At 40.7% G+C, this 1,153,433-nt stretch overlaps 3 protein-coding genes and 1 pseudogene across 14 annotated transcripts; 1 reads left to right on the forward strand and 3 right to left on the reverse strand.

Moving 5' to 3' along the window:
* Positions 1-14,226: 14,226 nt before the first annotated feature.
* Positions 14,227-33,761, reverse strand: ECHDC3 (enoyl-CoA hydratase domain containing 3). The gene is made up of 5 exons (XM_087825686.1): positions 33,488-33,761; positions 30,046-30,167; positions 28,609-28,706; positions 24,227-24,427; positions 14,227-18,008 (listed from the first exon to the last, which is right to left on the reverse strand). Exons 1-5 carry the CDS (start codon positions 33,661-33,663, stop codon positions 17,697-17,699), a joined length of 909 nt encoding a protein of 302 aa, XP_087681812.1. The 5' UTR covers positions 33,664-33,761; the 3' UTR covers positions 14,227-17,696.
* Positions 33,762-81,114: 47,353 nt separating this feature from the next.
* LOC107540231 (glyceraldehyde-3-phosphate dehydrogenase pseudogene) lies at positions 81,115-82,114 on the reverse strand (annotated as a pseudogene).
* A 33,337-nt stretch (positions 82,115-115,451) lies between these two features.
* Positions 115,452-283,090, forward strand: USP6NL (USP6 N-terminal like). 4 transcript variants are annotated; one of them, XM_087825696.1, is made up of 15 exons: positions 115,456-115,580; positions 137,996-138,082; positions 208,467-208,534; positions 210,631-210,713; positions 220,112-220,151; positions 231,773-231,853; positions 243,000-243,107; positions 249,505-249,614; positions 251,753-251,801; positions 253,345-253,465; positions 256,126-256,220; positions 257,086-257,151; positions 257,244-257,343; positions 260,078-260,230; positions 279,217-283,090. In XM_087825696.1, exons 2-15 carry the CDS (start codon positions 138,079-138,081, stop codon positions 280,617-280,619), a joined length of 2,481 nt encoding a protein of 826 aa, XP_087681822.1. In that variant the 5' UTR covers positions 115,456-115,580; positions 137,996-138,078; the 3' UTR covers positions 280,620-283,090. The 4 variants fall into 4 exon arrangements, with proteins under 4 accessions (XP_087681825.1, XP_087681822.1, XP_087681829.1 ...); XM_087825699.1 differs by lacking the exon at positions 260,078-260,230 and having other exon boundaries at positions 115,452-115,580; XM_087825703.1 differs by lacking the exons at positions 115,456-115,580; positions 137,996-138,082 and adding an exon at positions 156,856-158,691.
* Positions 283,091-376,412: 93,322 nt separating this feature from the next.
* CELF2 (CUGBP Elav-like family member 2) lies at positions 376,413-873,960 on the reverse strand. Of its 9 annotated transcripts, none has more exons than XM_087825724.1 (15): positions 873,694-873,960; positions 767,474-767,509; positions 539,428-539,624; positions 492,026-492,108; positions 462,850-462,898; positions 454,394-454,528; positions 446,101-446,180; positions 441,652-441,810; positions 437,975-438,038; positions 421,184-421,318; positions 396,399-396,518; positions 389,330-389,527; positions 384,932-385,075; positions 381,710-381,881; positions 376,413-380,382 (listed from the first exon to the last, which is right to left on the reverse strand). In XM_087825724.1, the coding sequence occupies exons 1-14, from the start codon at positions 873,744-873,746 to the stop codon at positions 381,754-381,756; spliced, it is 1,581 nt and encodes a 526-aa protein (XP_087681850.1). In that variant the 5' UTR covers positions 873,747-873,960; the 3' UTR covers positions 376,413-380,382; positions 381,710-381,753. The 9 variants fall into 9 exon arrangements, with proteins under 9 accessions (XP_087681850.1, XP_087681856.1, XP_087681871.1 ...); XM_087825730.1 differs by having other exon boundaries at positions 389,330-389,509; positions 396,387-396,518; XM_087825745.1 differs by having other exon boundaries at positions 389,330-389,509; positions 873,694-873,958.
* Positions 873,961-1,153,433: the final 279,473 nt, after the last annotated feature.

A 1,153,433-nucleotide genomic window follows, 5' to 3' on the forward strand; every position in this document is an offset into this window, starting at 1 on the left:
GCGCGGAGCCGCCGCAGGGGAAGAGGACTGTCGAGTGTCGCTGCCCCGCCGGGTAGGGCGTCCGCGCCTGGGGTGTCCCCCCTCCCCCGGCGGCCTGTTCTCCTCGCCCGCCCTCGGACCCCAGGAGCGGCGCTGCACCCCAGTCTTTTCCCTCTGCGCAGCGGAGCGGGCGGGGTTGGGGGCGCGCCCGCCTCTCAGCAGCATCAGGTGCAGCTCCCACAAAGTGAATGTGGCCCAGGAACTTGGCCAGCGAGGCCGGCGCTGGAGCGGGTGCACGGGCGCCGCCCCCGCGCCCTGGCTGCTGCCGCCCCGCGCCCCGCGCCCCCCGCCGGGAAGGCCGGGCTGAGCGTGCCTCCAGCCGCTGTGCGGCGGCCTGTATACCGGCGCCAGCAGCAGGGAGGGCGGGGGCCGCGCGTGGACGCGCTGGGAGCTTAGGTGCCTGTGCCAAAGGCAAGGGGCGAGGGCCGCCCGGGCGTCCTCCAGTAGTCTCCATCGGGCGTAATGGGGTGGCGCGGGCGCGCGCCGTGGCAGGGAGGAGCGTGGACAAGCTCCGGCGGCGGTGCCAGCGCCAACCGCAAGGGGCGCGGGGCGGGCGGGGCTCCCGAGCCAGAGGCGAGGCTGCTGGAGCCAGCCCGGGAGCCCACAGCGAACGGTGCGCGGGCTCCCTCCCAGCGGGCGCCATCGAGGGCGGGGAACGGGGCGCGTGGACCCGCTCTGGGCGAGGGGCTGGCGCTGTTTAACTCTTGGGCAGGTAATTCCCTCTCTCTTGGCCGAAGGTAATGTACTTTAGGGAGCATTATACACAATAGTTTTCAAACATTTAATGGAAAATTAAAGGATGCTTTTATTAATCGAAACCACATGCGGAAGCCCACTGTCAGCAGATGAGAGCGGAGCTGCTTTGATGAAGTTTGGGACTCTGGGTGGAGCCGGCAGAGCGGCACTGGCGGAGCTGGAGTGGGGTCCCCAGACTCTACTGCTATTGGCTTCCCTTGGGGGGAAGACAGCCACTCTGTGTACTTGACTGGTTGACAACCTCTGATACACACCAAAAATTCATTGGATGGCCCAGCGGGGTGGCTCAGCGGTTGAGCATCGATCTAGGATTCAGGAGTTCGCGGTTCTATTCTAGGGCATGACCAGGTTGCCGCTGGGTTGTGGGCTCCATCCCCAGGGTGGGGCGTGCAGGAGGCAGCCCATCAATGACGACCCTTTCATCGTTGATGTTTCTCTCTCTCTCTCTCTCTCTGCCCCTCTCTGCAATCAATAAAGATATATTAAAAAAAATTCATTGGATGGAATAGAATTTAAACTACCATGGTTAGAAATGAGGCTTTACACATGAACTTTATTTTGGGTGCTCTATACAACTCATAAGAATAGACCTCATCTTCAAGGCATTTCCATTTCTTCCAAGATCTTCATTTCATTTCCCTACCCCTCCAGCAGCTCAAGCAGGGAAATAGTGGCCATCCCTCTCATATGAATAGTTATTAATACAGCACATCTGGAAACTACAACTGGTTTTTCATTGTTACTGAAATTGACTTCTATAGCTTTCTATTGTCCTCTGAGTGTCCTTGAGGAAGAACCTCTTCCCCTGGAGGTATCCTTTTGATTTTCTTCTGTTGCTCATGGGGGCTAGCCAAGGTTTTGTGCATCTCTGAGTCTCAGATATCTAAAGTTGGTGACATCCTAGGACATTGTGCTCAAAAATATGGAAGGGATAAGTAGACACATTTTCTTACTGGCATTAAAATCCCCTGGAAGGGTGCAGGATGCAGTGTGCAGATGATGTTTTATTAGGTTATATACTTGAAACCTGTATGGCTTAATGAACCAATGTCACCCCAGTAAATTAAAAAAAAAAAATTCTCTGGAAGGACACCAAAGAAAATAGAAACACAACCTGACTGTGAAAACAAAACATCATTTAAAAAACAAGTAAGCTCAGTGGGCTAGAATTATTACTCCCTTATTAAAAGCAACTTTAGGACAATACAAAACAAACACAAATAACCTGAGGGGGTTATTAAACCATACAGAGATGATCCAGACAGACAAGGTCCTAGCCCTCGTGAGGTTTGTATTCTAGTGCGAGAAAACAGGGAAGAGAGGGGAGGGGAGGGGAAGGGAAAGAAAAAAAAAAAAGAGAGAGAAAAGGAATAAAATCAGAGTTGTAGGTGCTGAGAAGGGAATTAAAATAAAATGATGGATGGTGTGACGGGAGGACTCTAGATTGGATGGTTAGGGAAGAGCTGTCTCAGATGAAACATCTGAAGTCTAAAGGAATCATTAATGCTAACATCAGGGGCATTCAGGCAAGAGGAACTGTGTGCTCAGGGAATATACACTTAAGATCAGACCAAACAAAATATAATTAGCAGTATAATTTGTGCCTCCACTAAATAAGTTTTCAAAAACCTTTATTTCCCTTACTCATATCTCTGTTAAAATGGACTATTTGATCAGAGTCCAATGTGGAGAAACACAGCTCAGCAGCAAACAGAGACAACTGAGAAATGTTAGCTGCTGAATGGAATAAACACTTCTGATAGAATATCTTTCTTTGGCTATTAATGTGCCATCCTTCCTAGGCAGGAATTCTACCTTTTCTTGTTATCAGAGTAGGAAAGAAGAAAAAAACCCAAACCAAACCAAACCAACAGTCCCAAACCAAGAAACCCAACCCAACCCAAAACATCCCACCTCACCCCAAATAGAAATAAGCCCAACTTTAGCCTTGAGAGACGAGATTGACATCAGGGTGTGACATCATTATATTCCACATTAGTTGCAGCAAAAGAGCAGAGAAGAGGTGAGGCTTTGGAAAGAATGCTCAAGGAACTACACCCTTCCTCCTTGATTGTTTAGATGAGACTTGCAATTGAATACTAAGAATATACCAGCTATAAATTGTTTGACCAACTCACCTGCTCTGGACTGAACTGTGTCATGCCCAAATTCACATGTTGAAGCCCCAAGCTCCTCTTGTGACTACATTGGAGATGGGGCCTTTAAGGAGGAGATTGAGGTTAAATGGGGTGATAAGGGTAGAGCCCTGATCTAACAGAATTGGTGCCCTTATAAGAAGAGGAAAAGACACCAGAGCTGGGCTTTCTCTCTGTCATGTGAGGACACAGTGAGATGGCAGCTGTCCATAAGCCAGGAAGACAGTCTTCACCAGAATCAGACCATGCCAATACCTTCATCTTGGACTTCCAGCCTCCAGACTTCTATGGGGCACAGAGATGATGCAGTAAAATGAGTGAAGGAGCATAATCCCTCCCCCCCCCCCCCCCCCCAAATCGGTGCTGGAAAAGGAGCTAATGAGATTGTGGTGACTCAAGGATTTAGCGTAGAATAAAAAAAAACTTTATTTTTTATAACTTGGAATTAATGTACTGTTTAAAACCAAAGTTTAGTAATATTTTAAAATATTATTTTTTCATTTATAGCATGCCATTTGAAATGTTTGTTGAGTGAGTAAATGAATATATGAAAATGATACTACTGACCCCCTAATTTACATTTTCCCCCCGGTATTGAGGTTAACTTTATGTTTGACCAAGACCAGGCCCCTACCAAGTGGGAGTGTGTCAGCTACACCCTCTCCAAACAAGCTCATGGCTGCAGGATGACTTTAGGGGCCTTCACGGGACTCTTCCTCTATTAAAAAATTAAAAATTATAGTTTATAATGGCATTCTTCTTATTTTAAAGGAAATGAACACAAAAACTTTTTCACGATCCCATAAAAGTACCATGAGCCATCGGCACTGTACCTTCGGGCCCTGACAGAAAGGTTTGTTCTCTGTTTCTGGGGTCTGAGTCTGGCTTCCATCACTTACTAGCTGTAAGATTGGGTAGAATTACGTGGTATCCTTATAAAGGAGATGAATGAAGGCATAACAACATGAAGAAAAATATTCCTTGTTAGCAAGAAACTTGTTTGGTTGGGGGAGACTTTGATCCGCGTCTTGGGATGGGGTGCGTTGGAGGAATAACACACTGTCCTGTGTGTGGCGCAGGGAGCACCGGAGCTGGTAAAGGAATTTAGGGGGTCAAGGACAGAAATGTCAAAGGGAGAATCTTACAAAGAGGCTTCTCTTCTTCATCTCCTGAGGATATCTTTAGTAATGTTGCCATTTCTCTTCGAAGCTTTCTCAGAGTTGGATCTATTTGGGGGAAATTGAAGGTGCTGAGTTCTGCTTGGAGGTCAGCTTGAGTGTAGAGCAGAAGAGGCAATGCCTGAGTTACGTGGGAAGCTCTTAGCCCAGTGCCTGAAGTGCCCAGTAAATACTGTCTTTTCATATTAACAGCCCAGCGCAGGATTGAAAGCTTGTTTCTGCCTCATTTGCACCATCTATACTGCATTGAACAAATACACTAACTAGCCTAGATAGTTATCTTGGGCAGTGGTTCAGCTGGGGATGATTTCGTGCCTTCTCCCCTAGTGGATGTTTGTCAGTATTTGGAGACATTTTTGGTTATAACAGCTGGGTGGGAGGGTGCTGCTGGCATCTAGTGGGTAGGGAATGTAGATGTTGCTAAACATTCTGCAATGCTCAGGACAGCCCTGACAACAAAGAACTATCTGGCCCCAAATATCCATAGTGTCAAGCCTGAGAAACTGTGGTATAGAGCCTTTCTTCTAATGACCGCCACCCCACCCCACCCCACCTCACAGAATAAAAAAGAGGGAGTAATTTTTATAGCACACTAGGAGGTTGGCTGACTATCATTTAAACAAAAACTACAAAGTAAATAACTGTATTTATGAGCTTCTTCCTCTCCACTGCCTCAGATGAACTAACTAACTAACTAACTAACTAACTAACTAACTAACTAACTAAAACTAACTAACTAACTAAAACTAACTAACTAACTTTAGTATATAACCTGCTAAATAAGTTACTTTTTTCCCAGGACAGAAAAGCAGAGGTGATTTTCCAGCTGCGGTAACATAGCAGCAAGTTAGGGGGACAAGATCTTCATCTAAGCTACCACCACCCCCTGCTGGAGAAGTTTATAACTGCTGCTTTAAGTGTTGAGAACAAGAAATAATTGACCCTGGTCATTTTAATTTAGCAAGTGTCTGGGCCACTAACTTTTCTTTGAACTTGTGATTGCCTAAAATGGCTGGGCTTATATTGGTTTATAGGATCAATTTCTTTCTTATATAGTACCCTGAAATTTTAGACATTATTTGATAATGATTAAATGTTCCTCTGCCTTCTCTATAAGCACAGAATTAGTTCATGAGGAGTATCAAAGCTTAATGACAGAAACAGCAGAAGTAGATCCTAGGATGTTCTCTTGAAATTTTTGATTACTTAAAAATTATAGAAAATTTGGGAAAAATATAGAAAAGTGAAAGGAGGAAGAAAAATTATGTGCAGTCCCACTTCCAGAAAAAATTTTAAAAAATTTACATTTTGGAATGTTTTCTTCCAGTCCTTTTTCTAGGAACATAAAGATGATTTTTAAAAATGTTTTAATTGTTTGTTTTGCTCAGTTGTTACATGCTATAGGTAAAAATTTGTGTCCTGTTTTGGTTTTTTTTTCTCTCCAAATGTCATAATCATTTTTTCATGTTATTATGAGCATTTTTTGTTACTGTGAGAGACATGTGGATGTGTCACCCAGATCCCCTTTCCAGGGGAGGACTTGGTGCCCAGCTGCTGCCTTTGGCTGCTGCCCCTCAGGGATTGCCTCAGCCACAGGAGCCACTTGGACCAGGCGTATGGCCTTCCCAGCACAGCCCACATGCAGGGTCAGGCAGGGGCAGGTGTGATGGCCCACCCATTTCGCCCAGTGGGGAAGAACTCTGGTGGGCCCTTTTGGCTCTGGAGCTCCTGAGGGGGTCGGCTGAGGCTGGACTTCTGCCTCTGGCCAGTCTTGCTTCCCTGTTTATCTTCCATGGCTGTTCATTCATCCTGAATACCTACAAAATTCCTGGATATCTACAGAATTCCCTCTCACTGTCTGCCTCCTGTAGAGCATACCCTGTGTGCCTGTGACTTTTAAGTTCTTTTTTGTATTTATTTATTTATTTTTAATTTTTATTATTATTTTTTAAATTTATCTTTATTGTTGAGAGTATTACAAGTGTCCCATTTCCCCCCCTAAATTGACCCCCTCCACTTCGCTCCCACCCCCTCCGCAGGCCTTCACCCGCTATTAACTGTGTCCATGGGTTATGCATATAACTTTTTTGGTTAATCTCTTCCCACCCTCCACCCCCCTTCCCTCTTTCCTCTGAAATATGATTGTCTGTTGCATGCATCAATGTCTCTGGATCTATTTAGTTTGTCAGATTCTTTTGTTCATTAGCTTCTTCTTAAATAAGACCCTTCAGCTTTTCCTGTAGTGCTGGTCTGGTGGTGATGAACTCCTTCAGCTTTTTCTTATCTGTGAAGCTCATTACCTGACCTTCAATTCTAAATGATAGCTTTGCTGGGTAGAGCAATCTTGGTTGTAGTTCCATGTTTTTCATCATTTTGAATATTTCTTGCCACTCTCTTTTGGCCTGCAAGGTTTCTGTTGAGAAAGCAGCTGACAGTCGTATGGGGGCTCCCTTGTAGGTAACTAATTGCTTTTCTCTTGCTGCTTTTAAGATTCTCTCTTTGTCTTTAACCTTTGGCATATTAATTATGATGTGTCTTGCTGTGGGCCTCTTTGGGTTCCTCTTGTTTGGGACCCTCTGTGCTTCCTGGAATTATAAGTCGATTTCTTTCCCCAGGTAGGGGAAGTTTTCTGTAATTATTTTTTCAAATAGGTTTTCAATTTCTTGGTCTCTTTCTTCCCCTTCTGGCACCCCAATATTACGAATATCGGGTCTCGTGAAGTTGTCCCAGAGGCTCCTTATACTATCTTCATATTTCTGGATTCTTTTTTCTTTTTTCTCATCTGGTTGGGTGTTTTTTGTTTCCTCATGTTCCAAATTGCTGATTTGATTCTCAGCGTCCTCTACTCTACTGTTGATTCCCTGTAAATTATTCTTCACTTCAGTTCTTGTAGCTTTCATTTCAAATTGGTACTTTATTATGTTATCGATTTTCTCAGTTATTTCCCTAACAGTCTGCTTAAACATCCTTATAACCAAAATTCTGAACTCTGTATTTGTTAGCTTGCTTGGATCTATTTCATTTAGTTCCTCTTCTAGAGATTTCTTCTGTTCTTTCCTTTGTGACATGTTTCTTTGCCTCCACATTTTTGCTGCTTCCAGGTGTTTGTTTCTATGTATTAGGTAGAGCTGCTATGTCTCCTGGAATATGTAGAGTGGCTTTGTGTAGTAGGTGTCCTGTAGGGTCCAGTGGCTCAGCCTCCTAGTCACCTGAGCTGGGTCTTCTAGGTGCTCCCCTGTGTGGGCTGTGTGCACTGTCCTGTTGTAGTTGAGCCTTGGTTGCTGTTGGCGTCACTGGGAGGAATTGACGCCCAGGCCAATGAGCTGTGAGGACCAGCTGCAACTACAGCCAAAGACCTGCTGTGCTGGAGACACCCTTATGGAGCAGGATTTACTTCAGTGGGGCTTTGGTGTTCACCAAGTGCACCCCTTGAGTGTGTCACTCGTGGCTGTGGTAGGGTTGTAATCCAGCGTGGTCGAGTCTGACCACCAGGTGCACTGTCTCTGGGGCCTCCTGGGAGGTGCAAAGTCAGCCTCTGCCAGTGCCTTGCTCAGGGCGACCCAGCATGAGTTACACAGCAAACCGTAGTTGGCTGCTCCTTTTGCTGGGCTTGGAGGTGTCCAGGAGAGGTCAAGCTATGAGACAGTGCAGCTGCCGCTAGTGCCAGGCCTGGGCCACTTATCAAGCCGTATGGAGCACGATGATGCTTGTTTGAGAGATTTTGGGAAAGTCCTGAGCATGAGGCTTGAGAGGCCACTTGCACAGAAAAGCCCCTGGAAATGGTCTGGATGAGCTGCAGGTGGGGAGGGGCGGGGCCTCCGGGATCACGGGGCGGGGCCAAAGGTGTGGGTCAGGTGCTGGCGATTCAAATATGGCACCTGCCTGCCGGCTGTGTGCAGGGAGGACGCGCCAAAGAAGCAATGGCCTCTGCAGCTCTTCTGCCTGGGAGGAAGCCGCCCCTCCACCTCTCGCCCCAACTTCAGGCAGGTTAGTTCCTCCCCGAGTGTCCCGGGTCCTTTCAAGCTGCTGCCCGGCGCTGGGCTCAGAGGGAGCGTCCGAGTGAGTCCGTGCGTGGGCCCTTTGAGAGGAGCTGCTGGGGCTCCCACAGCCTCCGTGACCCTCAGGGACAGTCCCCGCTGGTTTCACAGCCTGGAGTTGTGGGGACGTCTCTTCCCGGGCCTGGAGGCCTGCTGTGGGGCTGGGACCCCTTGCTCCCCCGGGAAACCTCCTCCTCCAAGATGTCCCTCTGGGTTTCAACCGCAGCACCGGGTGTGGGCCTGTGGCCTCGTCTCTGATTCAGCCCCGATCCGCCCGCGTCTGCGCCCCTCCTACCGGTCTCGGTGCTTCTTCAGGTCCCTGGTTGTGGGGCTTCTGTTCAGCCAGATCTCAGGACGCTCTGAGTGATGGTAGTTCTGTATTTTAGTTGTAATTTTGATGCGGTTGTGGGAGGCAGCGGGTGCAGCTGTTACCTTCGCCGCCATCTGGTTTCTAATTTTTTTAATGTTGTACTACGTACATGTGTTAAAAAATTGTTTGAACTGTAAAAAAGGATTTTCAGTGCAAAAGTCAGTCTCCCTCTAACTCTGACTCCACCCTCCATTGTTTTCCCCAGAGGAAAAACTAATTCGTTCTGAGGGTATCTTAACAGGACCGGGCTGTACACACAAACGTGGATGCTGTAGTGGTTAATTTTGTGTATCCACTTGCCTGGACCACAGGAGGTCCGCATAGCCAGTGAAACATTATTTCTGGGGAGTGTGTTTCCAGAAGAAATTAGCATTGGATCAGTGGACTGAGTAGAGTGGATGGCCCTCCCAGTGTGCATGGCCTCATCCAATCTGTTAAGGGCCTGATTGGAACAAAAAGCTGGAGGAATGGAGGATTCGCTCATTCTCTGCCTGACTGTGTGAACTGGAACATTGGTCTTCTGCCCTGAACGCTCCTGGTTCTCAGGCCTTCACACCTGGACTGGAGCCAACACCATCAGGTCTCCGGTTCTCAGCCTTTGAACTGCACCACTGGCTCTCCTGGGTCTCCAGCCTGCACGTGGCAGGTCATGGGACTCCTCAGCCTCCATAACTGCATGAGCCAGTTCCTTGTAATAAAGCTTTTACTAGAGATATTTACCCATCAATCCATCCATCCATCCGTCCGTCCGTCCTATTAGTTCTGGTTTTCTGGCCAACCCAAATACAGATACGTATCACTTTAAAACCTTTTTATTTTGAAATAATTCTATATTTACAAAAGACTTGCAAAAATAACATGGAACTCCCTTATGTCCTTGGCACAGCTCCCTCTGTGAACATCTTACACCACCACAGTCACCACGTCTAAGGAATTAACAGGGTTACAACGCTGGGAATCCAACTGCAAATTTAATCCAGCTCCCACCGCTTTTCCTTGCTGCCCTTTTTCTGGACAGTGGGGCCCCATTTTGCACTGAGAGTCTCACTTTTAATGGCTTCATGATATTCCTTCCAGCAGCTGTTCTAGAATTAACCACACTTGCGTTGGACTCAAAATCACTCTGCATTTTGTTTCTTTAATGCTAATATAAATAACACTCTGGTTCACAGTTTTGCTTTGCATTTATAAAATTTGTTCTCAGTTTCTGGTTTTCTTCTGAGGGTACAGAGCATGGCCATTTTGTAAGGGGGTCGATTCACGTACCAAATTTGCCTCCTACAGAGTTGCATGTTCGCTCCAGGAACACATCATTGCACCTTTTCCATCACCCTTTGTCAGCAGTGATGACCTTTGATTGGACCTAAATAGGTATGTGCTGTTTCAGTCCCTTGCCTTCTTCTAGCCTCTTAGGACAATTTTCCACAAGCTCAGTCATATCCAATGTAAGTCTATTGGGTTCCAACTTATCTTTTGGACACGTCCCTCATGAGGCCTCCATTCTCCTCTGCCTGGGCTGGGTTCCCTCCTGCAGAACTCCTGCCCAGCTGTCACCCTGGAACTTCCCTTTGTTATCATTTTGGGGACTCCCTTAGACACCCTCCTGAGCTGGTACCTTAGCCTGCGTTCCTCCAGAAAGCAGAACCTGAGCCCCAGACTTGCATGCAGGTAGCTTATTTTGGAAAGTGACCCCAGAGAGCAGGAGTGGGAGCAAGGAACAGGAGGGAAAGGCATACAAGCATGTTGTTGTGAGATAAGAGAAACTGTATCCAATCTGTTAAGGGCCTGACTGGATTGGGCCTCTACCCCCCATATGCATTGGCCTCTGACTCCCCCCTACCCGCCGCCTTTCCTGGTGCAGGGCTCTGGAGACCCTTGTTGTTTCCTCAGGGATAAGAGTACCAGGAGCATCTCTTGTTCTAATATTTGTTTTTTTATCTCAGTTTTTGACACAGACCTCTTAAATCTCTTGGTAGTTTTTGGGTGATAGGAGTGTCTTTTGTTCTACTAAAGTGACTCTGGGATTCACTTCAAAATAGTCTGGGAGTGGGGAGGGAGCAGATAATACAAGATTGGCCAGTATGATTGATAAATCATTCATTGATAATTGTTAAAGCTGGGTAATGTGAACATGGTAGTTTATCACACATTCTCCCGACTTCTCCATGTTTGAAATTGTTCATAATAAAAACCCTTTACAAAATGTGCCATTCCAGGTTAGAGTGGTGGATCTGACGGTAGGAAGGTGGAGGAGGGCATGTGAAGGTTGGCATTGATGCTAATGAACGACAGGCACTCCAGGTTTCTCCAGGTACATAATTGTGTTAAGATAGTGCATTTGAGGAGCACAGAAAGCTGACCATTAAGAACAGTGGACACCTTCTTCCAACACCTGCTAGCTCCACACTTTCCAAGGCACGCGTGCCATTCATGGTAAGAACCTGTTGTCTTTAAGAAATAAGTCCTAGTGATTATTTCACCCAGTTCTCCATAATTTATTTTAAAAAGAAACAGAGAGAATCAAGCCTGAAATATGTCCTTAAAGGAATGGAGAGGCACGAGGCCAGAAGATGAGCCATTCATTAAAGGCTGGCCATTTGTCTAAATTCTCTGTGCGCCTGAGCGACTGCCAATGCAGGAGGAGTATTTAAGTAGGATTATCTGAGCTAGTTGCTGCTGCAAAGATGGATGGTTTCTGAGTGGAACTTTTCCTCACAGTGACCAGGCCTGGTATTGAGTAAAATAATGGTCAGCAAGAACATCACCAAACCCCTAATGAGAAGCTGTTGACAGAAAAATTGCTCTAACATTCATCAAAAAGCCAATAAATGTCAAGGAAGGAACTAGACTTGCAGTAGCTCATAAATTCCTTCTCAAGGGGCCTCTAGAGGGGAGTTTTAGGACAACGCACCTGCCCTTTTTCCTGAATGTTGCTAAATACGCCTCCAGGAAGCTTAGAACCTTTGTGGGGTGGCTTACCCTGATGGCTTTGAGGGGATATCCACAGGAAGGCCGCTCTAGCTTTTGGTCAGAGGGTCCTGTTTTTGGTACCAGTACTGGCTAGGTCTGTATTTTTGAGTCTTTTATACCATGTCTGTGTGACAACATAGTTTATAGTTAACTGAGAGCTAAGATCCCTTCCAGCTGGGAAAGTTAAAGCTTTACGTAGACGATCCCATTTGCTCACCAGAGTCAAAACTGATTGTTCCTCTTGAGCCCCATAATACTATCTATGGTGTTCATTTAGAAACCTATTGCTTCACGGTAACAGGTCTTCTGTTGGTAAACCTTGTTTTCACTTTATTATTAGGGGAGGGGATGTTCACTCAGTGGCTAATGCAAACCTGCTTCTTGACTGAGTTTGGGTTCTTGCAGTGGCAGACCCTGAATCAAGGACTGTGTGAAGTTTGTTTATCTGGAAAGTGATCCCAGGAAGCACAAGTGAGGGCATGGGCTGAGGTCAGGCAGAAAAGGAGAAAAACCAATGAAATTGGCATTAACGAACAGGTTTGGTGCTGTGGGCAACGGGACTCAACGCTGCTGGGCTCTCTAAGGAAACACATCTCAGAATTGTTCCCTCAGATGATGGAGGCTGGGGCATTTATCCTTGGATGTCTGATGTTGCTTGAGGGGTGTCCCTGGAGGCCCTAACTCCCCCTATTCCTAGATTGGCCTGTTGAAGGCTGAGCAAGCTCCTGGATGCCAAAAATCATCCTCAGAGAGGCAGAGACGAAAGTGCTTGAGGGAGTAGCTTAGGCTGCTCAAGCTGCTGTCACAAGACTGGGAGACTGACACAGACACATTCTCACAGTTTTGGAGACTGAAAGTCTAAGATCAAGGTGTTACAGGGTTGGTTTCTAATGAGGTCTCTTCCCTTGGCTTGCAGCCAGCCATCTTCTGAGTCCTCACACGGCCCTTCGTCTGTGCAATACATCCCGGTGTCTCTCCCTCTTCTTATAAGGACACCAGACTTACTGGATTATGGTTCCATCCTTATTTAATCTTATTACCTCTTTAGAGGCCCTTTCTCCAAATACAGTCACAGTGAGGGGTGGGGCTAGGTCTCCAACATATGAATTTTTGAGGGAACTCAGTTCAGTCTATAACATGGGGAAAGCTCTTACCTGTAGAAACTGCCCACCAGAGCTGCAGATGAAATGGAGGTTGGTCAGCAGCAACATTGCTCCACATGTGTAGTTCAGTTTAATCCTCCCAGCCACTTAGGAGGTAGGTGTTACCATTATCCCTATCATAACCACAGAGAAATCGAAACACCATGAGGTTAGACAACTAGCTCCACATCACAGTGCTAGTCACAGGGGGTGGGCCCATAGGCAGCCCAACCATCTGAATCTTGTCCCATGATAACTATTTTGTATTTGAATTTTAATGTGGTTCATGACTTATCTCTTAGACTAGGTTCCTGTAGGGTCAGAATTGTTTTATACAAAAACCCATTCCATAGTGCCTAGCACGTAATGAATGAGACAATTTTGGTTTAAGGTGCAAGTAAGTATTTTAACCACTTCAATAGAATCTCTGAAGAGTAAATCTATTAGATCTCTTCACCCCTTGTCAACCAGCCATAAACTGCATGTATCTCTCTACGTGAAGAATGTTTTATCACCAGAAGTGTAATCATTTGGACACCAAAACATGCTCCGCTATGGTTTAAACTAGAAAGAAAACGGGCTTTACAGGACGCTCCCCCCAGGTCTGAGTTCGCCCAAGTGAGAGTGTGACTTCCCAGTATCAATCTCCATTTACAAAGAGAAGAGTACGACCTCCCTGGACCTACGAAGAAAATGCTCATTTATGTACTGCTCAACCACTTAACTTTCCAAAACTGATTTAGAAAATGTCGTCTGAGAATAAAAAACAAACTGTATTATGTAGCCTGTCCGGGGGAATGTACCCTGGCCACAATGAACTGGACCTAACAAGTCTGCCCTGTGCTGGGCAGCGTCTATGCTCGGAGAGTGTAAGAAATGAATGGGATTGGTGTGGCCCTGCAGGGATGCACACTTTTGTTGAGGGCCAGGGAGGATGATACAGGGGACTGTGAATTAAAAACAATAATGTGCTTCATGCAGAACAGAAGTGACTGCAAAGTGGCGGTCGCCTACAAGCAGGTAAGAGGGCAGCAGGATGGCCTGGTGCAGGAGCCACAGGCCCATGCTCCAGAGTTAGACCGCCTGGCCTTCCAAACCCTGGTCACTGTACAGGCTACATGATACCAATGGGTCTTTAAAATTCTCAGACCACATTTCCTAAGTCATTTAAAAAAGTTAAAAAGCTGAGCAGAACATGCTCCTTATTAGCTGTGTGAAGACGGCCATGTGACTTACCATCTTTGCGGTTTTGTTCCTCATCTGTATAAAGGGGTTCATAAAGCCTACCTCACAGGGCTTTTGTGAGGATTAAAGTATTAACTGACTGCAAAATGCTTAACACAGTGCCTGGCACAGAGCTATCACAGGAACCTGAGCGGCCATCAGCTCTAACTCACACTCCACTTTGACCAATACATTTTTTTTCTTTTTCTAAATTCCTAGAAATGTCTAAAACTGGGAATTACCATCCCCATACAGAATTTGGTAAGGCCAATATTGAAAACATACAACATAAAATGGGAATATTTTTTAAATGTGTAAAAAATACTTGCAAATTGTTCTGTGGGTTTGTGTTTAAACATCCTGGACAGGACAGGGAGACTTGAAGGAGATAGCAATATAAAGTCAGTAAGGACGTCTGAAGGCTGCACGCTGGGAATAGAAACCTCATGCACCTGATCCACCCACTGCTCCCCTCCTCCCCATTTCCTTGTGGAGCAGCCACCTCCCCTCACTGGGAGCCCGGTGGGCAGGGCTGTCCTATTCAAGAGACACAGCAGGTCCATCTTTTCATAGGGCTCTGCTTAGGACCTGAAAAATAAGTTTGAACTCCAAAATATGAAAGAAAAACCCTTGCAAGACTGACTGAAATTTAGTATTTTATTAACTGTAAAACATCAACTTCAATTTGATGTTTTGAATTTAACTCTTGCCTACTTGATGATTGCCCAGAAATAATTATTGTCAATTAATCAAACATTTTTTTTAATCTTAAAAAGGCAAATCATTCCATTTCCTTCCCTAGCTAGAATAATTATATTTACTGTGGAATATGGGTGTACTTTGTGATAGGAGGTGGGGCTTCCAAAGGCTTGAGCACTGAGGGCTGAGGAAGGCCCTGAAACCTGCCCAAGGGGAAGATTTTATTTTATTATTTTTTAATCCTCACCTGAGGATATTTTTTCCATTACTTTTCAGAGGGAGAGAGTGGGAGAGGGATGGGGAGAGAGAAAGACATCAATGTGAGAGAGACACAGTGACTGGTTGCCTCCCACAAGTACCCCCACCAGGGCCAGGGATGAAGCCTGCAACCAAGGTACGTGCCCTTGGCCGGACTCGAATCTGGGTCCCTTCAGTCCGAGGGCTGATGCTCTAACCACTGAGCCAAACCGGCTAGGGCGGCAGGGAAGATTTTAAGGGGCTCCTGGAAGTGCTCAAGTCTCCTCACAGTCCTCTCCAGGCCGACAAGATTGCTCACAATTTCATCACAAAGGCCCCACTGCTCCAATATAGGCACTGGGAGAGATCTGTCACTCTCATCCTGGTAGGGACTTCGCATATTTTAGCGTACAGCAGAATCACTTGGAAATTTTTTTTAAATGCATATTTTGGGGTCCCCAAAACCAGAATTTATGATTCAGCAGGTCTAGTGAGGAGCTCAGGAGTCTACACTTGGACTGTCCAGACCATCCATGGGCCACACTTTGGAAATGCTCTTAGTGCAGTGAGTTTTCAGAGGAAGGAGAGAGGAGGGGTGCTGGCTAAGACACCTAGACAACGGAAGGGGAACCGCCAATTCTGATAGAGATCTGCCTGGTACAGGGTCATCAGAAGGTTCTGGTGTGGTCTGAAAACCTCTGAGTACCTGATGGATTTCCCGTTCTCAAGTGTAATCAGGTGCTTTCAATGTAGAAATAACATGTCCATATTCTCCATTCCTAAAAGAATATTTTCTTTGAACAAAAGCTTCCTGTTTCAAGTTTCACAGCAAATTTCCAAACCCAGTATTGTAGAACCCAAAATTTCAGAGCCAATAGGAAAAGTGTCCAGTGGTGTCACTCTTATGACCAGGAAACTGAGTGCTGCAGGAGGTTACATCATCTGCACACAGTGACACAGCTAGCTGATGACAAACCTGGGACTCAGTGCTCTGGGTTCAAATCCATGCTTTTCCTAATCCTCTTTGATAAACATACTGTTGCCTTGGCTATGCCATTTCTGACTGGCTTCCATTAAGCACTGGTGGTCTTTCCTCCAGCTGTTGGGAGGAATGTAGTGTAGTCAGGAGCACAGGCTTCAGAACCATACAGGCCCAGGCCCACATGCTGGCTCCACCCTGGCAAATGCCTTCACTTCTCAACTCCTGGGTAGCAGGGGGACGGAGCAAGCTACTGCAAAGGGCTGCCTGACAGGAGCTTAGGCTCATTAAATCACCAAGTTCTCTGGTGTAAAATTAATCAGTCATTCACTCCATTTGTTTATATTCTCCAGGGCTAAAGCCAGCCTTTGGAATGGTGTCTCGCCCAGGTGAGGAGTGAACACCTGTTTCACTGACTTTCTGTTCTAGCCCCTGCACTGCTGGGGTGATGTCTGTCTGCTGGGTTGAGCTCAGCAAAGCTCCTTGAGAAGTAAAATGGTACAGGGAAAGACAAATACACTAGACTTTCCAAAGGCAATCATCACAGGTGGTTAGCAGAAATTTTTCATTCAATGTCCCAGTGGAAGGAAGCAGATACAAATTAACCCGAAATTTATATTAGCCTTGGGATGCATTACATGACATCAGAGGATGGGTAGCAAACTTTCTTTCTAGGTTTGTGCACAGGAGACTATTAAGATTTATAGCTAGTTCCCAAGGGCACATCAGCTCACAGGCTGGGAAGGCCGCCCAGAGGCCCCAGGATTCCATGGTTTGAGGTCATCATGTGGCTCACACAGACACTGGAGAGTTAACTTTTGCTTTTCATTTGCCAAATGTATGAGAAGGCTTTGTTACTTTCTCCAAAGCCCAGAGAGCTTATAACGCCCTTTCCTCTACACTGTGTGATCTGGCAACTGCCAAACAGTGACTGCCACAGCCAGCCACCTGGACAGAGGGTGCAGTAGGGACCCCACTGACAGCACGGTTCTGAACCAGAAGCCAGAAAGTAGTATGTTTAGGTCCTAATTCAAGCCCTTGCTTAGCTGGGGACTCAACTGCCTTATGCTACTGTGGATTCTCACCAGAAGCAGAGCAGAGTTTGGAAGCATGTCTGGAGCAGGTGACTTTTAGTGGGTAGGACTGTGTGTTTTGAGTCCTTCCTACCTCCCCTGATGTTTTTGTCCTCAGGTTTAGCCCAGGGTCCCGTTTCACAGTACCTCCGATGGCCAGGACATTCACTACAGAAACATCAAGCACCTACTCTTATGTCGTAGTATGGGCATACAAAGAAAGAATTAGTTGATTTTTTCCCCCCGAGACAGCTTACAGCCTGGTTAAGAAGATAAAATTACCAGTCTTTCTAAATACTTAATCTTTTAAAGTCATGTAAGATTATTCCAAAGCCATAGGCATGATTATTTCTCAGAAGAACCAAGAAGATGTTCAGTGTGGAGGCTATCTCATGGAGATTGGAACAGGTTCACGTGTCTGAGGCAACCAGAACTACCACCACCTTAGGGGACGTTTCTGATAACAGAGGCAGGTTGGCATCCTTCTTTCACACCTCATTTTATCGTCACCTTCTCCTGTGTCAGGGTGATCCCTCACTTAAGGTTCCGTGAAGAAGTGTATCAAATTCCAGGCTTACTACTGTAGCTGGCCCAGCATCGGTGCTCACTCCCCTTAAAGCAGCGTTTCCTTTGACTCTCCATTACATCCTTTCCCCATGGAACCATGGCTTTTAATGCAGACCCCACGTGGTGCGACCATGACTAATGCTACAGAAGCAGCCTGTCTGCTGTTCCATCACGAGGCAGCAGTGGTGGCTGGAGTCAGATGGGGGTGGGGGCCATCCCGAGTGCTGCTCACTGGGCTCATGCCCCCTCCCTCCCTCTGATGTGGCAGCTCAGTGTGACCAGGCAGGTTTCCTCTTCTGGATGAAGGCCTTGATTCCCTCCTGCCCATCTTGCAGGGCCACATTGTCCACCATGGTCTGGGAGGCGAGGTGGTAGGCCGTTCTAAGGTCCTGGCGCACTTGCTTGTAGAAGGTGGCCTTGCCCAAAGACACCACAGGACGGCTCAAGGATGCGATCTTTTTTGCGATTCTCATGGTCTCCTTCTCCAGCTGCTCTTCCGGCACTACTCTGCTGAGCAGCCCATGCAGCAAGGCCTCCTGAGCAGAAATGGGCTCCCCAGTAAAAAGCATTTCTAAGGCGACCTGGCAGAGGAAACATGGGCAGTTACTAAGGCACTCTCCTTCTGACCCACTGCCACCTAAGTCCCCCCTCTCCATTTCACTCTGCTGACACAGCTGGTGTCTTGACTTTCTGACAACGTTGGCCCAATTCTCAGGAACAGATCTGATCTTTCCAGGAGCAAGGAGAGGGATGGACTCCCTGTGTCCTCGTGCTCCTTCCCCAAGCTGAGCTCCCAGCTCTAAGGAGGCAGGAGATTTGAGCTGCTTCTTTCAAGGGCCAAGCATAGGACAGGGGCCACATCTGATCGGAAGAAACTAAAAATGACTGAGAGCCAGGCCCATCGCCTCCCACAAACCAGAGCAGGGGTTACTTTCCAGAAGAAAGGGATGTGCTGAGAAGCTACCACCTCAGCCTGATTTGAAAGAGCAGCCCCATCTCCCGGAGGAGGGGAGTGAAAGGAAATGCCTTCCAGGGACAGATGGAGGGGTCTAGCATGGTGTTAACTTACAAGGAGAGGACGCCCTCTTTCCACAATCCTCTCCCCGCAGAGGCCCGCAGAAAGGGGCAGTACACCTTTCTCACTCTCCAGTTTCCTAGGTTCTATCGCTGGCCACATACTGTGCTTCAATTCTGTAATTCTACAAAGCCCAGCTTCTTGAAACTCAAACTTAAGATTTAGGAAAGGGGTTTCCAGATGCACAGGAAACACAGAGCCCCTCCTCCCCACCTGGCTCATTCTCCTGCAGCCCAGCTGGCATCTTTGCTGTTCCTTGAACACGCCAAGCGTGATGTCACCTCAGTCTTGTGTTTGCTGTTCCCTTGGCCTGCCGTGCTTTGTCTCCATGTCCTCATGGCTTGTTCCCTTATCTCCTTTAGGTCTCTGCTCACATGTCACCTCATCAGTGAGGTCCTCCATGACCATACCATCCTATTACAATTGCGATCCAACCTCAGCACTATCCCCCTTTCTGGCTGTATTTTAATCCTTTGTACTTTCATCATTTAACAAACTATATACTTTACACATTTGTTTATTGTATTATCTCCTTTGCTGGCATGTAAGCTCAACTATGGTGGAGATTTTCTTTTTTTTGTTCTGTTCATTTCTGTATCTCCAGCACCAAAAGAGTGCCTTGCATGTGGCAGGCAACCTATTAAGTATTCATCAAGGAATGATTTAATGAATGAATGGATGAAGGCAAACAGAGCACAGCAGAAGTGACACTATAGTTCTTTAAAGGCTAGGTCAAAAGGTGATACAGCTTCTACCTGGCTCTTTCCCTTGGTAGTTCAGCCTGAGAACCTGGCCACCTTGCTCTGAGGAAGCCCAAGCCACACTGAGAGGCTGCGCTAAGTGTCCCGACTGAGTTCCCCGCGGAGAGGCAGCCTCAGCAGCCAGCCAGGAGTGAACAAGCCTTAACTGACTGCCCCCAGCTGTCATTCCCCCATCTTAGTCTCCCAGCTGAGGCCACAGATATAAAGCTTCCCTCACTGACCCTGAGCCCTGTCCAAACTGCAGATTCATGAGCTAAACAAATTACTATTGTTTTGAGCCACTAAGAGTGGGTGGTTATGCAGTAAAAGATAATGGGAATAGTTTAAACTATATATATGATAGAGTGCATCAGCACAGTCTTTACTTACTGTTTAGGTTTCTACATAGTGAGACCCTGAAACTCCAGGTGAGAGAGCATGTGGATAACAGTTTCTCAGTGTCGGTGCCATTGTATATTTTGGACCAGATGTTTTGTGTGGGTTTGTCTTGCACATGGTAGCATCCCTGGCCTCAATCCACTGAGTGCCAGTCGTATTCCCACCCCAACCTGTGACAATCAGAAATGGCTCCAGGCATTGTCAAATGTTCCTGGGGCCAAAACTGCTCCCAGTTTATTTTGCTTTTATTTATTTAATTTGTATTGACCTTAGAGAGAAGAGGGGAGTGAGTGAGAGAAAGGAACATAGATGTGAGAGAAAAATGGGTCGGTTGCCTCCCTCACACCTCCCAACTGGGGACTGAAACCCTGCAATCTAGGTATGTGCTCTGACCGGGAATGGAACCCACCACCTTTTGGTGTTTGGGATGACACTCCAACCAACTGAGCCACACCGGCCAGGGCACCTCCCAGTTCAGAACCATTGATGCAGATGGTTTTTTAAATCATGAGACTAGATTATGCTTCTGCTATTCTGGCACCTCTCCCTTCTGTCCAGAAGACCAAAAAGGTCTTAATGGGATTGAAGCTGCTCACAGAAGAAGTTTTGACTGGAGTAGGGTCAGGGCCAGAGGCCTGGACTGTTCCTGGACTATCTTCAAGTTCCTAATACCCCCTGCCCAGTTTATGCCTCTTTCTGGGCCTCAGTTTCCTCACCTGCCTAGTGGTGTAATAACTGTTTAGTATCATGTTGATTTATGGGGACTTTACCCAGGCAGATTAAGTAATGGAGTGGCATTCCCTAAGGAAAAGAAAGCCTGCTTATTTTATAGTGCATCACCACAATTTTTACTTACTGGTTAAGTTTCTATATAGTGGGCCCTGGAAACTTCAGGTGAGAGAAGAAAATGCCTCCTTTTCCCTAATCAACTCTTGCACTTCATGCATCCTCCTAACAAGTTGGTGATTTCATATTTCCTCCTCCTGGGCTATTTGCATTAAAAACAACAAAAAGGGCCCTGCTGGTTTGGCTCAGTGTTTAGAGCATCAGCCCAAGGACTGAAGGGTCTTGGGATGGATTCCAGTCAAGGGCACGTACCTTGATTGCAGGCTCAGTCCCTGGCCCCAGTCAGGATGTGTGCGGGAAGCAACCAATCAATGTGTCTCTCTCACATTGATGTTTCTCTCTCTCTCTCTTCCACTCTCTCTGAAAAACAATGGAAAAAATATTCTCAGGTGAGGATTAATAAAAACACAAAACCACATAAAGGACTAGAGGCCAAGGCTCACCACCAAGTTAGCTGGGCTTGTATCTGGACATCCCTGAGGCCACTTACTAACCAGAAGACCTTAAGGGAACAATTTAACCCAGCTGAGTCTGTTTCCTTATCTGAAAAAACAGGAATAACACAACTATCCTCCTGCAGAATTGTGAAGATTAGAGAAAATGTCCACAGCTTAAAATACAGTGCTGGGCACTCGGTAGGCACCTAATAAGTGAGTGGCTATTAGTCACATGCTTATTCCAGCTGTAAATTTGTATGACTCTCTAATGTCATGTTTTAGTGTCCATGGCCCCAGAAAGCAGAGCAGTCTTCCAGATCCCTTCCAGTCACACTGATGACAAGAGTAAGTTGGTGGCAGTGGTGTGTCAGTATCAGGGGCTGGGATGCTCAGAGGGGAGTGAAGCTGATGGACCATGATGCTAATTTAATTGGCTGGGAAAGCTGAGAGGTAAGTAAGTTAGTTGAAAACATGGGATCCATGTTCTCAAAGGCACTAAGGCCACGTGTCTCACCTCTGCTGGCCACAGCAATCACTGTTAAAAGTGTAGATTCTGATGCAGTCGACCTGGGTGGGCCTGAGACCTGCATTTCTCCAGGCTCTGGTGAACTGCACACTAGCTGAGTGGCAATTCTTTAACACTCCTTCCAGCTTGGAAGTCCTACTCTGTTCTAATTAGACAACTGGGAAATCAGATTCTACAGGTACATAAGTTACCATGGAAGCAAGTGCTCCTACCACAGAGAAATGGCTGGTCTGGGATGAGGGGGTTTGGACCTTTCATGTGCTCTATGGAGGTGCCATCCGCTTGAGGCACTGGCTCCACATTTCTGAACAAAGCCTGCTCTGATAGGGCAAGGGAGCAGCTGCACCAGGCAGGCTTTTTATATGGTGCAATGAAGATGCATTATTTAACTCATGCCAGAAGAGAGAAACACTTTATAAACGTGGAAAATTATTCATGCCCAGGCTCAGTCTGGCATGAACACAAGGGCTCCATGCCATCGTTTCTGCTCCCAGTGGACCAACTGCAGCTCTCTTGTCTCTGGCACAGCTGAGCAGTTTCCCATGGTGACCAGCAGAGGGTGCTGGTGACCCACATGTGTGGCCTAGGCCTGGGATAAAAGGGCCAAGCTTCCCAACTAGGCCAGTTTGCAAAAGCACCTGCTTGCTTCCCTGTGGATGTACGTGGGGACACGTGCCCAACACCCAGAAACAGTCAATGGGCCTGTGTATGAATGTGTTCCTGTGGGTGCAATCAAGCAATGACAAAGGGTAAGTGCGTTTTGTTCAGGTTTAGATTTTTGTGAATCCCCAGTGTTCCTCCTAAAGGGGGCCACCCAGGTAAGATCTGCAGTCCAGACACCTGGCAGAGGCCCTAAGTGCCAACGGGCTTTTCATCCAACTAAATTCCCATTATCAGTACTGCGATTTCAGCTCATTAATAGTGACCTGAAACTGTATCTCTGCTTCATGCCTTCAAGTAGTTCCAAGAAGCCCCATACGCAGGGACATCTGTTACAACTCTGAACCACTTCAGATGGCAGACTAGGGAAAACCTCTGAAGACTTCAGAACAAGAACACTACCTCTGACTAGTGATTCAGAGGCCTCCTGGGATGAGGACAGGAGGAGCACAGAGCAGGGATGGAGATTCTCTGCCCATCTTCTGAGTGGGCCTGACACTGCCAGAACTTTCTGTGGGAGGAAAAAGTTACTTTGGTCTTACAGTGTCCTGCCCCTTAATCTCTCGTGCCGGACAATTACGCAACATGATTCTGAGAACTTGGTTTCCTGGGAACGTAAGTCTTGTTTTTGTCACAGTTACCCTCTTTCTTCTCAAAAACTAATTTAAAATTTGGCAAGTCTGATATGATGTTTAAGTTTTTAGGACTCAATTATAAACCTTGATTTTAAAAGTTTGTTTATTTTAAGAGAGAATGGGTTCTTATCCTGACAGTAGGACAATCATGATTTAAAGGTTTCAAATGCCTTAACATGTATCCTTCCAGAATGTTGGGTGTTGAGGATGAACAGCTGCAGGTAGGCTAACCAGACAACCACCGTTTACTATGCAGAAGGGCTTGTGATTTGATTTGCACAATTATAAGATAGTTTGTTAATAAGCTCTGACAATGTTTGTAATGAATGCATTTTAATTTAATGTACTGGCACAAAGTAGGGACTTAACCTACACACATTTAAAGTAAATGTGTATCCTGACAGGATGAAAACATCCCCTTGGCTGAGGAGCTTTAGTAAGCTCTGTTCTGACAGGTCACTTTTTGCAGGTGTGGGGCTCATGTTCAGCCAGTTCTTGTGTGTGTGTGTTTGTAGGTATTTGTATTGAGAATCTCCTCCAAAACACACACGTCTGTAAAAACTCCTGAGGAAGCACCTGAAAGAAAGAAGAGCTTCCCTAGGTGTCTCCATCCTGTGGTAGGATTTCACTTGTGTCCCACTTCTTTTGTGCCTCAGGCAAATGAGCAAATGCTAATTTTTGTAGTAGATGCTAAAATGGATATGATATTCTAGAAAGCAGTTCAGTTCCCTATTTGCTACGGTATATGACTCCCCCCCCATTTTTTAAAACAGATTTCCAGTTGAGAATGGGGATGTATCTTTTCTAGAACAAGAAAACCACTGGTTTCTACTTACAAGATGTTCAATAAATTTAATTTTATAATGTTATAGGAAGGGAGAAAGCTTTGTAAAGAAAATGGATTTCACTGTGGTTAGCAACAACAAAACAACTTTTACATTATGGCTCCTGGGGCAGCTTCAACATGCCAGGCACAGGATGTTCATGCTCCTGAAATACAGCCATCATAAAGCTGACACTCAGTTTAGCAGCTACTTTCAGTCCTTTCTAGAATAAGACAGTCTGTCAGCAAACAGTCAGCCAGTGGCACTTGTATCCCAGCCTCTCGATACTGGCATTTCCCCATGCTGTTACATCTCATGGGCACCCTTTCAGTGCAACAAAAACTGCGTCTCAACTGCATTTCAAATAAGATTATGAAAAAATGTGTGCCTTTATGAAAACAAAAACATCCAAAAACATAACTAGCCATATGCAGGGATAGGCAACAGTGAAATGCATGACTCGCAATGTGAAGGACTCTGTGAGAAGCTGCGAATTCCTTCCTGGACACGGTGTTAGAGGGAACACTGCCGCACATCCAGCCAGCTATGCTTCCTGCAGAATGTCCTGATTCAAATGGTACTTTACCAAGCGAATTCTGGAACCAGTCTTCACTGATGGGTTACAACTAGAGAGGGGGCTGCAGGGGGTCAGATTACCTTTCTCGGCACTGCTCTCCCCAAGGCCACCCCAGGGGTGGAGCAGAAGAGCCCGACGTTCACACCCGGAGTAGCAAATGAGGATTTGTCACTGGCCACGGCAATGTCACAGCTGGCAACCAGCTGACATCCAGCAGCGGTGGCCAAGCCATTCACCATGGCAATCACAGGGACGGGGTGATTCTGGATCAGCATCATGACCTAAGGAGCAAACATACTCAGTTACATTCATCCAAGAGTGAGGTGCAACACTAATGTTTATTTCATATGACTTTACTGCTTTCAGAGCACTTTTCAGCTCTATTAGTGTATCAGATTCTATGAAAAAATGTACAAAAGAAGGCACAGAGGGAACCTGCATTGAATACTATGAACCATTGAGCCATTTAATTCCTGAGAAGATCCGGAGGGAAGGACACTATGTTACAGCCCTGACACAGGCTCAGAGGGGAAGGAACTGGACTAAGGCCACAAGATCTGCACGTGGTGGCTGTGGGGTCCAAACTAATACCTGCCTGACTCCCAGCCCCCGGCCTCTTTGAGGTTACAGTCCCATCCCCTCCAACTGCTTCCCCAGCAGCCCCTCAAAAGAACAAGGCTGATTTTCTCTCTGGGCAGCAAATAGTTCTGTCCTCACTGAGCCTGTGGAGCTCTAGTGCTAAAGGTCTGAAACGTATTTGGAACTTTCTTGGAAAATTAAGATGGAAAAGGGACTGGAAGGTAATTTCTCTAGTAATTCTCATATCACAACTATGAATACCCTTTCAATTCTGTTAAAATGATGGGGAACACCCTGCTGTCATCAAAATAAACAAAATTCCTAAACCAGCACCACTGGCACAGAGAAGGCAGCCAAAAACTTGCTCTGGTGATACCCCCAGCCCTTTATAAGTCTCCAGAACTTTAACTTATTTTTGCAGCTTACAAAATAATTTATTTCTCCATTTCTTCATGACGCTCTACACAGATTGTGTTGCTATGGTAACTTCCATTTATAAATGGTTGCTCTTTGAACCCTGGCAGGGAGAGAGGGGAGGCAGAAAGGAGCTTCATCTGGGCTTTTCTCCCATAATGGCAACTCAAAGATAGATGAACTTCATTGATTTTCCCCAATGTACCTTTGTCTTTATAAGCATTGGTATTTGTCAGCTTTATTATAACATAGCCAATTAGATATTTAAGGATATGCTATCATGTTCTATGGTAGAGGCTCTTGACTTTTAGGGGGTTCACCTTTAAGAATCTAAGTGCTAGTGACTCTCTTCGTAGAATGCACTTAGTTGTACCCATCCCCCAAACCACTCATGGATTACAGGGCTCATGTACTCTCAGTGAGAACGGGGATGGTCAGTGACAGCTCATTCGCAGTGAGCTACAGTAATAAGGAGAACACACAAGAACTTTAGAAATCTTGCTGCAAAGAAAGACAAAATTTTGTTTAGCTCTGCCTGTCACCTGTCACCTAATGAACTTCAGTTTGTTATGAAAAGACAACTGACTGTGATTAGAGTTGAATAGTTCGTCTCCTGTCTGCCACCTACGAAAGGCTAGTATTTCATATAGCCTGGTGGGAAAATACTTAGATAATCCAGTATATATCAACAACATTAAAAATATTCATACTTTTGATCTAGGAATTGTACTAACAAACAATCTAAAAGGGTAAAAAGCTGTCTAGATAAAGATGTTCACCAAATAATCACTCTATAATAATAAAACTTATAAATAATAAATATATAAAAATAAGGAAATGGTTATGTTAACTAGACTGTATTCATTTCATGGAATGCTATATTCTCATTAAAGTGAAATCTTCCAAGAGAAACACCAGCACAGTAGTCTGGCCCTGGTGTAGTGGTCTAGAGCCAGCTGCTGGGGTTTGATGTCTGTTACTCACTTGCCTCATTCTCAGTTTTCACATCTGTAAAATGGGTATAATAATAATACTAACTTTATAGAACATGAGAATTACATAAGTTAGTATGTCTAAAGTACTCAAAATATTACCTGGAACATAGCAAGCATTCAATGTTATATTATACAATTACACAGTATAATCATATCTATGTGAAAAATGATTAAAAATAAATGTAGTGAATATTTTTATTAATTATAGTTCTCTCTGGGTGGCATGATCAGTAATTTTGTTTCTTTTGTTTTTCTAGATTACCAAAATTTTCTGTAATAAGCATTTATTTCTTTTATAATTAGAAAACATTTAAAATAAAGTTAGAGAGCAATTCAGAGAATAAAGCAGCTAGATAATCTATCCCTTAATAATAGTCAAGAATTGATTATTCCTCCTATTTTACCTCCTGAATGAAGTACTTTTGGGGGTCCAGCCTACTCCAAAATGTGATGTAAATTTAACGCTGCCCTAGCCTCAATGAACTCCATTGCTGAGGGTCCACATTATATCCAAAAGCCAGAGGGCCTATCCCATTGTCATTTCTGCATGGGGTGTGAAGAGAAAGAGAAGACTCTCCTCCTGGACTGGGGTTTCCACTATCAAACTTCACAGGATATTAGAGCAGACAGACAAGGACAGGTGTCTAGTGAGAGCTGCCGCATCAGCTCACAGAAGTTACTATCACTCTTCAATAACCAAGTACTTCTTCCCATTCTCAATCTGCCCTATTACTGATTTTTTAAATAATTAACTATCATGCCATACTTGTGATCTGTAACAAATCTATTACAAATTTTAGATGTTAAGCTAATTCAGATATCTCTGTCTTCCCTTCTCAAATCAAATTTCCTCATGCATGAGCCCAACATGAAATACCTAGCTCATTCTGTTCCAACCTGCCTGTTGATTACACTTGGAAACTGAAATCTTGCACAAGTTTATGGCGCTCATATTTATTCAGATTATCTGATTCTCTTAGGAAAAAAATGCTAAAGAAATCAATGCATTTTCACTCTTGTTTGGCTGCATCAGCGCTAGGTCCTGCTTAGGCACTGGGTCTTTTTCAGTGAGCTAGAGGCATCCAGGGTTGGAAGCTTCCATGAAACTGAGTATTTATCCTCTGAAGAAGCCCTGGCTCCCTGTGGCCCTTTGGTAACCCATTTAGATCCCAGTTCATGAAGATCCCCCAGCAGAGTGGTAAAAACAGATCCTTTTGGGAAGATGGAAGGGCTCTATTGATTCTCTTTGATGATTTTCTACTTTGGTCAAACATACTGGGTATTAATAGAAAAATAACTTTTAAAGTAGCAAGCCTTGGGAAACACAGGAGCAGAATATTACATAATCATTAATGTGAAATAAAAGACCTAAGTCCTAGCTCTGGCTTGCTTTCTCCTCTCTATGACGCCTCAACTGCATCACTTTCCCCTTTGTCCCTCCATGAAGTGAGAAAACTATAATCTGATCTCTAGAAGGGTTTCCGGAAAGGCAAGGAAAACAAGTGATGGTAAAGAAGGTATCTTAATCACCTTCCATTTCCAACCCCCATTGCTCAGCTCTGTCTTGTCTACATAGTAGGTATTGCTATCTGTTTGTTGAATCACCAATGATCAAATGAATGAATGAATAAGCCTATGAATGGTGAAAAATTAGGCTAAGTTATCTTAGGGTCACGTTATGAACCTGTTTTACATGTCTTGTTTCTCAACTAGATTTCCATTTTTAGTTTGGCAGGAAACTCTTTTTGCCTTCTATTTCCCTCAGTATCTTGCAAGTATCATCCATATAGCAGGTGCTCAATACACAGTACTGAAATGAACAATGTTATGTAAAGTTGGATTCTATATTTAATTTCTGATTACCCTGCGGTTGATCTGATGCATTTATAAATCATCTCTTTTTGTTCTTCCTCCTCTACATCTGCTGGCAATTTCCCTTCTTAATATGGTTAGAGACAGAAGTGAAAATGAAGAGGTTAATTTTCCTACTTGGAGGTGGTGCTTATAAAGGTTAGTTGAAAGAAGGGTTTGAAAATAATTTTTAAAATCTTTACTGTTATTCCATTTATGAATGATCTCTTTCCCATTAATAGAATTGTTTTAGTTAAAAAAAAAATTTAAATGATAATCTTAGGTTCTTTCTCTCTAAAGATGTACATTTCTATCCTTTACCTCTTAAGACATGTATAGGAAGACATACCCATGATGCTGGAGATGGCAGCTCTCAATACAGCACATACTTTACTTTCTTTAGCATATCACATATCAACAGCAAACTATGGTCGCTTTTTAAAAGTCTAAACTAAACTGTTGCTTGGATGAAGGAATCACCAATGACCACACAGAAGTTTCAGTAGTTCTGCAGTGGTTAGGCCTCATAGATAAAACCTTACCTGTAAAATAGAAGCCTAATTCAAAATTTAATATGCATAATCATTTTCAGGTTTGCAATGCCAACAGTCCTCCTGGCTTACCTCAGAACAGGTTTGAAATACTTCAGCGTGATATTCTGGACGTTGCTCATCTGTCAGTTCCTTTAAATCATGCCCGGAAGAAAATACAGGCCCCTCAGCTACAAAGGTTTCCAGTTGAGAAAATAAAATAAAAAGGCATAAACAGCAAAGCTGGGAAGGTCACTTATTTGTCAACTAAATAACTTTAACAAACAATGATATCAATGTTGTGGATATAGAAGTTAATGGCCTAATTTGGTAAGAATAATTCCATTTAACTTGAAAAGTTACAGCCAGTACTTTGTGATGACAATTCAGGATGAGGCATCTGTACTCTAAGAGGTTTGTGCTGGAAATCAATGAACACATGCAATTACAATTACACAAAGGAGAGAGCTCAGTAACCAAAGCGGATGGACTTCTTTTAGAGTTGTCTCTCCGGCCTCACAGTTTTGTTTTTGGACTTGGTCCAAAAACAAAGTATACACCCATCAAAATCCTCCATGCCTTCTGCAGCGTCCCTGTCATTTAGTCTACAGACAATGGCCACCCAAACAACAAAATGTAATTCCACTGATAGTTGATAACATTTTCTCATATTTTCCTTTTAATAGGCAATATTATTCCCTTTAAACAAGTGAGGAACTTGTGTCGTTCACAAGTTAGCTGCCTTTGCTGCAACTGGGGAACATCCTCCTGGCTCCTGAATATCTGTTCTATTTGTTTTCTCTTTGCCATATAAAACAGTTGAAAATTTATATTCAACCATAGATAAGAAGGTAACATGCTGAGTATCTACCTCCGGAAATACTGATCCTTAATTTCTACAACAAAAAAAAGTGTATCACAGGGCATCGTCCATTTAATTTTTCTGTGGATGCTTTAAAATAATGACACTGATATTATTTATACCATCACCATCATCTCTAGAAAAATCAGTAAAAATTTGTGCTGGAAAACAGCAAGGAAAGAAATGAGCAAATGAGGGCATCCTTTCTGGCATCACTGAAGAAGACTGCAGATATTGGTTGAAAGTTTGGTAGGAACAGAAAAGACAAACCAATCAAATGCCTGAGCAGCCTTGTTCCAGCTGACTAGGCAGGCTACCCAAAGGATCAGTGATTAAGCCCATCTTATTAGGTCCCTGAGGAAACCAATTATCTGATTTCAATGGGAATGCTTCCTATCCGATAAAAAGGAAAAAGACATATTTTCACAGCACAGTAATCTTTACTACAATTTTGTTAACAGTGTTAGGAAAAAAAATGTCAACAATGAAAAAAAAAAGTTAGGACCAAGCCCCCCAATACACAAGAGTTTTTCATAATTAATGTTCTTGTAAAGGAGCTTCTAAACAATTCTCCCATTAAGTGAGGGGAATGCCTCAGTTAACCAAAGAATTTTGAACAAAGTCTTCTGGGTACTGCAGAATCCTGAGGATGGATATCAGATGAATACCTGAAATGATAATGACTTTCAGATCTTTGCTTTCAGCTTCATGAAGGATGTCACTTTGGAGGGATTTCAGCATCGCCAGCGACAGCGCGTTCCTCTTCTTTGGATTGCTCAAGACAATGTTCCTGCAAAGAACATTTTATAATTACTGGGTCATGCACCTGTCAAAACAAGTGAGGACCCCTGCAATTCCTTTCTAATTTGGGAGCTATTTTTAAAACACCAGAAAAGAGAACTACTAGTGCTTAGAGGCAACTGAGATGGTCTGTCAACTCTCTGGAGTGACGACTAAGTCAAAACAAGGAGACTTCCTGAAATGCAGGCTGGGTTTTCTCCCTCTTCCCTAGATTTGTTTCTCTTTTTCTCCAGGTTTGCCGTCAGAAACGTTACTGCCTCCCCACCAAGAGCGCAAGTCAGAGTCGTTCCAAAATCACTGCCGCCCATACTGAGAGCTGCGCAGTTTGTAAGCCAGCGGCAGGACCCAGAGAACTGACACGGTGCCACCTGCAACTTACTTCTTCCCACTGTTCGTCAGAAAGAAATTAGAAGAGCCCATCATGAAAACCTGCCCCTGATCTCCTCCGGCCCACCCCCGGAAGAGGCAGCCAAGGTGCGGCTGCCTGTACACACGACAGCATTTTTCCGTATTTTATTGTGGCATCCTGTAATTCTGCACAATAATTCATGCTGTCTGAGAATGGTATGGTACGTGAAGAACAAAAGGACAGAACTGTACAGCAAGAGGGCTCTTTTGGACATGTCATCTCACTAGAAGCTGGCATTCAAAGGCCTGCTCGCTATTTTAAGTATGCCGATTAAAATAACCTGTACTGTCATCTTACCGCCCATACACAGAAATGTCTTATTTTCGCTGTCATAAGGAACAAGCATCAAGCCAAATATCAGATTATTGTTATATATTTTGTATCTGTTTCCCATCTGCCTCCACCCACATTTTCTGCCTTCCTCATTCTTGTTTCAATCTGATATTCCTACCGCTGTGTGTCAGCTTGGATTCTCCGTAAATTGCCTCCTAGGCCACTGTTTTTTGGAAAACCACTTTGATGGCTGAATCTCAGTGCAATACCATTTTCTTTGGAATACTATTTCCATTTTGCTGCCATCTTTAAGTGGCTGTGATATTCAGCATTGCTTCTCATATACATGCTCTCCTAGGTACAAAATGACTTGCAGTTGATATGCGCATAGACTTCGAAACCTGTATTTGGTGGGGTGGGGAGATGGTGGTGAAAGAATTGCTGATAAACCTTCCAGTAAAATAATGAGTGTGCTTGCTGTAGCATATTTTAAAAGCTGCCCTCCTATCCATGACATATTCTTAAATTCTAAGGTCTCAGGTGAAATTGTGTAAAAAGATGCCAGCCCCTTAACCTGGCCAGTTTTGCTCAGTGGTTAGAGCTTTGGCACATGGACTAAAGGGTCTCAGGTTCAATTCTGGTCAAGGGCACGTACCTCGGTTGCAGGCTTGATCCCCAGCCTGGTCAGGGCGTGTGCAGGAGACAACTGATCAATGTGTCTCTCTCATATCCATGTTTTTCTCTCTCTGTATCTCCCCCTCCTTTCCACTCTCTCTAAAAAAATGAATGGGAAAAATATCCTCGGCCTGTGCTTCATGGCAGTATCTGTTCACATAAGTCCCATTAATCCTTTGGCTCCTGTCTTACACACCCTGTCAGAGTGCTCTAAGTTGCTGAGTTAACTTTTTAACCAGTGTAACCAGACTTCTGTTCCTGCCACTACTCCACTATAACTATTCTCACCTAGCAGCTCCTAATTATCTGAACCAAATCCAGTGGCCATTTGGATCATGCTCTCCTTCTGGAAACACATTCCTCCTCTCCTGGATTTTTGGTCTTCTGCTTCTTCCATGGGCTCCTAGCCTTATGCTAACCCCTAAATGCCAGCCATCTAGAGCAGTACCCAATTCATAGCTGGTCCTCACTTACTGCTGAGAGGGACAGTTTTGAAAAGGAACACTCAAAACTGGAATGAGTTGCCCAAGCTCACCTACTTAGTGTCTAACATAGTACTACTTTCATGCTGGATTTGGGGTCTTCCTTCCTACTAAACAATTCCCAGCATTTATGATAGGTTGTTCTATCTCCCTGATTCGTGTTTAACTCTGGAGAATTCAACCAGGCGCCCTTTTGTCATTTGGCTTCTAACCAGATTTGCAGAAGCAGAACTGCCCTTTAAAAAGGGGAAGGACAGGCCCCTGCCTAATCCATGCACTTTGGGGCGCAGTGCTCTGGGCCCTCTTCCAGCTCTGCCCATCCTGGGGAGCAGGAAACTACTAGGATAATGGGATATGCTCACCTGGAATCACCTCCCCCTTCCCACCCTGCTGCAGTTACCTGATACCCTGGAGTTCCCTGGCTGTACAGTGGACACCCCTAGGCCCCAGGGTGACCAACAATTGTCTATAGGGGGTGAAGAGGGTGAGAGGACAGAAAATATGGGCATGTGTATGGGGTGTCTGCAGACCTATGTGCCAAGACCCTCAAAGAGCAGCAGGAAGGAGGGGTGAAGAGGTAGAAGTGGGCGAGCAGAAGCTGGGAAGAAAAACTGTAGGACAGCGGCTGGCTCTCCACTTTTGGGGGACTCCTAGGAGCCTGAGGATTGTAAATTCAAACATGGCATTTGAGGTTGTATGAAGGTCTACTTGTCCGGGCAGTAGAAGAAAACATATTTAGTAGTTAGTTTGATTTGTAACTTTTAAATACTTAGATATGCTATATGGGCTTCCCACTAGGTCCTTGCAGGGCCAGGCAAATGTCAGGATAAGGCCTGGATGGGGCTCGGGGCCCTTCAACCTTTACGTGATCGTCCAGTTTCCACTGTGTGCACAGGTATGGTTTTAAGGGTTTTGGGCTTGTTGAGCCAAAGGGCAGAGCTCAGTACGGTGTGTCCTTCATTCTGTTTATTGACCGGGCACTTCTGGGTGAGGGCCAAGGAGCAGCTCTGCTAGGCCTAACCTGGCCTTGGAGCCAGATGGAGTCCGTGAGGCACAGAACCCCTGGAGAAGGGCACAGCGGCGGAGGGCGGCCGGCAGGGCTGCCACACTGAGCCCGATCTAAGGCTGGGCGAGTGGGGGCCGTCGAGGCAGTCCCACTTGAAATCCTGCGGTGCTGGGTCCCAAACGCTCCTGTGCCGGGCCAGGGGCCTCTTGCCGCTCCCGCGACTCCTTCCCGCTGGACCACCCTGCGGGCCGCGTTCCGCCGAGACGGACAACCAGGGCCCAGGGCGGCGGGCAGCGCTGGCCACGGAGCCCTCGCTGGACCCCGCGCGGGGAGAGGGGGCGCAGCGCCTGGCCCCCTCCGCCCCTCTCTCCCCGCGTCCCCGCCAGTCCTCCCCACCCGGCAGCAGCCCCGCGACCCTGCAGGCCGCTCCCGAGGGCCGGGGCGCCCGCGGCCCCGCCGCTGACCTGATGCCGTCCCGCTGCCGCGCGCTGGTGGGTCGCGGCCCCGGCTCCGGCTCCGGCTGCCGGGCCCCGGCCGGCCCTCGGCTGCAGAAGCCGGCGGCGAGCGGAACCCACGGACCGCGCCGGAGCCAGTCGGGCGCCTTTGTCCCGAAGGCCCGCAAGCCCGCAGCGGCGGCCATCGCGGCCTGAGGGGCGCCTCGGCGGGGCTCCGAGGGGCGCTGGTGAGAGCCGGGCCGCTGGGCTTCGGCCGCGGGCAGGCACAAGGCGTAACTCTCAGGCCCGGGCCTCGATCTACCCCCCAGGCCGGATCCCTCCGCCGCCGCCACGCCCCTCGGGGCCGTCTCTCCGCGGCCCCGGCCCCTCTGCGGTCTCGCGCTCCAGCCCCGCCCACGACCGCGCCGCACGCCCGGGACCCTGGAGCCCCGCCCCTGGCCCCGCCCCGCCCCGCCCGACGCCCCGCCCCTCTCTCCGTTCCCCTTCCGCTCTCGGCGGGCCCCTGACCCCGCCCCTTGGCCCCTGACCCCGCCCCCTTCGCCCCCGAAAGGACGAGGGGTGGGGCCTCGGGTCGAGCGCCCGGCGGACCTGCAGCGGCTCTCCGCGGCTCGTTCCCTTAGCAAGGCCGGGTGAAGAGGAAGAAGCGGTTGGTGCGTCCCGTCCTGCGCCGGGAGTGTGGTGGTTTGCCTAGATTAGAAAACTGAGCGTTATCAGGTGGGGAGCGGTGGGACTGACGGACGCCACTTCGTTACTTCGCCCCACCCACGAAAAGCCTCCCAGGCCCGGCGGGAGAGCACAGCTCAGGAGGTGAAGTGTACCCCACTCGGGCGCTGACTTTTGAATGCTTTATGTCCTCCCTTAGAGAAGCCCTGGCATCTGGATTTATCTCGGGTTTTTCAAATGCCCCCGGGACGGAATGGAAGGCCCTTTCAGGATCTCAGTGGCTGCCACAGACAGGGCATATTCTGCACTTAAAAGCTTAAGTATGATGCGAATGTTCTCTTTGTCGTTTGTTAGTTAACTGCTAACTGTATTCGTTAAGTTCTCAAAGTCTGGAGATTTGCAGGACATTTAAGAGATGGTCTCGGCCCTCAGAGATACGATACTCCCTGGAGAGGCACCATGCCCAAGAACCTCCACACCTTTCACACTGACTTTTGCAAGAATAACAATTGCACAAAAGCATACTAAAATGGGGCCATTGAGGTTGTAGAATGGCTTAAAATAGTCACACATTGGGTTCCTCTGAGTGAGGCTCTCTTTAATTCTCAGCTTCAAAATGGAGCAGAACACATATGTACAGAAGGATATTTTGAAATATCAGTTGAGATCACCACCACTTCATTTCCGTGGTCCCCACTCCATTCAGGCAGCTGGGGTATTCTCGATCATTGTCTCCAAGGAAGACGGGCTCTGGCAGAATTCAGAGACAATCGGGGCAATTCCTGGCTTTTGAGTTGTAAAAGCCCAGAAGTTGGGGATTGGAAAACACCAAACAGGCATAATAGACTTGAGGGTGGTGGTGGTGGTATTGATAAGTAAGAACAAGGCTTTCTGCCTGAGACCAGATTAAGGTCCCCCAAGTTTGGGAGGCAAGGATAGGGCAAGTAGGGCTTGTAGGAAAAGCTTAGACGAGGGCACCTGTTGTAGGATTTGGGAGAGGGGGTGGGCCAAAGCCTCCTGGAGAAGTGGGAATGGTGGGAATCCCCAACTAGAGTGGAGGCAGGCTTGCTCACTTTCCTTGTTAGAACCCCAGGGAAGTCATGGGACTCCAGGTGGCACAGAATGCCTGGGCAGAGAGGCCTGAACACCTCTCAGAATTTCACATGGCCCAGCATGATGCTATGACAACAGACGGGTTCCTGTCTTCTGACTGGAGCTCAGAAACAGCTGAGAGGGGTCTGGACCTGGGGAGGCTTTGAGGTGGCGAATGGGAGATGACTCAGCCAGTGTGGATTTGTGGTAAGCACTTAGGCGCACAGCAAGGATGATGGGCTAGATACAGAGGGTCACCAGGGTGGAAAGCCCTGGATGACTAGCAATGGACAATTGTAGGGTGGTACCTCATCCCCAGGGAGACCTTTTCTCCCTTAGCATATCGATGGTCAAACAGTTTGGATCTCCTGACCTTTCCTCCTTAGAGATAACATCTAGGCCTCAGTTGTGTTTCAGCTCCAGGCCCAGAAAAGCAGCAACACCAGCGCCAACCAATCAATCAGTGGAGACCTAGACCCTGAAAGGACACACTTGGAAAGCTGCTGAATATTCTATAGAGATCTTCCCCTGAGACTGTCCCTAAAAATGAAACCCTTAAAACCCTTAGGTTAGTGGACCCAGTTTGCTCTCCCTCCCAGGAGCACTCCAGTGCCTTTCCCTCCTCTTTCCCCTTCCATCCCCCCCACCAAGTGCATCACTTTTACCTTCCTCACTTCTAAGCTCCAAGGGCCCTTCCTTTTCCTTTATAACTTACTTCCTCAGCGCATTTTGTTTACAAATTACTTCTTCTACCTCTGCGATTTTCCAAATAAATGTTCTCTTACAGTTTGAGTGTTGGCTCTGAATTCTTTCCTAGCCAGAACCCAGGTCCAGTCTGACCCCAACGGTCTAACACCTAGTACCGTTCTTGCCACCCCCAACAGACTGACAAGTCGAAGACAGGGTAGGAATGAGGACATCCTGGATGGATGCCATCACCTGTAGGTAGACTAGAATATGGTGAGGTAACACAAACAACAATAAAACAAGTCTAAGTGGCTCAACAACAAAGCCTCATTTCTCATTCACACTGCAAGTCTATTGCAGATCAGCTGAAAGCTATGTGCCAGGTCAGTGCTGTCCTTACCCAGGCACCTGATGGAGAAGCCCTGTCTGGAAAGTTGGCAGTCTCTGTGACAGAGGAACAACAACAACAAAAAAACCCCAAAAAAAACCGGAATGGGGAGAAGCATGAACTGGTACTTAAAGCTTCCTTCTGGAAATGCCACTTGCTCTCACATCTCATTTGCCAAAGCAAGACATGTGGCCACACTACAGGTATGTGGGGAAGTACAAGCCTTCCACATATCTGGAAGAAGATAGCTGGAATCTTTTTTAGTAGTGACTACCCAATGACTAGCACAACCGCCCAAGCATAGAGCCTTGGTGTTATAAGCTAACTCATGCTTATTACTCAGGGATCAGGTATAGAACTCCAAATTGGCTTAGATTAAGTTTCTGCCACTAGGCAGAGTGAGGGTTTGAAACAGAAGTTAAGCTCACAGATAAAATGAAGTTAAATTTCTAGAACACTTGAGTATCTGTCCTGGGATTTATATCTATCCTCTTAGTTGTGTCAGGTGCCCCAGAAGAGGTAGAGCTGCAGGTAATGCAGATTCAGAAAGTCTGATTAGAATGATTGCCATCATGGCCCAGAGTCCACCACCAAAGGACCTTTCTTTCCTCCTTACTAAGATTAGTACAAAATACTGAAAGTTCCGTCTCATGGGCTCAGTGGGATATGCTCATCTCCCCATGAGAACAATGGGGAGCAGTGGAGTCCAAACAGAGATGTTGCCCAGAGGGTGGCTTGGGCATGGGCTCTGGTGCAGATCTGACAAGCAAAGGCTAGCTATTTAGAGTTCTTGAAAACTAATACTTGTGCTTTAAAAAAGACACACTGCAGGGATTTCTCTTTTGGCCTTTTGACTTCTTTGGTGAGTGTAATTGTGACAGCTCAGAGAACAATCTTTGACAGACAATGAAAATTCAGAGCTCCTGATTTTAGAGGTTTTTGATACATCCAGTTGGCTCTTCAACCTCTGGTGCTCATGGCAGTCTGTAGAGGGAAATAATTGTATTGTTTGGGCAACTGCTGTTGGAGTGCTCAGTTACTGAGACTGGAAGCATTCTGGGTGGTCTAGAATCAAATCACTGAAGTAATTTGTCAAAGTCGCCTGCTTTTCTGGGATTCTGGTCTAGATGGGCTCAAATTTGCATCATAGATATTGTTGCTGTTGGCAAGGGTAGGGGCTGGATGGTAGATGGAGATTTCTGACATTAATTTTTGCTTGTCTGTGTTTGCCTTTGTTAGATGTATACTAGATATGTATTAAATTAAAAAAAATTATGGGGAGTGGATCAGGGAATGAAGAGACTGCTTCATCCCAACATAGGAGTTGAAGTGGAGGAGAGAACTGGAATATTGGGTTTTGAGAAAAAGAAGGAACTAGGAGGGTGCTTGGAACCTAAAAGTCACAGATGAACATGAACTGTTTCAATGACTACGTCCACCTGCTTTAAAATTTTATTTAATAATAGTAACAGCTGCTATTTAAGAGGCCCCCCTCTTTGCCATTGCCTGCATGTGGTGCTTTACTGATGCCATCTAAGGATAACTTGTGAGGCAGGTAACATTATCCCAGTTCAGAGAGGCTCTGCCAGCCCTACTTGCACTCAGCACAGTAGTTACAAAGTTGGGACTGGGCGCTGGAGGTGACCCGAAAGCTGGGGCTGCGGTGGAGGTTTCCATGCTCTCCCAAATTCCTATACCTTTCATGTCTCCTTCCCTGATTCCTTCCAGAGCCCATAGCTCTGGTTTGAGAGTGCTGAGACACAGAGTGAAGTGGAGATGGACGGCCATGGCATTATCCAAGCGGGAGTCGGTATCACTTGCTGAAACGCGCGTCCATCCTTCAGCAGAGCAAGAGTCTTTTCATTCAGGCTGTTTCTCCAGGCCCCCTCTGCCTCTCATTAGTCTGGTAGGGGCTGCTTGTCTTTCTTCTCTCTTGCTCAGTGTCCTTCTAATCTATTTTCCCACTTGGGCCTTCTCCCTGACACAATTTGATTTCCAGGTTGCTAGCAGGCTTCTCTCTGCCTTTGATTTATGTGCTCCTTCCCTGTGCCACATCTCTTAGCTGTACAGATGTGTCTTTGCTACTTTTCACATTTTCTTTAAAGACCCAAAGATGCTTGGCAGACCATTGCAGACAGAATGCAGAATAAACGACAGTTCTAGGGAGCCGGGTGTCTCAGGCTTGATGTAGGAATGAAGGAAGAGTCAGAACTCCTCAGGGTGCAGAGAAAGAAAAGTAAAGGGTAGATTTTCAGCTGCATATGGAGTGATTTTTGAACTTTCTTTTTTATTAATTTCAAGCCCTTCTAAGAAACAGGCAACACGGTTGAGAGGTACAATGTGAAAGATATGGGAGCTTAGTTTCAGTGGAGATCCCTCTGGCATCCGGCTGACTCGCCAGTGCTAGCTTTCCACCCTCCCCTCCCAAAAAAGTCAGAGGAGGGCCAAGCACCCATAAATCAGAAATATTTCAGTCTTTCATTGTTCCACACAACGGCAGATGCTTTTCAATGCCCCGGTTTTATTTTATATTTTATTATCCACCAGTCATTATCTGAATGCCTTTTGCAAACCTAAAATTTCTTCACAAAGACCCATCCATGCTTTAATTTGGTTGAATATTTATTTATTTATTTATTTATTTATTTATTTATTTATTTATTTATTTATTCATTCATTCATTCATTCATTCATTCATTCATTCATTCATTCATTCATTTTAACCCTCACCTGAGGATTTTTTCCCCATTGCTTTTCAGAGAGTGAAGGGGGTGGAGTGGGAAGAAACATTGATGTGGACACATCATCATTATTGGTTACCTCCTGAAGGTGCCCCCACAGGGGGTAGGGCCTGCAACGGAAATATGTGCCCTTGGCCAAAATCAAACCTGGGACCTTCAGTCCGTAGGCTGACACTCTAACCACTGAACCAACCAGCCAGAGCTAAGTTGGTTGAACATTTCAAAACTAAATGGGGGGTGGGGTGTGCATGGATGAATTTAACTTCCTTTCATCCTCACTTAGTGCATATTCTTGAGTTTGCTCAGATGCCTTAAACCAAACAAACCGAGTAATTTTAGGTAAAGGATATGGAAAAGTGATATAAACTGATGAAGAGGTATGCACTTCATACATCATGGCTATAGATATGAGCTCAAGAAGTTGAAGGATCCTAAAAATGGCATTGATGGACTTTCTGGAGGACAAGGAGTCATTTGGGTGATGAATGTTGAATATTTGAGCCATTAAAAGTGCTAGAGAAAACAGCCACGCGGAGACAGAAGAGCCATGCAGCCCAACAACATTCAGTCCCCTGATGAGGAAGGGACAACAGACCACAGAGCTGGCTAGTCTTGGAAAAACAAGCACCAGGGCCCCCATAGGGGCAGGAAGCCACTGGCTCCTGTCTTCTACACCCCCTGCACACCTCCCAGTGATTAAATCTCAGCACAAGAAGACAAGATTATATTATGTTTCAGTACTGTAAGAGGACACAAACCCTGGAAATCTTGCCATCAAACAGTTTACCTTCAGCCAAATGGAACATTCCACTGTGAATGCAAAGTGATCTATTGCCCTAATATTCCCGAGAGCCTCAGCAGAGAGCTATGGTGGTGGGGGTGGGGTCTGAGGCCTGGGGGTGGAGAGAAGGAGGGGTTTGCTTGCCTGGAAGGGGGAGGATTTCCTATTTGCTTTCTGGGAGGGAGGGATGGGACAGGTTTAGTTCTTGGTAGTTACTAGCTTACTACTTAAATGACCTTAGCAAGCAAGTTTCCTCTGAGCCTGTGCTAAGGACTCCAGAGCTTACAAAAGCTAGAGCTGACTTCTTTGTGACTCTTGAGGAGAACTTCAGACACTTACAGAGTGAAAAACATTGAGAGAGTAGATGCAAACAAGTTCCCCCATGTGGCAGCCTTCTCAGTCTGTGTGCCTCTGGTAAACCCTGTGCAGAGCTGAATGGCTCTAAAGTCCAAGGTGTTGTTTTGTTTATTTTATTTTTTTAGATATAATTGACATTAGTTTCAGGTGTACAGCATAATTTGATGATTGTATATTTTGCAAAATGATCACCACAATAAGTCTAATTAACATTCATTACCACACATAGTTTCAAATTTTTCTTCTTAGTAACTTTACTCGCTTAATAACTTTCAAATATAAGATACCGTTATTAACTATAGTCTCTATGCTGTACATTACATCCCCAGGACTTACTTATTTTATAACTGGAAGTTTGTACCTTTTGGCCACCTTTACCCATTTCACACACCTCTCACCCCCTGCCTCGCAACCACCAATCTGTTCTCTGTATCTATGAGTTCAGCTGTGTTTTTTGGTTTGTTTTTTAGATTCTATTTGTAAGTGAGAGCATATTGTCTTTGTGTGTTTGTCTGACTTATTTCACTTAGCATAGTGCCCTCAAGGCCCATCCATTTTGTTGAAAGCAGCAGGATTTCCTTTTTTATGGCTGAATAGTGTATATATATATATATATACATACACACACAGACACACACACACATATATACACCCTTCTCACCCAGTTCCCAAGCCCCTCCCCTCTGACAGCTGTCAGTTTGTTTTCTATACACACACACACACACACACACACCCACCCACCCATATTATCCATTCCTCCATTGATGAACACTTAGGTTGTTTTCATGTCTTGGCTGTTGTAAATAATGCTGCAGTCACATGGGGGTGTAGATATCTTTGAGTTAGTGTTTTTGTTTCCCTCTGCTGAACACCCAGAAGGGGAATTTCTGGGTTATATGGTGGTTCTGTTTTTAATTTTGAGGAACTTTCTTTTTTTAAAAAATTGAATTTATTGGGTGACATTGGTTAATAAAATTATATAGGTTTCAGGTGTACAGTTCTACAGCACATCATCTGTATATTGTATTGTGTATTCACCACCCCAAGTCAAGCCTCCTTCCATCACCGTGTATCACCCTTTACCCCTTCTGCCGGCCCCCACCCCCCTTCCCTCTGGCAGTCACCACACTGCTGTCTGTGTCCATGAGTCTTTTTTTTCTTTCTTTGCTTAATCCCTTCACTCTTTTCACCCAGCCTCCAAACCCCTCCCCTCTGACAGCTGTCCGTTTGTTTTCTGTATCCATGAATCTGTCTCCACTTTGTGTGTTAGTTTATTTTGTTCATTAGATTCCACATATAAGTGAAATCACTGGTTGGTTTCCTTTCCATTTTGTTGATGGTTTCCCTTGCTGCGCAGAAACTTTTTAGTTTGATGTAATATTTATTTTGCTTTTGTTGCCTTTGCTTTTGATGCCAAATCCAAAAAATTATCGCCAAGACCAGTGTCAAGGAGTTTACCTTCTATGTTTTCTTTGTATGGTTTTAGGTTCTGATGTTCAAGTTTTTAATCTTTTTCAGCTGCTATTATTCTTATACAACATAATGTAATACACTTTCAAACGAGGTGGGAGTTAGTTTTGGTGACTTCCATCTGAATTCCTGTGTTTCTCTCTTGGTTGGAGCTACCTTGAGCTCTAGGTGTTTATGTTGTTTTTCCCTTCCAATCCCCTCCCGCTCCCCACAGTGATAACCTGGTGTTCCTCCCACAGCACCCCCACCCCCAGCCCCGTTCCCTTAGGCCTGCCTTCTTTCCCATTCCCCAAGTGAATCTTAGCTTGGTCAGAAGTTAGAGAATCACAATCTAATTAAACCACTGTTTCTGGCCTTATTTCTCACTCCTATCTGGATATCTAATCAGGTATTGTCCTTGCTCCCCAAAGAGGTCCCAATGCAAACCCATCCTCTGCCCTCACTTGATCACACGTCTTCCTTTTATTCCTACACAGGCTCAAAGCTTTCGTGTCTCCTTGAATATTTTCTTACCCTCGGAGTTTGGGTGAGGCTGTTCCAAATTAGATACTGACCACCCTCCCCTCTGGCATCTCACTCCCATGCCTGAATAAGGCAATTGGAGTGGCCTCCGAATCTGGCCCCCTCACCTCTACCCTTTCCTCTTGTAATCCGTGGCCAGATTAGCCTCCTTGGAATCCTTCTCTCCATCCCCATTAACAGTGGCCTTGGTGCAGCCACCGCGTCTCGCCTGGCAACTCCAGAGACCTCATAACTGGTGCCCCAGAGCCGCCCATGTCCCCATCTGGTGCATTCTTCACACTGTGCCAGAAAGATATTTACACATTATAGACACAGTCGAGTTGCTCCCCAGCTTTCTGTGGCACTTAAAATCCAGGCTCATTGCCATGACTTGTAAGGTTGGCATGAACTAATGCCTTTTCCCCCCATGCCACCTTTTCCCACCCCCTCTCTTGCTCCTGCCCTCCACTCACATCAGCATTTTTCCAGTCTCTTGAGGTCAGAGATCTCCTTTCTCCTTCAGGTCTTTATGCAAGCATGAAAGGTTCCTTTCCCAAATCTCTACCTGGCCATCTCGTGTGTCCTTCAGGATGTCATTTTCTCAATTTCAGTTAAGTTTCCAGCCCCTCATTCTTCGTACAGGCTCCTGTTCATCGTCTGCCTTATCATAATCTTTAATGAGGTATTTATTTGTATGAATACTTCTTTATCTTCTCTCCCTGCCATAAGCTCTGTGACAGCAGGGCCTATGTGTGTTTTTCTCAGCATCCAGTACCCAAGGCCTTGTGCCTGGCAGAGGTAGGCACACTGGTATTTGTTGAATAAATTAATGAGTAAATGAGCTTCTCTCCTCTGCTCACATACCTTCTCTGGCTCCCACTATGTCACCCAGAGAAGTCCAAGTTTGCTTGACCATTTTTAAATTTTTAAAACTTACTTATTTTTTATTTTAAAATTTATTTTCTTTTTCTTTTCTTTTTTTTTTTTTTAATATATCTCTATTGATTTCAGAAAGAGGAAGGGAGAGGGAGAGAGAGAGATAGAAACATCAATGATGAGAGAACCACTGATGGGCTGCAGCCCACAACCTGGGCATGCGCCCCGACGGGGAACTGAACCCTGATCGCCTGGATCCTACTACTCAACTGCTGAGGCACCCCTGGCTGGGCTCTTTTTCTTTTTTTTAATTTTTTAATTTTATTTTTGTTTAAAATATTACAGATGTCCCTTTTTCTCCCCAGTGACTCATTCCACCCCGTTCCATCCCACTCTCCAGACCCTCTCCCCACCATTGTCCGTGTCCTTGGGTTGTTCATATATGCACATAAATTCTTTGGTTAATCTCTCCCCCTCAACCCACCATCCTTCTTCCATCCCTCTGACATTCCTCAGTCTCATCCGTGCTTCCATGTCATTGAATCTATTCTGCTCATCAGTTTATTAAGTTCTTTAGATTCCACGTATAAGTGAGATCATGTGATGTTTGTTTTTCTCTGCCTGGCTTATTTCACTTAGCATAATTTTCCCCAGGCCCATCCATACTGTCCCAAAGGGTACGAGATTCTTCCTCTTTACAGTTGCGTAGTATTCCATGGTGTAAATGTCCCACAGCTTTTTTATCCACTCATCTACTGATGGGCACTTGGGCTGTTTCCAGATCTTGGCTATTGTAAACTCTGCTGCTATGAACATCGGGGTACATATATTCTTTCTGATTAATGTTTCAGGATTCTTAGGATACATTCCTAGGAGTGGAATCACTGGGTCAAAAGATGGCTCCATTTTCCATTTTTTGAGGAACCTCCATGCTGTTTTCCATAGTGGTTGCACCAGTCTGCATTCCCACCAGCAGTGTACTAGGGTTCCCCTTTCTCCACACCCTCGCCAGCACATGTTGTTTGTTGATTTGTTGATGGCAGCCATTCTGACAGGTGTGAAGTGATACCTCATTGTGGTTTTAGTTTGCATCTCTCTGACGATTAGCGACATTGAGCATTTTCTCATATGTTTCTTGGCCATCTGTGTGTCCTCTTTGGAGAAGTGTCTATTCAGTCCTTTGCCCATGTCTTAATTGGGTTGTTTGTCTTCCTCTTGCTGAGTGCTATGAGTTCTTTGTACACTTTGGAAATTAGCCCCTTATCAGATACATCCTTGGCAAATATGTTTTCCTAGACCTTGGGTTCTTCTGTATTTTAAGGCTGTTTTCTTTCGCTGTGCAGAAGCTTTTTAGATTGATGTAGTCCCATATGTTTATTTTTTCTTTTGTTTCTCTTGCCCTAGGAGATGTATCAGTGAAAAGTCTACTATGTAGGATGTCTGTGACTTTACTGCCTATGTTTTCTTCCAGGATTTTATGGTTTCATGACTTACATTTAAGTCTTTTATCCATTTCGAGTTTATTTTTGTGTATGGTGAAAGTTGGTGGTCTAGTTTTCATTTTTTTGCATGTATCTGTCCAATTTTCCCAGCACCACTTATTGAAGAGACTGTCTTTACTCCATGGGATACTCTTGTCTCCTTTGTCAAATATTAACTGACCGTAATGGCGTGGGTCTACTTCTGGGGGTCTCTGTTCTGTTCCATTGATCTACATGCCTGTTGTACCAATACTAGGCTGTTTTGATTACAATGGCTTTGTAATACAGTTTGAAATCTGGTAATGTGATCCCTCCCGCTGTTCTTTTTTCTCAAGATGGCTGCAGCTATTCTGGGTCTTTTTTGGTTCCATATGAATTTTTGAAATGTTTGTTCTAGGTCTGTGAAATATGCTGTTGGTATTTGAATAGGAATTGCATTGAATTTATAAATTGCTTTGGGTAGTATGGACATTTTAATGATATTAATTCTTCCAATCCATGAGCATGGTATATTCTTCCACTTGTTTAAATCTTCCTCTACTTCTTTTTTCAGTGTTGCGTAGTTTTCCAAGTACAGGTCTTTTACATCCTTAGTTAAGTTTATTCCTAGGTATCTTATTTTTTTAGTTACAATGGTAAATGGTATTGTTTTTTCAGTTTCTCTCTCTGAAAGTTCATTGTTGGTGTATAAGAATGCCATTGATTTCCAGATGTTATTTTTGTATCCAGCTACCTTGCCAAATTCGTTTAACAAATCTAGGAATACTTTGTTGGAGTCTTTAGGGTTTTCTATGTACAATATCATGTCATCTGCAAATAATGACAGTTTTACTTCCTCCTTTCCAATTTGGATACCTTTTATGTTTTCTTCCTGTCTGATGGCTATGGCGAGGACTTCCAGTACTATGTTGAATAAGAGTGGTGAAAGTGGACATCCCTGTCTTGTTCCTGTTTTTAAGGGAAATGGTTTTAGTTTTTGCCCATTGAGTATGATGTTGGCTGTAGGTTTGTCATATGTGGCCTTTATTATGCTGAGGTATGATCCCTGTATTCCCAGTTTGCTGAAAATTTTTATCAGAAATGGGTGCTGGATTTTGTCAAATGCTTTTTCTGTGTCTATTGATATGATCATATGATTTTTGTCCCTCATTTTGTTTATGTGATGTGTCACATTTATTGATTTGTGGATGTTGTACCAGCCTTGCATCCCCGGAATAAATCCCACTTGGTCATGATGTACGATCTTTTTAATGTATTGCTGGATTCGGTTTGCTAGTATTTAGTGAGGATTTTAGCATCTATGTTCATCAGGGATATTGGCCTGTAATTTTCTTTCTTTGTAGTGTCTTTATCTGTTTTTGGGATTAGGATGCTGCTGGCCTCATAAAAAGAGTTTGGGAGTTTTCCCTCCTTTGAATTTTCTGGAATAGTTTGAATAGAATAGGTGTTAATTTTTCTTTGAATGTTTGGTCCAGGACTTTTGTTTGCTGGGAGTTTTTTGATTACTGATTCAATTTCATTAGTTGTTATCAGCCTATTCAGCTTTTCTGCCTCTTCTGGATTCAGCTTTGGAAGGTTGTATGCTTCTGGGAAGCATGTTGTCCAATTTGTTGGCATATAGTTGCTCATAGTATTTTCTTACAATCCTTTGTATTTCTGTTGTGTCAGTTGTTATAGCGCCTCTTTCATTTCTGATTTTATTTATTTGGGTCCTCTCTCTTTGTTTCTTAGTGAGTCTGGCTAAAGGTGCATCAATCTTATTTACCTTTTCCAAGAACCAGCTCTTGGTTTCATTGATTTTTTGTATTGTTTTTTCATTCTCTATGTCATTAATTTCTGCTCTGCTTTTTATTATTTCCTTCCTTCTACTGCCTCGGGGCTTTTTTTGCTGTTCTCATTCTAGTTCTTTTAGTTGTTGTGTTAGATGGTTCATTAGATCTTTTTCTTGTTTCTTGAGATAGGCCTGTGATGCTATGAATTTTCCTCTCAGGACTGCTTTCGTCGTGTCCCGTAGATTTTGGGTTGTTGTCTGTTCATTTTCGTTGCTTTCCATGAAGTGTTTGATTTCTTCCTTGATCTCATTGGTAACCCACTCATTGTTTAATAGCATGCTATTTAGCTTACATGTGTTTGAATATTTTTGAGTTTTTTTATACTGCTTGATTTCTAGTTTCATGGCATTGTGATCTGAGAAGATGCTTGATATGATTTCAATCTTCTTATACTTGCCTTGTGCCCTAAAATGTGGTCTATTTTTGAGAATGTTCCATGTGTACTTGAGAAGAATGTGTATTCTGCTGCTTTGGGGTGAAAAGTTCTGTAAATGTCAATTAAATCCATTAGGTCTAGTGAGTCATTTAAGGTCTGTGTTTCCCTGTTGATTTTTTGCCTTGATGGTCTGTCCAGTGCTGACAGTGGGGTGCTAAAGTCCCCCACTATGATTGTGTTGCTGTCAATCTTCCCCTTAAAGTCCACCAAGAAATTTTTTATATAGTTAGGTGCTCTTATATTGGGTGCATAAATGTTTATAAGGGTTATTTCCTCCTGTTAGGTTGATCCCTGTAGTATTATGTAGTGCCCATCTTTGTCTCTTGTTATGGTCTTTATTTTGAAGTCTGTTTTGTCAGAAATAGGAATTGCTACTCAATCTTTTCCTTTCCATTTTCATGGAATATTTTACTCCATCCCTTCACTTTTAGCCTGTGTGAGTCTTTTGCTCTCAGGTGGGTCTCTTGTAGACAGCATATATTTGGGTCCTGTTTTCTTATCCATTCAGCTACCCTTTGTCTTTTGATTGGACCATTTATTCCATTTACATTTAAAATTACTATTGATATCAACTTATTTAATGCCATTTTCCCCCTTTATGCTTATGTACCTTTCTCTCACTATTCCTTCTTTTTCTTAAAGCAGTCCTTTTAGAATTTCTTGCAATGCTGGTTTGGTGGTACTGAACTCCTCTATCCTTTTTTTGTCTGGGAAGCTCTTTATTTCCCCTTCAATTTTAAGTAATAGCCTTGCTGGATAAAGCAATCTTGGTTGCATGTTCTTGTTTTACATTACCTGGAGAACTTTATGCCACTCCCTTCTGGCCTGAAGAGTTTCTGTTGAGAAATCAGCTGTCAGCCTTATGGGGGTTCCCTTGTAGGTCACTGCTTGTCTCTCTCTTGCAGCCCTTAATATTTTCTCTTTGTCCTTGACATTTGCCATTTTAATTATGATGTGTCTTGGAGTGGGTCTCTTTGGGTCCCTCTTGTTTGGAACCCTCTGTGCTTCCTAAACTTGTGTGGCTTTCTCCCTCGACAGCCTAGGGAAGTTTTCTATCATTATTTCCTCCACCAAGTTCTCTATCCCTTGCTCTCTTTCCTCCCCCTCTGGCACTCCTATAATGAGAATGTTGTTTTGCTTCATGTTGTCCCAAGCCTCCTTAGACTGTTCTCATGCTTTTAAGTGTTTTTTCTTTTTGCTGCTCTGATTGAGTGATTTTTCTCTACCTTGTCTTCTAAGTCACTTATTCTATCCTCTGCTTCACTGAGCCTGCTTTTAATTCTTTCCAGTGCATTCTTGATATCAGATACAGCATTCTTTATCTCTGAGTTTTGTTTACGTTATATATCTCTTTTTTCATGTTTTCCCTAAAGTCCTCAATCTTATCCTCTATTGCCTTGTTTTTCTCTTTAAGTTTCTTAAACATCTTCATCATCAATACTCTAAACTGTGTTTCTGATAACTTGCTTAACTCCATCTCATTAAAGACTTCTTCTGGTGATGTTTCCTTTTCTTTTATTTGGGAGTTGTTTCTTTGTCTCCCCATTTTGGTAGGTCTTAGTGTGTGTATCTATATATTAGATATATTTGCTGACTTGTGGGATGGGATTTTGTCTTGTAGGTCCAGTGGAGCCCAGAGGTGTGTTTTCCTTGTACTTCTGAGCTCTTTGCTCTAGGCGTGTCCCTCTTGTGGGTGTCCCTTTTGTGGTTTCTTTATGTTCTCCTGTTGTGGTTGGGTCTAGATTGTCATTGATCAGTCCTTGGGAGGACCCTCCTCTCAGGTTGGCTGTGTCTCAGCCCCAGTCTTGTCATGTAAGCTGTTGTACAGGTGCTGGCAAGGCAGGATAATACACAACTAAACTTCCAGGAAACAACGGGTATCTTACAAAATATCTTGACAGTCACAATGAAAACAAGCCATGTGAAAATAGAACTGGGAGAGTGAAGGGAGAACACACACACACACACACACACACACAAAGCTTAAAAAAAAGAAAGAGAGAAAGAAAAGTAACGCTTAGAGAGAGAAATGTGTATTGTTGTTAATAGTGGTGAAAATTTAGAAAATAATAATAAACTAAAATGTAAAAAATAGAGAAGCTACCGGGAGATAACAGAAGCAGAGAAAAGATTCTGAAAGAAGGGGCAGCAAAAAATTAAGGGAGAGAATAGGAATAGGATAATAGTTGAAAATGAGAAAACAAAAATACAATAAAGAGAATAAGAAAAGTAACAAGCGAACAAAACAACAGGAAGACAGAGGGAGGATAACAAAAAATGAAAGAAAAGTAGAAAAAGAAAAAAGAAAAAGACAAAAAAGTTATGCCAATGGATTGAGAGGAGAGAGAGAGATAAAGCCCAGGCAGGAAGGGAGTCTGGTAAGAGATTTGGTGGAAAGTATAGAGGAAAGCAGTAAACTTGGTTATAATGATAAAGTCCCAGTCATTAAGCAGGGATATCAAGAAAGTCTTGATAGTAGAAGCAAGGATAAAACAAAACAAAGCAAATAAATAAAACAAAACTAAAAACAAGCTAAGCAAGAGAAAATTCTTTTATAAAAAAGAGAAAACAATTTAGTTAAAAATGTTTTTGAAACAAATTTAAAAAAATTATTATAAAATTTAAAAAAGAAGAAAAAACAAATAAATTTTCTTCCCTTTCTCTTCTTCTTAAGGAAAAAAGAGAAAAAACAAACAAACAAAAAACAAACAAACCAAAACCAAAACCAAACCAAACCAAAACAGAAAAATAAAAGACAATCAGGTGGGTTTCTTCTGGGCAGCCTATGTTGTCTGAGGCTCACTGTTTTGTATGCTGATTTCAGTTCTCCTGGGAGGTGCTTGTGTAGCAGTCAATGTGAGGAGAGACCGGCGGGCTCCGCCCCTCCCTGCTCAGCTCTGGCTGGCTGGTCGCACCAGGCCCGCCCCTCAGACAGTCTACTGTGCAGACCCCAATCCCAGCCTCCGCTGGTCTGTCTGCGCAGTGCAGGCTGGGAAGGTGGGAGCCAGTTCTGTGATCATACTCACAAATGCACAAAGCAACACACAGGCAGAGAGTCAGCCCGGCAAGGTCCCGCCACCCTCGAACCAACGCCCCCAGCGAGAGGGGACCCAAAGTCAGCTTCACGCAGCTCCCCGCACCTCTGGTCCCAGCAAACTCGGGCGGCTTCACGCGCCACCACGGCGCCCCTCAGGGCTGGTCACAGATTCCAGCCTCTCAGCACTGGGAGCTCAAGGCCGGAGGGCTCCTCCCCCCTCAGCGCCCCGCAGACTCAGCACTTTCTGGGGCTCAGCACAACGCCCCACAGGGAGGCAGAAGGTCCCCGTGTGTGGCCACTCAGCGCAGTCCTCTGGTCCCTTACCACTTGGGTACCACACACCCTGGGACAGCCTTTCCCATGGTCAGCATTAGACACCAGTCGAGTCTGCCACTAGAAGCTTTGTTTCCTAGGAAGGCGCCGGCCGCCATTAGAGGCCTTGTTTCCTAGGAAGGAGCCATTCCCACCGGGACTCACCGCTCCCCTGGGCCCCTCGGCCCTCTGCGGGGTGCTCCTTCCCCTCTCGTCGCTCTGGGTGTGGGGTCCCCGCTTTTGGATGCCGTCCGCACTCCCGAGGGGAGGGAGCTTTCGGCCTCCAGGCCTCGGGGCTCGGAGCCCAGCACAGGCTTCAGGGGGACCCCCCCTTCCTATGCCCCCCCTCTTACCGGACTCCGTGATGTGTCTTCATTGCTCCCCACTCGCGCTCCGTCCACTCAGGTATGTGTCTCTGGTTTTTCCAAGCTGGCTCCGTAGGATTTTAGGAGGAAATCGAGTCCGTGGCTGGGAGCGGGGGCCTCTGCTGCTTCTCGCAGCGCCGCCATCTTCCCCTCCCTATTTTATTTTTCAATTACCGTTGACATCATTTGTTTGATCTTAATTCACATAATTACCCTTCACAAATTCATGCTCCCACAACACAAAACTTTTTCCTATTATTTCCACAACTTCTGTATTTTTCTGCTTTAATGACTTTATTTTACTCTACATTAAAAGATTTCATGAGTGAACCAATTAAGGACCGTTCCTATATTACACCCAGCCTGCAAGGTCCATATAAAATACAACTTCTGCCATGAAGCGTTTAGATACCCCCAGCTGGAGCTTATTTTGCCTTCTTCCACCTTCTATAACACCTTCTCTGGGGCAATTAAAGGCATTTGTTGCTTTCTGCTTCTCTTTTCAAATTTCTTTCTGCATGTCTGACCTTGTTTACTAAACTGTGACTTTCTTGAGGGTAAGATTCACATTCTAATCACCTTTGTATCTGCCACCGCGATGCTTCAGCTGCAGCAGGTGCTCAGCGAAGACAAATTTTTAAGGATGACTGATCCAAAGTGATTATGGTTTTTCATAGAGCTTAAATGACAGTTCCCTTTAGAAACACGTGGGGGTGCCCTAACCAAGCAAAAGTATAGGGACTGCACTACTTGGATTATTGCTAGACTGTTTTAAAGGTGATGGCGCTCCTTTTGAATTCTGTCTCACTGGTCATACTGACCATCTGTGGATGACAGAAGAGAAATGCAAAGGCTAAGTACGTGGGCAAAGTAGGAGAGTTAGTAAATCAAATTCAAAGATTGCACCTGATCAGAGAGACAAGGCAAGGCACAACACCTGCTTTCTCTGAATGAGGGGCCCCACCTATGATCACAGACTATGGCTATTACCTTGGTATCACGGATCTCTAAGTGAAGAAAGGCTGGGAGTTGTGCTATGGACGAAACTGTAACCCCTCAAAAGTCCTGTGTTGAAGTCCTGCCCCCCAGTGTGATGGCATCTGGAGATGGGGGCTTTAGGAGGTAATTAGGTTCAGATGAATTCATGAGAGAGGGGCCCCCATGGTGGGATTAGTGTCCCTATATGAAGAGGAAGAGAGAATAGAGCTCTCTCTCTGTCATGTGAGGTCACAGTGAGAAGCCTGCTGTCTGCAAGCCAGGGAGAGGGCCTCACCAAGAACCTGACCACCCAGCACCCTGATCTCTAACTTGCAGCCTCCAGAACTGTGAGGAACTGTTTTTTCAGCCTCCCACTCGGTGGTTATGGCAGCCCAAGGAGACTAAGGCTGTGTGCAGAGATGGGGCTGCCTTTCAAGCTCTTTTCCCTTTCATGGAGAAATTGATATTTAGGTAGAAAATACTGAAACATAAGTTGGGAATAGACAATGGAATTTCAATTCCCTCTCAAATCCTCTGACTTTGTTTCCTTAGTGTATCGGTATTTTGAAGACCTGTCTTACATGTACTGAAAAAGCACCACTATTCTCTTCCTTCGTATCAGGTATGATGGCGGCAAATCTCTTTTATTAATTTGTTTGGATCAGAATCTTATTTCTATTTTTTAATGAAATCCTTTCCATTTTAAATGTGGGGACATTATGTGGGAAATAAGCTCTGAGGACTCTGTCATCTGGGATAAATGGATTTTTTTCACTATTGGTCTAAATGTGCAAACCATTCATTGGCATTAATCCAAGGATGTCTACACAACAATAGCCACATGCTACCTGGGGCCCTCCGAATGCCTGGACTTAATTGTGTCAAACCATTGCTTTCCTGATCCGTCACTATCCGGTGCCTTTTTTTACATTTTTTAATGTACACATTTATTTATGTGTATAAACTGAGTTTGAATTAGCTGAAAACATTGGCAGAATTTGAAGGTGCAATTTAAAGTGGTTTACAAGCTGAAGTAGAAACTCCTCCTTTCTTGTCCTCCACCTACTCTCTCTGCCCTCTCAGGCACTTTGTGCTATTGTGTATGTGTATCAGTGTGTGTGGGTGTCTGTGCATAATCGTATTCTATATAAGTTAAAGATGGGGCTGAGTTTCACATCTGGGTCAACATGGTGTAGCCGTGATAACACAAGTGTCTTTCTTCTCACCCTCCTACTTAGAAATCACAGGAATCTCAGGGAAGGCTTTGAACTTCCACAGTCCACAGAATGGTGAAAAGGAACTGAACCAATTATCATTAGAGCTTGAGAAGTAGAGAAGTTACATATACTTTCTTAATGTCTATATTTTATAACACACAACATAAACTTGGAATAATACAGTGAAATGTTTTACAACCTGCTTTTTCTTGCTAATAAATTATAAATACTCCTTTGACACTAAGTACTCTCCCACAAATGATTTTAATAGTATCGTATAGCTCTACTATAATTTATTTAACCAATCTCTTTTAACAGACATTTATGTTGTTTCTAATTTTTTAATATTATAAATAATACCACAATGAACAGCCTTTTTCATAAATCTCTCTGCACATGTCTGATATTTCTCTGGGATGAATTCCTAGAAGCAGAGTTGCTGGATCAAAGGATATGAAAATATTTGATGGCCTCTGGTACCTGTTGCCAAATTGTCCTTCAGTAACATTGTTTTTCTGCTCTCAGGTATTTTAAAGAGAAAGGGTGTGAACTGGGATCCAACTTAGAAATCTGCTCTTGATATGGCTGAATTTGTTCCACAAAGATTGAAATTCTCGCTGGATACCTTACATTGTACATGTACATACAACTTTGTAAAATGGACAGTTTTCCAGGGATGTTAAAGACTTCTGCATTCATAACTAAGGGAAACGTGGTAGAAATGGGGGTGGGCAGAGCGGGAACAGGAAAATTGAGAATTACTAAAATTTATTGGTCAACCATCTCAGATAGTTCACAGATTGATTAGCAAAATCTCCAGAGAAGGACACAAATGTTATAACTTTGAGATTAGACTATCATGAAGTTAAAACACAGCACTTTATAAAATGCTTATTTCAGTATTTAGGCAATCTCAGCAATTTATGCCACTTTGAGACACAAGAGATGTGTCTTCTCACTCATGGGACTGAAACTGAAAGGGGTTTCTTTCTTTTTGTCCACAATGCCTTTTATAAATGAAGGAACTGACCTCCTTCGGTCAGATATGTCCCCTAGGTTTTTGTTTTTTTCAAAAATATTGCTTATTGCCATCTTTTTGTGTTCTGTCTTTCCTGCGCCTCCCTGCTGTGACTCCCTGCCATTACCTCCATTACATCCAATCAAGGCCTCCACATCATCGGTGTGGGCCCGCAATCAGGACATCCAAGTTCTAGTAATCTCACCTCTCAAGATATGTCTGCTCATCTATCAAGTGACAGAGTTAAGCTAATTGGAATGTTAAAGAAAAAGCAGAGCTGGACAGTAGTTAAAGCAGTAAATACATCCTTTATTCAGGACTATTGCAATAGGAGAAAAGAGACTTCAGTAGAGAACTGGGCTCAACTCCAAATACAGCATGGCCAAGTGGGAATTTACAGTCAAAGAGCAGGTTGGGGGGCAGAAAATTATAAGAAGAAATACCAGGGGTAGGGGGATTTGGGCTAAACTGCCTTAACAGGATTCTTGCTGAAGACAGGCCAGGTAATCAGGCATCAGCTGGGGGATGGTGGAGGCTGAGGAACCTGAATGGATATTGAGGCTGATGAGATATGATGAGTGATCAGATACAGAGAATGGAGACTAACTAAACCAACTTAGCAGGATTCTTGCTAAAATTGGACAAGGCAGAGATGAACACGGAGATCCTAAAATTGAGGCCTGGTTGAAAAAAAGTTAGGAGAGGCTGTGTTGAGTTTGGCGAAGGAGAGGATCTTTGTCAGGATGTTTCCAAATTGGGTCATCAGAAAAACCCTAGGGGTTCTGAGGAGGATCCTTTAGACTGTGGATTGCAAGAGGTTGGTGCTGAGAGGTCAAGTCCCATCCCAACCTCACTGTCAGCCTGAGCAGCTCCACTCTTATTTGAGCACATCTGTCTGATATGTTGGGTCTTATCCAAAACTTGTTTGTTTGGTTTAAATTAGTAGAACCTTTTCTTCAAACTTTGAAGACCATGAAACCAGAAGATGTGTGAAGACCTTTCCAAATACACCGCTTTGGGATCCTGAGTCAGCTTAAAGCAAGCAAAGGGCTTAATATTCTTCCTAACAGACACCCCAGGGAACTTTACGAGTAGGAGAGAAGCTTTTCATGAATCACAGAAACTTGCTGTGTTCTGCTGGTTCTTTTTGTTAGAAGCGTGTCCTTCAAGGGCAGACCTTCCCTATAGCAGGTTTCCATAGCCAACACCGAAACTCGGTGTCTGAGCACATCTCTTCCCCTTCCCACTGATGATTATTCACCACTGCTCCCAAGTTCACATTTCACAGCCTCCATCCTCTGTGGGAGGCCTGATCATCCATCCGTTCCCACAACACACGCTGTAGTATGATTAGTGCCTGTTTTGCAGAAGAGGAAACTGGGACACAGAAAGGATGAGCAACTAACTTCAAATAGCATGCCTTGTCTATCAGGGGGAGTGAATCAAGCCTGGAGCTTCCTAAAAACAGTTCACTTCCTGCTAAATGCTACTCTCCCAGTGGAGAGACTTATTTCTCTTTTCTGATCTCTTGATGGCACCCGGAGTGCTTCTCCCTTTTTATTTTCTTCTGGGAAACCAGCCCAGCAAGCTTGGCCACAGTGCCCAAGGAGGCAGTCTCTGGACTTGGAAGGGTGGGGCCTCAGAGTCAAAAGACACACCTCAGTGCTCTGGGAGGGTGATGACACCTTTCACGTGGGACCCAATAAAAGGAAGAGACAAAGAGGTTTGTTCTTGTTGCCTGCTCCTACCTCTTAGAGTCTGTGTCTCTGTTGTCTTGGGGACATATTTGTGCTGCAGCAAAACAAAGCAAAATATTTGTGGGGACATCACAGAATAACCCAGAGACAACCAAGCAGTTGACTGAGTTTCAAATAACATTTAAATTTATGGTCATAGGTCATGACTTAAAAGCCCGGGCCCATTTCTTGTGCAAGAGCTGAGTGTTTTTGAAAGACAGGGTTTTAGAGTTAACTTTGAGTGCTAAGAAGCAAAGCCCAAAGAACTCAGCAAACAAGGGCTATATCATTAGGCAGGGCTTCCTGACCTTTCCCATTTTGTGGCACACACAGAAAACAGTAGGACATACTATATTTGTAGAGCATACTGGGCAGTGTCACTGAACACCCACCCAGGGGGACTCCACTGCAGGCCCCACCTGTCCACCTCAGGGTGGGAGGGACCAACACCTTATCCCACCCATTCTGGCTGCTATTGGGAAGAATCACAGTGATATGAGAATAGCATTTCCCATTAAAAAAAGAAAAGAGACATAAAAATAACATGTAGACAGCAGAGACTAGAGTGAGACTCTGAAGTGGTTACCCTGAACAGGGCATCAGGAGGGGACACTTATCATAAGATCTACCCTCATGACAATTAAGAGTACTCTCCACTGCTCAGCTGGGCCTGGCTCAGCGGTTGAGCGTCGACCTAGGATCCAGGTGATCAGGGTTCGATTCCTGGTCAGGGCACATGGCTGGGTTTCGGGCTGCAGCCAATCAATGACTCTCTCATGATTGATGTTCTTTCTCTCTCCCTCTCCCTTCCTCTCTCTGAAATCAATAACGATATATATATAAAAAAAAGAGTACTCTCCACTTATCCATCCTGCATAACTGAACACGTGTATCCTCTGACCAACATCACCTCATTTCCCCTCCCCCAGCCCCTGGCAACCACCCTTCCACTCTCTGCTTCTGAATTTGACTCAGATTTCCACATATAAGCAGCATCGTGTAGTATTTGTCCTTCTGTGTCTGTTTTTTTTCCACTTAGCACATTATTCAGCTTTCAGTGAAGGAAATCCTGCTATGTGCAGGGACACGAGTGACCCCATACACACATTTTATACCACCAAACTGAGAAGTCAGCTCCTCAGTGAGCAACATCCTGTTCAGGTTATCTCATAGCATCAGTATCCCCAAGAACAGGAGACAGGTATTAATTAGCTTAGCACTGTTCACACAGGCACCTAGGGTGGCTTTCCTTAAGCAAGGAAAATCTTACTGGGAGGTGAATTCCAGTGTCTGGCTCAAGGTTTTCCATGACAATTTAGCAAACTGCACCCCCCCTCCGCCCCACCCTGCTGGCTTCTCCAGTGGGCACTTTCCTTCTGTCTTTGTGGGGTGGGGCCCAGGCACACTGCTGAGGGAAGCTGGGGTCCCCATCCTGAACCTTGTTGTTTGCTCTTGGCTGCCTGCCTCCTCCCCAAACCCCTGCTGGGCCCCAGGTCAGCTCAACTCAGCTGCCCTCACTTGGTTTTGGCCTTGAGCCTCCACCCTCTCTACTTGGCTCTTCCTGGACTTCTCTCCACTGTGATGGGACCTACAGACTGTTTCTTCTGCAACTGATACACCCCTTGGTTTCAGTGAGTCCTTTTCTGGCTCAAGTAATTTCCCCTTTTTAAAGCTGGGTGACATCCACTTCTCTCTCCAGCCACCATTTGTTGCTTCCAACCACCTGCTTTCCACACCAGTTGGAGAAAGAAAAGTTATTCTTAGTATGTTTTCCCTCATCTGTCCACTCTTTCCTGCCTCCTTTCTCTCTCTCTGAGCTTGGACACGTGGTGTCAGGCAGAGGCCTTGCTCATTGTTAGTGTCAAGATGGAGCAGGCATTCTGCTGTGAGGTTGGTCGGGTCAAAGTCCTGAACAGTCTCTCTTTTTTGGTTCCTACTGGTCTCTGGCGTGTGGTCAGCTCTGCTTTGGCTGGGGCGGGCCTGGGCCCGGTGGGGAGGCCTGACACAAAGGCAGCCCCTCAGCCTGCTTGCCGGGTGGTGCCTGGAGCACAGCGGTCCCTCCTTGATCCCTAGTGCCAGCTGGGCCTCGGTCCTCTCACTTCCTGCCATGCCAGCTCCGGTTATGAAAGGACAGTTCTTTATTTGGGCCAAATGCAGCTTCCACTCCACCCATCCTCGGAGGTGTTTCTTGGTTTAGGGCATGTCTGTGATGCAAAGTCATCACTCCTGTGGATTGGGTGAATTTTAAGGCAAATCTGCATAGAGGGTAGGGGATGGAGCCCAGGTTTCTGGTTGGGTTTTGCTCTTGGGCTGCCTTGCAGCCCGGCTGTGCAGGACACCCAAGAAGGCCTCTGGACTTTCCCTTATGAGGTCACATGCCATAATGTCAGAGGGAAGTATCTGCACATACAATTCAGATACTGGGACACAGGCCCCTGTTGTAGCATCACTTTTGCCTCCTTCCTCTTAAGCTGCCCCCTCAAAACCCAGCAGGAATTTTTTTCTATCCAGGATCTTAAAGTCTTTCAAAGACATCCATAAATTCCTTCTCCACTGCACCCAACAGTGGATGTGTCATGGCTTGTGTGACTCTTAGGCATGTTCTGAGTGATAGTAAGGAAGGTCCAGGAAAATTAAGGAACAGGTGTGGGGTGATCAAGCCTCAGTCCATGGGAACCCCAATTACCATCCTCTCTGTGTACCTGTCGGACTGCCTTTCCCTCAGGCATGGTTGGAATCTGGCAGATTCTTTGCAGCAAGCATGTGGATGTTGAGTCGTAAATTGTTAGAAATGTGTAAATGCGTGGGCAGCCTTTTGTCCGGATTCTCATACCTACTCAGGCTTTCCTTCCACTAGTGTTTGCATTCAGAGCAGTAGGAGTTCAAACGACTTCCCTCCTGGCTTAGACTTCATGCAAATTCCACACCTGCTCTGGGTGATTTTGTACAAGTGCAGTGAATAATCTGGCCTGTTGTACCTTGAGTTCTGGAAACGCAGACACCTTTATGCAGCAGACTTCTCAGAGGGGCTACTGAGGGTAAGCCAGAATAGCTGGGTGCCCATGGACGCTCAAAATAGCAGACAGTTCTCAAAGTAAACAAATATAGCAAGGATTTGTGATTTTGAAGGGGCCTTTTCATCGGGAAAGAAAACATAAGGTGGTGTTTATAATGTTTTGTTGCCAGAGATGCCTCCATGTAAATGGATAAAAATACCCACACATCCTTGAAACAATGCCAAGGAAGGGGGCAGAAAGTGAGCGCTGAGGGAAGGCCCTGGGGTACTAAGTAGAATAAACTCTTCCATTGGAAGGGGGAAAGCCCCGCGTGCTGGCTATTCTGCTTGAGCTGTGCTGGGTGTCTGGAATTTGACCAGCTGCAACGAAGGGGTCTGGATGCAAAGAAGACAGGCTCTGGATTCTAGTTATGTTCTGAAATCTTCCTATGATGTTCCCGAGGGTCTTTCCTTGCACAGCTCAAAATGAAGCCCTGCCATCCAGAATTGCCACACGTTTGCACAAGCAGTCCCCTTTGCCCAGCACCTGCCTTTCTTTCTTGGAATCTCAGATTCCCTCCTACTCACTATCCCTCATCTCTGCAGAAAAGGCGGTGGGGGAGAGGGTGTGACTGCAGAATTCAAAGGGCTTCTTTTAGGAATCCGCTATACTTCTAACACCTAGTTACACGGGGAACACGTTTCTTTCAGATGGCACAGATTTGGGTGATGGAGGAGTCCTATTTCTGAAAGTCCTGTATCTGTTCATCAGGTGAGGTCCTGTTGCTTCTTTCCCCCCCTTTCTAATGTCCTTTTTTCTCACACTATGAAGAAAATAAGAAGAATGATAATAAAAATTTCTTCCCTCAATCAATGAATACTGTTGAGCACCTGCTGTAGCAGGCATTGTTCTCAGACTGGGGACAGGCCTGTCATAAAACCTCACATGTGTATAGTTTGCTTTACAGTTTGCAAAACACTTTCAGTTCAACCAATATTTTTTATTCTTTATGCATGTCTTCATTGTGGTGAAAGGCATGTAATGTAAAATTTGCCATCTTAATCACTTTTATGTGTATAGTGTATAGTTCAGTAGTGCTAGGTATTTTTGCATTGTTATGAAACAGATCTCCAGAACTTTTTCATCTTGCGAAAGTAAAACTCTGCACCCATTAAACAAGAGCTCCCTTCTGGTCCCCCTTCCAGCCCCTGGCAACCACCATTCTACTTTCTGTCTCTGTGACTTGGGCTACTCTAGGTATTTCATGCAGATGGAATTATACAGTATTTGCCTTTTTGTGACTGGCTGATTTCACTGAGCATAATGTCCTCAAGGATCATCCATGGCGTACTCTGTGTCAGACATGGCTACACGTCTGACTGCTACTGAGGGGAAACCAGTAGTAGTCAGACACATTCTCTCTGGGACAGGGCTACAGGGAGCATTAGAGCTCTTTTCTTTGGGGCAGTCTGTGTGCAGTGTAGTGCAGTATTCCCCAAAGTGTATCCTTGTTACATGGATAGGTCTAGTTCTTCAGATTGTTATCGTTCCATGGTCCAATAGGTCTGGGAAATGCTAAATGAAAGCAAATAATATAGGCTGCTTTGTTGCAGAATTCCTCAGTCCTTAACTTGCTGATTCAGTCATCAAATCTGCACATATCTATAAACTGCCTATTGTGTGTATGGTATTGAGGGAGGTGCTGGGAATACTGGGATGGGAAAGATGTGGCTCTTGTCCTTGTGAAGTTTAGATGCTAGCAAAAGACAGACCTTAAACAACTGACTACCCACTAAGAATGCAACTGTAATGATTGTGCTACAGGAGAGAAGTGGGCTGTGAAGAGAGGATTTACCTGAGGTCCTAATGGAATCTGTGGAATCAGGAAGGGCCCTTGGGAGGAAATGATGTTCCAGATAAGATCTGACTGAGGAAAAGATGTGGGCTAGGTGACAAAAGGTGGGTACAGAGCATTTTAGGCAGGAGGACAGTATAACTCAAGTCCTGAGCAAGAAAGGGTTGGGCGTTCTCTGCAGTGTTTTGAAAACAAACCTGATCGGGGGAACTCCTCCTCCACACCCTTCCCACCCTCCAGTGCCTTGTGGGACTGGAATTTGACTTCTGTGTTATAAAAAGATCCCTGGGAGAGGTGGTGGAGACTCAGGTTGCACTCGCCATGCTGGCATTAATTATCTCAGTTACAGTGCCCTTAACTCCTTTGAGTCTCCTTTTTCTTATATAAAAAAAATTAGGGCAGACAACATGATCGAGAAGATCCCCTCCAGTCATGGCACACTGTGAATGCATCTCAATTCCTTTGGGTTGAGAGAGAAGTCAAGCTAACTGTAAACAGGGGAATTTTTAGGCTGGAAGGGAAAGAATTCAGTGCTGAAGAGGATTAGATAGGAAAAGGCAGGGTGGTGGCCATCCTAAAGCCTGAGGGGACTCAGTCAAGAAGCTGTGTACTCCCTGGGGTCTCTCCTCAACATGCATTTATTGGCCAGCTGCTGTGAGGGTTATAGGCCATGCCCTGAGTCCCGAGGGAAATCTGGGGTTCTCCTGCCTTCACCCCATTTGCTCTCTTGCTAAGACACAATTTCCAGGGACATGAAGCCTAAAGGACTCTACTGGGGAACAAAGGGCTCTGATGGACATTGGACAGAACAGAGGCTGCCCACTAATTGGCTGGAATCCCTTCCTGCCAGCCCTGCCTGCCCCCCATTCCGGGAACCCAGAGACCCTGGAGTGGGAATAGAGGCCTGGAATCCGGGAGAACCCAGTGGACATCCCCAGACAGGAGACTTTTAGAGGATCATTTCTTTTAGAAAGTAACACACTTGCTCAGAATGCCAACAGAGTCCTATTTTTCAAACTCCTCTGGGTTGAGAAAAGAAGACCCCCCTATGGCATCAGCCTGGAAGTTAAGAACAAATAATGAATAAAAACTATTATCTCCCAGGATCCCTGTTTCTGTCGCTCTTCCTCCCACTTTTTCAGCTCATTGGGACAGATCCTTTTGTTCTGTCTCTCCCTCCCTGCCCCAGAAAACAGACACTGGTTTTTCTGCTGCTCTCAGATTACTTCACTCGGAGAACTTGGAGGGAGAGGCCCCCCTCCCCCATTCCGAGGAAAATGGAACACTATTCCTGTCTCTGAGCTCAGAACATTCTGAGCATCCCCACCCCAGCCCCACAGTAGATGTATGTATTGCAAAGGTCCTTCTCTCTGTGCAGCCATTGCATTCGTTTGTCGGGGCCTCAGTAACAAAGTACCACAAATTGGGTGGCTTAAACCACAGACATTTATTGTCTCTCAGTTCTGGAGGCTGAAAGTCCAAGATCAGGGTGTCAGCAGGGTTGGTTCCTGCTGAGGGCCAGAGGGAAGGGACTATCTCAGGCCTCTCTCCTTGGCCTGCAGACGGCCATCTGCTCCCTGTGTCTCTTCATATCCTCTTTCCTCTTTGTACATCTTTGTGCCCAAATTTCCTCTTCTTATAAGGACACTAGTCGTGTTGGATTAGGGTTCAGTCCAATGACCTCATTTAACCTGATTACTTCTGTAAAAACCCTACCTCCAAATAAGGTCCCATTCTGAGGTAATAGGAGTTAGGATCCCGACATACGAATTTCGAGGAGATGCAATTCAATCCATAACAGCCAGTAAATCTTAAACTTCAATGTACCTATGGCTTACCTGGGGGCTGGTTAGAAATGGAGGTATCAGTGATAACACCATAGTTTCGAATTTGATAAATCTGGGGTGGTGTCCCACCCCCCTGAATCCCTCCCCTGAGTTTATGCTGTGAACCCAGTACTTTGCTTATGGAAGGCCTATAGCAGTGTTGTGCCAACTACCTCATGCTGCAAAGACATGGCATTCTTTGTGTCCAGCTTTTCCTTAGTCCCCACTGCAAAGCCAGACCCTCTGTAATTTTCCTGTGAGTTCCCTGTCCTTTCTGGAGGCTGCCAGGCCCACTTTGACTGCCTTGCCCGCTCTAACTGGCAGGCGGGTGGTGTGATGGTTCAGGCTTTGGAATTTGGGGCCTAGCTCTGCTTCTCGATGGCTAGTTGACCTTGGACAGATCACTGGGCCTCTCTGAGCCTGCATTTATTCCCCTCTGCATTGAGAATCTTCCTGGACCATCTCAGAGGGCTACCATATGAATTGAACAAGACAAGGTTTGCAAAAGGCACATCACACTGTGCCTGGTACATAGAGAGGGCAGAGTAGATGTTAGTTACTATTACTCTCCTCTTATATCAGATGGCAAACCAGATTTAATTCATTTCTGCAGCCTCAGTGTGCTAAAGGGCCACGAGGAGAAAGTCCATTACAAATGGAGATGAAGAGCGAGACTCACCTTCAGATGGAGCATCCAGTGTGGGCACATGAGATCTGAAAGGCATGCTCTGGAAACCTGGGTTAGATCCCCTCCTACCGTGATGACTTCTCACCTCAAAGAAACTTACCCACTCTAGTGCAAAGCTGGGAAATGAGGGTGTTGCTGAGTCCACATTTCCCCCCTGGGATGGTATAATGGCTGTGGGCACAGAGTCTGGAGCCAGACTGCTTGGTTTTGAGAGCTCAGCACATCACCTCCTGCCTGTCCCACCTTTAGCAAGTCACATAACTTCTCTGTGCCTTACTTTCTTCACTTGTAAAAAGGAAATAATAGGGCTGCGATGGTTTATTTTTTAGGTCAACTTGACTGGGCCAAGGGATGCCCAGGCTGCTGGCAGGACATTGTTTCTGGGTGAGCCTGTGAGGGTGTTTTTGGAAGAGATTGGCATTTGGATCAATGGGCTGAGTGTAGAAGAGTGCCCTCCCCAGTGTGGGCCTCATCCAGTCTGCTGAGCAAACTGAACAGAATAACAAGGCAGAGGAGGTGAATTTTCTCTCTCTGTTTGAGCTGGGACATGCATTTTTTCCTGCCCTCAGACATTAGTCCTCCTGGTTCTTGGGCCTTGGGACTTGAACCGGGACATACACCATCGATCCCCTGGTTCTCAGGCCTCTGAGTTTGTACTGAAAGTACACCACTTGCTTTCCTGGGTCTCCAGCTTGAAGATGGCAGACTGTGCGACTTCTCAGCATCCATAATCACATGAACTAATTTTTCATAACAAATCTCTACATATCTATATATATCCTATTGGTTCTGTTTCTCTGGAGAACCCTGACTAATACAATCACCAGCCTCACTATAGTCACAGTGTTTTCTTGATGCATAACAAATTACCACAAATGTCGTGGCTTCAGATGACACCCGTTCACGATTCTGTAGGTCAGAGGTCAGGCTTGGTGGGACACTCTGCTTAGGCTCTCACAAGCTGAAACCAAGGCTCTTATCTGGAGGCACTGGGGCAGAATCTATTCCTAGGCCCACTCAGATTGTTGGCAGAATTCGGTTCCCTCATACTGTAGACTAAAATCCTCATCCTTGGGTTACTGTCAGCCAAGGGCCGCTCCGGAGCACCCGGAGGCCATCCACACTCCTTTCCATGTGGCCTCCTCCATCGTCACGCTAGCAGTGCTGCAGCGAATCCCTCTTGCGCTTCGCATTCTCTGACTACCTCTTCTGCTTGTTTTTAAGGGCTCGTGTCATTGTATTGGACCCACACAAATCATCCGGGATAATCTCTCTATTTTAAGGCCAGCTGATAAGTCTGCAAAGTCCCATTTGCCATGTAAGGTAAGCTATTTGTGGATGTGGTGGCATACTCGCAGTCTCAGGAATTAGTGCGTGGACTCTCCCTGGGGACCATCATTCTGCCCAGTGAGAACACTCCTGAAAGACTTTGCCCTGGATCACGGGGCGAGGCATATTTTGTCTACATACAATTTCCCCTTCGTGCTGTAATTATGTTCCGTTGTCTCCAGCACAACCTAGTAACTTGTGCAGTGGATGTAAAGCTGCCCCTCAAATCATCTGTGTCAGCCTCGCTTTGTGACCCAATCCTTGTGGTTTGGGTGGGACAGAGATTCCACCACCACCCTCCAGCTCCAGAAATGGGTCCCAGTTTTTCTAAGGTAGTCCCGCCCTCCCCCCGGGCACACTGACTGGTTCAGGGATGGGTATATGACCAACAGTGGTCCATATCAGAGTGATGCTCAGGACTTCTGATCCAGATGGGGAAGGATATTTCCCTGCTCTGTGGGACTGAGGCAGCTTATTTTAGGAGCTTATCTTTGGCCATCTGGTAGCTAAAGATGAGAGAGCCCTGGTATAAAACCAGTACCAGGAAAACAAACAAGGGCAAAAGATGGAAAGAGAGTATATTCTTTACAATATATAAATATTAAATTATTATGTTATATATCTGAAACGAATATAATGTTGCATGTTAATTCACTGCAATTTTTTTTAAAAAAAGTGTGCTCTTGGTGGCATTGTTGAACTGCTGGATCAACTGTTACCTAAAGTCCACACCACCTTTGGGCTTTTCATTTATGTGAACCAATACATTTCTCCTATTGTTGAAAACACTTTGAGTTAGGTTTGATCTTATTTGCCATCAAAAGCACCCCAACAGACAGAACTTGTTTAATAATATGGCGATTTTACAGAGTGGTGTACAGATGGGGCCACAGGGAGAGGTGTGATCTGCCCAGTTTTTACCTCCCTGGCAAAGGCTTCTAAAAAAGTAGCCATGTTGCACCACTAGGACCTCAGCTCTCGAGGTCCTCTGTGGCCAATAGTGGAGTGAAGAGAAGCCCCTGGCAGAGCAGGAGAAACACCAGTTGGAGAAGTGGTCAGAGAGAGAGTTTTGGACCACATGGGGATAGCCCATCTCTTTCTGCCATCACACCTTCCCAAGTACACCAGAGGGAGGTGACATTTAAGAGGGAAGGAAGACTGTTCCTTGATTAATGTGTGTGGAGTCCTGGACAGTACCTGGCACAGGGGAGCCCTCAGTAAAGAGCTGCAGAGGCTGGGTCCTATGGATGGACTAGGCGCTGGAGTTGGGGATGATTCACCAGACAACAAATTCATGTTTTTTCTCTTTAGCAGGGTCTTTGCCTAAAACTCAACACATTGTTATGTCTAAATTCTCTCCCCTCAGAATTCCTAATCCCTGATAATTCAAAATGTGACTATATTTGGAGATAAAGTCTTTATTTTTAAATTTTTAAAAGTTTATTCCAGAGAGAGGAAAGGAGAAGAAGAGAGAGAGAGATAGAAACATCAATGATGAGAGAGTCATTGATCGGCCACCTCCTGCATGTCCCTGACTGGGGATCGAGCCCGCAATCTGGGCATGTGCCCTGACCGGGAATCAAGCCTCGATGGCCTGGATCCTAGGTCGATGCTCAACCGCTGAGCCACGCCCGGCCCGGCTGGAGATAAAGTCTTCACAGAAGTAATTAAGGTTAAATGCAATGATTGGGTGGTTTTTAATCCAATATGAATGGTGTTCTTACAAGAAGAGGTCATTAGGACTCAGTTACGCACAGAGGGAAGACCATGTGGAGACACAGGGAGAAGATGGCACCTAAAGCCAGGGAGAGAGGCCTCAGAAGGCCTGTTCACGCCTTGATCTTGGACTTCCAGCCTCAAGAACTCAGAAAATGTCCCCCTGCTCCCTATTCCAGCCTGTCTGTGGTATTTTATTTTGGGAGCCATTGCAAACTAAATATGTGGGTTGAATAGTGTTCACCTAAAAGATATGTCCACCAGGACTTGTGAATATTACCTTATTTGGAGAATTGTCTTTGTGGATATAATTAAGTTAAGGGTCTCTAGATGAAAATATTCTGGATTAACCTGGTGTCCCATATCCAGTGACAGGTGTCCTTATAAGGTACAGAAGAGGAGAAGCAGAAGGCCATGTGAAAGGAGGCAGAGGTCAGAATTATGCAGATTGGAGCCAAGGAATGCGGAGGATTGCTGGAGGCCACCAGTAGCCAAGAGACAGACAACAGATGTGGAACATCTGAGCCTCCAGAAGGACCAACCTGCCAACACCTTGATTTCACACTGCTGACCTCCAAAACTGGGAGACGATACATTTCTGTTCTTTTAACCCACCCAGTGTGTGGTCATTTGTTCTAGCAGTTCCAGGAAAAAAATCCAGCAGAGAGCTTACGTATGGGGCACTCCAGGCTAGAGTTAGTCCTCAGGATGTGACTACACTGCCTCCAAGAACCGAAGCAACCTGTGCATGACTCTGGCTGGGAGGCGGCCAGAGAATGCTGGTGGAACTGACTGGAGCCAATTTCCAGCAGCAGACCCCAGAATATTCTCTGCTCAGATGCTGTGTGGACCTCTTGGGTTGAGGAGGGGAGAGGAAAGCCCCATGAAAAAGATACATGGATTTCCTGTTAATTGAACAGGGCCTGAGTGACCAAGGGTTAAAATAAAAGGGAAGTGACCATATGTGCACGATGATGGAAGCACTTCCTGCCACTCACACAGGGCTGGACCTTCCCCAGGTGGGTCTGCTCTGGGAGCTGCCTTTGAAAGTGAAGAGTCTGCCCATCTCTGTTTCTGTGACCACATCTCAGGCAAACATTATCGCAGTGCAGGAATTCCAGTGCTTGAAATAAAACAGTTATTATAATTTAAACCAGAGGTGGGGCGGTGGAAACAGTTCTGTACCCCTGCCCTTCCTCTGAGCTGAAGTACACGGCTGACACCCACCCCTGCTCCCTCCATGCCAAACCCTGGGCCCTGCAAACCGTACAGCACAGAGCCAGATGGCTCCCTGGTACTGCCAGGTGGAGGAGTCACCGCTTGTTACAGGAGCATCTGTGGCCAGGAATCAGGTGAGGAGTTTCTAATTTCCTGGCAGACGTGGAGGTGGGTTTGCCAAATAGCGGCTCCAGATTCCTCCTTCTCCAAGATTACGCAGCACTTGGCTCCTGGCCTCTCTCTATTTAGTAAATTCTCCCTTGGTTTTCCCTGTGTCCTTGCCCACTTCATGCGCTGTGTGAGTGTAAGTTAAGGGAATATGGAATTACACTTCAAGGGGGTAACCTGATTCCTGCAGGCGCTGGAATGGACCCAAAGACATATAGTTACCCAGGAACCTTCCTTGGACGATGTGAAGCCCAAATCAGGGCAGGGAGGCCATGCTTTGCCACAGGACCCCAAAGTTTAGAGGGTGCCGATTTTGAAATAATGATTTGAAAAGATCGTACAAAGTTGTAAGCTGGCAACTCCTGAGGAATTGTCCTACCATGCCCCTCCCCTCTCTCAGCCCCACCCTAAGTGCAGCTCTCTGGCTGGAGTGGCCAGGCAGTCCTGTCCCTGTGTCATCTACCATGGATATCAGGGTGCATGGAGGGCAGTTTGCCTATGTAGGGGCCACTCTCCCCTCACCATGCTAACTATGCTTGTTCCATGGGCTTGAGGCCACTTTTCATATTTCTAGCCCCAAATGCCCAAATTGCTAGTTACTGTATGTGGAGACTCCTATGCACTTTGGGCAGAGGAACCAGGACATGTGGGTTTTTTACAAGGTCCTGAGAGGGTGACCTTGAGAGGTCATCTCTATGAGTCAAATGTGAGTACAGAGGTTAGTTTTGAGTGAGGGTGGAGGCTTCTAACAGAAATGAAAGGATTTCTTTTTCTTAGATGTCAGTTCATTTGAAAGCAGGTCCCTGTTCCTTGGTTCTAGTTGAGGCTAACAGGAAGTCCGTCTCCAGGTGAGGGACTAAAGACTGGTGGAGGTGTGGTGTGGAGGACACTGGGGCCAGTATTCAGACCACGAGGTGACCCCACAGCCCGATGTCCTGTTCTTTTCTCTGCTGCCTACACCCTGCTTGGTGGAACGCTGGTTTCTAACTCCAAGGACTTGCATTTTTCTAAAAATAAATAAAGCCAGACCACAACTTTCCCTCTCCCCAGAGCCTGATGGAATCAACAGCAAAAAGCCTCCCTGTGGGTGATCAAGCATGGCAAAGAATACAATCCCACACTGTAGAGTCTGAAAAGTGGTTGCCAAGGAAAGAAACATGATACCCAAGGTAGCTCCTACCTCCGCCTCCTCCCCATCTGCCCCCTCAAAAACAGGATATAAAAAGGAATCAGGATTACCAGGTACAGAAAAGTGGCTAAGTGGCAAAACCCCTGCAGCCAAACTATGGCTCAGAAGAGTGAACACCAAAGTGATCAGATAGGAGGGAAGTAGGCCACAGAGAATTCAACCACGCTCTAAGGGAGAAATAGAAAGTCGGAGCAGCAAACATGCTAAACTAATAAAGGAAAAAAAGGAAGAAACATCCCTGCAAATTGACGGATGGAGAAACCCGTCTGGAAAAACACTGAATCAAAGGAACAGACGCAAACTCAAATGCCCTAAATGTTTCATGCTGTGGTAGACACAGGTGGTTCCCTGATCCCATCTAACAGTGTGGGTGGGCTGCTAACAGCACTTAGCTGTCCCCTTTGCTCAGGGTGCCATGCCGTCCCCAGGGCAGCTGGAAAACATTGACTGCCTGATGACAAAAGGCTGGTCCCCTTGTCTTAAGGTAGTGTGGCTCAGGCTCCATCCAGAGGGCTAACTGTGGGGCCCACAGCTTTACAAATGACTTGGAGGACAGCACTAGGGGAGCATGAGAGAGAGATGGTTCATAGCAATTGGGAGTCACGGGACAGCTATTTCACAAACACAGAAAATCTTTCCTCAACCAAGAAGAAATATTTCTTGGTGTGGCTGTGAAGGGAGGCATGTCTACCCAGGCACTGGGACTCACTGAGGCCTTTCCTGGGCCTAGTGTCAGCAAACTGTGGGTGGCAGTGAGCAGGTGTAACTGGTTCTCTGGGCAAGGAGGTAATGAGGTCACTAGCAAGACATCCCTCCTGTGTGTTTAAATGGCAAAGCCTGGAGTACCTGTATTTCTTCCAGATGACAAGTAGAGGACACACCTGGTGATAGTCTAACTCCTGCTGATGTCATTTTCTGTTCCTTCAACCCTGTGTACAAAGTCCCTTTGAAACAAGAGGATCCTAGGCACCTCTTCCCAGTGGGGAGCCACTGTGGGGGATGTCTTCTCTCCTGGGAGTCAGACCACCTGTCCCCCAACACAGAACACTACTGAGGCCACATCAGGCAGAGCCAGCAGCAGTTGGGTCACCCTTGTCCTTGGTTGAGTAGATTATCAAGGGTGATTGAGGAAAAGTATCTGAGACATTGTGCAGTGATTTCTTCTGAACAACTGGTCCACACATAGTACCTGGCCTGGTCCTGTGTGTGGCTCACTTGGATGTCACCACTGGATGTCACTGAGAAGCCCTCAATGTGACCTCAGGGCTTCTCTGTGGAGCTCCTCCCCACCCCTCACCTTCCCCCATACCTCCTCTTCCTTCTGACATCAGAAATTCTAGTTAGACCATATATTTTTTTGTATTAGTCAGGCTTCTCCAGAGAAACAAAACCAATAGGCTATATAGAGATAGATACAGAAGATTTGGCTCATGTACTTATAGAGGCTGAGAAGTCCCACGATTTTCCATCTGTAAGGCAGAGGCCCAGGAAGGCCAGCGGTATAATTCCAATCCAGACTCTAAGGCCTGAGAACCAGGAGTGCTGATGTCCAAGGGAAGGAGAAGATGGGTGATCCAGCTCAAGCAGAGAGCAAATCAGCCTTCCTCTGCCTTTTTGGTCTACCCAGACCCTCAGCAGATGGGATAATGCCCACCCACCACTGGAGAGGGCAATCTTCACTCAGTCTACTGGTTCAGATGCTAATCGCTTCTGGAAACACGCTCACAGACACACCCAGAAATACTGTCTTACCAGCGATCTGGGCATCCCTTGGCCCAAATTGACACATAAAATTAACCGTCACTCTTGTCCTCAAGATTTTGTCAAGAATGCAGATGCTGCTTAGAGGTAACAGCACAGCTGTCAAAGATCAGCTATTTGACTTCTTGATGACCGTGACACTTTTTCTTAACATCTAAGCTTTAGGAGAACATAGGACTGGGCTGGGGCCTGCAGGAGGGAGGAAAGGAGTGACACAGACGCTTGGGTAGGCAGGAGGAGGAAGCTGAAGACTCGCTTTTGTCTACTTTACAGGTCCAACTTTAGGCCGGATGTGGATAAGAGGGCCCCTGGAAACAAGGGTCCATGAGGACCCCAGGCACCTCTTTCCAGGCCTACGCCCAACTTCACCGTGGTTTAAAAATAAGAGCAATGCAGTTGTGAGCTGGGGGGAGCTCTGGGAACAGTGGAGGAACCCAGCCCACATGCCTCTCCAACCTGGCCGTTTACGAAGGAGGAAGAGCCCAGGAGCAGGGCTGCGTTGGCTTCGCGCCTGTGGAGCCTGGCTGAGGACTGAAGACTGAAGACCCCTCCTGCGAGATGCTTTGTTATCAGGTTGGCTCCTGGACTGTATTGTTTACTTTCCTTTTTAAGATGTTTGAAGTCCTTTGATGAGCTGGTGTTTATACTGCATGTTCTTTCATGCTAAGTGAGCACTTGTTATTATGTAGAATTACAAAAGCATTTGGTGTTTTCCAAGCTTAGGCAGATAGCTTCACAATCCAAAACTGCTTTGCTTTGCACAATGGGGGAAAGGGGGTGTCCAAAACAGTCACATGTTCATCGAATTTCTGACAACTTAGTGATATTTAAAATTCACTAGAGAGTGACCAAACGGAAGCTTCTGACGGGTTTTTTTTTTTTTTTTTTTTTGTGGGCAAAATAAAATAATTCACATTCTGTAATGAGTATAATGGCCTCAATACTAGACAGCTGAAATGTGGTAAGCTGAGATTTTGGGTTGGTGTGTTCTAGAGTAAGGCATGCCTGTGACATAAATGTTCACTTGTCTTGTACCCTCTACATACGTAGTTCTCCTGTTTTGCCCTTCCATTCTTTTTCCTCGACCACTTTTATTTTAATTGGACTGTGACTCACATAACAAATGAATCGCATTAGAAGCCAGACCAGGACATTCAGGGACCATCCCAAGAGCCTGGGGGCTGGCAGTCACCCCAGCTTGAGGGGAAGCCATCCGTTTCCCCAGCCAGCCCAACTGGCAGAGGTAATTACAGTTGGAGATGCTTGTTAAAGCCACTGGTGCAGTGAGGACAAGCTAAGCTGCTCCTTTGTTTCCAGCCCATAACAAATGAAACAGCAGCTGCTTTCTCTAAACCCAGAGTTCTCTGGTTCTAGATTCTACCAGGACCCGAGGGCAGGAGGAGCCACAGCCTGATGACTTGGCAGGGAAGAAGCGGTGACTCATAAAGTTAGTTATGAGTTTAAGGTGCAAAGCAGCTGGTTCATTTAAATGAAATTTTATCTTCTCTTTCCTCCAAGAGGGAGCAGTCAGAGCCCTGGTTTAACACGGGCCTCAGGTGCCCAAAAGAACAAAGGACACTAGGCCTGCAGATCTGGTTTGAAAGCTGCTTGTGCAAGCAACCCGGGGCAGGGCCTCCCCCCTTGCCTCTCGACCCAGCCCTGGCACAGCCCGCAGTCCCAGGGTGGCCGTGGGTTCTGGGGTGAGGCCGGTGGCCAGCAAGGGTGTGCTCATCCCCATGACCAAGCATCCCTGGCATCTGAAAGGTAGATCCTTTTCTCTCTCTTTGTAAACATGTGTGTCTGTGGGTGTGCTTGTGTATGCTTATAGAGTGAGAGCCAGAGAAAAGAGAGAGAGAGAGGAAAGGCCTGAAGGGCACAAGGCATCCATCCCAGGTGCCCCCCTGTTTCACTCCGGTTGGAGTAGGGAAGTAAAAGAGGCTTAAGTCGATTGCTATTTCACTAACAAAGAAAGAAGCTTCAACCAAACTTAGAAACAGACTAACACAGACCTCTGTGATGGGAGGCAGAGATTCCAAAAGGAATGTCTTATAAAAGTTGCCCTGTTTCACTTGGCTTAGTGACACGGAGCACAGAGGAAGGGGTGATTGTCCCTTGGGAGCTGACTCGGGAAAGTGGAGACAGGATGAGGGCAGATTTCATTTTGCAGCTTTGTGACTTTTCAGGAGGTAGAGATATATCTGCTCAGTGCCTTCCCTGAGAAGCAGGCTGAGAGGGTCGTGTCTCAGTTTCCTGGATTGGGCATGGGATGGGGCATGGGGCCCAGGCAGCCTTTCTGGGAGAAGTCAAAACACAAGCCAAGGCCAGGCCAGCCAGATAACAAGGGATGGCAGGCTGGTTTCACCTTGCGAGCCAACTCTGACCCCAGAACGTTGTGCTGAGAAGGATTCTGAGTCTCCATTTTAACTGTCTTTCGGATTCCAAGGAGGCTGTTGTCCTCACAGGAGGGGACACAGGAGGTCCTCAAACAGCAGGCTGCCCCACTCTTGAGGAGGCTGTGTCCATCGTTTCCTCACCTCACGTCACACAGAGCTCTGATTCCTGGGACTTGGGGCCCTTTTCTCTGAGCACAGCCACATCTGGGCCCCAGGCCTGGGAGGCTGAGCTCCTCCTGATCAGCTGACAAACAGCTGGCTGCTAAATGTGGGGTTTTCTTCTCAGGAAGCACTGGCAGGTTGGGACAGTTGTTCTGGTCATGGCCCTGGGGCAGGGGCTTAGATCATGCCGTGTGCAGTCCTCCCCCAAGGGCCAGGCCTGGAGTCCAGAATGGAGGCGGGTCCCTGGATACCTGACCAGGTGTGGCTGCTGGCTGCTCTCCATGTAGCCCAGGGGATTTTATTTGGAATTAAACAAATTGAAGCACTTAAAGCAATTAGGGCAGTGCTAATACATACTAGGTGCTCAATGCATGTTAATTTCCTTTCTGTTTTTGTGTTTTTTTTTAATTGCGGTAAAATACATATAACATAAAATTTACCATTTTAAGCATTTCAAAGTATACTGTTCAGTGACAAAGAATACTCACGCCATCCACCTCCAGAACGTTTTTATGTCTCCAAACTTAATCTCCAAACCCATTGAACACTAACTCCCCTATTCTCCTCCCCCCAGCACCTGGCGACCACCATTCTACTTTCTGTGTCTATGACTTTGACTTCTCTAAGAACCTCACGTAAGTGGAATCATTCAGCATGTGTCCTTTTTGACTGGCTTATTTTACTCAGCATAATGTCCTCAAGTTTCATCCATATCGTAGCATGTGTCAGAATTTCCTCCCTTCTTAAGACTGCCTTAATATTCCTTTGCAGGGATAGGCCACATTTTAAAAATTCATGTATCTGTCGATGGACATTTGAGTGGCTCCTGCCTTTGGCTATTGGGAATAGTGCCACTTGGAACATAGGTGCGCACATGTCTGTCTGAGTCCCTGCCTTCAGTGCTATTGTGTATACACCCAGAAGTGGATCCTTTATCCCTTGAAACACTAGCAGATTTGACTCTCAAGAGCATTAATAGATATGATGGAGGTGGGAGTCTGCTTGACGTTGCCTGCACCCACCTCAAACAGCTGCTTACTCTACCCCCGCCTCGGGGCCCACCGATGAGACCCCTGGCCCATTCCCTGGGTGAGTCCTCACTCACCCCAAGCAAGCCTTTCAATCTCCCTATGCCCCTGCCTTCCCAGTCCGGAGCGCTTACAGACCAGCCTAAACCTCTCACTTTACCAGGCCTCCCTGGAATGTGGCTGCAGCCATGGCCTTCTAACCCATGCCTGTGCCACCTGTCCTGGTTCCTGCAAATCCATCTACCCCATTGGCCCCAGATCTTGTGGCGCAGATCTGACCTTGTCACTTCCCACTGCCTGCAGGATACAGGCTGAGCTCTGGCCTGACCACACCTCCCAGTCCTGCAATTTCCACATAGTTGCTCAGTTTTGCTCATGTGGTCCCCTCTGAATGCCATCTACCCGCCACCTGCAACCCATCCCTCTAATATTTACCTCACCCAATTTATCGTTCAAGGATCTGCTCCTCCTTCCTGTGTGGCCTGGCAGAACAAGAACTCAGAAATGTTTGACAAATTATCAAGGGAATGGCATTTCCAGTGTTCTCTCTCAAGGTGAAGTGCAGGCGTGATTTTAGTATTGCTTAGAGGCAGGGTCATGCCTTCAGAGTCTGTGGGCTCGTTAAGTCCCACTGGGCATGTGTCCCCTCCTCAGTTGGACAGTTAAGTAAAGCTGGAGGTTAACAGAAACACCAAGACCTCTTTAAAAGTCACTAAAGGACCTCATGGTTGGAGAGTGCATGTGAAACAATGTGGGCTGCCAGTTGCTCTTTAAGGATTCATTGTACAAATTTACATGCCTAGATCTAGGTGTATGCCTGTCTGTGTAGTCTTGGGGCTTTCTCAGTAGCAATGAATAGCAGCTCCTCTCTGATTAGTCCTCTGGCCCACAGGGTTCCCCTGAGTAGGGGGCCAGAGCAGGGTTAAGTTTTCCTCTGTCCTGGGAACAGTGCTTATTTCATCTAGGTTGTGACTTACATATTAATAACTCCATTTCTTGCTGCCCTCAATCTGGGATGTTAGACTTCCCCCACGGGCTGCTTGCCCTACATGTGAGCGCGTTTTCCTTCTTCTCCGCAACAGTTCAGGCTTAAATATTACCCTTTGCAAAGAGGACTGTCAGTGCTGGAGTGAGACAGCACAGAGTTGGACGGGTTGTAAATTGCAAGCAGTGATTACACCACTTTCTCCGTAATGTCTGCAGGACGATGAACGCTGCATACGTGTTATACCCCACGCAGGGCGGCTCCTGGGAAGAGAGACTTCAAATGCAGATGCCCTGGATTTAAAAGAAGACCAGTTTAATGCGTGAGAGCCCATTCTGTCACCGGGAAGCCAGACCACTGCGACATGGATGGAAATATTTAACCTCAGAGTCACAGGCAGTCTGTGTCTGGCCGATACTTTTTCTGTCTTGGAATGTTGAGAAGAAAAGTCCCGCAAAGCCCTGTGTGAGGCGGACAGAACTCCCCTTCGTTTCAGGCCCTCTAGCTGAGAGTCTGTGGAGGGGGCTTCTGTGGGTGCACCAGCCTGCCATGGGCCTCCATGCTGCCTCTCTGTTCCAGTCCCATCCTAGCTGAGGGTGCCAGGAGAGCCAGATGAAGGCCCTCAATCCAGCCCAGGGGAGGGGGGTCAGAGTGGGCACTTCAGGGGGGTGACGTTGGAGGGGACAGAGAGAGCAGCTCAGTAGGGAACACTTCTCCTTCCTAACTTCTGGTGTTTTCTTCCCTCTAGGGAGCTTCACTAGCATAACACTGGTTTCCTTCTGCTGTGTCACTTCCTAGAGGAGGAAGAATTACATTAGGAAAAAGAAACTCGGTTGGCAGAGTCCAGGTATGTCCTCTTCTTGGAGAACCAGCCTGCCTGCAGACAGCACAGGTCTGCTCTGCCCCTCCCTGCTGTAAATATTCTAGGGTAAGACCCCCACATGGTGAGGGCCTGCCCTGACACAGCACAGCCTAGGACGGGCTGGGTGGGTCTGCTAGAACCTAGGTTAGTTTTAGGAAGCCACTTGTTTGCAGATGTTAGAAGCCACATTTTCCAAGATTAATTTTGTACATCATAAAGGTGATACTTTGGTCTCCATCTGCCTGGCTTCTTTGACTTATTTCTCAAAGGCTCAGAACTTGGATAGAGAAGAAGCGTGCTATTTGGGAGGCCTTGTCACACTCCAACAGTGACAGTCAGCTCAGCCCCAAACCCTGACAATGAAAAGAAAAAAGAGGTTGGGAGTACGCGCTGTATTCAAAGTGGTGGTCTGTGATGTTGTGTGGTGAACTCTGCAGGCACCGGGAATAGAAAACACGGAAGCTCAGAGTGGGAAGGAACAAGAGTGTTCAAAGACTTTTTGAAAAACATTGGTGGTGTTGGGACACTGTGAGTGAGGAAGAAGTGATTGAAAAAAGGCTTGAGAAACCCCCAGGACAGATCATGCAGACTTTGTAGGCGAATGGAAAGAATCTGAATTTATTCTAAGTGCAATGGGAATTCACTGAAGGATTTAAGCAGGGCAGTGATATGGTCTTACTTATGCTTTGAGAAGCCATTCTTTATAACTCTGTAGAGAATGGTCTGGGGGCTGGACAATGAGACTAGAATGGGGGAGGATGAATCCTAATTTCTAGCTTGGTGATTGGATGGATGTGGATGCTATTTGCAGAGCTGGTGAAGACTGGAAGGGGGAGGGGGAAGGTCATTGAATTTCAGATTTCCAAAGTTCTCAGTGGCAATGTCAGGTAAGAGGTTGGATATGGGCTCTGATACTCAGAGGGTTTTAGGGAACCCCAACATTTAGAGGTGTGTGTAGGCGGACACCCACGCAAAGGAGACAAATCCCTGGCTAGTCCTGGCAGTCATCGACTAGAGGCAAACGTCTTTTTTTTTTTTATTAGTCAGAAGGGTTTGGGGCTGACTAATACAGGCAACTTCCTTTGGGAAATTCCAAATAGACAGCGTGGCCTTATAAAGAATGATTGCATGATTACATTTGGGGGAGATTTTCATAACTTACAGAATTTTTTTCTTCTCTATACAACAACTAGTTGTCAATCACTTTTCTTTTGAGGGCAAAGAATGCAGGAATCTTTTTATTCATTACAATTGATGTCTTTTGAAAAAGGACCCCTTAATTAATGTTTATGGGGCACAGCTTTTTCAGAGATGCCCATCCTCTCCTAATACACACAGCTGTGTTTTAGAGCCTGATTTTTCACCCAGCCAAAGGACCCCACAGGGATCCATTATTCATCCCAACCTCTGCCTCTCCACATCTTTCATAATGGAACCACTTGCCTGCAAAGCTCCTGCTAGCTGAATCCCTTTCATTCCCATGAAAGGGGCTGCCGATATTTAAAGTTCATTTCAGGAAGGTTTCATAATGAGAACTGGGGAAAATAACATAATCTCATTTGAAAACGTTTCCTTCCTCTGTTCTGCTGGTGGAATCAAACAATTCAGAGTCCCATCTGTCCTGTAACAGGTCCAGATTGCATGATATGGTTTTGAAGTTGTTTCCTTTGTTTCAGGGCACCTCTGGTGGGATTCCCGCCCCTCCTGGATGTATTCAGAGGGTGCCATTTGCGCCTTGGATTTGCAATTCCAGAAGCAAAATAATCAGCCAGCATTGTAGGAAAATGTCACTCTGCCCCAACCATCAGGACCTAGCACTGGGGAGGGAAGTCAGGCTCTAGAAGGCAGAATGGATTTTTGTTTAAAGGAACATTTTCAAAGTTAATATGAAAACACACAAGTATAAATTAAAACGACGACAACCATCCAAATGTGAATCTCTCTGTAATGTGCTGACATGCTCGAAGGCGTGTCAGGTAGTTTTTTCCCCTTTCCGGGGCTCTCAACAACCAAGCATTGTATGGTGCTACACACTGCCTGGAGAGACCCTTCCCTAAGGTGATCTCAGGCCTGGATGAAGGTGGGAGGGATCACCGCCTGCCCCTCTTCTCCACTGTTTCTTTCCCAGGTTTCCAACCTGCCCTCCCCCTTCTCTCTAGCTTCTAGTCAAGGGCTAGCAGTTTTTTTTCTTATCTGTTCAGGCGGCTATAACAGTGTTTGGACTGGGACTTAGGTTTTTTTCCTGCTTTCGGGTTTAAACTAAAGCATCGATTCCTCCTGGGTCACAAGTGTGCTGGACTTGAGACTGAAATACACCATCGGCTCCCTTAGGTCTCCTTTGCCAACTCACTTGCGGATCTTGGGACTTGCCTGCTTTCATAAACACACGAGCCTATTCCTTATAATAAATCTCTCTGTATATACATCCTATTGGTTCTGTTTCTCTAAAGAACCATGACTAATATAATCCCTTCCCACTGTAATTATCTGAAGCAACCCTGACCTTTTAGTTCCCTGAAAGCACCAAGTCCCTTTCCTCTGTGGAAACCTTCTACCCCTTCTTTTTTCCTCACTAAAGCCTTTGGGAGATGACCAGGTCATGAGTGTGGAGCCCTCTGGAATGGAATTAGTGCCCTTATATGAGAGACTGCAGAGAGCTCCCTAGCCTCTTCCACACATAAGCCTCAAGTGTCAGCTTAAGCATGACTTCTTAAGAAAGCCTGAACCCTCTGCAAGCCCATCCCCACTACGTAGGAGAAGTCCCTCTAAACTCCTCTCCTAATACCTACCATAACTGTAATTTAAATTTTGAAGTTTAAATAATTTAAGTAATTAATGGCTTATTTGTGATTTTACCCATTTAATGTCTGTGTCTCTCCCAAATGATACGTTCCCTAAGGGCAGAGACCACATTGTCTTGTTCAGCACTGTGGCACAGGGCTGTACCTGGATGGAGGGATGGCTGCGTGGACCCCTGTGCCTGGCTGGTATTATACCGGGAGCGATTATTCTGCAGAAGGTGACAGGAGTGTCAGTGTAAGGTAAAGAAATAAATAACCTGCCTGCCTTAATCTGTGCCAAGAAGTGTAAATCCTGAAGAGAGAGGTGGTTTTTAATTCTAGTTAGAAAAGTCACTATTTCTCTGTCATGGCTAAGATAAAATTCAATCTAATTAAGGTGACAAGGTGTTTTCTAGTTGGGTAATTTTGCTTGCTGTGGTTTTTAAAGTGTGTGTATAGCTAAGCAATAAATGACTAAGAGTCAGGGCAGATGAAATGCTAATTTTTGTTTCTTCACTTTCGTCCAATTCCACTTCCCTAACAACTTCCATGTGGGGATAAACATGATTCATGACTTGTATTTTTAGGTTAAAGTGTATAAATTGTAGCTCTCTGGTATGCCTCATTATTTTCACTTTGCAGAGACTTCCTATTAAGCCAGGTTGTCCTTGAGCACTGGGGCCTCCCTGGATGCTGGACAAATGAGGCTGAACTCCCCGCCTGGGTTTCCCGCAGGCAGGCCATACCTGTGCTTCTGAAAGGCCATGCAGCTCCCTCCTTCCCTCCCTTATGCCTCTTGCTTCCACTCTTCTTCCGGCACACAGACTTGGCTGGTTTCCATCAGAGGTTTAGAGTGGACTATTTCATTCTCCTATCGTGTTCTAAATTTTATTTACAAGTCTCCAAAGGACACAATATGAAATCAACTGAAGAAAAGGGTTCCCAAATAATAGTGAACTTTGGTAACATAGGAGGCCATTTATTAACAAATCAGTTAAATGTGTTTTGAGAATCTTCTTTGAGGTCTGTGCTATTAAATGACTGAGAGTTATAAAAGCACAGCATTATCTCTTTGTTCCCTACTTAATTAATATTTATTGGATATTTGTCATATGCAATGCAGAAGATGGTGTCAAAACTGGAAAGCCTGGCATACTAAAGTGGGGAGTATCAGGAAGAAAGGAAAGAAGGAAGTCAGCTAGGAAAGTTGGTGTTTTCTGGTTTGAGGTGCTGAGTGCCCACATTGAGAATGAGAAAGAGTCGTTGGACTCATTCCTGCTTAGCTTTCTTCTGTGTGACTGCCATAGCAAGTACTTGGGAGAATACTTGCTATTCCCCCAAGTATCTTCATGGTCAACTTTCTTACCTTCTTCGAGTCTTTCTGCAAATGTCACTTTCTCAATGTGAACTCCTTATCTTCTATGTTCTGAATTTTGTGTTTCCCGAAAATCCATATGTTGAAGCCCTAACCCCCAAGGTGATGGTATGTGGAGGTGGGGCCTTTTGGAGATGATTAGGTCATGAGGGTAGAGCCCTCATGAATGGGATTAGTACCCTTATACAAGACACTCCAGAGAGTTCTCTAGCCTCTTCTACCACATAAGGACACAGTGAGAGGACTGCCATTTATGAACCAGGAAGTGTGTTTTCACCAGACACCGAATCTTCCGCCACCTTGATCTCCGATTTCCAGCCTCTAAAGCTGAGAAGTAAATGACTGTTGTTTGTAAGCCACCCAATTTCTGGTAGTCTGCTACAGCCCCCCATATGGACTACGGCACTCACCATGCTATTTAAAATTGCACCCCCACCCCCGCCACATTCCCCATCATGTACTGTCAAGTTCCCTTTATCTTTTCCAACTTTTTATTCTTTTTATTGCACTTGCCATCTTCTAACATACAATCTTTCTGCCCCTACAAGAATATACATTTAATGAGGGTATATGTTCGATGTTTTATTCATTGATATATCTTAAGTGCCCAGAAAAGTGCCTGCATATGGTGCATACTAAATAATGTGTTGAACTAATGCATGAAATGGACATCTATTTTTAGTGAATCTACTTTTGTCTACCTTTAGAAGCATCATTATATTGAAATTAATAAATAATTTACCTATAAACATCTGTTAGTTGGTGCTTGTTCCTTTTGTTTCCTGGCTTTTAAGTGGCTGAGGGAGAATCACTAATGGAAATACTATATTTGCAACCAAGTGGCAGGTGTGTACTCTTTCTGGTTGTTGATGGTTCACACTTCAGGTGCTGAAGACAGGGGATGAGTGGGGTAAGCAGGACTTAGAATGGGATTTGAAAGCTGAACTTTAGGTAAGTGAAGGCTATAGGAACTAAGATGAACTAGGAGGGAGGGGTTGGATGCTGTAAACCTGAAAATCCGGGCAAAGGAGTTTTGGTGTTTTGTGTGTGGGGGGTGGGGGGTGGGGGTGGGAGTGGTCATGTGGAGACAGGGGAGTGGCCTGATAAAAGCTTGGTGTTTGTGTTTTTTTTTAGGGGGGGAGGTGTACAGTGAACTTTATTGATGATGCATGACAAGGTAAGGCTCCCTAAGCCCTTCCAGTTCTTCAGGAGGTCTGGGTTGGAAACTGTGGAGGTCAGGAGATTCTCAGTGTTTTGGAGGATTGATTTGGGTCAAGGACTCCCCAGCAGCTGAGGGCCCCTTTTCCTCCTGCTGGGGCTGGTGGTGTAGGGGGCTCTTACTCCTTGGAGGCCATGTGGACCATAAAGTCCACCACCCTGTTTCTATAGCCAAATTCATTATCATACCAGGAAATGAGCTTGATGAAGTGGTCATTGAGGGCAATGCCAGCCCCAGTATCGAAGGTAGAGGAGTAGTTGTCACAGTTAAAGTTTCAGAAGACAACCTGGTCCTTAGTATAGGCCAGGATGCCCTTGAGGGTGCCCTCTGATGCCCACTTCACTACCTTCTTGATGTCATTGTATTTGGCAGCTTTCTTCAGGCAGCATGTCAGATCCATAACTGACACATTGTGGATGGGGACATGGAAGGCCATGCTAGTGAGCTTCCCATTCAGCTCAGGGATGACTTTGCCCACAGCCTTGGCAGCATCAGTAGAAGCAGGGATGATGTTCTGGGCACCCCCTTGACCATCATACCACAGCATCCCAGAGGGCTCTCCACAGTCTTCTGGGTGGCAATGATAGCATCGACCATGGTTATGAGTCCCTCCACCATGCCAAGGTTGTTATGGATGACCTTGGCCAGCGGGGCCAAGCAGCTGGTGGTGCAGGAGGCATTACTGACAACCTTGAAGGAGTTGTAATACTTGTCATGGTTCACACCCATCACAAATATGGGGATATCAGCAGAAGGGACAGAGACGATTCTCTCTTGGCTCTACCCTTCAGGTGAGCCCCAGCCTTCTCCATGGTAGTGAAGACACCAGTGGGCTCCACAACATATTCAGCACCTGCATCACCGCATTTGATGTGGATGGGATCTCACTCCTGGAAGATGGAGATGGACTTTCTGTTGATGACAAGCTTCCTATTCTCAGCCTTGACTGTGCCTTTGAACTTGCCATGAGTAAAATAATACTACAACATGTAGACCATGTAGTTGCGGTCAATGAAGGGGTCATTGATAGCAACAATATTCGCTTTGCCAGAGTTGAAAGCAGCTCTGGTGATGAGGCACCCAATATGGCCAAATCCGTTCACTCCGACCTCCACCATCGTGTCTCAGGGTTGCGGCTGGCACTGCGCAGGAAGACACAGCTGTGCGTGGAACAGGAGGAGCAGAGAACCTGTTTTAGAAGAGCCATGTGGCTGCTATACATAGGCTGGGCTGCAAAATGGAGTCAGAGAAGGTCAGAGAAAGCTCCTGCGAAGTCATTACCCACAAGTAAGTGAAAGTCTGAACAAGGGGATAGTAAAGGGTAGTCCGAGAGATTTTGAAAGAAACAACATAATTTCTCCCAATTTATTATGAAAATTTTCAAAGGTACAGAAATTTGTGAAGAACAGAACATTATATAGATATATATGTGTGTATATTTGTATGGATATATGTATATGTATATAATGACCTAGATTTAACAACTAAGACAACAGAATTTTAATTGGGTTTTATTTCATTTACCAAACTCCTACAAATGGTAGGTTACACTGGGTACATTATCTATATAGAATAGTTTTCCAATTATATCTCAGAATCAACATATGATCATATTTTCTTGTTATAATTTCAACAGAGTCAAGACAATAGTACCATTTTTAGCACACTTGGTCCTTGAATATGAAGATCCATATGAAGTCACAACTCATTAAATTAATGAGGAAGGCAATGTGATGCTGTTTGGCTCAGTACAGCTGTGATTATAATCTCTGCCAACAAAATATTTTTTAAATGTTCGTGTTAGCTGGGTTGAGATGAAAAATTGTTTTGTTCCTCTCTAAAGAAAATAAAGTCTGATGTGGTTAATATTTTATGCCAAACACTCTCTGCAGATGAGGGCTCATTCACACTTCCCCATTTTCACCTCCCATGTGGGAAAAACAGAAAAGAGTAAGAGTAAAGTATGAAGGTGAAAATACTGAGAAAAATGAAACTACCAGCGGACATCTAGTTATTTTTCATTTCCAGGTTTCTTCCTTTCCCCAGTCCCCTGCTTTAGGTTGTTTTGTTGCTGTTTATTTGTTTGTTTTCTCAGTCTTTAAGGCCTGACCCAATGCTACTTTCTATGTCTATCAGTTCTTAGGCTGGGGAGATGCTGTATTCTTGTCGCCCTCGTCACTTACCAATTCTCTTGTGTGTTACTTGTTAAAATGCCAATTCATTGCATTCAAACTGTTCCAATGTCTGTTTTAAAACCATCCCCCGGACTCACTAAGGTTGAGCTTGATGGTAGTGAGGGCCTTTGAATTTTTTGTGTACTGAAGCTCCTGTGGAAGGGTCAAGAGAAATGGTCTGACATTGAGTTTTGAAGCTATAGATTATCAATGGTATGTGGGGTTCCTAGCTACTTAGTTCCCACAGTCATTGTTCCTGGGTTTGTGTATTTCTTATTCTGAGGGGGTGGGATAGTGGTGTGGGGAACCACACTGCTTCAGAATAGATTGCTGGGGCCACCCAGCTACGAGAGAGGCATGGGATCTGTGGGTCAAACAGTCAGCTCTTGCTTAGTTCCCTGAGATGTTCCATTCTCTATATGCAATTTGTCAGTCAACTCCATTTGTTTATTTTTATGGCTAATGAAGATAGTGCTCTGCTCCTTTCCCCCATTCTTTTAAAATTCATTCTCACTTGTACAAGTAACACATGAATACGTTCTATTCTCACTGTAAAAGAAAATTCTAAGCAGATAAAGACAAAAATCCCCTAGTTCCCCAATCCCCAACCTAGTTCCTTCCCCAGAGGTAATTGCCATTATTAGTTCAGTATAAATCTGTCCAGATTTTCTTGTATGCATTTGCATGACCATACTTACATAGAGAAATACAGTTTTGTGGATGTATTTACATATATAATGCCATGCTTCTGTGGTGTTCTGTTGCAGCCTCCAGTGAATAAATAATATGTCTGTGAGGTCTTTCCATAAGATTTTTCTGTGGTCTTTTCCACATAAATCTACTTCATTCTTATTTCACAGCTACACTGTATTTCATGGGTATGACAAAATTTAACCAGTCTCCCTAATGATGGCTATTTAAGTTGTTTCTGTTTTTTTGTTGTGTTTTGTTTTTCCTATTTTAAATGTTATAACAAGCATCCATTGCTTCTTTGTGTACACACTTGAGTAATTCTCTAGGACAGATGGAAAAAGAGGCAGATACCTGGAAGTGACTTGCTGGTTGAAAGACATGGATATTTTACAAAAATAGATAATGCCAAATTGCTATCCCTGAAAAAGTGGCATCAGTACACCACCAGTGTCTAAGAGAGAATCTACTTCTCCACCTTGGATATGGACAATCTTGAATTTTTACCACTGTCTTGCAAAGACATATCTCACTGTCAATTATAATTTGAATTTTTCTGAGAATTATTGGGGGTGGAGCAAATCTATTAGCCCCATGCCTGTCATCATTTTTTTTTCTCTTTAGGATGCCTTAGATGTTTCTTTTAATGAATAAGTGCATGCATAATTACAGGAAGATGTGTGTTATTTGAGGGGGTTAAAATGGACGCTTCCATCTAGCACCTGCCCCTCTCAGGTGTGAGATGCAGTATCTATGTTTGGGGTCTGGACTGTGGTGGGACTGGGGGAGGTGCTGCCACTGATGGTTTACAAAATGGTTTGTAAAGCTTACAGTTATTAATTAGTAAATGCGGTGGCTTTTAATGACAAAATTCTCTTTACTTTTGAGGCTTTATGATGCTGAGTCAGGTTTTACTACTTGGCCATATCTTTTACAAAGTTTGTCCACCAGAACTTTATGGCTCCTGATCATCCCCTTCTGTGTGGTTTTCATTAATTGGCAGAAATATCAAGGGCTTTGCTGAGCTCTTCTCATCATCAAGGGCAGATCTAAGGATGTTGCTCTCCCAGGTACGATTGATTCTGTCACTTATTACACTTCCTCTGAGCAGGAACATGTTTTCATGCCCTGACCCCTTGACTTCCAAAGCACATTTTAACTTTTACCTAGACCCTCTGTTTCCCCATGCCCACCAACCACAAACGTTCTAGAGTCACCTTAGGTCTCTGAACACAGCTGAAGGCTTGAGAAACCCTTTGGGCCGGGAGCCATTGGCAGGGCTGCCAGCAACAGCTGCTCTCGGGTTTGTTCCCCTTGCCTGGCTCCTCTCAGAAGAGCCATGTCTGCTTCACGGTTCTCTGCAGGCCACACCCCTGCTGCTTGCCCTCTGCCCCCTCCCGATCCAGCCCAGCTGTTTACCCCCCACCTCCTCCCCACTGTCCGGAACCTAATCCTGAAGCTTTCTCCACCTACCAGGAGGTGGATTGGTATCTTCAGTGAGGCCTGGGCGGTGTCTGCCACTGAGCCCAAGCGTCCCTTAGAAACCCAACAGCTACACACCTCCTATGCTCTTTCCTGGCTTCCCACCCTGAAAATGCACTAACAGTGACTGGATGAATGCTTCAGTGACCAGTCACTGGTATGTTTTCAAGTTCCCAACTGCTATTGTTGTGTCCAGAACCTGTTTGTCCAGGTGAGTGCTGTCTACCCTATATGGCAAGGTCTTAAAACTAGAGTGAGAGAGACCAGTTTTATGCAAATCTCTACACAGTGCTTAGCCCAGAACCATAAGCAATTAGGTACTTAATAAATACTTCTTGGTGGTCTAATACTACAGGAAATTGTTTCTTTAATTATGTATTTATTGAATTTGGTGGAAGGTTGATGGAGTAGGGGTAGAGTGGTAGTAATTAATTTAAAAGCTTTTTCCGGGGTTGAATTTCTAATTTTCACATGCACAGTTCTTTAGAGGGTCTGACTTGATGCATAGTTCTGGAAATGCAAATCATATTTACAAAGCTAGGTTATGCTTAGTCCCAGAAAGAGTTGCTGTGCACAGATCTGAACAAACACAGGTGAGGTCATCCTGTGCTTGGAGCCAGGTTATTACAGGTCTGCTTGGGAGATTTGTCATCCTGTTTCCAAATAAAACAGGAAGAGTGCAGAGTCTTGCCTCCTCCTTGTGCCTCCCCAGACTCTCTCAAGTCTTTATATGGCTAGGGCACCTAGCTTCGTGACAGATTTTTCTTCTTAAACAATAAATTTCTATGATTTAAAGAATTGTTTAAATTTACATAATTTAAAGAATTTTTTATTTTTTTAAACATATCTTTATTGTTGAAAGTATTACAGATTTCCCCTTTTCTCCCCATAAACCCCTTCCACCCTGCATCCGCCCCACCCCCAGGCCTTCCCCACACTATTGTCTGTGTCCATGGGTTATGCATTTATGCGTATAAGTTCTTTGATTAATCTCTCCCCACCCACTCCCCCACCCCCACCTTCCCTCTGAGATCCCTCAGTCTGTTCTATGCTTCTGTGTCTCTGGATCTATTTTGTTCATCAGTTTATTTTGTTCATTAGATTCCACATATGCGTAAGATCATGTGATACTTGTCTTTCTCTGATTGGCTTATTTCACTTTAGCATAATACTCTCCAGTTTTTTAAAAGTATGACATACATATGTTGGGGAGGAATATGGATGTATGTATTATTTTATTTAAGGACTAGCTAAATGTTTTAGAGGAGGTATATAGGATTTGGTATCAGAAAAAGCTATGGGTTTTTTGTTATTGTTTGATTTAACCTTTCTAAGCTTCAGATTTCTCACTATAGAATAGGTGAAATAACATGAAAAAGAAACTTGTGAGTAGACTAATCTATTGCCTCTTGTAGCTTTATGTTCTCCCTCACCAGGCTCTATAAGAGAGTCACCCTGACAATAACACTGAGCCTGCTAATAAGACCTGGCTCTGGGGACTGAGGCATTTTAATCCTGGCCTGACCCAGTGACTCACTTTGTGACATGGGGCTGTTGGTTTCCCTGTTCAAGTTTCAGAACTGTAAGATGGGAATCATAGCATCAGCAAGCATAATGTCTATCACCCTAAGTGACCACAAGAAAAAGTTGCTGCATAAATATATAATAGAAAAGATTTCCCCCCCCACCAAATGTCACAGCTTAAAAAAGAGGTCAGGACTTCCTGCCTCATGGTCTAGTGCGGGCCAGATGCTTGGTGAGAGAGGAAGTAGAAAGAACCAGCTCCAAGAAACTGTCTGCTCTTGCAAGTGGCCGATTGGCCTGGCATCAAGGGACTTTCCCCGCTACTCTGTGAAGTTGGGATCTTCCTGGCTCATGAACAGCCTTCTTGAGGACCAGGGACACTGCTGCTCAGGAGCTGGGTGTTGGTGGAAGCTCATGCCAGCTGTGCCACTGCTTACTTCTGTGGGTTCCTAAGGCCTGTGACTGGCTTGAGTCTGTTGTGAACAGAGCCGGAATACGGACTCTTATTGGAGGAGAGGGAGAGAGAGAGGAAGAGAGGTGGGGGGGGGGAGGGGGAGGGGGAGGGGAGTAAGAAAAAACAAAAAAAATGAAGCCAGGAGAAAGAAAGTGGGCTCTCTTGTCCCATTTAACTCAATTTTTATTTCAAAATTCTTTTCCTGTGGCTTTGTTCCGGGCTGACTCTTCCGCTCTGCTTCCTGATGTTCTGACTGTTGGCTTTGGTGTGTCTGATCCTGTTGTTAGCTTTGCCCTTTGTCTGTTTTCCACTTCTGCAGCATTGACCTAGGTATTTTTTTTCCCCTCCTGCAGTTTCCAGAACATACTTTAAAAACAGCACTCCAAGAATTGGGTGAAAAGGCAAATATATATATATATATATATATATACACACACATATATATATAATTTTTTTTACAAGAACGTATTTTTTTCTTTTTTCTTTAAAAAAAAAGAAACACTTTTTATAAAAAAAGATTTTAAAAAATTGATTTTAAAAAGAGAAGAAGGGAGAGGGAGAGGGAGAGAGAAAGAAACATTGATGCGAGAGCAAAACATTGACCAGCTGCCTCCTGCACACCCCCTTCCAGGGAGCACCCTAAACCCGGACCTGTGCCCTTACTGGAATCCAACTGGTAACCCCTCAGCGCACAGGACCATGCCCAACCAACTGAGCCACACTGGCCAGAACAAAAAACCCCACTCTTTATCTTCCTCTGATTTCTTTAAGTCTCATTGCTAATTTCTTCTAATACCAACTTCTTCCTTTTCTACCTCTTTCCCCTCATTGGAAGTTGTTTTTTCCTGGTGACAGCTTTGTTGAGGTACAATTCACATACCATACAATTCACAAGTATACAATTCAATGGTTTATAGTATATTTACAAAATCGTGCGTCTATTGCCATAATCAGTTTGAGATCATTTTCGTAACCTCAAAAAGGAATCCTGTACCTGTTAGTCACTCCCTATGCCCCCTCCCCAGCCCCTGGCAACCACTATTCTATTACCGTCTCTGTGGATTTGCCTATTCTCGATATTTCAGATAAATGGAATCTTAGAGTACTTGGGCTTTGGGGACTGGTTTCTTTCACTTAGCCCAGTGTTTTTCAAGGTTCATCCATGTAGAAAGTGTCAGTACTTGGTTCTTTTATATTGCTGATACCCAGAGATTTGGTGTGTCCATGTGACACAGAGAAGGACAAGAGTCAGAGGCCATGAACAGGAAGATACATCAGATGGAAAAGAATGCAAAGGAATAGATTATCAAAATACAGCGTGAGTTTTCCGGACCTGGTGGAGCATTAGGCGCCGTCATGGGAGCCTACATCCGACATCCCCACAACAAAGACCGAAAGGTTCAGGCAAAGCGCCCAAGAGCAGGACATCTGCCTAAGGCTGTTGGTCCAGCTGTACAGGTTTCTGGCCAAACCAGCTCCACCTTCAGCCATGCGGTGCTGAAGAGGTTGATCCTGAGTTGCATCAACTGGCGCCTGAGTCCCTTTCTCCGAGGATCTGGAAGATGAAGTTTCCTCCTGGGAGGGCAAATCTGCTGTGGTTGTGGGACTATAACCAATGACAGGTGTCCAGAAGGTGCCCTAACTTCAAGGCTGGGTGAGATCTTCACCTTGGGCCACCTGGCCCTGGACTTCCCCAAGTGCTGTGGCACCATCCTGCTCTCTGGTCCTCGCCAGGGCCAGGAGTGCCCAGGTATTTGGCAAGGTCCCAGTGTCCCCTCAGCCACACCAAACCCTTAGTTAGGCTCCAAGAGCTGCAAGTTCAAGTGTGTAGGAGGCGGACAGGCCAGTCTGGCTACAAAAACTAACACCAGATCCTACCTTGATATTAAAAAGATTTTGGATGCTGGAAAAAAGAAATACAGTGTGAGCCTTTGCCAAAAATAATGCTGAAATCACACTGAGGAGCATTAACTACACCTGCAGGAGTTATGACAAAAACTCCAGAATTCAGGAAGGGCCCAGCCGAGAAAATTCTTTCCATGCAAATCTTAATGCTCCCAAGCACCCACCTCTGGTCCCTTTCTCCCTTCTCCCCTCTGGTCTTCCTGTGGAAAGGAGCAACAGGAGGTGTGTCCACTCTTGCGTATTTCAGTTCCAATCTTGGTGGACAAGGAGGAAAGAGGGAGGGAAACAATTTCATTATTGGGAATCTGGAAGAGCCCACAGGAGAAAGCATTAGGCAATAGCTATATTGAGTTGGGGTTTTAAAATAAAAAAGATGTTCTAAAGTCAGTAGGAAGTGACAAAGGCCCAAGAGGTTGATAAGGGACAGTTTCCAGACTAACTGGAATTGCAGCCTGAGGCCATAACAAGACAGAGAGCCAGCAGGCCCACAGCTGGGAGTAATTGTTGGCAGGTACACGTGGTGAGCGAATCAAGGAAGGGGTGCCTCGGATTTCCTTTATCCTGGTGGAGGTCGGAAACCTTCCCAAGAGTCTCCAGTGTAACACTCAGATTGTAAACCAGGTTGTTATATTGCAACAGAAATAGCTGGCCAGGTTTAAAGTCAAGATGGAGAGCCAGTGGCATTAATGTGAATCATAATCTAAATGAGGAATATATGAGCAGGCTGGGAATGTTCCCCTCTTGCAAATATATCTCAAGAATTATATTAATAGTTATAAAACCCATTAAAGTTAAATATAATTAACTTGATTAATGTGGCTTCGAAGTATTAATAATAAAGAGAGAAAGGTTATTTTAGAGCTCTGGTATGGCTGACATTAGGATATTTTGAGGTTGGATTGGAAAGAAAGAAGAAAAGTCACTATGACTTACCATGATCCATTGTCCCGTGATATGCTGTTGTGAATTCTGAAATTCTGCGGCTCCCCATCATCCTGAAAGCTCTCATCTATCTGTCATGTTCTCTAAAGGTCCTAATTGATGTTGCTTATGCCCCTGGAGTTTACAGAGTTCACAGCAACAGTTATTTTAATTACAATCTTCTGTAACCTTAGGACCCAGAATGCATTCACAGAGCTGGGAGGAACAGGTTATGCTAACTAACAACTGCCATATTGTATTCAGAATTCATTCTTCATTCAGATGTGGAATGAGCAGTATTACTGCCAGGGAGATTAAGCTGGGTGCTGGGGACAAAGCCTTGAATAAACTAGTCATGGCCCTGGCTATGCACTAAATGTGTCCCCCCAAATTCATATGTTGAAGTACTAACCCTCATTATGGTATTTGAAGGTGGGGCCTCTAGGAGATAACAGGTTATGAGGGTACAGCCTTCAAGAATGGGATTAGTGTCCTTATAAAAAAATCCCAAGGAGCTCTCTCATCCCTTCATGTGAGGACGCAAAAGACAATTGTCCATGAACCAGAAAGCAGGTCCTTGCACTGAATCTGCCTATAAGTTTGATCTTGGACTTCTAGCCTCCAGAACTGTGAGATATAAATGTTTATTGTTTATAAGCCACCCTGTCCATGGCATTTTCGTTATAGCAGCCTGAACTAAGACATGCCTATTCATGGAGCTTTTAGTGCATAGGGAAACAGGCATTAAATATGTATTTGGTTGTAATTGCAGGAATGCTATGAAGGTAGCCCTAACAGGTTTGGCTCAGTGGTTAGAGCAATGGACCGCGGACTGAAGGGTCCCTGGTTTGATTCTGGACAAGGGCACATACCTTGGTTTCAGGCTCAATACCCGGCCCAGGTTGGGGTGCATGTGGGAGGCAACCAATCGATGTTTATCTCTCTCTCTTTCATTCTTTCTCTGAAAAGCAATGGGAAAAAATATCCTTGAATGAGAATTTGAAAAAAAAAGACTGTGAAGGTATGTGAGAGTGTATTAAGAGGACTCTACCTAAACTGGAAACTTCTTCTAACACTGATGAGCCAGACATTGTTTCTGGGTCAGGCTCATGATGCTTGGGTCTTTCCTCTTTTAAAATGAATTCTCAGCCTTCTTATGAATAAGCTTTTGTTAGGCCATTCCACTATTTTTTCAGAGCTTGCCTAGGTAGATCCCATCATAGGTAATGGTCATAGTCTGAACTCAAGCTGGGATCCCTATGGTGTGCTTGATAGGAATATTTATAGTTTTCTCTTTTTAAAATTGTGGTAAAACGTACATAACAAAATTTATTGTCTTAACCATTTTTATGTGTGTAGTCCAGTGGCGTTAAGTACATTCATATTGTTGTGATATTATCACTGCCATCTGTCTCCAGAACTTTCTCATCTTTCCAAACTGGAACTATGTGCCCATTACACTAAACCCCATGTTCCCTCTCCCCCAGTCCCTGGCACCCAACGTTCTACTTTCTGTCTCTATGAACTTGCCTACCCTGAGGTACCTCAGATGAGTGGAATCATACAATATTTGTTCTGCTGTGACTGGCTTATTTCACTTAGCGTAATGTCCTCACTGTTCATCTATGTTGTAGCACGAGTCAGAAATTTGTGTGTATATGTGTGTTTTAATACATTGTAATAGTTAGACTCAAACTATTGTCACAATATTGCCAGGGTCCCTGCAGGAAACACATGGTTTGGAATATTGACTTGGATATTGAGCAGAATTTAATGAAGGGACTATATATAAAGATGTGGGCAGGGTTTAAGGAAACCAACAAGGGATGCTTAAGCCCCTCAGAGTTATCAACAACGGGGAGCTGTTACCACTCCAAGCCTGAAGGGGCAAGGGGAGGTGATGATTAGCAGAATCTGGAGGAAAATTGTGGCTTGAGATAGGGCCCCAAGACAGAAGCTGGAGCCTTGTGGAAAGGGGAGAATAGACCCCCCACCTCCCTCTTCTTTAGCCCCCTGATCTTGTGCAGATGCTTTGCACTACCCAGGATCCAGAGGTCAAGACTGGCCTCCTGGGCACAGAGCATAGTGGAAGAAGATAGAGGTTGGATCTGGAGCAGCAAACAATGTATTCAGCATCCCTGCATTCTACAGGGGTAAATAGGGGTGCAAATGGGGAAGCTGAGATCAGGGGTGGTCTGAGTTCCTCTAAGAGAAAAAGGGAGGTGTGGGTGATACTGAGAAGGAAAAATAAGTCTGGAAAGAGAAAGAGAGAGAGAGAGAGGGAGGGAAGGAGAGGGGAATGCTGAGAAGAAACCTTAGGAGGAAGAAGAGATGTCTAAAAAAGATTGACTGCATGAAGAGCTAAAACTCCTTTCTCAGTGTCCTCAACAGACCTTTAATGAAGATACACTTTATTTTCCAGGCTTTGTAGAATTTTGCATGCTACACTATGTTGGGACATAGGAACAAGGAAATCCAGTATTACCTGGTGTAGTAGGCAGAATAACAGCCCTCCAAACACATCCACATTCTGATCCTCAGAACCCGTGAATGTGGAAATGGGGAATTAAGTTTGTGGATGGAATTAAGGTTGCTGAAGAGCTGACCTTGAAGTAAGATTATCCTGGGTTATCTCGGTGGGCCCAGTGTCATCACAAGGGTTCTTAACTGGTGAAGAGGGAGGCAGAGGAGTCGGTGCCAGAGAGTCCATGTGAGAAAGACTTGACTGGTCCTTTGAAGATGGCAGCAGGCCACAGGTGGGGGAATGCCACAGCCTTTAGGAACTGGAAAAGCACTTCTAACACCCTGATGCTAGCCCATTAAGACCCATTTCAGACTTCTAACCTCCAGAACTCTAAAAGCATCAATTTGCACTCTTTTCAGCTACTAGGTTTGTGGTAATTTGTTATAACAGCAACAGGAAACTAATACACTGGGTTTTTATGAGTTTGGGGTGAAGTTAGCTAAATTTTGGATTCAGAACATGTAGTTGTTTCTCATTACCCTAAATACTTATATAAAGCTAAACCTGTAAACTTTACCAATGAGAGCTTTAATTAAACTACTCAACTTCCTCATCCTAGCTAAAAAGCACACTAGTTGAAGCAGGGGCCGGGCCTTTATACCTACATTCTGTGTGCAGTGGATGTGTTATTTATTTATTTTTTATTTATTTACCTTGGTCCTCATGGAGCTGCTCTAGTCCTAACTCCTTGATTGATAGAGTGTCTGTGATTCTCATTTTGTGTTATCATTGGTTTCCTGTGAGAGACCAGTGCTTCTGAGCTTCCACAGTCTATATTTAGGGCTCTCCCTACAGGTGGTTTAATATCTAATCCATCATGCAAAGGTTTTGTTATTCTTTGTGGCCTCTTTCTTGCCTGCACAGACTCTCATTTCAGTCTTTCTGAACACACAAGCACAGTAAACTCTTGGATGTACAAGTTGGAAGACTGGCTTCCTGGCAACAGATGACATTCACAAAATAAATCCCCCAGTTTTAGGCATCTGCAACAGGGATGTTGCTCTGTGTTAGCATTTCCACATCTGAAAGAGACCTGTTCAGGCATTGCTGGCAAGAGTACAAAGCAGTTCATCTCAGGAGGAGAATTTAGCAATATTTAACAAGACAACATCAAATGGGTCTCACTAGTCTGAAGTCAAGGTGTCAGCAGGGCTGCATTCCCTTTGATCCAGTAATCCAATTTCAGTGAATCTACTCTGAAAAAACACCTCTTGAAATGCAAAAAAATGTTTGGAAAAGATTATCGATTGTGGTGTTGCTTGCAATAGCAAAATATTGAAAGCACAAAGTTTTCAGCTGTAAGAGTCTGGTTGAATCAATCATGGAATAGCCAAGTAATGGAGTATTATGCAGCCATAAAAAAGAATAAAGGGATTGCTAAGAACTGGAAGAATGTCCAAACTATATTATTAAGTGAAAAAAAGCAATGTGGAAAATAATATATTAAGCTGGCTACCATTTGTGTAAGATAAGAGGAGGGGGAAGTGTGTGTGTGTGTCTTATTTCCATAAGAATCATGGGAAAGCTAAACCAGAAACAAGTGAAAATGATCATCTATAGGGCATAGGAGTGAATAGGGTAGAAGGAGCAGGGATGATACCTCTAAGTGCATCATATTTTGCAGTTCTGAATTTTGAATCATGTAAATATTTTAAATATTCAAAAAATTAAATCAAAGTGATTAAAAAAAACACCTTAATGTTGAGAGCAAACAGACACAAAGGAAGCTAAGTGGTTAGCAAACTGATGGCAAGACAATGCAGAGATAAGAATTATAAGTAACTTTTGAACCCTGTACTCTGACTCGTGGGAAATATTCTAAGAGAAAAAAGACCTGCAGGAGCCTTATGAATTGGGCTTGTAATTAATAGTAATATCAGTATCATCATGCTGAAACTTTTTTGTGTATATTGTAGGACACAGCAAATGAATCAATATATAGATTGTGTGGGGTGACCTATGGCTCTCATACTAAATGGAGAAATGCTTGCTCCTGGATTCAAAGTGCAGGTCTCAGTATGAATTCATGATTTTCCAGCTCTTTCCACTGTGAGAGACAAAGTGGGACATTAGTTAAAGCTGTGAAAACAGATTTTATTCAGTAACTACTGACCATAAAGAAAGGGCTGAGATTTGTGCAGAGGGACTGGTTGTTTTAAGGGGAGAAGAAAGGTCTGGGAGGGAGAGAGAGAGGGGCTCAAGTAAACAATTACAAAGGGCAATCTGTATAGGCGTAATTAGGCCAGTTGTGTCTGCTAGCTGGCAACTGCAGAAGTTAGGAGTCTATCCTCCCACAGAAACTGGGAAAAAGAGGTCCTAATAGTGACATTTCAAAAGAATGGCTTTCAGAGCCTTGAGGAAGACACTCCTGAGTCTCAGGAGATAAGTGTACATCTCAAAGGGACAGAGAAAGGATTCACAATAGGAAGCCCTTTTTAGTAAATGCTCTAAGAAAGTGTGATTGGGGGCCTATCTCAGGTGTTGGCTGGAACAAATAGTTAAATGCTCGTGGCAGTGTAGCGCTTGCCAAGCAGGCATTTAAGGGAGGGCCTGGAGTAATCCTCTGAATATGGCCTTATGCTGCCTGAAGCCATGATAGAGTTTGGTTGTCTTTTAGTGCAGAGGTTTGGACAGAGTCATTAGGTGCTGAGGGTTCTGAGTTCTCACCACTGACAGCACCTTGAAGCAATGTCACCTCAGGACCAATGGACACATTAGTACTCAGATCTTGGTTTCTAAGTACCATTTCCCCCTAAAATTCCAGATCAGGGAAGGTAAAATGTGTTTGGAATATCTTCTCATGCCAGAAAGCAAGACAGTGCTCAAAGACCAATGGGCAGGACAAGCTACATAATTTTCAGGGCCCAGTGCAAAATGAGAATGCAGAAACCCTTGTTGAAAAATTACTAAGAATGTTGGGACAGCTACAGCAGAACATTGAACCATTCTGGGGTTTTTCTAAGAGCAGGGTCTTGGGTAACTGTAGGGATCACATGCCCAGGAAGCTAACTCTGATAACGGGAGATGTGTTCAAGTTCAGAAGAGCCAGCTTGAAGAGACTCCTGCAGGTTAATTGTGGGACAATTTGAGCACTAAAAGAAATAATAATGGCAATGGATTATAAAACACGGAAGTACAAAAGAATCCATAAGTTTATAGTGATTAAAAAGGTGTGTGCAGGGGGAGGAACATTTTTATGAAGAATGCCAGGTTATACATGTAGACAGAATAATAGAATTAGAAAATTTACCATTTTTTTTTAGCCACCAATGTAAGAATGATGCTAAAACCATTGGGTTAAACATTGCTGGGGAACAGGATATTTGCACGAGTTATTAAGTCTCCCTTTATCACCCCATAGGTTACTTATTAACTACAAATGGGAAAAGATGACTTTGCAATAGAGATCTAGCAGAGACCATCTTAACCAAGTGGTCAACTGAGCATGACCAATAGTGAGACAAGGTTATCATGCACAATTTTCATGTGATACAATGAAAAGTACACCATGTACTATTTTGCCCACAGTGTTCAACTTGAATCTAATCATAAGGAAACAAACACATAGATTGTGGAATGTTCTACAAAGCTAGTGGCCTAAACTCTTCAAAAATGTCATTAAAGCCCCCCCCCCCCCGAAATATAGGGATCTGTTCCAGGTAAAAGGAGGCCAAGGAGATATGGGAACCAAATGAAATGTATGAACCTTGATTATCCTAGATTGAAAAAAGAGTTATGGAAGACATTTAGGGGACAACTTGGGAAAGTGGGGTTTGGACTGCATACTAGATAATACTATTGTACCAATGTTAAGTTTCTTGGGTGTCCTGATGGTATTGGTTATGGTTTTGGTTATGGTTGTGTAGTAGAATGCCTTTGCTCTTTCTTTTTTTTAAAAAAATATATCTTTATTGATTTCAGAGAGAGGAAAGGAGAGGGAGAGAGAGAGAAACATCAATGATGAGAGAGAGTCATTGATCGGCTGCCTCCTGCACACCCCCCACTGGGGACCTAGCCTGCAACCCAGGCATGTGCCCTGACCGGGAATCGAACTGTGATCTCCTGGATCATAGGTCACTGCTCAACCACTGAGCCACACCTGGGCAGGTAGAATGTCTTATGACACATGCAGAAGACTTTAAGGTGAAATGTCCTGATGTCTGCAACATAGTTTCAAATGAAAGGAAGAGGAAAGATGGAGAGAGGAAGAGGAAGAGAGAAGGGGTAGGGGAGTGAAGGAGAGAGGCATAGAGAGGGAAGGTGAGTAGTGGGCCAGGGGAAGGAGAGAGGGGGAGAGGGCAAGTAGGCATAATGTAAACAATTGTTTAGGTCTGGGTGATGAGTATATAGCTATTCTTGTATTGTTCTTTTACTTTTCTGTAGGAGGGACTATTTAAAAAATAAAATGTTAGGGGGAAATTTTTTCTATCTACAGCTACACGTCAGGGGAACATAGTAGCACATCAAGGATAGAACACGTCTCTGACTGGTTGGCAGTATCCTTCAAGCAGCACACTTGCACCTGGCACTTCAATGTCATTCACACGTCTCCTGGGTCTGTGTGAGCAGCACAATTAGTCATGGTGAGCACAACAGTGCTGACAGTTGACAATGGCGTAAGATCAGCACCTGTACCCAGTGTGACTTAACAAGAAGAGCTGAGGCTGAGACTGGTAGACCAGCTGGCCAGGGGCAGAGGTCCCTTCTGTGCTGTGAGAAAGTAGGGGAGTCGGGTGCAAGTTCAGGCTTAGACAACTTCTGTGGGTCTCATATGAAAATTGGTGAAAATGTACCTGCTCTGTTTATGCAACAGAGGTCAAATAAAATAATATATAAAAGAAAACATTCTTATTTCATAGATTTATATTTTACTTTATAGATTTTTATTCTGGACATATAGATGACTTTTTTCATGTGTGAGCTATTATAGATGTACTTGCTGTTTGTAATTCTTTTGCAATATGTGTCCTATAAACACAGAATTTATGATCATCCTATTTTACACGATGCCTATAAAAAAAGGGGGGGGGTAAAGGGGATGAGAGGGAAGCAGTGCACTTAAAATGATCTTGCTGAATTAGTGAGTACTCCTGACAGGAGAGGATTTCTTTTCTGCTGGGCTTCGGTGGGAACCTACTGCATATTTTAAACTTGTTTTTCTTCCAGTACCTGTATCCTTCCAGGGCTGGGTACAGTAGGACTCATGGACATCATATCACAACATACCTTATGGGTGAATCAGCCTGATGTATAGTAGGGATATTCTTGGCAGCTATTCTGACACCAGGGTGGCTAGCAATTACCATACACCCAAGTGATTGAACCTCATGGATATGTCCCACCAAACCCAGGAAAATGCATCCCTAACTCAGCTTCCCCTTAACTGGAATCCAGAATGCCACAGCCACTCCAGTGGTATCTGTGCAATGGGAAATATGATGGAGATGAAATCCAAGAGGAAAGAGACACTAGCTTTAACCTATTATACTAAAAATGCCTTACTTTAAAACAAGAGAGAGAGAAAGAAACAAGAGAGGAGGGAGAGAGTCTATCAGTGTTTGTTACATCACACAGGTGGTAGAGATGTCCATCAGACAGGTAGAAATGTAGGTTTGAAGAGATGGTGGATACTGATGTAGAGATTAGAGAGTCACTTCACAATATAATAACTGCATGAGTGGATGAGTTATCCCAAATCAAAGTGCAGAGAAAGAACAAGGATTGAGGACAGAATTGTGGGTAATGCCTAAATTTCCTGTGAAGAGATGGCTATAAAGTACTGGGCCAAGACACTGATTAGAGCCAGGATATGGGGCCTGTGAGAGATGAACACAACCAGGTTGGTTTGGGTTTTTCTCACAACAGAAAGATTTTTGATGATACATTCATTTAAATATTTAAACCCAGATTTAAACCTATGTGTATAGCTTTTATACAATAATAAAATCAATGCATATGAAGTACTAGCCCAAGTACAGAACTCACAAAATAGAAACTGACATTCAGTATGACAGATGGTATTGTTTGGTTGAAATAATTATCATTGCTATTGGCATTAATAGTAGAAAAATCTATTTATATGATTGAGATTTCACTTGTTGGTTTGGTTTTTCTGATTTTGAGCATACTGCCCACCATTTGGGTAATTGTCATGGTCCCTGTTGAGATTTTTCCTTTTGGCAAAGCTTATTTTATATCCCCTATCCATTATTTAAAGATGATTTAATAGTGCATCTCAACTCAGCTGGCAACAATTTTAAAAAAAATATCATTTAACCAAAATATCATTTACTTGTTAATTGTTCACTGTGTGACCTGGTGGGTGTTCTCATCATGGATTCTTACTCTGCATCAACCACACTGTGATATGGAGCTGAATGCTGGGACTCGCTCTTTAGAGTTTTATATGCTTTCAACAACCACCATGTGTGTTTTGAAGTCTCAATTCTCCCACAGTTTTTCTCCAAATTACTGCAGGACCCTCCTCTCTATAGCATGGTTTCATATGGCCCACATACCCACATATTCCTAAAGGTATAAAGAAAAGGACCAGAGAAATACAATAAACTAAAATTGGGTGGTGGAGTGAAGGGGAGAAAGAAGAGGTATGCTAATTCACCATTGCTCAAAATAAGGTGTCAGCACTGCTGAAGGAATGCGAGTGCCAATCTTTCCACATCAGAGCTGTCACAGGAGGCAGTGTGATGTGGTACAGGAGCATAGGTTTGGGAGTCAGACAACTCTGAACTGATTGATGTGCTCACGAACTTTGATATTGGGAGGTTATTTAAATTAATCACTTTGATTTCTTATCTGTCGAGAAATGTTACAATGATTAAATTAGGTCATATAGCTAAAATGCCTAAAACTGTGTCTGGTACACACTTGGTGTTCAGTAGTAGTGGTTATTCTCAGTTTCAGATACTTAGCAGGAGTAGAATAAATGCTGGTAGATTAGGCAAGTAAGGCTCAGAGGCCTGATGGCTGTGAGCACAGGGATGGTTGTGTCAAAACGGACCAAGGGAGCAAAAAGGGTGAGAGTTGACACTTAGGACTACTCAGATTTTATGTATCCAGATTATTGCCGGTTCTGAAAGTTTGACATGCAATGTGATGTCTCACTGTGTTTATGTCAAGGTAACATACCTGTCCCCGACTGTCCAAAAACCCAGCGTTATTCACAATCAATCATTTTGTAAGTTTCATTATCAATTTAGGGAAAGACTTAGGTACACAGTCCACTCCTGGTGATTAAAATGATTAATTCTTTCGTCTTTGAGATTATTAGCCTTTTGGTCTTCTTCAGAGTTTCTCCTCTTAGCCTTTCTCAAAGAACTAAGTACTACTGTTTGTTGTAAGTCTGAAGAATTCAGCCTTAATCATGTAATGGCAGAGGCTACAGAAGCAGACTTGGCTTCTGTCCAGGCTCTGTTTCTTAGCAATTACCAGATCTTTTTTTTATCACAGTTTCCTCACCTGGCAAATAAGGAATAATAACTCCCACCTCCACTGGACTGTGGTGAAAATTAAATGAGATAATGGCTGTAAAGCTTTGGCGGGACCCATCATCATCAGTATCAGTAGCCTTATGATCATTATTCGCATCCTCCCAACTCCTCTCACCCTAAATTGAAGAGCTCTTTGCAAGATTAGAGTTCTTTGGCATACAAAAAAATATTTCATGAATGTTTGGACAATATTAAAAAATTTAGTAGCACACTGAGTCTTAACCATATTTGAGAAAATTGGAGACGAGTTTTAAATGGTAAGTTTACTTGATCCAGTATAAAAAATACTGAAATATCTAGGCATGGGGGGGGATTGATTGTTAATCTAAATATATGATTATTATCATCATTTCTGTTTTTTTAATGAACACACATGGTTTCCAAAGATTATCCACAAATGCATTTACTGGGAGTCCGTATGAAGCAGAAGTGCTGCTGCTAACAAATGTAGAACATGAGCAAGTCACTGTCTCTCTCTTGTTTGTTTCCTCACCATGAAATGAGGTGGTATTTTGAACTCAGGAGGGAAGAGTGGTTGGGAGTATGTGTGGGATATTTCTTCTGGCACAGTGATTGTAGGTATATGGTAGCCAGCTTCCAAGATGGTTACCAATTATTGCTTTCCAGGTGTTCACAGCCCTTTGTAGTCCCTCCCATATTGTAGCGAAGTTAGTCTGTGTGACCAATAGAATGCAGCAGAAGTGAAAATCAACCTCTTCTGAAATAAGGCCAGAAAAGGCACTGCAACTTCCTTTTGGGGCTCTCTGTCTGTCTGTCTCTTTCTCTCCACTTGGTCTGTGGAAAGCCTTGTCATGAGCAACCCTAAGGAGAGGCCCATGTGGTAATGAGCTGAATCCTGCAAACCAGATTTCTGACCTACAGAAACTGGGAGATAATAAATGATTAGTGTTTTCAGGTGCTAAGTTTGGAGTAATTCATTATGTAGCAATAAATAACTTATACAGGGTGTGACTTGCTTTTAATAAGCAGAGTCAAGGATGGTAAATGTCTTGCAGTCTGTGGGACAGTCCTGCTCAATGAAAACTTGTCCCACCCTGCTGTACACTGAAGTTGTGTGTGCTCCTAAATTCATATGTTGAAACCTAATCCCCATGGTGATGGTGTTAGGAAGTGACTTTGCGGGTGACTGGATTATGAATGGGATTATGGCGCTGATAAAGGGACCCCAGAGAAACCCTCCCCCCAGGCCTTCAGACACTGAATCTACCAGTGCCTTCACCTTGGACTTCCTAGCCTCCAGAACTGTGAGAAATAAATGTTTATTGTTTAAGTCACACATTCTATGGTATCTTTATTATAGCAACCTGAATGGACTAAGACACACCCCGGATGCCAAAGGCATCTCCCAACACTGGCATGATCTCTCCCAGCTTGAAATGTGTATAATCAAATTTTGTGAGTGAAAAAGAAAGATAAAAAAGAACAGATAATCAAAAATTGCTGTGAGATTCTAATCCAAATATAAATGCAGGTATCCACTGGCCCAATGAGTCTTCTTTGAATCCATCCTGCAGAAATTCTGGCAGATGTGCACAATTGTGTACAAGGCTGTCCCTTGCCCCTTTGTTTGCAATACTAGAATGCTGAAAATAACCTAAATCTGCACCAATAGAGGAAGCGTCAAATAAATTATCGTCAAATAATAGTCAAGTAAATCAAGAATATCATGCAACTCTTAACAAGAATAAAGTTGATCTATATTAAAGTGAACTCGAAAGTATATTGTTAAATGAAAATCTAAATCACAGAATAATATAAGTGGTATACCATTTGGGTTTTTAAAAAGAATATACTGTGTGTTTGTAAATGTATAGAAATAGATACGAAATGATTCACCTCAAACTCTCAACAGGGAATTCCTATGGGGAGGAGCTGTGTGGGGTGGAACTTCGACTTTATTTATTTTCCCTACCACTGTATTGTTTGAATTTTTTACAATAAGCATTGCTTTTGTGATGACAAAATGTTCTGAAGTACTGCATTCAGTGACATTGGTAATGTCCTGTGTACTTTTGGTGTCACTGAGGGGCTACAATCTAATTTTTCATTCAAAAGGAGGAATAAGTAGCACATGGCTTAGGTTCCTGGTTTGAGTAAGACAGAGTCAGTGAGTGAAACCAGGATGCCCCTTTCCTGGGGTTTATTACAAACACTTGCTCAAGATGTGAGGAGCCCAAGACATTGCTTTCCCCCACAATCCACAGACACCTTACTCAAGACAGGAAATGTACATTCAATGAGTGATTAGGTCAAAGATACAGTCTATAAAAGAATGGGAAAACCGTTTTTGCCCTTTGTATGGAATTAAATTGTTGGAAGAAAGCCAAGGAAGTGACATATCTCACCTCCTATTTCTGGCTGAACAACCCTTAAATCATTGAAATAGTTTTGGGTCTCAGGTACTATGAGTAAATTAAATTTCCCAACTACTTTTAATTTTTTCATATTTATAGAAGGAAATGAGATACAGTGCCTTTGCACTGATTGTATATCTATTCTACTTTTTATTAAAACTATTGAAAAACTATCCTTTGCTTCATCTACCTGAACAGTCATTTGGCTCCTAGTGTGCACAGGCTTGGGTTTATTTTTAATATCTTTATTTAAGTCATTTCTCTCCAACTGAGTCAAGGCAGAGAATAAATATTTTATTTCCTTCATGTTTTTTGGAATGTAGTTGACCTTTCAGTTTATCTCACTGAGTCTTAGTTTGCTCATCTGTAAAATACAAGCATTTACTACAAGAGCCACGTGTATACTTTGTATATTTTATATTATATACACATGTATGTAGATGAGAGCACTTTGTAGACAGTAAAATAGTAGAAAAATGCTAACTACTTGGTTACTAATTTAATTTATGGGTTGAATTTTTTTTCATAAATATAAGATAGAGTAAGTTTGTACATATAAGAAAGGATATCAAAGCTAAGTTAGAAGAGTGAGAAGTGAAGATGTTGAACAGCCAATTGACTACATGGCTCTTAGACTGAAGATAGAGATCTGATCTGGAGGGAGAGATTTGGGAGCTATCAGCCTATCATGGTGGTTGAAATCAAAGGTGAATTGTCACAGAAGGGGGATGTGCAGAACTAGAGGAGATGAGGATGACCTGGGGCTGAACTCACACTAATACTAGCTATTTAAGGTAGAGGTCTTAAATAAAACACCCTTAGGGGTGTGTGAAGACTTTCTAAGGGGTACATGAACACGGATTTTTTAAGGGAATCCATTTCTAGACCCTCAGCTTCCATTTCGAATCATCCTTTTAACTGTTCTGTCTGAGAATGTGCCTGCGATGGGGTTGGGGAGTAGAGGGCAGTGTCTCCTTTCTTATTCTTTCGCAATTGCCTTTCTTCCACTTTCAAAAAGGAAGGCACACTCTTCATTGCACCACGTTGCATTGTCTTGGAGGGTAAAACATCTCCAGGATGGCAAACAAAGGGGTGACTGGAAATACTGGTGCTGGTTCTGAGAAAGCGAATGACTCTGGTGACTAAGCATCAGACCCTCTGCCAGACAATGGTCTCCACCTCTGCATTCAGCAGATTTGAAGACAACCTATTGAGTCGTCAGCTGTTAAACCATCACAGGTATTTTGTGGTTATAGATCATGCGGTGATTTTTAGCATAACTCAAAAAGAGTTCAAAGATGTGAGAAACGTGTGTGTGTGTGTGTGTATATATACATATACATATATATATATATATATATATATATATAATCCTTTCTCATTCACTTATTTATGTGAATAAAGTTTCTCAGAACTTACATCTATAAAAATGGAAGATAGGAATAGAATAGAATTGATTCTGAACCCTGTTTCATTCTAGCAACAAGTAATATTTACCAACAGATGACTAAACTGGGGGAAATATATATTTATATATCACTAGTCCCATAAATGAAGGGGTGCATTTCTGTTTTAGTCCATTCGGGTTGCTATAACAAAATGCCACAGGCTGGGTGACTTACAAGCAACAGATATTTGTTTCTCATAGTTCTGGAGGCTGCGAAGTGCAAGATCCTGCGTGGTGCTGGCCGATTCAGCGTTTTGTGAGGGCTTCCTGGTTCACAGATGCACATTCCCACAGTGTCCTCACTTGGTGGAAGGGGCTAGGAAGCTGTCTGGGTCTCTTTTTATAAGAACACCATTCCCAACTATGAGGGCAGAGCACTCCCAAAAGCCCTACCTCCAAATACCACTGAATGGGGCATTAGGTTTTCAACATATGAATTTGGAGGAGACACAAGCACTCAGACCACAGCAAGTTCCAATAAAAAATTATTTCTAAGGCAAAACTATATTGACAGAAAGCAGTTCAGCAGTCGCCTGGGGACAGGAATAAGGGTTGGGGATTGCCTAAAAGAAGGCAAGAGGGAACTTTTCTAGTTAAGGAAATGTTTTATATTTTCTTGATTTTGATTGTGGTGTTGGTTTTATAACTGACTGTGACTGTTCAAGCTCATCAAAATGTACACTTAAAATGGGTAATTTATTTGAATCAAAATTATACCTTAATAAAGCTACTTTTCTGTTTAATAATTATTTATCAAATTTATAATATTTATGTTGTGATCAATTATGTACCATTAGTCATTGCAATGTAACTAAATCCAGGAGAAATGTTGAACTCTTAGAGGCTTATGACTATGGGAAACACAAACACATTTTAATTTTTACTTGTTTTCCAGAGAAGTAAGGGCAGTGATCAGTAAGGGCTATAAAGTATAAAATATATTACATTAGGGTTAAATTCTGTGAGAAGGGAAATATGATGTCACAGGGAAAAAGGAACCATATAAAATGCCAACTGTTAAAAAAGAGGTTGCTGAAATATTTTAAAATATGGATGATAGTGGTTTATAACATATCACTGTGTTTTGTTGGTTCCATTAGGTTTACTTAAAAGAACAGTATAAAACTTTCATTTAAAAATATTTATATTTATGATATACTAGAAAATCTATTCTTTACAACTATTTAGACGTAGTATAAAATTTTTTAAATGTCAACTTAAAAATGTACAAGGAGAGTACATACTTTTTCAGAGTACTTTTAGGGATGAAAAAAGGGAAAAAAAGGAAAACCATTGATTTATGGATGGGCAGAGCAAAGAGGACTGAGAATAACCAGGAAGAAAGAAGAAAAAGTCACAGGAAATGTTTGCAGAATTGAAATAGACATTCAAAGAGGGGAATTCTTCTCTGCCTTGGACAGCTGAAGCAGGCAAGTGCCCCAGGTAATCTGCTGAGGCTTTAATTCTCGTGGGAAATATTTTCACCTTTGCCTCAGCCAAGCCGGTATTTTGAGTTTAGAGAGCAAGGATTCTGAACCTCTGCCCACCATGGGGTGGAGGTGGGGGTGCTCAAAAAGAGCTGACTTGTTTGAGAGCAGAGGAGGGGCTCCAAGCAGATTGTAAACTTGGGCATGCACTGGTAAGCAGGAGAGAGTGGAGGCCCTAGACTCTCAGAGCAGTGGGGCCTGAGGCATTCCCCTTAGGGTCCCTGGGGAGGTGATAAGGGCACTGTCTACCTAGGCAGGTAGACAGCACCCCTTGTGCCCAGCGTAGAACAAAAACAGGGGCCATTTGCTGCCAAGGGAAGAGTATGGGCTGGAGAAGAAGCATGTCACCCCAGACTCTTGTGAACCGAAGACCCTGGCCCCAGTATTCTGTGCTGTCTAAATTCCTCTTGAACCTTGGATGACCTAGGACCTGGGCAGGGAATCCCAATAATGCCTAAGACTGGATTTCCTTTAGTGGGAAAGGGGGCTTACAAACAGATGAATTTTTAGAGGGGAAACATGTCAGTTACATTTGTTTGAAGTCTGCGTGTTGCTGCATATTAAAAGCCGCTCCCTATAGACCGAAAAGTATTCGGTTGGGTTGACAGCTAGGAGGTCACGGGTGCAGTTTCAGCAGAGTGTGGGGCCAGGTCTAGATTTTACGGAAAGAGGAAAGAGCGGGAAGTGAGGAAGTGAAGAAAACAATGTAGGCCGCTCTTCCAAGGAACTCAGCTATGAATAGAAGGTAAGATAAAAAGTGGAAGCTGGAGGAGGAGGGGGCAGAGTAGAGGATTCTGCTGTCAGGCCACTGACAGCTGCACTGCGACGTGTATTCTCGCTGACTGTTTCTCTCTCATCTCCCAGGCATCTTGTTGTTTCCTTTTCCTTATGAAGGTGATTGTCAGGTAGAGTGAGCTGCTGCAATAGATGAACCCCTAAATCTCAGCAGCTTAACACAGTCCAGTTTTATTTCTCATGAAGGTAAAACCCAGTTGGGTATTTCTACTGGGCGGTGCGATCTCCTGCAGAGATGCGGGAACCCAAGCTCGTTCCATCCATGCCATCGGCCACACCTGGCTTCCAGAGTTGCTCTGGCAGGGGAAAGGGCGCAGAGGGCTGCCTGTGAGAGGTTCCCGCGGGCCAGGACGGGAAGCGGTGCACATCACTCTTGCCCGCTTTGAGCAGAACTAGTCACATGACCACACCTAGCTGCAAAGAGGCTGGAGATGTGGTGTGGCCGCGTGCCACGCCAGGAGATGGGTTTGATGAGTGTGCACCAGACTCTGCCACAGTCTTCTACCCATTCATTTCTGTTACCCACTTAAGAGTATATCTCAGGAGATATACTCAGGAGGGTATCTCGAGAGTATACCCTCGGTGTAGACTGGTATCTTGACCAGGGTGCTGCCTAGATTCCCGTCCTAACCTCTTTCCAGCCTGGTACATTTAAATCTCTGAGTTTCTTGTAGAGACTCTAAGGCAGTTATTCCCGCTTATAAATCAAGTCACAAAACACTTGAGTCCTTGGCTTGGGAAGTATCAGAGGGGCAGGTGTTAGAGGTTTGGAGGTGTGACAAGGGAGCAGGACCAAACAACCAACCTCCCGTGAAACATGGGCATTTCACTTTTCCCTTGGGGTTCTCTGCTGTGATGGCCATTGTCACCACTATGGTTTCTCCATGAATATCTTACCCCTCATGTAAACAAACCTGGCTTCACACAGCTGAGACAGGATAGCATTTTCAGAAAGACTGTATTCAATTTTAAGAAAGAACAAATAAAAATGAGCAGGGTATTGTGTGTAAACCAGAGGCCGCTGGTCACACATAGCCGCAGAATGACTCCACTGCCCACTCTCTCCTTTAAGTGCTGCCCCTCACGGCCAGGATGACTTCTCCATGTGGACTACCAGGTTTGGCCCAACTCTAGGCACTGTGCTCGATTTTGATATCTGATTCTTGGTCTCAGTGTTGTATCAGCTTGGCTTACTGATGAACCATCTTGTTAATTAGTGCCCTGTATTAATTTAAAATGCAAATCTAAAATCTTTACTGGTTTAAGCTCTTTTGTCTTCCATTCAGGACGCTCCTTTTTTTTTTTTTTTAATATAACTTTATTGATTTCAGAGAGAGAAAGGGAGAGGGAGAGGGAGAGAGAGAGAAACATCAATGATGAGAGAGTCATTGATAGGCTGCCTCCGGCACGGCCCGCACTGGGGATCGAGCCCGCAACCTGGATCATAGGTTGATGCTTAACTGCTAAGCCACCCTGCTGGGCAGAACACTCCATTTTTGTTAAGAACATACCTGAGGAGCCTAATAGCAACAAGAAACTTGTTTGGAGTATACATGGAAGCAGTCAAGGGAGTTAAAGGGTTTTTAGTGATGGTATATCCAAGGCGTGATAGAATTTGGCAAATCATCCCTATGAGATTATGTAGCATACCTTTTTCTTAGAGAAATATTCATGTCTACTAGGGCAGTATTTATCTTTGATGGGGAAGGTTGAATAATGACAAATTATTGCCATTTGATTCTTTTTTTCAAGACTTCATGTAGACTACTACCTTTATATTTTGAGGATTTGTTACATATTGTTTTAACTTAGATTGAATTGGTTACATTTCATAAAATTGAAATTTAGTACATTCTCTAAATTTCACAGTGATGCTTTGTTTTGGGTAAGTTCGTATCTCCAGATAGTTAATCTCACAGAATTACCACATGACCCCGCAGCTCCCCTCCTTAGTCTATATCTAAACTGACTAAAAAATAGGTACTGAAAAGAATACATGTATGCACATGTTCATAGCAACAGTATTCTCAGGAGCCAAAAGGTGGAGACAGCCCAAAAGTCCATCAGTGACTGAATGGGTGAACAAATTGTGGTATATCCATACAATGGAATATTGTGCAGCTATGAAAAGGAATGCAGTACTGGTGGTGTGGGCTACAATATGGGTGAACCTCAAAAACGTTATGCTAAGTGAAAGACAGACACAATGGTTGCATATTGTATAAGTCCAGAAAGGAGATAGTGTTTGCCAGAGCTGGGGATAGAGGAAATGGAAAGTAACTTCTTACTGGGTACAGAGTTTTTATGGGGGTGATGAAAAGGTTTTGAAACTACATTGAGGTGGTGGTTGTACAACATTGTGAATGCACTAAATGCTACTGAATTGTTTACTTTATATTATGTGAATTTTATCTCAACAAAAAAATCTTATATGAATGAGTCAGTAGGAGCAAAACATACTGACATTCATTTAATACTCAGCTATCAAGAGTTTTAAAAATTGAATTAGTAAATACTGATTCTCAACTAAACCTTCAAAATGATACGGCAAAAAGCAGTGTGACCCAAAGTGTGGTGTGTGTTTTAATGATGTAGGTAAGATGGGAAAAGCTTTAAATAACATTGCCTCACAGAGTGAGAAATTTAATTTCTTTTCAGAGATTTTTGTCACCTTTTATTCCCTGTGAATGCACCAGTGAGAGTCTCAATTTGGTGGTGGGATGTTAGCTGTTAGTCTGTTTAATATCTCTAACATACAGGAATCTCCTTTTTCAACAAAGAGAGATCAGGCTCCAGGCTCAGAGCTCTCTGTGGGCAACTCTATGGAAGTGGTTTTAATATCATTGTTTTATTTTTGATGTGTTCATTTTTACTTTTATCTTTCATTTATGTTACGTGACACCTGTTTTCCATTTTAATGATTTGCATTATAATTTAGATAGTGATGCAAAATTTCTCCTTTAAGTTGATCTAAGTAGAAATGTGAGTCAACTTAAAGAAAAACATTAAGTATATAATAATGTAAGTGGTATGAGGATTTGGGGGTAAAGTAGAACTCAGATGACTAAATAGGACACACTGGCATAAAGAAACACACACTGGACGGATGTGAGGACCTGCGTCTCTCACTGCTCTACTTGTGCAGCTCTGGGCACACCACCAAGCCCCCCTATGCTGCATTTAGTGCCTGCCTCACAGAGCCACCAGCTTCTGAGCTGCAAGGCAGCTGTGACACTGCCAGTGATTTCCTGTCATTTCCTGCAGTTTCTGATTCTGGGTGCAGCAGCTTCCGGACGTCCACCACTGATGTGGCATAACCAGGGAGTTAGTGGTGATCCCTTTTCAACCTTCACCCATCTTCTCCTTCCAAAGACTTTGTATGCATCTGATTCCCTATATTAAATACCTTTCTGCTAGTAATACCCGACTAATTCCTTTTTTCCTTGCTGAACCATAACATATTACTTTTATTGAATTCATAAAAGCTTACATTTTATAATAATACAATAAGAGTTAACATTTGTTGAGCATTTACTAACTACTAGTCATTGGGCTAAGATTTTACACACATAATCTCATTTAGTTCTCTTAAGAACCCTATGAGGTAGTTTCTATTACCATGCTCATTCTGCAGAGGAAGAAACAGGCAGGGGGTTACTTACTGGCCCAGGTCTCAGAGGTGGCAAGTAGCAGAGTGGGAATTTGAATTCGGGCTGTCTGAATGCAGAGAGTGTTCAATGACTCCACACTTTACTGCCCTTCCCCCTGCACAAACAAGTTTACTTCAGGTCTTCAATATAGTCTACTTCAGGTCTGAAACCAAAAGTGTTTTAGAATTCAGAAGTTTTGATTTTTAGAAGGGGGACACAGCATGTATACTGCATGTTAATTGTGGGGCACATAAAAGGGACCTGGGACGAGACCATGTACTCAAACACATTAAAAGTTCTGCAATGGGCTGAGTGTTCGTATTAAATAAAATAAAGACCATAAACAGCCCAAGGAAAGTTCAGTTGCTACCAAGTGAGGTAGGTGCCAAACTTAGGGAAAACAACTTTTGGTTTTCAGAGCTTGGTGGATTTCAAAATTGCAGATCAGGAATTGTGGACCTGCAATTATCATGAAGTATTAGCAAATAGAAAAGAGAGGCTTAATAGGTTTTTAATATTTTTTTTGTCTGTGGTTTTATTTTAATTGAAGCTTTAGTCAGGCTACTTGTGACCACTTCTTCTCTTTTATAGCCAAAGTATGTGGGCAAGGACTTATTTTTTATCTATTTAAGTCAATGTAATTGCAAGTATATTTACTTAGCAGATACCCAAAGGTTAAGGTCATTGTGTTGTTTAACAATGCCCAGCATATCACCCCACCTCAAAGGACAGAACCAGGAAAAATCAGCAAGTTAGTAGTGAAAAACCATAAATTAGGATTTCTTAAAGTTTACCTTTTTTGGGGGGGAGGGGCATTTTGGGGGTGCTTAAATTTTGTTTTGCAATTACAGTTGACATACAATATCATATTAGTTTCAGGTGAACATAATTAGACATTTATATACACCTTGTTCTTTTATAACTTGACCTACATATATAGCATTTCTGCTAATTTTGATAGTTACTTTTTAAGCCTTTAGCTAAAATATCGCTAACTATAGCTTTAACATTTTATTTTTAAATCAACTTATTCCAGTTACCTGTAGTTGGGTAGCAAACCACCCTAAACTCAGTGGCTTAGAACAGCCATTTATTATTGCTCTCATGGTTCCATGGTTCACTGGGCTCACCTGAGACATCCTCATTAGGGGTTTTTCATGGGGTCACACAGTTGGGGCTCAAGGCATCTGAAGGTTTGACTGTGCTGGACACCCAAGATAGCTCACCCACATACATGGCTAGCAGTTGATGGTGGCTGTTGCTGGGGGCTCAGCAAAGGTTCATTCAGTCCACCTATGTGTGGCCTCTCCTGTGGCTGAGGCTTCTTTCAGCATGGTGGCTGAGTCCTGGGAGGGTTAGAGTTCCAGAGGCCCCGGGAGAAGCTGCAAGGCTTCTCACGATCTAGCCTTAGAAATCACTTAGCATCACTCCCACCTTATTCTTTTGGTAAAAAGTAAGTCACAGGGCCAGTCTAGATTTAAGAGGAGGAAGATAAAAAGGGATGTAAATATTAGAGGCAAGGTTCACGGGGCGGGGGAGGGGCATCTTTCAAAATTAGCTACCACACAATTTATACAGACATGTGCACAAGAGTTTAAAAGTCAATTTAAAAATCATTTAGAGGCAAAAGTTTTCTTACCCTACAACAGTGACAAAAATGCCTTGTACTTCACTTTTTTCAATATCTTACAATGATTTTTAATGTATGTCTGCTTGATGAGACAAATTATAAATGGCATGACATTGTAGAAGTGGCCAAATGGAGAGGTGCTCAACTATAAGCTGAGCAGGAAGAAGAAATTCTTGAAAGCTATAAAAACGTAAGGAGACACTTTTCAAATGATAAGACATCATTATAGATTCCTGGGAAAGCATGATAGCCATTTTGGTATGTAATTAGGAGCAGGGTAGCTTGTGAGCAAAAAGGCAGAGGAGATAATGAGAGGCAGCCTTTGTAGTTGAAAACTAGTTATTCCTGTCCCCCCCTTTTTTTTTGAGTCACAGACTCCTTTGAGTATATGAGAAAAGTTATAAAACTTCCCCCCAGAATGGATATTTGTATTCCTTTGTTTCTTCCTGCATTCTTTCCTCCCTATCTTTTCTCCTCCCCTCCTTCCCTTCCTTCATTCCTTGTACAGTTACTTATAGGAACGGATTCTGTATCAGATACCGATCTGGACCAAGGGATAGACTGGGGAAGAAGACAGGTAAGTTTCCCAATCTCATGGCCTGTACATTCTTCAGATAAGGAGACAGGAAAAACAGAACAAAATGATCCACCCAGAAATAAACGAGACCACCTCAGGTAGTTTATAAGTAACAAACTGCATATACAACATCTTGCATACAATTTTATGGGGTTCACAATCTTTCCGTAGACTTATCTTCCTTGCTCTGCAATTAATAACTTCTCTTTTAAACCAAAGGATAACTTCAATGTGAACAGTGTGGATGTGGCTGTTGGCTCTCCATTGCTCTTTCACTTACACCGAGAGCACAGATGTTGACTGTTTGTTTTTCCCAACCATGAAGAACACCTATGTGTAGTGTCATTGGAACTGACTTTCCTACCAACAGAGGAGCACTGGTTTCTATGAAATTTCAGAAAGTACTGCTGCTTGTGAGGATGAAATGTGCCCTGCAAGGCTTTCCACAGCTTTATTGAAAAAAAAATTCCTCCCTTAGGAAACTATCTGTTTACTCCTCTTAAAAAAATTAAATGGATCAGATAGCCATGGGTTCACATTTTGAAGTCTCAATTTACAGGAGACTCTAAGGACCTACCCTTTCATCCATAGTCTGAAGATGAGAGTGAAGGATGGATGGTTTGCTTTGTAGAATTTTTTTCCCTCTGTCCTCTGTTTTTATGTTCTTACCACAAATTGTACTTCTGGCCTTAGTTATGGCATCTTGTGGGGGATTCAAACGTATACTTTTACTTTTGGCAACATTTTAAGTTCTTTTCATTAGCATAACATAAAACTTTTGCAAAAGTGAAATGCAAATATCCATCTATCTAGTGTTCCATTGGTTGTAGTTTTGAACCTTTGGTATTTGGTAAATATTTTAATTGGTAACACAAACTGTTATTCCATATGTCTTTTTTTTCTTTTTCTTTTCACTTATGGTGCTTTATTGATATCAAGCTTTTACCCTTTCTTCAGTTAAGGGGTATTTTAATATCTGGCATTTCATGTTGGAGTGAATATAATCATAGAATGAATATAATCTAAATATAATTATTTAGGGGTTGGTAATATATGGTTCAGTGAGTCAAAAACCATCAATTTCTATAGGTACATTTTTAGTGGAACATAGCCACACTCGTCCTTTAATATAAAGTGTATGGCTGCTCTTATGTTTATTATCTTTCCTCTTTCAGAAAAAATCTGCCTATTCTATTTAGAGGGAAAAAGATTCTATCTTTATTTCCTTTAAAATCATTGACCTAAATTTAAAATTTATGAAATGCCACAGGTAAGTAAAATTGCATGCCTATCACATGTCAAGCACTGCCCTGGAGATATCTCAGTAAGCAAGAAAGATAAAAATCTGTGTTTATAGTTTAACAATACCTCTAAGATGCTTATTAATAAAAATTATGGTAAGCCCCAGAAGTTATACCTAAGAATAAATCAGGTTTTATATTGAAGCGACATGACTCACTGATGACACTTTGACTTGGGGAAAGATGTGGGGATTTCTGAACTTTAATACTATAGCATCAGACTGTGATTACTGAAGTATAAAATTGAGTCAATGATGCTCATGATGAAGTCCAAAATAAAGTTTTAAAAATGTGGCCAGGGTCGTTCATCCAAATTCCCATGAACTCATTAACTAGTGACTTGGGTTCTTGTCTATGATGTTTGCAGTGATGTCCCGTGAGTAACATCTCTTGCATGTCTCAGTGGTTCCCAAGATCTCCTTAAATGATGGGAGCTGAACCCCAACATGGCAATTTAATTCATTACCATTTATTGAGGGCCTACCATGTGCAAAGCAATCTGTGGGTCCAGTGGGACTACAAAGCTGTGTGAGTGGGGGGCCTGTGCCTTTCAGAAGTTCAGGATACCCCAGTCTGGGTGATAGCTAATCAGAGCATTCCACAACTTTGGGAGAAGTGTTTGGATGTTTCCCATGTCCTCCCACCAACTGATCTGCTTTTACCTCAATTCATATATCAAACAATTTATGCCATTTTTGGATCAAGATCATAAAAATAAACACCAGTCTTCACAAATACAGTTTAAATGAGTGAAAAGAGCCAAAGGGAAGTATACATTTGTATTTTCTTAAAAGCGTACAAATAGGATCACATTTGTGAGCTGGAAGGAGCCTTAGAGACCGCCTAGGACCTCATCTTCCCTACAGTTCCTAAAGTCTGCATCTTTAGATGTGACCCTCCTTCCATCTCTCCTCTCCCGTATTGCACACAGCACCCAGTTTCTTCGTGTCAGTTTTCACCAGCTGGAAAAGGAGATAACATCAACCATGCCGCGTTGCCAGCTTTAGTAATTCTAGTTCCTGGAACCAAGGACAGGAAGCCTTTTAGTCATTTGCACAGCCTAATTTTTCTAGCTTCTATTGACGAAGTCATTTAACTGTCAGCTAAATACAGTGTTGGAAAGTTTACATCATTCGTCTTTTTATGGCACCTCTTAATGGGAGGCTCTGGAGATTAAAACTCTTGACAATTTTCATGAAATTAAAAAGGAAAGCTGACCTAGAGAAAGACGGGACAGAAGAGGAACATTTGAGAACTTTTCCGTAGCAATTGGGGATTCTGCGCAGCAGCCTATTTAACGTCGGGCTGTTTTAACACTCAGAGTAAGTTCCTGAAAAATGACAGGCATAGGAATTTTGTCAGAAGCAATGTCATTTTATTAAGAGGGTGGTTATTGTGCACTTACTAATGGCCAAGCATTCGCTTGTTTCAGGTAACAGCCCTACCAGGCAGGTACTATTATTTTAAGATAAAGAAACTGAGGCACAGAGAAAGTGAAATAGATTCTCTCCTCCGGTGTGAGTCGGAAACGAAGCCGCAGGCATGTGGCCGCCGAGACCACGCTCCCGGCGACTCCCGGCGACTCCCGCTGACCTCACGCCCGGTCCCAGCCCTCCCTCGACCTGTCCGCGGGGCTCCAGGTTAAGTCCGTCGCGTTCCTCCAAGGTCTCCGGTGCGCCCCGGGCCCCCCCTCTCCCCCTCAGCATCCGGGGGTCGGAGCCGCCGGGCCCCGGCTTCCTGCCGCGGCCGCGGAGCGCCCGGGCGCGCGGCCCCGCGGGCGGCGGGAACGCGGAGCGGCCGGCGGTGCCGCCGGGAAGGGGCGCCGGGCCGCGCCAAGATGGCGGCGGCCGCGGCCACAGGAGCGACGGTTGGCGGCGGCCGGTGAGGCGGGCGGGGCCGGCGGCGCGGAGGCGGGGTCCCGGGCTAGCCACCCTGGGAGGCGGGGGCCGTTTCCATAGCGGCGGCAGGAGGTGTCGCGCCGGGGAACTTCCTGGTTCCCGGGCTCGGCTGCGCCGGGATCCTCTTGGAAGGGAAACAATGGGGCGGAGGGCACTGCGGTAGCCGCCGCCGCGCGGGGACCTGCTCGGCCGCCGGACTCCCGCTCTGCCCCCTTCGCTGCCTCCGCTGGGACCGTCCGGAGGTAACTTCCTTTCCTCCTCTCCCACTGCCAGTTGCCGGCCGGCGGCGGCGTCTCCCCGGGTTTCCTCCGGGGCAGGGACTCCGACTTGGCCCCGGAGAGCCGGACGCCGCCATTCTCGGACCCAGGGGAGGTGGACGGAGCTGCGGCTGCTCCCTCAGCGCTCGCAGGGGGCAGGCTCCGGAAACGTTCGCGGGGCCGCCCTGGTCTCGCCTCTGGAACCTTGACTTGGGGAGGGGGTTCTGCGGCTGTGATTGACAGGTTGGCGGGCGCCGGGTGGGGGGCGCGGGGGCGCGGGGGGAGTGTCTGGCGGGGGCAGCGCGGGGTGACCTGATGGCCGGTGGAGGGGCTCGTGGAAGGGGCCGGGGCCGGCAGGTCCCGGGGGAGAGGAGCCCCGCTGCCCCCTCCCCCGGAGCGAGTTTCGGTCCCCGGGAGACGCGTCTCCCTTGCAAGTTTCACTTGCGTGCTCCAGAGCCCGAGTGGGCAGGACTGAGGCAAACTTCTCGCTTTTACATGAGTGCGTTCGTGCTGAGGAACTTTGTTTCGACCGGGCAAGGGGAGGGTGAGGTGAAGGAGGGGTTCGGGGAGCCCGGAGATCGGTGCGTCTTCGCAAAGTTTGCAGAATAGTTAGCAGCTAAGAGCCTCGTGGCTCTGCGGCACATCTAATACGGGAGGATGGTTACTCGCAGATGTTTTAACGCCAGAGAATGTGAGGAGTCTTATGAATCCACCGGTGGACATTTATAGATATTGGAGATTGAACTCTCCCCGCCCCCCTCCCCTTTTAATTCCCAGAGGCTCTGTAGTCAGTAGGCTTTAACCGGAGTTAGAGGAGTCCCTGATGGAGCTGGGAACGAGTTTTGAATCGGCAGTACCCAGTCACTGGAAATAATGTGACATAAATGGAAAAGAAAAGTGGGGACACGATCTCGAATGTTTTGCTGGCTGGAAGAAAGTGATTTCAGTCCTGCGTTAATCCATTTATAAAAAGAATTAAGTCTTTTGGGATAGATATTTAATATTTTGTAGCTCAGAAAAGTTGGACAGAACTTTAAAGATCGCCTTGGTCAACTCCCTCGTATATAGAATCTCAGGGAAGTTCTGTTAGAGGAAAATCAGGGTACTTTTTTCTTTTATGAAGTCACCTGCATAAGAATTAAAATTAGCCAGCATCAAATCAACAGCGGTTTATTTGCCTTTAAAAAAAAAACAAAAACATCACCCAAGGATATGTGTCCATTGATTTTAGAGAGGCAGGGAGGGAGGAGGGAGGGAGAGAGAGAGAGAAACATCGATGGGTTGCCTCCCTGAGGCACACTGACTGGAGATTGAACCTGCCTCTTGGGTGTGTGCCCTGAGGGGGAACAGAACCCCAGACTTTTCCCTGTATGGGACAATGCTCTAACCAACTGAGCTCCACCGTGCAGGGTGGTTTATTTACTTTTATTTCGCACTCCATCAGACCCTAAAATTGAGACAAACACTTCTGCGTTTGCTGCTCTTTTATAATAAAGTTTGTAAACACAGACTAGTTTATTACTTAAAATGGATGTTAATGATGTTAATCCTTTGTTGTCTTCTACATAGGCAATTGAAATATGTCAAAAGAAAAAAATTATACTAATAAAAGTAGAAATACATTTTCAAAGGAAAACCACAGTTTTAATTTCAAGTAGCCTGAGTTAACAGAAATTCCTTTGAGTTGTCACAGGCGCATTCAAAGAAGCATTGTGTGCCAAACCTTACGTCTTGGTATTGGTGCCTCCTTACTGTTTTTAGCTAGACCGTGAGTCTCTCTTGTACTTGTTTTTGGTAAGGATATCCCATTACCAGTTTGAACAGTGTTTTGAGATGAAATAGCTCCTAGTAAGGACAACTCCTCCATTGGTTAAACAAGCCAGTAAGTAGAAGTGACAGCTTTGGCACCATCTGTTAATGGACTGGTCATCCTTAGCATTATTGAGAACCAAGACAGCTTCCTGGCCTGTGGATCCAGACTGGGCTGGGCCTCCAGTGCCAAGCAGAGGTTGCACTGGTCAGTCTTTGCCACCATGTGCTCATCTATCTCAAGTTACTGTTACATTTTGTAGCCAGTGAAAAATGGGTGAAAAAGAGGCCAGTAAATTCAAGCTAGTGGCAAATTGAAAACAAAATTACTTTGGTTACAAAGTACTAGGAATGAAAAGACAGTATGAAGCTGGCAAAAGACTTAGCAATGATACTAAAATTTTGGGAATTACTGCTTCAGGTAGAGAGAAAAAGACAAGGGATTACATTTTGTGGTTTATGTTTGCAATTTCACTTTAACCATTCTTGTTTTGTTTTAGTTCAGTGGTATTGTTATAAACAATACTTAGACCATTTATTACCAGAAAGTATAATTTGTCCCTTCAGTGTGATTTTTGGAAGGCATGTTGCATTCTTAGATGTGATTTACTTATATTTAGAGACTCATATTTTTCCCTTTTAAAAAGTGTCTCCATTCTTACAGTGGAAGTCAATACAAAGATAATATTAATTTGAAAGAATTCTACCTTCTAGTGCACTTCATTGTAGTATGTGGGAACAGAGCATGGAATTAGAGTCACAAACACTTGGTTTCACAACTGGTGTGTGCCATTTCCAGGCTATATGACTCTTCACACTTTGGTGTCTACTGTCATAACTTTGGCACCGTTACTTGTTAGTTTCTATATCTGTAAAACTGGGATTAAATGTTAAAAGATTCTTTGATTTTTTTTTTTTTTTTTACAGAGATACTATCATCTGATATTAATATAGTATTATATATTGATAGCATTATAGTATTTTGATTTAACTCTGATGGCATTTTCCCTTAGAAGAGCTTAAACAACCTTATTTAAAATAGCTACTAAATCATGCCCTGTCTAGTTTTGCTCAGTAGTTAGAGAGCTGGCCTATGGACTGGACCTAAGGGTTCAATTACTGGTGAAGGGCATGTACCTGGGTTGCAGGTTCGATTCCCGACCCCGGTCAGTGTGCATGTGGGAAGCACCAATTGATGTGTCTCTCTCACATCGATGTTTTTTTAAAAAAATATATCTTTATTGATTTCAGAGAGAGGAAAGGAGAGGGAGAGAGAGAGAGTAACATCAATGATGAGAGAGTCATTGATCGGCTGCAGCCCGCAACCTGGGCATGTGCCCTGACTGGGAATTGAACCCTGATCGCCTGGATCCTAGGTCGACGCTTAACGGCTGAGCCACGCCCGGCTGGGCTCACGTCGATGTTTCTCTCTCTCTCTCCCCCTCCCTCTCTTCCACTTTCTCCAGAAATCGATGGAAAAATATCCTCAGGTGAGGATTAACCAGAAAAATAAAAAATAAATTTCTAAAGAAAACAAAATATCTACTCACAAAAATAGTAGCATCAATCTAACCTAAAATAAAAACATATTTAGTAAATGGCAGGAGTTTCACTTGCTTCTAGGAAGATCAGGAGTGACTGGAGTTTCATATCTTGTTTTCTTAAGTGTTTTTGGCTCTAAAGACATTAATTATTCTCTGATAGAAGTACAAATTGCAACTGTGTCTTGCTGACATTAACGAGTGTAGAAAAAGTTATAATTTTATCCTGGAATTTTCCTCACTGAATTAGCAAGTGAATTAAAAATATTAGAGTAATGTTTTTCATGGAATAAGTGAAAGGATATCATTTTAAGCTTCTTAGTGCATGAATTTCAGTTAGTAATGTTATATATATTAATAAAGGCAAATTAATATTTTATTATGGAATTAATGCAGTGTTCATAAGCCAATTAGCTCTCAGGGCTTTTTATTCCTGTTTCTTTTTGTTTAGTTTTTGGACATTTTAATGCTCATTAGCCTCTCTGTGGTAAGATAAGAAAAGATAAAGTGAAATAAGATTTTGAAAAGTCAGGTACAATGGAAAAAAATTGAGTAGGTGAGGAGGTTAAGATTTATGAAGTTAGGGGGGTGTGTGTGTGTGTGGCTAGATATTTCTGTGTATTTTGCCAATGCTTGTTATGAAAATTAATTTTCATACAATGACTATTGACATTAATGTTTAAAAATTTAAAAAATCTATTTTTCTCACCTGTCTTATGTTCTTCTAGCTTTGTTTTGGATTGATATTTAAAAACTAATCATTCCATTTTCTCCTTTTCTATTAGCTTGGGATTATATACACACACTTTGAATAATTATAAAGGCAGTGTTTATTAAAATACATTTCATTTTCAAAATTGAGCTATCAGTTGTTAAAGTGTGTATACATTTTTTTGGGACACCCTGTATGTATATTTTACTATTCTTTTAGCATTTGCCTAAGAAATTCTAATATGTCTTCTCAACCTATCAAAGTGCAATATTAATTGAAACTTTCACTCTTTTTTCAGATGATGGAAGGCCTTTAAAAACGTTAAAGCCAATTTTCTTTCATTACCTATTTCATTGTTATCATGTTTTTTTTGTTTTGTTAAAAATGTATCTTTATTGATTTCAGAGGGAGGAAGGGAGAGGGAGAGGGAGAGATAGAAACATCAATGTTATGAGAGAGAGTCCTTGATCAGCTGCCTCCTGCACACCCCCTACTGGCGATCGAGCCCGAAACCTGGGCATGTGCCCTGACCGGGAATCGAACCTTGATCTCCTGGATCCCAGGTCAATGCTCAACTGCTGAGCCATGCCCAGCTGGGCTTGTTATCATATTTTTAAGGATATTTATGTGTGTGTGTGTATAGTGTTTTTAAGTATATATATATAACCCCCAAAGATGTTATTTTATTGTTTTATTCTGTAACTATTCAATTAGACTTAACTGCATTTTTTCCATTCCTTTTTGCATTATTGACCTTCCATTTGGAATAATTCTTCTGCCTGAAGAATACCCTTAGTATTTTCTTTAAAGTGGATTAGTATTGGCAAATTTTCATATTTTTTGTTTGTCTGAGGATGTTTTTATTTCACCTACATTCTTGAAAGATACATTTTGCTAGGTATAGAATTCTAGATTGGAGATCTATACATACATATACAGGGTGTCCCCCCAAATGTATACATCATGTCTGTAGATTCTATTGCATTTTGAAAAGAAATGTATTTTAATAAACACTGCTTTTATAATTATTCAAAGTATGTATACTTTTTTTGGGACACCCTATATTTATATGTTAGTTTTTGTAGAAGAAATTATTCTGAAGCATTTGACTTTGTTTCTATTGAGAAGTCAGCTGTAGTTTATTGCTCTCTTGTTCATAATTTGTTTCTTTGTCAGACAGTTTTAAAGATTTCCTTTTTGTCTTCTGATTTCAGATGATTTTCTCTCTCGTCTTTTCTCTCTTGGGGTATATACCTTTTGATGCTGTGACTTGATGTATTTCATCAGTTTTATATAGTTCTCAACCATCTCTTCAGATATTGCTTTTTCCCCATTCTCTAGTTTAATCCTCCGGGGTTGTCAATTATATACAATGTTGGATCTTACTGAGTCCGCTGTGTGTTTCACCTGTCTTCTGTATTTTCCATTCTTTTGTTTCTTTTTCATTCTGGATATTTTCTTCTGGCCTATCTTCCGGTTTACGAAATTCATCCTCATCTTTGTCTAATCTGCTCTTACATGTATTGTCTTGGTTCTTAATTTTGGTTATTGTATTTTTTATTCTAAAGTTTCAATTTGGTGTTTTAAAAATCTGCCATGCAACTTTAGTAGTTTCTAATTTCCTATAAAAAATTTCAAACTTTGCATATATCTCTTTGGACGGAGTAAGCATGGTATGATAGTTTTATCCCAGAGTCCTACAGGTTTTTTGTTGTTGTTTATTATTTCTTGAGGAGGCAGATCTCCTTACATTCCTGCTTATCTTTGATTGCGTACTGTTTATTGGAAAAAGCATTTCTAGAAGTAATTATAGATTTAGGTAAGGAATTTTCCATTGCTTTTGCCAGGCACTTATGATCACCTTTATCCAAACTGAGGTTTTATTGGAGAGTCTGTACAAGGTCCTGGTTTAGTTTACTTCTGGGCTGTCCCTTCTGGGATTCAGCTTTTTGAGGTCTCATTTGAAATTAGGGGATGGTTTCTTTGTACTCTGATATTTCATCTTCCTTAGCCTGCAAGTTTGCCTAAGAGCAGTTTAGCCTCTCAGGCACCTCTTTTGATTAGGCAAATAGTTCCAGGAGTAAAATGCCATGCTTTTATTCTGGATTCCTGTTACCTCTTGGACTGTAGCTGGTAATTCCTCATTATCTTGTTATCTCTTTGGCACCTCCCCCTTAAAATTAAGGTGTTTATACATATAATAATGTGCACTAATTAAATGTGTACCTTAAATTTTTATAAATGTAATTAAGTGCATAATCATATCCACTTCAATATATAGGACATTTTTGTCACCCTAGGAGTCTCTGTCACACTCCTTCCCAATCAGTACTACCTTCCTCCCCTGATTCAGAACAATTACTCAGTTTTCTGTCACCGTGGACTAGTTTTGCATTTTGTAGTTTTTAATCAAAATGGTATCATACAGGATATAGTATCTTGTGTCTGACTTCTCTCATTCAACATTGTATTGTAGCAGTGAGATTCAACTATATTGTTGCATGTGGCAGTGGTGTTTCTTCCTTATTGCTCGGAACTTGTTCTGTTACTGTGGCACCTAAAAAATTATCTCACACTTCAGGGACTTAAATGATGAAAACTTTTTTTTTCCCTTATAAATCTGCAGTTTGGGCAAAGCTTTTTTTCATTTGGTTTCAAGTTGGGCTGCTTGAAGGTTTGCTCACATGTCTAGTGGTTGATGATGTGGCCTGAGCATGCTCCACTACATGGTGGCTGGGTTCCAAGGGCAAGCGTCCCACCCACGTGTGATGAGAAGGGGAGTGAAGAACCAGTGAGGCACACAGACGCTCTTTTGCTTCTTATGATTTGGCCTTGAAGCTTATGTGGTATTACTTCCACTGCAGTCTATTCTTTGAGGCAATTATGAGTCTACCCAGGTTTAAAGAGACAGAAAAGTGGATTCTACCTCCTGTTGGAGAGAGGCAAGATTCTGGAAGGGCATGTGAGACCAGAAATAATGCAGTGACCATTATTGGAAAATACAACCTGCCATAGTAATAGCTAATACATGAGTATATCACCGTTTTTCTATTCTACTTTTTTTTTAATCCTCACCCGAGGATTTTTTTTCCCCCCATTGCTTTTCAGAGAGAGTGGAAGGGAGAGATAGAGAAAGAGAGGGAGAGAAAGAAACATTGATGTAAGAGAGTCACATCGACTGGCTGCCTCCTGCGCGTTGAGCCTGCGACTGAGATACGTGTCCTTGGCCAGAATCATACTCGCGACCCTTCGGTCCGAAGGCTGATGCTCTAACCACTGAGCAAAACCAGCTAGGGCTGTCCAGTGTACTCTTAATAGACATTTGGATTGTTTCCAGTTTTGGGCTATTATAATAAAGCTATGAACATTTTTATATATGTAATAATATGTATTTTGTTGGACATATATACTCCCTTCTTTTGGATATAATCCTAGGAATGGAATTATTGAGGTAGAATATAAATAAATATATAAATACATTTATGTATATACACATATATACACATACACACACATACTATCAAACAGTTTTCCAAGTGGTTGTACCAATTTATACCCTCTGATATTTTTAATAATTTAAAAATATACTTAATGTATATATTTTTGTGTAGCTTTCTAGTATCTTCAAGCAAGAAGGTTGATCTGTAATACCTGGCCTATCTTTGTTGGATATGCACATCGCTTATCTTGTCTTTTAATGCAATTTTTCATGCATTTGTGTTTTACTTTTCTAGTTAGATGCTTAGTTATTAGAACATAGGGACTAGTTATAAGAGTCTGGTTGTTAAGTAGTAGACTAATTTTTACAGTAGCATTTTAGAATATGTATTCAAATTACTGCTAAGAGTGGTTACCATTAGCAGACTATTGACATTAATTGCTTAAGAGAAATTAAAAAATTGCTTTTAGGGGAGATTGAGCCCCATTCCTCATCAGTTTATATCACACTTTGTTTTTGACCCAATTTTTTATTACCACTTTGAATTCTAAGCTCCTTCCTAGACTTGCTTGGGAAATATTTTTCTATTACCAAAAGTTTTCCTTCAAAGTTGATATCATGAGGATTGCCAAAAGAACATCATCTAGGTTCTCTCCTCTCTCTTAGGGTTACCTTTGATTATTTCACTGTTAATAGTCATTTTGACTTTCTTCCAAGTGTCATTTGAATCTGACCCACTTTTAAAAACATAGCCAACTAGTTTGTTTCAGTTCATACCTGTTATGGTTATGATTGATTGATCCTGTTTATAATGCTAAGGAAGTTAGAATCTTTCTTAGTTACCTAGTGAATTAAAATAAGCTTTTAGGTCATAAATCTTTCAGTGCTAGAGTGAGAACTTAAAAATTGTGTTTCAACTCTTTTATTTTATGCAATAAGACAAAAAATGGATCAGTACTAATACATATATCAAATATGTAAAGTATTTAGTTTACCAAAGCATTTTTTATGCATAATCCATGATAATTTTGAGTGGTAGGCAGGTTGGAAATTTTAATTGTAGTTTTACAGTTAAAGAAGCAGGGGCAGAGAAGTGATGTGATCTGAATTTCTAGAGCTGGTTAATGGCAGAGCTGTACCATTTGTATCTAGGACTTCCTATATATTGAGTGATTTTTAAATTTTTTTTTTTGCAAGGCCTATAGTCTATCGTCAACTTGCTGAATTTCAAGTTTATTGACATACTGTATGAATTTTCCTCTCTTCAACTGTAATATGTATATTTTTGGCCCATAAATTTCCTCATTTTCATTGACTGCAGGGCCTTTGCATGAGCTGAAGCTCTTAACTCCCATCTCACCCTGGTTTCCCTTGGTGCTTTTGTCCTGAATGTATTCTGTTAGCTCAGGATGGCTGGGACCAGGTGTCTGTCTATCTGTCTGTGTGTCTCAGTTTCATTGAATTTATTGGGGTGACATTGGTTAATAAAAGTATATTAAGTTTCAGGGGTACAATTCTATAATACATCATCTATATATTGTATTCTCTACTCACTACTCCAAGTCAAGTTTCCTTCCATTACCATTTACCCCCCTTTATCCCCTGCTACCTCCCTCCTTTCCTTCTGGTCATCACCATACAGGTTTGTTTTGATTGTTGTATCTGAAGCCCCTTGAGAAGTTTTTGCATTATTGTATGGCTGAATTAGTATTTACTGAATGGATGGATGGATGCAGTCTTGTGTTTAGAATCTAATTAGAGATAAATTTCTTGAAGATAGAGCCTTGAATCAGGTCTACTTTTCTTTATATTTCTTATGGTGTCTGCTACAGGGCATATTATTATAGTTGGCAGCCTGGAATTTTTAACTGACTTTTTTTAAAGGATGCCTGGCTCCTGAAAATTAGAGATACTGTATCTTTCATTTTAGCTTTTATCTGTAGAGGTCAGGCATTATGTGCAGTCCTGATAGGATGTATCAAGAGAATTAGGCAAATACAGCATTTATAAGCCACTTTTAAAAGATCCTGCCTATGTCACTGAGATAAGTAAGGAAGCCTTGGAAAGGACATTTGTTTTCCTAAGTACATAGAAGCTGACTTGTTGACCGGTAAAGGTACTAGAATTTGATAAGTCCTTCTGGAAACCTAACTTAAATTCCACCCATAGATGGTGAAATTAGACCTTATTCTTATCTGATGCTTCATTAACGTACACATGTAAACAAACCGAGGAGACCAAACGATTACTCTTTTTGCCCATCTCATTCTCTGATCTCATTAGCAGGAAGTACTTTGTTGATTTAGTGAAATGGATAAACAAACCTCCTTTTACTCTAGCAGTGATAGATTTGCTTTACTTCTCTTGAGCTGGGAAAATATTTAAAGCTCTGGGAATTTAGCATTGTGTTTCAGGGGCTATAAATTGCAGAAAAAGCATTTTTTTATAGAAAGCCCAGGAATTGTGAAAGTACAGTGGTGAGACCTTCTGTGTCAATAAATACTGACCTTAATATTTGGTAAAGTTATTTCTTTATCTGGAATGAGCATATGTTACTTGGGAATCTGCCCTGACATATATATTTGAACTAATAAACTGAATCTGAATTAAGAAAGGAAGGTACTAGAATTACTATGACGTAAATTCCATGGGGACAGGTTCTTTGTTTTCTTCAGAGCCTAGAACACTACCTAACTCATAATAGCTGCTCAGTAAATATTTATTGAATGAATTGTAAATTTGTATATTATCTGTCTTTTAAATTTAAAAACTGAACATTATTTAAGTATTGGTTTATAAGCCTTTGGGGAAATAAATTCAGATTGGTTGAGGTATCTTTTCTGATTATATCCTGCTGATTGTGAGAAAGTTGCGGAAAGTACGTTGCAGAGCATTCATTCATTGTTAAATATCTGAGACATTTTAAAACAGTGCATGATAGTCCATTACATGTAAATTAACAACAGTTCATTCAGTCAGTTCCTTGTTATTGGACATTTAAGTTGTTTATAATTTTTTTGCTGTTACAAATAATACTTCAGTGAAGGGAATTTTCTTAAGCTTTTTCTTGGGATGGCAGTTCAACAAATAGCAATTTAGCAAAACAGGATCTAGTGTTTTCTATTAGAAAATGAACTTGGATTACACAACTGTGAAGGTGAGGTCAGAAACTTCAGTGATTAGATAGCTGAGATCAGACATCAGAAATGGTACAACTCTTTGGGTAGGTCAGCTGGTTCTATATGTGGATGATGGATAATCATCAGTCTTTCACGGAAAAGCTGCCTTGTAATTTGTAGTGGAACTGGCTATCGCTTGTATTTGTCTTTAACTTTTAAAGAGTAAATAAGTCACTGCAACTGTTTCTTCCTCTTAATTATGACTTAAAGATTGTAAGTGCAATGAACTCCTTTATGACATTTACATATATAAGGTTACTTTTATTTATAATCATTTTATTTCTGAATTTTGTTGGAAAATTTTTGATTTTTTATATTAAAATATTACATTCATACAAAAGACTATATGTAATATGTGTTATGTAAGGTCTTATATAGTGATGTCCATACTATCCCCTCCCTCAGCTTAAGTGATAGAACATTAGTAGTAACTCTTGGATCACATCTCCCTCCTCCTCCTTCACCTTACTGTCCTGAAGAAACCATCAGCCTGAACTCGGGACTAGTATTCTCTTGCTTTTCCTTATAGTTATATTGCATAGGCGTATGTCGCTAAAGAACATATTGTTAATTTCACATATTTTGGAACTTTTTATAAATGGTATATGTTTGTGTGTGTGTGTGTGTGTGTGTGTGTGTGTGTGTAGTATATGTTCACAAATTTAGTGAGTAGAATTAAAACTCACAAATTTATTTGCATTTAAAGTTAACATATTTATCCTCTGCATTAGTCATCTTGTGCTATGTCACAAACAACTGCTAAATTTCAGTGGTGTACCACTATGAGCATTGAATTCTAGCTCACAGGCTCAGCAGTCTCTTCTGGGTTTGACTGGGGGGTGGCTGGGTTTGGCCATAAGCTGTGGGTTGGGTGCAGCTACATGCCAGGTATTTATGCATTCTGGGACCAATAGCTACCTGGGGTAAAGTGGAAGAGCTCAAGAGAACACAGACAAGCTTGGTGCTCTTAAAGCCTCCCATTAGAACTGGGACAGTGTCAGTTCTGCCCACTTTCCAACACGTCATATGGCCAGGACCTCAAATCCATGAGGTGGCCCCCAGGGAAGCCACGGCAAGGGTAGTGAGTGAAAGAAGACATATGAACAAAAGCTAGTGTTTGCCACATCTTCCACCCGAATAACAGCATAGGAAACTTGGAATATTTCCATTCTATTACCTCCCTTCTAAATTACATGCTGTTTTTGTTCAGTATTTAAGGTGCTCTTTTGGAGCTCCTAATTTGTTTGCACTTATTCATGTTTACAATTTTATTTTTCAATTACAGTCTTTTAGTTTTGATGGTTTCCTTTGCTGTACAAAAAATTTTTAGTTTCATGTAGTCCCATTTCTTTATTTTTTCTTTAGTTACCTTTGCCTAAGGAGGTATATCAGAAAAAATATTGCTGAGAGAAATGTCAGAGTTTACTGCCTATGTTTTCTTCTAGAGTTTTATGGTTTCCAATTTTACATTTTTCCCCCTCCAAATTTTACATTTAGGTCTAGAATCCAATTTGAGTTTATTCTTGTATATTGAATAAGAAGGTGGTCTAGTTTCATTGTTTTTTGCATGTATCTGTCCAATTTTTCCAAACACCATTTGTGAATAGACTTTTTTTTACCTCACTGTGTGTTTTGCCTCCTTTGGCATATAATTGACCATATGGGTGTAGGTTTATTGCTGGGCTCTCTATTCTGTTCCATTGGTCTATATGTCTATTTCTATGCCAGAAACCTTTTAGTATAGTTTGACATCAGGTAGCCTGATTCCTCCAACTATTTTCTTCTTTCTCAAAATTACTGTGGCTGTTCGGGATCTTTTGTGGCTCCATATAAATTTTAGGATTATTCTGTGAAATATGACATTGGTATTTTATAGGAATTGTGTTGAATCTATAGATTGCTTTGGGTAGTATGGACATTTTGATAATATTAATTCCTCCTACCCATGAGCACAGTATATTCTTCCACTTATTTGTATCTTCTTACTTTCTTCAGTGTCTTATAATTCTCTGAGTATAAGTCTTTTACCTCCTTGGTTAAATTTACTCTTAGGGAATTTTTCTTAAAATGCAATTCTAAATGGGATTATCTTTTAGCTTTCCTTTTTGATAGTTCATTGTCAAATGGTGTATAAAAATGCAACTGATTTCTGGAGATTTATTTAGTATCCTGCTACTTTACTGAGTTCATTTATTAGTTCTCATAGTTTTTTGGTGGAATCTTTATGGTTCTCTATGTACAGTATCATGTCATCTGCAAATAATGACAGTTTTATGTCTTCCTTGCCAGTTTGAATGCCTCTTATTTCTTCTTTTTGTCTCATTGCTGTGGCTAGGACTTCCAGTACTGTGTTGAATAAGAGTGGTGAAAGCGGGCATTCCTGTCTTATTCCTAATCTTAAGGAAAACACTTTGAATTTTCCCGTTGAGTATGATGTTAGCTAGGGGTTTGTCATATAAGTCCTTTATACTGTTGAGGTATGTTCCCTATACTCCCACTTTGCTGAGAGTTTTTATCATAAATGGATGCTGGATTTTGTCAGTGCTTTTTTTTTGCATCTATTGATATGATTTTTATCCTTCATTTTGCTTAGGTGGTGTATCACGTTAAATAATTTGCAGATACCAAACCAACATTGCATCTCAGGAATAAATCCCACTTGATGATGGTGTATGACTTTTTTAATGTGTTGCCGAATTTGGTTTATCATGGATATTGGCTTATACTTAAAAAAAAAAATATGTTTTTATTGATTTTTTTTTTTTTTTTTTTGAGAAGAGGAAGGGAGAGGGAGAGAGAGAGAAAAATTGATGAGAGAGAAACATCTATTGTCTGCCTCCTGCAAGCCCCCTACTGGGGATGGAGCCCACAACCTGGAATTCAGTCAGCAACCTTTCAGAGCATGGGACAGCACTCACCAGGGCTGTTGGGAGTTTTTTGATTATTGATTTGATTTTGTTGGTTGTAGTTTGTCTGTTCTGATTTTCTGTCTCTTCTTGATATAGTCTTGGAAGATTGTATGTTTCTAGGAATTTATTTCTTCCAGATTGTCAATTTGTTGGTGTATAATTGTTCATAGTATTTTCCTATAATCCTTTGTATTTCTGTGGTGTCAGTTGTCATTTTTCTTTCATTTCTGATTTTATTTATTTGGGTCATCTGTCTTTTTTTCTTGATGAGTTTCCTAAAGCTTTATCAATCTTGTTTATTTTTCCAAGGACCAGCTCTTGGTTTCGTCGATCTTTTGTATTTGTTTTTTAGACTCTAGTTTATTTCCACTCTGATCTTTATTACTTCCTTTCTTTTACTCATTTTGGGCTTTGTTTGTTGTTTTATTTCTAGTTTCTTTAGGTGTAAGGTTAGATTGTTTATTTGAGATTTTTCTTGTTTCTTGAGTAGGCCTGTGTTGCTATGAATTTCCCTCATAGGATTGCTTTTACTGTATTTCATAGATTTTGTGTTGTGTTTTCATTTTTATTTGTCTCAAGGTACCTTTTTTCCCCTTTTTTTCCTTTTTAACTGTTGAGAGTATTACACCTGTCCCCCCATTTCCTCCCTTCCCTCCTCCACCCATCTCCCACCCAACCCCACCCCAGGCCCACACCTGTTCATTGTCTGTGTCCATGGCCTGTTCATCTATGCTTATAAGTTCTTAATTAATCTCAATTTCTTCCTTGATCTCATTGTTAACGCATTCGTTGTTTATTAACATGTTATTTAGCCTTCATATCTTTGTGTGTTTTTCAGTATTTGTCTTATAATTGATTTCTATTTTCATACCATTGTGGTTGGAGAAAGCGCTGGATATGATTTCAATTTTCTTAAATTCATTAAAACTTATTTTGTGGTTTTTAACATGGGTCTATTCTGGAAATTGTTTCATGTTCACTTGAAAAGAATGTATATTCTGCTGTTTTGGGGTCAAATGCTCCGAAAATATCAATTAAGCCTATTTGGTCTAATGTGTCATTTAAGACTATTATTGATTTTCTGTCTGGAACATCTATCCATTGATGTAAATGGGGTTTTAAAGTTCATTACTATGCCTCTATTACTGTTGATCTATTTCTTTATGTCCATCAATATTTGCTTTATATATTTAGGTAGGTGCTCCTGTGTTGGGTGCATAGATGTTTACAAGGATTATATCCTCTTGTTGGATTGATTCCTTTATCATTATGTAGTGTCCTTTTTACTCTCTTATTTATAGTCTTTGTTTTATAGTCTATTTTGTCTGATACAAATATTGCTATCCCTGCTTCCTTTTTTTTTTTTTATTCTCACCTGAGGATATTTTTTCCATTGTTTTTTCAGAGAGAATGGAAGGAGGGGAGGAGAGAGAGAGAGAGGGAAACACTGATGTGAGAGAGACATATTGATTGGTTGCCTCCCGACCGGGGCCAGGGATTGAGCCTGCAAGCGATGTCCGTGCCCTTGGCTGAAATCGAACCCTGGACCCTTCAGTCTGCAGGCCAATGCTCTAGCCACTGAGCCAAACTGGCTAGCATCCCCTGCCTCTTTTCTTGATTTCCGTTTGCACGAAATATCTTTTTTCATCCCTTTACTTTTAGTCTTTGTATGTCTTTTGATCTGAAGTGGGTCTCTTGTAGATAGCATATATATGGGTCTTGTTTTCTTATCCATTCACCTACTCCATGTCTTTTGATTGGAGCATTGAATTCATTTACATTTAAAGTTATTATTGATAGGTATGTACTTATTGCCATTTTATTATTCAATTTATGTCCCTTTTTTTTCTTTCTTCTTCTTAAAGAAGTTTCCTTTAGCTTTTTCTTGTCTGGGAAGCTCTTTGACTCTCCTTCAATTTTAAATGATAGTCTTAGTGAGTACAGTAGTCTTAGTAGTCTTTGCTTTTCATAACCCTGATTATTTCATGCCAGTCCCTTCTGGCCTGAAAAATTTCTGTTGAGAAATCAGCTGATTGTCTTATAGGAGCTCTCTTGTAGGTAATTGTCTTTCTCTTGCTGTTTTTAAGATTCTCTTTGTCTTTAAGCTTTGCCATTTTAATTATGTTATATCTTGGTGTGGGCCTGTTTCGGTTATCTTGTTTGGGACTCTGTGTCTCCTGGACTTGTGTGTTGTTTTCCTTCACCAGTTTAGGGACATCTTTAGTCATTATTTATTCAAATAGGTTCTTAATCTGTTTTCTCCTCCTGGTGCCCCTATGATACAGATGTTATACTTGATGTTGTCTCAGAAGTCCCTTAACCTATCCTTATTTTATTGGATTCTTTTTTGCTCTTCTGATTGGGTGTTTTCTGTTACCTTGTCTTCCAAATCACTGACTTGATCCTCACTCTGTCTAATCTGCTGTTGATTTCTTTGAGTGTATTCTTCATTTCAATTATTCTTTATTTCTGATTAGTTCTTTATGGTTTCTGTGTCCTTTTTTATTCTTACTATCTCTTTGTTGAAGTTCTCACCGAATTCATCTATTTTTCCCATATGTTCCTTTAGCATCCTTATAATCTTTGCATTGAAATCTGTATCTGGTAGATTGATTGCCTCCATTTCATTTAGTCCTTTTTCTGGAAATTTCTCCTGTTCTTTCATTTGGGGATATTTTTTTGTCTCCCCAGTTTGGCTGCCTTTCTGTGTTCGTTTCTTTAATTAGGTAGATCTGCTTTTTCTCCCAGTGTTGGTCAGGTGACCTTATGTAGTAGGTGTCCTGTTGAGCCCAGTGGCGCAGTCTCCCTGATCACCGGAGCTGGGTGCTCCAAGAATGGTCTTTGTATGGGTTATGTGTTGCCTTCCTGTTATATTTGAGCCTTGATTGCTGTTGGCACGTCTCTGGGTGAGGTTGACCCTCTGTCTGGCTGACTGTGAAGATTGGCCGTGACGAGAGTGTACGAGGTGCTGTGCGGAGGCCTACCCCACAAAGTGGAATTTGGCCCATACTGCTGTCACCTCCTTTGGGTGTGCTACTTGTGTAGGTAATCCGGTGGTACTCTGTTGTGGTCTGAAACCAGCGCTGGGTTGTGTTGGTTCTGGGGCCTCTTGGAAGGGACACTAGTACAGGTCAGTATCAGATGCTCTCTGTGACACAGCAATCCACAGTTGCTAGCTGCCTCTGCTGGGCCTGGGTATACGTTGGAGGGGCCAAGCTGCTAATCAAGGTTGGCACCGATCAGTATTGGGCCTGTGGAAGGTCAACAGTAGGCCTAGGACATTTGAGACTGCTGCCACCTGTTTTCTGTTTTTTAGACTAAGCCACTGTAAGGGCTTTGGGCAGCATTTGAGCTGCATGAAGTAGGTTCTCAGGGAGTCTCCAGGTAGATGTGAGTGGTGTTCACCAGGTCGATAGTTTCAAACTCGGTACCAGTGCTGGGTCTGCGGTTACTTAGCAAAAGTCTCAGGGTTCACCAAGGCCAACTGCCCCCGCCTGGAGGCTGAGGACCTTTGCTGTGGGGCAGGGTCTGAGGGGGTCATCAGGGTAGATCTATTAGAGTTCACCAGGCTAAAGCAGATCAAGATTTCGCCTTGTGGGGGGAGGTTTTAACACAGGAAAGGTGGCTCCTATCAGCCATGTGGGGAGATGGCCCTTACCCTAAAGCCAGACAATTTAGCTTTACTCTGTGTGTCTCTTGCATCTTCCAAGCTTGACCAGAATTCCTCAAGAGTTTTTTAAGAACAACTGCAGTGTAGGCCCAGGCTGGCTGCCTTTGATGGAGTCTCCTGCTGTGCATGAGCTGGTTAGGGCAGAGCCCCAGGGACCCCTCATGGTGGAGCTAGTGTAGCTCCCCAGGCTGATGCTGTGTAGAAGTGCTTAACCCAGGAAAGATGGCTCTTTGTGGGCCATGGCCATATGGTAGGAGGACTCAACACAGAGATCTCAGTTCCTGTCCTGCCAGCCCTCACCTTGAAGCCATGCAACTCAGTCTCTCCTTGTGTGACTCTGGCACCCCTTGAACCATCGTCCCTCTGTCAGAGCCCAGGGTAAGTGCCTGTGAGTGAGAGTTTGTGCATTTGTCCTTTAAGAGGATGCCTGGGTTTCTAGCAACCTTCTGTCTTCCCCCCAATCCCTGCTGATTTTCACAGTCAGATGTTATGTGGACTTCTCCCACTGGCACAGGTGCTCTGGGCTGGGGAACACTGGGTTTCCAGCAGCCTTCTGTCTCCCCCCAGGTGGATGGAATCCCCACTGATTTTCACAGCCAGATATTATATGGGCTTCTCCCTCCAGCTCTGGGCCGGGGAGCCTTGCATGGGAGTGAGGTCTCTTGCTCCTCAGGGTTACCTCTGCAGCTGAGATACCCTCCAGATTCTCAACTGCCACATGTGAGTGTGGGTCCAGCCTGTTTTGTGTCTCTGCCCCTCCCACCAGCCTTGATGTGGCTTCTTTATATACTTAGTTATATAAATCATCAGCTACTCTTCAGATGATTATTCGGGTTGATTGTTCTATAATTTAGTTGTAATTTTGATGTGGTCATGGAAGGAGGTAAGTGCAGCTCCTACCTACTCCACTGTCTTGGACCTTTGTATAATTTTCTTTTCTTACCAGCCTTTCACATATTTCAGACCTTTTTGGAATCATTTTCCATCTTTGCGAACTATAGTTTTAGAAGCATCTTTAATGAGGACCTGTTTACAGTATATTCCCTCAGTTTCTGAAATTTTCTTTCTTTTGTCCTTTTTCTTGGGAAAATGGTTTAGCTTAGATGGGTACTTAATTAGAGCTAACAGTTATTTTCTCTTAGAACTTTGAAGATGCTATTCTAGTATCTTCTGGTGTCCATTGTTGCAGTAGATAAATCATCTATTAAGTCTAATTGTTCCTTTGGAAGCAATCTGCTTTTTGTTTCTGGTTGCTTTTAAGAATGCTTCATTATTGATATTTTGGAGTTTCACTGTGATGTCTCTGAGTGTCCATTTCCTTTTTATTTATGCTTGGAATTTGTTGAACTTGAATCAGTATATTAGTAATTTCATTAGTTCAGGAAAATTCTCAGCTCTCCTCTTGTTGCATATTGTCTCTCCCTCATTTGTCATGTTCTTGTTCTAAATCTTTAATTAGATATACATATTAGATGTTTTAATATATTTTTAATGTCTCTTAATCTTTCTCTTTATTTTTTCTTTGTTGCATTCTGGATAGTTCCAGCTATGTGCTCTAGTTTGTTAATTCCCTCTTTAGCAGTATCTAGTTTCTGAACTTGTCCATTGGGGTTTAATTTTAGTTACCCTGTTTTTCACTTGATTCTTCTTCAAATCTATTGCCTTCTTTTTTTGTTCATAGTTTCCATTTTATATTGTATTTTGAAACATTGATGTTCCTTTTTTTAAAATTGATTAATCTACTTATTTCTGTTGAATCTTGCTTATTATGCATAGTTAAAAATTTGGGCTCATTTTTATTATACCTTTTATTGTATCTTTATACCTAACACTGCTTTCTCCCAGAGGGAATTTGCAGTTGAGGACACCTGTCAACACAGGGCCACTTAATTTCTAGGCTTAAGATTTTCTCAACATACAAATAGTTTGAATCTGAACTTGAAGCCTATGTGAAGGTTCATTTGGTTACAGATTTCCAAGGAATAATCCCTTTCTCCTCCTCAAACACAAATAAACCTAGAGTTGGGAGAATTTTCCTTATAGCTCCCCTTTAGGGAGGGGTGGGAACCTTTTCTCTGCCAAGGGCCATTTGGATATTTATAACATCCTTTGTGGGCCATACAGAATTATCAACTTAAAAATTAGCTATGGCCTGGCCAGGTGTGGCTCAGCGGTTGAGCGTTGACCTAGGATCCAGGTGATCGGGGTTCGATTCCCGGGGCTTGATCCCCAGTCAGGGGCGTGCAAGAGGCAGCCGATCAATGACTCTCTCATCATTGATGTTTCTGTCTCTCTCCTTCTCCTTTCCTCTCTCTGAAATCAATAAAGATACATTTTTTAAAAAAAATTAGCTATGAAAAAAGTTCCTGGATTTATTGAATTTTGAGTCCCACCAAGGGCTGGACGTTCCCCACCCCTGCTTTAGGGTATTTATTTTTTCATAGTTTATTCTTTTTATTGGAGATCTAGTCCTTCAGGTGCGAGGCTTTATGTTTTATCTGTAGCCTGACTTCTCATATTGTATAGCGTAAAGGTTTGGCTTTGTCCTATGCAAACTTAATTCTGAAAACTCTTCAGTATTGTCCAATAGAATTTTCTGTAATACTGGAAATACTATATATCTGTGCTAATACAGCAGCCAGTGGCCACATTTGGAATGTGGTTAGTATGAGAAGGAAACTGAATTTAAAATTTTACATAACTAATTAATTTAAAATTAAATAGTGGCTACATGTGGCTAGTGGCTACAGTATTAGACAGTGCAGCTTGATTATGCGAGATTGTCAAATGTCTCTAAGGGCCATTGGTGTGTTCCTATTTATTTATTTTGTTTTTGTCTTTGAGTTTCTTGTGAGCTTTGCTATGCATTTTTAAAAGGATAATTCTTGTATTTTACCAAGCATTTTTAGGTGTCATGTAACAAGAGGGTTCACAAGCCAGTCGGACACAAGAATCTTGAAAACAGACATCTCTGATAGTTTTAGATTTAGTTGGAGATGTCCTTATCTTACATGATAAAAATTGAAAAGTTCGTAGTAGAGTGCTAGAAGTTCCTCAGGTAGAAACTGATTGTGAAGTTAAAAGTTATGAGAAAGGTGCCTGGCCAGCTTGGCTCAGTGGTTGAGTGTTGACCAATGAACCAGGAGGTCAGGGTTCGATTGTCGTGGCTTGATCCCCAGTGGGGGTGGTGCAGAAGGCAGCTGATCAATCACTCTCATCATTGATGTTTCTATCTCTTCCTCTCCTTTCTTCTCCCTGAAATCAATAAAACATATCTTTAAAAAATCACGAGAAAGAATGAATTAGTTATTTTGTCTTCCTTTTTATTCTATAAAGAATTTAAGGATGTTAAAAGATAAAAATATTAATAAAAAAATAGAGATACCCAATCAACAACTGAGCCATACTGGCCGGGGCTGAAAAAACTTGATATTTTAGAGGAACTTCAGTCCGGGAACGAGTATTTATTTGGCAATTTACGATTATTGGCCGGAGAGGTGCACTGCTTAGTACAAAGTGCTTTGATGTTGCCGTTTTGGTATTTTAAGTTTAAGATTAAAAAATCTGATCTAAACATGAACAAAAAGTGTCTGGGCAAAGAGATTAGACTGTACAAGTGTAAGTAAATGAACTCCTGGGTCATCTGTGAACATTTCATTTACTCTGCATATTTGTAACATGGGATTGCCTTTCCGTGTTGTCATTCAGCATGCTCAGGGGCCAGCATGTTCAACCTCATAGTTCCTGGAGGACAAACAAATCTAATAGACTCAGTGAAATACCATCCAGAAAGAGTACTGATAGCGAGAAACTTTCATCATGTATTCTAAAACTAACGTGTACATGATATGTTTTAGATTTTCCATATAATTTCTCATTTCCTTTGGGATGGTTGGATTATCTGGAAATGAAAATCATTTAATAGTATCTACTGCATAGATAAAGAAGAATCCATATGGGATGGGGGTCAGATGATTACGTGACAACACTATGATTATATGCCACTGCTAATTACAGTATAGGAACCATATTGTGCATACAGAATTGTTGGTTTGTAAATCCATATTCCTCATGTACATTACACGCATGAGTAAAGCATATAGATGGGGCAAACATTATTTCTTCAAAAAATGTTATCCAAACTTTAATCTGTTTCAGAAACAGAGGTCCTTAGTATTATATTATTTTCTTAATTGATTTAGCAAATAAAGTAAGCATCATTTCTTGTGATTGCAAGAAGTAGCTTATCAGTTTATGAAGGAAGCTACGCATTAGGCAGCACAAATTTAATTTTGTATCTAATCTTATCTGTGGAATTTCATATATTAGATTTGGGGAGGTATTTATGCATCTATTTGTATATTTAAATATAGTATTAATATTAATTTATGCCTCATTTAAAACTATATTAACCAAGAAAGGAAATTTATAGTATAAATTTTAGCAAAGGGTTAAGTATGTTTGTATTAATGCAGGGTGATACTTTATATTATACTTAAGTGAAAAGAACCAAATACAAAATTTTGTATGTAGTGTTTATAAATTATATTTAAGAAATATTTACAAAAAGTGCCTTGAAAAGAAATATGCTACAAATGATTGGATAGATGTCGTAGCATTGTGTTGTGATATATATTTTTTCTACTTTGCTATTATTTCCAATTTTTTTAAATCAGTGAAACCATATTAATTTTATACTGAGAAAAATGCCCATGTTTAGAGAAAATCTATAGCAATAACTTTGGTAATCTTTATTTGGTGGTGTATATAAATCATTTATATGCAATCAAAATAAATGTAGCAGGTGCGATGTGCTATATTTACCCTAGCTGGAGTGCTTTCTTTCTGTGACTTATTTATTTGGTAATGGTAGAGGGAATGCATTAACATTATGTTTAATATTAAGACAAAGAACACCTTAATAAGTTTCTGTGTGATAAGTACTTTATACATTTTATTTACTTTTGAGGTAACTTCTTATAGAGAAAGGGACATATGAATGGGATCATGATGTTCTAAAGCTCATTGGGCTCTTTTGGAAACAGAAAATTTTAAACAATTATTTTCATCCCCTTTTACAAAATTTAATTTTAAATACCTTTACAAAATGTGACTTATTTCTCTTTGTTTTTTTTGACTAGGACATGTATTCCTCCGAGAAACCTTGGACAGCAGATTTTGGTTTAATATTTAATTGGGACAACGTAGAGAGACATTTCCAGTCATGAGTAAGTGTTCTTCTTTATTTCATTTCAGCAGTCTCAGGAGCATTTGCAGTGTTGTACTTAGAAAAAGAAAAAGTTGTTATTGGACAAATTAGAATTATGTCACTTCATCCAAGAGAGTGGATAATCTGTTTTTGCCCAGTACAGTGCACTTATCTCTACTTAAACATGGAGATACTTTTTGATGTTCAATTTATTCTAAAAAGTTAGGTGTGGTAAGGAAATCTATGTCATTAGCTTCTTGGCTGATTTATGGTTCTGTTATCTAAAATTTTCTATTGACTGGCTATTGGAAATGACTATTAGAGATATGAGGAGGGAGAATTGCAGTTGACCGTCATCAGCAAATGTTTTATTGTGTAAAATCTGATCATGGAGTAACGTGGGTTAATATGTTTAAGCAAAAAAAAAAATTTTTTTTTTAAAAAGAATAAGAAAGTTCTCTTTATCAACATCTTTGAAGGAACAAGGAACCAAGTCTATTCCTATAGATTTACGAAATTTGATACAGATTTTATCTTCTCAGTTGTATATGTATATGTAATACCTTCTGTCGTTTCTATTCGATTCTGCTTGTGAGCAGAACTGGATTTTACTATTTTGTGTTAACTGTTTACTTTTAGAGAGTGAGGGAAGAGTTAAGATTTTTACCCTGTCATTACCCTTTGATAGCTTTGATGTACTTTTAAAAAGTACAGCTTTTTCAATTGTGAAAATTTTGGGATGGAGTGAGCATTTCCTTTTTATAATATTAGGGAGTTTAAGGTTTTTCACATATTATTCGTATTGATTATACCGGGTGGGACAAAATTAGATTTACAGTTGTTCCCATGGAAGATAATACAATAATTAAATGATAATACAAGAATAAACTGTGTTTCTCATACAACTGTAAACCTAGTTTTGCTCCACCCTGTATTTACCTAATATTGACCAGAGCTCCACCCTGTATTTACCTAATATTGACCAGAGTACCTTTTCTTATCAAGAATTTAAATAACTAGGTAGTTGATAAATAAAAATGAAGCTGCTGTTATTGTGAAATCTGAGTGCTTTCTACTAAGAATAATATTGCAAGAAATAGTCTTTGCTTTTTTAGACTTTCCATTGGTGTACATTTTCAGTGGTATACTTTGAATAAACAAGGGTAGTTGCTAGATGAGTTCAAATACAGATTTAGAAAGAAGCAGCTTTTGTTATTTCAGCTCCATTCATATGCAGTTTTGTGAGAATGTTTATCTCACGCAGTGATTTTCAGCTGGTGTGCTGCAAGAATTTTTAAAACATGCAATACCTGACTATTTATTCAGGGGCACTGACCTCTTTTCCCTTAGATTATCAAATAAAAAATGACAACACCCAACACAACAATAGCTGTCTGGTGTGAATGAATCAAAATTATACCTAATTTTTTGGTCAGGTTGGCAAAAAATATAATATGTTTTTTGGTGTGCTGCAGAATTTTAGTAAGTAGTTTATGTGCCATGAGATGAAAAGGTTGAAAATCGCTGGTCTAATATAATGTGCCAGTTCTAATAAAGGTGGTGGTATGAATTCTTGAAAACTAAGAGAGAAAGATCAAGCCTTTTAACTTAAAAAATGCTTACATTTTTGAAATTTAACTAAATTTTGCTTTACTTTGTAATTTTAATGTTCTGTTAGCATCACTGTTAAAGATGGTGAGTTCTTTGAGGACAGGTACCATGTGTCTTTCCTTTTTGAATCTCAGTGTCTAACAGTGTCTTGTACACAGCTGCCCCTAAGAACTCAGAGCCCTGTTATTATTTATAAATTACAATGGCTATATTTCATTTGCTACATATATATATATATATATATGTATATATATATATATTTGTTTTGTTAATCCTCACTCTATTTTTCCATTGATTTGAGAGACAGAGAGAGAATCATTGATGTGAAAGAGACACATTGATTGGTTGCCTTCCACACACGCCCCATCCAGGAATCGAACATGCAAGCCAGGTACATGATCTTGACCAGGAATCGAACCCTCAACCCTTTGGTGCATGGGCTGACACTAACCACTGAGCACACTGGCCAGAGCTGCAAGATTTTTAATTGATTCTTTTCTATATCCACTAGTTCTTTTCTCGTCTCTGCTTGTTTTTATTTTAAAATTTTCTGGTTCTTTTTTATTCCTTTATCTCATTGTGAGTCTTTTACATGCTTATTTTAAAGTCTTAGATCACTGGATTATTTTTTATTTTATTTCTAGTGAATTTATGTTGTGGTTGTTGATATTGTTGGTGTTTTCTTTATGTTCTGTAATTTTGCAGGCACATTTTGATGGGAATTTTTTTTCTCTCTTCTGTTTCTCTCTATCTCTTTTTGTGATTTTCCCTGCTAGTCTAGCAGATTTGCAGTTGCCTCTTGTCTGGTTTTGGTGTTCCCAGGTCAGAATCAGGTCTTGTGTTAATCCATCAGAGCCCTGGCCCCATGGTGATGTTGGGGATATCACAGACTCAGTCATTGAGTCTGCTGGTGTTAGGTCAGCAGCTTCCTAAAATGCAGTCTTAGTGCAGTTAGCAGAAGTATTTTTCAGTCTAGTTTCATAATCAAGGAGAAGTTCCTCCCTGTCCTTGGTTTTAACCAAAGAGCCTGGCTACTAACCCTGCTTCAGATGGAACCCTTGTATTTACAGTTACCCTCGCCTATAGGATCAACTTCCTGCTGCCTTTTTCTCCTTTGGGGCCCAGCTCCCAGCAGGCCTCCTGGCTTCAGCTTGGCTCACACTTTGTGTTCCTGTTAGATTTCTGATCCATAGAGATGTTTAACATTTTTTGAGGCATAGGTATGTCATTTTGGTGATTCGTTTTTATATTTTATCTGGAATTTCTCCGTGTTTGTTGCGAAGACAGGAGAGCCACAAAGAATGAACAGTGCTATTGGTATTAAAATAAAGCCCAAAGTCCTTACTCCGCATTTAAGATTAAAAACAAAAGTTTCTGCTTAGTTCCTTAGTTCCTAGAATTCCTTTCTTACCCACTGGTTAGGTGAGCCCCACTGCACTTCCTCCTCACAGCACTCTGCTCGTCTCATTCTGGTTAAAATCACCAGCTTCTTCATTCTTATCTAATCTATAGGTTCCTTGAGGGCACAGACTTTTATTTTTAGTGCTAAACACTATTCCTGGCACTTAATGGTGCTCAATAAATAGTGCATAGATTTGGGTTTCTAAGTAATGTCCTTAGTGTTTGGTAGCTATTCCAAGTATTATTTTTTTCCATGTGTTATTTTAAGGTGAAATTTGAGCTATTGCCCTGGGGGGGAGGGGGAGGGAAGAGAGAAAAAGAGAGAGAGAGAGGGAGGGAGAGAGAGGGAGAGGTATGACATTGGATGAAACATCTCAAGTAGGTGGAGCAGTGTGAGAGAGACAAGAAGGTTTGACTATATGTAGGTGTTAACAGGCAGTTGAACATTCTGGAGATTAGAGATAGGGAAGGCCAGGCCATATACATTCCAGGAAGTTTGGAATTTATCTTGTAGGGCTTAAGGAACTATTTGAGGATTTAAAGTAGGAAAGCACTTTAAGATTTCATTCTGGAATGATTACTCTGACAAATAGACATTTTTGTTAGATGTAAACTAAAAAGATCAGTTACAAGCAGTATTTGTCTTTTCTAGCTTTGTTTTTAGTTTTCAGCTCTTTCCAGGCTCCCTTTGAAATAGACTTTGAGTTCCCTTTCTTGTTCTTGCCAATTTGATGATTTTGCTTAGTGATAGAAATCATCCTTGAGTAGACCATATAACCATAGGTATGGGCATGTTGTGGTAGTTATGTTATGCTGCAGTTTCCAGAGAGTGGGAACTGACTAGATCAGCGTTCCTGTTTTCAAAAAAAATATTAGGGAAGGTAATTTACATTCCCACCAACAGTGTATGAGGATTTCCTTTTTCTCCATATCCTCTTCACCACTTGTTATTTCTTGTCTCTTTGATAATAGCCATTCAAACGGGTGTGAAGTGATATCTCATGGTTTTGTTTGCATTTACCTGATAATTACTGATATTGAACATCTTATGTGCCTTTGGCCATCTGTATATCTTCTTTGAAAAAATGTCTATTTAGATCCTCTATCCATTTTTTAATCAAAAAAATTTTTTTTGCTATTGGTTGTATGAGTTCTTTAGATATTTTGAATATTAACCTTTTATTGGATTTATGATTTGCAAATATTTTCTCCCATTTTGCTGATGGTTTCCTTTGCTATACAGAAGCTTTTTAGTTTGATGTACTTCCCATTTGTTTATTTTTACTTTTGCTGCTTTTGCTTTGGTGTCAAATACAAAAAGTCATCACCAAGACCCGTGTCCAGGAGCTTACCACGTATGTTTTCTTTTAGGAGTTTTATGGTTTCACATGTTCCATATAAATCTTTAATATATTTTAATTTTTGTGTATGGTATAAGATAATGATCCAGTGTTATTATTTTGCATGTGGCTGACCAGTTTTCTCAACAGCATTTGTTGAAGAAACTCTTTTCCCCATTGTATATTCTTGGTTCCATTTTCATAAATTAATTGAACATAAATGTATGGATTTATTTATGGCCTCTCTATTCTATTCCATTGATCTATGCTAGGTAAGTGGATGAATAAGATGTGTTATATACATATAAAATAGAATACTATTCAGACATAAAAAATAAAATCTTGCCATTTGCTTCAACATGAATGGACCTTGAAGATATTATGCTAAGTGAAATAAGACAGAGAAAGACAGATATATGATTTCACTTATATTTGAAATTTAAAAAACAAACAAAACAAAACTCATGGATTGGTGGTTTTCAGAGAGGAATGTAGTTGGGGTGTGGGCAAAATGGGTGAAGGTTGTCAATTTTATGGTGACAGATGGTAACTGAACTTACTGTAATGATCACTTTGTAGTGTATACAAAGACCAAATTATTGCGTTGTGCACCTGTAACTAATATAATGTTATATAACAGTTTTACCTCAAGTAAAAAAGTAAAAAATAAAATTTATATTGATTATATGTCGAAATGATAATATTTTGGATAGATTGAGTTAAATAAAATACATTAAAAGTTAAAAAAAAAAGAGGTTCTAAAAATTATTAGAGAAGCAATTATTTAAAAAATAGGAAGAACTCTGGCGGGCTGACTCAGTTGGTTGGAACATTGTACAACAAAAGGTTACGGGTTTGGTTCCTGGTTGGGGCACATACCTAGGTTGAGGGTTTGATCCCTGGTAGGTATGTAAGGAAGGTAACTGATGGATGTTTCTCTCTCATATTGCTGCTGCTCTCTCTCTATCTGAAAATCAATAAAAAACAACATATCTTTAGTTGAGGATTAAAAAAACAACAACTGGAAGATACATTATTAACATCTAGATAGAATTTCTAAATCTAGATTTGGGTGATAATGATGGGTAACTAAAATTTTTTCAGTATTTCTCTATAGAGTAGAAGGAAGGTTGGATATTTGTATGTCTGGGTGGATTTGTTTCTGCAGGATTTCCTAACCCTTCCCACGTCATGAACTGCGTAGGACATGGTTGTAGTTGTACAGCACAGCCTGTGGGATAAACTGATAGAGCTGTTAGGGGCTTGGAGGCAGCTGGCTCTGACACCTCTGGCCAGGCTGCCATTTGTGCCCAACTGCCCTGACAGCTGAGGGAATCACTTTCTCCGAACACCCTGAAACACTATTTGGGATGCCTCAACTATAAGGCCTAGAGAATTTGTTAAATGCTTTGACGTATTTTTCAGCTTTTAGTCTAGATCATTATAAATTCTGAGGCTGAATATTTATCTCATAGGAAATGTATTATATGATGCTACTATGATATGCATTTCATTGTGAATTGTTAACTTGATTACAATTCACAAAAAGCCTTTTGATTTTCAGTTCTTAAATTGTTCTTGTTTTTCAGTATTTGCATATTTTGCAATGCTTAGCATTCATCAGAAATATCCAGAATTCTGTTTTATTAGATGGTGCTAAAGATGAAATAATGTATTTAAAGCGTGGCTGTGTCCCGCCGGGCGTGGCTCAGCGGTTGAGCGTCGACCTGGGATCCAGGCGATCGGGGTTCGATTCCCGGTCAGGGCACATGCCCGGGCTGTGGGCTCGATCAATGACTCTCTTATCATTGATGTTTCTATCTCTCTCCCTCTCCTTTCCTCTCTCTGAAATCAATAAAGATATATTTAAAAAAAAAGCATGGCTGTAATTGGAAGTGGACCTCTTAGTATATTTTAATGGAGATTATAACAACAAGAGTAGTTCGTGTAATGCCAAACCATATCTAAATGATCATTTTGGTGAAATATGTTTTTAAAAAGCCACAAAAAGCACCAAAGCCAAAAGTGATTACTTAGGATACTACTGAATTTTCTTTTCCCAAGAATCAAGTTTAAAAAAAAAAGCCTATTCTATTTTAAAATTTTAATCCTTACTTCTGTATTTTATTTTACTTTCTTCAAGGAAGTTTTGTTCTGGAACTAATTACATGACTTGTTTCCTGAGAGAGTCTTTCTGGATATTAATTCTCTTCTGACTGGGCAGTTCAGGAGTGAATCTATTATGTTGGAGTGTTTGATCCTGCCCTTTGGCCTAAATAATGGAGTGAGTTTTTTGAGGTCACTTCTGGGTATGAAACATTTCTTATTGATCTGAGAAAGAGTAATGGCTGGATAATTTGGAATGTAGTGTATTTGTCGCTTTCCAGTAGAGGAGAAGTAAATATCTTCATACACTGGAGCAGTAGACTAAGAGTTCATGCTGAAGTGAAGAACAATTTGTTTTAACATTTGCTAGAGCATGCAGTACTGTAGATAATTGAGTAGATTGCTAAATCCCTTAATGGTGGTGGAAGGATTCTTCTGCATCTTTCTAAATAGAAAAAGCTCCCAACAAGTAATATAAGACTTTCCCTAAGTATGGGCTAAAACTTCTCTCTAGGACATAGCTTATTTAGATATCTATCCTGCTTTATTGAAAAGCTGTGTACCTCAGAAGTTGGGCAGAAGTCAAAGAAAATTTAAGTTGAATTGTATTTTAAATACTGGTGTGTCTGCATTCAATGGAACCTTGAAAGAAATCTCCCTGCGCAGTATAACAGGTGTCCATTTGTTAAGACTCATTTTATGCTTGATAAATTTAGATTTTGGAATATAAAGTTTTAAATGTCAACCATTCATAAAATGAATATATAATTAGTGATTCTTAATGGGGGAGGTGAATTTGGAACTGTATAGAGACTTTTTGGTTGTCACAGTTATTGGGGGAGCCTAATGCCATTTTGTGGGCAGGGGCCAGGTAGAATGTATAACAGTCCCTGTTGGCACACTGTGTATGACCTATCAGAACCATGGCAGCAAAAAAGTGTAGGTAAGGTGTTAAAGAGTGTCAGCAAAAATTGCTTCTCAGAAAATTCACTAGATTAATTTTCGTTGTGTTAATGCTGACCATTTAAAATGTCATATACTTTACTTTTAGCTAATTTATCTTCTTTTTGACCACTTACTGCAGAAAAGTGAATAATTCTTAGTTTGATACTGTGGGGAATTAAATGTGAATTTAATGTAGCATTTCTTATAGAGTATATTCATTTATAGTATTTTAAGTTCTTGTTAGGAGATGATTTGCATTATTTTACATCTTTTGTTTTGTATTTTTCAAATGGACAATAAGAAAAGTTGTAAAAATAGTACCCAGAATTATTTCTCATATGCTTTTTTACCAGATTTACCAATTGTTTGTATTTTGCCCTTTTGATTCTCTCTCTCTCTTCTCTCTCTCTTCTCTCTCTCTTCTCTCTCTCTCACACACCTTTACCCATATATCTATATCTGTATATCTATAACTGTATAAGAAATTGATTTGTAATTAAATAAAACATTTTCTGTGAAAATCTAGTTTCCTTTTATTAAAAGTCACTTAAATTCTTTGTACAAATGTAAGTTACTGTAGTATTATAATTTTAGTAAAGCTTCTAAATTACTTTTGCTAGTTAAATCTTAAAATTTGAAACCATTTGCCTAATATTATTATGCTGCTATTGTTCAAAAGCCACATTATTTGTGTAGTTTTTGTAGGCCTGTCATTAACATTTTTCTTTCAAATCTGCAATATATAATATAGATAAACTTGGTATATAAATCAACTTCAATTAAAATTTTTTAGTACAACACAAAGCAGAGCGCTCCAACTGACTTTTTTATTGTAGTTTTAAGATATACTATTCTTTTTTCTTTTTAAATAGTTTATTGATTTTTAGAGAGAGAGGATGGGAGAAGGAAAGAGAGAAACATCAATGTGAGAGTGCAACATCAACTGGCTGCCTCCTGCATGCCTCTTACTGGGGACCAAGCCCGAAATCAAAACCCACCAAAACCCGGGCATGAGCCCCTGACTAGGAATGAAACCTGAAACCTCCTGGCACAGGGGACAACACCCAACCAACTGAGACACACTAGCCAGGGCAAGATACACTCTTTTTATTGGGAACACTTTAAAATTCCATTCTGAGAGAGTAAGTTGTCCAGTGGCCATCTTCTTTAAGTTCCTGGAGTCCCAGAGATCTGGGTTAGCTTTGCTACTAACTTACTACATTATGTATGTGGCTTGACTTCTTTAATGTGCCTTCCTTATGTTCTAACAAATACAAACTAAGGTATAACATGTTTGCTTAACTATTAAAAGAAATTTGAAAAAACAAACATGTACATGTATTAAGTTTTTATGTAAACTTAACAATAGTTGGTCTTGTGTATTTTCCTTAGGCAATAACTTTCTGTTATTTTCTTTATATGATATATAGATGTAGATGAAGTGTGACGTATTAGGAAAGTAGGAACTAGGTATTACCAGTGTTAGAAGAACACTGCAGATTTGTTTGCTTGTGATAATTATGGCACAGCAAAATTTGAATTTGATTTTCAAACGTGCTTGAATTTGTTTTAACTATAAGAACACAAGTTTCTATGCTAAATGATTGATTCAGACTGTTAAGATGAATTTCATTGGCATGCTTTATTATCAGAAATCTTGTTTCTGGTGGTGGAAGCAACCTAGAAGCTATAAAAGAGGGTTTCCTTCCGACTAAGAGGAAATCGTTATTGCTTTAGAGTCTCTCCTTTGGATAAGGAAAGGTGCTGTTTTTGTCCAGATATGGAAGCAGTGGGGCCATTGTGATTTAAAAAAAAAATTTCAACTTTAGACCTTTTATAGGAACTTTGTACCTATATATGCCTATAGGTATGTGTACCTGTATACATATGGGGAACTTTGCCCAGGAAGAAGAAGAAACCCACCCCAACTTTCTAGGTACCAAACTCACTTTGTTAAAAGGAACTTGGATCCAGATGATTCCTTACTAAAAGAATCTCTGCAGTTAAGAAAGCTACTTAAAATGTTTGATTTGTGTTATAAAAGTGGAGTCATTGTTCTCTTTGCCTTAAAATGTGATGTAAAAGGTGTTAGCCATCAGGGCTTTTAGTCTCACTGGAAAATATCTATATGCTTTTCAGGTTGAGCTGAAATCCTGATGGAAAAAACATTGTGTACATCTGCAGTTTTTCTTCTTAAGTCATTTTTTTTCTTTGATTAGTGTGTATCTTCTCAGCAGGTAAAATTCTACCTCTGATATGAAATCCTATTTCTTCATTCCAACAAGTCCAATTTTATTCTTTCAATAGGATCAATTCTTTATTTTAATTTTTAAATTTCTGGATATGTATTTTGAAAAAAAAAAATTATTCATTTTGGAACCATTTGAGACTAGGTTGCATTTACCATGCTCCTCTACCCATTTTGTATTTCAGTGTGTAGTTCTAAAGAACAGGATATTCTCTTAAGTAACCTCAGTAAAACTATTAAATAGATAAGTTATGTTTAGCCTACAGTCCTTTTTCCACTGTTGACAGTTTCCCCAATAATGTCCTTTAGAGCAGCTTTGCCCTGCCAGGACAGGATCCCCCTGAGTGTTGTTCACACATTGCATTTACTTGTCAAGGTTATTTAGTCTCCTCTAATGTTTTTTATCTTTTGTGATATGGTGTTTTTGATGCAGACTAGCTCTTTTGTAGAGTAGCCCTCAGGTTAGGATCCTCTAATGAGATCTGTCCTATAGTGTGTGATTGGTGGGGGGTGGGGGGAGGGCATTCCTTCAGGAAGTTCCTCTGGAAAAGAAAGGAAGACTGCATGCTAATTAATCTCTAGATTTCCTTCCCATTTAGTTCTTTAACAGGAAAATTTCCCACTTCTTCTTGAATTGAAATAGGATTCAAACTGGTTGCATAAGAACAGGATTTATTGATCTGCTTTACTGGTTTTTGTTTTGCTTTTATTGCAAATACTTGAGAAAAATGGCAATGAAATCTAGAACATGAGGTAGCCTTGAAAGGAGACATTTGTCTTTTATCACGAGAAATTCCTTTTTGCACGGTTCTTATTTTGAATTATGTAGACAAAATCTCAAATGTTGTTGAACAAATACTATGAAGGTAAAAGGTATAGCACTATTGAGTTGTTTTATAACAATAAAGCAGCTGCAGCTGTTCATATATAAATTGAGATTGCTTCATTAAAGATTAGCCTTTCTCATAACCTGACACCTCTTTGTCTTTGTTCTAGTAAATTTTCTTTAGCTAAAAAATAGAAAGTAATATATCAAGATTCTGATTCTCATTAGGTTTTAGAGATTTATGGGTTATATTGGATTTTAATGTGAAACATCAGGATACTTACCATCCATAGTTATGACTCTTAAAAGTTTAATAATTGTAACGTGAATTGAAAGCTAGATAATTAAGTTGGAATATTATGCAAAGTATAAGAGATTGAAATATTGTTTCTTAGACAAGTCCGAGACATGACACTATAAATTAATTTCTTAAAAGTCTTAAGAAATTATTTTCTTAAGACATTTCTTAAATGTCTTAAGAATGATGTTTGAGTCTGATTTTAAAACAAATTTAAAGGAAGAGATTATATGATTTTGAATAAATAATAAAATATTTTTAAAATTCTCACCTGAGGATATGTTTCTATTGATTTTAGAGAGAGGGAGGGAGAGAGAGAGGGAGGGAGAGAACAACAAAAAATCCCATCAATGTGAGAAACATCAATAGGTTGCCTCCTGCACGTGCCCCAACTGGCGACAAAACCAAAACCTAAGTATGTGCCCTCACCTGGAATCAAATCTGAAGCTGTTTTGGTACATGGGATGATGCTCCAACCAATCTATCCACTCAGCAAAGGCTATTTTTATTTTCATCCTAACAGACACTTAATGAGCGCTACTTCCATGTATACTGCTGCTGTGTTGATCTTTGTTAGACAAGAACAAGACAGACACAGCTCTTGGCCTCATAGAGCATGCAACTGGTGGGAAAGACAGATACTGCACAAATAGCACAGTATTATTAACACAAGGGAAATGCAGGGGTTTGCAGGAGCAAGGGAACTGATCCGCGGGGGGGGGGGGGGGGGGGGCAGAAAGACTACCATTAGGAAATCGTATTTCAGCCCAGGCCTGGCTAAGTGAAGAGGGAGAAGAGGAAGAGGGTTCTAAGCAGGGGAACAACATATGTGAGTACCTGGAGTTGAGAGGTTGAGATTAAGATTAAGAAATTAAGGAAAATGAATTGAGAAGTAGGTGGTTGGAGGAGATCAACTTTGTAACTTTGGTTTAGTTACCTCCATTTTATATTCAATTTTACCTAATCTCATCTAAAGTAATCTACTCTCTTCATCTTCCTCAATCCCTTTTTGTTGTTGTTTAAAAGTATAACCATAACTTTAAAATAAACACATTTCAGAAATGGAGGAAAAAGTCATTGTAACCCCACTATATTAAAGCAACTGTTTGCTTTTTTGCATATGACCCTTTTTGTATTGCCCAGATAGTATATATTTTATATAATAGAATTCATAGTTTATATGCAATTTTATATTTGGATTTATAATATTGAATTGTGTTTAGACAGTTATATTTCTGTAATTGTTTTTCATAATTAGAATGCATAATTATCATATTCCTTAAAGGTAGTGCTGCATCATTTCCCTATATATTGGTTATTTAGAATGGTTCAGTTTTTATTTTTTAATTTATTTTATTTTTTTTAATCTTTACCAGAGGATATTTTTTCCATTGCTTTTTCATAGAGAATAGGGGCGGGGGGGGGGGTGGGGAGAGAGAGAGAAACACTGATGTGAGAGAGACACATCGGTTGGTTGTCTCCCTCACACACTGGGGCCCGTGATCAAGTCTGCAACCGAGGTATGTGCCCTTTGGTCCATAGGCCGACACTGTACTAACCACTGAGCCAGACTGGCTAGGGCATTGGTTCAATTTTTAAAAAATATTTGCAGAATGAATATCACTGGTGAATTTGCCCTTTTTCTTTTTTTTATTATTTATTTATTGATTTTAGAGAGAGAGGAAGGGGGAAAGAGATGTAACTTAATTACATCAATAGGGGTACTTTTGTTCATAAATACTGTCATATAACATGCTTTGAGATTATGTGAAAGAAGGATAATGTCATCCATAAACTCATACTCTGGTTTTTTCTACATCCTACAATTTCAGGACATTTAACCTTCATATCTTCCTTGTTTGGTTTTAGTTTTTTTCTAGAAAAAAAATCTGTGAGGATAGTTGATTAGCTTTTGACAGTGTTAACTTTTAAATACCCAGAATGAATTATTAGGAATTACTGTAAAAGCGCCTGAACATTATTTGGACAGAAAATAGTATAGATTTTAGGTAGAAAAAATGTACAACTTTTTAAAAATAAATAACATGTATTTTATATTGATGAGTTTGTAGAGATTGATTTTCAAAATTCTACATAAAAGTGATTTTTTCTCAACCTTAAAATTTAAGTAGAATGACAAAGAAATTAAGTATATTAACTGATTTACTAACCCAAGAGGGAACAAGTCAGAAGTAGGTTTATAGTTTAATATTCAACTATTTGCAGGCCACTGACATCTGGAATATTTACAGATTATTTTTGTCACAAGAAGTGTGGCCTCTCACATTTTTTCTTCTCATTTATCTACATGTCCTGAAAAAGATGACAGTAGTTTTATTCTAAAATATATTTCCAGGAAAGCCAAAAAAGTTTTCTGAAAAGTGGCTAGAAAAAATCTGAATTGGTGCCAAGAATGAGAAGATGCTGGGCTGTTATTCATATGATCAAAAAATTTTGTAGATGTAGAGCACAGTGCAAATACCCTTATCTGTGTTGATTGTATAAAAAAGAGGTTGATGAAATATTTTAAAATGTGAAAACACGTATCACTTCCAAAAGAGTATGCATAATATTACTCCATTTTTGTAAAATCAACAAAAAAGTACATGGATAAGTCTCAAAGGTTGTTAAGGCCTAAGAGAGATTTTTATTTTCTTAGCATAACTTTGGTACTTATTTTCTACAGTGAACATGCATTATTTTTGTAATAAGGAAAACTATTAAAGATGTATATTGACAAAAAGAGGAAAAGACACCTTTTAAGTTAGTTTATATTTCTTTAAGATTTTAGGGAGTTAGGAGTTTATTTGGATTATTTATAAATTATTTGTTATGACTAGTACTATGATTTTACTTGAAAATAATACTGATGCTCTTGTCCTTTACACTTAGGGCCAAACAAGATACTCCAGTGAACTAGTTCATGGTTTTATTAAATGAATGACAGAAAGAATACAAATGAGATCAAATTCAATCTAGTTCTTTACCTCTTGCTCCCTCCCTTCCTCTCTCGCTCCCTCCCTCCCTTCCTTCCTTTCTTTTTTGGTGAATGAGTAATGGTGGGAAAATATTTTCTTCCTTTACCTAGCTTTTTAAAAATTTTTTTATATCATTCATGTAAGTCCTGTTATTGATCCCTTTTCATCTAAAAGAAGTTACTTTCTTTGCATGTGAATACCCATTTCTACCACCATAGGTTGAATAGCAATGATTTGCAGATAGTTGAAGCATATATTTAATTGCCAGAAACTTTTTGAAGGGGCCTAAAATGTTAAGCAACTTTTTGTATATTAGTTGAAAAGTGTATCATTATATATTATTATTTAAACACTAATAAAAATCTAAATATCACAAATTTTGATATGTTACTTACAATAAACATAAAACTTTTATTCAAAAACTATCAAAATCTACTCCAGTGATATCAGAAAAAAAGGTCATATAAAATAACAGCATTTAATATATTACTGTCAAGACATTGAACAATGTTTTATCAAAGAAACATTAGAAATAACGTAAAGAAATAACAAGAAAAAATAAAGTAATAATAAAAGAAGTTACTGTCTGCCTTATATTTTCATTTGGAGAAAGGAGAATGGCATAAGTTGGAATGTCCAAATAGGTGGACAGTAGGGAGTGCTTATATTCCTGGCCTGTTGCATTTGTCTCTTTGTTGTCTCATTTCTGTTCTCCTACAGGCATTCTTCCTTGTGTTCCACTCTGGGAATGCTGAATTTGGAAGTGATAGGGAGGAAAAGTAAGTCAGCAGTTTTGGGGTTAGCCAAAAGTTAGTGGTTTTTGGGTGGCCATGTATAACAAAAATACAAATGTAGGAAACAGGATTGAGTTAAGAATTTTCTGTTTAAAAAAGAATTAGATCACAGCTATTTGTAGGCAGCTCATTGGAAGGGCAACTATAACATTTTTTATCCACTAAGCCACATTGGATTTCTTTATATATAGGCAGTTAATATTTATGTTCTAAGCACTCTCTTTCCAGTTAAGCTCTGTACTTTTTGGGTTTATTTTTTATTATTTCAGATAAAGTCTGAAGAGTAGGATATAGATTGAATATATATTATAGAATTCTTTTGTTATTATTATTTTTTTTTAAAGACTTTTTTGAGAACGGTTTTAGGTTTACAGAAAAATTGAATGGAAAGTACCAACAGTTCCCTTATACTTCTTAATAATACTCTCCACCTTCCCAGTTTCCCCTATTGCTAACATCTTGCATTAGTTGATATATTACTGCAGTTGATGAGCCAATATTGATACATGACTGTTCACTAAAGTCCATAGTTTACATTAGGTTTTATTCTGTGTTGTACATTCTTTGGATTTTGATAAATGTATACTGGACATGTATCTACCGTTACTATATCCTAGAGTAGTTTCACTGCCCTAAATATTCCCTGTGCTCCACCTGCTCATCCTTTTCTCTCTTTTCTCAGACCCCTGGCAACTACTGATTGTTTTACTGTCTCCATAGTTTTGCCTTTTCTATAATGTCATATAGTTGGAATCATACAGTATGTATGATTTCAGATTGGCTCCTTTTCAGGTTGACTTCTTTCATTTAGCAATATACATTTAAAGTTCCTCCATGTCTTTTTTTGGCTTGCAAGCTCATTTCCTTTTATTGCTGAATAATATTCCATTGTTTAGATGTACCACAGTTTATCTAATCACCTTCTGAAGATTATCTTGTACATAAACTAGATGTGCATAAAGAATATACATAAACATTCATGTACAGATTTTTGTGTAGATAGTAGTTTTCATCTCATTTGGGTAAATAACAGAGAGTACAGTTGTTGAATTGTATGGTAAGACGGTTTACTTTTGTAAAAACTGCCAAACTTTTCCTTTGTGACTCAGTTGGGCATCCTGTGCACCGAAAGGTTTCCAGTTCGATTCCCAGTCAGGGCACATGCCCGGGTTGCAGGTTCATTCCCTGGTGGGGGACATGCAGGGGGAAGTTGATCGATGTTTCAGTTTCACATAGATGTTTCTCTCCCTTTTCGTTCCTCTCTAGAAATCAATAAAAATATCTTAAAAAGTTAGTAAAATTTGTTCTCTGTAGAAAGTATATAGTAAAAAGGAAGATAGTAAAAATTCATATGTAATGCCACCTTTCAGAGGAAAAATCATTGGTAACATTTTGATATTTTTTCTTTGTGCAACCATCTCTTTCTCCCTCCCTCTCTCTCTCAGACACACACACACACACACACACACACACACACACACACACACACACATATTCAAGGTATCCCCCCAAAATGTATATACACTTTAACAGCTGATTCTATTACATTTTGAAAATGAAATGTATTTTAATAAACACTGCCTTTTTAATTATTCAAAGTGTGTATACATTTTTTGGGACACCCTGTGTGTGTGTGTGTGTATATATGTAAATGGCAGTAGTGGAATCATAATATATTGTACCTTTCATGTTTACTTATCCACACGTGATTAGCTTTTCCTATGTCATTCTTCTAGAATAGTGGGTTTTAACCTTGGCTGATGTTAGGATCACTTGGGGGAGCTTTTAAAATTTGTGATGCTCAGGCTGCATCCTAGGACAATGAAATAAAAAATCCTTGTGAATGGACCCAGGCATCATACTTTTTAAAATTTCCCAGCAATTTCAGTGTGTACTGAAGATTGATAACCACGGTCTAGAATATAATAGAATCATTTTTAAGAAAAATATAATTACCAAAATTTTACATAAAACATGATATTCTTTTTATAAAGTTCAGAACAGCCATATACACACACACAGACACATACACACACATACAGATATAGATATGTAGATATAAAGGAGATAAAGGGAATGATAGGTAGCTACAGGATTCAGGATGATGGTTACTTTGAGTTGAAGCAGGGGGATGACAGGTTGGTGGTTGGTGGGATTATAGGTTAAATGTAGATTATATTTAAGGTCCTAGTTTTTGTTTTGGGTAATTGCTTTCTGGCGTTTATTAAATTATTATCTATAATTAAACAATTGAGTGAATAAATAAAACTGGGCTGTTCGTGGATCAATGATAAGAACTAAGCAATATCATTAAACGAATTCTTTGTTCCAGAGGCCCAGTAAGGAAAAAAAGTAATCAAAACTGTTACTTCCTCCTTATAAGTATATCCAGTTGCATTTAAGTATCACAGTGGCAGGATACCCAGTGCCATTCACTTAAAAAATGAATAAGCTATTCCTTAGTCACCAGAGATTTTACATACTTTCTTTTTTTCTGAAATTATACATCTATTCCACTTTCCTTACAGAGGTTTATCCCAATGCCATTGGTCAAAACAACAAATATATGATAAATTTTGATAAATAATCATTTACTATAAAGTAATATTTTATTAGAAACTCATATCTTAATACAGGGAATGGGCTGTTACTTGTCGTGTCTTGACTAAAGGAATTGTCCCCCATCTCCCATATTTTTCCCCTGTGGAGCACTCACCATATTAAGATGGGTAAGGATTGGTCTTTTTCTTATAAAATGAGAGAAAGGAGATCCTGTAAAAGAGACAGGAATGGAGGACCCCTGCTACAGGCATCTGCTCAAGCAGGTCTGCTTTAGCGATCTTTAACATATGGAAGTTAAGGATCTGGAAATTAATTCTTTTAAGATTATCCACGTCAGAGTAACCTAGAGGTATGCCTGCCTTTGGAATTTGCATGCCAGGAAGGTTCAGAATGACCTATGGGCTGAAGGAAGCAGATATGAGAATGTATGTGTATATATGTGTACATACTTACACAGAGTTAACTGAAACAGCATATATACGTGTGTAATTCTTCATATTTATCTCATCCTTTAAAATTACTTTTGTATGATTAAACATACATAGCTATGAATACATATATGTCTTTTATAAGCAAATATATATATATTAGAATATGTAGTCAGTATTTAACTTTTTATTTTGAAATAATTTCAGACTTAGGAAAATGTTGCAAGAATAACACAAGTTGTCATATATTCTTTTACTTGGATTTCCCCAATGTTAACACTTAGCACGTTTGCTTTCTCATTCTATATTAATATTATTTTTCCCTGAATCATTACAGAGTAAATTGAAGTATTGACCCCTAAATACTTCATACTTCAGAGTGTATTTCCTAAAATCCAGGATGTTCTGTTACATAACTACTGTGTAATGGTCATAGTCAGGAAACTAACACTGATGATCTATAGATTGTATTCAAATTTTATCAGTTGTCCCAAAATGTCATGCATTTCCCCTTAACCTTTTCTGGTCTAATATCTAATCTGGGATCATGTGTTACATTTAGTTATCTTGACTGTACTTTCCACTCTCCTCTAATCTGTAATAGTTCTCAGTACTTCTTTGCCTTTCATGATCTTGACATTTTAGAGCACAGCTCAGTTACATATATTAGAATATGTGCTCAAATATTTTTACTGATGCAATGTGTGATAAAACAATGAGAAGAGAATGAGAGAAAAAAAACTATTGGTTGCTTAGCCGAAGGTAAGGACTGAAAGTATTGAACCAGTGCGTCCAAACTGATTGTTATATGATTTTCATTTTCAAAACCACTGATATCAATGAGATAGATGATGAAAATTGAAATTTATGGAAATATGAATATAATATTCCTCTCTTCACTGATTAGACATGGAGCATAGAGTTGACTGAGAGGGTCATGTCCTATATATCCCCTTCCTTGCATGGAAAGAAAAAATACTGAGGGAGAGCAAAGCTAACAGAAAACTACCTCTCAAAAACATTATTTTTTCCCAGAAGAGTAGAAGTAATTTCTTAGGAGCTGGAAAATAAATCCAGAGATACGTAACACCTATTTCATGTTCAGAACTGCCCTAAGAAAACAGAACAAGGGATAGAAAGAATGAGGGGAACTTGATTTGGGGAGTTTGATTTAAATGTTGATTTGTCTAGCCCTGGCCCTGTGGCTCAGTTGGTTGGTTGTCATCCCATGCACCAAAAGACTGAGGGTTCGATTTCTGGTCAGGGCACGTACCTAGGTTGCAGGTTCGATCCCCAGTCAGGACGTGTGCGGGAGGCAACCGATAGATGTCTGTCTGTCTCTCTGTGTGTCTCTCTCTCCCTCTCTCCCTCCCTTCCTCTCTGTCTAAAATCAATAAAAAAACATATCCTCCGATGAGGATAAAAAATAAATGTTGATTTGTCTATATCAAATTTTCATAGGTATTCGTTAAAGAGCAGAGTTTTGATTTGAGGTTTAAAACTTGGTCTTTGACCCATCTGAACTCTTGCATTGGTTTAGTTTGCAAGTACAAACATGGTCTTTAAAGATAGTATGTAGTTAGGGTAAATGCCCGGTTCTGTCCTCCATTTGCAAATGTTTTCTCACTATCATGGATTTGTAGCACTGATGCCTTAAATTAACACCCATATGGAGAATACATTATGAGTGGATATATATGCGTATGTTATAGCACCTCTTCTTTGAGGAGCTGGAAACATCACCCTGAATTTTAAAACTGTACATTTTTACAGAAGGGGCTTAATGTCAGAGAAAGCAGAAGAAGCCTTTGGATTTTGGATTCTGTGTTTTACTTCTGACCTTGGTTGATTCACTGTGGGCCTCAGTAGTCCAATTGGAAAATGGGAAAATAACAAATAAGCCTTTCACTGTGTGCAGGCAAAGGAACTTCCTTTGTTTTGCTCTGGGAGTCATTATTTTATGAGACATTAAGAATATAAAAATAATAAATCGGAAGGAAAGAAAACTCAGTAAGGGGAACAAATTGCTGGTGGAGATTGACTTTAGTAAATAGTAACATTTAACCATATTAACCAGAACATCAGTTTTTTTCTTTTAGTTAACTCTGTAGGCTTACTTTGAAAAGTGCTGCTATGTGAAAAATAGAACATGTAAGAAAGGTATTAAATATTATTTGAGCATTATTGCAACTTGGCTGTTAAAACTCATGGCAAAAATGGTGGTTATACTTGATTTGAAATTCTTTGATCCATGCCTCTAATCGCAAGACCAACAAATTTATATACTTCTTAGGGGATTTCTAGTGGGCAGCCTGAACCTAGTCTTCTCTTCATCTACTAGGATGTTAGAAGTATGTGTGTGTGAGGAGTGGGCAAGGAATTTAGAGGATGTTTTTTGAGATACTATATCTTTTATGCAGATCTGGAAGCTTGGAGTTAGCAAGATAGAGTTTTATTTTTATCCACATTTTATTTTCTGTGTTTCAAATATGAGATTTTTGAGAAATTGGAAAAAAGTATTAAGGCTTTGACAGTGCAGGGTATTTTGGTCGACTGCTTCTGAGTGTTTTTAAGAACTTGCATACAGCATCTGTGATCCACTATGTGAGAATTTATAGCACAGCACTTTATTTTTTCTGTCATGACTTTCGTGAGAAAATGTTTTCACTGTGCTTAGTGATTTACAGATGACTACCCACGTTTTGTTTTGTTTTGTTTTGTTTATAACTGTTAATGCTTTGCAAAGTCATACATTTGGGACTTTGAGGATGTTGGTTTCCACATATGCTGAAATCACTTTGAGTCCATCATTTCAAGAAGATACAGCCTATCTTTTCTTTTTTTCTTATTAACTGCTTCAGAGTCTTCATGGGTAGCTAAGCAGAGCATTTATTTCTCTGAAGTTGAACTGTGTTTGTTCCTGAGCTTCCTGAAAGCAGAAATGCCATGAGCTCTTTCTGATGAAACCTGTTGGATTTCTGGAGGAAGCAGCTGGGATCTTTGGCTTGTTAACTAACAATGATTCAAGTCTTGCAGATTGTAAAGGAGCTGGTGACACCATCGAGGCAAAAGGCAGCCACAGTGAAGGAAGGTAGGAACAGTATTAGAATGAACAATTGGAGCACTTTAAGGCACTCAGAGTTTTACAAATATAGACCTAAAGAAAAGATATAAAAAAGGAGTTTTAAGTTATCATGTATGCTTTTGCACTTCTGATATAATATGGCATCTGAGAGAATCAGGTAATGGCATAGCTGTTAACACTCCTCATCATTATTGTTTTTAGACCACACATTAGAAACATATTATATTAGAAGGTACAAAGAGTAAGGAGAGGTTATAACATATCTGCTGCGACAGTATTTTTCACATTGTAAAGGTGCTCTTGCGTTATGTATTTGGAGGGAGGAGAACAATTTATATAATCTTCCTTTTAATTTTAAAGTGTAAATGTTCATGGTAGAAATCAGAAGGGAGCAAGCTAGGATTTTACCTGTAGCAGGACAAAAGAACTAGATGGTTCTTATTATTGTGAATGGCTGATAAAATAGTAGTTATAAGTATGATTAGACAGTGAATGGTAGATTTTATTGCATTTCTCAGTGAATAATTTTTTCTGTTTATGATTATAAGCTTAAGCAATGCTGTTTTAGATTTAAAACTACTTTTAAATCTAAAGAGTACTCCTTAGTACTCCTACTTTTATAGCCTGTCTCAGTTTGGGATATGCTGAAATATATTTTCTAAATCTTTTCTTTAATTGCATGTCTGACTTACAATTCTTAAAATGAACTAATGCAGATATACTTGTATGTTTTGCTTTTTAAATATTTGAAATAGTAAATCTCCAAAATGACAATTAGGAATTGATTTTAAAAATATAGGCCATCAATAAGTTTATATTACTGACAATTTCACTAATTTAATCTATGGTTTAAAATCAGTTAATTGATAAATTTATATATATATTTCATATATGTAAAATATACCTTTCTGTCTTTATGTATTTGAATAGCATAATTCAGATGATACAAAATGTAAATTGTTTTGGATTTTTAAAAACTTGTCATCATCTGTGTTTAAAGTAAAGCTTATGAGATTTCTTAAGTCTCAAGTAAAATGATTTAGAGTCATGGTATGAAATAATATTGTTACATATAGTATAATCAACCAACAGAATATTACAGCTGAAAAAAATCTTAGAAATCTTTGTATTCTCATTTTATGGGGAATATATGGTACTTACATGGACAAAATGCACCTCAAAAGCACAGAAACTATTGTCATTTACCTTTGAAAGTATGATAGTATTATTTAGAATACAGTTATTTACCTCCTGTTTTCTACTTTATTTCTCCTCTGATACAGAAACAGGAGGAGAAGTAAAATAGAAAGACTGCATTCCTGCCTCTGAATAGCAGGATTCTAATATTGTTTGAAAAGTTTATTGCTTTTACAATTTCAGGAGAATATAAATTAGTTAATTTAATCCCAGTTTTTTTGAAATTGTTAGATTCATACAGTTTGATCTTTACAGTCAGAATTTGTTTATTGGAATATTTTTTCTGCTTTATGTTTTCAGTCACAATCATGGTTTCTTGGAATATACCCAGAGAAAAGAATAATAATATTCTTCTGGTGTTTTAAAATGCACACACCTGCGTGTGCGCGCACACACACACACACACACACACACACAGTGTAATAACATTTGACAGGAAATACCATCTGAATATAGAAAAAAGTGGTACTAAAAGATACTATATACTAAAGTAGTAGAATGGCTTTTGTTCCTAGATTTTTTTCTATTTTTTTTCTATTACCTGAGAAATAGGAACACTTATACATAGATTTTTTTTTTTTTTAAAGAAACTTGTTTTTCAAACCTATTCTAATAGTATTTTTAATCATTTAGTAACGTATTTACTATTTTACCCTTTTGTAAAATATTGTTACATTTTACCAGTTTTTAATATTAATAAATGGCAAAGCCCTACAGACAGATATAAATGACCCATAAGAAGAGTTTTGACTCAGTTCTTTAAAATGTAGTATAAATTTGATGGATATAGAGAGAACATTTCAAAGTATTGTATTCACATTTAATATTAGAATATTAGTAAATAGTATGGAAAAATTGATTTGTGAAAGAAAGGATCAAAGTTGGAGGTGAAATAATTATGATAAATGGCTTGAAAAGTTTTTATTCATTTTTTGTTGGTATGAGGTAGTAAGCAAACTTGATACACTATATTATAAGTAGGACCCAAGGTATGGTTAAGAATTATTTTGGGGAAGGAGGGAAATTATGGAATATTCATGAATATTTTCCCTAAAAATTTCAAAACATCTGCTAAATCACTGCTTTGTCATTTAGTTGAAGTATCCCAACCTGCCCAGCACTGAGTGAAATCCAATGCTAAGAGTTCATGTTAATGCTCTTTAAGAAACTTATAATTTTGCAAGTTAGCATTATAAGAAAGGGAGAGAACTAACATCGTTGTTTGAAGGATAATTTTAGTGGATCCACATTCTTTATTCTAATGTTGCAGTGGGGAAATGATTGACAGTTGTAAGATAGTTGAAATGGATTGGAATAGATGTTCTGTAATACAACCTTGGGCAAAATAAAGGAAAACTAGGCATAAGATAACTGGCCTTTGGTAAAGTATCCTTGTCTTAGGAAAGAGGGTCAAATATGCAGGAATATATACATTCATTTGTTCATTCATCATGCTCTCATTCATTAATAAAACCCTTGTCAGGTGTTCAACGTTTACAAGTCACTGTGGTGGTCACTGGGGATAGAAAATAAGATAGAATCCCTGTTCATGCCTGCAGCACGTAGACACTCAGCTATTTATGGAAGGGAGGGAGTAAGGGAGGAAGGAAGGAAAGAAAGAAAGGCAGGTAGGTGTGTTAAGACAGTCTAGTCTAAGAGGTATTATACACAGGGCAGAATAGTAGGTTGTATGTTCTGCCGTGAGGTCATCATGGGCAGAATTAAAGCAATTTGATCATGTGAACCAGAGAAAGAGATGGGATCAGTGATTCTATGCCAAATGGAAAAGTAAACTGTCACAGTTTCCTCTGGAATGTCCTAGTTATCCTGCATCTCGAGGGCCCAGCTTGACTAGGTTGGGAAGGGAAACACCATGGAGCAGACCTATGTAAAACCATGCAATCTATTCAAATGTACCTTAGGCACCAATGTAATCATTGTAGTTGTATATTATTGAGGAGCCTGGTTTTCTCCTTTAAAAGCCTCACGTTAAAAGAAAATAAGTAAAAGCCTTATGTTTATTTGGATGAAACCTCCCTCCCAGCCTTGAACCCCCCAACAAGCTCCCTCATTGGTGCCCTATGGAGCACGCCCCCCCTTGTGCTCCCTGCTGATCCCATCCCCTCCTTTGGCTCCTGCTCCTGGGCTCCAGTGAGTCTACCTGACACCCCTATCCCTGTTAGCCCCTCTGGTGTGTGCCCCCCCACCTTGCGATCCCTCCCCATTGTGTGCTCCCTGCCCCCCCACTTGCTCTACACTCCCTGGCTGTACCCGCTTGGCTTTTGCCTGGGTATTTGGGCATCCGTGCACTCCACCCCTTCCTGCCTGCCCCACTCTATGCCCCCTGCGATTGGTGCTGGCACCTAGGCAGGAGCTTGTCCATGTGCCTCCCTGAAGCCTCCACTGCCATGCTTCTCCTCGGTGCTGATTGGAGGGTGCCCATGCACCCCCCCCCCATCCTTTACTGTTTGCTACCTGGCCAGCTCCCTTTGTCTTTTGCGCTGTTACCTGGGTCTCTAGCGCATGCACAGGACCCTGCCTGGTGCAGGGGCAACTCTCCCTGATTAAGGGTTGAGAGCCAGACCTGTGGCTGGGCTCGGAGCTGACAAGGGTCAGTATGGACAAGGACGTGCTGGCCACTCTGAAGATCCTCATCTGTCAGGGAGAGTGGTGGGCAAATCTAGCCTGCTCTTGCAGTTCATAGAGCAGCAACAACAGGTGTTGACTTTAAGGTGAAAACTATTTCAGTGGATGGAAATAACGTTAAACTTGCAACATGGCAGAGGGACAGTGTGAGAGATCCCTAGAATCGAAGCAAAATTGAGCTCAGTGCTCTTCCTGGAGATGGAGAAGGGATGAGAGTAGTCAGTGGTGAAATGTTCCTGCACAAAGTGTGGTTCAGCCTTGGCCCGACTCTGGATGGGGTGTGCTGCTCCTCGAGGTCCTCTTTTTCATCCTTGGACTGTAAATCAAGCCAGTGCCCACAGCGACTGTCAGCTGTATGGATGCTAGCAGGAAGACCTAGTTGGTGCGAGCCCACCTCCCATCGCAGCCATTGGAAGGCCTGGGAGAGCAGAGCCTCCAGGCAGTTAGTGTGGCAGTGGCACCTCTCAGGCACTTCATTTTCCAGACTGTGATATGGTTAGAGATGACCCCCATCTCACCCTGCAGTGAGAATGTGACTCCTGCTCAGTCAGTCCTAGTGGCTTTGGGCACTACCCTGAAGCCCAGCTCACCTCAGGTTCCTGGTCCAGACTTGACACCAAGAGCAGCTCTGACTTCTGCCTTTACAAGGTGGGAAGATCCACCTGTGCATCCAAGTTTGGCCCAGGCCCCACTAGTTCTTGTTTTGCTGAGGGCTCAAGCTTACCTCTGGGGCAACCTTAGAAGGATTGAGGCTCATTTTGGGTAAGGAAAGGCCACGTTCTCAAACACCACAGTAGATTGGAAAGTAGCTGCTGGACCAAGCACCTATGTCTACCGCAACGGACGGTTTCCTGGGGAAATTCTAAGACATCTGTTTGCACTTGGATGCTGGAGCTTCCTTGGGGAGCATGTGGTGACTAGAAACCTGACTAGCCTTAAATTTGTTTGCGGTGAGCCTGTCCTCTGAGGAGTTCAGTTAATACAAGAAACACTTTAAATGCAAATTATATGTGTGCCTGTCCTATACACCCCTCAAGTTATTGGGAGAATTTGGCTTGTTCACAGGTGTGCACACACACATACAAATGGCAGATACTACTTGTTCTGAGTGGTAGCTTTTACCTTTTTGGGGATTATTCATTAGCACAGTTCTCAAGTAATGCTTTTATGAACCTGTTTTCACCTAATTTAGTTATTATTATGTTTTTATTGAATTTATTGGGGTGACATTGGTTAATAAAATTATTATTGTATATTGTATTGTGTGTTCACCACCCCAAATCAGGTCTGCTACCTTCCCTCACCCCTCTTTCTCTCTGGTAATCACTATACTGTAGTCTGTTGTTATTTTTATTAACTACAAACATAATACTGCATGTGCATACATTTTTCTTGTAAAAAGTTAGAATGAGAAGTGAAAAAGCCCCTGTCCAAAACCCAATGGTAAACCTTTCTTCTATTCCTCTTCTAAAAGGAAGTGGTCAAAAGTGGGTGTTTATCCTGACACACCACTTTCTGTGAATTTACAGGCGCATCAAAATATATCCTCTTCATAAATGTTTGTTAGTTATGTATCCAGATTACATTTTTCACTTAATGTGTCAGAGAATCTTAACATGTAGGTATGTGTAGATTTTTCTTATCCTTTTGAACTACTCTATAATTTTTCAATATGTGGGTGAAACATAGATTAATTAGCTCTAACCTTATTGATAGGTTTGTGGGTTGTTTAGTCGTTTGCTGGTTTAAACAGTGCTAAGGGAATGAATGTCTTTTATTTAGAACACCAGAACTATATCTGCAAGATAACTTTTTATAGGTGGATTACTGGGCCAAAGGATATCTCCTTTTATTATCTATCATCTATCTATCTATCTATCTATCTATCTATCTATCTATCTATCTATCTATCTATCTATCATCTATCTATCATCTATCATCTGTCTATCTATCATCTATCTATCATCTATCTATCTATCTATCTATCTATCTATCTATCTATCTATCTATCTATCTATTCATCTATCTATCATCTATCTATCTATCTATCTATCTATCTATCATCTATCTATCTATCTATCTATCATCTATCTATCTATCTATCTATCTATCTATCTATCTATCTATCTATCTATCTATCTATCTATCTATCTATCTATCTATCTATCTATCATCTATCCCTATCTATCTATCTATCTATCTATCTATCTATCTATCTATCTATCTATCATCTATCTATCTATCTATCTATCTATCTATCTATCTATCATCTATCTATCATCTATCTATCATCAACTAACTATCATCTATCTATCTATCATCTATCTATCTATCTATCTATCTATCTATCTATCTATCTATCATCTATCTATCATCTATCTATCTATCTATCTATCTATCTATCTATCTATCTATCTATCTATCTATCTATCTATCATCTATATCTATCATCTATCATTTGTTAATCCTCACCCAAAGATATTTTTTCCATTGATTTTTAGAGAGAGTGGAAGGGAGGGAGAGGGGGAGAGAGAGAAACATCAATGTGAGAGAGACACTGCGGTCGGTTGCCTCCCAAATGCTCCCCACAAGGGCCAGGGATCAAACCTGCAACCCTGATACATGCCCTTGACTAGGAATCAAACCCACACCCTTCGGTGCACCAGCAGACACTCTCACCACTGAGCAACTCGGACCAGGGCAAGGATATCCCCTTATAAATTTCTAGAGCTATTGATGATTGATATTCATAAAAGATGTATCAGTTTATGCCCTCATAAGCAGTGTATGAGGTTCTATTTTGCTACAGTCTATCACAGAATGTCAGTAAAGTGATGTGTAAAAAAATATATATATATCTTGTTTATTTGGATGAAAACATTTTGGAAATAGTACATGTTTCTCTATCTTGTTAAGTAGAAGTATGCTTACTGTAATTTGACCCTCTTTTAATGATTCAGATTCTTTATTAAAAAATATATTTTCTGCCCTAGCCAGTGTACTTAGTGGTTAGAGCATTGGCACATGGACTGAATGGTCAAGGGCATGTACCTGGGTTGCAGGTTTGATCCCTGGCTCCACTTGGGGTGCATGCAGGAGGCCACTAATTGATGTGTCTCTCTCATACCGATGTTTCTCTATCTCTCTCTCTCTCTCTCCCCCCCTCCCTGCCTCCCCTCTGTCACTTTTCCCCTCCTCTCCTTTCCACTCTCTCTGAAAAGCAATGGAAAAATATCCTCAAGTGAGGATTAACAAAAAAAAATTTTTTTTTAAATTTTTCTGTAGGCTACAAAACCTGATGATCATGTTTATTAAAATTATTCTTAAAATAATAACAGATTTAGAGTGGGACTCTGAAGGTTTCTCCTTTGAGGAAACATACGAGCTTTGGTATCAGTCCTAAACTTTTAATTTCCCACTTCCATGTGTTAGCGCCTTTCCTTCCTCTAGATCATTAAAGTAGCCTCCTCATTTATTGTATTTGACAAACTTGCACTGAACATTTATCACATCTTAGATTTGCGGGTACAGAGATGTATCCTCAGAGAGCTCATGTGCAAGTAGTAAGAGACAGAAGTCAGTAATTAATATAGTATCATAGGCGTTGGTGTAGACAAGGTGTCATAGTAACCCCACAGGGGACTGGCCCTGGTTTGGTAATTAGGAGAGTGAAGGAATCCAACTCTTTGGTGAAATGACAGATGCTCTCATTTGAGACAAGTATCAAAGGATGCATAAAAGCTAGCTAGCTAGTGAAAAAAAGAGAGTATTGTAAAAGCATTCCAAGCAAATTAAATGGTGGAGGGAACTCAGGTGCCCAAGTGTGAAGAGACTTTTATACCATGTGAGAAGTTTGGAAATATTCTTAAGGAGCTAGTGGGAGAAGGGACTGTTCCTGTTGTAGCTGGTTATGTAACTCTGTATTCCAGCCTTCCATTCTGTGAGATAGCTTTCTGAAATAGCTATGTGAGATAGCTTTCTGAAACAATTTGCTATTAAACTTGAATTTGGACTTAACCTATATTTCTAGCTGTATTGCTAGATCTCTCCATGCACTGACTGCCAACTACACCAGAATGCTTGCTGTTTCCCAGACATGCTGCTGCATCAGGACTGCAAGTCCTTCTCATCCTTACTAGATCTGCCTGCAAGGCTCAAATGCCACCCCCACCAAAGTACTTCCCTGATCTTTTTCTCCCCTCGCCCCCTAGGTCAGTGATTTTCAACTGATGTGGCATAAAAATGTTTAAAACATGCAATACCTGAGTATTCAGGGACACCGACCTCTTTTCCCTTAGATCGTCAAATAAAAAAATTACGACAGCCAACACAACAATAACTGTCCAGTATGAATGCCCTGTCTTGAACCATAAATATGTAGGCCATATAATAGAGTTGTATCTTATTGGTCACGTCACATAATAAGGTTGTGTCTGATTGGTTAATTCTTGTTACTAGAAATCCGTATATACCAGTATAATCACCTGATATTTTAAAAAGTCACTTTGGAGCAAAAAGGGCAGATAATTACTGTTACTGTATTATTATTATTTTTGTAAACCAATAAAAATTATATCTATTTTTTTGTAAGATCAGCAAAACATATATATTTTTGGTGTGCCACATTTTAGTAGTTAATGTGCGTCACAAGATGAAAAAGGGTGAAAATCACTGCTCTAGGTCAGAATTAATCATTCTTTTCTTTGTATTCTCTTAGCACTTTACCTAATTGTATTGTACTTTAAAATTGTATTGTACATTATGATTATATTTATCAAATTGGCCAATAAATGTTAATTTAAAAAAATGTTTTGGCTTATTAGACACTTTTGCTTTCATTCTGTTTTTACCTGTGTTTTAGATGGTTAAGAGTGTTATAACCTGATCTTTAAATAAGTGAAATATTATAGCTAATAACAAAACAATGGACAGGGAAATGTTTGATTGCCCCTTGAGATATTTTGTAATGGTCTAATAAGATAATAGTTTTCAGCTTATATTTAAAATATATACATATTTTTCTATACATGTTGACTATTTAAGCTTGAGAAACTGAAGTCATAGTATGTACTATACTTTATTTCTTCATGGTATGTAACAACTTTAATGGTCTTGACCAAAAAGGAAGATACTGTGATAAGAATTATTTACTGAGAAGCTGAGAAATGGCTGCTGGTGGCAAACACTGTCATTGCCCACCCAATATCAATTCTCCCTTAATTTTTTACTAATAACAAAATCATGTTGATTTTTGGGGGGACAATACTGTGCTCAGTTAAAAAGCAAACCAACAAAGTCTGTTTCCTGAGTTGTAAGCAGAAGCTTGCTGGGGATTTCTGGGTAGGTTTTTCTGAGATTCCTGGAGTTGTAGCAGCCATGATGTGACCATGAGTCGACATTTGTAAAGTGCTTAGAACAGCACCTGGTACATAGTATGTGTTTGTTAAATAAATAATTGTGCTTAGTGTTGAGATTTATTATGCTCTATATTTATTAATGTTTAGTGATTGTCTTTTTGTCCTTTACATATCTTTATTGCCCTTTTGAGAAAAAAATTATATACACATACCTGTTTGAATGCATTTTTCACTTTTATATTTGATCACAATTTAGAATAACGTTTCCATTATGCATTGTAGCTTAAAAATTCATTGTGAGTGCACACTGCTTTCAGGGTGAAGCAGTCTCCTCTGTCAGGCATTTTGGGAGTTCCAGCCTTCCCTTCCCAACTCATTTTTCACTCTGCCAGCAATTCTGGCCCTTTGAACCATTGTTTAGTTATTCAGTACCTTTGTTATTAGAAATACTTAATGGTGATGGTTTCATCTCTTCAAATGGTATATAAGCTCTTCCAGAATGTGTATATTTTTATATGTGCATTTAGTAAGTGCCCATAGTGTGCTTGTTGAATAAAAAAATCTTCAGTTTTTGAAATGCAGTGAGTATTTTTATTAATATCAAAACAGATTTGTTCAAGTAATCTTTGCAGTAAAGGAAATTTAAAACCCATTCCACCATCTGTGATGTCAGTACCAGAATTGTGCTCCTTCTCTCAAGGTTCTACTACTTGTCCTTATTTGTTTCATTGGGAAGGGGTCTGGATCATAGTTCTCCTCACTGTAGGGCACAACCCCCCCCAGCATGATGACAAGCAAAGCATCATTTAATGACACATTTGGTGATTTTCTGAATGATATATTCTTTTCTTTTTTTTAAATATATCTTTATTGATTTCAGAGAGAGGAAAGGAGAGGGACAGAGAGAGATAGAAACATCAATAGTGAGAGAGTCATTGATCAAGCCCACAACCGGGCATGTGCCCTGACCAGGAATCGAACCCCCATCGCCTGGATCCTAGGTCGACGCTCAACAGCTGAGCCACGCCTGGCCGGGCTGAATGATACATTCTTAAAGGATGCTGCTAAAGGACCTTGGTTTACTTCTTTTAAATTATCTTCTACATGCTTTGCTCTACTGTTTGTTGCTTCTTTCTGTGTTTTTTCTGATTATACTCAAATGTTTATCATATAAATATAACAAGGGGAAAAAAGTGAATCAAAAGGAAAAAAATGCCATCCAATACAGCAATCAAAACTTAATTTTTATGTTTATAATAATGACATCTAAGTATAATTTAGGTCATTTTTCACTTTAAGCAGGTTTATCTTCTTTATATGAGGAAAAAGTTTAAAAACTTACATATAAACTTATACTGTAAAATAGTGTATGCCTGTGGTGTAATAAGACCATATGGAATCCCCATTTGTTATAATATGCTTAATAGATAACAGTATCAGTGGCAAAGCCATAATTATCTATGGAGAGCTGCATTTTGGATTGCACCTACTGTCACAGATATATGTTGTGCAGGTTACCTTGTTATTGTCTTGATGGAGGAGAGTGGGTATTTTAAAACCAGTGATGTGAATCAAGTTTATGTATTGTCTAGCAGAGTAATTGGAGATACTCAGACATCATCTCTGAGACATTGAGTCAGTATCCTGTGTTGCTTTCTTAGGGTTTTTAGAGGTGGCATGGAGGATAGTTGGAAGTTGTTAGGACAGGGATACCAGGTTCCATTTGACAATGATTTAGAGTAGCCCTTTGCATGTATCTCTACTTAATACCCTATAGCATATATACTTATGGTTACTTTTTAAAGTGATGTGTATTAAGCTGTGAGCTTCTTGAGGGCAAGGACCACAATTCATTCATTTTGAAGAAAAATTAATTCTGAAGAATGCTGTGGTTGATGAGCCTGCCTGGTATTTGTTTCTCTGTAGCTTATCATCAAAGTGATGAATGCACATATGGATAAGAGATAATTGTTCTATTTAATCAGTTACCTAATTAATGAGGGGATTCTGTTTTTACCCTCTATTATTTTATTACTGAAACAGACTGCCCAACAATATTACAAACATTCTCTTGAGAACAATTAGGTTTGCCATGAGTTATTTTACTTGGAGCGCTACTTGGAATAAAATGTTTGTACCACTATCTTGATAGAATTTAAATGTAATTGGAAAATTCTGTGGTGTCTTCATTCAAATAACTTGTTGCCCTTTAAAAACAGGCTGCTGGAGTATTGTTTCTCTCCCAGTTAGCAGATACCAGATGCAGTGTTTAATAAAGGTCATTATGCTACTTACTCATGGAGAGCTTTTAATGACCTTTACCTGAACATCTGCTAGTTTCATCACTGCAGTTACCAAAAACATTCAACACAGTATGGATACCGTTCCTGGAAAATCTGACTTAGGCTAATCTAGTTATTACTTAAGAACATTTTAATATTCCTTTAAATAATTGTGGGAAAGTCCTTATCTTTCTGTAGAGTGAGCAGTCGAAAATGTCAGTGAAAAACTTTTGGAATGGTTATAATGGTTATAATTTAATTCAGTTCCTTGGGTTGAATTATCAGTGTCTAGGAATTGTCTGTGTGCAGAAATGGGTGGCAGAAGCAGTGACTTTCTCATGCATCCTGTTTATCGTGTAAAACTTTGACTGGAAATGTGGGGTTTAGAGTGGAGTTAAAAGGAAGGAAAAAGTTTACCCAGACTTTGCTGGGAGAAAGTTGAAAACTGAGAAAGGGTATATTGATTATGGGGTTTTCAAAAATAGAATCAAGTACTTTTTAAATTTTGAAATAATTACAATGCTTGCTTTAGAAGCACATACATTAAAATGGAAATAATTACAGATTCACAGGAAGTTGCAAAGCACAATACTGAGAGGGGTCTCATGTACTCTTTCCCCAGTTTCCCCCATGGTAATATGTTACAGAATGATAGTTAAATATCAAAACCAGGATATTGACATTGCTGCATTCCACAGACTTTATTCAGGTTTCACTAGTTTTACTTATACTTATGCCTGTGTGTAGTTTATGCACTTTTATCATGTGTATATTCGTATAACTGCCATTAGGATCAAGATACAGAACTGTTCCATCACCTACAAAGCTACCCCTTTATAGTCACACCCATTCCGCTCACCCTCTCTGCCCTTCCCTACCCCTCCCTGTTCCTATAATTTTGTAATTTTGAGAATATTATATAAATGGAATAATATATTATCTTCCTTTTGGGGGTTGGCTTTTTTTACTCAGTTTCCATGCTAATTGTTTCATATGTCAGTCATTTGTTTCTTTTTATTGCCGAGTGATACTCCATATATGGATGTACCAGGGTTTGTTTAACCATTTACCCATTGAAGGATATTTGGATTGTTTCAAGATTTTTACTGTTACAAATGAAGCTGCTATGGGCATTCATGTACAGGTTTTTGTGTGGACAAAGATTTTAATTTCTCTGGGATAATACCCAGGAATGTGATTGGTGGATTGAATGGTAAGTAGATGTCTAGTGTTTCAAGAAACTGCCAAGAGACCAATACTGTTATTTCTCTAAAACTTATTTACTAATTCCTCATGAAATTGAGACACTCTATTCTGTTAGAAATGGTGTTCCTGCATATGTGCACAAATATCTTTACTATAGCATTCAAACCACCAGAAACTATCCAACTAGCTCTCAGTAGGAGAAAGGGTAATACATTATCATATATCCATATAGTGGAGTACAACACAGCCAGCCACTAAATAAGCTTGACTTATATGAACAGACCTGGAAGAAAATAGCCATGAAATATATGAGTAGAAAAAATTGCAGAACAGTATGCACAGTATTGTTCTATTGCTTGCCCTTCAATACATAGGTATGCGTTTATATTTATTGTGCACTTATGAGTGTGTGTGACTATATGTTTTGGTATGTGTGTGTATATATGCGTGTGTATGGTATGACTATGTATGCTTTGGAGTATGCAGAAGAGAAACACTTTATGGAAACACGCCATGGAGTGCACCAGGGAAAGGGTTATGGGGAAGAGATTTCACTTTTTTTTTTTATACATGACTCTAGTGCTTGAATATTTTACATACACGTAATAGCTGCTCAATTAGAAAATGAAATATTCTACAATGTGATTTGTTTTTTGAATGCTTGAAGCATAAAGTTGTATATTTTAACTATTCTGGATGAAACTACTTAAAATTTTTTTTAAAAAAATATGTTTTTATTGATTTCACAGAGAGGAAGGAGAGGGAGAGAGAGAGAGAGAAACATCAATGATGAGAGAGCCATTGATCAGTTGCCTCCCGCATGCCCCCCTACTGGGGATCGAGCCTGAAACCTGGCCATGTGCCCTGACAGGGAATTGAACCATGATCTCCTTGGTTAATGGGTCGATGCTCAACCACTGAGCCACGGCGGCTGGGCAAAACTACTTACATTTTTATTTTGCCATTTTATGTTATAGGGTATACTAAATATCGTTTCTTGGTAACTCTGGACCTAATGAGGTATTCAGGGCATTCAAGGTTGTTGGAATACTGAAAATAGATTTAGATTAATGCTTTTTAACTCTTCCTTATTAATTTTTAAAGTTTCTGACTCAGTCAGGTAGTTATTTCTTGTACATTATCAGTGAATCTGTCTCTAATAGTCCTTCCTATTTCTCATTTTCTGCTTTAATCTCCTTTGACTTGGAAATGAAGCAGCCATCAACCTGATTTTAATTTTGTGTCTAAAAATAGTTCTGAATTAAAGCAGGATAAATTAGGTCTGAGTGAAGGTTTTGAGAGACTTTATAGTAAAGTACACAAACTAATTGTTGTTCGAACACTTATTTTTTACTGTTTAGGGGCCTTTTTTTCTTCTTTTTCTTTGGTTACCTTGGAGTCTCAGCTATGGTTTAGTTATTTGAGATGGCTTGATAGTGTAGTTCGCTAAAACTAGGAATGTTTTAAAAACAGATAACCCAACAGTGTGGCTTCCTCTTTTAGAGAAGCAGATTGCTGTAGTAAAGAAAGGGGATAGATGTTTTAGGGCAGGTTTAGGTAAGAAAAAAGCCCCTGAACATTCAAATATTTGCTCTTTTTTCCTGTTCCTTAATGGTAAGATGATTCTTGCCTTTGTTGACAACTTAATAATTAATCCTGCTCGGCTGGCATGGCTCAGCGGTTGAGCATCGACCTATGAGCCAGGAGATCGAGGTTCAATTTCCGGTCAGGGCACATGCCCCTGTTGTGGGCTCGATCCCCAGTGGGGGTCGTGCATGAGGTAGCCAATCACTGATATTTCTTTCTCTCTCCCTTTCCCTTCCTCTCTCTGAAATCAATAAAGACATATTAAAAAAAAATAATCGTGTGTAATACAGTGTCTAGAGCACACAGATCAGACTGAGGTTTGAATCCTGGTGCTGTCTTGTCCTAGCTAGGTGACCTTTCTGGTCCTCGGTTTTCTTACGTTTAAAAACTTCTTTTGCTTAATATTAGTACATATTTTGTAATTGTCTGGATGGCACATTCTGTGATTACTGTGAGCCTTAAGTGAAAATAGTTTCTGGAATGTATCTGGCACACGGTGAGTATTGAAATAGTGACTGTTAGATAAAAAAAGCTGTGATACATTTACACAATGGAATACTTCTCAGCCACAAAAAAGAAATAAATCTTACCTTTTCTGACAATGTGGAAGGACCTGGAGAAAGATAAATACCATATGATTTCACTTACATGTGGAATCTAATGAACAAAATAAACAGACAAAATAGACTCATAGATACAGAAAAGAGACTGACAGCTGTTAAAGGGGAGGGGATTTGGAGGGCTGGGTGAAAAAGGTAAAGGGATTAAGCAAAAACACACACCAGAAAATGCATAGACACAGACAGCAGTGTGGTGATTACCGGAGGGAAAAGGGATGGGGCAGGTAGAAGAGGGTAAAGGGGGGATAAATGGTGATGGAAGGAGACTTGACTTTGGGTGGTGAACACACAATACCATATACAGATGATGTGTTATAGAATTGTACACATGAAACCCAGATAATTTTATTAACCAATGTCACCCCAATAAAGTCAATAAAAATTCAAAAACAAGAAATAGTGACTGTTATTGCAGAAGATAATGTGAAATTTGAGATTTGCATAATGTGTTGTGCGGTTTTTGTTTGTTATAACAAAACAAGACTTTTATTTTATTTTTGTAGAATTATTATTTGTGCAAGAAACTTGGACAACCCAAAACACACAAAGGGAAGAATTAAAAAAAAATCCTCTGTAATTCCATTACTCAAGAAAGATGTTAATATTTTGTTGTCTATCTTTCTAGTCTTTTTTCCATATGCAATTACTGCTTGCTTTATAGACTCGGTCTTAAATCCTTGAAACAACCTTGCATGGTGTGGTCTTATCTCAGTTACAAATAGGGGAAATGAGGCTGAGAGAGGTTAAGATCAAATTGCTGAGAAGTGTTAGAGGTGGTATTCATAATTAGGATTGATGCCCCATTGGAACTAGATGGGGCTCTCCTCCTTGCCTAGTTGAAAGCAATTCTCTCCAGAATCACTTTACAATAATTTGTGTTTGTAAGATGTTGATCAAGGTTTAGCTTCACTTTGTGATTGTTTAAGAAAGCGAAATAGGTTTGGGCTTGGTACATTATTTTTCCATATATTTTTATAATATAACATTACTTAGATGATATACAGGTTTGGAGCCCCATCAGTGTTCAATTGTAATGACTGAGGTCAAAGTGAGATTTTCTACTAGTCCAAAGAGATTGTTACTCTCTAAGCTGTAGAGTCTTATTACGACAGTGCTTGGGATGCACTGTGTATATACTAGGATGTTGAATTACTGAGTGATTTGGAAAATGATTTTAAATTTTAAGTTGTTCTTTTATTGTACTAAAAAATGACTAAGTTATATTCTTATTTTTATAATAGTTTTGAAATTCTAACTTTCCTGTTCATGTGTCTTTAAGAAGTAGAAATTGTTATTTGGGTCAGTAAATATTGCCTTTAATTTAAGCATGCTAAAGTACTTACACATTTATTTATAATCTTCAGAAACTCTCTGAAAAATTAGTTTTTATATTATACTGTATATACTGCCTACATAATACCTTAGGTACACATACATATACACACACGAAAGGGGACTTACTTTCATTGCTTTATTACGCTTGGACCTTTATCTTAGGAAATTGGGCAGTCTCTTATTTCCAATATTTAGAAAATTATACTGTCATGATTATAGAAGTATGTACCCAAACTTGACTGAATGGTTTGTATTGCTTTTTTATAATTTTTTTCAGAAGTAGGGTTAAAAAAAAAGTTAATAATTTATCTGACTGTATCATTTAGGCAGTTATAAAACATATACTAGATTATTATGCTAAGTAAAATAAGCCAGTCAGAAAAAGACAGTTATCACATGATCTCATTTATATGTGGAAACTAATGAACAAAATAAACTGATGAACAAAACACGACCAGAGGCATGATGCATAGAACAGACTGACAAATCTCAGAGGGGAGGGGGGTGGAGATACTGGAAGAGTTAACCAAAGACCATATATGCATATATGCATGCCCATGGGCACAGACAGTAATGTGGCAAAGGCTGGGTGGGGCAGGGGGAGAAGGCAAAAGGAGGGAAAATGGAGGACATCTGTAATAGTGTCAACAGTTAATAAAAACAAAGAAATTAGCCTTGGCTGGTGTGACTCAGTTGGTTGGGTGTAATCCAGTGCACTGAAAAGTTGTAGGCTTGATCCCCTGTAAGGGGAATGTAGGAGGCAGCTGATTGATGTTTCGCTCTCACATGTATGCTTCCCTTTCTCTCTCCCTTCCCTTCCTCTCTAAAAACCAACAAACTGTTAAAAAAAAAGAAATTAAAAGAAAACATGTACTAATATTACACAAAATAAGCTATGGTTAATTTTAGACATTATACTTTGAATTTAAACATTGTCAAAAACATTCCAGAAAAAATTCACTGTTTTTGCTCTATATTTGTAGCAGAGTAGGGGTGGATCTGCTTGAGTTCTTTACATATTTATGTATAAGTTTAATATGATATAACTTTCAGTTTGATTAGGATTATGTGGATATAGCTTACATAAAGTTAATGAGGTGAATTAAATGTGATTATCTATAGAGGTGTGCAGTTATAGAGCTAGGTGTGTTTGAGGAAGAAGTACAGTGGTTATGGGATCTTAGGATGGGGAGTGGTAGGAGATGTTTAGAATTTCACAACTTCAGACTGGGCCCAGACTGTCAAATGTTGCTTCAGAAACATTGGGATTTATCCTCAAGATACCCAGATATAGATATCCAGAAAGCAGAATATGAGTTTAGGATTCAGGTAGAATAGGATAGAGCAACATAGATACAGGTTTCATCATTTTGGGAATGGATATAATCAGCCATGGAGAACTTGTTGAAGACACGGAGGGAAGAGGAGAGAACCCAAGGGAATGCTGTTAGAAAAGGAGACAGGTCCCTGTGATGATGGTGTTTTTCTGTACATGGGCATTAGCTCCTGTATTTGTTGAAGTGGAATTTAGTCAGGGGGCAGAGGCCAACATTTCAGTCTTTTTGGTATTTGAATTGATCTGTTACCTCCCAATAGGCTCTTGCTAATTTTACACCCACTTTGTTTGTACCTGTGCAGCTAGATGTGGCTGGAGAATACACCACAACCTTCTGACTAGTCATACTTTAAATTCATGATCTCGAACTTTAGGTTTACTGTTGCCTGGCAGTCATAATACATTATCCTACTTCATTCACAAAAACTGTCTCAGTTTCCCCCTTTTTCTCAAACCTTCAGCATCTCTTCTTCATATCCAATTATCAGCTGATTATCTTGCTTCCTTCTTTACTGAGAAACTTGAAGCTAATTACTTCAATGGACTAGTAGTGTCAGTTACCTACATCACATCAACTGAACCCATGTAGTCTGCCTGTTCCTGCTGTAGATGAACTCTCTGCTCCTATGTAATGCTAGCTCCTTTCCTTGTGCACTAAATTCTCTGTCCTCTCATGCTCCCCAAAACATTGCTCACCCAGCTCTCTGTTCTTTCTCTTGTGTCATCAGTTTTACTTCTCTGTTGGCTTATTCCCACTATTATACCATGTGCTGTTATTTCTCTTATCAAATGAAAAAATACTACATTTGACTCTACTCACTTTGCCAGCAACTATTCTATTTCTCTGGTCCCCTTTGCAGTAAAGGGGTTATCAGTACTCACTGTCTTTAATTTCTCCCCTTCTATTTTCTTTTAAAAGCACTTAAGTCAGATTTTCAGCCCCAGACTTTAGTTTAATATTGGAGATAATCCAATTTAAGTTTGCTTTTAAGATCATAAATCAGTTTGAATTAGAATATGTTATTGACACCACTTTAAAATTCTTGGGCGAAATATAATATATTTAGAGAAATGTATAGACTTTACTATCCATCTTTAGTTGTTATGGTTGTATTATAAAAAGGTACTAAAATGGTAACAAATTTTAATTGCTCTTGTTAAATATTGGGCATCATACGTGCTGGCTTTGTAGTATTGGGCTCCATATGCCTTTTTTTGTGACTATTCCTCAGTCCTCCCTACAACTAAGAAATTGTCTAGTTTTGATCAAGCAGATGGTTTCAGTAAGTTGAATGAAGTGAGTGAAAAATTGAGCTGAGTGAACGTGAAAGCAATTAGCATACAGGAAGTTTAGTATAGAAAGAAAAATATACATCAAATTTAATCAGATATGTAATTAATAATATCTATAATTGATAATGCGTTGTATACTGTAGCTTTTATTAATCTCTTAAAAATTCTTGTTTCCTAGAATTCATTTAAAATCCTCTAGTTATGACCCAAAAGGAAGAAGTCAGTGGTCTTTTTCATGTAAGAAATACAAAAAAATCTAGTTGATGGTACCCCTGAATGAAATTGAAGGCCACATTGATAGGCTCAAAAGTTGATAGGATCAAGTATCTCAGATGTTGTTTGTCTGTAAATATCTTTATTATTTTAATAAAATTTGAAGTATGTTTTTAAAGTTTCTTGAAATTCTAAGTTGCTGGTTATTTTCTTCCAGCATCTTAAAAGTGTTAATTTGTTGCCTTCCAACCATCATCATTTCTGTTTAGAAATTTGCCATTAGTCTTACTGCTGTTCCTTTGAAGGTTATCTGTCTTTTTCTCTGGCTGTTGTGAAGATTTCTTCTTTGTCTTCAAATTTCAGAAGTTTTACTCTGATGTTCCCCTGGTGGTTTTTTCTTTGTAGATATCCTGCTTGGAGTTTATTTTGCCTTTTGAATCTGTGAGCTAGTGTTCTTGCTTATTAGTTCTTTAAAACTGCTTCTACACCCTTATATCTATCTTCCCTATCTGGGATTTCAGTTACACATGTGTTAGGCCATTTCCTTGTGTCTCGTTATGTTTCCTATGCTTTTTCATGTATTTTCTATCCTTTTTTCTCTTGTTTCAGTCTAGAGATTTTCTAGATCATTAATTCTCTCTTTAACTGTGTCTAATCTGTTAAGGCTGTTTCTTGAGTTTTAATTTCAGTGATTGTATTTTTCAGTTCTAGCATTCTTATAGTCTTAAAAAAAAGATTCCAAGTCTTTGGTGAGATTCTACATTTTGTCATCAGTTTTCTTGAACATGTTAATTACAGAATTTAAAAGAAATTCAGTGTCTGATATTGCAGTATCTGTCTTACCTTGTGGGTCTGTTTTTTTTTTGTTTGTTTTTTTTTTAACTTGATACTATTTCTTCATAAGCCTGGAAACTTTTTATTGAATGGCAGCTATTATGTATGAAAAATTTGTAGAGGTTTTAGGTAAATTTTTAGCTTTTGGCAGGCAGTTAGAGAACAGAGCAACTTTGTTCATGTTTGAGCTGTTGCAAGTCTGAGTTTTAGTATTTGTAAGCCTTTATTTATAGTTCTCCATTAATCCTAGGGTATAATCATTCAGGGCTGCAGCTGAAAATCTGGGGTGCCTACCAGGGGACTCCCTCCTTGGTGGGTCTTGAACTCCAATTTTTATCTTTCCTGGACTGCCAGAAATTCTATTTAGCTCTTTAACTGCTATTGCTAGTCTCTACTTCGCTTCCTGAAGTCTGCACTGCTTATGAATTGGCAAATGCATTGTGGACTTAAGCAACTGAGGTTTTAGACTGACTTCTCTTTGCTTTTTTTTCCCTCTGGGGATTTTGGCCTTCAGGCCCTGGCTGTCTTAAATGCCCTGAGTGCCAGTGTTTGTCTTCCCAGCCCTTAGGAGACATTGAAAACTGTTGAGTTTTCTTCCTCTAAGCAGTTTTTATCTGGGTTGGGCAGTATTGGAACTCTTTCTCTGCACTCTTGCCACTCGTCTTCCTTCATTCTTGCAGTCTGTAATACAAATATAGTGGCTGGAGATCCAACAGCCAATCTTTGGACCATAAGGTGACTTTGAGGATGGAAGCCTTAAAAAGGATTTGAGAAGAAAGATTGAAGAGCCTGAAATCCTATTGACCCTAGAGTCTTCAGATCAGACCTGGAGGGTTTAGATCTAGATTTCCTAGATATCAGGAGAGAAATCACTATCTTCTCTTGTTTTAGCTTTGTTATTTTAAGTTTGGTGTTTACTAGACAAATTTAATACTAATTAATAGAGCAAATTGACATGTGTATACATTCACATTAATATATTAAAGGTCATCAAATTTTAGTCTTTTATGAGTGAATGGTTTCATGGACAGGTTATGTATTATATGTCCCATACTTGCCTAAATATCATCACTTTAATTCCCACAGAAGAAAACATGGAAATCAAGTTAGTGAAAGGAATGTTACTATAGAGAAAGACTTGAGTTCGAGTTGTTAGTATTATTATTGGCAAATTACTTATGACATACCTACCAAATGATCCCAATAGAATTACTTGGGAATTACTGTACACTGTCTTCTTTTCCATTCCATGAGCAAAATAGGGTTGTAGACCAGTGTAGTGGGGGAAATAAAAAAAGCAAGGGATGATTGATAAAATACTCAGAAATTAGTGAGAAATTACATATAGAGGGGTGAAAGGAAAAGAAAATGTTAAAAATGACACTAAGCTTTTGAACTTAAGGTCTGGCACGGTGATGCTGTTGGTTGAAAAAGGCAAATTAGGAAAGAGCTTCTTGTAAGAAAATAAATGTTTCATTACTTAAAGTTAAGAACATGTTCAGTTGGCATGCTTCCTCTTGATGTATGAATTCTCTGCATAATGTGAATTGTATAACATCAATATAAAAGGATTTCTTTACCTTTTCCCACCTTAAAGGATATTACAGAACTTTACCAAAGCTTTTGTTGCAGTTGTACCCTTATATATTCTATAGTTGCCTATACCCCTAGACAGTATTTCAGGGACTGGTCTTAAAATACAGTCCTTATATATGTGGCAAAACTATGACCCCATTGAAAACAGGAATTCAACATAAAGCAGCATTATTTCCTTATTTTGACACAGATTATTATTAGCATCTTAGGATTTACAGTAGTATCTGTTCACATTTTTGAGGTATACACTTAAGAATGACTCATTATCATGACTCATTTGTTGAAGTTCACTGTCCTTCAAAAGCTCTTTCATTCCGCTTTCTTTTCCTGGCTTTAATTTTTCCCCTAATGAATAGAATTGCTGTAGTAAGTCTCACATTACTGAATATAACCTTTGTTTTTTCTTAATTGGTGTGTATATGCCATGCCTCCAGGCATATTCAAAGCTTTTACTTATGATGGCTGACATTTTGTTGTTTAGTCTTGGCAGGAAGTATAATATAGTGAGAGTTAGTAGTGTGTAAAAGTAGTGAGACAACAAACTCTTTTGTTAGTAGGTTGAATGTGTAAATACTATATAATTTACTTTAGTGGAAACATGCATCTGTTTAGAAATGTGCTATAAATTTCATTGTACCCAATTAAAGCCTGTTCCAGGAAGTACTATCAGGCCTAGTAAATATTTCTGCTTAACAATTGAGCCAGCTAAATTATTTCCAAGAATATTTGATCAAACAAAATTCCAGGGAAATACTTTGAATAGTCCTTAGAGTTTACTATAGGATCAGACCATTGACTTAAGTCTGGTTAATAGAACTAAACAATCTACTGTAGAAATTTAGTGAGTTTTGCTACACTATGTATATGTTATCAGAGAAAAGCATGGATGGTATTTCTCCGTTGCTAGTGGAGTGGGTTTTTTGGGGTTCTGCTGGAATAAGCATTTTCAGAGGCCCCCATGGAGGATGAGATGTGGTAGTAAGCTTTATTTTCGTGGAATTACATCCCTTGGTTTCTAAAGTTCCATTTCCCTTAATCCAGTCCTGGAAGATGTGCAGTTGGGGATTCAGTAGAACTAGAAGCAAAGCTGGTGTCCAGAGACTTTCCAGTCCATGGTGGAGTTGAGTCCAGTACAGTATCAGGCTAGTTGCGGTCCGTTAGTCCATTGTGTGGGGTCCACATGGTTGTGGGCCATGTGGGCGAGTGCAGGAGTATGAGTAGAGCAAGCCAGGAGTCAAGTGCAAGCAAGCAAAAAAGTGAACTCCTTTGTTTAGGAGATTAAATATTCCAATCTTCCTGTGCTTGAAGTGACCACGCCTACTCTGGCCAATGACCTGTTCCCAGGTGTGACTGGCAGACAGGTACCTTCCCTATCTCACCCAGACTTTACTGGACATGCATTTATTCTCCCCCTGTCCTGTTCCTTCCCCTAGGGATATGAGGGGAACAGACTGGTGGCCCTCTGGCAAAGCTGCACAAATCACATGCCTATAATATTTGTCCTTCCCTTTGCTCCTTTACTGTTATTAAGTAGGCTTATTACAACGGTATCATACAGACATTAGTACAGAGGCCTGGGTTTGATTTGTAGCATCACCACTTAATGGCTGTGCAATCATGGGCCAGTGTTAACCTCTCTAAGTTTCAGTTTTCTCATTTCTATAGTGATACCTGTGTCACTAGGGTTGTGTTAGAATTACTTTAGAAAATTCTTGTTCATTCATGTAGTCATTCAAAAAGTTTACTGAGCATAAATTTTGTGTCCAGCACTGTACTAGGCACTGGTTTACAGTGGTAAATGGAATGACATGGCCTGATCTGTGGGTCCAGTGGAGAAGACAGAAAGCAAACAAACATATAAAATAATTTAAAATTCTGGTATTTTCTGTGAAGGAAGATATCAAGGTGCCATGAAAGAGAAAAGCTGGAGGATCTTCCTGAACAGGTAGCTCTTAGGCTGAGATGGGAAGAGTGGTAGAGTGGGGAGGAGAATATCAGACAGAGGGAACAGACTGGGATGGCCCTGAAGCCCCCACCCAAAAAGGGTGCTATTAGGAACTAAAAGGAGGCCTGTATGGTAGGAGTATTGCTTGTAAATGGTGAAGAGTGGGATAAATATCTGTTCATGATCTGTTTTGTTCCTCGCCCATGGTGCATGACTAATGTTAGTTGCTATCATTGTTATGATAATGATCCCTTACTTTATTTAGGGGTTATGGTTACTTTCAGGGCTGTCACTTAAAACCTAGAAGGAAGCAAATAGCTTCTAAAGTAGATGCCAGAGTCAGTGTATTAAAACTCATGTGTGCTATTTAGAGAGGCCTTTAGGTTCTCAGCTTGTTGGTGATTATTGTTCATACTGTTCACATAAATTTAGTTATTTGAATTTTGTAACAACCTAGAAGTGGCAAATTAGGGCATGAATTTAGAGGTTTTTCACAAGCAGCAAGGTTTTGTGTAATAAAAGTAAAATTCACAGTGATTGATTATTAAAAAATGTGAGATGATGAAATCTTTTGGTTGTGTTTTTTTTTTTAAGATTTTTTGAGGTATATTTACATACCACAGAATTCATTCATTTGAAGGACAGAACTTGATGAATTTTGTAATTACATCACAACACTGCCACCTCATGATATAGAAAAGTTTCAACAAGAATCCTAAAACTTTTTTTTAAGATTTTTAATTGATTTTTCTTAGAGAACGAGGAAGGGAGAGGGAGAGAGAGAGAAACATAGATGTGAGAGTGAAACATTGCCTACCGAGGATCAAGCCTGCAACCCAGGCATGTGCCCTGACCGGGAATCAAACCCACAACCTTTCAGTGCACAGGATGACACCAAACACTGGCCAGGGTGGAAATGTTGGAGATAGGTTTTATTTGGATGTTAGAAAGGTATTTGATAAACTCTTTTGTGATGCCATCATTGACTAGAAGTGATAGGTCATGTAAGGGTTTTATAATTGATTAATGGACCATATTTACATTTCTGTTGGTCAGAGTGAAGGTCTTTGCTAGTGTGTCCTAGGGTCTTAGCTTATTCAACAGTTTTTCAGTGGCTAGGATGAAAATTTAGTTATGATCATTGGATTTATGAAGGAAGAGGGAGGGTCCAACGTTGACAGAGATAGCTTGAGAAAGGTTATGAAATTCAGACTTAGAAAATCTTTACAGGCTTGAATAATGAACTAAAATGAAAATAAGTTTTAATTAAAAATGATAAAATGCCAAGTTCTACACTGAGATTGAGACCGCTCCTAAGAGAGTACTGAGATATTTTCAATTAAGTATATGCTAATTACAAGCCCATTAAAGTGATTTGTCAGTCAGAAAAGGAAAGTGAATGGTTTGGTTGCAGATCAAAGGAGGTAACAGAGTTGTTCTCACATCAGACCTTTTCTGTGGTATGATGTTGAATTAGGGTGTCAGATTTCAGAGGGGACTTGAATAAAATGTCATGTGTTGAGCAGTGTGAGTATCTCAGTGATTTGGTATTTATAGGTTTGTCATGTGAAAAAGCCTAGTTTTGTTTAGAACTAAGGAAGACATTTCTAATAATAAAACATTTCAAGATAGAATGGGCTGACTTGTGGGATTTGCATCCGTAGAAGCAATAAGGGAGAAATTAAGTGACCACTTACTAAAGATGTAATATAGTTGATGTCATCATTTGTGGGAGGTTGAGCTAGAGACACTTTAAGATTCCTTCCAATTCCTTTAACTTTTAAATTTTTTTTTGCTTCTTAGATTCCTTACAATTAATCTTATCAACTTTGTCCTTAAGACTTTATTAGTAATAAGTATATTTGTATAGTACTTAAAGGTTTTTAAATGCTGTTATGAGGCCCGATCAAATGTTATGGTCACAAAAATTCTACACCTTGAGCAGGAAATGCTTTATAATTTTTAGACAGTTGCATCTTAAGGACTTAGAGTATGGATTCTGGGTTCCAGACTATCTGGGCTCAGAATGTCTTCCTTTCTTCATCTGTAATTTGGTGATAATAATAATGACTATACCATATGGTTGTTTGGGTTTATGTATGAGGTTTGAGAATATATGCTTAGAACACTACCTGACCCATAGTAGGCAGTAAATGTTAGCTAGTCATGTTATCATCATTATATTTCTCTTTTACAGGTAAGGAGAGTGAAGCTCATGCAAGTTATGACTTGCCCGAGTTTACATCAGTAATAAGTGGTAGAGCAGTTATTGAGAATTCTGTTGAATTAGACAAAAACAAAATCAGAGATGGAGTACAATTACTGGAGTATGGACTATTTTGTGAAATAGCATTGATTTCATTTAATTTGTTAAATGAACCCATCATACTGCTATGAAACAATTGACTGTAGATTTTGTGAAAGCTCAAGTTTGCATGTGTTTACGTATATACACACATTCTAGACATAATTCAGTAGGAAAGCCCTTTCTAAAGCATATTATAAATGAAGATATCCACATATTCCAAAAGATTTATGGTGCTTGATAGCATTTAAAAGGAAGTAGGCAATTAACTTGAGTTCTGTTGGCATTCCAGTGTACTTGCCAAGCAATTTGAGCTTCTGGTTTCTAGATGTGCTTAGATTTCTAGAGGAAAATAAGTCAAACTGAAGTCATCTCCTAGAAGAAAAATCCAAATTGGCCCTCATTTATAATTTTAAGAAAACAGAAATGATTTCGCTAAAATTCTGTTCTGTCTTCAGACAGTTAACCTCTTATAATCAATTCATGAAGTGCTCTGTAGTTTTCTAGTCATGTTAGAAATAGTTTGAGCTGTACAGCAACATAGACGACCTCTATAGATTGTGATGTGCTTCAAGAAGGATTGTTACTTTTGCATTTTTCTTATTGCCATTTAGTTTCTGGGGGTGAACACATCTCTTATAGTAAGGATTCTTTTATTTCTTTACAACATTGTAAACATCCAGCGGGCAGATATTGTCTTAATAATCTGTTGTTCTCTTGTAGAGAGCCCTGCACATAGTGAGTTTGTGAAATTGTCAGTGCATTGATGGCTTTATTGGAAACCAAAGAACCCATTAGATTGGCTGTATTAAAAATGGCCAATTAGCCCGGCCGGGCGTGGCTCAGCGGTTGAGCGTCGACCTGGGATCCAGGCGATTGGGGTTCGATTCCCGGTCAGGGCACATGCCCGGGTTGTGGGCTCGATCAATGACTCTCTCATCATTGATGTTTCTGTCTGTCTCTCCCTCTCCTTTCCTCTCTCTGAAATCAATAAAGATGTATTTAAGTAAATAAATAAATTAATTAATTAAAAAAAAAAGGTCAATTAAATTAACTTACCATTCACAAGGATAGTAATGTAATCTATTTGTCAGCAAGTTTATTTTATTTATTTATTTATTTATTTATTTATTTATTTATTTATTTATTTATTTATTATTTTAAAAAATATATCTTTATTGATTTCAGAGAGAGGAAAGGAGAGGGAGAGGGAGATAGCAACATCAATGATGAGAGAGTCAGTGATCGAGCCCGCAGCCCGGGCATGTGCCCTGACCGGGAATCGAACCCTGATCGCCTGGATCCTAGGTCGATGCTCAACCACTGAGCCACGCCTGGCCGGGCTGTCAGCAAGTTTATTAAAACTATTTTCTTGAAAAGGACTTCTATTGGCAAAACTACATTTGATAAGATCAATGACTTATCGAAAATATGAGTTGAAGGGGGAAAAATACCCTCCAAAAGGCTTTAAAGGCATTTCAAAAACACTATAAATGAAAGTTCTGTAAGAAATCCATTTTAAACCAACCCAGACTTACCACAGTAAAAATCTCATCTGGTCAGTGAATTAATCAGGAAAGTTGCAGTGTGATCTGCTGAGGCAGATTCTCCTGTAACTTTTGTCATTTGGCTTGAACTTATTTTTAAAGTATTTGAACCAGCCCCTACTAGCATAAAATGTGATGACTTTAGCATTTGTATTATTCTTTGTTTAATTTTTGGAGTTCTCAGTAAAGTGCTAACCCTTTTATAAATTATTGCAGTGAGTGAGGGTCAGCTTCTCTAGGCCTGGTTTTCTATTCATATATCAAAAAGGTAGAATATAGACCCTTAATCTCCTCCTTCTGCATGTTCACAGCCCCCCTGCCTGCGTGACCTACTGGAGGAAAAAGTACTAGTTGGTTTTCTTCTGGTCACAGGAGAGAAGTAGTTATGCACTTGACCATAGTTTCTATCTCTTTGAATTTATATTCTTCCCTTCCTTCTTTTAGAGCAGTAAAGAAAACTGGAAGGTGAAGTCATTCTATCAGAAAAAGCTGAGGTGGCTTATTCTTGACCCTCCTAATGTTTCTGATTACTGGGAGCTATAAGAAGGGTGTAGTAGAGAAGGGAACCATTTGCTTGTGTAGAAGTGGCTGTGTTGGAATAGTATTAAATCTTCAAGCTTTTCCTGTGGAGGGATTTTTCTCCTAACATTAATTATCTTTACAATTGTTTAAATGATTTTTATATTTTGACTAGGGTGGTACATGTACATGGTAAACAATTGAAGGTGTATGAAAGGTTATGCAGTGAAAAATAAGTGTCATTTTCATTCAGCCATCTACTTTTGATCTCCCCAGGACAATCACGGTGAACTTTGTATGTTTATGTGCATCCCTAACCCCAACCATGTGTTGTACCACTGTTTTGAACCTTGCTTTTTTTTTTTAACCCTCACCCAAGGATATATGTATACATATTTTAAATATGTCTTTAGTGATTCCAGAGAGACGAAGGGAAAGGGGGAGAGAGAGAGAGAACATCAATGATGAGAGTCCTTGATCGACTGCCTCCTGCACGCCCCCTACTGGTGATCAAGCCCACAACCCGGGCATGTGCCCTGACCAGGAGTTGAACCGTGATCTCCTGGATCATAGATTGATGCTCAACCGCTGAGCCACACCAGCCAGGCCCAAGGATATTTTTTTCTATTGATTTTTAGGGAGAGTGGAAGGGAGGGAGGGGCCAGGAGGAGAGAGAGAGAGAAACATTGATGTGAAAGAAACAAACCCATTGATTGGTTGCCTCCCGCACACTCCCCAAGCAGGGCCTTGGATCAAACCTGCAACCCAGGTAATGCCCTTGACCGAGAATCAAACCCGAGACCTCCTTGGAGCCCTGGTCAAAGCTCCAACCAGTGAGCCACACCAGCCAGGGCTGAATCTTGCTTCCCCCCCCCCCCCACTTACAATATATCTTGGAAGTCAATTCAAATCTGTACATAATTTTACTTCATGGTTTTTAATAGCTGAATTGATGGACATTTATGTTGTTCCCAGTCTTTTTTGCTGCATTGTGAAGTTGGCCTTGTGTATTTAATTGTAAAGGAGGAATTAAGGTTGCTGTTATAAATGCCTTCTATAATTTCAGATGGTTTACTCAATGAGTTGGAGACAGTGCTTTCTAAGAAGTATTTTCCACAATGAGAAAGATGGCAGCTCATTTATGCAAACTATGTTTTTATTTATAGTCAATTGCCTTGGGGTATGGTGATATTTCATATAGAAATTCGCATAACTCATCAAGTACATCATTCTGGAAGAGGCTCATTTTCCCTCTTAATGACTTCTTTAAAGAGTCTTAGTCTGGTGTGTGAAATATGGATTTAGAAACCAACTGATCCTGTTTATAAGTTTTTGGCCAGGTAATTGTGGGTGAGGCATTGGGATAGGGATGGAATGGATAGATTACGATTAAGAATCCTAGATGTGAATTTTCAGGATCTCCAGACAAGATGTCACCTGTAGCCTGTGGCAGCCTTTTCCTCTTTAATGTATCAGCTTCATTTAAGATTTATTATTTTTATTTTATTTATTGATTTTTAGAGAGAGAGAGAAGGAGAGAGGAGAAATATACAGAAACATCGATTTGTTGTTCCACTTATTTATGCATTCATGGTTGATTCTTGTATGTGCCCTGACTGGGGATTGAACCCATAACTTTGGCATGTCGGGACAATGCTCTGACGAATTGAGGTACCTGGCCAGGGCTTAATACTGTTTTGTTGTTGTTTTTTTAAAAAACCCTGAATATAGTGGTGCAAGTTTCATTGAAAATCTATATTCTATTTTTCTCAAATATATTCAATTTCAGGAAGATAATGTATATGGCAGTTTATATATGCATTTTATAAAATTGAAGGAATATATATTTGGATGTGCATAGATTTGTTTTTAAAATTTGTTTTTTGAGCAGCATTAGCATTATTAAAACAAGGGTGACAGTTGCCATTATCTTAGTAATTCACTACTGAATGACCCAGGTAATAATGGTATGCTAGTGTAGTATCAAAACACTAGTTGTTAAATTTTTGCTAAGTTCATTTTGCTTTCTTTATATCCTCAAAGTAATTTCTTTTTTTTTTAATATATTTTTATTGATTTCACAGAGAGGAAAGGAGAGGGAGAGAGAGAGAGAAAACATCAATGATGAGAGAGTCATTGTTTGGCTGCAGCCCACAACCCGGGCATGTGCCCTGACCAGGAATCGAACCCTGATCGCCTGGATCCTAGGTCGACGCTCAGCCGCTGAGCCACGCCTGGCCGGGTGCTCAAAGTAATTTCTAATCCCTAAATCTTTCCCTTTTCCCTATTTTCCTGCATACACCTAACTTTTTCTCCTGGGATTACCTTCTGCTCCAGTTGTGGTGGATTAGATAATATGAAAAAAGAAGGGGAAAGAGAAATGATGTAATTTTGAGACCGGTCTTCCCTACCCAGTATGATTGTTGAGATGGGTGCTCTTGAAATAGATGTACCTGTTGCTGTGGTTCCTAACTTTTCATTAAGGCCTCATGGCTTTTTCTTTGTTTGAATGGTGCGTTTCTACCGTTCTTTTAAGGTTTGGATCAAATGTTGTCTTGCAGGTTAAGTCTTTTCCTGACTTTGCTTCTTTTCTATTAGCTTCTCCATAGTATTTTTAAAAGGCTTCTATTAAGGTATTTATTACATTATTGATAGTTGATTCTTTGTGTGTCTGACTCCCTCAGGAGACTGATCTTTTGAGGAACTTTGTTTTATTTGTATTTACAGCAGTAGGTGCAGTGGCAATAAATAATACTCAGTAGTTTTCGAATTAATGACTATCAGGAAACTTGATCCATTTCATTTTTCCAAGGGAAAGCTGGTCTTTAAATTCTTTTTTTTTTTTTTACATTCAGTATTATTTTGTATTAGTTTCAGGTGATTGGTTAGACAATTAAATACTTTACAAAGTGTTCCCCTTAATATTGCAAGTACCCAATTGGCACCATACCTAGTTACTACAATATTTTAATATTTTTGACTATATTTCCTATGTTGTACTTTACATCCCCATGACTATTTTGTAATTACCAATTTGTACATCTTAACTCCTTCACCTTTTTCACCCAGTACCCCAACTCCCCTCCCCCTAGCAACTATCAGTCTGCTCTCTGTATCTATGAGTCTGTTTCTGTTTTGTTTATAGTGTTCTTTAGATTCCATGTAGAAGTTAAATCATGTGGTATTTGTCTTTCTCTGACTGTCTTATTTCACTTAGCATAATACCCTCTAGGTCTCTCCATGCTGTCACAAATTGTCTTTGTATTCTTAATCTGATCTTCATCTACTTATATGACTGATTACTAGGTTTTCCAAGTGGAATTTTTAGGTATTCATAGAGATAGTGCAGAATTATTTTGATGACTGTAGATAACTTTTTTCAAAAATTGTTTTATAACTTTCTATATAAACCTTATAGAAAACTGGGGAGCAAGTTTGTTTTCTAGCTTTTTATTAAAAAGCTTAAAATGTGTCTGGAAATTAAAAAAAAAATTTCTAACTTATGGTATCAATGTGATCTGTCTTTATATTTTTAAAATACACACATACACATATATACAGAACACACATACATACATACATACAAAGGGTGTCCCAAAAAATGTATACACACTTTAACAGCTGATAGCTCAATTTTGAAAATGAGCTGTATTTTAATAGACACTGCCTTTATAATTATTCAGAGTGTGTGTATACATTTTTTTGGGATACCATATATATGTGTGTGTGTTTTAAATTGATTTTAGAGAGAAGAAGGGAGGGGGAGAGAGAGAGAAACATGTGAGAAACATTGATCAGTTGCCTCCTGCACGTGCCCTGACTGAGCATTGAACCTGATACCTAGATATGTGCCCTGACCAGGAATCAAACCTTCCACCTTTTGGTGTGTGGGACGATCCTCCAACCAACTGATCCACACCAGCCAGGGTTAAAACATATATTTTATAATAAAATTAATATATGTGTTTTATTGATCATAAAAAAATACAAAAGTGTAAGAGCAAAATAAAAATATCCATATTTCCTCCTCTTGTAAGTTAAAATGTTAACATTTGGTGCATTTCATTCCAGTCTTATTTCTGTTCATGGGTTTTTGTTTGTTTTGTTTTCCATAGTATTTGATTTATTGTTTTATTGTTTGGTATTAGAGTAACTTTAGGCCTCGGATGGCACAGTTGGGGTGATGTCCATCATTTAAGACCTCTATTGATCACATCTAGAGGTTTTTTGTTGGGTTGTTAAAATGGTGTTGGTGTTCTTGGGTTTCCCTAAGATAGAAATCACGAGGAAAACCCCAGAGAAATTTCCAGACAGATTTTATTAAGCTTATATGCTTGAGCACAAGGGAGGCAGTATAGAGGAAAGGAAGGTCCTCCAAACTGACTATGGGGCTGGCTCTGCTTGGCTGCTTTTATAAGCTGGAGGCAAAGCATACTTGCACAAAAAAGTGTGCCTTTTGAAAAAGGTGGGCTTGTGGAATTTTCCATGTCAGGGTGGAAGAAGCTAGCCCTTAGAAGGGAGATAAAATTCTGCATTTTTTGAGCAGGGAGTGAAGGGGTGGTGACATTCTTGTGGTTGGCTTATCTGGTGTTTCTTCTGCCCATCTGGTGTCCTTAGGATCTCAGGCCCAGGTACCTATGCTGTCTCAGTGTTACCTTAGCAAATCTCTCAGTTAAGAACTACTTAGAAAATATTACTTGTTTTCTTTTTGAGGCCATTGCATTTTATGTTTTCCTTTGTTTTGTTTCACTCCAACCGTGGGATTTAGTGTGTTTATAATAATGAGTAGAGAAAACCAAAGTTGTTTTGCTAGGCATGAGCTATGCAGCTAGACTCACTCACTAGGCAGGTGACCTGTTTTCAGATGCACAATCCTTGATTCAAATTAATGCCTCAGGCCCTAGCTGGTTTGCTCAGTGGTTAGAGCTTCGGCCCTCTGACCGAAGAGTCCTGGGTTCAATTCTGGACAAGGGCACATACCTTGGTTGCAGGCTTGATCCCCGCCCCCCAATCATTGTTTCTTTCTCTTTCTTTCACTTTCTCTGAAAAGCAATGGAAGAAAATATCTTCTGGTGAGGATTAAAAAGAAACAAAAAAACAAAAACAAAAACAAAAACAAATTTATGCCTCAGGGAGATTGCCAATTGTTACTTATCATGGCCGTCAGGAGTTGCTCCAATGTTGAAATTTTCAAATGCCAAGGATGAGATGAAAGCAACTCCTAGAGAGCAAATCCTAGGGAACTTTATATTCCAAGAATAAACAAAAAGGAAGGAATTAACACAGAGTATTGAGGAAAAAATGACAAGGGAGGTGGGAGAACTGAGGGAAAGTTGTATGATTTAGGCAGTGAATTTCAAGACTAAGAAAATATTTTAAATCATCAAATACAGCTGAGGTGTGAAATTAAAGGTCACCTTTTCTAAGCCTTTCCCGATTCCCTCAGCCGGGGTCCATTTCTGGCTCTGTGTTGGTCTCACAGCACACTGTATGTACTTCTCTTGAAGCCCTTATTACAGTGTGGTGTCGGGAGACTCCAGCTACCTTGGGCAGGCTCCCCGATCGCCCCATTCTACTTCAGGGTCCTGAGTACACGGCTGGCCCTTCTCAAAACTGCTGAATAAACACATGACTACAAAAATTGTGGCTACTTATAGAATCATTTTTCAAATGTTGTCTCAATATAAAGCTAAGGGAACTTTATTACCTACCCTGCTGCTAACCAGCAAATGCCAGAAGCGAAGAGGACTTGTTCCTTGGTCCTAGACAGTTACATATTGAAGATACTGCAATATTAATGTGCTGCACTGCTGATTTTTCTCTAATTCAGACTGAAATTCTTTCACTTATATTTTGGTATTTGTATAAGTCAGAGCTAATAATTTGTGAAGGTGTCTGCTCTTTAAATTGTGCACATTTATGTTCCAAAATGATATTCAAATTGAATTGACACAATAATTTTACTAAGTGGATGTTTCTTGAAACAGCTTTGCCTCCATTGAAGCAATGATGCAGTTAAGTTACTCCCCATTCCTTTAGCTTTTGCGAACAATATTGACTTTGTTTTATTCAGATTTCTTTGTCAGAAAAGACTGCTTTGTACTATATATATATTTAATTTTATTTTTGTTTAAAATATTACAGATGTCCCTTTTTCTCCCCAATGACCCGTTCCACCCGGTCCCTTCCCCCTCCCCAGTCCCTCTCCCCACCATTGTCCGTGTCCTTGGGTTGTGCATATATGCATATAAATTCTTTGGTTACTCTCTCCCCCTCCACCCACCCGCCCTCCTCCATCCCTCTGACATTCGTCAGTCTCATCTATGCTTCCATGTCATAGAATCTATTCTGTTCATCAGTTTATTAAGTTCTTTAGATTCCACGTATAAGGGAGATCATGTGATATTTGTCTTTTGCTGCCTGGCTTATTTCACTTAGCATAATATTCTCCAGGCCCATCCATACTGTCCCGAAGGGTACGAGATTCTTCTTCTTTACAGCTGCGTAGTATTCCATGGTGTAAATGTCCCACAGCTTTTTTATCTACTCATTACTGATGGGCACTTGGGCTGTTTCCAGATCTTGGCTATTGTAAACTGTGCTGCTATGAACGTCGGGGTACATATATTCTTTCTGATTAATGTTTCAGGATTCTTAGGATACATTCCTAGGAGTGGAATCACTGGGTCAAATGGCAGCTCCATTTCTAATATTTTGAGGAACCTCCATACTGTTTTCCATAGTGGTTGCATCAGTCTGCATTCCCACCAGCAGTGTACTAGGGTTCCCCTTTCTCCACACCCTCGCCAGCACATGTTGTTTGTTGATTTGTTGATGGTAGCCATTCTGACAGGTGTGAAGTGATGCCTCATTGTGGTTTTAATTTGCATCTCTCTGATGATTAGCGACGTTGAGCATTTTCTCATGTGTCTCTTGGCCATCCGTATGTCCTCTTTGGAGAAGTGTCTATTCAGGTCCTTTGCCCATTTCTTATTGGGTTGTTTGTCTTCCTCTTGCTGAGTAGTATGAGCTCTTTGTACACTTTGGAAATTAGCCCCTTATCAGAAACATCCTTGGCAAATATATTTTCCCAAATCGTGGGGTTCCTTTGTATTTTGAGGTTGTTTTCTTTTGCTGTGCAGAAGCTTTTTAGTTTAATGTAGTCCCATATGTTTATTTTTTCTTTTGTTTCTCTTGCCCTAGGAGATGTATCAGTGAAAATTCCACTACGTGGGATGTCTGTGACTTTACTGCCTATGTTTTCTTACAGGATTTTTATGGTTTCGTGACTTACATTTAAGTCTTTTATCCTTTTTGAGTTTATTTTTTGTATGGTGAAAGTTGGTGGTCTAGTTTTCATTTTTTTGCATGTAGCTGTCCAATTTTCCCAGCACCACTTATTGAAGAGACTGTCTTTACTCCATGGGATACTCTTGTCTCCTTTGTCAAATATTAACTGACCATAATGCCGTGGGTCTACTTCTGGGGGTCTCTGTTCTGTTCCATTGATTTACATGCCTGTTGTTGTACCAATACTAGGCTGTTTTGATTACAATGGCTTTGTAATACAGTTTGAAATCTGGTAATGTGATCCCTCCCACTCTGTTCTTTTTTCTCAAGATGGCTGCAGCTATTCGGGGTCTTTTTTGGTTCCATATGAATTTTTGAAATGTTTATTCTAGGTCTGTGAAATATGCTGTTGGTATTTTAATAGGAATTGCATTGAATTTATAAATGGCTTTGGATAGTATGGACATTTTAATGATATTAATTCTTCCAATCCATGAGCATGGTATATTCTTCCACTTGTTTAAATCTTCCTCTACTTCTTTTTTCAGTGTCATGTAGTTTTCTGAGTACAGGTTTTTACATCCTTAGTTAAGTTTATTCCTAGGTATCTTATTTTTTTTCGTTGCAGTGGTAAATGGCATTGCTTTTTTAATTTCTCTCTCTGAAAGTTCGTTGTTGGTGTATAAGAATGCCATTGATTTCCGGATGTTAATTTTGTATCCAGCTACCTTGCCAAATTCGTTTATCAAATTTAGTAGTACTTTGTTGGAGTCTTTAGGGTTTTCTATGTACAATATCATGTCATCTGCAAATAATGACAGTTTTACTTCCCCCTTTCCAATTTGGATACCTTTTATGTTTTCTTCCTGTCTGATGGCTATGGTGAGGACTTCCAGTACTGTGTTGAATAAGAGTGGTGAAAGTGGACATCCCTGTCTTGTTCCAGTTTTTAATGGAAATGGTTTTAGTTTTTGCCCATTGAGTATGATGTTGGCTGTAGGTCTGTCTTTACTATGTTGAGGTATGATTCCTCTATTCCCACTTTGCTGAGAGTTTTTATCAGAAATGGGTGGTGGATTTTGTCGAATCCTTTTTCTGCATCTATTGATATGATCATATGATTTTTGTCCCTCATTTTGTTTATGTGATGTGTCACATTTATTGATTTGCGGATGTTGTACCAGCCTTGCATCCCCGGAATAAATCCCACTTGGTCATGATGTATGATCTTTTTAGTGTATTGCTGGATCCGATTTGCTAGTATTTTAGTGAGGATTTTAGCATCTATGTTCATCAGGGATATTGGCCTGTAATTTTCTTTCTTTGTAGTATCTTTATCTGGCTTTAGGATTAGGATAATGCTGGCCTCATAAAAAGAGTTTGGGAGTTTTCCCTCCTCTTGAATTTTCTGGAATAGTTTGAATAGAATAGTTGTTAATTCTTCTTTGAATGTTTGGTGAAACTCGCCTGTAAATCCATCTGGTCCAGGACTTTTGTTTGCTGGGAATTTTTTCAATATTTATATATTAACAAACTGCCAGTAGTAGTGTTGCAAATATTGTATTTTAAAGTTTGATATACTTTAGGATTAATGAATCTTTACTCAGAAGAACATATGTGTTGTATATAGAAAAAAAAAGATGTGGTTTAAAAGGGTTTGGGAAAAAAAATTAACAGTGGGACTGGGTTACATTGAATAGAGAATATAAGTCAACTGAAATCCATTGATGGGGAGCTCACATTTCTCTGTTTTCTGCCCAGGGTCTGGCAGTTGATAACTAGTACAGCATAGTAAAATAAGCTCAATTGTATTTAGTTGTATATGAAAACAATATTTAGTTGTCCCAATTTAACATTTGGAAAAATTTGCTTGCATGTTTATAATAATCAGATACTACTGAAATTTATTTTATGTCCTTAAAACTCTGGCAGCTTTATGGTAACAGTGGAGTAAAACCTTGGGAACTTGGCTATCTGAAAATGTATAGGCATAAGTAACTTGGGAAGTCTTCCTTTGCAGATCTTGGAAGGTTTTTCTTTTTACTGGAGTAGGCTGTTGCTTGAGGAAACACAGCCAGCACATGGAGGTTTCAGCACACTGAAATCCACTCACTTACTTCCTGGTTACTGTGCACTAGTTGTTGGTAGCTTGTGCCTTATTAATTTAGAGGTTCACAGACACATTTCTTCCCCCCCCCTCAACTTTTGTAACAGTGGGCAAGAGGACAGACTTTAAATCTTACTTATCCAAGTCACCCTAACACATCGTTATTAGCACAATAACAGTAACAGAATGTAAAGAATACATACCATATTAAACACAAATACACCTGTGAGATACTTATAATGTTCTTAGGATTTGTTTGGTGAGATGTGCTGAACATAGCTTCGTGTTGTGAGAATTATGTGATGCTGTGCTTGGAGCTTAGGGCACCCTCTCCTCCTCCCTCTCCCTATCCCCCTCCCCCTCCTCCCTCCTCCTCCCCCTCCTCCTCCTCCTCCTCCTCTGATTAAATGAACGACAGCTTCAGTGTGATATGAGCCTTTGTATTTATTAGGTCCTAAATTGCTGACTTTTGATAGCCTTCTGTTCCAATTTGAACCTAAGGGCATTCAGGGACCAAATCATACTTGCATAGCTCATACTTTTGTTTCTGTATTAATACAATTTCTTCCTGTGTGCTACTCAGTTGTTGAAGATAATACTTAGTTTTTGTTTTTGTATTCCATTTAAGGCACAATTTGTTATTTGGGCATCATTCTTTATTTAAAGAGTAGAAAAGTCACCATTGGGTTGAGAATAGGATTTGCCAAACTGCCGGTAGAATTAGTTACTGTTAAGGTGGGCAGTCTGTGAATTCTCTCGTACCCCCTTTGACTTATATCTGGTCTGTAAGCATTTGCTATAATTGCATAATTTCTTCACCCCCTTGGGCTGAATTAAACACAAATTTTTATTGTAATGAATATAACTGTATATGCTTATAATTCCAAATGAGCTGAAAGAGTTGTGAAAGATAAGTACATGATGTGGATTCACAGAATTCTTTCTACAAGTAGAAGCATAAGGTATTTTAGTAAAGTTAACATCAGTATCTATTTGATGAATATTCTGTCAATTTTTTTTTAATGTTTCTCAATTATTTCCTGTTATTTTCCTAAAACACACAGCTTAAAACATAATAGAAGCAGTACAGTTGCTTATGATCACAAAGAAAATTTCATCTTAATGGCTTTTTGATTCTCTACAACCTCACTGGTCTCCATTTTGCACAAGTAATTGACAATTTAGTGTGATAAGATTGCAAAGCTCCTGGAACCCAGAAAACACAACTGTGAAGAATTCACAGGAATCAGGTAGATTTGTTTCTAAGAAAAGAAGTGTAAGGAATAACAGAAGTGAGAAGAAATATAAAAGGATCATCTACTTAAACTTCAGCAATATAGCTTAGTGGTAAGAAACGGCTTTGAAGTCAGAAAGCCTGACTTTTGTCCTGCTCTGCCACTTACTTACCATAGGATCTGAGTGACATAACCTTTCTACACCTCGGGCTCCCCATACGTAAACTGGGGATAGTAGTAAACTAACAGAGTAGGTGGTTCGCTGTGTGGATTATGTGAGACTATGTATGGTAAATGCCCAGCATGGTGTCTGACAGTAAGCTCTCACTAAACAGGTTATAAAGTATCCACAAACAAGGAGTTGTTATAAACCAGCCTTGTGTCATCTGTTAAAATGATCATGCTGGCAGAAACTCAGCTAAGGTACAATCTTGAGTTTGCCAGCAAGCGTAGGCGGGTTTAAGTGAGTAAAATGACTCATATGCTTGTCTTGGTTCTAAGTATCTGTTGTTGGCAATTTTGTCCTTCAGCCCTGCCCCCCAAATGGGAATTATACTCATATTCAACAACCAGTAATTATGTTTCTCATCAGTAGTAATGGTAGGTATTTAAATAATATTACATCACTTCATATCCTTTTTCTCTGTGAATCATCTTACACATGAACGTAGGAGTTGTCTGGGAGTTCTGGGGAACCAGGAGTGATGCTATTCTCTTTGAGAAGTAAGACACAGGAGACTGACGGATGGAGGTCAGAATGACTCCTCTTGGCTGATTGCAGTACACATGGCATTAGATCTAAAGTAAGAGGGTTTATTAACTCATCTTGACTTAGACAGACTTACCCCCGGGGTAACTAGCACGGCTGAACAACACCAGACCTCCCTTCAGGACAGACAGATGCCTTCCTGCATGGAGAGCAGAGCAGCGGGCATGCACCCAGGGACAGGATGTCTGAGAGAGAAAGGCAGGAGCTTAGCTAGCCTTGCACGGTGCTCCTTTCTTACTCCTTGACCCCAAAAGTCCTGCCCCCATGAGAAGAGTAAGGCAAGAGTGGGGAAGAGAGTTTCAGAGTGTTGCTCTAGCTAAAGTCCCTTCCGCATGAACGAAGCATGATGGGAGCACACAGCCAAGTCAACATGACCTTCCAGAAAAGAAAGTGAGACTGTGAAGTTCTGTGAGTAGATTGGGAGCTAGATAAAGGAAAGCAGGTGGAGAGGAGTAGATAGGAACTTAGACATAGCAAACAAGTTTCTGGTTTCCTTCATCTTTCAAAAGTTCGTGACATACATTCATGTCCTTCTGTTTGTCCGTCTGTTCGTCCATTTACCCATCTGTACATTCCTTAATGGATATAAAGGATTAGTAAATAATCAGAAGTGTTAATCAGAAATAGGTTGTGACTTCTCATCTGAATTTTATTTATTTATTTATTTATTTTTATTTATTTATTTATTTTAAATATCTTTATTGATTTCAGAGGGAGGAAAGGAGAGGGAGAGAGAGAGATAGAAACATCAATGATGAGAGAGTCATTGATCGAGCCCACAACCCGGGCATGTGCCCTGACCGGGAATCGAACCCCGATCGCCTGGATCCTAGGTCGATGCTCAACCACTGAGTCACGCCCAAAGGGCTCTCATCTGAATTTTAGACTCAATAAAATCGTAAATGCTATCTTGAAATAGAATTTAAAAAAAACAATAAAATATATGAGAAAGCGAAGAATCTTTGGCAAAGGTTTACTTTTTGTAGTGATATATTAAGTGCTTACCTGATTGAATAATTCACATTAGTAATTAATTTTGAGTAATTTTTCTTATCCTTTTAAGAAATATTTAGTGAGCAGCTACTATGTGCTGGGCACTGTTGTTGATTCTGGAGCTACCAGGATGAATGAGATACTATCCTTTGTTCATGGAGATTACAATTCAATAGAAGAAACATGTCATATTAAATATTAAATAAAACATAATTGGAAATACAGTTGACCAAAAGAAGCAGTGGCCAGCTCCACCATCAGGGCCATGTGCAGTGGTAAGGCGGATCATCTAGAAGCAGCCTACAATTCATGATTAAGTTTGAGGGGAAAAACGATCTTCTTTCTTATAATGAATTCTTGTCAGGAATTGTTTCTAGGGCTTTACATACTGTTTCTTATCTTTCTAGAAATTAGGAAGCAAGTAATAGAAGCCTACCCAGAAATTGTTAAAACTATGACTTAAAATATTTTATTAGTTATAGAAATATGAAATATCTACTTGACTCTGGGTGCTCCATGTTTTATTTATTTATTTTTTTAATATATCTTTATTGATTTCAGAGAGAGAAAGGGAGAGGGAGAGAGAGATAGAAACATCAATGATGAGAGAGTCATTGATCGGCTGCAGCCCGCAACCCGGGCATGTGCCCTGACCGGGAATCAAACCCTGATCGCCTGGATCCTAGGTCGATGCTCAACTGCTGAGCCATGCCCGGCTGGGCTGCTTCATGTTTTAAATGTTGGAGATGTGTCCTGTTCTTCAAGGTTTTAAAGTATATGCTTACAAATGAAACAACCTACCAATTTTAGAATGTTGATCTTTTTATTTATAAAAGGAAGAGAAGGACCTGGAGAATTGTAGGGGACTCTGTGAAAGGGAGGTTGAGATGGCAGTTAGGAAGTTGATTGGAAGGGAAATCATTTGAACAATAGATAATAAGTGTATTAATGGAAGAAGGCAGGTGGGTACAACTTCCTTGCTTGGTCTGTGTAGCACTAGCAGTTCTGCAGAGGTCCTGGGGGTCCCTGGGGGAAGGAGGGAGATCAAGTTAAGAGAACTTTTGCTGCATCTCTCCTCAACTCCACTCACCCATCTTGCTTAAAAATTGGACTCCTATATAAGAGTTTGTTTGAAGAAATGTGTTCTGCAAATTTAATGAAAATATTTAAAACTATTCATTTAAAGCATGATATAAAATGTTGATAAACTGCTGATAGTGATATATTGGAAATACTTTGAATGGAGAGGTATATATCATATTTACGCTGATAATTAAAATCAAAGCTAAAATTGAAGAACATTTTGGGCTATTTTGATCACTTTTATTTGATCAGGTGTTGCATATTAAACCAGAGGAATATGAAAATGTACATGGATACTTGTGTAGCTCTTCTGAAGAGGAAGTCTCGGCAAATTTGAGGACTTTTGGGTTTATGACATTGGTTCTTTCATGCATTTAGTTTTCAGCCTTTGGCTGTCCCCTCCTTGATCATGATTATCTATACTGTTTTTATAATTGCAGCTATGATCAGAATCTTTTGTTGTTTTGTTCCCAAGTGAACATGAGAAAGAGCAAAGGAAGCCAGATGATTTTACTAAGATTATTACACTTTGGGAGAAGGAAGGAGATAAATGGGTTTTTGAGGTTGTGCATTTTTTGATAAGACATTTGTTTAACATGAAATTAACTGAGCTATGAGAGATGGAAATGGGAGTGGGCTAGAGTGCAAAGAAGTTATTGGGTGATAGTCCCTTCCACACACCCCACACCGATAACCCAAAGGAGGGGATATAAGGGACAGGAAATTCTGGGTCAGTTCTCACAGGACCACTGATGGTGCTTTTGGCTTAGCTACCGTAGTATCCTGGGATTCTATTTAAGAATAAGCTTTCTTGCCAGGGCAGAGTTGGGGGGGCAGTATATGTAACTTATAGGTGCCCATATTTAATTTCATCTTGCACAGGATAGCCTATTAAAATAAGCAGTATTTCAGGTTCTCTTATGACTGGTTCATCTTCCTTTATTTTGTTTGTTTTTAGTTGTGTTTTGTAGTTGATCTGCTTAATTCTGCTTATTTCTTCTCTGAGCATTCCTTCCAGCCTGGATCTAGAGCATAGCAAAATAAACGCTGAAGTTTTAGCGGTGGTGCCTATTATGATTTTACCATCAAAAGAACCTTTATTCTTGATATGTCTTAGTTATTGTTATAGTGAGGAAGCAATCCAAATAACTGAAACTACTGCTTAGGCACAGTTGATTCATGGGCCCTCTTTTGGTTGAAAGATGCGATGGAATTAAGGAACTCAAATCATAGACATGCATCACTTATTCAAATTACTTCAGGGTAAAAGCATGTGCCATGTGAATACGTTGAACTTGAAATGAAAGCCACCAGGAACTGAGGCATGAAGCAGCTTCAGGGATGGACAGGCTCTCTGCTTTGTTCTGCATATCAGGTGCTGTTTCTCTCTGCAGCAGCTGCTTTTTGTCAGCTTACTGGTCCTTTTTTCTTTCTCACTTTTTCAGCTTGCCTTTGGTCACTATTGACTATTGTGCCTTTACCTCCTGATGTTTCATTTAACTTCCATTACAAATGGACTCTCTCAGTTTATCCTAGTTCAAATTCCTAAGAGAGGATTGGTTGAATAAGTTATGTTAATATATTAGGAAACCTTACAACTGTCAAGAAGGTTGAGGTAGATGCAGTGATGTATTGGAGCCAGCCTGAACTCTGTGTTTAGTAATATCACCTTGATAGCTTAGTATTGGCCACCACAGTGGGAGTATCACAGCATGGAAATTGGCAGACGCCACAAATCTGGGCTCACAGACTGCTTCTTGCCTCCAAAAACTGCTTGCTAAATCTTTATTGGCACACCACTGGGAAGATCTGTAGGTGTTGATATGCACAATCTCTAAGATGTACTGTTAAACAAAAGAGAGTAAGGTGTTGGATTACTTATAAGATGATTATAGTGTTTGACTAGGAAAAGGAGATTTAAATATATGTATGTGTGCATGCATACATTCAGATTCTTGTGTGGTGTGGAGGGTGCTTTTGGTAGGTAAGAGTGACTGCTTCTAGGGTAGGGGATTAGGTTTAGAGTGGGGGGGTGTATGTGTGCAGATGAGAGTTCAGTTTTAGATACTTTTCTATACTAATTATGAGCATTAAAAGCCAATAAAATTCTTATGTAATCATAATAATGTCAATATCATTTACTTCAGTCTCAAGTGTTATGATGAGGTATGTAGGAAGGAAATATAATCCTAATGTTGAAAGTATCAGGGTCAAATGAACTCACTTTTTCCATATGCCATCAGATTCACAGCCATGCCCCTTTGTACATTACTTCATATTTGACTGACTTGACACTCTGCTTTGCTTGTTATGAGATTTCTAATAGTCCTGTCACCCTCTTTTTAGGTGTCTTTTATATGTAAGCCTTTACTGTATCGCTGATAATATCCAGGATCTATATGTTGCCTAGAATCCATTTTCTTATTGAAAGACACTTTGTATTCCCTATTCTAATGTAGGCTGGGTGCTCTCTAGGCAACTACACAGTTGGCATCTGGAAATGCCTTATTTTAGCTTTCTCAGATTTCATGATCCTGTGTCTGCCCCTCTTTTTGATCCTGTTAAAGAAAAAATTATGATGACACTTATTAACAGTAAATAAATCTTTATCTAGGACTATTGCATTAGGTGTCAAAACTATCACAGCAGAAAAGATTGGGCTCAATTTCAAATACAGTAAGGACAAGTAGGGATTTATAGCCAACAGGAAGAGTGAGGAATTTGGTAGATGAACAGTTACTAAGAGGAGACATCAAGGGTAGGGGGATTCTTGCTAAACCTCTGGATTCTTGATAAAGGCAGGGCAGGATGATCAGATATTAAGCATGGTGGGTGAGGAATCTGAAGAGATATCAAGCGTGATCGGGTATCAAGGGTGGGGAATGAGGATTCTGACCAGGTATCAAGGGTAATCAGATATCAAGGGTTGGGGGGTGGAGTGGGGTGGAGACAACTCTCACTCAACTAACTTAGCAGGATTCTTGCTAAACTTGGGCTAGGCAGGTGGAATGCAGGACAGGTGACCAAGACTGGGACCTAACTGAGAGGAGGTCTGTTGAGCCTGATTGATATTTGCACAAGGAGAGAGTCTTTTTCAATTCTTTTGGTTGCTGTTATTTTGTTTTTCAGTAGTATATTCTCAAAGCCTTCTTAAGAGAAACATTGCAAGGTAGTAAAGTTTGAATTTTTATATTAGTTTCTTATTGCTACTGTAACAAATTATCACAAACTCGGTGGTTTGAAACAACATAAATTTATTTTCTTACAGTTCTGGAGGCCGGACGCCTGAAATCAATTTCACTGGGCTAAAGTCAAGGTGTCAGAGGGCTGGTTTCTTCTGGAGCCACTAAAAGAGAACTTGTTTCCTTGCCTTATCTAATTTCTGGAGGCCACATGACGCTTTCCTTTCTCACATCATTGCAACCTCTTGCTTCCATCGTCACATCTCCTACTTCCTTCTTTGACCTTCTTGTCTCCCTTTTATAAAGTGTGTGACATTGGGCCACCTGCGTGATACAGGATAATCTCCCCATCTCAAGATCCCTACTTAACTATATCTGCAGATTCCTTTTGCTACATAAGGTATATTCACAGGTTCCAGAGATTCAGATGTGGACATTTGTTGGGTGGAGGGGGGCAGTCATTCTTCATCTTACCATATTTTGTAATATCTAAAAATGATTGTATTTTTTCCTCATGCTTAATTGATAGCTTGGCTTAGTATAGAGGTATAGAATTCCAAGTTCATGATCATTTTTTCTCAGAACTTTGAAAATAGTGCTTCATTATCTTCTAGTTGATAGTTTGCTGCCAGCCTGATTCTCATGCCTTGGTAAATGACTTGACATTTTCCCCCTCTCTAAACTTCTGAGATTTTTTTTGCTTATATTGAATGTTACAACTGACTTAAGCTGAACATCAATTTAATTCATTAGTGTGCAGTTCAGTGTAATTAATGTTCATAAGCATGTCTTGCCTAACATGGCTGCTACTTTCACAAAGTGGTTTCCAAATTGTAGGTCCCATACCCTTTTAGAAGAAAGAAGGAAGCAATGAAGGGAAGAGGAGTGGATAAACAGAAATTTTCACAGTGCCATCCTGCCGTAGTTATACATATTAGTACATAAAACTTCTGTTTTATTTGTATACGTGTGGTATGTTAAAAATGTCCAAAACTTTCCAAAATTTACCATGTATTTGTTCAGAGTCTGAAACAGGAGCAGTTTTCATATAAAAAATTATCATTAAAATTATGTTACGATGTACAATATACTTGTACATTTCTACTTAGAGAGCATTTCTACTTAGCTTTAAAGTTTTAACTAAAAATTTTCCTTGTTGTCTCATGACAAACTTTATTAAAATTAATAATAAGAATGTGGCTGATTTTGAAGTACAAGAATAAGGCCTATTCTGAAGCTGCTTGTTTAAAGCCCCTGTTTGTTATTAGATGGAATGCTGGGTGTAGGCTGGTGTGGTTCATACTTGGGATCTAGCCTGAAAGACATGTTTTACCCTCAACAAATATCATCTTTGTTTGAATATTTGTAGTCCATGTAACCACAGCAAGGTCTTTTTTCTCCCTTAAAACATATCTGAAATGTCTTCTTTCTTGTGCTTGTTTCACTGATAGTTTAACGTAGAACTGCCTTCCATTTTTCTGTTTCAGTTTGTTGCAGAATATGTGAGGTATCACCTTACACTCTTGATATGCTTGAGAATTGTAAAATAATAGTGAATCTTGGAATAGATAACTTTACTCTATGAGGACTGAAGCTGTTGTTAATTCCCAAGGCCAGACTGGGTATCTAAAGGGTAAAGTAATTTTTAAATTAAATTTGTTGATTTTTATATATTTAATGTTCATCTTTCAAAATGTACACCAGGATAAATGGTCTGCTGTCAATTTTATTTTATTGGATTGAGTTAGAAACTTAACAACTTGGAATGAATTGTTCATTAGAATTTGGGGTTAACTGAGTAATACTGAGTTACAATGCCTGCTTTTAAAAAATGTAATTCAGGAGGATACTTGATTTTTTTAACAGTTTCTGTGTTTAAGTGAGATAAAGGTCTTCTTAAAATGTTATAAAATACTTCTTAAAATGCTATAGTTGTCATTGTCTTTCATAAATTTGGGCCCAATGATGTTTTCCTGTGTTACTGAGTATTATTTAATCCAAGCATCCTTTATTCTTTTATCCTCACTTTTTAAAATTTGCGTCTTAAACTTTGAAACCTTGTTATATTAGATGTAAAGTCAATAAGAATAATTTGATTTAATTTGGCTTGAATAATATAATAGATTTTTTAAATTTGAGAATGACATGTGATACAAGTACCAAGTAACACAGCTGTCATGTTTAATAGGTGCCTGGAACTTGGTGCACACTGACACACAGACGCAAGACAGCTGCTGGTATCCCTGGGTCAATGTTGTAGGGCAAACTCTTTGTTCTTGCGATGGAATTTCTAAGTGAGCAAGTAGAATGAAACTAAAGGGAGTACTTGAGTGTAATTCTTAATTAACTTCTCAGCTATAGATCAGACAGTATGGAATACAATTTAACTATCGCATGTTTTACTTAAGGATGCTACCTCTTACTCTAAAGATGATTGTTTCACAATGCGGATTATTAAATAATGTCTTTAAACTCTGTTGAAAAAGGTTGGCATTTCCATTAAAGCAGGTTTGACTGTATTTTATAAAATTAGTTTGACTTTAAATTTGCTTTCTTTATAGAATACATTCATTAATATTATAAAGTTTTCTCCCCATGGAAAAATACTAAGATAAGGAATTTCTAAAGGAATTTAAAGATATAGAGCATTTATTTGATTTAGAGTTGAGCCAGCTGTTCTAATTATGGTAAAGTATATCATCTTTCTCTCATAAAATTAAGATACAGTCTCAGCTAGTTCTAATACAACCTCTGTTATATGGTTAGGTTTTCTTTTCTGGAAATCTCTAGACTAGAGATAATTCGTATGAAGCTTTAAATGTTACAGTTATGTTTTCTTGGGATACTTTGCATTACTTCTCAACTCCATACTGTTTTTGTTTTTGCCTTTATTCTTTAAAACCTTTGTCATTAAGTTCGAAATATAGTTGCAACTCCTACAGCTGGTAGCAGGAATAAAGGACTGGTGTAAAATACATTCATAGAAAATGCTCATCCACTGAATTGGCCTAATCACCATAGAAATTCACGCTTAGCTGTCCTGATCATGGAAATGCACCTTAATAAGTAGTCAGGTTTTTTAGTTTTTGTTTAATTTCTATTGATTTACTTTCCCTTCCCTTTTGCAGAAGTGTTAGTATAATGTTTTAAAGCTGGGCGACAGAAGAGGGAAAAAGGAATTGACAAAGGTTCATAAATCTAAAATAGGATAATGAATATGTATATAACTGAGTTGATTATCCCAGACTTCTGATTACATTAGTTCACTATGAAAATCTGAACTAGTCTGTATTTTTATTTTATTGAACCATTATATTATGGATTCAGATTTTCCCCAAAGGACAGCATATTGACACTTTATAGTCTGAGAAAAGCAGTGGCATAAACGTTTTTTACTAAATATAGTTTTAAAAATTTACAGATTCCCATTTTGGTATTTTGACTATTATAAACAATCTTGTGCTTGTTTGATGATCTCACTGATATAAATCCCTAGAGGTGGAATTGTTGGGTAAACGATATACCTGTTTTTAAGATTTTTGATACATATTATCAAATTTCTTTCTGGAAAGATTTATGCATTTATAATTCTGTCCTCAGTGTAAGGTACTGCAGATTTGCCCACACTTTGTCAGCATTGATCAATATCATTGCATTTTTGGTTAGGTGCAAAGGGATATTTTAAAACTTGCTTATCTTTAGTTTCTAATGAGTTTGATTTCCCCCCATGTCATGGCTTTTAAATTTAGATTTTATTTTTATCAGAGCTATCCTTGGCTTAAAGATTCAGCAGTTTGTAAGACTTCTTTCGAAAAATAGCTGACTTTCATACCCCTCCCTCCTCACTGCTTACTCCCCTAGCTGATTCTTTTTTTGTTTACTTCCATAGTGAGAGATAACATGCCTCTATTGCCACTTCTGCTTCTGCAGTTTTAGGCATCATCTATTAGTTTCCTGCTTTGGAGGGTGAGGGTCTGTGCTCCCAACCTCTGCTCCATACGGGCACATCCCTTCAACTCTCAGGGAGTTGATGCCTTTAATCAACTCCCTGTTTTTAACCCCACCCTTCCCTCTCCTCAGGAGTTACCATTTGCTGAGCCTTTGAGGGATGGGCTTTAAAGAATCCCTCTTTTTTCATTTTAGTTCTGTTTAAGGAGCAATGGATGCTTGTTCCATCTGCCATTGTTAATGGGAAGTTCTTTCTCTTGTCTTTAGTAATCATGCTTATAAAGTAATGCTTATATGGAGTCACCACTGTCTGGATTTAAATCCTGGCTTTGCTATTAACTAGCGTCGAGAGCTTAGACAAGTTGGTTCAAATCTCTAAACCTCATTTTTTTCCATCTGTGTAGTAGGATTAACATAATACCTATCTTAGAGTGTTACAAAGTGCTCTTCACCGTAGTGTCTGCTGCCTGGCAGTATCTTATTCTATGCCAGGCACTTAGTAAGAGTACAAATATAGTTGCCCCTGCTGCTGTTGCTCTTGTGAATGTCTTGCTCATCCCTTGACCCAATCTTCCAGTGGAATGCTGTCTTCTTCTTGATCAGAGATGCCATTTACATAGTCTGTCATTAGTCTTTTATTTTTATTCATGGTATTTGGGATGTGTAATCATATTCATACTATTTTATGTTATGATCTCTACTTTTGTTGTCAGATTTGTGTTTTTGAAAAATACCTGGTGGTAATAAAGAAGGGTGTGTGTGTGTGTGTGTGTGTGTGTGTGTGTGTGTGTGTGTGTGGAGGAGGAGAGGAAAACTGGAGATTATTATAATATTTGGGGCATTGACAAGGGGGCCTGAGAGGTTAAATGAAGAAATGATTATTTTCATCATGTAAGAGAAATAGTTTTTAAATAACTCCTGAGGTCTTTGTGGATGGAGCCCAGTAATTTCTAAGAGCCTTGAGTGCTCTTCTCAAAATCTACCCAAATGGATTTTGTCTGAAATCCTAGAGCTTTTAGTTCCAGTTTCTCCTTTAATACTCATTTCTCTGAAATTAGATTCAAAATTGATTCTTGAGGGATAAGATTTATCATATCCCCTAAGTTAATGCTATGTTAACAAAATTGCTTTCTTTTCAATATTATATATAATATTGAAATTATATATATGTTGCTATTTTAAGGTTGTAGTTACATATACCTAACTCACCCTTTTAAGTTTATTTGATTTTTGCTGGTTTGTCATTTTATGCAGTATGGATTTATTTTATTTGTATCTGTTTTGTCTTAGTTTTATGATTAATTAATGATTCTTTAAATAATAGTTCATCTAAATTTGAATTTGGTCTCTCCACAGATTCAGACCAGGATGTAGCACTCAAACTAGCCCAGGAGCGAGCTGAAATAGTTGCTAAATATGACAGAGTAAGTATTCATATTTGCTCTTTGCGTAAGTTTTATTAGAAAAAACATAAATAGAAAAGGATTTGCTTTTTGGAGAGCTTAAATTACAGAACCAGTTTGTTTACTTCATGTGACCATTGAAGTCATCTTTCTTCTCTGACTTCATTACTAAATGTTCTCTCCTTCCTCCCCTCTGCTCCAACTGCTTCAGTCTATTGCTGTTCTCCTAATACACCAGGCTTGCTCCTGACTCAGGGCCTTTGCACGGGCTGTTTCTTCTGCCCAGAACACATAGATCCTGGACATGCTCATGTTTCATTACCTTACTTCTTTCAGATCTCACCCAGATGCTATCTTAGTGAAAGTCTCTGACCACACTGTTTAATACTCCCCCATACCTTCGGCGCTTCGTGTCCCCTTTTCTTATTTATTCTTCACCATATAACTTATTACATCAACATACTATATATTATACTTTGTTTGTTGTCTGCTCTTGCTCCTAGAATGTACAAACTCTCTGAGGGTATGAATTTCTTTTGATTTACTCTTGTATCCTAAATACCTAGAATAATTCCTGACTCATACTAGGTATTCAATAAATATTTTAATAACTTAGCATATATATTTAAATACCCATTTTATTCATAATTTATATATGCTATTAAAAATTTTACCTGGATCTGAAAATGTAAATTATACATTCATATATAATCTCCATTAGCATTTTATCCTTAAATTAGTATGGAATCTGGTTTTGGATGACCCAGGAATCACAGTTGTTGACAATTTACATGTCTCATTATTCCCTTAACTCTTGAGGTCTCTGAGTCGCAACAATGATTTATAAATGTCGTGTTTTATATTTATATCACTTGCATGTAATTTTATATGTTATTTTTGGTTATTTGGGAGTGTAACAGGAGGATGGGATTAGAGAAAGCCACCTGGACTGCTCTGCTTCCAGGGAGGCATCAGGCAGAGCTCAGCTCAATGGTTATATCCCCAGAGTTTGTTTTAAGTTGGTCATTTGGAACATCAGACACAGTTTCCCACTATTATGATTAGGTTTTAGTGTAGTCGATGAAAAACTAATTAATTTATTTAACTGCTTATGTAATTTTAAACCAATAGAACTATCACTCATTCAGGCTTGCATGTGTTTTTTTGTTGTTGTTGTTTTCATACAACTAGCACTTAGGGACAAGGCTTGGCATTGTGCTGGGCCCTGGGTATTCACACTACAGATGTGAGTTAGAATAGTCTTTGCCCACAGATGCTCACAGCTTACTTGGAGAAGAACACATGAGCAGACAGTTACGAAGTATACTCAGATGGAGGGGTTCACAAGACAGTTGGGTACTGAATCTGAAATCTGAGGGATTGGTATAGACAGTTACATTTGGGGTTGCTGCTCCAATAGTGCTAGTTAACAGCCTTAAGGGTAGAATGTGAGAGCAGTGGCTGAGGACAGAGGCCTGGACACACTGACAGTTAAGAGATACTGTGAAAAAGCCACCAAAAAAGAGTTGGAAAGAGATGAGGAGATTCAAGAGAGATAGCGCCATGGAGGTTGAGGATAGGGAGTGAACAACACTGCCAAGTGCTTCGAAAAAATTCAGTAGGTAAGGACTGAGGAGTGTCCATTGGTTTTAACAATGGGAGATTGTTTTTGACTTTGGCATCTGTGAAGTAAAGCAGTAGAGAGACAAGGCGGATAGCCCACTCTTCTGAGAAGTTTGTACAAAAAGACAAGAAATACTTTTTTTCCTAAGACATGTTCACTCTAAACTTTTAAGTTTGATAGCTCATTCTTGAATTACTTTCCTGTCCTCTATTGCTCCCTCCTTCCCAGCTATTCACAGGAACCCAAGTTTAATCAAAGCTTAGCTACGTGTTAGCTGTTGCTGACATATAGTATCTTCCAAAGTTTGTAACTAGAAAATAGCGATTATATTGCCAAATGTATATATATTTAAAAGTTAACTAAGGTGGATAGTGCCTCATTTCTAATTTTTACTGTTAATACATAAAAAATAACTCTTCCTTTTTGGTCTTTTTATTTAAAAATTATTCAGTTACATAGATTTCCAGTAACAACTGTCTGTTCACTATTATAGGGACGAGAAGGTGCAGAGATTGAACCTTGGGAAGATGCTGATTACCTTGTTTACAAAGTCACGGATAGATTTGGCTTTTTACAGTAAGTTGCTGTGAATAAGATTCTAGGACTCGTCCTGCAACATGCTTTTTTGTTACTAAATTCCTAGCATTTATAACTTCTATGATTGAAATTCAACCATTTTGTAAGAGTACAATCTTTAATACTATTTGTTATATTTTAGTAAGAACATTAAGTGCAGTAAGTAAGTTGTATTAATAATTTATCAGAATTAAATGGAAATTAATAACAGTTGTACAGTATTTCAAAAATAATTATAAAACACTTCATTTTATAGAAATGCATTTTAAAAATAATTAGCAATTAGAACTGTACTGTTATGCAGCCCAAAATTGAGCAATGAAAAAAAATGCCATTGATCTTCCTTATAGCTGTAAATGTATTTGTGTTATTGCTTCTCAAAATTAATTCCATTCATCCTGAGTATGTTATATAGAGTTGAGAGAGGTCTAGACCACTATAAAGTAAAGTGGTTAAAAGAATTTTGACTCTTAAAAGCATCCTGCAAATGATGTGAATCTGCCTGTTCTGGTTCTGACATTGTTTAGTCAGATTCCCATGGGCTGGAGACTTCTCTTCATTCTTGTGGTTTGTTTGGTTCTGTACAGTTCAGTGATTAATTTCTCATTCAAATGTGTTTTTTTCAGTCTTGTTTATTATAAATAGGAAAAAGCCAGAGGTTTTTATTTTATGATATATGATTAAATTTTGAAGGAAAAACACAGTATTTGGTATATTTCATGGCAGTAACTTAAGTACTGAGAACTTGTTTTCTCCTTCTGTTCAGTCTTCTTGCATTTAGATAGTATTTGCTTGTCTAATATTTTTCTCAGGGTAAAACAAGCAAACAGATAAACAGAAACAGTTCTGAAAGTTAGAGAATATATGCTTTTCTTGTGGCTTCGCTGGCTCAGCTACCCATGCCTCACGTGTAAAACAGAAATCAACTACTCTACATACCTTATGGTGTAGTGGAAGCTTTGAAGACATAAAATGATAGAATACTATATAAAGGTCTGGACAAATATAAGGTGTTATTATTATGCCTAATGACATGACATTGGCATACCCAAGTATCATAAGTAGTTAAAATTAGAAGACTTTGAACTTCAACAGACTTAACAGCAGTATTTAACTATGATGAAAATACTGTTCTTAAATTAATGCCCCCACTTCCACTTTTTTTTTTTTAAGTAAATCAAGCTTGACCACTGATGTGGCAGGAAATGATTACACATTTGTGTGTGGGTTAGTATGCAGATCTTAGGTATGTGAGTGGAGTTTTGAAGACAATTTGAGTATTTAGCACTGTCAAGATCAGTCGGTCCCAAACTTGCCTGTACATTAGAGTCAGCTGGGAACTGTTTGTTTTTAAAAATAGATTTCTGGGGTCTATCCCTGATTTTGATTCAGCAGGTAGAATGCAACTCAGCTGATTGTGACATCCTCAGTGTTTCTGATGGGAGTGAACCACTCTAAGAGATATTTTAATCATAAAATGGTCTAATATAGTACAAAATACATATGAAAAACCTGTGCATTCCAAAAGGGTCTAGGAATTACATAAATTCTTTTTTCATTGCTTTGAACAACGTGAGCGAGTTTCTAGCCCAGAAGCCTAGCCTGTACTTGGCAGTCTAAAAATTGCACTCAGTTATTTTGTATTTTGTATTCTCCATGCTGAAGCCCATTTGGCACTAGTGGGGAAAAAGTCAGTAATTTATCTTAATAATATTAGTTAATATTCATTGGGCACTTACTGTGTGACAGGCACTGTTTTATGCTCTTTTCATGGATTAACATTCATTTATTTCTCTCAGAAACTTCTTGGGATAGGTACTCTTTTTATTATTATTTTTTAGATGAAAATGAAGCACAAAGAGGTCATGCAGCTTGCCCAAGTTGTGCTGACAGTGTCAGATCTGGGATGTGGAACTTGGAGGTCCTACAGCAGAGCCTGTGTTTTGAACTTCTGCATTACACTGCCTGTTCCTGCTCTCCTGTATTTTTAATAAGAGAAACACAGTAGAAGGCTTTGAAATGCCTAGAAAGAAAAGTAGGGGGTGCCTAAAGAGAGGGGTACTGTTTGAAACGATCCCATATCCTGAGGTATGCTCAGATAGCTAAGCTCACCACTTCTGGGAAAACGGAACTGATTAATACCAGTTCTCATACTATCACACTAATTTTTTAAAATTTACTCCATGATGCAGTCCTCCATGATTTGTGAGGCAGGCAGCACAAATGAAAATAATGAAGCATAGAAATGGATTTTAGTGTAATGTTAGGCTTTATTAAATTTCACCAAAGTCATTGATTTTTGTTACAGTGCCTAATTTCAGTAAAATGCTTTCTCCAGAGGTCGCTGCTGGTGGCTTTTATTGCTTGTCATTGTTGCCTGGAGTTTTTGTGTGCTATTGAATAAAGTCACATTGCCTGGATGATTAGATACTGCTCCCTGTTGCACCTTGATCAAAAGAGCATTTCTTTCTGCTGTCTTAGTTCTTTGCAATTTTTTACTGGTTTTCCAATGAAACTGGGTTTTAAGTGTCAATGTCAATACAATGCAATGGCAAAAACTAACTTTGTAGCCTTCTCTGAAGGCTGCTGACTTCATATCTAATTATAGTTTTAGGAAGTTAAATTACTTGTTATGATATGTGGGGAAGGATGACGGTAATTAACAAATGCAGTACAGGAATAACTTGGTTTTATAACAGATTTCACAATAAATATGAAAACTGTTGCCAAACCAGCTTGGCTTGATGCTGGAACAGGAATATCTTTGTTAAGTACTCAGAAACGAGGAGCTCTCCCCAGTCTGCATGCTGTGTTTGCATCACATCTGAGAATGGAGAAATTGAGCTTATTTAAGAAGTTGGAGCACTTTCAACATTTTTATCAAAAATAGCCAGTGCTACTCTGCTCGACAAAGAATGCTTGGTATTTGGATAATGATAGATAATGCCTTTAGGTCACAAGTTATTAATAGAAGGATTAAAAGGAAATTGTACCAGAAATAAAGATAAAATTAATGCCAAGCTTCAGGTTTTCAACTACTTATCAAAATGTATATATTTATAAAATTTAGCTGATTATAGTTTACTATGACTGTATAAATATTGGGAAGCCAGAATAAAGGTGTTTTTGTTTTTGAATAATATCTGATTTGATGACAGGGGCTTGAGAACTCTTTCTACTCATCTAATAATTTTGACTGGAGTAAATCTAAGTTTAGACAAAATTTACTGCAAAAATAGAAATAAAATTTAGTCAGTATATTCAACTTAAGTGATTTTAACAAGTTAAGTTTTAAGTTTCCAAATGAAAGTTTATCTCAAGTTGTAGAAATATTCCATCTGAGCTATTGAAAAATTACAGACATATATACTCTAATTAGTAATTTTAAATTTAATAGCAGATGAAAAAAATAGTTCCAGTTAAGGTCCCTCTCTTTCCAGTGATGCTGTGTTGTTGTTACTGTATTTCCCTGAGGCCTAGCTTCTTACTGTCAGCTTGGTATTTTCTTTGAGCTGCTTTTAGTTGCTTCTTTTCCTTAGAGGATAAACCTGTTTTTTAAAGCCGGGAGAGGCAATCATTTCCTGTAAAGAGCCAAATATGAAATGTTTCTGGCTTTATGCACCCTTTGTCACAGCTATTCAATTCTACCATTGTAGCATGAAAACAACCACAGACAATACATAAATGAATGAGTGTGGCAGTGTTCTAATAAAACTTCATTTATAAAACCAGGCAATGGGCCAGATTTCATCCATGGGCTGTAGTTTGCTGACCTAAAAGAATACCTCACTCATATTTTGGTCCTTTTTTCCCCCTACTTGAAGGATATTTAGGTGGCAAGGTAAAGATGCATACATGCGTGCAGGCATGCATTCATCCTTCCCTTCATACATTCATTCAGCAATATTAGTGTATTCCTTCAATGTGCCAGCACCTGTGCCTAAGGCTGGTGTGGTGCTTTACATGTGTGTTCTAGACATTGTGTGGAGCTCTTGGTAAGGCAGAATTCCCCTGCTTTCTCCTTGGAAGGCTGTGGAAATTAATGTATGCCACTACAGAGATTTGAGAAGGAATAGTTTTTTGGAGAGGAGTGTTGTGCACACAGCAGACTTTATATAAAAGGTTTTAGGTATGGAGCAGTAATGCAAGAAAATCCATGTAGGAAAACTTGACCACATTCTTGAGCTCTGTCATCCATCTATAAAGTCTAAAGACTTATTACAAAATTCAACATCCATTCATGAAAAAACTCTCAATAAAATGTGTAGGGGGGAATGTATCTTAACATAACAGAGGCTATATATGACAAATTCACAGCTGAGATCATTCCAAAAGGGGAAAAATGGAAAATTTTTCCTCTAAGATAAAAACAAGACAAAGATGCACACTCTTGCCACTTTTACTCAGTATAGCACTGAAAGCCCTAGCCACAGCAATAAGGCAAGAAAAAAAAGGCATCCAGATCAGAAGGGAAAAAAATAAAACTGTCTCTATTTGCAGATAATATGATCTTATATATAGAAAACCCTAAAGACTCCACCAAAAAAATGGTTAGAACTAATAAATAAATTCAATAAAGTTGCAGGATACAAACTCAATATACAGACAAATCAGTTGCATTTCTATATACTAGTAACAAACTATCTGAAATAGAAATTAAGAGAACAGTTCTATTTACTGTTACATCAAAAAGAGTCAGATACTTAAGAATCAATTTAACGAAAGAGGTAATAGACCTGTGCTTTGAAAACTATAAGACATTATCGAAAGAAATGGAAGAACATACAAATGAATGGAATGATATTCTGTACAAATGGATTAAAAGAATTAATATTATTAAAATGTCCACTCTACCTAAAGCAATATACAGATTCAGTGCCATCCCTATCAAAATTCCAATGACTTGTCTTCCGGAAATAGAATAAACAATTCTAAAATTTTTATATAATCACAAAAGACCCAGAATTACCAAAGCAGTTTTGCGCAAGAACAACAGGGCTGTAGGCATAACACTTCTTGATTCCAAACTATATTACAAAGCTATAGTAATCAAAACAGAATGGGGTTGGCATAAAAACAGACACATAGATCAAATAAACCCACATATATATGGTAAATTAATTTATGACAAAGGAGGCAAGACTATACAATGGGGAAAGGATAGTCTCTTCAATAAATGGTATTTCCCTAGCCAGTTTGGCTCAGTGGTTAGAGTGTCAGCCCAAGGACTGAAGGGTCTCAGTTTGCATTTTGGTCAAAGGCACATGTGGGAGGCAACCAATTGATGTCACATAGATGTTCCGCCCCCCCCACTTTCTCTGAAAAGCAATGAAAAAAATATCCTCGGGTGAGGATTAAAAAAAAAATGGTGTTCAGGCCCTGGCCTGGGTGGCTGAGTTGGTTGGGCATCATCCGGTGCACCAGGAGGTTGCAGGTTTGATTCCCAGTGAAGAGCACATGCCCAGGTTGCAGGGTTGTAGGCTTGATCCTCAGTACTGGGTGTGCAGGAGGCAGACAATTGCTGTTGAGCTCTCACATTGATGCTGAGCTCTCTGTCTCCTCCCTTCCTGTCTTTCTAAAAATCAATAAACTATTAAAAAATGGTGTTAGGAAAACTGGACAGCCACATGCAAAAGAATAAAACTACACCACTATCTTATATCACATACAAAAATCAACTCAAAATGGATTAAAGACTGAATATAGACCTGAAACCATAAAATTCCTGGAAGAAAACAGGCAGCAAACTTCTTGACATCTATCTTTGTTACAATTTTTTTTGGATTTGACACCAAAAGCAAATACAACAAAAGCAGAAATAAACAAGTGGGACTGTATCAAACTAAAAAGTTTCTGCACAGCAAAGGAAACCATCAACAAAAGGACAAGGCAGCCTACTAAATGGGAGAAAATATTTGCAAATCCTGTGTTTGATAAGGGGTTAAGGTCCAAACTATATAAAGAACTCATACAACTCAATACCAGAAACCGCAAACCATTTCATTGAAAAATGGGCAGAGGATCTGAATAGACATTTTTCCAAAGACGACACACAAATGGCCAATAGGTACAGGAAACAGTGCTCAGTATCACTAAGTATCAGGAAAATGCAAATCAAAACCACAATGAGATATCACCTCAAATCAATTTAGATTAAAAAAGACAAAAGTGTTGGTGAAGATGTGGAGAAAAGGGAACCCTCGTGCATTGTTAGTGGGATTGTAAATTGTTGCAGCCACTATGGAAAACAATATGGAGGTTCCTCAAAAAATTAAAATAGAATTACCATATGATCCAGCAATTCCACCTCTGGGTATTTATCTGAAGGGAAATTAAATCACTGCCTTGAAAAGATATCTGTACCCCTATGTTCTTTGCAGCGTTATTTACAATAGCCAAGACATGGAAACAACCTAAGTATCCATCTACAGATGAGTGGAAAAGAAAATGTCAATATATATACCTTTACAGCATTATTTTAAGTGACATAAGTCAGACTGAGAAAGACGAATACTGTATGATATCTCTTATATGTAGAATCTGAAACAAACAAACAACAAACTCAGATACAGAGAACAGTTTGGTAGTTGCCAGAAGCTGGGGGTGGGGGGTGGGGCAGTGGGTGAGGGTTATCAATAAGTATAAACTTCTAGTTATAAGTAAGTCCTGAGGATGTAATGTACAGCATGGTGACTATAGTTAACATTACTATATTGTATATTTGAAAGTTGCTAAGGGAGTAGATCTCATCACAAGGAAAAATAAAAAGATCTGTAAGGATGTTTGCTGATGGATGTTAACTAAACTTAATATAATCATTTTGCAGTATATATACATATATTAAATCATTATGTTACAGTCTAAAACTAATACATTGTTATATGTCAATTATGTCTCAATTTTTAAATAAATAAATTTTAAAATGCACATTAAAAAATGCTTGGATAGCCCTAGCTGGTTTGACTCAGTGGTTAGAGTGGACTGAAGGGTTCCAAGTTTGATTTTGGCCAAGGGCATGTACCTTGGTTGCAGGCTCCATCCTGGCCCTGGTTAGGGCTCGTGCAGGAGGCAACCAATCGATGTTCCTCCCTCTCTCCCTCCCTCCCTCCCCCCCTTTCCACTCTCTTTGAAAAGCAATGGAAAAAATATCCTCGGGTGAGGATTTAAAAATAAAAAACTTGGATAGTAGGAGTTCAATAACTGTTTGGTGATCTCATGATGGGGACTGGATAGGCAATCAGATTCTGGTGGGGTTGCCACAGAGCAAAGGAAGTTATGTGAAATATTGGGTTGAATGGAAATCTAAGACCAGGTTTGTGCACTCCTGGATTTTGCCTAAGGCTGACCATGGTTATAGGCATATTCTGGCATTCCTCTCTCCCAGGGTTTCAGTAGCATGATTGGAGGTTAAGGTGGAGTGGGGTGCTGTTTGCAGTCCTGTCTCATCTTGAATTTCACAAAGCAGTTGGTTCTGAAGGACCTGCCCAGCACAGGCCATGTAACCTGAGCAGATGATCAGCATCATTCCACAGACAAGTGCAGAAACTTGGTTCTGATTCAGGGTTGAGAGCAGGTTTGTCAGTCTTGTTTAACAAATAGGAGGACACCAAAGAGATGCACCCAGCAACTTCAGAGAACTTCTGTGATAGGCAGCCATAGCTAGCACTTCGTTTGCAGTTAGGAATGTTCAAATAAACAGTTGTCAGGATCAACTGAAATCAGCTGTGCAAAAGGTTGGTCTTGCCCAGGGCAGCCCACTCACCCCAGAAATACCATTCTTGGTGTGCACAAAGGGTGTCAGATGTCTTATTCTTCCAGGGTGTCCCTGCTGACCTAGTTACCTAGGAAGTACATTCCAGTGGCGTCGACAAGCCCTCTTCTACCAGTAAATGAAGATTGGATGGGTGTACTTAGTGGATAGGTATAATGAGGAAGTTATATCCTGTAGCATTCATATATCATATTCCCTAGTAATAAGGATTACAAATTAAATTTTTTTCTTGGAAAAAAAATAGCACCGGAAAGTGCTTTTATTGATTTTGAGAGAGAGATGAGGAGGAAGGGAGAGAGAGAAGCATTGATTTGTTGTTCCACTTATTTCTGTATTCCTTGGTTTATTCTTGTTTGTGCCCTGACCGGAGATTGAACCTGCAGCCTTGGCATATCTGGCTGATGCTCTAACCAGCTGAGCTACCCGGCCAGGGAGGATTACAAGTTAGCAGGGAAATTTTGACTAAGAGCACAATGAAAACTATAAAAAAAATCAAGGTGTCACATTCAGTAAAGGTGAGTGGACCCTTTACATCAGAAAAAAAATAACAAAATACTTTTTATATTTAACCCTCAAAGTTTCTTGTCTTCTTGAGAATTGGTTTTTCAGTCTTTTCATATACTCTCCCACAATTTGAACGTTTTGTTGATTTAATTTGAACTCACTGGGTTAGATAGTGCTGAACATCTCTATATTAGGCTAAGTGTGACTAAGTGAAATGTTAGTTTTTGTATCTGTGAAATGAGGGTTTGGACTATCTCTTTATTCAACTATTATACTTTTTGTCAGTTCCATTGCTATAACTTCATGGTTCACCTAAGAACTTGAGTCATCAGAGTAGCAGAGTGCTGTTGAAACACAGGACTCTGAATACGAATGTATTGCACTCTGGAAAGTGGTATTATTTGATCTCAAGAGAAACTAAGGCAAGAATATGTACGTATCATTGCCAAAACATCAACAATACTGAGATAGCAACTCAAAGCACATAACGCTGTTTACAGAAAGCACACTGTTTTTATATTATTGACAGTGAGTATAAGAGTCCCAGAATATTTTATATTAGAGGTGATATCACAAAATTACTGTCAGAAAAGTGAATTTCATCTCTTAGTGTATGTTAAAAAATCATCCCCATTGAAGTTTTTACAAATGAAGATTTCTTTATTTACTGAATAAAAGTTGAAGTTTTCTTCTTAATTCATAAGTCTCTTGGAAGCAGTTTTATTTCCTTATACTAATTTTTTAAAACAATCATTTATTACAGGCCATGGTTTGAGCCAGAGAGTGGAGGTGGTGGTCTAGAGTAGAGGTTGGTGAATTATGTCCTGAGACTGAGTAACTGAATTTTAATTTAATTTAATCTTAATTTTAATTTAAGATTAAATAGCCACATGTGTCTAAAGATTACTTTATTGGACAGTGCAGGTCTAGAAATTTGAAGATAGGAGAGCATTGTGGTTATAAATAGCTAAATGTTTTATAAGGAATTTGGTGAAATGGGAGCTATGTAACTTTTGTAATGACAGTTAATGGTTGTCTATCATGTGTACCTATTGGTTTATAATTTTTTCAAAGTTTGCTGTTACTTCAAGTATTTGACATGTACTATTTTTTTCCTCTGCAGTGAGGAGGAGCTCCCATATCATAATGCAGCCGTGGAACGGGTAAGGCCAGCTCTGCATTTACTGACAGTTACTGGTGAATTAATTGTGTTTATCAGAGGAGTAAAATCGACCACCTTCCTGATTTTGAGTGCTATATTATATATAAATGGGGCAGTCATTGTTAAAATTTGGCCCTAAGTGTATCATTGTAGGAAAGTAATTAAATTAATGGTGAAATAATTTTAGGAGATTTGATGGAACTTTTAATAGATATTTGAGAAAAGGCAAGGTAGCAATTATCAGAAAAGATTTGTATTCTAGACAAGTAGTTCTCAATCTAGGATTGCTTTCTAATGCAGAGCCTTTAAAGAACACAGTTGCTTAGGACCCACCTCAGTCTGTCAAGTCAGACTCTCTGGGCAGGAGGCTGGGCAGGTAATTTTTAAAAAATTTCACAAGGGATTCTCATGTGTCCCTTGGCCAACAGAGCACTATTCTAGACCAAGTAGCTCTTTGGAAAATCGCTACTCCATGAGGTTTTAATCAACTTTCCCACAAACAAGAACAACAACTAAGTTTTCTGTAGTCAAATAAAGATATTAGCTTTTTAAGGACTTAGAGAAGTCTTATATATAGTAAACCTGTCACTTTTTTTGGTAACTCGGAGTTTCCCATTTCTTCATTATACTTGGCTAGGGAGCTGATTTCATAGCTGAGAGCTAGGGACTGAATGTTTTTAAGTTGGTCAGAATCTCCCCTTCTGTTTCATTTTTGTTTTTTTTCTGTACAAAAAAGTGAATTATAGAACAAGAGGGAGGCTAAGATTGGGTTTGTTCTTTGTTTATGTTTGATGGGGAAGGAGGCTGAATTTGAGATAATGGAGATAAAATTAAAATTGGAATCTGAAAAAATATTTTAGAAAATCTTTCTAAAATCAAATTTTCTGAAAATAAAAACTGTAGCATAACTTTGAGATGTAGACAAAATTGCCATTTTACATATATAGAGTTCCCTATCGGTACTGTGTACAGTTGAATTCTCTTGTGACTTCCTGATTCTCTCAGTATCATACCTTGATGTTTTGGCAAATAAATTTGTTTGTTTTTAATAGTTACATTCTTGCATAACACTGGACTAGGTACTGCCTAGAATATTCGGGTCAAATAGACAGTTTCTGCCTTTGAGATGCTCACTGTCTGCCCAGTGACTAGAAGAAGGTCAAGTGAGTCAGTAGGTGGGAGACTGATGATCAGTGGCTTTGGGAGCATAGCATTAATGAAATGGTAGTGCTAGTGATGGGGAAGGCAGATCTGTGGCTCTGGAATGAATGAGAAGGAAGTGATGAATAACAGCAATTTCTGAATTCTGCCTCTGGTGAACTTTCTACAGTCCACTTTGAAATGGAACATAAGGATTTGTTTCCACTCTCTGGCAGTTCTTCTCTTGTCTATGGTGCTGATTTCACTAATCCTTGGACCCTAGTGATACCACCACTGTTTCACTGTCCCTCACACACTCATGTCTTCATTCCCCTCTTCCCAGCTCAGTTGTACGGTCACTTGCAAATGCCTTAACCTCCCTTGCCTCTCTCTCTTCTTCTGGACTAAACTACAGACCTAGTTAAACCCAACTTTCTGCTGCTGCAGTGCCTGCACCTGCATGGCTAAGTGCAACTAGGGAGACAGGTATGCTCACTGGTTTTACTTTAAATTCATGATCGCAGACCTCAGCTGGAGCATTAGCGCTGCCAGGAAGTCATGCTGTCCTCCCTAGTGAATGTCTGCTCTCATTTCAACTATTGGAACGTTTTCTTCCCTCCTCAAGGCTCCAGATTGCTTTCTCTGTCCTCTCTCAGCTAATGGCCTTGCTTCTTATTTCTTGTAAGAAAACAGAAGCGATCAGAAGAGAACTTCCATGGGCCTCCACAACCACACCTACCCACCTGTCATCGTTCGTGCATAGTGCTCTAGTTCCTGTGCATGTACGTTGCTTGTTCATGCCTGGCCCACTACAGTCTCACTCAAGCTGTTTTTCCCTCTCTCTCCTGAAATTCTTTCTTCTACTTAATTGTTTCCATCAGAGTAAAATCTATTATTACTCCCATTTTAAAAAACACAAAAAACACCAATCTTCCTTTGACCCTGTTTGCTTCTCAGCTACTTCTCTGATTCCTACAGCATTCTCTGTTGCCCTTACTCTTGAAAGGGGTTCCTATATTCTTTCTTTTCCCTTTCTTTCCTGCAGTTCCTCCTTATACCCATTCCAGTTGGAGTTTAACTCCCACCCCCACCCCATTGCCATTATCAGGGTCTCTACCTTTATACTGCTACATCCAGTAGTCAATTCCCAGTCTTCCCCTTGACCTACCAGCAGCATTTGACATGGTTGGTTCCTGTCTGTTCCGACATATTGTCTTTCCTGGACTTCAGAGCTCACATATTCTTCTTTCCTCACTGGCTGCTCTTTCTCATCTCCTTGGTCTACACTTCGAGGTGCCTCATGGCTCAGGCCTTGAACTTCTTTTTCCTTTCTGTGTTTTTCCTATGGTAATCTCATCTAGCCTTTGGCTTTAAATGCCAACTGTATGTTGATGACTTGGCTCCCTCAATCCCAGACTTGAATATTTTTGTATATATGTTTCAGTGTCTAGACTTAACTGTCTGACTTACCTACCATATACACTTAGGTGTCTAATAGATGGACAAACTGGGGTTTCTGTTATTCTCTTCAAATCCTTTCTATTAGTAAACTTCCTCATCTCTATAAGTGGGAACTCTACTCTTCTAGTTGTTCAGTCTAAAAACTTCTGAGTTAGCCTGGCCAGGCGTGGGTCAGAGGTTGAGCATCGACCTAGGATCCAGGAGATCGGGGTTCGATTACCGGTCAGGGCACATGCCCGGGTTGCGGGCTAGGCAGCCAATCAGTGACTCTCTCATCATTGATGTTTCTATCTCTCTCTCTCCCCCTCCTTTGCTCTCTCTGAAATCAATAAAGATATGTTTTAAAATAAATAAAATAAAAACTTCTGAGTTAGCTTTGACTTTTTGTTACCCCTCTTTTCATCTCTTAGCAGTCCTATGAGCTCTGCCTTCTAAATATATTCAGTATCTGATCACCAGCTCCACTTCTACCACCTGGCCCACTACAGTCTCTCTTCTGGAGCTTCCAACTTCCTGCTTCTGCCGCCGGTCCCCTTTTCCCCCAGAGTCTCTCTGTTCACCAGAGAGCCAGAATGATCCTATTAAAATAAGTAAGATCATGTCATTCTCTAGTTGAAACACAGGAAGAGGCAAAGTCCTAAAATGGCCTGCAGAGCCCTGTATGACCTGGTTTGTGTGAAGTCTCTCATCTTGTCTCCTACTGCCTTCCCTTGCTCTCTCACTGGCCTCCTTAGAGCTTCTTTATTTTTTTATATATATCTTTATTGATTTCAGAGAGAGGAAGGAAGAGGGAGAGAGAGAGAGTTGAAACATCAATGATGAGAGAGTCGTCATGGATCGGCCACCTCCTGCACACCAACTGGGGATCGAGCCCGCAACCCAGGCATGTGCCCTTACTGGGAATCGAACCCAGATCTCCTGGATCCCAGGATGATGCTCACCTGCTGAGCCACGCCCGGCCGGGCCCCTTAGTGCTGCTTGAGCATGCCCAGCACATCCCTTCTATCAGGCCTTCTGCACTGGCTGTTTCCTGTCTCAGGGTGTTCTTCCCCAGGTTGTGACAAGTCTCAGTTCCTCATTCCTTTAAGTCTCAAATGTCACCTTCAGAAAAATACCCTCCCTGGCCATCATTTCTAAAATCAAGAATTGTCCCCCACTAATTATTCACTTCCCTCCTTTATTTTTCTCTTTAGCACATATTTCACATAGTAAATATTTTACTTACTTTCTTATTTGTCAGTTTCCTCACTAGGCTGTAATCTCTGTGAGGGACTTTTTTTAATCCACTTTGTTCACTGCTCTATCCCTAGAACCTGGAGTAGTGTACATTGTATGTTAGTATGTGTGCAGTAACTGGTGTCTGAATGAATGACCAGATGAATGTAATGACTGCTTTATAACTAAATATGTTGATTCGAAGACTGGCTCAGATTATCTCTGAATGTTAAATACCCTTTTTGAGAAATCAGGGAGAGAAGAGTTGGAAGATATCTTGTAACAAAATACCACCTGTATTTGGCAAAATAGAAACCTGGCAACTCAGTATTGACTTCTCTCTCCAATGCCCACCTCCTCTCCTTTTAAAAACAATTTCCTAGCCCAGAAAGTCCCAAAGACTGGGAACCCGTGATACAGTTTTAAGAAATGTGATAGTAAAGAAAATAAGACATATAAGACAAAAACTAGTGGAGGATGCACACTTTAGGTAGACTTTTAAAAAATACTTTATTGTTTTTTTTATTAAAAATTTTTTAATGTTGACAGTATTGTAGGACTCCATTCTAAAAGATATTTGTTCATATAATGCATTCAAGGTTGTAATTAATTGGTTATTTAATCTCAAGAGTTTAATACAATAGGAAATCACTAAAAAATGATATATGCACACCTTAAAAATTTAACAGAAGATATAATTTTATATTCATTTGTCAGTCTTTTATTGAGAGACAGGCAGGGTTCTGAGGCTGCTGATTGAGATCCCAGTATTCCCTTTGTGCATAAACTGCTCTCATGTTGCGTGACCTGCCTTTTATGGTTTGGGGAGAACTTTAGACACATGCAGAGCAGTATAAGGCCAAAAACTTTTCAGTTTATCAAGATTTCCTCCAATTTTTCTGGTCTAAGTTTAGTTTATATATTCGTCAGTAACTGCCCAGTCCTAATGGCCAAGCTCTGCCATTCTAGGAAACTAAGAAAAAATACTACATGTATGACTTTGTTGAATAAAATCAATGGAAATGATAGCCTTGCTAACGTCTAAAGTGTTTACTAATTTTTACAAAGTGTACACTTGAAGCATACACTTATTGCCATTTGGGAAGCTTGTACACTAACACATAGTCAAGTAATCATGGCTTTAGTGTCAGGTTTGTCAATGTATTACTTTACAGAAGGCAATTCTCTCTTTAAAATAAGGATAGTTCCGCGTAAGAGGATTAGGATTGATGTTTGCAAAGTGCTATGGATTCCTCCAAACAGACAGTTAAACAAATAAAAAACACACTTATTATGTTTACTCTGCAGAGAACAATATTAATAGAGGGTTATATTATTTCTTTGAGCTTATTGATGTTTTTAATAAGGAGGGAAGGATATGTAATGTAAGACTATGCATTTTCACGTATTCATCTATTCCTTTATGTAGTGCAGTATTTTGCATGGCTTACAAATATTGGAGCCTGTTCATATCTTTTGAAACTGTATTTTAATTTTATGTGGTTTGAAATCTTAAAATATGTTGACCGATTGACTTCTCAGTGTTATTCTGTCAACACAAAGCTTTTCTTCTTCTTGTCCTCTCCTGACCTCTGCTGGTGAGGTCTGGTGTGCCTGTCTCTGGTCAACTTGATCCTCTGTCAGGCATCCTAATACTCAAATAGGAGAGACATAAAAACACCCGAAGACTTAAACTTCATTAAAGTGCTAAGATTTCTTATTCTAGAAGAGAAGGCTATTTAATATCCATCCATGCATTGTGTATATGTTTAGCCTTTACTGTCTGGATTATTAATCATGTTAATAGTGGGAGGAGCCTTGGACCAGATTGAACAGAAGTTAATACTATGTGGGTGATCAACAGTTGTTAAGTGCTTACTGGTCCTGCACATGGTTAAAAATGTATCTAGATCACTGGAAGTTGAGAGGTAACAAAAAATATACTGGCTTCAGTTTTAGTACTTACATCCTCCTTGACCAAATAGGAGGGGGCAGTCATGACTCGGAGGGGACAACAGTTTAAGATAATCGAGTATCAGATTGCACACTTCAAATGGAAGTTTAGTCCTTGGCTGAAAACAACCCTTGGGAAGAAAAGTATACAACAGTGTACCGTTTTTGTCGTCAGTGGAGGAAATGGAGAAAAAGAAATAATGGAGGTAATGGTGAAATAATAGAGAATATAGGATGGAGACTAAGACCTCTGCCTCATCTTCCTTTTGATATATGTTCTGATATCTTCAGGGGAGTAGAATTTTATGCTAGGGTCTCCTATATGATTTTAAAAATTGCAATGATGAGCATATCTAGTACCCAGATCTTAGTTTTTGAATATCATTTCCCATGAAAAAGAACCACTGTTTCTTAAAGAAATGCTGGTGTAGGTCTAGGCAGAAAACGTATAAAGTGAGCCAGAATTATTTTGTGCCAAATAGGGTATATCTAAAGAATGCACTTAGAGGGAGAAATCTCCAACCAAATAAGAAGGGTCAGCTAAACCTGGGACAATTTGAACTTCAAAAAGAATAATGATGGTAATAGATTATAACACATTGATAAAATAGTCCTTTGTACCATAGTGATATTAAAAAGTGTGGAGCCGCTAGAAAGGAAAAACTTTTTAATAGAAAAATGTCAGTTAATCATATAGAAGGAATCATAGAATGAGAAAAAAACCCAAGCATCATTTTACCACCATCAGAATCAGAATGGATTCAGACAGGAATTATCAATGGATGGTAAGACCACTGAGTAGAGTTGTTACGGAACAGATTATCCACATTGTCTCTAAGTGTACCACACATATTACTTAACAGTTACCAAATGGAAGCTCTCTATTTGGAAGACACCACTTGATGTGATGTCATGGGAAGGACACAACATATCCTGTGTCAGATTCCTGCCGAAACACAGGAGAAATGATCAGACAAATCCAGATAGTGTGGCCTGGACTTTTAAAAAATGTCAGTGTCATGACAGACAGAAATAGGACAGAGGACTGTCCCAGAGTAAAGCAAAGTAAAACAAAAAACCAGTAAAGGCAATGCATGACCTGTGATTGGTTTCTGAATCTCCCTTTGCATCCAACCCAAAGAGCTATGAAGAACACTTTTGGGACAAGTGTGGAATTTGGTGTATGGACTGTTTATTAGATAATAATAAACCATTTTTAATTTTTGGGGTGTGTGATAGTGATACACTGATTATATATGACAATGTGATTTTTTTGCTGAGGTGGTACATACTTGAAATATTTGGAGATGAAATGTTCATGCTGTCTGTGATTTTCTAATAGATCAGTTAAAACCACCCCAATACAAATAGATGAAATCAGGCAAAATGTAATAATTAGTGGATTTGGGTGAAGCATATTATGCTATTAATTGCTACATATGCTATTAATTGCTACTTAGTGCTGCTTACTTTTCATTTTAAAGTAAATGATGTTTAACTTTAAAATGTTTATTTAACATTTCTTATATACCAAGCACTGTTTTAGGTGATGAAAGAAGAAGAGGAATATATGATATGGTTCTTGTACTCAGGAGTTCATACTTTAATATTAATAATATGTTTTGGGCATTTAAGCCAACCAAAGCATGAGTGATAGGTGCTATAACAATAATCATAACAGTTCTCATTTTATAGAGAAGGAAATTAAGATACAGAAAGATTAACTAACTTGAAACTACAGATGAAACTATAGATACAAAGGGACAGAACTAGGATTTGAACGCAGGCTGCCTGGGTCCTTAGTCCATGCCATGAAATGCTAAGGAAACAGTTAATTTTGCTTGGAGCATGGAGACATTTGGGAAAGGTTCTAGACCTTTGACATCTGACTGGGTCTTGAGGGGATGCATGGGATTTTGCCAAATGATGGTGAGGAAGACCACACAGGCAGATGAATAGCAACATTGGTCAAAAAGGCACGAAAACACTTCGTGTGTTGGGAATGACAAATAGTTCAAAGTGGCCGAACTATAAAAGTAGCAGGAAGGTGAGTTGGGGCCATATTGTGAAGATTATCCATATGGAAGTTTGAACATTTTTTTTGTAGATGATGAAGGGGTAGCCACTGAAGGACTTTAAACTGGGACATGTTTTAAAAATTGTGGTGGCAGTGTGGAGGCTTTTTTCAAGACAGTCAGGCTACCGGTAAGGCATCAATGTTTTCATGTAGGAATTAGGATTGCCTGAACTAGGGCAGAGGAGAGGGTGGAAACGAGGCATGGTTGGGACCAGCAGAGGGCAGTGTGGATGCGGAAGGAAGGCGCAGTGAAGACTGAAAACAACTTAAGGTTCTAGTTTGTTTGACTTAGTGGGTAGTGACACTGTTAATTTATGAAAGGGAAGAGGAAGGTAATAGCAGTATGGTGAGGGAAATAGTTTTGGATATGTTGAGTTTCAAGTATTTGCTGAACTTGTAGGATGAAGTTCTCACTTGCTGTTATGTTCTAGTTTATGTTGGTGTTAGTCCATGGCAAGATGTTGTTCCTCAGGCAATTTTTCTAGAGCACTTGAGTTCACATTTGTCACATGGTTTTCAGTTACTTCTTACTTTACCATAAATTATGGAATAGTCAGCTGTAGCATGTTTGGTGATAAAGTATATTTTATCCATTAATTATAAGTTCATGAAAGTGGGTTAAAGGTATTCACATGCATTCAAGTCTGGTGTAGTTGAACTGACTGTATCATGGAGTTAACATTTAAACCTGATTCAACTACTGATATATGATTTTAAAATCCTATAGCCTGGGAGCTTTTCTCAAGGTGTATCATTTTTGTTTTTTGCTGCAGGGGAAAGAAAATCACTTTTAACAGTTCTTAAAATTGTGTGTGTGTGTTTTGTCCTTGCATGTGAAAATTTGTAGCATTTAAAATAATCTATATATATGATAAGCATTAGAATACAAAAGAGTGGTATTACAAAAAAAGAATAACTACTTCTTAAAGTGATTGATAATTCATAGTTATAAAAATGAAAGTCAGCAAGAGACAGGCTAGATCTCAGCAGGGTTGTTCCTGGCAGAGTGTGTTTTTATGCTCTTGGGTTGGCTTGAATTATTTGGTGCTTTTCTGTTGGTGGAGAAGAGGGCTATGCTTTGAAGAAGTCAGGGAAGGAAGTGCAGAGGAACAAAAAACACCAAATGGCAGCTTAGATCACTCTTAATTTTTCAGAGCTTGGTCTTCTCTAAAGTCACATTTAGCAGGAACATTAATTAGATTTCAGTGCCCCACTGAGTTTTAAAATTAAACATATTTCTAGAACCATCTGCACATTTTATCACTAATAATATAATGAAGAATATGTTAAGTCTTTTGAAAAGTGGAATTTATAACAATACCTTTTGCTCACAAGCGATCATGTTTTATTATGAAAAACTGATCAAAATTTTTATAAAGAGTTAATTAACAAGCTTTAAGAATATGCCTAGCCTGGCCAGGCGTGGCTCAGCGGTTGAGCATCGACCTAGGATCCAAGAGATCAAGGTTCAATTCCTGGCCAGGGTACATGCCTGGGTTGTGGGCTCAATCCAGTCAATGATGACTCTGTCATCAATGATGTTTCTATCTCTCTCTCTCCCTCTCCTTTCCTCTTTCTGAAATCAGTAAAGATATATTTTAAAAAAGAAAAAAAAGAATATACCTAAAGTCCAGTCGGGTGTGGCTCAGCAGTTGAGCATCAACCTATGATCCAGGAGATCGAGGTTCGATTCCCTGTCAGGGCTCATGTCTGGATTGCTGCTCGATCCCCAGTCAGGGGCGGGTAGGAGGCAGCCAATCAATGATGGCTCTCTCATCATTGATGTTTCCCTCCCTCCCTCCCTCCCTCCCTCCCTCCCTCCCTCCCTCCCTCCCTCCCTCCCTCCCTCTCTCTGAAATCACTAAAGATATATTTTTAAAAAAGAAAATATATACCTAAAAATAAAATTCTATAAAAATATTCTTACTGGTAAGAATCTTTCCCTAAATTCAGGGTTTCCTTTGGGATTTCATGCCTATTTTAAATCTGAAAGTATTGATGGTGGGCATATGCCACCTTTCTGTTTGGGGCTGCATTACAGACAGTCGCTAGGAGCTACTGCTTTCATCCAGGAGTGCAATTGCCTGAGCTAGGGCGCGGACACGATGGAAGCAAGAGACACAGGTGTGGGCTAAAAGTTCAGGTCCTGAAACCAAGTTGCCTGACTTCAAACCCCCCTTCAGACTTGAACTTACTAGATGGGGGAATTTGGACAAGTTGCTTAACTCTTTTGTGCCTCTGTATCCTTATCTGTAAAATGAGAATGACTATGCTTACTTCATAGGGTTGTAGTGAGCGTGCATTCCGAGCATAAAAATGTATTCTCAGAATAATTTTCTTTCCTGTGAGTCTTCCATTACCATTGCTTATACTTACAGAGGCCTTCAGAAAAGAAAGTGTGGGGGTTGAGAAAAATGAACGAAATAGCAGAATCTCAGCTCACTTATAAGAAAAAATTATGCTAGGGTTTTTTTCTCATGAAAATGAAATAATTAAGTACCTACTCTGTGCCCAGCACTGTTCTGGGCAGTGGGGAAACAGCAAACATGCCAGCCTTCCAGGAATAGGATGGTCAGGGGAGAGAGTGGGTTAGGTGTGCAGGCATCCTGGTGCTGAACTCTGGACGGAAACAGACTTGCTCACCTGGTCATGGGCAAAAGTCACCACAGACTTCTTGGCTGAGGAGGTGTTTTTTCTTGCCTGAAAGGATGGAGAACAAATGTGCCTTCTGAGAGTTGTTGGGCTCCCAAGAAAAGGGAATGAGGGCTGTATGCCCAGTTCTTTTTCTAAAATTACTAGTCAGGTAGTCACTCTACCACCTTAGGAGTGAGTAGGAGATTGGACAGCAGACCCAGTTACTTAGGAAAACAATATCCCTCTCCTGGCAACCAAAGAAGTGAGGAAGGAGCACTTTCTGTATCACCTTCCCCATTCCCCAGCTTTGCCCCAAGTCCCAATTTAGTGTGACATACAAGACTGTTTTCATTCAGCCTCATCTAATGCTGAATTATCTCATAACTGCGTGTACCCATGCTTCTTAAAATATTCTTTCCCACATTGCACGTGATGAAAATCCTGATAATCCTCCCATTCCTTAGGTCAGACTCATCTTCTGACATCCCTCGGTGGGTTTGATGGCTCCTTCCACCATGGCCTTCCTCTTACCCCCCCCCCCCCCCCGTCCCTGTGTCACAGCACCTGCCACAGCTTGTTTCCACACCAGCCACCCTTAGCAAATGGCAAACGTCATTTTTCGGCAGGAAATGTTACTTACTTTTGTGAATTTTTCACTAGCACAGTGATAATTAATCCGCAAATCAGTAAATACCCAGTTCTTCTTTTTATAAACCAACTCTGTCACTGAAAACATTAAGATGCTAGAATTCAGTAAAATGGGCGGGGGGAGGGGGGAGAAGAGAATGGAATTTTGAAGTTGTGTTTTTGTTGCTTCATAAAAGATATTTCAAAATATTTAAAAATTTTATTTTGGTTTAAATTTGTGGAATACAGCCTGTTGGAAAATTTCAACAATTCCTTTCTGTTTACCTACCCCAATGAAGTACCTCCTGTGTATCTTTAATTTTCACTACAAAATACTATTGATATAACTGTAAAATTAATATAACCTTTAAAGTAAGATAGGATATTTGCTATCTAATATAGCATAACTCTTTCAGTAGTCCTTTTTTAGCAGCATTTTCTTTGACATTGTTTTGAAATTTGTAAGTAAAGAAGCCTTGAACAAATAGTAACAGTAAATTTCAATTTTATTTTAGCAAAAGAACCTGGAAATTGAAAGAACTGCTAAATGGTTGAAAATGCTAAAAGGATGGGAAAAATACAAGAACACTGAAAAGGTAATTAAAAATAATGTTACTTCCTGGTGAAACTATACAAATTCAATGTGGATTTTCCCAGTAAAAGTTCCTCTTTAATTATAAGACTATTGCATTCATATTCTTAAAAAAATTTTTTTAAATTTAATTTAATGGAATGCCTCAAATTAGAAATCTTTATGTTGGAACAGAATGCCCAATTCATATTGGTTTCAGCAATTAAGAGGATGTGTGTTGGGCAGTCCAGAGGTAGGCTGGGTTCAAGAGTGGTTTAACCCAGCTGCTCAATTACATTGCCGGTGACTTAATTTCTTTTCACTTCTCTTCTGCCTTCTGCAGTCTCAGCTTCACCTTGAGGCTTGCTTCCCTTTGGGATCACAATCATTGCAGTAGTTTCAGGCTTCATATTCACATGTCACACTGCTCAGAAAAAGAGGACTGGCTTCTGAACTCTTTCCTGAAATAGGAGCGATCTTTTTTTTCCAGAATCTTCTAGCAAACCTCCCCTTAAATCTTTTTGCCCTGCATTGAATTTGTGCACAGTTTTAAACCAATTAAAAAATACATACTTATTAATATCACCACCAATCTCACCAGGAAGTCTTTAAATATTAGTGAACTGTGAAGTTTATGGTGGTGGAAATTTTCTAATTTTGCTTGAAAGGTCGAATGTTATCAATGGCACCAAATGCTATCAGATATTTTCCTTGAAGTGACAGGTTTCATTTATTTTTGAGAAAATGTTAAATATCCAAATCTGGTAACTATAGTTGGGTTAGCCAGTCATTCTTTCAAGTAATAAGATATTTAATGAAAAAAGCAGTAGCTTCAGGTCATGATTCAGACAATTTTGTATGTGCTTTTTCTTGAGGCCACCATTGATTGTACTTGGATGTGCAGAAAAGTGCTCTGTGTGTACTTCCCATGTCATTGCTCAGAATATTAATAAGATGTGTATTCAAGAATTGAAGTTTCATAAAATTAATAATTTCTACTGCTTCATCTTAAGGAAAACTGACTTGTATTAAATTGTGAGTGGAGAATACTGTGACCACTAGTGTAGTGCTGCTAACGCCACGGTTTGTGTCAAGGTGCCAGTAGTTTTATGACCATTGCTTTTCTGCTACAGTGCAAAAGTCACTACAGTGAAAAAGGCAATGAACATTTTATTATTATTATTAGAACAGCTTTGACCCCGTGGACCATGCTTTGAGAACGGCTGACAATCTAAGTGTTGGCTTCCTCATAGTGAAATAGAGATAATCACACCCATTTCAAAGGGATGGAAAGTAAGTGATGAATGCACACACATCACTCAGCACACACCTTGCAGAAAGTAACCATTCAGTAAGTGTTCGCTACTGCTGTTAGTTTTTTGAAGAAAGTTTGGACAATAAAATTTTTTTTAGCCCTGCCGGGTGTGGCTCAGCGGTTGAGCGTCTACCTAGGATCCAGGCGATCGGGGTTCAATTCCCGGTCAGGGCACATGCCCGGGTTGTAGGCTCAATCATTGATGACTCTCTCATCATTGATGTTTCTATCTCTCTCTGTCCCTCTCCTTTCCTCTCTCTGAAATCAATAAAGATATTTTTTAAAAAAATTTTTTTTAAGGAAAAAAAGAAATCTTCATAGACCTACAGCAAAACACAAGTGAGTTAACTTTTGGGATTTCTGTTTCCTCACACTTTTTTTTCTGTGTATTATTTCTTTCCTTTTTGCATAGATATAAGTTGCTGTATGTCAGCATTTGCCAATAAGGATTCCAGGGAAAGAAATCAGTTTCTTAGATTCTAATGAATATTACATAGAAGCAGAATTGCCTAATGGTTAGCAACAGACTCTGAAGCCAGGCTATCCTGGGTTCAGACTCCAGCTCCGCCACTTTAGTAGCTATGCGACCTGGGGGAAGGTATTTTACCTTTTTCTGACTTAGTTTGCTCATCTGTAAAATGGGGATAATAATAACACCTACATCTCAGAGTTATTTTGAGGATTAAATGTTAGTTCACGTAAAGCATGTAAGTGTTGCTTATCATTACACGAGAAAAGGCTCTCTGGCTGAATAAAGTTGGAAAAATCAGAGCTAAACATAGTTAAGCAATGTTTCTTTACTACAGGGCTTTTGAGAGTCTTTAATATTATAACATGTGGTAGGAACTTTTAAGAGGGACCTTATATTGCATGAAACTTATTTAACCATGGAAATCTTTTTGTCCTGGGGCATCTCACAATGCTAAAGGCACTTTTCTTTTTGAGCATCTTAAGTATCCTTCTTTAAAGTCTATTAGTCTCTGTTTTATTTTCATCAGGAGTGAGTTCCTTGCTGATTTCATTATCTGTGCGTTTGAGCATTAGGTTGGAAGTCAAAATGTTTTTAAGAGGAATCAGTTCAAAGTAGAGCATTAGTTACAATGCCTGTGCTCTTGTGTAATATTTTACTGTGTCTCTCACATTGGCCTAAAGTTGACAACTGTACTTAACTTTTTGTCTTTGTGGAAAGATTGCTCAAGTGGTAATTACAGTGTAAATTTTGGTGCATTGCACCTATGCTTTACTCTCACATTCAGTCTAATAAAATATTTGTAGAGTTATATGGCTTTATGTTCTTGTCTAGTATGCATATATCTATTATAGCATATAAGCCTCTGTAAAATAAGCAATTCTACTGGGCTATTATTCTGCACAGCAACTCTGGCTAATTTAGTTCCCAGTTAGATTTTAACAGAACTATTTCTTTGATGTATAATTTTAAAGCACTTTCCCACAATCATAATGCTAGAATTATTGGATGATATATAAGGTCCAATTTGGTATGAAGCAGAATGCACCTTCTAAAAGAATTGCTGCTTTCAAATCATACCTACTTTTAAATTGCATTGAAGTAAAAAAGTGGCATGTATTTTTCTTCTCCTCTAAGAGGAATGGGTATAAGTTTTCTCTCCACAGATTCCTTATTTATAAAGTAGTAATACAAAGAAGTTTGTAGAAATATCTTGAAATGAAAATATAGCCCTCATAGAGAATATTTGGATTTTTAGGATACAGACTTTGATGAAAAGTTTCCATTAAGGTTGTTTGTGTTGACTGTGTGTTCTCATAGTGACTGCCCCCTATGTACAATAGTATGCATTTTTAAAATATAGTCTGTTAAATGACATTATCTCTGTTAAGTGTAGCTCATTCTGATTTAACTAATGATGTAAGACGTCTGAGCTAAGTCACAGCAGGATACTGACTACAGACACACTTTTTTTTTTCTTGATCAAATAACTGAATGGGCCTTTGTTGGTCAAATAACTAATGGACTCATACTAGCCAGCATTTTATTTTACTGATGGGGAAATGGACGCATCATGTTTAGAAACAAAATTTAAGCAAGATATCATATGGCCAGACTTAGGGGCTCGTTCATTGTACCATCTTTCACACTAGCTTTTCCTTTTGGTGTTTGTCAGTAAGAGGTCAGAGGGAAATAGAATGCAGTTATAAGAGGCAGGAGGGCCTGTGGATGGTTTAAAACTTTTTTAGATCCAACTTGGGAGCCTCTTGTCTATTTGGAGGCAGAGATCAAGGAACCAGTGGAGCAAGGATGATTATAGAAAATGGGGAGGCAGTAAGGAGCATCAGCAGCTCTGAAGTGAACTTGAGCTTCATCGTGTACACTGTAGTTGTGAAAGTCCCTACAGAATTGAATCAGACTTGCTGTGCTGACAGGTTTGCTCACTGGCAGCCATGATGACGTGGACTGGCACACTTATCACTGTTTCAGAATCACTCAGGTTTGAAAGAGGTATTGAAAACAGGTGAATTAATGGAAAGTGTGTTTTTTTTAGTTGATGGATTTTTAAATTATCTGACTGAAGTAGAGTGCTTGATTTTATTATATTATATTATTTTATTATTTTATTTTATTATTTTTTTGACTATGAGAGAACATTTATTAAAGCTGGGAACAGTAGAACTTCCTAGGGACAGTAAGACAAGAAAGGGCTTAGCATAGAAGAAGCAACAGAAGAGCCTAGACTGGGCTGCCCTGGCTCTCTGGGAAGTCAGAGAAAAGGAAACCTTGGGGTCAGGTTCAGGGGACTAGCTGCCTCTGCTCATTGCTGTTGTGGTTGCAAGTCTCATGTGGTCCCCAGAGTTTGGAGATGCGTCCCTGCGTGGGAAGAAGAAGGGAAAAGTAATGCGGCATCGGGAGGGGGATGCTCCCCAAAGGGAGAGCATACTGGGTCCTTTTATTTCTCTCTTTAAGGACCGTTTCAGGGGAGTATCTCAATGGAATATTCATCAGCTTTCCAGGTGTGCTCTTTCAGGGCTGTGGTCTCCACCTGTTGGTTGGTGCCAGGGCAAGGGGCCGTTAGTCAATGTATCTGATCCTGAAGCAGCCACGGCCACTCTTATCCGGCCTGGAGCTGAAATACAACTGAGGACTAGATGTTATCTTTAGAGAGGGAATGCTCAGGGGGCCTAAACCGCATGACCAGGGATATGCTGGGGGAAGATAGGTTCCCTAGGGACAAAGTTCTTGTTTTCCCAGTTTTGCCCCTTGCTAGGCATCCGGGGCTTCTTGCCTTGGTGAGTTTCTGTGCCTGGCCCATCTAACACAAACTGTTTACTCTCAAGTGTCCTTAGTTTAGGGAAGATAGGATTTACTAACTGGCTGCCAATTGCTGTTTAACAATCTGTCTCAGCTTCCCTATTCCACTTGTCCTGGCTTACTGGCCTGTCTCATTCCCCCCTCAGAGACTTCCATCCCTAAAATCTTTTAGAAGTGATGAGGGGGATGGTCTGTCTTCAGAAATTGCTTCCTGCTGACAAGGGTTGTGGTCCCTGCCTATGTAGGATGTGGAAGTCTCTCCCTGCCTGATCTAAGAGAGCCAAGGAAATGGGATCAGAGACTGGAACAGAGAGTCTCTCAATTGATTTTTCCAAAATAGGGAAAGGCTGGAATCCTTGAAGCATCATCATCTTGATATGGAAGTGTTGTATTATTTCAGAAGCAAAGTTAGTAGATTGCTCCATATTTCATTGACTCAGTTATTTAGTCCTGAAAATAAGTTAGTTCAGTCTCACTTCAGGAGGCAGTGGTACAGATGGGCTTCCAAAGTGAGACCTTGTAAAAACGGGGGTCTGAAATTCCAAGTTCACCCGATACAAATCCAGGAGCCTGTGGGGCACAATGGGCCCCTGCTGGTACCTAGCCTGGGTCCAAGTCTGTAAGGTGGTCTTAGGTGGGCTCCTCTCTGGAATCCTGCCATTCTTCATCACGATAAGACCATCCAAGTCACGCAAGTGAGCCAGCTTGGTTGTGTAGGCTCCGGAAAGAAAGTACCATCTCTAGTCGCCGAAATGTTACAGGAAAGGGGACCTGGCCCTTGGTGTGTGGGTTCTTGACTTCGTGCAGGAATAATTTCACACACGTCCAGATGACTATGAGGGAACATTTATTAAAGCTAGGCACAATAAAACAAGAAAGGGGTTAGCATAGAAGAAGCAACAGAAAAGCCTAGACTGGGCTGCCCTGTTTCTCTGGGAAGTCAGAGAAAAGGAAACCTTGGGATCAAGTTCAGGGGACTAGCCTGGGACGAGCTGCCTCTGCTCATTGCTGTCCTGGTTGCAAGTCTCATGGGGTCCCTTAGAGTTTAGGAGGTGTGTGCCTGTGCGGGAAGAACTAGAGTGCTTGATTTTATTGGCAAGTGAACAAATATACTGAAAACAAGGGTAGATTTCAGATAACCTTATTTTTTCTTCTTAAAGATTATATATATTATACTTATAAAATTGTAACAGAATTTTAAAGATAGTACTTTTCAAATTGGAATATTAAAATATGTTGTTAAACTCCAACATGTAGTAGTTCTATATCATGGTTGTTAAGACTATGGCCTCTGAAGTCAGACTAACCAAATTTCAGTTCTTCCAGTGTATTAGAATGACTTTGAGCTAGTTATTTAATCTTTCTATATCTTAATTTTCTCATCCTTAACGTTGGGATGATAATAATGGTACCTACCTCTTTAGGAATGTAGTAATATTACAAGGAATAAATTTATCTAGAACACTGATTTTCAACTGGTTTGCAGCAATAATTTTTAAAACATGCAATATCTGACTAGTGGGGGCACTGACTTCTTTTCCCTTAGATTGTCAAATAGAAAATGACAACAGCCAACACAACAATAGCCATTCACTGTGAATGAATCACAGTTATACCTAATTTTCTTTTGTCAGATCAGCAAAAAATATGATATATTTTTTGGCGTGCTATAGAATTTTAGTAATTAGTTTATGTGTGCCATGAGATGAAAAAGGTTGAAAATCGCTGCCTTAGATGGTCAAGTACAAAAGTGACAACAGCCAACACAGTAACCATCTGGTATGAATGCCCTGTCTTGAACTGTAAATGTATAGGTCATATAATAGAGTTGTATCTTATTGGTGACATCCCGTAATAAGCTTGTGTCTGATTGGTTATTTCTTGGTACCAGAAATCCTTATATACAAATATAGGCACCTGATTTTTTAAAAAGTCATCTTGGAGCAAAAGGGTAGGTAATTACTATTATTATTTTTTGTAAATCAATCAAAATTAAACCTATTTTTTGTCAGATTGGCAAAAAATATGTTTTTTTGGTGTGCCACAGAATTTTAGTAATTAGTGTATGGGTGCCATGAGACAAAAAGGTTGAAAATTGCTGATCTAGAAACAGATACGTTGGCTCCTAATAAATAATCTGAAAATGTTAGGGTAAATTGTTATTAATATTGTTATTATTGTTTGATTCATCATAATCCTCACCCTCATTCCTACCTTCATATCCCCTTCCTGGCAAATCCCTATGTATCCTCAGTATTGAGTTTATTGTCATCTTGTCTCAGCGAAACCTTTCCTAACTCTCATGCAGAATGTATCCCTCCCTCCCTTCGTTACAGTACCTCTAATACAGTCTCAGGATGAGAGGCACTGTGTTGAATCAATAAAAAGTGACTACCACCAGAGATTAACTGCCCTCACCCCCACCACTTTTACCCATAAACCTTTTCTGGTTTCCCCTTAGAATCTCACGAGTCCTACTACATGAGGACTGATGACCCCCTGATGTTATTTCTGTAAATCTAGACAGTGTAGTGCCTACCATTCTCCTTTTACCACCCTCGCCCACTTCTGGGGGAATCTATCTCCATCACAACTTCTCCCATCAGAGTGGGATGCTCAGCTCTGATAGCAATTAGTGTATGTGGCTTTATTGTATTATAAAGGATTATCTGTTTATGTTATAATTATCTGCTTACATACTTATCTTCCCCACCACACTATGAGCTCCACAGAACTTTTTCATGTTTGTAGTCATAGTGCCTTGTAAGTGTTGGCCACAAAACAGGCAGTCGTTACAGTTTCTTTTTCGAATGAATGAATGAATTAATGATTTTCATTTATGAATTGGGGCAATCAGCTGTCACCTTCTGCTGATAAATTCTGCTACTTTAATAAAGCTATAATCTCTAGGAGATAGTGCAATTTGGCAGAAATACCCTGAAGTAGGAGTAAGAAGGTGAATTCTCTAACCTGGGCGAACCACTTCTCTGTACCTTGGTTTCCTGAGTTGTTACAGAAAATGAGACACTACTTTGTCCATTGAAAGATCCTTAACAGATGTAAACTGGACTATTGTTCTGGAGAATAAGCACATTTTACTACGACTGCTGTGCTTTGATGTACTATCTATGTTGTTTTACAAAATTTCTATGATAGTTAAAAATTTGTGAGAAAAGAGATGTAACTGTAAGTCAGTCTGTCATATCACAGTACAAATGTTTGAAAAATAATAAGCATAATTTAAAATTTTTATTTTAGAGTCTCATCATTTCCTTTTTTGTTTGTTTTTTAATTTTGAATTTATTGGGGTAGCATTGGTTAATAGAGATATATAGATTTCAGGTGTACAATTTTATAATACATCATCTGTATATTATATTGTCTGTTCACCACCCAAAGTCAGGTCTCCTTTGTCACCATTTATCCCCTTTTTACCCTATTCTGTCTTCCCCCACCCCCATTTCCCTCTGGTCACCACCATACTGTTGTTTGTGTCTATGAGGTTTTTTGTTTTGTTTTTGCTTAATCCCTTCACCTTTTTCGCCCAGCCCCTCTACTCCCCTCCTCTCCTCTAGCAGCCTATTCTCTATCTGTATTGTTTTCACTTATTTATGACTTTTGTGCACGCTTCATTTCATTACCCCTCACAGCTTGAATTCCAGATTCACCTTTTATATTACTTTTAAGTTTTAGGTACAATTTTATATGTATGTATATCTTTATTGATTTCAGAGAGAGGGAGAGGGAGAGAGAGAGATAGAAGCATCAATGATGAGAGAGTCATCACTGATCAGCTGCCTCCTGCACGCCCCTGACTGGGGATCGAGCCCGCAACCCCGGGCATGTGCCCTGACCAGGAATCCAACTGCGATCTCCTGGATCCTAGGTTGAAGCTCAACTGCTGGGCCATGCCTAGCTGGGCTAGGTACACTTTTATTATCATTATTTCAGTGGTTTTTGCTCTTGGATTTCCTTAATATTTTCCTGTTAAATGTATTTTAGTAAATAAGTCCAGTTGAGCAGAACAATGGATACTGTATGCACCATGGTCTTGAAATATAGTCTTTGTTTTTTTATAAAATGTAAAAATCAGTATTTTTTACTAACTGGTAACATCTTATATATGCTGTTTGATAAGCCATTCAACCTCTTTGTGATTTACTTTCAATATCTATAAAATTGGGATAACATCTCAATATGATAAAATGAGATAGCTCTCTGTAACTTTAAAAAGTTTTCTGCGCATAGTAAATGCTCATTAAAAGTTGATTTTAATTGTTACTGTTGATGGTGATAGTGGTAATGTACCAATGGTTTGTTTTCAGCCTTTTCCATATGTGACTAATTGTTCATTTTAACCCTGGAGTAGCACTGAGACCATTAATTTTTTATTGCTACTGATATTTCTCTATATTTATTCCCAATTTATCATGGCAATTTGATGTTGTTTTTTTTCTTTTTCTAAATCTCAATTAAACTTTAGGATAAATAATAGACAGTAATGTATGTCTGATTGTTGAATGCAGAATTGAATGACAGCAAGAAAATGTCAAAAGGCTTTTTAAGTAATATAGTTTAAGAATACATGTCGGAGCTCTTATTTTACTCATTGAAAAACATCTGCTTAATGGAGATTTAAGTCTATCAAAGTCAGTCTGTTCATCTGCTATTATATTCCACTTGACTATTAAAATTTCACTTTTTACATTTGCAATAACTTCCACACTTTCTGATTTTTATATCAGATTCTTATAGTGTAGCACCTTCCCTCTAGAAATTTAGGAGATATTTTGAAGTAAATTCTAGTGGATAATATATCTTTAAAAGTTTATTATGATTTTGAGGTGAGTATAGATGACAAACTTTAGGAAAATAAATCACTTGCTTTTTTTTTTTTTTACCACATTCAGTTTGCAATTAATGGTGGTAAATGTTTAGTAAGTGGGAAATGTTACAAGTAGCAGAGTAGTTTACACAGCCTTTCTGAATATATTCTTCCAGTTAGAGCTGCTGCATACGTTAAAACTTTTATGATTTTAGTCACTATCTGCTGAAATTTCAAATTTGAGGCATATTATGTTTATACTGAAAGAACAAAACTGAAATTATGTAATTATCTAATTGAATCAATTATCTAATTGAAACAGTATTCACTGTTTCACAGTAAAAGTTGCTTTATAGTGTCACTCATTTTAAACCATTTAATCAAAGTTTCTTACGCTACATCATGTCTGAGTTACTGAAGCTTTAGTTTTTAAAAATCTAAGTAGTGTAGTGGTAGAAGTTGAACTCCACTTATTCATAGTTCACCAACATTTCCGTTATTAGAATTTGCATCTTATTTTCTTAGCCATAGCATTTAAATATATTAATTTTGATCATAAAGGTAATTATGTACTTATTCTCACCTCACTCCTTAAGGTATCTGCCATAATTTGCTTAATCATGTCCACATCTGCTTTTAAGCTTCCCAGTTTCATTATGCAAACTTTGTAATGACCATAACAGGTTTTTATGTTATTTTGAATAATTAGCCTTGAGAAAAAACATATAATTACAGGATGGAGAAGTATATTGAGTGATTCTTAGAGCATTAGTAATGTACTTTTTAAAAAAAATATATCTTTATTGATTTCAGAGAGAGGAAAGGAGAGGGAGAGAGAGAGAGACAGAAACATCAATGATGAGAGAGTCATTGATCGAGCCCACAACCCGGGCATGTGCCCTGACCAGGAATCGAACCCCGATCGCCTGGATCCCAGGTCGACGCTCAACCGCTGAGCCACGCCCGGCCGGGCAGCAATGTACTTTCAAGGAACCAAAGAGTTGGCAATACTGATTTTTATAGCTAATTTCATTCAAAACTGATAATATTCCTTCTTGGTGGAGATTTATCACTATTTTTGTCTGATCAGATAGGATCAGTGTCATTAAGAAAAGGAAAAAGGTTTTCCTGAAGAAATTGTTAAGAATTGAAAGGAGAAGAGGGAAGGGGGGGAGGGGAGAGAGGACCGAAGATTGTGGGTGGAATTAACTGACATTAGGAGGTGTAGGGGCTTGCTGTGTTCTAGAGAGCCCCAGAGAGGAGGTGAGAAGGTGGTGGGAAAGAGAGTAGGGATTAATAGCACTGTCTACACTCCATGAAGATGCTTTTGGCACAAGGCAACCTTTTTGCTATTTGGAGCCTTTTAGGTGTATGGATTAAAAGGGAGAAAATGTGTAGTTATATATCAACAGGGAATGTGTAAATCAGATGCTCACAACTTAGTAAAAGCACTGATGATGCTTTCATGCCACTTAGGGAACACCTTTGTAATGAATGGTATGGAAATACTAATGTACTAGGCATATTTAACATTTTCTTGTTTATTTTCTTACTTTGTGCATTTATGTCTCACTGTTAACATCTGAAAAGTAGAGATGATAGGATCCAGCTGTACCATGTTAAAATGTGTCATTAATTATCATGGATACTTTGAAAATAAAAGACTAACAAATATTAATTTGATTTAAGGGACCAGTCGAAGCTTTTTCAGTTCATAACTTCAATTTATGTTTCTTTTAAATAAGTTTCATAGGAGAATTTACAAAGGGATACCGCTCCAGCTCCGAGGTGAAGTCTGGGCTCTGCTTCTTGAGATCCCTAAAATGAAAGAAGAAACAAAGGGCCTTTATACTGTGAGTGTCTGAAGCCAACCTGTTATTTTGAAATTCATAAGTAAAATCTATTTCTTTTAGCATTCAAGGTGATGTAAGATATTCATATCATCATTTGACATTATATTAAAATGATACTATATTGGGTTTTTATAGGGATATTATCTGTTTTCTTGATTGCTTTGTTTATCCTAAATTTCAAACAGATACTTCAGTAAAAATGTTATTCTCTGTATCAATCAGTAAGTAGCAAGTGTTTTTCAAATACTTGAAACCATCAATCAGTGTTGGGCCATATTCAGAAGAAAAATTGACTAAGACCTGATTGTAGCTACTTGTTTTCAATGTAGTATTAATAAAGAGATTTACAGTGTAACTTTTAGAGTTATGGGAAAATAATAGAATTCAGTTTATCCAGCAACTGCCTGCATATGATTGACTGTTTTCTTCTAAATATGAAAAAGAAGATGTCTTCCTGAAGATTATTAGGGTAACTCTAGGTTTTATTATTTATTAATAAAAAGTTAAACTGTGACTCAGTGATCAGTCACCTGTGCCTTAAATTACTTAATGCATTAAATCTGCTTCTTTGTTATCTCAGCTATTTCCCTTCGAAACCTAAATTTTATATCTTTGAAAGGAGTAAGAAACATATCTAAAAATCAGTTTGAAATATGTTCCTCAGAAAATGTATATAAATGGAGTAAGTTAGAATAAATGAAAAAAAGAAAAGCTGTAATTTAAACCAAATTTCAGTTATAAAAGGGGCTTTGGAATGCTCTTTTGATATATTCTTTTTAATAAATGTAAAATTTCATCAAGATAAAGGTAATAAATACTATTTCACTTAATAAATTACTCATTTTGTATAAGATTTTTAAAATTAGCCAATTGGACTCTACACAGACTATAAGTTTATGTCTCATGATTTTAGAATTTCAAATTATTTTAGACTGATGATTAAATATTTGCTTGTAGTGTCATAGTTGTGCAGCCAGTATTGAAAATGATGCCTGAGAGAACATATATAAAATCTAACCTCAGTACCTCCTAAGTGTGCCTGGCATGTGATATGTGCTCAATAAATATTTGTTTAATAAAAGAAGTAAATTACTTTTTTTTAAAATCCTCTCACTTGAGGACATTTTTTCCATTCCTTTTTCAGAGAGAGAGAGAGAAACAAACAAACATCGATGTGAGAGACACATCGATTAGTTGCCTTCCAAATGCACCCCAACCAGGGACAGGGATCGAGCCTGCAACCGAGGTACATGCCCTTGATTGGAATTGATCCTGCGACCCTTCAGTTCATAGGCCAATGCTCTAACCACACTGGCACTGGCCAGGGCAGTAAATTACGTTTATTCAGCATGTGGTATTCGTGTCCTATGGCCGACATAACAAAGTACCACAAACAGTGGAGATTTATTCTCTCACAATTGTGGAGGAGACCGTCTGAAACTAAGGTTCATCAGGACCCTGTTCTCTTTCACAGCGCTAGGTTAGAATATTCCCTGACTCCCTAGATTCTGGTGGTTGCCAGCAACCCTTGGTGTTCGTTGACTTGTATCTGCGTCACTCTGATTTCTGCCTTCATCTTCACATGGCCCTCTTCCCTGTGTGTGTTTCTGTGTCTGCCAAGGGCCATTTGGATATTTATAACGTCATTTGCGGGCCATACAAAATTATCAACTAAAAATTAGCTATGCCTGGCCGGGCGTGGATCAGCGGTTAAGCGTCGACCTAGGATCCAGGCGATCAGGGTTCAATTCTCAGTCAGGGCACATGCCCGGGTTGCGGGCTGCAGCCGATCAATGACTCTCTCATCATTGATGTTTCTAGCTCTCTCTCTCCCTCTTCTTTCCTCTCTCTGAAATCAATAAAGATATATTAAAAAAAAAAAAATTAGCTATGAAAAAAGCTCCTAGACTTATTGAATTTTGAGCCCCACCTGTGGTTGCCCTGGCAGGGACAGACCAAAGGATTTTGCGCGCCGTACACCGGACTTTCCCCACCCCTGCCTTACAAGGACACCTGTCACTGAATTTAGGGTCTACCCTAATCCAGTACGAACTCATCTTAATTTGATTGCATCTGCAAAGACCCTGTTTTCAAATAGGGTCATATTCATAGGTTCTGGGTAAACATGAATTTTAGAGAGAGACTGTTCAACCCAGTATACATGCTAATATTAGAACTATGGTTTTCAGTTATATATATTAGACCTTTTCTACATAGAATAAGATTTCTTCCAGTGACTGGTTAATGTGAGAGAACTACTTAGTGAAAACCAGTCATACAGTGACAGCAAGAGAAATGACTTGCTCACCAAGACTTTCAAGCTTACAGTTTTTAACACTGTCATAAACATTATTTTTACTCTGAGTTTCCCCCAGAGTCATGATTTAACCACGTCTTCTTTTCCTGTCCATCTTTCTCCCTCTGCCTTTGCAAAAGTGGTGTGAATTGTTCTCCTCAAGTTGGAAAACTTAGTAGAAGTAAAACTACCTTTTCTTAATCTACAAAAGTTTTTCTCAGATTGTCAAATTGTCCTGGCTCCTGACCTGGTGTTCTCGCCTATTCTCTTATTCTTTTAATTGTGTCTCATCGTTATTATTTTTATTTTTATTTATTTTATTTTTTCCATCACCATTTATTCCCCCATGCCCTCTTCCACCTCCACCCCCTGAAATCACCACACTGTTGTCCCTGTCCATGAGTTCTCTCCTTTTTTCCCTTTTTTGCTTAATCCCTTCACACCAACCCCATATCACCACGCCCCCCGAGTTGTCTGCCTGCTCTCTATCTATGAATCTGTCACTATTTTGCTTGTTTGTTCAGTTTATTCATTAAATTCCACATATGAGTGAAATTATAGGGTACTTGTCTTTCTCTGACTGGCTTATTTCACTTAGCAGAATGTTCTCCAGGATTTGGAAGCAGTCCAAGTGCTCATCAGTAGAGGAGTAGATAAAAAAAAAGCTGTGGTACATGGAAAGGAAGAAAACTTTACCTTTTGCAACAGCGTGGCTAGACCTGGGAACATTCTGTCTCACCATTATTTGTCTCCCTCGGGCCTAGTGATTTGTCCTGCAGATGGTAGAGGTTCCAGTCCATAGTGGTTACCAGCCTCATCTACAGCCTTAGTGGGGTTTAATAATCTTGTAGGCCGAACACACAGTGCTAATTTTCCATCTGAATGTTTTCCACACAACTTCTGTCCTCAGTTTTATAGGTTCATTAGATCCTATTTCTTTCAAATAAGATGTTTATTTTTATATTATTGTGACACTCATGGATCTTAGCCCACCCAGTCTCAGAGATAACTGTAGGAGCTGCTACCTCCTTTCATCAAGATAAGAAGCATGCTTGATTTCTCGTATTCTGCACATTAACTTGTAAACATTCTAGGGTGTAAATAATCTTTCTGACCAATTTTTTTTTTTTTTTTACTGACTCAACTGGACTTTGTTTCTATCATGAAGGGTTTTTTTGTTGGAGTTTCTTTTCTTCTAGAGAAACTGACATTATAAATGTGTTCGGGTGTTTTTCTCCCTTTCAACTGAATTTTATGTAAAGTCTATTTTATCATGTTTTGTCAAACATTTTCTTTCTGTGTTTTGACATCTTATCTTTTACCTGGAGGCTTATAGAACAACAATTGAATCTCTTTATTACCCATTACACCCCCCCCCCCCCGCGATATTTAAAGAACAAATATATAAAGATTATTTTTAAAGCTAAATTTTTGTAATGTCTTCTGTACTAACTTATATCAGAAATAGCATACAATAATACTGTAGTGTGGTATGATTCCAGCACAACACTCTAAGTATCGTCCTCTGTCCTTGGAACTCTGAAGTGTACTGTGGTTACTTTGTATTTTTTAGAAAGCTACAGAGCTGCTTTTCTCTAAGCTCCACCTCAAAACACAAAACTACATATACAAAACACTTAACATACCCACAGATCCAAGATACCCCTCCTCTTTTCACTTTTAGCTTAAGTCTGGAATTAATAGTTATGTTTTTATAAATATCTTTGGAATTGATTTTAGCAGAAGTATATATTACCAGCACAGACATGGTCAGTGGATCAATATAACATATGTGTATAGATGCTTAATGATATGTAAGCATGGGTAAGTATAAATTATATAAATTTTAATCCCCCATCTGGTTAAAAGTGGGTGATTAAACATACTCATTTAGTGCCCCTAAATTGTGAAATGCCACTAAGTTGTCAGCAGAGAGCATTTTAAAAGGCAAACCCATAAGGAAGAGAAAACAGGAGAGATAACAGCTACCAATTTTTGGAAACCAGAATTCAGACAAATACTTAGTAATCTCAGCAAACCAGAGAAAACTAATCATAGGCTAGCAGTGAGAAATTGGAGAAGTACTTGATTTATATCTCAAAATCTCCAAAAGTCTAGATAATTGCCAATATCGGGTACCTCTGGAAGTAGAAGTGAAGCTAAAAACAGTAGAAATGGTTAAAAGTCCATTGCAGAAGCAGTTAAAGCCCCTAAGTCTCCTTCCCCAACCCTGGCAGGAGGTTGGAGGTTTACTGTTTGGACAGGGGTCTCTGGGCTGGAGAATACAGGCATTGCTGAGGATGGGGCTGCTGTAATGAAAGCACAGAAGAATTGAATATCCTGAATTTGGAGCATTGCAGCCTTTCCCTCCACTCGGCTCCCAGAACATCGACAGCTGGGTGCTTGTCTTTTTGTCAAGAGATCAGAAGAACTTCCTCAGGGGAATCTGACCAGCCTAAGAAAATGAACCCAAAGGTACTAACTTCAGGGGAACCCCAGTGAAACTGCTCAGCCAGTGAAGACACAGTTGTGAATCCCCACCTCTCCAGACAGAGCTTCCATCAGTTTTTAGTCTCCTACTTTTAAATATAAGGAGACAGTGAAGTATCACTGTTCATTTTAAGAGAGGAGCTAATACGAAAGACAAATGAGAACAAGTGGAAAAAAGCAACTTGTAAGAAGCAGACTGTAGCACAAGTAGAAAACTAAAAAAAACCCTATCATTAATATTTTTATCAGAGGGCTAAAAATAGATATTGCATCCATAAAGCAAGTATAGAATGCTATAAAAAGGAACACTTGAGAACAACAGATTTTTTAAAATATAAAAATGATAATAAGAATGAAAGATCCTAGAGGAGGATTTGAAAATAATAATTGAAGAAATTTCCCAGAAAGTAGATTATAAAGTCAAAGGGATGGAAAATAATAGAGAAAATATAAGAAAATTAAATGACAGCCCAGGAGGCCCCACACTGTAATAATAAGAGTTCCAGAAAGAGAAAATAGGAATGTGGGAGGGGAGGCTGGGGAAATCAACAAAGGAATTACTGAAGAAAATTTTTCAGAACTGAGAGATGCTTGAGTTTTTAAGATTGAAAATGTTCATCAAGTGACCAACCCTGTGGATAAAAATAGATCCAAACCAAGCACAGAAATGTGAAGTTTCAGACATGGAGAAAGAAACTCCTATAAGCTTCTAGAGAGAAAAAACAGACTACAGACTTCATATAAAGAAGCATACATTAGAATGGAAACACTGGAAGTTAGAAGACAATGAAGGCAGTGCCTTTTGAGCAAAAATATTTTCCAACTAGAATTCAAAATGGCCAGATAGTTAAGAAAGAAGGTAGCTATCAGACATTCAAAGTTTCAGAAAATGTGTCTTCCATATACCCTTTCACAGGAGTTACTGGAGGATGTGCTCCTCCAGAACAAGGGAATAAACCCGGAAAGAAGAGTGAAATGCAGGAAACAGGGAACCCAAGCAAGGGGAGACCTAGCAGATGATAAAGGGAGACCCCAAGACACCAGCTGTGTCGCAGCCCAAACATGAGCAGGTCACAAAGCTCTGGGAGCGATGTCTGCAAGAAGTTGAAATTGGGAGAATACCCCTTCTATTTGAACATTGCCAGAGGAGATTTATGCAATTTAAAGTGAGTTTGGGATTGAATTAGTGACAACTATGTAGAAAAAAAGCAAATCAAGAAATAATGCAATGATCAGCTCTAAGGAAAACAAGAATATTGTGTTGGAAAGAAAAAAGAAATAGTGGACTGCGTGACTCAGCTGTGAAGAGCTTTTGCATAGTCCTAGCAGTGCAAACTCCATGAAGTTCTCTATCCCAAATTAAAATCTACCACTCTTGATAGGACAGGAGGGAAAAGAGGGGATCGGAAAAGGGAGGGGATGGGAGTAGGAGAGATGGGGCATGGCTGGGAGAGAAACTTTATTGTGTGCCTTTTATGTTGTTTCCATGTTTGAACCATTTTCTTAAACCAAAAAACTTTTAAAATGAGAATTATTTTACTATTTGTCATAGACTTTTCAACAGCTGATTTCCATAAAAATTTGCTTTCTTCCCTTCTTTTTCCTCTTCAGAAATTAAAGCACAGAGCACGTGGTTGTTCACCTGATATCAGACAAATAGACCTTGATGTGAACCGTACATTCAGGGACCATATTATGTTTAGAGACAGATATGGTGTTAAGTAAGTAAAGTTTAATAGTATGCAATGTAAATAGCATTTACAAATAGGCTGTGTTAAAATCTTTACTAACTTAAAGACTAATCTTCATTCAGGTCCCAAAGGTTTAAACTTTTGCAGATCATTTGGTTCAGTGTGAAACTAAGGTTCAAATTTAACTTAAATTTTTGACATAGTTGGTGCTATAAAATTGACAAAGAATCATTTTATGATTTGTGAATTCTTAAAAATATGGTACTTTATTAAAAGTCTTAGAAAAGAAATGAGAGATTGTGTTGCTTTTTGAGAACTGTGCCAGTGATAAATACATCCCTATAACCTAGACCCCATACATAGATGAAACTTAAAAAAAAAAAAGGGAAATGAATGAATGAAATGGACTGTGACTGTTTATGAATGAAAGATAAAGTTTTGCTGACCTCTGTATTGGTTAGGGTTCAACCAGAGAAACAGAAACCAGTAAGAGATATATATCAAAGAGAATTATTGTGAGGAATTGGCTTGCACAGTTGTGGGGGCTGACTAGGCAGGTCTGAGATCCATAGAGCAGGCCATCAGGAAGAGCAGCTGGGACTCTTGGGCTTGAGCTGAAGCTTTTGTCCCAGGAGGAATTTCTTCAGGGAAGCCCCAGATCTGCTCTTGAAGCCTGTTAACTGATTGAATCAGGCCCACCCCCATTATCTAGGATGATCTGACTTAAAGTCAACTGATTATGGATTTTAAGCACATGTGCAAAATGCCTTCTTTATAGCAACACCTAGATTAGTGTTTCAATAACTAGGTGTTGTAGCTTAGCCAAGTTGACAAATTTGACCATCACTGTCAACCCTTGTCAATTTAATTTCCAAATAAAGACAATACCAAAGTTTTACTTCGGCCTAACTGTTCTACTTATGACTGCATATGTTAACCCTTTCCCCACAAGAGGATGCCTGTTCACTGTTCTGCTTTGATATTCTGTAAGCTAATTTCTGTGATATAAAGTTAACTAGTGTTAATATATCTCATGTGAGATGATAAGGGAAAAGAGAAGGAAGAAAATAAAATATTTTTAACATATATACAAACATATACCTAAGGAAGAAATAGTCATCGTTTCTACAACTGGGCATGTGGTCATAGCTGGTTTATAACTCTTTCCACTACCCATTCCGTACTTCCTTTGCTCTCAGCCAAGTACCTCTGCTCGTTGTGGTTATGTACCTGGTGGGGCGACCTAAACCTTTATTCCGAAAGGATTTGGACCACTAGCAATCCAGCCTGAATTGGATTGTTGTAGTTTTCCATTAAGTTGAATCACAGGTTTTGATAATGCTAAGAGACACCCTAGATGTTCTACTATATTTTAGACATACTCTTCCTTACGTCCATTGTGTAGTAGCAACTCAGTTTTCCCTCCATAACCAGGATCAGTTACCCCAGCCATACAGTCACCTCCTTCTTTGCCTGTTGATTCAAAGGCATGAGGAGCCCTAAGTGTTTGGGTGGCAGTCTCACCTTCCAGTTCAGTGAATCATTGTTGCATATCCTGGTGGAAGCCTTCCTCTCTTTGAAACGAAGACCTCCAGACTGCCAGAGAGCCTAAGGTTGATGGGAAGGGAAACAAACATTTTGCTGGTGGAATACCAGAGATAATAGTGGGTGGAGCCCTTCCCATTCCCACCCCTTCAGTCTTGGACCCCTGAATCCTGGCTATGGGAGAGACAGCACCATATGTTGGAGGCTGATTTAGAGCGTATACAGCCTTCTGGAGGACGTTGTCCAGCCTTACAGGTATTGCACCTAGCTGGCACTGAAACTGAGGCCATTGCATGATTCCATCAAGCCAGTTGCTTTCATGGAGATGAATCTATAGTGAGAATAGTTCCATGAAAGAAGGTAACAAATTTAAGAAATCATAAAGCCTTTTGTGTTTTTCGGTATAAATTCTTTCTATTAAAATGAATACTATCTAACCTCAAATTTATACCGTATAGAATATTGTTAAAATTTGAGCTTGGGATCATTTCTTTATTATATTAGTAATTTTATGTGGATTTTCTATTTTCTGTCGACCTTAATTTTTAAAATTAAAAAATTTTAAAGTTTATAATTTTTAAAATAACTAAATTGTCTTCAATATGAATTTTCTTTTCCTCTAGGCAGCAGTCCCTCTTCCACGTTCTCGCTGCATATTCTATTTACAATACGGTAAGTTGGAGCATGCGTGCCTGTAGCTCTCTGAGGTGTATTCTGAGGAACAGGAGAAATCGTTCAGCACTCCCTTCCTGACAAGGCCCTTTTGGGCTGTTTCTTCATCTCAGGACTAGTTAGTCTCCACAGTCTTTGAGCTCTGTGGATCTTTCCAAGGCTTCTTACAGTGACCCTGGGCCTTAGAGCAAAGCTGATTTGGAAGTGGGAAAAACCCATAGCATGTCAGTGAATCTCACTTTTTCCCTCTTTCTCCAGACTGTTTTATTATTCTTGTGTTGTTTGTTTTGTTTTTATTTTAAGCAAATAGGACTGGGAATGAGCAGGGCTAGAAGGACAGGAAGTTGGTAGCTAGATTAATTTTTGCTTTACATTTTATCCATTCAGTGAGTTTCAACTAGGATACCACCTGTGCCTACTTGCTATTCCCAAGAGCAGGCTAAGACTAACTTTTCTGGGGAGATGATAATGTAGGGAAAGATCAATTAGGGTTGAACCTAATTTGGATGTTAAATAAATGCTTGTTGACTAGGTTTCAGGGAGGACAGCCTTCAACCTTGAGATATGGCATTTCTATTTTAATGAAAACCTTTAAGTTACAAGGAACAGAAATCTCAAACTACGGCAAGTTGAAAAGGAGTTTATTAAAGGGACTTCTCATAGAAATGAAGCAATAGTTGGGCCTTGTGGGAATTGGAGCTGGAAAGTGCGAAGCCTTCAGTGAGAAAGAGCTACACTTTTTCTCACTTCCACTTGGGCCACACATTGACTGATTATCTCTGTAAACTGTTTATTCCAATATTTCTCTCTCCAGATTGCTTTCTTTGCCTACTTGTCAGTTTTTCCATGGCTAAAATTGCACCCATAGACTCAACGTGACCACTCTATTTCAGACCACATCTGATTATAGTCTCTGTGGCTTTATTTAGATTTCCTAGAAAGAGATTGTAATTAGCCGGTGCAGCCAATTAATCGTTCCCCTGCGGTCAAGTGTCCTCTTCTGCTCCATCAGTTTTGGTTCATGTGCCACCAACATGAACCCTTAAGGCCACTATATTAGCAGGGAACATGGAGAGAGTGGGCAGTTCTCAGAGAAGAGAGCACAGGCTGGATGGGTGTCTGAAAATGTGTGTACGTAAAGGTCCAGAAATCTAGAGGCCAACAGTGAACTGGGAACTGAAGGAGGAGAGAGACTTGCCAGCATCTGAGCAAAGAAGAGGAATATTGAGCTGAGAATCATACATAAAAAGAAAAAAACTATTAGTGCTCTTCACAGAATGTATAACAGTGTTGAACGGGCAACAATAAAAATGCATTTAGGCTTAGACTTTGTTCACACCTCTACATTTATTCTTGAACACAATTTATTCTTTTATAGTATGTGGTGCAATGCTATAAAGTTTTTAATATTTTTCTTTAGAATTGCTCATTCAGTAATGTGTTTAGGCATTTTCTGATTGTTTTATAGGTCAGTTTTATATATGCATATGCTTGTAATTTGATCTTAAAACCCCCAGTTTCTTTGTTTTCATTTACTCTTCAGGAAGTTGGATACTGTCAGGGGATGAGCCAGATCACAGCTTTACTTCTTATGTATATGAATGAAGAAGATGCCTTCTGGGCCCTGGTCAAACTCTTCTCAGGCCCCAAACATGCCATGCATGGTAAGAAAGCCCCATAATTTATCATGTACAATAAGCAAGAGAGGGAGACAAAAGGTAAATTAAAGCACAAACTATAGAAGATGCTTGGTTAAGTACAAACACTTACTGTCTAGGGGCTCATTCAGTTAATTGGTGTTTGTTACTAATTTTTTATTTCATTCTCCTTTATTGAATGCTTCTAAATTTTTCTGGTCACATTTATATTCCTTTGTGTTTATCCCAGAGTATATTGTTGACATTTAAAAAGTATTTCTTTACATGCCCCTCCAGTCAGAATAAACTAATTTAGGTTTGGAGGAATTTAGGAAAAGCTATATTATTGGGAGAAATAAAAGATGCCTTTTGATCAAAACTTTTAGGCAGTTACACAATTATCACTTCAATGAACTGTTTATTATTTACTGGATATTGTGATATATAACTCTTTGTCACAGAGTATTCATTGAAATATGATGCTTAGGATGTTTAAAGAAAAGGTACATAATAATTAAGTAGTTTTGTATTATAAGTGTGTGTTTTAGTTCTTTCAGCCATAAAATTGATTACACTTTATGTAAAAGCCTGGTAACACATTCTGGGCACTTTTTTGGTTTTCAGGTTAGATGATTTATTTTAAAATAACCACGTCCTTATATTTGCCAAGCATGTGCAATAAACTTTATTTAAGAATTTGGATTACAACTTGTCCTGGAAATAAAAGTGACATTTGTCCATATAATGCAAAATTTTCCCCCCAGCGCCATCTATGTGATAATATAAAATTAAAAACAAAACTTAACACTAATCACTCTAAGAATGGGTCATGTAAGCTCTGTTTGTGAATTTTTAAACTTTATGTTGTTTAAAACATGTTTAAAGTGATATTTTAAAATTTTCAATAGTTCACAGTTTATTAAATCTCACATTCTTACTGTATAGTTCTTGTGGGGGTATTTTGCATGTGTGTGGTCTGTGTATGTATGTGCACATGGGCACGCATATGTGTTAGCATTTGGCTGTCTTCCTTAGTGTTACTGTGAGTTTTTTAAAATAAATACTGTCTTTATGGTAGCTGTTTCTAGACACTTTGTACCCCATGAATAGACTCCGAAAGTCTGACATATTATATTGAACTGCAATCCAATAGATAGCATTATTTAAAAAGCATCTTGAAGAAAAATAATTCTGCCTTGTTATCAGTCTTATTTGCTTTACCATGGGGTGGTGTTGCTGATATATGTTGAAGTACAGTGGAATATTATCATTTAAGTATATGTAATTATGTAGAAAACTGCCCTATTTTAGAAAATTCATTTCTTTGCATTTCATATATAAAGTATCACTTATAAATGTATACAATAAAGTGTGGGCTGAAGAAAACGATATTTAAAATATCAAGTCTGGGATATCACTGAAAAGGGAAGATATATTAGGTATCTTAGCTAGTATTTATTATTGAAGGACATTGCCTTCTTTAAAATCAGACCTCTTGAGATCCTTCCAGTTCCCATCCCTATCAAGTTGACCATGAAAGTGGCACAGATAGATATATGGATTTTTTATGAAATAATTTCACTGGAAAATATTACTAGGGGAAGAATAGAATCTCTGTCTATGGAAATTTTTACACACACCTTAGAAAACTGAGAATTAGTTAAGAAATAGCCCTTTTCCAAACTATATAAAGCAGTGTTCCCCAAAAGTATGTGAGGAACATAGTTTCACTTTTGGAAAACATGCTTTCTTGGGGGAAAAGGTCTCCAAGATCAGATAAGTCTGGAAGACTGAGTTAAACAAAGAAAAATGTTTCTTTAGTCTATAAAATAACTTAGAAACATTACAAAGCTCATATGCATCATGAATATCTAAAGAGGGTATATATAACACACAGCATTGCCCTGGATTCTTTTTAAAAAAAATACAGAACATCTATTAACAAATCTATTAAGTATGTATCCTTTTGAATGGCTTGTGTAGAATATCTGAAAGGAAACTTGTGAATAAAAATAGATGTAAAGTTCCATGAATTAAAGACACAAAATTAATGCTGACTTACTATTTACAATTAGTTGCAGTCTAAAAATCTTATACATTATATTGTATAATCAGTTGAGATAAAATACCATTTTTGATGTAACATTTCGCATAGTGCCAGTATATTTTAGCTGCTGTTAAATATCAGTTATAGAAAGGATTAAAACTAATAAAAACTTTGGAAGCATGATACTAATGAAATTGTTAGAGTAAACCTTGAAAAAGTAATGAAAAGTTTGTTATATATTAACTGTAAAACAAAATGAAACAAATCAGGATTAGAATAACCTATAAAAAATTTGCACGCTTAAGATATGGCCCAATACTTTAAGAGAACAGATAATCTTGATAAACTGTTTCAGTTTTCATTTTTTCTTAACTTCTTAGTTTTCCTTTTAATTCAGAAATATTCTGTCCTCTTTTATATTTTTATAAGGTTATAGGAGATCTTTAGAAAACAAATACTGGACTACAGGTTTTATTAACTAAAGCTCATACACAATTATTTTTTTTGGTGGGGAGGAAAAATATTTTGGTAACTACTAGATTTATATTTTGTTGACAATTAAAAATGAAAAAATGTATTTTAAAATAGGGATTTTTATTGGTCTTGTTTAAGAAACATTATTTTTATGTTTGTATTCTAGGCTTTTTTGTCCATGGTTTTCCTAAACTCTTGAGGTTTCAAGAACATCATGAAAAAATACTGAATAAATTTCTGTCCAAGCTTAAGCAACACTTGGTAGGTAGACGTGACATTGACTTATACCCACCTACACCAAGAATAAGGCTAGGAGAATTGAGTGCAGCCTTTGGTCCCCATTACCTTATTGATTTATAGTGTTGTCCATTTCATTTACTATGCAGTTATAATTCCCAGTTGTTTAAAGAACATTGGGTTTGTGAAATTTAATATTGATGAACTATCACAGCCCTAACTCAAATTTCTTTGAAACTAATATCTATAAACAATACAGCTTTTAAAGATATATGATAGTTCAGTAATTTCAAAGGTGTTTTTTTTTTAAAAAAGATTTTTATTGGTTTTTTAGAGAGAGAGGAAGGGAGAGGGAGAGAGAAAAACATCACTGTGAGAGCAAAACATTGATTGGCTGCCTCCTGCACACCCCTTACCAGGGACTGAGCCAGCAACTGGGGCATGTGCCCTGATGGGGAATCAAACCAGCAGCCTTTCGGTGCACGGGATGATGCCCGACCAACTGAGCCACACCGGTCAGGGCTTGAAGGTGTTTTTATTGCACAAAAGTGTTTTAGGGTCATACAAACTCATCCTTAGTGAACCATACATATATGCTCTTTGGTAAAACACAGTAGTTCAGTAAAACAAAGATACTTCACTATAAACTATAATGTATTATAATCCTATCATAAGAAGGATTTGATTTTCAAAAGTTAAAATGAGGGAGAAGGAGAGGAAGTAAGAAGAGAAAAAATAGAAATACTCTAGCAGCATGAAAAAAGATTTGTAGTGAGATGGCTTTATGTGTAGCTTTGACAGTTACTTCCTACAGCCATCCTAACTTTTAGTGTTATATGTCATATTTTGTTTGCTACAGTCCAGAAACTATGAAATTTTGTTTTTTCAGGATTCTCAAGAAATCTACACAAGTTTTTACACAATGAAATGGTTTTTTCAATGCTTCCTTGATCGTGTGAGTATTTAATTACAAAACCCAATCATAAAATGATAAATATCAGACAGGGCAAACTATTAATCTTATTTCTGTTTTGTTTTTAATTCTAGACTCCCTTTACGCTAAACCTCAGAATATGGGATATCTATATCTTTGAAGGAGAACGAGTTCTGACTGCTATGTCTTATACAATCTTAAAATTACACAAAAGTAAGAAAATGTTTAACTATAAAGATTTCACAAAAATCTAGCCATGTTTTAACTCTCATTTCTCATTTCCCTCTCAACTTCATTTTCTTTTAGTAGTGAGTTTAAAAATTCCTGAAAATTAGTGAACAAATTATCTTTAGTTGGTAATTTACTTTCATTGGTTCTTATGACTAGAAACTTACTTCTTTAGAAAGGTCTTTGATTCTTTATTTCAGTTTTATTTTCATACTTAAACAATAGAATGCAGTGTGCTGGTTTTTTAATAATATTAATCTTATTAAGTATTTGTTTCCACTGGGACCCTCTTCTTCCTTTTCATCAGTCTGAATCTCAGCTTTGCAATAGGAGACGAGAGACCAAAGAAACCAGGCACCTTAGTCTAAAGGTCTAGAGAGGACATGTTCCGTTACTGTTTCCTTTTTCCAGGAAGAAAGCATCCAGCTCCAAGGTATAGAGCAGAGATGGGGAACCTCCAGCTCATCTCTCTGCTTGGCTGCATTGTGGCCTTTGGGGCAAGTACAGCCCATGTCAATAATTGCCTACATGCAACAAGGCTTTAAAAAAGTCTGTAGTTGCAATATTTCAAGGGCTTAGTAAATTTGATGTGCTATGCTTTATTTTAAAATCAAGAAATGAGAGTTTTTCTTCATGAAATGAACTTTATTCATCTTACTATCTCAATTCAACCTTAAAAATTATGTGAATCCTTTTGTAACTATGCAGAGGAGAGAATCACTGAAAGCTTTAGAACTGCATGTGCACTTCTAATTAGGCCACACAACATTGTTTCACATTCATGTATTCACTCTCTTATGTTGTTCTCGAATGATTCATCTGTTCAGCTTCCCAGCTAAATTATAATCTAATTGAGTACTTGGGGTCATGTTTTGTAGTTTTTTTCCCTGCTGTGCTTGGTGTTGTTCTAAGTACATGTTAGATACTTTAGTATAAGATTGCTTGATTGCTTACCTGAAAAGCATGGATTTCATGAGCACCAGATTATCCAAACTTTAGACAGGAATGAAAACCCCCTTTAAAATCATATTTGTATTATTTACTCTGAAAGGAAAGGATTCAGAAGTGTTGTGATTTGTTTCTCTTATACCCAAATCCTTACTCCCCCAACACGCAAACACAGCCCCAACCAAAACAATTGACAATGAATTGTCTCCAAGACTGTCCTGTAACCACAGGAAGTCAGTCAGTCTCTCTCAGTTTCTGTCAATCTCTCTCTCCCCTCCCCCTTCCTCTTTCTGGATTATGAACTGGCCGAGATATAGAACAAAAGTATACTTTTTATTAAGATATATACTAATTAGTTTAATTTTCCTAAACATATGAGGAGTAGAAACATGAGATTCTATTTCTCTATAGCACTCCTCCCCCTCTTAAAGTATGTTTTACTTATATGACTCTTGATTAATTTTGACAAGTAAAAAGTTTCTTTACCCTTTATGTAAATAACTTTAAGTGTAACAATTACTTATTATGCTATCATTTCATTGGACTAAAGCTGTAGGAAAAAGCCTATCTGCTGCTGTGTATTTGTTCTTAGTTAGGAAGAGAAAGCTCAAAGACCTAGGGAAAGTTCCTTCAGTGCCTTATAAAGCTTCAGAAACTGTGTCTGGGCCCCTTAACCAATAGTTAGTTGAAGCTCCCAAGATTTTCTTTTGCTTATTTCCTGATTGCCTTAACAATATTAAGGGATACTGATATTGGAGGTTCACCACACAGTGGTTTTAAACAGTAACAAAAAAGAAAAAAAAGAAAAAGGAACAACCGAAATGCCCAATATTAAAAATTTTAGTGCATGCATACAATGAACTCTTATAGTTATTAATAATGATGGTATACAGTTACACTGGTTGAAATAAGGGATATCAGTGATATAGATTACTGAGGGGAAAATACAAGGCGATAAATAGCATGGAAAGTGTAATTTACTTTTTAAATTAATATACATATACACACATCTCCTTATAGGACAGTTGCTAGTGGGATCTTAGCTGATTTTTACTTTCTGTTTTATATCTGTAATTTGAATTTTTTCTGATAAAATTAATTTCATAAGTGGAAATGTAAATAAAATTATAATCCATATTTTGTTTGAAATTCTGAAACAGTAAAATATAGACCTAAAAGTAGGTTTGGAGCTCCATGTCAATAAAACAGAAAGACCTCATTTTAGATGGTCTATGTCTATTGTATCTAAGAAGCTCTTGCTCTAGGTTAATGTTAATGCCTAGGTATGGTTATTCGTAAACCATGAGAAGGTATTTAGTAGTATTCAGATCCCCATCCACCACTGTAAGAGTACCTGCTTTTCTCCATGACTGCTTTAATATCAGAAAATATTTTTGTTGCCCCATCAGCATGGATCAGTGGTTGAGCATTTACCCATGAGGTTGATCATGGTTTGATTCCTAGTCAGGGCACATGCCTGGGTTTTGGGCTTGATTCCCAGTAGGGGGTGTGCAGGAGGCAACCGATAAGTGATTCTCATTATTGATGTTTCTATCTCTCTCTCCCTCTCCCTTCCTCTCTGAAATCAATAAAAACATATTTTTTAAAAAGAAAATATTTTTGTCATACTGAGTTTCAGTGATATTCACAATACCATATTTAATTTGTTTGTTGTGCCCCTTAAAAAAAAATACTACACTAGAATAGAATACATTATCTTCTCACCCTAAAGTAGCTGTTGACATAGCATGTTTATTTCATCCTTTCTTAGAACATTTAATGAAATTGTCTATGGAAGAACTTGTAGAATTTCTTCAGGAGACCTTGGCAAAGGACTTTTTCTTTGAAGATGACTTTGTAATAGAGCAACTTCAGATTTCTATGACAGAACTAAAGCGTGCAAAATTAGACCTTCCAGAACCTGGTAAGAAATATCCAAACACTTTATATCTATAATTGGAAGATACAGCACAATTAACATGAGCTATTTCTGTTTCAAACATAAGTATTATACATGCTTGTGATGACATAATGAAAATCAGTGTTTTAATAGCTATTTATGACTTTATCCTTATTTTAAGAAAAAGCAAATAAATGCGTTAATTAAATCTGCCTCTCCTAATAGAATAACTATACTATCTATACTTAAATGTATAAAGTTTGGTTGACAAGTAATACTATTCAACAGAAGTAACCATGTGGCTTTAAACTAGCATAATAATAAGCTCTTTTTACTTTCATCATTTCAATTTGTGAAACCATATGCAGTAGCAGAGCAAACGAGGGTCCCATTTTATAGAAAAGGAAACCGATACTAAAGTGCTTAAATATGAAGCTACAGAACCAGCAGACGGCATTATTGACAATAGAATCCAAGTTTTTTGACTGCCAATCCAGGGCTCTTTGCAGAATATTGCACTGTAAGATAATATATTTTACTTACTTATTTCATGACATCTATACCTGCTATTAGGTTTTCGGCTAAGTGCTGTGCCAGGGATGAGCAACTGAAAAGAAGACAAACTTCTTGCTTTCAGGGCTCACACAGGAGATACGGGATTTACATAAAGATAGATTGTGAAGGGGTAATAATAGAGCTAGAGAGTTAGAGGACACATGGGGAAGGGTTAGAGGAAGGGTAGTGGAGAATGATAGGGAAGAAAAAAGAAAATGTGGAAAGATCACAGTAGGAATAACTTTTAAGAGTTTTGACTAGATATTACTTGACAATTATGGTTTCCTGGACAAAAGTTATTCTGCCCTTTTCCTTTCTTTGTTGCATGGATTGTGTGGGAAGGGAGTAGGGAAGTGGAAGACCATGGTGAGAGTTGAAAAGTAAATGAGGTCAGTTATGTATGCCCTCAGGTGCAGTTGGATTTAGCATTTCCAGCCATTGTGGCCCATGCTTTGATGTCTTCTTGGACGTGTTTGTACAGAACAAGCAGAAGTACATTTATAAAAAAGCACATCTTTTCCCCTTTGGTAAAAGCCAAGATGCTCTGCTTTTACTTATTAATTGCAGGAGGTGTAATCAGTAGTGTTTCTCTGAAGTTTGTCTGGGTCATCAGAGTTCAGTAGAAAACAAAACATTACAGCAGTGATCGAGTGTGGGCACAGAAACCATCACCTTTCCTAAGTGAGGTCAATCCTCTCTTGTTCAGTATGATAATGTCCATTTTCTATTAATTCTTTCCTGTAGCAGGGAATGCGTTTGGTACACAGTTACTAACTACATCCTGCTACTTTAACATTCATAAAAGAGTTTAAGACAAGTTTTAGTAAAAGTAATACAGAGAAAAAAATGCATAGAGTAGAACTGTTTAAACATGAGAATAAAATATCAAAACCTGTGTAATTCAGCATCTAACTAGTAGTTAGTATTTACTGAATGCTGACTGTGTGCCACCTACTGCATGCACTCTCATTTAATCCCTAAAAACAAAAGGAAGTCCTTGCCCTCATTTTATACATGAGGAATTGTGCAGCCCTTTTAAAGATCTTTTTACTAGGAAACAGTAGGAGGGTGGATCGGGAGCGTAAAGGAGAGGGATAGATAAATAAGACCAGAAACATGTGCTAAATTTTGCTCTGATCATACTGGCAGTTAAGGCTGAGTGTGGTCAGGTGGCTGCTCACTTTGTACAACAACAATCTGTCTTTCATCTGTATTTCTACTACAGCATTTCCTTTTTGGACTTTTTGTCCCACAGCCTGCCCATTGTTATCCTCTTTACATTATTATAAGCTAAAAACAGAACATTGAAAGAATTAAATGAACATTATAACAAGAAATTTTAGTATACATGTATAGTTTTAAAAAACCTACTTGAGTATGTTATTTCTGTTTGGCTCCTTACATACTGCATCAGCATGAACTCTCACTGGTGATGTGTGACGGGGCTTGTTTTTAGACCCACACAAGCACATGGTAGTACTGTTAGATTTTTATTTTTTTGCTGGTTGGATAGAATATTTCATTGCTGTTTTGATTTGCATTTCTTTTATTTCTATCAAGTATCTTTCTTTTGTATTAATTGGGCATTTTATTTATTTTTCTGTAAACTTCCCTGTTCATCTTCTGCCCATTTTTCTTTGGCCTATTAATACATGTTCTTGATAAGTTAAGGAGATTGGCTAGTTTAATATATGTGTTGCAGATGCTTTTCTTATAGAATCTAAAAAATTTTAATTAGTGTTTTTCTTTATGGCATCTCACTTTTGTGTCTTATGTAAAGGATTTTCTACATGCTGAACGAAAACTTTTTTACTTACCTGTGAAAACTTTTTTCTCTTACAGGTTTTATGCTTTTATTTTTTATGCTTAATTCTTTAATTATCTAGAATTACTTTTTGTTGCAAGAAGGATATAGAGACTCAGCTTTGCTTGTAGTGTACATAACTAGCCATGTGGCTTAACAGCCTCTTGTGATTTGAGATGCCATCTTTGTCATGTAATAAAATCCCGAAAATGTCTATCTTAGCATTTTATTATGTTCCATCGACCTCGGCTTTTCCAATTACAAACAATTTTAATATCTATTGGGGCTAATTTTCCCTCATTACTTTGTGTTATTTTGTCAAGTTAACAAAAAAAGAACCACTAGTATTGTCATTAAGATTACATTGAATTTAAAAATTAATGAGAGAAAATGGATATTTAAACGACAGGATTTTTCTAAATATAAGCTTTTATTTTTCAGTTGTTCAAATTTAATGTTAATCAGTGAAATTTGTTTTCTCACATGACTGTTATACATTTCTTGCCACCCGCCCAAACCCCTCCTCCCGTAGGTGATTTTACACTCCTCATTGCTCTGCTAAGGTGAGCTCTCCATTTTTTCTAACTGGTTAGGAAAACTTTTGGTATATTAACAAAATATTTTTATTTTTATTGTGGTAAAATACACATAACATAAAATTTACTATCTTAACCATTTTTAAGTGTACACTTAAGTGGTATGAAACACATTCATAATGTTGTACAATCATCACCACTATCTTGTAAATCTGAAACTGTACCTATTAATCAAGACTTCCCCATTCCCCTCCGAGCCCCTGGAAACCGCCAGTCTACTTTCCATCTATGATTTGGACGACTCTAAGTAGCTCATATAAGTGGAATAATACAGTATTTGTCTCTTGTAGATTGGCTTATTTCACTGAGCATAATGCCCTCATGGTTCATCCATGTTGTAGCCTGTGTCAGAATTTTCTTCCTTTTTAAGCCTGAATAGTTTCCCATTGTGTGCATAAACCACATTTTGCTTATCCATTCAAGATGGACACTTGAGTTGCTTTCACATTTGAGCTGTTGTTAAAAATGCTGCAATGAACATGGGTGTCCAAATATCTCTTCAAGACCTAGCTTTTAATCCTTTTGGGTATATACCCAGAAATAGATTTACTGGGTTATATTGTATTTCTACTTTTAATTTTTTGAAGAATTACCACACTATTTTCCACAGCAGCTGCACCCTTTTACATTTCTACCAACAATGCCCAAGGGTTTAAATTTCTCCACATTCTTGCCAATATTTCTTTCCCTTCAGTAGCCATCTTGATTGGTGTGAGTTGGTATGTTATTGTAGTTTTGATTTACATTTTCCTAATGATCAGTCAGTTGAGCATCTTTTCATGTGCTTATTGGTCATCTGTATATTTTCTTTGGAGAAATATTTGTTCAAGCCTTTGCCCATTTTTGAATTGGGTTATTCGTTTTTTTTCTTGTTGAGTTTTAGGAGTTCTCCCTGTACTATGGATATTAATTCCCTTATCAAATATATGATTTGCAAATACTTTCTCTCATTCTATGGCTTGCCTTTTTACTCTGTTGATACTGTTTTTTTGATTCACAAAGTGTTTTAATGTTTATGAAGTCCAATTTGTTTTTCCCTTTGTTGCCTGTGTCTTTGGTGTCATACCCAAGAAATCATTGCCAAATCCAATGACATAAAGCTTTGTTCTATGTTGTCTTCTAAGGGTTTTATAGTTTTAGGGGTTACATTTAGGTCTTTAATCCATTTTGAGTTAATTTTTTTTCATGGTATTAGGTAAGGATTCAACTTCATTCTTATGCATGTGCATAACCAATTTTCCCAGCAACATGTGTTGAAAAGACTGTCCCTTTTCCATTGAATGGTCTTGCCATCCTTGTCAAAAATCATTTTACCATATAGGTGAAGATATACTTCTGGGTTCTCTGTTCCATTCCATTGGTCTTAAAGTGGATATCTTTATGTTAGTATCACTTTATTTTGACTAGTATAGCTTTGTAGTGAGTGTTGAAATCAGAAAATGTGCATCCTCAAGCTTTTCAAGATTGTTTTAGTCCATATAAATTTTAGGATGTTTTTTTTTAGCTCTGCAAAAAATGTTATTGGAGTTTTGATAGAGATTGCATTAAATCTGTAGATTACTTTGGATGGTATTGACATCTTAACAATATTAAGTCTCCCGATTCATGAATGTGGGATGGAATTTAATTTATTTATGTCTTAGCTCGTCTCTTTCAACAGTATTTTATAGTTTTCATTGAACATGTCTTTCACCTCTTTAAGTTCATTCCTAAGTATTTTATTCTGTTTGATGCTATTGCAAGTGGAATTGTTTTGTAATTTCCTTTTCAGATTGTGTATTTTTAGTATATAGAAATACAGTTGACTTTTGTGTGTTGACTTTGTGTCCTGCCACTTTGCTGAACTCGTTTATTAGCTCTAACAGATTTTTGTTGTGTGTGGAATCTTTAGAGTTGTCTACACATAAGATCATATCATCTGTGAACAGAGGTAATTTTACTTCTTTTTTTCCAATTTGGATGCCTTTTATTTATTTTTCTTGCCTCTGTGCCCTGGCTAAAATTTCTGGTACTGTGTTGATTAGAAGTGGTGAGAATGGGCATCCCTTTCTTATTACTGATCTCAGAGGAAGAGCTTTCAGTCTTTTGCGAATGAATATATTCGTTGTGGGTTTTTCATATATGGCCTTTATTATGTTGAGGTAGTTTCCTTCTCTTCCTAATTTGTTGAGTGTTTTTCATCATGAAAGAGTGTTAAAGTTTGTCAGACACTTTTTCTGCATCAATTGAGGTGATCATGTGTTTTTTTCCCCCCTTCATTTTCTTAATGTGGTGTTTTAGATTGATCAATTTTTGTATGTTGAACTATCGTTGCATTCCAGGAATACCTTCCACTTGGTCATGTTGTATAATCCCACTACTATATTGCTCAACTCAGTTTGCTAGTATTTTGTTGTGGAGTTTTGCATCAGTGTTCATAAGGAACATTGTTCTGTAGTTTTCTTGTAGTATCTTTGTTTGGCTTTGTTGTCACGGTAATGCTGCCTTCACAGAATGTGCCTTATTTATAAATTAAACTTTATCATAGGTATGTATGTATAGGAAAAAACATAGTATATATAGGGTTCAGTATTATCTGCAGTTTCAGGCATCCACTGGGGGTCTTGGAACATATTCCCCATAAATAAGGGGAGACGTCCATATTTTCTTAGAAAGCTGTTCACTTCCAGTTTCTGAATGTATTTGTATAAGACTTTGCAAAAAACTTTTCAAACATACACAAAACTAGAAAAAATGTTAAAGAATCCCTTTCTCGCCCAGCCGGGCGTGGCTCAGCGGTTGAGCGTCGACCTGGGATCCGGGCGATCGGGGTTCGTATTCCCGGTCAGGGCACATGCCCGGGTTGTGGGCTCGATCAATGTCTCTCTCATCATTGATGTTTTTGTCTCTCTCTCTCTCCCTCTCCTTTCCTCTCTCTGAAATCAATAAAGATATATTTAACCTTTAAAAGACGGCATTTAAATTCAGTTCTGCAGGCATTTACTTTTTTGCCTCTATCTTATCTATTTTTTGAGTTATTTATGAAAAGTAAAAACAGTTATAAAGAAAATGTATTGTTTATTATTAAAGTTATCTTTTAATATATGTTACTGATGTTAAAAAATATAAAAATTACATTTACAATTTAAATTACATTTTGCCGGGAACTAAAGTTCCCTTTCGTCCGATAAAGGTTAGAGAAAAAAAAGAGAAAAAAAAAGAATCCCTTTCTCTGTTTATTCATCATCCAGCTTATTAAACAGTTTTAAAGTGAAAATAAAGACATCGTAGATCCCAAGTATAACCTATAACCAATCCATATTAGAATTTTTTTCAGTAATACCCAAAGCTGTCTTAGCTATTTTTCTTCACCAGGATTTGACCAAGGACTTCACTTTGTATTTGATATGTTTCTTAAGTCTCTTCATATGCAACAGCCTCTTCCTCACTTCCCATTCCTACCTTTTAGTTTTCTCCTTTGTCAATGACACTTTGTTGAAGAAATCAGTCCTGTTATCTTGTGGAATGTCCCACATTCTGAAATAGTCCAGTTTTTCTTTCCTATAGACATTTAACTCATTCCTCTAGCCTCTATATTTTCTATAAGATAGAAATTAAATGTAGAGGTTTAATTAGATTCAGGTTAAATAGGAGGTGCATAAAGACTAGTTTTATTAATAATAGTGATACTCAGTTTGAACCCAGGGTAAAAGGTGATAACCAGATCTCTTGTTTTACAAATAAGGCTTTTTTAAAAATTACAAAACTTTCAGCAAGTAATCTATGTCATAATGTTTTGACACTGTATAGTATCCAATTTCCTTTTAATCTTTCCTTTGATGTTTTTACCTTTCATTGATAATTCTTGCCTAAAACAGATATTTCCGTAGCAGCTGTAAAATAGCAATTTTTAAATTTGATTCTTCCTTTTACACTTATCAGCAGACTTTCTTCTGTAACAGAGTTTTCCCTCCTTTATCAACAGGGGCTCTGTGGTTACTTTAAAATGTGTTTCCTACTGAAAAGGCAGAATAAATGCTTAATTGTTTTTATCAATTTTCAAAATTAGGAGTTGATGTTCTTGATTCTCGCTAACGGCAACAAATGACCTATTCATTTGCTTTCTCATTGTGAATTAGTGGAATTTGGTTTATTCTAAATGTTTCAATCAGATATGATTATTATTGTTTCATTGTTAAAATTGTTCTACATTTCGCCAGTGGGATCTCCCTTAAACTGATTCCTGTGTCCTTTTGACCCAACATTCTAGTGGTCTTTGAATACTTCCTTGTGCAACAAGATATCTCTGGCTTACCCTAAAAATCCCTTGTTCCTCAGTTTTATTACACAAACAATACACAAATATATCCACATAAGAACTCTAGACAGTCATTGACGTATGCTGAGTGATGTATGAAGGCTTTCCATTACTTCATTGGACTTCTGTTCTTCCCTTCAAAGCAGACTGCTGGCCAGCAGTTTGGGGCATGTTCTAGTCCTTTGCTTTGCTTTTACGTGTAAATTTATATGTAAACACATACATTTACATAAATGAATGTAGCTTTTTTGTAGATGTCTTTTATCAACAAGTGTTCCATTCTATTCCTAATTTGCTGACACTTTATCCTTATGTCACTGTATGTCTTCTTAGTCTTTATTTATTGTGAGCGTATAAAGCTAATCTTTATGTTGCTAATCTGACTTCCAGCCATTTCTGTTCTATGTTATTTTTCTGTTTTATTGATTAACTCTATAATCCCCTTTTTTTGGCCACGATTAATAAACATGTATAAGCAGTTATAAAGTTTTAGCTCTCCACCTCTTCATGTGAATCAACTATGAAGATGTCAGTTTAAATAAAAGTACTTTTGACAAGTGTAATATTAAAATGACTCAGATGGTTTCTTGTATACCCCATTGGCTAGTGATTATTAGACAGAAATAGCCCTTTGTTCTCATCAGCTATCTTCTGTTCAAATGAAACCATTGGCAGAGATTTTGTCACTTAGGGAAGTCATTCTGGTTAGAAAGCCTGTGTTGATCCCTGTGACTGCAAATTTGTCCCAAACTTATAGCTTATGACCTATATAGAACAATTGAGAGAAAAATTCTCTTAGAATAATTGAGAGAGCCATTTTAAAGTTTATCTTTTATTTTAGATATCAGAAAAGTATGAAACTGAAGGAACCTTTTTAAGAAAGAAAGTGTTTCGTTGCTTTTAGATCTGGTACTTGTCCTTTTTTTCCTGGAGTAATTTGGGAATTTTATTTTCTTTATCTAGAGAAAAACTTTTCCAGCTTCAATGTTACATTTTCTCCTTGTATTTTTTGATGGTGTCCAGATTTTTGACTGGAACATGGGAAGAAAACGTTCATTTGTGCTTGGCCCCAGCAGGGCTTTGTGTGAATTATCATTGGAGTTCTTTGTGGCTCACTTCAGATAACTGCTGTTTTCACTTTCTCCCACCCTCCCTCTTTAACCATTCCTTCTCTTTTTCCTCCATGGCTTCCTTTTCTTGGGCTTATCTTTTCAGTGGCCTCTCTGAAGCTGCATTCTTGCCTTCTTTTCATCCTGCACACTGCCTGGGGTGCTTTTCTCATTTCCCTGAGGTGGCTGTCACTTCCAAAACTTCCAGCTTGGAACCTCCACCACCAGGTCTTTGTGCTGGAACTTCTGAGCTCTAGACTCACTTAACTGATACCTTAAATGGGCATCTTCACCCACCTGCCCCTCAGGTGCTTCAAACTTACTCTCTAAATTCCCACCCCACCTCCGACCTTTTCCCATTTTCCCTCTGCATTGCCTATCAGGATAACATGCTCAGCACTTGCGCATCCTCTTAGTCATCCAAAATCTTCTCCCTGCTACCCTCGTGTACTAGCCTTCCATTTAGCTATAATGCATTTAGTCATCAAGTTCTGTGTTTCTTTTGATTCCTAATATCTCTCTAACACCCCCCTCCTCTCCATCCTCACTACCCGAGCTGCATCGTCTGCACGGGAAGCCCTGGAGCCAGTGTTGCTTGCTTCCTTGCTGAGCCAGAGTGAGCTTGTAGAACAGCCAGCCCTTCAGAGGCTTCTGTGCTTATGGGAGAAAATCCAAACTCCTTAGTTTGACATATAAGACTCCCTTGCGGGCGTGGCTCAGCGGTTGAGCGTCGACCTAGGATCCAGGCGATCGGGTTCAATTCCTGGTCAGGGCACGTGCCCAGGTTGCGGGTTCGATCCCCAGTCGGGGTCGTGCAGGAGGCAGCTAGTTGATCAATGACTCTCTCATCATTGATGTTTCTATCCCCCCCCTTTCTCTCCCCCCCTCTCCTTTCCTCTCTCTGAAATCAATAAAGATATATTTAAAAAAAAAAAAAAAGACTTCCTTGGCCTGCTTGTTTTCCTACATCCATCCATCCCACTTCCTGGCCACTTTTAAAGAGTAATAGTAACAGCCCACTTTTGAGTCTCATAATGACTCCTTGCAAAATACTTTCTTTACATGCACATATCAGTTATTTTTTCAACAGCCCTTTGGAATAACGTATTTGACAGTGTAAGTTTGCTTGATTTTTAATATCTTCAAGGATAATTTTTCATGCACTGCATTGTGTAGGTTTTTAAAATTAGTATTTTGTTTGCTAAAGTTACAAATCTGGAAACCTAGTTCTTTAAGTTTGTTAATTCATTGTACAAAAATTTTCTTCATATGTTCCAAAGTTTTTGACTACCATTATAAAAAAATACAAAGGACAAAATGCATTACTGAAGTTTTTTGAGGTGATGGATTTGTTTTGTATCTTGATTGCATACACACACACACAAACAAGTCAATTTTATTGTTAGTTTTTAAAAAAAGAAACCTCTGTCCCACTTTTTGAGAGTTTGAGTATGTTTTCACTTTTGTTTATATATTAGAAACCAGTGCTAATCACATATGTTCAAAAATTTTTAAGTATATGTGTATGAATTGAAATGCTAGGAAACAAAATGCAGATTTTAAAAATAAAACTTTTTCACAAAAATCTACTGAATTTATGTGGTATTAACCAGGTTTATAATGATAACTGTGTTTAAATAATTGTCTTTTTTTCTGTTTCCCTTATATTTCAAGTTTAATCTGATGGATGGTTGGGGGAAAGTTCAGCCTATGACCCTAACTACAGCCTAACTACAGTAATTTTTTTTCAATTTTTAAAAATAAAAATAATTATTTTTAATAATTTAGAAAGCAAACTGTACTCTTTTGATCACCGTGTTGAAGGCTATAATAGTGTTTGAATTGAATATTCTTTTGGCTGATGGTACAGTAAACAGAATTAAAACCATTTGGTTTTTCAGATATAAATTTGAAATCAGTAATTTTGTGACAGTGAATTAAAATTCAATTGGACTTAATATTTGATCTGGCAGGGAATGAGATGACTCTCCCAGAATAATTTTCCTGACAGTGGCCTTCACCATTTCTTACTGAATACTGTTAGAATAGTCAGGATACATATATTCTATTGTTGAAATTTAAAAGTAAAATGTTGCTCACAAGAAAGAGCACTTAGAGCACTTTCCTGTAATTATATACCTCTTGTTGGGTGCAAAAAGCTGTTAATGCCTTCTGAAGCAGTTCATCTGCAAGGCTTGTAGTTGAGCATGGTTTCCACTGGGTGGTGACAGAGACCTGAGTAAGATCAAAGGTGGACCAGCCTAGAAGGACTTCTTTTTCCCTTATAATTTTAAGGAGGGCTAGAGTATTCTTTTTGTTGGCTTAAAAAAACCCTATTAAATATTTTTGCCTTTATTCTGAAATATATCAAGTTATATCTCCCTTTTTTGAGTGGAATATCGTAATTGTTGGCACTGGCATAAAAATACCCACCACTTGTATGATAACAACAGTGAAAAATATCATTAATGTGGTGTTTTCACAAAAGCATCCCCTATTATATCTAATGGGAATTGTGATGCTTTCCTGCCCTTTAAGGAGTAGAGCAGTACTTCTTCATTTAAACTCCTGTGGTTTTGAGGGAAGAATAAAACTTTAGCTTTACTCTGGAGCTATAGTGGGAACTCTAGAATTAAAGTATGGATAATAAATATGAATACTTATTGCCTATTTTTAACCATATGTTTTGACATCAATTAAGCTTCAATCTTTTAGTTACACTCAGTTACTTAGGCATGAAAGGAGATAGTTAAACAAAGGCCAAGTGTAGCTCTGTGTGTGTGTGTGTGTCTGTGTCTGTGTGTGTGTGTGTGTGTGCATGCGTGCGCACGCTCGTGCGTGCTCGGGTGCACATGTTCGTTTGAGTAAGTTAAGACGGATCTATGAAGAGACTATACAGTAATGTTTAATACTTATTTGGATCTACTTTTGTGGAAAAAAGGCGGAGAATATTCATTAGCATACAAAGATATTGCTGGTGATTGCATTTGTTCTCACAGTATCTACACTGTATATCTTCAGCTCAGTAAAGTTGATTAATTAATCTTAAAAAAAGAATCACCTTTATAGATTTTCTTCCTAATTTCATGCTTGCAAAGATCAGATTGCCCAGGCACAGAGTCCTTGAGCTGGTACTGCTGTTGGAGTTGAAAGGCCTCTGCCCTGCCTGGTATAACACGAGCGTGTCCCCACTCAGACGCGGGAGTTACAACCTGCTTTTGGAAGGCACACGCTTGCTCATAGGTTCCCTGTGGCTGTCTCCATTTTCTGCCTTCCCAATGCCCATTGCCTTCTGCTCTCCTTCCTTCTCCTTCTGGTCCTCTCCAGTGTTCACCTACCATGATTGCCCCTCCTCTCCTCTCTTCTCCTCTTTTCCTCTCTGGTCACTTTCCACCGCTTCTCACTCTTTCTCCTCAATTTGAGAGACACAGCCCTCCACAGACGAAGTTGTCCTGAGGGGCCCTCAGGACCTTCACTGAAGTGCCAGTAAAGTATGTAGAGTTTTACACTGTTCAGAGGTGTTGGGTCAGTTATGGGAGTAACTTGTACATGGCATAACACACCACTGTTATCAGCCCACGGATATCTATGGAAGATAGATGTTGATACAGGACCATGAGCCATGGATTAGTTCCACTTGTTAGTCTTTAGCATGCTCTCTAGTCACCAATCACTACAGAAAGTAGATGTGGCCCGACACTGTTTTACATTAAGCAAATTCCAGCACTGCGGTCTGGCCCTGGACCTGTGCATATCCTCACCCTATCATGCAAGGCCTCCTGGCCTAACTGGCATTACTGTCTTTATAATGGGAAGGAGCTGGATTTTGTAAGCACTTACATTTTAGGAGGCTCTTTCTTACATTGCTGTCTACTGCCTCTTTCATATTGCTTTACCTTCTTCCATGCTTACTGAAAATCTTTATGGGGGCAAAGGACCATTCTCTGTAAATGTCTTTGTACGTCTGAGGTATTCACCACATACCTCTTACAGGGTCCTAGTTCCTAATGAGAGATTGCTGTTTAGGAATTAATTAGATACAGTGTCATTTTGTTTGCATTGGATTTTTTTTCTCCGAATCCTTCTATATCTAGTTTCTTAGCTTTGCAGATCTTGGGTATTTGTAACCATTCTGTTTCTGTAGTGTGTATATGGAACAGTGTGTCATTACTCTAATTTGTATTTATTATACATCAATGAATGGGCATTTTGTAACACCTTACACATAATTCTGCTATTCCTTTAGATATTGTAGGAAAGAGTACAAAAGAAGTCACTCTAAGTAGGTTTTTGTCTACTAGGGGGAAGGGAAATGTGTTGCATGAAAGAACTTTAAGATGCTGCCTTTTGGATATTTTAGAACAGTGACAGAATTTTTTCCCCCAGTGTGGATTTTGGCCTCTTGCCTATTCAGTAAGTGGAACGTGTTAAATTTTTCTTATTATTCTAATATGATGTGTATATGCATAGAATATTAATGTCTCTTCCTTAGAGAAATTTCTCTATTGACTTGAATATAAAATAGTGTTAAGTGTAAGGTGAATACTCTTCTTACCGTTTATGATGAAAAATTAAATCTCCCACGTAGGTATGATACGTACCTTTCCATTTTGTTTCATGCGTGAAATTATCACCTCAGTTCTCTCCATTACTTCCATCTCAGTTCTTCTATTGTTTTTCCTGAAAAATCCATGCCCCATCCTACATTTTACTGTGTCCAGTTAGTTTTTACTGATGTGTGCCCTTTATATATCCAAAGGTTTCAGAAGGAAAAACCTGTGGACACTAGAATAAGAACAGTATGTGAAGTGGCATTATTTCCCCAAAGATGTTCAGTTTCCCCCTAAGTCCTCTTTCCGCCCCACTTTCTTCCTTCCACTCCCACTTTAAAGTGTTTTTTAAAAATCTCTTCCCTTTCATTGGTTCCTTCTTATACCCTATTCTACTCTGCTTCGGTTAGTCCAGACCTAGACTTGCTTAAATTCTGGGTACCACGTTTACAAGGATGCCCTTTTATCTTCATCAGTGTCACTAAGCAGCTATGGCTGACGTCTGTGGAAAATGCTATGGAAGCCAACCCCAAACTGATTGTTCCTAGCAATAAGTTGGTGACTCCAAGACATAGAAACCAGCACACAGGAATCTGCAAAGTAATGGAATGTTAGTTACCCCTGTGGACCTGGTACTGCTTGTGTCTACCTTCCACATTTGTTCTGTTCAATTGCCTTTTTGCTGTGGTATGTAAAGTAAATTTTAATTACTATAGTTGTAGGCATTGAAAATATACTAGGACCATAAAAGTAGATGATTGTAAATAATGAAATATGCAACTTTTTACTAACAGAAAAATCTGTAAATTGTCTGCTTAATAAAGCAAGTCAGCTTTTAGATCTAGGATGTAGACCTAAGGGTAGTGACATAGTCAGTTCAGGGTGCTATAACTAAAATGCCACAGAATGGGTGACTTAAACAATGGAAATTTATTTTCTCACAATTCTAGAGGCTTGGAAGTCCAAGATCAAAGTGTTGGCAGGATTAGATTCTTCTCTCCTTGGCTTTAGATGGCCATCTTCACATGGTTGTCTCTGTTTCTTTCTGTGTCCTAATGGCCTCTTCTTATAAGGACATCAGTCATATTGGATTAGAGGCACACTCCAAAGCCTTATTACCTCAGTCAAGGCCTTACTTCCAAATGTAGTCACATTTTGAGTTACCAGGGACTAGGGCTTCAACATGTGAATTCTGAGGGGACAGAATTCAGCCATAACAATGAGGTGGTTTTTAAGCAGAGACCCTGCTGAAGAGAAAAAACACGAATTTGTTGTCCAGTGGATCATCTCCAACTCCATCATCAAGTCCACCCCATGGGACCCAGACTCTGCAGCTCTTTACTGAGGGCCCCTCTGTGCCAGGCGCTGTCCAGGACTCCACACATATTAATCAAGGAACAGTCTTCCTTCCCTCTTAGGTGTCACCTCTCTGTGATGTACTTGGGAAGGTTTGATGGCAGAAAGAGATGGGCTATCCCCATGTGGTCCAGAGCTCCCTCTCTGACCACTTCTCTTCCAACTGGTGTTTCTCCTGCTCTGCCAGAGGCCTCTCTTCATTCCACTATTGACCACAACTCAGAGGACCTGGAGGACTGAGGTCCCTGTGGTGCAACATGGCTACTTTTTTAGAAGCCTTTGCAGAGGGGGAGGTAAAAACTGGGCAGCTCACACTTCTCTTTGTGGCCCCATCTGTACTCCACCCTGGAGGGGGGGGTAGCATGCTAATTCCATCCTGAGGTCTCTACCCTTATGACCTAATTACCTCCCAAGCTCCACCTCCAAATACCATTATAATGGGGTTACATTGGGGAGTTTCAACATATGAATTTGGGGTGGGAGTGGACCACAGACATTCAGTCTACAGTAGGTAGCTAACCTTTGAAAAATACCAGTTTCAAGTGGATTTGGTTTCATAAGTTGTGAATTGATATAGATTGAAAAACAGGCTCTGAGTAGCCACAGTGTGCGCTAAGAGGAACATTCAGGGCTTTCACTGACAGATTGATGTTCTAGGGAGACATGTGCAAGTGGCAACAGCAGTTCCTTTTTTTTTTTTTTAATACTGCTATGGAGAAAATTTTAAATATTTAAAATTATTTCCTATGAACGAGGCTCTCTCTGCAGGCTGCTGAAAGCCACTGAGTGCTGGAGAAGTGGGGCAGCTTAAAGGGCTCAGCATGAAGATCACTACAGCTAATCCAATTTTGTCCCTGGAACAGCACATCTGCAGGCATGAATTAACCACTCTCTGGTTGCCACTGTTTTACTTCTCTTTTTAATGGTTATGTTTTTTATTAGATTCCTACTCACCAACCTGAAAAGAGAGTTTTGACAATTGGCTGATATTATTATCTGATAGAATATCAACCAGCCATTGAATTAGTCATTCAAATAACTAAGTTGTGTGTCTTTAGAAAATAGTCTGAGTGGGGACTAAATGAAAATTCATAAATTCAGTTTTTCTGTTACATAGGTCTTTATATCTTCTTGATGATTTGTGTTTGTTGGGGTCAGTTGCCTACAGGGAGGAAGGAATTAATATATTTATCTGGAACTAAATGGATCACTATTTGTAGAGCTGATAAAAACTTTTTGGGGACACTAGATAGATTTTCTGTGTATGTTTTTTTAAATATGCTTTTATTGATTTCAGAGAGAGGAAGGGAGAGGGGAAGAGAGAGAGATACATCAATGATGAGAGAGAGTCATTGATTGGCTGCCTCCTACACATCCCCTGCTGGGGATCGAGCCCGAAACCTGGGCATGTGTCCTGACTGGGAATCCAATCTCGATCTTTTGGATCGTAGGTCAATGCTCAACTGCTGAGCCACGCCGGCCGGGCAGATATTCACTTTTATTGCTAGTTTTTAACCAGCTGGGCTGAATAACTACTTGTGAAAGTTCTTGATGTGGGCTGTCTTTGAGTCACCTCTCTTGCCTAATTCCAGGTATTTCCTATGAGACTAGTCAGAACAGAACTGGAATACTTCAGATTATTTTACATGCAGCGTTCATGAACAAAGAAAACTTTTTTCATGACAAGCATTTTAAAATTAAGACTATCACTTGAAATAATTTGTCTACATACCATAAAATGTCTTTATTATGAAAAGACACAGAAAATTGGCTATGCTGACCATTACTGAATAGCACCTGTCTGTTCTGTCTTCAAACCAGGAGCCGTGCCTTACCCTGCTCATCACTCACAGGTCACACCTGATGCAGGAGCAAATGTCTCTGCTCTGCCTTAAAACATATCCTAGAACAGCCTCTTCTCACTGCCTCCCCACACTGTAGTGTAGGTGTAAAGAGTGAAGGCTCTGGAGTCAGCTCTGGGCTTGAATTCTCCACCTGCCCCTGGCTGGCTGTGAGCCCTTGGTCAAGTTCACTGCTGCCTCAGTTTTCTCATCTATACAATGAGAATAATAGTGGTGAGCTATATGTTATAAGCCTGTTGCTGACACTGTATGTATAGCTTTTGAGCAGTGTTGACATATAAAGGCTCAGTGAGTATTAGCTAGTACTATTATTATTATCTTCATTAATTATTATACAGTCTTTAAGTCCAACCCACCATTCAAAGTGAACTTTATAAGATAGACATCAGATCATGGTGCTCTCGTGCTGAAAAGCCTTCAGTAATTTGTAGCTAACTCAGAAAAAAAGTAAATGAATCCAGAGTTCTTACTGTGTCTTCAAGGCCCTATGTGATGTGACTCCTCTGGTCCTCTGACCTTGTCCACCATTGTCCACCTTTCTCCCACGCTAGGCACAGAGCACCTTTGTTCCCGCTGGGACGCTTCCCTGTATGTCCTGCCCCACCCCAAATTACTGTCCTTACAGCCCTGTACAACTGGCATAGCAGCTCCATAGGGCAGGGCTTCACCCCATTTCGTCCGTGCATTGCCAGCACCCAGAGCGGTGCCTCATCTGTAGTAGTTGCTCGATGGGTATGTATTTGTGGAATGGGTGAATGAGTAAAACAAACTGTTTCCAATTCTAATGTTTGGTGTGTTTTGAAAGGTATAAAATAAAGAGCTTGCACAAATATTGTCAAAAGTAAAGTTAAATTTGGTTAAAACCATCAAAGAGTTTCTCTGGAGTTTAATGAACGTGGCGTAGTGGAAGAAAACAGTGGCTGAGAGTGAAAATGCTGGGTTCTGGTTCTCATTCTGTTTCTGCCACTGAGATCACTTGGCTTCTCTGAGACTATGCTTTCCTGTCTATCAAATGCAGGCAAGACTACAAAGCTCCGGAACCCCAGGGGTCTGAGAAGCTGCCCAGCTGAGGGAAATGGAAAAAGGGGTGATGGGAGGCACTCTGAGCCCCTCCATTTTAACTAGAGCACCTGTGTTTATATTTTCTTTACATACTGAGGTTTCATATGAAATTTGGTTTGGAAAAAAAAGTCGTTCTAAAGTGTTTAAAAACCACCAAATTAGAAGAGCACAAAGGTTATTTTTAGCTTATTGATTCTGGTAACTTAACTGTTTAAAGGATATTGTTTCTTCATCATTCTCTGCTTCCTCCCCTCCCAAAGGAAAACTCACTGAATATTTTTTCAAATGTCTTGAAGAAAATTATGGTATGTGGGTAAAAAACAAAAATATCCTCATCAAGAAATGAGTTACATGAAAACAAAGACCAGATCTACCTACTCACTACTAATGTCCTCATGCTTAGCACAGTCCTGAGGCAGAGCTTACTCAAAAACTCTTTGTTGGATGGATGACAGGTGGATATTTGAAGCGAGCAGCAACTTATTTTTAAACGAGAATATATTATTTTGTAATAACTGGTGAAAAACATATGTTAAATCATGAAATTTTTACAAGTGAAATCTTGTTTTTTCAAGATATTTATTGGATATTCATATTATAATAGATCATCTTTAAACACTGTTTGCTAAATGGCAAACTTATTGCACCTTTTTTTAATTCCTTATTTTCTGATGTTAGTTATTTAAAACATAAAACTCTCGATCCAAGATGGCTGCAGAGTAGGTGGAAGCTACATTCATCTTCTTCCAGGACCAAACTGTAATTAAAACTAAAATATAGAACAGCCATCCTGAATAACCAACTGAAGACTGGCTGAAGAGAAGTCTTATAACCAAGGAGTTACAGAAGAGGCCACAGCAAGACTGAGATATGCACAGAACTAATGAAGAAATAAAACTCCTAAGATAGTGGCAGGAAGGAATTGACAAGGAGCTTGGTACACTCTAAGCAAAGGCTACCAAAAAAGCCTTATGAAGTTGCAGGTGACTTTGAGAAGTTCCTACATAAAGTGTGATCTGGAGCTCAAGCTGAGAGAGAATTGCTGGCATCACTGTCATCACCACCACCATAGAAGACTGCAGCTTTGAGGAAGAAGAGCACTGAGAGGAACCAAAGAGAAACGGTGTTTAAGAATATTGCTTACAAAAATAATAAAATAATATATAAAACCTAAAAGTATTCAACATGAGTTCCTTTCTTTTTTCTTTTTCTTTCTTTTTTTTTTTTTTTTGCTTTAGAATATTAGCTTTAAAGTAGAGAGTGTGCTATTTATTTTTATCATGCTGTTGTAGTGTGAAAGGTACTTACTAATTATAATAATAAGCTATTTGGGCATAACTTTAGATCACAGTTGGCTTTTAAATTTGGCAGATCTGCTTGAAGTCGATAAGAAAAATCTTACTGAGATTTCAATACCGTTTAGTTGAGGAAAACTAAAGTGAAGGTGTAACAGTAAGACATTGAACAGCTGATCTGCAGGATTGTCTTAGGAACAGAAAGGAGACTATTAGCCTTGCATTCTTGGAAAAGCATGTATTCTCATGTCTTGACAAAACATAAGAATCATGTTACACAATTTTGTGAACCTTACTCATAAGGTTATAAAATATTCCCGCCTGTACATTGCCTAATAAGATTCAGAATTTTGGTATGTTTTACTATCAGTCTCTCTAAAAATGCTCCTCTTAAACCACTCTGGTTCTGTGTGTATGTGTATGAATGCACTTATGGAAAGTATACATTTATTCATAGTGCGAGTCTTATATTTGATAATAGTTACTTATGTATTTGTTACTTATGAATTTATCTTTTACTTTAGGTAAAGAGGATGAATTTCCGAAGAAACCTTTGGGACAGCTTCCACCTGAACCTCAGTCTGCTGGCATTAGTCACCTGAGCAATGGACAAAGTGTTGGCAGGTCAAGTCCCCATAAGAACAGAAGAGAGAGTGGCTCATCGCCTCATAGAAAAACAGAGCATTCCCCTCACCATCAAAATAGACCTGGTACACCAGAAGGAGTGAGGCAGCCACGACAGAAATCAGAGGAGGAGGACAGTAAAAAGCTTAAAGATGAGGCAGATTTTCAAAGAAAAATTTCATCAGGTCCCCAAGACAATGCCAGGCAATACGACCATGCAGCTGCTAACCAAAATAGCAATGCTATTTCAAATATCAAGAAGGAATTTATGCCCAAATGGAATAAACCATCAGATGTTTCAGCTATTGAAAGAACTGCCAAATATGCCATTGAAGGCAGAAGTCGGTTTGCGCACCCCACACTTACTGTCACCATCCCAAGTTCTGCTGATCCTCGGATGTCAAATGCAAGGCAGAAGATGAAGGTCTGGGATGCCGATGACGGGAAACGGGGCTCGAACGCATCGCAGTATGATAATGTACCTGAAAATGAAAATGGCATGTCTGTTGAAGAGGCACTAGAAAGGGCTTATTCTCAGAGTCCAAGGAATATTGTTTACTCCCACGGTCCACGAAAGCATGCTGAGCCAAGTTCCAGTCCTTCAAAAGTATCAAACAAGTTTACCTTTAAAGTACAGCCTCCAAGTTATGTAAAATATCCAGCTCAGTTAGATGGGGAAGATTGCGGGACGGTGCACCCCCCATCTTACAGCAATCCCCCTATTTACCATGGAAATTCTCCAAAGCACATCTCTAACAGCAGCTTTGTGTCTCCACAGTTTAGCCATGGGGCTCCAATGAATCCTTCCAGGAGACCTTATGGTTCCACTCTTTCCATCGATGTTTCTCCAGAGAAACCTCACAGCCGCCCAACTCCTCTTGTCCTACCATCTAGTCGAATAGAAGTTCTTCCCATTGATATTGGTGCTGGGGGATATTTGGGCAATTCAGGGTCACCAAAGAATGGAAAATTCATCATTCCTCCAGTGGATTATTTGCCAGATAACAGAAAATTGTCAGAAGTCAGTTACACATATAGACCTGAGATGCCTGAACAGTCGTGGACTCGAGATGCTAACCGTAGCCACTTAAGCAATTTAACAAAATATTCCGCCTTTCAACATGTACCCTATCAGGACCATAGCCTCCCCCCAGTTTCCGTGGATAGTCCAGTGCGGTATAGAACTTCCCCAGCTGTAGAAGGTGCCAGTTCCTCTGGGTATCAGTATTCAGGGCCCTCGGGTCCAGTGTATCACTACAGAAACCGGGATGGACTTTCTGTTCAAGAATCGGTATTGCTGTGAGAATTCACCTCTACCTGCTGAAGACAAGAGGATAGAAGCTGCCTGGAACCTACATTGCTATGTTTATAATTGCCAAAGCAGTATTTTACACCATTGTAACAACTCGCACAATTCTCATGTATGTTAGTAATAAGAATAGATGGGAGTGTTTTCATCCCCACTTAGATGCTGCTTAAGATGAGCATTTTAAATTGCATCATCACTGAACCTATTAACTTACCATGGAAACGTAGCAATAGCATTTAGGGATGCACACAAAATAAGTATTCATTATTCAGTTCCATTTATAGTTTTCTCAAAACCTGAACATTTTTACCCTATTAGCCTATTTTATTTTGAGTAATGTTACAAAGCACTGAAAATTTGTCCGTGTAGAGTAGATATTTTTAAGGCTCTATGTAGTGTATGTGTCTTTTAATAGATATAGGCATATCTACGTACACACTTGAACACAGAACTAATGAAACATTAAAAAAACTGCTTTTAATCTAGATCCATGGAATAATTTATTCTCCTTTTCTTTAACTGGTCTTTTAGACAAGTTTTTCTTCCCTCATATTTTTAACCCAGATCATAAACTGACTTAAGGATATGCCTTGAGTTGATTAACTCAGATCTCATGGAATACTCATTTTTCTCATTCACTTGCTGCCATTTTCTTTCTGTCTGAAAATGGAAGACATGGGAGAGGAAGGCTAACCACTTAATGGTGCTTAAAAATTGTGGCAGCGAAAGTAAGTGTATGGCCAGAGGCGCAGGCTCAGCGTGTCCGTGGGCACTGAGATTATGTTCGTGCCTCTGTGCCCTTGCTCTGGTCTGCCTTCCGAAGCTCAGAGCAGAATGTTCCTGCCGGGTGCACAGGAAATGCTGTGCACAGGCGGCCGCTCTCCTGTGATGCCAGCAGGAGAGGTGTTAAGGTCCCGTTGGGTGGCAGAACACACTTCTTGGAAATTCCTTTGAAAGCAGGATTAACAATATGGTTACTTCTTACTGCTGCCCCTGACTTCCTGCAGGGCCTCACTACAAAGGGCTGGGGGTTCATTTACGTGATCTTTTTCCTGGCACTCTTCTCTTTAAAGAATGTAGTCAATGGATATTGCTGCCGCATAGGCCATTTAATTATCAGCGTGTAAAATTGTAAAAAATGATCTGAATTATGGCCTTTTAAATAGCGTGACTTTCATAATTTCAAAGATCATTTTTTCAGGGACAAAAATTTGGGTCCATGTTAAAAAAAATTAGCAATGTCTTTAAAAATATTCTATTTACACTACAGTTACCAAAACACAAAGTTCGGAGCATGCCAAGAAAGTATGACTTTGTGTTTAATTGGAGAGCTTGTTTTCAGCATTACTTGGCTCACATTTGAACAGTAGAGTAGAAAACCTAACGTTGAGGGCTCTTGTTACAAGTTGTGGCTTTAAGCTTTCAAGGTACAGAAGTATGTCTTTTAAACTGAAAGTAACATTTGTTTAGCTAGTGAATGTGACAATTTTTTTATGTATATGAGTCTAATGTAATTTTAATCACCTTGGTAGTGATGTTATTAAATGGCAAAACAAATTCAGTGTATTAGCAGGTAAGCACTATACTGAAGCTCAGACGAAATCCTGACATCACTGGGCTCTTGATTCAGATCATGTGAAGCTTAGATATATATGTACATAAAAATATAGCTGGGGATATTCTAATTTTTAAACCATGATTCTGTGACTTGTAATAAATCAAGCTGTACAATTTAGTTCATGATAGCAGCGCCTGAGCTGCTTCAAAATATATATATCAACAGTGGCAAATACTGTAGATTTATATATATATATGTATGCAAAATATGTATACACACACACTATTTTCTTATGTCATCTTTGACATTTTTTTATCTGTATACTTTTTTTGATGTGATTGTTTTTAACATGCTAAAAGTAATACATATATTTTGTTTTGTGTCTTTTATGTGCTTTTTTCATAAGGCAGAAGTGCTGCATCCCTGACCCTTCTAAAGCTAATTTTCTTCTAATGAAGTGGATACTGCCAGTGTTTGCCCACGTGACTTTACGTACATCAAGTTCTGTTATATGCTTTATTAATTCCCAGTAGTATGTGTTTAGAACTACAGCACCTTTCCTTTATTTTATATAACCTGCCATTATTAATAGCAATAAGATATTATTTCTAGTCTTCCCCATTATAACGTGTAGCTCTCTATGTCAGTTTTTTAAGTAGGAAAATTTAATTTGAAGTTACTTTGCCACCATACAATTTCACGCTTTCAAATTTATCTTTTAATAAAGATAAATAATGAAATAATGGTAAAAGATGAAATAATATTGGTAAAGCGGGTTAAAATATATTTATGAAAAACATTTGGTAAGAATTTTTATGATGTGGAGACTGACTTTACTCTGTAACTGCATGTACTTGGTGTAAATATTTTGTTACAGTCTTCATAGCAGTTTTGCCTAAAACACTAAGCACTTTGGTATAGTTTTTATTTTCATAATACTTAGTTTGAAAAGTTAAAGAAACTAGGCCCAGAGTCTCAAAGAGTTTTAAAACTTTGACTCAGGTGCTTGCTTTTTTTAATAGTGTATATATTTTTAATGACAGCTTTTTAAAGCTGGTAGATATATGTAAAATTAGATATCAAATTATTGTAGGGGAGGAAAAAAATATTTTTCTGTCTACCTTTCTAAATTCTCTGGCCAGGCCCTGTAAATTGGACTGACAAAAGATAGATGAACAAGAGAAAAACAAGTTTATTGACGTGCATCCTGCGCTCAAATGGGAAGATCCAGTGATGAGTATCTCTAAGGAGGGCGCATGTGGGGTTTAGATACAAGTGGGGAAGGGATGGGGAGAAAGGCACTTACGGAAAAGTAAATGACTTTGGAAAATAACTAGACCTTTGGGAAAAATAGATGGGGAGATATGATAGTTTGTGACAAGCCTGGGTGTGGTGCCAGAAGAGAGTAGAGTTGCCCAGGGAGGGGATTTATGACTATTGAGTTCTTTGGGAAGGTTCTGCTTTAGGCAGATAAGGGATTTCAGGAACTCACATGCCTTCAGCTCAAAATCTTCTGTATGCCAAAGTGGCATATTTTGGGGTAGCACGCCCTGAAACCCTTCAGCATCAAAGAGTGTTTCTTGAAAAAAACTAAGAGATTTAGTCCATAGGACATTTCTGGAGAAGAAAAATGGATGTTTACAGAATGTGATATGATTGTTTTAATTTTTCCATTTTAAGAAGATTCTAATACTAAATTTTATGCCATACTTAGTGTAACTTTGAAATTGTGTTTCATGTCTGCAGTTATCTCACATCTCTCCCTCAGGGCCCATTATAATTCAGGCACAAAAACAGTACCTCATTAAAACTTTGCTGAGATCTCTTATTTTCATGTTTAGAGGAAAACATGCCTTGTCCATAAGTAGGGATTTATTCACAGAGGACCTAAGCTTAATCTCTGGAAATATTAGTATTCTCGGTTACCTTTAATACTCACTCTTTTTTTATATGCACTTAATCGTGGGTTAAGATTATGGTTTTAAGATCTGTTTCTTTGTTTTAATTGTCCTTTAATGGATAGTAAATGTCCATTTCTAATATGGATATTAATGCTTATTGACAAGGTGATTTTAATAAGTCAAACTTTACTTTTACAACAACCCAAGGTATTGTGATTAGGAAGAAGGATTCTATTTAAAATTTATTTATGATTTGTACTTTCAGAAAGATTTTCAGTTAACCATAAATCTAAGGATAAGTGTCACCATTTTATAGGTAAGAACACTGAGAAAGGAACAAATTTTAGATTTCATCGGAGTGGATATCAACCCCTGCCGCTTTTTAGAATTACTGGGGAACTTTTAAAAAATGTTCTCCTTGGTTCCTACCCTCAGCCCCTTAAGTCAGAATGGCTGGGGTGGATCCTAGGTTTTAGATAATTAAATTTTCTCCCATGCTGTCAATTAAGCCGTCGCCCGCCCCCCAAAACATCCCTCTGAAGTTGATTGTCTTATATTCCCACTATGAGCTGTCCCAAAAATTCTTAACAAATCAGTCTGAGTTTATAAATACTGATTTCAGGTAAGTTAGGAAAAATTCCACCGAAAAAATTAACATTATCAGCAATCTGTAAATTTTGATGAACTGACTGTTGTAGGAAGTATATATGGCTTCCAATGGAAAGTAGCATGACCTTGTGCAGTCTCTCATTAGTGCTTACAACAGTTGTGCAAAAAAGCTGGAGCCTTGTTAAGATTTCCATTTCCCTAGACAACCTCTGTTGTTTTCCTCAAGTGACGTTAAAAAAGGCCTACATTGTTCGGAAGCCTATGTGCATGTTCCCTATGCGGAGCTGAGGGAATGCTTCTTAGTCTGGGTACTCGCTTGACCAACCAGTCAACACTTTATTGAGTACCTACAGTGGACTGGTGGTTCTAGGGACTGTGCTAGACTCATGTTTCAGTATCAGAGACATGTTCTACAATCTGTGTCTTCACTTGGTGTTGGGATACCTGCATGGGTGATTACTACAGGCACAGAAGGCCACAGCTCAAGAGGGCTGGCAAAGTTTATGGAGAGCTGCCTCAGCTGAGCCTAAGAGGATTCTTGAATGGATAGAAAATAGGGAGGGGAAAGGGGCATTTCTCCACGGGAATGGCATGAGCAACTACATGGTCTTTGGGGAAAAGTTTGCCACTTTGATGTGTGGGTGTCACGCTCCACAGAGAGACCAAATTTTAGAGGGCCTTGTGTGCTGTTGAACTTGGTCCTGTAGGTAGGTTTTTCCATGGTTACGTTTACATTTACCTGTGTGGTCCCTAGAAGCTGTGGAGGCCAGATGTGCAGGAACAGGCCTAGACGAAGTGGGGAAGACTGCGGCAAGTGTCTCTCTAAAGGTGGTACAGAACTTAAGGCCGGGGAAGTACCAAAGAAAAAGTGATTAACTAGAAGTCTAATTACAAAATAAAATGGGCAAGACTTGATAATTGCTTGAATGTCATCATCATCATAATAAGAAAGGTAGCTAATATTACTGAATACTTACTAGTGCCTAGCCTGTGCTTAAGCATTTTACCCATATTAACTCAGTTAATTCTCACAACTCTGTGGTGTATGTTATACTGTAATTCCCAGTTAACAATGAGAAAACTAAGGCACAGATCAGTTGAAGTAACTTAGTGACACAGTGGTCACTTGAATCCAAGTGGTCTGAATCTAGAACCTGTGTCCCCCCCCCCAAAAAAAAAACTTTAAGGAGGCGTAATGTCCCCTCCATAACATTTTACCCATTTAAGCATACACTTCAGTGATTTTTTTAGTAAATTTACAGAGCTGTGCCTAATTTTAGAACATTTCCATCCCCTCAAAAAGATCTCTTGTGCCCATTTGCACTCCCTCTCCATTCCTGCCCCCAGCCTCAGGCAACCCCAACCCACTTTATTGTTCAGATTTCCCTTTTCTGGACATGCCATAAAAATGGAATCAGACAACATGTGGTTTATTTTTGCGTCTCTCACACTTAGCATAATGTTGTGAGGTTTGTCCACGCTGTAGCGGGTACAGCACTTTCCTTTTGTTGAATAGTATTCCATTGTGTGGCTGTGTCATAATTCATTTATTCACTCACCAGCCGATAGACATTGGACTGTTTTCACATGCTGCTGTGACTGTTTGTGTGCAGAGCTTTGCGTGGACATGTTTTCATTTCCCATGGGCAGATAGCTGGGAGTGCTGTTGCTGGCTTTTATGGTAAGTTTATGTTTAACTTTTTGAGAAACTTTCATACTGTTTTCCAAAGTGCACCATTTTATGTTCAGATTTCTCATATCCTCGTCAATACTTGTTATATTTTGTATTTTTTTTATTATAGCCATTCTAGTGAGTATAAAGTGATATCTCATTGTGGCTTTAATTTGTATTTCTCTAATAGCTAATGATTTTGACCATCCTTTTATGTGCTATGGGCCATTAGTATGTCTTCTTTGGTGAAATGTCTATTCAGATCTTTTGCTCACTTAAAATTGTGTTGTTTTATTATTTCATAGTAAGAATTCTTACTATATTCTGGATACAAGTCCTTTATAAGACATATGATTTTTTAAAAATATATATCTTTATTTCAGAGAGAGGAAAGGAGAGGGAGAGAGAGAGAGAGAAACATCAATGATGAGAGAGTCATTAATCGGCTGCCTCCTGCACGCCTCCAACTGGGGATCGAGCCCACAACCCAGGCATGTGCCCTGACCGGGAATCGAACCCTGTTCGCCTGGATCCTAAGTTGACGCTCAGTTGCTGAGCCACACCCGGCCGGGCATATAAGACATATGATTTGCAAATATTTCCTGCCAGTCTGTGACTTGTATTTTCAATTTCTTAGTGGTGTCTTTTAAGGTGCAGATATTTTCAATTTTAATAAAGTCCAATTTATCAGTATTTTTCTTTATGGATCATGCTTTTAGTGTTGTTTCTGCCCTAACCCCAAGTCACAAAAGGTTTTTCTCCTGTTTTATTCTAGGACCTTTATACCTTTAGCTCTTACATTTCTGTCTATGAGCAATTTTGAATTAATTTTTGTATATGGTATGAGGTAAGGATCTAAATTCATGTGGATATCCAGTGGTCTCAGCACCATGTGTTAAAAAGACTACGCATTCCCTAAAGTACATGTCCTCCTAACTTTTTTTTTTTTTTTAATTGTTTTGGCTATTCTAGGTCCTTTGCATTTCTATGTAAATTTTAGGACCAGCTTGCCAGTTTTTGCCCCCCCCCAAAAAAAAAAAAAAAGCTGGGATTTCTATAGGTATTTTTTTTAGTCTACAGATGAATTTTGGAAGAATTTCTGTCTTAAAAATATGAGTTTTCCAATCCATAAACATAAAATGTCTTTCCATGTATTTTGATCTTCTTCAATTTCTCTCAGCAATGTTTTATAGGTTTAGTATATGTCTTTAGTATATAATTTGTTGAAATTATTTCTGAGTATTTTATTTTTCTTGCTCTGTGAATGAAGTTGTTTCCTTCGGAGCCAGTGTGCTTAAACAGCATTCTGAACTGTTGCGGGGAGAGGAAGGGTCAAAGTTGATTTGTACAGTTCTCACGTTGGGTTACCATAGGGTGAGTAGTGGGGCCACCATCTGATAAAAGGAATTCAGGGAAGAAGCAGGTGTAAGTTTAATGAGAAAATGACATGGTTTGACATGTAGAATGTGAGGAATAGGAAATTGACAGATGGTGTCTGACAGGCAGCTGGCAATTCCAGAGAGCTTTAGGACTTGCCAGCATGTAGGAGGCGAAGTCATGTTTAGAGAGAAGGATAAGGCGAAGCCCTTGTTTAGAGAGATGAGCAAGCTGAGGAAGGGGAGAGCCGGGGGATCTCTGGCATTTAGGAGGTGCCAGGGGGAAGGGGTGCATGAAGGGCTCAGGGAGCAGCCATGGACTGGTTCCACATTATTTAAATGTCCAGTGATTGAGGACTGAGCCTTGGAGCTTGAACCTTGCGTAGGTGGGCCCGCCACTGTCTTTGGTCCTGGTGAAATTGTGATGTAAGGGACAACAAAGTCCCTGTCTTCGTGGAGCTTATGTTGTGATCCATCTCCTCCACTATAAAAGGAAGGTGGTAGTATTGTTTTTTCATGAAGTCATGAGGATTAAATGAGTTAATTTGCATAAAGTGCTCCGTGCAGCATTGTCACACAGTAATGCTTTGAAATATTTTTTGTACTCGCATTCCCTCACAGGGCCAGGTTCTAGTGAGCGAGAGGGCTGGACCGTGACTTCACAGAGAGGAGCGCAGGCAGTGGAGTTACACATGACACCAGAGAGGGAAAGCACACAGGGAGAGGACTCTGAGCCAGGGCTGGAGGAGGAGTTAGAGAAGGAAGTGATCAGCAGTGAAAACAGAAAGGGCCCAGCTACTAGGTCTGAAAAGACGGTTTGGATTTGACAGTTGGGAGCTCATTGCTGTCGTGTGCTGTCCTAAGAGCCACATTCAAATAGTAGTAGGCACAGGCACTAGTGGGAGGTGATCTGCTGGCTCTCTCCAGAGGTGTGAGTGAAGAGGTGGGCAGTTACTGACTAATAGCTGGAGGGGAGGGTGAGTGAGGGCAGGGGTTGGGGGGGCATATGTATTTACATGGAAAAAATAATGCTCATTAGAGATCAGTTTTGACCATTCTAACATGCTCAAGACCTTCTACAGATAAGCCCTTGGTTTTATTCCAGTTTGTTACTTGATGTATTGATGAGTATTAAAGCACCACTGTTAAACTTTGTGTAATTCAGACTTCTCACTTTAATTTGGAGGAAAATCAGCACGATCTGAATATAAGGCAGGCTGCATCAAGAAAACTGTTAGTGCTGTGCATGCTCGTCACTGACTTGGAAGAGCACGTATTTAAGTTTTGCAGTCATGTATTGTCACTAGCGAGATGTGATTCAGAAGTAGCATATGTGCAGAAGGTGGAGAGGCTAGCTTCTCTGTAAGCTCAATATGAATCAGTAACACTGGCTCCCTCAAAAGCTAGCTCAGTGTTGAATGAGTTCATGCACTCTGCCACCAATTCATGGTGTTACTCTGGGCAGGTGCTGGGCCTCTGTGACATGTGTTCTAATCTGTAAACTATGGAGGTAGAGGGGGAGTTTGTAAAGGCTTCTGACCTAACTCTAGGGGAAGGTGCCACGACCTGAGGCCTGTTTGTCTTTGTGCTTTGTATTGTGTCAGTGTTAGGAAAACAGTGGTGAGCAAAGACCAGGTGGCCCCAGTCTCGTGGAGTGGACAGTCTTGTGGAGAAGGCTGACTGACATTAATTATGTGGTTACCAACACAAATGACCCACGTCCTGGCCAGGACCAGGACGGAGGAGAACTCTGTGCACTAATACCTGTAATAGTGGCACACATGGAGATGATACTCATGAGAAAGAAGTGGCTTGACTTGTACGTACAGGGGAAGTAGTCCTAATAAGGGGCAAAGTAAACCTCTCACAGCCTCGGGGATGCAGCAGCTCTCAGTACAGCCTGAGAACAAAGAAAGCAGAGTACACAAATACACAAACGGCTCGAGATTCACCAACATGAAGACTGTGTTACGTTCTCAACCGTGTCTGCACCCATGAATGATGCCATTAGCTGAGTTACTGTTGAAGAGCAAGGTCAGCCATAGTCCTCCCTGGATATTGGCCATTTGGTAGAGTGGATTGGAGGCCATCAAACCTGTACTGTAGTCTGCGTTTGCCGCTCATCAGCTGTGTGACCTTAGGAAGGTCACATTCCCTCTCTGGGCCTCACTTTCCTCAGCTGTAACATGTGGACATCAGAGCTATAAAGGGTCGTGGAAATGGCTTAAAGCAGTGGATCTCAACCATGGCTGAGAATAAGAATCATTTGCGAAGCTGCCAAAATGTTATGCCCAGACCCACCCCACACCAATTAAGTCAGAATCCCCAGAGGTGAGCCCAAGAATTAGGGTTTGTGCTTTTTAAATTAACTACTTACACAGCCCAACATTTCATGGTTCTGGAATCTGTCCCTTAGAACCTAACCATGGAATGCAGTTGTAAACAAATATACTACAAGGAATCAGACTTGGACTTGAAACCTTTAATGAAAACATGAATGACCTGCCTCTGAGAGTTAACAAGCGAAGTGTTTTGACCATAGAGAGAGAAAGGAGACGTCACTCTTTCCACCTCTGTTTTTTTTCTTCTTCTAGTTTGCATATCATCTATCACTATCAGGAAACCACCCTAAAATCATATTAGGGGATTTTTATTTAGAGGTTTTGAATGGTGTAATGGAAAGAATACAGGCTTGAGAACAAACTTGGAGATGTCTCAGCTTTCCCACTAGCCTTACTGGACCTCAGTCTCATGATTAAAACAGGGAAACAAGGTCACCTTGCAGGTTCTGAAGATTAATTCAGATAACGTACCTATAATACAGTGCCTGGAACACAGAGGCTCTTGAAATGTTAAGTGATGAATGTAAATGTTTGCACAGGGAAAGGGCTCATATTCATATTTAAAGAGATTTTTTTCTTTTTAGATTTATTAAGTACCTCCAAATGGAATATGGGCAAAGAATAGTAAAAGAACATATAATAGGGATAAAGACGTGCAACTCTCTGAAACAAATTGTACAAACCCATTAATTACAGAAATTGAAGTTTGAGCAATGACTGGCAGAGAGTTGGTGAAAAGAATGGTGGTGCCCTGCTAGAGGGAAGAACCTTGTATTCCACAAATGCACCACCTCCCAAGCCCAGCATTTATCTGTTGTATACTTTGGCCCAGCAATGCTATGTCTATGAACAGAAATACATTTATTAAAAGAAAAATATTTTAAAGACTATTGTTACCACACGTGAAAAAGAAGAAAGAACATCAATTCAGAAAAATGGACAGCCTTTCAATTGAATAGTTAACCCTTTAAAAAGTCCACTATAGTGATCCTTTAATTTTTTTATTTATTTTTAAATATATCTTTATTTCAGAGGGAGGAAGGGAGAGGGAGAGAGAGAGATAGAAACATCAATGATGAAAGAGTCATCATTGATTTGGCTGCCTCCTACACACCCCCGACCGGGGATCAAGCCCACAATCCAGGCATGTGCCCTGACCAGGAATCGAACTGCGATCTACTGGATCCTAGGTCGATGCTAAACCGCTGAGCCCTGCCAGTTGGGCTTATTTTTTATTTTTTGCAAACACCTCATTGCAGACTGGTGAAAACTCCGTATGGCTCAGCCCTGGTGCACACATCAGCATTTAAAAGCCATTGAATTAGTGTTTGTTTTGATACCAGATGATATGATTAGATTGTGTGGTTTGTAGAAAATTAAACTCTTTAGCCAAACCAGATGCTAAGCTTCTGGCCAGAATCAATATAATAGTAGAAGTTCTGGAAACTAATAAACATACCATAACTATTAATTCATGGATAGGTTGTTGGCAAATAACATCAGAGAAGGAATCGAGGCTTGAAACAGCTTCTGAAATACCAGATGGAGTGTGAGTTTAATCAGAGTCCTGAGAAGGAGTCTGTACAATGTATTTAAAAAAATCCACTGTGATCTATGAGTCATGTCTGAGATAAGCTGAGTGAAGTGTAGGAAAGTAGGACCTAAATGAAGCTGATACGAGAAGTTATGACACATGCAAAGAAAACTAGATGTTCTTTTTTAATTTTTAAATTAATTTTAATTAATTAATTAATTAATTTTTTTGTTAAACTTCACAGAGGATATTTTTTCCATTGATTTTTAGAGAGAGTGGAAGAGGGTGGAGGAGAAACATTGATGTGAGAGAGACACTTTGATTGGTTGCCTCCCGCACGCCAGAGATCAGACCTACAACCCGGGTACGTGCCCTTGACCGGGAATTGAACCCAGTGTCTTTAGTGCGCTGGCTGATGCTCTAACAACTGAGCCACTGGCCAGAACCCAGATGTTCTTTTACGATGAAGTGTGTTGATGAGAAGCAGGGACGACTTACCTCTCCAGAATCCTGTCACCTGGCAGCTTCACCTGAGGACAAGAGGCCAAAAGGAACCTGGCCTAACTAAGTGACGTCCCGCACTGGGGGCAGCAGAGCCGAAAGGCTGTGCCTGTCGGGAACCCCTCAGGATGACAGACCACACCCAAGCCCAGCAGGCTCACTCATGTCTCCAGTGGACCAAGCCCGGCAGTCCCTAAAGTTCTCCCCATTTCCTGATGAAGAAATAAGCCCATAATTGTCCAGTGACTTGGCCTTGAGCAGAGGACCAGCCCTCACCTTTCTCCACTCCCTACACCCCACAGCAGATTGAAGACACAGTTCAAAGGAGGAAGGTGGGCACTGTGCACCCTGCCTGCAGCCGGACAGCCCTCAGCCTGCGAGTGAGGGAAGACGATAAAGACCTAGTTACACGTAAAAGCCACCAGCCAACAAACCCAGGTGCAAATATTCAAGAAATGGTATTTTGGCCTAGTTAATATGGGTGAAAAGAGCTCAACAAAATTTAAGGCTCAATTGCATTACTGTGTATACTGGTCTGTGTAATGATGTCCCTAAGTCACTCACATTCATTCATTAGCCTGCTGTTATTGAACATGTACTATGGGCCATAAGTGTCCATCAGAATAAAGTTACATTTGTTGACTACAATCCCAATTAAAAAAACCAAAAACCCTCATTAAAGCCTTCAGTAACACTCGCCTGGACTATTGCAACAACTTTCTACTTAGCTGCATAATCTCAAATCATACCATTAAAGCCCAACATGGTTCATATCTTTTTTCTGCTTAAAAACCTCAGCGGCTCTCATTGTCACTCAGCTGGCTTCCAGGGCCCTTCATGACATGAGTGTCCTCCCGGCAAGGTTCCTGTTTCTGCTTTCTGGGGCCCCAGGGCCTCCGTGGAAATAACTGACAGTGGTGGGGGTGTGTGTGGGGGAAGCAAAGTTGGATGTTTGTGTGAAAATGACTGAGGGGCTTTGCTGGCATAGAGATCCACAAAGAGATCTGGTCTCTTGGTTTTGTGGGTTTTGGGTTTCAGTAGCTTGGCCAATGTTACAGAGTCCACGGTGCCCTGCAATGGGATGACCACATTCCATGGGGTCCGTGTAGGACATTGCCCACTCGGCCAGTGGCAGAATTATAGAGCTTGTAGTGTCCCCCACTCCCTGTACATTCTCTGTTGCTTTGTATCCACCTCCCATATCTAAGACTGTCACACCTGCGAACCCCAGCATCACACTTGTATTTAATGAGGTCTCAGCCATGGATCTCCATCCAGTGGCCTACATTTTTCATAGACCTTGCTCTTCTTACAGTTTCAAGTTACACAGAATTCTTTAGGAAAGGGTTTGTCTTAACTGGAAGCTGGACTGTATTATCTGTTTTTCCAGGTCACTCATAGGTAATCTTTAACATGCCTAGAAATCACCTGGGGCTCTTGCTAAAAATGCAGGTTTGATTCCATAGGTCTGTGATTTGTTCTCAGATGCTCTGGTCCTTACAAGCTCCCAAGTGACGTGGATACTCTTAAGATGGGACCACACTGTAACACGGATTCAGGCCAGGCTTCCTTGGGAAGAATCAGGAGGAAGTTCAAGAGCCATTACACCCGTGCAGGAGGGCCAAGCAGGGTCCCGGGACAGACGCGGCTGCGCAGTGTGGCTCGTGAAGCACGTTTGCCTCTGCAGAGCTTGTGGACGTGAAGGAAATGGCTTTCTGTCTTCTTCCTCCATGTCTTGGCAGACCGCTTATTTCACAGGCCTGGGCCCTTGGAGAGCTCTGGTCTGGCTGTTGGAGATGATGTTTCTCATCTCCATTCAGCAAGTTCTTATGGGAAAGGGTAAGTCATTGCCTTTGGGGTTCCTGGAGCAGCTCCCAGCAGGTGGAGGAAGTGCCGGAGGACACTTGTCTCCCTAACTCGTTTTTCCTTCTTGTCCTGCTGCAGGTTACCACACCCTGTTAGCAACAGGTGGTGCCACCCACTCCTCATTTACTTCTCTGTGTGTGTTTCTATGGGGAAGGAAGATAATAGAATTTAGCTAAACCAAGCTGTAGGTTGGAAGTTATAAACTACCTAATTCCTTAACTAAGCTATCAATTAAGGCTGTGTGTAGGCCACCTGCTGCGCCTGGGCCTCGTGCCATGTCATAGATGCCAACCCTGACAGTCCCATCCATCCCTACAGAACCCACAGCTCCTGCCACGCTTATTTCCAGCAAATCTTTAGCCATTGCTTGCCTGCATCCCCACTGCTTTCTCCTCAAGTATTTTCTGAAGCCCACATTGAGACAGATTGCCCAGCCCATTTGTCATGCTTATGGGGTTACGAAAGTTGGGGTTTGCTGGCAGATACCAGCCGGCCTTTGAAGGCTGTAACTTCCCCAAAGAGAACCTTTGTGTTGACCACTTGGCACAAACCATCCACCTTTCTTGCTTTAGAGGCCATGAGCTTCACCCCAGAGAGCAGCATACGGTATACAGCTCAGAGAGAAAGAAAAATGGAAGCAAAGACTCAGAACGTGAGGGCCCTTTGGACTAAGACTCATTGCCAGTTTACTTCTGTAACCTAGATGGATGTTTAGTAAGCATTTGTTGAGTGAATAAATGAGTGAAACAAGTAAAGCAAGAAGGAAAAAGCTATTGTACATGAAGCATGGTTGTCACCACAAAATGCTCTAGCTGTTTTCCCACCAGTTATGGGTCAGGCTCATGTCTTAAACACACATGGGGCTGCAAAGCAGGTAGAGAGTAACTCATTTCAGAGGTCGTGGCAGGTCCCTCAGCTGTAGAGTGCGCTCCTTTGGGCTGTCAATATCAGAGCCTGGGCTAGAACCCATATCCTGTGACAACCCCCCCCCCACCCCCCAAGCTTAACATGATTTCTAACTGTCAAGGAAATGTGCACTCCTGTATTTACCCCACTGCAAGCTATTGGTAGGGAGTAAACTGGGAAGCCTGCCACTGACCAAACCGAAGGGCCCCCGTAAGAACTAGCATCTCGGATTTGACCAATAACCCTGCTCTAACTCTGCCTGGCCAGATTGTTAAAGCCTGAGGTCCATAGGATTTTGAGCAAAAAAGTTGCTATCACTTCTGTTTAAGCACAATTCTCCTGGCAGCTGGTGGAAAAGCAGGTCAGGGGGTGGGGGATGGGGGAGGGATGGAGATGGACGGCAGCAGGCGGAGGGGTTAGCACATCTTGGCTGTGCTAAGGGGAGGCAATGAGACCCTGGACAAAAAGGGCAGTGAGGGGTGAGAAGTGGTCAATTCTGAATCTATTTTCAAGACAAGGCCACAAAACCCTGCCATTGGGTTGGATGTAAAATGTGAGAGATGGAAAGGAGTGTTTTTGTTGTTTTATTTTTTTCTGAGTAACTCCAAGGACAACATGCTGTGCACTGGGATGGAGAAGATGGCAGGAGCAGAAGGAATGTGAAGAGCTCAGTATCGGGCATATTAAACTCGAGGTGATATGCAATAACAATGAGAATAGCCTGCCTTTATTGAGCTCTTCCTATATGTCAGGCCCTGGGGAAGGCATCTTATCTGTATTGTGCCATTTAATCCTTACTAAAGCGCTCTAAGAAAATTAGTAGTTGTGCCCATTCATAGCCTCCTAAGACTTCACGCAGCAACAACAAAATAAATCTTTCCTGTTTAATTTTCTGTCCTAACTGCACAATGCCCTGGTTGGTGTTGGTTCATCACACTGTTAATGAAGATATGAATGTTCTCTCTGCTTCTGCAGCACAGTGAGAGATTATCAGCTTTGTTCTGCTCCCAGAGCTCCCTGGAGGCTTCATAAACACATGAGTGAGTGAGCAAGTGTTTGGAACCTGTAGGTGACGGCCACAGGCCTGGACCCAGTAGTGCTTCTCGCCTGTGAGGAGAGAAGCCAAGGAATGCAGTCTCGGGGTGTGCCTGAGGATGGGGTACATCCACCTACCAGGCTCATGGTAGGTGCATGAGAGATCGGAGCTGGATAACCCATGAGAATGGAGCACCCAAGGTTAGCAACCAAGTGACCAAGTGGGCTTCTTAACTAGAAGCATCGAAAATCAGCACCCAGGAGGCAAGCCGCATGAAGCATGGTGCGAGGAGGGTGGGGCAGTTCAAGGCTAACCCTTGAGACCAGGTGTGCTTTGTACGTGAGCCTGGCCATCTGGGAGAGTCTTCAAGAGACCAATGGTGTGTGCTGGGAGGAAGAGACGTAGGAAGGGCTCCAGTTGTACCTCATTTAAGAAGTGTATTAGTCATCTATTGCTGGGTGGCAGATCATCCAAGTTAGTGGCTTAAAAAAATCATGATCATTCATTACCTCTCACAAGTCAGGAGCGGCCTGAGGGCGTCTCAAAGGCTTATCCGCACCCATACCTGGGACATGGGCTGGAATAGCTGGGGCTCCTCAAGCTCGGGCATTTCTCTACACGTGGCCTTGCCAGTGGTCTTTCCAGCAAGGTGGCTCAGGAGCGAAACTTCCTTCGTGGCAGCTCAGGGCTCCAAAGGTGCGTCACAGAGAGAGAGAGACAAGCACGACAAAGCTGCCCCCCTTTCTGACCTCACCTCGGGGGACCGGCAGCCATCTCTTCTGCTGCTGTCTGCCAGATTCAGTGCCCACAGCTGACCCTTATTCATGTGGAGGGAAACCAGACTCTGCCTTTTCCTGGGAGGTGTATCCAGGAAGCCTGTGGCACAGCCTGGGGCCCCCTTATTACACCCTGTGTCGATGGAGAGTCTTTGGGTGCCTGCAGTGGCTGGCAGCTCGTGCCAGGACTTGTGGAGGGTCAGTGTGACATGCAGAGAAGTGGCTACATTTTCTGACTAAATACTCCATCTCTCTCGTCACAAGGAAAACCCCCAGGCCTGGAACATTTATTCCTAAGACTCAGGATGGCGGATATCAGTAGATTGTAAAGTGATAATCCCACAGGGATACAAAATAGCATTAGGAAGGCAGGAAACAGTGAGGAGGTTGAGCAGTGGACAAGAACGTGGCCTGGACTTCCATGTGCCTTTGATTTGTGAAACAATGGCGGGAAATCTCAAATATTTGAAAGGCAGTAGTATTCCAAGCTGACGAGTGTAGCTGGCTGCCTCCATGACTGTTAAGACCAATGGTGAATCGAGTCCTGGTACAACCAGACCTCTCATTCCACTGCCCCGGTGTGAATGGCACTTGGAGCTCTGTGCGCAGAAATTGGAATTGTTCTGTTAGAGAGGAATCGGGAGGCTTCATGATTCAAATGGGCTTCCTAGCAGTATTCGAGGGCCTCCTGTAAGGACATTGAGTGCACCGTGGGATGTTTGCCTGATGCCAGCTAATTAGGAAAACGCATCCTGGGCCTAGCATGAGTGAGCCCAGGGAAGGGTAAATGGTGTTTCTATAGTTGGTACACTGGACTCCCAGTATTACTCAGAAGTCTCCTTGCACTTAATTGAGTTTATTCCATGCACAGACTTCTGCTAAAGGCCACCGTGTCCCAGCATGCGAGGCAATTGCCAAAATATAGTAGCACTAACAGCTGGGATTCTTTTCTGCTGCAGCTAAACAATTAAAGAGGCACCTGAGTTTCACTGGAAGCAATTCCTTGGACCGTTTGGTGAGGTCTACAAATGGGTCCAACATCACCATTGCAAAGTCAGCTTACACGGGCAAAGACTCGCCGATGCAGGGGGAGTTTCCACTTTGGGGTCCAGCACTGCTGACCAGCTTCTCCCTCGGTGAGGCAGAGTCCTGTGAGGCCAGACCCTGGGCAAGCATTTCTTCGCTCCTGTTCGTGGAATATAGTTGGGCAAACAATGCAGGTGTTATGCAAAAACAAATTAATAAGTAAACAAATACAATTGAAAAGGAGAGATAAAGTGAGCAAATGAATTTGGAAAACTGAGTTCAATAAAAGTAAATCTTTGTTTGCTTTTTTTAAATGCAGGATTCCTGATAGCCTTCAATAAGCCACCATGCGTTCGTTGTGAATGTTCACAGGGATGGGTAGCTTTTTGCAAAGCTTATTTGACCGTCAGAACCATTTTCTTGTGGTCACCTTGGGTGACTTAATGTTCCAGTGACAACTCTAGGATATGCTGGTCTAGACCAGAGCTGCTTAGAGTGCGGCCGTGGACTGATGGTCTGTAAGTACAGAAGTTCAGAGTACAGAGTAAACTTTTAGTAACTTCTATAGCCAATTATAGCTAAACAGTTAAAATTGCTGGACAGAGTAATTTTTATTGTCTGTTGAGCCTAATAAAGTCGTGGGGCTTATATTTCATATTTCTTTATTAATTTTAGTATTTAATTTTTAGGGTTCTTTACCAAAAAAATCCATCTGCGACACACTGAAAATTTTAAAAACACACACAGTCCTTCTCCTCATCGTTTGAAAGCATTCCCACCAACACCAGCCCCTGATCGGATCTGCCCAGCATCAAACCAAGAGCACAAAGGTTATCCAGACAGACTTCAGACCACCTTCCAGTGACCCCCACCCCTCAGGGCAGCTGGCCTGCCCGTTACTGTTTCTTCTGTAATTTCCTAGTCTGAGTGTGGAGTCTCAGACCCCGGTGCCATGCAGTGGTCACCTTGTCCTTGGTCCAGAACGAGGAGCCACAGGATGCCACCTTGTCTGCAGGTAAGTTCAGAAGGAGAAGGAAGGTGACAGCCATCACCCTGCCACATGCAGCAACGCTCACGTGCCGGCTCTCCTCCCACCCTGGGAGTATTGCTGACAGCTTTTTGGAAACTTAAGAAAGTCTGACAAGCTTTCAGGAATGGTGACTTCCCACCACAGAACAGGCACGAGAGGGTTTAAGTAGCTCCGTTTAAACAATGCTTGGCTTCTGTTCTCCTTAATCATCCTGGTCACGTGAGGCTCTTCCCCCAGCTCTCTGAAGTGTTCTCCAATAGAAGACTTCAGTCTTTTAAAAACAGTAATTTTTGTAACAATGGTAATTACTTTAATTGGAGTTCTTTAAAGGTAGATCTTTCTCACCCACCTCCTAAGACGTGAATCACACTCTGATCTATTGCATTACTCTAAATCAATGCGGTATTATTTCCTCTCTATATCCATTAATGGGCATTGTAGGAGGGGAGTCAGAAAACTTCCAGAAGTCACTATTTTTCAGTCTAGAGTAATTACAAATAATTTTTCTTTGTTTGCAGGTAATGGTACATAATCAGCTTTATGTATTAGAAAATGTGCACATTGTATATGGCTGGGCTCCCAGCTGGGCTTTCACAGGGTCGCTTAGACCTCTCAGCGTCCCACTGGGCTCCATCTCCTCCCCCTCCCAGCAGAACTCATTTGACTCTCACGTTCCTGGGGACCGTGTGCTGTTATTAACTGACAGTAGCTAGTCCTGCATAGGCTCTTGACCCCCAGAGAGCCACATTCTTTAGAAGAGTTGTTTGAGCCACCTGACACACCCTAGGAAGTAGGCAAAATATCACAACCTTCACCTGTGTGTGGGAAGGTGAGGGACAAAGGAGCCAGAAGGAGGAACCACATGGCTGGGGGGTGGGGAGATCAAGGTGACACCCCCAAGAACCAGTCTTCCCTCTCGGCCCCTCAGGACAGCTTCCTTTTCTTTCATTCTTTCATAGGCTGTGGGGACAGGAATGGGTACTTTTTGGTTCTTAGGGTTCTATTTTATGTTGTTTTGATCTCTGGTTGGTGTTGGGTGAAATTGCTGCGATGTACCGATCACAGGTATCCGAGTAGAGGGGAGCCGGGGACCACCGAGCTCTGCCTCTGAAATCTGGCGTGTGAGGAGCCAGAGCAAGTAATTTGCATTCGGGGTTTTCATTCACTCACGTTTTCATGACCTTTCTTTGCCTCTTGTCCTCATGTTAGAAATGTAATAAAAAATGTTTCCTCCACAGTTTTCTTCTTCCTTTTTTTAATTCCTCCCCTCCCCTCCCCTCCCCTCCCCTCCCCTCCCCCCCTCCTCCCTCCCTCCCCCTCTCTCCCTCTCTCTCTCTCTCTCTCTCTCTCTCTCTCTTTCTTTCTTTCTTTCTTTCTTTCTTTCTTTCTTTCTTTCTTTCTTTCTTTCTTTCTTTCTCTCTCTCTCTCTCTCTCTCTCTCTTTCTTTCTTCTAACCATCATCCATATATTTATCCACCCATCCATTGTAGGGAAGGAAAAATTGTCCTTTCCCCTCTTTGGGTCCCCAGCTGGGTGTAAGAATTAAACTGATGTAAGACAGATTAACAGGAGAAAAGCATACATGCATATTAAAATTTTACATGCGCATGGAGTTTTCACAAAATAATGAGGGCCCAAAGGAGTGAGCAGAGCAGAAAGTTTTTCCTTTTTAGACAAAGAAACAATAAAGTTGTGAAGACTTGACAAGACGGGTTGGGGCGAAGGGTTGTAAGTAGTGAAGCACTGACTAGGGACGTGGGGTGGGTTTAATAAGGTTTGCTTATACACATCTCTTGGCCCCAAATTTCCCATCTTTGGAGATAAGAATGCCTGTCTGCCTTCCTCCTGTTACAGGGAGGGCACCTTTCACATACGTTATCTCCTGCTTTCAGGAAGAGCAAGGAGGATCAGAGCGCCCCTCTGACACCTGCTGTTTCTTAGGTGCTTCTAACTCAAAATAATCAATATGCCAGGGTGGCACATTTTGGGGTGACATGCTCTGAACTCCTTCACCATCAGTCTTGTCGTCCTTTACCTATATATCCATCTATCCTCTACCTACCTACATACCTACCTACCTGTCCATCCACCCAATCAGGCTATACCTGTATCTCTCTCTGCCTGCCTATCTGTCATCTATCTATCTATCTATCTATCTATCTATCTATCTATCTATCTATCTATCTATCTATCTATCATCATCTATCTGTCATCTGTCTATCATCTATCATCTATCTATCAGTCATCTATCTCAGTCATCAATAATGCTATTGATGCATGTCCGGGGCTCACCAGTCTGTGACGCCAGTTAAGACACACTTCATCTTCCCATGAATCCCCAGCTGCTCGCTAACCTGTGAGTTGTTACTCTCGGGTCCCCTCCCTGCCCAGGCTTTCAGTCCTTCTGAGATCTCTTAAGGGTCTGATTTGGGGGTCGGGATGTCTCATACATGCTCTGTCCTGAGTCGGTCACCACCCCTCTCCCTCAGGCCACTGTCCTTGCCAACATGCTGGCTTTGGCACTCGGCACTGCATTTCAGGCACAGGACAGGCTTTTCCCTTGAATTCCTCCACCATGCCAGAGGCCAGACAGTGCTGACGGCTAGGAAGCAAGGAGGGGGAGGAGGTGCAGCCCAGGTAACTGACAAGCAGACTGGATGTCGTACCCCTGGAGCCTCAGGCAGGTCTGCCCTAGGGGTCCTTTCCAGGTGGCCTTCGTGGGAAGGAGGGACCACCTTCGTGGAAGGGCTTTGTGCATGTCCCTGATCAGGGTCCCACCTCGCTGCTGGGAGGCCCAGAGAGAGAGACAAGCCCCCTGATCTTTGCTTCCTGTCTCAAGACCAGCCTCCCCGCAGGGATGACAAACGGAATGGCCCCACGTTGGAGACCTGCCCCCTTAGCCTCAGGAGTGCTCCCTGGCCATCTGGTCCCTGACCAGACTGGTCCATCAGAACGTGACTGCCCAGCATGAGCACTCACTGGCCCTCGCCTGAAGAAACTAGCTTGAAGCCACAGCATTCCTGAAGGCCAAGAGACAGCAAGCCCCGCCAGGGTCCCCTGCTCTGGATTCCCGCCCTTCCTGTGGTGGCTCTCCCACCCCGCCTGGCCTCCTGCACACGCACCACCCGCAGGCTGCAGGGACAGCCACTGCCAGCCCCTGCCTGAGCCCCTAGCCCATCAGTTGACTTTTTTTCAGGAACAGTTCTGGTTCTGCCGTTTACTTGGCACAGACTATGGAGTGTCTCAGCCTCAAACATCTGCACTGGGGCCACCAGACTCCCCAGGAAGCCGGTGAGTATCTGTTTCATATTTAGTAACTGACTCACTTAACGGTTCTTCCCCAAAGAATCTGCCCCAAAGGTGAATTCAAATTTCTTCTTATTATTAGATAAATACTTCTTGCATGTTTAAAATGATTTTAAAAAGGTAACGAAACAAACAAAACCCTCAAATCTTCGGGCCTAGGATGCTACTTGGGCGTGGTGTTTCTCCTTCCTGTCCACCTGCCCTTCCCTCCTACCTTTCTACATCTAACAACTCATCTTTCCGCCAACGCTGCTTAGAGACAATCTTTATGCACTGCCCTGCTGTTTACCCTGGGACAGCTCTGACCCCGTGGCTGCTCCAGCCACGTTTACCCTCTTCACCATTTATTACCGTCCCCTCTGAGCAGAGGTGACGGGAGGCCACGGTGCACGTCTGGTTGTAGCTGAGGCAGCAGCAGTTGTCGGGACCCCTTTCTTGGAAAAGTCAGCCACATGGGAGGAAATTCCCTTCCTCAGTTTCTGGTTTCTAGTTCATAAGCTTGTTAAGGAAAAGCGCTCAGAACATGAAAATGAGGGGGAAAGGTGATGAGCATGCCATTTCGGTGTCAAACGGACATCCTTTCATAGGTCTGCCCAAGGATTATTTCATTTCCTTAGACAGTGGTTCTCAACCCTGGGGCCCCAGGGATATTTGCAATGTCTGGAGACATTTTTGATTGTCATGACTGGGGGGGAGAAAGGGATGCTACTGACAACTAGTGGACGAAGGCCTGGGATACTGCCAGACCTGCCATGAAGCACGGAACAGCCGCTCGCAGCAAAGAGCTAGCCCACTCCCTGCTCTGTTGATTAAAGGTCCCAGAAGTTCTATGCGAACTTCGATTTTCGACTAATGGAGAGGAACTTAATTTCTACCTAGTAGAAAAGATAACCTCAATGGTGGCAATTTATTACTCTGTAGGACATTAACCAATTTTGTATTATTTTGTATTAACCTAACACTCAAATTCTAACAGTTTTTTGTTAAATTGCGAATAAACATAAAGTTCCTCAAATGCTCTTGGAACTATATTTCTATTTCCATCATTAATTAATGAATTGAATGAAACCTTTGACATGTGTTCATTCTAATCCTGTAACTGTTATCTATTGCTAGGTAACAAATTACCCCCCAGTTTAGTGGCTTAAACCAATAATAAACCTTTCTTATTTTACAGTTTCTGTTGGTCAGGAACTTAAGAGCATTTTAGTAGAATGATCTAGCTTAGGTTCTCTCATGAGGTTGCAAACAAAAAGTCAGCCAGGGCTGCAGCCCACTGAAGGAGGCTGCAGGGTCTGCTCCCCAAGAGGCTCACTCACATGGCTGGCAAGTCAACGCTGACTTTCAGCAGGAGGCTTCAGTCCCTCACTACATGGGCCTCTCCATAGACCTGGCTGAGCATCCTCATGACCTGGCAGCTGGCTTCTCCCAGAACAAGTGATCCAAGAGAGAATATGAGAAAGCCACAATATCTAACCTTAGAAGTCACGTACTTCAGTTCTTCAGTGTCCTATTGGCTACATGGGTCAATTCTATTCCATGTGGGAAAGGATGACAAAAGGAGAGAATACCAGAAGGTGCGGATCACTAGGGAACATCTTGGAGGCTGGCTACCATGATCCCCCTCTGTTCCCCAGTGATTCACATCCTTCCTACACACAAAATGTGCTCAGCCTCTCCCAAAGCCCCCCCAAAGTCTCATCCCAATATAATATCAGTTTGAAGTTCAGAATCTCATTATCCAAACCTGGTCCATATATTATCGGTGAAGCTCCCTGGGTGTGGTTGCTTGAATTCTCAAATCATTCTTTTTATCTGAAATTTGTGAACTGGAGAGACAAGTTACCTGCCTCCCCCAACTCAACAACATACAATAGTAGGACAGGCATAGGATAATTGCTGTAGACCGTCCTGTTCAACAGGGGTGGAAATTAGGGATGCACCAAAGTCACTGGTTCATAGCAATTCTGAAATTCAGTTGAATACAAATTGACAGTTCTTCCGAGTAATTTTTCATGACTCTTGGCTTCTCCATGGACTTTCGTTTCCACCCTTTGAGTCATACTTCCTTTCCCCGTGTTTGCATAGTTTTCTCAGCTTGTTTCCTGCCTATAGAAGTCTCAGAGTCAAAGTCATTTTTTTAATTTGTGTTATCTGTCCCTTTTACTCTAAACTGGCAATGTTTCTTTCAGTATAATTTTCTTAAAAACGTTGTGGGTGTCCTGTGAATCTTACTGGGGCTCACTCCATTAGGAAAAAAGCTTCACCTGCAAGTATCTTCAATATAAGCCCTGCAGAGAACAGGGTTGTTCAAGCCACCCAGCCTGTGGCATTTGTTACTTGCTGTGAAAGTCCACACAGACTAAGACATGGTGGAACCCTTGGATTCATTTTTAAACCAGGTTTTCCTAACGGTGTCCTGTACCTGATTTTTGCCTGGGAGCCCTTTCTTAATTTTAATATCTTTTGCTATCTGGAGAGGTTAAGAATTTCCCAAACTAGGAAGTTCTGGCTTTCTTTGCTTAACAGTCCTTCCTTAACTTACCTCTCTTGCCTCACCTTGTACCAGAAGCAGAAAGAAGAAATCAGATGGCACCTTCAGTGCTCTGCCTGGACCATTTCTTTAGCCAAATCGCCTCATGCATAAGCACTCTTCTTACTTTCCATGTTACTTTAGGCAACAGTCCTAGTAAACTTTCTGCCACTACTACGCAATTTCCAGTAAGATTTTTCCTTTTTCCTTTAAGCCCTTACCTGAGGTCTCTTCAAAGAGAATCATGTTTCTATAAACAGGTCAAAATGTACAACTTCCAGTTATGAAATAGGTAAGTCCTGTGGATGTAATGTATAGCATGGTGACTATAGTTAAATACTGTACTGTATATCTGAAAGTTGCTTTAAAAAGTAGATCTTAAAAGTTCTCATTATAAGAAAAAAAATGTAACTATGGGTGGTGACAGATCTTAACTAGACTTATTATAGTGATTATTTTTCAATATATACAAATATCGAATTATTATGTTATACACCTGAAACTAATATAATGTTATATGTCAATTATACCTCAATGGACAAAAAAAAGTTTTTCAAGGCTCTTCAAGTTTTCACTGAGACTTCCTCAAAGTTCTTCCAGCTTCTGTTCACTTCCAGGTTCCAAAGCCACAAGGAAACTTTCCCTTAACATGCCCAAACTTATCTGGTAGCTTCTCTACCAAGAGACAAGGGCCCTTCTCAGAACACCCCTCCCATTCTCCCCCTGTAAATGCCCCATTCCCTGGCAATGCTCTTTTTATGTCTTCTCTCTTTCTTTTTGGAGGAAGGGATGCACGTGATTAGTTTGTCAGGTGTACTTTAGTCTTCTTCTTTTACACAGATGTCACGGCTCTTAAACTTTTGGCCATTGGAGGTCCATGTCTAATGTGGAGAGGCGGGGAATCCTGACTAGGGGGAGTGCGGGAGCATTCGCGTTATTGAGCATGTCATACCACCTGTCATCCTAGGTGCTGTTCCATTTCATTCCTTCAGAGCCTTATGAAGTAGATTTACTGATGAGAATGCAGAAAGGTCATGTAACTTTCTCAAGGTCACACAGCTTGTGGCAGAGCCAAGATTTGAAAACAAGTCTTTCTTGGAAGCCGTAACATTTCTACCACATCAACAGCAGATTGTCTAAGGGGGACCCCCAGTGCCTGATGAGTGAATGAATGGGTTCCTCTAAGTCAGGTCTGCCACGTTCCGAGGTTTTGTGGTAGAAACAGCAGGGGGATTCTGTTAGAGGGGTATAAACACACGTTGCTGTCCACTTGTGATGGAGAAGGTCAGCTCAACACCAGTGACTGATGAGACCCACTGCATTGAGCAGATGGACCCTGGGGGAGGTGCACAGGGATCAACTCAGGTTTTCCGTCTCCATTCTAATGGGAAGATGATTCTAGGCATTTACAAGGAGACTGTCACACCCCAGACACAGTGGTTGTGATCCCTGCACCCCGTCTCATGGCCCCTTGGAGTTCCTGAGTCTGAGCCACCTTCGTGTTCGGTTGTCAGAGGGGGCTGGCACCGCCCCATCATGGCCCCTGCTGCCAAATGCTTCATACCCCTCCTGTGTGCAGGAGGGAGCACACTTGCTCCTGTCTCTGAGGGCAGCCTTGCCAGAGAAAGGCCAGTGGAGTTGGGTTTATTTATCTACATCATTTGCTCCTGCCACCATGGAGAGGTGACAGCCTGCTCATGTGCGGCAAATGAATCTATGAGAGTTTTGCTGATGCCGAAAGTGGCGTACAGCAACTGTGGAGTTGACTAGTTCATGGGTAGATCATGGGTATGTCATGGGTAGGTCATGGGTAGGTCATGGGTAGCTGTGTGACTTTTGGCAGGTGATTTAGCCTCTAGATCCTCCTTACAAAATGGGGTGCCAGCCTCATGGGAGTGTCGTAAGGGTTAAATATAAAGCATCTGATGCTGGAGGTGTTAAAAAATGTAAGTTGCCTTATTTTGGAATAAGGAAGAAAGGTTTTATTTGGGAAAAAGGGGAGTTTTTCATGAGTGTGAAAAAAATTAGATGGCTTGTTTCTCTTAGCCAATGTAAAAAAGATATTGAGGGATCTCTGACCCTCCCCTAAAGAACAATAGCCTCTCCTGCCTTCATCAGGTGATCCTTAGGCCATGTCATTTGGTCCATGTTTTGGACTGAATGATATGTTGAAATCCGGATCCCCAGCGTGATAGTATTTGGGAGGAAGGCCTTTGGGAGGTGAATAGGTCCTGAGGGTGGAGACTTCGCGAGTGGGATTAATGCCCTTGTTAAAGAGGCCCCGGGGAGCTCCCTTCCCCTTCCGCCTGGGAGGACACAGAGAAGATGCCCATCTGCAAACAAGAAGCAGGCCCTCACCAGGCACGGAACCTGCCGGCCTCTGGAACAGTGAGGAATGAATGTTGGTTAAGCCACCCAGCCCGTGGTATTTTTGTTATAGCAGCCTGATCTGTGTAAGAAAGTCCACACGGCTAATTTGAACCCAGATAAAATCAGAGGTTTCCTGACACAGTAGTTCTGTGATTTAGAAGCAGTCACAGGCTTCATTATTATTTTTGGAAAGGCCACATTGAATTTATTGTCTCTGTGCATCCGTTTCCTCACCCAGAAGGTGAAGGATTAGACCCATCCCCATACGGAACCCTCCGAGGATGCCCGTCCATCATCCCAGGGGCGCAGCTGCCTTCAGACGCCTCCTGTCTTCTTTCCCTCTGCCCCCGAATTGCTCATGTCTCCATCACCCAGCGTGGCACCGACCCATAAAAAATGCTCAGGGGACCTAGAATGACTATCTAATAGGTTTATTTCTGCCTTATTCCTATTTGCCAAACTCTGCCACCTTCCCGAGGCTTTAATAGAGTCTCTAGCCTCTTCCAAGTCCTGGTTTATATGCATTTTTTCAGCCCTGATAAAAGTGTGTTTGGGTGCTTGATTGGAAGGGTGTGCTCGCAGGTGAAAAGATGAGGAAGAGAAAGCCCCTCGCCCCCAAGAAAACACCCTCAACTCTAATTCTATTGCAGATTATTCCTGAAGCTGAATGGAGCTCACAGCCTTGACATACGGTCTAGGGAAGGAGCTGCATGGATGCCGTCTGGGCGTTAAGTGCCCTGTCCAAATCCAGCAGGAGGAATGAGCCATTAATTCCAGCTGATCCAAGGGCCTCGTTGTCATTCTTTCCGGTCACCGCTCAGAGGTCTGCAGGGGAAAGAATGTTTTAAATCGAGGATAAAGCCCTGGTGTGAGCAGGCTGCAGGGTCTTCGTAGCCGGCTCTCAATGAAGAAACCAGGCATTTAATGTCAGACTTTCCACGAGGAAAGCCTTCCCACACACATCACCCACTGCAGGGCCTGACACCTGGGTCTCTTTGCCCTAAAGCTCTTTGTTGGGAGGCTGAATGCGAACTTGAACTTGGTAATTCAGGGTGACGTGTCCGCCTCCCCAGACACAGATGGTTGTTATCTCCCTCCCGGAGCAGAGTGTCTGCAGGCCTACGAGTCATTCAATGAGGCTCCTATTTGGATGACCCAAAAATAGCATCAATTTTGCATTGCAGCTCATCCTCCCTGTTCAGCTGGACAGAAGCTGCCGACTTGGCTCAGGGCTTGGGGAGCCCGGTGCCCGGCGGGCAGCTGCCCCCGGCTCAGCTCATGTGAAATGCTGTCAGGCGGAGCGGCCTGTGTTTCTTTCCTCTAAGAGTCTGTTGATCTGTGTCCTTCTGAACGCAGCGATGTCTCAGCGGCAGCTTTGGGTTTTTATTTATTCATGTGTGTGTTCTCAGAGCCTGTGCCGTTGCCAAAAGGTTTATGGCCTCTTAAAGTTTCGAAGCCTCTGCTTTTATGGCCACTGTTTGTTGAAGAGAAGTGCTGTTTGGGGGAATGATCGGCTTGCTTTCCGCCTGGATGATGGATGAAGGCTTAGCCATTCCTCTTCTGTTCAGAGCTCTGACAGCCTGGGCACAAGCTGGCCAGCACCCCCGGCTCTCCGAATGCTCATTCTTATGTGCATGCGTGCTTGCTTTCCACAGGATCTCCTCTGTGCAAATCCAGGGCTGGCGTGTGCTGAGTTTGAGTGGCTTACCACGCTGAACCCAGTGTCTCCGAAGTTCCGACGCATCTGTGGTGCAAGCGTATGCAGCCTCCGAGCACAGTGCCGGCGCTCTGGAGCCCGGCCGCCCAGAGGGCGGTTAGACTCCAGACCCGGTCTGTCCACAGCAGCTCTTCTGAGCAGCTGCATGAGGCATCAGGTGACTCTCATCAGCATCCTCAGGTGAAGGGAGCTCAGGAACACTCGGTGCTGGCTGCCGAGCTTCAAGTGAGCTGTGGTGACAAGGAGCGGGAAAGAAAGGGGACGCAGGCACCACTCGAACAGAAGTTGGGCAAGTGCAGGTCTGACTCACAAAGCTGGGCTGGATTCCGCAGGAGACTTTCTCCTGTGGCCACCACCTGAAAACAGGATTTTATCACCTTCTGCCCTGGTGCCTCGTGCAGGAGACCAAAGCAAAGCACAACCGCGAAGCTTGGTAAGAGGAGAAAAGGGCACAGTCCTGGGCTCACCCACCAACCCTGTCCCACGGGAGACTGAATGTTGCACCTGGGTGTCCACAGGAACAGTGACCCCCCCCCCAACCACAGCAAGCGCAGCCCGTCGGCCGTGCGAGGCAGGCGGGAACTCCGCCGCCTGCTCCCTGGAAGGCTGGGGACAGCGCCTCCTGTTACTCAGCTCGCCCCTCGTCCCCGCAGGAGCAGCGAAGAGGGAAGGCCAGCTCCCGTCCTAAGAGGTCAGAACGGGACATGGAGTAAAGCCAAGAACACACTTACATTTGGCCCCCAAACCCCGTGCCCGGCCTGCTGTCCCAGAGAGAGACTCCATGACTGACAGCATCGCCCAGATACAGCGTCCCCAAGGTGCCCCCACAGTAGGAACCCCTCCCATTATTGTTTTACCAGAGAGACTAAAGGCCCAACAAATCAGTCACCTCTCTCAGTTATTAATTGATCATCTCTCGTCCTTGTTTGCGCTGCCTGTGACACTGGGGCTGGGCCCTGTGACATTCCTGCTTTGCTGGATGGAGGAAGGGCAGGCTTCATGCACAGAGGGCAACCGAGGGTCCCGCAAGGCCAGAGCAGTCAGTTTCCTCCCTTTATTGCAGAAAAATGAAAGTCCAAAATTAATCTCTCTCTTAAAGAAATTAAACCCTCAAAGAAATGACAGCCCCCCACTTTCCCTTATTGCACATTGGGGTGTTTGGAGTAACTGATGATTCAGCCCGCAGGGAGGGAATATGGGAGCAGCATTGGATCGTGCCTTCCTGCTGGGCTTCTGAGCCAGAAACCCTCGTGCCTGGGGCTGGGCCCGAGGCTGGTCACCCTGTCTGTCCAGTGGAGGCTGAGGCAGAACGGGGCCATCAGAGACGGGGTGGCGCAAGGATGGGGAGCCCTAATGGTATACCATTTCAGCCCATCGCTCGCCTGAACCCTTCTTCAACGTCACAGTGATGTGAGCCAGTCAGTTCCTTCCCCTCCTCCCTCCCCCCCTCCCCCTTCCCCTCCCTCCCTCCTTCCCTCTTCTCTCAGTTGTTTTTTAAACCATGGTGAAATTCACACATCATTTTAAAGTGAACAATCCAGCACCTTCACAATGTGTACAACCACCATGGCTACCTAGTTCCAAAACATTTTCCTTTCCACCCCAAAAGGAAACCTCGTACCTATTAAGCAGGTACATCCCATTCTCCTGTCCCCAGAGCCCTGATAACTAGTCAACCTTCTGTCTCTATGGATTTGCCTATTCTGGATATTTCGAGTGAATGGAGTGATATAATACATGACCTTCTGTGTCTGGATTCTTTTCACTTGAAAACAGTATTTTCAAGGTTCATGCGCATTGTAGCATGCGTCAGTGCTTCATTCCTTTTTATGGATGACTAATATCCATTGTGTGTATATATCATACTTTGCTTATCCACTTGCCTTCTGATGGATGCTTGGGTTGCTTTCACCTTTTGTGAGTAATGCTTCTACGAACAATTGTGTACATGTATTTGTTTGAACTTGTTTTTAATTATTTTGGGTACATGCCTAGGAGTAGAATTCTTGGGTCATATGGGAACTCTATGTTTAACTTTTTGAGGATTTCACACACTGTTTCCCACAGTGGAGTTGGGTTTTCATAACTTTAAATCAAAGAGTACCTACAAAAAGCAGCACATGGTGTGTTTTGGTCTTTGCGTCTTAGTCCATTGGGGCTGTGATAACAAATGTTACGGACAGGGTGGCTTATAAACAACAGAAATACATTTCTCACAGTTCTTGGGCTCGAAGTTCAAGATCAAGGTGCCAACATGGTTGGGTGAGGACCCTCTTCCAAGTCACAGACTTCTCGCTGTGTACTCACACAGTGGGAGGGATGGGGAGCTCTCTGGGGTCTCTTTACTAAGGGCACTAATACCATTTATTAGGGCTCCAGCCTCATGACCTAATCAACCCCCAAAGGACTCACCTTCTAAATACCATCACCCTGGGGGTTAGACTTTCATAATGTGAATTTGGGAGGACACATTTAGACCATGCCAACCTGAGAGCCATGGGGGCCATTGAAGGGTTTTAAGTAGAGGAGTGATGAGACCAGATCTGTGCTTTGAACCATGACTCTGGCTATAGGGAGGCTGGCGTTTAGGAGAGGGGTTCAGATTGCACAGACTCGGGGAGTGAGCGAGGGGGAGCGTGTCCAGTTGTGCCACTTCTGGCTGGGGGAGGATAGCTCTCAGATTCTGGAGCAGCTTCTGGAGCTGCTCTATTGGTGAAGGCCTCATAGGGTGGCAGTTAAAATGGGCAGACCCTGTGGTCAGCCATGGATGAACCACAGCCTCACCATTTACCAGCTGTGTGACTTTGGGTCATTCATAATTGCTTTGTGTAATTGTTGTTGTAGCTGTGATAATCGAATAACCTGCCCTCATACAAATGAGATAATATATGTAAAATACTTAGCACAATGTGGAAGGCAGAAGGGCCTCGCCCCCAAAGATGTCCACATCTTAATCCCTATCATTGTGCTTTGTTACACAGCCAAAGAGAATTTACAGATGTAATTAAGATGTTAGACCTTGAAATAGGGATATTACCCTGGATTATTTGGGCGGGGCCAATGTAATCATATGAGTCCTATTCTGGGTTGAATTGCGTCCCCTCAAAATTCACATATTGAGCCCCTAATCCCTAGGACCTCAGAATGTGACTATATCTGGAGATAGTCTTTAAAGGTATAATTAAGGTTAAATTAGGTCAGTAGGGTGGACCCTAATCCAATACGACTTTGTGAGAAGAGAAAATTAGGACATAGACACACAGAGGGAAGACCATGTGAGGACACTGGGAGAGGACGGCCGTCTACAAGCCAGGGAGAGAGGCCTCAGGAGAAGCAACCCTGACTACACACTGATCTCAGCCTTCTAGCCTCCAGAACAGTGAGAAAGTGACTGTCTGTTGTTCAAACCACCCCATGTGTCCATTTGGTGTGGCAGCACTAGCAGATTAATTCACCCCTGGTTCTCTTTTCCATTTTGGTTTCAATTTTAAAAACAAGAAGGAAAAGACTAGAATCAACACTGCCGATGGACCTTCCTGCTCTGGCAGTTGCTGGCTTTCTCTACCTTAGCAGCTGTGTAAGGGGAAAGTAAGACATGGCCACAGCGTGTGGAAGCCGGCAAAGCTCTGCCCTTTAGAAGGGGGGCCTCCTGCAGCACCCAAGGAGCATAGTTTTCTGCTCATGAACATCGAGCACCAGAATAGTAAATGCCTTTGCAAGGGGCCTCTGCTGACCCCAGAAAAGATCTCTGTTCCACCAAGGACAGCTCTTGCTAGCTCAGTTTGACCTCACTAAAAGGGGTCCCCTTTTCTGCATTACCCTGGGCGGTTGCACTGGCAGGTAGAGGGGTGAATGCAGGGCCAGAGCCATAGCTCACCCTGTCCACGCTGTGCTGATCTCAGAGGCTGGTGCCCACCAGGGCTCCCTCTGCCTGCAGAAGCATCTTAGACAGAGACACCCGCATGTCAGATCTTGGCGTGTCACTCAGAGGAAGTGGTGGCATTTGGGGTACCCAAGGCAGTGTGCGGGAGAGGAATTGAGGGGACAAGCTGGCTGGAAGCTGTGTGGAAGAGGAAAGGCCGCCACTCAACCTAAAACAGCAATCCCGTCCGTGGGTGCCGGGCCCAATCCGCGTCCTGGAATCTGGCTGCTCCAGTGGTGCAGGAGAGTCCGAGTGAGTACGCTGGGTGCCAGTGGACAGATGGACATGGGTGCCTTCCTGGTCAAGAGACACCTGAACCTCAGTGTAAGGAGCCAGCTAAAGGGGATTAATAATAACGCCAGGCTGCCCCTGCTGGAGGCTATGTTATCAGGAACCATAATAGATGGGTGTGGTTGTGCTATATAAATTCCAGGTTGTTTTTACCCACCCACCCCCTTTTTTTTTAAAGCTCTGAAATTGGTGCTGAATAAGATGCTGGGACCAGGTGATACTGAGGATTTCTTAATAATCCCCTCAGGCCCATTCAAACGCACTCTACCTACAGAGAGCAGGGGCGGCTGGGTGGACACTGCCATCGCCGTCGCCAGGATAGCTGGTCAGGGCGCTGCCTTCCTGGCTTCTAGAAGGGGTCACTCCCACCCCGGATGTAGCTGTCTGAGCCTTGGAATGGGCTGGTCCTTTAATTAACATCTTCTTTGATATAAAGTCCAAGGACTCTTTGGTATCAGTTGTCATCCATTTAACCTCTCAGTGACAAAAACCCTTGGGTCAACTTGGAGAATTTCACAGTCTCCTCTACCCAGCTTGGGAGTTTGCGAGTTTGCCCTCCAAAGGGGAGGTGATGGAGAGTGGAGGTGGGTGAAATTCTGCTCCTCTGCTTTCGAGCCCTTCAGGGTCAGCAGAATTGGTGGAAAGCATGCCACGTATGGTGTGTGGTGCTTAGAATTATGTTAAGCTGCAAGTAGCAGAAAGCCAACTAAATTGGCTTCACGTGGCTTTGCTTTTGTCAATGTTCAGAGGTGGTGGGCATTTGCTGCCACTGGTGCTGCTAATCCGTGATGCCCACCTCAGCTCTTTCTTTGCCTCGTGGTCACAAGAGAAATGTTATAGCTCCAGACAATATTTCTGTGTTCAAGGCAGAAAGAAGGGAGGTGAGGAGTGGAACCAGCCATGCCTGTCCCTTTAATAGGAAAAGTACAAGTTTAGGTCCCATTGGCCAGAAGGGGGTCACGTTTAGTTGCAAGAGAAGCTGGGAAATCGAAAAACGGGATTGGTACGATTCATGATCTGGTGCTGGGCATGTAGCCACCGTGGACAAAGAGGGACGAAAGGGGAGAATGAATGTTGTACAGGCAAGTAACAGGTAGCTTTGGCTGAATTTATTTTTACGAGTCCCATCTCCATGCAGAATATTTTAGATTAAGAGTAGTTCATGATACCATCTTTAAAGCAAACGGGTCCTTCTCACCAGCTGTCTTATGTAGACAAACTTGTTTCTACAAGTGATAATATTAAATCCCAGCCGAGCAGCCTGCGGTTTGACCTTCACTGTGGAGTCATTTATATTCCACAGCTGGTCCGTATAAAACGGCTGAGTATTTGGAAGGAAAGGAAATAAAGCAGATTGGTTTGAGGGGTCGGGATGGAGTGGAAGGCATGAAGGAGGGGAGTCCTTCTTTAACAGAGAAAATCTCCTTAGTCCCAGTGTCGTGTGTGTTTGTGACAGGGCCTGAGAGAGGGGGGGACAAGTGGTGGTTGCCCATGGTAACCAAGGCGAACCTTATTCCTGATTGGGTAACTGGTCATGACGAGGGCGTGGCGGCCTGGCTGCCATGCTTCCAGGTAGGTTTTTAAAAAATTACACAAATGGAGAGAAAACGAAGGCTAGAGGATAAGAGCCCATTGCAGAGGGGCTGTTGGTTTTCCCTCAGGAAAGAGTCTTTGAGAGCCTCCAGGGAAGATCTACTAATCATTAATTAGGGCGGCAGAGGGAGGCCTCTTTCCTGTAAAGTTAATATGCAGTGAACATTGCTTCTGGTATTTCTAACTCTAAAAAAAATTTGGAAAGGTTTTCAGCTCAAGATAAAGTCAGGTGGTGGTTTATAAGTTGAGCTTTAAGTGGGCGGACACCACATTGTTCTTATAACTATAACTATGGTAAGTTTAAAATGCTATCTATGTTTATTAATTTATACTGAAAAGAAGAACCCTGGTCATGGGGTTTTCCACTTCTACCAGCTTTTCTGGGGGAAGTGCTTTCCCTCAGACCCCACCGGCCACCTAGCGGCCGCTTCACGAGTCACAGGGTCCGGAGGGAATTAGTGTGTCCCCCAGGCGTGTCCCTACAAGTCCAGCTCTTTTTTGGTAACAGAATAAGCCGTGGCTGATTCACGCCCGAGGTTCAGGTTTTCCTTTTCCTGATTCCATCCTTCTGACGTGACTAGACGGCGACTCGCGCCCTCCCTCCTTCGGCAGGCCGGGGGTAAGGCCGGGGTAAGGCCGGCTCCCCGGCGGCCCAGGAAAGGCCTGGGGAGGCCGCAGCCTGTGTGCTCTGAAGCGCCACTCGGACCAGAAGGTAAAGCAAATCCAAAGGGGCGTGCGGGGCTGCGGCAACGTGGGAGACCCAGGCGCTGCAGGTGGCAGGTAGGAAAGTGGCCGTGGGGTGCGTGGGTCAGGTTTCCTGGAGTGCGGGGTGTGGTGGGAGGCCGCTCCCTCCCTTGTCCCTGGAAGGGCCCGGGGGTAACCACATCTCGGTGTTTGCCAGCAACGAGTAGCTGGTCCCCGCAGCAGGTCAGCTCAGGGTGGTGGTGCCGTGGTGTCTGGAGCCTGAACAGAGTCTGTCTCTCCTACGTCCAGTTTGTCTTATTTTGGTGGATGGAGACTGGATTTTCCTACCGGTGAATGTGAAATACGTTGTATTTGCTTCCTTTGGCAGAAACGCCCCAAATGACCAGTAGTGGTCTCTGCTTTCACGTCTGCTGGCTCCACAGGACACTGTCAGCTGCTAGGAGGCTGGTCGTGTGAGTGTGTGTTTCCTGTTCCCTCCCTCCTACCCCCACCACGGGGCAGAAAGTCTGCGTGTAAATGTGTGTGTAAATATATATACTTATATCTAAAATTGGCTTGTATTTATAAAAGGGAATGATAAACTGAAAATGGCAGGGATGCAGGGGACCAAGAGAAGCCGGGTTTCTCTGTCAGGGCTGCCTGGCCTGCGTCCACGGCCTTCCTGTTGGGTGAGGAATCCCAAGGCCAACAGCACCTTCGTTCTAGATCACGGGACTCTGGAATTTCCTACCCGCATGGTCCCAAGCCCGCTTGGAGGGCCCCGTCTCTAGGCCCTTAGACCTTGGACGTTCGCATATTGTGGGCAAGGCCCCGTGTGGTGTGGGAGGTGCGAGGAAGGGGAGAGAGGAGGGAAGGGGCCGGCCCTCCCCGAGCACTTATGTTCCGTCGTAAACCACTCAGGAGCCGAGAATTGTAAATTGGAATCTCATGCCCAGGTCCATGAGAAGAAGTACTTGTCTGAGGGCAGGATAGGATATATTCTATTTAAGAATTTGTTGGCTCTGTTTATAACTTTAAGATACATGTGTATGTGGGATATGGGCCTCTGTCTGTAACCATGTCCCAGGACCCACAGCTGTTAGGGACAGTCTACTAAATTCACCTTGTTTTATATATTTGACTTTAGAATCATATAAATATTTTACATAACTATGAAATAAAATTAAATTTTGAGTAGTAGTCCCTAACTGTTGAAAGCAAAATGAAACAAGTGAACTGGACTGGCTATTGAACTGGTAGCACAAAGAGAAACTATTTCAAGTGACTAGAAATGCAGTAATTTAACTCTGCCTCCTGAGTTAAGCTGCATTCTGAGGGCAAAAACAACTGTAAAACATTTTTAAAAACTGTATTTACTAATTCTGTTGTTTGTGGTGGCATCAGGCGTTTTTATTCTGAAACTATCGTGTGTGTGTGTGTGTGTGTGTGTGTGTGTGTGGTGGAATGAAGCCGTCGGTGTCAGTGAGAGCTGGAATACCGGGCATTGAGTTAAATAAAAACCTTACGGTTCTGAATTTGAATTGGAGGTTTTAGTAGGAACTCATGTGCTTTATCTTTAAAAAGAAAAGTATTTTATGGTTTTGTCCAATCAAGAGGCTTGGAGACAGTGAACACCCCTAAAGCCCAAATCAGAGTGTCTAAATATCTGAAACTGTTTCTCGCCGGAGGAAGCAGGGCTCTTTCAAGTTTGGGATGAGATATGTTCACGACGAGCGCCGGCGGTCTTGGGCCATAGAGCAGGGTGTTCTCTAAGGTGCTTACGTCATGCCAGAGGGACGCGGGCCACACCGAAGAGCTCCTGCTGCCGCGGCCGGCTGGGCACCTGAGGGCTATTTCAGGGAATGAGTGATAGGAAAGTTACTTCACCTGTCTGTCCTCAGTTTCCTTACCTACAAAAAGGTGGTGCTGACAGTGCCTCTCAGGGCTGCTGTGAGGACTGAAGGAATTGCACCCGCTGTGCGCTTACCAGCCCTCACTCGCTCGATCGCTGTGGTGTCTGTTTGTCTTTAAGACCAGAAATGCTCCCTGGAGGATGTGTGGGTAAATATTCCCCCCTAAACGTTTGATTTAAAGGGCCCGACTTGGCGGACAAAATAAAATAAAGCTGTGGCTTTTTGACACCCACAACTGGGAGAAGACGTGGGCTCTCTGTCAGAGTGAGTTTGCCCCCCAGACTTTCAGTCTGTTTATTTCTGGTTCATCCCATAGGCGAAAGTCTACTCAAAAATCTCTCCTGGACGCGGTCCTTCAGCCTGCCCCTAGGCCGTCTTTCTTTCTTTCTTTTTTTTTTAAAATATATCTTTATTGATTTCAGAGAGAGGAAAGGAGAGGGAGAGAGACAGAAACATCAATGATGAGAGAGTCATTGATCGAGCCTGCAACTGGGCATGTGCCCTGACCACGACTCGAACCCCGATCGCCTAGGATCCTAGGTCGACGCTCAACCGCTGAGCCACGCCCGGCCGGGCAAGGCCATCTTTCATTTAACAGTTTATATTGCAAAACCCTCTTCCTCGTTTTTACAGTGGCTTTCTTGAAGTATCTGGAATGTTCAGTTTGAGTGGAAAGCAACACTTTTAATCTGGCTGGTACTTCCAGGCCGGATGCTGCTGTCTGGCTGAACAGTCCACAGGCAGCCTTGGAGAAGGGCTCTGACGCAGCGGGGAACACTGCGGCTGGGCCCGGAGGCAGCTGGCTTTCCCAGTGGCTTAGCCAGTTTCCATCGCAGGCCTCGGGCAGAGTGGCCTTTCCCTAGCACAGCCGTGTCCTTCCAGCTCTGCTTGCAAACTTACTTTGCTAAATGCATCAGGGAACAGCCAGACACATCGATGTCGTGAATGTTTTAAAATTATTTTTGCTAGAACATTGTGTTGTGCCAGAAAGCATTGAGCTTATATGAAGACTTCGGCCAAGGATCCCCTGAAAAGAGTGACAACCAAGCCATTTACTGCAAGGGGAGGTTGTACAGGTTCAGGAGTAGGTTTGGACTGAAAAATATAATTATTGGGGGGGGGGATCACATTCACATAACTTTTATTGCAGTATATTGTTGTAATTGTTCTATTTTATTACGAGTTATTATTAATCTCTTATGTGCTTAATTTATAAATTAAACTTTCCCATAGGTATGTATGCAGAGGAAACATCATAGTATAAAGTTTGATACTATCCTTGGTTTCAGGCACCCCCTGGGGGGTCTTGGAACATATTCCCTGCAGCTAAGGGGGGATGACTGTGTATACACACACATACATACACACATAAACATACATGCACATTTACACATATACATGCACACACATACATATACATACGCATACATACTCATGCATATATACCTCACCCACACACATAGGCATTGACAGATTGGAGGATTCTATACCACAGTGGCAACAGATCTCATTTAATCTTTTAGGGATGAAATTATAGACAATTTATTCCATCTGTCTACTTTTCTGTGATCTCCAGAATTTCTATGATTATTTATTCCTTTCGTATTAAGGCAATAATAGCCATGAAATGCCTTTTATTGTGTTTTTATGACGGTGTTTAAAGCCATCTGCCAAGTGCCACTCTGCGGAGGGCTCGGTGCTCGCCCCCACCGAGGTGACTGCACAGAGGATGCCTCACGTCAGATTTCCTCTGACCCGCTAATGGGCTGCGTCCTGATTCGGCAGGGCCCGCTCTCCCTTCAAGGGTCACGCTGGTGTTTTCTCAGCTGGTGCAGCCCTGACCCTCTCTGACAATTATTACTTCATGTCAAAAGGCTGCTGTGCTGAGCTGTCCAAGTCTGACAGGAGAAGATAGAGGGGCCCCATCAAACCCTGGGCCACAAGGCTCCTGTGGAGGGTTGAAGGTTCTGGAGTTTCCTGTGTAAAGACATAACAGCCTCCTTCCCAAGCTCCCTCCTGGCGCTCACCAGCCCAGTGTTGGAGCAGAGGCCTCAGACAAGGGCACCCTCTTAGGGCCTGAAACCTCGACAAGGAGGATGGCCCTGGGCTGCTGGCTTACCCTCTTCAGGGCCGATAATCTGAACCTCCTGGAATTTGTTCAGAGAGGAAGTGGAGAAGGCTTCTCTCTCTGTATTGAAAAATGACTGATCTAAAACTCCAGGTTTTCTGCAGGCATAGCACAGTGGGGAACAGGAGGGCCGTGGTTTCATGCCCCAACTATTTCATTCACTGTTGTTCGAGAGTATTGACAGCCCTGGCTGGGTGGCTCAGTTGGTTGGGCACCATTCTGTGCACCAAATGGTTGTGGGTTCAATTCCCCGTCAAGGCACATACCTAGGTGGTGGGTTTATCCCCAGTGGGGGCACATATGGGAGGCAACCAATCGAGATGTTTTTCTCTCATATCAATGTTTTCTCTCTCTTTCTCTAAAAAATCAAAAATATGTCCCCGGGTGAGGATTTTTTTTAAAAGTGCTGACAGCGTGCTTTGTGCTGCACTGGGCCTTCTGGGAAGGGGTAGTTCATCTATGAGGAAAGTGTGAGCCCCTGAGAAAGATAGGAGGTGACAGAGGGCAGTTACCAAGGGCTCCCACCAGAGTGTGTATCTAGAAAATTGTCATCAACAAGCCTGTATCCAGGAAGCACTTCCTCAGGCAGAAACTGGTAGAAGAACTGGTTGTAATTTGCAAGCTCAAAAACATTAGCAACATTTCACTCTGACTTGTAACTTCTGCGGCCTTGCTCTGTGTGTGCATGCGGGTGGCTGTGAGGAAATGCAACCGCTTCCTGACAGTACTCAGACTTGCTCTCTTTCATGTGTGTTATATTCATACAGATGAGTTTAGAATAAAGATGGTGAATCACAGCAATGGCTAATACTTTCAGAAAGCTTACTGTGTGCCCAAAAGAAGTGCTTTTGATGAATTATTTCATGTAAATCAGTCTTTCAACACATACTTAAACAGCTCTTATGTGCTGGTAAGGTTCTAGATGTTGCAGCAGAGCCTGTGGACAGAAGAAACAAAGTCCCATAAAAGAACAAAATGTGGAATGGAATAGTATACAGCTATAAAAAAGAATGAAATTCTGACTCACGTCACAGAAAGGATAAACCTTGAGGACATAATGCTAAGTGAAATAAACCGTCACAAAAAGACAAGTACTTTATGACTACACTCATATTGATGGCCCTAGAGCATTAATATCCATAGAGACAGAAAGCAGAATGGTGGGCCTCAGGGGCTGGGGGAGGGGGATGGGGAATTACTGTTTAACTGAGTCTCCTCTGCAGACTTCCCAAGGGCTTTCTTAAATTGCTAAAGAGGTGGGTTTGCCTTCAACCGCCTCTTCTTGCCCTTCTGGCCCTGACTGTCTCCCCATCCTGGGCCTGTTCCCGAGTCTTGGTTTCAGAGTCAGACCCCGATCCTCTCCTTCGTGGCCCATCCTCAAGAAGCCAGAGCTGGAGCTTCAGAGCTGCCCACTGGGAGGGGGGTGTCGATCAGCTTGGCCACTAGAACCCAAGGGTCGTTGTGCACACAAGAGCCTCAACCCCCTGGACACAGAGCAGCGCAGGCAGGACCCCAGGGCCCCCTTCCAGCCACTCGTTATTTCTTGAGGCTTTTATATTCTCTCCATCTCCTGTGTGTACCACTACTGGGTGCAGCACAGCTTTCCACAGTGTGCTGTTTCCTCCACTCCTTATGGTCCCAAAGGCCAGTCCTGGTGGCAGACAGACCCAGGAGCTGTGTCCCTTCTGAGCCTGCTGATTTTTGGAACCCTCAGGATTATGCTGATGTCATAATGCTCAGCTCTCTGACCCTGCTCTCTTCAGCCTTCTGCTCCTGGTGCTGAATGAATGAGGGAAGGGACTCAAGGATTAAATAGCTGTAAGAAAAAGAAAATGCAGGATGATGGGGATGTTTGTGGGAAGTTTCACAGCGCTCATTCCATTGGCAGAGCTTGAAATATATGGAGAGATCAAGCTGGAAAAATCAGGACTGCAAGTGAGGTTGAGGAGAAAGCTGCCTAAGAATCACACAAAGGGCATCTGGCAGAGCTGGGACAGTGTGCCTCCCTGTCTCTGCAAGTCTCTATCTCTGTGTCTCTCTTTCTCTCAACAAGAGCTACGAGCTTTATTCAATTAGAAGCAGAAGGGTTGAAAGTGGATGTTCAGGAAGACTTCCAGGACCTACGAATTATGCAGCACAAGACGGGATCATTTGCAAGCAGGGCTTGTCTTGGTGAGGTAGGCGAGGTGCTCTCCCAGGCTGGCACCTGATGGCTTTGCCCAGTAAGTTTGGGGTGCCCGTCTCACCCTAGTCACTGCCCTGCTTCTGGGCTCAGTCCTGGTCAGGCGAGGTTGGAGATGGCAGGTGGCCCTTCCTGGGATTCTGTGAGCCTTCCCGGAGCGGAAGATGGCCTGGTAGCTGGGGGCCATTCCTGTGGACACACGCAACCTTGCTGGGCAAGCCAGAGAGAGAGGGTCCTTTAAAGACAACTGAAATACAAAAGCAAGCTGACAGTAGTTTCCTGGAACCCCCCCAGGGGTGCCCTGAGCAGACCATTCTGAGCTTTGACTTCCTGGCTGGCAGTGGGGAGGGGAGCACCAAGAATTCCTAGGTCCGAGCCTCCAGGGGCCTGGCCCTGGGGCACCCTGACTCTCTTAAGTGTCTTAGGTGCCCCGTTGAGAAGCCAGTGCCCATCAGCCGTGGGAGGAGAGCCTGTGCACGTGACCTGCGCCAGAAAGACGCACAAGAGCACATTCTGCTCATATGTCAGAAACAGAGAGCAGGTGGCAGGGTCCTCTGGGCACCAGCATCTGTCTCCACCCTGGGTATCAGTGCCCGCAGGGCTGGCACTGGGGCCTCTGGGAAGTGTGGCAGCTGGGGCAGGGGTGTCCGTTACATTCCCAGGTGCTGCTCTTGTGACAAGCCTGGGAAGGAAGGGGGCTGGCATTTTCAAGCCACAATTACGGGGCCTGTACTCTGCTATTAAGTGTTATTTATTACGTGACAGCAAGGGGTAATTAGGCATGTGCCCCACTGGGAGCCTCCTCCTCCTGCCCTCAGCAGCCGCAAAGCCCTAAGGTGAGTTAAGACCAGAACAGGGCCACACATGATGTCCCTGTGCCCTCCACCCATTTGAGGAGAGGGTGACACCATTCCTTTAACATCCCCTAAAACAACCTGAGATCCCATTTACACTCCACTGTAGAGCACAGCCCACCCCGACTCGTGCCGCAGGCCACTTTTCCTCCGGAATAATTGGGGTAGCATCACTTCTGCTCCAGCGACGGCCGCCCCACTTACTGCCTGCTTTTCCGATGCCCTGGGCACAGAGCCGCCAGCCCGGATCTGCCCACCTCCTTCGTCCACGGAGCACATCGGCCCAGACATCCCCCCGATGCTTTGGGACAGCGGAGGTACACTCAGTGCAGAGCTGACAGGCAGCCACTGCAAATGCCGCCCTTCCTGTCCTGAGGGGCCCCTGCCAGCTCTTCCAGGAATGTTCTCACTGGCTGCCTTCCTCTTGGGTTGCTGTCAGCCCGTCCTTGTCCCAGGGCTCCCCTGTCCCTCCAATCCTCCGGGACATTCCCGTTTTATTGCTTGGATACTATTGCTGTTTTATGCTGAGCTTTGAGCCCAGCTTTGCCAAAGCCCTTTTACCTGGGTGACGCCTTTCGAGGGAGGGAGCTGATGTTTCATTTCAACCCCAAGAGCCCAAGAAAGCCCACCACCGAGGGTTATTTTCGGAAACCCAAGTCCCCCTGCCCTGGAGCTCCATTTGGGCCATACCCGGAGCAGCATTTCTCTCTCTCTTGCACAGCAGTGACTGAGGTCTGCCTGTTTGCTTCATCCTGAGCTGGACCCTGGGGGTTCAGGAAGGGCCACCGGCGGATGTCTTGTGTCATAATTGCCTTGGGGCAGTGTGTCAAGTTGCAGGCGGGGTTGTCCTGTCTTGGGGAGCAGGGGCTATTCTGCTGAGTGTCCTCGCTCGGCGTGACTCTGCGGGGCGGCTCTTTTATGGAAAGGTTCGGTGCCGAGTTCATCTTTCGTTTTGGATCTGCTGCCACATCTGGACAGGGAAGTTTCCCTAGCCATTTAGGGCTCTTCTTGTTCCAGATGGGGCCACATCTGGTCTAGAAAACAGACCCCCCAGTTCCCTGTAAAGAGCAGATTTCATTGTCATCCCACATCCTGGCTGAAGTCTTGTTGGGGGTCAGAACCACCAGGACTCTGTGATTCTGAGCCAGAGGCTTTCATGGGATGGGAAGAACTTGAGGGCCGAAAGGGTGGGGAAAGCAGAAAGAGCTGAGTTTCATACAGAGGTGGGATTTGAATAAACAGAAGGACATGGGCATGTGAGATGGGCAGGGTGAATAGAGGTTGGGGAGGGAGTGAGTAGGTCTGGTGAGAGCAGGCTGGCGGGACCAGAGGGGCAGGTGGATGGGGAGGACAGTCATAGGAACAAGATTGGCGGACAAAGTGGGTCAGACTAAAGGGGCTTGAACCTTTGGACAATGGGAGGGCACTAGGATGTTTACAGGAAAGCACAAGAAGGAAAGGAATGGATGTTGACGTGCATTCTTTTCTCCACATTCTAAGTGAGGCTCTTTACATTTAGTCTTTACCGTGATCTTATAAAGTAAGATGATATTATTTTACAAACAAGGCAGCTGAGGCCCAGAGAGATGATGTAACGAGCCCAGTGGTGCCCAGCTTGTCACTGGCGTGGCGAGTTTTCAAACTCAGCTCCCCCAAGTCCCAAAGCTCATGCTTGTTTCCTATATCACCCTGCCTCCCAAGAAGAGAAACAGAGCCAAAATTAATTTAAGGAGAGATCAATCTGGCTGCAGTGAAGGACAGACAGATGGGAGGCGGGGTCAGGGGACTTGCTGTTGAAATAAACAAGAGTGAGATGAATGTTCGAGATGAGCCGGAACATGTCACATCAGAAAGCAAGGAAACTATCAAAGTGGACACAGGGGCCAAAGTGGTTCCTGGCCAAAAACAAGGAAATTCACACATCCGTTAGGATAGTAACGGCAAATGATTGACTGCAGTGGGTGAAAAGACATCAAATATGTTGAAATCCAAGCCTTTATAATGATGCAAAAAATAAAACACTTATTGGTCACTTTTGGAGAATGTTACGGAAGCAATTCATTCTCTGAGAAACTGGTAGAAGAAGGGAAAGAATCGAGTATTTGCTCTTTTCCTCCATGAGGTCCCTCTCTTCTAGAAGCATTCTAGCTAATAAACGGAGGAGTTCTAGAATGGGGACATCACCAAGTGACTGCCTGAGGTCACAGAAAGAGCCCGCCAGACACCGTGTGCCTCCGATGGAAGGAACCCGGCCACCTTTGATGTTTCTTGCCAAAAAATAATCACACTGACCCGGATTAAGTTTTTAGATCTAAATATCAATTTATAGGAAATTCAAAGGACAGGGGAGCTTATTCATTGTTATCTCAGAGATGCATTCAGCAACATCCAGACTGCAGGATCATGGGCTGGATATGTGATAATATTTGGAAATTGGTAACATCTTTAAAGGCCTGACAGTGATACTGTGGATGTGTGATAAGAAAACTCTGATCTGTTTAAGATACCTTCTGAAATATTTACGGATGAAATGATGTGATGTGTGAGGTATAGGTGGGGGAAGTGGGAGGGGCTATGAAAATAAGACTGATTTGAGAAATAGTTGAATTTAGGTGATAATAGGGATGCATTAAACACTCTCTTTTGTATTGTTCAATAAATGTGCTTCAAGTGGGACGATAGTGCTGCAGGGAGAATGGAAGAGCGGTGCGTGGACGAGGCTGTAGGAGGGATGATGACTGAACCAGAGCTGGATCCAGGCACAAGGGAGCAGGCGGGGCACGGCTGAGGGCAAGCTCCCGACCCCCGTCAGCGTGCTGCGAGAATGTGGGCTGGCATGACCCCGCAGGCCCTGGCTGCGGACAAGCTCCTCTGCCTTGTGGGAGCTGAGAACTGTTCCCAGCCTACTTGGGAGAACTGTCTGCCATTTCTTAATGATCTGCTCCATATTTCCAGCTCCAAGGTCATCTCTTCTGTGAAGTCTCTGGGAGCCCCTGGGCAGAGCAATCATGCTCTTCTCCAGTCTCCCCAGGCTCCTCAATCAGATATCTTGCCTAGATCGCAGTCTGACCTGCATTTCAGTGGGTGGTGTTCAGTCCATTGTCTCCACTGCCAAGTGTCCCCCTGGGGCTGGGTCCACACAGGAGCCCAGAGCTCTCCACATGGGAGGTATTCGAACCTGCCTACTGGTTATAAAATAGACTGATTGCCCCACTTTGTTCCCCAGGCAGGCGAGGACAGTCAGGCACTGACCGTAAACTGAAAGGTGAGGGCAGAGGGCTGGACAAGAAGGGACAGCCTTGCCCTTCATGAGGTCCAGTGTTGCCTCTTGACCATGGCCAGGAGACTCGGCCAGAATCCAGACCCTCCACTGTTTCCTTGCTCGTGAGCTGCTGCCTCCGAATCCCATTTTCAAAATCAAGTGCATTGAGGACCTAGGACCAAAATGCTTCCCACCAGGTCATGCTCTGGGTCCAGGTACCCCATGGACCCCAATTCTGCTCCGGGGGTTCAGAGGTGAGTGCCTGCATGACAGGCAGCTGGTGGGGGTTGTGTGCTGTTCCCCTCTGCTCAGATTTTGGGTAGCTGGGCTGCCGGCGATGCCACCCTGTGCTGCTTCTGAGGTCCAACGGCCTCCCTGGGAGCCAATGCCTTGGACTCCTTCCAAGCTGGTAATTGCATTCCTCCGGTTAAGGTCCCTCTGCAGCTTCCACGGGATGCTGTTGTCATCAGATTTGCTTTTTTGAATCAGCTTTGCGAGAGATGTCTGCAGACGGCAAGCTCCTAGAAGCTGTCTCACAAGGCGGAGACAGAGCAGAACCCCAGGCCTTGCCAAGCTGGCTTCCAGAACCCCTGGCCCAGGCCCCACTGCTGGGGGCTAGGACTCCTGGGGGACAGCTGTTGGGGGGTGAGACAAGGAGGTGTTGGGGACCTCCCTATCTGCTTGCCCTGCTCAGCTCAGGGCAGAGTGGCCACGCAGGTCAGAGCAGGTGGGACTGTGGTTCTCTGTGACAGACACTTGGTGTGGAGCCACCTGGGCAGCAGCCCACAGGGGTCCAGCCTGGCCCTGTGCAGGCTGCCTTTGTGACTTTGCGCAGAGACCCTGAAAAAGGAACAGGTAAAAAGCGAAAGAATGAAGCAAGAGATTAGCTGAATCCCCTTCCACCCCTCCGAATCAGCATTGGGGGAAATAGGGGAACAATTCCAGAATGGTTCTTTCTCAAAACATGTCTCTATGTAGGTGCCCTGTGCAGAATCATCTTTGGTGATTAAGGTTCGGGGTTAAACACTGTTTCCTTCCTAAGTGTCTAAGTTTAGCTCTCAAGGGCTCCTGGGAGTTGAATTGAAGAAAAAGGGTAAGAGTGAAAGCACAGAGGCCAGATGGCCTGGGTTTAATATGCTGGCTGCTTCCCTGCTCTGAACCTCAGTTTCCTCATCTATAAAATGGGAATAAACACAGTACCCAAATCACTGGGCTTTTCTTGAGCATGAAAAATCTGTGTGAATAACAGAGTGCCGGCACAAAGATGGTGCTCAGCAAATGCTAGCTTTCTCCCGTCGTCTTAAACATAACTTATTAACCACTGCCTTTCCTTAAGATGAGAGATGGGGCCTCAAGAGGTCCTTGGGATTTAGAGAGGTGGGGATGGAGAAGTAGGATGGGTGGGTGAGAGTGGGTGGTAGGGCCAGGGAACAGGCAGAGGAAGGCCTTTGCTGGGTTTCTGCTCAGTGCCAAGCCCTCCCCCACCTTTCTCCTGCCTGGTGGCTGTAAGGGGATCCGCAGGGTGGCGCAGCAGGAGAGCTCTGTGTCACAGGGCTCTCCTGGACCCCAATTGTGTTGCCTCTGGTTGCCATCATGATGGTTCTCTCCTGATGCCACATCTTGTGATGTAACTGAGCTCGCCAAGGCCATAGGTTGTGAAACTTGCATGCCCCACTTGTGACCCCACACCCCACAAACCCCCTTTCCTTCACTGGCAGACTGTGGGGATTCTAGGCAATTCTTCTGCAGGTTTGTGACAGATGGGAAGCTGGGAGGGGCCAGGCAGGTAATGACCTGCTTGGTCCTCACTGGCCCCAAAGAGGCTCTTCTACCTCAGAATGACAATGAGCAGCACTGATTAGAGACTGAGATGGAATTTGATTGAGTCCTAGTTTCCATTTCCTGACATCACTCACCTTTGGGAAATGATTCCGACTAGTGGATTAGGAAGGCCCAGTACTATGAATCTCTGTTTCCATTCATTTTAGTGAGCGATTTTAACAGGGCCAGCTAGAAACTGTTCACCTTATGTGTGCAAGGCCCTCAGCGACACTTCTCCTGTGTGGTGACGACCGTTCTGCTCTTGTCCTTTCCGAAACATCTATCTGATCCACATACACTTAGGGCTGCTCTTAGCTCTTGGGCCTGGGACCCCCCCCCCCCACCGATCTAGTTCCTTTGCGTTATTAGCTATCACTTTCTTCAAGTCAGCTGATTTCTAAGCAAGTAAATGGTGTTGGAGAGAGACAGGTGGGCAACATGAGCACCTTTTCTCACGGCCCCTGGCATGGTCCCTGGCAGAGGCACTTGAGGAGTCCTGCCTGGGAAGTGCTCTTAGAGCAGAATGTGCCCAGTTCCCTGCAGCTGCTCACATGTGGGGCCAGCCCTGCCCACGTGGCTGAATGCTGGGTGCATCCTGGTAAACTTCTGTATCCAGTTGTCCAGGCAGGTTCTTTACTGCCCCAGAGAGCGTGTTCTTGCTCAGACTGTGGTTAGGGTGGGAAGAGTCAGCAGGAACCAGGCTGCTCCTAGCGGACCTGCCGACCCCACAGCTCTGAAAGCCTCATGCCCCCAGTGATCGCACAAGCCCCTGCCCACCAGTGAGATAGGCACGGAACCTTCTCGAATGGTAAATTCCAGAACTCTGGACTTTGGTCACCAGGGAGCATGGATGATGTCTGTTCTGTTTGTAACCAGCACGTCAAGGTAAATTCTTCCTTCATGCTCCAGATCTCTCCTGGTCAGGAGAAAGTTCTTCTGATGCACTAAAAACTTTGGGGCTGTAGTCAGTGACCTTTTCCTCCCTGTTCCTCTTTAAAGAAGTAGTAGAGGGGCTAGTTTCTCTCCTTTACTTGCTCATGGGCCATTAGCGGGAGAAGATGTTCCATTATCTGAGCTCTAATGAGCCCAGTAACTGGAGAGGGAGGGCCTGTGGGGGCGATTTAATTTGAAATTCAATGGCCCAGTTATTCTAGTGGGTTTTATGCAGGACCCCAGAGCCCACAGAGTGGGGGCGTCCTGTTGCAGTCAGTACCTGAGGTGGTGCTGAGGGAGGGAGGGGAAGAGACCAGCTCAAAGGAAGTCCTGCCTGTTGTTTGCTCATAACAATGGCCCTTAAAATAATCTGGGCCCAGGCATCACTCCTTTCCTGCTCTGTGGTTTGCAGCTTTAGGCGCTTAAATCACACTCCTCCAGCTTTTATAGTTAATTCAAAATGTCCTGGAGAAAAAAACTGGCTTGCCTGTGGGCCGCTCAATGGCCTACTTCCATGTGGTGATGGGAAGGCTCCTGTCTGCTAGTCTAGATACCAAATGGCCAAGGGGCATAGGTGGTGATCTGAGGACAAATCTTGTGCAAAAATAACAGGCCTGATCTGCATGTCTGTTTCCAAACGTGTTGGATATTCATGTATCAGTTCATTTTTAATTAATTCATCCATTCAACCTACATTCACGATCCACATAAAATGCCCCTCTACTGAAAGCGTTTCCCATACCCCCCACCTGGCTGGGGTTCCCTCGCTTGGACTGTAGGCTTCACGGCCCTTCTTTACCTGCTTCATTTGTGTTGAAATGGAGAAACTGTCTCTTCTCTTTCCCAAGGCCAGGCTTCCTTCTTGTCTCCTCTGGATCCCACCTGCCTTCTCTACTGGCTCTTTCCAAACATCATTCAAAAGTTTTCGCTCTTAAAAAGTTCCTTTGGGCTCCCCAACCTCCCCCATTGGGACTCTTCCCCTCTGCTCTCACTCCCAGCCCAAATGTGCCAGGATGCACCCCACCACCCCTTCCTACAGAAGTTTGGCTGTCGGCCCTCCACTCCCCTGGAGCTGCTCTCGTGACCTCCAGGTAGAGAAACCCAACGGCCGCTCTCCACCCATCCCAGTTTCATCAGCCTATCCTGAGGATTTTGTTGGTCTTTGTTCCACAACTTTCCGGAGTCCAGCCTATGTGCAAGCCCACAAGTCGCCCCCTCTCTGTGTTTAGAACCCACCCATCCCTTTTTCTCTTACGCTGGATTCAACTGGTTTCTCTAACCCGGGACCAAACGCTCCTTGCAACTTTTCCCTTCTCTCCCTCCCCTAGCTCTCCCATCTTCTCCTCTCCCCTCCCCTCCCCTTCCTTTCCAGTCATTGAGCTGTAGGGAGGGGAAGTGCTGGGAGCAGAAGGCTCGAGGCTGCAGCAACCAGTGGTCCTCTCTCCGGGGTTTCCTCTGAAGCGCTGGGTCCGGCCCCTGGGAGAGGCGCCTCCAGGCTCGTCTCTCTGGCCTCCCGCAAGTCACCTTCCCACATCCAGATGTACCTCTTTGAGCTAATAAATGTACTTCTCTTGTGTTCCCAAGTTCAAAACCACCCCCCAGGCAATGGAATAAGCACTTGTTTTTATGTTTTTATATCTAGGACCATTTTCATTTATATTTTTATACATGTGGCTTTTCCCCAACAGATCCTAAAAGAGGCATTGGCTCCTGCGGAAGGTCCTATTGTCCTCACCGTGCAGAAGGGACACAGCATGCGTGTACATATCTATGTTACGTACCGAACAGAATCGCAGTGGTGCAATTTTAATGAAAGAAGGAGGAAAATAAAGCCCTTTAAAACCCTTTGCTTGATCAAAATGCCTAGGCCCCATACTTCAGATTTGCTAATCCTTCTGGAAGAAGAGCAGTACAGTAATGACTAAAGCATGCTGATTTCAGTCCCTCTTTATGGAAAATGTTTTCTTCTTTTATTTTTTTCTAAAGGAGTTTAACTTGAGCAGCAGCAGCAGCCAGCCTCGTTTTAATTACAATCTTCCATTTCTGTGGCTGGCTGGCTGCATGAAGCTCGAGAGAGCCACAGGCCGAAGGGACGGCTGGGTCCAAGCAGGGCAACTTTTCCCAGAGGATTTCAATTGCTTTTATCTAGTTTATTTTTCTCTCTTTCGTAAACGTACACTTAAAATACAGCAGGAACAGTTGGATTCCCAGAGCAGTGCTTGGTGTAAAGGCCCGTCATTATTTATTTTTTTCATGACAACTTCCTTTGAGTCTTTGTGGTGTTGGTTTCCTGCCCTCCCCATGCCCCTGCTGGCCTGTTGACTTGTGACAATCAAAGATTATGGCACAAATGGAGAAAAAAGGGACGTGGGCAGGTGTGGTGTTGGAAGCTGACAGGTCAACATGCCTTCAGGTCCTGTCAGCTGTCCCCCAGGGACACCCGTCCACCATTGCCTTCACATCCCTCGCCCTGCCGCCTCCAGCCCTGTCTCCTCCTGAGGACGTTTCCAGGTCACATCCAGCCTGATGACTCCATGGCCCATCCAGTTGTGCCAGATGCCAGCTGTCCCTCGTCCTCTGGCCCTGGCAATTTGTGGCAATGGCCTGTATTTCTGTCCTGCGCAACTTGGGAGCAGACTGAAGATGAATTCCTGCCCCCCACTGCAGTGCTGAGCGCAGTGGGACTTGCAGAAGCTCCCTCTCTCTGGGGAGGCAGGCGCGGGGTTTACATCACAGCTAACTACTTACAGACCCAGTTTACATGGCCTGCTGCTCTAGAATCTTCTCTCTGAGTGTTTTTCTATCTCCCTGTCCGCAGGCAGTGCCTGCCCTGGGTCCCCTCTTTCATGCACAGCAAAGCAGCATTGCCCAGCTCCTAGTCCCCACCTTGCATCCAAAAGCCCACACGGACCACAGTGAAACAAAGGCTTACGGGCTTAGCTAGACCCGCTTTCCCTCACAGACACTTTGACAATCCTCCCTGGGAATCACGTCACTCACCCTAAGGGACTTATCCAAATATTTGTTTCAAAGTGATTTCTCTGCCTGAGAGAAATAATCAAAACTAAAAAGTTCTTTTTTTAATTATTGAATTTTTAACGAGTGGCTGTAAATGTTGTGTCATATTTAACACTCGTTCGACCCCTCCCTTTGGGTTTCCGTGAGCATCACACCGCCTGTTCACGTGTTCAGGGAGTTCTTTTCGCTGCTCCATCTGTGCCAAGCATGGGTGTGGCCTGCTGGCTGGGGCAGGAACTTGGGGTGTGAGAACAGATGGGTTTGAGGCCATGTGGAGGGTGTAAGGCAGCTGTACCCCGCCCCCAGGCATGGTGTGGCAACCTTACCCCTTTGTGTCACCCAAGCGTGCATCACCGTGGCTCACACCTTCGGGGTGACCCCAAACGGACGTCCCTTCGGTCAGCGTGTGGTACTGTGTCTGCTTTACTAGCTATTTCTTTCCGTCTCACACCATCTTTCTGACCTTTTAACTTCTTTCTCTTTCCCCAAGACCCCCTCTCCCCCTTCTCCGTGCCCCACCCCCAGCCTCCACCAGAATTTGAGGTGTTTTGAGTTTCTTCCACTGTCTTGTGAGCATTTACCGCCTCTGGGTACAGCATGCGCTGGTCACACCACCCACCCCGGGCCTGGTGGAGCGAAGGGGTGGCGGTGGTGACCTCCCACTCCCAGTCGCACCCCTTCATTTTATTTGCTTTAAGTTCCTAAAACCAGTGCTATATGTTGCACATTGCAAGGGCTGATCTCTGCCATGGGCCCTCGTCAGTTTCACATTTGAGACCCGGAGCCTCTCTGCTAGCCTAGCATTGACCTTATGCTACGGAAAGTTCTCCACAGCGCACCTCTGCCCCCCTGACTTTGGGCTACCTTGGGAAGCCTTCTCCCATCAGTTTGGCTCTGAAGGGCCCATGCCCAGCCCCTCTCCGGCCACAGGGGAGGCGTGAGCGCTGGGGCAGGGCAGCAGGGCCGCACGTCGGATTGGAAATAGTCAGAGGGAGTGTTCTCTCGGACCTGCTGCTTTACAGGTGAGAAGCCTGAGGCTCAGCGACGTTAAGTGACTTGTCAAAACCCACTGTCAACAAATGAGTGGCAGGATTAGGAGTGGAGTTATCCTACCTGACTCTCCACCCAGTGCTCTTTCCTTCCATACTGCAGGCAGGCACACACTTCTTAATTTTATTATTTTTATGTCATGTTTCACTCATTTTTTAAAAAAAACTATTTTAAAATACAAGAAATGTTTTGAATGTTGTTATATATAAGACCAGTTTTTTAAAAAAATTCTCATCCCCCACTTTCTCCCCTTTGGCAACCTTCAGCTGGTTCTCTGTATTTATGGGCCTGCTTCTGTTTTGTTTTTTTATTGATTTTTTTTTTTTTTTTCAAATTCCACGTATAAGTGAGATCATACAGTATTTGCCTTTCTCTGTCTGACTTATTTCACTTAGCATAACACCCACCAGGTCCATCCATGTTGTCACAAATGGCAAGATTTCCTTTTTTACTGTTGAATAGTAATCCAATATGTATATTTACTACCTCTTCTTTACCCACTCATTTATTTATTGATGGACACTTAGGTTACTTTCATATCTTGGCTATTGCTAGTAATGCTGTAGTGGACATAGGGGTACATATATCGTTTTGAATTAGTGTTTTCATTCTTCAGATAAATACCCAGAAGTGGAATTGCTAAATCTTATGGAAGCTCTATTTTTAATTTTTTGAGAAATCTCCATACTGTTTTCCATGGTGGCTGCACCAATTTATAATCCCACCAACAGTGCCCAAGGGTTCCCTTTTCTCCACACCCTTGCCAGCATTTCTTATTATTAATTTATTGATGATGGCCATTCTGACAGGTATGAGGTGATATCTCATTGTGCTTTTAATTTGCATTTTCCTGATTAGTGATATAGAGCATTTTTTTCATGTCTGTTGGCCATCTGTATGTCCTTTTTGGAGAAATGTCTATTCAGGTCCTCTGCCCATTTTTAAATTGGACTGTTTGATTTTTGGTGTTACGTTGTATGAGTTCTTTATTTTGGATATTAACCCTTTATCAGATGTATCATTTGCGAATATCTTCTCCCATTCAGTAGGTTGTCTTTTGGTTTTATTGATGCTTTCCTTTAGTGTGAACAAACTTTTTAGATTGATGTAGTTCCACTTGTTTATTTTTTCTTTTGTTTCCCTTGCTTGAAAAGATAGAGCCAAAAAGATATTGTTAAGAACAATGTCTAAGAGCTTATTGCCTATGTTTTCTTCTAGGAGTTTATGGTTTCAGGTCTAACATTTAAGTCTTTAATCCATTTTGAATTTATTTTTGTATATGGTATAAGAAAGTAGTACAGTTTTATATTTTTTTGGGTGTATTTGTCCAGTTTTGCCAACACCACTTATTGAAGAGACTGTCTTTACCCCCATTGTATATACTTGCCTCCTTTGTTGTAAATTAATTAACCAGGTAAGTGAGGGTTTCTAATGGGCTCTCTATTTTATTCTCTTCATCTATATGTCTTTATTTATGCTAGTACCATGCTGTTTTGATTATTGTAGTTCTGTAGTATAGTTTGATATCAGGGAGCACGATACCTATCACTTTGTTCTTTCTCAAGATTTCTTTGGTTATTTGGGTCTTTTGTGGTCCCATGTAAATTTTAGGATAAGTTGTTCAGACAGCACACTTTCGGAACCTAGTCAGCACCCAAAGACTTCAAATGAAGTGGAATTCAGCCTCCTGACACTCTGTCAGTAGTGCTTGGCCTCTTCTGACATTTTCGTGGGGAGCATGCCATCTCCAGAGGCAGCCCACATACCTGTGTTGGACACCTCTTTCCTGTATAGAAATGAAATTTGCCTTTCTATTGCTTCTACCAAGTGCCCTGGTTCTACCTCTCAGGGTCAATACAGAGTCATCTTGATCACTCCTACCATGCCGACAGTTCTCATGGGAAGCTGGAGGCCTGACCCTTCCCTTTTCTCTTCCCCAGGTGAAACCACCCTGATTCTGACACCAACTTCGTTGTGTTTTTCCCCCACAGCACCAAGCGATTAACTCAATTCTAACACCAGCTACCTGAAGATAGCATCACCCCACAGGTTAAGGGCTCAGTCTCACAAAACTGCCCCTCCCCCAAATACACACACACACACACACACACACACACACACACACGCTTCAGATGTCAGTACAAAGTCTGCTTCTAACCAACGGGCTATAGATGGGAGGTTCCCATGACCCTATCCTCAAGTTTGGTTAATTTGCTAGAGCAGCTTACAGAACTCAGGAAAACAGTTTACGTACCAGATTACCGGTTTATTATGAAACAGTATGACAGGAACATCCTGAGTTATGGAAAAGATGCCTAGGACAAGGCATGGGGAAGGGAGCAGGGCTTCATGCTTTCTCTAGGTGCACCACTTGCCCCAAATCTCCACGCGTTCAAAAGTCTGGAAGCTCTCCAAACCTTACACTTTAAGTTTTTTATGGAGGCTTCATTACTTAGGCATGACTGATTAAATCATTGGCCATTGGTGGTTGAACTCAATCTCCAACCCTTCTGGTGAGACAGCAAGTTCCAACCCTCTAGTCACTGGCTCCCCTGGCCATCAGCCCCACCCTTGGGCTACCTAGGGATTGCCAAAGGTCACCTCATAAGCATAACAAAGAGACCTTTATGACTAGCATCCACCTAGGATCCAGGCGATCAGGGTTCGATTCCCGGTCAGGGCACATGCCCGGGTTGCGGGCTGGATCAATGACTGTCTCATCATTGATGTTTCTATCTCTCTCTCTCCCTCTCCTTTCCTCTCTGAAATCAATAAAGATATATTTAAAAAAAAAAAAAAAAAAATTCCAAGGGCTTTCAGAGCTCTGAGTCTTGAACTGGGTGAAGACCAAATATATATTTCTTATTATAAATCACAGGATCACAGTCCTCTGTGTGGGCAGACTCATCTCCAGGGTTCTCCTCCCCTGCCTTCATGGGGCAGAGATCACATGTTGTCTGGCAGCTCAGAGTAGCCAGGATCATGAGTCCCTCGGTGGCCACGCTGCGCTGCCCTCTACTTTCAGGCCACCCAAGTGTAGCTGAGCGGGAGAGGAGGTCACTGCTTGGGGGCCCAGCCCCCCGGAGCTGCCAGCACCTGCCACCTGGGCTTCCCAAGCTGTTCCTCTGCTCTGCGCTGCCAGGAGCAGAGCCAGCCACGGAATGAAACTGGAGCCAGACTGAGATCCAGATGCTACTGCTGGAAGCAGGAGAGGAGAGGCCACGGTGCCTGGCATTCGGGGCAGCAGCTCAGCCAGCCAAGCTCCCGGGAGGAGCGCAGGGGGACTGCTCCCGAGGCAGGCAGACAGGGAGGGCCAGGGAGGGGCACTGCCCACATGGCAGCTAACAGGTAGAGGTGGCTCCGCGTGGATATTTCAGTCGCGTGACTGGGGCACTCTGCCACCCGGGCTCTGGCTCCACAGCACAGTTCCGAAAAAGGTTGAGCAGTTGGCATTTCTGCTGAAGAGCCAGTTTCTGAAGGGTGATTTTTGGGCTCCTCTAATTAGGAGAAGCAGAGGCTTCAGGTTGACAGATAGAGCTCCCTCTGCTGGACACACATTTCTGTACCCTCTTGTGCCCTTGCTTTTCATGCCTTTAGTTCTTTAACAAAAAGACTAAAAATAATAAGAATAAGAAGCCTTAGGTAGTTTCCAATTGTCAGATTTAATGGGCACGCACAGGGCTGACTGAAGGGGCTCCAAGAGGCCTCTAGCCTTTGGAAGGGCTGAGCCTGGACACTCTCCCCCTGTTTCCTGCTACCATCGTCCTGAAATGCAGGCTGGATGGTGTCACCGCTCTCAGAAATCCAGTCCCCATTTTCCCATAGAGTAGAATCTAAGTGCCCCATGCTGGCACCCAGAGTCCTCTGTGGTTCCCATTCTTCTAGCTCCAAATAAGCCCAGTTTATTTGGGAACATTTCCCAGGGGGCTGTGATGGTCTTGTCCTCAAACCCTTACAGTCTGGGTGGAGGCCTTTGGTGCCAAGTCTGTCCTTGCACTGGACTCGAGGGCCTGACCTGGTCAGCGGTGGCCGTGCTCGCTCTGGAGCACCTGGCTCTCCTGCCATGGGCCTCAGAGTGACAGTGTCAGAGCTTGGTCTGACCTGGTCACTCTATAAATGAGGTAGTGAAGTCCAGAGGGGGCAAGGAGCCATGCAGTCAGCTCCTGGCTGAGCAAGGACTTCACCCATGGCAGAATAGGGGCCACGCCCGCTCCTGCCTCAGGAATTCTCTCTCCGGTGCTGGGAACATACTGGTTACTCTCCTAAGTGCCCCTTGCTTGATTAATTTCCCCTGACTTCTTTCTGCTGTCTCCTGTAGGGGGAAATGAGTTCAGTGTAAGCAAATCTTATTGGAAGAGAGATGGATGGGGAATGGGGGAGAGGTTTTGGGTTTTTTTTTTACGATTTTAATTTTTATGTCATAATACATGTGGCTTGACAAAATAACAAAATAATATTTATGAGTGTGGCTAGCATTAATATTATTTATAAGTATTAATATTAATATTATTTATAAATTTCATTTAAAATATTTTGAGTATTCATTATCATTTACTAAGTATCTACTTCATGCCAGGCACTGTATAAGAACTTAAGTCACAGGTTCATGTCCTGTATGAGTCATTTTGATCACAAATTTGGATAGGTGACAAAATCAGAGACACACTGACCGTAACAATGATGAATATAATTTCTTAAATTCTTTAGCAGCCATGCTTCTCAATATATACTTAGTTGCAGAAAAAAAGACTGCATTCAGGGCACCCTTATATAAAGAAGGCATGAGATGCCCATCAGATAACCACCCATAACAAGATGAGCTTTCAAAGCAGGCTTCCAACCAAATGAAGTAAGACCTCCTTTCAGCACAACTCCCACTGTCAAGGTGAAAACCTGGGAAGTCCTCTGGAGTTTGTCTGAAAGCCCTTCGAATCACGCTCCAGTTCCTACCCTTTCTTCCCACCCTTCTTCCGTGACTGTGGGTGTGGGAGGTGGAGGGGAAGGCGAACGTTTCCTCTTTCCAGCATTAGCTGGTGCTTTTCTCTCTCTTCTCTCGGGGCTTCTGACTGGCTGGTGGCTCCTGGCTGAGGCGCTGTGGGGAACTCACTGGCCTCCGTTTCTCACCCACCTCGTGGCCCTCCTCATTTACCCATTCATTGAAGACATCAGTGTCCAAAATCCATTTTGCATGAACCTTCCAAGGCTTTTCTGGAATTGGTGGATCTTCAGTTTCTGCATCAATATCATTACTATGAACCCAAGTGTCATAGCTGTCAGGGTAAAATCCCCAGTGTACTAACACCTGCTTGTTCTTTCCCATCACAGGTCTCAGCCACTCTTCATCTTCTTGTGAGGAAGGATACAGATAAATGTGGAGGAAAGCTTTTGACTTCTCATCAGTAAATGTCCCCTGATGTCGTTTGATAATATCTTTCAGTTTGTTAGCCAACTTCAGATCAATGTCTAGAAAGAGGTAGATGTTGGATCTGGTCAGACAATTGCTCTGCACCAATGTTTTTTCAATATTCATAAACATCTCAATGTTACCATCCATTCGGGATGGATTCTGTAGCTCAAACCTCCGCCATCCTGTTCACTTTTATACTTGTACACAGCCCCAAGAATGTGACACAAGGTGCCTCCAGCTTTGAAATCCATGGAACATTTAGCAGGGAGCTTGGTGAAGGCCGCGTTGGTGACATACTTCCCAAAGGCATCTTCCTGGAACTGGAGAAGCTGCACCACCAGCCCAGCCAGCGTTTTATTGGTGGGTGCATCTGCGTGAACATACTTCTCGTAGTGCTTGCCCAGCCAGACCCGCACCGAATCCAGCTGGGACACTGACTCCGGGCTTTCCCAAAACTTGCTGGCCCGGCTCCCGCCCTTCCGCCCATAAACGGCCAGGCCCGAGGCCACGGCCTCACTTCCTGCTCCCGGGGCTCCCCTCCTCTCAGCCCGGGGTCCGTTGTCCCCACCGCCTGGCCTGCCCCGGCCCTCTCAGTGTTCCCCATTCACCTGGGAGAGAGGTCTTTAGCTTCCATTTCCCCAGGCGGCCTTTGCCCATTCACGATCTGACTCCAGAGGTGGTCCCATCACTGCCTGCCCCAGGGCCCAGCTGCACTGGCCTCCAGCCGTGACTCACACTGCTATTCCTGGTGCTCACAGGTGATTATCTCCCCATAAACATGATGGATGGTCCCTTATCAAACTGTAAATCCAAAGCTAAGCAGTTTGTGCTTGGTTGCAAATCAGCTCTTCCCTTGTCCGGTGGCCCCGTGGAGAGATCGCATGGGGGCTGAGCTGACGTGAATGGGGATGCAGCCACTGATCCCAGGATTCATAACTTTAATTACTTTTTTCCAGGGGCTGAGTGTATTGTGGAGGCTGCTGGGCCCATGGGTTCCTTCTCCCTTTGTTGCGCTCACCCCACAGGAGTTCTAATAAGGAGCTGACTCCCCAGTCTCATTACAAGCAGCATATTAGAGTGAAAGGGGCCTGCGGGAGAGCCCACAGACCCAGGTCCCGGGAGCGTTTGTGGACAGCCCATGGGCCCAGAGGGGGACTCTAGGTCTGCGTTCCAGTCCCAGACCTGTATCCTGCCTGCTGTGTGACCTTGGGCCAGTCATCTGACTTCTCTGAGTCTCAGCTTTCTCCTTTGTTTGTTGCTCTTTTTTAAGATTGTAAAGAAAACAATTGTTCATTGAGAGCAGGTGGAGAAGGGAAACTGGCAACTGGCCAACTGTCCCCAGCAGCCCTGGAGAAACAGGTGGCTTCTGTTCCAGAGAGGACGGAGGGGCCGTACTGCTCTCCAGGGCAGCCTGCCTCCCTCCCACCTCAGCTGGCAGGGCCAGGGCGGTGGACCGCAGCAGCTCCGTTTCCTGGCAGAAGGTCTGCTCCACACTGTCGCACTCGGCTAGGACTGCGCGAGCCCTTTTCACCACACCCTTCCTTTCAAGCGGACCCCTGTGGCCTCGTCAACACCCTGGGCTGTGTCTTGGACCATTAGTTAAGGGCAGCCCCATGGTGGGGTAACAGGAAGGCTGCGCTCCTCACTGCTGTGGGCGCCGGTCATGCTGAGTGGGGCTGTCGGGGTTCCTCACTCTGGGCCACCTCGTCACTCTGGGAGGAGGGAGGCCACGCTCTCTCTTTTCCACCATTGGCCTGCCAGCGCTGGCCGCGGCACCCCTGGTGGCTCCTCAGAATGGATAGTCGCCAAGAGGGAGGCAGACCCGCTAGGCCTGGCCAGGGCTCAGCCGCTCCTGTCACCTCTGGGTCCCGGCGCCACTACGCTGCTGCGCTGCTTAGTCAGACCCACGCTTGTTGCTCGCCCAGTGGCGGGAGCCGAGCCTCAGCTCTCTCCTCTGTAAATCACCTGTGAACCTACTCCTGTCTGCTCAGGAGCTGACAGGGAAACTGGGGGCACTTCGTCATCATAGATCTTAGTTTTTGAGTGCTCACCATGGGCCGGACTCTTGCATGCTCACAATACTCTTGCAGTTCCCCACCTAACAAATGAGGAACCTCGGAGCTCAGAGAGGTTCAGTGATCTGCCCAAGATCACACAGCTGGTGAGTGCAGAGTCAGCACTAAAACTAGATCTGAGTCACAGCCAGGGGTCTTAACCACTGGGCTGTGTTGCCTCCTGGAACTTAAACTTTCAGCTCTTCAGTTTTCCAGTTCAGTAAAATGGGCAGTGATGCCGGGCTCTCTCCTCCCTCACAGGGTGGCCTGAGTCCAGTGAGACGTTAGGCTCTTGGGAGGAAAACTCCAAATATCCTTAGTTTTACTAGCCCTGTGATGCTACTTCTCCACCCCTTATTACCTGGCTGGGATGGAGCAGGGCCCAGAGTGAGGTCAGTGGCCTGGGAAGCCTTCCTGTGTCCCCAGGTCATCCCTGCACAGGTCTGTGCTAACAGAGACAAATTCCTCAAAACCTCCAGGGTTGGATTCCTCGTTAATACCATTAGGAGCTTTTATTTATTTGTTATTTTATTTTATTTTAATATGTCTTTATTGATTTCAGAGAGGAAGGGAGAGGGAGAGAGAGATCAATGATGAGAGAGTCATTGATTGTCTGCTTTTTGCACGCCGCCTACTGGAGATCAAGCCCACAACCTGGGCATGTGCCCTGACCCCGAATCAAACTGAGATCTCCTGGATCATAGGTCAATGCTTAACCGCTGAGCCATGCCGGCTGGGCTCATCAGGAGCTTTTAGACTCTGGATGCTCAGGCTCACCCACCCTAGACCAACGCACTCGGCCTCTGACGTTGGCATCATATGTTCACAGCCCCAAAGGCAATTTTGTGCACAGTGGCTGGGAACTGCTGGCCCTATAACCTCCAGGGTCCTACCCAGCTCCAAATTGCCATGATTTTATAAGTTATTGAGTACCTATTATCATTCCAGAGTCAAATTAATTTGATATATGATCTGCCCTTGAATTGAATAAAAGCCAACACAGAGTGGGGGAACAGGCGCAGAGTAACCCCATCATGAGGCTGGCCTGGAGTCAGCTGTTCCTGGTTCCTGGTTCCTAGTGAGGCCGGGTCAGGAGGAAATATGAGATAAGGTGCAGCCTCCCCCCAGGCCCCAGGGCAGCCAGACCCTCCGGGGACCCATCAGGGCTTGGCATTTTCTCCTGAAGGCAATGGTAAGCTAGTGAGCACTGGGCAAGGAGTCATAGTATCAGGTTTCCCTTTTTAAAATGACCACCTGAGGGGTGCCTGGAGAATGGATGGAGGTGGGGCAGCGTAGGTTGAGGCAGGAGTGTGACTGAGGGCCAAGCAGTGGCCTCCGAGCAGAGGAAGAAAAGTGGGAGCCAGGTGAGAGATTTTCAGAGGTGGCCTCGGACAGGGATCCCTGTGGATTCGAAGTGCTGCGTGGTGGGGTGGGTGCCCTCCTCGATAAATGGGGCCTCGCCCAGCACACAGTGGGCACCCAGTAAATACTTGCCCCAGACCCTGCTCCCGGCGCTGGCCCGGGCCTCACCTGCACTCAGGTCCTCCGTTTGCCGCTCCCAACACTCCAAGCCTGGGGTCCGCAGGCCCCGTCAGCCAGGCTCCCTCAAGGACTCTCTTCTCCATTTGCAAATACTGCAGATGTCACTGGTTGGCCACACAAGCACTGTGACTCTCTAACTCCACATAATGTGTAATTATAGCAACACAAGCATCAAATTACCAAGGACAAGTAGCTGCAAAGTAATTATATGATTCTTTGTTACTTGGAGGGGTTTTGGTTCCCCCCCCCCCTTTAAAAGCACCAGTTTGGTGGGTGGGTGGGGAAAGCAGGTGGCAGATGGGTCAGAGGAGAGAGTGATGAGCTAGTTCAGCAGTGTCAGGGCTGCAGGTCCGGGAAGTGGCTTGGGTTGGGATGAGGGAGATCCAGCATTTCCCTCACCCAGCCTTCTGCCAGCTGCCTCCTCCAGGCCCCCTAGCAAACGGTATCACTCACCCTCCTGGAGAAGGGAGGAGAGAGCTGAGCAGGGCTGGCGGAGCCCGGTGAGGGGGATCAGGGAGATGGGATAGGAGTCGGGGAGCAGGGGGTGGGGTAGTTTTCCTGGGGGGCTCTGGGACCACCATGACGTGGTACAGTGTGATGACACCTACACTGAGTCCTCAACAAGCACCCCCAGCCCCTCTGTATAACCATCACACGCTTCTCATAGACCCTCAGCCTCTGCTAGAGCCTCAAGGCCGACATGAGAAGGGGACCTTGGTCTGTCACCCGTTCTCAGCAACAGATGGGAGGATGCTCAATGCTAACTGCCCCCCCCCCCCGACCTGAAGGTGATGAGGGACGGTTCTGTGTGCAGCCTTCCGAAAAGCCTTCCCGAGCCAGTTGTCCCTGTCCACAGGCACTCAGTTGCTGTTTGTGGCGGTGGTGTCCCTCCCATGCTCTGGATTGGCTGCTGCTCTGTCGGTGGCAGCCCCACCATGGCCCCTGCCCACACGTGCACAGGCACCAAGCTTGCATCTGCCCAGCTTGGGGTTGTGCACATGGTAGATGGCGGATAAGTGTGGAGTGGCTGGAGTTTTGGATGCATGTGGGACTTGGCTCTAAGAGAAACCCAGTGGGACAGGACTACAGGATCCTCCTCATTCTCAAGAGGGTGCCAGGCTGTGAGCAGTTAACTGGAGGCTCGCCTGTACCTCTGAGATGCATGCAGGGACCAATGCATGAGTCCTGTGCTGCTCCTGTGGCCCTGGTGCCATCTTCGAAATGAAACTGTCTGCCCCACACCTCTTGTCCACTTATGTGCACCGTGACTAATATTGACGGAATGCCTCTGAAGGGTTTGGTCAGCTCCTGCCCAGTGTGACAGGGATCCTTTCTCCTCGATGGGACCTTGTAGTGGGTCCCCACATGCCTGGTCAGTGCTCCGCTCACAAGGAGCCGCATCTGTGAGCATCCTCAGACATGCAGTACAGCAACTGCTGAAAACTCTCCCTCACTCCCATTATGGGTTAGATTGCAGAGCAATTATCCCTCCGAGCAGCTGTGCAATTCACAGGTCACAGCCATTCACCCCGCTAATGGCATTCGCAGACCCACACCTCTCGGAGCCCAGAAAGGCAGAAACAGGCCGATGCCCTAGCACTGGGCCCCTTCTTGGAGCTGTGGAGGAGCGATGGGAAGGCTCCTGATTCGGACTCCCGGGTCCGTGTAGGGGAGGTAGCACTGGGGTCCAAGGGGATTTTTCCCCCGACTTCATGGGAAGCAGGCTGCACTCAGGTTGAGGACAGTCCCCCAGCTGCAGTGGGCATGGGCATTTCTGCTGGACTTGGGTTGCATTAAAACTAGGTGTTCAAATGTCCCAGTTGCTTAGTTGATTGGGGTGCAAGAATTCCATCCCTAGGTCTCTGGGGGCAGAAGCCCAGCAGTAATGCCATCACCATGGCGGTTGCACTGGGTACCCCATCCATGCAGCCTCCTGTCTCTGTGATAGTAGGTTGTTCAAGGTGTTTGGAATTCTGAAGTCAAAGACATCTAGAAGACAGTCTCCAACGGCATTTCACTCATCTGTTCAGGCTTAGAGTGTCTAGAACTTAATTACCCCTTCCCAATGGAAGGAAGCAGACTAACACTACTTTTTAACTTTTTCCCCCCAGAAGCGTAGAGTGAAGAGCATCAGCTCAACCCTACCCCCCCACAACCCAGGAATAATTGTTAGCAGTTGGTCTGTGTACTCCTTTTATCTATAATTCATAAATAGGTAGGTAGGTAGATGCACGCTTATACTTTTAAAAATCACAGAAAAGGATCAGTACAACATGTTGTTCTGTTGATTTGTTTATTTTGCTTGATAGTATAGTGTAGAGACCTTTCAATGTCCCTATATGTGTGTGTGCTTACACCATCCTTGTTAACCACTATATAGTATTCCATGGTGTAGGTGACTCATAATTTGAGTTACCACTCTCATTTCAGTTCCAATTTTATGACATTACAGATGATCCTCCAGTGTCCAGGAATACATTTTCCTGCAAGTAATAAATTATAGATATAAATAAATATAAACATGATTATAATGGCTTAAACAAGATTCTTCCCTTCTTCCTGCCTTTACTTAAATGTCATGGGAAGTCTGGAGGTAGGCAGTCCAGGGCCATTCAGAGGTGTCCTCCTGTCTTCCTGCTCTGTCACCCTAGTATATGGCTTTGGTCCTCCTGGTGAAAAAATGGCTGCTGAAGCTCCGGGGTCTGCTCCTACGTTTCAGTTAGGAAGGAAGAAGAGCAAAGGTGGGAAGGTGAAGGGCAAAAGCCAAAGGTGTTCTACTTTTGAGAATCTGCTTTTGTGTGAGTATAAGGTGGGGTTTGGGGGATCATGAAAGGGAAACTCTACAGGGACATACCTCCATGTAAATGGCCACTGTGTCACATGGCCAGTCAACCCTGGCCTTAAAGGAGGCTGGGAGTGAATTTCCTTTATAGGCTCAGTTGTAGAGGAAGGCACGAAAGCAGGTGGCTGGAATGGTATGTGAGCCACCCTCAGAGTTCATCTGCCACAGCATATGTGTGAATAGAGCTGTAGGCAAGATCCCTAGAATTAGGTGTGTTTTTTTAACTTCAAGCTGTTTGACCTGGTAATCAAGGTCTAAGATCTGGAGCCTTTCTTCTTTCCTACATGTCTCTCAGGCTCCGCGCACCCAGTTTTCCAACTTCTGAACTGGGCTATCACGTTCAGGGTCCTGTTGCACCCCTGTCCTGGGCCCTGCTCTCCTGGGTCCCATCCTGCTGTGAGGTTCAGTCCTATCTTACATCTCCCCTGAAGCATCCCCCGGCCAACTCGGCAGGGCAAAGTCTTCTTTTTCCCAAATAGAGAGTCTGTATGATTTTGTTCTCAGTCTCCCTCCCTTCCCTATCTTTCCTAAGAATTATTCTCAGGGGTCTGTTTGGTTGAGGAGCTAAGAGAAAAAAAGATACACAGAGAAGAGAGAGGCATGGTCTGAGGCCAGACTCAGGACAAAGTGTCCTGCTTGGAGACAGGTGGCATCTGTTTTCAATTAAATTTGTGCCCAAATTCTGCAGTCGAAAGTGGGGAAGCAATTTTTCTGTGTCTCTGCAGGGTGCTGGGAGACAAGGTGGCCCTGGGGCTGGTGAGTGACCTGTTCCATGTGGATTCACTACTGGAGACCTGGGAGCTGCAGGTGGAGTGAGGTAGGAAAGGAAATCACCTGTTAGAGCCCCATGGTTCCCAGCATCTGTGAGATGACATGTGGGAGTTTGTGAGCCCCAGTGGCCTCGGCACAAATATCGGAACCTTAGTGGCAGCTGGAGCGAGAGAGGTGGAAAAGGGCCAGTCCATGGTGGCTGGAGGATGGCACTTGTGAGCACATGTGAGAGGAATGGGGTTGCTTAGGTACTGGGGTAGCAGGCGGGGTGGAACAAGAGAAAACCTGTGTTATAACTGCTGTGTTGATCCATTAGTTAAAGGGAGGACTCAGGTTACACATGCAGATGTCTTGGGGTCTAGAAGGGGTGCCCCGTGAGGTCAGGCTCTCGCTGTCCTACCAGCCTCTTCCTCATGGAGTGAGCTGCCTTCATTCCTGCAGCTCCGTTTTGCAGCGAGGTCATTTTGGAGAAGATGCCAGGAAGCGGTCTGCCCGAAGCTGGCCAGCCTGTGGGTGCTTGGTTTTGATAGTCTGGAAGCATCTTTTGAGTAGATGTGCCTGCAACTTTTTCCAGGCAGAAATGACTATATTCCTGCTCTCCGGAGTAGAATTTTGGAGTTTCTGTGTGATATCACATTCCAAATTGTTTTCTAAGAGTTGGCTTTCTTTCCTTGTCTCTCTTCCTGCTAATTTTTCTTCCCTGCAGCCTCTGCCTTCTCATATTCCTTCTACAGATACTTATTGAGCACCCAGCCGTTGAGAGGGAAGATGTCAGACTGAATCCAGTCCTGGCTTCACCATTGGCTAGGTGGCAGCCTTGGATGAATTACTTGCCTTCTCTGTCCCTTGGTTGTCTCATCTACTAAGTGGGGAGTAACAGTCATATCTATTTTGGGAGATGTTAGCAGGATTCAGTGGTTCACTACATGCAAAATACTGTCGGTGATTGGCACATAGTAAGAGGTAAATCACAACACTAGCTATTATTATTTAATTTAGCGTAGCAGGTTTGGTGGTCAGTGCCCAGTGGACACACGCGGTGTGGCCCCTGCCTTCTTGAAGCTTACGGTCTTGTGCTACAGGGTGTGTCCTCAGTTCACCCTCTCAGCTGACTGTGATAACACAAGATGCTGCTTCACTGGGCGCATGAGATGGGTGTGAGTCCGAGGAAATGTGAATTGATCACCCTCGAATACATGTCACATGTGGCTGAGACACATTACATTTTTAGACCAATTTTTATTTTATCCGAGTGAAGGATGCACATGGTCAAACGAGTTAAATGATGCTAAAAGTTAAATAAGGAAGGAGAGTTCTCTAGCCCCTACCCCTGTCCTGTTCTCCTCCTCAAAGAATCCTCTCCATTCTCTTTAGAGTTTCTTGTAGTGCTTAATGAATGCCACGCTCCTAAATAGCGTAAGTGTTCTGTGCCATGACTCATCAGTTTTGTAAAATATGAGGATTTTTACCTCCTTACGCCTATCTTCTCCTTTCCTCCCCTCCCACTATGGTTAAATCGCATTTTTTATTAGATCTGTATTTCATATTTTCTACTGTGACTCTGAATAGTGTTCACTGCTGAGTCGAGTAATGTACCATGACAATATTTTATTTCTTGTTCAACTTTTATTTTTCTTGGAGTTAATAACTGCATTATTCTGTCTGTTTAGGTTTTCCCTCACCCAGCTGAGGATAGTACTTACAGGCATTTCCCCCCACTAAGTTTTATTCCATTCCATGACATTTCTGTTTGCCTCACTTCCGTTTTCCTCTTGGTTTTGGTATCTCTCTTTCACATTGAAGGCATTCCTCCAGTGCCGGCTGCTCCTTCACATTCATCCATATTTCAGAGTGAGGGGTAGGGAATTGATGGGTGCTGTGTGGACCTGCAGGGCTTATTGTCTTGTGGGCTGTGCTGGAGGAGGGATGGGTGCTCGGCAGGCTTTTCCTTGAAGACACCCATGTGTCAATATCCCTGGGTCTTTCTTTTCTTGGGGAAGGATCCTCCAGTTTCCAGGCTGGGAACATAGGCCTGTTGCTGGAGTTCTGGAGCTGGGAGGCAGCAGAGGGCTACTTGTCTCCTGTCAGCGTGCAGGCCTCCATTGAATTCCCCTGTGTCCATCCCAGGCCCCCCCTCTGCCACCTGCCTCAATAGCCTGGCGACTGAGTTGGTTCAAGGTCTTAGTGTTCCTGGAGGGTGGGGGCGAGTAGTCAGATTGGGTGGGGTTAGGGCCTGGGAGTCTAAATTTGCCTCCTATATACTTTCAAACAGCCTTCCTGCCTTCGCTTCTTCACTTGCCCTGCCTTCCGCTGTACCCCAGCCTTCAGCTCCAGAGGCTGTCTGGGTTCTCCTGTGACTGTCCTTTCTTCTCCAGCCCACTGTACGGTCCTGGGCATGACCTTCCTGCTCCCAGCTTAGTCATTTCCATCTGCCTCTTGCCTTTGTTTTGTTCTTTTTAAGTTACAAAGATCCTTTGGTTTCACTGAAGATGAAGTTTGTATTTTTGCTCTTTCCCCCCTTTACCATTTGGAGTGAATTAAAAAAAAAAAAAAAAATTGACAGAAATGACTTTATCTAATATCTTGGAAGTAGTTGGCAACAATATTAAGTGGAGACTGCTGGAATGTATGGAGTCCTTTCATACATCTAGATAATCTAAAATAATTTTTTGAATTTAGTCAGAGCCCTGGAGAGCTGCATACCTGAAGCCCATGGCACTGGAGGCCTGAGTTCCTGAGTTTCATATGGGTGGGAGGCCACCAGCTTATTACAAGTCCTAAGGAACTCTATGCTGTGTGTCCTGCAAGGCAGCTTTTGAGGGCATCGATCATTATATTAAATGCTGTTCTCTTGCTGGGCAGATGTGGCTCAGTGGCTGAGCATCGACCCATGAACCAAGAGGTCACTGGTTTGATTCCTGGTTGGGACACATGCCCAGGTTTTGGGCTCCATCCCCAGTAGGTGGGGGGTGGTGTGCAGGAGGAAGCTGATTGATGTTTCACTCTCATCAATTTTTCTATCTCTCTCTCCCTCTCCTTTCCTCTCTCTAAAATCAAGTTAATATGTTTTATATTTTTAAAATGCTGTTCTCTTGCAAGGATCCTCAGGAGAATTTCTTTGTCTTTTTGTAATGTCTAGTTGTTTTATATTGAGTGGTTGGTTTGCTTTTATTTATTTATTTTTGGTTTAAGTTTCCCTTTTCCCATTGGCTTCTGGAGCGCTCAGAACACAATTTTAAGTTTACTTTTAGTCAACATGTAGAACTTAATTTTGTGTTCTTGGGTCATTTTTGTTGGCATTTTATTCCCACTGTTGTTTGCCTGTGCCTTTGGCTCTTCTTTCTCACCCTCTCCTAATTCTTGTTATAGTGCTCCATTTTCTATGTTGGTTGCCATAGCTTTAAATCTTTTCTGTATCAAAGAGTTATTGTAATAAAGTAGAATGTTGAAAAAATTAATGAATGCACAGATATCTAAAATTTGTATTGTTTGGTGTATGCCCTCTTTAGTCATACTGAATTTGGTCTCTCGATTTGGTCATTTCTTACTATAAGTTTAATTTAATCATTTCCCTTTAAAGACAAAGAAAGTGAAGTATGGATAAATTAAGCGACTTATTCAATATCTCTCAAAAACTTACTGGCAGAGCAAAGTCATACATAGGGCGCCTTCCATGACTCTACTTTGCTATTTCCTAAGAGATTTTGATGAATAAAAGGCCACCCAAGCTTCTTTGACCCAAACACAGAACCCTGGTCTCAGGTCTCCCAGTTTTGGAGGCCGCCCACTATGAGATACAGAGCCCAGAATTTCCAAAGCTTTGTCATCTGTGGAGTTTACCATATGTGTTGGTTTCCCACTTCTGTTCCCCTTCCCTGGACATCAGTCTTTGCCTATAGGTAATCTGGGCATGTATATGAAATAAGTACCATGGTGGGTCCTGCAGAAAGGTGGAGGAAGGTGGCCAGAAGGTATGAACTTGCATTTATAAGAGCAATTAGTACTGGAGATGTAATGTGCACCATGATGACTATAGTTAACCCTGCTGTGTGACATGTAGGAAAGTTGTTAAGAGAGTAGGTCCTAAGAGTTCTCATTACAAGGATAATTTATTTTTTATTAATTTTTTTGCTTTTTATTTTTATTGTATCTATCTGAGATGATGGATGTTAACTAAACCTACTTTGATAATCATTTTGCAATATATACAAACAAAATCATCATGTCGGATACCTTAAACTTATACAGAGATGTGGGTCATTTATTTCTCAATAAAAATGGAAAAAAGAAAAGAAAAATGGAGACACAGGAAGACAAACACACTCAGATTTATCCAACCAGTAGGCATTCACTGACTCCTATCAGTGTGTATAACACTAAAATATAGGGCAATACAGAATGCCATTTTTGTTATGAAAAGATAGCTTGAAACTCCATTTTCAGAGAACTCCTGGGTCCATCAGATTCCTTTCCCCCAAACAAAATGAGGCTCTTCTCAGCAGCCCAGGGAGAGAAAGGGCCTCATGCCTCTATATCTTGGGCCATGGATAGAGCAATTAGTTCTGTGAGGCCAGTAAAAATAGCAGTTTAACCAATATTCCTGGTGGCTCAGTTGCTATTTTTTCATCTAGGGGATGTTTCTACTGCTTTCTTGTTGTCTGATGTGAAGTGTTTGGAGTTTGGGTGGAGTGAACCTCAGATTTGTTATTCAATTACACTTTTGAGTTATCTTTGATTCCCTCTCAGCCTTCTGGTCTTCCCTTCCTCACTGAGGGATTTGTCACGTGACAGGGCCTTTACCCAGGTCCTTCCCAAACAGGTCATCTTATTACCCATTCAGAATTGTATTAGTTTCCTATTGCTGCTGTAACAAATTACTACAAACTTAGTGGCTTAAACAACATAAAGTTATTATCATTCTGTTTTGGAGGTCAAGAGTCCAAAATAGGTCTTACTGGGCTAAAATGGATGTGGCAGGCTTGCATTCCTTTGTGGAGGCTCTGGGGAGAATGTTTTCTTGCCTTTCCCAGCTTCTAGACGCTGCCTGCATTCCTTGGCTTATAGGCTCCTTCCATCTTCAGAGGCAGCCATGGCCAGTTTAGCCTTTCCCACATGGCACCTCTCTGACACTGACCCTTCTGCCTCTCCCACACTTTAGGACCTTTGTGATTACATTGGGCTCACCCATATAATCCATCGTCCGAGGAAGAAACTTTGCATGATTCCTCACCTCCTTTCTCTTTCCCTAATGACCTCACTTCCTCCAGAGCTATTTGCCTATTTTCCAGAAGTATGCTTTGTATCCACACACCCGTGTACCTCATTCTGTGATGGTTCAGGCTCAGTGCATTCAGCTGGACAACTACAATAGCTTTCCAACTGGGTTTCCCGTCCTCACACCACATCTTCCAATCTGTACTCTACAAGTAGCCAGAGTGATGTTTTTTTAATCACACTTTTTATTTTAAGATAATTATAGATTCACATGCAGTTGTAAGAAATAATACAGAGAGGTCCATACCCAGTTTCTTCAGAATATTGACATTGACAAAGCTAAGATATGGAACAGCACCAGCATCACAAGGATCCCTGTGTTGCTTTATTTATTTGCTTGTTGTAAAAACTGTAGTAAAGCCCGGCCGGGCGTGGCTCAGCGGTTGAGCATCGACCTAGGATCCAGGAGATTGGGGTTCGATTCCCAGTCAAGGCACATGCCCGGGTTGCAGGCTGCAGCCGATCAATGACTCTCTCATCATTGATGTTTCTGTCTCTCTCTCTCTCCCTCTCCCTTCCTCTCTCTGAAATCAATAAAGATATATTTAAAAAAAAAATTGTAGTAAAATATGCATAACCTAAAATCTACCATGTTAACCATTTTTTAAGTATACCATTCAGTGACACTTGGTGCATTCCTATTGTGCTACCATGATCACCATTCATCCCCAGAATTCTTTTCATTTTGCAAACTGAAACTCTGTACTTATTAAACAATAAGTTTTCATTCCCCACTCCCCTGGTAACCACCATTCTACTTTCTGTGTCCATGAATTAGACTACTCTAGGTCCCTTATATAAGTGGAATCATACAGTATTTGTCCTTTTGTGACTGGCTTATTTCACTTAGCATAATGTCATCAAGGTTTATCCATGTTGTAGTATGTGTCAGAATTTTCTTGTTTCAAGGCTGAATAGAATAATATTCTAGTGTGTGTATAGAGCACATTTTATTTATTCATTCATCTGTCAGTGGATTCTTGGGTTGCTTCCACCTTTTGGCTTTTGTGAGTAATGCTGTTATGAACATGAGTATACAGGTATCTCTTCTTGTGTTGGGTCAGGAAGTCATTAACCCATGTCCTTCCCTCCCCCACCCCTTCCTAACCACTGGCAACCACTGATCTGTTCTTCATTCCTATAATGTCATTTCAACAGTGTTGTATAAATGCAGTCATACAGTATGTAATCTTTTGGGACTGGCTTTTTTCACTCTGCATAATTTCCTAGAGTTTCATCTAATGATTGTGTTGTTTGCTTTTTAAAAAATTCCTGAGTAAGTAATCTTTTTCAAGTATATACGTTGGATCACATTGTTCCATGGCTTACATCTCTCCAGTAGCATATGGAACAATGTCCATGTTCCTTGCCATGACCTCTAAGACCTGTTGGGATTTGACCCCTGCCTCACTCTCCAACCTCAATGTTGTCCACCCTTCGCCTTGCCTCACTCACTTTGCTCTAGTCACATGGGTTTCTTGCTAGTGTATAAATACCCAAAGCTTTCCTGCCCATCCTTTCTCCCCCTTACCCTGCCTTTGAGTTGACTGTTTCCTCTACTTAGAATATAAATAATGATGAACATTCATATTGCCATTACCATGTGCCAGGCAATGTTCTATTTTTTTAATACACATCAATGTATTTAATTCTCACCACAAGCCTATGAGGTAAATACTATTATTATGCTGTTTTATACAGGGTGTCCCCCAAAATGTATACACATTATAAAGGTGGTATTTATTAAAATATATTTCATTTTCAAAATGTAATAGAATCTACAGCTCTCAGGTATTAAAGTATGTATACATTTTTTGGGGCACCCTTTATATGAGGAAACTGAGGCACAGAGAGGTTATATAACTTGCCCAGGATCGCACAGTGATTAAATGGCAGATAGAGCAGGATTTGATTCCAGGCTGTGCAGAACCCTCTGCTCCTGCCCCCGTCTCAGCACCCAGCCCTTTCCTGTCAGTCAAGCATCATTTCCTCAGAAAGCTTTCTCTAACCATCAAATCTAAAACAGCATGATCTCTCATTGTTGCCATATTTTCTTTCCTCTGGGTTTTTATACATTACTACATATTTGTGGACTCATATACGTAATGTGATATTGGTTTCTTTTTCAAGTTTTTAAACTTTATGCAAATAGTATCATACTATAGGTATCATTTTGAGCTTGGTTTTTTGCTCAACATTTAGGAAATTTGTGTATGTTGAAGATGTGGTTATAGTTCATTTATTTTAAATAACTGAAGAGTAATCCATTTTATGACTATATATCCATAATCCATCTAGTCTCCTACTGATGGACATTTAGATTGCTCCTATTTTTTTTTCTGCTATAGGCAATACTAGACTGAACTGTCTTGCACATATACCCTTGGAAACATGGGCAAAAACATCTATACCCAAAAGTTCTTTACTCAAGAAGAGAATTACTACTGGGTCATAGGTTATAAGAATATTCAACTTTAATAGATACTGCCAAGTTTTTATTGAAATAAGATCCTATCAGTTTATTCTCCCACCAGTAGTTTATGAGAGTTCCTTTTTCTCTACATCAGAGAATCATATTTTTGTTTTGAAAATATCTCTCTGGTAGCAAAGTGAAAAGTAGTTGGGTGGGGATGGGGCCCAGGCACATGGAGGGCTAAGGGCCGGCCTGGCAAGTTTCCTCAGCTCAGCACAGCCCATGGACCAACAACGGTGTGGGGGAAGCCTGGGGAGGGGGCAGGAGCAGGGTGGAGGGGGCCAATGGAAAAAAAAGGGGGGGCATCTGTAATACTTTCAACAATAAAGATTAAACCTATTAAAAAATAAAATCATGTTCATAATAAAAAAAAAGTTGCAGTGGCGAGCTTTCCATGCACGCTCTGCTGCGTGTGCACATTCTCTCTTGTGTCACTGGGCTGGCAAAAATAGAATTATCTGCTTCTCAAGTGTTATCAATCACATAGCAAATTGTGTGAGCAACCAAACTGCTATTCTTTGTAGAAAATTATTATTTATTTTTTATTTAACAAAACTCAAGGCTGAGAGGGTGCTCCGTTGTGCCCTTTTGTGGTTTTAGTGTTTTCTCTGCTTTGGCTCAGCCTGGGTTGTTTATTATGCATGTGTTGTATCGCAAATGTGGAACAAATGAAGCTGAGATATCAAATTAATACTGTGATCTGTTTTTCTGTTTTGTTGCCATAACAATCTGTGGCTCTTGAAGCACAGAGAAAATTAGAATTGTATTAAAGGTGTTTACACCATGTACACTCCATCCTGCATTATTATTTATTGCTATAATAAGTGTATTTAACATTTGCTTCAGGAGAGTTAACTGCTACTGCTTTTTGCCTTGTGATTTTTCTGCTAATCATTCCAACCTGGTTTTGCTTTTTGACCTTGACTTTTCCTATAGTTCTGAGCAGGAAGGAAGAAGGCGGGTTGGTCAGATGCTTCACAATCTCTTGACTCCTTATATTTATCTCTCCCCTTCCTGCCCCAATCCGTGGAGTTCTTTAAAGTCAAGAGTGTTGGTTAGAAACAAAGCAGGACCTGGAGAAAGTTTTCCTCCTTTCTCCGCCCCATTTCTGCCCTCCAAACCTGAACAGGAGGCCCAGCATCCTTTGGGAGAGATGAAGAGAAGCTGAGGGGTCAAAAAGGGAAAATGAGAGGAATTTATGTCTTAGAGGAAGTAGAGTGGAAATCAGTATGGCAAATGGAAAATTAGGGTGCTAGTCCCCTAAGATCTACCTCCATTCTACTCTGTTCCCAAGGTCAAGTACTCACCTTCTCAGAGCTGAGGTCATTCTTTAACTGAGGTCCCTCACTGCCCCAGTGATCACAGAGTACGGTCCGATGGGCCTCAAGGTGGCTGAAAGGGTGGAGCTGGTGTGGTGGAGGCCCCCTCACTAGGTAAAGTTTCCCTGTGGATGCCTGCTTGGGACTGTCTGGAGTTGTGAGCTCTTTTAAGGCAGATGTTATTCCTGCTCCATGTATCATCTTGCGATTCCTAGAATAATGCTGGGCACACATGAGGAACTTGAGAACTTCTTTCACTGATTATCCAAGTCATTGTAGTAACAGAGCTAAAGATAGTTTCCTCCTGGTAGTGAGGAAGACGTGTTCAAAAATGAACAACTCTTGGCGAGTTATGCCCATTTTAGGGTGTCTGTGGCTCCAGAGACAATGGAATGCACAGGAGTATTTCTGACCTTTCTGAGAAGACTGCTCCGGGTGAGCAGTCTTTTCTTCTTCATTAGGGAAGAACACGGGCAAAGGAGGGTGTGAGGGGAAACTTCGCCTAGTGACTCTGCAAAAAGATCACAGCTACAGAGGCCCTGGGTGATGACAGATTTTTTAAATGTCCTTTTGTTGTCCTTTACTCCCCAGGGGACCTTGAGTCAGGTCTAAAGCCCAGGGCGGGATAAAGGCCCTTTCTTATTCAAGTCTCTTTTTGAGCACAATAGACTCAAACCTAAGATGCTCCCTGGTTATGTCAGTAATGCAGGCAACCCCCCCCCCAAACAACAACCCAAAAAAACAAACAAAACAAAAACTACTGGTGCTAAGAAAAATCAACTTTTCTCTCAAGGCCAGTTATTTTCTTTTTCAAATTCTTGCATATGGGCGCGCGCGCGCACACACACACACGCACAGACAAAACTTAGAAAGAATAGAGTACAGAAATGGGTTTAGAGGTCCAGGTTAGTGCATGAGTGGTCACAATATTATCACACAGGAGGCAGCTGCTTGTGACTATGGCAATTTTGATCCCAGGGTGAAGCGTGAAATGGCAGGACTATTAATCAGGTTGGTGGAGGGAAGATGCGGGGGGAGGGGGGGAGGACTGGAGTGGCAGTTGGGTAAGGTTGATTCTGGGTGTATCTTTGGAAAAAACACATAGTATCTTTTGGGTCTCCCATATCTTGCTGCAGAGCCCCTCTTTTCTGCCCAGATGGGCATCCCAAGTCCTAGGGCAGAGGCCCCTCTAGACCTAGGGATGTGGTGGGCAAAAGAAAAACATAACACAGGTGCAGTCATCCCCAAACACTGACTCTTTGCTTTTATGAATAACCTGCTTGAAATGTTCCAACTTAGCCACATTCTCTGAGAGATTTTTGAGAAGGGTAACCACAGTTAACTTCAGTGGATCTAAATTGCTTATAAAGTGTCACATCCACTACGTCAGTCACCAGCTCTGACTAGGAGGGTTCATATTAGAGCGTGTTTTTTTGTGTGTGTGTGTGTGTGTGTGTGCCAGGCCCTTTCATGGCAAAGGGCACTTTGCAATTCTGCTTGCTTAAATGAGCATCAGTATATATATGTGTGAAAAGGGACCATCGGGGCTTTGCTGAATTTTTTTGGTTGAATTCCCTTGTGTCTACCTGGTCTGAATGTTGGTGACTGAAACACAGTCACCAGAGAGCAGGTGGCGATAATTGTACTTACAGAAACATGTGCTTCCTACCTTATCTTACATCATATGTGACACTTTTATATGCTCCAAATAAATTCCTGGCGGTATCCAACTGTATGGATTCTGCAGATAAAATGCCCCATCATGATTCCTTTAAAAACGCTCATGAAATGTGTACCTTTTTATTTGTGTGGTAAGATGATACTGTGAAATAGCAACATAATCTCCCACCTCACAAGGCCACACAGACACCTTTTACCTACCCCGACTGAGAGTACCAAAAAACGGCTCCACTTCCCCAAGCAGGGTTGCCGGACTTAGCAAGTAAATATACCGGGTGGCCAGTTCAATTTGAGTCAGATACACAACAAATAGCTTTTATATATTCTATGCAATATTTGGGACATGCTTATACTAAAAAATTATTTGTCCCTTATCTGAAATTCAGATGTAACTGGGTGTCTCGTATTTTCTCCGGCAGCCCTACCCTAAGGGAGAGTGAGATCAAAGAATGGAAGCAACACACGCTTGGCTTTTAAGTTTAAAAACTGTGGTGTAGTGTAAAATAGAAACGCTAGGGACTGTTGCTCAGTCGGTTTTATTCTTCTGTGCGCCTGAGAAGAAAAAAAAAAACCTGGCACGGGGGACCCAGGAGCGGCCAGCACGGGGGAAACTGGGCTGTAGCCTTGGCCTGTGGAGGCCCGCCCCTCCCCCCACGCCCCTCCCCCACGCCCACGCCGCCCCTCCCCCCGCGTGTGCGCGTAGGCACCAAATGTCCCAGGGTTCCTCGCGGCCTCGGGTCAGCCAGGCTGGAAGGAGGTGCGCTCTGCCCCCCAGCCCTGCGGGTCCACGGAGGTACCCACTTCCCCTCAGCCGGGGTTAAGGGTCAAAGGCGACGTGGAGGTCCCACCCGGAGGAGTAGCAGTACCAGGACGCTGCGGAGAACGTGGGAAGAGGGTGCGTGGCGCGAGGCTTCACTCCAGGTAAGGCGACCCGACGTGTGGAACCTGAAGACGGCGGGACAGACAAAACCTGATACCCGCGTGTAACTGGAAAGCCTGGAGCTGACTAGATTTGAGGTGAAAACGAGAGGCCAAAGGAGAGGTTGCGAGCGGGAAACATCATTCCGGTTCTTGCGCCCCGCCCTCGACACGCGTCCCTGCCTCGCTGAGGCAGCTAAGGAGGGGGCTGCGCGTGGTGACCGGGCCGCGGCTCGCGCCCCGTGGAGGGGGCTGCGCGTGGTGACCGGGCCGCGGCTCGCGCGCCGTGGAGGGGGCTGCGCGTGGTGACCGGGCCGCGGCTCGCGCCCCGTGGAGGGGGCTGCGCGTGGTGACCGGGCCGGGGCTGGTGACTCTAGGCCAGGTCAGCGTGCGGGGCTGCGCCGCGCCCGGCCCCGCGCCCCTGCGGGAGCGGCCCTTCCCCGCGCCTCCTCAGAGCGCTCTTCCCCGCGCGCCAGGGCTCATTCAGGGGGCAGAGAGAACGAACCACACCTGTCCTGATCCCGGCCGCTACCACCTGTGCGCCAGGTTGGTTGTCGGAAACCACGGATCAAAACTGTTGCGCCGCACACTGGCTGTTTAATGTTAACCAACATCTGAACCTGTTTGTTTATCTATAAAATGGAGCCCACTCGGTGTGGCTCAGCTGGTTGAGCGTCTGCCCGTGCACCGGGAGGTCGCCAGTTCGATTCCCCGTGAGGGCATAGGCCTTGGTTTCAGGCCCCATCCCCAGTAGGGGTCGTGCAGAAGGCAGCCAATCAGTGTTTTTCTCTCTCCCTCTCTCAGAAATCAATAACAACATGTTTAGAAAAAAATGGAAACAGTGCCCCCCTCATTGGGTCACTCTGAGGATTAAATGAGATAATGTATATAGAGCCAAATAATAGTGCAATGCCTGGCACGTAGCAAAGGTGCCCTAGGTCAGCTTTATTGGGTGGAAGCCGTTTGTCTTTGGGCAGGCCCCTGACCACATCCTCTGTGCTCTGTTAAGAAGGCTCTTTGTGCCATTTATTCTATTAGATTAAAATCATCTCGCAAAGAAGGGCCATTCAAGCTTCTAGGTAGAACCTTTGTTTAATTTCTCCCAGCATGTTTGCCTTTTATCTGGTTGTGGAATGCAGGGCTTCAGTTTCTAAGTGGAGCTTGTTAGGGGGGAATCGTTTGGAGGAGGGCACCCTTCCCCACTGTGGGGAATCATAGCAGAAGGCAGGTGCAGCCTGAGAGGAGAGAGGTGGGACAGTGCTAGGCACTGGCCTGGGCCCTGTTCCTGGCACAGGGTGATGCTCTAGTGTCACCAGCAGTTGGCCAGGAGATGCCTGGGTGCTGGGAGCTGGCAGGCAAAACTTCAAACTGTGACCCTTGGGACTTTCAGGGACACACTGCAGCAGATGTCTATTCTTGGCTGGGGCAATTAGCCTCGGAGTGGAAAGTCAGCAGGAAGAGAACAGAGCCTTCACTCAGGGAGGGACATGACTGATGTGCATTCGGTACAGTTTTCAGCTGCAGAGAGGGAAGGCAGCTAATTAGATGAGCTAATACTACCTGGGGATTTCAGCTGATCCAGATGGGAATAGAAAGAATCATAGCACAAGGTAGGAAATTTTATTGTGGTGGTTTTGAGGCATCCATTTTGATATTGGTGTGGCAAAAAGAAAAGAAAAAAAAAAGTCTTTTTTTATTACCAAGTAATGTGTATATCAGACATTAATGACCCTTAACTTGCCCTGAACTTCATCCTTACCCCTGAATGAAGCCCAGGGGCGAGTTAAGCCGAGCATGGGATAAAGGTGTGAAGGGATAGGGTGGGCTTTTGAGCATATTAGCTGGTAATAAATGTTGAAGATGTATAGACAGAAATTTAGCTATGTCAGTATTTTCCTGTGTTGAGTAGCCATTTCAAACATAGAGTTTTATGGATGAGCATGGAGCTTGGCAGTCCCCTGGCCAGCATGGAGAGAGGGAGAAGGGACTAAAAGTGTATTCACCTGATAGAAATCCCAGGTTTCTGTCAACACATCGGGAGAGGAGGAAGGCCTCTGGGACAAAATGGGCTTTTGAATGGAATATACTATCCTCACAAGATGTTACCTCCTAGCTTTCCCAGGGTACCCAAGCTGACCTCTTTTTGGGGAGGGGAGAAATAAAATCCCGTCCTGCATCTTATTGAGTACAGGCCTTTTTCCTTCCTGTTGACACTCTTGTAGGATGAGCCCAATCACTCCAGTGACTATAATGACCACCCATCACTCTACCTTTCCTGTATCCATCTCAAGGACATTTACAACCACCTTTGGTCTTCTCACCCCCACAGCCCCATACCTAATTATTATGCGCTTTTTTTTTTTTTGCCAAGTCTAAAATTTTTCTAAATGTGACACCTGATATTTTGCTATGTTTGAAAAGCCTTTAAACCTGTTTTCCCCTTCTCTAATCTGACTGCATCTTTCTTCTCTGCTTACCCGAACTATTGTAATATTCTTGCGCCTAGTCTTTTCCTCTCTTCTACTCACTTCCCACATTCATCCTTTGATCCTTCTCTGGTTGATTGGTTGTTTTTAATATCTGTGTTCCTTAATAGAAATCACAAGGTCCTTAGTTTGGAACACAGGACCCTTAACAATCTGTCAACCTCTTTTCCGGTACATCCCTCATCTTCCAATTTAACACTGTACTCTAGTCAAATCAGCCACTCACTGTTTCCCAATTAGGGCAGTCTTTGCTGATATTCTCTACTCTCTGCTTGTGAAATTCTACCTGCATTTTAGGATTTCTGTCAGTTTGGCTGTAGATTGTTTCCTGAAACCTCCCTCACCATTAAAAATATTATTCTTTTTCTTTTCTGGGCTCCAAAGTCTTTACTTGGCCCTTGTTCAGGACTTAACACATAGTGTTATTATTGTATACCCCTCTCTCCAGCTAGTCTGTAATCTCATGGAGAGACAGGAGACCCATGAGAATGGACTAGATTCTCTACCAGTGTTTCCCAAAGTGTGTCTTAGAACCCTGGTTCTGCTGAATGTTAACCAATTCTTAGTGCTTATGGTGGTATAAATACTGTTATAAATATTTTGAGGTAGGCAGGTAGTGTTATTATTATATCTGTTTTGTAGATGAAGAAACCAATAGCTATTAAGTGGCAGTGCCATTCAGGTTTCAAATGTAGGAAGTATTCTTCCAAAGGCCATGCTCTTAATCACCACACTGTATTGTCCCTCAGTGATTTTCAGCCTTTTTCATCTCATGGCACACACAAACTAATTACTAAAGTTTTTACCGCACACCAAAAAATATGTTGTATTTTTTGCCAGTCTGACAAAAAGTAGGTGTAATTTTGATTCATTCACACCAGACGGTTATTGTTATGTTGGCTGTTGTCATTTTTTCATTTGACAGTCTAAGGGAAAAGAGTTCAGTGCCCCTGACTAAATAGTCAGGTAGTGCATGTTTTAAAAATTCTTGCTGCACACGAGTGTGCCTGTCGCCGGCACACCAGTTGAAAATTGCTGGGTTAATAGGTATTATATGATGCAAAGTTTCAAGAACAAATGTCCAATTTGACCAGCTTAAACAAAATTATATCTTCACTGCTGGAAGTACAGAGACTGCTCAGAACTCTTCATATGTTAAAGCACATTGTGAATTTCCAAAAGGAGGATGCAGTTAAATATAGTTAACAGTATTTTTTCACACCTTCTTGGCTACTGAACCCTATTTTTCCCCATAGGTTATCTTGCAGGTTAATGTCTGTGAAATATAATTTGGAAACATTTGCTTTTCATCAGTGTTTCCAAATTCACACCACACTGTATGTAAATAAATTATCCAGATTTTAAATGGACACTTGTAATTATATATGTGTGTATTATATATTTATCACATTCCTCCTCTGCCCCATCTTACTGAGATATCATTGACATACATCACTGTGTGAGTTTAGGGTGCCCAGCATTAATGGTTTGACTTACATATATTGTGAGATGATTACCAAATAAGTTTAGTTAGCATCCATCATCTCATATAGATACAATAAAAAGAAAAAAAAGAAAAAATAATTTTGTGATGAGAACTCTTAGGATTTACTCTCTTAATTTTCAAATATATCGTATAGCAGTGTTAATTACAGTCATCATGTTGTACATTACAGCAGGTCCTTGAATAACATACTTTCATTTAGTGTCATTTCATTATAATGTTCATGAGATGCCCTAGGAACTTAACTCTTGTTTATATCAATTAGCCTTTGGTAGAATTGGTTTTGTTATGTCATTCCACTTAAAGTTGCAGAACCTATTGACGTTAAGTGAGGACTTACTGTATATCCATAGAACTTATTTATCTTGTATCTCTAAGTTTGTATCTTTTGATTACCTTCCTCCAATTTCCCCCCCATTACTCCTGACCCATACCTTTAGTAACCACACATCTGATCTCTTTTTCTTTGAGTTTGTTTGGCTTTTTTGGGGGGCGGGGAAGAATTCCATATATAAGTGAGATCATACAGTATTTGTCTTTCTCTGTCTAATTTATTTCACTTAGTATAATGCTCTCAAGGTACATCTATGTAGTCACAAATGGCAGGATTTCCTCACTTTTTATGGTTAAATAATATTCCATTATATATATACACCACAGCTTCTTTATCCATGGACACTTAAGGTTGTTTCCATGTCTTGGCTATTGTAAATAATGCTACTATGAACATAGGGGTGTAGATCTTTTTAAGTTTGTTATTGTTTCCTTTGGATATATTCCCAGAAGTGGAATGGCTGGATCATATAGTGGTTCTAATTTTAACTTTTGAGCACCCTCTATACTGTTTTCCATCGATGCTGCACCAGTTTACAATCCCACCAGCAGTGCACGAGCATTCCCTTTTCTCCATTCTGATAGCCATTCTAAGGTGTGAGGTGATAGCTCATTGTGGTTTAATTTGCACTTCAGTGATGGTTAATGATGTAGAGCATTTTAAAATGTCGGTTGGCCATCTGTATGTCCTCTTTGGAGAAATGTCTGTTGAGATCCTTTGCCCATTTTTAAATTGGATTGTGGTTGGGTTTTTTGGGTTTTTTTGGTGTTAAGTTATATGAATACCTTAAATATGTTACATATTAACCCCTTATCAGATGTATTATTGGCATATATTCAGTAGGTTGTCTCTTTGTTTTGTTGATAGTTAATTTTGCTGTGCAAAACCTTTTTAGTTTGATGTAGTCCCATTTGTTTATTTTTTTTGTTTCCCTTGCCTGAGGAGACATATCCAAAAAAATAATTATTAAGAGCAGTGTCAAAGAGTTTACTGCCGGTGTTTTCTTCTAGTTTTATGGTTTCAGGTTACATTTAAGTCTTCAATCCATTTTGAATTTATTTTTCTATATGGTAGAAGAAAGTAGCTTGGTTTCATTCTTTTTCCCTCATGTGTCTGTCCAGTTTATCCAATGTCATTTATTTATTTAAAACATTTTTCAGTTATAGTTAACATACAATACAGTGGTACCTTGGTTTTTTAATGTAATCCATTCTGGTTGACTGTTTGAGTTCTGAAATGTTGGAAAATCGAGAGATCAACAGCTGACAGCTAGGCCTCAGCATCTTGCACTCAGTGGAAGCCATGCGGCATGTTTGACTTCCGAGGAGTATTCAAAAACTGAAGCATTTACGTCCAGTTTACGGCGTTCATAAACCGAAATGTTCATCAACAGACATTTGCAAACCGAGGTACCACTGTATTATATTAGTTTCAGTTGTACTTTATAGTGGTTAGACATTTATATAACTAAGAAAGTGATCACCCCAATAAGTTTAGTGCCCATCTGACACCATACATAGTTATTACAATATTATTGATGATATTTCCTATGCTGTACTTTATATCCCCATGATTGTTTTTATAACTGGTAAAAGGGGTTGTTCATCTTAATCCCTTTCCTTTTTTTATCCATCTGCCCAATACCATTCAAATCTGGCATCCGTCAGTTTGTTTTCTGTATCTTTAAGTCTGTTTCTGTTTTGTTTGTTTTGTTTATTCAGATTCCACTTGTAAGTGGAAATCATATGATATTTCTCTCTCTCTGTCTGACTTTCTTCACTTAGCCTGATCCCCTCTAGCTCTGTGTTGTCACCAGTGGCATGATTTCATTCTTTTTTTATGGCTGAGTAATATTCCATTGTCTCTATATATCACAAGTTCTTTATCCATTCTTCTGTTGATGGACACTTAGGTTGCTTTCATATTTTGGCTAATGTAAATAGTGCTGCAATGCACATAGGGGTGCATATGCTTTTTCGAATTAGTGTTTTGGATTTCTCTGGATAAATACCCAAAAATGGAATTGCCTGGTCATATGGGAGTTCTGTTTTTAATTTTTTGAGCAACCTCAACATTGTTCTTCATTGTGGCTGCATCAGTTTACAGTCCCACCAACAGTGCAAGAGGGTTCACTTGCTGTTTGTTGACTTATTGATGATAGGCATTCTAAGAGGTGTGAGGTGATATCGAATTGTGGTTTTAATTTGCATTTCCATTATGATTAGTGATGTTGAGCATCTTTTCATATGTCTGTTGGCCATCTATATGTCCTCATTGGAGAAATGTCTATTCAGGTCCTCTGCCCATTTTTAATTGGATTTTTTGTTTTTTCGTATGTAAATAGGATTGTTTTCTTTCTTTCTCAGATAGTTCATTGTTAGTGTATAGAAAAGTTACTGATTTTTGCATGATAATTTTGTATTCTTTCAGTTTACTGAATTCTTTGATTAGATGTAACAGTTTTTTGGTGGAGTCTTTAGGGTTTTCTGCATGTAAAATTATGTCATCTGCAAATAGAGACAATTATACAGTTGACTCTTGAACAATGCAAGGATTAGGGGTGCTGATTTCCTGTGTAGTCGAAAATCCATGTATAACTGTTGACTCCCCCAGAACTTAACTACTAATAGCCTACTGTTGACTGGAAGCCTTACCAATAATATAAACAATTAACAAATACTTTGTATATGTATTATATACTGTATTCTTGGAGTAAGGTAAGCTAGGGAAAAGAAAATGTTATTAAGAAAATCATAAGGAAGAGAAAATACATTTACAGTACTGTACTGTGTTTATCAATACCATAAATTTACCCTATCTGTTTACAAGCTGAAAAAAATCCATGTACAAGTTGACCCACGTAGTTGAAACTCGTCTTGTTCAAGGGTCAACTGTACTTCTTCCTTTTGAATTTTAATGCCTTTTATTTTTCTTGTTTTCATTGCTCTGACAAGGACTTCTAGTACTAGGCAGAACAGGGGAGGTGAGAATTGGCACCCTTGTCTTGTTACTGATCTTAGAGGAAAAGCTTTTAACCCCTCACTATTGAGTATAATATAATATTAGCTCTGGGCTCATCATATATGGCCTTTATTATGTTGACATATTTCACTACTGTACCTAATTTGTTAAGAGTTTTTACTGCGAACAATGTTGAATTTTGTCAAATACTTTTTCTGCATCTATTGAGATGATCATATGACTTTTTTCTTTCATTCTATTAATGTGATGTATCACATTGATTGATTTGTGTATGCTGAGCCATTTTTGTGTCTCAGACATAAACCCCATTTGACCATGATGAGTGTTCCTTGTGTTGCTGAATTTGATTTGCTAGTATTTTATTTACAGTATCTGCTGCTATATTTATCAGGGCTTTTGCCATAGTTTTTTTCCTCGTAGTGTCCGTTTATGGCGTTGGAATCAGGGCAATGCTGGCTTTGTAAAATGAGTCTGGGAGTGCTCCCTTCTCTTTGATTTTTTGGAAGATTTTGAGAAAGATTGGAGTTAATTCTTCTTTAAATATGTGGTAAAATTAATCTGTGAAGCCATCTGGTTCTGGGCTTTTCTTTTTTGGGAACTTTTTTATTATTCATTCAATCTCCTTACTAGTAATTGGTCTATTCAGTCTTCTTATATCTTCCTGATTCAGTTTTAGTAGTTTGCATGTTTGTAAAACTTTTTTCATTTCTTCTAGTTTGTCTGGTTCATTGACGTATAGTTGTTTCTGTAGTATCAGTTGTAATGTCTCCTTTTTTCATTTATAATTTCGATTTGGGTCCTTTCTTTTCATGGTTAGTAGCTTACAGTTTGTCAATTTTGTTTATCTTTCCCAAGAACCAACTCTTAGTTTGGTTAATCTTTTCTATTGTTTCCTGTTCTCTATTTCATTTATTACTGTTCTAATCTTTTTTATATCCTTCCTTCTGCTAACTTTGGGCTCAACTTGTTTTTCTGGTTTCTTAAGGTGTAGAGTTAAATTGCTTATTTGAGATCTTTCATACTTCTTGAGCTAGGCATTTATAGCTATGAATTTCCCTCTTAGAACTGTTTTTGCTACATCCCATTAGGGATGTTGTGTTTTGTTGTGTTTCCATTTTCATTTGTCTCAAGATACTTTTTTATTGCGTCTTTTAACTTAGTTTTTGACCCATTGGTTTTTCAGGAGAGTGCTGTTTAATTTTCATATATTCATGAATTTCCCAGTTTCCCTCTGTTACTAATTTCTAGTTTCATAGCATTGTGGTAGATATTTGGTATGATTTCAGTTTTTTTAATTTTGCTAAGACTTGTGGCCTAACATATGGTCTATCTTAGAAAATGTTTTATGTGCATTTGAAAAGAATGTGTATTCTGCTGTTGCTGGATAGAATGCTCTGTATGTGTCTGTTAGCTCCACTTAGTCTGTAGAGTTGTTCAATGTGCTGTTTTCGTATTGACTCTCTATCCAATGATGTATCTGAATGATCTATCTATTGCTGAGAATGTGGTATTAACATCCCCAACTATTATTGTATTTACATTTATTTATTTTTTAGCTCTGTTCATTTTTACTTGATTTATTTAGGTGCTCTGCTGTTGGATGCATAAATATTTACAACTGTTATATCTTCTAGATGTATTGACCTCTTTACCTTCTTTGTCTCTTTTTACCATTTTTTGTTTAAAGCTTATTTTATCTGATACAAGTATAGGTAACTCTGCTTTTTGGGGTTTCTGTTTTCTTAAAATATATTTTTCTGTCCCTTCACTATCAGTCTATGTTTGTCATTAAGACTGAAGTGAGTCTCTTGTACCATATAGTTGGATCTTGTCTTTTTTTAATCCATCCATCCATTCTTTTTTTTTTCTTTTTTAAATATATCTTTATGATTTCAAGGAGAGGGAGAGAGAGAGTTGTCATTGATGAGCTGCCTCATGCTTGCCCCCAACTGGGGATAAAGCCCACAACCTGGGTATGTGCCCTGACCGGGAATTGAACTGTGATCTCCTGGATCGTAGATTGATGTCCAGCAGCTGAGCCGCACCTGGCTGGGCCATTCTGTCTTTTGAGTGGAGAATTTAATTGGTTTATTTTATAAGTAAGCACTTACTTTATAAGTAAGGACTTACTATTGCCATTCTGTTCATTGCTTTCTTGTTATTTTGCAGATCCATTGTTCCTTGTTTCCTATTATGCTGTCTTTTTTTGTGTGTTTTGATATGGTATCAGTGTGCTTTGACTTATTTATCATATTCTTTTGAGTAATTACTACAGGTTTCTCCCTTGTTACCATAGGGCTTACATCAAATATCATAAAATTATAACACCACATTTTATACTAACTTCAGTAGAATTCTTCTTACGTTTTTACATTTTTACATTTTTACTTCTACACCCCCTCACATTTTAGTTTATCAAGTTACAATTTACATATTTTTAAATATTGTGTAACAAATAACAGATTATTATAGCTAAGGTTATTTTTACTATATTTGTTTTTAAACTAGTGTTGTAAGTGAATTATGCACCACCATTACCATATTACAGAATCTCACTTAGTCTGTGTACCAGTGAGTTTTACACTACCTTTTTATGTTTTTATGATGTTAACTAGCATCCACTTATTTTCATTCAAGAACCCTCTTTAGCATTTCGTGTAAGGCAGCTCTAGTGGTGATGAATTCCCTCAGCTCTTCTTAGTTTGGGAAAGTCTTTATCCCTCCCTCATTTCTCAAGGACAGCTTTGCTGGATATAATAGTCTTGTTTGACAGTTTTTTCTTTCATTATTTTGAATATGTCATTCCATTCTCTTCTAGTCTGAAAAGTTAGTGTTGAGAAGTTTACCGATAGTCTAATGCAGGTACCCTTGCATGTAACTTCTGTCTTTTCTCTTGATGCTTTTAAAATTCTTTCTTTGTCTTTGATTTTTGACAAATTATTCATAATGTGTTTCCTTGTAACCCTATTCAGGCTCACCGTATTTAAGGTTTTTGAGCCTCTTGGATTTGGATGTCTATTTCTCTTCCCATGTTTGGAAAGTTTTTAGCCATTATTGCTTTAAATATAATTTCTGTCCCTTTCTTGTTCTCATCTACTTCTGGAATTTCCATAATGTTCCATTGTTTCTTTTCATTGTGTTTTATAAGTGCCATAGGCTTTCTTCACTCTTTTTTATTCTTTTTTCTTCTCTGACTGGATAATTTCAAATACCCTGTCTTCCAGGTCACTGATTCTTTCTTCTGCATGGTCAAGTCTGCTTTTGAAGCTCTCTATTGAATTCTTCAGTTCAGTTATTGTATTTTTCAGCTCAATGATTTTTGTTTGTTTTTTGATAGTTTCTATTTCTTTGTTAAACTTCTCATTTTGCTCATGTGTTGCTTTCCTGATTTCATTTAATTGTCTCTGTTTTCTTTTAGTTTACTGAACTTCTTTAAGAGGATTATTCTTAATTCTTTTTCTGACAGTACATATATCTCCATTTCTTTAGGGTCATTTATTAGAGCATCATTAACTTTTTGGTGGTGTGATATTTGCCTCATTTGTGTGTGTGTGTGTGTGTGTGTATGTGATTCTTGATTCTTTGCATTGGTGTCATTTGAGCAAGTGGTCTGCTTTTTCAGATTTTGCAGGTTTGTTTGGGCAGAGATAAGCCAGCTCAGTTTTGGTTTCTGTATGTGCCTGCTGGTAATGTTTTTGGGCAGGTGTGGCCTGCTATTAGGGTCTGTTTTGGGGCAAGGCAATTGTTTAAGCTCTGAGGTCAGGAGTGGGGGGTTGGTGGTGTGCCACTGGCTGAGAACAGCTGGATAGGGCTGATAGCTTGGTTCTCTATTCACGTGAGCTGTAAGAAGGGCTCAGTGGTTGACTGGAATCTATGGTCAGACTTACTAGATAGCTGGGACTGGCTACTGTGCTCAGCAGTAGGTAGGGCTATTTGAATTTGCTTTGATGCTATTTGGCAGGCTCAAATCAGTCAAGAGTGTGCACTGAATATCCTGGTCAAGTGATGCTATTGGTTTTGCTCTTCAGACAAGGAAAACTATTGTCTGTGCTCTCTGTTAAAGTGCTATGGTAAGCAGGGCTATTGAAGGGCTACATAGCTTCCTGTTTCCTCTGGTAAGGTTCCTTGGTCTGGCAGGCTGAAGGCTGTATTTAGCAATAAGTGAGGCTACAAAGTAGTTTCCCTGCCTAGGTGCAACAGGAGAGAGGCAGATCCAAGGCCACTAAAACCCTGTGCTTTGGTCTCAACTCATGTCGACCCTTGCATCAGGGTTCCTGGCTGATCAGGGCCACTGGCTTTATTCTGGGGGCAATCAATTCTGCCTACCTGCCTTTGCTCAAGCATTGCTACATTATACAGCAGCTTCCAGGTGCTTTGCAGCTCCTCCTGTCAGATGGGCCTGGGCCACGCTCCACAGCACGTAGAGCTATGACTCAGCTCGCCTGCTTGAGTGGGACTGGGAGGGCCCGTTTGAGGCAACTCCCAAAATTGCCCCAAAAGGCTTTTTGATCTAGAGGGGCTGGAAGTCATATTTTGCAGTCGGTGAGACTGACTCAGCTCTGCTGTCTGGGCTTCAGGGCTGGCAAAACAACTCATTTGAGGACCTGAATTAGTCAGACCTGAGCCATGCCAGGTTCCTGAGGTCAGACTGCCACTAATTTGATTCTGCAGGTGAGCAAAGATGCTGGATGGGACTAGTTGGGCTAAGCAGGTAGGAACTTGGTCTGCCAAGATGCAAGGCCTGGAAGCCCCTCTCCCCTTCTCTGTCACAATCAGATTCCCAGTGGTTGAGCCCCAAAGATTCCCTTGTAATCCCCAGGGGACAAAACCAGAGTAGAGGCTTCCCCAAAGTGACCCACAGAGCTGGGGTGGGGGCCTGGATATCATCTCTGGGCTCTCTTTTCTCACTGTAGCAACCATAGGCTCTGTAGACCTCTGGGTGTGATGCTGTGCTGGCCTGGGTGAGGATCAGTGTGGTCAGTGTGTGTGTAGCTGGTTCTTTTATGCTTCTAATGCAGTCTCTCTTCGACTCTGTGGTGCAGGTGGTGCTGAAGCCTCACCCCGTGTTCTAAGATTCTCTTAGTGGTGTTTTATTAGTCGTTCTTCTTGGTAGGGGAGCAAAGTCAAGAATGACCTTTGACACCGTCTTGGTGACATTACTTATCGCATTTTTAAATGATGGAGTCCCTAGTATTTCTTTCGTTTGTTCTAGCCAAACTGAGAGGGCTGCCTTTCTCACCTTTTCATCACTGGGACAGGGAAGTTGAATTGGGAATCTCCCGTTACTTGAAGCTTGCTCTGCAGAGTGTGGGATACCAGGGAAAGCTGGCAGGTGTCACCAGCATTTCACTGTGACTGGACTGAAATTGGTACTAGGTGTAGGGGTGTACCTAGTCCTGTAGGAGAAACTGGGGCACCTAGATGGCAGAAGACACACTCACAGTGGGATGGGAAGGTGGGCAGAGTGGGAACTGGGTGAGAGCAACCTTGTGAGCTTGAGGCCCTGGAGCTATGGGTGGATAGTGATTGCACCCTCAATTCCGGAGGTTGCCCTCTCATACCATAGCCCCCATCTCTTATTCCCACTGAGGCTCTGTCTCCCTTTCCAGTTTCCTCTCCACCTCATTGTACTCTTTGATGGGAAGGTTCCCATTTGTTCAGGTCATAGTTTTTAAAGAGGTAAAGTTATTGGATGGAACATGTTCTGTAGATTGGTAAGAATGGGCCATATGGTTGGGTATAGGGGGATATGACTATTGAGTATATAGGGCCATCTTGCTCAGCTCTGTCCTTGGTAGAGACATTGGTTTGGAGAAGGTTTCAGAGCCAGCTTCCCTTCCCACATCACCCATTGTATTTCAGTCTCCCCTAGGAAAGACCTTTAAGCTCTAGCCAGGGAGACACTGTGTCTGAGAGCACTGAGCTCAGCCAAAGACTGGAAAGTCTCAGTTGCCATCTCCTTGTGTATCTTTAGTATATAATCTCGTGTGGGCACCATGGTGATAAAGTGTTCACTGTGGGGAGAGAGGGGTTTGTCTGGACTATCCACTCTTAGTGGTTTGAAGGGTTTCTTTTTACTTGGCAGGTATATGCTAATTATAGCAAACTCCTGGAGTCAGGATCGTGTATTACGTCTCTTTGCACTCCGAGCGTCTATAGATTGCCTTGCATGGGGTCGCTGCTTAATACCTGTCTTTTGAACAAATGAATGATGCACTGTCCCTGTGGTAGCAATTGACAAGTTGGGACAGATTATTTGGACTCAGGTACATTTCCTGGATGCCTGGAGCTAAATGGCATCTCAGCAGCAGCTTGGACTTTTTACTTTTGCAAGGCTGTTCTAATGACTTGGTTGTATTTTTCTTCTCCAGGTACTAACTTGTCAGGATAAACTAGCTGCAGCTGGATATGAAGGTGAACGGGAGTTGCCTGCTTCTCAGGAATGCCTTAGAATTGGGTGTCTTTATTCATAGTTACCTATTGATTTGAAGTTAGTTCTGTGGCTTTTCTGGTTCCTTAGACGTTAAATGTCCATCTAGTACGTTCCCTACCTATAAAATGTTGATGAAAAGGTCAAAAATGTAGCTTAAAAAACATGACAAGACACCCAACGTAGCATGACTTAACTGCAGGAATGTTATTCTACTCAGGACCCAGTAGGTGATTGGCTCTGTGGCAACAAGACAGAGCCTGAATTTTGGGAACTCACAGACAGAATGGTGGTCTTCCTCATCCCCATCTGTGTTCCAGGCCTCCCACAGTGGCTCCTGACTTTTGCCTCCTATTTCCACCATCATCATCCCATACCATAATCAGACCTCTCTCCACAGATATTTCCTGAGTTGTCCATTTAATGAGGCATGTGTTTCTCAAGACCCAGCAAGATCACCTGCTATATTCATCCACCCATCCATTTACCTACCCATCCATCTACCCACCCATCCATCCACCCATCCAACATTTTTGAACACTGACTATATGATAGGCACTATGTGACACTGGGGATACAGTGATGAATGAGACACAGTCACTTCCTCCAAAGAGCACACAGTCTGGCTTGGGAGACAGACATAAGGAAGATGTAAACAGTGCACAGTTAAGAGTGAATGTTACGATGCATTGCAGACAAAGAACTATGGGAACATAGAAGGGATAGAGAGACAAGGGAATGACTCCAAAGACAATAAATGTTTATCACAAAGCTTAGGTAATGGTGAACTTCTCTCAGAGACCCTCTTCTAAAGCAGTGGATTTTAATAGCAAAATTGTTTTCCTAATTTCTACATGGACCACCAATAAAACAAGGAGAGTGCCTTTGGCTACATTGGGGGTGGGCAAAGTAGGGGTGGTGGTCTAGAGATGCTTGGCTACATCCCAGCTTCTGAGCGCTATCACACTTCCTAAGGTGATCAAAGATGTATCAATTCAGGTTGCTGCTGAGGACATAGTTTTGTCTTGGGAAGGTATAGGGTTGTTATAGGCAAATCTCCAGGTGATTTTGTCATTCCCACTTAGGACCCAAATGGATAGCTAGGCTTTTCCTTTGGGAAAGAGATGTCTAAGTATAATACTTAGAGGTAGGAAGCAGGGGTGGATTAATCCATTTCCCTTTCTGAGAATGGAGTTAGTTGTTGGGCCTCATGACTTAGGGCAGGATTGTGTGGGTGTCCTAGCCTGTAGGGTGGGCATGTCTCCAGTGTACAATTTCTCACGCGGGGAAAAGCCTGTCCTGGAACTTGCTAGTGCAGAGATCTCTGCTGGAGGAGTTGTGGTTTCTGGTCAGACCTTGTCCGCAGTTGTCCAAGGAACTGAGGGAGAGCCATGGGGCTCTCTGGGGATGGCTGAGAGGACACCTGGTAGGAGAAAGTAATAGACCAGGCCAGCAGAGGGGAGCTTAGTTGACCACATCAGTAGATACTATCACTGCTATCAGCCGGTAGAATGTACTGAATACTTACAACGTGATGGCCCTGATCTAAGTGTTTTGTATGTATAGACTTAGTTGTTAATCCTGGTAACAAACCCATGCAATAGGCATTAAATGTTATTTTTAACCCCCATTTTGCCGGTGAGGAAATTAAGGCACAGAGAGGTTATACAGGTCATTAGTGGTAAGAGCTGGCATTCAAACTGAGGCAGTGTGACTCCAGAGAATGCTCCTAAGTACCTTCTATATTTTTAACTCCAGCTCTGTGATAGAAGCATCATCCAGTGTCTCACAGCTGGAGAGTCTTTCTGTAATTGACCAGCTGCCAAACACAGTGTCTTTTTATATTTATGTATTTAATATATAATATATTTAACGTATATTTATATATTTTTTATTAAAAAAATGCTCCAGATGTAGGCAGGTAGAAGTTACCAGGCTGCTTTGCTGCCTAGTAGAGAAAGGTTAGAAGAAATGTAACATTTCCCCTAAAGCAGCTCCCACCTGACGGGCCCTCAGACTGTCTCTGAGCTGGGTCTCCCCGTACACAGCTCCCGGCTGGTGACTTCAGTAGCGGGGAATGACTGAATGGGGACTGCAGACTGTGAGGGGAATGTGTTGGTTTTCATTCTTTCTTCCCTGATTGAGGCTCAGTGCTCTCCTACCCATTATTGCCTTGGATGTGTTCTGTTTAAAAAAGAGGATGCGCCTCGCCGGACGTGGCTCAGAGGTTGAGCATCGACCTAGGATCCAGGAGATTGCTGTTCAATTCCCGGTCAGGGCACATGCCCGGGTTGCGGTCTCGATCCCCAGTGGGGGGCGTGCAGGAGGCAGCCGATCAGTGACTCTCTCATTGATGTTTCCATCTCTCTCTCTCTGAAATTAATAAAGATATATATATATGTGAATAAAATAAAAAGAAGAGGATGCTTTCTAGCTATGTGACTGATGCTCAAGGCAAGGCTATGAAGAGGGTACTTCTGAGGGCATCTCCATGTGCAACCAGCTCTTCAACACTCAAGCCCTGCTCATGTAGACCAGTGATTTTCAGAATGTTAAACTTTTTTTTTTTTTTTAAACCTCTCCTCCAATCCCAAACTGCATGGCTCCAGCAATGTAGTCTAGACCTTTTGATTCTGCTACCCTTGGCTCTTTCTCTGATCCCTCAGTTTCACTAGTTTTTGGTTTTGTTGACAAATTTAAAAGTAGGAAGTTTAGCCCAGCTGGGCGTGGCTCAGCGGTTGAGCGTCGACCTAGGTTCCAGGAGATCGGGGTTCGATTCCCGGTCAGGGCACATGCCCAGCTTGTGGGCTTGATCAATGACTCTCTCATCATTGATGTTTCTGTCTCTCTCTCTCACTCTCCTTTCCTCTCTCTGAAATCAATAAAGACATATTTAAAAAAATAAAAAATAAAAGGAAGTTTGGGGTGGGAAGAGGCAGAGACTGGAAGATTTTCATTAACCATACTCTCTCTGTCCCTTATTATCAGGGATAACAAAGACTTGTTTTATGAAGGATTAGGATGCCTGTGCCATTTTGCAAGTAGAAGTTTAGGAGTTTTTCTTAGAATCAAACATTAAGCAAGAAAAACAAATCTAACATAAAACCCCAAAGCTAAAAAAAATCCAACAGAAAATGCCATTCTGTTCCAACTTATGGCCTGTAGGAAAAATTTCAAAAATATTCCTTCGAAGGGCCAAGCAGCAGGCTTCCCATTTAAGCTTTGCAACTGTTATAGGATGTCTCTCTCACAAGTCTCTTTGAAATTCTACCCTTCTCATCCTGAATGATCAAACATCTTCTCTTGTTCTCACCTGCATCCTGAACAGACCTGCCATTGCTGTTCAGCAGGGCTAGTTTTAGTGTCACATCATTGTGGAAAAGCATTGATGCAAACCAGCATTATTTTCGGATATGCCTTTCTTTTCCTTTCTTCTGAGCCTAAAGAGAGAATATTTAGAAAGGCAGTTGGGTTTTCTAGGTTAGGGCAGCTTCTGGATGCTTTCCAGGGGTCCTTGGGCAGTGGAGGGATTGCTCTGTTCTGCCACCCACAGTACTCCAGGCAGAGACTTTCTGTGGACACCAGGAAGGGGGTTTTCCTGATGTCTCTTGCTAAAATGCACTCGGAAGAACTTCCCCCCACTCCATTTTGTTTCCAAAGTCAATTTATTGAATATTAAGTCATAAAGCCAGTGATATAATTTTAATGAAAAATATCCTGTATCACTCAAGACTTAAAAGAACAAAAATACCCCTTAGAAACACTGCTTTTAAAAAAGAATCACATTAACATTACACACAACAGAGTCCTTTCTTAAGCTTTATTTAAGAAATCGAGTACTGTATAGTTCAATATATATAAGACACATCCAGTATTGTGTTCCTGATAGCAAGTGCATAGATTTTGTTAAGATATCATTTTCACTCGATATAAACGTTTCATGGTCACATGAAGATAATATTCCCAGTGATTTTGCCCAAGCATGAGAGGAGAAAACAGAACACAGCAAAAATAGCAAACTACAACAGAGATGAAAAACAAAAACAGCGCATTAGCAGAACAGTCGATTCCTGATAAGTGAATAAGCTGATTGTTTGGTCACAATGTTTTATTCACTTATCAGGAACGATTCACAGTATGTTTATGTTCACTGTGTTTCCTAGCCTGCCAGCTAAGAGTCCCAGACCATGGACTCCTCATAACTGCTGTGGGCTGGGCAGACATGTGGCTTCCACCAGCAAGGTAAACGTTGACAGTTCTGGAACTTCCCAAGGTGGTCAGTGCATGGCAAACAGATTCACCCTGCTAACACTGTAGCGGTGTTTTACAGAATCGAAATAAGTATGAATTTAAGCAGGGATTAGCTTTTTACAGTCATGAGTGCTTAAGGAAACTAGCATTTTTGTCCCCTTCTTTGGAGAATTATTGTTTTTGTTGTTTTTCCAGAACAACAAAAAAACTGGCTTTGTCTTTCCCTTCTTTTACTTAGCATGAGTATTTTGTCTTGTGCTAAATGGTGGAGATATATATATATATATATATAATTTAAAAATAAACACTTGCTTACCCTCATTACCTACCCTCTTCCTCCCCTCCTTCACACACACCCCCACCCCCACCAGAAACAAAACAAAACAGGGAAAACCATACCCCTAGCCATCTTTTCCCACTAATGTAAGCTGCGGGTTTTCAGAGGCAAACTGAAGAAGGCTATGATGAGATTTACAATAGAAGTAGTGGCAGGAAGTCAGCTCCCATCTGTGCAGGTTAGAGCTGCTGGAAATCACTTCACTGAGGTGTTCGGCCTATGGAAGAAAGAGCCTCCTTTCTCCCACCTCACCAGGCCCCTTGGTTGTTGAGCCAGCTAGAGATGATCTAGGGGTCAGAGGGGCTGCTGAAACCAGAAGGTGAAGGGTCTGAGCACCTGCAGGGAGACTCTTACTGGCAGCCAGAGGAAGGATGCCCGGTGCTGGGGGCCTGAATCAGACAGAGCTTGTGTGTCTGAAAAGTTGGAGGGAGAGCTAAGACGTAGGGAGCAAACATCAATGGAATCTTTTAAGAGCACTTGGAGAGCAATCAGATTCCTGAGCATAGAGATTGGCAGAAAAGGGAGGGCCTGTGGCTTCAGTTTTAGAGGGCATACAGGAATAGTTTTTTCTTTAGATCTCTTTTTGATAACCGAGGTTGGGGTGATAGTGGGGGGACAAGGCTTTTTAAAGAACATATGTTCATTCAGGAGGGAGTGTGCGGATGCATAGGGCATTCTTGGCTTTCATTTGGAAATGGACCATAGATTATGAAGACTGGAGCTTGAGAAACTTGACCTCCTCCCCCTCCCACCCCACCTGACTGAGCAGAGCTTCCATTTAAGCACTTGGATATATTTCTTTTCTCTTTCATTAGGTTTAATAATTAAAGTTGATCTTGGATTCATTTAGCTCTTAAAATTATGTAATTTAAATTACTTTTCTATATATCTCACTTGGTTGATGGCAATACACAGACTTAACTCTTTTCACATCTTCTATTCACCATGTAAGTTTATTTTTTTCTGCCCTGGAGAGTTCACCTCTTTTAAAAATGTGATTAGTTTCTAAATAGGGTGAGACTATAATGTTATGCCTTGGACTTGTGGGTAGATAGAAGTTCTGCTGCTTCTCTTCTGAAGTTTAAGGTTATGCAGCAAAGCAGCAGCGGTTTGAAATGAATGTTAAGAACAGCATACACCCATGACAAAAGGAGAGGGGCGTGAGAAGAGGGGGAGAGGTCAGAAGACCATAAAAGGTCTTGGCAAGTCCAGCTGTGTAGGCAGTTAGTTAGGTGAATCACAGAAATAAGTATGAATCTTGGAAGCAGTGGTTAAAATGGGCTGTTGGACATAAATCAGAAGTGGCTGGTATGCAGTTTCCCCTTCCCCCAAATCAGATATTCACTTAGGTGGAATCGACTGTATCTTTTTACACAACATAGAGAAAAAAACAGATACGTGAAACAGTGAGGTGTGTAGATGTATCACCAACATATAATGACTACCAACAATACAACACGCAGAGAGAGAAACAAGTATTAGGAAAATGGTTTAATATTGGAGACAGAAGCAAAAAACTGCATCACACAATAACATACGTTACAAAAATAAGTTTGACTGTTTCAACTACACAGTTATGTTCACAATGAGGACAGAAGAATCAGAAAAAACCTTGATCTAAAGAGCAAAAAAGCAAACCCCTAAAGTTTTAACTAATACATTTATCCACTTAAAGTGACTGAGTACTTCTAAATCTAATTACCTTATTGTGTAACTGCACAATACAGAATAAAAAGTGAAACTTACCGCTGTATTTTAAGACAAAATTCTAATGCTAGATATAAGCAAAGGGAAAAAAGAAATCAAGCCAAAGTTTTTAATTCTCAAAAGAAAAGCAACTTTCTTTCTATCAACCAGAAATCAAACTTGAAGTCAGTCATTGTCAGGGGGCCCACTAGAGTAAGCCACAAAAATTTCCATTTTTTTTTTTAATCTCCAGTATAAAAAGTTCCACTGGTACAAAATGCATAATAAGTACAATCAATTGTAGAAATAGGAAAGCCTGCATTTTTTTTTTTTTGGCTCAAATTCCATCAAACAACAAAATCCAAATGCATCAATAAAACAAACAATACTCAATGGTCTTACAGTTTCCACTAGGTTGCATTAACTTTGGCTTTTCTCAGACAATATTTAAAAACTATTTTGTAATTCTAAACAAAATGATATTATTAATCTACAAACAACAATTCTCACAGCACAAAAAAACACAAATACATTTTTTGTATGACATTATTCAAAAAGGTAATGAAACTACAGGTTTTTTTAAAATTTTATTTCTTCTTGTTAATTAGCACTTAAGATAATAATAAAAACAAACAGTAAAATGAGTCCAGAGTAGCACAAGCCAAAGAGCTAGAACCCCTATGGTGAAAGAAAGATGAACTTGTTACGCCTTGAGGACTGCCATTTGATCACAATTCTCTAATTTAGTTTAAAAATGACTATTCTCTACACTTGATTTTTAAAAAAGCAGTTTCCCTGTGTGTTTTTTCTTCTGGCACAGGCCTTTGCACGCTTGCAACTTTTACCTTTTGATATTAAAAGATAAAGTGACTAAAAGAACAACTTGTTGCTGAGGAGGGTTATCTTTTTAACAATGAAACATGCCAAAAAACCCCAACAACCCAGAAAGAACGGACTTTCCCCCTAAATGTGTCTTAGTTGCCTGCAAAATAAGAAACACTTAAAGTGCCCACCCTGAGCCTCTTGCACTCAGTTCCTCTGGGGGAGATGCAGGTGGGTGAAAGGAAAAGGGCAGGAGGAGGGCAGTTTGCTTCAGTGAAGAAACCAGAAAAAATTGTTTTTTTGAGATCTCTGTAGAGATTGGTAAATGAAGAGATTCAGAACGAATCTAAGTAATTCAGATGGTGTTTCTTGCATTCCTATGCACGTATGTACACACCACCATATACTCTATATGAGAGAGACATGTGCAGTAACTTTTGTTTCAGCTGATTGCTGCAGGAAGTACAAAATAGCCCTCAAAGGATGAAGGAAGGCCCCAGCAGTAGTAAACACATGTGAGGAGAATACAAATCATTTCATTGTAAGTGCACGTGCCATAAGAAGGAAACTTTTTTTTTTTTTCATCATTAGAGGCTAGTCCTTTCCATCCCCAGGCTATCACAGCCACACACACATTAAACCAGGTGGGGTGGTGAGTAGGAAAGGAGAAAGGAAAGGGAGCCAGCAGTTTCTAAACTCCATTAGAGACAAAGCTTCGAGGCCTACTTTCAGGAAAGCAGTTGGGGCTGCAGGGAGGACATTGGGATTTGTCAAGACAGTAGGAGATCTGTTCACATGAAGTAAAAGTCAGAGTAATATGGCACTTTAAAAAGTGGCAGCAGGAACTGATGCTAGGTATTTGGTCAGTAACTGGGATAAAGAACTGAGTTTTACTTACATGGTTAGTATATGCATTCAATTAAAAAAATTAGAAGCTAGGGAAAGGACTCTTAGGTAACTCCAGACACCTCATTTATTCAGAGGTATCCACGGAGTCAGAAAAATCCCCAGCATAATGGTTGCTTAGAAATATTAATTAGGAGTATTAAAGAAACAAAAAGCAAAAATACCTCAAAAGACTACCCCATTACCAAGGCATTTAACTGGAAGGTACATGAAAATATTCTAAACTGGAACATCCCACTAAATCTGATCTCAAAAGCATACAGAATTTAAGGTTTAGTTAGATGCTGAATCTATCTACCATCCCTCCCAGAAGGTTTATTTAATAAACTGTTTTTAAACAGAAGGAATTCCAGCAGTACATTAAGAATTGTTTTTTTAAAAAAATGACCAGAAATAAAAGTTAAAAAAATAATGTTGTAGGGGAAAAACTACATACATATTTTTCCTTTAGATTTGCCTTGTGGAGATTTTTCTTTTAGATCTCAACCAAAGGATAAAAGTAGTAAAGACAAAAAACAACTCAGAGAAGATATATGCAGGGGGGAAAAAAAACCAAATTAGAATCACCCCAAAACAAACAAAAATGATGACAGTATAAAAGTTATCAACATTCCAGATAGCTCTGGGTAGAAAGGGTTAAAAGTTCAAAACTTTCTCACCTTAGAGGTTTCCATATATTATGAAGAAAATACATTGTGAGGTTGCCATCACAGCATTGATGTGCAGTGGTTAAAAAAGTGAGACATGGGCACTTATACAATGTCTTACAAAAAACATCATAGAGAAATAACAAACATTAACAATTTCAGGCAACAAGACCACAGGATAGCAAGTTAACAAACTTTTTAACCTCTTTTTTTTCTGTTTTTTGTTTTTTAAATATTAGGGATTTATACAAAACACATAATAAAATACCCATGTTATCAAATTACTTCTCACAAGAAACACACTGAAGCTCTAGGAAGGAAGTACCTTTGGAATTTGGCACTATATATTTTCACTTTTTTTCTTTAAAAGAAAAAAAAAAATCACATTTTGCTGAACACAAACACATCTAAATAGTCCACAATAAAAAAAAAATGACATCAATGCTTTACAAGCCAACACAAAACTTATTCTGGAATAGTTTTTTTTTTCCCCTCACATGAAATTTTTTTTTAAGCAAACATCTTTTTTTTGAAATTCTTTTTTAAGTAAACCAATTCTAAACTTGTCTTATCAACAAAGAACATTAAGACCATAAGACTCATGATGAAACCACAACTTAATTCACAGAAGCACCAACGCAACACAGTTTACAGTAACCTTTCTCCTGTACATTGAAACAGTATAAAATATAGGTAATTTCATGTGCATTAAACCATGGATTGTCTAACTGTGAGTCAGTTCAGCAAAAGGTGACACAAATAGGTAGCATTTGCCCCAAAACAGGGTAAATATTTTTCTTATACTAATCTACAAAAAGTGGTTCTATATATATATCTTAATGAGAAAGTGAGCCACCTAAAATGGCCTTATCAAAAAACTTTACACTGCCTGAAAAATGTAAAAACTATTACAGACCTCTAGAGACTTAAAATCAGACAGTTTTTTTCTCAAACTGTTTTTGGAAGTAGTCTGTTAGAAACCAACATTCTGTGTCCCTGGACACATATTGCTATTGTTACCAGTGACCGGGAAGAATGCCAATCCCTGTATAATACTTTCAAGTCTGTTTTATGAAAAGAAAAGAAAAAAAAAAAACAACATTTTTGCCACAGTTTTTTTTTTTCTATAATTATTTTTCTAATAATAAATTTCAGTCTTGCATGAATGCAGCAATGTTTTTCACATTGACTTCCCAGAATTCATAGCTAGATGAGGTCACATGCAAATTTCAAAGGTCAAACTAGATCAAAGGTCAGTAGGAGAACCAAATATGATGTGAGGTCAGAAAGACATCAGAAACAATGACGGGACGATGAAACTTTTTTTTGAGACGCCACAGGGACATGCTAGGCAAACGGTGAACTAACGGGCATGAAGATGTCTAGGGAGAAAACAAGGGAGAGGAAAAAGTTACACAGAATCTACGCAGCAGCAACAAAATCACTCTTAAGGGTGCAGGAGAAAAACTAATGCAAATCTTAGGTCATTAGGGAGTCTACGAGCCATCCACATAATTTGCATTTCTTACAGTCTTTATCACAGCACAATGGAACCCCAAGAGAATCCATCCGGAGAGGGAGAGGGAATGGATTCCAGGTGTTTTGGGGTGAGGGGCTGGCAAGGGACAAGGGGAGGATCCAGTTTCAACGAATGTAACATAAGGGGAAAGTCAGACAGCTGAACTGTAAACTAGATAATGGAAGTTACGGACAAAATAATCAGACAGATACAAACAACAAGAGGGTAAAGCATGAACTTTAGGCCTAGGGTTCAACGGTGAAAAAAAGCCCATTCCTAGAACGATTCCTTTAGAGACTACTTCAAAAGGATCTAGCTAGCACAGAGAACTGCTCTTTAGGTACCCAATAAGTTAACAATAGGCAATAAATAACTTCCATTATTTCTGAGGCAGTAAAAATTTTGTACAAAAATAGAAATGCTTTTTTTACAAATAAAATTTACAGGCCTGTGGCTTTCTTTTTTATTTATGTATTATTTATGTATTATTTATTATTAAATTTATCTTTCAAGAAACATCAAGTATTTTCATTCATTGTTATTTTATTTTTAAACCCTGTAGCTTTAAGAAACAGATCTCTAAATCTTTTTACATTAATCCTTTCTAAGAACTAAAATAAAACAATAACAAAATAGACAACCAGTGTAATAACCTGACCAATAAATGTTTCTTTGAACCCTAAAATAAAATCCTACTTATTAAAACAAACCGAATGTAGTGGAAAGACGTTTGTATTGTTTTAAGTGCTTCTCCTGGCTTTTCTCTTGCTCTAGGCCACCACTTTGACCTCTAAACAGCTGGTGCCCTCCTAGGGGTAAACAGGACAGGAGGGGGTGAATTCTCCAGGCAGTGCTCTCAGGGCACCAGGGGGTCTCTGAGTTAGAATTGCACATTAGCCTTTGTTTGCCTTTTAAATTCTCAAGATGTCATTTATTTGTGTATGTTTTCCTTTAAAAAAACAAAGGTAAAAGGAGATTCAAATTGCAAAACAAAGGAGAATACAGTGGCACAACTGGAGGAGTTTACTCATAGAAACAAGGTAGCCCAAGTTTTAAATATGGCGAACTGGGTGGGGGTGGGAGGGGGAAATGGAGGCCTTATTGTAAAAATAACTGTCTCTTGGTAAAAGTTGGCAATGTGGTCCTCCTCTGCTTTTCCTGTTGAGAACAGGCTGGCTCGTGGGACTTACCCTAAGAAAGCTAAAATAAGAGCAGGGAGCCTCAGGGGTTAGGATCAGTAAGGTTTGCTGTCGTTTTTGGAGCGCTTCAGCTGGACCTTCAAGCGTTTCATGCCAATCTGAAAGCCATTCATAGCCTGGATAGCAGCTTGCGCAGACACTGGATTGTCGTAGCTAACAAAACCTGGAAAATAGAAGGGGAAGGAAGGTGGGAATCAAGATGGAGAGGCAGTAGAGAAGGGGGGCCAGGGCCCCCTGGGCAGTGTAAACTGCAAATGGTGAGTTACATGTGCCCATCCCGTGGCAAACAGGGCATGTGTTAGGGACAACATTGGAAATGGCTACTGAGAAGCAGTGAAAAAGCTAGCTGGATGGGTAATTGGGTTTGATGAGAAAACCCCTCTGCAGAAAGCTAAAATCTCCAACTCAGTTGTTTGAGTAAATTTAGTCTCTCTGCTTTCAGTCCAATTCACTTGTGTTTAAAGTCCCTTAGAATCCTTCCGCAAGAACCCCAGGTACATGAGTAGGTGTTGCTAGATAGGTGGTGGTATAAATATGCAGGGTGGGAAGGGCCCAACCAGGCTGAGCCTAAAAGGCAGGGATAATTAAGGGAAGGCCGGCTGCTAACAGGGTGTGCAGCCACAGCCCCCGACCATCTTTCCTTCTAGTTCATCTATGTCAGAGCCTACACTTGTTTGGCTATAGGATGGGTTCAGTGAATTAACTCTAGAATAATTTATACTTGATTTTTAACATTTTAGTTATTACTGAGAAGCACCTGGGGACCCAGGGGAAATGCTGGCCCTTCCTCCTCATTCAACTTCCATTTTCAAAGCTCCACTGAATTCAACAGAATGGAAACGGCTATCCTTGTATCCCCAAGAGCCTTGAGGAATAAACAGTCTACAGCACAGGGCTTAACAGCCATCCTAATAGAGTTCCCAGTATCCTTTGTTCCAACATTCACCGCCAAAAAAGATAGGGAGGGCATGCTTTTGGAAAGAGCTGATGCTCTGCAAAGATCAAGAAGCAGAATTCTGATCGTACAATTTATCCTAACACCAGGGGGTGGGACTAGGCAGGGGGTGGTGGTACCACACAACTTTCTTTAGTTAATGCTGATGCAAAAGCATGGAGCTTGTACAGTCCCTACTTACTTTTGGTAGTGAAAGGAAGCTCTTATACTAAGAGTTCTCAGCTGACAAACGTGAACATATGGCAGAAGGTCTCTCATAGGCAGGCTGTATTGCAGAAATGGTGATATACATTTTTTGAAATCTAATTCCCAATAAACCTGATCTCAAATCTAAGATCTTTGCTCAGACTTTCTCCTTGCCCTGTGGGTTTTCATCCAGAAGTAGCAAAATGACTCGAGAATGGAAATGGGTCAAGAGTGAAATGGGTAACAAAACCTGGCCAAGAGGTTAGAATGAAAGAATGGGGTCCCACCTTATGACTAGCAAACCTGGGCCCCCAAGAAATTAAACTGGCTCACTGAGAAACCTCAGTATGGGGTATTATGTCTTTTAATAAAAATGGAAAACACCGTCCATGATGCTAAATAGTTGTCTGGTGATACTCATAGCTATAACTTGCATTATTATAAACACATTGGTTAAGTAGCTTGTGGGCTGATATGAACTCTTTTAAAAGCAGAGAATATTTCCTCAAACCATGAAGCTCAATCCCTTTCCAATCTCCAGATAAACCCAGGACATTGGCAATGAGGAATCTAAAAGTCTGGCTCAAAATCTGTGCAGGGAAGCTCCCAAAGGTAAGCTCATACTGAAACACACCCTATATAACGACTCACTTCCATTTTGCGGTCTCTTGAACCATTACACAGGGGTTGACACACGCCGCAGCAGCGAAAGTGTAATGGGTTCAGGCTGACAGCCTTTCCAACTTGGATTAAAAACAGTGACTTAAATGGCTGACATACTAATTCCCCTAACAACAGAAGCTTCAGACCTTCCTGGGCAGTAGCACAGAAATTAGAAAGACGTTATGATAACAGTTTTAGAAGCCAAATCATTCTGGTTGCCTATTACCAGTCAGCCAGATAATAAGTTTTAGTTTTGGCTGTCTGAGAACCACCGTACCTTTCATGTTTTTCTTTATACCATACAATTTTATTTGTATTTCCTCTGGCCCATATGTATTCTACTTTATTTTGTTTTATGCTACTGTTAATACCTGCTACCAACATGAATTAGTAAATTGGAGGGGTGACTCAAGCAAATGCTATTTCTCAAACTGGGTCAGGGCTTCCCAAGTGAGTAATATATACTCTGAACATTTTGGCCTCTAAACTACTCTGGGGACTAAAAGGGTTTGAAACAAATAAAACAAGCAATAATGTAATGAACGCTCTCCTCCTGGTGTAAAACATTAGTGCCTTACTCTCTTGGGGCAAAAACTGCCTGGGCAGGCAAAGTCAGCTGCTTGAGGAAGGAGGGCACGACTGCTCGGCTGCCGAGGAGCTGCGTTTCCCATGTTCTCAGAATACCTGCACCTCCGTGCTCTTGCAGCCACTCAAGCAGTCCCTGCAGATCCCATCATGCCAACTTCTGGCTCCAGAATCCCAGCACAATGTGATGCTTTATGTCACCACAAACTCTGTTAACCAGCCCCCCCTGTGCTCCTGGAGCTGCAGTGTTGTGGTGGGTGGCCAGACCACTCCCTACTGGGAAGGTGTGTGCACTTGTGTGCAGTATATCAAGATGAACAGTAGGCCCCAGTACAGTCTGTCACTCACATCCATAGTGGCTCAGTCACATTGAACCTGACAGGGTAAGGAACTTGTGGTAAAGTGGCTGCAATACCATCCTGTATCAGGACAGCCTAAATTGCAGGTTGTTAGCTGTAGTCCCATATGGTAGAGATTGTGGTTCAAACTATGAGGTTTAAAGAAATTGCTGTTGCTCTACAATGACTAATTAGGAGACATATGTAGCAAGACATGTCCATAGTACAGTATACAACATTACCTAATGTATGGGCATTTGGTTTAATTTCTCAGATACTTTTTTTTCCTACAGCCCCTTCCTCTTTTGTTGTTTGATTAAACATCTTTGCCCAGTCTGCTTACATGGATCCAGAGAACCAGAAAGCACCATCACACAGGGAAGGCCCTATCCTGACTTCTAGAATATTTGCCATTTACATCTTCCTTCCCATGACTCCTCACTTGGGGACGGGCTGTAATATTCTAGCTTGGTTTCTTTCGCATACCAAAGCACTTGCTCAGATTGGTCTGTTTGTCAATGAAGACTTTAGCAGAGATAACATTTCCAAAAGGCATGAACATCTGCAGAATGTCCTGGTCTCCAAATTCCTGTGGAAGGTGGTAAATAAAGAGGTTTGCACCCTCTGGACCTAAAGAGGAAACAAAAATCAGAGTAAGGTATTCTTCGCTGCTTGGTTCCCAAAGCCGCCTCTTAGGAATGTCTTAACAACAGGTAGGCTAAGCATCTGCTTTCCCCATACTGAAAGGGGACAGAAAAATGGACCAAATGTCATGTGCCGGTGTGTCTTTTAGGAAAGCAAACATCCTTCAGGTTTCCATCATTTCCTCAGAAACACTGGTTAAGAATTCACTGATAATCTTGTGTGGGTCACATTTGCTTACTACACGTGAGCAATATTTTAGTCTCTTCATGAGGTAAAGGTGGCAGTCATGGGATAGAGTGGGGAGGAGAACACAGGTGTGGGTTTTGCCTGGGTGGCCGTGTTTGGCTGTGGGTATGTAGTGTCTCTCAGAGGAGAGTGTGTCCTGTGCATTCTAAGCAAATTGCAGCAATTGAGAATAATGGGTATAGCAGTAATGCTGCTTGGATTTCTCAATCATTTACCTAATTATCCATCCAGTTTTGATTTGCCAAATCTCTTAACACACAGTCTAATAATCATCTTTATTAGAAATGACTGGCAATGAGTCAAGGCAGGGAAAAATAGGTAGCCTGAGCTTCACAACTGTGATAGGAATTATACTGCTGGGAATTGGCCTTGGAAATGAATGTGTGAGATGCAGCAGCTAGTCAAGCACTAAACTAAGCCAGGCTCTCCACTCTTACTCATCACTTTCTAGATACAAGAAACAAGGGCAGAGTGAGGAAGATCTGAGCTATACTGGTTAGAGAGGTATCTGAAGGTTAAAAGAAGCAAAAAGGAGAAAGGAGGGGAATCTGGATGACCTGATGGAAGGTAATCATCTTCTAGTATCTAACAGGCAAGAATGCTTCCCAGCTTAGAAGGTGTTGGGGCTCGTTGCATATTCTTTCCCGGGTGGTCTGGAGAAGCCCCAGGGTGGGATGCCTCTAGGATGTTCTATGTTCTGGGCATGGTGTCCCTTCCAGACACCAAGCCCAGAACATAAAATTGGTGAAGTAAGCTCTGCAGCTGGTTCATGGAACCTTCACTGGCATTCACAGGAGAGGAACCAGGACTGGTGGCCCTACTGGGAAGCCCCAGGGGATGGGCTGCAGTGGGGGTGTGGGAGTCCATGGGAATGGGTCAAATAAAAATATAAATGGGGTGAAAAGAACTTTGTACAAATAAAAGGGATGAATATCTTTGCAAAAAAGCCAAACCAGTTTCTTTCTACAAAACAAAAAAATACCCCATAAAATAAATGTTTTAACAAACGGGGCTTTTCGCAAGGAAAACTTACAGAGGCAAATTTGTGAAGCTAGAGACAGAGCACTTCTTACTTAAGTGTTAGCCTGACCACTTTACCTTTCTATATCGCTCGCATTTCCATGGACATGGCCCATCCAGTGCAAAGGAGGCAGTCTGTGTTTAAAGGGACACACAATTGCACGCTTTGTTTCCCAAATGTTTCCTGGGTTAAAAAACCTCTTAAAAATGCAAACTGTGAACAGATATAAAACCAAAACACTGGAAATGGGTGTTCTGAGTATACTATGCCACGCTCGTCCTTTGCAACATGTATATTGGGCAAATCTGGTACTACCCAGATTTAATGTACCTTTAAAAGAAAACATCCAAACTCACAAACCAGGATTAATGGCACCCAATTTGAATTGTGAGATTGTCTCACCTGAAGCTTGGGGAGAAAAGTGTAAATTTACTGCCTGTGCCTGGACATTCTAGACTGCTCTACATTCTGAATGTGTCCCTGCTAGATGGGGGACCAAGAAAAAGAAAGACAGGTAAACCCAAGGAGGCTCTGTCCTCTTAGTCATCACTTTCCCAGGAAAAGTGCCACCATCTCCTAGTATAGATCCCCATTTTTTCCCATCACCAACACTGTTAACACTAAAATGGGAAAAAGTTGACTCGACATGGAAAAACCTCTCTTGTGTGCAAGGAAGGTAGCTACTGCTGTAGATGCCAATGGTTATAAACAAAATTTTTTTGAGGTCCTCCTCGCCTCTCCCTTAGTAAAAGCCAGCTGACAAATGATGCATTCCTCAGATTTCTCCTAGCACCCGTTATTTTAACGTGTTAGAGGTCTTGTACTGTTGGTCTCAGCTGGCTGGTGTCATATTTGTGGTTCTCACAAGGGCACTTGATCTAGCACAAAGCACCCGGCGTGTTTCTATCAGACCACCAGCTTCCTTTGGGGGGTGTGTGTATGTATTTGTGTGTGACTTGCCTCCTGCAAACATGGGAAGGTGTGAAAGAGGTCAGAGGATATTTAGGCAGGAAAGGTACTCAACTCTTCAGGATTTAGATCAATAGGGATGCCGTAACCCTTCAGAAGATTTAAAACCACACTCTGTACAAAGCCAAACTGGCTTGAGTTCCCATGGGATAACATGCACCAGGGCACACGACTAAACATCAAGCTGATCAACTCTCCTCACTAAAGGACAAAACTATATAGTAGCAAACCTAAAAGTCTATTTAATACAATTCATTATGAGATTTTTTTCTTTCGCAGTGTAACTTGCCTTTGCATTATATTTTAGTTAAACTAATACTAAGATGGTTTACACTTCTTGAGCTCATGTTAACTGGGAAGGTGAGAGATGACTAAAAATAACCAAAAAACACCATCAAAAAAATAAAAAGCCCTACACCATGCTACTGGTAGCCTGCCTACCTAAATACACATAATCTGCAGTTGGCAGTTGTCATTTCAAACTATTTTACATTAATTCCAGAGGGTTAGTTACTGCACAAGCAATCCGGAAAATGCAAGGCAGGGACTAAATTTAGGGCAGTGGACTGGGGTAAAGCAACTGAGGAAAATGTTTCAGGGCCCAGACTTTATCCTTAAGCCACTCAATTTTGAGTCTTCTGGGTGACATTTTCCCAGCAACACAGGCTCTACAGCTTGCTGAAAGGCGCTGCTGGCTAATGGAGAGGTGACTACAACCCAAGTGGGGAAAGTGGCTTTTACGGTCTCTCCTGAGGAAGTCATTATCTTACAGGACCCTCCTGCTGCCCTTACTTGTCCCACTGTAGTCAGTCTCCAGACAAAGGGGCCTCAAAATGGACTTTTTTGGTGGAACTGTATTTATGACATAGCATCTCCACACGCCTTCGGAAACAGTTGTCTGAACAGTTGTGCGTGTTTTTAAAAATCTACAGCAGTCACAACTACGAGTAAAGGAAAAGTTGAAATAATGAAAAGTAACTTAGATTTCACCTATCTTTTAAACAATCTCTTATTTATAAACAGGAGAAACCTTTTCTTTTTTTACCCGTGACTATCTTTAAAGCTGTGTCCCCTTTAAAATTCACAACTTTGTAAAGTAAAACTATCCTATTTCTTTATAGAATTTCTTTAAAGTCAAGTGTTTAAACAAAAACAGTTTGGAATTATGGGGTGAGGGTAAAGGAGAAGGGAAAGAAATTAAAACTTCAACAGCACTTCCCCATTTTAGCCTCTTATCTCACATTCTTAACACGTCAAAAAGAGAATAAATACAATATTGACGACTCTGCTTTAAAGACAACTTCAATTAAGGAAGAAGAAACCAAAAGGAAGAAAGAAAAAGAGACAAGTTCTTCTTATTTCTGCCAGCTCATTAACTATTTTATAATTAGCTTTAATTTATCTCGAACTTTAACTTCCTGATGTTCATTTTGCTTTACTGGCAGAGAACAAGGCAATCAATCACTTACTTGCTTCCCCAGAAGACCCCCAATTAAAGACCGAGTCAGTCCTAACGGTGGACTCATCATTAACCTGGAAACTGCCACCTAGTTAGAGGCAAGCTCCGCAGTCACAGCATGTGCCTACTGAGAAGCCTGGGGCTGGCTGGACAGTGCTTGAGGACTCGATTGCCTCATCCTGCCCACTGAGGAGGAGTTTCGTGTAAGGGGAGAAATAACGCTGATTTGGGAGGGGGTTCCTGGCAGTTTTTTGATGGCAACGACTACTAAGCAATTGCATATAAACACACAGTAGGTGAGAGATCCATGTTAAGAGGTAGATGAACAATTAAATCAAAAAATAAAAACAATGTAAGACTGAACAGGAAAGAAGAAACAAATTCCTTAGGCTGGTAAGGTCTCTTGAAAGAAAAAACATGAAGAGTAGAAATAAAACGGTTGCTTTCTCTGAGTCTAGGGTCTTTGAAAATACGCTGCGAAGGCGAATGCTGCCCGTGGGGCTGGCCGCGCCAGGCCGTGCCCGGGGCCGAGGGTGGCACGTACCTTCCTTCTGGCTGCCTGCCGCGCTCTGCTGCTGCAGCAAGCTCTGGCTGTACAGAGTGGGCAGTGCCGCCGCTGCGTACTGCTGAATCCCTGAGTAGGCCTGGGTGAGGGCGTCCATGGTGCCCGCTGTGCCATTCGTCAAGCCCGTGGCGCCAAGTCCTCCATTCAGAGCCGCCATACCTGAGAGCATTTGAGCAACTTTACAAAAAACCCAACAATAGAGAAGAGAAACAGCACTTTTCATTAGTGCTTTCCAAAGGAAGTTAGAGAATCATTTGACAAGTACAACAGCAAGTGCATGCAGCTAGCACACCAACAAAACCAACATGAAATTAAAATGAAACTATGAAGCTGTAACTCACAGTAATGGCAAAAATACAAACAACAGGAAACGAAAAAGCCCCCTGAGCAACGCTAACCCTCGTTCCCTAGGCTGGTGATCAACATTCAGTGAGGTGCTGTGGTGAGACAGTACATCTTAATTTCATGCAGGGTGCTACTGGCAAGTACTGGGGTTATCTTTTTGAAATAAAAGCCTTCTGCTTCTTAGCACTTAGACGCAAGAAAAAATATTACTGGCAGAGGCCTATGACATCTGTACACTTAAATCCATTTACTGGGCTCTGTGAGGCCCCAAGAGGTTGAGGAGCAAAGGATAAAATAAAACTTTTCTCCTGTGAGCTGTCTGACGAGGAAATGGCAGAGAATGAGCTTGATGCTCAATAAACCAGTGACTAGGCCGCTCTATTAAGTGGCTTTCCTAAATAGGAGTGTTGCCAGGACTGGGAGTGTAGGAATAGCCCTGGCTGATGAAGAATTAAGGCACAGGAAAGAGTGTGGACCCTTCCACTACCTGTAGAGGCTGAAGTTGCATGTTCAGTATGAAAGGCAAGACGTGGAATGGGGCCGTTTGTTTTCAGCAGCACACAGTCAGCTACTTAGACATACACACACGGGTACTAGCCCGTGTAACTGGAGTTTCCGTCAATGAAAGAGCTGCGTGTCACGTTTTTCAGTCAACTGAAGTGGCACTGTGTAGGCTGGGTCTTGGCTAATCACTGATATGAACTGGATGTTGGCCAGCACACTTTTCTGATTTTTAATCCTTATATCCTGGCTGGTTTTCTGCTCTATTATGGTTGCTGACTATGTCACATTTTCCCTGACTGCTGAGTCAAAACAAGCAAGACTTTATAGAGTGTTAACTTTCATACGAACTCAGGAAGTGGAAGAGGTGATATCATAATTGCCTCTAGTTCCTTTTATGATTAAAAAAATTTTTTTAAAAGGTCCGTTTCTGGAAAGAACTTACTGAAAACATTAAGGAAAACCTTAAAGGGATTAGGGTTATTGATCAGGGCTATTAAACAGCAAAGATGACCGACTGTGAAGAAAGTTGGTAAGAAGTCCAATGAGAACAGAACAACTGAGGTCAGGTGCTTAGAGATTTTGTAGAAAAATAGAGGCCAGCATCACCTCAGTGCTCACAGCAGGGTTTTTCGTCGCCACTCTTGGGAAGCAGAGGTGGGGAATGTTCTTACTCCATACGTGCTGGTTATTTTGACAATTTCATCTCTTCGATGAAAAGAACTACATGCAAGATATGAGTCAGACCACTGCGTAACAGCAGAGGAATCTCATAGTGTCTCTGGTCTGGTATTTTTTCCTGGGGGCTTGAGGAGACAGAATGGGGCCCTGGGTGATGTTACCAAGTATAGACAGAGGACGGGTGGGTGGAGTGGCATGGAGAGGCTGAAGGACACGAGAATGGAACAAGCCTACTGAAAAAGGAAATTGAGCAGATCTAGAATGTAAACAAAGCTGAAAAGGTGCTGGCCAGCAGAGGTCCTGCCGACTCTGCTTTAAATTTCTTGTTACGAAGGAATCTCTTCTATTTTTTTGGTCAGGCCAAGTCAGTGCTGTTAAAGAGCTTGGAAATAGTTTCTCCTGCTCATTAAACAGTCCCTCAGACAACAACTCATCACATTTACCTCACTGGCTCTCTCCTTTTCCATCCCTGTTATTCTTATGGCTGCCAAAGGGCTGAGGAGTAATTTCTCTCTTCTTCTTTGGTCTTATTTCACAACCTCCTCTCCCAGTATTTGTGTGAATGCAAAGAAACATCAGTGTTGCTTTTCTGAGAGAGGTGAGAGGAGGCTGTAAAATACCTCAGGAAGAGCAGCACACAGCTGGTAAGTGCTGCTGGTTTCATTTTTGTCAGGCTGCTAATAGATGCTAGGGATACAGATGGTCATGTCATGGGCTCACCCTCTGGAAAGTCAGGCTCCTGCGTGGGAAGAAATTCTAGGAGTGAGCAGTGACTTGCCGCTCGTTCCACTTACGCCTCAAGGCGTAAGGTTCTAGGTGTGTGTCGCGGCCTACAGAGCTCCGTGGAACACAGTGACCTGGCAAATAGGGGCTGAAGACAGAAGCTCCACTACAAAGAATGTCTCTGAATTCCTCTGGCATCGGTGGGATGGTTGAAGGCACTACATCTCCATGGTGTCCTGTTTGTTAAATGCCTCAGAGCTCTCAGGCCTCCCATGTGAGACCATGTAGAGTGCCTTCCTGTGATTTGTAGCCTCTGCGACCTGGATTCTCCAGAGGGCTAGAGAAGGTGGGATTTAATTGCCACAGTCACTGGTGCCCCCGACTCCCTTCCCCGCTGGGACATGCCCTTTCTGCTGTCCAGGTAGATGAATTATCTTCTAGCTCTTTCCCATTTTTTGCTATTTTTTCCTTTTGAAACACAGCAGCAGCATGAACTTCATGCTCCTGAAACACTGGATGGATGTTTGAGGACCATAGTCTTTGTGTGGCCTGCAGCTCCAGCCAGTGACATTTCTGCCACCTCCTTCCACTCTGCCTGCCTATACTCCACAGTGCTTGGCTAGATTTTAGGACTATACTTCAGGGCCAATCTGCTTTCTGAAGGGTTCTGCTTGCTTCAGCTGATTCCATGCGTGTGGAAGATAGTCATGGCTGGCCTTGCCTGCCCAAGGTGGGGAGGAGATGGCAGAGGAGGCACCACGTAAAAGGTGTGGGTGCCAAAGAGAGGACTAGTCAGGGCCTTTCCAGCCCACGGCTTTCCTCCATGGTATAACTATCCTTTTGAGTAAAAAACAGGGGTAACAATTCTGACAAGTACAAGTGCATTGAAAATATTTATAACTGAAACTACCCTGGAAATTCTGGTGTATTTGCCAAAGCCGAGGCAGAACAGGTAACTGATTATCTGGCAGAATTTGAAGGGCCATCAAAGGGGGATTTCAACCTCTGAGAGCTGTTCTTGTGAATTACCTAATGTTATTCTGTATTAAATAATCATATCAAAGTTAACACTTGTCAGTTCAGTTGCTGGTATCTGATTACATCTAAAAACTTAAACAATAGAAACAGGTTAAGTTGAATAAAATGCCTTTCCCCTTAAAAGAATAGGGCTTTTCTTTGAAAAGGCCAAATGGATTGGTGATTTCATCCCATTTAGTCTAGGTTCCCATGAAAGGCATTTATTTGGATACGGAAGGCTGGGACAAAATGACAGGGGTGGCAGACCGCGACAAGGGAAGGCAGTGTGCACAGTGACTACTAAGTACTTTAAATTTAATTGCTCTCCAAAGGTTCTCACCTGATGGAGGCCCAAGGAACTGTGAGATTACTGAGTAAATCTGTGGAAAAGACACAGAAGGACCCACCAGTAAAGGAGTGGCTGCTATGAGGGTGGTACTGAAATGGAGAATCAGAGGCAGAGCACCATAAGCAAACTACGATTATTTTCAAGCCACTCCGCTAAGTTTTATACTAAACAAAAATAGAGCAAAAATGAGGGATATCTTAACATACACAGATCTGAAATCTATTTACTGAGATAAATTTCCCTGGTGTAGATGAAGCATATCCTTCTAAGCTGCAAGCTGGTAACGAGAACTTAACTATGAAGTGTCTAAAACCAGGAGAGATAAGTATGAACATGCACAATCAGTGGCACTCATAAGTGTGCCTGTGTTAATATGGTCACAAGTGTGTATGAGGTTGTATGTGCTTATGTATGTATGTATATTCTAAAGATACAGATTAAAATAGTCATTTCCAAATGCAAATAAAGGGTGGCAAGCCACAATAATATGCCCAAAGCATCTTCTCTTTTCTCTCCTTTACAAAAAATATTTCCACAAACACTATTCACCAGGTATTTGGCTGGTTATATTCAGACCATCATAATTTTAAGTACTATATATAGGTAAGCCACTTGGAAGAATTAATGCCATTTAAAAAAGGAAAAATACATTTAAACACACAAAATCAGATACCCTTGGGTGGACATATCTGCAAAAAATGTTTTATCTTAGTTCAGATACGAATATACAAAACACGGCTGAAGAACCCTCAAATAACCCATAAATGAGGGCCCTGTTAGTGAGTCCCCCACACTCCTCACTTCTGATCTGGACAGTTTCTGCTTTTAGCTTTACTGTTCAATTTTTTTTTCTTTTGCCTTCCCATTAATGAATGTGTAAAGGAAGGAAAAGGATGTTAAACTCAGTTCAATGTAGCTACTTGTCTACTCACCAAACTTCAGGGGGGAGGGAAGAGGGTCAACTTTATACTGAGGTGAGACTGGGAATTAACCAGATCCCATCCACCTACTTCCGCGGCTCCTCGGTTCATGGAAAAGAGTTGGCTCTGTTGAGGAAACCAGACAGCTCTCCTCATGGCAGTTACGTAATGGTTCCCGGGTTGAGGGGCTGGGAGACGGCAGCGACAGGGAAGCTGAGGCCAACTCTTTCAGAAGCTGCCTCTGTCCAGGTAACTTTCTCGACTACCTGTTTTGAGAATTATTTGGTAGGACAGGTGGCATCATCCTGTCTGTTGAGGGAGAATGGTCTGAAAGAGGACACTCTATATCAGAAGGCTTTCTCCTTGTATTTGAGACTCGCAGCAAATATTACCCCCCAGCCATTGTTGGGATTGTTCAATAGCCCTGCACTAGTAATATTCACCAAATCAGAAAGAACGTATTTTTGTTTTAGCATGATTTTTGGTTTAATTAAACCTTCTCCTGGTTCATCCTCTCTGGTAGGGGGTGTTTGAAGCTAGAAACATTCTTAATTTCCCATGGACTATACAAACTTATATTAACCCAATGGCAAAGAATTTAAAAAACAGAACAACTTAAGCCTGTTGTCCTTGCCAGAGCAAAATTTGTGTAACACAGATCCCACACAAGACCTAGTCATGGTTTCCCTGCCATCTAACAAAGTCCCTTGCTAGCCCCCGATAATGATGGGAAATCCCAGCGAAGTACCACACAACAGGACGGAGAGGCAGACGCACGAACAAGAGGACGACACACAGCAGTCATGAGCACGTGCTGAGGAGGACAGCCACTCCCACTGGCCTGTTACTTTGCAGACCAAGGACAGGCAGGCGATCAAATCAAAGTCCTTGTTTTAGGGGAACTAGGTCCTGGGGCAAGAGAAGCAGCATGAAGGGCTGTGTGCAAACACACACACCTGCAACCGAGGGCAAGGACAAGTGGGCTGGAGCGTCTGCAGAACAAGGTCAGAAACAGGAGTCAAGGCAATGAGGGCTCCTGAATTGGGGAGCTGGAGGCAGCTTTACTGGAATAAAACATTTGTGCTGTCGCATGGTTACCACTTCATATCTTATTTGCTAATCAAGAGCCATCATATCTGGAAGGAAAAATGTTTTTCTTTTCTTCTTTTTTTGGCCTATGATCAGATAAAACAGTCTCAGTTTAAGTTTTTGTTTGTTTTTCCCAGAGCATCTGATATTTCCTACCTCTAAGTAAATGATTTACTTTCTTATCAGGATTCTAAAAGTTAGCCTTCATTTGGATGAGTCCTAGGTTCCTTTTTTTTTTTTTACTAAATAAATTGTAAAGTATTCTCTTTGCATTTTTAAAGTATAGAATCACTGGGATTTTGCTTTGTTTTTGTTTTGCCTTTTTAACAAAATTGTACTGCCTGATAACCCTTTAAAAATAGTTCATGTATTGAATCATGGCTTAAAACAGGGCAACTTGCCAAGAACCCCTTTCTTAATGCTTAAAATGGGGGGTGTTGGGTTGCTTGGGCTGCATGGTAGGTAACTGGATCCCCAGATTAGAATCTCTTTGGGCTATCACGGACCTGCTGGACTTGGCTGCTGTTGGGCACCCAGGGGAACCAAACTGAGGGAAAGAAAAATGAGGTGCCCCCTCTGTGGGGCCGGTGCAGGAGCCAGCACCAAGCATGAGCCTGCAATGTACTACTCTGCTGGCTGGGTACTGCTCCCCCATAGATCTAAAGTGCTGGAGTGGGTCAGCTGTGGAGCACAGACCCGAGTGCGTCGGTGAGTCCCTGTGCTTCACAACTAAGTGGTTCTGTAAGCAGTCGGCCCCAGCTGCCAAGGGCCTCTGGAGCTGCACTGCTTAGAGACCCAGGCCTGCGGGGGCCTAATGAAGATGCCACACCACGTTCCCTTTAGCAGTGGCTCCTCTCTGCTCGGCTGGACTCCCTTCTTCCGAGGCCTTGCTTCCCCCTCATAACTGTCAGGAACCTTTGGGTTTTAGAGCTGGAGGGCACCTTTAAGATCATCTGATCCAGAACTTTCAATTGTCCAGTGGGAAAAGGAAGCTCAGAGCGGGGCAGTGATTTGCCTAAGATCCTGCAAGTAATTACTAGCAGATTCGGAGCGGGGCCCATGTGTCCTGATTTCTGGTCCATCAATTTTTCTATTATTAGCACACTGCCTCTCAGAAGAACAGAATAAATCCCAAACCCAACCAAACCCCTCAAAACCTGCAAATGCCTGCCAACCCCAGAAATGTGTGGATGAATATGCACATACTGCATATTAGAAAAGACAGGGTGGTGAGTGGTTGGGTGTTTTTGAGGCAAAATGAACCTAGACAGCGTCTGCCTATCAAAGCATGTGCTCCTCCATCCCTAGTATTAGTTCTCCCTGTTATGTATCCTTTTTAGGTCATTTCTGGCTGACCGTTTTCTGTGGAGAATTTGGGGGAAGGCTGTCCACCAGAGCAGCAAATACTCACTGTTTATGGTACCTGCAAGTGCATTAATATTATTCAGTCCAACTGTGGCTCCCGCCAGTCCTTGCAGAGTCCCGAGAGAGGTCAAAGAGTTCATGGCCGCACCAGCAGTGGAGTTGGGGGTTGAAGCAGCCACTGAAAAGCAAAGAGGAGGATGGGGCAGGGGGGAGAGAAAGCACAAGATGAGTGAAAGCCAACTGGCCTGGCAAGGGCTCTGTCCTCACCACGGCGGGGGAGCCAGGGAGTCGTGCTTATGTGTTGGGTGGGAAGGGCCTATGGGACTGTACTTGCGGCACTTCTGACCGTTAGATTTGGTGATTAGTAACAGTGATCACAGCTCTGCTTTGCCAGTACACTGCCCTCATTGCTGGGAGGGGGAAATTCGAGACGAGGTGGCAGATTTGGTGATTAGTAACAGTGATCACAGCTCTGCTTTGCCAGTACACTGCCCTCATTGCTGGGAGGGGGAAATTCGAGACGAGGTGGCCCATCCTGGGTCGCCTCATCTCTCATTCACCCCAACTCTCATTCACCCCGCTTTAGCTCCATGTGTCCTGATTTCTAGTCCATCAGTTTTTAGAGACCTGTCCTCTCAACCGCCTCCTCCAGGTTAACAAATTAAGAGTGGGGGAGTACGATGGCAGTGCTTGGTTTTCTTATTGTTCCTGCTTCAGTGTTGGCATTTTCGCAAAGAGGTTTTGAGAAAAAAAAAAATCATACATCTTCCTGAGTTTGACAGAAGACTCCAGGACCCTGGTGGCAGTGATAATAGACAGGGTAGAGAACAGGAGATGAAACCACTTTGGTCCAAACTCTTCTTCCCCTGTTCTCCCCTCCACAACTCTTTTTATTTTTATTTATGTATTTATTGATTTTAGAGAGAGACAGAGAGAGAGGAAGGGGCAGAGGGAGGGGGAGGGAGGGGGGAGAAGGGGAGGGAGAGAAACATCGATTTGTTGTTCCACTTATTCATGCATTCATTGGTCGATTCTTGTATGTCCCCTGACTGGGGATAGAACCTACAACCTTGTCATATCGGGATGATGCTCTAACCAAATGAGCTACCTGGCCAGCCCCGCCGACACCTCTTTTTAAATGACAGCTTTACTGGGATATAATTCACATACCATAAAATTTACCGCTTGAAAGTATGCAGTTCAGTGGTTTTTAGTATATTTACAGAGCTGTACAACCAGCACCACTATCTAATTGTAGAACATTTTTATTACCCTCCAAAGAAACCCATACCCTTCTGATACTGGCAACCACTGGTCTACTTTCTCTATGGATTTGCTTATTCTGGACAATTCCTATAAATGGAAACTCAAAATATGTAATCTTTTGTGACTATCTTTTCACTTATCAAAATGTTTTCAAGGTTCATCCATGTTGTAGCCTGTGTCAATGCTTTCTCCCTCTTTATTGCTAGATAACAGTCCATTGTACTGGAGACAATACATTTCGCTTATCCTTTCACCGCCCTGGACATTTTGGTGGTTTCCACTTTTGGGCTATTATGAATAATGTTGCTATGAGCACTGTGTACAACTTTTTGTGTAGACATGTTTTCAGTTCTCTCGAGTATACACATAGGTCTGGAATTGCTGGGTCATATGATAAATAATCTGTTTAACATTTTGCAGAAATGCCAAACTTTTCCAAAGTAGTTTTATTCCCTACCCTTTTTACAGCTATTATAAAACAGCTATTATAAATGTGTTTAAAAAAACAAACAAAAAACTAAAGGAAACTGTGCTTAAAGTATGAAAGAAAGGGCCTTGGCCATTGTGGCTCAGTGGTCAGAGTGTTGGTCTGCGCACCGAAGGGTCTTGGGTTTGAATCCCGGTCAAGGACATGTACCCGGGTTGCAGGTTCACTCCCCACCCTGGTTGGGCGTGTGCGGGAGGCAGCTAGTCAGTGTGTCTCTCTCACATCGATGTTTTTCTCCCCCCTCCCCCGCCCCCTTTCACTGTCTCTGAAATGGAACCTCAGGAGAGGATTAACAACAATAAAAACAACAACAAAAAGAATTAAACAAAGGCATGATGATAATGTTTCATCAAATAATAGAGATAGAAATTACAAAAATGAACAAAATGGAAATTCTGGAATTGATAAATGCTTCTGTAAATAACATTTCAACTATCTTTCATTTGTTTAACTTGACAATCTGCTTTTTCACACAGATCATCTTTATCCTGGTGATGGAGGCAAAGGCTAAACTCAACTCTGACCACGGCTAAAAGACGACCTTGGTCTGTTTCTAGCTGTGAAATCGCTGTGAGGGTGAGGCTTCCTTTCCGTCTGGCATGGCCAGGAACTTCACCCCTTGCCCTGGAGTGTTCCTGCCCGGGGGGGGGGGTACCCCTGCTCTGCCTTCCGAGACCCACAGCACTGCTTGCAATGTACCTTACTTGGGATTCCTTTGGGATGAGGCCAGATCAAATGTCTAAAAGCTGAATTCCCCACCTTGTCACATTTCTGTCCTTGTACGACACTGGCATCTGACACCTCATTATGTGTGTATCTTTTCTTTGTCTTTTTAAAAGAAAATTACAGACTCAAACCAATGTTTTCTAGTCCTTTTGTATTATAAAACTTTTTGAATACAGACAAAAGTACAAACAAGAGCAGTACAAACTCCCATAAACTCATATTCAGATTCTAGAATATTTGAGAACCAACTCACCCCAAAATCTAAGAGTATTAAAAACAAACTTAAGACCTTATTGCCATTTCACTTCTACATACTTTTTTTGTAAGCAACTCTTAAAACGGTGGACATTTTCTTTTACAACTCTAAACCATCATTAAACCTAACAAAATTAGCAATAATACCCTGGCTTCATTATGTGATGATGTCTTGTTTAGGATTTTTTCACCTATGTGCATGAATAAGATAGGCCTTTATTTTTCCTTCTTGTACTACCAAGCTTTTGCTAACTTCATAAAATGACTGGGAGAATATCCTTATTTTTCCACTCTCTGGAATAGACAGTATAAGATTGAACACTTATAATTTAAATATTTGGTAGAATTTGCCAGTAAAAATGATCTGGACTTGATATTTCATGATGGGATGGTTTTAAAATATTGATTACATTTCTCTAATAAAGAGGATTGTTCAACTTTTAATTTTCCTCTTGAATCAGTTTTGTTAAGTTACAACTTTCTAGGAATTTGTGTATTTTAAGATTTCAAATTTATATTGGTATAAAAGCCTAAGGTGCTGTTGAAAATAATAGAAATCTTGGTGGTGAGTAATTAAGAGGAGACTCATACTCCACACCAGCGGAATGACAGGCCAGCTGGGAGTTTAACAGAGAGAACCAGAGAAGGAGACAGGTAAGAAAAGTCCTCCTGGGGTGAGAGCAGGCTTCAAGGAGTGACCTTGCAGAGTTTCCCTAGGCAGGGGCCTGGCTTGAACTGAATCAGGCTGTAAGGGCATTTTATGCTCCAGGGTCAAAACAATAGATCAAACAACTAGAAAGTAGTGGAGGCTAACAGCTGGATGTGATAACAGTAGACACAGACCCACCAGACGTTTAACAGGGAGATCAGGCAGGGAGCCATTTGGGAGAGTTATTCCATTTAAAAAAGGAAATACAAGTGTCACAGCCCAGACTGTGTCCCCTAAGGAGTGACAGCAGAAGCATTCAGTAGTAGAATAGGTTTAGTTGCACTAGTCTAGCTAAGTCACTAAGCAAATAAGCAAAGAAGTAGTTGGGTTTGGGGGTAGGGGAAATAGAGTGAGGAGGATCAGTGTCCAGAATTGCTATGATACATCACCTAAAATGTCCAGTTGTCAACAAATTATGAGATGTGCAAAGAAACAAAGTATGATCCAGACACAACAAAAATGCAGGTGACAGAGACTGTGTTTGAGAGGGCTCAGATACTGTACTTAGATAAAGACATCAAAGCAGCTATTATAAATATGCTCAAAGAACTAAAGGAAACCATGCTTAAAGAATTAAAGAAATGTATGCTGGCAATGTTTCATCAAATAACAGAGATGGAAATTACAAAAATGAACAAAATGGAAATTCTGGAACTGAAAAGTAAATTACAGAAATGAAAAATTCACTATGGGGCTCAATAGTTGATTTGAGCAGGCAGAAGGCTGAGCCTCAGGGAAATGTAGTACACCATTAATCACACTAACATACATGTCATGGGAGTACCAAAAGTAGAGAAAAGAGCAGAAAAAATATTCAAAGAGATCAGAACCAAAAACTCCCCAATTTTGATGAAAAATATTAATTTATACATCCAAGAAAGCTGACAAACTACAAACAGAATATCACAAAGATATCCATACCCAGACATGTGATAGTAAAAATGCTGAAAGCCAAAGATAAAAATCTTGAAACCAGCAGGAGAAAAAAATGACTCCATGTATAAGGGGTCCCAATAGGATTAACAGCTACCTTCTCACAAACAGTGAACCAGAAGGTGGTGGGAAGGCATATTCCAAGTGCTGAAAAGAAAAATCTATGAACTAAGAATCTTATATCCAGCAAAACTATCTTCCAAAAACAAAGGAGAAATAATGACATTTCTAAATGAACAAAAACAGAATTTGTTGCTAGCAGATGTGTCTTAACAGGAAACACTAAAGCGAGTTTTTCAGACTGAAAGCAAGCTATTCCAGACAGTAACTAGAGTATGTATACACACACACACACACACACACACACACACACGCACCAAAAAACAAAACCTCAAAACAAGTCCAAAGAACACTGATAAAGTAATTATGTAATTATAAAAGAGAGTATAATTGCATTTTTCTTCCTTTCTTCTCTTAATTGATTTAAAAATCAATTGCTTAAAACAATATGTATATAATTGCATTGTTGGGCCTATAACATATGGAAATGTAATATATTTGACAATAAAAGCACAAAGGCGGATGGGAGGACAATATTGTTTGGAGCAAAGAAATTATGCCGGATGGTAATCATGAAAAGAAATGAAGAGAGCCAAAAATGGTAAATAATAGGATTACAAACTATTGACATATACTTGCTCTCCTTTCATTTTCTTTAAAAGACATTAGGTTGTATAACATAATAGTTATAACAATGTATTTATTGTTGGTTTTGGAACATATAGATGTAATGTGTGTGTAAATAACTAGGGGAGAAGGGGCGAGAGTTCCGTAGGAGGAGATTTCTGTATCTCACTGGCGTCGAGTGAATATAAAACTGAAGTAGATTCTGGTAAGTTATGGTGTCTGTTATAAGTCTTAGGGAAACCACTAAGAAAGTAAAATTTGAGCCCGGCCGGGCGTGGCTCAGTGGTTAAGCGTCGACCTAGGATCCAGGCGATCAGGGTTCGATTCCTGGTCAGGGCACATGCCCGGGTTGCGGGCTGCAGCCGATCAATGACTCTCTCATCATTGATGTTTCTATCGCTCTCTCTCCCTCTCCTTTCCTCTCTGAAATCAATAAAGATATATTAAAAAAAAAAAGTAAAATTTGAAAATATTGAAAAAATCATGAAATTAAAATGTTATATTAGAAAATATTTACTTAATGCAAAATAAAGCCATAAAGGTGAAACAGAGCAACAAAAAGACATGTGACGTAGAAAACAAAAAGAACAGAGGCACATGTAAATGTAACCATATCAATAAGAACATTAAATGTGAATGAATTAAACAATCCAATCAGAAGGCAGGGATTGTCAGACTGGGTTAAAATAAACCAGCCTTAGCAGTGTTGCTCTGCTGGCTGGAGCGTCATCCTGTACACCAAAAGGTCGCAGGTTCAGCAGGGCGCATACGGGAGGCAACCGATGGATGTTTCTCTCTCACATTGATGTTTTTCTCTCTCTCTCCCTTCCACTCACTCTGAAATCAATAAAAACATATCCTTGGGTGAGGATTTAAAAAACAAAAAAATGAAAAACCAGCTCTGTCTATGATGTCTACAGGAGACATACTTCAGATTCAAAGACACATACAGGTTGAAAGTAGAAGAATGGAAATATATACCACACAAACAGCAACCGTGGGAGACTTTATAGCCATTTTAGAGAAAGAAAATTGGATATGAACTGCTTGCACTGTAAAGGACCTTAAGATGCCGTCATGAGAATCTGTGTCTGTGCTGATGAAATGTAGCTAATAAACGGAACTCCAGGGCAGGTATACAACGACCGTCAGAAACCCCTTGCGTGGTTCGGGGCTCTGGTTTTCTTTATCTCCCTCGGACTCTCCGTTCACATCTGAGAGAAGGGAAAGGAGCGGGAAGGACCAGGATGAGGTGTGGAGGGGGGTAACTGGGTAACTGGGTCAGGATATTCTGGCGCTCGTCTGATGACCATGTGGGAGCTGCTGTTATTATCAGGAAGCCCCCAGACGCAGTTGCCACTCGCACCGATGATGGAGAAGTGTGGGTGCCAAAGCACTCACAGCAGTAACCTGGAGAAGCCGCCTATCAGGAAGGGACACCGCCACAGTCCTAGGTGGTTTATGGTGCTGTCATCGTGATGGTGTTGTGTAGTCATCAATGTGATTGTTGGAGACACAAAGTACGAAACTGGGTCTTATTACCTTGGTCTCTGCGGCTTAAAATCTTCAGACCTCATTTACAGCACAGACCTCATGGGTCTCTAATCCCCTTGGGCGGGCCATCTCCATCCCATCCACGGTGGCCACAGGAGGACCACGAGGTTGGTTGGCATGGGCATCCCTGAAGGACAGGAAGAAGTGCCCCAGCTTGGCCCCGGAGATACTGAAAAATGAGGCTATAGCTCTAAATAAGTAACAAACATTACAACCCCATCGCCCTCTTCTAAAAACAAGACTGGGGGCAAAATGGGGTTGTAGTGAAGCCTGAGTGCTTTGGACTCAAACTGTCTCCTCCTCTCCTCAGGCTTCTGCTCCATCATTTTTAAATGCAGGGGAAAAAACACCCAACTTAAAAACGGCTGTGGAGATTAAATGAGGTAAACTATGTAACGAACATTGCGTATCTGGCACCATTTGGGATGCTTTAGACATTGATCATTGGGTATAGACTGAACTGAGCCTATACGGCATATATTTCATAGAACAACAAAAAATTATACACGATTTTCTCCACTTTCAGTCTTAACACCTGCGCTTACTGATGACTACACAACCACTGGTGCTGTTTCTGTTGGATGACCCTCTTCTGTCTCACGTGACATTCTAGGGGGGAGCCCACGTGCCAGGCCACGAGGCCCCTCTTCCCACAGAGGCCCCGGCGAGGCTCCCGCCTGCTTCACATCAGAGCCGTCGAAGCAGCAGGAAGCAGGCTCATCAGGCACCTGCGCCCAGCTAGTCTCCCTCGGTGTCTAGAGGGGAGAGGAGCCGGACGGCATGAGAACTGGCTCCTCTCATGCTTCATGGGTGACTCTTCACATCCTTCAAGTCCCAGATAAGTCTGAGGAAGGGGTGACCCGGCTAACGCCAGACTCTGCGCTTGTGTGGATGAGTCACAACAGGGAGCTGGGGAGAGAACTCATCACAGACACACAGGACACAGGAGCGCAGGGGAGGCCTGGGCTTGGGGGCGACGGGGAAGGTGGGTGAGGCTGGGTAACTCACTGCACCTATTTTGTGGCTGATAATTAAAAACAGTACGCAGATCAGAAGTCTCCACATCTGGGTTTTCTATTTATTTAAAAACCCAGGGAGATGGGCCACAGTGAAGTAAACTGAACGTAATTTTCTGCCACCTTCTTATGCTATTCTTGGGTAGTCCTGGCAGAAAGATGGGGACAGGAGAACAGGAAGCGGAGGAATCAAGCATGAGACTGAGAAAAGTGAATTAAATCACTTGCCTCACAGTGGGGAGATGCCATGTGCTCCACACCTTTGGACGATACTCTGAGAATTTGCCCCCGTTTGAGTCTAAGTTGGAAGAGATACTCGAAAGCATATCTAACTGTCTTTAAGAACCTCTTGATTTCTAACAGTCTAAAGTAAAAGAAAAACTCGAATTTGTCACACAGCCAACTTCAAATATTTCAAAACTAAATATTCAACAGACCCACAATGAAGAAAGACCCTAAACACAATAGACAGGGACAAATTAAATGCCACCAACACACACACTTTCCTATTTATGGGCTGGCAGACTGGCAAGACGCTGCCCTGGGTACCTGCATTCTGCCCACCCCAAATTCCCTTCCGTCTCCACAGAGAGCTGTATCCTCTGCTTCCCCAGTTAAACTGTTCACAATGCCAAAGGAACATTTCGCGATCGCCCACGGCGCCTCTCAGCGGAAGGCTGCTCCTTGCAGAGGAAAGGCTGCCCCACAGCCGAGGGGCGCCAGCGGGGAGGCTGCGCCCCTCACCCTGCTCACGCCCTGGCCGACGTCCCCGGTCGCACGTCCCGTTTTGTGCTTGCTTTATCGCTGGTTAAAAATTCCCAACCAGCCCAAAGGTGTGATCACCAGCTGGCTAACCAGGACGTGTGATGGGCGAAAGCCATGCTTATTAGCTCCCATGGCAACACAGTTCTGTGCCTTTTTATGAAAGAATAAAAAAAAACGCGCGGGGGCAGTGGGCTGTTAGACAGTGAGGGGAGCTGGTGGGTAACGGGGTCACTGGAGGTGAGCATGTGTCAACTTTGACCTGGTCAGAGAATTTCTTCGCTGCTTTAACCAGGTTAATTCATTGTTGGAAAGACTTTAAGCTGAGTAGTCTCCAAACACCCACCCCACTCCAGGGGACACGTCCTCTCCCCTCATGTCTTGGATGATCAATGTATCTAGAAGAGTTTCTTGGCCCGGGTCAAAACCGCAGGCCACAGAATGCCTAGGCTACTGGATCCCTTGCTCTGCAAGGGGAAAGAAAGAAAGGAGGGAGGGAGGGAGGGAAGGAGAAGAAGAAAAAGGAAGCCAAGGAAAGAAAGGAAAGAAAAAACGAAGGAAGGAGAGAAAGAACATAGCGCTGCAGGGCCCTCGTAATACCCGCTGTCGGACAGCACAGAGCTGAGGGGGAACTCGCCCACGCAGCTCAAATGTTTCTCTTCCCGAATCCCCATCAAGAATAACAAAGGACAGTAAGTCCTTCCCGCGTATTCCTTTCAGGTTGGGTCCTGCCAGGCCACCCCTGATGCAGACACGGAGTCACCCCCTCTCTGGAGAGGAGGAAGCGGGGGTGGCCCCGGGCGCACCCCTGGCCCGGGCCGGGTCTGCCCCGAGGCAGCCGCACTGCGCCTGCTGTCGAGATGCTAACGGGGGTGGGACGGGCGCTGCAGAAAACTTTCTTAAACCAACCCAAATAACGAGCAAGCCTAACCTTACCTAAGTTAACAAAAAGTTTCATTTCTTTACTTTTTAAGTTTATTTGTGCCAGAGATAAATGCTACTTGTTTTTTTCTCAACTTTCCAGAGAAAAGGCCCTCAGCTCCACTTCTCAGGACAAAGTTCCCCTCTCTGCCTTGGGAATAAACTGGAGGACCCGCCCTTCCAGCCCCGTCCAGCGGGATTTCCCTGGGGGAGGGGCAGTGAGCATCCCGGCTGGAGAGGCTGGGAAGGACCTGACATCCCCAGTGGTGGGGGTGGGCCGCTGGACCGAAACCCAAGACACCAGCGTGTGCTTGACAAAGGCCCTCCTGTTCTGTTCCTTGTCTGTGCAGCTCCTGCACTGCTCGGCAGGTCGATGAAGCTTATGTGGGGCCTCAGGGCTGCGTGTGGAGAGGGAGGTAAGAATTACTCTGCATTCTTTGCGGGAGGCAGAAAAATGGTTCCTTCCCTAAGGATGTCCATGTCCTGATTCCTGAGCCTTTGACTATGTTAGGTTATGTGACCAAAAGGAGGTCAAAGGTGCTGTTCCGCTGACCGAGAGATGGGAGATGATCCCGGGTTATCTGGGAGGGCCAATGTCATCACAGGGTCCGGATCAGGGGAAGAGGGAGTGGAAAGGGAGAACCGGAGAGATGGTGGCGTGAGAAGTGTGACCGGACTTTGCTGGCTCTGAAGATGGAAAAAGGGGCTGCAAGCCAAGGAAAGTCAGTGGCCTCTACAAATTGAAAGAGGAAATGGATTCTCCCCTAGAGCTTCCAGAAAGGAGTGCACCTTGCTGATACCTTGATGTTAGCCCAGTGAGTATGCTGGCTTCTGACCCAGACAACTATGATGTAATAAATTTGTGTTGTTTCAAGCCACTAAATTTGTGGTAATATTTCACTACAGAGATAGAAAACTAATATATTCTCCAATTCAGTTGTGACAGGAATAAAGCTAATAATGATAGCTTATATTTATTGAGTGCTTACCACGTGCCAGTCATTGTTTTAAGGATTTGATGAGTACTAGCTCATTTAATCATTTATAATTATCCTGTGAGGTAATGTGTAGAAGGCCACACAGCTGTGAGTGGTACAGCCAGGATCTAACCCCACTGTGTGGCTGGCTCCAAGGAGTTAACACTATGCTGATATTGAACTTAAATTCCTATTTTGCACCTTGCACGTATCTTGGGGTTACTGTGGAAGTTTACTGCAGAAGCAATGAATTTGCAGTCACTCAGATTCACCCCTAATTTTCTGGCTTGGTCCCTCTCACCAGGCTTGACTTAGCTGAGGTTAGTAATTATCTGCTAAGTTGGAATAATGTGACAGCTCTGAGAAGTGACATGGTAATCAAATAACCAAGTGAGGTGGCACTGATCTCTGGTATCTAGTAGATGATCAATAAACATTGTTGGGTCTATATCTGAAGGACGAGAATCTGGTCATTCTGCCCTCAAAAGGAGAAATTACATTCTCTTCATGTCATTTTATAACACTTGAAGATTCAACACTTCCCCCAGCGAGGCAATTGCATGGAGGATGACATTCTGCAGCCTTTCTCATTAGTCTGAGCAGCAGCAAGCTCAGCCTGTGTATAGCTTTGAGAGTGTCCAGAAGAGGGCGACCAGGACTGAAAGTCAAGTTGAGTGAGAGAGAAACAGTTGATGAAAACGTACAGTTTAGCCTAGAGAGAAGACTAAGGGGAGAAGACAGTCTTAGGTTTCAACATAGGTATTCTTTGTAGCTTGAGAGACCAAAATGAGGATCAGCGGGTGACAGTGACAAGGAGGCAGATTCAGTACAAAGGAAGTGTCAGCGGGTTAGAATTCTTCCGAAGTGGCCCCGCTGCCTCAGGGGATGTCCTCCCTGCTTGTGAAATACCGAAGTGGAGGCCTCCAGATGGTCACTATCAGGAGGTTTCTGAAGGCCCTGAGGCTATGCTTGACAGCCTCGGAGGTCCAATACACTCACTTTTGAAAAACTCTTATTATTTCTACCAGCGCCAAAATTTGCCGGCTGCACCTCCTGGCAGGGAAACAAGGACTGTAAGGCGGCACAATTCGACTGGTTCAAGGCTGAACTTTGGTGAAGGTTCCAATTTGCACCGCCCACAGCGTCATTAGACAGTGGAAAACCCAAGGTCTATTTGAGACTGCAGACCAAACACAGGCCTGATCCAGATCAATACATAAGGTAGCTTCTACCTTCCCCTTTCCCAGGAACACACAGATCAAGCAGCTACCCCACTGAGCACACCCAACTCAAATCCTGAATGACTGAATCAGAGAGAAAATGATCACCAAGAGAAAGGCCAGACTTTTGTGGTGTGAACCACTCTGACCCATGGCTGGGGCAGCTGAGATGCTCTGACTGCCATTTGGTGAGAATTGTTCCTGGAGGCAGGGAACACATTAGGGGCACAGTAACCATACACATTTAATGAAGAAAGATCGCTTTTTTAAGAGTTAATATTCTAGGATTTCCTGCAGCAGAATCACCTATAGGTAACCTCAGACCCACTGAACCGAAATCTCGGGGGGAGGGGTGGGGCAGGAATCTGATTTCAACAAGCCCTCTTGATGTGCCTGGCTCAATAAATCCTGAGAACCGCTGGTCTGGGGCTGTCTGAAGGCAGTAGCATCAAATTCCATCAGGGCTGGGTATAAAATTTAGTTTATGGCACAAGAAGATGAAAGGTAGGGAGAGAGAAGGTTTGGTTTGTGATAAGGGGAACACATGCTGGAAGGCAGGAAACCAGGAGTAAAATACTATGTAAGGGTAGTAAGTTATGATACTATCTTGTATATAAGAAAACCCCACCAGGAGACAAGCTTATTAGAGCATGAGTTCCATAGCCTGTCTTATTTTCTATAACCTACAAGAGTAATGGTCATATCGTAGGCACTAAACATCTGCTGAGTGAATAGATGAAAGTTCTAGTGAAGACTCCACGTCCAGTTTCTCTTAGGGTGAGGCCAATCTGTAGGCCCGAATGAGCTGGACAAAGGGCTTTCCGTTCCACCTCATGGCCTCACAGAGACACAACTGAGCCTGTGGCCGAGTGAAAGAGTCATCAAACCATTCCTTTTTTTCTTATTTTATATGCCAGAGAAAGAGTGTGGATATTTGAAAAAATAGAATCAACAAAGCCAATAGCTGCCTTGTCACCAGGACAGGGGCAGAGAGACCCTTCATTCCTCTGACATAATTCACGCAGGAGGAACCAGGAGCACGCACAGGGCCAAGTTCAAAGGCCAGCCTGATGACCTCATCCTGCCCTTCACTTTAACTGGAATTGGGGACACACAGAGTAATCGCTGGGTTCCTCCTCATTCTTTGTGGAAGGTGGGACGATGAACAAGGTTCCCACTTTGGGGCAAGGTTGACTGCTGACTGTGGGAACTCAGCTAGTCCTCCTTTCACAGATTCCAGATCCACAAAGAGTAGAAAAATGGCCACTAAGGGCTTATCAGCCACTCACATTGACCACTCCTCCATTTAAGTTGTTCCTCTCACATGAATGTGGCCCTTTCCTCCTTGCCTTTTATTGCAGGTCACGTCTAGCATTAAATCCAACCCAGAAATGACTGTGCTTTCTAGGAATCAAATGCATGAAATTCCTCTTATTAACTCTCTTCCCACTTTTCCTGGACAGCAAGAGATTTTTTTTAAGCAACAATGAAACAACATTAACAGAGACAGCCAGAATCTGCCTTCAGTGCATTCATTAAACACTTTCCAAAGAACAATTGCATGGCGAAAGCATAGTGGCTTTGTGGTTTAGGAAATAAAATAGTTGCAAGCACAGAAAAGTGCTGCATCAGCCAAACCGACTTCAGGACACTGGAGCCTGCAGTTGTGTTCTGCCTCGAACGAGCTTGGATGCTGGAGTCCGACAGCGCAGGGCAGACCGTGAGGATGCAGAGTAATTAAGCAGTGACACAGGCACGAACATTATTAGCTAATCACAACCACAGGGTGGTAACAAAATGCAGAAGGTCTCTTCTCCCATGGGGTCTAATTATTCCACAATAACCACACCTCTCATTTTAATTTACTCCCTACAGTTTTTTTGAGGGGTGGGGTGGGTGGGAAGAGGAGGGGTGACAGGTAGGAGGAGGCTGTTTGTACTAGAGAACGGCGTTGACAGGTGCTGAGGTGCTCTGATCTCACTACGTGACACTCCGTAAAAGCCTATCGTCTACCCCGTAAACATCTGTATCGCATTCTTCCACTTCAGCCCACGAGGACTGGTGAGCAACGCCGGTGCAACATGGGGCCGGACACGCCATTACTGGTTCTCTAGAAGGTGGGTAAGGGGAAAACTCAGAGTGTTTGAACTCTGAGTTACTTTTAAGGCATTATCCTATGATGATAAACATTTTGGAAGGTGAGAGAGTGCTAGAGAAATTAATGTGGACAGTGTCGCACTCCTAATGTCCAAAGTATTCCCACTGTTTTCTTCACTTTAATTTTCATTTCCACGTGCTTGTTGGAGCTCACATTCGTTGACTTTCTAAGACCAAAATCTACTTTGTTAGTTGTCACTAAACCTGGGTACCTCCTTAATTACCTTACTTTTAGTATCTGCCCCCCCAGACCCATAAAGGGCAGACACTTAAAGAATTAAGATGTAATCTGGACCACAAGTTTGAAAACGTCAGCTTATATAAACACAGTATATATGGATATAACAAGGCTGGAACAAAGGAAAGAGAAAATCAAGCCTGTTTTCTCTCCCAATGGTATTCTGCTTATAATTTACCAAAATAAATAAAAGCGCAAACCTTCCCTTAGCTGGCCTCAGATGTTTGTTTTTACAGATGGTCATGGATACAGACTGAACAAAATGTTAGTGATGTTCTCTTAAGGGTGAGAACATGTACGTGGAAAAATCCAGAGATATAACTCTGGTTCCCCAGGAGTTCCTGCTTGAACCTCTCATGGCAGAACCACGTGTCACCCGTGTGGGTCACGAACGAGGCATTGGATAGACTGTCTTGACGATGCCTCACAACTATAGAATTGGATGATGTGACCAGGCTCTGGGTCCTGCAGAGAGAGTGAGGAGCACGAACTTCCTCAGGAGGCAAGTGCATGTTGTTGGGTGGTCACCGAAACCCGTCTGCATCCTGCTCTTAGGAGGGCCTGGAAAAGGGGCATCCTGGTAACAGACTTTCCAGGGGACAGATATTCCTTTGGATAATATGACGCCCAGGTTGGCAAAGGGTCAAGAGACTGTCCGGCAGCGCAGGCTAAGTGAGTGTGCAGGGCGGAGGGGCGGCTGCCTCTGAGCCAAACCCAGCAACTGCCCTCGGGCTTCTGGGCCTGACGCCAAGTGGTGACGGCCACAAGGCAACCCTGCCTGGACTTGGTATCTCACTCGGTTGAATCTAACGGTAAGTGGGGTGTGTTGGTCATATAACCTCAAGTCAAACTGCCCACTGCTGTGGGATGTTCACTGCCAACTTCTTCAGCTAAGGAAAGGCTCTACTCTCTGCATTTATCTTCTACGCTCGATCTTGGCCAAAAGGCTGAGAAGGGATCTGCATTTATACTCTAATATTTTTAGGATGGGTGGGGAGATGGTTCTTTGCCAGAGGCAAGAAATTCAGAGAAAATTATCACTGGCTCTTATTCCAGTTTTCACATAGTTTCCCGTTGTCCAGAGGAGAATTTCGTTATCACTCCCAAATCACGAAATCTTTTCCATATGATACTTTAATGTTGTCATTTTTTTTTTTTTTTAAAAGCAACAGTATGTCATATATACTTATTAACCTCGTATTTCAATAAGAAAAGTAAAAGCAAACAATTTCATTTCACAAACTCAGAAAACTAAATAAAGATAAAATGATTTGCTCCAAATCACAGTCTTTCAGCTCTTGGTCAAGATGCCCACATCCTCTAAAAGATAAACTGTAAACCCTCGATTACGTTCTTTAGGTTGAGTATCTTTTTAAACCTCTGCCCTGGGTAAGAACGCTTCTGGTTGGCTGTAGATATTTAAATTCTTGACCTATGGTGTGATATAAATGCTCTGCATTCCTGACTCTGCTCATGCCCAGAGGCAAAGGCGCGCGCTCCCCTCCTAAGGCCGCAGGCCACTCGCTCAGTGTTGACTGTGGGTTACATGTCTTAACGTGTGTACACAATGGTGGGGAGAGCTGGAAAGGCCAGGCGGGGGCTGCAGGCCGGGAGCCTGGCGGCAGAGCCCTCTTCCCGGGCAGGAGGCCGCCGCCAGAGCCTCACAGGGCCCTGCTGCGCAGGAGTTCCACTGTCCCTCCAACCTCCTTCAGCCCCGTGCACCGCGCTCACCCCCGCTGGCTTCTTCCCTTTTCCTTAGGAGGATGTTCACGTTTTCTTCATCTTAAACTTTCTCCTCCTATTGACCTTGCTACTTTTATAAACTATTTAAAAAAAAAAATCACTACATTTCATGAAAATTCCATAAGTAAATCTGTAATTCTCGTCTCCGGTCTCACATCCCTACACAGGGGTTGTGTCTCATTGCCTACACAACTGATACCTACTCCACCACTGTAGTGAGCTGGCCACTCGTCAGGGTGAACGGACCACCCCTCAAATACAGTCGTCCCCCTTATCTGTGGGGGATGTGTTCCAAGACCCCCACTGGATGCCTGAAGCCATGGACAGAATGAACCCTATATACACTGTGCTTTTCCTACACATGCACACTCCACAGCTTGTCTTTGGCATATCCGAATCGCCAGCATCACGACTCTTGGGCTTTGGGGCCACTGTTTAGTAAAATAAGGGTGACTTGAACACAAGCCCTGCGATACCAAGATAGTTGACATGATAACTGAGAAGACTACTAAGTGACTAAAGGGTGGGGAGCATCTATAGGGTGGAGATGCTGGGTAAAGGGATGGTTCAGGTCCCAGGCAGGATGGAGTGGGACAGTGCCAAATTTCATCATATTACTCAGAATGGCATGCAATATAAACTTATGAATATTTCTGGAATTTCAATTTAATAGTTTCAGACCGAGGTTGACTGTGGGTAACTGAAACTGCGGAAAGTGAAACCGTGGATGAGGGGGGATACAGGACCTCTTCTCTGCTCCCACCCTTGGCACATTCCTGCTCCACGTTCTCTTGCTTGGTTTCCCTGACACTGTGCTACCGGGGCAGCCCCCTTCCACCAACTGGTTCTTCCTTTCTGTCCCACAAACAGAGTCACCAGGCAGACTGTACGCCTAGTCCCTTCTCTGCTTTGTTTGATGATTCCAGCTTAACGATCTCGCCCATCCCCAAGATGAACTCAGCCCGCCTCACCGCTGCAGTTCATTCGCAATCCACTGCCTCAGCTCCATCCAGCCTCTGGGATGGACTCGAGGGTCAGAGACCCAACTGCCTGTTGGATGCATTTAAATGAAAGGCCTGTTCGCATGTGCTTCAGCTCAACACGTGAAAACCCAACCAGCTTCCACACAAGCCTTCCCCCTGACTCCCTCCTCTCTGCTAATGAAAACACTGAGCCGCTGGCCCCTGGGACTAAATTCGCTCTGTCTTCCTCAACTCCTTCCTCCTGTTCCCCCCATATCCATCCCGCACCCAAGTCCCACCACTGCCCCTGGTGCTCAGAGCCCCGCCACCGCTCTCGCTGCCCAGGGGAGAGCCCGGGCCCCGGCTCTCAGGGTCCTCCGCGGCCGTTCTTTCCCAGCATCTCGTCCTTGTGAAAATGAGATAAACTTCCACTTGCCAACTCAATTCTTTTTCTGCATCTTTTTTCATCTTTGACACATTTGCTGTATCTTCCATTCCATTTCTACCTTTCAAAATCCTACTTTATCTTAAAATTTTGGCTCCGATATCAGCCTTTCTCTTAAAAATGTCCCGTTTCCTGAAGATGGACTCTCTCCTGTCACCGGGACCCTGTACCTTCTCTGACTTTACTTTCTGCTCTCTGACTGGGCTGCCCAGGTTTGTGCGTTTTGCTTTTTCGTATGTGACCACTGCATCGAGTTTACAGGAATTCCTGGGATTAAACCACATGTGAACGAAACATTTCTATCTGGTCACTTTTGAGTCCTCATGCATGGACCTTGGATCATGAACCTCTAGGGAACTGTGACCAGAATTAAGTTTTGTTGCTTTTCTCATCTAAAACGCACTTAAGCAGTGAACACATGCTTTGTCCCAGTTCAAGGGGTGTAAATGGTTAGATTAGGCAGCCACATCGATAAGCTAGTGGGAGGAAACACTGAGGTTGTGCTGTACAGAAAACACACCTCTGAGCCCACCCGAATCACGACGACACCCGGTGTGGCACCTGGGGTGGCTCTGCCCGCGATGCAGGAGACTGCAGGGTGGTATTTACAGAGAGTCACCAACGCTCGGCACAGCCAGACTCCGGAGCCACTAAAGACACACACTCAAAGAATGAGAGCCAGCGTCTAAAATATTAAAAAGTGCACCCAAAACAAAGCCCAGAGTGAGTGGCTGCCCTCTGAATCCACGGCAGGGACCTGTCCGCCCAGGGGACGTGGGACAACAAGCGGTGCTCAGGGCACAGGTGGAACTGGCTCGCTTAAATCTGGGTTTGGGCTCTGTGGCGAAATGATGAACCATAAACATCTCCCCACTCAGCTTCATTTAGCTTTAAATTAGCTCAGGGCTATTAAGAGGCTCCAGGTCAGGGGCATCTCGTCGACTGCAGGGCTGCCCAGCCACCGTGCAAAGTTGTTCCGACGGCAGGAGGTGGGGACCCTCTGGCAGATCAGGACACCAGAACGAGTCAGAGAACCAGCTGCTTTTCTATCTGCACCAAGATACTTCTCATTTTCTTGATGAGATGTGAAATTTAAAGGCGATGCCACATCCAGATGCCCAGCCCATGAAGGGACCATCAAGTCTCCTCCGGTTGGGAGGTATCTGCATGTGTTCTGTTGTTGTTTTTTAAATCTAGAAGCAGGATGATCAATACCAAATACAGAACCATTTACTAGAAAGGCAGACCACTGCCAATTGTTCCCCCCCCCCCCCCCAAAATATGTTTTAAATGTCTAGAACTTTTGAAATATTTGATTTTCATGAAATGTTTCTCTTGAGAAGCCACAGAGCAGAGCACGAAGTACAGTACACGCCTCACTCTTTCCCGGTTTTGTGACTTACCAAATCCACCCTCATGGCTAATTCTACTCCCAGAACTGCTCGTTGCATTTAATCTATAGAAAAACGGTTCACAGAAGAGGAAGAAAGTGGTCTCCCCACTGTGGTCTAACACAATATTTTAACATAAAGTACATGTCAATATTGGTTATGAAAGTGTTTTCAAAGGGTGTAGAAGTTATAGTTTATGCTTAAAGGCTCACCAAATCATCTTGCTCCAGTGGGAATTCAGTAAAATAATGCTTTTTAGAAAGTGAATGCTAGAATATCATCTACACAAGGACTCGGATTTTTGTCAGCTTTGTCCTCTGATATGTTTCGAATGTCTTAGAATAGCTCCAGGTACATAGCAGACACTCAGTAAATACTGTTGAATGAATGAAAAATATATTGGGCGATTATAGTCACTATAGTGACGTTTTATTTATAGAACATTTTACATAATGTCAAAGCTCCGTTAGCACTGATGAAAATAAAGTGAGCTCCCTACTGTCGCGAACCAGTTAACACATGGAAACTGTCTCAAAAAAAAACAAAACAAAAAACCACACCAGGTGTTGGAACTTTCTGGAAATGAGCGAAGGATGGGATGTCCCTTCTCCTTTGGGAGCAGGAAGGGTGTGAAGCTGTTGCAGGGATTCGACCCCACAAATAAATCGCTAATTCTAACAACACCTGACTGAAACGCTGAACAAACTAGCTAGACAGGGAGAAAACAGGCTGTTTAGAGATTTACTTCTTGACAATAAGCAATGAAAGGAGATGGGCCTGAGGAGAAAAGTGGGCGGTTCAGAATAACTGGCCCCTGAATGAATGAAATGCTGACGCATATACATGACAAAGACCCCTAGAAGTTAGGTGGGGGGGGCGCTGAGGGCCACGGGGAGTCAGTGCCACTCACGTCACTAAGGAGTATGTTTTGGGGATGAGTTTTCAAAAGCCCACACAAGGGCAGATGATTCTTTTGAAAATCAAATGCCTTTATTTGATATGAGACCCTTCCTTATTCCATATCATAACATCAGAACATTTTGAAAGCCAATTTCCCTAAAATTATTGGGATACAAAAACTGCTCTGTACGACTGTGTTCTAATGTAATCACTACTGATTCATACTTCAGAAGCTGGTCAGACCTGAATCTTCACCCGTGAGATGTGGCTATGTTTAGGTCACTGAGAACCAAGTCAGGGGTTGCCAGGTGGGTCACTGACCCTCTCTAAGGTCACTGTGACAGGCTAGGTACTGTTCCTTCTCAGAGATTCCACCAGCTCTAGAATAAATAAAGGGCTTTTAAACATCTGTCTCAGAACATCTTTGCTACTGTTGTTCACTGAACTAAACATCTGAGTGCCTGGTGTGAGGTATCGTTCCAAAGGCAAGGGGGGTTCAAGTAAACTGTTCCTGCTTTGAAAGAAGTCACTGTCTTCTGTGAGAAGGCGTGTGCTCAAACACCATCCGCAGCAGAACTATGCGAAGTGTCAGCAGAGTATGAGGAACGGGCTTTGGCCACAGGGAAGGGCAGAACCCCCTCCCTGCCCCACGCTTCAGCCTTCCCTCCGTCTCAGCCCTCAAGGAGCACCTAATGCAGCTGCTTAGGGAGGAGTCTGCATTTGACTCAGGCTTAGAATCAGTTCCATGTCTGTCAGTAATATGTATGTACTTGCCCTGCACAAAGCAGAGGCTCGAAAACATGGATTACGTCAGCCAACAGGCCCCATCCCTTCATATGACGCGTGCTCTCGAATGGCACCCATGTAGGCACAGTTCGAGGGACGGAAGCCTCTGGGAACACTGAAAGGCTTGGGGATAACTTCTTGTGTCCTAGGGACACGAGTGTGTGACCTGGAAGATGACCACTCCTGGTCCTCCCTGTGTGAGGAGTGCAGGGGAGGCCTGAATCTCATGAAAACACCTCCGGTCTCTGTCAACCTCAAACAGTCCCCAAGGAAGCCGCACCATCTCCTTGGGTCTCTGCTGTGTCTGTCACAGCCTTCCAGGAGGCAGGGAACATCTGGAGATGGGGAAACAATACTGCCTAGAATTTCAAGCGAAAACTATTTGAAAAGTCAGTGGTGGGAATGGAAAAATGCTTCCTTAGCATTTTAAAATGCTTCCCACTATTGAAAGAAATTATCTATTATCCTGAAGTGTGCACTTGATTGAGTGCACTTATAGAGCATCTGGAGAATTTTAAAACATTTTTTTTTTTTCTTTTAAAAAAAAAAGGAAATAGAAGGTCAGTGGAATAATGTGGTATAGGAATGCAATATTGTATTTTAGACAAGAATCGCCAAAGAAATGTTCCTATGTGGTAATAACAATGTTTGCCTAAGCTCTCAAAATTACCAAGCAAAACAACACATCTACACGCTGTGTAGAAGACAAATGTTCCCTTTCTTTAAGACCTAGCTGCACGCCTAGAGACAATTTGCCTCTTTATACCAATACAGAGACACAGTCCTCAAAACAGGCTGAAAACTGGGTAAGAAGAAATGACCCAAGAATTAATTAACTTAATAGGAGATTGACGTAAACAAAGGAAAAATTATATCAAAATAAAAGACAAGAAACAGGATTAAACTAGGCTTCAAAAGACCTGGGAGAAACTTATAAAAGGCGTAATATGCATTTACCTGGTTTTAATTCTTTCATGATTTAATTCCTAATTTTATTCACTATCATCTGATAATTATATGAAACACTTATTCTAACCATGGGCAATTTAGATCATTTTAATTTTTATTTCAAGGCCATGAGACAAAGGAACCTATTTATTGCCTAAGGGGATTTTTTTAAACAAAAATTAAAGCTTAATCTTTCATGTTTTAAAGCATATTCAGTTTAAAATCATTTATAATAATGCTGTAGGGAGACTGTTCCTGGGTATGCAAAATTGAAATGATAAATTTACAATTATTAAAAGAATTAATAGTTTGGGGGATTGAATTGTCCCTTTCCTTTCGAGATAGATTTGTCTGGAGCATAAGAGACATCTTTAAAAACAGGGCAAAACCAAGGCCTCTGCAGGAGTGGTGCGTTTCACTTTGACAGAGTTGTTAATGGAACAATAGCAAGCCCAGCTTTTTATTATTTAAAAAAAGAAGCTAAGGCACTGGCCTTGGGAACTGCCTATTTTTTTTTCCCAGAAGAAATTGCTCTGATGAAGTGGAGAGTCATGAATTCTACTAACCATGTTTTCTGTGACTTTGAAAGAGTCCCTGATGGAAATTAGACAAATAATTTACTTTCACTTAAACGCCAGATTTTTTAGTTACACTTAAGAAAAATAATTGAAATGTAGATTTAAATCGTTTCTGCTGCTGCACTTCAGGATTCTAATGAAATACTTTCAGCTATTATGCAAAGCTTTCCTCAACAGAGAGGAGGAAAGCCACGCTCAGGGATCCCTGGGTGCGCGGTCTGCGGAAGGGCAGATGCAGCTCTAAGAGCGAGGGGAAGGACGCTTGCTGGTGCTGGGTTCTAAGGAGAGCAGGAGGGACTGGGTACATCTCAGGACACACGGGCCCTTTCATGAAGGCCCAGGAAAAAAATGAAAATGGTCAAATATATTTAAAGCTCCTTAAAGAAATACTCCAGCCATCCTCCCAGGCTGTCTAAGCCCAGCGCATTCTAAGCTCAGGCCATATTCGTGCTCCTGACCACACTGGAGGGAATGGATGTGGAGCCATGGTCGCAGACTTCACCTCTCCCCTCTCCCCTCTCCCTGCTCAGCCCCACGGCTTCCTTGCCAGTTTGTGATCATGCCAAGCGCCCTCCTGCCTCGCAGCCTTTACACCTGCTCGGTCCTCTGCCTGCCCGATGCCCTTTCCCTAGGCATCAACGTGGCTCCCTCTTCTTTACTCAGGTTTCTGCTCCAATGTCACCCTTTCAGAGAGAGAAGCCCCCTCAACCCCTTTACTCTCCCCACCTTACTGCCTGGTCTCTCTTCACGGCGCTGTCCTTCACGTACAGGGCACGCACCGTTTGCTTCTTGTCTGAGTTACCCTGACGGACTGCAAGCCGACAGACGGAAGGAACAGACTGTCCCTCCTGTTCACGGCTGGGTCCCCAGCTCCCAGGGCGGCGCCTAACACTGCGCCGGCCCTTAGGAGGCACCTCTCGCAGCCACGTTATCACACGGAGCAGCTCACACGGCTTCTGCACTTGGTTTCTTGGACCGACAAGCCCACTTTTAAAGAAGAATGAAATACTTGAATATTAACTTTGATTCCCTGGAACCAAGGCACATTTCAGCACAAATATCACGACAGAAGAATATATTTTAATAAAGTCAAATGAACCCTCAACAAGCAAACAACAGGCCACATACCTTTAACCTAATTGTCAGAACAGCAGAATATTAATGTAACAACAATATGTCAAAGTTAAATTTAAGGACTGATGGTCCACACTGTGGGCTATATGGCTCCTTGCCATGTAAGGAAGAGAATTTTCTAAGAACAAGAGTTTTCTTTTTTCTGTCTTGTTACCAGTGATTTGACTGACTTCTGTTGGTTATTTTCAATAAAAGGGAGAGAAGGTAAAGGCTAAGGTTGGAAAAATTAGAAAAATTTACTTTAGACAAAATAAAGTTAATATTGCTTTCTCTTTAAAAGAAGAGCAAATCCTCTTCATTTTACATAAACAAAAAAGCGTTCAGACTGAGTGACTTTTAGTTTTTTTCTCTCCAAATAAAAAATAGTTAAAAATATCAGCTTTTGCCTAGCCGGCGTGGCTCCGTGGCTGAGCGTCGACCTATGAACCAGGAGGTCAAGGTTTGATTCCCCGTCAGGGCACATGCCCGGGCTGTGGGCTCCATCCCAAGTAGGGGGCGTGCGGGAGGCAGCCGATCAATGACTCCCTCATCAGCGATGTTTCTATCTCTGCCTTCCTCTCTCTGAAATCAATAAAAACATATTTTTTTTAAAAAATCAGCTTTTGACTAAGGATAAAGATACAATAAAGTGTGTGATGTTTTAATATAATCATTTCATAGCCTTCATAAGAGAGACAAAATTCTTATTTGAGAAAATACTTTTAAATCCGAGTTATAAAACACGTATGTCAGAGAGGTTAATTTTTAAATTTGTTTTTAAGAAAAATCACTGTTATTTTCATAAGGGGGATTTATTGTGTCAAAAATGTTTATATTTTAAAAGGGGTCAAAGGATTTATTTAAATAACAAAGGTATCATTTATTGCAGTGGAACTATAACTTAATTTGTTGAAAAAAATGACAAAGTTGTTTTTCAGAAATGTCACCTGTGGCAGGAATGAAGCCCACACAGAGTAATGGTACATTTTTGAAGACACTTTAGAGGGTGAAGTCAAGGCTCTGTGGGCTGTTGCTATGAGATTACAGCACATTAAGGAGAAACCCCCCAGCTCCTCCTGAGTATCTCCTAGATTTCTCCCTCCAAACGTACTCAGAGGGGAATGTATTAGATGCACTGCTTTATAAACAAACCAAGGGCTGTTGCCTTTGAACCTGCCAGCGGGCTCATGGCTCCCTGATGTCAAAAGCCTTAAGAAAGCTGGTCCGCGGTGTGCTGCGGCATTCTTTCATTTTCTATTTTTCTGAAAGGAAACCCTGCGCTGTTAAATAAAAGTTTTTTCAACACTTAGCTAATCTTTTGGGCATAGCCAATAGAGGGTCGTTCGTGAGGTTTTCAAAGTTAGAGAATGCTTGGAGGTTGTCCAGGCCAGCTCCTCCACGCACCAGAGGCGGCGGCGAGATCATTTATCAAGGTCTAGAAAATTCAGAGAGGAGAAGCCAGCGAAACATTTCTTAACAAACAAATCTCTGTATCTAAGCAACCACATTCTGTCTGGCTTGTATGAAAGAAAAATGGCATCTGCTTTTGAATAAGGCAACATTTCTGAGGAAAGACTTTAAGTGACACAGCCCAGAACATGACCATGAACACACAACAAACACGGTCCCTCCAGACTGCGGACTTGGAAACCAAACGTGCAGAATGGTGCTGGTCTGAAACGTAACAATGGAGTGATCAGGGATTTTGAAATTTAACAGAGAATTCTTCAACTGCTAAAAAAAGGGAGAAAGAGTCGACAGGAAGAAAAAGAATGACCAAGAGATTGAGGCTCTTCATAATCGCGAAGGCCCAACAAGGATGGAAGGGACAACACATTTTTGAAACAAAATGAATGTGTGAGAACCACTAGCATGGTAGATTCTCTCAGAGAAAACTGTTCTTGATTGGAAAATAAAACACATGCACATGGAAAATGTGGCTCTTTAGAAATAAACAAGTTAACCCTGAGGCCCAGTCAAAAGTTGCCTGGCTGTCTGGACATGTCTAATGTGCACTCGGCACCCGGGTGCCTGCCGACCTGGGTCCCCCTCTTTCCGTGTCCTCTTACCGGGGCTGGTGAGGGCTCCCAGGGCGCTGCTCGTGGTGGACAGAGGGTTTGCATTGGTGGTGGTGGCTGAGGTCTGGGCCGCGGCTGCAGCCGCCGCCAGCGTGGCCAGGTTCTGTAGCTGTAAAGCGTTCATACCTGTGGAAGGGAGAGAAAGGCAGCTTCAGCAACGGGCCCGCTTTGCTGGGCAGACGACTGCGCAGAGGCCCTGGCAGTAGGCCCTGCAATGTATGCCCTGGTGACTCGTGGGTCCCCTGACTTCTCAGCAGTCACCTCCCTGCGGTGCTGCCAGTCCTCACCCCGGAATCCCTTCCCAGCTGCATCAGCTCAGGGACGGAGAGATCATCGGAGATGGCAGGTCGAGATTGCTCCGTGTGGGTTGGCCACAGCAGGGCCTCCCGCCATGGAGCTGTCAAGAAACAATGAGGACTGGGCTTGGACAGGGAGGAAGGGCTTCGGGGTAAACGCTCAGGCTCTAAACTTGATAGCTGCACACAGAAGGTATTAGAGAGGAAATGATAATTTATTGGTGAAAAACTCTTGCTCCAAAGTTGAACTGGTAGGGTTTCCAGGCTTTGTCACTTTACCTGCTGTATGATTCTGGGCAAGTTACTCAGCCTCTCTGTTTCTTGTTCAGTCAGTGCCAATATTAATTGTATCTTCCTCAGGGGGTGGTTGTGAGGACCAAATAAGATGGTGAATGAAAATTACTTAGCACAGTGACTGGCAAAGTGTAAGCAGCCAATAATTGTCACTGAACTTCTCTCTCCACACTTATTTTAAACATGAATGTCTTTAAAATGTATCCATAGTAAGAACTCCAAAAATATTTGATGACTAAAAGAATAATTAAATAAAAATGGCAGTGGCTTATATTTTACTTGTAAAATATCTGTATTTGCATTTTAAAGGCACTTGTATTTTAAGGAGGGACTTACTTTTAACTAGAATGAATCTGTGGGTAGTGGAAATTGAGGAAACACAGCAGAGAGAAACGAAACTTTGCAAGAACATGAGGGTGGGGTCAGCTGTGAGCTCTGGGGGGTGATCTTTCCGGGGAAGCTGGCCATGCTCAGCGTGGGGCTCCAGGCCTGGCATCTGGGCCATGAGCACTTTCGGTATCTTCTTTCCTCTACTTCTATTGCTCACTTTGAAGGTTCTCTGAACATCCAGAGTCTTTCTCCATGATTCACTTCACACTCATGTACATTTGAGAAACAATGGTTTTCCTTATACAGAAGAATTTTCTATGGAAAGATATTCATGTCTCAAATACAGGTACTTAATAAATGTCTAGTGAGCAAATTTAATCTGCTTTGGAGAGAGTGGCCTAATGACAGCTTCCATGTGTGTTGGGGGAGGGGAGTGCAAAGAGGGGTGATAGAATGTTCTAGCAACCTACCTGTGAAGGCCCCAAGCCACTGGTGGAGCCCTCAGCATAAGTGTGCCTCAGAGCATGGCTGCCAGGCTCCGTCGGCTGTGTCCTGACCCCTCAATCAGGATTTATTTCTACTCAGAAAGAATTCCTGATATCTTTGCTGCAAAATGGGTTCTCACTTTGCTCAAAAGGATACTCTACCTTCTTTCAGGAGACGCCCAGCTCTACCGGCTTACGGTAAGAGCCAAACACCTATTTTCCAAACCCACTTAGCTCCTGGGGACTCTCAGAAGCAGGGCACAAGCATTTGTGGAATCCTGTGTTTAATTCTGCTCTCAGGCACAGGCAAGTGGTAACAGAGCTCTTCAGGGTCATATTATGAAAATGTGGGAGTTGAGAAAGCACTGGGCTTATTTTTCAGGCTTACTTGAGGAAAATGGAACTGGGAGAAATACAGGAGGTGCAGTGCAGACCCACTTGGACCCGGTGAGGAGCTGACTCCCAAAAGCTGTGTAAATGCACTTCACACCGGAGTGTGTATGAAGAGTGAAGACTGTGTGTAGTGACCCATTTGTCCCTTCTTGGCCCCCCTCTAATGCTTTAATGGTATAAACCAGATGACCAGCCTACATTACCCACAGCTGGCTGGGCAGACAAGAGGAGGGTTTAGCACTAAAATGAAAACCCATGATGCACATCTGGCACTGATTAATGATACACAGAGCCACTCTCCTAGGCCCAGGTCGCAGGGTCCTCGTCAGGGATAGCTCATCTGACCCACCCCAGACAGGAGCCATGGTGCCTGGAGAATTCCAGAGCTGGAAGGAGCTTGGCCCACTCACTGGGGTCAGAGGCTCAGGTCAGAGGCCACAGAGCCGATGGTGGGAGAACCTCCCGAGTCCAGGGCAGCACTCCAGCCACACCTCACATGCACGTGCACTTTCTGTGTGTTACCTGCAAACTCCCTCATCTCCTTGTTTCTAACTCTGGTGTCATTCATTCATCACATTCCACTTTGATGCTATTTTTGTGTATTTCTTACCTTTATAACTAGATACTAAGTTCCTTGAGGACAAAGATGTCTTATTATCCAGTCTACCTAAACACACGTACACACACTGCTGTCTACGCAGCAGGTGATGGGTGACTCCATGTAGGATGAATGGACCGAGTAAAAACCAGTATGAAATTTTCATAAGTTGCTCTAAACAGTACTGTCCACAGACCCAACCAAGTTTTCAGTTTTCTTCATGTTTTATTAGCTCTTCAGTATTTACGACGCATCATGTATTGGCTGTTTCCCTCAATTGTTAGTTAATCCCTTCTACAATTTATTAGAACCTTGTGTATTCCTCATCTCACCCACTAATACTCATTACAGGTCCTGGCGCCTGGCCAACAACACCAGGTTCTCTACTCCACTGCCCTCTCCCCTTGGGAACCTTGGCTGAGCCCTGTGTCCCCCTCAGTGTCCCTTCTGCATTTCCTCTGCCACATTTCACCACCCGAGAGCGTGCCATCCTGTCCAGCCTTTCCCTGCCTCCACCTGGAAAGGCCAGACAGGGATTTTGGCTCTGGGACACCGCACCGGGGCTGTTCAACAATCACATGGAAAGGAACAGAATACGGGCCAAAGGAAGCAGAAATGGTGAGTGGAGAGGCCGTTGTGATCCCTGGCACCTGAGGAATCTGGGGGACAGGGAAGAGGGTAAGGGTTAGATGGAGAGAAGCAGCAGAGTAGGATGTGTATTTGCCTGCCCATCTATACATCCATCCGTCCATCCATCTGTCCACCCACATGCCCACCCATCCGACCGTCTGTTACCAAGTGGCCACAATGGGCCAGACAGACCCTGGGCACCGCACTGAGAATCAAGCAGCAGAAAACAAGACAGTCCCTGCCCCCAGGAGGTTGCTGTATATTAAAGTAGGGAGGAGCCAGGAACTGGGGAATAATCCTACATTGACAGTTTCTGGAAACAGGCCCAGACTGAGAAACCCTTTCTCACTAATCTTGTTTGACGGGGATGAGATACAACACAGGGAAGCACTGCGCAGATGACGCGCTCGGAGGGCGGGTTGTGTTCCAGTAGAGGACCACGCCCGCCTTCTACCCCAGGCCTTTCAGTCTTTGTGGGCTGACCCCGGCAGCTCTGCGGTGCCCCCTTCCCCCCTCATTCCCAGACAGAAGTGCTCAGTACACCCAAGATGGACAAGGCAGCTTCCTTGTCACCTATTCTGGGTCAGGCCCCATTCCCAGCCCTGACCCCCACATTTCTGCTTTTTTCAATGCAGAGGCATCTCTCCTTCACCTTGTCCAGTGTTCCTAGGGCCTGGAATGCAAAGCCTTCTCTGCTGGTGACAATGTGACAGCTGCTACTTGCTGGAGGCATCTCGGCTGGTCAAGAAGAGTGCAGGCCTGTTCCCAGACACCTGGTTTTCAACCTGGGCTCTGCCTCAACTCCTGCCAACCAGCCTCCCCCAGAGCAAACATGCTTAACTTTCTGTGCCTCAGACAGCTCAGCTGTGAAGTGGGAATAAAACAGAACCCACCCTGCCAACAGCCTGTGTCCTCAGTGACTGAGGTTTTGGCTCCCCCTGCCTCCCACAACCAAGAAGCCCTCATCCATAGTGTGGGAAGCCCACTTAGGAACAGTGCTTCGGGGCCCCGCTGTTTCCAGAAAATCAGGAAGCGGCCTGGGAAACCTGTGTGGACAGAAATGCTGTTTCCCTCTCTGCCCCCTTGACTGTACCACACTTGCTGGCACTGACTGCATCACTCCCTTCAGGCATCCACTGGCTGCAGACCGCCTGCTCCTGGCTGGCATGAGGCCCCTTTTCTTTAACTCTGAGCTGGGCCAACCCTGGAGCCCCAGAAACCACTAACAGGGGGTTTCTGCTTCTGTTCACCTCGAATTCACATTTCTTTTTCTTTTTTCTTTGGGGGTGTCTGAGTGCACCCTGTCCTTTCCTCTGTCTCAGCTCCTTTCACAGGCATCTCCTGGGTCACCGCCTGTCCAGTCCCACTTTCCCCCCCTCAGCTGCTCCCACATGATAATCCAGAAAGGGCAGGAGGCGGCTGCATCCCGGGGAAGCTGGTTCTGGTTTGGCACATGGCTCTTTCCTAAGAAGAAAACCACCACTTTGAACCTCACAAAGAACTCTGCTGGGGTGGGCAGCCCTCAAAATGGGCGATTATCTGGGTGACTAGAAATGCAAAACATTTAAATAAGTTTTATGAAATCCAATAGTGTGCCAAGATCAAGCTGGCAGCAAAAAAAGGAAAAGGTTGGGAACACAGGGATTCCACGCTTCATTCAGACTTGGGAAGAGAAGGTCCTTCCCAAACGGAAGAAATGATGTAGAAAACAGATGTGCAATATGCCCACTCGAAACTTACAATTTAAAAAAAATTATAAGGAGAGGGTATGAAAATTTAATTTAATGTTCACCTTAGGTAATTTTGTGTCTTATTGTTCATAGCAATTACCATAAATCTGCATATCAATAAGCGAGAACAGATGTCAGTTGTTACAAGTGCTTGCCAATCAGGTCTGTTAGAAAGTGACAGATGGGTGGTTATAAAACGTTCTCATAAGGCCCATTAGCACATTCGCAGGAAGTGTCTGCGGTGGGAGGGTGGGAGACTGGCTGCAGGGGCTACGGGAATCCTTGTGGGTCCCGGATGTACATCTCACACCTCACATCTCCGGAGGGTCTCCAATGCCTGGGTCTCAGCCTCCGACGCAGTTTTTCACATACCTTCCCTCTTTCCCCTTATCGGACAGTCTAAGACCAGTCTTCTCTGGGAATGGATCTCAGATTAATGAAAGCATTGCCATGTTGTTGTTTAAAGCAAATATTTGTACTCTGTAGTTTTACTGTTAGTTTTAAAACGCACACTAGATATTCTGAAATGGAATTACTAGCAGCTTTACAGAATATCAGAAGTAAAGTGAAAGTTTTCTCTTATCAAAACATATTCTTCTTTGCCTTGGCCAGTGTGGCTCATTTGGTTGGGCGTCATCCCCATGCACCGAGAGGTCACCAGTTTGATTCTGAATCAGGGCACATATCCCCAGTAGGGGACGTGCAGGAGGCAGCTGATCCATGTTTCTCTCTCTCTCCCTTCCTCTCTAAAATCAATAAAAACATTAAAAAAAGATACTCTGCTCTTCTTCAGCTATTGCTTCCTAATCTCTATAATTTCCTGGTAACAATTCCTTACCCTAGAAAACAAATTCCCCTAACAAAAGCAAACCTCTCTTATACACGTGAACTGTTCAGAATGAAGGGAGGCGCCTTTCCTGTCTCTGAATTGCTTCTTTTTGAGATCTGAGGCCCTCTCTGCATTGTTTATCTACAGCTTGGCCTTGTTTGTTACTTGGCCTGCGAACCCCTTTGAGTAGGCGAGTCGCTGCAGCCTGCACATGTGCAAACACACCTGCATTTGCTGAGACCCTGAGCACTGCTTCCCAAGCTGGGGCAACAGAATGCTCAGGTTTCAGGATCAGGCTGAAGTAGATGTGAAATTTGGATCAGTCACTTACTAGCTTAGTAACTTTGGGCAAGTTTCTTAATTAACCTCTGTGAGCTTCAGTTGTCCCACCTGTAAAAAAAGGGATGCTAACAGTCCCTACCTCATAAAAGTTGTTTGATACTTGGGAATTCTGTATCCTAGTCCATATTGTGCCCCTTACTGGTGCTGTAGTCTCACAGAACTTACTTAACCTTGTCATACTTCAGTTTCTCCAATTGTAATGTAGTAACCAAGGGGTGGTTTTGCTCTTGGCATGCAGTGAAGATAAATGGCATAGTTATTTCACGGAACTCTGTTAAAAAACAAAACTGTAAAATACTACCCTTTTTTGCTAACATGACCCTCTTTTGTTATAAAGAAATTAATGACCAAAAAAATCACTTTCCCTTTATTCCTACTCCTTCAGGAAAAACCCAGACTCTGAGCCCAAGATCCAGGTTTCTGAGATCTCAGAAATTCATGCAACAAATCACACAACTGGGTGAAAAAAAATGGACAAGTTTTTTACTAAAAGTTTCTTAGTAGAAGCTGTAAGAAGGAAAATCAATCAACTTCAAAGACGCACAAAAAGTACACTTAAAAGCACTCAGCTTATTAAGATTTCATCCCAATCTATTTTCTGCTTTTAAAATCCATATTTAATAAAGGCGCCCCTCAATAAAACCATGGAACACATTTAGAGTTACTTTTAGCTTGACAAAAAAGTATAGGTGATATCTCATTCAATCTTCCTCATGCAATTACTTAGCAACTTGTCACCTAAAAGTTCTTTCTCAAGGCTCTCGGAAGACGGAGTTCGAGGAGGGAGACCTTTCTTGCGCCTCCTCCCAGGGCCAGACTGGAAATACAACTAAATTGGGGAACACTGATCCGGAATTACCAACCAAGACCCAGCTCAGGAACGACTTATATCAAGAAAACACCTGGAGACGGGTAGGAAGGGCGGTCTGGAGAGGGGCCGACCCAGCTCCCGGGGTGGCAGGCTGGGGGTGGCAGGCTGAGTGAGGAGGGATCTCTGGGCAGGTTATTCCCAAGACAATCGTGGCCTGGGACCCAGGCTGCACTCCACAGACAGGAGCACCAGAGCCGAGGCAAGCAGCCCAAGGAGCATCCAGCATTGAAAGGCCGCAGGGTGGCTGATCTCCAGGGAGTCAGAGTTAACAACGCAATTTTTTAAAAAAAACCCCAGAGCACAGGATTTTCGCTTGCAGCTACTGACGCGAGGCTTCAGTGGAGGGAGGGCGCTGCAGACTGGAGGTGCCTTAGGAGAGGCTAGTGTGGGAAACACTGGGGGGAGATGTGGAAAAGAGGTGGCCAGGAGACCTGCATTTGGCGTCCCCCTGCCCCGAAATGGCCATTTTTCCTGAGAGGCGCTGGACCCTTCCAGGAGCCACAGCTCAGGAAAAGGAAAGACCCCCACCCTAGGTGATACAGCCCATCACACCCTGCATCTTGACCTTGGCAGAGGAGACAGCAGCAGAGGCCAAGCCTAGGGCCTTGAACAGTCTCAGGAAGCCTCAGTCACTGGTGTGTGTGTGGTGCGGTGGCGAACTGGGAATGTGACTGGTGCTTCCCCCTCAAGGGAGAGTGATAGAAACTCCAGGTTTCCAGCTGATCCCACTGGACTACATTCAAGGATCTCCACCTAGCCAAGGGCAGGGAAATATTCTGGGACAGTCAGAGAAGTATCTGTGGGAGGAGGAACCACACCCACCACTTTCCCTGAAATATGAACAGCACCTCCCCCCATGGGAGACCCAGAGATCTAGATTTCCGATTCCACCTTTCAGAAACAGACTTTTGAGAGATTAAGATTGACAGCTGGCTGGTAGACAAAGGCAGGTAGAGGCAGAGCCCAGGGAACCTGAAGAAGCTATTTGACCCAGCCCTGGTCCCAGTGCTGCTAACGAACCAGCCTTAGAGTGCAGCCTGGCCCCTCCCTTGCGCAGCCAAGTCCTGTGGAGAAAGACACAAACTGTGGATCCCTTGAAGCTTCAAACAGGTTGCTGACGGCCGCAAGAGGACAGTTTCTGACAGTGGTTAGCACCTAAGTACCTCCTGGGAAGCTCAGAGTTGGCAGACAGAACAGTCAGCTGCAGTCGTCAGAAGAGCAGGATCCAAAGGGAGCTCCCAGGAGGCACCAAAACTCTGCTGAGATGAATGACACTTCACTTTTTTTTTCTATTTCTTTATCTTCCTTATTGATTTATTTGTCTCTCTCTTTTTCCTTTATAGATCTAACTTTCCCTTCCCTTTTTTTACCCTACTTTTTCTTCTTTCTCCTGCTCTCTTCATTTTTCCTTTTCTTATTTTTTTGTCTATTGGCTTTCTCCTCTATTTTCTTTTTCAAAATTATTTTCTTATTTTCTCTTATACCATTTTCCTTCCCCTATTCTTTATTCTTTTCTTTTTTTCATCTCTGCCCTTCATATTCCTTTTTCTTCCCCCATACTTTTATTTCTTTCCTTCTATTATTGTTCTGTTTTCTCCTTCCTAATTCTCTCTTCTTTTGTGGCTGCTTTTGTTATTGTTGTTGTAGGGGTTTGTGTATGTTTTAGTTTTGTTTCTCCTTTTGTTTTGTTGTCTTTGTTTTGTTCTGCCAGCACCTGCACAACAGCCAGCATGACATGGTCAGGGGTGAGCCTCACAGTCAGCCAGTCTGAGAGGAGATTCCTCTCACGAATGGGACAACAACATTCAAGACCAAATTACAACAGTAGGGCCCAAATAACTCACACACGGGTAATTCTTAGAGCACCCTTGAGATCTAAGAGACTGCACCACTGGGTCCCACAAAACAAAACATAAGACCACCCCATGAAGGCTGGGAGGCATAGAAATTTGCTCTAATACATAGAAACAAATACAAAGGGAAAGCAAAAATGCAGAGACAAAGAAACCCCCAAATGAAAGAAAAGGAGGAAACTCCAGAAAGAGAGCTAAAGGAAATGGAGGCAAGCAGTTTATCAGATATAGAGTTCAAAGTAATGGTTATAAGGGTGCTCAAGAAACCTAGTGAGAATTTCAAGAAACTTAGTGGGAACTACAACAGCATGAAAAAAAGAAATAGAAACCATAAATAACAATTAGTTGGAAATGAAGAGTAACATATCTGACATCAAGAATACACTGGAAGAAATCAAAAGCAGATTAAATGAGGCAGAAGATAAAATCAACGTCTTGGAAGACAAGGTAGGAAAAAAACACCCAATTAGAGCAGCAAAAATAAAAAAGAATAAAAAAGCATGAGGATAGTTTAAGGGAACTTTGGGACAGCATGAAATGTAACAACATCCACATCCTAGGGCTATCAGAAGGAGAAGAAAGTGAGCAAGAAATAGTTAACCTGTTTAAAGAAATAATGACAGAAAAATTCCCTAACTTGGTGAAGGAAAAAGTCACAAAAGTTCAGGAAGCAAAGAGAGTTCCAATCAAGATGAACTCAAAGAGACCTACTCCAAGACACATCATAATCAAAATGACAAACATTAGAGACAAAGAAAGAATCTCAAAGGCAGCAAGAGAGACAGAAAGTTACTAAAAGGGAGTACGCATTAGAATGTCAGCTGATTTCTCAACAGAAACACTTCAGGCTAGAAGAAATTGGCATGAAGTATTCAAAGTAATGAAAAACAAGGACCTGAGCCCAAGACTACTCTATCCAGCAAGGCTATCATTTAAAATGGAAGGGGAAATAAAGAGCTTTCCAGACAAAAAAGGCTAAAGGAGTACACTACCACCAAACCAGCATTGTAGGAAATGTTAAAGGGAGTGCTTTAAGAAGAAGAAATTGAGAGAGAAACATAGGTATAACGAAAAAAAAAAAGGCAGTAAGTAAGTACATATCAATTATAACCTTAAATGTAAATAGATTAAGTGCTTCAATCAAAAGACATAGAGTAGCTGGATGGATAAGAAAATAAGACCCATATATATGCTATCTACAAGAGACCTACCTCAGAGCAAAAGATTCACACAGACTAAAAGTGAAAGGATGGAAAAAATTTCCATGCAAATAGAAATGAAAAGAAGCAAAAAAAACTAAAAACAACAAAAAGCAACAACAGGGGTAGCAATACTTATATCTGACAAAATAGACTTTAAAGCAAAGGCCATAAAAAGAGACAAAGAAGGCCATTACAGAATACTAAAGGGATCAATAAAACAAGAGGATGAAGTCCTGGTAAATATATAGGAGCACCTAAATATACAAAAGCTCCTGGAGGATTTCAAGGGAGAGATCAACAACAATACAGCCATAGTAGGGGACTTTAACACCCCACTGACTTTACTGGATAGATCTTTGAGACAAAAAAATCAACAAGGAAACAGAGACTTTAAATGACACACCAGATGAGATGGATTTAATTGACCTTTACAGAAAATTCCACCCCTAAGTTGAAGAATATACATTCTTTTCAAGTGCACATGGGATATTCTCAAAGACAGAACACATGTTTGGACACAAAATAAATCTCTATAAATTCAAGAGGACTGAAACCATATCAAGCATCTTTTTGGATCTTAATGGAATGAAATTAGAAATCAATTACAATGAATACACTCAAAAACATTCAAGCACATGAAGGCTAAATAGTATGTTATTAAACAATGAATGGGTTACCAAAGAGATCAAGAAAGAAAGAAAAAACTTCCAGGAAACAAACGAAAATGAACACACAATAACCCCAAATCTATGGGACACAGCAAAAGCAGTCCGAAGAGGAAACTTCATAGCACTGCAGGCCGACCTCAAAAAGCAAGAAAAACCACTAATACACTCTCTAACCCTACAGCTTAAAGATTTAGGAAGAGAAAAACAAGAAATGCCTAGAGTAAGAAGAAGGAAGGAAATTATAAAGATGAAAGTGGAAATAGATGACATAGGAACTAAAAAAACAATACAAAAGACTAACGAAACCAAGAGCTGGTTCTTTGAAAAGGTAAACAAGACTGATGAACCTTTAGCCAGACTCATGAAGAAACAGAGACAGGACACAAATAAAATCCAAAAGGAAAGAGGTGAAGTAACAACTGACCCAACAGAAATGCAAAGGGTTGTAAGAAAAGACTATGAACATGTAAGAAAATAATATGCCAACAAGCTGGACAACCTAGATGAAATGGACAAATTTCTGGAAAAATACAATCTTCCAAAACTGAATCAGGAAAAAGCAGAAAACCTGAAAAGTCCAAGAACAACTGATGAAATTGAAGCTGTAATAAAGAAACCCCCAGCACACAAAAGCCCTGGTGCGGACGGCTTCCCAGGGGAGTTTTGCCAAATATTCAAAGAAGAACTAACATCTATCCTTTTCAAACTATTCCAAAAAATCCAAGAGGAAGGAATTGCTTCCAAGCTCTTTTTACGCAGCCAGCATTATCCTAATCCCAAAACCAAATAAAGACACTACAAAGAAAGAAAATTACAGGCCAATACCCTTGTTGAACATAGATGTTAAAATCCTCAACAAAATATTAGTAAATCAGATCCAGCAATATATTAAAAAGATCATATACCATGACCAAGTGGGATTTATTCCAGGGATGTAAGGCTAGTACAATATTTGCAAATCAATAAATGTGATACATCACATAAACAAATTGAAAGAAAAAAATCACATGATCATATCAATAGACACAGAAAAAGCATTTGACAAAATCCAACACCCGTTTTTGATAAAAACTCTCAGCAAAGTGGGAATAGAGGGATCATAACTTAACATAATAAAGGCCATATATGACAAACCTACAGCCAACATCATACTCAATGGGCAAAAACAAAAGGCATTCTTCCTAAGAACAGGAACAACACAGGGGTGTCTACTTTCACCAATCCTATTCAACATAAGTACTGGAAGTCCTAGCCACAGTGATCAGACAAGAAGAAAACATAAAAGGCATCCAAATTGGAAAGGAGGAAGTAAAACTGTCATTATTTGCAGATGACATGATATTGTACACAGAAAACCGTAAGGACTCCACCGAAAAACTACTAGATTTAATAAATGAATTTGGCAAAGTAGCTGCATTCAAAATTAACACCTAGAAATTGATGGCATTTTTATACACCAATAATGGTCTCTCAGAAAGAGAAATTTAAAAATCAATACCATTTACCATTGCAACCAAAAAATTAAGATACTTAGGAATAAATTTAACCAAAGAAGTAAAAGACCTGTGCTCAGAAAACTACAGGATGCTGAAAAAAGAGACAAATAAAAGATATAAAGTACTGGAAGAATATACCGTGTTCATGGATTGGTAGAATTAACATCATTAAAATGTCCATACTACCCAAAGCAATCTATAGATTCAATGCAATCCCTATTAAAATACCAACGGCGTATTTCACAGATCTAGAACACACACTCCAAAAATTTATATGGAACCAAAAAAGACCCTGAACAGCTGCAGCAATCTTGAGAAGGAAGAACACAATACCAGATACCAAGTTATACTACAAAGCCAGTGTAATCAAAACAGCCTGGTACTGGCACAAGAGCAGGTGTATAGATCAATGGAACAGAACAGACACCCCAGAAATCGACCAAAGCCATTATGTTTAATTAATATTTGACAAAGAAGGCAAGAACATACAATGGAGTAAAGACAGTCTCTTCAATAAGTGGTGCTGGGAAAATTGGACAGGTACATCCAAAAAATGAAATTATATCACTAACACCATACACAAGAACAAACTCAAAATGGAAAAAAGACTTAAATGTAAGTCATGAAACCATAAAAATCCTAGAAGGAAACGTAGTCAACAAAATATCAGACATCTCACGTAGCAGAATTTTCACAGATACATCTCCTACAGCAAGAGAAAGAAAGGAAAAAAATAAACAAATTGGACTATATCAAACTAAAAAGCTTCTGCACAGCAAAGGAAACCAGCATCAAAATGAAGAGGGAACCAACCGTATGGGAGAACATATTTGCCAATGATACATCTGATAAGGGGTTAATTTCCAAAATATATAAAGTACTCAACAAAAGGATGACAGACAATCCAATTAAAAAATGGGCAGAAGACCTGAATAAACACTTTTCCAAAGAGGACATACGGGTGGCCAAGAGACATATGAAAAAATGCTTAGCGTCACTACTCATGAGAGAGATGCAAATTAAAACCACAATTAGGTACCACCTCATACCTGCCAGAATATTATCAATAAATCAACAACAAGTGCTGGTAAGGATGTGGAGAAAAAGGAACCCTGGTACACTGCTGGTGGGAATGCAGACTGGTGCAGTCACTATGGAAAACAGTGTGGAGTTTCCTTAAAAAATCAAAAATAGAACTGCCACTTGACCCAGTGATCCCACTTCTCGGAAATACCCTAAAAAGCCTGAAACATCAATCAGAAAGAATATATGCACCCTTATGTTCACAGCAGTGCAATTTACAATAGCTAAGATCTGGAAACAGCCCAAGTGCCTATAAGTAGAGAAATGGGTAAAAAAAGCTGTGATACCTTTATACAATGAAATATTATGCAGCTGTAAAAAAGAAGGATCTCTTACCTTTTGAGATGGCATGGAGGGACCTAGAGAGATTATGCTAAGCGAAATAAACCAGACAAAGACAAGTATCACATAATCTCACTTATATGTGGACTCTAATGAACAAAATAAATTGACAAAACAGACCCAGAGACATTGAAGCATGCAACATACTGACATATTTCAGAGGGAAGGAGTGTGGGGCAGGGAGAGAGTCACCAAAGAACTTATGCATATAAGCATAGCCCATGGACACAGACATAGTGTGGTGAAGGCCTGAGGAGGGGGTGGGAGTGGAGGGGGTCAGTGGGGGACAAAAAGGGGATAATTGTAATACTTTCAACAATAATTATACATTTAAAAAAATACTAACAAACAAAAATGAAATTTCTTTCTCTGCTTCATTTTTGGATTTATTTTCTTCTCCAACAGCAAGTGTTTTACTCACTCAAATGAGACATTTTACTCTGGTGATAAACCTGAATCTCCTGAAGGCCAGACCGTGATGTTTTCAGAGTTGTTCACAAGAAAATATTATCGGTTTCCAAGATGATACTTCACTCTCTTTGGTGAGTGTTCCACACTGGAAGACTTGAGTTTTACATGTGGAGTTTACTGTATGGCACTATAGACACACACACAGCATCTGAATCGTGTAGGTGCCCACTTGCACTGTGCCACTGTCTCAATCACTCAAGGAGCATTTTCTCCTCAGGTCCGGTCTGAGATCTAGGACCTCTGTGTCCCTTCATGTCCCTCCTCCTGTAAGTGTTATGGACATGTGCTCCCTGACATGTGTGATGTTGTACAAACTCTCCAATTTCAAATCCTTGACAACTTACCTGTGAACATACTGTCCTTAGCTTATAGAATGCTTTCTGGCTTAGATGTAAGGCTGATGCCAAATTTCTTAATTAAGAAACCAGGCATTTTAACTTAAGCACCACTGGGAATGCATCCAAAACAGAAATTTGAGTTTGTTGGTTTATAAATTTATTCACTCATCCACTCAAAAACAGTGAGCACCTCTTAGAGGAGTGAGGGCTGAGTTCATCGGGCCAGGCCGCGGCCTCAAGGAGCACCCATGATCCAGGACTGTCAGAGAGGTGCGGGGGTAAGGGGATCAGTGTTTTAAGGGCCCAAGAAAGAGGGGCACCCCTCCCACATCTGGGGAGTCAGGGAGGATTCCTCTAGAAAGTGGCTTGTATTACAGTTCACTTCATAATACTGGGTGAGACGACCAGCTAAGGCAAAAGCTAAACCATACTTTTGGGAGAAGAGGAAAGAGCAGGAGGCGACTTGACTTCACCTTACTGGAAAAAATACCCCAAACCATGATGCTTCAAATACTTAGGACGATGAGACTTGATTATGCTTATGAATGAAGGGCAACCTTTATAGAAAAATCGCCCAACCAACAGAGCACTGACATCTACAACCTTAATACTTTATTCAGGGCAGTGGTCCCTATGGACTGCTCAGGGCCGGATTTCCTAGCTTGTGCAGACACAGGGTGCTGAGTTTAATATACTGAAAGTTCAGGAAAGGGGCATTTTGGAAAGCCCAGTGCATTTACAGTGTCTTAAATTAGCCATCCTTCTACGGTGCACTCCCAAATACCCTCTGTAAACAGAGGGCTCCACACACCTTCTACAGTGACTCCCAAATACCCTGTTTGTAAACGAATATGCTAAGCATGTGAACGTCATCCTGGCCTGTGGCTGGTGAGGCAGAGGTGCACACAGTCTAAGGGAAAATGAGTGGGCACTCTGTCCACCCAGGAAGATGCTCTTGGCAGCAGCCTGGGAACTGGGTGACCCTGCAGAGTTCAGCTGTGGGACTGGGAGTGTCCAAGGTTTCCTCGAAGCAAGAACCCTAATTTTGGATCTGGGTGCATCCACACTATTAGAAGAAAAACAAACTTTGCATCGGCAGAAAATGTAACAAATCTTAGCATTTATTTTAGGGCTTGCAGTCTGGAGGTTTTCTCTTTTTAAAACATAGAAAACTTCCTGAATATTTTACTTACGTCACTCCAATTTCCTTCACAGAACTGAAAACAAATGAACCATTTGATATGATTCTTAGCTCCAAGGCCAGATTCCCAAACTGTATTCATAAAGATACTGATGAATGATTTAACTACTTATCATCTGAACATACAATTTTTTTCTAATAATCCAAAAGCTGTAATTACAACAGAACAAGCTGGCAGTGCCAGTAGGTCTAATGCCCAGTGACTAATTCTGCAGTGTTTACTGTGGGCCAATGTGTCCCGTCAGACAACAAGCTACCATTAGCCCGTGAGGCCACAATGAAAGGCTGGGCCGATGAGCACAGCACACAGGAGCAGAAGCCTACGTGTACTCATCAACGATCCTTCCAGATCCATTCAAAGTGAAACAGGAACAAAAACCAAGGATATGTATTGGGGGGAGGGGGGGAAGAAAAGAAAAAGAGTTGTTTTCATAGTGACAGATAAAGAAATCTGGCTTTTATTCTGCACATTGACTCAGGGTGTCCTTGATTAAAACAAACTGCCTGATTCTAACATGCAAAAAATCTGTACTCCTTGCCCTCACTCCCCACCTCTCTGGAAAGAAACGAGGGAAAGGAAAAAGCTCTCTCACTGTTCCTCGCGGCAGGTTAATGGCACCTGTGTTCTGATTTATTGCACAAGCTGCCTTCCCTGGCCCCGCGGAAAGTTAGGATATCAGCTTGGAAGGTGACACAGCAGGAGTGACCTTTCACTAATCACTGTACCTCCGTTACTACTGACACAGCTCATTAGAAAAAGCAACCCTTCCAGAGCTGGCTTTCAAACCCAGCCACACTTTGATTTTACCAAGAACAAAGATTATGCTTTCCCATAAAAGCGTCTGATGCCCAATTCTGTCAACTGGGGTACTACAGTGAAAGAGGCACCCTGTTAATTGTCTGTGGATGTCAAGGGACTGCAAGCTGTAGCGGAGATAGGCCTGCAATCCAGGCTTTCATTGTGGAGGTCAGACCACTTTTACTGACTGCCTATTATTAAAATTTTAGAAGGATGTTAATCATTTTGGCTGCCCTGGATATAAGAATCTAGCTGGAAATTCCCCAGTAACCAATCCCATTTTTAAAAAGAAGAAAATGGGTGTACTATGCAGGAATTCTCAGTGCCCTCATGTTATAACTGTTGGAAATGCCAGAGGTAGGAGAGCAGCTTTCCAACAGCTAGTCTAATTTTAACACCTGAACCAGAACGCGAAGAGGGCTGGTAATTGCTCTCTGTCCTTCGTTTCCCCGCTGCTTTTCTTTGCCCTCTGAACCCCCTCAATTCACACAGCAGCACAGTCCAAAGGAAAAGGCACAGTTCACGACTCACCAGCCATCTGCTGAATGCCGCTGAACGCACCCAGGTTGCTGGAGGAGGTGGCCTGCTGCAGAAGCTGCGAAGGAAGGGAACACGGCCGTCAACACAACTCAGAGATGAGGGCACAGAGACTTCCAGGTTAAACAGTGGACATATCCTGTCTCCTTTACGTTCACAGAGCTGATTGCTGCTTTCTCTTAATGGATTGAAGATTCCCAGAGTCGGGGCTGTAAATCCATAGTAATGTCTGATCTCTATTAAGAAACACAGACACTGGGGAAACTCCGTAACACTGCTGCCTTAAAACAATTAATCAATTTACTCTTTTGAACAACCAGGTGTTAACTCTGCTGAAACCAATGTCGCATGACTAATGCTATCTCCCTGCAGTCTAGTAGTTACTGTAACTCATCTCTGTCAATCAGAGTCCGTCTCTGGGTCTCCTCTACTTCCCTTCACAGCTCAGTTTCCTTCATCGTTTATTAGAAGCACATGGATTTGCTGATTCTTAGGCCAACAGAGAAATCTTGACAACTACAGACATAAATGTATCTATTCACAGCCATGACTACATGACCAGGACAGCGGTCACCCACTTTCACATGCTCTTCACTGGCAGTGAGAAACACACTGTTTGTCAGAACTCAGAGGTACGTGGTGTGATGTTGCACCAGGCACTGTAAACACACCAGCATCACCTCCCCCACGTGGAATCAGTGGCCACCACAAGGCAAAGGCATGCGGCTAATGTCCTAAAATGCTCCTTTACTTGCCTAATTGACTTGAATGATCGGTTAACACTTAGGCGCTATACTAAGTGTCCGGCTAGATTTACTGGTACTGTCTTTCTGTTAAGGTTGATCAATACAGACATGGTTTGTGTATAGCAATAGGCATATAGTTACCTCCTCTACTCAGATGTACGTGCATACCAAAAAGCATGGATTCACATCAAATTCATTATTGAAAAAATTGTTATGTGCTTCAGAGGAAAAGATGAATTCGCTATTTGAAAGAGAGCTCTCTGAATTTATTTGGCGCTCTGCAGAAAACAAATGTGGAGGACCACCACTCCTCCGGGTAACGGAGGGGCTCTTCAGTTCAGTAAGAAAAAAACTCCATGATAAATATGACTCAAAAATAGGCATCCATCAGTTCACTTGTAAGCACAGAGCAGAGTGGAGCATCAGTGGCTAATTAAACCAAAGACCTAGTGACAATGACATTATGGGGAGTAACATTAGCAGTCACCAGAGAAATGTCTCCAGTATTCACTCATCCCTCTTGACTTGCTGGAATACAGGGGTGGGCAAGAGCAGGCTGACAGCTGTGAGCACACAAAACAGAGTTTATTCTTTCTTTATTAATTATTGTATTTATTTGTATTATTTGTCTTATTATTTTGTTTCTTACTTATGATTTATCTTTTAGGTAATGATGGCTGGTAATTTAACCTACTTTTGCCCACCTTTGTACATTACCTACTTATCAGAGACAGACAGACAGAGACAGACACACACACACACACACACACACACACGAAGAGAGGAAGAGGGAGAAGCCAGGGATTATCCATTTTAACAGAAAAATCCCTTCCTTTGGTTTGATCACTTGGGCTCCCCATTCTCTTGTGACTGTGGCCCCTTATTTCCTCCTCTTATTAGATATTTTTAAAAATTAAAGTTAAGTAAAATTAAATAAGCTTTGAAGATATTTTGAGGAATTAATAAAACCTACTGAGGTAAGCAGACTGGAGTGTCATTCAACTATTACTGAGGATTCTTTCCCCTGAAAACTATTCTCTGGTGGCTGGAGTCAGAATCCACCCCTCAACACAGAGGTAGGGAATGCCTTCGAGGCCAAGGGCCCTTACGGAAATGGACTTTCATTTCAAAATAGGAGAAGACATAGTTGAGTGTGTAGAAACACGTTTTATAAATGAGGATGAGACTAATTCTCTTCCAGGGTACAGAAATCATTTGTACTTGTGACCAAAGAAATCCAGCCAGAGACTCTGTATGCCATGGGGCCCGGGAGCTGTGCCAGAGACCAGGGACCAGCACGTGTGTCTTGGTTTTTAGAAATAATGGAGCAGGAAGCTGGATTCTTAGAAACTATGAAAAGGTGAGCCTCACTTCAATCTCTGATAAAAATTCTTGTATATGCCATTAAACAGACAGTCTGTGAACATCTGAAAAGCACAAGTTTGTGAAAAACAAATTAAGTTAGACTCATTTCTTTTTTCATAAAATTTCTACACTGACAGACCAAGAGGAAGACATGGCAGAGCACATACAGATTTTAGCAAGACATTTGGCAAAATCTCCCGCTGGTGTCTTTGTGGAGAAATGGCATGAAAATGACAGTAAACTTGGTAACGGTTTTAGTAAGGACTCAGACGAGGACAGGAGAATCATGCTCTTCATTTATTATTATAATTAATGTACTGAGTAGCTATTATAGGCAGGACCCCAGTAGGCACTGGGGAGGGGTGGAGGGAAAAAGGAATAGGAGTCATGTCTGTTCTCTGAGAAGCAACATGGCAAGGCGAAGAGAACAGAGAGGCTGCGTCCTGAGGGACCACCAGCAGCATGATCCCGGGTCAAGTGATGTAGCCCCCAGTCTCTCTTTTCTCACCTGTACAGGCAGGGTGGTCTGACTCGTCAAGGCCACCGGGAGGGCTATTTTGCAGAACAATACAGGTTCTGCAACCAAGTCAGTTAATGGATGATACAATCCTGAGAGGGCAGAGACACACACACATACACAGCCATGCATACAAGCGCACTGACAGAGGCTGGGAGAAAAGCCCAATCACACAACATGAAATTATATTAATAAACGTGGAGACTACCATTTAGGTTCAAAAACAGAAAACATGGAGTAGAGTAACATGGTTTGGCAGCAGTTCAAGTGAAAATAAATAAAAACTTAGAGGCATATTAGCTGCCTCCTGTGTTACTACAAATGCCACTCTCGAGCTACGTTAAGAGATTTTAGAGTCCACACTAGGGGTCACTGCTCTGTGTTATTTAGGTCTTACTAGGGGAACTGTCTTAAATTCTGGAGATTGTATTTAATCAAGACATTGACAAAGTAAAATGGGTGGCTCTAAGGAAAACCAAGAAAGAAGAAGTTTAGAAACAATGGAATGGGAGGGATGACCGAAAGAATTGGGTCTACTTGGCCTGAAACAGGATCTAATTTTTGGTATCATACAGATAAAGTAAGAAATATTTGATCTGGTTGACGGAGTTCCCCTGGGAGGACCCAGGATCACTGAAGGGAAGTTCCACGGGGATTTCATTTGAGGTCCTGACTTGGAACGGGCTAACCTCTGCGGCAGCGAGCTCTCCAACCACAGCCGCCTCAGTATCCTTAAAAACGATCCTGCAGCCACACCCCCTCTAATGCAGGGTTTTATGATGTCTCTGAAACATGGGTTAGAAATTTAGCCTTGTGGGACTTTGCTCAGCCTACATCAGGCAAGAATTTAGTCATGTGCTCATGCTAATCCACTTAACTTGGAAAACATTCTGCATCAATGCTGATTTCAATAATTTCCTGAGATTCAAAGTATCCCCAGAATGAATTATTTAGCGTCCTCAGCGGACGAGTAGGTTGTAAGAGTTACAGTGGGCATGCTCCCCTCTCCCGAGGCTGCACACTGACTGGCCTGCAGCACTTACCGCCAGGTACTGCGGGGTGAGGCCGCCCAGACCCGTCAGGTTCCCCCAGGTGGCAGTGTTGAGCTGCTGCATCTGCTGTGCCAGCTGCTGTTGGAGGCGTCTTTGCTCTTTGTCCTTCTGAGTGTCAGCAAACTTCACCACGATAGGTGAAGAGCAGCCCTGCGGTCAGACACAGCGGAAAGTGAAGAGGGGGTTACAGCCTGGTCGAATCCTCTGAGACTCAGCACTGGGCCTAGCTTTCTAAACTATCTCAGAGCACGTGGCATGGCGGGAATGGTTTTAAAATGGTTTGACAGTTCTTCTTCTTCTCTGAATAGTACCATCAACAGAAAATGCCAGACACTGTCATCGGTTTCTCTGGGGATCTGGTGCTCGGTGGAGCCATTTGCTTTCTCGCTCTGGTTATTAAACTGCCTCTCCTTCCTTCTTCGTGTGTCTTCCTTCAGCCTTCCCAGGACCTCCTCAGAGAAAAGAGACCTCACCAATGCTCTTGAACTAAGCTTCATGGTTCACTTGTCTGAAGGACAGACCTGCCTTTCTCCACATGTGAGCAGGGACAAGTGTGTGTGTGTGTGTGTATGTGGGGGGGAGTTGTGATGGGAGTGAAAATGTCTCTCATTCACTTGTTTTTTTCACTCTTCCCAATTTTCAGTCATATATTTTTGAACTGGGGAACTGCAGGGATCATGCTGATGCAGCAATGTAATTGGGAAAAAGGAATCTGTTTTGGAAACGTGGAAGAAGGAAGGAGATATTCAGAGAACATGGGCACTGACGAACGTAATTAACTGTTCCCACGTTTAAAGAAAGATCTCTCTTCCTTCCGTATTACATCCACACTATCCATAGTCCCCAGAGCTACTGTGAACCAAGAACACTACAGGTATGGTCCAGTCAAAGGAGACAGAGCATAAATGGCAGGAGGAATCGTCTACTTGGCTTCTTTTTCTAACAAATCTCACCCTTCTAGGTGCTTCTTTCAGTTTTCATTTCCTTTAAAAGGCAAGGATTAGGGGTAGTGAGTGAGAAATGGCCAAGGGTTATGTGATAGGGTGAATTCACGTTTGATACAGATAAAATCATTAGGGAAAATAGGGCCTAAATCCTCAAGGAGTGAAGACGATGACCTCCTTTCAGAAGCACCTTTTAAACATTTGCACTTGGGCCTGGCCAGGCGAGGCTCAGGGGTTGAGCATCCACCTAGGATGCAGGAGACTGCAGTTCAATTCCCGGTCAGGGCACATGCTCGGGTTGTGGGCCAGATGCCCAGCTGGGGGCGTGCAGGAGGCAGCCCATCAATGCCTCTCTCATCATTGATGTTTCTATCTCTCCCTCTCCCTTCCTCTCCCTGAAATCAATAAAGATATATTTAAAATAAAAATTAAAAAAACACACAAAAAAAAACATTTGCACTTGGTAAATACTCAGCAAAAACACTCCTCCTCCCTCCCCACTCTTTTCTCCTTAGCATAGCTGGCCTACACATTCCATCACAATTAAAGCTGTGAAATTTTGCTGAGGTAAAAAGAAGTAATTCTGCCCAAGTGATTAAAAAAACCTTTTATTGAAACTCAGCATGATAACAGACCTCTCACTCCTCTCAGAAATTTTATATTCCTATTTAAATGAGCTTTTCCTTTCTCTTCCCTTTGGGTCACTTTCTTTTCTCCTAGAAAACAAACTTGCATTTTTTTTATCACCTTGGGTAGTTACTGGGGAGGTAGCTAAGACTACCTGAGGCTCTCATGTCTGTGTTACCAAAAACTGGGAGAAAAATGAGGCGACTCTGTCGAATTTCCAGCGTGTCAATCTTCAGCTCTGGTAGCCATAGTCATAGTACAGAATGTTAAATGTCAGTAAATTGCATAAGAGTAGTATTTTCACCATTAAAAAAAACAACTATGCTTCATTTTTCTTCATCTGCTCCATATTTCAGCACTTCATTCCTTAAAGAGGGCAAAATGCTCTGAAGATGAAAATTATATAGAGAAAGGGTTTTGCATGGAAAAGGGTTATTATTGCTGTATCAAATCTGTTCCGTAACAAATTATACATCTCCTCCTAACAGTACATTCACTCTTGGCTTCTTTCTTTCTTAAATACCAAATGATGATACAAAAGCAGAAAATCAGGCCAATTATTATAGCTCAAAATTACTTGTTTAAACCATGAAACAGAAAAATGGGATAGGGATAGTCGGAGGAAAGCAGAAAAATAGAAGGCACAATATTAAAAATTAATTATTTTTTAAAAAACGTGTTTTTTCACACTTTGACATTCACATCGTTTTGAATTCGAATCTCTTAGGTAATACATCTTGGTTAAAGATGTGAGCCAGAGTCCTGCAAATAATGTAATTGGTTAAAAAAAGAAAACAAACTTCAGTTGTATGACTATAATCTCACTGCATGATGTCTAATTTTCCATTTATTTAAATGTCAATATTTTTTAATTAAATGAGACATTTAAGTGTCTGAGGGCCCTGTTCGTTAAGCATGGTGTCCAGACTTCAAACAAGCGCACCAAACATGATTTTGTATCAGGGATATTCATAACAAAGGATCAAGGGCTCCTTAAGAGTCACTACACCTCATTCTTTATGGCAGAACCTTTTCCTTGTGAGAGCCCACTGCTCCTTGGGTCGGGTTGATGCCCAGCTCTGCTTTCTTTCCTTGCGCTCTCCCTCTGTAGTAACACAGGGGAACCCAGACCCCCACTCGGGGCTCTGAAGGAAGGAGCTGGGGCGGCAATGTTTCCAACAGAGCTGAAAGAATTTAGACTAAAAAATTATCTAAAAAGAGACCAGTTTAGGTACAAATCACTAAATTACAGAAAATAAAAATAATTAAGAATGAGACACGTACATGGAAGATAATATAGGTAAAGACTTTCTTTTTTCTAACAGTACTTCCATTTTAATCTCCAAACTGAAATGAAGCTGGAAATCAGACTGATCCCCAATAATGGAGCAGCCTAGGTTCAGAGAAAGAGGGGACAAAAACTGTGTCGCATAGGTAGGTAACTGCTTGTGGTACAAGATTGGCTTCCTAGACATTTCAAATCCTGCTAATTATCTCCTATCGTGGCCGATTTTCACCTGAGCTTGCTTTCCAGGTAGGGGGGTGGGAGTGTCTTAAAAATGCATTGCACTGAAAGGAAAACACAGTGATTATATAAGATATGTTAGGAATATCAAAGTTAAAATGAAGTTTGAAAAAGACAATAGGCTTTGCAATGCTGATATCAAAACTCAGAAAAGTACAGTAAACACTTAATGACAATGCCATGCACACTCTTTCCCCCACCTCCCACCCACCCTCTGGCTCACTGTAAAAAAGTTGCCCACAAAACATGACGCATAATGAGCACTTAGCTCCCAGCATGCTTTGGGAGATGCAGCATTGCAAAAAACAAACAAAACAAACAAACAAAAAATAAAACCCCCAAAAAATGGAGGCAAAAAGAAGCTCAAACAATCAATAAAGAAATTTTTGCTAATTAAATACCACTGAAAATATTTTTTTCCCCAAAAGATGAAAAACATAATTCAGATAATGCCACACGGCCACCTGTGGAAAAATCACCCATACACAGAGATACAGTGTACATAATACAGCAGCACATGCACTCCCAAATGATCCTATCGGACAGCACAGAGTAAGTAACAGCATATCACTTTGGGAATGCTTTTGTGCAAAATTCTGAAAGGCCATGACCCAAATCACAGACTAAAAGTATAGAGCCATCTATCTGCATTGGCGGGCGAGCACCCACGCCAGCGTATTTATCTTCCCCTAAAGCCACTATCTCTCATTAGGAGACCAAATTTGAGCCTTTATGTTTCTGGGTTATTGTTCATTTTTTAGTAAGGAGACAAATCTAATTTTTCAGGGGACTCTCATCCATGAGCACTTTCACTGGTTAAAGGAAGTGGGAGAAGTGGTAACTTTCTCCAACATTCTTGATGTAAAAACACAACTCTGTTTCACTAAAGATGACTTGATCCCACATTTAAAAAACCCCCCAAAAGAACCCTGTGAGTTAGCACAGGGCAAGTTGCAATTTGGAGTGGGGGTGGTTCACGTTCAATCTGTACCAACCCTGGGCTGAGGAGCAGGTGTGATCCTTTAGGTGCAGAATACTACGGGGCTTAAGCTGCATCATGACTTTCCATGGCAGGCCCTGGGCCGCTGCAACAAAAGGCTCAGAAAATAATGGAGAGCAGGTGGAAGGCTTTCCTACATCCATTTCAAGTCATTAGGGGAAAAATTCAGAGAGAGAAAGAGAGAGGGAGAGAGAGAGAGAGAATGAGTATGAATGAATGAAAAGAGAGATGGTGAAAGTTTAAATCTGTGATTGTCATGTGAACAATCCACACAGGAGAGAATTGCGTTACCATTCCCCATCATTTGCACAAAGAAAACAAAGAAAGGGCAGATGATACAGTACCTCCATGGTCTGAGACTGATGCATGGCTTTGATTGCATTCTGTGCCATTGCCCTTGTAGAAAATGTGACAAACGCACAGCCTGTGGGAAACAAGGGGACAGGGAGCAGGAAAGACAAAAAACAACAAGACAAAAGGGTTGGACGCTTGTTAAACCAACACGGTCTACGAGAACTGCCACAGGACGACACTGTTCTCAGTAGTACATAAAAATAAACAACTTCTCTCTTTGGTTTTATCGTATTTTGCTTTTTATGCACAGTGCTGACTTGCTAATCTGACCAAAGTAGAAAGATATCTGTTTATTAGTTTATTTTTTTTTAAAATGGAGACAAGGAGAAGGAAGTTGGTTACTCTTTTTAGCCACGGGCTTGAAATTAGCAAGATCTAGTTAACATTTTCTAAAATAAAAAGTTGCTCTTTTACATTTTCTGCCTGGCTAATTATCTTTACTTAGGGCATCCACACATTAGGGCTCTGGATTTCAGATTTTAGCATCGATTTTTAAGCAGCAAATAAAAAAATCCTTACTCCAAGGGCAAATGAGCATAAAATTCCAAGAGCTCACAATGTCAGCAAATAAATATACCTAATCCCTTCTGGGTAGTTAAAAAGTATATATGTATAAATATACATTGATGCCATTCAAATGCAAACCAATATACCAAATCCTGCATAAACTACACATACTTATTAATTACGAACAAAAACAAATGCTCTATTATTCTAAGATTCAACAGTGCATATAAAGCAAAAAATTTTAAATTAGCTTTGAATTTTTCATTTGTGCAGAATCTTCATGACTTTTGGAAGTGGTGACTTTCTGATATGTATTAGCCATTTGACCTACAATCTAACATTCACAAGACAATGTACATTTCTCTGAATGTCTCCTGTGAGACCCATCGAACTTTTCACAGCTATCTTTTCTCATTCTGAAAAATAAATAGAATCTATAGTGCCTGCCCCGGCTCCTCTTAGCAGTGTTGGCCACCATGCAGGCCACTACTCCAACTACACGGCTCATTGCCCTTTTCACTAATAAAAACACTGCCTTTTGAAATTCACATTTTATTCATCATGCACCCTTGGGCTTCTAAGAGAAAAAGACTGTGAAATTAATGCAGATTCAGGCTGATTTTATAATAAAATCATAGCCCACTAAAAGCTGAGCTAAAACAACACAGACTTAGCTCACTTATGATCTCTAATGACTATAAAAGTGCACTGATTTTCAGCTTGTTTAGCCTTGCACAGTTTGAACTTAGGTATCAGAGAATAATTCAGTGTTCCACTCAATTTCCTCAAAACATTATTATTATTACTACTTAAAAGATTTCTAAATGAAGCAGATCTAAACACTGAGAGGCTAATGCCTGTTGTCATCTCAGAGTGAATGCAAGAAAGCGGAGTTTTGGCATCAACAAGGTGAGATGCTTGTCCCTGTTGCCAACGAGCCAAATAGAATGTCCTACATCTAAACAACCAGCGGACGGTTTGGTTTATGTAAATCCATTTGTGAGCCATAAATCATATTTCCTTCTTTTGCTCTGCCTGTGTACCTGGTGAGATTATCAAGTCAATACTGTACTAGCACCTTTTAATCAAACAGCAATGCCTGCCCATTAACCCCAAAGCACAGCAACATCCAGTCATAAAATAAGTCAATGCATTTTTGTTTGCATTACGCTGTAATTTTTAATACACAAAACTCGCAGTGCATAGGAGATTCATCTCACATTCCCCTCCCAGTTAAGTGGGCCTTCTGAAGCCTGAAGTAGAGCTATGAACGCTGAGCTGTTTCATATAGTTCTTGATTTAAACATGCCACCTGCACCTATCTTGGCTGCAGGTTCTGTCATCAATAAAGGCAGCTTGGCAACCTTCTCTAAGGCACCTAGATGATGTGTGCAATAGTGTGGGAGGCAGATGACAGCCCCTCCCCTGGCTTCCGTATTGACACTCGGCTCTAAAATGATAGAGCTCCAAGTTTACCATCCATTTCAAAGTCCTACCTCTTCAAAAACATTGCCATTATTAACGGAGGAAATAACACTATGAGATTTTTCTTTTCCCATTTTTTTTTTTTTTTTTTTAATCTTCAGAGTACAATGGAGGCAAAGGCAAATAATCTAATGGAGACATATTTGAAACCATGCGAAGCCTGGGCTAAATGCTTTGAATAGTTGAGAAGAATTGTGTCATTCACTTCATTTGCTCTTATTATCCAGGAACATGTGCCAAACTGACAGTTTCCAAATGGAGGTTAAGAATGCATAAAAAAACATACAAAATGTCAACAAAAATCAATAAGGCACAGTTCGTGCATTTACCACAATTTCGGAACAAGCAGAACTTTTGTAAATAACTTAGTGAGAGAAACACAGTAATCAACAGGTCTACAAAGAAAAGTATTAGCAATGAAACAATAAAATTATACCTCTATAATTTCAACCCCTTGCCCTTTCGTCTGTGAAACCTGCAATTAAAGCTCAAATGATGCTTCTAATTATACGATCCTCATTCCATCCAAAAAAAAAAAAAAAAAAAAAATGATCTGACAAGTCTGATGACTTCTTTAACCTTTTTACTCCATTGGCAGTGTTGCAGTAGGAGACAAGTTGTCTCCTTAGGGGCTCTGTCAAGTTTTGTACTGTGTGCTGTGTTCAATTACTCAGGAGAGAAAACTACTGTGTCATTTATAAAGTGAGAGTGCATGTTGAAAAATCTCCTTCTCTATGCTCCTCTGGATGAAGTTAAGCAACTTCAGAACCAAATGTTTCATGGACTGGTAGCTTTTTAACGTTTGTAATTTCTCTAAAAGAGTAGGTCACGGTAGTGCTATGGTTAGATTTCAATATTCTTGTCAACACCACTGAAAACATTACAGTGGCTATTTTGGATTAGGCCTCAAATCTGTGGCTTTTCACTAACATGAGCTCCTGCCACCAATATTGGCTGCTGGATCCTTCCACAAGCTAACTGGATGACTTTCCATTGGACAGAAATAACTTAGGTCATAATTGTCCCCTTCATCTTCTAAAAACGAACTCCGGGTGCAGCGGGTTTCAGGAGCTCCTGACAGGACAATGGCTCTGATCTTGTAGGGTCTACTTCTTAACTTTTCTGAACTGTTTTATGTGTTGTCTCAGCAGTCAGTTCCCAGGCCACTGACCAAAACTCAAGAGAAAGTAGATTGGGAAGAAAAGATACAGGTATCCAAACAATGAAGTTACATTTTGGGAGGGGGGGGGTGTTAGATAAGATAGCCTGTATGTTACTGTCTTATAGCCTCCAAATATATAATAGCAAAAGGAAAGGAAAGAAAAAATTTCCATCTGTGAACGTGGCCAACCTTGCAATTATTTATTGTCTCCACTTTCAGAAAGTCGGAGGTTGCTGATAGAAATGAAAGGAGCTGAATTCCTCTTATTTCGGTGAGGTTGCCTTCTTGCTAAAACAGATAAATGATTGACTAGGAAAGGTTTCTCAAAGTAATTTTCTCCTACAGACAGGATCTAAAGGAAGCACATGGCCCTGTCAGAGAGGAGATTCTGAAACACATCTATTACACTTGTCATTTCAAATGAAAGGATATCTGAACTCAGGTGTTCTACCTTTTCTCTTGGCTGCGAGAGAATTTTTAGAGAACTAGATGAATTCTTGCTCTGCACACACAAAAAAATACAGGTGCTTTTAAAAGCATGCACAATGCCTGGGCCTCTTTGCTGCTACTTCTTTGAAGGAGACAGCAGCCTGCTATATTTCAACTAAAAAAAGTGTAATTTAAAATAACATGTGCAGCATGAAGATTTCAACCTATGGGAAACTTGTTTATAAATTCCCATCCAGTGGATAAAAGATCATCATGCAGCCAATTTTCCTCACTGTATCTTTTATTTATTTATTTTTTTAAGCAGTGGCAGGGGGTATTAAACATTATGTTATCAGCATAGTAACACTGGAGCACAAAAATTAATGCTCTAATGAACCATTCCCAATGTTGGGTCCATTTGTTTAAAACTGGCACGAAGAGATCAATCATTCATGGCACCAGAGGGTGAGTGCAGACTAGGACTTAATAATTGGCAAAATCTCATCCTTAAAATGAGATTGGAAGATTGTATCCAGAGCGAGATGACAAGATACAGTTAATAATCCAGGGGGCATCTGATAAAAGTCCCTACATTTCTGAATGGTTAGGTACCGTGTGGGCAAGACTAAACCGGTGTGATCAAAACTGAGTCCCTCTCTGTGTACATGTTTTAAGAGTCAAAAGCCGAATCCTAACATCCCGATCAGATATAACAAAAACAAATGAGGACTTAATGGCTGAGTCCAGTCTGTGCTCGCCAACATCTCTGATAATATTGCCAATTCATTTGTCAGGAGTTTTGGCAGGAGAATGTTGGAACGCCATACACACAGCTGGAATATTCTTAAATGAGCAGAAAGTTACCTTAAATGGCAGTGTTGATTTGACTACAGTTTTTGGGTAAGAAACACGAAATAAATTCCTTCATTGTCTTTGAGTTACAAATATTCAGTTGCCATGATTTAGAAAACCCTGTAGACTGTACCCAAATAGTCTATCCTGACTGTGGGGTTATGGGTGAGAACAAACATGTATATTTTAGGAAATCAACATGCTAAGGTAACACTGTCACATAAACGCACTGGCTTGGAAGCCTCACGCTTCGATTCTGAGGCTAAGGCCTCTGGTGATTTGCCATGCGTGGGCTCCCTGCACGCTGCTTGCTCTCTCAGTGAAGGCCATGCAGCAGGCCTGAGCGGTCAATCTGCCATTGCAGAAGGAGCTGAGTATCGTGAAGTGCTTAGAAGCATTTCAAACCAAACTTGCCAAATTAGAAAAGATGGCAGAATGGGTTAGTGCTTTAAGGGGGAAATGCATGTTCAGATGTGGGCACACTGCACAACTAACGTGGGGCAGAGTCCTGTTACTTGTTGAGTGGCCTCAGTATGCTCAGCAGGTGCCAGGTGCTGTCTGTGTACTGTCCTGACAATTTTCTGGGGGTGGGAGGTCTGTCTTGGAACATGGCACAGGTTTGGGTGCTGGTGAGTAATGAGGGGACTTTTAAAATAGTCTTCTTGCTAACAGGTAGATCAGGCTTTTTTTTTCTTCTTTAGTTTTCCAGACAGCAATGCTACCTGAAAGTATAGTAGGGCTTGATAGGTACCAAGCTGTGGGTCTGGTGCCGTGAGGGGTGCTGAGTCAACAAGCCTGGAGAATCCTCAGCTTAATACCTATAAGGGAGAAATTTAAACCACTGATGTGACAGAGAAGAAATGACATTAGACACCTGTGGGGGAGCATCATCATTCCTGCAACTGAAAAGCAAAAAAAGAAAAGCGAACCGTCCAATAAAAACTTTTTTATTGACTAGTTTATACCCTGGCTTAGTTATTAGAAGGTACTTTTCAGAGCAGCCAAGCTTTCATTTAGCTTAATTTTTATTTTTGAAACAGCTGAGCCAGCAATAGGCACTGGGACCAGAGTGCTCAGCACCCTTTATCTGCGGTGCCACTAATGGGAGACACTTATTTGACTGAAAACTTCAATTTTTTAATGAAAGCAAAATAGTAGCATAAAAGGGAATTGTTCTTTTAACAAATACACTGATTCAGGAGTGGTCCCCTGTACCCAGGAGTCCCTGGGTCCTGCTAATTGAAAAACCTACCACTGTCTGCCTTTATATTTCAGAACAAATGGCTATAAATGAGTATTTTCTTTTTTTGCCATAGGGAATTCTCATCAGTTCACCAGAAATTACTTTTCTGTTAGAAAAAAAGGGCAGGAAGGAGGATTCTGCTCCGTACATGGAGCCAACATTAGCATAAAATATTGACAAGGGTCTTCCCTGACTTGTTTCAGAGACAGGCTGCTTGTGTGTCTGGTGCCCCTTAATGAACCAAATGGCTGATCAGATTGGCCAAATTCTCTCGTCCAGTCCTGTGTCCTGCTCTTTCCTATGAAAGTTGGGCTGCTTTAACATCTTATCTGCAGAAACAACTCTTGTCGCTCAGGGAGTGCTAGACACTGCAGGCACCAATGCCGTTCATTCTGTCCCCACTGGACAGGTGGTGAAGTGAGGGTGGGTCACTGGATAAACAGGCCCGGGCCAGCAGAGGCAGAATGGAAGTCATGCCTTCCTAACCCGTGGTCAAGGTCTCTCCTAAACTAGATGGGCAGCCTGCGTGTGTGAAAAATCTCCCATGCTGCTGGCTGATGATGCACGATGAGACACACAGGGCACGTACTGTTACTGCTGCCATTTACAAATGGGGAAACTGAGGGAGAGAGAGAGAGAGGTAGATGAAATGACTAGTAACGTTTCATGTTGGGAGAAGTTCTGGGATGGGATGTGGGGGTCACTGACCCAAAGCCACCATGAATTTCACTGTAACCGAATGACCTGCCTTTCTGCTCCCGGTGCGTGAAAAGTACAATGAAATACAGAAGAGTGACTGAGAATAATAGCAGGCGAGAGCGGTGGTTCTAATTATGAAATTGGCAGCAGGAAGGGACTGGGAAAATGTTATCCTGCACGTCCTACGTATTTTATCCTCTGTTTAGCCGCCCCGCCTTCTCCCTGGGTATTCTCTCTCCGGTTAGTCTGCCTGGGCGGGCATGTGTGTATCACGGCTGCAGGAGAACCACATGCCCGAATAGGACTAGAGGCTCCCATGGCGTGAATCTGCTAGGACAGCATGGAGGCGACTAGGACGGAAATCCCAGTGTCCTTATGCTGGCAGGTTGGACAGGAGCCAGAGGTTGTGCGGGTCACCAGCATGAAACACTATTTTGGGTGACACTGGTAATGGCACAGGTGGCAAGTTACAGATGGGCGGAGGCATGGGGTCTGCTGTTTAGGGATCTCCCTCGATATCACGTGTTGTTTAGTTTTTAGAGAACCACATCTCTTCAGTGAGGGTTACATAACAAGGGTTTCAGAACTGTTGAGAGGATGCATGTGATCTCTGTGCCTCCTCCCTTTGCTTTTTTTTTTTTTTTTTACCACCTGCAGAAGAAAATACAGGGATGGTGAGCTCGAGGCTGGTTCTCCACCTCCTAGTTTTCCTCCAACTCCCTCCACCTGGGGAAGTGGAGGTGGGTGTAGGCGGAACACTTTTGTTCTCTGTGCCTGTGAATCTGGCAGCTGACATCATGAAGCGTTATGTCTAAAAGTCAAAAGAACAAATGTTCCCTGCACGTGGTGCCTACTTTAAGTAAAACTCGGGAGACGGGTGGAGATTGGTGCCTTGATACTTAATGCCCAGCCTTTCTTTCCATGAGTGGTTGGGGATGGCCGTGCTGTCCCAGAACCAGAGACTGGGAATGAAAGGGTGTTTCTAATTAGCCCCGTGGAACTCTCGGTGATACTACACTAATGGGATGGGATCCTTTCAGTGTTGCAAAAATACGGACTTCTTAGAACTGACAAGTGTATTCTACATAACTTGCTTTCAGTTGGGCCTCGCCGGGCTGATCAGGAAGCTGCAGCTAGAGGAGTGTTAACACCCAGTGACAGCCCTTCTGAGTGGTTTAAAAAGGGGGTGTGTGGCTTTGTCACGGGGACGGCAAACATGGAAAGAGAACAGTTGTTTCCAGCTACTTTGTATAACCGCTTGCAAAAATACTGGTTTCACCAGTGCTCAAGATGCAGCCTTTGCTTCTAACACAGTGACGAAGAGGAAGCCTACAATCTTCTGGATGGTGTCACTTCTCTGTCACTAATGGACTCCCTGCGTTCTGGGCTCCAGGAGTCTTGAAATAGAGCCCTAATGCCCCACGATGGGCCCAGTTACTCTGAGTCCCTATCTGCTCTGCTCTGTGTGGCAGTGTGGACATTTTTCCTTGGTTTACATCACTGTCAAGGGGCCCACACCCTCCACATTTCTTTCAGCACAGCCAGAAAGCCAGAAACTAAGCTGAAAACAATAAGTGTTCCCGCTCCCCTTCCACATCTACTCTCCCCTCCCCCGTATCTACTTCAATTTGAGATTGAAAAGGGATGTGCAACAAAAGGGCAGCCTGCCGGCTTCCCGTCTGACAGTGATAACCTGAGCTAATATGTTGGCACAAGGACCTTCCCGACTTGAGAAGTAAAATGTGATCATCTCAGCTACGGTGAAAAGTTCAGTTGGATAACTGCATCACGCGGAATGTATTACAGGGTAACCCCTTGCTGCGTGCGGAGGCTACATCTGCCTGGACCGTGACACAGAGCTCCAATTAGCACCTAAGGAACGAGACTTGAGCGACAGCACACTCACCTCGACTCAGCCCGTCGGGGCCCCGGAGGATCCGGCACTCTTCTATCTGGCCAAACGGAGAGAACATCACCCTGATATCATTCTCGTTACATTTCTTCGAAACCATTCCTATGAACAATTTTCTGTCTTCCACGGCTAGGAAGTAAAAATAACGCATGAGCAAAGGCCACTGTCATCTTTCCATCAATGCTTCACGACCATGTCAGACCCGGTGCCGGTCACGTGAGCCTGCTAGCGGGTCCCCAGGTCACCTGCGCTCCCCCACTTCGCCCCTCCTGAACACCGCACCCTCTGCGAGCTTGCTCTAATAAAAAGCTTCATGGGACCCAGAACACCAAGGAGTTCTTTTCCCCATTAGAAAACGAATGGCAATGTGTTTACCAAAATGTTAAAGTTCCATGTAGTTGCTAAACACTATCATTCCACAGATATTTTTAGAGACAGGTTTTTTGTTTTTTTTGGGTAGATGTTCTTTAACTTGAATGACAAGGAAAGAAAAAGGTCAGGAGAGGAAGACCAAAAGGAACAGACGTAGTGGGACAGTGAACAAAACTTATAACAAAGTGTTTGAGGGAAGAAGCCCTTCCCCTGATTTCATGTAGCCGGGTCCCCACAGATCCTGAGAAGAGTGGGAGATGAGAGACGCCCGTTTCTCTAGAAACCTAGTCAAAAACCCATGTCCTGAGCCTGGGCCCTGCAGCCCCAACCAGGACAGCACCTGTGGTCTGAATGTTAAATGCGAGAGGAAGGCGGCCCTAGTGAAGAGAACAGGGCTGCAGTTACTTGAGAATTACTGCAGGGTGGCCTGTGTCCTGACCCCGTGCTCGGGTTACACCCGGGCCAAAAAAAGAACAAGGAGAGAATAGTTCTATTCCTCCCACTTGGAGGCAGGACTCCTGATGAACAGAAACGCACTTTGGATGTCACGACATCAATGAGCAAATTCTAACCTTGGAACCCGATGGGGGTGAAGATAAGGAGAGGTTTACCTCAGATGACCCGGGAGATTTCCCTCAAAGCCTACATGTCTATGCTCAGGACGACTGGCCTACATTCAGCCTCAAAGGTACCATTATAGTTCAGGACAGCACTGGGAGTCTTTTTTTAGGAGGGAGCCAGAGATTGTCCGAGAAGCCATGCTGGTCTCCCAGGTCCCAGTGCAGTTCATTATTAGAACGCCGGGGCAGGCCAGCGGCTGCAGCAGGCCTCGGATCGCCCCGGCTCAGGGGAGGCTCCGCCAGACATCCCTGTGTGGAAACCGTCCTTTTAATGCTTTATAATCTTGTCGTTGCTCTTTAATTGCTTTTGTTTCTCTTACCCTTTTCCTGGAGAGTAAGTGTCTCATTTTCATTGAACCCACAAGACTGTGCTAGACCTTCTGGGGCCAGGGCTTTGGGTACCTCAAACCCCATGGCCTCTGCCCTCTGGGCGCGGGGACAGAAGAGCTGTTTGTGCAGCAGTCATGAGGCACAGGGCGTTGACTCCCACGGGGGTGTCCAACAGAACCTGCAGGTGGGGATGGTTCTAGTGACGTCCATGCGGAAGCTGAAGCCACGTGTGGCTGCTGTGACTGAGGCACTGGATTTTTAATGTAATTTAGTATTAACCGATTTAAATTTAAAAAGTCACATGTGACTACTGTATCAGGCAACGCAGTTCTGAGGGGCCTAAGGGAGACAGCTAAATGCTCCTGTCATAGAACCCCAGACTGGAAGTCAGAGACTTGAGAGATGTTTTGTCTAACTCTGCAAGAGATCCCGAAGCCTGGCAGGGGGAGGGGACTTGCCAAGGGTCATTCAGCAAGTGGGTGGCCTAATCTGGACCATGACCTAATATCCTACTGCTGTCCAGGCTTGTTTTCACTCTACTGTTTCCCGCAAGCCCAGAGAAGGCAGAGGGGGGTTAAACGGGAAAGCAATGCTGGGATTAGGAAACTCAGGTGCCAGTTCCAGCACAGCCATTAAATGGATGTGTGACCTTGGAGAATAAGCTGACCTCTGTGGACCTGTTTTGTCATCTATAAAATGAAGGCTTACATGTGATTCTTTTTCCATTTCTCTCTTTCTTAAATACTGGAGAGAAGTGGCCCCGCCACATGCTTTGGTTGACTGAAGCACATGGGGGGGATGTTAGAGCCCAGAATCCTTCTGCTCAGCCTCTCTCCACACTTGTGGCTGTTCCTAAGACAATGCAGAGAAACACCAGGGCTCCAAGTAATATGGGTTGAAACCACAATTGCACAGTACTTGTCAACCGTGAACTGTGCGCCCTAATTTTGAAGAAAGGCCTGATGGAAGATGTGGAAGTTAGGCTGGCCTTCAAGAGGCACGGACAGGGTCTGGATAGACTGGCAGTAGGATGGGGGGACGACATACTGACTGGCCAGGTACAGAATCAGGTAGAAGTCGGGACTGCCGTTGGGGCAGGTGGAGGAAAGCAGCCAGGCTTCAGCACAATAAGCACCACTATTTGCTTCATCTGTAGAGAGGGGCTCAGTGTATACGGACAGTAACGGATGGTCCAAGGCCTCTGTCTGTGTTGAGATTCATCAAATAGGTATGGGCAATAGGGGTCACTGGCTGATTCCTGGAGGGAGGCCACTGGGGACTGACTTCTTGTATGTAGATAAAATCTTTTTAAATTTAAGTTCTTTTTTTCTCCCTTCAGAGTAAGTGAACTACCAATGATCTCCTGGGAACTAGGAGAAGTACAGCAAGCCAAGGGCAGCGTTGGCACAGTGATCTAAGTGCTAGAAACACGAGATACCCGGGAAACGAGCTTCCTTTCTGATGGGTGTCTGTGAGCTCCGACACCAGGACAGCCAGAGCGGTGCCAGGCCCCTTCGCCGGGAGAGGATGCGGCATTGTTCAGAACCGGAATGGGAGAGGGCAGGAACCGGCTGATACGGGCAGCAGGAAGGGAACGACTTCTAGGTGTAGTTCTTACCCTCCTCCCTCGCTCCCGCCCTCCCTCGCTCCCTCTCCTCCCTGGGGCCCGCCCGAGGAAGCTGTGGCTGCTGTCTTTATGAGAGTAACAGTTAAGTTCCTGTTCTCCTTTCTCAGATCCTAAAAAATCTACTTCTAGTTCTTTTAGACAAAAGCAAGTAATACATTCCCAGTTGGCCCTTGGTTTCACTGGTAAGCCTTTGATTATGGTATTTAGCTAAAACAATTTGTAGATTTTGAGCTTTAGAGGGATATGATAATAAACAAAACATGCAGCTCCTCAGTAAGCTAAAATGATTTTTTTACTAAGATGAATATTAAGAAAATGAACACCACTTAGGAAATTCTGACTTCCCAGTCACCAGGGAGTGTCAACTCAGGCAGGGAGACAGGTGATAACTCTATTTTCAACAACAACTATTAGCTAAAAATAAAAAAATTAGAACCTGTACCATCCATATGCTACTCAAAATATTAATTTTTTTCATGTGTGTGTGTATGTGTGTATAAAGGAAGCTGGATGTTTGCAATCTTTTGCTAGTCAAGGTTGCTCTGTGCTGTTAACAGCTGGACCATGTTTGCTTTGATGGCAAATTGGGGATAACTATACAGATCTCCCCTCCCCCTTGAGTTTTCCTGATTTTCCAGTTAAAATTTATTCATACAAATTCTTCCTGGGATTCCCAGGCTAAGGATCCCTCTAAACAGCTTTGTCAACATTTTAAATAAATATAATTATCTTCAATTCACTTAACTTTTTCATCAATGTTTGATGAAATTCTTGGTGGAGTTTTCCCTAAGTATTCACAGGCAGTAAGCATCTCACTTATTTTTTCAATCCACCAGAATGCTGATTGCTTAAATAAACCTATCATGTTCATAGTATTCTGCCAAGTGCTTTGGGAAAATTAAGGAGAAAAAAAAAAGAATGAAAAGATCAGGTTTGTACCCTCTGGGAAAAAGCTGATGTCCCTTCAGGGTAACCAGTGAATGGGTGAGGGCAGACTTTAACGTACACAGTGCTGCACACGCAGGTTACCGCCACCAGTAATGGCAATGGCAGAACTGGGAGGCTCTCCAGACCAGGGACCACTTCAAGTTCTCCTACCATGGTTTAAATGAGAAAGGGTTAACACGATAAGTGGGAACTTTTTTAAGTTCAGGGAATAGAGACTTAATTTTTTAAAAATCCCTCATTGTAAGCCTGTGCTGATACCCCCGTATACAACCTGTCAAAGCCACACCTGGATTTGGGGTGGCCTGAATAATTAACAACTTCTCAATGTGTTGATACTAACGTATGGCATTTAATTACTGCCTCCAAATCCATGAGTCTCTCCACTGTGAATTTCAAAACTATTTCATTGTCTTCCAGTAAATTGGAAAGGGGCTGGATGGGAGCATCCCGTGTGTGTACTGGAGCCTTGCTGGCCTTTACTGCCCCCCACAAGAGTTAGTTATCTTGACACCGGCGAGCTCTGAACTTGACACATGGACAGCGGGGGTTTCGAGGCCTTGAGAAAAGAGCCAGGGGTCTTGAATGGCATTTCTGGATGTGAGGCTTCAAGGACCCCTGGCAAGCTATGAGGCTGGAGGTTTAAAGCAGTATGGATTTATGCTCTGTCCAGAATCAAGACAATCCTCCCACCCAGAAGCATGATGTAAGAGTGAAGACTGGCTACAGCCACCAAGGCCCCAAGCACGGAACCAAAGGCAACCTCTACGCTTTTCTTGTCATTCACTGCTACACAAACTTCAGGTCTAGCAACTGCATTTAATTTTCAATCTTGCACTGCTGGCACCTTCTGCTGTATAGTAATGAAGGATTAAAAACTGGAAAACAGGCTCTCTGATGATACACAGAATTAAAGAGAGCAACTATGTCTGTGCTGGCATATGCTGGTTCTTGAAAGCCGCACCTCCTCCCATGTCCTTCCTACACCGTCACTCGCCTGTGTGCAATGGGAAAAGAACAAAAAAGGTGGATTCTATTGAAATTTGGGTACTGATTCAGTGTGTTTTTCTTAAAGGCCCAGCATCTTTTTAACAGATCCTTTTGTGAAAATTTATGTTTTTACTGATTTCAGAGAAAGGAAAGGAGAGGGAGAGCTAGAACCATCAATGAGAGAGAAACATCAATAGTCTGCCTCCTGCACATGCCCTACTGGGGATCAAGCCTAAAATCCAGGCATGTGCCCTGATCGGGAATCGAACTGTGACCTCCTAGTTCATGGGATGACACTCAACCACTGAGCCATGCTGGCCAGGCAAGGCCCCAGCATTTTATTGCCAATGCAGTGGGCTTTATCTTGGGGGAGGGGGGGAGACACCTTGCACAGAAGCACGAAGACAGGAGCAACAAGAGTGAGTTGGCATAAATGTGCTAGAGGCTGCAGCTTAAATCACAGCCAATGAAAAGGGCACTATAGGAAGCCAGGGAGATTTCCGAAACCCATTCAGTAAAATACCGACATGCAGGGTAGATCGAAGAGCAGTCCAACATTTCTGAGCTCACCGCAGAGGTTCCCTCTGTCAGAATCTCTACATGGACAAAGGCTGCAGAGAGTGATTGCTTTCCTGGAGTTCATTTGTCCATCACTAATTAATCTGTGATGAGCAGCCCTGTCTTGCTCAGCAAATACAAAGGTTCAGAAATCCGAACATACTGATAATGAAGGCAGTAACTGTCTGTGATGAGCCCTTTGTGCTATCCATAAATGTCAGCAAACTCAATAAAAGTGCAATTAGAGCTCGTTATATTTCTTTCACAACTACGGGAGCTATTTTGAGTATCTGAGCCAAAGAGATCTTTGTGCTCTTTGAGCTCTGGAAACTGCTCACCTGTCAAAGCTGCCACGTGAAATCAGAAAAGGCTTGCAGCACTTATCACCTGCTCCTGAAAATACACATTTCGCCCAATTCCTCCACCAGGTCCAAGGAGAACCTTGAATCCTGTTCGTGTCTACGCAGGGTGAGGTTCACTGGAGCCTCCATAGACAGCACTTTAAAAGCAGATTTCAGTCCCTGTATACTCTTTGATTTTTTTTACTGGAAATTCAGGAAATAAAGGTCAATCTACAAAAGCAAGGGAAGAACTAGTCCAACAAGAAGGTCGGGGAAGGGGGGTTCCTTTGTGTGTAAAGATCTATGCTGTGACATTAACAGCCCAAGGCTCAAGTGTCAGCCTCAGTGAGCCGGAATCATGTCCCCAACTCAGCACAGTGAATATACAGCATGTGCCAGGTATTACGCTCAGCTCTTTGTACATGCTGACTTATGTACTCCTCAAACACCCTTGTAAGGTAGGTGTTCCCAGCAGAATTCCAACTACAGACTGCCACAGCCCCTGTTATAGCTGGAGACAAGGAGGCCAGGTGAGGTTGAAGAACATCACCAAGGACACAGCTAACAAGTGCAGAGCGAGGGGTAAAGCCCAGGCTCCTCAAAATGGTTTTTAACTGCTACCTGGGTTGCTCCCTGAAAAATGACATTTTTAGATATTCTCTCATCTTAGTAAAACAGTGTCCAGTCCTGCTTGACTTTCAAGACCATGCAAAACTGGGCGTGCTCATGGCAGTTTTATTGTATTGCTTTGGCAAACATTACCCTCAGTGCCCAGAGTAGACACTGGACAGCAAGGGCAACAGACCACTCTGAGACCTCCCTGCAGCTGTTCTATGGAAAGCATTCTCTAAGTCAGGGTTCATGTCTGTACAATAGAAAATGCAAACGAAGAAATCCCTTCATGGAGCAATTATTTGGGTATTTCAGGTCAAATATTTCCAACTCAATTTTCTAATTCACCATGTCTTCATAACTATGACCTAAGGTTCATAAATAAGACAAATCCTTTTCCATAGACTTTCATCGCATGGACACAGTTTAGAGAGTGATGGGGCCAGATGACAGGGAGCATCCCTTTTTGGCCAGAAGCTCCAAGATGACTTTCAATGACAGAGTTCATCCCATGAATGCAAGATTCCTCTCTCCCACAGGGAATAGAACAGAGTATAAACGTACACTTCTGGAGCAAAGGGTTCTGGGAACTGTCACGGTACATGGCATTTAGCATGGGTGGACGTGCTCAGGGCAGAACCCTATAAGGCCAGGGGAAAATCTGGATAGCAATAATCAACATTGTATAGGGGTGCTCTATCATTTATAAAGCAACGTTACAAACATCCTGTACGAGTCTGAAAGAAAGGCAACCTATGTGAGGCAGTTACCAGTATTCTTATTTTACAGGTGAGGACACTAAGGTTCAGTCTTGAGTGACTAGAAGAGCTCAGTAGACTGAATGTAAGCAGGCTCTCTCCCACGGGGAACAGAACAGAGTGTAAATGTGAGAGTAAGTAATCAATATTCACTGTCTAATAAAGGAATAAAGTGACTTGACCCAGGTCCCACAGCAAAATAGTGGCAGATCTGAGACCCTCCGACACTAAGAGCCATGTTAAAGTAGAAGAGGACTTTATCTGAGGGAGTGAACTCAGAGAAGTGGGCAACATGCTAACATCTACTCCCCAACACACTAATCAGGTGCTAGCAGCCCACAATACAGCGTGGGATTCTCTGCAAAACTTCTTAGTCTGTGAAGAATCCAGAAAACAGAATGCACAGCAATTAGCAAAAAATACCTTGTGGAGAGATTTAGAGCCCAATCATAATTTACATGTGCAGGTACACAGATCTCTGAGTGCATGGCTCCTGCCCCGATTACTAATTAATGAGGTGCAGAGCTCCTGTGGAAGGCAGCATGCTGACTGTGTCAGTCTTGTGGGATGGGGAAGCTCTGAGGTCCAAGGAAGTAGAAGAGTCCTTTAACATACATTTCGGTGAATTCAAAAAACAAAACAGGGACAGAAGGCTGGTGTAAATGGAAGCAAAAGCCTGAGAGAGAGAAATGTGGCTATCTACTCTCTTGTGTCTTGGACAGTCAAATCTCAGCTACTCCACAGACCTCATCTAATGCATATTTTTTTGCACTGAATGTATGTTTATTTAATCAGCAGACTGAATTCGGAATGAATTTGGATGCAAATGCACTGGTACAATTTAGAGAAGAGGGCAGTAAGACAGCCTCCAAGACAAAGGACAAAAGGAAAGGAGAAAAAAGATTGCCTGGTTCTTAGTGGGCATCCCTTTCCCACTCATCTCCTCTGCACAGCGTAAGGTCATTCCTCCCTATCAGGTGTCCTGTATTGCTCTGTGGGAGCAGATAAACAAGAGCCAAAGGCCACAGGGTCACCGCACAGAGCAAGTCCACAACAGAGGGACACGAAAAACCATTTCAGGTAACATCTTCGCAGACCTTTACACACCAGAGATAAATGAGGCGGGAGAGAGAAGCTCAGGTTTCCCCAGACGTGCTGACCACAGTGCAAGTTTCCTGGGGCAGTCCTCTCTGCCTTTCTGAGAGAAAGCACCTGGGCTGGCTGGCATCTCCCTCCCCCAGCGGACTCCCTGGCTTACAGACACAGACATTAGATGAGACAGTCGGTCACCACCTACCGTTTGACTTCTCACTATCTGCAGGTTTCATCTGAATGGGATGATGCATCTAAAATACAAAAGTGAAAAGGTAAAGGCAGATTGAACAACTGTATAAAGTCTCAGAAATCCTACACTATTAAACTTGAACAATGATATTGTTATAAGCACATATAAATAATAACAAGACCTCTCCCAGGTAAAAGTAACCAAATCCAAGTGCAAGCCTGTGTCTTATGTTCAGGAATAGAACCCGTTTCAGTCATGGGGCATGGGGAACATAGGATTTAAAAGCTTGGGCTACACAGTCAGACTTGAGTTCAAAACCTGCTTCTATCACTCAACATGGTTTCTGCCTGCATCTTAGAGGTGATTCTGGTCCTGCCATTTATGATAGCTACGCATGACCTGGGGCAACTGTCTTAACTTCTCTGAGTCTCAGTTTCCTCATTTGTGAAGTGGAGATAATACTTGCATAGTAGGGCGGTGGGAATTAAAGGAGAAAGTGCATATAAAGTGCTTAATTAACAGGGCATAGGATGCACTGAAGAAAAAAAGAGCTACTGCTATTTTGTGTTATTACAGACTTAAATGCAGATTGTCTTTGCATTTCTTCTGGCCCTTCTGTCTGCTGCATGGATTTTTCTTAGGTCTCAGAGGTATGAGAATTTGAAGGTCTAGCAGCTGACTGACTTAGGTGCCATCATATAATTTTTATTAAACATAAAGTGTGGGATAGAATAGAGGGAGGGAGGGACCTTAGCAAGAACCTGAGATGATTTGGGTGCCCTCTGGCCCTTCACACAATGCCCATTACACCACGGTGCATGATCCACATAGTTTACTCCAAGCACAGAATGCTGTCACCATTTCCAATTAAAATAAATTCCTCAAACTACTTGCAAAGGTCCTCTTGCTTCATATTTCACCCTACCCCAAGGAACATCGGAGCCACAGGGTGGATGGAATCACTGGCTGTGCAAATGCTTTTATTATAATGGGTCCCATTCTCTCTGAACCTTTAATTTCCCCAGTGGACTTCTATCACTTGCAAGCCACAGCTCTGGGTTTTATCTAATTTAAATGAAAGGGGAATGGTACTTGGCTGTGGCACTTAAATGATGGGAAATTATTATCAGGCAGTCAGGACCATGTGCAGCTAATGCCTGCCAGGGTCTTCAAAACACAAGAGGAAGAGGAAAGGGGGAGAGCTATCAGGGGACGAGAGGCTAAGTAATTCAGAGCTGCTTTGTTTATGCGAAAAGGCAAGATGCTCTTATGCATAGAACATAGGCCTTGAGATGTGGGGTCTACTCATATTCCCACTCCATTCATTAATCTATTCAATTTGTACAGGAGTCTAGAATGAGAATGAAATGTTTAGTCCAAAAAGACTAGAATATACACCTAAATAGCAGGTAGACGTAAACTGTGGAAACTCCTGATTTGAGCTAAGGAATGTGGCCCCCATCCTATAGGTGATAGAGAGAATGACCCCCAAAAATGTTGGGGGAAGATGGACTAAGTCTTTGAGCAAGCTATTCCTCCCACATGCCTTATCTGCCCGTTCAGTACATATGTGTGAGGGATCCTCTGAGTCCCTGGCTCTAGGCTAAGGAGTGAGGAATGAAGGCCAAGGGGAGAGGTTCAGGCCCTTCGGGGGCTCTCTGTGCGCTGGGGAAGGATGAAATATAAACAGCTCCCGAGTAGCTTGGTCAGAGCTAAGGCAGATACAGGAACGAGGTGGTGTGGGAGGCCAGGGGAGCAGGCACTGCCTCCTGCCTGGTGAGGGAAGACAGGCCTTCTCAGCGCAGGTGGTATCTGATTCGTGTCCTAAAGGCCAAGTTGGACTTGCCAGCAGAGGAGGGGCCATGGAATATCCCACGTAAAGACCCAGTGGTAAGAAAGAGGAGTTTCTCATAGCGAGCCACCCAAAATGAGCAGGGAGGGGCACAGAAGCAGCTGCAAAGGGGGTGGGCATCCAGCTCTCGGAGGATCTTGTGCACTAAGAAACTGAAGTTCTGTCTCAAAGTCGACAGTCAGGCGTAGAAGATTGAAGCAGCCAAGGTAACAAGATCAAATTTGGTGAATTCTAGAAAAGGCCTTTTTGGCTACAGTGGAGCATAGATTATAGAAGAGCGACACAGCGGGCAGAGGGAATGGCAAAGAGGCTATGGCAAATATCTGCGTGACACTGATGAAGATCTAACCTTCAGGGGCAGCTGTTTGTTGCAGGGAAGAGGGGGAGAGAGAACCCCAGCCCGGACCACTAGATATACTATGGAATTATCACCCAAACAGAAAACACAAGGAAGTTGTTTTGGGGGAGAGGCTGCACACAACACATCGGATGTGACTGTGGGATGAGAGAGGTTAGGAAGGTGTGTCTCAAGCTGTGGGATTGCTCTGAGACGTGGCAGTGGGGGCCGCAGGCACGGGTGAAGCTGTCCACAGAGGGAATGCGAAGTGAAGGGAGCCAGGAGCCAGGTGCAGAACCATGGGGTCTGCGCGCGACAGACCAAAGGGCAGTGAGAGGAGCGGAACAGCTGGCCCCACACGAGCCACGCGAGGAGAGTTTTAAGAACAAGGCGGTGCTGCTAGAGGCTACGATGAAAACGCTCAAAGGTCCTTTTGGATTTGGCAATAAAAGGGAATTAATGTAGGAAATTAATCAAAAGAAGTTTCTGTAGGTTTTGGGGTGGGCAGACTGTGAGTTTGTAGAGAGTTTGGGAGTAGCAGGGACGATAACTGGATATGATAAATATAGGCTTCTATTTCAAGAAGAACAGCTACAAGGGGGTGGGGGGGAGATACAGGAAGCCTGATGGAGGATGGTGTGGAGTCCTCCCTTTCCAGGCAGCAGACACTGGTACAGATTAATGTGCTGAAAGACTCACAAGAGATTCACAGGTTAAAGAGAGGAAAGAAGAGATAAGTATGCCTACTTTATGTATGGGCACAAAATGAAGTGACTAGGACTCCTGCCCTCAGGGAGCTGACGATCCATCACGTAGCTGATATGCACATATATAAAGAAGAAACCTGGTAGCCAACGTTAGACGGAGCGCTGTGAGCGCGCCGATCAATCTGTGACGTGCACGGAGGTCTGGAGGAGGAACCCGGGGCTGTAATTCTGTGAGGACAGAACCATTCTACTCTCAGGCTGCAAAGGGCCCTGGTAATCATTCAGTCCAATGCTCTCAATTTATAGGTCTGAAGGGACTAAGCGACTTCGCTAAGGACACACAGCTGGTTAACAACTGAGATGGGATCAGAAACCTAACCTCCCCGCTCTAACCCAACACCGATTCCCCCCCATAACACTGCTTCTCCACAGAACACCCCAGGCGGGACTTGGACACATGAGCCCACGAGGAATAACTGCAAGCCTCAATCACTGAAGGCGCCCGATCCTCGTCTGAAGGTGCCTGCAATATCCCTGTAATGAAAGTAATCTTCCCTCCACTAAACTCCCCACACCCTTTATCTACACAGCTTTGCGACCAGTATTATACTGAGACTTGACTCTTGGTTTTCTTGCAGCTGCTGAGAGAAGCCGCTCAGTCTGTGACCTGAGACCACCCAGAAGGCTCAGGAACACAACAGTGGTAGTACAGTCACGTGCACACGCTACATTTTGGTCAATAGACCGAATATACGGGGGTCATACTGTAAGATTTCGGTGAAGCTGAACTATTCTTACTGCCCAGCGACCTCACAGCCGTTGTACAGCTTAGCAGGATGCACTACCCACGTGTCTGCGGCGATGCTGACGTGAGCAAACCTACTGCCAGTCGGATAAAAGTACAGCGCAGGTAATTACGTGGAGTATACTACTTGATAGTGACAGTAAGCGACTATGTTACTGGTTTATATATTTATTATACTATACTTTTTATCATGTCAGTGTTCTCTTTCTACTTACTAAAAAAGTTTGCTGTAACACCGTAAGCCATACTATGCCGGCAGCAGCCTCACACATCTCACGCTTTCCATGTTTCTTAACTGCATCATTTGGTCTTGTGCTTGATCTAATCTCGTGTTGTTTTGTACAGTAATATGCTGTACAGGCTGGTAGCCTAGAAGCAGCAGGCTATACCATATAGTAGTCTGGCTGTGTGGTAGGCTGTAACTTCCAGGTTTGCCTATGATGTTCACACAACCATGAAACTGCCTGGGACGCATTTCTCAGAACACATCCCTGTTGTTAAGGGACACATGGCTATGATAAAGAAGCTACTGCCACTCAAGACTTGAACTTTGTTTGGTCCTTCCTAGGCCAAGAGGGGGTGAAAGTCAACCTCACAGAGACTGCAACGGTCAGACCCTGGTGAATCCTGAGCGGGTAGTCACCCCTACTTCAGGTATGTTCTGAAGACAATTTAGATAATGTATGTAAAGCACCGTGACCTTGGAGAGAGGTGTTCAATCAGCACTGTATTAAGAATGGCTCATTATCATGAACAGTTCATGTGAATTATAAATTTCTGATCAGATACAGGATGTAAATATCAAGGAAGGCAAAAAAAAAAAAAAAAAAAAAGGCTTGGAGGGGTCCTTCTCATAATGTTTCACTTCCTCGAAATCTCATGACTCCAAAGACCATTGGGAGATTTGTTGAATAAAGTAGAGAAGTTGTTGTAAAGAAGCAGGCATTCTAGTTTCAAGTTTCCATTTATAACAGAGCGACCTTTCCCTAACCAGGAAATGGTTTCAAAGATTTGATCTGGTGTGACTCCAGGACTACTCGTCCATTCCCTTATTTCTCCTTTTATCAGACACTGTCAGCTGCTGGGAATGCAGTGGGAAAGAGTTCTTGTCTTGCCCTGGCCGGTTTGGCTTAGTGGTCAGAGTGTCGGCCAGTGGACTGAAGGGTCCCGGGTTTGATTCCAGCCAAGGGCACATTCCAGCCTAGGTTGCAGGCTTGATCCCTGGCCCTGGTTGGGGCACATACAGGAGGCAACCAATCATTGTGTCTCTCTCTCACATCGATGTTTCTCTCTCTCTCTCTCTCCCTCTTCCACTCTCTCTGAAAAGCAATGGGAAAAGTGTTCTCAGGTGAGGATTTAAAAAAAAAAAAGTTCTCATCTTGATTGAGCCTGTAACGTAGTGGGAGAGAGAGATACATCAGCCATCCACCCCCAGATGATGTGTGTTGTGCTAGGACCTTTAGCGTGGGAACCCAGTGGAGAGATGCCCAACACAGACGAAGGAAGGGCAAGCTGGAGAAGGTGTCTCAGCTGAAGCAATGTTTGAGTTCAATCTCGAAGGAATCCTAATGCTAATCAGAACGTGAGTGAAGGACATTTCAGGGAAGGAACAACATGTTCAAAGGTACCGAGAAAGAGAAATAGGTCGTGTTGTTACTCAAGAATGATGATGGGACATCCTAACCAAGAGAGGGAGCAATGAAATAGCTAAAGATCATCCACCAAATACAAAATACTGAAAGCACAACAAGACTAAGAGTGTAGGATATATTCATGGATTGAAATATTTCAAATACAAACACAACAATGCAAGTCTACTCAACCCTGAATTAAAACTACCATAGGAACCATGACTGGCAGCCAGTGGCCACACCCTCACCACATTCCTCAACAACTAAAGACAAAACCCTTGGTGTCAGAACTGCTGCTTCTCAGCACTGCTGCTTCTCAGCACTGCTGCTGTAGCTACTAGGGACACTGGACTAGGGACACTGGCCTTATCTGCTCTAGCGCTGGATGGAGCCAGAGGTTGGAGCTTCATTCTGTGCTCTGCACTTGGAGGTCCCAGTTGACAGCAAACCAGAGCAAGGGCCAGAGAATCTGACAGTCACTCTTCCAATCTCCTAACACCTCACCTGTTATAAGGGAATCTCAGAGGCAGGGTGGAGGCTAGTTCCCTGGTGGGGAGGGTGTGTGTCCCTCCTCCTATAGATAAGCAAGTAAGTGTATGATCTTCAAGACTTTTTGCAAGGAGTCTCCTAAGAGACACGCATTAATTAAATTGAGGCTGTGTCTCCATAGCCATGCAGGGTTGGCTGTGCCTGACAAAATCTCGCATCCTTGGAGCACACTGAGACACAGGAGGGCTATGGCTGCCATAACCCAGGCTCCCTGTCGGCAGAGTGCTTGTTCCAGGGGGATGCCAAGATTAATTGTTTTGGAAATAGGTCCTGGTTTGTGGCAGTGAATTTGACTTAACATATTTCATCAAGTTTACACTTCTATGAAGAAAGCCTTCTAAATCCATTCCCTTGAATATTTCTTTGACTGCATATGAATTTCCTTATTTTATTGCAGAGCAACATTTTGCCCCAAGTTACACATTAAGGTACTGGTTAATGTCTTAGTCCATTTAACCCTGCTTGCTTAGAAACCAATGAAGTCTAATGGAAAGGGAGATTTTAAGAGCGCCCTCCCTCCCAGTGGGGAGGGGAGGGGACAAGCTTGTTCTATAGGAATTGGTTGCTGAATTTCAGTTGCATCTGTGTATTAAGTATTCCGTCACATCACAGTAAGGTGGGGCCTCTCTGGAAGAGCTCTGGTGCTGTGGCTCATGGAGGGGCCATTGCTTTGGCGCTGACTAGGCTTCCAGTGAGCTGAAGCTCCTTGAGGGGAAGGACCGTATCTCACCGTCCCCTCTGTGCCAAAGCTAAGCATGTCATCAATGACAACATCCAGCCTGCTCCTGACTGACAGAGGCCCCAGGGGCCACCCCAGGCCCCCACTGGCTGGATGCTGTCTGTTGGTGTGGGCGCAGGCCAGCCTTCCAATGTAAAGCCTCATGCTTTACCCCATCTCCTAAGGCGTAAGTGGCATTCGACTCCCCCTCCTCTCCTCCCCCCACATATACAGAGGGTCCCAGATCTGAGTTTCCCAACCCCTGGTCTTCAGAGCAGAAGACCTCTGGTAGGACCCGACGCTCCTCACTCCTGAATGCACTGACCTTCAATTCAAAGCCAAGAGCCCAGCTGCAGCTCATGAAAATGAAAATGAGGCTACATCTGCACATCAAAGCCATTACCCGAAGCCTGGGGGGGTAACTTCACGTATAGGGAGCTGTACATAACCCCGGCAACAGCTGTCACTGCCTACATTACGAGTCCTATCATGTCAGTGAGCGCGCTGAGGCTGGGCCACGAGCACCAGCATCCACACTCTCCAGAGCTCCCATTACATAAAGTCTGGGTGACTGCTCCAGACCTCGCCTTGGTCCTATGATGAATACGGGGAGAGTCGGAGTTTAAACGGCCACTGTTAACACAGGCCGAGTCTGACGATGGAGGACCTGGGGGAAGGAAATGGGCTGAGGGGAAGGTGACAGGGCAGATTCTTCACACATAGAAGAGCTCATGTTGAAACTTGTTTAACCCCAGCCATCACCAATTGATGAGTGAACCACCTCTAACACGAGATTCAATAAAACATGCCATTTTTAACCTGGAATGGGTTTTACAGAGTCACTGTTTCGCATCTCATTATTAGACCTATCCTGACCCCTTGAGAGAGAAGCCGTGATGGTACATATTATAAGCTTACTGCCCATAAAATATTTAAAGCGAGACAAAGAGGGGAGGGACAGGGGTGAATTCACAGAAGAGCTATGCACTACAGGAGGAAACGAAAAGACTCCAGCCGTAAAGACAAACTGGAATTTTCCTTCCGCTCTGTGACGACACATGCATGATGCACGTGGAACACTCTGTGTCTTGTTGTGTGGCACGAGGGATACCAAAAGCACCTGCACTTTCTGCAATTTTCCTTAAAAAGTTTTATAAGCTGCAAAGATAATTTCAAAGGAATTGCCACCAGCTGGAGGCACACCGTCCCCCTAATGACTCTGTGTATTCTCAAGAGATCTGCTATTATAGGAGGTGCCCCCAACTCTGTAGGCAGGCAATTTTGCTATTTCAGGCACTGTTATATTATGCTCTCTCTGAGAAAGGGTGGGTAAAACAAAAGTAGCTTGAGGAATGTTGACTTACAAGCATTAAATAAAAACTTTGGGATTTCTCTGATTTTTAAGTGGTATAAGGATGGTAAATCTGCTAAGATATATAGAGTAGAATGATACCTCTGCAAGAATACAGATGACAAAAATAATGAGTTTGACCAGTCAAAACGAGCTTTCATCACCTGGACAAAGCCAGATTCACAGCTCAAAGCTATGCCTGCGACGTGTAGAATTTAGGCAATCTTTGAGAAAACTGGGGTATTCTTCCCTTCACTCTCAATTTTCCTGTGCCAAGCACTGTTGTAGACTCAAGTATGCTAATAATTTTGTTCTTACAACCCCGAAACAGGTGTGTACGGGGAGTCAAGGAAGAGGGAGGGAGAGGCCAAGCTCTCAAACATCTGATGCCTACGCTGATCAGAAGCAAATGGATGATCAGGAAGATGAGCTATCAATTATGATGCGAGAGGAAATAACTGTTTTGAATTGCTGACACGAACAGATCCTGTATTTTGAGGTTCTTTCACAAACTGGTAGTGTAAAAAGTACATTGGAACCTACAGAATTAATCAGTGTGGACCACTCACTGTTGGCCGAGCCGGCATTTACACAAGAAGGCCCTGGTACGTGGTTTTATGTTAACGGACTGGATTGTGCAATGCCTATTTATTTGAACACTGCTTTGAAAATTCTGGAGAAAACTGAGTGCCTAGTTCCCCTCTGAAGATGCAGATTCCCTGGTGGAAGCTGGGGGTATGGGATCCAGCCTGCTTGGGGTGACAGTGCTATTCCACCAAATTGCTTTTCTGTGCATCGCCATTAATTGTGCTAATATGTAGGTGCACAGAAAACTTTCAACCAATATTTGCTGACATGTATTTTTATAAAAGTGACCTAAGCCACCAAGAATAAAAGGGCATTTGGGTGTGGTAACAAAAGAGAAATATATGTCATATTTTCTCTTTCTGTGGCAAATCATAACTAGCAGGAAAAAAAACCATAATGAAAATAAATGACTATTTCTATTTTATTTACTTATTTAAAAATATGTTTTTATTGATTTCAGAGAGAGGAAGGGAGAGGGCGAGGGAGAGATAGAAACATCAATGATAAGAGAGAGTCATTGATTGGTTGCCTCCTGCATGCCCCCCACTGGGTATCAAGCCCACAACCTGGGCACATGCCCTGACTAGGAATAGAACCCTGACCTCCTGGTTCATGGGTTGATGCTCAACCACTGAGCCATGCTGGCTGGGCTAAATGACTATTTCTTCTTCACAGACACTGATGCAGGTGAAGAGCTTAAAGCATGGACTGTGTAATAAGTGCTCAATAAAATTATCACTATCATTATTATTTTACTTAGTGTAAGAGTTTCCCTGAGGGAAAAAGTAAAAGGCTCCATTTGAAAGCTAAGAGAATATACTGGGAGGGATGGCCTTTCTTGGGCATCTTAGAGGTAAATAGCTGGTATTGCTCAACTCCCAGCTTTCTTCATATATACAAATAATCCAGTGAAGAAGAAAAACCTACAGAGCCCCAACTATATATCTGCTTTTGGTTCACCAGGCTCCAAGGACGCCTGTTTAGCTGGAATTACTCTACCTGTTCCCATTTTTGTAACAATCATGGGGTATAGCAGAGTGGGGAAAGCAAGCCGTGAAACCATTTAGTCCTGGCAAAGAATAAAATAAAATAAATAAAATAAAATATTACAGGAAAATTAGATTACTCTGGGTGGAATTCTATGAGGGAATTTGGAGTCTGTTATGGTGATTAAGTCATCATTTCTGACAGATTACTCTAATCGGCTGTCAAAGAACATTCCACAACCCCATCTGTAACTTGGCGTCCTAGTTACTCAGCCTGTGGTCCCTTCTGTACATAAAACACATACAGACGAGAGGGGCAGGTACAGCTCGGCATTTATTATACTCATTAGCTATGATTAGGTTCTTTGTTTTCATACTAAATAATAACACAGGCTTCCATTTTGCCTCATTTATTCTTAAAATGAGAAGAAAAATGAATAGGCTCAAACTAGGAGGCATGGAACGTGAATGAAAAATAATTGTCATAACCAAGAACATAATGCTTTTAGAAGAACTGCCGTTCAAGTAGAATAGTAATCTTTTCTGTTTAATTTTTCTTGGGACTATTATAGCATATTACTTAGAGAGGTAAATCTATGATACTTTTTAAACCCTCTAGTCAGGCTGGGCACCTAATTAGCTGTTACTTCAGTAGATGGTATTGTTATTGTGTTTAGCAAAGTGATTGTGAGCAGAAAGTAGTGTGTGTTGTTTTTTTTTTTTTTAAAATAACATTTCAGTTATTCCCTCTCTGTCACTGTGTCTTTGGGATATAATAAATAATTCATCCAGTCAGTTGAGCTCCTAAATAAATTTGAAGAGGTAAGCAAAACTAGTTAAAGTTAAAAGATTATACCTAGGTTTGTCTAGAATTCTCTGCTTAGAGCTACATGTTTCAATGACAAAAAAGCTGGCGGGTATAAAGCAATTTTGGAAATGGAGATAAACAGAGAGACGCATGATAGGAAAGGTGTGTGGGATCACGGTGCTGCTGTGGCAATACTATACAGCAGGTGACCCAACGGTAGTTCTGAGTGACGGTTGAAAGATCTCAATCACTGCTGATAAATGAGCCAAAATTTAGAGAAAGGTAGTAATTTTGCCCTTCTCACTAATTGGGAAATATACAGATATTCTTTCTAACCATGATTTCTTTTTGATTGTGGAACTGTCTTCCAAAATCAAGGATGGATGCTCCAAGAGTCATTCTTCCAGATGTTACCCAGATGCTAAATTAGACATGCCGCCTCACTGAGCCATGCAAAATCACACTGAAATAATAATGTCTGGCCTGGCCATTAAGGAGTGGTTTAAGGACTTGGTAGTTCATTTACATTTCCACTACTATGATCCTACAGGCCACAAACTTTCTCATATTTTAAGACAAATGAGCCTGGTTTAAAAATAAAATTGTCCTTCTGACATTGGTGTCTTCCCTTAATAACTACCACCGGGCTCAGTTCTCACACGGCCTCAGAATAAACGAGAAGCCAGCCTGCCAGGCTCCTGGTGGCTCCTTCCCCAACACCAGCTGCTTTCGGGTCATTAACCGCTACCCCATTCTCAACGCCAGAGACCTGGGATGAGCCCCGCCCCGCATGCTGGTGAGCGGATGGAACTGCACTTCTCTTGTTAACCTTCACTGTATGGATGAGCGTTTTGTTTAACTGGTCCTGCTGCTCGGGTCTTAGCCAAACTGGGAGCTTATCTCCTCCCCTGGATATCTCTGCCTTCTTCCCAGGGCTTGACTCAGTTACTGACAATCCCTGGTGCAGCTTCCCAGGATACTCTTTCCTTCGGCTCCTTCAGCTACACCAGTGCCTCACTCCCACAGGAAATGTCCTTGGACAGTGAAACATGGCCAGGTTGCACTTGCATTTGGTCACTCCCTGGACACGAGCGGTGCTTAAAGGGCATCATCTCCAGACGGGGGCAGCCGGTCGGTCTGCATTCACAGACCCTCTCCCCACAACACTCAGACTTGGCCCTAAATCTGCTTACTTTCCTTCCTCTTGGAGTTCTCAGTTTAGAGCTATCTCTGTTCAGTTTCTTTTTCTTCTATGCTCCTTTCTATTTCCACTGCTACTACCCTCAGCTCTTCATTCCCGCTCACTCAGACCCCTGCAATGGCCTCCTCACCACTCCAGGCCTCGCCTTCCAAACCATCCTATATCCTTCTGCCTTTTTAATCTGTCTAAAACTCAGGTCTAATCATTTCTCTCCCCTGCTCAAAAACCTGCAATTATCTGTCAACTTAAATTCTAGCTCCTTGGCCTGTCTTTCAAGGAACTCCATGCTTTGACCCCAAATTGCCTTTTCAGGCTCTACATTTCTCTTCTATTCTGGTCAAACTGCACAACTCCCCATTATTGGAATCTCTGCCCTATGCTTATCCACAGAAAGGCATAATGACCCTTCTCATGCATCTAAACAGAGCATTTCCTTCACCAACATAACCGTTGCATGTTGGTGATACAGAAACACCTATATGTCATTAGGTCGAATCATGTGAAAGTGCCACATGTGTAGATGAAAAGTGGTTGAATAGTGACAATTTCATATGGTGCAACCTCCTATCTCGCATAGCAATAGAACTAACTGCATTATCTTCTTTTCATCTGACTCATAAAAAGCCCCCAAAGCTCAATGCATGTAGGCTATCTCCTCTGTAAGGTTTGGGCAGTTTTCCAGTAATTCATCTGCACTATTTACAAACTGCACGAGTTAAATTAAACATGAACTTGATGACTTAAAACAACACTACCCTCTGCACCAGCCGATGGTTATTTCCTGTGCAGCACAGGCACCTCCGCCCGCTCTCGGCAGCTTCGATGCTCTGTTAAGATTAGTGAGGCTTTATCCAGTAAGCTCTCGTTTCCTTTCAAATTTAAGGCAAACCAAAGCCACCACAAGAATACCCCTCTAACAAGCAAATCTTTAAAATCTCTGGTTCAAAACTAACGTGGAAAACTTAAGCCAACTGTATTTTACCTTGAACCTTCTGACAGGATGTAAGCCGTTTCATCAAATCAACAAAAATGCTCCAGTGAATTTTGTATTCTAACGATCCTTCCATAGCTTAGCGTCTGAGTTCTGAGTTGAGTTGCTTTGCCAGCCACGTTTATTAATTAGTGTCTAACATTTCCATCTCTCTGCAAGTTGCAACCTCTCATAAAAAATGCATGATTTGATTGGCTTAGGAATGACAACTTCATTTACAACAGACAAATACATACCATACCTCACTCAGCAGTCTTTTCCCATTTATTTATTTAACTACCTCCATGGCCTTTGGGATTTGTACTAAGTGAATGAAAGCAGATAACTAGTGTAATATTCCTTTCTTAATCATGTTTAAGCAAAAATGATTAAGTATCACTCTCTCTTTTTTAAAACAAATGAGGCTGGCTTAAAAAAAAAAAATCCCTACTAAAAATAGATGGCAAGTTTGAAAAAATGCCTTCAGGGCTATTTCATATTACCCATGTTTAAAATGCAAATCCATTAAACATCTGAGCAAGACATCTGATACCGTTTTTAGCAGCTATATTTATTCATCTCATCTACCGCAATAGTACTAAACTTTGGTTGATATTTTGCCAAATGAAGATCTCTCCTCCAGTGCTGCTAATTCTTTGAGTTTGAGTTCAATCTTACTGTCTCATTTTGATTTCTACCTTCTACTCTAATGCAAGAGATCGTTTACCAACTTTGGAAATTATTGCTGGCAGAACTTAAGGAAATTATGACGGTTCAATTGTTCTATAAATACCCTGATCCTGAAGCTCAGTCTTCTGAAGGTCAAATTCCAGGCTTAAGCCTTTAAATATATGGCATGGAACCAAAGTTTAAATGGCAAAGGTTAACTAAGAAAGGGGATACATGGGCCTGGATGGTGTGGCTCAGTTGGTTGAATGTCTTGCCATGCACCAGGAGGTCACCAGTTTGACTCCCGATCAGGGCACATGCCCAGGTTGCGGGCTCGATCCCCAGTAGGGGGCATGCAGGAGGCAGTCAATTGATGTTTCTCTTTCATTCATGTTTCTCTTTCTCCCTCTCTCTTCCCCTCTTTGAAATCAATTAAAACACACACACATTTTTTTTAAAAGCTATTTAAAAAAAAAAAAAGGACAGGTGGGGCAAGAAGATGGCAGAAATTTTGTATTAAAGAGATAAAGTAAGGACCTTTCATTGATAGCTCTTGATCTGTAATCGCAAATCTACTTTCACCGCATCTTACTTCTCTGGGTGTGCAGTACTGAATGATTATGCTGGGCTCTCAGAATGTTCCTTCTCAAGGAATTTGGAGCTTAATATGGAAAAGGCTGAGATGTAAACAATCAGGGGGAATAGGATCCAGCAGGTGGCAGGAGGCATTTCAACACATGCTCCAGCAGATTACAACGAGAGCATATTCAATTCTACCTGCCTAGATGTGGGAGACAGCATTTGTGTGATGTCCCACAGCTGGAATACGGCATGGGAGCAAGAGTGTCACAGAGGTTGGAGAAAAAGGAAGGGGCATAGTATGGAGTTCAGATCTCACTCTTAAGACTCCACAGTTGCATCCATTTTTTCCTTCCCTAAGACACAACACAACAATGCTCACACATGCTCAGATGTGCCGAGGGTGCTGTGGTACTTCTAGCGTCCTGTGATTCCACCTGTCTTCTTCCATTCAAGAAAGCATCTGGAGGATTAACAAGTACAGTTATCACAGGGATAACTTCAAAAGCCCCCTAATCCCTTCTGTGCTTTTATTAGCTGTGATGACAACTGGTAAGTCCCAACTGGTGAAGAGGACAGCATTCTAGAGATGCTACCAAGGTAGAATACAGGATTTCCTCCCTGATTAGAAATAGGCTATGGAAAGGGGAGGCACGGCAAGAGGCAGTTGAGGATAATTTCAGCTTTTTGTCTTGGTGGGGCCACCCATCCACTCAGACAGGTGGTACCTGCAGAGGGCCTGGTCTGTGGGGAAGGATAATTAATTATCGGACTTTCTTATGGGTCACGTGTATGAAACTTCCGAATCACAGATACTGGATATCTAGGTTTGGGGCTCAGAAGGAAGGCCTGATATTAAGATCAAGACTTGGGAGTCAGCAGCCTACTGGAAGCCACGAGAACGAGTGGTGGAAACCTCAGGAAACCACACAGCCTGAACAGAAAGGGTGAAAACAGAATCCTGGGGCACAGCAATGTTTAAGGCACAGTCTTTGCTTGCCACCCTTATAAAAAACATCAAATTCCTTTGTATTGGGAGAAAGTACACTGGTAATAATTTCTCTTCATTGCTGTAATGCAGGCATTGGGAATGCACACAGCTTGAAATGTTTTATACTCTCTCTTTTACACTCAGCTCTGCTCCGATCCAGTTTTTTCAATGTTCCAAGCTTTAGGCCAGGCTCGGCCTCCCCTTTCATAAATCAATATTGGGCCTAGACAGCTGCTGCATTTATTCCTCCATTATGTAGAATTTTGTTAAAGTCCAAGCTAAATTTTCCCTTTCCCAGTAAAGCTTTTTCAAGTTACCACTGGAAATATTTAATGTCTGCGTTACTATGAACTTGAAGAGCACATCATGTTTAGAGAAGAGAGTCAAGATAAAATGCCTACGAACACATCCAAGGAATACGAACCTTAACATCTATCCCACCAAATGTGGTCAGAGGCTGAAGATCAAGATTAATTTGAGACTTTGGGATGCTATTTTGGAAACCGAGCACTTGGCACAACTGGCTTTGAGAGACCTGCCTCCCCTAAGATGCCTCACTTGGATGTAGTGCTCTTTGCATTTTCCTTTTCTCAGCCGTGAATGTGAGTGGTTACACCTTTGAAGCAAGTTACACAGAAATATAACAAGGGTGTGTCCTCCGTATGCCATACTTCTGCTCAGCCAATGTCATCAAGGCACCTCTCGGGAGGCGTGACCAACAAAGGCCACTGAGACATCTTACCATGGCTCTTTCCCTCCTTTCCAAGGGACAAGGAGATTTCATGGCTAGTCATTGGGGCTGGAAGTCTGGAGCTCATTTTCACTAATGAGCTAATGTGCCGACACCACTGGAGCCTGTTGCCCTGTGGGTTACAGTCTTTTAGTTCCTTCCAAGACCAAGGGTGAAGGGGACTCAGCCCATGTGACTCAGAGGCACGGTGAAAATGGATGAGAAACAGAATCTATCAATCTCCAAAAGTGCATAATTAAGAGGCAGAAACTACTTTTTAATCCCGATCCTATTAATTCAGCTCTAATCAGATACTGAAATATAAAAATGGGTAGAGAATGTGAGCACGAAAGGTGTCAACTGCATACAAACTCAGCTGACAGGATGTTCAAGACTTAGTCATGTGGTCGTGATGAGCAAAATAAAGACAAGAGGTGTGCGTGTTGGTACAAGTCCTGGCAGCTCTTCTCTTCCATTCGATGGACTCCTTCTGGATCTCCTTTTCCGTTCACGTCCAGCACAGCATCAGCGGGTGTTACCCTGAATGTGTCCTCTCTCTGGGGACAGACTCTCTCTCGTCCTGCCCCACTTCCCTTCCTTTCCCGTCCAGCTCCTCTGTTCACTTTCTGCTTCTTATTTGGTCAACGAGCTGCAGTCTGTGCTTTGATGCTGGTCTGATAAGCAAAGCTGTGACTCAGCCAAATGCTGCCGTGATAAGTTGTATGTAGCAACAAATGACTCTGTGCTTACAGACAGCTATCTGGGATGGTCGGTGTACTTCAGGTGATTAGAAATACCCCCAAATGTGAAAGGTGTCTCCAGATCCTCAAGAAGTCAGGATGGAAAACAAGAACCCACCCAAGGAGATATCTCACAACTACTTGGGACAGATGGCATTCCTTTTAAGCTTCCCAAACTGCAGAAGCATACATGCCTAAAGCATCCCTTACTAGGAGATAGTACATTCAACCCAAGCATTCTTGTGGTAGTTAAATTTTCTTTGTCAGCACAAGTCTCTCAAGCTGTGGACAGCAAGAGAAACGGGACAAGCAGTGCTTTGCTTTGCTTTCCTGGTAAGGAATTTCAAGCCCAGGAATGATGAAGCAGCAGCGGCTCTACACGCCTATTGTTTCTGCAAGGTGGGATCGGGCTGCCAAGTATTAGAGGTGAACTCTTTGTGACAGAGAATTGCTCCTCTTGCTTCAGAATGAGCTTATTCTGGCCAGAAAAACTGTGCTTAAAATAGCACCCACTCCGTTCATCCTCTTACAGACTGGGATGTATTAATTCTACATAAGTCTCATTCATGTGAGATTTTCCATCAGGTCTTAGGCTGTTGATGGGATGGAAAAATACAGTTGCCCATACAAAAATGCTAGCAAAAGTATACCTCCTCACCTGCCCATTTACCTCTATACCTGTCCCAGGGGGTCAGGTCATCCCAGCACACCTTTGGGATGTTCACAAGGAAACCAGGGAAGGTCCAGCTCTGCCCTCTTGAGCACTCAGATGAGAGTCCATATCCATTTGACGGTTGCCAGAGGTGTGTATGCACATTTATTCAGTACTGTCTTACAGTGAGCTGTGATAGATTCCCTGGAAAACAGCACTGGTGAGGTCTGTCCGTACAGAACAGTGCTTCTCAAACTCTACTGTGCACACGTATCTCCCAGGGATCTAGTTTCAGGGCAGGTCTGGGGCAGGGCCTGAGAGGCAGGATTTCTAATGCATTCCCGGATGACGTGGCAGTGCTGGTCCTTAGGCCACACTCTGAGTAGCGAGGCGATGCTGTGCTCGTGGGTGAAGAGTCAGCAGGTCCGAGCACTTCCCTGAGTCCAAGTGAACAGTGTGGGGAGGAAACCAGGTAACCAGCATCTCCTAACCCTTGGGGGTGATGAAGAGGCATTCTCCCAGCATGGTTCTCAAAGTCACCTGATCACTGCTGTCACTTGGGGAACTTTAAAAACATTTGACATCAGGTTTCCCCCTCTCAAGAGCTTCTTGTTTCACTTGCATGAGGTGTGGCCGGGGCATATGTACTTCCTGAAGCTCCCCAGAGCATCTGTTGTGTAGAGCTGGGAATCACTGCCCCAGCTGCAGATGCAAATGGGCTTAATGACATATGAAGATCACTTTCCTTTTCTTCATCCACTTCTTTACAAATTCATCTAGTTCTTCTATCATTTTAGGTAAATAGCAGGATAAATACTAGTATTGTCTTTCTGGGTCTTCCTCAGAGAATGGAAATGAGAAAAGACTTCACCTTGTCCCACTAGCCTCACATCACAGAGTGTAACACCATGGACAGACTGGCATCTGCACACTGAATATCTGATTCTTTAAAACAAGGTGTTTGGCATAATCTCGTAGAAAAATTGTGGGGGCATGATTTGTCGAAAAGGGCAACAGCTTCAGAGTTAGGAGGCTTGAGTTTTTTTCTGCCTGCACCATGAAATGGATGTGTGATCTGCAGCCGGTCACCTAACCTTTCTGGGTGTCAGTTTCTTCATAAGTATCGTTTTTAAAAACACTTTTAGCTTCTATAGTCCATGACCTATAATGAGACCTGGCCTGTTTTCCTCCACACACCCTCTTTTCCTCCGTTGACCCAGAGAACAACATTCAAACAAACAGAAACCTACGGAAATTAGCCACAGGACTGCGTAGGCTCGTGACTCTTACTTTCATTTTCCTTACTGATAAGTTAGTTTGTGTTAATGACCTCCAGGGGTTTTACATCTGGGCGACTTAGACCCAGAAGTGATTTAGGTAACTTGATGATTGAAATTTTCTAATAAATGACTCAGTGGTACTTGTGAGATTTTTTTTTTTTTTTTTTTTAGGAATTGTGATTATAGTCAAGACCTCCATAAGCTGTGGAAGAAATGTAAGACAGAACTCATCAAAATCTCGGATAAAGCTCCCCTTCCTATTTAAGTGACAGCTTATAAATATTAGTAAAACATAAATAAGATATTATCAATGGACTAGGATGACAGAGTGAAGGTAGCCTGATTTAACTGACAGCTGTGTTTTAAATTATACTTGTAACTAGTTGGAAGAGGCCAATTATTAGCCATAAGAGATAGCTGCTGATTTGTCAAAAAGTTTTCTCTAACAGTCATAGTGACTTTAACTCTCTTGTGCTTAGAATGACAGAATTCTAGCTGAAAAGGCAATCAGAGTGGGAAAACAAACGATTACTTGCTGTTTTATTATTTTCTTAGTACATTATTATTTATATGAGGTTAGGAGTATGTGAAGCTCTGGGCACTGCCCCAAGACATAGTAGGAACTCAATAAATGTTAACTATTACTATTATTTTTAATTGAACATTTACTGTTTATGGTTAAAATTATCTAAATTCTTAAAGCCATTGAGAAATATCAGTCATGCAGAGAAAACATTTATAAAATCAAAATGTGCTAGAAACATACTTCTGGAGTTCTATTAACTACTGTTCTGACTTTATACCAGCATTTAACATGCAATGACAGCAATTAATTGTTTCCTAATCCCTATGACTTGTTGACAATTCATCTACTGTGCACTGGACCCCACATAACACTTAATACAAAACATCTGGCACAGTTTCCTGGTCTGTATGTAAACATATGCTCTTCTGAAGAAACTCTAATACAGTATATTAAAGCACTGCATTTTATCACTAAAATATACTCTGTTGACTCAGTCACTCAGTTCAATCTTCCAGGGGTGAAGGTGAGTTTCCAGGGAACCTAGTCTCTCTTACTTGGTCCTTCTTGTCCCCGATTCAGGACAAGAATGTAGGAAGTGGCAGCCTGGAGATCATAGAACTCCTGGTCTGATCCTATGCACTAACAGTCAACAGTATCCTAGCTCCTGCTCCCACAATCAAGGCAGTGGCACAGAGGACCACAGTCCAAGCCTCCACAGTGCATCCACTTGTCTACATTCCCACCAACACAGAAATCACAATGGGATGATTAGATAGAATCAACCACATGCTCTGCCCTATATCTCAGTCAATCCTTCAGCCTTTGATCCTAACTTGCTTCTTGACTAAAAAGGGAGAACAGAGCAGGTGGCTGGATAGGGGCAGAGAGGGAAGGAACACCTGAGCTCCCTGGACAGAACTGATCTAGTTCTCCTTGCCCTAGACTTTGCTGCTGGGTGGGGCTGCTGAGGGGACTGTGCACAATCCTGTCTGCAGTCCCTGCAAATTTCTTAGTGCCTGTGTTTGGGGTGGAGAGTTTGGTCCCCCGTTTTTAGAAGTAGAGGATTCAGACACTTAGATGGCCTCGCAGACTTCACTGCCCAGACCTGAGTTTCCTCAATAAAATTAGGGGTAAGCTCAGTGGTTATTGATGGCCCCCAGGTCTCTCTAGGACAGCAGAGTGTGGAGATGGAGGGTGGGCTGGAACTCCTGGTTATTTCCCAACCATAGACCACACCCACAGCCTGCTTGGGGGCCTGCTATTTCGTGCTTCAGGTGGCAAAAAACAGGGTTTATGAGCCCAGCCCCCATCTGTCCTTCCCCTCTGGACAAGAGCTGAGTGGGGGGTGGAGGCCAGGTGGATGGAGCCAGGACATTAGAATGCAGGTTGTGCGTTGGGACCGAAGCCTGTGGATGCAGATAAAGAAAAGCACCCTAATAACATGAATGTTAATGAGATGATGTTGGTAAAGCTACACTCCTCTGAAGAAAGGTGCTGCATTATAATCATTTTTGCAAAGCAGGCCTTCTTACAGTATGGACAGCCTTTGATTTGGAGCCCCCCCTTAGAGCACTCGGTGCTGGTCACCTTGTACAGAACGCCTCGCCCACCAGTGTTTTCAGTGACCTCTGCCTGTGCAAGAGAGCATGGTCTCAATCACGGGCAAAGCTGCAAGCCACGGTCCTGTGCACATGTGGTGCCAGGCCTGGCTCTCAGGGGAGGGCGCCAGCTGACTTCTAGGTAGGTATACTTAGCAAAGCACCAAGGCCTGAGGCTCTGCCTCTTGATGAACTCACCATGTGACACCATTGGTAGTGGCTAAGGATTTGGTTTGTTTTAGGGCAGTTCCAAAGGAAGCAAACATGGCCATTCTGAGCTTGCCAGTGAAGCAATAAAAGCCCCAAGGGGGTACACTTCCCACTGGAGGTCCCCTGAAACAGTGGGGCTCATGGGATCTAGGGTCTGTAAGCTTCCACCTCGCTAATAATGGAGGGGACAGTCCCTAGGCATCAGAGGCCAGAAATGTTGGTTTAACCCCAATTGTCTATCAACTCAGTCACCAGCTGTGTAACCCTGGACAAGTCTCTTTTTCTTTGAGTTTCCACTTTCTCATCAGTAAGTGGAGCTCTATGACACATGCCTTGTGGAGCTGTGACAATTCCGAGTAATATGGTCCTAGGGCCTGCATGTGGTGCCTGATATGCGGGCAGTCAATACACAGTCACTTTGTCATGATTTTTATTGTGCTGTGTTGACCTCCTGAGTCATGCTCCCCATTCCCTAAGATGTGGTGAACGACATGCCAAAAATCCACTGTCAGGAGGCCAAGCTATTGGGCAGTGTGAGCAGCTGTGACTTCTAATTCTAGTTCTGTCACCACTTTGCCAGGGGAGGGCAGAGAAGTTAATTTAATCTGCCGGCACCTCAGTGTCCTCAGTATAACAAGGTGAATGCTATCAATACATCACCTGAAATATTTTTAGAAGGGGTAACAAATAAATAGCACCATCAAGCCATCTACAAACACAGGCAACTCACTTATCCACAGAAACTGGGGACAGGACTCAAACAGATAAAGGAAGCCACCAATAATCCTGAGAACTCATTAGGTTAAACACCCTTACTTGTCAAACCAAGGCTGTAAGCAAGGAATCAGACTGACTTGTTAGAGTTCAGCACCTTCCCTTTCCTCTCTCTGTGCCCTGCTGGACGAATGATGAGTGCTAAGCTCCCTGTTGGTTCTCAACTAGAAGGGAAGTGAGGCAGATGCCCAGAGATCCTCAAAAAAGAGGATAGTCGAACCCTGAATGGTTCAGCTTTGTCTAAAAAAGGACTCTGAAATGACTAACCAATACCTAAAGCAAGTGAAGTCATGTAAATCAGTCAATCCCTATCTATCTACCTATCATCTAGATTTAAAAAAAATTAAACGGGACATTCCTGTAGGCAGTGTATGGAAGGTGGAGAACAGTTTCGTAACATTGGAAAGGACTCCAAGGATCACTTGCTCCAACCACTTTGTTTTGCAGATGAAGGACTGCCGGACTCTGAAGCATTCCTAAGTACTGACGGAGGAGGGGATGACCGCACAATATGCATTCTGAGTACTTGTGGGAGGTAATGACAGTCAGGAACAAGAAAGAACATTTGTCACAGTGTCCCTCTCTGTAATCTCCCTCAGGTACTGTTTATTGTTTATCCTTTCATCTTGTGACTTGTGGGTAGCGAGAGCAGTAAAGATACGGTCCTCAAATATGGCTTTATTATGACAACAAAGTTAATAGCTTATGTCAACACGAGTGGGACTTCCTGAGCACCTGTGCGCAATGACAGCCTAGGGCTGAAAGAGCGAAGGACGCATGGCGCTCTTTCCCGGCCTCTCCCCTTCCCGGGGCCAGTATGCTTCCCCTGTACTTAACCAGACGCGGCCCGGGGGTGGGTTCCAGACTCCCTCTGATCCTGCCTCCCTTCCTCCAGGGCTCTATTTCTCCCTGGATGGGGAAGAACCCTGGGGCTCAAGTCACACACAGTAAGTCTTCCTTTAATGTCATCAACAGGTTCTGTGACTTTAAGTGAAAGGACGTATAACAAAACCATTTTTGCCACAGGCTGATTGATACAAATGTTAAATTTCTACAGCATCTCATCAACGTTATAGTGAAATCGTCTGAGGCTCTGAACTGGCCAGCCCACTTGGCCTGGCCATTCTCCCGAGCTGTGCTCAGCCCACACGGGAAAGGTTCAGGTTCTCTCCAGCGCAACAGTAATATTTTAGGGTGATGAGTTCTCAATTTTCCAGCTTGATTTCAAACGTTTTCCCCTTTCATGTAACTGTCACAACCCGTTCCGTTACCATAGTCACGAAATCTTTTTTCCTTCCACAATCTTATCAACCTCTTGGGAACTGAGGTCTATATAAGTGAACTTAATATTTCCAATTTAAACTTGAGATATCATGAAGAAATGACTATCTCTGAAATCAACTACTACGTCATTTTGCCACTGTGCCACCCCACCATGTCCTCACATAACAATAAGCTACCAATATCCCTCCAACAATGGCCCGGCGTTTTGTACATCCACGTGCTCTCACACACCCTCACAAAAGTCCTACCAATTAGGCATGTAGTTGAGACTACGTTGTTTGCAAAATAAAACACCGAGTTCTGTTTCCAAAAAGTGGTGTAGCTGCTCCCTGTCTTAACCCTGTGCTGGCTGGGCTGCTTGACTTAGTCACGTTCAGCTTTTCACCACTGAGGACCCCTCTCACTAATTTCCTCCTACAGATTTCCCTGCATTGAGTAGTCCCTATTTGAAAAGTAACTCGTTTCTAAATTAGTTAACCAGAGACGCACATAAATAGCTGCCATTCAAAGCTACTGAATCGACTGACTGCCAGCCCAACGCAAAGGCGCCCTCTATTCAGGTGGCATGTAAAACTTTATTGTGGGTAAAGGAGGCAATTGCCAATGGCCTTCCATGAAGTATTAAAATATACTTTCCCAGATCTCTGGAGCCTGGGCCTGCAGACTGGGAACCACTGGGCCGAGGGTTTCTTCCATCCTTCAACTTCCTCTCTGGGGTCTCACCTGATGAGCCCGCTGGCTAGCAGTCCTGCCACCTGGGAGTCCCACTGGGGCTGCTTCTCCACCTGGAGGCTGTCTCCCTCATAATGCCTTGGTTCCGGTGGGCAGGGGCTTCTGCACGCCCCCCTCCCCCGAGGAGCTTCCCCTCTGCAGCCACAGCGTGGCACTCTCTATCACAGTCCCTTAAAAAGTCATCTTAAAGAAAAGCCTTCCTTTTTGTTTAGCTTGCATTTCTCTGGGACTTAAGTGCTATATTAAAACAACACAGGCAGCAGGGGGTAGCTGCTTTGGGGCAGTCCTATGAGGCCAAGTGTTTCAGCCCCGACCAAATTCCGCAAATGAAATCTGCGACTGTCCACCAGATGGATGTCCTGAGTGGTACGGTCCACAGCAACTGCATTTCGTATGGAAGTAGAGTTCACACCCACAGAAACTATCGAGTAGACATGATGTTATATAAGCACCTTTCTTCAGGGGCTCAGAAAGCTTGACATGCATTATTTTAGTCAGCCCCAACTCTTCTGTTAAGAAGGTGGAGGCAGGATTATCATCATTAAAACGGCAGCTCTCAAGAACCTTGCACATGTACTAGAATTAGCCATGATTCTGATTCAAAGCAGAAACAGACAAACATAAGAGTTATACCGAGGAACTGAGATGCTTCGTGAAGACTGAGGTCAGAAAGAAAGATGGCTACATAGTAATTAAGAGTATGTTGATGGACCAAACAGAAAATGGGATTTTAAGCTATATCTTCCCGTATTTATATGACTGAACTGATAGCCACACGTAGATGTATCAATGTTAATTTATCTGTAAGCATTTGGAGCTATACATTAATATGTATATAGATCTGTGTATATGAAACATATTATATCATTATACACACACAAATAACAAATCCACATTCATCTTATATTTTGGAGCCTTTGGAATACTTGTAAGAATTATCATTTTTTGGAATAAAATTTGACTCCTCTGGAAATATTTTCTAAAACTAACCCATTCCAGTATTAACCGCCTCAGAGCTACTTATCAAACATTAACCATGTACAGGCACAGCGGCTGACTTTGTTTTTCGGTGATTCAGTTATAAATGGCACGGCTGCTACTGTATTCTCTAGTACCTAGAACAGTGCCTGGCAAACAATCAAAATTCAGTAAACACTGGTTGAATGAGGATATGTTCCAGATGGCCCATGATTCTGAGGACTCAAACCTGTTTATACAGATAGATGTTTTGGCTGTTTTTCATAACAATTTTAAATAAAAAGCATCTGAGAAAATACTTTCTCTAGTTTGACCTAGTTGGGCTTTGATTCAAATAGGATGCTTTGGGGGGAAATTTCCATGATAATGATGACATGGGGTTTTAGAGATTTTATGACGGAAATAACGATGACAATGATAATGATAATAACCATCATGACTCTGAGAACAAAGGCATTAGATACATATTAGTAATTAGAAGAGGTGGTTTATAGTAAATGACTACCTCATAATGCATTACAGTGGACAAGGTGAATCTGGTCCCAGTGAAAGCCAAGCTGTCCTACTGAAAGGATGTTACACCCTAGCATTCCACTATTAATGGACAAAGGGGGGCAATTCCATGGAGAGCTGAGTTCAAGTCCTCCAGGGAGGAAAGTGCCTGCATACACTGGTAAATTATCTCTTGCAGAGCAAGCCATGAAGGGGTTCATTCACTTCATGTGGGTGAACACACTTGTCCCAAGAGGCCATTTATTTACAGCTCCTTCCCACTGGATCAGGCTCATTTGTTTTTATATCTCGAATCTATGTGTAGCCCGTGCTCGCTTCGCATGTGTTATTATAAAACACCTTTCAGTACGCCACCACCAAAATGGAGTGCTCCAAACAAATGTTCTCTTAGGGCAATAACTCCTTAATATAAACTGCATTTAATAAAACTGGTAGTGATTCTAAGAAGGAACAGAGTAAGGCATATTCAGAGAAAATGTCTGGAAGAAATTTGCAATTAATATTTTACAAGACATTTAGATTCCACCGATTCCTTCTTGCTGTTAAAATTTAAGAGCTTTCTCAAAACTGTATTCCTCTCTGTTATTACATCCTTAATTAAATTAATTTATACAGTGAATGCTCTAATGATACTGCTGTAGATTTTCAATCAAAACGCCTTATTGCTAGAGACAATATGTGTTAGGACCTTGAAAAAAGAATGACATAAGGCACAGAGCCGTCACTGGCACAGGGATATTTGGCCCTGACGACTGATTATTGGAAAGATTGTGGTAGTTGTCCTGTGCCTCAATTAAGGTCTTCATTTTATTTTTTAATTAAGCTAAATTAGGTCACTGAAAACAAATGAATCTTGCAAGTTGCCTTTCCAAGGATTTCTCTCTGGGAAATATAATGGCAGATGATGACATTTCTACTGAATGATTCTACCATTTAGGTTGTGCCTACCTGAAGCCCTAAACAAAGGAAGCGATCCCTAAGCCAAATGCTGTATTGTCAAAGCAGAGGCATCCAAAATTTGTCCACACAAATGGCTCAGCTGTGGAAAGAGTCAGTCTAACAATTCTGCACCAAACTCAAGGGCTCATCAAGTAGCCCTGTCTATGCAGACACGGTCACAGTCTGTTCTTCAGGCTATAGAGGCATGACTCACTAGGGAATTCAAGGGAGGAAGGGAGGGAGGGAGGGAGTGTGTGTGTGTGTGTGTGTGTGTGTAAGATCAGAATAGCTTAGTCCCCTCAGTACGCAGTGGGCACTCAATAATCATTAGCGATTTGTTAATTTAATAAAATGTCAGTCATAAGCCAGGCACTGTACCTAAGATTTGGCCATTTCTGAAATAGAACATGTCCAAATCAGGGAAATGAACCCCAGACTCCCGCTCCTTCTTCTCTGGGTTGAGATGTCGAATTTACTCCCTTTATTTTGAATATTCCATTTCTAGGACTCATGTTGAGCATTTCCGGGGCTGTAAAACCCAGTGTCTTTCTCAGTCACGTGGTGCGAGGGTGTGAGAGAGATGGGTCTTCAGTGCCTTTGCACTGCTGAGTACAGCCCCAACCCCTGACCCTGTGCCCTGCACCCTCCTTGGACAAGCTCTCTATAATCTGTACATGACACGAGAGAAAGGGTGTCTGTTCATAAAAATCTAAGAGCAGACATAGCCAACTGCATGACACATAGTCCCGTTGGCTTTTTATTCCTCTCCCACACTAACCAAGGTCTTTGTATCTCTCAGGAAGGAAAGAAAGATGGTTCCTAAACACCTAATTTTGGTTGCATGATAAAAGTTCCATATGCTACGAAATACCAAGTGCAAAAGAAAATAGAAAAAAATAAATAAATAAAACAAAAAAACCCCAAAACACCCAGCACTCTTTGATCTTGTTTTAAATTGAATGTTTTGGACACTTTAGAAAAAAGGCAGCAAGTGCCTTTTTAATGGATTTTATCCGCAGGAAAATGATTACAAGCAGGAAAGCTTTAAAGTGTCAGCTGGTGATGCATTTTTCTTTATCCCTTTTATTTTTATTCAGAAAGATATTAAAGGCATATGGCAAAGTGCATCATTAATTTCTTATTAATTTCATAATATGAAGGCAACCAGTAAAAATAGTAGTGCTACGACTTTAAATTACCGAACTTGCTTGGTATTTAATGAGAGACCGAGCACAGCAGGGGTTCTGTTAAATTAAGTTGTGCCTTCACGTCGCAGTGGGGAAACAGGTGTATATTGGTTTAGAATTATGGAAATGTTGACTAATTCCAAGGCTTGTAATCAAACAGCAAGGCATGCTGTAATATTTTTCCCCCAAGAATATGCATTAATCTTTTATGTCTGGTCCCATTTCTTCCTGTCCACCAAAAGCTCACGGCTGAAAGGAAACCACTTTCATGTTTTTCCTGTAGCTGTTAAGGGTGATGTTTATCAGATAAAGCTATACATAAATGCAAGACGGGGGACTCTGTTCCCAGTTCCCTAATTGGAAATGGCAAGTGCAGCAGCAGTGGGCATGCTGCGAAGGCTATGAGCCTACAAATCAGACCCGACATCTCAAAATTTTCATTTAACCTGCCTCAAGTAATTGGGCATATGAAATTGAGCTGGATAAAAAGAAAACCAGAAAACAATCCACAATCCATGTTTTCCAATCCCAGAATCATGGTCCTTAATAGGGGTCTCCAAAATCACTGCCCCTGACTTAGGTATGCAGAATTTTCAAGAGAAAGGGAGAGAGGCATATGTGACTTCTTTTTTTAAATATAGAAGGTGCTATTTGTTTGCTAAGAAAGGGGTCAGAGTAAGATGTCCCAGACAGAAGCACACTCATCAGTCACTTGGGTGTGCTTCAACATGGCTCAGTCACCATGTTAACTAGGGGTTTCTTGAGAGTGTATTCACGTATGGAGATGGTGTGCTTCTACTAGGGACAAATGCAAATTAACCAAGCTTTGCATGAATTTAAAATAGGGTGTGATTTGGTATCAATCTACCCCAAATTCTAGGTGACCATTCAACATTTCGAGTCTTTTTTTAAAACACACATTGAAGGAATGTGGTTGCATCATTCAGTAATACGACCCAATGCTGCAACCTCCTAGAATTTACATTGGAAAAATCCCATTTATATGGAAAATAAAGCTGAAATACTACTTTAAAAAAAAAAAAGTCACTTAGACCTACTACAAACTGCTTTACTAAAATCCCCCGTATACGTTTCAGGCAGAAGTAGTTAAATTAAACCCAGAGGGAGAATCCTCAGGCCACGTGCTTGCTTTGCTGAACCGCCTCTCTGACCTGCTCCCATGAAAAGGGGAAAACCTGAGTGGTCTGATTCAAGACCAAGGCTCACACTTTATCACTTTTGGGTGATTAGGAAGCTAATGTTGTGAAAACCTTTTGTTGAGTATCTTGCCGCTACAAATCTTATAAAATTTCCAGTGGCTCTAAGGTGAATCAAACAAATGCTCTCTTTTCTGGGTGTAATGAGGGATAAACGCATATGCGTGTGTACATCTGCAGAGACAGCTAAGCGACACAAAGGCAGAACCGTACCCTGAAAACATGAGGGACATTGTGTTGCCTTTCTTCTATTCGTATCAAATCAGGTTTCAATAAAATCGTTATCAATACACTGCTTACCACAGGTTCTTCGGGTAACCGAAGCGCATCATTATGACACTCAATGAACTTGTCACGGATATTTGAGTCAATGTGGAAAATATTCAAACAGCAAAGGGAAATTTATACTAACATGCACTATATAAAATTGCCCCCCAAACCCCAGGAATCATGTATTCGCATGAAGTAGCTACACATATCAGTTCATTTCTAGTGTGTTGCTCTCATTTTCAAATATTCCTGGGAAGGAAATGGAAAAAAAGGGTAAGCTTTGTGTTTTCTGTTCTCTATCAACACGAAGCCACAAATTGGGCATTAAAACACTGACTTTGTTAAGCACCACTGACTGTTTAGAAGCCATTAGGAGGTTTAATATTATGGCTGTACAGGGTACATTTTGTCCTTTCAAAAGAAAAATCTAAAGACTAAATTTGAAAAGGGGCTCCTGGTGAGTAAAAGCTTTTCCTTTTCCATTTGCTTCTCTTGTGTGTGTTGGTTTTTTTCCTCCCTTTTAAAATCTTAGCCCACCCAATACTCTTTGGCAGCCGCTGTGACCCAGTGGGGTCACTCTGATTTTCAAACCAGGGGACACACGATTTGAGAGCTCTTTCCGTCGGCATTAATGCCAGTGCCTCTTTATGGGCCGGCCAGCTGGTTTGGCTGCCGTGGGGGAACAGAGGGGTCAGCACACACTCCTCAGAAGACCAAAGTCGTTTTTGGCACTAAGAGCCCATAACTAGAACCTTCAGTTGAAAGGACCATTTTCAAGCAATAAAGTGATTTTGGTACAAAAGTAAACCGACTCACCCCAGGTAAAGTTTTAATATTGTGCAGTGCATTCTGGGCCTCAAGTGCAGCTTTTCTTGTATAAAATGTTACGAAACAACAACCTACAGAGAGAAATGAAAAGGTTTTAGAAATTTCTGTGAATGCTTTGCTTAGATATAATGGAGACTGCAGCGAACAAATAATCTACTTAAAAGGATGCACAATTTAAAAATAATAAAGTGTATGAGAACAGTAATAACAACATCTCAAGCATTTACACAGTGCCTTTCATCCAGAATCATATTTATTAGCTTTGCCCGTGTTGGAGATCAATTCATAACTTTGTGCACCAACTACCTGGAACACAGCCCTTCAGGAACAAGGGTAGGAGGTGGGGGCGAGCTGTTAATGGGACTTGTTGTGTAGCAACTGCATAAAGAGAAGTGTTTAATCACAACAATAGCAGAAACTTACATTAACTATAATTTCCTTAAAGGATATCTCTAGAACATCACACTTTTAAAACACTTTCTAAACTCAATGGTTTAGACAACTGGATTATAAGCTTCTTAAAAGCTGGGATAATGTTCTGTTTTATCTCTACCATAGTACATAATGCAAAGCCCCATACATGAGATACTCAATATTTGTCTGCCAGAATGAAGGACTCTATTTTAGCCAGTTAGTAATTAAGTTACAACACAGGTGGGCACATGCCCAAAGAGATATCTGCACACTCTGTCCCACGTATTAAATACAGCTGTGGCACACCGACTGGTAACCTCTTGGTTCCTTATTTCCAAGAGCTGATGGGAGTCCAGGCAGAATGCACGCTCCCCCCCCCTCCCCCCCGGAGAGGCCAGCGTACCCCTCCACACCAACTCCCTCCACCAAAGAAATGGTGTCAAAGTCTTGGACCATCCCTCTGTGCTCTGAAGGATGGCTGACTCCTCCTTCGACATGTAGCTAAAGATACTCGTTAACATATCTGATTAAACCAGATAAAGATACCTGTTAACAACTGTTAATCACCATGAAATTTCTTAGTACAACCAGGTTTAGAAAAAGGGTTTGGACAAAAACTAAACATTTAAAGAAAAAAGACGCAGCCTCTGACTTGGGCTGTCTCTGTTAAGTTGGGCTGAGAAAAAAGGTGGAGAGATGCACTCACCAAGACTGTACTTATTTAAAGGACTCTAATGCATAGGGCCTGAGATGGGCAGAGCCCTGAGAGGTACTCCTGTGCCAAGGACAGCAGGTAACAGGAGAGAAATGCACAGCACTCAGGCATCAACACTGGTCCTATTTGGGGGAATAATAAAAATAAGACCAAGAGCAAAAAAAAAAAAAAAAAAAAAAAATGGAAAAAAAAAGGTACAGTTGGAGATCAGGGAGTTGGCACCACTGCCCATCTTTAGAATGCTAAGTTGGCATCCTGATTTTTTAAAACAAAAGCTCATTCAAAGGCATAGGGGAAAATATAGTGCCGTTCATATAGCATTCCTAAATATCAACAATGCCTCCTCCTCGTTTGGAAAGAAATTTGGAAACTTGTCATATATGTGATTTCGTTGGAATCTACCAAGATTAAATATGCAAAACTCTTGGCATTTAAAAAATACATGCATCCAAGGAAGGAAATCCTTAAAATATATCATCTGCATGACAGAGGAAATCAAAAATTATGAAGTATCTTTAAAGAATCACAGGTGGACAGACTGACGATTTTTATATGAGCTTTCGTTTCAGCTGTTGGACTTCTCTGACCAGAGGCCATTTAGCCAGGCTGCGTTATGGTAGATTTTTTACTGAACTAATCAAACGCACGAGTGGTTTTAGCTTCAATGGCATAACGTAAGCCCAACAAAAGCTATAGCAATTGCTGTAGATCAAGGAATAATTTAAAGCAGCAAAGTCAGGTCCCAGTTTCTAGAACCTACTATACTCACTCTAAAGAGAAGGAAAAATACCAACTATCCTTCGCTAGGCTTGGTAGAGAAAGAATAGCAGAGAAAGACACAACCACTGCCTTCTGCAAGCTTCTAACCACCAGACGCTGGGCAAATTCTCTCGCTCTCCTGGCTTTACGGGATTAATGCCAGATAAGGACCCTATGGGGAAGGCTCTGAACTTCAACCTCAATAATCGAAGCTTCAAAGAGAAGCAGGATCCAATACTTTCAAGCAGGTGGGTTTTGGAGGTGCGATACTTAAAAAAAAAGATGAGGGCTGGGGTAGAAGTCACACGATGGCTTGCCTGCCTGGGAAGAAGGCAGCTAAGGAAGATGACAAACAAATGCCACCCGGGCCACACTCGGAGCTAAGAATGAAGAGTTTAGATTGGCCTAAAAGAATAGAGACGTGACGGGAACTGGAAATGGAGAGCTGAACACAATGCCCAGATAAAAGTAGCAAGCAGCAAAGATGATGGGAACCGAGGGAAGCTTTTATGCTCGGCCACCCCGAGGAGCTCTGAGCAACAGGCCGTGGTCTCAGGAATAAAGCAAGCTCTCTTGCCTTAACCCCCCAAACAAAACAGCCACCATTCCTACTGCCTGAAATCCACTGCCTGGGAAGGAACAGCTCATTTCCTATTGAAGCATGAATATGGTGCCCTCGGGGATGGTAATATTTAATTGTTCCTAGCTATGTACATCTTAGTATAAATTTGGATGAAGTGTTTTTCTCTTGAACAAAATTCTTAGTGAGTGGAAGGTGGTTTTTGTGGGGTTTTTGTTTGTGTTTGAGAAAGGGCAAGTTTGAAGCTGAGGTCTGAGCAGTGTGCAATGGGGATGAAGAGGGGAAAGGAAGGAAGACTGGAGTCTCATATACAGAAGGGGGTATGGGAAGATGTCTACCCCAAATCTCCAAACTGTCCAATTTCATCTGGGGTCCTCTCTGCCTGTCTAACTGATAAAGTGAAATCAGGCATTCATTACTACTGATCCTTTCCGAACTATGTATAGCTCTTAGCTCTTATCTAAGCCCATTCAAACGAAGGTGTGTGTGAGTGTGTTTTAAAGGTGCTGCCAAGATCAGCTCCAGTTCTGCTTGTAATACATTGGAGAATATCCTGCGTAACACTAGTGGTATGCTTCTCTCATGGCTCGCTGAACCCCAACCCAACAGCTCAGCACCACAGGTGCTGTGCTTGGTAAGCAAACTTGTCACCTTTGAAAAGGGTGTCCCATTTCCAGGTGGGCACAGCCCCTCTCCATAGCCTGTGGCTTGGAGAGCAGAGTCCAGGCTGAATTTCTGCCCCTACTTGTGGCCTCAGCTGGGCACCATCGGGCAGTGAACACCTTACAGAAATGTAGGGGCTCTGGGGAAGATGATATGATCTGGAATATCATCCCAAGGCTCTTCCCTTTGGTTTCATACATTTGGATCCCAAGTGGCTCATGAGAAAATATCTAACAGAGGAAGTATCTTAGCTATTTTAGTTTCATCAATTCTAAATCAGTGAATAAAAACCAGGTCTGCCTAAAATCCTCCCCCAAACTATATGGACAAAAAACTAAAGTGTTTCATTCAGAACAAAATTTTAAAGTCAAAATTATTCTTTACCTTCCTTGGGTTAAAATTAAAAACGTCTGGCACTTCATTCATCGGTATGTCGTGCACACCAATCCACTTAATAAAAACAGTGTTTGATTAAGTTATCTTAAAATTTGCAGGATAAATACAGAATTATACATTTAAATAGTCACCATAAATGCAGCAATCTGTATCCCCCCCTGTGGGACTTTAGTCTGTTAGTCTGTACACTTCCAGAATAAGTTGTGTCAGACTCCTGTTTCTGTGAGTACTTTCTAATAACCATAGTCTTTTTATCTATCACTTGATATGCTCACTTAAAATTCTCGATTCATTGACCACAGAGATCATTTCAACAAAGCAAGGAAGAAATATCATTATTTGCCCTGATACGGTAATTATCATGGAAAAAGGTCAGGGAGCTACTACAGATCCCAGAAGACCCATGCAGGTTCAAGAAGGATGGGATTTTCTTTCTTGCCTACCCTAACTGGATGTACAGCTGTTAAGGGAACCACCTGTCTCTGAGATTTCCCCACACCAGCTGTAACTCAGGTCTGAAATTTAGTGGATGCATTTTCAGGTCAGCTGCAACACCAGATGGCTCGGCATCTGATTCTGGGGACAGACTTCCTCCTTCAGCAGTTCTGTTTCCAGCATTGTGGTAAGGTGGGTGGTTAAACATCCACAACATCCACAGGTGCTCTTCAGTGGTCAGTAGCCACAACATGCACCAGGGAGGACAACCCCTCCCGCTTCGGGGATTCCAGGATCATTCCTGGAATGTCAAACATAGGAAGTGACTGGCCGGGGACTCTGGAGGATTTTAGCAGAGGCTGATGCAGTTTGCTGAGTCAGGTGCTCCAGCAAGCCTCAAACCTTTTTCTGCTTAATGCTGCTAATTTTAGCTGCTTTGCTCGTTTGACACTAATAAGCACTTGTACTTCAGGATTCTTGCCACCTTTATCCACTCATTCGGGGGTTTTTGCCAGTGGCAGCAGCCAACTTACCAAAGATGAACATGCTGTCCCACGCCCAGGTTACTTTATGACATCCTGCTTTCCCACAGTTTCACTGATACAGTGAACTGTATCAGTAAGAGGATTTGGGAGGGAAAAAAAATTCCTCTCTCACGTGCCCATTTATTAAACCCCACCCTACTGCTCCTCAGAAGGGCTTTTCAAATTCACAGGTGAGATATGTCAAGTGAACCAGCCACCTGTCTCAGGCCTATGCAGAGCCTCATATGTCCACTGCTGATGACTTCTCTACTGGTCATCAAGAGATGCTGATGAGTCTGTAAAGTTACGGGTAACACATTAAAGCACACTGACCGCTATCTCCCTGAGAACTCATTTTGCTGTTCGAATTTGAACATCTGGCAGACCCCTAGGAAGGCAACATAGGACAGAACAAGTGTGACGGTAGAAGAAATCTGGATGAGAAAGATCGGAGTGCAGAGTGCCAGAGGTGAAGGCCAGAGGTGCAAGGCCTCACATGAGCACCTCTGGGGGGCCAATAAGCCAATGGACTCTGCACACTGAGGGCAGGTGAGAGGTACAGAAAAGTCACCTTGTTCCAGGGCTCCGTCTGTCTTCTCAGAGCCCCATCAGGGGGACTGGGAGCCTTTCACACCCAGGTTCCCAGCAGTGGGCAAGTTGAGCAATCTAGTTGCCTAATGTTCAGCTTGGAAAGCGAAGTGTAATCAGCATTATAATTGTGCAATAAGATCGGACCATCTTGTATCAGAAGTTGAGAATGGCAATTCCGGGAGAGGCTGAGCACTACCTAGTCCAGACAGGGTAGCTGAGTCTGACTATCTCTCTCCACAAACAGTTTCTGCTGTCGTGAAGGGCTCCTGCAGGTATTCTGCTGGCTTACTTGCTGAATAACTTGGGACGCTGTTAGATTTTTGCTGTTTCCAAAGATAAAGCTCCAAACTCACTCTGACACACGCACGTACACAAAAGACAATATATTTAATATCATAAAGAAGACACTCCACTTTACTGAAAGACTTTTAATTTTAAATGATCAAGTAGATTTATCCTCAAAGACACCATCTGGATTATCACAAATCTTTTCAAACCACAGCTGTCTCTCTTGAAAATCTTTGCTTGGAAACTCTTGGTAATACAGAATTTTAAAAAAATGCACTATGTATGTGGAGACGACCAGTTTATACCACGTCCTGCCCTGAGTCACATGGCAATTTGCTTACATCGTTCAGTGTGGATGGAGAGTGGTGGAAACACAGCCGCAGAGAATGATGCCAGAGATCAGATTTTAAAATTAACTCTGCCCGAAGAAAACGGACACCATACTTATTACAGGGACTTCCTTCAAGGTTTCCAAACCTTACCAGTTGGGGATTAAGGTTTGAGGCTCTGAAGACACCATTTCAAAAAGGCATTTTCTTCAAGGCTTTGACTCTAAAAATAGACACAACAAGGCAGTTTGTATTATATCTGTGTGCTTGTTTTAAGGAATCCAGGTATAAAGACAGGAGGTCAGTAACTTGTATGGTTTTCAATTATTGAAATGGTTGCCTGACAGCTATAGTGTAGACATTTCAGATCACAGGCTAACGATTTATGCTCAAGGGCACAGGAAGCCAGCCCTGTGTGGGACTGGTCTAGTGGCACATTCACAGATCTCTCTGGAGCCCCCAGCCCAGGCTGAGCACGAAATCCCTGTGAATGGTGCTCTCATAAATGGAAGAGGGCCTTTTTAGAATGTTCTGGTTCTAACTGCTCCTTCTTTTTCTGATGCCACTCTTCAGCAATATCTTCATATGGAAAACTTCGGAACATTTTCCGAAGTACATACAAACAACTGTACAACTTGAGGATGCAGGAACGGTGAAAAAAATGATTTCCCACAACCCTGTGGCAAAAACTACTAAAACAAAACATATTTCAGGTTTGGAGCTCAGGGTGCTGTACACGTGGACACCTGTCTCTTCAGGTGGACTTTGTCCACTGGATACAGAGAGGGGACTGTCTATGTCTTCAAGGCCACTCAATGTCTTACACATGAGAAATCTACAGTTGAAAACAGCCACAGAATGATCATCTAATGGTTGAAGCCTGTATTTATTTATTTCTTTAAAAGACAAAGTAATGGTTGTGGCAGACAAATTCAATTCAAGATATACTTGAATTCAGTGCATCAGCAAAGTCATCACATTGTGAACTGAAAATTCCTTTAAGGGCGTTTGGATTCTAAGGGGCTGACAGGTCGAGGAACTAAGGCCCTGGAAGGCTGAATCAGTGACCCCGCTATGGCTTTGCTCTTTCTGTGAATGGAGCTCTCTTTTAAGCACACTGGCAAGCAAAGCAGGTGCCTGCGTTACACAAGTCACATTGCAACTGGGATCTTGGCTTCTTGTCAAGTCTGTAGCATCCAGGCCAGCTGAAGTCAAAAGAGGACATACTCTTCATCCTTGATTCCCCTTGTAATCTATTTCCTCCCTCAATCTTCACCGCTCTATAGAGAATTTAATACTTTTTCTCCGAGTCCAAAGGTCGTGGATCTAAGTGGTGTATTTTGTGCTCAAGTGAATCTCGCACATACCCAGCTCTTGATTGTCAATCATCGGCCTCACCCCTGCCAAGACCCTGGACTTTCAGTTTCTACAAAGCAGTTAAAAGGTTCAAAAACACCATCAAAAGTCCCCTGAATTATATTTTTAAAGAAAACTTAGCACTGACCTTAAAAAAGTAGTTGGCCAGTGGTCTGGAAGGTGACCCTCAGTGCCTTGATGAAAAAGACAATGACAAAATGCTGTTCTTTGAAAGTACACAGATGCTTCAAGAGGCGAAATGGTACCCAGAGAAGCACAGATATGTCCCTTTCCTTGGCCCAAAGTCCACCCACCTGGTGCTGCCAGATAAAAACCCATGTCAAATGCACTGTTGTTAACTTGTGACCTCCATGATCCTAGGTGTTTATTTCTCTTTGTGCTCAAAACATGGCTTGCCTTAGAGGGTTGCAAGATGGGACTTCACAAATAATGCCACTGACTACATGGCTGCATTAAAATGCAGCTCCCGTGCTGCGTTCACAGTTCTGAATTCCTGCTTCCGTTTCCCTGCTGTGGCTCCTCTCTACTCAGATGCACCGAGAGACATGAAGGAAAGGAATGAAAAAAGCGGCATTCAAGGCAAAATATCAGCTCTGGGAAGAACGTGCAAGAAGATGAAGTTTTGTTTTGCAAGCTCCCCCACTCACTTGTTTTGCTTTAAACTCAAAACCAAGAAAAAGAAAATTAGAGGGAGTTAACATGGCATTCCTCTCTGTTGGGTGTATGCCCCTTCCATAGAATCACTGGGTCTTACAATTCATTAAGTCAACTAACCTAACAAGAAGCTAACAGAAAAGGCAAAACCATCCTAGCAATTACTGGTTGACAGCACCCTTCGAAGTCAACGCCTCTCACAGGAGGCTGTGCCATGAACCACTCCCGAACTTGCAACCTCCTTTCCTGCCACCAAAAATGTCCTTTTATAACCCAAACCTCTCGTTTGAAACTTCTAACAGTCTCCTAGGACAAATCTTTTTTCTCTAATAGTGGGTCTTCCATAGCTAGCATAACAGCTACCCAATACAAATGCCACATCCTGTAGAAATCAACTTTTAATGAAACCGTATCCAATTAGGTTAGTTTTATAGAGTTTGATATAATTGGCACCCTGATGTAAAAAGTATTACCATCTGGCCACTACCTGGGAAGCAGAGAAACAATGCTGCCATTCTGCTCTCAGTGCTTGAATTAGGTGGCTGTCACCGGTTGGGTTACCAAGTGCAAAACCAGGGAATCCCTTGGGAATTTCACTGACAAAGCAGGAGTTGCGCTTCCCCCTTCTGCCTGCCTGGGGCAGCGATCCTCCGCTCCTCCCAGAACTCTGACTGCAGGTCCCAGCAGGACTACCTCTCTACAGCAAATCTGAGCCCACCTTTCAATGGGGGAGAGAGCAATGAGTTCACGGGTTTTCTGCAATCGTGTGCCCTTTCCTCAGACTGTGCACCCAATGTGTCGTGACCACGCTCTGTTACGTGGCCACAAGATCTAGGCCACTGCCAGCCTCCTGCTGCCCTAGGGACTTCTCTCCAAGAAACCATCTCCTGATGCCATGGCCCTATGAAGACAGGCTCACACTCTAAATCTTCTGCCAGAAAAACAGTCTCTTTCTTTTTTTAAAATTTTTAACCTAGATTAAATCTACTGTATTTTCAAGCCTTTTGGAAAAGCAACCGAGGAGGAATGTGCATAGATAGCTGTGTGAGTGCTGCAACGCTCCCTCACCTGTTTTTATGTAAACACCAAGGAGAGCAGGACACAGACGGTAAAGGTACCAGGGGCAAAACTGCTGGGACCTGCTTTTTGAAACCCTTTTTCCTGGGCCTCTGAAAGGCACTACTTAGGTTAAACCATTTCAAACATCCAACACCTGTAAAAGTATCTGAAGAATTTTAGTGTCATTGCACTTAGCTCTTTCTTGAGCCCTCCCCTCCCACTTCACTCTTAAGCATGAGATGGTGAGTTTAGGGGTGATGCGCATGCTTGTCAAGGAGCCCTGGGGACAGGATAAAGGAAGCAGGCAGTCTCGATTGTTACAGGAAAGGTCGCTTGCCCTTTGGAAATACAAGGTAATAAACAAACTGTGTAGTTATGACAATTTTATTGTTAAATACTAATGCTAGAGTAGGAAGAAGGACCATCTTTTTTCTCTAAAGGTAAGAAAAAAAATAACTTCACAAGCCAACTACAAGGCCATACAGGGCGGTGTCCCTAAACTTGGTGTGACTGGACCAACTCCCTGGGCTAGGGGCTCCCAGGAGTCTTGGTGGTGAAGCAGGGATGGTACCCATGGGGATGGCAGCAATGTGTCCTTCTCCAAGGGCAGAGGCCGTCACACCGATGAAGAAAGGAGGCTCGGGATTAACTGTGGGAGAAGGTAGTTCTGTCTTAAATCCAATTAAAAAGGATTTCGTTTCTAAAGTCCTGAGGAACCTCATTAAAAGGAAGTTTTTAATATAAGGTTATTTCATAGTACGGATTCTCTTGAGGATAGGATGGCATTTTTATTACGAGTCTGGTGGCAACGAGAGTAGGTTAAAATATTTCTTTTCCTATGATTCTCAGTTCAGTACACTGGGCTTTTAGGTGCTTCCTGGCCTGACCAGTCTGTTGAGTCTCAATTTCACTGTCCTGCCTGGAGGGTGTGGCAATCTGTACTCCTGGAGACTAGGAATACAGACCCTGCATTGTTAGCTTGAGAAAAATCAGCTCAGCTCTGTCCTTCAGCGGATATCACTGCTCTTCTCACTTTTTACAAGCCTGATCTAGGTGGGGCTGAACTCCTAAGAGGCATTACAATCCAGAGCAGAATCAAAATATTTTTTCTGGAATTGGAGTAAGGAATCATATCCACTTCCTGACTCCAGTCTTCACAGCCAAAGTGAAATGTAGAGGCAAACCCTTTGGCTGTAGAAACTATGTTGGCTAAAGTGAGATCTGCTCTGATTTTAGACTGTTCCCTGTGCTATGTGACTCTAGAGAGTTGCTACTATGGCCACTATAACTGCCTCACCCACACCCACGAAGATAAAGTCATTTTTCCTGTGCACGTAATCAGGGAGGGAGGGACTTTTACAAATATCCTGGAACAGCAGAACTCATGCAAGAAATGCATTTTTGTAGCCAAATATAACTTGATGCTCCAGGGACAAGATGTCCCAGAGTTCTTATGGCAGAGACTATGACAGTTTTCAAAGTTACACTGGATTTTCTCTCCTGCTTCATTCATGAAACTTCTGAGAGTAGTCACCCCGTATTAGAATTTCAGATTGACTGGGGGTTTGACACAGTTCTTGACCTCTCTAAGCTTCTATTTCCTTACTTATAAAATTGGGTTAGTAATAGCAGGCATATCATAGAGGTGTCAGAGTAAACAAAATAATTCGTCAGCGTGTATGACACAGCTTCGGGTATATCCATCAAAGTGCTTAATAAAGGCTACATATTATTGTTTGCCTTGAATTTATTCTGTTCCTCCATAAGCCCCAAGCCAGGCAGAACCTATGCAGGTTCCCCAGGAGGCAGGTGAGGCACAAGCAGTGTTACCCCCACGTTGTAACAGAAGAAACTGAGGTACTGAGAGGCAGCGTCAACAGCAGCCATGTCGAGATGCTCCCCACTGGCCTCTGAGTGGACGTGAGACATACGGGCCCCTTTGGTAAATGATGACCATGCACCCTTTAACTGGGTTTGGGATTGATTATGTTGTCTTGCTTTCTGAAATAATTACTCAGAACCAGCCAAGTTCACCCATTTGCATGGCCTCTGAGCAGTCAATCAATTTTAATGGAATCATTGTGATCACTTTCCCGTTCCAGGTATGACAAAACTTTCCCCAACTGTACATTTGATGGTACTCCCCCAAGAGCCCAAAATTCCCTAAAACCGTTTGTTATTTGAAATAAAACCCGTTGCTGTCTAATGAGCACACCCAGGTTTCATTACTGTGAAAGGAGTTTAACCATGGACGTGTCACTTCCTTTTATTTCAGCAACAGAGGAGGAAGGAAGAGCAGTGACACTGGGCTTGCATGAAAAGGTGGCACCTCCCCATGGGTAGGAGCAAGAGCGGAAAGGGAGGAGAGCCGGGGTACCTGTCCCCAAGGCAGAGTCAGGCACCCTGAACACGGGGTTCCAGCGGCTGGATTTCATTTTGAGAGTTACCACTGCACAATGATAACGCACAGGAAGAGTCACCGCCTGCCTGATCAAAGCTGCCTGTGACGGTTGCTCAGTTCCTGTGTTACCGTGCTCCCCGGGACCACCAGGGCTCCCTGAAGGTGCGTGGCTGATGCTCTAACCACTGCGCACACTGGCCACGGCTAAGGGGATAATATTAACAGTTATTCTGGGACAACAGAACAAACACACAGACCCTTCTCCTTCATTCTCTCTCTCGATCCCTCCTTTTCTCCTTGGAGCTTCATAGCTGGAAGCTCCGATTTCTATTAAAATAAAAGCTCCTCAAGAAACAACACTGTGATCTACTTTTCCAGTCATGTACACTATAACATAAATAATCTCTGATGATGGGCTCTGATATATGTTTACAGTGACAACACAGGCGCTGAGGCATGAGGTTGGTGTCATGAAAGAGGGAAACAAAAACTAGGGTGGCTGCAGGAAACAAACTTCACACATAATTTTCATAAGGGCTGGTCCCAATTTGACTGTGATCATCATTAAATGCTAGACTGAAGAGAGGAAATGGAACTTAGCAACCATCTAGCTTTAGTCCCTATTTTCAGTGAAAGAAACTGAGACACAGAGAGGTGGCCTCTGGACAGAGTCAACTCCCTGGCTACTGACAAAGCCTGGGCCAGAATCCAATCGGGTGGACTCGCTCTTGCCAACGACTGTCACGCTGCTTCATTGTTCTGAATCTCAACCCAGGTATATGTTGAGCATGGCTTTCCATTTTCCAGGAAATTAAATAAATATAACTGATTACAGGTACAAGAAAAATATAAAGCATGGTCCCTGCACTTGATGTGCTTAAAATATAGCTGCAGAGTTAACTGCCGGTTCTGCAGCAGGTAGAAAGAAGAAGATTCATCTTCTTTGCCACAGAATCTCGCCCTGGAAAACCTCAGAGGGAAAGTGAAATATTTCCCTGATTTCAAGATTACAGAAAACTCTACATGCCACACACTGATTAGCAGCTATTTGGCTTCACTGGAGGAGGAAGGTGCCATCTATCAGCCTTCCCCACGCTGCACGCACACCGAAGCAGTATTTGATCTAAAAACTTTCATTTTTCTCAATCATTGTCAATGACACTCATTCTTCTGCTAAACCTTTAGAAAAGAGAGAAAAGAAATATCCCGCAGGCTCCCGCTCTGTTCTCCAGATGACTGGATGAAGATGGATTTCTAAGTCTTCAGCCCTTTTGGACTTAAGAGCCAGGGCTTGGGTGGATTTCAAACACACACACACAAACAATTATTGAGATAGGGGTGGGAAGAGAGGCGTGTTATAAAACACTCAACAATGAGCTAAAAGGCTCGAGGCAACAAAGATCACTTACACTGCAAAGTCTCTGCTGTACTCTACTGCTTCCTAATTGTGCAGATAACAAATGATAATAGTACTTCCTTGTAGTCAAAAAAGAGGTTCTCCCGCCACTGAAGGCCTCATCATTCTAAATTTTATTCTACCCCAAGAAGATCAATAGTTCAGGCAATCTGAAACAGCAGATATTCCAAATATTTTTTCAGAATGTCCTGGAATACTATTTATGTCAGTGAGAGGAAGTTACCTTCCTATACATGCCGTAGGTTAACATTCAAGTTGGTTTGAATTCCCCGAGCGCACCCCAATCTGTCCACAGGGACATGGTCCAAGCGACCACTGGGTAGCACGGAGAACGCAGCCTAGGATTCAAATGGGCTGTGAAGAGCGTACGGATCAGAAATGCCACCCAGCTCCTGGTGTTTTTCCGGCATGTTCAGAAGTCCGAGGGGAGAAGCTTTCTATTTTCCAGTTTTGGACAGAGGTCACTGATAAATAATTCAACCACTATTTGTCCAATATAGTCATGCTTTTAATTTCCATGATGATAAGCTTCTAAAGGATTCAACTTTATGACAGGGGGGAAAACACTCCCAAGATTTCATTACTAGTCAATCTTATACACTGACCCATGTGTTAACGAGCTGTCATGAGGTGATACGTTCCAAGTATTTGATATAATCCATAAGACAACCGTATGTCAAAATGACAGCTAACCTTGGTCAACTGAGTAAAGCAATGAGCTAATTGAAAGAGAAATTCAGGTTTGAACAGATGTATTAGTGCTACATGGTAGAGTCACAGTACAACCCTGCTTCTAAATTCTAAGACTAGAGATAGGTAAAGGGTGCCAGGAATCAGGTTTTGTTCATCTAGTCTGCTGCCATTCCTTCCACACACAAGATTCTCAGTCTAAGACTGCAACAAATGTACAATACCTTCCCCAAATCTGATTACATTTTACAGAGTTTCTCAAACCTTCCTGAAGACAATCACCTGGAGTGTTTGTCAAAACACAGATTCTTAGAACTGACCCAGACATATTGGGTCAGGAGTTTCAGGGGAAAAGGCCTGGTAATCTGCTTATCAGAGTCCCCCAGGGGTTCTCATCCTCAAGGAAGTCTGGGGGCCAATACAATACCCCTGCGGCGGCGACCACCAGCTGTCCCCTCCAGCTCCTCTCTGCTCTCACAGTGCGAGGACTGGAGCAGAGTGCACAGCAAAACCACATTTGCTAGCTTCATGCCATGTGATTATGTGCAGTCTAAGGAAGTGTGAGTGGAAGTGATATTTGCTGTTTCAGGGCCATGGCTTTTAATAGAGCAGGTATTTTCACATTTCCTTTCCTTTCCATGTGGAAGAAAGCCACCCACCAACCAGGACACCCAGAAGGGATTACTGACATGAACAAGAAAGAAACTTGTACTGGATTTAAGTCGAAACACATTCTTGGGTCTATTTGTTGCAGTTTAGTCTATCCTGATTATAACACCACCAAGTGGTAAAACATTACAAAAACATAATTGAAACAACGACAAGTCCCAGCATGTCAGTGCTCCACCTCCTCCTGCAGCACATTTTAGTACATAGTGTCTCTCTGCCCCTCACCTTCAGCACATTTTCTGGGTACTTCCTAAAGTGGCTGCATTAAAACACACCAGGAGGATCGGAATGAATATGCTTTAGAATGTGGTTTCAGAAAAATAAATCTCCTTATATTAGCTTCCACAATAAAAAAAAAATTGAAGTTGGTGTATAGCCATAGAGAAATCAGGTAGAAAAAGTGAATGATGCATTTAAACCTGTATTTATTTAATAGTTTCTTGGTGAGAATACTGTGTTTTTTAAAAAACAAACCACTTGGTAAAATTGACTAGATCGAGAGGAGAATGTAATTCTTGACAAGCCTAGTATTCAATCCACATTGATGAATAATTCCTAATTTCATTTGCTTGAATGATGAGATTTAGTCCACAAATAAACACAGAGGCTATTTTTTTTCTCTTTGAATCTTTTCTCACTTCTTTTTGTTAATACCCTTCAAAGCATGAGGATCTCCTAGTTCAGACTTACCCCCTACTCCCTCCCTCTCTTGCTTCTCTAGCCAGTCGGCATTCTCAAGTGAGTCTGGGCCAGACAGGGGCTGCTGTGCAGGGGGTTCAGAAGTCTGCCTGGAGAGATCTGAAGGGGTCAGGACCATCTTGTCAAAGCAAAGAGGCAGTAGTGTGCTGTACCATTTCCCTGGGGTAAGTTATGAGCTACCTAGGTAGCTCTGCAATTGTTTTTAACCCCTTCAAAGAATTCACGAAAATAAGCATATGAACAAATACAAGAAAGTATAAGAGAGAGCAAGGTCTATGCTATGAAAACACAGGGAACAGGTATGTTAAAATTTTAATAAATTCACCTCTTTTCTTCAACCCCCTTGGCTAGGATTTCATGTGAATATAAACATGTGTACAAAATACTAAGTATCTTTGCTTTAAGAAGATGCCTTTCAGTCTTTTAACATTTGATACAGGGGAAAAAAAAATATTTTTCGGCATGGAGGTAAGGGTGAGGTTGTATATGAGAGAGAGAGAGACCCCTACAATTTGACCCCTGAATAATTTGTAGGCAGAATGGAAATCATATAGACTAACTGGTTCTTGCAGACTATTTGTAAAACTTCTCTAGTGGCCTCAAAGAGTTAATATAATCCTCCAAACCCCTAAGGTGGTATCTGGAAAGTTGGGTGAATATGAACATCATTCATTCTATTCGACCACAAGAAATCAAGAAAGCCCACCAACATCTGTCCCCGGAAGATCTGCCCTAAAATATGTTCTCTGGGGCACACCTCCCATGACCCAGTTTTGTGACATCGATGTCAGGCAGCGCTGGGTGCTGGCTGCTCTAGAAAGCTCCCGGGTGAGAGATCCAGGCCATACAATCAGGGCGCATCTAGGTTATTCGGAGCCTGAAGACTGACTGGGTCACTTTACCACATCGCTTATTCTATGTTAAGCCTTCTCTCAATATTGCTTTACAGAAGCAATGAATATATTTCATAGAGTTAAAAAAAACCCACAACCCTCTGAATTTCTAGCCATCAAGGCTAACTTCTTGCCTGTCAGCAGCTTTTAAAATATTGATGGCTTTTTCCTCATAACAGACACGCCAAGTGAAGTCCGGAGGGCCTGCTCTTTACTGTGACGAGAGATGGACTCAATGTAATTAAATATATTTTTCAAGAGAAGGTACACTCAAAAAGGCGGGGAGCGACATCCATCAATCCCCCTTTCTAGGCCCCATCTATCTATTCCAGGCTCTAGACAGTGCAGTAATATATGGGGCTGCTGGCAAGCTTGACATCCACTTCTGACACCTCTAGTCAGGAGCGATGGCAAGCCGGCCCATGTAATGACACAGGAAGAGTTTGGCTGGAGGGATACAAGTCTGTTTGGAAGTAATTTGCTATATATTCAAGAGGGAAAGAAGAAGGGCCAACGGGATGATTAGTAACTGAATCAGGGGGAGTAAGAGAACATCACAGAAACAAAGAGAAAACATCTTGTACTGTTTTCTTAACCGAATGGCTTCTCACTAGTCTCCAATTAGAGATGTTGGTGCCAGAGATAATATTCTTGGGTTCTAATAAAACTATCATTTTGCCCCTGATAATCTGACACCTGTAAAAAATAATCATACAGCCTGACCGGGATGGTTCAGTGGTTGAGCATCGAGCCATGAACCAGGAGACTGGTTTGGTTCCTGGTCAGGGCACATGCCAGGGTTTTGGGCTCGATGCCCAGTAGGGGGTGTGTAGGAGGCAGCAGACCAATGACTCTCATTGTTGGTGTTTCAATTTCTATCTCTCTCTCCCTCTCCCTTCTTCTCTCTGAAGTCAATAAAAACATATTTAAAAATAATAATCGTACAACTGTACCTCACGCTACTCCCTGCTTTCCAAACCCCTGGAATCCCTGGTTGCCCGACAAGTAAACTGCGCTTCGTCCACAGGATGAGAAGAGCTTTATAATACAGTTCACTGCATTTCCCCCCTTATGAACTGAAAAACTCACATTCTACTTTCAGTTCAAAGACAGGTTGTGTAATCTAATTGGCAGACCTTTATATACAAGATTTTATTCTGAGTCTTGGGTCTTCCTTGAAACATCAATAAGTCATCTATGGATTGCTGCTAACATCTTTGTAACCAGGAATAATTACCTCTAGAGACAACAGAGTCTCTGAAAAAATCTATGATTTTTTCCTTCAGATGAGCTTCGTAGAAAACGGGGAGGTCTGGAGCAGATCAAGTGACCCTCCCTTTCAGGTCTCCTGCAATAGCTGGCTATGAAAGAAGAATGTTAAAAAGTGGATACCGGCCTAGAATTTTTTTTTAAATTTGTATAACCTTAGATATTTTTTTTATTGCTTTCAGAACAAAGAAAAATTCTAAACACCAGCATCCTTATTTCCAAGGGGCCTACCCATGTCTAGACGAGTGAAAGTCTAGCCTAATCAAGTTTATCTAAAAACAAAAGATCAAAGGTAGAAAAAGACATTGACAGTAGATTAACTGTTCTGTCTCCCAGGTCTTGCCCTAAGCTTTCAGGCTCCTAGGAGGTCTGACCATCACAACCCATGTTTTTCCTCTAAGAAGATAACAAAATGCTGCGGAACTACCCAATTCAGGAAAGGACTGGCTGACTGCAGTCTTTATCAGTTACTGCATTCTGCTCCCACGTCTTAACTACAGCAGAATAATTATTTTTGAGATTGTACACTGCCGTACAGAATAAGCTGTAACACCAAGAGATAACTGACTGATTACACAGCCATGTTTTAAACATTTCATCAGTCTTAGAACAGCAGATAAAACAACTATTTCATGTGTACCAGCAGGTTCCAGATTAACCCTGCAGAGTTAAAAACGGTGAAACCAAATATCAGCTGATTCCAATTTAAAGCAATAAATCACTGGCGTATGTTGACATAGTTATACGGGGTCTGGTTACCAGGTGACAGTTACTGTAACATTTTAATCCAACTTCTGTATTTAAAAAAAAAAAAGTATTTTACAACTGCCTCAACAATACATTTTTAAAACAGCAATAACAACAAAACATAAATAGCCTTAATAAAACTGTTAGCATCAAAAAAGATATAGAAGATTCCTCATGAAGATATGAATTAAAATCAGTAGTAAATATACACCAATAAACCAAGCATGCAGGAATTGGAGAGAGTTTGTGCACAAGCACCTAAATATCACATATCCACTTGAGAATAAAGATTTAGGAGCTGCTTCCCCACCCCCTGCCATCAACCTTGCAAGTCAAACATAAGTGAGCTTCTATTCAGCATCCTGAGCAGGGCAGCCCAAAGGCCAGTCTGTGTTGCTTCTACTGTGCACTGTTTAGCAGAAAAGTGGTCCACTGAGAGGTGGCTAATAAGTGCTGCTGCTGCTTTCCTTGGAGGTATTAGGCAACCTGGACGCTAAATTGTATTCTGCAGAGCACAGAAAATGATTTCGGTTTTCTTTTTCCCCTGTGACATTTGATAAGGGACCCTTTGAGATCCTAGTATCTGTTTATTTTATGGGAACTGAAACTTGAGATGAAAATGGACCCCACTGAAGCCTTTCTACATATGGGAATGGAGAGGGGAAGAGGTGTGCAGAGTGCAATGGAAGGAACCTGGATAAAGCAGTCTGCCTGGTGTAACAAGAGCACTGAGTCTGAGAGGGTAGCTTCAGTCCCAAGTCCCTGGCCTTCGACCACAGATTCCTGTGTAAAAGCGAGATGCCCAGCTCACCTGCCTACTCCCATGGCCATCACGGGAAATAAATGAGAGGATGTGAAAATGCTCCATAAACAGTCTACACAGATGGAAGGCATTATCAAATAAGGCATCAAAACTCTCTAGTTTATAAACCTGGTTCGGCCATAGCAGGAGCTGAGCAGCTTTTGGCAAATTACTCTCCGTGTCTTCTCTTCCTCTGCAAAGAGGCTTACTACACTCACGTGCTGCTGTGGGATGATTGGTCTAAATGACTCTAAATTACATATTCATGGTTTATATGATGCCGCAGCTGCTAACCAATAAAAATAGCCCAATGATAAATTCAAACTACTCTATGAAAACGCAAAGGACAAAGTCATTTCCAAGGGGCTAATTTTCCCCCGTGAGGTGGACAGGGGAGGTTTAAATGAAGACTCTGTTCCGCTACGTTTAAGAAAGCGCGCTAGTATCTTGTGTGACTGCATATGTGAATGAACATTCAAAAAACCATTATGTTTTCAACATAGGTTAATAATAAGGCTATTTTTCCACCCACTCTTTGGCACAGCTGTAATGGTCTTGGCCTCAAGTGGGAGGCAACATGGAACAAGGAGTCAGGAGATGAATGACATAAAGCACACCAGCGCCAGTTCCCAGAAAGTATTACCCGGTTGGAAGCGGCTGGTTGTTACTTAGTGACTGCGACTCCTTGTGCCCTTTTTGTTTCCTGCAAACGTAGAGCTGTGGCACCCAGGCTCGCCAGTGGAGTACCCAGGTAATGCTAAATTAACTTCTGTCCTAATTCTAAATAGCTGCCAGCCAAACCTTCAAACACAATTTATCTCCAGTCCTCTTTCCTTAGGTGACATTGCGTTACGTACACACAGCTGCTGGCCTGGATGGGTTGTGGCAGCTGTAGAGCCAAGTGTGATGATCAGGAAAGAGGAAGGGATACAAAGAAATGATAGCTAAGCATGGCTCTCAGGACCTGGTGACCCGGCGTCAAGCACCACAAACGCAGGGGCCCGGGAATGCCAGATACTGCTGTTTGGAGCCACCTACTTCCCGCTAAATCTCCTCTTGGTGCCTGGTGTGTTTCTGCTCTCCCCAGCGCAGAAAAATGAGCCAAATAGGCAGTTAACACTCTCAGAAAGCACTTTGGGGGATATTCTAGGAAAAGGACAGTAAAAGTGCCAAGTGTGACATTACTCCATTGTAACGGAATGAGAAATATTATCACACCTAAAGGTGTGATAGGAGGTGATTTTAAGTTCATAGTGGAACACTGACAATAAATATCACAGATTTATACAGCCTCCAAAAGGGCACTTTCAAAGCTCCTCTGAACTATGTAAGGGAAAGGCATTATTGTCCCCATTATCCTGAGATGGGACGAGTTCCACGAGGTGCCTAAAAGTGGCTTGTTGAAAATGATAATTGAGAGCAGAGGCCACCGAGATCAAAGCTCACCTCCATTCTTTCTTGAGATTATGGCTTGACTAGCAAAGAGGCATGGCACATTTTTGTAACCCATATGGCACTATAAAACAGGATGGTTTCTTGTTTTCTGTGAAATAGACAGCAAATAAAAGCTGAACTGAACTTCTCTATGAAAAGTAGTATCTATGGGTGTTTGCATCTTCTGTCAGTTTCATCCAGAGTCAGAAAATGTTATGACTCTGTATCTATTAATATTTAACATTATATTCCTAGTAAAATAGCATATTAATGAACACGTCATTGACCTCTGCTAACAACAGCAAGGAGGAGTGTGGTTAGGAAAAGTTTATTTCAAGGATCCAGGCAGTTTGCTGTACTTTTGCTCCTACCCTTCCATGATCTGTACCTGGACCTGGATGCTTCAGGGTACCCTTTACAGAAAAGGATTGTGGTTCTAAAGGGCTAGATCAATGCAATATGCAGATGGATCTGGGTTACTGGTCAAAGGCCAATTTTATCATTTCAAAGCCTTTAGTTTTCTCAATTCAAAATGAGAACAATGTTAATATCTTTACTTTTTAAAGCTCAAAGTAAAGAAAAAGTAATCATAAAACAGAAAAAGCATAAAAACAAGAGCCTTAAGATCATGAGTCAAGTTTCCAAAAGACCACGTGTCTAACTAGGTGACCATCATTTAAACTGTCAATCACAGTTTTCCCACCCACAAATTGAGGATGACTCCTCAGCCTCCTTCCTAGGTGACACTGAGAATTATCCTTGATAAATATGCCCATGGGAAGCACCATATAAGCACACTTTTTTTTAGCATTTCTTGGAAAAGCTATCCATTAACAAAGTAATACAAACATGCCCAGAATCGAACAGTGCCTTAGATGATCATACACTTTCTATTAAACCTGCATTGTTTTTTTCTTGCAGCAAAAACTGTATTGGACCCTTAGAAGGTATTCTGCCTTCTGATGAAAATCCACCATTAGGCAGGGTGGTTCATGCCCCAGCCCAGTCCTACATGAAATAGGAGAGCTTTGTTAAGGGTGGACCCAGAAAGAACCTGCAGGGCGTTAGCAGGAACACCGATAGATAAAGTTAATTCAATTATACTCTACTGCAGAAAACCTTCTCTAGTTAAGCAAAGTTCAGGTTGCAGTGAAATTTTCTTCTGTACTCATTTAAATATAATTACTGCACTTATCTTGTCACTGAAACTTCTGAGTTGCTCTCTTCACATTCACATAAACGTGTGATTTCCTGTACACCCCTAGCTGTAAGAAATTTACCTTACCCATCAAAACCATTCTTTCCCCTACCCTGATATTTGGCACCTATCTTGCTGAAGGACCCCAAGGGGTTTCCAACCAGAAAGCAATTATTGCTGCCTGAAGTCCAAGGCCTGAGAGGCCAGCCTGGATCTCACAGTCCACAGGAAAACCAGCTTCTCCCAGGGAAAGGCAATTATGAAAGTCCATGGAAGAGTCACTGCACACCCAGGAAGAGGGTGAAGATTGCGATGTTTGTGTTCAGAGAGGCGCACAACGGTGTCTACCTCTCTCTAAAAATGGTATGGGTGGGTGTTGGAAGCAATGTTAAAAAAAAGAAACAAAACAAACCAGACCATGAATGATTACAGTATCTTTTTATACTAGTAGGGTCAAAATTGTTAGACATTGCCAAAACGATTGGAAAATACAGACAGTAACACCAAACTAAATTCATTGAGTAGCTTATACTTTCTCAGGCACAGCTGCCTTCTCTACCTAGAGCCTTCTGAAGGCTGGCTGTGCATCTAAATCACGGGACCATTAGATGCTGGCTGGACACCTTCCTCAGAGGAATTCAGGATTCCTGGGGGTAGAGTCCAGGCACTGACATTTTTGCCTTTCAATTCCTCTGGGTGATGCTCACAGACCGACAGGGCTGCAAACCATTGCGTCTCATCTGCATCTCATACTGGCTTTGTGAAAAGGGCTCAGAGAGGGTGGGCAACTTACTCCAGGTCACACAGGAGATAGTTTCAAGTCTGGGTCATAAGTCAAAGTCCCCCACGCCTTTCCAATATAACCTGGCTCACTTGTAACTGCTGTAGCAGACTGTCACGGGGCAGTTGTGACTGTGTGTATGTGCGTTAAAGAGTAGAGGCGGCTGGCTGCCATGGAATCCTGGCTCTCCTGAAATCTAATCTATCAGGATTAACCACTGACAGTCTCCCTTCCAACGGGCATTCGGCAGTCCCAGGGTGGCAGGGCCAGGTATGGCTGCTGCAGCACATTCTGCCTCAAGGCTACTCAGCATGTGAGAAATGGCTTGCTGGGGATCAAAGCCGGCTGGGGCTGGTGCGCTGTGTGTGCTAGAATAAAGGAGGAGCATGGTTTCCTCTCACCTGCAGCCTTGCTAGGACAAAGGGGGCCTAATTCAGGGCAGCGCTTCCTTGGCGCCTGCAGCCTGACACTCTGGGATTGCGCTGGAGTGGCCTCCAACCAGGACCATTACCCTGCTTAGTGTGTATGACTTTGACAAGATCCCAGCCCAAGGGCCCGCACATCTGTGCATGAGGGACAGATGGCTCCTTAACACTGATGGACGTGCTTATAGGAAGGCACGTGAGCCCAGATGCGAGCAGATGACAATCCCTCACTACTAACTGGCTCCTCTGAGCAAACAGCAGGAACCCATTAAACGACACTGACTCTGTACCACCCCAGGAAAATTCCTGTTGTCAAGTCCTAAGAAGCTGAAGTGACACAGAGACTGGGACTCTGTGAGGACAGGGAGGGTGTGCAATATAAACCAGAGAAATGGAATTTGTGCACACACCCTCCCTTCTTTCCACTTGAGACTGACTTCTCTACACTCAGACCTCAGATAATCGCTTTGCTCAGAAATCTGAACACTAATGAAACAATCACTATCTTTTATTTATAAAAAAAGTCAAGTCTGATGATTCAGAAGGAAAAGATCTAAGCTTTGAAAATGAGGACCCTTGGGGGGGAGCTATCCCGGGGGTTCCACACTGAAATGAAACGCAAGAACAGGCAGTGTTACCCCGAGCTCTCATTTCCTGCACTCAGTGACTTCAGATTTCAAGGTGTGTCCCTACTTTTATGCCCTCTAATGGGTCACTGTCCTGCCAACCATCAGGTTGGGAGCTGGTCCCATAATGAGTCCTGGCCAGAGGTCTCCCCCTGGTGTACAGCAACACCAGGAGCTGGTACACCTTCGAGTCTCCCTGCCCAGGGGCACCTCTTAGACTACAGCCCCAGGGTAGCTTCAGCCTCTTATAAACAGGAAGCCAAGCAAAGCTCAACAAAAAAACATTGCTCTTTCCCAAGCCACCTTTCTTGCCCCTTCACTCTCCAAGCCTGTGCCTGGGCAGCGTTTTCCAAGTAAAAAGACGGCCACTGTAATGCTGAAAAGGGCAGAACAGGGTGAAGAGCTGTGGTGCCCACTATGTTACAGGCACTGGACCAGAAACCTCTAAATGTGTCAGGCCCCATTTACAGGTGAGAAAACAGATTGAGAGGGGATATGTTGTTTACCCAAACTCACACAGCCAGCTAGTAAGTATTGGGAACAAGAGTTTAAACCCAGATTTATCTTTAACCTTTCCCTAGATATGACCAGGACTTCAACGATTTCTTTTTTTTAAATTGTGGTAAAATATATGTAACTTAAACTTTACCACTGTTACCATTTTTAAGTGGCAGTTAAGTACATTCATGTTCTGCAAATACTGCCATCATCTCCAGAACTCTCATCACTGCAAACTGAAACCCTGCCCCGCTAAACAACCCCCCAGTCCACCCTTCTCCCGGTCCCTGGCGACCACCATGCTGCCTTCGGTCTCTCATAATCTGACTACTTCGGGCGCCTCATGTCAGTGGAACCATTTCAATGGATGTTTAAAGAGTGAAAACCCAGGGAGTCACAGTGTAGTTTTACGCTTTCTCCTTCTTTGAATGCTTTCAGTATTTCAGACAGATTTTGGGAGATAAAAGCTCTCTATGCCATATCCATGGTCCAGGCTACTTTGTGGCTTTTTTATTTTTATTTTAAAGAATAATTCTTTTGAGAGGGCCTCCCATTGGGAGTTACTGCTGTGATTAAAAAGCTGTCCCTTGAACCAGGTACAGTATTGGGTTGTGGGAATAGAGAGATACCCATATAAAAACCTCTGCCTTTGTAGTCATTCTTTCAAAGGGACAATGGCAATTCTCATTTGCAAAGTGAGATAGAAGAAAGAAGAGATATACATATCAGCTAAATTGGGAGTGGGACTGAAGCACCCTGTAGACAACTGAGTCTCCCGTTATTTTAGCCTAGTATATTCTTTATCACTGGGCTAGAATTTCATTAATACCTAGTTAGTATTGATTTCCAATAAATGTGTTTTGAATGGACATGTATGAACTGCTTCAATATGTATACACTGTATGTTTCTAAAAGCATCTGAATGAGACACAAACATTGTCCTCATGGGAGTTATTGATAGAGGAAGCTAAGAAATGTGGATAAATAAATTAGCACATGGCGAAGGTGAGAGGCAGAATTAAAGAGGCACATGTAAGTCTTTATAGGAGTTGGGAAAAAGATGAGGTTATTTTCAACCTGGAGATTTGATAAAACTTTGCAGAAAATGGTAGGTCCTGAAGAAAGGCACGCTGTCGAGAGAAATAGATAAGGGTACAGGAATTCTAGCTTATAAAAACAGATCTGCAGGGATGGAGATTATGAAGGGAATTAAAAAAATAGAAAGGTTTATGGAAGATCTGGAAAACATGGCCACATAATCTGGGCTTTATTTACTAGGCAATATGGTGCCACTAAATATTCATGTATCTTGATCAGTACTATGACTGTTCTGGATAAATAGGAAAGCATTATGAGAAAAGAATCAGGGGTAAGAAACAACCCAGAAGAGCAGGCCTCTGCTTCCAGTCTAGATGGACAGCCTTCTAGCCTGAAAGCAGCTGACTGCCCTAAAGAGTTTCTAGGCCACAGCACAAGAAGAGGGAAGCCAGGTGGAAGCTGGTGGACAGCCTGAGTTGAGGATTTGGAGCTGAGAGTCTGGGGAGATAAGACAATTTGTAGGAAAGACTACTGGAGAGGAGAGGGCTACATGGAGAGAGAACCCTAGAGAAATGCACACGGTCGCTATGGAGTACTCAGTACAGTACTGATCAATACATGCGAGTAAAGAAACTACCACAGACCAAGGGGGGGTGGGGACAGGAGGCGGAGGAGACCCATCCCAAAGGTTTAAAGGCCAGGAATAGTGCTGTTCCCACCAGCCAGACTAGAAAAACTTACGACTCATAGCACATTGGGTGGGGAACTTGAAAAGCCTTACCTTAGAACTAGGAAATAATGATCCAGACCTACCTAATACATCAAAAAAAGCAAGACTCAAGAGGATTAAATTGTTTGTAATATCTGACTGCACTGTAGAACAAAACTCAAACATTTTTAGAAGAATACAAAAATATCCAGCACCCAATAAGATAAAATTGAAAATATTTGGTATGTCAGTAATCAAAGATTTCTAGGCATGCAAAGAAGTAGAAATACATGATCCAGAGTGAAAAAAGAAATCAATGAATTGAAACCAACCCAAAATAAATACAGATATTACAATTAGCAGACAAGGACACTGTTACAGTTATTATTCCTGTATTTGGTATATCCCAAAAGGTAATGGGACTTAGGAGATATTAAAAAAGACCTCAATGGACTTCTAGAGGTTAAAAACTATAATATCGAAGATTAAGGAGACACTGAATGGGATTAATGGCTGGTTAAACATTACCAAAGGAAAGATCAGTGAGCTGTTTCAAAATGAAACACAGAGAGAAGCAAAAATTTTAAGAGAAGGAGGAACAGAAACAGAAGAGCACATTAATGAACCATAGGACAACTTAAAGTACGTGAGTAACGGGAGTCCTTGAGGGAGAGGAGAAAGGGGGCAGAAAAAAAATATCTGAACCAAGTAAGGGCTTAACATTTTTTCAAATTTGATGAAAACTATAAACTCACAGAGGAAAACGCTCAATGAAGCCCAAGTACCAGAACTATGAAGAAAGTACCAGAGCTATAAAATCAAGGCACTTTATAATCAAACTGCTTAAACCCAGTAACAAAGAGAAAAATCTTAAAATCAGATGAGGGGAAAAAAAAGACTCATATATGGTAAATAAATATAAGGATGGCATAAAATTTCTTAGCAAGAACAATAAAAATGAGAAGACAGTGGATCTTTAAAATACTTTAAGATATAGAGAGTAGATTGGTGGTTGCCAAAGGCAGGGGGGCTGGGTGAAATGGGTGAAGGCGGTCACAGGTACAAACTATCAGATCTAAGCTAAATAAGCTCTGGGGTTGTAATGTACAGTATGGAAACCTCAGTTAACAATATTGTACTGAATATGTGAAAGTTGCTAAGAAAATAAATCTTAAGAGTTCTTACCACGAGAAAAAAATCTGTAACTGTGGAGGATGGATGTTAAACTTATTGTGGTAATCATTTCTCAATATGTACATTATCAAATCATGCTGTACACATTACACCAGTACAATGTTGTCTGTCAATTAAATCTCAATGGAACTGGAAAAAATAAAAAATAAAAAAAATATGGAAAGAAAACAAATGTGTCAACCTAGAATTCTAAATTTAGTGAAAATATATTTCAAAAACAAAGGCGGGATCAATGTTAGACATACAAAAGGTAAAAAAATTTACTGACAAATGACTTATTCTATAAGCAATGTTAATAAAAGTCCTTTATCAGAAAATAAGAATAATATCCGAAGGAAATAAGGGTCTCCACAAAGAAATGGAGAGTACCAGAAATAGTAACTACATGGGTAAGTATATAAAATATTTTTCTTATTATTTAAATCTCTTTAAAATAAATTTAACCACCTACACAAAAATTACAACTATGTAGTATGGGGTTTATAACATATGTAAAAGTAAAATATATGACAAGAACAGGAAAAAGTCTCAAGGGGAAAAAATGAAAGTTCACTACTGTAAGTTTGCAAACTATATGTGAAGATGTGTATTATCATTTGAAGGAAAACTATCAATAAGGTAAAGATAAATACTATAAATCCCAAGGCCACCCCTAAAATAGCAAAACAAATAGTTTTATTGCTAATAAGCCAAAAAAGGAGAGAAAATGAAAAAAAAAGTCTTAAGAGGGAGAAGAAAAGAAAACAAAGAACAGATGAGAGAAATAAAAAGGAAATAGTGAAATGATAAACCTACACCCAACTTTCTCAACAATCACATTAAATGTTGATAATGTAAATACTTCAATTAAAAGGTAGAACTTGTTATACTGATTTAAAAAGAAGACAGACCCAAATGTTTGCTATCTACAAGAAATTCACTTCAAATATAAAAATAGATTAAAAGTGAAAGAATGGAAAAAGTTAATACCATTGTAATACTAGTTTTAAAAACACTTGATTGGCTATATTATCAGTCTAAGTAGATTTCAAAGCAAAAGATAATACCAGAAATGAAGAAGATAATTTCAAAATAATAAAGGGGTCAATTTACCAAGAGGACATAAAAATTCTAAACATCTATACAATGAATAACAGAACTTCAAAATATATAAAGGAAAAACTAACAGAACTGCAAGGATAAACAGAAAAATCCACAATGATATTTGGAGATGTCAACAGCCTTTTTCAATAATTGATAGAATTAGTATATAAAATATCAGTAAGGACACAGGAGATTTGCACAATACTATCAACCAAATTGACATTTGCACAACACTTAGTCCAAGAGCAGCAGGATATTCTTTTCAAATGCACATGCAACTTTTACCAATACAGGCCAAATTATGGGGCATCAAACGAATATTAATAAATTCAAAAGTCTTAAGCCATTCAAGGTATTTTATACTCCCTGACCATAATAAAATTAAAATAGAAATCAGTAACAGAACAATTTCTGAAGAATCCTCAAATATTTAGAAACTAAATGACATACTTTGAATAATCATGGGTGAAAGAAGAAATCAAAAGAAATTAGAAAGTATTTTGAATTAAAATGAAACTACAACATATCAAAATTTGTTGGATGTAGGTACAGCAGTAGTTAGGGGGAAATGTATAACATTAAATGTGTTCATCAGAAAAGAAGAAAGAGTTCAAATCAGTGGCCTCAATTTCTACCTTAAAATCTATAAAAATGAGAGCAAATTAAATCCAAAGAAAAGAAGTAATAAAAATCAAAGTAGAAATCAATAGAGAAAACAAAACCATAAAGAAAATCAATAAAACCAAAGGCTAGTCCTTTGAGCAAACAAATAAAATTGAGACACTTCTGGCTAGATGAAAGAAATGAGAGAGAATATAAATGATCAATATCAGGAATGAGAGATGACATCACTACAGATTCCACAGACATTAAAGGGATAAAAGAAGAATATAAGATATAGTTTTATGCCAATAAATCTGACAATTCAGATGAAATGGACATATTCTCTAAAGGAGGGAAACTCAAGAAAAAAATATAATCTGAATAGACCTATAGGTACATAGAGGTACATATATACACATAGATTTAGTACATATGTACTAAAGAAATTGAGTTTGTGCTTAACTCCACAAAGAAAACCTGGGTCCCAGATGACTTAGGTGATGAACTCTAGCAAACACTGAAGGAAGTAATAATACAACTTAATGCAAACTTTTCCAGGACATTGAAGAGGAGGTAATACTTCACAAATCACTCATAAGATTGGGATTACATTCAATCAAACTCAGCCAAAGAAATGAGAAGAAAACAATATAACAATACTCCTCCTGAATACAGATGCAAAAATTCTGCAAAAATGTTAGCAAATAGAAGCCATTAACATAGGAGTTGTATATTGCGATGAAGCGGGGTTTATCTCCAGCAATGCAAGGCTGCTTTAACACAGAAATTGATCAATGTGAGTCACCATACTTACGAACTAAAAACAAAAACCATATGATCATCTCAATTGATGCAGAAGAAGAATTTGACAAAACCCAACATCCAGTCCTGATAATAATTCTCAGCTATTTAAAATAGGAATAGAAGGAAATGTCCTTAACTTGATTAAGGGCATCTGTGAAAAACCCACAGCTTACATCATACTTAATGGTAAAAAACAGAATGATTTTCTTCTAAGATCTAGAACATGATAATGACGTCCACTCTCATCACTGCTGTTCCACTGTCCTGGACACTTTAGCCAGTGCAATCAGGACCAAAAAAAAAATGGTACCTATATTAGAGAGGAAGTAAAACTGTCTTTTTGTGTGTGTGTGACTGTGTTAGGTTTTCTCGATACAAAGCCAGACTTAAAATTAAAAACTTCTGCTTTTTAAGACACTGTTAAGATAAGATAATGAAAAGATAAGACACAGACTTGCAGTAATATTGGCAAAACATGTATCCTATAAAGGACTTGAATAGAGAGTATATTGAGAATTCTGAAAACTCAACAATAAGGAAATAACACAGTTAAAAAACTGGCAAAAGATTTGAACAGATACTTCATCAAAGAAGATACATGGTTGTCAAATAAGCACATGAAAAGGTGCTTAGCCTCTTTAGTCATATGAAAATTAAAGCCACAGTAACATACACCACTATACACCTATTAGAATGGTCAAAATTAGAAATACTGATTGTACCAAGTGTTTGCGAGGATGTGGAGGAACTGGAACTCCTACACTGCTGGAATATAAAATGGTACCATCACCTTATAAAACAGCTTGCCAGTTTCTTAAAAAGTTAAATATACACTTACCATATGATTCAGCCATTCCATCCCTAAATGTTTAGCCAAGAGGAAAAAAACATACTAATACTTGTACATGAACGTTCATAGCAGCTTTATTTGTCAGGAGTCAAAAACTGGAAACCACCAAATGCTTATGAACAGAAGGACTGCAGTATGTACATCCATTCAAGGGACTGCTACTCAAAGATGAAAAGGAACGAACTACCAATCTTGAAATAATTATGCTGAGTGAAAGGAGCCAGACCCTGCCCCCTCAAAAACAAAAGGCACATGCTGTATGACTGTAGTTATATAAAGTTCTGGGAAATGAAAACTTACGGTGACAGCAAGTGGGCTGGGAGCGGGGACAGAGGGAAGGGATTTCAAAGGAAAATGAGGATGTTTTCAAGGGTGATGGATGTGTTTGTTATTCTGATTGTGGTGATGGCTTCAGAGGTGTAGACATATTTTAAAACTTACCAAATTTTTACAGTTTTAGTACGTGAAGCTCACTGTATATTAATTATGCTTCAATAAAGCTGTTAAGTAGAAACAGCCATTTGAAAGGCTACTAGCAATATCCTGAAAAAGTGGTACAGATGGTAGTGGCAGTAGGAATGGGAAAGGATGGCTGTAAGAATACAAAAGGCTCGAGCCCACAGGGTTTGGATGCAAGGGCAAGGAAAGGCAGGAGTCGGGTGTAACCAAGGAAGGAGTGTGGCACCCTTAACAGCAACAGGGACGGCCAAAGGAAGAGCACGTACGTTCAAGTTTTGAACATGCTGGATGCTGGCAGGACATCTCATTCCAAGGGGCAGCTGAAAACGTGGGACTAGAGGTGAGAGGCAGGAGTGCGGCACAGCCTCTGGAGTTCCCCACCTGCAACTGCACGTTCCCCCCGCACCCCCCGTGGGTGGACACCTCTCCTGTGTTACAATCTGAATCCTGGAGGGAGAAAACCCAAGTCTGGAAGAGTTCCATTCCCCTACAGGTGACCTTCAGGGGATTTCTAGGATCAGCAGAGGTAAAATCCATCCGGTCCTCATTTCACAGAGTTTCTAAAGTGGAGCTCAGCTAAGTGGAGCTTTCGTAGCCTCATAAAAAGGTTGTGTGTGTTGGCACCGAGTAAAGTGATGTATGAAAACTGGACGGGAAAAGGCAAGGTGCACCACAGGCTCTAAGAAACTGGAAGTGTAAGACCGATGAAGTCATTCCTCTGCTTGCGGCCCCACTCCCGGCTGCATGGGTCCTGCCAGAAGGGACGGCTCCTGAGAACAGCAGCGTGCTTCTCGGCCCCAGGGCCAAAGGAAACATCTGTGAGTCTGGCGGGGTTTCAGGTGAGCGTGCTGCTGAGAGGGCTCCAACTGCACAGGGAACTGTTTTTCTCCTTCCTTATTTTATTTTAAATGTCAAACTTTTCACACTACAGTGACACCCTAAAATGATTCTCTCACTTCCGTTGCTTCAGTTCAAACAATATTTTTTCATGCTCCATAGAGTGCCCAGCAGCTGATTCAAAACGAGGCGTGCCATGGGGCTCTCCCTTCTTCCGTGCCGTGAAAACAAAAATAAGGGGGTGGGGGGAGGTAGAATAAGCTGGTGGGAAACAACATCCCTTTCTCTGGAATGTCCTGTATTCACTCACCCAACCAAAGCTTATCACAGTTTTAAGGCACTGCATGAAGTTCCACAAGGTATGCCATTGACTAAAATAGCCTCTGACTGCAAGAAGTTTCAAGTTCAAGTCTGGTACATACACAACTTCAGTGGGACACAGAAAGAGTTTGCAGGGTGAAAGGGGGCCATGACGCCACAGGAATTTCAGTGGAGCGGAATTTAATGGGGTGGCCCAGGAGGAGCCTTTATAAATGAAATGGCATTTGCGCTAGACTTTGAGAGGCTAGGATATAAACCACCAGAATTGGGAAGAAGAAGAAATAATACCTCTAGGTAGAGGAAATGGGTAGGACTCAAGGCATGGGAGTCGAAATCCAAGGAGTGTCCAGGAAATAATTCGGTGTCATTCAACAAACATTAAGCCCCTGTTGGCTACCACACACTGCACTAAGAGGTAGGTATACAGAAATGTCACAGGCAACTCATACTCTGGAAGAGAATAGATTTTGAAATGAAACAGACAATTTCAGAGTAATAATCATAAATATTGAGAATAGAAATATGCCCAGAATGCTGTAGGAACCCGACAGGCAGGACAGTGTAATGGTTAGGAGCATAGACTCTAAAGACAAATTATTTGGGTTCAAATCCCATGTCTGCTACTCATTTAGATGTATTTGTTAACTAAGCTTCAGTTTTCTTTGGTATAAAATGGGTGCAAAAAATAGTATTTGCCTCATAGGATTGTTGTAAGGATACAACAAGGTATTGTATATTAAACCCTTAGTACAGAACCTGGCACATAGCAAGCATCCCATATAAATATTAGTTGTTGCAGTTGCTATTGTTGAAACTACCGAGAACTGGTCATGCTTCTGCTGAAAGGCCAATTTGTCAGCAGCGCAGGCTGCATGCTTAGCTGCTGCTGGGAGTCAACGTTAGGCTGTAAGGGTTCCCCTAATCTCTCTGTCCTGCAGTTTTCTCATCTAGAGTAAACTGGGGAAACCAACAGCCTACTATGTGCCAGGCACTTTTCTGAATGCTGTGCATAAATGATCTCACTCGATCTGCATAACAACCATATTCATTTTGCAGGTGAGGAAACTGAGGCACAGAGGTGTCAGGTGACACAAAGAAAGTAGGTGGGAGAGGCTGGTCAGAAACTAGGCACTTTGTCTCCAAGGCCTGTTTGAGAACACAATGTTTAAGCGGAAGCTGGCATTTTATCTGGTAGGCAAAGGGTGAAAAGAGGCTCAACATGGCATGGAGATTAATCTAAACCAGGAAAGCTGACACCTAAACGTCACACCTCCCTTTCATATGGAGTTCTACAATTTATAAAACGCTTTCACTCGTTTTATCCACTTTTTCCCCTTTCTGGCCCCAAAATACTGAGGACCATTAACAGGGTAATAAACACAGCCTCACATAAGAAACACTTCAGCCCTGTGTATTTGAGGTTGCTGACAGAGATGGCTGGGGGATGGAGGGAAATTTTCTTCTTTTGAGACAGTGCTGAGGGCTAAGGGTGGATCCAGCCTTTCCCAATACCCAATAAGCTTTCCTAGTTAAAGGCTTATTTTCAACATGTACAGCGCGACCTTGAATAATGTCGTTTCGGTCAATGTAATTTCTTTATAACACAGATTAGATGCCACTGGAACTTAACTCTTGTTTATAAAGTAATTAGCCTAGGGTAAAACTAGTTTTGTTAAAAATTGTTTTGCTTGCAGTCACAGAACCTATTGATGACATTGAGGACTTACTGTACTTAGCAGAACACTATATAAGAACAACTCGGATGTTCCTTCCCCCTATATGTACACTGCTGTTCTTAACCTTTATTGGGTCAGACAACTTTCAAGGGGAAAAAAAAGGAAGAATATTATAGACTCCCTCCCCAAGTCCTCAAACACACAGCCTTGGTGCACACCACCCCCATTAAGACTCTGAACGCCCTGTGGACATGTGCCGCACCTTCTGTCTTTGTATGCCTGGCACATTGCACACTGCCTAACACATAAGACTCTCAGAACATGTCCTAAGAATGCATGGAAGCCTCTCTCTGCTTCTCAGCAGAAACTCTCTGCAAATGGTAAGCAGTAGTTACTTCATTCATTCAATCTGCAGTGCATTTTGAATGTCTGTTCCATGCCATGCACTGAACTAGGCACAGGAATTTCAGAAATACAAAAGACAAAGTTTTCTAACAAGCAATTTAAGTTCCTCACAGGAAAGATACCTATGAATATAGGTGTTATAAATTCTAAAAGATTTTCAAAGTGTGCCTGGAGCTTTGATTTTTACAGGACAGTATTTTGTGCCTATTTTTATCTGAATCAATGCCAAGAGAGTAAATGGGAGACTCGGTTGTCTTTTGAACTCCATATACAATATTAAGGCTTAGAGGTAAGGTCAAATGGAACCCACATAGTGTAGGTAAAAGAAGTGGAAGCGTTATGAAAATTACTTCGAAGGATGTGTTAGATTTTAAGACTAGATCAGCAATTTTCCCAGGTATTCTCAGCCTTGATCAAAATATCACTTAATCTTTGTCTTAGGTTCCCCTTCTATAAAGTGGGGGCAATTCCTGGGGGTGTGGGGGAGGTGGCTGGAGGGCAGGGGAGAATGTGATATGGCTAACGGCTTCCTCACTTTGAAATGTTCTAAAAATACAGCGTTTTCACTGCAAACATGTGATGGAATATGTGTCAACACAGCACTTTTTGTTGCTAGGGCGATCCAACCAATAGTTTTACATATCCTCACGCAGCTCCTCAGCTAATGCAGGGAAGAGAAAGCCACAGAGAGGTGGGCCCCTCTCTTATCTTCTCAGCGTTCTTGGCGTGGCATCTTGAAGATATGCGGCAGGCCCTCCAACTACTGATTAGTCTACATTCAACAATCAAACTCTGCCATCTGACACACTGTTCCTTTTGCCTCTTAAAATGTCACAATTTCATCTGCCTTGGAGTTTAGTCCGTGGCGTAAAAGCCTGACATGTCCCACTTAAAACTGTGCTCCTAACTACAGATTACAGTTAGGCAGAGAGAAAAACCCAAAAGACCTGATTTAAAAAATGTGCCTTTAATTTATTCATTACCTTTTCTTAACTCTTTTTCTTCCTTCAAAGTGATTAGGGCAAAGCCCTGGCTCCTGGAAGCACTGCCTTTACAGAGACATGGGCTTGGTGGAGGGACCCAACGTTTTCCCACCTCTAGAGGGGAACACAAGCCATGTTGGACTTGCAAAATCGCTAAGACCAGTCACCATCTGGCAGCTGTATGGTGGCCTGTGTAAAATGAACTGGTGGTCACAATCCAGTTCCCATTAGACAGATGTCCACTTCACAAAGAGAGCATCATACTCAGCAGCCTACTTGGCAAGGAGGAGGCAGGACTGGGCATGGAACTGCACTGACTTGTCCTGCCCAACCAGGCTTTTACTCAGTCAGGCTGAGGCGAGCCTCAGGGATTATGGCAGGTAGTCCGTCAGCGGCTCTTGGAGAACTCTGTGTTTATTGATCGTCTGACCCCTTACAGAACACCTCAAAGCACCTCTCAGGCATTGTCTCATTTATCCTACCTCGAAGCTGTGTTTTTCTAAACTAGGTTTTGGCTTGTTGAGTGGTTGTCTTCTAAGACCACCACCAGGATCCTGACTTCACTTGGGACAGAGACTGCAACAGCCCGATACTCTCTCATCAGCTTCCATTACAGTACTGGGGAGAACGCTTGGTCAGAGAAGGCCAAGAAAGGTCCCCTTTAACCTTTCTTGGGCTACTTCCCATTCTTACCCCAAATGTACAAGTTACTGTTGAATCTTAAAGAGACGGGGCAAGAACAATGGTCCAAAATGTCTTATGTACCTGGACAACTCATTAAGCATCCTATAGAGAATTAAAACAGTGAAAGCACTATTTACTGTTTTGCCACTGAGGTATCTGATTCAATCTAGACAGTGAAACTAAGTGGGTCTGTTTCCTCCCTCCCTAATGAAAGTGCAAAAGGAAGGTATGTCTCCTGCACAGCAGCAGAGTGTACAAATTAAGCAATGCTTTTTCATTTTCTTAACTCATGCATATATTTTGGTTCACATCCTCTCTTTAATAATCTGACATTCTTTTTATAAAATTTACACACACAAACATAAACACCCAATTAAACAAACACCAACTAACCTGACTTAGAGAATCTCTAAGAAGCAACACAGAAAGTGAAAAGTAATAACTCTACTTCTTTATTAGATTCCATTAACTATGTAATATGCTAAGAAAACCTATTCAGAGTTGGAAATTACTAATATATTTCTTTACTAAGCAGAATGTAAGCCCATGTAAGGGATGCCTTCATAATATAACTTTTTCAAGAGAGACAGATGTTCATGTGTACAAAAGCTGATGTTAATGTGCTCATTTCCTTTTCACACTTGTGACTCTTTTAATAATTATCTTAAAGATACTATGTCCAAAATAAGTGACCCTGCACAGGCTTCTGAAACCAGTGGTGATTCTGGGTGGGGTGCAGGGGAGGGTTAAGAACTAGCCTCTGTATGGAAATGGTCTTCTTGAGGATGGTTAGAGTTCAGGAGGCAGAGACATTCCTGCCATGAAAGTTAGGAAACTTCACTCCCTTCATGGTCACAGAATGCTGCTCTAATTCCACTCAGCCACCTTCAAAATTGAGTGCAGCTGGGAATATGAGAGGCTGTGTAAAAGAGAATGAAAAAACTGTGATACACTTTCAAAAATAACTTAAAAGTAACATCTTATTGATGGTAATTTAGTCAACTTGTCAACAATGTCAACTTGGAACAAATCATACAGAAAGATCTGTGTGCCAAAGACAAAAACAAACCACACCCGAAAACCCCAAACAGGAGTCGAGAACAATATTAACACAGTCCAGTGTGCTGAGCACCATGACACGAGGCCTATGATTATAGAATGCCCATGGAAGTTTGGGCCAAAGCAAGATAATTTCTGAGTCTACTGTCCTCAGGGCCAGGGACACTAAGGTCAAGAATTCTGAATAATTACTGAGGTGTGAAATCTCTCAGTGTCTGATTCTGAGTTTTAAATACTGGTTTTGCCAACTATGACACTTTCCGCAGAGATCACTGTTGTTTTTACTGACTGCCTATTCCACTGCCTTATTCTACCATGTCCATCTCTTTCCCTATAGAGTCCTGATTTAAATTGTATAACGTTTTCTGGAAAACTAGTTGAGAAAGAAGCATTAGGAAGTTTCAGTGCCCTCAAATTTAAAAATAAGCCTTCCTAATACTTCACAAAATCAAGACACCCTTACTGCTGTGGATAAATTTTCACCTGTCTTCCTCTTCTCCATCTACCATATGTGACTTAATGTTCCCTATTCTGTTCCCACCCTGCCCCCAGGCACTGCATGAGGCAACTTACATTCAATATTCTTGAAACAATCGATTCCTCACAAGCCTGCCATGCAGATACATCCATTTGAAGAAATGGTGTTCAAAGAAGTAAAATTCTGGGTTTCCACAAAGTTTGAAATACATGCATGTGCTCATGTACGCAAGTACCTCCCCTGAGGGTGAAGGCTATTAGTCACTCTTTGGTGTCAACTGGATGGAGCTCCATCTGTAGTGGCCAGACCCTCTTTCTCAGGACCTGGCACCAACACTGTCACATAGGAGGCGAGCAGTGAAGGCCAACCGACACTTACCAACGTCTTAGTTATGCTTACAGGAGGGCTGCAAACTATGTATCCTTAGATTGAATGGAGAACCCTCAGGAAGGTTTGGTTAGTGACACTTTATAGGACAACTGCTCTTGTCCTATACTCTCTAAAGGGAAGAGAAAGAAGGGAAAGGGTATATGGGGCACACTGCCGAAAGGGAAGAGGGCAGACTCCTACTTCACATGACCTTGGGTTCCCATAACACTCCTGTTTCACCTTTATCATACAAACAGCACTGGGTTCTCTTGAGTGTATTTTCCAAAAGAAAAAACACATGCACATACACAAAACAGACGCTGCTGAGCCAAAGCTGGCTTTCCGTTTCAAAAGGACTAACAGTAGCCATCTTTCACAGCACTCAGTTCTTTCTCTCATCTTGGGGCAGAGAACATGGCCTGTTCATCTGTATATTCTCAGCACCAAGCACAATGCCTTATACAAAGCAGGCACCGATAAATATCTACTGCCGCATGACTGGTGCTTTGGTAAGCTAACTTTCTGGGTCACATCTTTTATTCTTTCTATTCTACATTAAATTCAATATTAAATGGGACCCAGGGCTTTCAAGGCTACCCTAAGCCCCAAATTCCTCTTATAAATGAGCAAGGCATTAAGCCTCGGGAGAGCGCTGGCCAGAGGTCCACTCCTGGGGAACTGTAAGTTTGCTGCCGCCACCATCTCCGTAACTTTCATCATGTTCTCCAAGTTCACCACCTCTTCCGTGTAAAAGTTTGGCTCAAACTCTACAGTTTGCCTGCTGTTCCAACACTTTAAGTATAAGCAGCAGAATCCTAGGGTTTAGCATTAATTGAAAGAGCTTGTCCATATATAGCCTCACACTGTACTTTAGCATCTTCAAAACTTCAATCATATGCTCTTCTAACTTTTTTTTTTTTAAAGCACAAGCCCTCCTTTTATGTTTTGCTACAGCCTTTCCCCCTTTTCATTCTTGTGACTCAATGCTCTCAGGCCTTTTAAGTTAACCTCCTGACCTTTCTATCTGGGCTCACCTTCCTGGGCCTTAGAGACTCACGCTGCTCTCCCTTAGAACACCACCATCTCCTTGATATATCTTCAATAACCTGTCCTAATACTGGGCACAGTGGCCTATATAGGAGTGAAAAGCACTCTGTGACAAGTGGTGAATTACCTGTTCCTTAACACTTGGTGTCTGGGATCTTCATTTGTAATAGTTAGCATTTGGGGGCTGTTTTGACCATTAACTTGTCCGAGGCCTTGTTTCTTAGGTTTCCCATTCTCCCTATTATTATGTCTCTCTACATGTCTAGGATGCTGTTTCCATTAAACCATAAAAGCTTTCTTTTTTTTTCCCTACCTTAAACTAAAAAGGAGGGAACAAAAGAGAGCATTTCATGGACTTAGCAGGCAAGACACTATGAACACCACAGACAACCCTGAAGACGACTGTGAAGATATAGGTCTTGACCCACACATAGGTCAGGCTGTGAACGTGGCTTACATAGGCCTAACATACCCCAAAATATTTAAAAATGATCAGGTTCTGGGTTATTTAAAGAGTGTAATGAGTGGATATTCTGTTTCAATCTTTTAATTCATTTCTCGAATTCTAATTTATGATCCTCTAATGGAAACAGAGAAATTACATTCCTTTATTCTTCAAACTGATTACTGTCCAGAGTATATGTCTCCAATTTGGTTTCTCTAATTTGAATTAATACCAGAATGTGGATACTGGATTAGGGACAGCTTTCTCAGTCATTTACATAGAAAGTGAAAAAATATTGATTCTAATACCAATTCCTGTGGTGTTTCAATTGCCATTCCCATTCTCCTGGACCCATTAGTTTTTACCATTATAACTTGCCTGTTCGGCTAACTAGCTCCCTTTTCCATTTATAGCAAAACTTGCCTTTTTTTTTTTTTGCTTGCCACCTATGTGTCTGTTTATGTGACTCAGCAGAAAGAGGCCTTGTGAATCCAAGTACATCATAATCCATCGTGTCACATATGCCTTTTTTCTGTGTCCTTTCTCCATCGCATGTGCTCACCAAAGCAGGCTGGAAAATAACCTTAGACATTTGAAGAACAGGATTCTTTAACACATTTAATTAGTCTAGTTCCCTGTAAACTTCTCTAGTGTGATATCTAATGGATCACTGACACACCTAATGTCTAACTGATTTTCCACTGAATTTCACAGTATGGGTCAGAACATTTCCAAATCTCTTGACCAATTATCTTGAAAGCCAACATACTATCATCCATCATTTTTGTTACCAGAGCTTATAACCTATACCAATCTGCTGCTAAATCATATTATTTTAGTTTCGCTTCTACCATTTTGGCCAATTCTCTTCTCATCCCTTTTTGGCTTCCAATGGTTTTGAAGATCACAATGACTGTTCTGCATTTCATGGTGGTACATCCTGACACACATGTCTAACTGGAGGAAGGACTGTTCTAGTAAGAGGGCTGGGCTAGCCAATGTTAGAAAACAAAGCATGAGAATCAGTGGTCTGAGGACTAGTGAAATTTGGACAAGAAACAAGGAACTCGAGACCTCAAGGCTAAACCTCGTTAGCATCTGGGGCCATCTGTCCAGGGATGAAAATTCATGCTTTTAAGAATCTATGAACACAAGAGAAGGAAAATGATACTAACTGTACTAACAGCGTTGTACATTTTACTATGGTTGGAATTCTTACAGATATTAAACTTCTTCAAAAGGTACGTAATGATTTTATTTAAATTTTTAATGCCAACATTCTGAACACTTCTAAAATATGGTTCATTTTAAATTTTAATTAGGAGCAAAGTTGGAAGGAAGTAAACCTTGCAACACCACTACCTGATTATCTGGGGCCTCTGGAGTAGGAGTGAGTGAGGGAGATGAGAGCAGGTCATGCTAGGCCAAGTCCCAGGCAAAGCCCATGAGTTTCAGAGTGACTAATAGCATTACCCTTTGAAACACTTCTCCTTCCGGGTAGAAAACTAGACTTCTCATTGCTAAAGGCTGGTTTCATAATGACCCACAGGATGGCAGCTCAGAATGGCACCACTGTGTAACTGATGGTGAAGCACCGCCATTATGGAGCAATCTTGTTGGGTACGAATAAAAGGAGGCTAAGACTCTAAGCAGGCAAACTATAAATGCACCAATGGGGAAGGCACATGGTGAGAGGCCCCAGTCTGAGCTCTTCCAGTCAACCTGCAGCATGTGTTGGAGGAACTCCGACAGACATAAGCCATGAAGCCCTGGGTTTATTTCTCATGTCGAATTTCTACCAAGAAGTCTGTCTTCCTTTTGTCCAGAGCCTGTTCTCTTTATTCTTTTGCTACTTTAATTCCAGAAATGCAAATCTACTGGGGACAAGACGACTGGGGACCAGCTGATGTCCCCCAGACAGAGGAGAAGGAAACAAAAACGGTTAGAAGCAGCCTTAGGTAATTTCTTTTTGTCTTTGGTTTTGGCTCTCCTGGTGTGTCCTCTATATCTCCCCCACCCCCTTCATCCCCTTTTCCTCTTCAGAGATGTAAGAATCAAAATGTGCCCAGGAGAGATGTCATCTGCCAGGGTAGAAGCTGCTCTTCTATATAAACAAAAGAAATTCTGTTCTGTGCTAGACAGATGTAGCCCAGTCTCTCAGCACCAGGGTGTGGAGTATTTAGAGAGATTCTTTCTCACTATAAGAGAGTTATTTAACATTTCTGTCATTTATCTCACTCAGTTCTATGGGTGTAGTCTGTGTAAGTCAAAATAATTAAAACCTCCATCTTGGGGAAAAAAAGAATGCTAAATTTTAAAAAATAACTATATAATATAATAAATGACTCAATCTGTCTCAGGATGTGATAAGACAGGGATCCCTGCCTGTGTGAATATAAAAATTTTGACTGTGTTTTCTGTTTATCCGGTAGGACCTGGGTCAGCCAACAACGAAAGGATGTCACAATCGGTTACACGGTGATTTCTGTTAACATAAAATTAATTCAGGATGAAAGCATCCTTCCTGTAGGCCACAGAGGCAGCACTAACAAAACTGGGACTGTCCCAGAAAATCTAGGGCAGCAAACCTAGTTTTCAAGAAATTCAGGACAGAAATCCTATTCCCTGCTTGTGTGCATTAAAATGTGAAATTGGCTAGTCTTCCTACATTTTCAATTCTTCCTCAATTACTGATTTCAAGATGACATAGCTTTAAAAAACTGGCTCCAAGTCCATTTCTATTACTAAAGGAAAGTTTCTGACACAGTGTTTTGTTTTTTTTTAAAAGAAAGGAAGGAAAGACTAAAACATGAAAATGAACCTCTCCACTCCCACTGCACTCCTCCCATATGATTCCTTTAATAAAAAGGTCGAAAGTGTTCTTTACAAACCTTTTTCATTTTGAAGAATAAAGTTTGTAAGATTATCAAGTCCCTTTAGACTAGTAGCATTCACCCTGTTCTTTCACTGAACATGTCGAACAACTCCAAAGCAGGTATTATTGCTACTGTAAGGATAAAAAATTGAGGCACGTTCTCTAAACTACCTTGTGACAATAAATTTGTAAGTCTCCGACTCTCCAGGGCCTGCTCTCATTCTACCACAGCACAGAAGAATCTTCTGGCCTCAAGGCTGTCCTCCTGCCAAATTCTGAAATGAGTGAAATTAGGCTTTGGTGCCTTCCACCCTTCTCTTCGCCTCTCCCGGTTAATTCAGGCCATCTCGTCTCATTCTCCAGAAACTTTTCCATTGTACTGAACTGGGAAGAGATTAGAGCAACTCAGATTTTATTAATGAATTCTTGAAGACTGAAGTAAAGGCTTTACGATGGAAAGAAGCAACTCATATTCTGTCACAGCCTAAGCTCCGTGGAGGTGGGGAGAGGGATCGAGTTACCGAAGGCAGGCGAGCTGAGCTGCTGTCCGGCCCGCTGGCCTCTCAACTGCTGACTGACCATCAAGAGCATGAAATGGTAACAGCATCAGAACCACTACAAAAGCTGCGTTTTTGAAATTTAAAGTTAATAACCCTTCCCAGAGGAGCCTTGAATTTAATCTTTGTTCCACCCAGAAAACTCTGGGCTCTAGGCACTGGAAGGGCTGCAGCTGCACCGCAGTTACGCCACGACCTCTGAGCACAAGACGGGAAGAAAGGAAGTTTTGTTCCAGTCCGTTGCACATAGTGAGAGTCGGCACAAGCCACTTCCCACTTCTAGTTCTCCTCTGGCTGAGAAGTTGCCAAAGGGGGTAAAATGGGATGAGCGAGGCAGTAGGTTAGGACCGAGGGTCTGCCTCACCATCAGTCGGAGATGCCAAGGCTAAAGTTTTATTCTAATCACTGAGCACAGGCTCCTCGGCGGTCCTTTCTGTAAAACCAGGTGAACTATGCCTAACCGGCTGAGCTTAGACAAATGTAACTAGCATTCCTTAGAGTAAGCTTCTTCAGGGTGCTATGAACTTGGGTTATAGTTTTGATTAAAACTAAAATATCAAGAGAGTGATGATCCAAGGCACGGAACTTCCCTACCACTTTAGAGGTTCCGAACTCGGTCTCAGTGAATACAATCTAGACCTGCCACCTCTTCCACCGCCCCTGATCCACGATCTCCAACTCCTCAGCCCCCGCTGCTTCTCCAGACCAGGGGCTACCTTCTGTCTTCACCAGCTTCCTTACCTTAGACCTCAGAGAACATCCTAATGCATTCAGTACCCTTCCTGACCTTCTACCGCATCCCCAACTCAGGTTCCCGATGATTCTCTTTCTCTGCTCACCCACTGATGGGCAGTCACAGAGCCACCACCTTAGTGTAAGTGGGCCCACCCTGCTCTTCAGCAATCCTGCTGTTTTTTTCCCCCAATCAGATTTTACAAAGCTATCATTTTAAACCTTTCCGATTCTTCTTAAGTCTTCAGCTCCACCCGGCCTTCGCAGGAATGTACCATCTACTGAGAAGACTGAAGGCATCTGTACTGAGTGTCACCCCCGTCCCCCACATCACACTGCCGTTTACTCTGTGTCACTTCCTCCTAACTGCCCTGCGGTCTCCTACACAGGATCTTTCCTCCTTTTTGCATGTGCTCTTCAGCCACTCCTCCTGCCTCTTCAAGGACCTCGATTCCTATCATACTTATACTTTCACTATCGCCTTTTGCTCTACCTTCTAATCCTTTGTTTAAAAGACAAACTATATCTAGGCTTTCTCTCTTTCTTTTTTTCTTTCTTTCATGACCAGACTACCAGAAAGGGTAGTCTCCACTCACAGGCCTGTGTGTAAACCTAGCAGTCCTCTCCCGACCCTGACCTCCACGGTTCTGAAACCCTCTTGAGTCCTCTCAACCACCGAGTCCAGTGGCTTTCCTTGGCCTGCATCTTTCTTGACTCTTCTGTGGCACCGAGACTCAACACAATCAAAACTGAACTGAGGATTCCTCTCCTTCCCTGTTCCCACCATCGCTGATTGCTTTCCCATTTCCCCCAGTTAAGCCAAAACCTCCTGGTCATCATTGCCTCAATTTAATGGTCAAGTCTCCTTCCTTCCACCAGGGTCAAGTCTGTATCAGTCAATTCCTCCCTCTCCCTTGCCATGACCAAGAGCGCCCCTGTTTAACTCCAAGTACTTCAGACAGTACACTGCACCAGTCTCCAGGCTCTTTCCCCCTTCATAGACCCTCAATCATCTAACAAATAAAGTTGAAACATTTTAGCCTGAGAATTAAGGCCCTCTAAGAACTGGATCGAGTCTGTATTTCTAGACATCATGACCTTTCCCTCTTCCATGTCATGTATTATTCCACACTACCTCTGAACTATGGGAGAATTCACAGTTCCCAGAGCCATCCTGCATTTTCTTACCTCCATGCGTGAATCAGGTCAGTTCATCCACGTGTAATGTTCAACACTGTTTTTACTTACTGAAATTCTATTTTTTTTCAAGATTTGGTAGAGATGTCATCTTTCCTATCTCGCTAGCTACAAGTTATCGACTCCAACCCTGAACTTCCAGAGTTCAAATATGCTCATCTCTTTCTTACTTCCTCTTATTTTATGTTCTTTTAGAACATGAAACCTGTGTACTGGCCTCTTTGTTCCTATTGGATTGCAAGTTCTTGAGGACAGTGATGAAGATAATTTTAGTAATAACCACCACCACCACCAGCTCCTACCATATTCCAGCTCTGTGAGAGCATATAACTCCATTTCAGCAACCCTATGAGGACCTTTTCCACTTTCAGATGTGATTAAATAATGTGCCCAAGGCCAGCACCCAGGAGTGGTAGAGCCAGCAACTGAAGTTAGGCTTGTCTAACTTCAAAGCCATGCTCTTAACTACTCTGCAGTATTTCTCATCCATAAACTTGACCAATAATCATGGAATAAAACATCCTCTCCGTAAGCCCAAGTAGGTGGCACAGTTGACTTAGCCCGTTTCCCCTGAGTTGCTCAGCCTGCATGGTCAACAGATACATTTATAGGGAGAAGAAACAGACAGCTTAGGCTCTAACTCTTGGAAGGATGATTTCAGAAATGGGAAAATGTTTTTACACCTCAAGTGCAATGTGAGAGAATAATCTGAGTCACCTGGATTAGGTAAGACCTTGACCTGGTCTCCTTCCTTGGAATCATCAAAGTCAGTAAGGCAATGAATCAAGGTCACTCTGTTTAAATTACATTTAGAGAGTGCCTTTGAAATTCTAATTTCTGAGGCTCTGCCATCAGCTGTGAGAAAACATGATAATTGTATCCTGCTGGTAGAGTCAGGGCCAAAGTAAATGTGGGGTCCTATTTTACACATGAACAGGCAAATGACATGTGACATACACAGGTATCAGTGTAAAGAATAATGGTGGCTGTTGCTCTCTATTCATAAGCGGCTAAGGGCTCTAATCCTCCAAGAGGAATGTCATTACACAGCTCCAATCCTATCACGACAAATACCGGTACAACAGAGATGTCTGTATAACAAAAACCCTTTCAAGCTCTGGCTGACAGTCCATGTACTTCCAGCAATATTTGCTGTGACACTTGGAGTTCACAGTAATGGGAATTGACCTATATTTCCAAAGGTAAGATTTGAATGATTTCATCTGTAACTTCTATCCCATGATACCATGAGTTGGAGTGATGTACAAGCTAAACCCATAAGAACTAAACAAAAGACAGAAACAAATCAACCCTGCTCTTAAAGGGCAAAATTCCTTCTTTTCACCTGGGGTACACTTAGGGCAAGGAGAAGTCCTCTGACCCAACCCTAAAATGGAGCAGAATAAAGGTGGTTTGTGGCCTCACCTCATGGAGAAGCAAGCTGGGGTAGCACATGAAGACAGATGGACTGTGCTCAAATTTCTACTCTGCTTCTTCCTAGCTGGGTAAACTGGATGAACATTTCTGAACTTTTTCTAAGCTTCATCCGCAAAATGTGACTAATACCACCTACTTTCAGGATTTCAGTAACAACTACACAAGATAAAAAATGTAAAACTCCTCACATAAGACTTGGTACAGGGCACGGGCTCAAAAAGCCTTCGTAGGGCTTCCCTTTCCTTCCAAGACTGTGGCTTATGCAAACTATTTTAGTGAAGTGAGTTATGAAACCCTGTGAATGAAATTAAATTGTAGAGTCTCAAATGTATCCTGATGAAGAGATTGCTCAGAGGAACATCAGGAAAAAAAGAGAAAATGGTGGAAGAACTGGGCCATGCACAAGTACTCACTTGACTGAGAGGAAGGTTTCTTTGGCTGAAGTAAGACAGGAGAATCCGAAGATAAAATATAAAATGCAAGTAACCAGGCATTGTAGCAATAAATGAGCTTTGATCATTCTATCAGAGGTCATTTTGAAAAATGCCGAATACACTGAAATTTGGAGGCATGTTTTCCTAGTTAAGAATTGTGGCTGTTGCTCTGAAGCACTAGTTTACTGCCTCTGGCCTCGTTTTCTGTGGGTGTCATTCTACATGGTAGGAGAGGCCTCACTTGCTAAGTCCAGTCCAGGGCATTATACTCAGTAGGATACTGTGGAAGTTAAGTATTAAAAAGCAAATTCTAGTCTTCTCCATTTGGGAAACATGTAGGCAAACAGCTTAGGAATATGACCCATAAAGGTTCTATTAACACTGCCCCAATTTGTGATGTTTTTAATCCTTCTGTTTTAGATTATCTAACTTCCTAGTTTTCAAGTTATAGATAACCACGTTTGTGGTGACAAAATTTTATTTATGTTCTTTTGAAACTACTCTTGGTATTATATGATCATGATTTGAGATAGAAAATGAGAGCCTTATGAACATAATCTGAAGGTATGTCTGTTCACCTTTATAAAATAAGTATTAGGCTTTTAAATGTCTTAAAAGGTTCTAAAAAGTGCTATCAGGCCTCTGCAAATACAGGGAACAAGAGATGGGCCATTTCTCAGTCACAGGATGGCAGCATTTTAATCATTATTTAGTTCAATCCCTTCACCTTGACAGCGAGGAAGAGGCTCAGAGAAAAGTGTGTGCTGATATTCACGTGCTCAACAATGAGCTTGCAGGAGCTCTTATGAGAGGCTACATACCAATAAAATAACAGGCTGAACAGAAATATGAAGATACAGAGAAAAGGGAAGTGTGGAATCACAGAAAGACAGAGGAGCCCTGGGCAGAAAGACCAAAAGATCAAGAACAGAGAAAGAACCAAATTGCTAAAGCAAGGTTAAAATACCAACAGAGACCAAGTGGCAGCAAGGAGTTAAATATAGTCTGCAAGGGGCTTGCAAAGGATGACTCTAATACACTGAAGCTTCAGTGTGGTACAGAGGCTGCTGGCTTCTCTCTAGTTTAATAACTGTCCCCCCTGCCCCCAACATCACCCTCATCTTAAAATGGAGGCAGTAAAAGCCACCAGATTGTACATGTGAATTTTACCACTGGTAAGGGCGTAAACCACAAGCATTTTGAAGGTGTGCTAACTAACTCAGGCCACTAGGGTGTTACTTCCCGCCCCCAAAGGCACACTTCACCTCCTAAGGATGCCCATCTAGACCCCCAAGGATTGATGTCCCTCCTCAAAGTGTAGCCTTTATTCCTCAGGCCGGTGGGATCGCACTAACTGTTCCTGAGGCATTTCAGGATCCCCACGGGCTACGGAAAAGTGCAATGCAATTGTAATTACATGAGCAATAATGGGAAGGTAGGGGTGGAAAGAGTTACTCCTGAAATGCAGGGCTGAAAAAAACGCTATTCCTTAGAGAGGCAGCCACTCCACTGAAGAAGGGGAGCCTGCGCTGCCTAGAAAGTGACCTCGGGAGAGCAATCACGCGCCCGGCACAGGCGCGGCCGCAGCCGCGCCCCCTCCCTGCGCTCCTCCTTCCCGCGTCCCGCCGGCTCGGTCCACCTGCCCGGGAGGCGGGCGGGGGCGCGGGGAGGAGCCGGCGGGCGCGGGCGCGGGCAGCGGGCGGCTCCCCGGGCAGCTCTCCCTCCCGGACGCCTGCGGCCCCCGGGCCCCCCGCCCCACCGCGCACACCCCGCGGCTGTACCTTTACTCTGGGGAGGGTTCTGACTCCGGTCCCGGAGGACGTTGATCTGGTAGACGGCTCCGTAAGGCTCAAAAAGTTCTTTCAGCTCCTTTTCCGACCAAGACCGGGGGATCTGCCCGACAAACATCTTAATGGCATCTGGGTCTGGTTGGTCTGAGTGATCCAAAGCGCCGTTCATCTTGTTGGCTGTGCCGTTACTGTCAAAAAGGGAACCGGGAGCCAGAGTTAGGGCTGCACCGTGAGGGACAGGAAGAAAAAAAAATTGGGGGGTGGGGGCGGGGAGGCGGAAGGAGGGGGGAGAGGAGCGTGGGGCAAAGTGCCTAATGAGTCGTAGAAATTTGATGAACTAAAACAAAGCACAGGCACCATTGGGCTGCTCCTCGGCGGCGGCGGGCTCTCTCTGCAGGCGGCGGCTGCTCAGCACCCCGCCCGAGCCCGAGCCCAGGGCAGCGCCCCGCCGGCTGTCACCCGGGGCGTGGACATCTTGAAACCCAGCTCCGAGGCAGCTGCAAGTTAAGTGCAGGTCTCGTTCTGCAAGGCTGCCATCAATGCATCCGCAGCCTTATCAGCCTCACACTGGCTCTCGTGTGGAAAGAAAGGCAGGGCTGGATTTCTGCTGGATTCCTTCCCGCCCCCCCCCCCCCAACCACCGCGTTCCCCTCCCCTTTTGGGAGATTTTTGGGGGGGGGGGAGGAGAAGAGAGGTGATAATGATAAAGTCACATGAAAAGAAAATGAAACACTTGGCAGTCCGTCAGATGACTAATGCAAGATGCTGATGATGAATTTGCAGAGCGCGCGAGGCATCCATGTGTGCATCAAATTAGTACGTTATTGCTGCTCGGAATGGAAAGTGCTCCAGCAATGCGGCTGGGCGCAGCCGATTGGCTGCCTCCGCTGGCGAGAAGGGCCAGGGCAGGGAGGGGGCTCCCGTTTAAAAAGCACATTGTTTATGGGACCCAGGCACAAAGGGTTTAATTCAGGGAGGCAAAGGCGATCTCAGAATTGCCTGCTTTGTGCCAGGGGGGGAAAAAAAAATGCAGCCCCAGAAAGTTGAGTTCCCGCTAAAGGACACTGAGTATTCCAAATCTTTCACACTCCATAAATTGCTCTCTGTATGCCTGACTTCCAGATGTTGCACTTGAGTTCTAAACAATCACACGTTTGGAAGAGAAAAGAAGGAAGTCTGCCTTTTCTTCTCCTAGCTTCAGTAAATATTTGGGGATGATACAAAGAGTAAGGACATAAGCCTTTACCTATCAATCTTCCTTAAGGCTTAAAAAGCCCCCATTTGGAAGAGAGAAGGCTTATTTAGAGCCTGCAATTCTAGTCATCATGAAATATGATGAGGAGGACGTTCATTTTTTACTTGGATTCCCCCCTATTTGACCTTCAGTAAATAATAAAGCAAAACCACATACCCTCTTTGTCTCCCCCCCCCGAATGCCCCCTAAACCCACCTACTCTGCCAAGTGACAGGGCTGAATGCCCTGAGCAGCATTCATTTGCAGTCCTGCCCTCTTGGTTTTGCTTCTCGGCCCGTGAAAAGAAAATGCACCTAAACAAGCACAAACCTAGCAGACAAAATACCCACAGAGCCAGGTCCATGATCGTCCTCCAGCCCCCGGCCCCAGAGGCAGAAAAGTCAAAAAGGACCCACGTAAAGGAAAACTTCACCGCCAGTGGCAGGTGCCACTTCAGTGCGGTCTTGGGGTAAGGATAAGAAGGTATTTTAAATGATGGCAAATACTACTCGCTAGGACCTGGCTTTAATTTCTACTTCTTCTGATCCCCCTATTTCATCACTTTATTTTTTTTTATCCTTGAGATAAACAATCAAACTGTCTCACTTGGAGCACTTTCAGAGCTTTCTCTAATCAACCTTATTGTTATAAAACATGTTCTGCTAAATAAAATATTGAGCACAAAATCTCCTTGCAACAATTTAGGTGTAGGGTAATGCTTGTTTATATTACAGATCAATCATTTATCTTGTTCCTGTGCACTTTTATTTCTTTTCAAATCACCCTTTGAGAATTCAATAAACACTTTATTAACCCCATGAAGCTAACTTTGGTGGGGTGGAGGTGACAGAGCCCTACACAGAGCAGAATGTAGTGTTCACAACTCCTTGGGAGCTTAGAGTGTGGCAAGACTTATTTCTGGGACAGGAAGGACTTGTGGTTAGTGCTGTTGACAATCAGCTAGATTGAAGAGAGGAAGGCATTACCACAGGTTCAGCTAACAGAGAACGGAAGTTAAAAAATGGGGCTGTTGCATCTGGTCTCTAAAAGCAGTTAGTACAAAGAAGGAGCTAGGTGAGAGTATACCAGTCCCAATATCTAAACTTAGAATTCTAGAGCACGGATCCCTTAGTGTCTCTCCAAATGAGGGGCCGTTCTTACGTTCTCCAAAAATGCACTCACTGAGGCACATAAAGGAGGGGAGACTGAGAAGAGGACATCCCTTATACCTTTGGTCTTTATGCTGGTGAGCCCGTATTTATAATCCCTCTCCCATCAGCCATACTTCAGAAATGCCTGGAGACCTCTTATCACCCTGAGGCAGTGGGATGTAGGACTCAGAGCATGGGCTCTGAATTCTGGCACCACCAAATCCTAACTGTGCCACTCTGGGTCTCAGACTCTTCATCTGTAAAATGGGAATAGAGACTTCATCTCCTACAGTCGTATGCTTAGTACAGGAAATGGCCCAGAGTAAGTGTCTAATAAGTGTTAGCTATTTCTATTTTTAATCTTGTCTTTGCAGTTGTGACATACTTGAAATGAAGTAGACATCACACGTCTACTTTTCAACCCAGATTTTCTCATATAGACTCAAACACAACTCATATCCTAAATAATAATGTGTATTTTTTTTAAAAAAATATATCTTTATTGATTTCAGAGAGAGGAAAGGAGAGGGAGAGAGAGAGATAGAAACATCAATGATGAGAGAGTCATTGATCTGCTGCAGCTCGCAACCCGGGCATGTGCCCTGACCGGGAATCGAACCCTGATAGCCTGGATCCTAGGTCGACGCTCAACCACTGATCCATGCCTGGCCAGGCAATAATGTGTATCTTTTAATGAGCATTTATAGGTCAGATACTGTGCTAGGTACTTTACATACATTATTTCTAATCCTTATAACAACTGTAGAGAAAATAGTATTTTCCAGATGCAAATATTTAAGGAATAAGTTCATTTCCTAAAATGACCAGCTTGTAAATTATAGAGGTAGAATTCAAACCTAGGCCCAATGGGCTCCAAAGCACAACATATCTCTAATCCATCATGTTGCCAAATATTGCATCGGCTCTGCCTTGAACTGAGAGTGTACAGCTCATGGCAAATCTATAAGACAAGGCCAAGAACAAGACATACTGGGTCCCAGGAATCCCACTGCCAAATGAAAGGTACCACTGCAAGAAACACACACCCCCTGTCCTCTTTCTATCTGTGGAAATGCTGAACTTCAAGAGTCTGTTAAGACTACTTTACAGCCCACATTTTCTCACTAATTACATCAGTGTCTCCATCTCTAGACTCCCCTCCTCTCTGTTCCTGTCACCTCAATGAGTGCCTCTCAGCCACATCTACATCCCTTCTAACTACTTGCATTTTGCAAACAATCATTCCAAATATTTGCATCAAATTTGCATAATGATCCCTTCCTTAAGTAAATCCAAGGACATTTAGCTGTCATACAAATCAACAACCACAACAGCAGCACATCTTCCCCATGGAAAGCTTCCTTGTCCGACAGGGGTCCCACCCTACCCATGTCCCACGTGTGGATGAATCCCACGCCCCACAGTATTGCAATAGCCTAGTTAACTTCGTTCTAACGCACACAAATGCCTGCTTTGGACTCCCAACTTTCTGCCTGGCTGAGTTCATTTTTAGCAGAGACTTACTGAGTTCTTTTGTCCTCGTGGGGATGTCAGCACTGACATTTCTAAGTAAGCCAGAAATTGTGTGTCCCACAGTTAAACCTTTGGGGGTACTTGCCAGAGGCCACCAAGAGCCAATGTGCTGTTCAGAGGAGTAATTATGTGAACAGATACCCCAAATCTCAGCAAGACTCTCAGTTAGATCTATTTACTAGAATCTGATATCAGACTTAGAAAATTGAACTAGCTCGCTTCTCTGCACTCCCCAGACATCCTCAGCACCCACTACAGTGCAGGAATTAATTCAAATTCAAATACTATTTCTTGAGGGCCTACTCTTTTCTAGAAACCTTTGCCAGGTGTTTGACATCCAACATCACAACAGCTCCAGGAAGCTGAAATCATTATCCCCATTTTGGAAATAAAGTAATTGAGAGTCATGGAGGTGAAGTGACTTATCCTATGTCACACCCCTAAGAGGTGCCTGCGGAATATGGACACATGAAGATGTAAAGGCCAATTGTCGTCACTTAATAGTCCATGAACTGGGTTTCTCTAGGGCAGGGGTGGGGAACCTTTTTTCTGCCAAGGGCCATTTGGATATTTATAACATCATTCCCAGGCCATACAAAATGATCAACTTAAAAATTAGCTATGAAAAAAGCTCCTAGATTTATTGAATTTCGAGTCCTGCCTGCAGTTGCCTTGGCAGGGCTAGAACAAATGACATTCCCTGCTCCTGCTCTAGGGTGATGTTTCCTGTGGACTCAGTGGCCACGTGCAGGCCCTAGACACAGGCACATACATCTCTGCTGGCACCAACCTGAGTGCCAATTATGCTTTTTCACGTGGCAAAGAGCCAACTATAAGGCTCCTCCCGGACAGATGCCATATGGAACCAGACCACAAGTCAGAGAGCACTAAGTCAGTGGGCATTGGTGGTATTGGTCTCAGAGCCAAGAGGGAAATATAATGACGTTTAGGGAAAAAAAACGAGAGTGCTTACTTTTTGCTTTCAGCACAGGCACTGACCTACTTCTGTACTCCATTCTGGAGTAAAGAGAAGTAGATCAACAGAAGATATGCAAAATCCTTGCAGGGTCCTCTAAGTAGTAAAATGTTAAAATTTTAATAATTGGTTGAAATAAATGCATTACTATTATTATCATTATTAATTCCAGGACAACAAGCTTTTATAAGGCTCACAGAATTCCAAGCTTTCTTTTGGAGAATGGAAACAAAAGAATTGGTATTTTTATTCTTTCTTTTGTTCCTTCGATAACAACTTTCTGCATTATATCTCCTTTATTTACATAAAGGGAAGAACAACACATTTACAAAAGGGGTATGAGAAATGCCAAGTGGCTAGAATTATATTCATGCTGAAAAAAAGACATAAAGTGCCACCTTCAGAAGATGAACAAACCCAAAACCAACACACAAAGATGCCCTGTCTTGGAAAAATTCTGTATAAAGATGGTTAATCTCCCTGGTGCTTAATAATCTTATTATTCCCATGCTTTTTAATCCATCTTACTTTTTTTGTTCTGTGGAATATCCCGTCAGTTCTGTCCAACTCTGTGCAATGATGGAAATGTCATAGAATTTGTACCATCCAGTATGGTAGCCACTAGTTACATGCGGCTACTGAAGAATTGCAATGTGGCTATTCCAACTGGAAAACTGAATTTAAACTTTATTTCACGTTAAATTTAAATAGTACTAAATGCAAATATACCTTTAAAAAACTAATCTGAATTTGAGATTCACTAAAACATTATTCCATCAGGAGGCTGTTTTGGGAAAATAGGAATGAGGACCCAGGAAAATGACGTGAAGGCTTGAGGCACACCATAGCATGTCAGTGGGACCGTGGGACCGTGGGCTGGCGGGCCTGGGTTCTTGTGTCATGGCTCAGCATTTAATTAACTGTGGGATCCCAGGCAAATCATATAACCACTCTGTATCTCAGTTTCCTCACTTGTAAAACAAAGAGCAAAATAATTTCCATCTGGCTCTTTTTTTTTTTTTTTTTAATCCTCATCTGTGGATATTTTTTCCATTGCTTTTCAAAGCAAGTGGAAGGGGGAGAGAGAGAGAAACACCGATGTGAGAGAGACATGTCAATTGGTTGCCTCCTGCACGCTGACCGGGGCTTGAGGTATGTGCTCTTGGCCGGAATCGAACCCAGGACCCTTCAGTCCTCGGGCCGACTCTCTAACCACTGAGCCAAACCAGCTAGGGCCCACCTGGCTCTTAATTTCTGTAATTTTACAGTTATGGTTTGGACCCAGATGATGATATATGGAAATGACAACTTATATAACATGACCAGCTGCCTGAAACCTTGGGGTGATTCCCTGTGTCCAATTTAGCTCACAAGTGACTAAGGCATGGGCCGGGGAGCTGACAAGGTGTCACCTGCACTGTGGAGAGCAGCCTGCAGGCTCACACAGAGCCGCTGAACTTAGGGTTGCTGCCAGAGCTTCATCTCTCTCAATTTGTGCTAATTCTTCCTAATAGCCCAACTGCAGTCCCACCATTTCAGTCAGCAGCTGAATTGTTTTTAAATATCACCTGTACTTAAATAAGAGCGCATGAAGACATAGGCTTTGTTTGGTGATTGCAGGAAATTGTCCAAGACTAAGCTGAAAGAGGGAAAAGCAGAAAGAACTTGGTGAAGGGCCTGGTGCCTTCTGGCGGGCAACAGAATAGGCACAAAATCCAATATTATGAACCACCTCTTACATGGTCCATGTTGTTATGATTTAAGAACAGAATTCTCTCCTCGAACAGCAATGTGGCACCTGGACACAGCATCAGTTCATTACCACACTATGCAGAATATATCAGAGGACTCGGACAAGGTCGTGCTCAGGAGCCTCCACCCGCTACTCTCCACTCACCAAAGCCTCTCAATTTAGGAAAAGGAATCAGCTGTCATACAACCTCATGCTCTGGGAATTGCATCTCCCTTTGAAAATGCACCACATTGCCTGGCCAGGCGTGGCTCAGCAGCTGAGCATTGGCCTAGGATCCTGGAGATCATGGCTTGATTCCCAGTCAGGGCACATGCCCGGGTTACAGGCTCGATCCCCAGTCGGGGGCATTCAGGAGGCAGCCAATCAATGACTCTCTCATCATTGACGTTTCTATCTCTCCCTCTCCCTTCCTCTCTCTGAAATCAATAAAGACATATAAAAAAAAAAAATGCACCACGTCAAGGTCACCGGGCAGAAAGCCTCCACCTTCTGTGACTACCTTTCAACAGAACACCTTTGTCACTGACACACACAGCTACATCTTAACTGCAGTGGGATCCTGGGTTGCTGAGTGACTCTAGTAAACTCAACAAAACTCTCTGGATGTGTTTTCTCACCAATAAGATGATCAAGCCACTGACGTTCCTATGTTTACCTGGAAGGTATTGTTACCACTTACCAAGCGTAGCCAAAGTGTGTGGGTCACGGCCACACCAATACAGAATGGGGCCCCAATCTCTAAGGTGAGATATCTGTAGATTGGCTGAATTCACAGATGATTCACTGGATCCAATGATACCCCAAGTCAGAGGTTTTCAATCTTTTTCATCTCACGGCACACATAAACTAATTACTAAAATTCTGCAGCACACCAAAAAAATATTATATTTTTTGCTGATCTGACAAAAAACAAAGTTATAATTTTGATTCATTCATACCAGATGGGTATTGTTGCGTTGGTTGTTGTCAATTTTTATTTGACAATTTAAGGGAAAAGAGGTTAGTGCCCCAGACTAAATAGTCAGCTATTGCATGTTTTAAAAATTCTTGTGGCACACCAGTTGAAAATTGCTGCCCTAAGTAGCTGGAGTAGGCCAAGGCTTTCTCCAAATGCTCAAACTGTAAATAAATTAGTCTGTGCTCCTCTGAAGAAAAGGTTCACATTTCCTATAAGTACACCTATATGCAATATACTCATCCCCATGCTTTGTCAAAATTTGAAATAAAATTTCATTAACAATATATAGGATATCAGTTTCATTCACAGACAACCAGGAAAGAACACATTTGTGACAGGCATTCTGGTGGGCTGCTGGAGTTAAGGTTAAATTGTATTCGGCTGGAGGTCTAAAAGCTATACAGATGCTGCTCAACTTATGATGGGTTATGTTCCGATAAACCCATTGCACACTCAAAAATCCCATAAGTTGAAAATGCATTTAATACACCTGACTACTAAATATCATAGCTTAGCCCTGCCTACCTTAAACATGCTCAGAACACTCACATTAGGTACAGTTGGGCAAAATCACCTAATGCAAAGCCTACTTTAAAATAAAGCGTTGGATATCTCACGTAATTTATTATGAGTATCGCTTTTGCACCACCATAAAGTTGAAGAATCTCAAGTAGAGCCATCGTGAGTCAGAGGACATCTGTATATCTGTTTATCAGGGTGAAATGTAACCCTATTCCTGCAGAAAAGGCTGCAAAGCATAGGCCTTTGGGTTCACCAAGCAAAAGGGAAACCCTATTACCTTACCTCAACTTAACTGCTAGTGAAAGGCAGAAAGCTGGAACACCCCCACAAAGAAGTATATGCGGAGGCATGCAGGGGGGACCTGGAGCCTGAACACACAATAACCCTTGCTGGGAAGGCAGTGAGGCGGCGGTCCTGGATAGCCCCTGTCCTGGGAACTCATTTCCTTCGGTGATTTATCAGAAATAGTTCAGTGGACTTCAGAGCCGAGCAGAAGGCATTTGCACAGGGAGAGGTTTCTTAGATGAACTTTTAGAAATGGCAACTGCGAAATAATCATCACACAGAGGATTCATATCGGGCTTCACATTTTCCAAGTGCTCCAGGAACTCACGTTAATTAATCCTTCCCCCATGGCTGAGGTCAGGATTACTGCCCCCCTTTACAGATGGGGAAAGGAGGGGAGAAAGGGAGCCACCTGTCTGAGTGCATACACCTTCTAGGTGTCCACGGCTAAATGCTGCAGAAGTCACCTGTTTGCTTGGGCAAGTACTTGTAAATGGCCCTCTGGATGACAGAGAAGACCCTAGTTTGCCCCCCATCAATTAATTAACGGAAATGTGAATCACACAACACAAAGACACATGTGGGAGGAAACTCAATACTAGTCTGAACTCCTCAAACTGAATATTGATTTTTACCAAAAATGTCTCCCATCTTCCTATTCTAGCAGCAAATGAAAAACGAGGGATGCACACCGAGAGCCACAAACAAAACAGACATGGTACCTGGGACCCTGTACCTGGGTTTTAGCAACTATGCTTCTCAAAGCAAAGAACTCTCGCTTTCACAGCTGTCTAAACATTTTGCCAAGATTTATTTATGCAAGAGAAAGCAACCAGAGAGGATTCACAACACCCTCCACCCACTGAAGAAATACTGAACGCACCTAAGGTTTATTCTCACACACCATCCGTTTCTTAAATTCACATTACAGTTATTGAAGACTTGCTTTATGTCAGGCTTGGTGCTAGGTGTAAAGGAGAGAGTTGAAATATAAGTAATTTATGCCCTTAAGCCACACAGCCAATGAGAAGAGACAAACATATGCATAACATAAAACCAAAATACAAAGTGATAAGGCCCAGACAGAGCAATATCTAGGGCCTGCAGTAAGCCAGCAACAAGTGACTACTTTGGCTGCAGGGACTGGCATTCAGCATTCTAAACCACACTTCATCCCTGTGGTCAAATTTTTAAGTGGAATCTGAAAAAAATCAGAGGCAAAGGATGATAAGCTGTTTCACTGAGCTTGCAAGGAGACTGAAAGAAAGTCACTGAAGAAAAAAGTAGGCTGTGACAAGGGTACAGAGACTTGAGAGAAAGCAGGTACCTCCCCTCTCCCAGGAACATGCATTTGAGACAGGGGACCTGCCATGGCTGGACGACCATCATATGCACTGCCAGCCCCCCACACTGGGGGCACAGCACAGTCCCCCACCTATGCTCGCTCCTAATGCCATCAACTGCTAACCTGCTGCCACCCATAAAGCCCCATCCAGCTCCATGCTTTACTGTGAGCTAATTCTTCTGGAAGTGACCCTCTCTCCCACGTTCCTGTCACTCCCTACCACTTGCGTGAAAATCACTTCCCTGGTCAAGTCCATTCAACCCTCCAATCTGATCTTCTACAGCTACAGCTGACAGAAGGCTCTAGCCCCACCTCAAACTCAGTGTATCCAAAAATAATCTTGTCTTCCAGTTAGGTTTCATGTTCAACTTCTCTGTTTTCCTTACTGGCTCAAACTGTACTCCACCCTGCCCGAGTCTGAGAAGAGGGACAATGGCACAGCACCCTGCCCCGAGTCTGAGAAGAGGGACAATGGCACAGCACACACACTGAACGCCGAGTTACTGCTACCCTAACCTCGATTCTTCCCCGACAGCTGAATCTACAGAAATATTTAACTGAGCTCCCGATCAGCTACATGATGAGACTGTGAAACTGTGAGAACAAGGGTGTCTTAATCACGAATTCAGTAAGTATTTAAAAGTGACCCCACAACCCAGGCATTATTCAAGGTGCTGGGGGACAATACAGCAATGAATAAAATAAGGTAAAACTACCTTTATGGAGCTTATATTCTAGAGGGGGGGCATAAAATGAGCAAAGTAAGTAAACCTAAGAGATTGTGAGAAAGAGATCATTTCAATGGAGAAAAATAAAGCAGGGAAGAAAGACAGGGTGTTGGGTGGAGGATTGCAATTGTAAATAAGGTGTTCAGGGAAGACCTCATTTGGAAGGTAAGCACGGTGCCTTGAACTCAGTCTCAGGATATTTTCAACATATTTTCTGAATGAATAGATTTAATACAGCAAGAAATCTTAAGATCTGTAAAACTTAAGTCACATATTATTCGATTCATCACCATTATTATAAAGAACCGTGTTATCCCATCTAGCACTATTCCATTGAGTCTGAGGGTCAATATACCTATTGCCAATGAGTTACATGCCTGTTTTTCTCTAAATGCCCACTGGGTCCACTTGTTCCGACACAGCCACTGTCCTAATTCTGGCGATCCTGATGATGAAACCACTGCAACACTGTTCAGTGAGCTCTCCCTCCTACTTTGAACTAAAGGACAGACTTTACTGACCTTTGTGCTTGCCTGGCATTCAGAACTCTATCTAACCTTCCCTTAAATATTGATTATCTGTCCATTCATTATTCATTTTATCATTTATCAATGGCAGCATTTAATCTCAGGCTGGTCTCTCCTCAAGCTGCTTTTGGCCAACCTTCCTCTGTCATAAACAATGTATACTCAAGGTATATAAGTAAACTGAATGCCAGCTGAAGGGCTGCAACCAGCAGTATAAGGCTTGATACAAAAGTGTGGGAGATTAGTAACATCACTGCTTCTTCCAATGATCTGGAAAATCGAAAGCTGACAGTAAATAGGAACTAATGACATCATATTAATGACAGTGGTTTAGGTCAGAAAACAATCCATGTGTGAAGAAAGATATGTGATTCTGTAGACTAACCTGATTTATTAGGTTCAGAGGTGTTTCTTTTTTCTGATAATGCCTTCAAACTCATGTTTGTGAAATGCCAACAAGAGAATTAAGAAATAAAGGACCCCAGAGCAGTCAAAATGTGTGTCACAAACTTCCTGCCCTGATGCCATGCCCTTTAAACCGTTCCTCAAAGATTTATTTTATGTTGTTTTTTCAGTCTTCATCACCTGCATTTCAAACCCACAGGAGATGAGCAGCAGCACACAAGACAGCTTGCAATAGGTGGTCCACCGAGTGACAGCCAACATACATGAGGATCTGAATGGGCCCAGCAGTGAAAGCCCATTCAGAGCTGCGCTAACTTATGTTATATTCTCCAGAACTTCTCAAGGACAGCAGAGTAGCAGAATAATTAATTTGCATAACAACAATCTTGTCTCATCTAAAGGGTCACATTGTGCTCAATACATTCTGTTTAAGGAGCCAGAGAAATATATAATTCATTATTAAGAATTCCTTTAAAATGAAACAATAAAGAGAATTGGTGCCTTAAAGGATAAACTTTCATCTCTACTGCAAACTTAGCTAATAAGCCTTTTTCATTCCCCAGGGGCTCCAGGTAGCTCAGATTTTACTTTCTCATTCATTCTAACACTCCCTTGAGTATCAAAATTCAAGATTTGTGTAGCATCTAATTTGTTGTCATTAAATGCAGCAACTGATTTTGCTGAGTTTCTTCAGCTTTTTGGGAGTAGATTTTTGCTATCTAAGTATTCTGCTCTATTTTTACCTCCTGTTATTGTTCTTGCTGTTGTTTGGCTAGTAGAAGTGAGGGAGGTGGGTGGGGGCCTGGGGGGAAATGAGTTGTTCCCCTTGGGGAAGCTTGTTTCTCTAAACTAAATTCTGCTTGTTCACAGATTAAGAGTAAACTTTAATACTTTCTCTTCAAGACATTACAAAAGATGATATTTGAGGTTTAAAAATTGGAAATGAAAGGACCATAAGAGATGACTGTGATACCATTCAAGGGACTAATCACGAATTTTCCAGAATCTTTCTGTCCCGACATAAGAAAAGGCAATGAGATGTTATATGATTGCACTACATTCCTAGATAGTAATCCAAAACATTTGCCTCTCTGATAGTCTGCTTAAAGAAATTTGCAAACTAATGAAAAGGAACACTGCCAAGTTTGTAGGTTTACTCAAAGAAGACGTCCAGAATTCTATGAATGTTAGTTCATTGTGTTTGGTTCCCCATGATACAAGCATACATTTGCCATGCTACAAAACTACATATCAGAAGGCAAAGTCCAAATGACATTCTACTTTGCTAGTTTTGAAATCCCAAAATCACATCTTAAGATGAAATCAATACCAAACACCACATTTTCATTCAAAATACTATAGGCACCCTCCCTCTCTTTTTCCCAGTATGTCATAAATTTCATTTAGCATCTTAAATCACCAATTAAAATAGGCTTTGGCATTTAATATGCTTATTTCCTTAAAAACACCCCATCGGATCTAACCCCCTAAACAAGTAAGAATAAAAAGAGGATTATGTGCTAAACTATAATGGCTGTTATTCTACGACGCTGAATATCATTATATCAAAATTCCCATAGCTGATTTTCTTAAAGTCATTTCTTCATTTTTTGACACTACATCTGGCACAATGAATACAGATTTGTTTATATATCTGTCTAACTGCCTTTCCCAAACATAGCCAGATGGAGTCTTTCAAAATCAAATTAATTTCAGATTAATTCACTCTGGACCCACTCCAGTTTCATGACTCTTCGCTTTGAGGCATTAACCAAACTGATGTGAAGTCATGAACTTAGAGGAGCACAGGTTCTTCTATATCAAGGGGAAAAAAAATGAAATGGCACAAGTGCGTGGTTGCTCCCCCTGCCCAGAAAGAAATCCATCAGGTACCATGGACCCCCCAGTTTAAGGTCTGACCAACATTTCACAGTTTCAAAATCATCCAGGAAGAATTTCCTTTGGGATCCAAATGGAATCGTGGTTAATTTTATATCCAATTCATAATGCCTTGAGATGATTCCAGTAAAGATGAGCGACCTAATTACTAACATCAGAACCAACAATGTTATGGTAAACCTGCCATAAACGCAGAGTCAGGTACGGCACATGATGCGACAGTTAATTCTAAGCACCCAAAGTGCATCTTTCTCCATCTCTAGCTGTAGCTACTGAAGGAACTATAAACAAATGTAGCCAGGCTTTGCATGCTGTCAATCTCAGTGGATGCCTTTATTATACTACTTGTTTCAATTGCAATTTGGGTTTCCATGGAGACACAACAGCCAGCTCTAGAAAATTATAAGATAAATGTCAGGCAGTGATAACGGTGTTAATGAAGCTTCGGTGACAAGCAGCTCTGTGCTTCAAATAATAAGCTTATTTCTATTAGCATATGTATAACCTGTCAAAAAACCTGGAAGAGAATATTAAAAATTAAATATCTTTCTATTTATATTTAAGAGAGGGGAAAGACCCCTCTAGAGTGGCTTAAATTTGGTGGGTTCACCTGAACAAGAAAAAAAATGTAATCACTGGTTTCTTGGGAAAATTAGGCATCAGTCAAGGCTCTTGACCATGCTTTAGCTGACACCCAGAAATGCCTTACTGTACCCAGTAATAGACAGAATTTTATTCTTATAATGTGGCTAAAGTAATCTCTTTTGTTCCTGGAAGCTAAGAGCTCAACTCATTAAGTCTGACCATGGCAGACTGTGAGCTTCAGAGAAATAAATGCTACAGACAAGCCAACCTCATGGTAACCGGACTAAGACACCAACTCTCCTCTCTCCATGATGCTCGATAATCATAATGCAATTGCTAAAATCCAGAATCCAGAACCAACCACCCATGACTCGTCTATAGCCAAACATACGCCACTGAAATTTTATCAGGAAATACTTTCAGGTAAAAACCCCCACAACAACACAAACTCTGACAACTATGGCTTATTGTAAGTTTGGTGCACTTTGGATACACAGGTTGAGATGATGGAAATGTGAACTACAATACAGTTCAAGGTGAGGTTCTTCGAAAAGAAAGTGGAGGAAAAATAAGTTTTATTTGAAAAAGATGACTTAAGAATAGAAAATATTTGTTATGTTTTCTTCAAGAACATCCTTCAGAACCCTGAACAGTTAAAAGGGTGATAATTCTGCAAATCAAAGTCTCTCCAGAAATACAAAAGAAAGACCTGTACACATTTGCTCCCCCTTTATGACAAATGCTCTTTGACCTTGCCATAGTGTACATTATTATTTCATTCATTCCATATTTTTCCTTTACTTATTAAAAACCTGTGTACTGAGTGCCAGGTAAGACACTGTCACTGCCCTGACACTTCTCATTGTTTAGTTGCTTGTCCAACCGAATATCCAAGGTCTTGAACAATGTTCTTTTTTGGTCCAAAGTCTGGTCCATTTTGAAGTGACTACATGACTAGGTTTTTCTGGGGCGAGACAACTCTTTTTGCTATAGCTCTGCATTGGGAACAGCTGGTAGTTCAAATCCTCCTCTGTCTACCTTGTTTTTTGACTGCTGAAACAAAAGCACCACAGGCAGAGTGGCTTATAAACAGCAAACATTTGTTTCTCACAGTTCTAGAAGCAGGAAGTCCAAGATCAAGGCAGGGCCTACTGGTGTCTGTTGAGGCCACTTCCTGGCTCATAAACAGGCGTCTTCTCATGGTGGGAGGGGTGAGGGAGCTCCCCGGGGTCTCTTTTTATAAGGGCACTAATCCCATTATGAGAGTTCCACTCTCATGACTAATCCCTAATCACCTTCCAATTAATAGTATGCCTTTGGGTGTTAGGTTTTGAATTTTGGTGGGACCTGAACATTCAGTCTATCACAGCACACTTGCTACCATTTTTTAAATATGTTTTTATTGATTTTAGAGAGAGAGGAAGGGAGAGGGAGAGATAGAAACATTGATGACAAATAAAAACCTCGATCGGCTGCTTCCTGCACGCCACCTCCTGGAGATCGAGCCTGCAACCCAGGCATGTGCCCTGACTGGGAATCGATCCGGTGACCTCTTGGTTCATGGGTCAACACTCAAGCATCGAGCCACACCGGCCAGGCTTGCTACCACTCTTGACTCCTTTCCCCCTGCTCCACTCTTGAGGAGGAAAATTAGTAGGGCTAAACCCCAGGTCCAGGATATAGTTAGGCCCTGGTGCTAGGGTGCAGCTTTCGAAGAAGCTAACACAGTTCTTATTGCCTCATAAAGCGTTTCTTCTCTTTGGAATGCTCCCCGTAACTCCACATGGCTGGTGCAGAATGTACCAGGGCGGCCTCCTACTCCAAGGGTGGGTGCCTCACCCATCTTTGCACATCTAGCATGGCAGGCTGTGATCCAGGTGGGACTGGGGAAAAATGAATGGCTTCAGCCAGGTGCTCTGGTCTGAAGGAGAAAGGCTACACCGCTTTTCCTAAGAGGCCTTCACTCTATTCTTTCCTTCCTGACTGATTTCACCATGAGCATGTGAAGACCCAAGGATGTGAAGTTAAGGCGTGGTTAGAAAACACAGCCCCAAGCCTCCTTTCAGTTTCAGGTTTAGCTCACAGGGCATAAACAACTTCTGGTCACCTCTGGCAAGAGGCAGGGCTTCCGCACCATGGTTCGTGGCCATACGCAGTGATTCCCATGCATGCATTACGGTCTGTCTGTCTGCGGGAGTGGTAAAGCTGATAGAAGACTCCAGAGTTCAAAATGCTATCCACCTCATTCAAATACAAGAAATTAATATATCCCACCTCCAGGCAAAATAAAACAACACAAAACAAACCAAAGATTAACAACAGCAGCAGCCCATAACACCCTCATGCACGCTCATGCTCCCTGGTATCATTCCTTGTTATCTCACCCATGGAAAAGATATGAAAGGAAAACAATTCCAAAGCACACAAAACCCAAGGCATCAGCAATATGATTCTTTAATAGGACCTACATGGTCATCAGGATCCAGGGAATATATAGGAAAAATCATGAGGTTTAAATTTAATAACTAAACTTGGACTTGGAGATCTGAGTTTGAAAACTTTTCAGCTGCAAATCAAAGCAGAATACTATGTTACTAAAAACTGGGTGAGTAAACAGCTGTGGTCATGGAAACAGAGATTATAAACAGCATGCCTTTGTCTCATCAGTTAGATAGCCTCATCTTTTAGAAACTCTCTTCTGATTAATACTCACTCACTTCTGCTCCTCTTAAAACTTCACAATTTCAGATCTCTCAAAAGGTGTTGGGGAGTCAAATATAAAAACTAAAAAGTCACTTGCAATTATTATTGTTGGTATTTTTAAGTTACTGAAATAATTACTGTTATCTTTAATAACAACAACACAAAGCATATTACGACAGTTCTTCAATTTTAAAATGACAGCTCTAAACTGGGGCAACCAAAATTACAATCATAATTTTCCAGAATTGACAATATTTGCTAAATAGACTCCTTGAAGGGAAGGAGGTTGTGCACATGGGAAATAAATAGGAGATTATAATTTAAGTGTGGCACAGCGTTAGTAGTGAGTTTAAAAGTGAAAGTTGAAAACAAATCGTTGCCTAGGTTTTTGTTTTCCTTTTATTGTTTAATGTTGAGGTTTGACTACATGTAGGCAGCTCGGCTTTTGCTGATGGGAAAGCAGGGAATGATTATACTGCTTTGGAAGGTGTTACAAGTATCTTTTAGATTTTAGGTTTGCATGTGTGTTTTTATAGACAATGTTATAAGAGCTATCAAATCAAATTGAAAAGTAATTCTCATATCAATGGAGTCATTAAAATACTACCATGAAAGAAATTTTTCCAAAATAATGTAGAATAGACAATATGTTGCTCTAAAATTTGGGATGACAGGGTTCTTGTTTATGTAAAAATGGACACACTTACTACAATGGAAATAGTGTCACAAAGTTAGTAACTATGCCGAAACAAAGGGCATAAACCACAAAATGTGTGATACCAGTGACCTTGCCTTCAGCTCCATGTTTACTTTGAAAAATCATGTTTATTTGTTTGCTTTCCATAAGACTGGTTGAGGGAAAGCAGAATGACTTGGATTGTGTCTTTTGTTGTTATGTTATTACTGAAAACTACACTGAAACAGAAACACTACTGATACTGAAACCCCAAAACTCAGAGGACAGGAAGATACAGAAATATTAAAAACAATAACCCAAATAGCTATAAAAATGATTCTAATTCCCTTCCCAAGGTCATATGGTATCAATTTTGGAAACCACCTTCCCCTGGGAAATGTAACTGTGGGAGGTTTTCTGTGTCCACAGAATTATGAATTTATTTAACAGCAGAAAGGCACTCGGATTTTTGGAGATCAGAGGGCTGGAGGGCACACCTGAGTGAATGAACACTAGCAGAGAGTACATCTGAATCAGGGAGAATCCACGATGAGGAGGTAACTTCCTAGCTGTGGACCTACAACTGCACTCATTCTTTGAGATCAGCTTGTTTTCGAAGCTTCCACATGAGCTTTCATTAGCATCCGAAAGCATCCTGATCTCCAAGGACAGCTTGGCACTGGTCCACCTCAGCACACAGGAACGAGTGCAGTGCAGAGCTCGGAAAGGTCTAGAAATAATAGGAATGCCAGATGTGTCCTGAAGCCACACTCAGAAAGTGCAAAGCCTCAGAGTTTATTTGACCTGCTTCTGGAAATCCCTCCTCCTTTGGCCACGGGGCTTATATTAGTGGGTACTGTATTTATAGATAGAATTTCTTCTTTTAGAATTTTAACCTACATGGTTTAAAACAGGTGACAGAAAACCTAAAGATCTGTGGTTTCGGCGGTGTGGGAAAGTCAAATTGCATCAGTAGATGAAGGCAGGGGATCTCCTTAATATTCCTGTTAATAATTTAGGTGTGGGTGGGAGGGACTGGGAGTAAATCAGTAGAAAGTTCCTCTGGTAAATGGGTTACTCATGATAAATGGGTTTCAGCTCGGAGGCAGTTCACCTGTGAACTTGGAAGGATGAGATTTACTGAGGCAATTTTTAATTCACTAACTGGCCATTATTGACAGGCTACTAGGGCTGTTTTTTGGTTTGTTTTTAAGACAACAAATGATAAAAGCAAGGGCAACCTTGACTGGCTGGAGGGAGACACTGTACTCTCTCTTTTTTTCTCCTTAATTAACAATAACATTCAAAACCCTGACAGAGAATAATGGTGAAATAAATTATGGAACCACTTATGTATGAAACCATACATTATTAAAACTACTCGAAATGGGTCCTTAATCTAAATAAAGATGGTCATTTTAGGAAGCCAAGCATTTCAAGAATTAGAAAGGACACAATGTTATTTTGACCCAAGATATAAAAAGTGTGTCACTTTGCCAGCCGGCCAAAGTATCAACTGTCCTTGAATTTTATTAAAATTCATATATGTCTCTACTGTTGGCTGAGTCTCAGCTTCAATTATTTACAGCCCTATATTTCTGCTGGTTCAAGATAGGAGAAAGCAGCACATTGGGCAAAATTCATATCTAATATTTACACTTTTCCTGTTCTAACCAGTCAGCAAAAGCAGTTCCATCCATTCTATACACTGTAAATGCACTAAGGACCACCTTCGGGAAACTCCAAAAGATGCACAATGCATCATAGTGTGGGAGTGTCTTTGTTGCTAAAAATACTCATTTTTAGTATGGTTAGAATGCCCTTTACTTTATTAAGTTCTAATACAGGGATCTTAATGAGTGCAGTTCGGAAAAGCATAGGCGCCCCTTCCTTGTTAAACTAAGTCCTTGCTGTACAATTTCCACTTTCACTGCTGCTTAACTTACTCAAATAAACAAGAGCATGTTTTTCTTGGCAGCTTCAATGGTGCTAAGCTCTGGTCTTCCTTTAATGTAAAATTTATTTAACCTAACATGTGAATACTATTTCTGACACCGGCAGGCCAGTCGTCATTCTGATGTGTGGATCTCCACAGGAGAGGGACCCTCTTGCTGCCACGGTGACAAGGAAACCTCGGCACAGCTGGGAGGTAGGAAATCTCGGGCACAGCTCTGCTGGCAGTTTTACATACTCGTGGTCAGGCGTTCATAAAAATGCATTTTCAAGTGACACAGTAACTTGAAATTTTTACTCTACGCCATGGAGATCATTATAATCAGAGCAATTTCCTCCTAATAAAATTAGCAAACAGTGATTATGTATGTTTCTATAACTTAGTCTACACTCCGTGCAAGAGAAATCCACTTGCCGCCTCTCAGCCGCTGCCTTGATTATGAAACACTGAGCTCAATCGTTTAACAGGCTTACCCTACTTAACAAAAACATCCTGGTTTGTATGCATGGGGGCCAAGCTCAAAAAGGCTTATGGGGGCAAGCTTTGCACAAGCATTTTATTTTGTAATGACTACAGAAGCTCTTGGGACTCATCATGTTAAAAGAAAAAAGGCGGGAAGCAGGATTGGTTTTTAATTACTTCTACCTCTGAAGCTAACAATCTGAAAACGAAGAGTTCTTGAAATGTCCAGACACCAACTAAAATGAGACCTTTTTGACTTGGCCAGCCACCAGTTTCTGTCGGTGCCACTATTGCTGGCAGAAATAGATAGGTCAGATAAATAAACAAATAGGATCTAGTAATCTGTCTCTTAGTTCAGGTACTCACTGAAAATTCTAATAATTTCTAATCACTTTCACTAAGGCACCATTCAATCTGAATACCACTTTGGAAAACTCATTTACCATTTTGGCTCCACCCTTTTCTTGTAAATGAACACAGCCGTTCTGATCTAGTTCTGTCCTCATGTGTCATGGCCTTGGGCTGGCTGCTAAACTGCCTTAGTTTCTCACCCAAGAGATATCAGGGGCTCAAAGACAGCACTATGTGGATAAACACGCTTAGAGACGCGGCTATGGGTTGTAAGGGAAAGATGAGCTATCGAATGACAAGGAGAGTCAAGGTTGCTCTGGCTTCAGAAGGGAAGAATCCTGAAAAGACCTCTTAGCTTATAGGAAAGATTCCATTATGAAGGAATGTGAATCGCAACAACTCGCAAACAGAACACGAGCACGTGGCCGTCAGGGAATGACGGACTGCGGGTCAGTGATCCAGAGATATTCTTCTGGAATCCACTTTATATGTGATATCCTCTGGCCAGCTAAGGATGAGTGGTAGGTGTGCAAGCCACTCACGGGACAATAATAAAATAGAAAGGACAAAACAAAGTTTCTTGTTTAGATTATGACACAAATGTTTCTTCCCTCTTTTATTATGAAAGTCTGATCGTTCAAATCATCACAGTGCACACCTTAAACTGGGGGAAAATTTTCAAATTAAAAAAGGTTTGATTGTTCAGACCTGAAACATACTTAACTCATTATTTTATCCATTTTTTTTTTTTTTTCTTTTTGCACAATATGTGTAGAGAGAGAGGGACATTCCTGAAGTTTCAAAAGATATCCTGGTAAGAAGCTTGATCAATTACATGTTGCGTCCTTTTGAAAAACTTCTTATGTATGCATTTAAAATACTATCAATAAAGTAGCATTATTCAAATCATTCATTTAATATTTACTGAATGTCTATAAAATAATACAAAATATTTCTAGGAAGTGTAACGATACCAGCCAGACTCAAGTTTAAACTCCAGCTCTGCAGCTTTCTTGAGAAATAATCCTGGGCAAATCCTTCAGACAGAGAATGAACAGTGAGGCCTGCCTACCTCTGTGCCGTTGGGAGGGTTAAATAAGCTATTTTCAATGTCTAACAACACTTGGAAAGAGTACAGTTGCTCTCAAAGTGTCCTCTAATTTTAAGTAATAATAATAAAAAAGCATAAATGAGGAAGGAATATAATTGCTTCTCACGCAAGGTAAGCAGCAGCATGTATCAGCCAGATAGTAAATGGAAGCCACATGGCCTAACAATCCCAAGCACCCAGAATGCTAAATAAAGCTTAACTAGTACTGATCATGATGCTAAAGGAGGAAAAATAAATTAAGCAACTTCTTCTATACAGTAGAAGCCTGGCTGAATTTTCTGAACCCTACTTGGTTTATCTGTGGCTGAGGGGAGTTCCCTGTTCACAATTTTCTCTCCGTAGTCACTATGCACCTACCCACAGCTCACTTCCTCCCACTCCTTCCTGCCTCAGCATCCCCACCTTTCTTCAGCGGCTGATTGGAGAATATAGATTTCCCAGTGCAATTCTACTCTTTAATATCTCCACCCCGCCAATTGGTTCTGTGCAAACAATTTTACCTGATTCTCATATTAAATGTAATCACTCACCAGGCAATGTGTTTGCAAACGTGGGAGTCCTGCATACAACCTGCTATGATTTGCCTGGTCAGCACAAAACGCCTTTCAGAGCCGCTTATGAATTCTGATGCCCCGGAAAACCTATCTGAAGCGCAGCCAGCTCTTTCAGAGATACATAAAAGTATCTCTGCCACACAGATGCCTGAGACTCATTTATAGACCAATTACAGGACTGGAGCGGCAGCAATGTTTTACATTTGCTCTGTTTTGTATTTTTAGCCCTGGCGTTTTCCTCTCGTGGATTATGGTAAATACAACATTTGCTTCCAGAACGTGGGACTTGCTGAGATCATAAAGGAAAGTGCCTAACAAGCAGATTACCCTTGGCTATTGCATTATAGGGATACAGACAGTTACGCTAAGTGGCTGGATTTAGTCATATTCAAATTCTATTAAGCTGCCTGGCCTTCAACATACAAATAAACAAGAGAGGCTTAGTGTGTAAGTGTGTAGTGTATTTTCAACTGCCTGGCCCCCAGTCAGCACATCCCCGTGAGGGCTGCACCATGGGGGAGGGCAGAGATGGCCTTTCAAAAAACCACCACCCAGATAGTCGATGTTTCTGTAAGTTTGTTCCTTAAGTTTCTTTCCTTCCTTTAACATTTTATAACCTGCTTTCCCAACACTGAGCCAACAAAGGAGTTGAGAGAACAAAGTAAAAGAAACACTCCAGTTCTATTGGGAAGTACATATTGCCCATCTTGTGGAGCCACATAGTAACAAGTTTGCAGGTGGCACTGTGTTTTGTCCTGAGAAGACAACATTCCTTATGACTTTATATCCCATGGCTAAATCTATTAATACAGCATCAAACTACAGTTTGTATATTCTGCCTAATTGCCCACTGCACAAATCATTACGAGCATGAAGGACAGATTTTTTTTTCTCCTCTTACTTGCAAGCCTGCTGCTTTCCTGACCTTGCCATAAATTAGCGAGATACTGAGCTGTAAATCTAGAGCTGCAAAAGTGTCTTTCAGAGGCAATTACGATAAAACTTTGTTCCAACATTATGAAATGTGGCATTTTCACTAGATAATGTCCATATTAAATACACCAACCAGAGGCCTTGAGAGTGGAGCTTAAAAGAAAATGTAACATGTGGCCTGCCACGCATTAACTGTGGAAGTGCTGAGAGTAGCTCTCCATCTGTGCAGTGATGTTGTGGATAGATGGCAGAGCTGCGGATATATTATATTACTTAAAGAGCTGTCTCCTGAAGCTCTGTGCATCCTATTTAATAGTTTCTCTCTTTTTTTTTTTTTTTTTTTTAGTTTTACCACTCTGAATTTTTTTTTTTTTTTAAAAAGGTAAAGTCTAACCTTTGAAGAGAAATATATTTTAAATAAAAATGACAATAATTTTCTTTTATATTTGTTTAGTAGCTATCTATAGTCACACAAATATGTGCTCTCTGAGGATATGAATCTGTGTACCTTTTGTTAACATGACATTTTCCTAGCTCCTAGAATGGTACCTGATATATAGTAGGTGCTCAATAAATAGATGCATGAATGAATAAAAAATAAAATTGAAAATAAATCTCAAAGATATACCTAGAGACTTTCGAATGTAAGCAGATGTTTGGTAGAGCATGGAAGGTTAATGCAGAGCCTGCACTAAGATGGGTGCCTTTGGCAGAAATCCTGAAATGGGGAATAAAACATTGCAGGGCATGTAAACTGTGTGTGGGACTGAAGTAAACAATGTGAGGTATGCAAGAGATTAGAAATAAAAGCAGAGAAAAAAATGACATGCACATTAGAACACCTCCAACTAACCCACCTGGGGTGAAAAGCAATCAGAACACAGATATCGGAAGTGCTGATGAAGATAGGAAGACAGTCCTGGGAATACCTGACATGACAGTAAGGAAGCCAATGCCTAATCTAATGTGAAATGAAAGAAAAAACAGCACTGAAATCTTAAGCTACGGGGTGGAGGCCCCAGGACCTGGAAAAAATGATCATGTCTTTTGGCAAATCTCTAGCATCTCAAGAGTTTGGAGATTTTCAATGCACTGGAATCACAATAATTAAAAATCAGCAAAACATTTCATTGAGCTGAGTATCAGAATCATGAGAGAGAGAGAGAGAGAGAGACCCTTAAGAACTGGTGGGTTAAAGGATTTGCCATCTCAAAAACTTAAGGGGAACGGAATGGAAGAGTGACAGGTAGAGGGATGCAAAGGATAACAGAAGGGACTGAAGCAGGAGGGTAGGAGAACACACCTCAGCTTTACAGAAATTTCTTCCTAAGTGGCCTGGCCTCACATCTCACCTGCCCATTCATTCTGTGCACCACTGCTGACTTCTTTTCTCTAATGATATATTTCTAAGCCCATATGGCCTCCCATCTCTTCAGGATAGCCCATGTACTTTTAATCTTGACATTTAAGTTCTTCACCATTGAGCCCACCAGTCATTCCGGTTCTTTCCCCATTTCCCACATAAGAACCCTTGGGCACAAGCGTTCCTGCCATCTGCCTCTGCACACTTCTTCATTCGCTTCTGCACCCTAGAATTAGCTTCCTACCTCATCAAGAAGCATGTTACAATTCGAGACACAGAGTGCTCAATTCTTCTCTAAACTCACCACATACTTGTCTATATAGCCATCTGATGAGCAATCACATTTTATGTAATCTCACATGTTTTCATCTTATACAGCTACCTAATTATATTATTTAACAAGAAGGACAGTGTGGCCTAGTGGCAAGATCTTCTGCCCAGGAGTCCAAAGACCATGGCTGCAGTTGCAGCTCCTCTACTTACAAACCGGGCCACAGAACATGGATAGATCTGGGCTACAATCTTCCATGAATAAAATGCCGGCTGTAATAATGTAATATATCATTGTTGTTTTAAAAATCAAAAGAGGTATTGTATGTGAAGTGCTTTGGAAACAATTAAAACACTATATACTACAAATGCTTTTCTCTCTCCTCCCGACTCGACTCAGTATCTTGAGGGCAGGAACCAGGTTCAACAGTTCTTTGAATCCCCAACTTCATCTGTGAAGGCAGCATCAGGATCTAGGAAAATGCATCGGGAACTAAATGGATACGAAAGGATTCAGTATTTTGTACTCAAAGTCAAGAGCAAAGGGCCGGAGGAACCAGGGCCCACTGCTTTGTATACCCCTGCAAGCCAGGGCTGTCCAGTCTCCATCACACTAATTCATTTTCCACTTGGCTCCCAAGGAATCTTTCAAGAATGTAAATCTGTCTGTTATTCCACCTCCTTAAAATCTTTTAATGCTTCTTTAAATAATCTGCAAGATCTTCTGAATGATCAATGCTTTTTCGGAACTGGCCTGTGGCTAATTCTATACCCTCGCTTTTACCACCTTACCCCCCCCCTCAAAGTCTCTGCTCTGGTCCCAGAATGGACCCCATACACTCTTCGCCAGTGTCCTTCAGTGTGGGATGCCTCTCAGTTCCATTCATTTGGCCAAATTCCATTTGACTTTGACACACCCCTAGGGGAACTCTTCTCCTGCTCTAGTCCCTAACTCTAGAATTGATTAGGAGGCACTGTGCTAAGTGCCACAGCAACACATACATGATTTTGATGGAAGGCTTCCTCATAAAAGGGACATGACTTCAGATTTTCATTCCCAGAGCTTAGCACGGTGCCTGGCACATGGTGAGGGTTTAAAATTTAGTACTACATGAACGGCTCTGCGGATGAATTAAATAAACAATGTTAGCAAGCTGTATTTTTAATGCAAATAGGCGACGGGTATTATTTCAGAAAATTATTAGGACTTAACAAATGTGAAGACATTCAATGTTAAAGAACTAAATGTATGTGACAAAAAGAGCTCAGTATTTCATACACTTTTCAACATTTCAAAATATTTTTTCATGATTAAAATTATGTTCTCATAAAATGAAATGAGTCTAGACAAAGTGAGTAAAACAAACTGAAAAAGAGAGGTGGCCTGTTGCAATAAGGTAGCCACGCAGAATGGAAGACTGTTGTTCGAGGTTCACAGTATTTTCTAGAGAAGGACGCTAGATCGCTGAAGTGGGCCATTATCAAAAGATGAAGTCTAAAATACAATTCCTGTCCTGCTGGGTCCCTGTAATTGGAGAACAGTCCAAACCTATCAGCTAGATTTCTGTTAAGGCAAGTTCAGTTTCTGTTCGGTATTTTTCATGAGCTGATCGAGCGGTGAGACTGTCTTCCAAAATATGTTGGGCCCATCATCCCATACGCAGAGAAAATGTCCATTTTTACATTTACTTTAAATAAAATCCCAAGAAACTGTCCCTAGCTTTAACCTCCTAGGAAATAATGTGGATGAGAAGTTAAAGGTGGCTTGGTCTAGAGTGGCAACAGTGGCCGTGAAGAGAACTGGGTTAGGATTTACTCGGTGATTGGTAGGCACAACTTGAGGGGGGCAGGAGGGTTGTTGAATAAAACATAATTGAATGACAAGGCCTATGTTAGGGCGCTAGGAAAGGAGTGGGAAGTAAAGAATAAGTATAGCATTTATTGGACTAAAATTTATGGGATAAGGCAAGAAGCCAAACGTGGGGAGGAGGGAGAGATAAAGGGGAAAAGGTAAAGATTTGCCTCTCGCTGTGTGCCAGAGTCAGGGCACTGTGAGGAGCTCCCAGAACAGCAATGGGGAAAACGTATGTATTAGCTGCAATGAAACAATTCACAAACTTGGGTGGTAACTTCTTCCCTGTAGGTTTCACTTTTGCATAAAAACCACATAATCTGCATAAAAGTTTCATCCCAAAAGGTAACTGAAATATTTATAAAGGAACGTTAATATGGCCCCTTTTAGCACATAATGCCATTAATATTAATATAAGGTTTTTATAGTCATTTAAAAATATTCCTAAAAAAGATCGATGATTAAAAAATAACCCTGAATTTTAACAGGATTTCTTTACTCACTCTTTTAAAAACTATTTTAAAGTACATTTTGCAAAGGTAAGGTTTCTTAAAATGTAATTTTTGTAACTGAAAAATTTAAAGTCACAACAGAAGAGTTTCATAAAATATGTAAAAGGATTTAAAAGCAGCAGCAAGCTACAAAATTCTGATTTTTTTTATTGTTTAAAATGGTACCGATTTCAGCATAAACTCAGCATTTATTCATTTCAGTTTCTTTACAAGTAATATTCTCAGAAGCACTGGTATTTCTATAGGTGAACTCTATACAGGGTGGTTGAAAAATTCTCAATGTGATGGAGTAATTCATTTTCATGTCTTAAGTAATTGAGCCTATCTTCAGAGTTATTAATTATAATTACATTACGCTGTATTTCCAGAGGAAAATAGAATAAATAGAATATAATCACTATAACCATACTGTAAAAAAACACAGTAATTACATATTAACTCCTATCAGTTCAGTCACATACCACTGCACTTAATGCCTTCAATGCATTCCAGGCTCAAGTAAAATGAAAAGCATTAACTTTCTCTCTTAGACCTGATAATTTAAGGCCCTGTTCAATCACAGCACCCAAGGTCCCATCTTAAACCTTATATTACACATTACTCAGGAGGGAGAACATGGTTTTGTTTAACACACTCAAGAGACGGTCTCCTCTCGAACACATGCCATTCACTTTAGTACCCTGGCTTCTTCCTAAAAGAAAACAAGGTTTGATGTACGTGGAACAGAGACAGTTCGTCACACCTGCCTAAATCTTTTTAAAACAGTAATCTGGAAGCATGTATTCAGGTTAATCTTTTCTGTTAGATTATAAATTCTCTGAAGGTAAGGTTCGTGGTGCTAACCAGCACAGCCCCCAGCACAACCCTGCACATTCCATGCTCTCGGGATGCGTGTCTGCAGAGCGAATAAAGGAAGAGACACGGGACAAGAGTGTGAGTTTGTGGCTTTGAACTGCACTGGCTGCTCAGAAGTTCCCCATGTGTCAGCTGAAAGCTGGGCCTGGATGGCTGAGAGCCACAGGTGGAACGCCTAAGGAATGTCACTGCCCAGCACTGCTAGGTCTCCTCTGGTCCATAGGCCTTTTAGCCTCAGGACAAAGGTTATTTGATTTTGTGTCTGTTTATTTTTTAGAAATGTCCTAATATTTAAAATGTAAGCAGCTCCAAAAAACAACAGCTGCTGGGAAGTGAAAATTCCATCATCATCACTGTCAGTATTTCCAGGCCTGTTTTATGGGGACTGTCAGATTCTGCTTCAGTACCGTTTCATACTGTGCTAATTTTGTTCAAATGAGTTTCACCATCCTAAATTGAGCATATACTGGTTGGTATACGCACTATGAGCTACTAAATTATGCGTTTGTAAATTCATACCCTCCTCTGGGTATAGCTTACAAAAACACATTTGAAGCTTGTCTCCATAATTATAAGATTTTGGATAATTGAAAAAATACGGATAATTCTATTTTTAAAAAGTTTACCCACTTGCTGAAATACATGTAGAATCAGTTGTTGAAAAAGACCAATCAGTTATTTTGTAGAACCTAATTTATCTTACTTTTTAAGGCAAAGGCGCATAAATATAGATACAGTGGGTTCTGGTAAAAAATAGTAAGTGATGGTAATAATCACAGCTCATATTTATTGGGAGCTTAATTTATGCCAGGCCTTTGGGTAAGTGCTTTACATCTATTAACTTATTTAATATTTTCTGAATCTCTGTTAGATAAGTACTATGATTCAGACCATTTTATAGATGGAAAAACTGAGTCTAAGAACTAAGTCTCATGGCGACACAGTGAGAGAGCCTGCCATGAACAGAGAACCGTCTGACTAAACCAAAGCCCCAACACACAGCTGTACTGATGCGGTCCCCGCCCTCTGGGGTTTGTAAGCATCCAACTTAAAGCATTTAAGTGCCTTAAATTCCAATACTTACATCCTAGAGGGGCTATCCCAGGAGAGTTATTGGAGAGTATGACACAGAACAGTTCTAACTCACTGTCCTCTACTGACCTCTTAAAAATTCCCAAGAGCCCGGCCGGGCGTGGCTCAGCGGTTGAGCACTGACCTAGGATCCAGGCGATCGGGGTTCGATTCCTGGTCAGGGCACATGCCCAGGTTGTGGGCTAGGCAGCCGATCAATGACTCTCTCATCATTGATGTTTCTATCTCCCTCTCCTTTCCTCTCTCTGAAATCAATAAAGATATATTTAAAGAAAAATTCCCAAGAGAGGATATTCCAGTTTCCTCTGCAAAGCCAACCTGTAGCATCTCTTAGTATCTCGAATGATGAAACAGTTCTTGTATCATAACTTTTAGCTGAATTAATGTACTCTGGGACCACATATTTTCCAAGAATGTCTTCTTTCTCCCTGGATTTTTCATGTGTGTATTTAACATTGGTTTTATATATATATTTGTGGGTGTGTATACACATATAGGCACATACATACACACTCATACACATATACTGTGCACACATACGTGTGCACACACAAACTAGGTAGCATTCTGAGAAAAAACTCCTATTTTATCTAAAGGTACCTTTACATAACTAGGTGGTTAACCTTCGCTTTATGGTTAGATAAGGCTAAGTCAGGAGAATGATATGGAGCAGAGGTGGCCTCTGTTTCAAAAACTCCAAATATTCTCTGGTGCAATATGGAATATTTTAAGAGTGATATTTCATATTATACATTTTTAAAAAATACTGGACGTAGGATGACTCAAGGTGGGTATAATTCCAGATGGAAGACGACGCACAGGAAAGAGAAACACCCAAGTCACTGATGTGATCCTTAGTACCACCTGGCAGTCATGCGTCAGATCATGGTTCCTTTGTGTTGTCCTGTGGAATTATCTGACTCCTCTACTGTTATTTAACTTTTCATAGGCTGTTTTCCCAACCAGACTAGAAGATCCTCAAAGCAGGGAACCATGGTATATTCTCTATTCTCTCAAGTGCTCAGCACAACGCCTTTCTCCTAGGAACTGAATAAATATGTTACTTGGTTGACTGACTGAAAATGTCAGCTCCAGGTTTTCAGGTATTTGTCTGAACCTCTCCATCTGAGGCTGCGTCTAAACGAGTAGAAAGCAGCACATTCAGGCTCCACATCCGTTTTTGACCATCTCTCCATTCCCAGCATCTACTAGTGAAGTGCCTGGTACATTACAAACCATAATAAATATTTGCTTCATGGCTGTAACTGTTCTCAAAGGGCCAAGACTCACCTGGGAGCCTGGTAGAAGTATAACAAGCCAGGCTCCCTTCCCAGAGTTTGATCCTGTAGGTCTAGAGAGAGATCCTAGAATCTGTCACTGTGCCAAGTGACGCTGGTACTCACAGACCTCCTTACCCCTCTGCTGCAAGGATAACGCTGGGGAAGGTCTTTGGTCAGGGCCATCCAAGCTATTTGACCAAAATGCAGGGGAACAGTAATACTGAATTTTATAAAGCAGCTGAGAGCATCCCTTACCCTATGACCTTAAGTTTTATGATCTCTTGAGAAGGAGGAAAACGTGATTGTAGATATTTAGAATATTTCTCAGGCAAGTGTCTTTCTTTTTTTAAAAGATTTTTTAAATTGATTTTTAGTGAGAGGAAGGGAGAGGGAGCAAGAGAACAACACTGATGTGAGAGCAAAACATTGATAGGCTGCCTCCTGAATGCCCCCTACTGGGGATCAAGCCTACAATCTGGGCATGTGCCCTGACCCAGAATCGAACTGTAAACCTTTTGGTGCATGGGAAAACACCCAGCTAACTAAGTCACATCTGCCAGGGCCAAGGGTCTTTCTTATAGCGTATTTCATGGGCGCTGATAAAATTATTTCCATTTTGAGAAAATCTGTTTGCTAAGTCATGAACTATAATGGAGACAAGTCAGAGAAATGCCTGTTTAATAAATGAGAGTTCAAATTTTTTTCACCAGGCATAAGAAACATAATGTACAAGCCATGAACTTGGTTGAGGCTGCTGACCTCCACCATTTCATGTCATGTGCAAAAAATCCCATAACATGTCAGAGAAGGGGAAAACTGCTAAAAAGAGGTGTGAAAGTTTAACAGAGAAACCACACAAAAATTAGTATATTTTTAAAAATTGATTTCAAAGAGAGGAAGGTAGAGGGAGAGAGCGAGCCCACAACTCGGGCATGTGCCCTGACTGGGAATTGAACTGTGACCTGGTCAACAGGTCAACACTCAACCACTAAGCCATGCTGGTGGGAGGATTATAAATTATTTTAAAACAAGAATTGAGACACCAATGGCACTGTGGGAGAAAAATTAAGCAGTATTTTCCATTGGGAGGGCACAAAACAATGTTACAGCGCTGGTTGGTGTAGATGACTTCTTGGGAGGAAAAGTGCGTGAGAGTCAAGACCAGAGATTCCAGTCTTCCTCTTGGTGTCACCCTTCTCTCAAGCATCAGTCAATATGCATGCATAACCTTTAAGAATTCTGTGCAGCTACAAAAATGGGTATTTGAGAACCTAAGATTTCTAGCAACACTGATGTGAGGCTCTGTGATTTAGATGACACCTCCTCAAACCACTGGCCAGAGTTATTTCAATTATTTAAAAGGAAAGCATTTCAATTCAAATTACAGATGCACTCACCTCTTAGGTTTCCAGGTCACCCTACCTCCTCCAACCAGGAGGACTCTGTCTGCATGGGTAGAGGCTGTGAGGAAGGCAAATTACCCAAGCATCCCCATTCCTTCCTCCTGCCCTACTTTCCAGATCCCATGGTGAGCGGAAGCACTAACACTTAGAAAACAAGCACTCATTCATTCAGTCACCGAGGGCTGTGACATAGCAGGTGTACTCTTCCAGGTACCAGGAGGGTGGTGAACTAGAGGCACTTGGTCCCTGCCTTCATGAATACCCCTAGCATGGAGGACTGGCTCACCCAGCAGTAATTACAAGGGGAGTGCTCAGAGGAAAAGCACATGAGACCCTGGGAGTCTAACAGTGATGCCCAATCAAAGCCAAGCCCTGGGGTGTTCATCAGGTAAAAAGCAGTTCTACTTACAGCCTCCCTGTGACCATCTCAATACCCAAGGGGCTGCACTTCTGAGGCCGCATTTGACTATCTGCTCTGTCATCACTGTGCTTTCAGAGCCTCAGCAGCCAACCCACCGCACCTTTTCATTGGGAAGAAGTAGAACCGTGGGACCTAACACAGCTGAGAACAGTAACCTTAGACTCACAGGAAAAAACGGGAGAAGCAAGTTCTCCCTGAGTGGAGCCACACCTTTTCATCAGGCTTGAATGCTGGACTTGACTGCAGGGTGTCCTTCAATCAGGCTGGAGGGAGGGGAGGACAGCAGCGCTCATTTCTCTTTAAAAGAGTGCCCTGTACTGTTATCCTTGGCCCAAGTACTGCTGTGCTAGTGATTCCACACTCTGTAGAAAATACCTGATGATACACAATTCTAAACAAAAAAATACACAGAGAACCTATCTGTGCAGAGAAAAGGCAGCTGTGAAACTACAACAAAATTTGTTGTGCATGGGTTGAGTTTTCTGTCTCTGGTTAACACTTGCTAACTTGGGGAGGGGGCATTCCTTAACGATTTCAAAGTCTTTTCAGGTTCAGCCCTAAGGAATTATTCTTCTGTGAGAAAGCTGTGCCCTTTACTGGACCTCCGCAGAAAAGAGCCTGCGTGAGTAGAGACCAGGGAGTCAGGCAAGAGTGACAGTGAGACAGGTGCAACAGCGTGGGGAACAGTCTCCAGCACAGAAGTCGCTGGCCCTTCTGAGGTTCAGATTTCCTGTGCACAGAGGGGCAATGATCCTCTCTGCATTGTAGTGAGCATTAGATAAAGTGAAATAAATATGTTTTAGAGAGCCTAATACACATTTCTCTTTTGTTTTTAAGGAATATGACATTTTCATTTTTGCTCAGACATTAACTACATACTCTGTAACTTGTCCATACATGTACAAGACAGACTTCCCTTTCACAATTATTATCATTGTCACAATTAATTGGAGTATCACTGCACAGGCCTCTCAATTATGAAACATAAAGAAACTTTTATTTTCACTCTTCTTGGTCGCAAAGCAGAAGCTGTTGGATCAAAGAATAAGTATTTCAATGGAGAGAGGGGACAACATTTGAACAGGCGATCAATATTTGAATGGGGGATCAATATTTGAATGAGAGGATCAATATTTGAATGGGGGTAACACTTAATGGTTCTAGCTTTCTAGATTCTGTTCAGAGAACTCTGATCTAAGCAAGAAGTCTAGATTTTTTATATCTGTCCACTCACAGCTCCAAAAACCTGTTATTTGACCCCGCCCCTCTCTACCTAATGGTTCACTGTATACTCAGGATCTCTTTAGGAGAAATTGGAGGCTGTTTGCCTTCTTTCCTAAACTTTTACGTTTCCTATTTAGTGATGGAAAGCTCGCTGGGCTTCTAGAATAGAGCATGCAGGTAGCCCCACAGGTAGCCCAGCTGTCTTCTTTAACCTCTTTACAGTTTTGTACTTTCACGCTTTAATTAAGGGCATTTTCATTGCTCATATCTGGTCCAACAGTTCTGCCATCCCTTTCATAACACTGTAGCTTTGATACAAATAACCACCAGTACCACTGCCTCTGAGGTTATTCAGAGTCCTTATCTGTTCTGTTGTGGGGCTGAGAAACTCTACTGGTGCCTGAACAAAGCAAATTTCACTGCACAAATGACCTATATTTTGGATGCATGATTAACAGTGTCCTAAGGGTCCTCTTGGTGCCCCTGTTCTCCTGTGTCCTATGATACCCTTTGGACATGTGATTAGATAACTCTGTGCCACTTTTTCTCCTAGGCAGGCATTTAGCACTGCTTTTCATTTCAGTCTTTTGCCGGTGGAGTGGTTTTGCTGCTGTCAGACTGCATTATGGATATTAGATCTTGAATGAGCTGTAACTTTCTGCAATTGAAAATTTATAACACAAAGACAATTTCATTGGGCCCTGTCACTGTTTAATACACAGTCCTTGACTACTCGGGATCACGTGGGTTTCTAAGATGCTGCCTCTATTGCCCACATGTGCTGAATGGAGAAGATGGTTTATTTTCATTCCTTTACTGTGCTCCTGAGGTGATTCAGCTTCACTGTGACCAATGTATGCCTATATTTCCTTCCCTTGATATTCTACTCTCTAATCCACCAGGCTTCTGCCCTCCTAAAAGCATGTGCTGCTTGAAAACACTGGTACAAATGAAGAAATAGGGTAACAATATTTAAAATTTGCCCAGAAACTCATTTTAAATATTAGAATTTTTGCAAGGAGTAACATGGATGAGCTTTCCTTTCTCGTCAACGGTGAACATAGTTAATTGGCAGTGAAATTCTTCAAAACAAGGCAGGAGGGAGGGAGCAAGAGAGAGACATGGATAAAAGAGCAGGAGAGTGTGAGGATACCTAACCTGAGGATGACTAACCTGAACACACATCTGCATAAAGATATAAACTATACCTTGTATTAAAAAAAGGCTTAAATAATCACTAATCTTCCACTCTTTCAAATTAGAGTTTAATCCATGAATGCAAGACTTAAAATTCAACATCCACCCAAAATGTTACTAAAAATCTGCGATAGATTATATCTATGAATTAGCAGAAAACCAATTATTTCATTATGCTTGATTTTGGAGTGCTGGCTTTAACCAGTTGCAAAGCTAGATCCTTGGGACAACCCTTTAAATGATCTTCTCTCTTTCATTACAAATTCCTTTCCTTCCCAGAAGAAATCGCCAAGACCAACTTATTACTGAGCTGCAGCCAGTTGCAAAGTACAGCCTGGGTATGATATTCCGACAGTAGCCTATGGCTGCCACCATGACAGAGCTGAGAACATGTCACCCTGCTTCATGGAGCCACATTAATGCAATACAAAGATGGTGCTGGAGAGGCCTGAGAATGATAAAAAATTCTTTGTCCAAGGAGCCAAAATCATACAATGGAGAGAAAAAAGCCTCTTCAATAAATGGTGCTGGAAAATGGAAAGCCACATGCAAAAAAATGAAACTAGACTATTGCTCATACTCATACATAAAAATTAACTCAAAGTGGATCAAAGACCTAACTGTAAGATCTGAAACAATAAATTATACAGAAGAAAGCATAGGTACTAAACTTATGGGCCTTGGTCTTAGAGAAGATTTTATGAATTTGACCACAAAGACAAGGGAAGTAAAGGCAAAAATAAAATGGAACTACATGAAACTAAAAAGCTTCTGCAGAACTAAAGAAACCAACAATAAAACAAAAAGGCAACCAACCAAGTGGGAGAAGATATTTGCAAACAGCTCCAACAAGGTGTTATATTCAAAATATATGAAGAAATTATACAACTCAACACCAAACAAAAAAATGGGCAGAGGACCTGAACAGACACTTCTCCCAAGAAGACATATAAATGGCCAATAGATGTATGAAAACATGCTCAACTTCACTAGCTATTAGGAAAATGCAAATCAACACTACAGTGAGATACCACCTCACACTTATTAGAATGGCTCAGCAATAACAAGTGTTGGAGAGGGTGTGGAGAAAAAGGAATCTTCATTCACTGCTGGTGGGAATGTAAACTGGCACAGCTACTATGGAAAACAATATTGTGGTTCCTCAAAAAATTAAGAATAGAGTTACCATATGACCCAGCAACCCCTCTTCTGGGTATCTACCTGAAAAATTTGAAAACATTTATTTGCAAAGATACAAGCCCCCCTATGTTCACTGCAGCATTATTCATAGTGGCCAAGACATGGAGACAATCAAAGTGTCCTTTGCTAGATGACTGGAGAAAGACGTGATACATACACACAATGGAATACTACTCAGCCATAAGAAAAGATGAAATACTGCCCTTTGCCCTGGCTGGTATGGCTCAGTTGGTTGGGCGTTACCCCATGCACTGAAAGGTTGCCAGTTTGGTTCTCAGTCAGGGCACATGTCCAGGCTGTGGGCTCAATTCCCGGGGGGCCAGAAGGGGATCGTGCAGAAGGCTGTAGGTGTTTCACTCTCACATCTACGTTTCTCTCTCCCTCTCCTTTCCTTTCTCTAGAAATCAATAAAAAAAGTCTTAAAAAAATACTGCCATTTGTGACAACACAGATGAATCTTGAGAATATCATGCTAAATGAAACATGTCAGACACAAAAAGTTAAGAACCCTATGATTTCACTCATATGTGATATAAAACTGAAACTCATAGACACAGACAACAGTTTGGTGGTTTCCAGAGGGAAGGGGGGGCAGTAAAGGATCAAGGGGGCCAAATGTATGGTGACAGGAGATGATCTGACTTTGGGTGGTGGGCACACAATGCAATATACAGATCATGTATCACACAAATGTACACTTGAAACCTATATAATCTTATTAACTAATGTCACTCCAATAAGTTAAATAAAAAATTCTTTGTCCACAAAATTTGTGGTTGTTTGATATACTTGGACTTTATGAACTGGTTATGAACACTGGGGTCAAAGTCGGCTTTCAGAACAGGTCTATTAAGTGTAGGATAACCCCTAGCCGCTAATTGAAACCTTTTCTCAGCTCAGATGATGAATCTCAGTGCTTAAAATTGGGCAGCAGAAGTCCTGTAAAAATGTCAGGCGCTTCTTTCGTGACCAAGTGTACAAGGTCCATAATGAGCCCCAGGGGCTCTCACGCGTCTTGGTACAGCGTATCCTTCACGAAACCAAACGCACGAGAGTTGTTCCCTTTACCACTTAAAGGGCACTATGATCTCTGAAACTGTCTTCCAGTCCTCAGGCTCCTGAGGCATCATGTCAGTGTTACCCCCCAACTCAATTACTGTCCTGCCACGTTTTTGGAGAAGTCAAATATTCAAATTTCCAAGCTGTTTTATTGTGTGAAGTCTTTTCAGTGCAATTGCAATTTGAGGCATTTTAATTTATTTTTGTTATTTTTTGGGGGTCAAGAAACCACAGCTAACATGTAACGAAGGCTTTCATTTTGAATGTTCAATGAATATCTCTAGTTAATAAGCAAATGCACTAAAATGCAGTTGTAGGGATTCCACACATTTCTAACAATAAAGGGATCACCTTTTTCTAAGTTTCAACATCTAGTGTGTAAATTAGTAGTGGAAAGGCAGAGCAGAAAGAGAAAGTAACTGACATGTAGTGAACTAATAACAGACAGGGTTTCAAGCACAATTGTTTGTTTGGCATTTACAAATACACATATACAAGTGCACAGACATATATAAATACACATATAGGAATATAAAAGATTACGCTAATGGTGATGTGGGGAATAAAAATAAATTAAATAGAATGTACTCTCAAAAATATACGACTAGAAAAAAACAAAACAAAAACATTTACACTTTAGGACTCAGGGCCATTGATACAAATACATATTACAAATGAATGGATACATATAAATCTATATGAATTAAAGGCTTTGGGACATCAGCGGAGGAAAAACTTCATGGTGGCAAGTGAACGGGGAAGTGGGGGGAAAGTCTTAAACACTTGATGGATACGATGGCTATGGCTCCTACTACCTCCTCAGTCTCAGCTCCTACCTCATGAGACAATTTTGTTACCCTAAATGGTTTAGTATTAGGAAAATCTGAACTGTAACAATGCTGGCATAAAGTGCTTGTTGAATGAATGGCGGAAAGTATGAATGAGAACGGACGACTGAAGAGTGTGTTCCTCAGGGCATGCAATACACTATGCAGGCGAACACTCGGATTATTACAAGGCCATAGCAAATATAAAATGCTAGCTACTAATAACCTGGAACATATAATGAAATTTGCCAAACCTCAAAGACTCACTCTGCATCCACGGGTGTGACTGCTTTCTTCTATCCTCTTACTAATACATTACATTTTGTGTCTCAACATCATTGCTTTAGCTCTGTAAATAATATTAACTAGCTGCAACCAAAGTTAATCAAGGGAAACCCAATCTTTATACACATCACCAATATTTCAATGTTTTACTCAGAAAACAGGTGAAAAGGTCATCACTGTATTCTGACATCGCTACAAATACATTTACACACATGTATGTGTATTAACTTGTATGTATAACGCAGCCTTTGGGGCTGTGTCAAACTCCCCTCTTACACTCTGCAAGGGCTATGTTGACATTCTTGTAAGTATCCTGGTCCACTGCTGACATCTCGAAACATAAGAGTAGTCGTGTGTGAGAGAAAAAGCCAGTGCTTAACAGATACAGGGGTGACATGTGGTTCTGAAAGGGCTCAAGATTCCTTGGTTATTATAGAAAAATCTATGAAAGATAATAGAAACAAATATAGAATGGAGAATTGGAAACTCAGGGACAGGCACTGCTCTCTTCTGAGACGCTGGTCATTATTGATGAATTGTCCTTCTGTGGTCACTGTTTTCTAGGGAGAACATTTTGGTTACTCAAAGGAGGTGAAAAGTGACTTTAAGCCACCAGAGTCGAAGGATTTAATACCTTCTGTCAAAGGGACAGAAAGGTCTTACTCTAAGTGATGGAAAGAAAATTTGAGGAAATATACTGAAAATTAGATGTGGGTGTTGACAGAGGAATGAGATGAATGAGTTACATTGGTAGAAGCCACACAAACCCGAAGGCTACGATTTTAAAAACAGGGAATTAGAGCAAGCGCAGTGTATTACTCTGAAAAATCGCAGACATATAAATTAAGTTGCCAAGGAGGACATCAAAAACAAACAGTATAAATGAGTTTTAGGAGACAAGTAGACACTTTAATGGGGACAGCAGGGATTTAAGGCTATAGTGACAGAGTAAGGAGGTAGGACAGCGAAACTGAGAGGTGACAGGCAGTGTGACAAAACATTACCATCACTATTTTAATAGCATCAACTCTGGACTGCTGTGCCATTTTAGTGACTTAAAATGAAGAAGGCATATTATTAGACAATAGATCATCAGTTTATTACAAAGGGGAGTGAATGGAAGAACTCAATCCTTCACAGGAGGAGTATTTTCAAAATTCAGTTGTGAAGGTTGAGCTATCCTTTCTGAGCTGTTCGGTTGTTGGTGTGAAATTCTCATCTTTTACCAAATTACCCAACCTAAACCTGCCTCCCTTTATCAAGGTATCACACTCAGGGGCTTTTCCCCCTATGGCCAAACTACAAATAACAAAGGCCACTAAATCCGATTCCTGGCTCACAAATGTTTCGATTTATATTCAAGCAAGTTAATTTTACAGCCAAAAGAGAAATGAGGATTCTTTCTCATCCTGAGCCATTGTATGGCAGCTCAGGAGTTTGGTTTGCACGACACCTTCTGTTTAATGATCTGCACTTGACTGGGGCCCAGAGGTCCTCACACTCCATTTATGTAAGTTCTTGGCCATTTCCACCACTGATCAGGTCAATTTCAAGAGAGAGCCTGTTGAACCTGAAACCATCATCCTTAATGGTCCAGCTAAGTGGTTCCCATTAGAAAGGAAGTCATTTAGATTGAAGTAACTTGTAAAACAATGTCATGCATTACATGGGGAAATTCTGCTTTAGGCCTACTGGTGACCTTTCTGTTGTGGCAAAAGAGAGAATTTCAGTGTGTGTGGGGGGTGTTGTTCCTCCATGCTGGCCTGTAAGAAACCACCTCATGCTTTTCTTTAAAATGAGCATATGTGAAGAAAGCAATTTAGAGGAATTTATGAAAACAGATCAAAGGGATTTGAATCTGTTGAACACCTTTTGAAATATACGATGTCATCATGTATGACGACAGACTGTAAGCTCCATGAGAGGGGGCACCAAGAATGTTGTATGAACCACTGTAGACCCAGGACTTGTCACAGTACCTGGAACACAGCAGGCATCTACAAATACATGTTGAATAGAAGAATGAGTGATAATGCGTTATGAAATTTCCTATTTACTTGACATAAATGACCACTAAATTTTGGAGAATGTAAAACACTGTCATTTTATGTTACATTTTAAAATGCTGAGTCAGTTTTCTGTTTTAGATATGGAAATGAGAATTGAATTACATGCATATTTGTATTCGCAATTTTTCTTCAACTGCGCAACCTTTATCCCAACCCACTTCCCTCTTTATTAGGGATAAAAAAGCTAAGTGGTACGATCCCTTTCTCAAAGGGGCACAAAAACAGAACCAATCTCGCTTCACAGGAAAGTCATCAAGAATGACAGGCACAGCGCACCGAGTGTGTGTCGGGAGGTGTGTGCACATGAATGTGGAGCCTGTCAGCGGTCAGAGGGGGAAGGGGGAGAGGAGAGGAGGGGAGAGAAAAGGAACAGAGGGAGGCGGAGAGAGAAGACACATGTTTTCACGTTTCTGTATATATTAGCTTCAGAATTGCTTCCACGTTTTCGGGCTTTGTCAGAAGCGAAGCACTTCCAGATTGCCATCTGCCATGTCCTCATGAAGGAGGCAGGGTGGCCACTGTGCTGCGTGGCAGGAGCAGCTGGATCCTCTCCCAGAAGAGCACGCTTCCCACATTATTAAGGAATGGGCCCAATATGGTTTCAGCACGAGAGAGACCTTACCAACGTGACAGAGTCTCATCTCCAGGCTCCTATCCTTGGCCACCCACTGAAACCCTGCCTGTGAACTGGGCTCCCCAAACCTACTGGCTATGTTTTTTTTAAAGTCAGGGCTGAGTTTTCTCAGGACCATCGTTCTTCACTCTTTATTCACTTCTGGGGGTGGGACAGCCGATCAATGGCTCTCTCTCACCATTGCTGTTCCTCTCTCTCTTCCTCTCTCCCTTCCTCTCTCTGAAATCAATAAAAATAAAAATTAAAAAAATGCTGGGAGAAAGGAAGCAAGGTTCAAGAAGCCCTGGCAAATTCGACAATGGTGTATAGCCTTAGAAACTGCTCCTTTCATGTACCCTTGTTCTTACAGACAAGGACACTTTAGGGACCAGGACCCTTCCTAGGTGAAGAGGCTGCCTCCTCCTTTCACATCTATGACTTGATCTGCACCTGGGGACTGAGGGACCGGGGTGGGGGGGATGACAAACGCCAGAGGTCACATTTATCTACCCCTTTTCTTCTTTTCTTGTGACTTTAGGGAGACTGGATTTCAAAGTTGTCCAAGATAATAAGTTTCCTGAAGACAAAAATTCCATTTAGAAGGCCTCTGACCTTGGCCGTTATCAGTACTTGATGTTACAAATCAAGCTGTAACCGATCTGCATGAGACAATTTTTCTCCATCGCTGCTCGCTTCTAAGAGGCCCATTCCTCCTGATTTCAAAGGAGCAAATCCAAAAGGAGGGAAAAGGTGGCTCCACTCCCAGCTACAGGTTATGGAGTTAGGAAGATTTGGGAAAACTACCTATGAAGGGATTACTTTCTAAAGACATATGAATGACCAAGAATCAATGGCTTAGTGCAGTCACTGTGTGGAGGGTACAGCTGGTTGGAAACTGGCACAAAGAGTCAATTGATTTTACCATTAGGTTTTTTGACTTTGTCTAACAGGCAATTTCTGAACATCATAAAAGCCTTCTTAATTTGGCTCAGCACTGTGTAAAGCAGATGTCCTTGGTTACTAAACTGATTAGTAAGTGGTTTATATTATTCTAATGGTTGCCATTGTTATTATAAAAAAAAAGAAAGAAAGAAAAGAAAATAGTTGAGTGAAGCTGCAAAGCAAGGCTTCTCTGCTCAGTACTAGGGACAACAACATGTCACATTCAGAAAAGACCCACGTATACAGCCCCGGGCTCACTGCAAAGATCCATTTTCAAAAACCACTGCTCCAAATGCTCAGCAGTGCTGTGTGCTTCAAAACTGGATGTTCCATTCACTGGCTTCTTAAAAACTATGACGGAAGGCAGGGCAGAAACCAGAGGCAGTTTCCAGATGCCTGAACCGGCTGGGGTATCTTACCTGGATCTGAAGTGCTACAGGCTTTTAAAATGTCCTCACACTCTGTCTTCGTTCTAGGCTATTTTGTTATCTGGTAAATACGAACAAAACAACCTCCCTCATCAGTCTGTATGAGCCCTTCCTGGTGGAGTCAACTTCCTCAGTAAAAAGCATAATAATTCCCATGAAAGTCACACAAATCTTTACTCTCCCCTGTCGTCAGAGCATTTTTCTTACCATGCTGGGCATTACGTACTCAGAAGACCTCCTGAAAAACGGGGCCTGCAAAAAGCCCCATGGGGGCACCCTTCACTCAGAGGCTGACCATGGCAAAACCATGTCCCCCAAGTGAAAAGTCAAAGACGGCAAGGACAGACAGTAGCCTCTCAGCACTGCCTTGTGTCCTTCACACACTAACCGGAGTCTAACTCGTGTGCTTATTTTCATGGTGATTTGGCTAACGGCTGCCTCCGCTATTGGGCCATAACCTCCATAAGAACGTGAACCAGCTTTGTTTTTATTGACTATTGTATTCCCAGTATAACATGGAGCCTGGCACTGAAGTAAGGCCTTAACTATCTGTTGAGGAAGGAAGAAGAAAGAAGAGGGTAGTGAATCCCCAGAGAGGAAGGAAATGAGGCATGCACTGCACAAGAGAAAGTGCTGCTCAATGCTTTTGTTAGAAGAGTTTTCCTAATTTCTTTCGTGCAAATAGTCCCGACCTACAAATACTCAGACATCTTATATGAACTATATATTCACAAGCCCACAGAGAGTGCCTAGCCTCTGAAAACACTGAGATAGGTCTTTAAAATTTTATACCAACCATGTAATTGGACCCATCAAGGGAGAAATTGGTTTTCTATGCCTGAAAATTGGTGGGAATTATATTATTTCTAAATTTTCAAAATAGCATTTAGTTGAAAAGTCCAGTTGTGCAGACTTATCAACTTCTGAGGCCAGATTGGGGTCTAGGTTGGTGACTTCTGTACCCAAAAGAAACACGCGTTGGGGGGGAAGTCTAAGTCAGGAAAACCACTGGCACCGAGCTCATTCACGGGCTGCACGTGAACCTGCAAGCTCTCCGCACATCCGCAAATGGACATGCTTAAAAGCTGTTGATTTGAGAGCCACTGGTTGGCCAATCCGTGCACTGTTTGCGCCGCACCTGCAGTAATTTTGCACTTGACGGACCGAAGACTTCAGAGAGGAGCACCAGTGAAGTATTTGTAAGAGGCTCAGCGCTCTCTCTAGTGCTGCTACAGGGCCAGCGATGGTCCTCTTTCTTTTCGAGACAGTAATCTGGGAAATCAAGGGTCCACAGCACCAGAGTGGATGGAGGGGTTCGGAGGACTGGGGAACGGGGTGGGCAGGAGGAAGAACCAGGGCCCAGAGGCAGGAAGGTTGAAAGCACAAGGTCTCAGGGCTGAAGGGAGCTTTCCCATTTTCCTTCAGGCCTTTGAAGAGCAAGAAAGCTCCCAGAGCGGAAGCTAGTACTTAGAGGTGGATCTTTGGAGACACTTGATATTTCCATTTCGAAGATGAATTTCAATTTGAAAGATAGTGGGGAGTAATATGTCTTTAAATAACAGTAAGCTTGACGTCTAGCTTCCTCTTGGTAAATATCCTTTTATTCAGCAATGATGGAAATACTAGAAATGAAGTTATGTTAGAACATGAAGTATCTAGAGAAAAACCCAGCAAAGGTTTCTTCTTCTTGAAAAGGGGGTGTAGAATAGAGGATTTGGACAGTCTCACCCCGATCAATCTACTATTCTGGGAATATTTGCTCCCTGGCATTACAAAGCAGTTGTCCTTTTCTTCATCGATGTGTAAATAAAAAACTAAATGCACACTTTCCAACTGCAAGTGCCGTACCTCCTGGTGTAGAAACTCCTTGAAGACAGTATCCCCTGCACCTGGCAAAGGTGCCTGACATGCAACAGGCGCTCAAAGAGTATTTGCTGACTTGAATGAGCCCATTCGCCTGTAGAATTAGCTCTGTGCCTGCATCCAACCAAATCTGCAGATGTCAGGAAAATTGACTGCTGGGAAATTAGAGCATAAGAGAGAATGAAATAGAGTGGGGTGGCATTACAAGATGCTATATAATTATCAAAATGCATCAAACTGGGCACATAAAATGGTGAATTCTGCTTCATATAAATAATACCTTAATAAACAAAAGAGAGGAGAGAAAAATCCAACAGCCAAGTAAATAGGACTTCAACTCAGATATACCTAGCCTCCTGACCATTAGAATGTTCTGGGCCCTTTGATCATTACAGAATGAGGTTGAAGGTATTTGCATTTGTATATTAGAAATTTGTACTTCTTCTTCTATGAAAAGCCTATTTGTATCCCTTATCTGTTTCTTTTTTTTTTATTTTTTTATTTTTATTGATTTCAGAGAGAGGGAGGGAGAGAGAGAGAGACAGAATCATAAATGATGAGAGTCACTGATCGGCTGCCTCCTGCACACCCCCTACTGGGGATCAAGCCTCCAATCCAGGCATGTGCCCTGACCAGGAATCAAACCCTGACCTCCAGGCTCCCAGGATGATGCTCGACCACTGAGCCATACTGGCTGGGCCCTTATCCATTTTTTTTAATGAGGCTCTGAATTCTAAGATATAATTTGTAAAAGATTTTAAATATTAAAATATATGAACTCTGTCAATAAGAAGAACTAAAGATTTATTATACAAACATGACATTTCTGAACAAGACATTTCTTCTGAAATTGACAGAATAAGTTATTAACGGTTAGACTAAGTTCGAGGAAACCATAAATCTGATTGGTTGTATAATAAAATTTAAAAAATACTTTAAACGCTATGAAAGAGTCCATGAAGAGAATGCTTATCACATGCTTTCACAAGAAATTATATCCGCTCTCCTGAACCACAGGACATTTCCTAGCTTGATATGAGGCAGGTGCTGACACTGACTGTTCCTTAAGAAAGATGGATGGTAGTAAAACAAAATCTGACTTGTAGGAAGCATGTCTCTTGAATTTCACCAATTCAATTTACTGCTCTATTTTATCAAACTCTCCCAAATTTATCTGTTCAAGCTTACTTAAGATATTTAGTTTCAGGCGGGGAAAACCCCCATACCTTCATTAACACAAAGAGCCAGGTGACACGGTTACACAGCCTTTCTGATGCATCTCCTTGCCGAAACATTATTAGTCTCCATCTAATTTCAGCCTCGTTTGTGTATCTGGTCAATCTCATTGGTGTATGGTGGCTCAGAAAAGTGCCTCCAGCAGCCTACTGTCTGAGCATCTCCACTCTCCTTTCTTTATGAAGTCACCCTCTGGGACAGGCAGGAGACCAGGGCTCCTCCATACTCATTTCACAGAGAGTGACAGAGAAGTTAAGTGGCTTGTGAAAGGTCAAACAACCAGTCTTTGGTCAGGACCAAAATAGAATCGGGGTCTGCTGACCTCCTTGTCTCCTGCTCAGACAAATCAAGGACAAGAGAAGTGACTCCTGAGCTGTAAAATAACACAGCAGGCTTTTGATTTTCTCTTCCTTGAACAGGGTGAGCTAACACATCTATCTGGTTTAACATCTATCTAGACATCCAAATGAGAGGCTGTTGAATTGGTGGGGAAAACTGAAAGCCAAGAATCCAAAAGTTAATAACTTCAGCTTTTTCAGAGACTACCTATATAGAACCTTATGCAAGAACTGAAGGCTGCCGTGCCTCAGTTTTGCTCTTTATGAAATGGGGACATTATGAACTGGATATACTAATCTTTTAACAAAAGTAACATGTCTTTGAGTATTGTTACTCAAAAGCTTTGGGAATGGAAGACATGAATATAGTTTCTGAGCATGCCTCTTACAATAAAAACAAGCAGCAAGAGCTGGTGACATCCTGAAAACAGTACACTGCACTTTGGAGCAGGATACTGAGAAGAGAGATGAAGAATAAACACTCATTTAAAACAGGGTTTACTTATCACGCAACTGGGCAAGGAGCCTCAGTTCGGCACCACTAAAATATATCACCTTTGCTGTGCACATCAGGCTTGACACGGGGCCTTATTTAATTCACAGACATGCTTATACTTCTGCAAAACTGAAAGCTTTTAATTACTATTTGTAGAGCATCTAAGACAATTAAATGCTTCTGATTACCCTTTTGTTTTTTAAAAACATAGAAGCGGAGAGTAAACACTTCTACACAACCATTAGAGCAAAATGCCTTCTGAGGCAGAATGCTTTGAATACATTCTGCCTTATAAAAAATGTATAAAAGGATAGCACAGAAGAAGGCTGTGAGGCGTGACATGGCCTATCATGTTGTGCATGCATGAGTTAGCTCTTACAAGATCAGAACCAGGAGCTAAGATGAATACCATCCAACCTAAGCCTGGTGCGTTGGAAGTTCAGTATCACATTGCTCGGGGTCAGTGGCAGAGCCACTCAAAGGTATCCTCTCTGGAGAGTCATGCATTTTAAAAATATTTGAGCAAACATGTTATTTATCACCTAGAATAAAAACTGTTCTCCATTTTAATGTGAACAGGGATCGTATTTCATGATATTGTCACATCCCGGGGTCTTTGTTCTTATCATGAATGTTTATCATGAGTGTCCAGCATGTCCTCACATTAGTCCCAGATCTAATAGGTAGTCTCCTGAGGCCTGCAGAGAGCAACAGGAAACCTGGAGCTGCAGGAAAACAGCAAGGCCCCTTAGGACCTTGTCTCCACCAGAGAACCGCTGGTCTTTCTGAATGAGGCCTAACCTATTTCCACAGTGTTTTACATTTTACAGAACATATCATTATACCCATCTGGCAATGAAAGCCACTCAGAGAGGCGACTATTCCAAAGTCACGCAGCTACTTAATGTCAGAACTCAAAGACGGGTCTTCTAAACCAGCACACTTTGCATTCAACAAAATCTCTCAATGGTTTCAAAAAAGATGAGTGGAGAGGTATGATATAAAGGAATAAAGGAACTCTATCACTGGCTGTCATGTGATTTATAAACCATACCTTGTATTACTTGAAGGAAACAGGAACACCCTTTAAACACGGTCTTGAGCCAGACCACCCAGGTTCAAACCCAAGTTCTGCCATTAGTAGCTGTGTGATCCTGGGCAAGTTTCTTGACAATCTGTGTCTAAGTTTCTTATCGTTAAAATGAGGGGGAAAAACAGAACCTACCTCATGTGACTATTATGTGAATTAAATGGGTTAACATCTGTAAAGCATTTAGAATAATATCTGCCATATAATAACTGCTGTATAAGCATTGGTTAAGTGAATGAATGAATAAATTATTCTACCATGATATGAAGTGGTGTTCTTCAACTCTCATAAACAACTTACTGATGAATTTATAAAAAATGTTTTTATTGATTTTAGAGAGAGAAGAAGGGAGAGGGAGAAGGAGACAGAGAAGCATTGATTGGTTGTCTCCTGTATGCATCCCGACCAGGGATGGAACCCACAACTTGGGTATATGTCCTGTCCGGGAATTGAATTGGAGACCTTTTGGTGAATGGGACAACAAACCAACTAAGCCACACCGGCCAGGACTACTGATGAATTTTTAATAAACATCATCTCACTGACATCTTGTTAGAAGTTTCTTTTAACTAATCCTGATACTTTTCCTTGCCACATGACCAACAGGAATACATGACTCTTTCCTCATTAATTTTAAAAAGCAAAGCAACCACTATTGGACATCAGATCCATTTCCCAGAATCTCTAGGGTCTCTCCTCTCTCTCAGGCTTCGAAAACCACTGACTGATTTCATCAAATAATTACATGGGTTGATCAAAAAAAGAAACTCTTTCAGCCAAAGTGGTCACCACTCTCACCAGTGCTCCAGGTTTTGGTTATGCCCCAGCTTCTGTGACCTTATATATACAGTATGTATGTGAAAAGGACCTACTTTCGATAAGATCTGGCCATTTACTGCCAGTTAAAATTGCATATGGCTTGGTCTTTTGCTCTTTTGAAGGATGATCTGTAAATTTCTGTGACCTAGAGTTCTTTAGAAGCATTTCAAATATACTAATTAAAAAGATTTCATCTTCAAAATTACTAATGCCCTAGCCAGTTTAGTTCAGTGGTTAGAGTGTCGGCCCATGGACTGAAGGGTCCCGGGTTTGATTCCAGCCAAGGGCACGTGCCTCGGTTGTAGGCTTGATCCCCGGCCCCAGTGCGTACAGGAGACAACTAATCTGTGTGTCTTTCACACATCGATGTTTCTCTCTCTCTCCCTTCCACTCTCTCTAAAAAGCAATGGAAAAAATATCTTCGGGTGAGAATTAAAAAAAAAAAATTACTAATACCATCCCACTGGGTGATGGCCATTTAAAAAATTATTTACTATTTTCCGGCATTTATGTTTTGGAAACCAGGATAAAACAGTACCATAGTGGCTGCTATGGGGGAAAGGTCCTGTGTGTTGTCTTCACACACCAAACGTCAAAGCATAAACATCAGGTGTATTTCAAAGGAGGATCATGCAATAGGTTGAAGCGAAAAACAACCTATTTTTCACTCTATGATGGGGTGAAGACACACATAAAATCATTTCCTACAAAAATTAGATTTTTAATACCACTGACAACTAGCAGCACCAAACTGGGTTAACAGTGGTGCTGAGCAACTTGAATCTACCTATATTTTCATCACGCATTTTAATGTTTTGTTTCTTAGGTCTATTGTTTTTCCTCCGCAGCTCAGTCAAGTGTCAGATATGACTTTTTGAGGAGCTTTGAGTAATGGGATCAGCTAATGTTCTGTACATGAAGAAATTCCATATCATTCGCGTCTCTAAAAATACGGCTGCCTGCCACCGAAGCCAATCCACAGTGATGAATAGCTAAAGGGACAAGTAGGTCTCTAAATTTACTTCATATCTGACAGCCCTTCAGCAGATACGGATAATGGATCCCTCTGACTCACAAATTCAGCTCCCTCCTACTACAAGCAGGCCTTTTCTTTTCGATGCGAAAAAGGGCAAGGATTTTTAACGACCCAATACGTTCCTCCCTTCTGCTTTTCAACCACCCAACAAACATGTGCTAACTGCCTGGAGTGTCAGGTTCTTTGCAGCTGCCGGGCTGGATATAAAACGTTGAGTAAGACACACATCCTCTTAATCCTTTAGTATCTGATTTGATGTGACCAATCAAAATGAAGCTGGAAAAATATGTTAACTTGTGTGTATATGCATCTCACTGCTCTAGCTCCCTGAGCTCCGAAGACCCATTTGGTGAATATGCATATTGAACAATTTGCAACAAGTTCATCTGCACACCTTTGTGTAGGGAAAATTGTATCCTCTGGGTGTGTAGTTTGAATTCATCCCTTCAAAAATGTATCAAGCCCCTACTATGTGCCAGAAGCTATATGCTACATGTTGGGAGGAACTCAGTGGTGATGCAAAAAGGACAGAAATACATACAGAAAGTTGGTTACCTACTGGACTGATAACCTTAAGAAAAAAACATAATTTGATGTACTGGCTGTATGTTTTAGCTAAGCAAAGATTAAAAATATGTGCTTTATGATAAGATTATTGCATATTCTGTGGGTGTTTAGACACGGTAATGGTCTTTCCAGAGCATAAACATCTTTGTGAGGGCGAAGACTTTAAGGTACATTTGAAATTTCTCAAGTCTAAAGAATTACAGGGCTTTTGTCAACCCATTACAAGTAGGCAATGAGTTAATAAGAATTTTTTCTTTTCAAAACCCAGCATCATCATCCACTCACTCAACCTCACCAGTGCTCGACTCTGCTGAAATTCCATCCAAGTGTCTTCAAGTCCCCCTTTGATTTATGACTCAGAGTATAGCGAAGTAAGAGTGTTATCTAATTTTAAATAGCCACGAAATGACTTGTGACTTATCCAAATTTGGTGTAATCAAAAGATTTGATGTAACATCTAAAACTGTCAAATTTCCTTCAACATGCTATCTACTTATTGATATTTTCAGTGTTTCTCATTAATGCCTCCTCACATCTTTTTTCTGGCATTTTACATAAATACTATTGGCCTATTATACTTGTGGATATAAAGAAATTACTACTTCATATCAAACACTTTTATCATTATTCACTCTCCTTAGTTGCCTTGACTCCCAGTATGTTCTGAGAACCAGGCCCTGTGCTAGGCACCAGGACTAGGAAGACAAATGAGGAATGGGGGATCTGTAACTGAGCTATTATATCACATTTTAAAAAATTAAGCAGAGAAATGAGAGGAACATAATAATCAAAGCACAGAAGCATTTGCCAAAATTGGATTTCTTAGGAGCTGTTTTTGCCCAATTACTACTTTAATTGAACCATCTATAATTCTTTCCACTTATATTTTTAGTTCCGAGGAAGCCAGACACAAGATATTACACATGAAGCCAGAAGCCAGGACATTTTCTGACAGCAGAGTATCCTGAAAGCCTATCAAAATCGTTAGAAGAAGGAAAGAAAGAAAAAAAAGCAGTGATGGTACTGGGAAATGATACCTGTCACATCCCGAACCTTGATTTCATTTCTATGTTCCAGGGACAGCTGCATGGAGGGGACAAGCCAGGACCCCAACTCAGTCAGCTCTACACACAGGGGCCTTCTGGGGACCCAGGTCAAGACAAACAGTTGTGTTTAATGACAGAGTCTCAAGAACGCAGCTCCATCAGAAAAGCAGAGGCCCTTTCCAACTCTGATTTAAGAAATATTCCTTCCAATACAGGACACCTGTATCACGTAGACATTTACCTACTCTGGTATTCCACATGTATATACCTGTGCAAATATGGAAGACCGCCTGCCTCTCCTGCCATGCCTATCTCCACCACTCTATCTGCGGCATAATTTTAATTAATGAGACAAGTCTATCGAATGTTATCGCCCCCTTTCCTTCACCCTCTGATACATTTCTATATTCCCTGAACAGCCAATTAGTGATAGTATACAGGAGAGTGAATCCTATAATATTCGGTGCCCCCAATTCCCCATGCACCATCTAGTGGTGATGATAATTATATTAACAGTAATGATGATGCTGATGACGGGAATCTCAATGAATTTAAAAAACCGAAAAGGGCCATTTTAACAATGAGTGAAACAGAACCTTGATTTTCCTTTTGGAAACATTTCCCAGGAAACATAAAGTGCTCATATTACCTTGAAAAGAATCACCATGGCCTCTAGGTTAGAATGCAAGTTAAAACCATCCATATTTTAAAGTAAGAAGATACTGATTTACTGAGCAATTGAAAATTGCATTTCCTTGTTTAGTGGCTTTCAAATACTGATAGTAAGGCAATAAAGTAGTTTTAAGTCGGGGCACAGGCTTCAGATACGGGCTACACAAGTGGAAACGCAAGGCTTTTACTTACTGTGACTCAGTTTCAAAACTATCTCCCATCAAAATTTCATTTACACTTGCCCCACCTTTGTCTATAAACCGTTTTTGTCACCCAAACTTCTCTTGCCTCATAGATGCCTACATTAGATGGAGTATTACTACTGCTTTCCCCCAAATAAATATCATTGTTCATAGTTTATTGCCATTTGAACGCCTCCTTAAATAAACATAAAGGCATCTCTGGCTATCCGTCACATGTACTTCTATTTAAAAATATATAAACTAACAAAAAAGCCATAAGCACAGCCCATTTTGAATCCGCCCTTCCCGTTACCAGTTGGAAAATTGATGAATCAATACTAGCTCAACCAGTAACTACAGTCTCTCTAATTTAAACATATGTCTCTGTGTCTGTGTGTCTGAAATTAGGGTTAGGGACATACACACATATGTATATCATGTGTATATGTACATATACATTTTATTAGCAGTCAATTTGGCCTCATCTTTCTTGAACTGTATAGTTTTGGGTTCTCTTTCCCATATCAAATAACCCATACTGTCAAATTCTGTATGTGTCCCTAGTTAATGATCTCTGGTTGATGCTTTCCATTTCCTGTGATACATCTTAAGGAAACTAAAAAGCTTACTATATATCTCCATGGCTGAGATGAAGCAGCATATGAAAGAGACCACAAGGCAAGATTTTCCTGAAAAAGACATTAGTGTCCAATACAAAAGCCGTATGTTAAAGAGTGTCAGCTGAGAATCTGCAGTGATACAGAGCGCTGCTAAGATTCTGCTTTAGGATCCCATGTATACTTAAATGTGCAAATATGGAAGGGGTCCCCTTAAAAGCCAAAAATGGGTACAAGAAACAAACAGGTACGTAAACAAAACAGAAAAAAGTTACTTGGGCATCCCCAAAATACTTAGCGTGTTTGCTTTACAAAAACCAGGCCTATCACACAGGTTGCACTGACTCTTCTTGTCAGAGAACAGGCCTCTCCTACCCAAAACATTTTAAATATTACAAGGCAACCAAATTCACACACTGCAACTTACACTGCTTTATTTGAGAGGCCTCTTTCTAAAATGTATTACTGTCTGAGGTATTGATTTGTTCTCACATTGCCTGTGGAAACACTCTGAGCTTTGCTGTGTCCACCCTAAACTCGGGGCATTCTGCCTGTACTATAGACACAGCATGGGAAGATCCATTCATGTGATTTCAATCATTTTTCATCCATGACCTCCATGACATAAGGGCAAACTGCTTAGTGAAAGGGAGAATGCTTTCACGTCAGACAGGCAGGCACTTGGAATCCTTTTCCACCCATCAACCAGGAACAGTTTCCCATTCAAAGAAAGAGAAAAAGAAATCCTCTTTACAATCGAAAATAGCTTTCCTCTACAACTCTGTTAGGCTTTGCTGGGAGGAAAAAATTTCCCAGTTTATGAGGCAGATTTCATTGAAGGAGGATCAAAGAGAAACGAAGCTGATTCTTCTTAGGGATCCGTCTTAACCACACTGACAACCGTTCACCACGAACAAAAGCCTCAAAATGAGACATCTCCTGACCATGGCTACCTCCTTGTCAGGTATCACTAGATGACCTACCTAGTGGAGGCGTCGGGTGTTCAATACTTTTGTTTAGTCTTTTTGCCCATCTTTAGCATGGAAATTTAAAAAATAAATAAAACGCCCAGCAGAAGAATGAAGATTAATATTAAGAGGCCCAGAAGGCTTTTGAGCCCCTGAGTCAAAAAATTATTCCACTAATACATGCTGCATATTATTGCATCAAAGGATTTCAATTCACTCCCAGATGCCAGCTCCCACTTGAGAGGCAGACAACAGAACAGAAAAGCACGTCCTAACCGAACGTTCGTTCGCAGCGTGGAGAGAGGCTGAGCTGATTAGCTTCCAATCTGCCAGCCCCTCTCCCAGCGCGCCTTGCCACACACCCCTGTACTTACGCAGTTCTCAAAACGGGTACAGAAAAACGTGCATGGCTTCGTTGCATTCTCAAGGGCCTGAGGCCTGGTCAGTGGGGGTCACAGCGTTACATGAGGAGGTGGTGAAGGCCGGGCTTGCAGATCCGAGCCATGAGTGGAAAGAGCACTAGATGAGACTCCCCCTTTGGCACACTTTAGTCTAGTGTTCGAGAAGAAGTAGCCCTTTGTTGGTGCACTGCTGAGAAGGCAATGACCTCGGAGAACCCTGCCGAGATCACACAGGAGGCCTCACTCCCCTCCCTCCCTCACTAGTCACCAGACAGCAAACAGCAGTCACCGTGCCTCCCTCTTCCCTCTCATCTCCGACTTCTCTGCTTTGGGATGCTACCCCTGATTAACATATTCATAAACCTGCCAGTGTTGAGGAAGAGAAAAAAGATAATTCAGGTGCCTAGGCAGGATTGTTCTAGGCCTAGGCAAAAGGTGGGGAAAAGTGCAAGGAGTTGCATGGCTTCTACAAATTCTTTCTGTTCCATGCATGTTTTTCTATTCCACCCAGTGAGACACGGGGGGGGGGGGGGGTAGTCTGCCTTGATTCCCAACAGCTTCCTAGACTGGCACCAATAAATTCCCTTTTGCTACAAAACAAAGGAAGGGAGGGAGGGAGGGAGGGAATGAAATATCTGCACCCAGTATTTAAGGAGAATCACCAGCCTAAATAGCACAAACACTGGTCACTGAAGAAGGTAATTCAACAAGGTCACTAGAAACCCACAGAACTGTGACATGCAGGAGTAGAAAGTGAGGTTGAAAGCAACCTGCTTTGCCCTGGAGAGCAGGGAGGCAGCCTGGGAAATTCAGAAGACACTGGGCTGCGCAGTAGGAAATGGGGTAACAGTCCTACATCTGCTACTGGCCTGTGACTCTGAGCACTCTGATATAAAATTTCAGACTCTTTATGTGAAAATGAGAGCACAAAGTAGATTATATCTGGAGGCCTTTTGGCTTTAAAATTCTAGATAGAAAACTCCTGAGTCCATTCCCCAGGTGCCTGAGGTTCTAGGGGTTCCAGCGACCTAGGACAGACGTGCCCAAGTCTGTGTGCTGTCCCAGGCAGAATCAGGCTCCTAAAATGGATCCATATATATGTGGAAGCTTGCCATACAAAAGAGGTAGCAATGCCAATTACAGGGAAGCAGACAGGTTATTTAAGGGGATAGTATTGTAAACACTAGCTTACTATAGAGAAAAAATGTTGGATCAATACCTCACCACCATAAAAACAAAACAAATCCCCCAAACATCCCCTTCAAATGCTATAAAGTTCTAGATATGAAGTACAACCATGAAGCTAACAGAAACAGCTACCGGAAAACATTCTTGAGAGCTTGAGATGAGGAAAGATCCCTTAAAAGTGATTTTTTTTAAGTCCTAAAGGAATACATTGATGGGTCTGTTTGCAACAAAAAATACCATAGACAAAATAGACAGGAGATATTTGTCATATCTAAAAATGAACAAAGGCTTCATATCTAGACTATGCAAGAGATTGAGAAAAGATAAAGCCAATAGAAAAATGAGCATAAAATGTGCACAGGCCATTCAAAGAAGGACAAATCCAAATGGCTGAGAAGTATGTGACTTCAATCTTATTAGCAATCGGAGAAATGCAAATTAAGAAGACAATGATACAGCTATGTGATTAGAGCTAGAAAGTCAAACAGTGCTATGTGGAGATGTGGGGACACAGCAAGGCTCATTTCCAGCTGGTGAGAGGACAGCCTGGCTCCCTCCTTCTGGAGAGCTATCTTCTGTACTTAGTGACATTAAGTGTGCTCACGCCCCACAATCCTCAGAGTAAAACTCACAGAAACTGACCCGCAAAGCCAGAATAGGACATGGACGTTTATCACAGCACTGTCTTGGAACACCTAGGAACTGAAGGCAGCTGAGGGTGACTATTACTAGGGGAATGAATAAAATGTGGAGGATTCATATGACGGTGGAGCGTGTAGTGGCCAGACGGAAGAACAACTCACATCCAGCAACATACGTAGCCCGAAGAGTAGCAATGACAGAAAAAAAAAATTCCCACAAAAACACAACCAGATCTGCAATACCATTTATGTATATTATAAAATTCATTCATGCAAATATGTGATTTTCAAGGACATGCATACATCTGAAGCAACATTAAGTGCCTTACAGTGGTGACTTTTGAAGAGAATGAGAACAGGGATAGGGGCTGAGAGGGGAAACAAAATGAAATGCGGGGGTCCTTGCACAGCCTGTGCACGGGGATGTGCCGTGTGGAGGACAATGACTCTGTGACCCGCCTCTACGCACCTGGCGGGGTGGGAGGGGAGCCAGGGAGGCCGGGAGAGGGAAAACCAGCTGGACACTGGGCTTGCTTGCTGCTTTTGACGCTGGAATGTGGACAGGGTCGAGGGCTAAGAGGCCAAATCATTAGACTAGAAGACTTTAAAAGAAGGTACATGAGCCAGGCCGGGCATGGCTCAGCGGTTGAGCATTGACCTAGGATCCAGGAGATCGGGGTTTGATTCCCGATCAGGGCACATGCCCGGATTGCGGGCTCACAGCCAATCGATGACTCTCTCATCATTCATGTTTCTATCCCTCCCCCTCCTTCTCCCTTCCTCTCTCTGAAATCAATAAAGATATATTTAAAAAAAATAAAAAATAAATAAAATAAATAAAAGAGGGTACATGAGAGAAGTGAGATATCTTACCTTCCAGAAATATACGTCTGGTTAAAAGATAGAATGACATTCAATCAATAAGTATTTACCAGATAAATAGTGACAGAAGGAGACTTGACTTGGGATGGTGAACGCCCAACAGAGCGCACAGATGTAATGTGTTGTGGAACTGTGCACCTGAAACCTGTATAATTTTGTTAACCAGTGTCACCCCAATAAATTCAATAAAAGGGGAAAAAGGACTAGCTATAAAAACATGTTAACCTGAAAGATCCCAATCAATGCTATACTGGGAATCTGATAAAGCTTCTAAGGAAGCCTGCAGAAGAGGAGACAAAGCCTTTAGTACACAGATGGTCAATATTCTTCTAGTTAGGACTGTCCTATTTTATTTTTATTTATTTTATTTTTTAAATATATCTTTATTGATTTCAGAGAGAAGGGAGAGGGAGAGATAGAAACATCAATGATGAGAGAGTCATTGATCAGCTGCCTCCTGCACGCCCCCTGCTGGGGATCGAGCCTGAAACCCAGGCATTGAACCGCATCTCCTGGATCCTAGGTGGATGCTCAACCGCTGAGCCACTCCCGGTGGGGCAGGACTGTCCTATTTTAAATGTCGGAATGTGGATGGGTGTAAACAAGACTATGAAGATCACTATTTTGTAAAGCAATTCAGTAAGTTGTTTATCCTGTGGAAATAAGAAATATGTCTTATAAGACAATGAAAAGCAACTGTCCTGCTGTTTCTCAATTGGCTATTATTTTGTTTGTAGATAAAATTCCCCATTATTGCTTCATATGCCAATTCAAAGGCAATTTTATCTCAAACAACTTAAAAATTGTTTTATTTCAAAAGACTTAAGTTTGGAAAATTGTTGGATGTCTCAAAAGGTGACTCTTCTTGAAGATGAAGACGCTTGTGTCAAAACGTAAGTGAAGAATGTGAATAAAATTGCTTCTGAAATGAGAAGAAGCATTTCTAAATTGACATATTTTATAAGATAATTTTAAATATGCTTATGTAGCCAAATTCATATTACATAGTTCAAGTAAACACTGGCTATCTTATTAACATTCATTATGTCCATATATTCATGTTGACCAAAAAGCTTTTGGTACCTTTTAATTATGAAAACAGAGGATCAGCTCACACTTAGGGTTGCTAATTCAACAGCATATATAATATTTCTTAGTATTAACCCTCATTAATTTATTATCCTTCAGTTCAAATCCATGAATAACATAGTCTGTGTTTTTGATAAACTGATATTGCACTTTGTATCATTTATGAAAGCTAATATTTATTTTTATGAAGTAAATGCTTTATAATATGATTAATCTTCAAACACAAGCAACCCAATACAGTACCATATGAAGACCCATTCAACATAGATTCCACTGAAGTAATTCAGTTGGTCTAATGAGTAGCACGAATAAATGATGGGACCCTTGGCAGAGAAAGTTCTCTTCTTTGTCTTGTGAGGTAGCAAGGCTGTGACGATGGGTGCACCAAGTTGCGTTCAGAGCTGCTATCTGCAAAGGCCCAGATCTAGTATACACTGTCTTCTGTTGGAAAAGAATAGCTCACACACCTGTGCAAACTCAGGCAGCACCGAAAGCTCTTCTGTGCAGATTTGCATTTTTTCTCATGCTAAATTAAACTGATTGTTATCTTTTTATGTATTTTAATACACATATATTATTTATATCTATTATAATGAAACTAAAAATGTATAGTTTCTTTTAGTTTTTCATTGTAATGTTAGCATTTAAAAGAAAAATATACCTTTTGGTTCATAGGTAGTGGTTATGTCTACTGCTTCATTTGTCCCACACTTGTATTCTTGAGGTCTAACTAATGACCCCTTATTCTACTTGGTTATTTTCCACGGTGCCCTGAATGTTAGGAAGAGCAAATGCTCAACAACTCTGTGGATGGATAAAAGCAGTTACTCATTTCTAACAACAAAGGGATGTGTGTTTTCTATTGTGGTTAAATGTGACTGTTGACTTACTGATTGTTTTTCACTTAGAAAGTGGTATACATAATAATTTACTACTCAAAATAGGTATCATTTCTTTTTGAGATGGAGAATTAAATCAAGGTTGACTAAGTGTCCTGAATGAGATTAAGATCTCTTTGAAATGGAGGCGCGTTGGTCAAAGGGGACAAAGTTCCAGAGGTGTTGGTCAAAGGGGACAAGATGAAACATCCCAGAGTTGTACAGCATAGAGCCTTCAATCAACAATACCATGCTGCTAAGAGGTTAGATCACAAGTGTTCTTAGCACTACTGTGTGTGTGTATGTGACAGAAGAAACTTTTGGAGGTAAAGAATATGTTTGTGGCATTGGCTATGGTGATGGTTTCACTGGTACACACTTATTCCCAAACTCATCAAATTGTATACATTAAATATGTTTTTTTGTAAGTCAATTATACCTCAATTAAGTGTTTTTTCATTGGTTAAAAAAAGGATTTACCAGATACCTGAGATTGTAGGACGTGCAGATTCAAACTAAAACCAGCTCTACTATGGACATGCTGTGATTCCTACAATCTCAGACAAGCTTGCTGCCTCAGCTCCCAAATCCATGGGACACTCTAAGAAGGAAAGGAGGCTATTGGTGGGTGGGAGAAGATTCCTAGGAGCTCAGAAGTTTGCCTGTGTGTCTTATCTATCTATAGACACACACATGCGCACGTGCACACATTTGCACATATATATTTGCTTAGCCTAAACTAACTTTCCTTATCCTAGGAGTAGCATGATGACCTAGAATACTTTGTTAGAGTGAACCCTGGATAAAGCGTAAAGTCTATTTGCAAGAACAAAGGTCACAAGCTGGTGGACAGGGAGCCAAATCCAACCGAGATCATGTTATTGAATTAGCTGCCAATACTTAGGCTTCACATTAAGTCTAGATTCCTGGTTTTCATGGAAAACTGGAAAAGTCTAGAACGCCGGCCCACCTGTCAGTTCTGCCTGGAACTGCCGGGGATGCCTTCCCATAGCAACTGTGCCCTCGGGTTTGCTGCAGGCCCGAACCAGCCCTACTCTCTGCCTGCACTGCCTGCCAGGCCTTTCTGGATGGCTGAGCTGGCGACACTGCCACAGCTGCCAGTTACTCACTGCCAGGTGGGACAGTGTGCTAGGCTGCTCTGAGCCACAGAGGTAACTGGTCCTTGTGCAGAGCATGCCACTAGTGAGAATGACTTAAGTCTCAGCTTAAAACGAGCATGAACGCAATTCAAGAGGAACCTGTGGGAGGGCTCTGCTCCCGCTGGAATGCAACGCAGGAGAACCAGCAGAGGGAATGGGGCAGGGGAAGGAGAGTCATCGGTTTGCCTGTGGTGGGAAGCTATTCAAGCAGATGGGGACCCAACAATCTTTCTGAAAGGTTGAGAGTAAGCCAGAATTGGGAAGACACCTGCACGTTGGGTAGTCACGGTCCTGAAGGCCAGTCCTCCCTTCAAAGGGAATAGACTGTAACTCTAAGTCCTGGTTCCTTGCTCAGATGTCATCTCCTTCTATCAAGATGACAAAAACATAAGCAATGACTGTCTGCTCTATACGGTATTCATTGTTTAATTTATATTAACTTTCATATCGTTGTTTAAAACATCTACTTCAAATACTCTGAGGATGCTTGTCCTTGACCCCATTTCACAGTTCTATGGAAATGAGGTACTTGCTCATATTCCAAGATTAATATTAAAAGTGCCAAGATGACTGAGTTCTGAGTTAAATGTCCTTTTCACTTAAGTCTGTCTTCAGAATGGCTTGGACCTTGTTAAAATAACTGATAAGGTACATATATAGGATTGACAAGGACCTTATGTCAATTCTTTGAAATATAAAGCCCGGATAACCCAGTAACAATTTCCTGCCAAAACAGGCAAGGCACTGCTTTTCTATGCTTTGTTTTGATCTGTAAGTGAAGAACATACTCTAACAGGTAATAGTACAAGCTATGAAAAAAAATCTATAAGCGGGTAGGAGGGAGAGTGTGACTGGGATATAATATTGTAGAGAGTAGTCAAGAAAGACCTAACATTGAGGCAGCAATCTAAACCGAGTGAGGGAGCTTCCAAGTTAAGTGTTATGTGGAGAAGAGCATGGGCAAAGGCCCTGGGGCAGGGATGGGCTTTAGGTGTTTGAAGCAGCACAAGAAGTCCAGTGTGCTGGTGCAACAAGACTGGAGAGTGAGCGAACTGCCTAAAGAAACATGGGAGAAAGAGAACATTTAGAGTAGACCAGAGGAAAGCGAAAATGAATTAGGTAGAGGTATGCAGAGCCCAAAAGAAAACGAAGTGTTGACCTTTAGTGGGTAGTTGTAAAACATAACTGGATGTCAAAAGGGGCAGGGGCTGAAGAGGGGTCATTGGCGTTTTGGACATAAATGAAGTTATGGCTGACGACTCCTGGGAGGCAACAGAAACATCAGCTCACACTTCTGACTCTGTGCCAGAAACTACTGAACCGTTTTACAAACACATAATCTCACTTAATTTCCACCACACCTCTTTGAAAAAGGTAATTAATCATTCCATTTTACTGATGAGGAAACTGAGCCCTAAAGAAGTGAGGTGAACCAAGGTCACAACCAGAAAGCTGCAAGACCTGAATCGAACCCAGATGGTCTGGCTCCAGAATCTGTACCCTCCTCACCACTGTGGACTTTTCCGTTTCACCCAGTGGAAAACAGGAGATGTCTTGATTGCTTTGGGCTTAAAGTTTTAGTCCCCATCACATAACCCAATTGGATACGTATTAGGATTACTGTTTTAATTTGGCTAATCGTGAAATCATAGGGTAAAAAGATGTTTGGCCCAACTCCATCTCAGTTGAACCAGGGTTTTCCTTCTTTGAATGTGGAACTTCAGAGAAGGTGAACTGGCAGTTGGCTCCAGTGTCTCCTGTTCCATATTGCTCACCAAGTCCCCTGTGCCTGTCCCACGCTACGGAACCAGTCTGCACACCGACTACACACACTGATGCTAAGGTTCAGAACATTACATTATCTCCTCAAAAGATTATCCTATTATCAACTCCAAAGAGCATTATTAGAAAATGAACTGTCACTTTTTTTAATGATCTTTTTTCTTAGTACACTTAGTGGATTTTTCTCTTAGTTCAAGTGTATTTCTTAGGTCTCACTATTCCTGGTAAATATGTTAAGCTCACGAGGTAAACCTCATAAGAACATTTTGTATGTCATTTCCTGGAAACTGAAAACCAGATTGTTTTTAAAATCTAAAGATTATAGTCATCTGACAGAGGATTATAATAGTTTATAGGGCAAAAGGCAAGCAAATAAGTTAGAAATACTAGTAGAATTAAACTCTTTCAAAAATTACTTTCCTCCAAATGTATGGAATTGTATAACCTGATATAATTTCTGAACTATTAAACATGGTATTATATGAACAGCAGTCAACATCAGTGATAATCAGATTAAAGCTGGAGACCAAATGCTAAGAGCCAAAGGGTGAGGTGAGTCCATATTTCTTTGTCAAAATATTTCTCAGGCTTTGCTGAATGAAAACAGAGTGACCAAGCATAAAAATCATAACCCAAATCTCTCACATTTCAGAAGGATAAATTTAGGAGTTATTACATTTTGCTCATCCAAATTTTAAGATACCCAATAATTTTAGCCTCTTATCCCAATAATATCATGTCTTAGAATAGTTCTTATTTTAATCTTTGAGACTATAAAACTACACTCATATGTGAATTCACTCATTTGTTATCTATTCATTGAATATTTATTGAGCTTCTACTAAGGACCAGTTATTGGAACCCACCATCTTGAAAGATAAACATCATCACCACCACAAATAAATACATACTAGGCACAGTGTTGGACTGAATATTCCAAGTGCTTTATTTAGTTTATCTCAGGTAATCACGACAACCCGTTGAGACAGGTATTACTACAGTCTCATTTTACAGATGAGTAAAAGAGGTTTGGAGAGGTCAAACAACTTGAGTTTCATAGCTCATGGTGAAATCAAGTTTCACATGGACTGAAAATCTTGTGCTTTTTAAAAAGTACCAGGCTATATTGCCTCTTGTAAAATGCTAATTAAATGTATTAAAAATGTATTCACTATGTGCATATACAATATCATGGAAAAAGGCAACAGGAAAGTTTAGCTCTGAATGTATAGGAAGCCATCAGGGCAACATTACATTGGAAGTGGACCTTGAATGATGAACGGAAGCTCTGAGATGGAAGCATGGATGTGGCGTTGGCTGGGACAAGGCATGGATTTCTTCAAACCCCGATTCATGGTTGTGTATAGCTGGGTGAAGAGCATAAACAAGCTGCTAACTAAGCAGCTGGAGCCTCACTGGGAGGGGCCCACAGAACACGCTAAGAAGTTGAAATTTCATCCAGCAGGTAAAGGGAAGGCACTGGGGAATTTCAAATAGCAAGTGATGTGATGAGACCCCTGTTTTAGAAAAATCAGTGGCTTCATGTGGAGGCAGAGACGGTGGCTGGAAGAGATTACCGCAAATGTGCAAGGAAGAGGTGTTCTGTCCATGCACAATGAAAAGAGGGGGACTGATTTTTTATAATGTATTTAGGAAGAAATATGTATGGGACCAAGGTTATCATGAGCTGTGAGTGCTGAGGGAGAGAAAGGACTTGTGCGTTGCTTGAATGAGTTTGTAAGACTTCTGTACAGAAACAAATTGAGAGTTACTAGTTCCATTTTACATGGAATTTGCCTGCCTGTGGAGCATATAGGTAAAGATTTTCAATAGAAAATTACTAAAATTCAAGCAAAAAGTGGGGCTTGAGATAAAGATTTGGAAGTTGATGCAATATGGATGACATCTAAAGCCACAAGGGTGGCGGATCTTGAGGCTGGGGGATAACTGGGCCCAGAGTTTCAGGTGGAAATAGTATGCACACATACACACACTACAGGCAACTGTCTGCTTCTGATGCCAGAGGAGAAGTCCACGTTTTTTAAAATCTGAAGACTCTTTAGCATAAGCAAGACTCAGGGAGTAAGACAGGGTTCAACTTGCCCACAGAATCAGCAGCATATGCATTTGTTCTATCTTCAGCTATAGCAGAAAGTGCTTATATATGGGAAAAGTAAAGTTACTTCATGAACCAAGAATTGCTTTGATATTTACATTTTTTTCTTACCTCATACCCCCCAAAAAGAACCAGGTAATGTCTTTTTCTTTCAATCAATGATTTTAAAACTGGCTTATTGGGGAAAATATCTTGAAATCTATTAAAGTTCTATTTTTGTCATGGACTGAAAAGCTTCAGTAAGCAACTATTGCTATCCTTATAAATTTATTTCTGCTTATGCAATGGATTCACCAGATTATAGTCTGACTAATTGTGAGTGTCACACTTTGAAACTTCAATGAGGTAAGTAAAATTGAGGGAGGACATTCATTTTGCTCAACCATTGTAGTTCTATCAAGAGTCCTACCATTAGAATTAGTTCAGTAAAGGCCCTACTGCTTCTACATGAAAGAAAAAACACTTAAAAATACATTCACTGAATCTGGACTCTCACTTTATTGTGGGAGTTTGATGCTTTCTCCCAGGAAAAAGCTTTAAACCAGGACACCTCAGCAATAACAGTATTTTCCTGTCATTATCCAAATTGTCAATAAAAGGGAAGATCATTATGATCCCAAATAAGGTAGAAAGAACGGAGTGATAAACTAGATAGATTTCCCACCAGGCGATATGAAAGCAAAATTATCCCAGACAAGGGAGAAATGACGCTCAGCATGTAGAGGTTGAAAGTGTTCCTGTTGAGTCACGGTGGTCAAGACATACCAGTCAGCCAGGGCGAACCCTTCTGTCTAGAAAGCATAGCTGGTTTCTACAAAGAAGTTTAGATTCTGATGTTGCCAATATCTAACTATGGGTGATTTAATGAGAAAGCCACCTTTCATTATCTGGGTTGCCAATGCCTCTGGCCTTGAAATGCTCTTCTGTCCTGGGTTCTCTGACATCCAGCTGGTACATGTTCTGGAACTCCTTACTTCCTGGGCTATTCCTCTATCTTTTGTGCAGGCTCCTCTTCTTACCAGCTGATGAGTCGTTTATTAATCTCATTCACACCCATGACTGAAATTATTCCTATATACACACAGTCACAATTGGTATCTTTACCCAGGTCTTTCCCTTGTAGTCCACATCTGTAACCCAATTCCCTGTTTGACATCTCCACTGGGATGTCTCCAAGTATGGCAACTCGCTCCAAACCTGGTTCCCTCCCAGTGACTAGCCTTCCACTCGACTACCACTGTCATTCACTCAAGGGCACAAGAAACCCTCCTTTATGCAGCCATCATTTACGCCCCCCACTCTCACCCTCCGTATGCCATCCATCACAAAGTCCTACTGATTTTTCCTTCTAAATCACTCTCAAGTGTCCAATTAAAAGAGATGTAGGATTCAGCAACAAAATATTTTAAAAACAACCATCAAGCCTCAAAATCTAACTAGACAGCACTAAAGGTAGTTAGTGGAATGAGTGCCTTCTTTCTCTTTGCCTTGTTTCCCTACCATTTTGCCATCTATATTTTATTGCAGATTTTGTTTCATTGAATGAAACTTCCATTTCCTAGAAGATAAGAAAATCCAACAGCTGATATAAGAGACCTCCCATTACAATAAACAAAGGGGAGTTAGCTTTACCGGCCTCCCCCAAGGTTCACTGGCTTTGAATGTTTATATGTGTGTGCTAGTGACTTTTTCCTTGCTTTAAAAATATCTCATCTCATTAAACTGTATGGGACCTCTTTCTGGGCAGGAATGTGTATATCACTAATATTCATAGACTTAATGTTTAATAGGTAGTGGAGGTGTGAAGAATGAAAGATGGGGTTAAGTGCCATCTTTTCTCTCCGATATAAGAATGAATTTCAAAGACTTCTAAAATTCCCTTTTTCATTTCCTAGACAGTATAATCCACTTGTATTTATTACAAACTTGTACCTGGCCCTGAACAAAGAAGGCTCCATGTCATTTATTAATAATAATGTGTTGACAGGAATGGAACAGGGGAAAGATTTTCTACAATTAGCACCACCCTCAGCTGATATTCTACAGCACCCACTTGTTGACTTTGGGCAATTATGCATTGTTATTATAAATTCTGTTTTTTAAAAAGTAGAAATGAAGAGTTTCCAATAATAGGGATAATTATATAAATATATCAAATTCAGTATTCTACCATTAAAAATGGTAGCAACCTACCACTTTAGGAAAAAAAAACTAATTTACACAGCAGGAACTATATAAATTTTTTCACAAAGTAAAGCCAAATATATAGGGCAATGACACAGGAAGGTGTTGAGTTGAGAAATAATTTTACCTGATCATGAGTAACAGTGACTATAAAATTTCAGGGAAACTTAACTGACTACATTGGTGTTAATTCCATCACAACCTAAAGCAGAGATGGAAGGAAACCTGGAACTCTCCACTCATGCCCTAGTCTTCTTTTTAATCTGCTCTGAAACATTATTTGTCTTAGGCAGAAACCAGTAAAAAGCCAATGAACAGGAAAAAAAATCGACCCCAGGATAATTTTAAATGAGAAATAAAATCTGGAGGGAAACCATGCCAGAATTTATTGAAAAACAGATTTTTCTCCTTCAAAAATGTTATTAAAAAATACGAATGTTTTCGTGACTTATTGCCAAGTACATTTTATAAGCTCTCTGCTACTCAGATGTACCACACTGTACAATGTGATGGATGGGGGCTATTAATCATTTTTACTGAAGAACAGAACAGCCCATGCAACATACTGCTATTAAAAAAGGTGAGGGTATTCTGAGAGTACAAGTCACACTTCACATATCCCCTGGTTTTCAAATAGTTCCCTCCTACTGACTAGCAGCCTCTGCAGATCTTGAAAGATGGGCTGGCTTATGATATTGGGTTGTCACACTGCCCCAGGGCAGTCCCAATTCTCTCTCCAGCTTTCATCTGCAGTCATCCCTGTGTTTCATATAGTACAACACTATTTGCACTTCTGTCCGTTATCTACATTTTAAACTAAACACAGTTTTACATATTCTGTTGCTGGATTGTACTCAAAGGGATGGGAGAAGTATGAAGAACTTGTCTGCTCTCACCCCTAGGCAGCTGCCCAGGTAATATTATCACCCCAGGCAGAATCTAGCTTCAGTGAAATCAGTTGCCCATTGGTTCAAAGAAATTAACCACACTGATGAAGCAGAGGGAGGACCGATCTACAGAAAAGAGACCAGATAGACAAGTGATTTTCAACCAGTGTGCTGCAAGAATTTTCAAAACATGCAATACCTGACTAGTCAGGGGCAATAACCTCTTTTCCTTTAGGTTGTCAAATAAAAATATGACAACAGCCAACACGACAACAGCTGTCTGGTGTGAATGCCCTTTCTTGAACCATAAATATATAGGTCACATAATAGAGTTGCATTTTATTGGTCACATCGCATAATAAGATTGTGTCTGAATGGTTAACTCTTGGTACCAGAAATCCTTATATATGTATAGGAACCTAATTTTTTAAAATGTCACTTTGGAGCAAAAAGGGCAGGTAATTACTATTCAATTTTTTGTAAATCAAAATTATACCTATTTTTTTGTCAGATTAGCAAAAAATATATTTTTTGGTGTGCTGCAGAATTTTAGCAATTAGTTTGTGTGTGCCATGAGATGAAAAAGGTTGAAAATTGCTCAGATAGACTGTTTTAGGTAGGGCTTTTATTATTTTCACTGAGAAAACAATATAGTTCTTATACGTATTGGTATATCATAGATTGTCTTAAATAGAAAAACAATGAGAGCCGATTATAAATAAGTCTCCTTTCCAAAGAGATAGACATGATTTCAGTGTTATCATCTCCTCTTTTACCCTCTCTCTTCCATTCTCTCTTTCTTCTCCCCAGCACCCTCCTTCCTCTGTAATCCCTCCCCCAAGGCTAGTGCCTTCCTTCCTCTCCAGTACACTGGGGTTTGAGCTAATGTCCAGCTCCTGCTGATCCAGAGGTGAATGGGGCAGAGAGGATGGCAGAACTGGACATTTCCCTCTTCCTGTTAAGGCTTGCAGACCCCAGTCTATGGCTCCTGGTTGAAGCAGAGCTAAGAGCACACTGGATCCTGACCCTTCACAGAAAGGAAAGGTGACGGCTCTTGAAAGATCTGTCTCTGTCCACAGCAAAGGACATTCTACTACCCAGCTTCTTTTCCCACAGTTCTACATGGTCCACTCAATCCAAAATTTAAGCACACAAAATACATTTTGCCCTTCAAAAAGACAAAACATGAAACCTTCACTAACTCTGACTTTCTCTGAATAATTATCCTGAACTTGCTTTTCTGGCTAGTACTTGGGGATGCATGTGGTTCGCTGAGAAGGCCTCATCGCCTCCGGGGAGAGCTCACTGCTTGTCAGACTTGAAAGACTGAAGTGTAACGCGGGCTTCATGTGGCTTACTGTGGTAGAATTGCATGTGTCAGTGGCAGGCTGCGTTACACCCCCAGAAGGCCAGAACCTGGAGCAGACACCAACCTACTGCAATCTGGAAAGGTCCCTATGATAGTGATTGTGGTAGCAGAGTTTACCAGTTGATAAAAGAGAGAGAGACACCATTTGAGGGTGTCCTTAGTATTAAAAAACCCTACAGAAACTTAGATAACCAGCAGGATCCTAAAAGCAGAAATGGAAGAACGGGCTATGCTACATGGAACATGTAGGTACCTGGTTTAAAAAAAAAAAAAAAAAAAAGTCAAAGAGTCAGATTTCTCATTTGCGGCATAAGGTCCAAAACAGACAGACAGACGGTAAAGGTGACTTAGTTCCTAGTTTATTTAAATTAGGGTTACAGTGAGACCTAGTTACCAAATCAGAACACTGGACTCCTGCAAATCTCCTGGTCCTGGAGTTCAGGGTAGAGTGGAACCTTCTAACAGCGGGGGTGCACTGATTCTAGGTAAATGAATGGAACTAAGAGGGTCAGTTTATTGAGTATTTAAATTTTCCCAGACTAGATTTCCATCTTCCATCCAGCTCTCTTCTCTTATATCCTCCAACTCAGAAATTTACTTTAAAACTTTCTGACCTTTCTTCATATATATCAAACACTTAAAAAGCAAATGGAACTCCTTTATGGATATGTAGTCAAAGGGAAAAGATATAAACATTTTAAAAGGCAAGTTTCATATATCAAAGTTTCCATGAAATAATTCTGTGTTCTTGATTTTTATCATGATACCCAGAGACATATCACAAAAAAGAATGGAATGGTCACCCCCTACTTTTGTTGAGATACGTATGGGAAATATTATAAATCACTAAATTGCACTAGATAGAAAAATACAGAACGTGTGAAGTTAAAGCACGATCAGGAGAATTCTGCAGGAACAAGAGTATTCTCCAGACCACATTTTTTGAACCAGTGATTAAAAACTTTACTTCGCTGGCTTTAACATCAGAAGACTGGCATGCATTTGAAAACACAGGAGGTAGTACTAAAAAAAAAAATCGAGGAGGATTTGGTTAGTAACAAGCTTATTTCAGACCTCTTCAGATGAAGGTCAAGTAACATTCTCATTAGTTCCCAGTTTATTTAAATTAGGGTTACAGTGATTTAAAAGTCGTCTCCATCATCCTGGCTCCACAGAGCCCAAAAGAAAGGGTTCTTGAGGCTTTATAATTTTCAAAAGATACTTATAATTGTTAGAATATATGGCGGGGTTTTTTTGGTTAGGTTTTTGTTTTTCATCATTTTGGATTAATTCTTTGAAAAGGAGTTCTGTGGGGAAAAGCTTTACCAACTCCCAGCCATCCAAACCCAGAGGGCCTTCAATTAGCTCAGGAAACAGACTTGAGAGATGGTAGCACTTTGCCTTTTTGATTGTTAACTGCTTTTATTTTCCATTTTATTTAAGATACTTAATTTGTTTTTAGTGATTTACTCTTCTTGGTAATTAGATGTAGTGATTAGCGAGCATCTTTTCCTTGGCAATGCAGTTTTCCTTGAACAGAAATGCGCTTAAGTCAACATTACAGTTGCAGCAACTAAGTGTAAGGATTTGTGAAGGGAAACAGCCAGCTAGATCCCCTCTCTTCTGCTTAAGCGATGCAAATTAGAGGTAAGACAAAGAAACAAGTAATTAGTGGGAGACAGGCAATAAAATGGATATTTTGAATGCAGAATCCATTCATAACACAACACTTCTCAAGAGAGCTGTTCTAATAGATTACTTGCTGAAATGCATTATTTAAGCCTGTTGTTTAGAGCTAGAAGTAAATGCATCTCCTCTGCATTTGGTGCATAAAGCCACTGGAACAAATGCAGGTCAATATGAGGTTACTGATTTGTCTTTGCAAAATCAGATCTGATTATCAGTCCAAAGGCCAGATGACCTAAAAGGAGCTATTAATGCCTAAGAATGCGATGCGCGAGCATACTTCCATAATAATACAGAACAAAAATGGCAAAATGTTCAAACAACTTGGGAATACCAAGAAAATATCCTTGTTTTGCTTTTTATTTAAAAATAGTTTTACTCAACAAATCAGCTAAAATAAATGCATCCTGTTTCACTGGGGAATTTCACCAGCGCTGTCATCATCCGCTTCCTGATTCTAAGTGCTGGTCTCCTATTTTGTACGAATTTCATTTCGAAGTGTCTCCTGTCGTCGTGATGGATGCGGAAGCCCGGCTTCCCTGATTGAAGAGTGTCGCACTTCCGCCTCTGCCACTAAGTCTCCAAACAAAATTCCACCGCCGCCCCTTTCAAGTTGAAAGGCAAGAGGGCCTTTTCCCAAGCTGAGAGGCTGTTTCCAAGTGACAATTCCTTGTCACTGTGAAAATGTGAGCAAAAGACAGAGAAGTTCCCATGCCTCTGGTGAACCTCTGCTGCCCCGACCCTCTGCGGGTGACAGATTAAAACGTCCCCGGGCTTTAGCCGGGTTACAGGTAAAAACCATCACGAGTGAAAGGAGAGGATGAAGGGAACACCGGAGGGCTGAGACACGGACAACTCTGCGACAGTCCTCGGAGATTTCAGCCCCCACGACAGACCCCGGAGTCACGCAGCGGGCAAGCAGGCAGCTGGCTCCTGCCACGCAAAACCAGGGATTCTCATTTTAATTAGGTCACAGACTCTCTTAATAAGCCTGCGTGTATGAGTGCATTTGTGTGTGTGCGTGCACTGGTATTTTGCTAACAAGCCCAGGAAGAAACCCCATCGTGTCAATCCCCTGCGCAAAGTCTCATCGGGCAGTGTGTCGGAGCTGGTGCCGATCTTGGTGCAGAATTAGAAAGAAAAACAGCAAATGAACATAAATGCAATTAAAAAGGATGAATGCTTGATAAGAATAATAAATAACTTTCCAGATCAAAAGCACATCGAATCCAGTTATGACTCTACCAAAAATATCAAAATGTAATTATACTGTTTTCACACATCATTATTTGCCATTTCAGGAAATTAGAATGGACACATTAATTAATGTACAAATGATATTCAATTAAAACAACTGCCGTGTATCCTTCATGGTTTTGCACTAGAATTCTTGCCAATATCCCCTTACTCTAAGAGTTCATACCAAGAAGTCTCACATATGTTTATCTGGTGTTTAAGGTCTGCCAGGGACATACTCTTCCTTGGGAACATTCAGAAGCCAAATGACAGACATTCTGGCATGGACACATTGCAGGCAGTGTTTTCCCACAGTGCCTGAAACACTGCCTTTTTTACCTTGAAGAAGAAATCAACAAATGTATTTAACACAGAGGCATGGCTCTTGCTTTCCTTTTGCTTGTTTCCCTTTCCAGAGAAAATGTTTTCAGGAAAAGGCCGGTTGCTATGGAAGCTCTGCTGTCAACCACTTTAGTATTAGAAGGTTGGAAAACATTCAACCATTTCGAGTCACCTGATCTACTAAACATTCCCAAGTTCATTATAATAAGAATGAGGAAGAGAAGAGACTGACAAGGTGATTTCAAAAAACAAAGCAGCTCTTTGCCCATAAATGGAAGCGTAGCTCAGTAACTGGAACCTGGATAAAAGACAGCTGATTTTCACACACTTTTCTTCCAAAGCTACTCTTACAAATCATGGTATTTTAGAAAAATAAGACACATTCTCAGATTTCTAAAATAACGCACCGTTCTTGTCATTGTTATGTACTTAGTGTAAAGTTACTGCTCTCAATTCAATTCAGTCTCCAGCAAGTTAATTTGCCATAAAGACACGTTTTCATAAACATGAATGCAAATAAAGCACCGGAATCCATGAAACATAGTGTTCAAAACGGGCCTGGAAAATGGAATGGTTTCCAATCTACATGTCCAGTCTCTGAGAACTCACGTGGATTGTCATGTGGTCGATAGGATCTCATCCTAATGCCATTAGCAGAAATTAACTGTAACCAATTGTAAGTGGCTACTAATTGCCCATGACGATGACAGAAAAGACTGACTCAACCTCAGAAGAGTTAATTTAGTCTGAGTGGTAGAGATACAGTGTGAGGCTATCATAATTATATCGCAGGTTGACCTTATTAATTAGCCATCCTGGGGTTCTAGTTGTAAAACAGAGATCAAGAAATGAGTGATCACATTGACAGTCTGGGCCACGTTAACGGAAATGACTGGCTGATTCAGCTGGAAAAAAGGGCCTGGATGTGCATGTTAAAAAGTTGTTGTTCCCCGGTCAACACAAAATCGTTCAATTGTTTTATATATGTAGATTATTATTAGCATCACGTTTGTTTAAAAGTTTGCTTGACATTTGGAACAGTTCCACTGTGATGCCCAATTTGATGACATTAAGGTAGAGATTCCCTAAAATTACAAAGTTGAGATGCCCATTATGTCTGTTTATTTGATCTGTAACATCCTCATACTTGTCTTCCTTTCTCTTTGTCGTCCCCCACCCCCTCCCCTCCACACTGCTAGTTTGTGTGGCATATATTTACTTTCAATACTGATACAAGTTCAAACTGATTATAGTTCGAATTTCAAAGTACCCTTTGTGAGACCAGACATGCCGGAAGGTAAAAACAATGTGGCCTGTCTGAACTTTCAGGACTAAGCTCCAATAACCCTGGGCACGGTCAGTTGGAATCTGCACATTAACTAGCTCCCAAACACTAAAGTGTTCCCATAGGTAAGCCCCCTCTGAAGAAGAAACCGGCCAAGTGTCCCACAGAATGACTGACAGCAGCTTTAACTCCTTCTTCTGTCAAGAAAATCAACAGACCAACCCACACAAGAAAAGCTAGAGGAGACAATGACAAATGAGGTGACCACTTCGGTTTGCATCCATTGGCATGCTAATTCCCCGACAGAATAGGAAATTAAGACTGATGTCAATCAGGAGCACAGCCTCCTGTCACACACACTGGAAGGGAAAGGCTGCACTGGGCAGCATGGAAATGCCAGGCCACGCATCTCCTCTTTAATTGAGAAGCGCAAAGGGAAGGGAAGGTGCGGATTCAGAGATGCTACCAAATAAGAGGTCTGGGTCCCACATGCCGATGAATATTCATTCGCTCAGCTGTGAGGCTGAGCACTCGTCATTCCAAGATGCCTCGACCTGAAATTAGGGTGCCAAAGGGCAACGGGGTATCTGCAAGACCCTCTTGGAAGAGCCTGGCTTTGTTATGGTTACCGTTACCTTTCTCGTGAAGGAAATGCCACTTGTATTACATTTCTTAAAACTTTTGGAAAAGTTGAGGGGGAAAAAGTTGAAAGTTGTGTGGTGGTGATAAAAATGACTGAAAACTTACAAATAAGACATGGGGGGGGGGTAGGATGGTATGTCCTTATGTTGTCAAAGTGGGGCACTGTTTAACAGACCTGCCCAAGGATTATTTAATTCTCTAGAATGTATCTGTATCTGATTTTGTTACTTAGTATTTGATTAGAAGCTACAGGTTTTTAAAAAAGAAGGTACAGATTAATTTAGAGATTTATGCCCGGTTGAAAAGAATACCCCTAAAGGTTATGGTTTTATTACTCTCTAAGACATTCCTCAGTTTTATATATAACCAAGAAATTTTATTCTAATATTCATTTCTAAATGCCTATATTCAGGTTCTCAAACACTCTTTAAACCTGCGTTACCATTTTACAAGGTTTCCTCACTGATGAGCTCAATAAATCGTTGGCATATGTGCGTTCCACACTTCACTGAGGGTTACATTTTTAACTTTGAAAAGTTTTGAGAGCGGTAAGCTCACTTTTAGTTATCCAGGTTTTTTATTGCTTTTATCTATTTTTCCATGGGTTAAGTATTTCTACAGGCTAAATTTCATAAAATGAGTTCAGAAACTTCTAGGCTGGTGGGGAAAAAAATCTATTTTGGGGTTTTCCTCCATCTTTGATTTACCTTTTTTCCTTCTGCTCCCCAATCAGCAGACAACGTGCTCATCTGGCTGCAGAAACCTGTATTTTAATATTTCCTTGCAAGTGTAGTTTAGCTCTTTAAAAAAGCTAGGACAGGCATTAAAAAAAAAAAAAAAAAGGCAGAGGGGCTGTCTCACATGCCAACAGCCTCATTTCTTTTAGGTCCAGGCCAGGTGGGTCAGTACTCTCTCAAGGCCCAAAGAGGTTGACTAACTTCCATACAAGAGGCCCTGTTTCTCACAAAAGTCTTCATTCTTCTGCTAAAGAGTTCCCCGGGCACAGCTGCCTTACCCACCTCGAGAGAGAGAAATGATTTCACTTCATGCCCTCAAACGCACTGACTCAACAGCAGCTTGTTAAAATGATGAAACCTGAATTGGGGGGTGGGGGGGGCAGTTGTCCTAGAGTTAGTTACCTACACTTCTAAATGACAAATCAATCGTTCGGTGTTCTCTCAGGTGACTCTGTAAAAATGTCTGAATATTGTAATCTATAAGACATTTCTTCTTAAACTATTAAATACTAGAATAGAAATTCATTTTTTTATTGTTGACAGTACTGTAGATATCCCCTATTTTCCCCCTACCTGCCCCCCTCCACCCCAGCCCCTGCCCCACTCCAGGCCTTCACCACACTATTGTCTGTGGCCATGGGCTATGCATAGATACATATATATGTTCTTTGATTAATCTCTTCCTGTCCCCTCACCCCACCCCACCAGAGATTCCTCAGTCTGTTCCATGCTTCTATGACTCTGGACCTGCTTTGACAGTTTATTTTGTTCATTAGATTCCACATATAAGTAAGATCATGTGATACTTGTCTTTCTCCAACTGGCTTATTTCACTTTGCATGATACTCTCTAGGTCCCTCCATGCTGTCTCAAAGGGAAAGAGATCCTTCTTCTTTACAGCTGCATAGTGTTCCATGGTGGTGAATGTCCCACAGCTTTTTTATTCACTCATCTACTGATGGGCACTTGGGCTGTTTCCAGATCTTAGCTATTGTAAATAACACTGCTATGAACACTGAGGTGCGTATGTTCTTTCTGATTAGTTTTGGGTAAACAATCCAATCAAAAGGTGGGCAAAGGACCTGAGAAGACACTTCTCTAAAGAGGACATACATATATATGGCCAATAGACATGAAAAAATGTTCAATGTCACTAATCATCAAAGAGATGCAAATTAAAACTACAACGAGGTATCACTTCACTCCTGCCAGAATGGCTACGATCAACAAATCAACGAACGACAAGCGCTGGCGAGGGTGTGTACACTGCCGGTGGGAATGCAGACTGATGCAGCCACTATGGAAAACAGATAGTTTCCTCAAAAACTTAAAAGTGGAACTGCTGTTTGACCCCGCGATCCTAAGAAATTCATTTTTTGTTAATGGGGAGGGGGGAGAGAAATTTAAAAAGCAGCATGTCCAGAATGGGACATGATTTTACTTTGTCTTCTCCAAAGATCAGGAAGAATAATTCTTTCAATCTGGAAAGAGGGGCTACTTATTCTTTTAAATATATACATATATAAAAACCTTCTCTTTAAAATTGCCAAGGCTCTTCATCATAGTTGAAATGCTCCAGAGGCTACTTCTAATTGCTTCTACCCTTCCATTATCTCCTTACTCCTTAACCTTTGGCCATCTGGCTTCTGCCTCCACCAGCCACCAAAACTACTCCTTTTTACAGCTCCTCCTCCATTCAGCGTCCAGGACTATACTCCCCTAGGTCCACTGTCCCTGCCTGGGCTCATCAAGCCGTTTGCGCTGTAGGATGCCTGAAGGAGCCAAGCCTGTCCTTGCCACCTTCTCAGCACCACACCCTCTTCCTGGAAATTCTTCATTGTCTCTAGACTAGAGCATAATTCCTCCATTTTCAATTACTACGCCCTTTTCACCTCCAAAATTCTACGGGTACCTCAAACTCAGCCAGTATAAAAGTGAATTTGTCATTTTTGCTGCCGTTAACTGCCAACCTTCGCCGTGACAGACTGCCTTTTCCAAAGGTGGCTGCAATCATCGCCCCTGTCCCATCTGCTCCTCTGAAATGTGACCTGCCACCACCCCTCTGAGAATGGGAGCCCAGTTCTCTCGTCTGGATCTGGGCCAGGGTTAACCACTGCCTTGTAACTAGCAGAATGTGGCAGAAGGAGCACTGTGTGACTCTGGAGACTGGGTTAGAGGAGACTGCAGCTCTTGCCCAGTTGGTCCTACTGGAAAGCTCTCCTCTCCCTACAGAAGCTCTCTCTCTGGAAACCCAGAAGCCATGGTGCATGGAGAAGCCACACATGTCCTTTATTCACCAGGTCCAGCTGAGCCTGGCTTTTGAGTAATCCCATCCCAGGTGTAAGGTGACAAAGATTCTCTCCTGGAGCAAACTCTAGCCAGGTTCCTCTGAGCCCTTCCTTAGCCTATAAAGACTTTAACAAGCACTAACATTTTCTAACACCTCCATCCCTAGGATGGCCCTGGTCTCCCTGAAAATATCTCCTTGGGAAAACTCAAGGATACCAAAGAATTTACCTTTTAATCCAGGCAACACCTGAAGACAGGGTCTCTGTCTCCCAGCCTCTGTGGGAGGGTAGGGGGTCCAACTTCCATAAGAGCCAGTTAACAAACCCAGATGGGTTTCATGTGGACCAAACCCTCCTTCCTGCTTCTTTGTAATTTTCAACTTCCCCGACTCTGAGTGCCACTCACCCCTTCCCTGTTCCCTCACTCTCCCTTTAAAATGCCCAGTCACCTCTGTACAAAATGAAGTTGAGTTCAGTTCACACTGGGCTTCTCTCCCTGTTGCAATAGTATGTTACTGATTAAAATCGGTCCTGACCTCTTTAACTGGCATTATCTTTGATACAGACATGTGAATGAAGAAGCCTCTAGATGATTCCACTCCTCAGCCTTGAGTTGCCACCAGTCATTTGAATCTTTCCAGCAGAGGCCCCAGACCTCACGGAGCAGAGCTAAGCCCTCCTAGCTACACCCTATCCAAATTCTGACCCTGAGATTCCGTAACGATGTCGTTTTCTGCCAGGAAGTTTCAGATGACTTGTTATGCAGCAATAGGTAGCCGCTATACCCAACAAAACCACCGATTCTGCATGTTCCCTGCCATCCAAGGCATGTCTTCTATCCATTTACATAGCCGAGCTGAGGCAGGTAATCATTTTATGAGTGTAGGTGAGCACCAACTCACACACTGGCTCTGCTTCTATGCTCTCCCTCCTCTAATCCATTTTGTATGTTGCTGAATTAATCTTTTTAAACCACAGGTCTAACCACATCGTTCTACTAAAAATCCTTTAATAGATCTCCAACATCTATGAAGCAAGTCCTCTATAATTTGGCCTAAATTTACATTCTCTGCCTTATCTCCCATTTTCACTGCTTGATTCAGCCCAACTGGATTAGTCCCTCCTCTCCAGAGATGTCCAAAATGTTGCCGTGGCTTTGCCTCGCTCATGCTGTTCACTCTGCCTCGTGTCTTTTCCTCTCACGGTCGGGTGTGTCTGCCTCCTTCAGGGCACAGATCTGCTCACTGGAGTGTCCTCAGCGCATAATTACCTTTACTCTGGCGTGCCCCATCTTTCCTCTTGTACAAATATTTGTTTTTACATCCCCTCCACTACTGGACTGCCAAGTTCATTAAGAGCACAGATCATGTCTTGGACATCTATCTTTCCCCAGTGCCTAATACACTGCTGTGCCCATAAAAGGACATTCCGTTTTTCTGTCACTGCTGAGAACATACCAGAAACACCAACTTCATTAGCAGGGGAAAAAAGTGTAATCACCTGGTCTGGAAATTCTTCTGCCTTAACATTTAATAAATGTGAGTAATGTCGAAGGCCATGGGAATGACCACCCCCACTTCCTCCTCTGGAAGGTCTGAGAAAGAAGAATGCCTTCATTTTTGGTAAAAAGAGAAGTTTTGAGTGAGATTTTCACTGTAGGTGCCTGGAGAAGGGGTCTGTAAAAGAGCAATGTTTGCTAGCGCGATCTGGTAATGTAATTGGGTTTAAAAGACATGCGTTACCAGACCCTGTTTCTGTTGGTACTTGTTCTTATAGGTCAAATTATTCCTGCTAATAACATGGAGTCAAATCTCATCATAAATGCAGCGCATCTCATGCCAGGCCCTGCTGCAATTCACTGGCGTTTGTTAATAAAATAATGGAAAGGGAGGCTTACTGTCGTATGATACCAGAGCCCTTCCCTCCTCAATCCAGTGCCTCTAGAGAGCCAGACCGAGGGCAGGCAGCTGGCCGCTAATTTCCCTCACCTAAGCAACTTTAGTTAGCCCTCTTTCCAGCACTTAATTTCATACATGCTTTTGCCCCTTGCCAAAGAGGTGGGAGCTTTTAGGTTTAAGACAATCTAGTCTGTTCAAAAAAAAAAAATGCTATCACCCATACACTATCCAAATACGTAGCAAACACGTTCCTCATCCCCTTATAAGCCCTTCCGTGGTTGTGCATTCTGTTTGGTGGCTGGACTCTGAAGACCACTCCTACAGGAACCCATCTACCCTGTGGAGATAAAGGAATTCACCAAATTCAGAGAAACTTCTGAAATCCAAATGCCAACTTTATTGCTCCAGGATAGCCCTGACATCCCTGTATTTCTATTTGTTCTTGGGAGTTCTTCTTAAACTCCACCTGGAGACTAGAACTGCACAATTCTCTTGTCTCCTGTCACCCAGAGGCTCTAAAACCCCCTCACACTGACATAGTGATACAGAAAATCAAACACACCTAATTCCTTTTAAAAACCCAATCCCCAAGGATCAAATCATTTGGTGGTTGCTCCCCCATCTCCTCCAGCCCCTTTAAGAAGGCAGAAAACACCTTTCCCTGGAATTTTCAGAAATATATTTTTAACTGAAATTTTATTTTGGTCTCACTATGCAGGAAGCTATTATCCATCCACTATCTTTATGTGCGTGATTAGGAATAATAGCTGATTTGTGAAGTTATCTATTACAGGAAATAACCAAGATTAATGAGCCCTGTGGCACTTGCTGAATGCCTTGGGAGATTTATTGCTCAGCCTGTGCATTTCTCTCCTTGTGTTGTTGGTGCTGTCAGGAGTTTTTTTACAAATGCAAATGGAGATATGGATTAACTGTGGAAGAAGAAAAAAGCTCTTTCAATGTTATCAAACACTTTGGATCGCTCAGTCCCACCTCTCCCAATTATGCTGTTTCACTGCACATAAGGACACTGGAGTCTAGTCCCCATCTGGCTTCAGACCTGTTGGGGAGTGTCTGGCGCTCACCCTCCACAGCCCAGGGAGCAGAAACAAAAAATACTGTCCATGTAAGAATCCTCTCCCAAAGTTCAAGATTTAGTTTAGATGGAGAATAAAATGTGATTGCTATTGCTGCAAATGCCAAGGGAGTTTCAATCACTTGCTCAACCAGGGAGGTGCTGTTTTTTCCTCTGTGGAATTGTCCTGTAGCTATAGGGATGTTGTATGAGGCAAAATCACTGCCACCTTGTGGATTTACCTCCCTTCCGAATGGATTCAGGACAGCTCCGGGCCCTGTGCATCTCTGGAAATGGAAATGATCCAGGATGCGAATGAAACTTGAGCAGTATTGCCACTGTACTGTACCAACTATGCAGTTAATATGAAATTACAAAGCCAGCTTCTGAGACAAGGTGGATGGGAGGTAGTGACAAAAAGCTCCCAATGACTAGATCCCATTTGGGGGAAGCAGAATAAGGTGTGAGGCAAGGGCAAAGACCCTGAGCTCAAATGCCTATGTCCTAGCTGTGCAACACCCGCCCCCGCCCATCACCAGCCACATAGACCCTTTGCACCTCAATGGCCCATCTGTAAACTGTGGGAAGTAAGAGTACCAGTGTCACAAGGTCTTTGTGATGGATTAAATGAATTAAAACATGTACAAGTGCTTAGGTAAACTTCATAAATGTTAGCTATTGTTATCGTTTTTAAGTAACCATGTGTCAGTGGAGATTTACTTGCAATCTCCTGGACTCTTAATCCATGATGTTCTGATATATTAGTTCCAATCTGTAAATTGCCAGTGTTGTCAATGGACAGAATGAAGGTGTAATGGATGAACCCCCAAATAAGGAGTTAAAAGGTCTGGCTTCTTGACCCACCTCAGCCACTAACCAATAAGGTGCAATGTTGGTCAAGGCACTTTATATCTTTGGGTCTAGTTTTCCTATCCACAAAATACAGAATTGGAAAATGTTCTCAAATCCCTCAAAGATGGTATCACATTAAAGGTTACACTTGTCTTTCTGTTAATTTAGGGGGAGGAACAGTACCAAGAGAGAGCAAAATTAATGCAACATACCTGAAATTTTATAACTAAGAAAGAAAACCCTAACAAAGGTACATAAGAATATTCAGAAGATCACAGCGTTATCAACTAATAAAGACACAGGGTGTTTACTTGTAGAAATTATAAAAGTCAAAGCCTCTAAAAACATACTTTGCAAAATACAGGAACAGCAGAGTATCCCAACAGGATACTTTTAATGTGCTGGAGCCCACATTTCCATAATGATATTACGAGAATCATTGGGCTTATTTACAAGCGTATATACTGATGACCTTAGCACAGTTAGATGATAATGAACTTTTTGGTGAAGTGGTTTATACTCTCTAGACCATAATTTTCCCATTGTCTTGACAGAACTTAGTTTTTTTCCCCCCTTTATTCTTTTCCCAGAGACTTGTTAATTAATTATTATGTAGAGTCTGAGATTACTATACCAACAGAAAACTGGCTAGATTTTTTTAGCAATATATTTTCCATTTAAAAGCAGAAATTGTGGCTTGTGGATTACATCAGTTGTGAATTCAAGAGTATGATTTCTTCATTCCTCTCTCCCAACCCTACCCTCAAATCTGATCGTTAACATACTATCTATCTTTTTTAGGCCCAAGTAAAATTCCAAGTTGTCATCTTCAACTTTTGCAAATGACATTCATTTTCCCCTTCTCAGTGCCCCAAAGCCTTCTGCACCTCTAACGTAGCAGCCTGCACATCACACTCAATTATGTGTTGGTGCGCTCCTTCATCCAGCCCAATTAAGACCCTAGGCACAGAGACCATCTCTAATCCATATTTACTCAAAGATACAGCCAATTCCTCTATTTGTCCAACAAGATAAAAAAGACGACAACTATGTCTTAATTAATGTTTGCTTCCCCCCTTCCCCCCAGTTCCTGGAGTTTACCATCCATCCACAAAGCTGCTGTTCAATGTAAGTTATAGATTTAATTATTTCACTCCTTGGGGTTAAATCCAATTAGAGAACAAGAAAGTCGATTCTTCTGGAGTCTTCGCTCTTCTGGAAGGAAACAAATGATTCAAGTGACAGTTTCTTTTCTTTGCTCCAAAATTATTTGCTCAGACTGGATCCTCATGATGGGCTGGTAACTGCTCTGAACCCCGATCACAGGGTTCAGCCCACTGACTGAGAGAATGGTACATAAACTCTCAAACAGCCCATGTTGTGGGTGTTGAGACTGGCAATGGGAAGTATGGTGTGAAGCTGTGGTTACTACAGGACAGGGTCTGTTTCCAAGCCCTCTCCATCCATTCTGATTGAATCCTCCCTATTGCTAAATGAGAAAATCATTATTCACCCCCTTTTAAAGACAACGAAACTGAGGTACAGAGAGGTGAAGTGGCTTGCCCAGATAACTGATGGAACCAAGAGTCCATTCAAGCTGTCTGACTCCAGAGCCCTTGCTCTTAACCACTAAGCTTGGCTGCAGGGGTCAGGGGACAAATGCATTTCTCATCCACTGCAGGAAAAGGGGGATCGGGCGTATGGGAAGAACACGGGAAAAGTAAAGGGTTGAGAGAGGGCACATGACAGCATCTTTGTAAAAGCTTTCACGTAAAACTCAAGTTATTTTCCATCATTCATGGCTGGTTATTCGGCACTTTCTCACTCCTGTCGATGACAGAAAGCAATACACGTGACAGTCGTCAAACTACCCTTAGCACCAGTCTCCACTGGCCTCTCAACCTCTCTGCTATTTAAATTCAATTACACTGAAGTTCACAGGTTCCTGTAAGTCACTCACAAAGTGAGTCAAGATGCTGAAATACACATTTGTTTCCTATTATTAGGAATTTACCAGTTGGTACAGCCCCCAATCATGGGTATCTGTCAAAATGACAACAGTCCTTTTACCAGCTAGTTTTTATTTTCCCAATAGAGGTGTCATCTGTCAACAGATTCCGTGGTACAAATAGAAGGGTCATATGAACCTCTGACCTCACTGCCAGTCAGGACAGGATAAAAACCACAGCCAAAGGAAGTAATACATGTTGAGATAGGACCTGGTGCTGGGATCCATCCTCACAGGTGACTCTTCTGTGAGGGAGAACAAACATTTTTTCCTTGTATAAATGGAATTCTTTACCTGGTGTCTATTTGGAGACATTATATAAAGTGAGATCCTGTTCTAAATAATATTAAGGCAAGAGTGATTTCATAACAGCCAGTTATTCGATGCAAAGAGGCTGTTCAACACATACACTCTGAAGGATGCCCAAGCTTTGATGTGTTTGCTTGGAGGTTTGGCTTCCTTTGCAGTCTTCAATAAATGCCTTCCATGATGAGACAACCGAGCACAAACCATGCAACTCCTCATAGCCAGCCACATGCTCCTTGCCGAGAACAAAAAGAATTTTGTTTTCAGCTTAAATTTGCAAATGTGAAAAACTGGCTCTAGAGATTGGTAGTTAGAAAATCACAGCACTTTTAGAACTGGAAAGGATTTTGGAGCTCAGCAAAGTAATTCCTTCATTTTATAGATGAAAGAAGAGAGCCAGGCACGTGTGACATACACGCAGCTCCTCAGCTGTTCATAGCAAAGTGAAATCTAGAACCCAACTTTTCCGTCTCCTAGGCCACTGTGTCTTCCACTCTGCAGAGAAACCTAGTATACTGCCTTGACCACATCAGCTACCAAGACTCTGCTGGTGAATAAACAGCTAGATTTCCAGAAGACATGGAGGGAATAGAATTGAGAGAGACCTCAGCCAGGGCATAGGACTCATCTCTCCCACTGTTTCAACAAAAGACAGTTCACCATTGCCTGCAACTGGACAGATTTTCTTTAGGGTCCTTTGTTGGAAGGAGATAAAGGATGAGTATCATTTTGGGGGGAGTACTTGGTTTTGAACTCTGAGAAAGTGCCTGAGGGCAGACAGAACTGAAATCCAAAATTATACTCCCTTCTTTACTCCTCTCCTCCACAGAACGCTGGCTATGACCAGAAACAAGGAATCCAGAGCCCAGCCCCCAGCCCAATAGAATACTGACCGTTCTGTGATAAACTGGCCAAAATTACAAGGAATTTTGGAAGTCCCTCCAGAGAAAGCAAAGTAGGTCAGGGTGGTGTGCTACTGGCCCCAGAATAAAGCTTGTTCTGTTTTTCTTCTCTGTGAGTTAAAAAATGCATGAAAGAAAACACCGGCATAGAGGGAAATTAGAATCCAAGGAAATGCATCAGTAAATGCCCAACGTGCCCTGAAAGCCTTTCTTTCCTAAGAAAATGAGTAACAAGGATGCCCAGCTGGTGCACAATGCAAACCTTTTGGCAACACTTATTTACCAGAGGGGGCAAGAGGGTTGTCAGTACTTCAGAGAAAAAACAAACAAACAACAAACCTAAATACAGTTGTCCAAATTTTCACCGATTTCCAAATGAACCCTCCATGAGACCCCAATGTGTCAGTTTAATGAATTCTCATTTTTTCTATCTCAGTCCTCTCAGGTTCTGGCTGGTATTTGAAGTCCTAGTGCCAAAATAGTGAAATAGGGTCCTCATGTAGAATTTCCATCTTTCCTGGGAACAAATTCTATAGGGAATGTAAATGCTCTTGTCCCAACATCCTTTACCCAGTTCTTAAAACTCGAATTGTCCCAGGCATGACTTAGATTGATGTAAAATGTAAAGTCGTGAACTTGGATGCTAGTTGAACTTGAATTTTCAAGAGGTACTCTTTCAATTATGATACTGAGATTGAGACACCTGCCCTCAAGATTTCTTCCTCCTTTCCCCCTGTTGGTCTTTTTGCCCAACTAGTCAACAGGAAATAACTCAGTAAAAGGTGGTTTCTTCAAAGCATCTTACTTTCTAGCTGATGGTCTTAATATGAGACCATGCCCTGCTATATGAAAAATCTAATGTGTTTAAAAAAATATAAGTGAATCTTCTCTTTACTAAAGAATTTATTAAAAGGTTAAGGCTGCCCCGCCTCTAAAATAAGCACATTTTTATTTCAAGAATAATTTTATGTTTTGAAAGTTTAATTTCTATGAAATGGCTGCTGAAGCAACATTTCAGAAACTCAAGGAACACTCTTTTTTTTTTCCAAGTAAGTACTAAACTAGCTCATCTAACAGAGCCAACTTAGAAACTAAAAATGAAAGGCCACTGAAACAGGTGTAGTCCACCCAGCTCCAGGAACTGGCAGCAGCTAGACTTAACTCTAATGACAACAGACATGGATCAAAACACGGTTCATATAAGTTCCTTTTCGTTAAGTGAACATTAGGCCTTGATTCAAATTAAATACTGTCCCAGAGAAGGCCACCCACCACTCTCCTCCACCTCCAGAACTGTACTACTTCTTGTTACCTAAGTATCAAGTTAAGTGACCTTCCCTGGAACACATACTGCACAGGCCCTTTCATATCTGACTCAGGGCCATAAACAAAATCTTCTCCCAAAACGAGTGTTTTACATAGAGGAAGGCAGTTAATCCGAACGGAAACTTTCAAGTCTAATACTGGCTTTGCCTGCAATTTACCAAAAGTCTATACATTTCTAGATGCCCACAGAGGCAGCGAATCCATTCCTGGGTAATCTTGGGTAAACTGCAAACTCTGTGTTCCTTGTCTAATACAAGAAATAATAGCCACATCCCACTAAATATATGTAATCATCCACTTACTCAATCTATGAACATTTACTGAGAAATCAAGGTGGACTAGAAAGTGGCACTGACTAAGGACTAGTCCATTAATGATGGAAAAGTCTTGTAAATACACAGATTTACTAAACCAAGACAGAGAAAGCAAGGGAACATTAATGGGGCACCTACTTTGACCTTTTATGCATTACCCCACTTAATTCTCATAATAAGCCTATAGTGAGTGTCTCCATTTTTTTTAGATGAAGAAATTAAGGCTGTGAAAGGTTAAATGACTTGCTTAAGGTGACATTTAATAGCAAAGCCAGCATATGAACTAGTGTCTGCCAAGGGCAAAACCCTTCATTCTACCTTATTAGCTCTCATAAACGTGGCTAAGACATGTACAAACCAGGAAGCAACTGATGATGGTTTATAACCTTGACTATCAGCCAGACTTTTTCTTAGTGTTAGGAGTGGTACAAATAGTTAGCAACTAATAGATCCCAAAGTAATCTATTTTTTATTACTGAATGCTATTGCTCTTTGCACTGCATCATGGTAATTCTGATCACACACAATGACAACAGCCAGGGGATAGCTAAGTGCTGACCCTATAAAGAGGGCTGAGTGACAATTTCTCTTCCTACTTTGAAGAGCTAAATTCCATTGATCTGCATTTCCCCCATATTTTTATTATGACAGCTGTACATCAACCCATAAAGCTGGGTGTATGCTAAAACCAAGGTTCGCAGAAATTACGGAATAAGCGATCACTTAGGTGATAGGACCTTATTTCAAGTCCATCCTAAAAACTTACGAAATGTCTGTATTTTTTCAGATATCCTTCCCTCCCCTATCCCTCTGAACAAGTTTAAGGACATTTTCATTTTTACTTCTAGGCAAATAGATGCAAAGAGTATCCTTAAAACCACAGTGAGGGCAGGGAGGTGAAACAGCGGAGGGAAGGTGGTTTTTATACATTCAGTACATGACAGACACAGCACTACCACCTCTCCCCACTGTACACCAGGAATACAAATAACAGTTGAAAGGAGAAGGCGATCTGCTCTAGTGAATTAATCAATTGTAAAACAAATCTCTTTTGGTCCAACAGCGTTTGCTTCCTTAATTCTTTAATAATATCACATTTATAATGAAAACAGGAGCACTATGATTCTCTGAAAGAAATGGACATGCCCAAGAGCATCCTCACTCTCAGATCTTACCTACTGAACATCCAAAGGTTTACAAGTCTTTTCTGCCCAGGTCAAGAATACATAAGAGGCGAGAGAATAGAGAATGGCTGCTTTGGATTACTTTTCTATTTTCTATTGACAGTGCATGAAGAGACAGCACCACCCGCACTTTTGTGATCCGATAGAATTATCCATTCAACAAGCTTTTCATGGGTAGACAGCACCGAAGTGTCCCATTTCTGAGTCGTCGGTGTGCAGCGGGAACGGTAGATGGAGGGTCTGAAGATGATTTAAAATAAGTGATACAGGTGACCAGAAAATGGGTCAAGGACTAGAGGGAGGCCAGCGATGAACACACGGAGGGAACTTCCCTCTTCCAGTTGTATCTTGTTCAACTCTGGGAAAGCAGTGAGTTCATTCCCTTTGCGATCATTTTCTCTCAGCAATGCACACGTTTATGAAAGGGGAAATCTGTAGCCCCCAAGAGAGCAATGCTGTTGAACTCGGTTTCCCACTGCATACACTCCCCACCAGCTCCTTTCAGGAAGCTGGGAAGAGCGATTACGCAGAAACTGGGAGAGGAAATTAAAATAAAATTTAGGCTGAATGTCTTAAAGAAACTCCCAAATACCTCTACCTATTAAACTGTGAAACTGCCCTCCAAGGGAATGCATTCAACACTTAAATGGATGAAACATAAAGTATGTAAGAGGCAATGACCTTGAATTAGCAGAAAATGGTCTGCTCTAGTCTACCTAAGCAGGCTACTTCCCAACCACATAATTTGTAGTTTTCATTCCCTTTGGTATCTCTTCTCAAGAATTATGTGGGGCCCAGCCAGCGTGGCTCAGCGGCTGAGCATTGACCTAGGATCCAGGAGATCGGGTTCAATTCCCAGTCAGGGCACATGCCCGGGTTGTGGGCTCCATCCCCAGTAGGGGGCGTGCAGGAAGCAGCCAAACAATGACTCTCATCATTGATGTTTCTATCTCTCTCTCTCCCTCTCCCTTCCTCCCTCTGAAATCAATAAAGACATATTTCTAAAAAATAAACAAACTCACATTTCCTTAAAAAAAAAAAAAAAAGTATTACTATTTGGGGCTTTAATTGAAAAACTCCTAATATGCTTTCATAGTATTACTTATGTCTAAACCGTGATGTAACAGTTTGAAAATCAGACTCCTCCGATTTTTAATTCTACTCACATAATTTCTAGAGCTATGGGACTGAGTCCGTACAACTGAAATTAACTTTATGTTTATGTGTATGGTATGGTTAAGATTATGCATGAACTGTTCATGATTCATCTGTCAAGAGGCTTACCCTGTCTTTCAATGTATCAGAGCATGAGACTGTTTAACACGCTCAGCAATAAATAACTTTGAAACCAATGACTTTCTGGTTTCAACTTCAAATTTTACTAATAGAACTAATAATATATATTTTTATATGGCTCAGAGGACTTGCCTTATTTTCCAGGAGGCAGAAGAATACATTATTCACAAGTGTATACTTGGAAAATAGAAGTTTCTAATGCTGACCAGTTGCCCTAATTACTTTTGGTGTTTTGCTCACATTTACGGTGTCAAATCTCTAGTTATGAAAACCTTATCAGAACACCTTAAAAATGGGACTGATGAGAACTGACCTACTTGGGATTATTTAGGATTTTGTTTTATAGTGTGGTATGTCCTTACTTCAATTGAACTTGGGTTTAAGAAGAAAGAAGAAAATTGGTAGTAATTGGTCATTACAAAACCTTTAATCTAACAAAACAGTGAAAGAGAAGCCTTTGGGCTGTATTTGTGTTCTGGTGTCGGCCCATAGTCCTCCCATCTCTTCACACATTGTCCCTACAACCACCTTGTACACTGAAAATCTGGTATTTAGAATGATAACCCTGAGCATCTGTGAACTACATCACTAAGGAGACATTAACACGTCTCAGAGTTAACGGTTTTTAAAACTGCAAAGGACCTGGGAAATCACCATTTTATAGGTGAATAAATTGAGGCCCAGAAAAATAAAGTGACTTGCCTAAGGTTACTGAGCATTAAATGACAGAGCAAGAATTCAAAGCCAGATCATATCTGTATGTTCAATACTTCTTTCACAGCCTCTCTTGTTACTACAACCTTTTTTTCCCCTGTAAAACTACATGGTATCAGTAACCAAGTTAGATTTGCAAAGCAAGTTGTCCTCTGGTCAATCCCCTTTAAGCCTGAAATATTCTACTATTGACTACCAATGCCTTGATTTGTGGAGCTCAAACAAAGTAATTTAAATTTTCCTCAGGTTTAGGAAGCTGAAAACAGATAATGCCCACTATCTAAGCAACACTTCTTGTCCCATAAATTTCTGAATGAATCTACGTGTTTTTTTTTTTTGTACATATCAAAAGACAGGCTCAGTATACCATTTTATCTAGAGCCAGTGTTCCTGTGAGAGAGAATGCCAAGTACTGCATGTTACATAGCTAGCTCAAACTTTCCTTGTTATCAATCACTGCTTACTTAATTCTGGGTTGTAAAACATTCTCATAAGGCTCACCTAAGAAAACAGTCAAGCACTGGAAAGCAGCTGTGGATCTAGATCTGTTCGCAGATATTAAAGCAGGCAGCCCACAGTTAAAGCCCTCAGGCCATATTTATCTACTACTTGCTGTATAATACAGCCAGGCTACCTCCTTGTAATGCAAATGAACCCTCCCAGCATCTTCCTTTTCTTTTCACTGTGCAAAGGAAAAATTCTGTCCCTTTTTGCTTGATGCTAAATCTGGACTCCAGCACTTAGGATTCTAAGATAAAGGCCCCACAGAGCATTATCTTTATCTTCCAATATTCTTCCTCAACCAGGAGTCAAGTTTGCTTTAGTTAAGCTTGGTATCTGTCCTCCAGGCCAAGTGCCCTCTGTTTATGACAATAAATATGCCATCTACTTTTTTTTTTTTTAAACTTCTCTCTTTTTTTTTTATGTCTATCAGCAATCTAAATGGACTTTTTCTTTTTAACAAGGTCATGACTTTTCTTTCTAAATAATTCAGAAGAGGTTTTTGGTTTTTCAAAACAATCTACTATTCTGAAGTAATCAGTGTTTTCTCACACGAAGGATATGCTACTGCATCACTTTTTACATGCTTTTCACAAAAACAGGAAGAAAAACAATTTTCATTTTGCCATGTTAATGTGAACAGTAAATTAAAGATGCCAGCTAACTGAGATTTTGCTCTAATACTAGGTTTTTCTTGCCTAGGAAGTTTCCAGCCATAACTTCTTATTATCTGTTTGCCTGGATCCTTTATAATGTCATTCATTCCTAAGAATTCTTCCAACTGCTCACTCCCTATCTCGTCCTTGACCATGGATGCCACCTGCTTAAATGCAAATATTTTGTCCCCCAAAGGATGGGTCTCTGGTAAAAGCTAACCGAAATGGACACAAAGGAGAGAGAACGTATATTTATTTTTTGGACTCCGGACATGGAATCAATACTTATGTTCATAAACTCTTAATCCACTTCATTTACACATCAGCTATCTTTTAAGCTTCTTATAGGTCTTATTATAGATAAACTAAAACACCTCCTATAGGAAGGTGTTGAGGGTCAAATTACCATCTCTCACAAACTTTCCTAATTACCTCTTTCATTTATCTATACACTGGGACTCCACACTCTTAGTGTACTTTTAATCCTCAGTAAGGTGGTTAATAGAATACTACAATATGATCTTTTTATTGGGCAATTCTCACTCTAACCATTTATTTTCCAATTTAAAAAGTGTGCATGCGTATGTGCACACACAGTGAACTGGGGGGATGCTGAAAGCTCCAGGTGGAGTGTGCACTATGCTTTCTTCAACTATTTTGTAAAAGAAATATAAACATGTCTTCAGGTGACGTGAACATCCCTTACAAGTGTAGATCCACACAGTGGGGATCCTCTACGCCTCTGCCTCGAAAAGGAAGGGGCCGGTCATGTCATGCTTGGCAGAGGGAAAAGATCATTCACTTTTAGGGCCAAGGTATTACAAAAGAGGAACATTTTCCCATAGCAACAGCAGCAAACTAGAATATTATCAAAATCATCTTGCCATTCCCTCCTAAGTCAAAGAGGTTTTTTTAAATAGTCACATTGGGAACCTGTATGTAAAGCATTTCTAAGAGAAAATAAGTTTCAAAGTTCAAATATGTGACTTAAACTTTTGAGTAATTTGCCATTTAGAGACCAAACTGTTTTGTTTGAGATATCTGACCACAGAATGACCCACCGTTCCAATGGCTGGGGAAGGTCACCGTGAGTCTTGACTAAAGAAATGGGTGTTTTCCTAGGCAGAGGTTCAGACAGAGCTATGCCAATTGGCTTGTTCAGATCTGTAATGCATGAGTTATGCCTTTTGTGGCATTCAGAACCGCTACTGAACTGGATATATTTCTGTACCACATGCTTTGTCTCCAAGTACACAGTGTTGCCAATAACATCAACTCACAGAGTGACTGTGGGGAATGAGGGCTCTTTCAGCATGTTGCAAAGACTAGCAGGTAATTTATTTTACACTTAATATTAATTAGGGAAACCAAAGAACAGCAACCAGATACTGGCTGGAAATCTTTCCCTTTAATTCCAAGTTGCTTGTAAGGCAGTGCTAAGATATTTTGAGAACTGGGGTATTCACTTCAATGATGAAATTTTACTTAGAAAAAGCTGGTATACTTTCTAAGAATGGAGAACCAGGTTAGAAGCCAAAATCACTAAGTAGTTTCCAATCTTTGCCTATTTTTTAAAACCTCCCTTGAACAGTAATTCCCACCCTTTTTGAATATATTTAATTTTTTTTTTTACCCACCCTCCTTAGATGTGATAATAGTTGAACTTTTGGTATCAGATGACTGAGAAAATACAAAAGGATATAAAGCTACTTTGAAATTAGTATTGTGCTTCAAAATTAGTTTTTTATTTTACTAATTATCTTACTAATCAAAATAGCAACAAAATGGATTGGACAAATGTTATAACACACATATACTCACATATACTTCCACCTACAGAAAATGCCTGATGTGTTCAAGGATTTTAGAACTTCTGGTAATAACTCAGCAGGCCCCTCTGGGGCCTTGGGCTCAGAGGCTGGAAATAATTTCTCTAAAATAGACTTTCAAATCCCAAGTTTCTAACTCTATGCCACTTATGAAAATTAATCTCTCACTTATTTTACATTTGGTTACATTTTGAAAGTGTTTTCTTAATTATTTTAAATCTAATTCCCAAATAATGACTGTAAAGAAATTCTGAATTAAGTCATAGCTTTGCTTCACAAAACTATGTAAAACACAAAGTACATTTGTGGGTTTTCATGTCACTACTCTATCTGTCACCTTCTCTTACCTGCACAGGGGACAGCCCGCCTCTCCAGAAAGGTGGGTGTTATTACAATCAACAGTCTGAGAGGCTCAAGGCCATTTTAATGCCATGATAATCCCTAACCAGAAAACTACAGCAGAGTCAAATATAAAAATCTTTCCACTTGAAACCAAATAGTCTGCATATAAAGTGTGTAGGCACAGTGCCTGACACAGAGTAGGTAGCAAATTTGGCTGTTCTTATAATCATCACTAGTAACTCATTAAATTTGGGTATTGTTAAAAACAAGTTATAGCCTCAAAGTGGAGTTGCTTATGCTAAGCCCCACATCACCAAACCACGCCTTAATCACATTTTTGGCTTTCCTAGAAATGGAATCTTAAAACTGTCAGTCAGGAATTGCCTGGTCAGCACTAGGAAGGTAACTTGCTGGATAGACCCCTGTCATCTGTAAGAGAAGGTGACTCTGTAATAACCAACCCGCTTTTTCACCTCCTATGGCTTCCTTGCTCCTGCTGCCTTCTGCCTATAAACGTCTTTCGTTAGGTACAGCTCCTCACAGCTCTCTGGCTGCCAGACTAAAAGCTGTCTGTCTCATGAATCACTGAATTAAACCAATAAGATCTTTCAAATTTACTCAGCTGAATTTTGTTTTCTTTAGCAATATATACTAACCGCTAGAAAACCTTCCATACTGATATAAGTTGTAGAGATTCCCAGAAGTTCACTGGAATATTTCATTGCTTGCTGCTGCTTTCATCCCTCCATTTTAAAGAAATGCATCATTATTCCTAGTAAAAAAATTATCTGAAAAAACAAAATCATGATAACTGGGGGAGAAGAAGACCCATTTTTCCACCCCTCCTAAAAAAGCCTTTCTAGAGCCAAATGCTACAGTAATTTGAGAGCAAACGGTCACAACTTAAGGAATAGTTCCATCATCAGTGAGAGCAATTTGTGACACATACTGAAATCACACCGCTGGTGAGCATTACACTATATTCTAACTTCTGAGGTTTTTAAATGTTTTATGAGTACCATGGCTATAACTTGTATATTTATATTTTGATATAAATATATTAATATTAATATTTTTATAAAATGTGTAATTATATAATTTGTAATAGATAATTTATAATTTGTGTATTATATTTTGTTTGCTACACATGAGTATTATAATTTATATAATACATACTTTGTATAATGTAATATACACATTTAAAAATATTTTAATATAGTTCTTTTAAATGTTCTTTCCTTTCTATGTTTTAAAATGAATTTTATGTATTTCAGGGATAGCTACTCCCACTCCTAGTTAATGTACCTCTGATTTATAATGGGAAAACAAATTCACCTAGAAGGATATCACCCAAATGGATATTCAGTGTCATGATACATACTAGTGAAAGGTGTCTTTTAAACTTAACAGTTACCATATGTGAACTCCATGGGGGCAGAAAACTATAGTAGTTCCTCTTTATCCATAGTGTTACTTTCCACAGAGTTACTCATGGTCAACCATGGTTGGAAAATATTAAATGGAAAATTCCAGAAATAAACAATTCATAAGTTTTCAATTGCATGCTGCTCTGAGTAGCGTGATGAAATCTGTCACCATCCTGCTCTGTCCCACCTGGAACATAAATCATCACTTTGTCCGGAGTCTCCGCACTGCAGAAGCTCCCCACCCCTTAGTCACTGAGTAGCCACCTCGGTCATCAGATCGACTGCCTTGGGATTACAGTGCCTGTGTTCAAGTCACCCTTATTTTACTTAGTAATAGCTCCAAAACCCAAGAGTAGTGATGCTGGATTCAGATATGCCAAAGAGAAGCACAAAGTGCTTGTTACGTATTGTCAGAAGGCCCATAGTAGCTTCACACTACATCACCACGCCCTCACCGCTCACCTCACTTCTCATCACGTAGGCACTACATCACCTCACATCACCAAGGCTGTGAGCACAGTACAATATGATGTTTTGGGAGAGACACCATATTCACATAACTTTTACTAAAGTATAATGTTATAATGTCCTTTTTTATTATTAGTTATTGATCTCTTACTGTGCATTATTTATAAATTAAACTTTATAGTAAGTACGCATGTATAGAAAAATGCATAATATATATAGAGTTCAGTACTACCCGCTATTTCAGGCATCTGCTGCGGATCTTGGGACATATCCCCGAAGATAAGGGGATGATTGTACTCTTGTGCATCTGTGGCAGAGGCTGCCTCATTACAAATCTTTGTTTTAAAATTCAAAGGAAAGATCAGATTTAGGAAATAACATCAACATCATTTTGCCCCCAGGCCCCAGTCTGAAATACCACCAGGATGGGGGTGGTCGGTGCTCAGACCTGAGGGCTCAGATTGAGGCCTATAAAGAACAGAGGGTGTGGCTGCCGTGGCCCTGCAGAGGCCAGTGTCACGTTCCAGCCTCACAAAGTGAGGGCGGGCATTAGAAGTTTGCGCTGTGATCATGGTCTGGGCAGCCCGCAGAAAACAAATGCCTAAATCCTAACACCATTTATTGTGATTGTGACACCAGAAGTTTCCCCTCAAGGCAAAGAAACACCTTGACACATGCAATTAAAAGAGGTTCTGTGAGTTACCTTTGAGAGATGCAGAAAAAGAACAAAACTCTAGGAAAGAAAAAGGCACAAGTCTTTCAAAATAGTGCCTTCTATAGGCTGAAAATGGGTACTAAACAGGGACTTTGATCCTGAAGAAAAACACAGAAAAGAACAAAAGAACAGTATGGCTCTACCTCACCTGTCAACTCTTTCTTCTGTTTTACTTGGAAATGTGCAATCCAGCTATACTTGGTCAGCCTGGTCCTATTGTGAAATATAACGAGCGAGGCCATCTCTATGCCTATGGCTGCCTTCATAAACTCAACATTTCTATTTCAGTGCACTTTGATTAACATTTAAACAAAATTAGTCTTGATAAATAAAAATATGAACAAGATTAAAATAAGTTAAATTATCTGACCATTTAATATTATTGTCTTTTCTCTCTGTTCCCTTCACACAGCCAAATTTCTTAAAAGTTATCTAGGCTGTCTTTATTTCCTCACTTCCTATTCCATAGCTAATTCCATAGCTATTTCCATAGCTAATTCCATCTGGCCTGTTTGCTTTAGTGAAATATCTCTCGCTAAGGTTACCAAAAATCTCCACATTTCTAAATTCAAAACCAACTTTTTTAATAAAAGTTCTATCTCCCCCATTCCCACCCCAGAAGCAATCAATGCTATGGACCCCTTGATCACGTAACATTCACCTCCTCCATCTTCCTTCACACGACACTCTCCAGGTTTTCTTTTAGGTCACTGGTCCTCCCTCCTCTCTCTCCTCTACAAGCTCATCTGCTCTTCAGGGCCCAGAATAATTGGTCATCCCAGACATTGGGTCCTAGATCTTCTCTCACTTCATTCTCTCCCCTGGCTGATTTCATACTTGTCAAGATTTTAGAAACTAAAGATTTTCAATTGAACTAATTGTAGATGAGTCACACCTTAAAATGTCTAGCCCAGAAACCTCCTATGAGGTTCAGTCCCATATACATGCTGTCTACTTGATCTGTCATCTTGGATACTTCAAAAATCACCTCAAATGCAGTTTCATTTATTGAAATGCAAATGTGATAAGGCCAGTCCTCTGAAGACCCTTTGTTGGCTCCTTTGCTTTTAGGATCAAGACAAAAATGCTCAACAGTCCTACAAAGCGTACATCATGAGCTCTCACTCTCTTCTCCAGCCTCACCTCAGCCTCCTGCTCTCCTGCCCTCCTTGCATTCCAGCCACATGAGCTTTTGTTTAGTTCCTGAAATAGTTCTCTCCCCTACCTCAGAGCTTTGGCAGGCACTGTACCCTCAGCCTCAAATTCTCTTCCCTCACTTTTTTTTTTTTTGCTTGCTGAACCCTCTGTATTCCAAGAAAAATAATCATCACCATTTACCATCTCTGTTCAATGGGCCCTTTAAATTTTTAAAACTTTTTTGAATGAATTTAATGAATAATTTACAGAAAAATAAAGGGAGAGTAAAAACTTTATTAAAAATGTTAGTAAGAGATTAAATAGCAGACCCAAATTTGTATTCGATGTTTTCCTGGCTTTGAAGGTACCCAAAATGGGAAACATCCTTCGAATCCAAATGACTGGTTCATCAAATGTCTTGAATGGACCTGAAACATACCTGTCTTGCAAATGCTGATTCCAGATTTCCAATACATCTCTAATAAGTCCTAACATGTCATTACTTCTTGAAGTTACATCATCAAAACACAGTATCCTTTCCTGGTCGGGCGTGGGTCAGTGGTTGAGCATCGACCTAGGATCCAGGCTATCGGGGTTCGATTCCCGGTCAGGGCACATGCCCAGGCTGTGGGCCCGATCAATGACTCTCTCATCATTGATGTTTCTATCTCTCTCTCTCCCCCTCTCTTTTCCAATCTCTGAAATCAATAAAGATATATTTAAAAACAAAACAAAACAGTATCCTTAACATTCTGGTGGCACATTACCTTGCTGACAAGAGGACAGTCACATTCTTGGTTCAATAACTGCAGAACACTATCATTTTTTTACTTAGTTAACACCAATGAGAAGTCAATTCATTTTTTTTTTCATTTCCATATCATGTTTCTTTCAGCCACCTTTGTATATACATCAACATTTGTCCACTTATGAACCACATGAAGTAAATTTTTGGTGTATAATCATCTTAAAAGATGAAAGAAGACTGTCACATTTGCTTTCTGCAAAAGAGGATGTTCCAGGTTTTTGATGCACATGTATGATGAAGTACTTCCTACTGAACGACTAACTGGGAAAGACTACCATATTTCCTTTCTGTGCTTGGAGGTGTATTATGGACTCACTGACTTCCGAGTTGGGGGGAATTCACCTAGGATACCTTTTTATGAAGAATTCAGTCTGAGATGTCACTTATACAGTCAATTTCACCATCATCATTAGAGTCTAGAGTGCTTCTATATGTCTTTTTGCATTTATTTTCTGAATATGTAATACTCATGAGATGTCTTCCTATCTCCTTTCTTCTCTTTGCTATTATAGAAAATTCTAAATGCTCAACTATGTTCAATTAAAGATTTTTAAAAGTACAAATTCTCTAGACTTCTATATCTTCTTGAAAGATGAAGCAAAACTGAGTAATGCAGTAAGAAAACTCAAGGATAATGTAATAGTGAACATGTATTTCACTACTGCATCATCTTTACAGATGAGTCCATCATTCTTTGTTTTTCTTACTATTTTTATTTTTATTTTTTTAATTTAATTTAATTTTTTTTAGCATGGTTGGAAATAACCAATGAGTAAGGGTGAACTAATTCTCAGATGATGTAACAGCAAAATGCTAAGCTACAGGAAAGGTAAGATCACTAGGATCCCACCACATATCTTCGATTTACAAAAGTCCGATGGAACTATGTGTAATGGTTCGACAGAATGAGTTGTTTCTGCTTTAAAAGCAATAAGTAAATTTTCTTTGTTCCTTGGGAGACCTCTAGGAAAGATAAAATTTATGAAATAGCCATCTGTAAAAATAGTTACGACTGTTCAAACAAAAAATTCCAACCAAAATGTGGTCCAATGGACCCTGATAGGGTTAAAGGCAACGACTGACATTAAAGTAATCAGCACTGTTGCTATATTTTTCAGGGAAGGTTTTCTGGAACTCTCCCCAATTATGTCAAACATCCTTATTCATTTTTATAACATCATTTTCCTCTTTCATAGCACTAAGCATGATTACAATTTGACATTTATTGGTCTCATTAGTATGTAATCAATGTCTACTCTCTCACAAAACTGTACAGATCATAAGGGCAGAGGCTATCTATGATTCTGATCTCTACTGTATTCTCAGCACCTAGAATCAAGCATGGCACACAGTAGGTTCTCCAAGGGGATCTTAGGACATGGATCCAAACTCAGTTCTTTTATTTTTTCCAAACTATGAGAAATACCTATAATTGTCCATTATTGTTTCCTAATTTTCCTCCTTCAGATCATCATATATTTTCATTCCACTCCTCCCCCTACCACCAAGCACATGATCCTTGACAGCAGTGAAGGAAATATTTACTAAGTATCTACTAGGATCAGATGATTTACATGTATTGTTTTGTTTTTAAATTCTCAATATCTTGCAAGGTGAATATTATTTTCATGTCACAGATGAGAAACTGGGATTTAGAAGGTTAAATAACTTGCCCTAGGTCACAGCACCAATAAACAGAAAAAAGATTCAAATCCATGCCTGATCTGACTCTAACCTGTGCTCTCTCCCATTCCATCCACTCAAACACACACCAGGGAAGCATTTCTATTTCTTTTTTTTTTTTTTTTAAGATTTTTTAAGAGCGAGAAGAAGGGAGAGGGAGAGAAACATCAATTGGCTGCCTCCTTCATGCCCCCTACCTGGGATCGAGCCCACAACAGGGCATGTGCCCTCACTGGGGATCAAACCAGCGACCTTTCAGTGCATGGGATGATGCCCAGCCAACTGAGCCACACTGGCCAGGGTGGAGTCCCATTTCTTTTACAACCATCCAGAACACGACTTCCTTGCTTGGGAAACAATGGGTATGAACAATGGGTACTAGGTGGTGGTGTCTAAAGGGCTGATTCAACGTAAATCAATATTAAGATTTAATTTATCTGTGTGAGTTTCTTGTTTTTAATGTTCCTGCAAGCTTGTCCTCTCCTTGCCTTGCATGTAGAATCTTATTTAAAAGTGGAATCTATAGCACACAGGCACTAACCAGCATTTTCCTTTTCCTTGGAAAACAGGTCAGCTCTGATATATTAGTAACAATGTCCTACAGATGCCATACAACTGTGAGGAAGTTTTTCTTAGCAAATTCATAAAGTAAGTTCCCCAATGAGGGATTTGCCTTTTATCAGCACCTCAAAAATATATTTCCAGCCCGGCCAGGCATGGCTCAGTGGTTGAGTGTCGACCTAGGATCCAGGCTATCGGGGTTCAATTCCCGGTCAGGGCACATGCCCGGGTTGTGGGCTCGATCAATGACTCTCTCATCATTGATGTTTCTACCTCTCTCTCCTCTCCTTTCCTCTGAGATCAATAAAGATATATTATATATATATATATATATATATATATTTCCATTGGCTCGGTAATACCTGTTTCCACAAAATATGAAAGAAAGCCTGGTGTTTTTAAATCTGTCAAAAATGTACACATTTATGTCCTCTTGTAAGAGGTTATAATGGTTCCCTCCTTAGAACTCATTTCACCTCATACATTTCTATTAGATGCTTAGGTTCTTCCTTTCAAATGCAAAAGCAAATGCATGAGACAATACAGTTAACAGCTGTAAAAAGGTCAGAGTGACATTACCTGACTAATAACTGGATGTAGGAGGCAATTGAGAGTGAAGTGACAGTTGCAAATTCAACTCCCTCATTATAATTTTACCTGTAGGCAAGAGTACCAGTCGTGCCTGCACACCCAAGAGGGTCATCCCAAGTGTTCTGCTTACAATCCAGCAACATCTACACCAGTGGTCACAACGAAGAGGGACCTGGCATTACTATGCTTCTTTGTTCACTATACATACATGTATCTCTTTGTCTCCCCCTCCCCACTTTCTGGCACATAGAAAACTGTTATAATTGGGAGATTATAATTTGCTAAAATCCCACAGATGACTCTGACACAAGCAGCAACAGCTCCCCCTCCTAACCCCTGCCAGACACACACAGACTCATAGGATGCAACCCACAGGCACCCCTAGGTTGGCCTTAGGTGGTCCTCGGCCAACCAGGTCTGGGAGAGGAAGGGCTAGGGGGCCTGAGGCTAATGAATCAGTGAGCAGCTCAACAGTAGGTCTGGGGTTGACTTAGGGCAGGAGGGTAGGAGGGCAGGAGTGTTTTACCACTGTGGTTAAGCAACAGAAGCCTGGAGAAAACTGCTGAGGCTTGAATACAGACTCCTCCACTTATGCCGCCCAAGGTCCTTGGGTAAGTCATTTATGCTGAGTCTTAGTTTCCTTACCTATACAATGGAGATGATAACAACATTTGCTGCTTAAACTTGTTGTAAGGGTCACAGGGTTACAATCTATGTACAGTGATTGCAGCTTACCCAACACAGCAAATGTTAGCCACCATCATAATTTTTGGACAGATAAAAATGAAGGAAGGAGCATGTGGGTTCCACAAGTGGTATGAAATTTATGAATAAAAATTAATTACCAAAGATCTGGTGGGTACTCAAACACTTCCAAAGGCTTTCCATGTCACTCGGAGTGAATCCAATGTCTTTAGCAAAGCCCAACAAGCCCTAGTGGTCTGGACCTCCTTCACTTCTGTGACCTGATTTCCTACTCCCTCTACTCCCTCGAATCTTGCCACACTGGCCTCAGGCTCTTCCTCCAACCTGCCAGACACACTCTGGGCATTTCCACTGGCTGTACCTGCTGCCTGGATTGTTCATCCCACATGACAACCTGGCCTTACCTCCTACTTGTTTTGTTTCAATACCTCCTCCTTGATGAAACCCATTCTGGCATCTTATTTAAAACTGCAACCCTCCCCCCACCAAATCTGTCATTCTCAATTCCCCTACTCTGTTTTTAGTCCCCAATCCCCAATGGAACTGATCGCCTTCCAATGTAAATTATTTATTTTATTTAGTGTCTAGTTTCTATTTCTCCAAAAGGGCAGGGGAATTTGTCTGTCTTGTTCACTAATGCTCCATAAATACTTGTTGAGCAAACAAAGCCTGAGCTTAATACTTGAGATTTCCTTTAAGTTTTCCATACTGGTTCAAAGAAGAAACCTCATTCCTGCCCTTTTCCCGATTTGACATGGATATATCACAACGACGACTAAAGTCCCTTATGATTTAAATGATCTGGCAATCCTCTAACCATCACATCACACTGTTTTACCAGGTATCAAACTAACCTGTGTATTGAATTTATTCCTACCCATCTCTGTGGAGAAAAAAAAAAAGTGAGATAGTTCTAGTGGTAAGGAATTTCCCTTCAGCAATATATTGGAACAAACCTGAAGGAACAATATAATTTCATGTTTTTGTGAAAGGAATCATCGTGATTAAGAACGATATAATCGCATACACAATACGGCAATACAGTGTTGGTTTCTAGGACAGGCATAGATGCTCTGGCAATGACAAGGACTATCTAACTTGTGTCCACCCAAAATTCCCAATATACATCGGCCATCTCCAAATAGGAAACCCTCATTAACAGAAGGTGCGATTCCTAAGTTATAAATAGAAGACTAATCTTAAAATATATAAATAGCTTAATTGCTCAATTCCTTTGACACCAAGTCACTTTGTACTAATAAGGATGAGATTTAAAGGATTACCGCGGATAGTCCAGGTGACAAATAATATACACATCTTGAGAAAGAAGTATTCCTGGGATTGAGAAGAGGCCTGCAAGCTTTTGCAGTATTTTTCTGCCTGGTCTAATTTTAGATAATTCTCTGAGCACTGGAGAGTTTGCGCTACGCCAGATTTACCCCAGCTCAAGCAACAGATTTTCATCTCTATGACTGCAGGTCACATTATCTCATGAATGAACTGCTATTTAGGTCAGCTAAGAGTCTCTGCCTAATTGAATGTGCATTTTATCTCCGGTGTTCATGCTCTATATATCAAGATTTTAGGTAGTTATTGGGAGGGTGGGGAAGAGATAAAATATTAGTATCAGGATGCAGAAGGAACTGTAGTAAATATACTTGGTTTGAAGCAAAACAATTTAAAATATCAGAATAATTTAAAGTCTCTCATTCCTGAATGATGGGTTTACTTATACACTGAATCACTATTATTTAATTGATATTACTGGCTTAGCTACTACTTCTTCCATAGTGTTAAACATTTTTTTAAAACCAAGAACTGCTGTTTCATGTTAACTTTTAAGCTCAGGTTTCTGGAAAAATAAAAGCAATGTACTATTTGTTTCTTTATAAAGAAGCAAACAAAATGATCCCTTGGTTAAAGGACCACAGAACACTGAGGGGTGCACAGTACAGAGTGGCTTGCTGGAAATAGTGAACTCATCCAAATACTGAAGGTGGTTGAGAAGAAACGATACCCAAAAGTCAGCAGTGTCAAGGACGATGAAGTGATTCTGACACCCTAGCCCAGGCTTGAGAATGAGGTTAAATCTATCCATGGAACAAGATGATACTGTCAGTGCTACATTCAGACTTTGAAAAGACTCAATAAATGATCCTTTACCAAAACAAAAACATATGAACTCCAGGAGGAGGGGATCAAGTCTTTCCCAGCAGGTACTGGAATAGTGTCTGATACACAACTGACCCTTAACATATTTGTGGAACAGATTCACTAATAAAGGGTTCCCTGTAGTTCAATTGAGTGACTACAATGCCACTAGTCGAGCACTTTTCTTCAGGAGCAATTACCTATTTAGAATGCAAAAGGCACAAACTTCCCCCTCCCCCCAAAACCCCAAAAGTGTTCAGGCTCCACCTTCCAGATAGCTTGACTTAACTGGTCAAAGCAGGACCCAAGCATCAGTGCTTTTAAAGAATTACCCAGGTCATTCTAATATGTAGTCAAAAACGAAGACCACTGATCTATATAATACTAACCTTGTAAGTCTAAATCTTTTTATATAATGTTTTATCCATATTGACAAGAAAAAAAAGTACAGTACATATCCTTTTTTATTTAAAGACATCTGCCACACTCATATAACACTTAGAAAGAGTCTGAATATTTAAATTTAAAATCTATAAGTATGTTCTAAGATCATTTTATTTCATATTAAGTCAAGAAATAAACCTTGTATCCACGATGCTTACACTTAAAGTGTGATCCCAATGAAATAAAAATGCTATGCATACTGCCTGGCACACAATGGTGCTATCAAATAAAAATAAAATCCTCCAATTTGTATGTCGATGTTTACATGTTTCTGCCTAGATTGTATGGATAAATCACAAGTGTTGTAGTTGCCTGACCATATCAAATCTGCATTGCTCATTTAATGATTTCAAATCACTTCACAGATATCAAATGGGAGGCAAACATATAAAACGCAGCCCCTCCTTCACATGTAGGATTTTCCTAAATATTCTATCTCAAAATCCATCAAAGGATGGCCCTTGACAAAGGAGGAAGGCAGAGGCAGCGGGTCTGATGTTATGAAATGCAGAGACCATTATAACATTAAGAAACCCCACCACAGGAAATACTTCTAAATTGTAGTTTTCCTATACTTATTTGATTGCAAGGACCAAATCTGGTATGAGGGTTGCTCACTCCTTGGCAGGCGCACAATGCCTTTTGGATCATTAAGATAAGGTGGTGGGAAAGCGGGTTCCTGGGCTTCCCAATACTGGAAGAGCTGAGCGAGGTTCATTCAGTACCTATGGGCTGAATTCCATTACAAGGTGTACTCCGTGTTATCAGAGGCATTAGAGGAACGTTAAACCACTGCCGGCACCTCGGAGAGCACAGGGCCGGTCAGGGGCTTGAGACGAGGTGGAATCGAGCCTAACGCTGCTCTCGTTCACAGGCAGCCGGCAGCCCCCACTCCCCACCTTAACTAGATCATTCTTCCCTTTCCATTTTGAGCACGAGCCTAACTGCAAAGATGTGTGTTTCAGAAAAGCTTTTAAAGGAAGAGAAGCCAAGAAAAAGAACTATGGCCAAGTCAACTGTTTCTGAGTATCCACTCTGAGCCAAGCTTCAGCATCTGAAGACTGAAACCCAAACTTAATCAGATAACCACGAATAATTCCAACGCTCAGGTCTCACGCCCTCACTTAGGCACAGTTAGGCGATGGAAATGTTGCACGTTTGAGAAATTTCACGGATTCAACACAATGGGTTTGGGAGGCCTAGAGAGTTAAGTTTCCTTAAGTGAAAATCCCACTCTGATACTCCTACAGTGCCTGAGGAATTCTCGAACCTTCTCTCCTCCGTCCTGGCAGCTGTTAACCAGGAGAGTGTAGTTGCACAATCTTCCTTTGGACTCTATGCCTTCCTTTCGAGAGTCAAAATCCTGGACGCAGAAGAAATGAAGGCAGTCACATGGGATGAGTTTTCAGCATTTCACCTGAGTTCTCCTTGGAATAGACTCAGCCTTGAGAAGGACTCACTATGAAAACAAAACACCTTCTTTCCCTGGTTGTGAGGAAAGTGCCCCCTTTCCCAAGCGCCTATGTAGTAAGGGCTCTCACTAATTTGCTTTCCACTTAATGAAATGGCTCGAACCTTCCTGAATTCCTGTGAGGCAGGCGAAATCCTTGCGCCCTCTGTAAAGACAAACTCAAGCACAGGATCTCCAACCCAAAATAGACATTAGATTCACGTCAAGTCAAAAAGTCAGGGATTAAGGCTCAGAATGCAAATGACTTTGGCTGACTCAGAAAAACAGCAGCATCACGTGGCGAGGCCACAAGAAGGAAAAGTGGTGAATGAGGCTAAGACCCTGTACCCTAGAGGCCTCCTGTTCACTGGTGTCTGGCCCTGATGGCGTCTTCTCACCTACCTGGAGCTTCATTTTCTCACCTACAAAATGCAGTCAGCCTCACCTAATTGGCTCATATGGGTAGTTGAAAATAATGCTTTTTCCTTTAATACAAAACATTAAAACAGCACTCTTAAGCCAGAAGTGAAGTGGGAAGGAAACATAGTGTAGCTCACTGCAATGAGTCCTTTAAAACTTTTCATTGAAGAAACACACAGGAGAGCAGCCGCAGCTGAATACATTCCCCCTATAGGACAATTTGCAGACAGTATTTCACGTTATTTCATGACTGAGCTCAGGCGAACCTGGTCTCTGTTTTATTTATTCTCTTTTGCATTGTATTTAAACATTAAAATCTCGCCTGGGCATGTGAATTCTCTGGGATTCCAAGATGGGATTTTAACACTACATTTTTATTTTTTCCCCATCAGATAATATATTCCCATTTGGTTGGGAATAAAGTATTTCATTTTATGTAGTCTTTTTCTTTCCAGGCAATCTTAAGATCTAGACCAAAAAAAAAAACTCCATCTAAAATATGTCTTGCTAATAATAAAAAGCAGAATTAGTCTTGCTAAATATAATTGTTCTTTGTGGTAGACTGCAAAAAATGTCATAATCGTGTTGGGTGCAATACCTAAAAATGCATCTTTCTGATAGCATGGGGTTAGGGGGATGATGCTGGGGTTTGGGGTGTCAGGCTTACTCCCCATGTAATACCCTGACACTCATCATCCCTAGTTAGGTACTTACACTTAAAAGCCAGCTTCATGGACTTCATCAGAAACAAAAAAAGGAGTAACAATTCAATGCTTTGAGCATATAATTAGTGTTTGTATCCATAAAGGCCAACCATTCTTGGATTAACACTTATTCAAATGAACTCCCCCACAAGGCTCTGTCTGGGGCTTCTTTATAAGAACTCCACAGTGAGTAGTTGTTTATCATGCCATTAGGTTGTTTTCCCTTTTTCTCTTGTTCTCTCTGCACATTAACATTTAACAAAATGAAAATTTCCTCCAGGTAATTGCCTGGCTGTATTTCAAGGCATTCATAAAAATGACTGTTTCCTCTGGCGAGGGGTTCTGTTCACAGAGCACCAGGATCAGGGCAGTGGATTTGGGAGCGCTCTCTGCTCCCCTTCCTAGGGGGGGACCCTCTGCACCCTCTCTCATCCGGGCTCATTAGCTCCAGCTGCATCTCACTAAAGACAGGTCGGGGACCTCCTGTTTTTTCAGGGCTGAATAATCTGCCGCCTCTAGAGATGGTGTTTTCATCAGGGAAGACTGGTTCTCTGTTCTATGGATGGTTCCAGAGCCTACTGGCAGGGCTGCTTGCTAATTTTCCTAGCATAGCCTCCCCTTGGCCCATCCTTCAGGATTCAATTCAGAGCAGGTGACTGGACAGCTCACTCAGCTGGTTGGAAACCCTCTCCTCCTCCCTGACGGAGGCTCCCACCACAGTGTGTGGTTAGGAGCTTGGACTTGGGACTTAACTGTCCTCCTCCAGGCCTCACTCCTCACTGTATATAAAATTCTCCCAGTCCTGCAACTTCTGAGTTTCTTACTCTAAGTTACAGAGTCATTTCTAAAGTCTGTGCCCTTGCAGACCTCTAATGTTTTTCTTTAAAATGTCCTGATGGATCAAAATGATTCACTCTGGCACTGGCTCTTAGTGTCATCCTCCAATTCCTCTTCGATGTTTTGTGATGTTTCTATTGAGAAATACACCAGCACTTTCAGTAAACATTTCATCCTTACTCATAAACTGTATGCCTCGACTCCCTTCCTGTACAACTGAAATACTTTCCCTTCTTGCACAGCAGTTCCTCCAAGATCCAGATCCCCTCCCACCCTGTCTGTGTGTCTCGGTCTCTATCTCCCTCTCCCCCTTCCACCCTTCCACCTTCTCTCCTTCCCTCCCTCTCTTTTCCTCAATTTGCATCATGAGTGCATTTTATGAAATTTATGCTGATAACAGCATCTTTACACTTCTCTTTATCTTGTACAGAGACTGTCACGGTACTGAGAAACGTACAAGGGTAATAAACCATTATCACCTGATTGACTATAAACTATAAGGGATGCTATTAGCCACCTATTCATTTTAGAAAAGGCAGAAGATCTACCTATTCAGATCCTATAGGAACACCAAAGCCCCACTTACAGAATGACCCTAAAAATAACAGGGAGTGTAAAAGGGCATATTCTATATGCAGAATAAATTATTTGTATGATTATAAAATGCATTTTAATAGATTTATATGATTTTGGACTATAAGGTACCCTGGTGCACATACCCAGGGTGGGGCAAAAGTAGGTTTACAGTTGTGTGTACACAAAACAGAGTTTATTCTTGTATCATTATTTATTATTTTTCAATTTATTTTCCATATGAACTGTAAACCTACTTTTGCCAACACCTGTATTTCTATCTATAACAAAAATCTCCAGTTTCCTTCAGATTTTTGAAATCTGTACAGGAGCTCAGTATTCTCCATTTTCAATGGACAAACATGCTGAAACAAATTCTGTTTAAAACAAACAAAAACTCTTTCTAAATGCATTATTTGGATTTAGGCCACTGTCACAAAATCACTCCTCTTCTGTATGGCTCCCCTGGCTACTTTTAAAGCTTTGTTTTCAAACACAAAAGCAGATTTGAGCATTGCCTGTAGTGAGTGCTAGAGATGGGATTTAAATAATACAGCAGTTGGGACTGAAAAGGAAACTTTAGAAATGGCTAGTCAGGGGATCCTGCAGACGAGAGAGGGGGAAGGAAGCAAGAGCTTTCAAAGTAAGAGCTGGGTTTAGGAATGGGCCATGCTTTCTAAATGCCATCAAAAGTTTGAATAAGCAATTAGGATAGAAGCAAGGTCATGTTTTGAAGGAAAAAAAAAAATGTTTTTCTTCTTCAGAATCCATTCCACAGGATATCAGTGTTAGAACAGATCTTAAAAAACATCTAAGACCTGTACACCTACCCACTCATCCACTCGAGTGCGTGAAAATGAGGGCACATGGATGATAGAGAAAAAGTGCTGGTGTGAGCTTGCATTATTCGGACTTCTGTTAAAACTATTCCATATAAAATTTTACTTTGTCAGCCAAATTATCCCCTTTATTGTTCTTTCTTTAGTTATTCCAATTTAAGAATTCAGAAGAAAGAGAAATTTGTCCTATTTGTAAGGTACTGATTATAATGTAGTACTAAATATAGTAGAACTGGAATGAATATTAACTTAGATTTTTAAAGGCACTCTACAAATGTTGAGTCTACCTATTTGTTGTGTGTGAAAGTGTGTGTATCTGTCTTTACTACATTCACTCTGCACTAGTAAAGTACACAGGGAGAAAAGACAGGTGAACCATTAGTTAACACCTTTCTTGGTAACATTTTTCCCCAGTTATTTTGGTCAACTGGAAATTTGCCTAAATGACATATTAACCCATGAAGTAAGTTGTGACCATCACGATAATACCCACAGTTTAATTGATTTTCACCATCTACTATAGCTCATGGATTTATTTCTCATAGAATGAACCTATGAATAAATCTCTAGAAAAAGGAGTTTATAGTCTTCCCTCAACAGTATCTTAATTCCCTTCATTTGATCTTCATAGTTCACACCTATGCAGTGCCAGCCCACAGTTTCCTCGGTCCGTTGTGAAGTTAGATCAATACGAATAATGCAGAAGATTTTTCAAAAATGGAAATTACTTAAGTTAAAAAACAGTCCTACTAATACCCACTGAGACTGTCTCCTTTTAGAAGTTATGATGAAAGTTGATGGGTTTTTCTAAATGTCCTTCCTTGTCAAAATATAATCTTAGCACCTATGCATGTCCCTCTCAGTATAAGAACCACGGCCCTAAATATCAACTGCCTCTTGCTAATGACACCGCAGCAACGGTGGGATCATCAAATAAGACAAGGAAAGATGAATGTGAGAGGCTGGTGAAGGAAAGGCGTCACGGAAAGAAAGACGTTGCGCTGCTTAAATATGCACAGCTTTGTAGGATTCATCGGAGCACTTACTGCCTACTCCCCACGTGTCAAGCTCTGTATGAACTGTTCTATGGATATCACCTCATTAATTCTCACCATCTGAGGAGCCAAGTTATAGAATTTTGTTCCTTTCTAAAGACATTAGCCATTATACATCAAAATTAAGATTGTGGCTATGTTAGAACAGTATCAAAATGGGACATTTATGTTTCTTTCTTTTCCAAATTACCCAAATGTGGTTCCATTATTTATAATAATATCATTAACAGAAATTATAAATAAAACTGCCAAAGTATATTCAAGATGAGCTAATAAAGACAGAAATCAGAGTATGGGTATGAATGCTCAAATTAATTGGTTTAGTCTTTTAAAAAAAATTTTTTAATCCGTACCCGAGGATATGTTTTTATTGATTTTATAGAGAGAAGGGAGAGAAACATAAATTTGAGGGAGAAACATCAATTGGTTGCCTCCCGTATGTGCCCTGGGACCAAACCCACACCTTAGGTGTGTACCCTGACCGGGAAATCAAACCCACAGCCTTCTGATGTACAGGGTGATGCTTCAGCCAACTCAGCCACCCAGCCATGGCTGGTTCAGTCTTTTTTAAGCCTGTTTCTTAGAACAAAAAAGATGGAAATTTGCTGATGTAAAAGAAAAAAATTCTTTTAGCCTACAAAAGGGAGAGAAAAAAGAAAAAGAGAACAACATGAGATATTTCCTCCTAATCCAGTCACAAGACATAGCTGAAATTGATTTTGAGTGTTTTTGAATACACTTTATTTCCCTGGATGTCTAAGGTGAAAAAAAGGACCAAGGGTGATTTTAGGACAGGATCCACGCACTAGAAAATCCTGAACAAGACCAGAGCATGCATCTACTTAACTGGAGAGATGGTCTATTGAAGAAAAACTTACATTTGATCCAAGGAAAAAAGGAATGGTCTTGTGTGATCTTTCGTTGGGAAAGTGACTATAATAATAACAATAATACTTAATGTCCAGAGAATGTGTCACATAATTATAGTGTTTATGGTTGATAATTTAAAGGCATAGAAGAAGTGGATTCTTCTAAAAGACTGCTCCAACCTGTGAATACAACTTACTTTATTGTGACCTTGGTTTTCCATAAAAGAAAAATATTTGAAATAACAAACCCAATTGCACAAGATTATAATGAAGAAGACATTAAAGAACACACACACAAAACACCCAGGCTCCAGTCAGGAGAAAAATTAAATAAAATAACAAGGAATTTCACTCTAAGGACAGTAACAAGCTCTGAAGAGTTAGGTAGAGAAGCTGTGTGATACTGTGGGAAAAATACTAGTTTGGAAATGAGAAGACCTCTGCCACATGACTTACTAGCTGGAGCACCTAAATCCATTTGCTCAATCTTCCTGGGCTCCACTTTCATCCTGTAAATCCCAGTGTAATAACAGGACTGTCTAATTCACAGAGTTGCTCCTTGGATCAAACAAAACGCTGGTGTGAGAGAGTCTTATTCGTAAAGAATCTCTCTTTGTTAAGGGTAACGTCCAATACTGTAATTGTCAGAGAAACACAAGCATCCAGAGACGTGCCAACTAACAAAGCCAGTCAATTATGTAAAGTGAATCGTATTTCACATATCTGCAGTTTGTTTTTCATTTTAAGACATGGCACTGCTTGGTTCTGATCAGGATAAAGGCCCCATCTGATAAATCCACAGGGCAGCACCCGAGGCCCTTGCAACAATATCCATCTCCTCAGAAAGTGTGCATGTGCATTAGCACTTTCCAGTCTGGTGGCTCCTAGAACCAAAGAACCACCTAGAATTTGGTCATAGTATTAAAAAAGTCTATCTTAGGTGCCTGGATCAAGCGAAGTTGGATCATAGTAACTAAAAATTTAAGTTATTTGAGCTAAATTTTGCAATGTCTTTGAAAAAAGGGAATGGACTCTACTGATTAAGTCTTCTCAGGTTTCCCCCAAATGGTTTACAGGCCCAATTAAGCAAAGCAGAAAGTATTAACAACAAATACATATATGTGTACACACAACACACATGAGATCAGAAATCTTAAGTCTAGAAAGCAGTTAGGGTCATTACATTGTATGGCAATCCTATATTGTTGGCAACATAGAGCTCTTTTATATGAAGCTTAAACACTTCATCCCCTTGACCAGCTCCTCCCCCAATTAAATCAAATCCCTTGTTTATACATCTTAAACTAGTCTGTATTTGTGTGATTATTTAATATCGGGCTTCCTCTTAAGTGTAAGCTCCATAAAAGCAGTCACCATATCTGTTCTGAAACCCTACCACACATTGTGGTGCCTGTCACTGAATAGGTGTGCAATATACACGGAAGGGGACACGTCAGGTTAAGTTTCATAAACATGCACCACTTAGGTTATTATTATATTTCATCTAAGTCAGCTGAGTTGGAGAGGCAAATGCAAAAGAATATATAGCTAGAGCCCTGCTGGACTTAAGTATTTTCCATAAGTAAGTGGATATTAGAAAAAGAACTGTGTATGTTTTAGTTGTTTTCAATATTCAAAGTGTAAGTAAGCATTTCATGTGAAATGTAGTAGAGAGGATGTTTTCCACAGAGCATCCACATCATGTACAGCTCCCATTCAACCCAATGCAGGTCTTCCTTCACAAAGGCTGACTTTTTCTAGAAGAGTCTTTTGAAGAAAAACTAGAAACCAAAGACAGAGATTTAGCTCAGAATCCTTACCTCTCCCCACCCTTCCCTTCCTGCATTTAAGAACTGTGCATGCTTCACGGAAGACAACACCAGTCAATCCCAGTGTCCTCAGTCAGCTGGCTCCTGAAAGGGGACACAGTCCTGGGAAACAGGTGAGGTTCTATCACAGTGTGTGGTTTTGTTCAACTCTCCTTCCCTCACAGACTGGAGCTTTACCCAGGAGTCAGGACTGGGGCTGGGAGGCAAGTAAGACATGTTCACTGGGTTAGTGGGTAAGAGGTGGCGGATAAGACAGATAGTAGTTTGCAGAGCTCTGAGTGCTAGAGGTCAGGGCAACCAATGGTGTTCTGAGAAGAGACATGGCCCCACCAGAAGGCCTTTAGAGGAGTGATCTGGCCATACTGTGTGGAAGGGACTGGAGATGGGCACAACCGTCCAGGAGACAGAGTGGTGGTGTTGGAACAGGGAGGTGAGGAATGGTAAGACATAGCCTAGGGAACCAAGTGCTCAACCCACTAGTAAAGAAAACACAAAGGTTGGAATAGGAATGCACGAAAGTATTTGCACACAGCTGTGAGTCAGTGAGAACTGGCCCCACAGTAGCTGACCTGGTCCACAAGAACCAAAGTGGATCTAACACTGGGCTCAAGCAAGGCCAAGTGCCCACAATACAACTGTCTCCTACACGCCCGTTTCTGCCTCTCTGTACGGTCCAGCACCTTGTGCATGACCCAGAAGTACCTAAAACCCAAGACCAACAATGCTCAAACAATGTGCTATAATGGTTTTCTTTTACCATTCAAAAGAGATCAACACAAGCAGGATGGTTTTAAGCTTGTTACCTTGGGATTGCTCTGCAAAATGCAAGGACAGAGTTTGAGATACAGACTAGATTCTGTTCTCAGAGAGCCACATTTTCTGTGGCTCATTAACTCCCCTTGTCATGTGGTTCCCTGCCCTTGTCAGGACACCCTGAGAGAGGGACAGAGAGAGCTGTGGTGGCCAGCTGAGCTGCAGATCCTGATGAAGCCATTGAAGAGCTGCCTGCTCTGCAGACTCTTCCAGTTCCTGACCCACAGGTGGCATCTGGGAGGGGCCAGCAAACATTTTTTACACAACCACAGAGATCCACGAGGACATCAGCAGTCCATGGGATTGGTCACATTCTAGAGAGGTTCCCTTTATGATATTCTACTCTCCTCCCAACTGTGCAGAGATATTCTGTGATGGTTGTCACATTCAGCATTTTTCTCCCCATAGTTCCTGGAGTGTAATACAATATTCAAAGAAAAAAAACACACCACCACTGGAAGGAGTCAGGCAAGGCATTTGGATGAAGAGTGTCTCCATGGGCCTTTCTAGTCTGAGTAAGTAATGGAAGCATAGGACGGTGCAGAAAAGGAGAGTTACAGAAAGAAAATGATAAAGTAAGTTTTATCATTTTGGAAAGGAAAAAGAATGAAAAGATCAGAACTAAAGCAAAGTAGAGGAAGAACCAAAAATGTCAACTTGGAAGAAAAAAGGAAATGAAAAGCACCAAATAAAGGCAGTTTATCAAGTGATTCAGGCTCAGGAAAATCAAGGTCCAGGCTTGCCGTGTTTTCACAGACCATGTCCTTAACCTCTCCCCATCCATTCTTGCCATAAAATGATTAGTTACAAGCAGGGCATAATCTTCCAAATAATTAAAATATTGTTAAAAGTCAAGTTGCTGTGACTTTCAATCCAGGCTCATGTCCTGGATCAGGAATCTGACACTTGGGAAATTGTTGGGGTAAAAGTCTATGGAGGGATGCAGTTAAAAAAAATAAAAATGAAAATGTCACACCAACCAGTACAGTTATCACAAACAAGGCTGAAGTTTGATTTTTTTTTCCAGCAAGGGAAAAGTAGAGACTTTTTTTTAACAGAACAGTATGTCCACAGTTACGTAATGCACAAAAAACAAGAAGTGATTTCCTTCTTGCCAATTTTTCAGGGTAACAGGTTACACTCAAGATCTCACTCAATTCTGTACATATTTTGGCGGCTCCTCCAGCTTCTAATACACAAAGGCAGCATGCAGACACACAGAAAGGGCTGTAAAACACCTAATTTCTGTTTTCCTGACAATTTCAATAATGTTGTGCTCCCTGTCATTCATTTAAATTAGGTATTCTGTACTCAGAATATTCACATGCAACACATTTATGTGTGTGTTGTAGTTTTTAAGAATTCATATACTTACACGTGTAATTACAGTCAGTGAATAAGAACCAGATTGGCTGAAACAGAAAATGACAGTGCTCTGTAACACATCACGTTTTAAAAAGTTTGGATTGCCCCTGGAGAAGAGAGGCAGGAGACGGTGTTCTTAAGTTCTACCTTCAATGTTTTATGGATGTGTTTTCACAGTTCAGTGGCTCTTAACAAGCGTAATACTGCTGTCAAATGGGGGTGACGTAACTCCTTCCAGATGCCAGTATTCCTCTGGAGGCGGGGATAAAGGGAAAACAAGGGTTGGTGGCACTGAAGCATGCACTGTCACAAGTAACCACCCTGAAATGAAAAGTTCGACTGTGCAAAGTAACTGAGAATGCTCTATGTTTAGAAAGCCAACGATCTCTTTGTAAAGTGTAGGTTTGGCTTTGTCTCTCACCACCTCTATGTGCACTACTGAAACAGCTACAAATGCATATTCTGTTCGTTGCCAATTTAAAAAAAGAAACAACAGCTGAAATGCAAAAAGGAAAAAAAAAGTCGACTTTTCTATTATCAGTAGTGTTAATGACCTACAGCTATAATTCCCCTTTCCTTTGACAGTGTCTGGAGAGTAATAGCCTCCACCACTCAAGCTACACTTCCCTGACATTTTCTGAGCAACAGGATACACAGAGTAGTGCTAACTGGAATACAACCTTAGGGATCTTAAGGGGAGATGTATGGGGAAAACAATGAATGAACTTGAAATAATACGAACATAAAAGCAGCAATTCTTACATTCGGATACATGGCTTCATAGACTTGTTTAAATTATGAATGACTGCCCAGCCAGTGTGGCTCAGTGGTTGAGCACTGACCTAGGATCCAGTAGGGGGCGTGCATGAGGCAGCCGATCAATGACACATCATTGATGTTTCTACCTCTCTCTCCCTTCCTCTCTCTGAAATCAATAAAGATATATATTTTTAAAAATTTTTAATAAATAATGAATCACTGAGTTTCAAATTAATATTAGGTTGAATTTTCCGTAATTTTATAAGCTGACACCTGGGAGAACAAACAAACAAACAAACCCATGACCCTTCTCCACTACTGCACCATGAAATACGTTTGGCAATAGAATGCTGGGTGAACTGGGCAGTGAAATTTTGCCTAAATATAAAAAATATAGAACACAAATGTCTATCTTCCAGGAAAATTTAACCAGAAATCAGCAATCGGTAGACGCATGGAGCACTTAAGGTGTGACAAAATTATTGACAAAAGAAATTGCTTTAGTACTTTAAATTTCCTTAAAAAATAATTTTTTTTTCTGCTTCAAAAAGGAACCACAATGATGTCCATCATATCTGGCTGCAGAGAAAACAGGAGCTAGAATATGTCTGGGGCTTCTTCAGGAATCAAAGATGATACTAGGCTAGCATCACATGGTTGTCACACAGTGCTTCCCAAGTCTGTGCGCTGAAGGTACAAGAATCTCTGCCACAGCTCCCCGGCCAGAGCTTACGAGCACCCTTGCTTCTACCCACAACGCTGACAGTCCTGAATTAAAGAATTCAAGACCCTTGTTTAACTCTGTCTAAACCCGTGTTTGTAAGCTTTCTTCACTTTTGCCACAGGATCCCTTTCATTCACTTAACATCCTCCTTGCATTCCACGAACCTTCTTTGGAAAATGCTAATCTAAAAACTGAATGCATATGTTGGCTGAGAGCAAAGAGTGAAAGTTATACTTGGAAACAGTGGAAAAGATATTTATTTAAAGGCCTTTAATATCTTTGCATAAAAAGGCTCCCTGTAAATAATAATGGGTCAGTAAAAACAAACTTACAGAGACTTTTTTCTTCTATTTTAATGAAGGAAAACATCACTTTCCTCTAAAACTTGTTGATGCTCAAATAGGAAACATTTAAAGCATGTGCAAAACAACACCCCCACCCCTGTCCATTCCACCAAATTCTTTTCTGGTGAAGGAATATCCACGTGCTCACACTAAAAAAAAAATGTAAGTGAAATAAACAGTGAATTTGGCTGTATAATAATCCCAAACATCCCTTCCTCTACAAGTCCAATCTGCTTTGTATCGCTTCTCTATAAATCTTTCTCTTCTCCCCAGTGACTCAGTCAAATGTTAGCTTAGTGAAGGCAACTGCAATCACATTTAAAATTTTAGAAAATAAAGCAAGAAGCCCAGGGTTTCAGCTCTATTTTAACAGGGTGGGGAGACAGGGAGACATAGAGAAATGAGATTAATGATGAGGGACTTCTACAAACTCTCTGGGAGACATAAGGATTCTCATTCATGTATTAGTCCTGAGGGTTCTGTTCAGTCTAAAATGAGTCCAGAAAGGAAAGGGTCAATAAGGAGAAACGTAGTGTAGATGAAACCGATAGCACATCAGGGACACAGACACCATGAAAATTAGCACTGAGCCCACATGCCCAGGACATAAAAGAAATCAGGGCAGTCTTAATAAGAATCAGGCAGTATGCCTAATGAGAACCTTAATATACTTTATCTTCCCTTTATATTTCATCTCGGTGTCATAAGATGCAGTGAACCAACACGTATTTACTGAGTGCATATTCTGTGCCCAGCTCTGGGCCCAGGGCTCTGGGGACATCTCAAGTTGCAAGCGGCATGCTTTGCAAGATCTGATTTCCCGACCAGCAGCAGCAGAATCACCTGGGAACTCATACGGAACGCAAATTCTCTGCCCTGAACATCTGGGGGTGGACCCCACATGCAGGCCTTACAACAAGCCCTGTAGTGATCTAGGGTGCGGTCATGTCTGGGCACCACTGGCTTCCAGTCTAGTCGAGAAGGCATGAAATCATTAAACGGCGGCAGATAACACACAGCCCCAGAGAGTTTAGAGTGCTGTCAGTCTCACCAAACATGCAAACGCCTTCTGATCAGGCGCTTCCTTTCAAAGAAACCCAAGGCATTTTACATTCTATTTTGTTTCTCTCACCTCCACCCCCGGAGGCTTCCATAAGACGACGAAGGAACGTGAACTTCCATTATAACAACTAAACCAGGAAGCTAATGAGTATTCTGAGCGTCTCAGCCAAGATTCAGTGCTACAGAAAAATCCATTTTTGTTCTTTAAATAGGCTATAAACATATATGGTACCTTAAGGGGGTCTCTGTGTGTGTTACATTTGTTATTTCCAACCGGCCGAATGACATACAGTTCTGGGGAGAAAAAGCAATGGGAATACACTTGCATTTTATTGCCCTATTTAAAGCCCTGTTACTACTCTTTACCTGAGAGTCATTCTAGCATCGCTTTGCTTAAGAATATTTCTTCACACATAGTGTACAAATGTTTTAAGATATTAATAGTAATAATAATTGCAGTTAACATTGGTTGAACATTTTATTAAGTGCTAGGTACTTGATATAAACAATCTCATTTAATTGTCATGCAACCTTACGAGGTAGCTACTGTTCTTCAGCCCATTTTGCAGATGAGAAAAATTGAAGGTAAAAGACTTAGGAGTACACCTCACTGATACAGTGCTTAACTGAGTTAGACTCCAGCTTAGGTAAACCTGACCGGAGAGCAAGGACTCACTCACTGCGTCATATTCTCCTGAATTATTTAGTCTACTGGAAGGCACTAGGACATTACCTTCGCCAAAGTTAATATTAGCCTCACTTATTTTTGGCAATTTCATGAAATGGAATAAACAGAGAAGAGGAAGGCTGGAAGGCATTTGAACAATCTAGGGTTTTAGGTAACAATGTGCATCATCGTCTGAGGAAGGAATAAAACTATGACCGTACAACTTCAATGTATGGACATATTTTGTTGCTATCCCTGTGTTGTTTTGTGGTTTACACAAGATTTTCAAGAGCAGATTCTTACCCCTGGATATTTATTATGAAACTACCAGAGCTCTATGTGTATATAAGTGAGATTCTTATTAGAACCACAGTAATGACATTATTACATTACAATATTGTATCCTAGGGTATTATAATATAAGGCTATTATCACGTTCTTGGCTAATAGGGTCCATATTGTTATAATGTATTAAACCCAGATTGAGTAATAAAAGTGACAATAATATAATCATAATCTTCAGTACTTGGGGGGAAAACATTTTTCAGATGAGGCCTCAAAGCACCTGCCTAGCATTATTGCAAATTTATATATGAAGAAAATGTGCTGCAGGAAAGGCTTCCACGCATGTATACATAAATATATAAAAGTCTTTGGCAAAATGTAGGAAAGATTTAAAGCTTACCCAACATAAGTGACAGCAAAAAGATCCTGAACGATGCCAGAAAGAGTAAGATAACCTGCTCATTCGACAGTAATTACTGAGTGCCCAGCATGTGCTAAGTAAGTGGCCATGCCAGGCTACAAGGATGTGGCGGTAAACCAAATTCGCAGAGGCTCTGCCACCTCAGAGCTTCCTACCCAGTCAATAAGAAAATAAACAAATAAGCAAGTAAACATATTGCTTTTGTTATCAAATAGTGAGACATGTCATGCAGGGTGAAAAGCTAGAAAGGGATGGGGCTGCTTTTTAAAAATGGAGGTCAGGGGCATTCTGATGAAGTGACACTTATCGGAAGGAAGGGTGCAAGCCAATGCAGAGCATCTCCGGGGAGGGGTCAGGACAGAGAGGGCAGCAAGCGCCACGTGCCCCACAGAAGAACATGCTGGCATCTTCAGAGAGCGAAGCAGCCACGGTGGCGAGAGTGAAGCAAGCAGGAAACGGCGGATGGAGAGCAGCGGGGCAGTCAGGGGCTTAGGACAGTGCAAGGATGTCGCATTCTTTCTAGATCTGAAAGGAAGCCACTGAGGGTGGGGGTTTGAGCAGGGCTTGCTCTAAAGTCCAGGTGAGATGGCTGTGATTTGGTCAGGGCGGCAAGAAAGAAACGGCCCGAGCAGGAGTGACTATGGGGATGAGCACAGAACCCACAAGACTTGCTGATGGGCTGGGCGTGGAGAATGAGGGAGAGAGAAGGGAAAAATCATCGTAAGTTCTTGTGTGGAGCAGGTGGGTATCATTTAGTGGGGTGGAAACAGGAGATCTGGAGTTTGGACTGGGCAAGTCCAGTCTGAGATGCCTTATATATACATTCAAGTGGAGGAAGCGGCAGGCTACTCCAGTCTGGTGTTGAGAGAAAAGGCTGAGGTCAGAGACACATCACTGCCTCTATTTTTATGCTGAGGAAATAAAAATAGATAATTCCAGAAATTTTTTTTTTTTTTTTGTCATCCAGTTTTCCTGAAAATATGTGGCAGAAAGAATGATGGGTATGACCAGAAGACACCAACTCCATCCCTGGCTTGGCCCGTGACACTCTGGGTTTACCTTCCCTATCCTACCCTTCTCACCTACAAAATAAACAAAACTAAGAATGATACTGCAACAGATATTAACAAGTGTTGTCAAAGATGTGCAGGAATCAGAACCATAACCATACTGCTGGTAACAAGGTAAAGGGTGCATTCACACTTTGGAAAACAGTTTGGCAATTTCTCAAAAAGTTAAACACAGAATTACCGTATGACCCAGCTATTCCACTCCTAAGCGTACATCCAAGAACTAAAAACATATGTTCACACAAACTCTTGTACATGAATGTTCATAGCAACATTATTCGTAACAGCCAAAATAACCTAAATGTCCATCAACTTATGAACAAATAAGCTGTGGTATATACATACAATGTAATAATGTTCAGCCACATAAGGAATGAAATACTGATACACGCTATATTACATGGAGAACCTTGAAAACATGCTAAGTGGAAGAAGCCCACCATTAGGGTCCACATACTGTATGATCACATTTATGTGAAATGTACAGAACAGGCAAATCCATAGACACAGAAATAGATGAGTGGCTGCCCAGGGGCTAGCTGAGTGGGAGTGGGCTCTGAGAAGTGACAACTAAGTAGGGGTGTATGGGGCTTCTTTTGGGGTTCATGAAAGTGTTCTGAAAATAGTGATGATTGTTGCACACTGTGAATATGCTAAAAAACAATGAATTGTACACTTTAGAAGGGTGACTATGATGGTATGTAAATTATATCTTTGTAAAATAAAAAACCAACCAGACAAACAAGAATGATACTGGGGGGGGGAGAGACAGACAGTCACAGTTCCTTAGATAAATAGAAAAGAAACCCAGGCTGAAATCTGTTGTTAGGAGAAACATCAATGTGACTTTTCCAAGTCAAGAAGGCCTATGAAATCATTTGTATGCTGGGATGGCGACAATGCCTGCCAATCGTGTTCTCATTTCCAGCTTGACTATGACCCTTGCTTCCAGAAAACTTGAACCTTTGAGTGCCCAGTTTAAAGTCATTCAACTTAAAGCAATGGTAGCAGGCTTTATAAAGCTATGAATTAAATATAGTATACACTATGGAATAAAAACAAATATGAAAAGGAAGCACATAAAATATAATTTCCTTTGCTAAGCCAAATAATATTGAATGCAAACTGTAATTGAAAAATAAAATTTAAATTCAAAAGCATAGCCTTGGCCAGTGTGGTCCAGTGGTTAGAGAGTCGGCCCATGCCCGGAAGGTATATACCAACCATACGAAAATCCAAATAATCCTGACAGAATTATATAGATATACTCATATATATTAACAAGATTGTGAACATACAAATATATCAGCTTATTCACTGATATATTTATCAGTAAACTCTTCAGGATGCATTCCGTTCCAAAGGGATTACTGGTATGTTCTAATGAAACAGTTGCAGAGATCCTACCAGATAAACGTCATGGGAAAAGGCCCAGAGAAATCTCTTTACAGCTCAGCCGGGTGAGGCTCAGCGGTTAAGCGTCGACCTAGGATCCAGGCGATCAGGGTTCGGTTCCCAGTCAGGGTCACATGCCCGGGTTGCGGGCTGCAGCCGATCAATGACTCTCTCATCACTGATGTTTCTCTCTCTCTCTCCCCCTCTCCTTTCCTCTCTCTGAAATCAATAAAGATATATTTAAAAAAAAAGAAAAAAAGAAATCTCTTTACAGAAGGAACTTTTCTCAAGACAATGGTCTTAAAAACCAAATGAGAAAAGTGTATGGAATTTGACTGACCAGAAGTTTAAAATGTGTTGAGAGAACTAAGAAATATTAGTCATATTTTTAATATAAAGTCTTACAATGGTGATACCACCTATATCTGCAAGTTTAGATATTTTCTCAGCCTCATAAAACATGAGAGTTTGGAAATTTTCCCTGGTGTGGCTTTCTGCATGCTCCTGCTCCAAGTCTGAAAGGGAAACCCCAGAGATTGTGTGTTTAGAGTAAAACACTATTCATAGCTGGTGGGTCTTGATGTTATAGTACCACTGTCCTAACTCCATTCCACTTAGGAGTGTAAACTGTGGTTCTTCCATCTCTCTCTTGGGGTTTGTTTCTGTGTCTTGGTAGTATCATTCATTATTCATCATGGGAAGAATGTTAGTGTTCCCCTCAAATTCATGTGTTGAAGCCCTAACCCCCCAAGGGATGGTTTTTGGAGGTGGGGTCTTAGAGAGGTGATTATGGTTAGATGAGGTCGTGAGGGTGGGGCTCCCATGATTGAATTGGTGCCTTTTTAAGAAGAGGAAGAGAGACCAAAGTGTCTTCTCTCTGCCATGTGAGGATAGAGCAAAAAAGCGTCTGTGTGCAAGCCAGGAGGAAGCCCCCACCAAGAACCAAATCTGCAGGCACCTTGATCATGAGCTTCCCGGGCTCCAGAACTGGGTGAAATAAATGCCTGTTATGCAAGCCTCTCACTCTGGTATTTTGTTTTAGCAGCCCAAATAGATTAAGACACTGTTAGTGACAGGAGGCATAAGGTGAAATGTTTGGAAAAGGCAAACACACAAAATAGGAGGGAAGTACAGGTTTATCTTTTTTATGAACAGGGATAAAACTTTGAGGATGCAGGGCCAGCACATAGGCAGGCATTTAATAAATATTTGCTGAACCAAGAAATAACAACTAAAATTATTACATTGGAAAAAGGAAGAGCCCAACTAGACCAGAACAATAAATAACTACAACAAAATAAGTTACTACCCAGGAAATACAGCACACAATATAGGCTTTTCCTGGTGGCTCAGAGTTCTGTTGCTCCATAATTAAAATTCCATACAAATTATACCTTTAAAGTTTCTGTAACCTATTGTTTCTTTTACTATATGATGCAAATGATCAGAAGTGAAAATGTTATTATAGAAAATTCAGATCTTATCAAGCACTAAACATAAGTCGGTGTGTTTATATAACCAAGAACCTAGTTTATTTCTCCGCCAACACTCTGTGTCTAAGTCTTGTTCATGCTTGTTTTGAATTATCTCCATTTGCTGGAGACAAATCTCACGGAGAACATGGTGACGACACATTAGATACATGAATACCAGCCTTCCTTCTGTCTTAACTGGCATGGAAATTCTTTCACTTTCTCCTGTCCCCGTTCCCCGTAGAATCACACAGTCCCATTGTCAATAGCATGAAAATTATAAAATTTTTAAAAATTTACCATTTCCGTACAAGATACCAAACTCCCAAGAAGTGAAAACTCTTCAATTAAAAATCAGTTGGTAATAATAGTCTGAATACAGACTGTCGATACATTTTGTTCTCGATTCCTAGGATGTTTCTGAAATCCTTTCTGTAGAAGTGACATAATATTAATTAGCTTGATGAAAGCATAATAGAGACCCTAACACTACTGTCCTCCCAACCCCAATCCCCAACATATACTACATTCCAAATTTAAAAATATGTATCTCTGCATATTTGAACGGCTCGGGCCTATGGTCTCCTCCAGGAGCACAGGCATAAAAGTGTAAAATGTGATAAATACATCTTTTATTCCTTATTTTGTTATAAAACTAGCCCCCCCTAAATCCTGATATGTAAGTTCCTACTTCAGTGACCGAAGTTAAGTAACACAGTTAACATTTATTTTCCATTGAGTGGCTTTAAATAACGCTTTAAAAATACGCTTGTGACTCAAATTTTTTCTTCAATAATGTGCATTTAGAATCTTATAAAGTTTACACAAGGAATAGAATGTGTATGTGGACAAATATGGAACAAGCAGAGTAGAGTCTCTTTAGGCAAACGATTAAGCACTGAAGTCCTGTGTTGGGCACTCAGTTCATCCTGTGACTAACATTCCCCGCCCTCAGAGCTGGAATTCGAGGATTTCAGTAAGTACTAATGCCAGCTTCAATGAAACATTTTTTGTCTTTATGTCCTACATCCTGGCATATGGTCCATGCTCCATGAAAATCTGCTCAGTTCATTTTAATACTAGCAATGTTAGTTCTGGACTTTTCTTCCTCCTGCACCTACTCTGGGCCATGAGGAATGCTAGGTGCTGTGGTCATAAGGCCCAGTGAATCTTGGTTTCTGCTCTCAGGGCCTTACAGTGTAATGGGAGAGACTGAACATGGTCAATGCCATTAAAGAGCGGTATGGTTTACATGTGTGTGCACCCACACATACAGGACACAGTGGGAGCACAGGGGCACTCGGCTTAGGGTGGTGGGTGGGGAGATGGAAAGACAAGACAAGGCAGTTGGCTTCCTACAGAAGGTCCTACCTGTCTCCATTTTAAAGAATTTGTAAAGCTTTCTGTTTTTAATTCCAAAATCATGTTTAATAAGGGAATCATTGCTGCTGGAAATGTTTTAATAAAAATGAACTCAACCTGTATAATTTAGAATAATTATCATGATTTCAAGCCTACATACAGGGTTCCAAATATTAAAATAGTTTTATGTGGGATATTTATACAAAGGTTACATACAGCACATTTTAAAACGATAATCCTTGAGAGTATCTTCTCCCACTTCCGTTTGTAATTTCTGTATGACATGTAAATTTACATGGGTAATATGTATGAAATTGTGCTGCAATGGGATATTCTGTTTCACTCCAGAACTCGTTTTTAGAGCTGTGTACTGCATAATGTTTGGTTCATCACAGAAATCCTGTCAGAATTCCTACTACCCCAGCACCGAAACTACTACTCTTCTAAGGCATCCTGGTAGAAGAGTAATCACTTTCTAATAGGATTATCTTCCCACCTTGCCTGAGCCCACAGCCATCCATCAATAACTGAATAAGCACTACAGTCTGAAAGACCGCTCAATCTCACATACCGCACACCTCCGCCAGCACAACCTGGCCAGGTGGGACGGTGCACACCCCCTCAGACCAGGTCCTTCTAGGAGAGAAGCACCTTTATCTTAGGGAGACAGGCCAGAGGCTAAGCAAGAGGACTCCACAAAGAGGAGCCTGGATCCAGGTGGGGAGGAGGGAAGTCATTTCTTACATGAGGCTGAAATGTCCCTCCTGGAATGGTGCCCTGTGCTCATCCATCCTTGCTAGGGAGGGTTGGTCATCTCAGAGGCAACCACTTTCAGGAACAGAGGGACACACAGCACTGCCACGCAGGCTTTGGCTCCTCTGCCCAATACTACTATCATCAGAGATGGTAGGCTTATAATTTAACATGGCTACTGACCTGAAGTTCTAGGCGCTGTAGAACATTTTTACAAAACCCAATAAAAACCACGAACTCAACAAACCCAGATCACTTTGATTTTGCCTCAAACCTCAACTTCCCAGTAGCAAGAGGTCTACAGCTTTTCACTTGGCAACTGTTCATTAATTCAACCTATATCCCGATTCTTGCTCTTTACACCTTTATGATTTTTTAAAAATTAAATTAAAAGTTTTAGCACTATGGACCAGGAGTACATCACATCACAAAAGCCAAGTATCAGCAAATACATTTCAAAGCAATGATTAAAATGTCAGGAAGAAAATTAAATAGCCCAAGCTGGGCTGTGAAGTAAGTTCACCTTGTGAAACACTGAGTCTAATAAATAAGTGAAGAAACAACTCTTACTGTTCTTTCTGTAAATTACAAAACCCTTCATGGGACTCATAATGCTCTTAATAAATTGTTGAAATGGGACCATGGCCAACCAGAGACACTGGGAAAGTAGCCATCACTGAGGGGACAGGCTCCATCCACCACCTCCCATGACTGACTCTGAGCCCAGGCTACTGAGGCAGAAACACATCCAGGCAGAAAAAACATTCAAGTGTTGAGACATAGCTTCCCCTGCCCCCACCCCTCTCAGCCCAGATAGGGTAGTTGGGGACATAAGCTTTCTAGAAAGGGAAGGCTGAGAAGGACAAGCTGAGAGCCAAAGAGTAATGTAATGGAAGGCGACCATGGTTGGGAGGCAGGAACTACATGTGGGGATTTGAGGGAGTGAGAGGTAAGAAGAAACACAAAAGGACTAAGAATCAGCTGAGGCCAAGAGGGGAATTTTAAGGAGACAGTCAAACCTGCCAAACATCTAGCAGATGTGCAATGAATACTTAAAGGCATAAAAAGCACCAGGTCATGATGCTCCCATCAGCCACCAGTGAGGATGGGGCTAATTTTAAATCCCCAGAGAGGTTGTGGGTAGAACTAGCAAAGCAACAGACCCAGGGATACCATCTTCCCATGAGAAAGTGGTCTAAGGAGGTTAAGAGAGATCCAGACACCACCAGATGGCGACACAGAGCCAAATATGATCCCCATTTAGTCTCAAGGATCTTTGACAACATTGGATCACAGGAATGGCCAATATATCACTGGAATGTCTACTTTTATGTTTAATAAAAGATAAGACTAGAGAAATACAAATCTGTCCCCAAAGAAAGGTAAATATTGAGACCTAAAAAGCCTCTTGTCATTGTACAGAAGGGACCCTCAATTAGTAACTGTACCTTTGCTGTGTAAATGGCAGGGGAAAGTAATTAGCAATTAATAGACCTGCCCTCAATTTAAAGCCTCGAAGGGAAGTAATTAAATTTTGTAGAAGCTGTAGCCTCTAAACAAAGACACATCACACCAATACAAAAGGAAACACAGATATGAATAATAAATGCAAATTAGAAACAAGGTTTGAGTGCAGACTGAAGAAAAATGATCCCAAAGTTATTTTTCCTTAGAAATGCTCTGTTCAAGAGACTAGTTTATGAACCTATTTTAATCTAGGCCAAGGTTTTATATGAATCCTGGCTGATGTTTCTTGAGTACAGGCTTGCTGTATGCATGTAGATCAGACAGCTTCCTGTGGTTTGAATTAGCTGTATGAGTGCCTTTCACAACAGTGCAGATATACTTGATATATACAATGTCAACATTACTACCAGGGAAAGAGATCACAAACATTGCTCTGCTTGTTGGTCATGAAATACAATTGCCAAGCAGAATTTGTGTAGCTCCAGAGGGTAAATTAATGCAGGCAATGCAGTTATCGGCAGTCTCTAGCCTGCCTCTCTAAGCTTCTAACGGAAACATTTAGGAGCAGCAGCATTACATCTGGCTACAGCTGCACATTACATGGTCCGCTGAGACTCAGATGCTGATGGCTGCGCTGAATAACAAACAGCTGGGTATAAATGTGAAATCAGGAAATCGATTTTAGACACACACACTTCACCAATCCTCTGAAATTCCAGCACTGGATGAGAAACAGCAATGAGCACTGGAGAGTGTAAAAGTAGCCCGAGATTAAAATTCAAAAATCTACCTGGGCACCCTGGAGTCATAAATACTGGGCTCTTCAATTACTATTTTACAAAGGGCAGTGTGAGAACAAACAAACGCTGAATCGTCAGATCATTTTCTGGCTCTGGTCACACTGCAGGTGAAAGTTAACAGAGGTAACGGAGCTTCCTATGTGAGCTTTCCAGAATGGAATGGTTATTTTATGAATGTAACCGAACTGAGTAGACAGGCTGCCCCGGAAGTCTCCTCCCAGGATCCTCCAGCACTGAACCCATGGATGGGGAATGCTTAGACAAAGCTGTGGACAAATTTCCAGCACAAGAGATTTAGGTCGAAAAGAAAGTTAATTAGCACATCCCAAAGTGCCCAGCAGGGTGCCAACACATTAGAAACTCCAAATCATCTTCTGTTAAATTTTGAGTAACTTTTCTATTTACAAAGATTTAGGTAAGGGAATGGGTCAGAGAAAGAGAGGCTAGAAACTGCTCTTCCTGAAGTTTTATAAGCATAGAGAACTAACCATGTTTGTGGAAAGGCTTTTTAGTCCCATGGATCGTCTTTTAAAAGCTGGCAAACACATTTACACAGGATGGGACAAAAGTAGGTTTACAGTTGAGCGTACGTGAGACAGAGTTTATTCTTATGTTATCATTTATTAATTGTTATTTTCCATATGAACAGCCTGAAACCTACTTTTGCTCCCCTCCCCCCCCATATGTAAGAAGGCTAGTGATACTGGGTCAGCAGAAGAAGGGGACCACATCATTTATCATCCACTTTTTAGAGTGAACGGGGGGGACACTATTGATGATGATGCTAGGACAATAGGTATTAGAAAGTATTCCAGCAAACTAGGACACATATTCACTGTATCTTGAGTACCAAGAGCTTGAAAAAGAGCTTGGGGCCATATCTGCAGTGCCAATCAAGAGGCTGCTGCCTACCGGCTTCCTTTCACCCTCCGTGCCTACTTGTTCTCAAGAGTCTAGATCTAGTATAAATTAAAGAACTCACCTAAAGAAAGTTCAGGGAGCAAAAGGGTAGACTAGATAAAATCCAGATTTCTTTGCTTGCAAAATTAAGTCTGTGGGTCATACCAGCTCCAGTCTGACCTATGAAAGTAGGTAGGACACTACTCCTTTTGTAGCTTTTTAGGTGGGAAAGAACTGTAATATTACCCATTTTGATCAATGTTGACTTCTCTCCCATCCCTCAAGCTACCTGGATTCTAAAATCTAAACAGTCAAGACTGTAAAAGTGTTAATGTATACACACATTTCCACCGAGAGACTACAGTTTCCTCCACTGTGTTCTGAGTCAGAAAGAACACATGAAATGTTATTGTAAGGAATCTAGGAAGGATCTAGATATCTCGAAAAAAAGTACATGAGGCAATGTTGTAATATTCACCTCATCCAATGTAGAGGATGAAACATGAAGGTCTTTAAAAAGATGAACAGTTACATTCTTGTTTCAAGAACAAGAAAATCCTTTCTTAATCCCACGTAGCCCAAAACAACACAACAGGGCAGATCCTTCATGTTAAACCCGTGTTTCCCCAAAGGAGAAATAGTCAACAGTGGAAGACTAAAGCTCAGAGTAACAAACGTCTGACTTAAAGTAAGAAGTATTCTGTTAACACTTTATAAAATTTTGTGACACCTACCACAGGCAGCGACCTGTACATGATACTTTAAATATTTGTGTTGAGAATGAAGCTTAATATAAATTGCAACTCTTGCTCACTGACTGGCAAGCTCTTTAGAGTGAATAAAAGGTGCACGGATTTCAGTACAGAAAATGTCTAGGTGGTTTCCACATGACGACAGAAGAATGAATCGATTCAGCCAAATAACAGGTCAGTTGTGACTCATAAATTCTGAACTCCTCAGCTGTCCGACTTAATTTTAACTGCTGAATCTGTGTTTCAAACTGTACAACCGCCATGTGCTTTCGAACTTGAGTTGTGTTTACTACACCACAGCGGAATCAATTTGCTATTGGAGAGGCAAACAAGAAACCCCGGGAATTAGATAACCTTAAACACTAATTTACTTTGGTTCTCGGCTAATTACATTTCTTTAAGTGAGTTGCTGATTGGTTAAGAATCCAAGCTATCAAAAGCCCAGGCACTTAGAAACATAAACACATAACCTGTCAAAAACAGTACCCTGAACATAAGAGAGAGTATTGGTAATTCACAGAGGGAATTCATGAAACACACAAATTGAGTTGCCCTCGTTTATTTATACCTCACAATTGGGCAATTATATTATGGAGACTGGCTATGTCTCAGAATTTTCACTGGGGAGGCCTTGTTTCAAAAGCGCCAACAGTCCATTTACATTTTAAAAAATGAAAAAATCCCACAATCCTTGTTGATGTGTTGTATTACATCGAACCCGTTTTACTCGGACCCCAAAGTTATCTAGTTTTATCTATGAATGTTATAAATACTGAGTGCGGTTGGTAACTTTCACAGTACAGTATAAAGTGGTCTGTCAAAAACATACTACATATATGTTAGAAAAAGTAATTAAAAAGTAACTAGGTGACACCTAAATGGATTTCAACTGTTCATGATTTAATTAGTATCAACACTTCTTTGTTTGCTAACATGTCTGTCCTACCTGTCAGGACAGGACTCAGTAGAATCTGAGATGGTTTGTGGGTTTTCTGAGCAACCTCAGTCAAGTAAGGTTCTGCTTCTATTTTAATTTAAACCTTCACAAGATTTTTCTTTAGTTTTTCAGAGTTGAACTCTAGTAGGTCCTGGTAAATGAGCTGTAACATTGTGAACCTTCATGTGTGCCAAATTTAATGCCTTAGAAACAGAATAACACTAACAATGTCACCATCACTTCTTCCCATTTGCTTTCCATCCAAAGCCAAGGAGCATTTTCTATTGCATGGGTTCCCTGGATATTAAAATGCTAATCAATGAGGAGCAACACACTAAGGTATATAACATGTAAAGTTCTCTCTCTTTTTTTTTTTTTTTTTTAAACTCCAAGTGGTTTAAGCTCTCACTAAATTAGAAATAGGATCTGATCTAGTGTCTAAAAGAGCAAAATTGGCCAGGATATTTTTCTTGTCCCACAGCCAGAATTTTGGACCAAGGGAAGAGTCCACATCACAGTAGGTTCCCACAGGAGCAATCTTTTTCTTTTTCTTTTTCTTAAATCCCACCCTAGGTGGGAGAAAGGGATCATAAAGACAACGTGGTGTCACAGGGGTACAATGGCAGGTGCCTAGGATGGCAACAGTGTCTGGATCTCAACCGACTCTTTCAGCTTGGCCCATCATGCTTAGATCTCAATCAAACTATAGTTTCCTGTTTTACATCCTGAAAATGGAGGATTTGTGAGAGGAGGTACAACTGTAACTGAGTTGACAATGGAGCAAATGAAGTGCTGAAAGAGTAATAGCATCTTCCTCCAATTATATGATCATCACTGAGGACTCAGGACTTCGACAAAGTGTTCAAACATCCGAGAATGGAGTTGGTATCATGTAGTTGAGAGACATGGTATTGGGCCTTATCACTTGATTTCTGAAAGCCTTATAATGAGGGTGGAGTGGATATACATTCCATTCTTTGGCTGTATTTTTGTTCAACAAAGCCTGCAATTTTCAGTCACTTGAAAATGTAATTATAGATAATGTTTGCATCAGTAGCAAGAATACAATAAGCACACAGGGCATGAAAACTCCACTCAAATCACATCCTCTTAGGTTACGACGCTTGTCTCCTGCCAAGAGTAAAGGCATTGCGACAAGCTAATATTGAGTACGGAAGGGTTTGTGGGTGAGGCCAATCCATGTCTGAATTCTACTCTAACTTTTCTAGTGTCCCTTCCCTTGCACTGGGTGTCTACACATGAAACAAGTATCTACAATTTGCTGAAAACCCAAAATCCTATCAAATGTTTATGAACTTGAGCAAAAAGCTATGGAGAGGTCGAACGAGTACTGACACTTAAAATGGGCTGGGTACCATAACTGAGTTGGTCACAACTGCTGATCATCTAAAGTCCCTCTGTCATCTTGCTCAGGAACTCAGTTATGCTCCTGCCCATTTATTTTGGCCCACTCATGAAGAAGGGGGGAGAAGTGCATGTAACTCTAGAAAGGATAAAGTCACCAACTGAGGGGGACACTGGGGACCTATCATCATCCGAAAGCCTTTTTCTAATTCTCAGAAGAAGGCTGTGGGGCTAGAGGGTCCCTGAGAAAGGCCAAGTGTTCACCTAAATCAGATGCAAAAATTAAGACCCGGAAAGTAAATGGGAGGAAATGCCAGGTTTTTAATGAAATCCTCAAAAGAAACCTCTTCATGAAATATACAGTTATCTTAAATGAAAAATGGGGATTCACCTTAACATTCCACGCTAATTACTTCCTTATCTCTGCGGTAAGTGAGAATCTGCCTCAGGCATCAGGAGAGCTTGACAAAGCTGCTCTGTGGTGCCCCATTCTATTGACATCTCTTACAACACTCTTGCCTTCTAGACTCAGAAACTGGTCTGGTTATGAAATAAAATCAAGAACAAGCATTTGATGTGAAAGAGCACAGAAAAAGCAGATTATTAGAACACAGCTAAGAAACTGTATTTCACACTCAAACCCACATATTCAGCTGCCAATTTGTGAACATAGCTACAAGTTCAACCTGTTTATGGTCTTAAAAGGATCTCAGAATCCCTCAAAAGATGCACGAGCACCCCTCCTGGGCCAAACTGTGATCTTAGGCTTTGCAAACGGACAGATAGAGAGACAGGCTTGAACTTCCAGTAATACCGCCTCCTAGAACTCAATTTCCCCACTTGTGAAATGCTTCTGAAAGTTACTAATAATTTATATAAATCCCTTAGTGTAACGGCTGTCCCACAATATGCTCTAAATCAAGAACAAGTGATATTATAAACTATTTCAGCCCATGGACCCACAGGCAGGCAGAGTGTTAGCAATCAGAATTAGGAGAAACATACCCACCAAAAAACATTTGGTTGTCATCAAATTAGTTTTGTTGATGCTAGGAAACATTTGCTGGCTTCTGCGCCTACATCGTTGTATTGAACAGACAACTAGAAATCAATGTGGATCAAAAGTATCACGTTCTGAATAAGCCTGACTGTGAGACACAGAGGCAGGGTGAAGGCTTCGCGTGGCCTCTGGGGCTGACAACAGTCCCATTCTAGTCACTTTTTATATTAGCTGAACATGAAATCTTGGCCCAACTGAAAGGCTGCCTATAGTGTCTGACTTGACGCTGAGAAGATAAACTGTGCAGACTACAAAGTACCAATTAATTTGTACAGAAACAGTTGTAGTATCTGTGTGGCAGACCCCCTTCTCTAAAGATTTTGCCAACTTTGCTAGATTTTGCTACTTTTCCTTTCCCAATGATCTCAGAAACAGCCCTAATCTTCTGATATTAAGTCCCCATTGCCTTCAATGAAGGGCCCTGGTACTCCCAACACAAAGTGGTCTGTTACTCAGGTAAGGGGTCCTTACGTTTGGAGGTCACATTCATGGCCTGGGGAGTTTCTCAGAGCCAAGATCACTCTCGGAGCCAGAGTAGATGCCCAGAGTAGATGCTGAGTGTTCCCCTGGCCAGGCAGGGATGGAAGTTCCTCAACAATGGGCTCAGATTAGGCCTTGAGCTTCCCAAGTGAATCCAATCATGTCTGATCTAACAAACCAAGGGACTTACAAGGTGAGAAGCAAATCTTCACACTAGCCATGGTGGCTCTGGTCTCTTAGATTTCAAGGACCCTAACAGCTATGTCAGCAGAAATAAATGCCTGCTTGTTAAAGCACAAGAACAGAATAACTTCCATGCATCCCGCAGCTGGGCACCACCTGGATACACACCCTATACCCCCCACGCCACCTGTTAAGGGAAAAATTACTGATTCTTTCTCCAAATGATTTTCTCTTTTAGAGACCCTCCTCTCCTCCTCCTCTGTTCCCCAGGCACTTTGTGAGCTGAGGTCCCAATGAGGCCATTAGGTGGCAGGATCTACGAAGTTGCCCCTAAAGATTCATACTGTCAAAATGGTTTCCCCGAATGGCCTAATTTCTGCAGGGTAGGAGTCCCGTTCTGTGAGAACCAGCCTTCATATTGTGTGGCTAATTCTCATCCCATAAAAAAATCAAAATCTGTTTCAGCTGGGCAGAGATGGGCTTTTTCAGAACACACATATGGGGATAATGGATGGAGATACTGCCTTCTGCTTCACCCCATTCCAGAAGGGGAGGTCTGACCGCAAGTTCACAGTTGTTGGCCCATGAACTGCATTTTATTTCTCAATCATGTAGACAGAGAAGAGAATGGAAAATCTGTCTTCTTAATGCTATCCTGGGGACAAAGCATTTTCTGGAACTTTATATGGGAGCAATACTGCTTTATGGGTCTTCGGCTGAGACTTTATAAAGCATGAATGTTCCGCGGGAGGAAACATTAGCCGGCCAGTCGTAATGAAGTTCCATTGTATTTGATTCTCCGAGGCAATGCAGATGAACTTGTGGTCACTTTTAAGTACCGTGAAGCTATAAAATATTTAGGTTGTCATTCCTCTCGCAGTATTAGCTTCACAATAACACTGTGGGACAGGTAAGAAGCGCATCTTATTACCCTTATTTTCTAGATGAAGAATCTTGACAAGTTACTTGAGACCTGAAGGGGGCATGGAACAGGTCAGAAGACAAGCCAGGAGAATACAGGAGGTTGCTGCTTAGTGAAGGGTGCTTAGCCTTGAAGAACTGCCTCCTGACCCTTTGCTGGAGAGACCCGAGCGCAGTAGTGATTCCTAGTCATTCCACTCTGTTGCGCACAAGCAAGCAGATCCTGAGGCAGGGTGACTGTCCCCAACAAACAGAAACAATCCAAGAGGAAGTGATTTCTAACTAAACATTAAAACCCACTCAACAGCCCAATGACTTAAAATGATTTTTGTATGAAGAAGAAAAAAAAGTTTCCTAAATTCTTCCTGAGACAAGGAGGAAAGAGTCAGGAGAATTGGGCCTTTTTGAGAAAAGAAAAATGAATCCTGACAGAGAGCGATATGATGTAAACTAAAGATGACTTCATATTAAGAAATGGCTTTGAGATGGAGCTGCCATAGTGTTAGCCAGCATTCAGGCTTTTCAAAGGACTTGTGTGTTGCCTTTAAATCCTGACGAGGGGGAAAGATGGCTGGGTGGACAACGGGAGTCACAAGGAAAGATGTTACCAGCATGACTGAAGGGAATAATTGCAGTTGGAGGCCTCCTGGTGACAATTTTGAGAAAGCAAACACAGCTGCAGCAGAGCCAAATATAGCTGGCCACGACAATGACATCCATAAAGTTAATCATTCTGAAATATGCTACCCTTATGCTCAACCAGAAAACTCAACACCCCTTCCATAACGCAGGGAGAAGTCAAAATACAGTTTTATGCACAGAAGCACGCAGCTGCTCCAGTGGGATTTACTACCAGTGACGACTGAGCTGTTCTGATACCACCCTCCTCTCGAGATTCCAATTCTCAGGACTGTGCTGTGGGCACATGTGGCCCCTTCTCTTGAAATTTAGAAAACTGCTCGGGAACGGATAATAAAATGGGCTCAGAGAAGCCCATTTAATCTCAGAGAAGAGTAAAAGGACTGAGAAGATACAAGTCAGGAAACTATTTTAAAAAGGCAGAAAGAAAGCATCAAAAATAGCTATACTGTTCATGACCTACAGGAATCTAGGCTGGAGTCCAGAGAACCGAGAGAGAAGAAAAGGCACCCTAACAAAACAGACATACATCTTTTATACCAAAAGCTTTCCTTCTTTATGCTTTTTCACAGCATCTTTCCCTTTTACTATTCTTCTAAGGGTTTTCGAGGAGAAAATGACATGTCAGATTTCAACCTGTATTCACTTGCGTGACACCCAATGTCTTACTCTGGAGATGCAAAGAGAAAACAATTGGGTGTGTGAGCTAATGTGCCTGTTTAAGTTGTTTTACATCAATCCCCTCCCTGTAACTTTAGCCTTTTAAGATGTCCAGTTTATGTGCTGGTGCCCATTAGGCACAATCACAAATTCAAGGATTCCTTTCAATAGCGACAGGAAGCCACAGGATAATATATAGGGATCACATAAAATGTGGCAGCAGCCAGGAATTTGGTCTGGCCAGGACCAGCTGTGTCTACCCAAGAAAATAATGATTTAGGGTCCACAGTCCAGATTTTCCTATGCAGAGTCTTTCTTTCTTCCTACTCTAACCCTAAAAGATCCTGACAGTCGCAACATCGCAATTGTAACCGAGAAATAGAGGGGCCCCCAGGTGCAGGGAGTTTGCAGCAAGGACAGAAAGGGCTGCTAAATTGGGGTCTCAGCTTGTCACCCTGTCAGGAGTGACAGGATCACCGGAGTGAACTTGTCACACCTTTAAGAGAAGCCACTCTGGGGATCTGGGCCAAAGAGTTAAAACACAGTCCCGAGACCAGTTTCTGCTCTATCACTAATTTGAAGTACATCTTTGGTCAAGATGTTAAACCTTTCTGAATCTTTTTCAGTTATGAAGGTAATGATATGTAAACAGGCGTTATGTTGTGCAACAATTTCATAACTTTTAGAGCCAAAGACGATTAAATGTAAGCGATGTCAAGAAAGTGAATTATGCCTAATAAGATAGTTTTTCATACATTTTTTCCACATATATATATATATATATATATATATATATATATGTATAAGTGTGTGTGGATACACACATGCATTATGCCTACTGATCACAGCCATATGAGTAACAAAATATTTCGCTCTTTTAGCCTACAGGACCAACTGATTTTGTGTCAGATAAATGTGGTACAACTTTCCTGCTACAGGGGGCAACTAAGAAATAAAGACATCATTCATGGAAAAGGGTATAAAATACCACCTTAAAATTTAATGAGTCTAAGTCAAGCTATGAACTTTCTTTAGAAAAAACCTTGGAAAGTAAGCCTTTCAGTATAACATCATAGAAATTTAGATCCTACTATGGAAATTGAAGAACTATTCACTCCTGTGGTACAAAAAAAAAATGTTTTAAGCTGTCCAAAAGTTACGTCAAAATGTTGAATCAGCTGAAATTAACTGCATTCTCTCTGAGTGGACACCATCACATGTGAAAGGAGGAAATCGCCAGTCCTATTTGAGCCTATAAATGTCAGACAAAGCAGCTGGTGGGTTCTGGGAGCTTATTTCTGTGGTCATGACAGAAAGAGCCACACAGTTTCACTGAAGAGAAAAACCTCTTGGACTTCTTTCATTATTAAGGCTTAAAATCAAAACATTCTATGTACCCCACTTTTAAAGCACAATTAGTCAAAGAAATCCTGTGTCACCTATCTGTATGACTCTTACAGAAAGGGAGCACAGATCCTTTAAACCGAGATCTCTTCAGAACAGATTTATTTAAAAATCTGACCTTACGTAAAAGGCCCCAATGAGCCTGGTAGAAAAGTCCAGAATAATAAACCAAAATGATATTTTAGTCTAAATGCAGCCTAAACTTAATTTACATACATCTTCAGGAGGGAAAAAAATGGGTCTAATAATTTGCTGGCAAGTTGGCTCTGAGGCATTCATTCCAAGAAGTAATTAAAATTTAACCAAAAACTGAATTTGTACTCATCTGTCATTCTGAGAGCCATATGATTACATATTTATTAGCATTCCATTTTACATCATCAGCTGATTTGAAAGCATCGCTCTCAGCATTGGAACATAATATACAACCTGCACTTCATAAAAGAGACCGTTCATAAGGCTCTGGGTGTCGCAGAGTGACAGTGGAAATCTCAGACATGCTCCCTGGCATTTCAACCGCATAACTGGAATTGCATTTCCATAAAGCTGGTTGGAGTAATCACTTTCTGTTGTGATTTAGGACAAATGGAAAGAGGGAAGTGGCTCAAAATCTCCCTCAACGTCTCCCCCTTTCTTTTAAAAGTCCTTCAGGAGGAGTCTAAGGCTCTGAGTAAATGAAAAAAAAAAATCCCAGGAGGGGAGCAAGGTTTCCATCCCTTCACATCCACATTCAGAGCCGGAGAATATTGGATGACACAATTAAACAGTGATGACGCTGAAGGGGAATAATTATTTGACAATTACCTGAGAGCGTCACATTTACTGTGCTAATTGGTTTTTGTTTCCCTCAAAGGTTTTTCCAGGAGTGCACAGCTCCATTTCTCTTAGATTGAGCAAGAGCTTCTTCTTAAGGAAAAATAAAAATACATTTTCTGCACTGCTACACAAGTAGCACACGGCTGATGCTGCTTCATTAGGTTACCGGTTCCTCCTCAGCAGTGGGCACAGACACGAGGGCATGAGCACGTGCAGGTGACAAGCTGGACATCCTTAGAACCTCCCCAGCACTCCCTTCTGCAGTTTCCTAGAACAAATGTGACGCTGAGAAACAGCTGCCTCCTTTGTCCTCTCCTGATCTTCAGACAAAAAGCAAAATGGGACCCTCCCCTGGAAAAACTGAACCCTCTGGAATCAACACTCCAAACTGGAAATACAGACTAAGTCTGGGTGCAGTTCAGCCCAGGAAATGCAACATACGAATGACTTATTAAATCAGCTCCTCACCACACGCTGAATACACCAGGTTTCCACTGAAATGCAGATATGATGAGGGATGTTTACAGTACTGTTTAGCAGTTGTGAAGACTGTTTCTCATTCACGATGGTGAGATCAGACCCCTGTTGATATCTGGTCTCTCGAGTCTACATACAAGCCTCCACAAGGAACTCCACCCAAATTCTGACATAATACCTAGATCATGCGTGCGCTGGTTCTCCGACAGTTTATCAGGTTATTTTGTATGGCAAAACATTACCTCCCTTTAGATAAGAAGTGAGTGTTTAACTTGTAAGATACAAACCACAAGTAAGAAATAGAGAGAAAGAAAAGCTTGGAGATTTGTGTTAAAAAAAAAAAAGGCGGGAGAGGGGAGAATGCAGGCTTTTATCAGAGGCCAAATATACTGTTATTATTGCTGTTGGGTAGGAAAAATACTGAGGTGAAACACATTCCAAATGATCCCATGAAATCTTAATTACTAGGTTCAGGTCTGAAAATCCTATCTCCTTTTTATCTTGTTTTGCAAGGTTCTTATTCCCCCCAGTTCACTGCATCTCCTCAACAGATGCCAAAGTAACCTCAATCCAGCAAATTACAATTAAATAGCAAGACTTAACAAGTAAAATAATACCTCTAACCCAGATCAAAGATAACACTGCTGTTCTAAATGCCAGTGTGGTTTGAGTTTTGGGTCTCAGGAAGCAGCTGATACTAAAATATGCAGTGTTAACTGAGAAATCCCATCTGAAAAGTATTTTTAAAATATCTTTAAAGAACTATATTGCATAGCCCTTTCCTTTAGAGTCTCACCATTTTAATTTTCTCTTATGACCATCATGGAATCAGGTGATAAATCTCAGTTCTCTCTCTATTTTATTACTTCCAATGACACATTTTCCAAAGACACTTTAAATGCCATCTAAAAAAACAAGGACCCATTGCTTCTGACTTTGTTTGCTGGTATCTGGAAACCAAAAAAAATATTTTTTTAATTAAAATATATTCTCTTTAGTTAAATGAAATATGGAATAACAGTAAATTTGGATCAAATCAGAGAGTAATCGACTCAATTTAAATCAAATTAGAGAGTCAAGTCTGAAAAGGTGCTATGTATTTCCTATAATGCTCAATCATTAATATGTGGCATCATTTTGCTTTTCTGGCCAAAAAAAAAATCTGTATCATACTTAGTTCACAGATCTCTCTTCTCTCCCGTTAACATATGAACATGCATTTATAGAACACACACACACGCGAACCACCGCTTTCCTGTTCCTGCCTATGTAGCACACGCAAGCATGGGCCCTCTTTAAGGATCACCTGTAAAATGAGGATAACCACCACCCTGCAGGTCTACTGTGAAGCTTAGAGACTGTAAATAAAGTGTCCTGAGACAAAGCAGGCATTCTATCAATGACTCATGCTTTTGGAATATTGGGGGAGAAAGGGAGAAGGCAGTAATTACGCTGCCTTCTTGGACTGCCACACGGCCCCTCTACTAATTTCTTCATCTATAAAACAAAGTCTGCTGCGATGGTCTCTAACTCCCCTTTCAACTTTAACGACGACATCCCTAGAACCAATTTTCAGTTCAATGAGGCACTGACAGATATTTCTAGTTATCCTAACCTGAGAGGATCTAATGAACAGAAGAGGAATTCACCAAGTTGATGAATTTACATGCAGGAGGACTTTTCTCATTTTCAATAAGGTTACTTACCGGTTATGAGGGAAAACAGTAAGATTTTAAATTTATTGGTATCTTCTTCTCAGCACCTTATTTTAACATCACAAATCTGAACTAACACTTGTGCAGTTGCATTTATAGATTTTTTTCCCTCCTGTAATTTCTCATTTCCAAGATATTATTTCTTATATTTTTGTTTAAAATTTTTTTAAAACTCTAAATGCATATCTGATCATTAAAGAAGTGAGACAAAGGACAAAACACAACCCCCAACACCAATCCAAAACCAGCTACCCCAGTTTAAAAGAGATCTTTTAAAAAAATCAGTTTCTAATTTATTTTCATACATTGTTGCAAATGATATTCTATAGTACCATAAAGACTACAAAACTTTAATAGTTAAAATGATTTAAAAGGTCCATTTCAACTTACAGTTTTATTAATGAATATTTAAAATACCACTATAGAGCCTTCAGTGACCTGGACTTTTTAAACACTGGATGGCTTGTGGGTCCACGAAGCATAATAATTCATCTCCAAAGCTATTTGTTCATCTGCCTCGAGGACTCAAACATATTACATCTTACAAACGTATCTAATATATTCTCATGGGAAAATGCCATTGAAAATACATCCTACTTCTTTTAAAAAAATAAAGCCTCTACGCTTTATTTAAGTTCCTTTTAGGAACAGGCCAATATTCTAGCTGACTGAAATTTAATGCAAAGGGCTATATACTGTATATGATAACCAGTCTGGAAAACATTAATTCCACACCGCTATCTTCTCAACTGTATGTATATGGCAATAGGATATGCTGCTAGGCGGGTTTCACATATTTTCAATTGCTTATATGCCCTCCACATGCCTCTCTATTCCCCAAAGTTAGTCTCTAATGTGAGTTAATTGCAAACTCTTTTGGAAAACATGCCACAGCATGCTCAGGGCTAAGGAGACAAATAATATCATTTACAAATCCTCTACTTTTCCTCTTTTTTTTTTTTTTTTTTTTAAAAAGGGCAATTAAGCAATAGTTGACAGATACTGAAAACAATTTAAGTTTGATTCCAAAGGACGTCATTTGGAAATAACTAACATCTGGAAGAGAAGTGGGGTAGAAGTGACATTAGGGTTTGTATGGTTAACCCGTGGCTAAAATACAAAGGCTCTATTAAGAGCAAATAGTTTGAACAAGCACCTTCATCCACCTAATGAAAAGGACAAATAAGACTTTCATAATTTAACTGACAAGAGACAGCACCTTTCGAAGGCCACTAACACTTTAAATTCAGAGCATTCATTAGCTAGATATACTATGGTCACTGACATAGTGGGTGACCATAAATTCAAAATCATGACCAAGCCAATCCTTCGGTTCAGCCAACATTCCTCCAGAGGAGAACACACACAAAACTTTCAATAGCTAATGTGCAAACATGTATTAAATATCTCTACAGATATACACACACATATATATTTAAGGAGGACAGGACAGAGACCTTTTAAAAGAGATATTATGGGAATGTAACTAACCAAGATTAATTTCTCTGAGAAAACTGCCAAAAGGAAATTCAATAGTTTAATTGATGTTATCGGATTATCTTAGTTGAGATAAAGAACCTGGTTGCGTGTACAAGCAAGTTAACATTCTTAATATCGAGTGGAAGACAATCTGAATTTAACAGATTCTATCATCCCCCTCCCCCATTTTCAAAAAAAATTCCTAGGGGCTCAAATAATTGGCCACTGCAGTTTCTCAAGAATCTCTCAACCCATAACATTTAACATACAAGAAAAAGAATCTAGCACCGTAGGGGAAAGTTAGTTGCCAGGGAAATGGATCATAAAGCTCGGAATGGCATGGAAATTGCTAAGAGTACAGTAATGTGCCAGAAAGAATATGGATGTTAAGTCTTAACAGTGTGCAGAATAGGAAACACTTTATGTGGACTCTTACCAAGGATAGCAGTCCTTTCCCCCTCGATTAATTTTAGCCTAGATTCACTATCAAAATTCTTGCTTGATAATTGACAATTTCACATATTCCGTTTCTAAAAAGGAAACAGTCCTTTCAGACCCTCTGCTGGCAATCTCTGTTCTCCCTCCCCAGGTCCTCCTTCCACAACACGCCTGACATACAGACAGATCCTACTGAGGTGACAGAAAGTTTCTCTTACCAGCTCAGGCACTATCAAGACTAACCAGCCAGATTAAAATGAGGCATACTTTCCCTTCCTCAGGAATCCGAGCTCTCTACTTCTCCCAATAAACTCTCTACCCTAGTTTGACGACATGTACAACAACCAGAAGCACATTAATTATTAAATTAGAGGCTGCATACCAGACAAAACCACCACGATTCCGTAAAAATTACCACTAATTTCTGCCATAGAGCACACCTGGCTATTGTAATGCCTTCTAATTACCACCCCCTCCCTTTTTCCTTTCTTTCTTCTTCTCTCCCTCCACTCTTCCCCGGGAAATAAATCTTTGAAAATGGCAAGTCTGAATAGCGGATAATTTGGTAAGAAGGGATCTTTAAATGAGCCACCAGAGCTCCAAGAACCCCGTGTTTCCAAAGACAGGAGCGTGCACGCGCGCACTCCGCCCCGGGACGCCGCGCCCCGCTGGCCATCCCCAAACCCAGACCCCCGGGCACCGCGCCCCGCTGGCCGGTCCCCGCTCCCGTCCCGCTGGCCTGGCTCGCCGGTCCCCACACCCGATTCCGGACCCTTGTCCCCGCGCCGCTCGGCAGGTCAGGGCACTATCCCTGCTCCCCAAGCCCAGCGGCGGCTCGGGAGCCCAGGGGAGGCGACTGATCCCGAGTCGCCGCCCGCGTTGCCGGGGCGGAGGAGCCGCCGAGCTTGCCTCGCCCTCCTCGGGGCTCCAGGCAGGAGACTTGACAGCGGCCGCCCGGCCGGGGGGGGGGGGGGGAGCACGGGGAGAACGCCCGCGCGGCCACACGTCCCCCCTGGGACCCCACTCACATTCGGTCGGGAACTAGCAGGCGGCCCTCGACCATAATGTCCGGGAGGAAATCCAGCTTGAAGGCAGAAGTCATGGTCGCGGCGCACGCGGCGCTCGGAGGGCGGGCGGGGGGCGGCGGTGCGCGCGTCCGAGCGGCCGCGGGCGGCGAGACGGGCAGGGACAGGTGCGCGCGGCCTCCCCGCGGCGGCCGCCCGAGCCGGCACTTGTCACATTCTCTCCCCTCCCGCGCTCCGCCAATCCCCTCCGAAAGCCAGCGCCCGGCCGCGGGCTGCGGGGCGCCAGGTGCGGCGAGCGGAGGCGGAGCTCCGCGCCCGCGCGCCGCCGCTTAACCCCTGAGGGCCCGCCCGGGGGAGGGACCTGCCCGCGGCGGGCGGCCGGCCCGGCGGAGCTCGCTGGCCTTAGCGACAGCCCGGCTCTGCCCAGGGTCCGGAGCTTGGAGAAACGCTCACCGAATCGGGTCTGCCCTGCCCCGCTCAATTCTCCATGTCCAGGGCCCCTGGCGCGAGGCCCGGAACCGCTGCTAGCGTTCCTGCCGCTGTGTGGCCAAAGCCTAGTGCGCCTGCCGATCAAAACCCAACTCTGGAGCCGCCGCAGACCCAGTCCTCCCAGGCGTGTGTTCAAACGCTCTCGGTGGGATCTGCTGGCCAGTGTGTGAACTAACCGTAACAACAGATAGGATTCGTGGTTTAGCCAAAGTAAATATCTCGTAAATGGCCCAAGTGACGTTTAGGGACTTATCTCAGGGCTTTAAGGAGAAAGATGAATCAATCTCTGCCCAGTTATGTTTCCTTTTGAATCATCTTGAAAACACTAAGAAGTATAAGGGGCTGAAAATTAAAAACAATAAATCACGTTTTCTCTTAAAAAGGTAAATCACGTACTTGCCGGTTCCTAGCATTTAATACGACGACTAAAAACCCACAGTGACTTCATGAGTGTTAGGTCTATAATAGTCACTAAGCTTGAATGCCCATCTAAGATTTGTGACTGGTTTAGCGATAGGAATTGAGAAAAATGACAAAACTCTTATAGATAGAAGCAGGTGAATTTGATTTTCCCAGGTGATTTGCTCAAATTCTTGAAAGACGGCTGATTTATATGGTGGCATTCTAATTCAGCATTCTCATTATTGTTTTATTGTTGGGTTATTTGGATGAAACGGAACTTTTCACAATGTCACAAGTATGTAAAACTACTTCATGGGCTATTTCACATTCTAAAGCAACATCATAAATCGCAGAGCAGACATGAATAGTTTGCCTCTTGGTAATCTCGGTAGCCAGGGGGTTAAACAACTCAGTCAGGCGTAGTTGAATATATCACGTGTAGTTAAATGTATCAGACACCATAATATGGAGAGAGAAAAAAATCTTTATCTTTTTTCTCTCACCAATTTCTTGTGTGATAATGAGAACTGACCATTTTTAAAGGTTATGAAGAAAAATAGATATTTATATACCAATTTTAAATTCACATACCAATTTTAAATCCAGGCTTGCAGCACTGAGTAATGGAGGAACAGGCCTGGAGTATTCTAAGGCCAAACATACACAATATACTTGATTTCCTTCTTCAGCTGAACAATATATCTGGCTTTTGACCAAGATAATTCTAATTCTAAGGCAGTTAGATGCAGGGCTAGGACTAACCTTCATTCGAAAACACTGCCTTTCTGAGGAACCAGGTCTAGGGTCACAAGGAATTGAAAGGCAGATGCAATAAAATGAATCTTACATCCAAAATGCCTGAAATTTCCTAATAATACTAGGTTACCTTTATTCCTTACCCCAGCTACTGCAGGCTATCTTTGAAATTGTAAGAACTTCATTGGTCTTTCAATAATTTTAATAATTAGCTGGATAAATGAGACAAACCTTGAGAGTTCTTGGTTTTCCACACATTATTTACATAAATCCCAAATGTATGTAATGAATTGACTATATAACAAATTTATTTTAAAATGAACAAACAGAACCCACCCCAACCATAGAAGAGGAGCACAACTGCATTAATCAAAAGGGAAAAATACTTTCAAATCAGCTATGGAATAAAGCTCCATCTATGTCTGTATTCTAAAAGGTAGAAGCAGCTTCATTAACATGTACACTTCTGAAATATTTATTTTCCCTTTAATTGCATGTGAATTAGTTGGGAGAAGCTGTAGGGAAGCCCTCTTACTGACTTAAGCCTTCTCAGCAGTTTGTTAAATTCTTGCCTCCAATCCCTGGAGGTGATCGTGGATTCAAAGCAGCTTTTAATCATACTATGAGGAGGGTAAAGTAGTGTGTAAGTAGGTCATGGAGAAAGAATTACAAGTGCATAGGTTATTGCCTTATTCAACAACTAGAGTGTACCAGAGTTTTCAAAGCACATTTGCTTTACCATTTAAAGTAAGACGCAAAATGGGTCAAATATAAAAGATCACTCTTACATGGGATACAGTGACAACATTGAGCCAAGGAACGCTTATGGGAATATGGTTGAGTTTAAATAGTTTGGCAGCCAAATGCATAAGTAATGTAGTGACTACATACGCACTTGATGTAGGTGCCAGAGAGAAAAAAATACACACACACACCCCCCATAGGGTTTTGTTTCCATGATATCAGCACATGTACACAAATTTCAAAGGCTCTTGAGCTTAAAAACGAAAACAAAACAAAAACACCCAACCAAATATCATCTGATGAAAAGCTTAAGTTTCTCATTTCACTGCTTTGACAGAAGGCAAAAAATAAATAAATCTGAAAAGAACTCAATGGGGCCCCTTTTTTAATTTTCATGCAGTAATGAGCCATCAGGTATCATGTTTTGGCAGTTAGAGTTCTTTGGCAGACAGCTCCACTGGGCCGCTGTTGAACACTCGGGTTTAGTGAAACTATTTTATAGCCAAGGATCTTACTAACAGCAGTGAAAGAAGACGGGGCCATCAGCAGGCTCCTCTTGTGGTCGGTGACACCACAAAGGGCTGCGCTGTTGGGAACCATGACATTTCCTCATCGTTATAGTTTCATTGTAGGAAAACCTTAAGCTCTTCCCTAGGCCCATCCCCCTACCTTCCCTAATTGTCTCTCTCTCTCTTTTTTTAATCAACTTGCTATTCATTTCCCAAACAAAAGGCAATTCAAGAATTGGAAGCACTTCAAGGGAAAGTTTCTGAATGACCTCATTTTTATATGAGGCCTTCCAAGGCAATGAGGTGCACTGTGCTGTTTCAGCAAACCCCTTTCCCTCTCATGCCTCATCTCAAATTGAGTTTTGTCCAATGGTCATTGTTTGAGCACTGAATTATCACTGGCATTTAAAAAAAAACAACAAAAAAAAAACACAGGAAAAAAACAAACCCTCAATAGAAACAGTGCTAATAAATGCCTTTGTACATAGAGTACACACTGCTTGAAATCAAACAATCCTATTCCTGTCACCCCACTCAATCAATGAACCAGAATGTAGTCCCTCAACTACAGACCTTTCAACATCTTTGCACAAAGCGTATACTCTAACTTAGAGACTGGTGACTGATATATAGTGATTGATGATTATAACCAAACGATTTTCTTCTCCTGCAGACAACCCTATATATTTTATGAAAAATCTCCATTTTTAAAAAAGTATTTGTTTGCATCGTAACCTCTTTAAAAGCAAACTATCAACTATGCAACTATAAATGAACCAGCACTGTTCTGTACTCAAAAAGTCACCTTCACAAAAGGGTTTTCCCCCTCACTTCTGGCTCCTCATTACAAACTAGCATCCACAATATCTTTCCCCATTCCATTTTCAAATTCAAATTTTATTAACATAGCTGTTTGGTTTAAAAAAAAAAAAAAAAAAGGCCAGTGTGCTCACAACCATTTGGAGCAGTAGATCAGGCCCTATAATGGGGATTTCCCATCATTTCCAGCCAATAAACTTCAAATCCGCATGAATTTTAAGTACCTAAGAGAGTATCTGACTTTGTGGCCATGTGTTTGTTCTCGGCTTACCCAGTTTTATTAGCAACTTGCAAACAAACAAACAGATCCTTAAGTGATACACTGTAAATATATCTTAGCGCCATAAAAGAATCACCTAAAAAATAAATTCTTACATCACCAATCATACGTTTAAAATGATCGCCTTATTATTCCACCCACCCACCCACCCACTTTTGAAAGCTTCTGGAATGGAGATTTTATCACAGTCTTAAAACAACTTAAGTGAAATTAAATGCCAATAAAGATGAAATCGTTATTAAACTCATATTTTACACTTTTACAGGAATTTAAATAGCCACTCTCTCGAGAACAGCTGCTACTGGCTTTTTGCAATCTTGTATTTTTCTGAATCTGTTTTTAATAGAGCAAAAATACATAATAGTGAGTTTATCTCCCTTCTGAAGAGGCCCTCAAACTGAAGATCGCTCTTTGTGTACATACCTTCGTGCTCGGAAAGGAGGTGCCCTTCTAGAGTTTTCAGAAGCTTCCATTCCAAGGGGATGAAAGGTTAACACTGTGGATCTGGCAGGCCCAGAGCCCAACCAGCTCATCACTTCCCTCTCTAACTTGCCTTTCCTTTTTCTTTCTTTCTCCATTACACCGCTGCTGCCTTCTTTGCCGCCCCCCCCCCCCCCCCCGGCTTTCTCCCTCTCTCTCAGATGGAATCCAGACAATGCCAGAAGCTTCCCTCTACAGCTGGTGTCTGAAGAGGCAGGTGACTTACAAAAGTGAGGTGAGTTGTTGGTTGCTTATCTGCCAGAAAAGACAAGTTTGCCTTAGCCTTGACCAAGGCTGATTTCTGACCTAGGAACAGCTGTCTCTGGAGTTGGGCTTCTTTCCAGACACTAGCAGGGGGTGGGAGGGGGAGACTGTAAAACTGTGTCCCACAAAGTGAGTTAAATTGGAAGTGAAAATTGGGAAGGAGAATGGAGAAAGGATGGTGAGATGAACAAGGCTTGTCTGTCCAGCATGGTGATTTGTACACAAAGGCACCCAGGGGAAAAAAACCTCTGAAGGAATGTTTCAGTGGCTTCTTGAAGATGCCGAGATTTGTCAAACTATACCAGGTACCCTTATCTGGTGCCAGCCTGGCGGCAGGAACAAAATTTATACCTATCAGAATGAGGGTTTTAGTTCTTGGCAATCTGCCCTTCAACACTCCCACCCCCACAAAACGTTTTCCCCAACTGGCCCGAAGTTCTCATCTTACTGTCACGTGTTGTTAGATTAAAAAAGGAGAGACGACTGCTTGACAAATGACAACAGCTGAGTGGCAACAGCTGGGTGGATACAGTAGCAGGCATAACACTAGGTCCAGAGAGAAAGCAGCAACAGGTGGGGGTGAAAGAAAAAGAAATGGAAATTTTCGCCTGAGGGTGAGGGTTGCCCGAGACAGAACTTGCCAAGAATCAAAATCTCAGCTCGAGAGGAAATCTCTGCAGGCATGGCAGCCCCATTTGCTTGCATGTCTCTCCTTTCCCTGAACAAATGAATTAGAGTGAGGATTAAGAGAGCAAAAGCCTGGGGTTCTGTGAAACAAAATACACGAATGTACTTCACCCACACTGATGACAGAGCCCCATCAAAGAGCTTTTGGTGATGAGGATCAGAAGTCATCTGATATGGTGCGTGCAGACCAGATGCGCTAAGGCAAATGCTACTTCCAAACTGAGTGAAGAAGATTATGAGACTGAAGAGCCACACCTGTTGGATTCTGCATGTGATTCTGCCTCAGAGTTGATGGACACCGGGAACACATCCTTTAATTTTCTGATTCATCCCTAGACCTTTGTCATATGTGTGGACATCATTTCCTCGTAGGGATGAGTGGCTGAAAAATCAAAACCTACCACGATCCTCAGATAAGAAGTACAATGTGTTAGCCTAATTATTCCTACAGCAATTATATAACCAAGCTATTAAAGTGACATGGAGGTTGAAAATACATTAAGGTTTTGAGCACAGGAAATTTATTTTTTCTCTATAATATGGTTCAAATCTCTAGCCATTTTTAGCTTATGAGAGAGGTTTTCAAAAAATCCCAAATGACTTTTTATTTAAATTTGCTTTTCATGCTAATTCCCATGAAGTCTATTAGGAAAAAAAAAAAGGTTTTTTTGTCACTTTCTCTTAAAAAACCCACCTAAAAATCTTCATGGAAAAGTGGTGTGGCTACCTACCCAAGCTAAGTGGAATGTGTTTTCTCTTGTCTGGTCTACTGCTGAGTGTAAACCTTTGTGTTACCCAATCGCTTAGTTTCCCCACACTCTCTGGAGGCTGACAGCCACATTTGCCCCATTTTATAGGAATGTGGCAAGGTTAGCGAGGAGGAGAGATGTGAATGACCTTGAGGATCTGAAAAAGAAAGACGGTGAGTCTGAGGATTTCATTTTACTTTTTTTGAATAGAAAGATAAGCCCACGGTGTCCCAACAACATCTTTTCTCTCCTCATTCATCCATACTTCAAGGCCAGTTCAACGCCCCCCTCCTCTGTATTACACCACTTATACCTTCCTACCCAGTGTTCTTTCTGCTTCATGGCTGCTGTGAGCTTCCTGAGGGCCGAGAGCCTGTCCTATATCGGGCACAATATATCTTTGTTGCTAGATTGGTTATGATCACAGTAGGATATATTGTGGCCCCTCATGCAGATAAAAAGTCACGTTTCAATTCCATAAAGCTTTAAAATACTCCATTATTCTTTCCAACATCTGCTTCCATTATGCAGATTAAAGCCTGAGAAAAGTGAGGCTTAGGAGGCATTCATTCAAAGACCTCATGAACAAGTAGGGACACAGAGGGGAGTTGTGGTTAGAACTCAGAAGCAAAAGACTACTGAGATTTTTTCCTTTCTTTTTCCTTTCTTACTGTAAAGCTTACTTCGGTGGGAAAACTAGGAGGTGTGTACAAATCAAAGTCCATGGTGGAAATGCAGCCCCAGAGGAAGATCTGACTTTAAAGTGTCAAATATCCAACCGTTATAGTTTCAAGTTGGCCAAGGACGGAGTTGGTTGAGTCCTGAGTTAGAGTCCCTTCCACTATGAGCTGTCTGTCTCTAGGCCAATTACTTTAACTTTCTTGGTCTCGGTTTTCTCATCTGTAATATGGGGATAACAGAACTCCACTAACTCTTGGATATCGGTGAGAATTACATAAGATACAAGAAATCACCTAGTGTAGTGCCAGGCATAGAGTTGATTGTTAATAAATGCTGATGTCACTCCTTACCTCAATCATAACACTCCTACCCCCCAATCTTTATTTAAACCTGGAACTGGCAGGTGGGAAGGAAAAGAGAAAGCCAGTCTTAATGTTATCATTCTAGAGCATTAGAGTTTCCACTGACACTCCTACGTCTCAGGCAGCAACCTAAGCCAGAGGAGAGAGGAAGATTCTGGTTTATGGAGAGCAGGGGCTTGGAGTAAGGTCTCCATCCCTTTTTATCAAGTCAGTTTCCAAAGAGAAGGTCAAAGTGAATCCTAACTCCTGCCACCAGGAACTCATGCCACCCACCCCCAACTCAGCACACTCCCATTTACAGAGGTGCTTCTTAAATCACATCTCAATGGACAGTGAGCCCTCTCACAGAGCCCAAAAGAGAACTGGGGTCCCACACCAAGATATTAATTAACAAAGGAATGCCCTGACAAAGACGACCACACTGCAGGGCCCTTGGATTGCTGAGATGCACAGCTTCACGGGAGGGGTGGGAAGCATCTGACCCATGTCTGCATCAGGCACAGCTGTGCCCATTCCAGTCCTTTCACACGCCAGCTAGAAGCCAGCAACGCCGTCCTAGGTTTCCGCAGAGTTTTACTGACTGCAGCTGCCACCTTTCTCAAGACGGGCATTTAAAAAGCCCCAGATACCGTAGGTGTATCAGCCTTATAACTTCAAACCTCAAGCTCTTCGTGGCCAAGACAACAAAGCTGGTTGAAGGGAATGATTTTACAGGAAAATGCTAGTGTTGCTTTTGCTCTGAGGGCATGCTGGCAAGTCCTGCTTCATAAACTCCAGTGATTCATCACAATCCCAAGCAGCCAATCATGGGCGGGTCAACTCAGAATGGGCTGAGGTGGCAGCTCGAGCTGTCCTGGTAATACCTGTCACTCTGGGCCACTGTCATCCTCTCCCCACAGATGCCACTTCCCGTTAACTCTGACGGTGTTGACATACAAGAAAATGTGCTTGGATCAGTCACACAGTGATGAGAATGCTATGAGAAGACAAACATGCCTGTCCACAATAATCCTTAAAGACATCATGTGAAGCAGAAGACCATGCTTGTGTACCTCATCCCAAATCAGGGTTAAACACACACACACACACACACACACACACACACACACACACACACACACACACACATTCTCACATACACTTACATATAGGTCTGGCTTCTATCAGAGTCCGATCTCTGTAGATTGGTACCATGTGATCGGAAAGGTGCTACAGCTCCAGGACACTTCATTTCGAGTCTTAATGGGCTACAACATTAAAACCTCACATACGCTTTCCTTCCTCTGACACCCTCTTCCCAGTGTCAGTTAAGGAAAGTGCCACAGATTTCAATCCTCTCCGAACCACTGCTGCCTCGTCTTTCCTACAGAATAAAAGTCACTGTGAGTTCAGAAAAACTCCCAAAGCCAATAAACATGAGAGAAGCAATCAATAGTTTTATGAACGGGGAAATCTCCTAGGAATTACCAAAATGTAGAAAGAAATTCACGAAGGCTAATGAGGATGATCGAAGGCATTCTTGCAACTGAATAAACTGTACTTGTTACTGTTCGAAGAGGTGAAGAAAGATGCTGTGGAGCTGGGTGAGATGCCATTAAGCAAACGGCAGTTTCAATGACTTTTACAGAAATCTCCACACCCGGACCTAAACTGGAGATTTCTAATTTCCTCTCTACCACGATTACACAAAATCAAGACATGCTTCTCATCTACAAACCCTGACCCCTGAAATCCAGCAATCATTCCCACACAGCACTCTTCCTTTTGCATTTTACCTTTCTTTTCATCAACCTTGGTGTTTCCAGGGCTCTGAGCAATGAACTTTCCATCAGCCACATTCTCACCTAATTAACCCCCCTGATTACAATAATTAGTATTGATTCACTCTTGGAATGACTTCCTACCTATTCAAGCACAATCTGTACTTGCTATAAAGTTCCAGATATGAATATTAATCAAATGCTCTTCTTTGTTTTTCAGCCCCAGAGAATCTTTTGCAATTGTATACACCAATATTTAAAAAAGAAAAGAAAAACTGTGAGGTTTTACTTTAACAAACCGAGGAATACTGATACGTTGAGGTTACAGATCTCAGCCTGCGGTCAGCTGAGCGCATCTACGTCGGTATTCCGGAGGCTGGTGTGTGGAAGGGCTTAGGGTGCACTCGTTACTCTATTGAAAGAAGCCATTTTCCCAGTTTGAATCTTCTGCTATTCCTTTTCTGCAAGTCTGGGCTTAGAATTAAAATTTACTTTGACATTTGTTTAGGTCACTATCGAGGGGGATCACCACACATAGAGGCTGATGGCAGGATGCAGGTTACATATCTTGTTACTGTTGTGAAAATAGACGTAGACAAGTTTGCCAACTTCAGGCAGTCTCATACCCTCCCCATCAGGCTAATGGAAAAGATCATATGTATGTGGAATGCTGGAAATGGGGTCTCTGAATTCCGGATGGTAATGGATCAAACCACAGGAGAAGCAAACAAAAAGTAAGAAGGGATTTCCCTCCTTCTTGGACCTAAGACCACCTAGAAATCCAAGTGAATAGATCTCAGGGAAATAATTATAATTTAGTAAAAAATTCAACACGGAGGTTCCCAAGTTATATCTTTATTTCAGTGTGCTACTCACAGGCAGCTAGGGAGCACAGGAGACTACTTTTCTTCCAAACCACAAAAAATTGCTTTGCAACCTTTGTTTTGGAATAAAAATTTCCCATGAAAGCAGAATCTAGGTGTGCTGGCAACGGTGGGCCAGCTTCAGTTATAAAGCTTCACCAATTACCTTTTATGAGCTCATCCTAAAAGCAATTATTGGCATACCCGATGGAGTGAGCAGTTCAGATCCCATTGGAAGTAAGGGAACATAATAAGTATGCATTTAAAATCTATTCTATTCACAATGGATAACTTTTAAAATATCATTATACTGCAAATACATTTTGGGTCCACCCAGGCTCTGAAAATATTGTCCTTAGAAAAATCTATACTTGAGAAGGCAATTTATTTAGCCTGTAACATTAATTTAAATTATTCTAAATTAAGTATTTCATAATATTTCAACTTAAGTTTAAAAAATTGATATGTCAAAACTCTAAAAAATAGTTACTATTTCATAACTGTGTTTTCATAAGGAATGCATCTTGTTCCTTATTTACCGGGAATACCACTAATTTAAACCACAATATAATCTAAGAGGAAATATTTGTAACTAAATATTTTAAAATTTTTCCCTTTAAAATGATTCCCCTTCTGTTTTTAAAAATTAGGTCCTTGATATCTCTCCATAAATTTACTAATATTTTTCAAAATATTGCTCTGGCAAAAGTAGCTAATTAAAGCAAAACATGAAAATGTTAGGTAAAAATTATTCTTTACAGAAACCAACCTCGGTGAGATGATTCTCATGTAAATCAATTACTGTTTAATATTACAGGGTCTGTTCTTTTATATCTAGTATGAGAATAAAAGTGGTTTCAATATTACGAAAAGTTAGGAACAGATTTTCCCATTTTCTCTTTTTGAAGTCTCCCTGTTTTCACCTTAGAAACCGATGTTTATGTTATAAAAAGAAAAAATTTTGAGGATGTGAGAAATGCTTGCCCTGCATGGAAATGCGTCTTATGAGCACATAACCATATATCAGAAATCAATACATTCCATAGAGACTTTTAACTTAACAACTTAAAAGGCTATATAATAATAGTTTGTGACCAAAATTATAAGGGCAAAAGTTCTCACTTGTCTTTGAATTTCTAAACTGTTTCTCTATCTGGATGCTGAAGGAGGAAATAGAGACTGAAAATTATAATTTACTTAAACACAGCAATATTCCTTTTAACTTCTCTTTCTTGCTACATTCCGTAAGTTCACCAAATAGGCAAATTTTAAATCCCCAAGCATAAATACTGTAGAGGCATGTCTGATAACAAGGTATTTGCCAGAATGATAATGGTATTACAAGCAGTCTCAATCAATACATTTCTTTCTGTAGTTAACAGAGAGGTAAGCAATAAATCTTTAACTTAATCCAGCCAACATAGCTGCAAAATGCAAAGCTCTATGAACGGCAGATATTAAATTTTTTAAAAGCACGGAACCACAAACAAGCAGTACTAAAAGCTATTCATTCTGTATAGTCTATACAAACAAGATTATAGCAGATAAAAAGGGTGTTGAGAAAGAAAAAAAAAAAAAGGCCCAGACATGCATTAAGCTAGTTTGACAGCTCCATTGTTCAACCGGTCCCATTGTCAGACCCAAAGATGTATTCAGTGCTACAATGTCTGCTAGCAAATAAACAAAAGACTACATTTTTCAAAGCAGGATGCCCATTCTCTCGTAATTCTTTCTCTGCTTCCCAAAAGGTCAGTGGTGGCTCATTCTTGGTATGCGATAGAACCCCAACACAGATGCAGGAAACAAATATTTGTTTTCAATACATAGGGACCCAGGACGCCATGCATGAAGGGAGGTCTTTAAACAGGTACACATTTTGGCAAACAGGATAAAGTGATCCAAACCTGGTAACACAGAAGGACTATCTAGGTAGGCTAAGTCCAGATTAGAGCGGAATTTGGAACGCAAGTCTAATATGGGGTCTCCTTAGCTCCTTTTTCTGTGATTATTCCATGCAGAGTGCATCATAATGAAACAGGCTTAGACGTTGCAAAGGAAAAGACAAACCGAGAGCCAGATTCGGAGCCTTTAAAATGAGCCACTGGCCACTCACAAATCGCAGCGAGCAAAAACATGATATGCTTTCAAAAGGCAACTCGGGCAGAGAGAACTCGCACACAGCAGTCCTTGCCTTTTTTCTCGCTTGCTCTCTCTTTCTCCCAATCTCTTGGTCTCGATCTTGTTTCCCTCCCTCTCTCTAGATTCTTTTTTTTTTTTTTCTCTTCTAAGATAAGGAAGCTACTTGCTTCAGAGCATGATTATTGTTTCAGCCAGCTCTGGAAACGAGAAAAGCATACATTAAAACAAAGGCCACCACAACATACCTTAAAAGCAGCTCCTCATTTCTCATAGTAACAGCGGATTTGGGACAGCGCATGCTTTCTGCACTGAGACACTGATAGTCTCAACAAAGCCAGTTCAGAAGTGCGCTCAAACATCAATGCCACAGTAGCTGTTCACTAATGCGCGCTCTCTCTCTCCCTCCCTCCCTCTCTCTCTCTCTCTGGCCCCACTCTCTTCTCTAGTCAAATTCTGAATGGTGGAGCAAAGGGGCTCCTGCAGACTCACTAAGTAGAAATAATCCTCTCTGACAAGTTATGTTGTCTAGCCATATTTTTACATTAATACACTGTGCTGCCTATAGGGGTCTTGTTTGCATTCACTCAAGCCTGCCTGGTGTTAGTTCTCCTAATTACCATCTTAAAAATTTGGAAAGAAAAATAAGGGACAGGTTTACCTTTCTCTTATACATTTAATAGCAAAGCCAATTTCACATTTTCTTTTTGCTATCAGCTATCAGCAAGCATCACAGATGACTAAGAGAAGATGTGGATTCATTGGTGTGCTGGAAAGGATTTTTGCTTTTTTCTGGGACACCGAATTCATAGTTGGATTCATCAGTTCCTCTGCTCTTGTCCTCAGCAAGAGTGACAGGGTCAAGACCCTTAGCCCTGAATCATGGATGCAGGGGACAGAGATTAGGGAATTTGGAAATATTTTAACTCCGTGGGCACCAGAGTTTCTGCAGATCAGAGCCATAATCAACCTGAAGCAGGGCATGTAAAGGAGGCAGGCGATGCAAAGATTGTTTGGTCACATTAAAATCCTAACTGGCACTGGAGCATCTTCCTCAAAACACCAATTAGGTGCTCCTTTCCCAAATAAGAAAAACCTGCTTCCCTACTTCATTATACTCACTGGGCTTAGCATATAGTTGTCCAGGGAAATACACATTGCACTTCTGTTTATTGGAATTAGAAGAATTCCATGCAGATTAGCCAAGTAAAATAGCAAGTTAAACATGCACAGAAAAGACGAGATGCTACAGACAGAATAGGCAGCCGTCCAAAAGTGCAAACTAAGGCACTGCTCCAGGAGGTGTGAGCTGACAGGAAGCCAAGAATGCTCTCAGCTTGGATGGAACAAGGCAGAACACAGCGCGGAACAGATCTGGATCACTGAATACTGGTTTCCTCACTCCCAGGCTCTAAGTGCTTCACCCGTCCTCCGTCAACACAACCATGCTCCTCAGCAACAACCTTGGGTTAAATCTTCTGTGGGAATAATAGTAGAGTGGGGGGGGGGGAGGGGGCAGTGTCCTCCATTTCTTTCCTATTTGAAGACCTGAAATACACCCCAATGCCTTGCTAGATCTCTGACCTCTGAACTTAGTCTTGACCCACAGCTAGGGAAATGGAGACCTTCTGAAGGGGGATGAAGGTTCGTTACTCTCCACTGCACAGGCATCTTGCTCAGATTATCAACTGGCCTATAAGCCAAGGTGACTGATAGCAGTCACTGTCACTATTTCTGGAAGAAAGATAACATGATGAATAGCTTGACAAAGGTTAAATAATGAAAACAACCGTATGTTTACATCTCCTCCCTTCACTATAGCATAAAAATGAATGACCTTGCCCAGGAAAGACAGTATCTAAACTCTAAGATATTCTTTTGGAGCCACATAAACATCATGTAAATGAGCTTAGAACCAGAGACACCTTGGAGATAAAGAGTCTGAACTGCTCCCTGAGGTGGGTCCCGAGGCAGCAGTCCCTTCTCACTGTAGCTCTCTTTGCCCCAGCAGTTAAACATAAACGGTCAATTGACATATTTTGTATGTTATACCTATTATGTACTGTATCCTTACAATAAAGTAGGCTAGAGAAAAGGAATTTTATTAAGAAAATCATAAGGAAGAGAAAATGCATTTACATTGCTGTATTTATTGGAAAAATTCTGTGTATAAGTGGACCTATGCAGTTCAAACCCTTGTTATTCAAGGGTCAATTGTAACCCTCTCTCCAAAGTTTCAATAGTTAAAAATAAATTCACTTATTTATTTAACTAATATTTATTAAGCACCAGCTAAGGGAAAGTTATTTGAATCGGTGGATTAAGAAGTACAAAGATTAATCGAATGTGGATTGGGAATCAAAGACTTACAATATGTAAACGTTAGAAGTGAAGTACCTTGTTTCTATTCACCCATCTTTATAACCACAAGTTCAGCACATAACACTGGTGGATGTAAGACCTTCAATCTGTCAATAATGGAGTTTGAACAGGTACTACATGTAGACAGACATGAGCAGAGCAAGGATGATGCTCCAGGTACAGAAACTCACCAGCGAAGAAAGTCCCCAATTCCTAGCAAGGGTTAAAGCTGGGAAACAAGAACCTTGTTCCCAGGGTAACCTGTCCTCCCCTAGCATATAGCTGGTCATGCGGTTTAGACCCCGTGAGCGGTTCCTCCCTAAAGATAACACCTAGGCCTCAGCTGTATTTCAGCTACAGGCCCAGATAAGCAGCAAAACCAGGCAGGTGGTGCTGTGGCTGCCTCAGGACCAGCTGCATTGACTAAGAACCCCCTGGGCTGGCACCGACGAATCAGTGGGGACCATGACCCTGAAAGAGCACACCTGGAAAGCTGATGAATTTTCTAGGGAGACTCTCCCCTGAGACCTCCCCTAAGATTTCTTACTGCAAGAAAGAGATAAATATGCTCAGGACAAAGGACGCAGGGCGCTCACTGCCCCCCCCATCTCCTCCCCCTTCTTCCCTCCAAGGGGACCCCACAAGACTTGCAACCAGGGGAGCCATGGGCAGTAGCAGCTTGTCCTGGGCCTACCCCCTGAACCTGTCTCCAAGGCCCCTTCTCTCTCTGACTTCTCAGTGAGCAACAGCAGCCCAGCCTCCTGTTGCTATTTCTATGCTCCTCCTTGTTTCGCTGTCCCAAGTATATTTTTGCTGCCATCATGGACCCACTACCTTTTGACTCAGTGCTATGCAGCCCTTCCCTTTGGATATCCCCATCCCCCATCCCCTTCCTTAAATAAATTCAATTTTTCTTTATTCACCATCTGAGATCGCTATTTAGCCAGCCTGCCTGCGCATCACCGACTTTAACCTTTCACTACACTCTTACCTCTACAGTTTTGTCATTATTTAGGTACCTAGACTATAAAGGAAGTGGAGAGAAAATAACATATTTAATGGTTTGACTCAATTTCAGTCCTCACTATGGACTCCTAATTCATTTCAGCATAGGAATAGCCCCATATCCTGCAGCACTGGCTTCCAGTGCTAAGACTACGGATAAGCAGAGCGTTATCGTTATATGTTAGGACTTGCCTCGTAGTTGGGGCCACACTAGAAATTGGATGGAAGCATTAAGAAAAGCGATTTCTATCTGAGCAGAGTATTTTTACCTTTCTGTCACAGACAAAACCCTGGCCAATGGCAGTTCACTTGTTCGGCGTTTTATTAATATTGGCAGTGACAGAACACACCCAGTTTCATTAATGGCTCTTCAGCTGCTTCCAAACATAATGGCTTTTTAATCAAATAACTTTCCCTTAGCTGGCTTAATAAATATTAGTTAAATAAATAAGTGAATTTATTTTTAACTATTGAAACTTTGGAGAGAGGGTTAAAATTGGCCCTTGAATAACAAGGGTTTGAACTGCATTGGTCCACTTATACACAGAATTTTTCCAATAAATACAGTAATGTAAATGCATTTTCTCTTCCTTATGATTTCCTTAATAAAATTTCTTTTCTCTAGCCTACTTTATTGTAAGGATACAGTACATAATAGGTATAACATACAAAATATGTCAATTGACTATGTTATCAGTAAGGCTCCTGGTCAACAGTAGGCTATTAGCAATTAAGTTTGGGGGAGTCCAAAGTTCTAGGTGGACTTTTTGACTATGTCCTTAACCCCCAAATTCTTCAAAGGTCCACTGTATTTTATTTTCAAAATTCTTTTATGTAGTTTCCTCAAGTATGCATGACAAAACACACTTTTTATTCTAATTCAGGCATTGGGTTGGCACTGAGAATGCCTTACCTGCCATTATGTTTTAAATTTCAATACCCTTTCGCATTTATCAGCTCATTTAATCCCGTAACAACACTGTGGGGTGGGCAGGGCTGGTGCTGCTACTTCTCAGCTGAAAAAGTTCAAGTGCAGAAAGATGGAGCCACTTGCCCACAGAAGGTGCACTAACGACCCAGCTTGAGAACTCCGCCTACAGCCTCCTCGGCCTGTGTTCCTTCTGCTGCACCACGACGGGGCTCATGCCGGCGCCACTGTTCTGTTCTGGGGTTCACAGACACACCCAAGCAAGGCCCAGGGTTTTTTTTTGTGTTTTTTTTTAAATAATGCCACTTTAAAATAATTTTTATTTTTTAAATAATTTTTAAAATTAAGTTTAAGGAGAAAGGTAGGGAGATGGGGGGGATAGAGAGAGAAACATCAATGTGAGAGAGAAACATGAATCAGTTGCCCCCTGCAGGCACCCCGACCAGGATGTGCCCAGATTGGGAATAGAACCTGCAATCCAGGTACCTGCCCTTGACTGGGAGTCGAACCCGCAACCCTTCAGTGTGCGGGGCCCATACTCTAACCACTGAAACACTGACCAGGGCTTCCTAAAACATTTTTAAAGGTATATTATATGTGCATTCATATATTATAGGTAATTTCTACAATAAAAAGCTAAATTTCCAAACGCAACATTAATAACGCCAACCTTTGTCTGCTTGGTATGCCTGTCTTGTCTTTGCATTTGGACACTTACATTGCCAAGGTAGTAGAAAGTACCATTTCAATGGAAGTGTATAACATGAGGTGTGCTGGAGACGTGGGGTCGAGAAGCACAGATTAGTTCTTTGATGAAGGATGGGACACTACAATAATCTAGCACGCCTCTCAGATTCCCATCCGCAAAGACCACTCTTGGAATGTAGAGGTACTAAGGACATTACATCTATTTAGTTAGTCTCAGATGCTGTCTTAGTCCATTCTGGCTGCTATAACAAAATACCACAGACTAGATTGCTTATAAACAACAAACATTTATTTTTCACAGTTCTGGAGGCTGGAAGTCCAAGATCAAGGTGCCAGCTGGCACCTTCTTGCTGTGTCCTCAGATGGCAGAAGAGGCTAAGGAGCACTGTGGATCTCCTTTACAACAGCACTAATCCCATTAGTAAGGGCTCCACCCTCATGATCTAATTACCCCCGATATCACTGCATAAGACATTAGGATTTCAACATACGAATTTTGAGGGGACACCAACATTCAGACCATTGCAGATGTCAAGAATTGCCAAGTTTAATTAAGAAACATGCCATTTTCTTATGAAAATTGGAGAGTACACATAGAGAATTCATGAAATAAGTATGAAGCAATGAAGGAGATCTACAATAAATGGATTTCCAGCATACTCAGTGTGTGACACACAGGAGGTGCTCCGTAAAGTTGATAAGTCTGCATGTGAGTGGATGAATTCCCATCCAGAGCTGGGATCAAGCGGAAGACACAAAGTTCCTCTGATCATCTTTACCAGCCCCAGAGGAAGGGTCTCAAAGCGCAAACTTAGGCAAGACGGTGGTGTGTGAGCACAGAGGCACGCCCAGAACTTCACTGGACAGGAGCTCGAATGAATGGAATACAAAGAAATCCCGTTCTTCCAGACACCAGTGCTCCCCCTTGCCTCCAGGGGAAAACCCTCCAAAGCCAAAAGGACACAGGTATCACAAATCACAACTTGAAACATAAAACTGACAGGTGGCTTAAACCTCAGCAGCATTAGTAAAAAGAACGGGTTTGGTGGTAGTCTGAGGATGTATGCAACATGAGTTCCTTGCACTTGAGCACTCAAAATACTACCTCCAAGTCACATTTTAGAAGCAGGAGGTCACTATCTTAGTAACAAATCCACAGGCCCTAAGTTCCAAATAGACATTCCTTCCATAAGCTGTGGGACTACTTACTCATCTTCAGAATGGCAGTGTTTTCTAGAATAAGTGGGGCATGGGGATGAGTAATTAGCAAGAATAATTATAAAGCCCCTTAAAATTATAAAGTGTCATCTTTATCAATAAGTAGGTGTAAATAATAAACCATAAAGTACTTAGAGCTCCAAGAAGCTACTTGAAAATAGGCACTAGATAAATTTAAGAGGTATTATTATAAAGAATAATAATGACTGCTTGCTATAAAGGAAAGGAGTTATGAAAATAGAAGCCATGAAGTGGGTGTGGAGAACTCTGTGTAGGTAAGGAAAGACTTATTGAAGACAGAATAAAGAAAGTAAAGGATTTCCCATGAAAATAGAACACCATAGCCTAGTTGATAAAATGACTAAATTTGGTCTGTGAACTCTTACAACTTAGCAAATAACATGTTCACAATTGAGCGATTATTTTTGGCATAATGTTTTGCCAAAGGCTACCCTCAGGCAGATGTGAAATGTCGAGAAGGGTTCAGGTGACTATACATTAAGTTAGGCATTAACATTTGCATGGGGGACAGGCGAAGTTTATTATTGCTATTTTTAAGACAGACACAGGTACACACAGCCACATTTTTGCCTGCTCAATATGCCATGTCAGAGAGATCCTGTAACTGGACTATTATCCACGAGTCTTCAATGGACATGGAGAGTTTGGAGCACTTGGGGATCCCTCTTTCCCAGTGGTTTTAATCTTTGGGAATCGTAGGAAGTCAAGAGCACAAGTCTAATGAAGGCCATGGGTGGAGCAGATGAGTTTTCCTTGCAAGAAGGTGAGACCAAGATTAGAATTAATGCAATTATATGACAGATGAAAGAGAAGCCCAGATGGTCTGGGAAAAATGCTTTCAAAACAACCATAACACATTCACAGCTCTCATAGAATGTGCAGGTGTTTTAAATGTTATATTTCTGTATGTATCACTCTCTGAAATGACATTATCTACTTATATACTTGTTTATAATCTCTTTCCTGCATCTGTAGCTACATTGCATAAAAATAGGAACTTACTCCATTTTATTACCACTTTAGGATAACGTATCACAAATGGTAGACACTTAATAAACATTCGCTCAATGGCTGGATTTCTCTGCAAAGTGTTCTTTTTGGTAAGTGACCTAATCTCAGTGGCTTACAGCTATATAACTCAATTGGTGAAAAACTTTCCATGCTCAACTATGAGCAGTCATTAGGCTAGAACGTCTAAGGCATGGAAAGATCAGGAAGCTCCTGTTCCTGACTTCAAGGACTTTATACATTTGTTGAGATGGAATGATAAGCTTGTTGCTTTACTTTTTTTGAACTTTAAACACCACTTATATGGGCACACAGAAAATGAAGTAATAAATGGATATAGTTCCCTCACTACTTTCCATAATGCTGAAGTTTGGGAGCTGAGGAACTGCAGTCAGGTGGGACAGGGCACTGAAGATGAGATCAGTAGACAAAGCTTTCAGAGTTAAGGGTGATGTGAGTTGGGGGGTGATTTTTGTGATGTCTTGGAAAAAGCCCTTTTCCTTATGGGCAAGGAACAGGAATCAGAATTCAGTCTCATTTTTGCTTTGTTCATTTTCAGGAGTAGATCTAGTCCATGTGTGTGACTCATTAGTTAACAGTGCAATAGCTTCAAAAGTTAGTGAGCCTCCCCCTTTCTCCTAGGGAAGTCCTGCATACTCCTCTCTCACCTCACTGGGGTCCCCAGGGACCTACAGCAAGTTATCTTATTAGTTCCATCCTCTGCCTGCTACTCAAAACAAAACACTAAATGCTATGAAACACCACACTTATTGCCTTAAGTCAGTTCCTAATGAGATGTGTCCTCACTTTTAAAAGTGCATTAATTTTAGTTTGTTTTACATTACAGGGCCAGACATTAAACATTACTTTGACTTCTCTATTCCTGTTTATATGTATATTGTTATAGGTGGTATAGATGGAAAACGTTTTAAGAACATGACTAAGTCATGATCTTCAAAGGGAAGTTCCTAGAGGCCAAGTGGTGATGGAAATGAAGCTGAAAGTAGCCTGGAGCTGAGGGAGAAAGGCCATGGCAATCCACACTAAACGCGGGCAATAGGGGCCATAAAAGATTTAAAGCAGCTCTAGAAAGTAACTCTGATTTCTGTATGAAGCATGAATGGAGAAGAGAAAAGGTCTGGAGTCAGGGAGGCAGTGGGGAAGCCACTGCACATGTAAGAGATGACTAGGCTGCGAGGTCGGTTCTTCTATTCATGGACCACTGCCTACTTGTTGGCCTCATTTGAGATACCCCATATAAGATTAAATCACCCAATTATCAGAACAATCCAGTAAATCAGCATTATTGTCCACATTACATGAGTGAGGACATCAGGGGCCTGGGAGATGAAGAAAGGGCAAGCTGGCTTATAATAAGTGGCAGAGATGGTCGTCAGGCTCGGCTCTCTTCACTGTGCCTCAAAGGGAAGGGGTAAATAGTAGAATCATTATATGGACAACTGAATAGGTGAAATGGAGAAGATGGAAGAGTCAAAGATAATTCTGATGTTTCTAACATGGACAATTTGGCAAATGATGACACTGCTAACTGAGATGGAAACAAACAAAAAGGCAAAATAGGGTAGATGGGGAAGATAACTGCTTCCACTGGGGACAAACTGAGCTTGAGATGCCGCAGGCAGGTCTTCCGAGTAGAGGAGGCAGCTAGAACTACTGACTGTATGGACGAGATCAGCCAGGAGGAGTGCTGAGGGTGAAAAATGAGAAATAAACCAAGACTAGAACCCCAGGGCAAATCAAAAATTGAAGGGGAGGCAAAGAAAGATGCTCCAGTGAAAGAGAGGTCCGAACACATCACTAAAGTGCTGAAACTCAAGAGGGAGAGAAAACATGTGCACAGCAAGTTTTGAGCTACCTTGCTGTAGAAGATCTCATGAATTATTGGTTTGGATGCTAAATGAAAAAGCAGTGCAGTACAAATGAGAGGTGGGTTATAAAAGTTTCAGGAATCAATCGGGAACTGGGGCAATAACTCTATAAGGCAGCCCAGTTTGAAAAGGAAGCAGGCTCCTGCCACACCGGCATCCTCGCTGCCAGCTTGCAGAACAGGAAGGCAACAGTGCAGAACAAGCTCAAGGCTTCCAAACAGTTCAAGAAGGCAACACCAAAAGTTGTATTTGAAGGAGTCTGTGAATTTTGCCAGATAAGGGTTCCAAAAGTTATCAGGAACTATAAGTTCTAGCCTTTGGTAACATTTCCTGGGTCAAGTGTTTTAAACTTTTTAGTAAAGTGTCATATACTTAGAGAAAAGTACCCATCAGTATATTCACAGAGAGAACATATCCACCCAGGTCAATAAAACCTTGGGTCTGTTTTTAATTCCATAACCAAAGCATGACTTGATGAATATAAATATATAAGAACTAAATGCTTGTAAAACTTGCCTGAGAGACAGTGCGAGTCAGTTGAATAATGCTTTCTCTGGAACCCACCTACTTTTTGCCACCCACATTATCCTGATTCAGGCTCTCAGGGTTACCAAGAATCCCCTCCAGTCTTTCCAGCTCTGATCCATGCTGCATACTTCTAGGGAGTTATATCTCTAACATAGAAATATGGTCATAGTTGCCTCCCGCTTAGAACCCATCAGAGATTTATGGAGAAAGAGCATAGTGTGCCGGGTGAGAAAACGCGTGAGATGGGACGGGCGATGTGGGTAGGTCTTGTGAACCAGATTATGTGGCTTGGACTTCATGCTAGAAAGACAGAACTTACCCATATGAAACAAAGAACAACAGTGCCTACTACTGTAGTAGTTTATGAGCCTTAAGAGTTCCAAGGAAGGAGAGATGCGAGCTGGCTGGAGGAACCTGAGAGCTTTTCATGGAGGAATGAGGTTGGAGGCAATCTTGAAGAGTATGATTCCATTTGGGGAGGCCACGGAGCGTAAATGTCAGGACACCCCAAGCAGGGGAGACCAGACTAAAGACAGTTTATGTGGGAGACAGTGAAAAGAAAGTCTAAATAAAAAATAGCACAAGTATTGACAAATGTCAGGAAATAAAAGAAACTAGGAAGAGCGAGGCCAGACTGTGAATCTTGTAAGCGGAGCAAAGAAATCTGGGTTCAACATAATAAGCAATGGGGATTCAGTGTAATTTCTGGATTAGTGAATGAGAATCCTCTCCACATATGCCAATGAGAACGTTAGAAACAGCTCTGGCAGCTGGTAGCTGATGAGTAGGCCATAATATTTCCAACTTCTAAACAAGTCTCACAGAACATAGAAATAACCAGACTTTGACACTGTTGTAGAACAAGAGAAAGACAAAGACACTGCAACTACAAAAATAATGAAATACCCCCTTTTCCCAACTGTTTATTTCCCAATGATGTCTGACTCTGCTTTAATCTTCCTAACGTCTAGATAAAACTGCCAAGATGCCTGGATTAGTCAGTTAGGGCTGCTATAACAGAATGCCGTCAGCAGGGTGGCTTAAATAACAGAAATCTATTTTCTCACAGTTCTGGAAGCTGGAAGTCCAAGATCAAGATGTCAGCAGGTTTGGTTTCTCCTGAGGCCTCTCCGTGGCTTGCAGACAGCCACCTTTTCTCTGTGTCCCTACACAGCCTTTCCTCCGTGCACATACATCCCTGGCATGTCTTCCTCTTCTTATAAGGACCTAGCCCTATTACCCTTATAACCTCATTAACCTTAATTACCTCCTTAGAGGCCCTATCTTCAAATACAGTCACATTATGAGATACTGGGGATTAGGATTTCAATATATGAATTTGGGGGGGGGGGAGACACAATTTAGTACATAACAATATTCAATGCTTCCTAAAAACACTCAATCAAGAACTGACTTCTACCTCCTTAAAATATCCTTAGCATGTGCACAAGCGCTATATCTATACTGAGCTCCTTCCTATGTCCTTGTTCTAAGGTGCCCATCATACCCCTGGTGTGCATGCTCCTTTGTTGTGGCAAGTTAAACATGACTTTGACTTTGGGTGTGTTCCTGGTGGCTTGGCTGTTGGGATTCTACACCAGGATGTTCCATACTCCTGAGCCTTACCTTTCCCATGCCTTTGTCTCTGGAATTGCCATTCCTCCTTCCTGGTTACCTGCCGCTCATCCTTAAAGATTCAGTTCAATTATCACCTTCCCTTAAAGCACTTGCTGATCTACTCTTTCTTGTACTGGAATTAGATTTTGCTGTGATGGCTTTGTAATGTGTCAACTTGGCTTGGCTAAACTACATTTCCCAGAATTCACATCTTCTTTTTAAAATCCTCACCTGAGGATATGTTTTTATTGATTTTAGAGAGAGGAAAGGAGAGGGGGAGAGAGAAACATCGATGTGAGAAAACATAGATCATTTGCCTTCTGCAGGCACCCTGCCCATGGAATAAACCAAACCTACAACCTGGGTATGGGCCCTGACCAGGAATTGAACCCACGACCTTTCTGTGTACAGGACGATGCTCCAACCAACCGAGCCACACCGGCCAGGGCTGCATTTTTTCACAATGTTTCTGGTGAGGGTATGCCACAAGGAAGATTCTTGGGAGAGGTGAAGAACAGAAGGGAAGCAACTGCAATTGTTGCTGATGTGCTGGGCCTGCAACTGCTCTACCCTCCCCCGATCCTCCCTGAGTATCTCTGACTTCTGGGCCAGGTGTGTGTGTGCTTACCTGTATCACCGAGGTCCCCAAGGCGGAGGCAACAAGAACTGACATGTGTTTCAGTCCGTCCTTGAGGGGTCCCAGATCGTGTTTCTGGATTCTAGCCTGCCCTCAATCCCCCACTTCACATCCATCTTCTTTTCTTGACCTCTGGACATCAACTTCCAGCGTTAGGCACAGAGGAAAAACCTTTATAGAGACTTCCTAACCTACTGCCACAACTGTGTGAAGTCAAATCCCTATAACTGCCTGTCTATCTGTCTTCTTTCTATCATCCATCCATCCATCCATCCATCCATCCATCCATCCATCCATCCATCCATCCATCCACCTACCTACCATCCACCCACCCACCCATCACCCATCCATCTATCCTACTGCCCCTGCTTCTCTGGTTGACCCTGACTGATATACTCCTCCTCTGAGATAAGTCTCTGTACTTTCTCCAAACCTTAAATATACTTCTCTTGTACCATTTATCATACTTCATTGTCATAATTTGTGTGGTAGGTTAGATTAGCTAATTCTTCATGCCCTGCCTCTATTATGTGACCCTGTAGTACACTAGAGTAGGTGAAATATATTTCTCTACTCCACTGACATTGGGCCTGACAATGGGTCTTGCTTCAGCTGTTAAAAAGTTAGCAGGTATAACATTAAACATGCTTGTGTGGTTTAGCTTCGGTTTTTATGCTCTGTGACCCACCGTGAGAAAAGCATGCCCCAGGGAATCTGCCTTTTCCACCAGGGCTTCAGAACAAACACGCATAGAAAAGATCTGAGCCCAATTCACCCTCTGGAGCCAAGCACAGCTAACTCAGCCTGAAAGAGAGCCTCCTAACCTAATCTGCCAAACCACAATGACCCGCAAACTCAGAAGTATAAGAATATGTGTTGTTGCAAGCCGCTATACTGTGGAATCATTAGTATGCAGCCTTATCACAGGAACTGACTAGTAAATTACTTTTCTTTTCTGTGCCCCAATTCAAGTGTTGACTCCTTGAGAGCAGGGACCATGGTGGCAATTTCCATTTCTCCATTGCCTACTAAGATGCCTGATACACAGTTTGTGTTCAATAAATGTTTGTTGCAGCCCTAGCCTATGTGGCTCAGGTGGTTGGGAGTCGTCCTGGGCACCGAAAGGTTGTTGGTTCAGTTGTTGGTCAGGGCACATGCCTGGGTTGTGGGCTCAGTCCCCAGTAGAGGTCGTGCAGGAGGCAGCCGGTCAATGTTTCTCACATTGATGTTTCTCTCTCCCTCTCCCTTCTCTCGCTCTAAAAATCAATTTAAAAATCTTAACCAAAAAGGATGTTTGTTGCATACCAGAATAAACAATGTCCAGATTATCAAAGACCACATGGAGGAAGGCATAGCACAAGGGGGTGTTAAGAAGAAACTGACAGAGGTGCATAGGATGGGGATGAGGGAAGCAAGCACAAGCAGGATGTGGCTCATGCAAAACCATGCCGTGCATTATCTGCCTTTTATTTTCTGATGCTCAAATGTTCAAAAGGCCACAGAGGTTCCATGTGACTCCAGTAATCTTCAGAGCATTTTTCTCTACTCTAAACTGGCACCAGTCTTCGAGGGCAGCTGGGATTAAAAGCTATAGTAACTGTCTGCAGCCACATATAATATTAGGGAAATTGACAAAAGTTAAAAAACCTGAACTTGCTTCAGAAAAGATTAAGAAAACAAAATTACTGGAAAGTAAAGCTTTCCTCTTCTTCTTTCAGGTGACCATGTCTCTGTAGTCATCTAATCTGATATGGTCAGTTTATAGCCCCCTTGACCTACTGATCTTTTTCAGTTTTTGTTGTTGAAAGGCTGGTGTGACACGGCATCCAAAGCTCCCAGCCTGGTCACCAAAGGTCTGTGAAGCCTGGGCAAACACACTTGGGAGATGAAAGCAAGTCTCAAAGCAGCAGCTCTCCCAGCTGAGACCGTTGTCACATTCCCTTAGAGCATGTGTCACGGACCTGTCATTAGCATTGCTCCTTTACGAGACACAGCTTGAAGGATGCCAAGTTCATTAGTGTTCACAGTTGAACTTTTCAAACTTTTCTCTTACACTGAGCAAACAATACACACACACACAAGTGTATGCATGCACATCCAACACGCAGACACATACACATTCCACTGTGTTCTGGAGAACAAAAAGATAGTTTGCATATTGTTTGGTGCCAATCATAACATGAGATTAAAGGTGCTGTTTTATGCATTTGAAGTGTACACCCACCAAATTCATGCTGTCTCTGCCTAAGTTCTGAACTTCAAAAAGAATATTTCATAAGAAAACACACACACACACACACACACACACACACACACACCCTCAAAAAGATGCTGTTAACACCCGTTCATTCCCATTTCTATAAATGAGAAAAGCATTTCCCGGGAATCTATAAATGAAGGCTCAATGGCTGAACATCTGCAAAGCTATTAGGGTTGAACAAAGCCATCGGGAACATAAACCACCACAAATGGTACCCAAACCATGTTGACATATGTAGAAAACTGTGCAAGTTGGGGTGTCTGTGAGCAATTTACTAAATCCTGCTTCCAGGCTGTTTCAGGCTGAAGCAAAACTTTGTCTTATAACCATTATTTATCCAAATATCTCTGGGAAATAATTGCCTTGTTTTTAGCCTATATTTAGCATCTTGCTATAGGTAAAACTTATCAATATAATACTATACTGAATTCCCACTGAGTATATAATATTATACTATTAAAGCTTTACTATTTAAATGTTCCTGCCCTAGCCAGTTTGCTCAGTGGTTAGAGTATCAGCCTGCGATTGAAGGGTCCCAGGTCGATCTCCAGCCCTGGTCTGGGCACGTGCAGGAGGCAACCAACCCATGTGTCTCTCTCACATCGATGTTTCTCTCTCTCTCTCTTTCACTCTCTCTGAAAAACAATGGAAAAAATATACTCATGTGAGGATTAAAAAAAATAATAATAAAATAAAATGTTCCTAATTTAGATGCCATTAACTCAGATTTAGTAATAATTTGGACACAGATTGTGATCCTTTTAAAAATAACATTTAAAAGCATATATATATATGTATATATATATACATATATATATATTTGTTGTTGTTGTTGATTTCAGAGAGAGGAAGGGAGAAGGAGAGAGAGATAGAAAACATCTATGAGAAAAACATCCACGGGCTGCCTCCTGCATGCCCCCTACTGGGGATTGAGCCCGCAACTCGGGCATGTGCCCTGACTGAGAATTAAACCGGTGACCTTCTGGTGCATGGAATGATGCTCAACTAACCGAGCAACATTTACTGTTTTTAATAATTATAAAAACAATTCATATTCACAATTTTGCTTGGAAATATAGACAAGTATAAAGAAATATTATCACCACCTAAATCTGACTGGAAAAAAAATTGTTCAAATATTGATATATTTCCTTTTGGTAATTTTCAATGCATAAACTTCATCTTTTTATACAAAATTGGGGTTGTACTGATCATATAGATTTTAGTCCCTTTTTTAAAAAACATCATGAGCTATTTTTTTCCTACAAGTAATTGTTTTTGAACAAATGTTTTCTAAGGATTACATGTTATTTCATTTTACTGATATCCCTGTTATCTCACTGTTTTCTTTGCATTTCTTTCTAATGAAGATAAATATTTCCCTCAAGGTTACTGTCATTTATCTTCTTTTATGAATGGTCAGCTCATGTGCCTTGGCCATCTGTTAGTGATTGTTTAATTCAGTTGTCTCCATTCTCTATTTATTTTAATTCTTTAAAAAAGGATTTATAAATTTTTTCAAGATCATCATTTACTTTTAATTTTTAAAAATTCTTATGGTATTGAACTTCAAAAATTTTATATAACTAAGTATTTCAATAATTTCCCTTATAATTTTGTTTTTTACATGAAAGAAAGGTCTTGTCTACCCTGAAACTAGATTAAACTTGACCTTTGTATTTTGTTGGGTTTTATTTTTCCTATTTGATTTATCTAGGATTCCAACTTGAGATTTCCCTCTTTCACAAATAATATCGTGTATCAGGTGATCCATTCCTTTCCCATAGTTTTTGGTGTATGATGTATGTGTTGATATATTAGACTCAGTGCTACTGAATCTGTCATTTGTTATGTTGGCACCTCATTGTTTTAAGTAGGAAAACTTGGTAGCTCTGTTTTATAACATCCAGTATGGCAAGTTACCCAAATTACTACTCTCTCCTTGCCAAAGGAAATTCAAATTGAAGTTTAGAATAAACTTGTCGATTCAAAAAAATTTCTAGATATTTTTGTGAGTGGTATTTGAATTGAACCCTTGGATTTACTTGGGAAAATTTAATATCTTTATAGTATTTGCTCTTTCTACCTGGAAACATGGCTTAAATTTACTAAAATCTTAATTTCTTTCTCTTTCTGGGAGGAATTAATGTTTTCTTCAAATAGTTTCCGTATCTGTTACTATTGATTTAAAAGGAAAATTATTGATCTAAAACATTTTTATTAGACATTCCTCATACCCTTAGAGGTTTTTAGTTGATTAGTTTCTTTTTCATGTTTAAATCATATCATGTGTAATGATCATTTTTTATCTTTGGGTTTCCAATGAGCATATCAGTTATTTTAGTTCCGTATCTTATGCTATAACCAGAGCTTCCAGACATAATTTAATGAATGATGATAATTTGCACCCTTGCTTATCTCTCATCCAATGGTTGGTTTAAGGCAGCTATCTTTTATTACATGTTGAAAGTTCCTTTGTATTCCTGGTTTTCTAAGAGGTTTTTCCCTATCTTAGGAATAAGGGTTGAATTTTATTGAGTATTTCTGAGATCATTTTTTTTCTTTGGAACGTATTTTCCAAAACAAAAGTATCCTTTTATTCTTGGTATAAACCATAAATGCTTGTAGAGAGTGATTCTCTTCATGTCCTCTATCTTTGAATGATATAAGGGCCACAGTCAAAACATCATCTTCAATAGAAATCCCAAAGAACTTGGTGTTATTTTTGAGTAAAATGTTAAAAAAATAAATCATGTAACTTGATATCTTAAAGTTTAGGAAACACAGTTGATATAGTCCTGACATATTTCTGACATACTTGATTTCATTTAACACACTTAACTCAACTAAGTAGTATATGTTTGCCTTAGTTTATTAAAATATTTATAAAAATAGTTTACATTTGGGAAATCCTCCAATTTTAGGAAAGACTGTTTTGAATTAGTGAGGTTTTAGTGCTCCACCAGAGACCTGGAAATAAAAACCTCTGAAGACTGGTTATCATGTCTTCACTACTGACTGATCAGATACTTCAAAGTGATCAGTCATTTTGTTGCCTGATTTTTGCAGTCAAGAGTCTCTACAGCCTTGCCAATCTTAATTTCTTTCATTAATACCTTGAAGCATGTTTCAAGTAGTCTAATCAAATTGAGATGATGGGATGTGAAAATTAAAGATCACCTCTGCCAAGAAGTGAGCCCATGGCTGACCTTCAGAAAATCTCTCAGTGACTTTTGGCTTCTTCCCATAAAATAAACAATTTATACACTTCTACAGCACTCTCTTAATGTTTTCATCAGTTACCCCTTGGATTTGTGCCTTCCAAGGACTGCTGAAAGTCCTTAGGGCCTTCTCTGAGTACAGTGTCCCCCCTTTTATATATTCGTATCACCCATGATATATGGCAATGGGAGTACATGACCACGTGGCTCTGACTGCTCACACTTAGTCTTGCCTCGCTGCAGTGAGGTAAGCATGGGGAGATCTGTTGAATTGCCCATAACACTTTAAATGTGGTTCTAATCCCTTGAATTCATTAATTCAATTTAATTTATTTTAAAAAAATCACTGAGCCCGGATGGGTGGCTCAGTTGGTTGGAGCGCTGTCCTGTACATCAGGAAGGTTGAGGGTTTGATCCCGGTCAGGGTGTGTACAGGAGAAAACCTATTGATGTTTCTCTCTCCTGTTAATGTTTTTTCTCTCTTCCCCTTTCTAAAATCAATAAAAACATATCCTTGGGTAAGGATTAAAATAAGTAAATAAATCACTGAGTAGCTGTTATATGCATGGGACTATATATACTACAGTATAAAATACTCAGTCTGATTATGCAAGACTCCTTTCTCCTTCCTGCTAAATCAAAGTTTTAATTTCTACTAATTGGGTATCAATATTTAACTAATTTCAATATTTAAAAAACTACTTAAGAATCAGTCACTATCCTTTCCACCTTTAATGTGAAGCATTTATCTCATATTAAAACCCATAAAAATCTGTAAATTAAATAACGGCAGAAAGATGTAATAAAGCAGATAAGTCTTTATAAAAGTGATCAAGCTCACATAAAACTTGACTACATCCATATTATAAAATATCCTTCTTAGATATTAGAGGGGAAAAGCTCTATCGGCACTTTGACCTATCTCAGAGTGTAGAACATTATATGGAAATTAATCTTTTTAATTTTTTGTTTTTATAGTTTGAAATATACAGAGAACATACTTTGTGTTTTTTAAGGCTTACTCTAAATAGATAGTTCTGTTGTTATAGTATGGCATAAGGAAATAAAGAAAAGAAGTCAATCAATCACCTACGAAATTTTTAGAATTCCACCTGAGGAAGAAAACTGTATGAATGATTAGAACTCCCTCTCAAATGGAGTTATGTTCTTGTATTTTGATCTCAACATAGAAAAGATTTTAAGAAAAATTTCTAGACACTAAGTCCCCAAATTTCCTAGGACAAAGAGAAATAGTCCAAATTTAACAAACAAAGTCTGCAAGCTTCTGTTAAGGTTTGACAGGCTAAGGGCAATGCCCACTGGCTGCCCAGGAATGGACCATCCCCCCATCAGTGTGGCCATCGCCATGGTAACATTGAGAGGAAGCCTCCTTAGCACACATTCATCTGTCTTCAGAGAGATGAAGGAAAAGGAGAAGGGAAGAGAAAATGCGGAATCTGGACTTTCAAAGTGGAAAGCTCTAACTATTTTAAATATTATGACAATGGCAAAGAGAAAGGTTTAAAGGTGGCTGCGGGTCATTCCAAATCTCACCAAGGACACTGTTTCTAGCATGAACCAAACTCCCACCCACAGCATCAAAATCCTTACAAAAGGAAACTTGTAAAAGATGATTACCAAGCACATCTACAGAGACAATGTGCTCTTTGTGATCAATTAAAATGCAAGAATAGTCTGCAGTGGGGGTGTCTTACAAAGGGGCCCTTTCTTCTCAGTGCTTCTTAAAAAGGCAGACCTATCAAACTTATGGTAATGCGTTGCCATGCTGATTTAATTGTCAATTTTAAATTACTTAAGTGTACTTTAATGATCTATATAAAGCCTCATTTTTTTTTTGTACCTCTAATAGCTATTAATGGTTGTTAAAGAAAATGAAACCACTTTTAGTGAAATGTAATGTGGGGGTCTATTAAGAATAAGTTTTCAGAATGATAAAATACTATCATAAAAGTGTGAACCCCTGTACATTTTAATATTCCTGAGCAGGTCAACCTTCATTCCACTGAAAGAACATTTCCTTCAAATAGCACACAGTTAAACACCTTCATATATAATACATATAAAATAAATGTTATCTAATTCCCAGTCAAAATGCTTCTTCAGAAGTTGGAAAAGAGGTAGGGGTAACATATTACATTTCCTCCCAAAGTTTTAGAAGGTTTGAAATAAAAGACGTATTTCCAAAAAGAGGTATAATTCACATTCATATACTAAGGTAATATTTTAAATATACTAGAGGATCTTATTAATTAAATGAAACTTGTGGTGAATACCTTTAAGACAGAAGCGTGGTTTTGTCAGCAAATCATTATTTCCCAGTGTATGTCTGTGAGCCTGACTTTCCTGAATGGAGCTTCTTTAAAGGGGGACACAGCTGTCCAGCTCTAAGGACTAGTGAACACACACAACTGGAAGCATCCCCTGTAGGACACCAACTAGACAAGGAGCTATTATAAATCTAAAATTAAATATAATTAGTCAGAATAAAACCCCATCAGGCTTATGTCCACATAACCTAAGTAATTTAGACACTTTACAATGGTCTGTTTACTTGTAGCGATAGTCGGTTAAACAAGCCGAAGAGCCAAAGCAAAATAGCTGCTTAGATTCTTACTTATTCTTTTCGGCCACCTGCACTGATTCTATTAAACAGCTGTCAAGTCTTTAACTTTATCTTTTATGACTTAATGTGAAGTGTACTGGGAAAAACAGGGTTTTAGAGTAAGTTTGAGTTTGGAGTCAAATTCCAACTCCATGATCCTCTGTGTTTCCCTGAGCAAGTTTCTTCTCTGAAGCCATCTCCTCATCTGTGAGTTGGGGATAATGCATACCTTACATAAATGCTGCAAAGACAAAATGATGGAACAGATGTCAGGAACCTGCCACATAACAGATACTTCGTAAGTGTTATTGTTCGGTTTCGTGATCTGTCCAACCCTGAGGCCTTAAGAAAAAATCTGCAAACTCACATAGATGAGTTTTCCATTCTTAATATAATAGTTCAGTAACTGAAGTCAGAGATGCATGCAAATGGAAATGCCGGTCTTAAGTCCCTGAGCCCAAGAATAAAAATCTACATTAAAAATATGTATCCATGTAGCCCCTACCACAACATAGGGCTTTATAGGCACTCAGTAAAAATTGTAGATTGAATTGCTGGGTCCAGGAGAAGAACCGTACTATGTATGCACTTGCTCTTCGGTTCCTAAGGCTGATTTCATTTTTAAGAGTCCCCAAACAAGCCAATCAAGTAAACATTAGGTTAGGGGGATGTATCAACTTAGGCACAGGTTACTTACTGAAAACCATCCCCCAAACACCCTTCGTTTATTGTACTATGATGTGTACATATATTGCATGTGATATTTAAGTAAAAATGTTTATATCCTTCAAATGTATCACTTTATCTCATAGTTTCATCTTGTACAAGCCCATGTGTCTGAATTTACCTTCTGAAAAACTGGGAAAAACAAATTTAAAAAGGGTTTAAATCACTTAAAAAAATTAGCACCTCAGCTAAACCGCTGAATTAAGAGGCAGCCCTGAAGACAGTGAAGGGTTAATAACCCATTAATACAGTAAAGGTCTTCTTCAGCACAGAATCTTGACGACATATTTTTTGACAATTTAAATGAATAAATGTACAAGTACGGTATTCCCACGCAATTTCAGACATGAAAAAAGTGAGGAAAGCTCTAGGAGACCATAAGAAATGAAAGAAACTTCAAAACCAAAATCATTTAAAAAATTGAAGATTTGAGGTAGTTGTGAACAAGAATGAAAACCTGGCAAGTGCTTGATAAATTAATTAGCTTTAAAATAGCTGTGGGAAAATGTAACACTCAAGTTGCCTGAATGAACATGCCTCAGGTGAAAAAATGAATCTAGTCTGGAGACAGAACCAACTTCTTCCCTTCCGATCAAAGCTGAAAGCACAGGGTAATAAGCTGTCCTATATTCTTAACATCCTCTATCTGATGAGGGGCTCTTTCCTGGACCACATTCCTACTTGCTATGGCCACACCTCCTTCCTTTTGGGCCTTGAGCTTAGCAGGGTTGAAATCTGTTCACCCACCTCTTCTCCAAGGGACGGAGAGTTGCTTGACTAACCTCAATGGTGCCCCTAAGACAGCCAGGTTCAGAAATTTCTATAGCACCTAATGATTCATGTTCCAGGTTAGTTTGAAGCTGGTTATCTTTTGTCAGTTTAGAAATATAACACTAGGGGTTCTGGGTCATTGTAAGACCTCTACCTGTAATTTCTATGTGACTCCACATGCCACAGAATTTTGATTACCAGGGTGGCAGAGGGTAGAGGGGGTCTACAAAGCAGTTGGGAGCAGAGGCTTAGATATGTGACAGACCAAGGTTTAAATCCCTGAGCAACTGTGTGGCCTCTCTAAGTCTCAGTTTTCTCATTTCTAAGATGAGAATGATATAACTTTACCTGCCTAATACTGTAGAGAGGATTAAATGAGGAAATGCATAAAAAGAGCTTGCGCAATGCCTGGCACATAGAAAATACATAAAAATGTTAGCTACTCTTATGATTTCTATAATATATCAGTGGGAAAGGATTGGTGTAAACTGTAATAAAATTAGCAAAGTCCTAGAAAGGGGTGTAGCTATGGCGAACACTGTTCAAAATACCTACTTTTTGTAAGAGTCTCAGTGAAAATAATGCATGCATGAACAACAGACCACTGTATATATATTGTTATTTATAAAACAGGTATAGAAACTCAGTATTTTAAAAACATAGATGTCAACCTGTGAAGTACTTATTAACCTGTGCAAATTACTGTAGATGCAGCTTCTCCAACCACGAACATATTAGACTATACGCATCCTACTTCTTCTGGCTATGACTTTCCAGTGCTCTCAAAATGTAGCTTCAGTACGGTATTGTTGAGTGTATGGTAAAAGCCAATGAATGTTTTGACAGGTGGGTACAGTCTAGTGAGCTCATTCCCCACTTGGCCTCTCAAAAAGTCATATCATTCCAACATTCAAGCAAAAAGGCCTTTGATTATAGGTATTTTATAGAAGTCCATATAATAAAGTGAAAGAAGGGAATGAAATAAGTGGGAAACATTCATTCATTTAACAATATTTATTGGGCATCTAATATATACCAGCTCTGGGAATTCAGTTGATATGTCACAAGGATCTGGGGGCCCTGATGTGCCACTAACCCAGAGCCCTTATGAATTAGTAGGTCAGGATTCTGTGACAAACTTCGTTGTAAAAACCTGTGTGTCAATATACACAAATTAATGTGTGATCTCATGACGGGTAATGAATGAGTAGTAGAATTAAGAGAAAATGAGGAAAAGAGAGTAAATGATGAGAGGGAGTGAGGGTCGGTTAAGGGACATTTTACATATGCTGATAAAGAAAAGTCTTGCTGAAGGAGTGACATTAGAGCAGATACTCGACAGACAAGTGTGTTGGGGGGTGGGGAGTGAAGAGCACAGGAGCCATGGGAAAAGCACTGCAGCCAGGGGGAAGAGCAAGTACAGACTCCTGAGGCTGGATCAAGCTGGTGGTTTTTGAGAACCAGCCAGATGGCCAGCACAGCTGAGCAGAAGCAACAAGGTAGAGTGTGGGAAGTGAGACAACTAGGCCACAGAGGATACAGACTTTGTAGGGCACAGTAAAAATAGAGATATATCAGAGTCTAAGATCCAGAAGGCCTTTGAATATAATATTCCCTGTAAAAAAAAAAAAAAAAAGGATCCCTTCTTGGGAGGGAGAAGGAAAAGCCCCCCCAGCTTCTTTTAAATAAACAATGACATCTGTAAAGATAAAACTCTAATTTGGGAAGAGAAGCTAATGTGCCACAAAACAGACCATCAGCATTGGAAAAGATAGAAAAAAAAAATTCAACTAAAGACTGATACAGTCCCACATGCCTATTTTTGCTTTTGTTGCCTGTGCTTTTGGTGGCATACCCATGAAATCACTCCAAGACCAATGTCATGAATCTTTCCCTCAATGCTTTCTTCCAGGACTTTTACCATTTCAAGTCTCATGTTTAAGTCTTTAATCCATTTGAAATGACTTGTGTGTGTGCTGTTAAGATAAAGTTCCAAAAAGCTTCTGCACAGCCAAGGAAACAACCAACAGGGCAAAAAAGCAACCTATGGAATGGGAGAAAAATATTTTCAAACCATGTATCTGACAGGTTAATTTCTAATATATATAAGGAATTCCTACTGTTCAATAGCAAAGAAACCCCTAATAGCTGCATTAAAAAATGGACTAAAGACCTATATAGTCATTTCTTAAAAGAAGACATACAAATGGCCAACAGGTACATGAAAAGATGCTCAGCGTCACTAATCATCGGGGAAATGCAAATCAAAACCACAATGAGATATCCTCCCACCTGTTAGGATGGCTATTACCAAAAAAAAAAAAAAGACAATAAGAACGTGGAGAAACTATAACCCTTGTTGATTATTGGTGGGAATGCCAAAAGGCACAGCTGCTATGAAAAACAGTATGGAGGATCCTAAAAAAAATTAAAAATAGAATTATATGATCCAGCAATCCTTCTTCTGGGTATATATCCAAAAGAATTGAAATTGGGATATCAAACAGATATCTGCACTCCCATGTTCCCTGAAGCACTGTTCACAATAGCCAAGACACGGAAACAACCTAAATGTCCATTAATGGATGAATGGATACAGAAAATATATGTACACACACACACACACACACACACACACACACAGGAATGTTATTCAGCCTTAAAAAAGAATCCTGTGATATGTGACAACATGAATCAACTCTGAGTACGTTATGCTAAGGGAAATAAGCCAATCACAGAAGCACAAATTCTGCATGATTCCACTTATATGAGGATCTAAAATAGTCAAATCATGGAAAGAAAGAGTAGAATGTGGTTGCTGGAGGAAAGGGAATGGCAAGTTGCTAATCAATGGGTATAAAGTTTCAGTGATGTGAGACGAATACCCTCTAGAGATCTGCTGTCCAACACTGCGTCTGTAGCTAACAGCACCCTACTGTACACTTGCAAATGTGTGAAGTGTAATCTCTGACTGCTCCTCTGCTGTTAGTGTTCTTTGACATTTAAAGCTATTGCAGTTTCTCTTTCTCTCCTCCCTCTGTTTTTAGCAAAGTATTAGAAAAAAAGTCAGATGTCTTTCAGTTGAATTACGGGCTGAGTGTCCCGGCTGGCTGAATGCTTACTTACACCGCCTGGCTTATCGCCTTCTGCTTTGCCTGGGCAAGTGCTGTCAACAGTCTCTGAGAACGATGTTCTCTGACTTTCTAAAACAACCATGGTAACAAAAATTATATATATATATATATATATATATATATATATATATATATATATTTATTTATTTTATCAAAAAGGGACCAGAGACATAGTTACTAAGATCTTTGCAGTTGTAGAGTTTTCTTCTTTCAGTTTATTATCAAAACTCCATTTCCCCCCATTTCAGAAGTTTCAACAAAGACATTCTGATGCTCTGCTCACTCTTACTGGCATCATAAAGTTTGATTTGCTTTTTAACGGATGCACTTTATAAATTATAAAGTTATAATCCAATGTGATTTTTATTATAATTGTTATTATCATTAATGATTATTTAAGCAATTTCCACGGGCTCTCCCCTACCATGCCTTCTTGGATTTATAATCTGAAGTTTGCTGATCAGTGTCTCCCTGGGCCTGATCTTATCTGGATGGTTGGAAGGCACATGCCTGAAGCCAAGAGAACAGAAATGTACCATTCCCTGTGTGCAAAACGTGGGTGTGCAGGAGGGACCCAAACACACTCCATCTGCATCTTGCTTTGCTCTCAGGCTGCTGCGTTTCCATCACCTTTCTCCTGGGAAATAGTGACCAAACTGGGGCCAGAGAGTAAACGGCAGAACTTCAAGGGCAGAAACCTGGTGGAACTTGGGAGTTGGAGTATAGCTTTCAGGATTTTGGAAATAAGCAGGCTGGAATCCTGGAAACGGGCTATGAGGAAGCCATGAACTGATTTCAGCCAAGGAGCCAAAGCTGTCTGGTTACTGACTTCTCAAAAGGGATGAAATATGCTTACATAAGGCTCTCCTTGCTCATGAATATTTTTGTTAATTTTTCTTTTATGCATCAGTAATACTGATATTATTGGACTACAGCTTCTGAAACTATCCCTCTCTATTTTCATAACTTCTTTTCCCCTCTCTTCATACTCAGTTTCCAGGCTTAGGGTAATATCCTCCAACATAACTGGGAGCTGCTGTCTTGCCAATTTTTCCTGCCCCCCTCCTTCCTAGGCAATTGCTAGACACGGCTCTGGTATTCCATTCATAAGCTACTATAATATTCCAAATTGTTTTTATTGCATTCTTGGCACGTGTGGTACAACTTTTGAGTTTTAATTCAGTCAGTTATTCTGGAAGCTGATTCACTGGTAGTTGCCAATCGCCCATCATCTTGTGTCTTGAAAATATCCAAAGCACCTCAGAGACCTAAGGGCTATACAGAGTGCTTCAGTCCTTGCATTCTTAATTGGCCACCAATTGATGTCATCAATAAAAACATAAATAACAACAAAAAATCTTGAGCTACCCTACTTTTTAACACAGCTTTTAAAAAAGAAGCAAATGTCTTATTAACATTTGATTGCTTTCCCTAAGACTTACATTATCAAGCTACAAGTAGGCAGGGAAATGGCTAAACTATGCCAGGTGGATTGTGCAAAGCATTAAGCTAAAACTGGGTATTTGTTTTCTAAAGAACTGCACAATGGTGTAAACCGGTGTCTTGAGAAGTCTGGTAATGTTTTGAGAAGAATGTTCTGTTTTGATTTTTGAATCATATAATTTCAATCGGAGTCAAGTATGGTGATTTCATAGAAGCATTCTGTAAATCTATTATCAACTTCAAACAAAATCACCTAGAGTTAATCACCTTTCTCTGAAGAGGAAAAAAGATCACTTATACCTTCTTTAGCATATTTACTTCCATGTAATAGCAAAATAGCAGCTAACATTATTAAGCATTTCTTGTACCAGAGACTGGCTTTCACTCTTTGTAGGTAAGACATTTATTCCTCACAACAATCCCAGGAGATGGGAACTATCGATACCCTCATTGTACAGAGGAAGAACCTGAGCCCTGAGGATTTAGACATTGTGTTCAAGGCCATAAACCTATGAAGGAGTGGAGGCAGAATTTGAATATAATCCAATTCCAGGGCATACAGCACTGAGCTGCCAGGTATGCAATGATGTACCCAAATAAGCCAAGGGAAGACAATGTATAAAATCCTTCCATTTTCCTTCAAGAAAAATAGCAAAGTTTTCCCCCATAATTTCAGAAGGGGAGGACATTCAGAAAAATGCTTCCTTCCCATTTCTGTGCTTCAGAAGATCTAAATCAACTCACTCCTAATCTTTAAAATTTGTACATTTTGCACCAGGAAAGATAGTCAGAAAAGGGAACATTTTATTCCCAAGTGACATTCTGGGTTTAAATATCCTTTGCAACAGTTTTGTTTTGAAAGATCTCTATGGTTGCATATGAACCAGGCAGATGTCAACGATGAGTCTACCATGTACAATATTCACCAGAGACTAAAAATACTCCTTGCTGATCCAGTCTTTGGAAATATCACAGAAACACCATTGGACTTTCTGCAACACTAAGTGTCTGTGTAAATGCGTCTGAAACAACAGATGTTCTGGGCTCTTACTGCTGTTCCCTTTGAATAATAAAATGACTTGTGGGGAGCTGAGGTTCCCCTCACTTTAACACAACATTTTCAGAAAAATGGATGAGTTTTCATCCTCACTGAAACTTCCAAAAGGAGCCTTAGACTTGTGCAGATCCTGGGATCCACTTGTGGCAGTTTTCTGCAGGTGTTTGCCCATGGGAAGCTGCCAAGAGCTGGTCCAAATCAGGGCAACGCTCCTGACAGAAGGAAATTAACCAGTGGGGAGTTTTTAGTGTCTTTCCAGAACACAGATCTGTAGGTGGAATTTGCACTCAAAAATAACTCAGTGATGGGGACAGCGGAAAAGACTACAGCTGAGCAGTGCAGGAAGAACAGTTACCTGGAAAACGCACAGTAAATGGTAAGAACTGACACATACACGACAGGGGCCCAGAGAGAAAGCCAGGGTTGCAAATGAGCAGAATTTTGAGTTCCCTTGAGGGAGGACAGGGGAAATTTCCAGAAGCCAGATTGTAAAAGACGAGAGAAAATAACATTCAATAATTACAATGTTAGCCACAACACTGATGATCAATACCTTCTGTCTATGAGCACTCTGCAATTTCTAAAGCCTCATTAGCTACACTGTCACTGGACCAATTAGGAACCCCGGATTGGAAAGTGGAACCAGGTCTTGAACCCAGAGAGGAAGAAAAAGGGAACAAAATTAAAGGTGATTTCAAGTTGCCCTCCCTGAAACTAAAGGCATGGAAAAGGGAGAGGGTGATATAGTTTAACATAAGAAGAAACACCAAGCCTGACATAAGACATATTCATTTCGTGGAGATAAATGCAGACACAAACTCTGTCTGCAGCATCATCTACATGCTTGGGAGCTGCATTAGACTGCAGTCAGGAGACCCAGTGTAGACATGATTCAGTAAGTGACCAACTGTGTAACTCTGGCCATGTCCCTTGCCATACTCAAGCCCATGTGTGCTTATCTGCAAAATAGAAGCAATGGGATCTGCCTTCTTCTGTATTTGCCAGTGCATATGGTATTGCTTGGCATTTAGGAGGCATGGAAAAATGTTAGCTCAAAGTGATAATCAGATTCCTCTTAAATCAATTGCCTGCACATGTTTTTCGGTATAACAAACTCAAGTCTAAGATCTCCATCAGTTAAATGTTGTTCCCATTCTACAAAGAAGGCAAATTGAAATTGAGTGGTCAGTTTGTGGACCTGACATTAGAAATTAAGTCTTTAAACTTCTGATCCCTGGATGTTTTCATTGGGAAAATAAATAACTTAAATGTCTCCAAAGTCACCCAACTAGGAAGGAGGTGAGAGACAGCACTGTCTATACATTTTACTGTCCATGAAAACTAAAAGTTGCTGGCTTTTTTCTTTACCCTCAATCTACTATTAATTACAACAAGTTACTCTTACTCATTTTCAGATAAATATCTAGTGTTCTGTCAATATGAGTAGATAATTTTTGAGTAAGAACACTTTAAAATCACTATAGGTTTTGCCTTTATGGTAAAAACAGAAGCTTGACTCTATATCATAAACTGAAAATTAACTTTGGTCTTGGTGCATGAGAAATTGACAAGGCAGGACCAATGTTTCTTTAAGATGGTGTTTTCAGTTTAGCTGCAGTAGTTGAGAGGTGGGACTAGGGAAAACAGCACTACAGCAAGCATTCTTCTTTCACGGGCAGTAAATTGCTATATATAATCACATAGCCAGAGGGCATGGCTTAGTGCACTAAGCTTCAGGTTTGCTATGCCTAGGCTGTTTAAAACCTCAAGTTCAAATCCCATCAGAGTCCATATGACTCTTCATCTCCTTCAGTTTGATCAATTACATTTCATAGATTTTTATTATGTGCGAGACGCAAATAAGGCTTTAAAACCCAAATCCGGTTTATCTTATGGAGACTCTAAATACCTTGTACGTTTTCTTTATGTAAGTATTGAATTTCAGGCTTACCATCTCTACACCTTCCCAACACTCAGAGAGGAAACTATATAAAAACTTTTAAATAAGGTGAGAATATTTGGGTGGATTTGCCTGTACTGGTGAAGGAAGGGGTATAGAAAAGATACAGTCCAGGAAGCAAATCCAACATAAGTGATAATAACCACCAAGTACTGAGTGATCACCATGTACCTGGCACATAACATGAATTAGCTCATTCAATTCCCTCAGCTCCCCAGTTCACACAGAATTCTAAATGTCCAGTACAAGGTCACATGGGCTGAGGTGGGAGGGCTGGAATTTAAACACCAGTGTGCCTGAACCCAAGCCGATGAGGTTCCATTTGTCTACAAAGCCCTACAATCACTGTATATCTGATGAGAAAATAAAAATGAAGTGTGGGGAAGGTACCAAAAATGGAGTTATAAAGTGAGAGCCCAAATCAGGAAGGCAGTGGAACCCAGGGACTCAAGAAGAAAGCCTGGGTCAAGCTGTCATAATTTTGTATCAAGCCTATCTTAAGGAGCTGGTGGCTGATCTTCCCACTCCCGCCAGGCTTCATCCACATGGTGAGTAGGCAGGCCTATAGGCATGGTCTCCAGAATAGCCGGACGTGGGTGGGTGCCAGGCTACAATACACTTTAAAAATGTCACTGGTTAAATTCTTAACACTTAGTGGAACGCACACTCTGCTGAAATGGCATGTCATGGTGAGCCAGGGCCCCTGAACTAACTCGTCTGGCAGGATGCTCTGTTTTTTTCTGCTTTGTCTAATTATTTCCTTAGGTTTCTGCATTCTTTGCCATTAAAGAAACTCTCCATTCTCTGTTCCCATTGATCACATGATTACCCTGTAGTGATAGTCTTGCAGTGCGAACTGACTAATAGATAAGTCAGGCAAAGTTCTGACTAATAGATAAGTAGTAAGGATATGGAAACTGTACATGCTGACTAAATTGTAAATAAAGCCACAGGCAGAATTAACTGTATCCTGTTTTCCAATGAGGGTGACTCTGTGGGTGCCATTAACTGATACCATATATTCAGGGACAAAAACAGGTAAGAAAATGAGGGGTGGGAATGAAAACAATCATATCAGTTTGAGATGTGTTGAGCGTGAAGTGCCTGTGAAGCATCCAGATGGAGATGTATGGTTAGAGAACTGGCTGTGTGAGTCTGAAGCACATGGGAGGTTCAGAAAGCGAAGACCTAGTTTGGGAATCATCAATATTTAGGATATAATTAAAACCATAGAGAGAATGAATGAGCTCATCCAAGGAGAAAATATATAGAAAAGAGAGTAGTAGGTCAAAGCAGAATGCTGGGAAACGCCAATAAAAAGACAAGAATTAAAAGGACAGCCAGAGAGATCAGAGAACCAGGAGAGAACAGAAATGAAGGAATCAAGTCTGAGGAGCAACATTTCCCAAAGGATATTTTTACTTGTATAATGACTTTTACAGATTACAGTAAAACTGGCTTGCTAATTTGCACTGCAAATCTTTAAAGGGTATGACAGTATATGGAGCTTTCTAAAATTACTTGACCACAGAACTCTTCATTTTATATAAAACCTATGCCTATCCCTCAAAACTGATGCTCCTTGGAGCATACTTTGGTAAAACCTAGCATGAGTTTCCCGAAACAAGAAATCGTCTGTGATACTGGTACTACAGAGAGATCCGACGGACAGGGACTCATTAAGGGCTGCATATGGACAATTAGCAAGTCACTGATTACCTCTGGCACAGCGGTTTTAGTGGAGCAGTAAGGACAGAGGCGAAAGGTGGCAAAGGGCTAGCTAACAGATAAGCAGTGAGGAGGTGAAACAGCACACGTCGATTACTCTTTCAAGAGACAAGTTTGAAAGACACACAGGGTAGGAACTAGACAGGATGTAGTATCAGTAGGACATTTCAGGATGAGGGAGCTTTGTGCAAATTTATAGGCTAGAAGGACAAAAAATAAAACAAAAAAAAACAGAGAGAGAAGGAGAAGTGCTGGAGCAAGGTACTGAAGATATGTAAGCTGGAACACGAGGCGTGCTGACATAAAAATCAAGTACCGATCTATAAGAAGACAGAGGGGGAGAAGCTTAGGATTGGTTTCGGGGACCGAATAAGGCTCCTTACAAGAGGTAGCCTTTGACTTGTGCCTGGAGAGCGCAAAGGAGCAGGAGAGATTCAGAGAAGAAAGTCATGCAGGAAACGAAAGCCACTGCAAAGGGATGGGGGCCAAAAGAAAAGGTGTGGAGGCGCTCAAGGACAGAGTGTGCCCACGGAAGGACATTTGGACAGGAATCGGAGGGCTTTTTAATTTTAGCCAGTTCTCTTTTCACTGCTCATCTGTGGTTCCATGGGATAGGATGTCCAACTGACTACAGGTTCCTTAACACCAACATGCTCATCTATCAGTTCACTGTAATTTGGGGCTCTGATTTATCATTTACACAGCCCAAATTTTCTAGCAGAAAGAAAAAGAGTAAAGAAACACATAGTTAAATGTTGGTGAACGGAACAGTATAAGTCCCAAGCCAAGGCAAAACAAACCAAAATCTTATAAGCAAAGAAAGTACATGTTGTTTATTTTGCTAATCTTGAACTGAGTTGAGTCAAGTAACTTATGCAAGACCAGTATCTTGAATGAGAAGAGTGGAATATATCTGAACAAATGGTATTTTTCACCTTGTTGAAATCACATCTTTTTCTAGACAAGAAAATGAGAGTTGTTCTTGGTGATTACTATTTACCACTTAAAGATATGAAATAATCAGTATTTTGGAGAATAGTTTTAAAGACAATTATTTCAAGTGGTTTTCTTGCCTGTGCAATTCAAAGCAAAAATCCACAAGCTACTTGCTGTTTTTGGAGACAGCATCAATGCTGGGTTTAGACGTATTTAAAAGACAGTTCTGCAAAACATTTTGTTCTAAGCGAGCTGCATAAACAGAAGCTGCTCAGCTGTTTTCCTCTACAACATTATGTTTCGATTCGTTAGCTCAAGTCTTATTAAAAATAATAACATTAATGGAAATTGTTCCATTTTAAAGATATAGTTTTAATCAGAAAGCTGCCCCCCCTGCCCAGCAGCTTGATGACGCCTCCTTGTTAGTCTAGACAACAGGTGGGGAAAGGTGGTCTCCATCCCAGACAAGTATTTCAACAATTGTTAGGCAGCAAATCAGTAACCTATAACTAGCATCAGCCAACAACCAATTGAAAACAGAATGAAATGTACATTTCTTTAATTGACACAGACTGTTAAGCTTATCTAAGGACAAGCATCTTCTATGTGGGAAAAGCTTATACAAAGCTTACGAAAACATAGAGTTCAAGTAACCATGCATTAGTTCAGAGCTATAACTGTATTTCATATGTATTCTGAGGCAAAGAGGTTAGAGACCATTCCTTCCATTTAAAAACATTTTTAAATCCTCATCTGAGGATATGTTTTTGAGAGAGAGAGAGAGAAGCGTCAATGTGAGAGAGCAACATCGATCTGTTGCCTTCCCTGTGCGCCCTGACCAGGATTGAACCTGACCCCTGGGTATGTGTCCTGACCAGGAATCGAACCCGAGACCCTTTAGTGCACAGGATGACGCTCCAACCAACTGAGCCACACCAGCCAGGGCCATTCCTTCCTTCCAGGGCTGCACGAATGAGTGAGTGTGCCTAAGAGTGAGGCTGTGTGCGTGAGAGGAAAGAGCAGGAGAGCGAGGGAGGGAGAGAGCAATATTGTGTATGTAGCAAAATAGAAATGTTTGTAGTTTGTTCATTACTGCTATGTAAACTAGTGGGATAGCCTGTGTGGTCTACAGGCAATCAAGTGCTCTACTTAATGGCTAAATCTCCATTTCAGGTAAGAAAATGAACCTCTTGAAATACTGGAAGCCCCTCCTAGGCACAGTTCTTACAGACATCTCACTGCTTCTGCACCTGGAGCCTGAGACTTACCGGAACTCACTCCAGGCTTTTGGAGTTTGACAAGTTCCACATGTTGAAACTGTCCCTGGATACTTTTGACATAATCATCCTCATCTTAGCTGTTCTCCATCTCAGAAAAACCAAAGTCTTTGTTAATCTCATTTGTATATTAATAGAGCTGGTTAATGTACTTTCATTCTGAATAAGAGTCTTTTATTCTTAGAGTCATTATTATTAATTTTTAACTCTAGTCCTTAGAAGTGTATATATTCTTTCCCCAAAAAAGTAATACTAAGCATTAGACAACTGTCTCACTCTGATGGCTAAATGTCTTTTATCACTTTTTCAGCAAAATTCATTGATATGTTGTCATTTTTGTTCCACATTATTTTAAGCCTAAAAGAACACAGAGCGAAATGCGATACAATTAGAATACAACGCACATGCACATGCATCACAGGGTCATGGGGGCTTTCCCATTAGTTAAGATTTTTAAAAGTTATCTCAAAAGAATCCTACTCTCTGTGCATCCCCACCTCTTACAAACAGCATAAAATATACACTATCTGTTGGGTCTTGGAAATCATAACTCCTCATTTCTCCATTTCAACATCAGAAGAGACAGAAAGCAAATTATTTACATAATTGAAAATCCAGCAGGATATATGTATATTTCACTTTGGGAACATCGCTAGGTGGCAGCTGGTATTCTAAACATCATTATGCATTCCACCCAATGTGGAACGGAACACAGATTATTTATAAAATGAAAAATTAGGTGCTCCACATTTAAAGGCCAAGATTTTTTTCTGGGTCAAAAGAGTGAAAATTTTAGCAATCCAAAAAAAGAAGAAAAAAAAGATGCACTGCCAATTCTTGATTATTAAGCAGCAATGATTAAGTTGGTGTTTTTTCCAGCCCTCCCTCCCCGCATGCTGGCCCCCCCTCTTGTTTCCAACTCTACGGCATTTTTGTTGCCCTTTCATTAAGCACCAAGAGAAAAGTGAGGCCAACCAAGGCAGTCCATTTTGCTCTTCTTACCAGCTCTTAATACCAGTCAGGAGGGACAGAAAGGTTGACACTAAAATATTCAGATCATGGTGGATTTTAATGACCTACGCTCTCTACTTTCTAAGTACTAAAGATAAAGAAGCATCTTTTTTTCCTCCCTTTTTCTTTAATAACCAATATCATACCATTCCCATTGCAAAGCACAACTTCTACATTTACCCAAGACACTTTTAATTGGTCTGTGTGAAGGACACACCCGTCACAGAACTCCCACTGTAGGAGGCAGAAGGACAAAGGGTCCAGCTGCTATGCTCTGAAATCCATCAGCACATTTACTCCCGGTCACATGTCCCACTGGCTGCTCCAGCCACTGATAGCACAAAAGGGATATGAAGGCGGGCCCATTCCTGGGGGGACTGCACTTAGGTTTGGGATGCTTCCATCCAACCACCCCTTTCCTCAGGGTCTGGCATTGCAGTCTGGCCACTCTCTCAGTATTTTCTGGTTTCTTCCCCATTTTCTCGCACTGGTACTTCTCCTAATAAAGTCCTTCCATGTTTATTTTCCTTTTGGTGCCTACTTCTCAAAGTACCCAGACTCATACAGTCTATAATTCTATGTGAAATCAGGTGTAGGACAGGATGAACCAGTAAGCAACGAAATCCATTCAGGCATCTCTCTCTCTCTCTCTCTCTCTCTCTCTCTCTCTCTGTCTGTGTGTGTGTGTGTGTGTGTGTGTGTGTGTGTGTGTTCGTTCGTTCGTTCTCAGGAATCCCCTCGCTCATAAGGGGTCACCTTAGAATAGTTATTCTGGTTCACCCTAAATAATACAAATAATGCTACTAGAGGAATTACTTTTTCTTTCTGATCTGACAACAGTGATTACTTTCTTCTACTCCTTTCCCTTACCCTAAAATGATAGGGAACCTGCTGTAACCTGGGATCCAGCCAGAGTTCTGAGGAGGTTCATGCAGCGATACGGGCTACAGGACTGATGCACAGCAGCTATCCTGGTACCTCTCTGGTCACCTGGTCCTGTCATATTCCTCAATTCCCTAATCCCGGACATTCTGCTCCTTCTCAATGTAGAATACCCACTCAGATCCAGGTAATTTGGGTTTTACCCTGTAATACAGGTGAACGGATGCCCCCCAAACATCTTCATCTGCTCTAAGTCCTTTCGTAAATCTGAATAAGAAAAGGAAAAGGGAAGGACTGAGGGTCTTGTAGGCAGTCTATGAGAGAAGGTAAGAGAGGGAGCGGAGCTATAGTTGATGGTGCTGAAATATCTAAGTAGGCCTGTCCATTAGTGCACCTTCAGATGCAAATATAGGGATCATGAAAAGGAAGACCAGAAGTATCCTCTGTGGTTTATGCCACAGGTTATGCAGCTCTCCCAGGACTCCTCAGCCCCTCTGTGCTACACCCATGACCCAGCCGTGGAAGAAAGGCACCAGCACTCTCCCCATCACTGTCTGGGTAACAAATAATGGAAACTGGGGTCTGCCGCAGCGAGGCAGGGATATGTCCATAATGCTGCATAGGGGCATCACCTAGATGTACCAAAGAAAACTCAGATTTAGTATGTCCAAAATGGAACTTCCATCTCCTTCCTTCCTTGTCAGGTACTCCATTTAGTTGGTGGTGATATAAACCTGCAAACCCAGTTTCCCCCTTAGAAATTGAGGATTAGGAACCATGGTACTATTATCTTTGGGTAAATTATGAGTCAGAGAGACATCTGTTACAATTGCTTATCAAAATTCTCCTATGGCAAAATACATTTTGAGTTCAAAACAACAGACCCCAAATACACTGTTGAATATGATCCATTCGTAAGTTGGGTAATAGCTGTGCTAATGACGTGGGATACATCCTCATTTAGAAAATTATCATTAATCAGTTAGAGTTATTCATTCACAGCCTGCTATATCTGAAGCCCAGCTCAATTTCTTTTAGATCTTTTGACTTGTGGATTTAGCAGTAAGTTCCTAACTTTTAACTTGCAGGTTTAACTGCATTTGTTTCTCATGAATACTGTTGCTGTGTGCTCCTGAATCCCAATTAAAAATTGGTACAGAGCTTAAATATCATCAAATAAAATTTGAAGGAGACTTTAAACATGAATCTAATGCAATGATTCTCAAATCATGGTCTCAGGACCAGTAGCATCAGCATCACCTGGGAACCATTAGAAATGCAAATTATCAGCCTCACTTCATACTTCCTAAATCAGAATCTTTGAGGGTGGGGCCCAGAATTGTGTTTCAACAGGCCCTCTGATCCATGCTCAAGTTTGGGACGCACTGATCTCATGTGTCCACTATCTTTAGGCCAGAGGTTGTATCAATCATGGGTCAATTAAAGCTATCCAATTTGTCATAATCCCTGTGGAGAATATAAAAATAGCTCCAAGAATAAGTCTTGTCTTTTAAGAGTTTTCCGTCAAGTTGGGGAAACTCACACGCACAAAACTAACAGAAACGTGATAGACAATAAATAGTTAAATTTGTGCAAATCAAACAGTACCATAGGATATTCAAGAGAGAGGCCCATATAGTCACTGGATTATATCTATTTGAGTATGATTCAATATTTGCCTTACAAACATATAATTAATATTGATGGGAAGGCAAGATGTTCTTCTAGTAAATGATAAAAAGGAGACTAAAGCCATTTTTCCAGGACCCCAAGAATTTGGTTGGGGTAAATTTAATCATGTTTCTAAATGTGCTTTGTTTTTTATCATCAAAGACAATGACTCCACAGCCTTTTTCAGGAAACCTGGCCAGTATTATACTACTGTGAGAGCTAAGGGAGATTTCTCACGCCCAGCTAAAATCTTTTCTTATTGACGCGGGGAAAAAGCTCTTCACAGCTAATTCATAATTGACACTGGGAGACAGTGAGATGTGAGAGCATTTTGTAAAGTTTAAAAACATTGTATGAAAGTTAGATATCTGTTATTATTGTTATTATTATTGTTTGGTCAAAAGAGTTGCATTGTTTCTGCATTAGAGGCTTAATAATTTTGATTCTAAAAATTTTAGACAATAGGAGAAGGGGAGGTTCGCAATCAGTTTAAAAATTTTTAAAGCCTTAATCCTTCTGTAGATGTGTCTGAAAAATGTACAAGAGACAAATCAAAAGCGCCAGCCTTTTTTTTCTTTCTCTCAAGATGGTATTTTTTAAGTTGCTGCAATGTCGTAAAATCAAACCCCTTTGAAAAGTGGACAGGCTCACATATAATTCTAGAGGCCTGATCCTCAAACTAGAATAGGAATAACTGCTCACTGTGGGTGATCATTAACTCTTCGAAGTTACAAAAGTAGCATTTACTGAATTACCATTTCTAAGGCACTAAATGACATCTTAAAGCTCTGAAAGTGTTAAATCACCTTCAAAAAGTGGTCGGTTTACTCCTTAATCACTGATAACATCAGTCCAAATAGCTTCAATTTCTTAAGCATTGGATTCTGATAAACATAAAGCACTTTTATAGGAATTATGAAGTCTACCCATAACACTGTATTTAGGATGAGGAAGAAAGAGCCCAAAGAGATTTTAGAATATCTCTGGTAAGCTAAAGAAACACCATGACTTTCAAAGAAGATTTTAGTTATAAATTTGTCCAATAATTGAAAATAATATGATCCAAAGGTTGCTCTGTCTTTTCTATTGGCCATACTTTATGATGCTAATAAAGACACCTAGTCTGGTATCTCCTTGATTCTAATTTATGCTTTCAGGCTGAGTGGGAGCATATGGTATTAAAATTTAGATTTTGGTGTAGAAGAAAATCTTTCTGAATTTTTATAGACAACTGTGAATATGACGGGAACTCAATAACCTTGTTCATGAGGAGTCTCTAGGGGACAGGTGAGTATACTAGGACAGGAAAAACTGAAAATTCATTGCTGCGTTAAATTGGGATCAACATGATCAAGATGACAACTTCAGAAGGCTAACCCCCTTTCTTCACCTTAGATGGCCACCTTTACCTATTTATGTGACATTCACCATGATTTCAATCCAGCACTCTTCCCCCAAATTCATAAATTAAGTCCAAGTTCATCAGCTATCATTTTCCAATAAACCATAGATTAAAAGCTCTCCCAAGAGTAATAATTCACATGGGTGTATGTGTGTGTATACAATGGATGTATAAATAGAGGTCCACACATAGAAGAGCTATGTAGAGATTTCACACTGTCTAGCAAATAGTAGTCAGTGCGTGCTCCCCTCCAATTCTTTTTTTTTTTTTAATTTATTATTATTACTTTTCATCCTTACCCAGGACATGCTTTTACTACTGATTTTAGAGAAAGAGGGAGTGAGAGAGAGACACTGATGTGAGAATGCAACATCAAGTAGTTGCCTCCTGCACACATCCTGACTGGGGATCGAACCTGCAACCTGGGTATGTGCCCTGACCGGGAATAAAACTCTCAACCTTTAGTGTATGAAATGACACTCCAACCAGCCAGAACTCCCCTCCAATTCTTCACATAAGTTTCTCCAGTTTGAAGCTTCGTGAATTGCTTGTATATACGCTTCTGACAAATTTCAAGGAAAAGCTCTAACCCTCTTTGGTGAGAAATGTTAAAGACCCCATTAAGCAAACAAGATTAAATATGACAACCCTAAGTGTGCAATAGAAGGAAAATTTTTTTTTTTTTTCTGTGTAGATAAAAACAGAATTTACTTATGGAGAAGGTTAATCCATTTGACTTACCAAGATGGCATTTCACATTTGATGAAGACATGACACTTGAAACACAGGGTTCAGACGGCCGTGCAACAGAAAGGAGCCTCCCCCAGCATTAGCCAGGGGCTTGGCTCCCTTTCGGAGGGCTAAAAGAAATGGCAAATTTTGTCTCTTACTTTCCCCTATCAGCTCCCCTCTTCCCTCCATTTTCTCACTCTAGTTGTTGAAAAGAGATTCCTTGTGACAGTATATTTTCTCTGTTACTTCAAGCAGAAAGCCTCTTAGGGCAGAATTATGGTCTATCCTATAACAAGTAGTGGCTCCAAGAGCTCTTCAGAGCAGGGCTATGGGATTGGTACCCAGCACCCCATTCTGTTTCTTCTGAAATCTCCACTGTGTGGTACACCATGAGGCTTATGGGTTAAAAATGGAGAGAAGACAGACCCTTATCTAATTTTTTATTCAATTTTATGTTTCATTCATACTTGAATTGGAAAAAAGATCTGAGGGAAAGAAAAAAAGAAAAAACAGGAAAAAATATAAGGGCAATAAAAGGTGAACTTAAAAATTCCAAATTAAATGATGTGGGGAAAATTTCAAATATCTTTAAAAAAAGAAAACTACACTAGATCTTTGGTATTACTGGAATCACTGTTAAATTAGTCGTCAAATGAAAATATTTACCTGATGGGAATGTCAGGCACTCCTCCTGTAATACAGTACCATTTCACAATGTATTTTTTGTTTCTTTCTCTTCAAGAAGTCAATATCACAAACTATAAATACACAGTGTAATCTTCTGTCAATAAAATGAGGTCAGCTTTCCTCCGGGTCTCCTTTAAAACTGAAGATCATTATCTCCCAACTCCAAATCCCCTCACCTACTTAAAGAATTTATTTCTCTTTTTTTTAGGAAGAAAAAAAAAAGGAGCCTCTCAATTCCAAATTAACTCTTTGGTATTCCTAGGGCCTAAAACAACTACTTGCAAAAGGATGGCATTGGGATTCAAAGTCCATTGAGCATCTGAGGGCTGTGCTAAAGAAACAGGCAGAGAGAGCAATGAAAGAGATTCCCATCCTTGCTAAATTCTCTTTAATCCCATTAGTCAAAGAGAATGCTGTACTTCGAGAAATTTAGAAGCAGGGAGTCATCTAGCTGGGGGCACAACCAGTTACAATACCTCCCACTAAAATATGCCTAGTGTACTTAAATCTATAAAGCTAATGCCCAATTAAGAAGAAAAAGGAGTTAGATTCTAGCTCATACCTATTAGGTTCCCTATAAAAAATGAGAATGACCTAACTTTGCTTTGAGCAGTACAACCAGCCCCACATAGCAAGAAGTCTCTGCTACTCTGCTCTGTTAAGAAATGGAATGTTGTATCAAATCAAACATTGTGTTTAACAGGGTACTACCAAAAATACTAGGTATGCATTACCAATTTGCAAGATATGAAATACAATAAAACACACTTGACACTAAGACAGTGCTAAATATATTTCAATCTTTCCCTGATAATTTAAGACATTTTCTACTATTTCCTTGCCTCCCGGTCACCATTATGATCCTCAGTTTTCACTATGTCCAGTGAAGTATGGTTACATCAATTAATAGAGGTTTCTATTTGACAGGATGTTCTAACAACTTAGCTTTAACAGTATATTGTTTCTACAATGTGGGTGCTTGACAAAACAGGAATGCTAATTAGTTGGGTTTTCTTTCTTGCATTTTTTTACTTTGCATGTTTTTGCAGTCCATTGGATCAGTGCCTCAAAGAGTATTGGCTTCAATGGTTTGAACAATATAAAGATTTGGGGAAAGAAAACTCTGCCACTAAGATGGGTAGGAATGAAGAGAGAAGTAGAGTTGCTTTCAATTCTTCCACCACTGTTCCCACAACACACCTAACAGAAAGCTTTCCAGTTGTCAACATCTGCTTCTAGAGCTCCAGTGTCCCCCAGGAGGAGTATGCCACAGGCCAAAAGGTTGGCTAAAAAGCTTACAATCTGGCTACAAAATCCAAAATGCAGTGGTTGGAGAGTTTCGAAGCTGGTAGCAGGAATCCTGACAGCTTCATGTGTATGTAGGTAACCTCTGGCTTAGAATGAAAGCATGTTGATGATGATCATTTTTCAGTTTGGGTCACACAAGGTGACAGCTACTGGTGCTAATTGAAAAGGAAAATGATAATTCAATGCTGTAACAGTTTGCACCTACCTCATGCTTTTTCATCCAGAAGACTGAAAAACATTTTTTACAAAGGAAAATAATCTAAGGTAACTCCTTCTGGGGTATGGGGTCATTCTCTGTCTCTGAAAAGGCCAGACAATAACGATGTGATGACAGCACTTTCTGCAGATGGACCAGAAATATCCAAGGAGGAAAGATGTAATATTTAATCTTAGGAAGACGTTAGAACTGCACTGAGTAGCACTGACTGGAAATGTCAGAACAGTCCTGGAATCCCAGCTTGGTTTTCCAAGTTGGACAAATCACCCGTCTCCCTTGTGAAATGCATGTAACAATTTTCTTTTGCAATTTTTTGTCTTCTGAGCAGAACTCAAAGTAGTTTAAATGTTCAGTAAATATTTATGAAAGATGATCACAGTCTCCTGTCTCCCATTAAGAGGGAAATGCCATAGAGAACCTAGTGGGCCATAATAAAATGGGTGACCTTGATGACTGATAGGCAGAAGCCCACAGTTGTGAAGTGCCACAAAAGGTATTTGTCTTGGTCCCTTTGGGCTTCTATAACAAACACACCACAGATAGGGTGGTTTAAACAATAGACATTGATTTCTCAAAGTTCTGGAGGCTGGAAATCTGAGATCAGGCTGCCAGCAGGGCCGGTTCTTAGAGAGGGTTTGCAGATGGCTGTTTTTGTGCTGTGTCCTCACATGGCTGACAGAGATCACTTCTCTTTTGCCTCTTCTTATAAGGACACAATCCTATTCTAGAGGGCTCTACCCTCATAACCTAATCCCCTCGCTAAAAGCCCCATATCCAAATACCACTCCACTGGGGATTAGGACTTCAACAGATGAATTTTGGGCAGAGTAAGCATTCAGTTCATGGCTTATTAAACTGGATTTGGGACTTCTTGGGATTAGAAAAATGTATTGGGCTAGTTTTTGACATGCCAAACAAGCAAATACATACACTGCAGCGATATTATGGTCCTGTTCTTTGTTTTCCAACATATTTGAAAGACAGAAAGATGAGGTGACATTTCAAAGTGGAGAGCAGGACAGTTCAGAATCAGAGGCCTCCTGTTACAGTTTTGCCAGGATGTTCCATGTCCCACATGCTTGCTCTGGAGACCTCAGGGTGGGGAGCAAAATATCCCTGGCAGATGGCTGGGTTTCTCACTTCCATCTCCCTGGCCCCACTGTTTGTTCTATGTTCCCCTTCTAAAATGTGGTTCTTTCTAGAAGCAGATGGATTGGTACACAGAGTACTTCTGGGGAGAGATCCCTGAGAATTCAGCTGCAAAGCCCCAGAGAAGCACTAACTGGGAAGAAGCCAAGTGCAGATTTCAGTGAAACATCTCCCTCATGCTTGAACAAGCTTCTTTTTCTTGTTGAAACTTGTTCAACTCCCTCTGTACACCCCACTCTCTAGACAGATGGACAAAGAGACAGATAGATGCTTATTTTGGTCTAAACATTTCTTTGATGAACTACAGCTTTCAGGCAGCCTCAAGGAGTTACTCCTAAAGAATCATTCACATGTAATCTGTCTACTTCATCCCAGCCTGCTGAACACTTCATAAACATTCCTGAGGTTCCCACACTCCTCTGCAACAGCGGCACAAACAATGCTCCACAAGATGACTTTCTTCTGAACCATTTGCAGTGATTCTAGTGTTTAGTCTCATATCTCCAAGGCATTGTGAGCAAGGTAAATGCAGTAGAGAATGTGATCCCAATATGATCTTCCAGTGAGGAAGGTGAGGAAAACCTAGTGTTTGAGGAAAGGGTCTGTGCCTGTTCCCACCTCCTAACTGGTTTCTGTCCCCCAGCTACAAACTCTTTTGAAGACTTGTATCCAGTACAGACAAAACCTGCACAACTCGATGAATTATCAGTCCTTTTACTATGAGGCAGGAGAGCAAAAGTCATCATTTAAAGTAGACTCCTCATAAGAGGTAAGGGGGACTAGAGTTTGTATACCTCTTTGGAATATTGATTATTTTAAGCTGGTTATTTTTAAGTAAAAAAAAAAAAAACACAAAAAAGACTCAGAAAGACCTTCCCCCTTATTTGTCTCAAGGAATTCAGATAGAAATCCTGCTTAAAGGACGGGAGCTATCACCTTAGCATAACAAACAAAGTGTGCCAGACAGGAGGAACCTAGCCAAGTCTGTTTATTAGTGTCCCCTTGTGTCCCACTGTTTCTGGGGGACCAGGCAAAGGTTTGTTTACCAAATGTTTGCTCCTCCTAATCTGCCTGTGAATTGCCTACCATCCCTTTGAAGTCTTAACCACTAGCCCTTTTCTCCTTAGCTCAAGATGGTACACAAGCCTCAACTGCCTGATTTATGTACATATGTAATACATTTGGTTAGTTTCTCCTGTTAGTTTATCTCACGTCAATTTGATTATTAGACTAGCCAGAAGAACTCAGAAGGCAGAAGGAAAATTATTTTCCCTCACAGATGCCACTCACTCATCTTGACCTGTGACCTGTCTTGTTCTTTTCTAGGGAGAGAGGGAGAGAGAGGAGGGGAGAGGTAAGGGGGCCAGAGAGAGAGAGAGTGAGAGAGAGAGAGAGAGAGGAGGGCACTACCGGACAATCCACCAGGCCTGAATGGCTGCTTAAAGCACAACCTGGTTAATCCCAAAGGGTTTCTTACAGCCTTAGCTCGCACTGCTTCACAGGTGAACCAATTCATCCTTTTACATTCAAACAAAAGGCATTCTGGCATCATCCTTCAGAGAGCAAATAGCTCCCTGAGGACACATGCACATAAAAAGAATGCTAGGGACTGGGGAGGGGGCTGGGCCGGGGTGGAATGGGTCATTGGGGAGAAAAAGGGACATCTGTAATATTTTAAACAAAAATAAACAAAAAAAATAAAAATTAAAAATAAATAAAATAAATAAATAAAAAGAACACTAATTCTATCACAGCCCTAATGTGGCATTACTAGTAACATACTTCTTTCAGTAAATGAACCAGTACCTTTGGTCATAGCTAAATACATAAACCAGTTTGTGTGAATTAGTGGGAAAACTGGTTAAGCGACAGAGACTAAAAATTTTCATATGTGAAAAAGGCAAGAACTCCAGAGTGCTGAAGCAAACGGGATTCGAAGAAGATGGCTGCTTTTAAATACTTGGAGAGCTGCCCTGAAGAAGATTCTAGACTTGGTCCTGAGTGCTCAGAGAGTGGAGCTGGGGCTGGGTTCTGAGTCCATCTCATTTTAGGAGGATCTAAAATGCAAGGGGTATCTACTCACTTTGGTGCGTGCTTGACAAATGGTAGGTCGCTTCACTGCCTGTCTCACAACCTTGCCCTGTAGACAGTATTTAACACCATGGCAGAGAAGTTTAACAACCAGGGTTCAGAGAAGTTAAGACGCTTGCTCCAGGTCACACTGCTTATAAGAGGCAGAAGCGGGATTCACTCCACGTGTGAGCTATTCCCAAGATTGGGCCCACTGAACCACCACCACCCAGGGGAAAATTACTGCTACAAAGGGAGAGAAATATGCAAGTAAATATGGCACCTGGAACACTGTTTGCTTATGACAGCAAAGCATTTTCTCTAAAAGGAATTTTAAAACCCTAAAACTTTGAGTATGGGCCTCTCTTGAAGAAGCAGAGTGGAAAGACCGTAAGTTTTCACTCGTCTTTCTTTCACCTCTTATTAAGAGCAATTTTGTGGTAGCCATAAAGTAAAATAACTCAGTATCGACATCTGGTAAGTTCCCCATCAAACAGAGAAAAAAAGGGAAGAAGGATGTTGCTATAAAAGTGTCTGTAAACTGATCCATCCACAAAAGACAACTTTAAACGCCAGAGCAAATAGATTCTCAGCTGCCCTTTCTTTCCCATTTCTTTCTAACAAGTGTAATCTTCCCTAGCGTAGGTCCGAACAATTCCAAATGATGACTTGATTTGCAGTGATGGACCTGGGAGGAAGCAGGGAGTTCTGTTAGGTGTTTCAACTATTGTCACCCTTTGCTTCTCTGAGCCTGGCTGCCTTACGAGAAATAGGAAGAAACCCCTGTGGTCCCTTTTACCTCCACCTACGTGAACACCAGCATGTCCCTGCAACAATATCCCAATGTCCTGTCTTATGGAACTACTGCATAGGAGCCCAGTATGTGGCTGGGGATGTAGCACAATGGGTAACAGCCCAGGAGCCAGACTGTTTGGCCTTAAATCTCAGCCTCCACCCCATAACTAGCTGTGTGACCTGAGCTAATTATTTAATCTCTCTAAGGGTGAGCTACCGGGTCTATGACAGTAGCTACCTCACATGGTTGTCTGACAATTAAATGTGAGCACGTGTTATTATTACAATTCCTGAGTGGCAGTGGTTCTGAAAGTCTCTGTATCAGGCTCATCCAAGGAGCTTGGATAGGCCCACACATAAAGGCTCTATTCTGGAGGGTCCGATTAATAGATTTAGGACAGGGCCTAGGAAGCTGAAAAGTCCACCAGCCAGAGGTGAGAACTCCAGTTCCTTAGTTCACATGGGCCCTGGAGGCAGGCAAAGCATACTTGCTCAGTATGGCTGAGTGAGAGGGGCACATGCGTAGGCCCAGACAGACTTGTGTTCCGACACTGACTTAGCAATTACTTTGTCACATGGCCTTGAGCAAATTATGTATCTTCTCTGAGTCTCAGTTTTCTTATCTGTAAAATGGAGTTCATACCATCTTTCTGAAAGCACGGTGAAGCTTAAAGATAGATCTATGAAATCTCTAGCAGGCAATCAACAAAGGATGCTTTAAAAATGTACGCTCACCCTTATATAGGTTGCTCAAACCAGGAGGAACGATCATAGAAATGGGAGAAGTGCTGGCTGTTTGGAGCCTTTGGAACAGGGGGTTAATCTTTTAAGAACTATAAATTAGTATTTACCTTTTTAAAACAACAAATACTTCTATATGGTATTTTTCCCCTTTGAACAAAACATTTATGTGCACCTCACTACATACTGCCTTTTTATTTTTTTTTACTTAACAATATATCTTGGGGATTTTTTCCAAATCCGTACATAAAGATCCGCATTTTTATTCTACAGAAACATACTATTGCACCAAACTGATGTCTTAGGATTTAACCAGTCCCCATTGAGGGGCATTTAGGTTGTTTTCTAGCATTTTCTTTTACAAACAATGCAGGAATGGATAACTTTTATTTATTTATTTATTTATTTATTTTTTGTTCAAAATATTACAGATGTCCCTTTTTCTTCCCAATCACCCATTCCACCCTGTCCCACCCCCCTCCCCAGTTCCTCTCCACACCACTGTCCATGTCCTTGGGTTGTGCATATATGCATATAAGTTCTTTGGTTAATCTCTCCCCATCCGCCCGCCCGCCCTCCTCCATCCCTCTGAGATTGGTCAGTCTGATCCATGCTTCCATGTCATAGAATCATTTCTGTCCATCAGTTTATTATGTTCTTTAGATTCCACATATAAGTGAGATCATGTGATGTTTGTCTTTCTCTGCCTGGCTTTTTCGCTTAGCATAGTACTCTCCAGGTCCTTCCATACTGTCCCAAATGGTATGAGATCCTTCTTCTTTACAACTGCATAGTATTCCATGGTGTAAATGTCCCACAGCTTTTTTAGGAATGGATAACTTTTAAATAAATCTTTTCACACAAATGTGTCTGCAGGATAAATTCCTAGAAGTGGAATTGCTGGATCAGAGGGTTTGTACATTTGTTAGAAATTGCCAAATTGTACCAGTTTATATTTAGATCAGCAATGAGAGAGCCTGTTCCTTATGCCCCCATCAACACAATCTCTTGTCTAACTTTCTGATCTTTGCCAATCTGATAATCAAAAGTGCTATCTTCATGTAGTTTAATTTGCATTCACCTCATTATGTGAACAATTGTGCATATTTTCATACGTTTTGGAACAATCTGACTACCCTTGCCTGGGAAATGATTATTCATATCCTTTGCCTCCTGTTTCTCTATTGGTTTGTTGGTCTTTGTCATTTTGATTTATAGCAGCTCTTTATATATTTGAGATAGCAGGCCTTGGTCTGCGATATGAATTGCAAATATTTTTTTCTAGCTTGTCACTTATTCTGATGTTGCTTATTGCTATTTTGTTCTGTATTTGTTAGTTTGCCATGCAGACTTTTTTTTTTGGAGTGGAGTTATTCTCATATTTTTTTAATGACTTTGGGTTTGTATCATGGTTTTAAAAAGGCTTTCTCACTCTGATGTTACCCCAGAATTCTTCCATGGCTCCTTCTGATAAATTTATTGTTTTATATTTTGTATTTAAATCTTTGATCCAATGGAAATGGATCCTGGTGGAAGGTATGGATCCAACTCTTTTTAAACTTGCTGAATTCTATTTCATGTATTTAGAGAAGAACAATTTAGAAGAGTTATATATAGGGTAGGAAAAAGACAGCCTTGAAGATTTTAAGCAAAGAGAAAATGAACAATTATTCTTGTTATATAACTTCGACAGCTGAATTTCTTACTGTTTTCCTGGTGTGAAAGCATACTCAATATTCTTCTCCCTCTTTTCAACAGTTGTCACTCATTTACTAAAAATATTAATCTTCACTGTGAATTGAATTAAAAATTACAGATGGTAACAGTGAGTGAAAATTTCTGAAGATGATATGGGTGATGGGGCATTATTTCCCCCTTTCTCAATTAATTCCTTTTTTGTGGGCATCCTATCTCTGTTATCTCCAATGCTTTAAATGCCTCGGTGCAATAACAATATAATCATAAAAGCTAATTAGTAAAGATTTTGTGTCTTGTTAATGATGTACAATTGATTATGGCTCGAGGACAGAATGAGACTAACCATTCATCCGTGAGGAGCATTGCATTCTATCTTCCTACAATATGTAGATGATGGCATTTTTATTACTGTTTTTCTATTATGTAGACATCTGAAACAACTCACCAGTCTGTTTTTCTCTAGCACCATCTTTCACTACCACCAAGTCTGGGCCCTTGAAAAATGTAGAGATTATTCTGGATGCCTGATTATCGGGAGAACGAAAAAAATTAATTACACGTGGACCAAATGGAGAATAATAATCTGGGCATCACTTCTCCATTCTACCTTTGCATAATTTTTTTAAATTATACTTTTCTCTCATAAAACCATAGGCCGTAATTACATTTTACAAAAGCCTGATTAAAAATAACTTTAAAGTAGCCACTTAAATAACTGTAATCCTTTTTTCTGGACCATCTCATACTCATTAATTCTTTATAAATAAATAGATGTAGCTAGACAGAGATAAGTGTTAAAATATTTATGTAGAGAAAGAAACAATAAACAGAGGCTCTGGGACTCCCCAGTGAAGGCCACTTCCCAGGGGATCCTGCCCACCACCTGTCCAGTTCCTGTCTTTCTTCTTCCTGCCTTGTCTTCCTCTGCTAACAGTTGCCTTCCTCACCGCAAGAGGCCCCACATTCGCAGCCATGTGCAACTGGAGCTCCTTTCTTTGGGGTACGGTCCAATACCTCATTTTTCAAAGGGAAGGGAGTTTGGCTCTTTTCCTAGTTGGTCTGGATTGCACGCTGTGATGAGAAAAGCAGATAATAGGTGCAAAACTCTGATGGGCAAGGATTAAGAGTTTGTTATGACATGGCTCTTTCCTCGGAATGAAAACCCCCGACAGTAATTTGGGCATAGTAACTCCCTGTGGCTATTTCTTGATGTGTGAAAATACCCACGGGCATTCTCCTTGGATGCCTGCAGAGCAGCTCTGGGGCCTTCACTCTAACGCCTGAGGGCAGCCACATGCCAGGATGGCCCAAAAAACTGTTCTGGCTTGGTGCCATCCTGACTCTACTTGCCCTCCACTCTCCTTCCTCTCCATGGAGGGTACAGCCCTGGCCGGTGGGACCAGCCCAGAAACTCGAAGTTCGGAGGACGACTGGGAATCTGGCATTTTGGAGATTGGCCCCAGACATCTCTGCACACGGAGTGCCTTTTCCTCTCTGGTGCTAGTGTTTGCTTGGCCAAGGCTTCATTCCAGCTGGGCTGCTGGGCCAAAAGGGGGCAGATGTGTGGTTTGGAGGGCTAGAACAGAAGACAATCTATTTTTTCTCTCCTCTTTCTCTAGGCCACTAGAGTGTGATTTTAATGGAAAAACACAAGCTGCCTTCTTTCATCTTTGCCCAAGGGTAATAGGGTAGGCTTTACAGGGGAGACACCAGCTCAACTGGAAAGACTGAACAGAAGGCGCGAAATTGGTAGGGCCATGGTTTCCAACCTTCACAACCCGCGCCCTCAGAGGAGCACAGCAGCATGAAGCCGTGCTCACCCACAGTCACCCTTCTCCTTAGCTGGTGGCTGTTCACTGAACAGAAACTCGTGACAATTAGGGCTCACATATTTGGAACTATAAAAAAAGACGATGGGACTGAAGGTGAGCTTCCAGTAGCCTTAAAGAATTTCTTCTGGTGGTCTTGGTAACTGGCTTTTAGAGGCACCAAGGGTCTAACTAAATAGCAGATCGTGAAATACAGAAGGTCAACAATGGGACATGAGCTATTTTTGTGAGTTACTATAATACTATTGTGAGAGAAAAGCTGCTGCTTTGTACTCATAACACAAAGCTAAAATCTGACTATTCTCAAACTTGACTTACAAAGAGTTGTTCATGGAAATTCCACTTTTGTTCGGCACAGGCCGAGACGGTAGGATGCCATGCGTGACCTACCTTCATAACAAGCATTTTTAACAGTAGGTATCTTAATATGTGCTGATAGCTGCTGCTGTTCTGTCTTACACACTTTAACTGAACTTTTATGTTTTGTACTTCTGCCTGGAGGCAATTTAATTACATAAGTTCCAATTTTATACAAAAATGACAAATATGTAAATGGTATCCAATTTCCAAAAGAAGGTGGTATCAGTGGGAAGTCATAGAAACAGTCCCTCTTATATCTCCCTTGTGAGACCCTTGCAATTCTGCCATACTTTCCTACAAAGGGCAGTCCCTGGGTGGCCTACCAGTATTAAAGAAATCATGCACGCTCCCCATCCCCAAATAAACAACAGAATATTACAGACCACACGCATCTCCCCCTGAGGTTGCTACTATTTACAAGAACATCACATAGTTCTTGCCCTTTGTCCAGGCTCCCATCTGAAATCTCAACAGGCTGATTGAAGCCTCTTGCCCTAGTGACACGGATCCAGTGTTGGCTGATACCATGGACAGAAACAGATGATCCTAAAGGGCTGCGGTCACCACGCTGTCACCTGCAATATCTTTCCTCTGTGTTCCCTCGGTAATGTTCTCTGGGGCTCTAGCAATTCAGAGATACAGAACACATCTGAATTACCGTTCAGATCACGCTCCTTCCCCTGCTCAAGCTTCCACTCTGTTCAAGAACACAAAATGAAAGCAGAGGCACATGAAGCCTGGAAACAATGAAGATGGACAAGGTGTCTACCAGCCCACCCCCAACCCTCCCCCACCCCTTCCTGTAGATGGGGATAAACTCAGGAGTGATGAGGCAGGCTCCCTGCATTGTCAAGGTCATCAGAGAAGCCCTTCAAATAACCCAGGGTCAAAAAAAGGAGAAATGCTATTTCAGCATAAAAAGGCCAAAGTTCTGTCAACCTGAAGAATAAGCGTCTCTTACGGAGGCAAGATCAGTGCTTTCAGCCAGAAGCTGAGCCTTGTGGTATGAACAGAGCGAATTCCCAGGTGGGATCAAAAAGAAAATAGAACAACTCTCCACACCCTCAAGTGAGAGGCTTCCTGCCATCCCTTGTCCACACTGTCCTGTCCTCCACTTTATACTCAGTGTCCCCTCTTTCTTGTCCACATTGGTGAATCAAGGTTTGGCAGAGACCCCTTAGAGTCACAGTCCACTCAGGGCTGATAGGTTGTTCCAGAAAAATGCAGAAGCTTTGGGAGCCAGGCAGAGATTAAAGAAGAGAGAAAGAATATGGGAAGGAGATGAATTTGGAGAAGGCTGAATGAGGCAGGTTTAGAGAAGGAGGGAACACCTATGTGGGGCACCCTCAAGTTCTGGGAGGAGAGCCTTCTCATGCTGTCTTTGTTTGGGTTGCTGTAACCAAGTACCACAGGTATTTGTTTGGTGGCTTATAAGCAACAAGAATTTATTTCTCACAGTTCTGGAGGCTGGGAAGTCCAAGTTCAAGGTGCCAGCATGGTCATGTTCTCTTAAAGGCTCTCTTCCTGGTTCTTAGATGGCACCTTTACACAGGGTCCTCATGTTATGAAAGAAGTGAAGGGTTTCTCTAGAGCCTCTTTTATAAGGGCATTAATCTCATTCATGAGGGCTCTACCCTCATGACCTAATCACCTTCCAAAGGCCCCACCCACTAGTACCATCACCTTTGAGGGTTAGGATTTCAACACACATACGGGGGGGGGGGGGGGGGAGACACACACACACATAAATATTCAGGCCAAAGCACACGTCAAATATTTTTCACCCCAAATTTCCTTCTTCTCCCTTTGAAGATTGTCCCCTCCTCCCCCCTCTGATTTTCTTTGAATAAGTACTGGTTTTTACTTACTGTATACATGATCATTTGGGGAAACTGAGGTCAAAGCAGTATTTGGAATACATAAAGGAGTTGCCCTGGGCATCTCCTCTTTTCAATAAGTATAAAGGCAACTGAGAACATTTGCAGGAAGGTAGAGCCAGCCAATACCTGGGACGGAAGAAGTTTCAACAGGGGTCTGATCACATTAAGAAGGACCATGGGGAGTTTGAAAGGGTCTGTGATTCAGACAGCAAAATGTGACAGTCCTGTGAAAACTAGTTTGCTTGTCTTAGAGAGTGATATGGGCAGGTAGAAAGGAAAGGGGATGTGCTCAGAGCTTCAGACCACTGGGCACAAAGTAAACTACGGAGCCTAGTGCAGAGAAGGAGCCCCCAACCTGCAACTGAAGGATGGCCAGACTTAGCCTTGGCCTCTGAGCAGCCTCAAGATCCTCAAAAATGTTCTGAAAACAGCTAATTCAATCAAAGGAAGAAAGGCTGAAGCCCACAAACATAAAAAGCTCGAGAAAACAGCAGAATATTAAGTTTTATGCCCAAGACAGAAGGTGCCATCACAAGACAGTGTGAGGTTCTAGCAGCAGCCCCAAAGTTAGGGGACCACCCAAATGTTTCCTTCAAGGGCACAAAACTCTAGATCTAACTTACAGAACATCCTTCTGAGGCTATTCCATTTCCTGCTTCTACTTTGGATAAGAAAGACATTTAACGGCAAGATGTAAATTCAATCACTTCCTGGTGGTAGAGAAACTGAGAGTAGCATGAGCTCTGCTGGGGAGCAAGGGCTATTTCAGGCCTACCTAAGAATATAAAATTATAGGACCACAGGCAAAAAGGTACAGCCAGGCTGTGCTCTGGATGTGGTTCCCATAAGTCCTTTTATATGTGTTAATTTGCCTACTTTCTTGTGTTTCTGGTAACATGCAGAGGCTCACCCCGAGTTGGAATTGAGAGAAATGGGAACCACAGTGATAGCAGGCCAGAATCTTGGATCCATACTAAGCTTAGTCCCTTATGATCATTAGCCTAGTGTGAGCAGAATCAAGTCAGTGACGGGCATCTGGCTAATTTACACTGCATATCCCATGTGCCTTCACCTACAGCCAGATGGAGGCTGGGAGCAAAGAGAACTGTCTTCCAGCTCGCCCCTGCTGGCGAGGCCTAGAGCGGTGGCGGTGAGGCTGTGCTGCAAGCTCACTGCAGAGTCAGGGGTCTTCTGCATTACATTGAGGGGAAGACAGAGAGGAATAAGAGACTAGCACTCTGCGTGAAGACTTTTTCCAGTGTGAAAGGCTGCCTTAATGGGTCCCATGGCCCGTGACACCTTTCAGCCTCTCAAGGAGAACGTAGTTGGGAAAATGAAATATTGGGAAGTGCCTGTGTTCTCTTCTATTACACTTAGAAGGACTTTCGGGGAGCATGAGTAATGGTGCCTTAATCAGGTACCAGGTTGTTCCACAGGGGACATTTGAAATTACCTTTGGATGTGTGTCAATTTTGTGGCACTTCAATGAATGATGGAGAATGGAGTACATACTAACAAATGGAGTCACAGATCCAGAGTCTATTTCTGCCCTATACTCAGGCCCAGCCCACCAACTATGGGAAACAATTTTCTGTAGGAGGACTCAGAGAGTATTGTCAAAGATGATCACTAACCAGCTCAGTGACCTCACCTACCGCCTGAACGAATGAATGAGAAGGTTCACTGCTTCCTGGAGCACTGGGAACTGAGACATGGCATTTGGGAAGTTAGTGGACCCAATGATCAAAGTGCCAGAACTGACTTAAACTAAAGGGTCTTTTGTATTAAACACAAAACACAGAACCATGTTTTGAGATATGGGAGGCAGGTTCAGTGTCTGGAGGACCCTCAGAGAAGAAACTGCATTGTAATGGCTTGTTAGAATCTAATAGTAAAATTCTGACCCAGAACCAACTGATTTTGTCAACATATGAATTCTATTCTTCCTAAAGCCAAGGTCAAACAAACCAGACACAAAAATGAGAAAAACAATAATGTTTATTATTTCAACAAATATTTATTGAGCACTTACTAAACACCAGGTCCCATTCTAGGCGCTGAAGATATGGTCATGAACAAGAGACAAAAATTTCTCCCTTAGTGGAGCTAATGTTCTAGTGGGAAGAGAGAGACCAATGAACAAAAATAAACTAGTAAATATTCAATGTGCCCAGTGATGGTAAAAGCTATGCAATAATAACTGCTGCCTCTTCTAGAGAACTTCTATATATCAGATAGTATTCTAAGCACTTTACATATAGGAACCTATTCTATTCGCATTTCCACCTTATTATTATAACCCCATTTTATGGATGAGAATACTGAGGCCTTGAGAGGTTGATGTCACCAACCCAAGGTCATGCACATGGGAAACAGAAACAACCAAAATTCCCCCCTGAGTCCATGCTCTCAGTCAGAGAAAGGGGAGAGGGGGAGGGAGAATGAAATGCTTCGGTAGGTCGGGTTGGGAGTGTGATTTTAAAGGGACTTCATGGAATTCCTTCCTGAGAAGGTGACATCTGAGCAAAATCCTGCAACAGTTTTGGTGAGGTGAGGATGGGAAATAGGAGTCTATTTGAACAAAGATCATTCAATTGTAAAAGCCCCAAAGCAGAAGGGAGAAAGGAGCAAGGAGGGCAGAGAGGCTGGCCAAGCTGGAGCAGGGTGACCAAGGGGAGATCAGCAGGTGATGAGATGAGGCAAAGCTTCCTGGCCAGGCTGCAGAGGGCTCTGAAATGCTCAGAAGTGCTGTGGCTATTAGCCTGGTGAGTCTGAGAGGAGAAGTGACTTGGTTTGAATTTTTATTCAGATCATTATTCTTGCTGTGTTGGGAAGAGACGAAGGAATTTGGGGTGAAAGCAGAGAAATCAGTTAGAGGATTGTTGAATTCCAACAACCAACAACCCAATAACCGCCACTATGGCCACTAGGAGTGGGGATCAGCAGGCCTGGCCTCCCACCGAGAGTCATTCTAAAGTCAGTGTGAATGTGCCCCCTGGGCTGAGCAGCTCTGCAGACTCACTGGGGAGGATTAGGGGTAGATTCTGGTCACCACTGATGAAATGTGTTTCTGTTCTGGGCCACCTTGTGCTCATGAAACAGTAATGATTGCTACTCTTGTTGACTTGTGTACAAGCCATTCTCGAATACCTCACCTCACTTATTTTTCCCTAGGGTTGTGATTCATTCTCTCTTCAACTGTTATTTCCATGGAGAGGAGATGACTTTGAGCTCCATAATTCGGGCCCATACCTCTCTAACTTCCAAGTGCAAGTTACGATTTCCTATTTCCCATCTTTTCTTTCCATTCCTACAGCTGCCCTCTTCATTCCAATTTCCCTTCCTTGACAACCCCAACAGCCCCCTAACTAGTCACTCTGCTTCCAGGTTTGCCCCTCACTCCAAACTCTTCTGAGCTCCACCTTGCCAGGGTAAGCTGTGATCTGGGCTTCAAAATCTTCAACTGTTCCTCCCTGCCTGGGGGACCAGGCTCAAGTGCCCCAGTTGTAGTCACCATGCCCTACAATGTGTCAAAACCTGGCCCAGCTTCCCTATTCCCCTGTGTAACCTGTACATATCTACCACTCCAACAGATGACTTGCAAACTTTCTACCACATCCTGAGCATTCCTGTCTCATGCTCTTAGAGTCCCACCTTTGCCCTCCCAGCTCTCTCCCAACACTCTCTGTATGAAGGCTTGCTTAGTCCCCCAAACTGGAAGCATTTTCTCTAACACACCACATTCTCTTACACAGTTGTAATACAGACATTTATTTTTGTTCCTATTATACTACCATGACCTTGGAAAAGCAGAAAGTTAAAGGCATCCTTAAATCTCCTCTAAAAGGGAGTATTCCGGGTGCTAGATACCTAGGTGCTGGGTACAAATTTATCTTTAATCTCATTATTCCATAAATACTGAAAGTCAGACATTGTTCTAGGTGCTGAAGCCACAAAGGTAATATGCTTGAAATAATTTACACAACAGGAAATAATTTACAAATTATGGGAGGGATAATCCGACAATCCTCAGTTAACAATTATGTTTTGTGCTACCTTCTACTCCTGCCCTCATAAATCAAGGTAATTACTCGGCAATCTGGCTGGGCCTTGTAAGGCGAAAGAGCTGTTCATGTCTTGTGTCAAATGGTGAACAGGGAGGGGGAGGAAAAGGGTAAATTACCCTGCTTCCATCTGTGCCCACTCAGCTCTGAATCTCCAGGAAAATATACTCGGGATGGCCAAAGAGAGATGCTCCCAACTGTGCATGTAACAGTGGAAAAGGAGCTGGCTGTAGTGAGTGTGTAAGCATATCTGAAACTTTCGGTTGATCTTTTATGTTTGAGAGAGAGCGTGTGCACTTCTAATGGATTTAAAAGGTTAGCTCACCTCCTCTGACTGTACACAAAGCAAGCAGAGCAGGGCTCTGAAGGTCTGAATGTGACACGTGTTGCACATTTTAAAGATGCCCTGTGAAAATGAAAACACCACGGTGTGCTTAAGTGCAATTCTGGTATCTTACTGACGTCTAATGCAACAACGTCTAACATGCTGAGATTTTAAAATGTGTTTTTATCACAAAAGAGACTCAAAGAGGGGACGGATGAATAACTTAAAGAACCCTTAAAACTGAAAATGAACAAAATGTGTATAGTGTAGCCAGTATATGGTAGTGGTTGGGGGCATGGCCTCCGGAGCAAGTCTGCCTGGGCTGGAACCCCAACTCCACAACTTACTGGTTGTGTGACCTTGGACGAGTCACTGTAAATGGAAATAATAACAGTATTTACTTTAAAAGTGTTATTTTGAGTGTTAAATAAATTAATATTTATAAGATACCTAGAACAGTGCTTGGCAATAATTAGTATCATATAAGTGTTTTAGACTTCATCTTTTTTTCTTTTTTAAACTTCACGTTTTTAAGAAAAGAAAAATAGGGCACCCAGGTTCAACAGTAACCTCTCCTAGTATGGGAGCCCTTTATGACCTCATCATTATCTGGAGCCAACACCCAATTTCCAACCATCTACTAAGCAGCCAACATGATTTGTCAGAAAAGAAGAAGGACAACTTTTGTTATATACAGTAAATTTTTATACTTACTATTCTACTAAATGGAAGAAAAACATCCAAAGAGGAAAAAAATATCTTTCCCAAATGATAGTTGAAAAAACCTGAATAAATGAAAGCTCTGTAGGTAATGTAAGCCTCTGGATAGAGAGACACAAATGCTACGCCATTAATGAGTATCACGTGCAGTCCTGTGGGCAGAGAAATCCCCCCAGTTGGCCCTCTTTATGCCTTGTTTCCTCTTTTATGTGCAATTTCATCTTTCTGGGGCCTATATAAATCTCTCTCTGCCTGTATTATCTTCCCATTATGAGCGAGCAGCCATAATGACAGCCACCTGTTTTAATGACAGAGCCAGGATGTCATCATTTTCAGCAGAGTGTTGTTAATCTAAGTAACCTTTCCCTCCAGGAATGCCACCCCCACCCTCATGCAGTTACAAGCCTTTTCCAGAGCACCTGTTCCCCCTCTAGTTTTAAAAGGTAAATTCCTCCCAGAGGGGCCCCCCTGCTCACAGCTTAATTCCCTGCTACGCTATCTGTATAAATCTTGCACTTTTGGTCGCTATGGTTTTCTCAATCAAACCAGCAGGGGGAAAGAGAGGAAGATAGAAACATATTGTTCGAGAATGCACATTAACATACTGTAACAGCCCCGTCAGAAATTTGTCAACATAGTTAACTGCCACCTTCCAGGGCTTCTATCCTGGAACAGCTGCTGATGCTGCTGATAGGCCCTTGCTGTCACCAACTCCTGGACATCAGGTATGCAGCATCCACAGCTCTGTGATTTTAATGCCAATGACTGCCACGAACACCATTTGCCACTCAGATACACACAAGGGTTCACAGAGATCTCATCACTTCCAATCTCGTCAGAGCAACATTCCCAGGCTTACCAACACCGTTGCATCAGCTAGGCACAGATTTCACCACTATCAGAGCTGGTCTGGTGAGCCCAGCTATGTCCAGCCCACAGGGCTCTCAACTTGCTCAAGGTCCTCAAGCCTACACAGGCCTCAAGTCTGGGGCTGGCTCCTCTCCCTACCAGTCAAAAGGCTGCAGGCAGGGCTGTCACTTCTCTGATAAAAGGCTATGGTGAGGACAGGTGACATATGCCAGGGTCTGGCAGGGTGCAGTTTTACAGCACATGTTACCTGTTTTCCTCTGTCCCCTGAACACCTAAGTCCTGAGCATCTCCAAAGCCCAAGACAAGTACCACCTCCTCCATGAAGCCTTCCCTGACTCGACAGCTCTAACTGCTCTCTTCCAGGCCACACTAGGAATGAGTTCCCCTCTTCCTCTCTTGTCTGTGCTGCTGAATGCACATGACCCCATACCCTACTTCCAAAGTGCAGGTGGCAAGGTAGGAGGGAGTGGAGATGCTGTCAGCTGTCCCCATGTGCCACCCTTCTACCCTGCTCCTGGGCCATCTCCCTTCTGTTTCCATCTCCTCTTGAGCTGAATGTCTAGGAGACCTACTGACATCACCAGTCCCATAGATTTGTCCTGAATTCACAGGCACCTTTGCTTCCTTCCATGCTGTTTAACTGGAAGCATTTCCTCTCCTTTCTTAAGCTAATCCTCTACCTGAGCTCTATGTCCTATGCCTTCTTACCTTCTTGGGACTGCTCCCTTTTTCCTGCCTTCTCTACTGATTCCTTGTATGCATTTGAATAGGGGCAAGTTTCTTCTGTCTTTAAGAACCATGCTACTTCAAAGCCCACTTTTTCCCACCAGCCACCACCGCCTCTCTCACGTCCCCATTGAAGCTGAGCTTCTTGAATAAATTATTTAGACTTGTTCACTTCCAACTCATGTCTAAGTCTACTCCAATCTGGCTACCTTCTTACCTCTCAGGTCAGTACTTCTCCTGGACACACCTCTCCACTGTTCCTTAGTGTATGTAATTATTGAGCTGCCCAAGTGGTCAACCATATCAAATGCTACCAAGAGACTAAGCAATATATGCACTGACATGTATGTCTACCCAGGGGATTGGATTTAGATATACCTGGGTCCCTGGCAACCTTTATAAAATTTTACTGGTGAGGGAAGGGGCATATCTCTCATTCTGCAGATCAGCCTACACACAATGAGGCAAAGTGACTGAAGAGGCTCAAAGTCACAAACCTAGATAAATCCAGCACTAGAACAGGAACCTGTACCTACCAGTTCAATATGTGCCCAAGCCATGCTGACTGTTGTTTCATAGGGAGTACAGACTGAGCTTTCCTTCTCCTTTGTGGGCATGGCACTTCCCTTAAGGCATGGCCAGCCCACCCGCAGATGGTCAAGTTACGAGTCAACCCATTCAGCAGCCATCCTGGGTAGGTGATAGAACTAATCTATTGAGAGGGGTGTTTTGCCCAGGACTCTAGAGTCCGTCTAGAGGATCCCACTCTTTCTAAATCCATTCCTAGGTCAGTCACCCTTTTGTTCCATGTCCTAATTCATTCATTTTACTAAGACATACACACTTCCGTTTCTGTTCCTGCTATCTCTTCTAGGTCCCAGATCCATGTCATTCTCTTTTCACAGCTTAACCAACTCTTCCTTCAGCCCCATGTGGGAGTTCTGCCCCTTACAGGTCATCATTTCATAGTGATACTTTTCTCTTCACCCACAAAAGCAGACATATGGGGCCTACCCTGAGCCTACCCTGGGCTTGCACTCTAGTTTCTTCTTAGCCACTGTAGGACAATTTTCAATTACCAAAGAAGTAATTACCACATTGTTTGTGGCCTTATGATGTCTTTCTTCTTCATCCTCAAGGTATTAATCCACATCACCACAAATAACTGAGAGTTTGTCTTCGAACACAGCACTTAACTGCAGCAAAAATAACTCTCCATCAGATTGCAATTTGGAATCACATCTATATAAGCAGCCTCTTAATGACCCCCAATGATCCTCACACCTCCTACTCATGTCCTTATATTATTTTTCCTCTAAATTTGGGCTGGACCTTGTGACTCATTAATGACAAAGAGAACAAAGTAATAGTGACTGGGTGTCACTTATGACATTAGGTTAAAAAAAGACTGTGACTTCCATCTTGCTGGCCCTATGTTATTCTTATTCTTGTTTGCTACAATAGAAGCCAGCTTCCCTGTGGAGAGGCCCACATGGCAAGGAATCAGGGGAGGCCCCAGGCCACAGAAAACCAGAAAGTGAGGCCTTCAGTCCAACAGCCAGTAGAAACTAAATCCTTCCAACAACCATGTGTGTGAGCTGGAAAGTGGATCCTTTCCCAGTTGAGTTTACATATGAGATTGTAGCCCCAGACGAATCCTTGATTGCAGCATTGTGAGAAACCTGGAAGCACATGCCCTCAGCAGAGCCATACCCAGATTCCTGAACCAGAGAAACTGAGATAACAAGTTATGTTTGTTGTTTTAAGCTGCTAAGTTTTGGGGTAATTTGTTACATTAAAACAGGGTCAAGAGTGGGGAAAAACACATCCAAGACCATTTTTCTTTCAGAGTCCTAAATCAAAATGAAAAAAGGGAAAAACATGGCAGAAATTCAAACATGATGACAAATGTGGTGTTTGTGAGGGTCACTTGACTTTTGATTTCCAAGGTTAACTATTAAGAGGAGAATAACACTCATATCCTTCGATTCCCACCATCCCAACAGGATAAATGGAGGAGACAATTAGTTGTCGCTTGCTTGGTATCTTGCTTCTTTTTGTAGCTGTTTTGGGCAGATGGAAAGTGAGTCAAGCATCCAAGTGCAATGTTAGCCTTAATGAATTCCCCAAATATCCCTTTTTTCTGGGGTAAATTTACTTTATAACTACCACTATTGCTAACGAAAAATTAAATCAATAAATCAGTATGAGGAAATTGTCAGGAGGAGCTAGGAGTCCTGCTAAAGAAAGCAAGTGTTTATGGATGAATTCCCACATCACTCTGTGACCAGCCTGCCAGCCAGTGCCAGGGCCATGGGAAGTCTACGGAGAGAGACAGCATTAGGCTCCTGGGGCATGAAAGCACTTCAGTATTTTGGGCCCACATTGGCCCTGTAGCACATTTCTCCACTCCTCCAGGAAAAAAGAAAGTAATCATTGCCAAGCTCTTTCCCCTTGTGTTTCTGGCAAGGAATACAAATTTCTAACTTATTAACGCTTTGATAGTGGCAAACTCTGTAAGCTTGACACTGCTTTCTCAGGTGCCCCTTCCTCCTCTGGTGTGATTTCTCTAGAACATCACTCAGGCCTCAGAAAAGGAGGCAAAAGACCACCCTGGCTATAAGTTCTGAAGGTAACACAGTTGTTGGCTGGCAGCAAGTCAATGCTGGCTTTTCCAATTCTATTTGAATCATGCATTTTTTTCTCCCTTTCTCCCTCCCTTCTTTCTTTCATTCACTGAATAAATACTTACTAAGCATTTGCTAGGTACCAGGCACTGTAACAGGAGCTGGGAATACAATGTGATCACACTGACAAAAGAGATACTGTCAATGTCCTGCTTCTATGCCCTGAGTTTGCCCTGAAGGTCACCTGCAGATCCTTCCCTAGAAGTCTATGAATTCTTGCCTCCTTCAGTCTTTCAGAGAGAGGACTTTCTCCAGTCTTGGAGTGATTTCTGAGCATGAGGAAGACAGAGCGCCCCAGAAAGAATGCGCCTGGGGCGATGTCAACCACTGAAGGATAAGGCATTACTGAAATTATTGCAGCTTGCTAGCCCCTCAGTGGAGCAGGGTCCCAGTGGCCTCCAGTCCCTGCTGCCCAGGCGGTAGCCTACTCAGGGACATGTTTTTCCCGGCTGCCCTCCCTCCCTTCCCTACTCGCTCATGTCCTTGGTCTCTAATCCTTATCTCGGGGTCTGCTTTGGAGGAAACTCATTGAACTTACAAACTTATTCGGGGAAAAACAGAAAAGTAACTTCAAATTGTCACAAAATTCCTATTTTTTTCCAGGTAAAAAATAGCAGATGCAATCATTCAAACTGAGAATCATCTAAACCTAAGTTGCCTGGCACATTTGCAATGGCATTTTAACATATTCCTAAGAGTCACAAACATCCATAGAGCATTCATTCAAATAAAATTTTTAAAAAATGTAGAAAACACAGGCATATTCAGTGAAAGAATTACCATGCAATGCCTTAAATAGGATGCACTAGCATTTTTCATTCTCTAAAGTTTAAGATAATTCTTTGTTATTTGAGTCTTTGAACTGGCTGAACTGTTCAGCTTTTTGTTAAACCTAAATAATATTCCCTATTCTGAAAAACAATATAATACCCTGAATCAAACGAATTCTACTTGGTAAAGTTTACGTGAATGCTATTTTTCATCAACATCACATGCCTATCAGAAAACAAAGAACAGCTGGCTTTTCATTAAAGTGATTATTTGTCATTACTGAATTCTGAATATTCAATGTTACCTGTCTCTCTTCCTCTCTCTCTTGTGTCATTCCAAATTAGACTGCTCTATGGAGACACCCCAGTTTACTTTAGTAGAGGGGACAGGATGAGATAAATGGAAATAGAGGTGAAAGGAGAGAAGTAATATTGCTTCTATAACACTTTTCAGTTTCATACAGAATAAACAAAACACAGATAATTTTAATATCCGTGCAGTCCATAAATGTCAGTTTCCACAATTCAACCGTACAGCCTGTGAACTGCCTATAGTTTTGAAACAGATTCCTGAACATGCATACATATATATATATGTGTATTAATATATATTGTATATAATAATATGCATATTCTATAATATATGTAATATATATGTGATATACATTCATAGTCATACCACCTAGACATATACTATCTGTCTACAGTCACAGATACAGAATGAGAACACTTGGGAATGCAATTACTTGACATAAATAAGACTTTATATATGTGAAATAAAACTTTCTAAAGGCCAAACTCTGGTCTCTGCTTCAATGATAGCTACTCATCATAAACTCAGAATTGAAAGTCAAATCTTGATTGATATTGTATTCTAAACTCGTACAAATGCAATAATATAGCACTGCCTTTATATAGTTCTTTTCAATCCACAGACGTCTACAGCAGGTTTACAGTAACTCAGAGTTTGAAAAGAAATTACTCCCGCAGTGGCAGTTTCCAAAATGCTTTGTAGCATCTTCTGAAAAAGTAAATAGCAGCAAGCCAACCAAAGATGTAAGGTAGAATAATATAAATAAAAGCATCATATTCCTGAAGATATGGATGTAGAACTTGGAAAGCGACGGTTACATCTTTCAAACAAAATGTGACTGGTGGTCCCATAGTCCCTTTCTTGCTCATAGGGTGGTCCAAAACCCCAAATTCTCAGAACTCCTAGGGGAGCTGCTAGGAAGGGAGAATTTTGGGTCACACCCCAGACTGATTGAATCAGAACATGCATTTCAATAAAATACTCTGGCGACTCACATGCGCATTAAGATCTGAGGAGCACTGCTGTACACCATCATATAAGTAACATCAACACTTGTTTCAGCACTTTGTTTCCATTTAGCGAGACCAAAGCGATGGTGGGAATACTGGAAATGAAGTTTTTGTCCCCAGGGGCAGGTGTGAGAGTGGACAGAAGTTACCAAAGCGGGGGAAGCAGACAACCAGAAAGTAGTTAAAGGGGGTTTTGGTTCTATGGCCTCCAAATAGGCCCTGAAATAATAACAACTCCACCCACACCAAGTTGCTTTTGATTCTCTGATACAAGTCTACTCATCGGTAAAACAAGATGAGTTCAACATACCAAAAAAAAAATCCGGGTGCATAGCATGGGGAAAACGGGCACATAAGAACATTTCCATCATTCTCATGCAGGTGACACTGTGTGCTTGGACAACGTTTATGCTAAAATGTAATTACTTCTCCAATGAGAGTAACCATTTATTTTTTTAAGAAGAAGCATTTATTCATTGAAAAATTGTTTTAAATTGTTTTTTATTGAGTGAGAGTAACCATTTCTAACCATTTTATTGAGTGAGAGTAACCATTTCTTTACCTTTGTTCCTTCTAAAGGTCTTATTGCTTCTTCCTTTACAAATATCAGCTACAAAGCACATGTATATCAGAGAAGCAAGAGACTCCAATGAGAGAGGAAGGGGAAGGGGAGTGAAGCGATGAGAAATCTTTGCAGTTGCTGGTTATGAGAATTCAAGACAACCACTCTGGCTTCATCTTGTTTTTCAGTCCTTAGTTCTTTACGCAGGGTCTCATTTTCCAGTTCTAAAGTACTATTGTCCTTTATTCTAGCTATAGACAGGAGTATAACTTTCTCACCCTCACAAGCATCCGTGTATGACTGTCTGAATGTCCACGCCCATCAACAAAATTTAAAATCTATGCGGCTCAAAGAACCCCTAAGCTAATATGATATATAAGCTACCAGGTGCTGCTCTGTGACCTACTTTCCCTTAACTGTTACACATAAAGTTGTTTCAAAGCATCCCCAAAATAATCTCTGCTCTTTTATAGGAAATTTTAATTTATATTTATGCAATACTGGAACTAGCTTACAAAGTGTAGAGCTAAAATGTTGCACTCGACTTGGGTTTCAATTCACCCTGGTATTAAAGGGAGACTCTTGCATCATGGAAGTTGAACTTGGACAGGACTTTCTCAACTGAGCACTGTCAGCTGCCAGAGCTTCAGGCAAGAACCCAGAAGACATGAAACTTCAGACATGATGGAATTAGCCAAGAAGTACCAGGCCAAGACGAGAAAGGCCAAATGAGAGCAGGCAGCAAACACAATTCTGTTGCCAGCACAACTCCACTAACAGTGTCATATACCAAATTTCATAGTGAAAGTCAGGAACAAGACAGCAATTGAGAAGGGCACTGAAAGGGGAAGCAAGTCACCCCACAGAACTCCTTTTTTTAATTCTCCTGAGAAATGGTCAGAATGGACTAAAAGCCATTTGAATGTTGTATTTATTTCTGCTTCAACAGTATTTGTCCTCAAGGATTGTCCTCAACAGTATTTGTCCTCAAGGATTCCCTTCCAAATTCGCATCTTGCCTAATTTGGCAAAGGACACCACCATGACAGACAAGTGCAAAACCCATCTGTGTAGACAAAATGACTTTAACAAAACTTCCATGCAAACAACTTCCAAGACACTTTATTCCCAGACACTCAGACCTTCAGTTCCATGTCCACAAGTGCCCCTCCCCCCAATAATGTTCATCTAGATATCTGGCCTTTAACTCAATATAAAACAATCCTTTTTCTGGCCCCACATTTCCCAACAAGCTCTTCCTCCAGACAGCCTTGATTTGTGGTGGCATTACTATGACATTCCCAAACTGGAAACTTGACGATCATGATCTTTGGACTGTTCTCTCCTTCATCGCCTCAGCTTTATTGATTTGTTTCTCTCACTGTGTTCTGTAATCAATCAGTGCTTTTTTTTTCTTCTACAATGACCAGTCTACTTCATACATTCATTATCCTCATTTGGACTATTTAGAAAAATCCTTGTCTCCCAGTTACTCATTAATTTATTTGGCATATATTTGAGCACCTACTCTGTGGTATCGGCTCTGTGCTAGGTGTTGAGGCTAAAAAGGTGAGCAAAATGGACTTGGTCCTAGTCCCCAGGGAGCTTCTGGGCTGGTGGAGCTCTTCCCGCTGCAGTGCATTCTGCAGGACACCATCTGATTAACCTTGCCAACACTCTCTTTGAATCATGTATTCAGCCTGCTCCAATGCCTCCAATGGCCTCCTGAAAAGAAAACAAAGCGAACCAACAGCATAGCTATTCGATCATTTTAAAGCTCGCAAGCTGGCTTCTACCGACTTCACTAATCTCATATTTCATTATTCTCTCAACAAACCATCTGGTTGAAACCAGCTGGCTGAACTCCGTTTCAGGACGCTACATATTCCTTGCTCTTTGCTTGGTTACTGCTATGTCTTTTCCCAGAAGATCTACACCCTCCATCGTGATATTTTTCTAATTGCCACACAAAGCATGTTCTCTCCTGCGAACTTAAATATTTAGTCAATTTATATGGTACTTAATGTACTCAATAAAAACGCCTTCACTTTATCATGTGACAGACTCTGTGCCTGCACTTGGATCCAAGGAATAACATACTTTCTCTGACTATAAATCAGATTCCACTTTTAGAATCTTTGGTTCTTAAACACAGGGATCACTGTACCTTGTATCCTCCACGTATTTCCTTGTTCATACTGATTTTCAAAGATGCAACTAGTAATGGCGATATTGTTAATATCCACAGATTCATTTTACAGTTTCATTATTTATTATGTCCATAGGCATCTTCATTACTCATTAAATATTTACACAAGTTTTGAGCTGGTCACAGAAACTAATTTCACTAAATGTGTAATTTGGGGACGATGTGCCTTTACTTTGGAAAAAGAACTTCATGCACTATAATGAATTATGAGCCACCAAGTAACACATGTATAGATACCAGCCTGAGGCCCACAAGTCTGAATTTGGTGAGGGAGGGTCTCAAATGCCGTATTGTGGTGGTAAACAGAATTTCCATTTATTCGCTGTATAACTATGCTCCCAATCTGGATCTCTCTTTATAATCCCTTATGTAGCCCAGCATTGCTCCTTAAGGTTACATCCAGCAGCGGGACAGGGAGCAATAAGGATGAACCCATACAAGCAGAGGTTAAGGATGAATGGGCAGGCTAAACGGTGAATTTATTTTCTCTGTTGGCCTGTGTCACTGCTTCAGTTTGGTTGATATAGTGTTATGTGAGTTTAATGTTGCTTATTTGAAAAATGAAAACAACATAGGATGCTTGAGTGGTCTGGACCCAAAAGGAAATCTGTATATTTGCCAGAAAGAGAAAGAAAGGAAATACATAATAGAAACATTTACAAAACCAGAAAAGAAAGGTTTACAAGGTTTAAAATTAAGGATGCATAAATAAGAATGAACTTTATTAATTTATATGCTCTTGGTAGCTTGGCAATTCCAAACATCAATGGAGGCAAACGTTTAAGATGGTATAAAAACCAAACCAACCCTGAGCAGGGAGAGAAGCTCTCCCACCTGGTGCTCTGTCAATGCTCAATGGACAGCAAAGTCGGAAACCCTTCAGGGAGGCCAGAGAATCTTTTATACAACAAAATGGTATTAACTAAACATAATAGCTGTATTTAACATATAATTGTATCTTGGCAGTGCCCCTTTAAATACAAAAGAAAGTGAACGATAGGAAGTTATGGCACAAAATTATTTACCCACAAGGCTGTGATGGCTGTCAGAGAGCTCAAGCCAGGAATTCTCCTTTACTCTGCCACTGGCTCTGCTTTCTGCAGGCTGCGTGCACACTCATGCGCGCGCGTGAATGCCTGTGTGCGTGTTCCCTTCCATCCTCTCGAGAGGTGCAACTTTCACTTAGCAAATAAGGAATTCTAATTGCAAAATTATATCTTCCATGGAAACCTCTTTTACCCCCTTGCTCTAGAAGCTATGAAGACATGAATGCTTCCACAAACAATGAACAAAGCCCCGATTCTCTACGGTAACAAATTCAGGAAATGGCAGGTTTTATCTTAAAGGAGTTCAACCGCTACACAAACGCTCTCAAGCACAAATAATGAAATTCGCAAATTGGAATAAATATGCTTTTAAGGACCTTTATTTTGATCATTTATTTCAGGTAGCACTTGTGGATAATACAGCATAGGTTTGGATTACTGAGCAGATGAGAAAAATCTAAAAGGAAAAAAATTAGGGCAGGCCTTTATTAAATTTTAAAGTATGCCTTTGCTATACTCTTATAAAGAGCCAAACAGGGTATCAAAATCTCTGGAGATCACCAGTATAATTTCTTTATCATGTTCCATTTAAAATTTAATTATGCAGTCTACAACAAGAAGAATCTGAGCAGTTTAAATAGGTCATGCAGTGAGTAACTTAAAAATATTCTAAAGTTTTTCTTATAAAGATCCTTCCTTTGATAGTCTGTTACACATCAGAACACTATATGATAGAACAAGTGTAATTTAATTCAGTCACTATGGATTCTTATGTACGTCTATAAAGAATAAAATGTTTTGATTTAGGTAATTTGGAGAGTTAATGAAAACCATGTTCCTGATAGAGCTGGCTATGATAGATGGGGAGTATTTGCATACATACTTCTTTGGGTAATTGTTATTTTCATGTATTATGGCAAGGTCGAGGGAATTTTATTTTTAATATTTGGCTGTTTTGTTTTAAATCAATAATCATTCACAGCAAAGCAAAAATCTAGCCACTGAAATATTAATATCTCAATTAGAGGCTTATATAGCCTATGGCTTGACACTCCATTCCCCAACTCAAATTTCAACTAGTGTACAACTCGAACTTCCTTATACTAAAATAACAAAGTAAGCACTGTTTTGAGCCCTTTACATGTATCATCTCATTTGATTCTCAGAACTATTGGTCCTTTATTAACCCCCACTTTGTAGATGAAGAAAATGAGACACAGAGAGGTTAATAAACTTACCAAGGCCACACGACTAGTTAAGTGGTCAAACTGGGATGTGAGCACATGCTGGAGTTTGGCTCCAGGGCACATGTGCTGAACCACTTTACTAGGCTGTTTCTTATAATGCAAAAAGGTGTCTTGTCTTGGATATGGACACTACCCAAGTGCTGATAAAAATAATTAGCATACAGCCATCATTGAATGAACCACTATAATAGCTACCAAGTATTAATTTGCTTGTTGTTAGCCAGGCTCTGAGTTAAATGTTTTATATAGATTATCTTCTCCTAGTGACACTATAAAGATAGGTATCACAATTTTTCCAAATTTACAAATGAAACATGAAGACAGAGATATTAACTAACTGGCTCAAGGTCATATAACTAAGAAATGGTAGACACAAGATTCAAGTGTGTCTGAGCCCAAAGCCCAATGTCTTAACCTCTATGTCAACATACACTCAACAATGACAGCTCCAAAGAGCTTGGTAACAAATTTAGTTTAATAACCTTCAGCCAATAAGATGGATTTTTCAGGGTGCAAAGAATATAAAGCAGTGAGCAGAGTGGGAAGATGACTGAGGCAGAAACCATGTATCTGGTCTACCACTGGCTCTTTGGGAGAGTTTCTTCAAAGCTCCCTCCCTCCTTTCCTGTTATGGACTGAATGTGTACATTCTCCCCCCCTCCCCAAATTTGTATGTTGAAGCCCTAACCCCCCAATGTAATGGAATTAGGAGATGGAGACTTTGGGGCGATTAGGTCTAGATGAGGTTGTAAGGGAGTGGAGTAGCCTCATGATGGGATTGATTAGAGCCTTTATAAGAAGAGAAGAGAGTTTGGTTGGTGACTACTGCATTGCAACAGAGGAAACGAGAAACCAATTGGGGGCTCATTTTAATAGTGTAGGTGGGACTTTAGAATGGCTTCGAGAGAGATAGGGAAAATAGAAAAATTAGAGATAAATTTTGGAGGTTCAGCTAATAGGCTTTGCTGGTGGAGGTCTGTTAAGTATGAGAAAAAGAAAGGCAATATACGTAACTCCAGGTTTCTCATTTGAGCAGTTGGGTGCATGGTGGTAAAGTGTGTATGAGTAAGGTCTAAAAGTTCTTTTTTGGTCACATCAAGTTTATGATTTTATATCTAAGTATTAATGTTAAACTGACAGTTGGGTATTCATATTTGAAGTTCAAGGAAGAAGTTGGGGCTGAAGATATAAAAATAGGAACTATCCACATAAAAGTGATCTTAAAACCATGGAACTAGATGAAATCTCTCTCCACATCCTCTCTACAAACGAAGAGAGAAATAGGCAAGGGAAATCTGGGTGCCTCAACATGTAGAGTCCAATAGAAGAGGAAGAACAGGCAGGAAGACTGAGAAAGGATGGCCAGTGAGAGAGGAAGAAAATGGGTAGAGTTTGGTGTCTCAGAAACTAAGGGGGCATTTCATGGAGAAGGAAGCTGTCCCTATCTTGAATGAGAAGCCAAATAAGAAAACAGATAAATGGCCTTTGATTTTATTTAGAGGAGGCTGCTGTTGACCTTGACGAGGCCTGCTTAGTAGAATCAAAGGACCAGAAGCCTGGCTGGAATAAGCTGAGAAGAAAAAGAAGAGAGTCCTGTGGCAGATACCATTCCTCAAATATGTACAAGCCATTTTCCCCTACCTCAACTCCTACTTTCCTCCTTGATGGCAGAATATATAAAGGCTGCAAACACTAGAAGCCCAATTATCTCTCTAAGAGCTTAGATATGGGCAAGAAATTCTTCCCTAAAATAGAGATACCTGAGAAGAGATGCCCTTTTTCACTAGATGTCATCAGATCCCCATGTGATGGCTGGAGCTGCTGCAACCATCTTGTGAGCTTGAAGCACACCATATCCAACATGCTGAGAATGGCAGAGGAGAAAAAGGGAATGTGTCAGGGTGCTCAGTCAACCTGGGGCTTTCTCCAACCTCTTGAACTACACCTACAAACTCAGTCTGCATTTTCCAGCCTTATATAGTTACAGTGCCTTTAGATGGAGTCAACCTGAGAAAAATAATAAAGAAGAATATATTTAGAGCAAGGTTCATGAGGGAAATAATTCAGTCACTAACCAGGAGTGAAGGATGCACCACATAGGATTAGGAAGTAGGGGTCCAGGCAGGGTGGTAGACAGAATACATCTTACCAACTGTGACTATGGCCTCAGAGTCAGTTTGCAATATGATGATTGGGTGCTGGAAGCAGGAAATTGGGTAGTGTAAGGTTTGGAAACCAGCCACTTAGGCCAGAGGGCTTGTATTTAGCTAAGTGGAAAGTCTGAGAGAGAGGGGCTCTGAGGATTATAAGGTCTGGGGGTACCATGAAGTTCCATATGGAGAACTTCAAGCCATTTTTTCTTTCCCCAAATCTATTCTATTGATTTGCCCAGATTACTCTTCTTAAGGGGTAGCTTAGAACTTCCCTGGATGAACAATATCAAAAAGAATAGCTCCTCAGATTGCTGTCTAAACCCTTCACATCAACCAATCACCCCCCAAGCTCCTCTTCCTATTTCTGCCCTCCATCCAACAAGACAGTACCAATTCCTGTTCCCTACACACATTCCCTGCACACCTCTCCCAGGCATCAATGATGACATTTCCCTCTTGTGGAATGCACAGCCCCTCCTCTGCCACATGTTTAAACCTGACCCATCTGCTCAAGTCCTGCTCAGAAGGTTGATTCATGATGCTGTCCTTGCTTCCTCCAATCTGAAGTGGCCCATCTCATTGCTAAAAATCCCTTAGTGCCTTTAGTCTACTTATGTATCTTTCTACTTATGGCATTAAGCACTTTCCACTTAGCACTATGATTTTCTGTATCTGCTGCACTAGATCAAACTATTTAGAGGAAGAGCTGTGACTCTCTGTTTTCTACCACAGAGCCTAAAATTATCCTTGGAATATAGGTAGTGCTCAATGCACCTTTGTTGAATTAACGAATAAATGATAAATTTTATAAATATTCAACCAGACTGGATCTCATGCAAGTTGAGGGAATTGTTCTTTCTTTGGGATTATGAAGGCCTGGAGCAGGGGGTGGAGGGTGGGGGGGTGAAGTCAGGGTAGAAGGGGACAATGGGGAAAGAAGGGGACATCTGTAATACTTTCAACAATAAGGATACATTTAAATAAATAAATAAATAAAATACGTTAATAGTAAAAAAAAAAAAAAAAAAGGAGACAGGAAATGTTTATTGGTTCTAGATTGCTTAGTAAGAGATTGGCCTGGAACTATCAACTTTTTTTTTTTTTTCTTATTTCCTCCATCCTAGGTCCTGGCACCCACTTTCCTACTTGATGTTTCTATGAGTTTGACTCTTTTTTAAGATTCCACATATAAGTGACACCATGCAGTATCTGTCCTTCTCTGACTTATTTCACTTAGCATAATGCCCTCGAGGTCCATCCATGTTGTGACAATGGCAGAATTCCTTCTTTCTTGTGGCTAATACTCCATTCTATAGATATGCCACATCTTCTTTATGCATTCATCCACTGACACACAGGTTGTTTCCATATTTTGACTATTGTGAATAACGCTGCAATGAACATGGGAGTGCAAATATCTCCTCTATATCTTGCTTTCATTTTCTTTGAATAAATACCCAGAAGTGATAGTGCTGGATCCTATAGTTCTATTTTTAATTTTTTGAGGAACCTCCATACTGTTTTCAATAGGGGCTGCACCAACTCGAATTCTTATCAACAGTGCACAAGGATTCCCTTTTCTCCATATCCTTGCCGACATTTGTCATCTGTCTTTTTGATGATAGTCTTTCTAACAGGCGTAAGGTGGTATCTCATTGTGATTTTGGTTTGCATATCCCTGATGATTTGTGATGCTGAACACCTTTTAATATACCTGTTGGCCATCTGGATGTCTTCTTTGGAAAAATATCTATTCACATCCTCTGCCCACTTTTTAATCAGGGTTGTTTGCTTTTCTGCTACCTAGTTGTGTGAATTCTTTATATATTTTGGATATCAATCCTTTCTTAGATATATGATTTGCAAATATTTTTCCTATTCATTAGGCTCCCTTTTAATTTTGTTGATGGTTTTCTTTGCTGAGCAGCAGCTTTTTAGTTTGATGTAGTCCTACTTGTTTATTTTTGTTTATGTTGCCTTGGGTTACCAACATTTTTACCTTCTAATTTGTAAAAGTCTTTCAGAAGTTAGCATTTTGTATTGAGGACAATGAGAAATATGAGATTATGTTACTAAAGGCCTCTACAGGAGACTGAATATCTAACTTCAAACCCTCTAGAGCCACAAGTGGTGAGGTGACTTTGATTCTCTGCGTCTCCACCTTTTCCCTTTGCTGCTACCAGACTCTTTCTCTATGACTGAGAAATGTGATCCATTAGAAAGTTCACCCTTGCCCTTCTACTCCATGTAATCTGTTCAGTTCAAATTTTGGATAACAAAGTTCAATAATTTAAGACAAAAACTGCATATGTGAAACTGCAATGCAATTAATGATTTTTATCTCTGATAGTCACACAAGGCAAGCAGTTCTTATCTTTTTGGTAGAGGGTCTCAAACAGTAATCCTATGGCAAATAGTGGTATTCTAGGAATTTGGGGTTCTCTTTCTTATACTGAATACTTATGTTCGCTAACCCCTCAAAGAGGGCATAGAAAAAGATATCAAGCGATTGGATTAAAATACAAGAAGATAAGTCTAAGTTTTTCCTTTATAACTTTACTTTACTCTTTGGCCCCTGCCTCCACTGTTTATTGCTAAAATCTAGTAAAAGATAACATCTGATTTATACACTTAATTATTTTAAACTTCATTTACTGATGCTTCATGTTCTTCAAAGATTATCCTGACTTCTCAGTGTTGTGCTTTAAGAACCAGCTTGTGAATCCCCGCTGTAATATTTAAGCTACTTCTATTAAGGAGTATTAAGCCACTTTATTTTCCATGCTGTTTAGTTTACTTGAGAAACAGTGGACTACATTAACAAGGAATTAAAATGTTCTCTCTTTTTCAAAAACAGCCCCTAATATTGCATGATTACATTAAAACCTCTGTTAGTATAAACCTTCTTTATACCTTTACTCTTGTTATCCAAAATAAAGTTGTATCTTTGAATAGGCACCATTTACATTATTATTATTATTATTTTAAATATATCTTTACTGACTTCAGAGAGAGGAAAGGAGAGGGAGAGAGAGAGATAGAAGCATCAATGATCGGCTGCCTCCTGCACGCCCCTGACTGGGGATCGAGCCCACAACCCGGGCATGTGCCCTGACCGGGAATCGAACCCTGATCACCTGGATCCTAGGTCGATGCTCAACCGCTGAGCCATGCCTGGCTGGCTCAGGCTCATTTACATTAAAAATCCAGCTTATAATGACTAATTTAATGCCTCCATTCCTTTTGAACAATTGGAATTTTTACTATCATTTAATTAAAACACATCTACCTATACTAAACACTCCTCATCATTAAAAAACTTCTCAAAAGACATGCTTATAATGGGAAAAACACACACCCATGATTGTTCAGATTGCTAAATTATTGTTTGCTACAGCAAAACAGAAGTGAGGAGTTGCATGTAAAATTGAAAATGATCATTTTCCCAGTTCAAGAAATGGAACCTACATCCCATTTCCACAACGCTTTCAGAGAAAGAGCACAGCATGAGTAGTATCTGGGGCCAGTTAAAATGTTTGTTTTAATCCCGGCAAGATCATTGGTTTTAATATTTATAATATAATTACAATGTTTAGTGCATGTTGCTTATATAATCTAATTTTTCCTGGTGACATATTATTACTATGGTTTACTTTCAGCAATGGCAAGAACTCAGAAACACTTTGGGTTATCATTAGTAATGAAAAACCAACCTGCTGCCTGTTCAAGCAACTTGTGCACATATCTCATTTCAACTTCAAAGCATGTTTAACTACCGGATATGACCCATCGCTACACGATTTGGACAGTTTCACAGAATATTATCAACCAGTGGCCAGCTACTTTAAATTAATGCCACAAAGGGCAATTAAAGTTGAAATACTCCACCCTTGTGCAATATTTGTAAGTGGCCTTTTGGAAAATTTCAAGACAGTCAAAGCCAATGAAAACCACACCATAAAACTGCTATAAAATGCCATTGTCTTCCTTCCCAGCCACCTATCGCTAGTCAGCAGCTGCCTGAATTGCAATTTTCTGTTTTTCCTAGATGTCACAGCATAAGCATACTTTTATGACTAAAAGTATAAAAACCCCAGTGTCATGTTCAACTAATCTTTAGCCAACAAACAAACAAAATAACTACAGGTGCCTTGTTCTAAACAGCACCGAGGCTTTTTAGGGCTCGCTTGCACTTTCCCAGCGACAGGCTGAAGAAATTTGGGGAAAAAAAAAAAAGGAGGAGGTGCTGAAAGCTGAATAACTGATTGACTTCCACAAAAGTGTACTAAAAAACAAATGCTAGCAAAAGAATTATTCTGAAAGCCAAAAGAAGAGTTCATCATCAAATAATTCTATTATTTCATGTTAATGCGAGGAAAGGTCATGACTGTCAATGGATATGTCCTAAATCGACTGTGGAGGAAGTCCAAAGAATACCTGAGGCTCCATCAGAAGCTAAGTAAGAAATAACTGACATATTTCTCACATCCTTACTGCCATGCCATCACTACAACTGAGGAATGCAGCTTGAATGGGATTGCTGTCCTGTTCATTTTCAACATGATACAACATTCAAATAACAAAAATTCATGAAAAAGAGTAAGTAGGCTCATTACTAAAATATCTCCCACCAAACTCAAGAAGAGAGAGAACTCCCCCTGGAGTAATAAACCAGCGACAAAAGATGATCATTCACAGTGAATACAGGAAATGCCACTTAGTATTCACAATAATAAGCATTGCTACAGAATAGAATTCAGAGTGCGCGCCAGATTTTTCAGACATCTGAGTAATTTTTATCTGCATGATACAACTCTGTGTGGGTCTCATCTGACAGTGGTCCGCTCCGTAGCCATTCTAGAAAAGCCTGAAAGTCATTCTTTGTTCCATTATTTGGGGATTAACTTCTTCACCACAAACATGGGCAGATACACAACTCTCTTTCTCCCTGAAAATGACAGGATGCTTAAGTCTTCAGAGCGGCCCTTCTCCAGAGTGAAAGCACACTGACAAACAAACAGGGGATACATACACCAGCACACACATCTGCTTTAACCCTGTAAACCGGCACACAGTTGAAATGTTTCTTTGGGACGTTATCCAAAGAATTAAGACATGGAGTAATTTAAATATTTGGATCACAGTAAACAGTTTTTTGGCAATATTAATCATGATCCTATAAGCAAAGATTTTCTTCACATAAAAAAGCAACCAAATGTGCTTATCTCCCGTAACAGATGGTGACGATATGTAGTTCCCATTCCCCAGTGCTGTTCATTATCATGGTCTGTTCGCACTTCTTTTTCTTGTTAAGATTCTCGTTTTCCATTTCCAACAGTTCCCAATACCCTGCGCCCTATCCGTTTGTTCAGTTATTGAACACCTTCAAAGACTAAGCATGATGCTAGGTGCTGTATGCCATGCCCAGCAAAATCTCTATTAAAGTACTGCCACTCCCTTTCTTTTAATAAATAGTGGTAATCATTTTTGATGGCTAGTTTCCTATAATTTGCAATCTGTTAATTATATCTTATTTCATAACGTGACAAACTATAAAAAAAATATATAAAATACACTGATGAATTTATATATTGATTTATTTTGCTGGTGAGATAATACTACTAAAGCATTTATTTCCATGATGATAAGAAATACAAAAGTATTTATATTATCATCAAAACTATGATGTAAATTCTTTAGGGGGAGCTCAGGATTCTTTCACAAATCTACAAATCCTTGAACACAGTAACAATAATGGATATACTGAAGAGAGAAAAAAACAATTCCATGCATCTTTAGATAGCCAATTCCCATGACTATAGTAAAGGAAACAGCATGTTGATGATTTCTGTGAAGAATATGGCTGATCTATATATCCCCAGATATAGGATAGAACTGCAAAGCAATGAGAGTTTTTCTAAGTCATACATGGACATCACCCTCATCACTTCTTGGTTATATCACTTCTATGTGACTCATACACAGTTTTTGACATTTACATAATAAAATACGAGGTCTTAAAATCTGATGTGAGGAAGAGAAAATGAAGTCTGCTCTAACAGAATACAGCACTTCTTTCTGGATACATCAGAAATCACACACAGAATGAACAAAGCGCGTCTGCTCACCTTGGTAGACTTCCAGCTAACTCTGTGGTCGTCTCTCTGGAGGGGAACAAGAAGAGATAAGTATGATGAGCTTATTTTGTTAAATTCTAAAAATGTGTTTAATAAAACCATAATACAATGTGCCAAGGCATAATGGTATCATATATGTGCAAAAGATACTGTATGCAGCTGCTCAGGAATTTAACATTGACTAATCACTTTTCTGATCAATTCCCATAAACATTTCAATGGTTACTTTCAAAGGAAATTTTACACACATGCAAATATCTGCTTCTGCTTCCTGGTGGTAGAACTTAACTGAGTTCAAAACATTAAAATTTAAAAATACAACATAAGAAAGGAAAATAGAAGGAAAAAGAATCTTAAACCACTTTTTTAGATACTTTTCCAGTTCAACAAAGCACCTGTCTTCTCTTTCCAAGAATCATTTAGGAACAAATTCTTTTGAGGATGTGTCTTCGTGTTGATGCTGTCACCTGAGGTTTATAAAGGAACACATACGGCACACAATCCAATTCCTTTGGTAGCAAATTACTGTTTTTCACTTCTTCGTTACAACGTCCTACTGGCTGGGATTATTAAAGGCTAATGCTATGGTAATTCAAATAGCACAAAAGACAAGTCGTTAGTCAAGTGACCAAATACAAATTTGAAAACTAAATTTTTCCTAATTGCAATACCTTGTCCTTCCATTAGAGATATGCTCTTGAAAGTAATGAGAAACGAGGAGGAGGAGGAGGGGGAGGAAGAGGCTTGATGTCGAGATATTTTAGAATTGGAGGTGGGATCATCTTTAGACTAGGGGATTAGAAGTGTGATTCTCAGAGCTTCCAGGCAGAACTAGAAGGCTGGTGTGCCGGGAGAGAGCATGGGGGCTCCACACCTTGCCCTAGGCTTCCCTTCCATGTGGCTCTTCCTGATTAAGGGATGCCCCTTGTCGAGAAACCTGCAGTCAAAACAGGAAGATGAAGCTCAGATCTAAATTAGGAGACTACAACTTTTGATACTCTCTGGACACACTTCTTCTTTGCAAGCAGTAGTCTACAGAATTGTTGTGGGGCTTTTTTTGACTTTTCAAGGAGATTTCCATTACAAAGGTACAATCATCTGGTAGCATTATTCCACTTTCATATTCCATGGAGATCTAGATCTTGATTTGGAAGTTTTCGACAAAATGTTCAGTGTCTGACTTCTTATCAACATTACCAATGAAGGTCATCCTGGTATCCTCCCTGAACATCCTTCTCAACTGGCCCTTACCCATACATAGCTGTTCTCTGTTCTCCATTTTACCAGATCTCCTTAAAAGTAAGAGAGAGAAAAGGGAAATGGTGAATGAGCTACCGCCCCTTTTTGGTCTCCTCTCCAGTGGTGGGCTGTTGGCAGCTTCTACTTCCTGCTCCAGCCCCAGCATGGACTGAAGATTTGCTCTCAAAAAGTAGTTCATCATATGTCCTTTTGAATCAATATCATGTTGATTTTTTACAAACTGCTTTTCTTGTGTGTGTGTTGCCACATAAGCAGTTATTTGCTATGGTGCTTGAAAATATAATAATAGTGCAACTGAAATTGGGTTATATTTTTGAAATTTTTAAGCTGTCTTTGAATAGAAGGTGCCACTGTGAACATTATGTAAAGTAAAAAAGAAATCAAATAAAGAGATACCATCTTTGTCCAAAGGCAGTATTTAAGAGATATACCTAGCCCTGGCCAGTGTGGCTCAGTTGGTGGAGCATCATCCCGTGTACCGAGAGGTCACTGGTTTCGTTCCTGGTCAGGGCACATGCCTGGGTTGCAGGCTTGATCCCTGGTGGGGGGCATGCAGGAAGGAGCCGATCGATGGATGGTCTTTCTCATCAGTGTTTCTCTCTCTCTCCCTTCCTCTCTCTAAAATCTATAAAGACATTTTTTTTATTTTTAAAAGAGAAACACCTAGACATTATAAAAGAGATAGAGGGAAGGAGAGAGAAGTGGAGGGAGACAGGTAGATGGGGAAGGAGAGAGGAGAAGACAGGAAAGGGAAGTTAGGTTGTATGTTCCACGGAGTTTAGGCCTTCTGGAAACATTAAGACCCAAAATAAAGTTGACATTTACTCTTCCTATAAAAACCTTCTCAGAAGAAAACAATAATGAAAGGACTTCTAAAAGTCATTTCTTGTGGACATTAAAATATGGAAGGAGCAATCCTATATATCATCTTTATAGTCATATAGAATCACAGGGTTTAGAAAGTAAATTTGCTCTTATCTAGGAATTAAGGCTTTATCACTAGGCAGCTGAGACTGAGGATTCCTTTCACTTTCCATAGACAGGTCTCTCTAAATATTATTTGCAATTAAAATGTTTATGTTACTTTTCAATGTCCATATATACTTTTAAATTATATAGTAATCCACGTTTATTGTAGAAAATTTGGAAAATAAAGACCTCCAAAAGAAAATAAAAATTATGTAATTTTTATATATTTGTAATTATATAAGCTAGAGAGAATTTAAATATATTTCCACTTAGTTTTTTATTTCTATGTGCTTATGTCTATGTGCATTTTTATATAAGTGCAATCACACTGTGCACAGTTTTGAATTCTTTCTTCCTATAACAATAAAATAAAAATGATATTTGATGGTTGTATTGTCAAAAAAAATGTAATTCTTAGAAACAGTAGTACAGCCACTTCTTTGGGTCATCTGATCCCTTTAAAATCTCATTAAAAACATAAACACCTTACCTAGAAAAAAATAACAATATACCTATATATACACACACAAAATGTGGTGTGCAAATGTAGACGGTTTATGGACCTCCCAAAGCAAATATGTCAACCCTGGGTTAGGAATCTCAGCTTTAAACTCACACTGTCTTTACTCATCTTGTCAGTTCAAATAAAAGACTTCCTACTCCATGAACCATCTTGGGCCCCCCTGGCATCTAGAAATTTCTCTTACTTACTGTTTGTGATAGTACCTGGGTACCGTAGGGAAGTTCTGGTTCCCACAGAGCCATCCTGCCTTAAATAAATTCTAAGTTCAGCTCCTACAGAAATGTTCTTTACTAAATAACCATACAGTATTAAACCTTCAGCTTTCATTGGTATAGAAACTGGCTTTTGAGAGAAAGTGTTCATTACTTCAGCAAAAACCACAGCTGAAAGCTTTGTCCACCACACTGTTGAATGTTTCACATGTATTCATCTCTTCTAAGAATTCAGTGCCTGCATAAGAAATTAATCTTTCCAAACAGAACCTGGAACTGTGAATACGCCAGCGAAGAGGCACCCCTCCCTTTTGTCTCCCTTTACGACATTTATCACAACAGAAATATCTTTTAAATTTTATTATTTCCCATTTCGTCACTTGAGACCAACATATGTGAATACTCAATAAATCTCTGTTCAGTTTTTAAGGAATGGATTAATGAATTTTTCTGGTTTTCTGTTGCCCCTGAGTGTTAGATCTATGTTTAGAACTTGATCATAGTAACAGCAGCAACTCAGGGCTGAAGTACAATTACCTTTCCTTCTTTCTAATCTTTTAACTCTTTTTTTAAAGAATATGTTTTTACTGATTTCAGAGGGAGGAAGGGAGAGAGAGAGATAAAAACATCAATGATGAGAGAGAATCATTAATCAGCTGCTTCCTGCACGCCCCCTACTGGGAATCAAGCCCACTACTCGGGCATGTGCCACGACTGTGAATTGAACCATTACCTCCAGGTTCATGGGTCAGTGCTCAACCACTGAACAACACCAGCCGAGCTTTTAACTCTATTTTTGCTTTCCAGATTATCCACATTTTAATATTATGAGTCCCCCTGGTATCTTTTTAAACTAGTTTGGGTATATGTTATAATAAGTCCATTTACATCATTTCTCAACCTCACACTAGACTGACAATTTGGGCCAGGTATTCCTTTGTTGTGAGGGGCTGTTCTGTGCATTGTAGGGTAGTCAGCAGCATCCTTGGGCTCCAACCACTAGATCCCAGTAGTATCTACTCCCCTCTCTGCCCATTTGTGACAATAAAAATGTCTCTATACATTGCCAAATGTCCCCTAGGGGCAAAACTGTTCTCAATGGAGAACCACTGCAATACAGCAATAAAATTTAGGGTCTACAACTGACTTCTGTTTCAAAGCCTTACTGGGTTAACCAACATTCTCCATTTCCCTGGAAAAACATAGTGACAGCCCTCTCAAGAATGTCCGTCTCACTTTGGCTCCTGCCACCTAAGTTTGCATGCTTACAAGGAGTATGTTGAGTTTGTTCCCGGATCCACTTATGTTAGTGGTACTCATTCTAATTTTTAAATCTAATTAAACATGATGTAAAACCTGATGAACTATGAGTATGAAAAACTTTTTGTTTCTTTGAAAACTCAGTTGGATTCTTTGGAAAAGTTAAAAATAACAAGCAGCTTAAGAAAAACTGCTGAATTAGGTCTAGAGGCAAAACAACTATAAATACTGGGGGAAGAAAGACAAGATTTTGACAAGTGTCTTCTTATTTTTTGTTCTCTTAACAAATGAGCTAGAAATTCCTAGATGGTGAATTATGGGTGTGATTTATACATGAAAGACAATGCCTAAGTCCATTCAGTAGATCAACACATGCAAAGGAAAGGTGCTGGCCTGACCTTCACAGCAAAAGACAAATGTAGGGGGAAAAGTTACTTCTCCACATAGTAAGTACTAGCATAGGAAAACTCGTTTATACAACCACATACTCAAAAAGTTATATTAGAGTTATAGACATTGCTTCATAGGAAAAGTAAGTATTGGTGAACATAAATGAATGGATGAGCACAGTCTAAGTGATGTCACCTAAAAACCTGTTGATTCCATTGGAGCATGCAGCCCCATGATTTTAAAAAAATACAAAGAAAGCACAGTCTGTTTCATGCGTCTATGTCTCTGGATTTATTTTGCTCGTCTTGGGGTGGGGGGAGTGAGAAGAGATTAACCAAATAATTTATATACAATTTATATGCATATATGCGTAACTCACTGACACAGACAATAGTGATGTGAAGGCCTGGGGGGCGGGGGTGGTATGGAGGGAATAAATGGGGGGGAAAAAGGGGACATTCGTAATACTTTCAACAATATAGTTTTTTTTTCTTACTTTTATTTTTTATTGTTCAAAATATTACAGATGTCTCCTTTTTTCCCCATTGACCCCTTCCACCTCCTACCCACTCCCCTACCCAGTCCCTCACCACACTACTGACTGTGTCCATGGGTTATGCATATATACATGAAAGTTCTTTGGTTAATCTCTTCCCACCCCCACCCTCACCCTCCCACCCCCGCCTTCCCCTGAGATTCATCAGTCTGATCCATGCTTCCATGTCACTGAATCTATTTTGTACATCAGTTTATTAAGTTCTTTAGATTCCACATATAAGTGCGATCACGTGATGTTTGTCTTTCTCTGCCTGGCTTATTTCACTTAGCATAATATTCTCCAGATCCATTCATACTGCCCCAAAGGGTACGAGATCCTTCTTTTTTACAGCTGCATAGTATTCCATGGTGTAAATGTCCCACAGCTTTTTTATCCACTCATCTCCTGATGGGCACTTGGGCTGTTTCCAGATCTTAGCTATTGTAAATTGTGTTGCTATGAACATAGGGGTGCATATGTTCTTTCTGATTGGTCTTTCAGAATTCTTAGGATATATGCCTAGAAGGTGGTGAGAAGAGATTAGCCAAGGAATTTATATACATATATGCATAACCCATGGACACAGACAATAGTGGTGTGAAGGCCTGGGAGGAAGGGTGATGTGGAGGGGATCAATGGGGGAAAAGGGGGACATCTGTAATACTTTCAACAATAAAGATAAGTTTTTTTAAAAAGGATAGGACAACTGTATCTGACTGAACCAATGCAGCTACGACTCACCAACCAATAGCCATTATTGAGATCAGCAAAACACTAAAACTTTTAAAACAATGAATTGTTCATTTTTACCTGTTTACTATTGCTAACAAATAATCTGAATTATTCATGTTTTCATAAATTTATACCTTTTGTAGAAAAAGCTCTCAAGGAAAATAAATTTAGCAGAATATGCTATGCTTCACCTAGACAACACTCCTTTATAACCCAACTGAGAAAACTTATACAAGGTGCCATACGGAAAATTTTTACATAGAGCAGTGAAACTACTCTATGCTAATGTAATGGTGGATACATGACATTATACATTTGTCCAAACACACAGGCTGTACAACACCAAGAGTGAACCCTAATGTCAACTGTAGACCTTGGGTAAAAATGTTGTATCAATGTAGGTTCATCAGTTCTAACAAAGATTCAGCTCTGATGGGGGATGCTGATAGTGGGGGAGCCACGCATGTGTGAGGACGGGTTATGTGGGAAATCTCTGTAAATTCCCTTCAATTCTGCTGTGAACCTAAAACTGCTCTAAGTAATAAAGTTTACAAAAAAGAAGGTTCCATAAAGACGATGCTTTTTTCAATGGAATTTTATAGGTCGCAAAGTCCATTATTAACATTGCTTTCTAAGCATAAAGGGCCTTCATCACTAATATTTATTCATCCAACATACCCACTGAGCCGACAGAATATGTTCAGCACAAACCGTGCTTGTGCTTCAAAATGTACCAAGATGAATCAGATGCTGACCCTCTTTCCAAGTGTCTACACTCCAGTAAAGGATATTATACAAGGTATGAAGTGGTGGATACCTTTTATTTTCCCATACCTGAAGCTCCTTTAAATCAAAGACCACATCTTATTCAAAATTTTAAATACTCAGTGCCTGGCACACACCAGACGCTCAATAAATAGGAGTGTAATAGAACCATGAAACATTTTCTACTTGAAGGTAATTCCAATCTCTTAAATTCATTTTTTTTTAAATACCTGTTGTAGTTAGAGCAGTACTTGGAATTTAATTGCACTAATTTCCTTCCCTTAGTTATCACTGCTAAGATAATCTGATTTCAAGAGGAAAGGAGAATGCTAAAAATTGAATGAAAACGATGATGAAAAAATGACAAAGCAAAATTATATGTTCTGAGAAATAGAGTTGTCCTAGGGGCTAAGAAGCAGAGCTAAATGTTGGAGGGTGTGTGCTCCTGATGGGTTACATATCCTTGGGCAATTCCTTCTGCCTCTCAGGGTCTCAAAGTCCCAGGCTATAATAATAATAATGCTGCCCTTTGATCTAGAGTTGCTGGATCAACCATTAATGGGAGCAAAGAGGAAAGCTCTCTGCATACTTGAAGTTGTGTTATAAATTCAAATTTTTCAAAGTTAAAAAAACTAGAGAGACAAATACCTTTCAAAAAGCAGACAAGTGAACTGTGTGTTTCACACAGTTTTTGTAGATTATTTAGCATTCCTTTAAAAAAAATTTTAATTTTAAATGTGTAGGCCATTCGCCACTGCACAGTGATGCCAGTTTTGATCAGCTGTCCGAAACAGTGTTCTTCCTCCACTGCTCCTTTCTTTCCATTCCTGAACTATTCAAACAGTTCTTTTTTTAGGAAGTGTTGAAGCAAGGGCACACCATCTATTTCTGTGCAGCTTGCCAGTTTCCAAAATTAGCTGACAACTATAAAACAGAGGACATGAGCCCCCATGCTAATTGTGTGTCAGCCTGAGAAATATTTTTAAGACCTGGAATGCTTCTCTCCAATGGTACCTTTGAGTCTTCCAAAAGTACAAAGACTTTTAAAAAATGTTAAGATATCTTTTTTTCCTAGTGTGATTTTATTTTATTTTGTTATTTTTTAAATTTTTTAAAAAATCTATCTTTACTGTTGAAAGTATTACAGATGTCCCCCTTTTTCTCCCACTGCCCCCTTCCAACCCGCCCTCATCCCTTTTATTGCCTGTCCTGCAAATGATTTAATGTTCTGGTTGTAGAGGGACTGAGATTTTTTTTGAGATTCTCTTTATCTCAATTAAGGGTAAAAATATTACAATCAAGCAGATTTTTTTTCTTTTCTTTTCTTTTGGTCACCAGGCTTGGGCCAAATCGTGGGTCTTTAAAGTTGGAACTATTTCCAAATAATACATAGACAAGAAGATTAGCTTAAAGGCATCATTACAAATCCATACATTAATTTAGGGCAGTTATCCTCTTATATGGTGAACCTTAGTCCTGGGGAATCCCAAACACCTCAGAGATCGAAGTTCCTTCTCTGATAAGGAAAGCCCCAGGGCACTGCTCCTTCCTCCTGTTCCCACTTTCTCTCCAACTATTTATGTGTCCTAAGTTCTCTTTACTTTTTCTCTCCCACTTTTATCCCTCCACAATTTTCACTCACATGATTAAAATACTAGTGTGTGTGTGTATATATGTGTATGTCTGTATATAGACACAAGCAATAATTCACACATGGAAATCTACACTTACACACACACACACACACACACACACACACACGCTGACTGGGTGCTTATTTAGCACCAGCCACTATTCTAGGCCATTTACATGTGTCCATTCACTTAATTCTTCTAAAAGCCTCATTGGAGTTGTCATTATGATTAAAACACAATAGAGATGAGGTAAACAAGATGCAAAAATGTTAAATTGCTTCCCAAAGCCACACAACTAGTGACAGGTGGAGTCAGGATTTGAACCCAGGCATTTGGGCCCCTGCCCTTGTTTTTGATGGCTCTTCTACACTGCTACTGAGTATATACAAGCCACAGACCTAATAAGTGCGTTACACAGCCATTCATTTGTCTGGGTTCTGGACTAGAGCAGTGAGCAGTAACAAAAGGCTGTAGTCCTGCCATCTGGAGCTTTATAATCTAGAAGGGGGAGGTAAGATACAAAAATATAAGCAAAGGGACATCTATTACTACCTTCGACAGTATACATTAGGAAGAATAAAGCAGGGGAGAGGTTAGAATGGAACAGAGGGGGTCTTAGGGGGCTATTATTTTCCATAGGGTGGTCAGAAAGGGCTCTCGCATAAGGAGAATGAATGAACACGTCACTGCATGAAACACAAACACTTCTCCCCACCTCTGCTCCTCCTGCCTGTTCTTTCCTTTGTACTGTTACATTTTCACTCTTCAGCAAGTATTCACCCAGTACTCACGGCATGGAGCAGACAGTACTAGCTGGTGCTGTGGTTTAAAAAAATGATAGATCTGGTCCTGGCTGGTGTGGCTCAGTTGGTTGAGCACCATCCCATGTACCAAAAGGTCGCAGGTTTGATTCCCGGTCAGGGCACATACCCAGGTTGTGAGTTCAACCCCTGGTAGGGCGCTCCTGGTAGGGGGCATGTGGGAGGCAATCAATCGATGTTTCTCTCTCACATTGATGTTTCTCCCTCCCTCTCCCTCTCTCTCTCCAATCAATAAAAATATATATTTTTTTAAACTTTAAAAATTAAAAAAAAAAGATAAGTCTAGATATGTACATTCAAAATCCTGACAAACTAAAAGGGGAGACAGACAAGACCCTGAGATAAACTCACCCAGTCTCTTAGAAAACTGTAGGTTTGGACAGAGGTACTTCACATCACTACAGAGGCTGGCCAGCCTCTCAAATCCACTCCTGCATGGAAATGAATGAACTATCAGCGACATTCACAGACACAGTCCTGCCTGCAGGTCAATTTCACATGAGGGACCCGTCCAGGTCCCTTCTGCTTAGCCTACGTTCACAAGGATTAACCCTTCCACATCCCTTAAGTTAAAAAATTAAGTCTACAAGGTGAAGTTTGTCTTTAAACCACTTTTGGTATTTAGCTCAGGTTGAGGGTTGCCACTGTGGGGAGCTGGGAGACTTCCATCCACCAAGTCTCTCAGGAAACAGGGAGGTAGTGGGTGGGGGAGGTAGTTAGAAGTAGTGCCCTACAAGAGGCAGCAGGCCTACCTGCGATTTGGGGTGTGAGAAGACTTGCTGCACTAAGATTAATTTAACCTAATCACTGGCGTATCCAGCCTCCTTCTGAATAGTCCTTTCAGAGACCTGGCTAATTTTATTTGGCTTAATATTCCTTTAAGATTATTTAATATTCCTCATATAAAACAGCCACTATTATGTGCCTTTTTCTGTGTTCTTGTGCTCAACTGCCTTCAAAATAAAACTGCCAAAGGTTTCTCTTAATCAACTCTGCAAAACAGTCCATCTGGCCCTCCTGTTATCTGTGAGGGGGGCCACTGTTCAAATAGCACTGCTGTCCCATCATTTCCAGGTGGTGTTAAAGGCTTTCATTTTCTTTCAAAAATGTCATCTTGACACTTAGCTCAGAAATGCACCTGAAGAGGAGACACTGCTGGTGGCATTAGGAAGAGAGGAGTATGTCTCCATGCACACTTGAATTTGCCTATTAGTCACCATACTCATGTTCGGTGAACCTACCATGGTTAAATGAAGTGATCCAGGAAGGACACGAGTTCGGCCATTAGGAACAATTCCTGCTCATTTTAAGACTTACTTATTTAGACTTTAGCAAAGGCAAACGTAATCAGCCCTGAGAGACAGTTGCAGACCCTAGAAATGGCACCTTACATTCTATTTACCAAAGTGTGCTCTCAGGGACAGAAAAGCAAAGACAAAAACCACCAAAAACCAGACAGTGTACAGGTAAGGCTATGTGTGTATTTTCAGTGCTTTGTTAACAAAACATCTCTCCAAAAAATACAAATATAAAAATAGGTATTTTCTTCAAATACCATGTTTCTGCAAGGGGGAGGGAGGGTACCAGGTTACTAAAAGACTTCTGCATTTACTATGGCTTCATTATTGTGCTCAAAGCTGTCCTGCAATTCATAAGGGAGCTTCTTATGGGAAAACACAGCAAAAAATTATTAATCAAAATAAATTTTTTTCTTGGCTAAATCAGTTTAAAAGGAGGCCTATTTTGCTATAAAGAGTAATTTTTCTCTATTAGCTCCCAGAGACATAATATCACTAATAAGTTCTTTTAATGAGAGAAAAATCATCCCCATTCCTGATCATTTCTGGATCAAAGAGGGATTTGCAAATATCAGCCTGCAATGTAATGTTTGACTAATGGCCTAATCCATCAACTGAGAAGTACTGGTATTGAATTCATTAGCATTTATTATTAGCAGTAATTTATTAATTTTCCCAGCAAATATTTCTACAGCTCCTACTATGTGCCAGTATCCATGTACTAGGTGTTGAGCAGGGAATAAATAAACATGAACCCCTCCCTCAGGAGGTTAGCCATCTAGTGGGGAAGCCATCAAAACAAGTGAATGTCTAATTGTGTAAGGTAACAGGATGAGATTTTATCTGCCTCATCCCAGGATCAATTCCCTATTGGAGAGGTTTATGGTAAAACAAATCCAGGGACTTCAATAGTATAATAATGCCAAAGTCATGACTGATGAAACAATTTTCAGCAAGAGGAAGGATATTTTTTCTTATAGAATCTAAAATACGAAAGCCACTGTCCAGTTTGAAGTAGATAATAGAACTTCCAGGACCTTCTGTACTTTTCCAGGATGGGGTGTGGCCCTGGGGAGGGCAGCAGTGGGTGCCAGACACAGGGAGGTTGGAGGGAGGAGAAGGTCGCTTCGGACAGCTACAATCAAACTCCATATGGAATGAAGTGACAATGAAAAAAGTGGAGACGGGTTACACCAGCTCCTGGACTGCTGGTGTGTTCGAGATTGGCTAAGAGTGGGATTACTTCCTCCGCCTTCACAGAAACCACCTGCAGACCCTGCTGGCACTGGGTGCTGCAGGGCTTTGAAGAACACAAGCTGGAACTCTGGACTCTTATTTATTTCCATCTAATACCCAAAGTAAGGGACATGCTTCTACTTGGGGAGTAGTGTAGCCATGACCTCTGCCAAAAGGACATCCCCTCAGAGGGCTTCCCTCTCCATGGTCCCAGCCCCCAACCTAGAGCCAGGAATGGGGTTCAGGCCAAGGCACTGAGCACCCCCCTCTTTTTTAAATTAAAAAATGCACCCGAAATTACGTCAAAGCTGACTCTGGCTATAGGGTTGAAAGCTCACAGCAGCCATCCACGGAAACAGAAAAGTAGTAAAAGTTGTTCTGATGTGATTTGGGGGAATCTTGGTATTTTGTTCACTATGTTTCTCTTTTCAGAGCAGTGGCTATAAACACATAACAAAATGCCCCTTTCTCCTGAAGGCAAAGAAGCTACTTCTTTTCAATAGTCTACTCACTTAAAAAAAAGACAACACCCTCCCTTGTACAGTTCTCACAGAACAGGTTGGCCCTGTTGCCTCATCTCATGGAAGAGTAAAGCGGGGTGTCACGAGGTTCAAGAGTTTTTGATAAAACATAGGCTCAGGGACTCGGGCCCAGCCTTTCCCACCATACAGGCAGGCACATCAGAGGTTCGGGCAAAAACACAGAACTCGATTTGAGTTCAGAGCACAAAGGAGGAGCAAGGCAAGAAAAACTGTCCCATTCACAGGATGAATCGCCCTACTGAAATTTACCCATTTGAAATCCCATGACTCTGGGAGCTATCCGCAGAGGGGTAGTTAATGCTATTTTAGATCCTTCGTATTTTCCAGGTCACTTCTTGGACCCTGCTGGGTAAATAAAATGTGGCATTCACCACCATCTCTGAAAATCCAAATCTGTGAATTCAACCATGGTGGGTCACATCCATACTGCTCATTTAAAATCACCAATATGTCATTTTTGTGTCAATGGGAAGTTTGAAGCAACCCCAGATGAAATCTCCAACCTTCTGCACATTCATAGATGACAATTACATCTCTACAATCACAAAAATGAATAAATAAATAAATAAAACCAACAGAAATGGAATCAACAGTAAAAGAACTAAATTATATATAAAAGAATATTCATAAAACTACACCTCATCTCATGAAAGTGGGCGCACTGCCTGTATGCCAGGATTTCTTTAGCCATTGGTGATATTCAGCATATTGCAATTGAGTGCAATTACAGTTAGCTATAATTAAGAACAATTACAGCTTTTATTTCTCTACTTGTTCTTTAAAAGCACATTTGTAATAAAACTTTTTTTTTAAAGGTGAAGAATATAATTATACATCCTTATAACGTCTCCAATAATTAGTTTGACTAAAGTTTCTTCAGGAACAATTTTCGTTTTAACTGTCAGATCTGCCATTTATAGTCAATGGAACATACTTAAAAAAATTCCATCATTAACCTTTTTCACCTCATGTAGCTGTATATGAATTATTGGTACAAATTGAAGGTTTCAGTATTTCAATCTCTAGGCCGGCTGCAAGTTATAAAAAAATGTTCCCTTTTAGTTGTGTATGTGTGTCTGTGGTATCTTTTAATAAAAAAAAATGCTGTATTTGTAGAATATGTTTTCTTGCTCAAGATTTTTGGCAAAAAAAAACCCTGCTTGTGTTAGAAAAGTGTGTTCTCTAGTTCTACGTTACAGAACGCTGTCTCTTAGTTTTCTTACTACATATTTATGCAGTACCAAAAGTAAGAAGTCCCTGGATTGTGACAAATCTGTCTCTTATTTAGTAGAGTGTACAGTCAATATCAGCCTTATAGGATGAGTGTCTAATTAGGATCAGTGAAATGCTACCTTCTCATAAATCCAGACTATGACTCAATGTTACTTTATCACTGTCTCCCTGATAGACTGTAAAGTCCATGAGGGCAGGGATGATTTCTTGTCCATCTCCATCATCAGTACCCAGAACAGACAGTAGCTGTCATAAAGTGCTCAGTACATTGAATATGTTGAATCAATGAAGAGGGGTTTTTTCTCAGGTCTTTCCCACTTATGTTGGGAATAATTGAAAATTAATCACCCGGTTGACTTTGAAGATAGAAGAAAATTAGGTAATACAACTCTGGAAATTAAGGATATTTTCACCACTTATCTGGTTGAATTAGCTGTCCTGGGAAATTAATTGTTAGACAAAGGCTGTGCACCTGGAAATGAAATGGGGGGTTGGAACAGATCATCTCTTAAGGTCCTTTACAACCTTGCGATTATCAAATAGCTTAACAAACTTAGACCAAATCCTAAAGGCAATAAGTATAAGCCTAAAAGGAAAAGTGTAGCTGTTTCGGGGACGGGGGGTGGATAAATGCAATCCCATCCGTTAGTATTAAAGATGAGAATATACTGAGAAATTGCTCCTGTGGAAAAAAAAAACCCTCAGTATTCAAAATACTGAAATAGACTTGGATATGATTTATATAGTCAAAATTTATCACTTATCCCATAACACCCATCAATTACTACCTATTTCCTATGTTTTAATCACTTTGCTTGGTACTTTACATAAATTCTCTTTTATTCTCCACAACTGTTAGACAGTTATTATGATGCCTATTTTTTAGATAAGGAAACTAAGGCTTAGAGAAGTCATGTATATTTGAATCCAGACCTGTCCAACTCTAAAATAAATGATTAAAACAAGAACACAAAAACAATACATGGCTAATCGTGGTCAAAAGACATCAAAAATAGGATGATAATCTGTGCAGATCTCTACAGCAATCTAACAGCCAAAAGGAGAGGAACCAGAACCTAAGGAAAGAAATTTCACTCCCCAAGTTTACGTATAGATCTGTAAGCTTTTCTCTTTGGTGGTTCTCAGACATAGATACTTTCCATGAGAAAGGCCTGTACGTATTGGAAGTACTGAGAGCAGATACCCGCGTCCAGTGTTATTTCTCAGGCTCAGGTCTAGGGTCCTGGGTTATTTTAAACTCTTGGTATCAACTCTCCCCAAATGTACAAGAAAGCACGACATGGCCATTCAGCACAGCACTGCATGAAGCTCACTGACCTAAATGCCCACAAATAAGGTAATGGCTAAATACACCGGGCTATACCCACACTGTGGAACATCTGTGGGGCACCGAGGAAGAATAACCTGGCCGTCTATGTTCTAAAATGGGCAGAATTCTAAGGCATGTTCAATGATCATAAAGAGTGAGCTTCAGAATAAAACCTTGGGCTTTACACAGCTGATGTTTAAAACAAACGCAGAGCAAGGTGTTCCCCAGGTTCACCTGAGTGAGAAATGTATAAAAAACAGGCCTGGAAGGAAATTCAGCAGGTGGGTAAGCGGTGCCTCTGAGGACAGGCGGGTGGCAGGCATCGAAAGTTTCAGTCTGACACGTAAACTTTGTTTTCTTAACGGGCTGCCCAGCCAACCCGAGGGCCCAGGGGGTCGGGCGTCACCTCCGGGGCCGCAGCAGAGCCGCCAGCTCTGCAGGGACGAAGCGCCGGGGCTCGCTGGGGTGCGGGAGCTGACCGCAGCTCCTCCCGAAGGGCGGGCGGCGGGCGCCGGGCGCCACCCTCGCCGGCTCCCCGGGGTGGGGGCGGGGCGGGCTCCGCAGGCTCCGATCCAAGATGGCACCGGGGCAGCGTGCTCGGTGCGCGGCCTGCCTGCCCCTTGCAACACTCACTCACGGGGCTGGGGAGGGGACACTTACCGCAGCCGCAGCCGGGCCAGGTCCAGCCACAGCACACGTGGGTCGCCCATTGTGCGGGGTCTGCAGAGGCCCGCGGACCTGCGCCGCTGCCAAGGCCACAGCGAGCCGCGCTCGCCTCCCCGGCAGCTGCGCAGTGGGCCTCCTGTCCGCTTGGGGCGCTGCGGGAATCCCCAGAGGCCCCTCCGCAGGCTGCCCGGCGGCATGTGGGCCGCGGCTCTACTCCCAGGTGGACCTTCATCAGGGCTGCCTGGGGGAGTTCGGGGGGTGTAAGGTGGACACCTAGGGCCAGAAAGGCCCCTTCACAGAAAATGCAGCTTATTCAAAAATTCATTTTGCTTAGTAAGGCTGGTTTAAGAGTATGTAAGTAGTGTTTGTAATGGATACATTTAAAGAGACAGTGTTATTCTCATCTGTGATTTATCGATTCTGCCTCTGACATGATCTTTTCTTTTAAAAAAAAAAATCCACTTTCACGTCTTTTTATTTTAACTCTCTACAACTGTATAGATAGCACTTTGGTAATAAAAACAGCCCCTCCTCCTAAAAAAGATGTTGTTTCCTGAAATGGTTGTAAAGCCAAATTTTTAATGTATTGAATCAATTTTAGGTGCCCTCAAGAAGCTTTCTTATTTAAAGGAGCCCTTTGGAGACTGTTTTGGTAAGGAATGTTATCAACCGCTCACTTGTTTTATAAATTTGTATTTTCATAAATCAGGTTTGCTTATTGGAAATTCTCTGCAGTAAGAGTTAAGTAGAGAGTAAGATAGTATTTCTACTAATAAAGTAATAAGTCCTAGATGATCACTGTGGCCTGGGTTCTAGATGTAGTCATTCACTTTTTCATCTAACAATCTGGAATAGAAAGTTTAGCATTTTCTGATATGGTGAACTTGTTGTAGGCAGCAGGAATGGCACTGATTGTTAGGTGGGACAGACCCGACTTGGGTTCAGCAATCTCAGTACTTGGGTTCTGTCTAGGAAAGAATTCAGAGCCAAGACCCAAACTATAAGAGAACATTTATTTCATTAATCAGAAGTAGAAAAAGTAATTCCTAGAAGAAATGGGCTTAGGAAACAAGTTATAGAGGCAAAGGAAGGGACCTTGGAGCTTAGGAGTGAGGAAGCTAATGCTCATGCTAATACTAATGCTAATATTGACTAGCCTGGGGTGGGGGGGAGGGGAAGGAGAAGGGGAAGGCTCCTGGGTGCTCCCAGAAGGGAGTGACTGACTCACTGGGTCCTCCATCCTAATGGTTTTAAGGGTGGAAATTTTAGGGAAGGTCCCAGGGGAAGGTCTCAATAGAATATTCAGCAATTTTCCAGGGGTGTCCTTTCAGGGTTGTGGTTTCTACTGGTTGACTGGTCAGCACCAGGGCAGGGATCATTATCCAACGAGGTTGGTCCTGAGGTCAGCCGTGGGTTGCTGGTTTTGTTTTGTTGTTTTTCTAGGCCTGGAGCTGAAATACAACTGAGGCCTGGATGTTATCTCTAGGGATGAAAGGTCAGGGGATGCAAACACATGCCCAGCAATATGCTAGGGGAGGAAAGGCCACCCTGAGGGCAAGGTCCCACCCTACAATTGTCCTTTGGTAGGCCTCCGGGGCTTTCCATCCTGGTGAGCCTCTGTACCTGGCCCATTGTCCTTGCTCTGCTCATGTCTGTCTGCCTATCACAAACTGACAGACCCCTGATGATACACAAATATCATAAAAATGTTGTAAAAAGTAAACGTGAATGGAACCATCTGCCCAAACATTCCAGTGGAACACGTCACTTGACTTGTATGCATAGTCAGGGCCAGCCTTACTCAGATTAGGAAATGATAGTGGGGAACTTCAAGGAAATGCTCACTTTCCTCTTTACTAACCTAACCTCCCTAACTGCTCTCTGAGATCTGAAATTTTCCTCCCTCCTTCCTTCTCTCCTCCTACTCCTTCTCCTCTATGCCTTTTTAGATATAATTGATACACAATAAGCTGAATACACTTAAAGTGTAGGAGTTTGTCAGATTCAACATATGTATATACCCATGAAACTACTGCCACAATCAGTTAATGAACTACCCATCCACCCCCAAAGGTCCTTTCTGCTCCACTGTAATCCTTTCCTCCCAGCCTCCCTCATCCCCAAGTAACCATGATCTGCTTTCTGTCACTCTACACTAGTTTGCCTTTCCTAGAATATGATATAAATAGAATCATACATTATTACTTTTCTTGGTCTGGCTCCTTTTACTTGGCATAACCATGTTGAAATTCATACATGTTGCAGCCTATATCAATAGTGTATTCTGTTTTACTGCTGAGTAGCATACCATTGTATGAATATGACACAGTTTGTTTATCCATTCTCTTCTTGATAGACATATGAGTTGTTTCCATCTTTAAACTATTACAAATAAAGCTGCTATAAACATTCATGTACATATCTTTGTATGGGCATTTTATGATTTCCTGTCTCTTGGGTAAACATCTAGGAGTGGAATGGCTGCATCATGTGGTGGGTGTATATTTAATTTGTTAAGAAACTGTCAAACAGTTATTTAGTAACTGTAACATTTCACATTCTACCATCATTGTATGAGAATATCTGACTGACGATTCTAGTACTTCCCCTCTCACCATAATTTGGTATGATCAGTCCTTTAAATTTTAGCCATTCTCATAGGTTATAGTGGTAGTTCATTTTAGATTTCACCTGGATTTCCCTTATAACTGATAATGTTGAGAATCTTTTTATGTGTTTATCTGACATCTGCGTATCTTCTTTGGAGTAGTTACCTGTTTAAATCTCTTGCCCAGTTTTTTAATAATTGGGTTGTTTTCTTATGCTTGAGTTTTCAGGGTTCTTTCTCAAATTATAATTTACAAAGATTTTTCTCCTAGTCTGTGATTTGTCTTTTCATTTTCTTAATGCTTTCTTTCAAAGAGAAGTTTGTGTTTTTTTTTAATGAAGTTCGGTTTACCAGCTTTTGGATCATTATTTTTAGAATTATATCTAAGAAGTCTTTGTCTATCCAAAGTCACAAAGGTTTTCTCCAATATTTTCTCTAAGAAGTGCTATAGCTTTAAGTTTTATATTTAGTCCTGTGATAACTTTGAATTATTTTTATGTGGCACAAGGATCAAAGGTTATTTCCTTTTTGCACGTTGATATCCAATTGGTCCAGCACCATATGTTGAAAAAGCTATCATTTTCCACTGAATTGCCGTTGCACCTTTGTTGAAAATCAGTTGTCCATATATGTTAAGGCTCTTTCTGGGCTCCCTTTTCTCTTTCCTTCATCTATTTGTCTATCTTTGTGTCAATATCATACTGTTTGAATTATTGCAGTTTGATAATAAGCCCTGAAATCACATAGTGTTAGTCTTTGAATTTTGCTCTTCTTTTTCAAAGTTATTTTAGATATTTTAGGCCTTTTGCAATTCCACATGAATTTCAGCCAATTTCTACCAAAGGGACTGCTGGGATTTTGGTTGGTTTTGCACTAAATTTATAGATTTATTCGGAGAGAATTGACACCATAACAATATTGAGTCTTCTGACCCATGAATCAATGTTCTCTCCATTTATTTAGGTCTGCTCTCATTTTTCGCCGCAATTTTTGTGGTTTTCAGTGTGTAGATTTTTATCTCTCTTGTCAGATTTATTCCCAAACATTTAATTTTTTAAATTAAATACAAGTTCATAGAAATACAATTTACTTTCACATGTAGATTTTACATCATGCCAAACTGCCAAGCTTATTTATTAGTTTTAGTGGCTTCTTTGTAGATTTTATAGAATTTTCTACATTAGACAAACTTATCTTTTGAAAATACAGTTTCACTTCTTCCTTTTCCATACAGGTGTCCTTTATATTGCCTTTTCATAGTATAGTTTTCTTGATTGCACTGACTAGAATTTCCAGTATAATGTGAAATAGAAGTAGAGAAGCAGACATCATTGTCTTGATCCTGACCTTAGACAAAAGTCAGTCTTTCACTATTAAGCATGATAATATGGTAAATTTTTCATATGAGATTGAGGAAGTTCCTGTATATTTCTAGCTTGCTAAGAGGTTTTTTGTTTCCCTTTCAGGAATAAATGTTGAATTTTGTCAAATCCTTTTCTGTTCCTATTAGATGATCATGTAGTTTTCTTTTTCAGTTTGCTAATATGGTGAATTACATTAAATAATTTTAAAGTTTGCAAACCTGGCTCAAAATACACATGGTCATCATGACTTTTCCTCTTTACATATTGTTGGATTCAATATGCTAAAATTTGGTTTAGAATTTTTGCATCTTTGTTCAAATGGATATTGACTTGTAGTTTTCTTGTAGTGTCTTTGTATGGTTTTGGTATTAGGGTAATGCTGGTCTCATAGAATAAATCGGAAAGTATTTCCTCCTTTTTAACTTTCTGGAAGAGTTTGTGTAAAATTGTATTAGTTCTTCCTTAAATATCTGGTAGACTTTACCAGTAAAGCCTTCTGGGTCTGGAGTTTTCTTTGTGAGAAAGTTTTTAACTACAAATTCAATTCTTATTGCATATAGGGCTATTCAGGTTATTTATTTCTTCTTGAGTGAGCTTGAGTAATTTGTCTTTCAAGGACTCTGTCTATTTCATCTAAGTCAGCAGTGGCTTACAGGCCATAAGCTAAGAATATGTTTTTACATTTTTAAAAATTGAAAAATAAATGTGTGACATATACTATATGTGGCCCTCAAAGACTAAAATTTTTATTGTCTGGCCCTTGACAGTAAACATTTGTTGGCCCCTAATCTAGGTGGTCAAATATATTGTCCTGAAGTTGTTAATAGTGTCCCTTATTAAACTGTTAGATATTTGTAGAAACTCTAATGATGTCACATCTTTCATTTTGATCATTATTAAATTATTTTCCCCTCAATTGGTCTAGCTAGAGGTTTAGCAATTTTATTGATTTCAACAAGCCAGTGTTTGGTCTCAGTGATTTTCCCTGTTGTCTTTCTGTTTTCTAGTCCACTTTCATCTCATCTTTATTTTTTTCTTTCTTCTAACTTATTTTGTACTTAATTAGCTTTTCTTTTTGTAGTTTCTTAATGTGGAAATTGTAGTCATTGATCGAAGACTTTTTTTTGTTTTGTTTCTAACAGGGGTTTAATGCTAAAAAAGTCCCCCATAATACTGTTTTAGTGGCATCCCACAAATTTTGATATGCTGTGTTTCTATTTTTACTCAATTTAAAATACTTTCAAATTTTGCATGTGCTTTATTTGACACATGGATTATTTAGAAGATGTTACTTTAATTTCAAATATTTGGAGATTTTCTGTTATTATTTCTAATTCAATTCTATTTTGTTAAAATGTGTACTTTGTATCACTTGAATACTTTTAAACTTATTGGAAGTTGTTTTATGGCCCAGAGACGGTCTGTTTTGTTAAATGTTCCAGATACATTTGAAAAGAATATGAATTCTGTTGTTTGGTGCAATGTTCTATAAATGTTAATTAGGTCAAGTTGGTTCAAGTGTTGTTCACATATCTTCTATTCTCACTGATTTTCTGTCTATTTGTTCTATCAATTTTGAGAGAGGATTGTTGAAATCTCTGAGTAGTGTGGATCTATTTCCCCTATCAGTTTTTACTCCATGTACTTTGAATCTCTTTTATTAGATGCATACAAGTTTACGATTTCTATTTTCTTCTTGATCAATTATGAATTGACCCCTTTATCATAATCAAATGACCTTCTTTATCTCTGATAGTACTCTTACTAATGATAGAGCCATTCCAAATTTCCTTTGATTAGTGTAACCATCATGTATTAGTTTTTTAGAGGTGATGTAACAAAATACTAGAAAATGTGTGGCTTAAAACAACAGAAACGTATTCTCTACAATTCTGTAGGCTAGTCATCCCAAATCAAGATGTCAGCAGGACCATGATCTCTCTGAAGACTCTAGGGGAGAATCCTTCTTTTTCTCTTCCTAGTTTCTAGTAGTTGCCAACAATCCTTGGTTTGCATCATTCTAGTGTCTGCCTCTATTGTCATATATTCATCTTCCCTGTTTGTTTATATCTCTGTGTTGCTTCTCTTTCTCTTCTTTTTTTAATGCTCACTCAAGGATATGTTTTTATTGATTTGAGAGAGAGAGAGGTGAGAGGGAAACATTGATCAGTTGCCTCCTGTACATACCCCAACAGGGGATTTAACCTGCAACCTAGGTATGTTTCCTGACTGGAAATTATACCCACAACCTTTTGGTGTACAAGACGATGCTCTAACCAACTGAGTCTCTCATCAGCTTAGCCACCCGGCCAGGGTGCCTCTCTTCTTTGTATATGGACACAAGTCATACTGGATTTAGGGCCCACACTAATCCAGTGTGATTTTATCTTAACTAGTTACATAGGCAAATATCTTATTTCCAAATAAGGTCACATTCTGAGGTTTTTGGTAGACATGATTTTGAGGAGGCACTATTCAACCCAGAACAGTCTGCCTTCTGGACCCCCAAATTTACATCTATATCACTCACAAAATACATTCACCTCATTTCAACACCTCCAAAAATCAACCCATTCCAGCAATAACTTTAAATCTAAAATCTCATCTAAATATCATCGCCTCAAAAAAGTTCCAAATGTCATCATATAAATCCTCGAAATTATGTATGGGTGAGATTTTGGGTATGATCCATCCTGGGGAAAACTCCTGTCCTGTGATGCTAGAAAATAAGTTATCTGCTTCCAAAGTACAATGGTGGGGCAAGTATAAGATAGTCATTCCCATTCCAAAAAGAAGAAGAGAGAAAGTTGAAGGAATAAAGGGAGCCATTGGTCTAAATAAGTTTGCAATTCATCAAAGCAAGTTCCATTAGGTTTTAGGGCCTAAGAATAATCCCCAGGCTTGATTCACCTCCTGGGCCCATGAAGGCTGAGCCAGCTCCTGTCTCTGGACTGGCAGAGATCCCATGAACCTGCCTGTGGGTCCACCGAGGCCCCACTAGGCCCTCCCCTGAGTCTGTCGCTCTGCCCTTGACATCGGTAGCTGCATCCTCAGAGTCGTTCTTCCGTTTCCTGGAAGAGTAGAGCATGTTTGCAGTTGAGTAGTTTTGTCGGCCTGTTTCCTGCTTGTAGGACCCCAGAAGTTTGACAGTCTTCCTCCATTTCTTCCTGTCACCTCATTTGTTTCCCGTTCCTTAGGATCACGGTCCTTCACTGTTCAGTGTTCAGTGCCTTGCAAACTGTTTCTCTTTTTCAAAAACATGTACTTAATTTTTTACTATATTTATAAAATGTATTTTGCCCTTTCCTAAGTTATTTCATCAGACAGAAAGGTAAATCCAGTCCCTGCTACTCCATCTTGGTCAGAAGCAGAAATCCTCCTACTGACTTGTCTTTAATTGGAAAATAAGCTTTGAATTTCACAATTACAGTTAAAATTAAAATGTGTAGGTGGGTAACACTCTCAAATTCGCATCACGATGACTAATATCTCTTTCTTAGGAAAATAGCTTTATAGAACAAGTCCGTGAAGGATGTTAGGAGGAGGAACAATAATGTTGGTCGAGTCCGACCACCTGGACTCAAATCTTGGTTCTGTCGCCTGTCAGCTGTGTTACCTTGGGGACGTTACCTCACCTTCGCACCTCAGTGTCATCATCCATCAAATGCAGATAAACCTGAGCTCTTGTGAGGATTCAATGTGATATCATATGTTAATAAATTCAGTACAGTGCTAGGCACGTAGCAACCAGCATTCAATTCTCAGTAAATGTTAGCAGTTTATGATTACTTCCATGGTATTGCCTGGAGACTATAGGTGTGAGCCATGTAGGAGAAATCTTTAAAAATACAGCTCAATGGACAGATATTTTGCAGCTTAAAAAGGGAATATGAAATCATATTAGATTTCTAGTGGATCGGTCATCCGAGTGGATTTACCAGGGGTAAGATAGGAGATTTACCACAGGGTGGCATGCAGACTGAGTCTGTGCCTGAAAGGCTGCCCGTATCTAACACAGATTTTTTTCAGGTTGCTCATTTTATAGTTGATAATAGTAAATTGCTTTCTAGTTAATCATCCCTCTCCTAAGTTCAGACAAGCCTTTATAACCAACTGCCTATCAACGAGACTTCCGGTATGATTGAAAGTTGATGATATAAACCAGTACCTGTGATGTCTCTACGCTAGAGAGATTTTCACTTTATCTTTTAAACTGCCCCGTGTATCTGTGACTTTGATAAAGGGGATCCACTTTAGAACAATACCAGCAAAATCAAGTTACTCTTAGACTCTCACCATGTGGTCAGGCTACTTACAATATCAAAGCTTAGCAATTTTAGACATTACATTAAAACCATCATGTTGGCACTATTGAACTGGTCAGATGATTCATCTCAGGAAACCTAGTAACATGTTACTGGCTCATACTCAGACCCCAATTTTATTCTGTTTGGCTCTCTATAATCCATTTTAAAGCTCACATTATACTCCTCTTTGAGCTGCAAGCTTTGGCCTCTGGCCCGAAAAGGTAAACTTCCAAGGTTACCTCCGATTGTTTTTGGCCCCAAATGAAAAATCTATCACTTGGACTTTCCTTGCCCTATGAGAATCAGGTTAAAAACATATTTTGTTAAAATTATCTTTGGTTCTGACTCATATTCAATACAGTTAACACAGTCATTCTGGTCTAAAAGCACTGATTCTAGAAACATAAAGTGCACTCAGTGCTTACCTTCCTAGACTCGGGTTGCTCTGGGAACCCTGTGCAGTAAACCCAGGCCAGTTTTATTTAGGTCCTGCAGCTGTGGACAAGAATATAGTGGGGGCTCAGTACCCTTATAAATCTTGCATTCTGCTCCTGGCTGACTCCAGGGCTTAGGCTGGTGGCTCCCAACCTCATGGCAGTTGATATGGCAACCACTGGGACTGCAGAGAACTGCTGGATGCGTCAGAAATCACGACACTTCTATCATCTTAGGGCTCAACTAATTAAGATCTTTCTATATGTGTAATTGCTTCCAAGCTGCTCAGTAACTTGCTGTGTGGCCTTGAGCAAGTAATTTACCCTCTCTTGTGTCTCTGTGTGAAATACCCGCATCTGGGAAATAAGAAGAATGTGACTGACCTTTCTCATTGCGACTTGGGCTGGGTTAATTTGTTGCTGTATTTAAAGGGCAGTTAATTCTAATCCTTGCTTCAAAGCAGAATGTTAGAATGTTCTGCTCTCCTGCTATCCAGGATGCCCCAAGGGAGTCAGTGTTTGAAAGGAAATAATCAAGAAGAAACAATCATAAGAAAATAAGGACCATGAAAAATGACATCCACATTTTACTTTTTGGCCCTTCCTCTGTTCTTCTTTCAAGTACTATTCCCTCCCTTGAAAGTAAGGAATGACCAGACCTAACCCTTCTCTACAAACACAACATTTCCCCGTTTGCCTTACACAATAACAATAAAAATCACCTTTATGTGCTTTTTTATATTCTATAATCCTTCACAATGCCTCGCTCTGTGAGGGAGCTACAGAATTCAGGAGTGAGACTGGCAGTTTTCTGGCAAACTTCGGCAATACGCAGAGCCCAACAATGCATCATGGGCACGACTAGTTCAAGTTCACTATGTGTCCCAGACAGTTCAAATCACCAATGCAGACTTGTTTTGCCATTATTATATAAGGCAAATAACAACAATTAAAAAAACAACAACCATGAACAGGACTCTTTGGAGAATGGAACATTTTGATAATTTGAAAATTCTATGTCCAGCCTTTGTGGTTGAAAGTGTTTTTACAATGAACCAAGTCACCATAAATATGCACAGTCTACAGGAACAGAAACGTCTGCCTTCCCGTGCGGATGGAGCGGATCTGGAGAGCTCTCATTCTGAATATCTGTGGGGGCTTAAAATCAGGCCAAAAAGGTGAGATAGAAATATGGGGGACAGGATAGAAAGAGCACAGGAACCCAGCTCCCAGGCTTCTAGTCGGGGAAGTGACATTGACAAGTGACCTGACATCTGTGGTCTCTGGGGAACCTCCTGCTCTCACAGTCTTAGTCTCTGATTGTGACCCTAGAAACACCTGAGAAGCTGTTTCGCTTGTTAACAAACCTCTGCTTTTTACTTATTGTCTTACAAATTGTGTCTTGCTCTCAAAAGAGGAGTTCAAGGAAACAATAAAAAACAATGTAGATAATTAAGAGTTCCTATGTATGTAGGCTCTAATTAAATAAAGGTTTTATTGCATATCATTGCTTCTACTACTTGATAAATGCCCATGTGTTAGAATAATACAAAACCTTTAAGAAAATGTATTTTTTAAGAATAAGCCTTGCAAACAATACCGCGGTGAGAGAAGGTTCACAAGGAGACCATGTGTCTGTCTTGCACTCAGTGTACACTGCGTCACACGGTCCTCCCAGTGGTCCTATGGGGATTGAAGGCCCAATAATAACAACACTTTACAAATGAAGCCACAGGCTTCGAGTGATTAACAGACACTTCTAAGACCACAGAGGTAATAAGTGACAGAACTGAGATGTGAAGCCAGAGGTTATTTGACCTTAAGACCTGTAGCTGTGTAAATCCATCCATCCAGCTCATCTAGCTAATAAACATTAAAGCAGCAGCGTAGAGTAGTGGAATGAAGTGTGGCCTGAAGTTGGACCTGGGTTGAAGTCCCAGCTCCGCCTCTTAAAAAGCTGCCCAAGTTATGTCGATAACCTGAGATGCTGCTTGTTCGTTTGAAAAATGGGAAGTATGTATGAGACACACCTCTCAGGGCCGTAAGGATGAAATTACATGAGCTAATTAATGTATGTTAAATACCTGGGACTGCATCTGGCACATAGAAGAAATTTAGTGAAAGTTGCCTATTATTATTATTGACGATGAAAGAAAAAGCTTTGGGATTTTGTTATTTCCAGGTTTCAATTTCCATCACTATCAGCTACTCTCAAGCCTCTTTTAGAGGAAGGAGTAGCAATTCTCTTATGAAGTGTGACTATCAGGTCAGGTAAGTCCTGCTTGCTCCCCACCCCGATGACCTGCATTGGTTAAGGATTTCTGTCAGAGACGGTTAGCGCCACAGTCAGTTCCCAGCTGTTCCCACTAATGCACAGGAAAAGCACTATGAATAATCCTAAACAGACAACCCAAAAATTATTTACATTTGTTCTGGCTTAAAGTCTGTATGTCTAATCTTCTGGAAATATTTTTAAACAAAAGAGAAAATCACTCTGAACCTCAAGCTTCCCAACTAAGCTCTTTTCTTTCATCATTTTCTCCTCCCTTTTCGGTTGTGGAAGTGCAAGGAGCCATCTTGCAGAATGTTGTGCAGAGCAACCAAAACCAGAGCTCACTTCTCTCAGTAAACATCCCACCTTCCAAGAAAGAGAGGTACTTAGTGCTTCAAAGGTGTTTTCCTTCAACAAATAGGCCAAGAGTAAACAAAATCGCATTCGTGTTAATCAGGTTGGCTGGAAAAAATCGGTAAAATTATAAAGCTACATTTTTCAAGGATTAGTTGTAATTATGAACAACTGAATGGTTTTCTATTATGCTTACAGAGCACTTTTAATATTATGCTCACAAAGCACTTTTTTCCAAGACACCCTATGGAGCTCAGCCAGTCTTGTAAATTGCTCCAGCACAATGCAGCTGGTGAGTGGCAGAGGGGGTGTGCAGTTCTATATCCTCAAACTCCAAACCTGTGGTCCTTCCTCCATACCTCATCCCTATGATATGGATAATTCACCCCTGAGCACTCCAGACCTAGATATAAAGCTATGTGGAAATACCACTGATCTCCAGAAATCCAGACAATAGTTGACTGATTGCTCTTTAATCTTAGTATGCCACTATTCTCATTCGCTTTGACTATTTGAGGATTAGACATACACACTTTAAGTCAGAACATATGTAAAGTCATGAAAATTAACCACATTCATATGCCACTAAAATTCTATCTGTTGAGATTTGGAATATAAAACAAAATAAAACAAATTTCCTTCTCATCACTTTGACCCCATTCTTTACACCTCAGGAATCTGTGTTCTTCTGAATCCAGGCTAGAGGATTAAGTTTAAAGTTGATCACCATTTGTGTAGAACTCTCCTTGCTCTAACTTCCCCAAATTTATCATGCATAGAAAAGACTCTACATTCTCCAAGCAACTATTGAGGATTTCAGATGGGCTATTTACTTTTCTCACAATCAGAGGCAGGTCTGAAATTGTGATACTTTGGGGGGACTCCCCATGTAATTCTCCGCTGCAAATCCAGACGGGAGGGGTGCCTTCAGCTTTCTTGGCCAGCAGGTATGCGGTTGGAGGTGGCAGAGCTGAGATCATGATCTCAGTGCTCAAGCTAGACCTGGCTATTTTCCCATGACTTTTATGAGGAAGCAAAGGTCAGGTTGACATGTGCCAGAAACCAAGGAAGGTCTTTCGAAATTAAACTTATCACCTGGATCTCTCATGTTTCTGTTTATCAAAAATTCTCCAGTTTTGCCAGAATCTGTACAAAACCTCTCATTTTAATGAAGAAACCACTCTTGATAATACACACTTGCTTTGGGAATGACAAAAAAAAAAAAGTAAAGGAAAGTATTACCTACAGTGATAAACATCAGATTATTTATCACTGTTTTGTGTTATGCTGCCTAGAAAAGAAAACCCCCGGGGCTCCGTAAGGAGAGTACAGTAGATGATTTCTTTGAAACTTCATTACGTGTAGATTAACCCCAGCAAAATACCTCCATCACATGGAATTACTGGGAACAGGTGAAAACAACAAGAAAGCAAATCCATGGATTTCAGAGCGCAAATCCCCTAGGTTTAGTTTCTTCTCTGTTGGATCTGCCCACATGAACATTTTATATTAGAGGATTTTAAGTTCTACAACCTTTTTCTGCTTTCTTCATCAGAGAAGATTTTCCATTAAGAGTTTTGCATTCTTTGACCAGATAAGTAGTATGAGGAGGGTGATGGGCTGTCCCTCTGAGGGTCTGGTGTCTCTTCTCTGGGCACAAATTCATTCCATCATTGAATGAGAACTCACCAGGAGTCTGTGATTTGCTTGGGCAAGTAGAGCTACGAGGTGAGAGTCACTGGGGGCAGGGCTGTCAAGGCTCCAAGAAGCTCATACTCTATGGGGGAAGGGAGGAGGGGAACAGACTATGTTGTAGATAAGTAACAATGGATTTATAAAAGAAGCATGTACAATGCGCTAATGGATTTCAGAAGAGGGATACTCACTAGTTTTAATGAGAGGTGGTGATGACTCTTTATTATGGGTCTTAAAATATAAATAAATGGTCCAAGAAAATAGCTCAAGCAAAGGCCTGGAGGCCTGAAAAAGTTCAAGGGTGGGATGCAAGCTTTCCAGTGTGGCTTCAGTCATGAGTTCATGGAACATAGACGAGAGCTGCTGGAGGAGGCCTTTCGAATAAGAGGCTCTGCTCTCCACTTGTTATATTCATGAACCTCAGAATTCATCTACCTAACTGGTCCTTATAATTGCCTGTTGCTCTATAACCAAATTATTTTTAGCTGTGCTTAAAGTTATGGTTTGAGATGGGAACTGCTCCTCCAATTTTTCCCCCAACAGACTTCAATTCACTGGAAGGCCTTCTCTGTGCCCCTTAATACCCTGTGTGCACAATTACATTTCCCTCATAATGTTTCCAGTAAACAAGTCATGCCTTGAAGGAATGTTCTTTACACTCACATAAAATCCGAGGTGTTTTTTCCTACCATTTAAACCTCTTGTCATTCAGAAATGTAGTAACCTAAATAATTTGCCATTTCATCCATAAATCTGATTCACATATACAACTTGACATGCTAAACAGTGTCTCCCCTACACAGTTGGAACATGATGAGTTGAAACAGAATAACTGCACTCTGTCTTTGCTCCCAGGACTTTCCTAGACAATTTTTAATTTTTCAACTTTATGTTCCACCAGAAGCTTTGACATATTAACAATTTCTAAGAAAAAATAAAAGGACACCTAGAAAAACCTTTTCAACGTGGATATAATACTCTGGAAGTGGTTCCAGAAAAGTAATGTACCAGCTGCCAAATAGTTCAATATCCATTAAATGCGTGTGGGTTTCGTAGTAGACGTACCTTTTAGCCTCACTGTACAGAAGCTTAGCAAAATCAATGGAACAAGAGGCCTCGTATATTCAACTGAATGTTGCCAACTACCTCCATGTCATAATATGCACTGAAATGCTTCCCAAACTGCTTACATAACATAGCTCTTATCGTATGATATTTATCAGCAGCAACATTTTTCTTCGTAGGCTGGAGCCCAGTGAAGTCAATGGCGAGAGAGTCCTATTAATCACAGTTGAACTTCGCGTGCTATCTGTGATACCTTGTAAAAAGGAGGGTGATAAAAAAGATGCATAGTGACACTGACTGTCAGAAATGCTTTCGGGATGATGTGCTCTTATCAGATGCCTTTGCCAGCTGGATTGGCGCTCAACATTCCACAAGTGGAGTTTAGAAAAATAATAATGCTACAAATCCCGGAAGGAATAGCTCCAGGATTCTGCCAGTCCCCAGTTATTTTAGACCTGGCGACAGAAGTTTAAGGCTTAAGAGAGGCTGCAAAGGCATCCATTCTAAACTGTAAATTCAGGAAGCTGTGACATCCAGACAAAAATCTGGGTCCTACCCCCACCCGCAAATCCCACCCTGTCTAGAAATGCAACTCCTGTGACAGCTTCTTGGTTGGCATGCCACAAACAGCTTATAAATAACGTCAATGTGTTACTCATCTACTTTTTTAATGCACAGAAATGTCCGATGCTTGTTTGGTTGTCAGGCTCTTCTATTATCTCTTTGCAACAGTCCTATTTGTCAAGAAATGTAAGTATCAGGAGGGCAGCCCCACTGCAGCCATCATTGTGCATTCTGCATGTTCAGTAAGTGTTCTGACTCAGTGATGCTCAAACTTGTTTATGGAGGGCTCCTACCAGGAACTCCAGACTCTCAATCCTAATAGCTTTGTCTTGAAGGGACAGTCAGAGGGGAGATGCAAGTCACTTCTGTGGGTACCACTAACCTGGGCTAGAAACAGTCCTTGACCCTCAGTAGGGGCTCAATAGGGACTACAGAAAGGGAGTAAGGGGAGGGAGGAAAAGAGGGAGGGAGGGAGGGAGGGAGGGAGGGAGGGAGGGAGGGAGGGAGGGAGGGAGGGAGGGAGGAAGGGAGGAAGGAAGGAAGGAAGGAAGGAAGGAAGGAAGGAAGGAAGGAAGGAAGGAAGGAAGGAAGGAAGGAAGGAAAAATGATCCTAGATGGGACATTCATTTACAAATATAAAAGACCACCTGTCCAGCTCATTAGAATACCTGGGAAGAATGAATTCTTTCCGAGATCATGAGATGTGGAAGGCAGGATAATGGCCCTGCAAAAATATCCATGCTCTCATCCTTGCAACCTGTGACTATGTTACTTAGGGGACTATGACAAAGGGGACTAGAAGATGTGATTAAATTAAGGATCTTGAGGTGGGACATGATCCTGGATTATCCAGGTAGGCCCAATATTATCACAGGGGTCCTTACAAGGGAAAGAAGGAGACAGGAGATTCAGTCAGAGAAAGAGATGTGGGGCTGGACAGAAAGGGAGATTTGAAGATGCTGCTATGCTGGCTTTGAAGATGGAGGACCCTTCCTCCCTGAGTCAAGGGATGCGGGAGGCCTCTAGATGCTGGAAAGGAGAAGGAAACTGATTCTCAACTAAATAAATTCCTCATCACAATAAAATTCCTGTCCACTTGTTTCCTGCCAATCTGAAGCTAGATTCTAGATTCAGACTAGAACTGTACTTCTGACATTTCTCATATCATTTTAAAGAACCACCACCTACCACTGAAAACTTTGTTTTTGTTTCATTTTGTAGTATCCCTAGAAAACATATTCCTTTAATATATGCCTAGTGTAAAGCAGATGCCTACATATCATCTGTAAAGACCTATTATTTAATGTTAAAAATCACTTACCATGCACCAGATACTGTCCCATGAGCCGAGAATGCAACAATAAATAACCTACCAGTACGTGCATATACACAGATAACCCCTGACACAAAAAAGACCAAGGGACCAAAAGTAATATACAGCAGTAACATGTATAAGTGCAAAGAATGGGGGGCTGGTTTATATTGTAAAACCTTCACAGAGAAGGTAGAACTTCATCAGGATCCTAATTTATTTAGATTTTCTCAATTTCAGGAAAACATTGAGTAAGGAGTTGTGGTTATTTAACTACAAAGCCTGTTCTAAAAGTGGCAAGAATTCAAGAAATGATTAAAGCACTCTGTGCGAGCATGTGCCCGTGTGTGTGTGTGTGTGTGTGTGTGTGTGTGTTGAGAGCCTAGGATAAGGGTAGGTAGGATAAGTTCTGTTCATAGTCTTAAATGTCCTGCTGAAGAAGGCAGACTTCACTTTGTACATAATAAAATTTAAAAGCAGGGAATTCTGAGAACACACTGTCATTCAGATTTGTATGAACTGAGGCCTGGACCTTCAACATTTAAAAGGCACTTCAGTGGTTAAGTTAGGAGCTGGGGCGAGAACCATCACTCGTCACCTCGGGAATGGCCACAGCCCGCTGCCGGCTGGGGCTGCGCAGGCGCCGCCTTCCCGAGCCCGCAGCCGGCGCGCACAGCCCTGCTCCCCGCAAACTCCCACCAGTCGCAGCTGTCTTTCCTGGAGTCACTGTTAGGGGGCTGGGAGGCCCGAAAAGGATCTCGAGGTGACTGCTTAGCCCACCTGGGCTGTACTTGCAATATTTACTCTTTCGTTTTCAAAATAGAGTGGAAAGAGTGAGAGAGAGAGAGACAGACAGACAGACAGGCTGTGGGGTTCCTTGCTGATTCCTAAACCCCATTCCCAAGCAGCCCTGACAAGAAGAGGAGGAGGGGAAAAGCAGAAGAAAGAAGAAAAAGGGGGGAGGCTGAGGAAAATCAGGATGAGCGGGCCCTAGCCCAGGTCCTCTCTTTCATGCTGGCAGCAGGAGGGGCGCGTAGTAGGTTCAGCCACAGGGAATAGTCACTCTTGCAGGTAAAAATGGTCACATACCAGTAATATGATAGGATTAACCTACCCTTGTCCTCCACCCCTCCTCTACTCCCCTCCACCCCCAGACAAGCCTCCCTTAGACGCCTCCAGGCTCCATGTCATCTCAACCACAGCGATGGGGCGCAAGGCAGCCTTCCCATCACAGTGTCACACCAGCCCACTGGGGACTCTTGTGAATGACCCGACAGGAGGAGCACAGAGTTCATTTCAGTAGCGTCTGAAAATGTTCTTCCAGGCAGCAGCCCCCGTGACGACGGAAGGTAACGTGCAGGGAAGAACAAGGCGTGCAGGCTCGCACGCGGAACACACATCTAAAACAGAGGCCTCTTGGAGATGCCGGGCAATCTCAACATCGCCACTTGAATAAAACATTTCCTTTTCCTTATAAAGCAGAAAATGAAGTCTGGGGAAGTGAAAAACACCGTACTTCTCAAATTTTTTCTCTTTAATGTCTAATTTCTATGTGGAGTTTTAAAGCTAGAAATAAACACAACGAAACTGTTAACACAGTCTTATGTATTGCTTGGCAGTTTGTTATTTTGAATATACATTTGCTCCTCTTGTCAGTGTTTAAGTGTGCAAAGCTTTCTGAAGGTATTCCTCCTGAAAAGTGCAGAAGGTATGCATGCTGTCCGTGGGAGGGTGAATGTATCTGTTACTGGTTAGCAAAATGACAGTGCATTGGTGAGTATTTTATGATGGCCTGTTAAAATACAAAAATGAAAGTAAACTATTTTTTACTCCCAGAGCCATCTTATCTTAATTAAAAAGTGTGGAACTAACATATTAAGAGACAGGGAGAATGACAATAAGCACTTTTGCCATCCTCCAATCTCCAGAGTTTATAAACTAGAGGTGAAATGAGCTTTACTGTGTGGTCATGACAAGATCACATATCAGAGTCTACTTAGCCTGAGGTTGCATTGAGGGGCAAGAGAATGGTCCTAAGTTTAGTGTTGTACCCAGAATGTGATGGCTTTAGTTCAATATTTTAAAATTTGGAATCACAGAATAATAAAATAATAAGAGTAGACTAATAAAATGCATTTTATTCCTTCATCAAGGGCCCAAACCACAAGAAAGCCTTTGGAGAGAAAATTCACATGGGGCATCCTTGTCATTAAGAATTATATTTTCTCTTTTAGCATATTATAGAGTCTTTCTCATCAATTGAAGGAATTGCTTTTTAGAGCAATAAAACCCAATGGAATAATGCAATTTGTTCATGTTAGCAGTGGGATTTTGCAATAATGAACCGAATTTCATGAAAAAGAGAGGGCGCGTTTTCATAGCTATGAATGAAAATTAAAGCAATATAAACTACCTTCCCTGTTCAGGCAAGTAATGTAGTAACAACAGAGCACTCCCCCTTTGTGGTCAAGTAATGAGAGTGGAGATGAAGTGAAGAAAACAAACTATGAGGGAAACTGCACTTCAACTCCTCTATTCACAAGGAATTTAAGCAACACGAGGGTCACCCCACAGATTCTGTGCTCTCTGTCTTCTTCTCTCTCCCCTTCTCATTGAGTTTTCTTCCCTTTTCTCGCTCATGGCTTGATTTTATGAGACAAGACTGAAAGTGTGAGAAATCAGATGGAAGCTAATAATAATGTGAACTATGTTGACAAGCATTCTGGGGTAAATGGGAAATCCAGCCCAATAAATGGCTCTGGTAACAACAATTGTATTCTTGAGAAATATGATGGTGATCTGCTAGCTGTGCCAGGTTCACTTTTGCCTGTTTCTTCTGTAATGTCCTTCAAAACGCGAAAGTGCACTAGCCCTAACAAAGAACGATATCAATTGAAAACATCACTAATCTTTAGGAGAAATTATCTAAAACTGCAAAAAAGGTGGATCACACTGAAGAAGGAATAATATCCAGCCATGCCTAGACTTCTGAAACTCAATGAAGCACAATCATCTTGGATAGATGACTGTAAGGCAGCAAAAATGCTGTGTGGCATGTACCCAACAACTGGCTATCAGGCTTCAGATGTGGAAAAGGGATTCTAGCAGCACTCTGGGAACATAAATCTGTCTGCAGGCAAACACTGGGTATAGGTGCATCTTTCTTTCTTTGAGAATCAGTATGAAAAATCAAAACAAATATTTAATATGGGGGTCTATGAGAAAAAGCACTAGCAGAAAAGAAAGGATCCGTCGTCCTACAGATGCAACAGAAATGCGCCTTACACACCGTGGCACCCATAGTATAGTTTCATGGTTAAGAGTGGGGGTTTGGAAGCCAAATTTCTGGCCTGAAATTCTAGGGTTTCCATCTATTAGTTACTTAGCTATTGGGACTCAGATTGCTCATCTATGAAATGGAGAGCTGTGTATAATTATATAAATGATGTGTATTACAATTAGTAGCATCTTAAAATGGACCAAACCTAACACATATGAGATTTTTTAAATGTCAAGGCTAAAGCAAAATATTACAATTAAAAATCAGATTGAAAATGTAGCTAACTCTTAACATTTTATTTCTTTAAAATATACAGAACTAAAGTTTATATAAAAATATTTAATTATATTAAATGTTGATAATGAGTTTACCTTTGTCTAATTTTACTAATCTTTGGACAGTGGTTTGAAATATTTGCTATTTTAATAAAAGAAGGCCTCTTTTGCTCAGACTTCTCTTTCTCAAATGCAAATTCCAGGAAAAAATAAAGTAGAACTTTTTTCTGTAGGAAATAAGTGGTTACTCATGAATTCTGTACACAGCCAGATGGCTTTCTGATTTTAAAGCAATAGTAAGTCTTCTTGGATATGGAAGGGCTCTGAAAATATCTCATCCATGTACCAGTTCTAAAAATTTATGCAAATCTATTCCAGTTATAAGTGAGATGAATCTAATGCAAGAAATTCAGCACGGGGAAGTCAAGGTGTGAATAGACTGTGGTAAGCAATTAAACAAGTTAAACCCACAGAATTACACTGAAATAATAGTTATGAAGTTGTAAAATTAAGTATGAATGCTAAAAATAATTTTTGGGAAAAAATAGATTTACTGTAACAATTAACAATTTTTAAATAAAAGTTATAAAGGAGTAATTATCAGGGTCTGAAATTCTGTATCACACAAAGATTAGCCAGAAGGTGAGTGGAAAAAAGTAAAAGCACCATAAATTCCTTATCATAGATGATGTACCTTCCTTATTACTGGAAAAACATAAAAGAAATAAAAAGACAGAAAATTATGAAAGAGTAAGGCACATAAACATGGAATGTATAAAATAACACAACAGAAGTTTGTTCAAACATTTTGCTTAAGATAGAAAATCAAAGTCTCAGCAAAGTTTGAGATCCCCTGTAAAAATGAAGACTCTGAGAATTTGTTAAAAACAAAATCCAACTATAAACTGTCTTCAAGGGAAACAAAAGGACAGATAAATGTTTAAAAGAAAAAGAAAAAAGAAAGATGAGCTAATATGTACCAAGGAAGCACAAATTACAAAAAAAGCAGAGGTGAAAATAATAATTTAAGGCAAATATCAACTCAGGATAAAAAAACATTAAATAAGAAAGAGCATAATTTTCATTATTAAAATCCTTAAAGAAATTTTTGCACACACAGATGACATTTCACATAGCATGTGAATAAATCAAAAACTTAGAAATAAGAGAAATGGGCAAAAACAAAATTCTGCGAGAACTGCATCTCTCTTAGTTTTTGTCAGATGAAGAATTAAAAAAGGCAAGGAGATATGATTTAAATATCACAAAATAGATAGAACTGAATAAGTATACTCATATCCAACTTTATACTATATAAAGCAACCATTATGGAATTGCTGCAAAAACCTTGCTCCAATAATAAGTTATCAAAAACTTTTAAAGTTCATTTAAAAAAAGAAATTTTAAAGGTCATAGATTCTGACTCTAATGCATTAAAACCAGAAAATAATAAAAATTTAAGCAAACATAACAAATCAGTTGGAAATCTAAAACAAATCAAAGCAAAACAAAATGTCTCCACTAAATAACTCTTAGATTAAAGAGAAAATATTTTAAAACATTACAAACTATTAGAGAATAAAAATGTTAAAATACACCATATAAAAATTTGCAAAGGAAGTAGATTTATTAAACACCGAATGAAAATAAATTAAGCATTATATCCATGAGGGTAACAAAAAGAGAAAACAGAAGAATGATGTAAAAGATAAAAAAATTATAGAAAGAGAAAAATAAAAATTAATTTAGAAATCAATTAATGAACTGATTATTTGGGGAAGAAAAGTAAATCAAGAAAATGAAAACCATGAAGGCAACAAATGCAAAACTAAATAAATGGGACTACATCAAACTAAAAAGCTTCTGCACGGCAGAGAAAACCCTCAATAGCCACATGCAAAACAATGAAACTGGACCCCTATCTTACACCACGCACAAAAATCAACTCAAAATGATTAAAAACTTACATTTAAGACTGCAAACTGTAAAACTCCTAGAAGAAAACATAGGTAGTAAGCTCCTTGGCACTGGTATTGGCAATAGGTTTTTAATTTGACACCAAGAGCAAAGGCAACAAGGCAAAAATAAACCAATGTTACTACATTAAATTTAGAAGGGTCCACGCAGCAAGGGAAACCATCAGCAAAAGGAAAGGCAACCTTCAGAATGGGAGAAAATATTTGCAAACCATATATTCGATAAGGATTTGATATCCAAAATATATAAGGAACACATACAATTTGATAGCAATAAATAAATAAATAAATAAAAAATTTTAAAAATAGACAGAGGACCTAAATAGACATTTTTTCCAAGAAGACATACAAGGGACCAAAAGGTATATGAAAAAGTGTTCAACATTAGAAATGCAAATAAAAACTACAATGAGATATCGCTTCATGCCTGTTAAATGGCTATTATCAAAAGATAAGATATAACAAATGCTGGTGGGGATGGAGAAAAGCGAACCCTTGGGCACTGTTGGTGGGAATGTAAACTGGTAGGGCCACTGTGGAAAACACGATGGAGGCTCCTCAAAAAATTAAACATAGAACTAGCATGTGACCCAGCAATTCCACTTCTGGCTCTATATCCAAAGGAACCAAGATCATTATCTCGAAAAGATATCTGAACTGTCAGGTTTACAGTTGCATTATTCACAACACCCAAGGTATGGAAACAACCTGTTTGTTGATGGGTGACTAGATAGAGAAGATGTAATATATATGCAAAAGGTATATTATTTAGCCTTAAAAAAAGAAAGAATGTTGTTATTTGCAACAACATTGATGAACCTGGAGGGCATTATGCTAAATGAAATAAGCCAGACAAAAACAAATACTGTATGGTATCACATATGCAGAATATAAAAAAAGTTGAACACGTAGTAACAGAGAGTAGAAAAGTGGTCGGCCAGGGGCTGGGGGGTGGAGGTGGTGGAAGAAATAGGAAGAGGTTGGTATAAGGGCACAAATTTTCATTTGTAACATGAATAAGGGCTGAGGATCTAATATAAAACATGCTACATGCTGACTCTAGTTGATAACACAGTATTGTGAAATTGAAATTTGCTAAGTGTGTAGAACTTAAATCTTCTCACCAAAAAAAAGAAAAAAGAACTATGTGAGAAAGAAATATATGAGGCAATAGCTATATTATATACTTTAAATATCTTACAATTTTATGTGAATTATACCTCAATGAAGCTGGGGAAAAAAAGAAACCAAGAAAGAAGTAGGAAAAATGTCCTTCTTAGGCTCCCATATCAGGTTTATTGGTGAGTTTTTTCTTTTTTCCTTAAATGCTCCACCTTTCAATAAAACCAAACCTTTAAGAACCAGTGGAATCTAATGAACAAAATAAACAAACAAACAAAATAGAAACAGACTCATAGATACAGAGAATAGAATGACAGCTGTCAGAGAGAAGGGGGGTTGCGGGGCTGGGTGAAAAAGGTGAAGGGATTAAGTACCCCCCCACCAAAACCCCTCATAGACACACAACAGTATGGTGATGACCAGAGGGAAAGGGGTGGGGGGAGGTAGAAGAGGGTAAAGGGGGGCTAAGTGGTGATGGAAGGAGACTTGACTTTGGGTGGTGAACATACAATACACACAAATGATGTATTATAGAATTGTACACGTGAAACCTATATAATCTTATTAACCAATGTCACCCCAATAATTTGAATAAAATTTTTAAAAAAGAAAGTTATTACATAAAAGAACTGATCAGTCCCTATTATATGATTTGTTCCAAAAATAGAAAAATGTAAAATATAACCAGTTTATTTGGTGAAAGTACCACACTCTATCAAAATCTGAAAGAGAAGGAAGGAAATTAAAGACATTTCCCTTATGAGGGTAGACGTAAAAATATTCTAAGTAAAATCACAGGAAACCACATTTAATATAGATTAAAGGAATCATGAGATATTCATAGGTTTTGCCATCAGGAGGTGAGGATGTTTATATTTGGTAATTTATTGATTCATGGATTCCATAAACAGATGTAAAAAAAAAAAAGCTTGACGTACAATGGGATCAAAAGTCATCTTCCTTAACATGATAAAAAAAAAAATCTATCTATAGATCTTAAAGCAATAATCATCATCCAGTTTAGGTGCAAACATCAGAAGTACTGCGCTTAAAGCCAGCACTGTGTGAGAATTCTTTCTGGGTCCTGAACAGCCACACGGCCCTCTCAGGCCCCGAAGACATGCTGCTTTGCCCACATTTCTTCCCTGGCAGCCAGCCTTTGTTTGGACAGGAGGTGTTATTCTCATCTGTGTTTGTGGGGTCAGGAGCAAATGTCATTTCCTCTTCTTCCAAGGCATTTGTTCCCTCCCCGCCTCATGTTGGCTTTGGCCTGGCTGCAGCTCGTCTGGGGAGTGGTAATGTCGGGGATGTGTAAAATCATAGGTCTGCCTTTATTTTTACCCTGGTCTGCTCTTCATGCTTCAGGAATTGGTCCTCCTGTCCAGGTTCAGGTTACAAAACAGTTTCATAAAAGGATTTGGATAAGGAGACCTGCTCTTCTGAATCCGTCTTTATTTGACCATCCTAAGACACGAGACTCGAGAATTTCTAGAGTACATCTATTGCCCCTTTTGTCTCTGCTCTGAATATTCAGGCCTGACATGTAAGTACACTCATCTTTCCACCCACTTGTAAGTTAAAGTCAGGGAAACCACAACATGGGTCCCACTACCACTAACTCCTCTCCAACCCAAATGCCAAGTTTATTCTCCCTGGTATGCCCGGCCCCTGCCAGTCTCCATGGCGTTTGTGAGAAACCAACCCTTCTTCAATGCAGACCGACCTGCCTTTCCTTGTGCTAGTGCCCGACTCATTACCATGTTCTTTGATTTAGCTATTCACAGGCTTAAGATTTACGGTCCTTGAAGATAGGAACCTTATCTCACCCTTCCTGACTCCCATTAGATTGAGCACATTTTCTTCTACTTAGCAGGCTGAATAAATATTTGCCAAATGGATTTAAAAATGAAAATTGAACTGCTTGAGTTCACTCCGTGTCAGATTTCTCAGGAGGTTAGATGTCAGGTTTTCTAATTAGGAAGATGGTCATCTCTGCAGTGCCATTACCGTCGGGCTAGACGAGAGGGCTCACAGAATGTGTGGGGTGGCGAGGTGATGGGCGGGAGGCGGGCGGAACAACTATTTGAAAACATCAGGAACATTCAACCTGGTGAAGAGAAGGCATAGGTAAAGGATGACAGATATTGAAGGCGAGTTAGAGAGAAGCAGCATTTATTTATTTCCACGTAGAAGGCAGAATGGGACATGAGATAGTGGGATTTCGTTTGGTAGCAAAGAATTCAGATCAGGCAGAAGGAGAGAATCCTGAACTCAGTATCAAAGGATTTAGACAGTTGTCCCATGGACTCCTCCTAGAGAGCGTCTAACACAGAATTGCCAGCTATCCATTGAGGGTGGTGTAAATGCTGGGCTTCCAGGGAGGGTATTGGTAGATCGAACACCCATTTTGTTTTATTTCCAATGCTGAGACTGTATGATATGAACAACGACAAGAATGAGCTTTGAAGACAGCTCAGCTCTAACCAATTTAATTCTCTTTTTAAGTGGATAGGCCAAAGTGAAGTTCTCAATCAAGTTTCTAGTCTGGGTTTAGCCAGGTTGCATTAAAAAATATTAGCCAGGGTGTAGCACTGCGTCTCCCACAGATCTGGGAAGTGTTGAGGGGAGGGAGCTTGGGAGAGACGCGTGCAGCCAGCAGCCTTTTCCTGTCCTTGCTAGACGCGTGGAGTTGGATTTGCCAGCCTCTTTCTAAAACGTTCAGCTGTGTTAGAAAAGTGACACAGTGTTTACCTTCCATGGTGAGGAAGAACACTGCTGTGCAGGCTTAGAATTAACTGTTTTTATTTGATTACCTAACGGATACCTACCTGTGAGTACAATTTCCCCAGTTATTCCCCTGGGTATAGAGAGACAAGTAACTAATAGCCCCTTGTGCATCCTTGCAAAAACAAAAGGATATGGGTGGCCCTGGGGCTTGGGCACAGGAAAACTAAAAGATAAAAATCTTTCTTTGTTTTTCTAGACGGCGTGTTTGAGGCAATCAATGGCGAACCCCTCGTAGCTCTTCATTTCCCCTGATCCTGATGGTCACCCAGAGCTTGAAAGAGACAAGGAGGTGCTGGGACAAAGCTGCTTTCATCTTTGTGTTTGTAGGAAGAAAAAAAATCATGCTTTCTTCGTAAACAATTATGTAATCTCAGTTCTAATTGGAAACAGACACTCTCCTCCACAAGTAGTTATGTATTGTTACTCAGAAATCTCTCCAATCACCCAAGATAAGGAAAGTCTGGTCAGCACACCATCCTTAGAGAACTCGGCCAAAACTGAGGGCATTTGCACAACTGCAGAAGGTGCTTGCAGGGCAGAGACTCTGGTCCAGGCAGGCCCATTTGGACATTGGCACCCAAGATATTTATGTACCATCTATTCAAAGAGAGGACAGAAGCCTGAATCTCAGACTTGCGAAGGTGAGCAGACAGGAGTACAGCACAGAAGAGAAGGTCAGACTCGAGGATTCATTAAAGGGAACCAGTGCACACACAGGAAGCATTGGTTCAGTGTCTTCCTCTCCCTTTAAAAGAGGAACTTGGTGCTCAGACACCCACAGAAAGCTCTGCGGTTTTTATCCCATCTGTGGTTGGCCATCAGATTAGCTCAGGAGAATGAACCCTCAAGATAGCAGAGAAAAGGACAGCTCTTGAGCCCATAATTATTGACAGTAAGATTGGAGTTGATAGTCTTTCTTCTAGTTTAGGGATCCAGGATCCCAATAGAGTCACAGGGGCAGGAGGAGGCTTCTGGGCTCCTCACATTGGAAGTGTAGTAGGTGGAAGTCATTTCTGTGGGTAGCTGGCAATCTCAAGCTTTCAGATTGTCCTAGCTTCCTGTGAAGACAGGGAGGTCAGTGATCCACTGTTGTATTTTCTATGTCAGCCTTTCCCCCAGTCTATAAATTTTCTATCTTGGAAGAACACATCTTTATGGGCATGATCTGGGTGAGGCTGCAAGAAAGCTAGGTCCTATGTGGTTGAATGAATAAAACAGAAGCATGTAGCCAACTGAGGAAGACCAGAGTCTGTGCCGGGCCTGTTGAATACAATAGGCATCAAGTAGAATTGTGAATGAATGAATGAATGAATGAATGAATGAATGAATGAATGAATGAAGAACCTGTCCAATCTCTACTAAGGATGGAAGTAAGCTGGCTGCTTCCTAGTCAACTCTTCCATTTTACTCATGTCTCCCAGTCTTACTAACACTCCTTCCCCAAATTCTAGGTAACCGAGAGATTCTTCCATCTATTCAAAAAATTTTTAGTCATACTGCCTTAAAGGTGAGGAGGAAGGTTGAATTACTGCGTGTCTAGATCACTGAAGTGGCCTCTACTTTGCATATTCATAATCTCCATTAGTGACTCCTTTATGGAGCCAAATCTGAGACTTTTCAGACGTACGCTGGATTAGGACTTTTCTAAAAGGAATGTAAAACCACTGTTAGATACGTAGTGTAAATTTTCCAGATGCCATTCAGCTGATGGAATGTGGTTCGGGAATGTCAGGCAAGCTCCTCAGTCGCGGCCTGCACGCATGCAAGCACACGTGCACATGTAAACATGCACCAACCAATGCTGCTATGCTTTGACGAGCACCTCTTAATTTGTACCTGAAATTTCACCTTCATACGAAGGAACGCATGATGACGATTCTTTCCTGGAGGCAAGTTTTGGTAAGAAGAAGGAAGCAGAGGAGAATGTAGGAGAATTAATCTTTTAAGCGGAGGAGCATTCCACAGAGTGGGAAACCCAACATACAGAGTGAGGGCTGGGGTCAGTAACGAGCCATTTCCATGTTTCAGAAGTCTGTCTTTCAGGCATCAGAAAATGTGAATGGTCACACTGCCTTAACACTGATCAGTCTCGTAAAATGCGGCAGTTTTTGCCCCATCTCATTTGTGGTAGCCATGCTCGTCCCCATGTGGGAGTCTCTGCTCTGTGAGAGGAGAGGCAGAGAGGGTGCCTAGGGTGCCTCTGCCTCCTAATCAGTGGCAGGGCTCTTTGGGCTAAGCTGGGGACTCTTTCTCGGAGCATGTAACTGTGAGGGTTGAATGAAATCTCACCAGGCTGGCCTATTGTGCAAGCGTTCCTCAAAGAGCTTTCCTGCTTCTTACCACGTGGTATTTCTTCTTCCATATTCTAGGAAAAGGCATTTCTTCAGTTGGCAGTCAAATGGAAGCTGGCATTTGTTTCACTTCTAGGAGATTAATATACATGGGTGGGCAAAAGTAGGTTTACAGTTGTATGTGAAACACAGAGTTTATTCTTGTATTATTATTTATTAATTATTGGATTATTTATTTGTATTACAATTGTAAGCCTACTTTTGCCCACACCATGTGGTTTTGGGGTTTTGTTTTGTTTTGTTTTTTTTGGCCCTCTGCTCCAACACAGAGATTAAAATGAGCCTCTACATAAGCCATGGGGAAGAGGCATAAAAATGATTCTTAACCTCACCTATGCCCAGCTGAAATCTGGAAAGCACAATTGTGTATTAATGATAACACTTTAGAATGGCTCTGGTAAATATAATGCTATATGCAAAGCTTTCAGACCCCCACAAATGCCACCAGTACTTATGATCCCTGTGGGTAGGTTTTCTCTCGCTGTGTTCAAGTTTGAAAGGAATATAAATGCACCATTAAATCTGCCCTAGAACTACTGAGAGTGGCTGTCGCATAGTTAAGTGAAAAAGGCAGCATTTTATGTGTGATAGAGCCGTCATCTTGTAAAGAGCAAAGTGGTAGAGAGAGGCAGGTGGAAGAAATGTAAGGAGAGTGGCCTCAACAGGATAGGCAGATGGAAGTCTGAGTTCTTTTATAAATTCCTTTAACATGACATATTTTATTGAGCTTTTAGAAGAAAGATGCAGATTATTTCTGAGGCTTAGAAATACGGTGCTAGCCCCAACCTCCCACCCCAGCACACTCATCAGACCCACTAAGATCACCACCACCATTGTTACTAAGACGACAAGAAGAAGACAAACAGGAATAAAAGTCATCTTTCACTACGGTAAACAAAGCGAGTTTAGCCTGTCACAGTGAATGATGAATGGCTCCCTATCACTTTGCCGAGGAGAGAGAAACCAAAGATTGTGTATCAATTTTTATAATTTTAAGGCTGAAAGATAACAACTCTGCAGAAATGGAGCAGACTTTATAAAAATCCCCTCTGAAAATGTGATTACACATAAAAATCCATAAAAATGTACAAAGTGATAGATGAACCAAAACTAAACAAATGCAGTTTCTTACCCTTTTGGAACTGAGCAGAAATAGCATATGTAGAGAGAATGATTTTATTTTGTATTTTTAAAAGAAATATTTGGAACTTAATTGAATTATACTTCTGGTGGGAACTGAAATTTTCAGATGGAATATCAGGTTTTATTTTAAATTGAATTCTATATCGAAGAAATGAAGAACGAACCATCAGTGAAATATTAGCTATAAAGTTGACACATTTCAATAAACAACTAAAAAATCTGAGCAAAATGTGAGCTAGCACACTTTCTTCCCACACCCTCCTAAACCCCTCAAGGGGCTACATTAACTCTTCTTGATAATGCTGATCAGGAAATCATCTTTGATCTACCCTAATTAAATCCAGTTTACATCTGATATTTATTTCTTGAGATTCTTAAAACAAACCAAAATTAAATCCTTTTTTGGTGGCTTCCCTGATAAGTCTACTGTGTCCCTCACACCTTCAGTTTCATATTATTCGTGCATTTTTTGAGATGCATGTCTCATTTCACTTATTCCTTAGAAGTGATCCAGTTAATCCCAAATTCTACATACCACATCATAGCAATATATGTTATTTTTTATTCATTCTAAGTTATTTTGTTCATCTCGAGTCTTCAGAGATTTCATAATGCCCCCATTGGATGTATTTTATATTTAACCAACACTACTGTATAATAAAATGCATCTAATATTTAGAAATTATACCAATAACTTCTTTTTTTAAAAAATTACAGTTGATGGGAAAAAATGCCGTTTTCTCCTTCAAACTTTAAAAAGCTGTGTCAGAAATCTTTAGTCTGTTTACAACCCCCAGTTAACAATGAGGAAGGACACTATTGTATAATACAGTTAAGGTATTTTCTTTCCTCTGCAATCTGGGTAAAGTGTATTATAAATACAGTGGGATGGTTTTTAACATGCCATTTCAATGAACTGTTTATATCAACTAGGTTTAGGGAATGTACAGAGGCTGAGTTAACATCATGCCAACCAAATCTGCATTTTGAATGGCCGTAGGGAAAAACACTGTACCACTGGCGCAGGTAAACTTTGCTCTAGAAAACTGTTTCCTCCACATCCTCAGGAAGAAGGCTGGACAAAGGAGTGAGGGTCTCATCCTCAGAAAGAAGGCTGGACGAAGGAGTGAGGGTCTCATCCTCAGGAAGAAGGCTGGACAAAGGAGTGAGGGTCTCATCCTCAGAAAGAAGGCTGGACAAAGGAGTGAGGGTCTCATCCTCAGAAAGAAGGCTGGACAAAGGAGTGAGGGTCTCATCCTCAGAAAGAAGGCTGGACAAAGGAGTGAGGGTCTCATCCTCAGAAAGAAGGCTGGACAAAGGAGTGAGGGTCTCATCCTCAGAAAGAAGACTGGACAAAGGAGTGAGGGTCTGAAAATCAGCAATGAGGAAAGGAGAACTTGTCAGAGACAACAGGTGGGGGAAATGAGTGTCCCAGTAAGGTGGAGGCGGAGAGATGAACAAGCCTTTGGTTTACCGATAATTTATTTAACATATGAAGGCTCTGAAACCTTGGTCAGAAACCCACCCATGTTGTACAAACTTCGGCCCCTCAGCTGCCCCAGTTCCTTATTAGAGAGACCTGGTGAGAACAGACAATATGCTAGGAGCATGGAGCTACCTGCTATAAACAGTCTGAACTGCAATTCATCTTACTAAACACCTTGGCCAGCATCCAGCTTGAGACTCATAAAACGTCCCAGAATATAAAGCGTTGTCACTGAAGAAACCCTGTTTGCTTATCAAAGAAAGGCAATCAGTTAATAGTTTTATTACTAATACCATCACCCGAAGGGCTATAACATTAGGTTTATTTATTTATTTTAAGTTCAGCCTACTAAATTCCATGCTAACATACAACAACGTACAGCCCGTATTACAAATGAATAACTTAATTAAAAAACATCGATTTTGCTCATTGACTGCTGAAAATTTTATTAAATATTAATGATAACATTTTGTATTTTTTATACTAGTCATGAAAGTTTTATGTGCTCTCTTTCTCTCCTACAGCAGCCTTAGATTTTATGACAAAATCTTAGGCAGCTCAATATACAAACACAAATATTGCATTGGCCAGCTTGGTACAATATATTTGCGTACACACGGCAACGTGTAGATGTGTGCACCTTGACACAGGTACGGACAGAGTTAGGAGAGCTGCGTCAACACAAGTGGGAGAGGAACTTAAATGGTTTAAGTTTGTGTTTTATTTTAACTAGCAAAAAGAGTCACCCAGAGATTCTTGGAATAAGCACCCTGTGAGGGGGACCTCAGAACCCTTCACCAAGTGCACCTGGCCTCCCCCCGCCCCCCAGATGCCGTATGTGTAATACACAGGACAGATATCACTCCAGAAATAATGTAATTTTACATGTTACAGGTCCTCTCTGGCAAGAGGATTCACCAAAAGGAGAAAATTCTCCTCTTTATCCACTCCATGTGCCCAGAAAGCCCACCAGCCTAAGGAAGAGGCTTTAAAATTTTGGTAGAATTATTTTGTGTTGTCTCTGTGGGTTTATTTTCCATGTTTATAACAGAGTCAGCACAGCCTTGGACTTTTATCAGTGTGAATGGACAAGTAACTCTTATCTCGATCCTCTCAGCTCTTAATGGGAACCATAAGTGTTTGCAGTCAGCTGACAGCTGTGTGGAGTGAATCAGATGACATGATTTGGCACGGTTTTCCATGATTTGGAAAAATTTACTTAAAATTTTGCAAAGTGTTCAGCAGAACATCACTACTTTGAACTTCCGCAGTGCCTTTCTTCACTCTGTGTCTCCAAGTCATTTTGAAACGATTGAGGAGTTCATTTGTTGAAGTCACTTCCTCAAATCACCTCAGAGGTCAGAGGGACAGGTCTGAGCTATATAGTCTTTCCAAAACTTAACAAGCTTCCTTAGGAATACAATCATAGCAACCCGGACTTGAAAACAAAGCTCGATATTACTAAGTGCTCGTTAAAAAGGTTCCAGTCATACTCCACATAGTTTGAAAATGCCCTCACAGTGAATGGTGAGGGCGGAGGAAGGGTATTAGGAATGCTTCCCGAAAGGAAATACTTCATATGAAAACCATTAAGCATTTTCTAAAATGAGGAATTTAAAGGCAGGCCAGAGATCTTTAAAATATATGCTTCCTTAAAATGCAAAATGTTTTTATAAGACATTGCAAGAAGGGTAATGTGTAGAAATCAATGTGCTCAGTTTTGTATTTAATAGTAACCCAAGTATATTTGGGTGTTTTAGCTGTGTATCCACTACTCTTTTGTCCCTTCCACCCCCAGGTAATTTGCCGCCCATCCCAACTGTCACCAGTCAACAATATTAGATTTTGTGCATACATTTTTCTGTGAACTTACATATATGCAAACTGCCACGCAGTTTCGTCAGCATTATTTCCCTTTCTGTTGTAGAATAAAGTTTCCTTCCCTAATGGAGGTGAGGACTCAGGAAAAACAAAACAAAACCCAGCAAAAAAACTCCCAACCGTCCCTGCAATGAAGCCCAGTGCTAGACCTGAGGGCATGCGCTCTATAAGTTTGACACATTTTGAAAGAAACTAGTGTCCCCAACTGAGCTTGACTGTGAACTGGATCTATAGCCACCTTTAGTCCTCCCAGGGAATAAATTAAATCTGCATCTTGACTGTGTTGCCTGGAAGAGATTTTTAAATTATTTATGGTGCAATAGCAGGGAGTTGCTCTTCTCTGCAGGTTGGGGGTGGGGTGAAGTGCACTCTGCCTCCTGTCTACTCCAGGCCACTGCTTTCCGAAGTCCAGTGATGTCTAGAGAAAAATAACAAGGCTGGAGGCAACCAAGATACATTAACAAAAAAGAAGCAGTAAATCACTTTTCACTCTTTGGAGACTGTTTTCAGGCTGGCAGGGCTGCGCTCTGCTCTGGTTCTGCCTGGGACTCAGCAGATGTACGCTGCTACCTGGCTGGGGAAGGCTGGGCTAAGATGACAGGTACTTAAGGTTGAAGTTTTAAAAATGGAAATAAAAAGAAATTCAAAGATTTGTGGAAGGGATTTTGCTAATTTGGAAACTTCTGCTTCTGAGCTTTGGTATATATGTATGTATTTGTGTTATGTATGTATGTGTGTGTGTATATATATGTATATACATACATATACATACACAGCCCCATATTCAGTGTTGAAACAGCTTCACATTGAGAATCTGTTCACACAGGGCTGGTTTAAGTATGAATTCCTTACAGCTTCTCAGTGATTTACTGGTATTCTGTAAATGACTGAAGCAGAGACACATGGAGGCCTCACTGGCGTATAATAGGGCAAAGCTTTCCTCCGGACACATCCTTTGTGCCCTGATTCTCAGATTGCTTTAACATGGGGGGAAAAAAACCCTACTGTATACTTATAGAGAAGATTTAAATGCACATACCCTGGGACAGCTAATATATTTACACCTCACGTTGAAATGACCTTGATGACTAATACCTGATTTTGTTAGGAAATCCACGCATAAAAAGTCATGGGGAGAAAACACAATACGGAGTGGTGAGCAGAACACAGAAGGAAAGATGGAGGATGCTGAAGACTGACTAGTTTATAATTTTTCCTAAAACCAGGGATTAGAGAATGTTTTGTCCTATTTTCCCAGACAGAGAGAATTCTAGCCTAAAAAATATACATACAGGATCATCTTCATTTTGATTTCTAAGGGGTACTTAACTTCACTGAATGACAAAGAAACCAAATAGTTTATATTTACATGGACTTTTTTCCCAGACCTCAAAACCTTTTCTGCTAATCCCTCTGTATCCAAGTTAGGAGTCCAGGTTATTTCATTTTACTAGAAAAAAATGTAAGGCAAGGAAAAACCTGAAATTTTTGCTTTCCTAGATAGAAGGATGGATAGAGGGGTGATAGAGATTTATGTAGTAGTTTTATCCCAATATTAGTATAACATTGACTTACTATACCATTGTCTTCCATATATATGGTAAACATTAATTAGTTCTCTAAAAAGAAAAGTGCTAAGCTTGGGTCAATATGTGGAAAAATGTATGTTATGAAGATCCACACATTTGCTAGCAGTGAGGCACATTCTTCTCCTTATCTGCTATGAACTTTTTACTGAAGTATAACATATGCAGAGGAAAGTATACACATCCTAAGTGATGGATGCACTGATTTCTATACTTAATTTTTTTAACATCACAGAAATAAGAGCTTGCTTAGGTAGGTTAAGGCAGAAATGGAGCCAATAGGAAGGAAGCAGATAAAGACTAGGGGAATTTTGGTACTGGGGCAGATTGTAGGTCCCAAAAATGGTGGCCATAGTATCTCCCATCCCATGTGCTTTTCTGCAATGTGACCTTGCTACTCCTCCATCAAGAGGCAGAGTTTAGCCCTGGCTGGGTAGCTCAGTTGGTTACAGTGTCGTCCTGATATGCCAAGGTTGTGGGTTCTATTCCTGGTCAGAGCACATACAAGGGATGGGGCAGATGAGGGGTGCAGGGGATCAATGGGGGGGACACATCTGTAATACTTTCAACAATAAAGATAAATTTAAAAAAAAAAAGAAGCAACTGATGAATGCATGAATGGGTGGAGCAATAGATCAATGTTTCTCTTCCCCCACCCCCTCCATTCCTATCTTCCTCTCTCTCTCTCAAATCAACTTTAAAAAAGAAAAAAAAAGAGAGTTTATTTCTCTACTCACTTGCATCTGGTAGGCTCTGACTGCTCTGACCAATAGAATACAGTAGACAGGACACTGTGTCATATCAGGGCACAACCTTTAATTGGTTTGTTAGCTTCAACTTCTCCCTCTCAGAATATTTGCTCTTGGTATGCTCTCTTCCAGAACCCAGCTTTGGGCTATAAGAAGCCCGAGCAATGTGGAGGGGCCACATGGAGGTGCTTTAGTCAGGCCCCAGCAGAGCTCCCAGCCTACAGCCAGCATCAATTGCCAGCCACAGAGGGTACCATCTGGGACATCACGCTCATTCAAGACCTCTGATGACTGTAGCTCCAGCCACCCGCTGACTTCACTTGCCTGAGAGAGCCCAGTGAGCAATGCCCAGGTGAACCCAGTCGGCCCACAGAACCACAGGAGACAACAATAAATGGTTTTAAGGCCACTAACTTTCGCAGTGGTATGCTAACCAGGAACAGATCATTGGAACCGGCACCAAAACGCAGAGAGAGGAATTTGGCTCTGACAGGAGGAAGGCAGAAAAGAGACAAGAACCAGCAAGATTAGAGAGACATTTACAGATTGAATGGGTGAGAAATGAGAGGTGAGAATCTGGGAGCAATATTGTTTGGTGCGAAAGAGAAAGAGATGGGGTAGTGGGTTTAAAAAGGGGATAAATATTTAGAGTATCAGATATGTGCTACTTGAGACAGAACCCAGCAAAAGTTCACTGACCTCCTTGAAGGCCATGCTGGCATTTTAAACTATAAATCACAAGAAAACCATCTGCCCGGGGCTGGGACTTTCTCACTCGGTACTTGGCTGTCCCAGTTAGGAGAAGAGAAATCATAAGAGTGGATCGATCTTGATTGCAATTTTAAAGAGCAGGTGGGGAGAGGAGAGAGCGTGAGATCGCTGTGGGTTGTGGTAGGTATTAGTTGGAGCAATGGGCCATGGATTTTAGCTTGTGGAGAGGGAAAGTAAATGAAACCAGCAGACACCTGATAATAGAAGTGAAAGAAAAGAAGGCGCAGAAATTAGAGGACAGAAGATGAGCTATGTGAGAGAAGGGGCTGAGAAAGCTAGAGAGGTCCAGAAATAGAATAGTATTGAATTCTTTCATATGTTTGTATTTTTTATAACCTCCCTAGGAATTAGGAGTTCTACCTATAAAATATTTAAAGACTAATAAATTAAAAAATCCAAACCAGCTATTTCCACTTGTCAGTAATTTGTAAACATCCCTGGATGGGAAGGTGATTCCCAATGGAGGGTTAAACCGCAGATCTGTTTGTCCGGCGGTGTGCTCGAGCCTGCTCGTATCCACCCGCGAGAGCTAATTGTGAACATCTCTATATCTGCGGCCAGTGACATCAGGTCGGTAGCTTGCAATCGGCCCCGGTGGCACATTCACACCATGGAAATCTGCAGACGCTGCACACCAGGGCTCTGGCTGCCCGGGGAGTGGGCTGTTCAGGGGTCACCACCACTTCCCATTCCCGCCCTAGACTCAGTTTCCCCCGGGGGGGGGCAATTCAATTTTGTCACATTTCTTATTAACGTATGCCTCGTTCTGCAGAGGACACGAGTAGAAGATTATTTCGCCATCCTTTTATCAGCTGCCTGGAGCACAGCTTGGAGTCAACCTAAGTGATTTATTACGTGTGAAGACAGACTTCCCTCCTTCCTATGCCAGAACATTCCGAGGCCTGAGGGAAAAGGCAACAAAGCAAGCTGAAGTAAGCAAAGTTGGGCCATGTGAAGATGCAGGTCCTGTGATAACTATGGGACTGGAAAAAGGATTCACTGTGAGAAGGTTATTTTAAGAGGGGAAAACTGGCTTTCGTCGGCCTCTCTTCTCAGCGAGCTGCGGAGAAGGGGAACCGAGCGCCCGCCCATCTCCTTGAAAGTCACAGAACCTGAAATCCACCCCAAAAAGGCCATGTTCTTTCCGCCTTTAGTCTGCAAACACTATCAGGCTGGCACTGAAAAGAATGCTAAGTAAATGAGTCGCTCAAAAAAACCATCAAGCTCCCCAATTTGCCTAATAGTGTAGCTAGTATATCATAATCCAAGGCCAAAACAGGCCTATCCTCCCAATTCAACTTCTTGGTATTTTTTGCAGTTCAGTTTCCAAATACAGTCTGCATTGTTCTTTCTCCCTCGTTTTGCTTTAGGATAGTAACACAAATTAATGGGTTCTCACAACAAAAGAAAAGGTTACTGTGAATATGAATGAAAACTTAATCCTCAGAGGATTTCAACCTAGTAGTTTTGAAATAAGACACAAAAATTTTATCTGCTAGGCAAAGCAAACCTGGGGATTTTGAGCTGTTACTTAGTATACTAAACTATATTAATATTTTTTTCCATTCATGCAATAAAAACTTACTGAGAATGACTTAGATGTGAATATAATGGGTGATAAAGCTCTTTGTGTCATCTCAGAATTGCCTTATAGACTTGGAAGTTTTCATTAAAATTCAAAGCATTTTAGCTTGTTCTGTTTCTATTAAATGGGAACACATTAATGTATTTTATTTGGGGGAGAATTAAAAGAGATGAATATGCAATAACTTGGTTTTGAAATACAGGGTGATATTTTTGAGACAGAACAAAAGCACTAACAAAATCTCCATACCACTTGCACTCTTGTTTTGTGACATTCTTTATGCAGGTGGCTTAGGTGATAATCCCATTAGACATTTGCAGGTGTTATGTTAGTCACTAGAAGCCTTCCTTCCATATTTTCTTTTGAATACAGTAGGAAACAGACCATGTTTCCTACTGAGAACAGATGAAAGTGAGGCACATGGTGAATTCTGTTTAATGGTTACTGTTTAATGGTTACTGTTTAGTGAATGAAAATTATCTAACACGGAAAAATAATTTTCCTAATTTTTCCTTCCAAGGGCACTTATTAAAATGGAGTTTTTAAATGAACACGCAATGATACAGCAAATTAAGCTTTCTTATATCAAAACACCACCACACTATGAGATTTTGAAAATATCCCAGGTTCTTTTATTTTATAGAAGGGGAAACTACCATAATGTGGGTATATATATATTTTTTATTACTTTTAGATGGTAGAATCTGGGGACAAGACAGGGCTTTAAAACTTCAACAAGCTTCTCCTGAGGGATAAATGACATGTGCAGTCCTGTAGACATGGAGATTAAAGCTAGTCTGTTATGGAAGAAATGCTTATTTCTTCCCCAAATCCATATATTCAAATTCTAACCCCAAAAGTGATGATATTTTGAGGTGGGGCCTAGGGGAGGTCATTAAGGTTAGATGAGGACTTGAGGGTGGGGCCCTTATGATGGGATTAGTAACCCTTGTAAAAAGGGACAGCAGAGAGCTTGTTCACTCTCTGTCTCTCCTTGTGAGGACACAGTGAGAAAGCAGTGGTCCGCAAGCCAGGAAGAAAGCTCTCACTAGGAACTGAATGTGAAGGCACCTTGATCCTGGACTTCCCAGCATCCAGGACTGTGAGAAATAAACATGTTGTTTAAGCCACCCAGGCTGTGGTAGTTTGTTATGGGAGCCTGAGCTAATTAATACATAGTCTCTGCCCTCAAAGAGCTCAGTCTAGAGGAAAAAGAAACACACCCATGGTTTCAATAAGTGCCGTGGCAGAAGCATGGGTGAGGTGCTAATTCAGTGACGAAGAATAAAGTAGGTCTTCTCTGAGGTCTAATAGGAGACTAGGTGAAGAAACTGTGCCCAGATGTTAAAGTGATTTCGCCAGAGTCAATAATGGTGTTGGCAGAGCAGGATTGTGTGTGTGTTTGTGCATGTATAAACACTTTTTCTTTTGCCTAATAACTCAGTAAGGTTTTATTGAGCCCCTACTATGTGCTAACTACTATAATAAATGTTTACATAAATATCTAATTTTATCCTCACAACCACCCTGGCTCCATTTGACAGATGAGAAAACTGAGGTTGAGAGAGATTTGCTAACTTGCCCAAGATCACATAGCTAGAAAAATAAAAGCTGGACTTTGAACCCAGATACTTGAAACACCAATGTTTCTGAAAGGTAAGAAATGCAAAACAACTCAGAAGAAATAAATCATACACAAATGCTTATTATTTGATCCCTAGCACCTTCTCACATACTGTTAATATATATGAAAATATACAAATTGTGTAATCTCATCAGTAAAATTGGGGTGATGCCTCCTTTAGGGGGTCAATGTGAGGATTAATGTGGCTATAATGAAAATGTTTCTCTCTTACTCCATGTGGCCTCTCTAGGAGAAAAAATGAGAGTTCTCCAGGCTCATCCAAACTCTTTCGAGACCACTGTAAAACCCCTGCTACTCTGCATCTGCTACACCAGACTCTCACCGCAACGGGCGCCATCGTTCCTAGGTATCTGAGCTGTTGCCATCATTTTAAGGAGCCCTGAAGTGTATGCATCTGATACGGCTCTCAGGTCTTGTCTGATCACCTCCTTTGCTGACCTACCCCCACCCTGCCATCACACCCGTGACTTTGCCATCACATCTGCAATCACAAATTCATGCACCTCGCTCTCCAATCACAGCCTCATCTCCTTCCAGCCTGCTTGCTTAAAGGGCCCATTGAGGCTGCCCTTCAAGTGGAGAGAGCACTACTGCCCAACACACAGGATGCATCTTCTTTCAGCCTCTTGTCATCACTTTTCTCTTAAGTCAGCTTATAGTCCATGGTCCCCCACCACATCATTCTTTGTTTTTCCCTCATTCCTTCTCCTGGACATGGCAGAAGGGAAAATTTCCTGCTTACAGAAGCCCTTGCTTAGGAGTTATCAAAATGGGATGTTGTGTTTTATTATAACCGGTTCTAACAGCTGAAGCTGAAAAAGTTTGAGTGATCTAGAACGGCAGACTTTACTGGACCTACTTGAAGTCTCTTTCTTGACTAATAAGCAATAAATCTTTTAATATTAATCCACAGAACTATGGGTTCATTCCATTTTATCTAGAGTACTAGTTTTCCATTTTTAATTAACATAATCACCATGAATGGTCTCACTCCCAATACTTAAAGAACTCTGACATTTTCTACCAACTAAATACTCAGAATATTTCTTCACTGGTGTATGTTTTCTTGCCTGAAAAGTTAGTACAACTGGCTTTGAATCTTTTTAAAGCCCTAGTGTTATTGGTTTTGTTCTTTGACAATGGAAAATACCAACTCTAGATAAGTTTAGTCTCTCTCCTTCTTTGGGTTGATCTGAACAGCTGAAAAATGCTGAAGAAAAGTAACACTAGCTCACACATTGTTCTCATTATAATATGTATACACATCACCCCATATGAGTGGTTTCAGTAGAAGGTTTACTGAAATTGTGGTAGATCATAAAGAGCCTCATAAGTCATCATAAGGCCTTTGCTTTTTACCTGGAAAACTGTGAGACTGGCTTAGGCCTTAAAAGAATAATTTTGTTGCCAAGGGTAAAAAAGCATGGGACATAGTTAGGAGGTGATGGTAGGAATCTAGGCAAAAGATAAAGGGGAACTTTTTATCTAAAATTCATATGGGGTTTTGTTTTCAAGCTTTTTCTTATGATGTAAAATTTCTGCATCTAAAATAAAAGAGAAGTATCATGTTTTCTCTGTAAATTATTATGCATTTCAACTTAATTTAACTTTGTTCTAACTCTCAGTCCCAAATTAGAATATTTCATTTCAATTCAGCCTAAATTATGTCTCCATAGTTCATCTGCCCTGGATCTGGTTCAACTCTTGGACATTAGGACAACACAGTGTCCAAAGCCCTTAGTTTCTTTCAACTCACAAGTGATGTTCATTTTTAGTTTTGGGAATTAGGCTTGCATTTATTGCCCATTTTGAAGTGCTTGTAATTCTGCATGGAGATATTATTTTATTTTTTTCTTCACTGTCCCTTTTTATTTCCATATAGAAAATAAGGCTATAGTAGTCAACCTTTCATTGAAAATATAGAAATCTTCCCTTAATGTGTATGTTTTCACCAATCAGAAGAGTGAAATACTTTTCCTCAGTAGTTTCCTGACTCAGAGCTTATCTAAACAATTGTTGACACAGTAATACTTAATTTAACACTAACTCTATCAACAGCCTAGCAATCTGAAGCTTTTAACAAATTAACTTTAGAAAAATAAAGAATTCTTTAGAATGTTTTCTGGAAAAGGTTGCTTCTTTTACATAGACTACTATACTTTTAGCAGAATTGAAATATGAATTTTGAACATAAATTATTTTCACGTGATCATGAATGTTTTTAATTATAATAAAGATACAATGAATGTTACTTACATTACATAGTCTTCATGGGAAATATTTCTCTTCATTTGAAAATATTAAAATAGGCACCCTCGACCTTGCATGGTGTACCAATTTTAAAGCATATCTGCAAACTAGTAAACGTTTGTCTCATTGGAAGGTAGGGTCCATGTGTCCTCCTCTTGAATCTGGCTGACTCTAATGACTGTCTTGTAACCAATAGACTGATATGGAAGTGATGCTAAGTGACCTCTGAAGCTGAGTCATAAAAAGCCGAGAAGCTTCTGCCTAGTTCTCTTAAGATGCCTGTTCTGGAGATGGGGGGCTGAGGGCACATAAGAAGCTTGAAACTGTCACACTGGAAAGTCCACATGTAGGCATTCTGATTGACAGCCTAGGTGAGTTCCAGTTGACCAGTTTCAACAGATGAGGTGATGGATTTTTACCCCAGCTGAGCCTTCAGATCATGTTACAACCCGGCCAACATGAGAGGTCCTCAGTGAAAAACCACACAGCCAAGTCCTTTTTGAATTCCTGACCTACAAAACTGTGAGCAAAATAAAATGATTGTTTTAAGCTGCTAAGTTTAGTGATAATTTGTTCACAACTAGTAACCAGAAGACAGGATGTTAGAGCCACTGCATGCTTAAATGTCCTCTATCCATTGCCATCTGGTCTAACTTACAGCCTTGCAAATTGTATATTAATATTTCCAAAGAAGAATACTCCCATGGATAGAAGACGTGTTAATATGAAAAACTAACTTTACAGGGTTGGGACGGCTCAGTGGTTGAGCATCAACCCATGAACCAGGAGATCACGGTTAGATTCCTGGTTGGGGCATATGCCCGGGTTGTGGGCTCGATCCCTAGTAGGGAGTGTGCAGGAGGCAGCGGATCAATGACTCTCTCTCATCATTGATGTTTCTATCTCTCCCTCTCCCTTCCTCTCTCTCTGAAATCTTTTTTTCTTTTTCTTTCTTTTTTTTTAAAGAACTAGCTTTCTTTTCATTAAAATGTCCCAAGAACCTTGACTGTAAGCATTTTGGAGAGCTGGACACAATGAGAATAAAAATAAAAATAGGTTCACTGCCAGTTTCTTTTATTAGACCTATTGTGTTTTAAAGATTATTACTAATTAATAATGGTTAGGAAGTGAAGAACCTTTGTCTGCCTTTGAGCATATTAAATTTATCTTAGTTTCACACAAAAAAATGTGAGTAATTTTTATTTGCCTTGCACATGTCTTCTAAGAGAATCAGAGTTTTTAAGAGAGAAAATTCAAACTTTTCACTTTATAAGAAAATATTTTTATAATTTCTAAAGGAGGAAGTTCCAGTTGTTAAAGACACTAGGAATATGCGGGTAAGGAGGGGGATTGGGAAAGCAGAGATGTTGATTGGTGGTTGAAGTGGCTGGAGGCTAACTCTTTTGAGGGACTTACCTACAGCACCTCTCAAAGCTCACACACATTCTAGGGACCATGAACCTTCACACCATATAGATATATTTTTTTGTTTATAAAAACGTACCAAGTCTCATCATGTAAATTGTATCAACTGACTTAAAATTGACATTTGCCACAGAAACCAAAGGAATAAAATTAACTTTTTTCTCTTATACTTTTGATAACTTCTCATTCTTTTTTTAAAAAAATGTCATGCAATTGCCATCAGGAGACTACCATCAAAGAGAGAGATTCTTTGAACTGGTTAGGACATTCTGAAGGTGTGGCCTGAGGTTGCCTGTGGGTCTAAGACACCCTTTTAGAATGTCTGTGAAGTCAAACTATTTTCATAGCCATATTAAGATTTTACTTGCTGTTTTTCATCTCATTCTGTCATGAACACAAGGTATGTATCATGGCAACAGATCGAATGCAGAACTAGACATGACAACCCAGTTGTCTTATTGTGTAAAATATCAAAAAAGTTTGCAAAAAAGTAAAATAATGTCACTTTTAACATTATTATTTTTTTTGCAAAATCTAACCATTTCATACAATTATTAACAAATACTACTTTTCCTTAAAAATTGACACATAATGGATTTATTATTATGTTGAATGAATTCATAAAAAAATTTAAATTTTCTGTTTTAATTCCTAAGATACATATTGACAGGCATAACGGACAAATACTCTTTGGGATCCTTGACATTTTTTAAATGTAAAAAAAGGACTGGAATCAAAACATCTAAGAATTGCTCAGTTAGAAATTTATTTTAGGAAGTAAACAACATTATTTTACTGACAGTAACTAGTCACATTTATACACTTCTATGTAAATCAAAACCATAAACTTCTAAATGTGTGCTTTGCTGCAAATCTCAAAAATTCTAGTAAGAATAAGAAACATTATTGTATAATATATTAACATATGGCCTAACTGATCAGCAGAGGTAGGCCATGCAGTTCTTTGGAGCTCTCTGAATCAAGGATTCTGGCTAGTGGAGTCATTTTTTTCCTCCCCAGTTATAAGCCTTTAAATATTTAATCTCTCCATTTCACTATGCAGAAACTTTCTTTTGAGGATCTCTATATCCATAAGGATCAAATAAAAGATTTAAAAAAATAGTATGTGTGAATAACTTGTGGATGAATTCTGGGTTTTGATGCTGGGCAACTGGGCACTTTTAAAAATAAAACGTTAGCATTCTATTGTTTTCTAGTTAGGAAAACCAAAGCAATTTTTTATATAAAATGGGATTGATACCCACATACTAGGGCTAGTGTTAAGATTAAATAAAATATAATTAGTTTGCCAACCACAGTTGCTACGGAAATGCCACCTTCCTTCTTTTCTTTTCCCTAGGCAGTAGAAGTCCTGGCTCACGTATTTCTGTCTTGCACTTAGAAATTTTAAGTTCTCTGGAAAGATTAACTAAGTAGGAAGACATTAGATACCATCCACCAAAGAAGTCTAATGAATTTAGTTATTTTTTCCCCCAAATACCCTAACTAGAATTATTCTTAGGTCCAGCTTCCCCAAACTGAGGTCTCCTCATCACCTTTCCTTATTTTTGTCTCTCTTGTTCATTGATGGTTCTCCCGAGCTTAGAATCATGCCTGATACATAATAGGAAAGGAACTCAGTAAATATTAAGTTGGAATTAATGCTGAACATTAGTAACTGTTAATACCTCCAAGGATCCCAGTATTCCATGAAACAAATCCTGGGAACTGTCATCATGGTAATAAATGAGTTAAAGTTAAGCACCCTGATTCTTTCCCTCTCTACTGAAGCCTCTAAAGCACAATGAATGGGAAGCTTTCTTTCTTTGTATATGTCAGAAACAGCCTGTATCCCAGTCTGGTAGCTAAACCTTTTAAAGACACAATCTGTGTAGGATTTATGTGCCAGGGATATTGAAAGGATTAAATCTTTCTATGCTCTGCTAGTCTTTGATGACAGGGCACTATATTTCCAGTTATCAGAGCCCCTGTCCTTGGCTTTCACCCTGGTGCCAATGGATTTAGATGAGCAGACTGTGCCCTGCTGTTGTGCATACATGTGTCAGCTGCAGGAAGTCCATCCTAGGTGACAGTAGTGTCACTTTGGTATCCTATCCTCTTTTACACCTGATCACACTTGCAGATGGGAATGCCAAGAACACCTCCGAGTTTCAAGGCTGAAGAAAGTGACTGGGAAAAGAGATGCCAAGTGGACATCTTGACATGCAGAGGGGGCCTGAAGTCCCTCAATGTGAGCGCTGTGAAAATATATTAAAGCTTGTGCATCATGCACAGATTCTCACTGTGACTGGAATCTAGGTGCACTAAGTGGTAACAATTCCGGAACCAGACAGAGGCAGGAGGACCTATACTTATGACCCAAAGATGAAGTTTCCTATCAGGGGAAGAAGGACTGACAGACTCTCCTCTGCTTGGCAGGCAAAGTTTGACCCTCACTGGATTGGTGATGTGCACTTACTCATGCATGCTTGATAGGAGGACTCTGTCACTAATATTCCTCACCTGGAATCCACTTTCTGCCCACTCACCTATGATTAAATCCCTGTGTAACAGGACCCCAAATCATTATGAGTGAAAAAAGCTTTTTGCCCATGGCCATCAAACAGATCAAGGCTATCAGCTATGGGATTCGGGTGGGGATGAGGCAAGGGGTGCTGATAACTGATTTGCATTTGGATGTTTTAATATTTATATATGAAAGGGGGAAAATCAGTTGACAGAGAGATAAGAGATGAAAATGGATTTGGAACTGAGAGTTGAAAGTTAGAGTCCTCAGGTTTTCTGTGTAGTGAAAATGTAGAGAGGAGAGAAACGAGGAAAGGGGCTTGGGGAAATGTTGTGGGTTATGAATAGAACACAATTCACTTAATCTTTTTAGGGGAAATGCAAATAAAACTGGAATCATTTTTCCAGTAATTATTTTTGTTTCCTGGACTGTGCTCCTTTGAATGAGTTATTGTGCCAAGAATAGGCCACGTGGACCCTGAGGTTTATTTGGGTTATGTTTGAACCGAATCAATTTTAGCTGGCTGGTACCTGTATATTCATTTCTAGAGTAAACAGTCATTCAGAAGGAGCCATTTGTAGGTTTGGCACAATATCTTGTTTGTAGTCACATCACACATAACCTGACCCCTGATTCTGCCGTGCTTTTCAGCTTTTCATGGCCTGGGGCTGACAGCACCTAAAACAGGTACACTGCCCTTGACTCCTTCCTTAGGAGGAGCCAGCTCTGCACAAAAGTAGAGCAGGCACAGCCTCTTTTTTCACTTTTACATTCCAGGTGAGCACGCCCAAGAGTTCCCAATCTGATATTAATATTTAGGTATTTGTGACTTGGCATTTTGCCTCTACCAGGAGGATATGGATTTTAAATGGGCTATCAGATGAGAGTTAATGCTTAACAGGAAAATATCCTCAAATGATAGAATTTTAGTAAATCCACAAAGAAGGAATTTGAGGCACAGAAAAGTTGCCTCACACACTCACAACTGTAAACCTCCTTTTGCCCCACCCTGCATGGGTAAGTCTTGTTCTGCCCATGAGCACACTTGTTGAGGCAGACGGTCATCATCCTGGGGTCAGGCCGCATTCATTTCTCCTTTCAAATTGCTTCCTGACTGTTTCCAGGGAAGCCAGCCCTCCTACACAGAGGTAAATCCTGGTGCCTACCCCTCATGAAGGAGGCCAAGAGGGCCAGGTCCTTGGTCTCATTGTCTCTACGAGGCCAGGAGGAAGGCACGTGACAGAAGTCCCTCTATGAGAAGAATTCTCTGGTAGGCTTTGACCATGAGTCAGTGATGTTATGACTGAATACGCTTGGAGTGCATTCTCCTCAGACACCCTGCCACCCCAGCTACCTGTTTCTACCATGAGACCACTGCACTTATGAGGCTCTGTTTCTTTGATCTCCAGAGCTGCTTTTGTTTCTGCTCATGTCCCAAACTGATTTAGTCGCCTTCCAGAGGATTCTCTGAGCTCACCAGATCCTTTCACTAAATACCCTCTTTTGCCTGATAATTATGCTTGTTCTCATTACCGCAACCAAGAATCCAAGATAAAGTTGGAAAAGACAGTTAAAATAATGATTGATAGTTGCATTATATATGTAGAACTGCCTTGCATCCAAGTAAAACTGAAATGTTAATTCTCTAAAAAAAGAATGCATAAAAATAGATTATATGTCTCCTGTTCTGCCTCCAATGTCAGTTTTTGAAAACTGAAGACCTGAATAAAGGTATCACATCTCATGCTGTTGTTTGGATATGCATGTGTTTTTTTTTAAATTAAAGTTTTCATTTTGAAACAATTATAGATTCATATCCAGTTATAAGAATTGATACAGAGATCCTTTACCATTTAACCATTCTTCCCCAATGGTAACATCTTGCAAAACTTATAGTATGATATCACAACCATGACATTGACATTGATACAAGCCATGGATCTTATTCAGATTTCCCTAGTTTTTATCACTCATTTATGTATGTATGTTCAGTTTTATGCAATTTTATCACATGTGTAAGAGTGTGTATTCATCATCACAGTCAAGATATAGAACAGTTCCATCAACACAGAATTTATCATGTTCATTATAATCACACACCTCTCTCGTGACCCCTTCCTGTCCCTAAGTGGCAACCACCAATCTGGTCTCCAATTCTATAATTTTGTCATCTCAAGAATTTTATACTAATGGAATCATGTAGCATATATAACCTTTGGAATTAGCTTTTTTTCCCTTCAGCATAATCCCCTTGAGATCCATTCAAGTTGTTGTGTAAATCAATAATTTATTTCTTTTTGTTGCTGAGTAGCAGTATTCCATGGTATGGATGCAATACAGTTGATTTAAACATTTGCTTGTTGAAAGACATCGAGGTTGTTTCCAGTTTGGGCTATTAGAGATAATGCTGCTATGAACATTCAAGTACATATTTTTATATGGAAATAGTAATTTCTTTCTCTTAACACTTGGGAGTAGATGGTTGCATGAGATGGCAGTTGTATATTTAACTTGTTAAGAAATTGCTCAGCCAGGCATGGCTCAGTGGTTGAGTGTCGGTCTAGGATCTAGAAAATTGTGGTTCGATTCCCGGTCAGGGCCCATGCCCAGGTTGCGGGCTCGGTCCCCAGTCGGGGGCGTGCAGGAGGCAGCCGATCAATGACTCTCTCATCATTGAGGTTTCTCTCTCTCTCCTTTTCCTTTCCTCTCTCTGAAATCAATAAAGATATATTAAAAAAAAAAAAAGAAAGAAACTACCAAATTGTTTTCTAACTGACTGTATCATTTTGCATTTCTGCCAGTGGTGTAGAAGCATTCCAGTTCCTTCACATCCTCACCAATGCTTGACATAGTCAGTTGTTTAATTGTAGCCATTTTAATAAGTGTGCAGGGGTAGTTCATTCCAGTCTTAACTGGCATTTTCTAATGACTATTGAAGTTGGGAATATTTTGTTTGGGGATGTGCTTGTTAAAATCTTTTGCCTATCTTTAAAAACTGGGTAATTTGTTTTCTTATTGTTGAGCTTTGAGGGCTCTTTATATAATCTGGATATAATTCATTTACCAAAGATATGATCTGAAAATATTTTCTCCCATTCTATGGCTTGTCTCCTCCTTCTCTTAATGATAACTTTCAAAGATAAGGCTTTTAAAATGTTTTTATGTTTTGTTTTAATGAAGTCCAATTTACCAACTTTTGGCTGATGGTTTTAGAGTCATCTCTAAGAAATCTTTGCCTACACAAGGCCATAAAGATTTTCTCTGATGCCTTTTTCTAGAAGTTTTATTGCTTTAAGTTTTATATTTTGGTCTGTGATCATTTTGAGGTTTGTTTTTTTTTTAAATTTGGCATGAAGATCAAAGTTAATTTTTTTTTCATATGGATGTCTAATTGTTCTATCATCATTTGCTGTTTATGGTGGGAGAGCAAGTCTGGTACCAAAAAGCTGCTATGAACATTTGTTGTGTGAACTTCAGTTTTCAACTCTCTGGGATAGATGCCCAAGAATGCAATTGCTGAATTTTATGAAAAACTGCCAAACTATTTTCTTGTATGTGTTTTTAAAAAGGAATATGTGAGGGTTAAGAACTTGTATGAATCTGCTTTCTGCTTCTTACTTTTTAGTAACTTGGGGCAACTTACTAAATATCTCTGTGCGGCAGTTACCTTACTGATAAACTAAAGACAATAATATTGCCTACCTCACTGGGCTGCTGTGAGGATTCCGTGCATTAAAAAGCAAAATATTTCAAGGATTGCCTAGCACATAAGGTATGATCAGTGATGTCAGCTGTTGTTTGCAATTGGTGTTGCTACTGTTATTGGATTTGTCACTGTCCAAAATCTTTGAACACCCTTCCCACATGTTGATAATTTCCCACATTATGAGATCCCAGGAAGAAGCCAGAAAACTTTCATTCCTATCTCTCCTTGAAGCTGGGGTAATGACCTATGACTTAGGTTCTACCAATCAGACATAGCTATGAAGGTCTTGGATTCAGAAGTGAGCAATAAAAGCAGATGGCCATGTACGAGCAACTCTTCCAAAAATCTTCTGGGGGAAGCCATAGCAGCATTTTAGAATTCAGTCCCAAGTACCTATCCCTACATAGATAGGTACCAAGCAGTGAGGCATTGGTGGTTTTGTTTTCTGTCTCTTGTTTGGGATTTTTTCCCTAATTGTATAGTGTCAGGGTGTAGCTATTTGGACTTTTTGGAGATTATCTAGCTGTCCACTATTATTTAATAATTTCCTTTGCTACTTAGCCAATTTTAAAAAGCTGTATTTGTGTATGTATGTATGTGTATGGCTTTAAAAAATCAATATTTTTAGACACACACATATATATATACACATACAGAAATATTTTAGCCAGATATAATAGCTAAAATATTTTTACATATAAGAGAAATCATTTGGACAATTGGAGAATTTAGGTGGACTGTATCATAGTACTGTTTCACATTAATTTCCTGATTTTGATAATTGTACTATGGTTATATAATAAAGTATTCTTATTTTTAGAAAATATGCACTGAACAACTTAGGAGTAAAGGGCATTGGGTTTGTAACTTATTCTCAAATGATTCAGAAAAAAGTATGTATTAGAAAGAGTGGTAAAGCAAATATGACAAAATGTAAGGAATAGAAAATTGGGGGACAGGTATGTGATCTTCTTTGTACTACTGTTGTGATTTTTCTGCACGTTTGAAATTATTACAAAATAATTAATGGGAAAGCCCCGGCAGCGTGGATTTTGTGGTTTGCGATTAGCAACTCTGCTGACACAGAGGATGAGGCAAGGAGAGAGGCTGCCTGTCAGCTCAGGCCGCCGCAAGCCGACTGGGCGGCATATAAACAATTTACTTCTCACAGTTCTGGGGGCTGGGAGTCCAGGATTGAGGCGCCAGCAGATTTGGCTCTCGGGTGAGAGCCCTCTTCCTTTCAAGGGTCCCTTCTTGCTGTGTCCTCACAAGATAGAGAGGGAACGAGCTTTGGGTTCTTCCTCGTCTTAGAAAGTCGATAATCCCATCCTGAGGGGTCCACCCTCAGGACCTCAATTAATCCTCATTAGCTCCTAGAGGCCGCACCTCCAAAAGCCATCCCATTGGAGTGGAGATTAGGGCTTCGGTGGGTACAGACATTCAGTCCATACAGAGAGGAGGGCTGTTCGCAGGATTTTTCCTCTTTACCCCCACGTGGGCAGTGAGATGACGTGAGGGTAGCCAACAGCCACTGACTGCAGAAGGGAGGTACCCCTTAAATGGGGCGCTCAGCTGCTACCTGAAGCATTGGAACATCCCTCCTCAGAGCCCCCCTCAAGCCAGATGCTCTCATTGGCATTTTCTAGATGGTTGAAGAAACTTGATAGAGACAAGTAAAGCGACCTTTTCAATTTACGTGATTGACAGAGGCAGGAATAGGAACCTGTTCTTTTGATGTCTCTTTTCTGTTTCCCCACTGACCTGGGAGGATGGCCCAGGCCACAGGAAGTCCGAAACAAACACCTCCCCTCCTACTCTGAAGGGAAGAGACCAGCCAAATCCCACTCCACCATGGGAGTGAGCCTTCCAGAAAGATGGAAAAAACACAAGTCTTGCCAAAGCTAGCCTTCTGTTACATGCGGCTGTGAACTGCTTTAATTAAAGACTTCTGTCTTAATCTCATTCATAAACTTAAGTCATGCTTTAATTTCTCATGAAGCATCTTCTGGGGAAAAGCAATATTCCTAATCTTTAGCACTTTTTTAAGTTTCAAATGTCATGCTTTAAAAAAGTGTGATACATAAAATAATTCCATCTCAATATTCAAGGCACCATTGCTAATTTTAAAGCTTGCAATACACACAGGGGAAAGGGATCAGCCTGAACATTAGGTATACAACATGAGTTTCACTCCTTAACTCAAGGGCGTTCAAACTTATTTAGGACCACACTATTTTTATTGCAATAAAGAGGCAATAAGCAGATCAAATAGAAAGGCTTTCACCTAAAATGCACTTGTTTAAAAGGGCAGTTCCATGCCCAGCCGGGCGTGGCTCAGTAGTTGAGCACTGGGGTTCGATTCCCGGTCAGGGCACATGCCCGGGTTGCGGGCTTGATCAATTACTCTCTCATCATTGATGTTTCTATCTCTCTCTCCCTCTCCTTTCTTCTCTCTGACATCGATAAAGATATATTAAATAAAAAAATAAAAAATAAATAAAAGGGCAGTTCCATATAGGTAAAAGAAATAAAATTTCCTCTAAAGGATTTAATCTGAACTGATAGGCACAATATATAGCAGGAAAGCATAATCTCCCGCTATTTGATGGCCTTGCATACCTGGAGGGTAAGGAACTGGAGAGAGAAGGGAGGGTGGGAGAGGAAGAGAGAGAGAGAGAGAGAGAGAGAGAGAGAGAGAGAGATCATCCTACATAGTATGAGCTGTGATAATCTCCTGCTGGCTAACATTTGCTGCTTACAATATTGACTTGAATGTAGACATTTCAATGGAGTCACTTTTTTCCTGGGTGTGTGTTAAATATTGTATCTTCACATCCAGAGACAATGCTATGAAATTTGGCTGCCCGTTATAATCCTAAAGGAGCTTAAACACACACCACACCTGAATCTCAGCCGAGACCCAGGGACTGAGAATTTCGGGAGTGGAACATTCTGTGAACAATGAAGGACCAGAGCCACTGCTTTAACACGTGCACTCTGCTTTACACAACAGACATGCTCCTGAAAACGGAAATCTTTTAAAATCACTGGAACTTGAGAGTGAAAGTCATCTGTAATGACACTTTCCCCCTCCACAAGCCATTCTCCTTTTTAGAAATGTGAACCTGAAATTTCTTTACATTGAATTTGCTTCAATCACGTGAAGGTTTATAGAGAGCGGTGCCTGTAGCGGAATAGATGTGCATTTCTTCACACACACACACATCACCGGGGGAGGGGGGGTGCCACCCAAACTTCACATTTACATTTTCCCCTGGAACATTTTCTCATTTGAGTCTGTGAAGTAAGTAGGTCAGATCGTATCATCGTTATTTTACAGACTGACGAGGGAGAATTGAAATGACATTTTAAAATTACCTTTGTGACAAGATTAGCATAGTTTACCTTGCACCTAATGCCATGTGTTTCTTCTTCATATCTGTCTATAAAGATGTCTATAAAATTTATATGTAAAATTATTTTATATAATATATGCTTCTATATAATACATGTCATTATATTTATATACATACTACATATTACCTTATCTCCCACTTTTGTTTATATACATATATATATATATATATATATATATATATATACACACACACACACACACACACAAACACATATACACACACACACACATCATGAGGGGTGGGGTGGGGGGAGATATATATATATACATATCCTGCCAATAAAATATTAAGGTATTGCTTAGTTTTTTTAGACTACCTTCTTCAAGATTAATAATGGACTTAGCTATCAAAATTGTACATCAAATATGTAGGCAATGAAAGAAATCAAAGCAGATGTAGCTTTCTTGACCTTAGGCGAGCAGGTATGGGGAAACCGCAAGAGGGAATTACAAACAGAAAACCGAAACCTGCAATCACTTGAAAGTGTTCAAATCTTATTTGAACAGCATGGACAATAGTTTGGTGCCCAAACTCAATTTTTATTTTAGGAAAACATAACTTTTCTTCAGATTGTTTTCTAAACCTCATTTCAGCAAAATAGAGCTTGGCCTCAAGATCCATCTACACCGCACTCCGTCTGCAGGCAGACCTGCGAGTGTGCCTTTCTGCTTTGCGCTGACGGAAACTCAGGGGCGAAGCATCCAGCACAGATCGGAACCACTCGGTTCCCTTCCACCCTGGCTCAGCGTCTTACGCTCAGCTCCGAAGGCAATAACTGCTTTTTCTCACCATTTATGGATCCCTTCTAAACGTTTAGCCCAGGTGATAAAAACATCAAAACGAGGACAAGTTCCTGAACAGAAAGTGACAAGGAAACTATCACATTCACAGATTCTTCTGGGATTTTTGGAAAGGTGTTTGCTTATCTGCACGGTATTTGCCGAGATGAAGAGACACTGTCAGACTCTGCAGACTTGTACTGACCAGGCAGCAGCTGCTGCTCTGCTGATACAGGGAACATTCGTGAAAGACTCCGGCAGCAAGTGGAAAGGGCTCATTGTCACACAGATGCCTTAGGAACAGCCAGGCCCTGGGAAGCACAAAGAAGCTGGACCACAACACTGAAACCTCCGGCTGTAAGAAGGCTGTGCTATATACAGGGTGTCCCCCAAAATGAATACACACCAACAGCTGGTAGCTGAATTTTGAAAATGAAATGTACTTTAATAAATACTGCCTTCATAATTATTCCAAGTGTGTGTATACCTATTTTGGGAGACACCCTATATAATTAATCATGAAAATGCTCGGTCTTAGGAGGAGTAGGTGAGAGCAGATTCCTCATTATGAACAGTCCCAAAGGTTGTCAAAGGAAATGCCTGCTCCTACAGGAGGATCTGTTCAAATCACATGGGGAAACTGCGACAGAGACGTACTGACATCTTGACTTTCTCTATTGAATTGATGAATTGTGCATCACTGAACCAAATGGTTACTCAATGTCCAATTATATCTTCTGCTTTTAGAATCCCTCTTTGACACCACTTCCCAAGACAGTATTTCTCTTGGAAGATACAGCTCAGAAATATGTGGGAGGCTTTTAGCCACAACTCCGTGTGTGTCTCTGTGTGTGTGTGTTTGTATAATTTTGTTTTGTTTCACTATTTTATTTTGTTTTAATGTTTTAGGGAGTTTCCACAAATATTATCACAATAATATAGTGTTATTTGCAAAACAACTCCCATTTTCTTTGGAGCAATGAGCTGAAGGCTAATGGACTCAAAACTAGGACTGTTTCTTTCTTTTTTTATTTCTTTCTCCCTTTAAGAAAGCTAATTGCACTTGGACACATATTTAAAATAGATTTCTTATTTGAGACCCTTGAAGAATAGGGCTGCCCTCTCAGAGACTCTGGTTATTCAAGCAAGAAAATGGCCAAAGCTATTTCCCATCTATGATGGCAAAAGTCACTCATCATTAAATAAAACATTTAAGCAGTGCTTTAAATATTACAGGCTATGAAACTGCTTAGGCAGTGAACAGGAACTGGAATTAGAAGACCAGTACTATCCTTGAGCAAATAATTAAAACCTTGCTGTTTCTCACTCTCGTCTACACAAATGGAATGAAAATTCTGGTCATTCATCCATCTAACATGAAGCTCTGGGAACTAATGAATAGCTACAAGGCTCTTTCTCAAAAGGAAGTCCTTGTGGGAGAGAGAGGTAAGCAATAAATAGCACCTATACATTCTTCAGTTTTCAAGACAATTCTGATTGCAAATTTTCTGTCCCTTTGCCAAGTCATATGTCAGGCTTCGTGCCAAATTTCTATGCTAACCCTACCAAACCGCTCTTCCTCATGGACATAAAACATACTTAAAATGTCCTAAAGTCAGAGAATCCCAAGAAAACTAAACCAAGAGTACCTATAGAGGAAAGGCTTAGGGAATTTCTTTACAGTTAGGAATAGAACGTGTGCTAATTTGTATGACTGATTTACAGACATTATAAAAGAGTCATTTGTGAATGTTTCCCCAGGCTCCTCATTTTTCTGGGGACACAAGTGCAAATAGCAGTAGAGTAAGTCTTCTCTGGACTATTTCTCCCCACTTAGCAGAATCTTCTATAGAAAAAGTTCAGGTGTCTTAGAGAGTTTCCCCTCCCCGCCCCTCCCCTCCTCTCCCCTCCCCTTTCCTTTCATTTTTTAAATTCCAGGAGAAGGCAGTAGTTTTGGCCAAAAGTATTAATAAAGGCTCCTTATTTTTTTCTAACTTTTACAGACTTTCCACTCTGTCTTGCTCACAGGAGGGTAGGGATTATTCTCCCCTTGGCTTGAATGTTTTTGGACAGGCACTCATACAGAAAAACACTAGAAAAATATTTGACACACTAGGTCCCCCAATAAATATACTCTTGTGTATTAGGCAGAGGTCACAGGCTAGGTTTTATTTAACAGATAACTTCTATTACTGAAGACAAAAATAGCAAGACTGTAAAGCAAGTACAAGAATGAGAGCAAAGAAATATAAAAGTCAAGTAAAAAATATCAGAGAATCCAGAATCCCAGAGTGAGAGGGAATCTTAGAAATTATCTAATTCAATTTTTCCTAATTCATGATTCTCTTTCACAGTATCCTCCAAAGTGGTTGTTTAGCCTATTTTTTTCATAGCTGTTATGCCAAGGAATTTACTATCATCACTTTTCAAGGATACTAATTTTTATAATTCATGGAAAGACACCTGAGTGGATCCAAAGAGAAATTGGATCAGCAGTGTTGAGGAAGGGGTAACTTTGTTTCAAAGATCAAACATGATCACCAATTCATATCCTTCGGTCAGTAGTTGATAGATCAAGCAAGCAGAAATCAATAAAGAGATATAGATGATTGGAACAGTACCATTAATCAACTAGGTCTAATCGACATTTATAGAATACTTCATCCAAAAACAACAGAATATACTTCTCAAACTTGCATGGAAAATTCACCAAAATAGATCACATTCTGGGCCATAAAACATACCTTAAATTTAGATGAATAAAAGTCATTAAAAGAATGTTCTCAGACTACAATAGAAATGAAACTAAATCAGTAACCAAAAGATAACTATAAAATCCCCAAATATTTGGAAATGGAACAACACACTTCTAAATAAGACATGCATTGAAATAAGCAGCCTCAAGATACTTTAAAGTAATCTTACTTAAATAAAAATACAACTTTAAAAATTTGATGGTATGCAGCAAAAGCAGTGCTTAGAGGGAGATTTATAGCACTAAATGCGTATATTAAAAAAGAAGAAAGATCTGAAATTGATAACTGGCTTTCACTTTATGAAACTAAAGAAAGAAGAGCAATTTAAGATGAAAGCAAGCAGAAGAAAAGAAATAATAATAAAAAATTAGGCCAGAAATCAATGATTAAAAATAGGAAAACAATAAAGAAAATCAATAAAACCAAAAGCTGTTTTTGTTTTTGGGAAAAAATCAATAATATTGATAAAACCTCTAGCCAGGTAGAATAAGAGAGAGAGGACACAAACTTCATCATTACTGATCCTATGTACATTAAAAGGATAATAAAGAAATATTACAAACAACTCTGTGGCTACAAATCAGATTACTTAGATGAAATGGACCACCTCCTTGAAAGACACAAGCTACTATAACTCACATAAGAAACAGACAACCTAAATAGCTCTATATCTGTTAAAGAAATTTAATCAATAATTAATAGTCTTAAAAAAAATCAGGTCCAGGTGGCTCCATAGGTGAATTCTACCAAGAATTTATGAAAGAAATAACACCAATACTCCACATTATCTTCCAGAAAATAAAAGCAGAGGAAACACTTCCTAATTCATTCTAGGAGGTCAGCATTATCCTAATATCAAAGCCAGATAAACATATTATAAAAAAGAAAACTATAGATCAATAGCTGTCATGAAAATAAATACACAAATCTTCAACAAAATATTAGCAAATGAAATCCAACAGTGTGTAAAAAGTACACAGCATGACCAAATGGATTTATTTCAGTTATTCAAGGCTGGTTCAACATTAAAAAATCAATCAATGTATTTCACCATATTAAAAAGCTACAGCAAAAAAAATCATATGGTCATATGAATTGATGTAGAAAAAAGCATTTCAAAATTCTAACACCCATTAAGTTTTTAAAAAATAACTCCCTTAAAAAAGGGGAAAAAATATGTTGGGAAACTCCCCCAACTTGATAAAGAACATCTACCAAAAACCCCCTGCAGTTAACATCATTCTTCATAGTGAAATACTGGACACCTTCCTCCTAGGATCAGGAATAAGACAAGGATATCCTCTGGCACCATTTCACTTCAATATCATACTGGAAGCCCTAGCTAATGGAAAAAGGACAACAAAAAGAAATGAACGGTATACAAATCAGAAGGAAGAAATAAAACCATTTTTATTCACAGATGACATGATTTGTCTACATAGAAAATTACAAAGAATCTAAAAAAATCTGAAACTAATCAGCAAATATAGCAAGATTGTAAGCTATAAGGTCAATATACAAAAGGCTTTTTCCCCCCCGTATACCAATTGAAATTTGAAATAAAATAAAAAACATGGGCAATAGTACCAAGGAAAATGAAAGAAATAACAGTTTTAAATAAGAGACAGTCTGTGTCCACTAAACTAACAAGCAAAATAGGGACAGATTCATAGCTAGAGAGCAGGCGGACAGCTCTGGTGTTAGAAGGAGGAAGGTGTTGGGGGAAAGGCGAAGGGACTGAGCAAAAAAGGAAAAAAAGTAGCAAGAACTCACAGACATGGACAACAATCACCAGATAGTGGGGGTAGGGGGTAGGGGGAGGTGGAAAAGGGTATGGGGGGATAAATGGTGATGGAAAAAAAAAATAAAAATAAAGTTTCAATATTAAGATGTCAAATGTTCCCAACTTGATCTATATAGATTTAATGCAAACTCAATCAGAATCCCAGCAAGTTATTTTGTGATATCAACAAACTGATTCTAAAATTTATATGAAAAGTCAAAACCTAGAATATCCAAAACAACATTGAAGAGGGGGAAAAAAGTTGGAGGATTCATGCTACCTAAGACTTATAATTAAGTTACAATAATCAAGATAGCATGGTAAGGATGAAAGAAAAGACTCATAGATCAATGAAACTGAACAGAAAACCCAGACAGATACCCACAGAAATGTAGTCAACAGATTTTTTTTTTTTAAAGCTGCAAAGGCAATTTAATAGAGAAAGAATAATATTTTCAAAAAGTGGTGTTGGAACAATTGGATATCCATATACAAAAAAATGAACCTAGACCCATTCCTATACCTTCCATAAAAATCACCTCTGATACAAAACTACAACATTTCTAGAAGAAAACAGGAGAAAATTTATACTACTTTGTGTTTAGTGATTAGGAGTTTATGTATATATAAAGAAAATCAACCTGTGAAAGAAAAAAATGAATAATTTGGACTTGATTAGAATTTAAAACTTCTAGTTTAAGAAAGATACTGTCAAGAGGATGAAAGACAAGCCACAGATTGGGAAAATATATATTTGTAAAATATATATTTTATTTATACAAAATAAATATATATTTATTTGTATATTTATTATACAAATATATATTTGTAAAATACATCTGATAAAGGACTTGTAACCAAATATATAAGAATTCTTACAACTTAGCAATAAAACAAGCAACCTAATTACAAAAGAGCAAAATATCTGAATAGACACCTCATCAAATAATATCTACGCGTGGGAAATAAGTATATGAAAAGATGCCCAGTTTCATTTGTCATTTGGGAAATGCCAATTAAAGAACATGAAATACCAATACACACGTTTTTAGAGTGACTAAAATCCAAAGAACTGACATTTCAAAATGCTGGTGAGGGTGTGAAGCAACGGAAACTCTCATTCATTGTTGGTGGGAGTGCGAAACGGTACAATCATTTTGGAAGAGAGTCTGGTAGTTTCTTACAAAGCTAAACATAGTCTTAGCTTATGGTTCAGCTATGTTCCTACGTATTTACCCAAATGATCCAAAAATTTATGCCCACATAAATGTTTATAGAAGCTTTATTCATAGTTGGCAAAAATTGGAAACAACCAAGATGTCCTTCAATAGCTGAATAGATAAACTGGTACATCTATGTATTGGAATACTACTCAATGGTAGAAAGAAATGAGTTATCAAGTTGCCACGCAAATACATGGGTGAATCTTAAATGTATATTGTGGCTTGAAAAAACCAGTCTGAAAGGCTATATTCTCTATAATTCTATGTATATGACATTTTGGAAAAGCCAAAAATATAGCTATAGTAAACATATCAATAGTTGCCCAGGGGTTGTGGTGGGAGGTTGACTAGGTGAAACACAGGGGAAATTTTAGGGTGGTCAAACTATAATGCATGATACTGTAATGATGGATACATGGCACTGCATTGATCAAAACCTTTAGAACTTTACAGCACAAAGAGTGAACCTTAATTTCTGCAAATTTAAAAAATCGCTTAGGAGTTCAGGGATCCCAGGTGGAATTCAGAATGTGACAAAAATAATCTAAATGTACTGAATCACATAAAACAACCTCACCAAAGGAAATGGGGTGAAAAGATTCTGACCTAAATAATGGTAGAAATGAGTAGAGTCTGTAAGACTAAAGGCAAAAGCACCTATATATGAGCACAGTACTCTAGCTGATATAGCTGTTTCCCAATGGAGTATAAGTAGGGGTTGACATCCTGAAACCACTATCCATGGGAAATTGAACACTTAAGTAAATGGAAGGCATAAGTTGAGAGCCAGGTGTCTCACTGCTAGAGTGGGAGTTTGCAAATAAACAAGGGGAGAAGGTAATGGATTAGAGTTGGAGACCTCACTATGAACTCATGTTTAGCTTCACAGCGATATGGACAGTGACCTATAGAAATATTTAGAAATATGCATACATGCATGGGTAAATATACACGCATATTTCCTTGCTGTCACCTGAGAGGGCCTAGATGCAATGACAACACAGCAGTAATGAGAATACTTAGTGCCCTGATCTTGGTTTCTAATCCCATTCTCCAATAAATGGAACCAGGGATCCTTAGAGAAATGGCTGATTCTAGGACTGGGGCAGAAAATACACACAATACGCATGGAACGTTTTGTTTTTGAACAAGAAGTATTCCAAATATAACCAAAATACAAAACAAAACAAAAAACACGAGGAAGGATATATATCAAAGGACACAGGAGACAACTAAAAGAGCTTCCAGTGGCCAAAGGTGAAACAATTTAAGCAAAAAATTAAGTCATATTGAATTATAATCCAAAGCATAAAATAAATATCCATGAGTCCATCCTGATATAAATGAATGGGTTAATAACTAATTGAATGCAGAACAAAAGACTAATCTCCCATGCAAAAGAATTCCAAATAATTTTTGTAGATACACTGCCCTCAAGTAGATGGAGCATCACTTTCTCCTCCTTAAGCGTGGGCTGCATATTGGGACTTCTTCTAAAGAGCACAGTAGAGAAAGGGGGTAAAAAACAACCTTGTAGTGGAGAAACGTGGCAAACACTAGGTGATCAAGGTCAACATCAACAGCCAAAAATCCTATAGATAGCATGTACACTTGATATGATGTGATCAGAATGGTGGCATTTCACCTCTGTAGTCTTCCCCCAAACCCACAACTCCAGTCTAATCATGAGAAAAACACCAGGCAAATCCACAGGGTCACTCGACAAAATACTAGACAAGTACACCTCCAAACTGCCAACGTCATCAAAAACAAGAAAATCTGTCTGGCCTGCGTGGCTCAGTGCTTGAGTGTTGACTTATGGACCTGGAGGTTGGGGTTTGATTCCTGCCGGCTCATTCCCCAGTGGGGGGCATGCAGGAGGCAGCTGATCAATGATTCTCTCTCATCACTGATGTTTTTATCTCTCTCTCCCTTCCTCTCTCTGAAATCAATATGTGTGTGTGTGTGTGTGTGTGTGTATACATACATAAATATAGCAAAAAAATCAAGAAAATCTGAGAAACTTTTACAGTCAAGAGGAGACTAAGGAGTCATAATGACAAAATGTAATGTGATATCTTAGAAGAGGAAATGGGAATTAGGTTAAAAAAACCTGAGGAAATCTGGATGAAGTATGGACATTAGGTAATAATAATAATGTATCAATATTGGTTCATTAATTGTAACAAATGATTCATAGTAATGTAAGATGCTAATAACAGTGAAATGATATGGCATATATGAAAACTCTACTATCTTGGTAATTTTTCTATAAATCTAAAACTATTTTAAAGTTTTAAAAAAGTTTATTAAAACAAAATAAAACATAGCCACTGGATCTAGATCTTGTCACTTTTCCAGCATTTTACCTTGGGACAGAATCTGGGAGGTGTATGGATAAGTCTGTTCTCCTTGACACTGACTCCAAATTAGGAATTAAGGAGTGGAGAATGTCACCACCATTCAGACAATTAATAGTGTGTACTACTATGTGTAATATTTTGTGTTGGGAAAATGCTAAATGTAATGTGCATTGTAACCTGACCCTTTGGTAAGATAAGACATGAAAGATAACATAAATAAAAGCAATATTTGACAAATGCCACAACAGGGGTTTTAGACAGAATGTGCTATAAAAATTCAGATGAAAAATTCAGGGCAATCATGAAAGACCCCATGCAGGAGCTGGGTCACACAGGAGTGAGCAGGGAATTCCTGGAGCAGGAATTTATTGTGGGCAGAAGTGGAGAGGAAAGAAGGTAGTAAGATTAAGTCAGTTTGACCGGAATGGAGTATTCTTATGGAAGGCAGGTGGGAAATGAGGCTAGGGAATGTGGATTTTATGTACAGGCAATAAGTAGGGAGCCATCTATAGTTTCTCACTACAGAGGTGACAGAATTAAAAAGGATTTTAAGTAGTGATTTGCCTGCACACATCGTCTCCCTTTCCTTCTTTCCCATTTCAGTCCCTTCCAGAATGGCTCCTGCCCAACCGCCTCTGCACTGGTAATTATCTACCTCAGTGTTGTCATTTCTAATAAGTCACACTCCTAGTTTTAGTTCCAGTTTCTCAGCAGCATTTAACTCTGCTATTGATTGCTCCCAAGTGAAACAATGTTTTCTATTAGCTTCTGTTAACACCACCCTTTCCTGACTTTCTCTTCACCTGTCTGGCTACTCTTCTTCGATTGGCCTCTCTCCTATCCCCAAACTCTAGATAATGGGGTTCTTCTGCTCCACCCCCAGTTTTCTTCTTTCTCTCTACACTCTCCCCCTAGCTGACCTCATTCATTCCCATGGCATGGTTCAGTTCTATCTGTTTGGATTTTATTCCACAATTTATATCTCTAGCCCAGAATTTTCCTCTGAGTTCCATTCTTACAGATACAGCTGCCTACGTGACACCTTTGCGGGGCTGCCTCGGAGTTCTGTAAGAGCTATCTCAAATTTAACACGTCCAAAGTCGGTCTCCTGACCGCCCCTTCCTCCTCTTCAAATTGTTCCCCAATCCCCCACATTTTCATAAAGGGCACTACCCGCCTCTAGTTCTATACAGAAACCTGGGCATCATCCTTGGTTCTGCCCTTTGCCTCGCTGCCCACACACAGAACAACAAATCCTGTATGATCCCACTTACATGAGGAATCTAAAATAGTCATAGAACGAGAGAGCAGGATGGTAGTGACCAGAGGCTGAGTGCGGGAGGAACGCAGAGGGATTGGCCAAAAGGTACAAGGTTTCAGCTGTGCAGGGTGGACGAGTTCCAGAGATATAGTAAGTACAACACAGGATATATAGTTATTAATACTGTACTGTATACGTTAAAATTTGCTAGAGAGTAGATATTATCTTAAGTGCTTACTACAAAAGAAAAAATATTTTAAAATAAGTAAATAAAAAACTTATTAAATCACCTTAAATTTTCCCACTCTTTTCCACTGCCCTAGTCCAAGCGATTATGTTATCTCTTCCATGAACCCCTAAAACAGCCTCCTAACTGGTCTTCTTAAGTCCTCTCTCTTGTCTACCTCAGCCTTTTCTTCTGCCATCACAAATCTGGTCAAGTCATCTCCTAGTTAAAATACTTCTGTGGCTTCCTGTGGCTCTCCGGATAAAAGCAAAAATATGGAAAGCACCCTGCCTAGTCTTGTTCCGTCACCACCTCTGGCCTCCCCTTGCTTCAGTTTCCCCTTGCTCTTTACACCGCCACCACACCAGCTTTCTTTCAGAACCTAAAACATGAGTCCCGTCACACAGAAACCCTCACTGCCAATGACTTCCATCTCACACGGAGCAAAACACAAAACCCCGACAGGAACTACAAGGCCTTGCACAACTGGACTCGTGCTCACTCTTTCTATCTCATGTCATGACGTATTCCCCTTTGTCCATCAAATATGCAGCCAGACAAGCTAATTTCTGTCCTGGAGCTTTACACACACTGTTGTCACCTTTAATACTTACCCTTGACTTTTTATAAGAGCAGGTCCATCGCAGCTTAAATATCACCTCTTCAGAGAGGCCTTCCCTGGCCCCTTATGCAAGTAGGTTTCTCACTGTTCTCTATCCCAGCACCCCCTTCAAATCTTTTTGATCTCTATGGACTCATAATTACGTATTTGCTTACATGCTTTTGTCTCTTTTCCCCACTAGATAAGCTCCAAAAGGATAGGGCTACCATGCCATACAAATTCAGGGGCTGATGCATGGGAAGGCCTGAGACATTTAAAAATTAATCTGGCCACAAGGCACACGTAGTTCCAAGATGCAAAGCTAAAGTTAAAAGGCTAATTCGGCAGTCCAGGCATCATACCCCTGACGTATACTCCAGATGCTTATATAAGGAGCACAAATGTGAGAGACAGCAAGAGGGTAAAACAGACAGAATTTTGTTACTAATTTGATAAGGTTGGAGGAAAAAAAAGGGAGAAGGGACAAAGATGATTGTACAGTAGGGAGCCGCTGGGCAGACATCCTGGCTAATCTCTGAGATAAGGCTCTGGAGAGAAAGCAGGATAAAAGCACTCTGAGCTCTTTGCCTGTTAGGAATCAGATCGGAATGGTCAGGAATATATCATAGATATATCAGGTTTCCTGTTGGGCTGTTAATGAATTCTATAATTGTATTATATATCACAGAAGACCACATTTCTCTCTTAAGTGCGATGTTCAAGATGTCTGGTGAGCTTCCTAGTTCTTACAAAAAGAGGAATAGCTTTGGGGTCAAGTAAAAACTTGGGTGTAGCCCCTAGATCGGCCTCTCCCTAGGTACATGTGTCCTTGGCATGGTCATTGACCTCTCGATTCTTGGCACCTTCTGTACGATGGGGATAACGACTCTGTGCCGCTGTGAGAATTAAAATTAGGTAACACGCGTCTGGACGGGGTCTGGCCTCTGCGTATTTACAGTCCAACTGATCCCTCCTTTCTAATCCAGGTCTGTTTCCATACTTTCCTTGATCTTTGTGATTCAAAATCCTGGCTTATAGTTCTACCTAGTTTCAAGGGATAGTGTGAGAATAAGTGAGATGTGCTGTCTGCTCCTAATTACCCACTTTGTAGTTTATTTAAGGCGAGTTCTTAATCTGGGTTTGGCATCATCCTGGCCATAGGAGAAATCTTGGCAGCTTCTTCATACAGTTACTGTGTGCTGTGGAGGAGTTCAGGCTGAACATGAGTCTAATAAACACAACTGGGACGGAGAAATGCCATGTGCATTCCAAAATCAAGCATAAATGCCTTTTAAAATTGTTTGTGGTTTTGAATTATGTCTGCTATTTCTTCATTTACATTAACCAGGTTGATTAGGATGGGCTATGTGCCAGAAGGTGGAAAAGACAATGGTTTTTGGAGAGAAGACAAACCATCAACATAAGGCATTATCACAGAAGTTTTATACATGAAAGCAGATCCTCAAAACTCTGAAGGGCAAGAAGTGGTTTCACTTTTCCTCTTTGTTCAGTTTTTTGCTTTGTAGAACTCACATTAAAAGTATTTATTTATACATGTCTGTTTATATATTGGGCTAAAACTTCAAAAGTTGATATACTATTAATATATCTGACATGGGGAACTCTAAAATTGTGTCCTAGGATGATTCCTAGGTAGTTGAGATAGCTACCCAGGCATCTTATTCTTTACTATTTTTAGGTAATAGGCTGAATTTGCATTTCATCTTTTCTCCCCACCGATTCTAGTGCCAGGAATGCATGTTCTCAGAAGTTGGGTTGGTTTTTTTTATTGTTGTTTTTCATTTTTCCCCCCTCAGGGGAGTGTTTTTGTTTCTAACAATATTTCCGCTTTAAAAACAAGGGACTGGGGAAGAAAGAAGTAACTTTGAGACTATTAGCAAGGACCCCAGGGAGAAGATCCTGAAGTCAAGGTGGGCCCCAACCCTGAATCACGGACTATGTGGTTAACCGATTGGCCATCACTGTTTTATTGAACTGATTCACCTGCATGCCCATCACGAAGCTATAATCACACCTAGAAAGGGTTACTCTCTCCTTTGTTCTAACATCAGAATGCCATTTGTCAAGTAGTTGAGCTCAATGTGACACTGCCAAAGAAGACCCTGGACCTATTGTCTTGCCTTTGAAAATGATTCCTGTGCTGTTGGTGATCCCTTTTGTCTTCATGTCTGGGATTTCACAAGAGGTCCTGAGGACATGCACACCTACCCGTGAGTAGCTGTAGCATTCCTACGCTGAACCCATTTGTACAAAGTTCCCCAAAGTGTTGTGCATTTAGCAAATGCATCAGGCACTGTACTCATTTTCTTGGGGAGATATTGCTATGGGACAAGTTGTCTAGGGAGAGGTGGGGCTTTGAGTACAACATCACAGGTCCCCCAACGTGCCTCTCTGAGTTGGGTCCCTTTGTATGTGGTAGAATAAAGAGTGGACAACTTAAGTCCAAGAAAACTGAACTTGTTCTCATTTCCCATCCTTCTTCCAGCACCTTACTTTTGCATTTACTGAATCACCTCTTCAGGCCCCAGATCTGTGAGAAGCTGGTGCACCTCAGACTGTGCCAACCACATGGCACAGGGAAGACAGAGTGGCTCTGTGAACCCTGTTCCAGAAGTGCCTTTGCTGCCCTTTGTGTTAGTCGTGACCCTCAGCCAACCCTGAGGAGGTAAACACCAGGGAATCTGGGATCATGTTCAAGTATCTCAGAATACTCATTACACCATCAGAAGTCAACACTGGGGCAATTTGTTCTAGAATAATGCTAACACACTTGAAATTTGCAATTGGGAATTTAATTCATCTAAGCATATAAGGACATTTATTTCTTTGTTCTACTGGCTTTGGGGGGGAGGGGGGAGTTCTTTCAGGGTACCTCCACTGCCCATTTCCAGGTCTTTTGGTCTATTTTCTGTAACTGTCTCATGCGGCCTCAGGCAAGCTCAACATTTAAGCTGCATCACGGATCAAACGTAGAGTTAAGCAAGGTTGCAGCAATTAGAAATTTGGAATTTGATATGGTGACGTCTATTGTTTTTAACATATTAAAAAACAAGTTAGGGGAGTAGATTCTTTGACAGATGGGTACAATTGTCTTGAAAAAGTAGTTTTGCAATATATTTGTGTTTTGCAGCTAGGCAACTAAAATGACTAACGCACAGGAAGTATGCACTTGTGTGCTGCTTCTAGCCAAATAATGGGAATTATAAATCTGTTGATTTCTTTTTGCAAATATTCTCTATGTAAAAGAAAAAAATTAAAAGAATAAAGCCCCTAGAGTTCAGAGGGCTGGTTTTTGACTGACTTCTCTCCCACAGTCCCTTTATTTTTTTTCTTAGTCTTTCCCACAGGGTGTCAGGAGTGGGAAATTCTGTAAAAAGAAAAGAAGGGAGTGGACTGGAAGCTATATATTTTTTTAAATCCTTCAAGGACCCGAGGAAGAATAACATAAAATGAGGAGTCAATTTTGCTTGGCTTCATTATGAGGTGACACAGTATATGAACTATGTTACATTTTTTTAAAGCTTTCAGGAAACAAACTGGCATTGAAGTAAAGACTATTGCTGTAAAATAGCTATGATTATATCGTAACTCAGACTCCAACAACCTGCAATAAATACTGTTTGTATTATTATTGTAATTCTACAATACCTTCCTGTCGATCTTTTTTTTTTTTAATCCATGGCGTTGAATGGCCCACAATTTGTATTGCCCTTTGGAAATCTTTTCATAGCCTAGGCTAAACAACTGCTTCTATGTATCCAAGTGGGAAGACTTTACTACTGTGCATCACCCATGCAGTTTTAAGAAAGGAGTCCTGTAAAACTTCTCCGTGGAAGTTGCTGTACCTTGGCCCTTGCCTTGCTGTAGTTCAATAACCTTTCTATACGGATGCCAGGGAGGCAGAGAAGTAAACATGAAGAGGAACAAAAATGATGATGGGGAGAAACCAATAGAACTTGGCCAACGGGTTATGGGTTGCTCCTGTTGTATTTTACAAAAGGCAACTGTACATTAAAAATGATATTGCAACAGTTTCAAAGATTCGCCAACCACTGGAAAGTTGAAGGACTCCGTTAGAACATATGCATCGCATCCATGGAAGTCAACCTCTCAGCTGGGCCAGGGCCGCTGTGGGCACCTGTCTCTCCCTTCTGTTTCTTACCTCTGGCAATGTTGGCTGCACCAGGCTGAGAAGCACAGTGCATTTTAAAAGCTTTCATTAGAATGGTAACCAGAAGAAATCCTTGTACCTGACACCCCAAAGCCTGTCATGCCTACAGATCTGGCAGGGCAATTCCCTTGGATTAACTTCTGGTAAAAAATGAAAATGTTTAAGTCCAAATTCCATAAAATGATTAAGGATTTAAAAATTATATATATCTTATGCACAAACTGATTAGAAGCCACCAAAATTTCCAATTCATTAACTAATAGAAAGTCATCTCTGGAAAGAACCTTCTCTAGAAGTCTAAGGACATGATAAATCCTAAAACGAGTCTCAGAGAGAATGTGATATATCCAGTCAAGTCTACAGCTTGTTAATAATTAGGTAGGGACAAAGATAAAGGTTTCCTGACTCTTAAATCAGGATTTGATTTCCAATGAAGAGTACTTTTAAACAATTCTGTTGTTAATAAGCAAATACCAATGACTATTTTTGTAATCGTATCGTTCTTTGCTTTCTTGTCTTAGCTTTCATCAAAAACGGGTCAAAGATGGACAGCACAGGAAGGTTGGGAAGTCAATATGCAACATAAATATTAGTTCATATACATGGATAAAATTTTAAAAATTAAGACGATGAGATTGATAATAATTAACCATCCCTCAATACAGGAGATCATTGTTACGAGTTAATGATGACTATCATAGCTTGTAAATTCACATTACGACTTTTTATTCAATTCTTACCTCCTCTTCTAGACTTGGGGTTTCTGGGAGGCATGTGCTACCTTCTATTTTGTGACTCAGGGAACAAAGATGAAAAACAAATATATAATTGCCACACTTCTTCAACCTTCCTTTCTCCTCATGCCCATGACAAACACAGGCATTTCCAGCGGGTCCATGCATTTACTAAGTCATCTCGCTCTGCAATTCTGTGCTAAATGCTCACCACAGCACCTCAGAATGTCAGTCTTAGCACTGGACATTCTTGGTCTAGAATATTGTTTGGAACATAATCAATGTTCAGTAAATATTGGTTTAGTAAGTTTGTAAATGGCCGCGTTAGATTTATTTTATTCACTGACTTATTTATTTTTTAATTATGATAAAATATACCTAACATAAAATTTACCATCCTAACCACTTTTAAGCATACAGCTCAGTAGTGTTAAGCACATTCATACTGTTGTGCAACCAATCTCCAGAACTCTCTTCAACCTGGAAAACTAAAACTCTATACCCATTAACCAACAGCTCCCCATTCTCCTCTCTCTGCATCCCTTGCACCCACCATTTCTGTCTCTGTGAACTTGACTATTCTAAATACTTCCTATAAGTGGAATCATGCAATGGTTGTCTTTTTGTGACCGACTTATTTCGCTCAGCATAACGCTCTCAAGGTTCACCCATGGTGCAGCGTGTGTCAAAAATTCCTTTCTTTTCAAGGCTGAATAATACTCCATTGTATGTGTATATTTCATTTTGTTTATCCATTCATCCGCTGATGGACACTTGGGTTGCTTCCAACTTTTGGCTATTGTGAATAATGCTGCTATGAACATGGGTATAGAAATATCTCTTCCAGACCCTGCTTTCAATTATTTTGGGTACAAACCAGAAGTGGAATTGCTGGATCATTTGGTAATTCTATTTTTAATTTTTTGAAGAATTGCCATACTGTTTTCCAGGGTGGCCGCACCATTTTACATCACCACTAACAGTGCCCAAGGGTTCTAATTTCTCTACACCCTTGGCAACACTTGCTATCCTCTTTTGATAATTCCAACCGAATGGGTGTGAGGCGGTATGTGGTTTTGTTTTTTATTTCCCTAATCCAAATTAGTTTTATTTTCAAAGGTGTTTTATTCTACTCTGGAGAGACATTTACACTAGTGAAAAATGAGATCTGTAATTCACACTTCTCTCCTCAGGATTTTCATCCTTTGCTTTCATCATTTCATCTTTGTAATGAACACACACACATTCATTAAAACACACACATGCATTTTTGTGTAACAACGTTCTCTGTATACAGAAAAATAAAATTGGTTAGATGTGACACATGGGTACTTTTGAAAAAATGTTTTAAGAACTAAGTACGATTCCCAAGCATAATCCAGTTCCACTGTGACACTCTAGGGAACATGAACGACTCCCACATCCAGAGGAAGGGCGGACACACCCATCTTTGGCAGCTAGGGTCAAGAAAAGGATAAATTAGTAAAATCTATGGATAAATCCTGTTTAGCTATTTCTTTAAACGCTTTTTCTTGCCTAATTCTTTTCCAGAGTGGTCTGTTCTCAGGTTGCAAAGATAAATGATTCACTTTTTTTTTTTCTTTCTTTTTTCTCTGTTTTCTGAAGGAGATATTACTGAGAGGTTAGAGTGTTAGATATGAAATAATTCTGAGCAAGACAGCAAAATGAGGAAATAAGGGTAAAAACCTTTGGGTAGCCTGATATTTAGGTATTTAGCTCCTGAAAATTTGTGGGTGGAGAGTAGCATCTGTTCATGAAAACAGAAAAATAGCCGCAAAATGGAGAAACATGCCCCTTGGTGGTCCCGGGATCTGGGTCAGGATAGAATTCCCTACTTAACTACCTACCGAAACAGTCTCATCTCAGTCAAATTTCCGGGAGGCTAGGTCATCATTTAGTTCTATCTGATTAGTCTTACGCCACCTGAAACGGTCCTTCACTTGCCATTCCCTGAAAGGCCCTGGGGAAGGGTCAGGTCATTGCATTTCAGTCCCAACTAGCTTTGACTTTGTATACAGTTTGTGTCCACATCTATAAAATAAGGGCTCTGAATCTATGGATTCTTGAGGCCATCTACTTCTCCACACTGACATCCTATCAATCTGCTCCTCGTGATTGTGCACAAACTGCCCTGGTGCCTACGGCAGTGCTAATTCTAGACCCCGAAGGCAAAAATCTAAAACAAGGCCCTTAAGGCGAAACAAGTATTCTTTATTTTATAAGGCTACTCAGATGCTCTTGTGGCTACTTCTATGTTCACTCTATTTATTGTTTCAGTTTCATCATCCAGATTTCAAACTTCCTAGAAATAGGGCCTGCTCCTGCTCATGCCCAGTGCATCTACTAAAGCATACAGATCAGATTCCATCACAGAACTGTATCATAGACAGAGTCGCCCAATAAAGACACAGGATGCCCAGTTCACTTTGAAATTCAGATAAATGACAAATAATTTTTTAAGCATAAGTATGCCCCATGCAATGTTTGAGACATACTTACAGTAAAAAATTTATTCATTGCTAACCTGAATTTCAAATTTAACTAGATGTCCTATATTTTTGTTTGCTAAATGTCATAACCCTGACAGCATGAGTCCTGTGGTATGAAGTCCATCCTGGCCACATGTGGATGAGTAACTGAGCAGATTACACGGCCTCCGTGCTCCTTGGCTTTCTTACCTGTGGAATGTGGATAATGATGATCTTTCTCAAAGGGGGACAAGCTCAAGGTAAATGGGGACCCTGGAAAGGTTAACAATTTTTCCCCATCCAATTAATATTTGTTAAACATTTGCATGAAATTTATTAAGTGAAAGTAGGAGTAAACTGTTTAATTTTAATAATATATTAATGCTCAAATTGGAGGTTTTCGTTTATAAGAAATCAGACCTCTTATGGGTTGATTACCCTGGCATTTGTTTAATTAAGCCCCTTAATCTGAATTGGTAAGGATTAATATTAGAGAATGTACTTCAAGTTCTGTATGACTCCTGGCACAGAGTACATGCTCATTAGAGGAAGATAATATTATTGTTGTTATTCTTAAAACATCTCTACATCTCTGTATGAGCAACCTACTCCCTAACCTTAAGATATTCTTTGGAAATGGATTTACAAGCATCCTACAGTCAGACCTCCAGATCTGAGAGATGATCTGGTCTAAGCTGATCATTTTACAGATAAAACTGAGGCCTGGGAAAATAAAGGGATTCAGTGGAAGTTTCCTAGCCAGGTAGATGCACAGCCTGGTGCCCTCAGTGCTCTTTGCTAGTGTGTCATGCAACCATGTGGAGAGGTACACTAATGCTCTAGATATCTAGATAGGTGACCTAACTCCTCTAGGATTTACCCCTACAAAGTAAAAATATCAGGGATATTTAAACACGTGTGCAAATATTAACTGTACCGTTATGAAAATTTACAGAAACACAGAAATCTCACTATCATGGTTGGAAGTGTAAAACACGGGCATCCTTCCCAAAAAAGACCCACTGAAACCATACAGGGAACACCAGGGGGATGGAAGCTAATGATCCTACTAGAGTCATCTCCAAATAAATGTCAATTTCCAATTGTGAAACAGCTCAAATGAGTCTCTGAGTCTCTTTGGAAACTATTAAAATGCTTGTGCAGATTAAAATTACAAATGCTTATTAAAACAGTATGCCCAAGAAAGCAGAGAAGCCAAACAATGACAAACAGAAAGGTCACTGCCTGATGAAATATCTCCATTAGGTGGCTCTATTCCATGCTCTTTCCCTGATCTTCCCTCTTAATCAGAGGTATGAGTGAGTGCTGGAGAGTTAACTTTCCATGAGAGCTGAAACCTTTGACTTACAGTTCATTGTTCTAAACATTTTCTTATGTTTTTTGGCAGCTTGGACGTGCAGGCACACATCTGAGTCTGAGCTGACCTCCTTTGGCTGAGGTTGGCTCACAAGTCTGTTCCGCAACAGAGTCTAAATATTTCAGACATTGCTTAAGAAAGTGGTCATTCTAAGTGGGTTTACACTTTACATTCTTCCTAAAAGTGTGGCTTACCATTAATAGTGTTAATGCTCCCACTAAAGACTGTGCATAATTATTATCCCAAAGTCACGTGGGGCTAAGGACCTGGAAATATTGAGATGTGAAGGCTGGTTTGACAAGAATTTCAAACGTCCCCAAGCTTACTTTCATTCTTTTCTCTTCAGAGTTCTGGCAAAGTGGCTCAGGTACCAGACATGCATTTGAAATTTGGGTTTCTGTTGATACAATTGAGAGGTGAGAAACATTGTGAGATGAGACAAAAAGAAAATTCTGGGGAAACTCTGTCTTTGCTGGCCAAATAAATAAGTAAATAACAACCATACCCTACTCATAACATTCCTTCTTGTGGGTGACCCATAAAGCACAGCTCATTATTTGGATGATGAAACAAAGGGTTTTCATAAAATTCTTACATAGATTTTAATATGCTAGCCTTTCTACTTTTAAACTTGAATGACTAAGATTATTTGTATAATAGGAACAAATTCTAAATGGTACTTGAAGGGAGAATGAACTTGAATCTCTCAGTTGTGGTGAGTTTCAATTCCATCAGCCATAAAATACTGTGTGTGTGTCCATGTGTGAGTGTGTAAGTATACATGCATATATATACAAAATATATAAAATGCATATATGCATTTTGCTTAATATGGTTACTGTTCATTTGTCAAAAGATGTGAAATAAGCACACACACTAATGGCATAAGCTTGGGCAAGTTTTGTGTCTGCTTCTTTTATCTATGAAACGGGGACCATGATGATTCCTGCCTCCTGGGCTATTGCGAGGATGTCACGAGATAAAAGATTTAAAGTGTGTAGAACAGGGATTAGCATATGATTAGTACTTAAATGGCAGGTGATACTATAATTATAAAGGATTGATGATGAATACTATTATCTCCACCACATTTTCATTAATATTTTTAAATGCATAAAGTTGTTTTGATGGTTTTTACATACATTTGACACAACTCAACCACTCTACATTTTTTGTCTGTAGGAAAACACACACACAAACATTTGGTTTTTCAAACCAAAAAACTACACACATGCATACACACATACATAACTTCATTAACAAAGTTTCTTACTCTATTTTTCTTGCCTATAGTTTAAAAAGCATTATGTGCAAAGGAAGAGGGGAATCTAAAACCTGGAAGGTCAGAGCATGAGATGAACGGTAACTCCTCATTTCTATAACCCAGGTGCGGTTCTAGCCCCGTGACCAATTTCCATCCTGCCACCACTCTGATTCTTACCCCTCCCGTCTCAACCCATGGCTCTGCTGGAAAGGCCTGCAAATGCAGAATTAGTGCGGCTAAACTGCTTCGAAACAGTGCTCAGATACTGAATTTTGACATAATATGTAATTTCAACTATCGGCTAATTATACATTTATTTTTAACTAGAATTCTAGAGGGTACAGGCCATACCTATATATTTTTTCTCTGTTTCTATGTACCAAAAAATGCCTTTAAATGCTTTAAAAAGTGTTATCTTTTCTCCAAGGTAACAAAAAGAATAGAATTACATATGCTATTTTTAAGGGCATTCTGCTCCAACTTAAGAAAATACCTTAATTTGAAGAGCCCACATACATCTAAGCTCTTATCAAATAAGTAGCTAATTTTTAAAAGTTCCATTTTGGATTTATCTGCATCTATTATTGCTTCACAAGTGAAAATCCTAGAAATGTACAGAAATTTTCTTTCTAAGTAGATTCTTCCAAATGCATCAATCCTTGGCAAGCTATTACGGCCAGTGAGCTGTTCTCCAAACAAGATAAAAAAATAAAAATCTGTAATAAGTAAGTAATCTAATTTACTCCAAATAACTAGATTTCAAATGTATTTAAAAATGTTATCTTTCTCTCTATCTCTATCTCTATTTCTGTCTCTTGCCTATGAAAAGAGAATAGGCAAAGAACCTAAATTGGGGGAAAATAGTATATCAGGTCTACACACAAGTACAGTTAGTTAATTGCTTAAAAAACATTTTTTCCCCCTGAGGTTTTCAAATTGAAGTTTGAACTTTTTCTCACTGAACCCATATAATTAATCTGTGGAATTTAATCCAATGGGGTTTTGAGGACATTTTATTTTGAGTAAAAATAATGTCATGCCTAAACTAGTAAAGCAGTTTTAACTATTGACTTGAAAATGCATGACTGCATTTGTATCACCGTTCTTTCCTGTAAGCATTGTTTCTATAACTCCCCTCCTTGAGACAGGGAGATCTCTTGAACTGGCAGCAAAATGTGCCCCTGAGGTAGTAGGTAAGCGGCCAGTAGCTGTTACCTGCATCTGCGCAGAGGAAAATGAGGGCAGAAGCAGATGTGATTCGGTCAAAGTCAGAGGGCAGCGGAGTTCACATCCCTGCGCACCTCCTAGATGCCAAATGCCTTTCTAGGCTTTGCAGATGCAAAGGTGGGTGAAGTCCAGTCCCCTCTCTCTGAGAGCTTGTTGCATTCCAGCTGGGGAGGAAATAAAGGCTCTTGAATAAGTAGCTACAGTACAATGTGATTCTTGCTGGGCAGACAGATAAATAGTGTGCTTCAAGAGCAGAGGAAGCCCCCAAAACTTTGACTAGTGGAGAAACAAGATCACACTAGTCCTGTAAGAGAATAGCTATATATAGCAGCATGGGAGGCTCTGGAGTCTGGAAGGAAATGCCAGTAAGCCCTGCTATAACCTTACAGGGTCTGAAAGAAGCGATGAGGACCTCCACTACGGCAGGAGGAGTAAGGAAGGTGAGAAGAACCTTAACTTAGGAGGTGCTTCCAGGAAGAAAGTGAATCATGACAAATATATGTGGTGGGGGACAGGAGCTAAGCCATTGGTGGTTGGTGTTTTTCAAGCCTCTGTCTCAGGTCCTGTTCCCTTTCCATGCCAATGTCACATATATGCATTCAACCACCACATATGCACTCTATTACCTTCTCACTCTTTACAAATGAATTATAAGTAGATTTCTCCAGCCATCTCCTTAGAATTCTAGATCTATACATCCAACTTATAGCTTGAAATGTCTTCTTTAGGTATATTAGATGTACCTCAGACTCAGATGTCCAAAATCAACCCCAATCTGGTTCTCTTGCAGGATTCAATCTCAGCAAGTGGCATTTCCTCTATGCCAGAAACCCATGTGTTGTGCTTGATACTATTTCCTTAGCCCCATATCCAAAATCACTACAAATCTTTAGATTTTGTTTTCTAAATATCATTTGAATCTGTCCATTATCTCCAGTCTCCCTACTATTGTCCCAGCCCAAATTACTGTCATCTCTGGCCAGGACACCCACAATAGCCGCCCAAATGCTCCTCCCACATCCATGCTCACCCTCCCTACTACTGTGGGAATGAACTTTCAGAAATGTAAATCTCTTCATGGCACTCTTTCTATTGAAAATGTGTGTGGGTTCCATTGCTCTTAGGCTGAAAAACCAAAATCCTCAATGTGACCTAGAGTGTGTCTTAACCCTTTCCTGCCCTCTGTGCTACCTGGCGTTCTGATCTCAGCTTTCCACGGGAGTGCCTTTCCTGATATCCTAACTAGGGCAGAGACCCACATATAATTCTCAAAGCACTATGTAGTCACTCCTGACTTCTTAGCACAGGTGCAATTTTTATTTTTATATTATCTCATAAATGTTTTTCTCTCTGACTAGATGGTACATGCCATGATGCAGGGGTCAGGTCACTTTATGATCACCACTGAATTCTCTGGCACACAGCCTGGTACATATTAGGTGCTCAATAAACGTCTGAATAAAAACCGACTAAATGAACAAGTCCATGGTTTCTGATGAAAGAACAGGGAAATGGATGAAGTCACTAGTCAAAGTGGAGGAGAGAGTTAGATAATTAAAAAGTTGGGTAGATGAACTCGCTTTGGGACATATTTAGACTTTATTTTCAGATCTCCAGAGGATACCCACCCAGGTAGGTGGTGGGATGTACAAGATACTTTTCAGAGAGCAGCTGAAACTGGGAGTCATTGTGCATATGTACTTGAAACTTTGCAGTGCCAAGGGGGCAGATACAGAGAAGTGCAAGCTCTAATGTCTCCAGGGGTCACCTAGAAAAGGTAAGTGTGAGATGATGAAGTAGGAGACAAGTGGCCGGCGGGTGTGCACTGGAGGATGTGTGCTCCAGTAAGGCGTGCACAATCAAAGGGAAACAAAACATCCAAGCAGCAAAACAAAACACTTCTGCAAATTCCATTCAGCTTCTGGGAGAGAGCTGTTTGACATCATGAAGAATGAAGGAAAAGAAGGTCGGAAATAAAACCTAGGTACACAGAAGAGCAGCCAGCGGAGGAGAGGAAGAAATAATGATCATAGAAGAGAGACCAGCGGAGGGTCATGTCCCTCAGAAGCCAAGAGAGGGGTCTCTTTCAGGAGACAGGGGTGAATCGACAGTATTAATGCTTCTGAGAGCTCAAGTACAATGAGGATTTGGCCATGAGGATTCAGCAAAAGCAGTGTCATGCTAAACTCACGTTGAAGTCCAGTTTCCAGCTCTTGAGCCAGGTTGATTTGGGCACTTTTTCTACCAATCCGGTTCTCACAGAGCACTGTTTCTGATCTTAGTTTACTCAGGTCCCTTTCTGCTAAACACAAGTATTTCACATTTTGCTTTAATGTTATTTTTGAAATCAAAATAAAATTTAAAACACAACTAAAATGAAATCAAAGCAATCGTTATTTTGAATATGCTTCATCTTATCATAATTTAAATACCAAACAACCTGGAGTGATATATAGAATAGGTATTATCTCTATTTTATAGATAAGAATAAAAAAACTCAGGGATGTCATGGACTTATCAGGGATCACACAACCAGTTAAATGTTCCAACCACAATTAGCCAGAATCTGGGCTCCTTCCATATTGCTGATCTGGAACCTTCCTTCTTAGTCTACTTGGTGATATGCTCTTACCAATATCAACCAAGCATACCTCTACCAAGGGAAACACTCTCCCCTACACACACTCCCCCCCCCCCCCCCCCCCCCCCGAGCAAGCCAAGCTGGCCATGGTTCAGAAGTTCAACTTTCCACATGGAAAAAGTCATGCTGCTTGTTGGAGCTCTGAAGGTTGCGACCTTCTTCAGACCCCAGGAAATGGGCTGGTTTTTGTTTTTTTCTAATCTGCCCCTGCAGGTAAAAGTAGTGTTTATCATCATGTCTTTAAGGAACCTGAACCTCATCTCTAGTGAGAAAGCCCTTCCTCAGGATGTGCGACTTGAGTGGTTGGAAAGCGGGACCTGCCTGAGTCATCTGCTCTTGGGACCTGGTACATGCAATCGCTATGCCCATGCCTGCAACATGGAGATCTCATTCTGGCAGATGTCAGGGTCACTGAATATGCTCCTGTAGGCCTCCAAGACTGCTTATTAACACAAAACGAATGGCATACGATTACCTCTTAAAATTTTGGTTGGTGGCCTCAAAACAAAGTTTCTGAATAGATACTGCTTAAACAATGGTTTTTTTACCCCAAAGTAAACCCCAGGAAGATCAGAAGTGTTTGATTTTATATATAAGTGACACTGACAGCACTACTAGCTTGTTGAGTGAGTGAGTGAGTGAGTGAGAACTATGTGCCAGGAGTTTCATAAAGATTACCTGAGAGTTAACAGCACACCTTCAAGGTAGGCTACCTCAGATCAATACTTGCCTAAGGTCACAGAGCTATTAGTGACAGACTGGATCTGAAGCCCACTCCCCCACCACAAGTTAGACCTCAGGAACAAATTAGAGCAATAGATGCTGAGGAAGGAAGCAGGTTCACTAACCTTATTTTACAACATAATAGTCATTAATGCCCATAATTCGGGGCGGGGGAGGGGGGGGAAGAAAGCCTAATACAGGCAGGTGTGTCCACACCCTCTGGCTCACGTGAAACATCCATTTTCTTCATCAGTCCCCCTCCACTGCCCACCATGCTTGTTGTGTAGCATCTGGAAACTTCCAGAACCATCCAGAAACTTTCAGAACCAGTTTCCAAGCCACCTGTCTGAATTGCCGAAACCACGTAACTATGACCTACGGACTTTCAATTTCTCTTTCCACCTCACAATTTTCTTTCTTAAAGAAGGATCAGAATAGTGCATATTAATGTATTTTACCCTTCCTATACTAGAGGTTTTCATGTTGAAAATTCTAGTACAGCCTCCGGTTACATGCTGTCTTTTTAGAAGAATATCTGCTTAACTTTAATCCATTACTTAAATCTGGAATGTACCAAACCCAATTGTTGCATGGAATCACCTGGGGAGAGTTTAATGGAAAAGCAATGCTGCAAATTAGTACCATATGATTAGCTTGACTAATACTAAGTTTGTTTATCCAAGGCTCCCTGGAAGAATGAACTGTGTTTCTAAGATGTGACTTGTTTTTAATATCTGTACAGAGACTTGTGGCTACTGAACTGGACATTTAATTTTCCACTTATTCATTTCCCCCCTTACAGATAGCTCTTTGGCTATTCAGTATATGCACAATGCAGAGAAAAATAATTACAGGAAAAGGGACACAGAGAATGTCATAATGAAACCGTGCATTTGCAAAATATACTCAATATACCCGAAAAATCTTGATTGCTATAATCAGGTAGATTAGGTTTTCAGCAAATATCTTTTTAAAACAGAGGTTTCTCTAAAGTCAGAAGCAGAGAGGCAGCTCTCAGAATCACCTTATAACACAAAATTAACTAAATTTACCTTTGATTAGTTTTTTAAACCACATATAAAGATAAGTGAAAATGTAAACCAATAGGTTTGTGAAACATTAGGGCATCTTTCGTGACCTTCTAGAACAGGCTTATTTCCCCGTCATCTGAACTCTCATTAATGAAAGCCTCTGAGTGCACCAATGGCAAAGGTAGAAACTTACTGCCTCAAGATGTGGTTTAAACTTTTATTTTACAGCTTGAAGGTTAAAGTTCCGAGCAAATACAGTTGTTGGGGTCAATGAAAGTAAAAGACGCATGTGGAGGAAAAAGCTGTGACCACAATTTTTAAAAATTCAGTGTTTTTATAAAGAAAAACCATTGCCAAAAAAATTAGAAATGATGATGAAAAGGGATTTAAAGCCAATTACCGGGGAGAAAAACCCAAGCTCTGAAATAGAGTCCAGGACTTCAAATCCTCTTGCTCTCTGTTTTCCTACTTTATGATGTGGGAAGTTTATATGCAAAATATTTCTCCCCGCTCCCCGTCTAACTAGTGGGCTGGTTGAGAGTGCCGCAGACACTGCTGACTTTCTGAATGGTGGACCTGCCGGGAATAAGCAAAAGACAAGGGAACCAATTTTATAGCAGCAAACAAACAAAAAAATTAACTGGAGAATTAAAGCTTAATATAGCTTTCTCCTCTAGAGAGCTCTGCCTGATTGCAGACAGAGCTTAAAACCAGGTTTCAAAAGCACAACACACTAGTACTATTATAAGAGCTCTGCCCGAGATCTGTTCAATGAAGGGAAAAACACCACTGCCGCCCGCCTCCTGTAATGCGAGAGGGAGCGAGGCGAGCGCTCGAACAGGGGCCAGGGACCCGGGCTCACAAAATCCGTGTCCTCAGGAGCTGTTCTCCTCAAACACACTCACTCTGCTTTCAAAGATGGAAATAAGGGCCCTTTCCTACAGAAATATTGAGGAGATCGTGCCTTAGGAAGCGCTGCTCCTTCCTACCACCTCCAGCCCTCATCACCAACGGCAGGTGCGGGGGGGGGGGGGGGGGAACAACCTGCCTCCTGCTCCAGGAAGGGGGGCAGCAGGGAAGGGAGAGGAGTGCAGCGCTCAGGACGGGCCTGATTGGGAGCTGGGCCCGGGCAGGTGCTCAAGAGGGGTTTTTGCTCTGTTTCGAAGAAGTTGTAATGAAATTTAAGCCTTTAAGAAAGAAATTCTGCCTCAAACCACTTTCCTCTCTAGTGATTTTCTTGTATAATTCTAGATCTTTGACAAAGGAAATCGACTCTTGATCTAGTAATTTAAGGGCAATTTATTGTAAAGTGGTAATTCATTAAGATTCAAGAGTAGAGAAAGCTCAGGAAGGAACTCGGCTCTCACTGGAGTGCTCCCGACTCCGGCCTTCCAGGCAGAGCCTCACCAAATTTCTAATACCTGCATCCTTCTGCTCCCACCCTCCCCAATCTATGCTGCATAACCAGAAGTAAGTATTAAAACGTAAGTTCCCTGATGTCAAATTATGTTGGTTTAAATTCCTAGGGTCTCTCTCTGAAGAGCCTCATAACGTAGGAGGAAGCTGGAAAAAGTCATGTTTCTTCATTTGTCCTGGGGCCGGTTCTTAATCCTTAATCTCTTAAAAAATACTATCTTATTCTGTAGTGATTGTGATGAATGGCCCACTACCATGGGGGAAAGAGGTACCCGTTATAAGCAGGAAATGGGGGCTTCTATGAGATGCTAAATCCCTGCTTGTTATGATGGTGCATGTTTTCAATCTAGCATTCAATCCAAGAGCGAGCTTTATTTTTGTTTAATAAAAGAATGCCTGACCACATCCTAAAGAAGAGGTTGATTTTGTGGTAATGAAGACAGCAATTGTGGATACAGACCAAAGGGACGGAGAGTCAAGTTTTATTTCCTCAGAAGTCATTTTTGGCCCTCCTGGGCATTGGGCAATAAATTATCCCAGCTGCCTTCCTTCCACAACTCCTATAATCCTTGTAGGGCAGGGTTTTCAAGGATCCTGTTTTCTTCCCTCCTTTGGTCTCATTTCATAATCTGTCCCCCTTACCCAGTGGGATGAGTTCCTGCTATGACTTGATGAGATTCCAGGTCACTGTCAAGGTCAGATGGGTTAGAACTATTGGGTCTTCCTTAAAAGGTCGTGTGCTCTGCTTTTGCCTCCATATAGCCAAAGTGAAAGCTGATCCTGGGTCAGAGAAACTCCAATTACCCTTCCCTCACTCTTTGTACACTCTCTTCTTGCCAGGGGCTAAAACCCAGTACATAACCTATGGGGAATATTTTCTTGTTGCTTTCTCTGGTTCATTTTCCCTCTTGCTTACCTGGCTGTTTGACTCTGAAAGGTCTAAATTTCAGTGGAGCATTGGTTAACCTAGGAGTCGGCAAACTACGGCCTGTGGGCCAAACCCAGCCCTCTGCCTGTTCTTGTAAATAGTTTTATTGGAATCCCACCATGCCCATTCATTTATATATTGTCTCTGGCTGCTTTTGTACTACAATGGCAGAGTTAAGCAGTTGTGACAGAGACCATATGGTTTGTAAGCAAAGCCAGGAATATTTACTAACTGGCCTTCATTGAAAATATTTGCCTACTCTTGGTTTAGACCACTGTGAAATGGACCTGAAATATTCAATGTTCGGTTACCTGCAGCTGAAACATTCCTAACTAAGAGACTGAGATTTCAATGTAAAACAGCAGAAGTAATCAGGACAATCTAGATTAGATTAGGGGGAAAATGGGTATCCTAACAGTCCAGCCCAACTCACTTGATTTATTTATACTGGGGTTTTGAACCAATGCACATTTAATTATACACTGTTACTGTGCCCCAACTTGTCGTTGTCTCTCTCAGGCCCTGAGGGTTTAGGTTTAGCAGAGCTGGCAGTGGAGAAGTCTGGCTAAATACTATAGAATGTTCCAAGCCCTCCAGGGATTCCCAAACAAATGGTTTTTGAATCCTCAGTTAAGAAACTGATGGGCCCCATCTTGGCCCCTCCATCCTCAGTCCCTCCGGAAACTTGTACATGAGGGGTCTATATCAGGACCCTAATATCCTCGGGTTCCCTGAGCAAAATGCCTTTTAATAGTACCCAATCTTACTTTCCATCTGCATGTAAAAGAGTATTTTTTATCTTTTTCAAATGTGCACATTTCATAAACACCCTATCATAGCGGGCCTTCTAATATGGTTTCTGCTTTCATGGAAGTTACTCTGTAACCCAAATAAATTGATAAGTAAATCAAAAACACATTCCATTTTGCACTGCAAAGGAAACTGTCAACAAGATGAAAAGGCAACCGATCAAATGGGAGAAAATATTTGCAAATCATATATATGATAATATATGATACCCAAAATATATAAAGAACAAATAACCCAATTTAAAAATGGGCAGATAATCTGAATAGTCATTTCTCCAAAGAAGACATATTGATGGCCATAAGGTACATGAAAAGGTGCTCAACATCACTAACCGTCAGAGAAATACAAATCAAAACCACAATGAGACATCATCTCACACTTGTTAGAATGCCTATTATCAGAAAGAAATAACAAGTGTTGGTAAGGATATGGATAAACCAGAACTCTTGTGCACTGTTGGTGGGATTGTAAATCGATGCAGTCACGGAAAACAGTACAGAGGTTCCTCAAAAAATTAAAAATAGGCCTACCATACATATGATCCAGCAATTACACTCTGGGTATTTATCCAAAATAATGACAACACTAACTAAAAAAGATATATGCATCCCCATATCCATTGCAGCATTATCTACAATAGCCAAGATATGAAAGCCTTGTAAGTATCCATTGACAGATAAATGGATATAGAAAATGTGGCATAAAAACACAGTGGAATATTATTCAGCCATAAAAAAGAATGAACTCTTGCCATTTGCAACAACATAGATGTTGAAGTCATTATGCCAAGTGAAATAAGACAGAGAAAGGCAAATACTGTATTTATAAGTGGGATCTAAAACAAAACAACAACAAAACAACAAATTGAGCTCATAGGCTCATGGATACAGACTGGTGGTTGCCAGAGGTGGGGGTGAGGGGGACATGGGTGAAGGAGATCAAAATGTACAAACTTTCAGTTATGAAATTAAAAAGTCCTGGGAATGTGTACAGTGTGGTGACTATAATTAATGATACCATATTGTATATTTGAAAAGTGGCTAAGAGAGTAAATCCAGCTCGGCCGGGCGTGGCTCAGCGGTTGAGCGTCAACCTGGGATCCAGGCGATCGGGGTTCGATTCCCGGTCAGGGCACATGCCCAGTTGTGGGCTTGATCAATGACTCTCTCATCATTGATGTTTCTGGCTCTCTCTCTCTCCCCCTCCTTTCCTCTCTCTGAAATCAATAAAGATATATTAAAAAAAAAAAAAAAAAGAGAGAGTAAATCCTAAATGTTCTCATCACCAAAAAACATATTTATAAGTATGTATGGTAATGGATGTTAACTAGACTTATTGTGAACATTTCTCAATATACACAACTATTGAATCATTATGTTGTATACCTGAAGCTAAGATAATGTTATATGTTAAGTATATCTGAAAAAAATCCACCTTCTAAATAGTTACTTAACCTACATCTCTATAAAGTGATAGCTAAGCGTTGAGGAAGCTGCAAGGAGGCAAGCGGCCAATTTGAGGAGGGCTGTCAGGCAAAGCCACACAGGGGAGCTCAGGTTAGAACAAACCTTTTAAACGCATGTGTTTTCATGGAGAAGAGGGAAGAGCGTTCTGGCTTTGGGGCACTCACTAATGGCTGTTATGGACAGTAATGAAGATAATGATGGTGGGAAGCCGTGTGCCAAAGCTCAGAAGATGCATTAAGTTCCATTTGTAAATGCCAAACTTAAATGAGGACAACATTTTCCCAGTTTACAAAAGGTTTCACTTATCCACCAGGAAACGTGACAAAATACATAAAACTGCGGTTTCCACGGTCCTTTAACAATTCTTTCTGGCTTAGGCATTTGTGTCTCTATAAGAATGAAAAACTGGAGCAATGAAACACAAAATGGAGTTCCAGAGCCATGGTTAAGGGTAACACCTGCAATCTGGGAGCCTGCAATACTCAGCCCAGCAGGAATAGCCACATGACTGCTAATGTCAGTAGGTGTCAGCAGACGCATCCCTGCAATAGCCGATTTACATGTAGCCCTAGTTCCGAGACAGACCATCTGAAAACAGGTTTGTAGTTCAGCGTATCAATTCTAAGGAAAGATTGTGAATAAAAGATCATTGAAGGGAAATGAAGATCAATATAAAGAGAATTGCTTTGCTTCCAGAAAAACTCTACAGTGTGGGCAAAGGATGCATGGTATGGCTCGGAGGTGGGACTTGGGGTCTGTGGGAGAGCGCTTCTTTGTTCTAGGTCACTGATCATGTAATTTTATGAATGGGGATCCTTAGATATATAATCTGGTTCAATCTCTCATTTTACAATGAGGAGTGTCCATTCAAGTACTGGCTGGGTAAAATGCAGTGTCTAGGGATATGAAGGATGTAAATGGACATGACAATGAATCAGACGTGGACCTTATCTATCTTTGGAGAGTTTATAGCCTACCAGTGGAACAAATATATAAACATTACAGAGGAGAAAATGTGCACTTGCATTTGGGGATCTCAGGTTAGATCCAGTGCTATGAGCATTCAAGGGAAGGGCATCTCCCTTCCTTTGGGAGGTGGGATGGCAGCAAGGAAGGCTTAGTGAAAAGTTCTCAGCTGAAATGAAGAAGTAGCAAACCTGGGTCAGGACTAGACACTGCTGGAGACACAGTGGTTAAAAAAGCAGTCCATGTCTTCATGAAAAATAAGGGGTGTGGGGAGTGGAGGTTTTTTTAAACATAGAATTGAAGAAAGGAGAGTGGATTAGCTGACCTCTTGAGTTGCCTTCTCCTGATGAATTAAAATGCAGAGAGGAGGTAAACACAGGGCTCTGCATGAGAACAGACAGGAAACCTGCACATGGAGTCCTCTCCTACAGCACACCCTAGAGAGAGTGATTCTAATGTTCTGGGACTTTGAGCCTGAGCACATATTTGGGGAGGCAAGTGGTACATTCTCCTTTTTATTTCCAAATGGTGGAGTAAAAGTGTTAGGAGGTTTTTCCCTATTTGGGGAATATAGCTTCACTGTGGTCTCTGACCTTTGGAAGATGTTTACCTGATTATATGAGGAATTTCTTCTTGTGCTTTTCCTAACAGAGATTTCAAATTATCTGGATTTGTTGGTTTTGTCCTTGATACTTTGCTGGTTCAGCCCGCTAGGGAAACAGACCCTTGCAGGAGTGGGAAAAATAATTGTCAAGTGAATATTTTTCTACTGATTATTTGTGTCAATGGAGTGGAAACAACTCATGAGGGTATTTTTGTTTTTGTTTTTTTGAATGCTGGAATGAGATGAAAATGCAATGGCATTTTTATGTGATCTTATAATAACCTTTGTCATTATTGGTTATATCTTGTGCTACATTAGTCATGCTTTGTGAAAAATAGATTATTCTCTAATATAATAAATTATTTAAGAGGCCCAGATCTTGTATTCACTTTCATAAACATATACAGTAATTCATTCTACCTAGAGAATTATTACAGAATTTTCTCTATATTCTCATAGCCTACCTCCCCCTGCTCTTGCAAAGGTTTTTTAAAAAGTACCCAGTAGTAAGTAGGTCACGATTCTTCAAACTTCCCTGTGGGAAAAGGAAGACTAATGCAGTGCAAATTTTTCCCACTTGAGACACAGTTAAGGCAACATGCTTCGTCAAGTTACCAATGTACCAAGGAAAGGTGCTATGTCGGAACAGTATATGGCATCGTTTTTTAAGTGCTCTGGCTCAGTTAGTAAAAACCAAGTCCACACTGTGGCAAATGGGAGCACCTACTTCAAAATATGCAGCATTTAGCATAATACCTGGCATATACAAAGCACTGGTAATTCTTATCTCATTCTCTAAGAAGACTAACACCTGACTTCAGATGGCAGTCTACCCTCAGTGACACCAACAGAGCTTTCACGTAACCTCTCCTTACTCCAAATATCTCCAAGATGTCATGTAATGTGAGCCTAGGAGTATCTACACATGGCATTCATTCAAAATTACACAGCAAGCTTTCCTCTGTGAATTTGGAATTCATCTTGGGAGATTTATCAGGCATATAAAAGGGAAATGTCTCCTAAATGAGCTAGAGAAAGAAATGAAAAACAAAGAAATAAGGCCAAACATGTCAGGGTCTGGTCTATTTTTTCCATCAACATGTGCTGTTCTCATTAATGGCAGTTTCTCACACAATCAGAAAGGGAACAGGCCAAAGACTGTTTTGTTATATAGCATTAAGGTTCATCCAAACATTTCAGTGATGTAGTAAGCCATAAATTTTCTCCAGGCTATAATCATCTTTTTGAGATAAAGTACTCATGACCTAAAACATCTTTCACCTTTGGAATATTACCAAGATCTTTAAAAAACTTTTTCCCAATAATAAGGCAAATTTATGAAATGTACTTTGTCATCTGAGATTGAAAACATCTTTCCAATTATACAATAAAAACACTTTTTTCTTGTTGGTCAAATCATTAGCCTAGAAAATAGATGAGAGGTAGACAATGGCACATGGGCCAAATCCAGCCCACTATCTGTTTTTGTAAATTAAGTTTTATTGGATTGCACTTAAGCTTAGTCATTTACATATTGTGGAGACTTTCACTTTAAATGGCAGAGTAGGTGAGTCATTTTGACAGAGATTTTTGTGGCCACAAAAAACTAAAGCATTTACTATCTTGCCTTAATAGAGGAAGTTTGTCAATTCCCGATCTAGATCATTCTCTTGCGCAGAATGAATGAATTCTGCTTGAATAATAGGTATCTATCAGATGCTCAGATAATTTTAAAATTTTCCATGTTATCAAATTCATACAATTTGCTGATCAGAACAGAAATGAGGACCTGGAGACAGAAACAGTAAACTGTGAGTTAGGAGTGAGTTATTCATTCATTCATTCATTCATTCATTCCACATAATATACTACCACTACTGTGGTAAATACTGGCATTAGAGTGTGAACAAAACAGGTAAAGCCTCTGGTCTCAGGGAGTGTAAAATCGATGAGAAAGGCAAACAGTGAGTAATTCATTCATTCATTCATTCATTCATTCATTCATTCATTCGCTTATTCACTATCTGTTATGCTCCAGGGAATATTTTAGGTACTGGGTATATACCAGTTAGCCACACAAACCATATACTCTAATGAGACAGAGATAATAAATAAGTACATGTAAAATAGTAGGTATTGGTAAGTGCTATAATGAGAATATTAATTAAACCATATGAAACAGATTTTTTAATAGGTCAAAAATGGTTGAATACTGGCAATTGTATATGGTTCAGTCTATCAGGGAGATATGCTAGAGAGTGATTTTTGAATGACTTTAAGTTATGGGGTCTGGGACAACTTCACCCAGGAAGTGACATCTAAGCTAAGAATTGTATGACAAGCAGCATCTGCCCTGCAAATAGCAGAGACTTCCACGTAGGGAGAGGAGTAGCTTGTACAAATATCCTAGGGCCAGAATAAGCTTGGCTTGTCTGAGGAAGAGACAGAAGACCAGAGTGGCTGGAGACAGGGAGGAGATACGGCTGGAGAGGTAGTCAGGGCTATGTCAGATTGCGTCTTGTAGGTTAGAATAAGGATATTGGCTTTTATTTGAACAGTAATGGGAGGCTTTTAAATAGAAAAGTGACATAACATGATTCATGGCTTTTGAAATGTTTTCATTCCTCTTGTGTGGAAAATGGACTGTGAGAGCAAGAACTGAGGCAGGGAGAGGTGCTAGGAAGTTGTACATTCTGAGCAAAACAAGATGATACCAAGGAAAGGTGGAGAAAAGTGAAGAGTCCACAGATGTTTAGGAGCTGAAATCAACAGGAGATGGTGACAGTGTGGATGTAATTAAGGGAGAAAGTGAGGGATTAGGGAGGATGCCTAGCTTTCCATTTTGAGTACCTGGCTGGATAGCTGTGTGACTCATTAGTTTGTGAGCACCAGGAAGGAACCAGGTCTTGGGGGAGGTTACAGATACAGTTTGCAACCTGTTGAGCTAGAGTCATCTCTAAGCCATAGCACTGGCTGTGCTGAGAAGTCTGGGAACTCCGAGCAGAGATCTGGGCTGAGCTGTCTTAAATCGTGGGAGGAGAGATGGGAAGACAAGTGCAGGTGAATAAAAACCCTTGGCAGACAAGGCAGAGTTGAAGAGACGAGTGTAATGGCAACTTGCCCCGTTAATGAGTTCCGTGACCTCATCTAGTCTCTTCATCTTCTGTGCTCAACTCCTTCATCTCTAAATGGTAGAGTGAGATTTGGGGTTTTCTAGGCTCTTCCACAGAAGTGATGCAGGGACTGCAGTAGGGGTATGGCAAAGGCTAGGCATCCAGATGTCCGCCCCCGGTTAACTCTCCCTCACTGTCAACTTTGTTTTCCCTAAAGTAACACCCATCACCATTAAATCTTGTGTTAATCACATTGCCAGATTAGTTTTTTTATTCTTTTTATCTGAGGTCTACTAGAGTGTCATTTCCTCTTTCTTCTGTGCACGAAGAATATTTTTGCTTAATTTAGCTGATTTTGAATGTTTTCTTTGAGTGAAGCTTTTGTGTTTGTCTTTCTCAGTGTCAAGAGGGGAGTCTTACTGGTGAAAATGTGTCTTTGGGTGGCAGTTAGATTTCTTTTATGCCCCTTAACATAGACATTAAATTAAAACAGCCAATAGCACCATTCGCTGCCTTGATTTTTCCACTTGACAAAATATAGCTAGGATGTCAAATATACAGTTCTTGAGAAAGGTTTATGACCTGAACTTGTATCCCAGCAGCAGATCATATCTTAGAACACTAAATTATGGTGTCAGCAGATTTAAAAATTGTTCCTTGCTGATCACTTTCCATGAGCAACAGGTTTGGCAAAACTCCAGGCTGCATACCTGGAGCCAACATCTGAAAACATTCCAGGTTTGAAAGCCTTTCCACTGTCATAAATTAAGCATTCTGCTCATTTGTTAATTAGACAAGGGCAGTAACAGTGCTCCTTTTCCTTACCGGAATGGGGTCTCTCACCTCTGGATTCCTAAAGCATTTTATTGATGTAACTCATCTCACATACAACCCTGTGTGGCATCAGCACACACATCTTTAGTCTCCTGCTAGTTGTCCCATTTATAAGGTCATGTTATATCTTTGCTTCTCTCACATAGGATAGGCAGGGGACTATTGCTGGCAACTGAGTGGTTCAACAAATCAGAATTAGCCACACAAAAAAGTCTCATTGTAAACAATTAAAAATGATAAAATGCAATTCATGAACACTACCCGCTTTAAAATTCCTTACTGCTTGCCAAGAAGAGGTGAAGACAGAATGAACTTGGGGTACCCAAAGTGATCGATGTAAAAATGTATCTTTTTGCCAGGTCTTGCAAATCCAAGTTTGGAAAGCTTTACTTACTCTAGCCATAAAGTAAACTTCACTATGTTAGGGACACATTTAGGGAAAGGAAACATTATCACTGATTTTTAAATGGGTTAATACTTGGGATCATCATCAAAATGGCCTTTGGAGGGCTATATCTTCAAAATTTGTATCATCCCACACATTCTTAGAGCTAGAGCCCACCTTATCCCCTTGTGCAATAATATTAAAATGTTAATCACCCAAAACAATTTTTAAAAAGCATTCCCAAGAAATATTTCAATTTCAGAAATAGATGACTAATCCAGTAAAAGGAAAGAAGAATGAAATTCACTCTAAGGGTGGCATCACAAGAACATTTACAGAAGTACTTTACCATCTCTCAATTACAAATAAAATGTAAACCTACAAAGATGTTCACTGTGTTGTTGTTAATACAAATCAAGGACTGGAACCAATCGAAATTTTCAACAAACAATAATTTAGTGAACAATGTACACCGACAATATGGTGCTTTATTTAGCCATTAAAAGCATGGTTATGAATGGTAGGCAGAAAGATGAAAATATGTTTGACAGTCACCTGGAAAACCAAGCAGATTATAAAACAGCATATACAATATGATCTACCACACACATGCATGAAAAGTTCTAGAAAGCAAGATGCAAGAATTTATAAAAAGAAAATCATTACGATAGATATTGGCTGTTTTTCTTCTATTTGCTCTTTTCTAGAATATTGTTGCTTTTAAAAATAAAAAAAGTAGACAAACACAAAGGCAGAACTCATGAGAGGGAAATACGTACTAGCTCAGTAATACAAGATACATGTCAGGAAAAAGAGGTCCCTCGAACCACGCTTCGGGGTATTTAGAACAATTTGACATTCTATAGAGTCACTTTTAATAAAAATCCCTCAATTTCACTTTTTTACATTTTTAAACTTGCCAAAGGTGCTTTTTGCTGGGAACTACCATTCGGTGTTGCGTTATACCTACAAATTCCCTGTGAACTCTACCAAAAGGGTCAGCTGAGGCTCAGGTGGAGGGAACACATAACTCGGCCCCTTTGAGCTCCTTGGTTCTTATTTTCCTGGGCCACCCAGAGACGCAAAGATCAGAGTTCACCTTTTTCGGAGCATTCAGAGAAACACCACATTTCATACATTCTACTCCCTCAGCTTTAAGGTCAGCTGAGTTTTTCTAGCTTTTCCAAATCTGAGCTGGGGAGGAAAGGTCACGGGAGGAACACACGTCCACAGGCTGTTAAGAGAAGCAGTCATGTCTTGTGGAAAGAGTTCACTTTTTTTTTTTTTTTTTTAAATCTGAAGTCTCAAAAAGTTTGCTCTATCCCCTCTCATCTCTTCGGGTCCCCATGAAACACAACGAGACATATGAGGACGTGTTCGTGGGGGCGAGCTGGCGTCAGGAATCGGTTCGGCGGGACCGCACGCTCTCATTAAAACGCACCGCGCGCCCCTCTCGGAGTGAAAGCCAGGACCTCTCACGCCTCGCCCCGCACGGCGGCGGGGCGGCTCCCCCTGGAAACGGGGTGCCCCTCCACGCTGCCCTGGCTGTCCCCGACAGCCCCCGCGGGCGTCTCACTGCGCAGCCTGCGCTCCTTAATGGGGGGGTGGGGGCGGGGAGGAACTTGGCCGGGAACTGAAACAGCGATGGGGGAGAAAGAAAGCAGGCCTACCTTAAAACTTTCCAGTCTTTGAGTGGATCCAAGTCAGGGATTAAGGAAACCATTGTCTACGAGGCAGCCGAAGGCGAATCCAATCCGAGAGGAGGGGAGAGGGGTGGGTGCGGGGGAAGGAACCGGCCAGCCCGCTTCTTGGCTCAGGCCGGCGCGACGGGGCGCCCGGCGCAGCTCCTCTTACTTCGAGGATTGATAAGCACTTGTCCTGGCTTTTCTCCACCCCCGAATCAATCCTGCGCTATATGCCTTCCCAGCCCCGGCTCATTTCTCCACACCACCTCTGAAGCCCTTGTAATCTGCTCCGACTGATCAAATGTGACCTTTTTGTAGCCCACTTTATTCCAAGCACAGCTCTCCGTTAAATCTCTCTTTATTAACACCGTCCTCCTCGGCTTTCTTGGGGAACAAACACAGATCAAGCCTGAAGCCTGCAGACTTTACCCGCAATCATTTACAGATTACTGCCAGCCGCAGCCCTCTCCTCCTGCGGGGCATCCTGCTCCCTGGGCGGCTTTCGCTCTTATATTCCTGTCGGGAGGCTGGTTAGGCGCCTTTCTTCCCGTGTGTGAGCGCGCGTGCGTGCGTGTGTGTGAGTGTGAGTGTGTGTGTGGGGGTGTGAGTGTGTGTGAGTGTGTGTGTGTGTGTGTGAGGGTGGGTGTGTGAGCGTGTGTGTGTGAGTGTGAGTGTGTGTGAGGGTGGGTGTGTGTGAGTGTGAGTGGGTGTGTGTGTGTGTGAGCGTGTGTGTGAGGGTGGGTGTGTGTGTGTGAGGGTGTGTGTGTGTGTGAGCGTGTGTGAGCGTGTGAGCGGGTGTGTGTGAGTGTGTGTGTGAGCGTGTGAGCGTGTGTATGTGTGAGTGTGAGTGTGTGTGTGAGGGTGGGTGTGTGTGAGTGTGAGCGTGTGTGTGTGTGAGTGTGAGAGTGTGTGTGTGTGTGAGTGTGAGAGCATGTGTGTGTGTGAGCATGTGTGTGTGTGTGTGTGTGTGTGTGTGTGTGTGTGTGTGTGTGTGCTGGGTTCTGGGACAGGAGCCTTGGGCTTAGAGCTTCCCTCGGAGGCTGTAACTACATGACTGTTAGGATTTGTTTTTTTTTTAAATAATTTGGAACGGGCTGCTAACAAGCTAGAATTGACTGTGTTTTCTGGCAGAAATTTTGCTACACTGTTGTTTCTTTTAAAAACATGAAGGGTGGGGCAGTGTAGAATCTTTAAACATTGAGAAAAAAGGGCGTGGCCTTTTCTCCCTCAAACTTGTGTATCTTTTACCCTTTCTTTAAAACGGAACATCCTTTCAGTAATCATCTGAAACTGTGTGCAGCAGATATTTTTAAAATATCAAGAGCCGGATTGTTTGTCTTCAGTGCCCACAGTTGCCCCTGGGCTGATGTAGGTGCTCTGTGAGTGTACAGATCTCTTATTTTCATGAGCACTGCCTCTCAAGTTCTCCTTCCCCAGGTCCTACCTAAGACTCTGCAGCCGAGGCTCTTCCTCCTGCCTGCCCCGGATGCTGCAATTAGAAGACCTTGAGATCGACCAGCCGAGGGACTTCCAGACTGTGCTCCCTCAGGTCATGAAGATTTTCATTCTGTCTGTCTGCATGCCACAGGAGCTGTACTTGGTAGTCTCTCTCTTTAGATCAAATTCCTCTTTTTCTCACACCTATTTTTAAAGGAGTTTTTAAGATCATTACCATACATGGAAAATCGGCTTCACTGGTCTAACAGAACAATTATGATTTACCCAGACACACGGACCAGCTAAGGGCACTGATCAAGCTCTTTTTTTCTCTTAGTTAAAAAGAGTTTACCAAGTGTTAGGGGTGCGAAGGACCAACCAGAGACTTTCCCTACCAGGGAGAGTAAAGATTTGAAGAGAATAGGGTGTGATTCCATGTTCTGTGATGACCTTACTACCTAAAATTGTCAGCTGGGAGGATGGGTTCCAAGTTTTTGCCTTCAGGCAGAACCTACCAAGAACAAGAATCTGTTCCTTCCACAGGGAAAGACGTGGTGACAGCTGCGGGAAGCATGGTGCTTTTATTGTCAGGGAGTTCTTCCAGTCCATTCCAAGCGGCCCTCACAGCATTTTACATCCAGTCTCTATTGCCCTTTCCTCTAAGAACCCCATCCTTAAAATATGCAGCAAACTCTCAGTTTAGATGTGCTTTCTCTTCTACAGCCCTATGTACTTTCCTTAACGGCCCATAAATGCCTCTTCAGAAATGCAACTATCTTTATGCTAAAATTAAAGAGAACTTCGTACCTTTCACAAAAACCATTGCCTCTCTGGGGCTTCTTGCGTCTTCCCGGCTGTCTTTGCTGTCCCCTGTGGGTCTTGGGCCACCGTGAAACACTGTGTAAACATTTGCATAGCACTTCTAATTGAGTGTGGGTGACAGTCACAGCGTTTGTGCAGAGTGTACCTCCAAAGAGTTCCGAATGCTTAATGAGTAAAATGTTTCCCCCTTTAAGAAGTTAGCAAGAGAAAAACGAAAGATTATAATGAAATAGTTTCTGTGACTATCATGACATCATCCTTATATCCCTAACCGCCACACCCCTGAACTCCCAGCTGGGAGAGGAAGGGGTATGTCTTTAACCCTTGGAGTTCAGGGTTAATGGGTGAAGGGGAGGGACTGGGCTTTCAGCCAAAGAACAAAAGGACAAAAGCAGGCTCATAAATTATGAAATACTGTTTTGAAGCAGCAGTCCTTCCAAAAACTTTTTAAAGGCAGCAGAAACTTTCCCTTGAATAAAATATTGTACCAAGTCCAAGAACAGAAACAAATAACAGCAGAAGTTTATTACCAGATACTAGACATGGTTCTAATTTCTTTGGCTGTGTTAACTGGTTCAGTCCTAGTAACTAACTTGTTAATGAGGTGAGTAACCAGTAGCACCCCCATTTTGTTAACACACATGAGGACCTTTGGGCATGTGGAAGAGAGCAACTGGTCTGAGCTCACAGGGCTAGTCGTCCTCAGAGCATGTGTGGGACCTAGAAAGTGTGTCTGTGGGACCCCACTGGAGGTACCACTGCAGAGAGAAATATTGAAGCAGAGAGAGTGCCTCTGTTTGGGGGTAGGACTGGGGCTGGGATCAGGTTAGGGGTAAGAGGGCTGCATGAATTCCATGCTTTCACTCTTAAGGTGTCTGTGTTTAGTAGGACACACTTTGAAATCCACTTCCTGAAGGTATTTGGTGATGAGGGAGTTAAATGATCTTTTAAAGGGACTCTATTGAGTCCCAAGTGGGCTGAATATTTTCCTCTTTCTTAATTTTGAGGATCAAATGTTTTCTTAATACACTGTAGATTAATTCCATGCTTTATATATTGCAGATTTCCTTTCCCCTGCTCTCCTAAGCATTCCCTGAATCTGAACAGCTTCACTTCAAATGGGTCCATTTCCTACTAAGAAAAAGGCAATCAGAATGATTCACTACGAGGGTGCTCACTAAAAACAAACAAACACACACACAAACAAAAATCCTGCCCTGTTCAAAACTGAGCCAACTATTAGTCTGTAACTCAGGAAAGGCAATAATAACTTTCTATACACAAAACTCAAAGGTTAAGATTAACCTTGAGAAATTTAGGCTAAAAAACATGACTTTCCTCTGTGTTGTGGTATGAATGACAAGATTTTATTTCATTTGTCTTTTTCTTATATTTTGATAAATTTACCCCTTTAAAATCAAATTTTGTTGTTGCTTATGATGGTTCTTCAATAGTGGGCTTTTCTGAATGGTCCCTATGTGTTAAAAAAAAAAAAAGAATCCATTTAAGGCAACATTCATGATTGTCCTATATTATCAACAAGACTTATAATCAACAAGACTTATAATTCTCCTTTTCATATAAATAATATTTCTGTGATATTCTTCCCTCTCCTCAAGTATAGAATCCAAATCCAAAATCCAAATCCATACCAAAAGCAACCCCATTGTTTATCCCTCTTTCATCCAAACAAACAATGTCCCAAACCTGAGCCACAAACCCTATGAGCCTGTGAATTCCACATGTATTGGGATTATAGTCACCAGGAAGCAAACTGAAATGCAGAATTTCAGTGAGGAGACACCAGCAGGAGCCAAGGCATCTGCATTTCATAGCAGACCCAGGTGCTCACAAAACACCCTGGGAAATGCTAAGATAGAGCCAGCAAGCAGAAAGTCTACCCTGGTCAGATAGCATCCCAGGCGGGGTTTCATGTGGTTGTGGGCAATGTCCCTGGAGTCAGAGGTGTGGATCTGTGGGAGCTCATCTTATGGGATACAGAGGAGCAGGAAGCACCTGGAGGTATGAATTAACCAAAGAAAGAAAGCAAGCAAGTATTCTCTTTTGGACCAACTATTAAATGGAGCTTCAGAAAGACAGGTATGATGTCTCAGGAAATTCCTCTCCCACAAAATGTCTAACTATCAGATCTTCAGTAAAAAAAAAAAAAAAAAGCAGTTTTCCTAGGAGAAAAAAATACAAAAATTTTTTTCTGTTCTTTTTTTCATTTTCTCTCTCTTCATCTCCAATTTCTGATTCCTAGGAATCTGATTAAGCTAAGTATTTTGTTTTCTTGCCTCAAACTTATTTGTACCCAACTCTGTTACTTCCTGATAAAAGTTCTTTCCCCTCCTCCTTGTTGTAGATTTTTTTCTTTTTCTTACTTGCCAGCTCTTACCTTCTTCTCAAGTGGGTGAGGCCTCTCGCTCTCTTTAAGAAACTGAAATGACTAATTGGAAATGCATTCTAGTTCTGTTAAAGAAGCATCCCGGGTCTGGCTGATGTGCCAGAGTTTTAAAACTGGCAGATGGAGTGAGCGCAGAAACTCCAGCACTTGTTTTTGACCCTGGAAATAGGATCCCGCTCTGCATGCTTTTCCTAGCAAACCACAGGATGATAGCCAGATAAAATGCAGCCCACTCAGTTACAGTGGGATTTCAGAAAAGCAAGTAAATTTTTAGTGTAAGTATATCCCCCAATATTGCATGGGACACATTTACGCTAAAAAATTAATCATTTGCTTTATTATCTGAACTTCAGCTTTGACTCCGTGCTCTGTGGTTTTATTTGCCAAATCTGGCAACCCTATGCTGGATTGACTTTTAAATAAAAATAGCAACATCGCTGTGATTATTGTTTTTATTTTATGGAATTCGTAAAGGCGCTCTGATGTCATTAACTAGGCATCAAAATGCATTTATTTAATGGTTCTTAAAGCTTTAAAAAATGTATAAGCTGTTACAAGCCAAACATAAAAGACCCCATTTCAGGTTGCTTTTTCAACAAAGCAGTGATATGATTAACGTATGCCTATGTCTTGCAATATTGGACATTAGGAAAAGACACGCAGCCTTTTGGTCTTTAGATGGGCTAGTTGATTGCATTCTTAAGTGTTGATAAGATTGATGTGCTCGAAAGCACTGAAGCTGACATTTTATAAAATGCAGGACCATCTCTAGATTATATTTATTTTATACTGTGACTTGATAGTTAACTCAGCTGCTGTGTTTCCTTGTTTTTGCACTAAGCATCAGCTCCTACTGTAAAAAATTCGCACCTGAATAGTTAATCATTCATCTTTAGATACAGAGAATATGTATTGTACATATTTTCACTTTAAGGATGTCTAAAGAGACAAACTTCCAAAGATGGTGCTTGTCCCACCCCCTTTTTAAAATAAATGCATTCCTTTATGACTTGAATGGGATTCACAACAACCGATACAATGAAAACCCTGTGAACAAAGGTCTGTGTTTAGGTGCTTTTCAATGAATTGAGAATCGCTATTGTAGGATACTAAAAAAATTTGCTATTATGGAAATTTGAAAAAATTGACAGGGTCTCTAAAGAGACAGCTACAAAACCTGCTAAGCGTGGGGAGAGACCAAATGTGTTGTTACTCAGTCTACATATGTATGGAACAGTTTCTATCAGGCGAAGGCCCTCCTAACAATTGGGAAGGAATGTGTCTTTCATTGGAGACTTAGTCAGCTGAACGGGAGGGCAAAATGGATTGAAGCTGGGGGAGGGGAGTGTTGAGTCTTTGCCAGGCATATTTTAAAAGTGAGAAAGGAAGAGAGGGGAGGAGACTCACACCCAGCCTGCTGCTTTTCATGCCATTCAAAGGAATCACAGGCCAAATGTGGTACATACAGTGAAAAAAAAAATAGAGCTTTAACTCCTGTACTGCCATGGAAGATGAGGTTTTCCAAAGCTGTGTAATATCCTTCCTTTAATATCCAGTCTGGTTTTATTAGCACATAGGGCTTACAACCAAGAGGGACAAAGGAATGCCCAGAAGGAAGATGTATTGTTCAGACAGTCCCCATATCCCAGGCCAGGGACTAAAACCTGCAACATTGATTTTATAATCTTTCTTTTTTCTTCTTTAAATGACAGTTTCAGATTACTAGGGTGTTTTTGTGCCTAAAGACAAAACTCCTCACAGGGTTTCAGGAGGGAAATCTGAGTTTTAGAGCAAAATCCAGCAGTATTGCCAAGTTTCCAGTCAATGCAACAATGTCAACATCGGCTTGTGAGGAAGGACCGCCTAACCGCAAATACCGCAGTGGAATCACTAAGAGGAAAAGATAAGCCTTCCGTTATTACCCTCGAAGGAAAATCCGGCAGACCTAAGTGGAATTTAAGTGTGCTACAAATTCACTTGAAGACAAAGATTTAAATACTTAATGACTTATTAATTTAATTCAAAGTAGTAACCACAACAAACAAAAATATTGATTATTGATTGACTGTACAAAGTGTTTATTTGGCAATCAAATGCTCCATTAGCTTGCCAAAGCATTTTCCAATTTGTCTAATAGGTAAGGTAGTGCTCACCATGGTGAAGGACCAGGTTTCTTTTTCTTTTTGTGTTTTAAATTTCCAATATGTTGCTCATCAATACTTTTATAAAAATACAATAAAATTGAATTACTAAAAAAAAACCAAATTCATATGTGTATCACCCAAATTTTATTTTTGTTTTTATTACTTTTAATAAGTGATTTCCTGACCTGGAATCGAACGGCAACCTTTTGGTGCACTGGACGACGCCCAACCAACTGAGCCACACTGAGCAGGGCACAATTCTTGAAATTATTGGATTAGTAGGCATAAAATTAGTCTGTAAAATTGTTCTGTCTAAATTATTACTCCTAATCATTATAAATTTGTTTAAATTTGTTTATAATTTGTTATAAACAAACAATCCACAGACCAGCATCGGTCTGCTTTCCACACTCTAAGGGGTACTGATGAAAGTATCCAACAACAATAAGAAACAATTTATTGAGACTTTTGAAGAATAGTTTTAGGATCAGTATTCAACTAAGCCCTATATGAGCTAAGATGAATAGGAAATACATCCATTTATACTGTTGATAAAAAAAAACCAAACACACTTCTGTGCTGGGAAGTAATAAAAAATTAAAATCAATGAACTTAAAAGCCACCTGATGTTCAACATTTCTAAAGTCACCATTTAATGAGAAATTTTAAAGTCCTTTATTTTTAAATTGCAACTTGAGTTCATGGAAAATACTTCTTTGCTGACTGGTAATTAGTAACTGAGACACAGCTCCAGCTGGTTCCTCTAATTCCTATTGTATGTATTGATTCCTTTTCTACATCAGAGAGAGGAAAACAAAACTGCATTTTGCCACAATTTACGATATCTCAATACATAAAAATCCAAATGTATTTCCCCCAAACACATTTGGATTAGAAAATATTTTGGAAGGTTCCTAATCTATTTAATTTTCTCTAGTGTGCTTAAGCTTTTTTAAAGATCACTAAACATTTGAGACAGAGTTGTAAGTAGAAGGGCCTAGACTTGAAAACAGAGGAACTTCTCATTGATTTAACAAACACATAGCACTTACTATGTATCAGGAACTGTTTAAAGGCTTTACAAAAATTAACTCACATAATCCTCATAACAATCTAAGAGGCGAATTCCATTTTCACTTTACAGATGAGGAAACTAAAGTACAAAGAGGGTAAATGATTTTCGTAGTGAGTATTGGCCAAGGCATGATCCGAAACTAAGCAGTCTGGCTTTAGAGTCCCACTCTCATGCACACATGAGGGGCATCTTCTCCTGGACAATCAGAAAGAAGGGTAAAGCATTTTTATTTTATTTTATTATTATTGTTTTTATTTTTTTAATCTCCCCTCAAGGATATGTTTATTGATTTTTAGAGAGAGAGTGAGAGAGAGAGAAGAAACATTGATGTGAGAGAGAAGCATCTAATGATGGGTTGCCTCCCTTAATGCGCCCCGAATTGGGATTGAACCGGAAACCTAGGTATATGCCTTGACAGAGAATTGAACCCATGACCATTTGCTGTATGGCACGATGCTCCAACCAACCGAACTGCCCAGCTAAGGCCCGGTAAAGCATTTTTAAAATCATAAATGCAATTCCACTGGACAATTCAATTAACGAGCATTGCGATTTAAATAAAATTTACCCATGAACATATTTAATTCATAGATCAAGCAAGAAGGCAAAAACCTTAGGTTTATCCTTTTGGGATCACCAAAGATGTACTGACCACCCATTCACCTCCCTTCAAAAGTGTCCTTTCTGAGTAAGGTAACTATTGCAATATGATGACAACTCACTGGCCTTCGTACTTTCCTGTGTAAACATTCATCCCTAACTGGTCATTTAAAGAAGAAAGCAAGGCCCGCTCTAATCCTCATATATGTATCACTTATACATGCTCTGCCAGAGCTTACAAAGGATCAAAGTCTTCGAGTGCGCTGGCAACAAAAGCCATTCAGCTCTTCAGGTGCTCAGAGGGGAATTACCATTTGCCATATATAAATTAAAACCTACATGCATGTAAGTACAATTGTGAAGGAGGTATTGCCAAGGGGGGAAAAAGGAAAGAGAATGTAGCTAGACAATAATTATCAGAAGATTCTATTGGTGCAAAATTAAACACAGTGTTTATACTTTTTCTTGAATAGAAAAATTGTAGATGAAAGAAAATATAATGGAAGGACTAGAATAATGACTCGACTAATATCATTTGAAAAGCTGTGGGAACTCTATGGAGGTAAAAATATTAGGCCTTCAATTCATATTAGAAACAAACAAACAAAAGTGCCAGATAAACTGAAGAACTAAATATGAAAAGTGAAACTACAGAAAATTAGAGGATAACCTAGCAGAGGCAAATCTCTGTCTTGATAAATTCCTCTGCTTTTAAGTAAAATGAATTATAAAGAAAATTTTTAAATGAGTGATTGTTAAAAATATAAAGAAAATTTCTACATTTGAGTCCATAAAATTCCATTTATCAAAAACATCATACATAACATTAAAATATGAAAAACAAATTAAGAAACATATGCATCCATAACAGAGCAAAACCCTGTGGATACAATAATAGAAAACGTGGGAAAATGCCAACAACAAAAATGTACAGAAGAAGAAATTCAAATAAAAGCATGCATATAAAATATAAGAATCCCATAAATAAAAGTTTAAAATGGGATATAGTGTTTTACCCACTGAATTAATAAACACCCTTAAATGATTATATGTAATGGCAGAATGAGGTACAATTAAGTGTGCCCATTCATGTATGAATGTTTAATTGTTGTCCAGAAAGCAATTTGGTGGTATGTCTTAAAAATTTTAAAATATTTCTACTATTTGATTCTGAAATTACACTTCTAAAAGGTTTTGTTTTAAAATTTATATAGAAGAAAATTCATCGCAGTACTAATTCTATTAATGAGCTATTAGAGGCAACTTAAATATCCAGCAATTAAAGGTGCATTAAAAATGTCTGCATACAATGTGGTATAAAATGGGATATGAGGAAGCCATTAAACCCATGTTTTGGTAGAATAAGTTTGAAAGATTTTCACAATAAAGTAAGTGAAAAAAGCAGGTGATAACATGTTGTATATGCTGTATTATTGATATTTGGCACTGCTACCAGGGATTGTAAACTCAATTGCCAAGAGTCCACACAGGTATCATAGTGAGTAATGCTGGCAGGGAAGATGCCTTTTAAAATTCAATAATCTTCCTTTCTCCAGTTTTTCAAGAAACATTCAGTCATCTTGGTCTATGTTTCTCTTTTACAGTTATCTTTCTTCCCCCCACCACCCAACTTTTATCTTTACTGTAAAAAGTAGAATTACTGGCAGTGAAACTTGAGCATCATATTCAGGACTAGGATTCGAGGGCAGGGGTGGGCTCCCTGGGGAAAGGAGCCGCCCGAGGACAGGGCCCTGTCTGGCTCTAATCTGTTCTTACCATGCAGAGCGGGCCCGAATGTGGCCAAACCCCGCACTTGATCCAGAGATGACATAAGTCTTAGTTTTTAGGTGAATTCTGATTTTCAATTGTTGACTCAACATTTTATATCTATCTGACTACCGATCTATCCATTATATTCATTATATACACACATACATACTGTGAAGGCCGAGCAAAGAACATGAAGGGGCTTCACGTCTGTGAGTCCCACCATTCACGCTCATGTGTATGAACACAAAAGTGACTGGAAATATAAAAATGATACGTTATTGCATAAATCCAATCATTTAAATCTTATTTTCTCTACACCTTTTCTATTTTGTAAGTTCTCTCCATGCATTTCTTTTTATAATCAGAAAACTATGATTATTTTATCATATTATTTACTCATTTTTTTAGGAGATTTAAAGTAGTCTTTTTTTTTTTTAAATGAAGGGTCCTCTTCTGCAGTTTGTCTCTGATCTAATATTTCTAAATATGTCCTCACATCTACATGGTTATAGATCATGTTATTATTTAGGAAGTCATTATTTCTAAGCTATCAGAAGCTTTTTGAAAAACAGGGGTCTAAAAGTTTGTCTTATTTTTTTACTTCCTTGTGGCATAACTTAACCATTTTTGGCCTAATTTCAGCCGCATTTTTCTTTTCTCCTTTAAATCCTATCTACCCTTTCCAATTGTAGGTAGGTGATATTAAATATTTTTAAAAAATATATCTTAATTGATTTCAGAGAGAGGAAAGGAGAGGGAGAGAGAGAGATAGAAACATCAATGATGAGAGAGTCACTGATCGGCTGCCTCCTGCCCGCCCCGACTGGGGATCGAGCCCGCAGCCCGGGCACGTGCCCTGACCGGGAATCGAACCCCGATCTCCTGGATTCTAGGTGGACGCTCAACCGCTGAGCCACGCCCGGCCGGGCAAAACAATTTTTTAATCTAGTGGCAGAGTCCATTGATGGGACAATTTTAGCAGCTCACTGGTCAAAGTGCCTTTTATTATTTAAAATACTAGGACATCCCCTAACTGTTTGGACAGGCGTGGCTTTGGAGAAAGGAAAGCTTTAAGGTTTAATTAGCCTGTCGGGCTGTCTCTTCAGCACAGGCTGCTCTGGATAGTCACCCCACAAAAGGGGATTAAAGAAAGAAGAAAGGGATGTAGCCAGCAAGTACGGTACTCAATCAAGAAAAGAAAGAATGTAATAGGCTCAGCTGATTGAGGGTTATGATAAAATAACTGGCGAAAACTACAAAGCCCTCCCTTTCTGTAGGGACAAAGAATGCTTTTCACAAAGCTCACAACAAATTAATTACAGAATCACTGCTGCACACACACAATAATCTTTATACACCTCCCCCTCCCGGTGTCTTACGTTTAAAGGGAGAGGCTTCCTGGAAACAAGATTGTTTGACCATTTCTCTTATTTATAAAGCTGGTATGTTAGAAAAATTGGAAAAACAGAGAGAAAAATCTGGCTTTCATTTTTAACAAGCTATTTCTTTTTCTAATTCCTCCGTTTTACTGGAAGCATATTGTGTTTTTGAGTGTATTAAGTAAAACGAAAAAAACTGTTCAAATTATTACAGCATCAAAACAAGTGTATCTTAGCTGTTAGGCTGACATTATTGGACCAGGACACAGTGTAATTCATTTTCAAAGAAAGGCTTGATATAACCTTTGCAATGAGAAATGTCTTTTTTTTTAAAATGTGTGATATCAAACCTTGAGGGCTTTCTTCCCACTGAAGCATTGGAAAGTGAGAATTCTGATATCTCGTTGACAATGTTTAAATGAGAATGTCAGCTTATAATTACCAAATGCAAGAAGGAACTTTTTATAACTGAATATTTAACACATATTAAAGTTATAACACAAACCACGTAATGTAATTCTTGCCCCTTTTTGTTCATGTTTTCTTTCTACAAAGTGAATATATAAAAATTACTTTAAAATTTGAAGATAGTTTTCCGAGATGACGAGCTTGTTATGAAAATGGGGGTAGATTATAGCCTCTCCTTTAATGCATTTTAATAATATAATCTTTACAGGCAAATAAAGATTGAAAGGAGTAGGAAGTAAATATTTCCTGAAGGGGCAGAGGGTGCAGAGAGGTTAAATTCACTATGCTTATAATCGTCACTTTGCTTAATTATAGAATGCTTCCTACGCCTATTCACCTTTCACGGGTGATAGCAGACCATCTGATCCCTGTGTACATGTATTTCCCAGTCCCCTCCTTACTTCCCTGTGACCTCCTAAAAATAAGGTTATAAAACAAATGTTTTCTGTTAACTTGATTTCCATTCTTTGAGTTGAATCGCAGAGTATAGAAAACTTGTCATAGCTGATTGAGAAATGTAGACATAGCTCCAGAGTTTCTGTTTTATAACTTCCTTTTAAAAGAATTAACCCTTTATAGGAATATTTTTTTCAGATGAATCATAAGATGTGATTAGAGGTGTATCATCCAGATCTAAGGTTTTGGGTTTTTTTGTTGTTTACTTTTTATTGTTGTCATTATTACAGATGTCCCCTATTTCCCCCCCACTTCCCCCCATCCAGCCCCCACCCTACCTCTAGATCTAAGTTTTACGACTGGCCGACTGTGTGCCTTTGTGATGTGGCAGCTTAGGATCTTTTTTACTGCCTCTCTAAACTCCCATCATGACCAGAAATCTATCTATATGTAGACAGTCTAAAGGAAATTTTTATTCTCAATAACGCTTAATATGGGCCAAGAATTTTATATGCAGTATCTTTTTTTATGCTCACACGAGCACTAGGAGGTATGCATTATTATTGCCCTTGTTTCACAAATCAGGGAATGGAAGCCAGCCCAAGGTGACAGCAATAAATGGCAGAGCAGGGGTTCAAACTCACCCTTTACCTGTGGTTCTCAGCCTCGGCTGGGAGCTCTAACATCCCAATGTCAGGACACCCTCCAGATGAAACTGGAGCGGAATCTCAGAGGGTGGCACCATTCACGCATCAGTGTTTTATCAGATTCCCAGGAGTTGCTAATGTGTAGGTAGGTGGGTGGATAACACTGTGCCACGTGGACCTCACTGACCACCACGAGGATTCAAGATGAGGACAGGCTGTAATTCAAACTTGAGTCAAGCGCATAGGGACGTTTCACGAATCTAAATTTTATATTTGACAGTAATCCTACGTAATGGTTTCAGTATGCAAGTGCAGTGGAATTCTACTTGAAAAACTTAAAATTATAGAATTAAGCACTTTGAGTTTCGGTTATGCGTATTCACGATCCAAGCTTGGCCAATATCACACCTGGCGGCAGCAGTAAAGGTACGTGGACGGCAGGTGAAATGGGTACAAGACTGTGTAGCTAAATAGCTCCAGCCATCTAAACCCCAGACACGTGGCCCCAAAGCAGATAATGACCTGCAGTTCTTTGCTTTGGAACAGCCCTGCTGAAGACTGAAAAGATCGTCACCTAGAACTTCCGCTGCAGGGCATTTTAGCCTTCTGGAAATAATCATGAATTCATTTCCTGGGGCTGCCATAACAAAACATCACAAACCGGGTGGCTTAAACAATAGAAATTTATCATCTCACATCTGGGGACTAGACGTTTAAGATCAAAGTGTCAGCAAGGTCGATTCTTTCTAGGGGCTGAGAGGGAGAACCTGTTTCCGGCCTCCCTCCCAGCTTCTGGTAGCCTCAGGCATTGCTTGACTTGTAGGTGGCCATCTTCTTTCTTCAGGTGTCTCTATCTCTAAGCTCAAATTTTCCCCTTTTAGGTATATTGGATTAGGGCCCTTCCTAATGACCGTATATTAATGGGATCACCTACAAAGACCCTAAATCCATAGGTCCTGGGGGTTAAGACTTAAATATTTTTTAGGGGGACAGAATTCAATCCATAATAAAAGGTTTATGCCAACAGAAAGTAGTTATCAGTAGCCAGAAACTTGCAAAAATCCCTAATGAGAGGAAATTCCTTATTTTTCTGAAAAATTGACAAGAATTATACCTTAAATATGTATAGGATTTTAAAGCTTATAACATTCATGGACACTCTAATTCTTGATCTTCACAGTAGCCCTTTAGATTTACTCAATAAATTTAAAATCAGAGAGTTTAATTAAATACTTGGGGCCACACAACTAATAAGAGGGGGGTATCCTTGGTTGAAATTCAGTCATCCAACTCCACCCATACCTACTGTTCTCCCAAAAGAAATTAAGGGTTCAGCCTGGCTCATCACAGCCCTTGAAGGCAGAATGGCTGTGAAACCTCAGGTTTGCTGAGCTGATGTCACAAAGAGCCTGAATGGTTGTCTGGCTGCAAAAATGCAAAGGAAGATGAATATGTTCTCCCTCACAAAGTGGAGCATTCAAGATGAGACACTGAGGGAAAAAGAAAAACAAAATGCTAACATTTTATGGGCTTCCTGTAGGTACTGTTTACTGGCAAGGGGGAGAAGGACACTGAAGACTAGCATTTTTGGTGTGTTCATTTTCTCAAAATGCTTTTGTTGATGGAATTACTTGATTTCTTAGTGTTTCTGTGATGACTCAAGAGGAGTAGAATGTTTTTTCAACAAGGTGTATTGCTTCTTGAAACCTGCTGAGCCCCAAGTGGAACAGTTATTCAGAGTCTGTAATAAACCCATTGACAAGTTAAACTAATTAGAGTTGTGTTGATGTGTAGGATTCTAGATAATGGTGTCATGATAGAGGCCCTTGCAAATATGGTCACAGATGCTTAGGCTCCTTGGCTTTCCAAGTGTTTCTCTCCACTATCAAACCACTTTCTTAGGACAGAAGGGACGAGATCTCTTCAGTAACTGAGATGGATTTCCGACCTGACAACACTGAGAAGCACTGAGCGTCTACTGTCTTATTAAAAGTGTCCATGGTAATCTAATGAATATAATAAACTGATGAACAAATTAGGTCCAGAGGCATGGAGGCATGGCACAGACTGACAGATCTCCAGGGTGCGGGGGAGCACAGGAAGAGATGAGCCAAAGAATTTATATACATGTATGCATTACCAATGGACACAGACAATAGTGTGGTGAAGGCCTGGGGTGGGGCAGTGGCTTGGAGGAGGGGATTAAAGGCGAGAGGGGGAAATTGGAGGACATCTGTAACACTGCCAATAATAAAATAAAATACCCAGGGTAAGTGTCTCCAAGAATCTTTGATTCTTGCCAGATATTCACATGCACAGAATTTGGATGGGATTAGGAAGTCCCACAAAATGGCTATTTGTCTTTAGACTCTAGTAAAACAAAACAAACAAAAACCAAAAGGGCCAGAGTGTTTAAATCATTATCAGATGCCCAAATATATGACTTAAAAGGCACTTTCTTCAAAGGAAGTGTGGGTTATTCCTCTTGAGAAAAACCAAACAAAGCAAAGCAAAACAGAAACACAAATCCCTCTACTATAAAAAATATCAGGACTAAAAGTAGACTGAAAAGTTGTCAGAACCCACTTCTCCCCTCTTCCCATCGCACCTAAAACCAACTTCACCCTCTCGTCCCCTGTAACTCCCTTTTCTGACCAAGCCTTTCCTTGGGGATCCACCGATCCAGGCCTTAGGGAGGGAGACTGTATGCTGGAAAGGTGGAAGTTTTCTTAAATATCATTCAGGCCAATTTTATAGAAAAAGAAATTAAGGTAGGTAGGGAAAGTTCAGACCAGTGGTTCTCAACCCAGAGTGTACTTCAGAATCTCTTGGGGAAGCATTTAAAAACACCTATGTCACCCAGCCGAGTGTGGCTCAGTGGTTGAGCGTACACCTAGGATCCAGGCAATTGGGGTTCGATTCCCGGTCAGGGCTCATGCCTGGGTTGTGGGCTCGATCAATGACTCTCATCATTGATGTTTCTCTCTCTCTCTCCCTCTCCCTTCCTCTCTCTGAAATCAATAAAGATATATTTAAAAATAATAATAATAATAAAAATAACAAATAAAAACACCTATGTCTGTGCTTCAGTCCACAATATTTGAATTTGAAACTCTTGTTGACGTGAACATGTGCCCCCCAAAATATCCTCAGCTGAATCTGAGGAAGATTAAGTGTGAGAACCACTGGGCTACAAGGCCGTGATCATTCAGTTTGTGGCCAGCAGAGCCAGGGCCATGCTTGCTAACAGAAAACTCCCTGCTGCCCCAGAAGCAAGGGGTTCAGGGGTTGAAGAAAGGACAGAGGAAGAGAAAGAAGAGAGCAAAACAGAGGGAGGTGGAAGGAAGGGGAGACAGGAAGGTTTGCCAGGGTGGAATGGAAGGGGCCGAACAATAAAGGAGCCAGCTCCTCCAGTCAGGCCTCGATTTGATCAAGGATTTTACATTTGCAAAGTGCTTGGCCCCATTTTTACTCTTTACACCAACAGGAAAAGATTACAGCAGAGAAAACAGGGTAAAACTAGCCTAAAAAAATGTCTGGCTCCAGAGAACTGAGTCTATTCCTTAAATCTTAGCAATATTCTACCACATGGGAGGGGAAAAGGAACAGTTGGTGAACTGTAGCCCCTGATACAAATGTAAGTTAGGGAGAGATGACACAGTGGAAGGAGAAAAAAAATGGTAAACAAGGAAAGAGTGACTCACACTTGGTCAAATACACAGTACTGCTCTGTTAGGCTCTTTCCAAATGCCTCTTCCTGGGGTCCTCACTCTGCATCTTTCATGATCCGTCTGTTCTTTTTGCACTGACCCTCAGAGGAGATGGGGTGTATCCAAATTATGAGCAGGCGATTTCATTACCTAGGCCTGATAGGGGGATGCAATTGGCTGTCAAGACCTGTTGTGTGCCTGCACATCTAGCTCAAATGCCACCTCCTCTATGAAGCCTTCCTGGACTCCTAGCCAGGACTTTAGTTGTTCCCTCCAGTTTTCCCACGGCCCCATTTAGGCATCTCCACTGGAACCCACTGCTCCAGGGTTACTTGTATCCTTGTTTCTCTCACCACCTGGCTGCAATTCTCAGAGTTTTAAATAATGACTCATTTTTTATTCTAAAACACATATTCATTCTTTACATGTAGATTTATTGGTCACCCATTATTAGCCATATTCTATGCTCTGAGTAAGGCAGGGAATATAACACCATAAGGCCCTCATGGTCTAGTTAGAGAGACAAACAAATAGAGTTCATAACTCAGATGTGCAAGAAATATGTCTTTATTTTTCTTTAACTTGCCCCCCCACCTTTTTTTTCCAGTTCCTATTTCACCAAGGCAACTCAGTTAACCCTCACTTAAATATCAGTTAACTCATAATCTCTCCCCCTTTTCTTAGACTTGGTCTAAGTTCTTGGAACTTACAATTTACTGCAGTTTTAGAAACAGGAGAGTTACCTGCTGCGTGAGCTGTCTGTCCATGCATGTGTGTGCTTTGACATCCATGCAGAAGGTACCTACACACTTCACATTCTTGCCTACCTGGCCCCTCCAGGTTTGATAGTTCCCTCTCTCAGGTCACTCTATTTGCTTAAGATTCCTGTCAAATCTTCCTTGGGAACTTGACCTCTACTATCACTATGCCCAAGAAAGTAGGATACATCCTCCATGCTCCAACGTTGACCCCTTGTTTCCTCTCTAGTCTCAAAAACTCAATCATAGTTTTGCTGCTACTATGCTGTGCTCTTTCCAAAAAATTGGGTTACAAAGTTTCTCTCTCTGGACCCAGCGGTGCTAATTTAGCTGTGCCAACATTTATTCTCATTAGGAGGCAGATTTAGGGGGATGGTGGTGGAAATGGGGAGGGAGAATTTCTTTTCTATTTCAAAAATTTGGTCTATGGTGTTATGACAGGAGCATACTGGGGAGGGGACTAAGGTTGGAGGTAGGGGATGAATTTGAAGAATTCTTGCAGGAAGTATCTCTAGGCTGAGACCTATGGTTGCCAAAGAGAAAAGTGGTGTGATCCAAAGACTGCTGTGCAGGCAGAAGTGAGAGGGAGGAAGTCAAGGGACTGCCAGTGGTTAATTATGGCTGGTGTGTGAAGTTTCTAGGCAGGAGTGATAAGAAATCAATTTGGAGAGAGGAGTATGCAGGGGGCCAGATCACGAAGGGCTGTGAAGTCATGTTTTGGCGTTTTGGTTCATTCTCAAAACAAAGGGGCCTAGGATAGGTGGCTACTTAAATATTTTAAGCAGTGCACAATCACCTGACTGCAGTTGAGAAATGGATTAAAAGGAAGCAAGACCTGAGGCAGAAAGACCATTCAGGGAGTGTGGGTTGACACAGGCAAGGCATGAGAGGGTCAGGATTGAAGCTGTTGTGATGGGGAGGAAAGGAGATTGAACAGAAAGCGGCTATGAAAGTAGGATGAGGTTGAACTGAGCGACTCATCAGATGTTGAGGGAGAGGGAGAGAGAGGAGCCAGGTATGACATATTCAGTTCCAGCCTGAGCAACTTGTTAGATGGGGTGGCATACTTTAAGGAAGTGCAGAAGGAGGCTCTACATGGAGAGATACTTATGACTTCAGTTTGGGACACAGAGAATTTGTGGGACTGAGGACATCCATGTGAGGATGCAGAGCGACAAATTGTACACAGTGGCCCAGAGCTTGGGAAAGAGATCTGGGCTGAAGCTATGACTCAGTATCATTAGCAGGGAGATGTATTTAAAGCCTGTGGAATAGAAAAGATTTTAAAAGTAAGGAGAAATTAGAGGCCAGGACACAATACTGAGGAATACTAACCATTAAGAGCGACCAGAGCCTTGGCCAGGTGGCTCAGTTGGTTGGAGCATTGTCTTGTAGACCAAAAAGTTGCAGGTTCAATTCCAGGTCAGGGCACATAACAAGGTATCAGATCTGACCCCCATTTGGGATACATATGGGATACAACCAGTCAATGTTTTTCTCTCTCTCTTTCTAAATACTTTTTTAAAAAAGAGTGACTAGAAGAGAGAATTCCACAAAAGAGAGGAGTTGGACAGTGGATAGAGTAGATAGGTTAAATCCTAGAGAGAGGGGTGTTGTGGAAGTCATGGGAGAGAGATTTCAGGAAGAAGGAGCTGGGTGACTGGGACCAATGCCATGGAGCAGAAGTGAAGAGAGTGTGGTAAATTCAGCCTCAAGTAGGATGCAGTGACCTTTTCCAAATTATTGTGAAAGGAACTATCAAACCAGAGCCCGAGGCCAAGGAGTGACTGGGACATAAAGAAGCCATCATCAGATCATGTGGAGCCCCTCGCTTAAAAGCCCTCTTGGGCCTCCCAATACACTTGGAATAAAATCAGACATTTTCCCCATGACCTAAAAGGCCTCTGTGACCTGTCCTTTGTCTATCTCTATGATGCCATTTCCCTGCTTTCTCACTTTATCACCCTCCTTTCTGTCCTTCAAACATACCAAGCTCATGACTATTCCAGGGCCTTTGTATTTGCTGTTCTCTGCCCTGGAACGTTCTTCTCCAGATATTTTTAGGCCTGTCTCCTCATATTTCAGGTCTTAACTCAAAAGCCGCCTCACCCGAAAGTCCTTCCCTGAGCAATGTGGAGGCACACCACCAATATACAATCCACTGTCACCTTCTTACCACATGATTCTATTTAGATTCCTCATAGCATATCAGTTCTCCATACCAGCAAATTGTTTATTTGTCTACATTTATTATGTTTCCCTCCATGAAATAGAAGCTCTGCTGTTGTGTTCAAAATTATATTTCCAGCACCTAAAACAATGTCAAGTACATGTTCAATGACTATTTCTTGGCTGATTGAAAAGTGGAAGCAACAGATAAAGTCAACTTTTAGAAAGCTACCAGGCAGTATTGAAGGCCCAATTTATGGGACTATGAATCACTAGTGGCACCGATCTTGGCTAATTCTGTCCATGGGGCTAGAAAATGGTGAGTGTGGGACTGAACTGGAGGTGTAGTTTTGTTGTAAATCTTGGGAGGAAAATGATGGAGACTGTGGGCAGTTGGGTCTGCGGAGGAAGTGAAGAGAGGAGAACACTTATTGACAGGGGAAAGGTGAAAGTCAAGGAAGAAGAACCACAGAATGGGAGGATGGGGGTGCTGGGCTTTAAAAAACATTGACGTCTGTGCCCCACTTAATTCTAATATACAGCCAGGTTTGAAAAACCACTGAAGTCAGGGAACCAATGTATCAGATTGACCAAATTAAAACCCAGCATACTGCTCAAATAATGAGCCTTAAATTGTTCTAATGGCTTATTTTTACTGATGCAACATGCTAAGCTTTAAATCAAAGGAATACACTCATATAGGTATAAATGCCTAAAGGAATTTTCAACGTCATAACTAAACCAAACCAGCAAAAATAATGCTGGAACCTGAACTACAAAATGAAGGCAAAGGCTTTCAATTGACGTGTTTCAGTTTGAAAAGCTGTAGAATTTCTCCCTTTCCATTTTCATACCTTTATTTACGTATGACATCTGCCATGATGGGGTCCTTAGAGAGGCGTGTGTAGGCACCTGGGACACAATGAGTCACCTGATGGAGAACAGTCTTAAAGAGTGGGCAAAATAAAAGGTGTGTGGGGGGTATCTTCCCTTCTTTGTTTCATATTCTTTTGAAATCTATACCATATTTGTGTTTAACGGGATGTTCTATACATTTTTACAGCAAGTAGTAGATCCTGTTTACTGAATAAATGCTAAATCAGCATATATCAGACAATTTAAAATACCCAATGCTGTCTCTCCCATTCAAATTTGATAATATAAATCTTTAAAGGTATACCTTTTAATGAAATGGTATTCATGTGCTAAATTTTCTTCTACTGTATGGGAATTAAAAGCAACAGTTCTCTGGCCTAGGGCTAACTCTTCATGACTCCCTGGGTACTCTCTTTTTTATCCTGATTTTTTAAGATGTTCAAATAAGTGAGTTTTCTTTTTACTTGACACATTTTCACATATGTTGCCTTGATCTTTAACATCTTTTACCCATATGGGAGACTTCCTAGGAAATAAAGGATCTGTGTTTAATTATCTCATGGGGACAATTTAAAGGGAAATTCAGAGCATCTCCTCTGTATCTCTGCCTTAAGGAGGAATGAGAAGCGATGGTGAGTTTATAGCTTTTGGCCATCTATAGAGATTTCTCACAGTTCCCTCTGTGATAGCACTAATTCCACCTGCTCACTTGGATACATCCCACGCTCATTGATTCAGACCCTAATTGTGAATGTTCAGTCTGGGAGGAGGCTGACATATATAGAGTATCACAAATACTTGCTTAGCAAATTAATGAAATATAAAAAGATAAAAGAGATAGCATTTGAATGCAAACCAAACTAATCTTATGTGACTATAAACACAAAATTATTTAATGTTTATATTTATATAATTTATATTTAATAATTTAAAGCTAATTAAAAAATCTAGACTCACATAATTTACATTTTACAGTTGAAACTAGAGTTAGAGAGAGCTCAAAAGATTTACCCAAGATTATCTGAATTACAGAAAAACCAAGATGAGAGAGCAAATTTCCAAACTCCCTGCTATGCCACACTACCTTTCTATTTATTCACTAAAAACAGGTCCTGGGGAAACTCTTATGCTAGTTACAGTTGTTTTTATTCCTACACACACACACACACACACACACACACACACACACACACACACACGTATATTGATTTTAGAGAGAGAGACAAAGGGGAAAAGAGAGAAATATCAACTTGTTGTTCCACTTATTCAGGCATTCATTGGTTGATTCTTGTATGTTCCCTGATCCGGGACTGAACCTGAAACCTTGGTGTACCCAGGCGATGCTCTAACCCGCTAAGCTACCTGGTCAGGGCTGTTTTTGTTCTTGAGTGTAATAATCCTTCTCATAAAATACATTCTACAATCTAGTAGAACTTTTTCCTAATTTCCCTCATTGTTTGTTAGTCACATTAGTGAGGGTCTACTCTTTCTGATCTAGAAGCACTTGTAATTGTAAAAGTCTTCCTTTCCATGCAGATAAATGAACCCACAGAAATGAATGTCAATGACGTACTTAGGAAGGATTTGCCTTACTTGTATGTATTAATCAGGGCTTTTTCAGTTGCAGGTGGCTAAAATTGATATTTCTGGCCCCCATAACTGGGAAAGATATTGGGACAGCACACAGGATTAAAGGAAGAACTTCAGGAACCAGAACCTGGGCCAGGAATAGGGACTCATGTCATTTTTGCTTACCTCAGCTTGGCTTTGTTCAGTAGACAAGACTCCTACTAACATCTGGGAAGATGGCCATAAGTGGCCTGAGATTTACACTAGATTAGCTAGATTAGCAGCACCACTATAAATAATGGCTTCCAAATCTATTTCTGAATCTTTAAAAAAAAAAAATCTCTGACCGATTCTGCTTGGGTCATATGTCTCATTGTGCCCAGAGGAAAAAGTTACCAAGTTTCCTAGGTTACTGCAAGTTGGGCCAGAGGAAGTCACAAAACTGGAGGAGGGGGCATAAGAAAGCGTCATAAGAGACAAGCACAGTAACTATCAAAGTCAATTACATATGCAAGTTACTGATTTGAGGAGCCGGAGGAAGGCTCATCTACTCCCCAGTTTCTTTTCCACTGACCTACCTCTTTAATGGGGGTGCTTGCGAAAATTTCTATGTCTAGATCTCATCCCAGAGCAACTGAATCAGAATTTCTTAGGATGGAGCCTGGGGTGGGGGTATATTATTGAAATGGCACCACAGGGGACTCTGCTACATTTCTAGTTATGAACCACTGTCTTAAAACATTATCATTAGGAGTCTATTTTCTGGGATAGATAAATATCAAGCATTCACCAGCCATCAATATCTTATCACGAATTAGTTCAACAGATTAGTCTAATTCGTTCAGCAGGGTTTCAAAAGCATGACATACAGGATAAGCACAATTTGATGAAAAAGAAAAGAGGAATTGGGGCTAGCACTAACAGGGCCTAGGATGTGGGGTAGAGAAGTGGGATGTGGCATTACAGTGGGATCCTGTCCAGTTAAGAATGATCTTAAACTCATATTTCATTTTCTGACCACAATCTATTATTCCAGCTTTTCCACATTCTCCTTTTATTACAACTTCTCTTCAGTCTCATTCTTTTAGTTCAGGATTTAATTTTTTTTCTCCATTCATACTGGCCTCAATCTCTTCCCTTGCTAGGCTAGAGCAAACAGGCTGCTTGAACTACTTTACAACTTCATTCTACTGATGCCCCCAGACCTCCAGACCTTAGCCCTTCATCACTCCCGTATTATGCTTTATGCCCTCCTGCTTGCCAGCTGCTGTTCCCTGTTGAGGATTTTGTGCAAAGACACTCCAAATTATGGTGTGTAACTTCAGCTTGACCTCAAGGCTGCCCACCAGTCTTCGGTTTATCTTGCTATCACTCTACCCTGTTACCATCAGAGACCAGGCCATACCTACCCTGTTCTCATGAAGCTACCCGCTCAACCCTCATGTCCATCATATCCTTCATTCCCTACTTTACTGAGAAAACTGGGGCCGCCCAGCCTGCCAACTCCAATATCAAATTTATCTGCATCTAGGCTTGAACCCCTACTTGTTTTTCTCTTTATTCTTAGAGAGTGAAGCATTCCTCTTCTTGTTTATGGCTGACATCTCTACTCTCTTTTGACCTTCAAAACTCTTCCTTGGGTCCTGTTTTATCTCTCCCCATATTCCTACTCTTTCTCTTTGTGGGTAGCTTTTTGCCTGCCCACTCCTTACACATTGGACACAATAAAAATATATTTATGACCCATTCATCTCCTCCCTTTTGATAATTATTTTGGGTGACCTCATCTATTCTTACATTTTTAATCACCAAGTACATACTAAAGGTTCCTAAATATTTTCAGCTTGGCTCGCTACTAGACATTCACTTGGATATTCCATGGGCATGTCAATTTTAACAGATCCAGAACTAATTGCATCATCTTTTCTGCCAAACCTATATCATATCCTCTTAGGAACCCAAGTCAGAAACTGTCAAGCTACCCAACATACCTCTGCTCCCCTCAATCTCTATATCTAATTGATTATAAAATTTTTGCCGATGTTACTACTTAAATGTATCTCTAACTTCATTCTTTCCCTCTGATCCTCTGTAACTTCATTACTGGTTTTGGCCTTCATCATCCTTTGCTTGGGCAGTTGCAGTAACTCTACCATTAGTCTCCCTACTGCTGCTTGTAAGTTGATCCTCTACTCTTCAGAGTAGTGTATCTAAGTGTTAATTCTGATGGTTAACATTTGTGTTAAAAATTTAAAGTGGATTGACATAGCTTACTCAATAAATACCTGGTTTCTTATTATGATACAAAAGATCCCCCATGACCTACTACTCACTAGCCAGTCGCTGCATCATATTTTATGTGCAAGTAACATAGAACTGATTCCAGTTTTCTCTGACCCTGAGCTAGCCTCTGTGCCTTGATCATGTGACCCTCCGTCCACAGAATGCATTTCCATTGTTCTTTGCTGGGCCAGTTCCTACTCCTCCTTTGAGACTCAGCTCAGGAGTCGTCTTTGCCAGGAAATGTTGGTTAGTCCTCTAGGTTAGGAGAAATACACCACGTTTGTAGTGTCTCTCCTCACAGTGTGTAACCTGAGCAGGATGAGGTCCACACATCCAATGGCTACATTCTTATTCCATAACACAAATACCAAGTTTGTAATAAGCTTATAATACGTATAATACGTATCTGACAATCCCAAAAGGATGCAGAGAACACAGCAAAATTAAGAAGTGAGAAGAAGGGGAAAACTCACTTTGCTTATTTTATACTTTTGTGTATAGTAGAGCATATATTTGGGGGTGGAAGAAAGGATTAAGGGGAGAGCACATTACTGTCACTGTAGATAACAGCAATTTGTAGGGATATAGACTCTATTAGAAAACAAAAATCAGGGGTGGGGGAGAAATAGTGGGATCCGGAGAAGGGAAATGACAAAGGTAAAAAGATCCTGTATCAGACAGGCACCATCTTCAGACCCTCTTGACCTTATTGGTTTCCAGGGCCTTTGGCCACTTGCTCCTGCCCGGTAGTTGCTTCAGCAAACTCTTTATGAGCTCCAATAAAATTCATGAAGCTTCAACTTGCTAGAACGTTACCTCATGCTTCTACCATGTTACCTCTTATCCCCCACCATGGAGCTGAGGTGTGAGATGCCCACATGTATCAAAGAACCATGCATGTGCCACCTCAGAAGACTGGAAGCAACTGCCGCATGGGGCAAATCTTTGAGTAATTGGCTATGGGACCTGGCAGATACATTCTTACCCACTACATCCCAGAGATGGATAGCCTAAAGATGAAACTATTCATATGTCCCTTTGGAAGATACTCCTATGAGACTGAGTAACCAATCATGCTGAACACCAAGCAGAGGTCTGCTGATTAACACACTCTCAGTAGGTTCTCTCTTTTTCTCTGCTCCACTCCTTCTTTATCTCACCCTGCTTCCCTTGAATTGTACTCCTTAATAAAGAAGTAACATACTTAAAAAATTTTTTTAATTGATTTCAGAGAGAGAAATGGAGAGGGAGAGAGAGAAACATCAATGATGAGAGTCGTTGATCTATTGTCTCCTGTATACCCCCCACTGTGCCCTGACCAGGAATCTAACTGTGACCTCCTGGTTCATAGGTCGATGCTCAAGCACTGAGCCAAACTCGCTGGGCATTTGTTTTTTATTTAGTTAGTTATTATTGCTTTATCCCAGGCTCTACTTTCTGGGGACCTAGGGTGAACCAGTTAGTGCCAGGTATGACCCTCAAAAACATACCCTTAGGATGTTTTTTTTAAGAAACTCTAGATTTGAGATCAGACCTAAGCAGACCCAGAAGACATGAATAAATTACATGAAGATATGGCCCAGTCTACCTTGTCAGTACCTTCTGAAGTACTGATATCTATCCTTCAGAGTATACCTACAGCATCAGGCATTATGATGGTGGTGACTGTGGTGAGTGCTTATGATCAGCTAAATGTATTGAAAGTAATTTATAGTTCAGCATGATATATTGGTGTTAGCCAAAATTGGACTAGTGCTACATTTTAAGGCCAATCAAGCCTACCTCCAAACGACAGTGATGAAGGGAGATACCCTTGCTGTACAGAACTTCCTGCACTACACTTACTTGTTCTTGTCTTATTGATGGAGAAATGGCCTAAGATGTGGATATACATGGGCCATTGGGAAAGGCAGATGAATTGGTTGGTTGGTGAGGGGCTTAGAAGGAAAAAGATTGGAGGATCAGGGGCATGGAGTTCTGGGGAAGACACATGCTGATGGCATATGTGTGTGGGCACAAAGCATGCAGATTTTTGTTTCTCATGATCATGCCCATGGGACAGCATCTAAAAAACCAGGGGGCAGGATGACTCCTTCTGTGATGTCTTCCAGCATCTGTATCTTTGGCAACCCCACTGAAGGTGTAATGGGACCATGAACAGAGTGGCCATGGTGACAGAGATGGAGATTAAACATGAGACTGATGGCATGGGGGTCCCTCACCAAGACTGACCTAGCTACTGCTACTGCTGAATACTCAGCCTTCTAGCAGCACAGGCTGACGCTGAGCCCTCACATGCACATTTCTCAAGGAGCCTCATCAGACACTTGTGCAGGTCATTTACACCAAACCCTTTCATCCTGATGGAGATGGCAGCTTGTCCTTCTCAGAACCCATATATTCTCCATATCTGGTTCACCATCCCCCTGCTCAAGGCTTCAACCTACTGGCTTATCCCACACAAGATCAGCTCAGGCACATTTTATGACAAAGGAAGTATAAGGATGGACATACAGTGAGAGAATCCTCTCATTATTCTATGACTCATCACCCCAAAGAATTGGCCTTATAGGACTGGCCTGTTAAAGGCTCATCTAAGGCACCAGCTTAGGAAAACATCCTGTAGGTCAGCGTGTGATCCTACATACACTGTGTTCTCAGCAGTTAGAATATATGATTGGCGGCTCCATCTTATAAGAGGAGCTAGGAGGGTTGCTGCACAATAGGGCAGGGAAAGTATATCTGGAATTCAGGATTCACTGGAGTATCTTTTGGTGGTTTGCTGTTGAGTGATGATGATGATAAATGGACAACTGCAGCAACCATGGCCTGACAGCAACCACTGCGGATCAGCCCTCCAGGTAAGCAACACAGACAAGCCCCGGTGCCGGCTGAGCAGAAGGGAAATGTAGAAATGGGTGGTGGGGGATGATCAGTAATTGCTTCTAGACGAAGTGCAGGAGTGAGGATTATAGTTTGCTTCAGCCACCTTTTAAATTGAGACCCTCGGAGATTGAGGCTGGCTGCTACCTTAAAGGGACACTGACACTGATTGGTTTCATATGTACTCTCAGGGCACCTTGTTCTTATAGCAGTGAAGCCCACATTGTAACAGGGAAGTCAATAAAAGGCAAGGCATGGATAAGTCTGACAGACCGCTTATCTCTGGGGCCTAGGCCACTGGCTCTGGCTTACCTACTGCTGTAATACTCAGCCCTGCTTGGATTCTGGCCAATTTCCTGTAGGCACAACTAAACAACACCTTTTATCATTGCACCAAGCACTCTTGCCTCCTGCCCTGGGCCTTCTATTTTTGTAAAAACTGAAGCAAGAGAGGTTTTGAGATCTGCTCAGTGCTACACTTATGCAAGTCAGAAGTATGGGGCGGTTATCCCATGAAGTGAACATTGACCAATGGGAAGTGAGAGCTGGCAGATAAATTTTTTTCTCCCTCCTCCCCCAGACACAGGGTCTGAAGTTACAGTTGTTCATATGACTCCTTGGACACCAGTCCTGTAAGATCAAGCCATCAGTGACACTCGATCCCCGAAGGTGGCCAGCTGGGTAATGATCACCTGCCCTTGTATTGAGTCTCACCTTCCCTTGTCGCTCCCCTTTTCTCTGAATCCTGCTTTCCTGGGATTGCACTTCCTAATAAAATACTACACATAAGCTCTTGCCTCAGGCTTTGATTTCTGGGGAGCCCGTCCAAGGTAGAATTGAAATAAGAATGCAGAGATTTGAAACATATATTTAGTTTGTACAGATGACCTACAGGCAGATGTTTAACAGGCAGTGGGGGTGAGACAGACATGACTGAAAAGTTGGGGACCATTTATTCTTCTTGACTGTGTTTCCCAAGTCAAGAAATTTTAAAGAAGTATTGGCATGATAATTTATGATATTATAAAAAAAACATTAGAAGGAATGGAATAAGACCATGAGACATGTAAAGAAGGTAGGCCATTTTATATGTGCTTTTTCTGACGTTAACACCTAAGCCCAGTGCCTTTCCCTCCTGAGACAGTGAACCCCAGCCTCCTTCCTATTCTTGGAGATCTTGGCCTTGCCTCTTCTCAGAAGTCACTTTGTACCAAACACAGCACCCCTCTATTGTTTGATTAGCTTTTCCTGAGCGATTGTGTTGGAGCTCTGAAATGTTCTGCTATAAGCATGTTTGTTTATAGCCATGATGCATGTGGAAGCCCAGGTTAGGCGGGTAGAAATGGCTAAGTTTGGAGGCACAGTATGACCAGTGCCAATTTGCCAAATGGAATTTTTGTGGAGAGTACACCTCTTAAAACAACTCAGTCAAAGCAGCTTTGGTTTGGAATTTTTGAAAGGACACATGATTTCCCTTTCAAATATGAACTATTGGGGTTTTATTGTCAATGTACACAATACAGAGAATCATGAACAGCCTCACAGCAAAACATGTTAATCTTCCCGAAAGATGTCCCACTGACATCTACTTTCCTTTTCTTTCTTTTTGAATTTTTACATGACCCCGGAGTTGCTCTGTTACTAATAGGAACGAATGGCTGAATGAACACTAAAAGCATGGGGCGCTGCTAGTCTGTGGGTTACCATTTAAAACTCTTAGACAGCAGCACAGCAGGAAATGCTAATTCATTACATCTACAATGCCATATCCATTAGTGCTTTCTCATCCTGGAATTTAAATAGTCCAAAGCTTAGAGAGTCACTAAAGAGAATAATTAATACAATAGCACAATTCTTCATGGTTCAGGTGATATGACGGACTGGCTTACCTGTCACAAATAAATATTAAAGGAGACAATCTCCTTCTGTTCTGCATTTTTAATCGCCCTCCTCCTTTCTCCATGTTCCAACAGCCTTTTTCCAGCTGGATTTTATATGTTTGCCTCGTGAGGATACAGAGACCCCCTGTTCCCATGCTCACGCCTCATTCTATGTAAAACAGCTCCATCGTTTGAATAGCCACACAATTGCGGACACGACTCAAAAGACAGAATGTCACATGTTCCAGTTTCAACTGTCGTTGTCTTCCTTTCTGCCTCCCCTTCCTCTTTCTTTTCTTTTATATTCAGGGTAGTTCTGCCGAGGGTGCGAGAATCCTTAGAAAAGGGCTCTTCAGTCCTAAGATCATTTGGAGAGGTTTTCCTGACCTAGGGAGCCTGCCCAGGGTGTGTGAGCTGGGGGCCTCCCTCTCATAATTACAGACTCTTGGACTCCTCAGGAGTCTCAATTTCCAAGTTCGTTAACAAATAAATATCTTTCATTAGCAACTTCACGGGGTTCACTACAAGGGAAATGGTTGCATTTTTGTGCACTAAATGGGGGCTCGAAAAGCATTTGAAAACTGTTGGAACTGTTCCAATGACTTGTGCACAGGAGAAAAGCAGTTGCTCCATAAATAAAAATTAGGCCAGCATTTTATACTTAACAATACACCTTCCCATATACCACCCATCAGATCCCCACAACCACTCTCTAAGTTGCACAGAGCAAGTATCATCAAGTATGTTTTTAATGGGCAAACTGAAGCTCAAAGAGGTTAAAAGACTATATGTGAAAAATCTTGGATTAAAATCTAGGACTTCTAATATAAGTTCTGACTTCTAACCAAGTTCTAGTACTCACTAGAAACTACAGTTCTAAAAACATGTTTTTTAAAAAAATCTTCCTTTGCTTTACCTTTCTGGAATTGTTTTCTTGAGAGGGTAAGTGGTCATACTCATATAAAAGCCCACTCGCAGAGATATTGTGTGTGAATCCAATATTCCTGAGACTTGAGAACTTCCCCTAAAAAGCTAGAGGTTAACCTTTCCCAGATATTCTGGAATGTTGTCTCATTTCCTGAGCACTAGTTTAAACTTTATTGACATGTAAAAATCTATCATGTGTGACTCCTCTTCTGCAACTCCATAATCTCATGAGCTGATTTCTTAAAATAAATCTCTTCATATATATAGAATTTGAACTTGAAAATTCTGAGCATATAGATGGTAAATGGAGCCACTGGAATCGATGAGATAGCCTAAAATTGGGAAAGAGGGAAGAGATGCTATAGCTACAATGTATTCTCTCTTTTTTCTCTTACAACAAATTCTCATATTAATTTTCTACACAATATCTCTGTTTCCTCATCTCCAAGTCATGCCTCAAATTACTTTCATTTGATATCTGGTACCACAATTCATAATTAGATACTGTTCCAAGCACTATCTTTCATATTACTCAACACAATGAATACTGCCTGGTCATCTCCTTTAATTCACCATAGTGTACACCTATTTGTCCCCTTCTTCCAGCACTCTCCTCCTACATTCCTACTCTGCCTCCTGCCTCTCCAGCCATTCTTTGTTTCCTTTATTGAATTACCCTTCTCTACTCAACCTCTAATGTCAAAAACAGAGTTCAGTTTTAAGATATCTTCCCTCTCTCCTAATTTTAGGCTACTTCATCAGTTCTAATGGCTCCATTTACCATCTATATTCTTAGGATTTTCAAGTTCAAATTCATATATATATATATATATATATATATATATATAGAGAGAGAGAGAGAGAGAGAGAGAGAGAGAGAGAGAGGTTATGAGGAATTGGCTCATATGATTATGGAGTCTGAGAAGTTCCATGATCTGCAGTTAGGAACCTGGAGACCCAGGAAAGCCAATGGTGTAGTTCCAGTCCAAGTCTGAAGGCCTGAAAGCCAAGAGAGCCAATGGTGGAAGCTCTAGAGACTCAAGATCTGATGTTTCAGTTCAAGTCCAAAGGCAGGGAAAGACTATGCCCTAGCTCAAGCATTCAGACAGGAGTTCTTTCTTTTTCATGGAAAAGACAGCCTTTTTATTCTATTCTGACCTTCACCTAATTGGATGGGGCCCATTCATATTTGAGAGGGCAATCTGCTTTATTTGGTCTACCAAATCACACGTTAATTGCATCCAAAAACATTCTCAAAGATGCATCCAGAAAAATGTTTGACCAAATATCCAGCTCCCCATGGCCCAGGCAAGTTGACACACAAAATTAACCATCCCAACTTTTCAGAAACTTATACTTCTAATGAACTATTTACCATGTCTACTTTGATTTTACATAGGTACCTCAAATTTAACCTGTCAAAAAAGTCAATGTATCATCTTTTTCAAATTTATCCCTCATCAATTATTCCCCCAAACTGTAAAATATCACTACCCATTCAACTGCTTATGTTAGGATCTGAGAGCCATCTTTTATACTCCCTTTTCCCACATTCCCCAAATCATTGATTTCAGCAATCCTTAGGTATTTATTGCAGTTGTCTACTTCTTTCCATGTCTATTGTTACTTAATTCAGGTCACTGTCATATTAAAACTCTTGACCGAACTGATCTGTGGGCCTTTAATTCTCACCACCCAAGTCCATACTGCATAAAGCACAGAGAGATCTTTTAAAATGCTCATTATGTCATATTACCTCTCAACTTAAAATTTTTCTATGGCTTCTCATTGCTCTTAAGATAAATCCATACTTAATGAGCGGGAGGAAGCCTTGCATGATGTGACCTTTGCCAACATCATTAGCCTTATCTTGTTGATCTTTCCCATTCACTATGCCTGACTGGGAGTTTTTTCTCAGTTCCTCCCACACATAGGGCTCTTTCTCTCCTCAACACTGTTACAGACACTGCTCTTTCTGTTAAAAACACTCTTGGCCTTTTACCGCCTTTGCCTGGACAAGTTCTATACAACCTCCAGGACCCAGCTGATATGTCATTTCCCTCGGGAAATCTTCCTGAGTTCCATGATTAGGTGAATGTGTGCTCTCAGGCTTGCAGCACCCCTGCTTCTCCATTACAGCTCTAATCATCAGCATCATTAATTTACTGCTTTTGTAAATATATTTAATGCCCATCTCCCATAGCAGACTGTTAGGTGGGACAGGTACAGAAACTAGGGTATAGAAACTCACCAGGGCAGGAAGCCCCAGGTGCCTAGCAAGGGGTGAAACTGTGAAAACAAGAATTTTGTCCCAGGGCAACCTACCCTCCCCCAGCATATTGCTGGTTATGAGGTTCAGACCCCTTGAGGTTTAGACCCCCTGAGCGTTCCTCCCTAAAGGTAACATCTAGGCCTCAGTTGTGTTTTAGCTCCAGGCCCAGAAAAGGGGCAAAAACAGACAAGTGTCTCTATGGCTGCCTCAGGACCAGCTACATTGACTAATGACCCCCTGCCCTGGCACCGACTAATCAGTGGAGACCATGACCCTGAAAGAGCACACCTGGAAAGCTGATGAATATTTTATTAAGACACTCCCCTGAGACCTCCCCTAAGATTTCTGCCTGCCAGAAAGAGATAAATACACTCAGGACAAAGGACCCAGCACACTTGCCCCCACCTAGGAGAGCACACCAGAGCCATCTCCATCCCTCCAAGGGGAACCCATGAGATTTGCAAAAGTGGAGCAATGGGCATCAGCAGCTCATCCAGGGCTTACCCCCTGAGCCTGCCTCCAAGGCCCCCTTCTCTCTCTCCGACTTCTCAGTGAGTCAAAGCAGCCCAGCCTAGGTTCTCCTGTTGCTTCTTCTGTCCTCTTTCTTGTTTCACTGTCCCAAGTCTGCCATCATGGGCCGAATACCCTTTGGCTCAGTGCTATGTAACCCTTCCCTTTGGACATCCCCATTCCCTTTTAATAAATTTAATTTTTCTTTATTCACTCATAAGAGATGGCTATTTAGCCTACTGGTGCACTACCACCGACCATAAGTTTTATCCATCTAAATTATTTGCATCTTGTAAGTTAAGCAGGGCTTACACAAGATATTCACCATTTAGTAAATAAGTGAATAATAGTTTAGTAAATGAATGAATACAATGAATGAACCAATTAAATGGCTGGCTCTTCCTACACAATCAGATACCAAACCAAGTAACAGTAGCAGAATCTCTTCCCCATCCAAGTGTCAGTCTGGATCATGTGGAAGATCAAAGGGCAATAGCAGATGACACCTAGAGTCCCATGTTCTCAGGGATTAAGAAGAGGTCTGGACATGCCAGGGCAGAAAGGGTAAGTGTCAGGAGAACAACTGTAAAGATGATAAATCTTGGCTATTTTAGCTACTATTTCTATGCGAAATAGCACCTTTTTCAAGAATATAATTTGTCTGCTCTGTATGGTTTTCCAAGAAGCATATATTTAGGAAAAACATGACATCTCATATTGATACTCTTATTTTTCATGAGGGGACAATAAAAAGACTTATAAACCTACTGGAAGAACTGTAACCAAAAATGCAGGTTTGGCTGTCTGTTGCAATAAAAGCCAAACTCATGAGACAAGTGTGTGGTACAAAAGGAAAGAGCTTTATTCAGGTGCCATGACCTGGGAGAATGGTGAACTCCTGTCTCAAAGACCACCTCCCTTTCTTGCTTAAGCCCGTGTTTCTTATAGGGATAGGGAGGGGAGGGATTTTTTTTTCTACCTAATTATTTTGCTAGCTTTTGGCCCACTGGGGCCCTGTCTTTCCAGCTTTTAGCCCACTCATTGTAATCACCTCCCCCTGCACCACTTTGGGAAGACTCTCCAGCACTCCCTGTCTATGGTAACAGAAACTTCTATGACCATGTCAACTCTCCTATTTGTTCCGGTTGGGAGTGAGGCCCAGTGTGAGGCATGTTGGCTACCAAGTGAGGTCACTGAGTTCAGCCAATACTAACTTATATCTGCTTTTTTGTAGGGGTGTGTGTGTGTTAAGCTTGGCATCTTTATGTTCTTGTTTCATCTTGGTTTCATGGAGTATTATGTCTTTGGGATTTGGCTTCAATGATTAATTTGTATGTTATGCTCAGGCTTAGAGAATGGATGGCAAGAACCATGTTATGTAGCAATCAATGATTAGATTCTCATGTCACTGTGAAGCAAAGACTTGTGCCAACCGAGGAGAACTTCAGCTTTTGGCAAGGTTATAAACATTCAGAGGACTGTCTGACATTTAGGAAATAGAGAAAGCTTTCTGAGTAGCTTTGTTTAACTAAGTCAGTATTAATCAAAAGACAAATGAAGTTAGAAAGCACACTATTGATCTTAGGGAAACTGAGTGAGGCATATGTCAGAACAAGAAATGTATGAAATAAAGGAAGGAAACGGAGACACTTATTTTGACTGGGTGGCTTATTTCATTCCACATTATTTAAATGGACTCAAGTCTGTCAATTATGGCATGTATGCCACATTACAATTCCTTGTTTACAGTCATGCCATGTCTGAATGATCTTTTCCCATTAAGGCATCAAGGTCAATGATACAGATAATTAACCACCTGATTTAGCCCATTAATTTTCCCTGAAGTTCTAGCAAGGGTCTCATTATCCAGCCTTGAGATTCCCATTCCATGTAGACATTGGGACAAGGGTTGATTCCATATGGAACATTGATGTCATTCATGGCTGAGGTTTTGTCTAGCAACATTGTGTGTCTACTTAAATGATGATGAATGCTATCTTTGTTCCAGGCAGGAAGATGTCATTACCCTGGCTCATATCACTGACCTCCCAGGGTTTTTCACTAAGTGTTGCCAAAGGGTTGAGGTGCTGGTAATTCCTTCTAGAGCTCTGAAGAGAATAAAGCAGAGAGGCAAACCTGATGAAAGTAGATAAAGAGCCTAAGGTGAATTAAAGCTTAATACACCAATACATAGCTGTTTTCTTTTTCCTTCCTCTTGTTTTTCCCTTCCACAATTGCAGTCAGTCATCCAGTTGTTAGTGTGCCCTCTCAAAGCATTCTTCAGTCACTTATTTCTAGCCCAGTACTTCACCTACCAATAAAAAGAATTTGAAATGTTTCAACGCAGAGATATTATTTCTGCTTCAACTTATTTCAGGATGCCACAGTTCAAAATGAAAATCCACAGATTGCTGATAGTTCTGTCAATATCATTCAACTGCTAACAACACTTTATTTGTGGTGCCTATAGGAAGAGTGTAGGCATCTGAACCCATCAATAAATGGAAAGCCCTAGGGCTCAAACAATTTGTGTCTACAAGGGGCCTAGTTTACAACCTAGGCTTCCTCATTACTGAAGAATTCTTTACACATTTTAAACTATACAAAATGAAAAGGTCTTATAACAGATTCAATGGCAAGATAGCAAGGACAAGAACCCTACCCTCTATTTCTCTCTACATTGCTTTCAGTTTATGCTAAAAAAAGAAGTAATTTGTCATTATCCATTATTGTTTCATATCACTGGTGTATATTCAAGCATATATATACATAAAGACAAGTAGCTTATTTATATAGAGAGACAAGTAGCTTATTCTTGTATTTTTAGAAAATAATTCACAGTTTATTTCATTGGTATTTCGTTTTGTTAGGCTGTTGAATATCTTTTCATATACGTCTTAATCATTCCTTTTTCTTCTTCATTTGGTTGTATGGTCTTCCATATACACACATACAGACAGACAGGCAGATATACGCGCATATGCGTATGTGTATGTATGTGTACTTGTTGTTGCCATTGCTGATTTCAATGAATTCATAGAAGTTTTTTATTATTATGTATATTGGCCTTTTGTCTAGTGTTAAAAAAAAACCTCTTGATTTTTTTAAGTCAATCTGATTTATAGGGTCTTGATATTCATACTGTTCCAGGGCAATGATTCCTGGAACATTACTATTCATAAGTGAAATTTAATAAAATGATAATTCAAGAAAAGAAAAATGAAAAAATCAATAAAAATATTATCACCAGTTAACTTAATTGAATCAATATAACTGAGCCATTAAAAGTAAACATATCAGAGAGACATGTTCAATAGGCATTCATTTCCTGTGAGGTACCTCTGATGTTCACTACAAAATTACTAAACATATATAAAATAAACATATGTAATATAATATAGATTTTATAAATCAAGATGTAATATAATATTAATTTAGGAGAAGTGAAAATATTATCTCTAGTTGAAAATTGCAAGAGTGCTTTTATTTTCAGGAGAAAAAAATTGTACCCCAAACATAACTCTATCTTAACTATCTAATAATGTGACTGTTAGATATTATGGGCTAATGCTTATAAGCATATATATTTTCTTATTGTATCCCTTATAAATATAGAGATGAAAATGAAATTTCCTTACTATGAAAAACTATCATGGCAATAGTGATAGATTACTTTCATTGTTAGTAATCAGTAAACTAAATTATCTGAAACACTTTTAGTATAGACTGAGCAACTTTGATCAATAGGTCTGTTGCATCAAAATAGTAAATGACTTGCAAAGTATAGCATTTTTCCAATAAAAAATACATAGGAATGGAAAGAAACAACATGAGCATTTTTGGTGAATCACCATGTTCCTGGTACTATTTTAGGCAGAGGAAAAATTATTCTTGATGCTATATGAAATGGATCCCTCCAAAATAATTAAGTATTTATTAGTTTTCTTCAAGAATATATCTGTGAAATTAGTGTGGGAAATACAGACTCTTTGCCCAGGAAGCACTTATATTTAACAAACCCAACACATCCACTGAGCAACAGAAAGATGATCCTTAGAATCGCATGCTTTGGTTCTACTGAAAGAGAAGGTTTTTTGAAAAGTTGGAGTAAGGGTTGTTTTTTGGTTGCCTTTTTAGAAACTTCTCTCTCATGTCTTTCCAAAAGAACCCCAGTTTTGTTAACGTATCTTCTTATTTTTCACTCAGCTCAGGTGTCTTAGGTGAATCAGGGCCCACTCACAGCTGCAAGAGTGGATGTAATTGGTCTGGTTAAGTTCATAGGAAGGGTCACGGGACATAAGTTGGCACAATAGCACAGGCACATGACGTGCAGGATATCTTCATCTTAGGAAAGTTCTTCCCTGCTGTTCTGGGAAAGATTATGTGTCCCTTTCTCTTTTCCCTTTGGACAATTTGTCTTGTGCAGACGTTGGCCATGGAACTACTACCACCATCTCAAGACAAATGTGAGAAGAAAGCCAGCAGACACAGACGGCAGAACCAAATGAATTACGGAAAATGGAGCAGAGCCAGTAGATGAAGACAAATTGAAACCTGTCCTACCTCTGGATTGCCAGTGCCTTAAGCCAATAAATGCCTTTATGGTGGCACCAGTTTGAGCTCAGTTTTCTATTACTTGCAACCAGAGTCATCCTACATAATTCCAAAATAATTGGAATATTAGTATTCTGTGGAGAAGAGGCAATAGAAATAAATATGAGAATGGAAGGAACACATACTCTCACTCTAACTCCAAATATCTGTTGTAAAATAATAAAAGGTTATATTAATTATCTTCTAATTACCTATTAATTTTTCATATATCCTAATATGAACATTTTTATCACATTTTGAGATTGTAAACCCGTATTTTATCACTCCTTATTTTTTCTTTATCTTTTCAGTTTTCATCCCAGTGTTGGTCTTCCGTAGACAAGACCTTGAAATAAGTTTAATGTTACTGATTAGTATTGTCTTTGAACTCAATGAAAATGGTCACTGCTCAAAGGAAGCAATTAATCCATTTAGGGAAACAAAGTATCTAAAATTTAAAAAGCAGTAATAACTAACACAATACACACAGTATATTCTTATTGTCAATTGATTGAAGTAGATAACTCATGGCTCAGAAATTCAAGAGGGTGTTATCATTTAAGGCTTTGGTAACCAGGGGAGGGTTGGGAGTGGCAGAGAGACTTGTTGAGGCTTCAGAGAACAAATAGAGTTCAGTTATGAGAGGAGGACTTGGGCTAGAACATAGCAGGAGGCTAAGTTTGGCAAAAATGGTTTAAACCTAGAGAAAAAGATCTAAAGAATCTAAATTTAATCCCATGAACAACAAAAATAGATCTGTGACTAAGCACCCCTTATCTCATCAAATCCTGACAGCAGAATTCACACAAAATCATTTCTTTATGATCCTGCTTACTCACGTCCATCACTTGACGCTGGTCTAGTGTCCTCATTTGTCCTCTAATATCTTAAAGAACATGAAGAAGAATGCTTCTGCTTTATCACTTAAATGCTTATTTTAAAATGCTTTCCAAGTCAAATGTTAAAAAAAGCACAATTCTCTAAACAACCTTTATTAATATTTACTTACAATAAGCATGTCTCAACAAGTAGCAATTTAATTACATCCGTGCATCTGATCTGATGAACATCCTGTTTTTTTGTTTGTTTTTTTAAAATATATCTTTATTGATTTCAGAGAGGGCAAGGGATAGGGAGAAAAAAAGATGAAGCATCAGTAATGAGAGAGTCATCATTGATCGGCTGCCTCCTGCACGCCCTGGACTGGGGATCGAGCCCACAACCCCAGGCATGTGCCCTGACTGGGAATCAAACCTCAGTCTCCTGGATCTTAGGTTGATGCTCAACTGCCAAGCCATGTGCGGCTGGGCTGAACATCCTGTTTATAATAAACCCTTACCTATAAATATATATCAAAAATTCAAATTCATAAGCATCCATAATAAGCCATACGGCCTGTTTTCTGGACATCTTAAATTTTGCTCTGGAATTATGTGTATAGCCTTAGAAAGACCCTATGTTCTCTGCATAGTCCTTTGTACAACTTTAGTTTTAATTTGGAAAGTCAGGTCATGTGACTGTCTCACAAAGGTAGAGACCTCACAAAAAATGTTATAGTTTCTAAAGTCAACTGCTCATCCTTGGAATTCTTCCAAAAAACTTGTGAATTCTTTATACAAGAAACAGAAATGCTACTCTTTAGTTGCCCAGGAATAAAGTTACAACCAATCAATCAATTAGCATGTTGTGCTTCCCAGTCGTTGCTGATATTTTTGGGGGGAGTGGATTCACTTTTCATAAGGACTCATTGTTCATTAGTAAATTTCCATAATGCTACCAGAGAGCAAGAGAAGAGTTCTAAGTGGACAGGACTGGAAGTGATATGGAAATTACTGGAACTCTGTGGTAACATACTTACTTTTTTGTGTGACTCACTCTGTTGCAGAATCTCTCACACACACAGGCACACACACAGAGAGCTTTGGAAATTAGAATTCATTTTTGGAAAATTTTAAAAGTATGACCCATTAATATCAAAGAAACATAAATTTCCTATGATATTGGCTTTACATTTGATTTCACATTGTGATATAAAACACATACCCACCAAATACACACAAACAGAAACAAACATTTTACTAAGCCATACTTGCTTTTTAAAATATGAGGTGCACGCTGACACATTTTAATTCTATAAATCTATTTAAAAATAACAAGGGAAAAGTTGCAGTTTACAACACTGTTTTCAGGACTTGCTAATGGGTCACATCAATTGAAAAACACTGTCTTTAGGTACATTATGTTACTTTTGTGGACAACTGTAATGTATGTGAACATGCAATATTGGTTTGTTAATATGTGAACTAAGAGTCTTCTGAACCAGGGATTACCAATAGGACAATTTTGAGACTATATATATGTTAATCCTCACCGGAGGATATTTTTTCCATTGCTTTTCAGAGAGAGTGGAAGGGAGGGAGGGAGAGAAACATAGATGTGGGAGAGACACACTGATTGGTTGCCTCCCTCATGCACCCTGACCTGGGCTGGGGCTCAAGCCTGCAACCAAAGTACTTGCCCTTGACCGGAACTGAACCCCAGAGCCTTCAGTCTGAGGGCTGATGCTCTCTCTGACCACTGAGCCAAACTGGCGAGGGCCAGTATTTCATTTTTAATGCCTATCATGGTGGAAATATTTTTACTACCAGCACTCACAACCGCTTGGGTAATATCAGTAAATTATTTAGCCCAAATTCTTTTAGAGCTCCAGAAAAATCTTGAAACACTGAAACAGCTCATTCCTGTCATGTCCTATCTCCAGAGCCAACTTTATTTAAAAGCTCCAGCTGTCCCCTTGCTTGCAGTGGCATCTGAGAGCACCAGGAGTATTCCCCAATGTGAAGGACAGATTAGCAGTGCTGATAGTGACAAATAACATCCAGGAGTATTCACGGGCTGGGTTACAGGCCAGAGTCTCTCCCAGGAGGGGCGCAAGGCAGATGGAACCAGGGTTTGGACTTGGTGTGCGCCCCGTTGTTGTAAATGCTGAGACCAACTCTTCCCTGCATCCACTTGAGTGTTTTCAGTTAGAGAACCAGGATTAGGTAGAACCTCCCCTTTGTCAATTCAGTGGCCAAGGAGGTCATAATTTGTTGTTAATAGCACATCTTTTCTCAGTAACGACATTGGTCTTTTTGAGGTAGGAATGTATTTTAAACTTTAATCAAAGAAAATGAGGTCAGGAGAGCTCGGCAACACAAGAATACATCAGTATTGGAAACCACACTCACATATTTAATTTCTCACTCAATTTTTAAAAAAAATATTTTCTCTCACAAATTGGAAACATATATTTCACCAACACACCTAATTTGGACTCATTTAATTAAACTATTAAGCTTATTTTACCAAAATCAGTGCAAAATTTGTACTGCTCTATCTCTATTTTCACCTTGCTCCTGCCTGAGCAGCGGGTAACAATCAATAAGGCTTAGTTATGAAATTCGCAGCCCTGAAAAGAAGGTAATTTGACTGATCAATACTGAGACCGAATGCAATGCTTTTCCTCATCACCACGAAGCTCTACTCAAAGAAACAGTGGAAGGAAAAGCAAAGGGCACCATCTGGATGGCGTTGCCAGTGGCTGACATAGAGTCGCTCCATCTGTGGTGGTCTAGTTTGCCCCGTAAGGAGTTATATTATTATTCTGTTCCTCTCAGACGCAGACTTGATCCTGTTTCAGACATGGATTTATATCTGAATTGGAATTACGTTCTTTTACTTTCCAGAATGTTCAGTCCTCCGCCTCAAGACTATAGTCAGCTGACCTTGCTTTAAAACAAACCTCCTCTGAAAGCACCTGGGACAGTCTCTCCGTTTGGTGCAATTGTTTGCAAGGCAGTGACACTTATTTTTAAACAAAAGGACAAGGGGAGGGGTTCTCAGAAAATCTGATTTATAAATGGACCCCCACACCGAATTTATGAGATTACAGAAGAATTTCCCACAAACAACACACCAGTATTTCTTAGAGAAGGAGGTATTGTTAGCACAATGGGATCGTAAGCCTGCTAGATCCTATAAAGAGCACAAGAAATATTCAGGGATTTCTAGACATCTCTGAAATGTTTCTGAAATCTGAAACAATTATTTCGAAAAGTAATGCTTGCTATTTTTGGAGGTCTTTATATATGCTTTAACAAAGGGGTTTGAATCAAATTTAGTGACTCTAAGGACCTCACTGTCTGCACCCATTGCAACTACATTGGAGCCCCATCTCACCGCTTCAGTTTCAAGGACACCTTTACCAGCTGGGCTTTAATTAATGATAAATCAACAGACACACAGGTGACAACCATTATATTCTTCCACCTCATCACTGCAGTTAGAATTAATGACAAAATTTTTAATTAAATTTTAACTTTCTTAATTAACTTTATATGTAGATGGAATACATATATTTGCATGTATGTATGTATTTGTTTAATAATTAAACTTCCAACTTACATCAGAGTAATGAAAGGAAAAGAAATGGTGTTTAATCCAAATTAATTTAGTGTACACTTAACGTTCTCCTATTGTCTTTCTTAAATGGAAAATACTGAAAAGAGTGCCTGACACATAGTAAGTGCACAATAAATGTTAATTATTAACAGTAACAATTTCATGTTATCTTATGTTCCCTACCTTGTGGAGAATATCCCTCCGGTCTTTTGTATGTTTTCCCTATAAGTCCTCTCCATATGATACCCTGGCAGAAGTGCTGACCCTTTCAGTGATTTAAAAGGAAGCAGTAGACCTGTTTTTCATAGATCTATTCTATACATTTGACCTAAGGTAGAGGTGATATTGACCTGATCTTCCTGTTTCCCCGAAGTTCCTATCCTGGTCCTCTTTTCCCTCAAATAAACACCAACACCTGGCACTTGGAGCTGCAAAACAGGTTCATTATAAAAAATTTTGAAAGTAGTTAAAAGCATAGAGAAAATATTAAAATCATTTTAAGTCTCACCACCTATTGAGAAGTATAACTGACATTTTTACTCATTTCCTTCATCTTTTTTTCTGTGCATATATCAGTTTGTCTTTAAAGAAAACCAAAATCATATTATAAATGTGTCTTACTAGCCTACTTTTCACTTATATATTTAACATATGATATCATACTATTAAGTATTTTATCTCGTGTCATTAATTATTTTTCCAAACATTTTTACAACTGCTTCACATTCTTTTATATGAATATATCCTATTTAACCTTTCCTTCTGTTAGACACTTAGATTGTATCAATATTTTCCTATTATAAATAAATGATAATATTCTTTGCATGCTGAGTATTAGTAAACATTGCTGACTGACTCATTCAGGGGCCGTTTAATCCGATCTTTGATGGGTAGTACATAAGCTGTAATTTAGTTCCTTCTTTAGGAGTACTTAGTAACTCTCAGCTAGTAATGACATGTCTCATGTCATAGCCTATCAGAGGGGCAGTGGAAGGCCATGTGCCTCCTGTAATGAAGCCAGCACTCAGCATCTCTAAGTTAATTTTTCTTTTAAATCCTCACCTGAGGTTATGTTTTTATTTATTTAATTAATTAATTAAATATGTCTTTATTGATTTCAGAGAGAGGAATGGAAAGGAGGAGAGAAAGAGATAGAAACACCACTGATGAGAGTCATTGATCAGCTGCCTCCAGCACACCCCCTGCTGGGGATCAAGCTTGTAACCAGGGCATGTGCCCTGACAGGGAATTGAACCGCGATCTCCTGGATCCTAGATCGATGCTGAACCCCTGAGCGATGCCTGGCTGGGTGGTTATGTTTTTATTGATTTTAGAGAAAGAGGAAGAGAGAGTGAGAGAGAGAGAGAAACATCGATGCAAGAAAGAAACATTGGTTGATTACCTCCTGCATGTGCCCTGACTGGAGATCAAACCTGAAACCTGGGTATGTGCCCCTTTTGGGAATCGAACCCATGACCTTTTGGTGCATGGGTTGGTGCTCAACCAACTGAGCCACACCAGCCAGGGCTAAGTTGATTGTTTATCAAGCCCAAACTTCTCCTAGATGCAGAATCACTTATCTTCATCATAAAAGAACAGTGTATGACACACAGTAGGCATTAAATAACTATTAGTAAACTGAATATCCAAGTGTCTATTTAACGTTTTACTTGATTATCTTACAGGTGTTGCAAACTTCGCACACTCACACACTAAACTCTTCATAATTGCCATGAATCTCCCATAAAACAAACAAACAAAAATCACCAGTCTCCCTCCCTGCTCCCCATCTTTGCAAATTGGGTCGCAGTTCACACATTTTGTCAAAGTAGAAAGCTGGGAACCATCTCTGACACTCTTATCTCTCTCGCTTGGGAGTCTTGGTGCTTCCTGCACAGAACCACTTCCAATCCATCCGCTTCTCTCCACCACCACTGCCGGGCCCTGCCCCGAGCCACCGTCAGTTCACCGGTGAGTCCTCCCTGGCCTTCCCACCCACCACTGGCCTCTCGCAGAGAAGCTTCTTTAACACTTTCAGGGATCATGCCCCTCCTCTTTTGAAGAAAATACAACACTGACTTTGCACTTAACATTTTAAATAAAATACAATCTCAGACCCCTTACCAAGGTTTATAAGGCACTACCTGATTTGTACACAGGCCCCTTAGTATCCTTCTCAGAGCGTCACCTAAGCTGACCTTTTTGGCTCCGTATATCCCCCTTCACTGTTAACCTTCAAGAAGCTGATCCTTTTCATATTTCAGGTCTAAGCATAAGCCCCTTTCTACAGCGCTCATTGCTCTCTATCAAAGCACCTTTTTCATTTCCTTCGCTGTACTTACTATACTTTGCAAATATATTTATTTATTGGCATACCTGTTTATTCTTTGTCTCTCTCACTTGACTGACCTTGACTGACAACTGCAAGGGCCATACTATCTATTTTATTTCTAGTGTTTTACTCAATGCCTAGCACAGTACATGGCATGTAGGGGACCCTTTAAGAACATTTGTTGAAAGAGAAGTGACCTTAAGGTTTCATCACCCCATGGTGCTGGAGTGATAACTTAGAACAATCTATCTATAGGTCCACCAGCTGACAGGCTCCCCAAAGATGGATCTTTTCCTAGTTGGGCAACACTAGAAACCATGTCAGTATTTTTTTCAAAGTTTCCTAAAAGAATTCTCTCCCTGAAAAAAATCTTGACTACTATTTGATAAATTCAAATAGTTTCTAAACACTTACTTCAAGATAGCCATAGCTTAGGGAGGTGCTGCACCCTGATGCCACCCAGCTCTCACTTAGAAATTAACACAATCATTTACTTCTCTCACACTTCTCTGTTTCACACAAGGTGATACCACTCAGCAAAGGCTCTGCTTGTGAAACTGTTAAGGAGCATGATTCAGCGGTGATATGACAGTTGTCTATTTTTGGTGTGTGTGAGATATTTAAATTATGATTCTAATACTTTAATAATATAATTACTTTATTTCATTATTTTTATTAAGAATAGCAACTCTAAAACCACTATCATCCCAATCTCCAATTCTGAGGCCTAAGAGATTTAGTAACAGGATAAAAAAATTAAAAATAATTCCTTCACAGCCCAGCTCAGTGGTTGAGTATTGACCTAGGATCCAGGAGATCGCAGTTTGATTCCCAGTGGGCTCGATCCCCAGTCTCGGGCATGCAGGAGGCAAACGATCAATGACGACACTCTCATCATTGATGTTTCTCTCTCTCTCTCTTCCTCTCCTTTCTTCTCTCTGAAATCAACAAAGATATATTTTAAAAAAAATTCCTTCACAGTGATTGTTGCTCTCTGTTCAGTTCTAAGCAGAGAGACATCAGAAGGAAGATGAGAGTTCTCTTACATCATGCAATGGAACTTATTTTTTGCATTTGGCCTCATTCAGAAGTTAAAGTAATTACTTAAATTTCTAAAATTTTTGAATTAGAAATCTACATAGGATGGCTAATCAATCCCAAATCTAGGTCTTTTTTTTGGCTAAGTGTTTTTTTTTTTGGTCTTTTTTAAATTGCTTTTACAAAGGGAGAAAGAGAGAGAACTATCAACTTGTTGTTCCACTTGTTTATGCATTCATTGGTTAATTCTTGTATGTGCCCTGACCTGGGATCAAACCTACAATCTTGGGGTATCAGGACGATGCTCTAACCAGCTGAGCTACTGGGCCAGGGCCTTGGCTGAGCTTTTTGACACAGCATCTTTCCAAGAGGCCGCCAGCACTAGTCATATTCTTATATTCTCCACATGCAAACAGAATGATTGTAGCACACTTTACCAAATAAATGTATAATTGAATATTAAATATCTCATTTGGAAAGTCTGTGTCAATATTGACCATATTCTCAGTTATCTGGTTTTCTGCAGGTTTCCTGGTTGCCCTATAAGAACACAGATTATTCAGTTTTCATAATAACCAGGCCTGCTGCAAGACTGAAAAGTAAGACAATGAAAGAAAGCAGTGAAAGGCGAGGCAGCTGATTTGCCTCAGATGAATGGTTAAAATTTAGGTGACACAAGGATTCGTGCCCTGGACTAGCCCTCTAATTAAAATGAGAAATGACACAGGCAGAAGCTAAGCAGTTTGGGGAATTAATAATCAGGCATAAATCCAAAATAAGGACACTATCTTCAAGAATGTTCGTTTCTATCTCTATGCCATCCAATCCAAATGACAGGCAGGAAATAACATCAACACGATGCCGGCAACATTAAAAGTGTTTTGCCCTCCTTTAGCACAAAATAGATGAAGTGGCCAGAATATCACCCCTGTTCAAGCACAGCAGTATTGGGAAATTACGAAGGGCTGTGAGACTTACCCAGAGATACCTACATCAAGATCAAAGATAGGGAGCATGGATGTTCGGACGGTTCCATAGTCCTTTTAGAGGGGTCTTCCTCCATTCGACAGAGGCCAGCAGAAAAAAATCCGTAAATAGTGAAGCAGAACCAGGATAGGTGGCCTTTGTGAGCCTAGATATACTCACTGAGGGGAAATGAAACTGGCTTAAAATCTTACGAAGTATTGGCAAGCAGGCCAGTTAAAAGGAGGTTAAATACACACACACACACACACACACACACACACACCCCACTCAGCCCCCCAGGAGGAAGCATGCTGCTTTGCTGGGAAGGATCTGCCAAGTTCTCCACTTCAAAGAAAGCTCAGTAGGGGTGCAGACAAAGAAGAATTTAGATGAACATGTGAAAATGTTTACATGGATCTAGGAGCAGAGATTGAAGAAATTCACGTGGGCTAGAAAATGATAAAAAGAGATACGAGTAAAGAAGGGGAAGTAATTTAGCAAGAAATCAAGGTGCTGAAGCAGCAGTTTTGACCAATACAGTGTTATTTTGCCCATGAGTTTGAACCCCAGTTCTGTAACTTTTCTGCTTGCTTGCTCAGTGATGGGGGAACAAAAAAAATCACAAGTAGGCCATGTCTGCAAAACAGGCCTCTTTGCAAATGTCTCTTCGGTTTTTATCAGAGATTTCCTCCCCCTATAGCTTTACATGGCATAGTTTTGACGGATTTGACAGCAAGCGCATTCCGCGTATCTTTTATGGAAGAAGCTTCTCCCACAGGAATAAACTAATAGTTGTGTCCCTGAGCTGGCTTTCCTGAATCCTGATGCTCTGGTTATGTCTGAGTATGAGTGAGGTATTTTGAGATCCATACATGAACAGATGTACCAGGAAAGGCTGGTAAACTGAAAACAGGAAAGGTTGCTAATTGGTTTCCAATTTAGGTAGAGAGTGGAATTAGGTAGGAAAAAATCCCTCCTCTTCACAGAGAGCCTCTCTGACTTACAAATCTTGATTCTGTAGTCAGAGCGTGAGGGGGAAAAGTTGTATTGGCCAACTAAAATTGAGACTAACTCAACTAACTCATAGTAGGTACTCAATAAATAGTTGCTAAAAAAAAATAATGGAATCACTTTTTACTAGCACAAGAGACACAAATATAAATGCATATTTTGAAGTAAAAAAAAAATGCAGTCTTCTATTACATAGGCTTTTGGGAATTAATATGGAGGGTGAAACATGCTTAGATGGATGGGATGAGGTATGGGTGCTACCCACAGTGGTACTCAAAGGCTAGAGATGGTGGATATAGATTAGGAAAGATATAATCCTTGCACCAACTTTTCCTTAATTGGGAAAGAGTAAATATCATAGGAGATGGCTTTGAAAAGTACTCTTTAAACACTTTGGAAATGCACTAATATAAATAAGTAGTAAATTGCATGTGCGATCACTGCTAATTTATGACCAAAAGATTTTTTTCATGTTTCCTGCAAATGTGAATAATTACACCTAACATTTCCAGGCACTGAAATTATATGCATTTGAACGATTCAGGATGTGAAATAACACTGCTATTTTGTAAACTCAAAGAGAGAAATGTGTTTAGAAGAGAGTGTAGCTTCTAATACTATTTGCAATATGTAGGTGGTGGAGTGAACTGATAATATTTGTATGTGTTTATATGGGCTTGAGATTTTAGAGTATCTTTGAGCAGCTTTGGGTCATTTTCGCTGTCTCAGATATTTATAAACTATCTTATCTGAACTTTTAAGAAAAAAAAATCTACTTACAGATTTTAAAAACTGGACAGAACACAATTAATGTGAATACAGAAAAAGAGTTACTAAGAAAAATTTCACCTCTGTATGTCAGAGATGACCAACGACGCTGGACTGAAGCCTTTTACTTCTATCAAAATACTTGTGTTTCCAGAAATCTATTTTTTCTCTTATTTCTCATTGGAATATCTGCCTTAAATAGCATCTTTTAGAGTTTATGTGGTCTGGAAGGTACCCAACCAAAGGCAATAATCCTTTGTGTGTGACATTCTAATCATTTCCATAGCAACCAGTTATGGGTTAAAATGTCACAAAGAGGATTAAGGATCCCGGTGTGGAATAAACAACAGGAGTGGAACATCGGGAGGACAAAGAGGCTGCTTGTACATTAAATAAATGAGTGGGAAATAGACAAAATAGAACAATAGTATTTTCCAATTAAAAAATTCATTGCACTTGGAAGTCTCCTGTCAGTGAGGGAATCCTCAGATGTGAGTTTGGGCAGATGGTGTCTTCTCATCAGGGGGGATAATGGGCCAACTCTCTGCAGCCATTTAGAGGTTAGAGCTATTCTCAATTTCTCAAAGGGCAGTCCTCTAGCTGGCTGCATAACATGAAACACTTGACAGAAAAACTGTATTATTGTATATACCTGTAAGTTGTCATTTTTGTTTTTCATCAAAAATGCTCCAGTTTCTTCTGGTCCAAAGAAGCTTGCTTTGCCCCTAAAGATCACCTATCATTCCAAGGGAGGCTGTCGACTGCATTCACACTAATCCCAGTGGGCACCCCTGGGTGCTTTCCAACTTTGAAGGGACTTTTTGAGGGGGTTAATTAGGCTAAGACTACGAAGAGATCAGAGGAACCTAGGACCTGTGGAAATATCTTTTGAACTAGGAGGTAAATTCAGTGGGAACGAAGGCTGTTTTCTTCACCATTTACCCAGAAACTGAAACAGTCTAGGGCACATGGTAGATACTCAAAAAGTATTTAAGTCAATGAAGCAATGTCTATAGCAGTAGATACCATGAGAGCAAAGACAGAAGTGCCTACTGCGTAACTCAGAATGTCGCACCGCAAATTTAAGATTCCAGCCTTAGGCCAAAGAACAAACTTGAATCTCTCTTTTGCAAGAAGCTGCCACTCTCCTTTTTTTCTGCTAATAGAGAGAATAAATCTCGCCATAATGTACATTCCCAGTGAGGTGCATGACACTGGCTAGGGGAGAGAAAGGGTCCTCGTTGTAGAGAAAAGAGACTGAGAGGCAGGTAGAGACTCAGCCATATTGTGAGTCATAATAAGCACTGGCTTTGCCTCTAACAATTTCAAGTTCAAGTTCTTCTCTTTCTCCATAGCTGACCTAATGCGACACTTTCCCCTAACCTGATTTATCCCAAGTTGATTTCACTTGAGTGAACATGTAAAGAGATGCTGGAGAATGAGGCGTGGCCATACATGGGAATAAACGTTAACTTGATAATGGATCTAAACGTAAGACTAAAACCATATAAGCATTGGAAGAAAATATGGGTGAATTTCTTTTTAACCTTGGGGAAAGGCTTTTTAACTATGCCTTAAAATCCGAAGGTAAGAAAAGATTGCTACATTTGACTACATAACAATTAAAATATTTTGCATGGCAAAAACCTCCCCTAAACAATGTTAAGAGACAATCGATGAACTGGGAGACAGTATTTGTAACATAGATCACAGACAAAGGGCAATATCCTTAAAATGTAAAGAGCTCTTAAAAATATAGAGACAAAAGATCAAAATCGCAATGGAGAAAGATGGAAAGATTCAAACAGAAAATTCAAGAAAGAATATAAAAAGGCTATTAACTATGTGAAAAAAAATTAATGTTTAGAGTTTAATCTTAAATTTCAAATTAAATTTTAATTTAAAAATAGCCTGAGATATTTCTCACCTATCAGATTAGCAAAGATTAAAAAAATGTAATAATACGGCCTGTTGTCATACATTACTGGTAGTAATGTAAACCGATATAAAATGATTGAAGGAAATTTGGCAATAACTATCAAAACTACATCTGCACTTATCTTTTCTTTATTAAAAATATTGGGGTGACATTGGATAATAAAACCATACAGGTTTCATGTGTATAATTCTACAGTACAGCATCTGCATACAGCACTGTGTGCTCACCACCCAAAGTCAAGTCTCTTTCTGTCACCATTTGCCCCCTCTTTGCCTTCTTCCACCTCCCCCCACGCCCCTTTCCTTCTGGCCATCTCCATACTGTTATCCCTTTCTATGTGTATTTTCTTAATCCCTTCACCTTTCTCCCCCAGCCCCCGAAATCCTCCCCCGATAGCTGTCAGTCTGTTTTATGTATCTATGATTCTGTTTCTATTTTGTTGGCTTATTTTGTTCATTAGATGCCACATAAAAGTGAAATCATATCGTATATGACTTTTTGTGCCTGGCTTATTTCACTTAGCGTAGTACTTTCCAGATCCATCCATGCTGTCACAAAACGTAAGATGTCCTTTTTTATGGCTGCGTAGTATTCCATGGAGTAAATGTCCCACAGCTTTTTTATTCACTCATCTACTGATGGGCACTTGGGCTGCTTCCAGATCTTGGCTATTGTAAATAATGCTGCAGTGAACACAGGGGTATGCATTTATCTTTTGACCCGCTAGTCCCACTTTCTAGGAATTTATCTGGAGACACACCTACAACAATATGAAAATATAGAGACATATGATTGTTCCTTAAAGAACTGTTCCTAATTGCAAAATATTAGAAACAACCTAAATACCCATACATAGGAGAATAATTGAATAAAGTACTGTTCAGCCACACAACCTAGAACTATATGGTCCTAGTCTAAAAAAAGAATGATGGGGATTTTTCAGGACTGATAGGAAATTTCCGGAATATACTGTTAAGTGAAAAGAGCAAAGTGCTAAAGAGAATCTATAGTATGCTACCTTCATGTAAAAAAGAGGGAGACATAAGAAAATACACAAGTATCTGCACGAAATACAGTAGAGACAAACCAGAAAGTAAGAGACTGGTTTCCCAAACGGGGCTGGGTGCGAAAGGGGGGGAGGGCGAGAACCGGCAGTTTGACGAGGAGGGGCTGGGGCTTCCCAGTGGAACCGGGCAGCTCTGACTCTTAGAACCACCATGTTGTCTCACATGCCCAAGAAAACAAACACACACGCAAAACTCAACCAAGACCTGTGGAAAACCCAAAATGTAATGTTAACAATAAGGAAGGAACCTGGAAATGTGTGATAAATTGATGACAGAACCACAATGAAGGGGATGGCGAAGAAAAGAAATAGCAAAAGTCATGTTGGGAAACAACATTCTGATTGACTACTGTAAACCCAAGGCCAAAACCACAGCATACAAATCCAATTTTTAAATGTGTTATAAGGACGTGTTAGCAGTTCTGAAACTACTTTACATATATGTCAGGATTGAATAAATAAGTGAATAAATTGTAGATAATGAGAACTAGGATTTTCACTGCTGGAGAAAGAGGTTAGAAGCAAGGAGGGTCAGATAAACCTGTTGTGTTATATTGGAATCTATCATCTATCTATCTATATCATCTATCTATCTATCATCTATCTATCTATCTATCTATCTATCTATCTATCTATCTATCTATCTATCTATCTATCATCTATCTATCATCTATCTATCTATCTATCTATCTATCTATCTATCTATCTATCTATCTATCATCTATCTACCTATCATCTATCTATCTATCTATCTATCTATCTATCTATCTATCTATCTATCTATCTATCTATCTATCATCTATCTATCATCTATCTATCTATCATCTATCTATCTATCTATCATCTATCTATCATCTATCTATTATCTATCTATCTATCTATCTATCTATCTATCTATCTATCTATCTATCTATCTATCTATCATCTATCTATCTATCTATCATCTATCTATCTATCTATCTATCTATCTATCTATCTATCTATCATCTATCATCATCATCTATCTATCATCTATCATCTATCTATCTCTATCTATCATCTATCTATCTATCTTTCTATCTATGCAACTAGGTGAATATAGAACTATAGATGTTTATGTGTACATGTGGGTTGGTTTATATATATATGTATATACATATATATAGATATATTTCCTCTGTCCAGGGGTCCTAGAAGCAATGATTTTCCAATATTAATAACATTATCTTGGATCTAGATTTTGGTTTCTAAACACCATTTTCCAATAAAAGAAACCAGGGTTCCTTGGAGAGGTTGTTGATTTCAGGATTGGAACAGAGAAATATAAGAGGAGCCTGGAACATCTTGCGGTGCCATGAGTAAGCAACTGCTTCAAAACTGATGGGAGCATGTCCAGTGGACAAAGAGGTCAATCCACAGGAGTTCCTAATGGCACAGCCTGTAACAATTCAAGCAATAGTATTGGATAATAACCCATAGATGGCACAAGTTCATAACAATATAAATATATAAATAGTGCAGAAGAAATGCCTTTTTCTAAAGAAGTACAAATTGCCAGTAACAAAGACAGTTTCAGGGATGTAGAGTACAGCATAGGAAACACCATCAATAATTCTGTAATAATTGTGTATGATGTCAGACGGGTACTATGTTTATTGGGGTGATCACTTCATGATGTTTATAGATGTCTAATCACTATGGTGCACACTTAAAACTAATATAATATTGTATGTCAACTGTAACTGAAAAATAAATTACAAAAATAGACCTTAATTTCTAGAGAGGTTTTAGATTTATGAAAAAAAATGAGAATATAATACAAAGAATTCCCATGTACTCCACACCCAGTTTATCCTACTATGAACATCTTACATTAGTATGGAGCATTTGTCAGAATTAGTGAACCAATGTTAGCACATTATTACTAACTAAAGTCCATACCTATTTAGATTAAAAAAAATTTTTACCTAATTTTCTTTTTCTGTTCTGAGATCCCCTCCAGGATACCAGGGTGCATTTACTTGCCATGTCTCCTTGGGCACCTCTAGACTGAGACAGTTTCTCAGCCTTTGCTTACTTTTGATGCGCTTGACAGCTTTGAGAAGCATTACTCAGGTGTTTTGTAGGGAGTCCCTCTACTGGAATTTGATGTTTTCTCAAGATAATATTGGAGTAATCCTATCTTGGAGGAAGACCACAGAGGTAAATTGCCATTCCCATAACATCATATCAAGGGTACATATCATCAACATGGTTCATATGAACATGTAGATATTGACAGGTACTGATCGTCTGGCTGAGGTATTGTTCATCAGGCTTCTCCACTGTAAAAACCACTCTTTCCCCCATTTTGTTCATATGGTACTTTTTGAAAGGAAGTCATTATGCACATTTCACACTTAAGGATATAGTTTCATTTTAATGGCTTCAGAATTATGACTATCTTGCAGTTTAGTTAAATGATTTCTTTTTTGGTAGAGATTTAGAAGGTTTTACATTTTTAATTACTTTTGAAAACCTTGTAGTTCATCCTAACCTAGAATATTTATCTCTTAATGCATTACTAGTTATTTCTTTAGGATAAAAAAAGCAAGGAGTGAATTGTTGGGCCAAAGTATATGAACAGCAAGGCTTTTGATACATAGTACAAAATGGATCTCTGGAGTATCTGTGGCAACCCATAGTCTCACCAGCAAGCATGTAACAGTGAAAGCGTGTCATTTTTCTACACCACTTTTGTGTAGCTAGAGTGATAGAGCGTGATATGCATGATGCAAGACAGTGTTGGAGTGGTGGGTGGGCAGAGGCCCAATTGTGCAGGCTGTGCAAAGAGCCTGCCTTTTATCCGCAGTGGAATGGGAGGCCGTTGGAAGCTTGCTAGCAGAGGAGAGATCCAATCTGCTTAATGTGATTTGTGCCATGTCTTCATTTCTTAAAATGGGCTGTGAGATTACGGCTGGGTGTTTCTCTTTTAACCTTGGCTCGGAGTTGTCGAAATAAAAAGGCAATGTGCAGATGACCTGCTATTTTTTCTTATGCTACTCCAACTTGCCATCAAGTGGGGAAATGCAGGATGTAGGATTGGAAAGAGAAGAAGGAGGGCTAAGATGATTTATTCTGAGGGAGGGGGTTGGGTGATGGGATGGGATGGGGCAAAGAATGGGAAGATCCTCACGCTGCTGAAGGCTGTCTGAATGACTCTGCTAATGAATTTAACCTTGCCTGCTGTACATAGTGCTCTGCTTTGACATGAAGAGCAATAGGGAGATAAAAGTAACAACATCCAGACAGCTGACAGTTTTCTGCTAGTTTTGAATCCTGGCAGAAATACATTACCCAGGGTAAGGAGAACATAAGGAAGCATCGGAAAGAGCTGTTCAGAGATAATTCTGTGTGAGATACCAGATCTATCTTTTGATGCGACTTAGTAATTCTACATGCAAAGATGTTTATCACACTTGGGGTGACAAAGGACTGATATAAAGTACTAGAATCTCCTAAATGTTCATAGATTTAAAAAAGTGAGGATTAAAGAGAATAATAGGATTAGATGAGCCATTAAACAGTCTCATCAGAAAACTTCGACTGTTTAGAAAATAGTTAGATAGGACAAATAAATACATTAAAGAAGAAAATGCTAAAACTTCTTGCTTTTTCTCTCTAAAAGGTCTTGGGACATATAAGTACCACGGTTCTTTAAACATCTTGGGAACAACCAGATGGCCGATCTGTCAGAGGGCCTACTGAGATTTAGAATTAATCTTTAATTACTTATTTATAATTTATGATTACACAGGTAGGGGCAGCTCATACCACTTGAGTAATTTTCTCTGTGGGATTAAGTTGTGCCATTTGAAAGGCACATTGACTTTTTTTTTTGATATTTGATATTTTATTTTGTCTTAAAAAGTTCATTGTGGCTCACAATTTCATGATACCTAATGTGAAAAACACTGATACAGGCATTTTCCTCAGTTATGATGGTAGCGTCAGTATGACTATTTGATGATCAAAGAAACTAGCTCAGCCTGGCTGGGCGTGGCTCAGCAGTTGAGCATCGACCTAGGACCCAGGAGATCAGGGTTCGAGTCCCGGTCAGGGCACATGCCCGGGTTGCGGGCTGGGCAGCCGATCAGTGACTCTTTCATCATTGATGCTTCTATCTCTCCCTCTCCCCCTCCTTTCCTCTCTCTGAAATCAATAAAGATATGTTTAAAAAAAACAAACTTAAAAAAAAAAAAAGAAACTAGCTCATCTGCTAAACTGTTGCGGGTACAGGAACTTACTTGAAGTGGTAGGTATGGATCTTAGATTTTCATTCCTGATGTTTTCTGATGGGAAGAGTTTTTAACAGTTCCAGTTATGGTCTCATCTAGTGAGGCTCCAATGAAGTTTTCCACGGCTAGGTCAGCTACCAGGTTGGAGCTGGTAACATATTTTTAGAAGCCCCTTGGAATGCACCCTTGACCTCTAGCCCAGCATCGGGAGCCTCGTGTCCCACCTGTCCAGTGGCAGTTCAGCTTGCCCTCAATTCCCTCCACATTGTCTCTTTAAATCTCTAGAGTATTAGAAACTTGTATGTCAGGTACCACATCATCCTGATCAAAATTATTAGTCAACACTAATATGAAACTACTAAACAGATTAATCTTGGTGGTCTCTTTTTTCTTAAATGATTAAATCATCTTATTAATTGAATCCTACAAAATTAATGGGCAGTGTATTTCGGTTACTGAAAAGACTGGGAATTGTACACCTTAAACCTATGTAACTTTATTAACCAATGTAATCCCAATAAAGTCAGTGGGGGGAAAAAAGAAGACTGGGCTTAAAGTTTTTCTTTTATTTTCCCCCCTCTAACTAAATCATCTCACCATATATATATGGCTTTGTGAGCAAAAACAAGCAGCAAGCAAGCAAGCAAATACAAAAATCCAATATATTTCTCTTTAAGCTGTTGTTATTTGTCACTATGGTGTTGATTTACAGATATTCAAATTTTGTCAGTTTGACATGCTTGACACATCTCTGTAACCAGGTATACAAACCAGGGATTAGCAAAAGAATAGAAACAACCTTAGAGCAAGAAATTCTGAACTAAACAGTGGACTACATTCTCAGCACTTTTATTTTAAAAGCAAACAGGCTTTAATGAGCTTTTATAGGAAAATAACCCAACAGGCAGGGATAAAACCCTACCAGTATATTGGGTTGGATACATTTTTTAGGGTTTTGCATTTTGTTTTGGTTTCCTAGAGAGAATTCAGGACAAAGAATGGAAAAAATAAATTCTAAGATGGCAGAATTTCATGACTGGACCAGGTATTCAAGAAAATCTAGTCTAATTTTCTTATTTTAAAGATGAAAATGATTAAGTCTATTTTGGTGTGGTGACTTATCTGAATTCATACATTGAGCTTTTGGCAAGCTTATTCATTTAGTAGGTGTTTATTGGCTTTACATTGAGTATGTATAGAGTATTATTGACTTTAAGGCATAGAAAAGATAGTGGCAAGCAAGCTGTCACACAGTTTATATTCAGACTGTCACCCTGCTTCTCTCAAAAATGATGAAAAGACACAATATTGTTACATTTAGATTAGGAAAGGCGAAGAGGCAATAATTGTCCACAAGGATATAAAATATTCTGAGGAAGATGTTAACCATTTATTATCACTGTAGGGATGCAAACAAGACAAATGGGTTCATGTTACAGCAGAATAAAGATCAGTTAAAAATAAGATATAACTTCTTGGGGGCCATAGTATTAAGCATTGAAATTTTCAAAGGACTTTGTTGATAGTATAAAATGAAATACATATTCATTGTCTTCAACTCTAGTTTTCTTGCAAATTATTCATTTTGTTTCTCATGAGGTCAACTTTCAAATTACTAATTCCAAGGGTTTTAGTTATATGGTTGGTTTTTATATAAAGCATACCGTGGTTGTTCTCCCTGAGATGATAAATTTCATAAAAACAATTTAGCACTTGTGCTTCTGTATTTGTACTGGCATTTCCCCCCACAAATACTGCTACATAGAAATAGTTCATGAAATATGACACGAATGGGATTCTGAAGAGTTTGCTGTAAAGTTAAATTCACAATTTAACTTTTTGATTTTTTTACTACTGACTTCACACTAATATATTTAAAGACATATACCCATGGAAGTCATTTGGGCCCTGATATTAATCATAGACTGGAATAATAATAGCTGCGACAAAGTAAATGGAAATATAAAAGTGAAGAGGAACTCTACATCCAAGCATGGGGAGAGAAAGCAAATTCCTGTTCTGTGGCTTGGAGAATTACTGACTATTCAGAATCTCCCTGACTCCTGTATACAATGGGGCAGGTTAAAAATACTGCTTCCTATGAATTCTAGGCTTTTGTTTATCTCAAGATGGAAGGCAGACCCCTCACACACAAAATGGACTTCAAAGCATCTCCACAACAGCTCACATGATGTGGTTGGGGTTGAGTCCCACAGTCAGCCAGCCAGCTAGAGGGGAGATCCCACCCACGAATGGGGCAACAACAGTCAAGACCCAATTACAACAGGAGAGCCCAAATAACCCATACACGAGGCATTCCTAGAGCATCCAGCTCAGGAGATCAAAGAGACTGCACCACTGGATCCCACAGGACAGTTACTACATAAGGCCAACCCATGAAGACTGGGAGGCATAGCAGCTCTATCTAATACATAGGAACAAACACAAAGAGACAGCAAAAATGTGGAGACAAAGAAACAACCCCCAAATGAAAGAAAAGGAGGGAGCTCCAAAAAATGAGCTAAATGAAATGGAAGCAAGCAATTTATCAGATATAGAGTTCAAAGTAATGGTTATCAGGATGCTAAAGGAACTTAATGAGAATTACAAGAAACTTAGTGGGAAATACAACAGCATGAAAAAGGAAATAGAAACCATGAACTAGAACCAGTTGGTAATGAAGAATACCATATCTGACATCAAGAATACTCCGGAAGAAATTAAAAGTAGATTGTATGAAGCAGAGGATCGAATAAACGAATTAGAAGACAAAGTAGGAAAAAACACCCAATTAGAGCAGCAAAAAGAAAAAAATAAAAAGCAGGAGGATAGTTTAAGGGAACTTCGAGACAACATAAAATATAAGAACATCATCATTATAGGGGTACCAGAAGGAGGAAAAAGTGAGCAAGGAATAGAGAACCTGTTTGAAGAAATAATGACAGCAAACTTCCCTAACCTGGTGAAGAAAAAAGCCACACTAGTTTAGGAAGCACCCAATCAAGATAAAACCAAAGACACACACACCAAAACACATCATAATAAAATCACAAATGTTAAACACAGAGAAAGAATCTTAAAGGCAGCGAGAGAGAGACAGAAAGTTACCTACAAGGGGGTTCCTGTAAGGCTGTTAGCTAATTTCTCAACAGAAACACTTCAGGCAAGAAGGGATTGGAATGAAGTATTCAAAGTAATGAAAGCGAGGACCTGAATCCAAGACTACTCTATCCAGGAAGGCTATCATTTAAAATTAAAGGCAAAATAAAGAGCTTCCCAGACGAAAAAAAGAAAAAAAAAGGCTAAAGCAGTACATTTACCACCAAAACAGCATTGCAAGAAATGTTAGAGGGACTGCTTAAAGAAAGAAGAAATCAACAGAGAGGGAAACATAAGTATAAAGAAAAGAAATGTCAATAAATAAGTACACCTTAAATGTGAACAGACTAAATGCTTCAATCAAAAGACATAGGGTAGCTGACTGGATAGAAAAATCTGACCTAAATATATTCTGTCTACAAGAGACCCACCTCAGAGCAAAAGATTCACACAGACTGAAAGTGAAGGGATGAAAAAAATATTCCATGCAAGTGAAAAAAAAATGCTGGGGTACCAATACTCATCTGATAAAACAGATTTCAAAAAAAAAAAAAAAAAAAGGCTATAAAAGAGACAAAGAAGGTCACTACATAGTACTAAAGGGATTGATCCAAAAAGAAAATATAACTCTTCTAAACCTATACACACCCAACATAGGAGCACCTAAATATATAAAAATCTCTTGGTGCACTTTAAGGAAGAGATTGATAGCAATACAGTCATAGTATGGGACTTTAACACACCACTGACATCACTGGATAGATCTTACAGACAAAATGTCAACACGGAGCAATAACCTTAAACGACATATTAGATCAGATGGATTCAATTGATATTTACAGAACATTTTATCCCAAAGTGGTAGAATATACATTCTTCTCAAGTGTACATGGAATATTCTCAAAGATAGGCCACATGTTAGGACACAAAATAAGTCTTAACAAAGTCAATATTATTGAAATCATATCAAGCATCTTCTTGTATCACAAAGGCATGAAACTAGAAATCAACTACAGTAAAAAAAATCAAAAACATTCAAAGATATGGAGGCTAAATAGCATTTATTAAACAATGAACAGATTACCAAGAAGATCAAGGAAGAAATCAGAATACATTGACAAACAAAATAGATCCAGAGACATGGAAGCATGCAACAGACCGACAAATCTCACAGGGAACATGGGGGGCAGGAAGAGATTAACCAAAGAACTAATATGCATATATGCATAACCCATGGACACAGATAAGAGTGCACTGAAAACCTGGGGAGAAGGCAGAAGTTGAGTTAGGGGGTCAATGGGGAAAAAAGGGGACATCTGCAATACTTTTAACAAAAGATAAATTTTAAAAATCTTCCTGAAAACAAGTGAAAATGAACACACAATAAACCAAAATCTATGGGACACAGCAAAAGCAGTCCTGAGAGGGAAGTTCATTTACAGATCTACCTCAAGAAACGAGAAAAAGCTCAAACAGACAATCTCATCCTACAACTAAAAGAATTAGAAAGAAAACAAGAAAAGCCCAGAGGAAGTGAAGGAAGGAAATAATAAAGATTACAGCAGAAATAAATGAGAAAAAGACTAAAAAAACAATACAAAAGATTAATGAAACCAAGAGCTGGTTCTTTGAAAAGATAAACAAGATTGATGAACAAAGAAACAAAGAGAGGACCCAAATAAATAAAATAAGAAACAAAAGAGGTGAAGTAACAACTGACATTACAAAAATAAAAAGATTGTGAGAAAATACTATGACCAACTATATGCCAACAAACTGGACAACTTGGGTGAAATGGACAAATTCCTAGAAGCACACAATCTTCCAAAACTCAATCAGGAAGAATCAGAAAACCTGAATAGGCTGGTAACAACTAATGAAATTAAGGCAGTAATCAATAAACTCCCAGCAAACAAAAGTCCTAGACCAAATGGCTCCATAGGCAAGCTTTACCAAACATTCAAAGAACTAACATCTGGCCTCTTCAAACTATTCCAAAAAATTCAAGAGGAGAGGAAAGACTTCCAAGCTCTTTTTACGAGGCCAGCATTAGCCTAATTCCAAAACCAGATAAAGACACTGCAAAGAAAGAAAATTACAAAGCAATACCCTTGATGAACATAGTTGTTAAAATCCTCAACAAAATATTAGCAAATCAAATCCAGCCATATATTAAAAAGATCATACACCATGATCTAGTGTGATTTATTCTGGGGATCCAAGGCTGGCACAATATTCACAAACCAATAAATATGATACTCCACAGAAACAAAATGAAGGATAAAAATCACATGATCATATCAATAGATGCAGAGAAAGCATTCGACAAAATCCAGCACCCATATATGATAAAAACTCTCAGCAAGGTGGGAATAGAGGGCTCATAACTGAACATATTAAAGTCCATATATGACAAACCTTCAGCCAACATTATACTCAACGGGCAAAAACTAAAAGCACTTCCCTTAAGATCCAGAATAAGACAGGGATGTCTGTTTTCACCATTCTTATTCAACATAGTACTGGAAGTCCTAGCCAGAGAAGTCAGACAAGAAGAAAAAAATAAAGGCCATCCAAATTGGAAAGGAGAAAGTAAAACTGCTATTATTCACAGGTGACATGATATTGTACATAGAAAACCCTAAAGACTCCACCAAAAAACTGCTAGATTTAATAAATAAATTTAGCAAAGTAGCAGGATACAAAATTAACATCCAGAAATTGATGGCATTTTTATATGCCATTAATGAACTCCCAGAAAGATAAACAAGAAAAACAATCCCATTTACCACTGCAACAACAAAAAAATAAAATTACTAGGAAAAAACTTAACCAGGGAAGTAAAAGTCCTGTGCTTGGAAAACTATAGGACTTTGAAAAAGGAAATAGAGGAATATACAAAGTGGAAGCATATACTGTTTTCATGGATTGGAAAAATTAACCTCATTAAAATGTCCATACTACCCAAAGCAATCTACAGATTCAATGAAATCTCTATTAAAATACCAAGGGCATACTCCACAGACCTAGAACAAATATTCCAAAAATGTATATGGAACCAAAAAAGACCCCGAACAGCCGCAGAAATCTTGAGAAAGAAGAACAAAGTTGGAAGAATCACAATAGTGAATATCAAACTATACTACAGAGCAACTGTAATTAAAACAGCCTGGAATTGGCAGAAGAAAGGGCATATAGACTAATGAAACAGAACAGAGAACCCAGAAATTGATCCAAGCCATTATGTTCAATTAATATTTGACAAAGGAGGCAAGAGCATACAATGGAGTAAAGGCAGCCTCTTCAATAAATGATGTTGGGAAAATTCAACAAGTACATTTAAAAAAAATGCATCTAGACCACCAACTTACACCATACACAACAATACGATCAAAATGCATAAAAGATTTAAATGTAAGCTGTGGAACCATAAAAATCCTAGAAGAAAACATAGTCAATAAAACCTCAGACATCTCATGTAACAGTATTTTCACCAATACATCTCCTAGGGCAAGAGAAACAAAAGATAAAAAAAAAAAAACAAAAAAAAAACTACTACATAAAACTAAAAAGCTTCTGCACAGCAAAAGAAACCAACAACAAAATGAAAAGGGAACCCACTGTCTGGGAGAACATATTTGCCAATGATAAACCTGATCAGGGGCTAATTTCCAAAATATACAAAGAATTCATACACTAGGAAGACAGACAATACAATTTAAAAATGGGCAAAAGATCTGAATAGACGCTTTTCCAAAGAGGATATACAAATGGCCAATAGACATATGAAAAAATGCTCAGTGTCACTAAACATCTGAGAGATGCAAATTAAAACCACAATGAGGTATCACCTTATACCTACCAGAATGGCTGCCATCAGCGAATCAACAAACAAGTGCTGGTGAGGGTGTGGAGAAAGGGAAACCCTAGTACACTGCTGGTGGGAATGCAGACTGGTGCAGCCACTATGAAAAACAGTATGGTGGTTCCTCAAAAAATTAAAAATGGAACTGCCTTTTGACCCAGTGATCCCACTTCTGGGAATATATCCTAAGAATCCCAAAACACCAATCAGAAAGGATATATGCACCCATATGTTCATAGCAACATTATTACAATAGCCAAGATATGGAAACAGCCCAAGTGCCCATCAGTAGATGAGTGGATATAAAAACTGTGGTAAATTTATACAATGGAATAGTATGCAGCTATAAAAAATATGGAGCTCTTACCCTTTGAAACAGCATGGATAGACCTGGAGATTATTATGATAAGCAAAATAAACCAGTCAGAGAAAGACAAATATCACATGATCTCACTTATATGTGGAATCAAATGAACAAAATAAATTGCCCAACAAAATAGGTCCACATGCATGGATACATGGAACAGAATGACAAATCTCAGGGGGGGAGGGTGTGGAGGGAACGGGAAGAGATGAACCAAAGAACATATATGCATATTTGCATAACCCATGGACACAGACAATAGTTGGGGAAAGTTTGGGGTGGGGCTGGGCCTTGGGGAAGGAGGGCTAAGGGCGGCAGGAATGGGGGACATCTGTATATTACTGTCAATAATAAAAAAAATAATAATTGTCAATAGTAACTTCACTTTGTTCAAGATACTTTATACTTATAAATTCTTATAATCCTCTCAAGCAACCCTATATTATACCTGTTAAAAGAAGAAAATTCAGAAGATAAAGTACATTGCCCAATGTTGCACCCTAATAACTGCAGGACAAGGTTTGGAACCAGGATTAGATGGCCCATGAGGCTAGTGAAATCTGAGCTTCTGGACTCCTCACTCACTCAGCCCACCCCCTAACCACAGGCCCTGGAAGGTGCCCTGGAAATGTGTTTACAAGATAGGATACCAACTGTTCTGCTTTGTCTGGGACTAAAGGGTTTATTGGGATGCAGGACTTTTGGTGCTAAAACTGGGACTGTCCTGGCAAACTGAGATGATTGGCCACCCTATTATAGAGGGTTATATGTTTGTAAAAAAAATTTTTTTTAAGATATCTTTATTGATTTCAGAGAGAGGAAGGGAGAGGGAGAGAGAGATAGAAACATCAATGATGAGAGAGAGTCCCCATGGATCAGCTGCCTCCTGCACGCCCCCAGACCTTTGCCTTGACAGGGAATTGTACTGTGATCTCCTGGATCCTAAGTCAATGCTCAACCGCTGAGCCACGCCTGGCCAGGATGTAAAAAAATTTTTAAATGAGCCCTGGCCAATGTGGATCAGTTGGTTGAGCATCTTCCAATGTTCACCAAGAGGTCACTGATTCGATTCCCGGTCAGGGTACATACTTAGGTCTCCAGTTTGATCCCCAGCCAGGGAGCACATGGGAGGCAAGAGATCAATGTTTACCTCTCTCTCCCTCTCTTTCCTTCTTCCTTCCTCTTGCTCTAAAAAAAAAATAAAAATCAATGAAAACATTTTAAAAAGAAACATTTAAAAACAATTTTTAAAAATGAGATATTATGGTGACAATGACTGAGAGAGCTGCCTTTTCCAACTCCTATTTCCTTCTCTTTTGTCTTTCTGCCTCTTGTATTGCTGGAATAGCAGCACTTTTGGGTCTTAATAAAGGGGAGGCTGAGCTGCAATTAGCAGGATATACTGTATTTATGTGGTTCACAGCTACTTCTGTGGACAGCTAGTTTGCCAACAATCCTGGGTTAGGAAAGGCTCCCAGGACTCCTCCTATGCCCACCTGGCCAACCCACCAGGCACTGTGAGATGCTGATGCAGGGACAGAGGTCCAGTGATATAAATAGTTCCTGATAGCACCTTGTACCAGAGGAGGAAGAGAAACAGGATGTGAAAAGTACAGGTCTCGGGGCTCTGCTGTAGAAAATTCTTCCAAATCTCACAGCTCATTAGAAAAGAAAATTGAAGAGCTTCTCCCAAATTTAACAGTCCTAAATGTGTACATGCTGGTACCAATGGCAAGTTGTGAAGTTGGAAGAACTCACAGCAGCAACAATAATCACCACCAGTTTCTGATCAGTCATGCTGGAAGACTGGGTACCTTTCCACTTTCTTCATAAAAAAGAACACAAAACTGTTATCATATCAAAAGGTGATCAAAGACTATGCAGCCAGAAAATCATACAGGAGAAACGGTATTATTGAGATGGGTTAAGCAGTTATTAATAAATCCATGTATGCTATTTTTCTGAATTTTTAATGTTTTACACATTTTTAATTTCCTGTGATTTCTCTTTCTAAATACTTACTTTTATTTTATTTTATTTTGTTTTATTTATTTTTTTAAATATATCTTTATTGATTTCAGAGAGAGGAAGGGAGAGGGAGAGGGAGAGATAGAAACATCAATGATGAGAGAGCCATTGATCGGCTGCAGCCCGCAACCTGGGCATGTGCCCTGACCAGGAATTGAACCCCGATCGCCTGGATCCCAGGTCGACGCTCAACCACTGAGCCACGCCCGGCTGGGCAAATACTTACTTTTAAGCTATTTCATTTCTGTAATTTTGTATTATTCTTAAAGTCTACTAACTTTAAGTTTTAGGTCCCACGAAACCTAGAACCATCTCTGGATGTCCCTAGATGACCTAGGTCTCAGGTGAGATGTTTTCCACAGGCTACATCTGCTTTCTGATGCCTCTCCTGGGCATACTTTCCAATTCTTTACACGCTTAAAGTTTGTTTCTTTGATGGCTGAAGTTGGAACATTTATCTCTATTGATAGATAGAAAGAGGAAAAGTTTGAAGAAAAAAAATATAAATTATGGATATGTTTATGTATCTGCTACATGCAGCTCCAGGCAGGAACAGCAAATCTCCAAGAAACTGGCAGGCAGAACAGGCCTAGCACACGCTCCACCTGTGGGCCAGCAGACACAGGTGCTGAAACATTCACTCTTCCCCCTTGAGGAGTGTGGTCTCCAACCTTTGGTTAATTGTTATTGGATTGCACTCTGATGCTACTTTTGATATTAAAAATAATGGTCCTGTAGTTAACTTTTAGGAGATAACTCCAGTTGGCCCTTGAACAACATGGGTTTGAACTTCATGGGTTCATTTCTATGTGGATTTTTAAAAAACAAATATGCATAGTACTATAAATGTATTTTCGCTTCTTTATGATTTTCTTAACATTTTCTTTTCTCCAGCTTATTTTATTGTAAGAATACAGTATATAATACACATAACACAAAATATAAGGTACTGTTTATATTATGGGCAAAGCTTCTAGTCAACAGTAGGCTATTAGTGGCTACGTTTTGGGGGAGTCAAAAGTGATACATAGATTTTGGACCCAGTCGGGGGGGGGTTGGTGTTCTACCCGCTGTGCTGTCAAGGGTCAACTGTATTCTAAGCTACATCACATTCCTCGTTGCTCGATGTTGCCTTCTTAATTTCCACTGCTGGTGAAATGACCCCCATCTTCAGTTCTTTCTCTTCATGGGGAGTTTGGGTGTGGGCCCCCCATTCCCAGGCTGCCTGCTGAACTATGGCTCCTTTCACACAGTCTGCAGGTTCCACATATGTGCCGGTACATCCTTTCTTCTGTTCCTCTTGGGTTGACTTGGGACGGTAGGTTTGTAGTGCTGAACGTTGTATGGAAATATGAAATACACCACTTATTGAAAGTGGCACTGTGGTGGAAGTATTCTGAGGGGTAACCTTTTAAAAGTGGTTTTCTTTTTGGAAGTGTTATTTTGACAAGCAAGGATCCTCAAATATGGACTAACCACATTTTAGCTCTTATTTTACATTTCACACTGCATTTAAAAATACCAGTTTCCATATTTCCGTAACAGATGCTGGAGAAGTTTTCTATCCACAACTTTCAGATGGGAATGTCATTTATGTTAAATCCTCATTTCTTCCCACTTTATATAATTTTGTCATTTTTTTTCTATTAATGATGTTTTGTGGAATATAATGGAATCATCAATTTAGTAACATTAGACATGGAAATTCGAGAAAATAGTACCTGCCTGAATGACTATGATAATCTCACTATTTATATCATCATGTTTTTCTGTTCTGGCTAAGAGAGCAAATAAAGTTACTTAGGGGTGCGTGTGTGTGTGTGTGGTGTGTGTGTGTGTGCAATCTTCTGCAGAATCATCCTTGTTTCCTTAGCATATAGCCCACTTTGAAAAGAGTTTTTCCACTGGAGAAAAATCTTCAGGTATGGACTACTGCAATATTTAACGTTCAACCAAACCTGCCCTTTTGGAAATGGGATGGAGATTGGGAGTGAGGGTAAGATATTTGCAAAGATGTAAATCATGTGGCATTTTAATAGAAGCAATGCTTCCTGGGAAATATTAGGGGCCACTCTATCTTTGCCTATTAGTATCACCCAGCAAATCTCAGGCACAAGCAGTTATTTCTCACTCATGCATTATGTCCATAGGTTAGTTTGGGATTGTCCTCATTTTAATTAACCTAGGATTCATGTTGACAAAGCAGCTGGCGTGAGCACTAAGAAAGGGAAAGAACACTTTGTTGGGTTTCACACCAGCAACTAGATTAGAAGATTCAGCTTGAAAGTGACTTGGGTCACTTCCTCTTACAACTGATTGATAGAAGTACTATTCATGCAGCTCCAATCAACTATATGGGGGCCAGGATCACAACCCTCCCAAGTGCCCAGAACATGCAAGGCAGAAATATTTTATAAACAGGATTAATGGTTTTCATGTGGGAAATATTTTAACCTTCCTTCTTTCATCTCTGCATCTATCCACCTGTAAGTTACTCCAACACGTATTTATTTAGTTATAGCATATGCAAGTTACTGTACTAAGTGCTAGAGGAAAGAAGGATGAACCCACTATCGCTTCCCAAGATTACTGGCTGTAGTGGAGGTAAATAAAAGCAGAGGGTTAAGGAGAGATTGGAGAAGTCCTGTAGTAAATCTTATTGATGTTAAAATGTTCTAATATTTCTATAATCTTGGTATATGTCATGTTTACCATCCTAATCTCCAGGCAATGCTGAATATTTTGTAAAGATCATCACCAAGTGTTTTCTACTGCTTATGTTCCATTACTCTGTCCCAGCCTTCCATGCTGAGAAAAGTGTGGGTCTATCTACTTTTCCAGCTATGGACGTTATAAATCTGAAGCCCACCAGAAATAACCATTGTAGTAGGAGTATAAAAGAAGATTAATATTCACTTGTTTTACTATCTAAGTAGTAATACACAGCTTTCACAGTAATGACAATCAGCTTATCATCAGTAACTGTTGCTTATTTTCCATACTTATCTTTAAGACTCTTATATAATGCCATGATGCTATTATTGTTAGGAAGTAGCCACAACTACAAAAATGTTGGAACCTGTGGCTATTTGGCATGTTGCTCTCTAAGGAGAGAAAACAGGACAAATTCAGCTTGAAGAAGCCCTGGTGAGGAAGAACCTGGCTTTCCTAACCTCACCTCACCTACTATACTCCTTCAAATCAGAGGCAGGAATTAAATATTCAATTGGCTTTATTGCTTTTATCATCTCTAACCTACTTTATTTGGATTTGAAAAAGTTAGGAACTGTCAGTGTACCCATCTGTTAAAGAAAGGCCTCAGTTACGGTCTTAGAACATCTGGTCGGAAGACTGAATTTTCCTCTCCCGTGAAGACTGGTATTTTTATCTGGTACCCTCAGTTTGTCTGCATAATTTTTTCCCACAAATTGGTATTTAAACCTCAAAACCTTTAGCTAACTACATCTGTCAATGATATTTTATTGTTTAATTTTCTTTTTATGGAGCCAAATTACATCTCTCCCACATACAGCCGGCACTTTACATGTCTAATTTGTCGACATGTTCTATAATGATAATTTCATTGATTTAGAAAGTGACATTATGAGCAACATATGTTCAGTTTAGCAGTAGACCTTGTTATGGCAATCAATTCTTTTCCCCTCCAGAACTCAACTATATTCCACATTTAGAGGCGGAAAAATAATTTAACCAGTTCATGTTCTTACGACTTTAAAAAAAAAAAAAGAGAGAGAGAGAAACCTGTTTATGGTCTGCTTTCCTAAGACAGGAAACTCTCACTTTGTGCAGTTTGCAATGTGCAGATACTATCACCACATACCAGAGGCAGGTAAAAAGAAAGAACACAGTAACGGTGCTTAATAAAATAGAAAATGACAAGGCAGAAATGTTCCACTAAGTCTGTTGACTGTCTCCTACCCTCTTCTATTCCCCATGAACCTTAATCAGCACCTCTGCAAATAATCTGCTGGAAATGTCCGGAGCAGCAGGCCCTGTGCCACGCTTTGGGCTTCCCTGGGTGCTTTCCTGTCCCTGTGCTCAGATGTGTATTTTTTTCTCCAGCCTTTTATTTCTCTGAAACAAAAAAATCCTTCTCATATTTCTAGATCCAGATTAAAGGTCACCTCTACTCAGAGGCTCTCCCAACCCCCTTCTCCCAGCCCAACCCAGCATTAGTCATGCTATCTTTACCTGGCCTTAAATGTGTGTGACCTCCTCCTCAGTCCCCTGCAAACAGCTTGGGGGAGGATTATTCATCTTTGTGTCCCTAGCAGCTCAGTGCCTGGCTTATTGTAGCGCTCAATAAAAACAAATTGGATTAAATAGAAAATATTTCCTATTTGACAAAGTTATTGTATGCCATAAAGGAATCTTTAAGATGGCACCCTGTTTTTCTTCATAAAGCAATCAAGGGCAGGTGTTCTGTGATTCTGCTGATGAGGATTTATAAAGCCACCTAGGAGTTTAGTTCAATAACAATACACAATGGAGTGGTGTAGAAATGATGTGGGAAGTATCGGGAAGGAGGGACAGAAACCTCTAATAATGTTAGGATAGGTGGCTGCGTAAAAAACAAAAGTGGCATAGGAAATGGAAGCAAAAAGATTGAACTATCATCGGAACCTATTTTTGCCTGAAAGTAACTTTTTTTTTTTTAATATATCTTTATTGATTTCAGAGAGAGGAAAGGAGAGGGAGAGAGAGAGATAGAAACATCAATGATGAGTCATTGATCGAGCCCACAACCTGGGCATGTGCCCTGACCGGGAATTGAACCCCGATCGCCTGGATCCTAGGTGGACGCTTAACTGCTGAGCCACACCCGGCCAGGCTTAAAGTAACTTTTTGGATTTAACTTCTAGTGGGATGTAATCACCAACAGCATCTGCATCCACTAAACTATGCAGTTATGTCACACAATATAAAATTATTCTTAATTATAAAAAGATTAACTTATACTTTGTATAAGATGTTTATTAAGGTAGAAATCAGGGCAAATACTTCAGAATTTCCCCCCCCTGAAAAAATGTCAGAAGAAAGGTCTGCTTTTTAGCCAAAAGACCAGGAAAGGGGCAAATTAGCAAGAGAAACAACTTATAGACAATAACCAGCCAAATACAATGGAAAAGAGTCACAGCTCCACTCTCAGTCCTGGATGCAAATTCTGTACTTTCCTCCCTCAGGAATTATCACATGTGGAGTCTTAAAATACCTACCAGGTAACCCGAATATTGTTCATCACTTAATAGTTATAACATCCCGCCAAGAGAGTCATCGCCTCATCTTGCATTTATCACATGGGACAATGCTACTCACAGAGGTTATTATTGGCCCAAGTCGGCGAGCTTGAAGGTGGAAGAAATGAAATTAGAGAACCGGTCCATCTGGCTCTAAGCCCATCCCTGTCCCATTCCGACACTGTCTGAGCACTGCATGCAAGGTGGAAACACAGGCTACTAGAGGTGAATTTTGATACAAGCAAGTTGGGATTTTTGCTGGCAGTCTAAGGGGGACTTACATTCCATAAGGCAATAAATAACGAAATCTGTTTCTTCCTTTACCCTTCATTCCTGTACTGCCGTGGACTCTTTTATAGAGACCATATTTCACAATAGGAGACTGAGTCCGTCGCTCTGAGTTTGTTTAGCATCCCGTCAAACAGGAGACGGACAGAAAGAATATCCTACATACATGGAAGCACTTAGCCATGTAGTCATTATTATTCCTGTTAGTGGCAGCTAATTAGAGGCACTTTTCAATTCATATCCAGAAACAACAAAAAATTGATTTTTCAGTAATACAGAAAGAAAGCTACCCTTAGGGAAATTACAGTTGATAATTGAGCTAAGGATTGGACTTTGGGTAAAAGCAACAGTACACCCAAGAATAAGTTACAAAAGTTAGTGTGAGATTGAACATGTTTTCAAAGCAGCATAAAACAGGGGTTGAGAAGCAGTTCTATTCGTCAGGATGAACCATTTTAAGTACAGCTGTGCATTTTAGGATTAAAGTAAGAATCATACACCTTTCAGAGCATTTTAAATGTATATAAAAATTAATGTCTTATAAATATCCCAAAAGATGCAACCATTAAGTCAATTCCATAGGGCCAATTGTGAGCCGTTTATATTGAAACTCCTGAGCTAGAAACATTCACTGGAGGCAGAGATTTGGGAGAAAGATACTAGGAACAATTGGTACTTTTCCATATGAATGCCACTCTGAAGAGTCTGACAAAATCCACTTAATTCCTTTGTGGTGGAACCTTGAACTTTTAAAGCAAAAGGAGTAAAAAAATTCATGATTAAACTCTAAATTCGATTTTTAGTGGAGGAAACTGAGGCCAAGAGTGGTGAAATGACTCCCTCCAATTTGTACATTCTAGAGAGATGCACTGGGGTAAAAATATGTCATGGTTATTATCTAGGTATTTTTATCTTCATTTTTTATTTGTTTTCACTCAAAATAAAAAGAATGTAACTTTTTTTGAAAATACAGAGAGGTGTTTTACCAGGGTTGCAAAGTTCAAGGGTGGGGCCTCGATTTCTCTGCAACTCCATCAGCCATCACAGGGCTGGGCTTGGGACACAAGTGAGAGAGGAACTCAAAATCCCATTTACTGAATCTATTGATGCTTAAGTTCTAGATTGCTTTGATTTAATAGATCAATATGTAATGTTACTGGCTCTTTAGATCAAGTATCATGCTTGCTTTAAAAGGGAAAAAAACATCCTCATCTTCTTACTATCCTCAAAATGGTATTTAGAGCAACTATCCGACCAAGAAGTGAAGAATACTGCCAATGAGATGTGGTTTTAAGTAAATATAACTCATCATTTGCAAATGCCTTTGCTGTTCTTGAAATATCTACTACTGCTTTGTGTTTTCACCTCCTTTAGAATTTGCTCTCTCTTTTCCGGGACTGCACCCAGGTACTTTCCAGGAGCTCTCTGTGCTTTGTTCCCACGTCTTTCCTAGCATCACCAATTCTCATTTCAATAAGTAGCGTGGTTTTGTGCTTTAAAAAACAAGGACTGTATAAGATCTAGGACACTCTAGATGGCTTAAACGGGTTTCAAAAAACTGACATTTCAAGGTACATGCTAATTGGTGAACTGTTTGGAATTTCTGGAACAATTTCAAATGATCATTCAAACATCATTCAAATGATAATTAGCTAAGAACTGAAAACATATTTGCAAAACGCTGAGGAGTCTTAACCAGTCTTGGGTAGAGGGTCTTTCTTTTTCTCAGATCTCTTTGAGTAGCTACTAAGAATTTCTTTTCTAGGAGCTGGGAACATGATTTAGAAAAATCTTTTGGAATAGCAGCAGCTCTCTTGTTTCAGGTTACCGAAAGTCAAGAAATATTGGACCTTTGTTTGAGAGAGCTATACTCACTTTTATATACTTCCCCTTAAAACAACAAGAGCAGCTGTCCTGAGGAAAGCACAAGCCCAGGCATAAAGTCACATTAAAAAAGAAAAAAAGATCAATTTAGGGATGATTAGTATTTCCAGCTGACGGGGTCAAAAAGTATTGTACCTCATAGATACCACTGAATTAAAATTCAGAGAAAAGACAAAAACACAAAGATTTATGAGGGAGGAATCATTTGTACAGTACAGTTAAGACTTTAGCGCTTCCTTTTAGAAGGCTCAAAATAAAATTAAATCCAAAATTGAGGAAGAGAAGTATCATTTCCTTGTCAGAACAGGAAGGGCCTTCCTTTATTATCTCTTAGTTTGTCCAGCTGCTAAATCTCACTACTGCTGTCACTTTGCCCAAGTCAAGATAACCAAGAGAGCATTGTAAAAGAAAATGCTAAAACTTGCTTCTGGAAATAAAGTGAGTACACTCAATTCACTCACACAGTTATTCTTAACTTTCTGGTCATCATAGGGTGGCTGGTCCTGGCAGATCAGGTGTCATTTATGGATCTCATTCAGCAGAATCTTTTCCTGTTGAAACTCTTACATTGATGCATTTTAAGCGTTAAGCTACAAAATGATATTCTTGAAAAAAAGAACTTTTAATTACAAAAATACTTTTGTCACGAGAGCTTGACTGTGAGTCAGAGTTGAGAGGAGAAAAAAAGAGCATTGCTTTGTTTTCAATTTTCCAAGGCAGGCTTGAAGGAAACTGCACTAACATTTATTTTAGAGAACACGGTTATTTAAGCTATGCAAATTTTAAGAACCTACAGATATTTCCCACCCCTCAATTTCCTTCCGATGTCTCTTACCATGTTCAATTGAATGGCCTGCAATTTAATAAGGCTGTATGTTTATACATCATTTCACTATTTTTTAAATGTCTGCCTAGACTATGCCTTGTTTAATCATTGAAACCACCTGTTCAATGGGCGGAATGGGCTCTATTATCATATGAGGATGCTTATTAATTCACTCATCAAACCCTGGACCTATAGTAGTACATACTTAGCAGTTGGCTGCCCCCAGAGATGACAGCATTCACCTGAAGTAATGTGATGAGCAGGGAACCAGGAAGGGAGCAATGCTGCTCTCTGCTGTAACTGACTGTTCTTAGTGGTTCTGAAAAGGCAAACATGCAGTGAGAGGTGGATATATTATTAGTTTATCTAGAGTGAATTTTGAAAAGGTGATACATCTGCCATCCAAGGGAAATGCAAATTCTTTACAGAAATTACAATTTAATTCGAGAAAATATTCATTGTGCTCTGTTTTCAAAGAGTGATGCAAAGCAGGGTCAGGGGGTAAGGTGTTGATAAGCAGAGGAACCCTCAGTGAGTGTGGAACACTGATGCATTTTGTTCCAAAACTTCCACTCGGTACACATTAATCAAACAGAACAAATAGTGGCTTTTAGTTGTACCAATTACTTTTCCTAAACAGACACTAAATATTTGATGGTTGGGTATAGATTGCTGTTAATTCCAAGTGAGATTTCAGTGTAGTTTAACAGGGGTAAAATGCATTAAGTAGGCGTAGGTGTAAATAAATGATTAATACTTCAAGCTAAATCTACTTGACTAGTTTTACAGATTGACCTCACCCTACTGAAAACCTCTGCCCAAACCCAGTTTTTGGGTTCTCTTTCTAAATAGCACAGAAATAACTTTTCATCAAATGCAGTTGTATGTAACATTAAGTCTTTGCATTTAAAATAAGATATGCGTTTAAAAACTCATCAAATGCAAATGTTTATAGTTTCTGAGCAGGAATTGCAATCTGTGCAAGAGTGCTTTACACACACTACATTGATGAAAATATTACCTGTCTTACATGGCTTAATTATTTTCTTAATCTGTTTCCAGGCAGAACATTTTGTTTTACATCCAGTGGGGTTTTAAATGATAGTTTTAGGATTTGCATTCATTTTTTCCCCCAACTGGCTTCCCTAAGATTTTATTTCTGCTTATTTTTTTGTGTGCTTCGGCAATAGTTGCTCATCAAGGCTACTTGGGCCCCACATGCACTATCCCACAATGAGGGCTCTGTGGCATCGGGGAAGAGCTTGGGATTCTGTGCCCAAGGTTTGAATCCAGGCTCTGCCACTCTCCCTTGTGTGAGCTGGTGGTGGTGGTGGTGGTGGTGGTGGGGAGGGGGGTATTGACCTCTCTAAGCCTTGTTTCCTCATCTATAGACTAGGGACAATATATAATCCCAAGTGTGGTTGTGAGAGTCAGAAACATATGCCAAGGGTCTTGTATGGCACCTGGCTCATGGGAGGCTCTCAATAAATTGTAACTAGTAAAAAAAGAAAAAAGAAAGATTACTTGAATCCAGATCAAATGATGACTGGATTCATAATGAACAAGGGTTACTTTGGATAAAGAGGTTTAGATAGCGTGATATTGTTATTTATTCATTCAGGTGACCAAAATGTATTTCTCATATATATCTGATCTTTGTCCACAATTCCTGGCTCATAGCTTGAAATTTCCTAAGTGATGAAAGTGATCAAGGTCTTTTGTGATATCAATGAGGTGAATTCTGGAAAGCACCTAAGCATTGGGGGCTGGCTGCCAGGAGCACCAACCATGGGTGTAGAGGGTTGGAGCTTTCAGTCCCATTCCCTCAGGCCCCCTCTCCCAGGAGGAGGGGTGACGGGCTGGAGATTGAATCAATCAATGGCCAATGAGTTTATCAATCATGCCTATGTAAAAAAGCCTCCATAAAACCCAAAAGAAGGGTGTTCAGGGAGTTTCCACCTTGGGGAACCAGAGCACTTCCATGTGTCACTGTTCTGGGCCCCAAACTCCATGAGGACAGAAACTCCTCTGCTCAGGACCTGTCCTATGTACCTACGCATCTCTTCATCTGGCTGTTGACTTGAATTCTTTAATATCCTCCGTCATAAATACTAATATAGTCAGTAAATGAGTTTTTCCGGGGTTTAGTGAGCCATTCTGGTAAGTTAATTAACCCAAGTAGGGTGTCGTGGGAATTTCCAAATTATAGCCAGAAGCACAGGTAGGAGCCTGGGCTTGCAACTGAAGTCTGCACTGTGTTGGGGCAGGGGCACAGTCTTACGGGACGGAACCCTTAATCTGCGGAACTTGAGTCTCTCTCAGGGTAGGTAGTGTGAGGGTATAGTTGAATTCTTGGACACCATGCTGGTGTTTGGGAATTGTTTCTAGGTCTGTGGGGACCCCCCCCACTCCCCACCTTGGAACTGGATCCATGAACACTATTTAGATAGGCAGGCCTCAGTGGTACTCTTCAGCTTCTTATATTATCTCCAAATTTATTATTACTTATTTATTTATCTCTCTTTCTCTTTCTTTCTTTCTTTCTTTCTTTCTTTCTTTCTTTCTTTCTTTCTTTCTTTCTTTCTTTCTTTCTTTCTTTCTTTCTTTCTTTCTTTCTTTCTTTCTCTCTCTCTCTCTCTCTTCCTTCCTTCCTTCCTTCCTTCCTTCCTTCCTTCCTTCCTTCCTTCCTTCCTTCCTTCCTTCCTTCCTTCCTTCCTCCCTTCCTCCTTTCCTTTCCTTTCCTTTCCTTTCCTTTCCTTTCCTTTCCTTTCCTTTCCTTTCCTTTCCTTTCCTTTCCTTTCCTTTCCTTTCCTTTCCTTTCCTTTCCTTTCCTCTCCTCTCCTCTCCTCTCCTCTCCTCTCCTCTCCTCTCCTCTCCTCTCCTCTCCTCTCCTCTCCTCTCCTCTCCTCTCCTCTCCCCTCCCCTCCCCTCCCCCTCCCCTCCCCTCCCCTCCCCTCCCCTCCCCTCCCCCTCCCCTCCCCTCCCCTCCCCTCCCCTCCCCTCCCCTCCTCCCTTTCCTTTCCTTTTTCCTTTCCCCTTTCCTTTCCTTTCCTTTCCTTTCCTTTTTCCTTTTTCCTTTCCCTTCCTTTCCTTTCCTTTCCTTTCCTTTCCTTTCCTTTCCTTTCCTTTCCTTTCCTTTTTCCTTTCCTTTTTCCTTTCCTTTTTCCTTTCCTTTTTCCTTTCCTTTTTCCTTTCCTTTTTCCTTTCCTTTTTCCTTTCCTTTTTCCTTTCCTTTTTCCTTTCCTTTTTCCTTTCCTTTTTCCTTTCCTTTTTCCTTTCCTTTCCTTTCCTTTCCTTTCCTTTCCTTTCCTTTCCTTTCCTTTCCTTTCCTTTCCTTTCCTTTCCTTTCCTTTCCTTTCCTTTCCTTTCCTTTCCTTTCCTTTCCTTTCCTTTCCTTTCCTTTCCCCTTTTTTACCAAGACCACCCAGTCAACACTACATGCTCTGATGACCTAATCCTTGGGATTGCCCCTGTGTTCTCAAAATCTGTGGGCCCCAAATTCTGTACCATTATTCCTCCCAAAGTAGGGATGCAGGTATAGGTGGACAAGTGAATTAGGGAAGGGACCTAGTATCCGAAGAAGCTGTTCTATTACTTGTTAGCTGCTTTACAAAAATGATGTCATGTAATTATTTGTATTATCATTTAGCCGGGTTTCCAACAGGGGGTGCTGGCAATGAGGACTCTCTCAAGACAGTGGGTGTTAAGGGCAGTTTCAAAAGCAGGGAGGAAGCAGACAAATTAATGGCAGGCAGGGAGTATGCTATTGAAGATGGTAACAGTCTTTTATCTTTGCCTAGTATTCTATAGTTCATATAATCATGTTTTAAAAACTTGTTTACTACACTAAATCTATAAGATAAGTAGGGTTATTTCTATCCCTACTCATAAATGTGTTACTTGCCACATGTTCTACCTGGTGGTTAAGCCAAAGCTAGAGTCCCAGGGCCTGATTTGCCCAGGGGCCGGTATTCACCGTCACATCTTCCTGTCTCACTTAATAAAAAGAAGCCTGACTGCATCACTTGATTGGGCTAAATTTTATCATCTTAAGATTGAACAAGATCCCAAAAAATGATGAAATCCAGGCAGATGAAGGGGCTAATAATAAGCCCATAACTGTGACTAACTGGATGGATGTCACTGGACTGCAAACAGTTGCTTCTGTTCTTTTCAAATTAGGCTCTGGGTTGCTGTAAATCCCACCACCCAAATCAGAATCAATCGCTAACATTTAATGAGCGCTTACCATACGCTGCTGCAGGCTCTGCTAACTATTTTACCTCTGTCCTTCCTTTTAACCACCCTATGGGACAGGCACTACTTAAATTCCCCCTGTGCAGATTACATGAGACACAGAGATGCTCAGGTCACACAGCTAGATAATAAAACTATGTGGAAGGGAGCTCAGCTAATTTGGCTCTAGTTCATAGAGCTGAAGGCAGCACTTGGCCACTGTCATACAACATACAAAAGCAGTATAAAGATCCCAGTAATTTATTATTCTGGAAAGAATGTAGTCAGGCTTCCTTAGAATCAATGAGAATATTTAAGTAATTACTTAAATTCAAAAACTTTCTAAAAAGTTAAATTAAAAAATATCTTAAAATGTTCAGGCTAAAGAAACCTGGGGAGGTGGTGCAGAGAGCAATCGGGTTCACTCTCCCAGGGTGACAGGTTCACTGCCGTTTGTGGGAAACCTGCTAGCCGGGTCCTTACCCGACGTGTGAGGAGTATTCAACAAGAGCTGCACAGGGCATAGTCTTTGGTTGGCTTCCTGGAGGAGACTTCTAGTGACACATAGGTTCAGGAACACGGTGAGCCTCCTATTCAGCTGTTTTTTTCAAAATGAAGTGAATGGAGGGTGAGAAAACTAACCCAACCATTTGCCTTGAGCAAGCACCGAGTTCTTGCGTGACCAAGCTTGTGTTTGCAGCAGCATGTTGTCTGCACTCCAGCTCTGTTTGCACATTTAATATTGTGTTAATTGTGCAAACACAGTCAGGCAGAGCCGCTCCTACTCCACCTCCGAGGGCCCCGCAAACACTGCCAGCTGGAGTGCAGGTTTCGATATTGCTCCTGTTCTCTTGGTATGGCTGGTCTGAGAGGTGAGCCTCACTCTGCAACCAGCCCAGGGAAGGAGGGAGACCTGCCAACAGGAAGACGAATTAAGCAGAACTGAGCAGGGTGTGCTACTGATTAGCATCATACAGAGCGGTGGAGTTTGATGGTGACGTCCTCATGATCTGTGATGCTGGGCACTTAAAGTTTTTCTGTCACATGAAAACGATTGGTTAGAAGTTCTAGGCTGCTGGGTAGGAAAGTCACCAACAGGGCAAAAGAGTAGATAGAATAGAGGTGTCTTGGATTCAGATTTACTAGTGTTCTTTTGCCTCCTGTTAGGGACAAGATGGTACCTATTTTCAAATATGGCTCTCAGATTTATTTCAAACCTTAGAAATTAAAAAAAGATTGGATTGGTTTGTCAGGCAAGAAAGCATTTATAAGAGGCTTCTTCTCCCTTCCGACTTCATTTTCCATATTCTGGAGATAATAATTATCTTCTCTCCCTGTCTTTAATAACAAATATAAAGTCATAATTTAAATAAATGTATCTGCTCACTGAGGGTCAATAATCATAGTTTATAAATTTGACAGTATAGCCTCACTAGGAAACAGGATTCTTCCATTATTTTAATTATTTGTAATAATTTGGGATCCCTGGTGTAAGATGGGGGAGAAGCAAGATTTCCTAGCAAATTAATATCCACAGACACTCACGGAAACCTGTATAATAGTGTTCCCTTTGGAAAGGACTGGGAATAAACCTACATAGAACATACTTTGATGGATCAGATAGAATAGCATATTACTTCTGCCCTCTTCCCCCAAATGACCCTGGTTCCTTTTTCTCTACTTTTTCTTGTTTTCATTTAAATGCTCTCATAAAATGGCGATTCATTCTTTCTGCGTTTTACATGTGACTTAAAAGGTAATGAAAGCTCTTAATTTGGGAGGCACGAGGTTAACTATTTTATACATAAAATGGTTCATTCCCATTTACATGAAAGAACTAAATATAAATTTATTTTTCACATAATGGGCTGAAATTTTCTTTCATGAATAAAAGTAATGGCTTATAAAGTAGTTTAAAAAGCCATTTAAGAGGCTGTTTTGATTAGGTGTCTGTGTTTGACTAAGATACATTATTTTCTTAATAAGTTTCATTGCCTTTGGTGACTCCTCTCTCAAAGGGAAGAAAAAAACCCCCAATAAATTAAAGGTACATGCTAGCACGGTAAAAAAAGTTCCAGTGGCAGGACACAAATTATTTTATTACCACACCAACTGAGCCACTGATACTTCACGATTCATGAACAAATTTTCCATTACTATAGAGTCATGCTTTTATTGACTGTTATCAAATCACCATTTGTATCTTTTTTATCCTGCTGTGTTTTTATTTTATTGGAAAAGTCCTATAACAGGTATAACATCAGCTCAGATTACCAAGAAATCTATAAAATAGCTTCCTGCTACTACCTTTGGTACAGATTGAAAGAATACATTATGATCCCACTGAGTCTCTGATAAAAACTGTGATTCACATGCCCCATGATCTGTCCTTATCTGTAGACATCTAGGCTTTACCTGCTTTATGAAATTATGGGACCATCTCACTGATATTGATTAGTTATGGGAGGCCTAATTAAAGCATCTGGCTCATGAGTTTTAGGTATAAATTTTGGTCATGGCAATAAAAGCAAAACAACAACAAAATAAACAAAAATGTTGCAGGAACTGGGAACATTCCAACAACAGGTCCTCTTTGCTGGTGCTTTGGTTGGAACTGACCACTTGTGTCTGTGATATTCAGATATGCTGACCATCTGGGCTTAAAAGAAAAACAGAGAAGACACTTAACCTGACTCAATCAAAAAACAACCACCCTGAAGGAATTGTTTTTTAAATGATTGCTGTAAATAATTTTTAGAAATAGAAAGTGTGTATACTATAAAACATTCATGAATTATGATCTGCATCTTTTGAATATTGATAGAAGAATATCATTGACCAAAATTGCTCTTAAGTGCTAGTAGTGACAGAATTCCTATCCATGCTCAGATCCATGGGCCAGCGAGGAAAATGAACTGAATACATTCTTATTTCCTTCTACATCATTTCTGTTGATGTTCAAATATACTTTTTCTAACTAATGAGGGATCAATTTTGTTTTTAAAATACAGAGCAAGTCATATTTGAGCTATATTAACTATAGCTGGTTTCTAAAGAACAATGTACATGGCAGAGTAGTGAGCCTTCAACCCAAATGAGGACATGCCAGGAGATCAATCCTTCATGGATACCATGGAAGAACTTTCTAATCATCTGTTGCTTATAAACGTAAATGCCATACCCATGTTAGATATCACAATTTCTCCTAGCTTTGTGTATAATTTATGCTTCTCAGAGAGTTTTCAGATAGCTCAGCCCACCTGATGGTTATAGTAACTCTATCAGGCAAGCTGATAGATGAGTTATTTTACTGCCTAGGAAATGATGGTTGTGTAATGGGACTCAACTTCAATCCTGGCCACCAGCTCTTCTACCAGAGATGTCGACAAATGTGTCAGGTATGTTTGGTTTCATAGAACAATGCTATAGTGATTTATACGCACTATCTGAACACACAATATTATGTAACAAATTAATAAAGGCAACTATGATTTTAGACTTTTAGGCAACTATGATTTTAGACTTTTCATTACAAAGGTAGTTAGTGGTAAATATTGAAAAACATGCTTTGAAACAATGAAAACAATGAAAAATAATCTTTGGCCAAGAACAAAATTTAGCCACTTAAAAGTAAAAGAAGATTACTGAACACTGAGCCAAAGAGTTTTGCTATATGAAAACTTATCTTACATATGCAATTTGATTGTCTGGCTTATGTGTTGGAGGCTGGAGTGTTGAAAATTCTATGGACATAGTTTGGAAAAAGATTTCTTTTGTTACCAGGTTCTGAGAAAACAAAGGGTCTATTTTCTCTGCTTCCTGGCTTTTGATGAACTACCAATATCCTTTTTTATATGATATTTTTGTTCTTTAAAATGATCCATGAAGTTCTTAAAATGTTAACTTACTTTCCTATTGACACATTTAATGATTTCAGAGATGCTTTATTTTGATTTCTGAGAGCTCTTCAATTGGTTATGGCTTTAGAATGTGAACTTTAAATTTCTTTCTTTCTGTCATCTAGGTTCAATCATAAGCTCCAGTGGAACACTTAAAAACATAGGAGAGCTTTTTACAAAGTCATCCAGGGGTGAATCTTTTATATGGTGGAAATAAAACCCTTTTGTAGTGTGGGGGATTCAGAACAAGTTACCCCAACATGTGCCTCTGCAGTATGCCCACTGGTTTGAGCTAAACACAACTTTAGCATCAGGCTCAGGAGAAACTCCTGCCCCCCCCCCCCCTTAACCATGTAAAAGAATTTGAATTAGAGGCCTTGCCCATAGAAGATTATCAATAATAACCTTTTCAACCCACCTGTGGGGCAGGGCAAACTTTTACTTACTAAACATGCGCTCTTCTTATCATCCGGCAATGACCTTTTGAAGCCCCCCGGGTGCATTACTGCATCCCTAGCTCAGAATGTCCTATATACCTCAACCCCCCTTTCTGTCCCTGAATCTCTCCTGCATGTGGGGTCTCTCACTCACTCATGCATGTGGGATTCCCATACATATGTATGTGCTAAACTTGGTTATTTTCTTTTGCTAATCTGTCTCATTTGATTATTAGACCAGCCAGAGAACCTTAAGGGTAGAGGAAAGTTGTTCCTCCCACAGTAATAAACACTTTTCAATAAGTTAGACTTTTTTGAATCTGTGGCTTTTTAAATGTTTTGTTTGTATGGTATGGAGATAAGAAAAGGAAGAGCACATTGTAGATCTAAGCCAACATAATTATTTGCCAATTAAAATATAAGTATGTGGATAAAAAAGAAAGCATCTCAACATGCCCCTTTCATATTTTGGAGAAGTTATTTTCCCTATGATTAAAAGATATCCCTTGTAAGGAACTCATAAAAAATTCCCTTTCCTTCTAGTACCGAAATGATTGTAATTCTGTCAACGTGTCATATGGGCATATAAAACCTTCCTTTATTGTGTCAGCCTACAGGCATCCTTGATCTCGATTGGTGTGAATTTCATTTAATTGCCAAACTGTGGAAAGATGTAAGGTGGATTCTGTGATTTCTCTCCCTAGTTCACACTTTCTTTTCTTCTTGAAGTTGAACATGTCTAACCAACAGGGCATCCTAATTCTGGTGGCTAGTCTTTAATTAATTATAATTTAGCTACCATCTTGTTTTTATACTTCAGGTCAATATTGGCAATTATACCACATGCTTCCTTTGTTTTTCCAGCTCAAAATTTCTTTTACCAACAATAATGCTGATGATGTTGGTGACAACAAAATACATACAGACATAATAACAGTGATGTAAATGTCAAAAATGAGCTTCTGGAGGTTGCCTCAATTTAAAGGCTGCTCTTAAAGGAAATTTCATATTTTCTAGTGGCCCAAAGATGTTTGATATTGGGGGGGATTTACATTTTTAATCACCACCTAAACTTTATCTGAAAGTAGAGTCTTATGTTGATCTCTCTGCTCTCAAAGTATCTATACCCATATTTTCTTTTGGTGCTAGTTTGATTCATTCACAATCACTCATCCTTGATCAAACTGCATAAGAGTATCTGCAACACTGGGTCTTAGAAGTAACCAAAATTATGAAAGCAGAATTGCATGACATACCAGCATTTGAAGCAAGCTATATAGGAAACTGATTAGTTAATATATGGGCTTTGAAATGACTAAAGGGCAATTCATGATCATCTGCAGATCTCAAGATGGATAAATGCACTCTGGTGGTAGGTAGGTGGTCATATGGTAGAGCCAAGCAGATGGCTTATTAGACAGCATTTAACTTCCATGGGACAAGGGTTTTCCCTACTCTTTGGATTACATCCAGACAGTCAGCCCACAAGTATTCAGTTAACTTTTCTATGTGTCAGACACTGTTATAGGCTCCAGGGATACAACAATGAACAAAATATAGTCACTTACAGCAAGGCGCATGTATTCTATCCATGAGAGCAGGCAATAGGCATGTAACAAATAAAAAGATAATTTCAGGAATACATGTTATGAACAAGATAAAAGAGGTGAACTTTCCACTCGGGTGGCAGGAAGGGGAAGCTGCTTTAACAGGTGATGAAGGTCTTTTGAGGAGGGGCCACTGGAGTTGAGATCTTAATGATGGGATGAGGGCACCATACAAGGATTTGGGGAATAAGTGTCACAAACATGAGGAATAGCAGGCAAAAGACCTTATGATAGAAACTAGACGTGTTGTGTGCTCGAAGTAATGTCAGTGGGACAACTGTGAGTGAGGGGAGGGGGGAAAAGGAGAGGTGAGAGTCAGGTTTTGGAGGTCTTGCGGATTTTAGTAAGGGTTGGATTTCATTCCAAGTATAATGGGTAGCAAAGGATTTAAAGCTTTGGAAATCCTCTGTTGACAGAGCAACAGTTCGAAGACTACCACCTTGATCCAGAGAAGAGGTGCCAGAGGCTTGCACTGGGGTCTAAGAGTGGAGAATGTGAGCAGTGGTTGGATTAGGAACATATTTTGGAGAGTTCAGTATGAGTGTAAAGCAAAGAAAAGAATCACTTGTAGATTTGGGAGAGGATTGGGGTGTGCGTGGACTAGAAGATGGTAGTGAATATGAAAAATTAAAAGTTGCACCTTGAACCTATTGAGTTGTAGATGCCCACTAATTATTCAGATGGAGATGCCAAGTAGGAGTTGGATAAAAGAGGAAAGACCTCAGTGAGTGGTCTAGGCTGGGGAAATAAATCACTGATACATGGATTGCATTTGAAATCATGGGCTGGATGAGATCACAGAGGAGGAGTGGGTATAAGAAGAGCAGGCCTGAGGACAGAGTCCTGCAAACTCTGAAATACTTGTAGATTTTGTAGATGGAAGGATCTAGTCAAGGAGCTTAGAAGAAAAAGGGCCTATGGTGTAGTAGGAAAACCAGGCAAATGTAGATCATGGAAGTCAAGAGAAAAAAACTATTAGAGAAGATGAATATATTCACTCAGTCATGCCACGTGCTGCTGAAATGTTAAGTGAGAATTGTCCACTCTGAAAATTCTTGTATCTTGTGAGGATGCAAATCTTATCTAATGGATTTTCTAGGGGGTGATCTATAATGTGAGCCTGAGTAGACCTGCCATCAACAAGCATCGTACTTTCCCTGTCATGATAGATTCCAGTTCTTTGTGGTTATATCCTGCCAATTTCCAAGGAACTCCATAAAACTATGAGACATGCTAAAATCTTTTGAGATGAGAAAAGTCAGAGAATCGAGGGCTGCCAAACTGTTTTATAAACAGCAAGATAAAGACCTTGAAAAGCTGAGGATTGCTTACGCTCAGTACACCTATTGCCTTCCCTTCCATGCAAATCCAGAGGTAAACAGTTTGGCATCCTCCCGTCACGTAAGCTGGTAGTAGACTGAAGACATTCATTTTCCTCTTTATTCTCATGGAACAAGTGGTTAGTCATTAAAACTAACCTCCAGGTGTGCAAATTGGAGCGACTGCTCCAGGTTGTCTCTGCTCAGGGAAATTTTAGGATCTGACCCAGCACGGAGACAGCAGATGCTCCACTGTGACTCCAAAAGTCTACCTTGGGACCAGCACACACATGCCTTCCATCTTTTTCCCAGGAAAAGAAGCCCGTGAGTCAGTAACAGGATAAATTCCATAAAGTCATAGCTCCCTCTCTATGCGATTTCTTGGTTAAACTTACAGCAACCAAGATGTATTGAATTTAAAAGTTTTTCTTATGGCCAATAGCAACTCACACAATTACACATCAATACACAGCAGAGATTCTTAATAGGGAGGGGGAATGGTGCTCCCAGAGGACATCTGGAGACAGAGACAGTTTTGGTTGTCACTGGAGGGGCTGCTGTGGCATTTGGAGGGTAGAGCCGGGGATACTGCTAAATCTCCTGCAACCCACAGGACAGTTCCCCACAGCAAAGAATTATCTGACCCGAAATGTCAATAATGTTGAGGTTGAAAATTCTGATATAAAGAAAACTCAAAACCATACTTAATTTTCAGCATTAGTCTTAAATTTAAAATGGATTGAGAGTACAATCCTGTTCATTTTCCTGACTGCCATCCTGTATTTAACAATATCAATCAATGTCTTGGATTTATGGCATTGGTTTCACATTTGAAAAAAGAAAATGAGAAAGGTATTCCATTAGAAGTACACACAAGTGCCCATAGCTCACTACTAATTCCATTAATGCATTTTAGCATTTCTTGTGAAGTTTTTGTCATTAATATTGCAAATAAAACCCCTACTGCTCCTGAGACAAAATTTGACATGTTAAAGTCATTCTAAGAAAGAAACAACGCCCCCTCCCCGCAAATTCAGATTCGAAGCTCACTAGGTAGTGGGTATCCAGTACAACTGATTTTTAACCAAACAATTCTTTCCTTAATCATATTATAAGATCAGAAACATACTTGTGCTGCTTCTCAAATAATTGACACTCATTGATTAAACCATGCTTCCGGTTTCCTTATAATTATTTCTACTTAGGTATGAAATCTTAGTCTTAGAACATTTTTGCTGGTGCACTAATTATCCCCAGGTAACGGAGTCTTTTTCAAATGTATCTCCATACCCCATTTCATTATTGTAACAACTGCAACCTGCTTGAAGATTTTACTTTGAGAAGTGCATTTTTCCACCCTCCTTTCTGTTTCAAATGCTCTGTTCCTGCGCCCCATACCCTAGAGAGGAAGACTGTTTTCCGTTTGCTATTTAAAGCATTCTTTTAGTGACACAGGCGTTTGAGTCCTTGCAAAGGGGCAGGCTGGGCTCTGTGAGTTTTCGTGACTGTATGGTGGCGTCCTTAGTCAAAACGTAGTTACAGGGTGGAAGAATCCAGCACAGAGCTAGGGGCCGTGAGGGGAGGAGTGAACAAAACAAATACTCTTAGCAGTGCTATTCGCCCGCTCCTCAAGCCAATCTCTTCCCTTGGGGAGGCTGATTTTCCTTCTAGAACCTGTGATTTGGAGAGTAAATTGAGGACGATCTAACATATATCAAGCAATCACATTCCAAACTAGTAACAGCAGTAAGAGGTCACAGATTGATTCCAACTGATTGGAATCAGAAAACCCTGAGTGCTTGATTTCATTTTTTTAAAAAATAATTACTATTATTTATTTCTTGATGGATGGAGCTGCATCAGTTGGTTTCCTTTGGACATAAGATGGTCAGCCATATTCTTGCCTTTCCTGTTAAGCAGTGATCAGATATGACAGAAGGAAACAACTTGTCTCTCCTTGGATGGGGAGGACCTGGCACAGTAAGTCTAAATTTAAAAATTGAGTATCTCAGAGGCCCCTCCACACTCTTCTCATCAGGACTCCTATTGTTGCTGGTGGGGCAGTTAAAAGAGAAGCAATAAGCCCCAAATGGAGTCACTGGTGCTAAACCTCACATCAGCAAACCAAGACTTACTACTTAACTTAATTGCAGTCCCAGCCTCTCCCAGGAATGTAACCTTTAACCAGTCAGTCTGAAGTCACCAGGCCAGCAGAAGTGAGGTAATCTGCTTCACTGGCCCCTTCTATCCCCCATAGGAAAGTGGCCTAAGCCTGAAACAACCCACTTTTTGTACTTTTTGCTGGAAAACGTCCTTGTCCCACTCCTTTCTGCCTTTAAAAAAGCCTTCGCTTTGCGATAGCTCTTGGGAGCTAGGATGCTGCCTGATGCATGAATCATTGAATAAAGCAATTAGAACTTCAAATTTACTTAGTTGAATTTTTTTTTTAACACCTCCTATTTCCTAGCTTTTCTCAGAAAGAAATAGAATTCTTTAAACACAGGAATTTTGCTGGCTTTAAAATTGGGGATAATAGCTGATAAATAGATAAAGCAAGGGGAGGCGAGAGATAAAAAATAACAAAAACAGAATTTTGTGAGCAAAGAATGCTAAGAAATTAGGAAGAGATTTGGAAGAGGGACAGAGGAAACTGGAGATTTCTTTTCTAAGGTGTTCCCAGTACTCTGGGTCTACATTCCTTCTGAATGTTAATTACAGTCTTTACCTTGGCATTTTGCTCTCATATCAGGGAAGCAATTACTGGCCTAATTCAAATTCATAGCAGCCATTAACAATGAACAAACAGATACATTATTTTAATTCCATTTGCTGCTTTCTTTATGCTGATGTATTGACCCATGAAGCTTTGACTGGATATCCTGTAATTGGCATTTGGCAAAGGTTGTCATCATCACCATCCTTTCACATATGAGTATTTATTAAGCATATATTACATATATAATACCTTGCAGGGAAGACAGCTTAAAGACCACAGGCTAGAAATAACCTTTGCCTTTATAGAGTTTATGTAATGATGACTTCATTTTTAGATAGAAATTTAGCCTGTGTGTGTACGTGTAAGGTTCAAGGTGAATACCGATATACTAGTGGAATTATTATTTCTTAACTTAAATATCATTTTAACCACTCTCAGGATCTTATTTCAATCATGTGTGTTAGACTTCATTCGTGGCTCCATAATACCATTTTATATAAGACTCCAAGGAAAGATCTCACAAAGAGTTAACAAAAAGAGAAAAAAGAGAAATAGCTCTACAATGAAATAATCTATAACCGCTTTCCTATGATTGCCTCTTCTTTTTGAGTAAATGACTTTTCTTACCATGAAGCTCTATAATTCTTTCTTTTTTCTTATGAGTTATGTGCACTGACATGGTTTCTGTTATGTTTTAATTTGGAGGTATTTTATATGTGCCAAGTCATTTGTTTGTTTTTCCTTCTTCTGAACCACTTAATGCCATTGTCTTATGTCTCAAGATATCAACCCTTACATAAATTAATTAATTAGATTGGCTAGAAACAGGGCCCAGTCCCTCAGCACCACAATAATCCCATGAGCTGTAGGGAAGCCATTCACCTTCTTGGGTCTCAATGTCCTCATCTATAAAGAAAGATGGTAGGATTCTACCATCTTTCTAGCTCTGAGATTTTACATATACATTTATTTATAACATAAGGTTATTATAGTACCTAAATATGATCCTGTGTTTCTTGGCTTGTGGACCAAGCCAGTGCTATGAAATATTGTGCAATAGGAACATTTTACTTAACAATGCACTGATGTTTCTTTTTTTATGCCCTTTGATTTCACTCCCTGCTTCAAATACTCAAAGTTTTCAGGACTTCTCTCCCTCACATTATCTCCAAAAGCATAAAATGTGAACTCATACCTATCTCCTTGTTTGGGTGCTTGTATTTAAGTTTGTAAGGATTAGGCCCATGTCCCTCACGTTCCCTCTGTTCAAGGTCTAGCAAAGTACAAATTTAGATACTTAGTACTAGTTGATTAAACTAAGACTCCAAGCCTTATTAAAGTTGATTTATAAAAGCTGAATTGTATAATGCCTGCTATTAGAAGGAAATTATTGAAAAGGAGATCACCTTGTTCAACCCCACCATCCAATGAAGGAATCCCATGTATACCACCTTGAAAGATGCCCATCCAGGCTGCTTCTGCTTTGGCAGTGACCCGCTGCTCACAGATTCTTGTGGCTGGTCATTTAGATTATTGACCAGTTCTTATAAGGAGAGATTGTGTTCGCCACATGAACCAGAATTTATCTCCCTGTATTTCAGTATTCCTTTAAAATAATTCACCTCTACATTAACAAGGAATTCATCCAACATTGTCACCATTCAAGTATTTAATGACAATTATCATTTCACATTATCCGATATTAACCTCATTTGGTTGACCAATTTTTCCTACCCTAAATAAAGAAATTTATTTTCACCCTACCTGACAAGATCAAAAGCTACTACTAGTATCAGATGTTGCTGACATTTAATAAAGTGACTAGGCAGAGGGTACACACTTCATTGGAGAATTTCTAGATCAAATTGTGCAGTGATTTTAGAGTCTGGCTTCTGTAATTAGCACCCAAAACTGAGTTATTATCTATATTTCCACTAGAGCATCAAAATCAAATAGCTAGCATTTCAAATGAATTTGAATATTTAATCAAAATTGATGTATCAAAAGAGAGCCAATCACCTCAAAAGTCAGAATTCATGATTTTAGTGTTGACTTCAGGGTTAAAGTTTTATTGTAAAACTGGCATGTTTTCGGAAGATTAAAGTCTGACTTGTATGCCAGTCTTGGTGAACTAGTTGCTCTCTTACTTGTAAAATTCTGAGCTTTGATTGATATTTTCATCTGCTTTATCTTCTTTCCTTCAAATCAGTAGAAGATTGAAGGACTCTTTATGTAGCTGGCAAATCTCTCTGCCTAAAGTTTTGGTGAAACTGTAAAGTTTAATGTTATAAAATCTAGGCAGAGAAAGGTCACTGGACTATGTATCTGGAGACCTGAGTATTATTCTTGACTGCTGCTAACTGCTTCCTTGACCTTTGACAATTCACTTGACTTCTTTGAATCTTAGTTTCCTAATACTCAACCTGAGAGAATCTAGTTGGATATTTTTAAGATCCATTCATGCTCAACAGAAATATACTTAAGGAAGGATTTTAAAAAAAATATGTTTTTATTGATTTCAGAGAGAGGAAGGGAGAGGGATAGAGAGATAGAAACATCAATCTGCTACCTCCTGCATGCCCCCTACTGGTGATCGAGCCCGAAACCAGAGCATGTGTCCTGACCTGGAATCCATCCAGTGACCACTTGTTTGAAATTATGCACTCAACCACTTAGCCACACGGGCCGGGCTTAAAGAAGGATTTTGAACTACTTGAGAATTTTTTTTTTTTTTTAGTATATTTTTTTATATCTTTATTGATTTCAGAGAGAGGAAAGGAGAGGGAGAGAGATAGAAACATCAATGATGAGAGAGTCATTGATCGAGCCCGCAGCCCGGGCATGTGCCCTGACCGGGAATCGAACCCCATCACCTGGATCCCAGGTCGACACTCAACCGTTGAGCCAAGCCCGGCTGGGCTACATGTGCCCACTTGCTTCTCATTATTAAGATTGACTCAAGGTTTGGTTGCATTTTGTTGAAAACCTATTAAGTACTATTTATGAATCAGGTACCTTCTTTTCATACCAAATTGAGGCCCATGACTTTTATTACTATAAAGGTAGAAGCTGAGAAAGGGAGTGGTGCTCTAAATGCTGTGAGTCTAGTATGAGGTTGGGTTAAAGTTGATGATGGGTTGACATGTTTTTTGGTTATGTGATTGGCCGTAGCTAATTTTGGGTTTGGTTTTTCTAAAAGATGTAGTTGGGGTAGAAGACTTGACAAAAGTTCTAGTTTTGCCATTCATACAACTGGTTACATGAGAAGTACTCATTTAATTTTGGTTGAATTAAATTTAGATGAATTAAAGGTAGGTCCTGATGAAAAAGTTTTGTTTGTTGCTACTATTTTATTTCTAAGTGGGTAAGCCATTTAGATAAAGCTAATTTCCATTATTTAAAATATTTAATGACTTGCAAAATTCAACGTATGCATGACAGTCATTGAGTTCTCCCTAGATTTTTAAAGCTGTGAGAGTTGGCCACACTAAATTCACAGATAATTGAAGAAGAAGAAAAATGTATGTGTTGGGTTTGCCACTCTAATAAGAGAAGACTGACCACAGGATAAACACTGACTTGTAAATAGTGATAAATAAAATTGTTCATTTACGCATCATGCTGAAGCAAAATTTGTAAGCAATTTATGCAAATGAATGCAATTTGTGCTACAGCCACATAGCCAATCCAAGTTTTTAATATGTAGTTTCTCAATTGTTTAGTTTTTAATATCTGTAATCAGTGCCAATGTCACTAATTTCTCCTGATTCGCTTGTTCTCCTCCTTCCCCTTCCCCCAATATCATTTTTAGCATTTGATACTCACGCCTGGCTCTTTGGCAAACCTGGGGGCTTGCTTTCCATTTTACAGAAGGTCCCATGAATTCTACTATAGTCTCCTATTGGACAGATTCTTTCTATGTATGCACAGGCTTTTCCTTCCCATCCTTGAGTGTTCTGAAGGCTGGAGGCCTTGCTTCACATAGAAAACACTCTGGGTTAAGCTACTGTAAGTGGGGGACACTGTTGGGGGGCTCCAGCAGGATGAGAAGGGCTGCAGGGCTATCTGGACCTGGGAGAGGGGAGAGGGGATCATGCAAACTTTCCCTGCATCACTGTCATCCATATGTTCATTCACCCACTCTCATTAAACAAAAATTTGGTGAGTATCATGCTAGGTCCTAGGGATAAAGCTGGCCAAACAAACCTGGTCCTGCCCTCAGAGTGTCCAGCCCACATGGAGGATACCATCAAAGCAGCATGACTATTAAGTACCACTGGGAAGTGGGCACTAAGAAGGGACCCAGCCCAGCTCAGCTTCCTGGAGGAAGGGTCGGAGCATGCAACCTGATGAGGCTGAGATAGCAATGGGAATGGAAGAGAGGAGACCGCCCCACACTGAGGCAACACCTAGAATGACTGGCAAATTAAGAAAATTTAAAACAGTTACAAGTAATTCATCCTGATTTCAGCAGGGGAGCCAAAGAGGAAATCCAGGATGCTTGGGGGGTGGATATGAGCCCAAACTCATACTCTTTCTCTAATCTCCAAAGCGCTGAGTGAGTGAGAAGTTTGAGGCTCCACTTTATTACTTTATTTTATTTTTATAAAGCATACTTTAAAAATATATATATATCTTTATTGATTTTAATTTTATTTATTTTTTCATTTTTACTTATTTATTATTATTTTTAAATTTTTGTTTAAAATATTACAAATGCCCCTTTTTCTCCCTAATGACCCGTTCCACCCCGTCCCATCCCCCTCCCCAGTCCCTCTCCCCACCGTTGTCCGTGTCCTTGGGTTGTGCATATACGCATATAAATTCTTTGGTTACTCCCTCCCCCTCCACCCACTCGCCCTCTTCCATCCCTCTGACATTCGTCAGTCTCATCTATGCTTCCATGTCATTAAATCTGTTCTGTTCATCAGTTTATTAAGTTCTTTAGATTTCACAAGATCTCACTTATATGAAGCTCCACTTTAGATTCTTACGTAAATGTTTCTTTACCCAACACCACCATCACTCTTTACCCTGTCCCCACCTTAAAGTTCAAATGTAGTCTTTCATGTCATGATGGGAACACAAATGCTCTGGGGAGTTAGTTACTCCATTGCTACGAAAAAGTTTCCTATAGAGAAAGAAGCAGACTTCTGTGTATTGACTAAAGGGATGCTGAGCAATAGGAGAAAGGAGAAGGAAATGGGTCTCACATATCCACACAGTTAGAGAGCTTCACAGATTTATTCTGTAACTTTATGTTCACTATGGATGAGTCTGGAAGGGAAGTGGAATTGGATGGATAGGAGGGGAAAGGGAAAAGACATGAATTCTTATATAAGCTTCTTCACGTCTTTTTTTTTTTACTTTTACAGTTCAATTTACTATATAGAAATCATTTGGGTTTTATATTCAGTTAAATTCTGAACCAAGATTACAAATTGTAAATTAAAAAAAGATTGTTACATTAATTCAGTACTTTTTTAGCATACAAATTAAAATACGTAAGTTCAAACTTCAGATTTATGGCAAACAGTCTTCAAATACAATATAGACATTTCATGTCTTCTGGGATGGTCTGGAGGGTATTTTAAAGGAAATACTGGCATTATCTTATCATTAAATACTATGAACATTGTTAAAACTTCTACTTCATGGTTAGAGCCAGTGCTGGGACCCAATAGACACAAAGAGCCAGGACATCAGTGGGGACAGAGGGCAGGATGAGGGAGAAAGCAGGGTGCCTGCCTGGGAGTTAACTCAGTGCAAACTGTCCATCAAAAACAGGCTGCAGAAACTGGAGACTCTGTAGTGTGAAATAAAGTGCCCCTTGATGTTTGATTATTAATTACTATATTATTGTTCATTATTTCTGAAAAGTAATAACATGTTTAATAAAATCTGAACTCCAATAATGAAAATCATTTAGATAATTTCAAGCATTTCAACCTCCCAAGGACTTCAATTTGATTTCTAAAGTACAGTAGAAACTTACTAATTCAGACTAATGACAGAGAGCCCCACTGTGAATTACCAAATTTTGCAGATGAATGGGTAGGCAAACAGAAAAAAATCAAGAAAAGTAAATCGCACAATATGTTTCATCTATTTGTTTTGACAATGGCAGTTCAGACTTAACAGTCTATGATAAAACTTTCCTGTACACCAGTAAATGGATTATGGCTTGTTTCATAAAGATAATGAAGTCTGGGTAATCAGAAATCTCACTGTAGAACTCAGGCATTAAGTCTGTGCAGAGATAGCTTTGGGACTGCAGGGGGTTTCAAATAATTATCTGGCTTACAGAGTACTCAAGTGAGAACCATGGAAATTCTACTGTAAATGGAAAGTGAGGAACTGAGGTAAAAAGATAGTTTAATCCATCTTCTGGTTGGCACTTAGCATCAGCATAATATTTTTTCTCTGCAATCACAGGTCTTTTGAAGCAGAAGAGACCTCACCATTCCCCATCTGCAGACATTCTGCCATGAGGATTGAGAGCCATTGCAAGACCACTGATAGTTGAAAGGACCCATGTAAAGCTGTGTTTTGGGCTAGATCTTCAGTATGGTAGCCTGGGTCCTTAGTTGAGCCACAACAGGGAGGATAAGTATACATTCCAGGGCAAGGTAGGGGACAGTCTCACTGTTAGGTGGAGGCATAGAGTAAAAGCATGAGCCTTGGAATCAGTGTGCTGGGTTCGACTTCTCACTCCACCCTTACTAGCTGTGCTCTGTACTGAAATTTACTTAAAGTCTTAACCACTACTCAGTTTTCTTCATTGCAAAACTCCCATAAGGAAATTATCTACAGAGTTGTGATGAACTGAGTTAATCTACATGAAGGGCTCAGTTCTCAGCAGTTGGCAGGGACCGTAAACTTGTTAGCTGTTTATTCAAAGGGACCTGGAGGGCAGGACAGAGGATGCCAAAGGTAGTGCTTTACAATGTCTGTAGGTTCTGAGAAGATTGGCTGGGCCCCAGGAGATAGCAGAATTGCTGAAAGCTGGCAGGAAGAACAGGATGGCCCTTCTAGGGAGACACCATAAATGGTTTGGGTTGGTGTCAGCTTTAGTAGATCTTTTATTTTGTACCTATTTTGGATAAGAAAATTTATGTTAGGAAATGGAAGGGGGAATAAAATTGCTTGTATTTAAGAATGGTATGCCCTAGTTCTAATAAATTCTGTTCATCACCAAAAAATGGCAGTGGTTTATAGAAGGAAGGCTAGTTCTTAAAAATGCTTGCTTATCCGTGGAAGGAACTACTGCAGAGATGTAATAAGGTTGGTGAAGATGTCCCAAACATTGACACAACCAGAGTGATTCATTTGAGCTAGTGGGGGTGGGGTGATGACCTTTTAGCAAGGTTCAATTTCAAAGACTGACAGGTGAGAGACACATAAAGGAGTCTGTCAAGTGAGACTGAAACTTCTGGCAAAAATAACAAATTAAGCATACCACCACCATTGCTCTCTCTGAAGTTAAATCTAGATTTATGGACAATTTGTAACTTGTCCATTTGGTAGACATTTCCCCTTTTAAGTGGCAAAATTTACATTTTGGGCGTCTCTTTCCTATTCTGTATCTTTTTGTTTCAAGCCAGGCAGGGCTCACTAAATAGAACACATACAAGTTTAATACTGGATTAAGCTAAAACTAATTAGGGAAGCAAATCCTCTGCTCCCCTCAAAAATCAAACACTGCCGACCGGAATCAAGTCAAAACGACTTTTAGATTGTCTGTTATTTGGGGATATCTGTATTGCAGCTCCTTCAATTACCAAGTCTAATTTGGAGTTGACTGCAATTTTAAGCACTTTTAGCAAGAGAAGTCCAGGAGTCATTCAGCCTAAGTCTCATTCATTTGTACAGCATTTCTCGGGCAAAGGTGGTAGCTAGGGATTCACCTAAGTATGGAGAAGAGGGAAAAGGCAGGGTGAGGGACTTTCTCAGTGAGGTGGCTGCAGAAATGGAAAACGGGACGTGGCTCTCCGCATGTCGACCCAGTCCTGCGTCCTGGTTTGCCTAACTTGCCTGACAGCAATTTGTGACTGCCCCCTGTCCTTATTTTCTCTCTCTCTCTTTGCACAAACACACAAAAGCTATTTGGGTGGGTGGACGGAAGGCTGGTTATAGCAATGTTTACTCATATTATGTCTCTGTGTGTCCCGTATCGTGCACATCCTGTGAAAACCTGGAGACGCTGGTATCTGGATATAATTGAAAGGGCGCATGCTAATTTAGACCCTGTGACAGCACTGCAACCAAGATTCACAGTTGCAAATGGTTGACAACTCCGCTCGTGGGTGAAAGGAAGGTGATGGGAATCTGACTTGATGGGATGCCCCCTTCTGACATGTGAACAAAGAAACCTGCAAATCTATTTTTAACCAGGCTCTGGAGACTTCCAGTAATTGACATTTGGAGCTGAGACTCATATGTGCCCCAGTTCCTGGGGACATTTGCATCTTCCTCTGTGTTTGGGTTTTGTCTGTCTAATCCTGCTGAGCAGGTCCGGACGCAGCCCTAGTCTGCTCATGGGCAGGAGGCTCACAAATGCCCCCCTCCCTATCCTATTCCAGGAAGAAGGCAGAGACTACTTTGAGCTTTTACGAGCTGCTATACCTGAGTGCCACTGATAAATCTTAGCTTAGGTTTCAGGATTATTATTTGTTACAGTAGGAAAAGGGAGGCATCTGGATGGGATCCTTGAGTTGAGGTACAACAGAAGGAAAAACGATGCCAAGACTTGGAATTTGGGAGCTTCTTGCAACCTTTCCTCACACAAAGTAGTTGGTGATCAGAGTAAACACTACAGTCTGTGAATTTGTTTTTTGGGCTTTCTCACTGTCTTCTCTTCCCTTCTCCAGCTGTTAGTCATTCCACCCTATCCAGCTTCCTATATATATTTTTAATTTACCAGACCTGGCTGGTGTTGCTCAGTGGTTAGAGCGTTGGCCCTAGGACTGAAAGGTCATGTTTGTTTTTTTTTGTTTTTTTCCTCACTTGAGGATATTTTTTCCATTTGCTTTTCAGAGAGAGTGGAAGGGAGAGAGAGACAGACAGACAGAAACATTGATGTGAGAGAGACACATCTACTGGTTGCCTCCCGAATGGGCCCCGACCAGGGCTGGGGATGGAACCTGCAACCAAGGTATGTGTCCTTGGCTAGAACTGAACCTGGGACCCTTCAGTCCAGCGGCTGACACTCCAACCATTGAGCCAAACTGGCTAGGGCCTATATTTGGTTTTTACCATGTCCTTTCCTAAACAAAACCTCTTCCCATGAAAAGAGTCAATGATCCTTACTGAAGTATAATTGACAGATGGGTTTTATGTGCTACCTTTCAAAGATTTTATTTCTTTATTTTTAGCATTTTAATAGGAACAAAGCCTTTAAGCCAAAGGAGTAGACCTCTTGTCTGGAATTTCAGGCATCTAGTGGAGGCCATAATTTCAGTTTAAGGTGAAGGCTGAGTTGTTTTCCGTAATTATCGAAATGTCAATATTTAATGATTTAGATGCCATGTCTACATATTTAAGACTAGTCTCCCCTCAGATGAAGGGAAAGGTGTGAAATCTGGAAAATACTTGAAGACATCATTCTATTCTTAATCGCTCGCCAGAGCTGCCATTTAGGAAATACAGATCTCTTCACTCCAGTTGAAAGCCTGAAGCAGTTTATTGTGACTTAGAATAAAACCCAAATCCTTCAGATGGCCAGGTAGTAATACCTCAGGAGATTCCAGCCTTCTCTGAGAGCCTCCCTTCCTCTTGCTTTCTGAGCTCCCCTAAAGCGGCCCTTGCAGCTCATCGACCATGCAGCCGACCTGACTCAAGCAGCCTCCTCCCCCAAAAGGGATACCTGGTGCTCCCTCTGCCTGAAAGGGCCCCTCCCCTCCCACTTCCTCCGCACCCCCCACCCCCGCCCACCTTCCTATCTAGATGACTTCAAGTCACCCTTCCGATGTTGGAGCAAATGTCCCTTCCTGAGGGAATGCTTTGATGATTAGGTCCCATCCTCTTGTTATGTGCTCTGTTCTTATCCGTTACAGCCTGAGACAATTTTCAATTATACACCTATTTGTGCTGTTATTTACTAAATGTCTAAGTACCCATCTCCACAAGGACAAGTACTGCATATGAATCACTCACCATCGACACCCCCTTCCCTAGCATACTGCCTGGCCTGGGGCTGCAATAAGAAGTAGTTATGATATCAACGAGCTTATCTACAGGACGGACAAATGATACTGAAGCCCTGGAAAGCTTTGTAGAAATTCCCTCCTATCCTGATTGATAATAATTATTATAGTTAATTTAGTGATCAGAAAGAAAGTAACTGAAACAGAACTGTCATCAAAACATGTAGTATATTTTTGGGTAACTTTATTATGTATGTGTGCATATTTATACCCATAGAAATATGCAACATAACTGGGATACTATTTAATATTTCAAAGAATCTTTTGCATCTTCTATCATATTTGCTCATGAAAAAAATCTGTGAGGAAAGTAAGACATTTTATTATGAAGAAATTAAGATGTATATAGCTATCTTACTATAATATGTAACAGATATTTACCATAGATACATAACATAGTATAGTAGATATCTACTATGAACTATAGTTTATAGTAGATATATACTAGACTAGTATATATGCAGTATATAAGATATATAGTATATATACCGTATCTATACTATTTTACTAGTATATTGTACTTATACATTAAATATACATTTAGGTAGTATATATGTTATATATACAAGTTTACCAGCATATTATATATATTTACCTAAAACCACACTGCATGTTAGTTGCAAAGAGAATTCATTGCTGAATTTTATAATCAAGAGTGATACTTAAGATGGAGATAGCTCCATGTGGGTGTTGTTAAAAAGACTGACTTCAGACCACCCCACCTTCTGTCTTGGCGTGTGTGAAAATGGTTCTTTAAATTTTGCATGGTCTTTTTCTGTTTTCTTTGATAATAAATAGATGGATGTTACGAGAAGTCTTTCATTGCTGACTCTTCTGTAAAGTGAAGTAGAATAAAACAGAAGTCAGTCGGGAGCAGTTGAGCTCAAAATGCGTTTGTTGTACAAGCATGTTGTTGGAACAGAGCCCCAGACCTGTGGTTTACTCAGAAGTCTGCTACATGGTTTTGTGGGTTATCCTGAGAACTAATGGGTATGTAATTCTGCAAAAACATAGAGTTTCTCCTTTTTTTAAGTAGACCTAATTAGGAAAAACAAAGAAAGCAGTGTTACATATGTGTATTATTTATTTTGCATCAAGGACTTTGCTCAGCACTTTTATATTTTATCTTCGTTATTTAACCCTCCCCACATCATGAGAGATGGAGGTACTGTTACTGACATGTTATAGTGGAGAAGTCAGTTAACTTGAATAACGTAACAGGCATAGCCTGACTTGTAGAACTGTTCTACCATGCTGAGCACCATGAATAATCCCATTAGCTTAAGATCGTTTCCTGGAGCCATTTTCCAGTTAAAGTGAAGGTTCCACCATGGATTCACTGTCCTATTAGATGAGTTTCTAGGATCTATGAAATGAAATGACTGGTACCATGCTGGAGCTTGAGGTTGCTCCGCCAACCCTCACCGGTGCCTAGAGAGTTGGTCTGTCTATACAACTCCCAGTTCCTACACCTTACCCTAAGCAGTGCTTGGGAGCACTCTTAATGAGAGACGGGTTTTCTGTGGTCCTCCTATTTGAAATAAACAGCTGTCATCCAAGAGCTACTTTGGTCATTTATCACCAGTTCTCCTCACGTCTGTCCAGTAGGAAACATCCTGCAGAAAACCACTACCATGCTGGTGATTCCCAGGCCTGGTTGTTGGTGTCCCTGTCTTGTCATTTATTACGCTCTACACTGAGGTGTTGTATTCAACTTCCCTCAAGACTCGACTGCATGCTCGCTCCAAGTTGATAGCTACTTCTTTTGCCTTGTTCTAAAGCTGGTTGTCATAACAACAACATGTCCCAGTCATGATACCAAGCATCTTAAATATACTTTATTTTTTAATCTATAAAACCACACTATGAAACAGGAAATACTGTGATTATCCATTTTTTTTTAAAGTAAACTGAGACAACAAAAGAAAAATTTTCCCAAGGACACGCAGCTTCGAGGAGGTTGATCTGGGATTTTGCACCCAAGGTTCTGTCTGTAAGGACTGCACTCCTGCCAGCTAGTATAGGGTATATACTGATGGGAGGCTTCATGGGGGCAGTGGACATTCTTCATTTAGTTTTCCACTTTTATTGTATATTGTATGCAGGAAACTGCTTTATTATAGACATGGATACCTCATTAAGTAAGATACATTGACAATTTTAATTATACGGAATCGATAGGAAACATACTAGTTTTGCATAACTCAAGTCTCAAACATGAGGGAATTTCGGACTGGAATACATTCTGCATCAAGGGAGATGCCTGTAATGCAGACATTGTAAGGACCAGTCCAAAGAGGGGAAGTTGCAAAGTTCTGGAAATTTCAAATATGAGGTCAGAGAATCTTCTCATGTGAAGGTATTCCCTACAATCTTGGCGGATAATGAATAAGAGGAGAGAGTTCAGAGTTTGTAGAAATGACACAAAGAGAAACCACGGTATTGCCCAGAGACTGCAGCACTCGCAACCCTGTGTGCATGTCATACCTCTGCGGCCCAGAGCTGGTCACTGTTTAAATCTCATTCTCAATCTCCTCTACTCTGACTCCTGCCACTAAAATGTGTTTGGTGCTTAGATTGTTCTCAGCCTATACTTGTTGAATGAATCAACCTGGGAAATATTTTCTATGGGAGTGGATATTTGATTTCAGTCAGATTGGATTTAATTTAAAATTCAGAAGAAGAATGTTATGTATATATGTGTATACAAACACACACACACACACACACACACACATACACAGAATTTTGTTAGAATATATGTATTTCAATGTGGAAACAACTTTCACTTCTGTTTAAAATCTTTAGCTAAGCCAGGCCAGGCATGGCTCAGTGGTTAAGCATCGACCTAGGATCCAGGCGATTGGGGTTCAATTCCCAGTCAGGGCACATGCCCGGGTTGTGGGCTCGATCCCTAGTCGGGGGCGTGCAGGAGGCAGCCGATCAATGACTCTCTCATCATTGATGTTTCTATCTCTCTCTCCTTCTCCTTTCCTCTCTCTGAAATCAATAAAGATATAAAAAAATAAAATAAAATCTTTAGCTGAATGTTGGGTTTTCTTTGTGGAGGTTGGGGTACATACTCAGTTATTTGCTAATCTGGGTTCTTTGCAAACCTGTCCTGTGCCATGGTGATTTGCATGCCTTCTTGGGTGTTTGGTTAGGAGCAAATTCATTGGCCTAAAACCATCTTTGAGTAACTTCTTTTAATATCGTAAGCCTGTGCGTTCAAAAATAGTTCACAGTACTATGAAGTATGTTCAAATACTAGTTTTAATTATTCATGTTATGATTTTGCTAAATATACTTTTTTGATCTGATATATTGCAAAGGTGTTAAAAAATATGGCACTCAGAAAGCGTACCATTTTTTTCTTACAATCAAATTATCATGGATTAGTCTTAAGGTGCTGATTCAGGTTTTAGGGAAGCTAAATGCTATAACTCTTATAAAGTTGCAGTAAACACTGGGTAGTCAGGGAGCAATGCATTGAAGGCCCTGTGTTGCACCCAGGACCCTCTCTGTACTAGACATGCAGCACATATACTATTGGCTTTGTCCATTGTGGTATCAAATAACCTGTAAATTTGGGAATATAGCTAGCCCCAAACAGGAGGAGTCTGGGTAGGATCTGGGCAGTAAAAGAGAACAGTGATGATAATCTGTTTGCATCTTTCATGGGAGTGGCATCTGTGAAATCTCATGGCATAGCCTCACTGCTCCCTATGAAGCAGTTCAGGTCTGTTTATAAGCAAGCATTTCATCTTCTACCTCTTAGGGATCTGCAGAATGGGGTATCTAGATAATTCTAAGCTGAAATGACAGAACCTACAGTTCTTATCTTGATAAAAGAACTCATAATGCATGTGCTGCCGTGTTGAAATAAAAGAAATGCAGGTAAAATCCTAAATCCAAAAATAAAAAACTCCAGAGTAACCATAACCAAGCCGATTCTCACAACTCAGGGAGTCATTGAACTGTTTTGATAGACTTGTTCACTAGTGTTATATAGGTAGCCGCAGCTATAGCCCTTCCTGGGAATATGTGGTTAGAAAGAACAGCAGTAAAGGTTTTAGAGGCTTAAATCACATTAGAATGGAAGACATAATTTCACTTTCTGGGCTTTTGAGAAGGCCCATTGCTTGCCTTCGCAGAAATTCCCAGACACTTGGCCATTCTGATCATTTTCCCCCTCCTGCCTCAGGTAGGAAATTGACAGTGGACTGGGCAGAGTAAATGTCGGGGCAACAGAAATTATGTAAATGTTGCATTCCCAGAGGACAAATTCTAACCCCTTGAGGTCTTTTAAACTGCATTAATTCTAAAAATTGGACACAAAATTTAACTTTCTCATGCTAATAATGATTTCATAAAGGAAAACTTGTTAGTAAAGGTGACAAATATGAAATTCTATTGAACATTTAAATTCAAGAAACTCAGTGAATACCCTAGGGAGATATTTACCCAGCCAATGACTCTCTGATGTTATTAAGAAGTAATTTATTCAAGAAATTCCTCATTCATGAGTTTACATAGGAACAATATCTACTTTACAAAGACTTGTGTTCTCAGTATAGCACATACCTAATTTACAATGACTTTTGGTTAAAATTTTCATTAGGTTGGTTCAATAGTATTTGATAATTTTAATTCAGTTTTATGAGATCCCAAGTTCCCATTTATAGAAAGAGAAAATGAATGCAGAGGAAATAAATTTTTAAAGAGCAAATTTATCTCTCAAATGAGCTCTGCTAATTTCAGTAGCAAGTCTGAGGTGGAGGAAAGTTAACCTTTAGAATTTCCATGGCAGTCCTTTTGGGCATATGCTTTGGACATCCATTAAAAGAACCAGCTCAGATCCACAATCTCAGTGCTTTGTAACTACGCCCCTCTGAGCAGTGATTCTACAAGAGGCTCTTTTGTGAAACACTGAAATGGAAAAGGGGCCCCAGGGTTTAAGCATAGGGTGTTTTCATGAGCCTGAGGACAGAAAAAAGGACAGTGGTCCTCAGGCATAAATCAGGCCTGGGAAAAGAGAACCACAGTAGATGTGAGATGAGGGCTACGGTTTCCTGAATCAAGGGTTAAGGAGTACATAATAACAAGAAGTCAGGAATTTAGGTAGGAGAATTATTATTTAAAGTTTAATCAAGAACTTGAAATCAAAGCAAACTCAGTGTTCCAAATACAGATGAGAAAGCCACATTACAGGGCCAGTCATTGGAGGAAGACCACCTCTGAAGACATGATGGGACATTTGCCCGCTTGACCTGAAAAGTGATGAGTGAACAGGAGGTCTGAAACACGCTCGCGAGCACACACACACACACACACACACACACACACACACACACACACACACACAGAGTGAAGGTTTTTCCCCCGCGATTAAGTTTCCTATTAAGGCTACCTGATTTAGACTTCCACGGTGATAACTTCCAACTCCTTTCCAGCTAATCTGCAAATAGCATATGGCCATGCAAAGCAACCTCCCCCCATATTACCAACACATTAAAAGAATCTAATACTATGTGCCAACAATGAAGTCCAGCTTCTTACAATATTGTCACCATGTTGACAGAAAAATTATAAATAAAACTTCCTGTCACATCATGCAGCAGAGACCTGAATCTGGAGCCATGGCTCACACAGGTCGCTGTGACAGTGGTGGCTGAGGAAGCCACAGAGGGCAGTCTAGCCCTTGCCCTGCCATTACCATTCTGAACTGGCCTCTTTCCTCTGACCCCTGAAGTAAAGGAAGAGGAGTGCTGAGCACTTATTCAGTGAATTTGATCAATGTAGAAAACCAAACTCGATTATTCACCTTCTAAATGTCAGTTTCCATTTACTGAAATCTTACTTGTGTTCTTTCTTTTTACCTAGCTCATTCAAGTGTCCTTGGTCTATTAAGAAACAGCCTGCTTCACCCCCATATCCTCAACAGTCTTTATCAATAGGGGTCCTGGGCTATAAAGTCAGCCCCAAATTAAGTTGGGATTCAAATGAATATCTCCTGACTCTTTAGGTCTAGGCCCCTGAGACATTATGTAAAAACCTTTGAAACCAAAGCCAAAAGTCCATGGTCTAGTCGTATACGTACTCTATAGTCTGTCTAAAATACATTCTGCTAGTATTAGAAGTGAATCCACAGAATACATTGTGTGTGATTGCCACTGTCATTATAAGTTACGGCTCTGTATTTTATAATATATAATAAATGAAATGAGGTGATAAAAGCAACATCAAGCTTTGGATTTCAGTGTCTAAATCACCCATTTTATTCATCATTTGGCAGCTAAATGTCTCTTAAATACTGTGCCAAGTTTTATGATTTAATGTTTGCCTAAAGAACTAAAAAAAATGTGTTATGCTGCATTACTAAGTAGAGTCAGACTGTGCTGCATAAAACCATCAGAAGGCACATGTTTGCTCCAGTTTCCTTTGGTCTCTGAGAAGAGGAGGGCAGGGTCAAAGTTTGAGCTGACCTATATATCTCTACCTGCCCCATTCCCAGAGGCTCATCAAATCCACACTATGCACAGAGCAAATTAAGGGTTTACCTGCTTCCCCATTACCACATTTAACTTGCTCTGACAACCCTTTCAAGCTCAAGCTCTTCTTTTCTTCTAAGAAACTGATATTTTGGTCTCTGGTGGTCATTTGAGTTTAAATGTCCTGTCTTTGTTAGCTTTGCTGTGACCAACGAGAATTCATCATTAGGTAGGAATCTTAGCTTGCAATGGTGAAAGGCTCAGTGAAATCTTTTCTAGTGCTGTGACTATCACGTACCTGCTGGTTCCCTTAAAGGTTGTAGCCTATGAATCTTGTTTCTCCGATTTTGGAGCTTCAGCACAAGACATTCTATTCTTGTGATGGAAGGCGGCCTAATTTGACAAAGCTCTTGTTACTTTTCATCTTTATTTGACTGAGCCCTCTGCCAGTGGAAAGGGCCTTCCATCCCCTCCCCCATACCCACCACTCATATGCCAAGTAAGGATGGGTCCATAAAACAGTGGCATCTAGTTTCCATACTTACTTTGCTTTGACTCTGCCTCCAATAGATACTTTCAGCCTTCACATTGATGAAGGAGCACCCCACTTTGTAGTGAGACCCCCATGATTTTAGGGGATCTGTGACGGTCCTAGTACTCCCTAGAATACCTGCTCATCTGTTGTCTCTTATTAAAACATTCACAATCCTCTATCATCAGTGCTTCCTCCCTTTACCCTAAGGCGTAAATGCCAGGCAGTATATGAAGGCTGTAACAAAGGTAACTCACTCAGACATTAGTAATCACACATCAAAGCGCAGGAAGTACCTTGTGTGTGAGATTCGTGTATGTGTGCTTGTGTGTGTGTGTGTGTGTGTGTGTGTGTGTGTGTGTGTAAGTAGGGGCAACAAAGGTAGAAATTCTAAAAAGGGGCAAGGACAGAGGGCCAAGAAAGAAGAACAAGGGTAAGAATTTGAAAAATGCCAAAATCCTGGAGACACTCTTGCCTAATGGACTTTGCAATTGGCCCTGTTGACAAAACTCTAGGGTTTTAAAGAATCTAAATTGCTTTTTGTCACCCTGTCAATTAGAGAGACTAATCCTAATATTAAAGAACACTCCTGAGCAATACAATGTATAAAATATTTTTCCTTTTATAACCAAGCAGATCATAAAGGAGCCAGAGAGCAACTTCTATCCATGCAATGCATATGTATTTTAGGATTAAGAAACTTTTTCCTTTCCCATCTGTGCTCTAAAGCTGTGCCATATGTCACCTAACAAGGTATTTACCATTATTCTTTTATGCAGTTCACTGCATTTGGTTCCTCTTGTCCCTTGAAAATTAGCCTGTCTGTAATCAGAAATCACTTCTACTCACAGTTCAGTGCACCTACTGTAGATGTGGCAAATGCTTATTTACAGGGCTGGTAATTGGATTAGAACATTGGAAAGAAACAGAAAAATGGAATGTATTGAAAAAATGAAAAACACAAGCATGAAAATCAACAAAACCAAAATGAGTTAAAAAGCCCTAATGAATGAAAAAACTATTAATAGGAATCATTTATCAGTAACAATATTCCAGAGTTTGTGGTCCTCAAAATTCAATTGCAATGCCATTTAAAAAGCTAAGAGAAGAAGAAAAAAGATTCTGAATAGCCTATCTGTGAGGATGACTTGAAAATGGTTGAATAGTTTCTGTGTATCTTCCAGGCAGTGCATAAATCTTTACCAGGTCTAGAGATAGAAATATTACAGTGGGGAAAGTGCCCTTGTATGATATTATTTAAGAAGGATAATTAATTATTCTTTTAAATTTGAGTATTGCTATTTTGATATTCAAAATTACAGAAAAGGAAAAAATAAGTATAATCTCTTTCCATAGAGTCCTACTGAGTGGTATGAACAGGCGATAGGTGACGTTGAGTCATTGGCCATGGGTGCCCTTTCATCAGCTGAGGAGTGATGGAGTTGGCATATAGTCTATTGCTTCTAACTTCAAAACTATACCCATAGTCCTCATTTTTTAAACAGTCTTCCCATAGCCTTATTCAAAATATGTTTTTTAAAAGAAGCCAATGTTTTAGATAAACAAAATAAAACAAAAGCATTTGGAATGTGAAATTAAATGGTTATACAGAAATGCCAATATCCAACAACAGGCTTTGATATAAATGTGATCCAAAGAAACCATGACTCAGACTCAACAATAAACAAAATCTAGAAGAGAAAGATCCCAAGGAAACATCAGAAATGCTTATTCACCAGAAAGCATAAAAGACAGAAAATCAAATCCACGCGAGACAACCACCATCACTACCTTTTAGTAGGTAATCCACATTAAGTCTGCAAAAGAAGCAAGCTCTTACCTGCCTTGCTGGATTACTTCTTCTCTAGTTCTGTAGCCCTAAAGATGAAAAAAAAAAAAAAAATAGAAGTAATTAATTTTAGTCCTTTAACTTGAGAAAGATATTCTAGGCTAACATATACTTTTAAAAATTATTTATTTTTTGTAAGAAAAAGTTGGAATGAAAGTGATATATAACAACTTAGCAAGTGAGATGAATACTGTTTTATTTGCCCTTGTGAACTACTCACTATGCTCATTGGCCTAAAGTGAAGGCAGGAATACAATTTAGTAGTGGGGACTTGTTCAGTCCTCATCAGAGTAAAATGATAGTGTTGCATTATTTGATTTCTGATTTTTGTCACCTCCACACCAATGGGATTTTACTAAGGTTTGTCTCTATTACCTAGGGTATTTTGATAACTGATGTATACTTTTTATTTTATTTATATCAATTGAACAGGGGCAGGGGATGAAAATGAATGCTATTTTTCTGTCACAGAAATTTTATCTGGGAACTTAATGTCAGAAGATTATTACAGGACTCTGCTTAATTTATTTTTGTTAAGGTGATAAAATCTAAAACAGTAGCTAGTTGTCCTGGTCCAGTGCTTTACTGTAAAAATTTTTTTGCCAAGCAATACAAACTGAGTTCTAAAATGTTTTAGATGGGTTACAATTCATTTTTGTGGTTGTCAGTGGTGTAATACTGATGAGTTAGGAGCAGTGAGGAATATTCTATTATAAATGGAAATCCTGAACCCAAATCTAGAATCCCGGAATCCATTGGCCTAGCCAGGGATTGACAAACTATAGCTCAGGGACCATATCCAGTCTGCTATCTGTTTTTATCTGACTCATGAGCTAAGAATGGTTTTTCTCTTATTAAGCAGTTGAAAAAAGTCAAAAGAAGAATGATATTTCATAGCATGTGAAAATTATACAAAGTTCAATTTTTGGTGTTAATAAATGAAGTTTTATTGGAACGCAGACACATGCATTTGTTTCTATGTTGTCTATGGCATCTTTCACCCCACAAATGGCAGAGGTGAATAGTTAGAACACAGAGAACATGGCCTGCATATGTTAAACTATTTACTACCTGGTCCTTTAAGGAAAAATATATTGACCCGTGGCTTAGGCTGTGGTTGATTTCATCTTCATTGGGGGTGTTGGGGGGGTAATGTGATGAGATCTTAATAATTTAGGCTGATCAATATAGATAGGCAAGTGATAGCTTTTTAGGCCATTAAAACGACTGTATTTTGTTCTGGAGTCATTTAGGTTATTCACTGCAGACCATAAGGGGCACAGTAATGAATAAATGGAGTATTTGGCTATTTGTGCAGCAAGTTCTAGGCTGACTTCATTGGTGTACTATAGTTACATCAAATCTCCTTTTTATTTTATAATAAGACTTCAAGATTCTCTTTAAATTTGATAAGAATGTCTAGAATATTTACTCAATATGGAATAAGAAACAACTCTTGAAAGAAGCAAAATACAACATATAAATACACATGAAATAGTTTATATGAAGTCTAAAAGATTTGCATATTTATATGAAGTATTCATATAATACATATAATACTTAAGCATTTATATGAAAATCAAAATCAGGCACAACCAAACCATATTTTTTGGTGAAAAGATATATTCATATGTGTGCAGTAAATAATTAACTTTGCCCAAAGAGAGGTCTGGCCTTTGTTCTTGGCTCTTGGGAGACAATTTTTAAACCCTTAGAATTTCCTGTCTGACAGGAATGTCATTGTTTACCTGGGGATCTTGAGCTGTACCAGATAATCTATGCCACCAATGTGACTGATGGTCCCTAGATGGGGCCTTGGACCATGCAGTGTCAACTGGACTTCTGGAGACATCCACAGGTCTGCACACAAGGTCAGCCCTGTAAATGACCAACAATGCTTTTGTGACTGAGCCTCAAGTAAAACTGTGGACACCAAGGCTTCTGTGGTTGGCAGTACTCTGTACAAACTGTCACACATCATTTCTGGGAGAATTAAGCACTGTCCACACTACTCCACTGGGAGGGGACCACTAAAACCTTTGCACATGGAACCCTCTGGACCCTGCCTTATGGGACTCTTCCCTTGGCTGCTTTTAATCACTGCCTTTTCTCTGTAATAAAACATAACTATGAGCATAACAGCTTTGATGAGTTCTGTGAGTTCTTCCAGGAAATTATAGACACTGAGGCTGGTTTTAGGGAGCCCCTAACTTGCAACTGGTGTGAGAAGCAAGGGTGGTCTTGAGGACCTCTGAAAAATGCAGTATACATACATTTTTAAAATTTATACCTACATATACATACACATATATCACAAAAATCACACTAGTGATTACCAGGGTTGGGTGGTGGGCCTAACATGTGGTTTCTAGAATGGTAGCAATGTTATATTTCTTGATCTGATGGTGGTTAAATAGATATTAATATATAAATTAACATATAATTATTTTTAAGCTGTACATCTACATTTATGTCCACATCTATATTTATATCTCAATATTTAAAAAAGAGGAAAAAACTATTCATAGAGTACATTACTTTAAATTAACACACAAACACACTCACACACACACAGGTTCAGTGTAGCAATGTATTCAGCTACTCAAAAGATTGCTATTTTGTCCTTAGTCTTATTGCTCAAGAACTATTACCCATTTTTTGTGAAGAAATAAGTCACTTAGTTATTCAAAGATTATAATCACAATTCTCATGGTAGTGTGATAAAATATTGGTTTTAATTGCTATATTCTGGAGTTTTAGATATTCTGTCCCATTGCTTACATGTGTACCTTGGAATAGTGTATATAATGTCTCTTTTTTAACTTAATTGCAGCAAAACAAGCCCTGTGTGTATTAGGTTAGATCCAATGACTTTAAAAACTCCGCTGCCCAGTAGAGTCACATATGCTCAGAACAGTGACTGTAACTTCCTCCACAATCGGAATTGGGATTTCTCTCCCCTTTTTAGCATCTCTCTCAGTTTTGGGACTAATGTGTGCCTACGTAAACAATTTTACATTGATTGACCATAAGGATGATATTTGAGCCCATCAATAGTCAGTCCGCTGCAGCCACAGGGATCTATTCAGGCCCAGTGACGGCCTTCTTGTTGTCATTTTGTGTCTACATAGTACACATAGGAAGACCACCGTCACCTTCCATGTAGGAAGAGCAGCTCGAACAAAGTCATGTTTCCTAACAGCCAGGTCATTGAGCTTCTGTAGCAATTGCCATTGCTTAATGTCTGACAGAGGTTATAGCCCCAAAACAGAGATGTTGTAATAAGGTCACAATAAGGCGAAACAAGTTTAAGTACTCATTTAACTTCTTAAGGTATCAGATATAATTTATTGACCTTTTCAAGTAACCTACAAATCAACTCAGTTTGGAAACATCTTTGCTAGATGTTGGGAGCGTAGGTATCTCCCTATAAAATAATATAATTATAGGTCACAAAGGGAAAAAGATGAGAAAGATGGCTGGTAACTAGCAGAGTAGAATAGTCAAAATATTCCAAAGAAGATGAATCTTGCCACAGACCTCCCTCCATCAGTGGTCTGCTCAAACAGAGGGATACATGTAGACTAAAGACAGAAACTCACTGGGTCATCCTATAAAGTGACTGCCATTTTAATGTCACCAGGATCGACTGCCGCAAGTCAATTCCTGGTAACTGCATTACCCTGCTTCACTTTATTCCATTGTTCATATGGCCCTAAACAATCAGGTCATTCATTGATTACTGGCTTCTTCTGGCCAACTGAGCAACTCAATCAAATTGACCCTGTGGCAACTTGTTTCATTGTTTAGCAGATACCAGTTAGGATCCCCCAAAGCCTGAGTTGGCCACATTTGGGGCACTTAAAACACTAAACACAAGGCTGCTTCCAAGCAAAAAATATGGTCGTAGAGAACACACCACAGGGTGGCACCACCACACACTGTCACAGGCAGAGCTGGAACACACAAGGGCAGTTCTCAAATTTTATTGTGCGTAACAATCATTTAACGAAACTTGTGTGGAAACTCTGATTCCTAGATTCCACTCTAAAGAGACTGATTCAGTATGCTGTGTTGGGGCTCCAGGGAGATGCATTTTCAATAAGTACCTAAGTCATTCTGATACTGATGGTCTCAGGGAACCTTAGAGAAACACCAAGTTCCTTTGTCCTGTAGCAGAAACAGAACTGCTTCTAGGCTTCTGATGAGGGCAGTTGGTTTCTACTATCACCATATAATTCATGTGCTTAAAGTCAGGACTTTTTAGCAGCCACACATTCTATCACTCAGTAAAGTTGCCCCAATGGCCCTGTCCACAAGCTATGACTCTCTTGGCCATTGTATAAATGGCACTTACTTAATTTCTATATAATTTTGAGGATATACTGCTGTGACCCTCCAAAGTACTTTAGTAACATCATGTAAATGGATATTCTAATGTCCCTAGAGAATAATCTTGGCAGATCATGCATTGCTACAGTTGTCATTACCTTACAGCTGTCCAATAAAACCATGAGCAGCTGGCTCAAACTGGTCTTTTTTAATTTTAATGTTTTTACTATATCAAAAGACTTTATATTGTTAATAAATGGAGGCAATTAAAGATTAAGTGTTTAGCTCATCCAGCCCTTAGAATAATGATTAATTATAAAGGCAGTTTCAATTTAATTCCTCCAATTTAAATTTGGCATTCATAGTTATTAAAACTCTAAGAACTAAACTATAAACAACCTATTTTTTCTTTTTTATCCATTTTTAACCCTAATTTTATTGTTTTGTAAGTGATTTTTTTTAAATGGTCACAGCTGGGCTTGCCAGTCAGTAAGGACGTTAGTACTCTCACTGGAAACTCAGTCTGGGGTTGAAAGTCAATTTTATTTAATTCAACAAATATATGTTGAGTATATGTTATGTTTAAGGCATGTATGTAACGCAGTCCTATCTGCAAGAGGCAGGCAATCTTAAATAAGTAGCTATGATACTATGAAAAATGTGTAGTTCAGTTTCAATTGTCTATGGTTCAGCAGGAAAGGAAATTATATCTTGTGAGGATAAATGATGCCATGGAAGAGGTGGCATTAGCAATGGCAGTTAAGCAAGGGCGTGTTGAGAAAATACATAATCCAGTTTGGGTGGTCTATAGGTTGCATTTTGGGAGCAACAGCAGATGATAGAGCTGTAGGCTATTATCTTTCTACAAGTTTGGGTCTTGACTCCTACTAAGGCTTTGCTAATTTCAAATCAGGATCCACTGTAGTGGTGGGAGCCAAGAAGATAATGTCCTGTTCCCTGGGTTTGTAGTCACTTGCTCTCTCCATGTTTTTATTTCTCCACCTGTGCAATATAATACTTAGAATTCCTCTTTATCTCAAAGGAACATCAGCACACTAAAAAATGTTACTAGATTAGCACTTTACTATTCACAAAACATCAACCTATGTATTATCTCTTTTGGTTCATATAATCAAACTTTCAGGTATTTGGGGCTGACATTTTAATCCCAATTTTGCAGGTGAGGAAACTGAAGCTCAGTTAAAAAAATGTAAATTGTCCAAGACCACATTGCTTTCAATGAGAGAATCAGGAGTCATGTCTGTGGCCACCAAGCCCCTATTAAGCTTCCTCTTTTCATAGCGAGGAGTGAACAGGGTGAATATAAAAATCTTTTGTAATAGAGGCAACGTTAAAAACTCCTTTAAGTATAACCCAAGCAATTTCACATTCAAGTGCCTACATGTTTTTGTAAGCAACCTAAAAAAAAAATAAATCATTAAAAGCAAAGAATAAAAATACAACAACAAATAAAAACTGGTATCAGAGAAAGTAGAAATAGTTGGGTCGACCAGATATTAAGTGTCTTTGATATGATGCCTTGTGAAATCCACATGCTGTTTTTAGCTCAAAATGCATAACATGACTACATCAGGCCTCTAAATATACCTTCCACTTTGTAGAAACTGTGTGTGTGAGAGAGAAATACACTAAATGGCACCAAGAAGGAGCGGTCAGTCCAACCCAGAAGGTGGAGCGTTCTGTCAGGACACCTGGCTTAGCCTCTTTGACTGATCAAGGTTATGAACTGTGGAGGGGCTGAGGAACTCAGGGAGTAGTGGGAAGGAAGGGTTAAAAAGGATCCCCAAGAGAATGCGCAGTGCTATGGTGCTGTCTTGACCAGGGTGATGGTTTCAGGAATATGATAAAACTTACCAAATGGCACATTTTAAATATGTACAGTTTAATGAATGTTAACATATACTGCAATAAAGTGGTTCAAATGTTAATGCTGAAAGCGATTTGTAAAACTATAGAAATGCTTCCCAGTCTCTTGGTGCCTCAGTCTCTCCCTCTAAGCCGCTGTTTTGCCTGACTGGTCCATTTCACCCTTCTCAACAGGAAAGAACACTGAAGGCCTGGCAGGGCTGCTTTTGTGAGTCTGTGCCCTTTTGAGGCACATAATTTGGGCAGGGAATGTAGCCAAAAGGGCTGTGCTCATGGTGAGGGTGTGCAGAGAATCACCGGGTTAGTTTAAGGGTAAAAAGCTAAACCAAACTGCCATTCTGCGATGCCCAGAACACTCCTGACTGAAAAATGGTATAAGCTATGCCCTGAGCAAGCAGGGAGGCTCAATTTTATTTCAATCTGACCTTCGCCTGATTCCACCTGTGCACTTATCCCAGGTGTTCCAGCAGATTGGGGGCTAATGCATGTGCACTCACAGAGGCATCTTTGAAAAATCGAATTTGCATAATCCCACACACTGCAGAGTGCTTAAAAGATCCATCAATAAGTATAACATTGCTCCTGCAGATAAAAATAAAAAGACTCCTTGAAATTTGGGAAACAGTCAATAACTCCAGCTTACATGCTCTTTAACTAGTAAGAAATATTTCAACGCCGATTTATAGTTGTGACTGGATTGGCAACTATTCCTGTGGCCTTTTGGGCTTCAAAACATCTCCAAAACATCTTTACATCTCCAAAGCATCTTCACAAAATATCTCCAAAACATCTTCACAGAACACCGCCATTTCAATATGTCGACACCGAGAACCTTAGCCCGCAGTCACTAACACAGACACTTTCATTCACTTGGAAGGAGCTAAATGCAGGAATGCATTTTGAATATGTTACTTTTTCTAAGACAAATGCTTGGTCGATTTCACAACATCCACTGATATAGGCAGTTACTAAAATAAGGACCTGACCCCAGACATTTTTCTTGATTCTGTTGCTTATATTTTTAAAGTCAGTTGTTTGAGAAATAGTAACAGTAACTGCGACAACCTTAATGCCAGTGGATCAATTCATTTATTCAAATAGCAATGGTGCCTTTCAACCTGTCATCTGAAAAAAATTTTCAAATGAAACAGATTCATTTGGATTGCCCAGAATGCATATTCACTTTCCCTTCTACTATTCCCCCTTCTATCGTGTTCCCATCTGATTTATTTTGGAGGGCCCCTGGGTTATAAATGTACACTGCAGGGTATATGTGTGTGTTTATGTATGTTCAAAAAACAAACAAATAAACACACAAACACTCTGAAAATAAGCTACAAGGTGAACTCGCTTCTTTCTTGATGGCACACAACCTTTCTCCTCAGGGGGGGATTGGCTGTTTCTGAGACAAATCATTTCAAGGCCTTCCTTCCTCTTCATCTGCTACTCTCATTATCATCTGAGATCCATCCTGGTTTCTTCTACTACACTCAAGGGGCAGACATGGTGGGATCATTGGAGGTCATGGTGGGGATATGGGGGTTGAAGGCAGAGCTACCACTAGCGTTTGACTACCTGAGGCTGTGCTGGGTACCTACCAGTGAACTGCCCTCGCCTGACTCATTTCCCCTGGGGAGACATCAAACCAACGGAGATCCTGCCCCCAGGAGCTGGTTTGACTAGTGGAGTCTACAAATGGAACACAGGCGGTCACCGGCGCTCGCCTGGGACTTTTCACCTGGAATAGGCAATGGTTAAGGCTCTGAGGGTCTTGAGAAGAAAGAATGAATTTCCACTGTCAGGCTGAAGAGCAGATCTGGAAAACCAGGAAATTAATAAGAAAAAAAGGAAAGCTCAGACACCTGAGAGCCTAGCCAGGGTGGCAACAGAACACATGGAAGGATATTCTGCCTTTTGCAAGCAGGGAGAAGAATGAAGCCTGCTGAGAAGGTCCTTGACTATTAGAATCACATGGACCTGGAAGGGTGGACAACACCCTTTGCCTTCAACCCCCATATCCCCACCATGACCTCCAATGATCCCACCATGGCTGCCCCTTGAGTGTAGTAGAAGAAACCAGGATGGATCTCAGGTGGACAACACCTGTCAGGTTTCACAGACTTGGCTTCATTCGTGGGCCTTCAACTGCTGGTGATTGTGTGGAATAAACTTGCATGAATAGTCTTTGTAGAACTTTTTTTTCTTTTCTCTTAGAATTTTTCTACCAAATGAACTGTTTATTTGTGGACCTGAACATTTAGAAATAATTTGCAAGATGTTGATGTATCCAACCCTACCTCTTTCAGCAATCCTAAATCCTAGTGTTCATTAATAAATGATTTGCAAAATTATAGAATCCCCCTTCTTTTAAAACTAATTTGCAATGGATTGACATTTAGATTATATAAATAGAATAATATATTCTTTATTATATCAGTATTGTTTATTTTCAATCACAAAATAAGTGGCCATTAGATCATGAGATAACAAAATTTTAATGCCTGTTGGTAGGTTTCTACATTCAGGGTAGACATGGGTCTTCTGAGTGGGCCTGTTCTCCATCTTCTTGAGGATTGATAACTAAAAGGATATTTCAAGGTATTTGGATTCCAAGAAAAAAACAGAAATCTCTTTCTTGATTCTATACATATTAATATATATCCATAATATATTCTATGCATACCATGTGTTTTTAATGCTGAGCTTTTAGAAATCTGATTTGCAGACAGTTTTGTTACTTCCACAAATTTATGGGTATAAGCTCTCTATTTAATTTTGATTACCATGGTCTTTTCCACAGGCAGGCATATTCCTTGACCCCAGGAACAAGTTTTGACCTTTTCAGCTCCTTTATTCAGTTTGACATTAATTTTTATTCTTTATTCTTAACTGGTTTCCATTGTACTTAGTGTGCAATACAGGGGCCCTGGGGGTCAAAATAAAGCCATAAAATGCCCATGAATTTTAACCGAAGGCTGCAGCACTACATGATTAAGAGCTTTAAATTCTCAAAGAGCAATGTGATTAATCCAGTACCACAGTGCTGAGTGGCTTCACACTGGCTTCATTTGTTGGTATTGTTGTTTTCCTTGGGTATATTTGATTTGTTAGAATGATGATGATTTTCATTCGTGCCGTTAATGTGAACCTCTCCCTGCAGTTGCAAAAAATGTCATAACTATTTCAGTAATTTTTTTACACGACTCATATCCAACTTTGTGAGGGAAAGAATTCAAGTACAAGATATGCATATCAAGACAGATTCCCCTAAACCACACACTTGGGGCTACTACCATGAGGACGAACACAAAAATTCTCTTTATTGTATGTTTTGCAGAACTGAAGGCAAATGGTTCAGATGGTTTTCTATCCTGGCATGTTTTGTATCTAGCTATTTTTAAAGAACTCTAGGATCCCAAACTTTCCCTTGATAGTCCATCTCAGCATTAAAATGAAAAAGTATGTGCAGCAATTTCTAGCCAGTCGGCTTCTGCACTTTCTCTTTGGCTTATTCTTTAGTAAAAATAAAGAAAATTCACTTTGTATCTTCTCTGTACTATTGTTTCAAATACCCAAGGGTTGCTGTGAGGTTCGCTTTTTAGCTTCACTTTCCCAGGTTAAAACACCTCCATTATCATTAATCTTTCATCATAGAGCTTGTCTCTCATACCCCTTTGTGCTTCTATTTCCATATCCAGTTTTTAAAGCTTGTGCCCCAAAAAGATTGCCATAAAGAGAATTACACTGAATATTGAAACTGGGTAGTGGTTTCACTTCCTGCCTCATCTCATTCTGAAGACATATTGTTGTTAACATCGTTATATCAATATGTCTACCATTTTTAGTTGCTGAAAATTTATCTTCAGCTTGCGATCTGCTAGGACCATCAAAGCTGTGTTTTTGTGCTTTTGCTTACCTGTCTTTGATCCAGATTTTGAATGGATTCATTTTTTTTTTAACTCTAAGGATGTTAATATGCATATAACTTCAATGGTTTTTATTCTTAAACTAATTTGTTTTGAGAGTTCAAAGTTCTTTGAGATAAGCTCCAGAAGGCTAAATAAATGTGAGTTTTCAAAGTCAATATCTCTTTCAAAATGCCACTTATAACAAAATGGATTTCTTTTGTTCCAATAGGTTAACTACCGGTATTAAACTGAAGATGACACGCTGAAGAATCCATTTGTGCTCTAATTCCACAACATGTTGCTCCTGTTGAGTTAGAAATATAATAATATTCCTGCTACATGCTGTGATTCATCTCTCAGGGTAGGGATAGATATTCAGGGCCAGGGACATGAGTCTCTGATATCAGTAATCAGTCATTTCAAACATTAAGTCAGCCTTAAAGACTACAATGGGCCAACCATCTGAGGCTGTTCTTATCGTCTTACCATGTAATTTCCTGTTTCCACAAACTGTCTTACTCTTTTTTCTAACACCTGGGCATTACATGAGAAATAATGAACTTTAGGTATATCTTCCTGCCTGTTTTCCCCTTGGCTCAGCTGCTGACATAAACATTCTTTGAGCCACAGTCATCAAATAGATTGGACAGCGTTAGTAGCCAAAATCAATGTCAGAGAAACTTGAGGATGACCAAAATTTAAATAATATGAGTGACTTCCTAAAGATCACTTCCTCTTAATCAGTGTGTGAATATTCTACGTTTTTCTTTTGTTTTTATTCTTCTGGGTAAACTGGAGAGAAGTTCCAACTTATGAGACTATTCCACCTGAATGGCCCTAAATATTAACTTGTGGCTGCTTGCTCTTGAACAACTACAGAGAAATAACCAAAGATTAATAAATGTTGCTCAGTTTCACGGTCGTTGTTCTTAGGCAAGTTCTTCTCCCCAGTCTTTTGAGTGTACACAGCAGCTGCAAGCTTAAAATGAAAAGTTTTCCGAGTTCACCTTTAGCCCCTGTAATATTTCAGCTAGGCCTGCCTGAGGACCTCCTTCTTTCCTCTGATGGAAATAATAAACTATGATGAGTTTGCAATAACAGCTCTTGTTCCTACCACTATCTCATTTCTAAGAAGTGGAACAATAGGGCCTTATATTGCTGACAGTAAGACCTTCCAGAATAGCAGAGAGACTGAGAAGCTGGAATGAGCCTTTCTTCATTCAAAGTGCCACAAGGGTCATGGAAAGACATCTTGACATTTAGTTGCCATGGAAGCATTACGATGCTGTAGTGATACTCCTCTCTTTTGGCAAGTGGTTAATGTGCACTCCAATTAACACATCAGAAAGCAAAGCTGCGGGGTCAGAGATCATCTGGTGGCTTCTAAGTCCCCTTTGCCTATCAAGCCCTTCACTATTGCTGGTTTGGCTAAAAAGGAGATAAATTAAATTATTTTTTTTTGCCATTTTGTGACCTTTTCTTTTTACTTTTATACCTATTTCTGTCAATTTAGGATTCAAATATCCCTCACAGAAAGACACCACTTGCTCCAAAGACAGGTCTATAGAGGAGGGGTCAGATTTAGTGCAAAATGAAACTTCTTAGGCACATAAATTTCTTACAGGTCATAAGTCATGTCCTTCCTCATCTGCCTGCTAAGCCTGCTAGTCCTACAAATCTTCAATAGTAAGTGGTGATTAAAACCCAGGATACAAGGGTGAGCGGCTGCTGCTAGGAGCTAGGTCAGTGCTAAAAGATCTCAGAGAGCAGCCACACTGTCCTTAAAGTGCAAGGTCACCAGGCAGAAGTTCAAAGGATGGCAGCCACTGTTGGCTTTCTACTCCTTGAGAAGCCATGTGGGTTTTCAGGACTATACTAAGCCTGGACAGATATCTGTCATCTAGAGTTAACTGATCTGGGCCGTGGACATGAGTCTTTCAAACTAATGTCTGAGTGAATTTTTTGTGTGAGATAGTTCTGTCCTTAACGCGTGCAAATAAATTGTGGCATGGAGAGGAATTATGTCTTCTAGCGACTGGCCTGGTAGAGTGAACTCTGTTGGAGCCCCACCCAGATCCCTTGTATCATGCTGATATTTCCATCTGCCAGTTGCTGTGAGTATTGGATGCTAAGTCTCATGACTGCTCCCTTCTTCCATGAATTGCTCTTGATCCCCACAGGAGTCACTACAGCCAAGAGAAACCTCCAAGGTTACTTCCCACATGCAAATTCCACCCACCTGGAGGGGGGGTGTCTTTAACAAGCAATCAGCTGAAGTGGGGGTACAAAGGTCCCAGCCCTCCTACCTTAAGATGAGATACTCCAGAGCTTTCTGTGGGATGTGGATGCTGTCGGGCTTCAGCCAAATCCACCTCTTTGCTTAGCTTCTTCCCTGCCCTACCCTGCTTCCCTCACTCCCTCAGGGTTTTCTCACGAGCACTCTCTCAATATATCACCTCCACAGAATCCCTGTCCCTGCCTCCACTGCAAGGGAACAAGACGCAAGACACATGGTAACTCAGTCTATATTGCCATGCACCAACAGTCGTAAGACAATTATAATAATTTACATAGTTCTTGAATATTCTAAAATGTAGATGTATATACTCCATCTGGTAAAATGCAAATATATGTTTATAACGTAAACCAGCAATTCCACTCCTAGGGATTTATCCAAGAGAAATGAAAACATATGTCCACACAAAACCTTGCACAAGAACAGTCACAGCAGATTTATTCATAAAAGCCAAAACCTTGAAAAAACTCAGGTGGCCATCAGCTGAAGAAAGAAAACGTAAACGGTGCTGTGTTCCTACAATGGAATACAACTAGCAATAAAGAGAATGAACTACCGATCCATGCAACAGCATAGGTGAATCTCAAAAATGCTATGGTGAGCGAAAGAAGCCAGCGGCAAGAAAAGCACACACAGTAAGATTCAATTTAAATGAATGTCTAGAATAGACAAAACCAGTCCAGAGTGATGGAAGGGAGGTCAGTGATTACTTCAGAGGAGTACACAGAACTGACTGGGAAGGGGCAGGTGGAAGTTTCTAGGGTGGTAGAAATATTTTGCCTTGGTCTGCATTTATTACAACTGATGGGACAATGCAAAGAAGATCTGAGCATTTCACTGTATGTAAATTATGTTTCCATTGAAAAAAGCACACGTGAGAAACATCTTTTTCTGAGTTTTATTTTGATCATAAACGTGTGTTGATCGGGAACAAAGCTCAGAGACAGACCAAAGTGATGGGTTGGAATATTTTAGCATCCCTATGCACTTATTCTATAGATTGTTTAGTGTTCCACTTGGGTTCAAATTTACTTCAGCTTTATCTTGGGGAGAGAGAGAGAGAGAGAATACTGGTTCTTTAGATTGCTTTAAAAAAAGTAACAGGTGATGCTTTTTTATGACAATTGGCAAAAATATGAAAAGTTTCATCATTCATTCATTTTCTTCTAGCAAACATTCATAGTTTACTTAGCAGCATTGCAAGTACTGAATTAGATGCCAGGGATACAGAGAAAACTAAGACATTTTCTCAGCCTCAAAGAATGTGTTGAAGGAGCTGGTTGTAAGTATCACGGAGGTAAAAGACTTGTTTGGACTGTAGAAGTTAAATACTGTACTGGGCGCAGCAGATGCTGAATGGAGACGGATAGAAAAATCCATCTGGGGCACTAGGACAAGCTTGCTAAGGAAGGCGGTGCTTGAAATAGGACACGCAGGTGTTCGTAAGCCACAAAAGACAGTGTGGTGCTGTTACCTATGAGGATTGTGGGTTTAGGCAAATCAGTGGGGACCTTTGCTGCAACATACTCTCACTTTGGACACTTTCATATTCGTCTTCAGCCTCCAACTCATAATTTCTAATCTGGGATAATATCTACCTTGCAGCGTTGCCATAACATCATCCCTCGCTATTATTATTTCTGGGAAAGGTGATATATTTAAGTCATGATCATCCATTAACATTCTGCTTTCTCAGATTAGCGACTCAGGCTAATTAATAGCAAAGATTACTGGTAAATTTTGACTTCAGAAGTCAAAATAAAGTCGGTTTTCTTGTTTTTTCCAGTTTCTGATGGCTGCCAGCACTGCTTGTCTCAGACAGAGCCCCTTCCTCCACCTTTGGAGGCAGCAGCGCAGCACCTTCAGGTCTCGACCTTGACCTCTGCTTTCATTGTCGCATCTCCTACTTTCTTTCTTCTTTTGTCATCACATTGCCCACTCTCCCTTAGACCCTCCTGCCTCCTTCTTATAAAGGCCCTGTGAGAGCATTGCGGACACTCAGGTAGTCCAGGAAGATTTCCCCAGCGCAAGACCCTTAACTTAAATCACTCTTGCAAAGTCTCCATGAACATGTAAAGTAATAGATTCCAGGATGCGGGGAGCTGATGTGCACATCTTTGGGGAGGGGTGTTATGCAGCCTGCCACAGAATATAGGTGCGTTACCCTGAGGCTATTTTGGAGACCCTGAGTAGTTGAAAGGTAAGGTTGGTGGGACTAAGGAGATAAGAGGCTGGTTGGGGCCAGGAAAAAATCTTGCACACCACTGAAAGGGAGTTAGAACCGAAGGCACCAAAGAAGTCTCACACTGACAAGCTTAGATCTGCACTTCAGGAGCTGATTCTGGTTAGGGTAGAGGGTGGCTAGGGAGGACCTGGGAACTGGAGGGGAGGCCATAACCTTAAAGTCATTGCAACGGACCAGGTGAGCTGTGAACTAGAAAGTTCACCAGTTTCTTAATCTTGCCCAAGATAGATTCCATCCTTAAACACCATAACAAGGGAAGAGATTTGAAGACAAGAAGAAGGGAGGGACAAGGGGAGGGAAAGCATGGATTTCTTTTTTTTCTTTTTTTCAGTTTTGACAGAATAGGTAAATCACTAAAGGAAAAATAGCTTTTACAGGACTTCTTATTTGTAGTCCGCTGGCAATGTGTGCTTATTGATATGCTCGAAGGCCCCGGGATTCTCACTGTGCCAGATCACAAAGGGTTTCAATTTATAGCCTGCAAGCAAGCAAAACTCTTATCCTGTCCTTAAATGCCTTGAAGCCTGGCATTGATTTGGCCTCCTTATGGATGAAGGTCCTTTTAGGCATCATTTCCAGAAAAGGGAGGCGTCCCTCCATAATCAGCTTATCGAGAGTTTCCAAAAATTCCTCAGCTGCCTTCATATCAGCGCTCGGCTCACCACTCACCCTCACATTCTGTAATGAATAATGACTCTTGAATCATTTAAACCATCCAGAGCTAGCAGGAAATTCAACACTGTAGTTGGGCCCAGTCTTTTATTTTAACATGGCAAACAATCCTTTTGCTTTGGCAGTGATTGTCATGGTGCCGAGGGATAGTTTCTGTGTCTGGTCTTCAATCCAGGTCACTAGAAGTTACTCCATGTCTGATAAAAGCCCTCTCTGATTTATACTAGTTTCTTTGCCTTCAATAAAGCAGCTCCTTTCACAGCTTCCATCACTTCGTTGTTGTTCCTCAAGACCATAGCTATGGTGCAACAGGACATGCCTGACCGGTGAGCAATGGGCGTCACACATTTCCCCCCTTCGTAGTCTTTAATCAGTTTTCATTTCATTTCCAGGTCAATCACTCAGCTTGGTCTCTTACTGGCAACCTTAGCAGTGGATTTCATAGGCTTGGGGGCCATGATGAACAAAGCAGTGCAAGATGAAATCAAACATGAGATAAAATGATGCAATCAGGAGACACGGTAAGCGAGATGTATGAAGCTGCTGCCAGCATGACACAGCATGCTTTCTTACAGCAAATGTTTTTTTAATAAGTAGAAAGAGCACACTCTAAAATAATGATAAAAAGTCTACTATAGTAAATACATAAACCAGTAACATAGCAGTTTATTATCATTATCAAGTACTATATATTGTACATAATTGTGTTATATTTTTATACGACTGGCGGTGCAGTAGGTTTGTTTACACCAGCATCACCGCAAGCATCCGAGGAATGTATTGTGCTACAAAGTCACTAGGTGATAGGAATTTTTCAGCTCCATTTTATTTTTATGGGACCACCATCATATATATGGTCTGTCAGTGACCAAAACATCATTATGGGGCGCATGACTGTACTCCCTTGAAAATTTTAAAAAATATCACAACACTGAGGGCATTTTAGACTTAAAAACATAAATATTTCATTAAAGAGCAAACAATTCACTGACTAACCTGATTGGAAGAAGGTTCTCTCACTCTGAAAACAGTGACAAATTATTTGTATACAGGGCACGATCTCCTTAATAGGCTCTTGTTTTCTTTATGAATTGAGGGATTACACAGGTCAGGAAGATATTAAAGAACAAAAACCCTTATTACCAAGCTCTTGAGGTCATTTTATATTCAATAAAATAATTTGAACAGCTTTTTTGCAGCAAGAGATTAGGTAGCTTATGCTTTCTTTTTCCAATAATCAGAAGTCAAACATAATTTTTAAGCATTCTTCTGGTGAACAATTATTACCTTAGTATCTCAACCAGTTATGCAGATTAATTTCTGAGTTCGACATCACCTCTAGGTAAGATATATCGATGCTCCTCAAACTACAGAAAATGGTCCTACATTTTGCTGGAAGGTTCTCCAGTTCCCCAAGAGACCTCGACATTTTCTCTGTAGTATTCAGGCAAGATGGACAAAGTCCTAGAATATGGCAAGTTCTAACCATCTAGACTCTATGAAGAACAAAATCTATCAGACCATTTAAATGTTAAATACTTGACTTGGAAAAGAAACCTAAAGGCCCAGCCGGGCGTGGCTCAGCGGTTGAGCGTCTACCTAGGATCCAGGCGATCGGGGTTCGATTCCCGGTCAGAGCACGTGTCCAGGTTGTGGGCTTGATCAATGACTCTCTCATCATTGATGTTTCTGTCTCTCTCTCCCTCTCCTTTCCCCTCTCTGAAATCAATAAAAATATATTTACCAAAAAAAAAAAAGAAAGAAAAGAAACATAAAGGATCTATAGAGAATATGCTCATATATTCAGAAACTATAACAATATGGAATATATTTTTTGTTTAAACTCCCCAAATATAAGTCCTTCTCTACTGCAAAAATTTTGAAAAAATGCATAATAGGCTTAAAATATGTTAACGATAAAAGCATTTACATAACTTGCAATCAGGCTAAGATTTTAGTTTCCTCTCAGATGCATGCACAAAGTTGCACAGGCAGTCTGTAGGTTATCTGGTCCTAGATCCCGCAAGTGCAGATATACATTGATTTTCTTAATAAAAACAAATCATAGTCATTAAATAGCTAAAGGATGATAATTATTATAACAATTTCAATATTACTTTGGATTCTGGATTTGAAATTTAATATCTCAAAGAGTGGCGATGTGGTCTAAAGAGAAATGACTCAGCAATTGTTTGACAGTCTATGTTGGATCATATACTTCGCTACACTTAAAGCCAAACAGAAGAAGATTAAAATAAGCAAATGAGGAAATAAAAAGCCACAATAATCCCAGTGGTACACAATTTAAAAGACGCAGGATTTGGATTTTAGAAGGGACATCATCAGATAGAAATCTTTCAGTAACCATTTTCAACAGGGAAATAGCAATAACTTAAAGCCTTGACATTTTATAAGGCAAGCGTGGGGATGTATTTGCTAATTTCCTTCAGGTTTTATGGTGGAATATTAAAGTTGAAACCAAAAAATCATAGGAAATTTAACTTTTCTTTGATTTTACAACTCAGTATAAACCTAATGGGAGCAAAAAGCTAATAATAGGGCAAAGAAGGTTCTAAGAAAATTCAGCTACTCTTTCTGAATGAATGTGCTTATTGATAATTATTATTATTTCTGTGATAATATTGCTCAAAAAATTAAAATGACATAAAGACTATTACAATGAATATCTTGTATCCTCAACCAAACTTAAGAAATAAGATACAACAAATAGAATTGAAAACCTTATGTAACTCTCCAAAAGCAGCTTCTCCTTTCCCTCTCCTCTTGCCCCTCCTTTATTACATATGCATATACATACTTAATATAAATGGAGTATTGTTTGGCATACATTTATATTTTATATAAATAAAATGAAATTACATTCATCTTTTTGTATTTCTTACTCAACATAATGTTTTAGGAATTGATCATGTTGATAACTTTGCCTCTATTTCATTTTTTCCTTTGTAACTTAAAAAATATAGCTTTATTGAGATGTAATCAATCATACAATTCACTCATTTAAATTAAACAATTCAATTTTTTACATATATTCACAGGGATGTGCAACCATCACCATAATTTAATTTTAGAACATTTTCATCCCTCCCTTAAATAAATTCTGTGTCCATTAGAAGTCATCCCTCCTCCTCACAAAGCTATGCACAGCACCTGACTTACGTTTTGTCTGTGTAGATTTGCCTCTTCTGGATATTTCAAATAAATAGACTTATACATTATTTGGCCTTTTGTATCTAGCTTCTTTCACTTAACATTTTCGAAGTTCATCCATGTTGTAGCATGTATCAGTAATTTATTCCTTTTCATGTCTAAATAATATTCCACTCTATGGATATACCACTTTTATATATCCATTCATCAGTTGATGCACATTTGGATGGTTTTCACTTTTTCACTATTATGAATAATGCTGCTATTCATGTATAAGTCTTTGAATGGACATATATTTCATTTCCCGTGGGTATAAACCTACAAGTGGAATTGCTGGGTCAGATGGTAACTCCATGTTAAACATTTTGAGGAACTCCAAAACTGTTTTTCTAAAGTGGTTGCACCATTTTCCATTCCTATCAACAATGTATGAGGATTCCAATTTCTCCACATCTTTGCTAACATTTATTATTTTCTGTCTTTTTTATTATAGTCATCATAGAGAATGTGAAGCAGTATCTTGTGGTGCTATTTCATTTTAAAATGCTGTATAGTATTTCAATTTGCTTTAACAAAATCCAATCTCCTGTTAGTGAATACTTAGGTTATTTCTTCTTTTGCTCTTAAAAATAATGTTGTGTGAGTATTTTTACATAGGCCTCTTTGTGCACCTTTAGAAATATATTCAGGATATGCATATCTTCAACTTTTTAAAAATATATCTTTATTGATTTCAGAGAGAATAAGGGAAAGGGAGAGAGAAAGAGAGAAATATCAATGATAAGAGCCATTGATCGGCTGCCTCCTGCACAACCCCTTCTGGGGATCAAGCATGCAACCCAGGCATGTGCCCTGACCGGGAATCGAACCACAATCTCCTGGATCCTAGGTCAATGCTCAACAGCTGAGCCACACTTGGCCAGGCAACTTTTTGAAAAATTGTGGTAATTAATTTTTAACTAAGAGTTTGAGTAAAATGAATATATTTAACACTCTGGAAGGAAGATGGATAGCAGAAGTGTGAATATGCTCAATGAAAATAATTTGATTCCCTTACTGAGATATCTTGCTCTTTGCAGGGTATTTTTGCTCAAGTGAATGCTTTGACTGAATGCTCACAATACTTTCAACAAGGGGCTTTTTGTTGTGCTTTCTTTGTTTATATGATTTTTATTTTCAATTCCCTTTTATTGTCTCAAATTGAGGCTTTAATAAAATACTGCTAAGGGACAAGGCTGTACTTTGCATTGTTCTTTATTATTCCTTGGATTCTGCATTTGTAGAGCATTCAACAGTGTGAAAGTTTTCGGCAGATTGCAATGCCACTGGAGTTCTTGTAGCTAAGCCCATGACTCTCCACAGAGCATAAGCAGATTATGGCAGTGAGGATAGTTTTGTGGGGCTGTCTCAGGAATCCATCTAAATGTCCACTTAAGTCATTTCCCCACATAGATCAGTGTGGAGTTGGCAGAAGTGAGCAGAAAGACTGTCGCAACCCCAGGGATCTGAACTTGGACTCTTGGGCTTCATGGTATCCCCCAAAGCAAGTGGACATGACCAGATATTTTCAGTTTATCTACACTGTATGCTGGGTCTTTTACACATTGGCAAGTGTGCAGTCAGGACCCAGAGTTTTGGGAATTCCAGAGATATCTGGGGTTATGGGAATCTGCTTGCTTCTTCTACAACTGTGAATCGTTGCGCCTCTAGATTCAACTTCGAATCCGCTCTGCAAGTCTTTAATTACACACAGGTAATGCTTGTGAATTAGAAGTGTCATCTAAGACAAGCCCTGTGGCCTCTGGTGCTATTTGCTTCTCTATAGGATGTCTCCACATGTAAAACATGTAAAAACGATCTTGGGCCCAGCCGGTGTTGCTCAGTGGTAGAGCATTGACCTATGATCCAGGAGATTGAGGTTGGATTCCCAGTCAGGGCACGTGCCCGGGTTGTGGGTTTGATCTCCAGTAGGGGGCGTGCAGGAGGCAGCCGATCAGTGACTTTCTCATCATTGATGTTCCTATCTCTCTCCCTCCCTTTCCCTTTCTCTCTCTGAAATCAATAAAGATATATTAGAAAAAAACCAGAATAAACAAACAAAAAAACAAAACAAAACGTCTTGGGGATGGTCCAGCTCATTTATTTTTTCAGAAAAAAAAAAAAAGGTGGTTATATTCACCTGAGTAATATACAAGTAAATATAAAAATAAAATATAAAAGAGAAGATGCTTCCCCCATCTATTTATAACAATTCCCAACCTTCCCAATAGAAAAATAGACCTGCTTTTTTATTCTAAGGTTGTGAAGGCGAGTATATTCAGAAAACGCAGTTACCTTTGATTTATTAGGCCATTTAAAAAAATGAAAGCCTCGCCATTCTTGGCTCTGAAGAGTGTGTGTGTGTAGGATTATCTGAGAGGATCCATGGTTCCACTGTAGTGAAAATATCAGAGGATAATGGTTTCTTCAGACATAGTACCTCTTTCAAAGAGGAAGCGCTGGGAAATCAGTTTTAGCCTATCAGCTGAAAATCCAGGATTGAAATCTCAAGCCTTGAGACGTTATAATATATCATAAGAAAAGATGAGGGACATGCAACATTTCAATTCCACGGCTCTTGGGGAGAGAAGTGGAGTAACAGGAAAGAGCCAGGCCTGGAAGCAGCGAGTCCCTCATTTCTGTTTCAGTCATTGAGTCAAATGGAAGGCAGTTATAGGAATAATTTTGAGGAAATCAAATTTCAAATACAATTGTTCTGATATTTTGGGATAAATAATCATGACATTTAAGGATGTCTTCCTTTAGGCTGCTGGGTGGTATGGTCAATCATCTTGGATATCAAGGAACAAAATTACCAAATTGTAAATTTTTTTTACCAGGCAGTAAGAGGAAATCAGAATACATACCTGGCTCATTTAGACTACAAACCATTACTTCCAGGATGCTGTGTATTGTTAGATACAGGAGGGGGAAAGCCGTGGCCTGGCATAGAGCGACACTGTGCTATGTATTTGTTGCTGCAGTTATTCTTCAGCTTTAGTGTTTGGGGAAATGGTCCATGGTTTTTTAACCCACTCCAACTCTCTCTGCCCAGTCTTGGGAAACTAGGAAGCTTGCTCGTTCATTTGATAAATGAGTATAGAAGAGCACTTATGAAAAGCCAGACACTGAGCTGAGTGAGGAATAGCACTAAGATGCAGAAGAGATTATTACTATGTCCGAGGACTTTATAGCCTGGTTATAAAAAAACAAAACAGAAACAGATGTATGGTAATCACGAGGACAATTAAGTACTCAGGGGACCTATGGGCTGTGGCTATACAGGGAGGCTGTTGAGCTTTCCCAGGGTGTCTAGTTTGGATGCTGGATGTGGCTGCGGAAGGGATCAGGCTGAGCGCTGGGTGTACGGTTTCCAGTGGAGTGAGCCACATGGGGACTGTAGTTTCAGGGCAGTGGGTAGTTTCTTCCATTGCCTCTAGGTAGCCAGTGGTGGGTAAAAGATACACTTTCCTATGTGATTAGGCCAGTGACGTTGGAAGCTTCTTGAAGGGCAAAGCAATGTTTCCAGGAGGTTTGGAGTTCCCGCATTTGGGCTTGAATCCTGACATGTCGCTAATCGGTGACTCAGGGAAGCGAATCAAACTAAGGATCCGTTTTCTCTCCTAAAACAATGAGTTAATAACAAATGTTTCGCCTCTTTTACAGAGCAGTTCAAAGGACCATGTTCAAGGACAGACTAGTTTTTCAGTCTGGTATTGTAGACCCGTGAGATCTTTTTTTAGGCTGGTGTTTTTAGTTAATGGTGAGTAATGTAAAACATTTAAAAAATGAAAATTGAGCAGGTTTATCACGGAAGATAAACAATTCACATGGAATTGTAAAACGAAGTAAGAGACTTAAAATGTTGTATGCTGTCTGCCTTCTCAGTCGGCATCCCCGCACCCCAGGGATGTACACCCTCTATGTCAGGGAGGGACCGTGTGAGAAGTGCTGGTTATGGAGGAACTGGGTAAAAAGCAGGGTCTATTCAAATGGCATTCTTGAGTTGTCATCATCATTTATCGATAAGTCATCTAAAGCTTCGCCAAGCTAGAGAGACATGTCAGCTATAGGAAAAATGGCTTCGGAATTTGATAGCCAAGTCCCGTACACATCTATGCTTGCATTTACAAATTGTTTGTAATGGGTTAAAAACACACAGAAGAGCTGAGATCTTTGAAAAGCAGCCTTTAGGAACAGGCGGTGATGCCGTGCACACCCACACACGGGATGGGGTGCGAGTGGATTCAAAGGGCAGGAAGCCTCAGGGACCAGGGTTAGTAAGAACATCTGACAGTAGGTGATGCTTCAGCCAAGCCCTGAAGGAGCCTTAGGGTTTAGCCTGGAGGAGAAATGGGACAAGAGGACTTGGGTGTGAAGTGAGGGAAGGGTCAAGGATGGGCTGTGCATTATGGAAATGGGAACCAGGTCGTCAAACTCAGATTTCAGGGTTCAATCCGAGATGGAGGGGAGAGTCGGTCATGTCCCCATGGCCCTACTTATAAGGTCACAGGGATATCAGATGGCAGGAAATGTGATATATTCTTCCCCTCATCCCCACTCACACCAATGAGGAGGCTTGAAGGCAGATGGAGAGGGCGGGGTGCGTACAGCTGATTGAAGGGCCGGGATAATTCACTAATGCAGAGCAGACTGCTCACCCTTCTGGGGTCCGCTTCTTCACCCTTAGCACTGAGATAGCAGAGCTGATAAGGCAAGTGCAACATCCCAGTTCAATATTTCATCACAGCTTGTCATAAATATTCCATGAAACAAAACTCAGGAAGTAATACTGGATTTGTATAATTTTTCTGTCCTCGGAAGTCCTAACAGTGATTTTCATTTTCGCAGCATCTAATCCATTTCTTAATTATGCATGAACCTGGATGCGACTGCTCTAATATTCAACACTGCCAGGGTTGTAGCAATGGAAGAGACTTGGTTAAAGTCTGGAGCAACGTAAGGGACCGAGGGGCGAAGTGCGCGGGAAACCAAGCACTCTTTATGGGGTGACATGTGACAGACCCATGTTTTATGAAAACATTGTGGAATTAGCATCAGTTAGACATGGCTTTCATTTGCATGGGTGTGTTGGATTCCGTGGCTCCTGGGAACATACTCTATCTTTATTGGGTGTTTTCTTATTGGTGATTGGGAAAATTGTGAAGTAGCTGAATTTTGGTTTGGGTGATTTTCTACCTCCTTTCCTGTCCTCACTCAAGACCTCCCCCTTGTGGTCCTTCTTTAAGTGCTTAGCACACTTAGGTGGCCTCAGATGCCCTGTCTGATAGGGAAGAATAGGAAGAACACAACATAATAAATTGTTAGCAACCTCATGTATTAGCCCTTTTTAGAGAATTTGCACAAACGAAGGCAAGCTGTCAAGCTCCCCAGGATCCTAAAGTGAGGGCGTAGGATTAGAACATCTGGAAAGGTTTGAGTTAACACCCCTTATCATATGAGAATAAACTGAGGCCCTAGGAAGCTAGGATCCTAATATCAGCCCCCAAAGCCAGAACCAGGACTCAGTCACCCTACATGGCAACCCCACAGAATCTCAGACTGGAGTTAGGTCAATAAGGGAAAGAAAGTTTAGACAGGAACAGCTTTGTATTCAGGCAGCTGCTACACACAGGAGGTCCGCAATGAACAAGGCACTCATCCAGGACTCCGGAAGCTTGTCCACCATCGAGCAAACCATTTCTTCATCACAATTGTGAAGAGTGTGAGTAATGAGTGGAGACCATTCCAAAGCAAGTGAATGTACCCTCTCCCTGAAACATCATTCAACAAGAGGGAATTCAGCTGCATTCCACAAGGGGGAATTCCACCTTGCAGGCCAATTACATACCATATCCACTCAACAAGTGAGTACATGGCATCCTACTGTTCTGAAAGAAATCACTGTGCTTTCAGAAGAGGCCAGTATCCCCAGGAGATCATTCGCAGCCCTGGCAGGATGTTTCCATTTTGGGTCTGTTTTCACAGCTGCTGGTGGAAAGGCGCTCTCTCTTAGTGTGTCGGCTAAATTTACCAAACAGTGCCCTGATGCAACAGTCGTCCCACTTCATCCACCTGTCACTAGGATTTTCGAAACGATGTGAAAAAGTTGAATTCCATCTGACATGTTAGAAATGCTGCTGATTTGTTGACACTCTCCCAGTTGTCCGGGTGGCAACTGTGAGATGTTCTGAAAAGCACACTTGTCAAGAGAGCCTAGGGTGAGAGAGGGGGCCAAGGAAACCAAGGGGAATCATTGGAAAAAGGGTTTTTGTTTGATTTTTTAAACAAACAAACCACCTCAGAAAATAAAGCCATGAACAGCCTTCAATATGCAGACTGCTTTCTGCTCCCCATACCTTGCTCAGATTGACCCTGCCTCGGATGAGACCCTGGGACCTGATGAAGGTTAGCTGACCAGCCCTCCCCTGTGGAGGTGGACACTGAGTTCCAGTGTGCGGCCCACCTTGGCGGGCTACTGATTCCAACTGCGGAGAACACTGGAGCTGTGAGAGCAGAGCTGACACTACTCCTTCTCAAAGCAGAGCCTCTGAAGTGCACACACACACATACGCACACACACGCACACACTATGCAGTTTCCTAATTGAATCTAAAATGTAAGTGCTTTGCTGTTTAAAAGGACCTTGCTATCTTGATAAGAAAAACTAATGAGTTGCCCTTTCCAGAGCTGGTCACACAATAGTTCCAGTGACAAGGACCCCTATCAAGAAACAAAGCAGAAGATAAATGAGATTTTTCTAATACCCATCTCACCCATTGTTCACCAGTGTCAAGCAATACAGATCCTACTTATCATGGGGTGGTGGAGAGAAGACATGATTTTGTGAAGAAAGCCTAAACTGCGGCCTCACCTTATCAGCCATAGGTAAACCTCTTCTTTCCCTGATGGAAAACAAAGTTTGGGCTTGGGGGATGGGAAGCAGAGGATGTCCATAATCTTGCATTTTTAGCTCAGGGCTAGGACAGTATCCAAATAACTATCTTTCTGAAGACAGGGAGAAAGAGCTTATTTCTGACTAGGGACTACGTGAATTTACTATTTATAAACCATTAAATTGCAACTGTGTCAGATGTTCAAAATGCAAATGGAGATTAAGAAATTGCCACTTAAAACGGATAAATCTAGAATTTTCAGAAGCTACATAAAGGCAGAAAGTAAAAGAATAACACTCCATTTCAGGTCTAGGAGAAGTTTGGGTAGGTGACAGAAAAGCCCTGGCATTCTCCTCTGTCGAAGGAACTCCACAGGGACCAATATTTAGATGTTGGTCCATTATAAGTAAGAGAGAGCATTTGACAACAGGGTCAGGTATCAACTGAGAAAATATTCAAAACTCTGCTCTAACTTCTCCAAAACTTACATTTACAAAAATTACATAATTATCAGAAATATGACCCTGCAAAAGTCTCACTTGACTAAGATGAAGGAACATACGATGTCTCCTCTGCTAGCCCCGTTCAGCTTCACAGTGACTGTCAACTCCTGATGTTAAAACACTTTTTAATATTTTACATTTCAAGAGAACTTCCTCATCGGCAGAACTCAAAGGGCTGTGCCAGCTCCAATTCTCACAGCAACTGCTGCTTACCCAGGTACAGATGAAGAGTGTATTGCCCTCTGAGCAGGGGAGCAGCCTCCAGACTGGGCTGAGAGGCAACCCACGTGGGGTGACAGCACCCAGGTCAGATGGCCCGCCAGCCTGGAGATGTCAACACACACTCCCACCCATGGCTTCCAAGGAGGGGCCGGCTCCACCTGCACCCTTGCTGTCCACAGGCCCATTGGGAAAAAGAATGATTTTGAATCAACATTAATTTACTTTTCTGGGAACTTTTACTATCCCTTTTGCTATTTGTAAGGAAAAGACATTTCTAAAATAAGCATTCCTTCTCCAAAATTCTTATATATTTTCATGTTATTAGTTCCCTTGGACGCGGTAGAGATAAGCAACGGAGGGAGGGAGCAACACCGAGTGCTCCATCTTCTAACAGATTTTCTTTTTCCGAAGCTCTAAAGCTCATGCACAAAGCATTCATTTGCATTTCAATAAACACTTTCTCTCCCTAGTTGTTTCATTTTCCCTTTTGCCCCTTGCTAGAAAGGCATCCTTGGTCTGGCTGTGACATCATTATTTAATGCAGGCAACCTTGCAGCACTCCAGTCTGTTGGGTAAAGCAGGAATTTAAGGTAACCTGAGTTTGGCTTTGGGACTTTGCTGGAGAAGTGACTCAGAATAGGATAGCTGGTGTGACCTGTCTGAAGTTCCTTTTCCTCCACCACTATAGTCACAAGATATGGGGCAATAATAGTGTGAGAGGAAGAAAAACTTGTCTCAGATAATAATTTTTAAAAAGCCAACAATCCTGGGACTCTCATAAATATCCTTTCCAAGGCAAAGGGAATCACCCATTTTGGCTCTTCTATGGGTAGCAGACTTCCTGTTTTCTTTTTTTATTCTAGGATGCTCTTGGTTGGCTATTGAATAAATGAGTGAGTGAATCGATCATTTACTGTCAGGTCTTTACGAGGCACTCAGAATCAGAAATAGAAGCAGTGTCCTTCCTCTCAAGGGGTTTATGATCTGGTTTGAAGGCTTATTAAAATAAACAGCATGAAAAAATGATACGACAGCAGAAAACACATGATATGTCAGGAAACCAAGGAGGGAGACCTAATACTGCCTGAGGGTTGCTCAGTTGAATATTGATATTTATTTCAACCCATTTTTATCTAAAAATGGTAATAGGGGGATGGGATGAGGGATGTGAGAGAGCAGAGATGAGAAATCTGTTTTGAAAACTCTTTAGTGCTATATCAGTAGTGAGAAGAAAAAGAATTCTTAGACGCTGTGCCAAGTATAGACATATATGCTTACTTCCTAAGAACAACATGACAAAGTACTACGTTATTTCCATTGTACAGACGAAGAAATGGAGACGAAGTAATTAGCTTAAGGTCCTGCTAGGAAGTGAATTTATACAATTGAAAACTTGGTTTGCCTGTATACAAAGTCTACAATTTTTTTTTTTTTTTGTACAACCACATGCTGCCTCCTAAATAAAAATATCACTATTATTGCTGATGAGCTCAGACAATGGGAAGTTGGTAAAATTTTATATTTATCCAGAATTTCCAGTAAAATATGATTAAGGTTGATGTGGTGTAGTTTATATTCCAGCCAGAGATTTTAAAGCACTTTTTTTTCCTTAAAGAAGGTATATTATATTCACATAACTGACTTCTAGCCAGTTACAATCTCTTTGCTCCTCAAAGCCAAGTAGATAGAATTAAGTGGTAGGGAAAGTACAGAAGGAAACAAAGAAGCCTGAGAGGTGGACCACCCATTGCCATAACTGGGTCAATATAGTCATGTAATAAGTAGCAGACATAGAGGAAAAATGAAGGCAAGACTTTTGTAATATGCCGTCAATGAAATATCTCCTCCTTTCCTGCTTTTTTTAGAAAACAGTATAGGAATGAGAGCAAGATGCATGGTTTATCTGCCAAATTTCTATTTAAAATCCATCCATCCATTTCATTCTGCAAATATTTACTGAGTGCCTACTATGCTGGTCTTAGAATGCAGACATGCTAGAAATAATTCCTGCTCTCAAGGAACTCATGAGATTACTGAGTAAGACCACTTTTTAAACAAGACATTATAGAGTCAGGCAATCCCTGTCATGTTTGAGGAAGACAGAGATTTCTATGAACGTGCAGAGAAGAGACTCAGATTTTTCCTGGCTATTGGTGCAGGGGAAGGGCATAATCTGAGAAGGCTTACCATAGGGGCATGGTAATTCGGGTGGTCCTGAGTAAGAGAGTTGGGTAGAGAAGGGATTAGGGCTTGGGAGAAGGTATCCCAGAGAGAGGGAACAACAGCATGGACAAAGGCACAAAGGGGAGAAAGAGAATATTTTCACATAACTGCAAAAATGATTGAAGCCAAGCATATATTGAACACCTACTATGGTCAAGACATTGCTAGGAGTAAGTACAAAGATACAAAGAGAGGACAAGATTTTTATTCTCAGCATGTTTAAAATATTGTTGGAGAGACATATATAAATAAAGGCAAAAATAAAATAAAATAAAATAAAGGAATAATGAAACTAGTGTTAAAGCAGGGCGAACATAGCTCCCTGAGAGTCCAGAAGAAGGGATAATTAATTAAAGGGATCAGGAAAGGCATTTGAAGGAGATAACATTTGAAATAGAGCTTGCATGATGGGCAAGCTTTTGTCAATAGACAGTTTTGGAAGAAGGCGTTACAGGTAGAAAGAAGAGTTTGCACAAAGGCAGGAAGCTGAGACCTATTCCAGGAATGGAAGTTATTCCTGTGGCTGGGGCAAGGCACTCACAGGAGGAATAGTAAGAAAGGAGTCTGGCCTTGATACCATCTCCTCCCACAGTCTTAACTTCCATTGATTGGCCCTAGTGAATCTTATTTGCTTGGAATAGACAAGAGGGAAGTTCTCACCTTTGGAATTTAACTCTTGGAAAATCAGTTGCCAAAATAATATGGATTTATTTTGAAATTTGGTAATTATTTGACCCAACAAGAAACTATACTATACAAAAAACATTATGAAATGTTGACTGGGGACTGCCTAGAGCTCTTTCATTGTTTCAACAATGTTTTTGAAGAATTTTAAAGATATATGTCAGAACAGTTAAAGTCCATTTATTCTGAACTCTTTTATCAACTATAGTTTAAACAAAGTCCAAGTGAAAATAGTAAAAATAAAAGAATGAACTCATTTTCATCAATTATTTGTGAGAATAGATATGTCCTCCGATATTTATAACCCCCGCAGCCATGTTTTTCATTTTACATTTAATTAAAAAAAATAGGAATGTTTTTAAAAAGGTACAAGTCCTGTAAATTGCAATAACTATTATAGTATCCAAAGAGGTAACTCTCTCAAAAGGTATAGTGCCATTTTTGGTATAGTCTAGATTGGAAAATATTTCATTTGTCATAATTAGAAGCACCATATGTCATAAGCTAACAATAATATTAGTTATTGAAAATACTCAAAACACTTAGGGTATCCAGTTACTTAGGAAGAATTTCACAATGTCTGTGTTAATCATATGATGCAGAACAACTGCACCTTTTTCTAGCTTAAACACTATATCTTAGTTTTTCTGATGATTATAAAGTGGTAGCCAGAGTCTGATATTAAAAGCTCTCCTTTGGATTTTAGCAAAACCAAGAAAAAAATCAAACCTAAAAGGAGCAAACATTATGTCTTTTTTCTCTAATGCCTCAAACAAAGAATCTGGAGCTAATCTTACTCATGATATTCATGACCTTCCAGTAGATATTGTACAGATTATTTCACAGTTCCAAGCTCTTATTATACCACAATATGACCATTTCCCCTCATTCATACCTGAATGAATGGATGGACAGATGAGTGAATGAATGGGTTCATATAGGAATTTATTAATGAATGAAGCCTTTGATGGTGAAACTAACTATAGCAGTGGAGCAGAGGATACAGAAGCCAAAATGATCCATAGATTTGTATAAGTTGAGGACCTTCAGTAATCAGGTGTCAGAGATGCTCACCTGGTTGCATTAATTTATAAAAATGAAGGAAAACAGGCCAGTGGGTGTTATATTCTGTGTACCAGAAAGACACTGTCAACTCTCCTTACAGTATTTAAAGATGTGCCACTTTATCCATGTCAGTACCCTTAATTAAACAAAATATTTCTCAAGATTCTGTTTTTGATGAACTATTCATCAACTGAATGAAAGGGGATACTATGCATAATAACCTTATGATTTTTCTTTTCTTTTTTAAAAAAGAAGTACAATTTTTAACTATTATTGAACCTTGTAAATATGGTGCTTATTTTTAGGACCTCAGAAAGTCTACTTAACCCCTATTCAGGATGTGGAATTCAGTGCAGCTGTAGCCATGGAGCTTTTGATGCAAAGGACCCAGAGGGGCCAATAATGTTCTATTCAGGTTAATGTGAACAGGACAAGTTCAAGTCATTTGGGACTCAGTGCTAAATTGAGAGGTGAAATCGGATTGTTTCACATAACTGTTGTGTTCACATGCCCACTGAAGTAGAGTGGGTTAGCACAATTATACTTGCTGGGTGTTTCCCGCTTTGAAGTATGGAAATGATGGTGGGTTAGAGTTGTGAAAACACTGTGTTCTCTAACTTTTGAATGATGGCAACCAGGTTCTTCTCTGACCACCTTTTTTTAGAGTCGGTGCTGATCTAAAATGTTTCCCCTGCTCTGAGAAAAACAAGCTCAGACCTGATGGCTGCAGGATGTATTCTTTCTGAGTTGGAAAGGAAGATAACCCAGAGCCGGGGGTACTGCACTGGTCTGGGATCTGGGAAGACCAGCGTTCCTGTACCAATTCTTGTGCTGAAAAAATACATTATCTTCACATTTCTGTGCCAGGTTTCTGGGACACTGCAGTATGTTGTTGTTTGTTTGTTTTTACCAGTAGCTTATTGATTTTTAGAGAGAGAGGAAGGGAGAAGAAACACTGATGTGAGTGTACAACATCTTTCGGCTGCCTCCTACATATGAAGCCCACAACCCAAGCATGTGCTCTGACCGGGAATCAAACCAGCAACTTTTCAGTGCATGGGACGTTGCCCAACCAACTGAGCCACATTGGCCAGGGCCACTACAGTATGTTTTGAGGGGGCACTGTAAATTCCTACAGGATGTAGACTTTACTCCAACATTTATAGTTTTCCCTTAATAGTTTACCAGGGGTTGATCACTCATGCCGTAGAATGGGAAAAAAAGCAGGGGTAGGTGGGTCAGGACAGTGGGCTCTAATGGAAATGGACTGCCTATGAGCCATGTGCCTATCAGAACACTCTGAGCCCCAATTCCCTCATTTACATAATCATCATGATAGTACATTGAAAAAATTTTTGACTTGTACATTTGATAATGTGTTCCACTTACATATTTTCCCTAGGAAGAGATGCATTTTAAAACTTATATCCTAACATAAAAATAGAACTCATTTCTCTTTATCCTAATAATTTCATTGCGATGTGTGCAAAGTGTTCCATAAGTCTAGGATTCTAGAATTTGGTGAGCCACTCCCCTTCATAATCTCGCTTATAGATGATCTTCACATGGAAGGTCTTTTTGACAACAGACACTTAAATTATTGAGCCCAATGATATTAGGGTAAAGATTCTTAAGCAGTGGGCATTTCTATTTTCTAATTTTCTAATTCAGAAATCAGAAAGAAACTGAGTACTGAGAACCAATCTAATGGATCATGGTTAGTCAGCTTGGATATAACTTCTACATTTGTACTTGGTGATGGTAGGGGAAATCCAGGGTGCCATACTTCCATAGCATATTTTCTACTTAAATTGCCCAATGCAGTAAACACACAATTATTGTGATGCAACTCACTGACTTCCTCTGAAATGATATATTCTGCCCTAGCATGGGCCTATTAACATAACAGAAATGTGAATCTCATTTTATTGCTGAATGCTAGGCTACTTTAAAGAGAAGAAGGAAAAATGTTAATATATTCAGCAGAAGGTATTTTAAATAAATATCTGTCATATATAGCTAAACTTGTCCTTTCCTGGTGTTAATTATGGCACAATCAGAAGAGAATAGAGAGGGAGTATTTATTACAGGTTGAAAAGCCAAATATTAGCTCTGCTCCAAAGGAAGTCAAGTGAAGTAGCAATTATATATTGTTTTGATCATGCAGGGAATTCTTTAAAACAGATATTTTCTTGTGTATAGATTATTGATCAGAAGGGAAAAATTCAAATATAAGCTCTGACTAATTGGCCATTAAGATGACCAATTTGATATATTTCTTATGTAAAAAAGGTTTCTGCCCAATAACTTTTTCTTTAGGATATTTGTCACATATATTTCTGTTTAGATAGACCCAAATGGGCATGAAAAAAACAACAACCAAAGACTTTTCTAACAGATAATAGACATGCTTAAAGAAAAGAGTTTTAAGAAATTATGATAGTCACCACACCAATCACTGAGAAGAAAGAACCTAAAGGTCCTACTGATGGTCCCTGTTTTCCAATCAAGTGACTGCCTTGTTTTCAGATAGAATTTGAAGAAAAGAATGCCTAAAAATCTTTTCTTAGGCATGTAGTATCACTCCTTTCCTATACCAACATTATCTATTTTGCTAATTATTTAGAGACAACTTGAATATGTTTATTTTTGATGTTATGGTTTTTGAGGAGAGCAGGTGGAGAAGGGAAATGTATATGTATATATGCACACGTTCATCCCCCTTCTACACATACCTTTTACATACAAAGGTTTTATATAACACACAATACTTAAAGGAAGAAAGTCTCTCTTCTCCCCACCCCCACCCTCAGAGGTAGAGAGTTAATCTAGAATTAAAGGGATAAAATGTAGAAGAAAAAGTCAAAGAGATAAACCTTACTGTGGGATAAGATTGGAATGTGAGGTGGCCTCCAGGAAGATACCTGGATAGACTGGTACATGGGACCTTCCACACAGAAAGGAAATGGACTTGGAATCATGCCTCAGATACATCTGGACTTTAATAAGAATTCCTTTTAGCAAGATTTGAAGTAAAATTTTGAAACATTCACATGTAAACTTTTTACTTATAGGATGATAAATAAATTAAAGATCTAATTCTGTTGAGGATAACTGTACAATTTGTTTACTTGGACAATGGAATTAAGGGAGAAGGCACATTGCATTGTATCCTAATTGCCTCTACTTCCAATTGTGCAGTAGGATAACCTTTCCCTGCCCCTTGGATTTGAGTGTAGCTGTCTCACTTGCTTTGAGGAATGAAATGTACTCAAAAGTGACACATGTGTCTATTGGGTTTAACTGTTGATACCCCTCTCTTTGCCCATCTCTTCTGCTTCATGGTCTCCATGAAAACATGTACTAATATAAAGGCGATATAAGGATCACGCCACCTGGAGTGCCAAGCCAACACATAGAGGATTGCTGTCCTGGAGAATCACCTGAACCCACAGCACACTTTAGTTGGGCAAGAAATAAACTTCCGTGTGCTCAACCTCTAAGAATTTTGGATGAGTAGAATTGCATCACAACATAACATATCCTGATTAATAGAACCCAATAACCAAATTAGGAAGAAATAGTTGTAGTTAGTATGTTATTTACTTATCACATGGAATCAGGGGACAAACTACTACAAACAGTATGATAATTCAATAAAATGGTGCAAAATTAATAAACAAAATAAATAATCTTCATATATGCAACCAATAGTAAATATAAAAGTATGGTAGAAGTAAATCTCTATTTATACTAACACCCTCCCAAATTGAGAACATACCTAGGAATAAAATTAATAAGATGTGAGTAATATACATAAAGAAATTTTTAAAACATTAACAAAAAATTCAAAATAAAACTTGAATAAATATAAAAGCATGTCATGTTCTTGGATTCAAGATGTGGCATTATAAAGATTTAAAAATTTTCTATGTTCAGTTTGTAAATTTCATGTTATCTAATTAAAATGTCAAAACAAACTTATTTCAGAGTACATATGATTAAATAAAAAGCAAAAATTCTAGGGAAACTGCCCAGAGAAATAGGGAGTAGGCTACCTTTAGTACTTACTAAAATATATTATAAAGGTAAAATAATTAAAAGCTGGTGATTCTAGTAGATGAATAGGTAGACAGATAATTAGAAGAGACTAGAAATTTATTTATTTAAAAAATATTTTTAAAAATATGTTTTTATTGATTCCAGAAAGAGAAAGGGAGAGGGAAAGAGAGATAGAGACATCAATGATGAAAGAGAGTCATTGACCTGTGTGCACGCCCACAACCTGGGCATGTGCCCTGGATGGGAATTGAACTGTGACTTCCTGGTTCATAGCTCAATGCTCAACTACTAAGTCATAGAAATTTAGAAATAAGCCCAATACATACAATGATTTAACATACGATAAAAATGGCATTTTAAATCAGTGGGAAAAGGTGTAATATTCACTAAACAACAAATGGAGATATATCATAAAAATATTATATCTCTACCTCACTCCTTACACAAATATACATGGTAGAAAAGTCAAATTTTTAAAGGTTAAAAAATCTAAAATCATTAAAATACTAGAAAAAACAACAATCTCAGAGTAGGAAAGGTATTTCCAATGTGACACAAAGCCCAGAAGATATAAAGATGAAAACTAAAAATTTAGCTACATAAAAATAAAAACATTTTCTATATGACCAAAAGCATCAAATACAAAAGGTGAATGGCAAACTATTAAAAAATAGTTGCAGGGAGGGAAGATGGCAGCATACTGTCAAGAAGCAGAGCACCCTTGCTCCCAGCCATGGACTCAATTTATCACTAAAATACTGCGTAATCAGCTTGGAAAAACAAGAGAAACATACCTGAGTGAACATATTTCGAGTAAGGAGCACTGAAGAAACATCATAAAGTCTGCACTTGTACAACAGCTCACACTACGTGGTTGGGGCTGAGCCACACAGTTAGCCAACTTGAGAGGAGAGTCTTCCCAAGAACAGGTCAAAAATAATATACACCCAATCACAACAAGAGAGCCCAAAGAACTCACAAAGAGGACATCTACAAAAGGGACACATCTAGCGCAAATAGCTCAGAAGTATAAGGAAAACACATCTCTGGGCTCCACTGAATATACACTACAAAATCCCACCCCACAAGACTGGGAGACAGCAAATACATCTAATATACAGATACAAACACTAAGAGCCACTAAAATGGGGAGACAAAGAAACAACCCTCAAACTAAAGAAAATAAAAAATCACCATAAAAAGACCTTGATGAGATGGAGCTAAGCAATTGATCAGAAATAGAGTTCAGAGTAATGGTTAAAAGATACTCAAGGAAATTAATGAGAACTACAAGACACTTAATGGAAAGGTCCAGTAACTTAGTGAAAACATGAAAAAATAGTTAAATATGATAAATAAGAACCAGGCAGAAATGATGAATACTATATCTGATATCAAGAATACACTGGAAGGAATTAAAAGCACGCTCAGTGAAGCAGAGGGTAGAATAAGTGACTTACAAGATAAGGTAGAAAAAAACACTCAATCAGAGCAGCAAAAAGAAAAAACACTTAAAATGCATGAGGACAGTATAAGGAAGTTTTGGGACAACATGAGGCTAAACAACATTCATATTATAGGAGTGCCAGAGGGGGAGGAAAGTGAGCAAGGGATTGAGAACTTGGTGGAGGAAATAATGACAGAAAACTTCCCTAAGCTGGTGATGGAGAAAGCCACACAAGTTCAGGAAGCACGGAGGGTTCCAAACAAGAGGACCCCAAGGACACCCACTCCAAAACACATCATAATTAAAATGGTAAATGTCAAGGACAAAGAGAGAATATTAAGGGGGAGACAGGCAGTGACCTACACGGGAACCCCCATAAGGCTGACAGCAGATTTCTCAACAGAACCTCTTCAGGCCAGAAGGGAGTGGCATGAAGTTCTCAGACTAATGAAAAGCAAGAACCTGTAACCAAGGCTGCTTTATCCAACAGGGCTACCATTTAAAATTGAAGGTAAAATAAAGAGCTTCCCAGACAAAAGAAGGTGATAGGAGTTTAGTACCACCAAACTAGCATTGCAAGAAATGCTAAAAGGACTGCTTTAAAAAGAAAAAGAGTCCAGCTGGGCTTGGCTCAGTGGTTGAATATTGAACTAGGACCCAGGAGATGGCAGTTTGATTCCAGGTCAGGGTACATGCCTGGGTTGTGGACTCGATCCCCAGTCAAGGGCAGGCAGGAGGCAGCTGATCAATGATGACTCTCTCATCATTGATGTTTCTCTCTCTCTCTCCTTCTACTTTCCTCTCTCTGAAATCAATAAAGATATATATATTTTTTTTTTAAAAGGAGAAGAAATATATAGAGAAAAGTACATCGTCATAAAGGGACAAATGGTATTAAATAAGTTTATATCAATAGTAACCTTAAATGTAAACAGAATAAATGCTCCAATCAAAAGACGTAGGGTAGCTGAATGGATAAGAAAACAGGACCCATATATATGCTATCTACAAGAGACCCACCTGAGAGCAAAAACTTCACATGGGCTAAAAGTAAAGGGATGGAAAAAATATTCTATGCAAATGGAAATGAAAAAAAAAAAAAAAAAAAAAAAGCTGGAGTAGCAATACTTATTTCTGAAAAAATAAACTTCAAAATAAAACCATAACAAGAGACAAAGAAGGTCACTATATAACACTAAAGGGATCAATCCAACAGGAGGAAATAACCCTTATAAATGTATATGCACCCAATATAGGAGCACCCAAATATATAAAAATTTTCTTGGTGGACTTTAAGGGGGAGATCGATGGCAACACAATCATAGTGAGGGATTTTAACACCTCATTGTCATCACTGGACAGATCATCAGGACAAAAAAATCAACAGGGAAACACAGACCTTAGATCTAATGGATTTAAATCTAATGTATCTAATGTATCTAAATCCATTAGATCTAATGGATTCAATTGACATTTACAGAATATTTCATCCCAAAGCAGCAGAATACACATTCTTCTCAAGTGAACATGGAACCGTCTCAAAAATAGACCACATGTTAGGGCACAAGGTAAGTCTCTACAAATTCAAGAAGACTTAAATCATATCAAGCATCTTCTCGGATCACAATGGCATGAAACCAGAAATCAACCACTATAAAAAAACTCAAAAATATTCAAACACATGGAGGCTAACTAGCATGTTATTAAACAATGAATGCATTACCAATGAGGTCAAAAGAGCAATGGGTTACCAAAAGATCAAACACTTCCTGGGGAAAAAAGAAAATGAACAGAAAACAACCCAAAATCTATGGGACGCAGTGAAAGCAATCCTGAGAGGAAAGTTCATAGCAGTACAGGCATACCTCAAGAAAAAAGAAAAAGCTCTACTAAACCATCTAACACAACAATGAAAAGAATTAGAAAGAGAATAGCAAGAAAAGACCCGAGGAAGTAGAAGGAAGGAAATAATAAAGATCAGAGCAGAAATTAATGACATAGAGACTAAAAAAAAACACAAAAAAAATCAATGAAACCAAGAGCTGGTTCTCTGAAAAGGTAAATAAAATTGATGGACCTTTAGCCAGAATCACCAAGAAACAAAGACAGAGGATCCAAATTAAAAAAATCAGAAATGAAAGAGGCAATACAACTGACCCAACAGAAATACAAAGGATTGTAAGAATATACTATGAGCAACTATAAACCAACAAACTAGACAACCTGGGTGAAATGGACAAATTCCGAGAAGCATACAATTTTCCAAAGCTGAATCAAGTAGAATAAGAAAACCTGATTAGATAGATAACAACTAATGAAATTGAAGCAGTAATCAAAAAACTCCCAGCAAACAAAAGTCCGGGACCAGGTGGATTTACAGGCGAGTTTTACCAAACATTCAAAGAAGAATTAACACCTATTCGCCTCAAACTATTCCAGAAAATTCAAGAGGAGGGAAAACTCCCAAGCTTTTTTTATGAGGCCAGCATCATTCTAATCCCAAAATCAGATAAAGACATGACAAAGAAAGAAAATTACAGGCCAATGTCCCTGATGAACATAGATGCTAAAATCCTCACTAAAATACAAGCAAATCGGATCCAGCAATTCATTAAAAAAATCATATAACATGACCAAGTGGGATTTATTCTGGGGATGCAAGGCTGGTACAATATTCACAAATCAATAAATTGATACACCATATAAACAAAATGAAGGACAAAAAATCGCATGATCATATCAATAGATGTAGAAAAAGCATTCAACAAAATCCAGCACCCATTCCTGATAAAAACTCTCCACAAAGTGGGAATAGAGGGAACATACCTAAACATAATAAAGGCCATATATGACAAACCTACAGCAACATCATACTTAATGGGCAAAAGCTAAAACCATTTCCCCTAAAAACAGGAACAAGACAAGATTGTCTGCTTTCACCACTCTTATTCGACATAGTACTGGAAGTCCTTGCCACACCATCAGACAGGAAGAAAACATAAAAGGTATCCAAATTGGAAAGGAGGAAGTAAAGCTGTCATTATTTGCAGAGGACATGATATTGTACATAGAAAACCCTAAAGACTCCACCAAAGTACTACTAGATTTGATAAATGAATTTGGCAAGGTAGCAGGATACAAAATTAACATCCAGAATTCGATGGCATTTTTATACACTAACAATGAACTCTCAGAAAGAGAAAATAAAAAAAAAAATGCCATTTACCATTGCAACTAACAAAATAAGATACCTAGGAATAAACTAAACCAAGGATGTAAAAGACCTGTACTCAGACAACTACAGGATACTGAAAAAAGAAATAGAGAAATATATAAACAAGTGGAAGGATATACCATGCTCATGGATTAGAAGAATTAATATTATTAAAATGTCCATACTACCCAAAGCAATCTATAGCTTCAATGCAATTTCCATTAAAATACCAACAGCATATTTCAGAGCTAGAAAAAATATTCCAAAAATTTATATGGAACCAAAAAAGACCCTGAATAGCCGCAGCCATCTTAAGAAAGAAGAACAGAGTGAGAGGGATCACTTTACAAGATATCAAACTATACTACAAAGCCATTGTAATCAAAACGCCTGGTATTGGTACAACAATAGGCATATAGGTCAATGGAACAGAACAGAGACCCCAGAAATAGACCCACACCATTATGGTCAGTTAATATTTGACAAAGGAGGCAAGAGCATACAATGGAGTAAAGACAGTCTCTTCAATAAATGGCACTGGGAAAATTGGACAGGTACATGCAAGAAAATGAAACTAGATCACCAACTTACTCCATACACAAGAATAAATTGAAAATGGATAAAATACTTAAAGAAGTCGTGAAACCATAAAAATCCTGGAAGAAAAGATAGTAAAGTCACAGACATCTCATGTAGTGGAATTTTCACTGATATGTCTCCTAGGGCAAGAGAAACAAGAGAAAAAAAATAAACAAATGGGACTACATCAAATTAAAAAGCTTCTGCAGAGCAAAAGAAATCAGCCTCAAAATACAAAGGAATCCCACGGTATAGGAGAACATATTTGCCAAGGATGTATCTGATAAGGGGCTAATTTCCACAATGTACAAAGAACTCATACAACTCAATAAGAGGAAAGCAAACAATCCAATTAAAAAGTGGGCAAAGGACCTGAATAGACACTTCTCCGAAGGGGACATTCAGATGGCCAAGAGACATATGAAAAAATGCTCAATGTCGTTAATCATCAGAGAGATGCAAATTAAAACCACAATGAAGTATCACTTCACACCTGTCAGAATGGCTCCATCAACAAATCAACAAACGACATGTGCTGGCGAGGGTGTAGAGAAAGGGGAACCCTACACTGCTGGTGGGAACGCAGACTGGTGCAGCCACTATGGAAAACAGTGTGGAGGTTCCTCAAAAAATTAAAAATGGAGCTGCCTTTTCACCCAGTGATCCCACTTCTAGGAATATATCCTAAGAATCCTGAAACACTAATCAGAAAGAATATATGCACCCCAATGTTCATAGCAGCACAGTTTACAATAGGTAGGATCTGGAAACAGCCCAAGTGCCCATCAGTAGATGAGTGGATAAAAAAGCTGTGGGACATTTAAATCATGGAATACTACGCAGCTGTAAAAAAGAAGGATCTCCTACCCCTTGGGACAGTATGGAAGGACCTGGAAAATACTATGCTAAGCAAAATAAGCCAGGCAGAGAAAGACAAACATCACATGATCTTATTTATATGTGGAATCTAAAGAACAAAATAAACTGATGAACAAAATAGATTCAGTGACATAGAAGCATGGATCAGACTAACAAATCTCAGAAGGAAGATGGGGGTGGCTGGCTGGGTGGGTAGTGATTAACCAAAGAATTTATATGCATATATGTATAACCCAAGAACACAGTCAATAGTGTGGTGATGGACTGGGGAGGGGCTTGGGTGTAGGGTAGAAAGGGTCAATGGAGACAAAACGGGAGATCTGTAAAATTATGAAAAATAAAAAATTTTTAAAAAAGAATTCAAATTGAAAAAACAAAACAAAATAGTTTGAATTCATATGACACTTATTTTTAACATAAAAAGTCATAAATAAATATAAACACAGTCCAATAGAAACATAAGCAATGGATATAAAATAAAGCACATTCAAGGGAATAGAAACATACAAAAAATACTAAGCTGAGAAATGCAAGCAAACACTACATTGAGAGATTTATTTTCACAGATTAGCAAAGATCGAAACAGCCTATAAATAGTGTTGATAAGATGTAGGGAAATAGAAACTCGCCTGTATTTCTAATGGTGTAACTGACAAAACCTCTGTGGGAATAATTTGTTAAGTATCTACCTTTCAAAAAAAATTCCCGCAGTATTTGAACCATCAGTTTAATTTCTGTAAATTTGTCTTACAGATATATTCAAGTTTAAAATGAGTTAGGCCCAAATATAGCCCCCCAAATAGTTTCTTTAATAATTATGATGATTGAAATGACTTTAATGCTTATAGAGAACTAATTTTAAAAAAAGCTTGGTGTATCCATGCTATGGAATACTATGCAGCCCAGATAAAGTATGAGGCATCTCTATATGGCTACTATGGAGCAAGCTAAAAAGTATATTGTTAAGTGGGCAATGCAAGGTTCGGGTGCAGAACAATGTGTATCTCATGTTAATATTGATGAATGTATTTGTACCTTTTGTGTGCATAGTATTAGTCTGAAAAAAATATAGTAAAGCCTTGGTTGCCTTTAGTAACAGAGGTAGGAAAAAGACTTCTTTTCTATCTTGTGAATTTCATAGTTGTTATCATGTACTAAAATAATTGAAATACTTTTAAAAAGAAAGGTTGGCAAACACAAATAAATCAAAAGAAGGGTTAGAGGCCTTGTGGAGAGTTCCCATTCACTAAGTGTCAGCAATTTTAATGGAACTGTAAGAGACAAATTGCACTTGAGGGTTGATTGTTCACAATAATCTGATTGCCAGATGACCCTCACCTTTCCTAGGTTATTTACTCTTCCATATACGAGAATCTTACACTTAAAAAAAAAAAATAGGGAAAATTAGGAATAAAATTGTGCTTGTAGAATATAAAATGCGAGGCTTCTAGAACCAGTTGCGAATGTCAAAGAAATCACTGGATGGGCCAGGTGATTACTTACAAAGTTAAACAATGAATATAACACCCATTTCACGCCTCCTTGCACCTCACCCTTTGTATCTCTATTTCTAACAAAAAAGAACGAGCCACCTACCTGGCTCCAGTGTGTGAAGGTATGGATCCCAGTTAGGTATTGAAATAAATTCGGGAATAATAACTTCTCCACTTTGTTTTTAGTTATGAGAATATAGCCTAAAACATTTTGGCATTTGAAAATAAAGCAGAAAGAGAGAGTTGGAATGAGAACGGGTTGGTATGTGGGAGCAAAAAGAACTAATAGTTAGGAACACCTGCTGTGTAGTGGGCATTGTGCTAATATTTCACATAAATGCTTCATTTATTCTTCACAACAATGTTAAGAGGTATGTATCATTAATAAAATTTTGATTTTGTATCATTATGTATCATTTTATGCAGCTGGTAAGAGGCAAACCGAGCTCCCAACCTCCTTCTTGCAATTCGCCTGCATGACAGCTTTGATCATTAGTACTTTTGTTCAATGGTTTCCCGTTTTCTTATCTCACACTTTGTAAAGCATCATTCTTCCTTCATATGTAGGATTTCACCTATACTAGGGACAGTTTTGACGCTCAGAACGCAGAAGAGGAGCTGAAAGTCAAACGTGGTGCTCTTACAAGAAAGAAAAGGTATGGTGATTCACACAATCTCAACTCATTCACATTCCAGGAATTTACAGCTCCCCTCATCTTTCCCTCAAATAAAGCAAGAGTTTATGTTTCGTATTTTTAAGTCATGTAGGTATTTTTATTTTTAAGACATTTCTCAACAAAATGATTAATGCTGGGATGCCTGTTCTTTATCCCGGCTTTTTGACAGCTTCTAGAATTTTCTAAAGTTAACATTCTTCATACTGGCATGACCTAAAGAGACAGATGTGAAGTATGTCTCTGGGATGGAGATGGTAGGTTAGTCCCGAGCCCTTTAGGTTACTTCTGTGCACACACAGAAGAGTATCAGGTCCAAATTATAATTTCCAGATATGTGCACACGCTTTTGAATGAGCTTTTTTGTTAGCTTTAGTCCAGTTTGCTCAAATTCACCACAAGTTTGGCTTTGTTTCTAATGAGGAAAGGTGCCTTTGTTAATTCTAAAGACTTACATTTAGAAACAAAGTTCCAAATGTCAGGCTGAATCTGGAAGTGATTACTCATAGGAATAAAACATGATAAGTGCCTATTGGAGTGAATGCTCACAGCTGTGTTTTTTATTAAAGAAATTCAGTGAGAAGAGTTTTAATGCTGCATTGCAGTTGAGAATCTTAAGGTGTATAACTGGCAATTCCAAATTAGAGCTCCCCTGGCAACTGTCACTCTGTGACATCACATTTTATCTAATGAGGCATTAAAATGTACTCTTTGCGCACTGCATAGCAAACTCATGTGTAGGGGGAATAAGAGGTAAGAGGAGAGTGGGAGTCATCTCTTTGAAATCTTAACTATAATGTTTAATCTATGCAGTTGTTTTACTTGCAGCTATATTTTCTGCACTTTTTAAAATTTAGTAATTCCACTGTATTGCATATGCCATAAGTGCTATAGTGATATCAGTCCATTTTTTTTTTCTATCCCATTTCTGCCGCTCTCATTAATTTCCCTTCCAATCCATAAAATCTTCTGAAGCTATTAACAGGTTCCATGTTTACTCTTGTTCATATCTCACTCATTTTATGAGCTGTTGGTTTAAAGGCTACAAAATATTTTATAGAAGCTAGTGAAAATCTCTACCTAGTGAATCTGGTTTCAACCAGTCCCTAGAGTCCTGTCATATTCACTCATGATTTTGACTTTTCTTTTTATAGCTACTTGACCAGTCACTATTGAATAAAGGTCTGAGTCATCTCCGATCCAGACGGTGGGTGTAAGAATTCTCTCTCTTCTCAGATGATACACAATTCCTTGCTTACTATTTAGCACAACCCCTATTGAGCAAAAGAAAAAGTGGGTGAGGATTGCAGACTGTTGGATGGTCTTTACAATTGCTAACTAGGGGTTTCAGCAGGCAATATGAACTTCGAGTGCCCGTACATTCAAAATGTGAAATGAACGAATGCTAATTCCTTAATCCCTTCCCCCAGACAGAGCCACACAGATGGGCTGATTAAAATCATAGGTCTGTGTTAAAGGAAAATTATTGCATTAGAGGAAGCATTTGGGGAAAGTGGGCGATGGGTTGGGAAAAAGTAACAAACAAAAGCAGATGGAGTGTCTTGCTTGGCAAGATATTATTCCATTATTCTTTCATTATCTATCTTCTGAAATGGGGGAACATAGAATAATAATAGGTACAGATTTTTCAGTAATAAAAAAATCAGGTAAAACTCCAGGGCCAAGACAACTAATAGGCTATTGTTTAATAGCTTTACAAAAGCTTGATATTTTATCTTCATTTGTGTTTTGCAATGGTTTCCTTATGTGAAGATCAACTGCAGAACATGACATCATGTGCAATATGTCCAGATTCTTAACACAAATGATTCCAATTAGTATTTTGAAATGGAGTACACTGGGCACTTGAAAATTCTCACTAGAAAAAATCTCACTAGAAGAGTTCTGCTATCTTTAAGCACACTGGCTCTTTTGTTGGAGAGATTGTTATTCCCAAAGTATGTTGGTTCATGTAATCCAAAAAGAATTAGCTCCAGTAATAATGATTTTAAAACTTATGTTGCAGAAAGTATGATAGTTAGACATTTATCTAAGTGATGTAAAGGGAAATTTAATTACACTTAAGGACATAAAATTTTAAAATGAAGTTTAAGAACAGATTGGATTGTATGCTCTTGCCTCCTTTGTCAAATATTAATTGAGTGTAATTGGGTAGATTTCTGGATTCTCTGTTCTGTTCCATTGATCTATATGCCTGTTCCTGTACCAGTACCAGGCCGTTTTGATTACAGTGGCTTTGTAGTATAACTTGATATCTGCTATTGTGATCCCACCAACTTTGTTCTTCTTTCTCAAGATTGCTAAAGCTATTTAGGGTCTTTTTTGGTTCCATGTAAATTTTTGGAATATTTGTTCTAGATCTATGAAATATACCCTTAGTATTTTAATAAAGATTGTATTGAATCTATAGACTGCTTTGGGTAGTACGGACATTTGAATGATGTTAATTCTACCAATCCTTGAAAACAATATATTCTTACACTTGTTTATATTTTCCTCTACCTCTTTTTTCAGTGCCCTGTAATTTTTGCAGTACAGGTCTTTTACCTCCTTGGTTAAGTTTATTCCAAATCCTGAGAGTTCATTCTTGGTGTATAAAAATGCCATCGAAGCATACAATGGAGTAAAGACAGTCTCTTCAATAAATGGTATTGGGAAAATTGAACAGGTATATGCAAAAAAATGAAACTAGATCACCAACTTACACCATATATAGAATAAGCTCAAAATGGATAAAAGACTAAAATGTAAGTCGTGAAACCATAAAAATCTTAGAAGAAACCATAGGCAGCAAAATCTCAGACATCTCTTGTAGAAATATGTTTGCCGATACATCTCCTAGGGCAAGGGAAACAATGGAGAAAATAAACAAATGGAACTACATCAAAATGAATAGCTTCTACACAGCAAAGAAAACTATCAACAAAATGCAAAGGGAGACCACTGTATGGGAAAACGTATTTGCCAATGATACATGTGATAAGGAATTAATTAAAATATATAAGGAACTCCTACAACTTAACAACAAAAAAAGAGGATAAAAAATCCAATTTAAAAATGTGCAAAGGACCTAAATAGACACTTCTCCAAAGAGGACATACAGATGGCTAAGAGCCATATGAAAAAATGCTCAAAGTCACTAATCATCAGAGAGATGCAAATTAAAACCACAATGAGGTGTCACCTCACACCTGTCAGAATGGCTGCCATCAACAAATCAACAAATGACAAGTGTTGGTGACCATGTGGAGAAAAGAGAACCCTAGTACCCTGCCGGTGGGAATGCAAACTGGTTGTGGAGTTTCTTCAAAACATTAAAAGTGGAGCTGCCATTTGACCCAGTGATCCCGCTTCTAGCAATATATCCTAAGAAACCCAAAACACTGATCAGAAAGAATATATGCACCCCTATGTTCATAGCATCGCAGTTTACAATAGCCAAGATCTGGAAACAGCCCAAGTTCCCATCAGTAGATGAGTGTTTAAAAAAGCTGTGGCACATTTATACCATGGAGTACCATGCAGCTGTAAAGAAGAAGGATCTTGTACCCTTTAAGATAGCACTGAGGGACCTGGAGATATTATGCTAAGCAAAATAAGCCAGTCAGAGAAAGACAAACATCACGTGATCTCACTCATATGTGGAATCTAAAGAACAAAATAAACTGATGAATAAAATAGATCCAGAGACATAGAAACATGGAACAGACTGACAAATCTCAGAGGGAATGCAGGGGTGTGGAGAGATTAACCATTTATATGCATATATGCACAACCTATGGACATAGACCATAGTGCGGGGAAGGCCTGTGGGGGTAGGTTCGTATGGAGGGGGTCAATGCGGGGGAAAAGGGAACATCTGTAATGCTTTCAACAGTAAAGATAAACTTAAAAAAAGTTTGTATATTTTCTAGGGATTCTAAGAACCCTAACATTAAAAAGCAAATGCAGTGCGGCTGGTGTGGTTCAGCAGTTGAGTATCGATCGATGAATCAAGAGGTACCCTGTTCAATTCCCGGTCAGGGCACATGCTCTGGTTGCAGGCTTGATACTCAATAGGGGGCGTGCAGGAGGCAGCTGATCAACGTCTCTCTCACCAATGTTTCTCTCTATTCCTCTCCCTTCCTCTTTCTCTAAAATCAATTAAAAAAATAAAAAGCAAATACACACACTAGTTCAATAAATTGTAAGGTGGATTCCAGGAACAGGAGTGCCTTTCACAGCCTCCTTCTAAACCAAAGGGGAGAAATTATTGACTTGAGGCTATTTTCAGAGGGTGGGAGAATGAACCAAGGTAAGAAGACAAGGAAGATCAGAACCAAGGAATGTTTGGGGCAGAGGTGTAAGGTTAGGGTGCTGGAGAAGTTTGAGACAATTACCCACCAGAGTCCAGGAACTGGGAAATCTGGCATTAACCAACTCTAGGAAGAATGGAATACCCTGCTTTTGCATCACAGTATATTAATGCCATTGGATTAAAAATGTGCATCTTCTCTACTCTTTAGAAGCTTTAGTGTCTTGAAATTAGAACGTGATATTCTTATTTATATCCATGATCCTTTCTTGGGGATCCACTTCTCTATAGACATGAATTTATGGAAAGGCAGACTGGTAAAGAGAAAAGTTTTATAGTTAAACAGGAAAGTATGAGTGTCTTCCACTTTTAGCCCACTGACTTGGATAAGTTACTTAATGTATCTGAATCCTGATTTATTCATCCCCAAAATGGAGATTATGCTCCTCACTGCATACATTTTTTGGAAGGACTGGTGGAACACACACAGAAAGGATCTAGCAGAGTGGCTGGCATATGGTAGGTGCTCTGTAAATGAGATTCTTTCCCTCCCTTCCTCTGCTTCCTTTCCTGGAATGAGAACAGATTAATCTACATAATACTAATACATTTGGTTCTATAAGATGCAGGATCCTGATAAAAGTTTTTGATTGTGGCATGCAGCACTCGCTGTTTTTAGGAGGGTTGGTAAAGAATTAGACATCCACAGCATCCAAATATGTTAAACACTGGGAATATAGTGATGAAGAAACTGTACACAGGGTCCTACTATTCTGAAGCTTATATTCAGTTAGAATGTGAAAAACAATCCTTTCTTTCAGAGGTTATGTAGAAAGTTTCCTTCAAATGGAAGATGCTGAAGTGTCCTGAGACCTTCAAAGACCCCCGAGGCCAGGAAGAGTGCTGAGTCTGCTGGGTTCAGGGTGGGATCTGCGTTGCATCACACAGGTTCCTCCCCTCCTCACGCTGCATGCTACCCCTGTGTCACTGTCCACTGAGGTCACTGCTTGCCTGCAGGCAGGTGGTGAAGCACAAATGAGAAAATGTGTGAAAGGGTTTAGGAATATATAAGGTGCTAGACAGAAAGGAGGTACTTTAGTTATTTAGGGCTCTGCCTCAACTCTGCAGGCTCACACTCTAGGGAGCTCTGACCTCCTGTAGCATTTCTCCCTGCTCTGCTCTCAGAGCACAGAGAGGACCCTGAGACCACTCACTTATTTAATGTTAGCCAACAAGCAGTGACATGGAAACATAGCTATCTTAATTCTAATCAACCCTAAAGAGCTCCCCAAAATCTGCACTCTATCCCTTCCCTCCAAAGGTATATACGTTTATTCAGAGGTTTTATTTGAAAGTGTGAGGCCTGAGATGTGAAGTCTTATGGACCTAACTCAAGCAATTCTTGCTCTGAAAGCAAGTTTGTTCACCTTCTTTCAGGCGTAAAACGAGGCTCTTTTGGGGGGCTGTAGAGGTCCCACTTACATTTTTATTGTGTGATTCTGTGACTTAAACTCCTCTGACAAATTCTTTGTTCAGTTACAAGGGCCACACAGCAGTGGCTTTTTAAGTGACAGATACCTAGAGTTTGGAATTTGAGAGACTCCAACAACTGTGCTTATTTCACAAAGTCCCATGCTAGGGTTTAAGGAATGCTAAAAACAAAAACAAAAACAAACAAATAAAAACCTCCAAACCCATCAAATAACCTCAAAGCCCCCTGAGTCCTGTAACACTTGAAATGACAGTATATTAGTGGTGTTGACAGAGAAAAACACTCAGTGTCTTAAAATTCTATTGCAGTCCTGGCTGGTGTGGTTCAGTTGGTTGAGCATCCTTACTTGGAAAGGTCACCGGTTCAATTCCTGCCTGGGGCACATATCCAGGTTGTGGGTTCAACTCCTGATTGAGGTGCATATAGGCGGCAACTGGCGATGTTTCTCTCTCTCTCTCCTCTCCATTCTTCTCTCTCGCAAAAAATAAATAAATAAATAAATAAATAAATAAATAAATAAATAAATAAATATTCTATCGCAAACAGGTAATTGATTAAGGATTGATTTTGCAGGATTGGAGGACTCCACAATTAATATACACGGGAGACAGCACATTTTAATAAGCTGTTAATGAAGTACTCCAAATAGAAAATGCACTGTTGCCTGCTATTAGAGCTAGCAAGCTGAAAGATCTTTCTGTTTCCACTCCATAATATAGGAACCCTTAAAAGCATTACACATTACACTCTAAAATAAGAAAAAAAAAGTACAAAGAATAAAAATCTATAGTAAAAAGACAAAACCCTGGAGGAAGAAATCAAGAAAATCTGTTTATTTGTGACCTTTTATTTTTTCTTCTCTCATTCCCTGATGAAAGCTTTGTCAGTAGCTGATGGGTCTCACATGCATGAAGCTGTTAATCACATTTAGGAAATTTATATGCTGCTAACTGCATATGAAACTCACTTAAGTCTGGCAGATTTACTATCCTAGATAAGTCTTATTTCATTTACTCCCTACCTACTACTAATAAAAATTCACTCTAACATGAATATGCGAGTCTTGCCTTGATAATAACCCTTCCCTTTCATGTGAATGACAACCCTGATGCAGTTCCTGAGCTGTTTGGAAAAGGTGTGATTCTGCAGCTCCAAACATAGAATGTACTGTAAATCAATAAAGCAACCAACACACTTCACAATTGTGTGCAGGTACCCGCGAGTATACCAGTTTAATGAAAGCAAATTCAAGGTGAGAAAGAGTCTACATTAGCTTTTTATTTTGGTTCAAGTTGAGAGCAAATACCAAAATGTTCTCTTTCTAGGTGAAAGCAGAACTCCTGTGGAAGGTGAAACCAGATGTAACTGCACTGTCCCAGGCTTGATTCTTGTTAGTGAACAACTTGGTATTTTTAGAGAGAAAAAATTCACATGAAACAGATGCAATGGCTAGAGCTTAAAAAAATGAATTGCAGAGACTGAACCAAATGCTGCTGGCTCAGGGACACGGGAACACTTGGATCCTCTGTAGCTCAGGATGAGGCTGTGTGTGCCTTGTGCCTTTCACACTTCTGCAACAGAGACTGGATAAAAAGCCCAAATGGAGAGAGAGCTCAGGCTATGGATGGAAGGGAAGGCTGCAGTGAAGAAAGGGAAGCTCAAGGAAGCTGGCCCTACAAGGACGCTTTCTAAACCCAGCCTGAGTTATAAATGATCAAGTGGCGGGTTTTCACTTTGGCCCTTAGGTTATTTCATTATGGGGAAACCTTGCTGTTCAGAGCATCAAGATTTGAAGTTTTGAAACTTTACTACATTACCTGCCGATCCAGTGAAGCATGATGCTCTTTGTTCTGTGAAAACATAAGACATTATTATTGTACGTCCAACTTACAGGACGTTGCCTCCCGTGTAAAATGATATTGATATTAGTATCCACTGAAGTACCTTAGAAAAGCTTGCCATGAGCGTTAATTGAATTAATTCGTAACAGCAACCTCACAGAGTACAAGGTCGGCGAACTATAGCTGTTGTCCTTTGGGTTATTATGGCCATATTTCCATAGAAAGAATTGCCCTCAGTCATGACACTTAGAAGGTAGGCAAATGATAACACAAGTGGAATAAAGGCCAAATGGGGGAAGTTTCTAAGCTGTCTCTTCCATTAACAATATACCTATAGGATTAGGGAAAAATCTCCCACCTCTTTTTTACTCAGTGGTTATCAAATTAAACTGAAAACAAATCATGGAAAACTTTAAGGGAAAAAGAAGTCAGTCTGAAGACCGAATTTTTAAGTTACTTTGTTTATTATATTGTGTATTTTATTTTAGGGATAAACTTGAAGAAATACTCCCACCCACTTAGACTTGGTAATGGTAGTATGGGTAAAGGCCATTAGCAGAGTAAATGTGTGTGTCTGTGTGACATCTTATTTTATTGTTAACAGAAGTGGTGGTAGAACCAGGACCTTTCCTCCTACCATCTGCCTCTGTGTGTCCCTGAACTTGCCCTTTCTTCCCCCAATCCCTGGAGGGAGATTATCTGATAGTTATTTCAGTGGTGCAGAATTGTCTCAAAAATCTCAGAGCCCTGTATGATTGTCTTAATTTGTCAAATTCCAGGAAAACATCTCAGTATAGTGTGTTATTCACAGGTTTTTAGATCTATTGGGATTTGAGATGATTCCGAGGGTTTTCTGCAGTCAACATATATAATAGCATCAGGACTAGGTTTATATGCTGAAACATGGTGCAGCATTAATTGGGGTCATTTTTACAAGCCATTAGGCATCGATTGACAAAATTAGTCAAATGTGATGTGAACTGATTAAGGTAGCTAGATTTACTAATTGATTGTACTGAAACGACAATCATGTTGACTGTGTAAATGCAGACCAAATCTTTTAAGTGACTAGAATAATGCGATATGTTAAGGAGCGATTATGTCCGTGCAGTGACTTTGTTCCGGTGCAGCTCACAGGCACTGGAACAAAGGTGAAAGGTCAAAGGTGCTAAAAGGAATTTCTGGTTTAGAAATTGACACAGAGCAGATTTCTGGTATGGACTGCAGAAATGTGTTCACAGACTCAGCTATAAATCATGGCAACAGCCACTGAAGTAGAGGAGATGGCAAGGATGAAGCAAAGGCCGTGGAGAAAAGGGTCTGTTTGTTGCCCATGGGGACACGGGGACCACGAGTGCACACCACCAGTGCCACTTACGACATCTTCTTTCTTATTCCAAGTCAGAGATAAGTAAACAAAACAAAACAAAACAAAAAAAACAACACCGGATATATAGTCAATGGAAATGCAGAGACCGCAGACAACTGCACAACCCAGAAAGACTTGCTGTGTCCAGTTGGACCAGGCCTATCAGACGGGCACTCCGCCTTCTTGGGTTCCGCACAACACTGTGCAGTCAAGCTGCCTGGGTTCTGGGCTAAGCGAGTCAGTTTTACTCACTGGCTGACACCGGCCAGTTCACTTACCTTCTCCGCATCTCAACCTCCCGATGGGTCATTCGGGTGTAACAGACCCCATCTCATAGAGCTGTGTTATGCATTCAAAACTTAGTACAGTATCTGGCACATGATAAATCCTCAATAAATATAAACTTTCTTGTATCTTTTTCCTCATTATTTCAGGCTGCCTTCCCCTTTCATCGTCTCTGGTTTGTCTTGGCTCCTCCTGCTTCTTAATACTAAGGCCCTGATAGGCTTCCTCTTAGATCCAGAAGCCACTGAGGCCCGCATGCCATTTCCAGGGAGCTTCCTGTCACAGTGGCTTTTGGTTATGCTACCTCCTGGCCACGGGAAATGCAATGATAGCTAACTCTGCCCAAGGGAAAGAGGCCTGATGCCATTAAAATACTGTCAACATGACATAATTTCCCACTGCTAAGATTAGCATCTTTGCAGAATGAGAATACAGTATTAGTAGAGATAACTCAGAGGAAATTAAATGATTATTCTACAATCAACTTGCAAACTGCCCTTCTACTTTTAGTAAAACAAAATATGGAGCTCTTTTCTGATGTGTGTTTATGACACAGATGACCCACATTTGCTGCCCCCTGGAGATAAAAAGAGCCTGCTCTAGATACTCTCTGCAGATAAGTTTCGAATTAGAGACAGCCATGCTATTATTTATAGGAGCAGATTCCACAGGCTGCATCTCCCAGTTGAGTGAAAACATCTCATCAAGTTGTTTGAAGTAAGGTTGCTTATGGTCATAAAGAGGGCTCCAGCCACTATTTTGAAACCAGGTACACAAACATATATCCTGCCTGGAGTCCACTCCTTAGCCCCATTACTAATCTTTATCTCAACTTTAAAACTCTCAATTCTTTCCCCAATCCATGGCAGCAACCTTGGCATTTTTAAAGAATCACTCCACCTTTCGGATGCTTAATCTGAAACCATAAAACTCCTAGAAGAACACGTAGGCAGTAAACTATTTGACATGGCTCTTAGCAATATATATATTTTCGGCTATGTCTCCTCAGGCAAGGGAAAGAACAGAAAAAACAAACAAATGGAATTACATCAAACTAAAAACTTTTTACACAGCAAAGGAAACCATCAACAAAACATAAAAATCTACGGAATGGGAGAAGATACTCACCAATGATACATCTGAGAAGGGGTTAATATCCAAAATATATAAGGGACTCATACAACTTAACACCAAAAAAAAAGAAAGAATCCTATTAAAAAATGGGCTGAGGACCTGAATAGACATTTCTCCAAAGAGGACATGCAGATGATCGACAGACATATGAAAAGATGCTCAATATCACTAATTATCAGAGAAATCCAAATTAAAACCACAATGAGATATCACCTTACACCTGTTATCATCAGGTGTTATCAGAATGGTTATCATCAATAAATTAACAAGTATTGATGAAGATGTACAGAAAAGGGAAACCTTGTGCCCTGCTGATGGGACTGTCAACTGGTGCAGCCAGTTTATGGACAACAGTATAGACATTCCTCAAAAAATTAAAAATAAAACTACCATATGACCCAGCAATTCTACTTCTGGGTATTTACCTGAAGAAATTACAAACACTAATTTGAAAATATATATGTACCCCTATGTTCATTGCAGCATTTTGACAATAGCCAAGATATAGAAGTAACCTAACTGTCCATGGATACATGAATGGATAAAGAAGAAGTGGTGCATATATACAATGGAATATTACTCAGCCATTAAAAGAATGAAATCTTGCCATTGGCAAAAACATGGATGGTCCTAGAGGGTATTATACTAAGTAAAATAAGCCAGAACGAGAAAGACAAATATTATATGACTTCACTTATATGTGGAATCTAAAAAACAAAATAAATGAACAAACAAAACAGAAACAGGTTCATAAATACAGAGAACAAATTGATGGTTGCCAGATTGGGGTGGGGCAGGACTGGATGGTGAGTGAAAAAGGTGAAGAGATTTAGAAGAACAAATTGTCAGTTATACAAATAGTTATGGGGATGTAAAAAATAGTATAGGGAATATAGTCAATAATGTTGTGACAACTATGTATCGTATCAGATGAATACTAGACTTATTGGAGTGATTGCTTTGGAAGTTATGTAAATGTCTAATCACTTTGTTGTACACCTAAAATAATATAATATTGGATATCAACTATAATTGAAAAATAAATTTAAAAGATTTTTTAATGTTAAAAAAGTCTATATTAGTAGGTCTTGAAACTAAAACTATATTCATTTGAAATTTGCTTCTATAATTTTCTAAATTAGAAAATGCAATTTCCTGGTGGTGCTTAGACCTGGCCGTATCTGAGAGTCACCTATGGTGATTTTACCAGGGATGCCCGGGCCTCAGCCCTAGAGATGGTCAATAGGTGGGCACAAGGCCTAGGGAGGGCACTTTCGGAAACCTCCACGTATTCACAGCGAGCAGTCAGCCTGGGGACCACTCTGCTTTGCATTGTGCCACTCCAAATACTCTGAAGTCCAATGTGAGAAACTCCTCTTAGAATTTAGGGCTGAGGAAGGTTGTTTGTTTTTCTAATAATGACTCGGCTTTCTTTCTTCTCCTAAATAGGGAGACTCTTATAATATACGGTATTTCTTATTATACCTGGCATAAGGGAGCTTAGAGTAAACTTAAGTTTCAATCAGAGAGTCCATCTTAGTTCTCAGGGCAAGTATGCTTGATCTCTTCTTTTTGGATTTAATTTTAGTATCTCTCATGAATATTTGTTATACTGTTGACCCTTAAGCAACATGGGTTTGAACTGCACAAGTCCACTTATACATGGATCTTTTCAACAAATAGTATAAATGTATTTTCTCTTCCTTATGATTTTTCTTAATGGCATTTTCTTTTCTGTATCTTACTTTATTGTGAGAATGCAGTATATAATACATAAAACATAGAAACTATGCGTTAATCGACTGTTTATGTTTCTGGTCAACAGTAGGTTAATAGTAGTTTAGTTTTGGGGAGTCAAAAATTATACAAGGACTTTTGACTGTCCGGGGAGGGAGGCTTGGTGCTCCTGATCCCTGCACTGTTTAAAGGTTAATTGCACATTTCATCGTGGGTTTCTTTTTAAAAAAATCTTCATTGTTGAAAGTATTACAGATATCTCCCTTTTTCCCCCCACTGGCCCCTTCCACCCTGTACCCAACCCTCCACCCCAGGCCTTCACCACACTATTGTCTGTGTCCATGGGCTATACATATACTCATATAAATTTTTAGGTTACTCTCCTCCCAGCCCCCCATCCATCCCTTCCCTCTGAGATTCGTCAGTCTGTTCCATGATTCAACGTCACTAAATCTGTTTTGTTCATCAGTTTATTATCAATTTCTTTCATTTCCACATATAAGTATCACATGATCTCACTTATATGAGGAATCATTGTGGGTTTCTTCAGGGAGTTGCTTTTTGGTTTTGCCCTTCAGTTTTCTCAACTATAATATAAATGGTAAAAACGAGCTAAATAATACTAATACTAATACTAATACTAATAATTCCTGCTGTTTTTATTTTATTTCACTGGTGAGAGAGAAAGAGAAACATTGATTTGTTCTCCCACTTATTTATGCATCCACTGGTTGCTTCTTGTATGTGCCCTGACTGGGGATGGAACCAATAACCTTGGTGTATCGGGATGACACTAACCAACTGAGAAACCTGGTCAGGGCTCCTGCTGTGTTTTGAAATGCCCTTGTACACCAGACACTGTGCTGGGCATTTACCCATATAACTCATGTCAGTTGTCCTTTCTTCCCTCAGGAAAGGGGGTAAATTTGGATTTAGCACATTTCCCCAATAATCTATAGCCTACTCAATTCCTGATCGTGGAATTCCTCTCAGGGATTTCTGTGCGTTATGGGCAGAAATCGCAGCTCTCACAGCCACATCAACTGGCCACATCAACTGTTTCCGTTTATAAGAATATGCTCCTTTGCCCTGGATGTGAAATTCAGCTTTTCCTCAAACTTGCCATACAAAGCCCTCTCAATAAAAGCTTCACAAACAAACTAGTTCTTCCCAAAGAATGAAGAAGGCTGAGGATGTTTACAGTTTACAGTCAACTGCACAGTAGGCCTTCTTGACTGGAAAAGTCCTGTTTTGCCTTCTAACAAGTGAAGGGCTTGCCCACTGGCTGTTTCCCTAGATCAGGGCTCAGCAAACTTCAGTGCAGGGCCAGAGAGGAGCTATTTTTGGCTTTGTGGACCATATGGTCCCTGTCACAACTACTGAGACCTGTCCTTATAGCAGGAAAGCAGCTGTAGATGATATAAAAACAGAGCATGGCTGTATTTAATACAACTTTATTTACATAAACAAAAACAATAACAAATCTGACCTGTGGGTCAAAAATCGCCAACTGGACCCTAGAGTATTCTTTTTGATATCTTGTGGGTTCTGTCTTCATTCTGTGTTTGTCCTTTTGTCAATCCTATTTCCCATCCCTGTCATCACCAAGAACCCTAAATTTTCTTCTATATGGAGAAATTCTGTCCTTTCCTCCAGAACCATGGCATCAGATGGTACCTAAGTCCCTGGGGTCTCAATATCTACTCCATACTCTTACAAAAATGTTTTCCAAACAGAAACAATTTTCCTATTAAAAAGAATTCTGGCTCTAACTGTTTAGATAATACAATGTTCCCTGCCTCATTACAGTTCTTTCATCTCAAACAATCCTATAAATCAGTGGTCAAAAACTCTAATGCCTTCAAGAGCAGGCGGGAGCCAAGAAGGTGAGACTACAGGTAGGGGGAAATGGTGGTGGTGGGGTGCTTGAGCTGGAGAGGCATGCTAAGCCTGAGGAATGTACATTAATCTTTAGAAACAACACTGCATTTGCAAAACAAACCTGTGGACTAAGGTTAGCCCAATGACTACCAGTGCAAGGTGTATTGTAAGATTTGTGGTATTAATTCTACACATTTGAAATTGACACTCAAAGTCCAAGTGTTTTTCCATAAGTGGTAAGGGGCAGAGTACTTGAACACTTACTGATATTCTATGTACTATACCCAAGCCCTGTTGTGGGCCCTGGGGATACTGTGACAGACAAGGGGAAGTTCCTGTCCTCAAGAAACTTGCAGTCTAATAGGGAGTGAGGGGCCGGTACAGTGCACTGTGAGAAACCCTGCCATGGGGATTGTTTGGGGTGCTTTGTGCTCACATGGTAGAACATTGAACCCAATTAAATGTGGGGGCAGCTCCCTGGATAATACAATAGCTCACTTAATATGCAGAAGGCAAATGAGGTTCCATGAGGCAAATTTTATATTGAGCCAGAAGGCCAGGGTCCACAAAGAGCAAAGGTCCTGAGATGGAAAGGAGCATATGCCTTCTAAGGAAAAACAGAACATTGAGCAAAAGTGGGAAAGTTGCAGAAGAGACTGAGTAGAAAGAAAGGTCCAGTTCATTATGCATCTTGAAATGGGTTTATTTCTAGGGACATGGGGGAGCCATTGAATGGAATTAAGTATCAAATTTATACTTTGAAAAAATCCTTCAGGCTTGATTATAGATAATGGATTGGAAAGATTCAAGTCCAGGAACCAGAGTAGGCTGTAGCAGTCATTCAAGAATGAGATGGTGGTGGCTAAAAAAAGGTCTGAGGGACTTGGACTGAGTCAACCTGGTTAGAGTTTCTGCAAGACTCTGGTCACATTTTCATCAACCAACCAATACAACCAACCTTGTTTTATGTGTTTAAAGTTTAGAGACACCCATGTTTCTGTTTGAAGACACATCATTTATTATATATTGTTGATTTGATAACACCTTGCTGACTGGTCACAAGTATACACGTGTTTCTGAGTCCAAACATTGCTGACTGGTTACGAGACAACATGTGTCTGTACTTACATTAGTTTAAATAATTTTAAATACCTTGCTGGCTGGTCCCAACAGAAAAGTAGCCGGCCGCATGGGCAAGTTCTGGCTCAAAATAGCGGGTAAGCAAGTTAACATTGAACTCATGGCCAACAGCACTATAACTCGTGTTTGAATGAAGCTAATCACCCTAACACACATATTTTCTCTGTCAGGCATATTACGGACTTCTTGCACTTAGGAACCTGAGATAACACTTCAGCACTAGGCTTCAGGGCCATTTTAAGCAGCAAAATCACTAACAAAAAGTACAAAATGCAGAAAACGTGACATGCAAAAAACTGGGAGGAGTATACTCATTTATAGTATGGGAGCTGAGACAAGAAAGCACAGCTGGGAGCATGTACATTTGGTAACAAGATTTTTTGTGGCTCTATACATGTCCATAAATGGCTGCAAAAGTGCTGCAAGTATTGATTTGAGGGTTATAAATAATTTTAGTGAGTAGGCCAGTTGACAATATGGAATCAATGAAGAATGGGGATCGACTATACTTAGATAGGTTATCTCCCCAATAATTGCATTAAGTATCTTTTATTTCCACTTTATGGTTTTATAAATTACAACAGAGAATAGGTTGCATGTATAACAAGGACTAGAACTTAGTAGACTTCATTTATTGATGGGAAGATGACTCCTAGGGGCTGGGCACAGGAGCCACAGTGACTAAATTGAACCCTTATTTAATTAAGTCTATAGATACCATCAAACCCTTCTGAGTTCCCCTCTTCACCCGTTCCCATCACTTGATGACTATCCACCATTTTATGGTCAAAGCTTTGACCAGCTACATAGGTGCTTTGGTTTTTTCCTTATGTCTATTTCCTAGAGAGTAGGTTTTTCATTTACCAACTCATCTTTGTCTGGGTTAGGCCAATACCTGCAGAGAGAAAAATCCTGAATTCACTATCCAGCTTCCAATCAGTGGCTTATAAACCCGGGTAACTTGCTTTATCTTAATAGTGTGATAGCAACTGGCAAGAGCAATAACATGAAGATAAGGCTGGACTCATATCTCTCCCTGTCAACAGGCCTGAGACCCTGTTCATTTTTATTCGTGAATAAGTGACTCGATCAATTCCTCCTTGCTGAGTTCCTGGTGGCAGCCTCTGTGAAGTTGTGGGGAATGTTAATCACTCACTATCAGTTCTGTAGACAGTGGAATTTTATAACTTTTGTTTTGTTTTGTTTAAATGGAGTCATTTGCCATAAGATAAATCTGCCTTTAAAATCAGAATAACAACTTCTGTGGAGATTGCCTTATGGAAGTTGTTACTGGGGGAGCATTATATTTCACATTGGCTTCTGGGGGGGGGGGTGCTGTGTCCCCGGGATGGGAAAAATTGCTTATTTGGAGGGAAATGCAAGGGTGATGTAGTAATGCTAACAGACATCTAACTGGTGCAATATTCAATGGCATAATAAGAATTGTTAAAATCACCCAAGGAGCAATGGAGAAAAAGGAGATATCTGGTCAACCTCATCAACCCTAGAGATCAGTTAACCCAGATCCTCAAATCCAAATTACTTTATAAACACAAGCTCAGTCTCCTTTACTCTGGGTTACAGCCCAGGTTCATGAATTCTATATTAGTTGGGAAGAGGGCCAAGGCATTTGTTTATCCCTTCATTCTGACTTACTCTTTATTATATATTTGCTGGTGCAAATAATGTCATTAAAAATTATACACATGGAGTGTAATAAAAACAGAATTCAGACCCCATTTCCCAAAGATCTGATCACCTAACAGGAAGGGGCAATAAATTTAAGGGACATCAGCAAGATGAAGAATCATTTCAGCAGGTTATGGTGCTCCAAAGCATCGTTTTTATTTCACACCGTGATTATCTCACCATAATCATACCCCTGTGTTACATTATTGCTTATAATAAAAGTCCACATATTGGAGAGGAAAAGCTTTTTTTAAAGAGAATTTTCAGGGAGGATTACAAATTATTTGAAGTCTGAGCAATAGCAATGCTAACAGGAGACCAACTTATATCCTTCTGCATTCAACAGTTTGAGAGCAGGCTAATAGTAACGAAGGGGGGAAAGTCAGGAATCAGCTACATTCTGCCATCTCCATAATTAAACAATAAAACTACTATATCATTTCACACAGACATTGTAAATACTAAATTAAGAAGCTCCGATGAAATGTCAGAAGCATTTTCTTATGAGTTTATATCAGCCATGTGATTATATTGATTCTGCATGGCAATGAGATAACATTCCACTGTGTTTATTTTTCTCCCAATTGCCTTCCAGAAAGTAATAAAATTAAATCCAATATGATATTAAATGTAAATATGCATGGGTATTATATGTAAATACCCATTTTAAACTCTCTTTGCTTTTTGATATTTTCTGAGCATACCGTTGTCAAGCAACAGTAATATTCCTTTCTCCCACATGGCCCACCCTCACTCCCACTGCCGAGAGAGAGAACGCTTTTTGTAATTCCACTTGACATTTGTTTCATGATTTGTGGAAAATAAAATACCCCAAAAAATCTGCTTTTTAAAAGTTAAGACTTTGTTTATAAGGCAAGAAATTTTGATTTTTGACATTGATGCAGGCTTCATCACACTGCTTTACTTCTTCTCATGTTAATTGTATTTTCCCATAAATCCATCACTTCAGGTTAATTGGATAATTAAAACAATTGCACTCATATGACTGTTGATTGAAGTGTCCAGCTAGGACTGTGTTCTTGCCACTCAAACATCAACAAGACCTTCCTATTTGTAGAAAACAAGGCTTTTTATCAGAATAAGTGATCAACTGCCTTTGCGAAGTCAAGAAAACCCAATACAAAATCTGGTTTTGAAAGTTTATGTAAATTGATTAGATGTGGTGACCCCCAAACTGGAGTAACAAAGGGTATCATAGGGTTAGCAGAAAGAAAGGCGCCCAGTACAAATCAATTACTTTAAAAGTGATGTGTGACTGAGGTCTGGAGGAGTTAAGAGGCTTGCTCATCATGGCTCACCCTCCTTCTACCATCCTTTTAGTATCCCCTGTTGCAGGACTCATATATTTGCACATAGTGTTTACTCTGTCCAAAAAAAGGAAGTCCCTTGCCTCTGTCAGAGATTTGCCTCTGTTAATCAAATGATTTATTTGCTGGTTTGTATGTCCCTACATCTAGCAGAGTTCTTAGCACATAGAATTCTTAATAATCGTTTGGTGATAGGATGCTTAAGGTCACATAGCTAATTAGCGATAGATCTGAGATTAGAACTCACATGTATTTGTGTGTGGTTTTTTGTCTATTACTTTGCCTCTTACTTTATAGATAAGCTTGCCATTTTATCATTTTCTGGGGAAAGTAACCAAAGAAGATATAAAGGTACAATTGGATTTGATTAACCGGTAGAGCAAATTGGCATTTTTTTCCCAATGGGGCCTTTTTAAAAAAAGAACAAAAGAAAAGTAGACTTTACTTTTCAGAGCAGTTTTAGGTTTACAGCAAAATTGAGCAGAAGTATAGAGGTTTCCCATATAACCCCGCCAGAGTGATATATTTGTTACAATTGATGAACCTACACTGACACATCACCATCACCCAAGGTCCATAGTTTACCTTTGGGTTCACTGTTGCTGTTGTACATTCTGTGGGTTTGAACAAATGCATAATGACACATATCTACCATTATAGTATCATACAAAGTAGTTCCACTGCTCTAAAAATCCTCTGTGCTCCATCTATTCATCCCTCCCTCCCTGCTACCCCCTTGTAATTACTATTTTTTTTTTACTATCTCCATAGTTCAGCCTTTTTCAGAATGTCACATAGTTGGAATCATACAGTGTGTATAATTAGACCTTTTAAAAGTTATTTCTTTTATGGAAACATCGCTGACCATACTCTGGATGGGAGCACTGCCATATTTTAGGGGTGGGTCTGCCTAATATTGCAACAACTTGCCAGAAGGAAAATTTTCATTTTTCTGACTGTTTATTTCTGCTACACAATATCATAACAAGTAGATAGGGTGCTTCTTTTTTTTTCTCTTTTTTTCCTCAAATTAACATTAGCCTGAAATAATAGCTCTCCTTAGAGTCAGGATTAATGTTTAGGTATTGTACAGATGAATACAGAATCCCTGCTTCCTCCCTCTCCCCAGTTATGATGGGCTGTACTAAATTCCTGCCTGGTCTTTTTTGTCACAAATAGCTTGCTTTTTCAAGACAGTTGGGTCATAATAAAATAGAATTATAAAAAGATATTATATATGTATATATAATATTATGTATGTATATATGCATGCACATGCATGTTTGATTGTTTGTATATAATTAAAGGGCCTCATGTGTGTCTTGTGTCATTGCCATTAATCTCTAACAAAACCAGGAAATCAAATTAGACATGGACAGAGATGACACTGATTTTCAGGATTCTTTCAGGGAAAGGGCTCTTCATTGGGTTTTTAGAGGCAGTAATTGGAAGTGATCTCAGTTATGTGTTTTACAAATGTGGCTTATTATACTGTATCTTCATTTCAAGTGTTTTTGGCTTTAGGTTCTAGAAGGCATTACTAATGTAACCATGGTGCCACTTTGTTAAGTGTTTTGCTAAGGTAAATATACTGGAGATGGCATCCTTGCATCTCAAAGAAGGAAAGTCAGTTGAGATGATACAGAGTCATGCAAAGTTCCCTTAAAGTAACTCAGTGAAGGAAGTTAGGACAAGTGAATGTGCTTGGTGTGCTGTCTCCCAATGTGTCTCTATGTTTGACCCTAGAACTACCCTCTAAAAGGACACATCAGCCACAGAGGTCTCTTAGGAACTCCATGCAATAAAGTGGGGTGCACAGGCCTCTGGCTGCCTTCTTGGCTATGGCATATCTACACAGTAACTCAAGGGGAACAGAGTAATACACCTGACTTGACCCCTCTGCAGGTATTTCAAACTCTCTTTCCAGCTCATATCAAGTTGGACTGTAGCAGAACACAGTGGCTCATTTAGAAATGCCTCTTCCAAGCTCATCATTACCTTTACTCTCCCATTCCTGAGGAACAGAAAGCAATTCAGCCCTAAGGCCCTGTGTAGTCTTTTCATGTTTGGCTTTCTTTCTTTGGACCAATATTGACTTTCAAAAATGTCTGTTGGCTCTGTCATCAACTTCATCTCTCTCTTTTCTTAACCCAGAATTCTACCATTTTCTCCCCCTGAACCACTATAACTGGACTAAATGTGAGACACTGAGCCAGCTACCTGCTTTACTTTATACCAAAGTATTTTTTCTTGACCTTTCTGTATCTACTGTTTGCTCTTTTGGCATCATATTGACATAAACCTTTATTAACATGAAAGAACAGTTCCCTGAAAGTTAAGAGGAGTTCAATCAAGGAAAAATTCCTTTCTTCAAATTTCTAACTTCTTTCTCAAAAATGTGTAAGCTTGTCTAAAGAGAAATTTTAAATTTCTAAGTTATCTCACATTAGCAAAAACAACTTGGAGCAATAATGATTTTAAATGAACTATCAAATAATGTCAACTCTAAAAAAAATATTATCATCCACTCACAGAACAAAATCATATTCACACATTCTTGAAAATTTAGAATGAAAAATTGTGTTTGGCACCATTCTAAGAGCATTGAGGGAGGGGGGATGTTAAGATGTATCTTTAGTTGTACAAGAAGGATATTTTCATTTTTTAAACCATGAATGTCTTAAAGATACATCTCTAATGAGTAATGTTGGGTGTAGTGGCATATTCAATCAAGCTCGGGCATATTCATTTTGATAGGTCTTATTTAAATGACTGAAGAAAAGCAAGGTTCATATTGTTGCTGCCTTTTAGATTTGATCAAAATATTAAAGGGTATTTCAGCCTGTACTAGTTATCTTAATTGATATGACGCACAGCAAAATGTATTGATCCACACAAACAGGTCCAAGATCAATTGTCCTTTTGAAAATAATATTTATCTTTTGAAAGGACCTCAGAAACTCATTGACTCCAAAAGTTAAAATTAATTTCCCCATCACAATAGTGATTAGTTGGGCTCTTTGTACCTTGAGTAGTTTCAAATGAATCCAAAGTCTCTGCGAGGCTTTGAAATGTTGTTCCTCAAAGCATGTCTGTGAGGCAAGTAGGTGCAGAAGATGCTGCGGCCCCACATTTTAGCACATTAGCAGATGGAGAGAACTGAGTCACAAGCCAGTTGGGTGATTTGGCAAAAACCACAGCATCTATAGTGATTACTGCAATCCCAGAATAGAGTTCTCAACTCCTACCTCCCATCTGTTCTTTGAAAAGACTTTGAGAGCCAATTATCTGTTCTTCTGTCAGAGAGTCTGCTGATTCTATTAGTAGGGATAGCACTGGCCCCGGCAAAGTTTGCCTAAACTTCCCCTCCCCTCCACTTTTTATTGTTCCATGCACCCGCCCCTGTGGCTTGGCCTCTTCACTACCAACCACAATATTCTCATCAGCTATTTAAAGTCTTCACCTGTGACACTGAGAGAGCGGTACAGATACTCGGGTGATAACAGGGGATCCTTGGGAAAGGAAACACTTATTAACCATTTTCTCTGTTCCAAATGCAGCTCTGGGTACTTTACAGGGTTTTCTCATTCCAACTTTGCTACAACTTATTGGAGTGGGACCGTATTTCGTGACATACATGATGGATGCTACATACACAAATTGATGATGGCGGTGCTGGTGGTGGCAACATAGAATGCTTACTGAATCAGTCATGAAATAACTGGGTTCTAGTTTTGGCTGTTGCCACTAAACCTGGGTGACATTGGTTAAGACATATTTTTTCCTCAGAACTTAATTCTCTCACCTGGAATGCAGGCAGGGCAGAGTAGACTAAATGAACACCCAGACTTCACTGACTCTAAGATTATAGGAGAATGTGATGGAAATTGTTCATTTGAGGTAGGCAAGATCAATGGCTCTCTCAGAGCAGATCACATTTGCAAGAAGGCTGCTTTTTAGTCCTGGCCTATTTAGGTCAACGTTCTCAACTCATAAATCACAGTCATGCCCATCCCTAGAGCATTTAAAATTTCTAATAAGAGCCTGCTAATACATGGGGTCCCCTGGGTATCTATAACCATATATATATATATCTTTATTGATTTCAGAGAGAGGAAGGGAGAGGGAGAGATAGAAACATCAATGATGAGTCATTGATCCGCTGCCTCCTGCATGCCCCCCGACTAGAGATTGGGCCCACAACCTGGGCATGTGCCCTGACCAGGAATCGAACTGCGATCTCCTGGACCCTACATCGATGCTCATCTGCTGAGCCATGCCCGGCTTGGCTATAACTATATTTTTTAAAGACCCTGGGGTGTTTGTGATAGGTATTTCTAGATAGGTAGTTCTAGTTAAGAATTATTGCTATGTACTGAGGAATTCCGGAAAATGGGGGAGATATTTGGCTGAGTCAGAGCTTTCCCAAGACTCCTTAACTCACGCCATCTCTTTGGTCTCAGTGTAAGTCTGGACCTACACATTAGGCAAGTGGTTGAGCTAAAGAGAGTTTGGGGAGCTGGGAAATTATTGCTTGTAGGACACGAGTTGAGTGCTGCCTATGAGGTCAGGCCTCATTTGCTTTTATTCCATCCAGATCTTTTTCCCTTGCCTCCAATTCAACCTGGATAGAGTTTTAATCTTCCCTTAAAGAACAGCCATTAAAGATGATGAAATAGTCTGGCTCCCAGATCCATTCAACCCCTCAAACTCTAAGATGAAACCGCAAAGGCATCACCAGTGTCTAATTTTGTCTTTGGATCTAATTAAGTGTCCTGTGGGATGCACTAAGTCCAGGATGTTATTTTGCCTAAAGTAATGGACAGTCGCTAAGGATGAATGATTTTGGCTCCCCAGGCCAGTATTAATCTGGTTGTCTGAATGTAAACACATCTGGTATTCAAAAATTCTCTCTCTCATCTAAATCAAAAGCTTCTTTAAGCTGGAAATCCCCTAACCAAATATCTTTTGTGTAATTCTATGGATTTCCAGGGTGTAACCAAAGTAAGGACATATGCTTTTCCTTATTCAACTATTTAGAACTTTTCTTTGTTGGTATCAAAGAAAACAGAATATTATGTTGCTTTAAAATGCCTGGACTCTCATTTTCAGTGATCTTGGGGAGGGAGTTGAACCTGATTGAAAATGAGTCACTCACTAGTTTTATTTATTTATTTATCAAACTTTTTTATTTATTTATTTTTTAGGATATCTTTATTGATTTCAGAGCAAGGAAGGGACAGGAAGAGAGAGAGATAGAAACATCAATGATGAGAGAACCACTGATCGGCTGCAGCCCGCAACCCGGGCATGTGCCCTGACAGGGAATCGAACCCTGATCGCCTGGCTCCTAGGTCGATGCTCAACCGCTGAGCCACGCCCGGCCGGGCACTCACTAGTTTTAAAGTTTTACTTCTTCCCTGATGTCCTGCATCTGAGGAAGAGAATTTACCTAGTGGTCTTGTTTTGAAATGAACAGAGAAACAGTATTTAAGGCTTCCCCCTGCCTTTCTTTACAATATTACTTTTTAAAATTTATTATTGATATCTTTGTATGTTGGGGGCTCCCAATCAGGATGACGGGAAACACCTGCTGCCTTTTCAGAATAAGATTCTACCTGTGGTCGGCTTTGGGATTTATCAAAGAATAAACCTGTAATTTCAGTACTTGTAGCTGAAGCCCACAGGTTACAAATGGGAGTCACAATTCCTACGGCAGGCATTTTGTTAGGCTGTCAGGGAGCTCATTTCACTGCCATTCCCTATTTTTAACATTCTCTTTACATAAATAAAATGTAACACTGAAAAATGAAACACCTGAACAAAAACACATGATGAGTGCACCAAAGAGCACTTACATTACTCATTGCGAGTGGTTAGTTGACGTGCGAACTTCACTGAATATTTCAGTGTTAGGAGTATTACTAAGGTCATAAACTGAGTAAGGAAATAAAACTGCTCTAGGTCAAGGATCATCCTCCAGCATTAAATAGCTTTTAAACATCTAGGGGGAGTATGAAATCCTCTAGTGGTGTTTGAAGACAATTTCAGTAACATTTTTCCTCGATATCTCCTTTGATTGAAACAATCATGAATTGCAGTTATAGAAAGAACTTTAGAATAAGGTGGGTATAACCTTTCCCTAGTTTACACAGTTGGTTCTTAACAGACTCCATCTAAAACCCTAATCTGTTATCATTCAGTTTTGACACCCTTCCACAGAGCAATGCAGCTCTAGATAGAGAGGAACCAGACTTTTCCAGTCTTTATCAGAGTTAGCCCATCCCAATTTTATCAAGTAAATTATTATTTCAGTAGTCTAACTTTACTCTAGCTACTCCAGAGTGATTCAAGGTACAGCTTGAAAGAGGACCTATAGACCTTATTTCACAAAATCTCGGTGAGGACATGTTACAAGGAACCCCATTTGTTGATTGATTGGAGCCCCATATATTGCTAATTTTCTGTTTCATGACCATAACAGATACCTGTTACTTGTGAAAATATGGACCATTAGCCAAAAAGTGGCCACGGTGCCTGACTCTACTCAATTTATCATTAGCAAATCATGTCCAATTGAAAGCTCACTCTCAACTAACCATGAGTCAGTAGCACTGTGTTGATTTATAAAGGACATTCATGCTTAAAAAGCTATGTAATTGCCTTTAAGTTTCAGGACTGGGACTAAAATTTAGGTGTTTTATTCTCTGTCCAGTCGATTTTCCATCACAGTCTCAAACCTCCCAAGCACTCCTGTGGGAGTGAAACTGGCCAAGTCTCCTCAGTCACTTTTTTTTTTTTTTTTTGGACTAAAATACAGATATCTTGGTGCTGCAGATATTCCATTAAATGTGTCTTAACTTGTAGAGCCCACCACAGCCGATGAATCCTAGTAGCCCCTTTGCAAATGTCTGAACACCAATGCCATGTCTACTCAGTTTAAAGGGGACAGAAAGGTTGGTACAGAAAGGAATGGGAGGGAAATGGGGAGAAGCAGAGCACAACAGAGCACCAGTGCTTTCCAACCCTCTGAGTCACATGGCGGGTTGTAAAATGACTTATAGCCCTGACAGTGTTGGCAGGACATTCAGCATAGATCATGCATTTCAGGCACATGATGCAAAGGCCTTTTGGCTCATGTTTACAGGCTAGCAGTTGATGAGGCTCTAGTGACGTTCCAAATAATTCATTGTATTCTCTTTCTGTACTAAGTCCCTTGGACTGATTAAAGCAAACCTTCCAAAAGCGAGCCTTCCACTTGCTGTATCACTTTTCTCTTTCTCACATGGCTGATGTGACCCTATGTTCTTGCATAGAGTTTTACAGAACATTCTGCAAACCCACACGATCTACATTTCCTGGACTCTTTTCAGAGCAAGCATGCTTGCTCAATGCGCTCAAGTTGGCCAGGGTGTGTATGGTTCAGTCAATGCTCTAAGCTGACTTTAGGTTTCACACTGTGGTAAACCACAGAATCAGCCATGCCCTCTGATTTGACCAAGAAGTCAGCCAAAAAAAATAATCCTATTAGTGGTTCCGCTGTAAAGGCAGAGGCTTTCTTGATCATATGGAAAATCCAAAGCTTAATTCTATAGTTAGAATTCTACATTTTTATTTGTAACATTATTTTTAGAAAGGTGGTAATAGAGTAGTGGCATTAAGAGATGCACATTCAAAGGTTAAATGTAAAGAAATTATTCCATTTTTTATACAAGGGTAAAGGTATCCTCGTTAGTAATTATTAATTTGAATAAAATATGTACTAACAACAAAGAAGTTAGATATGCTTATTGGACTATTTTTCTATTATCTGTTGAAGACTTTTCTGTGCTGCTAACTGAGTGGATGCTGGCTAGAATAGGTAGGTAATTCTAGCCCAATCTATCGGAGTAGCTCTTTAAAGAAAGAATAATTGAGTAAATTTTCCTAAATACTTATGTTTGTTCCCTGGCTTACTCACCATAACTTACATAATGATTCAGTGAATTACTACTACTACTACTATGAAGAATCTTAGAGGTCATTTTTCTGAGTCTATAGGAGGTAAGCCTACTGAATCTAATAATTTTAACAATTTTTATCCTTTCAGCCAAGCTTTTGTAGCCACCAAACTTCTTTTTGAGCAGAACCTTTGATTCATCAATTCCTAGTGAACCACAACAAAAATGCTAAGTATATAGAGCCTTAAGCTAACTAGTTTTACTTATAAGAGTTAGCTTTTACTTGTAAATCTTCTAAACAATGTCTTAATTTTATCCCTCTCTGAAGTGTTCCAAACTTTATCACTTATATCATGAAATATATTAATTTTATAAGTTAAAGGTTTTCTTTGTAAGGTTGATTCTGTGTGTGTGTGAAAATATTCCAGACACTGCTTCCTTATTTTGTGTGTCTTTAGGCAGTAAGAGATTTGACCACTTTCTATAGTAATACTAAAGACTTAGAGGTTTATTAGCAGAGTATTTGAGAACAGACATGTATTCTTATTTCATTCAGAAAGTGGACTTTTTTACAGGAAAGTATTTAAGGTTTTTGTTTAGTTCGAGGTTCAGTTCTGGTGATAAGACTAGCGATGAAATCCACGTTGTGATAATTAGCCCCCTTTCCTCCCTACTCTCCTAAAATAAATAGAGAATTTAGATTGAAATGCATCCTGAGAGGCAGGAGACAGTGGCCCCAAGGTAAAAGAGACTTGAGCCTTCATCTCTAGGTTGCTACCTTAGCTGTTCATTCATTTTGTGGCTTGAATGGAGAATGCACTGCCTAGATTTGCAAAATATATGGAAAATAATTCTACCTCCAGTTCATTGTCCTCTTGGCTATTTTTCTCATTTTGAAGCTACATGGAACTATTTTGGGCCTTCCCAGTACACTTAACATTGCTTTAAAACAGATTTAAGTCTCCTTACAAGACGGAAATTCCAATTCTCCATCCAACAGAGCAGGGCACTATTAGAGATCTACCAGGTGTTTCAATCCGCACACATTTATCCGACTCTTCTTTCAGTTAGAATTAATAGAAAATGGAATTAAAGATTTACGGTTATGGTGTGACGTGATAAAAATACCGGTGTAAGAGCAGCTTTATGACTGCTTGGCAAAGAGGCAATTGAGATCCAAAATATTTTTAGATGTAAATGTATATTCCTTTTCTGTGTACCTCTTTAGTATGAACAGTCTCATGTTTTAGAGACAATTCTAAATCCCCAAACAATATCAGTCAGGAAAAGACAGGAAAAATTATCTGTAAATTATCTGCCTATGGTTTATCCATTTTGTGGCTCATCTGTGACAAATTGACAAAAACAAAACACCAGCTCCCTGCTGCCATCACAGATATTTTTGTGATGTCTGCCTGTTTTTTATAAATGGATGTGCATTCCCCAAGTGTCAATCAATCAAAAACAGCTGAAAATCATGTGAGAAAGTAAAATTCTCTTACCTTTCTCCAGCTTTGGGGAGAGGAAATCATTGCCCAAATTATAACATTGCTAATAATTTTTGAAATCTCATTACCAAATCTAAAATTTGGTATACAGTAGACACTCAGTAAATATTTGTGAAATGGAAATGAATTTACCTAAATATAAAGGAATTTCAAGTCACAGTACCCAGTGCTTTTGGTTTATCCAGGTCCTAATGTTACTCAAAGAAATTTAGTTCTATTCTTTTAAAACAACAATGAGGTATCACTTCACACCTGTCAGAATGGCTGCCATCAACAAATCAACAAATGACATGTGCTGGCGAGGATGCGGAGAAGAGGGAGCCCTAGTACACTGCTGGTGGGAATGCAGACTGGTGCAGCCACTATGGAAAGCAGCATGGAGGTTCCTCAGAAAATTAAAAACAGAACTGCCTTTTGACCCAGTGATCCCACTTCTAGGAATATATCCTAAGAATCCTGAAACACTAATCAGAAAGAATATATTCACCCCTATGTTCATAGCAGCACAGTTTCCAATAGCTAAGGTCTGGAAACAGCCCAAGTGCCCATCAGTAGATGAGTGGATAAAAAAGCTGTGGGACATGGAATACTACGCAGCTGTAAAAAAGAAGGATCTCATACACTTTAGGACAGTATGGAAGGATATGGAGAATATTATGCTAAGAGAAATAAGCCAGGCAGAGAAAAACAAACATTAAATGATCTCGCTTATATGTGGAATCTAATGAACAAAATAAACTGATTAACAAAATAGATTCAGTGACATAGAAGCATGGAACAGACTGATGAATCTCAGAGGGAAGGTGGGGGTGGGTGGGTGGGTGGGGAGAGATTAACCAAAGAATTTATATGCATATATGCATAACTCATGGACACAGACAATAGTGTAGTGAAAGCCTGGGGCAGGGTGTGGGGGCAGGGTGGAAGGAGTCATTGGGGGAAAAAGGAGACATCTGTAATATTTGCAACAATAAAAATTTAAAAAATAAAAATAAATAAAAGTGATTGAGAATCAACTTTGTGTATAAGCCTATGATGGCTTTTTGTGGGGAGGAAGGGGTGTGAACAGACGTAAGAGTGAATGTTTGTATTTAAGGAGCCCAGACTTGAAGCCAGGGTTCAGTGACTTTGTAAAACTGTACGAGGTCAGCAAAGCCTTGGGAAATTCAGGGAAAACCCACGTACACAGCCTGCCACTGTGGGTGCAGTCACCACTCCCTGGAATTGAGAAACCAGATGCTTAAGCCAAACTGATATTAAGACAACGCAAATATAGAAGCTAAGTTTGTTTTTCGTTTGTAAGAGGGAATAGTGCACAGATGGGCCATTCCTTAGATTTACAATGCAGTAAATTTGACATTTAAAATGTTAGAGACAGAATGTTTTGAAGAGAAACCAAGTGCAGTTTAAATGTTCCTCATTCACTATGGGCTTTCCTGGGCCAAATTTTAAGGAGTAGGGTCTGTTTTCCACTTAAACACATATATTTTTTTTTGTGCATTGTGGGTTTGGGCTATCGAAAGTTCTCTGTGCTTCCCAATTAAATCCTGTCTCCCAGACTAGAGATGCACTACAATTTTTATGGCATCATTAAAATCTTCCCCTCATTTCCTCTGCCATTACTCCCCATCTCTCCTCTCCCTGTCAATGGAGCAATGACTTAAGTGAGTGACTTTCTCTCCATTTCCTTCCATTCCCCCTTGAAACATGTTGTGTGTTTTGATTTTTGTTGTTGTTGAGATTTGGGTTGAACCACTATGGAGAGGCTGGGACCATCTTTCATAGGATCTAGCAGGGAAATTAAAATCTCATTTGGTTGTGACCAATGGAGAGAAATGGGAGTTCTAATAGCTAAAATACTGGCTGAATTTCTTGGAGCTAAGAGGTTGCTCTTCTCTCCTTTCCCCACTTCTCCTGGTCTGGCTGCTGCTCTGGCCTTTTCAAGACCCATTTTCCCTCCTCTGTGATATTGTCCTAGACCTTCCGCATCTCTAAGTCAGTCATTCTGGATCCAAATTCTGAATCTACCCCTTAAAGACTATGTGATTTTGTACAGGTTACTTCACCTCTCTGTGCTTCAGTTTGCTTACCTGCAAAATAAGCAAATATAACAAAGTAATAATAGTACCTATTTTACAGGGCTGCACAAAATTTAAATGAGTGACTTGATATAGAATGCTTCAATATGCCTCCTAGTAAGGCTTAACATTCTGCTCTTGGTAGTTTATTTTCAAACTCCGTGTAAAAGCCTTTGAGAAGGAGGATCTGTGCCTAAAAAAAGTTTGAAAATCACTGTTCAAGTTTTGTCCCCTCCCCTGCATTATGTGCCAATTAAATATATTGATTTTTTTCTCCCTCTCAGACTATTAGGTTTGTCTCTTCTTCCTCTATCCATCATCTGAACGAAGGCTTTTCCCAAAGGTCTGCACCCAGATTTCATGCTTCCTTTTCTACTTTGGGATTTTATCTGTTTCCATGGCTACAAATATCATCACCATGCAGGCAACTTCCATGCCTCTGTTTTTATCCAAATATTTTCTTCAAAAATACTATAAGCAAAAATCGTTCTTATCCTTTCGATTAAAAGGATACTAATGAGAATGGCAACTGGGTGTGTTATGAACAGCGCTGTGGTTGTCAAAAGGATCAGAGACAGACCAGGCTCCTATTAAGAAGTTTTAAAAATAGATTTTGGTAATTGACTCCTTATGAATGCCAACTGAGAAAATTACCTTTAAATGAAAGCTTACTATGCAGAATCCTGTATCTTCAAATCATAAACCAGCTTCCCTTTTCCTCGTGCCCCCCTCCTGGGAGGCATGCATTGCTCTGCATTTCCCTGATGACAGAGTTGTCAGTGTCCATTAGGTCCCACACATCAGCTGGTAATAACTGTTAAGAATTTAATAGCGCATTTGTGCAGGAGGTCAGCATCAAGGCAGACGACGAAAGGGGGCAGAGACTAAACAATGCAGACAACAGAAAAAATTAAAAAACACGTCACAGGTGGTTTGGCAGCAAAGAGCATCGTGATAATCTTTTCACCCTTTTATGGCATGCACCGTTTTCTCCTTTGCACGCCTCCCAGCTTCAAAGCTAATGTCTCTCCTACTGTCAACTTCCCATAGTTTCACAGTTTTGATGGGCACACTTAATGATATCAACTGGAATTCAGAAACAGGAGAGATCCTTTATAATATGACTTTGTCTACTGCCAGTAAACATTGAGACTGCTAACATGTATTCAGTACATATTCTGAGCCAAGCACTGTGCTAAGAGCTTTTATTTTTATTTATATATTTTATCGATTTTAGAAAGAGAAGAAGGGAGAGGGCAAGAGTGATAGAAACATCAGTGATGAGAGAGAGTCATTGATCGGCTGCCTCCTGCATGCCCTCCCACTGGGGATCAAGCCCACAACCTGGGCGTGTGCCCTGACCGGGAATGAACCATGACGTCCTGGTTCATGGGTCGCTGCTCGAGCACTGAGCCATGCTGGCCGGGCTGAGATAAGTGCTTTTAGTGCATCACCTCGTTTAATTTTCTTAGTAACTCAAGAGGGATTTCTCATGTAAGAAACTTGAATCTCAGAGAAGAAACTATGATAGGCTCAGGTCACAGTTTATAAAGGGGCAGAACCAAAATTTCAACTCAAATCTCATCCAAAACCATTGTTCTTAATGATTTCTCTATGCTATTGTCTTGGTCTGTGGCTGTTATGACAAAATGCCACAGACTGGGTGTCTTATAAACAGCAGAAATGTATTGCTCACAGTTCTGGGGACTGGAAGTCCAAGAGCAGGGCACTGGCCTGGTTGGATTCTGGTGAGAGCTCTCCTCTGGACTGCAGACTACTTCTCATTGTAGCCTCCAACGGTGGAAGAGGCCAGGCGCTCTCTGGGGTTTCCTTTATATGGACACTAATCCCATTCATAAGGGATCTACCCTCATGGCCTTATCAGGCCTTATCATCCCCCAAGGGCCCCACTTCTAAATACCATCACCTTGCGGTTGAAAATTTGAACATATGAAATTTGTGAGACACAAATAATCAGATCACATAAACTGTTCTTCAAATTTATATTAATGATTTTCACCAATATACCAGTCAGATTAAAAATCAGTCCCAGCCCGGCTGGGCGTGGCTCAGAGGTTGAGCGTCGACCTGGGATCCAGGCGATCGGGGTTCAATTCCCGGTCAGGGCACATGCCTGGGTTGCGGGTTCGATCAATGACTCTCTCATCATTGATGTTTCTATCTCTCTCTCTCCCTCTCCTTTTCTCTCTCTGAAATCAATAAAGACATATTAAAAATATATATATATATCAGTCCCAAAAGTGAGCATGAGGACGGAACAGAAGCAAAATGCTAAATTATGCACACTTGAGAAAAACAGTCCTGATTTTCAAAAGTTGACAAAATCCTACAGATTGTTCAGCATGCCTAAGTTTTTAGTTTCAGCTGAGTTAATCTAAATAGTGTGCTCTGAACACTGTATACATTCACAAAAATTTACAGATACGAATACCCTCCCAACCACGTGTGTACGGATTGTGACTCTGTAACTGGGACCTGTGGCTCCTGACCAATGTGCTGTCAGGTCAGAGACCTCAGCTGCTTCTCACAACCCAGCGACATGACGCAAGGCCCTTGCTGCAGTGTCTGGGTTTTGTGTTTCAGTATTGATTATCACAACTGTCCAACATGAGTCACAGCCATTTTACATAGCCCATTGCCAAGTCCCTAAAGAACTGTGGTAAAAGTTTGAAAAGCCGCTCTGAAAGGATGAGTGACATGAATCTATAAAGGATCTTTCCTGAAGAGAGACTGAGACCACATGTAATAGACATGTTCATATTTTATTCATGCCTACCTGAGGTTCCAGACCACCATCATTGGGCATATCAGCATCTCACACTAAATATTCAGATGGAATATGAGATTTGAAATAAAATGCTCTAGAAGTGTTCCATTCATTAGGATTTCAGTCCTCTCAGGACACAAGGTTTCTATCAGTTTAAGAGAAAGTATTATTTGAAATGCTTTTTAGTCAAGGCACCAAAGGGTTCTCTTCCACCAGAGAGCACTGTATTGATAGATGATATCCCCTTTGCATAAAAAGGTGTCTCCATAAACCAGATTCATTAAAATAAAGGGCTCATGCCTGGGTTTCATTGATAAATGGTGTTAATCCTGAACACCATTTTCTTTTTGAGTGCACAAAGGAATATTTAAGAGAAAATAGTTACTTGGACAATATGTTGCTCAACCTATAGTCAAGTGTGTCAGATCATTAGAACAAGCAGTTGAGAAAGATTGGAAAACATTGTGCTTTGGGGTAGAAGACGCTAGGGATCAGGGGACTTGAAATGTGATTTTTGTTGATGTTGCCGCACTTAATTGCATTAATTTGTACGATCTTACCATTAACTTGGAATTGGCTACAAAGATTTTTGAAAGGACTCTGTATCGCACACTAGTCCTTTAAAGTTAATTATAATTACTATGTAATATCAAAATGTTATTATACAAAACATCCTCTTGTTCATTAGAGTTGATTTGTCTATATCACATTTGTGCCTGCCTGGAAAGGATTTGGAAGCATGGCTTATCATCATTACTCAATAAACCCAAAGCGTTGAGTACTCTTTCCACAGCAGGCTCAAGTGTGCTACTTCAGTTTACTTTCTACGAGCTTTTGGTATAAGACAAAAAGAAATTATACTCTCCAGGCTTATTTTAAAATATTCCCATTGTTCAGAATGGCACTTCCAAATGTACCATCATTCAGAGTTCAATGTTGACAACTACAATTTGCTGAATTTCCACATGCAAATTCTCTAAATTATTGGGCACCTCATTCTCTAGATTGAATAATCTACCTCCTTCCGAAATTTAAGAGGTCTGCCTGCCTCTTTCTGTCCTTGATTAATGCACTTAAGAAACTCAGATTTGATTTGCTGGTAGGAGAGGGATTAAGTTTTATATTCTTATAATCTGGCTGTTCTGGGGTAATCAAACAGGTGACCGCAACATGGGTAGGCTTTGGGCCTAGCTTTGATGTTTTGGTTGTAGTGGGTGTCTGAGAGGAGTTGGGCTCTTGGGTGAACTTTGAAGAACTGCTGTATTTCGATGGGCTGAGGTAGAAAAAGTAGCAGTGGGAGAATCTGAGAGAAGTCAGAGAGGTAGACAGGAGGAGGTCATCTATGCCCACAGTGAGGCTGAAACCCTTATGTCTGAATCCTGTGCAACCTTTCCACCTTTCAATGCTATCCTTCAACCTGAAGAGAGGAAAAGATGGGAAATGCTCCACAGGAGGACTGGGCAAAGAGTAAGCCGGCAAGTGCACACACATGGGGGCACTGAGTAGGAGCCCACACCAGAGAACTTCAAACTCTTAATTTAAAACAGGAAGCTGTGAAGTAGCTCGAGAGGACTTAAACTCTATCCCCTCAGCTCCTCTTTGCTTTGAAACACAGAACTGCCTGATGCTTTTGGGACACCTACGCTCTTTGCAGTAGCAACTGGGTCTCCTCTTGCACAGATTGCTGCCCACCCACTATAGTGAAGCAGACCCAAGCCTCATGTACGCGCTGTTCCCTGGAAGGACACCGAGCCACGTGTGCGTATCTGAGACACATGCCCAGAGTGGGTGCACTGACCTGGAACGATAATCCACACCTTCCCAAAAGTGAAAATTAAGTTTCTTAAATGCCTCTTGCAAAGAAAACATTACAATGAAGACTCAAATTTGGTGATGCTAGTTTTTGTACAGATAGAAGCTGGAATCCTTACTCAAATTCCAAAATTCCTTGCCTTTTCACCGAGCTCAATCCCATCAGCCTCAGTACCCACGACCCCGAAATGGAGCAGTAATGATGGTTTTCATGAACTACTTTCAGCATGTCATGATCAAATCTCTCAGTCCTTTCAGCTAACATCGTAGTGAATTTATGCATTTCTTGCATATCCTTGCCCTGATCTATTCCCTGCACAACTCTTCCAAATGATGACTCAGTTACCCGGTGACTTGTGTGGTGATGGATGTTAACTAGACTTAACTGTGGTGATCATTTTTTTTATTATATACAAATATTGAATCATTATGTTATATACCTGCAGTTTAGATTTTACCTTTTAATTCTTCATTGACACTTCCTCCTAATCCTTCCCTATGTGGCTGAGTGAGGTAGGCATCTCTTCTAACCACTCTCAAAAGCTCCTATCACCATGCTTCCAAATAGTTTTAGAATGGCATGTTTATGGGTCTACTCCCCTGGTAGACACTGGGATTTATGAAGACATGGTCTATACTTTCTTCACTCTTTTTTTCTGCCAACATCTAACAGAGTGGCTGACACTAAAAAGTAGCCAGTAAAACTTTTGAGTGAATGAATGGATGAATGAAGGAAATCTGAAGGTAGTCTATAACTAGTTGGGGAAAGGCACCCAAATTAGTAGATAGTGGTTTGTGTTGACACTCTAATTCAACTTCTATATATCTCTGTCTTACCTCAATAAGACATGAACTCAGCAAGAAAAAATGCCAAATAAACTTTAGGCAAAGAGGGTTGTGAGCAGGGCACATATCTCAGATATGTCGACCCTTTGGTGTGGATTATGGTGCAAAGACTGGAAGGTAGTTAACTGAAACCCACCCTAAATAGGTCACAGGGAGATTATGAACTTGTTCATGTGTTCAAAATAGAAATCAGAATCCATTTTCTGACTGCTTTCCTGTAACTGGGTAGATGAGAGAAAAGAGATTTTTTTTCTTTCTTGCTCCACCTCAAACCTCCTAGCACCATGGCAAAACTCACCCTGAGATGGAGTTGATAAGCTGACAGATAGTATCAAATGTCAGGCAGGGCTTGTTTCCATCCCGAGGCTCTTGGGAACAGCGCATGAACAGATTGTTCCTGCCAGAGTAGCTCATTATTTTAAGCAAATTGAATTTCTCATTGACTATGTTGAAAGGTTGTACGCTCGTTATAATTACCGGTTTTACTTAATTTTCTTTTATAAATAGGTCAGTACTCTGTACTTGAAAGTACTATGTTGATTACTTTTTTTTCTTTAGGCCCCAGGGACTGTTTAGAGCAGAAACTGCTGACTGGGTGAATTTAATGAAACAAATATATGTTCAATTACAAGAGGGCGTGTGTGTGAGTGTGCGCACACTCGGCCAGAATCCCATGCCTGACAGTGAGTGCAGGAGAGAGCTTGTGTTCCAACTGCTGGTGAAGAAAGCTGCTCCTGGCGGTGGCAGCTGAGAGGGTGGGAAATGCCTTCTCTGCAGAATTATCTTCTCTCTCTGATATGTGACAGACCTCAACTCAGGGCAACCCTCTGTCCTAATGAAAGTGAGGTTCCTGAAAAAGTGCAAATATGTTATCTGGGAGGGGCAACAGATCAAACTGCCAATTCTATAGCAATTTGTAATACAAAATGCATGTTTATGTTTTTCTGATTATAATAGTAATATATATTTTTTTGTCAGAACATTTAGAAAATGAAGAAATTCAAGAGAGAGAAATCATTAAATTATGTATCTATAATCCTACCACCCAGAAATAACTACTAAAATTTTCATAAATTTTCTTTAAACTTATATGTCTGCCTTTATGCAGACATATAAATGTCCATATGCACAACTTTATATCTTTTTTCTCTAATATTAATATCCCCATGTTATTTGCCTTTCTAAATATAACATTTAATGATTAGATATTATTCCATAGTGTGGCTGGACTGTGTTATCTTTAACCATCCCATTCTTATTATTCAATGTCTCATTTCATTCACTTATCATTTCTGATATTATAAGTAACACTATATGGACCATTCCCATAATTAATCATTCTGCATAGCTTTCACTATTTCCATCAAAGGAATAAAATGCATGGCTCGTGGGCTTGAGCTCTTTTAGGTCTTAAAACAGATGTTAAAATTAATTTTTTGGAAATGTTACATCCATTTATTCTCTCTTAAAGTTATAGGAGACTGCATGTTTTACCATATTCTTGTGCATACTGGGAATTAAATATTCTAAGAAGTTGTCAATGTGACAAGTGCAGAGGCCTATTTTATTGTTCTAATTTGCATTTCTTTTGTTCTTTGTAGGGATAAACAATTTTCTGTGTCTGCCATAGCACTTTAACTTATGCCTGGTGACCATAGACCCTGGTTATGCATTTTGCCTTAGAAGGAAATGGGGTTTGAAAGAATGGTACAGACAAGTAAATTCTAATGAAAAAGGGCAAGGAAAGAAAGAAATATCCAGGGCTTAGATATAGCCGCATGACAGTCAATTGGGGAATTTATGAAGATTTTGACTTAACTGATTATGGAGGGGCCAGACTTTGGTATTTCCTAAAAGTTTTGTAGGTGGAGCTAATGTGGAGCCAGGGCTGGGGCTGCGCTTTGCAAGGAAGAGCAGGTCTGTTTGGGTGGCCATGCGGGATATCAACAGAGGCTAACGATGGCACAAGGAAGCCCTGGGTCCTTCAGGGTTGGTGGGAGTCACAGTACAAGAAAGTTACCAAAAGAGAAGCGGAGATGAAAGCAGCCTAGTGAAATTCTGCCTGTCATTTTGTCACTTATTTTCGATTTGGGGCTGATAATTCTGCCTTTATCATGTAACTTACTATCCAGTTGGGGCTGATAACTCAGTCTGTGAATTGTTCTAGTTCTTGGTTTCTCTTGCTCTAGTGTGAGTTTGCTCGTAAGCAACTCTGTGAAATGTTAAAATAATGGCTAAAATCAAGGGTTAAGAGTTATCTCTGGATTCCAAGTCCCAGTCTTTCCTTGACCCCTGTTGAGAAAATAAACCTCTACAAAACTCGCTTTAAGAAGTTTTCTCTCCCCATTTCTCCATCCCAAATAGAGAGTGGTTATAGAAGCATGTGCGTGTGCGTTTGCCCGTGTCCCAGGGTGTCACACTTCAGGTTGAAGAGTGGCTTTGTAGCCGTGGAGGTGAACAAACATCCAGTTAGTGGTCTCACATGTCGTAAGACACTGCTCCTGGTGTCTGAGGGAGGTCTAGGACCTTAGTCACTGTTTTAGAAGCAGCAGATGAAGAGAAAAGAATATAAAACTGTATTAGAAAACCTGGATTGTAATCCTGCTTTCAGCCACCAACAAGCTAAATGACTTTTGAGAATTCAGCTGATTTCTCTGGGTCTTACAGTTTTCTCCCTAAACAATACACAGCGACAGTGACTCCTGTCCTCCAGTGTGCTGAAAAAAACACACTGCTATCCTGGCTGGGCCAGGTGCCAGCTCAAGCCCTGGAGTGACCACTGGGCATCCACAAGCCTTGGTTTCATATTCTACCAAATGGTGGTTTACAATGTCAGACACAAGTACGTAACACTAAGGGAGAAAAGGTGTAGAGATCTAGTAAGTGCATGAAGGCACCAGGAGCAGTTTGAGTTAATGAATTTGAAAGCACCAGAGAGAGTTTAAATTGGCATTTCAACATAAGGGTGTAGAGCTCTGCTAATATCAGCATCCACACCAGAATGGGGTGGCAGGTCCCTTCCAGAATCAGGTGATCAATGCCTGGAATACACCCTGAGAAGAGCCAGATGGTTCACAGTGCTGGTAACTGCCTTGAGGTAGTATTGTCTGCCTTTTCAACTCATGACTGCTGTTGATAAAAATATGTCTCAAGTACTTCTTGAATGCTGTTTGAAATGTCAAGAGTATGTTAACTATCAAGACCAAACTTAAATCATCTACAACACCTCAAAGAGCTGCTCCTTTTAGTCCCCCCCCCACACACACACTGTATTGGGCATGGTTGCTCTGGGGTAAAGCCTAAGACAACAGCCATAGTTCCCTCAGAGGTGTCTGGATACCCTAGGATGGCACAGTGGTGCATCTAGACCAAACCTGCAATCACAGACTGCCAGGGCTGTGAGCTTTATCTGAGGTTTAAAGAAGTAAATGACAGGCATGGGGTTCCTATGCCAGGGAAGGTTGGAGCCAAGGTCATTTGTCTCACTGACCTGCTCTCTCCTTTTAGTTAAAAGCATTCAAAGTGGAAGCAATTTCCCTCTTGTGGCTCAAAATTCCAATAGCAATTCTCAGGAGACCCCCTCGGGGGTCTCAAGCCTCCCCAAGATTGGGGGGAATGAATGGGTCACAGGGCCACCAGCCCATGAAGAAACCTGTCGTTTGCAAAACATGCTCAATTTATGGCCCCTGTGACTCAATCAATGGAAACGTTTATGCTTCTTCAACACATAATCTGTTAGAAGGGACTGGGGGCGGGGGGGGGGGGGGGGTCACATCTTTATCCTCAACAGTTAATATTCTATGTTAGGTGAAAAAAAAGAACTGAATCTGACTTTTTCCTCCCAGTTCCTCCTCCTTAGGTTAGTGAGGGCCAGTTAACATGTGCTTGGGCTGGGATGCCTTGTAAACATTGTCAGGCTTGGAAATGTCTATTCATAACATGCCCTAGGATCTTATCCAGGAATCCCAGAAAACCATAAACTAGTTTTCCATATCAACCAAGTCCTCATTTTTCCTCTTGAATTTTGCTAAGTCAGGCATTTCCTGATTTAGTAGGAAAACCATGAGGGGGAAAACCACTACCACCACCACCAACAGCAAAATAAGAAGAAAAAAATTGAGCTGAAAATCGAAGAATGCAGCATTGGGCCTAAACTAGATATTTCAAGTCCCTAAGAACTTAATTTGAAAAGAGACAAGGGAATAAATCTCTAGAATGAATTACTTTTTTTGTTTGTTTTATTTTATTTTTAGATTTCAAAAAGGATCAATTTTGGAAGGTTTTCTAAATTCTATCTAATTTGGAAGGTCTTCAAAACCTTTAGTTGAATAACAAGAACTCACCTGTATCATCCACAGACACTTATTTATTTGGCAAGGGTTCCATGGGCCCTACATAGTTGCAACAAGAGTGATCTCCAACTTGCATACTTCTGGGGCTAGAAGGGATATATATGAGTGAAATGAGTGAGGCAATTTGGTGATACAATAGAGTGGTAAGACTAGAGAAAGTGGTGTGTGCCTGTCCTACCTACAGAGGTCACATCGAATTTTTAATAAATCTCGTGCACGTCACACAAAACGTGCATTATACTCAAGGTGGAGCCTGTTGCCTTCTCATTCTACTTAGTGATATGAGATCCCTCTCCCCCACTTTTCCTCCCTTCCTCTAAATAGTAGCATAAGTGGTTAGAAGCATGGATGCTAGAACACCAATTATTAACTGTGTAACTCTGGACTAGTTAATTTACCTCTTTGTGCCTCAGTTTTATTTATCTATCAAAGGGCAGATATCAAAAATAAACAAGTCTATCAAGTGCTTGGGCCAGTGCCAGGTACACAGAAAGCATTATATATGTGTTTGCTCTTGTTATCCATATGTATTATTTAAGCACCTCTCATGTTCCACGTATCGTATTGGCTTAATTGGGAGCTATGTGGATGGGGCAGATATGAATCCTTTGCTTGAGGGAAGTTGGGGAGTGAAGAACTATTTTTTTTTTTTTACGTTTTAGGGGCTAAATATTGTTACGAACTTTTCAAAAGTTATTTAGTCCTCAAACTACATCATAAGTTGTATTATCCCTATTTTTAAATGAAAGTGGAGATGGGGGAGCAGACCTCCACAGGCCATGGCCAGGGATCACAAGGCTTAGATTTGAATCTAGGCCTGACTTTGAAGCCCAGGGGTTTCAGACCTCTTGCAGGGTCTAAAAAGAGAGCAGGTAATGCTAATGTAACCACTCCTGCCTTGGCATGCACCTTGGTGCTCTAGACTTAAAGTCTAGACCTAGACTTGCCCTAGACTTAGCTTTATTGTTCTTCTTAACATGGGGTTCCAGGCTTCACCGCCAATCAGTTATAGTTGACATGAGAGAAACTATTCCCCAACCTGGGAACTTTGTAGGCTGCCTCCAGAAAAATTTTGACCAGTCTTATGAACATATTTATTATATAGATAAGAAACATCCTCGAGTGACTAGGAAAGGCCACAGCCCACCTCTGGTCCTGCTCATATTTTGTCATTTATTTGCATGATCCAGACTAGCAACCCCTTTCTTCCAGAGTCCTGTCCCCTGCACCAACTCCTGAGCACATTTCAATCACTGATGTTTAGAACAGGAAGGAACAGTAAAAACCATTGATTTCACTAACTGCCATATACAATTCACTTGGTTCCTTTGGGTAGCTGAGAACCATTAGATGAACTTGTTTTCTAATAATAATAAAAAAAAATCGTGGGCCTCACTCCTTAGAAATTCTAACTTGGGAGTGCTAGAGAGGGGCCCAGGAATCTGTATTCAATAGATTCAAATGTATAGACAGATTAGGAATCCAGTGATCAAGCTGAAGCTATTAATTTCAAAGAAAAAAATTATGCAATTTGTCCAAGTTTACACAGCTAGTTAATATCGCGAGACTAGAATTCATCACTGCTGGCTTCCAGTTGAATACATTTCCCACTACACTTCTTAATTTGTAAAAGGGAGCATTGACAAAGTCTTTGGGACCAACATTTTCCCAGTTTGTGACTGACATTAAATTGCAGGACTTAACACTCAGATTTAAGGACTAAAGTATTATTTAAAATCACTACAGGCAGAAGAGCACACAGACACAAACATGTGGATTTCACTTGTAGATTTCAAAGAGCCTGAATAGGAGCACTCTCCTATGGAGTAAACCATGGCCTTTTTATTATCCCAGGGTATTTCAGAGAAAAAAAGAAATAAAAAAGATTTAAAAAATAGATGGTAACTAGATTTTAAGAACAGAAAACCTATTTTCCCTGTTGCAAGGTTATATGGTCTCAAGGGAGAAATGAAATAAGTGTAAAGCATGCCTATTTCAGGAAAAAATTAAACAAAGACAGTCCCTGCCTCTGAATTGTTAGTGAAAACATTTGCAGTGGAGAAGCTGAAAAGCATGCCTTATTTTTATTAGCATCTACTTCTTTTCTGAAAGGCTAATTGTAAAATTTAAAGAGCTAATTATCTCTCTAGATTAATATTTATGAACATACAATAGCAAATGTGAGTTCCAAGTGTTGTATTAAGCACTGGTTTCTCTCTCCTCTCACATACAAGCAAACAACAGATAGCTCAAGGTGATGTTAACATTCTCTCTGCAATGTATGTAAACAGTCATGCTAAATTTTTCTTTCCTGTTGCTGCAAATTGTTATTTGCCCAGCAACTGAAAACTATTTTTAACAGTTAATGCTCCTGAAATGTATGGGGACCTTTCTGCAATATGACTAAGAGCTTGGAAAATCAATTGCATAAAGGCTCCCCTAATCAAACACCGAGGAGCAAGACTTCTCTTTATTGATTCATTTTAACCACATTTTATTTTTATAAGAGGAAGGAAAGATAATCAAAAGCACTCTGTTGTTCTTCCTGCACTTGGACTATTGAGCTAACAGTAACTTCATTTCCAAAAACAGGAGAGAGCGTGGTTGTCTTGCAAAAAACACTGACTGCACTTCCAAATAAATTCAAGTGTGCTCATTCCAACACACCCCGCTGAACTCCCAACTTTTGTGTATAAATCTTAGCTAGTTCTACTATTCATATGAAAACGTGATGTTTACATGACACAGAGGAAAGAAAGATGTACAGAGGGCAGGAGGGGGAGACAGTAGAAGCCAAGTTTGATGATCAACGAATGACTTTGAGCCAATTCTGAAGCTCTGTGTTTCAGTTTTCTGTCTATAGACAGAGGGGTGTTTTACTACGTCAGGAATTCCTACTCAGGGATTTGTGGCTTGGAAAGGGTACAATAGATGAGCTTCAGGGATTCTCTAACTCTCCTGCTCCAAAACCTCATATAAATTTATCGTATGAATTACAATGAGCATATTCCTGACTGTGAATATCCATTGCTTTCATTAATTCTCAAAGAGTTCCAGAACCTTAGAAAAAATTCTTTTCCTGTTATTTGTTTAATTTCTGCTGCATCCTTGATCTAATCTCATCTTTCTGCTTCAATTGCCCACCTTTACTCCTATATATCACAAACTTAATTCTCTCTTAAGCTTCTTTCTTCTAAGACTCTGGAACTGCCCTATTCAACATGGCAGCTGCTAGCCACGTGTAGCTGTTTAAATTGATTAAAATGAACTAAACTTAAAAATTCAGTTCCTTAGTCACAGCAGCCACCTCTGAAATGCCCAACATGCTCATGTGGTTTGTGGATACTGGACTGAAGATATGGAACACTTCCACCATGGCAGAAAGTTCTATTGGATAATCGCTGCTTTAAAGAGTGGTTTCTAAGATTTACCTCAAGAATCTAAATTGTTAATAAGCTTCCCAGGTGATTCTGTTGCAGGGTCTACACATCACACTTGGAGAAGCAGCACTAAGGTTAATGCATAGAAGAGGGGATAAAGACATCCTGATACCATGTGTTCATTTGTTTTTAGGCCCGTAGTGATGACTGTGTTATCACTGCCCCCGATTGATCTCAATCACCAACATCCTAGCTCACTGTCCAAAGTGAGTAGACAGTTTTAGACTCCTACAGTCTTGGACTCAGAAGGAATCTCCAAGGTTATCTAGTCCAAACCCTCATTTGCTGCTTGAATCCTTTCCAGAAAATTTGCCAACAGTGCTCATGGAGTATATACTTGAACAGAAACAGTGATGGGATAACTTCTCTCAAAGTAGCACATTGGATATGATAAAATCCCCAATTATTAACTAGTCTTCCCGTATATTGAAGCATCACCCAGGAACTTCCTCTTATCAGTCCTAGCTTTCTCTAGTCCAAGTTCGATCCTGACTTTGGGTGTGTGGAGCTCATGCTGGCCCCAGTCCTCTGACCTAGGTGTCATGATCTATGAATAGGTTTTGTGGAAGGCTTTCTGAGAAGAGAAATTTTTGGTGTGCTGCCTTGGGTGTGAGGGGAGAGAATCTGGTCTCCAGTTTTGCCCCAGCACCCAGATCTTATGCTTTATTGGGAGAGGGTATTGTCTCCTCACTTGGAGCAACACACAAGCAACTTTAGCTGCTTGTAGATTTTTGCATTTGAATATTTTTGAAGCTTTGTGGCACCAAGAGATCACATGCTTGGCAAGGAATTAGTGTTTCAACCAACAGCATTGGAAGATGTGAAGTACTCCCATCATGGCGCTCATGGGCAATGGAGGGGAGAGCAGGAAAAAAATGAGGGGACAAAGGGTGACAAGTTGGAAAATACCCTGAGGACACAGACATAAACAGGGATAAATCTGAAGTGTCGGGCAAAACCCTGCAGTGACACAAGTACGTGGGGCCGATAAATACAATCCAGGTATTGGTGGGACCTTATTTATACACCAGGTTGGTGCTTTTAGAGACATTCAGGTTACACATATCTATAGGAGATTAACCCTCTTTTTTTACACAATTGCACTGCAAAATATTTGAAGACAGCTTTCATTATCCTCCTATATCCCTTCTTCTTTAGGTTAAAGTCCATATTATTTTTCAATCTTTCTTTATGCTACATGATCTTGGACTTTTTCATTATCCTCTGAACACATTGTGGCCTTTCTAACTCCTCTCCAGTTGAGGAGTCCAGGACTGAACATTTTATCCCAGATGTGGTTTGATCACCCTTGAATAGAATGAAACCATTACTTCCTTCTTTATAAGTCTTATAGTTTTATTAATGCAAATCTGAGATGTTGGCACCACTTTTTGTTGAAGGCAGAAACTGACAAAATATAGGAGAAGCTTGTAACCCAGTAGTCCCCATTCTTTCATGTACTTTACCTTGTTTTCTCAGGTTTTAAAGATTTTAGGAAAACACTGCAATATGAATAGCTCATCTGCACCCCTTAGATCAGTTAGCACAGCTCAGAGAATATGATGAGTACTCATCAAAATGCTTATTGATTGCTTGGAAGTGTGAGAGAATGTGTACCAGAGAAGAAATTACAAAATAAATATAATAACATGGAAAGGATTAGGAGAGTTGGTTAGGAAAAAATGCTAGGTAATGAAGAATATGTTCATCTCTAAAGTACGAAGCCTGCACTCCATAATCACTAAGATTCCTGCCTATTCTCAATTTATATATTTATATGAAAAATATATTTGAATTGTAAGAAGCTATGTCAGGCATTAGCAAAAATATCAGCAACCTTTCTAATATCCTGGTTATCTGGAAATGATTAAAAGCCTCACCAAAGACACATTACCCAAAAGGTATCTAACAACTGATTTCGTCAACATTTTGAAATTTTGATGCAAACTTTAAAGTCCTGTAAGGGATTTGCTGCAGAAACACTTACATCAACTAGTTAAAATATCTTTAGTGCCTGAGTTGGAATTCACAAACACAGAGTAGCATGCAATAAAATTGGGTCAAGTGGAAATTAAGTTTGTTTGGAAAATAATTTTTATGGGGTTATAGAGAGAATAAGGGAAATGTTTTCAGGAATGAGTTCATCTTGCTCCTGCTGGTTGGAATACGTGACTCTTTTATCCTTAAGTATGGGAACGCATTTTAATAATTACCAAATCTTTAGACAAGATATTTTCTTTATTTTTCAAAAGGATTTGAATATGGTTTTGTAGAATTAATCTTTGAGATAATCATGGCGGCTGTTGCCAACTTCCTGTCTCCATCTCAGTGCTTCTTGCTGAAGCCACATGTGACTAAAATCTCCGTTTACACGAAAATGGGAGGGAGACATAGTCTTTTTCCGTTACTTGTGTCCGTGTGTCAGCCTTCCTGACTACTATTGACACAATTTCCACCCCTGCCAAAGTCTTCCCATCATCTCTCGTCTTGACTGTCACCTACTATTTGCAATGGCCAATCCAAGTTCCAGCACTTTGGGTTTCTCCATCAAGGTAGCTTCTTGACAGTAAATGGATCAAAATTGGCACCATTTCCAACTTGGTTTTCATAGATTATTTCTTAACTCAGATAATTGGCTATTTCTAGAACTGCTTTTAAATACACAAATTACAGCTAAGATTATACTTAAACTAATATATGGGGAGCGACTATTACCAAATTGAATGGATTGGGCCACCTCTTTTGTTGAGTGAAGCTACCCATTTGTTAGCTTGTAAATACCACCTATCTCTCACAACAATCACTATGTGCACATACTGACATTTTATCCTTGTCAGGAGATTCAAAATATGCATAATTCACCAACATTTAAAAACTAAAAACACATTATTTCTGACATATAGGCAGTAATGACCACACTAAGCTGTGAGGACCAACAAAGAGCTGTAACTATGGAAGTGCAATTGTGACCTGAAAAAAAAAATCCATTTCTCTAAAATTAGAACCTTCCCATGGACATTACCACAGGGAAGAGCAATTTATAAACGCAAATTATTCTCTACTACAGGAATTCTCGTTATATTTTCAGACAATTCTATTGACTGCTACAGGGTTTATGCAGTCACTATGAGATCAATTCACTGCTGACTCAATCATACAGTAAATATTTACCAACTCAATGAAATTCAGTGTGTTTAGCATTTCCATTGTCTTGTCTCTGACTCTCAGGAGACAGAATTGCCAAGAAGAATAAGCTTGAAACTGAGAAATACAATGATCTAGAGTCTTTTTTCTTGCATGTGCTATGATCTGTGCCATGTACTAATTCATTAAAATCAGAGTTATAGGATAAGCATGGTTAAGAGATTAACAGCACATTAAATAAACTAACCCTTGTAAAGTGCACAAATGACTCTGGGAAAAGAATAGGTCCTTCCGTCTTCTCTCCTTTCCTCTACTTAAGGTTGTCCCTGTATTGATGAATCCAAGAATGATTATCAGCTTCTCAAATGGCTTGACCTTGCCAACTCATTCTTTCATTTTAAAGTTCATATAAAAACATGTTTTGTGATGCATTTTTCCTTTTTTTAATGAAAAAACTTTATTTAAATGCATTTTCCTTTTGTGGCAACTATTATTGTCATGTAGCAGGAGAACATAAATTATGGAAACCCTTCCCGAAGTATTCTTGAATCCCCAGATGTCAATCCATACACATATTTATTTATATTTTCCTGTAATTCAAATCTCCTTTTTCCCCCCATCTGTATTCTATTTATAAGCCATTCCATCAACACTTCAATGTGTTCTGGCCACATATTTTTTGCTCTGGAGATCTCACTCACAAACAATTTTATTTTCTAAATATTTGGAACTTTTAAGTATTCTGTAGTATCAGATAATTAATGTCCTCCACAAGATATTAAAAATTCCTTGAATATATTCCAAAGGGAACAGTATGGCACCAAAAGGTGAATATTCTTATTATTCTGGAGCAGCATTGCCATGTTAAGAGACTGCCTATGTTTAGCCTCTCTCAAAAATGCTGCCTCTTCAATGTGGGGGGAAATGTTTATTCTAGGTTAAATGTTTTCTTTTTCTTTTTTATCCTGATCCCCAAACTATGCAATAGTCTAAGTCTAAAATAGAAAGCTTAGAACAGAGATTCAATGTCCAAAGCTTAGAACAGAAGTTCTAAGGACAATAATAAATGCAATACAATGAAAAAGCCATATTAAATAACCACCTACCTAACAATTTATACTGATCCTTGAGGATCTACTCAGACCAAGCCAAAATGAGGCTTCCTCTGTTCCATGGAGAAAGGCAGTGACATGAAGAAAATGGAAAGACAGCAGACTGGCAAATCTCAGAGGGAAGGGGGGAGGTAGGAGGTGGGGGTAGGGGGATGGAGGGTTGGAAGAGATTAACCAAAAAATGTATATGCATATATGCATAACCATGGACACAGACAATAGTGTGGTAAAGGCCTGGGGTAGGGAGGCAAGAGCAAGGTGGAGGGTGTCAATGGGGTTAAAAAGGAGACATCTGTAATACTTTCAACAATAAAGATAAATTAAACAAAAAAGAAAGATGAATAAAACAGCTCTTACATACATGTTTTCTAGTGAAGTTAAACCACATATTTTCAGCTTTGTTAAACCACAAATCCTAAATTTATAACACTCCCCTGAAGGATTTTGATGGGATTTGAATTTTTCTAGATATCCAGTTTGAAATTCCAAGAAATCAGAACCTTGTTATCCTCCTATTGTACTTATTTTTTCTTTTATAATTTGTTTCTTTGATCGTTTATTAAACAAAAATGTATGTTCTACTATGTGTGGGGAACTGCCACACATTTTGAGGTTTTCAAAAGCAGGAGACAGAGTTCCTATGTCCTAGACCTAGAGATCACAATGTCGTTGAAGAGCCAAGCTGTGTACAAGATAAACAGCTAATGGATGTAAAAGTTAGTAACCTTAACAACATATAAAAATACTGAGTATTGAAGTGATCAGAGTAAAATAAAATTAGTCTCAGCTTTCTCAGGAAGAATTAATATTTGGGTGTCTAAAGAGTGCCTGGACCCATGAAAGGACCAAATAAATACATCAAACAAGAGCAACTTAAGTCCTCCTACTGAAAAGTACAATTGCAATGAAAGAATCCAGATAAGCATATCTGGGCAGGACAATTATATTTTGTGGTTTGAGTTTGCTCATGTAGTTACCTTGCCCACTCTGTAAATCAATATTTCACTTGAAATAGACTTGTAGGACAAACCATAAGTATTTGCATACAGTAGATTATTTCTCTGATGTATGAAAATCAAAACTTTATGAAAAATGATAAACTGATTTTTTGAAGATAAATCAATTTGTTGGAACCAAATTTCACAATTAGAACAACATAGACTTTTAATCTTACTGAAAACACCTGAAGAGCTAAGTGATTTCTACACCTCCAGTTTCTTTCCACCAAGGAAAATATAACCCACAGCATGAAGGTCAGTGAGGCGATCTAGGCCAGGCTAGATAATCTTCCCTGGGTCCTGCCATAGTCCCATCATTTACCAATGGCACAAGTCGGTTTGCTTCTTGCTTGAGGCCCCTATTTAGTCTTTATTTCTGCACTTGCTCAAAGTACAGTATTCTGCCTCCGAGTTTCTCTCTGCTGCAATCTGAGACCTCTGCTTTTGATAGCTGCCTTCTCCTTGTGTGATTAGAGTTTTCCTTCTTGCTGTGGTAATGGAAATAGATGTGTAAACCCCTTTGGGGATAGAATGGCCTCTTCCTGTTTGGTTTCTAAAATGAAAACTGATCTCTCACTCACGTATGCATAAGCAACACTATATTTCCTTTACTACCCAATTAAATATGCTAAGGGCAAGAGTACCTACAGTGTTAGTTTATTTTATGTAGGTTATTCAGGATTATGTAGCATACATTAAATAAATAACTGTTAAATAGGTGAGGCAGGAGGAAAAGGACCAGAGTGGATAGAACTGGGTGAGCCAGAGAAAGCATCCTGAAGGAGATGAATTTTATGCTAAGTTTTATAGTTTGCAGAGGGATGGTTAATGGATATTCCAAATAAGGGAAATAGCATGAGTGAAAGCACAATGTTGGGAATACACAGTCCTCCCAGGGAAATTAAGGCAATTGCACAAAAGTAGAGAATTACTGTGGCACTATCAAGTTTTCATTGTGAGTTAAAGCAGGCTCACACAGTAGCCACATAATAACAGCTGACATTTATTGAGCACTTAGAGGGAGAGAATCACTGGGCTAAATGTATTATATGTATTAACTCATTTCACTTTCACAACTCTTTGGAGCAGGCACTATTTTTATAGATGAGGAATCAAGGCTTATGGTGCTTAAAAATTTGCTTGAGTTCACACATTTATAAGTAGCAGAACCAAGACACAAAGCCAGTTTGACTCCAGGGAGACCATGCGCTTGTTATGAAGACATACCACCTCCCTTACCCATCCACTGCGGAATTCATAGTTAATAATGCATCGCCTAGCTAAGAGCATAAGAAGCCTTCTTTGTGGTTGATGTCTTCTTTCACGGGTGTATAAAATGTCAAAAATGGGTCCAAGGAAGCAGATTTTTGTGTTCATTATGCAACTTGTTAAAAAAAAAAAAAAAAAAAAAAAAAACTAAACTAAACTAAGAAGAAAAAAAAAATCAGGGCAGTTTCCTGTGCTAACTACCAACTTCAGAGAAAGGTGCAATAGGGTAGGAAACTTTAAGCTAGCTATACCCAGTCATCTGACCCCTCTGAAGCATTCTTTAACTTTTCTTACAGATTGAAGCCCGGCATGGTCTCTATCTCCCTATAAGGATGACACAGGGCTCTTGGAGTTCTGGGCATGGGAGAAACAGACAAACTCTGGGCTAAAGGCCCAGCCAGAAGAAGCAGGGGAATGCCAATGCCGGATGCCTGTAAATGCTGTGCTTTATAGGTTTTGTGAAGGATTCAAAATGCAGAACCTTTTATATTAGTCCATGAGACTGATAAAATGTCTACTTCAATTTGATTTAAAATCTCTTTGATATGATTTACTCCTCCAAATCTGAGATTATGCCTGTTCATGATTCTTGACCTTGCCAAGGGCCACAGAATTTCTTTGATGCTATCTTGAAAAATGTTTTTTGAGTCATTGAATTTTACTTAGAGTGCCCAACACTTGCAGCAGAAACCAGCAATAAATTTTCATTTCCCCCTTATTTATATAACTTAAGACAAATGAATATCTTGTCCTTTGAAAGCCCTCCACCTTTTATTGTCTATTCTGTACTGAAGCTGTTTTAATTGGATGTATTGACCTAAAAAATTAAACTCATGACCTTAGCAGTCAGAGGAAAACTAGGCTTTTAATTCTTGGAATAGACTGTAGCTATTTGATGTTCTGTCAGACAGAGAAATCTCAGAGTGAAAGCATATTCCTTTTGCCTGGTAGTAGAATGGGTCCTGTATTGGGAAAAAAAGTCCTAACATGGTGCATAAAACACATTCGACAAAAGAAACTCTTGTCTAGATCCCATCATTTGCAAATGAAAATTTCTTTATAAGAATAAATCTCCAACATGAAGCAACTTTTGTTAGTACTTTATATAAAATACCAATTAACCAGGGCCAACAACTTTTGTTAATAAAGCAAAATAAGAAGAGAAGTGTACCCTAAACACACAGCATGGATTTGCTAAGATTTCTTCCATGATTTGGATCTAATTCTACATTTGGCTTAATTTTTTTTTTTTTTTAATTTTATTGATTTTTAGAAAGAGGAAAGGGGAGAGTGAGAGAGAGAGAAGAACATCATGTGAGAGAGAAATATTGATTGGTTGCCTCCCACATGCACCCTGATGGATGATCAAACCCACAACATAGGTATGTGCTCTGACCAGAAACTGAAAGCGCCACCTTTTGGTGTATGGGATGATGCTCCCACCAATTGAGCCAGCCGGCCAGGGCTACCTTAGGCTTTTTATGTGTTCTCATTTTCTTAGTGCCTGATGGCCATCAAGAATGAGCTAATGAGTAATGACTACTCTTGTAAATGTTTGTTTACTCATGTTTTTGTTGTGACTATTAGGAGCGACTGACTCAGTGAAACACTGTGCCAGGCATGGTGATCAATTGTGCTTCCATTATTTCTTCCACTATTAAATCTGTTCTTTAAGTTATTAGATATACTTAGCATTTCTAATAATAACAAAATGACAAGCTATTTGCTTGAGATAAAACATTAACATGCACACTGCCAGCTATTCATTTGCGGGTTGCTTGTAGATACTATTCTTCACAAATACAAGAATACTTAGTTTGAGCTAACAATCATTTTCTTTCCTATTTTCCACTATTTTCAGGAGAAATACCAGAATTTTCTTGATTAAACTGAACTCTTGTTGGACCTTTTTCAGTCCCTAATTTATTCTTTGTTGTCATTTCACTGCTAATGAATAGTAATGAAGTCTGTTGGTTGATCATAATGCCTTTTGTATTCTGCTATTGAGTCACTTCTCTCCTTACCTCTGCAGTAGGCCTGTATCTCCCAGGCCCGGCACCGCCCTGCACCACTAATGGAGCTTCATGTCTCTCTTACCCGATCCTTGTTGTATTTTGTCATCAGTAACCAGTCTTACACTGCTGCCTCCACACTGTCATTTATTTGCCCCAAAGACTTTCATTAGCCCCAAATGTCTATGGGTTAAGGTTCTTGACAAAGCCCTTTACCATATAATCTTTATTTTCCATTATTCCCATACAAAGACCCTTTATTTAAGAAAGGTGGTTCTATGAAATATGTCTTCTGCATTTCTGTTTCCAAATTTGTACTCAAGCCATTTTTAACTTTGCAATTTCTCTTTAAAATGCAAACTCTCTCCAAGGTTCTCTTTGACCAGCTCTGACCATATTGATCCTTTCATACTATAAACATCCAGAGCAATTTTTAAAATAACCTGAGTAATACTTCTATTTAGAATATAATATGCATTGGCTTTTATAAAATATTAGATATATTTATAAAATATATAAACTAAAATCCTGAAAGCAGGGACATTGTCTTATACTTCTTTTATCACCTATTACACCAAAAACACCACCCTAAATATGCAAGGACCTTAATAAATACTTTTGCTTGACTATTTTTAATCATGTGAAATCTAAAATACTTGGTTAATCAGGATGTTCTATACCTTGTTTAATCTGAGCCTTATTTACAGATCTAAATTTACATGATAAGTAGATTTCATCTCTATATGCAATGTTTGCATATTTTATTAATAATCAACATATAACCAATAAAGCAATAAAAAAATGCAAGTGCATGTACTCATAATGATCTATTTTACTGTTATTATTTCATTGGGCTATAGCTTCCTTGATAGAGAGAATTCTGAATCTCTTTGGTACTGATTACTTCCCCAAAGAATAATATATAATTCTATACCCTTGGGCACTCATGGAATTGAAAGACAATGCAAACAAGGCATAAAATCCCATCGAAGTATTCTGAAATTAAGTCATAAGATTTAATCTAGTGACATCTAGAAAGAACAAGAGAACTTAGTAGTCATTAAACTCCTTAACAATAAAAAATGAATTTTCATATTCCCTCTACATGTAATTTAAGCCTTGCGGGTAGGAACTCTTGAAAGACTCATTCTACAGAGCAAATTTAAACATCATTCTTTCAAAACTGCTCCACATGGCCACATCCACATTCTTTCAACACCCCACTCCATCAGGCTATTCCACCATCTTCTCCTCCTTATTGCTGTCATTTACAGATCCCATTGTCACTCTCTCCACTCATTGGAAACTTGACCCTCTGCCTTCTCCTTCATCCCTACTCTGACTTCATTCTGAGGGATGACAGAACTCTGTCACTTTCTATATCTCACTTCTAATTCTTTTTCTCTGTCTTACTTCATGACTCATACCCATTGTCACCCCATCAGAACAGTGCTCCTGAAATCTACTGTAAGGATCTACTCTTTGACCCAATCCTATATCCTATCCTATAAGCACCCTGACTGCAATATTTCCTTGACCTCATTAAGAACTCCTAATGATCCCACCACTTTTGCACTTAATTTCTGAGATGCCTTCACTTTCTTTATAACTCCATTTATAACTCATGGCCCACCATTATTTCTACTCCCTGGTACACACCAAACTTACCTCTCTCTCCTGCTCTTGAATTCATGTGGTAAAAGCCCAACTATTTACACTCTTTATGCCAACGCTTGAAGAATTTAAAATGTCTAGATTTTGGAGAAAAATTATATTATCTGGGTGACTGGATTTACTTTTTCTTTTTACTGTCAACAGTGAATAATGTTTATCAACATGTGAATCAATGTCTTACGTGCACTTTTTTCTCTTATCCCATGCCAACTAATATGATTCCTTTTATTCTTCTGTAATGCATTCTTCAGTAATGGTTTCAGCAAAGGTCTGTGGGTGGTAAACACTCTGTCTTTGAGTGTCTGAATATTTTGTTTTGCTGTCATTAAAAAAATTCTAGTCAATCTAGACACAGGATTCTTGATGCCATTTATGTTTTTATTCAGTCCTCTGAAGCTAGCATGACATTTACTTCTGAAAACATCACATTACTGTTGAGAATTCAAATGGTCATGTACTTGTCTGTTTCTTTTAAGTCATCTTTATTTTCTCTCTAGAAGCTCTTAAGATGTTAACATTATTCTTGATGTGCTTTTATTTAATTATAACTCATCTCAGTGAGGGTTTATTTTATTTGAACTTCTTTGTATCCACAGTACATGTTCCATCTATGAACAACTACTTATCTTTTTACTTTTTACAAACATTTCAAAAGTCTCCAAATGTTGTTTTGCCATTACTTCCTGCACTCTCTACACCTGAAATTCTCTTTAGATGTATGTCAAAGCCTCTCAAGCTATTTTCCACAGCTTCTGGCTTCTTGTTTATGTTTTAAAAATCTCTATCAGTGTTCCAGGTGAGTTTCTCAGTACTATTTCCGATTTACTAATTCTCTACTTACTTATGCTAATTTTGTATTTATGGCATCTCTTACCTTAAAAAAAAAAATCATATTTTTAATCTATAGATTTTAAGTGGATCTCTTTCACTTTCACCTATTTTTAGTTTAGTTTTTTTTTTTTTTTAATATATCTTTATTGATTTCAGAGACAGGAAAGGAGAGGGAGAGAGAGAGATAGAAACATCAATGATGAGAGTCACTGATTGTGCCCTGACCGGGAATCGAACCCTGATCTCCTGGATCCTAGGTCGATGCTCAACCGCTGAGCCAAGCCCGGCCGGGCAATTTTTAGTTATTTTTGTTTTACAAATTATTACACTTTTAAAATTGATATTCTTTCATGTATCTCTTGCAATATCCTAAACACATAAAACTAATTTCACCATGAGTGAATCTGTGTTCTAATTGCTGATTTTGTTGCTAACTTTCTTAAAATACATTTAGGTTCATTTTGAGTTGAAGTTTTTTGTTTTCCCTGTCTCTCACTTTCTCATCAATAGTAGTTGCCTCTACCCTGCTTCTTGCATGTAAAATTTAGAAACAAGTTTTACAATGGTGTTTCAGGGCTCACCAGATGATCCAGGAGGTGACTGGATTCAGTTTCTGTCCCTGGGGCCCTTCTCCTCCTCTTGACACCCCAACAGACCCATAGCTTTCTGGTCAGCAACTCTTTCGCATTTTGACACCTCCTCATGGCAGATATCAGGTTGGGTTCTCACCTGCCATTTCTTCTTCCTTTTATCTGGAGAGCTTGTAAACTCTTTCCCAGATGTGATTTAGATTCAGCGAACTAAGTATATCCATGCTGGATTTGGAAAGTGCCAAGTGAGGTAGAGGCCCTCTTCCTGAAGCCTGGGTCCCTACCGAGTACCAAGTAATGTGAAAGCATAAATTTATTACACTGTCTTAACTAGTGATTCCTTTTTAATTGGATCTACTTTGAATTTATGGCTACTGGCTATAACTGAGTGCTCAATACTACCTCTTTCTATTCTACTGTACTTCTGCAGTAAATTAACTTTTTAATTCTCTAAACCAAGAACTTCAAAGCCTCTCTTCTCTTTTCAAATATTCTGAACTCCTCCCTTCACACTCTTATGTGTCACTGAGAAATTAAAAGCCTCCAGAATGGGACTTTTTTCTCTTTCTTATCCAAATCCACAAACCCACCTGCCTGTGCATGGTCCTTCTTTCCCTTTCTTCCTTTTAAATCCCCCAAAGGGCACCTGCTCTATTAAAAGGTGAGCTTCGTCAGATCTGCATTGGATCCCATTCCATCTTCCCCCCTTTAAACCAGGGTCAGCCGACTTTTATTGTAAAGGTCCAGATAGTGAAACCTGAGGGTTGGTGGGCCGTAAATTCTCTATCACGACTCAAGGCTGAAGTGGTAGTGTGAAAGCCATGCACAGTAGGAAACCAAGTGGGTGTGGCTGTGTAAAACTGTATTTGCAAAAACAGATGCTGGGTTGAACCGAGGGTCCCCGTTTGCTAATTCCGGGTCAGGGAACTTGCTTGTTCATCCATCCGTTCTCTCTTCACTCACCCTTCCCCTTCTCTCTACTCACTGCCTTGCAAAAAAACCCTTAGAAAACATCAGACCTTTTCTGACAGCCTATCCTCCTGCAGGTACGACCCAATTTCTCTCCTTTGCCTCAAAGTCAATGTCTTCAGATGAATTGTTTGCTCTAGATCTCAACACTCCCTCGTCTTCTATTCATTCATTCTTCAGTCCTTTTTATTTAAAAGGGCTCTACTTGCGTTGGCCTCTTCTCCGATTGATTTCTGCCTTATGGCTCTATTTTCTTTATAGTACTATCACTCTGTAATTACTCCATTTGTTTGTTTTCTTTTGTATAACCCCATTCTCCTTCTGCAAAATGCAAGGTCCATGAGGGTAAGGACCTGGTCTGCTTTATTACTTGATCACTGGGTATCCTAATTTTGGATTGTGAGAGTTCCATAAACATCTTTGGGAAAATGAATGAATGCTTACACTGTGCTGTTTCAGACACTGTGATGTGCTGCCCTGATCCCCTTTTCCAGAACTTATTTCCCCAGATGCTGAGAGTGCTGTTGGCAGGTGGGTCTTCCCTAGTGCCTTTGCTGCAGGGAGACGCAATGCCCAAGGTCATGGTCCCTTTCTGGGGAGGCCCCATCCAGTAAATAATCAGTGTGGGAGTTATGAAGCCTGGTCCCTCACCTAAGCTCAGGACCATTCTGTAGGGCCATCCCAGCTTTAGGGCTCCTTGTAGAGCCAGCGGAAACCTCTGTGGAAGCAGCAGAAAAGCTCCACTTCTCTCTCTGCCTAATCTTGCTTCTATCCCTTTTCTTCCTTTGCTTTCCTTGGGTGTTTATCCCAATTACACCCCCAGATAAAGCTCCTATAAGTTCATCTCTATTTTAGAGTCGGCTTCTCCGGGGAATTCAATGGGTGGCACTTACCAAAGTTGTACTGATCTATACAGTACTCCCCCCTTATCTACAGTTTCACTTTTCACAGTCTCAGTTACTCATGGTCAACCCAGTTTGAAAATATTAAATGGAAAATTCCAGAAACAAACAATTCACAAGTTTTAACTTGTGTGCTGTTCTGAGCAGCGTGATGCAATCTTGTGCCATCCCACTCTGTGCTGTGCAGGATGTGAATCGTCCCCTCTAGTGTAGCCTGCTGAATAAGCTCACTGCCCGCTGATCATTCAGTAGTCATCGGGGTTATCACATGGACTGTTGTGACATCATCTTGTAGTTAAGTAACCCTTATTTTATTGTTATAATTGTTCTCTTTTATTATTACTTCTTGTTGTTAATCTCTTACTGTGCCTAAGTTATAAATTAAACTTTCTCATAGGTAGGTATGTATAGGAAAACACAGTATATATAGGTTTCTGTACTATCCATGGTTTCAGGCATCCACTGGGCTTCTTGGAACATATCCCCTTGAGGATAAGAGGGAACTACTCTAAATGGCAACTTGGTATTCTACCCAATTTCTACTGAGTTATAATCAATGTACTCTCCCTTGTCTGTTTATTGGAAATCTTACAGGATTCTTTAGTTTTAAGATAAACTTTGCTTTATTTTCTTTCTTCAGCTCCTTTTAACATTAAAACTGACTTGAGCAATAGAGGGAATGTTTTTTTGACTCATCAGATTTATTTATATCTATTATATAGTTTAGAATAAATTGATCTAGAAATTTTACTCTTTTATATATCAAGATTCTCTTTTCTAAATGACCACTGTCTTCTTTGTGATGACCCTCCTCAATTTTAGTAGCAGATGTAATTGATATTTAAATGTGCATATTTATGCATATTTATATTTAAACATAATGTCTCTGAAAGCCAAAATGCTGTTCATGTTTTTTTTACTATAGTTTGTATAATCTGCAAAAACCTAAATATGTAAGTAGGCACATGCAGAAGAAACACATTCTACAAGTTATTTACTTCCAAGAAGCTAAATCAATCTTCTAAAGTGGTTTTTTAAAACATCCCCAAATAGCAAAAATCTAAAGCCTTTTGGACCTAATTAGAATTCAGTTATAACCCATTTAGTAAGTTATGGACAAAAATGACCAACCTGAAAGTTTCTAAAATGTGATTATTTAATCTCTTCCTGAAAGTTAAAATTCCCAAGTGCTTTTATCTGATACTGTCACAGAAGGTCATTAGAAGGGCTTTGCACAATTGTTGGCAATTGAGACACATTTTTCCTACATGTTTCCTGTATAAGTGAAATCCTCAGGTCCTTGGGCCCCAGCTTCTTCACATCTATATAGATTATAGTTCACATTTTCCCTGGGGCCTTTTTAAAATGATGTTTGTTAAAGTCTCATATGGTTATGCCTAGACTCTGAGTTCCTTGAGGGTAGGGGCCATGCAGTGTTCTGTTCTGTATCCTCAGTTACTGAATAAGTGCTTGTGACATAAATATATGGATGAGTGTGTGTCAGGACACGGTTCTGTGCTATTTCCAAAGCTGCCTTTCAGATAGCTTCTAAAGTGTTGCAAAAGGAGAAAGTGATGCAAAGTTACCATCATGTTTAGTTTCTGCTCCCTAAAGCATAAAGTCGAGTATGGTAATCTCAACTGCCTCATTAATTGCTGACCCTTAATTAAAGATATCATACATCATTAAGGACAGAGCCTAAGTAAAGCAAATGCAAAATTAGATAAGCCTAGCTATTACCTTAATATGGAGCTAATGTAGCTCCTTATTTAATGATTACACACACAGGCTCCCAAGCTGAAGATAACTGATATTTGCATTATGACCATGCTTGTTAAAAAGGAAACCTTGAAGTCCAAAATTCTTCCTTGCAGAGAAATTAATGCACATGCATAAAGTCTTCCAGGGTCTTATATATTCTTAGACCAGAAACAGCCAGGAATGACCTACATAGTCTCCTCATGGGGCCCCTTTACACCTCTAGAGCCAGGTCTTGCAGAAATTAGAATCCGGAGCTGCATTTCTCATCCAACACATCTGCTTAGGGCTTGACAGAATGAGGGTAATTAGATTACACCATCCATTCTCTTCGGGCAAGGCCCTCTCCCTATCCAGTTTAAATCATTCTTGTTGTGTACATTTCCTCTCTGTCTTCCCTTTGCATAGGCCTATCCCTGAAAGTTTCTGATCACCATCATTACTGCTTAGCATTTCAAAACTCTCACCTATTGCTTATTGCACAGTCTCTTGTTACATAGCCCAGGGAAGCAGGTCAACATCGCTACTAACATTTCCCAGAATAATGAAGGAGTAGGGCTGCAGGGACTTGTTTAGGATGGTCCCAATCGGTGTCTAGGGACTCTCAAGAGCTCAGATAATAGCCTGGACCTCTTGACTGGACTCCTGTCCCCACTCTATCTTCTCTCAAACCAGAGTGAGAAATTAAGTCTCTTTATCAATTAATCCAAGAGCATGGGCTCTGGAGCTGGGCCAATCGGGTTTTAAAAAATCTCAGTTCTGACTCATTTGCCTACATGATCTTAAACCAATTTCTTTCTCTCTCTGAACATGCATTTCTTAATTTGTACAGTGGTCAAAATACAGGTATCATAGGCTCATGATGAAATGATTCATTCAGAGCTTTTACCATGGTACCTGCACATTGTAGGTGCTCCACAGAAGGGATGCTCTCGATTTGTGTATTCATTTGACTAGTTATTTCTTACAGATGTTTCCTGAGTGCACCTTCTGTATGTGTTTCTTGGTGGAGGATAGGAAGGGTGGGCAGGTTGTGTAGAGTGTGATTCTCTGCCATATCTAAAGGGCTGGAAACTGGTGAAGGGGTAAAGGGTGACAGACATGATAAGCACTTTGTCTTCAACCTTGGCCACTTTCACATAGATGCAATTCAAATGCTTTGCTATAAAATCATATCTTTGCAGATGTAATAAGTTGAAATAAAAAGAAGAGAAAATCAATATTGCACAAAGAAATCAAAACAATTTATTTGTCTTAAAAAAAATTAATTTCTTACACCCAGAGCCAGTGAGGAGACCCTCCTAGTCTAGCTTTCCCTATGAATATGTTGATGTGCAGCCATTTCTGCTGGTGCATTTTTAAGCAGAGCTGCAGGGGATGTCATGTGTTGCAGTAATTGCCATGGAAACCATTGTTGTTAAATGAATAGAGAGGTTTTAAATCCTTGGTAATGAACCTGAGAAACTAAGTAGGTCTTCAAGTTTAACTTGTTTGGAAGTGGTTCATATTCACACAGAGATATTGGAGGCAAAAGGTGTGGAGGCAAAGGATAGAAGAGAGAAAGATTTTTTTCAATACAAACAAACTAGCCTAATATGTTACACTTCTACTTACAATTTTTAATGAGAAACACACCCAAAATGCCTAGCATCAAGCTCCACGCCTAGAGCAACACCCTTGTTTGTTGAACAGAGTGTAATTGTGATACATTTCTATAGAAATAACACTTTCAATTCACTTCTCACAGACCTCAAAAAGTGAGAATGCTAAATATTTTTCAGGAAATTAATTATTAGATTTATCTGGATTGTGAAATCCTTGAAAGGGAGAGCTGAGCTTTGTTATATTTGTATGACCCCAAGCTGACAGAAGACATATTCTATAGAATGTTCCTTCATAGAATATACAGTCTCAGTATGTGTCTAATATTTGAATAGTGATTTAGGAATGACCTGTAACCAAGTATCCTACCCTTCCATCAGTAAATTCTTAGGAGCTCTTTTCTCCCTTTCATTGTTACAGTTATTGGTCCCGGCACCTTCTCTTTCACCCAAGACCTTTCCAGACTGGGTGTCCCATAGGTAGGACTGGTGATAAGCAGCCTTGGAAGAGACAAAGAACAAGGAGTCATGAGCCAGAAGTGTAAGCCTTTCTCTTTCCCAAAGGCCAAGAGACTCCCCATCTAGCTATTCCCCCTCATCAAGAGACACTGCGTGACCACATAACTGGGTTTTGGATAGAAGCTGCTTCCTGAAGAATTCTTTACAGGGTGAAGGCGATCAGGACAAGCCATCCCCAAAATTTATTCCACGTTGGCATAAGAATGATTTTGAGGCATCTCAGTTCCTGAAATCTCTCATCTACCTAAAAGCAGAACCTCCCCAAAGGACTCAATTGTCATAAATCCCCTCCCTGGGCAACTCTAACCTCTTCTGGCACCACATCCAGACTTGTCACAAATTATCCTGTCTCTGATCTATTCTCCTGAGGGCCCACTTACCTTTCTAAAAAGTCACTTGCTAATCCGTGAGAGCCTTTCTCTCCACCCTTTCTCTACTAAGTTAGGTGTCTATAGGACACATCTGCCCTCCTTTTGACTACTCATCACTGGGTATTCCCATGTGAATGCATGATGCACATGCTCAACTTTTGTTTGTTTTTCTCTTGTTAGTCTGTCTTTTGTCAGTCCAATTTACAGGGCCTCCACTGGAGAACCTAGGAGGGTGGAAGGAAAAAAACAACAACTTTCCTCCCTCCCTACAGTGGTAACTTTGCCATTCTCGAGAGGATTTAAGAGAGAAAAGAGAAGATGGTAAGGAAGAAGGATTCTGGGAAGAAATCTCTACATTCTGTCTCTTTATCTTTGTTACTAGTGCTTAGAAAGAGCATTAGAAAGAGTTCCCAAAGGTTTTGTACTGCCTAGAGAAAGAGCTATTAGTCTATGGAGAGTCTGAGAAGGAGAGTGTCTTAGCCAGAAGGAATTAGGAAGAAATTAAAGAGAAGGAAAAGGAAGAAACGGGAGGGAGAGAAACAATCAATCCCATGAGAACCTTGAGGGATTAAAGCTTGTGCAGGTAACTTCACCAATAAGAGCCTTTCCTTTCAAGTCACCACATTCTGGTATTTCAGATACTGCATGGCCTCTAAAAGAATGCTCTGGAGCCAGATGGCCTAGGCATGGGTCTTAGATCTGCCATCACTAGCTCCAAGTTCCTTAACTTCTTTATGCTTTAGCTTCCTCAAGTGTGAGAAGTGGATAATTACACACATATGACAAAATTATTTTGAAGATTAAATAAGATGATATATGTAAATTTTTAGAAAAGTGCTAAAACAAAGGACTTTCAATAAAACATCAGTTATCAAGAAAAGTGATTATGTTGATTCATCTGAAATTGCACAGAACTGTTCCCTTTTACTCTTCACTGAACTAGAAACTCAGGCCTGGCTGCAGAAGTCATCGTTTACAGACTTATGTTGGGATTCTGCTCTCCCTCCCTACCCCACAAGGGTCTTAGGGGACACAGAGAGTGATGGCAGAATGTGAGAGTTGTTTTAGTGCTGTTTTAGAGTAATTATAGCTGGAACTCCAACACTTCTAAAGTCCTGCCCTGCTAACATTGGGAAGTTCCCAAGGGAATTCTAGGCAATGAACAACAGGGTTGATTGGTTGTGCTGGTAGGTTTGAAGCCCTCTGGTAAATGCTGAAATTGAAGCATACAGTTTATGTTTTCTCTGCAGAATTTAATCTTGAGATTGCACCACTCTCCAGCCAGTCACATGAAGGAATGAAGTCAAGGAGTAGGTGGGAGCAAGATGGCTGCTTCTGGACCTCAATCCTAGGTCAAAATGCCACCTCTTGGTGACTTTGCCCTCATCTGTCCTGATTTAAAATACAACTCCTACAAGTCTTCCATTTCCCTGCATTATTTTTTTTCCCTTAGTGAAAGGTTAAGATCAACAGTGCATGGGTAGGCTAAATAGCCATCTCAGATGGTGGATAAAGAAAAATTAAATTTATTTAAGGAAAGGGGCTGGGGGCTGGGGATATCCAAAGGGAAGGGCTACATAGCATTGAGTCAAAGGGTATTGGGTCCATGATGGCAGTAAAAATATACTTGGCACAGTGAAATAAGAAAGGTGCATGGAAGAAGTAACAAGAGAGCCTACAGTGGGCTGCTTTGGCTCACTGAGAAGTCAGAAAGAGAAGGGGGCCTTGGTGGCTGGTTCAGGAGGTAAGCCCAGGACAAGTTGCTGCTGCCCATTGCTCCCCTGGTTGCAAGTCTCCTGGGGTCCCCTTGGAGGGAAGAAGGGGGAAGGAGATGGTGCTGGCGTGATCCCCTGGTGGTGAGCACACACTGGGTCCTTTGTCCTGAGTGTATTTATCTCTTTCTTGCAGGTGGAAATCTTAGGGGACATCTCAGGGGAGTGTCTCAACAGGATATTCATCAGCTTTCCAGGTGTGCTCTTTCAGGGTCAGTGGTGTCCACTGATTGGTTGGTGCCAGGGCAGGGGGTCCTTAGTCAATGCAGCTGGTCCTGAGGCAGCCAGGGTGCCACTTGTCTGGTTTTGCTGCTTTTCTGGGCCTGGAGCTGAAATACAACTGAAGCCTAGGTATTCTCTTTAGGGGGAAACACTCAGGGGGTCTAAAATGCATGACCAGCCATATGTTGGGGAAGGATAGGTTACCCTGGGGACAAGGTTCTTATTATCTCAGTTTTGCCCCTTGCTGGGCATCCAGGGCTTTCTGCCTTGGTGAGTCTCTGTACCTGGCCCATCGTCTTTGCTCTGTTCATGTCTGTCTAACACTTAGCATTTATTGTCATCTGAGATACTTAATTTTTAAGTTATTTATCTTGTTGATGGAGGATCACTCAGGACTAAAATGTAAATTCCATTAAGAAAGGGATTTTGGTCTGTTTTGTTCATTCTTTATCTCAGCAACTAAAACTGCACCTGGGATGGTGAAACCGCTCAACAAATATCTGTTGAATGAACAAAGTGGAAGAAAACACACGGAGCATGTCTAGGTACTTCTTAAAACATAGTAACCCATGCCACTGATAAACCCCAGCCTGATAAATGTTCTGGAATGCTAACTGATGAGATCTGCAAGTCTTCTACTGGTATCTGGTTGGAGGGTAAGTAGGATGGGGAAAGAAAATTAGACATGGGTGTGTAGGAGAGAGAAGAGGTTAAAAGTTTCTTTACAACTGGAGGAAACAATTGAGAGAATCAAAGAAGGGAGTCATGGGTGAGAGAACGATATTCCTGATCCCATCAGTGTACAAAGGAGTGAATGCTGGACTAATGTTAGATCGTGGACTCATCTTCTCATGGAAACAGTTGATGGTTAGGCTCTCTGTCAGTAACAGTTCAGTGTATTCCAGAGGCATGCAAAATACTGTAGCAATGTAGAAAGTAAATCCTATGTTTCAAACAACAATAGCATGCATGTTTTAGAATGTCTGTATTTGATTTATACTTATCTGTCCTTCTTTTGGGGAAAGAAAAAGGAAGAGGAGAGCTACACACCTTAGAAAGAATGGATTCAAATCAAATTCCCTTTTGGATAGACTGTAGATTACTAGTAAATGACAGCTATTCTTGGAAAGTTGACCTGAGTTTTGGGAAACCTGCCCAGAGTCACAATAGATATAAACCAGACTGACAATTTTATGACATTGAGCCTTCATTCAAGATTTCCTCTTTTACTTGGCTAATTGGTTGGTAAGCCACGCCAAAGCAGTGTTCAGATGGCCTTATAGCATATTTTTCAGAAAAACAGAGAACTATCACAGATTTCTAAATCTTCATCAAATGGTAAATTTGTATTCAATAACAATTTCAGTGCACATTTTTATACTCCTAGAGCAGCTCACCAAAGGTCATGGCTAAGGTTATGGAGGCCTTAGTCTCATGGGAGAATGTGGCAGGCAGTAGAGAGCAGTACACATCTGAGCAGAGGGACTGTACCTTGTGCACATCTCTTATTATGCCATTGGCATAAATGCTACCTTGCAACTCTCAGGTAGGCTATTTAAATGGGTTGGAGATTTACACGGTTTAAAATTAACAAAGGGTTAAGTGAGCCCTTACCAAATAATACTTTGCTAGTGGGGCCTTTCCCTCAATAAACATCAGTGTATTATTTGCACTGTATATTAGGACCTTTGATGCTGCTTGAGTTGACATGGTGACACCGTTGCAAAATCAGTCCTGTGTTACCCACATGTCCCCCTGCATACTTGATTGAAGAAAAACAAGCAAAATAACTGGTATTATTTTTGAGCAGCTAGTATATGTCAAACACTGAGCTAGGTGCTTTACATTCATTATCCTAAATATTTCTACCACCCTGTGGGGTGTTTAACTGATGAAGAAATTAAGACTCAGAAAGTTTAATAGCTTTTTGAGGGCCACACAGCTAATGAGCACTAGATTTAAAGCCACATTTCTCTGGCTACCAATCTCTTTTTATTTTGCTACACTTCATATCTCTTGGAGGAAATGTTCCATGTCCTAAATCACCAATGACATTGTCAGACATGCTTCATGTTGGTGGTGGAAGGGGATTTGAATTTTGTGGTACTTATTACAATTTTTCATTAGATGGTGATTATTTATTTAAACTGCCCTCAGTGACATGTATATTTTTTAGTTTACTAGTAGCCACATTGAAAAGCTAAAAAGAAACAGTTAAGATTAATTTTTGAGGTATATGCAAGTTATCTAAAATATTACTTCAGCATGTAAGCAACATAAAAATTATTCAGGAACTATTTTATGTTATTTTTGTACTAAGTCTTGGAGAAACCCAGTGTGCATTTTACACTGTAGCACTTCTCAATTCAGGCTAATGACACATAAAGTGCTCAGTAGCCACAGGTAGCCAGTGACTACCATCTGGGACAGCACAGGTACAGACTGTGGGTGCCCTAAATGTGAAGACTAGCACCGAGCACAGTGACCCAGGAGGTTCCCAGTCTATATTTGGCATATGAATACTTTACGAAGGAACGAATGAGTAAATGAAAATAAAAACTGATACAGAAAAGAATATGTGGAAATCTGCATTGTTAATGATGTGATCCATGAAAAAAATGTATGATTTAAAAATTATTTATCAAGGGTTTTTACTTGGCACATTTAAGTACAAACCACCCCTGGAGTTTAGTAAACTACTATGTATACATGTAATAAAGTACATATATACATATCTCTGTCTCATTTATCTTCTATCTCTCATCTCTTTATTGAGATAGAACAGATTGTATATAATCACATAAATCTGGGGAAGTCTGAAAATGGAACAGCCAAGGTTGGAGCAACTGTGGAGAGCCAGGTGAAGCTCTCATTCATGTGTGCAAGATATGCATTGTTGTAGTTTGCTAAATTTTATTTTAAAATCTTGCATTAACAGTGTTTGCAAGATGGAGGTAAGACTGTGTGTGAGTGTGTGTGTGTGTTTGTATGTGTGTGTGTGTGTGTGTGTGTGTGTGTACTCACAAGGGGAGGTGGAAGGGTTGCAGAATTCAGCTTGTTCAATGTACTTAGTGGTACAATCAATGTGAACTATTTATAAAAGCCACAAGTCCACAACATATCATCTGTATACTGTATTGTGTGTGTGCACCTGAAACCTGTATAATTTTGTTAACCAGTGTCACCCCAATAAATTCAATAAAAAATAATAGAAAGCACAATCTGGGTCATTTGTTCCACAGGTTGCTAATACACAAGCTATGTGTACAACTGAACAAATCCAATTCTATATTACACTGGAATTATCCTCGTGAGTGAAAAAAGGTCCCAGCTCTGAACAAACATACCCCAGATTCATGCTTTTGTTTCCTGCCCCAGTATGTTAGGCATGTGTCTATCAATGACACATAGGCTATGCAAACATCTTTTTTTTCCTTTTTTCTTTTTTAAAATATACCTTTATTGATTTCAGAGAGAGGAAGGGAGAGGAAGAGAGAGAGACAGAAACATCAGTGATGAGAGAGTCATTGATCCGCTGCCTCCTGCACGCCCCTAACTGGAGATCAAGCCCGCAACCTGGGCATGTGCCCTGACCGGGAATCGAACCGCCATCTCCTGGATCCTAGGTCGACGCTCAACAGCTGAGCCATGCCCAGCCTGCCCAAACATCATGTTTTGTAAATAGAATTCAGTATAGAATGGGGACTGATTGGCTATCATAGCTTGGTATAGACTTCAAGTGGAAATTATTTTTAACTTGAACATAGATATAGTGAAAAACAGAATAGGCTTTTGGTCTCACACCCTTCCCTTTGCTAATGGAGTTCTATCATTGTTCCTCTTGAGATCCTACATTTAGTTGTCTAATTGTTAACTCACCTAATGCTTGGGTGGATTCTTTCCTATATATGTTCAGCAATGGTGTCACCCTCTGGCTTGCCTGTGGCAAATTTAGAAGCAACTCAATCTTTAGCACGTTTCATTTTTTTTCCCCCCTAACCTCTTCAGTCCTTGACCTTCTCCCTGGGATTCTTGTTAGTGCTCCTCTACTCCACCCCCCTGCATCCTGTTGTTTAAGTATACCAAGTACATACTGATCTATGGGAGGAAAATACCATGTTCTGTGTATAATTCAATTTGTAAAGTCTCCTCGGATTATTTGCCTCTTAAGCCTTCTATTTCATGGTGGAAAGAAACAAATGAATTTCAGGCGATGATAAGTGGTTGGAAGAGATGGATTTCTGGACTTAGTGACTTTGAGAACTGCATAAAACAAGGTCAAACCAGGCAAACAGTTGGAACTTAATTCACGGAAATAGTTATATAGGCAATGAAAGAGCAGAGAAGCCAAAAAAGGGAGAGTGAGATCACCCAGAGATTGGTAACTGTAGAAAACCTGCTCTGATTCTACCCTTGGGGCACAATAAAGAAAAGTAGCACCCTTGGAGCAGAGGGCCAGGGCCTCAAGGCAGATCTGTTCTGCAGGAGCTGGGACCCCACAGGATACTTCCTGAGACATAGAGAGGCACCAGCCTTCTCTCTTCTTCCTGCCCTGTACTCTATAGTGTCTTCTAATGGTCAAAAGCAGCCAGGAGTGGGCCTGGAAAACTAAGACTATAGAGCCAATCTCTGTATATAGAAGAGAGCAAGAGAGGGACCAAAGGGGGTCTGAGAGCAAAGGGGTCTGGCCAAGGACCTGCTAAGACCATGGGAAATATGTGCTTTCTAATTATGGGGGGTATACCCTGGGCTGCACGCGAAGATCGAGGGGTATAAGATCTGAAATGTACTGCGTGCACACATCTGGGCCAGGTTCTTCTGTCAGGCGTCTAGGATAATGAGATCTTTGTTTTTTATTTATTGATGGGAGTGGGGGAGAGAAACATTGCTGGTTGCTTCTTATATGTGTCCTGACTGGAGATTGAACCTGCAACCTTCACGTATCCAGACAACACTCTAACCGAGCCCGAGCTACCCAGCCAGGGCTCTGATTCCCTCTTCTTTGTCCCCAGTATCTAACCTATTGCCAAATCCTGTTGCCTTTACCCTTTCAATAACTCCTAGATCAATTCACACATCTTTCCTACAATTACCACTCTAGTCCAAGCCACCGCCATCTCCTGCTTGGATTGCTGCACTTACTTCCAACTGTACACCAGTATCTATTCCAATTCAGGCCACTTTTTAGTCTGTTCTTCACACTGGAGGCAGGACAATCTTCTCAAACTGTAAATACGATCACACTGCCACCTTGTGTAAATTCCTTCAGAGAATTCACTTTGTGCTGGGGAACGATAGCTCCTTAGCAGGCCTGGTAAGACCCTGCCTGGCCTGGCCCCCACCAACCTTTGCAACCACCCCTGGCCCATTACACTTTCCAGAGCTCTTTCTGCTCCAGATACAATGCCCTTCTTCAGGCTATGAACTTACCTTGTTTGCCTCCTGCTATGGGACCTCTGCTCACACTGCCCAGTTGCCTCAAATGCTCTTTCCTAGTTGTCCTCTGCTTATCTCTCAGATCCTGGTCAGTCATTTCTTTGGTGAAGTTTTTCTTTGACTTCCCTAAATAGCTTATCTCTCAGACAGTATCCCCACTTTCTCCCTCTCCCGGGCATTGAAGGTGCAGCGGACTGAATCATGTCCTGTGTCAAATCCCTACCCCCAATGTGATGGAATTAGGAGGTAATTACCTTTTGGAGGTAATTAGGGTTAGGAGAGGCCATGAGGTGGGACTCTCTTGATGGGATTAGTGCTCTTATAAGAAAAGACACCAGGGAGGTATTGCCTCTCCCCCCCCCCCCCCCCCCCCCCGGTCTCTCCCCTCTTCCCTCTCTCCTTCTCTCTCTCTCTCAGCTTTCATAAGGACACAGTGAGAAGGTACCATGTGAAAGCTGGGAAGAGGGTGCTCATGAGGAATAGAATCTGCTGGTACCTTGATCTTGGATTCCCAGCCTCTGGGGTGGGGAGAAATAAATGTCTGTTTCTTAAGCTCCCTCAGTCTGTGGTATTTTGTTATGGCAGCCTGAGCTGACTAATTAAATGAAGAATTAAATGAACGATGTCTGGAGGGAAATGGCAGCCCCATAAGCTGAATGCTGCCCTGAGTCACTTAATGTGAAACAGCCTTTTCTCTTGTCTGTCCATCGCACAGGGTGTGACTGTTTCAAGCCACCTCACAAAACACTCAGAAGGCTCCTATGAGGTCAGAATGAACTGTTTCCTTTCATGGCCTGAAACACTCTGCTTCTCTATCCTTCCTTACCTAGTGAGTGTGAGTTAGGGCCTGGAAATAGGGCCCACGTCCAGGTGGCATTGAAGGACAGGCCATATGAGGTCCTGTCCTTGGTAGAACAAATGCATCGAGCAAATCCTCATTTATTTTCTGCTAGTTTCCATTAGGAAGGGCTACAGTCAAGAAGGATACTATGTATTTCTTTCACTTCCACTCATTGCCTTTCTTTATTTAAAATTCTTTCTCCCCTTCCACTCATTGCTAGGTTACATTTTCTATAACAATGGGCTGCCATTTAGCTTCTCTCTAAGCCTAGCTGCTCCTGCACCCAAGGACTCGCCGCAGTGAAGTATTATTGTACAGTTTGGAGAGGCACGTGGCTCTCCCCATTGGACTGTCATTTGCGCTGATCAACAACCACGACAAAAGCCTCGTGTCAGAGATACAAGGCAACTTCTTTGTCTGAACCCCCCCACTCCTCCTTTGTTTTCCTCCCGTGCTCACTGCACATTATGTTCCACATGCTCTTCTCTGTGGCTCTGCAGATGGGAAACTTTAAACGTAGGGTATTATTAAAAATAATCAGAAAAAAAAAACCACCGAGCTTTCTACACAAGCAGCATGCGACTCCCTAAAGAGCTCCGCTTATGGAGAGTTCAGGGGTTTATGCATTGTTGATTCGATCTATCTGGATGACAGAAGGAAGGTCAGAGGGGAGGGAAGTTAAATATCAACACTGGAAAGTACCTGAAAACTAGCTCTCCCGGACTCAGCCCCTATTCAGCAGAAACACATTAAGTAGAGGTGTGTGGGAGGCAAGGATCTCCCTCCCACTGCTTGAAGTTCTTGCTATTAAGGAAGGGGTTTAAGGACTTAGCAGATTGGGGCCATGGTGGGGGATTAATATCAATAGAGCTCCCACTGCATGCCAGGGACTACAGTTGTCTCAGTCAGTCCTCATCAAATTTCTATTCAATGGTGAAACTGGCATTTAGCTCTCCAGTGGAAGCTGGGGGCACCACCCTGCTTTCTTCTTTTAAGACTGAGGCACTCAACACCCCCAGCAGCCAAACTGAAGGCTCACTGTTTTTAAATAAATGAAAAGTAATTTTCACTTACTTAGGAAAATTAAAACAACTTAAAACCAATCTCAAATGAGGGGAGTTTCCTGGCCCAAGAACATTTCTCCTTTCCTTCTCTGGGGGTGTCCCTTCCCTGCAGGCATCTGGTTAATGTCAGGGTACAAAGACCCAGCCAGCCCCCTTGCCTCAATTCAGGATAACTCTGAAGGGCCATCCTAGCTCCAGAGCCTCCTGTGGGATCAATGCAGACCTCTGTTACTACTCTTTCTCCCACTCTGTTCAAATTCTTCCACTGCCCACTCTCGATTCCCTTACTTCTTTATGGGTTTTGTTTCTAAGACCTTCCCCTCCTCCCAATAAATCTGCTGCATGCAGATAGCATCTTAGAATGTTACCCAGGGAACCCACGTGTTGTAAACTGTGCTCTCCCCAAATTCATATGTTGAAGTTATCACCTCCCAAAATGTGACTGTATTTGAAGATAAGGTCTTTAAGTAGGTGATTAAGTTAAAGTGAGGTCTTTAAGAACTGGTGTCCTTATAAGAAGGGAAATTTTGGATACAGAGAGAAGATACCATACACATGCACACAATGGGACAACCGTGACAGCACAAAGGGAAGGCAGCCACCTGCAAGCCAAGGAGACAAACTCAGAAGGCACTAACCCTGCCCACACCTTGATCTTGGACTTCTGGCCTCCAGAACCATGAAAAAATAAAATTTTGTTATTGAAGCCCTAGCAAACTAATACACCAAGAAAGACATCTCTAACTGCCTCTGTCTCTCCATTTTATAAACAACAACCTGAGGGTCAGAGAGGGGAAATAATTGGCCTAAGGTGACAGAGCCAGAAAGCCAAAAAGTCCTGATCCACAGTCCATGTCTTTCTGCTCCATAAAATGAAATCTAAACTTCCTACTGCCACCTGCTGATCCCTTTGTAACAACTGTTAACCCTCCAAACAGATTCTCAGAAATGAATTCACATTCAATCTCATTTAACCTCTCTGTCCACAATGAAGGTTTCCTATAATTGGGGTTGATCAAGAGAAAGAAGTCACAAACTGCTTTTTATTTACTTTGTTCATCATTAAAAACAGCAGGTTTCCTCACACTACACACACTTACACAATTCAAGGCAACATATGGTATGAAAAAGAATTACAGGATATATAATAGACACTTAGGAAAACCAAAACAACTTAAAACCAATCTCAAAAGAGACATTAAGATAACCTTGATGAATTTTCTATGAAATGAGAAATCATGATCTAATATTAGCCAAGGGAAAATTATTGATCCACCCTGGAAGATAAAAATGATTTATAGTTAATTTTGCAAAATAGTGTGATTCCCCTAATGATAAAATAATAATGACCTCCAGTCAAGTCAGAGTTCAAGTATGTCAAATGCACCCAATCATTTTTACTCTCAGGATATTTATTAGAATATACACAATTAAAATTAAAACCTTATTAGAATGACTTAAAGATTTGTCTCTCCAACTTGAGTTACTCTGTATACTTGGCGAAGCTGAATGGTTATCTTGGTGTTCAGGGAGTGGAAGGTTGAAATCTGAACCTGAGACCATAGCAAATCCCCTTCAGGAGGAAGCAACAAGAAACAGCAAAGGTATCCTTGCAGTAGTAATTATACATAGGGAGGTTGACAATGAATGATTTCAGCTTGTACCTTAGGCTGGGAGGGACCTTGGAGACTCTCAAGTCCATTGAATAGAGGAGGGAACTGGGGCTCAGAAAGATTAAATGGTGTGTCACAGTCATAAGCTCATTAGTGCTAGAGCCAGGACTGGAACCAATAGCCCCTGGCTGATCATCCAGGATTCTCTACCCTACAACTCACTCCCTTTTCTTTCTTTCCCTCTTTCTCTTTTCTCTTGCCATGCAAAGTTTTTTTATAATTAAAAATTCCTCGGAGCAATAGCATAAGCAACTTGCTACCTATTGTCTCTATAGAAGTTAAACTCCAAAAGTAAGCTTTTATACAGAGCCACACCTTTTATGAATGGTACTTATCTCTGCAGGTTGTAAATATGATCATTTGCACATATGCTTGTATTCTGTACCACATGATAAAATATTAGCTCTTCGAGGATGGAATCGTAAATATTTTATATAGAATAGAGCAAAGCTTGCTCAATGGGAAAGGCAAGAAAACAATAGGCCTGATAATTTTGCTGATTTGATGAATCAGCTGTTCATAAAAATAGACTTTAAAATAGAACTTTTTATTGAGGTGGGGGGAAAAATTATTGCACTATCAGGCTACTTGTACTCTGTGGTGTTCTAAGACCAAAGACAGTGATATTTCTTGGGAGAAGGTTCAACAGTGGTGACATTTCCACAGAGACCATGTGGCTCTCACCTAGGTGACTCTCTGTGAAAAAAAAGAGGCAACTGCTCTATGCACTTAAAGAAGCTGGATATTAAAAAAGACACTGAGCTATAGGGCGCATAGGGCCTCCTGTTTCTGTTTTTTGCTTTCGTATGTTTTGCGGTATCCATTTGTGAGGTAAGCCAACAGTTGTTTGTTAACTTTTTGCTGGAAAAGTCAGTGGAGATAAAAGTCAGTGCTGTCCAAAACATATATCTGACCGTTGTAGAACCAATTAAGGTAATTACTGTGTGGTGTGGTAACCCAGTATACAGCTGGGCTGGTCGGATAGCCTCAGGTGGGTTGCCGCTCAGATAAAACAATGACAAGCTCCTAATGGATATTTTTAATTTTATTATTATTTTTTTAATCCTTACGGAGGATATGTTTTTATTGATTTGAGAGAGAGAGGGAGAGAGAGACATCGATGTGAGAGAGAAACATCAATCAGTTGCTTCCTGTATTTGCCCCGACTGGGGATCGAACCCGCCACCTTCTAGTGCAGGAACGATGCTTAACTGAGCCACATCAGCCAGGGCATTGTAATGAATATTTCTTGATCAGCAAGTTTGGGGTAGGGTCAGGATTCAAAAGACTTGTCTTTCTAAGATCCCCATTCCCCAGCATACACATAAAATCATTTTCATTCATAGGTATTGCCTTGAAAATAAAGTTTCAAGGAGCAATCATGGGGGAAAAAATGTCTATTAGGCATTTCTCCTCATTGCTTTTGGAAGGTTTGTGTCAAGTGCTTTTTCAAAACAGAAGTCAGGAAAATAATTTACCTACAACATATGAATCCATTCTAACATACTGTGTTCTCGATCAGATAGTAATTATGGTGTGTAGTTGTCTGGATGAGCTGGTTCATTGCCCCACAGCACATGGCCATGCAGAACAGAAGTGGAACACACTTTGACTCCCTCAAACACTTATAACCAGTTTATTGCTAATGTGGTCAGTTTACCATTAAAAATACAAGGTTCATCTACCTAAGTGTCCTGGACTTAAACTCACTAATGACCATGAAACCTCCCCCCACAACCTGCATCAATCCAGTCCAAATTAATTAAATGATCTCTTGAAAAAGATATCTACCTGAATTCTGTGAACAAAAGCATACGTTATGCTATTTATAGATTCTTCGTCAAAATTCAGTGGGTATAATTGGCAATATAGAGATCCTTCGGTGATGTGTGCCACATTGTCCCACACTAGGAGAATCTGCATAACACCCACTGCATGGCAATCTGTAGCGATGGTCTTAGTGTTTAGCAGCACTTTGTAGATAACTGCCATTGGATATATAGTCCTATATAAACTTCTAAAGTGATTTTGAGCAGATTACTGGTACCAGGTACCTTAGATATGAATAATTTTTTTAAAGTGCTTGTCAAATTTCTTTCCCTGATTGTTATCAGAGTCGTCCTATATCCTGAGGGTTTTCAGTACATGGTCTGTTCTCTGAACCTCTCATCGAATTGGTACCTTTCTCCGGGAACATAGCCAACCTCACACTCCCCATCCGTGGGAGTCTTCCCACTTGTCTCAGTGCTTTGGGCCACAGACATGGCCTTATGTTGATACACTCTTCATTTAAGGGCTGCTTCTGCCAGGACTCATGCATCTGCTGCTATTGATCGGTTGCCTCTTGCACATGCCCTGATTGGGGACCAAATGGCAACCTGGGTATGTGCCCTGACTGGAAATCGAACCCACGAGCTTTTGGTGCATGGGACGACACTCAACCAACTGAGCCACATCGGTCAGGGCCTGCTGTTAATATTTCTTAGTGCACTGACAAATGCCTCCTCGAGTGGCTTTGTTACCTTGCTCATCCTAAAAAGTATTGAACTTCTCTCTATTTTTAAAAATTAGTCTTCTATTTGAAGTTTCTTAATATAAAGAGCTTACATGTATATTTCTATTTCAAGGATAATATCAACCCAATAGGAATTTAAGATTAGAAGTTAAGAAACGTAACAAAAGCATCACTTTACTTGCAGTTTTGTGCTTTGTTTTTCTCAGGTTCATTGTTGAGAATTATGCAGCGGGTGATCAACTGACTGGTTATATATAGGAAATCTTTTTCATTAATTAAAACAGCTTTTTTTCTCATTTAGAGAAACGTATGTGGTGTCATTTCTTTTGAAGTGGGCCTCATTTGAGTTTTTTTGAACTGTAGGCAGAAATTGAGTTAATCCATTTATAGGATTCCTAGCCAAACTAGATTTAAGCGGAATGTTAATATCTGAGAGTAACCGCTGTAACCTGAGTGGGGATGTGTAATTGCATTTCTTTACATGTGTGAGCGTGTGCGCACACACACACACACGTCTACACTCATCTCTCCATAGATCATGTCTGGCTTTCAATATATATCGCAAAAGAATGCTTTAAGGTAGCAATGGGAATCCTTGCGTTAAAAACAGAAAGTATAATCTTATGGATGTTATTGTGGCCTCTTATTTTATTCATCAAGTGTTCAAGAAGAGCCCAGAAGTTGCGTGGGCTGATTGCTTAGTTCTATGTGTGTATCGAAGAGAAGCAGAAAACCCATTGAGATGTGTGCATTACAGTGATTAGGAAGCCAAGCACTTCAGGCTTAAGAATCGAAATGATGACTGGACAAAATCTTTGCGTTTAGATGTAGAAACCTAGACATTCAGTCCAGGGTCCCAGGAAGACTATACTGAGGTTATTTTGTCACTTTTCAGCAACAGAATTTCAAATTAGGAAATTATTTTATATGTGCCCTTGAAAGGAATGTCCAGCTTGGTTTCAGTACTGGCTAGTGAGCAATATCTTACACTTCCTTTTCTGTTACATCTGTGGCTTCCAAAAGGAAAATGCTCTTCTCTCTAATCTCTATTTCCAGAGTTAATGGCAAGAAAGAGCTGCAGAATTCTAGGCTTATCCTTTACTTCCTTTAATCTTCCACTCATTTTTTCCTCTCCTATGTAGCCATCGTTTTAATGTACAATACCAGTACTATTATATTAATAGTTTCCTACAGGGAATGCTTTTATTTTACTTTAAAATGCTTTATATTTCTATGCACAAATCCATACCAAAAAAAATCACACATGCCTGGCTGGTGTGGTTCAGTGGTTGAACATCCACCCATGAACCAAGAGGCCACAGTTTAATTCCAGGGTCAGGGTACACACCCAGGTTGTGGGCTCAATCACCAGTAAGGGGAGTGCAGGAGGCAGCCAACTGATGATTCTCTCTCATCATTGATATTTCTATCTCTCTCTCCCTCTCCCTTCCTCTCTTTGAAATCAATAAAAATATATTAAAAAAAATTTCACATATATATTACCTATATAGCTCTGTCAGGTATAATGTCCATTGAAACCCCAAGAGGGAAGCAATTTTCCCAAAGTCACTCCACTAAGTAGTAACTGAGTTAGGTTAGAACCCAGGTTCATCAAACTGCACATTATGTAACAAAATAGTCTTCACATCTGCTCTCCTGTGACCCTTTCCCTGGTCCCAAAATCCTCCCCACCCAGAAGAGTAAGACCATGGCCTTGACCAATCACTCCATGCCTTCATCTGCATTTCACCTACACTGCCAATGGGAAATGTACTTCTCTGGGTTTGTGCTCACCTGGTGACTAGAAGGAGCCATTGTTTTATTTTGCATTAGATTCCGATTTTAACACTGGTCCCTGGCATTTGTTACATCAGGACATTTATAATAGACAGCATGCTGGCATGCTTTTAATGTCTTTAGAACATACATCTGTAGTTGTTGTGGGTCCGTAATTGATTCACATCCCCAAATGCGAGCACTTTCATATTAACTTCGTGTTAGAAAGAGGCAATAAAATCACAGCTAGAGCCATATCTCATTAGGGACTCGTGTATTTCTCAAGGCAAAACTCACTGGATGCTTAGCGTTGAATTTGTGTATCATTCACTCTAGTCAATGAAAAATGGTATTGCACATAAAAGCTCTAGGACCCTCTGAAGGCAGAGGCATTATATTCTCTTTTCTTTATCGCAATGAACACAGAGTATGTGCTCAAGAAACATTTACTGCCTACTTGTGTTGTTTATATTGGACTTTCTCTGGGATATGCCTGATCTTCTTGCAAACAGAACCACCCGTTATTTTAATGAAAGGTCATAGGCTGCTCTGCAGGTGACCAGCTGTTGAAAAGGGCCACAGTCTTTGGGAGCAAGTCAGTTGACCAGGTTGGTTCACCTCCAGTTCACTTGTGTGATAATTTTGAGATTTGTGTTTTAGCTTCGGTAGGGGAAATGGAAAGAGAATGTTCTCCCTTCCTTCTTTACCAGCTAAGACCTTTGACATTTACTTTGGGGGCATGATTAGGGATAACAATTTCTCTTCCCGTTGGCTCCTCACCACCAGGCAAATGTTAAGTACCATAGGAAAGATCAGCACAGGGGAACTGTTCGTCAGAAATCAAGACTTCAACCTAATTCACCAACCTGCTTCAGTGAAAAAATACCTGCTATTAGCTGGAAGATCCCTTCCCCAAAGGAGACTTCCTTCCATGCTGGGGGGCAAGTGAATGATTCCAGAAGACTCTTCTGCTTGAGAGACTGAATGTACAAAATGACTATGGCCAGATTACATATGAAAATAGAACTGACTCACTATCTGCCGCAACCAGTCCAGGAAACCAACCCATTGTCTTCACTAACCAGCTCAGGAAGCCACCTTCCATTAAGTCAGACTTGTAAGGAGTCAAACTACTATTTCTAGAACATAGTCCAGGAGGTAAAAAATAAAAATTAAAAAAAAATCCTTATTACAGTTGACCTAAAATGACCAGGACTTGATCAATAAGAGACAGCTTTCTTAATTTTTGTCTCTGCTTCCAACTTAGGACCAGCCAGAGAAAGCCAAATATGCACCTTTAACTAATCACATAGGAAGTCCACTCCTAGTTAGCCCACCTACAGCTCCCCTGTGCCAGCAGCCTCCGGTCAGGGATCCCTAAAACCTTCCTTCCTTCCCCCTTTAAAGCTTTCCTGCTCCTCTCCCTGCCTTTGAGCCTTAGACAAAACACAAGAGATAATGATCCACTCTTTTTATACAGATATTTACATAGATATCAGTACATAGATATTGATATTTATTGAGAGCTCAGTAAATAGCCGTTGTCTCTTTTCATTGGCTTGATCTCCACTTACTTCCATATGCCCCAAATGTTCTTTTCCTGTTGTGTTGTACTGCAGTTAAGAATGGGGCTCTAGACCCACACTTGCCTGTGTTGAATCAGGCATCTATACTTGCTGACTGTGTGGCCCCTGGTAGGTTACTTAACCCTCTGTGTGTCAGTTTCCTCATCTATAAAATGGGGATGAGAACTGGATTTACAGCATAAGATAGATGCCAGTTTGAAGACATGATACCCATTAAGCACCTAGAGCAGTATCTATTCTAAGTGCTAGTGGTAGCTATTTTTATCAGTCCTGTTACAATTAATTCCATTATCCTCTGACCCCTTCCTTTGATCTGAATTATCAGTTATAAAACCTAATAAGATGTAAAGTCTATCTGGAAGAGGCAGCACTTGAAGCTGTTGATATTTGTTCACAAATTTACCTGAATTAGTATACAATATTTATTAACCTAGGAAGAATTCTGAAATTTGATATCAGCAAGGCTTAAAAAGGTTTTACACGTATGGGTCTTTTAGGTTATGAGGTGGGTAGGAACTTCAGTGGGCATCAGATGAACACCGAAGGGGCAAGACCAGTAAGAAGACACTGAATTCTTTAGGATGTGGATGGGGTCATCAGAGAGGATGCAGGAGAGGGGACACAAGCACCATGAAATCCATCCTCTTAATGAGGCCATGATTTTCACAGTGGATGTAGTCTTGGTCGCCTCATATGTTTTAAGTACTGGTGGAAGTAGATGGGCCCCTTCCCTGAAAGGGACCCAGTATCCCTGTGTAGATTTTTCATTTCTTTTCATCAGGAAGTTGTCTGAAGAACTTGGTAACATTCACCAGTTTGGATTGAAGGATCAGCCTCTCCTTCCCTGCTGCTCTGCAACTTTCCCCTGTCTAGTCATGAACCACTGTGTGGGTGGGCAGGTCTTCTAGAGCTCAGGAATTTAAAAAATCTCCTTTGCTCTGTCAAAGGGCAAACCCCAGCTTAGATATTTGGCTGGAAAATAGGCAGTCAATGAGACCTCTCTTGATGGCTACTGTGAACAACCCCCAAAGCAAAAAGTTCCTGAGAGGATCTCAGTGTCAGAGTCTGGAGCCCAGAACGTGTACATGAGGTAAGGCTAACGTTGGTGTTGAAAGCCAGGAGCATATAGTCCACTGTGTCACATTAAGTTGAACCCAGTCCTCTGGCTTTTGGTGTGAGGATGGATGTATCGTGCTGTGTGTTCTGGCATGCGTGCTTCCAGACTTTGCAATGAAACACCTTGGACTGTGACACAGAATTAGAACTTTACCTTGAATTCCTTTACCTACCTGAAGAAGGTTGCCTCCAGCAAGAGAAGCTGAGAAGCTGCAGGGCTCTTAATACCAGTTCTGCTTTTCAAAATTGGGACACTGGAGTAAGAGGAATTATTACTGTCTTGATGTTGTTTGGAGAGAGTTGGAGTATAAATATATATATTTTAAAAACAAGGGAGCCAGAAATGTCCAGTTCTCCCATTACCTCTGTTGCAATAATCTGTTTCCTAAATTTGCTAGAACTGCACCTGGCAGTCTTCCCTGAGTACCTGAGGGGAGAGAAATAAAAATCTAGAAAGAATTCCCTTATTTAGCTTGGCTTATTTTCTTACTTTCTGCTTCAAGTAGCCAAGTCATTTACTTTGAAAGCTTCTGTAACTGAACATGTGTATTTGCTGAGCTATTTCAAATGTGTTATATTATACCTCAGCCTTTTTCAGTGATGGACTTTGCACATGGTTCTAATGCCCGGTGGTAAAATTTCTATCTGGGAGGCATTCTCAATGCAAGCTGAGTAAAAGCAGTGGCACAGTGTAGAAATAAAAATAATCTCCTGAGCATTGGAGTTTAGGGTTTTCTACGTAGCTCCAGCAGCTAAGCATTATGTGGTCCTAGTTCAGGGCGTGTTCCCTTCTGTGTCTTATCTTTCCATCTGGATAGTGGGAGTGAAATACCTGTCCCAACTTCTCTTTCTGCAATGGTGATGAGTGAAATCCTAACGGGTGAGTAAATTTCTGGAGTAGAACAGAGAGGGAGAGTCCTTGTTCTTTGAAAACCATAGAGATTCCCTCTAAAGGTGGTCCAGTAAAGGGCCACCTTCTGCACTGGCCAGCCTAATAGAAATCCATGGCAAAGACACACAATAAAACCACAATGAGGTACCACCTCACACCTGTCAGAATGGCTGCCATCAAAAGGGAACCCTGGTACACTGCTGGTGGGAATGCAGACTGGCGCAGCCACTGTGGGGAAGAGTTTGGAGTTGCCTCAAAAAATTAAAAATGGAGCTGCCTTTTGACCCAGTTCTAAGGATATATCCTAAGAATCTGAAACACCAATCAGAAAGAATATATGCACCCCGATGTTCATAGCAGTGCAATTCACAATAGCTAAGACCTGGAAACAGCCCAGGTGCCTTCAGTAGATGAGTGGATAAAAAAGCTGTGGGACATTCACACCATGGAACACTATGCAGCTTTAAAAAAGAAGGATGTCTTACCCTTTGGGACAGCAGGAGGGTATTATGGCAAGCAAAATAAGCCAGGCAGAGAAAGACAAACATCACATGATCTCACTTATATGTGGAATCTAAAGAACGTAATAAACTGATGAACAAAATAGATTCAGTGACATAGAAGCATGGAACAGACTGAGGAGTCTCAGAGGGAAGGGGAAGGGGGGGACAGGAAGAGAGTAACCAAAGAAATTATTTGCATAAACGCATAACCCATGTACACAGGCAATAGTGTGGTAGACCTGGGGGTGGTGTGGAGGGGGTCAAGGGGGGGGAGGGGACATATGTAATACTTTGAAAAATAAAGATAAATTAAAAAAAAAAAAAAGACTTGCAAAAAACCCCAAACTACTAGGGGGAAATAATCAAATTGTCCCCTTTATCAAAGTGCATCAGTTCTCTCAGGACACAGTAATGGATTACGATGACATCTGGATTCTTTCTTAGAAATGCCTCAGTCACCTGAAGTTAACCATTTCTTAAAAATTGACACATTCTGTTCTTTTCAAAGATAGCATTTTACTTGATATCCAGGGTGTGTGTGTGGTGGGGCAGAGAAAAGGCACAGAACAGCAGAGAAGTGAGGGAAGGAAAATTTAATTTAGTGAATCGTCATAACATTTATCAGTAACTCCCTTCATCCTTCCCCTCTGTGGCTCAGAGAAGGAGTCTCTCTTTTCCAAGGTTACCCTAACTCTCTGCCCCTTACCTATTTCCTCTTTGGTTCATTGGCAACTCCCTCAATCAATTTCTCTTTCTCTCTGAGTTCTTTGCCCCATCAACAAACACACTCTGGTCTCCCAACTTTAAAAGAAGTCCTCTGGATTGCTTCCAATCATCTTACTATTTGTCACCTCTCCTTTTACCATAAACTTTTAAAAAGCGTGTCTATACTTAGTGTCTGCTTTTTCTTACTGTACTTACTGCTAACCTCTTGCCTTTTATTCTTCCAGTCCTGATTTTTTTTGGCCCCTTGAAAGCATTTGATCTTGTCATCTACTTTCTCCCCTTCAAACACCCTGTGAAATGGTAGTATCTTAAATTTCTTCCTATTCTCAGATTGTCCTTTCTTGGTTTCTTTCACTGCCAGCAATCTTTCAATTTTCCAAGGATATTCTTAATTATTCTTTTTTCTTTATATATATTTTTTTCTTTAGAGATCTCATTTACTTCCACAAGTTCAAATATTATCTGTCAGTGACTTCCAAGTACACATCTGTATACTCCAGCTTTCCACTGGATCCCAATTCCTCCCTACCTGCCATACACCTTTTTCTGGATGGCCCACCAGCATCTCAGATTCAACATACCTAGACCCTAACTAAGTATTTATTTCCTCAACGTGATTGCCCTGCCTGAGCATAGTCTTTGTCCCATTATCTTTGGTTCTATTTCTCTCTCATTTGTGAATCATCCCTCTCTGTCAGAGTGGTTAAGCCATTAGCCCAAGGTTACACAGCGAGTCAGCTATGGAATCAAGATTCAAAACAGAGTTTGTCTGACTCCACTGCATACTATGTTTTTTTTCTTATAAGTTACTCAGAAGTGAAGAAATTCATAAGACCTAGATTCAGTTTTTAAGGGGCCTTAATAAAGTTCAGGTAGTACTATCATAAAAAATTAATGACCTGTAGATACAGAGAACAAACTGATGGTTGCCAGATAAAAGGGGGTGGGGGTTCTGGGTGACAAAGGATTAAGAAGTACAAATTGGTAGTTCCGATACAGTCATGGAATATAAAGTACAGCATAGGGAATATAGTCAATAATATTGTAATAACTATGTATGGTGTCAGGTGAGTAGTAGATTTATCAGGGGGATCACTTCGTAAATTACATAAATGTCTAACCATTACGCTGCACACCTGAAGCTAATATAAAATAATATTAAATGTCAACTGTAATTGAAAAAGAAAAAGCTCATTGAAAGGTACACAAAAAAAGATTTTTCTTTATGTAAAATCTACCTCAATATAACTGACATTAAAAAAAACCTTAATAACTCTAAAAAAATTAATGCCCCTTTATAGGGACTTAAAAATTGTTAGTGTGCCTTTCTACCTCCCCATAATAACCTATAAAGATTTGTATCATGATTATAAGAAAAATTTGTTGTGGGTCTTCCAAAATTTAAATGCTTTAAATATTGGACAGTACACCCTCTTCCCACTGCCCTTTAAAACAGTTTTCATTACGAGAGAAAACAAAGTCCGTTAATCAACATTTATAGCTAAAATAATGACAACCTGAAATCAAAACACGTCTCCATATTGAAGCACATACTGTAAATCATACTCTCCACATTCAAATGTACTCTAATTAAATTCAGATGCTTAAAGCGATAGTATAGTAAGTTGTCATGGTTTTGAACAAACGAGGATAATTTAGCCATCTGCACTATTTCTTCTCAGTTACAAACCCAGCATTCTGAAATAAGATGGATTTAAATCTGCAGAGACAGCATTCAGAGGAAGCCAGAAAGCTAAGTTCATGAAAATTCCATCAGCCCAAATCTCCCGCCAATATTTTGGAGGGTGTGTATTTGAGGGCAACTGCTCTATATTTGTTTCAGATTGACTGATTTCCTTCAAGGAAATGATAGCTATATTTTAATTTTTCCCTCTTGTATCACTGTAGCATCTAATCCCCCAATGATATCTCAAGATAGCTCAGAAAGCTGCCAGATCCCTAGTGAGTAAATGATTTTTTTGAAATACAAATATTGATATCTAAAAGGATTTACAAAATTCACTAACATGCTAGGATCAACTTTTATCAAATGATCTCTAAGACCGACTTTACAATTGGCTGTATCCTATTAGATACTAAAACTGCAGCAACTGAGAAGATGCTGTGATACTACTTAACTCATGTTGTCCTGCTTACACTATCAGGTTGAATAATCATGGAAAATTTGATCAAAGGGGAGTATCCCTCTCTCCCTTAACTTGAGACTCCACTTAAACTATTAGAATTCCAACTGTGCAAATAAAAGTGCTGTTTTGGTAACAGCTTGTTGAGAGAACTCCATGTTTCCCCGGGATGTACTTGAAGAAGATTAATGAGTTCTACATACATGCCAAGTCAATCTGTTTCTCCCTGTCAATCACCATCCCTAGAACAAGCCCCTCTATCTCTGCCGATATGTTTTCAAACAGATGTGTGGATTAAATTTTAATTAAATTATTGGAACAAATGATTATTAAAGACTTTCCAAATGTATGCCTAAGGAGTTTTACAATAGTATCAACTGAACTTTTAATTTGTTTGTTTGTTTGTTTATTTATTTTAGAGAAGGAAGAAGGGGGGGGAGAGAGAGAGAGAATCTCACCTGTGGCCTGACCAGGGATGGAACCCACAACCTAGGTATGTACCCTGACCAGAAATTGAACCAACAACCTTCTGGTGCACAGGACAACACTCCAACCAACTGAACCACATTGGCCAGGGCCCAAATGAACTTTTTAAAAAAGACCTATCCACTAGCACTGCTCAACCACAGTGGTGATAATGAGGACTGAAAAGATGTTGCCTGTCTTTAGAGACCTTAAGGGCCTTTTACTGCAGTGTCTCTTAGGCACATCCAGAATACTTAAGACTTAAAACATTGTGTACTTTCTTCTCTGTTAGCTATCTTCACCTAGTGATCTCCAAATGCTAGGTCAGCTCTCTGCTTGCCTACTTTCCCCTTCAGGTAGAGTAGGTGCAGATTAATGCAACTTCAGTACCGCGAGTGGGTTTGGAGTACCATGCCATGCGGGGGGCCTCCACGGGACTAAAGTGTGGTAATTGCCATCTTTCCAATTAAACAATGTCTTAAAGGAAATTTTTGTGCGGGTGATTAATTCTGATTCAAAATGTATTAAGATAGAAGTGAGAAAAGAAATTGAACATAGGGAACGTAAACACCAGCTTCTTCCTGCAGAACTCACAAATGAGGCTATCTCAACCCTAAGTGAAGAGAGTGCCTTGCCTAGTGCCCTGGACTGGGCAGAGCTGGCCCAGAGTGAGAGATTTAGCAGTGGCTGATGTCAGAGTTCAGAGCTGCCTAAAGAGGTGCCCGAGAGAGTGATCAGAAATTGGACCTGAGGTCAGGATCTGGAGCATGTGGTTAGATATTAGAGCCTGGTAAACAGTATAATACTTTCCTTTTTAGGACTGTTGGTGCTGGTCATTTTGTCATCAGGAAGGTGCTGTAATACTTCAGTCAATTATTCTATTTTGTTTTAGAGAGTGATTCTTACACATGGTGTCCTGCAAAATCACCTGGGGGACATTGGTAACATGTAGATTCCTAGAACCTAACCCAGCAGGTCCAGAGTGAGATGGAGGCATCTGTATTTTTTTAAATGTCTCCAGTTGATTCTGATGTATGTTGTCCTCACATCCCACTTTGAGAGACTGTGGTATAAAGGAACACCAGTTTAGATGAGGTGAGGTGATATCTAATTATAGGTAAATGCCAACTCAAATGCATTTCTTAGGTGTGGCTAGCTCATTTTTGAAATTTCTGGTGTTGAAATTAACCATTAGCTCTACGCTTGCTGATACTGTACTGTGTAAAAGCAAATAGAGACACAACCCTGATTTTCTGTGCTAATATCAGCAGAAAACTACCACTTGACCATCATCTTAATTAGCTATTTTGCATTATAAATACTAGGAGCAGTCATCGGCTGCAGGTGTAGGTCCACCCTCTGGTTTATTCCTGTGTAATTTGAAGACATGACATTAAAGAAACCATTCTTTTGCCTCTTGGATAAGAGAACAGTGCCAATTGAGCACTGAAAATAGCTTTTAGTAAGAATTAGTGAATAGCATCCTGTATTTGCTGCATCAGAAACTTTTCCTCATTCAAAACACCCAGCCCATCTCAGCACTCACTGTTTTCAAACAACTCGATAAATAACCAAGTATCAGTAGGTGATAGTTGTACAGCAACTGAGAACGGTCCCTTCTCCTTAACCTTAATGGTCCTGCCTTAACCTTCCCTAAATCCTCAACTTGCCAGGCAGAGAAAGGGCTTCTAGAGACCCAAAGAGAGCACCCCTGGATTGTAAGTGTGAATTTGTGTATGTGTGTGCATGGGGGGTTGAGTAGGGAAAGAAAATAAACATCAGTCTCATCTCTCATGAAGGCAGCAGAACAACTCTAGAAATTATTCAGCTTCTACAAGGCTTGGCTATTGTGTTGATAAGGGACAATAGTCCTTAAGTACTTGCTAAACTATGGGTTAGAGATGCTGGCACCGCTTTGGGATTTGGCTCAGAGTTGATGATGAAGACCTTGGGGAAAAATGCCTTGGTTGTCTTTGCATCGGAATTCTTTAGTGTTCCACCTGAGATGAGGTCGATTTCATTTACATTAGACTTCCACCAAGGAACCAGATGCGAAGGTGGCTGGATGACATGTTCATAAAGTAAGTGGTCTCCAAAATATGGCTAGTAAATAGTTTACTAATCTTCCAGATGATGTACAAAAGGAGCATGACAGCTGCTTAACATTTTATGAAGCAAGCCCTGATGTGGAAGCCTGGCAGAATCTCCATTAACTAGAAAGACTGTACCAGGCACACTGCTTATGCACCTCTGAATGTTACAGAACAGAAATAAATGACATGTCCACTAAATACCTCTGGTCAACAGTATTAGACTCTGTCCAGGAGAGTGAAATAGACTAAATTTGCTATAATGTTAATTTGCATTGCCAGTAATGAGCATACATATTTAACTCATGGACAAGGAAGTGCTATTGTACATGTAGCTTATGTCTATCCCTCTCAGGCTGATAAAACAGTCTCCAGACAATTATAATTATGAGCAATTTGTAGTAATAGTAAGAGTTGCTTTTTATTAGATATAATAAAAATCAATTTCTCATTCAATTACCATTCTTGGCTGTACTGTGATAGATATTTCTGGATAAAACTAGTGTCAGAATAAAACTAATAATCATCATAATAATGTTTTTCAAGACAAAATCCTCCTTTTAAGAGCAAAATACACTCCTTTAAGTCCTTCTCATACCAATGAGTCCTGAGTGAACTATTTGTACTACAGTTTCATTTGTTTGGTGATAAATGATCTTAAATAAACATTGCCATGTGCACAACTCTTTTTAGGAGTGTGAGCCCCATAGTAATTATCATCACTTAGTAAGTGAAGAAAAATGGATTGCAATGAGTGTGGGCTGAACATCAATTCAACATTGACACACGCCTGCACTGCAGATAGACCCCTGATTGGGGTCCATGCTACAGAATTCTTCACCCCCAAAGTCTCCTGCCAATTTAGGAAGATAGATTAGTATATTAATTTCTTAGGTTCAAGAGTCAGTCCTCTAAGCTTGAGGCTTCTCTCCTTATGCTATGTAGATAGTGTTCATTTCGCAGGAAATCTTCCACAATAATATTAAATGTCAATGTCAACTAGCTACAAACATGAGAGTGAGGAAGGCACAGGTGTCTGCTGTCCTAGGATCACCTTTCTAAGCTTCACACCTGCCTTCTTTTTGCCCTTTAGGCAAACTGTGCCTTTATCCTCTATGTCTTTCATCTTATCATCATCTACTCCAGAGAGTTTGGTTATCCTACTTACCCCTTCCTGGTACATTTGCTTTGTGACAATAAATAAAAGCGGTATCCCTCAAAGTGTGAAAATTCAGGCATCTGTGAATTAAAATTAAATCCACTGGGGTGGTTTGTTTAGGGATGTTTCACAACAAGCTAAACATGTAAAGGCCTGGGCCTTAATTTGAGGGTGTCCACTAACTGTGATCATGGATAAGTTGTTTGATTTCTTTGGGGACAGAATGAAATAATGTAGGAAAAAATCTTATCAAAGCTGAAAGAAAAGGCTCTGTATATGTGTCATACAGTCAATTTGCTGCCTTCCCTGAAATGAAAGCTTTTCTTGAAGGAGGTTACAGAAACAAGTCAAAGGAGTGTTGGCCACTTAGGAGTCTTCGTAGTGACTCTTTCATGATAGTTTGGCCCTGTCCATGCACTTACTCCTGACAGTGTCTAAATCCCAGAGAAAAACAGCTATCTAAGCAACAGTACTCTCTTCCTGTAAAGAAGTATTGCCTTATATTGGAAGCAATAATTGGTTCCTCAATCATTGTTTGAGATTCCTTGGATGGTAGCCAGAATGCCCTCTGGGGTTCCAGCCAAGTAAGAAGTTAAAGACTCATAAAAGAAACACAAGCATCATTTAGAAAACTCAAGAACTGGAGTTACCTGGGAGAGGAAATAATTCCACATACTCTGTGGCATATATTATCTTAAAAGGAGCATCATGCATTAACACAATATTCTACCCTGTAGGTTGGTTAATTAAGAGTAGTCCAGATTCGAGGCTTCAAACATCACCGAAGTGTGACATCCTTAGTACCACAGTGGTGGAAAGTGGTCAGCCAAATGTTGACTGACCTGTTTTCCTTTTATTTTATTTATTTATTTTTTAAAAATATGTCTTTATTGATTTCAGAGAGAGGAAGAGAGGAGAGAGGGAGATAGAAACATCCTGCATGCCCCTCCACTGGGGATTGAGCATACAACCTGGGCATGTGCCCTGACTGGGAATCAAACCTCAATCTCCTGGATCAGAGATGGATGCTCAACTACTGAGCCACACCTGCTGGGAAACTTCTTTTCCTTTATGAAAGTGTGTGTGCAAAGAAACACAACTAGATTTTTTTTTTTTTTTTGCTTGTAATGAAATTATGACATTTTGCTTGGATGGTTCAAAAGAAAACACCACAGATGATTTATAAACTGTGGCCTCCTCTGGTCCTAGCCTGAGATTTGCTTCTTTGCTCAGATGATTAGAAGTTCAGTTCCCAGGTATTTATGTAGCCTGTGATTTCCAGAACTTGTAGAAGAAACAACTCTATTCAAAAAGACTCCACCCAATTAAAGTTTCATTATACAAGGAAACAACTATTTGTCTTTTATATGACATTCATTTAGTAACTGTTAAAAATCCTTAATTCATTTATTCAACAAACATTTATTCAGTAAAAGAAGAACAGAAAGTGGCAAAAAGTAGGGGTGGTGGGTGGTGAGTTCAGAATGAACATGTGGAGTTTGTGATGTCTGCTGGTTGTCCAGATGGAGAAGTCCAACAAGCAGTTGAATATACATGTTTGGACCTGACAGCTGGTTTAGAAGCCATCCGTATCCTCTGTGTATGAAGTCACCTGAAAGATTATGGGTTTGGCAGATAATGATGACAGAGGGAACCCTATCAAACAGTAGCAATTGAAGGTGTACAGAGGAGCTGACTGTAAAGTCATCAGACAGGTAAAAAGACCAGTCCCATTTGCCCTTTTGTAACATTACTTGTGACATTTCTCCATGTAAACTTTATCTGAAGTTTTAATTCCAGAAAATAGATATTTAGGGGAATTTGTATGTATTGATTCATAGTGAATTTTTAATGAGAATATTGTTTGGCATTTTAAATTAATTATTTTTTATTTTCTAATGTCTTTGTCGTGAAAGAAAAAAGGGGTATATGCTTGGTTTATAACCACATAAAAAATCTAACATGTTCGTTGAACAACTTTTTAAAAGCTATTTTTTAAAAGAACTTAGAAGTACAGCACCATTTCAGAACCCTCTATTGTTAGGGCTGGGGCAGTGATGTTATCAGAAATATATGCACACACACACACACACACACACACACACACAAGGACTTAACTTCCATTGTCTATATGAGACTTTTCTAGGCCTCTGGGTATTTATCTAAATAAGTGGTTGATATTGCCCCTCTATTCAAGAAATACACAGCCTATCCTTCTAAACAAAAGCTCTTAGGTTACATCCAAGTTTTAAAACTACCTTGGTAATTTATTAGCTCAGAAGTATATGCTCACATCCTCCGAGTGTGAAGCATCATTTACTGCTGTGATAGGAAATATAAGATAGTGTTTGCAATCTTTTAAAAAAAAACATTTACCCATTCCTGAAGGTATCTCTGAGTGAAATTCTATCACTCCTAAGGACAGTCTCCTAAATCATTAATTTGGAAAGCAATATCTCCTTTGGAGCAAATTAAAATTAACGTCATGAATTGCCTCAATGCAGTTTTGTGTGTATACAAATGGTGACAGTCACCAAACCTCAATCCTGTGATAATAATGATTGAGCATCTAGGTATTCAAGAGTGTGTCCATCTTGTGTTCGTACAAAGCAGAAACCGACTGAGCCTCAATATCTCTGAATCTCCTAGGAGAAGATTATTTTTTCTTTGGATTTATATAAAGACACACATGCTTACGCACAGAAGGGGCATAGTCTTTCAAATTTCTCTCATGAACTCTGCCCTCTGAGAAACATAGTTAGCTCAACAACAAATGTTTCTTGATGGTCCCCATACACTTTGACACCCTAGTGTTTTCTTATTCCTCCCATTTTATTTTATTTTTGTCTTTCCACATTTCATATTACTTTAAGCACCAACTATCTATAGAAAATTTCATTCATTGGAAGTCCTTCTTGCTAAATAGATATGTAGATAAATGGAGATTACATATCTATTTGTGTGTGCAAAATTGAATCTAAATCTGCCTTAATCATTAACACAGTTTATGTTCAGAAATTAAGGGTTGTAGCAACTTTGCTGGCTGCAGGACTTTCATTGGAAACTGGATGGTGCCGTTTAAAGGTTTATGATGATCTCACTATTTTGTGTGATCAACCAGATTGAAGTATGAAATCTCTCATGTACTAAATGAAAACTGTGGGGAATTCCTGGGCTCCAGCATTGGAGGCTCCATCCTCACTCCTGCACAGCTTCACCACTGAGCTTGCACAGAGACCATCAGCTCTGTGAGGACAGAGATTATATCTGTTTTGCTTGTTGCATCTCTAATACTAACAAAGAATTGTGCTCCATATATGTTTGATAAGTGAATGAATGTTGAATAGTTGAATAGATGTATGATGTCCTGAGCCCAACCACAAGGATTGACTTTGTAGTTTGACACTGGAAAATGACAGCTTTGGTGTTAGAGGGTAAGGGGGTCTTCTATGCTGGTTTTATACTAATTTAACAAAGTTTCACTGGATCCCCAGCAACATATAGTTAAGTGTATGCATCACTCTAATAAGATGCCTCCAAATTCTCGGCACAAGTCACCTTCTGACTGTTAATTAATAGAAGTTGAAGTACAATGGATATAAGTGTCCATCTGCAGACTAACCCATGCTTAGAAATGGTTTAAGTGCATTTAGCTAAAGTATATAAAATGTTCGCAGATATACCTTGAAAGACATATGCATATTCAAGCAAGCATGGAGTGTTACTAAAGAATGTTGTAATCCAATAAATTGCATAACTCAGTGGCCTAAAGTAACTGAATGGAGCATATAAAAAGGGAAATTGGACAAAGGAATCTGTCAGGGTTTATCTATTAGGTCATTGTTGGCTGCCAGCTCCTACCTGATTCATCTCCCAGAGCTGGACTTCTTTGACTTTCCATAGGGAGGCCCCATTCTTCAGGGGACACTAGAACCTGCCCTTATTCTCAGCAAGGGAGATTGAAAGAGTTCCAACCCTTTAGTGTGGACCTCAACATTGAGCATCTTTTCTGTTTGCCTGGCTCCGTCCTAAACTTAATTTAGGTCTGACCATTGTGCTAATGTCATTCAAGCAAGAAACGCACTGAGCATAATTAACAATAACCTTTGGTTTTCTGACAGGAATATGCTATTGACCTTTGAAAAATATGAACAGTAGAATTCACTATAGGATGTTACATGCTCTGTGGGAAGATGGTTGCAATGGTCTCCAAGTTTGGGAAATGCTGTATACTATGTCCAATTTAAGTAGACTTAGAATTCAAATCAGCATGTCAAAGATTGAGAAGTGATATTGTAAAGAAATCTATTCTGCCTGTTTGGGCCTAACGTTTACCAGTGTTTGCTGAATGAGTAAATCTTTAAAAAATCAAGTCAGGAATTCTACTTCCCGGCATCCATGTTCATCAAATATCCTACTGATAGTTCATTTGATGTCCAAGACACCTTGATACCAAGAATTACTTTGTAAGGTACTTGTAAGTATTTTAGCAAACAGACTCTTGCATTGTATGTATAGAAGAAATTTAGGGGCCCATAGGCTCCAAGAGAGAGAGAGTACTGGGGTTATTGTGTAATATTTGCTAAGGGCAAAACAAATGTGAGGAACTTGCTCATTTTTGTCATCCTTGCCCTCAGATAAGAGTGACCTCTCAAGATGCTGCCATCTTGAGAGACCCCGGTTGGACTGTGGCCATTTTTTTCATTAACTACAGCCCACTGTAGGACCATCACTGCTCAGTTACCCCTGTTCACTTCTTTGTTATCTGGTAGTTGGAAAAGATGTGATAAGTTTGCAGAGCCTCATATTTTTTATCTGTTAAAAGTAACACATCTGCTTATGGCCTTTCTTTAAAAGAGTTGCATGGACACCTTGAAGAAACCCTGGGAGTTACATGTAGATGGCAAAATTATATAATAAACTAAATTTCAGGTACTTTGCTTTAGTTAACCAATCAAAGAGGTTGTATAGAACATGCTGCTTAGAGTGGTCAAATAAGCAGATAAATGCGGCCACTTCCCTTTCTTACACCATTGTTTAGATCATTTACATGAAGGATATGAGGCCTAGGGATGTTTAGAGTTGATAAAATATATATCATAACAGTACCAATGTTATCAGGTTATTGAGAATATTAAATTAAAAATGCATACGAATTACTTAGCATGACACAGAATAGGAACATAAGCTATTTCAGCTATATTGATCTGAAAATGAAAGACACAACTCAACTTGCCAGACCTTTCCCCCCCAATTAAATTATACTCTCCATCTGAGGCTTCCCATGTCCATCTAGGCTCCCACTTTTGCCTTCTCTGGTCAAGTACCTGACATTTTTATGGAGACATGGTGACTCTATATTGGAATGTGGCACTTTCAGGGCCTCATCCCAAGGTCTTGTCTACAGAGGCACTCCGGCCAGTTGAGTTCCCCTCACTTATGTGCTTGGTCTGGGGTAGATGAATCTCTCTCTTTAACTCACTTTGAGTGTCACTCAAAGGATATACTCATGCTCCTTTCCAGGGTCCATGCTTTTGTTTCCAGCCACCCCCCATTTCCTCTTGCTCAATGCTGACCTTGCATTTGGCTCAGACTTAACCACCAAAAATCTTCCCCCTCCTTCAACAGAAATTTTAACAGAAAGTTGCATTCCAGAAGCTAGTTTTATTACTCTAGCACTCTGGCTTTTGCCAGGGCCAGATTTGAAACCATGGAGTTTGACTAAGTAGTTACTAATCTGTTTGGTTTCCACTTAAACTTCTTCTCCCCCCCCCCCCAATCCCACGTGCTCATTACTGTGGTTTATATTCAGCTTCTGATGATAGCTAACCATTCTGTGAAGCCTAGAGCATAATAGGTATTAAAAGCTCAAGCCTCTGATGCATCTGCTATTTGTTTTCCCTCCCTCCTAATGAGGGGGCCTGCGTTCTCCTTTGTCTTGTTCCTAATGTATTTGTGAAATATTGTCTGGCTGCCCTTTGTTTTTCTTGCTAGTTGCATCTCATATTGTGCTTTGGCTTTCCGGCTGCTGTCCCCACATCACACATGCCCTGTTCTCTTATCCTTGCCTTCAGCACTGTGCTCTCACTTTCCCTTTGCAAGTCATTTTCTCCTGGCAGCTTAAAACTCAGCGTGGGTTTTGCTTTCCATAGAATCGCTAGCTGAGTGAAAGCTTGAGGACAAGCTCTGGAGCTCTGGAGGATAAGAATATTTGGCTCTTATGGTACCTAGTGCTTAGCACAAAATCTAAAATATTACATGTAGTATGTCAGAAAGTCGACCTACCCTGACCAGCAGGCTTGGTGTTTGGCCATGGTGTCTGGGTATTCTAGAGTATTCTAGAGCCTTCAGGGGTAGCTTTTGTTGGTTCAGTGAAAGTTGGACAAAGCGTCAGGTCTGAAAGGGCTTTCATACCAGCTCTTCAGGCCCTTTCCTACTGCCAAGCAAATTGATAGAAACTTTGGGTTTCTCCATAGATCTTTAAAAAAATGCCTATAAAGTTGTCTGGGGACAGTCTAATGCTGTCATACTGTTTTTAAAATGTGAAGCAAACTCAGATATTTTGCCCATTGCCTGACCTGGTGCCTCAAAAGATTTAGTATACCCAATTATGAAGTGAAATATAGAGCAGTGAAGTCAGTCACTATGGTGTGGATTTCCTCAGCCGTTAATAAAGGGGGGCCACAAGGGCAGCCATGGCCCCTCTCCTGCTTAACCTGCTTACATGCAGCAACCAGCTAGAACTTTCTGGGATCATCTAGACTGGAGGCCTCCTTACTTCCCTTGGGTGACAAAGACCACACCTGGCACTCTGGAGTCACCAGGAGGCAGAGAGCCTCATGAGCGTCTCCAGAACTGTTTGCTGGTTTAATAGTAAACACAAGTGAAAGCAGCCTAACCAGGTCCTACTCCACATTCTCACTAGGCTTTGAAGATAGGACTGGCCTTGTGGCCTGGCATAGCTCACCATCTGGGAGGTGGTTTTTATCAATGGAAAGCACTGAATTTGCTCACCTATGAGAAGCTCTCTTGAGGAGAATGGGACCTGACAGGAACATCGCAGGCATTGTTTAATTTTCAGCACTTTGCTTTCATGGGATACATCTGTCAGGATTATTTTTCTTTTCTTTTACTCCCACTAGGAAGTCAAATTAGCTGTTGACTTGTGGAGTTCCTAAGCTTCTGTAACGTTATCCTAAGTGGTAATAACGCAGACACATCTTGCATTGATAACAAAAGCTGTCAAAAGTAATGTTGTGGGTCATTTAATTTATTAAAATTCCAACTCATTCACTCCTGGTCTGAATTATACTTTTGATGTAGCCTAATATTAGGCTGTATTTATTTGCTTAGAAGATTTATCCAAAGTATTCATACATCTCAGGTTTTCCTGAGCCTGACCCTTTAAAAGAATTCTTTCTAGAAATCAGTACAGGCTCTGCTTCATGAATACATAGAACCTGCCCTCAAACAGCCAAGTAACTTGCTCAGCTCCTATCCTGACATGTTAGCAATCCCCTTTATGCTAAATTCTGCTTCTAGTTTGCTACTTGGCCTATCTCCCCAAATGCTCATGCCATCCACCCTTAGGCCAGTATTCATATTGAGCCTCAGATCATCCTATTTGATGTTATTTTATCTTTAGATTGACTTACTGGAATTCTGCTTATTTTTCCTAAAACTTGGCCCTTATTTATCTCCTTCCTGACTTTTTTCTAATTGAACTGACACATTTTTGTCCACTTGGAAAGCTTGGTTGGCCTTACCTCAGGTGTCTGGCTCTCCGCAAAGTGCTTCCCTATCCACCAGGAAAACTCAGCCTTAGACGGTGGCCTCTTAGCCTCTCTGTCGTCTTCAGCACCTCTGGGGCCTGGGTCACTGATAGGATGGTCCTCAAAAGATGTTTCTTCCCTTTTGAGGATGGTGCTGTCTCAGCATTTCGTGGTGTGCTGTATCTACTCTGGCATCCGCCAGAGAAAAGTACATTTCAACATTGGGTTCAAACATTGAGCTTCCTTCAGATTCTATGTGTCACCACTTAGTGCTTAATTAATAATTTTACTGAGTTTTAATTAATACTTTGCAGCTCAAGATAAGCGAGAACTCCTACTCTTGTAACATAAACATTCTTCAGTATAATCCTCTCCCAACATCCATGAGACTAGAGCCCAGAGAGGTTAAGTAACTTCTCTGAGGTCACACAGTGACAGACCAAAAAGTGGACACATAATCTCCTTCTTTCTATTGTATGTGTCCTTTATCACAGTTGTTTCCATCAGACACAATTAATACGCACACGTCTGTGTGAAATCTGGGCCGGAGTAAGTTTAGTGTTTGTCTTAGGTTCATTTCTAGGTAGAGTTCTGGGCCTAGGGAAAGAACCACTATCGCACAACTGCTCACAACAATTTCAATTAGATCAGAGAGAATGATAAAGTAGCGACAACAAGGAAAGCATCATGTTCAGGGTCATGGTAGAGGATGGGCTGGGTGCTGTTGCTGAGAGACCACCCTGGTCTATTAATGACATGAAGGAGATGTTAAGTGTGACTGGGGAGTCTGGATAGCTGGCTGGGTTTCAAGAAGATAGTGGGTGGTTATGACATGGTTTGTCACCTTTTCAATGGAAATGAGTTACAATAATGCCAGCGAGGCCATTGTATTTGTACAAAAAAACTGGCACACCCCAGGTGTGGGCGGCTAGAAAGCCAGTGAAGGAAATGCCATTTTATAAAGGATTTTCTAGCACATTAAGTGCATAATTCCTCAGCAGGATCGCAAGCCCTGAGCAAAGTACAGCCCTCTCCCACATAATTGCCAGAGTGGGATTGCTTTTGGAAGAGCTTCAAAGCTCTTATGGGGAGTTATGGCAGCATTTCAGCACCCAGCGAGACTACGCCCTCACCCTGCCCCCTTCACCTCTCTTTTTAGTGCTGCCAATCAAAATCGCTCCCCAAAACTCGGCTCATTTCATGAGGTAGTCTGACATTAGCCTTTGCTGATGTCTTCGATGCACTTGACTAAGGGATCCAGGCTTTGAACGTAAAATACAGGCCCTGAGTGTCAGCCTGAACTCCAGGAGAGAGTCACATGTCAAAACATCGTATTTCTTATTATAGGAACTGAGCTGACCAAGGTCGAGATTGTGAAAGGTTGACAGCCTTCCAATTTTTTAACTATACTTTCCTTTCCTTCTTCGTGTCCAGAATTCTCATAGCAGTAAGGCAAAAATGCATAAATTGGCTGAAAGAGTGAGCTCGAGGATCAGACAGCCTGGGTTTGGATGAAAACCGGCTCCACCTCTTTCTCCTTCAGGCCAGTTACCACTCAGCCTGGGATGCCCGTATCTCAGTTCAGTTCTCCTCAAGCTGTTCCAGCGTTCAGTCACTGAATGAAGAATAGTCCTGATAACTCCTGCCAATGGCCGCAGTGACTGCGAGGCTTGGATGAGATAAATGGCAGAGAGCAGTTTTCAATAAACGTTAGATAATATTATGTCACTGGTGGTTATTTCATGGCAAAAATCAATTAATTAATTATCTTAATCAATTCATGAATGTTTTCATGCATCCCTCTAGCAGTTTTAGCATTAAATAATGCATAAGGTCAGGTACAAGGTCATGGAGGTCCCTCAAAGGGTGGAAATGTCAGCGCGTGTTAGATAAATGGAGTTAAACACAGCCATGAAAGGCCAGGCTAGTTTGATCCTGTGAATGTAGATACTAGGCTGAGAACAATGAACCTGGGCTGCACAGGGTACGGCAGAACTAATGATTTTATCCTGGACAAGAGGGGACTTGTCCCCTTCCAAGCTTCAGAGGAGTCAAGGGGGGAAATGCAAACTCAGCAGAGGTGAATGCTCTCTCTCTCAATGTTGCTGAATATTTATTTTCTGCCATCTTCTCTCTCCAAATCTATGGACATAATTTACACAAGACCCCCGAGGGTAATTAAGCCAGCGGTTCCTTTGCCAGGAAAATGAGAAAAACCAGCTCTCAGTAAATTCTGAATTCCACCAAGGATGCTGCAGAAACAGAGCTGAGAGCAGCTGCAGTTTATCTGGGCTGCTGCGCTGACTATAATTTGCTGCCACCCTCACCGTTACCACAGTAGCAATCAGAGTACAGAAGTGCAAAATTTGAAGATGATGAATGTTTTATTTCTTAAAATAAACAGTAGCAATTTAGAAACACATTTCTGTATTTTACATTTATTTTCTCATAGAGCAAAAGTATATTGGAAACTTCCTTGGTGTCAAAATCCTCACATGCACTTGTCAGACGTATCAAAATGACAAGCTCATACGGAATTCAGATTTAAATAATAGACTTTTCAGATACATTCCATAAAATTTCTGATTGTTTTGTTTTCACTGCCTGAGCAATGCCTATTTTTCACTCGTGGCCAGGTATTTTAAAGGTCTCAGGTTTAATAGTCATGCATTTCAAAAGTTAGTGCTAGACCAAGATGTGAGAAGTTTTTTTAAGTTAACTTGGCATCCACCCAGCAAATTCCAGTCACTGAGTAAGTTTCCTTTGTTGGAGTGGCTTCCTCAGTCTAGTAATCTGCATGCACATACTTTCCACGTTTGCAGCCCTCTCAGGTATTCTCACCAGAGCTGGTTATTATTATTGTCTCTTACCAAATCGAGGATGCATGGATTTTAAGACCTAGCGCTGTTTCATTTACCACTAAGCAAGAAAAAGTGCTGCCCTACTCCAGTATGCTACACCAACGATTGTTAAGATGTTTCCCATTGCAGAGATGTTCAGTGAGAAAAAATTATGCTTAGAATCCATGAAATATGGCATCGCTGCTTTTCAGAGGAGAAAACTAGGGTAGTGAATGATGAACTTCACGTAGCCACTAAGCGGCAAAAAGAGGAGACAAGAGTCTCCTGTTTCTGACTCTACAGATCTTTCCAGCTTGGCTTGTCTAGCATTGTGACCTTGAGTAGTCATGAATTCCCTCTGTGCTACATTTGTTCCTTCTTTGTTTAAAGTGAAGTGAACAGTGGTAATAATAGAATATTAGCAAGACACAGTGGGATGCTGGGCTAAAAGGGATTTTTTGAATTCAAATGATCCTGTTTGCTCTTTCAAGGTCACTTAATTTTTCTTTTACCAGATTGAAAGAGGTTCATTTTTCCTAATTATTATAAATGTTCAACTAATATATATTAGTGTTTGAAAATTGTGCAGTAGTAGGAGAGATTTCAGCTCAAATGAATGACTTTTAGTCAAAGCAATTAAGACAATACATGACATTATTGCAAGGAGGATTTGGGATGATCTCATATGAATATGGCTGGTTTTAATACATATCATAACTGTGATTTCATGAGGTTATGTAGCTAGTGTATGCAGCTTCATTACATATATTGAATCAATTGTGAGGATCTGGCATAATGTTTACAAAACGTGATCAAATACTGCGTAGAGTTCAGCTTCCCTACAGGTAGCTCAGAGGGTGTCTCATGTGTTCAGTACCCTCTCACCATACTTAGTGGGGTTTTTGTTTTATTTATTTTTTGTATTTCTGTATCTCCTTTCAAGTCAAAATGCCACAGGCAAAGCATTTTGGTCCTTGCTGCTCTTACGCATGTACATAACCTCTTAAGTAACTCCTTGTCATCAATGATAATTAGCTGTGCTTTGCAAGGCATCTAAAGTCATCCTGATTTTGCTGATGAGGAAATGGAGGGTAAACTTTTTTTGGGCGCAATCATTTGAATCACACCAAATGGTGACCCAATCGCAGTTTCAGGAATTAGCACTCATGGTCTTGATTCCTTAATTCGACGTTTAAGCCGTGGATTAAACAATTGCTGGCTACCGGTTTTTGTTGGAAGATGATCCCAAAAGCATCTCTCTGGCTAATGTGGCTATCCTGGGTCCCCAACTATTTTCAATCACACCAGCTGCTACCCTCACCATGTGGTGAATCCACAAGCTTTCCGACTCTCCCTGGCTCATCTTCAGCTTCTGCTCTCAGCCAGGACACATGGCACTGCCCTTAAGATACTTTCTGGACCATGAAGTATCCAGCACATGGTCATCTTCTCTGCCTTGTGCTTGTTGCCTCATGTGTTAGTGTTCTTTCAGTGGGTTCCCAAGGAGTAGGGGGGACCATGTCTTTTATTTTTCTATATTCTCTACCTCACCTCGATTTTGATGAACATACAGATGCTCCTCAATAACTATTAATTCATAACCACAGCCATATTTGATCTAGCTGATCACCACCCAGCAGTAGGCCAGTTGTGTCCTTAAGAAACTGATTGAAAACCAATCTCATGAATGGATCAGTCTATAGCTAGTCTAGGACCATTTATTTCTCTTGGTACTTTTCTCCCTTTCCACTGTTCCAAACTGAGTTTTACCATCTCTCATTCCAGACTATTTGAAATCAAGAACTGCGCATTTGCAAACATCCCCTGAAGACCTAGAGATAACATCTTCTAAAGCCCTCAGGGGTTCTGTGTGCTTGGCAAAGAATGTGAATGAGCCTGTCAGGAAGGCAGCCATCAGGAGTGGATGGCTTTAGGGTGTTTGAGTAGGTGATGGAAGGTGGGAGATCTGCTGACAAGAGAAAGAATCTAGGCTTGTGTTTAGAGAAGGAATCCAGGCTTTGCTTACATACATTACTTTTGTCCTTTCTTTGGGGCTAATTTTTTAGAGGGCGGAAGAGTTTGCAGCAAAGTGAAATTTGAATGTTTATATTTTTAAAAAGTAAAAGTCTACAGAAGGTACGTGCTTTGTAACAGATTTACGCTATATCTTTTAGATGAAATGATATCATCTTGGCTATGCTACTGTAGTTTGAACTATTATGAGTGGGTAGCTTTGCTAAGACAATCTTGAAATCACAGAATAAACAGGTTTCTGTATTACTCTAGTTTTTGGCATTCCATGTTTTTTTCTTTCTCCCATTTTAAACTGAATAAAGAAGGAAAATTTCACTTAATTGGACAAAAACATTTGCTCCTATGAGATGACAGACATCATCTTCTTCTTTAAAAAATCTTCAGAATAGAAAGAGGAGGGAAATCTTCTGACCTTAACAAGTTGATCATAGAAAGATAAAGGAAATGCTGTTCTTTCAACAAATCAGGACCAGTAGGGCTAGCTTTGAGAGTGATCTGGTAGTGACATCATTTCTAGAGTATGTCACAGCAAATGCATGGGGGGAAAAAAACAAGGGACAAAAATCTCCAGTGCCTCCCAAATCATTAAGGTGTTAAGGCATATACCATTTGGTCCACTATTCATGCTTAACTCGAATCTCTTAATAGACACTGATTATTATCATTGTGCCATACTCAGTAAATAAAAGAGTAGGTGTCCTGGATGACCTTACGTATCTCCAGAAAACAACCACCTCACACCCTCTTCACTGTGTCAGACTGATGAATTACTGAACTGTTCAACCCCCTCTTTAAGCAAGAGGTAGCTTCTTAGAAAGAAGTAGGCTAAAATAATCAGAAGATTTCTTTAAGCCTGAGATAGAGGCCAGAGTGTTGATTTTTCCACCCACTAGGAATAATAGCTGATCTTTCCATCTTCTGGTGACAAAGGAAATTCCAAGAAAAAACTAAAGAGATGACTGTGGGTTAACAAGAGAGTAGGAGCTTCCAAGAAGCAGAAACCAAAATACTTTTAATTGATCCTGTTAAGAGTTCCCAGAGGTATCTAAACTGGACCTTTCAGAAGGAAGATCTTATGTTAAATGTGCACTGATAGCAAAGAAATCACCTTTTCCTGATGTCATGGTATGGGACTACTGACACTTGGTATCATGCATTCCAAATCCTTTCTCTTTAGATATTGCAATCTGAAACACACATATTTACTGAGTCCTGACTATAGGAAGACAGAGTGAAGAGGAGGTATGCTGTTTGACCACAGAAATTTCTTAAATTGCTTGCTTTATTTATACCCTGAAACAAGGAACTTACTGGTTTATAAAAAATTGAATAATTAGAAAGAAAAATGAGGGTAACTTTGCCAGATTCTCATGATCTTTTAGGAATATACTTGTTTCAATATCTATATGTTTTAGGGTTACAAAAGTTCAATTCAACAGATACCTATCTATTGAAGGTCTAACAATTGCAATCTCTTATTGGCTGTATAAAAACAAGTCAGAAGAAAAAATACATAATTCTTGCACTGAAAAAATCTTTTAATCATTTTGAAAAGAGAAACTATGAGTGCAAAGCATTAACCCCAATAAAGAAAATAATAATAGTAAGCCATTATATGGTTCTTATTGTGGGCTATAGACTGCTCTGTTCTAAGTGGTTTATATTTACTCATTTAATTCTTACAACAGCCCTTGAAGTAGGTGATGTTATTATTCATGTTGTATAGATGAGGAAACTGAAGCACAGATAGGTTGATATAACTTATCTAAGGTCTCATGGTAGAACTAGTGTCCCAGCTCAGGAGAGCAGTTGCAGGTCTGTGTTGATTACCACTACACACACACACACACACACACACACTGTCCCTCAGACAAACAGCCCCATGCTCAGGGGGCTTCAAATGTTGAGTTTATTTACTTTTTATCAGGGTCTGTTCTTGTTTCCACTTTACCGACTATTCTGCAAACAAGAGTCAGAGTCATGTGTCTTTAGAAACAGATCTGGGTGGAAACCCTTGTATAGCTGCCCGTCTCATGCAGAAGCTCATCCATATTGCCTCACAGGCCTACAGGGCCTTCACGTTCTCCTGAGCTGCTCTTTCCCCTCTGAGCTCCTCCTTCTCCTCTCCCTTAGCCATCTCCCCTTAGTGCCCTGGCCTTTCTATTCTGGGAACATCCCATGCTAGTTCTCTCTTCAAGCCTTGCACATTTGCTAGTCCCTTTATCTAGAAGGCTTGTACCCCAGCTCCGTGCATGGCTCATTCTTTTTCATTCAGGGCTCTGGTCGCCTCATTGGATACCATCTACAATGGTCATCCCATCACCTAGCCCCCGCATTCTCTTTATGATGCTATCACTATCTTAAAATTCATTATTTATGTATTTGTTCACTGTCTGTCACTTCTATTAAAATAAAAGCCCTAAGAAGGGTGGGAATACATCCATTTTGTTCACTGCTACAAACCCAGGGACAAGAACACAGGCCCATACATTATCAGTTCCTATAAGTATTTGGTAAATAAATGAGTGGCTAAACAAACAAGTTGATAAAATATCACTCCAGGGAAGATAAACTTTTTGTCAAGGTAAAAATAAGTTTTAAAAGATTTTGGTATTTTATATACATCTCTCCTCATTCTCATGTTTTCAGTACCACATCTCTCAATGGGGGAAAATAAGGGGACATTTCAACAATAAAGATATATTTTAAAAAATCAATAGTACAACCTATGGGAAGCTCTGTTAAGAAATTATTTTTCTAGGTAGATAGGTGCAGAAGGAGCTAGAAGCTTTTCTCAATCAAGTGTTAAAATATAACTTTTCATCAGTGAAAATGTCTAATTTTTATTCAGGGTAACATCACTTCAAAATTTGTGAATAGAAATTGAATATTATGAGAAAATGTGTGTCCAGAGAGATCATCACTAAAATGAACCCTTAACCAAGAAATAGCTAATAAATTAATATGAACAGCAATTATGGTTCAGGATAAGTATAATTTCTTTTTCAGAAAAGGGGGAAAGCATCTGGTAGTACAATGCATGGGCAAGGACACACAGGTTCAGAGCCAAACTCTCCCTTGGTTATGTAGAAATGCCTATGCAGATGCCTGACCTTGGTTGTAGAAATAGCACAAATTGAGTTCATTGGCAAGATCAATGCAGGGTCACTGATGTCCATTCCACCTTCTCACTCACTATTGTGCATGTTGATAGGGAAACTGAAAACAGCAATTCTTTGAGTCCTCTAGGAATGTGTTAAGATATCACAAAGATTTTCTGCAGTGGTCATTGTCCCACTTTTCTGAGACTGCACCAAAGCTAAAATAGTGGCTTGGCAGGACATGTGGTTAATTTCAAAGAAAGTCTGCCAAAGAATGGCAGGGGAGTCTCAGAGGCTATTCTCTAGAATGAAGGTTTTCTCCTGGGACAGGCTGGGAATTCTTCTGTAGTAGAATGCCACAAGCAGGATGGAAATAGGGTAGATTACTCAATGAAGACTGAGTGACTCCATCCCTTCCCATCTCATTGCAACCACCTCTCAATTCTTCCAATATCTGAAGTCATTTATAAAAGGGGAATTAAACACAACAGAAGGAAATAAAGTTAAACAGAGCCTTTTATCCTGGAATGTGTCTAATTCTGAAAAAACACACCCATACTTCTCAGTGAAAAAAATGCTCTCAACTTGCCCAACTATACAGTCACCTTAGGATTCAAGACATTTGATTACTATTTCATTAATTGAAAAGACGCTTTTCTTCCTTTTAAGAAATTTGGGCAAAGGAAGTATTGGAACTATAAGCAATTAGATCCAGACACAACCAATATTCCTGACTGACATTCCTCCCTGTGGAATATTGGAAAACCTCCCTGAATAATTCCTAACTGGGGCCATGGTTCTGAGAAATCCGACAGTACATTAAAGATGACTTGGGCAGTTCAAGTGCCTGCTGAGGCTCTCTGAGCTAGGTTGTTTGGCTTAAGGATTTGAGAAAGCAAATGGAAGCAGCTGCAGTAAGGATTTTCTGCAATTAGGTTCATGCAGATTTGGGAAGTTGCTTATTAGGTCTGTCACTTTCAATCCATCTGGTATTTTCATGTTTGAGTAGTACTGTGAGTAGCTCAGTGGGGTCAGTGGTTTTCCTTTTACCTGCTAGACAGCATTGCACAACCCTCAGGGCTTATCTGCTGGAGGCAGGATGCACAATTTGGCTGCCAATTGCAAAACACATGAATTTTTTATTTTTCTGTGTGAGATAGCACAGACACCTAAGAGTTCCAGTTTGGACCAGTACAAGACTTAGGTAGTATTCCCAAGTTGTTCTGGCTTTTTAATTTTAATTTTTAATTTTTTGTAGGTGTTCTCTCCCCGGTGATACAAAAAAAACAAAGGTAAACACTATGGGAAAGCTAGTTATTTCCATTTTATTTTATCACCAGTCTAGTATTGACTGAGAAAGCTACCGACTAAATTAAGTGGTACCTACTTGGAGTAGGACCTCTACTAAGTTTGAGGATTTTCAATATTGATTATATCACATTGATGATCTCTAATTTTTAGCAGTATTCTCCTTTATACATTTTTACCCAAAGTGTGATTATATAATGTCAGCCTTCATTTGGATATAGGAAAATTAAATTTAAAGACATTCAGATGAATTCTACATAATATCACACAGCTTTCTCTACCTACAACTTCCTATTTTTCCTACCCTGATTGCCATAAATTTTTAATGCAGTTTTGGTGATGCACTTATTTGGAAATTTTGTATCTTCCTCTGTACCTAGGTAACTGCATGAGATTTTGCTGGCAAGGATGTGGAGAAAGGTGAACCCTAGTACACTGCTGATGGGAATGCAGACTGGTGCAGCCACTATGGAAAACAGTATGGAGGCTCGTCAAAAAATTAAAAATGGAGCTGCCTTTTGACCCAGTAATACCACTTCTAGGAATATATCCTAAGAGTCCTAAAACACCAATCAGAAAGAATATATGCATCCCTATGTTCATCGCAGCACAATTTACAATAGCTAAGATCTGGAAACAGCCCAAGTGCCCATCAATATGTGAGTGGATAAAAAAGCTGTGGGACATGCACACCATGGAATACTACACACTGTAAAGAAGAGGGATCTCATACCATTTGGGACAGCATGGAAGGACCTGGAGAAAATTATGCTAAGTGAAATAAGCCAGGCAGCGAAGACAAACATCACATGATCTCACTCATATGTGGAATCTAATAAACACAATAAACTGATGAACAAAATAGGTCCAGAGACATAGAAGCATGGAACAAACTGACCAATCTCAGAAGGAAGGAGGGGTGGGCAGGTGGGTGGGAAGAGATAACCAAAGAACTTATATGCATACATGCATAACCCATGGACACAGATAATAGTGTGGTGAAGGCCTGGGGCAGGGAGTGGGTGCAGGGTGGAAGGAGGAAATGTGGAAAAAAGGGGATATCTGTAATATTTTCAACAATAAAGATAAATTTTTAAAAAAAATAATATAGCCCGGCTGGGTGTGGCTCAGCAGTTGAGTGTCGACCTAGGATCCAGGAGATCGAGGTTTGGTTCCCAGTCAGGGCACGTGCCCAGGTTGAGGGCTCAATCTCCAATGACTCTCTCATCATTGGTGTTTCTATCTCCCTCTCCTTTCCTCTCTCTGAAATCAATAAAGATATATAAAAATAAAAATAAAAAGAATATAAAAAAAAAAGAATACAATATCCTCTGGATTATGCTTTATGAGAACTTCCAAATCCCAGGACCAATTCCTAATATATGTGCTCTTTCTTCTTTTTTGTTTGCATTTGCAGCTGACCTCTTGAGACTCTGAGAACAATCTTTTCCAATTAGGCACAGAGTTTATTGGTTTTTCCAGCTTTTAAAATTTATGTTATCTCATTTATACTGAGTTTAAATTTGCCGAAAGATGATAACCAGGTATGCCCTGTTTTCCTGATACCATAGACCAAACGGTGTTGTGGCAGGGACAGGGATTGGTTTAGGAAGATGAAGTAGCTGCTTATTCCCTTTTATGTTGGCAACTGTAAAGTGGGGCCTGGAAAATATACGTCTGGCCCATGCATTTTGGCAAATGGTTTCCATGCTCTTCCTCCCAACAGGGGTGGGGTGGAAGTTGGTACAGAGATTCCACTACTTAGCACAATGAAGCTTGGAAGGAAAAAAAACAAAACAAAACAAAACAAATAGGGCTTTGAAATTGGTAGTGGTGTCAGTGAAAAGCTGTTAGATATTTTGCTTTTCAAAACTGTTGTTTTCCTGAAGAATTTCTAGATGTTAATAAAGATAGGCTTAGGTGCTGCTGTTTCATGTTTTGGACTTAAGAGTGCTATAGGATCAGGAAGTAACTGCTGCCCAGCTACTGAAAAAATAAGAAGAATGGGGCTCGTTTTAATGTAATGTTGAAGTCTTTGAAACTTGAGGCTGGAGCAGCTGAAGTAAGAAAGTGAATTGCTTCTGACCAATCCTATAAATTGAACACCAAACATCCCCAAATCTCCATCATCCAGTCTATAAAGCACGGTCCCTGTCTGGATCTCCACTCTGGAAGATGCTTTTAATCTGCACAGTACCTGGCGAGGTGTGGCAAGTGATAGGTGCTGCATGTACATATTCTCCCATAACCCAGGATTAGAACTAATGTTTCCCAAGGTTAAGTTCTGAAGTCTCTTCTCTTCATTAAGTTCCATCAAGTCCTGAAGTCTTCTCTCTTCCTTAATGAAAAGTAGGGTGGGGTAGGAAGTGGGTGGGTCAGTATGGTGGCTATCTTTGGAATTTAAGCTCTACCAAATGATTTCTGGTATGCTACTTTGGTATTATTTGAAGAACAACAAATATTTGAGGAGCATTTGATATTATTTTAAGAGGCTTTTAAGTGTCTTCATTCACTGCAAGATCAGTTGGTAGTGTAGATTCAGTATGAGTTGGAGTATTTGTCGCCAGACACATATGCACATACACACACAAACACACTCACAGGGCTGCTCACACCTAACATAATCATTCTGAGGATTTGATGAGAGGTGGGTGAAAAGCAAAAAAGTACAAGACTCAAGGATAAAGAGCTGATGATTTCCTATAGAAATGGACAGCCGAAAGAAGTTTTTTTTTCTTGATTTTACTGTTGCAAGAGGCTTAAGAATTGACTCACAAATAATTTTTAAATGTAAGTAAATACTGACTTCTCCTTCTGGGTAGGTGGAATACATGTACTTTTCCTTATTCCTCCTGCTGGAATCCCTGGATATTATGTATAAAACAAACATAAGAAGATTTGATATAACAACTTAACAGAAAATTAGCAAGGATGTAGAAGAACTTAACACCATCAATCAACAAAATTGAAGTTATACAGAGTGTGTTCTCCAATCACAATGTAATCAAACTAGAATTTTGGAAAGATAATAAAAATATCTAAACATATTGAAACTAAACAGCCCACTTCTAAATAATCCATAGTTCATGGGGAAGTATCAAAGGAAATAATAAAAATTATACTGAATAATTAATATGCAACATATCAAAATTTGTGGGACACAGCTAGAACAATGCTGGGAGGAACATTTTTATCATTAAATGCATAAGTAGAAAGGCATAAAAGTCTCAAATCAATAATCTATATTCTCACCTCAAGAGCCTATCAATAGTAGAGCCAAATAAACTCAAAGCATGCAAAAATAAGGAAATAATAAAGAGCATGAAACATTGAAATAAAAAATAGATAAGTAATTTAGCATTAAGAAAACACACACAATAAAACTGTCAAATATCTAGCAAGAATAAAAATTAAAAAAAGAGTAATTACCAATATCAGAAATGAAACAGGAGACATAAATACAGAGCCTATAGACATCAAGAAAACAATAAAATATTACAAAAACTTTACACACATATATTGGAAAACTTAGATGAAATGGACCACTTCCTCAACAAACAAATTACCATAATTCATCCAACATGAAAAGTTTGTATAGCCATATAACCATTAAGGAAATGATTTCATAATTTAAAACTCTCTAAAGAGAAATTTTTAGGCCCTGATGATTTCACAAGAGAATTTGGGACCCTGATATCAAAACCAAATATGTAAAAAAGAATCAATACCAATTCTACACACTCTCTTCCAAAAAACAGAATAGGAGGAAACATTTCTCAATTCTTTTCATGAAACTAGTATTACCAGCACACCAAAATCAGACAAAGACAGAAAGAAAAATTTTCACAGAAAGAAAATTGCAACCCAATTTTCCTCATGAATGTAAATTCAAAAATTCTTAACAAAATATTAGCAATTAGAATTCAGTAAAATATAAAAAGGAATTATACATCAAGGCCGAGTTAATTTCAGGGATGCAAACGTGGTTCAATATCTGACAATTAATTAATGTAATACACCATATTAGCAGACCAAATAAATAAATAAATAAATAATACCAACGGATGCAGAAAAAAGCATTTGCTAATTATTTATGACAAAAACTCTTGGGAAAAGAGGAATAGAAGGCAACCTCCTTACTGGATAAAGAACTTCTGTGTGGAATCTAAAAGCTAAACAAAACAGACTCAGATACAGAAAAGCTGATAGTAGCTGGCGGGTTGAGTGATGGGGCAATGGGCAAAAATGTGAAGGGGATCAAGAGGTACAAACTTATAGTTAGAACATAAATAAGTCACTGGGATGTAAAGTACAGCATAGGGAATACAGTCAATAATATCACAATAACTTCGTATGGTAACAGATAGGTACTGGACTTTTTGTGGTGATCACCTTATAAAGTATATAAATGCCAAATCTCACTATGCTATATACCTGAAACTAATATAACGTTGTATGTCAGCTATACTTGAATTAAAAAGAGCATTATATTCCAGAATGAAAAATTAAAAAAACAACAAAAAAAGAACCTAAGTTTCACACCTTGTATGAAAATTAACTCAAAATAGATCACAGGCTTAATTTAATATATAAAACTATAAAACTGTCAAAGAAAAACATAGTAGAACATCTTCAGGATCTAGGGCTAGGCAAAGAATTCTTAAGACTTGGCACCAAAAACATGATCCATAAAAGAAAGAACTGATACACTGGACTTGATTAAAATAAAAAACTTTTGTTTTATAAAAGATCTTGTTAAGAGGATGAAAATACAACTTACAAAGAGGGAGAAAATCTTTGCAAACCAGATATCTGAGAAAAAAATATTATCCAGGATAGATAAAGAACCCTCAAAATTCAACAGTAAAGAACAAACAATTCCAAATTCCAAAAATTTTAAGGTGGGCTAAAAACATGAAACATGTCATGGAAGAGAGTATACGGATGTCAAATAAGCCCATGAAAATGTGCTCAACACCATTAGCCAGTAGGAAAATGTAAATTAAAACCACAGAGGGGTATCGATGCATACCTATCAGAATGATTAAAATAAGATAAAAATAGTGACAAATGTTGGCAAAGATGTAATGAAACTGGATCACTCTTATATTGCAAGTGAGAATGTAAAATGGTACAGCCAATCTGGAAAAGATAGTCTGTCTTATTTTTAAACTACCTAAACATGTAAATACCATACTTCCTTGCAATTGAACTCCTGGGCATTTATGACAGAGAAATGAAGACTAAATTTACACAAAAACCTGTATAAAAATGTTTATAGCAGCATTAGTAGCCCCAACCTGAAAACAACTCAGATGTTCTTCAGTGGGTAAACGGTTACACAAACTGTGGAATAGTTTAATACGTAGCATGGAATGCTACTCAACAATAAAAAGGGGTGAAGTATTGCTATATGCAAAAACCTGGAAGAATCTTCAGAGAATTATGCTAGTGAACAAAGCCAATCCCCAAAGGTTATATACTATGTGATTTCATTTATAGAAGTTATTTGAAATGACAAAATCATAGAAATAGAGAACAGATTAATGGTCGTCTGGGGTTAAGGAGGGGACAGAGGGAAGGGGGTGTGGCTATAGAAGGGCACCATGAGAGATCTTGGTGGTGATGGAAATGTGAATATCCTGTTTGTGATTCTGTACTATAGTTTTACAAGATGTTACCCTTGGTGGGAACTGAGCAAAATATACATGGGATCTCTCTGTATTATGTCTTACAACTATACATGAATCTATAACTATTAATCAAAAGTTCAATTAAACAATAAAAAACTAAGTGAATACAGTAAGTGATAATGTTTCAGGCAACAAAGTAAAACAGATCCTACCCCCAAATGCCACATCATTATTATTCAGTTCCCAAAGGAGATTTGAAATAGAAGCTTCAATTTACGGGTTGCAGGTCCCATGACTCACGTAAATGTTATTGAAATGCTGTTCCTTGTCCTAGCTTACATGGTGAGGCTGTATTTTACCCTCATTTTCATGGAACCTACACTTAGCAAAAGTGAAACAAAGGCTGACTTTGTCTTAACTCCATGTATGTGTCTCTCTGGCTCTCGTCACAGTTTCTGGGGCCCGATATCACCATCAGTGGTGCGGGATCTTCATTTCTGCACAGCCTCATTCTAGCCCATTTCCCCTCTAAAGGCCCACATTAGCACTCGTTCCTTTCTTTCCAACTCTTGCCCCAGCTTAACCTGCCAATCCAGGCTACTAAGCAAGCTTACCAGAGCAGTACATAATCAGGTGCGAACCACCAGTATGTTTAACCCTCCTTCTGGATGTCTTTATTTTAAAAGAAACATAAATAATTTAAACTACTCCCCTACTGGTAGAATGCTTTGGGAAGACCCAGCTGTTCGTAGAGGGGTAGTGGTTGTAAAAGAGCAGGGATGGGAAAAACGTAGTCTCTCTGACTTTTCACATCTGGATTTTAGGGAAAGAAAATCAGGTGGGCTAGAAAAATGACAAAGCCTATGTTTCTCCTGCCCTTCCTTCTGCCTCCAACTCTCTCCCACCTCCCTGTGGTCCTTCTCTAATTTGTGAGTAAATAGTTTAATGAGACCATTAATTGTGTTACATTAGTTTGCGTGTAAATGTCCTTTTTAATGAAATGAGGTAATCAAATTTTAGCTGCAAATCCCTACTCCCTAATTTTTCATGGATTTAACACTCTCACTCGCATGGCCTGCTGTTGGTATATGGCACTTTCTGGCAGCGTGGCTCTGCTTCAGTTATTAGCTCTGTGATGGGCAAGAGGGTAGAGGAAGGTGAAGCTTGACTATACTCAGCAAAATAACACTTGTCAGAAAGGCATTGTCTCGTGAACTTAGGAGGCATCGGGCACTCTATTTGTCTAGTCCCGCTCATCTAACTGCAATCTGCTTATTCTGTACTTTCTTCCTTACCCTGTACTCGTTTCTCAGCCACTGGAGGTCAGAGTTCTGGCCCTAGTAGTTGTGCTCCGAATGTTCTCCCTTAATCAAACCCAGGAGACATGTCTCCGTTTTCCCATTGTTAGGCAATCTGCAGCTTTGGCCTGATCACCCACCTCCTTTCCCGATTTCAAGAATGCTGCCCTCCCCTGGTTCTCATTAATACAGGGCTGCAAGCTGTCTAGTCATAATCTGCCTTTGGATAGGTCATTGGCATTTCAAACTTAGCACGTTCACAACTGAGCTGCCAACACTCCCACAAACCTGCTCCTTCTGCAGTTTTCCCCATTTCAGTTAATAGCAGCTCCAGTCCTCTACTTGCTCAGGCCAAACACTTTGATATACTCGACCCCTCTCCCTCCCCTCCTCACATCTGGTTCATAAACAATCCCTGCTTGCTTTTCCTCAAAACCTATCTAGAATTCTGAGCACTTCTTACCGCCTCCATCATCATGACCCCCATGCATGACACCTTCACCTCTTGCCTGGATTATTGCAGTAGTCTCCTCTTTTGTCTCTTGGCTTTTGCCCTCGCCCCTCATCTCTTTATTCTCAACAGAAAAGCCAGAGTGATCATGCTGAACTGCAAGGCAGGTCAAGTCTCTGCTCAATTCCTCCAACAGCCCCCTGCCTTACAGTCCTTATGACAGCTTGCACCACTGGCCCCTCCAATCTGTACGCCACCATCCTCCACTCTGATCCGCCCACACTGCCTCCCTGCTCTTCTAGGTCATGCCAAGCAGACTCATGCTTCAGGGCCTCATAGTTGCCATTGGTTCCCTCTGGCTGAAGTGCTCTTTCACAGGGCGCCCAGAGCCGACTTTCTCAGCCCGCCAGGCTTCAGCAGGTTACCCAAGGTCTTCCCACCCCACCTACATAGAAGCTGAACACTCTCATGCCTGACACTTCATTTCTCTCATTGTGTCTTTATTTTTTATCCTGTAGCATGTTTCACTAGTTCACATAGTATATATTTGACTTCCTCTTATGTAGTGTTTTTCTCTTCTACTAGGCTGCACATCCAATGAGCAGATATTTTTGTGTGTTTTTTTCATTCCTCTGTTTTCAGCACCTAGACCACTGCCTGGTGCATAGCAGGCTTGCACTAAGTATTTTTGTATGAACTGAATTAATGATTATTTTCTCTGTCCCTTTGTCTCTCCATTTCTGTTTGTTGTGCTCTCTCTGTCTTTGGCCCTCTGCTTCATAAATGTAGGAATGTCCCAAGAGTGTCTCCTTGGTGCTCTTTTCTTTTCCCATTCCTTTCTTTTACCATCCCACCTCCCTTCACTATTGACCCCTGCCTCCAATGCATGGTCACCCTTCCTTCCCTCTTGCACTTATCACAGGCTTCTGACTGTAGTTAGGTGTGTTACACACTCCAGATCCAGTAGGGCAAGAGGAGCAAGGGGGCAGATGGCATAAAGACTTCCAGTTTCCATCTTGTGTTATAGGAATAAATGTATATATTCTCTTTCCTTTTGTCTGTTAACTTGCTTAGGGGCAAGAACCATACACTATTCATGTTTATATCCATTTGCACATGGATGCTCCAACAGATGTTTAGTGAGTACCCACTGTGTGCCAGGGCCTGTGCTAGGGCTTTGGGGATGTGAAGGTTAGATAAAAAGAGAGACAGCATTAAGGGCAACCAGAAGACCTTGAAGGTTTCAAGTTATAAGATCAAGGATACAGCTAAAAAAAACAAACAAAAACAATTAGGAGACCACTACTGTAGTATAGGTAGGAAATCTAGGTACCTTCTAAAGGAGGGGCAATATCAATGGAAATAGTAGACAGATGTAAGAGATATAAAATAAAAGGCTTAATGGAATTGCCTTTTTATAGTATTTACTGAATGAATGAAGCAACTTTATTTGCCATAGAAAAAAAGAATGGCTTATAAAAAAAATTGGGATTTGGAGGTGTATAGGTCTGAGTTTGAATTCCTCTAAACTCTTCTGTTTATTAACTACATGGCTTTGGGCAAATTACTTAACCTCTCCAAGCCTCAGTTTCCTTCATTATAAAATGGAGATATGGGCAAAATCCATCTCATAGGTTTTTCTTTCAATGATTAAATAAGGCAATGCATGTAAAGTAATTAGTACAAGGCCCGGCATGATCTAAATGATCAATATGTTACTACTGTTATTAAACATTTTTATTGTTACTAAGTGATCAATATGCTACTGCTATTTACATTAAAATAAATGTTACATGCAACTATTTAAAGAGTGACAAATGGATACTTCCAACAGATTGAAATATTACTCGATTTAATAGAAAGAAATAAATACCAACTTTTATTTCAGTTAGATCACATCCACTATTTCCTGGGATGTGTGGATACAAGAAGAAAATGCCTCTCATCCTCAGAAAGTGGATCAAGTGTAACCAGTGAATTTGCTCTACTGGGATGGAAGGAGCCATTGAAGAACACAGCAAATAGAAGTGCCCAGGTGTGTCTTTCTGTCTGTCTCTCACTCTCTCACACACATACACACGGTCCATGTTGCTTTAAATATTGAGCAAAAAAGGTCACTTAGAGTCATTTTAGTTGTTATACTGTCAGGTAGCAGCAGATAGTGAGTTCCTCTGCTAGAAATTTTAATCTTTTTTTTCAGTGAAGGGGAGAAAGCGGGAGGTGCTCAGTGGAGCAATTCTGGTTGTCCACGGACTGTGCTGCCTGCTCAAGTACAGGGAACATGTATTAAAATATGGGTAATGTTCAAGACACCTTTGAGGTCCTCAATAGATAAAACTGCTTTGGCAACCTTAAGTTCTGTACCAGTTCTTAGTTAAGTGGCTCTTTTGAGATTCAGAGTGGAAAGGGTAATTTTCCTTTCAATATACAGTACAACATATTAAGGCTGCACAGCTGTTTACTAACATGGCCAATAGCTATCTAATGTTCTATACATAATGCGAACTTTGCTTTTTATTTTCATATTTACAAAGGGAAGACTCTTTTAATGAGGCAAGAAAGACTTTGAATGCAATCCTTGATTGCTTGTAGACTAATATTAACTTAAAACAATTCAAGCAGATGATATCCTAATAGACCGTAGATTGATTTCTTCTATTATTGTTCAGCTAAATTTATCTATTTTGTTGTATGTATAGATTTATATTAATGTTTGTCTGGGATATCAAAAGTCCAGAGTTTAATCACAGTATGCCTTTCATAAATGTCTTTGATAATTATTATAACATTTAGATAATAAACATTTGGGGAATATGAACTATGCCTTTTACGTAATCTCTCCCCTCCCCCCAGTGTCAAGTACAGGGCTGAACACATAATAGATGTTGAACAAACCCTTATTGATTGGCTTAGTGTTCATGAGGAAAACTTTACTGTAGAATATCATGGTGAGGAAGTTGAACATATGTATAAAATAATGAACTGAAGAAAGAAATGTCAAATCTTTCAATCATATACCTGTTGTTTTCTTTTTATATTAATTAGAACAAATCTATTCGATTTTGTATGTATCAATCTTCTTATTTGCAAGATGAGCTATTGGAAAGTGAAGGGCTTTAGTATTAAGAGAACTTGGAATATACTGTGCTATGTCAATGACGTTTCTTTGACTGGGAATGGCCAAAGACATTGGGTTACTCTCTTTTCATACTTTATCGATCAGTAACAAAATCTACCAAAAGAATATGTCCATATGTCATTAAGAATGGTAATGTTTATACCAACCCAATTCAACTTTAAAGGAAAATATTCTTTTTAAAAAAATCCTCACCTGAGGATATGTTTATTGGTTTTTTTTAGAGAGAGAGAAACATTGATATGAGAAACATCAATTGGTAATTGGTTGCCTCCAGTCTGGGCACTGGACACACAACCTGGGCATGCACCCAGACCGGGAATTGAACCTGCAACCTTTTGGTGCATGGGACCATGCTCCAACCAACTGAGCCACCCAGCCAGGGCTAAAGGAAATATTCTTAATTCCAATCTTTCAAAATCTACTTCCATTTGTCTGTGGTGACTACCCTTTAATGGTTTCCCTTTAAAGGTAAAGTAGTAAGCTGGACATATGGTGATTCTTACAGACTGGTCTACATGGTACAAGATTAAAATTCATTCACTAACTCAGTGTTTATGAAGCATCACTCTGTGCTGGGAAAATACTGCTCTGCTTTTCAGGCATTCACCCTCTACTGTGGAAGAGATTATCATAAACCTCTCAGAGATTTTACTGTAGTAATGTTGAAGGCCCCTGAGAAGAAGGAACCGTTGGGTCCTCAAGGAGAGAGCAATAGGTTCTGCTTTGGGTTGTAAGGAAAAGGTCAGAGATAGGTCTGCAAAGTGGTACTTTCTAGGCAGAAGCAGCATTAGCAGCAGAGCCTGAAGGAATGTGGGCACAGAGTAGCCAATGACTTATTAAGAAATTTGAGCTTTGTGCTAAAGGTTATGAGATTGCATTTATTGTGGTAAAATGTATATAACAAAATTTATTGTTTTAACCACATTTAAGTGTACATTTGGTGGTATTAAGTACATTCACATTGTTGTGCAACTATCACCACCATCCATCTCCAGAATTTTTTTCATCTTGCAAAACTGAAACTCTTCACTCACTTCTCCCTTACCTCAGCCCTTGGCAAGCAACATTCTACTTTCTTTTCTTTATGAATTTGACTACTCTAGTTTTCTCATATAAATGGAATAATATAATTTTGTTCTTCTGTGTCTGGCTTGCTTCACTTAGTACAATGTCTTCGAGTTCCATCAATGTTGTGGCTTGCATCAGAATTTCCTTTCTTTCTAATAGTGACTATATTCACTGTACGTAGGTACCACACTTTGTTTATCTACTCTTCTGTCAATGGACTTGGGTTGCTATTGTGAATAATGCTGCAATGAAAATGGGAGTGTAGTTATTTAAGATAGTGATTTCGGGGGTGGGTAGGAAGAGATTAACCAAAAAACTTATATGCATATAGGCATAATCCATGGACACAGACAACAGTGTGGTGAAGGCCTGGGGGGTGGGGAGGTGGGGTGGAGGGGGTCAATGGGGGGGAAAGGGGGACATATGTAATACTTTCAACGATAAAGATAAATTTTAAAAAGATAGTGATTTTGTTTCCTTTGGATATGTACTCAAAAGTGGAATTGCTGGATGATATGGTAATTCTATGTTTAATTTTTTTGAAGAACTGACATACTGTTTTCCACAGTAGCTGCACAATTTTACGTGTCCAAATGAAGCTTAATATTTAAAGGATTTTAAGCTAGAGAGAGACTGATCAGTTTGCTTTAGAGAGCTTACTGTCTTCCTGCTGTGTGGAAAACAGGTAAGAGGCAGGAAGGCTGGAGTTAGGCTGTCATGTAACCAGCTTAGAGATGAAAAAGATGTGAACTAAGGCTGGTCCTATTTGGATAAGAATAGTATGGTGATTACCAGAGGGAGGGGTGGGGTAAAAGAGTATAAAAAGGGATAAATGTTGATGGAAGGAGACTTGGCTTTGGGTGGTGAGCACACAATACAACATACAGATGATGTATTATAAAATTGTACACTTGAAACCTATATAATTTTATTAAACAATGCTACCCCAATAAATTTACTAAGAATAAAAAATAGATAAGTTGCAGAGATTTTTTTAAGTGCAATCAGTGCTTAATAAAGTTATGTCATAATGGTATCACTGATAACCAGCCTTTGACAGTGGGGAAATTAAGGAAACAATAAATTCTCAGTCACCACATTACCTTGGAAGGGATGGAGAATGGAGTAGCACAAGAAGTGAGAGGAAGGGAGGGAGAAGGGATGAGAAGAGGAGGAGGAATGAGTGGGATGGGGGAATCCAAGGAAAAAAGAAAAAAGACCTGAAGAAACTGAACTGATGTATATGTTCGCGAAAAGATGACCGTATCGCTTATATGCAACAGAAAATTTTTTAGGAATTTATTAAGATGTACTTGAGAAGTGGTGGACAAAGCAAGAGGCAAGAGATGTATAAATGTTTCTCAAATAAGACTGAGGTAGTTCTAGAAAGGTCTAGCTAGTTCAATCACTTTTATCATTGTGGTTTAACTGAATTGCCTATTAACAGGGCAAAAAGAGCACACTGGTTTTGTGTGTGAATGTAAAAGACACTTTTGTTTCAGAGACTGGAGAGAGAAATTCACATTCCAAAGCATTTCACAAATACTCCATCATGAAAACAAGAAACTCACTGTAAACAGTTTGAGGTAATGGACTTCTCGCAGTTCAACTGAGAAAATCCTAAGATTAGAAATACAGGCCAGTTCCCACTCATATTCAGGGAAACATAGGGCTGCCTTCTTATGTATTTAAGAGTAATTAGAATGAAGATTAGCTTCCTGAAGATATTGAAGAGAAAGAGCAAAAGAGTACCAAGTGAATCAAACTATTTCTAGTGCAGACACTGCTGGAAACCTCATTTAGTCATATTTTAGAATGGATATGCAATGCAAACAAGTGTAATTTCTGTGCAGACAATTCTGCCTTTATTGAATGTGTCTGGATGAAGTTTTTGAAGCACACTGAATAAAATGTATTGAATAGATGTTAATGTTAGTGAAAGGGGCTGGATTGAAGTGCCTAAAACTCATTTGTTTACTCTGCTGGGGAAATTTCCTTGCCAAGCAAGTTCCTCTAACCTTGACCTTGGGAGATAAACTGCCTCAGAACAGGAGGAATCCAGTGGTTTTCTAATTGTGATGAGATTTAAGTTTTCTTTAGCTTGTCCCCTATAGATATTTAAATAGTATTTTTTTTTTCTTTGACAACAGTCACTGGAGAACAAATAATGATTAATTTTGTGAAAACTTCATACCATCTGCCCAAATAATGCTGTATTTTTATGTGACCTCATTTTTAGTTGGGAAGGTCATCTTTTGGGGGTGAAATATCTCCAATTCTAAGACTCTTCCATTTGAATCAAAGTTTATCTTCACTTCCAGGTAGCCTTTCTTTATTAATTCCCTTGGGAAGTTGTGTCAATTTCAGCTTCTTGGTTTCCACATGATGACAATCCAGTTTACCTCACAGAATCAGAGAGGGGAACAAGATGACCATTCTCAGCCCAGATCCTTGCATTAATCCATATCCTACCTGTACATTCCTATATCCTTCACTCCCGCCTCCTCTTTTTTATTCCACATTTTATCTGCCTATCATCCATCTATCTATCTATCTATCTATCTATCTATCTATCTATCTATCTATCTATCATCTATCTATCTATCTATCATCTATCTATCTATCTATCTATCTATCTATCTATCTATCTATCTATCTATCTATCTATCATCTATCTATCTATCTATCATCTATCATCTATCATCTATCTATCTATCATCTATCATCTATCTATCATCTATCATCTATCTATCTATCATCTATCTATATCTATATCTATATCTATCTATCTATCTATCTATCTATCATCTATCTATCTCATCTATCATCTATCTATCATCTATCTATCTATCTATCTATCTATCTATCTATCTATCTATCATCTATCTATCTATCTATCATCTATCTATCTCATCTATCATCTATCTATCATCATCTATCTGTCATCTATCATCTATCTATCTATCTATCTATCTATCTATCTATCTATCTATCTATCATCTATCTATCTATCATCTATCTATCTATCTATCTATCTATCTATCTATCTATCTATCTATCATCTATCTCTATCATCACCTATCATCTATCATCTATCTATCTATCTATCTATCTATCTATCTATCTATCTATCTATCTATCTATCATCTATCTATCTATCTATCTATCTATCTATCTATCAATCATCTATCTATCATCTATCTATCTATCTATCTATCTATCTATCTATCTATCTATCATCTATCTATCTATCTATCTATCATCTAATCTATCTATATCTATCTATCTATCTATCTATCATCTATCTATCTATCTATCTATCTATCTATCTATCTATCATCTATCATCTATCTATCTATCATCTATCTATCATCTATCTATCATCTATCTATCTATCTATCTATCTATCTATCATCATCTATCTATATCTATCTATCTATCATCTATCATCATCATCATCTATCATCTATCATCTATATCTATCATCTATCATCATCTATCATCTATCTATCATCTATCTATCTATCATCATCTATCATCTATCTATCATCATCTATCATCTATCTATCATCTATCTATATCTATATCTATTATCTATCTATCTATCATCTATCTATCTATCATCTATCATCTATCTATCTATCATCTATCTATCTATCTATCATCTATCTATCTATCTATCTATCTATCTATCTATCTATCATCTATCTATCTATCTATCTATCTATCTATCTATCTATCTATCTATCATCTATCTATCTATCTATCTATCTATCTATCTATCTATCTATCATCTATCATCTATCTATCTATCATCTATCTATCATCTATCTATCATCTATCTATCTATCTATCTATCTATCTATCTATCTATCTATCTATCATCTATCTATTATCTATCTTTCTAATCTATCATCTATCTATTATCTATCATCTGTCTGTCTATCATCTATCACCTATCTATCTATATCTATCTATCATCTATCATCTATCTAGATCTATCTATCTATCATCGATCTATCATTGATCTATCATCTATCTATATCTATCTATCATCTATCTATCTATCTATCTATCATCATCTATCTATCTATCATCTATCTATATCTATCTATCTATCTATCTATCTATCTATCTATCTATCTATCTATCTATCTATCTATCACCTATCTATCTATTATCTATCTATCTATCTATCATCTATCTATCTATCTATCTATCTATCTATCTATCTATCTATCATCTATCTATCTATCATCTATCTATCTATATCTATCTATCTACCTATCTACCTATCATCTATCTATCATCTATCTATCTATCTATCTATCTATCTATCTATCTATCTATCTATCATCTATCTATCTATCTATCTATCATCTATCTATCTATCATCATCTATCATCTATCTATCATCTATCTATCTATCATCTAATCTATCATCATATATCTATCTATCATCTATCTATCATCTACCTATCTATACTTTTTACATTACTATGTAAGTGTGTGTACCCATGAATAATTTCCAAGTTATTGTGTATGTGTTTTCTCTCTGGACAGATATACATTATAGTCTCTGGGATGTCAGGGAAGGCACTTTCATTTTTAAAAAAATATATTTTCTCCTTCAAAATCATTAAAGATAGGTTTGACTTCATGGTGCATACCCATTAAGATCTTTGACTGACTGAAGTACAAAAAAGTAACCTTAGTAAAACTTGCTGGTGCAGAGGAGGACATTTCTCAGAGAATAGTCCTTTTAGAATAACCAGCAGATGTCGTGTGATAAAGGGTAAAAATGATTTCTGCTCACAGCAGTTTTGTAAGTTTTAAAACTAAAATTTCCAGCTATAGTTCCTGCCCTCTCCCCATATGTTTTAATGGTAGGATTATTTCTAATTTGGGCAAAATTGACCTATTTTGCTATTTGATAATCTGGCAAATCAAAGGTTCATGTTACCCATATCTTAATATCAAATGGACATCAGCCTCCAAAATGATGAACAATTTATTTAAATTTAAGCATATTAGTACTTTCAGTTTTCTGATAATATGGCAGGAATGATGTTTTTCCCCATGACATGTCAGAGAAATTTATTTGTAGAATCATCAAATGTGATTTTTTCAGATGACCAAAAAGGTTTATAAGATGTTAAATCATGCCATAAAACACTCTGCACTCTGCCCGGAACCCCGAAATACTCTGTACCTCTGTACCAAAGAGTAACAAAATTGAATGTTCGCTCTAAATAATGACAAGTGTCTAATATATATGCATAAATATAAATCTGTTACACCTTCCCCCTAAATCTGGGACATACTCATGTAGACTAAGAAATGGATACAGACAACAGTGTGGTGAAGGCCCGGGGTGGGGGAGCTGGGTGGAGGTGGGCAAAGGGGAGAAAATGGGAGACATCTATAATACTATCAACAATAAAATAGAAAGAAAATGGAAAAATAAGAATTATGTTGCTGAAATTATAGAGTTCATGAGGTTATTGAATTGAAATTGTCAACTTTGCTTCTGAAATCTTGCCATTTTGCTGACTTTTCCCACAAATAACTTTTAAGGATGATCCACAGAAAACATATTAGCACATATCACTCTCAAATAATCCATGGTCTACTTAATGATGAAATGTCTTCAGCATATTGAAAATCCCAAGTATTTCCCAAAAAGTGGCAAAACACTTTGATATCTCATGCCTAGATGATAATCTATAACTACGGTTGTTATTTTTACTTGGCTGGCTTATATAGAAATCAAAGTTTAATGACATTTAGGGTATTTCTAACACATGCTGTGTACTCATTGGATTATGTCAATATTTGGGGGCCTTCACTAAAATGATTAAATAATGTGAATTAACATATGAGTGAAGATACATGAAAAACATGACATGATTGGATGTTGTCAAAACAGTAAATGTTAGACTGAGCTAACACTGTGTTTTTAAAAGCTCAGTGGTGAGGATTCTTAGTGTACTTTAAGTATACATAGATTATTCTAATTAAAATTTTGAAATCCTGGGGCTGGTTGTCACTCTAGATAAAGACTGTGAAAGGAGTAACACATTTTGACTCTTTGTAAGAGAGGTGCATTACAGGGCTGAGGTGTCATTCTTAATAGGTTGAATTATTACCCTTCAATGTTTATGTTTTGCAGAGTGTGGGCTATGTGAACGGGACTTTTGGTGAAAAAGTTGGTTTGAAAATAAGTTGCTCATCAATGAAATGCCATGGAGCTCCCAGAAGGTGGTTTACAGGCCTGGATGTTTGGGGTGCATATGGAACAGTGTTCTCTGATAATTAAATGAAGATTTAACAGAAGACCCCCAGCTTTGTTTGGAAGTTAATTTAGCTACCATCACCATTTTCCGCTCACAATTTTGCCACTTTCAGTCAGGGAGAGGATTCAGGTATATCATCTCTGTGTCTTTGCTGGGGATTTTAACCCCAAATGACTATTTTCTCTATACATGTCTTTTTCCTTAAAGGAAAAGAATTGGAAGATTTGGTATTAAACACAATCCTTACTTTAGACTTTACAGTAATTTCCTAGTTCATATTATTACTCATTCTTAAAAATATCTGTTCAGTTTCTTTATAGCATATTCCCAAAGAAATAAATCTCTATGTTGAGAGATAGTGGATAAAATAATAAAAATGTAGAAATATAAAATAATAATAATAATAATAATAATAATAATAATAATAATAATAATAATATCGCCTGCCATTTATTGAGCGGTTAATCTCTCTGTGTTCTATTTTCTCATCTATAAAATGGGAATATTTGTAACTGTGTGATGATTGAATGACAAAATACATGTAAAGTGCATATGTAGTGCATAATAATATATATGGCCAAGCACTCAATAAGATTAAAAAAATCTAGATATCAGGCACCAGGTTAAACACTCTTCACAAACCATCTCATTTGCTTCTGAACACAAGTCTATGAGGTGAGTATTTTTAGTTCCTTTCTTACAGATGAGAAAACTGAGACACTGGAAAGTTAGATAATTGACTGGGTCATATACTGAATGAATAACTCTCCTAGAACCTGCACAGTTTGTCTGACTCTAGGCCCATGTCTTTCAACTATTTAACTAGTTTAGTCATTTGTTTTGGTGGCTGTATGTTTTCTTCAAAGTGAAGACTGGGATTAACAAGTCCACTTTACTAAATTGTTAGGCAATATAATAAGAAAAGACTCCTATCAAATGCTTATTAAGTCAAGTTGACTTACTAAAATGAATGTTTCATAACAGTAGACTATAACTGGTTTATTTCCACTTTGGGGATGTTTGTCTCCCCAAAAACTATTTATTGGAATTTGCTTATGTAATAAATAATACACTGGCTTTCATTATTATATAAAAGAAATCATGCAGTGAAAAATAGTTAAACAAAAACAGGGGCTTTAAAAAATCATAAATAAAAGTTTGTGATTGTTGTATTACAAATATAACTTACTTAACTTCAATTTCTCATTCTTATTTTGCTACAAATATATTTTTGTATAATTAAAGGGTAATGTATGAAGACCATTATTACTAATTCATTTGGTATTCATTATAAGACCTTTAATCATGATGTATTAATTTGATATAAATGTGGATATAATGCATAATTTCTAAATGATTCCATTATAATTTACTAGTTAGACTATTGTTATTTTAATATCTTCTCAAATACACATCAAAGTATAATATTTTGTTTCTTTATGAAATAACCAAAGTTAAAGAAAGAACCAAAGCATTTTCTTTTCTGTGCTGTGGTATATTTATATTGAAATTTCTGGAGGGTAATATACAAACCTTCAGAACCAATCCAATTCATGAGAGACAAACCAATGAGGAAAAAAAGGCAGTTTGGCCTTTTAAATACCTGAGACATGAGAGAAGGGCTGTTGACAATAAATAACCACCCAGCCTTAATTTGGCTCTGATTTCTCACATGGTCACTTGGCCCTTTATATCTTTGCTGTGACTGAGACAATGGCAACTCATGTATAATAATTAAAAATAATAATTAAAAAAATTGTAAATACAAACCAAGAAGAGGTTTCTGGAAAGATCAAAATAAGACACTACAGCACCCACAAGTTGCTCTCTCAAATCCAATCCAGAAATCACAGGAGAAATGCTCTCCACTCTGAAACAGTCTCACCCTACAATTTGAACTGGGAAGTACTTATACATCCTCTAATCAAATGAAAAACATCCCTAGACATGTACTATGGAAAGGAAAATTTTATTTCATATTGGGGGAAGGGAGGGGAGGAAGGGGCAGAGAACAGAGTCAACCTATTCATCAACTTGTTGCTTTGAGGTCTTCATAATAAGTTCTTTCTGTTCCCTTTTCCATTTACTGACCTTCAGCTAATTCTTCCTTAACACTGTTGGATTTGCTTTTAATCTCCTGGCAACAGCTTCCTAAAATTCATGTAAAAACCCCAGGACAACTAACCCAGGCATGTTTACCTCCATCACTTTTTAAGAATACACTGGTAGAAAGACAGTACAGGCCCCCCGGGCGTGGCTCAGCGGTTGAACATCGACCTAGGATCCAGGAGATCAGGGTTCGATTCCTGGTCAGGGCACATGCCCGGGTTGCAGGCTTGATCAATGACTCTCTCATCATTGATGTTTCTCTCTCTCTCTCTCCCCCCCTCCTTTCCTCTCTCTGAAATCAATAAAGATATGTGTGTGTTTTTTTAAAAAAAGATAGTATACATTAAATAAAATATTACTCCATGGTATGAAATGCGTACACTACTTTTGTACAGAAGACAAAAAATACAGTTAATTATGAAAGACTCATAAGCTGTGATGTTTAGCAGTCGCTGTCTCTAAATCACAAATAACTAAATCATGGTATTAGAAGGTCATCATAGAGGTCATATCTAAGCTGGTCTCTGTGTGTGTAAATGTTTGTGTGTGTCCTGATATGCTTAATTAATCAGTCAGAAAGGGAAAGGGCTGGGTTCTTTGCTTCAGAGTTCACAGTATCTGTTCATTGTTTTTCTTATTGCTCTGTCTGGTCCAAATTTAGCAGCAAGAAGATGAGGGCCCTGAATTCCCCACTGCCAGCTCATCCACACACTCTTGGAGTCTCTTTGACCTTTCCAGGAGAATAAAGAGAATAATCCTGCAGAAGCTATAAGGTTTCTTCAGTTTCCAGATGCTGCTACTCTACATTTCTGTGATTCTAATTCTCCTCGATACTCTAATGGATGCAATTAACTCATTTTAAAATGCTGTCTTTCTTCACATGACTGCCAAGTATAGCAACTAAAGTTTCTGATCATAAACACTGGCAATTATGTGGGTGATTTCACTTGCTCTCCTGTATTTCCCTACATTGAAATCTTTAGACTTTTTTTTTTTTTTTTTCTTTTACACAAATGAGCTTCCTATTCATCTTGATTATACTGAGGTTCTGAAATTTGGTTTTGCACTTTTATGCCTCCTTTGGAGATGACCAGGATAGAGACAGTTAATTTCCGTGACAACTGCTGCACCACCCCTGGGAGTATTCTGGGAAGAGGTGCTATGTAAACACAAAGCACTCGGCAAAGATGTTGTATTCATCCTCATAACATCTCACGAGGTGGGTTTGCTGTGAACATTGTTAGTACAAAGCTGCCGGTGCCACAAATAGAACAGAGACGATTTTCTCTCACTGCATGAGGAATGACAACTCTCCCCTCACATTTCTTAAGGGGAATTATCCAGTGGATTGTTTGTGCATGCCAGTCTGTATGTATTTGTCTGATCACTTGCAAATGTTACCTGAAGACTTTTTCAGAAGAAAAGAAATATCCCAAGCTTAAAAGTTTATACATATGCAGGAGCTTCCCACTGCAAACCCAATTGGAAGAGATTACTATGGTGCACTGAAATAAAAAGGGGTAGAACATCTGTTAAACAAGAAAATGAATACGTCACCTCTGGAAGTCACGCCTTAGAAATGTGGGTCCTTGGCATTACTCATCATTGCTTTTAACATTTCAATAAAGATTATGTTGTAACAACATGAATTGCATTTTAGCAATGAGGCTCAGAAATGGCAGTCCATGTAATTAAGTCTATTACCAATGACTGAATAAGGTGGTAAGGAACTGACTCTTATGTGAGGCCAATCCCCTTAACAGACCACTTAAAAATTATTACCCTAATGCCCCAGTGAAATGTTATAGTTTCCCTAGAGGGCAATTCCTGGTAGCATCAGAAAGAGTACATAAAGAGATACAAAGTACAGGCTAACCATAAAGCATCATCAAGAAGCTATCTACACAGAAAAATTAAACAAAAGGGATCATAACTCCATTGGAAAATTCCCTCTTCCTCATGACTAATTTGGAATGCACAATTTTAAATCAAAACCCATAACCAGAAAAGCAGATCTACTCCCCGCCTAATTATTAGGTGTACTAATTAAGAATGACATTGTATGATTTATGTCAGTGTTTTATTCGATATGTTTAATCTTTAGATTATTCATGTGTTGGAAGTCAAGTTACTTTTTGGTTATTAAAATGTGCAAACATGGCTAGTTACATAAAGACAGGAGGATGGCTTGTATTCCTAACCCACCAAAAGATCACAGGCACTCTAGTTAACAGTGCTCTTGAGAAATAAAAATTTTAACTTGTAGTGTTGAGAAAACATTTTCTTTATAGAATACTTTGAATAATTTGCCACTTTTTTGGAGACTTCCTGTTATTTTCTCATTGGACAAACTAAAGTCCACGGACTAGCCTAGTAAGTGGAATGGATACAAAATGAAACTGATCTTAGGAAGACCTGACTTCTGTTTTCATTTCATTATCTAACTGAGGTGAAGCAAAACCAAAGACAAAGAGCAATCTTGAAATGGCCTTTATCAACTGGTTGATTTTATTTATAGGCAAATAAATATGTCTTCTTCATATGGTGAGGGTAAAATTGGCTAATGTAAAACTTTACTCACTCTTAGTATGTTCATTTCTCTATTTGTAAACTAGATTTATGTATATACATAGTCACTGAACTCCTATCTGTTACAGGGACAGTGTTTTACATGCTCTATGTTATCAAATCTTCAAAGCACCTTCTGAGGGATTATTACTATCTTCTCCATTTTACAAATGAAGAGATGGACACTGGAAGAAGTTCTCCCATGATACTTTAGGTTGGAAGTAACAGCTTTTGCTTTGAACCCAAGTTTGACTCCAAAGTTTATGCTCCTTTTCATCTAAATGTTTATCAAACTATAAATAGTTTACCAAACTATTTATCTCAAAAAACCTGTGTGATTTCAATTTATAGGGTGACTGAGTGATGAACTAGAGGTTAATGCCATTGAAGGGGGTTTTTATTACAGTTTCTAAGAGAAGAGGGCAGGAGCACCTGGGGAAGCACCAGGTTTGATCAGGAAGCAGGAGGAGTGAGAGGAATACATGGCCCAGAGCCCATATTTTGTTCTATGGGAAGGAAGGTACAAGGCAGGGTAAGCAGTAGCACAACCTTCTGACTGGATAATTTAGATAATTTCAGTGGGCCATATGGTTGGTCCCTAGTTGTCCAGTAGCTGGTCCTGGGGTGATTTGAAGCAGGAGAATATTGGCCCGATGTGTGATAGTTAGAAAAGGGAGACAGGAGTGTGGACTGGTGATTGCTTGGTCTGCATATGTTTTCACAAGTGTTTTGCAGGTGTGATCGTCTGAGTGTTTGTGATTCCCTCAAATTCATGTGTTGAAATCCTAACTCCCAATGTGATAGTATTAGGAGGTGGGGCCTTTGGGAGATGCTTAGGTCATGAGAGCAGAGCCTTCATGAATGGAATTGGTGTTCCCAGAGAGACCCCTTCCACCAAATGAGGATATAGGGAGAAAGACGTTGCTAGCTGTGAACCAGGAAGAGGGTCCTCACCAAAGTGAGACCATGCTGGCACCTTGATCTTAGACTTCCAGCCTTCAGAAATGTGAGCAATAAATTTCTGTTGATTATAAGCCATCCAGTCTATAGTTTCTGTTATAGCAGCCTAGATGGACTAAGATGGCTAGAAGGTTTAAGGTCTTTAAGAATTAGCTGGCCCTGGGAGGGGCAGTCTGTCAAGAATTAGCAAGGACCCCAAGATGTCAAAGCATCGTAAAATATAGACAATAAAAAAACTGTTGTTTGAAAAACAAAATTCTCCCTGGTGTGAATTTGGTAAATCATACAAACTTTATAGTTGGCTTGAATATTTACAATGCCTATTAAGTTTACAAGATGTTCTACAGTAAAGCAACCTTTTTAACAGTGTTTGACCCAGAGTTCTGAAATTGATTTGACCCTTTGTAGCCAACACCTATTGACGTTTAGCAGAACATTAATGTTACAAAACCACATTCTTAAGCCATTTTTTTCACATTTTAAATTCTGTGGTTTTTATAAATCTGTTGTGTATTAATCATAACATACATTTCACACACTCTGTGTATTCACAATAATATTTATCTTTCAAAAATTACCATATGCATTGGGATATTTTGGAACAATTATCCTTCTAAACAGAGTTTTTCCCCAAGAAATGAAAGGTCTGAAAACAACCAGCAGTTTCTAAAATGGATTCATCTCCTCAAAGACATTTAATGTGCAAACCACTTGCAATTCTTTTTCAGCGTATATGTGCAAATAAATACTGTTCACCCACTTACAGCAGTTCCTACAATGCTAACTCCTATGTCTGCTTAAAGAGATAGTAAAAATGATTCTTAACATTATTAAGTTTAAGAAGATCCAAAACATGCCCATTGAGGATTCAGAATCCTGCATTGCTAAAAATAACTTTTGCCTAAATTGGAACTTCTCCATATGCAATGAGACCTGATGCTGTATTATTTCATGTGCCACTAAGCCTGTGTTTCTGCCAGAGAATAATTATTTTGAGTTATCAGAAGGAAAATGAAGCATAACATTTGCATGATTTCCCCTATACTATAGAATTGAGTCAACAATTTACTATTAAAAGGGAGGAAATTATCACATAACATCTTGAGCTCTGCAAACAAAGAAATGATATTGTTGTCCATCATCTTCCCAAATCTCGCTGACCCCATCATAAATTTTCCAATAGTATCATATGTAACCCAAATGGAAAAGGTACTGGCACTCTTTTAGCCCTTCCAGAATATCTGTGACTGGGATGATTACTCTGAGTCTAAAATGATCCAACTCAAAAGCGGGAATGGAGAGCCAGAAAGTCCCTTACCTCAACTTTGGAGTTAAATTGTTGCCGAGAGAATTTTTTCTTTGATATGCCTTTCCCACTCCCTGCACCTCCCAAATCTCTTTATGGTAGTTAAAAGCAAGGGTTCACTTCACTAGTTTATTAATTCATTCTACATTCAATAAGTACTTATTATAAGCCAAAAGGGCCAGGCACTTGATGGAAGACCAAGTCCCTGTGCTCATGGGGCAAATTCTAAAAGTGGTAACAACCAATAAGCAAATAAACAACTAAGGTCATAAATAAATAAACATGAAAATTCATAGCAAAATGTGATATGCAGAAAATTTTGATGTGACGTTTCCTCCATATCCTTCCGTGGTTTGATAGCTCATTTCTTTTTAGTGCTGAATTATATTCCATTGCCTGGATGTACCACAGTTTATCCATTCACCTACTGAGGGACATTGTGGTTGCTTTGGCCATTATGAATAAAGCTGTTATAAACATCTGTGTGCAGGTTCTTGTGTGGGCATAAGTTTTCAACTCTTTTGGGTAAATAAAAATGAACCCAAAAGCTATATTAAAGTTAGATCAGAAAGTAGAGCTGTAGGGCAATTTAAAAAAACAACTTCTCTTGTAAACATGAATAGAATGACAGTGAAACACGTTGAAATCATGAGATTTTGCCAAGGGCATTCTTGAGTTTGAGAAAAAATTTTAAGTTATTTTTCGATGGCTTCTTACTCATCTCTGCTAACCAACTCTTTGCCTCAGAATAGGTATTCAAAAGAGCACAAGAACCCAGTAGTCTTAGTATTAGAAAGCAGCAAACTGTGGTTGTACCAGGAGCCACAGTGAGTCAGAAGCGATAGTATACAAAATAAAAAAGAATTATCAAAACCCCTTCAAATGAGAAGCTAAACAGCCCCAAAGTGGAATACTATATACAAAAGAAGAAAAGGGAGAAAATGTCTGCTCACTCAAAGAAAAATGAACTCCCTTATCTTAATTGTACAAAATTGGGAGAGTTTAAGGGTTCATTATTTGTTAAGCTTTTTATGCATAAAACATACAGACAGGGTCTGAATAGGTGTTTACAAGTAACCAGAGTCATTTTTTTGCTAGCCTTAAATTACCTATAAGAACAAAATACATTGAGCATATGAGTTAGGAAGCAAAATATTTAAATTCTGGTACAATGGGTTCTATGTTCTTTTTCCACCAATGGTTTGAATTACACTTGTTCCCCAGAAAGAGGCTGTCAAATTGTATAATTGCATTTTCATTTCTTCCTAGATAATGATGCCACCCTGAAAAGTTGATCTGGAAGCAAAAAGAGAAAATTACTTTTCTATTGTTTGTTTCTCTGAGTAGCCAAGCACAAGAGCTTGAATAATTCTGCTGATACCTGACTTGGGACATTGATAACTCAATACTGCTGCCTTTTTGCAAATCTACCTCTTTCTGAGTGAGGCAGAGGCAGAGTGATGTGGTAGAAAAGGTCCGAGACATGGTGTCCGAGGACATGAAACCAGAGGACTTTAGGCACCTACTGCATACTTCTGAGCAATTTCTGCAATCCCTTTGTGCCCGGGAGCTTCATTTTTAGAGCAGTTATCATAATAACTGCCCTATCCAAATCAGAGATGTATAGGGCAGTCATTCCTGTGTTCATAGAAAAGGGCTCTGGAAATGTAACTGTAGGGAGCTGTTCCAACATGAAAGCTCCTAAACCGTTTTTTGGAATATGACTTTGGACATTCTGACCCTAACATCTCAGTTCTCCTTTCCTCTTGACGTCTACATTGGGGGACACCATTCCCTATTTATGAGCAAAATCTTTCAGATCTACTTTTGAATTATGTCCTAAGGCTGCCCTGTTTTGACCACCTCCAGAGCTAACATCCTAGTCTTGGCCTCATCATCGCTTACAGGTATAACCTAACTATTCTGCTTACTGCTGTGTGCCTTCCCTCAACAGTCTATTCTCCATACAGCATCCACTCTGATCCTTTAAAAATAAGTATTATATCTTGTTACTCCTCAGTTCAAAATATTCCCGATAACTTCTTCTCATTCAGAGAAGTTTATCCTAAATCCTCACCATGTCCTACAACACTCCACAGGATGGGACTGCAAGTATTGTTTTTTTCTACAGCCCATGAACTAAGAATGGTTTTTACATTTTTAAATGGTTGTCACAAGAACATTATACATAATTCAAATTTCCATGCTAATAAATAAAGTTTTATTGAAACACTGCCATTTTTATTTATTTACATACTGTCCATGACTGCTTTTATTCAACTACAGTGCAGAGATGAGTTGTTGCTACATAGATATTATGTCCTGCAAAGCCTAAAATGTTTACTATCT

Source organism: Miniopterus natalensis, chromosome 1 (assembly GCF_054644295.1).
Source record: "Miniopterus natalensis isolate mMinNat1 chromosome 1, mMinNat1.hap1, whole genome shotgun sequence".
NCBI lineage: Eukaryota > Metazoa > Chordata > Mammalia > Chiroptera > Miniopteridae > Miniopterus > Miniopterus natalensis.

Coding starts and splice junctions, on each gene's coding strand:
- CELF2 (XM_087825717.1), bottom strand. CDS start 683,707: ATGAGCTGGTTGGGCTCTGGGCCTGCCAGATCCACAGTGTTAACCTTT. Junction 462,899..492,025: donor ATATTAAAACTTTACCTGGG/GTGAGTCGGTTT, acceptor TTTGTATTTTAG/ATGCATCATCCCATTCAGAT. Junction 454,529..462,849: donor AGATAGTGAGAAGTCAAACG/GTAGGTGGTGAC, acceptor TTTACTTCCTAG/CCGTGGAAGACAGAAAATTG.
- ECHDC3 (XM_087825686.1), bottom strand. CDS start 33,663: ATGGCCGCCGCTGCGGGCTTGCGGGCCTTCGGGACAAAGGCGCCCGAC. Junction 30,168..33,487: donor CGGCAGCGGGACGGCATCAG/GTCAGCGGCGGG, acceptor TGTTCTTTGCAG/GAACATTGTCTTGAGCAATC. Junction 18,009..24,226: donor GGAGAGCAGTGCCGAGAAAG/GTAATCTGACCC, acceptor TTCCTCTGCCAG/GTCGCCTTAGAAATGCTTTT.
- USP6NL (XM_087825703.1), top strand. CDS start 158,619: ATGATTCAAGTCTTGCAGATTGTAAAGGAGCTGGTGACACCATCGAGG. Junction 208,535..210,630: donor TAGTTGCTAAATATGACAGA/GTAAGTATTCAT, acceptor TCACTATTATAG/GGACGAGAAGGTGCAGAGAT. Junction 210,714..220,111: donor GATAGATTTGGCTTTTTACA/GTAAGTTGCTGT, acceptor TTTCCTCTGCAG/TGAGGAGGAGCTCCCATATC.